Source organism: Sarcophilus harrisii, chromosome 2, assembly GCF_902635505.1.
Source record: "Sarcophilus harrisii chromosome 2, mSarHar1.11, whole genome shotgun sequence".
Taxonomy (NCBI): Eukaryota; Metazoa; Chordata; class Mammalia; order Dasyuromorphia; family Dasyuridae; genus Sarcophilus; species Sarcophilus harrisii.
This window is the reverse complement of record NC_045427.1, coordinates 324,989,652-326,143,084: the sequence shown is the minus strand read 5'-3', so window position 1 is coordinate 326,143,084 and position 1,153,433 is coordinate 324,989,652. Positions and strand designations below refer to the sequence as shown.

The 1,153,433-nt window shown below is 34.4% G+C and overlaps 7 protein-coding genes and 4 pseudogenes across 32 annotated transcripts; 5 read left to right on the top strand and 6 right to left on the bottom strand.

The window, feature by feature from the left end:
* The first annotated feature begins 65,693 nt into the window (after positions 1-65,693).
* Positions 65,694-86,501, top strand: PLEK2 (pleckstrin 2). 2 transcript variants are annotated; one of them, XM_031952768.1, is made up of 10 exons: positions 65,694-66,088; positions 66,179-66,227; positions 75,138-75,302; positions 79,780-79,961; positions 81,091-81,182; positions 81,595-81,782; positions 82,022-82,123; positions 82,990-83,013; positions 84,287-84,365; positions 85,266-86,501. In XM_031952768.1, the coding sequence occupies exons 2-10, from the start codon at positions 66,180-66,182 to the stop codon at positions 85,391-85,393; spliced, it is 1,008 nt and encodes a 335-aa protein (XP_031808628.1). In that variant the 5' UTR covers positions 65,694-66,088; position 66,179; the 3' UTR covers positions 85,394-86,501. The 2 variants fall into 2 exon arrangements, with proteins under 2 accessions (XP_031808628.1, XP_003756410.1); XM_003756362.4 differs by having other exon boundaries at positions 65,699-66,088; positions 82,990-83,073.
* Positions 86,502-89,518: 3,017 nt separating this feature from the next.
* Positions 89,519-104,453, bottom strand: EIF2S1 (eukaryotic translation initiation factor 2 subunit alpha). Of its 4 annotated transcripts, none has more exons than XM_031952772.1 (8): positions 104,217-104,453; positions 100,756-100,997; positions 95,865-95,944; positions 93,499-93,650; positions 92,153-92,259; positions 91,324-91,421; positions 90,844-90,987; positions 89,519-90,058 (listed from the first exon to the last, which is right to left on the bottom strand). In XM_031952772.1, exons 2-8 carry the CDS (start codon positions 100,994-100,996, stop codon positions 89,933-89,935), a joined length of 948 nt encoding a protein of 315 aa, XP_031808632.1. In that variant the 5' UTR covers position 100,997; positions 104,217-104,453; the 3' UTR covers positions 89,519-89,932. The 4 variants fall into 4 exon arrangements, with proteins under 4 accessions (XP_031808632.1, XP_031808629.1, XP_031808631.1 ...); XM_031952769.1 differs by lacking the exon at positions 104,217-104,453 and adding an exon at positions 103,670-103,844 and having other exon boundaries at positions 89,549-90,058; XM_031952771.1 differs by lacking the exon at positions 104,217-104,453 and adding an exon at positions 103,465-103,637 and having other exon boundaries at positions 89,549-90,058.
* Positions 104,454-104,609: 156 nt separating this feature from the next.
* Positions 104,610-118,045, top strand: ATP6V1D (ATPase H+ transporting V1 subunit D). The gene is made up of 10 exons (XM_031952773.1): positions 104,610-104,702; positions 104,874-105,125; positions 111,782-111,899; positions 112,725-112,804; positions 113,792-113,859; positions 114,219-114,263; positions 114,779-114,882; positions 115,477-115,543; positions 116,222-116,300; positions 117,312-118,045. The coding sequence occupies exons 2-10, from the start codon at positions 105,085-105,087 to the stop codon at positions 117,451-117,453; spliced, it is 744 nt and encodes a 247-aa protein (XP_031808633.1). The 5' UTR covers positions 104,610-104,702; positions 104,874-105,084; the 3' UTR covers positions 117,454-118,045.
* A 7,560-nt stretch (positions 118,046-125,605) lies between these two features.
* Positions 125,606-237,902, bottom strand: MPP5 (membrane palmitoylated protein 5). Its single transcript, XM_031952766.1, has 14 exons — positions 237,729-237,902; positions 188,300-188,818; positions 166,722-166,930; positions 165,702-165,779; positions 162,327-162,473; positions 161,094-161,255; positions 158,880-158,957; positions 153,368-153,551; positions 146,268-146,339; positions 145,581-145,652; positions 143,120-143,287; positions 142,296-142,498; positions 139,417-139,527; positions 125,606-128,952 (listed from the first exon to the last, which is right to left on the bottom strand). Exons 2-14 carry the CDS (start codon positions 188,664-188,666, stop codon positions 128,776-128,778), a joined length of 2,028 nt encoding a protein of 675 aa, XP_031808626.1. The 5' UTR covers positions 188,667-188,818; positions 237,729-237,902; the 3' UTR covers positions 125,606-128,775.
* Positions 237,903-267,347: 29,445 nt separating this feature from the next.
* FAM71D (family with sequence similarity 71 member D) lies at positions 267,348-321,213 on the bottom strand. 5 transcript variants are annotated; one of them, XR_004232039.1, is made up of 9 exons: positions 321,053-321,204; positions 320,456-320,548; positions 313,506-313,645; positions 309,679-309,878; positions 282,587-282,839; positions 274,838-275,091; positions 272,428-272,456; positions 270,856-270,991; positions 270,267-270,432 (listed from the first exon to the last, which is right to left on the bottom strand). XR_004232039.1 is itself a non-coding variant. In XM_031952762.1 (8 exons), exons 2-8 carry the CDS (start codon positions 320,508-320,510, stop codon positions 267,561-267,563), a joined length of 1,008 nt encoding a protein of 335 aa, XP_031808622.1. In that variant the 5' UTR covers positions 320,511-320,548; positions 321,053-321,204; the 3' UTR covers positions 267,348-267,560. The 5 variants fall into 5 exon arrangements, 4 of the variants coding, with proteins under 4 accessions (XP_031808622.1, XP_031808625.1, XP_031808623.1 ...); XM_031952762.1 differs by lacking the exons at positions 270,267-270,432; positions 270,856-270,991 and adding an exon at positions 267,348-267,637; XM_031952763.1 differs by having other exon boundaries at positions 270,244-270,991.
* Positions 321,214-335,734: 14,521 nt separating this feature from the next.
* Positions 335,735-1,087,538, bottom strand: GPHN (gephyrin). 13 transcript variants are annotated; one of them, XM_031952740.1, is made up of 26 exons: positions 1,087,368-1,087,538; positions 876,225-876,303; positions 801,882-801,939; positions 741,932-742,024; positions 725,523-725,561; positions 687,087-687,181; positions 660,808-660,874; positions 651,471-651,743; positions 649,593-649,700; positions 598,832-598,966; positions 565,472-565,528; positions 563,156-563,227; positions 523,489-523,531; positions 476,629-476,766; positions 446,386-446,478; positions 440,526-440,581; positions 430,963-431,082; positions 429,424-429,482; positions 428,072-428,225; positions 411,965-412,086; positions 380,220-380,307; positions 362,013-362,086; positions 356,189-356,253; positions 352,597-352,700; positions 342,122-342,218; positions 335,735-336,756 (listed from the first exon to the last, which is right to left on the bottom strand). In XM_031952740.1, exons 1-26 carry the CDS (start codon positions 1,087,429-1,087,431, stop codon positions 336,623-336,625), a joined length of 2,487 nt encoding a protein of 828 aa, XP_031808600.1. In that variant the 5' UTR covers positions 1,087,432-1,087,538; the 3' UTR covers positions 335,735-336,622. The 13 variants fall into 13 exon arrangements, with proteins under 13 accessions (XP_031808600.1, XP_031808603.1, XP_031808604.1 ...); XM_031952743.1 differs by lacking the exon at positions 563,156-563,227; XM_031952744.1 differs by lacking the exon at positions 649,593-649,700.
* LOC100928769 lies at positions 461,458-461,961 on the top strand (annotated as a pseudogene).
* On the top strand, positions 509,241-510,833 carry LOC111720620 (annotated as a pseudogene).
* On the top strand, positions 770,704-772,369 carry LOC111718898 (annotated as a pseudogene).
* On the bottom strand, positions 824,330-827,474 carry LOC100914613 (annotated as a pseudogene).
* On the bottom strand, positions 1,047,980-1,113,996 carry CCDC196 (coiled-coil domain containing 196). Of its 6 annotated transcripts, XM_031952759.1 has the most exons (10): positions 1,113,823-1,113,996; positions 1,113,584-1,113,736; positions 1,111,969-1,112,071; positions 1,110,996-1,111,046; positions 1,109,432-1,109,509; positions 1,108,500-1,108,559; positions 1,107,415-1,107,554; positions 1,096,615-1,096,661; positions 1,080,785-1,080,895; positions 1,047,980-1,048,258 (listed from the first exon to the last, which is right to left on the bottom strand). In XM_031952759.1, the coding sequence occupies exons 1-9, from the start codon at positions 1,113,870-1,113,872 to the stop codon at positions 1,080,792-1,080,794; spliced, it is 786 nt and encodes a 261-aa protein (XP_031808619.1). In that variant the 5' UTR covers positions 1,113,873-1,113,996; the 3' UTR covers positions 1,047,980-1,048,258; positions 1,080,785-1,080,791. The 6 variants fall into 6 exon arrangements, with proteins under 6 accessions (XP_031808619.1, XP_031808618.1, XP_031808615.1 ...); XM_031952758.1 differs by lacking the exon at positions 1,047,980-1,048,258 and having other exon boundaries at positions 1,080,445-1,080,895; XM_031952755.1 differs by lacking the exons at positions 1,047,980-1,048,258; positions 1,080,785-1,080,895 and adding an exon at positions 1,088,302-1,088,744.
* Positions 1,113,997-1,153,433: the final 39,437 nt, after the last annotated feature.

Sequence of the window (1,153,433 nt, the reverse complement as noted above, 5' to 3'; positions counted from 1 at the left end):
TTGGAACAAAGTTCTGGCTGTAATCTATAAACCACTGGAAAAACCTGTGGGCAGTTATAAACTTAGCTTCCCTTCTGAATTCTCTTGGGTTCATTGACACTTATTCTCTCCTGGATTTGCCCTGGGGCTTTTTGCACAGTTGGAACTTCCCAGATGGTCACTTTTGTAGGTGCCCTAGGGATTTCAGGTCAGCTTCTCCTTGGTCTTGATGGATAGCATTTCTGAGTTCTTGTTCTTTCTGTTTACATTGATGGAGTCATGCTATAGATAGTTTTCCTAATTTCACTCTACATCACTTTACATCTATCATTTCATCTTGTGTTTCTCTGAATTTTTCAAATTCAGTTTCTTATTGTACAGTAACACACCATTTCATTCATGTATCACATTTTTAGCTATTCCCTAATCAAAAAGCACCTACTTTGCTTCTGGTTATTTGCTAACATACACAAAAAAATATAGCTATAAATATTTTGGTGTGTGTGGAATCTTTGACCTCTGAGGTAGATGTCTAGCAGTGCTATGTCTAGGTCAAAAAGAAGGGGCATTTTCATCACTATTAAAATGTAGTTCCATGTTGCTTTCCAGAATGGAAGTGAATCCAAAGTGAAAAAGTAACTCCTTTTGAAGAGATTTTCTCTACCCATCAGAATCCTTTTAAGGTCAAGGGATCTCTGCTCCTTTGTTAAACAGAGGAAGGAAGTTTTCGTTTCATGGCACTATTTCAGAGTCTGCTCCTTTTCTGCTGGTAGGAACATAACTCTTGGAGAGATTCTGTCCTGTGCATAAGAGCAGAAGGCCACAAAGAAGGGGGCAAAAAACTCAATAGAATTTCCTAGTGACAACATCCTTCTCCTGTTATCTTTCAAAATAGAAACAAAAGACACCTCAATTATTGTTAATTTTCACTCAATATGTTTCTTTCATATGTGAAGGACTGGCCACCATTTTGTGAGTCTCTCATTTTTTAGAACTCAAACAACACTCCTGAGAAACCATGAGACCCTTGTTTAGCAAATCTGGTCACCTCCTTAAACAATGAGTGATTGTCCAAGTTTTCCTTCCTGTGACTTTGATGAATGTTTTAATATCCATGTCTCCCAACTCCATTTACTCATCCACCATGTCCCTTTTTAATTTCTTTACCACTTAGGCATAGAGACACAAAATCACAGATTGTCCATGTTGAAAGCCAAATCAACTCATACCTGAATAAGAATTCCCTCTACATGATATTTAACAGCAAAGTGGCCCTTACTTGAACATGTCTAGTGAAGAGGAATCCCCTACTTTCCATTTTTGACCAGTTCTAAGCAGGAGTGTGCTGGTAAATATTTAACAACCATCTCTTCCTTCTTTTCTTCCTCCTATGCCCACCTTCCAAAAGTACTAAAAACACACTTTTAAGTTTAATCTGCATTATTAACATCTTGTTTACCACTTTGGAGATTTTCAGAAGACTTATTCATTCATTTAAGGGTCTCTTCCTCCCTTCCCCCCTTCTCTAGCACTAAATCCTAAAGACTGGAGTACTGCTCTGCTTCCTGTTCTATATCCAGGTATATGATATGGAAAAGGGTCAATCCTAGAGGGAGTCTGCTTGTAATTAAGGGGATTAGGCTTTCCTATCATGTACTCTTTGCTCATTAATCCCCAACCCTGACACCTGTTCTTACAGGTTTCCTAATAATGCAATGTTTTAGATTTAGCTCATGTCTCCCTAAAGTGAGGGAGTCAAAAAGGTATTCATAATAGGAACATGAATCAAGTAAGTTATTCCTGTGCACAAAGGAATTCTAAGCATCACAGTGCACATTAACAGAATGCTTATAACAGATGGAATAATATTGTTCCATAAGAAACAATCAGCAGGATCAATTCAGAGAGGCCTGGAGAGATTTACATGAAGTGATGCTAAGTGAAATGAGCAGAACCAAGAGATCATTGTCAAGGCAACAATAGGACTATACAAAGATCAATTCTGATGGACATGGCTCTTTTCACCAGTGAGATGATTCAGATCAGTTCCAAAGATCTTGTGGTGGAGAGAGCCATCTATACCCAAAGAGAAGACAGTGGGAATTGAGTGTGGATCACAACATAGTATTTTCATTCTTTTTGTTGTTTGCTTGCATTTTATTTTCTTTCTCTTTTTTTCTGTTTGATTTTTCTTGAGCAGCAAGATAATTATATAAATATATATGCATATATTGGATTTAACATATATTTCTACCATGTTTAATATATATTGGATTACTTGCTATCTAGGGAGAGGGTGGGGAAAGGGGGAGGATTGGAACACAAGATTTTGTAAGAGTTAACTTTGAAAAATTATCCATGCATGTTTTGAAAATGAAAAAGCTTTAATTTAAAAAGAATGATTATAACAGAATTCAATAATTAAATTTACAATTGTGAAAAGCTGATAATAAGGCTCATCAAAACACAGAAGTTGCTAATTAGCCTTTTCACATTTCACATTAGGTCAATGTTGTCTTAATAGTTCTTGCTCCGCATCTAATGATCAAACAGCCAGGCTTAGGTAATTCTTTTATTCATGGCTGTCCTCTTTGATTTAGAAGCCACTCTTGTCCTTGTTAGTCTCCAAACTCATAATTCTTGGGACCACTAGACCTTTTGAAGTCACAGAGTTGTTTTCATTCACAGTCATTTCCATCTCAAATAGGTATTTCTTCACTGAAAATCAAGAAAAATTACAACCATAAAAAAATCCAAAAAACAAAGATAATCAGAGGCACAAATACACAAATTTGCCAATTGCTTCTATTTGGTCAAATGTATTTATCTCTCTATCTCTTGACTTCTGCACTTGTATTCTACTCATTTTTGACCTTTTAATCTAACTAGGGACAGGTAGGTGATACATGTGGATAGTATTTCAGGCTTGGAGTCAGGAAGTTGTTGTTGCTGTTCAGTCGTTTTTCAGTTACGTGGGACTCTTCTTGAGGCCATTTCTTGGCAGGGCTACTGAGTGGTTTGCCAATTCTTTCTCCAGGTCATTTTGATGTGTACAGCTTCTAGGGGAAATGTAGCATAATCCCTAGGTTACCTTGTCTTGGGAGTGATGCAATTGGAAATGATGCATTTCTTCTCCTGGGTTATCCTGCCTCAGTTTATTCTATATGACTAGGATGACATGGCTTCACATGCTGGTTGGCTGCCAGATTACAGCCTGCTGGTCAGTGATAACAGAGTTTCTGAGACTAATGAATGAGCAACAATAATGAGGTGCAGAATAAAGTTGGGTGTCTGACTCTTGACCTACTGACATTTCAAGCCTAAAAACACACCTCCAGAAAGTACTCCCCTTGGGCTTTGCTCAGAGAATTATGGGTGTTGCACCTCTGCACAAAATCAGAAATACACCACTCCTCAACTCTATGTCTAAGGCACTAAATTAGCATATTAGTGATATAAAGCACCTGGTTTCTCTTTTTCCTATAAATTTATATTCTTACTCCTGATTCTTTGCCAACTTCTTTTAGAACTTAGTCTGCTTTAGTTGGTGTTAAAATTATATTAAACTTTGCCCTTTGACTTGGAGATGCGTCTGAGCCTACAAATTCTTTTGAGACATCACACTGGTCTAGAACCCCAACTTTTTGGGATCCCCTTTGAACCCCAACAATTTTACAGATGAGGAAACTGAGACAAATAGGCTTAAGTGACTTATTTAGGGTTACATAGTCAGTACTAAGTGTCTAAAGCCAGATTTGAAGAGAGAAAGATGTCTTCCTGACTCCAAGCCCAGCATTCTAGCCACTATACTACCAAGTACCCAGAATCAAGAATTTAAATTCAAAAGTGACTTCAGATGCTAACTATGTGGCTTCACTGCCAAGGCACTTGAACTCTGTTTGCTTTGTAAGCTTCTTGAGTGCAGAAATCATCTTTTGCTTCTTTTATATCCTCAGTACTTAGCATAATGCCTAGCACATAGAACACGCTTAATAAATGTTAATTAAATTGAATTTGTAAGATGGGGATAATGGGGAAAATTGATCAGTTACCATCATGTGCTTATCAAGTGCCTGGCACATAGTAAATATGTGTAAGTTATTATTATTAACAATATTATTAGTAGTAATAATCAAAAATACTTTTTTTGATGAAAGTCAAGATCATGTCTTTCATTAAAGGAAAAATTTCCCCTAGAAGAATTGAATAAGATATTATTGGTTGCAAGCTTTTATATTTTGCTTTTTTAATATTGTATTCTATAATTTTTTCTCTATAGTAGCAGATATCAGGCCTTGTATTACTCTCATTCTGCCTTTTTGGTACTTGAGCTCTCTTTTTAATTGCTTGCTGCATTTTTTTTCTTTGACCTAGAAACTCTAGATTTTGACTCTGAATTCCTTAGAGTTTTCATTTTGGGGTTTATTTCAGAACTAGAAAATTATTTTTATTTTCACTTTGCCCTCTTAGGTCATACTCTGTTCCATTCCATGGGATGGATAGGTCCTGCTTGGTCCTCAGTATGTTGATTAAGACTGGAATTCCTAGCTTTGATCTCAGTCTCCTAATAGTTTGACTTAGGTTTTAGACTTTGATTATTTTATGTCTCTTGCAAAACCTCAGGTGGTTTGCTTCCCAAGTGTTGTTCATGCCCTTTGTCCCATGCTAGGATTTGGATTGTGAGTTTCCTGGGCATTGAGACACAACCCTTAGGGAGTTTACAATCTGATGGAGGTGAGGGAAGACTGGAGTATTCAGCCCACAAAAGGAGGGAAGAAAAGTGGGTGGAATTGTGAGGACATCTTCTTCCATGAAGTTGAAATCAAGGAGAACAGTACATGCTAGATGGAGTAATACCAGATATCTTACATTTTCTTCTATTTTTTCAAACTTTTGATTTTGTTCTAATGTTTCTTACTATCTTATAGTCATTGATTTCTGTATGTCTATCCTAACTTTCAGGAAATCCATTTTTGGGTAAAATTTGGGATTTTCTCTTCTAACTGCTCTCCTTATAATTCTTTCCTTAGTAGCTTTTATTCCATTTTAAAATCTTTACTTAATTTATTCTAGGTATTCATATAATTCCTGGGAAACGGCTTTTTTTCTCTTTGAGTCATTGGTAAAAGTTATTTCAAAGTTAATCCATCCTTTATGGAGCTCTTTATGTCTATAATAATTTTATAGGTTTACAATGTATATGTATATACTTGCACACACACATATATATATATACATATGTATGTTTTATTTACATTACCTATCAATATATCTTTAACTGCTGAATTATAGCTTCATACTAGGGCTAGGCTCTTTTGGGTGAGGAAATTAACCCTGTTTGGTCTTAATCACACACACTCCACCCTGGGGATCTGAGTTTATGAGTCAACCTCCTTTTCCTGGAATTATATTGAAAGACAGAATGTTAGGGACCTCAGAGCCCCTGAGGACTTTAGCTGTTTGGGTGAAAGATCATTTAAGAATCACTGGACTCTCTGAAAACTATGATTTTTTTCAAAGCCTGGATACTATATTTTAAAAAATCAAAAATAAAAACTACCTCCATATATTAGAATCAGAAGGCAAAGTAAATATAGAAAGAATCTATTGATCAGCTTCTGAAAAGAGCCCCCAAAAGGAAAATTTTTAGGAATATCAAGTCAAAATCCAGAGTTCACATGTCAAAGAAAGATACTTAATGATACCAAAACTAAGAGCCCCTAAAATATTTTAAAATGCACAAAAGCTGAAAGATATTCATAAGGAAACAAAGACAAATAGCACAAGCAGATAAACAGTATTGTTTTGAAAGTAAGACAGTAACATGTAGACTTTAATATATATATATAAGAAAGTAATATGAAATGAAAATTCACAGTTTCATAGAGAATTCTCTTTTGTTCTTAACTGTGTATATGGAAATGCTCCTTTCCTTTGTATTTAAGTTCAGAATTTTTAAAATATACATATATATTTTTAAGAGTTGAGGAAATACTCTCCTTTCAGAAAAGCTACCCTTTTCATATAGCCTATAAAAGTAAGCTGTGAAATGTTTTAACCCTTTCCTTTTCCCGTTTTTTACCCCCTTGGGCTTCCATAGTAAGTACAAGGAGGAAGGAAAAGGGGTTTCTCCCTTCTGGAAGTAGAAAATTGCAACTGGCAGACATGCATGCCAAAGGCCAGCTGCTTATGCTTGTCCAGGTGGCCTGTGAGAAAGAGCTCATGGCTCCTTCTTACCTTTGTGTCCATTTCTGAGCAGAGCATTTCAGGATGTTCTTTGTCTTGGGAGTTACCTCATGGATAATGTTGAAATCTTGAGTTAATCAGTCTGAGAGTTCTCAAAAAACTGAGTTCCCAAGAGAACTAGAATTCCAGTGTTCAAGAGGCAGTTGCCATTCTCCAAAAAGAGACAACAGCATCCTTCTTGGAGAAAGCAGATTATCCTCACCACTCTGTACCTCAAGGATGAAAATCATGGAGATTGGGGGATGAGAAGAGGCAAGAAATCTAATTATAATAATATCTGGCATGATAAATCATTTTTAGATTTTAAAGCATTGTGCGTGTATTTTCTTATTTGATCCTCACAGAAGTAGGCACTATTATTATCCCCATTTTAAAAAAAATTTTGCTGAGACAATTGAGGTTAAGTGACTTGCCCAGGGTCACACAGCTAGGAAGTATTAAATTTCTGAGACCAGATTTGAACTCAGATCCTCCTGATTTCAGGGCTGGTGCTCTATCCATTTTACAGATGAGGTAGTCAAGACTGAGAAAAGTTAAGTGACTTGACTAGGATCACCCAGCTAGTAAGTGCCTGAGATGAGATTTTAACTCAGATCCTCATTCCAACACAGGGCTCCTGAGACCTCATGTTCTATCTAGTAGGCTTGCTATTGGTATGAGTTGCTCAGATGGTCCACAGTGAATAGGAAGGCTTTTGTCTAGGAATTCTTTAAAATGTGTTTTATCTTTCAGGGGTGTTCTAATGAGAGTAGTGACCTATTTGGGTGCTTAATGGTTTTGCACATGTTCAAGGGAACCTATGAATCCGTTATGTCACAAATTTCCTGTGGTGGCTAAAATAAATTCTGTCTCCTAACCTCAGGGCTATCTTATAGTGCCTATGCAGAATTTGGGGATCCTACTGCCCATTTTGTGGGGAAACATTTGTTGTTCTTCAATCATGTCTGACTCTTCCTGACTCCATTTGGGCAAACTTACTGAAATTGTTTTGTCATTTTCTTATCTAGATCATTTTATAGATAAGAACTGAAGCAAACAGGTTAAGTAACTTGCCCAGGAGCACACAATTAGTAATTGTCTAAAAAGATTTTAACTCAGGTCTTCCTGAGTCCAACTTTGTAACCTAGCCCACTGCATCATCTTGCTATCCATGGGGAAACACAGACACAACCAATATCTAAGCTTTATTCAGATTTTCTTGCAGTTTTCTAATTGAGTACACGAGCCAGGTAATGATTCTATATTTCCCCTATCTCATCCCTGTGCACAAGATATTTTGAACCTAAGTATAAGACTTGATATTTATCCCTATTATATTTCATTTTATATTGAGCCTGTTGAAATCTTTTTGGATCCTGATTCTATCTCTCCAAGCTCTGTGTCATCTATAAATGACAAAAGACTGCTTGTTGAAAGGTACTATGAGATAGTTAAAAGAACACTGCATTTATTACCTAGGTCCATAATCCAGATGATCCATTTATTAGTTTTGTGGCCTCAGGCAAGCCACTTGACCTAGGTCTTAGTTTCCTCATCTGTGAAATGAGAATAATAGTTACTATACTTACTTCACAGGTTTTCTATAAAAAACTTTTATCATGAGTCAGTGATGTGAATCAATGGTTAATTATTATTCTCTGTAACTGATTCATCAAATAATTGAATCTCTGATAAGATATAGGTCGTGTGTCATCCTCTGCCTTATAAAAAGTGCTCTAGAATGAACCTATAAATTCTCAGAACTGATGTCGTAGGCACTTTTGGTTTCCAAATCACAGTGATGAAAAAATACTGACCTCAGTCATTCCTTATTTGTTTTGCCCACTTAGACACAGAACTACAAAGCTCCAAAATGTGTTTATGCTTAATAAAAGGTGGTACTGATATGGGGCAGAGTAGTTTAAGTAGCAAGGATTTGATTTGATGTAACTATTTTTGTTGAATGAAAAAGATCCTCACATCAAGCTCTTCCACTTTACCACTTGAGAAATCTCATAGAAGACACACCTTTCAGATTGGCTAAGATGACAGGAAAACATAATGATGAATATTGAAGGGATTTTGGGAAAACTGGGACACTGATACATTGTTGGTGGAATTGTGAACAAATCCAATCATTCTGGAGAGTAATTTGGAACTATGTTCAAAAAGTTATCAATCTGTGTGTACCCTTTGACCCAGAAGTGTTTCTATTGGACCTATATCCCAAAGAGATCTTAAAGGAAGGAAAAGGACCACATGTGCAAACATATTTCTAGCAGCCCTTTTTGTAGTGGCAAAGAACTGGAAACTGAGTGGATGCCCATCAATTGGAGAATGGCTGAATAAATTGTGGTATATGAATATTATGGAATATTATTGTTTTATAAGAAATGATCAGCAGGATGATTTCAGAAAGGCCTGGAGAGACTTATATGAATTGATGCTGAGTAAAATGAGCAGGGCCAGGAGAGCATTATACTCGGCAACAAAAAGAGTATACAATGACCAATTCTGATGGTCATGGCTCTCTTCAACAATGAATTGATTCAGACCAGTTCCAATTGCCCAATAATGAAGAGAGCCATCTACACCCAAAGAGAGGATTATGGGAACCGAGTGGGGACCACACATAGCATTTTCACTCTTTTGTTATTGTTTGCTTTCATTTTTCTTTTCCTTCTCAGGTTTTTTTTTTTTCTAGATCCGATTTTTCTTGTGCAGCAAGATAAATGTATAAATGTGTATACATATATTGGATTTAACTACTTTAACATAATTTAACATGTATTTAACTACCTGCCATCTGGGGGAGGAGTGGGAGGAAGGAGGGGAAAAGTTGGAACAGAAGGTTTTGCAAGGATCAGTGTTGAAAAATTACCCATGCATATATTTTGTAAATAAAGAGCTATAATAAAAAAAGAGAAATCTAGAGAAAAGGAGATCAAAAGCAGAATCAAAGTTCTAAAATATATATGACCCTATCCTCTAGAAAGTGCTCTTAAACGAAGTTGTGTCAAATTCAAATAGAAACAGGCACTACTAAAATATACATAAAAATCCCTGTGAGCCACATGTTAATTTAATTTTAAAATGTAATACTCTGTTTATTGTGTTTTTATTTTGTCATAGATTTCCTAATTATATTTAATTTTGTTCGAATTGCACTCAGGAATACTGTGGCCACCACCCCTCCCCCACAGTGTCTCAGCACGCTCTCAGAGTCTCAGAGCGCAGGCGCAGCACAGTCCTGCTAGTGCCTCGCTGCTGCCCCCGCAGTCTGTAGAGGAAGCTCGGTAACGCCACCCAGCCCCTCCCCCCAAAAAAGCAGATTCCATTTGTGGTTTTTTTTCCTTTTTTCTTTGCTAGTTTGTCCTGATTCTTCCTGACAAAATGAGCAAAAGTTAAAAAGGACTTAACGATTGACAGCTTTATACAGAAGAGAACAGACTCTAAAACCCTGAGGAGACTAAAACAGATTATCTCAGGTGAATCCCCACAGGAGGAGATCATCTGTTCCTCAACACAGATGAATCCATAGAAGAATTAAAAAGGCTCTCCAAGAGAGCTAGAAGAAAAATGGAAAAGGAGGGAGGCTTGCAAGAGAGGTCTGAGAAGCATCCCACTCACTTAAAGACAGAGTGGATAAAGAAATAAAACCTTGAAAAATAGGATTAGTGAACTGGAAACAGAAAATAGCTCACTAAAGAATAAATGGGCGAAATGGAAAAACATTCCATAGAACAAATTGGACAATTAGAAAAAGATATAAAAAAAAGTGAGTGATGAAAACACTTCACTGAAAATCAGAATAGAACAAATGGAATTGAATGACTCGAGGAGACAAGAAGAATCAGTCAAGCAAGACCAAAAAAACCAAACAATGGAGAAAAATGTGAAATACCTTCTGGGGAAAACAACAGACCTGGAAAACAGGTCTAGGAGAGACAATCTGAGAATCATTGGACTCCCAGAAAAATACGATGAAAAAAAGAGCCTGGACACTGGGAAATTATCAAAGAGAACTGCCCAGAAGTCATAGAAACAGAAGGTAAAATAGACATTGAAAGGATTCACCGATCACCCACTGAAAGGGATCCTAAAATCAAAACACCAAGAAATATAGTGGCCAAATGCCAGAACCCTCAAACAAAGGAAAAATACTCCAAGCTGTTAGAAAAACCCAATTCAAATATAGAGGAGCCACAATAAGGATCACCCAAGATCTAGCAGCATCCACATTAAAAGATTGAAGGACCTGGAATATGATATTCCGAAAGGCTAAGAAACTCGGTATGCAACCAAAAATAACTTACCCAGCCAGAATGAGCATCTTTTTCCAGGGAAGAAGATGGTCATTCAAAGAAATAAGTGAATTTCACCTATTTTTGGTGAAAAAAACCAGAACTTAACAAGAAGTTTGATCTGCAAATATAGAACTCAAGAAAAACCTAAAAGTTAAAAAGAAATCTTGGGAACTATATTTATGCTGTAAAGATATATAAAAAATACATGTATACCTTGTTCTAGAAATCAGAAGTGGAAAAGACATTGTATCAGAAAAAGGGTAAAGTGGAGGTACTATATCTCACAAAGAGGCAAAGGAAACCTATTATATCTGAGAGAAAGAATGGAGGGGGATGAATATAGTGGGTATTTTACTGCCATAAGAATTGACTTTAAGAGAAAAATGTTAGAACATATTCAATATATGGAAACTTCCCATCTCATTGAAAAGTGAGAAGGAAAAGTGAAAAGGGAAGGAATAAGCTAGCAGAAGGGAATACAGAAACTGAGAGGGAAAGGAGTAAGATAGGGGAAGAACTCTAAGGTGGGAGGAGGGATACTAAAAGGGAGGGCGTGAGAAGTGTGGGCTCCAAGTTTAATACTGGGAAGGGGGGGTAAGGGAGAAAGAAGGGAGAAAAGCATAAATAGGGTTAACAAGATGGCAAGTAATACAGAATTGGTAATTTAACCATAAATGTGAACGGGTAAACTCCCCATAAAGAGGAAGCAATTAGCAGAATGGATTAAAAGCCAGAATCCCACATGTTGTTACAGGAAACAACACCTGGAGAGGGAGATACATGCAGAATAAAGGTAAAGGATGGAGAAAATCTACATGCTTCAGGTGAAGTCAAAAGAGGGCAGCCATCCTGATCTCAGATCAAGCAAAACAAAAATTGATCTAATTAAAAGAGATAAGGAAGGGCATATATCTTCAAAGGGTAGCATAAATAATGAAGCAATATCAATATTAAACATATATGCACCAAGTGGTGTAGCATCTAAATTCAAAAGGAAATTAAGAGAGCTGCAGAAGAAATGATAGAAACCTATAATAGTGGGAGATCTCAACCTTGCACCTCAGAATTAGATAAATCAAATCAAAAAATAAATAAGAAAGAAGTCAAAGGGAATGAATACAGAAAAGTTAGATATGATAGACCTCTGGAGAAAACGAAATGGAGACAGAAAGGAGTACACTTTCTTTTAGCAGTTCATGGAACCTTACAAAATAGACCATATATTAGGACATAAAACTCAAACTCAATGAGTAAGGCAGAAATAGTGTCATCCTTTGACACGATGCAAAAAAATTACACTCAACAAAAGCCAGGGAAAGTAGACCAAAAAAATTGAAACTAAATAACTTTACATTAAAGAATGATTGGGTGAAACAGCAAATCATAGACAAATTAATAACTTCACCCAAGAAAATGACAATATGAGACATCATATCAAAATGTGGGATGCAGCCAAAGCGGTAATAAGGAAATTTCATATCTCTAGAGGTTTATTGCAAAGCAGAAAGAGAATCAACAAATTGGGCTTACAACAAAAAATGCTAGAAAAGGAACAAATTAAAACCCCAGTCAAACACTAAACTTGAAATTTAAAAATAAAAGGAGAGATCAATAAAATTGAAAGAAAAAACCATTGAATTAATTAATAAAATTAAGAGTTGGTTCTATGAAAAAACCAAACAAAATAGACAAAACCCTTAGTAAATCTGATTAAAAAAGGAAAGAGGAAAATCAAATTATTAGTCTTAAAATGAAAAGGGAGAACTCGCCACTAATGAAGAGGAAATTAGAGCAATAATTAGAATTACTTGCCCAACCTTTATGGCAATAAATTGACAACTTAAATGAAATGGAAGAATACCTTCAAAAATATAGCTTGCCCAGATTAACAGAGGAAGAAGTAAATATCCTAAACAGTCCCATCTTAGAAAAAAGAAATAGAAAGCTTATTAACCAACTCCCCTAAGAAAAATCCCAGGACCAGATGGATTTACATGTAATTCTACCAAACATTTAAAGAACAATTCCCAATGCTATATAAACTATTTGAAAAATAGGGACTGGAGTCCTACCAAACTCCTTTTACAACACAGACATGGTACTGATACCTAAACCAGGTAGGCTGAAAACAGAAAAAGAAAATTATAGACCAATCTCTCTAATGAACATCGATGCTAAAATCTTAAATAAAATATTAGCAAAAAGATTACGGAAAATCATCCACAGGATAATACACTATGATCAAGTAGGATTTATACTAGGAATGCAGGACTGGTTCAATATTAGGAAAACTATTAGCGTAATTGACTATATCAATAAGCAAACTAACAAAAACCATATGATCATCTCAATAGATGCAGAAAAAGCAGTTGGATAAATCCAACATCCATTTCTAATAAAAACACTTGAGAGATAGGAATAAATGGACTTTTCTTAAAATAGTCAGGAGCAATATTTAAAAACCATCAGTAACATCAATGCAATGGCTAAAAACTGGAATCTTTCCCAGTAAGATCTGGGAGTGAAGCAAGGTTGCCCACTGTCACCATTACTATTCAATATTGTATTAGAAACACTAGCCTCGGCAATAAGAGTCGAGAAAGAGATTAAAGGAATCAGAATAGGCAGTGAGGAAACCAAACTATCACTCTTTGCAGATGATATGATAGTATACTTAGAGAACCCTAGAGATTCTACGAAAAAGCTATTAGAAATAATCCATAACTTTAGCAAAGTTGCAGGTTATAAAATAAACCCCATAAAATCCTCAGCATTTTTATACATCACCAACAAAATCCAACAGCAAGAGATACAAAGAGAAATTCCATTCAGAAAACTGTCGACAGCATAAAAATTTGGGAATCTATCTACCAAAGGAAAGTCAGGAATTATATGAGCAAATTACAAAAACTTTCCACACAAAAAGTCAGACTTAAACAATTGAAAATATCAAGTGCCCTGGATAGGTCGAGCAAATATAATAAAGATGACAATACTCCTAAACTAATCTATTTATTTAGTGCTATACCAATCAGACTTCCAAGAAAATATTTTAATGATCTAGAAAAATAACAACAAAATTCATATGGAATAATAAAGGTCAAGAATCTCAAAAGAATTAATAAAAAAATCAAATGAAGGTGGCTAGCTGTACCTGACCTAAAACTATATTATAGCAGCAGTCACCAAAACCATTTGGTATTGGCTAAGAAATAGATTAGTTGATCAGTGAAGGTTAGGTTACAAGACAGAATAGTCAACTATAGCAATTTAGTGTTTGACAAAACCCAAAGATCCTCACTTTTGGGATAAGAATTATTATTTGACAAAACTTGGGATAACTGGAAATTAGTATGGAAATTAGGCATGGACCCACACCTAAATAATCGTATACCAAGATAAGATCAAATGGTCCATGATTTAGACATAAAGAACGAGATTATAAACAAATTGGAGGACCACAGGATAGTTTATTTTCAGACTGTGGAAGAGGAAGAAATTTGGACTAAAGATGAACTAGAGACCATTATTGATCACAAATAGAAAATTTTGATTACATCAAATTAAAAAGCTTCTGTACAAACAAAACTAATGTAAACAAGATTAGAAGGGAAGAAAACTGGAAAACATCTTCACAGTTAAAGGTTCTGATAAAGGCCTCATTTCCAAAATATATGACTCTAATTTATAAGAAACCAAGCCATTCTCCAATTGATAAATGGTCAGGATATGAAACAGACAATTTCAGATGATGAAATTAAAATCATTACCACTATGAAAGAGGTTCCAAATCATTATTAATCAAGAAATGCAAATTAAGACAACTCTGAGATACCACTACACACCTGTCAGATTGGCTAAGATGACAGGAAAAATAATGATGAGTGTGAGGGGTGGAAAACTGGGACACTGATACATTGTTGGTGGAGCTGTGAACGAATCAACCATTCTGAGAGCAATGGAATTATGCCCAAAAAGTTATCAAACGGCTACCCCTTGACCCTAGGTGTTTCTACTGGGCTTATACCCCAAAGAGATACTAAAGAAGGGAAAGGGACCTAGTGCATAAATGTTTTGGCAGCCCTGTTTGTAGTGGCTAGAAGCTGGAAACTGAGTGGCTGCCCATCAATTGGAGAATGGTTGGGTAAATTGGTATAATGAATGTTATGGAATATTATTGTTCTGTAAGAAATGACCAGCAAGATGAATACAGAGAAGCTTGAGAGAATTACATGAACTGATGCTAAGTGAAATGAGCAGAACCAAGAGATCATTATATACGTCAACAACGATACTGTATGAAGATGTAATTTGATGGAAGTGGATTTCTTTGACAAAGAGACCTAATTCAGTTTCAATTGATCAATGATGGACAGAAGCAGCTACACCCAAAGGAAAAAACATGGGAAATGAATGTAAACTGTTTGCATTTTTGTTTTTCTTCCCGGATTACTTCTACCTTCTGAATCAACCTCCCTGTGCAACAGAAAACTGTTTTGGATCTGCACACAACATTGTATCTAGGATATACTAGGACATATTCAACATATATAGGACTGCTTGCCATCTAAGGGAGGGTGGAGGGTGGAGGAAAATCGGAACGAAGTGAGTGCAAGGGATAAGTTGTAAAAAAAAAAAATTATCCAGGCATGGATTCTGTCAATAAAAAGTTACTATAAAAAAAAAAAAAAAAAAAAAAAAAAAGGAATACTGTGGCCACATGTGAACTGCACACTGAATATTTAACGTATCTGCCCTAAAGGGACAACTCTATGATGCTGTGTACTGATAGGGAGACTCCTGATTAGATGAGAAACTTCTGTATAGAAATAGGGAAAATAGGGCAAAAAGATGCAAAGCATAGATTTTGAATAGTAAATAGGAGCCTACCTGAGGACATAGACATGTTTGGGAAAGCCTTCGTTTCTTGTGCCTATAAACTCGACAAACTCCTAAGAGTCAAGTCATTAGATAAAATGCCAGTCCTGTTGGAACTGAGATTTCATTTCACTCGGGTTGCAAAACTCCCTAACTCTAAAGTATCCTTTCTTGATTGTTATTTTACTTGCTAACTTTGATGGATATGTTTGCCAGTTCTCCATGACAGTGTTTTGTGTAATAACCATATGGCTGTTGGTCAATCTTGTCCAATTTTCATGACCCCATTTGGGGTGGTTTTCTTGGCAGATACTAAGGTGATTTGCCATTTCCTTCTCCAGCTTATTTTACAGATCAGAAAATGAAGCAAATAAGGTTAAAAGATTTGCTCAGAGTCACATAGCTAGCAAGTGTCTGAGGCCAGATTTGAACTCAAGAAGATGAGTCTTTCACACTCTGGACTCGCACTCTAACCACTTTGCCACCTACCTGACTCATATAAAAGAAGGAATAGCCAAACTAAGCTTAAATTGTTAACTTCCAAGACTGGGACAGAACTATTTCCCCCCTGGAAACTGTTGGTGTATTGAGAAAGGAGTACCTTAGAATAGGGAAAGTGGCTTCTATCCTGAAATATAAAAGAATCAAACCCCTAGTCTTCTGATATCTATTTATAATAGATAGGATTCTCAGCACAATACCCTTCTTGAAACTGGGAAAATGAAGGAATGATTATTACTCAGTCATGGCATCCTCCATTTATCCACAAGAGTGGAAATCAAGTCTCTTCAGCGACATGGTGTGGGGCATCTCTTTGTCTATCAACAGATTCACCCAACACGTGGTACATATAAAGAAAATCCCTACAGGAACTGTGCATATTGATATTTAAGTCTTTACTAAAAATATAAAAATATTCATAGTTGCACTTTTAGTGTTCACGAAGAACTGGAAACAAACAGGTACCCGTTGATGGGAAATGGCCGAATAAATTCTGATCTATGAATATAATGTAAAAGTTCAACAAGGGGAAAAAACATAAGAAACATGGGAAGTTTTGTGTGAACTGATTCAGAAGAAATTAAACAAAACCAAAAGAATAGCATGCACAATAAATGCAATAATGTAAATGAGAGATTATGCAAAAGAAGTGAATATCGAGTAATTGAAAAAAACTAATAATGGTCCCCAATAACAGGCAATGAAATATGTCTCTCTTTTCTCAGGAGAGAGAGAGGGAATTATGAGGTCAGAATGTTAACATATAGGGTGGATATGATTACTATTTTAGTGATTTTTGAGCAATTTTTCATATGGACATTGCTAACTTGGAACAGTTTAGTAATTGCCTTGAGAACTGCATATTTAAATCCTATTGGGGAATGGCTAAACAAATTGTGCTGATAAAGTGATCACGTCTGACCACATATGGAACAGTTAGACCTCATAATTCTCTATTTTTCTACTGAGAAGTTCTGGGGGAATTTTTGTTTTTTTCAATTACTCAATGTTCATTTCCTTTAAGTAATCTTACATTTATATTATTGAATTCATTGTGCATGTTTTTATTTTGGTCCTGCTTATTTCATTCTGAATTAGTTCAACAAAACTTTCTTGTTTCTTGTGTTCCTCCTTTATTGTTGAACATTATATTATGACTTTTTAAAAATTAATTTAATTTTTATTACATTTTAGTTCTGAATTATATCCCTCCTTCCCTTGCCATCATTTTATATATATGTATTTATAAATATATGCAAAACCATATAATACATACTTTTACTTAACAGTTCTTACTCTGGAGATGGATGATATTTTTCTACATCCTTTGTAGTTGATTTGAGTATTTATATGATCAGAATAATTTGGTTGTTCACAATTATTCTTCAAACAATATTGCTGTTGTTTGTCTCTGTTCATTTCACTTTTCATTATTCTATCCAAATCTTTCTAAAATCAACCAGATCATCATTTCTTACATTTCTTACAATAGTATTCCATCATAATTATATACAACTTGTTTAGCCATTCCTCAATAGATAGACATCTCTTTAATTTTCAGTTCTTTACCACCACAAGGAGAACTGCTATAAATATTTTAGAACAGTATAGGTTCTTTTCCTCTTTTCCTCATCACCTTGGGAAATAGTTCTAATAATAGGATTGCTGGGTCAAAGGGAATAATAGTTTTATAACTCTTTATAACTTGGATTATTTTCTATAATAATTAGAGTAGGTCACAATTCCACAAGTTTTCACATTCACTCCAACATTTTTCATTTTCCTTTTCTATCATTTTAGCCAACCTGATAGGTATGAGATGATACTTCAAACTTATTTTAATTTTCATTTGTAATCAATAATGATATAGACCAAAATATAGAGCATTCTTTATATATTTGGGATATGAGACATTTATCTGAGAAACTGTCTATAAATTCCCCCCTCTGTCCCATTTTCTGCTTTCCTTCTAATTTTGGCTACATTAGCTACAAAATCTTTTTGATTTGAGGAATTTAAATTATCCAACGTCTCACGATGCTTTCTATTTCTTGTTTACTCATAAATTCTCCTTTCTATAAGTCTGATAGGGAATATGTTCCATGTTCTAATTTCTTATGATTATCTCTCTTTATAAATAGATCATTACTACACACCTCTCAGATTGGCTAAGATGACAGGAAAAGATAATGACAAATGTTGGAGGAGATATGGGAAAACTGGGATACTAATACATTGTTGGTGGAGGTGTGAACTGATCTAACCATTGTAGAGAACAATTTGGAGCTATGCCCAAAGGGCTAACAAACTGTGCTTACCCTTTGATCCAACAATGTCTCTACTGGGTCTCTATCCCAAAGAAATAATAACAGAGGGGAAAGGATTCACATGTGCAAAAATGTCTGCAGCAGCCCTTTTTTTGTACTGGCAAGGAACTGGAAACTGAGTGCATGCCCATCAGTTGGAGAATGGCTGAATAAGTTATGGGATATGAATGTCATGGAATATTATTGTTTTATAAGAAACGATCAACAGAATGATTTCAGAAAAGCCTGAAGAGATTTACATGAACTGATGTATGAATTTACATGAACATGATGATGAATAGAACCAAGAGAGAATTGTACACAGCAACAACGTGACGATCAGTTGTGATAGACTCAGCTCTTTTCAAACAATGAGTGATTCAGGCCAATTCCAACAGACTTGTGATGGAGAGAGCCATCCATATCTAGAGAGAGAACTCTGGGGGCTGAGTGTGGATCACAACATAATGTTGTTGTTTGATTTTTTTTTCTTTCTCATTTTTTCTCTTTTGATCTGATTTTTCTTGTGCAGCATGATAATTGTGGAAATTTTAATAGAAGAAATACACATTTAACATATATTGGATTACTTGCAGTCTAAGGGAGGGGATGGAGAGAAGGAAGGGAGTAAAATTTAGAACACAAGCAAGGGTAATGTTGAAAACTATCTTTGCATGTATTTCGAAAATAAAAAAACTGTTACAAAAATAAATAAATAAATGGAACTAGGTCATCTATCTATTTTTCACTTTATCTTAGTAAATGGTGTAAGATATTGCTTTATATCCAGTTTCTGCCACACTATTTTCCATTTTCCCAACAATTTTTCTGAAAAAATATATTCTTATCCCCAAAGCCTATAACTTTACAATTACTAAACACAAGATTACTATAATCATTTGCTAGTATAGATTGTACTGTGTATTGTATCTACTTTTCCATTGATCTGCCTTTCTGCTCTTTAGCCAGAAACAGTTTTATTTATTATTTCTCTGTAATATAATTTAAGATCTGGTACTGCTAAACTACTTTCCTTTACTTCCCCCCCCCCCCATTAATTCCTTTGATATTCTTGATCTTTTGTTTTTCCAAATGAATCTTATTATTTTTCTAGCTCAATAAAATAATTTTTTGGTAATTTGATTGAGATGGCATTGAACAAGTAGATTACTTTAGATAAAATTGTCCTTTTTATTATACTGGTTCTATCCACACATGAACAATTAATATTTTCTTCAATTACTTAAATCTGACTTTATTTGTATGAAAAGTGTTTTTTAATTATGTTCATGTAGTTGCTGGTTTTATCTTGGCAGACATACTCTCAAGTATTTTATACAGTCTATGGTTATTTTAAATGGGGTATCTTTTAGTTTCTTTTCTTTCAGGATTTTGTTGATGATATATAGAAATGCTTATGATTTATGTAGGTTTGTTTTATATACTATTTTTCTTCCAAAATTATTAATTGTTTCAACTAACTTTTTATTTGAATCTGTAGGATTTTCCAAAGTATATAATAATATCATCTGTAAAAAGAGATAGTTTTACTACCTCTTGCCTATTTTCATTTCTTCAATTTCTTTTTCTTCTTTTATTGCTGTTATTGCTAGCATTTCTAATACGATACTGAATAATATTGGTGGGAACGAGCATTCTTGTTTCATTCATGATTTGATTGGAAAAGCAAGCTAATAATGTTTGCTGATGGTTTTAAGTAGATGTTTCTTATTTTAAGGGAAAAAATCCATTCTTACTTTTGCTTTCAAGTGTTTTTAATAGGAATGAGTGTTGTATTTTGTCAAAAGTTTTTTTCTGCACCTATTGATGTAGTCATATGGCTTTTATTATTTTTGTTATTGATATAATTATGTTAACAATTTTCCTTACATTAAATTATTCTTCCATTCCTAGTATACATGACAAATTTGAATCAAGTATTTATAATCAGAGAAATTTATCACAGAAAATTTTCCCAGTTACTTGTTTCTTTTTAAATTATAACTATGGTAGATTTCTTTATGCAAAAATGTTTCAGTTTTATTAATATAACCCTTGGTTTAAAATCCATTGTCTTTGGTCATCGGTGTATATTGTTTATTCAATGTTCCATGCTTGTATGAAGGGCAGAGTTGGCAAAATCTTAGGAAGAACAGAGATCTTGGTCTTTCAGCTTCTGGCTTCTAGAAGGAAGACATATGGGTGAAGATTCTCTTCAGATCCCTGAATGGAAAGAAGCTAACATGATGATGTGTTGCCAATTACACACACACAAAAACACAGGTAATGAATCTTGAATAAATTCAAGCAAAAACAAATAAACAAACAAACAAACCAAAAAAACAGAAAGTATCTGCAGATAAGAATATCCCAGACAACATACAGAGTAAATGAACTTGTCCAGTGGAAATACGTTTATTTGAGCAAGAGAAAGTCTCAGATCTTACCAAAGGGGGAATACACCAAAGTCTCTAGTGTACTAAGTTGAGGATAAGGTTGTGAATCATATACCTGCTTCTGTACATGTTAACTTCTTCTGACATGTTTGTTGTTGTGTTCAAGAAATGCTTCATACCTAGTGCCTAGCATAATGCCTAATATTAATAGGCAACTAATACTAGTTGATTTCCCTTTACTACATCATTTATTGGGGGCAGTCAAGCCTAGAGTCAGGAAGACATCTTCCTGAGTTCAAATCTGGCCTCTGACATATACTGAAATGTAATTACTTAAGTTACTTAACCCTGTTTGCCTCAGTTTCTCATCTGAAAAATGAGCTAGGAAAGGAAATAGCAAGTAAGTTCAGTATCTTTGCCAAGAAAACCCCAACAAAGAGTCAGACACAAATGAAATGACTGAATAATAATAAACATCATTTATTAGGTAATCTAGCAGGTATTATTGTCCCCATTTTATAGATGAATGAACTGACCCAGAAAATTTAACTTCTAAGATCCCACACCAATTATTAGCAGAATTAAAACTAAAACTCTTCTTGCCTAATGCTCTTTCCACTATAAAGACTGCCATAAAAAGAAAATCAGAAGAAATTATTTCTCTCATACATAATTCCATAATTTTTGACAGATGAAAAAGGAAAGCACAGAGAAAATGCACCAGCTTGCTTAAGTAGGATGCCAGAGATGTGAGTAGAACAAAAGCCAAAAAAAAAAATTCTAAAAACAAACCTCAGGAAAAATTGTGAAATACATTTATTACCATTAGGCACGTGAGTTTCACTATATCTAGGACCTTAGGCACTTCAGAAGCATAGGCCAACATAAAACTTCTCTATCAACAGATACATACATACATACATTCTCTCTGTGTCTCTGTCTCTGTCTCTATGTCTCTGTCTCTCTATGTTGCTTTCTCTGTGTCTCTGTCTCTGTTTCTCTATGTCTCTCTCTTTCTAGGTCTCTATGTCTCTCTCTGTGTCTCTGTCTCCCTCTGTCTCTGTCTCTCTGTCTCTATATCTCTTTCTCTCTGTCTCTTCCTATGTCTCTTTCTTTCTGTGTCTCTGTCTCTGTCTCTTTCTGTGTCTCTGTCTCTCTGTCTTTTTCTGTGTCTCTGTCTCTCTCTGTGTCTCCCTCCCTCCCTCTGTCTCCCTCCTTTCCTTTCTCTTTTTCTCTCTGCCTCTCCTTTTTCTCTCTCCTCTGTTTCTGTGTGTGTCGCTCTCTCTCTCTGTCTCTCCTTTCTCTCTCCTCTTTGTCTCTTTATCTCTGTCTCTGTCTCCCTCTCTCCCTTTCTCTCTCACACACACACACACACACACACTACAAGGTCACATAAACATAGACACAAGAAACAGATTCCTGGAGCTTCACTGTTGCTTTTAGAAAACTTATTCCTTCCCTCCTCTCCTGTCCTTCCCTTTGCTTTGCTTCTCTCTTCCTTCTTTAGTGGACTTGCATCTCTCATCCGTGGTAATGTTCTTTTAGTTATTTTGCCTCCAAGACCTCCTCACCTGCCCTTTTAGTACCGAAAGCCCCAAACAAAGCCCATGAGAGAACTCTGCTCCTCTAAGGAAAGCTGACCCTACAGCCTTGCCCAGACCTCACAGCCCGCTCCAACAGGACCCATGGACATACATGGGCAAGAGGAGCCAAAGGCCAAACTGCTGGGAGAAAGTTCTGCACACCTCGCTAAGGATCACTTAATATAGTGCTGCTGCCTACGTCAGAGCAGACGTGGCTTTGATTTGCCCTGATAATCAGCAGTATTATAGCATGTAGCAGAGCAGGCACTGCTCTGCCAGAGTGGGAGTCTCTTAATGCATGGCTAAAGACTGTTTATCTTAGGACAGCTGTCTAGACCTGAGACATGTTCCATATCACTTTACATCTATCCTTGGAACACATAACCTTTACAAGAACAAACATTTTATTGGAGTTAAAAATCAGTGATTCCTAACCAGACATTCAAAAAATTATCAAATTTCTTAATATTTATAGACATACAACCTATACCAGATTCATAAAATACAAACATATTATTATTATTATTTATTAGAGGCAACTGTGTGGCACAGTAGATACAGTGCTGGCTTTGGAATCAATAGTCAAAAAAGATTTATTAAGTACCTACCACATGCCGGACATTGTGCTAAGCTCTAGGAATACAAATAAAAGCAAAGCCAGTCCCCTGAAAACTCATAATCTAATCTAATGAAGACAACACAGAAAAAAAAAAGGAGCTGAAAGTCAGGGGGAGAGGAAAGGAAGGTAAGATACAGGATGAAGTCTTGTAGCTAGTTAGGAAATGATGATATGGACCTGCACCTGCTCCTTAAATGAAAGGAGTTCTCTAATGTCCAACATCCACCCTCTCCTATCATAGGTTATAGAGAGGAAGGAGAGGAAATGGAATGGGTGATAAATCAAAGATTAACTATATAATTCTAGCCTGAGAAATCACGATATCACTGAAAGAAGCTAGAAAAGGGCTCCAATTTGGAATGGAAACAAAGGAAAGATTTCAAGTCTGAAATAGTTTTGAGAACCTTCCCATTTCATTCTACAAGTAGGGATATCCTAAAGATGAAAACATGTCTGAAGTGCTAATGAGAACACAGTGCCAGCGACAGAGATTTGGGAGTACTCTGAAGAGGTAGGAAGATTAATTTGTCTTTCCTCACCTATCCATCTGAGATTCCTGACCTAATTTTCAAAATTCATGTCAAAATTCTTCCCATCAAGAACAACTTTCTTGATGAATCCTAAGACCTGAATTCAAATTCTGCCCTCTCTTTCTGTCTTACTTTCCCCATCTGTAAAAATGGGAATAATAATAGCACCTATTTCACAGGGTTATTGTGAAAATTAAAAAAATAAATATATACACATGTGGGTCTATATGCACATGTATGTATATTTACATACACATTACTTACATGTATAACTACCTTATTACCTACATAACACATGGTATATGAAGCCTTATGTAGCCATATGTATACCTATGTGTGTACATCTATAAATGTATGTGCTTTTATTAAATAATAAAAGTATATCCATATACAGAGCACATATAAATATTTATGTTTACCTCAATGCCACAAACAAGCTTAGAGCTAAGAGCTACCAGATTCCTCTGGCTTTTAAAATCCCGTGACCTCCAACATGGGAGAGAATTGGGTACCTTGATCAGGGCTTTGTCAACAGCTATTCTAGGCCAGAGCTGAGAAGCCAGTCTGGTGACTCAGGTCTGAGCCTGCCATAAAGTGAGACTTTATAAATCATTTAATAGTTAGCAAAAGGAGGTTTACATACTCATGTCAGGAAAAGACATTCAGAGGTGGGACAGGCTATTTAAATAAAGCCTCAGCTTCCACGGATTTTAGCTTTCCTTTGCTGGTATTAGTCATGCTGGTAGAATGCATTTGAAGCCTGAAGGTAGAGCTCCAGGTCCTCATGCTCCAGCTGGTTTTTGGTACTCAGATGACCAAGAAGATATTCAGTGGCTGAAGTCTTAGTTCTCTGACTCCATTAAGTCTCAAGGAAAATTTCAATTTAAGGAAAAACTATCTATTGTTGAACTGGCCTATATCTTAAAACCATACTCCCACCACGCCACCCCATGACTCAATTGCTCAGCCTTTCTGATTGTTGAAATACTCTTGCCCCTCAGAGAACCAACTAGAACTTATGGAAAGGTTCAAGAGAGACTGTGATGTTTGTAATGAGATAGTAGTGTTAGGCGTGTAGATGGCAAGAACTATGGTAAAGTCAACTGACTCTGAAGAATATGAGGACCATAGAGACACATTAAGGAAAACTAGAATGAGAAAGACAAGAAAAAGTGAAGTTGAGCAGCTCAAGGTTAGAGACTTTTTAGATGAGGATGAAAAGAAGAGATAAAGGATGTCCCATATGCTATTCCAGTCAAGCCATACTATGGTCGAAGTTTCATCCCTTTAGAACAGGAGTTCTTCATCTTTATTTGTGAACCATGGCAGTCTGGTGATGCTGACAGATCCCTTTTAAAAATAATCTAGATGACACAAAAAGATAATGATAAATCTTGGAGGGATATGAGAAAACTGGGACACTAATGCATCATTGTGGAGTTGTAAAAGGACTCAACCATTCTGGAGAGCAATTTGAAACTGTGCATTCCCTTTGATCCATCAGTGTTACTGTATCCCAAAAAGTCATAAGAGAGAGGAAAGAACCTCTATGTACAAAATGTTTGAAACAGTTCTTTTTTTAGTGGCAAGATATTGGAAATTGAGTGGATGTCCACCAATTGGAGAATGGCTGAAGTATGTGAATGTAATGGAATATTATTGTCCTATAAGAAATGATGAATGGGCTGATTTAAAAAAAAAGTTTGGAAAGACTTATATGAACTGATGCTGACTGAAATGAGCAGAACTAGGAGATCATTATATATAGTAACATCAAGATTATCTGATGATCAACTATGATAGATTTAGCTCTTCTCAGCAATTCAACAATCCAAGACAATTCCAATTAACTTGGGAAGGAAAATGCCATCTGCATCCAAAGACGGAAACAGAATGTGAATCAAAGCATAGTATTTTCACTTTTTTGTTGTTTGTTTTTTCTTTCTCATGGTTTTTTCCCTCTTGGCATGATTTTTCTTATATAATATGAAAAATATGGAAATATGTTTAAAAGGATTTTACATGTTTAACCTATATCAGATTTCTTGCTGTCTTGGGGAAGGGTGAAGTAGGAAAGGAAGGGAGAGAAAAATTTGGAATGCAAAATTTTGCAAAAATATGAATGTTGAAAACTATCTTTACATGTATTTGGAAAGATAAAATACTGCTAAGAAAAAATAATCTTTTATGCTGAAGGAAGTGAGCAGAACCAGGGAAACAATGTACATAGCAAAAGCAAAATTGTATGATGATTAACTATAATGGACTTAGCTCTTCTCAGAAGTTCAGTGATCCAAAGCAATTCCAATAAACTTTGGATGAAAAATGCCATCTGCATCTAGAGAGAAAACTATGGAGGAGGGTGGATTGAAGCATATAATTTTCACTTTTGTTGTTTTTGCTTTTTTTCTTTCTCATGGTTTTTCACTTTTATTTTGATTTTTCTTTCTCAACATGACTTACATGGAAATATATTAAAAACGAATTACACTTATAATCTATATCAGATTGCTTTGCTAATGTGTGGAGGGGGACAGTAAGGGAGGGAGGAAGAAAAAAAATTTGAAACTCACTTTCAAAAAGAATGTTGAAAACCATCTTTACATGTAATTGGAAAAAATATATACTTTTAAAATTAAAATTAAAAAATAAAGTCAATTGCCTTGGTTTACAGAAATAATCTCAAGCAAAAAAAATAATCTTTTAGGGAGAAATGGAATGGTGTAGGAGACAGTGAATGAGTGAACCTTACTCTCATCAGAATTGGCTCAAAGAGGGATAACACACACACTCAGTTGAATATAGAAATATATCTTATCCTGAAAGAAAGTAGGATGGAAAGGGGATATGAGAAAGGAGGCAGGGGATGCAAGGGAGAGCATTTTGGGGGAAAGGGGTAATTAGAAGCAAAATACGTTTGAGGAGGGACAGGGTGAAAGGAGAGAAAGAATAGAATAAATGGAAGGAAATACAGTTAGCAATAGTAATTATGAAAAGAATTTTGAGGCAAGTTTCTCTGATAAAGACATCATTTCTTAAACATATAGGGAATTGAGTCAGCTTTATAAAAAAAAAAAAAAGAAAGAAAGAAAGACAAAAGAGCTGTTCCCCAATTGACAAATGATTAAAAAATGTGAAGTTTTCAGATGAATTAATCAAGCGATTTATAATCATATAAAAAATACTCTCACTATTGGCTGCAGAAATGCAAATAAAAACAATTCTGAGGTACTACCTCATACCTATTAGATTGGCTAATATTAGGACCAGAAAAGGAAAATGACAAATGTAGGAAAAATGGGACATTAATGCATTGTTGGTGGAATTGTGAACTGATTCAACCATTCTGTAGAGCAATTTGGAACTATACCTAAAAGACTGTAAAATCATACCATTTGACCTAGCAAAAACCACTATTATGTCTGTATCATGAAAGAGATTTAAAAAAACAAACAAAGGAAAAGGACCTATTTCTACAAAAAAATGTTTATACTCACTCTTTTCTCAGGGCAAAGAATTGGAAATTGAAGGGAAGCCCATTAACTGGGGGATGGCTGAAAAAATTGTGGTACATGATTATGATGGAATACTTTTGCGCTAAAGAAATGATGAACAGCATGCCCTAGAAAAACATGGAAAGACTTCTATGAGCTCATGCAAAATAAAATGTACTGTGTACAAAGTAACACCAATAATATATGATCACTTGTGAATGATTTTGTTCTTCTCAGTAATACAATGATCCAAGGCAATTCTGAAAGATTTATGAGGAAAAAATGGTATCCATACCCTGAAAAGGTACTGATTGTGTCTGAATATAGATTGAAGTATACTTTTTTAAACTTTATTTTTCCTGAGATTTTCTTTTTTGGGGGGTGAGAATATATATATTTTTCACACCATGACTTTTATTGAAATGTTTTATATAATTTCACATATGCCTTTTCCCTGAGGGGAGAGAAGAAGGCAAAGAATTTGGAATACAAGGGTTTTTTTTTAATTAAAACTTTTTATTTTCAAAACATATGTATAGATAATTTTCAATATTCACCCTTGTAAAACCCTGTACTCCAAATTTTTTTCCCTCCCTTCCCCCCACCCTTCCCTCAGACGCAAGCAATCCAATATCTGTTAAAAATATGCAATGGAATATAGGTTTTTAAAAACAAATGTTAAAAATTGTTTTACATATAACTGGGGAAAATTAAATTAAAAATTTAATTAAAATAATCTTTTATAAATGAATAGATAAAATGCAGATGATTACAAAGAAAATAAATTATGTAGCAATACAGTTATCAAAACATTTTTTAAAAGTAAATTCATAGACCTCCTGAAATCTATCTATAGACTGAACCTTTGAGAATGTATAGTCCTCAGGTTGAAAACCCCTACTTTAGGAGAAAAACACTGTACTATGTAATCTTTTCATTTTTACACATTCATATTGGTTTTGCCTTGCCTATGAATTCCTATAAAAACTCCCTCCTAGAAAATTGCCACCTTGTTTTGCCTAAACTAAGAGGTAAATGGATTTGTCTATAAATCCAAGCTAGATATAGAGAACAAAATATCCTTAGAGAACTAGTGAAATAGTGGTGGTATAACAGTGGATTCAGCTATATCAGTTATCCAGAAAAAATTGATGGAAGCCAAGAATTAGAGCGAATAATAAAATTTGAGACTAGGAAGAGAAGAAGAAGCCTTGTTTTTTTTTTGATTGTTGATCTAGGGTGTTACCCTCCCACCCTATGAAGGAAGGCACCAATAGTGCATATTTTCCAGAGATAGCCTGGGAATAGCCTAAGAAGTAGAAACGAGATAACCAGATGAGAGTGACATTGAGTAAGAGAGAATTAAATGGCTTGATATTTGATGGAGACATGCACTTGATTTGGTCTGAGAAAGTCCAGGAGCAGGCTTTGAAACATGTAGCAAAGAATTCAGCCTTGATAAGATGAGACTTTGATGATGAACAAAGTAATTGGAATGTTTATTTAATCTCTCAATTCCTTTTAAAACAAAATGTGGTCTGGATGGTTAGCCTGCCCATACTATTCTCTCTTAGCCATCTCTATATTCTTTTCCATGCAAGGAAACAATAATGCAAATAAAGATCATTCCTCAGAGAAAAATACTCTTAAAAATGAATCACAAAAGGAAATCATTCTTATCTTAGCTGAACTAAAAGAAAAAGGATTTTTAGTTTAATTCAGGCCCACTGACTATCTGATTTGGTTCACCATTTCTTTTAGGCACAGAGCACAAGGCCATTGCTTTGAAAGGGGAGGATATCTCCACCCCTCTATCTCAATTAATGAGCCACACAACTCATGGACATGATTAGTTTTTAATGCTTTAAGATGTTCCTATACTCTGGCCTAAGGAAATGCCTCTTTGAATCATAGAACCAATCAAGTAATCCACAGAAGTAGACATTAATTTCCCTACAAATTTGTGAATTGTTTATTGATTAATTTGGGAGGATTACAGGACTCTTACCATTGTATGAACCAGATGATACCAAATAGGAAATATCTTATGATCAACCAACAGAACCAGTCATCCCCTGGCCTATGTATAAAAATAGCAAGTCAGACCAGCAGAATGGGGGGAGTGATGGTGTGGAGATTAGAAGAGTATCCGTTTTCTCCATCTGACTGCCTATATCTTTCTGAGAAAGACAGAGGCAGAAAGAATAAACAACTAGGAAAATTGTCTCAGGACAAGACCATAAAGATATTCTGAGACAACAAATATGGACAGAAAGTTATCCAAAGAAAGCTTTGTGAGAACTCTAATGAAGGGAGACAAGAATTTTAGCATCAGCTGAGCAAAACAAGCAGAACCAGGAAAACACTGTATACAATAACAACAAGATTGTGCAATGATCAACTATGACAGACACAGCTCTTCTCAACAATTCAGTGACCTAAAGCAAAACCAATAAACTTTGGATGGAAAATGCTATCTACATCCAGAAAGAGAACTATGGAGACTGAATATAAATCAACACATGCTGTGTTCATTTTTTCTTGGTTTTTTTTCTCTTGTAGTTTTTCCCTTTGGATCTAATTTTTCCTCTCCCTACATGATTCATAAGAAAATATGTTTTTAAAAATGAGTGTACATTTATAACCACCAAAAAAATTATTTTTTGTATATAACTGGGGAAAATTAAAAAAAAAGAATTTTAATTATCCAAAGTTGTGAGGAAAACTTTAGCCAAGAGAAGTAATAACTATAAACCCTAAAAGAACACAGAACCTGAAAGCTCAGCAAAGAGCTATTTCCAAGAATACTTCATAAAGATTCCCTAAAAGAAGAAAGGATATACCAAGAGGACTCATCTCTTTGTCACAATATTTATTGTATGTGTATACTAATGTACTCTACGCTTAAGCCCATTTCCATTTATGTGGTGGGACAATGTGACCCAGATTTTTGGGGTTAATATTTTAGACTAATTATTCTTACTATTCTTTATTAGTAAATATCTTTTCTAAAAGCTAATTAAGTCTATTGGCTGATTGTTAATAGGAAGCATACTGTTGGGGGCTTATGAGTGATAGTGTCAAAAGCATAGGACTTGAGGGTTACCCTGAGAAACCTTAGGATGGTAGCAGCCACTTTCTGAAATAACACAAGTGTGAGTGACAAATTAGGGCACTGCCTCCAGGAATAGTGTATTTTACTGCTTATTTGCTTGGCCCCCAAAGTTCCAGAGTACTATATAGGTTTTCTGTTCTCACCATCCTGAGATTATGCACTACTTTTTCAAATGAGGAGAAAGGATTCAGAGAAGAGAAATAATTTGCCCTGCATTCCTAAAAATCCTGAAACAAATCTAATAATTCCCAGGCACCAAAACCACCAACTGGACCCAACCAAATACCTGGATCTGCCCCTTCAAGAGGAAAATGGAATCATGTGGATTGTTTCCAGGAGAAGAGATTTTGTACTAGTCTGTTCTCATTTAAGTAACCTTTGTAACCATTATTTTTTATTTATTTGTTATTAGTACCAATTTATTACCATTTATTTGTTATTAGTACCAATGAAGAAGGAAAAAAGCAGCAACAATGATGAACAAGAAGAAGGAAGAGAAAGAAGAGAAGAAGAAGAAGGAGGAGGAGGAGGAGGAGGAGGAGGAGGAGGAGGAGGAGGAGGAGAAAAAGAAGAAGAAGAAGAGCTAACATTTTTGTGGATAGAAAGGAAAAGTTCATGGAGAGTTAAGACTAGTCTAAACTAAGAGCAACTTGTAAAGGATGGCCCTGAAGTATCTTCAGGAGTGATATCTAGGAAGAGATTAGATGGCAGACACACAGTGTAAAAAGTACATAAAGGACTCTGTGTGAGGAATGGGAGGAGGCTGGGCTCTGTAATCACAAGCAGTCTTTTTTTTATTTTGGTGTGATTCTCCTGAAGGAATGCCTCTGATATTCAGCAGTTTTCCCTAGTAAATTGTGTCTGGTCTGTTTTATTAGAAATTTTAGTTAAGCCTCTTTCTTCCTATCCATCTTTTCTCAGTTAAATTTTCAGTGTAATTTTAGGCCAAAATAATGTCAGTTAACTATTATCTATCACTGCTATTAAATATCCTAATAAATAGCACTTCTGAGCTTTTGGTGGAGAAAGACTCGGTCATTGCCTTGAGAGTCTTCTCTGTGTGGGAGGACTTTTTTGCTCCAGTGTCCAAGCAAAGCCTGGGCCTTGGGCAAAGAGGCAAACAGGATTATCGACTTTGCTTTTGTGCCTTTACTGGAGCTAAAGCAAGTTGCTCTCTCCCTTTCAGCCTCAGTTTTCACATCCTGTAATATGGTTTTAATAATTATGAAGGTAAGTAATTTTTTAAAAATTGGCTAGATCTACATACCTGCCATGCCAGTATAATAGTTTCCAAGAATATTATAATAGTAATAGTTAACATTTATATAATGCTTTAAGCAAAGCACTTTACACATGTTATCTCATTTGATTCTCAAAGCAACTTTTGGTTTTTCAAATAGCATTTTATTTTTCCAATTACATGTAATGATAGTTTTCAACATTCATTTTCATAAGATTTTGAGTTCCAATTTTTTTTCTCCCTCCCTCCCTTATCTCTCCCTTCCCCCCTTCTGATATAGGTTATACATATACAATAATTTTGAACAAACAAAAAGGTTAAAATAGTATGCTTTTCATCCCAAGCTTGAGAAGAGCTGAATCTATTATCTCAAAACAAGAAGTGTTATCTTTACTTTATAGATGAGGAAACTAAGGTTGAAGGAGGTTAAATGTATCTAGATAGTAAATATCTGAGGCAGGATTTGAACTGAGATTTTTCTTTATTTGGGCTCAGCAGTCTTTCTACTGTGATACCTGGTTGCTTTCCTCTCTCTTGTATTCCATTCTATTCCCATGTTAATTAGTGGGTTACTCACTATTTCTAGGAATAGCATATCCTTGTACAAAGAATCCCAGAAAAGAGAAGGAACAATGGTCACAGTGAGGAAGAGCCTGAGTTGATGAGATGGAAGGAGGGAGAATGGAATAAAACAAGAATAATTTCTGAGGTATAAATATTCACTCTGAAAATTTAACAATGGACTTTCTATAAGCTGGTCTGAACTGGCTCTAGCACACTTCTAGAACAGTGGGACCCTTCCCATTTCACTATCAGTATTACTAAGTATTCTGTGTAACCTTTTCCCTCAGTTAGGACCTTTAAAACACAGAAATGGGGCATCGTCAGTTAGAGAAGAATGGGCTCTAGTCTAATTGACTGGAAAGAGGATGACCTCTATTAGGATTCCTACTGGAATCTGTACAAATGGAGAGGAAGTTCAGGTCATATGTTGGGAAAGCTGTAGACCCAGAGCTAGTGTCCTTTGAACATGGAGCTCTGGGAGTCCAAGGAGGCTTTTTAAAACTGCATTATCTGGCTTTATTAATCCTTTGGGTCAGACACGGATATTGGAAGAATCTCACTGGGATGGATATCTCAGATGACTAAATCCCACCGTCTCCAGATACCTAGTAATCTGACCTCACACATTTTTCCAGTTGTTTTCAGTATTGATTGGCCAACCCTGGTAAGTACAATTTTATGCTACCTCCAAATATGCAGATAAAGGACTAGCATTGATGTCAGAAAGACCCGAGTTTAAGTTCTCCCTCATATTGGCCATTTGACCCAAAGCAAGTTGTTTAATCTCTCTAAATTCTCTCAGAGAGTCCTCTAACATTATTAGCTACAGAACAGTCGCTGATCAGCTTTGGTAGACAAAGCTTCCTTACCCAGTTCCACACACCAATGAAATCACAGATCAGAACAAAACAAAAAACATCCCCAGAGAGTGGCAAAGAACCCCAAGGTTCCAATTCAGAAGCTAAGAAGCAAGCCCCTTGGGAATGGAAGGAAAGGTTTTGTGGGAAGCAAAGTCCTGGGGGAAGGAACATTTCTGTATGTTTTGAAGGGAAGAGCTGATTCCACATAATTTTCCTGGGTTCCAGACAAATTAACAGATTATACTGTCTATGTGCTTGATCAGTCTCATCTTCATTCCAGCAGTGGGGGAAATACTAAACAAATCCTGAAAAGGAAATATGAAGCCAGTGCTGAAGCTTTCCTGTTTCCTTATTTGGTACAAAAGCTGTGTTCATTTGAAGGGACAGATAATAGGAGCACGGTGCAATTCACAACAGATCCTCAGAATAATCCATTGATTTGGGCAAAGCTTGGAGTTGACAAGAAGAGGATTTGGTTCAATTTATTAAAAACCCATTATGTGCCAGCCAGTGTTCTAGATACTGAGATACAAGCATAAAATTATATATAGTCCCTGCCCTCAGAGAGTTTATATTCTACAGAGAGGAAATAGCATATAGATGAATGAGTAAATAAAAAAATAAATCCAAAATGGATGTTTTTGGAGAAAGGGGGCAGTCCTAACTGGGGAATCAAAAAAGGACATTTGAGATGAGATTTGAAGGGAGCTAGGGGTTCCCAGGGCAACTAGGTGACTCAGAGGATAGAGTTCCAGGGCTAGAATCAGGAAGACCTGAGGTAGCTAAGTGACACAATGGATGGAGCACTTACCCTGGAGTCAGGAGTTCAAATCTCACTCCAGACACTTAACACTTACTAGCTGTGTGTGGTCCTGGCCAAGTCACTTTATCCCAATTGCTTCTCAAAAAAAAAAAAAAAAAAAAAAAAAGGAAAAAAATACAAGCAGGAGAATACTGAATTCAAATTTGTCCTCAGACACATACTATCTATATGACTATGGGCAAGTCATTTAGTCAAAGTGTGTTTTAGTCATCTATAAAATGAGCTGGAGAAGGAAATGACAAACCACTCCAATATCTTTAGAGGGATCATAGAGATGAAATGATTTAAACAACTGAACAGTGACAAAAAGGTTCCCAAAGACAAAGGCAAGAAGGGAGACCATTCCAAGAATGGGAGTCAGCCTGGGCATGGATCACAGAAACATATGCTGTATGAAATCCAAAACAGAGAAAGGCTGATTAGCCCAGTGCTGGGGACTGGAGGTAGTTGGGTTGGAAAGGAAGAAGTACTGTGGAGACAGTTTTGGCTTCAGCTAAGATTCCAGGGATTTTTCCTGGCAGGACTCATCATCTACTTTTTGAGTGTTTATTCGGGCAGCCTGGCAAATAAATACAATTTTCAGCCACCTACCCACACTCCTTCCTTCTAAAAGAAGGATCTCTTCTTTCAGTGACCTCATCAGCTCCCATGTGTTCAGTTATCATCTTTATACACACTGATTCCCAGATCTAGAAATCTACTCTTAATCTCTTTCCTAAACTTCAGTCCCTCATCCAATTCAATTTCCCATTTCTTCATTTTTGCACAAACTAGGCTCTAAACTTGGAATGCATTTCCTCTTCATCTCTGCATTTTAAAACCCTTTATTTTCTTCAAAGCTCAGTTCAAATGCCACCTCCTATAAGAAACCTTTCCTGATCCCCAGTTGCTTCCCCAACCCCAAATTCTTTTCTATATATTTTGTATCTATTTACAATTTTACATGTTGTTTCTTCAAAAGATTATAATTAGACTTTTTTACTTTTGGTTTTGTATCACCAGTGCTTAGCACGGTACTTAGTATATAATAAACAACTAACAAATGCTAAAGATCCATTTAATCAATTAAAAAGCACTCAAAGTTAAGGCATTTGTTTCCCCTAGTCACCAGTATATATTGCTGCATGACTTAAGTGAGTTGCAATAAATGAGAATTATCTCCTGAGGACTAGATAATGAATGATCAGAAGATTCAGGATTTTCTAGAAATATTATTTATGATCTGGGTAGAAAGGAGAGAGGGGAAAGGGAGATGAGAGGATCCCCAGTCTATTTAGTACTCTTCCACTGATTCAAAAAATGTTTTTACACAATCCTAGGATGTAGAGAGTCACAGTCAGTGGGGAAACTCTGGGCAAGGTATAAGACCCTTCAGCCCAGAGGGAATCTGCTAACAATGTCCGATTTAGCTCCCCATCATCCCTAAGGGCTCTCGGCCTTCCTGAGAAGTCGGGGGGGGGGTGACAACCTGTGTTGAGATCGCAGCAGAGTGATACCAGGTGGCAAACTACATACTATAGCAAGTTGTTTATGTGGTCCCACTTGTGCAATGCTGTTTTTGTTACATTATAAAAAGGGGAAAGCCCTCGAAATAAACAGTCCATTTTCCACCATCCTCAGGAGTCCCACTTCATCACTTCTCCTCTAGGAAGGTATATTTTAATCACCCCGGTGTGGGGGCTCTAGAAAGCAACGGTACATTTTGTCACCCCAACTTGGGGGCTCTAGAAAGCAGGATATTGTAATCACCCCAGTGTGAAGGTTGTAGAAAGCAGAACACAACACTAGGACTTGGATCTGGAAGGGTCCTCAGAACCATTCAGTACAACTTCCTCCTTTAAAGATGAGAAAATAGTCAATAAACATTAAGTACCTACAATAGGCTAACACTGTGTTAAATGTTAAGGTTACAAAGAAAGGCAAAAAAAACAGTCTCTGCTCCCAAGAAGCTCACAGTCTATGAACAATTAGGTTATGTGTAGGAGAAATAGGAAGTCATCAACAGAGAAAAGACCGTAGAATTAAGAGGGATCAGGAAAGATTTCCTGTAGAAGGTGAAATCTTACAACCATTCTGGAGAGCAATTTGGAACTATCAAACCATGCATACCCTTTCTTTGATCCAGCAGTGTCACTACTGGGCTTATATCCCAAAGAGACCATAAAAAAAGGGGAAAGAACCCACAGGTGCAAAAATGTTTGTGGCAGCCCTTTTTATAGTGGCCAGAAACTGGAAACAGAGTATGCCCATCAGCTGGGGAATGGCTGAATAAATTATGGTATATGAATGTTATGAATATTATTGTTCTATAAAAAATGCTCAGCAAGATGATTTTAGAGAGGTCTGGAGAGACTTGCATGAACTGATGCTGGGTGAAGCGAGTAGAGCCAGAAGAACATTGTACATGGCAACAACAAGATTATATGATGATCAATTCTGATGGACATGGCTCTCTTCAACAATGAGATGATTCAGGCCAGTTCCAATAGACTTGTGATGGAGAGAGCCATCTGCATCCAGAGAGAGGACTATGGAGACTAAAAATGGATCAAAGCATAATATTGTCACCTTTTTTGTTGTTTGCTTGTTTGTTTTTCTTTTTCATTTTTTTCTCTTTTTGATCTGGTTTTTCTTGTGAACCATAATAAATGTGGAAATATGTTTAGAAGAATTGTACACATTTAACCTATATTGGGTTATTTGCTCTCTGGGGGAGGCAAGTGAGGGAAGGGAGCAGAGAAAAATTTGGAGCATGGGGTTTTGTAGGGATGAATGTTGAAAACTATTTTTGCATGTGTTTTGAAAATAAAAAAATTATTATTAAAAAAAAAAAAAGGAAGAAAGAAGAAGATGTAATCTAGCTGGAATTTGAAGGAAGCCAAGAGGTAGAAATGAGACCTAAAGAGGTGACGCTACTTATTTGTAGTCACACAGGGAAATTACTTAGCATAAAACCTAGCACATAGAAGATACTAAATATTACTATTATAAATACTACTATTATTATAATTAAGTTTCTTTTGGCTCCTCATCTTTTGATTTTACTTTTCCTGTATTGTGGGGTATATTCTACACATCAAGCTCAAAGTTGCTACTGTTGGTTCTGAGTGAATCCTGTTTTAAATTTATCTTTGTCAAATGTGTGCATGGGTCCCATGTTTACTATTCCTTTTGTCTTAGGAATAAATTACTGGGCTTATATTTAATTCATAGTGTGCATATCCACCTTTTTTTTTTTTTACTTCTTTCTGAGGAAACTGAGGCATAAGCCACTTTTTACTAATTGTCCCCACAGCACCAGAATAAAGGACTAAGGGGAGGCCCTCTCAGTCAGTCAATAAACATTAGCTAACTATTACACACTAAGCACTGTGGTAAGTGTTGAGGATACCAAAAAAGTATTCATTCAAAGCCGTTTCCTCCAAGACTCTAAATTCAGTCACGCTTTGGTACAGAACAAGAAGTGAAAGCAGTAGCCCCTCAGCCTCCATGATGATGTAGCAATAGCTTCAAGGTCACTGCTAATAATGTAAGTGATATGATGACAGAGTAAAAAAATACAACCGAAAAGGGGGGAAGGTTCCACATTTTTGTGATCCCAGAATCCCTTGGGAACGTTTCCTTTATTGCTCCTTGGATAAGCACAATATACTCATTTCTGGTGAAATGATAGTTTGTTGAATTTTTTTGTCTTTTGCCCAAACTTCCTACCTATCTGCAACTTACTTTCTATTTCTGTAATTATGTAGAAGAAAAACTGTCCCTGAACCCCAAGCATCCAGTCAGCACTCCTTCACTCAAACTTTTGTCCCTGCTCCAGCCAAACCCAGAGATGCCATTTTAAGAATGTGGGCTTTGGCTGACCCCTAGTGGTAATATTTATCTGTCCCAAAGCTGCTCCTAGGTAATGAATTGACTTCCCTTGAGTGTATTTTGAACATCCAATCTTAGGGTAATTTTTTTTAGACGTTAATAGTTGACGAATTTAAGATCTTGAGGTCTTGATTAAGTGCTTTGTCCAGAGTTGCACAGCTTTAAATACCATCTATTATCAAACTCAATGTTTGACACTAAAAATGAGGAAATCATTAAAATGAAATCAAACCCTGAAAACTGAAAAACCAACGAATGTCCCAGATAATTTTGCTCAGTAGTCTTTCTTTATCACGAAGGAAGGCTTAATGAGGAGGAGAAGGAGAATTAAAATTACTGTGATTTAAAAGCAAAAAGGCAACAAAAACTTTCTTTTAAAAAAATAAAATAGTTGGGGACAAACTTCTTAATAGGAGTGTCCTATAGGATATGGCACCTGTATCATACTTTGAGGGAACATTCGTGTAAAGACACAAATGCTAGAAATGAAAAGTAATGCATAGGGAACAGCTAGCACCCCAGCTTCACTAGAATAGGGAGTATGTGAAAAAGAATACAATTATATGGAATAACCAAAAAGGTATGGGGGAGTCAGAATATGGAGCCTTAAATACCGAGATTTGTAATTTATCCCAGAGACAATTGGGAACCAGAGAAGATTTTTGAGAAAGTGTGGCAGAGTGCAATACTTTCCAAATGTATTCATTTTATGACCAACTTTTCTAAGTTAAAACAAGATAAAGCCAAATGAAATATTTCCTAAAATTTCCCAAATCCCCAGAGCAGGAGTTCTTAATCTAAGGATCTATAGTTACATTTCAGAGGTCTGTGAACATGAATAGGGAAAAAAATTGGATCTTAATTTTCAATTATCTCTAATTGAAATTTAGCATTCCTTTCAATTATTTAAAATATATTATTCTGAGAAGGGGTCTATAGATTGGACCAGGATGTCAGAAAGATCTATGACACACAGATTCTAAAAAAACTTCTAAAAGATTCATAATAAGGGCAGCTAGGTGGTGCAGTGGATAGAGCATCAGCCCTGAAGTCAGGAGAACATGAGTTCAAATCAGATCTCAGACACTTAACAAATCCTAGCTGTGTGCCCGTAGGCAAGTCACTTAACGCCAATTGCCTCAGGAGAAAAAAAAAAAAGATTCATAATAGAAAATGCTGTCCCCATCCAAGGGGAGGAAAAAACAACTGTAGAGTGTGAATATAAATGAAAACATGTTATTTTCACTTTTTGTTTGTTTGTTTTTTGTTTTGTTTTCATGGTTTTTTTTCTTTTGTCCTGATTCTTCTTTTACAACATGACTAATGTAGAAATATGTTTAATATAATTGTACATGTTTAGTCTATATCAAATTTTTGCTGTCTTGGGGAGGGGGAAGGAAAGAGAGGGAGAAGAAAAATGTTATAAAAAGAATATTGAAAGCTATATTTATATGTAATTAGAAAAGATAAAATATTATTTCCCCCCAAAAAAAAGAAGAAGAAGAAGAATATTGGGCCAAATAGTGGTTGGGAAATCAAAATAGAAACTATGTACATCATCTTTCTAGCCCAAGGTCACAAATTCCATCTACAGGAGATGACCAGGTCAGAAACTGTGGAAGTCTAGTTCATAAACTTAGTGCTTCATAGTGTGAGGAAGCTCAGAGCTCATCAGCTCCAGGGCCTCAAACCAACAACAAGGGCTTACTCATAGGGGCACTCAGAGCTCTGAGCTAGACCAATCCAAAATAGATCACTCTGCCCTAGACACAGACAGATAGGGAGTCTCCCAAAGGAGCCAGGATTCTGAACTAAGTTCTCAGATTTTGAAATCAATCAGGCCTGAACCCCAAGAACAGATTTTGGATTTAGTCTTCTACCCAGCAAAGTCATACAGGGAGAATCTCCAGAGAGACTACAATCATATACCTCCCCCCCAAAAAATAAAAACAACTCCTAGTTATATCTGCAATCTCTAGGAGAATGATTAAACAAATGAACAAAAAGATAAAGAGCTATTATGAGTACAGAAATGCCCACCAGACACTCAGAAGAAGAAAATACCTTAAAAAACACCTACAAGCAAAGCTTCAAAGAAAAACAGATTTCTCATAAAATCAATCAAAATAGATTGTCCACAAGGGTCATTATTTTTGTTCAGCCAAATCCAACTTTTCATGATCCCATTTGGGGTTTCCTTGGCAAAGATACTAGAGTGGTTTGCCATTCCCTTCTCCAGCTCATTTCACAGATAAGGAACCTGAAGCAAACATGGCTAAGTACTTGTCTAGGTTCACACAGCTACTAAGGGTCTAAAGGCAGATTAGAACTCAGGAAAATTAATCTTCCTAACTCCAAGCCTGTCCACTGAGTCACCTAGCTGTCCTTCAAATTACTACATCAAAATTAAGTTGTTTTAATCAAATTAATTCAAGTGTAATCAAAATTAAGTTGTTTTAATCAAAATTAGATTGATCATAAATTTAAGGCCTGAAAGAAACTTATATGGCCTCTATATCCCTCCCTCATTTTTCAGAAGAAAAAAGGTTCAGAGAATTTCAGTACCTTGGCTATGATCACCCAGATAGTACCAGAGTCGAGATTTGAACCTAGGTCCTCCAACTCCAAAATGAGCTTGAGATTGTTTACAAAATAATTAACATATATTATCTCATTTAATCCTCACAAGCCTGTGCAATAGATGCTATGTTATCCCCATCTTACAAATGAAAACAAACAAAAAAAAATGAGGGCTCCAGGTTTGTATGTCACCCATAGCATTAATGATGATGGTTTTAGGAGAGGATTCTGGGAAGATGGTAGAGTAGTTCAGAAAATTCCAAACTCTCTTGATTTCCCCCACAAAAATGACAAAATAGCACAAGAGTTGGAGCAGAACAGTGGTTCTCCTGGGACAACCAGAGAAGCTCTAAAGAAAGATTCCAGGATGGAGGTTTGGTCCTTGTGAACAACTTCAGGATAGTTCCAATAAAACAGCAAACAATGATACCTGGGACTAGCTGGGTTGGGTGGTTATCTTGGCCCCAGCCCTGCAATTTTCACCTCCTGAACAGGGTAGGGAGTCAGGTGTCTGAGCAGAGGAAGATTGAAGCAACCTTAGCTGATAAGGGCGCAGCTGTGCTGCTTGGGGCAAGAAGGAGCCAAGACTGGCCTGCAGTGCAGAAGCACCGGGGCAGGGATGCTCTGGCTGTGGGCACTTACCGGATGGCAGGGCTTTCTGTTTCAGGCCAGAGGGGAGAACTGAAGGAGGTCCTGGAACCAGAGGCACCATCCCCACACTCCAGTACTGGAGGTGATTACAAGAATAAACTGCTATTTTTTTAAAAATAGGAAGGGGGGAGTGGGTAAAGGAGAAAGAACACAACCATTAGAGAGTTACTATAGAAATAGAGAGGACTGGGTTCATCTTTAGAAGGTGATACTGAAGCAAAAAACCTCTCCTACCTCCAAAGAGTAACATCAAATGGTCATCTGCCCAAAAAGAATTCATAGAACTCAAAAAAATACTTTAAAAATTGAATGGGAAAGATTGCACATTTTTAAAAATACAGCAATCCAAGAAAAATAAGAAGATTATGAAAAGAAAGTCAACCAAATGGAAAAGAAGATCCAGAATCTCCTTAGACGGACTCTAAGTGAACAAAGGGAAGCCAGCAAAATTATGAGAGCAAGAAATAATTAAATAAAACATGAAGGATGAAAAATAGAAGAGAATTGAAAGTCTCATAAGAAAAACTATTTTTTAATTAAAGCTTTTTATTTTCTTTTTTAAATAGCTTTTTATTTACAAATTATATGCATGGGTAATTTTATAGCATTGATAATTGCCAAACCTTTTGTTCCAATTTTTCCCCTCCTTCCCTCCACTCCCTCCCCTAGATGGCAGGTTGACCAATATATGTTAAATATGTTAAAATATAAATTAAATACAATATATGTATACATGTCCATACAGTTATTTTGCTGTACAAAAAGAATCGGGCTCTGAAATAGTTTACAATTATCCTGGGAAGGAAATCAAAAATGCAGGCAGACAAAAATAGAGGGATTGGGAATTCCATGTAGTGGTTCATAGTCATCTCCCAGAGTTCTTTCCCTGGGTGTAGCTGGTTCAGTTCATTACTGTTCCATTAGAACTGATTTGGTTCATCTCATTGTTGAAGAGGGCTACGTCCATCAGAATTAATCATCATATAGTATTGTTTTTGAAGTATATAATGATCTCCTGGTCCTGCTCATTTCACTCAGCATCAGTTCGTGTAAGTCTCTCCAGGCCTTTCTGAAATCATCCTGTTGGTCATTTCTTACAGAACAATAATATTCCATAATATTCATATACCACAATTTATTCAGCCATTCTCCAACTGATGGGCATGCAGTCAGTTTCCAGTTTCTGGCCACTACAAACAGGGCTGCCACAAACATTCTTGCACATAAAGGTCCCTTTCCCTTCTTTAAAATCTCTTTGGGACATAAGCCCAGTAGTAACACTGCTGGATAAAGGGTATGCACAGTTTGATAACTTTTTGAGCATAGTTCCAAATTGCTCTCCAGAATGGCTGGATGTATTCACAATTCTACCAACAATGTATCAGTGTCCCTGTTTTCCCACATCCCCTCCAACATTCCGCGTTACCTTTCCCTGCCATTCTAGCCAATCTGACAGGTGTGTAGTGGTATCTCAGAGTTGTCTTAATTTACATTTCTCTGATCAATAGTGATTTAGAGCACCTTTTCATATGACTAACAATGGTTTTAATTTCATCTGAAAATTGTCTGTTTATATCCTTTGACCATTTATCAATTGGAGAATGGCTTGAAAGGAAAAATAATCAGGAAGAGAAAACAAGAGTAATTAGACTATCTGAAAGCTACAATAAAAAAAATACAATAATATAAGAAATATTTTTTAATTGTTAGAACAAAAGGGGAAAGTAGAAACAGAAAAAATCCATTGATCACACTTGAGAGAGATCCTATGAAGAAAGCCTACAGACCCATCATAGTCAAATTTCAAAACCCCCAGGTCAAGGAGAAAAGATTACAAGCAATAAGAAAAAAAAACAATTTCAATATGGCAGAGCCACAATTAGAATCATGCAAGCTCTAAAAGTGTCTCTATTAAGAGACCACAGGTCTTAGAACACTATATATCAAAGAACAAGAGAGTTAGAGTTGTGGCCCAAAATATCATACCCAACAAAGTTAAGCATAATCCTAAAACCACCCCCCAAAAAGGATATTTAATGAATTGCCATAATTTCAAGATTTTGTTGCAAAAAGAACTGAACTTAATAGAAAATTTGATTTTATAAGATCCAAGAGAAATATAAGATAAATACCAAAGATGAATTGCAAGGGACTCATTATGGACAAACTGCTTATTTTTTATACATGGAAACATAAACCTTATGCCTGTACAAATGACTAATGAGAAGAACTGACAAAAGAAGAATTAAATGGAGGAGTAGAGCTAGTAGTTCTGGAACCCTACTCTCATCCAGGAGGGAAATAAACACACACACATACACAAATCTTCTAAATTCAGAAAGGGAATAGGGAGAAGGAAGAGGATAAAGGAGGGAGTTTCAGAGAGAACCCTACTCACATCACATTTGGGTTAGAGAGAGAACAATATATACATTTAGAAGGAAATAAAAATCTTATAAATTTATAAAGAAATTAGAAGATGAGGGAATAGGATAAGGAGGGTATGGATAATGGAAATGAGATAAAGAAGGGACAACATACATATATATATGGAAAGTTATAAAAGTCTTCTAAGTTCAAATAGAAACAAAAGGGCAATGGGAAAGGGTGGAGGGATCAAATGAAGGAGAACCTGGAGGGGAGGCAGGTTAAGTAATAGGAGGGAAAATTAGCAGGTAGAAGTAAGGCAAAGGAGTCAGGAGGGATAGGAAACAAGAGATACACACAAACAGAAGAGTAGAATTTATTTTGTAAAATAAAAACAACAAACAAACAAACCAGAAGTAGTAATCCTGATCTAAAGTTAAAGCTGAAATCAATTTGATCAAAAGAAAAGAGGGAAACTATCCTATATGTCAGCCATATTAATCAATATTGTTTTAGACTATTTTAAACAACTAGAGCATAATATTGGATAATAAGGAAATATTGCTTTGGTATAGGAAATGATGAGTTGGTGGAGTTAGAAAAGTATGGAAAGACTTGAATTTATAAGGAAAGATGTTATCCACCTTCAGGGGAGAGCAAAAAAGTATAATACAGTATTACACAGATGCATAGGAATGTGTATGTATATATGTTTGACTATAGATATATAGGTGTATATGTGTATATGTATATATGCAATTGTGTGCATAGGTATATATGTGGGCACTATATATATATATATATATATATTAATTATAGTCTTCTTGGGGGATGGAAAAAGGAAGGGAAGAAAGAAGAATAAAATACAAAGTGCAGAGCAGAAAACAAAAGAAAATGTACAAGAAAGCAAGAAAAGATGGACAACTCTAAATACAATGTGTAGTATTTATTATATAATCTTTCTTGAAATGGAAATGTATTGCTTTATATTTTGAGTTCTCTCATGTTCTGCTGTGCACATGGAAATTTTTTTTCCTTTATCTAGTTTGGATTTAAGTTTAAAATAAATAAATAAACCAAATACAGTCAAAAAGTTATGATAATAATAGTGAGGATGATAGCTAGCATTTATATAGTGCTTTAAGTTTTGCTAAGTTCGTCACAAATACTATCGCACAACCTTCTTGAGAGGTACTAGTATTGTCCCCATTTTATAAATAAGAAAACTGAGGTTAAGTGACTTGACTGGGCTATACAATTGTAATAAGTCTTTAAGGTCAAATTTGAATTCAGATCTTCCTGCATATAAATTCAGTGCTCTACCAATTATCTGTCATGACATCTTGCTGCCACTAAATAGCCATTAAAATATGGCTCTCTGTGCCCAAGGAAGTGGATTTTTTTGGCATTAAATGCATATATTTATAAAAGGATATGTGTCACTTTTTTTACCCACATATATAAACTGTGCCTATGTGGCCACTTATCTTACTCCTGGGAGCAGGTTTCTAATCTCTTTACAGTTAAATGGGGATAGAAAGGAATATCTTTTTCTCATTGGTAGATGATACCTGCACAAAAATTGACCATGTATCAGGGCATAAAAATCTCACAATCAAATGCAGAAAAGCAGAAATATTTAAAATATCCTTTTTGGATTGTGGTACACTAAAAATTATATTAAATAAAGAACCATAGAAAGATAGATTAAAAATTATTTTCTTCCCAGACCAAGGGACTGGTCTCCCTCCTGTGTTTTGGTGAAATATAGTTGTGTATATTTTCAGGGGCTGCTGTAAAAAAGTTTCTCTGGAGATTTTTTCTGATTATATGAATCTTCCATTCATCAAATTCTTTAATCACTTTGAAAGACCACTAGACCAAGTAGGCAATATAAACAGGGAGCAGCCCTAAGATCCTTGAGGAGAAAGATTTTTTTGTCATTTTATCCCTAGCACCTATTATTGTGGCTTTATTAAATTCTCTTGTGTATTCTTTTCTTTTATTGATGAAACACCTAGGATAGGTAGGTAAGCTTTGACTTCCCAATGAAAAGTAAACACCCCAGAGACAAACTTGGGCAAAAATCCAAAGTATAAGAACTTTATTTCTGGATTTTCTCACTTGCCCTTTTTCTTGCTACCTAAGGCCTCCTACTTCTGGGCTGTACCCAGGGCTTATTTCCTCTAGTCAATTCAATTCAATAAATCTTTATTAAATGCCTGCTATGCACAAACTGCATAGGATTACAAAGGATTACAGAAGGCAAAAAGGGAAGCAGTGAAAATTATGTGCTGGTGTAGGGGTTTACCACTGGTCATTTAATCCCAGGCCAAGTGATAGCCCATGCTAAGGAGAATACCACTAAAGTGGTCTAGTCTGGTCAACAAGCATTTATTAATGTGCCAGGAGCTATGGTGATTAATCCTGGTGGTGGGATACAAAGAAAAGTGAAAAATACTTGTCAAGGAAGTCAGAAGGAGTTTAAGGAGTTGTGTGTGTGTGTGTGTGTGTGTGTGTGTGTGTGTATATCCACATATACACATATTTCTAGATATATTTATAGAGAGAGACACATGCAAATATGTGTTTTGTGTGTGTGTATATGTATACAGGATAAATTAGAGAAAATCAACAGAAGAAGTCTTCTAGATATTTTCCAGTGGTTTGAACTAGCAATCCTAAGAGGGCATTCCGGCCCTTCTCCTTGGGATCTCCTCCATGGAATTAATTATGAAGGAAGAAAGTATTTATAGTTGAAAAAAACAATGGATTTGAAGTTAGAAGACCTTGATTTGTATCTTGACTTTGTTGCTTAATAAATGATATGACCCTGGCCAAGTCAGTTAACTTCACTCAGTTTTGACTTTCTCATCTATAAAATGAGGAAATGAATATTTATAGGAAAGAAAAATAAAATGTACTCTGCCTTTGGGGCACAATCCTGAAAAGACTAATTAATAAATTAAGTTAAATTAAAACTTAATAAAATAAATTCTAATTCTAGGCATCTTTAGAGAGAGGGGAAAAGGTAAAGAAATCCATCCTACTCTTGAAAATCTTACACATAACTCATTTCCATTTACAATTTACCAATGTCCCCAAAGACAAAATTCTACAATAAGATAAAGCATACTTACAGAGCTTAAGTGAAAGATCAATTAATAGTTGCAATTCATCAAAAAGAAGAGCAGTCACCTTTTGTCATACCCTGGAAAAATATTTTCCTGAAATTATTCAATTCCATTCTAACCACTTTCTCTAGGGATTCTTCTTTCAGCCTGGTCAAAGGTGAACCCAAGAGATACTTCTAGTAATTGAATTAATCAAAGATTTCTTCCTGGTGTGACAGGGGTTTCCTACAGTAATAAAACACCGAGAGGTAATGGGATTATGCTAGTAAATATTTAACAACTGACACTGTGGGGGAGTGGGAGGGGAATGTATACACAACACAGGTCTAATTCAATCTGCATCATTAACATTTTCCCCATTACTTTCTTAAGTCTAGACAATTAACAAAAAACTAAATTAAGTCTTGGTTTGTGGCAACTGCTGATTTTCAAGCCATAAATGGTTCTGCTGAGAATTTATCAGCTGTCCAGAGCCAGCACAAACTGGTAGTAACACAAATCACTAATAACATCATACATTGCCATTTATGGCAATGAATAAAGGAAAGAGACAAAAGATAAAATCAAAGATGCCTACCAAAAAAAAAAAAAAAAAAAAAAGCATGGTATGGTTATGAGCTATTACTATTATGTGGAGGGATTTTCCTGAGCTCAATGAACTCCTAGGTCACTGAAATCACTAGTTTGTCCAGCTCTTGACAGAGTATAACCAGAGATTAAATGGGGTATGAGCAAAGCTGCCCTTCCTGACTCCCAGTGCCTAAGTGCTTGGGCGATGATGAGACTACTTTTGATGACTCAGTGTGAAAGGTGTTTTAGGGGTGACAAGGCCTTCACTTTATTGGTGACTGAACAGGAAGAACTAGTGATTCATTGAATTTTTAAACAGGAAATGACTCTCCATAGATTTCTTCTTCCTTGGACTTCCTTATGCCAGACAGGTGTCTCATGAGGGGTAGGGATGGGGGCTGCCCTTCCTCCCACTCCAGCAAAAATGGCCAACTTGCAAAGCACATGGAAATGAAAGCACATCCTGCTGAGGCAAGCTAGAACTGGCTGTGGGCTGCTTCTGTGTCTGATCCCAGATGACTGGAACACCAAGCTCAAGATAGAAAGGCCAAGTTTGGAGTTGTCGTTGGAAGTCCTGGATCCATCAGTCAGAGCTGGCTGGCTACTGACAAGGAGAGGATCCTGCTTCTTGAAGAATCCAGCTTTGTAACCACTTAGTCAAAGAGAAAGACATAGAGTGGGTGAAGAAAGCAAGTTTTGGTTTTATTTGACCATGGACAAGAAATGGAAGAATAAATTTACAACATACTTATGGTTGATAAATTATGAATTTTTACAATACAATACCAAATGATACCTGACAATTGTACCATGTAATGTTTCCAAACGTATTTGTCATCCATAATATAAATTGCAAAAGGTGAGCATTACAGGCTCATGTAACCATAGAATTTAATTGTGGCTTAGAAGGGTTAAGTGACTTGAACAAAATGGTTTATCTGTGTATGAACAATGTAGGATTCAAATCCAGCTTCTCTAATTCTAAATCCCCTATTCTTTTCCCTATATCACAATAAAATGGATGAATGGTGGAAAGTTATATATGGACTACAAGGAAAATAGATATAATCAGGCACTTTTGATTTTTTGAGATCTTTTGGATCTTTTTTTAGTATTATTACAAGAGTTACAAAAGTGATCAAAGTCTTTGACTTTGTAATTCAATAAATGGGAATATATTCCAAGGAAAAGAGGCAAAAGTTGGGAGGAACCTTTATTTGCACAACTATGTTTATAACACTGCTATAGATAAAACCTGGAAATAATCCAAATGCCCAAAGTCTAGGAAATGTTAGGTAGAGTATGATATGTAGAGCATTGTGATATTGCTATTGAGAAAGAATGAAATCTCATGGAAAAGACCCTGGAATCTAGAATAAGAGAACCTGAGATCCTGATATGCTACTTACTACTCACTGACCTAGAACAAATCACTTAATTTCGTCACGCCCTTGGTTTCCTCAGCTATAAAATTAGGACTAGGTGACTTGAAAGTCTATCACTTCCAGTTGTAAATCTATGATTCAAATTCTCTTCTCTCTCCTCTCTCTCTCTCTCTCTCTCTCTCTCTCTCTCTCTCTCTCTCTTTCTCTCTCTCTCTCTCTCTTTCTTTCTCTGTCTGTCTCTCTGTCTCTCTCTCTCTATGTATGTGTCTCTCTTTCTTCTTCCTTCCTCCCTGCCTCTCTCTTTCTCACCTGCCTTTCTCCTTCTCTCTCTCCCTTTCCCTTTCCCTCCTGGAAGATGCTTCAGAAATTAAATGGTTTCAATATTTTTTACTTCTTGGTTCTTTATTTCTAGACCTCCTTGTGACCCCCTTAATGGACCTAATGTCTATCATCTCTTTGTGCTTTCCCAGGCCAGCAGTAGACACTTTGATAGGGGAAGAAGGAAATTCATCGTTCAGTGGTTAGCACTGTTTATTCTGATCTTACTTTCTATTCCAGCTACCAGTTCTTCCCAGAGCCAGAGACTCTTGACCAACACATCTCATTATAGCTCCTACAGGAATCAAAACAGAGAGAAGGCAGTGACTGACTCTAAGTAGCACTAGAGACATTCCTTCAGTTCTCCACTCAGACTTACAACATAAGTTGTAAAGAGCGACCCTGCTCTTCAGAACACCTTTCTGACTTTTAGTAATATTTGATGACAACAACACTGCTGCTAAATAATAACTCTGACATTTTTAGCCAAAATACAGTATTTTATTAATGGTAGTTTTTTGTTTGTTTGTTTTTTGGTGAGGCAATTGGTGTTAAGTGACTTGCTCAGGATCACACAGCTAAGAAGTATTGTGTCTGAAGCCTGATTTGAACTCAGGTCCTTCTGATTCCAGGACCAGTAATCTATTATCCACTGGGCCATCTAGCTGTCCCAAAATGTAATATTTTATTAGTAATACAGTAACACCTCAGGCTTTTTCAACATTTTGCAACCTGACTTCATCCCAAATTAACAAAATGTGCAACTAGACAATGCCATAGAGATCATCAATTTGATCTGACTCTTTCATTTTGGAAATGGAAATTTTCAATGGAAAATTAGTGCTAAAAGAGGAAAAATAACTTGTAAAAGATCACTGTCAGAAATCTTTTTTCTTATAATACCATTTCCTTTAATGCTCACCATATCAATGGTATCTTTCCAGTCCTCATCTTATTTAATCTTTCTTCAGATTTTCTCTACTTATGTTCTGTGAACTTGTTTTTATAAATATTTTGTTGTTTTTCAGTGTAAATAGCTTTCTTTCATAATATTTTATGCAAAGCATCTTTAAAAGGGGCTGTGGGCTTCACCAGGCTGCCAAAATGGAACATGGTAAAAAAAAAAAATTGAAAAATCCCCGCTCTGAGACAATCAACATCATTTACCACGACTACCATTTATGCCTACTAACTGAGGAAAAAGAGTAGCCGACTTGGGCAGGATAACTTTACCAATTCCTGCATTTCTTTCTGCAGACTAATCTTTGTATTCAGGGAATCAAAAATGTGACCTGTCTGGAGAAATAATAATAATAACAAGCATTTACATTGCATCTACTTAAACTGTGTTAAACACTCTGCAAATAGTAACTCATTCGACAGCTTGGAAGATACGTGATTTTGTTATCCTCACTTTATAGTTGAGGAAACTGAAGTAAGTAGCCTAAGTGACTTGCTTCAAGATCACACAGCTAGTTAAGTATCTAAAGCTGGATTTGAATTGAGTCTTCCTGACTCCAGACCCAGCATTCTATGCACTGTGCCAACTAGCTGTCTGAGTATGAAGAATAAGTCTCCCTGGTAAGGAAAGTGGTCAGGAAAGAGTTGTAGGTGAATCATTCTTAAACACCACCTCCCAATTTCACCATCCAGCAGAGCATTCCATGTAACTCTTGGGACTTGTCAGTATTCCCATGCTTGTGATTCTTATGGCTGATTTTATTCTTTGTTTTATCTCCTTAATTGCCCACAGCAAGGGAAAGGGCTCCAATCCTTCTATGGTAAAATAATAGAATCTCAAGAGTTAGAATTGACCCTGGAGATCATCTGGTCATTCAACCTGTACCAGAACATGTTTCCCCTAAATCCCCAATAAAGAATTATCCAGTTTCAGCTTCATGAACTTTAATGATGGGAACCCTTTAATTTCCACAAGATTTCATTCTAATGATCACTTTTTAAATTTTTTTCTTATATATTTTTATATGATCTGGTTCTCTGCAATATTACTCCTACTCTGGAACTCCTGGAGTGTTCCAGGTGTTCTCTACACACCTGGGGGAGAACAAATATAATTAATTTCTCTTCTCTGTGGTCTTGCAAATATTTGAAGATAATTATCATATTCCTCTCCAAGTCTTTTCTTCTCTAGGCTAAACGGCAGCATGTAGTTTCAAGTTTCCTCCTTACCAGTTAGTTACCTCTAGATGTAACACAACTTGTTAAATGTCCTGTCTAATAGTCTATGGCAACCATAACTGAACACAATAGTGTTTTTGGGGATATGGGTGAAATTTTAAAAATCAAATGAAATGAAGGAAAATAGACCAGTTTATTTAACCTAGAGATTGACCTCTCCGCAGGTCAGCATTGAGCCAATTGCACAGATACCCAGAGTCATCTGGAGAAACAGCCCCTATGGAGAAGAAGCCATCCATCCCCACTACCTGCCAAACAACATCTATCTACTCAACAAATCAGGCAACCCAGCTGAAGCAGCAAGAAGAGATGGGAGAAGGCTGTATCTGGAGAGTCAAGTGCTTCCCCTCATACTGCACTGAAGATAGCCCAAGACCCCAAAACCAAGAGCCCTGGGAATAATGGCAGTCACCCCAAGTAGGCACCGATCATGAAGGAGAGAAGTTACTGAGAAGAAAGAGATAACCTTCGTCACTATAATAATAACTACTAACCATTTGACTCCTGGGCCCCTAGATGACACAGTGGATAGAGCAGCAGGCCTGGGATCAGGAATTCCTGAATTCATATCTGACCATAGACACTTACTAATTAAGTAACCCTGGGTAGGTCACTTAACTCTGTTTGCCTGAATTTCCTCATCAGCAAAATGAACTGGAGAAGCAACTGGCAAACTACTCCAGTATCTTTGCCAAGAAAAACCCCAAATGGGATCAGGAAGAGTCAAGCTAGGACTAAAATAACTGAACAACAAACTTCCTCCTGCTGGCAAATCCCGGGGAGCATCCTCAACCACTCGTCCTGTTTCCAAGCCAGCATTCCCAGTTTTCTTTCTGGGAAGCAAAATCTATGAAGTTGTAACATGGCAACTGTTTCCATGGAGACACCAATACCAAAGATCTGAAAAAGAAAATTTTTTGTGGCCAAAATCCTTGAGTAAATGATTAAACATCAGAAATTATATCTGTTTTGCCTCTGTATGTTAAGGACCATTGGATATTTATATTTCTATATGTATATATGATATTTATATATATATGAGTATTCATATATATATTAGATATTTATATATAGGATATTTACATATATATATATATACATATAGATACACACACATACACATATATATATAGTGTACCTAATAAGCAAATTCCCTGTCTTCATTTATTCTTTGTATGCTGGTACTGAGCACAATGCTTTGCTTATAGTAAATGCTTAATAAACATTTTTTTCATTCATTCATGTCAGACATGACAGACTTTTGTGGCCTTAGAATGAAGAAAGTGAGTGAATTTGAGTGAATTTGGCACAAAATCAAGGAAAGGGTTTTCTAAGAAAAGAGAGAGAGTTCTCTGTGGAACATTAGTCATCTTTTTCCCTTTCCAAGTTGCATTGTCAATTATTATAATTCCAAGTATTTTCTTTTTATTCTTTTGAGTGGGGATGGGGATTAGGGGACAAACTTCCAACAACAATAAAAATCTCAGTAATAAATAGGTCAGGAGAATATAGGAAAGATATTTATCTGCAACAAACACCACCAATCCTTCCTGCCCAATAAACTGAGTCTCCACAGCCTGTTGTCCTCTCCTTTAGGAATGAAGGGTCTAGCCAGTGACCTTCTTCCTTCAAGCCACAGGTTTTTGGTTCTCAGGGGATTTGAACTGTAGAAAGCAGGAGACTTGGACTCCCATCTCTAACAAGAACTTACTGTGAATTCTAAAGAAAGGTACAGTTTCTGTGGGCACATCTGTTATTACGCATGTGACATAAAAAGGATGGTGCTGCCAGGAAGAAATTCACATTATGATTCCCAAGGAAAGGGAACAGTTCAATCAAAGGTAGGAGAACCATTCCACACAGCAGAGGAACATCATATTTTAGACCTGAAAGGAGTCAAGTCCAAGTTCAGCATTAAAAAATAAGGAAAAGATCTTGCTAGCTAGGTGGAACAGTGGGTGGAGAACTGGTCCTGGGATCAGGAAAACCAGAATTTGAATTTGTCCTTAGACCCTTACTAGCTATGTGACTCTGGACAAATCACTTGATCCCATTTGACTCAGTTTTCTTGTCTGCAAAATAAGCTGGAGAAAGAAATGGCAAACCACTCCAGGATCCAAGAAAACACTATTTGGCATCACAGAGTCAGACATAACTGAAATAATTGAACAATAATGATAAATGATGATAAGAAGTCAAAGATATGCTGTAATTGGTATTATTTGAAGGAGCTAATATCTATAGTGATAAGAACATAAATCAAATCAATCAAGCAACCAATGTACATTTATTCAATGCCTATTATGGATCAACCAATCAACATTGGATTTGGTCTACTATCAGGCACTGTACGAAGTACTGGCAATACAAGAGGCAAAAGATATCTGCCCTTACACTGACACATTGTTGGTGGAATTGTGAATATATCCAGCCATTCTGGAGAGCAATTTGGAACTATGCTCAAAAAGTTATCAAACTGTGCATACCCTTTGATCCAACAGTGCTACTACTGGGCTTATATCCCAAAGAGATCTTAAAGAAGGGAAAGGAACCTGTATGTGCATGAATGTTTGTGGCAGCCCTCTTTGTAGTAGCCAGAAACTGGAAACTGAGTGGATGCCCATCAGTTGGAGAATGGCTGAATAAATTGTGGTATATGAATATTATGGAATATTATTGTTTTGTAAAAAATGACCAGCAAGATGAATACAGAGAAGCTTGGAGAGAATTACATGAACTGATGCTGAGTGAAATGAGCAGGACCAGGAGATCATTATATACTTCAACAACAATACTATATGATGATCAATTCTGATGGACATGGCTCTCTTCAATAATGAGATGAACCAAATCAGTTCCATTTGTTCAATAATGAAGAGAACCTACACCCAGTGAAAGAACTCTGGGAAATGAGTGTGAACCACTAAACAGCATTCCCAATCCCTCTGTTTTTGTCTGCCTGCATTTTTGATTTCCTTACAGGTTAATTGTACATTATTTCAAAGTCCGATTCTTCTTATGCAACAAAATAACTGTATGAACATGTATACATATATTGTATTTAATATATACTTAATATATATAATATATTTATATTAATATATAAATATATATATATACTTAATATATATAATTTAATATAACATATTTAACATGAAAAAAAAATACTTGCCCTTAAGGTGCCCACAATCCAATGGAGGAGACAACATACAAATATATACAAATAAGTTTTGTAAAGGAAAAATAAGAAATAACAGAGTAAAGGCACTAGAATTAAGAGGGGTTCCAGCAAAAGATGGGATTTTAGTTGGGACTTAAAGGAAGCCAGGGAAGTCATTGGGCACAGTTGGTGTGGGAGAAGATTCCAGCATGGGGGACAGACGAAGAAAATGCCCAGAGCTAGAGACGCAGTGTCTCATTCATGGAACATCCAGAAGGTCAGTGTCAGGGGGTACTGAGGAGGTAGTATGTGGGGATTAAGATCCATCATTGGTATAAGCAAAAACACTCCTAAGTGATGAGACAGTCATATTGGCTCTAGTCACACCAATCAGTACCTGTTCCAACAAAATCTAAGAATCACATCAGGCCAAATAATAATTAAGAAATCCATGGAGAAATTCCAGCAAGAGTCTGATTCCATTCCAGAACAACACAAAAAGTCATCCAGCAGTCCACAGGCAATGGGAAAAGTGATCACCAGTAAATCCAACACCAGCACAGGTAAACAAGCTGATAGTTTCCCAGGGCAACCAGAGATATGTTTAGCCCCAAAGCCTCTGTTTCAGGAGGCAGTAAGAGCAGATGATTCTCCCAAGAAAGCTCCAGTATAGTTGGAAACTCAAAGATGAGACTTTAGAAACCACCAGGCAGGGCAGCAACTGGCACAGGTATGGCAACATTCAGATGGAGACATCCCAGGGCCCTTTGAGATCCCTTGCATTTTGTCTCAGATGCTAGAAAGAGCCTTGAAGATCCAAAATTTGGAACCTCAAAATAGACCAAATAGAAGTCAATGAGTTGTAGATAACAAGAAATATTAGATTAAATTTTTTTAAAATAGGGGGGGAAAAGAAAACATGATTCCTGACATACAAAACAGGAAAACAGGTAAAAGATAGGTAGTTTAAGAATCACTGAAAACCATGATTTTAAAAGAAAATCTAGATACTATATTTCAAGAGACCATAACTGAAAACTGCCTACATTTTTAAAAAATCATAACAAAATTTGAAAAATCCAGGATCCAGTTCTTGAAAGAAATCCTCCCCCCCCCCAAAAAAGTGCCATGAATGTCAAAGCAAAATTCTAGAGCAAAAAAGAAAAAATATTGCAAGCTCCCAAAAAGGAGTTCAAGTATCAAGTACATAATAATGGGGCTGAAACCACCATTTCAACCTTGGTACCTCAACTAAAGGAGAATAGAACTCAGTAAATCAATCACAGGTCATAAGACTAAGTTTCAAAAGTTTTTGAAAGCCATTTTGATAGCGAAATAATGCCAGATAATAAATACTATCCAATTGACTGGAGAATTTCATCATTCCCTCCCATTTTGCATAAAAACAGAGATAGCTGGAATAAGAATTCCAATTCAAGATAATGAAAGTAGAGTTCCAGCTGAACCCTCTGAAACCCTCTGAAAAAGAATTACCTAGTGGGATAGAAGGAAAAAGAAGGAAAAACTTCCCATCCACCTATTCTAAATAGCACCCCTAAATCAGCCAGATTAATTGGGGCCAAGACTGACTAGACTTTGGACATTACAAGGAACTTATTTATCAGGTGCCTAGTATTTAGGCATATTATCTGATTTGATCCTCACAATAACCCTGGGGAGCACATAATACAATTAATTCGAGTTTACAGCTGAGTAATCTGAAGTAGACAGAGATTAAGCGACTTGTCCAGGATCACACAATTGGCAAGTATTTGAGGTGGGAGTTGAACTCAGGTTTTCCTGACTCCAGGCCCAGAGCTATATCTACTACTCTGTAACAGTTTCTCCCACAAATACATATAGAGTTCAGGGAAGGGTGTAGAGTACTTGTGGCAAAGCATCAAACTCACAGGTCCCAATTTCTGGAAGTCCTTTTCTCTCATTCATGGGATGTTTAAAAAATTCCCTTTAGGTATGATGTAGTCCAATTGCTGGGCTCCTTGTAATGTCCCATAAGGCTCTTCATGGATTACAGAAGAAAATGCAGTCCTGGAAGCATCTGCTAAAAACAAAAGGAAATCTTGGAATATAATATTCCAGAAGGCAAGAAATAAGGGCTTTTAATCAAGTATAATTTATCTTATACTGTTGAATTTTAACTTTCTAGGGGAGGGAAAGAAATCTTTAATAGAACAAAGGACTTTCAAACATTTCTGATGAAAAGGTCAGAGCCTTTAAAATACTAATAAAAAAGTCAAGAGAAATCTTAAAAATTAAATTTATTTGGACAATTAAAAGGGACTATATGATGATACAATGCTAGCATTCTACTAGGAAAAAGAAAAAAATGTTGCTACAGAATGTCAATGTCTTCAAAGGTCATTGATGGAGTTAAATAAAAATCAGAGGGTCTAAGGATGGATTAGCTTATTCAGATACTTTAAGACAAAAAAGAGAAGGAAAGGTTTAAAAAAAAAAGAATATCCCAGTGTACAAAATAGGGAGAAGAGGGTGGAGCTTGATACTTCTTCATAAGAGGTACCAAAGTAGGGTATAGGAGGAGAAGAGTAAACAAAAGAGCATTAGATAAATAAAAAATTTTTAATAATTTTTTTAAAAATTAATTTTTTAAAGGAGCATTAGATGAACTTCACACTTTTACATATACATAAAAAGTTTGATGTTGGAGGAAAGAAAGGATTGGTTAGTAAAAATGCTAAGAAATAGAAGGAGGAGGAGGAGAAAAGGAGAAGACAGAGGAGAAGGAGGAGGAGGAGGAGGAGGACAAGGAGGCAGAGAAGGAGGAAAGGGAGGAGAAGAAGGAAAGGGAGAAAGAGGAGGAGGAGGAGGAAGAAGAGGAGGAATAGAAGGGAAATAGGAGGGGAGGAAGAGGAGGAGGAAAAAGAGAAGGAGAAGAAGGAGCAGTGGAAGCAGCAGCAGAAGAAGAATAAGGAAAAAGAAGGAAGAAGAAGAAAGAAGATGGAAGAAGAAAAAGAAGAAGAAGAGGTGAAAGAGGAGTAAGAGGAAGAGAAGAAGAAGGAAGAGAAGAAAGGAGGAGAAAAGAAGGTCAATTAATTTTTTTTTTAATTCACAGAAAAGAATTCACAGAAAAATTCAGAAAGGTAGCACAAAGTAGGGAAGTTTTAGAGGTAATGTGGAATTTATTATATTTAAAAAAAAATTTTAAGTCAGTGGTAGCTAATGAAGAGTAATATTTTCACATACAATCTACTTTTGTGTCCTATCATGTATATAGAAATAATCTCTCTCTTTTTGGTGTTTAACTTCAGAATTTAAAAAAAAAAACTCTAATTTTTTCTTTTTTAAATAAGAAAAAGCCTTAAATGGTAAAAGGAAAAGCGAGCCAAATGCTGCCTCTTTTTAAACTATCCTGTTGAATAAACTATGAATGCTTCATTTGTTGTTATATCAGAAATAAACTACCACATCAGTCTGAGTTGTTGTTTAGTTGTTCCAGTTGTGTCTGACTCTCCGTGACCCTATTTGGGGCTTTCTTGGCAAAGATACTGAAGTAGTTTGCCATTTTCTTCTCCAGCTCATTTTACAAATGAGGGAACTAAGGCAAACCTGCTTAAGTGCCTTGCCCAGGGTCACACAGCAGTAAGTGTCTGAGGCTGGATTTGAACTCAAGGAGGTGTCTTCCTGACTCCAAGCCCAGCACACATTCCCCTCACCTGGCCCATAACAAAACACTTTTCATTCCTGGATTTATTCAATGTTTACTGTCTAGTAGTCATTGTTGATTGGTGGTTGTTCTTCATTTTCAAAGAGGACCAAAATGATATCACTGTTAGAGTCAAGTTGGTATGTCTGCCTGGCAAATCAGAATGCTCTGTCACAGGTCGGGCACAAATTGTCCCTATTCACATTTGGGGTGGATTCTCTAACTTTGTGTGTCTCACTTTTCTTCTGAGCTAATTCAAGTCTGCTTTGCTCATAGAGCACGGCACCTTCTCTGACGAGAGCACACCATGCTAGGTGGTCCTGGGCCAGTGTCTTTCATGTCATATAATCACTTCTAAAGTTGAGAGACCTTGAGAACATCCTTGTATCACTTTTTCTGACTACCTTGTGAGCACTTGCCCTGGGTGAGTTCTCCATAAAATAATCTTTTTGGCAAGTGAGCATTTGGCATTGGAACAATATATGGCCAGTTCAACAGAGTTGTGCTCTCTGCAATAGACTTGGGATGCTTGGCAGTTTAGTTTGAGAAAGGACCCGTGTGTCTGTACCTTCTCCTGCCGAGTGATCTTCAGAATCTGCCAAAGACAATTCAAATGGAAGCAATTCAGTTTCCTGGCATGGCGCTGGTAGTCAATCCAGGTTCACAGTCTTTGTTCTCTCTTTCACCATCTCAGGAAGCAGTTTTTCCAGAATGTATTGTAAACTATTATTTCCCCCAAAAAAGACTGAGCTCCTTGAAGCAGGGAGTGTCTCAATTCTTATCTTTGTATGAACATGGTAAGCCCTTATAAATGCTTTTTTATTCATTCATTTATTCAATTCCCAATAGAATTTTCTTAATAATGTTTCTTCATAACATTACATTTGAGAATTCTTATAAAATCATTTTCTTAATTTTCTCGATTGACTTCAAAGATCCTCGCAGATCAAAATTAATTCACACATTCTCTCTGATTCCCTAGAAGCATCTCATAACAATACATTTTCAACTCAAAACCACCTTTTCTAAAACATCCCATTTGTCTCTTAAAGATATAATAGTAGTTTCTGTGAGGAGCTTAGCTAAAGAATTATATTGTGGTACTATGGGATTCAGAGAAGCAGCATTCACTTCTTCAAAAGGGGCCAGATTCATTAGGCATCCCTTTTTCTATCCCCTATTTTCTAGCAAAGTTACCTTTTCCTTATTCTAGTTAGCCAGGTGTGTTAGTGTTTGTTGGTTATTTGTTATTTTCACTCTCACTCCACTATTATAAATCCTCACAGGCCAGCAGAAATGCCAAACTATGTTATATGGTATCTAAAGCTTATCTATAGAAAGACTTTTAGTTATAAGCACATATTTATGCGAGAGCATAAGTTCTCAAAGCCTAAATCTAGCCATGGGTAGGAACAAGTGTGTGCTGATAAATATTTAACAACTAGTCCTCTAAAAAAATAAAAAAATAAGGTATGATATATTTTTGAGTTTAGTTTGCATTCTTATCACTTTTCTATCATTTTTTTAAGTCTAGATAACCAACAAAACAATACATTAAACCCTGATTTGTATAATTCTTGGATTTCCCAAGTGTAAATGTGCAGAAAATTTAACAATAAGTCAGTAGAACTGGTTGCCATACATTCCTACCAAGGGGCAGGAACCTACCCTAGTCAAGGTTCTATGTCAAGAGGTCTATGAAGTCAAAACTATTTTTATAATAAATGAGTTATTTTAGTTTCTAATACAATAAATATCAACAGATAAAACATACATAAACAAAAACAAAAGTTTGGGGTTGGGAAGGATGGTTCAATCATTTTTAAGCATTGAAAGGGGACCTTTTTGAGACCAAAAAGTAGGGGAAATGCTGCTCTAAGAAGATAAAAGATTTGGTCAGTTTTGGTCAGTGGGAATTGATCCATGGGTATGGAGATACTAGGAAAAAGAAGGAAAAAACTTTACTACAGAAAATTGACATACAAATTCAGGATTTAGCTAGAAATCACAAGCCAGTGACAGACTACAGGGATGTGGCAGTCAGTCATTGAACATTAAACATCTTCTGTGTACCCAACATTGTGTTAAGCACTGGGGATACAAGAAAAGGCCCCTGCCCTCAAAGTGCTTACAATCTAAAGAGGGAAATGATATAAAAATAACAATGTACAAATGGAGATGAGGAACTCTTTTTCTGCTAATGGCCATCATTCATGAACACTATAAAATTATCAATTTAAAAACGCAAGCAGTAAGAGGTTTTGCACTTAGCTTTCAGCTCATCATCATCTGTGGTTGCCTTGGCTGGGCCAGACCAAATGATTTCATGAGCCAGATAAGGTCTGCTGGCCAGACATTCCTCATTCTTGCACCAGAATAAGAGGAACAGGTGAGCAAACTCACTTTCATTTTCAAACCCATTGTCATTATTCAGAAAATAAGGTTTCTTTGCTCTAGAGAAAGAGAGAAGTTGAAAAAAAAAAAAAAAAGACTCATCTAAGTTAGGCATTGACCTTCTCCCCTTCCATACAACATACTGGAAGCTTAATCTTCCTTGCTAATTAATGCACCTGTGTCTATATAGCCATTTGTTTATGGAGGTGGTTTTTGTTGTTAAATATTTCCCAACTGTTTATAAAAAATTTTAAGTTATTTTTTAAAATTTTGAGTTCAAAATTCTCTCCCTCCCTCCCACTCCTCAATCCTCATTGAGAAGTAAGCAATTGATCCAGATTATATATGTGAAGTATTGTATATCTGATCTATTCTACTGATCTACTACTCTATTTCTTAACCAGTACTGGATCATTTTCATGATTACCATTTTGTAACACAATTTGAGATCCGACACTAGCCTGCTGCCTTCCTTAACATTTTTTTTCATTGATTCCCTTGATATTCTTGACTTTTGTTCTTCCAAATGAATTTTGTCACTAATTTTTCTAGCTCTATAAAATTCTTTAGTTGGTTGATAATGTCACTGAATAGACAAAATTTAGGTAGAATGTAATTTTTATTATACTGCCTCAACCTACCTATGAGCAATTACTATTTCTACAGTTGTTTAGATCTGACTTTACTTGTGAGAAACATATTTTGAAATTATGTACATACAATCTTTAAATTTGTCTTGGCAGATAAACTTCCAAATATTTTATATTGTCGGCAATTATTTTAAATTAATTTCTCTTTCTCTCTTGCTGCTGGGTTTTGTTTGGTAGTATATAGAAATACTGATGGTGTGAATGGGTTTATTTTATAATTGCAACTTTGCTGAAGCTGTTTATTATTTCAAGTAGTTTTTTAGTTGATTTTTTAGGGTTCTCTAAGCATATCATTATATCATCTGCAAAGAGTGGTAGTTTTTGTTTCTTTATTACCAACTCTATTTCATTCAATTTCTTTTTCTTGTCTTATTGCTATATCAAGTATTTTAGTACTTCACTTTAGTGCTTCACTCCTGATGGGAAGGCTTCAAGTCTGTCCCCATTATAGATTATGCTTAATATTGGTTTTAGATAGATACTATTTATCATTTTAAGAAAGACTTCGTACCTTTCTTAGCATTGGATTCCTATGCTTCTTACTGTTTTTAATAGGAATGAGTGTTGTATTTTGTTAAAGTTTTTTTTATCCATCTATTGAGATAGTAATGATTTTTATTGTTTGTAGTCACTTCTGCTAATAGTCTGATCACGTAGACCCCTCCACCAACTCACACACTCGAGTTTACTTAGTTCCCCATTGCCTCCAGAAACAAATACAAAATCCTTTGTTTGATGTTCAAAGCTTTCCATTCTTTCTCTCTCCTACTCTTCCAGTCTTCTTCATCGAACTCCCCCTTTTTTTTGTGGGGGGGCAATTGGAGTTAAATAATTTGTCTAGGTTTTTATAGCTGCTAAATGCTTGGGGCTGGATTTGAACCCTGATCCTTCTGACTGCTCCATCCACTGTGGTACCTCCTTTCCAATCTTCTTACACATCGTTCCCCCTTTTATCCAGTAACACTGCCCTCCTGGTCGTTCCACAAACACTATCTCCTGGCTCCACGAATGTCTCCTATGCCTGTAACACCCTCCCTCTTCTGCTCTGACTTCTAACCCCTTGACTTCTAAATTCCAACTAAAATTTTAACCTAATCCTTTTCTAACCCCTCTTAATTCCAATGGGAAGATAGCTGAGGCAGGCAGACCCTCCAGCAAATCATTGCAGTAATCAAGGCTGTCTGTGTGTGTGTCTGTGATCGATCGATTTATCGATTTATCTATCTATCTATCTATCTTTCCATCTATCATCTCCCAAATTCTTCCATGTTCTCAGGGAATAGGGATATAATCCCCCCATCTCCATCTAGTACCGAGAAGAGAAAGACAGTTGTGAGAAAACAGGGATGGATGCTGCCCCATGAAAGCAAGACAGATACTTCATTCATAACTGGACCACTCCTCCCCACCACCTCTCACTACAGACACAAACAGAAATCTTGGTTTTTTGTTGTCTGTCTGCTTCCTTTGTTTTTTTCTCTCCCTGTGGTTAGTTATTCTTAACTCATGTTGTGACAGATCCCTACTGGGAGGTATTTTCAGCCACAGAGCCATAAATGAAGAAGAAGAAGGAAAGGTGACTCATGTTTCATGTCTAGTGAATCACTCAAGTGGTCTTCAAGAAAGAAGGATGAGCAACAATAATCACACCATTTATTAAACATCTACCAAACACTGTGCTAGATGCTGAGGATATAAAGATGAAAGAAAAAGGTCTCCTCCTCAAGGAACTTACATTTATGGGAGAAATAACATGTACACATGAATGAAAACAAAATATATGAAAAATAAGTCAAAGGCAGTTTTGGAGGTGGACTAAAAAAGTTGGGGGTAAGGGAGAGGGCCAGGAATCAGGAAAGATCTCATGGTATTTGATCCAACAAGCATTGGGAAAGCAATTTTTGATCAGGGGAATGACATTTGTGAAGACTGACAGGAGAGAGAAATAAAGACAGATAGACATTCAGAGAAAGAGTTTATTAAATGCATCCTATGTACAAAATATTGTTCTAGGCATTGGGAATATAAGTACAGATAAAAGGACAATTCCTGCCCAAAATGAGTTTACAATTCTAATGGGGAAAATGACACTTTAAAAGGAGCTGAAAAATAGAGATGGGAGAGCAGTCATGTAGAATGAACATGATTTGCCTGCATACTTCCTCAAATGGAAGGAATCAACTAATTGGAAGAGGAAGCTATAAGGAAGGAGTGTGCATGCTAAGGTGAAGGTAGAGTATACTGTCCAGGAAATCATGGGGTTTAGCCAGGTTTGAAGTGAGGAAAATCACTTGGGCAGCAGTATAGAAGCTGGATTGAAAAGGAGAGAAGCCAATTTTAGTACAGGTGATTAGGGCCTGAACCAAGCCATAATCATCTGAGTGAACTCATCCACTTCCCTAGGCAAAGCACCTTCCCTGGCATGAAAGGAATGTTCCATGTGTGGCTGACCGAGATAAAGGAATTCTTTTTTCTCCCAGTTGCAAGAAGAAAGGATCTAAGAATAAGAAGTGTCATTAAGACCAGCAAAGTGTCCTTTTTGCTATCTTGAGAGCCATTTTGCTTTGAGTAGAGAACACAATACTGACATTATCTTGCCATTCCCATTCTTTGGAAGCCACTGAAACAGTCTCTGTTCCATCTTACTGAGATAAAAAGTAAGATTAATAGGTCCTGATTGAGTCTGAAGTGCAGGTATATATTGGAACCAGTTTGAACCAGTAAAAGAGAACCTCTTATTAAATTTCCAGGGTGAGCATTTACATCTTGGAAATTGGCAAACAGCAGTTTCTAGGACTTGACTTATTGCTTTGTTGATTTCTAAACTCAAGAAAGTGATGGAAAAATTGTTGAAAATGTAAATTAAAAATTTAAAAATGTCAGATATTGATATATGACAATGATGTAAAAAAAAAACCTAACAAAAACGTTTAAGTGTTTTATAAGGTATATATTCATTTCCAAATTGTAAAAAGCAAGAATTTTTTTTAAAAATAGCTTGAAAAAATAGGAAACAACTTAGGATAAAATCAGAATTCATGATTCTAGGACTTATAACTTTCTTGAGGAGAAGGAAGGCATTTGTGTCTCATGTGTCTCAGGAAAAAAGACCTTATTAATGATAATTTAATAAAATTAGACATGCATTGATACTCTGTCCTTAGAAGGAGAAAGAGGAGTGAGGAAGAGGAGAAAAAGGATGGAGGAGGAGGAGGAGAAAAAGTATGGAGGAGAAAGAGGAGGAGGAGGAGGAAGAGGAGAATGGAAGAGGAGGAGGAGAAAAAGGAGGAGGAGAAGAATGGAGGAGAAGGAGGAGAAAGAGAGGGAGGAGCAGGAGAAAGAGAGGGAGGAGGAGGAGAAAGAGAGGGAGGAGGAGGAAAAAGAGGAGGAGGACCTTCTGAACATTGATAGTCAGGAATACTGGGATCCTTCCAAACATTTACCTAGTCATCTCCTATGCATACTTTCAAGACTGAACTCCGGCTAGTCTCTCATTTGTAATTCTTTCGGAAGCAAAATGGCATAGTAGATAATGTGCTGGACTTGAGTCAGAGTTTGAATGCATAGAAAAGAAAGTCACCTCTCTGGTACTCAATTTCCTTATCTATAAAATGGGGATAACCTCACAGGATTGTTCTAAGGATCAAAAAAGATAATGTGAGCAAAACATTTGTAAACTTTAAAGAGCTCGATAAATTCAAGCCATTATTAATATAATACCATAAAGGTTTTGAATCCTTCCTCTGACACTTACTGCCTATATGACCTTGGCTAATCACCTTACCTACCTCTCAGTATCCCAAGGGGATTACATCACTTTGAGTTCCCTTCAGCAAAATAATCACGGGTCCTGTCCTGACTCATTTCATAAATTAAATATACATTCCTTGAGGGCAAGAACGCTTTATTTTGTGCATAATAAATATTAGTTGGGTAATTATTGCTATTTATTTATTATTACCTTTGGGACTTCTGGTATTTCACTCTGAGACTGTTTCTCGGCCTATAAAGTAAGGGGGCTAGACTCTCTGACTCCTAGCTCTAAATCCTTGGAAAGTAATTAATACTAAGCACAGCCACCAGGCAGTCTCAATATCTAACAATCTCTGCTTATCCCCAGCAGATAGTCAAATAAGTATAAATCAACATAAGCCAAATCTGAAACCAGGAGTTCTGACTACAAATCCAGTGTGCTTTTTATTAAATCACAAAACCGAGCTAGGTCCCTTCTACTCCCCTGCCCAGCAAGACATCTCTTGGAACAAAGGATGAAAAAGAAAGGGGGTTGGGATGGGACCCAGTTCAGAGAGCGGATCTCTGTCTAAGGAGTATATGCAATATTTTATCCCATAGTTTCCCATCTATTCTGCAGCACTTAAAGAAGAAATGGGATGTATCTCAAAATTCAATAGTAGAGGTTTGGAGAAACCACGGGGATGAGATCCTGAATGGTGGGTATGATGGGCAAAGAGAAACCAAAGCATTGATAAAATTTCTCCCTGGTGTAGGCAGGAAGAAGGTTTTGATGATCAAGATCAGTTTAGTTCTGTGGTCCCACCCTCTATGGAGATACTCTAGTCAGAAATCCAAGTCAAGTCAAGTCCCTGAGGCAAAATTTTCCCCATAAATCTACCTATGACCCATGCCATGTTTACTGCCTTTTGGGTCAATCTGCCACAACACTCTGCCTCCTTCCCCATGCCACGGGGTGTCTCTTCTCTCAGATCTCTCTTCTCTCTCCCTTTCAGGATTTAGCCTGCCTGCTAAGGGCACTCCTCAACCTCAAGAGGTTTCAGGGGTCCTCAAACTATGACCCATGGGCCAGATGCGGCAGCTGAGGACGATTATCCCCCTCACCCAGGGCTATGAAGTTTCTTTATTTAAAGGCCCACAAAACAAAGTTTTTGTTTTTACTATAGTCCGGCCCTCCAACAGTCTGAGGCACAGTGAACTGGCCCCCTATTTAAAAAGTTTGAGGACCCCTGCGAAATAATTGGGAGTTCCACTAAGGAGCGTGCCTTTCCATCATTAATTATTAAGACCCCTTTCTGTGTTCTCACAACTCTATTTCATATTTACCATTCCTGGTGTCTATTGTATCCTTTCATTTTGTCTATAATCACTTCCCTAAATAGTTCTATCTCTTGCCAAAGAGAAGGGTCATTGTGAATTCTTCACATGACCAAATCCCAACATTGGGTGCTTTTCCTAGTCACAACCTGGTGCCTTCCATCACCTGGTGTCTACATCAATCACATCAACTGCACTTGCAAGAAAACTGACTATTTCAGGTCTGGCAAGCAGCCTCCCCTCAGCCCCCAAAGCACATCTGGCATCTCGGTCTCCCTGGAATGGCTTAACTTAGGTAACTAAATTATGTGCAGCTGACATCAAAGTCCAAAGATCCCTGCCCCTGGTGAGTCAGGGCCTGGCCCTGGCCAGAGTTGGGAACTGGCACTAGCCAGGAAGGCAGTTTTTCAGAGGAAGTCTCAAATGGGAGTTCCTCAGAAGCAGCTAAATCCCCATTCGTGACCAAATCACCTACTTGCTGGTCCAGCGCCCAGTTCACAAAAGGGCAGGAAGAAGGAGATATGGAAGAGCAGAGGAAAAGGAGGAGACAAAGGTAGATGGAGATCAGGGAGGCTGCAGGAGAAGGCAGAAGGAGAGCCGGAGGGGGAGGAGAAGGAAGTCTGGCCCAAGAGGTGAGGTCTTTGAGTTGGAGAGGGTGGAGCCCTTTTAACTGCAACCTTCTCCTCCCGGCAAGTACAAACAGTAGCTCTTCTTTCTTCCAGGATGGAGCAAGAAGGTGGAGTGCTAAAGGAAGGCTTCCTCGTGAAAAGGGTGAGTGAATGTCCACCTGCAGGTTAACTATCCTGGATTTTTTTTTCTTCTAGGGAGGACTTTAGAAATTGGTGGAGAGCCAGAACTGTTAACTCCCCTGCCCAGCCCCTGAGAGCTCCTCAAATTCTTTTACAGATTGTTGGGCTGGACTCCAGCCCGAATTCCCCCCCCCCCATTCCCTACCCTGCTGCCTCCCCAATCTTTAGATCTCCCAGTGCCCTAATTTGGTCCTGACCTGCACCTTCCTATCTGGATTAGAAGGCTGGGACAGGCCACGTGATAAGCATTTTTCCAATTTACTGAATTCGAGAGAGTAATTCTCCCTGAAGTACTTTGGGACACTAAAAATGTGGTGTGTGGAAAATGGGGTAAAGCGCGAAATAACTTATCCATTTGTGGCCTGTTGCCTATGGGAAGGAGGAGGGGAGTAGGAGTGGGCTGAGAGCAACCCACATTGTCCAGAAGGAAAAACTACAGATCCCTGTAAGCCACGAGTCTAAAAGAGAGATACAAATAATGGCAGTATTAGAATGAAGGAAATCAGTTAGAGTGCATCTAATTCTAGGTGTCCACAACAGTAAAATCTGATGTTAATGTTGCTAATGACTGATATTTATAAAAGACTTTAAAGTTTGCAAAGAGTTTTGCATATATTATCTCATTGGAGCCCCACTACAAAACCTTTCTATAACTTGGAGAAACCAAACTTGCTATTGGATGGGTAGCCAGCATCAGAGGTGAGATCTGAAGTCAGGTTATCCTGATGTCACTAAGCTACCTTTCATTGCCATAATTTATAATGGTAATGATTAATAATAATAATAAAAAACAACAATAGCAACTAATATTTATGTAGCACTTTAAGGCTTGCAAAATACTTTACATTCATTTTCTCATATTTTACAACAGCCCTGGAAGGTTGGTTTTATCCACATTTGATGGTTCAGTAGATAGAATGCTGGACCTGGAGTCAAGAAGACCCGGCCTTAAACACTTCCTAGCTATGTGACCCTTAGGTTTACCTCAGTTTCCCCATATGTAAAATATGCTAAAGAAGGAAATAGCAAACCATTCCAGTATTTTTGCCAAGAAAATCACAAATGGGATCAGACAGGACTGAAAATGAGAAGCTAGTGAGCACAACATCTAATTCAGTTTCTGATCTGTAAAATGGTGATAATGCATTCACATCTAGGAATATTGTGAGGATAAAATGAGACATTTGTAAAATGCTATATAAATGCTACTCTAATTACTAGAAGAGGAAACTGAGGCATACGTGTTGTGACTTACCCAAAATCACCAACTAGAAAGTATTTGGGACATGATTTGAATTCAGGATTGATTATTAGATATTATTATATACTAACAAATGTGTCTGTGTTATGTAGTGTTTATTATATGGGAAGGTATCACTATTTGCTTATTGGAGAGCTAGTTAAATCTCATGCTAGGACCAAGTTTCAGACAGAAATGTGGCTGCTTTTGTTTGATTGAATTGGAATGATAAAGATGAATTGGTTTCTTTAGAATTTACCAAAGCTCAATTGAAATTCGGAGAAATAGCTAATGGTTAAGTTCTCTAGTTTTCCTGTTTCTTGTAGACAAAATTCGGAGAGATTTGTGAAGGACTAGGGACTGGCCAAGAGCATTATTGTTCGGATTAGGGGGCTCTGGAAGAAGTTCTAGTAGGGGAATGAAATTAACAGGGAAGACAAACTCGGCAGGCGGCCCGATGGCATTGGAGTCAAAAGCCTCCTCTTCCTGAGTTCAAATTTGACTTCAGACACTTACTAGCTATGTGACACCGAGCAAGTCATTTAACCCTGTTTGCCTCAGTTTCCTTATCTGTAAAATGAGCTGGAGAAGAAAATGGAAAACCACTCCAGTATCTCTGTCAAGAAAACCCCAAATAGGGTTATGGAAAATCAGGCACTGAAGAAACAACAAAAAGTTCTTTCACTTCAAGTTACCTTGAAAAGGTCTTGTGTAGAGAAAAGCTAATGATCATGCAAAATCATTGGAGCAAGAAGCTTCCTTTTCCTTTAAAATAAAATATATGTTCTTCTGCTTGAATTCTAAAACCCTTTTATGATGTGACTGTAATTCACCTGCTGTTCCTCCCAGGTGACATTCATTCCTTGGTCAGACAGCACCGTTGATCAGGCAGCTCCTTCCCTACTTGACCTTCTTAGGTTCCCTAGTTTCCATGAACACTCAACCTCAATGTCATCTTCTACAAGGAAGTTGTTAGGACTTTCCCTTCCACCTCAGAAATCCCCATTCATCTTTTGTATCTATTTTTCTTTGAATGTGTTTTCCCTTCTGCTAGCAAGTAAGTCAGGGATTTTTTTTTCTTTGCTCATCCCCAAATCTAGCATATTTACTGGCACATGGCAGGCAACCAAGATGAGCTTGTTGAATGAGTCTATTAAGAAATGTTATAGGAGCTAGTTTGAAGTCAAGGTGGGACTAACCTCTGAACCCCTGAAATGGACTTCTAACTAAAGTTCTTCTGATAGAAATTTGTTGAGGGGGAGGAGGAAGAAGGGAGAGTGATGGTCTTGGGTAATGTCATGTGGGGAACCTTTTTCCCATCAAGAGCCATTTGGATATTTATAGCATCATTCAATCACAGGCCATATAAAATTATCAACTTAAGTCAAAAAGTGGGAGATTGTTGTACTTAGCTTTCAGCTCAAAGCTGAACCTGTGGTTGCCTTAGCAAATAATTTTGTGAGCCTTATATAGCCCAAAGCCTAATGTTCCCCACCTCTGCAGTAGAGCGAAACTTCCAGGGAAGCATGCCCTAAGTAGGGTGCCACTGGGCAAAATAAAGGGGATATACTTTGCTTGCTTTTTACACATACACACACATACACTCTCTCAATCCTCTTCCTCTTCCCTCTCCTCTCCTCTTCCTCTCCTCTTCTTCTCTTCTCTCTCTCCTTTCTCTCCTTTCTTTCTTTCCTCCTTTCTCTTTCTCTCCCTCTCATTTCTCTTTTTCTTCCTTTCCTTTTTTCTCTCCCTCTCCTTCCTCTCTCTCCTTCTCTTTCTTTTCTTTTTCTCTTTTATCTCTTTCTTTCCTTCCTCCCCCACATCCCTTCTCCTCAAGCTGGGAAGAGCCGTCTGCTGAAGTCCTTTGACAAAGCTTATTGTGATTCTGACCTTGGCATCTTCCAGAAGGACATTTCCAAGAGTTTGCTCCCTAACCTGGGAGTTGCAGTAGCCAAAGTAGAGCCATCTGTGCCAGAGGTGAGGAGGAAAGAATGAAAACAGGCTGGGGCATGAGAAGTCAGCCCAACCCAGAACAGACTAGTAATCACTGCTGTAGGCTATAAAGCTGGGCCTCCTCACCAGTGATTTTTGCCAGGACTGAATAGGAAAGGACCTGTGGTAGATAAGATTTGAAAACGAAAGCTTCTGTGTTCTGGAAAGAGAATTCAGAAAACCTGAGTTCTAGACCTGGCTGACTCTTGTGATCCTGGGAAGTTGCTTTTGGATCCATAGCTATGGGACTTAGTTTGCTCATCCACAAAATGAAAGAATTATGCTGCTCCCTCTGGCATTAAAAATTTCATGACCCTTAAACCCAGCATTAAAAAATGGCTTCTTGCTATCAGCCCAGTGACTGTAGATAAAGTTCCTGCTGTGGCTGAAGGAGAACCCAGAAATCCCCTCTATCACTTTTCCTACCTTTGTCCCTGGACATCTAGTCCATAAAATGATCCTAATTGAGGAGGGGGATGGGGTGGAGTGGAGGAAGCAGGCAAAGGCCTGGAGGGGTAGTTTACTGAAAAGAAAGTAAGCTAGTCTTGTTTTATTGAATGAATGAATTCATTCAGTAGATATTTGGGAATGAATCATTCACTTTGTTTCAAGATTCAAAGGGGTTTGCACTGAAAGCTCCAAGCTTTCATTTTTTTTTTTTTTTAAACATGTCTCTAGTCTTAAATGTTGGGCTTTTTGATCTGAGTACCTGAGCCTGCTTGGATCCCTGGAGTAAAAGGACAATTGTATTCCTAATTTCCATTTCCTATTCTCTTTTGGATTTTCCTTTTGGACTTCCTAGTCTTCCTTTGGATTCTTCATTCTGCCATCTGCCCCTTTCCTTCTTCCAATGCCCATAAAAATGCACTTTCTTGCCTTTATGAGAAAATAAAGTACAAATTCAAAATACTTGGCCAAGATAAAGTATGTGTGGTATATGCAGGGTGTCCCAAACCTCTCAGTACAGTTTTAAGCTTTAATAACTTGAAACTGCACTAATATTTTTAGGTTACTAATATGTATGTACATATGTGCATAAAGGGCATATTTATGTGTGAATATATACATGTTGTTGTTTAGTTGTAGCTGACTCTTCATCACTCTATTTCCTTCTTCAGCTCATTTTATAGATGAGAAAATGAGGCAAATAGGGTTAAGTGATTTAACCAGGGTCACACAGCTAGTAAGTGTCTGAGGTTAGATTTGAACTCAGGAAAATGAGGCATCTTCCTGATCCAAGTCCAGTGATTTATCTATTGTACCATGTACATAACTATCTCATATACATGTATATATACACACATAAGTATACAGAATGTGTATGGTATACACCTATATATCCTGTATATATGTTTGGATATTTACAAATACATGTTTATATAGAGTATATATGTATACACCCAAAAACATGTTTCCACAGGGTGCTTATGAATATATTATATAATATATATATATATGTACAAATATGTTTATACAAGATATATATGTGTATATTATAGAGTATATATGTATAGACACAAATACATGTTTATACAGGGTGTATATATATGTGTAGATTATAGAATATATATGTATATGCACAAATATACACATATACTAAATGTAGAATGGTGTTTGCCATACACACATCTATGATGCCTTCTGAACACTGAGTCAAAAGGTATGAACAAAATAGTTTTTTCCTGCATGAATCCAGATACTTTAAAATGGACTGACCATTTCATACATTCACCCACAGCATTTTCATGTTCTTATCTTCCTTTAGCTACTTTAAACATATTATTTTCCTTTAAAAAAAAAAAACTTTGTCAGTTTGATAGACATGAGCTAATACTTCAGAGTTTTAAATTAGTACCTCAGAATTCTTTGAATAATAGAAATTTAATTTTTTAATTTAATGATTGAGAAAATTTGTATGTAATTGTTAATAATTTGCATTTCTTCTTTTCAAAACCATTTATGGGATTTGGCTACTTATCTATTCCAACCCAGGCATTTTTTAGAGGTTTAAAGAGGTTAAATAATATGCCCAAGATCAGTCACTTTCAGAGGCAGGATTCAAACACAGATCTTTTAATTCTATATATGATAGCTGCCTCCTTCTTTCTAGGGCATATACTCTCTGGACCAAGTCCTCTTATAACCTACAAAAAGAAGGTACCCTTCAGTCTTTGGGATTTGCCTCCCTCAGCTCATTCACTAATTCTAAAATTTCAGGCACACTTCTGAGTCAATCAGGGGCCTTCACCCATAATCACTAGATGATCTTCCACTCAAATTGGGGAGGGGAGAAAAAGAACAGTCAATACCCTGTTTTCCTCACTATCTCAAAATATAATGTAACAATCTGACATTCCCCAACATCTATTTGTGCTTGTCTCTTCCTTCCAAGATTACCAGCTCTGAAGGTTTCAAGAAGGGCCTCTTCTCTCTGCATTCTCTCCTTCCTTTTCTATTTTTTTAAACGATGTGACCTTTTATATTTAATTCATAATCCTCTTCCTTCCTTTACTCCAGTGGTTCTCAAACCTTTGTTCTCAGTATCTTCATGTTATTAAAAAACTATCGAGGATCTGTTCAAAGAGTTTTTGTTCATATGGGTTATATTTATACCTATTTACTATATTAGAAATGAAAAATAATTTTGAATTTGTAGACCCTCTGAAAGGGTTTCAGAGACCCCAACAATTATTTGGACTACACTTTGAGGACCACTGATATTTTTTCCCATAGAGAATGTGACACAGTAGAAAGAACACAGCTTAGGAGACCTGCACTTACTATTTGACCTTGGGCAAATCATTGAACCTGGGAGGAGATGATGTCTATGTTGCCCTGTATCTTTCCTCAGATTCCACCTCCCTCTCCTCACTGGCATCATTAATACCCCTTCCTGGGACCCTCCTTTCCCTATTGGTGAACAGGATCCCGTCCTGTTCCCACCATTCTGGAAAGCCATGTTATTTCACTCTCCCTCAATTCTCTTTGTAATCTACCTCCCCTTTTTAGCAGCCATGTTGCTCTTGAGTGGGTATCCTTTTTCCCCCTCTACTTCTTTTCAGTACCCTTTATAGGTTGCCTTCCCCCAGTAGAAGCCCTTTGGGGAGGATAGAGACTCCTTTCTGCCAGTGTAGGGGAGAGGATTTGGGTCCTGGTCCATCCTAGCTCCAAAGCTTGCCCTACACAACCTTATGGCTTAGAATTATAAGACACCTAAAGCTCTTCCTAAGGATCCCTGAAGTAAGGGAAGAAAAGGGGACAAGCAAGGGTACTCTGTGAGGGTTGGAGGTGCAGAAGAATCACAGAAGTCCTCAATCCTTGACATGGTTATAAAGCACCTCAGAAATATGGATGTTTGAGGGAATGTGGGAAAATTGGGACACTAATGCATTGTGGGTGAAGTTGTGAAATGATCCAAATATTCTGGAGAGCAATTTGGAACTATGCCCAAAGGGCTATCTATAAAACTGTGTATACTTTTTGATCCAACAGTGTCTCTACTGAATCTGTATCAAAGAGATCATAAAAGAAGAAAAGGACATACATGTACAAAAAATGTTTGTAGTACTTCTTTTGTAATGGCAAGAAATTGGAAATTGAATGGATGCTCCTCAGTTGGGGAATGATTGAATAAGCTATGGCATATGAATTTATGGAATATTATTGTTCTATAAGAAATAATCAGCAGGATGATTTCAGAAAGTCCTGGAGAGACTTACGTGAACTGAAGCTGAGTGAAGTGAGCAGAACCAAGAGAATATTGTCACAGTAACAATAAGATTATGTGATAACTATGATAGACTTGAGGCAATTCTAATAGACTTGAGAACTTATATTCTTTTTTTTTAATTTAATAGCCTTTTATTTACAGGTTATATGCATGGGTAACTTTACAGCATTGACAATTGCCAAACCTCTTGTTCCAATTTTTCCCCTCCTTCCCTCTACCCCCTACCCCAGATGGCAGGATGAGCAGTAGATGTTAAATATATTAAAATATAAATTAGATACACAATAAGTATACATGACCAAACCGTTATTTTGCTGTACAAAAAGAATCAGACTCTGAAATATTGTACAATTAGCTTGTGAAGGAAATCAAAAATGTAGGTGGGCATAAATATAGGGATTGGGAATTCAATGTAATGGTTTTTAGTCATCACCCAGAGTTCTTTCTGGTTCAGTTCATTACTGCTCCATTGGAAATGATTTGGTTGATCTCCTTGCTGAGGATGGCCAGGTCCATCAGAACTGGTCATCATATCGTATTGTTGTTGAAGTATATAATGATCTTCTGGCCTTTCTCGGAGAACTTATATTCTTATGAAAGGAAACATAAGCAGAAAAGCATAGACACATATACACACAATTCTTTATAGAGATTTAAATTTACTACTTACCATTTGGTCTGATCACCTTGCAGTGCTATATTTCTGATGCATTCCATTATGTTTTAGATGAACTTTGTTGGAAGTTTTATTTGATAACAACATTCACTTCTGTGATTATATTCTTGGTCTTCAAAACTTGTGATGCAGTATGATTTTCTACTCATAATTAAAATAGCATTGGCAGGGACCATATCTCCTATTTCTTTTGTATCCCTCAATAATTTAATAGAGTGCTTAAGCTTAAAGTTTTTGCTCTACGCATAAATGAATGCTTATTGAATGAATGAGTGAAAGAATGAGTTTGTGAGTGCCCATGGGGCCTTTGACTCCAGCAGGAACAGGCCTTCCCCAAGCTGGAGTCTAACCAAAAGTTTGTGGGAAACAAGCCCAGACCTTGCTTTCTGATATACCTTGTGGGTTGGCTGAAACCCAAATGTATTCTTTTTTTTTGGCCTTTGAGAAGACACTCCCTCTTTCCATTGGCTTATTTAAAGCCAAGAACTCGCTCTTTTCTTACCAGTTTTCTTGTTTAGTGCAAGTTTGAATACTTTGGAGACGAGATAGTCGTTACAGAGGCTTGCATGCCTTCTTCTACTGGCTCTACTCACAAAATAAAGGAAGACTGGTCAGAGCTTAGGACATAGACATTTTGCTAGGTTTGGCTTTCAAGAAACTCAGAATTTTAAAATGTTCAAGATTTTTGTTTGAGGAGATTCAGAGCACTGATTACTAATGGTATCAGGAACACCTTCCTATAGAATGAGAGGAGCCTTGTAGGAAAGTCGAGATTTGAAGAGGAAAGTCCAGGAATGGAGAATGAGCTTTTCAAAGACACAGAGAGGAGGGAGTCAAAAACCTCAAGACCCAGGACCTGATGTCAAGGCAGGAATCATAGGATAAGAGGACTTAAGCTGAAAGGGACCGTGGAAAGTATTTAGTTCCAAACCTTCATTTGACAGATGAGAAAAATGAGACCTAAGCCAACTGAGTTGCTGTCACACGCACAACAGAAAAAGTGATCCAGCACACTTGTATTCATGTCTCCCTGTTGGAATAAGAATTTAGGACTACCACACAGCCCTTTTTATCTGGGAGAGGAGCAGGGGAACATGCCCATGCCAGTTACTGCTGGGCCATGGACCACATTTGCCTGAACTCAGCATGGCTGATACTTGAGAGGGAAGGGTGGGTATCTTTCCAGGCTGGTGCACTGCATGGGTTTTGATGTGGAATTTCCATTTGCCTACAGGGCCACATTGTCCACAACTGGAAGGTGAGATGGTTTGTATTGAAACAGAACACACTGCTGTATTACAAGCTTGAGGGAGGCAGGAAAGGTACCTCTCCTAAAGGCCAGATCCTCCTGGATGGTTGTACCATCACCTGCCCTTGCCTGGAGTATGAGACTAGACCGGTATGTGAAAAAACTTCTTTTTTTATTATTTGAAAAAAGGAAAGAAAAGAAAAATAGAACTTTTAGCTCTTTCTCTTCTCTACTCATCTCCATTTGTTCACTTTGGTTTGTTTCTATTATGTTTAATCTATTGTTTTGATATGACCTCTCTAGAATGTTTTTACCACCTTATATTATAGTTTTGGGAATAATAATGATAGTGATAATTCACATTTATATAATGCTTTGTTTCTAGAATACTTTCCTCATAAAAATCATTTGAGGTAAGTAACACAATTGCTATTATTCCCATTTTAGATGAGAAGACTCAGGCACTGAGAAGTGGTACTCATGATCATGCCACAATTAAGATCTGAGATTCAGGATTGCAAGTTGAGCTCTCTAATCTCATTGTCTTCTACCACTTTGGTGATTGGCTCTTGATTTGTGCTAAGATTTGTTCCTCTTAAAATTAGAGGCAAGCCTACCTCATCCTTATAATGCAAGTGAATTGAGAGGATTTGGGGAAGAAGGCAGAGCAGCTCAGAAATTTCTGAGGTCTTCTGATTCCCCTACAAACAAGACAAAATAGCCCCTCAGGACAAACATAGAAGGGTAAAAAAAGACAAGAGTTGGAGCAGAACAGTAGGGCTCCTGGGGCACCTGAAGAAAATCCAAAGACAGACAACAGGATGGAGATTTGACCCTTGTGGAGTGGAAACAGTTCCAGTCTAGCTCCCCAGAAACAGCAAGCTAGCTGGGTTGAGAGGTAGCCTCAGCCCCAGCCCTGGAATTTTTGCCTCTCAGACAATGTGGGGAGTCAGGGGTCTTAGGCAGAGAAGACTGAGGGAATACCAGGTCCAGCTATGGCCAGAAGGAACCAGGACTTACCTGCAGTGCAGAAGCAGCGGTGCAGGGATTCTCTGGCTGTGGGCACCTACCGGAAGGCAGGGCTTTCTGTTTCAGGCCAGAGGGGAGAACTGAAGGAGGTCCTGGAGCCAGAGGCACCATCCCCACACTCCAGGACTGGAGGTGATTACAAGAACAAGCTGCTATCAATTAAAAACAAAAGAGCAGGCAAAGAAGAAAAAACCCAACCATTACTCCCATACTATGGGAATAGAAAAGATTGCGTTCATCTTCAGAGGAGAATACTGAAGCAAAAAAAAAAAAAAAAAATCCTCTTCTATGCCAAAGAACTCAAATGGTCACCTGCTGGAGAAAAAAAAATTCATAGAAGAACTCAAAAAAAGACTTTAAAAATCAAATAAGAGAGATTGAGGGGGGAAAAAAATTTAAATCCAAGAAAAGTAAGATTACTAAAAGAAAATCAACCAACTGGAAGAAGGAATCCAGAATCTTAAGGAAGAAAATGATTCCATAAAAATTGCAATTGGGCAAGGGAAAGTCAGCAAAGTTTTAATGATTATATAATAATAATAATAAAGAATAAAAATAGAAGAGAATATGAAATATCTCATTAAAAAAACAACTGATTCAGAGAACAGATTATGAGAAAATATAAGAATAATTGGACTACCTGGTAGTTATAAAAGTCTTAATAAAAGAATCTTGATACAATAATAAATGAAATAATTAAAGAAAATTGTCCTGATGTGTTTGAACAAGAGGGGAAAGTAGAAATAGAAAAAAAAATCACCTAAAAGAGATCTTATGGGGAAAATCTACAGGAATATCATAGCCAAATTCCAAAACCCTCAGATCAAGAAGAAAAGATTAAATGCAGCAAGAAAAATATTTTAAACAGGGAGGAACCACTATTAGAATCACAGAAGCCCTAGCAGCAGCTACATTAAAAGACTGCAGGTCTTGAAACATTATATATCAAAGAGCAAAAGAACTGGAATAATAGCCAAAAATATCACATCAGCAAAGTTAAGCACTGAATGAAAAAAAAAAAAAGGATATTCAATGAATTGCCAAACTTTCAGGATTTTGTTACAAAAATACTTGAACTTAATAGAAAATTTGACATACAAGATTGAAGAGAAATATAAGGCATATATCAAAGAGGGTCTCAATATGAACAAACTTTGTTTTTTATAAATAAAAATGAAAACCTCATATTTAAGATTATCATTAACTGAATGTGGATCATAACATAACATTCTCACTCTTTTTGTTGTTGTTCACTTGCATTTTGTTTTCTTATTCATTTACTTTCCTTTTTGATCTGATTTTTCTTGTGCAGCAAAAGAATTGTATAAATGTTTAAGGGGAGCGGGATAGAGAGGGAATAACATATTTGAAAGGCTACAAAAGTCTTCCAAATTCAGCTAAAAACAGGAGGGCATAAGGGTCAGGAGAGAAGATAAGTTAAGGCTCCTTCAAGTAAGTAATAGTAGAGTAAGGTAGAGTGTAGAAGTAAAGCAGAGGGATCAGGAGGGATAGGAAATACAACATATACAAATATAAAGACCAAAAGTAGGATCTATTATGTAAAAAATAGCAGAGGTAGTAATCATGATTTCAGAAAAAGTTGAAACTAAAATAGATTTAATAAAAAGAGAGAAATAGGGATACTATGTGTCAATATTGTTTTAGACTAACATAACTAGACAGTATAAGATTGGAATATTGCTGTGGTATAGGAAATGATGAATTGGTAGAATTAGAAAAGTATGCAAAGATTTGAACTTATGAAGATGTTACTCACCTTCAGAAAAACAGGACAAAGCATAGTACAGTTTTATATGGATATATGGGTGGATGTATATGATTATAGATATCTATGTGTGTATATATGTATCTGTAAATGCATGTAAATATATATGTGTATGTATATATGTGCATATATATTTAAATGAAATATATTTAAAAATATATTTTTAAAAACCCTCACTTAATTGTAGCCTTCTGGGAGATGGGGGAAGAAGGGGGAAAAAAAACAATAAAGTACAAAGTTCTCTGGCAGAGAACAAAAGAAAACCTACAAGGAAGCAAAGAGAAGATTAATAGTTCTGAACACAGTGTTCAGAACTGTTATATAGGCTTTCTTTCCTTTTTTTTCTTGAAATGGAAATGTATTACTTTATATTTTGAATCCTCTCTTATGTTCTGTGTGCCCATGGCAATGTTTTTTAAAATTCCTTTTCCCATTTTGTATTTAAGTTTAAAATATAATTTTAAAAGATTTTTAAAAGTATATGTGTCAAATAAAGCAATTGAATCAATAAATCAATCAATATTTAATCGTCTTATAATGGAATATGCTAAGTACTAGAGCTGTCAAGTATGACATACTCTTTCCCTTTATAGAAAGAAGGAAAAAAAGCATTTCTAAGTCCCTACTTAATAAATCATAACCATAAATTAAAAAATGCTTAATAAATAAAAAGCCAGTTACTATGCTTAAGCACTTTGCAAATATATTATCTTCACAACAACCCTGGGAGGTAAGCATTATTATTTTTTCCCCTTTTAAAGTTGAGGAAATCGAGACAGATAGAGATTAGGTTAAGTGATTTTATCCTAGAGTCACACATAGTCAGTGTCTAAGATTGGTTTTTAACTCGGTCCTTCCTGACTCCACATGTAGCATTTATTCACTGTACCTAACCATAAAGCTGTATTTTATAGTTGTAGGCTACAAAAAGTTAATATGAAACCAAAATTTTAAAACAGGCAAATGGAAGTACAGAATAGTACTGGGGGGTAGAAAGTGACGGTGGAATCTGCCCTGGAGAGTAAGATTTGGGCGATTGACAAGTGATAAAATTTGAATCAAGGGGAGAAAGATGAGACTTGACCTTGGCAATATGCTCTCATTAAGGGAATACAGCAGAAGCTTGATCAGAGGCTTATTCTTCTTCACCAACCTCAATACATCCTCTAAATGTAGTCAGATTGTCTTCCCTGGAAAAAAGCTTTTGTTATTAGCATCCAAGGTTGAGGAGCAAGAGTAGGGACAAGTTCATCAGCACAGATTTAGGGCCAGAAGGAACCAGAGAGACCATCCAATCCAATCTCCTCATTTTTCTGATAAAAACAGAAGTTCAATGTCTTATTCAAAGTTCCATAGTCAATGGGTGACAGAGGGTCCTCTTGCCATTTTACTCCATTTTCTCCACAGCTCCTCTAAACGTTTCATTTTAATGATCTTTAGTAAATGACATTCAAGAGTATTGTTGATAACCAATTTCAAAAGATAACAAGTGGAGGTCATTTCCAGCTTTATAATGAAGTCATGAGTCTCTCTACGTGTACTATTCAAAGACTAAGCAAACTTGGGAGACGGTAATAATTGATGGGTAATGAGCATTTTAGATTTTTAGAAAGTCATTCTCCCTTAGGACCTGAGATGCCAATTGTTTTTAAGTGTCTAGGACTCAGTCTCATTGGTCCATGAGGCTTTTTGGCTGCATGGGATCCTTTGGGCCATCCTGAGTGGGTCCCAGAGGGGGTCCAAACCCTTCCGCTGCTCTGCATGTTCCATGCAAGTTCCAATTGGTTTGATTGACTCTGTTTCCTGCCACAGCTCCTCATTAAGCTAAGGACCAGAACATCCACAGACTACTTCTTGGAGGCCTGTTCCAGAGAAGATCGGGATGCTTGGGCCTTTGAGATAACGGGTGCGATTCACGCTGGACAACCTGGAAAAGTCCAGCAGCTCCATCTCATGAAAAACTCCTTCCAGCTTCCCTCTCATATCAGCCTTCAGTGAGTGTGACTGTCTTTTAATTTATCACCATCTTCAGAGCTTTTAAAGGCCAGTGATTGAATGACACATTTTGGTCATTTTATGGAGCCAGATGAGGAAACTGAGGCAAATTGACTCACCCAGTGTCACACGGCTAGTATCTAACGCTGTATTTGAACTCAGATCTGACTCCAAGTCCAGTGCCCTATCCACTGTTCCCTGTCCAATAATGTCACACACTTAATCTGTCGTTCCTACTAACCTTTCCATCTCTGTTTGATGTTCTTTTTTTGTTTCAACCTACAAATGGTTCTTTGAAGTATCTCAGTCAATCAAGAAGCATTTATTAAGTACCTACTGTGTTCCAGTCCCTGCTCTCTTTTTTTTTTTTTTTTATTTAATAGCCTTTAATTTACAGGATATATACATGGGTAACTTTACAGCATTAACAATTGCCAAACCTCTTGTTCCAATTTTTCACCTCTTACCCCCCCCACCCCCTCCCCTAAATGGCAGGATGACCAGTAGATGTTAAATATATTAAAATATAACTTAGATACACAATAAGTATACATGACCAAAACATTATTTTGCTGTACAAAAAGAATCAGACTCTGAATTATTGTACAATTAGCTTGTGAAGGAAATCAAAGATGCAGGTGTGTATAAATATAGCCAGTCCCTGCTCTCAATCAGAGAGACAACATACAAATCCAATAGAGAGGGATTAGCTGGGATTTGAAAAAAAATCCATGGAGGTCAGAATAATGGAAATGGGGAAGGAGAGAATTCCAAGGGTGAAAGTGTCTGGAATTGGGAGATTGTATTTTGTGTGAGGAACAAAGATGCCAGTATCATTGCTATGGCAAAGTGCATTGGCTGGAAAATTAGGGCTAGGCCAGATTAGGAAGGGTGTTATATTTGATCTCAAATTCTGCCAGTCCTTTTCCATTGTTAGGCTACCTCCTAGTCCTCCAAGCCATCCTGATGCATTGGTGCTAAATCTATATATTAGTAGTCTACTTCCTACTACAGACCCCCTTCAGCCAAGTCTCTTCCCTCACACACCTTGGCTGAATTGTACGTTTGGGAAAAGGCTGTCTTCTCCACATTGAACAGGACGCTAATTCTTTCTCTTGCATTGTATAGTGACATAATTGACAAGATGCATGACAGTAGCTGTGGAATTCGCCCATCTCCGAATATGAAACAGGGAAGCACTTATAAAAAGACCTTCATAGGTACGTCCAAGAAGCCAGCCACTTGTAGGCTGGCAGGGGAGGGTGCTTTGGACTCCACGTTGGAAAATACACAGGTAGATGGGAGTGTGGAATTTTGCTTTAGGGATTACAGAGATAATGTGCCTGGACCTGCCCGAGTTGAGCTCAGAGCCTTATGTTGTCCCTGGGGCTTTCTAATATAGAATTTGCTGGCAAGCTGCTGGGCAGGGAGAAGTGCCCTTGGTGTTCTTTGCCATTATAGTGGGGCACTCTGACAGTCTTTCAGCCTGCTCTGACGTTGTGCAATCTGTTTTCCTTTGGGATGAGGCTGACTGTTTCCCAGGGCCAAATGCTGAAAGGTGGTCAATGTAGTTGTGAAGGAGGCAGTAGCTTCTGCCCTAGTGAGATGTGACCTGTCCTCTCCTTTCCCCAGGCTCTTCTCTGGTGGACTGGCTGATCTCCAATCACTTTGCCGCTAGTAGGATTGAAGCCGTCACTCTTGCTTCCATGCTGATGGAGGAGAACTTCCTTAAGCCCATTGGAAACCGGAGCACTGAGGCCATTCGCTCTGGGGATTTAGCAGAGCAGTTCCTAGATGATTCCACAGCCCTCTACATTTTTGTAAGTGGTAGCAGGACCTCCATTTATAGCTCTTTCCTTTCCATTGCCTGCTGCTGGAGAGAAACCTACATAGAGGAGGTTAGAAATAATTGTGCAGTATGTGCTACACAGCTATGGAAAGAGGTGGAATTTAGTCACACAAAAACTTCATTTTAAGTTCTGATCTGGATCAAGGAATTGATGAATCAAGGAATTTAATTTTCTTAGAAGTCCAATCGTTGTTCTTTTATCTTTTATAGAATGAAAGCTGTAAGAAGAAGACAAATTCAAAAGAAGAATTCAACTTTAGCGCTGCTGAACTGAGTGGCACAGTGATTAAACAAGGATATTTAGCCAAACAGGTAATAGCTAAGTGAGCATTGCAACTGGGCAGAAGGAAGTAAAGTAGCAGGAAGTAAGGAAAGAACAGAAAATAGAGGCAAAGCATTTATAAAAATCCTGTGGTATAATTTGGATTGCACAAAGATTAGCAACAGGAAGCAAGTTCAAAAATATATTTGTATTTATTTGTTAATGTTGAGGAGAGATCTGGATGTAGTGTTATTGATTTATGGAAATTCTCTCCTCCACCCATTTGGATCTGTGACATAGTCTTATAGCTGTCTGGGATATTGAAGCCACACCACCAGCATATGCCAGAGCCAGGGCTTTATGTATCTTATATACATATATCTGTATCATTAAGTGGGGCAATGAATAGAGTGCTGGGTCTGAAGTTAGGAAGACTCATCTTCCTGAGTTTAACTCTGTACCTTAACTGTATGATCTGGGGCAAGTCACTTAGCCCTGTTTACCTCAATTTCCAATGAGCTAGAGAAAGAAATGGCCAAAGTTTTTGCCAAGAAAACCCCAAATAGAGTCATGAAGAATCAGAAATGATGTGATGAACATAAAAAATATCAATGTGAAGTTTGCTTAAAAAGCAAACTCCCTTTGCCTAACTTGCTTCCCGGCTTCTCCTCCTCCCCCTAAATTTTGTGTGGATTAGGACAAAACACTCCAATCTCTGCTTAGCCTTCTTGGCCCTATCCGTTCTGCACAACGGAGCTTCTTTTCTCAGAAGACTCAAGTGATCAGAGGCTGACTTCAGGGAAGGCCCCAGAACAATGTCACAGCATTTTGGTTTGCAGATTCTGCTCAAACCTGTTTAAAGATGTGCTTCACATGTGCAAGGATTGTGAGGAATAACGAGTCGTCTCTGTTCCAGGGACACAAGAGGAAAAACTGGAAGGTGAGGCGCTTTGTTCTGAGGAGTGACCCTGCTTTCCTACACTATTACAACCCCTCCAAGGTGAGCAGTAGCCCCTTCAGCATCAGCCCTGGAGCGGGGTGAAGGCTAACACTTGCAATCCATACCTGCCCTAAAGGACTGATTTCAGGAAAAACCTCATGATGAAATGTGAGGTGTGATGTTTATTACCCTTCCCAGACATCTTCTTTCTCATTTCTTTTCCCAGATATCCTAAATAGATTTATTATTGTACTTTATTTCTGTTTCAGCGGATTGTAGTGACAACAGTTTTGACTTTTTTCCTCTGATTACCACAGCAGAACCTTCCTCACAGAATTTTCTGTTTCTTGCTTTCAGTTTCCTCCCCTTCCAAAGTATACCAGCTTTTTCTTAAAGATCATTTTCATTACACTTCTCCATAGATCTTTCTTCAAAATTATTCCTTGTGATTACTTGTTGGAAGGCCCCACCTGTGGCAATGACATTTCAGTCTCCTCCTTATATTCAAATCTTCCATAATCTAATCTCAATCCTACCTTTCTAGTCTTATTTTTCATTTCTCAACATCAACCTTCTGACTCAACCAAACAGATTTCTTGAAAATATTTTCTTGCCCTGTCCTGTTTTTGCTAATGATATTCACTCCTACTTCTGTAGCTTTTCAAATACTACTTAGCATTTAAGGCCCAGCTAAAGCAATATCTATGAATATCTTCCATAAAGCCCTTGGAGACATAAAGCCCATAGTCATCTTTTTCTTCCTAACTCATATTTACCACATGACATTAATTTAACAATGAATGATGTACTTCTTTGGATATCCTTGATTAATATGCCAATTTTTGTAAAATTATTAGAAACAGAGAAAAAAGTGGTTTTGAATGGACAGGATAGGTTAGATGTCATTCTGATAGAAATTCTGCTTTAAGGAAAGAAAATTTTAATTGTGTAGAACTGATTTTTTGTCAAGGAAAAAAGGGTCAGGCCAGAAGTAATTACCAGGCTTTATTCATGAAGATGTAGTTAATAGACATCCTATCCTAAAGCCAACATTACAGAATTGATACTGACTGGAAAAGTCCAAGTTTCCTTGGAATGATTCTGTAAGTATCCCAGATACTTGTGCACAGGGCTGTCAATGCTAGCTGAAGCTTCTGTTGCTAATATTTTGTCCAAGTTCGAGCAAATGTTATTCTATAGATGAAGGGAACTTATTTCTTTTTGCATTAGTGCAATCATGATTTTCATTTGGATTTCTTTTCTATGTCTACAGGAAGAAAACAGGCCAGTTGGTGGATTTTCTCTCCGTGGCTCCCTTGTTTCAGCGTTGGAGGATAATGGAGTTCCCACTGGTAAGAGGCAGCTTGTGCATACCAACCCCAGCAGGGATGATAAGCGTTCATTCAGTGTCTCAGGAGCACTGCACTGATGAAAAAAAAATGGGGGGAAGATTGCATAGGTTTGATATATGAAAATAGTCTCTTGGAAATACAATAGGAAAGATCTTGTTTGTTGTCACTTTCAGAACTGGTAGAAAAAAATGGCAAGTGAGGAATGTTGATGTGGCAATCCATACTTGACTTAAATATTTTTCTATATAATCATGTTTTATTCTGACCCCAGAAAATGAAATTTTTGTGCCTCTGGCATAGGGAAAAGGTACCACTGGGATAATGTTAGACTGCAAAATGTTTGTGCATTTCACTGGTCAAGTCTAAAGCACAGCTAGGAGATAAAGAAAAACAGTGAGATGAACTGCATTACATAAGTGCCTTCCCTTTCTCTGACTTACTGAGAGCCATTTTATTTTATTTAGTTCAGACCTGTGATTCCATTGGCAATGGAACTTGCAGTATTTCAGTTCTTCTTCCCAATCTAGATTTGCCACTTATGATTACTCTTTTGAGAACTGTCTAGAGGCACTTAATTTTAATAAATACTGTGAAGGACCCTTCAATTCATATGCATGATAAAACAAACAATATGCATTGTGAAGGCATTCCTCCATTTCCATTAACTTTGGCAAACATCTGCTGGCTTCCAACCACTTCCCTCTCCAAACCTCACCTAGCATTGTTTGGCACTGCTTTGTTAAATATCACAGGTACAAGTGTATTTTCTTAACAGGCCAAGCTTCAATAGGACAAAGCTTTCTTTCTTACCTGGTGGGCAAGAGCAAATTTATTATTAAATGGAAGCTCAACGCTTGTTTTAAAAGTAACTCAATTTCACTAGATGGCTTTTCCCTGTAGGTGTTAAAGGCAACGTGCAGGGCAACCTCTTCAAAGTGATCACTAAGGATGACGTCCACTACTACATCCAGGCCAGCAGCAAAGCAGAGAGAGCTGAGTGGATTGAAGCTATCAAGCGATTAACATAAGCAGTCACCTGGCTCACATTTAACTCTAAAGGCATCTGGAGGACCTCTATGTAAAAGGGAGAATCCGGACTTTTCTCAAGGTCTTGAACATTTTGGTGATTTTCAATATACATCTGGTACTACTTTGATAGGAGACTAGAGCTGAAGGCTTCCTAGAAACATCCTAGTGATAGACAAATCAGTCTCATGGATGGTCACTATTCCAGAGTCTTCATTTTGGTCCCAGACCAGGAACTGCTTTTTTATGGAGATTTAAAGATCATTCTCCCTCACACCAATCTTCACAGATACCGAGAAGGGATAAAACGGGCCTTCCGATGACAGATGGAAATGGCAGCCTATTTTTAGCATTGTGAATTCCTGATGTTTTTATAAGTACTTTAGACACAGACGCTTAATAAATATTTGTTGAATAAATGAGACAGCTCTCAAAATGCCTATCAACAAAACCAGTGGTTTAATGAAGAACCCTGAGCTGGGACTCAGTCTGCCATCAGCATTTAACTTGATGTTGATCACCTCTGATCTGAGTCTAGACTCATGAATGAAGAACTCCTGATCTCATAGGATCATGATTAAGATCAAATGAGACTGCCTCTATCTGAAAGAACTTTGACTCCCAGATTGGAAGCAACTTCAGTTATTACCTAAAGGTACCCCATTCTGGAAGCATGGTGACATACACTTTAAGTTGAATACTATTTTGACTTTTCCCCTAAATCTTGGGTGATGGAAGACTCTGTAGTTTTGTAGAAACAAGCAGTAAATCAAGTCAGACTGGTGAACTTGAAGTACTTAGATTCTAAGAATGGCTATCCATCGAGATGCAGTACACCAAGAAGTGGTCTGTCAATATGGCTAAATAAGCTGCTAAAATTAGATTAAAAGACAATGAGGAAAAATCTAAAGGACAAAAGGACTAAATCAGGTAATGTCTTGAATTTTTGTTGAGAATTAATTTAAATTAGTTACAATTCTTGGCATCTATTAACTCAACTGTTACTTCTACTTGAATAAGCTAATAAAAATATCTGGCCTTATGAAACTTAAGTACTTACAGTTACTTGAATGAATAAAATATGGCGTCATTTGTCAATAGATATATCCAAAGGGTTGAATATAATTTATTCTTTTAAATTCTATTATAGCTTGTCCTGAATAATCAGGAACCCCAAATGGTGAATCTTACTTTTTCTTCAGAGTACAATCTAAATTTCAATTGAGTTAAGAATATAGTTTTTAGCTTCTCAAAAACAAGAGGTATGATGGGCAAATCTTTTAAAATTACTCAACACAAATTCATTTGACACCATTTGGTCTGATGAAGGCAGTACAATTGTGACCCGTTTCCAACTTTTTACATCATCACCTCTGCATTCAAGTTGCTGTCAAATTGGCCCTAGTATAAATTCCTTACATGATACTCCCTCCCTGTAATCTCTGTGCCTTTACATTGGCCATGGAAGAAAGTACATTCTAAGCCTGCATTGCTTTCTAGCCTTACCTCTCTACACTTCTCAAAATGCTTTTCTTTAAGTACCTTCCTAGAAGAGGCATTTCATCTCTGTCCACTGCTGATACCCCATCATCCCAAAATTATCTTATTCTATTTTATGCTTATTTACATCTAATAGCTCTGAAGCAATGGTTTCATTTTTGCCTACGTCCCCAAAGTTTAATCTTCAAGAAAGTTTTATGGAACTAAATGTAAAGACTAGGAATCTAGAGGCATCAACAAATGAAAAAAAAAAAAGTCACATGCAATCCTAATTGTATAGGATGAAACCTAGAAAAATTTAGCATGAAACTAGAAAAATTGGGAATGTAGTGAAAAAGTTTTAAGTTTATAATGAGAAGTAATAGGTATTATATTAGACTTAATAGATAATTTGTTATATTGGCCTATTTCCTACCTCATCAGCTGGCCAAAACAAAAAATGAAAACAGAACTTATTTTCTTCCTGCATTTGTTTTCCAAAAGCAGCAACATGTTGCAATGGATAGAGGTGATCTTAGTCTGCATAATCAGAGCTCTGGTTCTGCCTCTGACATACTGGTCCCAGGATAGACCACCAATGCAAATTACTTTTTAGTGCCCTAACCAAATCCCCAAAACTGTTAAATTGCTTAATAGATGCTTTATGTGTCTTGGTATACAGCATTTCCCGAGTGGGGAACTCCCTTAACTGATGAAAACAGGTCTTTACATTCAGAAACTCCATGCTTAAAAACATACACAGATGGTAGCTAGCAATTTATGCAGCCCTTAAGATTTACCAAGTACTTTACATGTTATCTCATTTGATCTTGAAAGCATCTGGGAGATTGGTGTTATTATTTTTCAGGTGAGGAAACTGAGGCAGCTGTTAGGTGAGTTGCCCTAGGCTTGTCATGTTAAGCAGGATTTGAACTCTGACCTCCCTAAATGAACCCCAACCAAGTCCACTGTGTCACCTAGCTGCTAGTTAATCTTTAACTTGTTAGCATCATTTCCAAAAACATCTAAGTCCGTAGGTGAAACCCGTGGTAGCTTTCTGAAGTGCCAACTCATTTCCTTTGAGTTTCTTAAGAACTGGCTTAAAACACACATACAAATTTTGCATGTTATACATAAAGATGCCACTAAGCCATTTACCAGTACATGCCTAAAGTCTAGCATGTTTATTTTTTCCATCATGTTTTACATATCTGCACAGATCTATTCCTTTAAAAGTAATGTTGGAAATAAAACATTCCATATTCACTTAGGAGAGGACAATAGTCTCAATCATAAATTCCACTGGCGTTCACAGTTTATCATCTCTGTGCACTCCATGCATTACCCCACTCTAGACTTTCAAACTCTAAAAAAAAAAATCAACAGAAAATTTTTGATTACATTTCACTTTTCCATTCCAAGCTATGTTTGGGAGTGCCCTACCCTAATTAGTTTATTTCTTTGAGGAATACTTGTTTTCAGAAGCAAAGTAAAGGTAAAAAAAGATTATTAAGGAGCAATTTTTACAGACCTAAGGTAGAGAAACAGCTTATAGATATGAGAGGGAAGAAAGTACCATCTCCTGCTCCTTTTAGAATATCCCGGCAGTTATCTTTTCAAATATTCTTCCTCACTTTTATTCCATATTCCCATTAGCTGTAGTGACTCCAACCCCCCCAAAACTGAAATAAGTCTGACCTTGAAACAGCACCAGAAAAGTGCCTTTTATTAGGCACTCAGTACATATTTAATTGAATTACAAATAAGATTGACTTGAATTTTATGTATGTGCTTCAATAGTCACCTTCTAAAAGGTCTACATGCTCCAATAGTCTGATAACAGAGACTGAATCTATGATCAAAGAGATCATACAAAAATATCCAACAAGTGACAATGCCACTTATTTCTGTTTTTTCCTACCTACCTTTAAAAGTATGCAAAACACAATAAAATTAACAATCTAAATTCTATTAATTTCAATTAGCTTGACCTCAAAGGGGGGAAAAAAGCCAATGAAATATACTGCCATCAAAATTTGTAATATACAAATTATTCCTTTTTGGGGAGTTGCATCCCTTTATGATACATCTTTAATTATTTTTCCCCATTAAAAAATCACTCCAATGTTAAATATTATAAAGATTGAAGTCAACATTCGTTTGAAGTTCCAATCAAAAATATTTTAAAGGAACAGCTACCCTTTCACATTCTATTAATTAAAACTTACAGGCTAATATCAAGTGAAACAAATACAAAATGTAGATGATGTAAATCACACCCACTTTCCGATTATTATTTTTAGGCAGTCAAAAGGTACAGTACAATCACTTATTTCCATTTTAAGAACCATCATCCTAAAGGGTCTCAAATGCCTAAATCTTTTCATGCCCAGTATCCAAACTACAGCAGTCTTACTGTGAGATTACTACTCGTTTCTGCTTTTCTTGAAAGAATATTGCAATGTTCTCTTTTTCTAGCAGAAACTTTTTTAATCCAAAAAGTTAATCCTTTCTTCTTTCTTTGAAATATGATCCAAAGGCCAGCTGCTCACCTATCCAGATATTTTAAACTAGATTATTAACTTCCTATTCCCATTATACTTTCAGGAGGAATGTTTTTAATAGGAGTGAAGAATGAAGAAGCCTAATTAAATATCCCAGAAATTTATTGAATGTTCGTTTGAATACAATGAATGTAGAAAGATTGGAATTGTTTGCTTTTGGTGCTCCTGGCAAATTTCAAAGAGGCACTAAATGGGAGGGGCTGCCAATGGGAAGTAGACATGGAAAACCTCAGGCCCAATTATTTGGATGATCTCAGTTTGTGAGGTTTTAGTCTCTAGTGAAATTAGGCCACTCCCTTCAAAAGAGCTCAATGTGTGAAGGTAGCCAGCATTTGGGAGGGCATTTCACATGCTGGTCTGTTGAAACATTTAAATACTTTGAAATACAAAATATTCAGCTTTGAAGTTTTCAATACTGGAAAACTCTGAAGTCTAGGGTGTCTAAGGCGAGGAAGGGCTGGTCTGTGTTCCTCCAGTCATACACCTTTTCCCAAAAAGTTAATCTTCAGCTTTGGCTTCCATTTCTTCAGCATCATCATCTCCATCCACCTCGGCATTTTCCCTTTCAAGCCTTTCCAGTTGTCTTGCAAGCTCAGTTTCATCTGTGTCTGTGACCACTTTGGGCTGTGGAAGGAGGATTAATATATTATACAAAATTTAAGATTCAAGTTAATGTCTAGTATCAAATTCTTCAAAATGGAAATTGTCATAATAATTGCCTTACAAAGTACTTGACAATTTCAAAATCAATGCTAATGTTATCAACAGTTACAAATACAAGAAATTCTTGAATATTTTTCAAATTAAAGAAAAAAAAATTGATCATTTAGTATTTTACTATACTAAAACATAAACATAACTATAACTTGTAAAAATAACTTATGTTTGTAATTAGCTGCTCTAGGAAATCTAAAAATCCCACCAAAAAGTGGATAAAAGTTTGAATTTCAAAATGAGATTCACAGAGAAATTAATTGTACAATCTCAGCTTTTAGAGATATAAGAGAATTTAGAAATTACATAAATCTAATCCTTTTATTTTCAGATTAACATTTCTTTTTTAGTTAAAAATAAGGAGAAGATAACTTGTACATGAAACCCCAAAGGAGAAAATGAAGTTATACATAACAAACTCTGGAAATATTTATTCATTTTCCCTCCTAAAGGGCTATTTCTCCATCAAACAAAACACACTAATTAAGAGGTGCTCTAATTTTTCTTAATCCAAAGTCCAAATACTTGTAGTGTTTGATTTTAATTTTTCAACTTTTGCCAAGTCAGGTATAAGTTAATTTTATTAATAAGAATAGCCATAATGCTTAATTTACCACCAAAAAAATAAAAAACATAATGACATATAAATAAATTAAGGTACTAATTAAGAGTCTTATGCATAACACTTCTCTCACCTCCATTTGAACATTGAAAACACCCCTCTTCTCCTCAATCTTTTCTTTGATGACAGCCATAGCTTGATTGAGGACAGAGAGGCCCTCTGTTCTCTCTAAGGTTGTAGTGGTCATCACATATCGTGGAGGTGCTATCAGATTAATCTACAAGAGAATGGAAGACAATTTCAACTAATGCTGAATGAATACAATGAAAGCAAAACTCTTCATAGCATAATTATATTAAGTAGATTATTAGTTTTAGATTTTTATTTTAAAATACCGTTTAGTTTAGAAACATTAGGACCTAAGTGATGGACATCTCTTTTCACAATCTTACCCTTTAAACAACTGCCTTAAGAGAAAAAAAAATTTTGCAACAATCACAAACTCATCTACGGGATTTTCATAAGAAACATACATAAAATAAAAAAACTGCTTTCTTATAAAGAGAATAGAAAGGTAAGAGCAGACTTTATATATGGGTTAGGTGTTACTCACCTTGATAGGCATGTTTTCTGTGGAACAATTCAAACCTGCTCTCAGAGCTTCTTTTACAGCATCAATACCTTCATAACCATAACAAGCTACTTCAATATCTAAGAAATAGATAACAGAATGTTCACTGTAAGTTTTTAAAAATCTGACATAACAGGTTTTCTGTATGTGAACCCTCATCATATTTCATTTACTTCACCTACACAGCAAAATGGAAACTACATCATTTTGTAATCTCATTATTTATTATTATTCTCGCACAAATTATTCCAATAACTAAACTATTAAAAATGTAAATTTAAGACATCACTTTGAGTTTACTGGATTAATAATCATAATAGACTTAATTGGTATAATATAACTTTGGTATAAATTTATTTTGTGAAAATTCAATATCAGCAAAATAGTATATTCTAAGTATTCTTTCCTGGAAATGATCAAAAGACTGGTATGTTCGCAAGTACTTTTTCACTTTACATTATTATATGAGGCAGTTAAGTGGCACATAGATAGAGCATTGATTCTGGAGCCAGAAAGACAAGAATTCAAACCTAGCCTCAGACTCTTAATAGCTATGTGACCCTAGAGAAGTCACTTAAGTTCTTTGCCTCAATTTCCTCACATAGTACCTATCTTGCAAAGTGGTTAGGGGCAACTGAAATAATAATTCCATGGTTCTAACAGTGCCTGGCACAGAGTAAGTTCTACATAAATGTTCGCTATTATTCTGTTTGATTATACAGCAACTTTTTATTAGTAAAATTCATAATGATGAATAACAGCTTTCTTAACTGAATGCAAAATCTTAAAAAAAAAAAAAAATCTTATTTACCGGCTCGAATTTTGACAGCTTGTGGTGTCAAGCGCCTATTTATGTTATCAATCAGCACTCGTCTTTCATCTTCATTCAAATCCAGTCCATCCAGGATTGAAGGGTCTCTGAAGTAAATTTTAAAAATTGAATGTGCCAATATTGATTTGTGTTAGTACATACAAACTATTAGAAACAAAATTTCTAGGGGTCTGAGGAAGATGGGTAATTTCATTAGGAATTTAGGAAGAATTTTCTAATTCTTCTATACTACCTGGCATAGTGACTTGGGAGTTATATGATCATGTTAGCTCCCCAACTCAACAAACTTTAGTGGATCTCTACTGCCTCTAGGATCAGGTTTAAACTTCTCTATTTGATACTTAACAATCCTTTCCCCTTCCTACTTCTTTTCTATCTTTCCAATCTTCTTCTACATGTATCTCTTTTTGCAGTACTTTTCTTGCTCTCTCCAGCTGCTAAAAGTAGTCTCCTCTCCACCCCATTGTGTCTATTATTTATGTATATTGTTTGTGCCTTAAAGACAAAGGCAATCTCTAAGTAGTATGTGGTATGTAATAAGCACTATTTATATGGTCACATATAAAAACAAACATTATTTCCTTAAAAAATACATGGGAAATATGGACTGTCCCAAGGGACTGAAAACAAAAAATTTTGTATTTCGTCTTCAAATGAGAACCTCATATGCAATTACCCGATGTGATGTTTATCTATTGAGTGCAGGAAGGTACTAATGATAAAACAGAATAAAAATACCAAGATTCATATTAAAAGCATCTAAATTATCTTGCGACTATTTAAAAAAAAACCCACAAACTATTTTACTAATTTAATAATCCATTCTTATTGTGGATAAAAGAATATAGATGCTCTGGAATGGCGCCTCAAAGATCTATGTGGTCATAGAAGAAAAAAGTCCCTAAAGTTTTTGTGATTATACTTTAAGAAATTAATCTAAGGAAAATATTAAAAAGAATTTCATTAAACCAAATGGAAGTATAGTTTCAATCTGTACCTGGCAGTATCTGTGGTGTGGAAAATCTTTCCACTCATGGTGAGACATAGAATATAAAAGGGTTATTAACCTTGAAATAAGGAAGACCCAGGATTCAAGTTCTTACTTGAGAAAATAAAAATTATGTGATGAAGTCACTTAACTTCTTAATGCTGCATACAACTGCCTAAGATTATAAATTATAAAATACTTGTTGATTTGCATCAATGGAAAAAACAAGATTTTACTGTATTTTAAAACTATTAAATGTTGGTTAACAGGTGCATTAAGACACTGCACATCCCCCTTCTACTAAAGTAGAAATGCAATTTCTTAAAAAGGTTCTTACGAGACTGCATGTTTAAATGCATCATAGGCACCATATCCTGGTCTCTTGTACTTGTCATCAAAAACCCAGGCAGTTCTCTGGAATAGGCTCTCCAGTTGCTCATCCTTACTGTACTCTAACACCTCGGCAACATGGCGAAGGATGCTATAAACCTGGAATCAAAAAGATAGGTTTAACAATTTGAAAAATGCTTATCTGTATTACTATTACTTTGTTTTTTAGACTGTGTTAATTTCCTGGTGATCTTGCTCCACATTCTTCACTCCCTTACCCTGTTTAACTTATAAATGAAATTCAATTAAAACTATGAGAGAGAGAGAGAGAGAGAGAGAGAGAGAGAGAGAGAGAGAGAGAGAGAGAGAGAGAAAATGTATATAAATAGAATATGTATATACCAATGAGTATATCACTTATAAACTACAATTCCTGCTTCTCTTCCCCCTAATCTTCCCTCCCCTGGAAAAAAATAAAGAAAAACCAGGTAAAAAGTTTTGTTTTGTTTTTAGGGAAGGGTGAAAAAATTCTGAACCTGTGATTTCATTAGTGTAGACCAGGGGTCCTCAAAGTTTTTAAACAGGGGGCTAGTTCACTGTCCCTCAGACTGTTGGAAGGCTGGACTATAGTAAAAACACTTTGTTTAATGTGTTTAAACTTCATAGCCCTAAGTGAGGGGGATAATCATCCTCAGCTGCCACATCTGGCCCGTGTGCCCTAGTTTGAGGACCTCTGGTGTAGACCAATGGTGTCAACTCAAAAAACAAGACAAACAAACAAAAAAGGATTTTGGAGGCAGCTTTTTGCTTTTTTACTCTGGTGTAGCCTACTCAATAAAAATATACTATGAATATAATGTTTGAATTTTTTAATGTAGAACTCAACATTTTGTTGTTGTTCATTTGATTACATAGCAATTCAAGTCCATGTATTAAGTCTATGTCTGCATGTAATAAAAGGTTGATATCAAAAGGAACATTATTTGAAACACACATTTTCTCCATGAGAAAGAAAATAAATTTGAATGGTTATTGTTACAGTAGGAGAGATTAATTCTTCACATTGAGACTAATAGGATTTAGGGATGGAAAAGATTTTATAAACTAGTACATCTTCAGTTTATAAATAAAGAAGCTCAAAGAAGTTCAATCACTTCCCCAGCATCACAAAAGCAGTATTAGGTAATAAACTAGAAATTTTTTCATCATTAATTTATTAGGATTTTAACATTATTTTAGAGAGGGCATGGGACAAAGAGGAACTTACCTCTGAAATGAGAATAACCAAAAAAACCAAACCGAAACCAAAACCAAAACTCAATTAGCAAGTACAAAAGATAAATATCCTAGGAAAACAGCAAGAGGATACAATAGTACAAACATGAATAGAGAAATTTGGACTGCAGTTGGCAAATGTTATAACTAAAATATGGAAATGATGAAGCATGCATCAATGGAAGAGAATAAGACTTCAAGGATCCATGTGGGTATTCCTCAAAACAGATGGCATTACATCTCCACTTTTTAGTAGACTGTTTCATGAGTTGCTATAATGAACCCAGAGTAACCTACATATCATCCTGAGGCCTCCGAGTTAGAATTGTAGTGAAATGAATAGTAATAATTGGCATTTATACAGCACTACATAGTTGACAAAGCACTTACATACTACGTAGTAGAGCCAGGAACCAATCTCAGGTCTTTTGACTCCAAAGTCAGTGCTTTTAATCTACCTCAAGGCTTCTCTTGGCCCATGACTAACATGCAGGGACACTTCCAGAAAAGATTAAAGGGAAGGAAAAAACAAAACAAAACAGAAAAGCAAAAAGCAGCAATTACAACAAACCAGTCTACAGATCCATTGCTGTCCTTCCAAGCTCAGAGATCTTGTAAGCTGTTACCCAAGTCCTACTCCTCCTTAAAACAAAAAGCAAGGATGTATCTATGATCCTTATCTCCCCCTCCCCCAAAAGAGCTAAAAGGAACATAAGCACATCTAAAATTCTATAACTTACAGAGAAAAAGGCTACATAATTAATAAAATTAGAAATTACTTGTAATTAAATTGGCTAAAAGCTATTTTGGAATAACTTTCAATGCTAACTTTTGGAAGTTACTCCACTTCCTTATCCTAGATATAAAATTATTAAAGAGTACATCTTTAAGAGTCTCCTTAATATCATAAATGCTCTATTGGTCCAAGAGAATACTTTGACAATTTTTAAGTCAACAGCAAACCTAGGGATATCTTATTAATTCATATTATTTTAAAATAAAACATGCCATCAATCATGTATGTTCCCTTAAGTTATGGGAAGGCAATTTGGTTGCACAACACACTAACAAATATTTGTCTCCTAATATTAAACTTACAGTTTTAGATTTGGTGAATTTGTCTTCACATTTGATTGCTTCTTCTGGAGAAACTCTTCTTTTTGACAAATCGATATAGCCTGACATGAGGAAATTAAGAAAAATTAGGATTTCTAAACAATGAAATTATTAATTTTCACTCTCAAGATAAATATTTAGAATTTGGAGTCAGAGGATTTGAAGTTCAATCCTAGTTCTTCTACTTGCTTCTTAAATGGATTTTAAAAAATCTAAGTTTAAGGTTTTTTTGGATACTCTAAAACCTATAACTCTATGAATACATTGTTAATCCAAGTCTGCCTCAACTCAAATTGAAATTGAGACTTTACTTACTCCTCCCATGCATATTTCAGGTTGTTAGCTTCAGAACATCATTAATTACTAGTTGAAGCTTTGCTATATCTTGAATATCGCCTCATAAATTAGATCCACACTGATCACTCCTTGCTTTGGGCCCATCTGAAAGTTTTATATACATATATTCATGTAAATCACTGGAGAAAAAAATATTGAGAAGGATGAAGGAAAGATCAGAATCAGTGATATGTAGGCCACACATTAATTAACAATCTTTAGGAATAGTTGTTGACTAATCTACTTAACCCTCTTGTATTTTTTTCTCCACCTTCACTATCCAAGTTGTTTCTTTATTATGATTTATCCAAAAATTACTAGTAGTTACCAGTTTACAGAGTAATGGTCAAATTATAGATAATTCTGCTACAGCTCAATATATGTTGTGCAAAATTATGTAATAACAAAGCTTAAAGATAAAATGTTTATAGAGAATAACATTCCAAAACTTGTTAGTGACACATTAAAAAAAAGAAACATTTAAAAAAAAAATGTAGTAAAGTTTTATATTTTAAGTGGTTAAGAAATACCTAAATAAAATAAATGCCCCAAACTGCTGCTCAGTCTGCAGCATAAGAGAAGGGAATGGGATTGATGTGCACCAGCCTCAATTCTTTTTTACTCACAGTTTCTACTACACCACCAGAGACAAATAAATACAGTCCTTTACTTTGACAAACACCTGAAGTTTGCATATAGAGGTATAAAAGCAAACTCAAAATTTGTGTTATAACTAAAAATATTTAATATGTCACTCACATTGGAACAAATTCACCCTTTTGAAACAAATGTTATGGCAGAACTATAATTTGCCAGGAGTTCAAGGTCCTTAAGCACTCTCTCATTATTTCCTACCTGTGTATTATTTATAATCTGGCCAAGCCATTATGCTTCTAATATGCCCTAAACTTTGTTCTTGTACTTTTACCTTTACTCAAGTTAGAACATCTTCTCTTCCCTCGAATTCATTTTAAATTTCTATTTATCCTTTAAGGCCAATCCAAGTTCCACCTTCTACAGAAACCCTTTTTTTGACTCAATCCTTGTTAGTAATGACCTTTTTCTTGTACTATCTATGTATATCTATCTAATTCCCATTTTTTTTTAAGATCAGAAATGTCTTCTTATCTTCCTTTGTTGTGTAATGTTCTGCATAAAACAGGCACTTAGATTTTTGGTGGATTGAACTCAATGGAAGCAGTATTGGCATTGCATAATTTTTTCTTAGTGAACCAATATTAATTCAGTGATTACTGCTTCCCTTTCTAAGTGCTTAAAAAAAAAAATTATCCATTTAGTTACACTATGGATACACTTTATCCATTTAAAGTGTTATGTAATAACAATCCATTTAATTTTGTTCAGATGTATATATCAAGATGATTTGTCAGTTTTTGAATTTATCTGCTCTTCTGAAAATTGAGACATTTGAAGAAGCTGAGGCTGTGTTAGTGCCTAGATCAACAATGCAGAGTTCCTAAATGGAAATGCTAGAATGCAACTTAACCTGATTTGTCATCCAGTATACACACATGAAAGTAATAAAAATTAAAAAAGCTATCCAAGTAATCAAAGACAGTGACAGTCACCTAAGAGGAGTTACAAAGAAAAAGTTATACTCTGTTGTTAGTTTTTGCCTTAGGGAGAAAAAAAGACCAACTAAATAGTGACCAACCTATCCTTTTAAACGTTAGGAAGTGTATAATAGAAGGAATAAAAAGTGCAAGCCTGCATTCTGTCCTCAAAGGATGTAATATAAATTATCTTCTAGCTTTTTAAATTTAAAAAGGAAAGACAGAGGCTTATTTTATAGCATCAAGCAATCACTAATTATTGAGTACCTCTAGGTAGGTAGCCAGCATTATGGATAGTTCCATAAAGGAGAAAGAAAAATTTAAGATTGAGTTCCTGTTCTAAAGAAGCTTATAATCTCTTTCAGTTGAAGTTAAACATGTGAAACAGAATAATTATAAAATGATCCATAAAGAAGTGGCAAAAAAATATTGTACAGTATAAATTCAACAAGCTTTCAATCTGTATTCGTTCTCTCCTCTCTAATTCTCAATTTCTTATTTAGCTAATTCAACTCTAAACTACTTCTAAGGTCAAATCGCTTATTTCCAATCACCACTTATTCTGTGCCAACTTCTAACTGGAAAACTAACATCATCTGGCTCCTACTGCTGGATTTAATGTATGTTAATAAGAATAATAAGCCAGATGTAGTCAATCTATGGTTTTATATACAATCTCCATTTTTCTTTGCATATGGAAATGTTTGTTGATGATTTTTTTAGATTTGCTGGGGAAAAAAAGATTAAGTCACACTACTGAAATGAGAGACTGCTTCAAACTTACTTTTCTCTCCTTGTTTATCATATAACCCTTTAAAACATGACTTCTTTTCCTTTACTCTAGCAGCTTCTGGTATAAACAGCCTTTCTACTTATTCAAGACCAAGCTTTCTACATGTAAATCCTTGATCATATATTCCCCTTCTCAATCTATAACTTATACTTACAAACATGTCAAAGTCTCTCCCACCCTGCAAAAAACTCACCTAACATTCCCTCTCAGAAACTACTTTTACAAGTTATCTATCTCAACCCTCTACAATCAGACTTTCAATCTTATAACAGATTACAAAATCACCAATGATAGCCAAATCTAATGGTCCTGTCCAAATCTTTATTTTCCTTGCTCTCTCTGCAGTGTTTTATGGTGTTAACAATGCTCTCCTCCTGGATTCTTTATTATGACCACTTACTCAAGTCTCCTTTCCTGGCTAATTTCATAACTCCTAACTGTTGGTAAATTCCAAGATTTTGTCTTGGGCCCTGTTCTCTCATTTCTCTATGGTCTTGTACTAGGTGATCAGATCTCCCATGGTTTAATTATACTGCTATGCAGACAACTCCCAGAATGATGCATGTATCCCATTTCTTTATTGGGTTCCAGGACTGACTTCACTACTCCATATCTACTTGACATCTTGAACTAGAAAGCTTGTCAATTTAAATAACATTTAAAAGTGAATTTATTCTCAAACCCAGACTTCTTTTGGATTTTCCTACTTCTATGCAGAATACCAGTATTCTTCCATTTATCCAACCAAGTAGAAGATGGAAACCTTCTACTTCCTTTTCCCCTCACATACTTAATAAGTTGCTAAATTGTGCTGTTTCTCCATCTACATTTCTTGTACCAGTATCCTCTTTCTCTTCACATCACACAGTGAGGCAACTGGGTGGTGCAGTGGATAGAATGCTGGCCCTAGAGTAAAAAAGCCCTGAATTCAAATCCAACCTCAAACACTTACTAGCTGTGTGACACAGGGCAAGTCAGTTCACTCAGTTTGCTTCAGTTTCCTCATCTGTAAAATGATCTGGGATTTTTGCCAAGAAAACCTCAAATGGGGTCACAAAGAGTTGGACACAAACTGACCAACACACAGTTCAGGCCCTTATCTCACTTATTGCAATAGCCTCCAAATTGGTCTCCTAACCTTGTTTTTCCCTTTTCCAAACCATCTTCTACAGAGATGTCAAAATGATTTTCCTAAAGCAGTTTTCATCCTGTTACTTTTTTACTCAAAAAAACTTCAGTGGTTTTTTATCACTTACTGGACAAAACAGAAACTCTTGTTACCTTCACAAACTGGCTCCCATCCTAATCTTTTGGTCTGATTAGACATTATTTCCTTATACACAGAAACCTTCTTAGATTTCTCATTTATGGTACCCCATTTCCACAGTTCCTGGGCTTTATGCCTGTGACAGGCTGAAGGTTCTCATTCCTTACTTCTTTCATTAAAGCATTCTTTTCTACATGAAGTCTTCATCTCCCCATATGCTAATTAGCATTTTCCCCAAATCACTGTTTTATTATATTTTATAGTGATGTGTATAGCTTGTATCCTCTTGCTTAGAATATGCTTAATAAATGTCCTACCCAACTAATATTTATCAAGTATTTACCAGCTGCAAGACAGTAGAAATACACAGGTGAAAATCAGGATATAGTTCCACATAAGGGCTTGGGAACTGTATGAAATCTGCATTAGTATATAAAGATGGACCTGTGACGATTGCAGAGAAAAGATGCAGGCAGTTTTCTAGGAAAATATGAGTATAGAGAAATAATTTTTAGTTGAATTAATTAAGGAGAACATCATGGATTTAGTGCCAGCTAAGATGGGGGCCTTGAGGAAGATTAGATTTTTTTTTTTTTTTAAGAGCAAAAATGGCAGGCAGGGATGAAAAAGTAGGCATAAAGAAATAAGCTAGAAGGCAAATTGAGACAACAGAATCTACGATTCAGGACGACTATTCTTTAATTAGATCTCCTTAATGGAAGGGAAAGATTTATTAAAGGAGTCAAAAGAAACATCATAAAATAGGGTTATTTAAAAAAAAAAAAAAAAAAAAAGCACTTGACACTTTTTACCAGAAGTACACAATTTATAAGACTATTGACTATTAAAAAACCACAACTGTCAAAACAAAAACAATTTCCTAGAAGTTTATTTTTACCTTACCTTTTTCTTTGTCCACTCTAATAACCACCACACATTCATTTCTGCCAATTCGGATGAGTTTATTAATGGAGCGGATACGTCTTCTAGACAGCTCACTAAGAAGAATCATGCCCTCAATATTGTTGTATTCCAATAGACTGACATAAGCTCCCATTTCAGCAATGGACCGCACATTGACCATTACTACATCTTCCACTTCAGGAAATTTGTGCTGGTAGAATCTACAACTTAGTCCTGGCATTCTGCAATTTGAACAAAAGAACCAACTTAGTGCTCAGATTGAAGCCAACATAAAATTTAGAAGTTTAAGAAAAGATGGTGAAATGACTTTATCTTGCCACTGAAAAGAAAAATGTGTTTCCTCTTTTACTTTCAAATTTTAACCATTTTCTGAGTAGCACCGTCAAGAACAAATTTTACTTCTAGTTTTGCTAAAGATTTTTGTGGAGCGTAGGTGTGTCTTTACAGTAGTTTCAAGGAAATATTGTAAAAAATAATTAGTATCTGTAAAACACTGAGAACTAAGGATGAAAGGTACTAGACAGGAGTAAAGTACTATAATAATACTCCACTTTAAGCAATATCAAATGATGGGTAGGGCAGCATTGTTGTTATAAATATGCTCCCATTTTTCAAGACAGTAAAACTAGAAGTACTCTTCCTTCAGAGCAGATACAAATAAAACTCATATTTCTTTTTTTAAGGATATATTATTTTTAAAAATTAACCAAAGAAAACTCCCTCATTTGAGGCTTATTTTTTATCTGAAAACAAGTATAACTATGTCTATTAAGAAGAGGGGAGGAAAGAGCTGTGATAACATTATAACAATTAAAATTTTAGACACATAAAAGAGCTAGCTAAATTAAGTGCCACCCCCCCAAAAAAACCCAAAATCCCTTGAATGATTGTTACTTTTTTCTATGAAGTTTTTTCTATTTTGCCACCTGAATTTGTTTATGCATCCATATTGTGATCCCATAGCCTCCTGCAATTTTTCTATATTCAATACCACAGATTCAAGCCTATTCTCTCAACTTTTAAATTTTGAATACCACCTTGACTTCCACTTTTCTCATTACTCTTTAATTGTAAAAGATGTGGTCCATCCCTTCCTACCCTCCCAATGTAACTAACCCAGTTTTGTAAATAGCTTTATTATTGAATAAAATTAAGATACTGCAATTGTAGGATTTTCTTCAGGTTCTCTAATTTGAGGAAGATAGGGACTAAATCACATGCTAATCTTTATTCAGCTTGCAAGAGTTGGGATTAAAATCATCTAACCAAACAACACATTCCACTCAATCAGGTAAAAGTCTCTTCCATATTATTTACAAAATCTTCTTTGGCTACCTGTTTTTTAACTGTTCATCCTGAATTCCATAATAACATTTTTCCAATTCTTATGGCTTTTTATTTTTCAATCTTGCTTCTTGCTCCCGAGAATTAGCCAATTTCCCTTTCTGAATATCCTTTGGTTCTCACTGTAACACATTTGAAATAGTTAAGTAACTATCTCTGGAACCATTACTTTCCTAGTCATATTTTCCATGTTACCGCATCACTAGGGTTACTTGTGGACACTAGAGGGGATACTGAAGCATTTGTGCTATTTCAATGGTGATAGGTCTTCATAACCTAAGTCTGTCTAACCATCTTTCACAAATTATCTTGTTTTCTTAACACCTATATGTACTTTCTCATTCAAAAATTTTAAATGGATGTCTATTGTCTGTACAATATATTGGCTGTTAGCCCCTTCAAAATTTGACTTCACACTATTTTCAAGTCTTATTTCTTATTCATTTCTGAGTCCTGGACAAACTACATTACCAGGTATCCCTGAAGAATTCATGTAAACCACACCTAGAATCCACTTCCTTTTCACCTTGGTTAAAATCCTTTTCTTCCCAGCTTGAAATGTTTTCTCCCTCAAATTTTCTTTAAGAGTATTCTGCTGAATCTTTCCTCTGTCCCTATCACACTGTACCTTGCACACAAATTACTTGTGTATTTGCTGTATTGCTTGGAGTAGATTTTTTGAAATTATGTCCCCTATACAATGAGTTAACCCCCTGTAAAACAGATTAAGAAAAAACAATTCTCAAATGGATGAAATTAAGATAGTTCCACTTTTGAAACTTCAAAAAGTTTCAAGGGGAAAAGAAATTATATTAGACATTCCATCAAACTTAAAAATGAAACTATTTCTTACACTACAAAACCTCATTCATCATTGAGGTCTTACTATGAAAAAAATTGTAAAAAGGAAAAGTTCCATCCCAAAGGAGACTATATGTGTCCTACCAAAGGAAGAGAAAGGGAGAGAGATGTGTGTCTATGTGCAAAATATATCAGTTAGGGACTGGACATGTGATTTTTACTGATATGATGAAATCTTGAACTTTTGTCTGCAACCAAGTTTGAGAGGTGCTCAGAACCCAGAGAAATTAAGTGGCTTGCTCAGTCACACAGCCAATATGAGCAAAAAGGTGACACTTCAATCCAGATTCCTTGGATCAAAGGCCAATTTTCTATCCATTGTACTACACATAAGACAAAATAAATTTCAAATAATTTCCAGCCCATTTTGAAGGAAGATTTTCTCTGGAAAAATTTTTAAACGAAGACTGGAAACCCTGTGTTGTGTTTAAATACAAAACTGAAAATGTAGAATTCTAGAATTCAAAAATCAAAGCACTTCACCTCCCGGAGCCTGTTTTTCATTTGTAAAATTAGATGAACAAAATCCCTGAGGTATTTTTCCCATGAGATTTTCTGATTCTAATGAAAAAGGGTAACCCTCCTTCACCATTTCTGCTCAACTCTACAAACTAAGTGTGCCTTAAATAAAAAAAAAGATTTGCTGTATGGGAGCTCTCCTTCACGGTGCCTATCAGCCCCTCCGTACTTTCAGACGGGGGACTGCTCAGTCCCCGACGCTTGCAGCAGCATGGGATAGCGGCCTCGCTGCACCGCCCAGGGTCTGGCGTGGTCTTCAGGGCGGGCGGAAAAAGGAAGAGCCCGGGAAAGTAGGAGATGATGGCCCCGGCACACAAAGCCCGGAAGCCGGCCGGCCCAGCAGACCCGGGTGCTGGGTCATCATTCCGAGAGGCCTCCGTGTGGAGGGAGGGGGGGTGTCACAGAGCTCCCCAGACGCAGCGGCCACACCCCCCGCGGGGCCCTTCCCTGGAGCCCACGAGGCCAGGGCGGCCGCAGCCGAACCGTCTCCCTCCCAGACCCGCCTCAACGTGAGCGCCTCTCCCCCTCCCCACGCAGCCGCCTTCGCCACGCCATGAGGCCCACGCGGCTGCCGTTGCGGGGCGGGACGGGGCGACTGCTTCCCGCGCGAGCAAGGGCCCGACCAGAGAGCTGGGGGTGGCCGTCCCGGGGCTTCCACTCTCTTGCCTCTCCTCGCCCAAGGGAATGGGAATGAATGAAAGAGAGGAAGGAGTCACCTGAAATATGTGTGTGAGGGTCCCGAAACAGGTCCCCGCGCCGATCTCTACACTCCGGGAGATGCCCACAAGTCGGGCCGCACCAGAACCTGCCGCCGCCGCTTCCCCTCAGCGTGCGTTGACGCCGGGCCTTCTGCGCCTGCGCGGTCACCCCTCACCCTTTACGCAGGCGTCGACGTCGGCGAGACCCTTTTTTTTTTTCTTTATTTAACCATAGAGTCTTAGTCTTTCTGGGATAGAGGGGGCTATGGGGAAGTGGTTAGGGTACTGACCACTAGGAAAGGGAAAAATACACATTTCCTCACTTCCGCTTATTTTCTACCAAGGAAATCGTTCAGAACGGGTGTCAAAACCCGACTCCCTTTCTTGAATTAATGAACTGCTACCAAAATCTTCCCGACAGTAAGGTAGCGCTGTGGGGAAAGTCGAAGCGGAAGCAGATGTTCTCTTTTTTTTCTCTCTTCGCCCCGCCTTTTCATCGCACAGGTTGTCCTTAGTCCACTCGCCGCGGGAGGAGGGGGAGAATTAGAAGGGAAGGGTCAAAGCCTTTTGAAGTGTCTTGTTTTTGCGGTGTCCGGACTGATCACTAACATCCGGGAATATTCTCTCTTCCCCCTTTCCCCCCCCCCCCCCCCCCCCCCCCCCCATCCCCGGCAGTAGCGGACGGAAGCGGAAAGGAGTTACCCGAGGCCGTTTCCGCTTAGCCCGAGGGGGCAGGGAGGGGGAAGGGGATCAGGTGACCTTTTCCAGCTGACTGTATGAGGAGGAGAAGAAGGTGGAGGAGTGTACCCGCAGCGACTGGCGGCTTTGAATCTCGAAGTGATAGGCCTGAGGACCGAGCTCCCGCCACCGGACAGCGCTTGTCAAGATGTCTGGCAAAGACCGCATCGATATCTTCCCGTCGCGAATGTGAGTGACATTGATGAGCGAAGGGGCTTCTCGTTCTGAGCGTCCTCGCGCCCCCCCCCTCCCCCCCCAATTCCCTCAGCAGCTCTTCCCTGCTCATCTCAGTGCCGCTTTCAAGGTCCTCTCCTGGGAACCTAAGACCAAGATGCATTGCCTCTCTATACCATTCCCCTTATGTGATCCAGGGGGGGAGAAAGACGCCCCGTTCCGGGTCCCCTCTATGTAGGGACATAAAGCTTGTCCTCGGGACCACCGGCTTCCCCAAATCCGTGCCCGCCTCTCGAGGTCTTGTAAACTCAGGGAGAAGAACGATGGGTGATGGTAACCTCTTATACTTGTTTCTGTAAATCACTTAAGCTTTATTTTCATTTCTCCGATAACATTCCCATTCACTTAGCAGGCCATAAGGATGAGGTAACTTTTTCCGCCCTTTTCTGGGTCTTTTTACAGAGGGTCAAGAAAAAAAAAGGGCACGTATAGTGTATAAGGAAGGGTATAAAGTAAAAGTGTAGTGGAAGGAATTCGGGATTTGGAGTTCGAGCCCTAATTCAGCTGCTTACTGATTTTGTGGTCTTGCCTAGGTCGCTTACTCTCTGAGCCTCAATCTCCTTATATCAGGTGTCTGCTATGTGTGGGGAACGCATTGAGATTATGAAGTTGAAGACCTTCTGCTATTTTTCTGAGTTTCTTCGTTAGACATTTTTATTCCGATAAAATTATAGGCCAATCAAAAAAAAAACAAAAAACCCTGAAACTTGGAATGGGGCTTGTATTCTATTGGGGAATAGCTGCAGGTCCATAAATATGTACTAAACATAAAATGAGGTGAAACAGACAGAGAAAGTGTAAATTATTTTATTGATAGTGGGAACTTTGGAATGACTTAAACTGCAGTTTACAGTCACAGAGAGCTGTTTGGGGTGAGTGCCAGAAGGTACCTGAGTACCTACACACTTTCCCAGGTCCACACAACTAGTGTTTCATACAAGACTTCATTTCACTCATTGAATTACTACTAAACTCTTTTTTTTTTTTTTTTAATTTAATAGCCTTTTATGTACAGGATATATACATGGGTAACTTTACAGCATTAACAATTGCCAAACCTCTTGTTCCAATTTTTCACCTCTTACCCCCCCACCCCCTCCCCTAGATGGCAGGATGACCAGTAGATGTTAAATATATTAAAATATAAATTAGATACACAATAAGTATACATGACCAAAACGTTATTTTGCTGTACAAAAAGAATCAGACTCTGAAATATTGTACAATTAGCTTGTGAAGGAAATCAAAAATGCAGGTGTGCATAAATATAGGGATTGGGAATTCAATGTAATGGTTTTTAGTCATCTCCCAGAGTTCTTTTTCTGGGCATAGCTAGTTCAGTTCATTACTGCTCCATTAGAAATGATTTGGTTGATCTCGTTGCTGAGGATGGCCTGGTCCATCAGAACTGGTCATCATATAGTATTGTTGTTGAAGTATATAATGATCTCCTGGTCCTGCTCATTTCACTTAGCATCAGTTCGTGTAAGTCTCTCCAGGCCTTTCTGAAATCATCCTGTTGGTCATTTCTTACAGAACAGTAATATTCCATAATTTTCATATACCACAATTTATTCAGCCATTCTCCAACTGATGGACATCCATTCAGTTTCCAGTTTCTAGCCACTACAAAAAGGGCTGCCACAAACATTCGTGCACATACAGGTCCCTTTCCCTTCTTTATAATCTCTTTGGGATATAAGCCCAGTAGTAACACTGCTGGATCAAAGGGTATGCACAGTTTGATAACTTTTTGAGCATAGTTCCAAACTACTCTCCAAAATGGTTGGATTCGTTCACAACTCCACCAACAATGAATCAATGTCCCAGTTTTCCCACATCCCCTCCAACAATCATCATTATTTTTTCCTGTCATCTTAGCCAGTCTGACAGGTGTACTACTAAACTCTTAAGATTTATCGGGGCCAAGAGGATAGATGACTACTAGCTGGGATATCCCCTCCCCCCCAAAAAAAGCATTGAGTACAAATCTAGCCTTAGACACGCACTTAGCTCTATGACCCTATATTTAAGTTCAGTTTGCTTATCTCTTGTGGGAATAATAATAGCATCTACTTTCCAAGATTGTAGCGAGGATCCATATGAGATAATATTTGTTAAGGGTTTATCACTATTTTGGGCACATAAATAGATACTGTGTAAATGTTAGTTGTTATTATTATTTGAACCTAGGTTTTTTTCTCTGAGGTTAATTCTCTCTATATCCAAAATGCCTAGCTGCTCTTCTTTGTATATTAAAAAAATAAATACAGGCTACTTCAGGGAGAATTAGAAAAAACTTTTCCTGCTAACTTTAAAGAATCTAAGATTTTTAAGTGCCTGAGATAAGCAGGGAATGTGTTCTAGACATGGGAAATTAGCACGAACAGAAGAATGTTTTGTGTGAGGAACTGTGTAGGAAAGCCATTTTAGAATGCTTAACTGGGAACAGGTTGAAGTCAGTTTGTAAATGGCTTTAAGTTTGTTTTGGAACTATGAGAATTAACCTATTCATAAAAGCTACTAGATCTTCCACCTCTATGATATTGGCCTCTACTGCAGAGAATCCAAGCTAGAATTTGGGACAACTAGACAACTAGAACACTAAGCTTGGTGTCAGGAAGACTTGAGTTCAAATTTGGACCCACTTTATCCCGGTTTACCTCAGTTTCCTCAACTTTAAAATAATAGCAGGTGTCTCAAAGGGATATGTTGTGAGGCTCACATGAGATAATTGTAAAGCCTCTAGCTGGTGCTTGGCATATCATAAACATTATGTAGATGTTAGCTCTTATCATTATTATTTATTATCACTACTATTTTCTGGTGAGTACCCTGCTTATCCCTTTCCATACCATGGAGAAGTACTGGCTTGATTTCACAGAATATTAGTACTGAAAAGTATTGCAGAGGCTAAATAGTCGAGCTCATTTTATAGATTAGAAGACAAAAGATCAGAGTAGTGACTTGCTCAATATCATGTATTCTAAGTGAAACGGGATTCTTCATTCTGAGACAAGTGATCTTACAACTGTAATATAATTTTCTGCTTTTGGGGGGTGGGATGAGATGACATTTGATCAATACTTAAGTGCATATGAAAAAAGAAAAATAGTAATTTTGGAAAGCTTTCTTAAGCAAGTTTTAAAAGTCAGAAAATGAAGCCCCCTTAAAGGCCAGAATAATACACTGCACTTTAAAAATGTGCAGTTTTTTGTTAGAAAAAAATTACACTCTTGATCACCCTTCTCTTTGTAATTAGAACTAGATTGGATGTAGTTGTTTCTTTAGTTTCCAAGGTATCTACATTTTTAAAATTTGTAGCATGAAATGTGATTCAAAACAATTCCAATAAATTTGGGGTGGAAAATGCTATCCATGTCCAGAAAAAGAAATACGGAGACTGAATATGAGTCAAAACATAAGTATTTTCACTTTTTTGTTGTTCGTTTGCTTTTTTCTTGATCTGATGCTTCTTGTGCAATATGACAAATATGAAAATATGTTTTAAAGGATTGCACATGTTTAACCTACATCCTGGGAAGAGCAGAAGTAAGGGAAAGAAGGAGAAAAATTGGGTACACAAAGTCTTACAAAAAATGAATGTTGTATTTGGAAAAATAAAATACTATTAAGGAAAAGGAGGGGGAGGGTATTGTGGCATGAAAGTAGGCTTCTCCAGTTTTAGATTAGTTAGTGGTGTAGTTGTGGACATTTCTGCATGATGGATATGCATATGGAATTGCTGATGAGAAAAAAAACAGGGAGTAATCTGGCACATTAATTTTTCCATGGACTAGCAGCAGACATTTTGTCAGATAGTCAGATGTCTTTGATTCAACTGGAAATAAAGCCATCATCATATGAGCTGAAGGCCACAGTTAAAAGTGGGTGTAAATTGCTGTGAAATTGAGAGATTTCATTTTGAAAATCTGGGCTACTCAGAATAAAGAACCAATATACACATTTGTAATTCATTAACAAAATTGAAAGTAATGGGAAAGTTGCTGAAGTGTTACAGTCAATAGATATCTGAATTCAAATTCCATTTAAACTACTAGATAAAATGAGCAGGTCATTTTTCTGAGCCTCGATTTCTCCATCTGAAAGATAGGGAATACTTCTCTGATACCTTCCTCACAGATTTCTTATGAGATTATATATAAAAAACATACAAATAGATATAAGCCGTTCTTAATCATTGTATTGTGTTGTGAAAAAGAATCTGTTAAAATATTAAAGTCTTGTGATGCTCTTAGTATTATAAGTAAAGCATCTATGAATGATACTTAAGAGTTAGAGTGGACTTTAGGGCCACCTATTTTGCAGATAAAAATAATCATAATTAGCATTTATTGGTGCCAGTTATGTATTCAGGTACTATGTGGAGTGTTGTTTATTTTAATATCATTTTTAACAAATATCAACACATTTGATCTTCACAACAATCCTGAGAAGTTGATATTATTATTATTATCCCCTTAAAAAGTTTAATGACTTTCCAGCCATTTATTGGCAAAGTTTAGAGTTCAATCCAAAAACTCAGATCTTGTGTTATTTTCACTATACTATCCTAACCTGTACACACTTGTAAAGAAGGAATTCAGTTCAAAGTAAGGTCCTGTGCTTAAAGAGGCAGGCTGTGTTTGAAGAGAAATAATAAAAACTTAGGTGTCTTGAAATCTTTTTTAAGCTTTTGGCAAAACTATGTTTTGCTTTTAAGAAGTTCTAATAGAATTTCTTCCGAGTAACTTGACTCCTCTTGATAACTGGATAGCTATATATTGATTCAATGTACAACTACAACAATCTTATGTTTTGTACTTTTAAAATGTTGACTGGAGAAATTCCTAGAATTTGGAACTTTGGAAAGCAAAAAGTTTTCTAGTATATTTCACTTTGATCTCTCTCTTTTCTTCAGTATTTGGTGCCCATTAAGTTACAAACACTTCCGCCTTCCATTACCTCATAATTCCCCTGAAGTCAGATTTTTGTCTCTTGTAGTGCTAAAAATTGCTTTTCTTTATCTTTGCCCTTAATAACATCTGACACTAATTTCTCCTGGAATCTCTTGTCTATCTTGGTTAATAGCCTCCAGTAAACAAACTACTTTAGAATTTGGAGAAAAAAGAATTTTGCTAGACTATCTATATTAAGATATTCTTTCAACAAAGATTGTAAGGCAGCTTTGTAGTTTCTTGTATCAAAAGGTGAACTCATGTTTGGAATAGTTTTGATTGTGAATATAAACAGGGTGGTTAGTGAATTGTACACACACAGATGATTAACTCCTGCTCAGGCAAGAAATGGAACCAGTCCTGGTTGGCAGGACCTAGTGTTGAGCTAGTCCATTTTATAAAGTTGGAGATGATTATTAATTCTGTTAAAAGAAACAAACTTTAAAGACACCTTGAATTATTCTCTTTATGACATAAAGAAGTCAATCTCCTGGGTGCTTCTCACCTCTGTTTATAAGGTTCACATTTTTCTTATTTACTCAAGAACTTAGTCTGTGACATTTTCCTCTCAGTGTCATTGATTATACTGGTTACTGTTCTCATTAAAGCTAATAATGATTCCAATAGTATTTCTGTTTGTTTGTTTTTTGAAAAGCAGTAGAGGAAAAAAATTAATATATTTTGGATTTCAATATTTATGTCACATGCAGCAGCTTAGGATCATTGATTTATAAGTTAGAAGGTACCTTAGAGGTCATCTAGTTCAACTCCCTTACTTTATAAATGAGGCCATTTTATGTAGTCCCCTAACTTTACAGATGAGGAAACTGAGGCTGGAGAAGGGAAATGACTTGCTAAACAGGTATAACTTCTCACATGAAACAATTTGAGTCCTTAGGTTGTATAATTGATTACTAATCTTACATGTTAATAACTTTAATAATAAAAATTTCTCCTTTAAATGATAGCAGAATTAAAATAAATTTTGGTATTATTTTCTTTTAAATTAATATTAAGTTTTGAGGAGAAGAATGGGATGGAAAATGCCGTATAATTTTAGCTTCTTAATTAGACATCTTCATATTAAATATCTATTAGCTCTTATAATAGTATATCACATTTCTTTAGAATCTTAAAATTAAGTATATTATGTTTGATATTCAGAGTCCTAACCAAAAATCTTCAAGCATCCTGTAGAGTGATTTTAGAAATATCCTTATGCAGTTGAAAATTTTGCATAGAAAACATAATTTATTAAACAGAATGTTTTCATTTAAAGTAGGCTGGCATTAAAAAACAGACTCTTATTTACATTCTATTACAACTGCGCAGAACTAATTGCAGATGCAAGAACTCGAGTATTTTCAATTCAAATTTAGTCTTTTTCCCATTTTAAATATGGCATGCTTACAGGCTAGCTGCATAGCATTCTTAGCATCTTATTAGAAATATGGACCTATAGAATTAGAAAAGTCAATTAAACTTGCACACACAAGATGTAGAGTGTCTGCCTAGCAACCTTATTTAGATACCATGACATCAAAGTGGGCTAGGATGTAATTTTGCCAATTTATATGGGAAATGTTTGTGCCTGATCTTGTTCTCTTAAATAATATTTAAAATGTTGTTTAACTGACTTTCTACTGGAATTAGGGCACAGACCATTATGAAAGCTCGATTAAAAGGAGCACAAACAGGACGAAACCTCCTAAAGAAAAAATCTGATGCTTTGACTCTTCGATTTCGGCAGATCTTAAGGAAGATCATTGAGGTAGGATGGGTTTTGCTCTTAATCAGGAATTTGTTTTTAGAAGATTATGAGGATTCAGTATGCTTCAATTTATCTTTAATCTTCTTATTTCCTAACTTGAACATCTTACTTTTCATAAGAGTAAAGGGAAAGAACATTAAAGATGAATTTTCGCTTTTTAATTACTGGGGAATTGTTTGAGAAAAGAGTATTGAAATATCAAATTTCAAAAGCATCTGTGGAAATCATTTATCCTTATGTATTCCCATTTTCCATTCATATGGTTAAATTTGAAAATTGGTTGTTCATAAAATTCATGCTTCTACCTCATTTCAGTAAAACAGTAGGGACTGTGGATATAGAATTTAGTATACACTATCAAATATAATAGCTGTGTCAGCTATTGACAATAGCTTTTAACCTGGAGAGCTTTAATAGGAAATTACTATGATGTAAAAATGTAACAGTAAAACAATTTTTAAATTTTTTATTTTTCTCTGATAATTTTGGTGATATAAACCAAGCATCCGAAGCTAAAATGAGAATAAATATTTTGGCCCTGATGTTATTATATGACACAGAATGCATAGCATTATAGAGCACCAAGCTAGTAGCATGGCATCGTGTAGAAAAAACCAGTGACTCGATGTTAAATCAGACATTGGTTAAATTCTTTACTGTGTCACTGTGATCATTGCCAGTGTGCTACCTAAACAAATTACCAGCTCCTGGCCTCAATCTGAACTAAGTGACGACCCCTAAAGTCCCTTTTTGCTCTAATCTTATCATAAACTAAATCCTATAAGCAACTTACTTTTGTTCATGTTTGATTTGTATTTTTGACAGACCAAAATGTTGATGGGTGAAGTGATGCGAGAAGCTGCTTTCTCACTGGCTGAAGCCAAATTCACTGCTGGTGACTTTAGGTGAGATAATCTACAGAATATATTAAGTTAAAAATAAGTAGTGTGAGGCTTTCTAGAACCACAATCTGATAGTAATTTGGAGTAAACCTGGATTTTGTGAATAGGCTGGTATTCTGAAGGTAGACCTATGAGATTGTTAAGAGAGAGGCTTATGTTTGCATCCTGGCTCTGCCTTTAATTGGCTGGTGACAAGCCTGTTTTCTCATCTAGGCAATTTGGCCTAAAAAATAACTAAATTTCTTTTGGTGTTAGCATACTATCATGCTAAATAATACTCTGTAATTTAATTTTTGCAATTCAGTAAATAGCTCTAACAGGATAGCTACTCAATACTGACTTTTAGAACAGATGATATCCTGAGAATTGAATGAATAAAGTTGAATAGAAGTATAGAATGAAAAAGGGATAAGGGTTTATTATATAACAATTGTTATAAGGGATTTGGGAATTTTACTAATTCCTATTGCCTGTCTTAACAAAATTTACAGTGTTTTATTCGGATAAGATTCAGGATAGAACTATAAGGCATTTTAAAATTGGTTTCTTAATGACCAAATCTTGCGAGAAAATTTTTCTACCAAAATAATATATGTAGCATCAGAGTATATTTCATATAGATACATCTCCTACGTAAGTGAAAATATTTTAGATTCTGTGACATAATTATAGACACACAATATTAATTTTATTTCCCAAATTACTATTTGTTTTAGTTTTTGGGATGGGGGGAGAGGGGTTGTTGTTTTTTATTAAAAAATAATCTATTCTTGGAAACTCTCCCTTGGCAGAAGGAAAGATTTGGCTTCATTCTTCTGACTATTGTTAATCAGTAATTAATGTTAAGCCCCAATCTGTACTCTTCTTTCTCTCATTCACAATTTAATATAGTACAAGAATTAGAACTATAGTTCTTTAGTTTAATTTTTCTCATTAAAATATAGCAATTTTTTAAAAAAAATTTAATATCTTTTTGTTGTTGTTCTGTAGTACCACTGTTATTCAGAATGTGAACAAAGCCCAAGTGAAGATTAGAGCAAAGAAAGATAATGTCGCAGGTAAGACTTCTTATACTTTTAGAAATCTCTAAAGGCATGATAAAAATTACTCAGTTGAACTGCTTGCCAACCAGACTTTAGTTATACTCAGAACTAGATTAATTTCTACCAGCATTCAATAAAGTAAAGGAGAATGTCTCGTCTACTTTAACTGATATGGCCATTCCATTAGAAACTAGAAGAGTTTTTTACTTTTGGAAGGTGAAAGTGCTATGAATATTTATGAAAGGGGAAAATTTTAGTAGAAACTGGCTAGTTGAAACACCCACTCCCATGATTTTTGAGAAGATTCCAAGTGAAGATAATTACATTATTTTTCCTGAATTATTTTTTAAATGTTAACAAACTTATATTTATAGGTGTCACCTTGCCAGTATTTGAACATTATCAAGAAGGGGCTGACAGTAAGTAGTAAATTATTTGTCTTTTGTTGCCTGCATACTGTACAGTTGGATAATTCTGATTCTTCTAAAATAAACATAGTTATCGAGCAAATTATAGGATGGAACTCCTTGGAGATAACCATTCTATCTTTATTTTTATAATGGTTCCTGCCACAGAAAATTTTAAGTGTTATTGAGCTATCACCTTGTGTTGTAAATGTTAAGGGGAGAGAAAACTTAAATGTTTACTTCATCAAATTATAAGTACCTATTATGTAAAATATGAACAAGGTAATTTACAAAAAGCTAAGACATCAGTCCTCTTAATTTGCTGTTACATTCCTTGGAATTGAAAGAAAACCCCATTTCTCTCTTGAATACAAGCTTTTTGATTTGGTCACATTGTAGTTTGTTAAATGGCTGAATGCTGTTTCAGCCTTTTGATAGTTAAGATATTTACTCTTCTTAGGATAGTAATAAGAAGAAAAGTATTGATTTTACATTTTTTAGTAATGCTTTTTCACTCATTATTTCAGGTTATGAATTGACTGGTTTGGCCAGAGGTGGGGAACAACTGGCCAAACTGAAGAGAAATTATGCTAAAGCAGTGGAGCTGCTAGTGGAACTAGCATCCCTGCAGGTCAGTACAAATGTTAGGAAGACTAAACAAGTTCAGTTTCTAGATGTTGAATCTTGAACCAAAATACCATCAAAGATATGGTACTTTAACATTCTGAGAACCTAAGTAAATAGTAAATCTAAGATTTGCTAATTTAAGATGAAATGACTTGTCAGGTGTCCTCTCTAATATTTTTTGTTATAAAAGTATTTTACTGATATAATTTATAAGGCTTCATATGTTAAACATAGGATAGTGGCATCTAAAAGACCACAATAATTTTTTTTAATTCCAAAAAGACTTTTCTTACTAATATGTGTACATATCCCTTTACCATTATTCCTTTTAGTTATCTGTATCTTTTCTTAACATGCTTAATTGACATAGTTGAAATGATTTAATTTTAGAGGTAAATTATTCAGAGTAAAAGTGGAATAATGTTAACAATTGGATAGGACCCCAATTTCTATTAGAAATTCACACTTTAAGAACATCTCAAGAAATAGATTTGCTTCCAAAAAATTTGTTCCATCATTTGGAGATTGAGCCAGATGAGTTGATTATATTGATTTTGAGAAAAAATTTACCTATTTTTAATTTGTTTCCTTGTCTTAGACATCATTTGTTACACTGGATGAGGCCATTAAAATAACAAACAGACGGGTGAATGCCATTGAACATGGTGAGTATGAGCAGCTATAGAAGAAGTAGTTTACATAAGAAACAATATTGGAACCCATTCTATATACAGAAAGAGTTTATAAGGTGTTTTGTGTTTAGTTCTTTACAATGTGCATATCTTGATTCTCCTTACCGCACTTCCCATATTATTCTATGTTTGTGATATTTATTTTCATGATACTCACTTATATCACAGTAATATTTCATTTTTAAAAACTATTTTCAGTCAACAGGCATCAACTTTGTTTCTTAGAAAAGGTACTGCTGTAAATATTTTGGGGGAAAGCTTTTTTGTCATTGACCTTAAGATATGTGCCTAGCCATGGAATCAGTGGATATGGACACTTAAGTCACTTTGTTTTCTAGAATTAAATTTCAACTTTTCTTATTTGATTGCTTGGTCTTTACATGGCCTTTTATTTAAGGAACTCAAAGCTTTAATGTTTCTTGAATTTTCCTAGGTCTTTTCTAGGTAGGGAAAGAGCAAATATTCATATTTTCAAATGAGTGAACTGATACCCTCAAAAGAAAAGTGATTTCCATGAACCTTAGTGTTGGAATGGATTTATCTTTTTAACCTCTTTTATATGAATTATTATAACATAACACCAATATTTTATTGAGAAAACCTGTGAAGATTATGCCTTTTTATGTCTTATTATATCTTTTATTACTCTAGTGATCATTCCCCGTATTGAACGTACACTTACTTACATCATCACAGAACTGGATGAACGAGAACGTGAAGAATTTTATAGGTTTGTTGGGCTTGGCACTCAATGAATTGGGGACATTACTACTACTAACAAGATATATTTGCTACCTTTTAGCCCTTTCAGTAGAACTTTTACTTTGAAAGGTTGATGTACTTCCTTAGACATAGTCTCTTCTTGTAACCTGAATGGGTTCCTAGGAGAGGTAGGGATAGGTTTGGAACTGCAGCTCAGCCTTCATATCCTGGTTCTTGTATTTGTTGTATATATGGCCTTGAGCTAGTCATTGAACCTCTCTTAGCCCAATTGGAAAATTAGGTAGTTGAAAAAAAAAAAAAAAAGACCTCTGGGGGCCTTTACAGCCTTAAAACCTATGGTTTTGTCATTGGTAAAAGGTGAAAATGCTTTCTCACAAGTAACTATGTCACTTTAAATCACTGAAATGAAGGGGATGTTGTTATCATCTGTATTCTGGGAAAAGTACTATGTGTTACAGGGAATAGGAAGGGAAGATAAGATACTTAAAGCAATTCTTGAACAATACAGTACATATAATGAAATGTCAGTTCTGTAGGAAATTTGAGAAGAGGAAGACAGGGACTGCTGGAGCAGTCAAGGAAGCTTTGTTGACGGAGGAGAGGCTTTGAGAATGCCAAGAACTTTTCTTTGACAATGTAGATGTTTTTGTAGTGGATCGTTGCCATTATTGGATGCTTTTAGAACTATAATATTTAGGGCAAATATTCTTAACCATGAACTTAGATGGAAGAAAATATACATTTTTACTTCAGTGTATTTACTAAATTTACTTTGTTGTGTTTATTTTAAAATTTTATGAGGAGTCCATTGGTTTCTCCATGTTGCTAAAGGGGTTTTAACACACAAAAAAAGACTAGACTTATATGATCTAATTAAAATAGTATTCTAGAATTATTTCAGTATGTGTTTATCATTCTTGTTAGAAAATGAGGGGAAGGGAGTAGTAGAAAGCAGGTTGTTGGCAGCAATAATGTTTGGTGTTGAATAGCTTCTAGAAAAATTCTTCTTACTCTCCAGGTTAAAGAAAATACAGGAAAAGAAGAAGGTTCTCAAAGAGAAAACAGAAAAAGAATTGGAGTTACGGAAAGCAGCTGGAGAAGTGTTGGAGCCTGCTAATCTGTTGGCTGAAGAGAAAGATGAAGATCTTCTGTTTGAATAGCCCTTTGTGATTCTATTGTCTTCTTTGAGACCTTGGTCTTGTAGTTTTCTTATAATACATGGCATCCAGGTTCTTTTTGTAATGGGGCTATTTGTTATAGCCCAAGAATTCCACTAGTTGATATTAAGTTATTGGGATTATTTGGAGAGATCATGATTATATCAGTCATTTGTAGGACTTATCACTACTTTAGTGGTAATTGATTGGCCCAGGAACCTGTAGAACTAGGACCTATTGATATTTTTCCCCTTCTTGGTCTATATATGTAAGCAGAGTTGTGGTGTTTAATGCTCTAATCATATTTGAAAAACATTCCTTTGAAAATAGCAGTGATTCATAGTGATATGTAGCCTGACTCCTACATACACAGCCATTGTTTTGTTCTACTTTCAACCTCTGCTTTTGTCACCATGGTGCTTCAATTTAGTATCATGTGAATAGCATCACATATTTTTTCTTGCATGGCTAGTCTCAGTCCTATGGAAGAAGACTTTCCCCTCCATTATGGAAGAAATTCTGCCAATTCCTGTGTAACTATAGTATAAGCAGAGTAAAAAAAAAAAAATTAAAAATGACTTGTTTTATTTGCTGTTATTCTGATGCATTGTTCCACTTGGAATATGGCATAATTGTGTTAACCAAAGCCTACCTCTTAAAAAGTGTTTTATTGATGACCTATATTTTTATGCCAACTGTTTTGGATATATATGTAATCCTTGATTTCTCCTTAAATCTTCTCTTATAACAAAAATAATTAACTAACTAATACAGCAACTCTTTCTGATAGTATATGGCCCAGTATGAAGCAATAGTCTTCTACCTCTAAGAGGAAAGTATTTCATCATTTTAAGGATCTGTTATATGGGATAAAAATTGATCATTACAGTTGATTTTAGGTCATCTATCTTTTCATTGTTATGATTGTTTTGTTTTATTCTGCATCACGTAATTTAAGTTGTCGTATTCCTCAGAATTTGTCTTGTCTGTCATTTCTTAGAATCATAGAGTTGGAAGGGACCTAAGAGGCTATCTAGTTCAATTCTCTTCTTTTATACATGAGAAAATTGAGGTACAGAGAGACTGGTAAGTAGTGGAGCTAAGGTTTGAACACAGATCCTGTGACTCTAAGCTAAGCATTTTCCCCACTGTCCCATGTGATAATTCTGTTACATTTATATACCATTTCTTTTTTTTTTTTTTTTTTTTTTTTTTTTTTTTTTGGCATGGATCAAAGACCTGTGATTTTATGGGTGTAAGGAAACTGTGTATAGAAACTTCCTTTAATAGTACAGACCTGCAGTTTGAGTTTGAAAAGGACCTAAGAGTACTTAGGTTAAATGACCTTCCTAGGTTTACACAAAAAATTAACTTTTAACGATTTCCATCTTGAAAAGAAAGAAAAAGAAAGGGGATCTGAGTTGAAAACTCTCATGTACTCTATTCCATATTTCTTATTTATGAGACTATCTGTTTGAAGTAAAAGGTATAGGTGCCATTCAGTTCTTCACCTTAGCAAAGTGTAATTTGTTTCTCCTTGAATACTAAACAGCAAATTAAGAGGGTTTCAGAGCAATTTCTTCCTCCTTTCCTTATTTATTGAAAGTGACATTCCTTTCTTTGGAGAATTAAAGATAATGCCTCAGTATTTGTAAGAAATATTTGACTGAACTCTCCGCAAGATGGCAGAATGAATGGAAGCAGAATAGTCTAGCCATCTTAAAACTACTCCTAATAAGGATTTCTCAGCGTGGAAAAATGAGTAAGCATAAGAAATAGACAAAGATACTTAAAACAAACCCAGAAGAAAAGAATTTTCATCATCTATAAGTAAAGCCTTAAAGAAAATCACAGACTTCCACAGGCACTACTGGAATTCTGGAAGAATTTTTAAATGATAATATGCATTTAGCATCTTAGAGGAAAGTAATTGGAAAAAAGTTTAGGATAGAAGTTGCAACAGAATCCTTGAAAATTAGATTGGAACAAAGAGAAATGATTCTAAGAGATGACAAGAAATACAAGAACAATTAAAAGATAGGAGGGAAAAATCAGAAATGTAAGGTATCTTGCCAAAAATAGCTGACCTAAAAAACAAGTGGTAAAGAATCATCAGACTACAAATTTTAATGATTAAAAGTCTAGATACTATATTTCAAGAAATCGTGGATAAAAAAAAATAAAAAGTATCCACTGCAAGAAACCCTAAAATGAAAATTCCTAGTTCTCTGAAATCAAGACCTTCCAGGTAAAAAGTTGGGGAAGCACTTTTAAATTTTGCAAAACAACTTTACTTTTGAAATTCTTTGATTTTACAAACCTCCTATTTCTCCTTATAACCCCCTGCTACTCTTATAGATTAAGAAATGGAGGCAAATAGAAATTAAGGACTTGCCCAGAGCAACTAGTAAGAGACCAAATTTGAACTCTTGCTTGTTCCAGATTTAGTACTGAACTACAAGCAGCCAGAAAAAAAAATTAGTTCAGATATCCAAAAACCACAGGATCAAATTCAAGAGTTCCACTGTAAAGGACAGGAGAACTTGTAATTTGGTATTCTAAAAGATGAAAGATTAATGCTTAAAACCAAGAATAACTCATCTGATGAATCACAATTTTACAGGAAGAAAAACAAAAGATAATTTCAAAGTATTCTTGATGAAGAAACCAAAGCTAGATGAAAGTAGTCACAAATCAAGAATATAAAGGGAAATACATTCAAGCAATTGGAAGGGATTTTATGAAATATATACACCAAGAAAGGGAAAAGAAAGAAATGTTCCTTTAGAACCTTAACATTTTCATCATTAACAAGAAGTAAATAAGGCTATAGGCATGGGTGCAATATATTTAGATGGTCCAAAGGAACAAAATAAAAAAAGGAAAGTGGAAGGAGGAGTTAGAATTTACTAATATGGGTAAGGAATGGAAGAGGAAGTGGATTACATATGAATCTCACCTATCAGAACTGGTCAAAAAGAGAATTGAAAACAGTTGTATGTAAAAGCAGTGTCAGACTCTGAACATAGACTGGATAAAGCAAGAGTGGCAGGAACAGACTACATTATATCATGTAGTATTTAGAGCATACTCCCCTCAACATCCTAATATTGTAAAGAATGAGAAAATTATAAAACGATAAGGGACTATGGCATAAAAAAAATAAAAACATTTAACATAATTAAGGCAATAACAGTTTTCTTCAAAAAGGGTTTTTGAAGATTAAAAATTAATTAGTTCTAATCCCAGGAATTTGGGGGCCATGGAATATAATCATTGTCATGAAAAAAAAATATATCAAAATTTTTGGGATGCAGTCCGAGCAGAACTGAAGGGAAAAATCTTAATTGTCTAAACTTTTTCACCAACATTAAAAGGCAAGAACAGTAAACTAGTCATGTATCTAAAAAAAAAAAAAAAAACCCAACAAATTTTAAACTTTAAAAAAACAAAATAGAAATTCTGAAAAGCAAAGGAGAGAGTTTAAAAATTGAAAGCAGAATAACACATTACAAGATAAAATATTTGGTAATCAATCATGTAATTTCAATTTTTCTAAGATGTGTTTGCTCTGTCAGCCTGTGGTTTTTCTGACTTGTTATACTCTATGCTCATGACACACATGAAACCTCAGTTGAAACCAACTGACTTACATGAAACTTAAAACTTTAAGCCTCAATGGTGCTACAAGATATCCTTCTCTACCCAGTTAACACATTTACATAAAAAGAAAGAATATCCATTTAACTATTGCATGTTAGTAACTTTATCAGCAATTCATAGATACACCATGTTGAGTTTGACTTCAAAAGTTTTTTTTCCCGTCTTGCCCTATTTAGGATTGTACCATTTTGCTTGGTCTTGATACTTTTCCCTCCTAGCTGTATTTACCATAGCCCATTGGATTGTATCAAGCCCTTTCTTGTGGCTTTCTAGCTGGTATGACACTGTATCCTGAATCTGCAGCATATTCTGGAGTGTGGCAGGCTCTTAACTTTCTCAGATTGATTTTTTCAATCCTATTGGCAGAATGTGGAATTCGGCAACTACTTTTAAGCTCAATATTGCAATTGTAAATGATAGTTTACTTTTTCAATGAAACAGGATAGTAATTTTTATTTTTTGCATTTTTTTGGAGAGTGTGTTTTCAAAATAGTCATCCTACTGTAGAGCCAGAATGGGTATTTCCCCAGTAATGGGTAATTTCACTTTTTACAGAGAATAGATTAGTTTATCCTTACCTTGACTTTTTTGAATTGTCATTCCTAAATCCAGTGAGAAAACATTCACCTAATTGTTAGGTTAATTGGAATGTCATTTTTAGATTTGATGAGATGACAGTTTATCACTGAGAATACTAAACATATGTTTTCAAAATGGACTCACAGTTAAAATGTTTTTGAATAACAGATATTCTACAATTAGGATGTGAAATACCAAAACTTAAGCAGAAATTAAGTGCATTTTATTTGAATAAGAAAAACAAAAGTAATACAAAAAAGAACATTATCATGTGTCTATCAGAACATCATAGAGGATTCAAAATATGTAACAAATTTACCAGGTCAAGAAAGAGTATATATATGTATGTGTATGTATGTGTGTGTGTGTGTGTGTGTGTGTATAATATGTAATGTAGAAGAAATTATATTCATAAGTATCCATTTTTTTTACTTCTTTAAAAATTGTTCTTTGGTTGTCTGCTGGACCTTATTTACTTTAACCTTTTTTTTCCCCTTTCATCCCCTCCACCACTCCCAAGCAAGCTAGTTAAGATAGCAAATATACAAATGTAGATATATACATGCACACCTCCCCCCCCCCCCATACACACGTCTTTCTTCTTTAAATTCTGCTCCATAACTTGCCTTTTTATTAACCTCTCCCCACCCAAGAATGCCTCCCTTATCTATTTTCCCCACCCTTTGCTTCTCTCTCCATCCAAATCTCCCCTCCCTTATTTCTTTATAGATTTTTGAGGGTGCTGTATCCTTCATGGGATAAAAGTAATGTTGCCTATTGAACCCATTCCCGATGTGGGTAGGTTTTCAGAACTATAAGCCCTCCTCCTCACCCTTCAATGCCTCATATTGGCTGTTATATGTTAAATTTTCTATTAAATTCTGGTTTTGTTGATAGAAGTCCTGAAAATCTGCAAGTTTGTTGAATGTCCTTTTTTCTCATTTAAAAATAAGTTTGCTGGATTTTTGGCTGCAGGCCTCGAATTGTTGGTAAATATGATTCCAGGACCTACTGGCTTTTATTGTACTTGCTGATAGGACTTCTGCAATTCAAATTATAGCTCCAGCCATATTAGAATTATTTTTTTCTTGTTTCTTGCAAATTTTTCTCTTTGATCTGGGGGTAGTGGGTGGTGGTGGTGGTGGTGGCAATTTCAAAATTTTAATATTCCTGTTTTCCACAACGGATCTCTTTGAGGTAGTGATCAGTGGGTTTTTTTTCTATTTCTGTTTTTTCCTCATGTTTTATTACTCCAGGACAATTTTCTTGTATTATTTCCTTGTATTATTTTGTCAAGATTTTCTTTTTGGTCACAACTTTCAGGCAGTCCAATTGTTTTTTGTTTTTTTTTTTTAATTTATTTATTTTTTATTTTTTTTTTTCAGGCAGTCCAATTCTTATATTTTCTCTTTCTGATCAGTTCTCCAGATGTCATTTTTTTCTTATGTCTCACATTCTGTTCTATTTTCTCATTCTTTATCATGTTATTTCTTGGTCTCTCATAGTTTCACTGGCTCAATTCTCATTTTCAAAATTCTATCTCCCTTTTTAATTGGTTAAATTTTTTTCATAATCTTTCTTGGATGATTTTTCTTTTTAGTTTCTCCTTGGTGTCTCTTGTTTGATTTTTAAATCATTTTTTGAGTTCTATAAATTCTCTTTGGGCAGGGCCATTTCATCTTATTCTTTGAGGTAGTAGTGTGTCCTCCTCTGAAGATGAACCCGTCTTCCCTGTTCCCATAATATGTTTCAGTGGTAGAATTCTTTGCAGGTTCATTGCTTTTTTTTTTTTTTTTTTTTTTAAACTCTAAACACATCTCACAGCTCTTCCCTCTGAATAAGTCTGGGAAGTGAAAGTCTATGGTTCCCGCCAAGGGCTCCAGCCACGTGCTCGAGGGTCCCTACTTGATGTTTCTGCTGAGCTACCCCTAAGTAAGGTGTTTGCACTTCAGATAGGTGAATCCCTAGTCCAGGATCAGCTCTTGGGTTGTATCAGGAAGAGCCCTGTTCTGCTCCAAGATTTTTCATCAGTCTCTGTTCGACCTGAGGCACAAATTTATTCTATTTGTGGGGGAAATCAGGAGAGCTTGATTTTACCAACTTATTCTACTATCTTCCCAGAACTTCTCCACCCTATTATTTACTCATATCCTCCGAGGTTGTTTTTTCAGTTTTCATCCTTGACATTCCTAGCATCTGCCACTATTAACCATAAATTTCTAGGTATATGTACTCCATGATTAACGTGTGCAGGTTCTTTCAAATTTCCCTAGACTCTTTATTTTTATAATAATCCCTCGGGGTTCTCCAGTTACTGCTCATCATGATACTTTGTTAGATAATGAACAATGTTCTAACCCAAATCAGGAATAGCTTTTGGATCTGTGTTCTATCTTGGCAGTTTGAATTGTCCCCATGAGTTAATTTTTCTGTAAAAATATTGTGCGAAATATATACTGATATCCTGAATTCTAGTTCCACATCACCAACTGCTATTGGACATCTCCAAATAGGTGTCTCAGATTCAATGTGTCTAAAAGGAACATGTCATTGTCCCTGACCCTCCTCTAAATTTCTCCTTCCAGTCACCCAAGTTACCTCTTTCTATCTTTCCCCACCAAATCAGTTGCCATGTTTTTGTTTACACCTTTACAGTATTCTCTTTTTTGGGAGCTCAACAACTTCCTCACTGAACTCCCAATGTCAGTTTCTCTCTTCCTATAATCCATTACCTGTCAAAAAAAAAAAATCCTCTTAAAGCACAAATGTGAATGAATACTCATTTCCTTATTCAAGAACCTTCAGTGGCTCCTTATTGCCTTTATGATTTAGATATATCTCAGCATTTCAAGTCTTCATGCTCTAGCTCTTGTCTATCAATCCTAGCTTCTTATTTAAAATGCATCCTGCCTCTTTCTTTGAAACTTCAGTCATCTCTTCCTCAAAAAAATTTTTTTTCTCTGCTTAAAATTATACCCTTTAGTATGAAATTCCTTAAGGGCAAAGACTTTTTGTACACTGTTGTTCAGCTGTTCAGTTGTGTCTGACTTTTCAGGAAGTCTTCTTTGCAAAGATACTGGAGTGATTTGCCATTTACTGTTTTAAGTGTGTTAGGCAAACAGAGGATAAGAGTCTTGCCCAGAGTCACACAAACCACATTAACTTACCTCTGGTCTTCCTAACTCCAGGCTCTCTCCACTGAGTCATCTGGCTACTTATCTTTGTATCCTAAATACTTTATCAAAATTCCTTGAATAGAGTTGTTTCTTAATATATACTTAGGAGTAGCTATTGGACATAAAGTCCTCATCTCTAGAATACCACCTGCAACCCAACTTTGTCTAAAAATAGCTCTGTTATATAAAGGTTTTGATAGTGCCTCGACTTTCCCTATTCTCACACATGTAACTTGATTTTATTACTACTTCCTAGATTGCAAATTCAGATGTTGTACTATAATTGAAGTCATTGAAGTAGCTCTTGTAGTACACTGAGATCTGTAACAATCTGAATTTATGATGCCTATTATATTTTTATAAGTTGCCGAGATCCTTAATTATGGGAAATACAACATAGCTGAAAACCTTATTTGGGGAAATAAAGCAATATTTGCAAACCTTAAACTTCTTCCTGAGAAGAGGTATTTACACTGAAAAGCATTACAGAAGAAAGGATGAGCTTTTTGAAATAGGAGTAATACTAAAACAAAGGATGTTACCTTCCCTCAAAAAAAGAACAATTTTATTCCTAAGAACAAATAAGCCTTTAATTAATTGTCCAATCCCTGGCCTCTGGTGGAAATATGAGTAAATATATAAAGTTAGATAGCCTTCAGAAGTGTGTACCATTTAGAACTAATGAGTGAATTTAGCAAAGGACACAAAATTAAAAACTTGAGAACATGATTATACAGTGATTTTTTAATTTGAAATCTAGAAATATAATTTTACATTTTTTTTACATTATAGTGTTGTGCAATTTATGACATTTCATAAAATACACAGTGCAGATACAAGGTAGAAAATAGAAAGCAGGGGTTAACCACAGGTCTCTGGAAAATTACCTTTGTTAAGGCTAATTCCCTGGGGTTCATATTTTGAAAAGTTACATTCATATTAATACTTGTTAATGCTATCATTAGGGAGAGAAAGAAGAAATCCAGGTATTAAATTTTCATGGAAAGCAAACCTGGATTGATTAGAATATCAAAAGTTTCCCTCCTTTTTCAGTTTGAGATTAGTTATTACCTATTAAAAATTCTGTATAGGAAATGTTTATTACAATAATGTATATAACTGGGATCCATTTTTCTCTTTAAAAAATAGAGGGTTCTCAACTCCCAGATAAGGGAATTCAAATCAGAACTACAACATAAAGAAGAGTAGAAATGAAGTTTGGACAGGTAAATGTATAATGAAATGTGCATTCTATTCTGGTGTGTAGTGTGAATTCTCTCTCATAAATTGCCTAAGGAGAATGAGAAAATCAACACCAAATGTTTTATCAACAATTTTCACATCCTTTGTGTACTGGAAACAAATTAAGAAATGGATTGAGAAAGCATCTGGGGATGAATACACCTTCCATGTTCACCAACCACTACCAGTAGCATAAGATGAGAGGAAGAATCAAGGAGATGGAAAGATGAGGACTTTAGGGAGACAGAAATGTTTTGTCAGGTATTTCTAAAGTATAGCTGAGTTGGTGTAGTAGTTATTCAGTAAAAACCTGATTCAAAGATTTTCATTATTAAAATGGGACTGCTTTGCTTTTGCTTAACATTTGTAATCCAAAAATGGATTAGGAATCCCTAGGGAAGGTAGAAGACAGGGGTAGCCTTTATGCAAAGATTCTTTTCATTCAGCTGCAGTACAGCTGCAATAACAGAGGTTTCCTCTACACACGATGAATGAAGTTGCACAGCACCAGAATCTCACTTAAATGCATGGTAGGAATTCAGCTATCAAAATGTTATACTGTAGGCTTAACAAAGAGTTGTCATATTAAAGCAGACCACAGAAATCTCTACCTTTTATTCCTGAGAACAAGTTAAAAATTGTAGAGATTTGGAAAGCTAAGTGCAAAGCAAAAAATTTTTAATATGTACCCTCAAATTCAACGAGTGCTTCCTTTGTCATTCCCACTCCATAGGCAAGATGTCTCATCTGGAGTGTCTCAGACATGATGAGAAAAAGACTTTATCACTTCCCTTAACAAGAAAAATGTTAATTTCATACTAAGGAAAAATATTTTAGAAATTATTTTCATGCACTATACCTTTCCAGTCAACTTAGGGACTCTTCAAATTTGAACAACAACAAAAAATAAAGCAATGTAGACTACCTAGTGTTTTCTATTACAGATAATGTATGGCAATAGAAAAACTGAGTGTATACACAAGACAATGTGACAAAACATTAAAATCTTTAACAGCTTATGTTAAATTAAGCTATAAGTCAACTTCATTCCAGTGTTCAGTTTGGGGAACAAATGAGGAAATATTGCAATTAAAGTTACTAAAAAAGAAAATTAACATTCACATTTTATGTTTTGTCCCCTCTCTCCTTTACTACTTCACTTGAATGACATATTACCTTTTAAAGGATGAAGAGAATAAAAACCACCTTTCTGTGACAATAGTAGTATTGTAAAGATGGACAGCTACAGAGCAAGTTTAAATCATACCAACTCCAGATATAGCATTTTGGTCTTAAGAAGCAGACCCTGCTAGGACACAGTTCATATTTCTATACATGTAATAACTATTCCAATGCCATTTTCCTAAAGTGCTATCAAATGACTTTCAGGTCTTCCATTCCTTCTGATCTCAAAGTCAACTTTTACAGTATTTCACCAGAATTTATCTAATTTTACTCCAATAATTGAGTAAGTGAATGAAAATCATTGATCTATTAAATATTAACTTATAGTATAGCAGCTATATTGAGCAATCAGAATTCCAGTTTATTACCCATTACAGTCACAAGAAATGCTATGCTCATATTAAAATATAAAACATTATCTAGTACTCAGTATCCTCATTAAAAAAAAAAAAAAAAAAGTTACTTAAGCATTATGGAGACCACCCATTTTGTTAATTTTTTAAAATCACATTTCATTTGAACATCTTCCATAATAATGTAACTTATTTTTTCTGTTGTACTATATATAGATCAGAGAAAGAAGTTCTCAAATCAGTTGATTTATAATTTTAAGGGAAAAGAGAGGTGCATAAAATACTCATACTTAAAAAGACTAACCATAGGGTATCTTTCACTGGACCCAAGGTTGTTGAATGTGAAGTTTAATGTATAAGTTTGTTCTGAAAAGACGGAAATTTGAAATATTTACATTATAAATATTAGCCAGATTACAGTGCTGTCCAATTGGAATTTAGTTTATGATAAAATATAATACGCTTAAGAATGAATTCAAGCCTAACAGGGTTGAACCAGACCAAAGTAGCATATCTTTTTATTTAAAAAAATAAAATTAAGTCAGTGTGTGTATATATATATATATTTATATATATATATTTTTTAAAACATAACACTTTTGAAGATTAAAACGAATTTTGGGGGGAGAGGGGGCACAAATGATATCCTGCTCTGTAGTTGAGAGGCATATTCTGAAAAGACCAAAGACTCCATAAGGCAAATTCTTAAGTGTTAAATAACATCAGTATTTATAACTCTGTGACATGGATTGTATCTAATATACACACACACATGTATGCACATATACTACATTTTATGGAAATGTGACTGGATAGAAAATATTCAGTAAGTAAAAACAGGATTCAAAGATTTTCGTGATTAAAATGGGATTGCTTTGTTTGATGCTTAACGTTTATAATCCAAAACTGAGTAAGGAATCCTTAGAACAATATAGGTGAAAAACTGTTTACAAACAGCCAGAACACCTCCCAATCATATTAACACAAGTGATATAAAAACAGAGGTATAAAGATACTGTTGGCCACCTAATACTCAAGTCTCATTGAAGTATGGAGGCGATTTTCCTTGTTGGCAATTTGCCAAAGAAAAGTACAATCATGCTATGGAATGAAGGATTTTTTTTTTCTCATCGTAGCCAGGTGGATGGTACCCACTGAGGTTCTGTATCAAGTTTGTTAATTAATCTAAGTAATTCCTGATAAGCCTTATCAAGATCTGAATTCACAATTGCAGTGTCAAAGTAGTGGCCATTGTTCTGTTCCATCTCTCTAGTCTTCTCAATGATGTCTCTCAATTCTTCCGGCTGAAAGGGGAAAATAAAAACATTGAGATTTTATCCATTAAAATTCTAAAAAGTGGAATGCATATTACAGTAAAAGATGTTATTCTACATAAGCACAGGAGCAATGTTTAAAAATGCCTATGACATAACCTCAATACATTCAAATTATTATTTTCTCAAGCCCTTTTGAATTTTACCTCACTCTCTCTGTTCATATTCTTTTTTTTCCTCACCCCAACTATTACTAACAAATACTTCCCCAAAGTTCAGTTGTCAATTTTTGCGGAAAAGCATTTATTAAATGCATATTACCTGCCAAACACTGTGTTAAATTCTGGAAATAAAGAGAAAAATGAGACAGTTAAAAAGCTCATGAGCGTTCAACTGAAGAAAACAGGAGAGTTCAAGTGTAGGACTGGTGGAAAAACCTGATGACCCACACTAAGGTATGCAGGCGTGGTTAGATAAAAAATACCAGTGGTTCTTAAGTATTGGGCAGAAGGGTAGAAGCCAATGCCCATGAAACGGGGGGATAGCAGCAGGGCAAATGGTAAATGAGGCCTGATAAGGCCATTTTACTTAAAAGAATTGTACTTGGGGTACCACTTGTTTATCAAAGGGTAAACAATCATATCTGTCTTGCAAACAAAGGATTGGGCTGATAACTTTTGAATAAGACAGGGATTAACTTCAGTCATCAGAGTTCAGAGTCTGAATGCTTCTACTCCCTAGGGCCAAGTGAGCTCTTTGTGGTTTTGAATCTACATTATTTCCCCTTAGAAAAATAATTTACTTTCATAACTTCCACATATCATTTAAACACCAAATTTCCAAATCTACTTCTCTCACAGTTGAGTGATTGACTATAGGATGTCTTGGTTATAACCTCTAACTCAGCATAAGCAAAAATTAATGTGTGTGTCCCTGTCTCCTATGAAAGAATATTCCAAGTAACTTAAAACTTTCTGTCATTAGCATACATGGTTTTTTCTCAGCCAATCTCAGAATCATCCTTGATTCCTCCTCTTCAGTCTCACATATGCCTTTCCAGTATCTCAGAAATCTATGCCACTTTTCACTCTCACTGCTACCATCTTTTAATCAGGACTTCCTTACTTATTGCCTGGGTTATTGCAATAAGACTCCCCTTTACTCTGCTCACCTCAAATCACTCTCTTTGAATACCAGACATGCCGGTGATTATAGACTAAGATAAGGTCAAAACGGGTTCAAGATTTAGATGTAAAGAATGATACTATAAGCAAATTAGGAAATCAAGGGATAGTTTACCTATTAAATCTCAGGAAGAATTTATGACCAAATAAGAATATTAGAGATCATTATGAAATGGGTAACTCTGATTACATTAAATCAAAGCAGTTTTGCACAAACAAAACCAGTGCAGCCAAGATTATAAAAGCGGCAGAAAGCTGTTAAACAATTTTTAGAGCTAGTGTTTCTGATAAAAGCCTCATTTCTAAATGTATAGAAAAATAAATGAGTCAAATTTATAAGAATACAAATCATCACCCAACTGGTAAATGGTCTAAGGATATGAAGACAATTTTTAGACAAAGAAATTAAAGAAATTAGAGTAAGGAGATAAAACTATCACTTTGCAGATGATATGACAGAATACTTAGAGAATCCTAGAGAAGCATCCAAAAACCTACTTGAAACAACAGCTTTAGCAAAGTTGCAGGATATAGAAAACAGACCCACATAAATCATAGGCATTCCTTTTTATTAATAAAAGCCCAGCACCAAGAGATAGGAAAATTTCATTAGAACTATGTAAACACAATTACAAAACACTTCTTATACAAATAAAGTCAGATCTAAACAACTGGAAAAATATAAATTGCTCATGGCTAGGTTGAGTTAATATACAAAAAAATGACAATTCTACTTAAAATCGATCTACTTGTTCAGTGTCATCCCAATCAAACTGCCAAAAAATTATTTTGTAGAGCTACAAAAAAATAACAGAATTCATCTGGAAGAGCAATAATATCACAGAAATTAATAATAATAATAATACTAAAGATGGTGGGCTAGTACCAGAAACTAAACTAAAACTAAAACAGCAGTCATCAAAACCATCTGGTCCTGGCTAAGAAATAGAGCGATATAGCAGTGGAATAGGTTAGATAAACACATGACACAATAATCAATTACTATTTAATCTCAAAACTAGCTTCTGGGATAAGCACTACTTCACAAAAATTGCTGGGAAAACTGGAAAATGTCAGCTAAAGCTGTTGTTTCAAACTTCAGAATTTTTCACTGATATTTTCAGAATTAAATCTTAGGTTTTAAAGTTTTGGGTACTTCTAATGTGATCCCTGAAACCAAATTATCACTCTTTGCTGATGATATGATGGTATATTTAGAGAACTCCAGAGATTCTACTAAAAAGTTGTTAGAAACAATCCACAATTTTAGCAAAGTTGCTGGTTATAAAATAAACCCACATAAGTCATCAGCATTCTTATATATCACTAACAAAATCCAATAGTCAGAGTTACAAAGAGAAATTCCAGTTAAAGTAACTACTGATAATATAAAATATTTAGGAATCTATCTGCCAAGGGAAAATCAGAAACTTTATGAGCAAAACTACAAAACACTTTCCACACAAATTAAGTCTGATCTAACTGGAAAAATATTAAATGCTCTTGGATTGGGCGAGCAAATATAATAAAGATAACAATACTACCTAAACTAATCTATTTATTTAGCACTATACCAATCAGACTTCCCAAAAACTATTTTGATGACCTAGAAAAAATAACAAAATTCATATCGAAAAATAAAAGGTCAAGAATTTCAAGGGAATTAATGAAAAAAAAAAAAAAAAATCAAATGAAGGTGGCCTAGCTGTACCAGATCTAAAATTATATTACAAGGCAACGGTTACTAAAACTATCTGGTATTGGCTAAGAAATAGACTAGTTGATCAATGGAATAGGTTAGGTTCAAAGGACAAAAAGCCAATAACTTTAATTATCTAGTGTTTGACAAACCCAAAGACCCCAGTTTTGGGGATAAGAATGCATTATTTGACAAAAATTGCTGGGAAAATTGGAAATTAGTATGGCAGAAACTAGGCATTGACCCACACTTAACACCGTACACCAAGATAAGATCAAAATGGGTTCATGATCTAGGCATAAAGAATGAGATCATAAATAAATTGGAAGAGCATAGGATAGTTTACCTCTCAGACATGTGGAAAAGGAAGGAATTTATGACCAAAGAAGAACTAGAGATTACTATTGACTACAAAATTGAAAATTTTGATTATATCAAATTGAAAAGTTTTTGTACAAACAAAACTAATTCAGGCAAGATTAGAAGGGAAACAATAAACTGGGAAAATATTTTTTATAGTCAAAGGTTCTGATAAAGGACTCATTTCCAAAATATATAGAGAATTAACTCTAATGTAAAGAAATCAAGCCATTCTCCAATTGATAAATGGTCAAAGGATATGAACAGACAATTTTCAGATGATGAAATTAAAACTATTACTACTCATATGAAAGAGTCTTCCAAATCACTATAGATCAGAATAATGCAAATTAAGACAACTCTGAGATACCACTACACACCTGTCAGATTGGCTAGAATGACAGGGAACGATAACATGGAATGTTGGAGGGGATGCGGGAAAACAGGGACACTAATACATTGTTGGAGGAACTGTGAAAACATCCAACCATTCTGGAGAATAATTTGGAACTATGCCCAAAAAGTTATCAATCTGTGCATACCCTTTGATCCAGCAGTGTCTCTACTGGGCTTATACCCCAAAGAGATACTAAAAAAGGGAAAGGGACCTGTATGTGCCAAAATGTTTGTGGCATCCCTGTTTGTAGTGGCCAGAAGCTGGAAAATGAATGGATGCCCATCAATTGGAGAATGGTTGAGTAAATTGTGGTAATGTGATCGCTGTTCTCCTGATCTACACTGTAGTCTTTACTCAGAAAGGTCCCGAATTCTAGAAACAATACTGTTTCTCAGGGTTTCTTTAGTCCTTGATCCTTTATCTGTTCCTTGTTAGGTAAAAGTGCTCCTCCTCTCTGCCTCTGATTCATAAGTGGGTATTGGCAACTGATTTGACAAGTGATGTTTGGTCCTATGTCCACTGCTGGCACAGGGATCCCCTCTAATTTCTCTTTGACCAGTTACCATTTTCCCATACTGTTACTTCTGTTATTATCTAGTACCATCCCTGGTGTTTAATCCATGAAGACTTAGAGCCACTCTACCACAGAAATCTCTTTTCAACTTCCTTAGTTATTTTGGGCTAAAAGAATTTCTCAAAATGTTTGTTGACTCTGTCATTGCAAAATTTCATTTAAGGAATTCTTTTAAAGTTGTCTATAGGAGGATGTTGGGAGAAGTTATCTAAGTGTTTTTCCAACTCTATCATTTTGGCTCTGTCCCTAGAAGTCCCTCAAGTATGTTGTAAATAACAGAATGACAGAACTTTTATAGTGAGAAATCCAATGAATGAGATCCTATTACCTTCCAAGTTATCATACACTTGAATTCAAGTTTAGCTTATAGATACATTTTTAAAAGTCCTTTCAAGGGTCTTCCTGATCAGGATTATATGGTTATGAGAAATCAAGACACTTTGAGGCAATGTTGCCAGTTAGATGTTCCATGATGATCCTGGAACCTCTATGTGGGCTTTTCACTTCAATGAGTTAGAGAAGTCCTGCTGTCAGTCTGCTAAGATGAATAAAAGGGGATGGGGGTTTGATTCTGTGAGACACTGGGACAGTCTCAACTACACTTTTAGTGTCTTAGCCTCAGCACACTTATTAATAACAACTACTTACATCAAGATCAGAAACCTCAATTGTGGGTAAAAATGAGCTGGTGAAAGAAGGCCAAAGCAGTTGAGCAGTCTGAGAGATAAGACATAGCAGCCTGCATAAACATGCTTAAACAATATAGTTCAGACTTCTTCTACCATGCCCCAGTTATTCACTCTAAGCCTAGAATTTTACTTTACAAGTATCCTCTCATTCTCAGAACTTTCACTCTGATTAGATGACATTGCTCAGAATATCCATTTAAAGTGGGGTGCTCAGGCCAGCCATGTCTATTTTTTCTAAAGACTGTATTCCAGACTTTCTCTATCACACTTCTGTGCATGGTACTTCTATCTCTCTCTTCTTTTTCATTAATTTCTGTGTACTGTATTCTCTCTTTAGCATGTAAGGTCCTGAATGGAAAAGACAATCTTTCTTCTTATTTATAGTAGCATTCCCAGCACTGAGCACAGTACTTAGCACAGTATTTAATAAATGCTTACTGACTGCTTTCTTGACTGTGCAAGGAGCTGAATTACCCTATGAGGAATGGAATCTTCTTTCCATTTCTTTCAAAATAGGTCATACAAGTTCAAAGGTCTATCAGGGGTCCTCAAACTACAGCCCCTCGGGCCAGATGCAGCAGCTGAGGACGTTTATCTCCCTCACCCAAGGCTATGAAGTTTATTTAAAAGCCCACACAACAAAGTTTTTGTTTTTACTATAGTTCGGCCCTCCAACAGTCTGAGGGACAGTGAACTGAACCCGTATTTTGAAAAGTTGAGGACCCCTGGTAACTGATGGATCAATTCAAGCACTGAGCAAAAAACAGAAGGTACTAAGAAAAAAAATAACAATTTATCTAAGAATATGAGAAGATTGAGACCAAGCTCAGAGAAAACTGCAATATTTGCAAGCCATCTCTGTTGGAAAGGTTGACTCCTAATACTTCATAAACAGAAAGCAAAATTTTTTATTTGAAAATTAAAGGAAATTACCACTATTTTTTGGCTTAAGTTCCTGTTGTTGATAACAAGAAATGAAAGTGGATCACTCACAGCAAGCATGTCAAGAAGTATCTGAAATCAGTAAAGGGGATGCAAAAACCATATCCTATGAAGACTGAGTCTAGTCTTGAACTTTGTATTGTCTTATGAACCAGAATTCCCTAGAAAAAATTTTCCTTTGCAGAGTACTTTTACAAAGATTAAACTTTCAAGGACCAATGGTAATGTAGACAAACTATTTGTAATCCCACAAATAATTTTTGACTTGGGACAGGTTTATGTTACTACTGGTTGTTGTTTTTTTTTTGGCTGAGGTAATTGGGGTTAAGTGACTTGCCCAGGGTCACACAGGTAGGAGTGTTAAGTGTCTGAGACCAGATTTGAACTCCGATCCTCCTGACTTTAGGGCTGGTGCTCTAACTAACCACTGTGCTACCTAACTGTCCCAGGTTTATGTTGCTTCGATCTGAATTTCAACATGGCTTTTGTACTTTTTAATATTTAAAAGTAAGCAAATATAAAAAGTGATCTGTTACCAAAATGGAGATAATAAAACTTTCTATGGAAGCACAGTAATTTTGGTATTCTTGTGATTACACAAGACCTATGGGGGAGAGGAGTGACTGATTACATCAGAGATGTGGTTATTACAGGTACTTTGGGACTATTAACATAGTCCCCATAACTGGACTCATGCATAGGACAGCTGTTCTTATACTTATTACATATCATACCGTGTATAACTGTGGAATAAACAATCTCAATCTTTATAACTGTACTTGGTAAGTTGTCTTAATATAAACTTTTAATCTAGTAATTTACTCTGAAGGGTAGAAACTATTCATTCCATTATAAAATTCCCTGCTGTTTTGCTTTCATTATTCTTACTACACTCATTTTATTTAGATAATAATCTAAGACAAAATATACAAGTAAAAATGCCATAAGAATGAACCAGTTGATTTTAAGTCAGAATAATAGACAGCAGCAAAATAAGCAAAAAAAACCCTTATATTTAAATTTCTAAATTTTATGCTTTTCTGATTTTTTACTTGTTTAACATACATATATTATATTATAAAATAGTTAACAGAAAAATAATTTGACTTATTTAATGTCTTAATGAAATTCTCATGAATAATCCAAGAACAATTGTTAAGAAAATATATAGTAATGCTATATAAGTAAAATGAAAGTTTTATGATTAGAATGCTATGCTTCCACTTGCAAACTCCAAAAATCTGGATGAGCATTATTGTGGTAATCTCATGACTACAAAATGATATCATAAAGAACTGAGTACATGACATATCATTTCATGTCCTTTGAGTTTCAGAATTGCTGCCCATTTCAACTAAGAAAGCTATGTTCTATCTAATCTCTAATAGGAGATATACCACAAGATTAATTTTTAAAAAAGGCAATTAAGTGCTTAATAATAAGGTAGGTACTAGGGATTCAAAAAATACTATATATATATATATATATATATATATATATATATATTTTTTTTTTTACAAACAATGATAAGACTCAATAGATTTAGCCAAGTATAAAGAAACTTATGCAAAGGAAGATAATGATGTCTCATTTTCATTTTTTGGAAAAATCTTTTATGTATATGCAAGGATGTTAATGGCTGACAGTTTTAAAGAAGCAAATATTAACATAGTCCCCATAAGTAGATCAGTAAATCTCTGGTCCATCCAGATAGGAATATTTATATCTTTCGAAAGGAGGAATACATTTTAAGTCATCCTTGTATGAAACAGGCATTTTGTTCTTAAATGACTCATCATAACCTTACAAATGTATATGAATCTTCAAAGAATAACCTGCTTATTATACACATTAAATTGAATAGTGAAGCAAACTGCCTTGAGTTAGCTCAAGGCTTCTTTTTGCTCAGGATCAATACAAGAATAAGTACAGGGATTTGGATACCAGCAGCCAGCCATATTGTTGACTACTTTAAAATCATCTTATCTTGCAATATTTAATGTTTTTAGTGTCATGTTAACCATGTAATTTAGAAATTGTGACTCAGAACAGATTCAACTGGTAAAGCAAAATTTAAGAAAAGTAATATGAAAGAAAAGCAAGTCAAAATATGAAAAAAAAGGTTAAGGATTAATATACCTTGAAGCAGCATCAAAGCAGCTGGATGAAAAAGAAAAGTAAAAGGATCAAGGATTTTACTTTCATTCCTTCAACTTAGTGGGAATTGTATTTGTAATCTCTTATTTTTTTCACCTGCTATTCCTCTTAATCACTTGAATATGAATACTTCAACAGTAGGATTAAAATTTAATAAAACATACACAAAGAATTCCAAGAAGTTTATTCATAGACCAACTTAAGTTTCCAAATCATCCAAAATAAACAAAGGGGGGAAAAAATTCTCTTACAGTTAAAGTCCTATATCTAGGATCTTGAACAATTTTAGACCAGAATCTTCCAGGACCTGAGCTATCTGAAGAAGCAGCATAGAGTAGTGAATAGAATACTGGGCAATGTGGTCATAAACACTGTCACCTAAGTCCATGTAAGATATGTTTAATAAATTGACTAATTGTAAAAATAATCTACTTAATATTACATATATAAATGTAGAGATTAAATAAGAACTCAAAGTTAAAAGTTCAAAATTTTATATATAGAGAAAAATAAGCAGAGAGGTTAAGTGATATGTCAAAGGCAAAAAAGTAACCAGGAAGTAGAAGGGGAGAGGATTTGAACCCAGGTCTTTTCTCTTTCTAAAAATCCTGTTAACTCTCTACTATAATCACAAGGTCTCCTGTGATTTAGAAACACAGGTGTAGTATATTATCTAATGTCTTGAGATGGTTTAAAAATAATATTTCGGCACTATCAAAAATTAAGTAGAACAAAACTACAGGATCCTTTGAGACAAGGTTTTTTCCTGGGCCCTTTTTCTCTCCTCCTACTATACTATTTCACTTGATCTTATCAACTCCAAGGATTTAATTACAACTTTATCCAGATGATTTGCAAATTTGCCTATTTGCATATTCTCCCTCAACTGTTTGCTGACCTCCAATATTGTCTCCAACTGCCTTTCAGACATCTAAAACTGTATGTCCAACAGTTATTATGAACTCAGTATGTCCAAAAGGATCTCCCACTCCTATTATTTTTTATAGAGGGCTAAACCATCTTCCCACTCCCACAGGCTCAATAACCTAGGAATTATCTGGAGTCATTCCCCCAAATCTTGTCAAAGCCTGTTGATTTCACATCCATAACATCTCTCAAATATGCTGTTTTCTCTCCTCAAAAAAACCTAGTACAGGTACTCCACAATTCATACCTGGACTATTAATAAAATGGTTATTGAGGATGCCTACCTCAAGTCTTTCCTAATTCCCCACTCTAATTCAGCCTCCATTAAGCCAGCAAAATGATTTTTTAAAGCTCAGGTTCAAGTAATCATATTTGTACTCAATACATTTACCTTAGTGGCAATCTACTGCCTGAAGGATCAAATACAAAATGCTGTCTGGTATTCAGAGCTCTTCATAACCTAGCCACTTCCTACCTTTTTGGTCTTCTTATACAGTACCATCAATAGCTGATATATTTTTATTTTCCCACAGCTTCTCCTTTGTCATTTTCTTTCTTTCTTTTTTTTAATCACTTTTTTCCCCAAATAAAATGAGTACTCAGTAGAACCTCAGAGTTATTGAATTTTCCATTTGTCCCATCCCCTCCAAATTCTCCTGGACCATGTCCCAAAAAGATGAAAAAAATTGAGGTAAATGTAAAAAACATGTTTACAAAAGCTCATTGTGGTAAAGAGCTAGAAATTTGGGGTGTTGTACATCAAATAAAGAATACCTTTTTTAAGGGGCAGCTAGATGGGACAGCCCTGAACCCGAGTTCAAATCTGGTCTCAGACACTTAGTACTCCCTAGCTGTGTGACCCTGGGCAAGTCACTTAACCCCAATTGCCTCAGCTAAAAAAAAAAAAAGGAAAGGAAAGGGGGAAAAAATACCTTTTTTAAAATGTAAAAATTATGTACTAGGAATGTAATTTAAAGGAATAATTTTAAAGAAACCTAGATAAACTTGTACAATTTGTGCAGTGAAGCAAGTAGCAATTAGAGAATAATTTATATACTAATATTGTAAACAAAAATTACTCTGAATAAGAACACTGATCAATAAAAATAAAAATGTAAAAATAAATAAATAAAATAACATGATTCCAAAAGGGATATGTAAAGTAGAACATAATGTAAAGAAAGTGATAAAATCAAGATAAAGAATGAGATTTTAAAAATTTGACTAGTAAGGAATTTTATTTTGTTTAAATACTAATAATTAAAACAGTTTTAAGTATGCGATTTTTTCAGTGTTGAAGTATTCTTTATTTTCTCAACGAGGGAAAAGAGTACTTATAGGAGGTAAGAGTCAAAGATAACCAATACTTATTAATTTGGGGTAAAAAGGAAAAGAATAATTGCATTAAAAGGGAAAGTACTTAGTACATTACAGCCTAGAAATTCAGGATTGTTACTATGGCAAATCAATTGTCAGGTTTTTTTTTAGTTTGTTTAAATACAAACAGCTGGAAGTAACCCTAAACTTTATTTCCTACCTAGAAGAGTTACACAATAACAACATACCTTTGGATTTTTTCCCTCTTTGGCCAATAATGCACGAAGCCTTTCTTGTGAAGGAGGTGCAATGAAGATGATATATGGCTTCAAGTCTGAATTCCGAAGGCTCTTCAATGACTGTAAAAGGAAAAAATAGCATATATACATATATGTACACATACATTTATATATTTACTATTTATGCACACAAAACATTTTTTACCCATTTTTTACTGTTTTCCCAGTTGTCTACTTCAAATACATTTTTCAAAGTCCCCCCCCCCCCCACTCCCCCAAACACCTTTAAAGTGGAGGGTTTTCCCTACACTAAAAATTCTTAAGATTCAATGTTAGAAATCAGCAGGTAGGATGGGGAGAATGTTAAATGGGAGAAAAACATCTACTTGTTAGGTGAGGTTACTATTCTATTGAAATGAACTAAGTCAATGACAATAGTTGACAAAATCTGGGCAAGATGCTGATATTTCTGTAATTACAACATATACATCATTTAACTGTAATTAAAATCCATTTTTGTTAGATTTCGTATATCAAAAAATTGGCTTACTAATCTTCATATACTGGATATATTGAGTAACTAAAAGAAAACTAAAACTACATTCTAAAAGAAGGCAGAGGAAAGTAGAAACTAATCAACTCTAATAAAAATATAATGTATTGTTAATTAAAAGATTTAGATCTTAATTTTAGTGTTGTCAATAATTATACAAAGTTAATTTAAATGTGTTGTTTTTTCTATTGTAAAAATGAGAATAACATGAGGCTTTTCTTACTCCAAAAGATTATTATAAGGTACCCGAAACACAGTGACACAGTTTGAGTTCTCTCAATCTAAGGCAAAATGTTTAAGCAGAAATAAAAAATGTGAACACCTGTCTTTGATTCAATGATTCAATATTTGAATATATATAGTCAGAAGGCCAAAGAAAGATTCCATAAAGTTATACATATATACATATGTACAAACGGACACACACACACACACACACATATATATATATATATATATATATAGAGAGAGAGAGAGAGAGAGAGAGAGAGAGAGAGAGAGAGACAGATTCTTATAAACTCTTCAATGGGGAGGAAAGGAGTAAGGATGTGCATGAATTGGAGAAAAACTACTGTACAGAAATTAATTCAGAGAAACACAAGACTTGCATAACTCAATAAAGTGAATAAAGAACAAATAAATTCAACTATAAAAATGTAAATCAAAACACTGAAAGGCAGTCAAATTCAGCTTAATTGCAATGACTGATCAATCTTGGTGAAAGAATATATAAATGAAGCAGTGTACTTTTCCCTATTTGAGTGGATATGTTGCTATCAGAATGTTGGAATTGGGCAAGGCACAATTAAAGAAGTTATTGGCAATGATCTTTATTTTTAAAGGGGGATAGGAAGAGAATCACTGAAACTTTAAAAAGATTCCATCTTGAGAGGAGACAGGTTTATAATCTCTTAAGTGCATAATGATGACGCATTCGCGTCAGAAATCTGGAAGTTTAATATTTTGGAATTAGCATCAATAACACAAATGTAGGCTTAATAAGTCTTATTATATGAGTCAATGCTTTACAAATAGCAGTTAAGAAAAAAAGCCAATAGTTCTATTTTAGCTAAGTTTCCCTGGAGGTATACTACAATAGCAAAAAATCCATTTAACTTAAAGTCAGCATAGATTTGGGTTTAAATCCCATTTTTGAGGCTTACTTCCTGTTTGACCTTGGGCAAGTCATGCAAATTTAGTTTCCTCATGTATAAAATGAGTAATAAATGAATACCTATTTTATAGGTGTGTCATACAGAACAAATGAGGTGATTTATGTTCTGTAAATCTTAAAAGTGTTTACCTGGTATCAACTATTTTAATTTTTTTTTTAATTTCATCATCTGAAAAATGTCAAGCATTAAAAATGATATAGCATAGTAATAAGTGATGTGCTTTTTATGATGATATCAAATCCACTAGTGAGTGTATGTATATATATATATCTATAGATATAGATAGAGATATGTCTATCTATATATCTACAGATATATGTATACACACACATACACACACACACACACACACACACACACACACTCTCTCTCTCTCTCTCTCTTAAATGGAGGCTATCAAGTCTAACCCTTTCCTTTTACAGATGAGGAGACTAAAGTACAGAAAATGTGGACTTACCCAGGAGCACATAAAAAGAGTCTAAAGTGACAGCTGAACCTAGGTCTTGCTGACTCCAAGGATAGCATCTTTTCCACAATACAAAACTGCCTAGAAAAAGGACTTGAGTGGATTTTTGTGAAGAATCTTAAAGAAACAATACAGTGTTGAAAATGAAGATGACCTAGGTTTATATTTCACTGTGTATATGGACAAGGCATTTAATTGCTCTGATTCTCAGTTTTCTCATTAAAGCCTGATAGAACTGTAATTTGTTTTCACCTATAAACTGGTGCTTGTAACTTGGTTGGAGTTTCAAGGACAACCAGCATCTTTAAATACAATGCAGAAATTTATTATAAATTTTGGCTGGGAATATGACATGAGAAACATTATGGAGACCATGACCTTTCATTAAACTTGTTACCCTGTAAACCTTTTCTTATTAATCAGCAAGCATGAACTAAATCACCACTGTGACAAGCCTTGAGAAGCTTACACACATAGAGTCACAATATATAGAGAGAGTAAAAACAAATAAACATAGATAGGTAGGGAGAAAATGTACTGGCAGTTGTGGAAAGGTGTGTAAAGAAAGGCTTCCTATATAAAGTGACTATTGGAGTCCCAACTAGATTTTTTTGTTTAATAAAAGATACCCTATGAACTTGAGGGAGAAAAAAATTATGTCAGAACAGGGAAAGATTAAAAATTATAATTTTACCTGTGTACGAAGATTTAAAAGGCATATCTTTCCTGAATTGATTACTTGTCTCACAGAATCTATACTGGTACCATACAAATTTTTCTCAAATTCACCATGTTCAATAAACTTTCCAGTAGCTACATCTGCCTCAAAAGCTTGTCGTGAAACGAAGTGGTAATCTCTGCCAGCTACTTCATTGTCTCTTCTACTCCGAGTTGTATCTAAGCAATAAAATCAAAGTTAAAATTAAACAATTTTTTAATATAGAGACAAAAAGTTAATATGTAAACACTCAAATCTTAACATATAAACTGTTAAATATTTTGAGATGAAAGAATAAGGTAACAAAATTCTTATTTCATACTTAATATTAAATTCATTTCATATACAAAACTGAGTTATTTCATACTTTCCTAATAATATTTTCCTTCAAAATAGTCATTGTCTTTCCCTAAAGCCTTTTTCCTTGAGTTTATTTATTGCCCCGCCCTGAGCTTACATGGACAGAAATGTCATTTTAACCTGTATTTTGAACAGAATTTATTGGCCCAAATGAACCAAAAGCAATTTTTTAAATGGAATAATTATCAAAACTTTTAAAAGACTTTACATGGGACATTGCTTACGCTAAGGAGAAAATTTAAGGATGCAGAAAATGGAATTCAATAACTAGAATACAACAAAGCATATTTCATTCCCTCTTGGAGCAATATTTTTCAATATGACTTGGTTAGTTAATGCTACTCCTGAAACACCTTTAAACAGATCACTTCCATTCTTGATGAAAACAATAAATAGATCATGGGGCAAAATTACAAAATAAAGAAAAATGTGAAACTTACGAGGAACTGCAGCTGCAAATCTATCTGCTTCATTATTCATAAGCCTCTGACGAAGTTCATTCTGGCCACAGTTTTGTGGGCCAATCAAGATGATAGGCCTTTTCCTATTTGCTGGCTGGTGATAGAGTGACATTTCCTCATAAGTTAGTATCTCCTCATTGTCATAATCTTTGGGAAGATAAAGATAATACATATCTATAAATATGCAAGAACTCTAAAAGAATCACACTTTCTTTTCCTCTTCATCTTATTACTATCATTGAACTGTGTGAGGGGTAAAAACCTCATATTCATAAAGCTGATCTTCTCAAGTTCACAGGATTTAGAACTGAGAGGAACTTTTAAGATTATCTATTAAAACTCCTTCACGTTTTAAAGTTGAAGAAACTGAAGCCCAATAGTTTCCCCAAGGTAACACAGGTGGTCACTAATGGAATTGAGATTTCCAACTATCTGATTACAAATCTATGTTGCCATTATATTTTGTATGCCTCCATCAAAGAAGTCTGAAGAACTTTCACCTACATTATATTATAAGGATACAGAAAACAAACAAGAATACATTAGTCTTACTGGTATTGTGTAACAATATTTTGATTTTTTTCTATGAAAATTTCCTATTTCCTTAGCTTCCTTCATTCTCAGAAATCGACACGGGTATACATCTAAAAATGTACTTTCAAAACAAACAAACAAACAAACAAACTATCTTTTGTATAACCACATCAAGGTGCTCATAGATTATCTCTGGAGTTAGAAGACCTTTATATCAAACCCCATCTCCACTGCTTAGAGCAAATCACTTAACTTCTGTAGTCTTAAATTTCCTCATCTGTAAAATGAAGGGATTGGATTAAATTTTCTCTAAAGTTCCTTCTGGCTCTAAACCCAAAATCAAAGACTGAAGGAGTTAACACTTGGGAGATTAAGGGCAGCAGGGGACAAGGGGTCCAAAGTTTATGTTTCACATTTAAGGATTACTAAATTTTGCTAAGTGCTATTTAATCCAAAGGGAGCCTAATAAGAGCCTTATGAAGTAGAAAAGTACCAAATACCAAAAGTGAAATATGAACCAAAGTCTTCCTGATTACAATTTTATATCATTTCTATCTACTATAACAGGATACACAATCTTTTTCTTCATCCAGGAAAAACTAAGAATTAAATAGAAGAAATTAGTAGTGGATAGAGAACAAAGAGAATGACTAATGAAAGGTTTTTCTTCTAATAAAAACTTAGGGGGAAAAAAGTCCTTTTTTTTGTGCTGGCAAAGAAAGAATGATCTTAAATCAGACTAAGAAAAGAAGATACAGAAAAAATTAATCTTAGAATTAAGATTAGCACAGAAAACTTATGGGCTAGATATAAATGGACAGAAGGAAAAAATAACTCTCCTAAGTGGATTACAGTTTATAACTCTTTATAATTTTTTTTTTACAGATCATAGTTGCATTATTCCTACTAAAAGCTTTCTAATAGAATGTAAGTAGGTGACATCAAATAGAAATGGACCCCACATATTGATTTAAAAAACTGCAAATTAATATTGTCTCTATTATATTGTCTCTTCATTTCTTTTCCTAAACATTTCAATCTGGTTCTTGACTGCATTTGGTCATTCTACTAGACCCCTGAAGACTGCCTGCCTGGTATTTGATATTTCTGGTCTAGACAACTACATGTTACAGAAGCTGAATAGAAGAAATGAACATTTCAGGTATAGGTTGATCTAGACCAGGTATTCTTACCCTTTTTTGTATAACAGATCATTTTGATGGTTTGAAATGTATAAACTAAAAACAGGATTTTTTTTTAAGGATGCAAATTATTTTGAAATATAGTTAACAAAATATTTTTTAAAATAACAAATTCATGTATCTCAAGTTAAGCACTTGTGGTGTAAATGATTGATTGCTAAGGTTCCTTCCAGCTGTTAGTATCTAAGAATCTACTATGACTAATCAAAGCATGTTATTACTGCTGATGATATAATATAAAAGACAAATGGAGTATTAGAAAGACTATATTCCAAAATAATCACAAGCCTTCAGGAAACAGCAACAAAGGCAAAGAGCTAATGAGTAGCTGCTTGTTGTTCTTCATTTGAACAAATTATCAAAACACTTCCTTAAAGGAATAGGAAAAGGATCCTGCCCACATTTCCCAGATATGAAGTAGAAGCATCTTAGTCAACTAGAGTTGGATTTTTAGATTTATAGAGATCTTCATCTACACTATAAGATAGTCAAATTTTATCAAATTCAATTTTGCCTACCAATAATATACTGTTATCCTCCAAAATTATTAGACATTCTTCTTCTTAATGACTTAAATAAAGGATCCTGTGGCTCACAGGCTAGCTCTCTAATGTCACCTTATCTCATAATTTTAATGTAGGAAAAATTGCAGGCACCTTTCAGATAACAAAATTTGAGCTACAGTATATAGGATAAAGACTTACCATCATTTTTATTGGCATTATACAAAACTTTTTTTCTTTTCTTCTTATTCTTCTTAGCACACCATAGTTTTCCTATTGAAGAACAAAGAAAAATATCATAAACGGTAGCATCACCTTTTATTAAATAATAGCTACTGATTTCAAGTAAAGGTCAACTGAGATGACTTTTATTTCAAGTTTTTGTATTTGTTGAATTATTCTATGGAAAAACAATTTTCAGAGAAGTTTTAAATCTTCTGACACATTTGGCTTTACACATTCGAAGGAGAGATTTTAATATTGCAGATTCTTTCTCTCTTTTGGGGGGGAGGGGAGGAGGGGCATGGCACCCACGTGCAATTGAGGTTAAATGACTTGCATGGGGTCACAAAACTAGTAAATAATTGTCTGAGGTCAAATTTGAATTCAGGTTCTCCTAATTTCAGGGTCTGTGCTCTATCTACTGTATAATCTGGCTGTCCCACCTTATAGATTCTTAAAAGACAATTCAGAGCTTTATCTCTCATATTCTTGTTCTTAAGTTGATAATGCATTGCTAATTTTGAGTTTCCTTTTTATGAGATAACCTTTCTTGACAACACTGACAATACAAGTTCATATAGGGCCACATATCAAGAAATATCACTTCATGGAATGTTTTAACTATAGATTGCTCTCTTCTACTCGTATCAAATTTAGGTTTTCTACCTGATTTTTCTGGTTCCTTGTCTTCTTCTATGGTTTGCTTCATGGCTTCTCTTTGTTGCTGAAAGCTTTTCCCTTAATCCCCAAAATAAAAGGGGGGGAGGGGAAGGGAGGAGAGAGAAAAGTAAAACAAAAAGGATAAAATGAAAATGAAAAATTCAAATAACTTTTCCAAACTATATCCTATTGAAAGAAAAAGCCCTCTACTATCTTGAACATCAATTATTTGAGTATTTCTATTCTATCTCAGTTTCAGGCATATATTTCATGGTTGATTTTTAACAGAGTGTATAGGTAATAATACTGAAATACAAGTAACATTTTGCCAATTTCAGTGGCACATGGAGCTTTCCAATTTGAAGAGGTTAACTTTTTTGATTATGTCAGAAAAAAAACTATTTCCCAAATTTCACAAAAATGGCAATTATTCTAAAGTTTGTCTTTTTGTTTAAAACAAATTTCTGAATTTAAATTTTCAAAATGGAATGTGGGCATTTATCTGAATGAATATTATTCAACTGCCATTTAAAAAATACACAAATGCACATATATACATTGAAAAGACTGCAGCATTGTCTGGCAATTACATTTGCATGTCTTATGCAGTATTTGAATAAAGGCTGAACCAATATCAGTCATTCAAAGTAACTGATCCATTACTGTATTCCTCAGAAAATTAAGTTTACATTATTAAAATAGTCAAAAAAATTTATTACTAGAAATATTTACATAGTTCCCCTTTTCTCCTTCCAGCCATTCACACATCTAATCAACTTCAACGAATTCTGAATTTTTGTTTAAAATATTAAAATAACTAATATATACTGAGTTCTGAATCACTTATAATTGTCATATTTCATAAGAATGCCATTACAAAAAAATGTGCAGCAATATCAGTTTTATCTTTAACAAAGAGACATTAAAAGTACTGTAAAACCCAAGGTAGACTACTAGAATGTACTTAAAATTTAAAAGCAAATAGGCATATATGCTAGCATAAAATAGTATGTTATTAAAGGAATGTAAAGAATGACCTTTCAATATTTTGTCTATCTCCACCATGGTAACTACACTAAGCAAATAGCAAATAAAAAGATTCCGAGATTTAAGTAAACACTGAAACTAAGGTAATTTAATAGCTCAAAGGTTGCCTTGATAGAAATATGCTTTGTAATGATAAAATCAATCTAGTAATTAAATCAAATCGAATTAATTAGCTGCTTTCCCTACACTTTTGCTTTTACAAAAAAAAATTGGTAAAGATGCCAGGTTTCCAGAAAATCTGGAAAGCTAATAAGCTGTTGGGCAGATATTAGGGATTAGGTGTAGACAGTTACCTATAAACTAATGGCTTGTTGAAACATGAAATGAAATGTTTATAAACTATACTATATCACTTAAAACAGCTGTCTGTTAACTATTATTCTTATGATTGGAAAGTAGTGCAGTATAAATGATAGAAAGCTGGTCTCAAAGGCAGAAGGGCCCAAGTTCTAGCACCATCTTGGATATATACCAACTATGGGACTTGAGAGTTAACCTTTCAGTACTTATTAGTTTTCTTTTTGTATATGTAACTAAAATTTCGTCACCTAGAAATTCCCTTTAATCAATGACATCACAGGTAAATTTCTTTCATCATTATTGTTGACATTGTTTTTGTTAAAAGATTCTATAGAAAATTCTGAAGCAGGGGAAAAACCTAAGCACCTCTGGTCTTTTTCATCATGCCTAACTAAAAACCACTAGCATAAGGTAAAACTATTAGACACACAGGGATTCACAGAATGATAGAACAGGGTGATGGGGACCTAAAGATTATCTGAAACTCATTAAATGAATTCATAACCAAGCAAATGACAAAACTTTTATTAAGTGCCTACTATGCCAGGCACTGAGGATATAAGTATAAAAAGTATTAAGTCCCTGTCCTTTCAAAAATTACATTCTTACAGGGGGAGACAAACACACATAGTATACATGTATAAAACATAAAGCAACTACAAGACAACCGGGGGGGGGGGGGGGAGAGGAGAAATTGGTGCCTAGGAAAAGGAATTTATACCTTACAGAAAACAGAGACTCTGACTGAAATACAAGCAAACAAGCCCTTTGGGAAGGCAATACTGTAGACATCTATAAGGCAATCAATTCAAAGGCATGAAGATGGGAGTTGAAATGTTCTGCATTAGGAATAAGAAATATGGCAGGATAATTGCCAAGGCAGGGATTAGGGAGAGAAGAATTTGGAACAAACATAGAAAAGTAGGACAAGATTAATTTATAATGAGTAATAGGAAGCAACTACAGGGAAGGTGTCCAGAGATAACAGGTAAATATGAACACAATTACAAAACACTTCTCACAAAAATAAAGTCAGATCTAAACAAGTAGAAAATTACCAATTTTTCATGGCCAGGTTGAGCTAATATAATAAAAATGGCAATTCTACCTGAATTAGCCTACTTGTTCAGTGTACAAATCAAATTGGCAAAAAAAAAAAAAAAAAAAGTATTTTATAGAGAGCTGGGGGGAAAAAAAAACAAAATTCATTTGAAAAAAGAAAAAGTCAAAAATATCTAGGGAATTAAAGGGGAAAAAAATGCAAAGGACAGTGGACTACCAGTTCTAAAACTCTGTTATAAAGTAGCAATCATCAAAACCATCTGGTACTGGTATTAGCTAAGAAACAGTGGTGGATCAGTAGAATAAGTTAAATACACATGACACAATAATCAATGACTATAGTAATCTATTGTTTGACAAACTCAAATACTCTACCTTGTTAGATAAGAACTCACTATTTGACAAAAATTATCAGGAAAATTGTAAAATATGTCAGAAACTTGGTAGAGACCTACATCTCACAAATGGTGAAAATGGGTATGCAATTTGGGTGTAAAGAATGATACCATAAACAAATTAGAAGAGCAAGAGATAGCTTACCTATCAGATCTTTGGAGAAGTGAAGAAATTTATGACCAAAGAAGAACTAGAGAATATTATGAAATGCAAAATGGACAACTTTAATCATATTAAATTTAAAAGGTTTTGCATAAACAACATTTAAAAAACATCCTGTTTGTGTTTTTAATTTAAGGAAAAGGAAAGTACAAAGCTGGGAAAAAATTTTTACAACCAGGGCTTCTGATAAGGGTCTCATTTCTAAAATATAAAAAGAGCTTTGTCATTCCCCAACTGATAAATGGTCAAAAGATATGAGATATGAACATTTTCAGATGATCAAAATTAAAGTCATCTATAATCATATAAAAAATGCTGTAAGTTACAAGTGATTAGAGAAATGCTAATTAATACAACTGAGCTACTACCTTACACCTCTCAGATTGGCTAAGATGATAGGAAAAGATAATGATTAATGTTGGAGGGGATGTGGGAAAACTGGGACACTGATACATTGCTGGTGAAGCTGTGAAATGATCCAACCATTCTGGAGACCAATTTGGAACTATGCCCAAAGGGTTATAAAATTCTGTATACCCTTTAATTCAGCAGAGTTTCTATTGGGTCTGTATCCCAAAGAAATGATGAAAGAGGAAAAAAGACTCACATGTGCAAAATATTTGCAGCAGTTCTTGTGATGGCAGAGAATTAGAAAATGGCTGATTAAATTATGGTATATGAAAGTAAAAACTCTGGATGGAAAACACCATCTGCATCCAGAGAGAGAACTATAGAGACTGAATGCAAATCAACACATGCTATGTTCACTTTTCCCCTTTGTTCTTATTTTTCTCTTCCAATATGATTTATATGGAAACACATAAATGTACATGTATTAAACCCTCCCCCAAAATGTTGTTTTATATGTAGCTGGGGAAAAGAAAAAGAAAAAAAGTCAAAGGTTATCTGTGGTTCTGACCTGTTTCCATATAGATTCTTTCTCAATCAAAAGGAACAGAGAAGTTCTAAAAGGTGAGTTTTCAGTAAAAGAATTTTTTAAAAATCAAGACAAATGCTTGTCGTTTTGATTAACAGTAAAATGTGCAAATATTTCATGGTTTTTTTTTTTTTTTTAAAGCCCAATATATTAAAAAAAAAAAAAATCCAGAGAATAAGAAGAGCAAGAAAACGAATAGGGGAGGAAAGAAAGTGAGAAGCAAAAATAGGGGGAAATATACTAAAATGAATACAGAATTCTAGAGAATAACAAGGAAAGATAAGCTTTTCTAAAATAAGCAGCAAAAAAATTAGAAGAAAAACAATAGAATGGTAAAAATAAAAGGCCTCTTTCAGGAAAATTTGTAATACCAAGGAAACTTCAATTTTGAAGCAAAAATGAACATAATATAATACAGAAAGGATAGGATTTAAATAGAAGAGAGAGAGACAGGAATACAAAAAGAAGATCATAACATCACTGATAAGAATGATGGTATAGTTCATGGTTCCTGATCTAGACTTATACATCCTGAAGAATAAAGTCAAGTGGGCCTTAGGAAGCATTGTGAATAATAAGGCTAGTGGAAGTGAGGGAATTCCAGTTTAAGTGTTGCACTCAATATGTCACCAAATTTGGAAACCTCAACAGTGGCCAATGGATTAAAGAACAGATCAATTTATGTTCCAATCCTAAAGAGGAGGACAATGTCAAAGAATGCTCAAATTATCAAACTATGATCATTTGTACACCAACAAGATTATGCTTAAGATTCTGCAAGCTAGGTTTCAGCAATAGATGAACTGAGAATTACCAGAAGTGTGGGCTGATTTTTGAAGAAGCAGAACTAGAGACCAAACTGCCAAAGTTGCTGGATTATGGGGAAAGCAATGGAGTTCCAGAAAAAACATATATTTCTGCTTCACTAACTATACTAAAGCCTTTGAGTAAGGCAGTTGTAAGTAGTAAGCCTTAATTAAGGCAAGTCCTCAAAGAGACAGGAATATCAGATCTTTATTGTCTTCTAATATATCTGTATGCAAGTCAAGAAGCAACAGTTAGGGACAGCTAGATAATGCTGTGCATACAATACTGGCCCTAAAATTAGGAGGACCTCAGTTGAAATCCGACTGCAAACAAATGTCTGTGTAACCGTGTAACCCTAGGCAAATCACTTGACCTTGACTGCCTAACCCTCTTCCTCCCAAAACAACAGAATGAAACATTGAAATGACTGACTCAAGATAGAGATAGGAGTTACAACAAGGTTGTATATTGTCACCTTATTTATTTAACTTATATGCAGAATATATCATGTGAAATGCCGGACTGGACAAATAAAAAGCTGGAATTAAGATTGTCATGAGAAATATGAACAATCTGAAATATGCAGATAATTCCATTTTCATGGCATAAAGTGAAGAATTAATAAGTGTTTGATGCAGGTGAAAGAGAATGTAAAAGCTGGTTTGAAGCTTAACATGTAAAATAAGAACTAATGATGGCAACTGGTCCCAATGCTTCCTGGTAAATGAAGGGAGAAGAAATGGAAGCAGTGTCAGATTTTATATTCTTGCCTCAAAGATAACTGCAGATGGCAACTGAATCCATGAAATTAAAAACACTTACTCCTTGAAAGGAAAACTATGAGAAATCTGAACAACATACTAAAAAGCAAAGATATCCTCTTGCCAACAATAGTCTATAAATAGTCAAAGCTATGGTTTTTTTTCAATGGTAATGTATGGCTATGAGAATTGGATTGTAAGAAAAGTTGAGTGCATTTGAATTCAGGTGTGCTGAAGAAGACTTTTGAAAATTCCTTGAAACGACAAGTACATCAAATCAATTAATACTTTTAAAAAGTTAATTCTGACTATTCACTGGAAGAACAAATACTGAAGTTGATGTTTAAGTACTTTGCCTGCATAATAAAAAGACAAAAGTCATTAGAAAAAGCCCTAATGTTGGGAAAGACTGAAGGAAAAGGAGAAGTAGACAAAAGAGGATAAGATAGCTAGACAGTGGTACAGAAGTAATAAACATTAATCGGACAGACTTTAGAAGATAGTGAAGGATATAAAGTTCTGACTTGCTTTAGTTTATGAGGTCATGAAGAGTTGTACATGCCTTAACAACTGAACAAGGCAAAATAGATGTGGGAGACAGATCTGGAATAAGACTTCCAGGAGTGGCAGGAATTGAGGTGGATGCATATGACAGGAGAATATAAATATAAATATATATATATATATAGGAATCAATTACAAATTACAATACAAAGTAGGACGTGTTAACTATAAAGAAAAATACAAATCACTATTAAGAGTTTAGGGAATGGGAGGTTGTAAAACATTTTTTCTATGTACCTATTCTTGAATCTTGTCTTTGTCCACTTGAGATCACAGAAGAACTAGGAAAGATGCAACTAAAAGAAGCTGAGGAAGAATCTGCACAAAAGCTTCAGAGGGTGAAATTTACAGAAGCAATGTTGGTTAGAAAGTACTTAATATACCATCTCTAAACACTATCACATTTTAATAATTTGTCTTATTCTTGTCTCTACTCCCTGGCTCTATGATAATCCCTGTTTTTTTCCTCAAGAACAGGAATAATGAAATAATTTAATCAAAACATCTTATTCTCTAATTTTATAATGGACTTTTATACATTGCATCAAATGACAAGGTATTCTCAAATTCCAATTCTTAATTGTAATGTAATTATAATAATGAGTCTGAAAAATCAAAATCGCCTCCACTTAAAGAAAAGTACAGTTTAAGTCCTATATTCTCACCTAGTATATGTGTTAAGGATGAAAATTCTATCATATTTGGCCTATTAATTTTTTTTGCAAAAATGCCTTAGGTGAAGACTATTAAAAATATATTTTACTCTATTTTTAAAAATTGCCCAACACAGATCTGATCCAAGATCAGTGAGACATTTAAATAAATACTTTGTGGTAATTATGCAATGATTAATGGTTCTCTGACAGCACAAGCTAAACAGAACTGAATATCACTCATAATTATGCCTCTAGAATAAAATGACTAAAATCACCACATTTTTTCAGGATCCTCAAAGCTCAAGAATAACATGTCAAGTAAATGGACTTAACAGCACGGAAATATGACTATAGCAGTAGTTTAGGAGATTAAACTAGAAATTTTTTAACTGTCTCCTTCACTACATCTCTTACCTGGAACGAGTCCTGCCAGAGGTTGATTATCTTCATCTCCTTCTCGATAGGCCTGCCACCAGTTAGGATCTTCCTGACTGATGATATGAAGTATATCTCCTTTTTGAAAAGACAGACCTAATTCTCGACAAGGAACATAAGGGTCATCAGAAGGATCATAGTCAAAATGAGCTTTAACATGGATCTAGAAGAAGAAGAAGAAAAAAAAAAAAAAGAGGTAAAAAGAATGGAATGGAAACTCTGATATTACACCTGTCACCTTTTGCTCTCATCACATGGCCAGACAATCTTCTCTGTCAAACCTTCTTTTTTCCTTTCCTTTCCTTTTTTTTTTTTTGTTTTTTTGTTTTTTTTTGGGGGGGGGGGTGACATCCTTTACTCCCTCCTTTATCTTCAGTTTCTCACTGGTTCTAAGTTGCTTTCTACTCATAATTAACCCATAGTAAATGCTCACCTTTAGTTTTTTGATGGAAGTATCACATTTGAAGTCTTACTGCTATACAGAAACACTGGTGAAGTGTTTGGATTGAAAAGATGGACCACTCTTGTTGAAGGAAGCTTGGGGATCAGTTATGCAATTTCCTTAAAGGAATTCAGCCTTCTCTTCCCCTCCTTTGACTTCCTCACTCAGCTCCTATGTACATTTTCTGTCCTAGATATACATACTGTTGTGTTAGACAGACTTTACAATACTTGAAATATGAATAACAGACATTCTTTATTCATTTGCTTTTTCCTTTATCTATATCTCAAACTTCATGGCTGCTAATACTTTTGGGAAGCATATATCTTTTTGTTCCATCTTGTGTGTTATGCCTGATGCTTTTTTATAAGAAGCTGAATAAAATGGGTCATTTCTTTCAATATGTTTTCCAAAAAATCTTAAATGATTTTGATATATAGTTGATATGGACCCCTTGTTTTAAAAATATTGTGCTTTTTACAACATATGGTAAGTAACCTGGTATCTTTAATGATCTATATCTTTCAGTAATTTGATATATGGTAAAGATGCTTTTGGGGATTATCATTTGGGGAAGCCTGATAGTTCCCTGATCAAGGATATCTATAACTTAAGTATGGATGATATTCATGAAGATTTCATATAGATGGGAGAGAAGGCACATAAACTGATGTTTACCGACTTTTTTTTTTCAGTCAATTTTTTGGAAATTCATAAGATCTAAGTTTTTTTCCAATATTTTTTAATCCTATTTTTCAGATATTACAAATTTAGTCTCTCAAGGTCTTAAAAGTCCATGACCTACAGCACTAATCTCTATAAATACTTGATTTAACTTAGCTACCTTTTTTCATATTTGTTCCCTGTAATATCATTTTTATATCTTCTATGTAAGTACTTTGGTAGTTTGATGGGGGAGGGGGAGAGGAGAAGTGCGACATAATTTTGGCAACTCTCTATTGTTCATGTTTTTCTTTTTCCAAAAAATACTTGAATGGCCATGCCATATCATATATCTTGCCAAGTTTTCTTTACACCTTTTTAAATTTCCACTTTTTCTCTGCTTTATGAAATCACTTTCAATCAATGAAATATTACTTTTCATCATCATTCTTCATAAGATTTTTACAAAACATTGTTATCTTTTAACCTGATATTCACTGATTGATAGCCATCTGTCTTCATTGTTAAATAAGCCAAATGCTTGCTGAGTAGACACTTTCTGGGTTATTTTGGTCTCCATGATGTAATAAATTTATATTGATTTAACATCTGGAAGAAATCATTGCAGTTTCTGTTGTTCATTTCCGATTTTGTCCAATTATTTAATTCAAGATAAATCTTGTGTACCATATTTTTCTCATTAATATTTTCTAATTGTTTACAATAAATTAAATGTGACTACATAAGGTGCAGTTGTTTTCATGGTGATCTTACCAAGATGGCCAAAAATGTCTGAGGAATTATTTTTATTGTAATTTTTGAGGTTATGATGAAATCCAATTCCTTTCTTCACTTCTCTTTAAGAAGCTGCTTTAAGTGATCCTTCCTCCCAACCTTTCACAGACTTCCCAAAATAATTTCATTAAGATAGAAACCTAAATATCATTCTTGCACTTAAATTTCTTCATTTATTCTCTAATGGCTCTAGGATAAAATATAAACTCTTTAGGTTAAATAAGGTCTGTTATAATCTGGAACCAACCTTCCTTTCAGACTTTTTTTTTTTAAACTTTATTTATGTTGTAAAAGGAAATAAAATGACTTGCCTAAGATCACATAGCTAGGAACTGTTATGTATCTGAGGCCACATTTGAACTCAAGTCCTCCTGACTTTAGGGCTGGTATTCTATCCACTTCTTTTTTTCTTTAAGAAAACTAACTAATGTCTTCTGAAGCCTAGACCCCACTTTTTCAGAGGAAGAATTATTCTCATGGAAATACAAGAATTTTAAAAAGTTTTTTGTCCCAATATAATATAATAAAAATTCAAAATTATTAATCTTCAAACAAAAGCTCAATAAAATTGTTCTTCTATGTGACATAACTTCACATATGTGAAGACAACTCTAATGCTTATCATCCCAGGTCTTCCTTCAGTTTAAATATTCCTTATTTCCAATGTTTTTTGAGTTCCTTTACCAATGTGGCTATCCATCTCAGAGAAAATTAGCTATTTTGAATTTAAGGAACTAATAGATCAATTTGACTTGAATGTCATCTCACCTCAATTTCGAGAGAGAGAGAGAGAGAGAGAGAGAGAACTACAAAATAAGTTTTCTAACAACATTATCCCTACTTAAATCTCAAAATGTCATTAAAAATGTCATTAAAAAGAGGTTTAATTGGCAAATTCCTTTTACAAAACAGTGCAACTCAATACAAAGTAGTGCTTCTTACTTGGAGCCTGTTGCTTTCTTGTTGAATTAAATTGCAACATGACATTTTTTTCCTAGGGTTAGAATCCAAGTGAACTAATAATACATTTTACCCAGTTTGAGTGCTTGACTGACACATTAAAAAAAGAAATTGTAAGGTGATTTAGGCCAATTCCAATAGACTTGTGATGGGGGGAGCCATCTGCATCCAGAGAGAGGACAATGGAAAATGAATGTGGCTTATAACATAGTATTTTCACTTTTTTTGTTGTTGTTTATTTGCTTGGTTCCCCCCTCCTGATTTTTTTTTTCCTTTTTGATCTGATTTTTCTTATGCAGCATGATAAATGTGGAAATATATTTAGAAGATTTGCACATCTTTAACCTATCCTGAATCACTTGCTCTGTAGGGGAGGGAGAAAAATTTGGAACACAAGATTTTGCAATGCTGAAAACTATCTTTGCATATATTTTGAAAAGTAAAAATCTATTATTATTATTAAAAAAAAAAGAAAAGAAAAGAAAAGAAAAGGAATTGTACTAACAGGAATTTTCACATGTTTTAAAAAGAGAAAGAAAGCTAGTGTTTAGTTACTTTCTAGCTAAAATTACATCAAACTTTTAAATGCTAGAAAAAGAAAAATATAGTTTGGATTTTTCATTTTCTATACCATTTATTTCTATTTCAATGATTTGTAGAACTAACTGCTCAACAGGATTCTACACTGGTCCAGGTGATTCCAGACCTTTGGATTAATAAATCAGTCTCATCTCCCCAATTCACAAAGGCCATTAAGAGTTAAACATCCAATGAAGAATTAAAAAAAATAAGCTATTTGTGATACACTTTGATCTTCACTGAAGTTTTGTGAATGATATTTAAGATACAATTCCTACTTGGCTTCAAAAAGCCCTTCATAACTTGGCCTCTTCTTATATTTCCAGTTATCTAATACTTTACTTCATCTACATATTATGCTATTCAGTGACATAAAACTCTTTTCTGTTGCTCACATTAGATATTCCATCTTGCAACTCTAGGAATTTTCACTTGACGTTTCCCATGCCTGAGAGTTTTCTTGCTCTTTATCTCAAGCTCCTACATTCCTTCAAGTTTCAGTTAAGCTCCACCTTCTACAAGAAAACTTTAGTCTTTCCTCTAAGATTAGATCCAATTTACTCAGTATATAACATGTTTGTATATGGCTTGCAAATTATTCTCTCCTAGTAAGACAGAAGCTCTTTCCTTGAATTGAAATGCTACACCCCCCCCAAAAAAAAAATCAACTTAACTCAGCAAGACATTTACCCACTGCCAGTTTTAGTTTCCTCATTTGAAAATTGGGGATAACAACAGTGCATACTTCTTAGAGTAGTTGTGAAGATAAAGGGTTTTTGTAAACTGTGTTGCAAAATATGAAGTCATATATTAATGGTCATTATCATCATTTACAACCATGCTTATAATCATTTACCACAAAGAAATTAACAAGAAAAGAAAAACAATTGAAAAGCTATAACTCTATTTTTCCGCTTAATTTCTCTGCCAGTAGAATGAATCTTCAAGTCTAAAGTTTGTCCATCAAAAAAAGATAGCAATATCAATCATAATCCATTTTATACATTTCAAAATATTTTAAGATAAACTAAGCTTGCATTTATAAAGTCATGATGAAAAGGATTCTCAAAAAATACAACTGTAGAACTGCCTGTATGTAAAACAAAATTATGTAGAAACCCAGAGAACAGAAAGAAATCATGCCCTGACATCTGATTTCATTGATATTGAGAACTCTGAGCTGAGGAAAGCTGAGGAAACTCCCTCTCCCAAAGCACTATGAATCAAAAGTGGGATTTGAACCTTAGTTTTCTTGGCTTCCAAGACTATTCAATATATCATACTGTCACAGCCTACTTTAAATTATTATTTTTTTTTAAGGTAAAGAATATTTTCAAATCATCTGTGATTCTGTTTCCATGTGACAATACCATACTTTGAAGTTTTCAATGTCCAAAATGAAGACAGCTAAGTGCCTCAGTGGACAGAGAGCCGAGTTTAGAGTGAGAAAGATTTGAGTTCAAACCTGGCCTGAGATACTACCTGTATGCTGCTGGGCAAGTCACTTAGCTTGTTGTGCCTTAATGCATAAGAGAAGTCAAAAGCAAACCCTTCCCAGTATCTTGGACAAAAAAACCCCATGGACAATATGATGTTATTGGAGTCATGAAGAGTTGGACATGACTGAAAGATAGAATAATGGAATTAATGGTTTGAACATTAAGTACAATGATGAAGAGTTAGAGTCTTTTATAAAAACTCAATGTTTTCTTATGTATAAGGATGTTTAAATTTTGTCCTTAGTTTGCTCTTCAAAAATAATTACTAATTGATGGGGAAAAAAATACATTAATTCTTAACACAGGCAAACAATTTCCCTTCAAAATAGCTCTTACCACTGAATTAGAAGCAGCTTTAGAGCATATTGTTTTTGAGCACAGTTAAATTTAGAGAAATAATTTCCAGCAATTCCCTTTTTAAAAGTCAAAATTTTTAGTTTTTTAAAACATTTTATTTCAGAGCAAGAAATATTAAGATATATATAATATTTCTAGGTAAATAGTGGCAGGGAGAACAATAATTTAAGACTTAATAAATATATAAATCACTTACTACTGTTTCTTTGGCAGGAGGGGGCTTGTTCTGCTGGTTAGGAATCAGCACAAATGTGAGTGTGCCATGCATATCAGACTATAAAGAAACAAAAATGAAGTTTAGATATCAAGGCATACCAAGTTTTCTTATGAAACCTACTCAATAACCATATCATCACCTAAAAGTTTATTTTGAGTACATTACTCATATACTATACCAAATTCTGTAAAGAGTGAGAGAGTATTCCTGCCTTCAGTTTTCAATTAAAAGAAGTCAATTTAACTGCTCAATAAACATAACATAAATTACATAACATGACATAACAAACTACTATACCCCTCAGTTGGGGGCAGCTAGGTGGCTCAGTGAATACAGAGTATCAGGCCTGGAATCAGGAAATTCATTTATCTTCCTAAATTCAAATGGAGCCTCAGATGATTATTAGCTTTGATTCTGGGCAAGTCACTTAACACTAATTTACCTCAATTTTCTTATCCGGAGAGGAAAATGGCAAATCACTCTAGTATTTTTACCACGAAAACCCCATATGGGGATCCTCAAAGCATCATACATGACTAAAAATAACTGAACCACCACCAAAAAACCTTCAATAGATCATAGCTACACAGAAGTGAGTTTTTTATGCCTAGTTCAATGGGAAAATTATGAATTAATTCAATCCTCTTTGGCTCAATGTAACAGGTTTGATTTATCATACCAGATTGACACAGAAGAGCCACATAACTGTCATATTTCTCAAACAACTCCTATTCAGATCTTATGTGATTGAAGGACTCAAATTAATTTTAGTACATTAGATTTTAATATACAGCTTGGGATGAGAAGCTTAATGTAAAAATCTATTCCCAACTTGGCTCTTTTCAACAATGAGGTGAAGCAAGGCAATTTCAATAAATTTATGATGGAAAGTGCCATCCACATTCAGAGAGAGAACTGTGGAGACTGAATGTTGATTGAAGGATAGTATTTTCACCTTTTTGGTGTTTGATTTCTCCTTGCATTTCTTTCCCCTTTTGATCTGTTTTTTTTTGTTTGTTTTTTTTTTTTTTGCACAACATGATAAATATGAAAATATGTCCAAAAGAATTGCTCATATTTAACCTGTATAAAATTGCTTGCTGTCTTGTGGAAGGGGAAGAAGAGATAGAAAAATTTGGAACACAAGGTTTTGCAAAGGTGAATGTTGAAAAAACTATTGTTATGTATTTAGAAAAATAAAATTATTTTTTTAAAAAAGGGGGTAAGGGGAATCTATTTCCTCAGTCATAAACTTCCATCCTCCTGGGTTTACTAGTCATTTCACACACACTGGGTCACTATATGTTACTTTCAGTCCAAATAATTACTGCTGTTACCCGAGTCATTTAGAGTACGCAGGCTAGAAGTGGAGACCAATAAAAACACAACCAAGGAATGTAACAAAGGTCAAAGTAATAAGTAGGATTGTACTTTAGGAAGTTATGGTAGCAAAAGTGGCAGAACTGAAAAACCTTAATAACCCTTATCAAGACAAACTAGAGTTTAAAGGATAAAGAGATGGACTTCTACTATAGCAACTTAAGTCAAATGTATGTATGATGACAAATTTCAGAGGAATACCAATTCACTTCCATCCCTTCCTAAATCTATATAACAGTCTGAAGAATTTAATGATAGGCTATTCTGTATTATCCTCATCACTGTTCTCATATGATAATGTAGTAATACTCAGTACTGACTAATACTGTAACAATTAATTAATGAGGAACAGCACTATTGCTGTTTTCAGACACAAATGAAAATAGCTAAGAAAGAATGATACTGATAACTGACCCTTAAATTTCATTGGTAGAGAACTCCCAGATGAAGAAACTCCCTATACCAAATCAGCAAATCTCTAGCTTAAAGCATTGAGAACTTGAGTGATCTGCTTCATGTTACAAAGCCTGATATAATGTTGGAGGCCAGCCAGACTGTAACCTAGGTTTTCTTGGCTTGAAGAATAGCTTTTTATACACCATTCCTCACAAGCAAAAGATTTTTTAAAATATTCATCCCTAAAGTAAAGCAGTATTGGCTACCTGCCTCCAACAATAAAATCATATTTATAATATAAAGTTTAGGAGTGCTTACTTAGCATTCTTTACGATAACATCAAAATTATTCATTTTATTTTGGATTACCCTAACAAACACAAAGATAAGTAAACATGTTTTAGATGAGTAAACTTACCAGTAAGTCAAAAACCTCATTGACATCCTTCCCCCTAATTTCAATGCCATTAATCTCCAAAACTTCATCTCCTTCATGTAATAGTCCACTTTTTTCTGCAGCTCCTCCTTTTACTATCCGACTAATGATGACAGAATCCATTTCATTACGAACTGTCGCGCCCTAAATAATCCCAAAATATAATTTGTATGAATCCAGTAATCTGTCAAATATGCCTTCAGTTTTTAATTATTTTTTCTTCTCACAATTCTGTAATTCTATAAATCTGTTAACTCCAGTAGAATAAGATAAGTAGATAATGCCGTATATGATGTTGGTTTAAAAATGATCATAGGAAATAAAACAAATTCAGAAAAAAGAAATTAAAATACTGTATTAAATATTTAATTTCTAGGTATTTTTCTGCTCTAAACAGAAAAAAAAATAGATAATTACATCACATAAATCAAGCCAAAAAATTTTGAAATTATTTCTTCCACCACCAAAATTTTTCATTTTAAAACAATGAAAATCTTTTCCAGTTTCATTTATGTAGACAGAAAAACAAAAGATGATGGACTAAGATTAGCTTCATTTGGGGCATTTGAGTCTGTCTCAAACAAATGACAAAGAGAAGGTAAGGCACTCCTAGAAATATAATAGAGAAACACAAAATGTTCCATATTTCATTGAGAACATGGCTTTCAGAGAACATTTCAAATACAGAAATGACTACTTTATTAAATTTCTTAAATTTCTCTGAAAAATGACAAAAATTTACTATTTTAAAGATTTATTTTAGCTAGGAAAAATGCTTAAAACTACCTAAGTCTTTCCTTATTCATCAATCATATTATAAACTAATATCTGTCACTATATTTTTAGTTGTATTTTTTATTTTATGAAGGAGTGCATGTGTGCACACACAAAGACACTTAGAAAACACTATGATCAAAATATAATAGGAAAATAGAAAATAAACAACACAGTAATACAACTGAAATAAGCTAGAAGAAAAAACTGCAAGCCAAAGGCTTCTACCAGTCATCATAGGATCATAATCCATTCTATTTATTTAACAGGGGAAAAAACAGTGCCCTCAGATTTGTCAAGTACTAGGCAAGATGTGAACTTCAGATGATCAAAAAGTTGTCTAACAGGGTCAGAACTATAAAACTCAGGCCACTCCTTTTCCCAGTGAACTATTCTTAAATTAAAACTAAATATGCAGTGAAACAAGAAGGGAATACTTACTAATGGAATATCTCGAGCCTTTTCAATACGAACTATTTTTACAGTTTCCCCTCCATACTGGCCAATGCTCTCATAAACTCTCTCATCTGTGATGGACTCTGGCTGCATTTCCTGCTCAGCAACCTTATCATGAGCCAGTAAGAGTGCCTGTAGGGTTTTGAGAAAAAAAAATTACTTCTACACAATATTTTTCCAACTGATTACTACACATAATGTCAAAACTATACATAACTGTTACAGTGATGTAACACTGTCAATAGATGATCAATAGGTTCTGACTTTTTTGTCCAAATCTTTCTATGTAAATTCATATACAATCCTTAAATTTAAATGCCTGCAATCATATATTTGTGTTATATGTCATGATGTCAAATACGTCAGAACTACTGGTGTAATGGGCCAGAACTCTGCACTTGAAACAAAGGATTCTTACAAGATACTAAGTCAGTGGAATTGATAGAGACAATGGTTATCTAATTTAGCATGGTTCAGTATGACTGATTTAATCCTACAACAAATAATGATTTCCTAGTGATATAATGATTGGTTTATACTCAGTGTGGTGCATATAAGCAAGGACTGAGAGCCACAGAAGTGACGCTCACAGAAGGTAGCGAAGACAGGCAGGAGCCCAAACTCTTGGAACCAAGGAAAGAGATAGGTCTCTAAGAAAGCTAACCGGGTCCCAGAAAAGGAGACAAGACTTAGAAAGAGATAATAAAGGATTTGGACTTTAACACCTGATTGTACTTGAGGTGATTACTCTAACTGCAAGGAAGGCTGCTCCCAGAGACCCTAACAAAACCCAAAAGAGAACATTACATACTGGCATACTGAAATCTCATGTGTCCACTGTATTTTCTCAAAGTTCAATTAAAAAGGTTTAACTTTTAACTCTATGAATAATAAAGAACTCACAGAAAATGGAAAATATAACCAAAAGAAAAATAAAACTAAAAGAATTTGAAATGTCCTTTTTAAAAGGGAAAATGTTTAGGAAAATCAATAGCCTTCCCCTACCCTACTAGGAGTGAGGTTCAGAGAAAGAGATGTTCTAAACATTAAGTACCACCAGTGAACATGATACTATCACCAATAAGTAAGACATGGAAATCTAGAAACATTTTCTACAATGTGCTTCATATAGCTCCTAAAGAATACAAACCCTAAATGCAACTTACAGAAAGTCCTCTGGATCCCAAAGGCAAATGAGAAGTGATGTCCCAAATGATGTTTAAAATATTCAACATAATAGCCATGTATGTTACTATCTATACTGTGTTGTCTCTTTATGCTTGTGGTACTGTCATTATTGTTGTAATTATTTCTGATGATGATGAAGATCCTTCATGTCATCCTCTATTAAGATCTGCCTGGGCATGACCTAACAAACTACTTAATGAAAATCATGAACAGCAGAAGCTACTATCTCTCAGCTATCTACTATCACTATCTCAGCTTAGAAGGAAATTGTGTGTGACATCAATGAGAAGCTATGTTGTGTTGCCTCTAGAAAATAAACTGCATCTAGCTATATTTAGCTCTAGTCTGGACAGAAAGATATAAGCTCCCTAAGGTTATCATCACCATTGGCAATGAGAAATCCTCTTCCAAAATCATTCTTTAAGCATGGAATCCTGTATATAAATATATGATATTAGCTGCAACCCAATCATGAAGTATGATATCATCTCTAATAGGCCCACCTATGTTGGCACATGGAGATCTATGTCCACGTGGAAAATTACAATGCCAGAGAAAGCTGTGAAACTTGGTTATCAAGGATGAGAAAATGATTATGGTGGCTCTGCAGCTACCTCCAGGGCTACAGTTGGGCTCTGCCACACTCACTATGGAGTTCCTGACACAAGATGGATTGGCTTTTTAGCTCCATGGCCAAAGACTATATAGAATGAGAATTTTTCTAGCAGAGATGTCACTGAACAATCACTATAACACTACAACCTTTCCAGAAAACTGAGACACCTCCTTTCTTGAAGCTTCATCCTAGGCCCCACCACCACAATAAAGGGTATTGTTTAGGGAGAAAATAAAGCAATACCACATTGCATAAGCATGCTTTGAGGTACCACCATAACTAAGACACAGATGATACGATACATAAGGGTATTATAGCACCAGCACAAAGAAAATCAAAAGAACTGCCCCAATTATGCTCAAGTATTCTGTCTGGACTGAAGGCTTCCATCTTGTCAATCAGCAATATGGATTCTCCTATACTGCACAGCAATATGTGCATAGCAAATACTTCTAAAATAATTGTTGCTGTTATTGATGACTGTTGGAATCTTTACAAAGTGTTAAGACATTGGAGTTGATAGAGACAATAGTTATCTGGTTTGGCATGGTTCAGTGTGATTGATTTGGGCTCTAAGGGAGGTGTGAATTCGGTCATCTCATTCTAAACCCTGACTCTCCCAAACGTGTGAACTCCATTGAGTACTTAGATACTTATGAGCTCTCTAAAGGTGTGAACACAAGCATTGTTTCTATCAGTTCCACTTAGTACCTTGTTTCAAGTTCTGGCCCAAAATATCTCTTTCTAAGATCAAATCAATCACACTGAACCATGCCAAACCAGATAACTATTGTCTCTATCAACTCCAATGTCTTAACACTTTGTAAAGATTCCAACAGATGACTTTTTTTTTGTCAAAGGGTATGATGTGTTAACTCTCCTCAAATAAGATGAGTTTGGCAGACTGTTTTCTTTTTGGTGTTTGATTCAAGTTTTAAAAATTGGAGTGGTAAAGGTGAGGTATAGGTAACTAGGTTAGAACAAATATTTCCAAAGTTTTACAGTGTATCTTTAAGATTCTGTTTATATATTTGAAAATTTTAAAGAAGTTATTGTATATATTGTATTGTTATTTGTTTGTCTCTGCCTTACTCTCCAAAAAGAAACTGACTTTAAAATTAGTAGCAGAGGTGGGGAAGGTCATAATGTAATATATGTAAATCATGCAATCTTTAAAAAAAACCCAAAAAAACAAAAACTGTATCCTTCTCCCTTAATATATATATGGGGTTTTTGTTTATTTTTTAGGTTGAAGCCTTTTTTCTACCAGCTATTGTCTACTTCCCTTCCACCAACATATAAGTGAACCAAGATTTTTTTAGAATCCACCTGGGAATTCAATGAGATTAGTTCCCATGTGTGGATGAGATAAGGAACTCTGAATGTACATTGGCTTAAAACAAGTTCAAATAAAAGTGCATACATTAGAGAAAAAGACAAAGTAATTGGGTAGTTTTCACTTCAAAAATACATAAAGAAAGGCATACAATAAAAGCTACATATGTAATAAAATATATCTGATTCACCAGTACACTGTCAGTCTGTCTTGTTTCTACCTGAATATGAGGAGCATTTAGCAAAGCATTTAACTCCTGTCCTTCTTTCTGATGGCTTGGTTTCAAAACAGCTTGTACCTACAAAGAAAAATAAAAATTTTAATATATTATTAAGTAATACTTAAGCAGGCTAGTGATAGAAGATAGTAAATGTAAAAAAAGCCCAAATACTACTACTGCTATTGCTAGTACCATCACTATGTGTACTACTATGGAAGATCAAGGAAAGATAGGAAAGAAGCAAAAACAAGCCTCATAATTGAGGCTTCAACTTCAACATTGTGGCAAAACCTGTGCTAGTTTAATAGCAGTATTCTTTACAAAACAGACCACAATAGATCATTCTTGAATGAAATCTTTCAAATGTAAGCTCTGATTACTAAGATGACTGGATATGGATTACTTCTGCTTTTTTCCATCTGTAACATCATTGTTGATGTTGAAATGAGACTATTTCAAGAAGCTTTCTAGATCTAAAATTCTACAGTTCTAAAACATGCCACCTAACTAATGTGGTAGAGGGCCAAGAGGGCTAGAAATGAGTTCAAAGAATTCAAGTTTGAATCTAGCTCTCCTATATAAAAGAATCTTCTTTGTGCCTATTTCTTCCATCCATAAAACAAGAAGGTTGGAGCTTTCTCTTGATGTCTTTCAAAGGTTCCTTCTAACTCCAAAGCTATTTACAGTGACCTTAGGATAAACAGAAATAAATAAAAATACTATAGGAGTGAATATGAAAAAATTGACTTCTTTCCTTTGCATTTCATCTTTCTTATACCTAATATTATTATTAACAAGACTATTACAGCCTAATAAGGTAGGTCTTATTGATGATTAAACAAATGGCAATGAAATTTCTCATATAAGACAGCATAGAAAATAACTATATTCAACTTTATGTAAAGGGAAACTTTATTGTTATTAATATATGATCGGGTTTAATCTTACACACCTAAAAATCCTGATCCCAGAAGGAAAATAAGACTGTAAGAATGTCAAAAACACACACAGAATACATACCTCCTGTGCAAGGTCTTGTGCATTGGAAATAAGAGGAAATGGAGGGCTGGCTTTATTCATATGTACTGTGACAGCATTGTGTATCTTAAAAGCATTCTGGAAATCAGTATTTTGAACAAGTTGTAAAAGCAGAGCAATGTCATCCTGACTTTGGGAATCAACCAAAGTATGTTGAATATGCTTGAGTGAAGAGAACAGATCTTCCACTTCTGTCGGGGGAAAAGTTGTTCAATATTAATCATTTAGCTTGTATTTGCAAAATATGTTCTAAAATATTCTACTTCAGCAGGCAAAATATTGGGATTACTAATAGCATTCTAAATTTTTTCACTATTCGACTGAGCAATATTATCATCATTGGAAAAAGAAAGGTTCTAGAAAAATAAAATTTCCAGGTAATGGATGTTTATGTTTTTAATTGCTATAACTGTTTATTTTAATTATTACTGGTTATCTTTGATTATTAAATGAAGAGATTTAAACTAAAACTTCTATGCCTTCTTGAATATAGTACATTAAACATATTTTCAAATCTTGACTATTTAGGGTTATAATTATAAATCTTAAATACTGAACTGTGATAGCACAACTGATGCATTCAAATGTTACTGAGACATAATGAGGTATTTAAGAGTTCATCCACTAAACGAAGTCCCTCTATATGAGTTTGTTTTTATGGGATTGTGTTTGTTAGTGGGTTTTTGGGGTATGGAGATAAGGGAGGCAAGCAGGATTAAGTGACTTGCCCAGGATCACACAGCTAGAAAATGTGTGGCTGAATCTGAATTTAATTCCTCCTGAATCCAGGACCATTGCTCTATCCATTGTGCTACCTAGCTGCCCTAATTATGTTACTTTTTAGTTTTTCTTTATTCCTCATTCTAAAAACTGTCATCTACTGAGGAAAATATTGCATAAAGATAAATTTCAGTTGAATAAAGACTGTAGTTTTCATGTCTAACGTATCTTAGGTATTACCTTATGTACTTAGGCAATTTTAAGACTTTGAAAAAAGATTTCTGCCTTTTCCTGAGTTTAGATGAATAATGTCATTAAAGAAAATCTAGAGAAATAAGAAAGGAGCATATTGATTTCCAAGTAAATCAGTCATCTCTCTACCAAAGGAATTGAGCTACAGGCTTCTGTCAGATAAGAAAGAGAAACTGGTTGAGTAGTTCTTAACTGACTTGTGAAGTTCAGAATCATTACCATATTGGAAATAGGTGGCAAAGTGAATAGAGTGCTACAAGGCATCAGGAAGACTAATCTCAGTCACTATGGAACCAGGAGCAAATTATTTAACTTGAATCTATCAATTTTTATTAAATGCTATTTCGTTTTGAAAACACTAAGCTTAAGACTCCAATTTGAGACAGTAAAAGCAGGTGGAAATGGAAGACAGGAGGTCAGCAAAGAAGATTAGGTAGGGCAGGATGGTAACTAAATTCATGGGAGTTGATTGAATCACCAAGTAAAATAGTAAAGAAGAAGGTCAAGGACAGAATCTAGTAGGATATTTATAGAAGATGATTCAGCAAAGAAGACAGAGACAGATAAGCAGTAGAACCAGGAGAAATTCTTGTCTTGAACACTTAGAAAAGAGTATCAAGAGTGAAAGTGTGAAAGTAGTGTGAAAGGCTACAGAAAGGTCAAGGAGAATGAGGACTAGAGAGCATTTGGAGAGGGTAGTTTTATTTAAAGAAAAAAATGCGAGGAAAAGAAGGTGGAGGCATATATTGCAGATGGCCTTCTCAGGGAGTTTAGCTTTAACTAGGCAGAAAAGATATGGGGACAATAGAGGCTCTAGAGAGGATTTCTTCCTGGACTTTAGGGAATGAGTCAGCAAAGAGAGAGAGAGATTAAAAATAAGTGATAGGATGGGGATAAGAAAGGAGATAAAGTGGGGAGATGGAATGGAATAGAATGGAACAATTTAAAAAGTGGCTTTTTTTGGGAAGAAGTCACTTCATCTTACAAGGGGGAAAAGATAAGAGTCATAAGACAGCTATGTGATAGAAGAAAAAAGAAAAGGAGAGAAGCTCTCAGCAAATGGCCCAAATTCTTTTTCTTGTAAAATATAAGCCAAAGATCTTAGATGAGAGAGTGAGGGGAACCTGGATCTATGAGAGATTTGAAGAGGGACGAAAAAGTTTGAAAAATTGCTGTGAGGAATAGCATAGTGAGTTGATAAGGGAATAACAGTAGGGTTGCATAACAGCAATTAGGACCCAATTAAGATTGGATATTATCCATGTATAGTGGAACTAGTCAGAATTAATGCTGACTTTCCCCCTCCAGTTTGCTCAATACCATGTTAATAGAAGCAAAAATGGAAAATGGAAGGAAAGACCCAAGGTTGAGGTTTTGCAGCATTTAATCAGCAATTTGATTAAGGATGGTATAAATTCAAGAGAGGGGGGAAGTGAATAATAGAATAAGTTTAACAAGAGGTCAAGATTCAGAAAGGAGAAAATAGCTAATGAAGGGAAGATTGCCTGAGAGAGAATTGAAAGGTCATGGGATTGCAGATCATAGTGAGGAAGAAAGTGAATAGATTATCTTCAGACAAGTGAACTTTGGAACTTTTGAAGAATTATTATATTATATTTTTGGGTGGAGTCATGATCAGGAGCATGACTATTTTTGTCTGTGGCTGAGGTGAGGTAAAAGAATAGTTCTAATAGGGTGAGGAACTGAGTAGTATGAGTATTCCCAAACAATCTATATTGCTGAAATCTAAAATGAGGGAAGAAGAGGGGAAGAAAAGAAAAATTGGGAATCATGTGTTCAGGCCATATTTAAATGAAATAAGGAGAATAATCTGGGTATTGTAAATAAGAGCTACTAGCATTCTGATTGAAATTCATGAATCTAAAAGGAAAATGAGCTTCAGTTTCAAATCTCCTATAGCAGTTTCCCCTCTACAAAGTTGTTGGAGAATCAAATAATATGAATATTATTACTTGTGATATCATTACTACCATCATTATTGTTATTAATATCATGTTAAAATAAACACATACCTTAAAAACAAGGATTAATAAGTTTCACATGCAATTTGTTTATAATTTTAAAAAAGAATATTTTTAAAAATTCATTTTATCTAACTTATAAGGATCTGTCTATCTAATATCCAAGCACTATATCAGGGATTATATACAATTTGGAGGCTTCAGGAAAATAAATTGGAAAATATTCTTTACTCTGAGGCAGATGCTATGCTTCCCCCATCCTCCCTCACCAAATCTGAATAATACACTAATTCAAGAATCTTACCAATTGGATACTGAGCAGTTTGACAAACTTTAAAAGTATATGAAATCAATACTGATTTCTAACAAACTATACTACAAAGCAGTAATGCTCAAAATACATTATACTAGTTAAAAAATAGCAAAATAGACAATAAACAGATCAGTTATACATGAAGAGGGAAAGGGAGAGAAAGAGATGAAACAAGAGAGGGGAGGGAAGTAGATGAACAGGGAAGGGGAAAGAGGAGGAGAGAAGAACAGAAGGGATGGGAGGTAATCTCAGAAAGGCAGTACCAGTTGGGGGAAAAGCTGGAAAGGCCTCTTGCAAGTGGTAGGATTTGAGCTGAATCAAGAAGGAAGCCAGGTAAAAGGCCATGCATTATAAGCACAGGAGACAGCTAATGCAAAGGCACAGAATTAGGATACAGAATATAATATTCAAAAGAAAAGGAAGCAAAATGGAAAAATATATGTCTCATTCTTCACCTGTAGTCTAAAACTTCTTGCCAAGAAGTAGAAAACATGATTCATCAACAGTCTTCTGACATCAAAACTGACTTACTGCTCTGATCAGAGGAGCCTTAACAAGGAGAGAGGAGAAAGTTTGAAACTGCTATGAAGAATTCAGTGAGTTTAGGTTGAAAAAAGTTTACATAAACGTATAGATGGCTCAATCAGCTTGATTTTTATTTACTTCAACTCTATCCAGCAGGTATAGGTAAGAGAAAAGGAATAAATATTTATAATTTATTAAGCACCTACCATGTGCTAGGTATTGTGCTAAGTGCTTCATTTGATCCTCACAATAATCTTGGGAGGTGGGTGTTATTATTCCTCCCATTTCAGCATCAAAGAAACTCTGGTAGTCATACAATTACTAATTACTAAGTATTTGAGGCAAAATCTAAACAGTCTTTCTGACTTCAGATTCAGCATTTTATCCTCTACACCACCCAAATGCCTAATATGAATGAAGGAGGCAGATAGGACTAATTCAGGACTGAGATCTGGCAAGATATGACCTGTGAGAGGTAGGATTAGGAGACCAGTAATTCAAGGGCAGACAATTTTAAGTCTGTCTAGGCATTTTTAATTTTAAAAAAATTATTTAAAGTTTTCTGCTAGCAAAACTATCAAATGCTAAAAACAATTTCATCCTCTGAAAAATTTCATATCCAACAGAAATCCTCAATCCTACAGTTTAATTATATTTCTTCTTAACTCTATTCTAAATGTTGATAACAAAAAGTTAATTATCACTCTCTATAAAATTATTCCTACAAATTTTGAATTTATAGAAATACCGGGGACTAGACATATAAACTAAAAATACAATTTACATTTGACTTTGGGTTAAAAGCATATTTAATAATTGGCAGTCAGATTTGGTGTGGAAACAAAATGGTCCTAACTACAGAGAAGCTCTAACATATTTTATATATATATATATATATATATATTATATATATAATAATATATATTATATATATATAATATATATATATATATATATATAATATATATATGTTAGAGCTAAATATAATAAATATATATGTTAGTTGCTAGAGCTAAATATGTTACTCTCCTCCCTAAATCTTCTCTAAACCTTAGCCTACATCAAGAGAGTGCAATAAGTCAGCACAGAAATAAGCTATTAATTAAGTCTTTAGAATCTCTTATCTTTATAAGATCTTTAAACAAACTGTCTTGAATTAATTTTATTTACTTATTTATCATTATTATTACTTGACCTACTTAAGAGTAGATGGGCCTTATGTCTTTCTCAGTAGAAAGACTGATTATGTAGACCAAATAAATAATTCTTTTAGTTTTTCCTCAGAGATCCTATTTTCCTTTCTAATCTATGTGACTTTTCAGAAACCTCAGTACTCTAGTAAGGTTACTCAACAAGTTACATCATTATGTTAATTTTTTTACTTGTGAACCCAAATCAAGCCATAAAAGTCAGCTTGTCTAAAGAAAGAAAATAAAATATCCAGTATGAGGTTCAGTGACTCCAAGGTAACGTTCTAGGATTTTTAAAGTTAATTTTGCTAGAGCTAATTGGCTATATCTTTTCTCCCAAACCAAATGTTCTTACTACAGATTACTTTAAAACTACCTTATTTTAATACTTTTTAATGCTTATTTTGAATTCTAGCCTTAATTTTTATTTATTAACATCTATATCACGGATGAAAAATGATTTTAGTCTCAGAACCAAAATATTTTCTTTTCTTTAAATATCTCATCCAGACTAACATTAAGCCACAAATAAGTATTTTGGATATAATTTCTGTATACCTTTATCAAGTTGATATCATAGCTTTCTCAAAAGCCCTCCAAGTAAAAAAACTACTTCTCTGACTCATTTGTTACAAAATAAAATCTGAACAGACTCAGTACTAAATTTATAAATTTAGTCCTCAGGGCTAATTATATGTAGCTTATGATTTTAAAAAATGTGACTTGTTTTAAGGTCATTCATTGAGTCTTAGCTCATAGTAACATAGATCTAAGTTGGAAGAGACCCCAGAAAACACCGACTAAAGAATTTATTTTACAGATTAGGAAAATGAGATTCTAGGGAGTTTAAGGAATTTGTCAAGGACCCAAGTGATAATGTTAGGCAAAATTTGAATCCAGGTCCTATAAATTCATTCAGAGTTTTCTGTTATGCAGTTCTGTATTCTTCTACAATTTATGTGAAATAAAAACTTACTTATTATTACAGTTAATAAGTGATTTCTGTCAAACAACACAATCCATTCTCTATAACACAGGTAGTACTTTCATTTATTGATTATGCCCCGCCCCCATTTAATATATTATTCCCTAAAGAAGGAAATCAAGTGTTCTATTAAAACATTAAAGATACAGATTCAAAGAATAAACAATTCCTATTTGCCAAGGAGCTGATATTCTAGTGCAGGAGACAAGTACACATAAAATTCTGCTTAGAGAGACTGTCATCTTATTTATGTGAATACTCCTTCCAACCATATAGATAGACCATATTCATACACTTTTATCCTGTTTAATTAATGTCTATGTCCTCTTGGATATTAGCTTCCCCCTCCATGATTAAAAGGGGGGGGGGGGGAGGGAGAGGAGATGGAATGCAGAGAAAGTATCAATTTTGGAGATGGATTGTAAGTGGATAAAGGTTGTAAAAGTCCTCCAACTCCAAATTCAAAGCACTTTTTTCTGAACCACAGCCTCTAATATAAAGTATCAATGATAACCTTCTCTTAGTTGCCCTTTTCAAAAATTCTGAACTAAAATATAATAAATGAAAGTGTAAGTATAGCATAATGATTAGTCAGGCAGATCATCATTCAAAATTCACATCTGAACCAAACTGTTTGAATGATCCTAGACAAATCACTTAACCTACTCCAAATAACTCTTTAATGTTCTTTACTTACAGAGCAAATGCAAATTCTGCATCAACAGGCAGTGTTTCTACCCTCTATTGAGGAATTAAGTTTTTCCCTACACCAATGAAAAGAGATTAAAAAACAAACAAACAAAAAACAGGAACATCTAGTGTGAAAAACACATTCATGATTTCTTGAAAAGGAAAAAATAATTTGGGCTATGCTAAATTTAGATTAGTTTTTTTTTTTTAAGGACCTAATTGGGTATTTTTTTTTTTTTAATCTTGAAGGTTTGAAAGTTATTAGAGCTAGGACAGACATTAGTACTAAATAATATGCTTCAGAGGGAATTATCATAGTCACAATCTCTTAAAACATTTACTAAGCACTAGGCTAGGTGCCTTCTATGAGCATAGATAACATGAATGCATAAAAATATTTACAAATGAAATAATATGAGTTCCAGGCTGTTCCTATATTTCAGGTTGAAGATTGAACAAAATGAGAAATTTGATGTCCATATTAACTATTAACAAAACAGCAACAATCCAGAAAGAATGAAAATTCAGATAGGATATACCAATGATTCATTTGGAGACAGATGACCCTGCCATAGTGGTGTACCTGATAAGAAAAGTTTCCTAATCCTAAGAAGCCCCACTTCCTCTTGTGCTAAGATTTTGCATTTACTGGACCAACAAGCTAAATCAATAGTTCAAGCCTTAAGTCTTCAAAATTCCGAAATGAGCCATACTAATTTTGACAATATTGTCCCAATATTGATGTGCCTTCTAAAAAAAAAATTCAGGCTGAAATAATGGGTAGTAGCCAATGAAAGATTCATAAGTCATATTAACGAGTAATGTCTTTGGATGTGCTAGAATCATATTAATGAATAACATGAGTTATGTTAGAATAATTTAATCCCCTAACTTATGTTACAGGTTTCCAAAAAAAAAAAAAAAAAAGTAAAGTGAGCATAAATAGGAAACCACTGTACATAGTATCAGCAGCACTGTACAATGATCAACTATGAATGACTTTGCTCTTCTCAGCAATACAAAGATCCCAGCCAAGTACAAACAACTTATGATGAAAAATACTATCTACAACTAGATAAAGAACTGACTGAATGCAGATCAAAGTATAATTTTTCCATGTTTTTTTTCCTTTTTAATCTGTTTCTTCTTTCAAAACTGCAACTAATATAGAAATGTTTTGCATAATTGTATATTCATAACCTGTATCAAATTGCCTACCATTTTAGGAAGGGAGAAGAGGAAAAAAATTAGGAACTCAAAATTTCATAAGAATGAATGCTAAAAATTGTCTTTACACATAAGTGGGAGGAAAATAAAATAATTTTAAAAAGAAGTGGAAATGACAGATGACAGAAAAGGAAAATGATAAATGCTGGAGGCTATGTGGGAAAACTGTACACTAATGCACTGTGGGTGGAGCTGTAAAATAGTCCAACTCTTCTGAAGAACAAATTGGAACTATTCCCAAATGACAATAAAACCGTGCATACCCTTTGACCCAGATATACACTACTAGGTCTATATTCCAAAGAAATAAAAAAAGGGGGGAAAAATAAAATTATTTATAGCAGCTTTTTTTCTGGGGTGGGATGGGGGAGGAGAGTGGATAGTGGGGTTGGCAAAGAATTGGAAATCAAAGGGATGCCCATCAACTGGGGAATGGCTGAATAAATTGATGTATATGATTCTGATGGAATACTGTTGAGCAGGATGGTTTCAGAAAAACCTGAGACTTACATAATTTATTTTGTGCAAAGTAAAATGAGCAGAACCAGGAGAACACTGTCCACAGTAACAGCAATGATGACTGTGAAATTATGAAAGACTTAACTACTCTAATCAGGACACCGATCCAAGACAATTAATTCTAAACCATGATGAAAAATGCCATCCACCTCCAGAGAGAGAACTGATGAGCTATGAATACAAAGAGAAGTCTCTCTTTTTTTTAAAAACTGCTTAATTTTGTTTTGCAACATGATTAATATGTTAGTTAATATCTTCTGCATAACTTCACATATAACTTTTTTTTTTTTTTAAGCAAATTGCTTGTCTTTTCAAAGACGGGTGAGAATTTAGAACTCAAAAATATTTTTACATGTAACTGGAAAATAATCAACAAAGTAAATTTTTAAAAAAACAGGAAAAAATAATAATTGTCTTTTAAAACATTTAAGAACAAATCTATGGGTGCCAGATAAATTTATAGAAATGTTCGCTGAATAGCACTACATTACTATCCAATAATATAAAAAAAAATGCTAAGAAAAAAAATTTAGTTATATGGAGAAATATTTATTTCAATTTGACATATATACCATACTCAAGACTGAAGTTCATTTAAAATATACCCTGTATTTTTATTTTTAAAGTTCCTTTTTTGCCCTTCTTCTTGATGTACTTTTTTTGTCTATTGCTTTCCTGGTGATATTCTTTTATGCACTCTCTAGATTCTAAAGTCTAAACAAAGTAAGCGAAGCCTTTCTTAATCTTCCAAAATTAATTGAAGTGGCTCATGTCTTCTTATATATTATCCCATAAAGGGATGTTCACAAAGTGATCAACCCATGATAAAGGATTTATTTTAAATATTACTTTATAGGCTTTAATGTCAAATTAGTCATCTATCTTGCTTTTCTCATATTATAGTTGTTTGTTTCCATAGCTCATTCTATACCATTTCAACTCCCAAATAATTTCTGTAGTCATCTGAGGTAGTAAATAACAGCATAATTCTCACTTCTAACTTATATTTTAAATAACACTGATGACATATCAATGAAATAGCTCTCAAAATATTCAATTAATAAAATTTTGGAACTATATCTACAAAAATAAATGAAGCCCAATTTTCCTCATACTAATATTTCTTATTTATAAAATCCTGACATTCTAAATAGAAAATCCAGTTCATTATACCTTTGAAAATTTTCCTTATATTGAAAATTCATAAAAGATTTTCTTAACCACTACTCACTCAGTTAACATATCAAAAATAAAAAAATTACATGTCTACTTACAACAGGTTGGAAGTTTGTCTTATGGAAACTGAAAGCTCCTTCCCAATCAAATAGTTCCCTCCATCCTGCCCTCATTTATAAGACTGGCTGTTTCACTTCTAAGCACTACCAGGAATGCAATGGGTATTTTAATCAACCTACACTAGATTGCAGAGGAGTGTCCCTGTTATAATTTAATGTAGTAGCAAATTGTGAAGAGGGGGAAAGAAGAATAATTTCAGGAAAAAGCTGTAACATTTCATTTTTCTATAAGAACATAAAACAGTATACATCAAAATTAGAGGAAATACAATTGACAACAACAAATTTCAGAAACTTATCTTACACTGAAGAACTGTATTGAATGGGTTCAAAAAATTCCTTATCTGCCACATCTAAAAAAAAATCTCAAAATAAAGTTTTTTAAACTAAATTTAAACTGTTCAAACAACGTAAGAAAAGCATTCCTAATTCCTTCAAAAGTCACTCTGAAGACTTTTTTTATACAGCACAGGAATTAAAACTAGATTATAGATAGGTAAAGACAAAGTAAAATGAAGGGAAGTATGGGAGAATTTAATGTTTTGTTCCCATAGAAGAATGGTCTTTAGGATTTCATTCAAGTCAAATAGAAATACAGCAAGTTAGAAATAAGATAAAATATTTAATAAAATTCAATTCTATTTTTCTGTACTTAGGGGAAATCATATCATACTTCATTAGATATTATTTAAAGCTTTCACATGTTTGTACTAAGGAAGACCTTAAATAAATCTATTTAAGTAAGGAGGCCAGAGCAATGATTTCCCACCTGATTGCTTTCAGGGATTTTATCATTTATCTCCAGAATTCATATTCTTGCAAAATCATATCAACTCTATATAACTTGTAGATCCATCAGTACTGTCTCCCTCTGGACCCCTCCCTAACTCAAAGTTCCCCCCCAGACCTTCCATTTAAGATAAGGGATACTTTATCATCATGCCCCAGTGCTCAATGGAATGAAGTTTCACTCCACTTTTCAACTTTTTACGTGTTGTCTTCCACCAATAGACTGTGAACTCCTTGTGGTTAGACACGATATTATGCCTTTCTTTTTATTCCCAGCACAAAGTAGGCACTTAATTGTTTACTGACTGACAACATAGGAGAGAACATTTAAGTTTGATAAAGGTGAAGTGAGTCCGTTTACCATAACCACAAAGCAATTTAAATAAAAACATGCAAAATAATTAAAGCAGGGCTGGATTAATTATAATTTAAAACTTTTTCAAAGGTGTATTAAATAAAGCCAAAATTAAGCCTTATAAAAAAGGAGGAAAAAATAAAGAATGCAGGTGGTATTGTGTTTTGGATTTTTTTTTTAATCAACAAATGACAAGGATAGCATAAAAGTTCTAAATAAATAATTCATTTACAAACATACAAACAACGCATTTTATCCCATTTGTTCTTATAAAAAGTTAAAACTTTATCATTCACCCTTAAAACTGCAAATAGCTGTTATCCCATTGCAATTTGTTAAGAAAAACCTAGGGCCATTTATAATTTATAAGAGGAACCAGTTCATCTCTCTGAGTAATTAAATTGCCAACAGCAAAATGCTCCACTTGAATAACCTGGTTTTAGATTAAGAGCAGATAAATGTATAAGAAAATGATATATATCCTTAAGAGGGCAACTGAAAGCACTAATCTGCAAGTTAACTATTTTTGAGTTGGATAATATACAATCATAAACTTATAATAGACCTCAGAGATCATCTTTTCCAACTACTTTCTTTACACAAAGAATATTCAAATAAATTGCTAATAATTTCCTCCTTTAATCAAAGGCATTTAAACCATTAGGACTATTTCCTCTTAGAATATGCAAATACTTTTAAATGGGTGAAAATTTTAATACTACATAAACAGTGGCATACATGGCATTGCTTTTTTTCTTATTAGCAATTTTTATAGGAAATTTGACGTGAAACCAAATTAGAAAAGGTGAATGGGCAGGAGCAGAACAGCAGGGCAGTAATAATTACCCCTAAGTTTCTGATATAAAGAAGAAAAAAAGAAGCACACAAAAAGACATACAGAAGCTTCAAGGATTAAATCAGAAGCCTTTTCAGGGAACGGGGCTCCAAGAAATCTTTTGGCATGCACAATAGTGGCAATCCAAGATAATACCAAAACAATAGTTCTATACTATATTCCCCCCAACAAGGGAAGGAACCCCCACCCAGGAGGGGAGCTCAAAGGAAGCCTCACCCAGGAGGAGAGCTCAAAGGAAGCCTCTCCGTAGATAAAAGTTTAGCTGGGAAAATCTTGGAATATGACTTGGGCCAGGTTACAACAAAGCTTAGATTTGGAAAGCAGAGATCCAACCATACTCTCTATGGTTCTCTACTTCAAATTAAATAACCTCTATCATATCTCATAAATTGCACAAAAAGAAATGGTGAAAATGAAGTTTCTGATGCAGAATAAAACAAGAAAACAAATTTATACATTTTAAAGAAACATAATTTTAATTAGAAAAAATCTTAAGAACTCTGATCAAGCAACGATGAAGCATCACTGAATATCAGGATGCTTCATCCTGACAGCAGAATTGGACTCAAAAGCAGGAAACAATTCTTTAGACAACTATGGGTATATTTCAAGAGTTTTGTTTCATTTTTTAATAAGGTGAAAGATGGGAATTTAAGATTGAAGAGGACTAGTGAGAATGTTTTATTTTATTTTATTTTTTAAATACTCATTTATTTATTTATTTTACTCACCTCTGATCTAGTTTATTTGTCAAAGGTGTATTTCAAAGTGTTTGGATTCTGCTTACTTTCAACTGATATATTTTTAAGTGGTTATTAGCAATTTGTCCTTCTTAGAGTAAAAGTGTTATACTCTCAGACCCACTGAGAATTATTATTATTTTTTTAATTTAATAGCCTTTTATTTACAGGTTATATGCATGGGTAACTTTACAGCATTAACAATTGCCAAACCTCTTGTTCCAATTTTTCACCTCTTACCCCCCACCCCCTCCCCCAGATGGCAGGATGACCAGTAGATGTTAAAATATATTAAAATATAAATTAGATACACAATAAGTATACATGACCAAAACATTATTTTGCTGTATAAAAAGAATCAGACTCTGAAATATTGTACAATTAGCTTGTGAAGGAAATCAAAAATGCAGGTGGGCATAAATATAGGGATTGGGAATTCAATGTAATGGTTTTTAGTCATCTCCCAGAGTTCTTTCTCTGGGCGTAGCTGGTTCGGTTCATTACTGCTCCATTGTAAATGATTTGGTTTATCTCATTGCTGAGGATGGCCAGGTCCATCAGAACTGGTCATCATATAGTATTTGTTGTTGAAGTATATAATGATCTCCTGGTCCTACTCATTTAGTGAGAATGTTTTAAAAAATAAGTCAATAAGTCATTTAAAATAAAAGGACACTGCTTCCTTCTTTCAGATTTTCTAGATTTGGTGACTCAAAAGGTAGAAGGGACCAGGATAAGAAGAATTTACAATAGGACTCTTCTGGAAAATGCAAGAGAAGCCTCCAAAGAAGCTGATCAATGAATGGGTTATTGAAGATCAAAAAAGCAATTAGAGTAGTGACAGACAAAAAAGAGATATTTTGTTTAATGTTAAGTGTGGAATTTTTTTTTTTTTAATTAAAAAACCTTGGATTAATATCCAAGAATGTCAGGAGGCAGAGCCAAGATGGTAGAGTAAATGCAATACACCCAACCTCTTCCCCAAACTGCTACAAATTCCTTTAAATAATGACTTCCATAGTCTAAGCCCAATTCTTATTTTTCTTGGAGGCTTTGGATGCAGGAACCTTGACCTTGTTATATTCCTCTGAGTATGTATTTCTTGTCACTATAGTAATTTTCTGTAGTTGAAATTTTTTTTTGTTGTCTACTCATTTTCCTAATCTATTACTCACCTTTTAACTCTTTGTTAAAGTAGAACTCCATTTCCAGGGTAGAAGGTGCACTGTTCCCAAGCTTCAGGGATTTTGTACAGTTGTTTTACAGAGATCCTTCTAGGGATTTGAGTACAAGTGCTCTTTTCTGCCCTGGAACTGTTAGGAGTGTCTCTGCCCCACTGTAGTTGGTAAGATCTAGTATGCTAAAGCAACTGAGCCCTCCTTTGCTGACTCTAGGGTTGGGGCTGCACTGGTGAGGGACTTCCACCTCAATGCCATAGACCCTCTCGGTCCCTGGACAGAGAAGTCCAGAAGCCACCAGGATTTCCCCCCTGATGCTAGGGCCAGAGCTGGACCGAGCAAGGGCTGCACTGGTCAGACCTGCTCTAGAATTGTGGATTGAGTTTCCACCCTAGTCAAACAGACTTTTCTGCTGAATTTTTATGTTGCCTTCTGTTGGAAAATGTTTTACTATGTCTTTTTTGGAAATCACGTAAGAGAGATAGAAGAAAAATTAGGAAAAGAACTGAGAGTGGTACAAAAAGAAATACAAAAAGCTAATGAGAATGCCTTAAAAAGCAAAATTGGACAATTGAGAAAGGAGGTACAAAAGCTTATTGAGGAAAATAATTCTTTAAAATTAAAATTGAGGAAATGAAAGCTAATGATTTGATAAGAAATCAAGATACAATAAAGCAAAACAAAAAAAAGAAACAAATAAATAAATAAATAGGAAAAATGTGAGATCTCATTGGAAAAACAACTGACCTCGAAAATAGATCCAGGACAGATAATTTAAAAATTATTGGGGGGGGGGAGGGGGGAGAGAGGGAGAGAGGGAGAGAGAGAGAGAGAGAGGGAGAGAGAGAGAGAGAGAGAGAGAGAGAGAGAGAGAGAGAGAGAGAATGAGAATGAGAATGAATGCGCCTGGACATCATCTTTCAAGAAATTATCAAAGAAATGTCATGATATTCTAGAACTTGAGGGTAAAATAGAAATTGAAAAAACCACTGATCACCTCCTTGAAAGAGATCCCAAGATGAAAACTCCCAAGAATATTATAGTCAAATTCTGGAACTCCCAAATCAAAGAGAAAATATTGCGAGCATTCAAAAAGAAACAATTCATGGATAGTGGAACCATAATATGTGGGACAAAGACCACTGGCTCAAATAAATCAAGATTTCTTAAGGTAAAAGCAGAAAGGAATTTTATTACAATCTCACAAGAAAGGGCATCCGTTTTCCAATGAGCAGTTAGACAAGGAGAGACAAGGTACAGGAAGCAAAGAATGATTATATATGGGTCTGAGGTAACCCTCTCTATAAGCTGGACCTTTGCCCTGATTAATCAGGACAAATGATCTCACATTCTGTGTCATAAATAAGGAAAAACTTCTAACCCAGCAACATCTTTAAAATGACTAAATGGCATTATATGGGAATTTTAATGCCAAGGTGAGACTAAAGTCTCACAAAGAAAAGGGTTGTATGATACCATTCTTTGTAATCACATGATTTCCGGAGAAAGAAACTTGGGCCCAGGGATAGCTGACCTTCACTCAATTTTTAGAACATTATCTCCATCTTGTGAGATAGCTTTCACAGTTTACTTCATTCAATAGTTAGGATAACACAAGATTTAGCAGCTTCTACATTAAAGGACTGGAGGGCTTGGAATGATATTCCAGAGAATAATGAAGTTATGATTACAACCAAAATTCACCTCCCAGCAAAACTGTGAATAATCCTTCAGAGAAAAAGGTAAATATTCAAAAAACTAAAATTCAAAAAAAGGATTTTCATACATTCACGATGAAAAGACCAGAGCTAAATAGAAAATTTGATTTTTAAATATAGGACTCGGAGAAACATAAGGAGATAATCAAGAAAGTGATACCATAAGGGACCTAATAAGGTTTATCTGTTTACATTCTTATATAGAACTATACTTGTTAACTCATTAGAACTTTTTCTTTATTGTGGCATTTTGAAGGAATACACACACACACACACACACACACACACACACAACACAGGTGTAAGCTGAATAAGGAATAAAGATAACTATTAGGAACATTTTCTGTGCCAGACACTTTACTAAATTCTGGAGATATAAATACAAGCAAGCAAGCCTCTGTACTTCAAAAGAAGGTATGTCCTAATGGGGGGAAACAATACATAAAAGAGATCTGTAAAACTGGCGAAGAGTAAAGCTTCTACTAGCTTTGAATGATATAGCTATAACTTAGGAATGGTATATTAGCCTGGTTAGAGCAAGATAAGGTGAACCTTCTTACTTATCAGAGATAGGAAATCCAGGGATGGAATTCAAGGACTTTTTGGACAAGTGATCAGAAAAAAAGACAAATGAAAGAACATCCAAATAATACAGGACTATTCTGCACCCATTAGAAAACACAAGAGGGAATGGAATACTGTTGTTCTGAAGAGTAAAGTGTGGTGTTCTTTTTCCAAAACACAGCCAGGTGATAAAAGTTCAGATCTTTTATTGTGTCCTTCAATATAGCCTGGTTAGCTCAGAGGCCTATCTCTCCGCTTGGTTCTAAGAGTTCCGCCCGAATGTCTCCAAATCCAAGGGTTTGTCCTTCTGACTCCAGCCAGCACCAAGGTAGAAGATCCAATGAATCTCTCTTGCTTCGAAGATAGGGCTTGTGGGCTTCCTCCCAGAGTGCTCCTCTCCGACCCCTGGGAATGTTCCCCAAATAACTTGCTCAAGTGGCTCACTGGAGCTGTATTTATGCTACTTCTCCCAAGAGTGGGATTGTGGGATATCTCCCAACATGCTCTCTGGCCCTAAAAACTTCGAGGTGTGAATTCTGATATCTCTTTCTAAACCCTGAAATCTCCCAAACATGTGAACTCCAATGAGTACTTAAATATTTCTTGCTTCTATGAGCTCTCTAAAGGTGTGAACACAAGCATCGTTTCTATCAGTTGTACTTAGTACCTTGTTTCAAGTTCTGGCCCAAAATATCTCCTTCTAAGATCAAATCAATCATATTGAACCATGCTAAATTAGATAATTATTGTGTCTATCAACTTTAACGGCTTAACAGTTTGTAAGGATTCCAACAGTAAAGGAGTTCAGAATGCAGGCCAATGTGCCCTACCCTGAAAAACTGAGTTTAACTTCAAAAAAAGAGATATGTCTTCAATACTAGGGACTGAAACAATTTTAGAAAGAAACCAGAAATGAAGAGATGTATTCTTGAACATCCTGAACAGTATAAATGCATGAGTAAATAAACATACCCACCAAATAAGGGAAAACAATGGAACAATGACAGAGAGAACAATAAGAAATTTTTTTCTAAATGCACACAAAGTGGAAACAGTGAAGAGGTGAATATAGGACATTATGGATAGAACCTGTTTGAGGGTGAATTTTTTTAAGTGTTGGACAACATTATAACATGAGAGGACACATAAAATAAGTGGAGGAGGGAAAAGATAGGGAGGACAGAGATGGATATAATGTGGAAGAGCAAATGAAGGTCCTACTAAGGAAAGAAAAGTGAGTCCTATACTCTCAGAAAGAGAAGATCTTATAGTAAGGTGAAGATAGTAACTAAAACAATGTAAATGGAATGAACCACTAGACGACGACAACAACAACAACAACAACAACAACAACAACAACAAAAATGTAAAAAATTATCAAGATCAGTCTGGATTTACATGAAAAACCAGAACAGCTATCATCAACCCAACCTATTCCTTCATGGAATTAGGAGGTCTACAAGTGTTACATATTGCATATTTTCAAGACTTTTTCAATTTTGGTTGTGATGATTTCTAACCTCCCTCTCTAAAAATACTGTTATATGGGTTCACTCTCTGAGAGGGGAGGGAATGCTTGGGATAAATAAATACAATGATTTAACAACCAGAAAATAGCAATAAAAACTTATTTAAAAAAAAAAAAAATGGTGAAAAGTTGTTAAAGAAGCTGTACCAGTGAAACACCATAAAGCCACGTAAGGTGAGAAAAGGTGTATGGCCAGAAAATCCATTCAATTCACTAACTGGGTGGAAGTACCAAGTTAGCAAAAAAATTATAGTAAGACCTGAAGCAAGATTCCAGCTGTCAGAATAGAAGCTAGAAATCAAAAGATAATATCCTGGGAGAACCAGAGTTCTAGTAGGAGATAGGAACAATTCAGCGAGGAGGAGATCATCATGCAGGTGCCCTGGGACCAAGGACAATGTGATTTCCAATATACCATTAGGGTCTATCAGGAGAACTGAGCACAGAAAACACTCCAAATAAGAAGAAAGTAGTGCCATACCTACAAGCAGAGTCCCAGGGGGGAGGGGAGGGAAAGTTTATCCACAAAAACTACAAGAGTGTCTGGAAGAAAAGAGATTAAAATAATGAAATTAGAAATAAATTAAGATAAAAGTCAGGGAGAAAAAAATTGAAAGAATAGTTTAGAATATTGAAATGCTTTATCCAAATAGTAAACCTTCCTGGAAAAGATTAGAGCAAGCAGAACTCAATTCTATAAAACAAGAAACATTAAGAGGAAAAAGACAAGAATTACAATAAACATGTTATATGCAATAAAAAACAAATTACCTGGGAAAAAAATCAAATTTAATTTTAATCTTCCTAAAAATAACTAGGGAAAAAATCTGGATACTAAATTTCAAGAAACAATAATTAGCCAAAGTCCCTGAGAGTGAGGGTAGGAAAGGACTTAGGAAGAAATTGAAGAAGCAGGCATTAAACTCATTGAGGAAATAAGGGAAGTAAAACTGGAGGTCAAAATACAACTACAGAATTCTGAGTGGGCAGCAGATGTGTTGCATATCTGCAACTACAAAAGTAAAAGAAATTACTGAATGATGGAGGTAAGGAAGAAAAGTAAAGAAATGATTTAACAGTGAAAACTAGTACTGGAAAGGATGGTCAAAGAGCCAGAAGATAAAAGGACTGGGAAAGAAAACATGAGAAATCATATTGTCCAATTATATGTTAACAAAACATAGAACAGCCACTTATTAGTTCTACGATCCTTGAGAAGGTATTTATCCTCTATGTAGCTCAGTTTCTTCATTTCTAAAATGATAATAATCGTACCTAAATTCATGTGTTGTTGTGATTATAAAATTAGATTACATTTGTAAAGCTCTTTCTAAATTTTATACCACCATATAGATACCATCTATTATTATTATTACCATTTAAATGAAATGAAAATTTACAAAAATATAAAACACCAATAACCCAATTTCAGATAAAAGGAATTGTATTAACCAAAATACTTTCCCATTGGGGAAAAAAATCTCAATTCATATAGTTTTGATATAAACTTAGATCTTTTTGGAGAAAAATGATGTAAATTGTGTTCCACTGAACCTTTTTTGGGGGGAGGAGGAGAGCGGATGTAAACTATGTCCCCTTTGGGGAGAGTCTCAAACCCTGGGAAAAGCACACCTTTCCCAGACAATGCCCCTTCCCAAGTTAAGTGGTCTCATTTAATTGGAGATCTTGGCCTGGGACACAGTAAATAGTCCTCTAGAGAGTGGCTCAAACTGCTCCCCAAACCCCAGGCCAAGATTTAGCCTATATAATCAAGGGTCTGTTAACCAACTTTTGCCAAATTACTAATCAGGAGTTTTGCCCACTAAGAAAGCTTTCTTCTTAGTGAAAAAAAAATTCCTTTTTGCCACACAGACTTCTGGTATTCTTTCACTGTGACTTTGACCAGAGGGGAATCTCTTACCCCAATTCCTGTACCCCATCATTTTTACAAGTAAATTCTATATGAATCTAAGTAAAATTTAAAGAACAATTAATTCCAATATTACAGAAATTATTTGCAAAAATATAGAAAGAAGAGAGCTTAACTACTTTGGGAGACAAAAAAAAAAAATATCTATGCACAAAGTAGAGGAGGAGTCCATTTGAATAATCAACATTGATATTCCATCATTTCATCATCTCTCCCTATGAAATATTACTCTCAAAACTATTTCCCTTCTCTCCCACACTCACAATCTCTTATCCCTAAAATGTTTTATCAAGCTATTATCAGTTTTGATCAGAACTTCCTTCTGTCCTAATCTCTGAACTCTGGTGAACCACCTAAATCTTATCTTGATTCCCTAGCATCTTGGCTTTAGCACTGTTCACACCTTGCCAAACCCCAACCTTGAACTACCCCCACACCACCTGCTTCCTTCCCCCATGTTCATATGCAACTTAATAGAGATGAAGAATTTTCTGAAATAGTGACAGTCTTAACTGAGTCCCTACTACAAACAAATCAAGCCTTCTCCTCTCTATTTCCTCAGCTCCACTCCCTACAGATCAATTATTGCCAATCTCTTTTCTCCTCAAACCTTCCTTCAGATTTTTCTCTGCCACTCCTCCCCACCCAGGAGATCTAACTTCATATTTTTAAACTCCTAAAATTTAAATATTACTTGCTGGGAGTTACCTCTTATTTTCCAATTCCCTCTTTCCTCTTCTCATAGCATCTTTACTTATCTCCAACCTTGTCCTCTATTTCTCAAGTCTTCCTCACCAAAGTCACCATCCTTCTAATTTTTCAGCCTTGGTCCCATTTCCTGTCTTTGACTCCAACAGATTCCTTCTTTCTTGCACCTTCAATCCTTCCCTATTTACTTGTTTTCTAGCTACCTATTAACGTAAGAAAAGACTCCCTAGATCCCATTATCCCTGATAATTACCATACTATATTCTTCCTCACATTCTCAATCAAACTCTAGTTTTCTATTCTAGTTACACTTCTACTCCTCAAGCTCTCATAACCTCAATCCATCTGCTTTTCCCGTATGAAATCATAAAACAAGAAATAGAAATTCAGGGGGAAATCACAACCAAAGAACAAAAATAATCATTACTTTCTACAGATACCATGATTATTTTCTTGGAGAATCCTATAAGAAAATTAGCTGAAATAATAAATAAGTGGTAAAGTAAATGAGTAGAAAGTAAATCCAATAAATCAGCCTTTCTTAAAAAAAAAAAAATAGTAATAGGAGATAGGAAAAAAAAGATCATTCTAAATAATTACAAAATATATAAAGTATCTGGGATTCCACCTATTAAAATATATACAGGGGCAGCTAGATGGCATACTGGATAGAGCACCAACCCTGAAGTCAGGAGGACCTGAATTCAAATCTGTCTTCAGACATTTAACACTTCCAAGCTGTGTGACCCTGGGCAAGTCACTTAACCTGAATTGCTTCAGCAAAAAATAAATAAATAAATAAATAAAAATAGACATATACAGCAACAACTACAGCACTAAATAAAGGAGCAAAAAACTTCTCACTGTTTGAAAGATGACTACCACCAAAATTTGTAGATTTAATCTATAAATGGTCAACTACCTAAGAATTTCTTTATATAAATATACTGATCTGGAAGAACAAAAGTTCAGGAATCTCAAGGGAAATTATGAATGGGATGGAGAAGAGAAGGAGACATGCAGAACTGTGTTTCAAAACAGCAATCATGAACATTATTTTATTCTGGTTTAAAAAAAAAAAAAGATAACATTCCCACTCACTATAAGACTTTAAAGAAAAAACCCATTTACTTGGGCACTTTGGAAAGGATTCTTCTTTAGATATAGGGTTGACAAACCTAAATACCTATATGCCTTCAAGTTTTTTAAAAACTAGAATTTCTATAAATTTCTAACAAGATTAAGCACTTCACTCCCTTTTTTACATATCTCCTGACCTTTGAAATTTTATGATATAAAATTACATGTGTATATGTTTTTTTTTAATTTAAATTTTTTTTGTATTATAGCTTTTTATTTACAAAACATATGCATGGGTAATTTTTCAGCATTGACCCTTGCAAAACCTGTTCCAACTTTTCTCCTCCTTCCCCCCACTCCCTTCCCTATATAGCAGGTAGACCAATAACGTGTATATTGAAACATTTTCTACTTACCTAGTACCTTCACAGCATAATGAGGACTCTCTAAGACAACTCCTTCCTCAGTATCAAATATAGGATTATCTATTCCAATTTTAGGAGGAATTTGTGCTAGTTTCTTAAGTCTCATGGAAGAATTAAGGTCTAGTTCTTGTTTTTTTCCTTCTTCCTCTCTCCTACGCCTCATATCCTCCTGTTGTTGACGAATTCGCTCAAGCTGGGTACTTCGACGTACTGGCATCATTCTTGTTCCCAAATCTCCAGGACAATCAACCGCCATCTCTCGATGTTTCTGAGGTTCTTCTTGAGGTGTCAGATCAACATTCTTTATTTCAATGTCTGATTCATCTGTAACATGCCCATTCATATGGGAAGTTGTCATGGTTATTTACTAAAAATAAGCACCACCTTTTTTTTTATATATCAAACCAATTATCTTGATTCTGCCATCTAAAATACATTTTAATTCCAGAAGAAACTTCTTGAAACAGAAACTTCATGATCATACTATGATACTCTCTCCATGAAGGAAATCTAAGAAAAGAAAAAAACTATGAATTAGAATTGCAATACAAAAGTAAATTTTATATATTGTTGAATCTATCAGTCTTCACAGTAATTTACAATTGGCCAAAATCTTTTCCTTCAGAAATTAAATATCATGCTAAGGCAATGGGCACCGATACCTGCTAACTGCATTTATCTCATTTGGGAAATCAATATCAAATAGTAAATATTTTAAATAACTTTTTCTGTGGCTAAATATACAGCCCTTATTTGAAGATGATTTTTTTCCTTACTATTATTAAAGTCTACTTAACACCAATGAAGTTAAAAAAAAAAAAAAAACTGAATTTGGTTATTATAGTTGAACCATTTGTTACTCAAAGTATATTCAATCACTGCAGCCTTCCTCTCCAGGTCTTTGAGCGTGGTAACAACATCTTTAAGTTGACAGCTCTAGGAAGACAATTCAATCACAGTTTATCAACTTTGTCTACTTTTTCCATCTGGAATGGAACTACTGTGACAATGAAAAACAGTCCATTATAAAATTATATGTATTGAAAAGCAGTTATTTTAAATAAGAAGTTATCTTTCTCTAAATACCAATCAGCCCACATTTCTAAAATCAGGGAAGAATTTGACTACAGTATCTCCAGTCTTAGGCTAATCTCAAATTTGAAGAACTAGAAAAGAGGGGAGGATAAGCAATTGCTGTCCTGAGAAGTTACAATCTGTGTAGTCCAGGTCACTGGGAAACAGGATATGTGATCCTGTATACCCTCTCTATCCTTCAGCGTAGCCTTGAATCTATGATTCTTTGAAATCAATGCAAAAGGCTTGGGCCTCTATAAGGTATAGCTAGTTCGGTCATTTAAAATTCCATTTGCCAATATCACACCCACCCACCATATATTATGCAATATTGTGTTTTATACAATCCTGCAGTATGAATTTTTTTTACAAAATTATTCTCAAGGGGCAGCTAGGTGGCACTGTAGATAGAACACCAGGCCCAGTAATCAGGAGGATCTGAGTTCAAATTCGACTTCAGACACTTAACACTTCTAGCTGTGTGACCCTAGGCAAATCACTTAACCCCAACTGCCTCAGGAGGAAAAAAAAGGCAAAGAATCAAATTATTCTCAAATATGGACATGGAGATACAAATAAAATACAAAAAATTTTATAAAATAGCAAAAAAATTTTTTTACTTCAGATTCACAAATTATAATATATAAAACCTATTTTAATTAAGAGTCTTTTACAAGAGTTTAAAATAAGGTGCTCAAATGAAAAAGATATTATACTTAACAAAATGCAAATGGAGTAGGATTTATAGATTCAAGAAATGAACCATAAAAACTCTGACTCCATCACCAAGGGAAGAGTAAATAAGGAGGTGAGTGAGTGTGTGTGTGTGTGGGGGGGGGGGGGGCAGGGAGGGAGATGGATGTGAAAGAGAGAGTGACACTACCTTCAAAATATACGCTTTACTATGTCTGAATAATATTCATGGGATCTACAATGTAAGAGTCATCTTACAGAAACTAAGTATGTTAATTCACCTATATTATTAATCCCTTCTTCCTACTTTTATGAATTTTATAAAACCTTCTTTTAACATTCAGAAACAAATATACCCCTGTCCTCACTCCTCAACCATCAAAACTTCCCTACAAAGATTTCAAAAAACAAACAAAAAACCCAGTTCAGCAACACCAATTAACACATGGGCCTCCAACAATATGCCACTGTTTTACATACATAGAAAGACTCTCCCCTCTATCCTCTTTCAAGAAGAAGGCAGTATACTCTCATCCCTTCTTTAGGGTCTGGAATGTCATTAGCAATATACAACCACTGCATTCATTTCCCTTACCCCCTTGTTACAGTAGTCATTGTATTTATATTTTGATTAGTATGCTTACTTTATTTTGCTTCAATTCATTTTAAAAGGATCTTATATTTCTTTGAATTCCACAAATTCATCATTTCTTCCTGAGCTGGGCCACACCTATATATAAAGCAGGAATCAGATAGAAGGGAAAAGTCCCTATGATGAAAAGGAACTCTGGAAATGGAATGAAATCCCTGGGCTGTGGCACAACTGGAAATTCAACCCAATATGAACTTGGTATACTGATGCACAGTGGACCCTATAACAGAAGGCAGGTAGAAAATAGAGGTTTCTTTGTTTCATATATAATAAGAGACTAGCTTACTTTAGGTAAAGTAGGCAGGGAATCCCCATTGTCATATAAAAGGCACCTCTCTCCCTTCACCCCCACCAAACCTAAAGTTATCATTTGAGTTTTTCAGCATGGATAAGGGGAAGTTGTGGCACTCAATTGAACCAGAATCAGATCAACATGTAAACTTACCTGTCTTTAGGCCACTAAAACCTTAAAATTCAAATATATTTCTTTAACCCTTGTTTTTATCAAGACAATCATCATATTAGGGGTGAGGAAACTAAAGCTTAAAAAGCCAAATTAAGAAATCCCCCTCCATTGCTCTCCAAATCCAGATATAAAACTATCCTTAGTTCACTAGTAATATAGCAAATAGCAGGCTATAGTTTGTTGACTCTTTGTAATTTGCTGATACATAAATTATACCATTTGTTATCTGGGTCTATGAAAACTATTCCAATCACTTAGGATATGTGGCATTACTAAAAAGAAAAAAGAATCTTGATTCAAGGGACATAAGAGAGAAGGCAAGGACTTGACCACCTCTTGAAACACTTGGAAGCTTGGTTGGGAAAAAAATCTCACCTGAGTACTAGTAAAATTGAGTGACCTAATATGAATGCAGTATATTAGGACTAATTAGAGGGAACAGGGATGGATGTACAACTCCAAAGATGTCCATAGAGATATTACTAAGCAAGAAACAATTGGGAAGAAGGGAAAGAAGACAATAATAAAGTAACATTTAAAGATTTGCAAAGCACTTTATCGTTGCATTTGATCTCCAATAACTTAGTGAAGCAGGTGCTATTATTAACCCCATTTAGGATGACAGAGGTTAATCTGTCAGACGTAACCCTGTCAGAACCTTGCCTGTCCACATCCATAGAGCTAGTAAATGTCTTAGGAACAATTGAAGTCAGTTCATCCTGACTTCAGTCCAACACTATTCATTGCGATATTGAGGTACCTCAAAAAGTTTTAGAAGCCCAAAGAAAAAATAAAAAGCCCGTAAATGTCATCTTCTACAAAACTAGGGAAAAAACTATTGAGACAAATATGAATACTGACTCAAATGTTTTAATATAAATATCCCTAATATAGATTATATTTGAAGTCTTTTTTTTAATCAAGGAGAAATAGTCTTCTCTGAGAACTGATAGTCTTCTCTAAGAAATGAAGATACCTTAGGTATTATACATGATATTGTAAAAATATGCATTTTCTTCAATGGTAGGCTAAATAGACCATTCTTTCATAGCTGTCAGGGAAAATCTACTAAGCCACAAACTTTTTAAATTTTAGACATCATCTTAGCAGATGCGGACAGACATCTGAATAAAATTGCACCAATGAAGCAAAACTAAAAGTTAAAACAGAATTATTCCCAAGAAAGCAAAGTGTTACAGTATTCCTAATTCTAATCAGCATCCTTTAAAAATGCATGTATTTAGTCACAACAGAAACTGAGCAAAAGAACATAGGCTTAACATAATTCATCCCAACTATTGGGGAAAAAAACCAATTCAGAGGTACTGCTGATGCCAAGTAATATTCTAGTTCATTCAATTTCTATACAAATTGAGCTATACATTTCAGTAATAGAACTCCAATAAAACTATTTATATAAATCCTAAGATAGTGTTCTTTTTAATTTTCTTTAAAATAAACTGCTATCAGATTTATGGAAAGAAAGTCCTAGAGCTTTATATAATACTAAGCAAAAACCAGCACTAAATAACTACAACTCCCAAGTCAGCACAAATTTGTGTAGGAGTTCTAATAATTCAGGTTTGAGTTTTATGCTGAAGTCTGGAGAAGAAATCAAGGGAATGCATGACATACATACTCCTAGAAAATTACTGTCAACTCCTAAATTTGATTCTGCAACACACCAAGAATATTTTGTTGTTTTGACACATTCCTAGAATTCTCAAAAATCAAATTTAAATTTATTTTAATTTAGTAAATAAAGTAAAATCTAAAATGTTATAGGAAATATAAAGCAAATTCAGTCCCAATCTCATATTGGTTTGAGTTTCTACTACAATGAAAGCAAGTTAAATATTGCAAATTTAACTAAAGCTATTATTTATCTAGAATCTCATAGGTAAATGTTTATAATAAGATGCATACTTAAAGGATGCAGAAATAGTTCCTCAAACACCTAAGAAATGTTATATTCAATAGTTTTAGGATTACCCTAAAATTCTTTTAAAATTACCAGATCAAGTATGGTATATAAGAAATACCTGACATAAAAACAACCCATCTACTATTCAAATAAAATTTAAATCCAGATCACCCAGCTCTCCTTTGTCTCTCCTTCCCCCATTCACACTATCCAAGAAATGAGGACAAAGTAAACTGACACAATCTATTTAAAGTGTTACTCCATCCTCTTTTCAAGAGAAGTGCCCCTTGATTATTATAAGCTCCATGTATCTCAACCACTTCTCCTTCCTTCTTTAATCACTCCCACTGCTGCTGCTTATAAGAAGTAAGAATATATCCATGATGAAGTTAAACCTTTCCACAACAGTTAAAACAGGCTTTTGTAGGCAACTTTGCAAGCCCACCTGACATTTAAAACATTGTTTTCTAAGGAATAAATTTATGTGGTTACAAGAAACAAATTCACAATAAGGAAGAGATTCTTAACCATTAAATTGTCTAACAAGAGGGAATCTAGAGGTTCTGGTCAACTAGAGTATTTTGATTTGGGTGGATTAGTCCAGTCATCTGCAAGTGATTTTGAACCGGAGATTCACAGGAAGAAGCAGGACTAGATGATTTTTAAGATATAAAAACAAGCTTTTGCCTTTAAAATTAGACATTTTAAATGTTTGGAAATATTCTGCGTTTGGAGTTAAGGGAAAATTTGCCACTTTGCTATTTCTGGGAACTTGGGACAAGGTATTTACCATTTCTGGGTCCTAGATGCTTTATTTGTGTAAATGGATTGAACTAGCTGACCTAGCTCTAAATCATTAGGTCACCTCTAGCTTCAAATCTATGGTGCTACTGAACTATTAAAATGTCAATATAATAAACAATTATGACATGAAATATAAAATCAGCTATCAGTTCCATAGGGAAAACAACTAAATTTTGAAATATTTAGATATTAAAAAATCGGGAATCACAGAAAGATAGGGTCAAGACTTCTTCAATACTAGCTTAAAAGAGAAAAAAGGAAGCTAATACTATAGTGGAAGTCAGGATAGGAGAAGGCTCTGAAAAACCCTACAGACATGGTAATCTAAGGCCAGCAAGAGGCACCATGGATTTGCAATAGATGTAAATTCAGAAATCTATTGGATCCCAGATAACTCACAAACATAAAATGTGCATTGAGCTTGAAAAGTTTGCTAAAGAAATTAGAATCAGTATTTGTAAGGACAACAGGAAGAACAATAAAAATTTAGGAAGAAAAATGAAGAAATCAAAGAGGAAAGCAAGAAGAGATACCCATACACTAGGAAATGTTAAATTAGGAGAGCAAAGAGAAGCAGAAGAATATCAAGCTAGAGTGAAAGAAAAGAAAATTAATGAAAATTAAAGCAAGCAGTTCATAGTGGAGGTAAAAAAAAAAAAAAAAAAAAAAAAAAAAACCAAAGCTGTAATTCACCTTTGTAAATCCTCTGGGTTTAATTTAGTCATCAAAGTTCCTTAGAAACAGAACAGGAAATCCCTAGAGCATTCCTTCTCCCAGAAATGATACAAGGCAAGAAATAGGAAGAAGACCCAAAATGAGTTTTCAAAATTATTTTCCTATAAAAAAGAGAACAGATTTGGAATCACATGGAAGTGGACATTTTTAAACCAGGGTAGAACATAAAAAAAATCTGATTTGGAAACAGAATACCAGGGTTCCAAAACAAGGACCAGTCACTAATAATGCTTGTTGAGCAAGGGATTTAAACTTTATAGTTTAGATATGTTAAATAAAGAGTAGACCAGATTGTCTGAGATAGTTTCTATCTCATAAGCTACTACAGAAGCACAAAAATGCCAAGTTCCCTGAAAACACAGTATTGGAAACTAGAGTCATTGAAATACTGATGTAGGAAAAGCTATAAGAGTCTGTAGGAATGCTACAAGTATGAAATTTCGCTTACAGTACTTGCCTTGAGTATTAGGTACATTAAAAATCAAAGAAACACAAAACTAATACATAACTCGCATATATATATGTTTGATTGAGTTGGCTGCCCAAAATATTCAAATATTTAAAATCCTTTCCCCCCAGCATTAAGCAATGGCTAAGAATTTTCATTTATTAATAATAAGGTTCTTCTGGTATACTGTAAGGCAAGACAATTTGTGGTCAGCAACAGCTTTATCAACTAACACAGAAAAAGAATTTACTTTACACAAATCAGAAAAGTCCTTTCTATGTTGTTTATCAATCTCTAGCTTTCCTACAATATTTAGCTAAATCCTCTAAATTTTTTAAATAGCAAACTCAGATGACTGTTCAAGTGTAAAACAGTAAATGGAAAAAGGTATTTAAATTTGCACAGTTCAATTGGCAGACCATAACTTTCTACTAGAACAATATAATGAAACCAAGAAAATCTCTACAGTAGGGCACTGAATTTGGAGTCAGAAGATCTCTACTATCTAACCTGCAAGATTTGGGCAACCTCTGTGGATGGCACTTTCCTTAACTGTAAAAGAGAGGGTTAAAAAAAGACCTTTAAAATTCCCTCTAACTCAAGTTCTATGTTGATTAACACTATTCATGGTAGTCATTTGATGTCAATGAAAAAATTCATATTCATTTTAGTACTTAATAAAGGAGAGGTATAAAAGGATAAAAGCTGCAAACCTGAGAATCCAGAAACATACTGAAACTAGAAAACAAGGAAACATATAAAAGTCAGAAGATGGTTTGGATAAGGGTAGATGGGTAGGGAAGAGAATAAGGAGTTGTTTGGGCATAATTGAGTTTAATATATTAATGGAACATCCAGTTAGAAATACCCCACAGGAAAGTAGTGATGTGGACTAGCTATCAGGAAAGAAAAGTGAGGTTGGCATTTCTCTGTGCCAGAGGTAAAGCCAATATGGCAGTGTACAGGCAGCAACCCAGCTGAATTCTTCCAACATTCCTCTCCAAACTTTAAAATAACTCCCAAAATAAAATTTGGAGTAGCCGAGTCAACAAAAATTCAGAGAACGACAGGAGATACATAGGAGTAAACTATGATACCAAGGGTAAACAATGGAAAAAGCACAAGGGCAGCAGCAGAAGCAATGGGCTTAGGAGACAGATGTGGCATCAACAGCAACTTCAGAATGCTCAGACCAGAGATGGTAAGAGAATTGAACAAGAGGTCAAAAAGAGATTATAGCAAACTCTTTTCTGGCATTAGGTATGACTGGCACTAACTGTCCAAGTAATAAACAGAGGTTATGAACAGGCAGTTTTCAAAAAAAGAAATCAAAGCTATTTTCTAAGTCATAACTGATTAAAGAAATGCCCATTAAAAGAACTCTGAATTACCCCCTCCCACTTATCAGAAATAATAAATGCTGAAGGTGATGAGGGAAAATAGGTACACTAATAAACTGTTGGAATTTTGAACTAGTCCAACCATTTAGGAGGAATATTTGAAACTCTGTCCAACTCAGCAGTTGGTCTGTATAACAGCAGTAAGAAAAAGAAAAAGGATTTATATGCTTAGCAGCTTTTATTAATAATGGCAAAGAACTGGAAATTGAGGTGTTACTCAAAATACCTGAACAAACTGTAGCATGACTGTGATTTGAAGGGCCACTGTGCTGCCAGAAATTGAGGGTAAGTCTCCAGGAAAACATGGCAAGACTTTTATGAACTGATATAAAGTAAAGTGAGAAGATCTGGGATATCATTGTGTATAGAAAAAACAATGTTGTAATGATGATCAACTATGAAAAACTTGACTATACAATGATTCAAAACAATTCCAGAGAACTCATAATGAAAAAATGATATCTACCTACACAAAAGAGAATTGATAAACTCTGTAAACTGAAATATATTTTTTTCACTTTTTTTCCCAATACAGATAATATAAAAATATATTCTGTACGATTTCACAATATAACTGATATCATATTGCTTGTCTTCTATATGGGTAAAGGAAGGGTTGGGAGGATGAGAATTTGAAATCTAAAATCTTAAAAAAAAAAAAAAAAAGAATGCTTAAAGACAAGGAGAGAGTCAACAACGTTTTTAAAATGATAAAGGGGGTTATATAAATGCTGCAAAATGAAATGAAAAGTACCGAGAACAATTTATAACAAAAATATTGTAGAGGCCAATAACTTCAAAAAAGTTAGAAACTCTCATCAATACAATGACCATCCACAATTCCAGGACTCAATGAAATATGCTACTCACCTCTGATTAGAGAAGTGAGGAACTTAAAATGCAAATGGAAATTTTATTTATTCTCATTTATGCTCAACATGAAAATTTGCTTTGCATGACCATAGGTTCATAATATGTATTTTTTTTGCTTTCTCATGAATAGGGGACATGAAAATGAAATAAAATTGGATTTTAAAAACAGAGGAGTTGAAAAAAACACGTTCTAAAAGTTACTAAACTGTGTATGTCCAATGACTCAGTCATACCAATGTTAAAAATGTACATGCAAAGAAAATCAAAAAAATAGATCCGTGTGTGTGTGTGTGTGTGTGTGTGTTTTAAGTTATAGTGGCTTGTACCATGGTGGTGTCAAAAAACTAAGGAGATGCCTATAAAGTTGGAGAATAGTTGAACAAATTATGGTATGTAATTGTAATGGAATGCTGTGTTGTAAAAAATGACCAAAAAAAAGTTGGTTTCAGAGAAACATTGGGAAGATATGTATAAACTGAGACACTGCAAATAAACTGATCAATATAATGTCCAACCAACATTCCAGGGAATTGATAATAAAGAGTGCTACTTACTGCCTGAATATAGTATGAATGGGGGGGATCAGGATGCAGAATGATACATGTATTTCTGGACACAGTTGGTGTACCTATGTGTTTTGTTTGACTATCCATATTTGTTTAAAAGATATTCTTTTGCTATTGTTATTTCTCAATGAGAAAGGAGAGGTGAGCAAGAAAAAAAATACTTGTAAATTCTTATACGTACACACCCTTCTTGCTTTTTTTTCTTTTTTGTCCCTAGCACTTAGCATGTATAGTATATGGTAAGCACCTACTAAACAATTTTTCAATCATTCACACACTTTAATCATTTACCTCTCCTTCAGGAATTTACTCTTCTTTTATCTTGAATATCAGATTTTATTAGGGAAATTAATTGTAAAGATTTATTCCCTTCTATTTTTAACTGCAATGATTCTGTGAAACCTTGTTCAATTCTATGTAATCAAAATTGTCCCTTTTTTCTTTTATTATGACACTGTTTGATCAAAAAATGTTAAAGATAAAGATCTTTATTTATAGCTATCTAAAGATAAATTCCCTACTACTCTAATTTCCATGTCCTTGTAAACTTAGATAATATAGACACCTGGAACCAATTTATTTATACCAGTCTTCTTCTTTCCAATTTTTTCTAGCAATTTTGGCCAAATTGTGAGTTCTTAACCAATTAATTGTAATTATTGTATTTATCAAGCATTATGCTATGTCTGAATTATATACCTAATCTGTTCAAAAGAACTATTTGTCTACTTTTAATAGATACTAAATAATCATGATTATTAAGTTTTAGTATAGTGCTATCCCCTCCCAACTTTTTTCATTATTTTCTTTGAGACTTAATTTTTGCTCTTCCTGAAGAATTTTGTTATTTAAGTATGACCTTAAATTTAATTAGCTTAGGAACTATTGGCATGTTTACATAAGCACATCCCAGATAAGAACAATTAATATCACTCTAATTGTTTGTCTTCTGTTTTTCTATAGAGTTTTGTACTGATCATAATGATTTCTGTGCTTTTGTTGCTGTGCTGTTTTATACATTGCAATTATTTAAAAAGGAAAAATTCTTAATATCTTATATGTATTTTTTCTTATATATTTGCATATATTTATATTTCTTCCCTGACTTTTGTCAAGTAATATAAAAGCTGAAGATTTTACTAGTCCTGCTACTTTAATAAAACAATTTTTCTTTAGATTTTTTAGCTAAACTTCTAGAATAGAGGTATCTATTGCAAGATATTCCCAAATGACAGCCTAAGTCAGATTAAAATTTACTTCCTATCTGATTTTAGAATTGTGTTAATTTGCTACCTCAATTTGTTATTTATTGCTATAAATACAATTTACAGAATTGTAATTATATTATAATGGTAATAACTTTACTTCTGATGGAATGGCACCAACAATTTCTCCACAGCTAATGCTTTTGTTGTTCAGTCATTTCAGCCATATACAACTCTTCATGATGCTATTTGGAGCTTTCTTGGCAAAGACACTGGAGTCACTTGCCATTTCTTTCTCTAGCTTATTTTATAGATGAGAAATGAGGCAAACAGGATTAAGTGACTTGACCAGAATCACATAGCTAACAAGCTTATGAGACCAAATTTGTACTCCATAAGGTGAGTCTACATTCCACATTACACTACTAGATCTTGGTTTAAGATACTGTTATTTTAAAGCTCTCTAGAGTTTTAAATACAAATTGCCATTATCACCAATATCCTGTCACCATTAAACTACAGACCACACAGTACACCTATATTAAGATTAAGAGAGGGGGCAGATAGGTGGCACAGTGGATAACATACCAACCCTGAAGTCAGGAGGACCTGAGTTAAAATGTGATCTCAGACACTTAACACTTCCCAGCTGTATGACCCCGGGCAAGTCACTTAACCCCAATTGCCTCAGCAAAAAATAAATAAGTAAAAAGAATTAAGAGGATATTTTACTCTCATAAACTATCAAAGGTCAGGCTGTATATTTTTCAGTCTAAAAAGTATTATTAGTTGTTACTTTTGTTGAGCCACTGAAAAGAAGTCCAAGGAACCAGAAAAAAAAATTGGGAATAACAGGAATTCATGGTTTCATATACAATCTTTTTTATATCTCATATACTAAATGTTGATTTTTATTGATCATTTTAAAGTTAATAAATGGATGAGGAAAGCTAAAAATCCATCTTTTGGTGACTAGATGACTACGTGACAATAAAAAAATAATGACACTCTGATAACCAGCCTAAAAAAGAAACGTCCTTACTAAGATCTGAGACTTAGTATAACTCTTTCTCTAAATAAAGTTCTAAATATAGTTATTAATAATTCAAACAAGTCTTTGCTGCCACCTGTTTTAAGTCTGAGGGCATCTATTTAAAAAAATATGGACAAAAAGAAAAGAGAAAATCTTTTCTAGATTTGTGTTCGGTCTTAGAATACAAGAAAGTCTTGTGTAGAAAGGTCTTATTTATAACACCCTGGTTTCCAAATATAAGTATCTCTTCTCCTACACCTATGATTCTTGTGACAAATTAAAAAAACAAACACACATCTAGGACCAAAAAGCTATCTATGCAAATTTTCTCTTACCTTTAATCCATATTTTAATAATACTTATTAGTATACAGAAAGATATTCTAAAAATTGTTAAATTTGAGGAGGGTTATTTGGTAAAAGGGAAATAATTTTGCTTTACCACGAAACTGTATCATATGGAATTAACCGGCACCTTCCCTTTTGCCTGAAATAGAGAAATAAGGTTTTCCTGTTCCTATAAAATTTGAGTGGGTTAAGCTACTACTCCCTCAAGGGGTACACAAAAGGAACTACTCTTCCACCAGTCAAATAACAGAATTTTAAAGTTTGTGGGAACACACAGATCACAAACAATCCTGCATATTACAATCAAATTTTTTGATCTGGAAGGGACCTGAGAAATCAAAACTCTTTGTTTACAAAAGAGGAAAATGTAAGTTGAAAGTAGTTTAGAGGTTAGTATTTGAGCCACTAATGGAACTTAAGTCTCAGTCCAATGTCTCTTGGAGATACCAATAGTCTGCAGGGCTTCTTCCCTATTCCTTACCCCACCTCCAATTCTCCATGTAAACCTTTATATATTCATCCAACAAGTATGTGCCAAGCACTGTAGCTTACATACTTTTGGAAGGAGGTTTGTACACAGATAAGTACAAAACATACAAATTAGGTGTACTTTCTTTTTTTCTTTTCTGCCCCTCCTCCCCCTCCCCCCTCAGCTGAGGCAATTAGGGTTAAGTGATTTGCCCGGGAAGTATTAAGTGTCTGAAGCCAAATCTGAACTCAGGTTCTCCTGATTTCAGGGCTGATGCCTTATCTACTGTGCCACCTAGCTGCCCCTTACGAGTACTTTTAATGGGAATATAGTACTAGGAGTGAGTATATCAAGACAAGGAAGGTAGCATCTGATCTGAATATTGAAGAGAGTTCATTCTCAGCATGAAGAAAAGCAGCTTATACAAAGGTTCTTAGAGGAGTTAAAATTGGTATGAACACAAGAGTCCATGATAGGAAAAATGCACACTTAGTTGAGAAAGGCTGCCTGGGTCAGTTCTGCTAAGCAATAGTATGAAATAGAAATGGACCCCTAAGTTGTACATCAGAATCTCTGAGGATTACATAATGATTTAGTTTTAAAATATCTTATTACGTTTTTATTTTGTTAAATATTTCACAGTTAAATTTTAATCTGGTTTAGACTCACTAAGAGCACATTTGACACTTCTGCTATAAAAGATTTTCAGGGGAGATTACAGTTTATCCTAGAAATAGTGAGTAGCTAGTAGAGCTCTTCTCAAGCAGATAAGTGACATAGGCAGAGGTTGGAAATGTCTGTATACAGTAAGCAGTATTGTTCGATGTAGAACTGTGAATTGCTTAGCTATTCTCAGCAATACAATAATCCAAGATAATTCCAAAGGACTAATGGTGAAGCATTCTATCCACCTCCAGAGAAAGAACTAATATCCACTGAATACAAATTGAAGCATACCATTTCTCACTTTCTTTCTCTTATTTTTTCCTTTTATTTCAAGGAAATGTACAAAATGACAGATATGGAAATGTTTTAAATAATTGTTCATGTAACAGCTATATCTGCTTACCATCTTGGGGAAGTGATAAGGAAGGGAGAGAATTTGGAACTCAAAAACTTAAAGAAAAATATTAAAGAAAAAAAAAAGAAATATTTATCCATTTGTACTCTAGAAATATCACTTTGGCAACTCTGTGGGCCACAGATTGGAGAGATGAGAGAAGTAAGCCAAGAGAGAATTATTATAATCACTACCAGAAATGATAATATCAGATGAGAGGTGTGGTAGCCATACAATTTAAAAAGGCTTGTTGAGTGATTAAACATAAATGGGGTGGGGGAAGGGGAGAGGGGAGAAAAGGCAAGGATAAGTGAAGTTGCAAACCTTGGGTATACTGGAAGGATGCTGGTGTCCTCCACAAAAATAAGGACGTTATGAAGAGTTCAGGGGAAAATATAATTAAACTGAAGACATGTTTTTTTTTTTTTTAATATTTAGGGAATATATTCAGGGATAGTATGCTTATTAATTCAGATGACATAGACTAGCTATGTAGATACTATAATTGACATTTTAAGAGCAGATGATTGCAGGGGAAAAGTATCCTAGAATTGGACTCTAGGGGACACCCACTAAAGAAGAAATAAGGATGATAATTTAGCAAAGAAAACTGAGGTCACCAGTAACCTTAGAGAAATCTGTTTCAAATGAGTGATGAGGTTCTAAAGCCTGCAATATTTTTGTTTTGTTGTTTTGTTTTTTTAAAGATAACATTAAATTCTCAAAGGCCCTAAATGGCCAATCACTGTCTGAAGAGCCTTAAAGATTCAATAAAATTCTTTTCCCACAGAGACTTAGATTAGATCAAACTGAGCCTTTCCTATTAGGGCTACCTAGGTAGGCTCCAGATAAAATCACTGACTCAAGATCTCAAAGTTACATGGTAACTTTGGCTTTACAAAGATTATCTTAGCTTTTACATATAGTCCAACCCATTTTTGAACAGCAATCCTGTTCTAAAGTTTGTCCAACCTAAAGTCATCCATATCCACCTAAAAGCCTTTGATTATGAGAATTCTTCACATCCCAGAAGCATCCTTTTCAATTATGGACCACAAACAAGTAGTTTTTCCAGTCAAATGTTGGAACCCAATATCATCTTCACCTTCCAGAAAACTATGATGTGCCTCATTATATGTGTGCATGCCTCAACTCAGGGGATTGGAATATAATTTGTATCATCATTTGTATTGGAATATAATTTGTTTCCCTTTAGTCAAGGATTCAAGCCTTGAATATTCTGATGTAGACTTCAGTCAGCAAGCTGAATCTGAGAACTCATTCCATTTCTGTTAAGCCACATAACTGCTGCTTGTGTCTGATCTTTGCTCAGTCCACAGCTAAGTACACTCCTCACTTTGAAATAATCTTTAGGTATATCTCATCCTCAGTGATGGTATGAATTCTCATTATTAAAGACCTTTGGGTAGAACACTGATGATTTCTAGTTGGATGTACTTTAGAACCAGATTCCTACTCAAGAATAAGTTGGATTATACATTCTGAAAGGCTGAGATAACCTTTGTAAAAGATATATATCAAGAAACTATGTTGTGATTTTGTGGAACTGTGAACGAATCCAACCATTCTGGAGAGTAATTTGGAACTATGCTCAAAAAGTTATCAAACTGTGCATACCCTTTGACCCAGCAATGTTACTACTAGGCTTATATGCCAAAGTGATCTTAAAGAAGGAAAAGGGATCCATATGTGCAAAAATGTCTGCGGCAGCCCTTTTTGTAGTGGCTAGAAACTGGAAACTGAATGGATGCCCATAAACTGGAGAATGGCAGAATAAATTGTGGTATATTAATGTTATGGAATATTATTGTTCTATAAGAAATGATTAGCAGGGTGATTTCACAAAGACCTGGAGAGACTTACATGAACTGATGCTAAGGAAATGACCAGAACCAGGAAATCATTATACATGGCAACAAAATGACTATATGATGATCAATTCTGATGGTCATGGCTCTCTTCAACAATGAGAGGATTCAAACCAGTTCCAATTGTTCAGTAATTAAGAGAGCCACCTACACTCAGACAGAACATAGCATTTTCACTCTTTCTGTTGTTTGCTTGCATTGTTGTTTGCTTGCATTTTTGTTTTCCTTCTCAGTTTTTTTTTCTTTCTAGATCTGATTTTTCTTATGCAGCAAGATAACTGTATAAATATGTATACTTTGGATTTAACATATATTTTAACATATTTAACATGTATTAGACTACCTGCCATCTAGGGAAGGGGGTGAGGAGAAGAAAGGGGAAACTTGGAACAGAAGATTTTGCAAGGGTCAATGTTGAAAAAATTACCCATGCATGTTTTGTAAATAAAAAGCTGCCAGTTGTCAACTGCTCCTAAGTTCCTTCTATAATAATCTAGCACACCTTCTTGAGATGGTGTATAGATTTTCCCTAAGTTGAAATGTTCCCTCCTTAGACAACCTTGTCCCAAGTGTCTTCTTATCTTCTTTTGTTGACCTGGACAGGAAAAATTACTCTTTTGGTGTTTTTTCCCCCCTTGGATTTCCCTACCAGGATTTGATTCAGTGCATTTTCTAAATGTTTGGAATTGTGGCAAGGAATAGTTTGCTGTAATTTCTTCCTGCTATTCTGCCATCTTAACTGCATTTCTCCTTGCCTAACTAATATAATGGCCTCCTTCCTCTCTCATCTCTTCCTCAATGCAGTTCACCTGCAGAGCAACTAAAGAGATTTTCATTAAGCAAGATGTATCAAAACCCAGTAGCTACCTATTGCTTCTAGGATAAAATATTAATAATCCTGTTTAGTTTTTAAAGTCTTTCACTGGCCCCAACTCTAGTCTCATTATACATTACTCCCTTTATTCTTGCACTCTGAGATATAGCCAAATTGACTTTTTGTATCCCTAGAGCCATCTAACACAATCCATTGTATAAAGGAGACAGCCCATTTATGAAAACAATCAAATGAACAGTATGAAGATATGATAGCCTATTTTGAATATATAACTATATCCAAATGTGAAATGTGAAAGTGGATGAGCTCTCCAAGGGAAAACCCCTAGGACTTCTTAAACTTTTTCCATTTGTGACCCCTTTTTGCCCAAGAAATTTTTAAGGAACTCTAGGTATGTATATAGATATATGTATGCAAATCATTCATTTACTGAAAGAAATCATAATTATGTGACCCCCACGTTCAGTTATGCAACCCCATGTGGGTCATGACCCACTTAAGATAGCTATGTGATAGGCCAATTACTGAACCTTGAAGTACAATTAGGGGACAGGCTGAAGAAGAATGGCTGAAGAGATAGAAAAGGAGTTATTAGGGATGTAAAAAAGGACCAAATAATATAATGGTATCCATGTAAAATTTTTAAAAAGAAAAAATGAAGAGATAGTTGAGAAGAGAGTAATAACTGTTATCAAATAATTTAGGGGTCATTTTTGTGAAAAAGCAGCATATTTTTTACATCTGCTCTAAGTTTCCTTTAAATACTACTGTTACTAAAAAAGTACACATACAGTGATCTTTTTTAACTTATTACCTGTCCTAACAATATTTAAAGAGTCTTTTCTAAGCAGTAAAGAAAAATACTCTTCAACTTATCAGGCAAAAGGTAATTTACAAGTATCACTCAAGATAGCAAATGTCTCCATATTGGGTTGCTGTGTATTAGAACTAGATAGGACTTTAGAGATTATCTATTCCGATCTCATTTTACTCCCATCCTCCATCTCCATCTGTTGAAATCCTACCTTTAAACCTAGTTCAAATGCTACCTCCTCCATGAAGCAGTTCCTAATCCCTCTAGTCAAAAAGGTCCCAGTACTGCCCTTAAAAAGCTCATGTTCTGTACCTTTCCAAAGTTTTAGTTATAATGCATGTGTCAAACCCCAATAGGCTGTAAGTTTTCTAAGGACAAGGGATATGTTTTATTTTCCTTTTAGCTCAAATGACAAGGTCAGTATTCTGTATGTAACAGGCGCTGAATCTTATTTGACTCTGAAAGGAAATTAAGGCTCAAAAAAATGCCCATGGGCAAGACAGCTAGAATCATAACAGAAATTCATCAAACTGATAGAATAAGGAAAATAATTGGGTCTAGGTTATTTCAGTGTTTAGATTAATAGAACTGCTGGTCTTCTTACCACTTTGGCTCCTCCATAATTCAACATAAGCTTATATGCCTAAAGCTGAGGCTATACGATAATCAAGAATTTATCAAAAATACCTGTGGCAGTGAGTAAATAATAGGAACCCCTACAACAAAAGATTTCTTTAAAAACAAGCAAACAAACAACAACAACACCACAAAAAAAAAAAACCCTAAGAAAACTTTAGGAAAACAAAAGAGAAGAAAATTCCAATTTTCCCCTTTCTCACTTTTCTATGACTAGCTGCCTACATGGAATCAGATTTGAAAGCTATTACTGAATTACTGAGATCAACTGATTTTACCATTTGTCTCAAGGTAAAGGCTTCATCAGTATCAATGTCTATCTGTTTATCATTTCTGGCAAGATATGTGTGAAAGGTGAAGGAAACACACTTTCTAGGTGCTTCATTTTTTTATTCAATCCAGAAATTTATTAAGTACCCACTAAGTATAAAACACTGTATTAGGCTTTGAGTATTCAAAGACAAAATATTTACAATCTACACCACAAACAAACCCCGGGGGGGGGGGGGGGGGTGTAAATAGCATCTACAAATATAAGATTATCTTGAGGGGTAAAAGGTGGAGAGTTCCAGGGAAAACATCATAAAGAAGATGGTACCTAAGTTAAGCCTTGAAGTAAGATAAGAAATCTGAAAGGTAAAAATGAGAAGTGAGTGTACTGCTGATAAAGGATGGCACAGAGTTAGGGGAATTCAAAGAGCTTAAGAGGCCAATTTTGCAGGAATGCAGTGTATGTGAACTGGCATAATATTAAAATAAGACTGGTAAAAAATGCTGGAGACTTCAGGGAGCTTTCAAAACCAGGCTGAGTATATACATTACCATCCAGAGAAGGGAATAAAATTTAGAGTTTGTGGACATCTAAAACAAAATTCTTTAATTGTATAAGTGGCTTCTTTTGTAACTCTATATATTTTATTTTATTCATTTAAAAACATTCTGAAGTGAAGAATGAAAGCTTCACCAGATTGCCAAAGGGAGCATGCCACAAAAATGGTAAAGAATCTCTGCTCTGAAGTCAATCGAACTACCTGTAGCTGTAATTTCATTCTAGGAATTCTACTTAACATTCTAAGTGCCTTCCTTATTTCTTTTGAAATCACAAGGATATCAAAAGACTACTGAAGAAGTCCACCAGTTCTCTCAAATTCTTGCCTAACATCAAAATTTTTCCAATCAACTATTTCCATGATTACTTCTGTTCTTCATAGTTTCTGGTTTATTTATTACATGATACAGACTGTTCACACCCAGCATGATATACATTATCATGCCCTCTGCCCTCTATGATCACAGAATCAGATTTGGTAAGGACATCAAAGACTATCTAGTGCAGGAGTTTCTAATTTTTTTCTGTGTCATAGATCTCTTTAAACAGTTTAGTGAAAACTTCTCAGAATTTTTTAAATAGCCAAAATAAAACAAAAATTACAAAGAAAATCAATTATGAAATCTAGTTATCAAAAATTTTTTAAATACTTTAAAAAGTCAAGTTCACAGAACACAGTTTAAGAACTCTCAATCTTAATTCCATAGAGAAATCTCTACTATGATGCCCCAATTTATTATGCAGCATCCCCTCCAGTGAGGGAGAATGCCATAACCTCTAAAGGAAACTTAATTCCCTTTGAGAGCTAATCATTCTTTTCTTTTGCGTCTTAAAATTCTGAGCCTTTGGGTCAGTTAGGTGGGGCAATGGATAGAGGACCAGCCCTGAAGTAAGGAGAACGGCAGGTCTAATTTGGCCTCAGACACTTAACACTTCCTAGCTGTGTGACCCTGGGCAAGTCACTTAACCCCAATTGCCTTAGGAAAAAAACTAATAATAAATAATTCTGAGCCTCACTAAAGCTCAGCTGAAGCAAAAAGTCTTCAATTCCTTTTCCTGCCTCTCCAAATTAGCTTTTTTATCATTTGTACCTACATATGTATATGTGTGGGTGTGTGAAAATGGAACGTTTATTAAGCACACTCATGAGTGCCCACACATTCATGAGTGAGCAACATTCTTGGAAGGCAAGAATTATTGTGTTTTCGTTGCCTAAATGGCAAGACAAACAGTAAGAAATTAGTAAATGCTTTTTTATGGACTTGATATTGTCAATCAAAATTTGACTTTGCAACTTTTCTTTCTGAAGGCAGGTGAGACAAGTCTATATCCTTCCTCCCATAAGAGTTCTTCAAAACCATAAAAGATTGTTGTCTTGTCCACTCAAGTCAGTTATTTCCTCAACATCATGACACCGTTTAAGTCGTTCATCATTCTAATCTACAATACTCCAGATACAGTCTGACCAGGGCAAAATATCATTTTCAAGTATTCTAGACATCAAACCTCTCAACACAGACTGAGACTAAATTTCTTTTTTGCTACGTCATACATTTGACTCACTTTTCTACTTGCAGTTCAATAAAAATTACAGATTCTTTTTCCATTTTGTTCAGTCATACCTATCCTCTTTTGCCACCAGTTAAGTGGTGCAGTACCATGACTTGAGTCAGGAAGTTCTGAATTAAAATCCAGCCTCAGACACTTCCTAATTAATTGATGCAGCTAAGTCACTTAACCCTGTTTGCCTCAGTTTCCTCATCTATAAGATGAGCTGTAAAAGGAAATGGCAACTACTGTAATATTTTTGTCAAAAAACAAACAACTCCAAAAAGGATCATAAACAGTAGGGCAAGACAGAAAGGAATGAACAATGATAATCCCATTTTTCTTTGCATTCTCCCACTATATATGCGTTTGATTTGGTAAATTGTAAAGAACAGCTAGATAGCAAACTAGCATCCAAAGTAGTACTCACATAACTACTTATGCTTTATTTAGAGTTTAGGAAGGTGCATTCCTAAGATTTTCTTCTACCCTTACTCAGAGATTATGTTGAGCTCAGCTACAGTCAGGTTTGTTAGACTGACTAATACCATACTCACTGCTCTTAGAAGTCTGGAACCACATGGCAGACAATTTGGTTTTAGACTAAAGAAGGCCAGTAAATATAATTCTAGAAAACTAGGAACATACTTCCAAATGCTCTTACCCTAAAATTTTCAGTGAACCACATTTAGGTCCTCCCCCCAAGATTACTTGCCATTTATTTACACTATATATTTTGTTTGCACAATTTTCTGCATTTGTCTCCACACACTCTCCTCCCCTCTCCCATTAAATTCTGAGCTCCTAGGAGAGAACTATGTTTCTATCCTTTGTTATATTCTCAGTATTTAACTAGATTAATGTGCATTGGGGAAGAGCTGAGAAGGAATAAAATGTTAGAGAAATTACAAGGTCAAGTAATAAGAAATTTGAATCCTTTTTCAGAAGTCAAAGAATTGAGTATCCCACATAGTATGACTGAGCAGCTAAGTGATATAGTGCTCAGAGCACTAAGTCTAGAATCAAGAAGATGTGAGTTCAGATGTAGTCTCAGATGCTTACTAGTTATGTAAAATCCTGGACAAATCACTTAACCTCATTTGCCTCAGTTTCCTTATCTATGAAATGAGGTGGAGAAGGAAATAGCTCAGCTGAACAGCCTACTTAATACTATAGCAAAAAACATTTAAAAAAAAAAAATAGGGGGAAAAACCCCTCTGGTTGCCCAAGGTTAAAGAGGTAAAGGCCTTTAGATATGCAAAAGAACAGGACTCCAAGATAGTAACTGGTTAAGAGCCAGAGAGAAAAGTATCAAAGGGATCAAATGTTTGAAAGTTACTTGAACTGTCTCATAATCACCTTCAACTCCCTTAGTTATAAAAGATTAAAAGGCACATTGAGGTCTTTGCTAAGAGAAGTGAACATTAGAACTGGCTAGAATTAGATCTTTATTATGCAGGAAGAATAAAATTCACATAGCATTACAGTATAAGAATCTGTCTCATGAATAAGATCATGTGCTCCCCAAGTTGATTGTGGTACATTTTAAGGTACTTTGGAGAATTAAATCATTGCAATTTGCAACAAATACATATTAAGAAACTTGAATTTAGGTATAAGTATTAATTTCATTTGAATTAACACCAGGCTCTTTTCCCTAACACATAGCACATAACACATAGCAAAAGATGAGTATTTAGTTTGCTCTTCAAAAAGAAAATATATTAATTTTTTTAAAATCATGTAATGTTATTATTCTCTCTCAAGAAAGCCCCTACCAGAACATACCTATTGTTACAGCTGGCCTCTAGTAAAACTTAAATGTTCTTTTTTTTGCATGTAAGAAAGACATCATTCTGCTGTCTAACAAAACTGAGGTTATACTCTTCCCTTCCCTATATTTAACTTGGTACAAAATGCATATGCCAAAATTTTTGACGGACAGTTATGTTTATAACCAATTATAAATCTAACAACTCAAGAATAGTCATATTTGGCTCACTAAATCCTGAAAGTACATATTGGCCTCTAAAATTCTTTCCTCTTCAAAGTACCTATGAAGACCAAGTCATAGCATAGCAACACAACATTATCACCCAGGCAAGTCACTTAAAACTCTCTGGGCCTCAGTTTTCTCATGTGTAGAATAAAGGGATTTGAACTCGTGTTGACTCTTTATGATCCCATTTGGGTTTTTGTAGTAGTTTACCATTTCCTTTTCCTACTCATTTTACAGATAAAAAAACGAAGGCAAACAGAGTTAAATGATTTGCTCACACAAAGTTGAACACAAGGTCACATAACTAATTATCATGTGAGGCCAAATTTGAACTCAAGGTTTCCTGTCTCCTGATTCCATGTCCTATCTACTGGGCCACCAACTGCCCCAGGTTTATACTAGATAGCCTCTAAGATTTTTTTCAAGCTCAAATTTCATGATCCTTTACTTACTAAAATAACTGAATTCTAATCAGAACCTTAAGATTTAGAGAAACATGAGGTGAAAAGAATGTATATCACCTCCCAGAAACCCCAGATTTTATTTAGGCTAATCTAAACTACTGAAAGAGCAAGTCACTATTTACATAACCTAAGAATATGTTAACATGTTTTGATTTAAAAAAAAAAAAACTGTGCTGGAGAGCTCATATTAAACGGTTAGATATTAATGTTGGAGAAAATTAGATGTTAAGTGCTGGAGAGCTCACATTAAATATATATATATCCAGAACCAGTGCTGAAAAAGCTCACATTAGATGATCACAACAGGTCAGGAGTTTGTGAAATGGAAGAGAGGATAGAAAATTCTACATTTTCAGGCTGTGGAAGAAAGCAGTAAATCAGTTTGACTGTAAAAGGCCTACCCTCCTGCCTATTTCATATTACAATGACCAAAACTTAATGGAAATTGTATTGTTGATTTCCTGTTAACAAATCATTTTCCCTTGAGGAAGGAAGGGAGAAGAGAAAGGGCTGTTTCTAAAACAGAAAATGAATATAAATCTACTGAAAAAGATAAGTACTTCTCCTGTGTTTCTTTGTTTCATCCCTTTGGATGGAAGCAATCTCAGTTTGTGGTAGAATATAAGCTCTATCAGGTCCCTCTGAATGACAAAGCTTTCAAGTTCTGATCTATTGATGTATCTGAAGTTTGGACAGGTGCAGCATGACTGACTAAACACCACCTCCTCAAAACTCATACAGAACAACAGATAAGATACAGAGGGCTAGTGATCTATGATTTTCCTGGGAATAGTCTCAATAACACAAAAATTGAAGTCAAATGGTGTATAAGCCCTAATTTCAGAGAAAGGTGAAGAATATAATGGGTTTATAGTCTACAGCCCAAGCCCAATGGGTTAGTCGCCATTAATGAGTTAGTGATGAGGAATGTTCTTAACAGAAGGTAAGATCCTTAAAGACAAAGAGTTGTATTTTCTTTGGAGGTTGTTTGTTTTGTTATGTTGGGGGTGGGGTGGGGGGGTATCTATGTCCCTTGAACTTAGCAAAATGCCTTATAAAAAGAAAATGCTTAGAGTGGGTGGATGGCTCAGTGAGCAGAGCACCAACCCTGGAATCAAGAGGATCCAAGTTTAAATCTGCCATCAGACACTAAACACTAGTGTATGACCTGGGGCAAGTCACTTAAGCCCAATTGCCTGGAAAAAACCAAAAACAAAAAACACAACCAAAAGTGAACTCTTGACATTTGGTAGCACTTTCTCGATGGATAGTGTCTCTCTTCTGTCCTTTCCCTAAAAACAAATTTATTGCTCTATAACTGTATCCTTGATGTTCCCCTTATTTAACCTTTAATAATTGAAACTCTTTCACAAAGAACATAAATTGGCAAAGAATTTGTTTTTTTCAATTAGCAGAAATTCTACTGAATTTTTTGAATTCGAAAAATTTCTAATAGACCACTGTTCATTTTCCCAGTAATTTTGGTCAAATAGTGAGTAAGGCTCTTTGGGCTTATTGAACACTCTGGAATGGGGTCTGTTTGCTTCTCTATCTAGTGCCAATTTATTCCACTGTATCAACAGTTCAGCAGAAGCAGAGAGACTAAGAAGAGGTGGTAAGAATAGACAGAAGAACTATATAAATGAAAGAGTTTGACATCATTGATAATCATGGTATAGTTACTGATCTAAAGCCAGACATCCAGGAGAATGAAGTCAAGTGGGGCCTTGATGATGCTACTGTTAAAGTGCTTCAACATTTAGTATGCCAGCAAATTTGAAAAACTTAACAGTGGATTAGAAAAGACAAGTTGAAATAATCCCAATACTAAGGAAGGGCAATGCCAAAGAATGTTCAAACTATCAAATAACTGTGTTCACTTACCCCACCAACAAGGTTATGCTTAAGATTCTGTAAGTTTTACTGAATTGGGGAGGAAGAGATAAAGGAGGGAAGGAAAAAACACTTGAAAATCAAAATTTTACAAAAATGAATTCTGTAACATGTTCAATCTTTGTGGTTGCTGCTGTTTGCTTTTTTTTCTTTCTCATTTTTTGCCCTTTTGATCTGATTTTTCTTGCATAGCATGCAAATATACTCAGAAGAATTGTACATATTTTACCTATCAATATAGATTACTCACTGTGTAGAGGAGAAGGTAGTGAAGGAGGTAGGGAGAAAAATTTGGAATACAAGATTTTGCAAGAGTGGAGGGTGAAAACTATCTTTGCATTGCATACATTTTGAAAAATAAAAAGCTATTATTCTTTAAAAAAGGAATAACAAGTTATACATAAGAGATTTGCAGTTTTTGTGCAATCATCCTTTAAAAAAATTCTACTGTTATGGAAATGCTTGTTTTAGTCCATAAGCTAAAAATAAAATAAATTTTTTAGGAAAAAAAATGAATGTTGAAAATTGCTTGTAATTGGAAAAATAAATACTATTGAGGGGGAGAAAAGATTCTGCAAGCTAGGTTTCAGTAATATGTGAACTGAAAATTACCAGAAGTGTGGGCTGATTTTTGAAGAGGCAAATGAACTAGAAATCGAATTGCCAACAATTACTGGATTATGAGAAAGCAAGGGAATTCCAAGGGAAAAAAGAATTTACACTTTATTGACTATTCTGGTCTTTGTGTGGATCACAAGAAGTTATGCCAAGTCCTCAAAGAGATGCGACTATTAAATCATCTTAATCTTGTGAGGAACTTGTATGCAGGTCAAAAAGCACCAGATAGATAACCAAACAATTAACCAGGTTCAAGACTGAGAAAGGTGTACAACAAGTTTGTATATTCTCACCTTCTTTACTTAACTAATATGAAGAACACACTGTGCAAAATGTCAGGCTAGATAAATCAAAAGCTAGAAATAAGGTTGTTGGAGAAAATATAACAATCTCAAGATATGCTAAATGATGCCACTTAGATGGAAAAAAGTGGAGAAAATGTAAGTTTCTTGATGAAGGAGAAAGAGGAAGATATAAAAGCTGGCTTCAGGCTTAACATTAAAAAAAAAAAAAAAATCCCCCAAATCTGGTCCCATCACTTCCTGGCAAAAAGAAGAAGAAATGGAAGAAGTATCAGATTTTATATTTTGGGGCTCAAAGATTATAGTGGATGGCAACTGCAGCCATGAAATTTTAAGATGTTGACTCCTTGGAAGAAAAGCTATGGCAAATCTGTACAGCATACTAAAAATATCACCTTGCCAACAAATGTCCATATACTCAAAGTTATTAAAAAAAAAAAAAAAGTACAAATAATCAAAGAACAATTACAAGTAATCTCTGGCCAAGAATTTTCATTCTAATGGGGGAAAGAATATAAATGCTAAATCAGGATATAAAAAGATACATACAAAGGAGATGAAAGGTAGGTTAGAGAGGACAGCTTTGTAACTAAAAAGAAGGCATCACCTCCTCTTTGTAGGGGCCAGAAACTGGAAACTGAGTAGATGCCCATCAATTGGAGAATGGCATACCCAAAAAGTTATCAAACTGTGCATACCCTTTGACCCAGCAGTGCTGCTACTGGGCTTATACCCCAAGGAGATACTAAAGAAGGGAAAGGGACCTGTATGTGCCAAAATGTTTGTGGCAGCCCTCTTTGTAGTGGCTAGAAACTGGAAAATGAATGGATGCCCATCAATTGGAGAATGATTGGGTAAATTGTGGTATATGAGTATTATGGAATATTATTGTTCTGTAAGAAATGACCAGCAGGATGAATACAGAGAGGGTTGGAGAGACTAACATGAACTGATGCTAAGTGAAATGAGCAGAACCAAGAGATCATTATATACATCAACAACGATACTGTATGAAGATGTAATCTAATGGAAGTGGATTTCTTTGACAAAGAGACCTAATTCAGTTTCAACTGATGAATGATGGACAGAAACAGCTACACCCAAAGGGAAAAACACTGGGAAATGAATGTAAACTGTTTGCATTTTTTGTTTTTCTTCCCGGGTTATTTTTACCTTCTGAATCCAATTCTCCCTGTGCAACAAGAAAACTGTTTGGTTCTGCACACATATATTGTATCTAGGATATACTACGACATATTCAACATATATAGGACTGCTTGCCATCTAGGGGAGGGGGTGGAGGGTGGGAGGGAAAAATCGGAACAGAAGTGAGTTTAAGGGATAATATTGTAAAAAAATTACCCTGGCATGGGTTCTATTAAAAAAAAAAAAAAAAAAAAAAAAAAAGCTTTTTCAGAAAAAAAAAAAAATGGAGAATGGCTGAATAAATTGTGGTATATGAATGTTATAAAATATTATTGCTCTGTAAGAAATGACCAGCAGGATGATCTCAGAAAGGCCTGGAGAGACTTACATGATGCTGATGTGATGTTGATGTGATATTGAGTGAAATGAGCAGGACCAGGAGATCATTATATACTTCAACAACAATACTAAATTATGATCAATTCTGATGGACGTGGCCCTCTTCAACAATGAAATGAACCAAATCAATTCCAATAGAGCAGTAGTGAATTAAACCAGCTACCCAGCAAAAGAACTCTGGGAAATGAGTGTGAACCACTACATAAAATTCCCAATCCCTCTATTTTTGTCTGCCTGCATTTTTGATTTCCTTCACAGGTTAATTGTACACTATTTCAAAGTCCTATTCTTCTTGTGCAGCAAAATAACTGTATGGACATGTATATGTATATTGTATTTAACATATACTTTAACATATTTAACATCTATTTGTCTACCTCCCATCTAAGGGAGGGGTTGGGGGGAAGGAGGGGAAAAATTGGAACAAAAGGTTTTTGCAATTGTCAATGCTGAAAAATTACCCATGCATATAAAAAGCCATAATAAAAAAAAGGGGGGGGGGGGCCCCGCAGCGGGGAAATCAGATAGAATACTTGCAGGATCTGATTAAATCTTCTATGCTTTCACTCAACCAGTATGGCCCTCAAAAACCTAAGACCACCTCTATTCCAAAATGAAGATTTATTTTTATTTTTTGCAGAATACTTCATAAAAAGTACTGGAGTAAGTGGAAAACATATTGGTAATATCCAATTTAAGTCAACAACTTAAATTCAAGATGGATATGTGACCTGAATATTACTGATATTTTTTTAAAAGCCACAAAACTAGAAGCTAATCTTCATGAAGAGATAAGAAGCAGCATATAAATTACATGTGCATGTCCAACACCTTCCTTGGGATCTCAGTGAAAAATATCTTGTGACTTGAAATCTAAGAGTTCTTTCCTTCCCTTCAACTGCCACTAATCCTGCTTCAATCCTGGCTTCCAATTTCTATAACCATCATCCAAGAAGCAAACTATGTGGGAAAAGGACTATTATTTCCCCTCCACCCTGCCACACCCTGCACCAAGAGCAGACTAGAATGTCACCAATGAAACAGGCCAGAAAGCCTGGCTAAAGCAAGAAGGTAAGCTGAAGAAAAGACAGAAGACAGCATATGCCAACATGTGCCTATCTTCAACATTAATGCCCTTCAGATCCAGTTGTGGGGGTGGGGGGTGGGGGTAAAGGTACAAGTTCCCCAGGAATAACAAAAAGTACTTCTCTAGACCACCCACATAGCCATCAGTGAAATTCAACCTTTGAAGAGAGGCAAACTAGTCATTACCTCTACTGGTTCCTCAGGAGCCACAATTATTGAAGATAGGAAAAAACTAATAATGACTCCAAAATCCTTGGCACTGTCAAATAGTTCAACATAAGAAACAAATAAAATTTTATCAAAAGAAATGATATTTTTGTCACTATACCCTAAGGTTCACTGGGATCTTTCCATCTGATACGCAGCTGAGACATCCAGATATGTTATCTTCTCCCACTCCAATGGGAACTCCTTTAGAGCGGAGATGATCATGTTTTTATATCTGCATTCCCACTGCTAAACATGGCATTTTTATTCATTCAATCATCATATATAATTGGAGTAGGGGTGAATTTTTAAAAATTTAATATTTTATTTTTCCCTAGTTATATATAAAACAATTTTTAACATTTGTTTTTAAACTTTTAACTTTGAGTTCCAGATTCTCTCTCTTCCTCCCCCCGCTTGAGAAGGCACATGTGAAGTCATGCAAAACATTTACATTAAAGTCATGAGGTGAGAAAAAATAGAACATCACTCCTATCCCCCCCCCAAAAAAACTCAGGGTTAAGTGAAAATATCTGGTTAATTCTTTTTCTCTTCAGCGTCTCTCACTAGTGAAACTAGCGTTTCTCTAGTCACACAGGTTACTAAACTAGTTCAGGCTCTCATTATCACTTGCCTAATTATATTAGCCCTCTAAATGGATCCTTAGCCTCTCCCCACTCTAATTCATTCTCTCCACAGCAACCAAAATGATTTTCCTAAAGCATGGATCTGACAATCAACTTTTTTTGGCTCCCTCTTACCTCCAATATCGAATATAAAGTCCTTTGACATTTCAAATTCTTCATACCTATATATATACAGGTAAAATAACAAGATGAAATTTTTTTGCTGATAGCGATTGGTAGAAAGGGATGGAGAAAAGAGAAGGTGTGAAAAGAGAGTCAAAGGGGATGATTAAAAGAAATGCTGTACAGTAATGTAGCCCATAAAGAAATGTCATAGACAATTATAACAGACCAAGTTCTCTCTGGATGTGAATGACATTTTCCATCCCAAGTTTAGTGTGTGTGTGTGTGTGTGTGTGTATTTTTATTTTTTTTTATTTTTTAATTTTTATTTGTGTGTGTGTGTATTTTTTACACACACACAAAGTATATTTATAAAAAAATTAAAAATATAAAATTATTATAAAGTAATTCATTGGATCAATGTATGATCATAGACAACCATCACATAATCTTGCTGTTACTATATACAATGTTCTCTGAATTGTACTCACTTTACTCAACATTAATTTATGTCTTTCATGCTTCTCTGAAATCAGCTTGCTCATCATTTCTCATATGAATGTATATTATTGTTATATTCCATAAACTTATTTGGCCGTTCCTCAAATAATGGGCATCCACTCAATTCCCAATCCTTTAATTGCAAAATATTTAACCAAGTAATAAAAATTAAAAAGGACTATTTTTTGCAGCATTTCTAGCTAGTGAATCAGAAATTTTCATACCCCAATACCCAGTGCACTGTCTTATCCATAGTAGATAACTTCAAAGTGTGCATTTGACTCAATTTGAGTTCAAATTCACAGCAAAATAAGAAATTTATATGGTGGGGGGTTTTCTGGAACTTCAGTTACGGGAATTCACTCCACCAAAGCAAATTACAATAGATATAAGACTTAAGATAAATCTTAGGAAGTTTTTTGAGATATATAATTCTAGGATCATATAATGTCAGAAATAAATTTAAATCTAAGTCGTAATGATTAAATCTAGCACTGATTAAATAATTTTCCCTCTCAACTGTGTAATATATTATTTTAATATTCTATTATGGGCAAAAAATCAGGACTGTCACATTACTGAAGCAAAAAATAAAATGTGAAGTCCCATTTAAAAGAATTATAGACAATATAAAATACTGGAGAGTCTACCTGCCAAGACAAACTCAGGACTTACATGAATACAATTACAAAACACTTCACACAAAGTCATATCTCAACAATTGGAAGAACATCAATTGCTCATGAGTAGGCCAAACTAATATAATAAAAACGATAATAATATCTAAATTAATATACTTATTCAGTGTCATATCAATCACACTGTCAAAAAATTGTTTTATAGAACTAGAAGAAATAATAAAATTAGTCTGGAAGAACAAAAGGTCAAGAATATCAAGGAAATTTTTTTTTTTTTAAATGCAAAGGAAAGTGGCCTAGCCATACCAGACCTAAAGCTATATATTATAAATTGACAGCCATCAAAACCATTTGGTACAGACTAAGAAATAAAATGGTACATCAGTGGAATAGGTTATGTACAGACAATTTTCAGGTGAAGAAATTAAAACCATCTATAATCATACAAAAAAAAAAAAACACTAAAATATTATTGATTAGAGAAATGCAAATAAAAACAATTCTTCCATACCAACTATCAGATTGACTAAGATAACAGGAAAAGTAATAATAAACGTTGGAGGGGATGCAGGGAAACTGTGACACTAATTATACATTGTTGGAGCTGTGAAGTGATCCAGCTATTCTGGAGAACAATTTGGAACCATACCCAAAGGGCTATAAATTGTGCATACACTCTGATCCAGCAGAGATCTTAAAAGAGAGAAAAGGGCCCACATGTACAAAATGTTTGTAGCAGCTCCTTTTGTAGTGGCAAAGAAATGGAAATCGAGTGGAAGCCCATCAACTGAGGCACAGCTGATACACAGTCCGTCCTAACTGATCTATCATCTCCAAACATAAAATTCCATCTCTTAGCTTAGCTTTATGCCTGGAATGTTCTTCCTTACCTCTGCTTCTTAGAAATCTCCCCCTTTAAGACTTAGATCAAGTGTCTTCTTCTTCAAAAGGTCTTTCCATGGAGCAATTAGGTGGCACAGTGGATAGAGCACCACCCCAAAAGTCAGGAAGACCTAAATTCAAATCTGGCCTCAAACTAGCTAACTAGCTGTGGAAAAAAAAAAAAAAAAAAGCCTTTCCTGAATGCTCTCAATTTTTTGTTTCAATCCCCAACTGACATCCCTTACCACACCATACATATTTTCCTTCTCCTCTCACCACACATTTATTTTGTACTTGTTCTGCATGTACTACTCTGTGAACATGCCGAAACCCAGGTATGTTCCTTGAGATTTAAAAAAATTTTTTTTATTTTGTCATGTGTCATAATACATAGCAGAACACCTGAAACATATTGGTATTTAAGAAATATTAAATTTAAATAAATAAATTATAAATAAATAAATTAATTAAATTAAATTAAATTAATAAAGTAAAAATTAAATAAAGTAAGAGAAAAAAAGAAATCTACCCATCACCACCTAAGAGATTAAAAAAAAAAAAAAAAAACCCAAGAAGAATATCATAAACAAGTTTCAAAACTCCCAGGTGAAGGAGAAAATATTAGAAGCAATAAGAAAAGAAACAACTTAAATATTATGGAGCTACAATGATTAAACAAGACCTACTATGTTGAAGGGCTCTAAGTCTTGAAACACTGTATTTTGTAGAGTAAAAGAGCTAGGGTTATAACCCAGGGTAATTTACCCAGCAAAGTCAACTATAATCCTGAATGAAAAAGAAAAAAATGGACATTTAATGAATTGGAACACTTTCAGGTATTTATGACAAAAACAATAAGGACTTAAAGGAAAATTAACATAGAACATCAAAGAGAATTATAAAGTAAACAATAAAGACCAATTTATAAGGGATTCAATAAGATCAAGTTGTTTATTTCCTTTATGTGAAAATATTACCAATATTCATCATCAATATCATTATTTGGATAATATAAAACAAAAGCCTAGACTGAGCTGAATATGATGGCATGATCAAAAATAACAAAATTGTAGGGGAAGATAATAAGAAATATAATTATCTTACACAAAGGCAAAAAAAAAAAAGGAAAAAATGACACAAAAACATAGCAAGGAAGAAGATGGTAGTACTGGAAGCTTACTCTCATTGGAAATGAGTTAAAAGAGGGAATATAACACATATCCAAAAGGGTATAAAAATCTTCTAAATTCAAAAAGAAATGAGGGCAAGAGTATAAGAGTGGAAGAGAGGATAAAGAAAGGTTTCTTAATTGATTCAGACCAGTTCCAATTGTTCAGTAATGAAGAGAGCCATCTATACGCAGAGAGAGGACAGTGGGAACTGAGTATGGACCACAACATAGCATTTTCACTCTTTCTGTTGTTGTTTGCTTGCATTTTTGTTTTCCTTCTCAGATTTGTTTTTTTTAGATCCGATTTTTCTTGTACAGCAAGGTAACTATATGGATATGCATACATATATTGGATTTAATATATATTTTAACATGTTTTGGAATACCTGCCATCTAGGGGAGGGAGTGGGGGGAAGGAGGGGAAAATTTGAAACAAGATTTTGCAACAGTCAGTGTTGGAAAATTACCCATGCATGTGTTTTGTAAATAAGAAGCTATAATAAAATAAATAAAATTAAGATAAAATAAAATAGTATCTTCATTTAAAAAAAAAAAAAAGAAAGAAAGGACTCTTAAAGAAATGGTTAAAGAATAAGAGGGCAAGGAGTGAAGACAGGGTAAACAGGATGAGAAGGATAGTGAGGAAAAGTAGGAAGGAGGAAAAAACACTAGTAATTATAATAACTTCCAAAACATGAAGGCGATGAATTTATCCATAAAATAGAAACTGATAGCAGATTAAAAATTTGAACTCAACAATATGTTGCTTTCAGAAACACTTTAAAAATGAGATGTACACAAAGATAAAATAAAGAGCAGAAGTAGAATTTATTATTTAAAAATAGCAGGGATAGTAATCATGGTCTCAAAGTTTAGCTTTAACTTTTAATTAAAAAGGGAAAATCTGGGGGAAAATACTATGGTCGGCTATGTTATTCTATATTGTTTTAGACCATTTAAAATAACTAGACACAGTATAAAATACCTGAGAATATTCCTGCCAAAACAGACATAGGAAGTATATGAACAAAAAAAATTTTACACAAATAAAATCTAATCTAAATAATTTAGTAATAATTATTGTTTATGGATAAGTAAAACAATATAATAAAAAAATGACAAACTTATCTAATCAATATTTAATGCCATTCCAATTAAATTACTGAAAAATTATGAGTTAAATAGCAATTATACATAACATATGTAAATACATATATAATATATAATAATATAAATAAGAAAGATTATCAGAGATAAATAATAATAAAGTTCATCTGGAAGAACAAAGGTCAGAAACTTCAAAGAAATCAGGGAAAAAAGATGTAAACAGATTCAGCTGTATCAAACTTATTACTATATTATAAAGTGAGAGCAAAGTTGAAGTATAAAATGGATAATTTTGATTATTTTAAATTAAAATATTCTTGTATAGGTAAAACCTCTATAACTAAGAAAAGGAGGAATACAAAGAAATTGGAAGAAACTTTTATGGATAATCAAATAGGATTCTATGATTGGATGTGTGGCATAGGAAATAATGAGCTGGTTGGTGTAGAAAACATGGAAAGACTTAGACTTATGAAAAAAAGATGCTAGACACCATCAAAGAAACAGATGACAAGAGGAAATAAGCATAACATGGTTATACATATCTATATATACACATAATATATCTGCACTTAATAGTGGCCTTCTTTAGGGAGAGGGAAAGGAGGGGAAAAAAAAGTGCAGCAGATAACAAAAGAAAACCTACAAGAAAGCAAAAAAAAAGAAGCAGGGTGGCTTTGAAAACAATATGTAGTATTTATTATATATTGTGTTCTTGAAATGGAAATTTGTGTTTATACTGAATCCTCTCATATTCTGCTGTGTAAATGGCAATGTTTATTTTTTTTCTCATTTTGTATTTGTTTAAAATATGTTTGAAAAATTTCCAAAAAATTAAATTAAACATAAAACTATGAGATAAAAATAGTAAAGGGCAATAAAATTCAGTGCTGGTACAGTACTGTTCTGGGAAAACAGATATGCTATTATTACATTGCCAGCACAGCTGTGAATTGGTTCAGTCTTTTTGGAAAGCTATATGGAATTATAAGATAAGAGCTTCACACCCTTTGATCCAATGATCCCACTAGCAATCTTGCCTGAATGACAGAATCAAAAGAAACAAAAAATCTACAAAAATCTAATAATGTTTATAATAGCAACCTGTATGTCCAGTAACTGAAAAATAGCTAATGTGATACATAAATGAAACTAAACATGAATGTTCCACAAGAAAATGCACCATTAGAAAATCCTATAAATGGGCAAGCAGCAAACAAAATCCACTCCTCATTCCTATTATATTGACAATTTTAGGAGAGAAAATAAATGGATAGATTCCATCTATTTCAATTCAACAAACATAACACCTAGATTCTAACAATACAAAGTACATGAAAGAGAAGGACACTAGCAACTGGAAGGGAATGAGGATAGGCATCCTGTGGCAAAGCTCTAAGGGAAATTAAGAGATTAAAAGTCAGAAGTGATGACAATATATTACTGCCAAAAGTCTGTGCATGAGTGTGCCATGAGCCATTACAGCCTGTGCAAAAGTATCTAGACCTTATGGAGAAAATGGAATGTCATAATGTTTGGGGGAAGAACAAAGCAGGCTAGTTTGAGTGGCCCACAAAATGAACAATGAAAATGAGATGTAATTTATATTGAAAAAGTAGGCTATATCCAGATTATGACAAGTTTTAAGCACTACTCTGTCCTTTATATTGGAGGCAAGATGAAAACTGGGAATAAAAATGGGTTAAGTTGTGCTTCAGAAATATGAATTTGTCACTCTATGTGGACATTGTCACCTGGCTTTTTTGCTAGTTCGACACACATCTGTTTCTATACGGTTTCTCCCATGCCTGGAATGCAATCCCTCCTCAATTTACCCTCTAAAGAATCTCCTGCATTATGTGATGATCAACTATGACAGACTTAGTTATTTTCAGCAAGATAATAATCCAAGAAAATACCAATAAACCTGGGATAAAAAAAAAAAAAAAGTCATCCAAACACAGAGAGCCTAATATTTTCACTTTTCTCATGTTTTTTCATTTTATTCTGATCTTTATTTCACAACATGACTAATGTGAAAATACGTTTAAAATGACTGTACATATATAACCTGTATCAGATTGTTTGCTGTCTTAGGGAATGAGGAGGAAAAGAGAAAAACAATTTAGAATTCAAAATGTTACAAAAATAAATGCTGATGTTTAACTCATATTGGATTACTTGCTATCTAAAGGAAGGGGGAAGGAAAAAAAATTTGCAACACAGAGTTTTGCAGGGGTAAATGTTAAAAATTATCTTTGCATCTATTTTGAAAAATAAAAAGCTATTATTAAAAGAATGCTGAAAACTAGCTTTACATGTAATTGGAAAATAATATATTATTGAAAAAAAAAAAAAAGAATCCCTTGTATTCTTCAAAACTCCCTCGGCCCTTCCCCCCAAAACCCACCCCAAAATTCACCTTCCACAAAAAGCCTCACAGAGGTGATATGACTGAGTTATGGCTTAAAGAAGTGTATGCATGGCCCCTGACAATATAGTGGTCACTTACATCTGAAGGTTGTTCTGATATCAACCAAAACAAGAAAAAAATAGCTTATTAATTAGTAGTAATATTAATAACACGAATTTCCAGAAATCCCTTGATAATCTAGAATAGGAGTTGGCAAACTATGCCTTGCCCTCTGTCTATTTCTGTATGGCCCCACAGCCAAGAATGGTTTTTCTCTTCTTAAATAAAACTACTTAAAAAAAATAAATCTCCTAGATGCACAAAAACAGACTATGGGATAAAATGAAGGCCATGGTTTGTCAACTCCTAATCTAGAATACTGGGTTAAATCTTAAAAGACAAAATTCAGTAGTAAACTTCCAAGCCATTTCTATATAACATGCATTCTTCTCAACTCATTCCTCTCTTATCAAAACTATGGATTCAATTCCTGCAACTAAGTATAGGGTTTATCTTGCCTGGAATCACATCACTTCCAGACCATTTCCAAACCCACCCCAACCCCAAATTCCAACATCTTAATTTCCCTTTATGTGTTTTCTTCCTCTTAAAAGGAAAAACTTCTGAGCAGGAGATGATTTGCTTACTTGCGTTTAACTCTCTAGTGCTTAGCAAACTAACTGGTACATAGTAAGCATTATCACATTTTATTTTGTTGTTGTTCAGTTGTTTCAGTTGTGTCTGACCTTTCTGACCTCATTTAAGGTCTTCCTGGAAAAGATACCAGAGTGATTTACCATGAAAATTCCAAATGGGACCACAAAGTCAGATTTTATATTTGGATTCTTTTTTTTTTTTTAATAGCCTTTTATTTACAGGTTATATGTATGGGTAAGTTTACAGCATTAACAATTGCCAAACCTCTTGTTCCAATTTTTCACCTCTTAACCTCCCCCCCCTCCCCCAGATGGCAAGGTGACCAGTAGATGTTAAATATATTAAAATATAAATTAGATACGCAATAAGTTATATTTGGATTCAAAAGACTTCATAAATATAAAAAGGAGAGGGGATATCTAGAAAAAAAAATTGGTGGGGCGGCTAGGTGATGCAGTGGATAGAGCACCAGGCATGAAGTCAGGAGGACTTGAGTTCAAATCTGACCTCAAACACTTAACACTTCCTAGCTGTGATGCCCCTAGGCAAGTCACTTAACCACAATTGCCTCAGCCAAAAAAAAAAAAAAGGAAAGGGATAGGGGAAAGTGCCAAGGGAGAGGGTAAAGTGAATTATAAGTTCAATGAGCCAACAGCTCATTCAGAGTACCAATTTAGGGTACTGTGAAAAGCATATCACTCATTTTTTTTAGTTATGTCCAACTCTTTGTGACCCTTTTTGGGGGAAGGGGAGTTCTTGGCAAAGGAATTGGAGTGATCTGTCATTTTATTCTCCAGCTCATTTTACAGATGATAAAACTGAGGCAAATAGGGTAGAGTGACTTGCCCAGAATTTGAACTCAAAGACTTCCTGAAGTCAGGGTCAATGCTCTATATACTGTGTTGCCTAATTAAGATGCATAGGTTCAAATAACAGGAGAGTGATAAGCTTACAGTACTCAGCACTCATCAGACCACATCTAACGAACTGTATTTTTAAAAAGATAATTAATAAGCAAGCAGAGGAAGGCAACCAGATTAGTGAAAGACTTTAAGATCAAGACACAACAGGATCAGCAGAAGAGACATTTAAGTGAACATAACTTTTCCTCAAAAATCTGAAGAGATGTCATGCTCTGGCTGACCTTAGAGGACAGACAGAAACAATGTACAGAAGTTTCACAGGCAGAAAGTAGCTTTGATTTAAGAACAAATTTCTTAACTGTTTTTTCCCTTTGGCCCACATTTATAACTTAATCAGTGAAGGGAAATTCTAGTGGGGGGAGGGGCAAACCAATAACAAAAAAATTCCTAACAGCTCTGCCCCCACCAAAAAATAGACAAAGGGATTTATCAAGTCCTACATGCTAGGGATACAAGCACAAAAGTAAAACTGCTAGTCTTAAAGTATGTAATTTACATCACCTGAGGAACAGCTGAGCAAAATGTAATATAAAAATATATTTGAAGATGAAAAAAGTAGTTTCAGTGAAACCTGAGAAGATTTATAAGACATGGTAGAGAGTGAAATGAATAAAACCAATACAATACACAATTTATACAATAACAATATCATAAAGACAACTTTAAAACACTGATCAATGTAATGACCAACTAGGGTTCCAGAAAACAGCTAAGTAAGTATATTATCCATCTCCCGACAACAGGTGATGGAGACTCAAGATGCAAAATGAGAAATATTGTTTTGGATAAGATCAATGTAGGAATGTTTTGTTTTTTCTTCCCCTTGACAGAAGGAGGATAGAGGAAGGTAAAAAGAAAAAAATAAATTTTTGTTAATTAAAAATTAAATTTTAAAAATTAAATCATTTTAAAAAGGAGTTTTTTATAACAAGGAAGGGCAACACACATATAAAGAAGGTTATGGAAGTAAAAAGAAACCCAAGCAGCTGTAAAGGTCAGGAAAGAGCTCATACAAAAGGTAGTGAGTCCTAAAGGAGGAAAGTTATTCCAAGAGATCATCTCTTGGCAAGAAACAATGCATCACAGCATGTGGAACACAGCCTGGGCAACAGTACTGGGATAGGAGATGAGATGTCACTAGGACAAACAACAAAACCAGTTTGGCTAAAAAATCTGCAACTTGGTTTTAGAGAATTGCCTGGGAGTGGTTAAGTACCTTGTCCAAGGCAAAAGAGACAGATGGACCCAGATCTTCCAGGTTCTGATAGCTGCCTTTGTTATCCAAAAGTGGAATGAGCAGCCTCAGTTAGCAAGGTTGGATAGATATATGTATGCTGTGGAGCAGAATTTTTTGTTCAGAAGCCTTCTTATGTTACTTCCAACTCTGAGATTCTTCAAACAATTGGCATTAAAAGAACTGGGATTCAGCAGGCAAAGAAGGATTGAAGAGGAACAGGATTAATTATGCTATCATAATAAAAAAAAGTTAAAGTATAAAGTATTTTCAGGAAACAAAGAGCAGAGTTTTGCTAGAGAATGGAATACATAGAGTAGCAGGATAGTGCCATATCGACTAGATTCTTGAATACCAGAACTCGTAAATCTTATCTTTAAAATTGTACATTTACAGAAAATAATATATTTTTAAACAACAGTGTAAAAGCAATGCTTTTAATATGTGTCTGTCCATTTCTATATATTACTTGTTTGTGAAATCTCTCAAGTTTAACAGCAAAGAGCAACTTGTAATGTATGCAGTTATATTTTTCAACAGTACTTTTCAGCAGAAGATGAGACTAGTCATCATACAGTGATTAGACTTAGACACAAGACCTCATGTGGAAAATAGGAAGAAGTTATGAGAAGCACTTGGACAAACAATTAGATTTCTGAGAATCCAATTACAGACAACACAATAAATAACAAAGCAAACCTAGCATTTATTTTGTATTTTAAAGGCACTTTCCTCACAACCATCTTATATAAGGTGCAAACATTCTCTCCATTTTATAGATGAGGAAATAGGTTCAGAAAACAATACTAGCACCAAGATATAGGAACTCAAGTCCTCTGATTATAAATTCAGCATCCTTTCCCTTATACCTTTTTGCCCCTCAAAAGGTTTTACACTGACTGAAATGTGGATCTTGACATAGTATTTAACTTTTTTATTGTTGTTTGCTTTAATTTTCTCATTTTCTTTATTTTTTGATCTGATTTTTCTTATGCAGCATTGATAAATGTGGAAATATATTTAGAAGAATTGCACTTGTTTAACCTAAATTGGATTGCTTGCTGTCTAGAGAAGAGGGGATGCACGGAAGGAAGAAAAATTTGGAATACAAAGTTTTGCAAGGGTGAATGTTGAAAACTATCTTTGCATGTATTTGGAAAATAAAAAACTAACATTTAAGGAAAAAAATGAAAATAAGATAAAAATCAATCAATAAAATAAGCACTTAAGCACCTAAAAAAAAAGGTGTGACCCCATCGAAGAATCCTTTAATATTTATACTGCTCAAGTAAATGTGCCTCTTTTCTATATCAAGGGAAGAAAAGATAAAGTTGGTGATACAGTTCTGCAAGTAGAGGGGAGATGGTCTAAATGTTTTTAGAAAAATAGGAGACCAAATCACGATTGTGATCATGGAACTATAACTTAAATATAGATGTCTTGAAAAGTGTGGCTTATAAGGCATAGAGTCAATATTAATAGAGAAGGGGTATAGAGCGGTGGTGAGAAAACTACTGTATTTATCTATTTTAACTTTTTGACATGGAATTAACTTATTTTTACAACTTTTTTTCCATCCAAGAATTATGTAAAGTTAAGGATTATTAAATCAGAAATGAAGAAAGCCTAACAGCATGTGAGATTCTGGTGTAGTGGTTAGTGAAAATGACGAATCAGAGTCAAGACTAGATATGGAAACAAATGAAAACAAAGTAAGGGAGCTATACCGAGAGAATGGAAAGAGATTTAAGGAATACCAGGTTAAAAGAAAAAGATGAGTTTAATGGGACAAGTCTATGAATAGAATATTATAACCAGGTAGAATTTTGATGCTTAAAATCATGGCGCTAGTAGAATTGAGATGTTATTGGTGCTATGTTTTGGTGTGAGGTAAAAAAAATCAACGAAAAAGGAGGCGTTCACAAGTTTCTCTGTCCACTCCAATCAATTCTCCACACAAGTTCCAAATTTATATTCCTAAAGGGCAAACCTGATTGCTAATTGTCTCACTAAAGAAGTTTCAGTGGCTCCCTCACAGAATAAAGAACAAAATACAGACAGCCTTTCACAATGATTTCAGTCTACCTTTCCAACCTGATTTACATTACTCTTCCCTACCCATCCCCAACTAATCTGACTTCCCCCAAGTATGACTACAAAAGATTGGAATGAAAAGGACATAGAGTCAGATACTAAAATCACTAAAGAAATTTACAAGTGGAAATTAATTCAATCAACTTAAGTATTTACCCTTAAGAGAGAGAACTTTGCTAAACACTTGGGAAAATACAAGCATACATAACAGACCTCTACTTTCAGGAAGTATATTGTCTAGTAGCAACTAGAAGAACAAACCATGTGCATTAAAGCACAAAACAAGAAGCTATATTAGGTCTCAAGGGGAATTTCCTGGAGGGAGTTAAGTTGGGCTTTAAAAAAATGTGTGGGGTCTTCAACAACAATACTGTATGAGGATATATTCTGATGAAAGTGGATATCTTCTTCAAAAAGATCTAATTCAATTCCAATTGATCAATGATGGACAGAATCAGCTACTCTCAAAGAAAGAACACTGGGGAATGAGTGTGAACAGTTTGCATTTTTGTTTTTCTTCCCAGGTTACTTTTACCTTCCGAATCCAATTCTTGTGCAACAAGAGAACTGTACAGTTCTGCACACATATATTGTATCTAGGATATAACATATTTAACATGGATAAGACTGCCTGCCATCTAGGGGAGGGGGGGGGGGAGGGAGGAAAGGGAAAAGCCGGAACACGAGTGTAAGGGATAACGTAAAAAATTACCTATGCATATGTTGTCAATAAGTTATTAAAAAAGAGAGATAAAATATTAAAAAAAAATGTGTGGGGTAAAAATTGTTACGAACTACTCACTCAGGAGTCAATTAAGAATAGGAAGATTTGTTAAAAATGGACTTGAAAGGAAAGATTATGGATACAACTAGTTGCCTCTCCAGTATATCCCAATACTCTGCTTCCTGTTCCCTCTGAGAGAACCAGAACTTGAGCCTTACATTGGAACCCAATCTGTGCCACCACATCACAGCTACAACACATTAAAATTACCCATGACATAGAAAAAAATTTTCCATTATTACCAACTTCTAAAAGAAGCCTTCTCTGACTCACCACAACTATCAGTGCCTTCACATACTAACTACCTTGTATTTATTTTGCATACACTTATTTTTGTACATACCACTTCTCCTGATTAGAAAGCAGCTCTTTAAGAGTCGGGACTATTTTTGTTTCTTTTCTGTCTTTGGCAATCAAATAACAAGTATTTATTAGCTATACTATACTAGATAAGGGGGAAAAAAATGCACACATACATATGTACAAGGAGAGAAGGAGATCAATCTCCATAGCATACGACTTTTAATAAATAATTGTTAGTGGACTGATAAGCGTATTCATGAAAGGAAGTCTGTTTTCATCCTTTGCCTCATTTAAATCTAGTCACAATATTAGACTGAATTAAAGACTTGGATTTTAACCCCAGTTTCATCATTAACCAACTCTGTTACCTAAGACAAATCACAAGTTTTTTGTGCCTCCATTTTCGCTTTTGGTAAAACAATACTTTTTATTGATACTTTCAATTGACATCTCATTTCCCAATTATCCTACCTCAAATAGTGTCTTTTCATAAAAAAAAAAAAGTTATGCAAAGGGAGTTATTTCAAATAACAGTATATCACTTTTCCATTTTGTAATCTACAACATTCTTGTTTAAAAAAAAAAACTCTAATCTTAAAAAAAATTGTTTTTTATTAAGATAAAAGATATTATAGCACTTTCAAAACATTTAAAGAACAGAAATAAAGTGGAATATAGCCTAAACCATCACTGCCCTTTGAAAAAGAAACACATTCTATATGAATAATGCCTTGTCCAAAACAGAGAGGCCTTGTTCCAAATTCCCATTAAGTAGCCAAGGCTTGACCAACTTATGTCCAAAATATCTTTACCATTCAATGTTTTCCTTCCACTTGTAGGAGTCCCTAATCTGAACCAATCCTTAATTATTTTTAGACTAGATGATAATGTCTAATTGTCCTCTCTGTCTCTCCCCTTTCCAAATTATCCTTCATACACTTGCCAAACTGAGATCTATCTGACCACACTCCATTCTCCAAAATCTTTGTTCCATATACTGCATCTAGGATAAATATATAAACATACAGTTTGAGAGTTGGAAGAGACTTCAGGTAATCCATCTACATCCTCTTCATAACAAGGAATTCCCACTAGTCAATTAGTCACCCATCTTCTGTCTAAAAGATGCCCCATTCCACTTAAGCTCATTCTATCTCCTCAGAACTGATATATTATACCCCACAACCTGGCTTCCATTTAACTTGCTAATTTTATTTCATATTATTCCAGTCAAAATTAACTCCTACCTCTTTCCCACTTCTCTGACTCTGCACATATGGTTCACAACCCCATCCCTGCTACCACCACCCCTCTCTCTCATTTTCTGCTTGAAATTAGTTAGTATTTACTTACACAGTAAAATTATTTGGACAGTAAAATTTGAGTTTTTTGAGAGTAGGGATTAGTCTATTCCTTGAACTATGTGCAAAATAAATGTTTACTGAATTGAAACGGATTTTTAAAAAAAGTCAGTAAAGTTAAGTGGAAAGGGAAGATCATCAGGCTGCATTTTTATTTCTTCAACATAAAAATTAATATCTTCAAAATATTGGCATTGCTTAAATGAAATCTTAATAGGCATTTCTGAAAAAGAAAAGCATCTAAATGTAAAAGCTGAAAGTGTGGCCAACCTGTTCAGCAATAGGATAAGTACCTGTGTTTTGTGATGCAGCAAATATGCACATATTCTTAAACCATAGTTAAACATATGTAGACTTTCCAATAAGATGGGCCACCAGTGAAAAATATTATAAACAACTTTATCAGTAGTTCATGTAGTAAATACCAATCAAATTATATGGTAAACCTATAGCTAAAAATACAAAAAACACTACCTGAGACCCAAATCATCAACTCATTCTTAGGGAATTACTTAGGACTGATGCCTGTATTGTCCACATATACTTTCACTGAGAATAGTAAAGATGGACCGACTAACATCTTTTTATTTTTGAAAATGACCTGTATTATCTAAGATTAAGAAATCTGCTAAATTGCACTAAATATACTCTAAAATGTAAATATTCCATTTGTATACTTCACATTACTAAATTATCTAATGACCTGTGAAATTTTGAAACAAGCAACAAAAATATATTTTTTAAAAATACTCAAATTCTAATTTTTCTAGCTAGCTTTCCAAAGCCTGTCAGGTTTCAATATATCAAGTAAAAATAGGGAAAGGAAGGGAGTGATATAATCATTAGTCTCACAGTTAGGCATTTCTACCATAGAACAAAAATTCATAAACTACCTAGTCTTACTATAGTAAGCTCATTCAACCTATAAGAAAAATGAAGTTAAATTATAACAAAATGAACTATTTGATTAGGAATAAAGGGATTATTAGTCACTAGTACTAAATAGCTAAGTGTTTTTCATGACTTGATTTCTTACAATACATATTAGAAAAATTATCTCCTCACAATTCAGAAGCAAAACAATGAACTTAAGTGCTTTTTATGAATACCAGCATTTTTTCAAGAAATTCTGACTTAGATGACAGACTGTGATTATGTAACCTTTTTTTTAGGAAGGTGTGCTTCAGTACTTTAGCACTTGTTTTTAAATTGCATTCAATGAATGGAAACTAAGTGAATGCCCAACAGATAGGGAATGGTTGAATAAGTTATAGTATATGAATGTAATAGAATATTATTGCTCTATAAGAAAGGATCACCAGGATGATTTCAAAAAACCCCAGAGAGACTTACATGAACTCATGCTAAATGAAATGAGTAGAACTATAAGAATATTGTACACAGCCACAAGATTATGTGATGATCAACTGTGATGGACTTGGCTCTTTTCAACAATAAGTTGATTTGGACCAATTCCAATAGACTTGGATGGGGACTGAATGTGGACCACAACAAAGTATTTTCACTTTTGTTGTTTGCTTGCTTGTTTTTTCTCTTCATTTTTTTAATCAGATTTTCCTTGTGCTGAATGATAAATGTGGAAATATATTTAGAAGAATTGCATATATTTAACTTATATTGGAATACTTGCTGTCTAAAGGAGGGGGCAGTGGAGAAGGAGGGAGAAAAATATAAGCACAAGGTTTTACAAGGGTGAATGTTGAAAACTATCTTTGAATGTATATCATATATATATATGAAAATAAAAGAAAGCAATTGATATTGGATTATATCTGGTGGGACCTTTGAAATGACTAAATGAAAGATGAAAAAGTTGAATCAAAAAAACTCAGCAACATATTTACAAAAATAAATTTTTAAAGAATGACTGAAGAGAAATTGCATTCACTGAACACCATTACATACAAATACATCAAATTAACACTTTACTAACTAAATTGAGGATCTAGAAGTTTATTTAGGTAAGTAAAAGTTATTTCCATTTTTTTCCAGGTAAGATGCCCAAATCAAATAGTTTTCTTATCCTAACACAAATCTTTTTATCACCTCCAAGTCCTAGCTAAATATAGTAAACATTGCCATGGCTTTTATAAAATGTTTATATACAGTTATACAAACTTTTTCAGCCTCAACCAAATCATTGAAATTGTTTATCTTTTTAATGAATATGATTATCATTGTGACTTTTAACACTTTATTTACAAAAGTATATTCTGCTCTATGTTAATTAGAGCTATATTTTAACCCTGAACACAATACATAAAGGGATTAAATCCAGAACATTTTCTATTTGAAATTTAACATTTAACTGAGAGCAGAAATTGTGTTTTGCCTCTTTTTGTAACTCTAGTGCTTACCACAGTGCTTGGTATATTACTGTTCAGTAAGAGGCAACTAGGAGGATAGAGCTTCCCTGGTGTTCCATTTTAGACACTTATTAGCTATTTGATTGAGAGAGAGACAGAGACAGAGAAAGAGAGCATGAATGTGCCATAGTGACTGACAGAAGAAATCAAGCAACTTTACAGTAATGAACAAATGCACATTTATGTTTTTTAATGGTTGACTGTTTGATCTCTTTAAAAATGCAACATATAATCAACAGCATATGCTATTTTTCTTTCCAGGCCTTCAAAACCATAAGGGAAGTAGTGACAGACAAAACAACCAAAGTTAATGGAAAGACTGTGATATACTTCTGATGAGGAACACAGAAAGTCAGGTAATACATCATTACCAGAATGACTGCTAATATAATTTTATGATCTAATGTCTTTCATATACATTATCCCATTTGTTATCATTATTACAATTTCATTACTGTTACAAGCACAACCCAAAGTTAAATCATGTGACACAGGCCAAGAGTACCTGCATTCATATATTTCAGCCTCAGTTTCCTCATCTATAAAATAGGGATAAAATAGCCTCTATTTCAGAATTGCTGTGAGAATCAAATGAGATTTCTTATGTAACACTGTAAACCTCAGAGACCATCCAGCCCAATAATAGTAATATTACTGGCTAGTAATATAAATAGCTAATATGGATATATATGACCTACTGCATGTACAAGGTATTGTGCTAAGCACTTTACAGATATTAGTCCATTTGACCCTCAGAATAATCCTGTAAGTATAAATGACTCTGAAGAGGTAAAGTAATATGGGGGCAACTAGATGATTAGGTAGCTAGAGCACCAGCTCTGGAATGGAGAGAACCTGAGCTCAAATCCCGCCTTACATACTTATTAGCTGTGTGATCCTGGGCTTAACTCAACCCTAAGTGCCTTCCCCACTCCACCCCAAAAAAGAGCAATTTATTCAAGGTCAAACAGCTAGAGTCTGATTTGAACTTAGGTTTTCCTCACTCCAAGATCTACAATCTATCATGTGGAGATTGATGAAATATATTTTCAATGCTGGAAAAGGTATTTTATCTAGATCATTAATTTCTCATTTACATACATTTCTGAAGATTCATTATCCCTTTTAGATGTCCTCCAGCTTATGAAATGTCTATCTTGGGAATCTGGCTTCTCTCTACTTACAACCAACCATAAGGACCCTCATTTTAGACTTTCAATATCTCTCACAGTCCTAAATTATTACAAGAGCCTCCTGATGGATATCCTGCACCCATTCTGTCCACACAATCAATCCTCCACACAGGTTCCAAATTTATATTTCTAAAGGGCAAATCTGATTGCTAATTCTCCTACTCAAAGTGACCATCCCACAGAACATAGGACAAAATACAAATACCACAGTCTTTCACAATAACTTCAGTCTACCTTTCCAGCCTGATTTTACATTACTCTCCCCTGCTCCATCGCCCAGCCACACTTGCGGTTTTCCAGAAACAGCATCAGAACCTCAGGCCTCTGTCTTTGAACAAGCTGCCTAAAAGCTTCTTCCTACTCACACCCAATTCTTGGAACCCCTTGCTCCCTTCAATGTTCAATTCAATTATCATCTCCTTCAAGAGCTTTTCAGGATTGCACCTTGGACTACCATCCCATTGGATTTTGTTTGTATCCTATGTTTAACTCATCTGTAAACAAGTTACATCTTCTAATGGAACATATATTGGGGAAGAAGAGATGTCTTCTGTTTGTGTTGTATCTCAGTAAAACTCCCTGACACAAAGTAGGTACTTAAACATACTTAAGGATTTGTTTATTTTATTCCAGCACACTTGGATTTTTATAACTAAAGTCAAACCATCAATGTTCCACACTCACACACACCCTTGTTTTGAACTCAATTTCAAAGTTGAAATTCTATACAAACCACAATAAGACCTTAGAATATTGGACAAACTACTCAACAGGGAATAGAATATAAGATTAATTTTTTTTTAATTCTATACTTCGCCTATTTCCTTTAAAAAGAACTTTTTAATTAACTAATTTCTACCATTGGTAAATGAAACAGCCCTTTAACATATTAGAAATAGAAAAAGTTTAAAATCTTCTAAGTCTCTCCTACACTAGCATTTATATAGCACTTTAAGATTGGTAAAGTGCTTTACCAATATGCGTTCATTTTACTCTCACCACCAGAAGCAGACAATTATTATTAGTCCTACTTTACAGATAAGGAAACTGAGGCACAGAAAAGTGATTTGCCAGTCACGATGTCTAAGCCACATGTGAACTTGGGCCTTTCTGAGTCCATGTCCAGGTTCTATCCACTTGATTAACTAGTGGCCCAGTAAAGGTCAAAGTTCCAGCAAAGTTAATAGGTTGAAACCTATACAGGCACTTCAGTGAGATCACTGCTGGCTTTGCTTGAAACAAACTAAATTAGCAATAATACTTTAGATTTACATAAAAAAAAAAAAACAATAACAACTCCAGAAACTGTGAATATAATATTTCCATTTTATAGAGGAGGAAAGTGGGACTCAGGTCACAGGTCCATTTCCCTTTACAGCCTAAGACCTAGTAAACATTTCACATTGTTCATAACCTAAGGAAAGCTTGCTTAATAAAGTTTCATTGACATCAGTATAGTTCAAAGACACCAATACCCAAACGTGTCATTTGCTTCGGAGGCAAAATTTAATAGGTTAATAAATTTTGGAATAATTATATGCATAATTAACATTACTCAAAAGGAGAATATTACTTATTAAACCCTGAAATAGTTACACCTACAATTTACACCTTAATACGTAAAACTTGTTTTTCTACAGTAAGTTTTCAAAATCAAAACATCAAGGGGGCATACATCATCCCAGAACACATTGAAAAGATTCACACTTGCATATACACACAAATGGTACTACTGTTTAGTTATCAATCAACTTCACGGCTGCCTGAAAAGCAAATTTCATTCACTAAATATCAGACACCTACTACGTCCAAGATATTGTTGCTAGGTGTCAGAAATACAAAGCCTACAGTCGCGACTCAACCCACATTTTCACGTACTACAACACTCGTCAACAAAGCACCAACTTAGCTCCTTTCAATGTGAAGGTTGATAAGAGTATTAAGGATGACTCTTTCTTCCTTTCCCAAAAGTCATTACTCTTTTAAATCAAGATTAAGTACCAGAAAACTTGTAGAATTCAAAGTCCACCTCGCAATCCCTGATAGATCTAAGAGTTCTAACGCAACGAAGATAATTGAAACGCAAGTGTCCAGAAGCAAAGCAGAAGCTGCTGGTTTCTGAAGAGCCCACAGGGCGAGAATATTGCCATCAGGCGAAGGAGGGGCTTGCACCCCGACTTTTACAGGCAACGTATCCCTCAAATTGACTTTCTTAGAGGCAGGATATTGGGAGCGGGTTCTCGCCTTTCCTACGGGAGGACCGAGGAGTCCGCAGGGACAGGCTAGGGAGTCACGGAGACCCGGGCTGGGCGCAGCGGGGGCAGGAAGAGGGAGTCCCCTACCTAGAGAGATCCTGGTGCAGGGACAACTTCCAGGCTGGGAACAATCACCCTGAGGGACAAAGGCTGGCAGCCGCGAGTGCTGGGTCTCCCGGGTTGGAGCCAGCCCGGAAGGAGACAGGGGCCCGGAGAGGGGGAGGGAGCCCGGACCCCCCAACCCACCCACCCCGGCGGGCCGCCAGATCGCGCCTCGCGCACCCGCCCTTGGGTAACCTGTTGAGGGAGCTCTCCTAAAGACACACACCCCCCCCCCCCGGCCCCGCCTCTTACCTTCGCCACCTCCCCGCAAAGGCCGCCGACTCCCGCACGTCGCAAGTTCGGGCGACCCTTAAGGTACCGGATTCAGAACTAGAAGCTGCCGAACCTGCTCACCGCGTCCCCGCCTCCTCCGCCGGCGCTGACCGAAGAACGCCTGCCTCCTCCCGTCGCTCGCCGTCGCAGGAACTCCACCCTAAGACCGCGCGAGACCAGCCCCCCCCAGGCCCGCCTCCCGACGTCCTGCAGGGCGCGCGCACGCACGCGCGCCGCCGGAGCGCGAGCGCACATTCCTCAGTCCCCCAGCTAGCGCTCCGGGATGCGGCTGCGTAGCGGCGATGTCGCCAGGGGGCGGGGCGAGAGGGGGCGGGGGAAGTTGAGGAATCTTAGCCCGGGGTAGGACTCCCACGGATGACAAGAAGTCACGCCCGCTATTGGCTCGTTTTTTAATTAGGAAGGGCGGGGAGGGGTGCGGAACAGGTAGCGCTCGTCTCTTGGGAGCCTATCCGGAAAGCGCGGGAGTGAGTGGGGCCGTGAGGCGCTGTGTCAGAGACCGCCTTCCGCCCGATACGCTCCTCTGGGAACGGCGGAGAAGCAAGAGAAAGAAGCCCAGGGCCGCTGCAAGCCGGCCTCTCTCCCCTCCTCTCGTTCGCTGGGATCCTCTAACTCAGCGCTCCCGCCCCACTCCCCGAGCCTAGGTCCCAGCCTGAGAGCCCCCGGTGCTAACTAAGGCTGACGCCGAGCGGCTCAGCCCTGGGGGAGACGCGCCCGGGAAGTCGGAACGGCGGCTCCAGGGCCGCCCACGGGTCAGGGACCCCCTTTGGTTGCGAGCCAAAACCCCGGTATTAGCTTTCACGGCCTTATTTGTTTGTTATTCATTCTTTGCCGTTTTGCTTTTAATAAGTAAGATATTTATAGAGCGCTTTACAAACATTATTCCTCACAGCAATCTTGGTGCTGTTATTATCCCCATTTTACAGGTGAGGGAACCAAAAATAGAGGTTAAGTGCAGCTGTTAAGTTTCTGGAGCGAGATTTAATAGGCTGATGTTTGTGAAGGTTTTCTGGAGGCAGCCTTAGCCTCAGGTGAAATAAATAATTACTCCAAAATGCAGCCAGCTGGTAAAAATGCAAACGTTTATTTCTCCTTCCAAATTAGCCCGGTTAGTTGAGGCCTAGCTCTCTGCCTGGCTCCAAGAGATCTTGCAGCTTTGTCCTTGGCTTCTGCCTCTGCTTTCTTCAGCCGCCAGCCAGCACCAAGTTGGAAGATGCAATGAATCTCTTGCCTCAAAGATAGGGCTTGTGGGTTCCAAGAGCTCTCTCCGACTCCAAGTAAAACTCTCTCGGGCTCCCAGAGTTTCTAGTAACTCCTCAAGTAAGCACCTCCAGTCAGTCTCCAAGAGCTCCCTCTATATATGTGACCTCCCAAAGGTTAACTCCGCCTTCTGGAGGGAGAGGGATTCTGGGTTATCTCCCAGAGTGCAAAACCCTAACCCTGAAATCTCCCAAACTGTGAACTCCATTGAGTACTTAGATACTTATGAGCTCTCTAAAGGTGTGAACACAAGCATCGTTTCTATCAGTTGTACTTAGTACCTTGTTCAAGTTCTGGACCAAAATATCTCTAAGATCAAATCAATCACACTGAACCATGCCAAACCAGATAACTATTATCTCTATCAACTCCAATGTCTTAACGCTTTGTAAAGATTCCAACAGATGTTTAAAACACTTATTGGTTGGTTCTCAGAGGAGTTGGCTCTTGATGTCAAATCCTAAAATTTTTCCAAGAGGGACTCAATCTTGCCTTGATAATGACAATAATAGCAGCTAACATTTTAAGATTTTGCAAAGCTCTTTATCTCATTTGATTCACACATTGGAAAGTAGTCCTTATTATCCTCATTTACAGGAAACTGAGGCTAAAACAAGTTAACTGGCTTGCCCAGGGTCAGAGAACTAGTAAATATCTAAAGAAGCAGGATTCATTATTTATTTCTTCTCTGAAACCGAACCCATCTTTCAACAGAACCACTGTAACCCATAAGTTACAGTTATGTGGTACAAATCATCAAGCAAAATTATGTGCAAATCAATTAAGCAAGAGAGTCTGCATTAATACTGAGTGGTCATTGGTACCATAGATGGATATAACCATATAACCATATATTCTATACATACGTTTATATGTATATATAGTTACTAATTTGATTACTATGCATAACATGGATGCTGTAGATATATATCATTTATATTATGTATGTATTTTTTCATCTATTTTATACATACACCAGGGGTCCTAAAAGTCTTAGTACAGTATTAAGGAGTAAGATTGCACAAAGACATTTGAAACAACATGTATAAATACTACATATGCTAAATCTTTAACTTGCCACGATCCTTTCTTAAAACATATTTTGTTTTTTGATCCAGACTTGCTTTCATTGCTATGGGAAATTTTCTGTGAGAAAAATGTCTACCAAAACAAATTGGCTATTGTCCTGAAATTTACTGTCTTAGAGAATTGCCTGGGAAAACAATAAACTTTGGCTCACACTGTCCCTTTATACCAGAGGCAGCACTTGAACACAGACTTTCCAAGTTCGAAGAATGCCTTCTATGCATTAGGACCTTTCTAAAAACATATTTCACTGAGTATGAACCACTACATAGAATTCCCAATCCCTCTATTTTTGTCCGCCTGCATTTTTTATTTCCTTCATTGGTTAATTGCACACTATTGCAAAGTCAGATTCTTTTTGTAGCAAAATAATTGTATGGACATGTACACATATATTGTATTTAACATATACTTTAACATACATAACATGTATTGGTCAACCTGCCATCTCGGGGAGGAGGGAGGGAGGAGGCGAAAAATTGTAACAAAAGGTTTTGCAATTGTCAATGCTGAAAAATTACCCATGCATATAACTTGTAAACAAAAAGCTGCAATAATAAAAAAGCATGTTTCACTTACATTACATCATCTTTCAAAGAAGTAAATACCAAAGGACATTTATGTCAAAAGCATAAGGAATTTGTCCAATGTCAAGTAAGGTGGATCAAGGGCATAGGACTGCTAACAAATTACTGCTTAGATTTCACTTTATAATCCCAGTAAAAGACACAGTGAAAACATTATAAACTGTTCATAACCAAAAAAACCCTTATTCAGTAAGTTCTCATAGCCATCAGGATTGAAATATTTTTGTGGACTCAAATTTCATACAATTTACCAGGTAAAATGTTAACTGATTTGGCCAAGTACTATTGATCTCACTGTATACATATCTTCCAAAAAATAATTTAAAGCAGCTCATTTTTTTTTTTTTTGGTACCCTACTTATCTATACCACATATAACATCTTTTATATTCCTTATTAGTGTTTTGTGGTTGATTATTCCTGCCTTAACCTTTATAAATCTAAAAATATTGACATATTCCTTTGCTTTCAGTTTTTTCTGATGTGGTCAAGGGCCTGTTGAGTTAATTGTTATTGGGCAGTCTGGCTACTTCAAAACTAGTATAATCCAGACATGTTACAGAGAATGTAAATTAGGGTCATCATATTTATATTTAAAAGCAAAAGTTAAGCTATTTAGAAAAAAAATTTATGAAAAACCTATTTGTTCTGCTAGCAAATAATAAAAGTTATTAGCTATTTTATTATATATAGTATATATTGATTTTAATCAAATACACTTATGATAATTTCACATACTATATTAAAGTATAGTGAATAATAAAGCCTCTCCTTCCCTATCATTTTTCCTAATTCTGCTTCCTATCTAAATAGTCCTTAGTTCTCTTCACCTCTTTATTTAGCTCAAGAGCTACTTTCCCACCCTTACTAGCACAGATACATCTTTATCCTGAGAGCACTGCTACATCCCCTTCTCCCCCCAGAGAAGTTCTATCGGGTTAAAGTATGTTTTTTTCTAATAAATTAGCTCTCGGGAATCTTTCAGTGTTATTCCCATAATTATCAGTTAATATCTATTAACTAGCCAGACAATTAGCTGCTGGGAACCAATATCTAGTGGCATAGTTGATGGATTTGGTACAAAACATCCTCCATAACCCCAGCCCTTATCAGTCTGTAACATAGTTGCCCAACAGTGCATACAGAATCCAAAAGAAAGTGGACACAAGCTTAGAACACATTGTTAGAGTATCACAAATCCCTTTGTGGAGTACTCATAAAGTTCATCTTATGTATGATATAGCTTTTGTCGGGCTTCTCAAATCTGCCTTTCCCTTTTGTATCCATTCTGACCTTGGATTCATATACAGAGGATTTCACCAGTGGCTGATATATATTCCAATGGAAGGCTCAAACTTCATAGGGAAGATGAGAAATCTACAATCTTTTCCCACCCTTCAAAGCTCAAAAGATCCTATTGATGAGGTCCAGGGTAACTAGGTAGGACTGACAGAGAAAGCCAGAAGGACAGATAAGATTATAATATGCCCTCAGGCAAGTGCTGATGGGGATCAACTCAGTTTTACAGTCCCTCCCCTGTGAAGGTCTTGGGAAACCCAGAAAGCCAAATTATGATGTCAAATCCCCTAGATTAATGTTCCTCTAAAACTCTGTCCATGGGTTACACTATCTGTGCTGAATCCCTTTTAAGGTTAGCCTGCCATTGTGAATTCTTCACATGTACCCTGTGCTTTGTGCCTTATATTTCAGATTAGGAATTGCTACCCCCAAACTCATTATTTGGTGCCGAACCTCATCACTGAGACCAAAGAAGGGTTGAGAGAGAGGAAGAGACCTATGGAACGACCAAAGAAGGTGCTCGCCAACTCCTCACAAAGTTATTGCTTCTCTGGGATTTCTCTCTCCCCTCCACCACCAGACATTTAAATCCACATTGCTATAGAATCCTAGCTAGCTCACTGGTTTTATACAAGGCCCTCAGAAAACCTACACAAGCCTTCCTAGAAAGGTGTCCAGACTCTGTTCACCCACAGTGAACAGTTGAAAAGTAGTCTCACTTGATAAATATGTTAGGGCACTGCATCATTTAATTTAAAGTGAGGTGGGATAATTGTCTAGACCAACATCGATCTTTACATATATAAAATATTTTCAGTTAAAAGGTAATTTGGGGGGCAAAACACCAGAAGCTAAAGGTATGGACAGTGGAAGTTGAACTGAGCTTTATAGGAAAGTAGGAATTACTACTTAAACTCTGGGCTTCTGTTTCTTCCCATCGAATGATAACTTTGGACTAAATTAACTTATCTAAGTTCTTTACAAGCTCTAACTTTCTATGAATCTATTTCAATAAAATTCTTTTGGAGGAGTAAACAAATTCATGGACAGTGGGTAATCAGAGGCCATAGTTAATTAAAACTTGTAAAAAGCTTTTGAGAAAGTTCCACAAGTGTAAAGGATTTCTTTTTATCATAAATAGAAAACTGCCTGAAGTGAAGAAGCATGGTCTTTTATCTTTTTGTTTTTAATGAGTTGAGAAAGGCAGGAAGGTTAAAGGAGTTATAGGAATAAATGTAGAACCATGACAGAAGACAACACTTTTGGCTTTGGTAGATGTGTTTAGCTAGTCTGAGTAGTCTCTACATGTAGTCTCTATAAATCTAAAATTCTGTTAAAATGTCTCTAAGAAAATTGATTCTTAGCTTTCAAACATTAACAATCATATTTTACTTATTGTTATCTATAGTAGAGTCATAACTAGATTAGGAAAAACTTGAGTTTTGCCATAAAATGCCAAAAATTAAAGTCTTTGAAAATACTTGTAATCTTTTAGAAGGTAAAAACAATTGATTTTAACACAGTTGGGAAGAATAATAAGTTAAGTGAGAAGCAATTATATAGCCTGCTTTCTTTTCTTAAGCAGCTGTACTTCACATGAACTTTTTACCACCCCACCCCTACCCAGCTTTAACTTTGGGAGTTTTCAGTTACATCAGGCTGATGTTCTGGGTTTTCCATTCTCACAGGGAATATCTGAGGTTATTCCTTTTCTGAAAGGTCTCCTTCCTGTCTTAGTTGAATTGGTATTTCTAGTTGAGGGTATATGGTACAATTTTCCTTGGGCACGTTTTGATAACACTCGCCACAAGTGCCAAAATTGTTACTTGTGTCTCTCCTTGATGATAAAATACAAAATTCTGTATATATATAAGCATTTTTTAAGTACCCACTATGTAACCAATATTAGTCTAGATCTTGGGTGTGTATATATAAGGACAAAAAATGAAATAGTCTCTACCTTAAGTAGTTTATATTCTCTGGGAGGAAAATATGTACATATATAAGTACATATAAAGTAAGGAAGTTATTTTTTTATTAACCTTCTTATTTTACCAGGGTGGAGACCTCCATTTGCCAAACTTCTATAGACCAGACAAATTGACAAAAGCCTTACAGAATTGTTTGTGGCACTGGGACATTAAGTGATTGCTTAGGACATGTGATCAGTATGTGAGAAATCAGGTTTGAACTGTGATCATTAGACTCAGAAGTCTGGATCCAGAGATAAAAATGTACATGTATAAAATATAAAAATTAGGTAACTATAGGCCAAATATATGCAAATATTTGGCACTAGTAGCTGGAGAGGATAAGGAAAGGCTGGATGTTGTGTTTGAGCTTACCTTTGAAAGAAGCTAGAGATTCTCAACCTGGAAATGAGAAGTCTCCAGACTGGGAGTTGGGAGAAGTAATGTTGTATATTAAAATTAGCAAAAATTTGTTTTCATCCTAATATTTTTATAGAACCTTCTGGGTTTTCTGGTTATACTTCATATAAGTTAGCAAGTTGGAGAGAATTATAGAAATTAAGTCTGATAGGGAGGCAGTTAGGGGGTGTAGTGGATAGATCTCTGGGCTTAGAATCAGGAAGAAAACACTTCAAATCTGACCTCAGACAAACCTACAGTTTGTGTGACCCCTGAAAAGTCACTTAACCATAGTCTTTTTATCTATAAAAAGGAGATAACAATAGAATCTACTTCCCAAGGTTGTTGGGAAAATCAAATGAAATATTTGTGAAGTAACTGGCTCATAGTAGGCAAATATAAATATTAAGTATTATTATTATTATTAAGGACCATCAAGTCTATTTTCTTAAAAATATTTCAGTATTTTCATAATGATCTTAAAAGTAGCCCCATTTTTTCCTCCTCAGTTTTCAATCAGTTAATTCTTTTCATACTTTGTGGTTGTATTGGTCTCTGGCATTTGTTCTCAACTTTACAACAGCAGCAACCAAAAGCCATTCATGCATCTTTTGTCCTTTTGCCAAATGGTTCTCCAGTCTCCAGTCATCCAAAGTTTAGGAGAATCTTTTGATTTTTGTTGTTCTGCTTCCCTGCTTCTTTGAAATATTTCCCAGAGACAAAGGAGCCTGAAGGCTTTTAATCTGAGTGGCTGGTTAGTTTAGACTAGGGCCATGATCTGCCTCAGAATATCAAATTCCCTTGGTTAAATATAATCCTAAAGACCTAGTAATGATTTTTTAAAAAGGAAAAAGTGATAAGACAATATGTTTATCTTGATAACAAGTTCAAAATATTAATTCAAAGCTACCTCCACTACTGTAAAAATCTTTCTCTCTAAATTTCTATAATGTAGTTGTTGAGTCATTTCAGTTGTATCCAACTCCTGTGACTCCATTTTTAGTTTTCTTGGCAAAGATACTGGAATGGTTTGCCATTTCCTTTTCCAGGTCATTTTAAAGATGAGAAAGCTGAGGCAAACAGGGTCAAGTGATTTGCCCAAGGTAATACAGCTAGTATCACAGGCTGTATTTGAATATAAATCTTCCTTGACTCCAGACCTGGCACTCCATATTTGCTGAGCCACTTAGCTATTCCAAACTTATATAATACTTTATGACTTTCTTGTACATTTATCATATTCTTTTTTGTATTATATTTTTATATAGTATATGATATGTCTTCTCTGCTAAATTTTCTAAGTTCCTATTGGGGACAGATATTGTATAAAAAAACACTTCATAAAGACTTTAAAATTTCACAACTAGTAATAGTCTCTAACATTCATATTAGGAAATTGTGGTATATGAAAATTATGGAATATTACTGTTCTGTAAGAAATGACCAACAGGATGATTTCAGAAAGGCCTGGAGAGACTTACACGAACTGATGCTAAGTGAAATGAGCAGGACCAGGAGATCATTATATACTTCAACAACAATACTAGATGATGACCAGTCCTGATGGATCAGGCCATCCTCAGCAACGAGATCAACCAAATCATTTCTAATGGAGCAGTAATGAACTGAACTAGCTATACCCAGAAAAAGAACTCTGGGAGATGACTAAAAACCATTACATTGAATTCCCAGTCCCTATATTTATGCACACCTGCATCTTTGATTTCCTTCACAAGCTAATTGTACAATAATTCAGAGTCTGATTCTTTTTGTACAGCAAAATAATGTTTTGGTCATGTATACTTATTGTGTATCTAAGTTCTATTTTAATATATTTAACATCTACTGGTCATCCTGCCATTTAGGGGAGGGGGTGGGGGGGGGCGGTAAGAGGTGAAAAATTGGAACAAGAGGTTTGGCAATTGTTAATGCTGTAAAGTTACCCATGTATATATCCTGTAAATTAAAGGCTATTAAATAAATAAATAAAAAAAAAACATTCATATTAGGGCTTTAAAATTCTCAAAGTGCTCTGCAAATCATTTGATCCATATAACAGCCCTGTGACTTGGGTAACAAGCTCAGAAATATTATATGATTTGCTTGTCTTTAGCCAATATATGTCAGAGTAAGATTCAAATTTGGATCCCTTCTAATTCCAAGAGCAGAGCTTTTTTTTTTCTTCACTAAATTCTGCTGCTCTTGATTTCTCTCAATGCTAAAAAGAAAATGAAAGAATATAATAATTTAACCTTGAAATAATGAATCTTTGATTATTTAGTACTTTGATGAATCTGCAATTTCATCAATGTTTTACTTCTTTTCCCAGTACAGATTGTAATCCACTGGTATTTTCACATTCTGTGTACTAACATACTCCCACAAATTGTTCATAGAGGTTCTACCCAACATAGTAAGAGGTTTCTAACACTCCATGGATGCAATATTACCTAAGCCATGATCAAGATCTCACTTTTAATACTTTCCTTCCACACTCAAATAAAATGAAACTTTTAATAATAAGTGGATGTCTTTTAGAGCATTTGGACAATTTTATCTTTTAATGCTATGATGTTGAACCAAGTATTCATTGTATATGAACTTGTGGTCAAGAAGTGGAAACAGCAATGCAATCCTAATCAGAACTGAGGAAGGTAACACAATCTACCCCAGACAGACATTTTTAGTTCATAATGAGGGTGGAGGAATGGTATCTCTGAGGAACATAAAGGATAATAAATTTGATCAAGCAAGGGTGAATTACTCTAGATACCACCCTAATAGCAACAGCATAACAACCATTTATTCAACTTGTATAGCTTTTAATCAGTTTGCATTTCAAGTCATATTGTCTTAGAATTTTTACTAACTGTTAAGCCATTAGAGTTGATATAGACAATAATTATCTAATTTAGCATGGTTCAGTATGATTGATTTGATCTTAGAAGGAAATATTTTGGGCCAGAACTTGAAACGAGGTACTAAGTACAACTGATAGAAACAATGGTTGTGTTCACACCTTTAGAGAGCTCATGAGTATTTAAGTAGTCAATGGAGTTCACACGTTTGGGAGATTTCAGGTTTAGTATGAGATATCCGAATTTACACCTCCCTTGAAGCTCTTGGGGCCAGAGAGCATGCTGGGAGATATCCCACAATCCCACTCTTGGAGAAGCAGCATAAATACAGCTCCAGTGAGCCACTTGAGAGTTTTTACTTGGGAACATTCCCAGGGGTCAGAGAGGAGGACTCTGGGAGGAAGCTCATAAGTCCTCTCTTCAAGACAAGAGAGATTCATTGCATCTTCCACCTTGGTGCTGGCTGGAGGCTGAAGAAAGCAGAGGCAGGATCAAAGGACAAAGCTGCAAGAGCTCTTAGAACCAAGCAGAAAGATAGGCCTCTAAGAAAACTAACCGGGCTATATTGAAGGACACAATAAAAGATCTGAATTTTTATCAGCTGGCTGCAGATTTTGGGTGATTATTTACTTGTAACTGAAACTAAAGCTGCCTCCAGAAAACCTCACCAAGAAACCCGCTTTCTCCCAGAGAGAACTATTATTATTTTAAAGAAGAGAAAAACACTAATAATATTGACCAACTGATAGCTTGCATATTCTTTGAATACTTACAGGAAAAAATTATTATTGTGTCCAACTCAGTCCTTGACCAAGGTTCTAAAGCCCTGGCTCCTCTGATACTTTTCACCAAGGAAATTGTGCCCAGATATGACCCACTTGCTTACATGGACTCTACTGAAGGATCTTATCTTCTTCTCATCTGATTGTATTCTAGAAAAGGCCTAATGTTCTCTCTTTGGCTTTTTCTGTAGACCAAGCAGGAGAATAATTGTTGTTGAATAAATAAAATTGTGAATGATGGTTATAAATATATGGAATTTACGAAATTTTGAAGCTAATACATGAAAAAATAATTATTACTATCTAATTCTAAGCTATTATTAGTGAAATTTTGCTGTTTGAGGAAGAGTTTCTGGGAACTTTAGCTTGCTGCTATTCTGTCTTAAATACAGATATGTGTTTGACCTTTCATAAGGCTGCTTATTCACTGTTTAAGTGAAATGTCATATGACCCTGCAGTCTGATTGCTATAGGTAGATACCTGTCTCTGGGAAAGTTGAGAGAATAAACTTGAAAAGGTGAAAATAGGATTCCCTTGACCTCCCTATCTTAGCAAATAAGACATCTTCCCATCTAGTTAATTCTGAGATTAGCTATGAAATCCTGTCATATAATTGTCTGCCTATGATTCATACCTGAAATCAAACAAAAGTAATGCATATCGATGCATTTTTCCTCACAGAGTAAATTCCATTGATAAAGGCAAGTATAAAAGAAGATGAACTCTATTGGTAAATTTTGACGAAATTTTATATGCTAGTATAGTAAAGGATTTTTTTTTCCACAAACAGAATTTTTAAGTTTATTATAAAATGTTTTATGGATTTTCTTTACATGATAAGATAAATGATAAGATTACAAGATAAAATGATTATTACTAATTTGTAACATGGTGATTGTGATGAATTCAGAGATACACAGAAAAACTAATATGAATTGATACAAACTGGAACAGAACAAGAAAAGCAGTAAGATCTGTTTTGTCAGAGATTTTTAACAAGGAAGGGGGATCTCTGCAAGTGACCTGAACTGGACAAGCAGATCCACTAGAAGCTGCTCTGCTGCCCCATTTATTCCAGTATTCCTAAAAGGATGAACTCTAGAAGACTACCGGATTACACCAAACACTGGACAATTGTATGAGATGGGATGAGAAAACAAGCCATTTCCATCAAAATTATATCTATATACTTATTGGCCAAGTTCAATTTCTTGGGTAGTTCTCTCATTTAGAATGTAAGACCCTCAGCCAATGAGGATGATGGTTAGAGGTAGGAGGGGTGTTTGTGTTAGGGACTATTTAAAATGTAAAACCTGTCCTAGAAGGTGCTTCCTCCCTTCCATTGCCTGCCTAAGGGGTGGGACGTCTGATTCTCACAAAAACATATAATAAACTTTTTCTTTGCTCCTAAAAATCTCTCCAGTTTTTTGTTATATGGTGACCACTCACCAATTTGAGCCACACAATTTTGGGGGCTAGTCCAGATCACATAACTTGGTGAGTAGGAGAACTCTTGGGTGGTAGAGGGGTGGTGCCCTGCCCTGATTTACGCAGCCTGCCAGCGTCCAGGGGCTTTTGTTGGCTCCCCAAGGTAAAGTGGGTTTGATGTGTAGAAACTCAGGGCAAAGCAAAAGGAGAAACTCTGCAGTAAAAACTCTGACCGGCTCCATGTGAGGACAGATCAGTCAAGCAATTTGCTGCGCAGCAACCCAGAGGTAAGCCCCCTGTGAGCCCCTTGAGTCGAGTTACAGTCTCTGGAGGGGTGCTTTGGACAGGATAAGATAGGCCTTCTTGGGTGACTAAGGTCAATTAGCAACAATTGACATGTTTGGGCATTTTGGAATTTAGATTCCATCCAAATTCAATGAGTATGGCCCAATCCCAGCCATCCCTCATGGAGAGAAATGAAGAAAAAAAAAAAAAAAAAAAGATCAGAAAATACCAGTAGATAGTCCCTTGGGAAATAAATTGGCTGGAACAAACTGCCTAAATATAAAGGAAGAAGTAAGAAAAATATGATAAGATATTGTTTTGTCTGGGGTAACAAGATATTAGTGGAGGTACCATTTGGCCTAAGTATGGTTCCTTTGAAGACTGGGTGTGCCAAAAACTAAATTTGTATGTTAATAGTAAAGAATCTATAGAAGTGAAGCAATAAACTGGGAAAACATTTTTACAGTCAAAGGTTCTGATAAAGGCCTCATTTCCAAAATATATAGAGAATTGACTCTATAAGAAATCAAGCCATTCTCCAAATGAAAAATGGTCAAAGGATATGAACAGACAATTCTCAGAGGAAGAAATTGAAATTTCTAGCCAAATGAAAAGATGCTCCAAGTCATTATTAAACAGAGAAATGCAAATTAAGACAACTCTGAGATACCACTACACACCTGCAAGATTGGCTAGACTGACAGGGAAAGATAATGCGGAATGCTGGAGGGTGTTTGGGACAAAAAGACCTACCCAAATTGACTACTCAGAGATCACTCATAGAAAGCAGAATTATTTATTAGAATCTCAAGAAGCAGACCCTATCCTGGTCTGTGAGCCTAATTCACAGCAAGAGAGAGCCACTCCCTTGAAAATGTTCACAGCTTTTATACATTTCAGACAAAGAACCTCCAAAATCCCACCCTCTATATGTTGTGATTGGTCACATAAACCTTTATTCCCCTATTTGGTCAGTGGAATGCCATAGATAAGGTGATATACAGCTTCTGCCCGTAATCCCTTCTTTGGACAATGGAATGCAGTCCGGGCCTTATCTAAAATCACATGACTGGGGCCTATAGGCCTGATCTACTTTAACTAACAGTCTCTGATCAATATGTGCTTAATCTGTAAGTTCACTTTTCCACACAATCCCCCCTGTTATTCATAAATATATATGTATATATATTTCCTCATGAAGAACTAACATTGTGGTCAAATTCGATTAACATCTCTACACATTGCTTGTTAATCTCCTCATCTGGATCATCCCCTGCTACTGCCTCCCATCCCTCCTTCTGTAAAATCATCATTTTAATGGTATCCTCTGTCTGTAAGATTTTTGATAGTGATCTTTGAACTATTCTTGTTACCAATGTAATCATACAGGGTAAACATAGTGGCAACAGAATAATACCACTGATTGCAATGTCTGTACCAAAAGAGTTGTTTCCACCAGCCACCATCAAACCAAGACCACCAGCCATTTGTAAAGGGAGATTTCCAAACTTGTACAGGCACATGAATTATCCTGTGAATGCCCTTGGTAATTTCTTTTACTGCTTATCCTTTGTCATCAATTTGCATACAACAGGTGGACAGGCTTTGTTTCTCACAGATCCCTCCTTCCTTGCTAACAGATAATCTAAAACTAATCTGTGTTATAGAACCACTTCTCTTGTCTAAGTTGCCTGATCGACTAACAGATTAAGGGCCTGAGCAGTTTGGTTAGTTGTTACCTCAAGGACTGCCTGTAGCCTAATCAACTGATTTAACACATGTACTGGCCTTTGGTACCCTCAACTACCATACTGGGTCCCTTGTTGCCGGTCTGCACTCTTTTATAATTCTTTCCGGAGGCCAGGCAACTCCCCACCCATTGGCATCATTTGTCTGGGTCAAAGAAGTATCAATGTAGGTTAGTGGGCAGTCAGCATTTGGTGTTTCCCTTTCTAAATCTTCGTATAACCATATCCCCAATTGCCTGCCAACGCTTGATGAGAGAAAGAAAAATTTAGGTCTAATTATACCTATATATAACAAACTCCAGTCCAATTTTTGGTAAATGGGTAGAAGCCCTCTCACCACAGATCCAATAATGCCCCTTCAGGGCAGGATTATCTTCATACCAAAATATGATGGGTCCACTTGAAGGTGGAAAATACCTGACATCCCAGGGACCATCATCTCCAAAGATGACTTTCACTATTTTCCCCTGTTAGATCCTGATGGCTCCAGAAATTATTAAACATTTTCCTAACAGTGCCTTCTCTATTCTCCCACTTACATTCCTTCGAAGTGTAAGTTGAACCTGGTACTATGCTATAAAAGGTTATACATGTCCATATCTGGGGTCCCTCTGGATCAGGGATTAAACAGGCAGGTGGCATTTTCCTCGCACACCCCTCACTACTATTAGAACGTTGGATACAGCAAACCACTGATCCGTCATAACAAGTTATACTGGTTTGGTTCCATCTATTCACATACCCACTACAGTCTATGGCAGTTCCCTTCTCCAGCCTGCGAGTAAATGTCCATGTACATTCACTTTCTCCCATCCATGGCCCTGTACCAGTCTGATTCAGGCAATATCTCCCTTAAACTGTACTGGTCAGGGTCCAGTGATGCTTTTCTTCTGCTGACCAGAACTTGTTCCATTGTGTATCACTAACCTGTTGCTCAAGATCCAGGTTGGAGACAAGGGAACAGGAACCCAGTGCCACTGTGGAAGTTGAGCAGGTCCCCCACGTATCCAACAGTTTGGATCAGGGTTTGAAAGGTATTTTCATACCCCACTGCTCTCGAGGTACCAGTACAAAAGGTGTACCCACATAAAATCATACATGCATATATAAGGTGCAGTCTCCAACCCTTTGGGTTTGGTTCACACCCCATTCTTCCTAATAGTATATAATATCCCTAATTCCTAACAATACAGTTAAACAAAATGTAATATCTAGTACAAACAAGAAAAATCCCAAGAGAGTTTCCCAAATGAGACCAGTCAAAAAGATTTTAAATGCACAATTCATCAGTCTTTGCTAAGTTTCCTGTAATTTCAGCCGCACTTTCAATGTTCCTGGATCAGTCTCTACTGCCCACTTCTTTGGTGCATCCATGGGACCTTTGACATCAGTGTGATGTGTCCAACCTTTCTCTCTGGTGTATATCACCGTATCTGAAGTCAACAGGACCTGGAACGGTCCTTCCTAGCTCAGGGTCAGCTTGTCTTCCTTCCACGTCCAAACCAGGACCCAGTCTTCAAGCTAAAACTTATGCACTGTGAATCCTAAGGGAGGAGTCTGAGCAATGAGCCCTTTTAGTTGTGAAGTTTTCAGATGTTACAGTAAAGACAGAACATATTTCCTTAAGAACAAATCCTTGGTCTCAAAAATTGGCTCCAAGGAAGAATTTTGAATCCCTTTTAGATAGGGTGACCATACAATAATTCATAAGGTGATAATCCCACATCCCTTCGGGGTTTTGTTCTAATTCTTAATAAGGCAAGGGGAAGGCACTGGGTCCAGGGAAATTGTGTCTCAGCCAATTTAGTCAGTTGATGCTTAATTTCCTTATCCATCCTTTCCACTTTACCTGATGAGGGTAGATGCCATGGGGTATGTAAGTCCCATAATATTTCTAGAGCTTGGGCCACAGATCAGAGGATCTTAGCTGTGAAACAGGTGCCTCAGTCCAAATCTACCTGCTCCACCAACCCTGGAATGATATGCTCAAGGGGTACTCTTATGACTGCCAAGGCAGTTGCACAGGCAAGGAGGAGGCTTCCACCCATGAGGTCAGATGGTCCACTACGACCAACAGGTATTTGAGATGTCCCAGTGATGGCAGCTCGGGAAAGTCCACCTGTATGCTTTGGAAAGGCCTGATACCAGGGGGGCCTTACTCCTTTTTGGACTTGTCATTGGGCTGCCCTATTCATCCTCTGACAAACAGGACACCCACTGGCCAGTTGCCTGCTATTGTGTACAAGCCAGTGCCACAAACTTAGCACTGCATCACACAGGCCTTGGACACTCCAGTAACTGCCCTGATGTAAATGTTGGCAGACATGTCTCATACCTGCTGTGGTCTCAGTACCTCTCTGCTGTCAGGGAGGAGCCAGTGCCCCTCTTTATTTTCCTGAGCACCAAGGCTTTGGGTTTCCTGCTTCTCTTCTGGGGTAAGGGAACGTGGAGGCATCAGAGACAGAAATGCCAGAATTAGCACCATCATTTCCTCCATACTTAGCGATTCTTCTTCTCCAGCCCATTTCACCTCCTCATCCGCAAAGCAGGTTCCCCTTGTCTCAACCTGCACATGAATTACTGCAATGTTCTTAGGTAACATGAGATTAGTCAAAATTTCAGTGACCAATGCCCTGTGGGCCAATCCCTTACCTTTATTGTTTCCATTCTTTCCCTCAAGTAATTTACAGGATCTAATTTCTTTTCCCCTTCACTTATACAATGACCTAAATAGTTTACTTCACATTTCACAAATTACAATTGGTCTTGGGAAATTCTCAGTCCCTGTACTCCTAAATAATTTAACAAACTGATAGTGACTTGGACAAGGTAATTCTTTTTCCTCCCTGCCACAAGAGGATCATCTACATGTTGTAAGACTTTTAACAATAAGTAATTTGTGTTCACAGAATTCTTACATACCCAAATAGATGTTCCATAAATTGAATATTATACCAATCATTTTGCTTTTAAAATACCCAATACACAGAAAAATCCCGAACTACATATTGTCCATAACAAAAACATTTTCAAAAAGACAAAGGCAAAAACTATTATCCTTGGAGTCCCTTTAGATAATTGGCATCAATAGAGTTTATTAAAACTTCCTATTTTCACATAAAAGAATCTGAAAAGTTCTTAAAAACATCAATTAAACTTTTTGAAATAACCTTTTCAAACTAGAGATCACATTTCTGATCATATTCTTTAAACAAGAAAACCATTATGTTTCAAAGAAATAAATATTCAGTCAATTAACACCTTGTAAGAGCAGCCTGTTCCTTTACAAGATTAGTCTTTCTTCAGCAGTTTGGCTGCAGCACAAACAAAGACAACTTTCCACTGTTGCCCTTCCCCCCAATCAGTTTCCTACACAGGAACCTCAAGATTTAGGCAATCAGTTTATTTCCTTTCTTTTTCCAACTGATTCCTTCTTGATATCATTCAAGCTTCCAATTTACTACTACAAATTAATCCTTCATAAATCACATGCATTCTTCTTTCCAGTTCCCTTCAGAACTTTTAAGATTCACAATACAGTTAACAGCTAGATAACTCCATAAAACATAATTTACAATGTTAACAAATTACCCAATATGTTTCAGCAGGTAACATACTGAATCAAACTAAATACAGCTGTTTTAAAAGTTTTCTTTCTTTTTTTCTTTCTTCTGCCAGATTTCTTCTCACAGCAAGTAGCATCTCTCTCTTATCTGTCCAGGCAACTTTTATGGCCCAGCCCAGGCTAAATTTGAATTTTATTGTTCTTTCCCTTTAATCCTACTATCAAACTGCTGGGGTTTTTTTTTTCTCCCATTGCTAAAATAGACAATTTTTTTTTCTTTGTAATAAAGGCATCTGTTGGAATCCTTACAAAGTGTTAAGTCATTAGAATTGATAGAGAAAGTAATTATCTAATTTAGCATGGTTCAGTATGATTGATCTGATCTTACAAGGAGATGTTATGGGCCAGAACTTGAAACAAGGTACTAAGTGGAATTGATGGAAGCAGTGCTTGTGTGCTTGGGTATGCACCTTTAAGAGTTTACACATTAGAGGTCACACATTAGAGCTCACACAACTGGAGTTCACAAGTATGGGAGATACACAAAGTTAACTTTGTAACTTTGGGAATTCACCTCCCATAATCCCACTCTCAAAGGAGGAGTCAACCTTTTACATCGAACATAAAAAGAGCTTCAGTCAGTCAAATAGAGTCAGTTCAGAAGAAGCCACTAGTTGGAGATGAGCTTGAGCCAGAAGTCACTTTGGAAGATTGACAGAGTGAGAGTTCAGTTCCGGAGTTTGAGAAATAATCTGCAGTTGGGCAGAACCAAGATTCACAGAGAGGCTGAAGCTAGCAACAAGAGCTCTCAGAACCAAAGAAAGCTAACTGGGCTATTTTGGAAAAAAACAATAAAGAACTACTTTAACAGCTGGCTGCGTTTGGAGTGATTATTACTTTGAACTGAAACTAAGGCTGCCTCCAGAAAACCTCCCCAAGAAACCTGCTCCCACAGAGAAGGATCATATTATACAAAAGAAGAGAACACCACAAGTATCAATATTCAAACAAATTCAAAGATCTTTTACTCAGAGTAAACAAATCTAGCATGCAAAAGCAATGCAAAATTATTACCCACAATTTCAGAATCATCTTAAAATCATCTTAAAAGTCTCCTGTCTGAGTTTCGATCAGATAAGGTTTTTAATTGCCTTTTACTCTAACAGGCTCTGAGAACTCTTCAGCCCAGTTTTTCCTTACTTACAAATTAGTACATCAGGTTAAAAAGTTTAAAATCACAAGCAAATTTTATACTAAGTAACATTAAAATAACCAATTCCCAAATTTCTTAGTCATTGTTCTTAAAACCTTAACAGAGCTTTTAAATCAACAAAACAGACTAGGGGCTTTTCCCAGGACTCTCCTGGAGAAGTTTGTTCACCTTAAACATTCTTCCCTCCCAGAGAACAGAGCTTCTCTAAACTTCCAAGCCCCTTTAGTGCATCTCTCTCCCTTCACAGAGAATGCCCAGATATTCCATGATTTAAGACCAATTCATTCTGAAGTACTCTGAAAGAATTACTACTCTGAGTGAATTCCAACTCCCAACAATTCAGCCTGATATATTGATATATATACATATATATACATATATATATATATATATATTATTATTATAGTAACTTTTTATTGACAGAACCCATGCCAGGGTAATTTTTTTACAACATTATCCCTTGCATTCACTTCTGTTCCGATTTTTCCCCTCTCTCACTCCATCCCCTCCCCTAGATGGCAAGCAGTCATATATATGTTGAATATGCCCTAGTGTATCCTAGATACAATGTATGTGTGCAGAACCAAACAGTTCTCTTGTTGCTCAGGGAGAATTGGATTCAGATGGTAAAAATAACCCAGGAAGAAAAACAAAAATACAAAGAGTTTACATTCATTTCCCAGTATTCTTTCTTTGAGTGTAGCTGCTTCTGTCTATCATTGATCCATTGAAACTAATTAGGTCTCTTTGTCAAAGAAATCCACTTCCATCAGAATATATCTTCATACAGTATCGTTGTTGAAGTATATAATGATCTCCTGGTTCTGCCCATTCCACTTAGCATTAGTTCATGTAAGTCTCTCCAAGCCTCTCTGTATTCATCCTGCTGGTCATTTCTTACAGAACAATAATATTCCATAACATTCATATACCACAATTTACCCAACGATTCTCCAATTGATGGGCATCCATTCATTTTCCAGTTTCTAGCCACTACAAACAGGGCTGCCACAAACATTTTGGCACATACTGGTCCCTTTCCCTTCTTTAGTATCTCCTTGGGGTATAAGCCCAGTAGTACCATTGCTGGGTCAAAGGGTATGCACAATTTGATAACTTTTTGGGCATAATTCCAGATTGCTCTCCAGAATGGTTGGATTCATTCACAACTCCACCAACAATGCATCAGTGTCCCAGTTTTCCCACATCCCTTCCAACATTCATCATTATTTTTTCCTGTCATCTTAGCCAATCTGACAGGTGTGTAATGGTATCTCAGAGTTGTCTTAATTTGCATTTCTCTGATTAATAGTGATTTGGAATACTCTTTCATATGAGTGGTAATAGTTTCAATTTCATCATATGAAAATTGTCTGTTCATATCCTTTGACCATTTATCAATTGGAGAATGGCTTGGTTGGAGAGTCAATTCTCTATATATTTTGGAAATGAGGCCTTTAGCCTGATATTTTTCTAAGCCTGCAATACAGAGGCTGAATTCTTATCTCTTACAAGCTTGCTAACTTTTTAACACAGAACACAAAATGCAAAGCAAACAAACATACACACACAGACAGGCACAGAGCTCTACTTTTCTTGAATTCCCTAGATAACGTCCTGATACAAACTCTTGGATTGCTTCTATACCACCCTGGACCCAGTCTCCAGGTTTTCAGGGGAGGTCCTCTCTCGCCCCTCCGCAGCTACCCAAGAGCCTTCTCAGAAGTCCTTTCACTGGGGTCTAAAGCAGTCCCAACACAAAAACAAATTTAGATGGGCTAATCTCTTGGGGTCCCCCCCTTGACCCAGCCAATAGATCCCCAGACTTCTGATTGCTTACCTTGAGTTTACACGTGTAATTATCTTTCAGGCTTGTGATGCTAGCCATCAGGGCTCTACTTCCTTCAGTCTTCAATTCTGTTTTCCACTGAGTACCTCTGCTTCAGGCTGTTATCTAAGAGGGAAGGAGGCTGCACACCCAGAGCCAGAGACCAATGAGAAAACTGCTCCGTGGGTGCCTGTCCCTGTCCAGGGTACACAACCATCTCCCCAAAAGACCCCATCCCAGACGAGCCCCCAGCTGTTTGTGACAAAAAGACCTACCCAAATTGACTACTCAGAGATCACTCATAGAAAGCAGAATTATTTATTAGAATCTCAAGAAGCAGACCCCATCCTGGTCTGTGAGCCATATTCACAGCAGGAGAGAGCCACTCCCTTGAAAATGTTCACAGCTTTTATACATTTCAGACAAAGAACCTCCAAAATCCCACCCTCTATATGTTGTGATAGGTCACATAAACCTTTATTCCCCTAGTTGGTCAGTGGAATACAGTAGACAAGGTGATATACAGCTTCTGCCCGTAATCCCTTCTTTGGACAATGGAATGCAGTCCGGGCCTTATCTAAGATCACATGACTGGGGCCTATAGGCCTGATTTACTTTAGTTAACAGTCTCTGATCAATATGTGCTTAATCTGTAAGTTCTTCACATTTCCACACAAGGGGATGTGGGAAAACTGGAACATTGATACATTGTTGGTGGAATTGTGAATACATCCAGCCATTCTGGAAAGTGATTTGGAACAATGCTCAAAAAGTTATCAAACTGTGCATACCCTTTGATCCAACAGTGTTACTACTGGACTTATATCCCAAAGAGATATTAAAGAAGGGAAAGGGACCCACATGTGCAAAAATGTTTGTGGCAGCCTTTTTGTAGTGGCTAGAAACTGGAAACTGAGTGGATGCCCATCAATTGGAAAATGGTTGGGTAAATTGTGGTAGATGAATGTTATGGAATATTATTGTTCTGTAAGAAATGACCAGCAGGATGATTTAAGAGAGCCCTACAGAGACTTACATGAACTGATGCTGAGTGAAATGAGCAGGACCAGGAGATCATTATATACTTCAACAACAATACTATATGATGATCAATTTTGATGAACCTGGCTCCCTTCAATAATGAGATGAACCAAATCAGTTCCAATAGAGCAGTAATGAATTGAACCAGCTACACCCAGCAAAAGAACTCTGGGAGATGAATATGAATCACTACATAGAATTCCCAATCCCTCTATTTTTGTCTTACCCAATATTTCACATTGCTAGTCTCTCCTAATTCCCAGGGCATCAGGGTACACTGACCTTTACAATGTCAATTAATTCTACTTAGCTCACCTCCTCTGAGGCCTTCAGAAATTTCTGGCTACGATTTCTTGAATCGTAGTTTAATAACTGATAGCACTCTCAAAAACTGACATGTGCATACTTAAAGCCTTTATTATACTTGCTCACATAATGCCCTGACTTGTTAACTCCCTAGTGAACACGCTCCTTACCTCTCTTGGCTATCCATCCACTCGCCTCAGGTCCCCCAGGATAAAGAGAGCGACCTGGTGCTTGCAGTGGGCTTAAAAAGAATCTGTGAGGTTACACACACAGCCAATAAGTGAAGGAGCCTTCTCCTGTTAAGAAACTATCTCAATATGGGCAGGATCCTGCTCATGGGGCAGTCCCTAGCCACAGAAAATTACTTCTGGGCCACTCAAACCTCCTGTTGCACTGTGGTGGCCCATTTAAGGAACCCTTACAGTTGCTTAAAGTTAATTGATTTTCAAACAAAAGTAACAGAGGATTTAAGAGAATTGCCAATATTTGAGGGAGTAAATTGGTTTATAGATTGCTCTTCTAGGATGGTAGATGGGAAAATGAAAAATGGATGTTATTATGAATGGAGATAAAACTTCCAGTGTTACCAAGGGCAGTCTACCTGCCGATGGGTCAGCTCAAACTTGTGAATTGTATGCCTTAAATCAAGCGTTGAAGTTATTGAGGGACCAAGATGAGAATACAATTTGAAATATGTCTGGGGTGTGGTGAGTGTATTTGGAAAATTTGGGAAGAATTAGGGTTTGTGAATAGTAAGGGTAAAGAGCTGATCCACCATACACTAGTCAGAGAAATACTGGAAATATTCTCGCTCCTAGGAATACATGTAAAGGGACATCAGGTGGGAAATTCTTTTGAGGCAAGGGAAAATAGATTAGCAGATGAGGAGGCCAAGGGAGCTGGAGACCAGGAGATTACTTCTATAATGGCCTTGATATCTGTCCTTCCCCCTAGCCTTCCCTCTCCCAATTTTATCCAGAAGGAAAAAGAGAAGGCCTCGACTCTCAGAGCAGTTGAGAACTCAGAAGGGATGATGGCTCTTATCTGACTGCAGAGAGGTACTGACCAAAGCAAGTATGAGGCATCAGGGCAGTGAATGGAATGTCCAAACTGTGTGATGCTGTACTGACAAGGTGTGATTCCCCCGGCCTATATACTATGGCCCGACAACTGGTGGACGGCTGTCTCATTTGTCAAAAGACTAACAAGGCTGCTCAATGTTCCGAAAGGGGAATGAGCTCCGGGAATTAGACCATTCCAAAGTATCCAGGGGGACTTCACTGAGCTGCCACCTGTGGGTCGCCTCAAATACTTGCTGGTCATAGTGGACCATATGACCTCATGAGTGGAGGCATTCCCCTCAGCCCGAGCAACTGCCTCGACAGTAAAGTCTTATTAGAACAATTATTCCCAGATATGGAGTAGTGGAGAGGGTGGACTCGGATCAGGGAACACATTTTTCAGCTCAAGTATTGCAGAATCTGATTATGGTCTTAGAAATCACTTGGGATCTCCACACCCATTGGCATCCTCCCTTTTCTGGGAAAGTAGAAAGAATGAATCAAGAAATACAATGGCAACTGACTAAATTATCTTTAGAGACCCAACTACCTTGGACTAAATGCCTTCTTCTCGCTCTGGTTAGAAGCAAAACCAAGGCATGTAGAGATATTGGGCTTTCACCTTATGAATTATTGTACAGTCATCTTTTCCAGGCTTATATCGGAAACTGGGACCCTATTTTAGGGACAAGCTACAATGAAAAGGTTAATAGCTCAGACTCCTCCTCTAGGTTTCCCTGTTCATAGAATTCAGGTTGGAGATTGGGTGTTGATCCGATCCTGGAAGGATGAGAAGCTGACTCTGTGCTGGGTCGGACCCTACCAGGTAATACTGACCTCTCAGACACTCCTATTCGCACCCAGGAACAAGGCTGGACACACCACACCAGAACAAAAGGACCTGTGGCACCACCTTTATTGGAGTGGACAGTTGAAGGGAGATGTCAAATTACATTTGAGGAGGGGACCTTCACTGAATGGGAACACAGTCTCTGAACCTAGAGCATTGTAATTGTCTATGTATCACTCTTCTTATTACTTTGGGTCTCTTCACTTGTTTGGTTGCTGATATATTTTCCCCTAGGAATTTCACCTTGTCTTCACAGTGTACTCACCTACCCCTTAATTGGAAAGGGATCTGTTATATTGGATTAATAAAGCCAATTTTTTTTTCTTCTTTCTTCCTGAACAGGCAGACAAATCTTTAGGGATTTAGTTGTTTGATGATTTGGGAAGAGGGATACAGAGTTTACCTACCTCCATTACCCAGACTGGAGATGCAAATGGTTGGGGTGGCACCTGGCCCCCAGAAAGAATAGTTAAAGAGTATGGGCCAATCACCTGGGCTCAAGATGGAAGCTGGGGATATAGAATCCCAATATATATGTTGAATAGGATAAATTAGACTTCAAGCAATTGTAGAGATTATCACCAGTCCAACAGCTAAGGCACTAGATCTGATTGATAACTAGAATAGTCCCGAACTTATTATCTAGAATTATTAGATATTGGAAGGGAAAGCTGAAGGGTCTGTTAGATTGATGGTGTGAAAAGGGTAGGAGCCAGTGCCCCAAGAAGACCAATAGGAGCCAGAAGGGGATGAGGAATTCGATAGGGAATGTGAAATTATGTTACAAAAATTTGAAGAGATCTCAGTGTATAAATAAGAGGAGGGGACTGAACGAGATGAGATCTCTCAAGATAGTTGTGAAAATCAAGTAAGGCTTCATCTACTTCAGAGTTGGAGTAGGTCTGAAGGTCCTCGAGCATTGACTCAGGGGCACACCTAAGTCCCCTTCCTGCTATCCTCTCATGACATTTTCTCCCTACTCTAGTCAACTATGGGCAACTATGTACTTATTGGCCAACTTCAATTTCTTGGGTAGTTTTCTCATTTAGCATGTAAGACCCTCAGCCAATGAGGATGATGGTCAGAAGTAGGAGGGATGTTTGTGTTAGGGACTATTTAAAGTGTAAAACCTGTCCCAGAAGATGCTTCCTCCCTTCCATTGCCTGCTTGATGGATGGGATGTCCGATTCTCATGAGAACATAAACTTTTGCTTTGCTCCTAAAGATCTTTCCAGCTTTTTATTATATGGTGACCACTCACCAATTTGAGCCACACACTAGAAACTGGAAATTGAATGGATGTCCATCAGTTGGAGAATGGCTGAATAAAATGTGGTATATGAATGTTATGGAATATTATTGTTCTGTAAGAAATGACCAGCAGGAGTGAAATGAGCAGGACCAGGAGATCATTATATACTTCAACAACAATATTATATGATGACCAGCTCTGAAGGACCTGGCCATTCTCAGCAACAAGATCAACCAAATCATTTCCAATGGAGCAGTAATGAACTGAACCAACTACGCCCAGAGAAAGAACTCTGGGAGATGACTAAAAACCATTACATTGAATTCCCAATCCCTATATTTATGCCCACCAGCATTTTTGATTTCCTTCACAAGCTAATTGTACAATATTTCAAAGTCTGATTCTTTTTGTACAGCAAAATAACGTTTTGGTCATGTATACTTATTGTGTATCTAATTTATATTTTAATGTATTTAACATCTACTGGTCATCCTGCCATCTAGGGGAGGGGGTGGGGGGTAAGAGGTGAAAAACTGGAACAAGAGGTTTGGCAATTGTTAATGCTGTAAAGTTACCCATGCATATAACCTGTAAATAAAAGGCTATTAAATTAAAAAAAAAAAAAAAAAAGAAAAAAAAAGAAATGACCAGCAGGATGAATACAGAGAGGCTTGGAGAGACTTAGATGAACTGATGCTGAGTGAAATGAGCAGAACCAAGAAATCATTATACACTTCAACAATAATACTATATGAGGATCCATTCTGATGGAAGTGGCTATTTTCAACAATGAGAGGATCCAAATCAGTTCCAATTGATCGGTAATGAAGAAAACCAGTTAAACCCAGCGAAAGAACACTGGGAAATGAGTGTGGACCACAACACAACTTTACACTCTTTCTGTTATTGCTTGCATTTTTGTTTTTCTTCCCAGGTTATTTTTTTACCTTCTTTCTAAGTCTGATTTTTCTTGTGTAGCAAGACAACTGTATAAATATGTTTACATATTTTGTATTAAACATATACTTTAACATTTAACATGTATGGGACTACCTGCCATTTAGGGGAGGGGGTGGAGGGAAGGAGGGCAAAAGTTGGAACAGAAGTTTTTGCAAGGGTCAATGTTGAAAAATTACCTATGCATATTTTTTGTCAATAAAAAGCTATAATAAAAAATTTTTTTTGAACATCTAAAAAAAAAATCATACCCTTCACAAATGGTTTCTAAACTATTACTGAGCAAGCAGTGACTGGAACCTTGAATCTTCCTTTTGAGTTTCTTAACTCAAAACTATTTTGAACTATTGCTCCACAGCAATGACTTGTTAATTCCTTTCTTCAAAGAACTCAATCTATTCCTTATTTTCCTCCACTTCCTATGCCACAGCCATCTAGATCTGTTTTATCTGCAGGAATGTTGTCTCTTATCAACTCAGATGGCTTGAATTGTTTTCATAAACTTAAGTTTTCCAGAACCTATTATTCTATTGTAAACTCCTTTAGGGCTGGGACTGCCTTTGCCTCTTTTTGTGTCCTCAGCACTTCTCCTGCCTTACTCTGGTATGGCAGCACCTTTGGAAGATTTACACCCTACTTCATCTACATACAAAGATGATTATATTCTTGATCTTGCCCTCATTCAAAAGTACACTTGTTTCAGATGTAGGTAGGTGGTGCAATGGATAGAGCACCAGCCCTGAAGTCAGGAGGACCTGAATTCAAATCTAATCTCAGACAACACTTCCTAGCTGTGTGATCCTGGGCAAGTCACTTAATCCCAATTGTCTCAGCAAAAAATAAATGATCTCTTGGCAGCCAAATCCAAAGGTCTTTTCTCCTCCTTGATCTCTTCACAGTTTTTGGCATTATTGATCACTTCCTTCTCCTTGACACTCTCTTCTAAATTTTCAGAATGCTACTCTTGTTCTTTTTTTTCCTCTCTGTATCTTTTATTGGATCCTCTTCCAGATCACACTAACCATAGATACCATTCTTTTTCTATACTACTTTATTTGGTGATCCAATCAGCTCCCATGGATTTAATTCTAATTTCTATGCTGATGATTCCGAAACTTATCTATTCTGTTTCCAACTCTCAATCTCAAACCTTCAGTTCCCTGTCAGACATCTTAAACTGAAGGTTCAGTGGACATCTTAAACTCAATATATCCAAAATGAAACTCATTGCCTTTCCCTCAAACCCAATTTCTCCCCTCCTTTCTTATAGAAGGCAACACCATCCTTCCAGTTCCTCAGGCTTACAATTTAGGAATCAATCTCAATCTCTCACTGTCTCTCCTCAACCCCCAACCCATATCCAATCTGTTACCCAGGTCTGTCAATTTTACCTTTGTCAATTTTCACTTTTGATTACATCCCCTTCTCTTCTCTGACATTGCTATCACTATAGTACAGGCCCTCATCGCCTTACGTTGTAGATCAGCCTGCCTCCTCTCATTTCTCCCTACTTTAATCCATTCTCCCTTTAGCCATTAAAGTGGTTTTCATTATTGTTTGGTAAGAAATGACCAGCAGGATGATTTCAGAGAGGCCTGGAGAGACTGACATGAAATGATGCTAAGTGAAATGAGCAGGACCAAGAGTTGGAGCAAAAGGTTTTGCAACTGTCAATGCTGAAAAATTATTCATGCATATATCTTGTAAATAAAAAGCTATAATAAAAAAAATGAAAAAAAAAGGTTTTCCTAAAGCACACCTCTGTCTTTACTCAATAAACTTCATTGGTTCTCTTTTGTTTCCAGGATCAAAACCAAAATATTTTGATATTCAAAGCCCTTCATAACCTTTGTTTTTTAGTCATTTCTGATGATACTATTTGGGATTTTCTTGACAAAGATAGGAGTATGTTTTCATTTTGCTGTTTCTTTCTCCCAATCATTTTACAGATAAAGAAATTGAGGCAAACAGGGTGTTTAATTCACTTAGGGTCACAAAGCTAGTAAGTGTATAAGGACAGATTTAAACTCAGGCCTTCCTGACTCCAGGTTTGATCTCTATTCAGTCACCTACCTGCCTTCTTTATAATCTAGTCTCCATCCTACCTTTCCAGTCTTCTTACCTATCAGTTTCCCACATATAGCCTTCATTCCAATGATACTGACCTTCTAGGTGTTCCATGTACTAGACACACTTCATCTCTTGGCTCTGGACATTTTCTCTGGCTGTCCCCCATGCCTGGCGCTTTCTCCCTTCCTCACTCTGGATATCCCTTTAAGTCCCAACTAAAACCCCATGTTTTACTAGAAGCCTTCTCCAACCCCCTCCTAATTCTAATGCTTCCCTTTTCAGTTATTATCTTTATATATACCATGTTATATATATGCATGTTATATAGGTATTTGTGAAGACTGAGTTAGCATCCTGGATACCTTAGAATCAGCCGGAGTCAGATAAGCAAAAGGCCTTGGTCTTTATTCTTGGTCTTTTGGGGTAGCAGTCAGGGAAATGGACACAGAAATCTCTACACCTTCTTTCTCTCTCTCCATAGCCCAAAATTGTCTTACTCCAACCTCTAATCCCTCTTACAATTCTCTGTCTACACCAACAGATAGAGCCAGCACAGAATAGTGGGGAGGGCTATTTTCCAAGCATATGCTAATAGAGTATTGTCCAATAACTAATTAGCCTTAAGTGCTTGGCTGTCCAAGTGCATCTGCTCAGTTTCAGCCCTTTACATCTCCCGCTTTCTTTTATTTTAAAACACAGGTGGTCACGCCATTCCTGACTTCTCAGAGGTGAGAACCCCAAAAAGAAGGTGATCATGCCCTCCCTGACATCTCAGGAAGGGAGATGAAAAGCACCAAAGGGAAGTGGGGATTGCTAGCGGGTTTCTGGACTGAAGGGTCTTATTTGAAACAGGTATGCATAAACCCATCAGCATGGGAGGTATTACACAAGCACATAGCAATAAAGCATAGGCTAGTAGAGGTGACTCTCCCTACAGCCAGTGCAGGCTCAATTTGGTGTAACAAACATGAATTGTACATGCAAGTAATGATATAACAATATAAATCAACATGGTGTTGTAAAAGATTTCCAGAAGTCCTAGAAGGAGGGTATGTAAACAACAGTCATACATATGCCTTCTTCAGCAGCCAAGAGATAGTCCAAAACCAATCTATTGTCCATTGCTTCATGTGTCAGGGAATCCAATGATCCCCACAAGTTTTTGAAGTCCTGCAACAGTCTTTTTATATGTTAGGCAATCCAATGATTCCTGTAGATTTTGAAGTCCTGCAACAGTCTTATCATTTCTCAGAAAATCCAATGATTCCTGAGGGCTTTCAAGTCCTACAACAGTCTTGTTATGTTTCAAAGAATCCAATGATTCCTGAGGGTTTTCAAATCCTACAACAATCTTATGTCTCAGAGAATCCAATGATTCCTGAGGGTTTTGAAGTCCTATAACAATCTTTTCATGTCTCAGAGATTCCAATGATTCCTGAAGGTTTTGAAGTCCAACAATTTTTGATGTCCATGAGTTGCCATGCTCATTCAGTGATGGGCACAGTCAACAATGGAACCACCCGATGTTTCTTGGGTCTTTTCCTTCGTTTCAAGAGTCTGCTCCATCTCTCTCCTATGGACAAGGCGAATATGGCTCGTTGGCACCCATCTGATTCCTTTTCCACCTGTGGAGATACAAGCAAACCCTCTCCCCCAAGCAGTTAGCCTATCTGGTCTCTTCCATTCACCACTTTCTGGGTCTCTCCCACAGGTATTTATAAATGTGTGTGTTTGTGTGTTATCTACCCTAACTACATTGTAAACTCTTTTAGGGATGGGACTGTCTTTTGCCTCTTTTTGTGTCCTCAGCACTTAGCCTGGCACATAGTAGATACTTAATGTTGATTGTTTAATTGATTGGTAATACTGGGTTCTCTGAAGTTGGAGTATTCACATACATGGAAGAACTCTGCTTAGATCTTCCATGGTGCCCAAACCAGCCATTTCTTCATTTCCCTTGGACGACATCTTTGAACTTCAGCATGCCTGTTAGGAACCTCATCATCCGGCATTTTTCACTGTAGACTGGAGAGCATGGAGGTGAGACAATGGAGAACTCCTCTCAGATCATCCATTTTAAGATGGCATCCAGAATAGCCATCTTTTTATTTCCCACCTATGTTCCTATGGCTTTTATCATGTTCCATTCAGGGTTGTCCTCTTTTTCCCTGTTGTGTTCCCCCAATAAATTGGGAGCTTCTTGAGAGTATAGACTTTTCCCCTTTCCTTTGTATCCCCAATATTTAGCACAGTGTCTGGCACATAATAGGTGGTTAATAAATGTTTATTAACCATGTTTTTTCAACCAGACCACCATGGAACTCTACAGAAGCTTTTTCCTTTAAATGCTCCCCAATCTTTACTCCCAGAGAAAGGGCTTGCCTCTCCTATCTATTGACCCTTCCCTCAGTAAAGCCACTACATAGTTATCTTAAGATGATTAGTTTCAATTTAATTATTTTACAGCTTATTCCTTTGTTAATGAGGACAAATAATGGCTTAGGATGAAGTTATTAGTGTATTCCCTGGAGACTAGTTCTTTGTCTTGCTGGTATTACACTCTATGTATCATATCCAAAGTTCCCACCCTTTTTAAAGTAAAGAATGTCTATTTTGAATTTGGGTGCTTTCCCCTTTACATTCCCCTTGTCTTTTAGCCTGGGCTGATCTTCAGTTTTTCCTGGACTCTCATTGGGGTATCCCTCTTACATTTTCTTCAAAGCTCAACTCAAATACTACTTACTTTCCTGAACATCCCTCTCCACCCTCACGAATGCTGTATTCCCATCTAGTTTCCTGTGGCAGCAAGTCTATAGTAAGTACTCTTGGTAGGTATTCTGGTTTGAGGAATGAATGAGAGTAGAGGAAGGGGATCATATAATAGTAGCTTTGTGGCAGTAGCTGCAGTGGGAATTGGGATTCCTCTTAAGTATTAAAACATTTGTAATTTGGATATTAATATTTGGAAGAGACTCTGTATTCAGATGTTGGAGCAAGCCATATGATTGATTACATGAAGTCAGCTCCTAATTCTTTTTAAAATGTATACGTCTTTATAGGTCTATAGGTATATATACCTTTATAGGTACTATAGGTAGCACAATAAAGCTAGAGAATTTTAGAGCTCTACAAACAGGTCTAGGACCCTTTGATGTTGGAACTAATCTCACAAGGAAGGGAACTGCTATCCTAATAGATGATAAAATTACATGTAATCTTGAATAGTCGAGCTTCTGTCTGGTTTATTGATCCACTTTTGAGAAGCCATGTGCTTGTTCAGAACTTGCTTTAATGTACCTTCCTCTCCCACATATGGGATCTGGTGAATTTAATAATTTCCAATACTTTCCCCTCATCTATGAAGTTGACTATATCTCCTTCCTTCTCTTCCTATTTTATTGTCCTGCCTCCTGCTGGGTGAACCAGCATTCTTTTCCCTTTTCGAGTTTCATGTTTTGCTTGTTTTTTGTTGTTTTTTAAAAGCTTGTTTGCTTTTACAATGGGTTTTGTCTCCAGATAAAGACAAGCTCATTTTTATTGTATTCTAAATCAGTGTTTGCTATCTAGGAGTGGGTAAAAAAGTGAAAGAAAAGAGCTGGGGAACAAAAGTGAATCTGTGAGACCAATCACCCTATATTTCAAAGAGGAAAAAAAAAGACCCTGGGAGACTATATTAAGCTCTCTGGAGGCATTAAGTAGGGCTTTAACTTAAAAGGCAATGTTTGTGCTCCCTTGCATTTGAATTTCCTTCAGCTAATTGATATTTGCCATACTTCCATCTAATTTTGAAAGTTAAGAAAGTTAATTGCACCATTACTTAAGAGTTCAATTTCTATTTATATTATATCCATGTGTCCACCCGCATGTGGAATAATTTTATCTACAATTTTGAAATTCAGCAAAATGAATTGTAACAAAGAATTTCTGCACTTCTGGATGGCAGGTAAAGTACTATTTTCTTTTTTTTTTTTTCTTTTTTAAATTTTTACTCTGTATGTATTGCTCTGCTTTAAATGTGTTACTTGTAAATAACATATTGTAGGATTATTGTAAATAATCCAGTCTGCTATTCGCTTATGCTTTATGGAAGAGTTCACCCCATTCCCATTTACAGTTAAAACTACTAATTCTGTATTTTTTTGCCATTTTAGTAATCCCAAATTATATTTTTCTCTTTCCCTTTCCCTTTTCCCTCCTTCCCAGTAAAGTACTATTTTCTAAGGGACTGATATCATGTCTGTGAATCATGTTTAATACATAATGATATATAAATGATTATATATATAAACATATAATAATAATTCATATATAAAGATGAATTGGTTTAGTGATCCAAATTCCTTGCTTAATAAATGCTCATTTTTTTCTTCTGCATTACTTTTTTTTCTACTTTCATTCTCCCGAGAAAGGTAGGTAGGAAGGAAGGATCTTTAAGAGTTGTAAAAGGATTAAAAAAACAAAAGAAAAGTCAAGGAAAATGTGACAAAGTGAAGGCAAAAGTGAAGAGAGGGAAAGAGAAATGGAGGAAAAGAAGGGAAAATTTTAAAAGAACTCAAATATTTTTAATTCTGAAAAATGGCCCCTTCATTTCTTCTTTAAAACTCATGTCATTTTCAGAAAATAGACATTGCTTCTCAGAATTTCAAGTTTTTTAAATTTTTTAATATTTAAGAAAAGTATAGAGGGAAGAGAGTGGGTACACTGCCAGAATTTGTAAATCATTTCCTCCCTCTTCTAACTGTCTCTGGTTGCCAGCTCCATTTCAATCCGTCTTGTTGAGAAATATCAATTACACCTGATAATTTTGCCCTTCACATTCACTGTGAATAAATAAAGGAAAATAAAGAAGAGAAGACTAGGAAATCAAAAGAGTAAGAATGAGAGATTTAGGAAGATACTCATACTGGACTATGCCTTATTTCTTCCTCATAAAAACAAAGTATGTGAAGTGCCACTTGTATTATAAGTAGCTTTTCAGTCCTCTCGTGAGAGTGAAAAATGTAACTCATTAAATAACTGAAAGATGTGAGATGAGCCAGCTAAAGATTTTCCTGGTTGATGTAACTAATATGTATCAGATATGAACTAGTAGTGATAGTTGTTTTTTTTTTTTTTTTTGCTAATAGTGGAAAGCAGCTAATACTTTGGATTCTTCTTTGTGAGCATCAAAAGATTATTCATGTTTTAAGCTAAAATAAATCTGAGTTTGATAGAATGAGAGGTTAAAAATTCATTTTACTCACTGTTATCTTTTGTTGGGGTGCAGGAGCAATACAGTGTGAATATGAGAAAATGTAGAAGAACATGAAATGATTTAGAGAAATGTAGAAAAGGGAAAAGAAAGGCTAATCAGAGGGAAAATTGAAAAACTATACAAGCCTGAAGAAAAATAAACATATAGGAGAGAAATATAGGGAGAGTTAGAAAATGAGTAAAAGAAAACAAACAAGGGAAGCAATTATTACTTTATGGAAAACCAAAAGTCAAATTGTTAGGCTATATATAGTATATCAGTATTGTCTTAAAAGTGCTAGGAATGAGATTCTTAGTATTTATTTGGGAAGCCAAAGATTCTTATATTAGCTAGCTATAAAAAGTTCTCAGTTAATTGTTTTAATTTTAGTTTTCTTTGGTGGAAAAAGTTTGAATTCCTTAGAGAAGGGCATTATTTGAATACTAAATACATGATATTATTACTATTAATATTGATGTTAGATTTGCAACTATAAGTGAGGAAAAATGCAGTGAATTGGTGGCTTCTGGCACTTAATGAGATCAGGTTTAGGAATTTTAAATTGTTATATGAATTAGAGTGGTACCTCCTCCTACCTCCTTATGATGTTATTTTCAGATTTGATGTTGAAGCCCACACTACAGATAAATATATAATAATCAAATCTATAATTCTTACAATCACTTCCTCCTTGAAAAATATAGCAGACTACAGCCTTACCAAATGATACCCAAATTCTTTGTTCTGATGAATTCTTATATGGTAAGGCTGTAGTGAATGTATTTTAAATGCCTTAACATTTAAGCTTTAGGAAATTTTCTCATCTCTTGTTCTGCGAAATGTTATTTTTTATTTTCTCTGAGCTCCAGATTGCATTCTCCTCTTAAAAAAAAAAAAAGGAAGAAAGTGATATGTTATAAAGTTTTGCAGAAGCAATCTTGCATAAATCCCTTCCATAATTCTCCTTTACTTGTTTGTCTGTGAACTAAATGATATAAGATCCACCCATAATTAAAAAGGAAAAAAAAAAAAGAAATTGACTAGGGAATTCAGCCATGGGGCTTATAAAGACAAACATATCAATACATCCACCACTTCAAAACTTTAGTAGCAAAAGTCAGCTATAAATAAAGGAGGGTTGTCAGTGTTCAACTATAAGAAACAAATAACTGCTAACACCCAGTGTTGCCACTTAGCAATGGTACAGAAGCCAAAACAGAAGACAAGGGGGGAAAACTGACCATGAAAAATTTACTGAGAACTTGAATATAAGCACTGTCCCTTCCTTCTATCTTAACCAGGAAAGGCACGTCATTTGTTGAATCAATTGCTATGGATTCTGCCTACCAAGTACCAAGAAATGGTCTTGGTATTCTGTAGTTTATACTTAATTAGTCTGCCTAAGGAACACAGGAAATATGCCAATTCAGGTAGAGAAAAAAAGAAGTGATGCTTAAAGAGGATGGCATATAAAGGAAGCCATTTGTTAAATAAGTTAGTTATTTCTACTCTATTACAACTGAGTGGATGATCCTGGATACCAGGGATCACAATGAAGCATGTAAAAGAATTTATTTCATACCTGAAGTGAGTAAATCATTTCTGGAATCCCTGTAAAACAAATATCTCAGATCAAAACTTTGCCAATTCAACCACAAACATTTGCAAAAGTATTATTAAATAGTATATAATCAGTCATTCTCTAAATGCTTTGTGATAGTAACTGAAACATTTATCTGGCTTATGATCTTACTTCTGAAATGTGAATATAAATAAAATGAGTGAAAATACATAACTGTATATATACATATATGTATATGTATATATTCTTTTAAACTTGAAAATTAGAAATTATATAATAATATAATTATATTTATATATACAAATAAAATATATAAGTTGTTCCCTTTCCTTTTTGTGATGTCAGGGGCTCAGAGGACTTAGAGGCACCTGGAAGAATCCCAGAATAGCTGTACAACCCAGCTCAGCTAACCAGAAGATGACGAGAAAGGCAAATGGAAAGAACATGAATTATTACCTTTCCAATATATACATGTTAGCTTTCCTTGCTTTCTTTACCCCTTCATTTCTTCTCTCCTATATCAGGAATTTTTTTTTGTCCATTCTTGTGTTGGTAAGTAATGACTTATAGAACTCCCACATGAGAAAATTCCCTCCCATCACTGTAGATTAGCACCTATTTTGCAAGTAACAGTCTTAGACAGTTGTCTGGGGGGCACTGAAAGCTTATATGGTTAGCCCAAGATCACACATCTAGTAGGTCATACATAGGATTTGAGCCATGATCATCCTGATTTTATAACTCTTTACAACTCTCTTTCACTACATCATTCCATCTCTTCCTGGTGTACCTTTGACTAGTAATAATCATCGATTATTGACATAATGATTTAGAGTTTACATGGTACTTTACTAATGTATTTTCATTTGAGTATCACAATAACCTCATGAAAATAGTACTATATTAAATTATTACCTCTTTCTGTAGATGAGAAGGAAACTGAGGCAAGTTGCTCAGGATCAAATGCTTAATAATTTTAATCACATTGTCTACTACTTTATCCATTATTCAAATTACCTCTAATCTGTTGCAACCATGGGCATTATTTAGCATTACCCATTACTTAAGATGTTGCTGAATCTTTCTCTGAAGAGAACTAGATCAAAATTAATGGAGAAATTTTCCTATTCTTGTTACTTCTATACCTTTTTATCTCTATTGGGAGCAGGGAAATTTCTGGGAAGTAACTTCAATTTCCATTTGTAATTCTTATTCAAGGGAATTCAGTTCTATAGAAAAATTCCTTGAAAGCTGGGTTGGTTCCTAGGTTTGAGCACATAGCTTTTCTTAGAGCTGATCATAATCTTTATGGTTTGAATATGGTTTGAAACCTTTATGGTTTCTATGCAAAGTTCTAGAATTGTTTGCATTTATACAGCTTATGTCTCTTTAGCTGTGAAAGTAGCTAAAGAAGAAAGCCAGATTTGCATCAAATATTGGTTAACCAAGATTTTAAAATATTGAATAGCATCTTAGATTTTTCATTCTTCAGATTACTGAGACTCCACTGTATTGACTTGTCTTTCTGGTGTAATCAATATTCTATTATATACATTTATAAAAATGAGGAAAATAAGTCATAGTTGATCCAAAAACTGGATAATTTTTTTAATTGAAAAAGCATATTTGAGTTCGATATTATCTAATTCTTCAAACAATGTACCTTTCTCATTGTAAAATTATAGACAGAGAAAGATCCTGAGAATTTTCTTTAAGCAGAAGTATATCTGAATAATCCAAGACAGAAGATTATCTAATTTCTTTTTTTAAATAATTTTAGGGTCAGGAGCTCCATAACATTTATTAATCCATTCCAGTTTTCTATTACCCTAATTAATCAATTAGCCTTGTTTATTAAGCATCTATTATTACTGGGCACTGTACTCAAATGTTTAACTAAAATCTTTTTTGTTTAATCTATGTTTTAACAACAAGCATTAGCATCTTCCTCATAAAAGTACTGATATAAATTAAGGCAATTAATTGTCACTACTTAACCTCTTATCTAGCCCATACCTGAACCTTTAAAACTTGCCCTCATTGGACCCATTCTAATTCTTAATAAGTAACTGTTATTATTCTTAACTGGATCCTCTTTAGAGTCAAATTCCAAATTAAAACACAATGGAGATGAGATATAACATTCTAATATAAATGTGGCAAAGGCAGAGCATAATGAATTACCCCATAGTTGCTAAGTTAGAATCTATAGAATTGTAAGGCATTAATATAAAACAAATTTGGTTAATGCTTTCAATTAACTAACTAACCTTGATTTATAAAGTTATGTACCTCTGAGAAGCCTCCAATGACCAATGTTTGAACCAATGCTGGAACTTTAAAGTGTGCACATTTGCATGTATGTGAATAAATAGACATCAATCCCCATTACCAAGAATCTTGTACGCACCTGAACCCCTCTGCTTTAGTAGCTGGCTCTGAAACTACAATCTTCTTTTCATCATGGTCAGGATCATTTATCTCTTTTTGTATAATAGTTTCACTTTCTTTCAAGCTGATTTGATTATTCACTTCTGATTTACTCTCACATTCTTCAAAAGCTACTTCAGAGATTGTGATATTATTAGATGGCTTATTCTCAAGGATAGTATCACTTTCTGGATCTTGTATATACACAAGCTGCTCACTTATTTCATTGTTTATCTTTGGAAAAATAACAAATAGAAAATAAGACATAGTAGTAAGAACATCATTTAATGATATTTTTTTTTGGGGGGGGGGGAAGGAAGAAGTCCAAACCTGTGATTTTTTTTTGAAGAAGGAATTTCAAGCTTGGAAGCTACCTTCATTGAGGCAGATTGCCAAGTTTCTCTATATTTTATTATCTTACAGAATTGTTTGGTTAAATGATTTGAGTATGTATCTGATTTAGAGTTTGAAACTCAAGTCTTGACTGAATGCATAGTTTTATTATTTATTGAGTACCCATATGGTTTAGAGGTTCTCTTAGATAAAGGAAAAGGACTTAACTAGAAAATGAGTTCCCATGCAGAATGGACATAAAAGGTTGGGAAAGTACACTGGTAGAGCCTACATGGTGCCTTTTAATCACTGACTAAAAATCCATTTATATCACCTTTTTCTATTCCTTTCATCAGTCATCCAATGATCTCAAGTCACTCAATTTTTCTCTCCCTGTCATCTCCTGCTAACAGTAGTGGGAACTTCAGTATTTACATCCCCTCCAACTTTTTGACTATATAATTCCTTAACATGTTCAACTCCAATAATTGTCTTTTCATTTTATTCCAAGTCATCTACCAGGGTAACTAGACATTAGTCCTCACTATCTTTCCATATTTTCTACTTCCAAGGTGGTAAATATTGAAATTTCACTCTTCAGTCACAACTCCTCTTTATTTTTTTAATTTCTCTAACTCCTGCACTGATACTAAATAGATACTTTCATTTACACTTATCCTATTCTTCACCCTCATTTTAACTTCTAGTCTCTTTGACCTTTCCCTATTCTGTTTTCTTCCCCACACTGGTTTCACTTACCTCCATACCACAACTGGACCCTGGGAGTGTCACTTTGATATTTTACCATGACTATAGAATCTCTTTTCTCCTGACTTTCTAGTTTTCCTGACTTGCTAATTTTCATCTTTGGGCAAACTTGGCATTGGGTTTTTGCATTTCTATTTTTGGACTGCTCAATGACAAAAGAATGGCAGGAACTCAGACTTATTTCATCCACTAAGAATTTATAGTACATTACATTACTTGGATATTTGCTTGCTTTTCAAAATCAATCAACTAATCAAGAAGTATTTATGAAGTGTCTATTATGGGCTAAGCATTGTGATAAGTACTGGGGATACAAATGCAAAAAATTAAATAATCCTAACTCTCAAGAATCAAGGACCTTATATTCTAATAGAAGAAACAAAAACTTTTATGTACTTGTGTCCTTATTTCTCCTGTGTGTATACTTACACACACACACACATCAAAAACATGCATATATGCATCTTTATTTCTCCTGTCTTTGTCTGTCTCTATGTGTGTGTGTGTATCTATCTCCCACACATACCTTTATACAAATGTATATATATGCATATACATTGTGTTTTATATATATAAATAGAACGTCCTAAAAGTCTTAGTGCAGTTTTAAGTTTTGTTCATAGAAACCTGCTAGTCAAATATTGAAACAATTGAATCTCCTCCTTTTCTTTTTTCTTTTATACTCAGATACTGAGGAAGGCATATCAATGGCCTAAGCCTCAGTCCCCTAAGTCAATTAAATCTCTAGTACAATATCAATCTTTTAAAATAAAACTAGCCTAATATAGCACAGGGCCTTAGGATATTGCTCCTGTCACATATCTCTATTACCCATATTTACAAAAAATGCTTATAGTAACTTTTTTTGGTAGTGCAACAAATTGGATACTAAGTTTCTAGATGATGAAGCATGGGGTGCTCATGTACTCAAGATGTAGAATAAGATTGTAAATTCCTTTAGGACAAAGACTATGTCTTCTTAATCTTTGTGATCCTCATACCACTGCATTATATTTTCCACATAATAGTGTCTCAGTATTTGTGTTATGAATGAATCAAATATAAACTAGAAAAGTAAAGAAATTAAAATGATTAAATATTTATATGAAAAAAAGAAAAAGGGAAAGGTTTTACAGGTTTCACCTTCCCATATGCATCTCAGTTAATATAATGCAAAAAGAACAGAATGTCATCATCAAACATTAAGTACAAGGATAGTCATGAATGGTCTGTGATCTCTTTATAAGGTATGCACTCCTTTGATTCAAGAAACAAACTGTGATTGGTCAACCATGTCTCTGGGGACTTTAAATAGCTAGAAAAATTTTCACCAATTTGCTTGTTTGCAAATTCACCAGTTGAAAAATTGGAATCAGAAGTAGAAGAATAAGGCCTCTAAGAATTGTGCTTGTGTAAAGTGCACTCTATCTTATGGGGAATGATTTTTTTTTTAATCTATTATATTTGCTGTGTCTTTGAACAAATATCTTTGCTAAGAGTTATTTGAGTCTACTTATTGATTTGTTGTTCAGTCATTTCAAGCAAGTCAGACTTTTCCTGAGCCCATTTGGGGTTTTCTTGGCAAAGACACTGGAGTAGTTTGCCATTGCCTTCTCCAGCTCATTTTACAAATAAGAAAACTGAGGCAAACAGGGCTAAGTGACTTGCCCAGGGCAAGCTAGGAAGTGTCTGAGGCTAGATTTGAGCTCAGAAAGATAACTCTTCTTAATTTCAGGTCTGGTACTTTATCTCCCGTGCCACTTAGCTGCCCCATGGAATCTACTTTCTGATTGTTAGTGGTGAGGGCTCAGGAGCTACAGGATTAGAAATATAACCCCATCCAGTAATCCCTAGAATAGTGATAGCAATGGTAGTGGTAGTAGTGGTAATAGTAGTAATAGTAATGGTGACAGTAGTAGATAGTAGAACTTAATCAACTCAACAGATGGTGGTGTTGGTAGTAGTAGTAATAGAAGTAGTAATTGTTTTTGTTGTAGTTATCATCCTATAAGGATCCAACTCTTTGACTGTGAGTGCAAGTTGGGAAGAGTATTCCAGAGGGAGTATTATGCTCAGACACCCCTAGAGACATTCCTCATTTGAGATTTTCCTTCTTGGATACTCTATTTTATAGGATCTATTGAAAAAAAAATGACCATTTTTCTCTCTCTTTTTTTTTTTTTTTTTTTTTTTTTAGTTTTAGCCTGTAATTGGACATTCTATTTTTAACATTCTATTTTCTATTTCCTTCATAAATTACAATTTGATAACTTTGAGTGAACTTTTGTTTGTTTTAATGCTTAAGTACTATTTGTTTTATCATTGTATCTTTTATGAGTATTGTAGTTAATTATCGACAATGTGGATTCCTCTAAAGTATAGGTGGCTAGAAATTCACCTAGAAAATATTATGGGAGCTTATCCATTTTTTTCTTTTTTAAGGAAACTTAACACTAGAATGTGAATCACTAAACTTTATAAAAGGATTCCTCTGGGCCACATATTGACTTAGAAAACCACATAGTAACATTATATATGTTTTATTATGTTTCTATTTATTTTGTTAAGTATTTTCCAATTACATTTTAATCTGGTTCAGATCACATTCCAAGTATTGTGGGTTTCACATTTAAGACCTCTGACCTAGACTGTTCCCTTTATTGTGATGAGTCAAGACAGCATTTCTGAGATCATCATGTACTGCAGGTCCATAGAATAAAGTTTGTTTGCTGTTCTACAAACTCCCTCAAGAGCTCAATTCTTTTGAGGGATCTTCACTCCTCTTTGGGAGAATTTCTGAGTTTGTTTTCTTTTGAAATTGATCTATTTGTCTTGAAGGGTGAGTCTGGATTTTTGGAGCTGTATTTCTCTATATATTTTAGGAATCCCTGGAGAAAATTGGGGTATCATATAATGTGAGGACCTGGAAAACATTTATTTTGGACTAAAACTACAGGAGTTCTCTTCTTATATATAAAGGATTACTAGAGACATTTTAGGGTACACACTTTGAGCTTGATAGAAATATTTTGTTTAGACTCATCGTTGGATTTTTCTGTTTATTTCAAGAACCCGTATGTTGCTGGAATCCAGGAGAAATTTTCTAGGATTAAACTTGATTGTATGTGGAGTCTAGTAGAAGAGACCCTTAGAAAAAAAGGGTGAGTTCCTCAGCCTTCCTGGATCCAGCACTAGTTTATCATATTCCTTGGTACCTGACTGAACTCAAAGGCCCTCCGTTGGAGATGGGGAGGGAAAAGACGTCTGAGAGAGCCTTTTACCTAATGGATGTCGATGAATCAGCACCAAGCCAGTGTAGCTCACCTGAAGTATGAGGGGATTTGCATTTGACCCCAGGTCCTTAATTTTGAAGAAAACCTTATGCTTTTTAGGGACCAAGTTTTCCCTCTGAGATGGGAAACTTAATTGTCTTTTCCTTTTGCTTATTGTTTTTGAGTAGGGAAAGCTTTTTTAGGAGAGAATCTATGGGAATTTATCAAGCAGCAAATCCTGTTAAATTGAAGCACTATACATTTGGAAGTAATGTTAATTTCCTGATACTAAACTATTATATGGACTATTTTCAGAGTTTTCTTTTAGTATTATGGGATGTGGAAAGAACTAGGAAGTTGCAAGAACTACCTAAAGTTTGGTATTAAGGATATTGTTGAAGACACACTGGTTAAAACACATGCTGTTAATAACAAACATTTAATTGGGAGTAGAATATAAGAGAAGGGTTTTTTATTTCCCTTTTCAAGTAATGTAACAATGCAGGCTCAAAATGTAATTACAAAGTATTTAATATAAAGGTAGTTACATGCTCGAAAAGTGCCATGTCATACAACAAGTATGATCCCTTTATGAAGTATGAACCTCACTGACAATTGGATCAAGAAAGGAATAGTCGTGGCTGACTTACTAAACAAATCAATCACACTTCTGTGGACTTAAATTAGCTAGAGTAATTTTAAATAATTTTTTTGCTCAATAGTACATCATTTTGAGAATTAAACAGAAGTGGGAGAACCAGGTCCTCAAAAGAGTCACTTCAATTTCAAAGGATCCATGATTTTTAAAAAATGCCATCCATATGCAAAGATATAATTGATTGGAGCATACTTTTTTCACTTTATTTTTTTCTTGTGTGTATGTGTTTTCTTTTGTAACATGACTAATATAGAAATGTTTTGCATAACCTCATATGTATAATTAATATTATATTGCTTGCCCTCTCAAAGAGAATAGGAGTAGTAAGAAAGAGGGAGAGGATGTGGAACTCAAAAGTTTTTTTTAAATAAATGTCTAAAAATGTAATTGGAAAAGATTTAAAGAAATATTTTTTTTTTTTTTTAATTTAAGGGTTCTCTAGCTGGATATAAGGACATTGTTCTCTCCTTCCCACCATTGACTTGACCATGTAATCCTAGACACTAGACCAGGAGGAGCAGAGACATATACTGAGGGCAGATAGAGCTAATCAGTCAAAGGAGCCAACACTTCAAGGTATTTGACCCTTCAGGCTGTAGACTAAATAGAGTTTTTATACCAGGACTTGTTAGTTACTCTTTCACCACGTGTTCCCTTGTATGTATACTTTACCGCAAGTGTACTTTAGGTTTGTGCTCATTCTTCCCAGAGATGTATCATATGTATTTGTGGGAAAATATACTCTATATGAGGGGGAAATATGTTTCAGTTTTTCAAATTTCAAGAATTTCATTTTTGCTATGTATTCCTGCAAATGCCTTTGTTAAGAATTAATTTAGTCTACTAGGTGATCCATGGGAAGAACACCTTTGGGAGTTTAGGAGTTTAAGTGTTAGAAATATATAGCCCCATAGAATTATTCCTCTCACCCAAGGTAGCAGCTGTATTCTGGGAATCCAGCCTTTGAGTGTAAATGTCAAGCAAGGGAGTAGTCTTTGTTATGTGTGTGTTCATGGATCACACAGTTTCTTTCCTCTCTTGTTAACTTTTAAAAATTTTCAGTAGTATTTTATTTTTTCAATTACACGTAAAGATAGTTTTCAACATTCATTTGTGTAAGATTTTGAGTTCCAAATTTTCTTTCTCCCTCACTCCCTTAGTTCTCCCCTCCCCAAGACAACAAGCAATCTGTTATACATTATATATATGTACAATCTCTTAAACATATTTTCATATTAGTCATGTTGTGGAAGAAAAATCAGAACAAAAGGGAAAAACCATGAGGGAAAAAAAGCAAAGGTGAAAATAGAATGCTTCAATTCACATTCAGTCTCCATAGTTCTCTCTCTGGATGCAGATGACATTTTCTATTCCCAAGTCTACTGGAATTGTCTTGGATCATTGGATTGCTGAGAAGAGAGCTAAGTCCATCATGATTGGTCATCACATAATCTTGCTATTACTGTGTACAATGTTCTTGTGGTTCTACTTACTTCATTCACTATCAGTTTATATAAATCTTTTCAGGCTTTTCTGAAATCTTGCTGTAATCTCTTTAATGACTTTATGTAAATAATTCCCAAGTCTAGAATTCTATCCCCCAACCTTACATTAGGTATTTCTGATTTTCTATTAAATACCTTCACATCAGTATAGTACTGATACTTAAAACTCAATACATATAAAATTTAACTCTTGGTTTTTCCTTGAAAACTTGTCCCCCTCCTCTAACTTTTCTATTTCTGTTGATAATACCAGTTATCTAAAGACTTCCAGGATATTCTCCTTCCTTCCTCAATATGTTCAGTACCTATCTCTCCTCCACAACTCCTACCAAGAGGTTTCAACATAAGTATTGATAATTTAATCTCCAGGTTCCTCACTTACTGATTTTGTAATGCCAAAGTTCCCTTTTAATGGGGTGACCCCAGTTTCTCCAATTGTCCTATTTTGTAATTCTGCCTTAGGTTATAACCGTCCCCTCTTAATGGTTGAGATAAAGGTTTTATAGACATTCCTTAATGTCATTAGAATATCAGTAACCTTTCTCTATTAGGTGATCCCCACCTAGCCCTCCATTATGTCATTGTTCTTGTTATTCCCTAAAAGGCTCGCTTGCCCTGATACTTGGGGCTAGACTCTTTGAGATGATAGTCTGGTCTAGCCCTGGGATCAACATGGATGCATTGGTCCCAGTATTTCTCTCCATTTAATAACTTATTGAATTGGTCTCTAATCTCTGTCTTGTTCAGTTTCTTCAGCATTACAATTTCTCATGACTTCCTCTTTTACTCCACTACATCTGCACATAGATATAATTTCTAAGGTCTTGCCATCACCAACAAGTTTGTCCTTTGAAATGCTCCATTATTCACAAATATCCTTTCATCTTAAACCTCTTGCTTAGAAACTACTATAATACTATATACCTTATGGGTATCAGTACATGTTAGATGATAGTGAGGGTTACTTGATCTCAGTAAATGATCAGACATCTCATCTCTAGGATTGTTATGATTTTCTTGCCAACCATTTTGTTCCATAGTCATAAACAATATTAAAATTTAATTACCAAGAACATATTCTTAGCTTGTTGATAATTATTCCTATCAAACTACTTTAAATCAAAGTAGAATGCATAGTATTGTTGCATATTAATATTTGATTTTAAATATTTAATGTCCTCCATATGACTTACTTGAATATCATCCTCAGCATTGGTCATTTTGTCAATGTTCTCATGGACTTTTGAAACTTTTTGGCCTACTGTAAAAGCAGTGGTAGACTTCAAGAGAGAGATGAGCTCAATCCATTGTTGGAATAGAACATCTTGTTTATGTGAGGGGGCGCAGAGCTGAAGATAGTAGGCTCGTCCACTCACCAACTTTACTTTGAGGCACATTTTCGGAGCATCATGAACAGAAATAGTCACAAACTGCAAGGGGAGAACCCTGTAAACAAACTCAAAAGTGATATAATCTGGAAACCTAAAAATACGTTACATTTGTATAATATTTTATACTTTTTCTTTTCAAAAATTATTTTTTGTTGATTTTTTTTCTACATCACTTTAAATCCAGAATATGTCCTTCTCTGTTCCATAGCCAAAGGGCTATGCCTAATAATAAAGATTAGAAAAAAAAAAGTTCAGCCAAACCAACTAACATATCAATAATGGCTGATAGTGTATATACAACGCCATAATACCCCATATCTCTGCATAGACGGGAAAGAAGTACATTTTCTCAACTTTTCTCTGGAACTTAACTCTTTACAAAGTGCTTTCATGTTTTAGGATCTCATTTTATCTCTATTACAATCTTTTGAGGAAAGTAGAACCGATATTATTATCCCATTGTAATAAATGAGAAAACAAAAGCATATTGAAATTGACTGAGGTCACACAAATTATTGATCCAGTAAAACTAGCATTTTCCCACTTTTTCTGCTCTTTTTCCACTAGATTTTGTGCATAAGACTTTGCTTGCTTACTGGAAGAAATATTGCATATTAAAATGTGCATACATTTTCATTTTGGATCCTCAACATTTAACTAAATCTAAATGTCTACTGATTGCTAAATTCTCTTGTCTCTTTGCTTTTGCATTGGCTTCCCAGTCCCCTCCCTCTGTATCTCTGGCTCTTGGAATTCTTGGTTTTCTTCAAGAATTTGCTTACTTGCTACTTCTGCCAAAAACTTTCCCATCGCTTCTGCTTTCCCATCCAAAATTATCTTGGGATCTATTTTGTATGTCTTATGTAAACATACAAAAATATATATGGTGTGTGTGTTTCCATATACATACAATATCTCTATTGTTAGAATGAAAGTTCCATGAGGGCAGGGATTAATTTTATTGTATATTTGTATCTTTAATAGCACAATATCTACATAGTAGGAGCTAAATAAATGACTTAGTGATTGTTGTTGTTTGTCCTTTGTTCACAAAGAACCATGACATCAGGGAGGTGATTCCATGACACTCAAGTGAATTGGATTTAAGTGAGAGAGAGAAGGCTGTGCAAAATCACCAGGCTCACTTTTACCTCCTGAGCCATCTGGGTCCAATGGCAAGATATGGGGAGAAAAGAAGAAAAAAGGAATGAAAGAAGGAAAAAAGGATATGGATTTCATCTTGTCCTCAGAAATTTTACTAGTTTAAGTGAGATTTCAACATTCATAGAGGATTTTTATTGTTATTATTGTTGTTATTTGTCATTCTGGAAGGAGGGGGCCAATGATTTCAGAAGAGTGATATATTGACTTGCAGGTGAATTAGATTTAAATAATATAGCACTATATTATCATCCAAGTCCATAGCCTCAAACATAGTGGGAACCTTGGCCTGTGAGAAAGTAAGGTCTTTCTCACATCCCATTTTGTGTGATGAAATACCCATTAAGTAAGTAATGAAAGACCAAATAAGAACAGAGGCAAAAGATAGCTTTATTTGCCTTCACAAAAGAATCAGTCTGGGAGGGGAAGAAAAATCATAGAAATGTTTGAAGATAACAAAACAATAGCTAGCATTTATATAGCACCTATTATGTGCCAGATTCTGTGTCAAATTCACATCATTCACAACCACTTTTTGAAGTAGGTGTTATAATTACTCCCAATTTACAGTTGAGGGAACTGAGGTAAATACAGGTTAAGTGATTTGCTCAAGGTCATACAGCTCGAAGTGTTTGAGGCAAAAACGAAGATATATTTAAAAAATATATATATATTGAAACAAAACCCTGAAGTTCACATTGGACCAAATAATGATCAAGAAAATAAGTGAGCAACTTCAGTGGCGTCTTGTATACCTATAGATATGCCTTTTGTGTTTCTGTAGTCCCCTTATTTTTGCTGATCAACAGTTTGTTATCTAAGCTTTAAGATAGTAGAAAGTTTGTAGGTGTCATGAATTCACCTGTAAACAATTGTTGTCTTCTCCAGCAAAGTAAAAGTCAGAATAACCAGAGATAGAATATATATAGCCTACAATATGTAGCATTATATGTCCAGAGGTAACAAGATTGAAAGATTTGACAAAAGTTAAATCAGAAAGCCAGGTGGATTGGGCTTGAAAATCTCAGGAAGTAGCAGCAGATAATAACCAGCATTGTGTTTACCAGTGTAGTGTCATAGTGCTTAAAGCAAAAAAACCCAGGCTCAAGGATTATGAGGTCCCTTACACTATCCTGAGAGGCAAGAAAGGTGACTGGATATCTAATGCTTTGAATACCAAAAATCCAAAGGGCCTAACCCTAGGAGGTAGAGGATAACATAAGGCCCAAGAGAATCCAGAGCATGCAGAGCCAACCACTCCACCCAGAAATGTAGCAGAGGATAGAGCCTGGCTCTGGGACAAAGCCTCAATTCAGGAACTAAAGCTAGCTAAGTCAAAGAAAACACTATGTATAACAAATTATTGCAAATATAATTCTAAAACAAAGAGACTAAAAGGAAAAATGGATCTTCCACATGATCACATGAATATAAAGAAATGTAACACAAGATTAAAAAAAAAGATGAGGAAAGAACTAGAAAGTTATTTCTAGTAATAAATAGTAATATTTATTTAATTTTATCCAAATTTTTTATTACTACTTTAAATCAAAGTGGAATGCATAGTATTAGTTGCATATTAATATTTGATATTAAATACTTAATGTCCATATGGAGTAATTTTATAATAATTTTTAATAAATTTTATCCAAAAAATGAATTCTTTGAGGAGCAGAACAGACCAAACAAATTGTTTCAAGAGATATTAGAATGAAATAAAAATGGGGAAAATAGAAGTGTAAGATATTTGATATTAAAAAAATTTACCTGGAAAACAGTTTAAGAAGGGATAATTTAGGAAATATTTAATTGGAAGTTTCTGGGAAGATGGTGGAGTAGAGTCAGTAAATTTCAAGCTCTCCAGATTTACCCTGTAAACAGAACAAATTTGCACCTCAAGGTGAACATAGACTAGGGAAAAATCGAGAAGACTTGGGGCCAAACGGGTCCTCCCTGTACAACCTAAGAAAATCTGAAGAAAGACCCCAGGCTGGGAATGAGCCCCAGTAAAGTGTAAACACCTCTGGGCTAGCTCTCTAGAAACAACAAGGACCCTAGGGCTAGCTGGGTTTGGCTGGAGCCTCAGCAGGAACCACACAGAAACTTTCACTTCCCAGACTGCAGGTCACAGGGGAGATCTGAAGTAAAGTTAGAAGCAGCCCCCCCCCACCCCACCATTAGAGATGCTTACACTAATACTTCTCATTTAAAAAAAAAATGAATTGGCAAAGAAAGAAAGAATCCAACCACAGAAACTTACTATGGAAACAGGAAGACTGGGGTTCATCTTCAGAGGACCAGAGAGGATCTTCTATCCCAAAGAGTATCATTAAGTGGCTCCTTGCCCAAACAGAATTTATAGAACTCAAAAGAGAATTTAAAAATGCAATGAGAGATATTGAGGAAAAAATAAAAACTAAAAATAAAAACCATCCGAGAAAAACAACATTATGAAAAAAAAGTTAATCAACTAGAAAAGAAGACAAATTTCAAAGCTGAAAGTAACTCTTTGGAAATTAGAATTGGGCAAGGGAAAGCCAGTGAAGCTATAAAACTCCCCAAAATAACAAAACAGAATATAAAGAATGAAAAAAAATAAAACAGAATATGAAACATATGAAAAACAACAGTTCTGAAGAGCTAATCTATAAGAGAAAATAAAAGAATAATTGAACTCCCTGAAAATTGTAACTTAAAAAAAAAAATCTTTTGACACAATAATGCAAGAAATAATCCAAGAAAATTGTCCTGGAGTGATAGAACATGAGAAGAAAGTAGAAATAGAAAAAAGTCTGCAAATCACCACCTCAAAGAGATCTTAGGAATATTATTGCTAAATTTCAAAATTCCAGCTCAAAGAGAAAATTTTGTAAGAAACAAATAAATAAACAAAAAACAATTCAAATATACTAGAGCTCCAATTAGAATTATCAGCAGCCACAATAAAAGACCACAAATCCTATAATCAAATATATATACTGGCAATCAAAAGAACTAGGCCTGGAGACAAAAATATCCTATCTAGCAAAATTACCCATAATTTTGAATGATAAAAAAATGGACATTGAACAAACTTGTAGATTTTCAGGACTTTCTATCAACCATATCGAAACTCAATAGAAAATGTAACATATGCCAATATTAAAGATCAATTTCAGGGAACTTAACATGGACAAATTGTTTACGTTTTTTACATGGAAATATATACCATATACTTAAAATTAACATCAGCAATATAGTAGCTTAAAAGAAAGATTGGGGTAGGATGAAGGTAAAAATAGTAATTATGTTACACAAATAGAGAGGAAGAATAGACACATAGACATTAGAGATGGGAGGAGGACTCATAGTTCTGAAAACCTACTCATAATAGGAATGGCTTAAATATGCAGCACTTCATAGATACCATGAAGGGCATAGAATCCTCCAAAATCTTTAAAGAAATAAAGAGGAGAAAGGAGAATGGAGGGGGAAGAGCAAAGGGTGGGAGAAGATAAAGGAGGGATCTATGGGTGGGGGAAGATTAAGTAATACCAAGGCAAGTTGAACTGAATTAAAGCAAAGAATTAATAGGGACAGAAAAGATATGTGTGCATATATGTGTGTATTTATCTGTATGTGATGAGGTTTAGGTTTTGGGGTTCCCTTTAGTAGAGAACCAAATGATAAGGTCTAGATTTAGGGAACCAAAATGAATTTAGGGTTTCTGGTGGTCAGGGAGTTAAATGATAAGGTCTAATGGTGGGTTCGAGGTTCAGGGAACCAAATGGAGAGGTTTGGTTCCCCTGCAACCCCTTGGGATTCGGCGCAAAGATAGGGAGTTTTGGAGGACTCCCTTCTGGTGGCGCAGAGGTTCTCTCTGTAAAGGAATTTATAAACCTGAAAAGCTAGATTGATAAAAGAGATTTATTATAAGGACTGGGAAGTTAAGTTAGAAATCCTGACAGAGAGGCATAATGTCTGGTTAGGGAAATAGGTGAGGGTAAAGAGAGAATGGCAATGGAAAAGAATATTATCCAGTGGGCAGAAGCTCCTTGGCAAAGCCTGTCTCGTTTAGAACCTCTGCAAAAAGAGAATTTTAGTTTAGCTCTTTTCTAATGGGAGCTTTGGCTACAAGCTGAAGGGGGCTCGTGGGTGGAGTCCCAAGTTGGCTCATCTGCTCACTGGGTTTCAGTTTGAGCTGGAATTTGAATAGAATTCAATGAGTTTCTTCAATTCAATGGGATTGGAATTCCTTTTGCTAGATAACAGAATGAAACTGTCTTGTTTGCTTTCCCTGGGGGGGAGGGGAAGGGAAGGGAAGGGAAGGGAAAGGAAGGGAAGGGAAGGGAAGGGAGCAGGGTTCCCTCACTGAGGCAAAGTTGAAGATTTTCTCCTTCAAGGATTTTTAGTTTCAGGGTCCCTTCTTCATATGTATGTATATATCTATATATACCTTGTTTATATATCCTTGTTTAACTGCTTGAGAGGAAAGGGGAAGAACAAAGAGGGGGAAAAAATAAAGTAAAAGAACAACCTACAAGGAAGTAAAGAGCGATATTCATAAATATAATTTCTTCTACTATTATATATACTTTCTTGAACTGGTAATTTATTGTTATATATTTTGAATCTTGATGTTTTGCTGGGCCCATTAAAATGTTCTGTTTTGCTTTGTTTTTCTTTTTTTATTCTTTTTTTAATACAAAAGTTTTTTTAAAAGAAGTATTTAATTACCGGAAAACCTTGATTAAAAAAGAATCCACGCAATTCCAATAGACTTGAGATGGAAAATGCCATTCACATGTATGGAAACTGAATATGAATCAAAACATAGTATTTTCACACCTTTTTGTTGTTGTTGGATTTTTTTCTTTCTTGTGTTTTTTTTCCCCTTCTGATCTGATTTTTCTTGCTCAAAATGATGAATATGGAACTGTTTAGAAGAATTATACATGTTTAACTTATATCAGATTACTTACTATCTTGGGGAGAGGGGAAGGAGGAAGAGAGGGATAAAAATTTGTAACACAAGACTTTACAAAGTCTTTTGCATGTATTTGGAAAAATAAAATACTATTTTTAAAAAAGCCATGATACTTTATTTCAAGAAATTATAAATGAAAACTGCTCCAGTCTATTAGGACCAAAGGGAAAAAATAGAAAGAAGATACTGATCATTTCTTCAAAGAAGCCCAAAGGGAAAAAGTCCCAAAAATGTCATAGCCAATATCCAGAGTTCCAAATTAATGACAAAGATAGTGCAAGAAGCCAGAAAAAGCAGTTTAAGTGTCAAGGAAATACAGCCAATATCACACAAGACCTGATGGCTTCTACAAAAAAAAAAAAAAAAAAAAAAGAGAGAGATATTATGATACACTATTCCAGAAAGCAAAATATAACCAAAAATAACCTACTTTACAAAATTGCATATGACAGAAATAGGCCTTTTAATGGAAGACAGGACCCTTCAGACATTTATAACAAAAAGACTATGATGAATCTTTAAAAAATTAACACAAGAATCCAGAGAAACCCTAGAAAGGTAAATTTACTTGAGTGATTGGAAAGAGCTATATGATGATGTAATGCTAACATTCTAATAGAAGAAGAAAAGTGCCATTTCAGATTGAGGGAGTTAATAACAAAAACTGATGAGCAAAAGGAGGAAAACATTAGTGTAGAAAAAGGATGGTTAGCAATGTTACCCCTTCAAGAAAAAAAAAGCCATTGAAATTTTTTTAATGCATACAAAAGAACAGAAAGAAGTTCAGAAGGAAACAGATAAGAAGAGACAGTTTTGAAAGTAATGTCTAATTTTTTAAAGTTAGTACTATAAAATGGAGATTCATAGTTTTACATAGATTCCTCTTTTGTATTCAGAAATGTTCCTTTTCTAGGGTTTAAGTTCAGAATAAAAAAAAAAGATCGTAAATTTCATAGAGGAAATTTAATATTTGTTGCTCATCTTTCATCTGGAAAGTGATGTCTTGACTTGCAAGTAAATTGAATTTAAATAAGAACAACTGTGGAGTCATCAGCCTCAGTGTCATAAAAGTCTAGTTAACTCAGGGACTGATGAAGACTCCAGATACAGTGGGAGACCTGGATTCTTTTTAAACGAAGTATTTTGTAGGTCTCAGTTTGAAACAACACCCATTCCATAATTAAAAGGTAGGTAAGAATGGAAGCAAAAGATGGCCTATTTTACCTTCACAAAAGAATCAGTTTGGAAGGGAAAGAGTTTCTTCTCTTCAAAGTTTCTGACCAAAACAAAAACAATTGTTATTTATACTCATACCAAGCTATCAAAACCCAAACAGTGATCCAAGAAAGTTTGGGCAGGGACCTATTATTGACCAATTAGTGAATAGCGTGATTTGGATTTAAAGACACAGTCAAGTACCCTCCATTTGAATCCCAAAGGGCTTTTTCAAAGCCTGTTTTTTCAGAGATATATTTTTTTAAAATAATAAATGAAAACTACATGAGCTAAAAGTTAATTATCCCATTTTTTAATGATGAATAAGTAAGGAAAAAAATATTTAGCCCCCAAACCTCACAGTACATTATGAAGTGTAAGCAATGAAAATTTATATTCTTCTGGACAGAGCACCCTCAAGTAAGACTATGGACTAAGGAGGTAAAGGAGGAGTAAAAGGTGATTCTTTTGAGTAACAAGAGGCTTTTAAAATCATTACACTTAAAGGAAAGGAGGGAAGGAACCTGACTTAGGGGCCTGGATAGTGATAAGAATAAAGGAAGACATGAAGACACCTTAGGGGTGGGAAATTTAAAACTTTAGAATAAAGATCTTTTCAAATTCCTGATTTGTAGGAGAAAGAATTGATTTAATTGGCCAAGATCTCCAGTAAATGGCCTTGACAACCATCAAGAGTTGCAGAGAAATGAAGCTTTTACTTTTTTGCTTCTTGCTCTCTGTTGCTATCTTTGCTTTCAGAAGGAAAAACAGAAGGGGAGAATGAACTTTACAAATTCTTTTTGTCCTAGGGAGTTGGTTAGGTTTCTTTTTTAAGTATTTTTTGTCTTGCTTAAAGAGTAAACATGATTTATGATGCTGTGAGCTCTGTTCTGATTAGAGAAATCAGCATCTGGATAAGCTTAAACTGAACTTTAAACCTAAGAGAGAGCCAATCTGATGAGTTTTGCAGTTTTCTGGCTGCAAGGTCACCGTGATTCACATTAGGAGGAATCTTTTTTTTTTTTTTTTAAATGTCTTTTTAAGAGGATTATAAAGAGCCAGCTGCTGTGCCACAGTTCTCTTTTATTGTCCTGACTCAATTTCCCTAAATTGTCCTGCCTGGGCTTCTAATTGTTCTGCTCAATCCTGCAAAACCACCCCTCCCTCTTAATCATCAGAAGATTTGATAAGAATAAAAGATCTTATATTTTAGAATATCAGAATGCTTCTCCCCATCCCATGCTATCAGAATATCAGATACCATCTTATCAAGATGCCTCCCCCCATTATGTCATCCCCATTTCTGGTGCCTCACTCCACCCTGTCAGAGTCCCATTCCTGCTCTCAGCATTCTGACTCTGCCCCTGCCTCGGTCTACCTGCCATGTGTATATACATCATTGAGAACTCTAATTGTTTGCTGGATTCTTGGAGATAATAGTCTCATTCAGCCCTGGGACCAAACCATGAATCCATTTGGTCTCAGTAAATCTCTCCCTTTCAAATAAAAAGTTAAATACCCTCTAATCACTATCTTGAGAGTTTCTCATTACACTGCAAACGGTGAGGGGATCAAAGACCAATCACATCAGGGCCTTCAGATCTAAATTTTGAGTTTCGCCAAGTATATGCTTTTTCTCCCTCATGTGCATCCCACCAAGTTTCTGTATTTAACCTTTCCCCCCAAAGATATATCCATGCATTTGTGGGAGAGCATGGTCAAAGTTTATGTATAGATTATAATGTATTTTATTATGCTTGCAGCTGCTTCAATATAAAGGAATCTGTAGTAGGTGTTTTTAAAAAACCCTTATTCCTAAATAAATAGATATTTTTAAGAGCAAAAATTGTATGATAATTATAAGTGGCTAGAAATGTAAATAGACATTTAATGGTGGGTGCTTAAGAACTAGATTGTTGAGTAAGAAGAGTGAATAATCTCAGTAGAGTTAACCCTTGAGACCAAGAAAATTTGAATGTAACCATATGTAGCAATGATTTGTTTCTATCTAAATCAGCCATATCAAGTTAGAGTGAATTGAGAGAAAGAGGAGAGAGAGAGAGAGAGACACAAAGAGAGAGAGAGAGAGAGAGAAGGCTTTGTATCCCAAAGAGATCATAAAGAAGGGAAAGGGACTCACATGTGCAAAAATGTTTGTGGCAGGAGTTTTTTAGTGACAAGGAACTGGAAACTGAGTGGATGCCCATCAGTTGAAGAATGCCTGAATAAGTTATAGCATATAAATGTTATGGAATATTATTGTTCTATAAGAAACAACTAACAGGATGATTTCAGAGAAGCCTGGCGAGACTTACATGAACTGATGCTGAGTGAAGTGAACAAAACCAGATCATTATACATGGCAACAACAAGATTATACGATGATCAATTCTGATGGATGTGGCTCTTTTAACTGAGCCAGTTCCAATGATCTTGTGATGATGAGAACTATCTACACCCAGAGAGAGGACTGTGGGAACTGAGTGTGGATCACAATATAGCATTTTCACTTTTTTTTGTTGTTGTTTGCTTGCATTTTGTTTTCTTATTTTTTTCCTTTTTGGTTGGATTTTTCTTGTGCAGCTTGATAATTGTATAAAAATATATACATATATTGAATTCAACATATATTTTTACCATGTTTAATATATATTGGATTATTTGCTATCTAAGAGAGAGAGTTGGAGAAAACTTAGAACATAAGGTTTTACAAGAGTCAATATTAAAAAATTATCCATGCATATATTTTGAAAATAAAAGCTTTAATTAAAAAAAAAAAAAGAAAGAAAAAGAGAGAAAGAAAGAGATGTTCACATGCCTCATGAGATGGAAGATGGATATTATTGGGGTCTGTAAAAAGGCCATACCTGAACCACCCCATATACTGTCTCATATTGTGAAAGTAATAGCCATGACATTGCTATCACACACAAGTATAAATGAATATAATGCCAACCAACTTCACAAGACTTGGGAGAATGCAAAATAACCACCACCACATCAAAACTTAAGAGTAGGGTCAAAATAATTAGGAAATGTTTATCTGTGATAAGAAATCTTACAAAAAAACATGATCCTGCAGCCTGGTCGTCTGTAGCAACAGTCCTAAAAAAGAATGCATCAATGTATATAGAATACTACATTCTGAATGAAAGAACCAAAGTAGACCAGTATACCATACCAGGATTTCAGTGTTTCCTGGAATAAAGGTAAGCCCTCAAAGAGGCCTAAGTGTTATACTTATACAGTGGATGCTCTCCATTGATTCCAGTGTTGAGGAAGACAAGGAAAAGATGCTTTTGGCTGCTCAGCTGGATTTTCCCAGTTTCAGCAATTGTCCTATGACATCATGGAGGTATCTGCTTTTTCCAATGACTGATTAAAAATAAGTAATTGGAAATTACCTCTCTTACCATTATGTCTCTTGTTTTTTGCCGCCACCTCTGTTTTAAGAAGGAAAATCAGAGATTAGTTTTAAAGGAACTTTGTATCTTGGTGAGTTGATTAGTTTGTTGTTTTTTTTTTTTGTTTGTTTTGGTTGTTTCTTTGCTTAAAGAAATAAATTATTTTCTTTGGGAAGACCATGGGAGGACATGAGGAAGGACTGATGAAAGTGCTGAATCAACCAGAAAAAAAATGGTCTAAAGCTTTCCATTGCCAAGTCTCTGTTAAGTATGTAGGTCATATCACGATAAAGTATAAAGACTCCCTTCAAAGAAGGTGGAAACACTCCTATTATTGCAAATGAAATATTTTTGCTACCATTCCTAAATGATTGAATTACTTCAGTTGTGAATATGAAGATTAAAGAGTCTTTGAAGCAAAAAGTACAAGAAATGTGAAGTTATTTCAAAATTTACAGATTTCTCTGGAGATGGATAAATGTGAATAACTTTTTTTTTTTTTTAAATTCAGTTTTAGGTTTCAAAATTTTCCCTCTCCCTACTTCTTCTTTCCCCAATTAATTAGAAATACCAAAAAAAAAAAAAATTCATTATAAGTCTACCCAGGTTTTTCTTTTTCTCTTTTTCCCTTTTTTTATATTTTTTATAACAGCTTTTTATTTTCATAATACATGTAAAGATATTTTTTTTTTTATTTAATAGCCTTTTATTTACAGGATATATACATGGGTAACTTTGTAAAGATAATTTTCAACATTCACCTTTGTAAAACCTTGTGTTCCAAATTTGGTTTCCAGAAAGAACAAAGAAAGAGGAAAAGGAGGATCCACGTGTACAAAAATATTTATCGCAGCTCTTTTTGTGGTGGTAAAGAATTAGAAATTGAATAAATACCTATCAATTGAGGGGAATAGATGAATATCATACTATATGCATGAGTTATGGTATGTGATGGATTATTATTGTGGTATCAGAAATGAAGAAGAGAATAGTCTTAGAAAAAACTGGGTAGACAAAGACTTGAGCTTCCTCTAGACAGCAAGTAATCCAATATAGGTTAAATATATACAAGTCTTCTAAACATATTTCCATCTTTATTGAGCTTCACAAGAAAAATCAGTTTAAAAAGGGGGGAAAAATGAGAAAAAAACAAGCAAGCAAAAATCATCAACAACAAAAAAGGTGAAAATGCTATATTTTGATCCATATTCAGTCCCCATAGTCCTCCTCTCTCTGGATACAGATGTAGCCCTCTCTCCATCACAGATCTATTGAAATTGGTCTGAATCATCTCATTGTTGAAAAGAATCACATCCATCAGAACTGATCATCACATAATCTTCTTGTTGCTGTGTACAATGTTCTTTTAGTTCTACTCACTTCACTTAGTATCAATTCATGTAAGTCTCTCCAGGTCTCTCTAAAATCATCCTCTCGATCATTCTTACAGAATAATAATATTCCATAACATTCATATATAACTTATTCACCCATTCTCCAGCTGATGGGCATCCACTTAGTTTCCAGTTCCTTGGCACTACAAAAAGGGCTACTACAAACATTTTTGCACATATAGGCCTTTTTCCCTTTTTTATGGTCTCTTTGGGATGCTGGCTCAGTAGAGACCTGCTGGATTAAAGGGGTATGCACAGTTTGATAATTCTTTGGGCATAGTTCCAAATTGCTCTCCAGAATGGTTGGATTATTTCACAATTTCACCAACAATGTGTTAATGTACCAGTTTTCCCACATCTCCTCCAACATTGTCATTATCTTTTCCTGTTATTTTAGCCAATCTGAGAGGTGTGTGGTGGTGCCTCAGAGTTGTCTTAATTTGCATTTCTCTCTTTTTTTTTTAACTTTTTATTTTCAAAACATATGCACAGATAATTTGACAACATTAACCCTCCTTGCATAACCTTGTGTTTCAGATTTTCTCCTCTCCTAGATGGCAAGCAATCCAATATATGTTAAACATGTTAAAATGTTACATCCAATAGGTATAAACAATTTATATAATTCTCTTGCTGCATAAGAAAAAACATCAGCTCAAAAAAAAGCAAATGAGTAAGAAAATAAAATGCAAATGAACAAAAAGAGTGAGAATATTATATTGTGGTCCACATTCAGTTCCCGTAATCCTCTCTCTGGATGTAGATGGCTCTTTGTCACAAAAACATTAAAAATGGCATCAGTCATCTCATTGCTGAAACAATTATGTCCATCAGACTTGATCTTCCTATAATATTGTTATTGTCATGTACAATGATCTCCTGGTTCTGTTTATTTCACTTAGCATCAGTTCATTTAAGTCTCTCCAGGCCTCTCTGAAATCACCCTGTTGGTCGTTTCTTACAGAACAATAATATTCCATAACATTCATATACTATAACTTTTTCAACCATTCTCCAATTGATGGGCATCCATTCAGTTTCCAGTTTCTTGCCACTACAAAGAGGGCTGCCATAAATATTTTTGGCACATGTGGGTCCTTTTCCCTCCTTTAAGATCTCTTTGGGAACTAGCTTGCTTACATTAAATGAGACTGAGCCAATGGCACTTTATTAAAGGGTCCATGGTTTCTTCTAATAAAGTGGCTCCAAATCTTCTTCCCAATCTGAGATGCCTCCTCCTTCCAGGCCCATATTTTGTAGGACTAGATGTCCAAATATTCAAAAATAACTATGCCAAATAGAAAATAATTTAATTTCATAGATTGACATATAATGCATAAGCTAAAATAAGCAAAACATTATGTCAGCAGAGTCACAGGTTTGGTGAAGCAAGGAATACCTACACATAAGATGGACAGCTTCTCCTTAAGTTAGGCAGGAGGAAATGGGAAATGGTATTACAGTCAGTGACCTAAGTGATCATAAAATGGTCACCTGCTCCTACAGGACTAGAGATTGGTCCAGAGAGACTTTGGGGGGACTTTCTATATAGTTGTCACTTCTGCCATCCTGGGTTTGGTCAGTATGACATGGAAAAATAAGGGTGGAGGCCTTTAACTAACTTCCTATAATTAAGCAAGTGAATTTAGCGAATCTGCAGGTCTCAGCTCTGGGTCTTGTATACAGAACTTTGTCATAATTCTATCAAATTGATTAATACTGATTGGAATAGAGTAGGGGTGCAAAGGGGAGACACTGTGAGGAATTGAGTATGACTCCTAGATTGGAAGTTTGAGAGATGGAAAGGATGGTGTTGCCCTCTACAGAAATAGGGAAGATAGAAGAAGATAAAGTTTTAGGGGAAAAAATAATGAATTTTGTTTTGAACATGTTCAGTTTAAGGGGTTAAGGTATTATCAGTTATTTATTGTTATTATTGTTTTCAATTATCACCCTCTCTGTACTCCATTTTTCTCTGGAGATTTATTCAACCACACCCAGTTGCGGACAATTACCTCACTTTTTTGTAGCTTAGAGGCAAAATGATGGCCTTTAGATATATGGAACCCTCTTCTCTGATGTTTTATGTAGTTTATATCAGATAAAAAAACTACACAAGAAAACAATCACAAGAACCCTATTCTTTGCAATAAGAAAATTCCTGACATTCATGATGAGATTTGGCTTTCTGCCTTTGTTTAAATTTATGTTTATTCTTAGTTAGAAATGTTTAGGTAAAAAAGAAGTGAGCAGAACAAATTACAGTATCTGTTACTGTTCATACATTTGGAGAAAAAGCAGACTTTTCCTCAATCTTTGAAGAGTTGAATACAAGCAGTAGCTTTGGCCCCTGGTCTTTTGCTGAAATGCTATTTAGTATGGGAAAACAGTCTACAAGAAATGTTTAGGTAAAAAGAAGTGAGGAGAATAAATTACAGTATCTGTTACTGTTTATACACTTGGAGAAAAAGCAGACTTTTTTTCAATCTTTGAAGAGTTGAATACAAGCAGTAGCTTTGGCCCGTCTTTTGCTGAAATGCCATTTAGTAGGGGAAAGACCTCTTTAATTTCTCCCTTTTCAACCATAACTCAGTCCTCCTTTCACCTTCTCCCTTTGGTTTTTTCATTTGTCCATTATCCTTTTATCACAGATTCTGGCTCAGATAGTTAAATTCTGGGAAGGGCAAGAGATGTTCTTTTTCCTCTTTTCCTCTGCTTTTGAAATCCTTACCCCTTCCTTCCTCTTAGTCTATGTCTTGCAGACTGTATGTAGGTGTCTTTTTTAAGAACTTTCTCCCTCAAGGACTTTATGACCAAAGAAGAACTAGAGATCATTACTGATCACAAAATAGAAAATTTCGACTATACCAAACTGAAAAGTTTTTGTACAAACAAAACTAATGCAGACAAGATTAGAAGGGAAGCAATAAACTGGGAAAATATTTTTACAGTCAAAGGTTCTGATAAAGGCCTCATTTCCAAAATATATAGAGAATTAACTCTAATTTATAAAAAATCCAGCCATTCTTCAATTGAAAAATGGTCAAAGGATATGAACAGACAATTCTTAGATGAAGAAATTGAAACTATTTCTAGTCATATGAAAAGATGCTCCAAGTCATTATTAATCAGAGAAATGCAAATTAAGACAACTCTAAGATACCACTATACACATGTCAGATTGGCTAAGATGACAGGAAAAAATAATGCTGATTGTTGGAGGGGATGCGGGAAAACTGGGACATTGATGCATTGTTGGTGGAGTTGTGAACGAATCCAACCATTTTGGAGAGTAGTTTGGAACTATGCTCAAAAAGTTATCAAACTGTGCATACCTAGCAGTGTTACTACTCGGCTTATATCCCAAAGAGATACTAAAGAAGGGAAAGGGACCTGTATGTGCATGAATATTTGTTTCAGCCCTCTTTGTAGTGGCTAGAAACTTGAAACTGAGTGGATGCCCATCAGTTGGAGAATGGCTGAATAAATTGTGGTATATGAAAATTATGGAATATTACTGTTCTATAAGAAATGACCAACAGGATGATTTCAAAAAGGCCTAGAGAGACTTACACGAACTGATGCTGAGTGAAATGAGCAAGACCAGGAGATCATTATATACTTCAACAACAATACTATATGATGACCAGTTCTGATGGACTTGGCCATTCTCAGCAATGAGATCAACCAAATCATTTCCAATGGAGCAGTAATGAACTGAACCAGCTATGCCCACAGAAAGAACTCTGGAAGATGACTAAAAACCATTACATTGAATTTCCAATACCTATATTTATGTCCACCTGCATTTTTGATGTCCTTCACAAGCTAATTGTACAATATTTCAGAGTTTGATTCTTTTTGTAATGTAAAATAACGGTTTGGTCATGTATAATTATTGTGTATCTAATTTATATTTAAATATATTTAACATCTACTGGTCATCCTCCCTTCTGGGGGAGTGGTTGGGGGGGGGTAAGAGGTGAAAAATTGGAACAAGAGTTTTGGCAATCGTTAATGCTGTAAGTTACCCATACATATAACCTGTAAATAAAAGGCTATTAAATTAAAAAAAAGAACTTTCTCCCTCAGATAATACACCATGACCTTTATACCAGCAACGCAGGGCTGGTTCAATATTAGGAAAACTATTATCATAATTGACTATATCAATAACAAAATTAAAAAACCATATGATTATCTCAATAGATGCAGAAAAAGCATTTGATAAAATCCAACACCCATTCCTACTAAAAACACTAGAGCTTTATAGGAATAAATGGACTTTTACTTTAAAAAGTAGCATCTATTTAAAACCATCAGTAAGCATCATATGTAATAGGGATAAACTGGAACCATTCCCAATAAGATCAGGTTTAAAACAAGATTGCCCATTATTAGCATTACTATTCAATATTGTATTAGAAATACTAGTTTTGGCAATAAGAGAAGAAAAAAAGATTAAAGGAATTAAAGTAGGTAACAAGGAAACCAAACTATCACTCTTTGCAGAAGATATGATGGTATACTTAGAGAACCCTAGAGAATCAACTAAAAAACTATTAGAAATTATCTACAACTTTAGCAAAGTTGCAGGATACAAAATAAATCCACATAAATCATCAACATTTTTATATATCGCTAACAAAATCCAACAGAGCAAGAGATACAAAGATAAATTCCATTTAAAATAACTGTTGATAGTATAAATATTTGGGAATCTATCTGCCAAGTAAAAGTCAGGAACTACATGAACAAAACTACACAACACTTTCCATACAAATAAAGTTGGATCTAAACAATTGGAAAAATATCAAGTGCTTCTGGATAGGTTGAGCAAATATAATAAAAATAACAAACTAAATTCATATGGAAGAACAAAAGGTCAAGAATTTCAAGGGAATTAATGAAAAAAAAAAAGCAAATGAAGATGGCCTAGCTATACCAGATCTAAAACTATATTATAAAGCAATGGTCATCAAAACCATTTTGTACTGACTAAGAAACAGAGTAGTTGATTAGTGGAATATAGGACACAATAATCAATAACTACAGCAATCTACTGTTTGACAAACCTAAAGGTCCCAGCTTTTGGGATAAGAATTCAATATTTGACAAAAACTGCTGGGAAAATTGGAAACTAGTATGGCAGAAACTAGGCATTGACCTAACTTTGTATACCAAGATAAAGTCAAAATGGGTTCATGATGTAGACATAAAGAATGATATTATAAATAAATTAAAAGAACATTGAATAGTTTACCTCTGAGATCTGTGGAGGAGGAAGGAATTTGTGACCAAAGAAGAACTAGAGATCATTATTGATTACAAAATAGATAATTTTGATTATATCAAGTTAAAAAGTTTTTGTACAAACAAAACTAATGCAGACAAAATTAGAAGGGAAACAATAAACTTGGAAAACATTTTTCCATTCAAAGATTCTGATAAAGTCCTCATTTTCAAAATATATTAAGAATTGACTCAAATTTATAAGAAATCAAACCATTCTCCAATTGATAAATGGTCAAAGGATATGAACAATTTTCAGATGAAGAAATTGAAACTATTTCTAGTCATATGAAAAGGTGCTCCAAATCACTATTGATCAGAGAAATGCAAATTAAGACAATTCTGAGATACCACTACATACTTGTCAGATTGGTTAAAATGATTGGAAAAGATAATGAAGAATGTTGGAGGGGATGTGGGAAAACTGGGACACTGCATTATTGGTGGAATTGTGAATGGATCCAATCATTCAGGAAAGCATTTTAGATATATGCTCAAAAACTATCAAACTGTGCATACCCTTTGACCCAGCAGTGTTTCTACTGGGCTTATATCCCAAAGAGATCTTAAAGGAGAGAAAGGGATCCACATGTGCCAAAAATGTTGTGACAGCCCTTTTTGTAGTGACTAGAAACTGAAACTGAATGGATGCCCATCAATTGGAGAATGGTTGGGTAAATTATGGTGTGTGAATGTTATGGAATATTATTGTTTTATAAGAAATGACCACCAGAATGAATACAGAGAGACTTGGAGAGACATGAATTGATGCTAAGTGAAATGAGCAGAACCAGGAGATAATTATACACAGCAACAACAAGACTATACAATGATCAATTCTGATGCATGAGGGTCTCTTCAACAATGAGGTGATTCAAACCAGTTCCAATTGTTCAGTAATGAAGAGAGCCACCTACACCTAGAGAGGTGACTATAGGAAATGAGTATGGACTACAACATAGCATTCTCATGCGTTCTGTTATTTGCTTGCATTTTTGTTTTCCATCTCAGGTTTTTTATTTTTTCTTTCTAGATCTGATCTTTCTTGTGCAGCAAGATAACTGTAAAAATATGTATACATATATTGGATTTAACATATATTTTAACATATTTAACATGTATTGAACTATCTGCCATCTAGGAGGGAAGAAGGGAAAATTTGGAATAAAAGGTTTTACAAGGGTCAGTGTTGAAAAACTTACCCATGCATATGTTTTATAAATAAAAAGCTATAAAAAAAAAAAAAAAAAAAAAAAAAAAAACCTCTCATACAAGACTCAAATCTACCTTTTGTTCCCAAGATTGGGATAACTCTAAATGCTACTCAGGACCGAATGTTCCTCTGAACTACAAGTCATGAACTACATGGTAGGCAGTTTAAAAATTCTATTATTTATCACATATGATGAACAAAATTGTAAATGTTAACTGATAACAATTCACCAACATTTTGTTGATTGTTTAATTGGCTACTGCTTCATAGGGGTGAGTAGTGAATGAAGTGAATTGTGAAAGCTATCTCATAAGATGGAGAGAGTGCTGTAAAAATTGAGTGGTTTGGTTGTGCCCTGGGGCCAGATTTCTTTCTCCAGAAGTCAAGTGGTTTATAAGGAGTGGGACCTTTTTTTTTTAAACTAAGTTGGGACCACCTTGGCACTGAAACTGCCATATAAGGTAATTTAGTAATCCTAAAGATGTGGTTAGGTTCAAAATTTTCCTCATTTATGCTTTAGAATATAAGGTCATTTTTCCTGGCTAATCAGGATCCAGCCTCTAGGGAGTGTTACCCTAGACCCCTATATAATCCTGGTCTGTTAACTGGGCCTGGACTCTCCTTGCCTAACTACTTGTGGGGAGAGAGCACCCTTTCTCAAGAGATTGTAATAAAATTCCTTTCTGCTTTTGCCTTGAGAAATCTTGATTTATTTGAGTCACTGGTCTTGTCCCACACAGTAGCATCACCAGCCCACTAGGACTTCACATCATATCATCATCCAAGGAAAATTAATATGAATGCAGATGCCTTGTCCCAAAGGTCATGTGACATCAAAAGTATGATAATATTAGATCTATAATTTCGTGGCTAAATTTGATGTCTACTTCCTATCCTTTCATGCTCTTAATTCTTTTCATTCCACTGAAACTACACTCTCCAAAATTAATGATTTGTTGGTTGCCAAATCCAAGAGTCTTTTCTCAGCCCTTCTTGATCTTTCTGCAAGTCTTTCATACTGTCGAAGTGTCAAAACTTTCTTGTCAATACTCTTGTGAGAAATGGATGGGCGTTTTGGTTTCCACAATTATGAAAAACGAATTGGAAAAATATGAAACTTAAATAAGAAAACCCACAAGATCTTCAAAGAATAATCAAAGGTGGAGGTTGTCTTCTACCAAAAGAATGTAAGCTTCTTGGGGGCAAGGACTGGCTTTTGTGTTCAGGAGTGGGGGGCCTGAAATTTGAAAGCAATCTTTTGTTCTTTGCACCAAGCCTTCCTCTGTTACTTTCCCCCTTCTAGAATGGAAGCTCCTTTGGGTCAGGGACTGACTATGTAATGAGGGGTGGAGATTCATGTTGTATAACTTCTGTCCAATTAATGAGAAATCAGGGGAGGGACTTGTCTTCCGGATAGGAAATAAAATGCTGCCTTTGGAGTTTCCAAGGTGTATCTACTCACCTTGCACCCATTCTTCCAAGAATGTAAAATCTTTCCTACATTAATCAATGAGTCAGTGGAGTTCTTGGTGAAATGTTATGTTTCTTATACTCTCTTCTGAAGGTCTATTCCTCTACTTATGTATCTGATCACTCTTTCTCCGTCTCCTTTTCTGGATCCTCATCCAGATTACGTACCACAAGGCCCCCCTTTTGCTCTATACTATTTCATTTGGTGATCTCAACAGTTCCTATGGATTCATTGATTATCTCTGCTAATATCTCAAATCTACTTCTCCAGTCCTAAGCTCTGCTGACTCCATTTTTATATGTCCAACTGCTTATTAAACACATCTCAGATTGAATGTCCCTTAGTTTAAACCTGAGTCCAAAATTGGAATCATGATCTGCCCTCCAAAATCCTCCCACTTTTAAATTTTCCTATTGTTGTAGAAGGTACCACTGTCCTCCCAGTCATTGAGGTTGCCATTTTCAACTCCCCTACCTCCTATCCAGTCAGTTGCCGATGTTTGTCGATTTTATCTTTGTAACTTTACACCTCTTGACTATGTTTCTCTGATAACGCTATAACCTTGGACAGGCCCTCATTCCTTATGCCTCCTTTTATATCTGCCTCCTATATAAAGTCTCTTCCCCACTCGTGTTTTTCCTGAAATGCATGCAGTTCCAACCATATCACCCCTTACTTAAAAACTCCAGTGGATCCCTTTCAATTGTAGGATAACCCTCTAGCATTTAAAGCTCTTTATATAACCTAGTTTCCCATCTTTTTAGTCTTCTTACATCTTAAACTCTCCACTTATTATTAAATTCAGTGACACTGGTCTCTTTGATGTTTCTTGGACAGAACACTTTACTCCTAGTCTGGGCTTTCTCGCTAGTGAGGCTTGGAGTACTCTCCTTTCTCATTTCTGCCTCCTCGCTTTCCTTCCTTAAAGTTCCAGCAAAAATTCAGTCTTCTACTAGAAACTTTACCCTCTCTTAATTCTAGTACCTGCCCTATATTATTTCTCATTTCTCATATATGGATTGTTTTGCATGTTACCTTAAATTGTGAACTTAGTAAGATACATCTTTTGTCTTGCTTTACATTCCCAAGTGCTTAGTACCCACCCTGCCAGTTAGAACTAAATAAATGCTTATTTGACGGATTTAATCAAAGTCACGTCATCTTTTGGGCTTGTGTTTTTGCATAAATTAACTTCTATAGCTGGAACGAAATCTCTACTTACCTCTACCTCTTAGAATTACTGGTTTCCTACAAATAGCTCAAGCACCACCTTCTACTGAAAGCCTTTCCTGGTTATGGTTGGTTTTATGCTTTATGGAGGATGGGCTGGTCCTTTAAGGCAGTGGTTGGTTTTATGCTTTATGGAGGATGGGCTGGTCCTTTAAGGCAGCAGGAAGGCCATATTACTTTCTTGCCCCTCACCTTAACTCCAATCACCAAGTATAAAAAGTTCACTCCAGTTACTAACGTCAGAAACTTTATCTAATTCCCCTAGGGAAAATGCTTCCTGGTTCCTTGAAGGCTGGATTATTTTGAAGAAGCTAAGTACCTGGCATTCTTTTCATTGATATTTTAATTATTTCTTGGTTAAGTTTATTTAATTCTTGAGTTGCTTTTTGCTCTATTAGTGTTTGTTGCATTTTAAATCTTGAATTTTTTTGAGATGTAGTTTTACTTTTTCCACCCTCAGTGGATCTCATGGTTAAATTCAGTTTTTTTAAGTGGGCAAAGAATATTATAGAAGAAAAGGATAATGGATTGGTTAGCAACTGATTCCCATCTATCCCCACCCCCTCACCTCTCCTCTTCCCAGAGGCAAAGGCCTTATTTAAAAATAAATGGAAAAGCCTTTTGGAAGGAACCAGCGAGATTAGCAAATATAGGATTTGCAAATATAATCTAGGTCTATGGAAGTTGTGCTGATAAATAGGAGAGAGTAAGAATAGATTATCCTTCCATATTAAGTAATTAGAAGATCTAAATGGCTTTTGATTTTTAAAAGTCCTGCTTTGAAGCAAAGAATCATTTAATACATATGTTGATTATCCTGGTAAAGAATTCTGCATTAATAAAATTAGTGACTAATGGGCTAGTGGTGGAAAGCAAATTCTCTGACCCAGAAGTTTCTCCTTTGAATACCTTGAGTCCTTTAGAAAAGGGAGTGATTTTTGAATAGGAACTAGAACAACTTTTACATTCATACTTAAGAGAGTGACTTGCAGTAAGAGTAAGTCTGAGGGAACTTGACTTTTTAACATTTAATTACTTGGGTGATTTTAAAAAGAAATGTAAACAAGCCAATGAATCTTTAGAACAATTGCTAGCGTGGTTATGGTTCTAAAGGAGGCTATTTAAAAATTGCTTTTTGCAGGACTCCCTCATCTAGGACAATTTATGAACAATTTGTTCTTGCAAAATCAGTTGGATCAATCGGAGGTCTCAGGTGGTTGTCCCCTTTTCCTTTTCAGGTAGATAAAATGGCAAATTCCAGCAAGAGAGATAGTAAAATGTGTTAAAAATTAGAATTGGGGAATTGGATTTATGCCCCTTCCAGATGAATTTATGACCAACCTGCTTCAGTTAGTTATACTTCTTTTTGTATGACGCCCCACCTAGATGGCATTAGGACTTAACTGTGAGACCTCATTGTTTTACCACAACTCAGGCTTGTGCAAATCAATCATTACAATGTGAGTGAAGAATTGGGGCAGTCCAACTGCTGCTCAGGCACATAGAGTTAGCCATATAAATAAACACTCTGGGGCCGACAGGAGTTAGTTGGGCATAGAGTAATACTTTCTCTAATTAAGTCTTTAAAACATGGGGGTAGAAAACTAGATGATTGATGGTTAGTACATGGTCATAGTATAATTGTAGAGAGACATCAGGGATCAGTATAATAGGAGTCCCTGTGGCCCACCAAAACTTAGAACATCCCCAAAACATTCTCTATTGTATATAGTTACTTTTCTGTCCCACCTGGTTCAGTCACCCAAGTATTTCCCAGATTTGAGAAATCATTGGACTAAATCTCCTTGTAGTAAGGGCTAAGGATGCCCCAAGTCTCAGGATATTTTAATTATGGGACTACAGGGGACTGGAAGACATATGCCAAAGTTATTGCCCCTTGGAAAGGGGAGACTATCAAGCATATAAGATGCTGCTAGATTCTGGAGACCAGGTTATTATATGAACAAAACCTCAATGGTGTCATAAGAATACCAGCAATTTCTTTTGGGAATTTGGGGGCACAAACTATTAAGGGAAAATCTATCCTTTTCTTTTAGGTGGAGATGATTCTCAATTATTGTTGACCAGAAGGAAATAATGTAATCATGGAGTTCTTGGGAGTCAATAGTATCCGTGCTGATTTTTGTGTGTAGAGCTAAATAAAAATCTATAGAATTGAACTATTCTCTGTCATTGATTTTAAGTAATATTGGATCCCAAGGGAATGACAGATATTTCCTCCTTGATTGGAAATATTGGAGAATACTTAAGTTATACAAATTTCCCTTATAATGACCATATATTCCAGTGAAGATAGATATTACACAGTGATTACCAATAGATTAAAGGGAGCTGAATAAGACCATTATGTTAATTGCTTTGGTCATTCCTGATTTTGTGAGTATAGTAGAACAGATAGTCTAGTCCTCAAGTGGGAGTTTATTAATCTCACTCATGCTTTCTTTTTACTCCCTGTGGCTGAGATCAAGCCAAGAGAAGTTTGGTTTTACTTTGTAAGCAGTTCAATTTACTTGTACCACCCTTCAAGATTTTTCAAACTCTCCTTCATATTGCCATGGTTCAGTGAACACAGACATGGAAAAGACTCCACTTCCTGAGGATACTGATATCCACTATTATATGGATGATGTAACAATGTTGACTGGGCTGGATGAGAGGCCACAGTGTATTAGAGTGTCTCACATGAAAAACAAAGGTTTGGATATGAACTCAAAAGAAAATTTAGGCTCCAACCCATTTAGTAAAGTTTGAAGTTAATCTAAAATCTACTTTTGAATTAGATTTAAATGATTAATTGAAATAAATCTTGCTGGGAAGATCTAAAATAGGCTTTCCAGCAGTTTCTCCCCTCAATCCTTTATGATTCTGTTGTGATCTTCTGTTCTTAGAGGTTTTCGATTCTGAAGTAGACTGAAAATACAACTTTGGCAGGTAATAAGAGTTGTCTGGGGTAGCTTGTCTCAGTAAAATGAGTGTAGCATCTGGAGTCAGAAAGATTCCAGTTCAAATCTGACCTCAGACATTTACTAACAACTATGTGACTCTAGGGCAAGTCACTTAATCTGTTTGTCTTAATTCACTGAAGAAGAAAATAGCAAAGAATTCCAGAATTTTTGCCAAGAAAATCCCATGGACAGCACTGAGGGTCTGAGAGGTCACAAAGAATCATTCATGACTGACCAACTAAATAAGAACTTGGCTAGCTCAAATACTTATTGAACTTCTTAAACTATAGGTTATTTGAAAAGGCCATTTATATCATGGTTTAAGAAATAAATACTCTCATGTCATTGGACTTGGGTTGCTCCTGGATCAAATATACAGAGTCAAATCCTGTATTACCCTTTGTCCGGAGTTATCTTGAGTTGAAAATACAACATGTTACGTAGGGCAAGAAAACTGCTTAAATGTTAAATGAAAATGGTCCATCTAAAATCATGCAAGCCCAGATTCCTTTATGTGCTGGTGGCTTTTGAACATATTTGATCAAAGTATGATGTTGTTAGTAATTCAGGCCCAGTGCTTTCTCTTTTCTCTAGTTTAGGAAACGCTATGAGAACTTAGTTCTTGTGATGTTGCTTGATTTTCTAACATTGTATATTATAAGAAAGGCTTGCACAGTTGGACTTTGATAGGTATTAACCAGTAACTGGGAATGCCCTAGGGATAAAGGCCTTGTTAGAACTTCCAGTAGGCTGAGGTATGAGGTATCTGGCTGACCTGTGAGGGAACTTTGAGAGATGGAGGTGATAACATTTTTATTCATCCTAATTCTTGAGTGGTGACAATGGGTTTGTGTAAGTAATCTGGGACCTGGACAGAATAAAAATGCATAATTAAAGATTGTTTGTGGAGCATGCAAGTAAGTGCACATTGGAATATACCCTCCACTCAAATCAGGTTATGCTCCCACAAGAGTAATAGAGAGTGGGTTCATCTTCATTTAGGATATTCCTTAACCAAGAATGATTCAGCTACTTTGCCTGATAATGCTTTTCATGCCAATCAGAACATCTGCCTTTGAAGGTTCAGCATAGTTTGATCCTATGTGGGTTTTGACCTGCTCTCCCCTCCACAGGAGAGCAAGAAATTTGTCTTCATTGCAGTTGATAGCTATTCAAGATTTATTACTGCAAATCTACTACTTTGGCAGTCATTGTCAAAGTCTTGATGAAACAGATTTTTCTTTGCTATCGAACCATTGCCTTTGACCAGAGGTCCCCATTTTATATGGAAGAAGGCCTTGAATTGGGTCCATTGCCATCTTTACCAGATTTTCCATCTTCCATACCATCCCCAGATACCTGGTTTCACACAAGTGCTGGAACTTTTAAAACATCATCTTTTTCTTTTTCTTTTTTTAAAATAACTTTTTATTGACAGAACATATGCGTAGGTAATTTTTCAACTTTGTCCCTTGCACTCACTTCTACTTTTCCCTTCCCTCCTCTCCACCCCCTCTCCTAGGTGGCAGACAGTCTCAAACATGTTAAACATGTTAAAGTATATCTTAAATACATTATATGTGTACACATCTGTACATTTCTCTTGTTGCACAAGAAAAATTGGATTCAGAAGGTAAAAATAACCTGGGAAGAAAAACAAAAATGCAAGTAGTCCACATTCATTTCCCAGTGTTCTTTCTCTGGGTGTAGGTGGTTCTGTTTATCATTGAACATCATCATTTTCATCATCATCATCACCTTCATTCCTTTCATCCCAGAGACCATGTTTATAATCAATATTATCCCAAGAAGAGCCTGAGGATTTTAATTTCCAGCTGTTTCTTGGGTCCAGCTTTCAAGAGGTATATCTAGTCCCTCTCAAAAGTTGACCAGCTCTAACCCTTTCTTATTCCATCTTTTGTGCAGAGTCCCCTGGACCCTGTGATTTCTGCCCTCTCAGAAGTTTTTGTAAAACTTAAAAGAAATGATTTAGTTCCTTCTCCTCGAGTGATAAGAATCCTTTCATATAAGATGATCCAGACAGATCTCTTCCATAAAATATTTAGGAGACCAAAGGGTGAAATTATCAGGAAAGGCTTTGCTTTTCAAAGATGATGGATGGGGGAGTGGCAAAATTATATTTACAACCATAATCAAAGGGAGTTTTTCTTGAAGGAGGAGGATCTTTTGGCTTACCTGGATGAAAGTAAAAGGGAGTAGTAGCCTTTACAAAGGAAAGTGATAGCCTCTTAGAGGGCTGGAAATTACTTTGAGGGGACAAAAAAAAATCTATATAATAAATCAGAGATTATTTTCACCCATTTGTAAAAAAAAATATTTAATGAAAAATCACTGATTTGTTGAAGTGTTCTTATGGTCTGTTAATTTTCCATAAGAATTACTGATAGTTGGCTTCAACTAACATCTTAATAATTATTTTAGGCATATTAACCTTTTTTTTAGACTTCATTATATAGAAGATAATGTATGCACAGTGTATTAAACAAATTATTTCTCTAATTCCATGTAGAAGAGGTGTTTTGATTTTCTTTTTTTTTTTTTTTTTGTCCTTTGCAACTTACCTGCTGAGCACCAGTTGAACTTCAGAGGTGGGGCTCAAGAAATCATCAAATGTTGGCTCATCCTCCTTCTTGCTGTTAGATTCAAGATGTGCCAGTAACATCACATTGGGAAAACTGAGATTGGGGCTGGAAGCACAGATGCCTACAGTCACCCAGTTGGCTCGGTTATGAAGATACACAGATTCTCCTCTCCTATTGACCTGTATGCAGAAAATATGTGTGGGAATTTGACTTATAATAATTCCAAAATTAGCTATAGTAACATTGAAAATATGTGTGTGCAGAGAGGTGAAAATAGAGAAAGGGGAGATTAGCTATGAATATGGGAGGGGAAAGAAGAAAGTTTGTTATAGCAAGAGATTGGAAAGTATTCAGAGCCTTAATTGCTTTAATTGAATGGGTACAGGGAATTTAATTCTATAAACTTGAATATCCAATGTTTAAAAAAAAAATCATGATATAGTAGTATATCTACTATCTTTTTAGGCAGGCTAGATGGTACAATAGATGTATCCCTGAGATGTATCCCTGGTCTGAAGTCAATAAGATTCAGACAGTAACCACTTATGACTCTGGCAAATCACTCCTCTGTTTGCTTCATTTTCTTCTACTGCAAATTAGGGATAATAACAGCACTACTTTGTAGGGCTGTTGGGAGGATCAAAAGAGGTATTTGTAAACTGTCTCACATTTAGTAGGGACTATATAAATATTTATTTCCTTCCCTTTCTGTTCCATAAAGTATCTTATAATCTCCAGATTTCTAGTATTTTGTATTCCAGGTGAAGAAAAAGCACCATGATGGGAGAGGATTTAGAGACAGGAAGATTATTTGAAAATAGATTGCATATTTTTTTTGCATAATAATAAATTGCATAATTTACATGGTGACCAAGTAGAATTTAAACCAGAAATGCAAGGATGATTTCACAGAAGGAAAATTATTAACATAATTGATTATATCAATCTAGTATATACATAAGTATCAAAATCATATGATTATATCAATAGATATAGAGAAGGCTTTTGATAGGGGCAGCTAGATGACACAGTGGATAGAGTCCTGGCCCTGGAATCAGGCCTCAGACACTTAACATTTACTAGTTGTTGGATCCTGGGCAATCCTAATTGCTTTGTAAAACAAGAAACAAAAATTTCATTTAAAAAAAAAAGAAAAAAAAAAGCTTCTGACAACCATTCATTCCTATGAAAAACATTTAAAAGGACAAGTATAAATAGAAATTTTCCTTAAAATGATAAGAAGCATCTATCTAAAAAACCATTAGCAAGTATTATTGGTAATGGGGATAAACTAGACAGACCTTGTTTCAATAAGATGAGGAAGCAACGATGCCCTTTATTACCAATTATTCAATATTGTACTAGAAATATTAATTAGAACAATAAGCAAAGAAAATAAAATTGAAGAAATCTGAATGGACAATGAAATTATAAAACTATCCCTTTTTGAAGACAATATGGTGTTATACTTGGAAGATCCTAGAGATTCAACTAAAAAATTAGTTGAGACAATTAATAATTTGAACAAAGTAGTAGGCTATAAAATAAAGCTACCTAAATCATCAGCAGTTCTATCACCCTGCAAAAAGAAATAGTAAGAAATACCCCATTTAAAATAACTATACACTGTATAAAATACCTAGGATTATATCTGGGAAAATAATTTAAGATCTGGTGTTGTTTTTGTTAATATTTTTGTAATGCTCTGCCTTCTTTCTTTTTTTTTTATAATAGCTTTTTATTTTTCAAAATACATCCAAAGATAGTTTTCAGCGTTCACCCTTGCAAAACCTTGTTAAATCAAAAATATTTTGTACCAATAAATTCAATGTAGCCAAGATGAGGAGGAAAGAAGAAAACTGGGAGTGGAGGGAATTTAATAGACAGTTTCTCACATAAAGGTCTGATATCTTGAATATTTAAAGAACTTCATCAAAGTTTTAAGAATACGAGTTATTCTCAAATTCACAAATGGTCAAAGGATTATGAACACGCAATTTTTCAATGAAGACATCAAAACCATTTATAGTCAGGGCAGCTAGGTGGCACAGTGCATAGGGCAAAGGCCTGGGAGTCAGGAGGACCTGACTTCAAATCTGGTCTCAGACAATTAACACTAATTGTGTGATCCTGGGCAAGTCATTTAACCCCAATTTCTTTGCCAAAACAAAACAAAACAAAACACCAAAAAACAAAAACCAGAAAAGTAAAAAAAAAACAACAACAACAAAAAAAAACCAACAACAATAATTTACAGTCATATGAAAAAATTCTCTTAATCATTATTGATTAGAAAAATGCAAAACAACTTTGAGATATTTCTTACCTCTATTGGATTGGCTATAATGATAAAAGAGGAAAATGACAAAAAGAATTAATACAGAGCTAAGATGTCTGTAGAAGAAAAAGAACTTTCAAGTCATGACTCATTTTCCTGAGCATGAGCACTTCAAAATAGGAGAGCAGGTTAAGCAAACCTCTCTGTATATGTGTTAGCATTGTGGAAGATCTAATACCCAGACATCATTAGGGAGATCATGCTGATGGTAGGATTTTTTTTTTTCTTAAAATTTTTTGGGCCAGATTTTAAAAGTAATAATAGTAGTATCAGGAGATGGATTTTATGGGACTTCCTGTTCACCTTCACCTATACAAATAACAGAACTCACTTGCAAATGATAGTCTTTAACCCATTATTAGCATAGAGCCGAGCATTTTCCTTTTTATGGAATTTTGTAGAATTGAATAACTTTGATACTTTTTAGTATCTAGTAGATTTTAAAACAATTTTTCTATTAGTTATTCATCAGCATTTGACTGCTAAATGTTTGCTAGAACTTTTCTGTTTGCACCTAGTAAATAAATTTTATAAATGGAATGAAGGATATTTCCTAATCACCATTACCACATCCCAACTGATATTACAAATAATAATTATCAAAATTATCAGGAACTGGTTAAAAGGTAGAAAATTAGATCAATAAAATATCTCAAATAAGTAAGGAGAACAAGGTCAGAGACCACATGTGCCAAATATTTCATAACAATGCTATTTATTATATTGTTACAATATAATAACAATAACCATTGCCAAAAAAAAAAAAAAAAAAAAAAAAGGAAAAAAGTATATGCCCAAAGATTGGGAAATAGATGAGCAAATGATGGTATATGAATATAATGGGATACAATCATACTTTAAGGAATTATAAATATAAAGAATGTTATAAAGCATGGTAAGAACTTTTGTGAATTAATATAGATTCTTTTTTTTTTTTTTAATTTAATAGCCTTTTATTTACAGGATATATGCATGGGTAACTTTACAGCATTAACAATTGCCAAACCTCTTGTTCCAATTTTTCACCTCTTACCCCCCACCCCCTCCCCCAGATGGCAGGATGACCAGTAGATGTTAAGTACATTAAAATATAAATTAGATACACAATAAGTATACATGACCAAAACGTTATTTTGCTGTACAAAAAGAATCAGACTGAATTAATATAGATTCAAGAAAATAGAACCATGAGAATAACATAGATGACTACAATGTAAAGATCATAATAAAGGCAAAACTATGGTCAAACAATGAATAGTATTGAATTTAAATTATTAATATATAATCATAAAAAGAGAAAGAGATGATAACAGCCAGTTATGATCATTCTCTTTGGTGGTTTTGCTTTTTTTTTTTTTTTTTTTAATAAGCAATTACTATGAGTATGTTATGTTAGAAAATGACTAATAGACTAAAAATTTATTGTAAAAGTTGTTGAAGTTAAATTATAAGCTAAAGTGTGATTTACCTGAATAAAATTGCTTTCTAACATAGGAACAGATGTGAAAGGAGCATATTCCCCTTCATCCAACATAGTTTGTAGATTTCCTTTGTTGGAGCTTCTTTCTATGGAAACTGAACCACTCTCGCTGGTTTTCTTCATGATGCCTAATAAAATAAAATAAATTATCACAACAGCAGAAAAATAGTTTTTCCTTTAAAATTAAGCAGTTCAGTTCAAACTTGTTTTTTTCACTTCAGTTAGTGGGGTACTACAAAAATGACATTTTCCTTTTAAGGAATTCATAATTTAATAAGACAACAAAAGGAACATGAGATACATAACCAAACAAATATGATCCTAAGTGCAAAGGAAAGGACCAAATAAAGTGAGAAATTCAAGTCAACAAAGGTCATCTTTAATTGCAGTATGCCAAGGGTTTCCAAGAGTATTGCCATTTTTATCATGTTGGCTTAGCCTACCCATGAACAAATTACTATTTCTCTAGCTACTTCAATGTGTATGATGAAGGTTTTATAGTTCATATCATTCTTCTGTGAATTTCTTAGCAGATAGATTCCCAAGTATTTTGTACTGTTTGCAATTATTTTAATTGAGTTTCTCTTTTTATTTCTTCCTGCTGAATTTTGTTGGCAATATGCAGAAATGCAGATCATTTGTGTGGGTTTATTTTATGTTCTGATAGCTAAGTGGTGCACTGGACAGAATGACTGGCCTGAAGCGAGGAAGACACCGACACTTCCTAATTGTGTGACTCTGGGCAAGTCACTTAACCCTATTTGCTTTAATTCTTTATCTGTAAAAAGCAAGAAGGAAATGGCAAACCATTCCAGTGTCTGCCAAGAAAACTCCAAAGGGGGTCATGAAGAGTCAGACATGATTGAAAATTAACTGAACAAATTTTTTTATCCTGTAATTTTGCTAAAGTTTTTAATTACATCAATAATTTTTATTTAATTCTTTAGTTTTCTTTTAATTATCATATTTTGGTCAAAAAGATATTTGTATTTCCTCTTTGCGTATGCTTATTTCTTCAATGTTTTTTTCTTTTGTATTATTGCTATAGCTAACATTTCTAGCATTAAATAGTATCCTTGTTTAACCCCAATCATATTGGAAAAGCCGCTAGCCTCTCTTTTACAGATAATGCTGGCTTTTGGTTTTAGATAGGTACTACTTGTTATTTTAAAGAATGTTCCACCTATTTCTATGCCTTCTAGTGGGTTTTTTTTTAAAAAACAGGAATAGTGTTATATTTTGTCAAAAACTGGCATCTATTGAAATAATCATATAATTTTTATTGTTTGTTTTTTATTGTTACAGTCTATTACGATTCTAGTTTTTCTAACACTGAATCAGCCTTGGATTGTAGAGGCAAAGCCAGTCTGGTCATAGTGTATAATATTGTGGCATTTTACTGTAGATTCCTTGTTAATATTTAAAAATTTTAATATCAATTTTCATTTATTAGGGGAATTGATCTATAGTTTTCTTCCTCTGTTTTGAATATTCCTGGTTTAGGTATCAGAATCATACTTGTGTCAAAGAAGGAATTGAGTAGGATCCCTTCTTTTTTTTCCCTTAAAATTTTTTTTTTTAGTATTTTATTTTTCCCAGTTACATGTAAAAACAATTTTTAGCATTCATTTTTAAAACTTTGAAGTTCTAAATTCTCTCCCTTCCTCCTGCCTACCTCCCTGCTCCCCACTGAGATGGCAAGCAATTTCATATAGATTATATATGATATGTTGTGAAAGCAAACATAGACCAAAAAAATAAAGTTTAAAAAAATATGCTTCAGTCTGTTCAGATATCATCAGTTCTTTCTCTGGGTGCGAATAGCATTTTTCATCATAAGTCCTTCAGAGTTGTCTTGCATCATTTTATTGCTGAGAATAGCCTAATCATTCACAGCTAATCATTTTCCAAAATTGCTATTACTTTGTATACAGTACATATCACTTAAATCAGTTCATGTAATTTTTTCCAGGTTTTTCTGAGAGCATCCTGCTCATTATTTCTTGCAGCACAAATAGTATTCCATCAGAATCACATCCTATAATTTATTGAATGATTCCCCAATTGATAGATAGATATCCTTTCAATTTATAATTCTTTGCCCCCAGAAAAGAGCTGTTTTAAGTATTTTTGTATCTATAGGTCCTTTACTTTTTTGTTTTTTAATCTCTTGGATTAATTAGTCTTGGAATATAGATTTAGTAATCGAATTGTTAAGTCAAAAGGTATACATGGTTTTTTAACCCTTTATAGTCCTATATGACCCTTTGAGTATAGTTCCAAATTGCTATACAGAATAATTGAGTCAGTTCACAACTCCATAAATAATGCATTAATGTTTCATTTTTTCCTATATCCACTCCATTTGTTATTTTCCTTTCTTGTTCTATTATTCTTCTATTAATAGGTATGCAGTAATAGCTTAGAATTGCCTTAATCTACACTTCCATTCAATAGATTTAGCATTTATTTTTGATCATTTTATCAACTGATCATTTGTCAGCTGGGAGAATGGCTCTTATTTTTATAAATTTGACTCAGTTCTCTACATGTTTGAGAAATAAGGCCTCTATCAGAGAAAACTGGTTCAAAATTTTTTTCTTCAGAGTTATTATTGCTAACTATTTCCCTCCACAGGACATCTTTCTTTCCCTATTTTTTTCAAATAGTTTTTGTAGTATTAGAATGAATTGTTAAATTTTCTACAGGATTCCCTTGGCAAATCCACTTGTTCCTGGATTTTTTTCCTTTGGTAGTTCATGTATGATTGGAGATAATTTATATTTTTTGCATATATTTATCCTTTTCATTTAGATTGTCAGTTTTATTAGCATATAATTAACTTCAAATTTCTTTTGTTTCTTCTTCATTGATTGTACATTTACCCTTTTCATTTTTTTATATTGGCAATTTATTTTTCTTCTTTGTTTTTCTCAATTAAGTTAGCTAATGGTGTTTTCTATTTTATTGTTTTTTTTAAACATTTGTCAATTAAGTGGAGAGTTTTTAATTCCTAATTTTATCAATCCTTTGATTTTCAGTATTTTTATTTTGGTATTTAATTGGACATTTAAAATGCATTTTTTCAAGTTTTTTTTTTAAGTTATATGCCCAATTTTATGCCCTTTTCTGTCTTCTGTCAGGCCTGGCCCACAACAATAATTATATCAACAACAATAGTTTTGTTAATATCTATATATCAAAACCTATGTATGTTGATATCTATATATGCTATTGTAAGTGTTTGCCCCTCAAGCGTATCACAGGGTTGTATGTCACATAATTTTACTATGTTTTGGACTTCATTATTTCATGATAAAATCTTTAGCTATAAAAGGAATGAGATGAAGAAGATGGTGACAAGTATTGGACAACAACATTAAACAATACTTTATTGACATTTTGTTTAGTTGAAGAATTAACTCTTCTAGCTAAACATAGCTAGTAATTCCAGCTTTTAACAAAATGGTATAACAATTCAATTCAACAGATACTAATAATATCTGCTTTGTGAACCCTACATCTACTACAGGTAGTGGGGCTTATTGGATCATAAAAACAGAGGCAATAGAGATGAAAGGGCTTGTTCAGGATTACACAGACACTAGAATTGAATCCAGAATTCTCTTCTCTAAACTTCAGTTGATTTATGATCTCATCAATGTATTTCCATTGGTACAGCGGGCAACTTATCTATGCTTCTCTGTTTTGTGAAATTCTCTATTTTTTCCATAAATACTATTTCAGAGGAATTACCCAGAGTGCTTGAGGCACCAGAGATAGATACAGTGGAGAAAGAATTATGACACAGTTTCTATCCTCTGGGATTCTAAAGGAGGATATATTACAGTATGTCGAGGATAGGAAAGAATAGATCCAGACAAAGTGAGGAAAATTTGAAAATCAGAACACCTTTATTGGAAAGGATCTGGTAAAAATTTTACAAGAGAGATAACTCTTGAGCTGAACTTGCTCTAGAATGCATATGCCTTGACCCAGCGAATGACTGGTGGAGCCAATTTTCATTTTGAGTCTGATAATCATTTTAGTACACAGGAATCGTACATATAACCAGGCAGCTGCATTGAAGCTAAACTCTACAGAGCCTCTTGGTCACTGCTAATTTATAAGATCCAATACATTTGGATCATTCAGAAAGATCTGACTTCAGATATGGTGCTCTATTCACTATACTATTTAGCCTTCTCATGCTTATAATGGGTAATGTTTACTTTTGCTCTACCATAAAACTTTTTTTGTCCTTTTTTTCCTGGGAGCTGGGAGGCAAATTGGGCAATAGTAGAAAAGCATAAGTAAGAGGAAACAATATAGAGACTTACACTTTTGTTTTGAATGAAATTTGACTATATATTGCCAGAAATCCCAAAGATTTTTAACCCAAAGGAGCTGGAGATTAAAGAGTTAATAATAAGTAACTCTACATCAAGTGTCAAATAATAAAAAGAAATAAATGCTCAAGAATAAATAGGACAAAGATGAACATTATCATATACATAACCCCTTTCTCTGTGAGGAGCTTGTTTTGTTTCATGTTTGGGGAGTTTTTCTGGTAATTATAATGATCAGGATTAGGTTTGTGATTTCACTGGTTTAGAGAACTCTCAAGTGAAGAAATTTCTTCAGTGTAAGTCAGCATGTTCTCTGCAATCTATAGTCCTTGAAAGTCAGGAGGTTAAATTGCCCTGGTGCACACAATCAGCATGAAAGAAGTGAGACTCTTGAACTAGACTCAGAGTGGTTCTATTTTTTACATGATGCTACAACTCTCTATACTAATAGCTGTCATTTTAATAGTGTTCATTTATATACACTGTCCCTTTTCATTCTAAAGACAACCCTGTAAGGTTGAACCTTAAGAGAGGTTAGATGATTTGCCATGTTTGATCATGGAATTACTAAGTGTTGGAGGCATATATAAGAAATCAGATATCTTTTCACTCTTCAGTCCAACCCACTTTTAATACACCTCTGCCTTTCACTGGCCATCTCTGTTAAGTGGAGTATTTGGTATGTTTGAGGTGTTGGAGGAAAAAGACATTTTTGAGGTTAACTCTCTCTGGAGATGGGATTGGGATGAAGGACAGCTAAATTGTTGACTATCTTTCCAAGAAAATTAGCAAGAAAAAAGATATTTCATAAATAACTCACAATGAGATATTATATTATGGAGAGTGACTGTTAAAAAGAAGTAGAAGAGGGGCAGCTAGGTGATGCAGAGGGTAGGGCACCAACCCTGAAGTCAGGAGGACCTGAGTTCAAATGTGACCTCAGACATGTAATACTTCCTTAATACGTCCTAGCTATGTGACCCTGGGCAAGTCACTTAACACCAATTGCCTTAGCAAAAAAAAAAAAAAAAAAAGCAAGTGGAAGGGAACCTTTTGTTATAATGTTTATCTATGTTTTTTTATCATAGTTTATATTTTCCCATAAATATGCCAAAATAACATTATTTACAATGCATTTTTAGAACAAAGGAGTTTCATGGTATTTGGTTTAATATCAAATATAACTTCTTTTCACATTTTATATAGGTAGTGTTTTTTGCTTTTAGTTTAGGTGCTTATTTCCTTCTCTCCTCTGACTTTGTTCAGAAATTAATTTAGGAAAAGTAAAAATTAATAAAGTTCAAATTCTGCCTCATACTGGACATACTGAACAAATCATTTAACCTTTAAGCCTCAGTTTCCTAATCTGTTAAATGGGAATAACAATAGGATTTATTTCTTAAAGGGTTGTTGTGAGGTTCAAATGAGATAATTTAAAACCTGTATATAAATGATAGTTATATCTTGTAAATAAAAGGCTATTAAATAAAAAAAAAAAGAAAAAAAAATAAATGATAGTTATATCTATCTTGACAGAGGCAAGAGTTTTATTGTTTCCCTTTTTTGAAATTAAAACAAAATGAATTAGTCCATTTCTTTTAAAAGACAAATAAATACAAAGATTTCCCTTCCTTCCTTCAGTCTTCCTTTTCTTAGTCTTTTTTTTTTTTTGGTTTGTTTTTGTTACTTTAAAGATAAACATGGTAGAGAGTTTCATATTAAGTCACTGAATATAATATAATATATTATATACATAGAAATATAATATTTATGGTAGGTCTTCAAAAAGAGAAAGGAAATTATTCTTTCTGATCAAACCAAACATGATATAGTAATATATTTTACACAGAAAGATATAGAATAGGATTTTCAAGCTTTGCTTCCTCACATGTCATTAGAAAGTACTTTTGTAATATTTCTAATATTGCTTGGATTGAAGATATAACTCAAGGTTGAGACCACTGTGGGTATACTGAACTTCCACTCTGTGGAAAGGTGGCATTTTGAAATTGTGGGGAGCAAATGTTCTAGACTCCATTCATATGGTAGCTTTAAGGATTAGTCTATATTGTAATGAGAATCCTCTGTATATCTAAAAATATTAGTTCTAGTCATTGTTAGTACTATAATGTTTTACAGAATATTTTGAAAGAGGTTGTATGCAATCTTTTCTCTAAGAATATTAGGATACTTTATAAGTATTACATTTTAAAAAGAGAGAAGCAGAACTGTCCTAACTCTAAACTTTTGTTTGTGGCTCTGCTTCTGAGGTGGAGTCATTGCTATTTTACTTTTGAAGCCACCATTCCACACAGTTCAAGTTGAAGACCTTTAAATATTGGAAAGACCGACCTAAAACTTAGGCACATAGTATATGGCCTTCAGTTAAAGGAATGACTAAATAAAATGTGATATGCAATGAAGTGGAATATTATCATGCAGTAAGAAATGGTAGATATGACTAATTCAGAGAAACATAGGAAGATTTGTATTAACTGATACAGTGACTATTATAATCATGTAAATGAAAAAGTCACTAAAAAGATGAATTTAACAGTCATGGTTTAGGGAATAGATAATAAAACTTACCTTTTTTTTTTCTTTTGGCAGACGGGAAGGGGACTATGAAGAACGAATGCTTCATTCTTTGTCAAATTTGGCAAATATCAAATTATTCTAAGTCTGGGACATAAGGGGTGATATATCCAGAAATGACCAAAAGGCATCAATAAAATTTAAGAAAAGAAAGACAGTATATTTAATTTTTCAGGTGCCTTCTTGAATCTTTTAGAAAAAAATCTTTTTATAAATGAGTCCTTAATTATGTATATATATGTGCATATATATATATATCCTATAGCACACACTATAGAAAGAACTTAAATCATTTAAATCCATAAATGACTCCCAATACTTGGTTTTGCTTTTTTCCCCCCTTAGCCTAAAGCTTCCATGTATTAAATCTTTTACTAAATCTGCTAACAACTGACAAACAGAACTCATTCCTTCTTCTCTCCCTATATCTATTTGTTCTTGTGTATCTGAAATGAAAAGTTAAGAAAATAAATTATTAGCCTGTGAATTATCAGAATTAAGTTAAGCAAAAAAATAAATTCCATTCAGTCTTGACTATGATCCCCCCAAAAGACTCATACCAAGGTTAGTCTATCTAGAAGTATCACTTACATAGGGAATTAGACTGGATCCTTCTAGACTTCTCCTATTGGTAGGTCAATTAATTTTCAAATATGTTTTAACTCTTTTCTCATTTTCTTAGTGTGATCTGTTCACATTCATAAGACAGGTTTATAAGCTACATCAGGAGGGTAGATCAGTCTGTAAAGGTTATTATTCCATCACTTATATATCATAATGGACTGACCTAATTGCTTATGTCAGAGCAGTGACATCAACCAGATTTGAAATGAATAAATACAAACCCTGAACTTATTATGGAGTGTACTTGGTACAAACAGTTACTTATAAAAGCCACTTGTCTACTTTATCCCATCTTGTTCTCTGAGATCATGGAGAAGAGAGTTGGGAATTTAATGATCTCATAGTAGACTGGAAAGAAATTGAAATTTTGCATTTTAGCAAAGGGAGCAGTGCTTTTTAACCTTTCCCCTTTTACCATGAACCTTTTTGGCATTCTGGTAAAACCCTTGGGACCCTCTTGCAGAACAATATTTTAAAATGCATAAAATAGGGGCAGCTAGGTGGATCAGTAGATAGAGCACCAACCCTGAAGTCAGGAGGATCTGAGTTCAAATTTGGTCTCAGACACTTCCTACCTGTGTGACCCAGGGCTAGTCACTTAAACCCAATTGCTTCAACAACAACAACAAAAAAATGCATATAATAAAATAGAATTTGAAAGGGATACTACTGAGTTGTAGCATACTGAAATTATACTGAACTATATTAATAATAATTGAACTAATTATAGAAGTCAACTTCTAATAACTTGTAATTATACTGAAATACAGTTATACAAATATATTTTTTAAAAGCTCATCTAAGTTTATAACTGCTGCTTTTCAGAAATGATTCTCAGGGATTTTATATAAAGTAATAAATTTAAATGAGCACTTTGAGGTTCTGTGACAAAAGGTATTATTTGATTTAATTCAATCAGATCAACAAGCATTTAGAAAATGTAGACTATATGATCAGGATATATATACTAGGCTCTAAGGATTCAAAGACAAAATCATCTTAATCCTCAAGTTTAGATTCAAGTGAGTGGATATAACATGTGCACAGGTAAATAAACAACAACATACACACAAAATGAATTCCAGGTTATTTCAGGAGGAAAGGTAATATCAAGAATCAGCAGGAAAGGGCCTTTTTTAGGACATGACATTGAGACAAGCCTTGAAGAAAGCTAGGGATTTCAAAAGGAGAGGTGTGAGAGAGCCTTCTCAAGCTTGGAGGACAGCTTGTATGGTTTGTAAAGGCATGAAGCTGGGTGCTAGAATGTTGTATATGAAGAACAGCAAATAGGTCAGTTTGATTAGACCAGAATGCTGCTTTGGGAGCAATGTAAGATGAGTTGGGAATGATAGGTTGAAGCCAACTAGGAAGTTCTATTTTAGTTCTGAGCTTAGAGGTAATTTTTGTTGTTTAATCATGTCGATCATTTCTTATGTGATCCCATTTAAGTTTTTTGTTTAGACAGGATCTAGGGAATGAGAGGAATGTGGATTGAGATGCTGAGACAGTCTGGGATAACTGAGATAACCCATCAAGATTGTCTCAATTATGCTAAAAAGATAGTAGGGGAAAACCAACCTGATAATGATTAATAAGAGGAACAGGATGGGCTTTTTTTTTTTTTTTTTTTTTTTTTTAGCATTTCCTGAGAATATGCTGGTTTAGAGGTACAATGTAAATCAGGTATAGGACAAGTACTTTCTCTACATCTAGAAATGCTAAACACAAAAGGTTTTTTGTTTTATTTTGATTGACTCTGCATGGTCTAAACTATTCTTTCTGACAAGCTAGCTAAGGGATTGGGGGTCCTCTATCTGCTTATTGTCTATCTTCTTGCAGAAGCTCTGGAGTAGCTATCAGGGACTCCTAAGTACAACCAGCAGAGACTAAGGATTTTGAAAGTCTGAACCTCTCACACTCATAAGGTTACCTCCAAGCCTGGACGGCTCTATCTTAAGAATGGTGTTTTGTCACTTCTGATCAAGCCAAGAGTAGTTCATTCCCTTTTATTTTGATTTGGATTTTTCCTCTTTTTATTTATTTATTTAATTAAAGCTTTTTTATTTACAAAACATATGCATGGGTAATTTTTCAGCATTGATCCTTGTAGAACTTTCTATTCCAATTTTTCCCTTCTTCCTCCCATCCCCTCCCCAAGATGGCAGGTAGTCCAATATATGTTAAATATGTTAAAATATATGTTAAATCCAATATATGTATCCATATTTATTCAGTTATGTCGCTGCACAAGAAAAATCAGGTCAAGAAGGGAAAAAAAAATCTGAGAAGGAAAACAAAATGCAAAGCAAATAATAATAGAAAAAGTGAAAATGCTATCTTGTGGTCCACACTCAGTTCCCACAGTCCTCTCTCTGGGTGTAGATGGCTCTCTTCATTACTGAAAAACTGGTTTGAATCATCTCATTGTTGAAGAGAGACATGTCCCTTAGAATTGATAATCGTAATATCTTGTTGTTGCCATGTATAATGATCTCCTGGTTCTGCTCATTTCACTCAGCATCAGTTCATGTAAGTCCCTCCAGGCCTCTCTGAAATCATCCTGCTGGTCATTTCTTACAGAACAATAATATTTCATAACATTCATATACCATAGTTTATTCAGCCATTCTCCAACTGACGGGCATCTATTCAATTTCCAGTTTCTAGCTACTACAAAGAGGGCTGCCACAAACATTTTTGCATATGTGGGTCCCTTTCCCTCCTTTAAGATCTCTTTGGGATATAAGCCCAGTAGAAACACTGTTGTGTCAAAGAGTATGCACAGTTTGACAAGTTTTTGAACATAGTTCCAAATTGCTCTTCAGAATGGTTGGATCCATTCACAATTCCACCAATAGTGTATCAGTGTCCCAGTTTTCCCACATTCCCTCCAACATTCTTCATTATCTTTTTCCTGACATCTTAGCCAATCCGACAGGTGTGTAGTAGTATCTCAGAATTATCTTAATTTGTATTTCTCTTATTAATAGTGATTTGAAGCACCTTTTCACATGACTAGAAATAGTTTCAATTTCTTCATCTGAAAATTGTCTAGTCATATCCTTTGACCATTTATCAACTGAACAATGGAAGCCTTTATCAGAATCTTTGAATGTTAAAATATTTCCCCAGTTTATTGCTTCCCTTCTAATTTTGTCTGCATTAGTTTTGTTTGTACAAAAACTTTTTAACTTAATATAATCAAAATTATCTATTTTGTGATCAGTAATGATCTCTAGAGCTTCTTTGATCACAAATTCCTTTCTCCTCCATGGATCTCAGAGGTAAACTATCCCATGTTCTTCTAATTTATTTATAATATCATTCTTTATGTCTAGATCATGAACTCATTTTGACCTTATCTTGGTATACAATGTTAGGTCAATGCCTAGTTTCTGCCATACTAGTTTCCAATTTCCCCCACCAATTTTTATCAAGTAGTGAATTCTTATTTCAAAAGCTGGATTCTTTGGGTTTGTCAAACACTAGACTAGTATAGTCATTGACTATTTTGTCCTGTAAACCTAACCTATTCCACTGATCAACTATTCTCTTTCTTAGCCAGTATTAAATGGTTTTGATGACTGTTGCTTTATAATATAGTTTTAGATTTGGTACCAGGTAAGCCACCTTCATTTGCTTTTTTTTTTCATTAATCACCTTGAAATTCTTGACCTTTTATTCTTCCAGATAAATTTTGTTGTTATTTTTTCTAGGTCAGTAAAATAGTTTCTGGGAGTTTTATTTGGTATAGCACTAAATAAATAGATTAGTTTAGGTAATATTATCATCTTTATTGTATTTGCTCGACCTATTCAAGAGCACTTGATATTTTCCCAGTTGTTTAGATCTGACTTTATTTGTGTGAAAAATGTTTTGTAGTTTTGCTCATATAGTTCCTGACTTTCCCTTGGCAGATAGATTCCCAAATATTTTATGCTATCAACAGTTATTTTAAATGGAATTTCTCTTTGTATCTCTTGCTACTGGATTTTGTTAGTGATGTATAAAAATGCTGATGATTTATGTGGATTTATTTTATATCCTGTAACTTTGCTAAAATTGTGGATTATTTCTAATAGTTTTTTAGTTGATTCTCTAGAGTTCTCTAAGTATACCATCATATCATCTGCAAAGAGTGATAGCTTGGTTTCCTCATTACCTACTCTAATTCCTTTTTTCTTCTCTTATTGCCAAAGCTAGCATTTCTAATACAATATTGAATAGTAATGGTGATAGTGGTTAACCTTGTTTCAGGGCTGATCTTATTGGCAATGGTTCCATTTTATCACCCTTACATATGATGCTTGCTGATGGTTTTAAATAGGTGCTATTGACTATTTTAAAGAAAAGTCCATTTACTCCTACACTCTCTAGTGTTTTTAATAGGAATGGGTATTGGATTTTATCAAATGCTTTTTCTGCATCTATTGAGATGATCGTATGGTTTTTGTTAATTTGGTTATTGATATAATTAATTATGCCAATAGTTTTCCTAATATTGAACCAGCCCTGCATTCCTGGTATAAATCCTACTTGGTCATGGTGTATTATCCTGGGAACGATTTTCTGCAATCCTTTTGCTAATATTTTATTTAAGATGTTAACATCAATATTCATTAGGGAGATTGGTCTATAATTTTCTTTTTCTGTTTTTGTCCTACCTGGTTTAGGTATCACTACCATGTCTGTGTCAAAAGAAATTTGGTAGGAGTCCTTCATTCCCTATTTTTTCAAATAGTTTATATAGTATTGGAGTTAATTGTTCTTTAAATGTTTGGTAGATTTCACATGTAAATCCATCTGGTTCTGGGGATTTTTTCTAAGGGAATTGATTAATAGTTTGGTGCAACATGCTATCATTACATTTGCTATTGCCAGTCTCTCCTAATTCCCAGGGCTTCAGAGAAATCTCTGGTAAGTTTTTATCACAAGCTTATGTCTTTCTGAGGTCGTCAGAAACTCTGTGGCTTCTGTCTCATAGGGATGCAGTTAAACACAACAGAGCATTGGAGAATAGTTGCAGGTAAACTCAGGAACTTTATTCACATGGGTTACATCCTACTCTAAGACCTCCTGCACTCTCTTAGTTCTTTCTCTTAGCAGAGTTCCAGGTGAAAAAGATTGAGCTCCACCCTCACTGAACTTATATTGGGTCCATGAGGTCACAGGCAAGCCAATCAGAGATGGAGACACTTCCTGTTCCTGATGCGACTTAAAAGTGTTCAGAGTGGTCCCTCTTTATTCATAGCCAATCACGTCCGGGTATCTCAAAGCTTACATTCTGTTTGTGCTGCCCTGACCCTTCTTTGATCCTAACTGCTTGTTCTATTTCTTTTTCTAAAAATGCGACTATTTAAATAATTTATTTCCTCTTCTGGTTATCTGGGCAATTTATATTTTTGTAGGTATTCCTCCATTTCATTTAGATTTTCAAATTTATTGGCATAAAGTTGGGCAAAGTAACTCCTAATTATTGCTCTAATTTTCTCTGCATTGGTGGAAAGTTCTCCCTTTTCATTTTTGAGACTAACAATTTAATTTTCCTCTTTCCTTTTTCTAATTAAATTAAAGGTTTATCTATTTTTTTTCATAAAACCAATTTTCAGTTTTATTTATTAATTCAATAGTTTATTTTACTTTCAATTTTATTAATCTTTCCTTTTATTTTTAGAATTTCAAGTTTGGTATTTTATTAGGGGTTTTTAATTTGTTCTTTTTCTAGCTTCTTTAATTGCAAGCCCAATTCATTGATTTTCTCTTTTATTTTATGCAAATGATATAAAATTTTCCCTTATTACTGCTTTGGCTGCATCCCACAAATTTTGACATGTTGTTTTATTACTGTCATTCTCTTGGATGAAATTATTGTGTCTATGATTTGTTGTTTCGCCCATTCATTCTTTTTTTAAAAAATTTTTTAATAGCTTTTTATTTACAAGTTATATGCATAGGTAATTTTACAGCATTGACAATTGCCAAACCTTTTGTTCCAATCTTTCCCCTCCTTTATAGTCTCCTCCCCTAGATGGCAGGATGACCAATACATGTTAAATATAATAAAGTATAAATTAAATACAAAATAAGTATACATGTCCAAACCGTTATTTTGCTGTACAAAAAGAATCAGACTCTGAAATATTGTACAATTAGCCTGTGAAGAAAATAAAAAATGCAGGTGGGCAAAAATATAGGGACTGGTAATTCAATGTAATGGTTCTTAGTCATCTCCCAGAGTTCTTTCTCTGGGTGTAGCTGGTTCAGTTCATTACTGCTCCATTGGAACTGATTTGGTTCATCTCATCACTGAATATGGCCACGTCCATCAGAATTGATCATCATATTGTATTGTTGTTGAAGTATATAATGATCTCCTGGTCCTGCTCATTTCATTCAGCATCAATTCATATAATCTCTCCAGGCCTTTCTGAAATCATCCTGCTGGTCATTTCTTACCAAACAATAATATTCCATAATATTCATATACCACAATTTATTCAGCCATTCTCCAACTGATGGGTGTCCACTCAGTTTCCAGTTTCTGGCCATTACAAAGAGGGCTGCCACAAACTTTCTTGCACATACAGGTCCCTTTTCCTTTAAGATCTCTTTGGGATATAAGCCCAGTAGTAACACTGCTCAAAGGGTATGCACAGTTTGATAACTTTTTGAGCATAGTTCCAAATTGCTCTCCAGAATGTTGGATGTATTCACAATTCCACCAACAATGTATTAGTGTCCCTGTTTTCCCACATTCCCTCCAACATTCCGCACACCCATTCATTCTTTAGGATGAGATTATTTAGTTTCCAATTACTTTTTGGTCTATTTTCTTCTGGCCTTATATTTCTTGTGATTTTTATTGCATCATGATCTGAAAAAGATGCATTTACTATTTCTGCCTTCCTGCATTTGATTTTGAGGTTTTTATGCCCTAACACATGGTCAATTTTTGCATAAGTTCTAGGTTCATTCCCTTTTAAAGACAGGCTTAATTGGGGAGAGGAGGGAAACAGAGTCAAGATGGCAGAAAGTAGACAAGAATTGCCTGAGATCTTTCCACCTTTTCTTCCCTCAGAATCAACGCTGTACCAAGCCCTTTACAGATTTTGGAGTGACAGAACCCACAAATATTCAGAGTGTAATAATTTTCCAGCTTAAGATAACTTGGAAGGACTTCAGGAAAGGTCTGTCTCAATTGGCTGGGAGGTGGCTTGGCAGGGAATCTAGAGAGCTTTAAGCCAAAATACAGCAGTGTTAGCCACTCTATCCTGGTTAAGAAAGCAGGTGGATCAGCAGACCAGCTGTGAGACCTCCTGTGCAAAGACAGAAGATAAATTGTGAGCACAGGAACCCCAGCATAACAGGTAGGACTTGGCCAGACTCACCCAGCACAGTGAAAAAGCCTGCAGCACCACCAGCCTCAGCACAGTCAGTGAGCCCTGTCCCAATGCAAAAGAAGTGTGAGACAATGTTCCCTGTGTTCTAGGAGCAGAGCTCAACTTCTAAAAATGAGCAAAAAAGCAAAAAGGTCACTGACTATAAAAATCTACTAAGGAGACAGGGAAGATCATGTCCTGATGGAAGCAGCCAGGAGCTTCTCATTCTCAAAGCTGCCAAGTACTTAGCACTTATGGTGGGCTAGAAACAGGAAAGCTCTATTCATATCCCCTTATATTTTGAATCACTCTTTCTTCCCTCCCCTTTATTTGCATCACAATAGAGTTTTTTCCAAAACAAAACTGGGATCCATTTTTATTGAACAAAAGAAGAGTTTTAAAGAACAGATTACTTGAAGGTGATATGGAAAAGTTTAATGAACAAACATACCTTAGAGAGAAATACATCTTAGAGAATATCATTTTAGTGATGAAGAAACTGAAGCTTAAAATAATTAAGTGACTTGCTAGGACCACACAGTTTATAAGTATCTGAGGTAGGATTCCAGACTCCAAATCGAGCACTCTATTCATTACTCTATGTAGTCTCTCAGAGATAATGACTAAATGGATATTATAAGATGCTACCTACAGGGAATATAAGATATAAGATAGAGGTTTACTGAGGGTGGGATGAAGTGGCAGAGATGCAGGTCTGCAGGGCAGAGGCACAATATCTATTTTGCTAGGGGAAGCTAGTACAGAGAATTTCATTTTCTGCTTATATCATAACCACTTCTGCCTTTCCTTTGCTCTCTGAAGAGATCCTGTCAATCTTTCCCATTCAATTTTTGCTTTGGATTCCTGTGGAAATAGCTAGAGATGGTGATGATTATTTTCTCATTTAAAAATGAGAAATAATGTTTGACAAACAAATAACATATGATTGCTTTGTATAATTTCTGAGATTTAGAACTGGAATGGATTTTAGAGATTGTCTAGTTCCACTCCCCTCATTTTATAATTGATGAATCTGAGAACTTGAGAAAGGAAGTCATAAAATCATAGATTCAAAACTAAGGACCTCAGTTATCTATCACCTAGTCCCACATTTTCCTTTAATAGAAGAGAAAATTGAGGTTCTCTCTGAGATGTGTATGACTCACGAAAGGTTACACAGGTAGTAAATAACTTATAAAGTCAGTATTTGGCTGACTCTAAAGCTTGTTCTGATCTAGCCACACTGTATTGCTTTGAGATCTTTTCCACAGAGGCTCAGATGCCGGGCTTTGTGTCCGTGGGAGCTCGGGGACTTGCCAAGGGGAATGATGACTGACTGATTGGCTGCTGAACTGGAATAATTGTTGACTCAGTGGATCTTTTAAAAATAGAGACAGCTACTGGCTTAGCCCTCTTGAATGTATCTCTGAAGGTAACTTGCTTCCAATGAGGGGTGGATCAGGATGGGGCAGCTGGGTGGTCCAGTGAGTAGAGCACCAGGCCTGGAATCAGGAACTGAATTCAAATCCAACACTATACCTTGTTAGGTGTCCCTATTTTCCTCAGTTTTCTCATCTCTGAAATGGTGATGATAATTATATCAGCTAACCTCCCAGGATAATATAATAATTGTGAAGTACTTAGCATAGTCCTGGCACATGGTAAGCATATGTAAGCGTTGTTCTAGTATTATAACCATGCTGATACCGTTCCCTTCTTGGAGTGTGGACTCAAGTAAGTGGGCTTATGGTCGCTCCTCTTTTTTGAATTAAAAACTTTTTATTTTCTATTTATTTTCAAAACATATGCATGGATAATTTTTCAGCGTTGACCCTTGTATTACAAATTTCTACCCCCTTCCTCCCACTCCCTCCCTTAGATGGCAAATAATGCAATATATGTTAAACATGTTATGTTAAAAATATGTTAAATCATATATATATATATATAATGTTGGTGCCCCTCCCCATTTATCAGATGTCCCCCATGACTCTGCCCACCCTGTGAGAACTGGATTGTTAGTCCCGTGTTACTGCTCTCAGCACCCTGACTCCGCCCTTGCCTCTGTCCACCCCCTGTTTCTGAGTCATATATATATATATATATATATATGTCATTGAGAACTCACATTGGTTGCTGGATTCTTGGAGAAGATAGTCTCATTCAGCCCTGGGACCAAACCATGGAAGCATTTGGTCCCAGTAAATTTCTCCCTTTCAAATAAATTATTAAAAACTCTCTAATTTCTATCTTGCCTCAGTTTCTCTGGCATTATAAGACAAGAGTGAGGTTCAATTGTTAGCCATAAATGTCTGTTTTTTCATCCTGAATGTGAGATACTTTTCCATAGTTTTTCTTTCCCTTTCCTCTTCCTACCTCCCCAGTGTATTCATCTTTAGCCTAGACCTTTAGTTAGATTCCTTCTATGATCCCTAATAATGATAGAACTTATTAGGGATACATATATTTTCTTCCCATATTTGAAGGTAAGCAGTTTATTTTTTATTATCATTTTAGTTTACTGTTAATGTTTAATGTTTCTCTTAACTCCTGTATTTGAATTTCAAAGTTTCTGTATGATTTTCGTCTTTTTATTAGAAATTCTTGGCAGATTCTCTATTTAATTTAAGATTTATTTTTTTTCTCACATATGATTATGTTCAGTTTTTCTGGGTAAGTTATTTTGGGCTGTAAATTCTATATTTTTCCTGAAATATCATATTTCAAATTTTCCATTTCTTTATACTGATGACTGCTAAATCATGTGAATTACTGTGGCTCCTTGGTAATTGAACTGATTCTGGCTGCTTGCCATATATATATTTTGATGTGAAAGCTTTGGATTTTGACTATAATGTTCCTAGAAGTTTTCATTTTGGGTTTTTTTTTCCAGATGTGGTTGGTGCATCTGAAAAGATACTTTCACTTTGCTCTCTGGTTTTAAGAATTCTGGGAAATTTTCCTTTTAAGATTTTTTTGAAATATGTTGCCTGGGTTCTTTTTTCTTTTCTTTTTTTTCCTTTGGTCATTCTTATAATCCAGTGGTGTTTAAGCAGTTTTTTCTCCTTTGTCTGTTTTCCAGGTCAGTTGTTTTTACTGAGAGCTTCTTTATCATCTCTTTTGTCTTTTGACTTAGTTTTAATTTTTCTTGTCTCAGCTTTTATTTGATCTTTTCTAATTTTCAAGGATTGGGCAAAATTTTGCTTCTCTTGCTCCAAGTTGTTAATTCCCTTTCTAATTCTTTTTTTCCCATTTCTTTTTCATTTTTTCCTTCAAGCATCCTCATTTCATTTATAAAACTTTTTTTCTTTGATACTTGCAACATTTCTTCCGGGAAGTCTAGTTGAATTTGTACCCAAACTGTATTTTTCTCTGAGGCTTTGCTTGTAGATATTTTGGAGTCATCCTCTTCTTTTGTGTTTGTATCTTGAAAGTCCTTAATTTGGAGATCTGTGCTACTCCACTATTGCTTATTTCTGAATTGGTGGGTTATAGGTACTCTCTTTTGGGAAATAGTTGGGAAACTGGGTAGTTAGCACCAAAGCTATCAGTTGGTTCCACTTCCCCTGGGGTATCCTGGAATGGATCTTGGGGTGCCCTGAAAAGGGTGTTAAATGTCCTTTTGGCCAGGTGCAATACCTTTTTCTCTACTAGAATACTCTGGAGTACTTTCCTGTCAGGCCCCTTTTCAGTGCCCTCAAATCTCTCTATTTTGCTATTTTGGTCTGTGCTGGAAAAATGAATTACTGTAACTTTTTCTTGGATTTTTCCATCAGGATTTGATCTGGTACCTTTTCTTTTCTTTCTTTATTTTTTTGGGGGGGAAGGGGGTGGGGATGTGGGGAGGAATGTATTTTTTGATGGATTACTTAATATATTACTTCTTGCTACCCTACCATCTACAAATGACTATCCTGACAAATGAATTTTGCCATCCCATCATGATGTTTTTACTTCCTTGGGTTCCATGATACAACGGTATCAGTTTTCCTTCTACCTCTCCAACTGTACTCTCTCTATCTTCTCATCTTTCTCTGACCCTTTAAATATGAATATCCCCCAGTATCTGTCTTTGGCTTGACTTTTTTTTTCTCTCTCTCTTCTTATATTCAATGCTTCTTATATTCAAAACACAAGCCTGGATAATTTTTCAACATTGATCCTTGCAAAACTTTGTGTTCCAAAATTTCTACTCCCCTTCCCTCCACCACTAGATGGCAAGTAATCCAATATATGTTAAACATGTTAAAAAATATTTGTTAAATTCAATAGTACACAGTTATACAATTATCTTGCTGCACAAGAAAAATCAGATCAAAAAGGAAAAAAAAGAGAAAGAAAGCAAAATGCAATTGGCTTTCTTCTTGATTCACTCTTATCCTTAGTGATTTTATCCATTGCTGTTGCTCATCTAATGATGGCAAAATCTACTTTTTTCCTTCAGACTTTCAATTCCATATTTCTAGCTACCTACTGCATAGCTCTACTTGGATGTCCTGGTAGCTCAAAATTTCAACATCCAAAATTAAACTTTCTTAAAACTTGCCCTTCTATTTAACTTTCCTATTTCTGTTGATTGTTTCTAGAGATCCAAGTTTGAAACTATAGGGATCACCTTTGGCTCTTTTTTTTTTTTTCATTGCTCAATTGATTGCTATGTATTTTTGATTTTATCTTCATCTATTACCTGTATCTATTCTCTCTTTCACATCTGTGGCTATAATCCTTACTTAGATTCTTATCACTCTAGTTTTTGTACCTTCAGTCTCTCCTCTGGGCAATTCTTCCATTAGTAAGTTAATAAATATTTATTAAGCATGTACTATGTATGAAATACCATGCTAAACTCTGGAAGTACAAATAAAGGCAAAAGACAGTTTATTCCCTATGGCTCACGACCTAATCACCAAGATGCAAATAACTATGTACAAATAAGTTATATTAAAGATAAATGGAAAATAATTAACAGAAGGAAGGCACTAGCATTAAGAGGGATTTAATGAAAATGCTCACAATTAGGAGATGGAGTGTATTGTTTGGTGAATACTAGGGAGACCAGTGTCATTGAATCAGAAACTATATAGTGGGGTATAAAGTGTAAGAAAAATGGAATGGTAGTTTTGAATTAAGTTATGGACTCTGAATGCCAAAGATGATTTTTTTTTTTTAAATTTTTGAACATGAAAGTGATAGGTAGAATTAGTCTGCTCATTTTTACACTTATTTTTCCTTTGCTTACTAACTAAATCATAACCTTCAGTTCTCGGTACTGAAGGATATCAACAGTTTCATCTTTCTAGCCTTATTCTTCACTCTGTTTTTGTTTTTGCTCATTTTGTTCCCTATGCTAGGGATGACTGCCTAACTCTGCCCTGTCATTTCAATCAACTCTCACAATCCCTATTTCTGAAACCTGATATAGGTGCCATTTCCTCCTTGGCTTCAAGGATGGATGCTTATCCATGAACCCACTAGCTGAAGGTGAATTCTACTTTCTCAATTTTTTCATCACACTGTGCCTGGACTTCTCTGAATTTTATTTTTTGTACCATAGTGTATTTATCTTAGTTTTCCCTGTTAGGGATATTGTATACATAGTGTTTGTGTCTTCAACATTCCCCCTCCAGGATAGTAGCTTTTTACACAATTGGGACTTAATCAGTGTTTATTGAATTAAATCATGCGTTAACAGGACTTAAAAGATAATTTTGATTAAATATGTGCATGTAGACCGTATCTTCCTGCAATAAATCCCTCTCCTTTTTTTTTCTTTTGTTTTATAATGTTTTTGTTTTTTCTACCCAAGTGACTGCTCCTACTTACTCCTTTGTTTATCATCCGAATGCTACCCTATCATGTCGGTCAGGCATCCCAAGGCTTTTCCTGAGCCCTCTTTTCTATGTGCTTTCTTAATGATTTCAGTTTTCTCCATGACTCTCAGATTTAAATGCAAGTCTGCTCTTTTTGTTCAACCTAAGTCTTTCCTCAGTTCATCCTGTAACTGGCTGGTTAGACACTGTCCATCAGGCATCTCAAACTCATGTCCAAAACAGAACTCATTATCTTTTTATCTTTCTTTGCAAGCATATCTCTTTTTAAAAAATTGTCACATTTATCTCCTCTCTATTCAAATAGTTACCAATCCAGTTCATGTCATAATTCTACTCACCTAGAAAACTGTATTAGTTTTTTCATGTCTCCCTGCCTTCGGCTTTCCTTTTCTTCCATCTATCCTCCACCTAACTGCCAAATTGATATTGAAAACATGAGCATGACCAGGTTATTCCTCTGTTCAAGAAGCTTCTCAGGTTCCTCCCTCACATTGCTTCTAGAACATACAAATTCTATTTGGCATTTAAAATCCTTTACTTTCGTTTGTAAGTAGGCTCCAATTTATCTTTCCAGATGTATTTTCCCCTCTTTCATACTCTGTAGTCCAGCCAAGCTGTTTCTTTTTCATGACAATCTATCCCCACCTTCATACCTTTGTATGGACTGCCCCGGCCTGGCATGTTCTCCTAATCTATCTCATGTAATCTTTAGTTTTATTCAAAGACTTTTGTAAATGCTACTTCCTACATGAGGCCTTTGCACAGCAAGCTTCTTGAGGGCAGAGACTGGTTTTTGTTTTTGTGTCATCACTTAGCTTAAAAGTGCTTCTTGATTATAGCCAGTTGATTAATAATTCTATGTAAATAGTTCAGCAAAATCAACTAATACATACACTGTTTCCCTTCCTAAGGTATTCACAAGGTATTTACAATATCTATTGAATTCTTCATGATTTAAACAATATATTTGCGGCTTTTTCCCTAAGATTTATAATCTCCCAGGTACTCATATATGATTTTTCTAATTTTCTTTCTTCCAAAGAACTATGGATTTCTGAATTTCAGTATGTTTGTATTATCATTCTCTTCTAAGCTAATGAATCATAATATTCCTTTCCAGTTTTCTGCCTTTGCCAGATATTATAGTTTTCTTAAACGAGGATCCAATTACTAATTTTTGGCCAGGAAACATTACATTAGCAAAACTCACTTTTCTCTTCTTTCTGGCCAACTAAGTTTTCTTCTCCAAAGTGCTCAAACTACCGTGATAGTTTATCTTTTAGTTATCTGAAGATTTGAACATTTATGAAGTGAAAGTTCCCTGTAAGTCCAACTTACCTTGCCAGGATATCTTCTCCCTTTCTTTTAGTCTTGCTGTACTCCATCTCAGAGGTAAGATAGCCTTTTCTTTTTTAAATAATGAGACTGACACAATGAAATTTTAAATAATGATCAAGGATTTTTTTATTCATTAAGTTTTGATATCATTACAGAAAATGTTATGGTACAGAATTGTTCAACATTAGGTTTCTTATTTCTCTGCTCATTTAATTTCCACATGAATGCTGGTAACACTAATATCTGTACAAGATCAGTCTTTGATTTTTTATTTTTTATTTTTTTTTAGTTCTGTACATTTTTAAATGTATTGGTTAAAAAGGCTGTCAGCACTTAAGGAAGCAATTTTTTTTTCTGTTGTTCAAATAAAAGGTATCCAGTTATTGCCCAAGAGGACTGTGCCAGGTGGCTGCTGGGATAGAAAATCCCCCCAGACACTGCTGCAAAGGGGGTGGTGCACCCCAAGGCAGAGCGAGATTCCCACACAGTCTTCTTTTGGCACTGTGCACATAGACACGAGATACAAGAGAAAGAACAAGCCAAAGCTCTCTGTGAAGTGGTTATGAAGCATACTAAGAAGGGAAATCCAAGTGTTTCCTAAGCTAGAATAAATAAGCAGACAGCCTTGTTTAAAGAGCATAAGTAGTTGTATTTTAAAGATGAGAAAAACACAAGTTCTGCAGGCACCTACTGCTGTCTACTAAAAGCTACCGCTATCAGACCTAGCATTGAACACACAAAGCAATTGCAAGAAAGGAAAAAGTTGCTTTGATATAATCAGAAGAAATTTCTTTGTTAAGATTTTATTTTTAGGTGTTTTTTTTTTTAAAAGACATTTATTTAAATTCATTTGAAATATAGATCAAGATGTTGACTATACTGATCAACTTTTATCCAAATCAGAAAAAACTAGCTGTGCCGTTGCATATTACAGGATACAGTCAATGATATGTAGACATGCATCAAAGCTTTGCTCGCACTGGTGATCATCATAGCCTTCCAATGACCATGACGTCCACCACTTCGCCCTTGTGAAGTTCCACGTACTGCTCAGTTTTTGGAGGTAGCATCAACAGTCCATTGGCACTGCGCATACTCATCAGACGACTACTCATCTGATTCCCTGCAAGAGAGAGGTCTGTTAGCAGAATAGCCACCGAAAGTATTTATCTTATTTGTATATTATCTCATTTGATCCTCACAATCATGAGCCTGTAAGGCAAAATTTACATTGAGGTAATTGAAGCTGGGAGAATTTATGTGACTTGCCTATGGTTACATAGTTAACCAAAGGTGTGTGCTATTCAAACTCTGTCTCACATGATTTTGAGATTATTTTCATTGTGATTTGCTCAAGACACAAAGCTAATTAGTTTCAATTTCCTGTTTCAAAATCTTTTCTTTCCAACTTTCTTCTTCCCTGTACCTCATACCCTCTCTCCTTGTAGGTCATAATAAAACTCACCTCAGAGTAGGGGTTCCGATTCACTATTTCTTGTCTTGGTCCATCCTAATGCTTCCCTAAATTTCTGTAATGCAGAGGAACTACTGCTTGATGCAAAACCTTACTCTTGCTACTTCTCCCAGAACCACCATCCCTATCCAGATTGGCCTTGCCCCTGTCCTTGTTCTTCTGCTCTTCTGCCTTCTGGACCTCTAGATTTTTTTTTTTTTAATTAAACAACTCCCCTTCATCCCATAATCATTCATTTTCCTGGTGCTTGTAAAAAACTGGGTTTCTTCAAAAGATATTTCTTGCCACTCTCCAATAGCAGCAGCTTTAACAACAATAATACAAAAACTGGAAAGGCAGAAAGAAGGCTCCTCTGCTTCTTCTGGAGTGCTGCCATTACATCTCAAACTTTTCTGCCTTTAAGGTTCACTTCACCCATCTGTATCATTTGGTCCAGATTCTTCTGAATGTAATCTAATAGGATCTAAGTCATTCTTCTACTTTTCTTAAGGAGTCGATTCAGTAGTTGGCTTGTAGTTCTCTTCTCCATCCTAACCTCTGCTCTCATATTTAGGAACTGTGATATTCTCTTGATCATTTCCATGTAACTTTTTTCCTTCCTTAACTTCTATGTCATCCATGTCACTTTTCCACCTTCATATTCTTGAATTTTTAGTTGATCAATTCAATTATACATCATCTACACTATTGAGTCCTTTGACCCTTGTCTTACCACAAATCATTGCTGCCAATTCTAATCTGTGAGTCAATCCCACCATCCACTTCTCTTAATACCAAGCTGCTGAAAGCTACTGAAGGAAGCCATTCAACTGTGACCAAGGGGTATGTTATAAATTCATGTGATCTTATCTGCCCCTTTTATTCTTCTCTGATTGACTCTCTCTCTCTCTCTCTCTTTTTTTTTTTTTTTTAAATTTAATAGCCTTTTATTTACAGATTATATGTATGGGTAACTTTACAACATTGACAATTGCCAAACCTCTTGTTCCAATTTTTCCCCTCTTTCCCCCACCCCCTCCCCCAGATGGCAGGATGACCAGTAGATGTTAAATATATTAAAATATAAATTAGATACACAATAAATATACATGACCAAAACATTATTTTGCTGTACAAAAAGAATCAGACTCTGAAATATTGTACAATTAGCTTGTGAAGGAAATCAAAAATGCAGGTGGGCATAAATATGGGGATTGGGAATTCAATGTAATGGTTCTTAGTCATCTCCCAGAGTTCTTCTGCTAAGTGTATCTGGTTCAGTTCATTACTGCTCCATTGGAACTGATTTGGTTGCTGATTGACTCTCTATTTGACAATCTGGGGTTGCTCCACACTCTCTCCACAAACCCAACATACCTCTCTCTCAGAAGACTTTGCCTCCTAATTGCCTGAGAAAATGGAAGCCATTTAAACATAGTCAGCTTATTCATTTCCCTTATTCCATACCTTAAACATCTTCATCTGATGTTATGGGCCAGAACTTGAAACAAGGTGTTAACTCATTAGAGTTGATGGAAACAATGCTTGTGTGCTTAGGATTTACACCTTTGGGAGAATTCGCACATTAGAGTTCACACCTTTGAGAATTCACACATTAGCTCACGCATTGGAGTTCACAAGTTCAGGAGATTCACAAGTCAGAAACCCACAATCCCACTCTCTTGGAGGAGAAGGAGGAGTCAACCTTTGAGTTCACACCTCTAAAAGAGCATAAAAAGGAGCTGAGTCAGTGTAGTCAGCCAGTTCGGAAGATTGCCAGGAGTCGGAGTTGAGCTAGAGGCAGAGGCTCTTGGCAGAGGCAGAAGCAAAAGACTAGCAACAAGAGCTCTCGGAACCAAGGAGAGAGATAGGCCTCCAAGAAAACTAACTGGGCTATTTTGGAAGAGACAATAAAAGATTGTATTTAAATCCCTGGCTGCGTTTGAGGTAATTATTACACAAAACTGAAACTAAGGCTGCCTCCAGAAAACCTCCCCAAGAAACCTGCTCCCAGAGAACCATCATATATTATAAAAAAAGAAGAGAACACCACAAGCTGACCACTCCTTTTTTCCATTCTTTGTCTAGGCTCACCACTCTACTTATGTACCTTGATTCCTTTTCCTCCTTTCTCCTCTGGGAGCTTGCACTTTTGATCATCATTTCTCTCACCTTCAGCCTCAGTATCTCCCAACCTAAGGACTCTTTCACTTCACAAAGAGCAGGTCTCTTCCTTCTCCTTCGAAGATCTTCACTAACACCTGATCCTCCCTCAGGGAGCTGCTCTCCATGTTCTCTTTCATTGCTAACAAGACTTGGGGACTGAAAGTTATCTACAATCACTAATTTCACCTTTTATCCATTCGCTTCTGATCTTTTTGCAAATGTACTTCCATGATATGAACAACTACTAGATGTTTAATTATCTTTTCTACAAAGATGATTTCAAATCAGTATACCAGCCAAGTCCAAAAGAGAGCTGCATGTCTTCCTCCCTAAGCCCAATTTCCTCTGAACATCCTACTCTACTACAATAGCTTTCTTAAAGGTTTTCAAAGATGTTAACTGAGAAGCCTGGTAGTCTTTTCTTAGATTTTGTCCTTTGTGGTCTCACTGATGCTGATGACCACCCACATTCTCTCCTTCCTTAGCTTCCATAACTTTGGTAATGGATTTTCTTACCTGTGTGATATTTTTTTTTTAGTCTTCTTTGTTCATCATCATCTATCACCTATCTCCTAAGTGTGTGTCCCTTACATTTCTGTTTTAGGCTTTCTTAGCTTCTTATGGTACACTCTCTCTATGATGAGCTCACTAATCACAGATAACTCTCCGATCTACAAATCCTTCCCAATCTTTCTCTTAAATAGCCAACTCTCTGTTAGACATCTCCACTTTGCTATGTTGTCAACACCTCTAACTCAACATATCCCAAATGTAAATGATGACCTTACCCACTTCCATGTCTGTCTGCTTTAGAGGGGGCATATGACCTTGGTGCCATTTTGGACTCTTCTCTCTCCCTCACCTCACTCTCACCCTGACAACCAATAAGTTGTCAAGTCTGGTGGATGTTCTCGCTATCCCTCGCTTACTTTTCACTGTGCCTAAACCACTGCTGTCCTAATTCAGGCTATTATTCACCTCACTCTACCACCTTAACTGTTTTAGTTTTTTCTTCTTCAGGTGTATGTCTTTTGTTATTCCCTGAAAGAAAATTTTGGCTCCCTATTGCATCTATCATGAGTTCTTTAGAATTGTTTTGGATCATTATATTGTTGATATAATAGCTAAATCATTCACAGTTGATCACCGTATAATATTGCTGTTACTATGTACAATGTTCTGGTTCTTCTCACTTCACTCTGTTTATATAAGTTCTCCCTATTACTTCTAAATTAAAATGCAAACTCCTCAACTTGGAAAGATTTAAACATACTTCACAGTCATTTCAAACTATCCTGCTACCTTTATATTACTTCTTCCTTCACACAATCTATTTTCTAGGCAAATAAGTATAATTGCTGCTCTCTGAACCTAACATTCCATTTCCTACACATGAATAAGCTTTCCTACAAGCTGAGAATTTAAATCCTCCTCATCTTTGCATTTCAAAACCCTTCTTTTTTCTTTTCAAGCTCAACTCAGGTGATCCCTAAGAAGCCTTATCTCATCCTGCTAATGCTGTCTACCTTCCTCAAGTAACCTCATATCTGCTTATCCATACATGTTTTTTTTTTTTTTCTCTCCCAACACCTTGCATGGAGGACAGCCTGGACAAAGAGACAGTAACAAAAAATGATGTTGTATGAGACAAAACAAGGAAATCAGTTTGGTTGATGTGCAAAACAAGCCAAGGGATGTGACTTACATAGGAAAAGACTGTAAAGATAGTTTGGAATATATTAGGAAGGACTTTAAATGACAGAGGGATCTGCATTTGATCCTAGAATGATAGGGGACTCAATGAAGTTTCTTAAGCAGGGGAGTGACATGGTCAAATTTGTGTTTTCATAGCTAAATTTTATTTTAGGTGCTCATCTTTTGCTTTTGTTACTATTGGGAATTATTTTTCTTGAAAGTATACAAAATCAAATCCAATAAGGTAACTTTTATAGCTTCAATAGGCTATATTTTCTCCTTTCATAAAATACCACACTCAGGCTATCCATTTGATATGAGAGAAAATGGGGAATTTATAAAAATAATTTCAGACTCTGAGTTTGTATTATAATAAGATAATTTCTTCCCTGACATATATAGTCTTTGCACCTAGATTAGAGATAGAGTTAGAAGAATAGAGATAGCTAAGAATTTTGGAATCAAGAAACTGAAATGGAGGAAGCAAATGGAGGAAACAGAAAATTGCCACATGGATTTAGAAATCAGAAGTGGCTTTAGTTATATGACATGTATGTTTCCATTTCCAGTCTTTATAGTTGCTTTAAGATTTTTTTCAGATTTTGTAAATGCATTTGTATTTATAAAAACAATTGAGGATGTATTTAATTGATCAATTTTTTATTTAAGCAGAAAAAGTAGCTATAGTAGAGCTGTCCAGAGGAACAGGAAATAATCCTATCACGCATCTTCATAGGACCTTGAAATATTACTCCTTAGCATCAACATTTTAGAATGGAGTCCTTAGAACAGAATGACTGGAGGAGACACTCATTTTAACATGATGGGATAGACTGAAGTTGCTCTAGACCCATATCATCCACCTAGGTCTTCTCCACTATGGGCCCTACCTCTTTCTCCTTAGTTCATAAAAAGTGTTCTGCTATTCTACTTTCACAATTCAAGTCATTATCTGTAAATCCTAGGTAAATAAAATAAAAAAAAATCCATGTTTTAATTTTTTACTTTTGCCTGTTATAATGCAGAATGTCCAAATCTACAAAAATAAGTTAACTTACTTGAATTTTCAAAAGGAAAATTTCCAATAATCTGAAGTCAAGTCAGTATAAAGTGGTAAGTAATCATGCACATAGAACAGGTATATAAAGCCTTCTTGAACACAGATATGACTAACCTGTACTCTGAGCCCAAGGCAGCGGTTCTTGGTGATGCCAAGTCAGTATACACCTATGGTATTCTGGGCGAGGATCCAATTTCACATCACATGATAACTGTAGAAACAAAGGGTAAAGGAAAAAAACTGGTTATTTTCCTCTCATTGATTGTGACTGGTTCAAACCAGATTACCAGATGCTATTTTCTTATGATGTGGCAGACAGGACCAATACTAAAGGTCCAGTGCACCTTCCACTATCACTATTCCTACTAATGGCAGGTGAAGATCGGGCTTTAGGGTATGAAAGAAGGTCAAGAAGTCTTTATGCCTAATGGGAGAGAAAGACTTCCTGAATGACAGTGATTGTCTTAACATACAGCAGAAATAAGTTAGAATCAAAGCCGTTTGTAAAGTAGCATATAAATAAATTCTTTTCAAGAATTTAAATGTATATGAACAGGAGAACAAACAAACCCCAGCATATAGACATAGTACATTTTCTCTTTAGTTTCTCATTGGTACTTCGACACCAAAAAATATATCTATGTCTATCTATCCAAACATATATTTAAATATTGATATGGATATCAATATATACACATGCATATAAAGATTCATTATTATAGATGGTGAAGATAATTTTTCTTAAAAGTAATAACAATCTGGATTAACCAGAATAATATAAAAGAATTCTTCTGGATGACTTCTTTTCATGGAATGAAAAAGGACAAAGAAATCCTTTGGTTACCAACATAGCAAAAACAATATACCTATATCATATATCATTGACTGACTAATTAGGCTTTAAGCCAATCAGATTTAAGTTCTACTCCTTTTATGTTTGACTTTTAATTCCTCCTCAGTGATAAATCTGGTAAGCTAAAGAAAGAACAAGTAAAAGAAACAAGATAATTAGTGCCTAAAGAGTATTCTCTAAGTTGAATAATACACAATTATACATCACAGTCATTAAAGGTTTAGTTCAATGACAGAATAAATAAGGTTTGCTCAGGTATGTGGGAACTAATATTTCCCTCAAACTTTCACCTTTTAAGTAGTCTTAAGTATATTACAACCAGAAGAAATCATAATTATATAAAATCTTGAAAAAATGGAAATCTGATTACTTTAGCAACAGATCTAGACTTGTACTCATTTGTACTGTGCCTTTAAAAAGATCATTCCTCCCTATTTTCCCACCAAGTTCTTTATCTCTTTCAGGACATGGATTGAAATTTATTTCCCTCAAGAAGTTTTTTCTGACAAAATCTCATCCATTTGATTACTCCCTTACTCTTTGCTGATCATATTGAAGAAGGGACCCTGAAACTCTGAAAATCCTTAAAGAAGAAAATTTCCTTCAACTCTGTGCCAGTGAGGAAGGACTGACAGTTTCCTGTCACCCTGAAGGACAAACAGTTTTATCTTTGTTATCTGGCTAGGGTCAGCTCAGTCCTGAAACTCACTGAATTCAATTCAGATTCTAGCTCTAGCTGAAACCCAGCTAGGAGACAACTTGGGACTCTACCCACGGGCCCCCTTTAGTTAAATCTCTCATTATAAAAAGAGCCAAACTAAAATCCTCTCTTTGCAAAGGTTCTAAACATGCCATGCTATGCTATGCTTGGCACGCCAAAGGCCTCTGCCCATGGAATACTCTTTCCAGTGCCATCCTCTTTTTACCCTCACCTATTTCCCTAACCAGACTTTAACCTTACTTCTAATTCCTATAATAAACCTCTTTTATCAATCTAGATTTCCAGGTCTGCAAATTCCTTTACAGAGAACCTCTGTGCCATCAGAAGGGAGTCCCCAAAACTCCCTACCCTTGTGCTGAATCCCAAGAGGTTGCAGAGGACTCCATTTGAGTCCCTGAACCCTGAACCTGCCACTAGACCTCATTTTAACTCCCTGACCACCAGAAACCCTAATTTTATTTCAGTTCCCCAAATCAAAACCTCATCAATATGACTTAGGAGACTCAGTTTATACTATTTTTTCATACATATTGATTTAGGGCTTGTCTTGTCTGTCTAATATTATATGAGCCTAATATAATCAAGCTGTTTCATATCATAATCATATTGATATTTCCCTTGATGTAGAGAGCTTTGATTTCTTTTTGTATTCTTTACAATAGTCTGGGAATTAGGAAATGTTTCTGTTACTAGGTCTCCCACATGCTATTTGAACTGGAACAAATTCCTTAAGACTTTATATGCTTCAGTTTCCTAATGTACAAAATGACACTAGGGTAGAAAATCTCTAAGGTGTCCCCTTCAACCTTTGTTTTAAAGCCTGAGTTGACAGTCAAAGAAAACAGTCATCTTCTACTAAGTTAAAAATAAAGACTCAGTCACAATAACAATATCATGACTCTATGGTACTTTTCTCATTAGCCATATAGCATTCAGGAAATCTGAATGTAATTATGAAAGTAAAAATGTATTGTGCCTTTTTTAGGAAAAAATATTTATAAAAAAATGCAAGGGATCAAAAAACAACTTAGCCACTTTCAAAAAATAGGTATCAGTCATCTCCTGCCAGGAAATGTTTATGGGATCATTCTTTTACTTCCAGATAGCTTCACCCAAAGCCAAATGGTAATTGCTTTCTTCACTCTCCAGGTAAGAGTTCAGTTGAATCTGAAAACTAACCAGAAAGATCTCACCCTGATCTTGAATGGGACTAATTGGATGAAGTTTTCTCAATTTGAGACTAAGTCACATGATCCCTATTCCCAGGCCTTGATCCCTATTCTCAGGTCTTGAACCCTGGGTTGCAGGGAGTCTAAAGGTCAGACCCATAGGAAGCAGACAACATTGGTCAAGGATGGTTATGTCTATCCAATGAAAAGGCTCGGGTCTTTTGCTTTTTAAATCCCCGGCAAGCCGGAGGCTGGTCAGGTTCCATGAGCACATGGTGGGAGGCTCCCAGGTGTGTATCTGGGTCTCTCCCTGCAGAGATTAAACAAATGTTTTCTCTTTGTACCTGAAGATATCTCTATTAGTTAATTTGGGAAAGGGGGTCTAGCACCTGTCCCACATAGTCTCATGGACAGGGATTTGTTCTAAGTCTATACCCAGACTGGCTCCTGAGACTTTGGGGCTGAGAAGATAAGGATACTCTAAAATGCTGTCTGCCAGCTGCCATGCTGAAACTAACCTACATCACCCCATTAACAAACTATTATTAAGTGCCAAACACAGTTCCAGGAAAAACAACGACAAAAGGAAAGCATCTCTTTAAGGAGCTTAATTGCTCAAGGGGAAGAGAGCATATACACAAATAAGCAAATATAAAATCAGTCCCCTGCATCTGGGAAGATAGCGGAATAGGTTGGTAAATTTCAAGCTTTCCAGATTTCCCTCACAAACAGAACAAATTTGCTCCTCAGGCAAACATAGATTGGTGAAAAATCAAGAAGACTTGGGGGAGAACAGGGGGCCTCCAGATTCAACCCAGAGCTGAAGAAAGATCACAGACTGGAGATTAACCCATTTGAAATGCGAACATCTCCAAGCTAGCTCCTGAGAAACATCAAATGGGGATCCTTGGGGCTACTTGGCTGTGGCTGGAGCCTCAACAGGAACCACAGAGACTTTCACCTCATGGACTGTTTTTGGAGTTGTTTGAGTCCAGGAAGACTAGATGAACCCTGGCTGATTGGGGAACGCCAGGTCCTGGGAGAGAAGGAACTAGCACCCAATGAGTGCAGAGACAGTAGGATAGGGGCACTGCTGGCTGTGGACACTTGCAGGAGGGTGGAGTTCTTGGTTTGGATTCCAGGTCAGGGAGGAGAGCTGAAGGGAAGCTTGAGGTACCATCTCCCCAATCCACAATTATGGGTGCTTACACTAATACCTCAAAAGAATCAACAAAGAAGAAAGAACTCCTTCATTGAAATATATTATGAGAACAGGGAAGACTGGGGTTAACCTTCAGAGAACACTTTAGTAAAAAAAAGCTTCTACCCAAAGAGTATCATGAAAGAAAATTTATAGAAGAACTCAAGAATTTAAAAATCAAATGAGAGACATTAAGGAAAAACTAAAACTAATAATAATAATAATATTATCTATCCAAGCAAAACATGAAGATAATAGAAAAAAAAAGTTGATCAACTGGAAAAGAAGGTACAGAGTCTCAAAGATGAAAATAATTCTTTGAAAATTAGGATTGGGCAAGGGGAAGCCAGTGAAGCAAGGAGACCAAAAAATAACAAAACAGATTATAAAAAATGAAAAAACAGAACAGAATATGAAACATCTTGGAAGAAAAATGACAGGTTTGGGAAACAGATCAAGAAGAGAAAATATAAGAATAATTGGACTGCCAGAAAGTTGTGAGCAAAAAGAGAACCTTGACACAATAATGCAGGAAATAATCCAAGAAAACTGTCCTGGAGGATATTCCTGTCTACCATCTCTCCTATAACTTCTCTCCCTAAAAGAACAAAAACAAAACAAAATACACACATTAAACAGAGTTATAAGCTTTCCTTGCCTTATCTTTGGGGCAGGTCTGTTTATCTGGTAGTATACTTAAGCAGGAGATAATTCTAGTGGTATCTCTTTTTCCAATAATTTACAAAAATATAACCACAAGTTAAACAGATCAGCTGATGGGCTGTAATAGTATTTGTTATTGTTCATAAACCTCACAGCTTAAAGCCCTTGAAAAAAATCTTATTTTTTAATTTTTGCATTAGAATACAATTTATAAAATTGGCTTCTGATTTCTGTTTGTAGATAAATATAGCGATATAGTGACAGATATAATGATATAATGACAGTATTATCAACATGAAAACTAGCTAATTTAAAATTATAAATTCCCTGGTGGTTCCTAGTTTGATTTTCTTAAGAGACATGAGGTTTGAACTAACTTTCATTATCTTATTTGGTTATTGGCAGAGTTAATTTAAGTTTGTTAAGGCCAATTTTGTTGGAAATTTCTACAAGTAAACTGAACTGGAAAAGAACTGAGAACACACCAGAGCCACAGAACAAGTGCCATCTATCTTTCCCTTTTTCCTCTCACATTGTTTCTCTTCATAAGTTCCATAGTTACAGACCCTTGATGAAGTGTTGGATGGACATGTTTGTCCATGATTATCTTTGGTCTAAAAATCATTTAGTCCAACTCCCTCATTGTAGAGGGAACAGTAGCTTTCCCAAGGTTGCACAAGTAGTGTGTGGCAAAACCAAGTAACCTTAGGAGCTCAGGTTCCATATTTGAATTCTTTCAGCAGGCTACAATGAAAAACATACTGGCTCTGTAGTTAGAGGAGGAAGAGTAAGGGTGGGTGTTAAATCCTGAACATCATTATACCTGTGTGACTTTGGGCAAATCATGTGACCTTTTCAGGTCTCAGTTTCCCCCTGGGCCTCTAAATTCCCTTCCAGCTCTAAATCTGTGATTCTTTCCACTGTCTCATGCTGTTTAACTATTTGTTTTTAATCTGCTGTGAGTTGGGGAGTGTTTTCTCTGGAAGTTAGCAAATGATAGAAAGATAAAGGGTATTAATACAACTAATTTTGAAATAGGAAATTATTGGTAAATATTTGATTTGCATACTTGTTTTACATACCTATATATCAGGAGTCACATGAAAATCTCTTGGGCAAAAAGGAGTCATGAGTGGAAAAAATTTAAGGAACCCTGATCTGGATAACTTTACATAGTGTGAAATTAATCCAGATTTCCATTTTGAAACCACTGTACTACAGTAGTTCACTTGTCTTTGGAATAAGAAAAACTGTATCTGAATTCTGGATTTGGCTCTGTGTGACTGGCAAGGCCATTTCTATGTTCTGGATCTCTCAAAGTGTGAACTGAAAATGATGGGATGGCCTAGATGATTTCAAAGGTCCTTTCTAATTTCAAATAGAATGATCATTCTATTATCCACATTGGGAATAAAAGCCTGCTCAAGTCTGCAACAATGATCACACTGATATTACTGGTCTTTCACAGAAGCTCTTGTGAAGTATCTGCCTCAAACTTATGAGGAAACTTTGAAACAGTTTCACATACTGGCCATTCTATTTTATTCTTCAGGAACATTCCATTTTTCAAATATACCTCAGCATTCCTTTATGCTGCCTGATAGGATGGCAACGTCTGCCTTTCAAAATTTGTCCCTTAAAAAATAAATCTAAATTGCCTTTAATAGAACTATTTGGCAAAGTATTGCCTTGTAACTAATAGGATCTTAGTAAAGGCTGAGCTTATCATATAAGATTTTATAATTATGAGTTTGTATGTAAGTTCAAGTTCAGATTGTATATGTTTCATGTTTGTATCAGTCACAAAGTATTTGTTGTGTGTTTACAGTGTACAGAGCTCTGTGTATTCTGGAAGAATAATAAGGAAAGAGATTCTCGTAGGGAGTGGCAATCCTGATTCCTTTCTGCTTGAAAACTTACCTTTCCAGGATTGCTATACACAGCTTTACTTCATGGATTGCCAGCTACACACCTTGCACAGGCAGACCCTGAGGAGAACACACTCCCTCCTCACCTTTGCCTCACAAAAGCCCTAGTTTCCTTCAAAGCTCAGCTGAAGCATCAACTTCTCCCAGAGGCCTTTTCTGTTTTCTTCTTACTTGTTTTCATTCTGTACCCATAGAGCCTGGCCCCCAGCCACAGGGACTACAAAGGTGGTCCCAGAGCTCAGCATTCAGGGCTCACCTCTGATTCTCGGTTATGGGACCTTGCACAAGATGCTGAACCATCCTCTGCTCCTCTGCTCCAAGCAACTCTCCAGGATTAAAATCGCAAAGAGGTTGCTGACAAGCACTGATAGAAGACATACCCTTATCTGGAAATTCTATATTAATAAAATTATCACTGTCCAGTACCTATTCTTACATTGTATTTTGTATAATTAAAAAGGTGTAATTCTCTAAAGAATGAATGTAAGATCCTTGGAGAAGGAGGAAAATGCTTCTTCAGTTCTAACCATGATCAATCAGAGAAACAAACAGGCAAAAGGAAGGCTCCATGTGGGCATCCTGTAAAACACTGCAGCACCAAATGGCTGATCTTCCAATGAAACCTGGTCCAGCCTATGAAAACAACGTGCAGCTTCAAAGGCCTCTGGGGCTGAGGTGGAGAGCAGGGCCTTCGCACGGAGGCGTCAGGGAGGGCCAGAATCGGCAGAGTAAGACCAGACCTCAAATTAAGGCTGGCATTCCTTTGCCGTTTGTCAATGACTGGCCTCCCTGATCACTTAGAAAGGTGAGATTGTAAAATTTACACTTTTAAAAGCAAAATGAAATGACTGGATACTGAGGATGTGATTGTGTGCCAGTGAAAAGACTGGGGTGATTGCAGTGGTTAAAAATGCTTGTTAAACTAAGTTAGGGATGGTGTTTAAGATGTAAATGTCCAAGTTGATGAGGCTTGCTGGCAGACAGAGTGATATGGCTCTGTGGGAGACAGGAATTTGATGGATTCTTGGACCAAGTTTTGCATTCCCATTAACTGACAGGAAATTGGAAACAATGTATAGAACATCAGTATGATTTAAGGAGCCCATCTAGCCAGTTTTGCCTAATGGAATGTAGCTACAAATGTCAATCTCAAAAAAAGAGAAATTGTAGGTATTGATGTAAGTAAAGCACAAAAGGATTCCTGAAGCTTTGCTTGTGCCAGAAAATTCTGATTAGTATTCTCTTGTCAGTAACAGAATTTTTCTTGTTTCCTAAATTTAATATGATGTTTAAATAGTGAATAAGTTGCTTAGTTAATATGCTCTAGTTGGTCAGAGTATTTTTCTGCTTTTTGTTGAATTTTATTTGTTTATTTTTAGTTATTGATCTCAAACTAAGGGGGGAAAAGGCTATATAGTTAACAAAAAAAACAAAACAAAACAAAAAAAAAAGTCTAAATGACTACCCTGAACTCCTTGTTGGACTTTCACTCCATATGTGGAAATGTATTGACATGGTAAAAGTTAAGTATCTGACTTAAAGAAGAAAAAGCCCTTTTCCACAAACTATCATTCTCTTCATTTTTCAGTTTTATACTATTTCTTTTTTATGTATAATTTTCTTTTTTTTTTAATTAAAGCTTTTTAATTTTCAAAAGATATGCACAGATAATTTTTCAACATTAATCCTTGTAAAACCTTGTGTTCCAATTTTCCCCCTTCTCCCTCCCATCCCCTCTCCTAGAAAGCAAGTAATCCAATATATGTTAAACATGGTAAAAATATATGTTAAATCCAATATATGCATACATATTTATACCTTGCTGCATAAAAAGAATCAAGTCAAAAAGGGGAAAAAATGACAAAGAAAATAAAATGCAAGCAAACAACAAAAAGAGTGAGAATGCTATGTTGTGGTCCATCGTCAGTTCTCACAGTCCTCCCTCTGGGCGAAGATGGCTTTCTTCATCACAAGATCATTGGAACTAGTCTGAATCATCTCATTGTTGAAAAGAGCCACTTAGCAGCCCTTTTTGTAGTGGCTAAAAACTGGAAACTGAATGGATGTCCATCAGTTGGAGAATGGCTGAATAAATTGTGGTATATGAATATTATGGAATATTACTGTTCTGTAAGAAATGACCAACAGGATGATTTCAGAAAGGCCTGGAGAGACTTACACGAACTGATGCTGAGTGAAATGAGCAGGACCAGGAGATCATTATATACTTCAACAACAATACTATATGATGACCAGTTCTGATGGACCAGGCCATCCTCAGCAACGAGATCAACCAAATCATTTCTAATGGAGCATTAATGAACTGAACTAGCTATGCCCAGAAAAAGAACTCTGGGAGATGACTAAAAACCATTACATTGAATTCCCAATCCCTATATTTATGCACACCTGCATTTTTGATTTCCTTCACAAGCTAATTGTACAATATTTCAGAGTCTGATTCTTTTTGTACAGCAAAATAACGTTTTGGTCATGTATACTTATTGTGTATCTAATTTATATTTTAATATATTTAACATCTACTGGTCATCCTGCCATCTAGGGGAGGGGGTGGGAGGGTAAGAGGTGAAAAATTGGAACAAGAGGTTTGGCAATTGTTAATGTTGTAAAGTTACCCATGCATATATCCTGTAAATAAAAGGCTATTAAATAAAAAAAAAAAGAAAAAAAAAAAGAAAAGAGCCACTTAGACTATTTCTAAAGCCTAAAATTCTTAAATTTTGCAATGTTAGTCCTAGATAAAATGTTTTAAAGAACACCAAGCAGTTCTTTCTTTTCCTTCACATTATATAAAGTTCAGATGATAATAAAATATTTGGCTATACTGGAGGTAGACATGGGAAAATTTTTTGACTTTATCATCACCAAGAAAAAAGTAGCAGAAAGAATGTCAATAATTTCAGTATTATATGACTACTTCCCCCTCTATGTAACATATTTTTGAGCACAATCTATACATGTATCAAGGTCATCATTGTTATGAGAGGGGAAAAGGCAAACTTTTCTGTGAATACGATTCCATAGCAGAGATGTCAAACATACTCCCAAATGCAGCCAAATCAGATTAAATTGTAATTTGAAAATATTTAAGAAAAGTAAAAATGCAATAGAATATAGATACAATTAATATGTGCATTAAGGAAGGATTTCTTCAGCATAAGTTGGATAACCACTGTTCAGGAATATTTTAGAGAGCACTCCTTCTTAAGGCATGGGTTGGATTCGGTACCCTTTAAGTTTCTTTCCAAATTCAACATTCTGTTGCCATATCTGTCTTTGGTCTTATAGTTTGTCCATTTAAAAAAAGATTTTTGTTACAGAGTAAGAAAAATGTAGGAACATAATCAAATTTTGTTTGCATTCTTTTGGTGGATGAAGGAAAGGAAAAATTAAACTTATTCCAAATAACTTTAGTGTTATTTTCCTATATTAGTATCATTCTTTAAAATCCTTTACAGGCATCTTTCCTTATTTGTCATCAGTCTTTTTCTTATATATTTTTTCTTATCTGTTGAGTGATAGTTCATTGACAGCAGGGACTTACTTATCTCTGTATCCTCAGTATCTTGCAGAATGCCTTAACCATAACAGAATCACTGAGATAAGTCTAGGGTAAGTGGGAGGGCACATATCTATGTAAATATAGCTACAATACTAGGCTTTTATACCAAGGGAAAAAGTTTGATTCAAATGCTTTGTCAGTTTGTGTTCAGGATAGTGCCTACCATGCCCTGGACTTTTTCTTGGCAGTGTAATTGCTCCCTTAACATCCATTCTTAATTTTTAGTTTTTAGAGGTTCTTTGTTGGCTTTCAGTTATATGACAATTATTCTCTCCTGGAGACAAGGATGACTTCAGAAGAGAATGTGGAAGGAGAGCAGAAGAGACTGACTTTTTCCAAATTTACATTTTCCTCCCTTGTTTGTAAAAACTTAACACTCCAAGTAGTTTTAGACAGCTGAAAAAAAATGGATCTTTAGAGTTTAGGGGTTTTTTGTCTGTCTGTTTGTTTGCTATAACTAGAAAATATTACCCTGGCTTTGATAATTGTTGGTCGAGGATCCAGGATTCCCTGCATCTTCCTTAGTGCTGGGACAACAAAGAGATTGCAGGTGACCACAGCGGACACAGGATTTCCTGAAAAATAAAACCAATTAGTCATAGTATAAACAAAGAAATGTTTCCCAATTAATGTCCTTACTATTAGATTTTCAATTTTTTTTTTGGTTTACAAAACCTCCTCCTGGAGCTATTTTGAGGTAAGAGCTTTGAAAACTCTAAAGTGCTGAAGTTTAACTGGAGTGACCTAAAATTGACTGATCTCTAGCCATTCCTACATCAGAAGCACCTCAAATTGAAAAAAGGATCCTAATATAAAAGTGATTATATAAAATGGTAGACATTATATAGCAACTCCAGTTGTTCTGAATGCTCATACAATTTCTTCAATACTTTACTGTCATGACGTCACTCATGAAAAAATTCCTTCATGGGTACAGACTGTACCTTTTTCTATCTTTTCCATGGTGGGTCCACCCTAACATGGTGTTTCCTTTGAGTCTTTATATATTTTGTAGGTACCAGTCAATGATTCAATTTATCTTTCTGTTAGCTCTCAATCTTAACCACAAGATCAGTCTATGACATTTTTTAATCGTGCATTTCCTTTTTTTTTTTTTTTTTTGCTAAGACAATTGGGGTTAAGTGACTTGTCCAGGGTCACACAGCTAGGAAAGTGTTACATGTCTGAGGCCAAATTGGAACTCAGGACTGGTGCTCTATCCACTGTATCACCTATCACGTGATCACATGTATCACTCCCATGCATTTCCTTGATTACATATCCTTTATACTACAGACAAATAAGGGAGTCTATAATACTATCAAATTCTTTTAAAATTAGAAAGAGGAACTGAGGAAAGAAAATGTAATTATTTAAGAAGAATTTCCTCTCAGAAGGAAACCAGTATAGTACAGTGGACTGAAAGTCAAAAGAATATCTTTCGAGTCTTTTCTTTGTTTTTAACTAACTATGTGACCATGGTTAAATTACTTGACCTCTCTGTGACTCAGTTTCTAAATAGTTTGGACTAGATAGTTTCTAAGGTTCCTTCAAGCTCAAAAATAATTTGATTCTATGATTCTGATATTTTCCCATACCTTAACACAACTAGTTATAATGGTAGGAGTAAGATCTGGTTTTTTTTTTTTTTTTTTAAGTTTTTCTTCATAAGGCTCTTTAAAGAAAAGAAACTGGAAACCTTTAAGGCTCTACAACTGATTGCTGGACATTTTCCCACTATCTGCCCAGACCTAAAATTCAGTTCAACAAACATTAATTAAGTGCTTACAGTGAGTTACAGCACTGTATTGAACACCTGAGATATACAAATGGAAAACAAACTAAACCCTGCCCCAAGGAATTTACAGTCTATTGGTGAGATCCCAGAAGTGTTACATAATATAGAATGTGATGGAAACAAAGAAGAAATCTAACTAGGGTACTTTGCAAAAATTTGAGAAGAAAGAGAAAAGCTTTTTAGGGTGGGAAGAGATTGAGAAGACTAGAATGTTAGTAGAGCCTTAAAGAAAGAATTTTAAGTTAGAGATAAAGAGTACACACATGGTACATATAGTGCATAAATGGATGCAAGTATAAAATGGGAAGTCAAGATTGAGAAGTAGTTAATAGCTCAGTCTGGTTGAACTCAGAATGCATGTGAAAAATAGAAAGGCTGGATGGAGATAAATTTTGGATAGTTTAAAATGACAGGCTAAGGATTTTATACTTTATCTTAAAGGCATCTGGAAGGCGTGTGTGGTTTCTGACAAGGCTTGTGCATTAGGAAGATTATTCTGTCAAATGTGTGAAGGATGGATTAAAGAAGGGGAGGGACTAGAGACAGAGAAGTTAATATATCCCAAACTGAGCTGATTATTCTTTTGTCCTCCAGCCAACCTAGCTTTCTACTGCTTGGCCTGAATGTTGGAGGGAAATAGTGGTTCCAAGTGGTAAAGGTGAAGAGAAAAGATGATTCTGGATACTGAACAAATAGAATATCATGTACAGAGTTAGTTGGATAGGACAAGGAGTAATTAGTCTGGAAAGATAGGCTGAAGATAGATTGTGAAGTGCTTTCAAATGTCTACCAAAGGAGCTTGCAATTTATCTTGAAGGCAATGGGAAGCCAATGAAGCTTCGTGAGCAGGGGAGTAACATACTTAGACCTGTCCTTTAGGAATATCAATTTGGTATTTGTATGATGGATCATTTAGAGAGGGCAAAACAGAGGCCAGTTAGGCATTTATTATAACTGTCCCAGAAAGAGGTGATGAAGGGTTGAGAAATGAATATAGTGTGATTAGAGAGAAGAGGATAGATGTAAGAGCCGTTAAGGAGGTGGGTATCCAAACATTTTGGAGAGTCATCTGGCGTCATACCCAAAAGATCATAAAATTGCCAGTACTAGGTCTGTATATCCCAAAGAAATCAACCATGAAGGAAAAGGACCCACATGTACAAAAATGTTTGTAGCTATACTTTTCCTTTTATCCTGAAATAGAAGAGTGAAACTTCTTGAAAAACCCAGAAAACCTTTAATCAACAGAGAGTCTATCTCCATTTTAAAATGAATTGTTTAAAAAAAATCATAAAGACTGATAAAGATTCTGTTTGGCAATGAGGAAAACAGATATAAAGCTAGCTAGCTTTGGAGGATAGTGCCCTTGCTTTCTTCAAAATTTCAGATGCGAGGTACTGCTGCCCTCTTTTGGTTCATTAGGGATGAGCAGAGAACATTTCAAACTGTAGTAACAGTTTGAATTCCTTGTTGTGTATTTTGGGGGAGACAATTTCCAAGTTACTGCCAACAGCCCCTCAGTTAATGTATCTTTGGTTATATGGTTAACTATGAGACTGTAAATCAATTAAATATGATAAATGTATTATCTGTGAGACATTCTGGGATGGGCATGTGGGTCGCAGAAAGCATTGCTGTGAAAGGAGAAGATTTCGGGTCCTCAGACTAGACTTTCTGATCCCAGCTTTTCTCCACCGTGGTCTTCTAATATCCAGACAAACTGTCCTTCTTTCTTTTCTTCATCTGTGACACTCATCTCCTGCTCTAGTGTTTTACATGCCTAGAAAACATTCCCTCTTCAACTCTTCAGAATCTTAAATTTCTTCACTCCCTCAAGGCTCAGCTTAAGTGATAGCTTCTGGAAACTTTATTGATTCCCCTAGCTCCCTGTGCCTTCCTTCCCCATTCTCAATTTTATCTATAATTTTATATGTACATTTCTTCCTTAGCTAGACTGTAAACTCCTTGAGGGCAGGGACTGTTTCCTTTTTGTCTCTGTATTTGCACAGAATCCATGGATCCAGGGTCTTCAGAGTTGTAGAAGTGGAATAATATTATTCTAGAATCACAGCATTTTAGAACCATAAAGAAACTCAGAGGTCATCTGATTTACTCATAGTCATCATCCACCAGCTCTCTCTGACACTGAAGACTAAGTGGCCAAAAAGAGGTAGCATCTAGAATATGCTCAAAAGATTTAAGTGGGAGATTACAAAACATTTCTGTCCCTTTTTCAGAAAGCCACAGAAATTATATTTTTCTTACCTGGTAGTGCAAAGATTATTTTTCTTACTCCATCAATGTCCAAGGTTGCAAATGTTGTTGGCAGGCTAGAGAGAAATGAAGATGTTTTTATAAATTAGATATAAAATGTATAATTGAAGTAAATTTTGAGATACTTTGGTTATAGCAGTATAACACATATAAATGATCACATATTTGAAATACTTTATTGATCTTTCTTATAGCCCCTTGAAATACTAAAGTATTTAACAAGAATTTAAGGACACTTCTTTTTAATATCTTTCTTAAGCGTCTAAGCTCTTCTTTTTTAGTATGTCATTTCCCTTCCTTTAGTTTGCTTGCCATACAAATGGGTAACTACAAATTCCAAAGTTTATTCTACTCTTTTAATGATTCAATTCTTTACTCTTCTGAGCTCATATATCTTCCAGCTCACTACTCAGTGCTGTAGAGCTTTTTTTTTTCATCTTTTATTAAATTAACAAAAATCTTCAAAAAACTTTTTTCTATTTTTTTAATTTTAAAATTTATTTTATTTTTAATTTTTTTAAGTTAAAAAATTTTAAATTAATTTTTTTTATGCTGGACTCTTTCTTTGTTTGTCTTGAAGGTAAAATTCCATTATAATAATCCTAAACTAATCAGGACACTTAAGGTTTATCTCATAAATTCTTGCCATTTTTTTTCCTTTGTTTTAACTATAAGTGGAAATCTTTCTAAAATTGGTATCATATATATTAAGAGATGATACAACACAACAAGAAAAGAAATGGATTTGATTGGGGTCTGTCTCTGATGAATATCTGCTGGCTGTTTGACTCCTTTGAACTAGCTGTATGATTGTTCTTAAGGTGACTCACTTCAGTATCAATCTGAGCCCCCTTTACCGAAATATCTTGAAATTGAGGATTGTACTCCCCAGGTTAAAGGAAAGTTCCTTGAGAAACATTATGTATTGTATCTTATTTACTGACCTAGCACAATGCTTGGAACACAGCTTTGATGATCTGAAAATGAAATCCCTTTGTAAAATATAAAGCACTATATAACTGTGGGCTCTTACTAAGATATATTATATGTCTTCCTGATTTCTTACTCACATAATACTGAAGATCATTTTACTTTTTTTTTTTTTTTTAAAGAATGTGTCAAAATGGGTTATTGGTTTCCAATTTGATGGCTCAAGATTATTATTATGAACATCAGTTATTCTACTTTTCAATAATATTGGGAGGTCATCATAGGTCACTGCAGTGATCTCTACTCTAAATGACCTCAGATCCCTGTGCTTTCTGAGTTACAGTTTTGCTACCTCTTTTCTTGAAGTTTGGATATCTATTGACACTTTTCACTACAGTCTGGGGCCTGTCTTTGGCTGCTTCTAATCTGCTACAGGCTTGAGAAAGAGATATCCAAACTTGTTAGAACCAGTACGTTAAGAAGAGGAAATAGTGTAAAGAATCTTGTACAGAAATAATCTTGCATAAAGGGCCTGAGAATAGGCTTCTGTCTACATTACATTCATTCCAAAATGAAACAATATAATTGCCTGTGGTGGGTGGAAAGAACTTTCCCAAAAATTTTAATGCTGCTTTTAGTCTTGCTATCAAGTAGCAATTGTGCTTAAATTCTTCTTAATTCTCTCCACATTCCAAAGTCTTTAAGGAGGCCACCTAAATTCCCAAGCTGATCACCAAAACAAAACATCATCCACAAAGATCCAGGAACTGGATGGAGCTGATCTGGGACAAATACTTCCTTCTCCCTTTTCCTACAGACAAAGGGATCATTTCTTCTCCCTCGCTATTCACTTTGGAGAGTCTGGGTTTCAGCTTTGTGTCATTTATGAATCTGAAGGCTAAAAATGGGTTGCAACCAATTCACTTTAACAAAATCCATTTAACACAAAAAAATGTCATTACCAAATAAGTGTCTTATCTTAAAAATGCTGTGGCTAAATGGCAATTATTTTCTGGTTATCTTTAGGAAGCAAGTTCCTTGGTACTTTTCAGCTCATAAGTCTATTCTCTCTAGTAGTCATACTAGGATAAGCATGCATGTAAATGACTGAATTCACAAACTGGGTATTATGACTCCAGAGAAGAAGAATAACTATTTAGGACAGATAAGCCCCAGAAATCCACAAAAACCCTGAATAATGAATAATGGAGAAAGAAGAAGAAGAAGAATACCTAATTTAAGTAGCAGAGAGGTTATGAGAATTTTTAATCTCTAATTCTCCAGTAAAAGTAAGGAAGATGTTTGCATACTTTACATTGGGAAGAGAACATATCAATTCATTTTTGTGGTCAATAAGAAGTGCATTGAGATTCACTTGGAATGTCCTTTGCATAATTAATCAAACTGGCAAAAACTAAAGAAAAGCTTGAATAGCCATGGTAAAATAATTAATATTTATCTAAAACAAATATTCTTCTCAGTAGGAATGAGTGACAGGGTGGGGCCTGGGTAGATAAGACCCTGGACTTGTGTCACAAAGTTCCAAATTATTTAGCTTCAGTTTCTTCATTTGTAAGAAGAGTAAGTTGAACTCAGTAGTTGCTAAGGTCCCTTAAAACTATGATCATCCTATAATTGGTCTGAGTGACAATGTATCAAGATAAAAGGAACCTTGTTCTCAAACGTCCATTATTACTCAACTCAACTGCACTCCAACTTCACTGTAGTCATAATTTGACAAAAAACAAACCTTGATCCCTATAAAAGGAACTTTAGAGAGCTCCTACTGCCAATCTCACGTTCCCAGTAACAATAACAATAAGGTCTCAGTCATAGAGGAGAAACTTGACTTCCATGTCTGGGCTGCCCAAAAATGCAGCAGTAGTTGTTTATAACCAAACATGTGTTTCATTGAAAGAGCACTGAACTTAAGAAGACTTGGTTTTGAGTATGGGCTATGCCATATACTAGCTATGTGATACTCTGGGCAAGTCACTATAAATGATATCATCTGCAAAAGGAAAATAATATTTGTTCTTCAAAATTTATAAGGACTATTGTGAGGATCAAATGAAATAATGTATATAAAGATTTGGAAATTAAAGTGCTAGCTAATGCAAGTTGTAATTATTACAAAGAAAAGGTTGAATTTCTCACATTGTTCCTACAACAACAGAAGGAGAGTGTAGGAGCTGAAATTTAAACTTTTTTTTTTTGGCAAGGCAGTTGGGGTTAGGTGACTTGCCCAGAATCACACAACAGCTGCGGCCACAATTGAACTCAGGTCCTCCTGGCTTCAGGGTCAGTGCTCTATCCATTGCACCACCCAGCTATTCCTAAGAGTTTAAAAGAAATCTTTTATTTTACACAGAAAGAAACGGAAAAGCAAAGTTATTAAGTGACTTAACCAAGATTTTATGGTTCAATTGTGTCCAACCCTTTGTGATTCCATTTGGGGTTTTCTTGGCAAACATACAAACATCGTTTGTCATTTTTTTTTTCCAGTTTGTTTTACACAGATGAGGAAACTGAGACAAACTGGATTAAATGATTTGTCTAGAGTCATACAACTAGGAAGTATCTGAGATCAGACTTGAACTCTGGAAGATGAATCTTCCTAACTCCAGGTCTGGCAGAACCATTATCACCTAGCAGCCCTAGCAAAGCACACAAGTAGCGAGTAACAGATTCAGAATGTGAATTGTGATTGTCTGACTACATAGCCAGAACTCTTTTCACTACATCATGCTGCCCTGTATCAGAACCATAACTAGGCTGAGATAACCAGTATTTTGTACCAAAATGCTAAATTTGGAGTAGGGTAGAAAGAACAGACTCTAGGAACTAGCTAACCAGAAATAGAAAACTACCAGATGGTGGACTAGGATGAGGCTATTTTCATGCTGCTTGCTCCAGGGGCAGTTTTTAGTTTCTAGTATTTTCCTTAACCATATTAATCCTAGTTTTAGCTTTTTTTACATAACTTATTTTCTAGATAAAAACCCCCCCAATAACTTTGAGCAATTTAATAGTTTCAATTGTACATGCTATAAGGATGATTAACCATTTGTTTATTATATTCAAACTATTAAGCCTGCAGAATTCTTGAAACTGAGGGTTTTTAGTGAATAGATGCTTAGAAATATATAGAAACACAAAAAGTACTTGGTGGAGGGTGTGGGAGGATAGGGATAGTGGTGGTAATCCAAGGTTTGTGGTTGATAGATACAATGGTAAATGATGAGAAAATAGGCAAATGTATTAAGTATAAAAATAACAGTGTTGTTTAGTAAATGGTAAAGAGGAAGAAATCATCCCTCAACTTAGCCTAGGTTGCAATGAATAATATTTTAATATTTTTCCATATATTTATTCACTTATGAGAATATCAACACTTTTCAATTCCCTCCTTACTTTGCTCTCACACTTTCAGGGATTTCCCCAAGACAATAGTCATGTTATGCCCATTTAAATGAGATATAAGGTAGTATAAAAGTATATGGAATAGGGTTAAAATCACCCTAATACCTTTTCTCCATAAATTGGGCCCAAGGACTCTTGAATAGGACATTAAGCTTTTAGATAGTGGGGTTGAGGGATGATTTGGAGAATTTTTTTTTTTTTATCTGTTCCTTTCAATAACTTGGGTATGAGACAACTCTTAGGGATTTGTCACTGGTTGTAGACCTTCAGCTACAGTCGGCCCATTAGTCCTTCTGATTGGTTATTTTGGAGGCAGCTGGGTTGTATAGTGACTAGAGAGCAGAGCTTGAAGTCAGGAAGATCTGAACTACAAATCTGACCTCCTGGTCAAGATACTTCACCCTATTTGCTTCAGTTTCCTCATCTGTAAACTGAGCTAGAGAAAAAAAAAAAAAAAAAAAAAACAGCAAACCACTGAGGTATCTTTGCCCAGAAAACCCCAAATGGGGGGAGTGGGGGGGAGGGAGTCTCAAAGAGTCAGATACAATGGAACAACAAAGTGGTTACTGTTTATGGGGAAAAGTCCAAGGCTTAAATAATTACATTAAATATGACATGCAAACTTTATTCTTTCTTTCCTTGGAAGGCATGAAAGGCTGGGTGGGGAAAAAAGGACAAGAAGAAAGAGGAAAATAGGTATGAGAATTGTAAGGGGAGAAAAAGTTCTTCCATAGGATTGACTTTGTAGGAAACGAATCCAACAACTACTGTAGTAATGGAGATGTGAAGTGATGAGAACTTAAATTACCTTGGAGGCTGAGTGAGAAGTGGTCTAGAAAAGTTGCTTTGCTTTATTTTTTAGTGCTATTACTCATTCATAAGGAAGTTCAGAGGCAATATAAACATACTTATCATTTCTTTTTTGAGACAAATTACAAATGTTCCTCTGTAGAGAGAATTAAATATGCCCTTCAAATCTACTTTTTAAAACAAATTCAGTTAATTGAGGGAAGGAGATTTTTAGACTTTTGGCCCCTGATGGTGAAGAGAGATCCCAGAAGGCTAATGGAGAAGCTGCTTCTCTTGGGTGAAACAGTATACTACAAGTATAATGGTTTCTTAATTTAGCAAATTTTTCTTGCTAACTAAGATCTAAACTCAGTTGTTTCTCTGCAGCTGAAGAATGATTTTCCCTAAGTTTTAGTGACTTCAGGTAAAGCCCTAGTTACCCTAAAGCTCTGAGGAAGAAAACCTGCTTGGTTTTATTTGTACATTAATACCAATTTTAGGTAGTAATTATTTTTGTGCTAAATGTTCTGTGAATATCTTAGAAGGAAAGAGACATATTATTAAAGTGTCATATATCATAATTTTCAATTAAAAAGTCTCCAGCAAGTCAAAATTCATATTATATATATGTATATATATATATATATTTTGTGACACAAGAAAAATGTCATACCCTGGTTTCATAAAAACCCTGCCGAAATGGATCTGTGCATGAAGATCAATGTCCAGCACCTGCTTGAGATAGTCCTGCAAATATGAAAAAAATAGCTATAATTTCAAGTTTTATTAAAATAAAAAAGAAAAGAAAGAATGAATGTATTTCATTTATCTTGCTTATAAAAGTTATAATTTAGTGAGGCTATCTTCTTTTAAAAACTTAATTTCTTGGGAACATAAATACTCAAAGAAATTTATATCTGGATAGCTATCCCAAATGTATTCTCTGCAGTACTTCATCTTAATGCCTAAAAACAGCTATGAAATAAAGATATATAACATGATGGATGGCCAACATCCTAAATGAAATATGGACATGAAGTCTAGATTGCCAAACATAAGCTGTTAAACAAAATAGAAAAAAAAAAATTGGGGGGCATGAATTTCATATCTTTTAGGATTGATTTAGGGAAATATTTTACTATGTATACTGTTCAGAAAACCTTATTTATTTATATTGTTTGAACCTAGTCTTATGTAGCTGGAATTATCTAATCCAAAAGCTTACTGTTGGGGTCAGGTTGACCTCTGATGCTCCTGGGAAAGTCAGTTGGCTACAAGGAATGCTTGGATCCTACCTAGATCTTTGGTTCATCCAATGCTTGTGTTCTGTGTTCCCCAAGTCTGCATGTTTATGTTTACTGATATACACCTTGACTGACCTTGCTTGGGAACTTCTTTCTCCATCAAATAGTTTAAATGATATGTGTGGTTCATGTGTTGGTATTCAGAAAAATACATAAAGTAAACCTTCAAGAACCTGGAGGAGGGAGCCTCCTTCTAGCTTTCCTCTTCTATCAAATGAGTAAAGAAATTTCTTTCTAAAACTATTTCACATTTTTGGGTTTGTTCTCATGACTAATAGTGGTCAATAAGTTAAAACATTTTAAAAATAGATGCGAATATGCTCAGACAAAAGTCCAATATTTCAATTAAATGTTTTCAGGAAAAGCAATTCCAGAAACCTGTATTTTTAATCCTATGAGAGAAAGGAGTCTGATAACTTAAATTATTAGAACAAGAATAGGGAAACAGAAATAGGCCTCTGGACGTAGTCTTTCCAAACAGGGAAGATCCCACCTACTGAATTAAGTGGCTGTTGGAGTGGGAAGGGATAAGTTCTTTGAGGGTGACTGCCTTGCAGAATCAAGGCAGTCCACCAAAGCAGTGGGTAAATTCAGGTCATGATGTTCTTCATGCCATAGGCATCATCCATAAGATTTAGTGCTAGAAGAAACCATTTTATACTTGAGGAAATGAGGCTCAGAAAAAGTGATTTGTCTAAAATCACACAGGGAATGAAGGAGGGACAGGATTTGAACTTAGTCCCCCAGCTCCATATTAAGTGCTCTTCCCACTCCATTCTATTATTTCACAGACTTTCATAATGCTAGATTTTATGCTCAGTTCTTGCCATGTCAAATACCAACAGTGAATTATGCTCTTTATTATGCAAATAGCTGCATAAGGAAAATTGTCTATGTTATTACATTGCTATTCATTCATTAATTTTACCCGCACATGCATTTTACAAAATGAGTTGGCCACTTTGAGATAGAAAAAATAATTTTTAACTAATTGAAAAGTCAAGATCACGGTTTCATGGCATGGTGGCGAGTGCAGGCTTAGGAGTGAGTAAGACCTAGGTTCTCTTACAAACAGGTCATGTGATTCCCTCTAATGTTCCAGTCAGAGGTATCAAACACATGCCATGAGGACTGCTATCTACAACACTCCAGAGTGCTGCCAGATTAAATCGTAATAATGCCAGATTAAAATGTAATAAAACAGATAATATTAATTTAATTTGTACCCAGGAGGTACCTTATGTATGGTTTAGTGGATCATTTCCATTTGAGTTAGATAGCAAAATGTCAATCTGCTTTGTTGAAGGGAATCTTCTTTCCTGGGAGTTCCTTGTTGCAATGAAATGAAAGATCCATTCCCCATTTCTAACTTGTGGTTAATAATTATCTAGCACATTAAGGTTTTCAAAGCATTTTACATATATGCAATGGTGGCGGATGACTGAATCCTACTCTACTTAACTGAGAAGGAATCAGCTTGGAAGGCCTTGGCTGGAGTCTCCATTGGTGACTCATTCAATAGGTAAGAACACAAGTAGCAGAATTAATCAGAAATGTGAGCAAGGCTTGGACATCAATCAATCAAAAAGCATTTATTTCAATGAGGAGTAATCTGTTTGGATTGGTTGAGGGGTTTGTTCATGTTCTGTGGATCTTCTATAAATCAGCACATGGTTTCAGAACCAGAGATATTTGAAAATCTTTCAGCATAAAGGAGAGCCTCCAGCCAAGTTACCAAAGCAATTCTTTTTCAACTGACTGTCTACCTTTACATTTGCTATTTAATTTGAGCTTCACCACAGTGAGTTGAGTGTTCTCATTATGTGCTCCACTAGGTGCTCCACTTCACACATGAACAAACTGAAGCTCACTCTTGAGAGTAAATGGCACAGGGTCTCACAGCTAGGAAGTGTGTAAAGGTCTTCTTGACTCCAAGTTCAGTGCTCTATCTGTTGAGTACGATGTAAACTTCTCTACAATAGAAATGTGTAAGCATATGTTCACAAATTGCACACTATGTATTTTTATTTTTTAATATGAAACCTGGATTCAGTGTACCACATATTTGTAAGTAATTCATTTATATAGAGAGGTTTATTGCAAAAGGGAATGTTTTGCTTCTTATCACATTTGACTGTAATTATAAATTGTTACATTTTAATAAAAGTTAATCTGTTTTCAAAATGACAAGCTAGTGAGGTTTTCATAATTTTCTCTCTTTTATTTATTTGTTTGTTTATTCATTCATTCATTTATTTATTTATTTTTTAATTTATTTACATCTCTCCTTAATTGCTAAATCTAATAGCTGCTTTTCAGTTCCTCTGTTACTTGATTTTCATGTGAGAGGTTTGTAAACACTTAGTTTACAAACTTAATTTTGTAATTTACAATTTGTAATTTGTAATTTACAAAACTTAATTTTGTAAACACTTAGTGCTTAGTGGATTCTTATATCCTCCCCCTTCCTGAAACTTTTGACCTTATTTCCTGTGCTTGTCTTCTGGACACAATTCAATTCAATTCAAATTCAAATTCAAACTAATCCATTTCATCAAATTAAGTACCTATGGACAGTCTGAATGACATAAAAATGTCTATTTTATGCCAAGGATTCAAGAAGAAGAGGTCACTGTATGGTTCCACGGTGAAAGTTTATGGGAGGATATTGACTATAGGCATAGGGCAGAGGCAGCAATGCTGGAACCGTCTGCACGATTGCAAGCTCTGCTCACATGAATGAAAACACATTCATTGAAGTGCTATGGAATGGAATGACTGCAGTTTATTGTTTGTGGGGGTGACATGGTTGGACCTGTGCTTTAGGAAAATCCATTCAATGGCTGAATGTCATAGTCATCCAGAGGTGAGAGATGAGGGCCTGTACCAGAGTATTAGCAATGTTAGTTGTCAGAGTGGTGGCAAGATCAAAGGTATGATTCTCTCCAGTGAAACTTCAGTTTCACAAATCCATTTAGATGTACTCTCAGCAACTTGAACCCCACATGTTCCAAACTGAATTAAGCTAACCTCAAAGCCTAAACCCACTGCTTTTTCAATAAAAAAATGTTTTTGAGGAAATTACCATATGCAAGACTCTTTGGTAAGGATTGGAGATAGCAAGACAAAAATGAAACAATTCCTGTCCTCAAAGACCTTTCATTCTATTGGAAAACATTCTAATTTTCTTGCTTATTGTTGAGAATATCATCATCTACTAAAAACCATCACATTGAATTCCCAATCCCCATATTTATGCCCACCTGCATTTTTGATTTCCTTCACAAGCTAATTGTACAATATTTCAGAGTCTGATTCTTTTTGTAAGCAAAATAACGTTTTGGTCATGTATACTTATTGTTTATCTAATTTATATCTTAATATATTTAACATCTACTGGTCATCCTGCCATCTGGGGGAGGGGGTGGGGAGTAAGAGGTGAAAAATTGGAACAAGAGGTTTGGCAATTGTTAACGCTGTAAAGTTATCCATGCATATATCCTGTAAATAAAAGGCTATTAAATAAAAAAATAAAATAAATTAAAAAATAAATTAATTAATTAATTAAAAAATAAAAGAGAGAATATCATCATCTGCCCAGTCACAAGGGTTTGTAACTGCTAACCCCTCTTTGTTTCTGTCCTTACCTACATCACTTGTAATCAGTCAGTTCTAAGTTTTATTGTTTCTACTTCTACAACATCTCTTGCATCTAGAATCTCATCTGTTTACATTGCCATTAATGTAGTTCAGATTGTTCAAATCTATCTTAATTTCTACTGTAATATTCTTCTAATTAGTGTCCAACCCATTAGTCTCTCCACAAATTTCACAAAGCTCTTCTAAATTATTTTTCTAAGTCAAAATTATGAAAAGAAAACATCATCCCTCCACTCAAAAATCTTTAGTAGTTCCTTTTTAGAGGTAGGTAGGTGGTGCAGTGGATAGAGTGCTGATCCTGGAATCAGGAAAAGCTGAATTAAAGTCCAGTTTGTGATGCTGGGCAACTCACTTAACTTCTGTTTGTATCAGTGTTCTCAACTGTAAATGAAAATTTTAATAGCATCAACGTCTCAGAGTTGCTATGAGGATAAAATGAGATGATATTTTAAAAATATTTAGCACAATTCATGGCCCTAGGAGGCACTTAGTAAATGCTTATTTCCTTCCTTGCTTCCCTTTATTTTTGTGCTAAAACAAAATTATGTAGCCTCTACAATTTGGTTCCAACATATACTTCCAGTTATTTCACACTACCCTATCTATGCTTCAACCAGACTGGATTTCTAATTCTTGCTTTGAGTGATGCTTCATGGCTAGAAGGTACTTCTTCTTTATCTTTGCCTTTATCTTTATCTGATTCCAAAGCTCAGGTTCTGCCTTCTTGGTGAATGCTTCTCTAATGTACTGATTTTCTCTTCTTCCTTTGAGACTGATGGGATGAAGTTTTCTCAAGTTTGAGACTAGTTTGAGACATGATCCCTGTTCCCAGGCCGTGAATCCTGGGATGCAGGAAGTTAGTGAAGTTACAGGAAGCGACAGGAAGCAGATAACATTGGCGACTATTGCTCAAGGATGGTTATATCCAGTGAAAAGGCTTGGGTCTTCTCCTATTTAACCGGGTATTCTACTTCCAGCTGACTAGGTTCATGAATACATGGTGGGAATTGAGATGGCTCCCAGGTGTTTATTTGCTTTTTTTTTCGTACCTGAAGATGTCTCTGATTAATTAATTTGGGAAAGGGGTCTAGCACCCATCTCACACACATTCCTCAAAATTTGACAGCTCCTTGGTCTCTCCCTATTGTGTATTATATCTGAATTCATGTTGTATACCTTGCCCCTAACCCCCAAGCTTCTTGAGGACAGAAAGTGTTTATTATTTGTGTATGTATATGTGTGGATATATATCTGGGTAGCTTGTATATGTGTGAAATTAACTGAGTAAAGACACTCTCATGGGAATATAATCTTAAACTACACCTTAAATGTGACTTGATACTTGATAATAGCAAATAAAGCTATAGCTAAAAAAAAAAGTTGCAGGTGTTTCTCTCTTTCTGTTTCCCATCACCTCTTATTAATTAGCATTTCAATACCTCTTTTAAAGTCAATTTATTTTTTTGTTTCTGGTTTAGATGATTAGAATGTAAGCCTGGACTCCCCCAAACAATAGGAGAAAAGGCCAAGCTGGAGAAGTGGGGGCTTCTGATTTCAGGCTATTTAATCTAGTGTTTTACTCCTTTCACTGACAAACACCTTGTCAGATGGGGGAATGCCCTTTCTTGTGAGAAGTAATAAATCCCTTTTTGCTTTTTCTTACTCTGAGTCTCTGTTTTTGTGATCACTACTATCCCACACAACATAGTAGGTACTTAATAATAGCTGAATTCAACTGAATTAAATTGAATGTAGACTGTTGTTGCTGAAGTAAACATTATATAAAGACAGAGCACTGCTAAATGTCAGATGGAGACAAAGTGGAATGTTCAAGCTGTTCTGTGAATTATCAAGTCTTATTTGAGGTGGATATTTTGTGGTACAGGAAGGAAATTCACAGCACTTTGCTACTTAGAAGGTCTGAGAGCTGCACATAATAACCAGAACAGTAATTTTGCTTCTCCTGAGTTGATCAGTCCTAATATTTTACATTTCCCACCATTCCAAATACCAATCTTTTCCTCTACTAAACAACCCCCCCCCTTTCATAAAATCCCCAAGCAATCAATACTTACAGGAAACTAAATACAACTATACTGTACATAAATGCACTATTTAAAAAGCATATTATTTTTGAAGTAGTGTGGTATAAGAGAAAGATTACTGGATTGAATCCTAGCTCTGTTACTTAATATTTATATAGTGGCATTATGACTAGAGTTCTTTCTATAGTTTTCACTGAACTCCCCCTGAGAACTTTAGTGGATATGTGTGGTTCAGAGATGAAGGACTCAGTGTTTTGGGAAACAAATCCACAACGATCTCTTGGTTTTTCCCCCTTTTCTCCTAACCCTGCAGTGAGAAGAAAGGTAGAGAAATCATGTCAAAGTTGAGTCAGAGGAGGAGCCAAGATGGTAGTGCAGCCAGAAGAACTATAGTCATCCCCTTCCAGGATAGAGAAAAAGCACTGGAGAAAGTCTTGACTGGTAAATCCAAGAAAAAGATACTAATTTTCTCAGTTTAAGTTAGCAAGGAGACAGACACTAAGGACAGGATCTAGAGAGAAAGGGCTATGTAGAAGAGCACTGCAGTGCAAGGACTAAAAGAAAGCTGAGGTGATGAACAGCATAAGAAGGGGTCTCACATATACACAGAGGAGACTGTCCTTGTGAAGTATGCTGGAATAGATGCTAAGTGGCAGCTCTGACATTCCTTAGTTTGAGGTCACAGATCCTGGGCAGAGTGAGAAGAGGGCTTGCACTAGGGATGGTATTTCAGGATAAGGAGTGGTCATGGGCCCTGACTGTGTTCATTAAGAAGTAAACTTAGAAACAATGAGCAACACACTGGAAACAAAGACTGGAATTGAATAGAAACTTTAAAATAAAAACATAGAAGTCAAGAAAAACATTAAAAAGTAAGGATAAGAAAACAATCATAAGAGACTAAACAAGGATAAACTATTTAAATTCTAGTATGGGGAGATGTCGAGGTGTCTGCCCAAGAGCCCTCTCATTATCAGGAGTCATAGAGTCTAAAAAGACAGAGCACTGGACATAGTTCTGTTATGTTTTGATGATCTCAAAAGAAAGGAAAGGGAGGGGAAAAGGAAGAAGAAGGGCAGGGAAAATTAATTAACACACTCAATGTATATCTGTAGAAGACATATACATGAGAAGGAGAGGGCAGGGAAACAGGCATCATTTGAACCTCATTCTAATCTGATCTGGTCCAAGGAGGGAAGAACACACATCATACATTTTATTCAGTATGAGAGTGAGAATGTGAGAAGTGAGAGAAGAGAAGTACCATAGATTAAGAGAAGGATTAATCCTAAACAAAATAAACTCCTTAAGAGTTAAACTTCCTTAAGAAACAGAGGCGTTTAAAACAAAAAGCTTATTTCTATTATCCAGATCACACTCTGGATAAGGAGAGAGAAGAGGAGCAAAGGAGCACAAGTAGAAGGCATCAGACATATGAACGTTCGTCTTCTCTCTGTTGTGCCACAGTTCTCTTTTATTGTCCTGCCTCAGTTTCCCTGAATTGTTCTGCCTCAATTACTAATTGTTCTGCAACACCACCCCTCCCTTCTAATCATGATGATCCAAATAAAAGACATTCTTTCTTAGACATCATCAGAATGTTGGTGCCCCTCCCCATTCTGTAATCCAATTTATCAGATGTCCCCCATGCTTCTGCCCACTCTGTGAGAACTGGATTGTTAGTCCCATGTTCCTGCTCTCAGCACTCTGACTCCCTCTGTCTACCCCTGTGTCTGAGCCACGTGTATATATGTCATTGAGAACTCACATTGTTTGCTGAGTTCTTGGAGAAGATTGTCTCATTCAGCCCTGGGACCAAACCATGGATCCATTTGGTCCCAGTAAATCCCTTTCAAATAAAATATTAAAAACTCTCTAATCTCTATCTTGCTCTAGTTTCTCAGGCATTACATCTCTACCATCCTCTTTAGAAGGAGAAGGTGGGAAACAGAAGGAAAAGGATAAAGAGAAGAGATTGGAGAAATTTATCCAATTCATGATCAGTTATGGATCTGAATGACAAAGAATTACCCACAACACAAAGGAGTATAAAGATGGGTTAGAAAGCAGAGTCCAACAACATGTCATTTATAAGAAACAGACTTGAAACAGATTCACACAATTAAAATAAGAGGCTGGATCAAAATCTAAGAACTCTGCTCAATCTGACATGAGAACCCTGAAACTGAGGGGGACTCTGAAACTGTCTCTCTAAAACTCCTGGAAGAAGAGAGTCCCTGTAAAAGACCCGACCTGGGGAATCAGGATAAGTAGCTTCATTCTGTTATCCTGAAGGAGACCAGCACACCCCCATTGATAACACTCACTACTGAAAATTCTCTATTCAAATCAAAGATTCGGTATGATTTCAACTCAAACTGTCCCTAGCCCTAGGCCAATGTCCGCCCATAAAATTAAGTACGTAAAGCAAACCTCTTTACAAAATCTCCTGACTGAATTAGGGGTTTTTGTCCACTAAGAGAATTCTTTTCTTAGTGAAAAAAAGAAATAAACTTTACGTTTATTAATCCCAACAACTACAATTATCTCATCCCTCCTACTCCCTCTAACCCCCCTATTTATTACACTCTCATGACTAAGAACTATAAGATTTTACCATGCATCACTCGAAAGCAAATCGAGCACTTTAATTAAGCTAAACTCTCTAACAAGCCCAGACAACACTTAAGCTACTTTTTCGAATTTGCAATTCAACGTAATATATACTTCAGAGCCCATTTAAAGTTTTAGGTTCAAACTAGACCAAAGAACTTCAAAGCCTTTCCACAGATACTCGGGTTTGTGAATTCTTGTCACATGGACCTGTGTCTCTCTTTTCCTCTTTCTCTGAGCCCAACCTCACACCTCATCAAATCCAATGACCAAACATGATTCCTGAGGTCTAATGATAAAGAATGCTACCCACCTCCTGACAGAGAAATGATAGACTTTGGGTGTAGAAGGAGACATGTTTCTGGACACAGTGCAAGAATTATTTTTGCTTGACTAGGCATATGTGCTATAAGAATTTTGCTTTCATTTTTTTTCCCCTGGGGAAAGGAAAAGTGGGAGGAAGACAAAATTAATGCATGGTAATTGACAAAAAGTAAAATAATAGTTGCATTTTAAAAAGGCAGATTTCCCAGAGTATGTATTTAGTATGGGAAATAAGAACAAACACAGTAATTATAATACAGAGCAGTAAATGACAAGTATATTGGAAAACAATATGAGGTCTATGAGAATGGAAGTAAAGAGATCAATTAGCAGGCCTATTACAATGATCTAGGCAGGGTATAATAGCAACCTTGTTTAAAATTTAAAATTTAAAAAGTTATTTAAAGAAGGTGGAGGATGAATATAAAAGCATGCTATTGTTCTGTAAGAATAATGTCAAGAGCACTAAAGATCAGAGTAAGCTGAGTTTGAAAAGGAAAGGCAAGACAAAAAAATGGGGTTAGGGATTCAAATATTTGGAGGAAAATGGGAGGAACAAAGAAGTAAATAAGACTTCTGCTTTCAGTGATAAAAATTGGAGAAAAGAAAGAGCTGCTCAGCCTTTATTTTTCTTAGCCTAGAAGACTGGTCTTTAAAATGGAAAGGATGGTATTAAAAATTAGTAACCAGGAACTGCTTTTTGAAATATCTAAAGGGACTATACTTAGTTATCCTTTGTGTTCAAGTTTCTGTAACCTGATGAGCTACATTTTAGAATATTGAAAGAAATAGGACACATCAATGATAAGCAACTGTCAGTTATGTTTGAAAGATCATGGAGAAAGGGACAGGTACCATAGTACTTGAGAAGGGCAAATGTCAATGTAGCCAAGATTAAAAAGGAAAGAGTTAACCAGGAAAATATTGCAGCAAGTTTCTCTGATAAAGGTCATATTTCCAAGATATATTAAGGAACTGATTCAAGTTTATAAGCATAAGAGATATTCCCCAAATGATAAATGGCCAACGGATATAAAGAAACAGTTTTTAAGGGAAGAAACCCAAGATATTTACAGTTGATGTAATAGGACTCTGTGTCCCCCTGATCTTTCTGGAGATTGGGCCACTTGGCTTTGGGAAGATTCCTGAAATGATCCTCACCCTCCTACCGGGTTCCCACAAGAAATTCCTGTTATGCCACAGTTCTCAGTCCATAATTCTCCTGACCCAGTCCTGACTCAGTTTCCCTGCTTCTCAGTCCTACAAAACCTCCCTTCCCTTTTTATCAGAATATTTGATAAGGATAAAAGATCTTATATTTTAGAATATCAGAATGCCTCTCCCCATCCCAAGGTACTGGAATGTCAGATACTATCTTATCAAGATGTCTCTTCCCATCTCTGGGGTTCCTCCTCCCATGCCTCCCCTCATCCTGTCAGAACTGGACTGTCAGAGTCCCGTTCTGCTCTCAGCACCCTGACTCTTCCTCCCCTTCAGTCTACCCCCTGAGTCTGAGCCATAGGTCATTGAGAACTCTCATTGTTTGCTGGATTCTTGGAGACGATAGTCTCATTCAGCCCTGGGACCAAACCATGGATCCATTTGGTCCCAGGAAATCTCTCCCATTTAATAAATTATTAAATACTCTCTAATCTCTATCTTGCCTCAGTTTCTCCAGTATTACACTCCCACCTCCAATCGATTTGGGAATCAATTTGGCTTGGGAAACAATCACCACCTTTATTTATTTGGAAATTAGTCCCTCAAATTTCTCCCTAGCCCCAAGCCATAGAAAGCTAAATAAAATCAAAATTCTGTACCCCAATCTTTGCTATCTTCCTAATCAGGAAAGGGCCCATTGAGAGAAAGAGCTTTTCAATGAAAATAAACCTGATTTTGCCAAACCTTGTGTGGAAACTGGGACTGTGAATTCTTTCACAAAACCTGTGACACTGGCCTGGGGACCTCAATCGCTGTTAGGGTATTTCACCCCTTCAACATAGTCATGGAAAAATGCTCCAAATCATTGTTAGACAAATGCCAAATTGAACCTACCATTTTGGCAAAATTAATAAAATAGAATAATGAAATATATCAGAGAAGTTGTAGAAGAATAGACAGATTGATACTTTATAGGTATAGTTATGAAATGGCACAATTATTCTGGAAAAGAAAATTCAAATTATAGGCCATTATGCCTTTTGATCTTTGAATCCATACCACTACTAGGCTTCAGAGAAAGAGGAAAAAGTCATATATTAAAAATATATATTTATAACAACTCTTTATGTAGTGATAAATAACTAGGAACTAGGGAAGCCAATATGAATATAATGGATACTACTGTATGGTAAGAAATGAAGAAAGACAGATGCTGAAAAACTTGGGAAGACATACAAACTGATGTAGAGTTAAGAGTACAAGTAGTAGAGCAATTTTTACAATTGCATTAAATGTTGTAAAGCTAACCATTTCTAGATGACTAGAACTCTGATGAATGCAATGATCAATCAGGATTCCAGAAGATCAATAAAGTAGAATAGGGTTCATCTCATGAAAGTGAGATGAGAGATTAACATGAAAAATGTGAAATGCATTTTTAGACATGGTTAACCTGAGAATCTGTTTTGCTCAGATATACTTATATGATATGGATTTTCTGTATTTTTAAATGGCACCAGTGAATAGAGTGCTCAGGAAGCCAAATTCAAATTCAGACTCTTAGAAATATAGGATCCTGGGCAAATCGTTTAACCTCTGTCTCAGTTCGTTCATCTGTAAAACTAGAATGATATAATAGCATCTATCTCCCACGGTTTTTGTGAGGATCAAATCAGATAATAATTGTAAGGCTCTTATCATTATATAACTGTTAGCTATTATTATTATCATAATTCCAGTAGGTGGGGGATGGCAGAACAGGGAACAAGTTGTTTAATAATTGAAAAAAAAAAAAAAAAAAAAAAAAGCAGAATCAGAGAAGACTGGTCTACCTAAGAAGTAGGAAGGACTACCCATAGAGTAGACTTTAAGGAATGATCCTATCTTTCTTTTTTGCCTTGCCTTCTGAATCTGTCAGAGCTTCAGAACTGCTCATATCTTCTGGGCGAGGTGAGCTTGAGATTTGATCTTAAAACTCTTGGAGACTCTTCTGCTTTCTGTTTTTTTCCCTAAGAATATGGAATCAAATGACAATACTGGAATGAACATGTGCTCATGTTTCATTCCCATGCTGTAAAAGATTGAAATATTCCACCAAATAAAATGAGGAGCTGTGGGACAAGCCTATCATTGTTGGAGCTGTGACAACCATTATTGGAAAGCAATTGGGAATTATGCAAATAAGATTAACAAAAATATCCTTTCTATCAGAGATTCTATTAGTAAATTTTTACCCTAGGGAAACTATTAGGAAGAACACCTTATCTAGACCACAAAGTTTATAGTAGTGCTTTTTGTGAGGCAAAGATTTGGAAATGATGTAGATACCCATAAATTATATATATATAAATTTGAATATTACATGAACAGTATGCTAAAGTATGAAGTGATGCTGAGTGAAGTAAGCAGAGCCAAGAAGATAGTCTACACGGTAACTACAATGATGTAAACAAAAAGAACAACCACACAGGGGGCAGCTAGGTGGCACAGTGGATAGAGAACCAGTCTTGAAGTCAGGAGGACCTGAGTTCAAATTTGACCTCAGACACTTAATACTTCCTAGCTGTGTGACTCTGGGCAAGTCACTTAACCCCAGTTGCCTCAGGGGGAAAAAAAAGCACATAGACAAAATCAAAAGTGAATGCTGCAAAATTATGAAATACAATCATAATCTCAAAGAAAAAATATTTCCATCCTATCCCTTTGAAGAGGTGTGAGAACTATAAGTGTGAATATGGCAAATATTTTCATATTTTGGTATATATTGTTTTTTTCTTTTGTCTTTAAAAAATACTATTTGTGATATAGGATGGCTCTCTACTGTGCCATAAAAATGACATACTGGGTTAATTTTAGAAAAAACATGGAAAGACTTGAATGAAATAATGAAAAGTGAAATGAGCAGAACCAAGAAAATGTTGTACACAGTAACAACAATATGAAAGATGTTTTCCACCTCTAGAGAAAGATGGATCAACAAAAGTGTGCATGATGCAGTTTTACACACATTAATAAACTTGTGTCAAATGATGACCTTCTCTAGTGTGAGGTGGGAAGAGAGGGAAGATATTAAAATGTAACCAAAAAAGTTAAATTAAAAAATAAATCAATAAAAATTGATTTTGAATAAAAAAAAATGTCAAAGCCTACTGGGAAGTGATAGAGAAAATGACCACAGGTAGAAGGAAGAGTCTAACTCCCGGCTTAGTTTGTGAAAAGATATGGACCTTGAGGAAAATAGTACAAAGCTGGAGAGAAAGTGAAATGCCAATTCAGAAATCATGCAAAATACTTTATGTTTGGTATTTTAAAACATCAAGCTTCTAGAGGAATGGAACAATTTTTAGAAGGTACTGCTACTTGCTTACATTGTTTTTCCTCATGTGTGTCTTTTATGTGTTTCTTTTATGTTTTCTAAAAATTTTCTAAGAATTCTAAGAAGTTATGAGAAGGAGATAAATAATTGTACCCTTCTTGATTTCATGCTGGAAAGGGGATAGGTTTTCACTACATTCTTTAGAGCAGTTTTTTTTTTTTCACTTGTGAACCCTTTTTTTTACTCAAGACATTTTTATATAATCCTGGGTATTTAAGTATGTAAAATAGGTATACAAACCAGACATTTACTGATAACAAATTTCGTGACTTCCACATTCAGTTGAGACCCCCATGGGAGGAGTGGAGGGCTTGACACCCACAGTTGAAGAAGATGGGCTCCAAAGGAGCTTAGGGGCTAAGTTCAAGTGTGAGGGATTTCCCCCAGGCTGAGACACAGAGAAGAGAAGCCTGGCTCTCTGAGAGGCCAGGCTCCTGCAGGACCAGATCCAGAGCTGCATGGGCTAAGGCCCAGCTAGATTTCTCCAGTAGGATTCACCAGCCTGGCCTAGGATAAAGCATTCCCTCCAGCTTGGTCATAGTTTTCAAGTCTAAATCAGACTCTCTTTACTTTCTGTGTGATGCTGGGTAGGTCCCTCCCTTACCTTCCTGGACCTAAGTTTCTTCATCTACTGTGAAGTGAGGGAGTTTCGTTCCTTGATTCCTGAAGTCCCATTTCAAAGGTAGATTATGATCCTATGATTTTTAAGCCCTCTTCCACCTCTAAATTAGATGATCCTAAAATAATAGCCTGAATGCTTTGGGAAACATTGGTGATAGGGATTTTTTTCCTTCCACAGAATTGTTATATAAATATAGATAAAGTTCTTGCCCTAGACACTGAAATAGAGGTATTATGCAAAATGAAACATTCATAGGAACATAGTAGTTTTAGAATAGAATTTTGTCATACTTTTCTATGAATTAAAATTTCTCTTATGCCATTAAACAGTTCCTTTTTCTTTGCTTTATGAGAATAAATATTTTTTTTTTTCAGTATTCCATACTATTCTTATCACTGGATTTTTCTAACCAAATGTGGTTGTAATTCAGGCCTGAGATATTAAAACAATCCATTTCCTCCTTTGCCATGTAGGGAGAATGAAAGAGATGTTTATTCTCTTCTCATAAATCAATGAACTTGCCTAGTGTGGAAAAAAAAAAAAAAGAACTGATATGCCATAGGAGAGTATACAAGTGTGGAATGATGATTTCATCTACATGATCCCAGGAGAAAACAGATGAACTTACTCCAAAAGGGAGGGAAACTGTTAAGGAAATGATTTTTAAGATTAATGAAATTTTATGAATGCCTATATTGGATTTAACATATATTGGATTACATGCCATCTAGGGGAGGGAGTAGGGGGAAGGGAAGGAAAAATTGAACCATAAAGTTTTTCAAGAGTCAATGTTGAAAAATTATCCTTGCATATGTTTTGAAAATGAAAAAAATTCAATATAAAATAAATTATCTTGAGTTACAAAAAAAAGATAAATGAATTTAAAAAAAATGAGCAGCATATTATAATCTGGGTAGAATAATATATATTTGTCCATTTTCTTTTTCAAGTATCAGTGGCTAGAGGGCAGCAATATGGTTCAGTGGATAGAGCACAATTCCTGGAGTCAGGAGGGCCTGAGTTAAAATCTGATTTTGGGCATTTATTAGCTGTGTGACCTTGGGCAAACTATTTAACCCTGATTACTTTCTCCCATCAAAAAAGATTCAGTGGCTAACTAAGGTCAGTTTGAATGACCATATATTCAAAGGGGGAAATCAAAGGGGAATGACTATGTATTTCAAAAGGGAAAATGAATGATCATGTATTTCAAAGGGGAAAAATAAATCAAAGGGAAAAATGTATGCAATGATGTCATCTATTGATAGCCTCTGGAGAACCTTAACCCCTGAGGTGAGTCTGAAGTTGATAGCCATTAAATGGTTAAACAAAGCTATCTTTATGGTTACATCTATCATAGAATCTTGCAATATTTTAATTTATGTGTGAGAGACACTGTTTGAGGAGTCTTTAAAGCTCCCTTTTGTACTCCCCAGTCAAATACATTCTGAAATCCATAGAAGTATCATGGTATAGTGGGAAAAGTACTTCTATTTGGAGTTAGAGCAGGGTTTGAGTCTTGGCTCTAATATTTAACTTTGTAATATCATCGAAACCAATGAACTACTTAGTTTTCTCATATATGAACATGATAATAATTCCTCTCAATGTTATAAGAAAAGTGATAAATCTTAAAGCACTTTATAAATTCAAGCTATCATTATCCCTGAGAAGCACATTCAGTAATAGAGATCCAACTCTGGCCTTAGGAAATCTTGCCTCTGACAGTACTGGCTGTGTGACTGAGGGATTCAGTTAACATTTCACCATCTTAGACAAGGCTTGGAGAGTGTGAGATTGGAACAGGTTCTAATTTTCCAGGGAAGAGTTTCCTCCTTAGGAGGAAATTTCCTATGTCACATTCCCTATGTCAATAACATAGGTTCAGAACAAAAAAAATCATTATCATTCCAACCATAAGTACATTAAATATTCTTCACCTCTCAGCTGTATGACTTTGGGGTAACATGCATTAAAAAAAAAAAAAAAAAAAAAAGGCAATATTCTTCACTAATGACTCATTTCTTACTTGCACAACCTGGAGGATAAACCTTCTTCATTCAGACAATAGTCTAATAGCATATAGTACAACATAGAATATAATAGAATATAGTAAAACAGAAAGTGTGTGTTATAAACTTATCACTTAGATATAAAGCAATACATTTTGAAGATAAAAATCAGTTCTCATCACCCTACTGTTAAGTTTATTAGGAGCCATGTACATGAAATGCTCCCTGGAGATAGCAAATTTAATATGTGTAACATATCAGTATTTGCTCTAAATACCAAATATAATTTAAAAAGATATGTATAGCCCTCAGTATTTTGCCTTTGTGATCTTTGGGGAGAACTACTGGAGTTTGCTCTATCTGAGATTAAAGACTACTCTGAAGTTTTAAAGGACAATCAGATCAGGAATTTACCTGGGGCTTTTATAGGTGCATACTCTACTTGTATTTATCATCTCCACTTCTCTATACTATTCAAGGCAGTGATTTTAGTCAAAATAACTCTTCTATTTTTTGGTAAGTAAGAAACTATTCTCAAATATTTTGAAAGTTATTCTCTGAAGGGAAAGGCATGGAATTCTGAGGCTGTTTTCCAAAGAGAGATGATGAAACCAAGGAGTATATTGATTAGATCAGGCCCACTACAAAGGACTTGAAAGAAGTTAACTCTGGCTAAGAGAAATCATGCTCTCAGAAAATAAGAAATTGCTACTCTAACAAAAAAATCCCAACAACTTCATACTTGGGGAGCAGCATGGTATAGTCAAAAGAGTTGGTCTTGATTTGAAGTCAGAAGATTTGGATTCAAATGCTGATTGTACCACTTTGGGACTTTGGGAAGTCACTTATTCTTGTTTTGTCAGTTTCCTCATTTGTAACAGAAGGGGTGGATTACATTATCTTTAAGGACCCTTCTAACATTAAATCTTGAATCCTATGATTTCTTCAGACTACTGATACACAATGAAATCAGAACTAAGCATAGGATGGGCTTGTAGAAATCTGACAGTCTGGCAAAAGTCAGAATATTTTTAAAACATTGAACTGTAAGGCTGGATGCAATATTTGCAAATATGCTGCTTTGGTTTATAACCTTATATTTATCAGACATAATGTTGTATTTGTTAATAAATATATTCCAAATATGACAGTGAACCAGATAATTCTAAGTTTTCCCAACGTTTTTAGTACTACACAGAAAACACCTGCAATTTGCAATTATTCTTTTTTACACCAAAATCTGCTTTCATTTTTCAGAGATCACAAATACCTCCTTGTATGTATTGAAATACAATAAAGCAGACCTGGGCAGCTAAGTACTTTCATTACAAGTTTAGAGCCACTAATACCCCAGTTGGGTTCGGGCTAAAGTAAGCCTGGGATCCAATAGTTTTTGATTTACATAGGTTTAGAATAGCAGACTCCTGCTTAAATTGATTTGAAATTTTTTCTTGAGAGTACACACTATCTGTGCTTGGAGAAGCACAGTGAAGTTAAGGTAGAGGAAAAAAAAACCCAAAACAAAAATCTTATGGGAGTTATAAAACTATCTATTTTGGATTAAACCACTACTTATGTTTGGGCCCAAATTGGTCTTTTTACCCACCTAAACCATAACCCTCTCTGTTGTCGTGAAGGTGCCCTAGATTTTGGGGTAATGGGCAAAGGCTACTTGAGGGACTTGTAAGATGCCAGGGCAATAAAAAACAGACTGATCATATTCCAGGGAGTTACAATGGGATCATGAGATCCTTTTTTCATACCTTTTCTCCCATGGATACACCCCCTGATGTGATGATGACATCTGCACGACTGATACCTTCGTTCAAGGCATTGAGTAAGTCATCTGGACTGTAAGAAAATTAAAAGAAATTAACACCTAGAAAAAATATTCAACAGTATAGTATGAACTTAAAATCAACCACTTTATTTTCTTTGAGTAAGTACTGGTATCAGGATAGCATTACTAGGCACTGAAAGAAATATACAAAAGTATAAATATATACATATACACAAGTATATTACATTATACATAAACTTAAGACCTGGTCCCTACCCTTCGGAACTTTTCAATTTGGCTGAGGAAAAAACAAAGATCTACTCATATTATAATTTTGTGCAGGCTTAAGGATTAAGTTACAAAATGAGTTACATATAGATATAAATGGTAATGACATTAAGGAAGACATCATGGAACAGGCAGACCTTGAACTATACACTGAACGGAAGGCTGGGCATAAGAGAAGGGAAAGAAAAAAAAAAAGAGATGGGAAAGTATCATTACTGGTACTAGTACTGTCATGAATAAAATCTTAGAGTTATGACTAAGGCAGGAGTGTTTGTAGCCTATGACTGCATAAGCCCCCATGGATTTAATTATCATTTCTATGCATATCATTCCCAGATCTAGTTATCTAGACAGAGTCTGGATATATAGTCCTGCATTACCAACTGCCTATTAGACATTTTGATCTGGATATCCTACACGTATCTCATTTCCAAACTTGACATGTCAAAAAACAAAATTCCTTATGTTTCCTTTTATTCTTTCCATTTTATTGTTCATAGAAGTAGTGCAAACTTTTTCTTAAGCCTCTTACTCTTTCTTCTCCCACTGCCAATTCTCAGTTGAGGACCTTGTTTTTAATATTACTGAGAAAATGGAAGTTTTCAGCATCTTTTTTCTCTTTTCTCCATTTCAAAATCGATTGATATTTTTCTCCTAGTCTCTGATAATGAATGAAGTGGCTCTTCTTCTTGCTCTGGGCATATATTATATTATGCATTTTATCTTCTATCCTCTTCTGTCTTCCCCAGCAGATTAACCCCATAATCATCCTGTCTCTCTTCTCTCTTTCCTCTCTGTCTCTCTTTTTCTCTCTCTCTTGTTTAATTATCCTAGCTATAACATTTTGACATTTCTACCTTGAGGTCACATTTCTCTTCACTTTATGCATGCTTCTCTTCTCTAACACAGCTACTATTCCAGGCCACGCTCTTACTACTACTCATCTGGATTACTGCAATTGCTTTGAAGTTGCTTTCTCTCAAGTTTCTTCCCTACTCAAGTAGGGAAGCTTCATACAGTGGACAAAATGATTTACCTTAAAAAGAAGAGCTGATCATAAATCTAATGATCACTTACTTTTCTTTTTAGGATCACATATAGATTCTTCTTTTTAGCTCTTAAAGCTCTTCCCATTCTGGTCCCAATCTACCTTTTTATCCTCTAGTCAGCACTGCATTCTTGTCTCTATTATATCTTTGTCTATTACTATTGGCTGTCTCCCATATCTAGAATACATTCTTTTCCCATTTACACCTCACAAAGTCTCTGTCTTCTTTCATGATTCAGTTTGGAGAGCGCCTTCTATGTCCTTCTTGATTCCCCACTGATAATGCCTTTCCCCCTGTACCTAGCATTTACTTTCTTTATCCTTATTCTGTATATGCTTATATATACTCTTGTTTCCCCAGAAAAATTATAAGCTTCTTGGGATTAAGGAATTTCATTCGTTGTATTTGTGTCCCCAGAACTCAGCACAGAATCTGGCACATAGTAGGTACTACTATAATAATACATAATACATAATGTAATAATACATAAATGCTTATTGGCTGATTTCCTTCCAAACCACCCCCTCTATTCTAAATCACTCAGATTCATACCTTCATGAAATGCTCAACTCCTCATTTCATATATCTCACATAGGTAATCAGTTGTTGTCTCCCCCATTAGACGTAAACTTCTTGAGGGGAAGGATTATCTTTTGCTGCTTTTTTGTATTTCTGTCACTTAATAAATGGTTGCTATGTAGTAGGAACTTATAAATATTTATTGAACAATGATGTAAGACAATTTTGGTGGACTCATGATGAAAAATGATATCCATCTTCATAGAGAAAATAATAAATTCTGAGTGCAGATTGAAGCATATTGTTTTTAGTCAGTCTCTCTAATATATGTCTAATATGGAAATGATTTACATGAGTTCAAAAAAATTAAATAGCAAGCATTTAAAAAAAAATTAATATTTACCGAATACCAAATCTTGTCCTTTTTTATCTCTACACTGATTCCCTTCTTTATATCAAAACAACTATGACTCTAATTCAGGCTCTCATTGACCTTTGCCCTAATACTTCCATTCACTGAACTTCCTTCCTGCCTCACTCCAATCCACATTCAGAGCTGCCAGATTGCTTTTCCAGGCCACATCTAACTACATGACGAGATCACATTTAAGTCAGACCACATCACTCCTAATCTCAGGAAAACTCAGTACAAATTCTTCTGCAAACTCATCTTTCTCTTCCTCATCAATGATACTCCACTGTGGAAGCACACCTATCACCCTCACTCCTACTCCATTCCCTCTTTTAGACAAGGGAATGTCTCTAGGCCTTTTATCTAGGGTGCTTACCAACCTCACCTCCTGGAATCCTGTGTTCCCTTCAAGACTCGGCTCAGATTTCTCCTCTCACATGAGGCTTCATCATTCAATCAACTCTTAGTCCCATCCTTGTTCCCAATAGCCTTTATGTTGTACTATTTGTCTTTGAAGTGATATGTATGTGTATGTGTGTATATATATGGATATGTGTGGGTATACACTCATACCTATGCTGCAGCAGGGATTTCTTCACTTCTGTCTTGGTTAACCTCTCACATAGTGCTTCACAGATCTTTAATAATAAATATTCACTGATTGAGATAGTCCAGGGAAGAATAAAAGACTCAAGAAAGAGAGTGTGGGATTGTGAACAATTTGAATATCAAGCTCATGAATCAGTTCTGTGCACTATAGGAAATAAAAAGTTATGGGAGATTTTTTTTTTAAAGCAGAGGAGTTATAAAATTAAATCTGCAATTTAAAAAAGACTAATCTGGTAGTATTGGTAAACCATACTGAATTGGGGGAACAGTTAGGAGGTCTATTAAAAGAGGTCAGGAATGAGATGACTAGCGTTGGTTTAGGTAGAGTGGTGGTAGTGAGAACAGAAATAAAGGGTTATATGTAAGAGATATTCAGAGAAATTAGCACATTCAGAAGAGAACTAGGTTAGCATCCCTGTTGTAATATTTACTAGTCACATGACCATGGTTAAGGCCCTTCTTTCTGAGCCTACTCATCTGTAGAATGGGAATAATTATGATAATGGGAATAACCACTTACCTCATGGGGTTTTTCCCCCCCTAGAGAGATAAGGTAAAAAAGGGACAGAAAGGCAATGAATCCAGACCTGTGATATGATGGGTATAGAGAACTTCTGATCAGGAAATGCCTTCCACCAATGAAAGTAAGCATCTGCTTAGCAACTTGAAATCTCATATAACTAGCATGTGGAAGAGGTGGGATTTTCACTCATGTCTTCTTGATTTAGAGGCTCCATTTCTATCCATTATATTAGGCTGCGGAACCTTTTGAAACTTAGAAGTTATATGTGAGTTATTATGATTATTTTTCCATTATTGCTATTGTGGAAGTATGCTAAGCTCCACCACTTCCCACTCCTGATTCCTCTTTAGAAATATTAAGAAATCAGTGTGTTAAGAACTGGAGAAAGAATGAAAAAAATTAAGGTCGTTTAAATTGGCACAGTACTGACATGAAGCTTAATTAAAAGACAACAAGAAATGTTTATGAAGATTATCTCAGAAGAAGAAAATTCAAAATTGCAATTATGTTAACAACAAACATTAACCTCCAGAGGTCAGAAGAGTGACTCAAATTTTTGACTCATCAACAGAAGCAAGATGGATCTAGAAACCCTTCTCTGTTTTAAACAGGGACCAACACAAGATCTTCATTTTTTGTCAGCTATGGTAATCCCTATTAAGAGTCAACTAAAAAAGCAGCAGAAAAGAGAAAAGAGCCCAGATTGCTAAAATTACAACAAATTCAAAGAATTATTACACTTGAGGACCTAAGAGAATAGTGAAATAGATAGATACTGCCATTCCTTTAGAATTATATACACGTCCTGAAAAAAATGCTGAATTTTAAAAATGAAGTAACTTACAATAGGAAAATAATCTTTTATCACTCAAGAAATTCACAAAGAATTCCAAAGATAAAGATAAATGGGCAATGGAGCGCATGTGAGAGCACTGAAATATGGACTAGGAAAGTATACATTTGGTAATTCATGGACTCTTTCAGATACTTTGTTCTCTTGGAAAACCAATGTGGGGGATGGGGAGAAATCAAGCACCTAAGAGAATCTAATCTAGTTTAAATGCTCCTGGACAATTTCCAGTATTTGCTGGGAGAAAGGGAATTGGTTAACTTTCTGGCCTTTATAATCATCCAATAATACTTAGCAAAAAAATTACAAGGAAATACAGTTACAGTGCAAGAGTTGTTGGATTAGAGAATGTACACTCTCCACAGTTATATATAACTCCACTGAACAAATAGTATTTAGATTGAGAATGTCAATTTTGTTATAAATATGGCTAACGGGATTAGATGACTATCTACAGATTATCTGACCAGCAGAATAATGTTATTTACTTTAAAATTGGACCACCTTGATCTTAGATAGTTTCAGTAATCTTACTAGCCTTCTTGTCACTATTCAGCAAATTAAAAGCTGGAGACTTAAGTCAGTTTGAACACAGCCTCCACTCACTGTGTTGCTTTTTACTCCACATCTCAAATAATCTGCTATTCAAGGCAGTGCTCTCAAATACAATATCCTATTTGACATACTGTTAGAATATGGAATAGTTCTTTTCTTTAGTTTATTGTTCTGTTGTATCTAATAAATTTAAGTAAAATGAAGAAAGTTCATTTATAATGAACTGTGAGTAGCATATATCACCCATTGATTAACAAATGTAAAATGAGATTCTAGATTAATAAACATCATTTATACATTAAAGGGAATGTGGACATATACTTCCATTTCCCCTTCTCATTTCCTTTTGCAGAACTATGAAGAAATAATTTTTACTTAGTATTCTAGTCTTTGGATTCACTTGAATGAAATAAATCTTGCCAGTACATAATCAAGTATGAAGAAACTAGTGTCTTAGCCTGAAAAGTTTTTGTAACAGTTTTTTCAAAGGCTGAGGCAATTTCTAATGGTAAACTAAATTAAACTTCAGGCAAGAGCTCTGATCTCCCTAAAGAGAGAATTATGGTGATGACTACACAAAGAAAGAAATAATTTTGACTAATCTAATTAAGAGCAATCCTTTCCCATGTTTTTTGACTTTACTAGGAAAATGATTTTCCAAGGCATATAAACATTTAAAATTACTATTATTTTGTTTGATAAACCAGCAATTCTAATCCCTTGTTACCTGAATTCTAATCCCTTGTTAAATCTTGGTTGCAGAATTTTGTCTTTTTCTGAAGATCACATGCAGACCTTGCTCAGGCATCCAGTTTCAATTGACAGGGGTAGCTCTGCCATTTGAATTTCCCTCCAAGTGGCAAAACTTAATACATACACCCCCCCCACACACACACACACACCCTCCACCGCATGTTTGTGTGTCCCCAATGTTTCCAACAAATCTGAAACCTAAAATGAAAAGGACTGATTTCTGCCCTTCACACTATTATGTGATGAAGTAGAAATAAATAAGTAAATATTTTTAAGTTGGGGAGAAATAAAAAATATCAGATTGGGAAGAATCTGAATCTGACCAAACACATGCCAAAAAATTTGTGATGGTGAGACAAATTTAAAGGTGCTGAGGGTTCAATGCTCAAAATAGCTCATAGAAGGAAAAATTCCAAACTAACAGAAAAGATAATAGGCAATAAGAACCAGCTTAAAAGACAACTACCAAATATAAGCCTGCTTTCTTATTTTTAACATAGCTTTATGGGAATAAGTTTTTACATGAATTGAAATATGTGATGTCCGCAGGAAGATGGTCCTTGCAGCTTTTTTGTAGAAAATTTTCTATGGTAGGTAACATTACAGCAAAAAACTCACTGAAAGGTATAGAGAATATAAATATAAGATCCTGCCATCTGTTTTTAATTTTAAAAAAGTTTGATTAGTAAAACAAAATACTGTATAAATGGTTCTTTTTAAATAGATTAAGGGCAGCTAGGTGGCTCAGTAGATAGAGTGCTAGGTCTAGAGTCAAGAAGACTCATCCTCCTGAGTTCAAATCTGGCCCTAGCCATTTCTTAGCTGTGTAATCCTGGGTAAGTCATTTGACCCTGTTTGCTTCAGGTTCCTTATCTGTGAAATGAGTTAGAGAAAAATCCAGTATCCTTGCCCAAGAGAACTTCAAATGAAATCACAAAAAGCCAAACATGACTGAAAAAAACAAGGTGCTTCCTAAGTCATGTTAAAATCATAAAAGATTAAATGACTTTTTTCTCTCGCAGAAACAGCAAATAAGACATAAAACATAGGTAGTTTCTACTCTCTGGAATGTACTGCTACATATTTCTAGCCTCTTAGAAGCTCTCTCTTTTTTTTTCAAAGCATAGCTGACAGGTCTCTTATTTTACAAGGCCTTTCCTGATTCCTTCAGTTATTACAGTGTTCTTTCCTTCTTGAAATTTCTTGTATTTCCTTATCTGTATACATTTTGTATTCCTCCAATTGAATGTAAACTTATTAATGCTCAGGATAATTTCATTTTTATCTAACTCCAGAACCTAAAATAGAATGGGATTAAGTGACTTGCCTAGGGTCACACAGCTCGGAAGTGTTAAGTGTCTGAGACCTGACTACAGGGCTGGTGCTCTATTCACTGTGCCACCTAGCTGCTTCTAGGTTTTTCTTAGTAAACACAGTGGAGTGGTTTGCCTTTTCCTTCTCCAGTTCATTTTACAGATGAAGAAACTGAGGCAAACAAGGCTAAGTGTGTAATGGGCTGAAGCTCAAGTTGATGCACTGAGGTCCCAAGCATGTGAGGCTAAATAGCAATTGGACCGATACTCTATTAATATATGCTTGGAGAAAGAACGGTCCCACCCACTCTCTGTGCAAGTTTTGATGTGTTGTATAGGAAATGACGTAGAGACGATTTTGGTGGGTGGAGAGAGAGAGGCAGAGAGACTGCTGGTGGGGTTTGTGTCGACTGCTCTCACTTCCTATCGCCATCCCTCTTTACCTCAGCAAAGAATAAAGATTGAGGATTTTCCCTTAACCTGAATTCCTTACTCCAGCTGATTTTAAAATATGTGATCATCACATAAGAGGGTTGCCACAGCTAGTATCTGAAGTTAGATCTGGACTCTGGAAGAGGGGTTTCCCTGACTCCAGGCCAAACTACTCACAATGACACCTAGCTGCCCATTCACATGACATAGGAAATGTAATTGGATGGAGATTTTCAGTATACAAATTTTAGACAGGTATTACAGATGGACAATGAGCCTCGTGAGACTAGAATAAAATAGGGAAAGATCAGGCTTATTTATATTTGGAAAATTATAGTATTCTGATTAATTTCAAATTGCTTTCTTCTATATATGTTCATGTTTTAGACATTAAAATCCTCCTGGTAATACTATATAACTGAAAATCCTGGAATATGACATTACTAATATGCAAATTACGAATGAAATTGTGAAAAGAAGGAAGGAAATGAACAACTATTTTTTTTTTAATTAATTAATTTATTTAATAGCCTTTTATTTACAGGATATATACATGGGTAACTTTACAGCATTAACAATTGCCAAACCTCTTGTTCCAATTTTTCACCTCTTACTCCCCACCCCCTCCCCCAGATGGCAGGATGACCAGTAGATGTTAAATATATTAAAATAGAACTTAGATACACAATAAGTATACATGACCAAAACATTATTTTGCTGTACAAAAAGAATCAGGCTCTGAATTATTGTACAATTAGCTTGTGAAGGAAATCAAAAATGCAGGTGTGCATAAATATAGGGATTGGGAATTCAATGTAATGGTTTTTAGTCATCTCCCAGAGTTCTTTTTCTGGGCATAGCTAGTTCAGTTCATTACTGCTCCATTAGAAATGATTTGGTTGATCTCGTTGCTGAGGATGGCCTGGTCCATCAGAACTGGTCATCATATAGTATTGTTGTTGAAGTATATAATGATCTCCTGGTCCTGCTCATTTCACTCAGCATCAGTTCGTGTAAGTCTCTCCAGGCCTTTCTGAAATCATCCTGTTGGTCATTTCTTACAGAACAGTAATATTCCATAATATTCATATACCACAATTTATTCAGCCATTCTCCAACTGATGGACATCCATTCAGTTTCCAGTTTCTAGCCACTACAAAAAGGGCTGCCACAAACATTCGTGCACATACAGGTCCCTTTCCCTTCTTTATAATCTCTTTGGGATATAATCCCAGTAGTAACACTGCTGGATCAAAGGGTATGCACAGTTTGATAACTTTTTGAGCATAGTTCCAAACTACTCTCCAAAATGGTTGGATTCGTTCACAACTCCACCAACAATGCATCAATGTCCCAGTTTTCCCGCATCCCCTCCAACAATCATCATTATTTTTTCCTGTCATCTTAGCCAATCTGACAGGTGTGTAGTGGTATCTTAGAGTTGTCTTAATTTGCATTTCTCTGATTAATAATGACTTGGAGCATCTTTTCATATGACTAGAAATAGTTTCAATTTCTTCATCTGAGAATTGTCTGTTCATATCCTTTGACCATTTTTCAATTGGAGAATGGCTTGATTTTTTATAAATTAGAGTTAATTCTCTATATATTTTGGAAATGAGGCCTTTATCAGAACCTTTGACTGTAAAAATATTTTCCCAGTTTATTGCTTCCCTTCTAATCTTGTAATGAACAACTATTAATTGTCAGGCTTGGCAACTAAACATTTCCATTTGAATTGTCTTAGGAAGATACTAAAGATCTCCTGGCACCCAAAGTTCTCTCTCAAATTGAACTGCTAATGAGATCAACCAAATCAGTTCCAATGGAACAGTAATAAACTGAACCAACTATGCCCAGAGAAAGAACTTTGGGCGATAACTAAAAACCATTACATTGAATTCCCAATCCCTATATTTATGCCCACCTGCATTTTTGATTTCCTTCACAAGCTAATTGTACAATATTTCAGAGTCTGATTCTTTTTGTACAGCAGAATAACGTTTTGGTCATGTATACTTATTGTGTATCTAATTTATATTTTAATATATTTAACATCTACTAGTCATCCTGCCATCTGGGGGAGGGGGTGGGGGGAAGGAGGGGAAAAATTGGAACAAGAGGTTTGGCAATTTTTAATGCTGTAAAGTTACCCATACATATAACCTGTAAATAAAAGGCTATTAAATTAAAAAAAAAACAAAAACAACAACAAAAAAAACTGAACTGCTAAGCATTCAAACTATTGCAGAAAGCAAAACTCCAATGGCCTAGCCACATAGCCTGCATGTCAAATGTAGTTTTATCTAAACGACTATTATATGGACAACTCACAGATGGTTAAGTCCTCACACAAAGGTCAGAAAAAAATGATACAAGGACACTCTCAAGGTCTCTCTGAAGAACTTTAGTATCATTTGTGAGACATGGGAGACTCTGGCACAGGACATCAAAGAAGGTGCTGTGCTCTGTGAGCAAAGAAGAATCAAAGCAGCTCAAAGGAAATATAGGATGTTGCCATCTAGGGGAGGGGGTGGAGGGGTAAGAGGTGAAAAATTGGAACAAGAGGTTCGGCAATTGTTAATGCTGTAAAGTTACCCATGCATATATCATGTAAATAAAAGGCTATTAAATTAAAAAAAAAAAAAGGAAATATAGGATGTGCAAATCTAGAGAAAGCTCTACCTCAAATGTTCAAATATACTATTTTTGCCCAACTTGTGGTAGAGCCTTGCAATCTATTTCAACCTAGTACTGGTCTGATCACCCATAGTCAAACATACTGTACCTTGACCTCAACATCAAGTATGAAGGATGAAAACAATTGCCAAGCATTATGCTGCATGCTGGGGATACAAATACAAGCAAAAAGAAAGATGGTCTCTGCCTTCAAAGAATTTATATTCTAACAAAAGAAGACAATACCAAAAAGGCAAATGAAAAGACAGGTAGGGATGATGAAGATTCCTTTGCAGGGGCATGGTTTTGAAGTTTAGAATCTAGAAACAGGACTAGCCTAGTATGGGACTATTTCTCTCTTGTACCTTCTTTTCTCTGAAGAAGGCCTGATGGGCTCTTAAAAGGTAACACCATTATAGCAGGAAGAAAGAGTATCATTGGTTAGCCCAGGAAGCCACCAGGGAAGTGCTACTGGAGCAGTTCCAGTGGCAGCAGTTGAAGTAGACAAGCCAAAAGGGGAGTTACCAACAGCAGAAAAGAGATAACCAGAAGAACACCTTTGGCTGTTTGAGTAGCAAAGCCTGTGCAGAGGTGAAATGCAAAACAGCATTTAATTGGCAGTTTTGAAAACACCATTTGCCTTTTAACAAGGCCTCTGAACTGACAGAACTAGTAGAGATGAATGACTTTGTAATGTATGTGGTTATCAAGGCTATCATTTTTTCCGTGTGGAAATAAAAGGTCCCGATATATGACTGGTTCAAGGTTTGTTTGGGCTACTTTCTTTACTTCTCTGCTTTGGGGAAACTAATTTCCTAGCTGAGAAGTCTGAAAACCCCATAGCAGTGAACTCAGAGCAAACTGTCAGCTTTCATGGCCTCTGTCACTGAAGTATACATGTGTGTAAATATAAATACACATCACACAAAAAACTTCACAATTTACATCATAGACTTATACATTAAAATTGGGGAATATCTGAGAGAAATTTGCTCCAATAATGGTGATATTAGTAGGTATATAGTATTAGTTATTTTCAACAGATTTGTCATCAATTTCTTTATTTTGTCCTAAATTGGCAAAGATGAGTAACATGTTATTGTGAATGTTGTAGGTTACTTAATAAGGGCACAATAATTTTGTATGGTCATAGTTCTGAGTTTCTTCATTTGCTGGATCACGTTACTATTTATCGTAGCCAAATAGCTGACCTATAGAGTAAATGGGAAAAATCATTATAAAAAACATCACTTGGAACATAGCTTGGGGAGTGGTTAAAGATGAGTGGAAAATGAACATTAGCATCAAAGTACAGTAATGTTCTGCCAGAAGAAAGTGATATTAGCTACATTTTAGTATATGAAACTTATAACTTATGTTGACTCTCATCAAGATTGAAGGAGGAGGGAAACTTCTTTTTACTGAAGCTGTGTTCCCTTTAAGATTATCACTCTGAATCTGTGTTCCTTTTAGTGAAACTGTTCCCTTTAAAATTAAATTGTGTCCCCTTTTTGATCTGAGAGACCAGGCTCCAAGGAGTCTAGAGAGAGGGCCCATCCTCCCAGGATGAGAGAAGCAACACTATTCAAAGGCAAATCAACTCCCATTGATCTTTCTGAAATTCTAAATTCTCATTCATTTAAGAAATCCTGGTCTGATCAGCTCAGGCTGTCCTTGCCCTCACCAAGAGCTACCCACATAACAGGTTTCCTTAAACTCTCTCCTTGCAGAGGCCCAAGGCAAGAACATGCCATACCAAGGAACCTCTCTCTCCCCTTGGCATAGCAGCTTGCTAGGACCCTCTGCCCAATGAGAAGGCATTCTCTTTTTAGCGTTAACCCCTCTTTATCTTTCTGCCAGGACTCCTCTGCTAGACTTTTACTTTTCTGTCAGGACCTTGCCATTGAGTAAGTAGCCTCCTAGCAAAGGCTGACTTCTCAGTGCCAATAAACTTCTTTTTGCCAGTCTAACTTTTCAGGTTTGTAAATTCTTTTACGAAGGACCTGTGCTGACCAGAAGGGGTTCCCACAACTCTCTGCCCTGCACCGAACCTAATCAAAGGTAACTCAGTTTCACCTTGAGCCAATGAAAACAATGGCAATAATATGAGTATTATATTATTAATATTTGTAGGTGGATGCTGAAGGTTCCTGGAATGACTGCCCCATATTTGCACTTAAATATTTCTTGAAAAATGTGAGGGCCAATGCTTTTTCCTTTCAAAGATCATTTTAGTAGTTTCCAGAACCAATGAGTCAATCTACTTTCTGGGTCAATATTTCAGTTTTTATAGAATTAAGCTAAAGGGGATTTCTCCCCATCCCCATGTTTATGATAATTTAATATGTACTCTTGCTTTAGTGTCCTCAAACATATACTCAATAGTATTTACCACACTGTGGTCAATGAACTACTTGTAGTATGACTTGCTCTTCCCTATGACTCTTCTTTTTTTGCTGAAGCAATTGGAGGTAAGTGACTTGCCCAGGGTTACACACCTAGGAAGTATTAGTGTCTGAGGCTGGATTTGAACTCGGGTCCTCCTGATTTCAGGGCCAGTGCTCTATCTACAATGCTATCTAGCTGCCCCCCATGTCTCCTCTTTTGATATTAATCTAATTTTGTATGATGTTTATATGTGGGATCATTTCCGGGGGAAAAAGGAATAGTGAAAAGGATAAAAAATGTTTGATAACCTTTAAGCGATCAATGAAGAGAGTTCCTTTTCTTTCAAGTTAGGAAGATTGTCTCTTTGTTGTCTCCTATTTGTCTGACTGCTTTCTTCTCAGTCTCTTTTGCTTACTCATGAATGAATGAATGGTAATTTACTAAGCACTTACTGTATGTAAACCATTGTACTAAACTCTGGGGATAAAATAAGAAAAGCAAGATAATTTCTCCTCTCAAACAGTTCACATTCTAATAGGGGAAGACTGCACACATACAAGATTTTAGCTGTTTGTCAAATGCAAGGCCCCATGTTCTTTAGGATGGAAATGAATCTTCTTTAATGTTATTTCTTATGTTGAATTGTTAGATAGTAACAAGAACTTTGGCAGTGGGAATTATCTGCTCTGGGTTTTCAGTACGTGTGTGGCTACAGAGGAAGCAGGGGCTCAAAAGTACTTGTTAGGTTCTATGTCTAGGAAATCAGAGGATTTGGATGACAGTCTCTGTCAAATCTTCTAACTTTGGGTGTTACTCAGGACTTTCCTGGATCCTCTTTTTAATTTGCCCTCTTATTTGTTGACCCCATTTGTTGCTCCCATGGTTTTAATGATCATTTCTAGGCAGATGACTTCAGATCTATCAGTCCTACTCTTCTGAATTACACTCCTGAAATGATACATTTCAGAGTGGATGTTACACTGATAACTCAAACTCAACATGTCCTTAATAGAACTCATTATCCTTTTACCTATTTCTTTTGAGGGTACCACCATTCTTCTAGTCTCTAACTTCAGGATTATCCCCCATTCCTCACTTTCTTTCACCTTACATGTGCAAAAAGTTGCCAAATTTTGTCATTTCTCTTTCTACAATATTTTCCCCTTTCTCCTTTATCAACACATCTACTCCCCTAGTTCATCAGATTCCACCCAGATTATTGCATTTAGTCTTCTTGGTTTATGTGTTTAAATGTTCCAATCAATTCTCAACATTGCTGCTAAAATGTCATATCATTTCCCTACTTAGATCCTAGTGGCAACCTGGTCTTCCTAGGTTAAAACAGAGATGCCCGTGTTTTGTTTTAAAATACTTTTTCAACCTTGCTTTAACCTATTTTTCTAGCTTCATTCATTATACATTACTCCCCTTCCTGCATGTTACAGTCCTCCCAGACTGGCCTGACCCTTTTAGGTCTTAATACCTGGAATATACTTTTTTTTTTTTAAACATTTCTGTTCATTTAATTTTTTAAATAAAGCTTTTTAAAAAAAATTTCAAAACATATGCATAGTTTTCAACATTAAGCCTTGCAAAATCTTATGTTCCAATTTTTTCTTCCTTCTTCCCCCAATCCCCTCCCCCAGATGACAAGTAATCCAATATATGTTAACATGTACAATTCTATATAATTTTCCTCAATTATCATACTGCATAAGAAAAATCAGATCAAAAAGGAAAAAAAAAAATGAGAAAGAAAACAAAATGCAAGCAAACAACAACAAAATGTGAAAATACTATGTTGTGATCCACATTCAATCCCCACAATCCTCTCTCTGGGGGCAGATGTACCATCACAAGAACATAGGAACTGGCCTGAATCATCTCATTGTTGAAAAAGATCAGAATTGATCATAGCTTAATCTTGCTGTTGCTGTGTACAATGTTCTCTTGGTTCTACTCACTTCAGTTAGGAGCAGTTCATGTAAGTCTCTCCAGGCCTCTCTGAAATCAACCTATGGTCATTTTTTATAGAATAATAATGGAATTTACTCTTTCCTCATTTTCAGGCTCATAAAATCTTTCTTATTCTTCAAGACATAGCTCAGGCATTACTTTCTCTTTCCTGATTCTTCCCAATGGTTAAGTGACCTTCATCCTTACTCCCTTAGTTACATTTTCTTTATTTTGTTTTTCTCTGTATATTTTTTTCTTTACTTGATATCTTCCCCAATACTGTGAGCTCCTTGAAAGCAGGAACTGTTTAATTTTTTGACTTTGAATCTATAGTGTTTACCACTATTTGACATGTAGCAGGCATGTAATAAATGCATTTTTATTGAACAGAAAAATTCACCTCAGAATAAATTGTATAATCTTTTCAAGCACAGACTTTCCTAGCTATAGTCTTTCTATCTATTTCAAAGGGATTTGGTACATTTACATAATACAATATTTTACTGTAGTTTTACAGAATAAAATATTTCTTTTTAGGCTATTCTAATTAATCAATGGAGTTGATTAAATTTAATTTTAGGGTAGCTGTGAGTTTGCTATCTGGAGCTAAAGGAAAAATGACTCAGGATAAATAAAAGAAATAAAGTACTGGCAGGGATCTGGATATTAAAAAGACAGTTAATTTTTTTTTCAGATATACAGAAACAAAGAGTTATTATCAAGTCTTTTCCCAAGAGCAAAGAATAAAAACAGAAAGCAGTAGATAATGACTATATTTAACCATTTGCTTATTTATAATAGGATTACATTTTTATAGAAAACAATCAAGGCAATATGTGATATGCTGAAAAGTTCTTAGCTAAAAATCTATTCATTATATGTGTGGCTCATATTTTTTAATATGGCAAAGAAATGTATACTCAAAGTTTTGAATACATAAAGAAAAAATTTTCCTTTACCTCTGAGATATCTCTTCACTGCCACTAGAGGGACTTTTAAACAAAAATCTTTATAAATCACATTTTGTTCTGGATCTTTACTAGAAATTTAGTCTTTAGTCTCTCTTGCATTTAAAATGAGAATTTCAATTATTCTTGTAATTTAAATGACCAATTTCCCAAGGATATTCATTCTAACATCAATCTTGATAACTACAGTATTACCAATTCCTTGATAATTTATGGTTAGATGATTCCTTAGGAACACTGATATTACATGACATCTTCCCATATCTGAATCGAAATAATGCTAAATATCAAGAGGATTAAGTACTTGGTAGCTAAAGCTTTCAAGGTCCCCTGAGTGCACAGTGTGGTCTTGAATTAGGGTGGATCCAGAGTTCTGCTTCAATCTGGATCAATCTGGAAGTTGGGTCAGGTCAGTCCTAAAGGATCACAAGGACTTGGTTGGTTGGTTGTTGGCCTTTGTTCTCAGAGTATCAAAATGACATCACAACGTTAGAGTTAAGTTACAATGTGTCTAAATTGTTGTGAATGTGGTTATGAAGGTGAACTTTGAATGTTCTGCCACAGACACAATAATTCCTTTTATTTATTTATTTATTTATTTATTTATTTATTTATATTTAATAGCCTTTTATTTACAGGATATATGCATGGGTAACTTTACAGCATTAACAATTGGCAAACCTCTTGTTCCAATTTTTCACCTCTTACCCCCCCACCCCCTCCCCTAGATGGCAGGATGACCAGTAGATGTTAAATATATTAAAATATAAATTAGATACACAATAAGTATACATGACCAAAACGTTATTTTGCTGTACAAAAAGAATCAGACTCTGAAATATTGTACAATTAGCTGACACAATAATTCCTATGGACATTTGGGATATCTTTTCTAATTTCACGCATCTCATATTTCTTCTAAGCTTTGCTAATAGAGCATAGCACTTTTTCTGATAAAGTTTTCCCCTGATGGGCAATTCTGTGCCAATGTCTCCCATGTCATTCAATCAAATCTAAAATTCTTAAGAATTTTGGTTTCATATGGGTCTCCTGGCCTACTCCTACTTTGGATCCAGCTGCTACAAGGCAGCTAGGGAATTAGCGGGGTTGACAGAGCAGGAAGTAGAGGAGAGGGGCATAATCTCACAACTGGATGAGACGTAAGAATTGCACTGATAACATCTCCCCCAAATGTTACCTAACCCTTGATTTAAAATCTGTAGTATGATATCTAATCCATCCTGAGGCAGTCCAATCTATTTCTGGATATCTCTAATTATTGGGAAATTTTTTCTCACCCTAAATCTTTATATTCCTTTGCTTCTTTCATACACTGCTCCTAATTCTGCCCTTTCAGGCCAAGCAGAACAAGTTGAATTCTTTTCTATAATAGAGTCCTTCAAACAATTGGAGATAGTGATGATGATCGATGATAGTATTCCTCTCTCTGTCCCTCTCTGTCCTTTTTCAGCAAGTCTCTTCTCTAAAGTTCCCACCTCCCAATTCCTTCAATCACATTTTCAATTCCTTCCACCAGTTCTCCTATGGTAACCTAAAAAAATTTCCCTTACTCTAGCTGTCTTTCTCTAAAAATCGTCAGATCTTCGGTGTTCTTCCTAAAATGTGGCACCAAAGTCAAGGGATTCTAGAAAGAATGCTTCAAATCTGGGAAGATGACTTTGGGCAGATGGTCAAGTCTAACTGTGTGACCCTGAACAAATTACTTAACCTCTCAGCAAAATAAGAACAATAATACTTCTAGTACCACTTCATATGATTGTTTAAGGATTAAGTAGCTAGCAATCCTTAATTTAGATGTTAGCAATTATTATTTAATTAATGCCTGTTTCTTGATGATATAAAATCAACAAAAAGAAATGTTTGAATTACTTGTAATATACCACAGGTAATCTGACCAGAATAGAGTACAGCAGGACTATTATCTCTTTATTCTTTTATTTCTGATTTTCTTATTGCAGATGAAAATCACTTTAGCTTTACTAGGGTGACATATCACACACTTTGCATTTTAATGGACTCTGTAGTCCATTAACTTACCAGCTCTTTTTCAGGTAAAATCATCGTTTATTTGTAGATCTGCCCATCATTTATTTGTAGATATGATTTAAAAAAAAAATAAACCTCAAGTGAAAGTTCTCTCTATTAAACTTCATTTTACTATATTGGGCCTAATATTTCATCCTTCCTAAGTTTTGTACCATATACAAATTGCATAAATATGCTATCTATGCCTTTATTTACATTGCTGACATAAGTTATTAAATAGTACATAGTCAATCACAGATCTGGATCACTCTAATAGAAACTTCTTTTCAAGCTAATATTGAACCACTGATAAATCATTCTTGGGTTTGGCAGTTCAATCAATTCTGTATCATCTCTCTATCTTGTCTACAAGAATTGTATGAGAGACTTCCAAAAATTTTGACAAAACTCCAAGTAAACTACTTGTACAGAATTTTCCCTTATCTCCCAGTCTTGTTATAAAAAAAGGAATGGATTTAGTTTGGCATGACCTGTTCTTGATAAAGCCATGCTGACTATTTGTGTTCTTCTTTTGATCTTCTAGATGGTTGCTAAGTATCCTTTATTTTTTCTTTTAGAAATAGAAGTAAATTACACTGACTTATAATTTTCAGATTCTACTCTTCCCTTTTTGAAAAATTGGAATATTTGCCCTTTTCCAGTCAGTCAGTCAATCAATAAACATTAAGTACCTTCTATGTAGTAGGTATCATGTTGGATATAAAAATGAAGGTAAAAGTCTGTCCTCACTTTCAAGAAACTTACAGTCTGATGGGGGAGATAACAAGGACCGCAACCAAGTTATATATATAGGATAAATTGAAAATAACAGGAAATCATTAGCATTAAGGTGGGATTTAAATTGGGATTTGAAGGAAGCCCAGAAGCCTGGAGATAGAGAAATGAAAAGGTAGCTTTATTGGAAGAACAGCAAGTGGCCAGTGTCATTAGATCTCAAAGTATATGGAGGAGTGTAATGTATAAGAAGACTGGAAAAATAGGAAGAAATTGAATTATAAAGAACTTTGAATAACAGAGGATTTTATATTTGATCCTGGAAAGAATAAGGAGCCCCTGGAGCTTCATAAATATGTATGTGTGAGGGTGTGTTTGACATGGTCAGACCTGCTCTTGGCACCAAGGTGGTAGCAGTCAATATCAGAAAAAAGAAGTATTATAAAGATAAAATTCATAGGTCTTTGCAACAGAATGAATTTTGGGGCTAAAAGAGAGTGACAAGCTTGGTGGTATCCTTGATGGTCTTTGGTTGTCCTGTGGCTCTTTTCCCATTTTCCACAATTCTCCTTATTAGTGATGACATAGGGTGGCCTGGGTACCTAAGACATCTCACATTATCTAGTTAGAGGCAAATATGACAACCCCTTATAGTAAAACCAGGATCATTTTTGCGTGAGACAACTCACTTAAAAAGAGTTAACTTCTTCAAGGAACATTGTCTAGTTATCATAATTGCAAAAAGTCTATGTGAATATAGCCTGAACAGAAAAAAAGATGTAGAATAGCTACATGGTCTTTTGTGAAACACAGTCTAGATGGAGATGTAATGTCTTCTTGCCTAGAGATCTCACCATAAAGCAAGAATTGAAGATCTACCATAGTGGATTGTTTTTTTAAAGGAACTTTTTTGTTTTTCAAAATACATGCAAAGGCAGTTTCTGACATTCATCCCTGCAAAACCCTGTGTTCCAAATTTTTCTCCCCTCTCCTGCAAGTAATCCAATATAAATTAGATATGTGCAATTTTTCTAAACATATTTCCACATTTATTGAGAGCATGAGTGCTTTGAAAGAAGATTAAGACTACAATGTCAAGGTGACTGTAAAGACAGCTAAGTTACCTCTCCTGTTTAGTAAATCCCTAACTGAGAGGTGGTCTAGCTATTCTAATAAGACTGAATGAAACCTGTGAAGTGCTTCTCCTTCTCTTTTACTTTTATCATTGCCTGCAAATAATAGTTTTTTTTTAAATTTTGCTCATCACTTATGATTAATTAGTGGATTTGAAAGCATTTTCCCTTGACATAAAACCTGTGATTGACCATAACTTCTTTGTGATGAATACTTCTATATTTGTTGCCTAAAAACACTGTGAAAGGAGGATTCAAGTGATGAGCTAGAAATTCACAGAATTTAATCAAGTCAAATCATTCAAATCTCTATTCAAAATATTTGGGTTTCTCTCTACCCAGATTTTCTAAAGCTGTAGTAGATCTTTTAGATATATATACTCATAAAAATTAATAAAAATCATTACCAGAAGTGTTCTCTTTATATATATATGGCAAAAAAGTGGGATCAATTATCCCCTAGGCTAAAGAGCAAACACTATTATAATTAGAACCAGGTGTGTAAGACCTGCAGCGGTAGGGTGGAGGCAGGAACAAAAAGAAGGTCATGCTCCTGAGCCATCCTGGGAGAAGAGAAAGATGTGATCTGGAAAGAATCAGCTCTTTACTTTTCTATTGGGAGGAGGGACAAACCACAGTGACACTTACTACATTTTTAGCTTATTGAATGGAAGATAAAGTCATTTGCCTCTAATTTAGGAAATAGAGAATCAGTAATGTATCCTCTTCAAATTCCAGCTAATTCAGAAACCATGGACACTTAAAGAGCAGAAAAAGAACACAAATGGCAAATATGTAAAAAAAAAAAAAAATCTTTGCAACTAGATAGTCTCAATAGAAGGAGAGCTGAATTTGGAATCAGGAAGATCTGAGATCACAAATGCAGCCTCAGACTCTGACTAGCTCCATGACCCTGTGAAGTCATCTTAGTTGCTTCATTATGTTATGGAGATAATAGCACCTACCAACCAGAGGTGTTGTAAAGATCAGATGAAATAATATTTGTAAAGCACTTTGCAAATCCTAATGTTCCAATTGTTTTTCAGTCATGCCTAACATTTTGTGACCCCATTTGGGGTTTTCTTGGTAAAGATACTGGAGAGATTTGCCATGTCCTTCTCCAGTTCATTTTACAGATGAGGAAACTGGGGCAAACAGGATTAAGTGATTTACCCAGGGTCACACAGCTAAGTCAGCAGCCTCATTTGAACTTAGGTCCTTCTGACTCTAAGATTTGGCAATCTATCCACTCTGACAATTTAGCTGTCTCAATGCTATTTATTATTTTTAGCCATTATTAAGGATGGATGTGATTTCTCCAATTATTATGAACTAATCATTATAATTGTCCTTTTGTGTGAAGGACATGGTTTCTCCAGATCATTATATTTTTTGGGATTTCTAGTAAGACTAATTTATTGACATACTTCTCAGTTCAGAGGAATTGTTACTTTTTGATGTTGATTTGCCTCTTTAATAATAATTTACCCCTTTTTTCTGGGCAGGCAATTTTGTCATAATGATAAAATGCAAGGCAATACCTTCACATTTGTTTCACTCTTGTGAATTCAAACATAGTGTTTAGCCAGTAAATGCAGATTTATTTTTAAAATATTTAATATAAACACACAGACAGACAACAGCTGCTAATTAGTTTCCTGTTTTACCTGCAACAGAAAATATAAGCTAAAACATTCTTAGATGAATAAAAATTATAGAGAGGAAAAGAGAAAAGGTTCTAGAATTCTGAAATCTAGGACCAGCTGGATATTTATATTAATATGAACATGATCAAACAATGGCTCAGGGTATGTATTCAAGATGAAATTTTTATCCTGCAAAGACTAAATCTCTATCTTTGTGGGGAAGCAGAGTTAGGCCTCTCATGCTTTCCTTTGTAGTTGCTTCTCAGGGGATTCAGCTGAAATCTTACTCTTGATAGTTTATAGATGACCCCTGGGGTATGGCCAAATCTCCTCAGCCTCTATGAACAAGGAAGGTGAAACGAAGAAAACTGGAGGCAGGGATAGAGTGACTTACAAGTCCAATGTCCCCACTTCTAACCTAGCTCTGACTTCAAATTAAAATCCATAGGTTGGATTCTCTGTAAATTTTCCCTTGTACATAAGCAGTTCCTGACTTTTGAAGGATCGATTTTCAACAGTTCAATTCTAAACCAACTGTTTGAAATTCACAAGATGCTTTCCTATTAAAACAATACCATAAATGATGGTTGGAGTCTGAGGTCAACTCATGAAGGCTTATTTAGTATAAAATTTACTTAAAGTACATTTTAAGTATTGAAGAGCTTAAAGTATCATAGATCCAGTCTTGGAAAGGAGTTGGCAGTTACTGATTCCGTCTTTTTATAGGAAAATGAAGATGAAGGAAGTCATATAGGGAGTAAAGGGGCAGAGGTGGGATTTGAATTTGGGCTTTGTGACTCCAAGCTTGTCACTCTTTCCCACAACTATTTCCAGTTTCAGAGCCATGAGACATAAAAGGAAAAAAAGGAGGATTGGTCAAGGAAGTTCTGGTCACTGGTCTAGCATAATTTGGAAACTATAGTCTCTTCTCTTACTACCCTGTTCATATTCTCTTCTAGAGAACCCATGTACCTTTTCCAGGATCCCATGTTATGCTGCCTCAACTCCCTTCTGTAGCCCCCCCATCCAGCAGCTCTGGACTCTACTTCTGAAATAATACTTACTATAATCTCTTCAATGTATTCACATAGTTAAGTGTTAGGAAGAAAGCAACTAGATTGAATAATTTACATTCAAATATGAATAACTTACTTTCCATTAACTGTAGAGGGCCAGAACTCTGGAGAAGTATACTTGAAATAAGGATACTTACAACAAGGTGTTAACTCAGTGGAACTGATGATATAATGGTTCTCTAGTTCATACATACTCAATATACTGTAATGATGTAATTGTAAAAGGGCATTTAAGGGCTGAGAGAACTGGGGACATAGTCAGTTAGAGTGAACAGACTGTGAAGGAGACAGATTCGAGACTCAAGAATAAAGACTTTAGACTCTATTCTGACCATCCTGCTGAACTGTCTGAAAGGTACCATATTAGCAATAATTCAAATTGACTTCTCTTATCTTCATCAAGTTTGCTATGGGATCTGAATTACCTGTTAATGTGATTGTTCTGCTGGGGAATCTTTTAGGTAAAGCTCTAAGGAGTATGGCAGAGGAAGGAAGGACTCGGATCTGAAGACTGGGGACCAGGGCTCTACTTCAGCTCTGCCACTTACTACCTTTGAACTTGCGCAAGTTACTTCCCTTATGGGGCTTGTTTCTTTATGTAGGCAGCAAGGAAGGGAAGGTAATCAATTAAGTTCATTCCTCCTCTTTGGAAGGTCATATACAAGGCTTAGCCCTGAAGGACTTGGTGCTTTGGAATGATGTAGCAGTTCCTTGCCCTGGGAGGGCAACAATGAGAGAAGGATACATCAAGGAAGTATTGCCCCCACCTTGATAGCAAGAGCAATCAATTCAGTATTCCTTAAAAGAAGGTACCTCTTCAGTTTAGAGTATGCCCAAATGGCTATAAACAGTGCATAATTTTTGACCCAGAAATACCACTACTAGGTCTGTATCCCAAAAAGATTAAAGGAAAAGGAAAAGGGCCTATCTGCACAAAATAGTTATAGCAGCTTTCATTCATTCATTTATTTACTTATGTGCAAAGATTTGGAAATTGAGGAGCTGCCCATCAATTGAGGAATGGCTGAACAAGTTGTAGTATGAATGCTGTTGAGTTAAAAAAAAATGATAAAAACAGGATGCTTTCAGAAAAACCTTGGGAATTCTTATATGAACTGATGCAAAATGAAGTGAACACACTTAATAATCATATTTCAAGATGATCAATTGTAAATAACTTAGCTATTTTCAGTAAAGAATGACCCAAAACAATTCCAAAGGATTTAAGATGAAAAATGCTATCCACCTTCCAGACAAAGAACTAATGTAGTCTGAATGCAGATTGAAACATACTTTTAAAAACTTTCTTGTTGTTTTTGTTTTTTAGGGGAGGGGGGAAATTTATGTTTTGTTTTGCAACATAACTAATACAGAAATATGTTTTGTATCAGTGTACATATATAATTTATATCTAATTGCTTGCTATTGCAGAAAGGAAATCTGGAACTCAATTTTTTTTTGTGCTAAGGCAAGTGGGGTTAAGTGACTTGCCTAGGGTTACACAGCTAGGAAGTATTCAGTGTTTGAGGCCAGATTTGAACTCAGGTCCTCTTGACTTCAGGGCTGGTGCTCTATCCATTACACTACCTAGCTTCCCCTGGAACTCAGTTTTAAAAAAAATGAAAACTAATATTTGTTTTTACATGTTATTTAAAAAATATAAAAATTATTTAAAAAACAGTGACATCCTCTCTTTGAAATGCTTGGCATGTGGCTTTATTTCTGTCTCTGTCTCTCTAGGACTTCTAGAAAAGGACAAGGAGGGGGCTAACTGCAGTTCTGTATATATGTGTTGCACAAGTGAACTTGAGCCTGGGTCTCTGGCTACTTTTTCTTATTTATGTTTCTTTCCCAGTGATCTTGCAAAAATTATGAGAATAATTTGGGTGACTGATTTGGGAGTTCCTGAGTTGATGTCAGCTGTAAGGAGAACCTTATGGTACTTGCCACAAGATAGTTACCTTAAGATACTGTTTGGACAATGCATTGGCAAGGTGAAGGTGAAATGCTAAATTAATACTATCATAAACATGTCATTTTAAGAACCAACATTGGTGGAGTTGTGAACGAATCCAACCATTTTGGAGAGTAGTTTGGAACTATGCTCAAAAAGTTATCAAACTGTACATACCCTTTGATCCAGCAGTGTTACTACTGGGCTTATATCCCAAAGAGATTATAAAGAAGGGAAAGGGACCTGTATGTGCACGAATGTTTGTGGCAGCCCTTTTTGTAGTGGCTAGAAACTGGAAACTGAATGGATGCCCATCAATTGGAGAATGGCTGAATAAATTGTGGTATATGAATATTATGGAATATTACTGTTCTGTAAGAAATGACCAACAGGATGATTTCAGAAAGGCCTGGAGAGACTTACATGAAGTGATGCTGAGTGAAATGAGCAGGACCAGGAGATCATTATATACTTCAACAACAATACTATATGATGACCAGTTCTGATGGACCTCGCCATCCTCAGCAAGGAGATCAACCAAATCATTTCCAATGGAGCAGTAATGAACTGAACCAGCTACGCCCAGAGAAAGAACTCTGGGAGATAACCAAAAACCATTACATTGAATTCCCAATCCCTATATTTATGCCCACCTGCATTTTTGATTTCCTTCACAAGCTAATTGTACAATATTTCAGAGTCTGATTCTTTTTATACAGCAAAATAATGTTTTGGTCATGTATACTTATTATGTATCTAATTTATATTTTAATGTATTTAACATCTACTGGTCATCCTGCCATCTAGGGGAGGGGGTGGGGGGTAAGAGGTGAAAAATTGGAACAAGAGGTTTGGCAATTGTTAACGCTATAAAGTTATCCATGCATATAACCTGTAAATAAAAGGCTATTAAAAAAAAAAAAAAAAAAGAACCAATATTCTATTGAAGACAGGGGACCAGGGTTCTTCTCCAGCTCTGCCACTTACTACCTTTGAACTTGCAAAAGTTACTTCCCTTATTGGTCTTGTTTCTTTATGTAGTCAGCAGGGAAAGTAATCAACTGAGCTCATTCTCCCCTTTGGAAGATCACTTGCAAGGCTAGCTCTGAAGAACTTGGGGCTTTGGAATGATGCAGGAAAAACTTGTCCCAGGAAGGGGGGTGGGGGCAACAATGAGAGAAGGATACATCAAGAGGGTATGCACGAACGCCCCCTTTCACCCTCCCTCCCCTAGGTAGCAAGAGCAATCAAGGTTTCTGATATATGCAGTACTTTTCACTCTCATAGATTCTAGACATGAGCCAAATGTAAACTCTTAAGTGATTTTTCAAAGGACTCCATGATAGTGATATAAAGAGCCAGAGACTTTGAGACAAACAGCTTATTTTCTTTTTTTTTTAGAGGTTAGGCTCTCCTAGGACTGAACCCTGTTTGCATCTGTGGTGGAGAGCTAGGAATTCTTTAATGGAAGAAAACAGCTCAACCTCTTCTTGGGCCCAGAAAGGGCCCTCTGGTGTTATATCAGTGAGAAAGGGTCTTCATCCATATGACCTCCAAGTTTCCTTACAGCCCTAAATCTATGATCACATGTAATTAGCTGAGCTCATTTAGTGATTAAATAAAAATTCTAAACTCTCAAATTAAGCTTTACAAAGTTCCTATGTCCTTTATATCGCCATTCTCAGATCATTGTCCTCAGAAATTTTTCTCCATGAAGTGAGGTGAGGTAGGATGGATTTGGATCTTTTTGTGGGCTCCTAAGCACTATAGATGCTATTTGGATCCATGAGAAATCATTACAATAGATATATCACAAAACAAGGTCAATGTTTATTCTGGAAGTGCTCTTACCGAGTCTTTAGGCAATCCACTGATAATACCTAATAAAAGAGTCAGTCAGAAAGTCCAGCCCTAGTGCTTATAGATTCGTTTAACAGCATATATCCTTTGGAGGCAACAATTCCCTCTGCTATTTTTTTCCTAACTGAAGAGGAAATAATTCATTTAAAAAAAAAAAAAAAAAGGTCAGCAAGTATGACTTGTCAAAGCTAATTTAGCTTTCTTAGTGACAGAGGGGGAAAAGTACTTAAAACAGCACAGGATGTGCAGGCAGAATTGTCTTGTAGATAATGGCTTTCTGAAGTGCCTACTTATCTATAGCCTGGATTGAAAGATGCCTCCCCAATTTTATATAGTATAGAAAAATATCGATGATACCCAAATGCTAGAAAATAATAGTAACTAGCATCTTGTATTTTTAGTGAACTATTGTATAACATGGTCAAAAAATTGATTTTTATCCATTTTCAATCAAGTAAATCAATCAAGAAAACAACAATCAAGAAAAAAACTAATATTTGAAAACTTAGATGTTTTTGACTTATGGAGTATCTAAGTTATGAAAACAATTGAATATGAATGTATATTATAATCTAGGTGTGAGAAAGTCTGGGTAAAAGAGAATACAATAGAATTCTGTGTAACAAAATTCTGTGTTTGTAACAAAGCTAAGTGGGTGTTTAGTTCCAAAAAACCCCTGCCTTCTCACTTCTCATTTTGTCTTTCATATCATTCCATATTCTGTCAGCTAGAAATCCTCTCAGATTTCTATTTTATCTTGTTCTTGTCCTTCACTGCCTGCCCAGGGGAGTGATTTCCCTAAAGGAAAATTCACTAAATGGAGTCAAAAGTAAAATGATCAGTGCTCATAGTGCTCTCTTCTTTCCTGGATGCCACTGCCTTTTCAAGATACAATTTCAGTGTTAAGATTAATATATTCTGCTCATTTCCCAGCTTTCTTTTTCCTCCTGGAGAAGTCATAAGTGAGTTGGAAAGCTCACTTTCTAGAATAATTTTTTGGATTCTTATTTCTGTTTCTTATACTAGGCAAATAACACTATTACTAATGCAAAGTCTCTTGGAAAAAAGGATTTTTATTTTTACTTTTTACCTGAAAATAAATAGAAAAAGTGAATAAATTGCTTTTGTCTTTCCTTCTCTAGCATCAGCACAATACCAGGCACTTATTAGGGGCTTAATAAACAATTGATTGACCATAGCAATCTAGATTAGTTTAATATTTCAAAGTTGTGATTTTGTTGTTTGACATAACTGGTAAGAAATGATTCACTTAAGCTATGTAGAACTGCAAATGCTTTTGCAAATACAACAGTGATTTCCCATGGTGCAATTCTGGCCAAATGATGCAAGTTGTGGCTGTATTTCAAGAAGAAAGACCTGGTTATTCAGCTAACTTATGAAACTTAAGAATTATCCTTATAAGATGGCCACATCATCTTCTTAAATTTTTGCATAATACAACTAAAATAAAATTTTAAAAACCTTAGTGGTAAAATGATAATATCCCAAATAATGTAGAAGATTTTGCAAATGAGCTTAAACTTCTTGGTAGCTTAAATTCCTTGCCCAGTGATTAGGCGCTGTTTGATTTTTATCTTGGAGTCCCTATTACTCAGACCAGTGCTGGACAGATAGTAGGTACTTAATAAATGTTAACTGATTGACTGGTCATATAATTTGCAAATTTTAGGGGAAATCATAATAGTGGAGTTTTGCCAATACAGTATATCTCACATTATTGCACACCGATAGTGTAAGTGGGAGGATACCTACAGGGCTTCTAAAATCACCAATGACTTTCTAATTGCAAATGGTAGAAGTTTTTGCTGAGGTTTTAAATTCTTTCATCACATAGCATTTGACATTATTTGATTGTTGCTGAATTGTTTCGGTCAAGTCAAATTCTTTGTGACCCCATTTCGGGGTTTTCTTAGAAAGTCCATTTCTTTTTCCAGATCATTTTCCAGAATGAGGAAACTTAAGCAAATAGGGGCAAGTGATTTGCCCAGAGTGACACAGTCAATAAAAGTATCTGAAGTCAAATTTGAACTCAGGAAGACGAGTCTTCCTGATTCCCAGCACAGTGCTCTATCCACTGTGCCACCTAGCTGCCAAACTTTTGGTTACCCTTTCTTTATTGAAACTTGGCTTCTTAAGTAGTCCTGCATTCTTCTTAATTGTTCATTGTTCTAGTCTTCCTCTTAATAGTGAAAGGCTCTGTTGCCTCTACATTTTATGATTGCTTCCATTTTTGATCATATACTATCCTTCCCTCCTATAATTTCCAACATTTATAGTTTTGACTCATTTCTCTCTACTGAATGTTCTCTCAGGGTACCTGGGAGTCCCTAACTTGACCATGTTTAAAACCAAACTCATCAACTTTACTCTTTTCCTCTTGCCCCAAATGTATCCTTCTGACAATAACATCAGCTAAAGAAAAGGAAAGTATAGGAAATGTAGTCAAATTGATGTTGACGAAGAATGATAATGGGATGAATTACAGTAAATTAAATCTTATAATGAGGTTTTTTTTTTATCTGAAACCCCCCCTTTATTCATGTTCATCATCTATCTCCTTTGACACAAGACTATGATTAAATATTGTCCATCTCAACAAAGCAAATTGGGTTGACTGCAATAGACATCAGGACATCCACAGTTTCTTTGCTAATGAAATTTCCCCCTAATTTTGCTAGATTATATAAAAAACTAAATTTTGTACTGAGTATAAGAGTTTGTAGTAAATAAAACAATTCAACATTTATTAATATAAAGAGTTTGTAAAATACCATGAAAATTGTAGAATCAAAAGATCTGAGTTCAATTCTTGTCTCTAACATTTATTACTGAAGCAAGTCAGTTAGCTTCTGTGTCTCAGTTTCCAAATATAAAAAGGGAATAACATCATTTTCACTTTCCTCATAGTTATTGTGAGGAAAATATTTTTAAAGCTCATAAATATGAATTAAGTGCTTACTATGTGCCACATATTTTGCTATGTACACTAAAATGCTTGTTAAAATTTTGTGTGCACACATAAAGTTTTTGTATAAATTCAAGATGAATTACTTATAAGCAAGTTTTAAAAATTTTATTTTTTTTATTATTTTATTGTACATTATTTATTTTTTAAATATACATTTCTTTATGAATAATATTGGAAGTGGAAAATCAGAATAAAAGGGAAAATCATGAGAGAGAAAAAAAAACAAAAAAGAATTGAACATAGATGTGCTAATTTACATTCAATTTCTACAGTTCTTTTTCTGGATGGAGATGGTGTTTTCTATCCAAAGTTTATTGGGATATAAGTAGGTTTTGAAAATAAGTATTAAAGCTACTTGATAATATCAATTTGGTAGGAATAGTTGGTGCTTTACTACCTAGTAGTATTATTAGTACTTAGTAATATTAGTCACAGGTTAGAAAAGTTTGAAATCTAGTAAGGGCATTTGCTAAGTATTTTATAGATAAAGGAAAAACAAATAGTATTTATACAAGACAAAGCAGATGGAAGTACAGGAATTTAGAAGTGGAAGATAACTCATAGGTTATGTAATTTAACCTGCAACTTTGTGGATGAGGTAGGAATTGGAAATTACTTGCTGGAGGTAACACATTTAGTATGTGATGGAAGTGAAGATCCTATAATGAGGAGAAAAAGCAAGTAAGATCTAGGATTGGTATGTGGAGATTATAGAAAGGCAAACTGGTTTAAATATAAGGAAAAAATTTCTAGCAATTAAGAGTTGTAAAAAAAAGTAACAGACCACTCTCAGACAGTGAAATCCCAGACTGTCCATTAGGGATGTTGCATACAAGTTTTTTTGAATTGGATCAGTGGGGGTTGGATTATATCACCTTAAAAATTCCTTCCTACTCTAAGATGCTAATAACAGCTAACATTGATATAGAGCTTTAAAGCATGTATATACATTATCTTATCTGACCTTATAATTCTTGGGATATATATTGAAAACTAGAGACTTCTTTGGGTGAGAAATATAATCTCCCTGGGTTTGAAAAACAGTTTAAATTTATTTAATGTTGCTCCTTTTTCTGTCTCTCTTAGCCATAGCTGGGTAAAGCTGATGAACACTTGGACACTGTTTCTCTTCTCATTTTGCAGATACACTGTCCCAGCCCTCTTCAGGTTTTCCCTAGTGGGCTTTACATGGTAGCTTCTATGTAATGTTATTTGTTCTCATTAGCATACAGCTGCAAAGGTAGCTAAAAAGAGGGGGAAGGCAACCTTCATAGAATACCAAATGACTTTAACAACAGAAACAAGAATTTAATCTAAACTCATACAGATTCCCATTAGAGTACTTATAAATTATTTTCCTCTTGTTACTGGGTGGATTCATTTTTCACCTCTACATTTTAATCTAGTTATTTCTTTGTTTATCCTGGGACTTTTCAAGCCTGAGAATGAGAATGCACAGATAAGCTCCAACTTTTTTTAACAACTCTTATTTTCATATGAGGAACACCAAAAAGTAAGCTTACCATTGAAATCTGGGTGCTGTTTTTCATTTTATTTTTTTAACCTGTTTTCCCTGCTCTCCCTGCTGGCCCTTACCATGTGTAAGATGCTAGAGCACTATAAGATGTTCAGAGCACTGTATGAACTTTTTTTGCCTGTGAAAACTGAATACTTCCACAATGATAGCTTCATAAAATAAAGCACCAGTGTCAACATGAGTTTTTTTCACCGGCGAGCACTCATTTAAAATCAAACTTACAGGTGTTTCTTGTTTTTTGATGGCAGTATGGTAAGTGATTAAAAGTGTTTTGGAAGACAAAGCAATAAGACAAAAAGAGCAAGGATGCATGTGTCTCATTGCTAAGAAAAAAAAGTACTTATTCAGAACCCATTTTTGTGCTTGAGATTAGGACAGAGGGAATCCTGTGGGATTTGAGATAGTGTTGGTTAGGAAAGAGACACAAATTAATCTGACAGCCTTATTTTTGCTATTTCATGGCTATGTATTTCATGATTTTATTTTTTTGTACCTCAAACATTTTTCTTCTACTTAGCAATTGATTTTATCTTTCTTGGAACTGTTTGCATTTACACATAGTTTCCAAGGGCTGGAGACTGTTGTGAAAGCAGGATTGGTTGCTGGCCAACTCAAAATTCACACAGTCAGTTTTTCTGTAACTGGTTCTTTTCATTACAGCTAGTTAGGGTTAAAGTTATTTAGTTCATGGGCATGGAACATAGTGATACCAAGTCAGGCCCACATTGAGTACAAGACTCTGAGCTGGTACTCAGTTATAGAGCAGTTCTAAACTAAATATCAAAGTTGAAATAAATGCCAAGGTTTTCAAAGGTCAAACAATTGTCAAAGGAAATGACCTGCATAAGAAATAATCTTAGAAAAAGAAAAGATGGGAAAAAATGTTTTCTCAAAAAATTTTTTGAGAAAAGATGACTACAAAGAGTGAAATGACAGAAAAGAAATGAGCACTTTTTTAGGTGTCAATGTAGCTGCATATTTCAAGGACTCAAAAGTAAATATTGAAAGAACTGGAATGCTTAGGGATTATAAATTCACATTTTAAAAAAATCCTGAGTACTAGTACTGAAATCCTCTTTACTTTACTTACCTGCACTCTCTCTGGGCCTTATTGCATGAAGCACAGGAATGAGTTGTAAAAACATTACTGACTCTTAGAGGAGGAGGCGGAGAAAGCCAACACTATTAACATAAATATTTTTGTAATGCTAAAATTCACAGCAATACAGAATTTTCTTTTTCTTTTCTTTTTTTTTTCTCTAATAGCTACCTCCTGGGAAGAAAAAAATCCCTAAAAGATAATGATACCTCTATACATCTTTAGTTCCCAGACTGATGTAAGTTAAAACACTTAAATAACTTTCTTTTTCTTACCTCTTTGAGTTAAACTCCACTGATATTCTAAAGAGCCATATTTGCACAATGTCTAACTTGTCAAATTAACATTCAATACTCACTTGTCTCCTACAATTCCCAAGTTGATGGTTGGGTAGCCATGTTCCTGAATTGTTGCTAGGAGAGTTGAACGATTGCTGTCTCGAATCTTTCCTGGTAAGAGGTCATCTTCAGGATTCAGCAACTACAAACCACCCCCCCGAAAAAAAGACAAAACCCCACCAATTAATCTCTTATGATAATATTTCCTTGAAGGGTGCAGTTGTCATTGAGTACACCCATTCTCCTCTGATAGATACATGTAACTGAATAAGCTCTGAGCTTCCACTGCTCATATTCTGAAATGAAATCCTGTTTTGGAAATGAGTCAATTCAGAATATATACTAAGTAAATACAAAGTAATTTAGGAGTTTGGGAGAATAGCAACAACTACAAGGTTCAGGAAGGGCCTTATGTAGGAGGTACCTTTGGGATGAATTTTGAAGGGAGATTGGTTCCAGAAAATGAAGGTGATAAAGAAGAATAATACCTTTGGGGAAATCCTATACAAAGATACCAAAGGAGGTGAAATATTATGTGTGGTTATAGCAAATCAACCAATTTGGTTGGAATTTAGAGTGGAAGGAAAAAGGGAGCAGGTTAAGAGCTGAACCTGTGATTTCACTGGTATAGGGGACTCTTAGATTGGGAAAACTTGGCTTTACCAGCCAGCAGTTTCTCTGTAACCTGCAGTCTTAGAGACTTACCTAAACCACTGATAGCCTAAGGGACTTCTCTAGAGCTACAAAGCCAGTGTGTCAGACCTGGAACTCAAACCCAAGTTTTCTTGGTTTTTCTTGATCTGCTATACCATATAACTTCTCTGTGAAAGGGAGTAATATGAAATAAGACTGGAAAAATTGGTTAGATCTGGATTACAAAGGATTTTAAATGAGTTTGTGTTTGATAACAAAAGCAAAATGGAGACCCAGAAGTTTTTTGAGGAGGATCAAATTCTGCATGAGTGATATCTGCCTGACAGCTTCCTAGAGGATGAGTTGGACAAGCTGGATACAAAGGGACCAATATAGAAACAATTGCAATGATCAAGGCAAGAGATGAGGACTTAAATTAATGTGATGATGTGAGGGAAGGGAAGGGAAGACATGTAAAAAATATTGTGAAGATGGAATTGAAAAGATCTCACAACTTTATGTTGTGAATCTGGATTGGGGGGTAGAGAGTCAAGGATAACTTTGAGGTAGCAAATATAGATAGTAGGAAGGATGGAGAAACTGAAAAGAGTGCTGAGTTTTAGTTAATAAAAATACAAGGCATCTTTTTTACTAAATATCCTTATCTAGGATATGTGGAGTTTGATATAAATATGAGACACCCAGGTGGAGATCACAGAATCATAGATCTAGAGTTAATAAGTAATTCAGAATCAAATGAGGAAACAGGAGCAGGGCCTCAGTTGCTGCTGTGTTCATGTCTCAGAGGTAGGATCTGAACTGTCATAGACTGCAGAATTGGAAAAAGGGTTCTTAACTTCTTTTGTGTAGATCTAGTTAAGGCTATGGGCCCCTTCTTAATTTATTGCCTATAATTGAAGGAAATGCTAAATTTCATTTAGAGATTAGTGATGTAATTTTTCCTCCAATCCAAGGAATCTCTCCATGGACCTCAGGTTAAGTAGGCCTGTTTTCAGCTAGAGAGCTCCTCAGAGGCCATCTTGTCTAAACTCTACATTTCACAGTAAGAAAACTGAGGTCTAGGGAAGTTATGCTTTGCACAAGGTTTTGAACCTACATCTTTTTACTTCAGTGTCTATCCTCTTCCCAGATGTATAGCAGGCATCTAGCAATGTGGGATAAGAGTTCAAGAAAAGGATGAAATTTGGTTACATAGATTTGGAAGATAGTTGCATAGAGATGATCATCAAATCCATAGGAAATGATGGAACTGCCAAGACAGATGAGGAGAGAGAAGGATGGTTCAGAACAGAACCCTGGGGTCCACTCACACAAAGGATGGGAGACATCGATGATGACACAGTCAATGAGATTGAGGAGGAATGGTTGGACGGAGAGGAAAAGAAGCAGGAGGGAGCAATAACATGAAAACCTGGAGCAGGGTAGCTGGGGTTAGGATCAGTATCTTGGAGGATGGGGTGGTCAACAGTGTCAGATACTTCAGAATAGCCAAGAAGGATGAAACTCAGAAAAAAGAAATTGGGTAGCAAGTAAGGGATTGTTGGTAATTCTGGAGGGAACAGTTTCAGTTGAGACGTGGATATCATATTACAAGGGAATGAGAAGTGAGTGGGATATAAAGAAGCAGAGGTAAGGATTATAGGGTGCTTTTTCTAGAAGTTTGCCAGAAAATATGGGATGATAAATTTGAAGAGATGGCAGGGTCAAAGTGAAAGTTTTTTTTTTTTTAAGGATGAGGGAGACCTGAATGAAAAGATTTAGGAATAACAGAACTTGGTGGAACTGCAGAATTTCTCTAAATAAGTTTTTACAAATAATAGTATGTTGAATTTACACCATCTTTTTTTCCCCCCTCTGAGAAGAACAAATGTTTTAGAGACAGCATCTATTAAATCCCTTACATTTCTTGCCTCAGGACATCTCTGTAGCCAGTGGAATACAGACAGGTATCAAATTGGAACCTGACAACACAGGATTTATTTAATATCCCCAATCTCAAAGTCAAACCAAACATCCAAGCATCTCCTTCCACAATGTACATATTCAGTAATAATATGTGTGCCTTTTTCAGTATTGGGCTTTCATCCTCCTAATAACCCAGGTTCATAATCTTTGTCATCCTTGACTCTCTCCTCCATATACATTTTCCATATACAATTAGTTGCTGCCATGTATTCATTTTACTTTCATCACATATTTTGTATCCACCATTCTAATTAAGGCCCTGAGCATACTCTCTCAGGATGGGCTCCTGAGTGATTTCCCTGTTACAAACCTCTTCCCTTTCCAAACAACTAACAACTAGGCAGTGTAGTGGATAGAGCACCAGCCCTGAAGTCAGGAGGGCCTGAGTTCAAATCAGGTCTCAGACACGTAACACTTCCTAGCTATGTGACCTTAGGCAAGTCACTTACCCCAATTGTCTCAGCAAAAAAAAAAAAACAAAAAAACAAAAAACCCAAAAACATGATTTCTTTTCATAATTTAATGATCTAGCAAAGCTGGATTATTTGTTATTCCCTGAATTGAACATTCTAATTTCCCTCTTTATCACTTGGAGTTTGCCCCCTCTTCATCTTCATTTCTTCCTCTCAGAATCCTTTTTTTTTCCTTCAAGGCTCCTTCTGGGATTCATTTCTTCTGTGAAATCTTTTTTTATTGATTTCCCCTAATCAGGTAGCAATCTCTTCCTCTTTAAATTACTTTTTATTTATTTATCTGTGTACATGTACATACTCTTTTTCCTATGTGAGAGGCTACCAGGTCTTTACCTGGAGGTAGATAGCATTTTCCCAAACTATCCCCTTCATTGTTTCTTAAATTACAATAGTGTTCAATCAAAATCATATATCATATCTTGTTCAGTCATTCCCCAATTGATAGGCATGTCCTAAGTTTCCAATTCGTTACCACTATAAAAAGAACTGCTATAAATATTTTTGTACATTTGAACCTTTTCCTTATTCTATGATATCCTTGTGATATAGACTTAGTAGTGGTATATTGCTGACTCAAAGGATATTCAGAGTTAATAGCACTTTGGGCATAGTTCCAAATTTTCTTCCACAGTATCTGAAATACTTCTTTTTGGCTACTTGCTACATTTTCTTAACCCAAGTACTATGGAATTGGCTCTAATGTTTCTGGGAGTTTTCATTTTAGGATCTCTTTCACAAGGTGATCAGTAGTTCTTTAGATTTCTATTTTGTCCTCTAATTCTAAAATGTCTGGTCAGTATAATTTCTCTCTTTTTGATCATGACTTTAAAATATTCCACTTATTCTTAACTTGTCTCCCTTTGATCTATTTTCCATATCAGTTGTTTTTACTCTGAAAAAACATTTTCTTCGACTTTTTCAGTCTTTCATTGTTTCTTGATGTCTTATGAAGTCTTCAGCTTCTAGTAGACCAATTATATTTTTAAGGAGCTGTTTTTTTCATTGAGATTTCATATCTTTTAAAATGTTTTCAAGGAGTCTTCTGAATTTGTGTTTTGAGATTCCATTTTATCATAGTAGCATTTTATGGTCAGATTGTTGTTGTTCTTCTGTTGTTTGCTCATTTTCCTAACCAATTTCTTTTTGTTAGAGTTAGGCTCTTGGTTATATTTGGGAGGGATGAATTGCTTTAGCAATTTTGTCTTTTGTCTTTCTGATATTTTCATAGCTATTTCTGGGGCCTGTAAGATTTTGGTGCTTTCAAATTGGTAAGCTCTAGAGAGTGGTCTGAAGTAATTGTCTTCTTGGTCTGCATTCTGGTCCCTACTTAGGTAAGGTTCTTGTTCTTTCATGACCACAACTTTTCTCTGCTCTGGAAATGAGGCCCTAGAACTAGTTAATAGGTGAAATTATGCCTAGGTCTTTAATCAGTGCTAGTTCAAGAGTCTCCTGTAATTTCTTTTGGACCAAGTGTTCAGTCTCCTTACTGTCCTTGTATGTTGGGTGTTCCTGGTAGTGCTGCTGTTGTTTTTTTATCACATTGTGCATCAGGCTAACCCCAAACCCATTGTCCACAGACCTCTCTTCTTTCCCCCCATTTCTATGCCTCTGTCTGCCTTTCTCTCTTCTCCCCCCATCTCCTCCATGCTTTCCTGGATTTGAAGAATAACTCACTGTGACTTTTTATTATATATCCCACTCAGAATTTGATTTGATGCATTTTTCAAAGTTCTTTAGAGAGTTTTGGGAGGAGAGCATTACAAAAATGCTTACTTCATTCCACTACCTTTTTGTAGGTATTTTCTTTTTTTTTTCTTTTTTGCTGAGACAATTGGTGTTAAAGTGATTTGCCCAGGGTCACACAGCTAGGAAAGTGTTAAGTGTCTGAGACCAGATTTGAACTTGGGTTCTCCTGACTTCGGGCTGGTGCTCTATCTACTGCGTCACCTAGCCGCTCCTTTTGTAGGTATTTTCAATGAAAACTTTTATCACTATTTCAAATATCAGAAGATTTGTTATAACCATAGGTTCCCAAAAATTTGTCTGACTTTTTGTCTTCTATCTACTTCATATTTCTAATTTTCTGTTATACTTTTGGGGAAAATTACAGACTAATTGGCTCGTTTGAAGTTAGCTCATCTTTGTGAGGATCTTCTGATTTAAGGATAATAAGTCTGAGGGGTTTAAGAGGTCTTGTCATAAGGTGTCTCCAACATGTTGCTGGAAAACAATTCAGTCTTAACATTACCCTTTCCTCTCCCAAAATGATAATCTTTTTCAACTTTTTGATTATTTTCAATGTCATCACTATTTTTCCTATGAAAACCTGGATTTTCATGATTCTTCTTTTTCTTTCTTTTTCTATAATTAGTAAATGAGCAGTTACTTTTAATCCTTTCCCTATAATGATCTGACTCCTTTCTTTTCATATCTATCACTAAAAACTCAGTTCATACCATCCTTATGTCATGACCTCAAAAGCTGTTTATGATGCAACTCTTTTTCTCCAGTCTCACTAATTCCTCTATATCTACTGGCATTACAACTGCTAGAATATTCTTGCTCAAATATAGTTTTTATTATATCATTGTCTTATTTGTACTTTTTGATCGTATTGTTTGCCTTTACTTGAAAAGCCTCTTTATTGTCACTTTGCCAATGCAAATCTACTTTCTTTAAGATTGGGTTGCTCCTCCATACTCTCTCTTCATTTCTCAAACATCACTGCAGCTTGGCTTTTGTCCCACTAACACTAACACTCCTCAGACAGTGTGATCTCATTGACAAAAGTATTGCCATGGTGCATATCATTATTTCCTGTTTACATCATTTCATCTTATTATTCAAAGTGTAGCGGCTGGAGCTCTGAAAGGGTGTACTTGAATCTTAAAACAGCAGGGTGCTTGTAGTAAGTACCAGCTAAGTTAAGGTGTGACATCTTTAAGCACATGATGTAATGTAATGATGTGGTCAATCTAGTTGGCTTATGCTTAGGGTAATATGGTGATGTGATGTTCTACAGCTGCCCATGCCCAGTGTGGTATGGTGATATAGTCATGCTGGGGGTATTTAAGGGAGTCCCAGAGACAGAGGGCTTTCTTGGGCACAGTGATCTCAGCCACAGAGAAGACTTCAGGCTCCAAACTCCAGAGTCCAGACTCCATCTTTGACCAGCCACATGGTGACTGTTCTACTGCCTCCTTCACTTCACTCTGCCACTAAGCTCAAAGCCTCGGGCTGATCCTGAGGCCCACCAGAAAGCTAGCCTGGACATTACACAAAGCCTAAGAAAAAGCCATCTGAAATGCTTAGAATATTTTTCTATCTCATTTATGCCTCTTGGAATTCCTAGATTCATACCAGCTAAAACTGCTACTTTTTGATGTCACCAGTTGTTAACATTCCTTTCTTGAAATCACTCTGCAAATATTTGGTATTTATTTATCTGATATCTGTAGGATATAAGTTCCTTGTAGGCAAGGTACATTTTCATTTTCGTCTGTTTTTGGTGGCTAGAACATAAAAGGCACCTTAATCGTTGAACTGAATTAAATTATAGGCCATATACATCCCTGAGAATCACATTCTTTCATAAATCCTCCAGAGAGAGGTCACATTCTCAAATTACTTTTATATCATAGACTCTATCCCTTGTTCTTTCTATGTGACTGATCTTTTTAATTTTTCTTTTCTATTAAAAATTTGATAACATTCTTTATATTGATAATGAGTTGAGCCTGGAATTGAAAAGCAAAGCTGCCTGGATTGCCTTTGGGCAGTTTCAACGTTCTTTAATAACTCCAAATTTCTTCTCGATTCTAAGATTTATTTAAAAATACTAATATTCCAAATCACTATTGTTCAGAGAAATGCAAAATAAGACAACTCTGAGATACCACTACACACCTCTCAGATTGGCTAAGATGACAGGAAAAAATAATGAAGAATGTTGAAGGGGATGTGGGAAAGCTGGGACACTGATGCATTGTTGGTGGAACTGTGAATGGATCCAACCATTCTGAAGAGCAATTTGGAACTATGCTCAAAAAGTTAACTGTGCATACCCTTTGATCCAGCAGTGTTACTACTGGGTTTATGTCCCAAAGAGATCTTAAAGGAGGGAAGGGGACCCACATGTGTAAAAATATTTGTGGCAGCCCTCTTTGTAATGGCAAAACTGGAAACAGAGTGGATGCCTATCAGCTGAAGCATGGCTGAATAAATTATGGTATCTGAATGCTATGGAATATTATTGTTCTGTAAGAAACAACCAGCAGGATAATTTCAGAGAGGTTTGGAGAAACTTACATGAACTGATGCTAAACAAAATGAGCAGAATCAGGAGATAATTATACACAGTAACAACAAGACTATATGATGATCAATTCTGATGGACATGGCCCTCTTCAACAATGAGATGATTCAAACCAGTTCCAATTGTTCAATGATGAAGAGAGCCATCTACACCCAGAGAGAGAACATAGGAGCTGAGTATGGAACACAACAAAGCATTTTCACTCTTTCTGTTGTTTGCTTGCATTTTGTTTTTTCTCAGTTTTTCTTTTTTTTTCTTCTTGATCTGATTTTTATTGTGCAGCAAGATAACTATGTAAATATGTATACATATATTGGATTTAGCCTGTATTTCAACATATTTAACATGTATTGGACTATCTGCTAGCTAGGGGAGAGGGTGGGGGAAGGAGGAGAAAAATTTGGAACAAAAGGTTTTGCAAAGGTCAATATTGGAAAAATTACCCATATATATGCTTTGTAAATAAAAAGTCTTAATTAAAAAAATACTAATATTTTAGCACTCTTGTGGTTTTACTGTGATTCACAGAGCATAGCAGTAATCAAAATAAATAAACACCATCCAGATGATAATAGAGAGGCACATAGTGGGTTAAAAGGAAGGAATTATGAAGGAAAATTGAAATAAAAGATTTTATCGAGAAAATATATGAGCAAAAAAAAATGGGCTGGTCATATGATGAAAGTAAAGGATAACTGATAAATATCCCATGATGTCTCTTCCCTCTCCCTCACAATACTTGCAGTGTTGAGGAAAAAGCAGTGAATGCCTAGGACTCCCAGCATATTGGGCAGATACTTTGTGTTTAGAGACTAAAAGGTATAAATGAATATTTGCAGTAGTATAAAATACTACTAAAACAGTTACTAAAACATTAAAAAAAACTTCATGGATCCCAGGTAAAGAATCTTTGTTTTAAATAAACTGTTCTTCTGGCTAGCTAGCTGATTTCTCTAACAGCATTTTAAAGTTAGTTTGCAAAGTGTTTAATAACTATTTCAATATAATTGGTTTTCTTTGTAATCTTATGAATTTGATTTTGCATATTTTAGAAAACATTCTCTAAAAGGATTCATAGACTTCACTATGCCAAATAACATATAGAAAAAGGGTGAAAACATATAGAAAAGGGTGATTCAGAGCATTCATTGCTTATTTTCTTGGTTGTAGTATTTTATAGTACTGCAAATATTCACTCATATCTTTTACTTACGAAATTAATTATCCTAAAGCTGTATTTTGTAATTTGTAATAATTTTGTATTTCTTCAATAGTTCTTCATTTTACTTTTTAAATTTAGACATGCTAATTAAAATTTAGACATTCCAATTATTCCTTAAAATTTTTTATTTTACTATTTAAAAAAAAAGCACTGTTGGATTTATCGTTTTAAATATTTCTTATTTCCCAGTTGCAAGTATCTTTACTCTTATCTCAGTTATTTTTTCTCTTATTATAATCATTATTATTTGGTTTTCTCTTGGAGTGTTGTTTCTTTCTTTTATAAGTTTTTTTTTTTTTTTTTTTTTTTTGCTGAGGCAACTGGGGTTAAATGACTTACCCAGAGTCACACAGCTATAAAGTGTTAAGTGTCTGAGAGCAGATTTGAACTCAGGTCCTCCTGACTTCAGGGCTAGTGCTCTATCCACTGTACCACCTAGCTGGCTCTTTTCTAAGTTTTTTTTTTTTTAAGCAGGATCATTTTATTAGTTTTAGCTCTTTTTTATTGATATAAGCATTAAGTGCTACAAATGTGCTTCTGAATAATATTTGGGCTGCATCTAATAGATTCTGACACGTACTGTCTATATTAGCAATATTGATAATATAGACAGTACGTGTCAGAATCTATAAGATTCTGCTGTTAGCAGAATTAGAATAGCCTTCTGCTATTGCTTTTATAATTTCCTTATTCATTCATTATATATCAAATCTTAGTGTCCATATGGACATTTACCTTATTTTCTTATTACCTTATTATGTCATCACTTACAACTAGTTATATTCATTATTGGCTACAAATGTGTATAAAATACCTGATTTTCTAGATTTTTCTTTTATGATCCCTGGAGAAAAGGCATATTCTTTGTTTTTCTCATAGGGTTCTTTCCATATATCTATTAAATTTAATTTGTTTAATACTATTATTTAGCTCAGTGATTTCTTTCTTTCTTGTATTTTTGCTGGATTTATCAAATTTTAATAGTGAGATGCTAGGTATCCTACTGTTTTATTAATTTTTAAAAATTTGTGTTTCCTTGCAGGACTGATTTTTCTTTAAGATTTCAGAATTTAAGATTCTTTAAGATTTTCTCTGACAATGGCTGTCTTTTCCTTCTTTTTTTTTCTTTCTTTTTTTTTTTTTTTTTTTTTTGTATCTTTAGTGTTTAGCACATTGCTGGATACATAGCAATGTATCCAGGGATGAATAAGTTAGAAGAAAATGCTTATTAAAGAACTGAACCAATATAGAATACAGATAGCTATATGAGATAGAGTGTATATAACCAAAGATATACTAGATGAAGTTAAGAGCCCACTTGATATTAGATGCTTAATAAATGTTTACTAACTGACTGATTAATTAGGATTACAGCATCATAAATCTAGCTCTAGAAAGGACCTCAAAAGTAATGTAGTTCAGCACCATCATTTTATGAATGAGGAAACAGCCCTAAGGAGATCAAATGACTTGGCCAACATTACACAAGTGGTAAATATCAGAAGTGCATCTGATCCTATGTCTTCTAACTCCATAGTATTTTCTACTGTGTCTCTATGATTGTTTGGTAAATATATATACATACATGACATACATGATCTATGTATGTCATTAAGATTTATGTATTGTTATTTTGCATGGTCTCTTTTAAAATAACATACTCTTTTAATGGCTCTTCCTTTGAAGTCAGCTTGGTCCAACATGTCTTTCAACTGTCTACTTTAGCTATCCTCTTGCTGTCCAATCCTGTTGTTGGATGGCTTAGAGAATATAATTTGGGGGAGTTAATCCATTCAATTCAGGAACTCCTGAGTTAGCTGCTGGAGAAGATAGGTGGGGTTGGGGGCAAGGTAAATGGCAGGGGGCTGGTTTAATCAGAGATGGAGTGAAGGAGGAGGTAGTGAGGAATGTTGTCAGAGGGATATGAGGTGAGGAGAAGAGAAGGCACTCCTGTTGAATAGTCCCATTTTTTTCAATGAAGTGTGGGAGAAGGTTCTCAGCTGAAGAGCAGAGGAAGGGATGCAGTGGGAAGCAAGAGGAAAGAGAAGTTTTGGAATGGCTCCTGGGATGAATAAGTTAGAAGAAAATGCTTATTAAAGAACTGAATCAATATAGAATACAGATAGCTATATGAGATAGAGTGTATATAACCAAAGATACACTAGATGAAATTAAGAGCCCACTTGATATTAGATGACAAATTTGTAGTGGATTCAATCAACAATTTTGTGACTTTCTTCAAGCTCCTTTTAGCAGCATGTGATAGGAGAAGGGTTTAGCTAAGTATGATTAGAGATAGTTCCAGAGGTCAAATGTTTTGAGAATAGAGACTACTGTAGAAGTAAACTTATGTATCCTAGGTCAAAATGGCGAGAGAAGAGACTGCAGCCAGTATAATCCATTAGCTTACTTCCAAACATGCCCAAATTATCCTTCCTAGACACTATTTTTATAATTAGCCTAATTCTCTACATTTCCTGTCCCCTCCTCAAGGCCATTAAGTAGAACTGAATTCTCTGACTTTTTACTCTACCCCTTAGCTTTTCTTTCTCTTGGTTTTTCAGTACTTCTGATCCATGATCATATATGAAACTCTAGGTTGGGATAAGGTGGGGTGTGGAACTGTGTCAAAGAATACACTGGAGTTCTTATAAAATGTGGGAAATGTCTTCTTAAGTTTCAGACCTGGTGAATATGGAAGTAGAAGGGAATAATGTTTTATATTCTTTTGATTCTTTTAATCTCTTACTTAGTAAACTATTTTAAAATTTGCAATTAATGATTCACAAGTGCCTGGTTATATTTTAGGCCTTGACCCTGAATCATTAATCCTGGTATATTTGTTCTTAAATTGACAGGTTTTTGTTTTTGTTTTTGTTTTTTGCTATAGAAATATGGTTAAATTCATTTTTTAAATGGGGAAAGAGTATTTCTGAAGAAAGGCAGCTCTGGATGACTAGGTACAGGATTTTGATTTTCAGTGGTAATAGCATTTGTTTGTTTTATATATATTTGGAGTCCTTTTTTTTTCTTAGTATAAGGAACAAGTTCCTATTCACCCTGTTTGTTACAATGCATGTCTAAAGATATCGATAAAGATGGCAAAAAATATCCTCATGCTCTTATTGACATTACCGCATAAGCTAACTTAGTAAAGCAAAGAGCATGAGAATAAATTATTTGTATTTGTCATGCAATTAAGAGTCAGAGATAAATGATGACCTTTAAAATATTGTGCCTTGAAGGCAGAGGGGCATTTAATAGATCTGTCAATTACTAAGATTATAAGATCATTCATCCTGAGGTAGAAGGGACCATGGAAGCCATATAATCCAATGTCCTCATCAAGGAAATGAAGAAAGTTTCTATTTATCTTTTAATGGAAAGGAGAGAAGGCTTCTGCTTTAATGTTAAGGTGAAGAAATTTTTATAGAGGACTGTAATCAGGAGTTCACTATTCACTGAATATGAGAACTGACAAGCTCTCACTCTACTTCAATAAGTTAACCATTGAATCAGCAAGTTAATAAAAATGCTTTCTCTGAAGTGGGTGGCCTCAGGAAAATACTGGCATAAGCATGGAGTCCCAGAATCCATATGCTTCACTTATAGGAGGGTAGAGAAGAATAAGATATCTAAGATATTTTAGTACATGGTTCCAGCTTCACCATGCCTTTGACTGTCTTCCTTGGAACCAGTGGATTTCTGTGTTGAACCTGAGCTGTAGATACTATATAATTATCTGAGCATAGTCTGATATAGAGGGTTCTTACAACTTTTTGTGGTTATGAAGAAAAATTAGTGGATGACACAAACCCCTCTTGGAGGACTTGGTGCATTTGGATGGTCTTGATGTATTTGGAAAGATGTTAGAAGAGAATGAGGAAAGATGTTAGAATAGAATGAAGAAAGATGTTAGAAGAGAATGTTGAAGGTTTTAGATGAGTTGGGGGTTACTGGTCTGAAACTGCCAATTTATAAGTCTCCTTTCTGCAAAGTCTGACAAGTACATAGGTCATAATTTCATTTTTTCAAAGTGATTTCTCATTCATGGTTATGTGGATGAGATATAGAGGTGTGGTATAGCAGAAAGTACATTGACTCTAGTTAGACAACTTCAGTTTAAATCTTATTTCTGACACTTTCCTCACATGTAACTTAGAATAAGTCTTTTAAATCTCCCTGGACCTCAATTTCCTCATCCGAAAATGTGGCGGTTAGACTAGATGGTCTCTGAAATACATTTCTGGCTTGAGATCTGTAGTCTTATAAAAAAACCAAAAGTAGAAAAGCAAAGGAGAGACATCATTTCTGAACCCTCTGGTACAGTTTAAAGATCAATAGTATGATAAGTGTAAGAAGATATTTGAGGATATATTTTAACTACCTCAAAGATGCATTGGTATTGGCTTTTATAGACAACAATTCACTGAAGCAAGCCAATGAAGACAGGCTAGGGGGCTTAAAAACAATTTTATACCAGTACAATAATGAATACTAGAAGTCTACTGCATTTACCCAATAAGGTCTATATGACAGTGAGAAAAATTTATCCTATCTAATTAAGTTAAATTAAATTTCTTGGCTTTGAAGTGAGATGATGCTACTAAGTTCCAAGACTGATGTACCAAACTTGATTCTAGATACAGATGATCAATAATCCACTAATTTATATTTTAACTAATGCTAAATTGGCTAGGACCACGTTAGAATTGATTAGATGTGTTGGTCAATTATGAGGTCATAATTGATCAGGGAAAATCAGTGTGAATATGTGTTGTTGGTCTGTCATGTAGAATCTAAGCATCAAAAATCCTGTATAATTTCTCAAGAAAAGTGTGAAAGGAATAATACTTAGGTAGTGGGACTACTCACACAAGAAAAAGTAGCTGAAAGTCTAGGACTTCAGAGAATGTTTTTGGTGCTAGTAAACGTTGTAGCACTGAACTAGTCTTCTCTGCCTTGATTATCTTTGGTGGCAAGTACAACTACAACATGACTGTCTATGAACTGTTTCACAGGTAAGGAAACAGGAATATGATTCTCAGGGAACTTAAGTTTAGTTCCTTTGAACACAATTTGACAGTAAGAGAATGGAAGAAATCAGAGCTTTGTAATGAAGACTGCAGCAGGGTATAAACAATCCTACCCAGATGATAAGAAGGCAAGAGATATTACCCAAGATTTAGTGATCCATGGTCACGGAAATACTTCATGATGATTTTTTTTTTAACTGGACTAAAAGAAAACTGAAGATGATATAGGTGGGGGTCTCGGCCCAAAGTGGCAGTAAATATATTTGAGCAGTGTTCCTGGGGCAAAGAGTAAAAATGTAATATATGTAGCTAGTAATAGAAAATATATAAAATCTACTTTGTATGAAATCTAACATGTCATGCTCTGTGAGTGATGATTCAATCCATCAAAGTTTATTAAATGCACCAAGGATATAAAAACATGTAACAGTGTCTGTCTGCCTTTACAGAACTTAAATTCTTTTGTGGAGACAATATGTCGGTAAAGAGAGAAACGGGTATGGCACCTCAAGACACATAAGAACATTTCTTAGAAGATTATCTTTTTCCTTCTTCTGTGACCCCCATTGCTTGTTTGCTTGCTACCATAGGTTAGTGATTATTATTAACATTATTAATACACCTTTTGTTATTCCCATAGTCTTGAAGGTAGGGACTTTCACTTTTGTCTCTGTGTACCTTGAGCATTTAGCTCAAAACATAGCCTTATACACAGTAAGTATTTAATAAAGATCTGCTGAATTAAATTGTACAATAGACTCTTCCTTGATTCAGCACACTGTGCTAGCTATCAGGGGAATAACAAAGAGAAGACACACTCCCAGATATCAAGGAATTTATAATCGAGTATATGAGATGATAATAGATAATTTAGCATATGAGATAATGTACATTAACAAATATAATAGTAAGATAGAATTTAATAATGATAAATGTAAAGTCCTTTATGTGGGATTAAAAAAATCAATGACACATGCAAAAGATGAGTGTGTATGTACAATTGTAGCAAGTACAATAAATATTCTGACACACAAAATGGCATACTTAATGTTTGATAGAGCAAAATAGCATTAGTATCAATAATTTCTCATGGAATGCCTAGACACATCATGCAAAATACCATTGTTCCATGGAAAAGCTTTGGAAAATACTAAACTGGGTATAAAATATTTTTAAACAATCTACAGACACTTAGATATGAGGTTCTTGTAAGTTGCATTAAACCTAATTCCTGATTCTGAACACTGTATTTAAATTATTTGATCCATGAAATATGAAACTCATCTAGCTTCTCCTTTACTATGTAGGTAAGGCTGATATAATTGTTGTTCCTTGATCCTAGAAGGTTAGAAGTCAATAGATAATACTGGAAAAAAGATGAGCACAGCCATTAGGAACTAAACAAATGTGGAATGTGAATTTTACCTGTTTAGCCACATAAGAAGAGATATTTTTTTGCTCCAGAGGAAAAGCCATAGGGTAAATCATATTTAGGATTTTAGAAATTAAAAATAATAGTAATAAGAAAAAAATAAAGATTTTTCAAACCACATAGTTTTTTTCCCTAAAAGATATCCCTCTTATATGTCAAACGTGTAATATTTTTAATATTAAAATTTTTAAAAATTTTGTCTAGCTAGTAAGTCAACAAGCATGTAGGAAGCATTTACTATGTGCCAAGCAGTTTTTGTAACTTTACTATAAAATTTTAAGTTTCCAGAAGTGAAAACTAGACAGTTAGACCCAGAAATCCCTTACCGAAACAATGCACATTCTATACAAAAGAAGAACCAATGCACACTTTACTCAATTTCCTGAATTAGGCTTGAAGCAGCATTTTGACACATTAGAAGAGCATTCTGCCTTTAAGAGAGAAAGACTAAACAACAATCTACTCTTAATGATTAAATGACGTGGTCTTTTGAGCAGGGAGAAGGGCTCACTGTGGTAGTATCCTGACAGCATGACGCCCTGCCCAGGGATTATCCAATATCTCAATAGAAAGGTGAGTGAACACACTATTGTTGTGGCCTAAGTGTTGAAAATACAAAATCAAGTATACATAGCTTCCAAGTGACAATTTATGTTTCTTCTAAAAGATGTAATGGTTACACAGAAGCCAGTGGTTTTAATAATTTATTCTAATGAATGTTCTGTTTCCAAACATCTAATTTCTAATTGCATGGGGAATAGTTTTATTTTTTTTTTTTTAACTCAAACTACCTCAAAATCACTCTCCAACTTTCCTGTTAGAAGATCATCTTGTCAAAGGATCATCCATATTAACTGGAAGGGGTCTCAGGGATCACTTTCTCTAAACCCATCAGATTATAGAGAAAGAAACTGATACAAATCTTCAATATGGACACAAGGAATGTTAACTGACAACATTTTGGGTTAGATCTACAACTCTATCAGAATGGATGTCAGAAATTTACTTGAAAGTAAATTTTTTTTTTTACCTCATTCCCTGTTGACATGACTGCAACTACTGGAAACTTGTTAACTTCAACTTCGGTGACACCAACAGTTGCCAGGAGACCAATCTCTGATGGCCCCATATGGGTTCCCTTTGCCAATACACATTCCCCTCTTTTGATGTCATGGCCAATGGGTCTGAAAGCCAGAGTATAAACACAAATACTGTGATTCAGAAAAGCAACTTTTCAACTCCCCTGAAAAAAAGATGTACCCTTTATACCTCCACTGATGGAGTCATTAAATATAGGAAAACTGAATGGGAAATGAGGCTCATATAATTTATCATTTATATCTTGAGAGTTAAAAGCTGCCTATTTTGTAAACATATTGTTTCAGGGCAGGCATTCTTAAACTTTTTTTGTGATTTTTTTTGTGACCTGCTTTATTGACTTTCCATTATTGAACATTGACATTGCTCATACATGTAATTTTCAAATTTTTATCTACTATAGTCCTAATAAAGACATACTCCATATACCAAATTGATATGTGAATGTATGAAAATTAACTAATCCGTAATCTTAAGTATTTGGAATGTTTAATGTGGCTGAATAATTCAGATAATTAGAGAACTACGTTAACCAAGTTAGTCTTGAGTCTGAGCCTCACATGGGACAATTTGATCCTCTCTATTCAATGCACATAGACCATGCCTTAATCCTAGCTGGGAAGTCCTCTGGAGGATGTGCTTTTATTTTCAGGGGATAGTGGCAGTGGGATGGGCAGAAAGTAGTGAATGGTCATGTCAGAATATACAGATTCAGTGCAAATTTAACCTGCCTATAGGAAACCGTTAAAACACATGCCCTTCTTTCCAAAGTATTCTTCAGCATTAGTGAAGGATATCAGTGAAGGGAAGAAATGAGTAGTTTGGAAGATAAGTAGATAAAAGCACTCTGGTTTTGATCAGCAGTATTTTGAAAGAGCAGTCCATTATCATCACTAGTAAAAGCAAACTCCATCACCTGTAATAGGCTATTTGCAATCATTCAGTTAGAGTTTGATTGGTAACCCTTCCTTTTCTTCCTATTGCCTTTTGTCTTTTAGCATTTGCACTAAAGAAAGAATGGGTACAAAAAGAATGAAGAAATCAAATTAAGAGTGATACTTATTGAAGCTTTAAATATTGCAGTAAATTTTATAAAAACATTAATTTTTTTTGAAGTGAATAGCTTAAACTAGTAGTTATTTGTATTAGTTGTATAGCAATGTTATATATACTTTCTTGACAATAACTATTTGTACACATATGTGCATATATACATAGTAATTTATGTGTGCATTTATAAGTTGGTTATACATTTTCATACAATGAAGAATATTATCTACTTACCTAATATCCTGACCTGGACGAGCTTGCACTAGAATCCGTACCTCCAGTTCTTCAGTACCCTGGAACAAGAAAATGTCATGTGACTGCTTGCAGGTCAATCCAACAAAATAGATTAATTTCCAAATTCATTCAAAAGGTCTCACTTGCTTCCCTCAGATGCTTTTATCACCAGACAGATAGTATAGAAATATATGGAAATGGAAACCATTTGCTAAATGAAAAAACATTAGCATTTGAATTTTTGCTGAAGGTTCCTGAAACCTTGACAAGCTAAATGGCAAGGAGCAAACTGCATAGTTTTTCCTCTTTCACAGTCTCCTCCTTTTATCGATCAACTTAATTCAAAGAAATTCATTTTCAGAATGGGCACCAAAGTCATTCAATGAAAATATTATGATTGTCCTCATGAATATGTACGAAATAAAGAAGACATTCCCCTTTCATTGTTTTGAATCATTTATCCATAAACCAAGATTTCATGGCAATGCTTTAAGTGAAAGACTTTTATTTGCTATCTAGACAATTTGTATTAATAAAAAGTGACAATCAATTCCACATTTATAAATTGCAAATATGATGACATTGGACGTAGGTGTCGTCCAACAAAACTTGCATGTACGTGTGTTCTGGACCTCATTGTTCTACAGATTTTCTTGGTACCCATAAATCTGCTTGGAGAGTTTCAATATGCAGACAGTATGATTTATTTCCCAAGTGGTGAATTTTGTAAGGCTTGTAAGTGATTAAAAACTCAAACCCAAAATCTTAGCCAAGGGAAAGTGGCTGCCTTAGTACAACTGAATCTGTATGACAGATTAAGCATAGGAGCAAATATATTTCTTTTTTAGTATAAGTTCCTTTGTTCCTTTTATAGAAGATATTTCAAAGAACTTTACAACAAAAGTAAGATAAAGCCCTCGAAATCTTGAAGCCATTCAAGATGATTCAAAATCATCTCATACTCTTCATAATTGTCTCTCAAACATTCTATCTGGCTTTAGGGAGAAGAAAACTTGTTCAGGCCATAAGAGATCATAGAGTTAAGCATTAGGGGAGAGGCTAAAAATAAACTGAAAAGCATTTTCATTGAATCAAAAGAAAATAATTTCTAAAAGTCATTTTGACTGATTTAGTAGAAAAGGATCCAGTGTTTTACTTAAGTATTTTTTTTCCTTGAGGTTTTAAATTCATCATTTCTATATTCTTTGTTCCCAAGCCAGTTACATTATGAAATAATTCCCAGTAAAAAGCAACATACTTTAACTTCATAGTTACTGGTCCCTTAGGATAGATAATTATTCCTTATTTGCACTTGAAATTTCTGGTGCCAAATATAGGACAACTTCTGTTAGAACAAATGCCATTACAAAAGAAATCAATACAAGATTTCCTATTTTAAAGGTAATTTGGTTCAATACAGCAAAGTTCCAGTATAATGGAAGACCCTGGTCAGACTTGTAGAGTTTTATTTTTTAAACAGGATTAGACTTATAGAACCATTCAAAAGAACAATGAAAAAGAGGATCGGGAATTACACACATCATCGGATTCCCTGATGAGTTCAGTATCTTCTACTTGTACTACTGCATCAGCACCACAGGGGATCGGAGCACCTGTTGTCACCCGCATGACTTGTCCTGGCATAACTGTCTGAGTAGGCTAGAAAAAGAAAATGTACAAATGGAAAAAAGACATTTACTTCATGGTACAATTTTTAGACTTGGGAATTAGAAGGCTTGAATTTGAATTCAGACTTTGATATTTTAACTGAGTGATACTTGGGCAGCACACCTGATTTCTTTCATACTTAGTTTATTTAATATAAGAAGTGGGGATAGTATTACTTTTATCATCTGACAGTGTTGCCATAATGTTTTATAAACTTTGAAAGACTAGATATAATGAACTATTAGTTTTTTACACTATTTTTTAGACAGGCAGCAATTTACTTATTATTGGCAGCAAGACAAGTGCAATGGATAAAGCACTGAGCCTGAAGTCAAGGAGGCCCGAGTTCAAATTTAGCCACAGACATTTACACTAATAGTATGAATCTTGGCAAATCACTTAATCTTTATTTGCCTCAGTTTCTTCATATGCAAAAAGGGGATAATAAGAGCATCTTATTATCTTATCTTATTAAGAGCACAGGGCTTTTGTGAGGATCAAATGAGATAATATTTGTAGAGCGCTTAGTTTCCTGAGTGATACATAGTAGATGCTATATAAATGCTACCTATAATTATTATTATATATTATATATATTATTATATACCAAGAAGATTCAGCATATGTAAATTATTTTAAACTTACTGGGAAATAAAATATGTTGTGCAATATATTTTTAATTAATTAAAATTATAAAAGCATATCTTGGTATTATAATAAAAATGTGTTTAATTGCAATGCTTGGGGAATGTGTTGCTCTGATTAACTGAATTTTCTTTTATGGCTAACCACAAAAGCTTCTTCATTTCAAACCATGTGGAAAATCTATCTGGAATATCAGTCCACATTCCTGTCTTAGTCTAGTATATAATATATAATTGTAGCATTCTTCAGTAATTCAAGTTCTTGTAGTATCTTAGAATTATCCTCACAAAGAACTGTTGCAAATCATATACCAAAGAAAATCCTGAGGTAGGGCTAAGCAAAAAACAAAACTGAAACCAAAATCAAAAAACTCCACCAATGACACATAAAATATCTACTTCATAAATCCTGAAAATCTTCTATGATGGGTAGGAACAAGCATCTAACCACCAATAATATGAGGTTAAGTATAGTCTCTATGCTAATAACTTCCAGATCTTTATCTCCAATCATAGTCTCTCTCCTCAGTTTTACTCCTGCATCATCAGTTATCTATTGGATACTTCAATGTCCTGGAGAAATCTCAATGAAACAGAAATCACCATCTTTTCCCTTAAACCCCACTTCTTCCAGATTTCCCTCTTTCTGTCAAAGACTATTCTTCCAGTCTCCTAAGTAAATAACTTTGGCATCAACCTTAACTTCTTTCTCATCTAAATGACTGGTTCCTTAATTCCTCTCCCTTCACCAATCTTTTTCTGCTTTAGTTCACATCTGCACTATGGCCTTTTTTTTTTTTTTTTTTTTTTTTTTTTTTTTAAATTTAATAGCCTTTAATTTACAGGATATATACATGGGTAACTTTACAGCATTAACAATTGCCAAACCTCTTGTTCCAATTTTTCACCTCTTACCCCCCCCCCTCCCCTAAATGGCAGGATGACCAGTAGATGTTAAATATATTAAAATATAACTTAGATACACAATAAGTATACATGACCAAAACATTATTTTGCTGTACAAAAAGAATCAGACTCTGAATTATTGTACAATTAGCTTGTGAAGGAAATCAAAGATGCAGGTGTGCATAAATATAGGGACTGGGAATTCAATGTAATGGTTTTTAGTCATCTCCCAGAGTTCTTTTTCTGGGTATAGCTAGTTCAGTTCATTACTGCTCCATTAGAAATGATTTGGTTGATCTCGTTGCTGAGGATGGCCTGATCCATCAGGACTGGTCATCATCTAGTATTGTTGTTGAAGTATATAATGATCTCCTGGTCCTGCTCATTTCACTTAGCATCAGTTCGTGTAAGTCTCTCCAGGCCTTTCTGAAATCATCCTGTTGGTCATTTCTTACAGAACAGTAATATTCCATAATTTTCATATACCACAATTTATTCAGCCATTCTCCATCTGATGGACATCCATTCAGTTTCCAGTTTCTAGCCACTACAAAAAGGGCTGCCACAAACATTCGTGCACTATGGCCTTCTTAAGCACAAGTCTGATCATGTCATTCCTGATGGCTTTCTACTGCCACTAGAATAAAATATATAACTATTGTGTTTAGTTTTTAAATCTTTCACAACTATCTGCCCAGCACCACTATATGTAACTTCTCCTTCCTTTCTGCTGTCCGTTTCAAAATGGCCTTCCCTCAGCTTCTCATCCTCCTTTGCACTGGCACTCCTTCCTCTTTACCTTCAAGCCCCAGCTCAGACAACACCATTTATATAAAGTCTTTCTCAAACCCTTCAAATGGTTGCCATCTCAAACTACCTTTAACCTAACTACTCTGTATTTATTCATTTATTCAGCATATACTTATAGATGTCCTCATTATCTTCTCAAAATGTAAGCTTCTTTTGAACAGGGAATGTTTCACTTGCCTTTGTATCTGTAGCACTTAATACAGTGCTTGGTGCATACTTGGTATTTAATAAACACTTGTTGATTAATTATTAGCTAATAAAATCATCAGAGGTCATCTAGTCCACTTTGTAATAATTACCCAATGTTGCAGAGTATATTTATATGTCTAATTATTGTTTAATGAGCAACTAGAAATACTCCACTCTAGAAATATGTAAGCACATGGACAGTATGGGAAGACATGGATGAGTTGTGTTCTACATCACTGTAATGTTCAATTCAATAATATCATGAATCTGTTTAATCATGTGAATAATACTTTAATGTACACTCCTCTGGGAATGTTTGACATTTTCTGCCCTTATGTATTTATTGATATTATTTAAGTATGCACGTGTAATGCATGCATTTTAAATCTTGATATTTCTTTAATGGAGGTTTTGAACTGAATTTCCAACAATTATAGTTATTTAATGAAAATGTCCTATGATTATGGGGTCCTTGAGAAAAGCTGAATGATTTACGGATTATGCCAGGTGCTGCCCATTATGGGGATCCTCTCACTAACTTTACTCTCTGAAGTCACTTGAGTTCATACATTTAAAAAAAGTGAACCACATGAGAGAGTCACAGATAGTGGGGGAGCTCTGGGTGATGTATAAGACCCTTCAGCCCAGAGGGAACCTGCTAACAATGTCTGGTTCAGCTCCCCATTTCCCCTAAGGGCTCTCACCTTTCCTGAGAAGTCAAGGAGAGTGTGAGCACCTGTGTTCTACTTGAAACAAGGGATACTTAGAGTAAAGAGGCATTTATATAACAATAGCAGGGTGTTATAGTTAGCATTTGCATAGTGTGCTGTGGTGATATAATGCTACTATGGTTAGCACTTGCTCTGTGTGATGTGATGATGTAATGGTTCTCTAGTTGGCACATGCTTAGTAATGATATATTAATACTAAGATATTTAAGGGCTGAGAAGACTTGAAATAAGGACTCCATCTTTGACTATCCTCGTGGGTCTTCTGTCTTCTTCATTCCTCCACTAAATCCAAGGACTTGGGCTGGTCCCAAGATCCTCCAGAGAGATAGTCTGAATAGTACATTTTGGCACCCTAGCATAGGGGCTCTAGAAAGCATAGTATAAGGCTAACTGTACAATATTTCGGAGTCCAATTCTTTTTGTACGGCAAAATAATGGTTTGGAAATGTATACTTATTTTGTATTTAATTTATACTCTAATATATTTAACATGTATTGGTCATCTTGCCATCTAGGGGAGGGAGTGGGGGGAAGAAGGGGAAAAATTGGAACAAAAGGTTTGACAATTGTCAATGCTGTAAAATTACTCATGTATATAACTTGTAAATAAAAAGCTATTAAAATTAAAAAAAAAAAAAGAAAGCATAGTATATTTTGGCACCCCAATTTGGGGACTCTAGAAAGCACACTACACTCCACCAGAAAAAAATGTCTTGGATTGTTTAAAAAAGCCTATGTTGGCAGAGGAAATCCAAAAAAGTAGGAGGTGGGAAAGAAGGGCAGTTATCATTTTAGCTACATCGTTCTTAGAGAATTTGCTCAAAGAATCCCTTTTGTCTGATTTGTATTTTCTCCTTCTCTTTGTACTCTCATTTCTCTAGCAGAAGTCTTACCCAGGATTAAAATTAAATAAAATGAAGAAGATGATAAGGGGCCAAGATAACCATACCCTGAGTAACTAAAAGTTGGATGTTTCATTATGGAAATGAACCAAGAAGATACATGACTTACATAAACTTATATGGCAAATCACTAGCATGTAAACAGTAAAACAAAAACAAGCTTTTTCATAGCCTAGAGAAAAGGCCTGTAAAGGCCTGTACCAGCAAACCAGATTGACTATCCTTAATTCTAGGACTGTAATAAAGTCTTGTTCTTCACAATAATGACAACTAAAGATTTGATGATATGGTCTTCTAGGAGACAGTTTCAGAAGTCCGGGCAATGTCTTCCCTTGCTAATGCCGAGATAATGAGATGGGGGTGTACAGATTACCACAGTTCTTTTCTAGAATCTTGCTTATCAATCTTCATATCCTTATTTATTCACCTTATAGTCAAACATCTCAACTGTGCTCTTGATCCTAGACTTCCTCATTCCCTTAATTTTGTATTATGCTGAAATTTTCACTCTCCCCTCCTTGTTATTACATACACACTTGATATTGCTAGTAAATGCAAGGAAAAATTTAGATCATTCTTGATTCTCTCTCTCATCTGGATGAAAATATTTGCAAAATTATGCATAGTGACAGGGAAGTATCCAGGGATGAAGTCCTGAAGGAAAGGAAGAAAAATGTCCTTTGGGTTTGTTCTTGATTTAATCAATGCATATGCTAGGCAGTATTTTTTATTATTCCTAGTGGGGGAATGGAGAAAATCCTCAGTGGAGAAAATCAGTTCTTAGATTACTTTGGGAATGGCTAAGTTACCTGCACCCTAATAGGAAAATTCTATTCAAACAGTACATGTAAAGGTTAGAGATCTGTTCTTAAATAAACTTTTTCCCTCTTTACTAGGATAGAAAAGAGGCTTTTAAAAAAATTTCTTGGTCACAATACACTCTGGAGAAAAAAATCTAAGAGAATTAGATTTATGAATTCGTACCTGCAACCTAATTATTACATTTTTCTTCAGAACATCAGCAAATAAACAAGAATGACCTCTGGCTACTTACCAAAAAACTATCAACAAACAAAATACATAATTATAAAGGTAGAAGGGACCAAGATATAGCAACCAATGGAGTGCTTACCACACTCTTCCAGAGAGATAAGTATCCTGTGGTTGTTTACTGACTAAAAAATTTCAGTTTCTTTTATATATCCTCATATGGTATTTTTTGAACTTTTTAAATATCTAAGGTTTTCATACCATTGATATATGGAATTTAAAATAGTCCCTGAAATGTAACGAAAATCTGAAAGGAGTTGAGAATATTAACTATGGCTATGACCTAAGAATTACTTTCTGCCTTACTCAAAGCCCACAGTAACACATTTTGGCATTCTTTCTTTCTTTTTTTTTAATTAAAGCTTTTTATTTACAAAACATATGCATGGGTAATCAATAAAATTGATACTGGAGCCACCTGCCAATGGCTGCTAGAGGTCTACTCAGACCTGTAGAATGGATCTTTTCATGTAAGAGGATGATAATGATGATACAAGGAGACTGAGAGGCGGTTGCTGTTCTCTGACCTCTCCACTGAGAGGCCGTTGTGCATTGTCTGACCTTTCTCCTCTTCCCTCTTTCCTCCAATTTATTTTCCAATCCACAAGAAACAACTGCATCAGCAAAGGCTGTCCCGCAACTCCCTCCAGGGTTACGATCCACAGCTGCAGAGGCTCTCAGAGAATTGACCTGCCCCTTCACCTAGGCATGGTCCTTAATAGGTAATTTTTCAACATTGACCCTTGCAAAACCTTGTGTTCTAAATTTTCCCCTTCTTCTCCTCAACCTTTCCCTTAGATGGCAGATAATCCAATACATGTTAAAAATGTTAAAATATATGTTAAATCCAATATATGTATACATATTTATGTATATGTATAAATGTATATATAATATATGTATACATATTTATAGTTATCTTGCTGCAGCAAGAAAAATCGAATCAAGAAGAAAAAAAAAAACTAAGAAAGAAAACAAAATGCAAGCAAGCAACAACAGAAACAGTGAAAATGCTATATTGTGGTCCACACTTTCCACAGTCCTCTCTCTGGGTGCAGATGGCTCTCTTCATCATAAAATTATAGGAACTGCTCTGAATCATCTCATTGCTGGAAACACCCCTGAACATCAGAACTGATCATTGTATAATCTTGTTAGTATGTATAATGATTTCTTGATTCTGTTCACTTCACTTCATATCAGTTCATGTAAGTCTCTTCAGGCCTCTCTAAAATCATCTTCCTGATCATTTCTTATAGAACAATAATATTCTACAACATTCATATGCCATAACTTATTCAGCCATTCTCCAACTGATGGGCATTCAATTAGTTTCCAATTTCTTGCCACTACAAAAAGGGCTGCCACAAACATTTTTGCATATGTGGGTCTCTTTCCTCCCTTTAAGAACTCTCTGGGATATAGGCCAAGTAGAAACATTGTATTTTAACGTTTTTTCTAGGCTGCTTCTTAAAAGTTTTTTTTTTTTTTTTGGTTTGTTTATTTTGAATTTAATGAACATACTCCATAGTGAACATTCCCATATACAAAGCAGAATAGGACAGGATGTTACATCTAAAAATTCAAATATCTAGTAAGAGTTTTTTTTAAAGTATATAATAAATTCACCATGTTGCTTTTATAGCTGTCCTGTTTGTTACCTTCTAAATTTTGAAAAAAATGCTTCAATGACCTTCTTTCTTTTTTTTTTTTTTTTGGGGGGGGGGTAGCAATCCTGTTGCTAGTCCCCATCTTCTCCCACCACTCCCTGTTACTAAACCCCTGCAAAGACAAAAACCATCCTTATAAGAAATATGCAAAAGAAATTAACATACTTTCCATACCAAAAATGTGCAAACACTATTTAAGTTAATTTACAGATTTATACCAAATTACCAAAATATGAAAGAGCTCCAGAAAAAGAACATCATACAGGCTATTCCTGCCTTTCCATCTCTATTAAAATCATCACCATTCTTCCAGTCACCCAAGCTCAAAACTCTGAAATCCACCAGAAAACCAAATGATGATGGAAGCACAGGGAAAAATATTTGGAGTTTCCTAGGAAAGAGGCTGAATTTAATTAGATTATTTGATTTCTTCTTGTGAATCAGCTTTGATTTGCTTTTGGCTACATTTGGGTGTATGCCAACTATGCCAACTGCCAATTAAACTCATTTGAGCAGAGTATATGATTCTGTCAAAAGAAATAATGGGAAATATATGGCAAGTAAATTAAACCTCACTTAGAGGATGTTGGTTAATGCAATTAGGAGGAGTAGCAGGGAGACAATTATAAATGCTAGCCAAGAGAGTTACCAACAAGAAGAACAAAAAAGAATAAAGATTTTTCATAAAATTATGAAGAACCAAAAAAACCTTCAAAGGCTATGTTAATGAAATTACTGAAAATAAAATTAGGAGAGACGTGGGTTTGAATCTGGCCTCTGAGATTTACAGATGTGTGATCAGGAGCAAGTCACTTAACCTCTGTTATGTGGGATCTTAATGAGAATTATAGCACATCTCCCAAGGTATGTGAGGATCAATTGAGATAATATTTGAAAAGCACCTAGTACAGCATCTGGCAGGTAGTAAGCACCATAAAAATATTAGCGATTATTCTGATTATTTTATAAATGAAGGCATTAGAACTGAAATGTTCTTACTGGTGATTGAAGGTAAGGAGTACAGAAAAGAAATGTAGATTTGGGGAGTGAACAACTGACTATGATGTTAGAGACGGGGATTTGAGCAGAATGAGAGAAAAAGGAAGGAAAATGAAGAAGGGGAGAAAAAAGGAAGAGGGGAACAGAAGGGAAAAACTTTTTACACAGATCTCCCAAAACTACTAGTTTATAGTGTTACTGGTACAAAATAAGAAAGAAAGCTAGTGTTAGAAAGGACCAGTAGTATAAGGAAGACAACAACGAAGAAGAGAACAAGGAATAAAATGTATGGTCTCAGATATTTATATATAAATTCCAGAGCTGTAACAAATAATTCTAGAACTTACAATAAACAATAAAAAAAAAAAGCAGGGCAAGTAGTACAGAAGGTGCTCTTAATTTTTTTTTTTTTTAAATGACAAATTCCACTGAGTGGTTGAGGGTAAGATCTAGGACTTTGGAGGGACAAAGATCCCTATAGGTAAAAAGAACAGTGACTTAAAGATCCTAATTCAAAGAAAAAATTTGACCTCATAAATATCACTGTCATAGGTATTCACCATTTCAAGCAGAGATTGGATGATTATTTGTTAACAATGTTATAAAAAGATTTTTGGTCAGGTATAGTCTAGGATATATGGCCTGTGCAGTCCCTTCCAATTCTTAGATCTGTAATTTTTTTTAGGGGGGTGGGAATTTATCTATTATTTTACTCTTTTCCTTGGACTCTCTGCTTTCCAGGTTCATTTACTATACTTCATTCTTTTTCCCCAAAGTCTCTCATTCATCACCCCTTTAAACTCACCTTCTACTGTCACTGTACTAGTTCAAGCACTCCCAGACTTTTTCTAGGACTAACCTTAAGTCTCCTAATTGTACTTTCTTCCTTGAGTGTTTTCTTTCTTCAAACCATACTGCTGCCACAATAATTTCCCTAAAGCACAATTGTGATCTTGTCACTCCTCTGATCAAAAATTGCTCCCCACTGCCTACAGAATAAATTTTAGACTCCAATAGCCTGACTTTTTAGGTCTTTCATGCTCTGGTCCCAGTCAGATTTTCCTTTATTCTTTTTTTATGTCCATCTATGTACCAGCCAAATAATGTATTTGCCATTCCTCAAATAACAATATGTTTTCCTATTTATGTTATCCTTCCTCCCACTAAAAATGTCCTTCCTTTCTACTTCTGCCTATAAAACTTTCATCATTTGAAGTCTAGATCAAACACCACTTTCTCTATGAAATTTTCCTTCATTTATATAATCAGAAGTGTACTTTCCCTCCTTAATTGATTCACAATACTATAGTCTTCTCCAGTAACACACTTAAGACTTGTATAATTTTTTTAGACATCTTACTTGTCTTATCTCCATTAATAAATTATAAATTCCTTGAATGTAAAGATTTTGTGATATTTATTTTGTATTTTTCTTATAGTATCTAATATTATGTTTTGAATATAGCAGATACTAAATAAATGTTAAATTTAGTTTAAATTGAATCCACATTAAATCTTGCACACGAGTCTCACCTGTTCACCAGCTTGGGATTCCCCAATGATGAAACGGTCTCCTGGGCCATCAGCAGCTATGAAATGGAACAGAAACAGGAACAATGAGTGTTAGGCCTATAGCAATAATGAAATCCAAATAATGGGAGAACAGTCCAAGGTGCTATTAAGCATTGGTTCACTGAAGTCCTTCTAAAAAGACTTTGAGTTTAAAATTATTCAGAAATCTGCAAACTAAACAATAATTTGTACAATTTTTGGATTGGTTGTTCACAACATGCCACTTGAAATATTACTTAAATAGGCTTTATTTTGATGGTATTTTTGGTGATATGTTGGTGAATTAACTCTCCCTTTCTTTCTGTAATTTCCATTCTTTTGCTTTCAATTGGTATGTCTCTCAAAAAGTCATTGAATGAGGTCAATAATAGCATCTTAGGCTTTAGAGTAAGAAAGAATTTTAGAAATGATTTAATCTCATCTCTAACCCCCTTTTACAGATGAGGAAACTGAAACAAAGAAGTGACTTGCTCAAGTTCACACAAGCAGTGGAAAAAGAGGAAGGATTTGGATCGATGTCCTACAATTCCAAAACATCATTTTCCCAATATATTGTCACTATGTATCAAGGATCACACACATATACACTAATTATATATAGATATAAAGGATCTTTTTGAAACATGTTAGATGGCACTGTGGCTAGAACTCCCAGTTCTCAAGTCAGGAGGACTGGAGTTCAAATCCAGCCTCAGATTCTTAACGTTTCTTAGCTGTGTGACTTTGGGCAAGTCATTTAACCCCAAATGCCTCACCAAAATATTAACTTTTGTCCAACCTTGAGACACTAAACCTTTGTGTGCTCCAATTTTCTCTGCCTTCACTGAATTATTAAATGAAAGTTAAATGAGATACCAAAGTACTCTGGGAAGTTAAAAAATATATTATCTAAATTTTAATATGTTATGGTTCTTGAATTTTATTGGGTATAGGTACTCCTTTCACAAATGTATCACAACACCTTCACAACTGAATAAATGGTCTTTGAAAGGTGATGTGACTAAACAATTCATTCTCTAATCAGCAAGCTGATCCTTGGATATACAAATAATCCATGAGCCTGTGTCTGAAGCATTTCCAGCTAGTTAAGATCGGCTGAGACCTGAATTGGCAAAGCCTTCAAGAACCCAATATAATCTTCACACCACATTGAAGCACTGACTAAGATTATTTTGGAAGTTTATATCTAAAATCGTTGATTAGTGGCAGATTCTCTAAAACCAAGGCCTCCTCATTCCCACTCCATTACTCTTTATAGTGTATTATACTGCTGGTTTTTTTTTTTTTTTTAATTCAGAAAACTATTTCAAGTAGCCAGCACTGTATCCTTCACTATCATAAAACACAATGAATTTTTTAAAGACTATTTTTACCATTTTACATATTCTTGAAAGCAAGGAATGAAGCCTTTATGGAGTCAATTTTTGTAAAATTTAACAGTAGTGGCTTATTATTTCATTTTGCTTTTCTTCTAAAGCACATAGCTAATTTTCACATATCTACTAATGAGTTTCTCTTCTGCTTTGTAACCACTGAATTTAATTTGCAGGAAGCAATAAAAAGCAATCAAAATCAAATTTTACAACAAACACATTATGTAAGCAATTCACAAATGTTTAATGCTAGACTCAGAAGTTGCCTTGTTTTCTTAGTGTTTTCACTTATATCTTTACTTCAAGAACCCTGCTTCTTGACATGGTTCTTTAGTGATTTTTGATTTCTACAAAAACATTGAAGCCTTAAATCTACATTCAAAGTGATACGGTTTTCCTATATCTTACAGGAATTGGAAGAAAAGCGATGCTTTTCTCCATTATTTTCTGGTGACATAATAAGCTCTCTTAAGATTCTTAAAACATTTCAATGTTCATTCATTCAAACATATCTTCAATAAACATTAGTTAGCTTCTGTTTGCCAAGTACTGCATTACTCTCTGGGAATGTAAAAATATAAACAGAATGATCCCTTCTCTCAAGAAATGTATAATTCTATTGGGAGGAAACAATCTGTAGTCAGAAAATATAAAATACAAAATCTATAAAAATTAACTTCTGATGGCAGGGAATAACTTGGGGGAGGGAAGGTTCAGGAAAGGCTTTCAATTAGAGATAGCTCTTGAGCTGCAGTCTGTAGCAAGCTAGGGATTCTAGGAGATGAAGGAGAGGAGCAAGTGCATTCCAAACACAGGGTACAGTCTATCCAAAATCATGAAGATGGGAGATGTAATGCTGTACATTGGGAATAATAAATTGTCTATTACAATGGCATTAAGTTGAAATAGAAATGGGTTCCTGTAGGCTGTATCACATTCATTTAGTTAAACATTTCTCAATTACTTTTTAATAATTTGGTTTGGGCTACACTTGGAAGATTTGCAAGCAGCAAGCTTGAAATCTCTGATCTACAAGATTAAGATGGTGAAAGTAGACACTGGTAGGGTCAACAACTGCCTAGGATGCGTCTCATTGAGACACTTGATGGACATGATGTGATGCAGAAAGCGACAAATGAATGAATTTAATTACAAAGAAGAGAAAATTAGTATAATGCCCCAGTGTGTAAAATATAATAATATTATAAAATTTGTTATTTGTTAAGAGGTAATGAATTATGGGAGTTTAAAAAAAAAATCCACCATGCTGATGGATCAAAGTTTACTTTAAGACTATGTTAGATATATTAGATTACTTGCCATCTAGGGGAGAAGATAAAGGAAGGGGAGGGAAAACACAAGGATTTTTGCAAAGGTTAATATTGAACAATTATCCATGCATATGTTTTGAAAACAAAAAGCTTTAATTAAAAAAAAAACTCAAAAAGCACATTAAAAAAAGAATGTTATGCTTTTCATCAACAGCTTGAGGCTCTCATTTCTGACATTTTGTCTGTTTCAGTCATAATGTCATCATATATTGACTTAGATATACCTAAGAACCTCCTAATTCAAATGTCAATAATTACTATAATTGCTATCTTTATAGTTGAATTGTTAATCCAAATAAAGTTGTATCCTCTAAGGTCAAGACTTTGCCTCCTTTTTATGTAGCTCAGAGCACTGTCAACTTCCCACAAATAGTAAATAATAAATAACAGACAGTTACATAGCTTGATATCCTCTTGAACTTTATATGTTATATTGCTTTATTTGATACTTTTCTTTATAAAATAATTTTTTAAAAAGTTACCACTGCATGGTAATTCACATAAAACCTTTTTGGAAGGATCTCACAATAGCAAGAAAGACTCCCCCTACATTTTTATTTAGAACTTTGAGTTTCAAATTCTCCCTGCCCTCCCTGCTCCTTGAGTTGGTAAGCAATAAAATTAAAGATTATGCATGTGTAATTATTGAACACATTTACATATTAGACAGTTTATAATAAAATTCAAAAGAAATAAAATGAAAGAAAAAAGTGAAAATAGCACTTTTCAGTCTGAATTCAATCAATATCTGTTCTCTCTATGGAGGCAGATCATTAATTATTTGGGATTATCTTGCATCATTGTAATGCTCAAAATTGTTCACAATTTTTCAACAAATAATACCAATATTACCAGGTAAAGCATTCTCCTGGTTCTGTTCACTTCACTATGCATCAATTCATATAATTCAAGAAAGGCTTCATGTGGGCTACTCATTACTTTTGGTAACAGGAAAAGCTCTGAGCAGTATAGTTTCACTTTACCACACTGTTGGTACCTCATGTAAAAACACGGAACATTCTCTTTCAGAATAATTTTTCCTTAATTAATTCCCCCCTTCACTTTTCTCTCATTTATATTATCTGAGAGATAAAAATTGAATATTCAATCACTTTGGAGTTTCATCTGCTTTAGTTTTTGTCCTCTTAAAGTCAGAATCCTTTGTCATTTTACAAGAATTCTGTAAGATCACAAATGGCAAGGCCCCAAACAGAATTCTAGCTCTTTAGGCAGGAAATAAGGGCAGTAAGAGCTGGTGAGGCTGTTAAAAGAAGAAAATAATTTCTGTTCTGGACAATATTCATATCAGAACAGAGAGAAATTTGGAAGCTAAAAATGTACCGGCTGAATCAAGGCAGGTCTTGTATCTGGGGTTTCTGCTCTGCCTTTTTCTAACTCAATGTTCTACAGTTCAGCCATCTGAAGGAAATGAGCCAAATAAGAATCATTTTCCTGTGGTATGATTTCCTATGTATACTAAGTTGAATAGCAACAGAAGATTAACGCAAAATGAGCTCTGTGAAGTTCAAGTCTAACAATGCTGACCAAGAACATTGCTACATAGAGAGGAACTAAACAAATGTGTTTTCAATCATAAAGGCACCTGAAATGTAACACATGAATAAATATTTATTTATTTATTTTTTTTTATTTAATAGCCTTTAATTTACAGGATATATACATGGGTAACTTTACAGCATTAACAATTGCCAAACCTCTTGTTCCAATTTTTCACCTCTTACCCCCACCCCCCCCTAAATGGCAGGATGACCAGTAGATGTTAAATATATTAAAATATAACTTAGATACACAATAAGTATACATGACCAAAACATTATTTTGCTGTACAAAAAGAATCAGACTCTGAATTATTGTACAATTAGTTGTGAAGGAAATCAAAGATGCAGGTGTGCATAAATATAGGGACTGGGAATTCAATGTAATGGTTTTTAGTCATCTCCCAGAGTTCTTTTTCTGGGTATAGCTAGTTCAGTTCATTACTGCTCCATTAGAAATGATTTGGTTGATCTCGTTGCTGAGGATGGCCTGATCCATCAGGACTGGTCATCATCTAGTATTGTTGTTGAAGTATATAATGATCTCCTGGTTCTGCTCATTTCACTTAGCATCAGTTCGTGTAAGTCTCTCCAGGCCTTTCTGAAATCATCCTGTTGGTCATTTCTTACAGAACAGTAATATTCCATAATTTTCATATACCACAATTTATTCAGCCATTCTCCAACTGATGGACATCCATTCAGTTTCCAGTTTCTAGCCACTACAAAAAGGGCTGCCACATGAATAAATATTTAAATATAGCAAAGAACAAAAGAAAATCACATTCTGGAGATATATATATATATATATATATATATATATATATATATATATATATATATTCTGTGTTCTGGGAAATGTTTCCAAACATTTTTCTAATCCCATCAGTACTGGATTTATAATTAATGAAAAGATCCCAAGAGTCTTTAAGCAATTTATTCACAATCTCTATTTCTAGGGTATCAGACTGGACTTTCCAAGCATTTATTTACTGGATTTATATAGTCTGTGGTAATTTCAACTGCTTGTGTTGCCAGCACCATCTGTAACTAAAAGAGCTCTGAAGGTTGGCGTATTCTAAGGATGGATAGAAATTTAGCTTTCACTCTTCTCAGTAAATGTTTTATTTGTGATTAAAGTAGGATGAGAGATCATTTCAATTATTGGTTGCCCAGTTGAAATCTGACTTTAACCACTCCATTGTTGCTGCTGATTTCTCTCTTCTTGATTTTGAGACTTTAGGGGTTCCATTAAGAAGACATCCCTAGGCCTCTAGGGCTCTAAACCAAGACTAACACTTGAAGGCACAAAATTCAAAGACCCTTCCTTAAATATTTATTAAGTAGGAAGTTTTGTGCAATGGTGAGGCTTCTAGTAAAAAATTCACTTTAAGCCTATTGTCAGGAACTACACATGTAAATATATCTTTCTGTGAAAAAAGTTATTCTAAAGGACAGGAAAGAAGCAGATGTAATAACAGTTGGGTGTCTATAATTATGTCAAATCCTTCAAAATATGTAATATGTGACCAATACTAATCAAGAAAGAAAAAACCCTTACCTCGGACAGCATAGCCATCTTTTACTGATGCTGGGAAGGGGGGTAGGTTGTCTTTTGCATATACATCTTGAGCAAGGACTCTTCCCATACCATCTGCAAAGTCAAAAAATAAAATAAAAAATCAAAAAAACAAACAAATGGGGGTGAGTAAACCTTGAGAAAGAAAATCAAAGATGGCACATAGTCATAAATGAGATGTTCACATGAATTTATCTAATTCAATTCATAAAAGTTTTTTTTAGATCTCCTATATTAAAAGAAGACTGAAAATGTATGTATGTATAAGTTATTTCCCTAGATTATTTGGGGAAAGCTTCCTAATACTGACTTGGGCTGCACAAAGCCTTCAAAAAGATTCAAACAGAACCATCATAAACATTGTAATATTCCTAAATACCATTTTCTTTAAAAGGGAAGGTACTGAGATTTCCTTTTAGTAGCAAACAAGGCTGGGGAAAAGCAGCAGAGAAATTCTGAAGACTTATAGCCTAATTATTGTGTCCAGTCTAGTTGACATCATTATAGTCATCAACCCATTAGCTTTTAATGGATAAAGAGGAAGTTTCTCCAACAAAGCTTATATAAATTTTAGAAGCTGATTTGGACTTCAATAAATCAAATAAGTTTGCTTTAAGGAACAACCTAAAACTACCATAAGTAGAGGATATTGAAATCACACAGAATTTTACAGAATTTGGAATTATTACTTAATAATATGAACCATTTAGCAAATATTTTCCAATAGTTAAAAAATATTAGATCTCATTATCAATTTCATACACTATCTATTAACAACAATCCTTTTATAAGAAAAAGAAAATTAAGCCTCTCTAATTTCAATAATAAAAGACTTTATTTACACAATGTCCATAAAACAGTTATACTACCTGGCCTTACCAGGCAATTTTGTGGGTTTAAGGCATAGGCTAGCTCTTGAGTCAGTGAGCTGGCTGTCATGTTTTTTTTTTTTTAATTTAAATTTTTAATAGCTTTTTATTTACAAGTTATATGCATGGGTAATTTTACAGGATTGACAATTGCCAAACCTTTTGTTTCAATTTTTCCCCTCCTTCGCCCGCCCCCTCCCCTAGATGGCAGGATGACGAAAACATGTTAAATATGTTAAAGTATAAATTAAATACAAAATAAGTATACATGTCTAAACTGTTATTTTGCTTTACAAAAAGAATCAGACTCTGAAATATTGTACAATTAGCTTGTGAAGGAAATCAAAAATGCATGTGGGCAAAAATATAGGGATTGGAATTCAATGTAATGGTTCTTAGTCACCTCCCAGAGTTCTTTTACTGGGTGTAGCTGGTTCAGTTCATTACTGCTCCATTGGAAGGCTGCTATGTTTCAAAAGAAAAAAATAATAAGAGGAGATCTCTGAAGCAGTCACACAGTTACATCTGAGTTAGAAGAAACTCTTCTTTATAGATTCTAAGGCAAAGGAGATATGGTCTTTTGATACAATTTGCAGGATAGAGAATGAGGAAGAATAAAATAATGGAAACCCATACTTCCTCTCCCCCATCCCAATATTTCCCAGGTAGACTGCTCTGTAATCGACCATACAATTCTTGAACTAGTTCCAACACAGGACTACATTGAACTGATGCTAAGTGAAATGAGCAGAATCAGGAGATCATTATACATGGTAACAAGAAGACTTTACAGTGATCAATTCTGATGGATGTGGCCCTCTTCAACAATGAGATGATTCAAACCAAGTTCTAATTGTCCAGTAATGAAGAGAGCCATCTACACCCAGAGAGAGGACTATGGGAACTGAGTATGGACCCCAACATAGTATTTTCACTCTTTCTGTTATTGCTTGCTTGCATTTTTGTTTTCCTTCTCAGATTTTTTTTTCTCTTTCTAGATCCAATTTTTCTTGTGTAGCAAGATAACTATATAGATACATATACATGATGAGATAATGGTTCTCTAGTTCACATATATCTAGTACAATATGATATAATCACTCTAGTTTGATATAAAGATATAATCACTCTAGATTGGCTTATACTCAGTATACTGTAATGATGTAATTGTAATAGAGTATTTAAGAACTGGGGACAAAGTCATAGTCAAATGGAGATTGGTTGAGACTGGCAGACTGTCAGATTGCTAGAGGAGACTGGGTCAGACTGAGATTGGGTCTGACGATGACAGATACAGACTGTGAAGGAGACAATAAAGACTTTGGACTCTTAAAAAAAAAAAAAAACTGATACACAGGACTTCAAAATCTGCAGGAATCATTGAATTCCCTGATACATGATGAGACTATTTGCAGGACTTCAAAACTTGTAGGAATCATTGGATTATCTGATACATGAAGTAATGGACAATAGATTGGTTTCAGACTACCTCTTGGCTGCTGAAGGAGATGTATGTGTGATTGTTATTTATATATTCTCCTTCTAGGACTTATGGACATGTATAATTCTTCATGCTGATTCATATTGTTTGGTACATCTTTTCTAGCCTGTGTTATATTACTATGTGCTTGTGTAATACCTTCCATGCTGATGGATTTATGTACACCTTGTTTCAAGAACGCTTCTTCAGAGTTCCAGCCTGTTGGAGTCCTTACAAAGTGTTAAGTCATTAGAATTGATAAGAAACAATAATTATCTAAGTTAGCATGGTTCAGTATGATTGATCTGATCCTACAAGGAGATGTTATGGGCCACAACTTGAAACATGATACTACGTGGAATTGAGGAGACAATGTTTAAATCTAGTTTAGAATTGATTTAATCCTACAACAAATAATGGTTTCCCAGTTATATAATGATAGGTGTGTACTCAGTGCACAGCATATAAGCAAGAAGCTTTTACGGTCAGGGACAGAAGCCCACTCTCGGAGGTGGAGACAGATTCATTCCATATTCCACCTTTGTACTGGCTGGAGACATTCGGAGGGAGCTAGGGGCTGAAGCTCAAGACTTTGAAGGACATAATAAAGGACTGGATTTTAACTCCTGGCTGCGTTTGAGGTGATTATTACTTTGAACTGAAACTAAGGCTGCCTCCAGAAACCTCCCCAAGAAACCTGCTCCCAGAGAGAATGATCATATATTAAAAAAAGAGAAGAGAACATCACATTTTGGTGCCCGAACATGAGACTGACAGGACCCTGAACTCAGTGGAAAAGCCTCTAATCCTGATCCAGTGGAAAAGTCTCCTCAACCCAGAAATTAGGATGAGTACAACAAAGAAATTTTGTTAAAAGAGTTAAAGTAGAATTTCAGCTAAGATGAGAGAGATGTTTAGAAAACAGCCTTTGGTTTCTGTTCAAGGAAAATGTTTAGAGAGCATTGTCAAGGTTATGAAAAGCCAAGGTTTGATTATAATTTTGTAGCAGATCACTGAACTTTTAGAAACTGTAAAGCATATATGTCCTTGTTTAGTACAATTTTGAGTGTGATACTTCACAGCAGGAGAAATTAGATCATTCCATATCTCATGACCCTCCCCCCTCAATTAATCCTTCATGGGTGAAGGGAGAAGGAGGAGGGGGAGAGGCAGAAACACAATCAGCATCTCCTGTGAAGCAGAATATGACAAGATTAGAAAAGGCATTGATTAAGGCAAAAAATGAAAGGCAAGATGTATCTGATTTTGTAAATGCATATCCTGTGATTGAAGAGCTTGACTCTTCTGGTCAAAAAGGGAGAAGATACACTTCTTTTAATTTGGAAAAAATTAAGGATTTGAAAAAGGGTTGCACTCTTTATGGGGCAACATCATCTTAACATAAGATGTTACTAGATAATTTGTCTTATGAAAGCTTAACCCCGAGTGATTGGAAATCCATAGTTAGGATATGTTTAGAACCTGGACAAAATTTGTTGTGGCTTTCAGAGTATCATGAATTATGTAGGATTCAAGCCCAATGAAATAGGCAAACAGGAGTTAATGTACAAATCGCTTTTGACCAATTAGCTGGTGAAGGTCAGTATGGAGAGAATTCAGAACAGATTGATTATCCCATAACAGTGTATGAGCAAATTTCTAAGGCTGCAATAAAAGCTTGGGGTTCTTTCCCTGGACAGAAAGATGAAGGTAAAGCCTTCCCAAAAAGGCACAAAAAGAGCAAGGTCCCAATGAACCTTTTGTGGATTTTGTGGGATGTTTGCAAACAGCTGTAATAAGAACCATTGGAGATAATGCAGCCACAGAAATAATGACCAGACATCTGGCTAAGGAAAATGCCAATGAGGCTTGCAAAAGAATTATATGGCAACTAGACAAAGATACTCCTTTAGAGGAAATCATAAGGCGCTGTGCCACAGTGGGCACAAATGCTTATTATACCCAATCTATGATGAACATGGAAACACAGGGTCCCTCTTGGCAAGGGATTTCTAGAGAAACTCATAGATGCTTTCAGTGTAGAAAAGTTGGACATCTTAGATCTCAGTGTAGATATAGAGATAGAATGAGAAAACAGAGTGAGAGAAGACCCAAAACCCTATGTCCAAAATGCAACTGAGGCTTTCACTGGGCCTCTGAATGTAGATTGACCCAGGGAAATGAGAGGCAGGGCCCAGCTCCACAATATCAATCAAAAGACAGGTGGAGCATGATGGCAGATGAGGTTACACCCAGAGAGTCTCTAGAAGTTCAGGACTCTGATGTGATCAATCAGCCTAAAAGTAATCACATGGCAAAAAGAAATTACAGTTGGGGAGAATACAGGCCTTTTAACCCAACAGGGCAGTGTCCAGTGCAAACAGCTCCAATGTAATTGCCAGATGATAATAAGAAATCCCAAAAGTGGTAAATAGAAGGGAATTAGATAGGTTAACTGCCTGGGAGAGAGGGTTTGCTTGTGTTCCTACAGATTAGGAAGGAAACAGATGGGTGGCAATGAGCACCCGGAGAGAGACAGAAAAGGAGAAAAACCTCAAAACAAAGGAGAAGAATTAAGAAACATCTGACACTGAAAGAGCATGGCTGACAATGAGACTGTTAAAAGAACTTTAAAATCTTCAGGAATCATTGGATTCCCTAATACAAGATGAAATTGTTTCAAGGACTTGAAAACCAGCAGGAATCATTGCATTCCTTGAGATGAAAAATTGTTGATGAGATTATTGCAGTACTTCAAAGCTTGCAGGAATTATTGGATTCCTGGCACATGAACTAATGGACAATGGATTCCTTTTGGACTATTGCATAGGTTTACAAAGGAAACCAAAGATTATTAAAAATAAAGGTATGATTTCTTCCTGTCTAAAAAAAAAAAAGATGTCTGATATAGAGATGGCCAAGGTATAATATCCATGTAAGAAATGATAATTTAAATTCAACCATGGCAGCCTATAATTCTGAAAAACAGCTTTCAGCATTATGATGTAACAAACAGGAATTTAACTTACATAATAAACATTTACTGAGACTTTCCATGTCACAATCTCCAAAAAGAAAGATTATAAGCAGGTTGAAGAGCTAATCCATGTATTTATGACTTTTTAAAATATTTACATTCAGCTAGACCCTGCTACTTTTTGGAAGCTCTAATTTATAATGGTTGGTCAGTATTATTCTGATTTTATAGGTGACAAATACTGACTTCATATAGTATTTAAGATTTGAACAGTGCCTTACAAAAATTATCTGATTTGAGTCTCACATAACAATCCTATAAAGTTGCTACTATAGATATTGTTATCATCATTTAATAAAAGAGTAATCAAAGAAAGATTATGTGATTTGTTGATGATCATGCTATTAATAAGTATCAGAATTGCTATCTGAGCCTAGATATTCCTGATTCTAAGTTCAGTACTCTAGGAACCATGGCATGGTACTTTAATAAGAAAAGTTGTGACCCTGAAGAGAACATTTTAATGGTGGAACGACAAGCATAACTTTAGTTTATCAAAACCCAGTCAGATGATTAAGGTACCTTATTATATACTTTTGCTTCTTGGAACAGTGATCAGATGTACATTCAATTTGATATGCAACAGAAGGGCCATGTGCCAGCTCTGCATACTCCATGAGGCCTGATTTTTCCAAACCTTGCCTGTTTCTTTGCTTTTAAACTTTTACTAAGTCTTTTGTCCCTTACTTTACCTCATGCTAAGAAGATGATGAATTTGTTTCCAGCTAGACTTCCTGGAGATTGATCTAAAGCAGACAAATTGTCTGAGTAGAAAACAAAAGGAGGAAAGAAATGATAGTAAAGGAAAGTCACGAAATGCTGATGACTAAAGAAGGGTCAGGGAATTTAGTGAGACAAGTCAGTATTGTGTGGGATGGAGTATTAAGCCCCTCTTTACCCAATTTGACTACTCAGAAGCCTCTCTAGGTACAACATAAAGTTTTAATTCAGTTCTTGAAAGAAGAAGGCCAACATACTATCTGGGCAGTCCAAAATAGACTGGGCAAGTGTTGAGGACAGGAAATTGCCTATCTAACACCAAGATGGAAGTACACTCCCCTCTTCCTGCTGATTTTTAAATTCATTGGATGGATTAGAAAGGAAATAACTACTGAACAATAGTAACGCTGTCTGCTTCCTGTGGGTCACATGACCTCCTGAAATTCAGGCCTAAAGGTCTTTCTACCCTAGAGTCCTCCTGAACCTCAGGCTTAAGGTATGTCCCACTTTTGAAAACAGTGATTTATTTCATTCAATATGAAAGCTGGTACAATAATACATGAGAAGGTTACCTTGCTGATCCCATCACTCATTTATTCTCTAAGCTTTGGATTTTTTTGTGTTTTTTTTTTTTTTTTGCATGTAGTTTGTTAATTCCTACTTTGGCGATTATATCCACCAGTGCTTTATAAGAATGTCCCATTAGTTTATGAGCTTCTTGAAGAGTGGGGCTGCCTTTTCTTCTTTGTATATCTCCAGTGGTTAAGACAGTGCCTGGTAAATGGAAGATACTTAATAAATGTATGGCAAATGAATGAATGATCCATCCATTCCTGGAGATGCTCTCCCATGTATTCACCAAATCATGTCCAGGACCTCTTAGAACCAATGCAAGATACAGCTTCTTCAGGAAGTTATTTCTAATAAATACCACTCTATTGTCATTCATCACTTATTCAGCTAGTACCATACCACTTCATGAATAGCAATTGTTTTCATATTTTATGGAAATATGGTTTGTTTCCAAATATCCTTCTATTTACTCAAAGCACCATCAATAGACTGTTTCATTTTCATGCTAATGAACTCCAAAATTCCTTTATCTGTTTATAATCTTTTATTGTTTCACTTTCCTCTATTCCTTAACCCTGTTTTTTCTCTTCATATTAACTTTCATTTCCTCCATCCATTTATTTTCTTAGAATATCACCTCTGCATTGGCTATTATTCATCTATTTTTCCTACCTCAATCCTAGCATGAAGCACTTCAATTCTATATTAACCTATATAATCAAGTAGATTTTTTGCTACTATTAACATGCAGCTGAACAGAGATGGAGAAAAATGACAAAACCATATTGGTTCAGTCTACTACAAATTTATGTTATTAAATCTCAAATAAGTCTTCACTGAAGGCAAAGCAATTCTATACTTCACTAATCAATATGTTATCCTCCTCATAGCAGTTATTCTAAGCCTTTTCACTGGTCCTTAAGCCTCCTGTAGTATTCCCTCCTCTCAGTTAAGAAATTTGTCCCATATTTCACTAAAAAGATGAGGCTTTTTGCCAAGAGCTCTCATTTTTCATAGAAGTCACACATCTTCCCACACAATTCTTCCTTCACTCCTGTCTCTCATGAAGAAATGGTCCTTTTAACTGCCACGGCAAATTTTGCTGCATGAATCTTTGATTCTATCCCCATCCAGATTCTCTAGCAGATTGCTCCCACTATCATCTCACTTTTGTTCTAATCTTCAGGCTCTCTCTATATCTTTTCACAGCATCTCTGTATCTTCTTTCCACTCACAAAGATGCCACTATAGTTCAGGCTCTCACCACTTATTTCCTGGACTACTGCGACAGGTATTCTAACTGGTTGGTCTCTCTCCATTTCAATACCTCATATATTCAGCTGCCATGGTGATTTTTCCAAAACATAGATCTGACTGTGATACCTCTCCTCAGTTAATTTGAGGATCAAACCAAACACTCCCGACCCCAAGCACCCTCCCTCCCCCCAATTTTGTGCTTTTACAACTTGCTCTCTTCCCTATTTTCTTTTTTTGGAGGTTTTACTCCCTTTTACACATTCTAGATTGTGTATATTTATTTTCATCACTTAATTTTGGTCCTTATTAACAAGGAAAGGGTAGAGATCAAAGGAAAGAAAGTATTGTCCTCAATTTGAGATATCATATGTACATTCTTGGAGTTTCATATTTACAGCACATAAATGCCATCTGGCCTTTATGGCATAACTTCAAGGATCATAGAATTAACAATAATGCATCTCAGCTGGAAAGAAAGAAGAAAGGCTGCTTTACGCTTATTTAACAAAATTATTAATACAGAATTAGCAGCCCTTGAGACTGGACTGCAGAGTTCTGGAGTTTTTAAATTATTTTTCCTCCTGCCAAGAATGTAGGGAAGCTGCCATCTTTCAGGTAAATTCATCTTTGCTGGCAAATCAGCAAAATACCAATGCCAAAGCAGATGGATCCAGAGAGTTTCAACATGGCCCTCCCAAGTGGGAAACGTGTCATTGCAAGTTTTGGTTTGAAAGCATAAGGGACAGTAGAAGGGTAGGCAGATGATGTGTTGGAAAGCAATATGCAGAAGATCTAGTAATAGGAAGGGTTCCCAGATGGCAGCAGATAGAAGACAATCAGATTTGATTTTAATCTCTGCTATATAAGCAACTGCATCTGCATTATGACTAGGACAGGGGTTAAATGATATGTATTTTATCAAACAGTAAATATTATCTTTTGTTCTCTTCTGTTGTTTAACATGTAAAAATTTAGTTATCTTAAAGGTATGATCTATTTATTATAAGTAAGTTAGATGCTAATACAGATTGTGGCCTGAGAATGTAATCTGTTTTTTCCTGTGGCCACAAATGGGGTCATTAGGGTACATAGTTTTGAACATGAAACTTGGCCTTCCCAAACCAGAATGGATTTTTGGTCCTAGTCATCCCTTAAAGAGATGTTATATGCTATTTTAGGATTACCTGGAGGCTTGGTAAGTAATTTCCACATTGTTTTGTTTTCCTGTCTACAATGCAACAGCTCTGTAAAATAAAGAATTTCCATCTATCTTATGAAAATGAAAAATCTAACAGTACACATGAATTTTAATGAGATCCAGAAGTATTTGAAATCTTGGTGGCAAAAGTATGCTGGCACTTGCTAGGTAACATGAACTATATTTAGGCAAAAGATTAATGGGAGAGGAATGGCAAGAGTAGGCATTAGAGGCCGAATGATCTGCTCTGGTTCTAATCTGTGCCTCTCCCTTATATTGAATCAAAAGAAATGGTAGGTCTTTCTATAATGTTTATATACATATAAAACAGGGATTTGTCTACAAAGGCTGTTATGATTTATGTGCATCCAATTAGCTTATTCGCATTCTCCAAAGGACAAAATAAAAAAAATATATTATTTTATTGTCTTTGCCCAGACATCATTTTGAAATACAAATTTAAATGTATAAGATGAAAACTGAATTTATTTGGAATGGATGATAATGGAAAATAGGATCTCAGAGTTTCTTAAAGTCACCAAAGTAATTCCACAGTCATAAACTTAACTATATAATTCAAGAAGTTGCTTTTAAAAAAGTACTCTATCCACTGTGCCTTCCAGTTGTCTAAAAAGTTAATATTTATATAGTGCTTCAAGGTGTGCTTACATATTCCCATTTGTAGATACATGTCTGTTTTGCTTGCTATAGTGTCCAATACATATTCCAATAGACCTTATTGATGTAAGTATTCCCTCAAAAAATGTAGCTCAAATAAAGAATCAAAGCAGGAGGAAAAAATGACTGAATAGTCTCTTCTAACTAATTCAGTGTACTAACTAAAAAAGTTTAAAGTTGATAACGTTATGGGGCAGCCAAGGCCAACGTAAATCAAAATAATTCCTGATAAGAACAATGTCAATTATTGTCCACAGACTAAGAACGCAACCAGCAGTGGTGAAAATCTAAGTGACTATATATATTCTGGTAGAGACTCGCATCAAAATATGATATAGTATGGTTTCCACTCTCAATTTATCAGTGTATTTTACTGACTACACCCTTAGTATGATAGGTAGCATAGTATAGTGGATTAATATGTTCTTAGAGTCAGAAAGATCTGAATTGAAGTCCTACATCTGCCATATTTGAGTCTCAGGAAGTTACTTTACTTTTCAGTGTCTCTGGAAACTCTCTAAGTTGCAAAGAAAATGGTTATTTGCATTGATAGTAGTAGTTTTTTTAATGGGAGCATCTTGTGAAATCACAAATCTTATAAAAAATAATCTCAGAGTACATTTAAAAGACTAGCTAGAAAACAAATGAATTCTATGACACTTTGCTTGGGTATCACAGATTTGAAAAATACATGAATCAAGAAAACCTGCATAATTTGGGGTCTCTATCCTGCTATAAGGAGATGCATATTTCTTTTCCAGAATCTTCATAAGCTGTTCCATTACTTTGAATTCAACTTCCTTTAGTGAATTTTTTTGTTTACACGATTATAGTGACTATATATGTGTTTATCTACATATATGTACAGTTCTCTTAGTTGTTTATTTTTCTCTGAGTCAGTTCATACAAATTTTCCCATGTTCCACTGAATTTCTCATATTCTTAATTTATCACACATGTTATATACATACAGCACAGTTTGTGGGGTTTTTTTTTTTTAGTCAAAAAAGAATATTGTCATGAAGATTTTGCTATGTATTTGGATCTTTGTTTTTTTCTTTGATTTCCTTGGGGGTATACTGAGTAATGAGATTGCTGGGTCAAAGAATATGAACAGTTTAGTCATTTTTTTGTTTCATAATTCATAATTGAACTCCAGTACAGTCAAACCTTATAACAGCTCCATCAACAGTAACATCAGTGTATTTAGTTTTCCACAGACCTTCCAAATGGAAGCTGTTTCTCTTCATCTTTATCATATAGATTATATGAAACTTAAAAATTGTTTTAATTTGTATTTCTTATTCTATTAATAACTTAGAATATGGTTTCATTTAATCATTTATACTTTGCAGTTTATGACTGGAATTATATATTAATTAACTTAAGTCTCTCTATCTTTTGGATAGAATGAATTATTCTTTTAGTTTCAGTCTTTCATCAATGATGTTTGATACAAATATTTTTTCCATTCTATTTCTTTTCTGATTTTGTATTCATGGGTTGGTTTGATGGTTTTGTTTTTTTTTTTGGGTATGTGTATAAAAGCCTTTTAAGTAACGAAAATTTTATTTATATAATCTCCTTTCTCTCTTTGGTTAAGCATTTTCTCCTAGCCATAGTTGTAAAATACACTTGATCTTTTCATCTGTTTTTTTCTTCCTTTTATAGTATGCATTTTCATATTTAGGTCACATATCCATTTTGAGTTTATTGTGGTACATTATAGAAAATGTTGGTCTAATTTTAATTTCTGCCAAATTGCTTTTTCGGTTTTCTCAACAGTATTTTTGAAAAAAGGAGTCTCTACTCAATAATTTATATTCTTGGGTTTATGAAACAGAGAACAACTGTTTTTCATTTGCTTCTGTTCCTTGTTTACCTGGTCTGTTCTACTTATCTACTAGTTAAAAAAAAAGTTTTTAAAGCAGATTCCAAATGATTTGATTTATAATATATTACGGTAATATGGTAATATTATGCTCCTTTATTCATACTTTTCCCTGATATTTTGAATTTTTTGTTATGTGCAAATATTTCTGTATCTTATGTGTTTCAACAGGTTAATTCCCAAATATTTTGTAGTTATTTTCTTTAATATCATTTCTTCCTGTTTTTTTAAAGATTCTACGTAGAAATGCTGATTATTTCAGGGATTTACTTTGTATCCTGAAAACTTGTTGCAGCTATTAATTACCTAATTAATTTATTTTTTGAATTTCTGGGATTTTCTAAGTATATTACTTCCATCTATAAAAGGAAGTAGTTTATTTTTCTTCTTTAGCAATGCTTATATCTTTGAGTTTTGATTTCTTATTATTATAGTTCATATTTCTGGAACCATTTTAAAAAATACTGAGGAGAGTGGGCAATTTTGTTTTCTCCTCATTTGTACTGGGAAAGCATCGATTACTTTTCAATAGTCAACAATATTTGCTTTTGGTTTTCAATGAGTTTTTGACCATATTACAGAAGGGCTCTTGAATGTCTATGCTTTTTAGGATGATTGACCCAAGTGAGAGCTGTATTTTTTCAGTCTTTTTTGTATAGCTTTTGAAGTAACCATGTGTTTTTGTTATCTTTGGTTTTTATGTTTATGCTAATTATTTTCCTTATTAATGAACTATATGTATCCCTGCTGTAAATCTAATTTAGATATAGTGAATTATTTCTGATTACATTTCTTTAATCTTATTTGTGAGGATTTAATTTTTGTTTTTGAATCTGTCTTCATCTTGAGATTGCTCAATAATTCTTTTTCTTGTTTTGTCTCGTTTGGGAATCAAGAACATATTTGTCTCAAAAAGGAGTTTAGAAACTCCTTTTTTTTTTTTTTAAACTTTTGAGAACAATCTTTATGAAGCTCAAAGTGCATTTAACTTTCAGTTGTGGAACTCTGTTTCTACTCACTGATATCACTGTATACTTCTATGTGTAATGGGCAAGAACTGTATAAAAATTTTCATTCAATAAATGAACAAAGAAAAGTATAGCCTGGATTTAGAAATAAAACATGAATAGTCTAACCCTTATATGGAAAAAGAATATGATCACTAGAATAAATAAAGTCCTTTGTTGGTACTTGCTGCATTATTGCCATCTGAAAAGATCATTAAAAATGGCAATATTGAGAAATAGGAAAAGACCATTTAATTTATGAATTCAAGACAGTAGAACATGATCTTAATCTTCTGTATCATCCTTGTGGCTTCTGAGAGAACCACAACTAAACAAATTATCTCAAAAAAATTCAAGAGTATATAACTAGCCTTATTCTTTCCTGAATTTTAGTTGCATATGAAAAATTGTTTACTAGATATCTCCAATTGGACTAAAGACATATCAAATTCAACATATCCAAAAGAGAACTCAATAACATTTACTTTTAAATCTCCCTTACTTTTTCTTTTGATAATACCATCAATCTTTTGGTACCCCCCTTCTTTAGGTACTTATAGCTCTCCACTATAGTTGAATTCTTTATTACTTCTTGGCTCTCATTATCTCATTTTCAAGAGAATGACATAAATTAGATCTATGCAATGAAGTTCTACATTGTATTGTGCTTGTTCCCATCATGTTACCAAAAACAGGCGGTACTATGGAAAATGTATCATTCTATGATCATTAAAGTTTTACAAGAGAACTTTCAGACATCTTTGGATCTTAGAGGTAGTAAGAAGCAAATTTTACTGGTACCAAACATCAGCAATAAGTTTGAAACTTGTATGAAAATTATTACTAATTTGTATAGCATATTTGGAAAATGTTAGCCCTAGCAAATTTTTAACACATGTCTGCACTGATTTTTTGCTTCTGGAACAAGATAACAAACACATAATTACATACTAATAGTAGTTTATTATTTTACAAAGTATTCATTAGAAAGCTTTCACGGTTGCTATGAAAAAAAGTGTGAGTAAAATATTTCTCAGTATATGGACTTTCCAAGGCAGACTTTGAAAGTATGTAATTCATTGAAATGATAGTCTTGGCTGGCATTATTGGAACATCTTACCCATTGATCTGAATGTTTCAAGAGCATACTGATAAATATATTAGATACATTTGGACTAGAATAAAAATCTCAGTAGAGCAACACACAACTCCACCAGTAATGGTAACCACTGGTTTTACATAGTGTGAGCCATGCCTACCTGTTGATTTGTTTTGAAGTCTCTGAAGATGGAGAGACTATGAACAAAACACCTCTTGGCTGAGAAAGAAGCTGAAAGAAACTTGCTAACTAGTCATAATTTCAGAACACTGAAATAAATTATTGCCTGGATTTCCCATTAACCTCTTCTACAGTATAACAAGAGTTCTTTTCAGAAATCTTGGTGTTTCGGCAACAAGATTGATTATACAATGATCAATTCTGATGGATGTGGCTGTTTTCAACAATGAGATGATTCTTTTTAATTTTTTTTTATTTTAATAGCCTTTTATTTACAGGTTATATGTATGGGTAACTTTACAGCACTGACAATTGCCAAACCTCTTGTTCCAATTTTTCTCCTCCTTCCCCCTATCCCCTCCCCCAGATGGCAGGATGACCAGTAGTTGTTAAGTATATTAAAATATAAATTAGATACACAATAAGTATACATGACCAAACCGTTATTTTGCTGTACAAAAAGAATTGGATTCTGAAATATTGTACAATTAGCTTGTGAAGGAAATCAAAAATGCAGGTGGGCATAAATATAGGGATTGGGAATTCAATGTAATGGTTCTTAGTCATCTTCCAGAGTTCTTTCGCTGGGTGTAGCTGGTTTAGTTCATTACTGCTCCCTTGGCACTGATTTGGTTCATCTCAACAATGAGATGATTCAAACTAGTTCCAATTGTTCAGTGATGAAGAGAGCCATCTATACCCAGAGAGAGGACTGTGGGAACTGAGTAGGAACATTTCTTATTTTTGTTTGTTTGCATTTTATTTTGCTTCTCTCTCTTTTTTTTTTAACTGGTTTGATTTGATTTTTCTTGTGTGGCACAATAATTGTATAAATATATATGCATATATTGGAGTTAACATCTATTTCTACCATGTTTAGCAGGTATTGGATTACTTGCCATCTAGGGGAGGGTGTGGAAGAAGGTGGGGAATCGAAAAACAAGGTTTTGCAAGGGTTAATTTTTTTTGCTGAGGCAATTGGGGTTAAATGACTTGCCCAGGGTCACCAGCTAGAACAAGGGCTAATATTGAAGAATTGTCCATGCATATGTTTTGGACAATAAAAAGTTTTAATAAAGGGGCAAAAAAAAGAAATCTTGGTGTTTGGTCCTCGGTGGGGGTGCAGTAGCAATCAGGACTCCACTGGAGATTGGGAATGGTGCTGGAGAGTATGGTCCACATTGTAAAAGTGAAGCTCCCTGCCTACCTCAAATGGCTCCCAATCCCAGAGAGCAACACTGGGCTTGCCCTGATCAGAATGACTTTGATTATTACCATTTCTGGATGTAATTACACTGCTAGGCTACCTTGTAATATGTCCATTCCTCCCTAGGAAGAAATAACAGAAAGATGATAGTTTGATTAATCTCAAGATTCAGAAGAAAAATCAAAAGTAGCAAATGAAATAAACATTGAAGATTTGTATTTTATTAAAGTTGCTTACTGCAGAACTCTCTGGCTTCTTATAATTCCTACTAAGATGTTTCCTGCCTGTGATGGGACAACAAATAAAACGAATTAACAAGAGATAATGTGGGGCCACTAATACTGAAGAAGAAAGAAGTTTAGGTGTGTTAGACTAATTAATTTATGTGATATCAAATCATTTTACATTTTGTTCAATTATTTATGTCTACAAGTGCTTTTAAATGGCAGATGGTATTTTTAGTAGTCTTAATATTGTTGATATAATCATTATTTCTGCCATTTAATTTTCTTACCACATAACTGTTCTGTATTTGATACTTTGTATATTCAGAATTATTTATGTAGAACTTAAAAAATGAACCAACCTTTCTTTTATGAAATAGTTTCCTTTGTATTTCAGCAATAAAATCATACTTCTGATATTGATTTTTTTACTTTTCTTTTTTCCCTGAATTGTATTTTCTCTTTCCAAATACACGTCAAGACAGTTAGTCATTTTTGTAAGACTTTGTATTCCAAATTCTCTTTTCTTCCCTTTTCTCTCCCCCTTCTCAAGACAGTAAGCAATCTGATATTTGTTAAACATACGCAATCTGATATTGATTTTTAACTGTGAGGTTGTTAGTCTATGATTTTTATATTTTTTGAACTAGAGTTTTATCTGTAATGACTTATATTTGATAGTGTTTTCAATATCTACATGATTTTTTTTTCTGCAGTGTAAAAATACATCTTTTTTCAAACACTTTTCTGCCTTACTTAAAATTATTTTTCAGTCTTGTTATTATCTTTATATGAATAAGAAAATATTTTCTGAATATAAATTCAACTAATAAATAATTTTTCTGATAAAATTTAAAAACAATTTTTTCTGATAATATCATGAACTAAAGAAGCGTGGCTATGGGACAGGGTAGCATTATTAAAACCTACTTTCTAGATAAGGATCAGGGAATAACATTTGGGGATTTTTTTGTTTTGATTTGTGATTTTTGTGGGTGAACATAAAAAAATCTAAAATCATAATGTAAGACCTCAGAAAAATGACTGAATTCTAAAAGAAGTTGATAAACAGGAAAGTTTCTTAAAATTGAGGAATTTACCAAAAAAAAAATCTTGATGTTTATGGAACCCACAGATTAATAGAATGAAGGATAACCACTTCATACTAATAGACTAAATAATTTACCTGTTTAAAAAATAATCCCCAAGGCTAATAAAGGCTCTACAAAGATGATCCATTATAATTACTTATTGGCAATGGCTAAGTTGGTTGGACATGCTAACAATCAAGTTGAGGCTGATAGTTATTCATTTCAAAAGACTCCAGTCATCTTGCATCTTATTTAATACACACTTTTTCATCTAACGACCTCACTGTTTCACAAACAAGACACTCCATCTCTATCCCCTGATACCTGGGACGTCTTCCTCCTCTACTCTTGACTTTTAAACTCTCTGGCTTCCTGTAAATGGAACTAAAATCCCACTTTCTATAAGAAGCCTTTTCCAAACCCTTCTTAATTCCAGTGCTTTCCCTTTGTTAATTATTTTCTATTTATCCTATATATAATTTGTGGTTTTATTTTTAACTATTTGAATGTTATTTTCCCATTAGATTGTAAACTATTTGAGGGTAGGGGCTGTCTTTTGCCTCTTTTTATATCCCAGATCTTAGGATGGTGCCTGGCACATAGTAAGTATTTAATAAATAAATATGGAATTAAACTGTCAAAGAGATCGATTGCCACTCTTATGAAGTCTACCTGATCAGTAGATCAGAAACAAATATGTCAAATAAAGGTGACTTTGCACACTATTTCTGAAGAATTAATAAAAATGCTGGCTAGTCTGAATCCTCTATAAATTCAAGATTTGGAAGGTAGGACTATAGCTTGGATGAAGATTTTAATCAGCCAATATCAATTTGCACTAGTACAGGTCACAGAAAAGCAAGGGCTCTCTAATCAGTGATCACTAACTTATAGTGTCCTAAGTGAAAATAAAGGAAAAATTATATATGTAGTCTGACAGTAATACTAGTGCTTACCAATGCAATGTATGCCTTTTTATGTAATTATTTGTGTTCAATGATGCACATGTTAATTGCTGCAGGCTCCTTTTTAAAATAAAATTTTCTCTCACACATTTATTTGCTTTGTATTATCATCACACATTTATTATATAGTTTGTTAAGCATGTTTAATTTGTGGTTAAATTAGTTTGGCTATATTGTATAACTATCAGTGTTACAGAGTAAATGTAAGTGATTCTGTTAAGGCTTCTATTGGCTGCCTTGCAAAAGGACCTAAGTCATTAAAAATCCTGTGAATTATACATCTTCCCAACTCTGGAATAAAAAGTTATTTTGGGATTAGAGCTAGAAGGCAGATTTTTGTTTGTTTTTTCCTAATTAAGTTGAAATTTTAGTTTTTAGGAAAGAGAAGAAGTTGATTATTGGATTTGATTACAAAGTGCTCCACACACTTTTTTCCTGAGATTCTTTAGTATAAGGTGTTGGCATACCGGAACCATCTGACAGTGGCTGCTGGAGATCCAATCCAGACCTGCAGAATGGATCTCCTCTTATGAGAGGATGATACAAGGAGACTGAGAAGCAGTTGCTATTCTCTGACCTCTCTGACTGAGAGGCTGTTGCATTGTCTGACCTCTCTCCTCTTCCCTCTGCCTCCAATTTATCTCATTCCCAGTCTGTAACACCTGTGTCAGCAAAGGCTTCCCTGCAACTCCTTCAGATGCTATGATCCACAGCTGCAGAGGCTCTCGGAGAATTGGCCTGTACCTTAACCATAAGGCACTCAGGGAAAGTATATAAGATGGATGATGCTGAATTTTCTATAATGATTAGGATTTGGGATTATGGGATCTTCTGCTATAAGATGCATATTGAAAGAAGTCCTGAGTAAAGACTTTTTTTTCCCCTTATCTTTCCTGCCTGGTACCTGTCTATCCACACTCAATAAAATATGATTTGCTAATTTATTACCCAAATAGTTATCGTAAACTGCATTTTGCCTCAACTGCAAAAATGCCAGAGGGTAAACTAGAAACATACAGAAATATAAAATGAGACTGAGAACCCAACTGCTGCTTAAATGTTAAGAATTTTCCTAACTATGAGTTTGAAATACTCCCAGTAACTTTTCCTCTAAAATAAATTCCCTAAAGATGAAGTAGAAGGAACATCATAGACCTCAAAGGCTATTATATTATTCCCAAGGTTTAAATAGAGCTAATTATTGTAATGGTGTTATGCAAATACATGGAGAGCTGTTGATTATAGCAGCCTCCCCATGTTTTTTGCTTTTCTTTTGATAATGTCATCACAGCAATTAATGAAAGGATGGGTTACATTACTCAGGCACTTAGCTATGAACTGCTTGGGGTGATCTACTAGCCAACTAAGTAAGAGTTACAAAGAGTTTTACTGAGAAAAGAGATACAGTTTAAGAGATGACTGCTGTGATGCTCTATACTTTAATGGAAAAACTAATGGGAAAATAAGTCAATTTGGCTTGAAGGCCACTGTCAAGCCTTCATTCCTTTTAAATTTTCTGTAAGGATCTTTACTTGTACTTAATTTAATATAGTCTACCTGCTTTTTTTCCTTCATTTTCTCTGATACTCTCAGATAGAGTTAAGTCTTTGTATTATGCTAACATAACTTTTCCTTATTTATTCCAAAGTGATGACTTTTCTGAATATGAAAACCTTTTCTTCAAAAGTTCCCATCACTTTAAAATTAAGAAACTTTTAGCTGTAAAAGTAAGAAACTTTTTAAAACTAATTTTCACATTTTACTTCCAATTCATCTTAAAATGTCATTATTATTATTATTATTATTATTATTATTATTTTAACAAATATACAATCCCTGAACATTTTGAAACACAGCTAGCAGGAGTGTATAAAATACAAGATATTCCAAAAGTCTTAATGTGCATGCATAGCAACAGAAGGGCATAATGATATATTATCTATTTATGGGATGAGATTCTAAAACTTGTTCCTCCTATTGATTTTATTATTTTCATCAAATAACACTATAATTTACCTAATCTTCCCATGTTTAAAACATTTGATTCTTTCCCTCACATGTATCATCCAAGTGTTTACTGTGTCCTGGAAATTCTATTGCCACAATATCTCTTGCAGCTGTCCTTCCCACTATATTCCCACTACTGACAGTCTAATATAGGTTCTCACTGCCACTTGGCTGGTCTCTTGCAATAATATCCCATAGTTTTTCTTTCCTCCTTTCTCTCCTTCTAATCTGACTGCTTATACAGGTAGTTAGACTAATTATCCTTATCCATAGATAGATATGGACATGATCCTTCTCTGCTTAAAAATCTTCAATGGCTCCTTACTGTCTCTTTAGTAAAATACAAATGTTTCTGATTGATAAGCTAGGCTCTCTACAGCTTAGCACAATCCTACCTGTCTAATTTTATCTGATATTGTCCTTTATTACATCACACCAGGGTTTTCTGCCTACTGTTTAGCATCCAGTGGAGAGAGAAGAAATGCCATTCTATTGTGCTTGTTGTTCTTCTGGCTTTAGGGGAAGAAGAAAAACACCATTCTATCATTCCAGATCTCTTTCCTAGTATTCTATATTCCTTGGAAACAGGAGAAATATGGTTCAATTGCACATACATCTCCTGTTTTTGTGAGGAGAGAAACACCATTTCACAGTGTTCATCTCCTGTCTGATCTCCAACCTCCCTTATAAAGGAGAAAGCCACCAAATTAAGTTTCTATCCTAGTTTCATGACTTGGAAAGTGGAGTAATACCATTCCTTGAATTCCACTTACTACTTGTCTGAACAACCAAAGAAAGGATTTAGTCTGAAGAAAGGATTTATTGCTTTAATAATTATCTCCCTGAACTCATTCCTCAATGATCAACAAATTTCCCCTTGATTAAATCTTTTGCACCTTACTGATTCTGAACTTAAGGTCAATATTCAATTCCCATTCCCCATCCCCATTTCCACAACTTATTCCCTGTAGTGATTTACTCTGAAACCATCCATCCCTTCCACTGTCCTCAATAAAATGCTTGCTCCATAGTCAACACACTTTTCTTCTTATTTCAATTAAATATCAAACTTATTTTCATATTTCTTTTTCTTTCCCATTCCTATCTTCTGACTCTTACCCTGAAACCTGGATTCTTACTGATAATACAGCTTCCTTCTTTTTTCCAAGACTGGTTGTACTTTTGCTCATTTCATCCATTCACTGGTCATGTAATACTTCTAGATCCCCATAGCCACTTCTAGGTTCTCTTTTAGTACCATCATTCTGTAACTTCTCCTCCTTTAAGGTTCATTCAATACATATCTAATGCCCAATCAAAATTCTGGTAGCTACTGCCTACAGATTTCCAAGACACTCCTCTTCCTTTCTCAATGAATTCAGTGCCTGATTTAGTCTTTGTCTTCTTCAGTTTCTACCCTTATGCTAGGAAGTTCAACACACATATTAATACTCCCTCATACAATAGGTCTAATATACAGCTCCTCAATTTACTCATTTTCCATATCAATGCTTTCATTCCTTCTCAGCCACAAATGGTCAAATCCTTAAATCTTACCATCACTCACAAATCTACCACTTCCAATATTCATGAACTCTAAATTTCCATTGTATGACCATAATCTATTGTCATTCTATCTCCCTTTTTGCTTTGCAACTCTAAACTCTGCCTTAGTCCATATATAACCAAAAATCACTCATCCCATTCTTCCTAGGTCATTATCCTAACATCCTGTTTTCCCCATTTTGAACAATTTCTCAATCAGTTCAACTTTACACTTTCTTCTTTTGAATCCCCTGTCCTTATCACATCGCCAATTTTGCCCCACTAAATTTCAGCCTTGGATCATTTCCATTATCCACTGCCTTTGTTCTTACGTGCATGCTGCTGAACAATGCTTGAGAAATTCATGAAACAATGCTAATTAGATCCACTAAAAATTTATGTTACATAAATTCAATTGGCCCCTTATTTTACACTGCCCTAATTAACTCACTATCCTATTTACCACAGAAGCTTTCTAAATCTTTTCATTTTTCCTGAAACCTCCCCTGGCTCCCTTTTCCTCTAACCTCTCAGCTGAGAACCTTGTTTTATATTTTACTTGAAAAAAAATTGAAACCATTCATCAAGAGTATTCTCTTCCTCATTTTACATTGCCCAGCTCTTCTATTGCTATCTCCTCCTTGACCCCTATCTCATATAATGAGAAGGCCCTTCTCCTTGGCCAAGGGGAATTTCTCTACATGCACAAATCATTCCATTCTACCTTGTCTTCTCTAAAGATGTTCTATTATCTGTATTTTCTCTGATAATATCAATCAAGTCTTTGTATTATGCCAACATAACTTTTTCTTATTTATTTCAAGGTGATATTTCTGAATATGAAAATCTTTTCATATTCATATTTTGAATATTTCACATTCAACTAGCTACATACCCATGTTTCCTTCATCTGCAAAGGACCCCCATTTAATCTATCCATCTTCACTAGTTTTCATATTTCTCTTCCCTTTTGTGATTAAACTCCTTAAGAAGGAATCTGTCTACAAAATGTGCCTTTACTTTTTAAATTTTCACTCTCTTCTTAACTCTGTACAATTTGGTTTCAAATTTTATCATTCTCTCCAAAGTTACTAACAACCTCCAAAATGCCAAATTTAATGATCTTTTCCAAACTGTCAGGAACCTTTATTTCCCTGATATCTCTTCTCTCAAGGTTTTTATGACATTATCCTCTATGATTTTCTACCTACTACTTTTAGACTCCTTTGGAGCGTCATCCAATTCATACCTGTTAACAGTGGGTTAGATGTCTTTACCTCTCTTCTCTTTCCTCTCTATACCATTTTGCATGGTGATTTCATCAGTTCCTATGGATTAAGTGATTATTTCTCTGCTAATAATGGCTATTTAAAACTTGATGTCCCCTAGATATCCAACTAGTCCAGAACTGAATCTACTGTCTTTCCCTCCTAATCTTCCTCTCTTCCTAACTTACTATTGAGGGTAATACCATCCACTAAACCACCCAGGATTGTACCTTAGGTGTTCTTAGCTTCTTACTATCTCAGTCCTCCCTCTAACTTCCATTCAATCTGTTGCCAAGGCCTATTGATATACCTTGATTACATCTCTCATAAATGCCCTCTTATTTCCTCTTACATTGCCACAATCGTGGCGCAGGTCCTCATCATCTCATCACCTAAGATTAGGGTTGGATAGAAAAAAAACACAAATATAATACCACTACTGGAAAATGAATCCAAAGTATATACTGTACTGCTAGTGAGTCAATGTCATTTTTGTTCATGAAAGGATCACAGATTTAGGGCTGAAAAGGGCATCAAAGGTCATCTAACTTAACCCTTTCATTTTCACGAATGAAAAAACTGTGGCCTAGTGAGGTTACATTATTCATTCAGGGTCATATAGCCAATAAACATCAGAGGCAGGATTTAAACCTAAGTCTTACTCCAAACCTAGCAATACATCCACTGTACTATGTTGCTTCAATGCTATTAGAAGATTTTGAGAGAAATGATTATTAAAAAATTAATGATTTAGAAAGATTCAGAGTTCCCTCTTTTTCTATACTCATTTCAAGACTTCAGCCTCTAAAGATTATGCTAATATCTTCTATCTAATGCTACCCAATCTGACAAGAAATCTCTAATCGAAGAAGAATTCCATTCAATCAAGCTTGAGTGGAAACACAGCCTTTTGTCTACATTGCCCAAGTTTGGGGGTGGTCTGGGCATAGAGCCAGTCCTTATCCAAGAGTGACGAGGTCACTCTCAGCCCCTTATTGTAATATTCATTCTGTCACTGATTGTTAATCAATCAATGTTGATTCTCATCCTGGGGAAATCTGCTGTTCAAAGGTTATATGAACTGTGAGTCTGCCTCCATGATTGTCTGGTCAAAGAGAGAAATAGACAAATGCTAGCATTATTAATAAAAAGATTAAATTAGGCCAAAATTATGTCTCTCAAACCATTTAAAATGCCACAGATAAAAATGTTTATTTAGCAATATGCTTATGTTTGAAAAGTGCAATGAGATGTATAAAGAATAATGAAATGTATGGAGAAGATGTAATAAGATATGCATAATTTAGAAAGTTAGCAAGATTTATGAATGTAACAGTACAATAAGATGAAACTATTTTAAGTATGTACTGAAATTCACTCAGGGAACAATATCATGAAATGTATATGTACATATATACATATGTACATGGAGACAAAGACCTATAGTGAAAATTAACAAAAGATAATGTCTATATAGAGAAACATCTACAAGTTACCTATCCTAGGCTAGTCCTTAGCAATTAGTAAAGACCAGTGCAGTTATTTAAAACCTCTAACACAAATTAGAGTCAGAAAACTGAGATTCAGATCATACCTATGGACTACAAATGTGACCCCATGTAAGTGATCTAAGTTTTTTTGTCTCAGTTTATCTATTTGTAACATGGGAATAATTCCTGCAAAAACTGTTTGACAGGGCTATTGAGGTCTAAATGACAAATTGGTTGCAAAATGCTTTGGAAACCTTAAAGTGCTGTAAAAATGCTGGCTGTTATTGTTCTCCTCTACATTACTTGGATAAATTCCTCAGTTTTCCAATGTGGTTTTGAAGACCTGTCTAAAACAGTAAGACAAAAAATAGACAAAGATTGCTGTTTAATTAGCTCTAAGTAATGAATGAGGGGGAACCCATTTGGCTGGCTGAAAGAATAATTTAAATATATCCTAACCCCATTGCTACTCTGATTCCAATAAATATGCCATGTCAGTGTGTACAGTTTGTAATGTAGACTTCATAATGGTTGAGAGTAATTCATGAGGTACATTAACCAAAACTTGTTTGAAGGAAGGATTGCATATTACTTTGGTTTCATCCAGGAAACACCAGGATCTACAGAACAGCTGAGATTAAAAAATGACTCATAAACCCTCCATCCACATTGAGAATTCCCTGCTACTCTGAGAAGATGGGAAAGTTCCTGAATACTATCTCTTGACAGCTGCAACATACAATACAGAGAATTTTTGCATAGCACTCAGACTTTGACATAGCCTTCTGTGAGATCCATACTTTAAGATAACAGCCAAAGTTTTAGGTGGTTTTAAGATGGTTTTAGGATAGCTTGTACCATCCTAAGATAGGAAGTTAAGACTAAGATTTTTTCATAGCAAATAGAAGGAAGGCTAGAAAGGCCTCAGTCAATTGTACCATAATCAGAAGCCAAGACTGGAAGCACTGCTATATTTTGTCATGTAATTCCAAGTAAGAAAGCTTAAAGTTCACAGAATCCTTGATATATAGTCTTTCCAATCAATGTTAATTGAATAAAGTCCATGAATTCATTTCAGAATCTTCCTTCTAGTAACTGGCAACTCATATACACCATTTGTGAATTTATAATCTATTCACATCATGCATTTTACCAGGGAAGAAAATGAATCTTTAAAAGAAGTCTCAAGAATCTTACCAACCTTTGTTATAAAAGGTATCACATGAAATCAAAAGCAGTACTTGATAAACCCTGGCTACAGAGTTGACAAAAAATAGCAAAGAACTGATTCAAGACAACTATTACAGCTTTCCTACTCAAAAAAGATAAAAAGCCCACATGCACACACACAGACTACTTACAGTAGAATTTTTAAAAATAGTCCAATGTCATTGCATTTTTAGTAATTTTGATATTTGATTATAAACTTCATGAGGATGCAGAGGACATTTAAATTCTTTTTGTAGCTATTCCACTACCTATCATGAAGTGAGTGATATTAATAAATGTCTGATAAATGAATGAATGTCTGTTTAAGGAGTAACATGGCACAGTGACACATATCCCAAACTAATCTAGTCGCAGAAGACTTTGAGGCTGTAAATACTTTGATGGAACTCACAAATATTGCTTCAGGAATCTAGGGACATAAATGCCCCCAGGACAAAAAAGAATCAGGGAAATTATTACCATTTTCCATTTAAAGAATTGCTATAGGGAATAGGTATGTTTTTATATTTTAGAAGGAAAATAATGTTCTCTTTCTCATGTGTCCATATACACACTGTGTGGAATGTAGTTGATGAAAATACTGGTAGAGTGAGTAAAAACCTACTGGCTTGCCCCAGGAGGTAGCTAGCCTTTAACCACAGGCTGTATGATCACTTGTGAGATAAAAATATAGAAGGAATTCCTGTTCAACCACAGAGTAGAGTAGGAGGACTCTCATTTTCCTTTTAATTTGGATTCTGTGATTTCATTCTGAACTCTGTCAATTCTTCTCCCTGGGCCTCAATTCCCTCATCTGTAAGATAAGGGAAATGCAATAGATGATTTAAAGTTCCTTCTAAGCTCTAAAATCCCCTCTTATGTTAAGATCCTTTCCAAAGGATTCCATTTGTCACTTTAAGGGACCACTCACTTGCATTTTTATATACAGTCATATTCTTTGATACTCTGAAATATTCTAGGTCTGCTTTCAAGAGGCTCTGACAAATATGCTTTAAAGCAACACTGTTGAGCTTGTTTGACATCAATGGCCTCATACTCATTTGTGCATTCAATTTTCCTACACCATTCATTTAAAATATAAACTTTCCTTAGGCATTTGTGTAAGGACTACCTTATAAACAGGCAGAGCAGGTGTTTTTTGAGAGAGATGGAAACTCTGTTGGCCAGTCTCACTGCTCCCCTTTCTTCTCTACTTGATGGCAAATGACTTGACCATTTAAAATGCACTTGGCCCTCAGAAAAGTTAAAACCTCAAGTTGTATGACCTAGGAGGATACAAGCTCCTGGCAGGCAGAATGTTTCTTTTTTGTCTTTAATTCTCCCAGATTTCTTAGCACTTAATAGGAGCTTAATAATGATGTGAAAAACATTCAGTTCTTTCCTGTAGAACAGAATTGAATTAAGGCAAAGGTAGTTTGGCAAAGAGAACAAAAGCACTGGTGCTTTCAAGAAATGTTTTCTTCAATGACCAGCAAGATGAATACAGAGAAGCTTGGAGAGAATTACATGAACTGATGCTAAGTGAAATGAGCAGAACCAAGAGATCATTATATACGTCAACAACGATACTGTATGAAGATGTAATCTGATGGAAGTGGATTTCTTCGACAAAGAGACCTAAGTAGCTACACCCAAAGAAAAAAACACTGGGAAATGAATGTAAACTGTTTGCATTTTTGTTTTTCTTCCCGGGTTATTTCTACCTTCTGAATCCAATTCTCCCTGGGCAACAAGAAAACTGTTTGGATCTGCACACATACATTGTATCTAGGATATACTAGGACATATTCAACATATATAGGACTGCTTGCCATCTAGGGGAGGGGGTGGAGGTTGGGAGGGAAAAATCGGAACAGAAGTGAGTGCAAGGGATAATGTTGAAAAAAAAAAATTACCCTGGCATGGATTCTGTCAATAAAAAGTTACTATAATAAAAAAAAAAAAAAAAAAGAAAGAAATGTTTTCTTCAGATAAAAGTTAGGTCTTCCTTGATAAGCCCTCAATTCTCTCCCATCTCTCTCCTCAAATATCTATCTTGTATCAAACCTGGGTAAGGCCTTTAATTAGTGTTTTCAGTGCACACGAATCCTCTTCCTTCTCTGTCTCTTCCTCTCTCTATGCACATTTATGTAAATATGTTTCTTCACTGTTTTTCTTTTACAAAATATTTTAGGGGTGTGGCTTATATTCAGAAAAATACAAAACACTGACTTAGTATCTGCCACTTAATAATGATTATATTAATACATGTGGTAGTTAGGTTAGAATGAACATAACAGAAGATATATTGACTAGCCAGTTTTAAGGAAGAAGGACAAAGTATTTGATCTCTAATACTATCTCTGCAAAAGATACAGGGAAAAGAAGTAAAATGTCTAAGTACTCCAGAACCTCAGAGTTGTAAGAGATGTCAGATATCTTCAGATTAAACCCTTATTTAAAGAAGAAAACCCCCTACAAAATCATAGATGGTATCCATTAGGTTTCAATTTAAAGACCTCATGTGAACAGAATTCCACTATACTCAAGAAGGCCATTCCATTTTTAGACAGTTTTAATGGTTAAGGAAATTTTCTCTGTATACAGTCCAAATCTCCCTCTTGAAAATTTTCACATGAAAGGCCTTTCTCAAATATCTGAATGAAGATAGATGGGGGCAAAAAAGAGGGAAGGAATCTGTCTAGCCTCCAATTCTCTTTTGCAAATAATTTCTCTGGGTTACTGTCTTTTATTTCTTTCTCAGCTTGAAGAAGTTGAGGGCTGCGTTGCCATCTCTTCCAGGATGAACACTTGATGCTCAATTTTCCTGTCTTTCTTTCTCCACGCCACTTCCATCTGCCTCTAAACACATCCTGATCTTTTTGCTGCTAGGGTCACTTCTCTTAATCTACCTTTAAATGTTTCTATTTCCCCATTAATGTCCCTCTCTGATGCCTCTTCATAAATGAAAGCTACCATTGTACCAGAATAGGAAGGGACCTTAGAGGTCAACAAGCATATGAAAAAAATCCCTTTACATTTCCCTTTAAAATATACCCAGTAAGTGGTTAGCCAACATTTCCTTGAAGACTTTTGGTGAGGGGAACCCACCTGCTGCCTCCAAAATGCAATTCCATTTAGTGTCAACAGATTTCCCTAGATCAGTTTCTTGAAAAACTATTACAAGGCCTTAAAGTCCCACAAAAAAAATTCCTCAACTATACTTGTCAAAATAAAAACATTATGCAACATACTCTGACACTATAACATATAAAAATATTATTTGTTGATTATTGTATCAAATTTTCAATGATTTATATGCACTTTGTAAAGCTTCATCCTATGCAACAGACTGGCATATTATTTACAGTTGATTAAATAGGATATTTTTGGTTATTTTTTTAAAAGGTCCTTGGTCAGTAGCCTTACCTTCAATTACAAAAATGAAGAAAATAAGATTAAGATTGTACAATTTCCACTTATCCTATCTTTTTAAGTAAAAAGATTAATTATAATGCAGGTGACTCAATTTTTTGGGGGGATAGAACAGGATACTAAATTGGTATTTAAAGTTATCAAACAAATGAACAAAATATGGGAAGTCAGAATTAATGAAAGAAAAAGAAAGAAAAACTAACAGACAAAATTTTAAGGGCATATTCAAACATTCCTGATTTAAGATGACATATTGGATTTGATAAGGCAAGATTCAAATATCCAAACAAGATTCTGAAGCATTAAAGATGCTCTAATTTGAGCTGCTAGCCTTCAATGAGTGTAAAAAAAAAAAGTAGCAGCAGTGATAATTTTAAGTCCCATAGACATAGATACAAACTAAATCATGACATATAATTATGTCATACTTTGGAATATATAACTATTTCCCCCATTTGTTTTTCAGTTTGGAGAAACTTTTAAAAATACAAAATACTGTATCCACTGAATATAACTTTAGTGTTATATAAATCCCCACTATAAACTAATTCTGTTTTACATTATAAACTAAGCTTTAGTTGATTCAGCAGTTGAGTGCAGGGATCTTTATCATTTTTTCATCAGTATGGATAGAAGTAGTTTTTGACAAAAAGCTAATCATCCTTGAAAGGTTTGTTAATTAATGAGTGACAAATGATGTAGTTTGTTAGAAAATATGAAGAGGGAGTGAGTTTTACTTTGCTGAATTTCTTTTCACAAGGAAAAAAAAAAGACTTTTCTACTTTCTTGCCCCAATAAAGTACAAATGACTTTTTTGGACAATGAACAGACTATCAACTTCTAAGAGTGCTGCAAAAGTCACTAAGAGTGGCTATTTAGTAATACTCTTTCAAAATGACAAATGGTAAGAACAGGATAGAACGGTATATTTTAAGATTATTAATGTTTTATAATTCCTTTCGACCTTGAGGGAATATTCATACTTTCTGAAAGTGCTTTAGTATCCGAGAATATGTGGAAAATATACAATCTATTTCTGAATATTCACTCTATCTTTAAAAATAGATGGGAACTTTCATTTTATCCAAATTGATTTCAGTTGTGAAGACCTGACTAATTCATTTCTCTAGTGGGCTCTTTTAAGATTTTCTTCAGGGTGGACAAACACAAGAGTAAATGTGCATCTTGAATTTCTGCTTACATAATAGAAGAATGTCAGAAATGCAGGACAAATGTAAAATGTCCTAACACTGAATCTAGCTAAAGAGGACCTTCCAAGTTTGTCATGAATCTAATATTTAGTATGTTTCACTAGCCTTAGTCTTCCAACTAAAATAAATACTTTTTGTTATTTTGCCTTCAATAATTTTATTTCTTATATATTAGAAAGAAGTACATTCCTTTATGGTGGCTACAGATATCGCAGTTAATAAAAGAACCATAGTATGAAAATGTTTTTATAAAAGAGTGTCATTAGTTGTTTCCCATTTATCAAGTAGGAATATCAGCAGGTAGTTTCATGAATAGTTATCTTTACCACTCTGTCCTTAGTCTTCTTTAATTGATATTGGAATTAGTAGAAAATAATATGATAGTTCTTCCTTTAAAAAAAAAAAAGGAAATAAAGAACTATTTCTTAGAGTTAAGACAGGGTAGTGTGATAATAAATATACTATTTAATATTAAATATTTGATATTTTATGAAAGCTACAAATCTTAATATTAATGTTGATCATAGAGAAATATTGCACCCAGTGTATGTACAAAGAAAGGGCAGTACTATATCTAAATGTACCTCGGTAGTTGATGATTTCTGTTCCGAGCACCGGTGTCATCTCTAGGACTGTGATAAAAGCTTTATCCATAGATGTCAGTGGAAATGGAGACATGCGGTGTCTTCTTGCCACTTTGGTGATATCAACAGCACTGTGACCTACAGGAGAAGAGATTTCAGCTGAGACAGTGGTCACTAGAACAATAGGAGGGAGGAATAATTTGTGCATATAAATAAATTCCATTCTGAAATATTTCAAAATAAAGACAACAAAACAAAGAAATGACCCACCTCAAAATAATAATAATAATAATAATATATATGGATTAAAACACCAGAGCAAGTTATCATTGCTAAATTATATGCTAAAACTACATAGGATGCATGTTTGGTTTTCTAGTGAGCTAATTCAGGAGCTAAAAAGGAGTGATTCAAAGTGGAATTTGGTTGGTGCCCAGAATAAAGAGGCACTTATATTTTTGGGCCTAAATATTGTTAGTTCAGGTTCTTTCTTTTTTTATTTGCTGTGATTCTAGTCCTAAGGGGTACTGGAACAGAAGGAAAAAGTATTATGACTAAATAACGAATTATAGTACACTACTGTTGGGGAAATCTTAGGCCTGCAATCAAATTACTGACATAACAATAATCTTCTCTCTAAGGCCTGGTTCTCAATACTGCAGAGATAGGCAAGGTTTAATCAATCAACCAATTATTCAATAAGAATTTATTAAGTGCTTATTACATGCCAGGTATTCCTAAGCATTAGAAATAAAAAGAAACACAAAAATAGTCCACTGACAGGAAGAGGATTTTATAATGATTAGGGAAACAATATGTAAATAAATAGGAGAATACCAGATAAGTTTAGAGTAGAAAAAAGGAAATCTATAGAGAAAAGTTCTAGATGTTGGGTGGACAGTGACAGTAGGAAGGTCTTTTGCTGAAGGCTGAAATGAGCTGAGTCTGCTGGAAGGCAGATGGCAAGAGAGGGAGAGAATTTCAGGGATGGGATGCTCCAGTTAGCCAAAGATATAAAGGCAGGGAATTTAGCATTGTATACAAGGAACAGCAAGTAAGTCAGTTTTTTAGGACACTAGTATGTGTGTGATGGGAAGCAAAGTATGAGAAGTCAGAAAAAGTAGGAATGGACCAAGTACTGAAAGACTCTGAACACTGATTCTAGAAGTAATAGGAAGTCATTGGAATTTTTTAAACACGAAGATGGCACAATAAGACTTATAGTATGCTTTAACAGGTCTGTGGAGCATAGATTAGAATGAAGAGAGGCAGGGAAACCAATTAGAGGAAATAGCCTACCTAAGAGGTGATGAAAAACTAAACTGAAGTGGTAGGTATGTGAATGGAGATAAGGAGATATATATGTTATCAAGAAAGAAAAAGATTCAGAAATGGATGGGGATAACCTTGAGTAATAGACATATGTAGAAAAGAGGTGGGTTTGAAGGGAAAGGTAATTAGTTTTGTTGTAGACATTCTGAGTTAAAGATGCTTACCAGACATCTAGTTTGAAATGTCAAGTATACAGTTGAAAATATGGGATTGGAGTTCAAAATATATATATATATATATATATATATATATATATATGTGTGTGTGTGTGAATTATTTGCATAGAGATGATATATGAACTGATAACACCAATGGAGATGACACAAAGATAAAAAGAGAAGAAGGCCTAAGACAAAGCCTTGGGGAAAATCCACAGTTGAAGATTCATCAAAGGAGACCAAGCAGTTAAGAGTGGTAGGAGGAAAAGAAAGAAAGAATCAATGTCCTACCACTTACAGGCATTGTACCAATCCTACCTTTTTTCTTGTTCAGTTGGTAATAAGCACTACTTTTTTTTTTAAACCTAATGAGGATGGGTCTAATTTATATATTATATCCATATATAATTTAGGATAACTTTTCTTAACTGAATCAGAATGCTTCTTAGAAAGGATTTTGGGAAATTACTGTGTCTCTTACCCAACTAATAATATTTGCTAAAATTAATTAATATTTAATTAACTGGTTCACTGGATAGAGATACAGAGATTAGTAAAAAATAGCCATCACCAACTAATATCTAATGAGATTAGTTAGACAAAGACAAGCAGTTATTATCCTCTAAGGGCTTTCAGCTAAAATCAATAGCCATCAGCAAAAAAGAAAAAAAAAAAAACTAAGATGTTGATATTCATAATGAATAGGACTGATTGGATGAAATATTTCTCAGTATTGAATCACATGATCCCTGTTCCCAGACTGGGGTCCTGGGGGATGGGGATGGGGTATCATATGATCTCTGGAGGGAGAAACTTTGAATCCTGGGATACAGGAAGTTAGTGAACTTGCAGCAAGTGATGTGACCTGTGGGAAGCAGCCAACATTGGCGACCTTTGGTCACTAAAAGGATAGTTATGTCCTTTTAGTCTATCCAATGAGAAGGCTCAGGCCTTTTGCTTTTAAGTCCTGGATAAGGCAGAAGTTGGCCAGGTTCCAGGTTCATATGGCGGGAGTTGGGATGGCTCCCAGGTGTGTGGGCCTCTCCCTGCAGGAATCAAATAAATGCTTTCTCTTTGTACCTGAAGATGTCTCTGATGAGTTAATTAGGGAAAGGGGATCTTGCACCTGACCTGTCCCACACAGTTTATGGGGACTCTGCCCAGGCTCTGACTTCCCAGAGAGATGGCTGGGATCCTGAGTCAAGGTAGGCGCCAGGCTGGGTTCTCCAAGCGACCTTGAGATCAGATTCTGAGCCTCCCTCTCTGTGAAGAATGGGCCTAGGAGAGACAGGACACTCAGATACAAAGAGAAGGTACACAAGTCTTTGAAGATGAAACCCGGGTGAGAGAGAGCAGGTAACTTATGCATGTGTGATCCTAGAGGCACTATCTGTTAATGTGCCCTTGAACTATCCTTATGGATCCTGGGATCATCAAATCTTGGGTGATCCAGATTAAGGGGTGAGAGCCAGGAAAAGGGGTTCTGTTAACGGTACAGGAAAGGGGCTTTCTATGGTTGGCTATGAAGGTTAGGCAACTCCTTCTGACCCTGGTCTGCCAAGTGACCCTGAAGGGGTTCGGCTGTACATTTGCTGGAGACCAGGAGTGAGAGAGGGCAATCCAACTCAAATCTTCGTAGCAAAAAGGAAAAAAAAAGTGCACTTGGGTATTTCTGTTGTATGTAGGACAGTGGGGAAGGGATGGTCTCTTCCATGTAATTTTTGTCTGTTTGTGTCTGTGCAGAATGTCTTTGTCATGTTTATTCTATGAGCTAGAATTTGTTAGGGGAAAAAAAAAGAGAAAGAGAAAGGTCTGACTTTCCTGTAGGCTCCAACACTAGCCAAAGTTGGAGCTTTAGGAAAAGTCCATTGGGAATAATGGTTGGGGAATTTGGCAACTGGTCATTTCAAAATTCCAAAGCAACTCAATTAAATTGGGGAGGATCATACAGAGAGTGAAGAGAGAGTGAAGATAGTTTTTTTCTTTTCCTTCCTCATTTCCTGACTACAGCCGGCCACATAGGGCCAGAGGGAGAGAAAGAATATGTTTAATCACTTTAGTGAAATTCATTATTTGAGATAAGCAGTTTTATATTATTGGGAATTTAAAGCTGTATTTGATTGGATTTTAAGTTAAAATATGGATTATTAAAACAAAATGCTGGTAGTTTACCTTAGGGGAGGTCATGTTTGTTATCTACTTAGATGATATGTTGCTTTCTAGAACTATTGAGTGATTTGTAAACATTATGAGTTAGGCCTTAAAATTTTGTCAGCTCTGCTGAATATATGTATAAACTTTACGAAATGTAGTTCAAAGTTATTTAATTGTAAATCTTAAAGTTTTAAAAAAGTGATTTAAAGACAATGGACAAGAAAAATTGATTTGCAAAAGCAATTAATAGTTTAAATGGAGCACCTAGTTATAAGGTTTATTGGTTTGGGAGTGTGTTTAAAGTATATCGGAGAAAAATTGAGCACATAGGCATTGAGAGGAGATAGAGATGGGACAGGGGAAGAGATGGCATGAGAGAAGGAGGAAGAAAGAGTGGAAAAAGGCTTCCCTGAAATAGGGGACAAGAAGGTTGCAAGCCCCTAGTGAATTTGCCATTTGCCAAGGGAAAGGAGATACTCCATGAAGTTGGGGCCTGTCTTTAGCTGGCAGATTGGATCCTGGGGGAATTGGCACCTTAAATGGGTTAGCTGTGAGAAGTGGGGGTTGGGAAGCATGGTGGAGTTGGGAAAAATGCCATGTGGAGTCGGGAAAAGGATGGAAAGGGCCTGGTCAGGTGACAATCTAATTTTCTCCTCTCCCATTAAGTGGTACAGCAGTTTTTTGTTTTTGTTTTTTTTTCAACAAACTGCAGCTTCTTGGTGGTTAAAACCTTAATTGCTTATACTGTTTAAAGGAACAATCTACATTTACATGGTGTTAATAACAATGTTTTATTTTTACTTTTCAAGTCTATAGCTGCTCTAAGAGGTTTGTTGGAACCGTAAGTTTTCTGAAAGCGATTTATTTCTACTAAGGTATCCCATCTGTCTTCAGCAAATTATTTAATGTTTATCTAAGTGCATAATGGTCTCTTTGTTTATGGAATATGATAACAAAAAAACCTAGAGCAGAATTTTAATTTGATCTGATAATTTGACAGGGTTATTTCTAAAAGTTTAGCATTTTTTTTAAGAATGAAGAGATTATTAATGTTAAATCTGAAAGGTTCTTTTATGTAGAAATAGGATATTCTATGAGTTTTAATTAATTATATTCAGTCATCTTAAAGTTGTACCATTATTTCAAAGGACTAAGAATAGTTTTTGCCTTTGTTCCTTTGAAAATGTTTCTGTTATGGACAATATGCAATTTAGAATTTTTCTCTGTATTGAGTATTTTAAAAGCAAAATGATCTGTGTAATGTTGAACTTAAAACCATCTACTTAGATATGAAAGATAAGCCCTAGAAGCTGTGAACTTTCTAAAATGAATCTCTTACTGTGATCCTTGGGAACTAGATTCAGCTGAAACTTTGATTAATGGTAATTGCTGTAAGAGATAAAACTTTTGGGACTGCAGCTGATATTTATTCGGAGTTTTAAATTCAGGTATGACTACCTGATCAAGCCAGTGATCCACCATCTGAAAGGAATGTGCCATAAACTACTCAGAAGAAGTTTGTTACAGGTGGAAATTAGATCTGGGAATCAATCAGAAGGACGATCTTGGACTCTGCTGAAGATAGGATCCTTCTGACTCAATTTCCTTTCCCAGTGGTATTCTTTTGAATGAGAACCCACCTGATTATTCCTAAGTCTAGCTTAGGTTGGAATTGTTAAAAAAAAAAAAAAAAATTATACACGAAGTAAAACTTCTTTAAGGAAATCATGTCCCTGATTTTTCCTCTTATAGTAAATTTCTGTAATCTGAGCAAGTTATCAGTGGAAGATATAAAACAGAATACAAGTATATAGATATTTTAATTTGCAGTCCAGCCCTGGAGGACTTTCTGGTTGCTGCTATTATATCTTTTAACTCTTTTACTTCCTAGGCTAGAGTTTCTTTATCTAAAGGCCTACTTTGTCTAAGTATTTGGGGCCACTCCAACCTTTCCTTTTGTTCATTGAGAGAAAGCAGACAATCTTATCATGTCCTGATTAGGCTAAGGTTTTTTAAGACCCTAAAAGTTAAACTAATCTGCCTAGAGTCTTTTACACTGTATGTTGATGGAAGGTGGGGCTAGGTCCTTGGGGTCTCTGGAACCCTAATCCTAGACCCCTGATTTACTTATCAAAGATCTGTACTCACTTCAAACTGCTTACAGTTTTGTTAACACCTGAACTAATTGGGTAAAAACCTTCCCTTGTAAGACTTTAGGGTTTTTACTGGGAGAGATCATATAAAATGAAGGGCACATGTTCTACCCATTGGAACTACTCCTTTGAGGAAACAAAGGCAAGAATTTGGGAAAAACATTCTTTGGTATCTATCTTAGGAAAGCTGTTTGGATGTGAGACATTTATGATAACCTCATCTCCTCCCCACCCTTGTTCTGGGTGGGTTTCCTGGTTACTATCCTGGTTAACCTCTATATTAATTCTACCTTTGTTTATTCTTTCTCTTTTACTCATATTTAGTCCTTGCATTTTAATGTACTTGTGAGGGTTGCTTCTTCCAGATTCCAAGTCATGAAATTCTAACCACTTGGACAAGCTGAAATCATCTGAGACCTGATTCTGATATTCAGCACTGGATGCTGCTGCCCCTGCCTACAACTCATTCATCTCCCCTTTTCAGTCCAGACCCCACTGGGCAGGGCCAGCTCTATGCCCCTTGTCAGCCTGAAGCAGGTCCAGAAGATGAGACCTTTGTCCCTTTGTCCCAAATGAATCTGGGTCTGGACTGGTTGAGTTGGGAATGATGTGATATTGGATCTGAGGCTCCTCGGTCTCCACAGTGCTGTAGTTCTATGGCTGTCAGATGCCAATCTGTTCTGTGATAACAGGATTTCCAAGACAGATAATGGGAGGGTCTCTGATTCCTGCTTATTGTTTTAAGCAGCAATATCCTGTCACCTGCTTGCTTATGCACTTAATCATTAGAGTAGTTCAAGATTTAGCTTGAAGTCCAGGAATAGCTAAAGTGGTTCCTGAAAGCTTTAACTAATGTACAGGTGTTAGTTCTAAATGATAGAAGGTTAGTACTGAAGAGGGACCAGCCTGAAGGCCTAGGTCACAAAGATGACCTAGTGGAAGATATCTATCTAAATATATATCTAAAAGGTTTGTTTTTATATCTTGGACAAGAAGGAAGTAGGCCAGGTTCCAGGAGCACATGGTGAAGTTGGTATGGCTCCCAGGTGTATCTGGGCCTTTCCCTGCAGGGATGAAATATAAATGCTTTCTCCTTATACCACAACATAATGCTAACTTATCATTTTGTAGTAATAGAAATATACATATATATCTATATATATATATACAAATTTAAAAAACCCAATTTGAAGGGCAGCTAGGTGGAGCAGTGGATAGAGTACTAACCCGGAAGTCAGGATGACCTGAGTTCAAATATGGTCTCAGACACTTAACACTTCCTAGCTGTGTGACCCTGGCAAGTCACTTAACCTCAATTGCCTCAGCAAAAAACAAAACAAAACAAAATTTGACTTTCTAATCTTATAAAATTAAAACAAAAAAAGAAAACTGCTTTACACAACATTTTGGGATTTACTTTTTTTATCCTCATAATCTTAGGAATTAGTCAAGTCAATGAGTATTTTTTAGATTGTTGTTTAATTATTTTCATCCATATTTGACTCTTCATGACCCCTTTTGGAGTTTTCTTGTCAGAAATACTGGAGTAGTTTGCCATTTTCTTCTCTAGCTCATTTTACAGATGAGGACATCAAGACAAATTGGGTTAAATGACTTGTACAGAGTTACAGAGATTAGTGTCTAAGGTCACATTTAAATTTAGGTCTTCCTGACTCTAGGTCTCCAACTCTTTTAAATTATGCACTATCAACTAGCCCATTTATTAAGTATTTACAATTTACAAGCACTGGAGATAAAAAGAAATGCAAAAACAGTCTGCCCTCAAGGAGCTTAGTATCTTATGGAGATAATATGCAAACAACCAAGTACAAAGAAGATACATACAAAATAAACTGGAGATACTTTCAGAGGGAATTCACAAACATTAAAGAAGATCAGAAAATGATCCTTGAATAGGGTGAAATTTTAGTCCAGGAAGTAAAGCAAGGGAAGGCAGGAGTTAGAAGTGTGGAGATATATGTTATCATCCCTATTTATCAAACTGAAGAAGAGTTCACAAATGTGATGTGAATTTTTCAATGATACGATTAGTCCAGAGCAGAGCTGGGTCTAAAATTGATTTCAGACCCCAAGTATAAATTTCATCTGAAAATACTAGAAGGTAGAGAGGAAGAGATTCAAGACAATAAGAATAATAGTGTGAGAAATACTGAAAAGTTCCCACAGAATATTGTAAGCTTCAGGTAATGTAAGAAAATAAATACCATTTACCAATGGGTTTTCAGAATGTGAGAAATTAAGGAAGGTTCCATTTCCACACAATTAAGTGTCACTTTCTCAGAAGCCTTGAGCAAATAAGGAATTAGGGGAGTAGGAAAGCACAAGTGGACTCAGCCAATTAGAGTTTTGTGGATCTGAAAAAGCCATAAGCTTAAGATAATAGCTGATCCAGTTCAAACTGGTTGGAGTCAATGACCTAACTTGATCAAATGGCTATGTCTGCTCAATAGACTAAATGAATATTAAATAACACAGTCCAAAGGAGAAGTTTTCTGCCATTTTTGAACATGGGATGTATGATGAAAGAGGGAAGACATGCTTATACATATTTAGGGAGAAACATAAAGTGAGAGTATTTATTAGAAAGATTGTAAAGTTGGAAGGTACAGAACTCTGGTCTCTGAAGGGAGGGACTGTGCCAAGATAACATGCCTAAAGCTTCTCCTGTTTCTGTGCTCAAAGCTCCTTCTTCATAAAGAGGAATGGCACTACATCTGGCCAGAAATGTTAAGAGGATGCTGTAAGATTCTTTAATAAATTTTCCTTTATATCTGATTTTCAGAGCCAAGTATGTTTCTAAGAATAGTGGGAGGAATTTGTTGAAGAGTCCTGCTCTCAGCACCCTCACTCCACCTCACCCCAAGTTTACCCCCTGAGTCTGAGTCACATGTATATATGTCATTGAAAACTCACATTGTGGGTTGGATTCTTGGAGACAATAAGTCTCATTCAGCCCTGGGACCAAACCATGGATCCATTTGGTTCTAGTAAATCTCTCCCTTTCAAATAAATTATTAAATACTCTCTAATCTCTATCTTGCCTCAGATTCTCCAGGATTATACATGTATACCTCAGAAATCAGCAAACATTACAAATTAGGGCATAACTTACTGTTCTGTAGATTTTCAAGATTTAAGAAAATGATAGAGAAAATGTTAATAATGCAGATTAAATTTTTAAAAAAATTTCCTCTTAGAAAGCTGATTGTAAAATATTTGCTAGTATACCTCTAGATCAAGAGTACTAAAGAATTTGAGGGGATTGGAGTAGGAAGTGGTAGCTGGGTAGAGCAGCAGATAGAGTGCTGGAGCTGGAGATTCCTATACACGAGTTCAAATCTGGCCTCAGACACTTATTAGTTGTGTGATCTTGGGCAAGTCATTTAATTCTGCTTACCTCATATTCCTCACCTGTAAAATGAGCTAGAGAAGAAAATGGTAAATCATTCCAGTATCTTTGTTAAGAAAATCCCAAATGGGCACACAAAGAGTTGGGCATGACTGAAAAATGATCAAATAACAACAATGAGCAGCAAGTGGCTATGGCAATTAAGTGAACCACACTGATTTTACCTTGTGACTCAATTTTGGATTTAGCTTAGTTTTCTTTCTATTCAATTATAGGCCCTAATCCAGTTTCTGTCTTGGGAGAAAACTTATTGGGAGAATAATGTTATTACATTGTTTGAATGTAGGTGACTTGAGGTGACTGGGAAGCCGGACCATCCTTATGTGCTGTTTAGAGACCCTTAATAAAAGATCTACTCACTAGAAACCGAGTCAGTTCCACTGTACATTTTAAGCAAACTATGTCTTATTTAGGAACTGGTCATATACTGATCAATCAGCTATTGGTTTCATGTTCTTTTGATTGTTTATGTCTGACACTTGAGAGTGAGACAACTTTTTCTGAGGCTAGGAAATTACACCTGTATGCTCTCCCTCTCCCAAGTTTCAAAGTCCCTAATCTTTCATCCAAATGAGAAATCAGATTGCCTAATTTTTTTCTTTTAATTAATTGGTTTCATTTGATTGATTTAATGTATAAAAGTCTGTCTCTCCTTGTATTCAGAGTTCAAGTTGAGTGAGACCAGGTGAAGTTTTCTCAAAGAAAATATGAGATGGAGTAGGTCAGATGCCTAAGTCATGTGATCCCTAATCCCAGAGGTCTGCAGAGCTGGAAGATCAGGAGTTGGGCCCAGGCTGCAGGAAGTCACATAATCTCTAGGCCTAGAGATTGCTTAAGATCGGAACCTAAGTCAGCTTTAGGAAGTGACAGGAAGTGATGTGACCCACAGGAAGCAGACAACACTGGTGACCATTGGTCAGTGATGGTTACTTCCTTTTAGTCCATCCAGTGAAAAGTGTTGGTCCTTTGTTATTTAACCACCTCTACTACTTACTGCTGGTCAGGTCTAGCACATGTTGGGAGCTGAGATGCCTCCCAGATGCGTGAGGGCCTCTCCCAGGGCCTCTCCCTGCAGGGACTAAATAAAAGCTTTCTCTATGTACCTGAAGTTGTTTCTGATTAGTTAATTTGGGGAAGGGGGCGCACCCATCCCACATAAAGTCCAGGCTGAAGAGATCTGATCCCAGTTTGCTGGCTATTCATTGCTTTATAAATCAATAGGCTTGGAATACCAAATCTTTGTTTCCTCAGTCATTTCAACTTTTACCACCATAGTACAAATAGAAAGGCTGGTCTTGGCAACAAGGAGAGCCATTTTTTTTCACATGAAAAGAGGACTAAGGCAGGTAGGGAGGCAATGGCTAAATGATGTGAGATGAAGAAGGAGGAATTTAATTTCTTGGTGAATTTTCTAATTTTTTAGATGAAGTATGAAGAAAGGTCCTCAGCAGAGAGGGTGGCAAAAATGCCATTTGACTCAGCATGTTTATGATTTGTATTGTCTTGGTCAAAATCCATGGATTTGAGCTTTTTGGGGAGTGCCCACAGTCTCTTAGATACAAGCAGTTAGAGGCATTTAGACTAGTCATTATTGGTCCTGAGAAACCTATTGTTTATTTAGATTAGCTGCAGGATTCTCTGAGAATTTTCGGTCACTGCAGAAGGAGGTTGGTGGTAACATTTAATCTATCACTCCCCAGCATATAACTAGCCTCCAGGGTAGGGTAATTGCCTTGTTGATTTTTTTCTCTTTGTCAGATGACAGATTAGCAGCTTTTCCTGTGGAAAACTTTTTACTATATGTGCTACTGAAGCAAGCACATATATTTGTCAATTTTGGTTTTTAATTCTGAGTTGTACTGGTTACAAATAACAACTATCATAAAACTCTATTTTTGCTAAAACAGAATTATGAAAAATGGATTTATTTGGTTTCCACACTTATAAAAATTGGAGAAAAGAAACAAATTAGAAAATTGAAACCCACAGGGACATGGAAGTCGGAGGTAGGGGGTTATCTTGCCAAAAGAATGTTAAAAATGGAAACTTCTAGAGGGCAGGGACTGGGTTTTGTAATGGGCAGGTGGCCTGAGATTTGAAAAGTATCTTTTGTTGTTTGCTCCTAAACTTTCCACTGTTATCTTCCCTATTCAGAATGGAAGCACCTTGCAAGCAGGGACTAGATTGAATGGAAAATACCCAGTACTGTAAGGTATTTGAGAGCCTCAGGCTTTCTTACCTTATTTTCAGAAACTTCACCTTAAAAAATCCCAAATAATGGGGAAAGGAGCTGAGGGTTAGGAAGGGGAGTTCCTGTTAGGGAATTAAAAAATGCCTTTTGCCTAGATGTGTGTCTCTCTTTCAAACCATGCTTTGTGTGTCAGAGATTGTGTACCTTTTCTCGTGAGAAAGAAATAAACTTTTTCTTACACTCATACTCGGACTTGTTTAGTCCTTATTAGTTTTGTTGTAATAGTCTCCATTGCCCCACACAAAATTGTATTGATGTGAATGCTAAATATAATTGAACTATATAGCAACTATAGTTCTTTACTTTAAAGAGAAGATATATGTATCACAAAATAGATAATTTTGATCATATTAGTTAAAAAGTTTTTGTACAAACAAAACTAATGCAGACAAGATTAGAAGGGAAGCAATAAACTGGGAAAACATTTTACATTCAAAGTTTCTGATAATGGCCTAATTTCTAAAATATAGAGAATTAACTCAAATTTATAAGAATTCAAGCCATTCTCCAATTGATAACAGAAAATTTTCAAATGAAGAAATTGAAACTATTTCTAGTCAAATGAAAAGGTGCTCCAAATCATTATTGACCAGACAAATGCAAATTAAGATAACTGAGATACCACTATACACCTCTCAAATTGGCTAAGATGACAGAAAAGATAATGATGAATGTTGGAGGAGATGTGGGAAAACTGGGACACTGATTGATACATTGTTGGTGAAACTATGAACAGATTCAGCTATTCTGGAGAGTAGTTTGGAACTATGTTCAAAAAGTTATCAAACTGCATATCCTTTGATCTAGCAGTGTTACTTCTGGGCTTATATCCCAAAGAGATCTTAAAAGAGAAAAGGGGACCCATATGTGCAAAAATGTTTGTGGCAGCCCTTTTTATAGTGGCCAGAAACTGGAAACTGAATGGATGCCCATCAATTGGAGAATGGCTGAAAAAATTGTGGTATATGAATGTTATGGAATATTATTGTTCTGTAAGAAATGAACAGCAGGATGATTTCAGAAAGGCCTGGAGAGACTTACAGGAACTGAGGTTGAGTGAAATGAGCAGGACCAGGAGATCATTATGCATGGCAACAACATCTATTCTGATGGATGTGACTCCCTTCAACAATGAGATGATTCAAACTAGTTCCAATTGTTCTGTGATGAAGAGAGTCATCTACACCCAGAGAGAGGACAGTGGGAACAGTGTGGACTACAACATAGCATTTTCATGCTTTCTGTTGATGTTTGCTTGCATTTTGTTTTCCTGAAGGTTTTTTCTTTCTTTCTAGATCTGACTTTTCTTGTGCATCAATACAACTAACTGTATAAATATGTATACATATATTGGATTTAAAATATATTTTAACATATTTAACATATATTGGACTACCTCCCATCTAGGGAATGGAGTGGGGGGGAAGGAGAGAAAAATTTGGAAAGAAAGTTTTGCAAGGGTCAATGTTGAAAAATTACCCATGTGTATGTTTTGTAAATAAAAAGCTTTAATAAATATTAAAACAAACAAATTAAAAAAACTATAAAACTTTCAACATTATAATACAAGCATTAATAGCTAAAGGAGTAACAATCACATAGTAGTAAATAAATTGAAACTGGGAGCTGAAAACTAGACAAAAATTGACAAAAGGAACAGCTTTTTTGAATGGGACTGATTGAATGAAGTATTTTTCAGTATTGAGTCACATGATTCCTGTCTCCAGAGCTGGGACCTTGGGGAGGACATTTGATCTCTGGAGGGATGAACTATGAACCTTGAGATACAGGAAGTTGCAGGAAGTGATGTGACCTGTGAGAGGCAGCCAACATTGGTTATGTCCTTTTAGTATATCCAATGAGAAAGCTTGAGTCTTTTGCTTTTAAGTCCTGGATAAGGCAGAAGTTGGCCAGGTTCTAGGAGCACATGGCAGAGTTGGAATGGCTCCCAGGTGTGTCTGGGCCTCTGCCTGTAGGGATGAAATAAATGCTTTCTCTATATACCTGATGATGTCTCCGTTTAGTTAATTGGGAAGGGGGGCTTGTACCCAACCTGTCCCACAAATTTTCAAACTTCAAAAGTAATCTGTATATAATAAACCTATCTAGAGCAGACCAGCAGGTAAAATGAAAGCTAACATGATTGGTTCAGTATATTAGAGCACTACTAATAAGGCTGGTGTTTGATCTCAAGGGCCTCTTTATTCTCTATTTGTTTCCTAAGGAGCAAAAATTTTGCTTCTTAGCTAGAGATTACACTAAATTTCTCTGCAAAGACCTAGTACTGGTTTATGAGGAGAACCAGAAGAGTGAACTTGGTAGACTCTAATCAACTCAGTCAATCATTTGGTCTCCTTTTATTTCTTCCTATTCCAAAATAAAGAAAGGTCTAATATTTCTCTACAGTTAGGTAATATTTTAAGAGTAAGGTCTTATGATGCAAGCAGCCTACTTATCAGTAGTTCGATTAACAGTTTTCCCCCTCTACCTGTGAACTCTTAACCTTCATCATTAGATGGGTGCAACCAAATTGGGTATAGTTTCCAAGAGATGTTGGCTCAATCTTATCCCAAATCATTAAATCTGGGCACAATATATTGTGTATATTCTGTATATGACACAATATAATAAAAAACGGGCTGGTCATCTACAGCTATAGTTTGGATTCCTGTTGAAGTGCAATCTTGTCAAACACTGAATAATTTCAGCAAGCTGAGATTTTAAGGTTTATGGAGAAAAGAATGGGACCTTGTCTTACAGGGGCTGTCCTGAAGGAAATGAAAAGTGCTGCCACTTATCTACCTATATTGGGGAGCTCTCTTCCTAAAGAGAACAGGTGATCAACTACTAACTTGGGGGAGAAGTACAGGCAATTTTTGCTATCAGAAAAATTAAAAATCATGACCAAAAAGTGAATTTTGCAAAGGAAAATGTTTTACTTTTCTGGATGGGCCAATAGTATTGCATTTTTATTTTTAAAATAACAATATGACCCCAAAGAGATACTAAAAAAGGGAAAGGGACCTGTATGTGCCAAAATGTTTGTGGCAGCCCTGTTTGTAGTGGCCAGAAGCTGGAAAATGAATGGATGCCCATCAATTGGAGAATGGTTGAGTAAATTGTGGTATATGAATGTTATGGAATATTATTGTTCTGTAAGAAATGACCAGCAGGACGAATACAGAGAGGATTGGTGAGACTTACATGAACTGATGCTGAGCGAAATGAGCAGAACCAGGAAATCATTATATACCTCAACAAAGATACTGTATGAGGATGTATTCTGAAGGAAGTGGATTTCTTCAACAAAGACAAGATTCAACTGAGTTTCAATTGATCAAGGATGGACAGAAGCAGCTACACCCAAAGAAAGAACACTAGGAAATGAATGTAAACTGCTTGCATTTTTGTTCTTCTTCCCAGGTTATTTATACCTTCTAAATCCAATTCTCCTTGAGCAACAAGAAAACTGTTTGGTTCTGCACACATACATTGTATCTAAGATCTACTGTAATCTATTTAACATGTATAGGACTGCTTGCCATCTTTGGGGAGAGGGCGGAGGGAGGGAGGGGAAAAATCGGAACAGAAGTGAGTGCAAGGGATAATGTTGTAAAAAACTACCCTGGCATAGGTTCTGTCAATAAAAAGTTATTTAAAAAAAAATAAATAAAAATAAAAATTTCAAACAATGGTAAAAAAAAAAATAAAATAACAATATGTGTCATTTGCCATTGAGATAGATTTTTTTTAGTGCTATTTTAAAGATGGCTCCTGAAACATGGCAGAAATCATTGACACAAAAAAATTACAATACAGAAATCTTAGAATTTCCTGTCTGAAGTGTCCATAGAAAAGAGTTTCACAAAACTTTTATGATTTTGGTCCAGAATACTTTCCTCAGTAGTAGTGAAGCATAATATAATTATGTCTGAGTTTAGAACTCTGAGAATTCCAACTCTAGCTAGAATACATATGAATACATTATAGTAAATTAGAGGCAGTTAGTAATTTCCTGGATAGAGCCTTGGGCAACAGGGTCAGGATGTGAGTTCAAATTCAGCCTCAGACACTTCCTAGCTGTGTGGCTCTGGAAAAAGTCACTCAACCTCTGATTACCTGACAAAATGGATCCACTGGAGGAGAAAATGGCCAACTATGCCAGTATCTATGCCAAGAAAAACTCAAATACAGTCATAAAGGGTCAGACATGACTAAAAAATGATTGAACAACAAAACAGTTGATTACCTAGAAACTATATTTTTATAGTAATTTTTTTTCATATTATTAACAAGAGCATTTTAAAATGACAAAAACAATGCCTATTATACTGTAGGAACTTGAATGAGAATGAAAGCAAAATGGAAGCTGAGAAGAGATTTCAGTTACTATTATGCCTTATAATTCAATTATTCTGCATTTAGTTCACTAGTTTTAATTACCACCTCTATGCAAATGCCTCAGGTCTAGTCTAAGCCTCTAATCTCTCTTTCCCCTTTTCTCTACGTTGTCCAGGTATCACTTAGCCTTTTAGTCACCAAAGCTTGTAACTTAGGTGTTATCCTTGACTTCTCACTCTCTCTTACTTCAGATACACAATCAGTTGTCAAGTTCTGTTGTTTCTTTCCTTGTAATATCTCTTTTATAAATTCCCTTTTCTCCTCAGACACTGTCACCACACTGATATAGACCTCATCACTTTATACCTACTGCAATAGCCTGCTGGTGGGTCTGCTTGCCTCAAGTCTCTTACCACTCCTCTGCCAACAAAAAGATATGCCTAATGTATAGGTGTGATTAGATCACCTCTCTATTTCATCAAGCATTAAATATAAAAGCATCTTTTTGACTTTTAAAGCCCTTTATAACCCACTCTCTTCCTACATTTCCAGGCTAGTACCCTGCCATGTACCCTGAGATCCACCTCCTGTTGCTGGGTGTTTTTTGGCTATCCCCTGTGCTTGGCATGTTCTCCTTCCTCATCTACCTGGTTTCCCAATTTTCCTTCAAGTCTTAGCATAAAGCTCACCTTCTACAAATAGTATTTATCAATTTTTTTTAATCCTAGGGCTTTCCCTCTGAAAGTGCCATTAGTTTACCCTGTATAGATCATTTATATTTAGTTGTTTGCTACTCTGAACTCTTTAAGAACAGGAACTATTTTGTGCCTCACTGTGTATTCCCAACAATACCACAACCAGCATGTAATAGGAGCTTAATAAATGCTAAGTTACTAACAGACTCTGCAAGATATTTTCAGGCTATTTTCTAATGAAAAAAGGAATAATGATTTTTGTGTAACAGTGGCCTTTCTCATACACTGTGTCTATCAAAACATACCTAGTAACAACAATAAAAATACTTCAGATATCTTGTCAGCCCCATGAGTACACGGTTTCATCTCCATCTGAAAAATCCATTCAAATGTTTATTAAAAATAAATGAAGAAATGATGCTTTCTTTAGATCACAGAAGAGAAGAAAGCAGAAACAAATAAAAGGCTTATTATGTAAGTTCTACCTGATTAATCAAAGTTACCTCGGGAGGAAACTTTATTCTTCAAAGCAGTCAGCAACAGAGTTCCCTAAAGTAGTTCAAGCTTAAATCATTATTCATTTTTAGGGTACATTGAAAGCCACAAGGAAGATACTTGTTCTACCCTATTTAATATTACTATTTCATTTACTACAGTATTTGTTGTCCAAATACATTCCATTTCAACTACCTGGATCTTTTAAAAAAGCAAGACAGCCAAAAGAGAATGAATAGAGGTCTTAGGAAATTTAAATAGCACAAAGGATGGTAACTATTCAGATCAAGTAATTAGGGTCTTTGCTACTTCACAGAATGTTTGCCATTCAGATGTGCAAAGGATTCAGCCTTTCACATAATCTATCAAAAAAAGAATGAATGGGTCCAAAGCTCTAGAGGATTGCTAGTAGTAGTATAATTGCCTGGACTTGGATATGCAAGGCTATATGAATTTTGGGTAGTATTTCTTTGTGTTATCCCTGAAGTTTTTTGTTTTTTTTTTAAATTCAAGGCAAAAGGTAAGATAATTCCCAAAGAGTTTGGGAAGAAAAAACCATACTAAAAAGAGAGGGTGAAAAGCCTTGTATTTTTTTTTTTTTGGGGGGGGGGGAGAGATAGAGATGGGAGGAATTAAGACTGTGAAAATTAAAACAAAGGGTTCCTGGAGTGTATGCAGAAATATAGTAGGCAAGACCTTATTGCCACACACAAAATGCCACACTTTACATTGTAAGTTCATATGACATTAGTACAAGTATGACTGCAAATAAGTCTGGATCAGCCCTAATGAAGAATTGAAGTAGCATGAAACAATAAAATCCATGAGTTATATTTGATAAAATTACAGAAACAGATGAAATATTCTTTCTCCCTCTAATTCATTTTTTTAAAAACAATTTCTAATTCATATGAAATAGTACATTGATTTCAAGATAAGTCTGATCAGCCTTAACTGAAAATTGAACAGCAGAAACAATCAAAAGTCCAGTAGTTAAGAAGTTTGATGACACAATCACAGAATACTGGGATTGACTATCATATTCATTTCCTCTACCATTCCATGTCTTTAAACAGATTTCAACAATAAGAAAATGAAGTAAATTAAATCTCATCTATCCTTAACTATGAGAATTTCTAGCACAGAAATTATCAAGGTGTATAAGAGTTATTGGATGGAGTCCAAATCACGAATGACTGGGATTATTTATCCATGATCATTTATGTCAAAATCCTGATATAATACTATCTCAAATTACTAAGAAGAAATACACATCTCATCTATCCTGTACATGGAAATGTTTATAAATGACTGTTATTATGATGGAAAAGTAGTGTATAATGTGAGTCAGAGATTGTTTTATTTCCTCTCTATTCTGTAATGATCTATACTATCTCAAATTACTATGGAAATCATTCTTTTATCAATTAAAATGAGCTGTTATTATGATGGAAAAGTAGATGTATAAACTAGATGATTTTTCTCTCTCTGGTCCTGATGATTTGTATCTTTATATTAATCTTTTTATTAAGAATCTGAAAATATAAGTCTCCTGGTCCTTGGAATTTATCAAACTATATACTGAAAATCTGGGAAATAGTTGAGTATTACATGCCTACATTCTCAATATATGAAATCTGAGTGATTTTGATTACACTCTGATTAAAGTTTCTTATCTTTCTGATGGGGAGTAGAAACTCAATCATTTAGAAGCATCCAGCAGATGTACATCGAAGATTTATTAGTATTATTAAAGAAAAGAAAAGCCTTTTGTAGTCACAACTGTAGCTGTAGAGATAAAGGTAAGATAAAGCTAATGTTATAAAGCTGCTAAAAACAATTTAGCGGATTCTGGAGGTTTTGAAGTTAATTATTTTAAGACCAGGAAAGAGCACCCTTTCTGAAACATCTGAGTAAGTTTGGGGTATTATTCTATAGAATTCTTTTAAGGATAGCTCATGTCTCTCTCTTCCTTTTCTGGGGCTTGCAGCGTGTGTCCTAGCCAAGTCAAAACCCTTGCTTGATCTGTTCATGCCTGAACTGTTTCAGAGACTACATCTCAATCCACACTCTAGTACCCCAGCATCTCTGGTATACTTCAACATCTCTGGCCTCTACAGTTCAAGATAAACTCATTCCCTGTAGCCGGCTTCCTCAATAGCCATTTGGTAGACTGGGGGAAAGTTTTGGGCCTCTAAGCTCCCTTGTTAATGACCCCGACACCTCCTCTGATCTGGGATCCTAGTGCCTGCCATGATCTATTTTGAGTCCCAAGCTCCTTGTTAAGGGTCCTATACTGTAATCAACAAGTTCTCTCTAGATAGGAGACTGTGCACTTGAGAACCCTGTGCCTCCTTTCCATCCCATGTCTATGTAGCAACAACTAGTATGGCAGTATGCAGTGGGGGAACCAGCCAGCCTATTTTTGATAAATCCACCTCCTATGTTTCACTTGAAAAATGCGTTAAGTAAGGAGTCAAATCTTTTGTAATCTGTTAAGAATATTTTGGAAACAGAACCCTACTCTTGTGTTTCGGCCATTTCTTCCCATAAGAGGATACTTGAAAGCACATTCCACATTTGTTCTGGAAGATCACATGACTATAAAAAAGCTTGTTTTTAAGACAAGGAAAAAAATTCATATCTTAAAAGATATGAATGTTTACTGGTTTTGTTTCATACTTGACAACTTAATAGGTTTTTTAGATATGACCAACATTTTCTCTATTTTTTTTTTTTTTTGCTGAGGCACTTGGGGTTAAGTGACTTTCCCAGGGTCACACAGCTATAAGTATTAAGTGTTTGATATCACATTTGAACTCAGGTCCTCCTGACTTCAGGGCTGGTACTCTATCCACTGTACCACCTAGCTGCCCCTGATTTTCTCTAATTTGGAAGTGCATTAAACTAAATGTAGGTCATTACTTGGTAATTAATGGGATAATATAAAAGCAGTTTGCTGTCACTTTAAAAATTTTTGGGATCCAGGAGATTGGTTTAAGGGTCAGAAAAATTTCAAGGTGAAGATCTGCATTTTGAAATAAAACTGGAACTTAACCCTTTTCCTGGCTCACAAAAAGAGAAAAGGTTTATATGAATTGGGAAACAATAAAAAAAAAAAAATAAGAGTGATTGGAAGATCTAGTTAGAATTTAAGGAAAGTCACACACTAAAGTTAAGTAAAAATAACTTTTAAATGGTATGTGTGTTAAAGCTGAAAAAGACTATAAATTATATGAGCTCCTAACTATTTTTGCGATAGATTATGTTTTATCTGAATTTTAGGAATTGTCTTGCTTTCTCCTAAAAACAAAGAAACTTATTTTAAAGGAACAGAGGGAAAACCCCTTCTCTTCTGAGAATTGCTAGTCTGAGAAAGGAAAATCCTATCAGTTATGTCTATAAATGTAATGAGTTCTTTTCTGGGATTGTAAAATTGAGATTTGGCTTATCATTTAGTAACCTGAATTAAAGTATAAACTTAACAAGTAAAAGAAGGTAGAAAATTTGTTCAAAAACAGTTCTGCCACTTAGGGAATTGGACATTTTAAAGGGGAAGTTAAAGCTAAGGCAATTTGGCTATCAATTATGAAAATTATATGATTGTTAATTAAGTTATTATAACTGTTGGTTATTTGTAATTGAGTATCTTAGAGCAAAATCAATTTTTTATGTTGATCTTAAAATCAACTATTCAGATATCAAGAAATCTCTGTTACCAATGTAAGATTATAATCAATACTTACTATTTAGAGCTGAACTTGAAGCTCTGACGTGAGACTTACTATTTGAGGTAAAATTTCTTGAGATTGTAATTGCTATTGTTTTAAGTTTTGAAGTCAGATATAATTGTCTGATGGACTATTAAGTCAGTAACCTACCATTTAAGAGAAATGCCACAAGTTACTCAGAAGGATGTGATCCTAAACTGTTAAAGGGAGAGGTCTATATATGGGCAAGGGCTTAGAGGATTTCCGTAAGATTTTCCTAGGGTAGGATCCTTCTGGCTCAGTTTTCCAATTGTGTTCCTGTATTTCTCACCTAATTATTCCTGAGTCTGGCTATGGATGGAATTATTACTGCATGTTTGGTTGTCAACTGTGATTCTCAGCTGAAGTCAAATAGAAGTAAGGATGTTTTCTGTTATATTCATGTCCCTGCCTTTCCCTCTTATAGTAAATTTCTATATTGAGAGCAAGTAGCCAGTAGAAACTATGAGCACAGTGCAAGCATGTAAGATCAGCAGTTTTCAATCTGAAAATGTATAGATATACTCTATCCTCTAATGAGTATAGAAATACTCATTAGATAAATGAGTATTTGGTTTAGTAAAACTGCCAGTTGCCAGATATATAGTTATATGAAATAAGGTCCTTAAATATTTCAAAATGATACATGAACCATTCCTTATTGGTACATCTGTTTGTGGGATCTAGCTATTATTCTACTGATTTTTGAAACTAAGTGTGAAACATTTTCAGTGTGGTTTGGAGAAGAGAATTTAAGTACAATCAGTTTTCTTAGAAGATGTAACTTATAGAATATTTTGAGTTACAAGGGAAAAGTCAATTTTACTGAAGTTTGTCTCTAATGTGGGAATAACATCTACCTGTGTCGTGTATCCTGTGATACAAATATGTTTTTTTATAAACGACTTATTTGAAACAACAGACTAAGCCATATGAAATCAGTGTGCTAATGTAGCCACCAAAGAGGCTGGCCAATCTAATGTATTGGTCTCCTTATTCCGCAGCTCCCCAATTCTTACATTGCATCTTATAACAGGCTCTCACAAAAGAAAGAGGATATACTCTTTCCCACTTTGGAGTGGGTTTAAGCATCTTCAGGCCAGCTTCTAATCCCATAGATAAGTCGGTAGAAACTTCTCTTAGACCTACACCAACCTATAAAGAATGCCCTGTCCTTTGTGAAACTAGTCACAAGCAAGGAAGAACAATTAGGCAGGATTGTCAGTCCTGTCCAATTTATGTCAAAGGGAATCCTGAAGGTATTAACTGCCACTTTCTTTTCAAATTACTTCTGAATTTCTTTTTGTTGACACTTTTATCAACTGAGTAGAAGCCTTTCCTTGCAGGCAGCAAAATTTCTGTTAAAAAAGATTATACCTTATTTTGGCCTATCCAGATCTTTAGAGAGTGACAGTGGCCTAGCCTTCATGTCCAAATAACCCAAGCTGTGGCTGAGGCACATTTGTAATTAATTATTGTCTCCACTCTGCTTGGAATCCTCAGTCTTCAGGGAAGGAGGAGAAAACTGGTCATACTCTCTCTAGTTCAATTGCTTTCTCCCACACTTTTTTTTTCCATTATAGCTTTTTATTTCCTATACTTCTTAAACCTTTTCCTCTGCCCTTTAATCACATATTGCAAGGATGAAGACTCTGCTTTTAGTGCTCTCTCCCCAGCTTTTCTTGTCTCACCTAGTGGCCTCTTGTGTGACCTAGTAGTGAGACTTAAGGATAAATTTTTCTCTGTAAGACAAGCCTTCCCTTTATATTTCTGAAGGCCTTATTAAAAGAAATGCCTCCAATTGGAGACCTCCTTAACCAATCAACCAGTCAATCTCTCTACCCTATAGGCATAATCCCTTTTCAATGATACTGTCCTTAACCCTCAATTTGCTAGATGTTTGTTTCTTCTAGGCTTTGGTCAATTCATCTTAAAATGATGATCAGCATTGGATGCTGTATTGACCAGCTTCAGAGATTTTGATCCTGAGACTCAGAACCCACTGGATGCTGCTTTGACCAACTACTGAGATCTTAAGCTCCTCACCCCTCTGAATGGGACCCTATAAGGCAATCTCTGCTCTATGCAGAGCAGGAAATAGCTTTAGAAAATAAGATCATTGTTCCGTATCCCAAAAGATTTTGGAACCCATTTGTTTAAGAGGGGACTGAATGATGAGATGAATGGACCCCACAAACCACTATCCAGTGTCTGAGTGGGCCCCTGTGAGCACAAAGATAACCCTGTAGAATTATCTTGTACTAATTATCATGTATAGACAGAGCAAGCCTGCACTGATGCCCACTGATATGCCCTGGTAACCAAAACCACCTTGTATTTCTATAGTGTCACCAAACATTGGCCTAAGTTTCTCTCTGGTTCCTGTAATACTTCCTCCTCACCAGCCACTATATTCTATATCTAGATTCTGGACTCTTGTTATTTCTGAATTTGACTTCTAATGGTACCCACTCACTTTTTGAAAGATTTCTTTAACAATTAAAAGAGGAAGCAATGATACAGAGCAGGAACTTTAATCACCATCTTGTTCCCATTGTCACACACACACAATTTTAAATTAATAGTATATTGTTTTCCATTCTTATTCTTAAGACATTCATGTTCTTACAATGCACTGGATTATCCATTGCACAGATTTTAACCAAGATTTTCTAAAATTCTAAACAATGCTAGAAAAACTGGACAGCTGCAAATTGATATTATTTAATTTTAACTGGATCCTCAATGCTGCACAGCAATACTTTTATTCTTCCTTGACTCTCACACTCTCTAAAGCATGCATTCCAAATGTTACAATGCCTGGCTGTAGTAGGCATTTGATAAATGCTTTCCCCCTTATTTATTTCCCCCTCTACAAGTCCTCAATTGAGATATCACCTTCTTCCAATCTGAACAGAAAATCTCACCTGCTAATTACCAAAGAAAATTGAGGTTATTTATGAACTTCCTCATTTCCTCTCCTCATCTCAATTCTGTTTAATTCAATCTGGTCAGTATTTATTACTTACCCAAGATGCTAATATTCTATTAGGAAAAAAACAAGTATATAGATAATTAAATACAAATAAGTATAAGTAATTTCTGTGGAGAAAGCCTCAGTAACTGGAGGGGTAAGAAATAGGAAAGGCTTCTTGTAGGATATGGAATCTGAGGTGAGCAGTGAAGAGATGATGGTGAGAAAGAGATGCTTTCTGGGTCTATGTGATAAAGGACTGAGATGAAAAATGGAATGTATGAAAACAATAAAAAGGCCAGTTTGGCTGGAATGTGGAGAATGTGAAGAGTAATATACAATAAATCTTAAAAAGTAGGTCAATTACATGAATTGATGCTAAGTGAAATGAGCAGAACCAGGAGATCATTATACACGGCAACAAGAAGATTATATGATGATCAATTCTGATGGATGTGGCTCTCGATAACAATGAGATGATTCAAACCAGTTCCAATTGTTCAATGATGAAGAAAGCCATCTACACCCAGAGAAAGGACTGTGGGAACTGAGTGTGGTTCATAACATAGCATTTTCATTCTTTGTTGTTGTTTGCTTGCATTTTATTTTGCTTTTCTTTTTTTCTTGGGTGGCATAATAATTGTATATATATATATAGGATTTAACATATATTTTAACATGTTTAACATATATTGGATTACTTGCCATCTAGGGGAGGGCATGGGGGAAGGAAGGAACAATTGGAACACAAGGTTTTGCAAGGGTTAATGCTGAAGAATTGTCCATGCATTATGTTTTAAAAAATAAAAAGCTTTAATAAAAAAATATATTTCTGAAGGCAATTAAGTTAGTCTAAGACTATGAATCATTACAGGGTAAAGTTGTCAACGTCACTGTTACGGAGTTTAAAAAAATTTTTCCCCCCGGAAAGTCTAGTCTTTTTTCCTTTTCCCTTGTAGTCATTGTTTTTCCTCTTTACCTTGAGGTTCCTCCTTCTTTCGCAATGTTATATAGAATTCCCAGCAAGCCCTCACTGAGTTTCATTTTCATTTTTTTCTGACATAGAAGATTTCCTCTCCTCCAACTGGATCCTTCAGCTAAAACTTTTGATTTTCTTTACATATATTGTAAAATCTATGGCCTATAGAGAATTAGTTAATTCTTTTTCTCCCTTCCTTCCTTTCTTTCTTTGTATGGTATTTTTGGCTATATTGTGGTTTTAGTTTTAGTTGCTCCATAGTATAGTTTGATTTTTCTGAGGTTTTTGGTTTGGAACAGTTTTGAGAAAAACAAATACTCTGATTTCTGGTTGGTTACATGATCATACAATATTTTTTATGTTACATTCCTAATTCAGAAGAAGTCTTAACAATATTCTAATTTCCAACAAACACCAATTTGAAGATAACCTGAAACAGAATAATTAACTTTTTTTGGTTTTTACACTATTTAAAAGTTCCTGTTTATCATTTGTGAGATCTCATAGCCTATTTATTATCCAGTAAATATTATAATTATTAGAGTGACAGAAAGTTATTTACCATCTTAAAAAACTTTTACTTTTTTCTATAATTTTTTAAATAGTGTAATGATTTAGAATAACAGAAATTTTGATTTAAAAAGTATAATAGAAATCATCTAGTTTAAAAGTGTCAAATAGAAACTGGGGCCATTAAACTTTCATAGAAAACCACATATTAACATTACTTATGTTCTATTGTATTTTTATTGATTTTGTTAAATATTTTCAAAATATGTTTTAATCTGGTTCAAGGCACTATGGTGCTGCTGAAAGAGTGTTTGATGCCTCTGATGCAGCACAAGCACTCAATTTACTTTTGAAGAAAACAATGGTAGGAGATATTAAATTAATCTTCCAAAGTCGTATAGCAGAATTGTTGGAAGAATCCAAGACTCAGGCTTACCTAGGTTACCTTTGTGTAATCTTATGTAACACAAAGCTAGAAAGTCTCCAGGAGAATGAATGCCATAGTTAGAATCTTTCTTCTGCATTTCTTTTCTTCATTTGTGCCATCAGAATGCTGATATATTGTAAAAGAGACACTTCAAAAAGCAACATATCTCTGAAATTTAATTTCTTTCCTAATATATGTTATTCATGTTAAAATGTATGTTAAATCCAGTGTATGTAAACTTTGTAAAAATACAATTATCTTCCTGCATAAGAAAGATCAGACAGAAAAGAAAATGAGTAATAAAACAAAATATAAACAACAAAAAAAGTGAGAATGTTATGTTATGATCCACATTCAGTTCCCATAGTCTTCTCTCTGGGTGAAGATGGGTCTCTTCATCACGAAATCATTGAAACTGGTATGAATCATCTCATTGTTGAGAGCTGCATCTATCAGAATTGATCATCATATAATACTGTTGTTGCCATATACAATGATCTCTTGGTCCTGCTCACTTCACTTAGTATCAATTTATGTAAGTCTCTCCAGGCCTCTCTAAAATCATCCTGCTGATTATTTCTTATAGAACAATAATATTCCATAACATCCATATGCCATAATTTATTCAGCCATTGATGGGCAGCCACTCAGTTTCCAGTTTCTTGCCACTATAAGAAGGACTGCCACATGTGGGTCTCTTTCCCTCCTTTAAGATCTCTTTTAGATATAGGCCTAGTAGAAACACTGCTGTGTCAAAGGGTATGTACAGTAGGATTTATACCAGGAATGCAAATATGAAATATTAAATTTTTTAATATGAGAAAATTTGATCTAAGACTAGGAAACAACTACTTAGCTGTATAATGAAGTCGAAAAAGAAAGTCTTCATAGAATAATAGGAGCTGTAGTTGAAAGAATGGGATTAAAAAAAAAAACTCTTAACAACTTGATATTGCTGTGTTGAGAATTTCAATAAATTCATCTTGTCTACATTTTATGGACTCCTATGTTGGATTATAATGTGTTACTCCACTAAAACAGTAATGTCACCAAACAAATACAAATGGCTCTTAGATAAAATTATTTTTAAAGTAAAAACCTATGTGAAACTGGGATATGAAAGTCTGCTAGCTAAACATGGTACAACACTTCACAAGGGAGTTAGTACTAAAGGAGTATTGAGAAAGACTAGAAATAGAACCATGACAAATTTCTAACTTTAGTGGTGCTTGCTTAAATTAAGTTACAGGAATAAATAAACCTCTTCAGTTGATGTTCAGCCTTTAGGATGTAAATACCTTCATATAATATAAAGGAGGAAAACATATGTACTTTAAAAAATTAACTAGATGACAGAATAAGTTAAAAAATAGAAATAGATGATTTCTAAAGTACCTCCCTTCTAATTCTAAAGTTTTCATTTAAGGATTCTGTTTTTTTCTTTAATTTGTTCAATAGCACATTAGACTGACATTTTTTCTGTTAAAATGGGCATTTCATCAACATTGTTTCTTCATTTAGACAATGGTGTTATGGTGACAGTTTCTTTTCCTTTCTTTTCTACTTTGAATCTGAGCATACATATCTGTTGCATTACAAGAATCTAGAAGCTGTACTGATCTAGGTAGGGAGGAGAGATAGGTTTTAATGGGCTGAGGTTTGAGTTGATGCACTCAGGTCCCAAGTACATGAGGCTAAATAGTAATTGGACTATACTCTATTAATATACATGATTGGATAAAGAATGGTCCCTGCCCACTCTCTGTGCAAGTCCTGATGTGCTGTACAGGAAATGACGATTTTGGTGGGTGGAGGCAGAGAGAGGAACAGGAAGAGAAGCTGGGAGAGATTGGGCCTGGGTTCCATTCTCCTAGCTGCTGGTCGTGTGGCTGCGGGTCGAGCTAGCTTCTTGACTCAGCTGCACACATTGCTATCGCCCATTCTCTTCCACCTCTGATCCTTCTTCACTGAGAATAAAGACTGACGATTTTCCCCTAACCTGAATTCCTGACTCCTGCTGATTTAAAAATACATGGTCTTCACAATAGGTAACTAGTGGGTTTTGCTACTATATAAATAAATGTACTTTATTTAATTAAAACTTCAAAGCCCATCCTCTTCTCCTGTATTATAAAGGAACTAGATTGGTGATCTATCCTGATTAAATAAATCATTGTCTCAAAAGACTATGATGATTTCTTGCACACCACTGAATTAAGTGTCCTTTTGATAGGGGTGGAGAGGTGAACCCTGAAACTCTCCTCTGCAGAGACCCACCCTGTAGGGCAGTTAAATGGTTTCATTCTATTGAAATCTTGGCAGGGACTAGCTGCATCCTCTATTGAGTTGAAGATTAGCCCAGGACTTCTGCCAGTAGCTGGAACTTGAGTGGTCTCATTCAGTTGGAGATCTGGGCCTGATATTTCTACTGAGTGGCTGGAAATTCCAAGATAAGTAGTTTCTTTTCAACTGGAAATCTAGGCCTGGGGGCATTGAACAGAAGGCCCAGCCTCAGACCTCTTATAAAAAGACAATTTTGAACTCCAAATCTCAGCAGAATTCTGAAGTAGGATTGTGCTTTGCCAAGAACCTCTCTTCTTGCCACAACTGCCTGTCAGGACTCTTGCCTACTGTGAAGAACACTCTTCTCAGTGTTAGCCTTTGCCATTTTCCCTGACAGAACCTTTTGCCACTAAGAAGTATGTCTTCCTAGCAAAACTGGCTTCTCAGTGCCAATAAATCTTTTTTGGGGACTTTTTGGGTTTGTGAATTCTTTCACGTTGGACCTGTGTCTCCAATCAGAGGGATTCCCCACCCCAATTCTCTACCACTAGAAGCGCATCACTTTTAGTACTTTGCTTTCAGAATTTGTGAATAATCAATAAACATTTATTTATAAATTTACAACATGCCAGGCATACAGAGCTTAATTTTACTGGAGAAGGCAGAATATAAGTATAAAATACATATAAAGTTAATTGAAGTATCATGGAAAGCAACACATTCAGAACTGAAAGGTTCAGGAAAGTCCTTACATAGACAGTAGAAGCTTGAGCTGAATTTTGAGGGAGGCTGGAACTATAAGAAATGAGAAGTGAGTGCACAGCAGGTATAGTTTAGAACTTGTGCACGGGTAAGGAAATGGGAGAGGGAAGGTTGAGTATGAAGCTAGTTTGGCTTGACCAAGAAATGAATAAAGGAAAGTAATGGTCACTAACTCTGAAAAGGTAGCCTGGAGGCTAAGAAGGCTTGTATATGATCCTACAAGAAGCACTACATCTTCCTAAGCCAGGAAGTGACAAGGTCAGACCTTTGTTTTAAGAATAACATATTGTTAGCTGTGTGGAGGACAAACTGGAATTCCTCATCTGTAAAAGGGACTGATCTAAATGACTTATCTAAAGTCCCTTCTATCTGTTCTTCAATGATTCTATGAAAATATCCCAAACATTTGACAGATACTGGGGAAGTACAACTGACAACATTTGGCAACTGACTGGGAAAGTGGAATGAGGAAAAAGCATAGTTGAAAATGATTGATATTGTGAGCCTAAATGACGGAAAGATGGTAAATTGAGAAGTTAGGAAAAGGGGTGGGTTTGGGAAATAGTTCTGTTTGGAATATATGAAGTTTAAGATGCCTAAGGGGATATTCAGATGCAAATGTCATACAGACAACTGATTATATAGGATTGTATCTCAGGAAAGAATGTAGGATTGTGCTAGACACAATATATGTACACACACACACACATATAGTGTAGGATTGTACCAAGATCACTATACGTGTGTGTGTGTGTGTGTGTGTGTGTGTGTGTATGAATTGCTACTGGAATTGAAAAGAAGAACTGATGATTATTGAGAGAAGGAGTAGGAAAAGATCTTTTGAAGGAAGAAAAATTTAGATAGGTCTTTTAGGGTAAGAATGATAACAGCTAGCATTTATATAGTGTTTTAAAGTTTACAATATGCTTTAATAATATTATCTAATTTTATCTTCACCACTACCCTGGGAGATAACATGTTATCATCCTGATAATAAAGGTTAATAAATAGAAAAAGGTTAGGTGATTTTTCCGGGACCACACAGTTAAGAAGTATGTGGGGATGGATTTGAACTCATAGCTTCCCGGTTCCAGGATGAATATTCTATTCACTGTTGTACCTAACTGCTTCAGACTTAGATGCACAAGGTTAAGGGAAGAGCATTTTCTAAGAAGAGACAACTGGAGAAAGAAAGGCACGGTCAAGAAAATGTATGGTGTATAAATGATCATAACTTTTGTAGAATTTAGAGCTGGAAAAAAATTGAAGATCATCTAGTCTAACCTCCTTATTAAAGATTAAGAAAATGAATTCCTGATGGTTTAAGTGCATGATCACTCAGGTAGAATTAGAACTATGACTGAAACCCAGATTTTGACTTTATTACATCTTGCTTCTTCACTTTGGCTGCAGCAGAGATTTTGTATGGATGAGTAGATACTGAAGGAGTGCTGGATGTTTAAGACTTGATTTAAGAGGCAATCAGGAGCCAAGAAGAAACTATGAGTGGGAGTGTTATAATCAGATCTATATATAAGAAAGATTATTTTTATAATGGTGTAAAAGAAAAATTGGAAAGGGAAGAGATTGGAAGCAGACCAATTAGAAGGTTATTAGAACATCCTTCCAAGTTACAGAAGATAATGGGGGATGTTTATAAAAAAAATTTTTTTATAGTGTTTAAAGCTATAAGGAAGTTCAGAGATCATTAAATGACAAAGGAGTAGTTCTTATCACTTATGGCACTTGTCACCCAATATATTCTATCTCATATTGTTAGTTATCTTTTCCCTTTAAGTAGTCTAATTCTCACTAATTTAGATTATATACCTCACCAAAGACTGCCTTATTCTTCTCTGTATCCCAAGTACCTGCCATTGAGGAGGCATTCAAGACGTGCTTTGTAAATGACTGCAATCCTGGTTAGATTTTGAAAAGTCTCCCATAGTTCCCCCCTACTCTGCCCTTTTCAGCCAAGAACCTTGCCTCATTTTTTTTACAGAAAGAATGCATACTATTTGCTTTGAATTTTCTCTTCTCATTTCTTACTTTCCCATATCACTCAGAAGCCTTCTGTTACTCACTCCTCCTTTCATCAGTCTCAGCTGAAGAAACTGCCTCTCCACCTCTCTATCTATATAAAGTGATTCCGATCCATCCTGTCTCCTTGATAGATTTCTCCCTTCTGTCACTCCCATTTCCTCACTTACCTTTAGTCTCTTCTTGTGTACTGGCTCCTTTCATTACTGCCTACAAACATTGTCATGACTCTCCCATCCTCAAAAAACCTCTCAATTGATTCTTCCATCCCCATTAACTATCACTCTATAGATCTCTTCTGTCTCTTTAAGAAGACAGTTGAGAAGAAGGGCTTCCATTTTATTTTTTCTCAATGTTTTCATAATCCCTTACAGTCTGGTTTCCATTGAATCAACTTTCTCCAAAGTTATTCATGATCTCTTAGTTGCCAAATCCAATGGCCTTTTTTCAGTCCTTGTTCTCTGTGACTTCTCTGCAGCTTCTAACACTGCTGACCACCATCTTTTCCTTCATACTCTCTTCTTTCTAAGTTTTTAGGACACTACTGTCTTTTGGTTCTTGTCCTACCTATCTAAGTACTCTTTCAAAATTTCCTTTCTTGGGTCTTCATCTAGAACAGATTCTCTAAATGTAGGTATCCCACAGTGCTCTGTCCTTTGCCTTTTTCTCTTTATTCTATTTTACTGAGTGATGATCTTTAGTTACCATCTCTATGCCGATGATTCTCAAATTTATCTATTCTGCCTTAATTTCTTTATTCACCTCCAATCTTGCACATCCAAATTACCTTTCAGTTATCTTAAACTTGATATCCAGTAGACATCTTAAATGCAATATATCTAAATTAAACTCATTAGCATTCCTCCTAAATCCTCCTCCCCACTAACCTTCCCAATTATAGTAAAATTATAGTAGGGGACACCATCTTCTCAGCTCCCTAGGCTTGCATCCTAAGATATCATCCTTAACATTTCATGCTTTCCATCTTCAATATTGCCAAAATTTGTCAAATTTTACTTTTGCAACATTTCTTGAATATGTCTCTATTTCTCCTCTACTACTCTCTTTGATAACAGATATACTCTGATAACATAGTTTAGGTTCTCACACATGGATTAGTCAATAGTCTAATTGCTGGCAGATCTGTCTGCTTCAAGTCCATTCCCACTCTAAAAAATCAAAAAGTAATTTTCTTAAAGAATAGGTCAACTCATATCATATATTTCTCTTTCCCCCTCTAACTCAATGAAGTCTAGTAGTTCTCTATTACCTCCAAGATCAAATAAAAAAATCATCTATTCAACAAAGTCCTTTATAACATAGCCCCCCCCTCCCCCTTCCCATCCTTCTAGTGTTCTCTCTGCCATGGGCTCTTCAATCCAGTGACAGGAACCTCCCAGATATTCCCTGAACAAGATACTCACTCCATCTTGCAACATTAGGCATTTTCTCTCATTGTCCCCTATGTCTGGAATGTTCTCCTTCTTTATCTCTGCCTCCTGGCTTTCCAACTAAAATTCTATCTTCTACAGGAATAATTTAGCCTCCTTTTTAAAATTAATTTATAGAACAAAAACATTTTCTATAATATTACTATATGTAGTATAGATGCTCTCTATATATACTATATTACTAATAAAAAGATGGTATAGACGAAACTATAAATCTACTGTGCACAATTTGCTATTCCTTTTAAATACACAACAAAATTATTATGCAAATTCCTTTTTAAAACCCTTTTCCTGTCTGGCCTCCACCTTCCTCCAGCCTACTGCTGGAATTTATTCACATCAACTGACCAGAGTACGTGAATCCTCTGCTCCAGAGCCTGTCTGCACCTCCCCATCCCAGCTTTTTCCTTTTGAAAACATTAAGAATAATGTCCTTACATCAATTTTTACTAGAGCCAATCACCTTCCACGCTTGGAACAGAGATCATACTCAGATTGCCCTTAGCTCTGATAATCATGAAGTCCACATTTACAAGAATAGGAACCAATGGTTTGTAAAAGCCCATTGTGAAGGAACACAATGGATACATTACAGATATTGACTGGGCTCCCAAGAATGATCGAATTGTAACTTGTGGTACAGACTGTAATGCCTATGTCTGGAGTCAGAAAGATAGCATCTGAAAACCAACCCTAATCATCCTGAGGATTAATTGTGCAGCTACTTTTGTGAAATGGTCTCTCCTGGAGAATAAATTTGTGGTAGGTAGTGGAGCTCGGCTGATTTCTATATGCTACTTTGAATCTGAAAATGACTGGTAGGTGAGCAAACACATTAAAAAGCCAATTTATTCTACTATCCTTAGTTTGGACTGGCACCCAAACAATGTTTTACTGGCTGCTGGATCTTGTGATTTCGAATGCAGAGCTTTTTATGGTTACATTAAAGGAGTTAATGAAAAGCCAGCCTGTACTCCATGGGGTACCAAGATGCCTTTTGGTCAGCTGATGTCAGAGTACAGAAAGTGGTGGTTGGGTCCATGGGATTAGTTACTCTGCTAGTGGGAACCACCTCACTTGGGTCAGCCATGATAATACTATTTGGATTGCTGATGCCTCCAAAAACATGATGATTTCACAGCTGAAAACAGAGTTCCTCCCACTCCTCAGTATGTTGTTTGTCTCTGAGAATAGTGTGGTAGCTGCTGATCATGACTGCTGCCCAATGCTGTTTAACTATGATGACTGTGGTTCCTTGATCTTTGTCTCCATATTAGACATTCTAAAACAGAGCATCCAGCGCAACATCTCTGCTATGGAGCGCTCCCGCAAGATGGATAAGAGAGCCACAACTGAGGATTGCAACATTGCTCTAGAAATGCTACACCAAAATCGTATCACCCAAGTGTCTATTTATGAAATGAACAAGCAAGACTGCCACAAATTTTGTACCACTGGCATTGATGGAGCAATGACAATTTGGGATTTCAAGACTTTAGAGTCTTTGATACAGGGGCTATGCATGTGAAGCTGTACTTTCATTCTTTAACATGACAGACACTTGACAGAATGCAGCTCCAGCATTTGCATGAAGATGGGAAAGACCCTACCACAAGTCAAAATTGAGAAAATATCTCTTGTAGATGTTTTGTTTTTGTTTTTTTGAACATAATTGGTGAATGTATTGGTTTAAAAAATCAGCAGTGATGTCTTTTTGATTGGCTATTTCATTCCATTCTTGACCAAAGCTGCTCTTTAAGTAGTTTCTTATGGAAAGCTATCACTCTAAATTAAAGGGGGGTTTTATGTAAGTTATCAGCTATAAAAATAAAAAAAATTTATAAGAAGTAAAAAACAAAAAACAAAAAAACATTTTCCTTAAGTTTCCTCCATGCTAGAGATGGTACCATTAGACACAAATAGATAGGTATGTAAGTAAATTTATTCCATACATACTTCTATTTATTAGTTCTTTCTCTGAATGCATAGTCTTTCTTTGTATACCCTTTATAATCAATTTGTGTATTTTTAATAGATAAGTGGTTTATTCACTCAAAGTCATTTTTAAAACAGTGTAGGTGTTACCATATATAATGTTCTTTTAATTCTACACCCCCTCTTAATTCTAATCTTTTATTTTTTTTCCAATTTATCCTATGTATGTAAACAGATTGTTTACACATATTTGCTTGCTTATTGTCTCCTACTGGATTGTGAGCTCTCTGAGGACAGGAGTTGTCTTTTGCCTCTTTCGTTTCTTCAGCTCTTAGAATAGTGCCTGGCATACTAGAAACTTAATAAAATACTTATTGTTTATTGACTGATGGTCAAAAAAAGGAAATTATTTCCTCTTCTACATAAATACACAGGAGAGTAAGCTTCATTAGTTATCTCACAGAACTTTCTGTCTAAAATATTTTTTTGTATATTTTTTATGTCTTAAAATTAAAAAAAAATTCTGACAAGAAGAAAACAAAGTAAAGGAACAAAAGAGGATGTTTTTCTTAATACTTTCCTTCAAGTTTACGATTTTAAGGGTGGTGATGAAATTGTAAATTTTGCAGTTTTTCACTTACTCCTCTTACATTAGTAACAGCATTGCTTTTAGCTCCCCCTTTTTTTTTCTTCAGTTTCATAGAAATACCTCCTACTCTCAAGTTTTTCTATGTGTGAAATTTCACTTCTTACATTAAAAAAAAAAAAACAACCCAAAACCTTGAATAATTCATTTTTGGAGTAGGAATAGCACTGTAACATTTCATAAGTGCAAAAGATGAACAGATTAAAGTTGTAGCTTTTAAAAAATCCAGTGATGAAAAAACAAACAAAAGATAGCACTGACAAGAAACTTCTGATGCTAAGCCACAGAACAAAACAAATAATATTAGGGTAGAAACAACTGTCTGTGGATAATATATACCTTTCATCTAAGGATTTGTTATCACTTACCAACATGAATTAGTCAAGCCTCAGAAAGCCCATTTAGAGTACTATGGCTATTAGATTTATGCAGATGTAAAGGAAACTTGAGGCACTAAGTGAAGTTCAAATAAATTTTTGAGTGATGAAACTAAGGAAAGATTTTTCAAGTCCTAGCCATCTGACCTTTACAGTATTGAAAAGGTCATTGGACTAGGAATCAAAGTATATAGGTTTGCTTTTGGCTTTGCTCTATGACCATGGCCAGTCACTCTGGATTTCAGTTTCTTCAGCTCTAGAGATTTGAATCAGATGGTCTCTAAGATCTCTTCTAGTTCTAAATTCAATGATATAATTAAGAGAGACCATTATTTTTATAAAGACCTTGAGATTTGGGTATCATTAGACAATTATTACACAGTAGCTACACTGAAAATTGCTCTATTTACCCAAAAAAGTTCTCTGGAAACATGATAGATATACTATATTCAATGGTCTCTTCCCATCTAGTCAAAAGGTGACTAAACTAACAGTGAGTAGGCTGGGCAAACTCTCAAGATGAGATGGCATTGGGATGAATTTCTAGACTGGTATGACCCTGACAATATCCTTTCTTCATCTTTCAACCAAGAATGTGTCACCTCATACTCCCTGGACCTGGCTAGACTGCCTTGTTGGTAGCTGATCCAACCCCAGCTTTCAGCACAATAGTGGGAGAAGTACAGAGCTATTCCCAAGGGAAGGCATAAATGCAGAATTGGTTCAGTGGAGGAATAAGATTGCCACCATTTCTGTATTAGCAGAAATAGGAAACTTTATAGAGGGCCTCAATTCTGCTTCAGAGAAGTGATAAAGTTGTTTTTTTTAAATTCAAGTACCTTGAAAAAAAGAGAAATAAAAAGACAAATTACAGGCATATCCTGCCTAATGTCATTAGCTGCTTCTATAAAAACATGCCAGGTTCTAAGAAATAGAGTAGTCAATCAGTGGAATATGTTAGACTCACAGGACAAAACAGTCAATAATTATAGCAATTTAGTGTTTGACAAACCCAAAGACCCCAGCTTTTGGGATAAGAATTCACTATTTGACAAAAACTGCTAGGAAAATTGGAAACTAGCATGGAAAAAAATAGGCATTTACCCACACCTAATACCACATATCAAGATAAGATCAAAATGGATTCATAATTCACATAAAGAATGACATTATAAGCAAACTAGAAGAACATAGAATAGTTTGCCACTCAGATCTGGGAAGAAGGAAGGAATTTGTGTCCAAAGAAGAACTAAAACTCATAACTGAACACCAAATGGATAATTTTGATTATATTAGAAGGGAAGCAATAAATTGGGAAAACATTTTTATATTTAAGGGTTCTGATAAAGGCCTCATTTCTAAAATATATAGAAAATTGATTCAAATTTATAAGAATTCAAGTCATTCTCCAATTGACAAATAGTCAAAGGGTATGAGCAGACAATTTTCAGATGAAGAAATTAAAATCATTTCTAATCATATGAAAAGACGCTCTAAATCACTATTAATCAGAGAAATGCAAATTAAGACAACTCTGAGACACCACTATACACCTCTGAGATTGCTAAGATGACAGGAAAAGATAATGATGAATGTTGGAGGGGATGTGGGAAAACTGGGACACTAATACATTGTTGATGGAATTGTGAACAGATCCAGCTATTCTGGAGAGCAATTTGGTACTATGCTCAAAAAGTTATCAAACTGTGCATACCCTTTGATCCAGCTTACATCCCAAAAAAAGCTTAAAGGAGGGAAAGGGATCCACTTTTGCAAAAATGTTTGTGGCAAAATAGAAAATTTCGATTATACCAAACTGAAAAGTTTTTGTACAAACAAAACTAATGCAGACAAGATTAGAAGGGAAGCAATAAACTGGGAAAATATTTTTAGTCAAAGGTTCTGATAAAGGCCTCATTTCCAAAATATATAGAGAATTAACTCTAATTTATAAAAAATCAAGCCATTCTCCAATTGAAAAATGGTCAAAGGATATGAACAGACAATTCTCAGATGAAGAAATTGAAACTATTTCTAGTCATATGAAAAGATGCTCCAAGTCATTATTAATCAGAGAAATGCAAATTAAGACAACTCTAAGATACCACTACACACCTGTCAGATTGGCTAAGATGACAGGAAAAAATAATGATGATTGTTGGAGGGGATGCGGGAAAACTGGGACATTGATGCATTGTTGGTGGAGTTGTGAACGAATCCAACCATTTTGGAGAGTAGTTTGGAACTATGCTCAAAAAGTTATCAAACTGTGCATACCCTTTGATCCAGCAGTGTTACTACTGGGATTATATCCCAAAGAGATTATAAAGAAGGGAAAGGGACCTGTATGTGCACGAATGTTTGTGGCAGCCCTTTTTGTAGTGGCTAGAAACTGGAAACTGAATGGATGTCCATCAGTTGGAGAATGGCTGAATAAATTGTGGTATATGAAAATTATGGAATATTACTGTTCTGTAAGAAATGACCAACAGGATGATTTCAGAAAGGCCTGGAGAGACTTACACGAACTGATGCTGAGTGAAATGAGCAGGACCAGGAGATCATTATATACTTCAACAACAATACTAGATGATGACCAGTTCTGATGGATCAGGCCATCCTCAGCAACGAGATCAACCAAATCATTTCTAATGGAGCAGTAATGAACTGAACTAGCTATACCCAGAAAAAGAACTCTGGGAGATGACTAAAAACCATTACATTGAATTCCCAATCCCTATATTTATGCACACCTGCATTTTTGATTTCCTTCACAAGCTAATTGTACAATAATTCAGAGTCTGATTCTTTTTGTACAGCAAAATAATGTTTTGGTCATGTATACTTATTGTGTATCTAAGTTATATTTCAATATATTTAACATCTACTGGTCATCCTGCCATTTAGGGGAGGGGGTGGGGGGGTAAGAGGTGAAAAATTGGAACAAGAGGTTTGGCAATTGTTAATGCTGTAAAGTTACCCATGTATATATCCTGTAAATAAAAGGCTATTAAAAAAAAAAAAAAAGTTATCAAACTGTGCATACCCTTTGATCCAGCAGTGTTACTACTGGGATTATATCCCAAAGAGATTATAAAGAAGGGAAAGGGACCTGTATGTGCACGAATGTTTGTGGCAGCCCTTTTTGTAGTGGCTAGAAACTGGAAACTGAATGGATGTCCATCAGTTGGAGAATGGCTGAATAAATTGTGGTATATGAAAATTATGGAATATTACTGTTCTGTAAGAAATGACCAACAGGATGATTTCAGAAAGGCCTGGAGAGACTTACACGAACTGATGCTGAGTGAAATGAGCAGGACCAGGAGATCATTATATACTTCAACAACAATACTAGATGATGACCAGTTCTGATGGATCAGGCCATCCTCAGCAACGAGATCAACCAAATCATTTCTAATGGAGCAGTAATGAACTGAACTAGCTATACCCAGAAAAAGAACTCTGGGAGATGACTAAAAACCATTACATTGAATTCCCAATCCCTATATTTATGCACACCTGCATTTTTGATTTCCTTCACAAGCTAATTGTACAATAATTCAGAGTCTGATTCTTTTTGTACAGCAAAATAATGTTTTGGTCATGTATACTTATTGTGTATCTAAGTTATATTTCAATATATTTAACATCTACTGGTCATCCTGCCATTTAGGGGAGGGGGTGGGGGGGTAAGAGGTGAAAAATTGGAACAAGAGGTTTGGCAATTGTTAATGCTGTAAAGTTACCCATGTATATATCCTGTAAATAAAAGGCTATTAAAAAAAAAAAATGTTTGTGGCAGCCCTCTTTGTAGTGACAAGAAACTGGAAATTGAGTGGATGCCCATCAGCTGGAGAATGGCTGAATAAGTTATGGTATATGAATGTTATGGAAGATTACTGTTCTATAAAGAAAGGATCAGGAAAATGATTTCAGAGAGGCCTGGAAAGACTTACATGAATTGATGCTAAATGAAATGAGCAGAACCAGGAGATCATTATACACGGCAACAAGACTATATGATGATCAATTTTGATGGATATGACTCTTTCCAACAATGAGATGATTGAGACCAGTTCAATGATCTTGTGATGAAGAGAGCCATCTACACCCAGACAGAGGATTGTGGGAACTGAGTATGCACCACAACATAGCATTCTTACTCTTTCTGTTGTGGTTTGCTTGCATTTTGTTTTTTTACTCATTTTCTATTCTTTTTTATCTGATTTTTCTTGTGCAACAAGAGAACTATATAAATGTTTCCATATATAGGACTTAACATATATTTTAACATGTATAACATATATTGGATTGCTTGCCATCTAGGGGAGAGGATGGGGGAAGTAGGGGAAAATCTGAAACACAAGGCTATGCAAGGGTCAGTGTTGAAAAATGATCTGTGCATATGTTTTGAAAATAAAAAGCTTAAAAAAGCATGTTAGATTACAAATATTACACAGGCCAGGAACATTAAAAAAAATTTACTTTCTTGGATAGCCAAAATTCAGATTGTAAAATCCTGAAGGAAGAAGAAAAAAAATAAAGGAGGAAGAAGAAAGAGAGATGAAACATAAAAGATGCTCTCTTTGGGGGAGAGAAAATGCTCCAGCAAATTTCTAGTTAACTGAAGTTCCTTGTCACTATTATATTACACCTCTGCATCAAGCTTGTGATTTATTTCCCAAATTCTCCATGTATTTCTTTCTTTTCTTTTCTTTTCTTTCTTTCTTTCTTTTTTCTTTTCTTTTCTTTTTTTGCCTAGGTGGTCTGTAATATATATAGTCCACTTAAAAAAAATAGCTTTTTTTCTTCCTTCTTTGATTTTTACTCAAATACTGTCATGTTTTCCCCTTTCATTCCTTTATTAATTTTCGAAGCTAACCTCCTTTCCCCTTTACCTACACTATTTCTTTTGAGTAATATATACCTATTCAGAGACATGGTTTAGTCATAGGTTTCATTACACAAAGGCTCAGTGAAACTTATGAAATTAAATTTATCACCTTATATATTAGGATCCCTATTTCTTTTTGTTTATTGCCTAACTCTGGGTATTTACATATAGACATATATTTTACTCTTTTCTTAGATTTTGACACGAGTGAATTTCTGGGTAGCCCAATTGTTGTCCTCACGCACATGTGCATGTGTGTATGTATCTATCTTTGTGAAACTTAATATATAAACATGCACACACAAATATAATATATATATTATATATATGCTAAATATAGTATATATATGTACACATATAAAAACACATACTTACATACATATACACACAGAGTTTTCTACCTTCCCCTTCATTTTTAGTTTAAGTCCTTCAGATTAGATTTTAAAGATATCTGACAAACAAATTCTTAATAATCTTTTATGAGTATACGCCATCTCTGGCCAGGAGTCAGATCCAGAAATCCAAATCCCATTCTCAGAGAAATTAATTTTTCTCTACTGCATCCTTTCCCTTCAATGGGCAACATGAAGAAAACGTAACCTATGTCCCCATGGTCTTTAAGTTTTTTTCCAAAAAAATTTATAATTGTTTGCAATAGTTTTTAGATTATTTTTTGAAGTGTCATTTTTGCCCATGTGAAATCAGAAGTAAGGATTTTCATTTTAATAAATCCTGTCAAGTTTTCTTTTATGTCTTAGATTTATGTCCTAGGAAGACAAATAAACTCTTTGTAATTGTTTTGGGACTGACAAATGGCTAGCTATCTTGGTATTCATCAGCAGGGAGTCACCAACTATTACCATACCTCCCTTCTTCCTGTGTTTCTTATTGGATGCTCTCCCTCTCTCTCATCCGATATCTTTGGGGTTCTACTATATCATTCTTTTTGTAGGATGAGTAGCTTATTTTCCTTCAGTCATTCTTAATGTTTTTCAGAATGATTCTGAAAACTGTATTTAAGCTTTAATTTATAGCTAACCCTTTCTATTCCTTTTTCCTTTGTCTTAAATTATTCATTATCTTGGCAAGTGAAATCTTGCCTTTTCCATCTCATATTCTCTTTTCCCCCGAAACACTGCTTCTGTTTCCTTTATAAAGCTGCATTCTCCTTTACAATATGAAATGGGGAAAAATGTTTTTTAATGTCCTTTCGCTTTTTCCTTTAGTAGGGAGACTGCCCTTCACTTGAAGTATACATAAAACTCAAAATGTGGCAGAACTAGAAACATTTTAAACTCAATGCCATTCACTGAATAATTTTCTCTATTCTCCACAATGGTTGAAATTTCCACGGAAAATTACATATTAATTATTATATTACAAAATTATTACATTACAAAAAATTACATATTAATACGTGGATAATTACATATTAACTTAAGTACTAAGTTAAAACTTTTTATAGTTAATGATTGCTTCTAAATATTTTGACCACCCAATTAAAATTCCTTTTTGTGTGTCTCAACAATACCTAACCCTAACCCTAAATGCCCCTGCATGATGCACTTCTTGTTCAGTCTTATACTTTGACAATTGGTTTTACTCATCAATTTACTTGATCAATTTCCTTCATTCTGTAATTATTCCATTAATCTTTTATAACATGTAAGAGGAAGATGTATTTGCAGTTAATGGTCAATTTGAAGAATCTGAAGTATCACTTGGAGAGAACTCAGCAACCCTACACTGACCATAAGAATCTGATAACTTGTTAGTTTAACCAATGTTGGATCTCATGGTCACTATTTTTCTCAAAAACAGATCTAACTTAACAGTCTTCTAAATTTGGAGACACTGCAATCAATGGGCAAGAAATATTACTACAGAAGCCAGTATTTATATATTTAATGAATTAGTCCCCTTGGTAGGAAGCTTACAGACACTCAGTCTTCTAGAACAGATACAATAACATCAGGCATTTGATGATAGATTGTCCACATCCTTGGCATAATCTCTGCATCTAAAGGAGGGTTCAAGCATTGATAAGCTGCTTCTAATACTTCTGTTTGCTTTTGTAACTGTGTGGCTTTTGACATTATTGTTGGTCACATAGCTCTTTTCAATACTTTATCCCTATTTAGAAATTTGGTAGGTAAGCACATAATACATAGTGAAGTATGTCTTTCAGTAAAAGCTCCTGTTAGGAAAAGCAAGAGAAAAAAAAAAAGGAAAAACTAGGCCCAGTAGTGTGACTTATACCTCAGTTTTTCAGAGAGGAGATTTTTTTTCTTAAAGACTACAAAGAAAGGATAGAATTTTGTGGATAAAAAAATGTGAATCCTGCCCAGAGGAATGGGATTTTAATGACAAAGTCTAAAGAGACCAATGTAATAATACAAAAAGATATCATAGACCAATATAGAATTTTAAAAGACTCATAAAGAAGATGGATGGCATGATATTATATGAATAACTAACCCTAATATCAACAAATAGGTTGAATATGAGAAATCAAGTTAAAAAAATCTCATTGAATCAATAAGAGACAATTATTCAAGACATATAGGGAAATGATAATAAATATGGAAACTAATTAGAAACAGTTAACTTTTCTTTTGCCGTTCTTTTTTCTACTAGAGGGAACAATCTTTGGCCTTGGAAGGATAAAACAAAAAAGGCTAATCAATAACCTGAACCCTAACTCAAAGTGAGAAGATAATGAAAGAGTACCTAGCTATTTTCAATGAGTCCAGATGAATCATATTCCAGGGCATAGAAAGAGTTTGCTGGTGAGCCCCTGTTAGCAATCTCTAAAAAATCATGATAAATAGACGACATGCTGTAGGACTGGGAATAGGCAAATGCTACTTCAAACTTTAAGATAAAGAAAAGAAAGATAGGTGATTTTTTGAATGATGCTTGACTGAAATTCTGACAAAAGTTTAGAATGTATTATTAAAAGGGATGATTTGTGAAATCTAGAATTGAAATCAATAATTATTTAGAAAATCATTAAACTAATAATCACCAAGTGTCAATATAGGTTCATCAAAAACACCTGGGATGGGGTAGCTAGGTAGTGCAGTGGATAGAGCATCACCCCTGAAGTCAGAAGGACCTGAGTTAAAATCTGGCCTTAGACACTTAACACTTCCTGGCTGTGTGACCCTGGGCAAGTCACTTAACCTCTGCCTCAGCAAAAAAACCCAAAAAAACAAAAAACATCTGGGATGGGTGTGCCACTTGTGAATCTTTGTGTATATAACACACACACATACAAATATATATACATACACATCTATATGTATGCATGTATAGAAAAAGACACCCACACTAACCCAATAATCTACCCATCTAAATTTATTTTATTATTGAACCTTCTGAGTAAACATTTATGTGTATTCACATATGTAAATTTAATTATTTATAAATCACATATATTATCAAACTGAAACAAAACATTAATTAAAAATGGATGAGATAAAGATGAATGGGGAATCACTGAACTTTATTGAACAAGTATGATATAGATATACCTATGCTTTAGGAAAGGACTGCTACCTGGCTTAGATGGGAGAAGTTGTAAGCTTGTATAAAGGAAGGAAGGGTTGGGATAGGGGAAATGAGCTGGTGTTAGAGATAAGCCTTGTGAGTGCCTGCTGTGGAGAAAGGTGGGAAGAAAGTAATCTTCACACCCTATAATTAGTTGATCATATCTCTTTTGGGGTTAGGCCCCATAGGAGTTTGTCCATCTTCATCCACTTGGTTTTGCTTGGGTAGACTGTTTGGCTGATCTCTTTTTATATGGTTGCAAATCTCAATGAAAAGGCTCCATGGTATTATGCAGCTTGGTACACATGGTACAACATAATTTATAAATTAGAGAATCTGAAGAATATTACCATTTATCAGAATCCAAATTCCATTTGGATTCTATTTGGATTCTGGACAGAATATATTCCACATTAAATACCTTTGATGATCACAATAAGCCTGTTATATATGCCTAATGATGAGCTTAGAATAGTCAAACAAAGTTATCTCTGTGGTTGCTTCTATTATGGAGGGTTGTAGCATGGGAGATACCTTGTCAAAAGAGAGCCTTTCAGATAATAATTTTCTAACAAGTCAAACTTTAAAAAAATAATTAAGAAACAATAAATTTAATTGGATGCTACACTCTGTTTATTCCCTGGATCTTATCCCCTCTCATTTTTTCCATTTCTTGTTCTTTCAACCAACTGTTTCTCTCTTATTCAATCTTTATCTACTGATCTCACATCTGCTGTGTCCAAAACATACCCAGTTCTCTGTCATTTAAAAACAGCTTTCATCTGACACTACCATCCTCTAGTACTACTGGCTTTTATATTTCCTTCCTTTCACAACCAAACTATTAGCACTTCCTTTTCACTTGCTTTTCTCCATCTTTTGACTTCTTAATACTCTATAATTAAGCAAAAAGTATTCTCCTCAATTTTACCAATATCTTAATTACTAAAATTGATGGCTAATTCTCAATTTTTATGGACAATTCTGAAGCTTTTAATGACAATGAGCATTGGTTTCTCCCTTTATTTTATAATACCATTCTTCTTCATTTAAAATTAAGTTTAAAGAAATTTAAATGTAAAAAAACTTAAATAAAAATATTATTCTTGTTCATATAATGGGTTTAGCAAAGAGACTCAAAAGAAACCTTGCTTTACTGCTTAAAAACAAAAACTAACATGCATATGATGAGGCAAGAGGAAGAATCCTCAATTGGCTTTTTTTCTTTCTTGTCTGACCAGTTCTCAGCTTCCTTTGCTAAATTATCATTCATGTTATGCCCATTCTGGTCCTCCTCTTTCCTCTGAAATTCAGACTCTAGGTTCTGGGATCTGAGAGGTGAACTTTTACCTTTTGTTGCCAAGAGTCAAGCCACCACTCTACTTCCTAGCCAGTTCTAAACCCTACTGCCACACTTATTTTCAGTTATATCCTATCTACTCAATATAATTCTAACTCTCTTATTCATGCTGTTTTACTCTATTAGAATGTAAGCTTCTTGAAGTCAGGGATTGTCTTGCTTGATTTTCATTTTTAGAATAGTGCCTGGCACAATCAAGTGTTTAATAAATGCCTTTTAAAATTATTCATTCATTCTTTACACATACATACATACATATATATGTATATAAAATTGTGTGTTAGAAGAGCAGGTTAGATTGCATTTAAGGTTGCAGAACTTTATACAATACTAAGTTTCTTCCTTACATAAAAATTTATTTTATGCCAACAGTTTTCTAGTGATGTTATACAGTTATGATCATAGAACCCCCCAAATTTCTAAAGTATCAATGTACTGAGTGATTTATAAACCAATGGAAAGATACATAAGTACATTTGTAGCACGTTACCAATAAGGATTTGCACAATATATTTAAGTGCCTATACATATATACTCCCAAATAAATGAGTTCTTTGGTATAAGGAACTCCTAATGTAAAACCCACTTTCATCAATGTAGATTAGCCATCCAGCTGTCATTTTCAGTCTTAGAAAAGATCTGTGAACACTATGATTTGACCATGGTCACACAACTATTATGTACCAAAGGCAAGACTAGAACACAAGTCTTTCTTATTAGTCTTTCTGGGATCTGAGAGGTGAACTTTTACCTTTTGTTGCCAAGAGTCAAGCCACCACTCTACTTCCTAGCCAGTTCTAAACCCTACTGCCACACTTATTTTCAGTTATATCCTATCTACTCAATATAATTCTAACTCTCTTATTCATGCTGTTTTACTCTATTAGAATGTAAGCTTCTTGAAGTCAGGGATTCTGAGACTAGCCAAGAAAGTGCTTCAGCCATGAAACAAATGAAAGGGATGATAGATGTTCCTGAAGTTGTATCCAAAGTGTGCTAAAAGATATAAAGAAGGATATCCAGTATTGGCTAAATTGTCTATGTATACTTTATGGGAAGATAGACAAAAATTGCAGTTGATGAGAAGATGTCATTAAATATGATTTGTCCCATTGAAGGGAGGAACTACAATGATAACATCATAGATGTACTGTAATAACATATTACTGAGAGGATGATGGTATATTCTTTTTTGGGGGAGAATCAGATATATTGTCCTATTGCTTCCACTTTTTCAAGTAATTTAATATTATTAGCTTCATGTTCATATCAATTACATGCCTTCTAATTTTACTACAGATTAAAATATGACTTTAAATTACCATCACTACTTATCTATCTTTAGCTGCAACTCTGAATATCATAAAGAAGCATAGGAAGGCACAGTGAATAGAGAGGAGGTCTTGAAGTCAGGAAGATTTGGGTTCAACCTCTGCCTTTGACACATACTGTCTGTGTGATTCTGGGCAGGTACATAATGTCTCTAGGCCCCATAATTCAGACTCTAAGACTGCTGAATGCAAAACAATTGCATACTTGCATTGGGATTAGGAGTTTAATCATATTTAAAAAAAATCACAGTACAACTCTACTTTTCTTCCCTCTTTCCCACCCTTCCCCTTTAGCATGAGGAAAAGAGATTTACCAAAAAACAAAAATGAATATGTAGTTCATGAAAGAATATATCATTCTCATTTGAAAATGTAAATTCCTGGAGGATATTACTTGAGAATCAAAACCACCAAGCCTTGTCAATTCTGTGTCTGAGATGGCTTTTTCTTTTGCTAATCCATTACCAATATATTATTCTCAACTATCATTTATATGTAATTGAAGGTTTTTTAAAAAAATCTTTATATTTAATAGAAGGTTTGATTCATTAGTCCACCTGAAATGATACAATACTCACTGGCTCTGAGAATATTCTCCTTGCTGCTGCACCTGGACTGGACCTGCAGAGAGAGTATAGAGTCAGTGAGACACAGTAAGTAATATGGACAGTCAGATGTGCAGAGTTAATGGGCAAACTTCTGGGATCCAGAGGCAAAGGCTTTATGTATTTTTGAGATCTCAAAAGTAGGATTCAATATACCTGACATATATTGCACATATATATTTACTCTCCCCCCAATATGCTTTCAAGAAAGTACTGTCAGTATTGAAAATAAACTTTGAGAGCATATTATAAACTAAGACAAAGATGAAAATAATAGCAATTTTGTTCACAAGTTTTTGAAATCAAGACATGGATAAAATTGCAAGTTTGATTATTTAATTGAAGATGCAAATACTCTTCACTTTGAGACATTTTATAATAGAACAATAACCAATTCATGTAAGAAAGTTGTTCTCAAAAGACTTAATTGTAGTCATATTATATAGACCCATTAATGTGGGACAAGAAAAAAGAAATCCAAGAATAAGGAACATTATCTTGTGAGAGTGATAACCTTGCTAATACTTTAATGCAATGGTTTTACAGCTTCTTAGTAAAAATCTAAGAAAATTAAGCTTATTTGTCTACTATTTTTGTATTTACCATTTAGACATACTTGTTATTTATGTATGTATATTCCAGAGAACTCATTTGTAAAATTAAAAAACAACGACCACCCTTTTTAGGTTTTTAAGGTAAGAGCAGGACATCATAGTGCTCTAAAAGGATCTTTTGCCAGATGATATTTCTGTTAATTTCAGAGGAAATTTTACTTAGTTGAAACTCCAAACCTCTTCTCTCTGCTCCACAGTAGCTTGCCCCCAAAGTACATTCACATAACAAACTGGATTCTATAGTTTACACAATCTACTTATTATAATGAAACAACTTATAAAAGGAATGTTGCAACTTAGGGTGAGTTATGGTTGTCCTTCCCTGAAAAAAACAATTGTTAATGTTAAAACAAACAAACAAAAAATCACAAATACACACACAAGAAGTTAAAAAAACCACACAAAAATGCAATTGAAAATAAAAATTTCCAAAAGAAATGTCAAAATTGTCCTCCTCTGGCCCAGATCTTGCCTTTTTTCTTTATTACACTGAACTATTTTTTTGACACCATGAAAAATGGAGCCTATGTGGTTTTTTTTCTTTGAAATTTTATTAAAATACATCTCTGGACCAAAAGGAAAAGAATGATGACTGTTTAAGAAAAAAGAAATGGAAGTGAGGAAAAAAAAGGATTTGAATGAATTAAATCTATAGATGTAGAAGGGCAGATAGGCAGGGAGAGGGCATCATCTACATGATTAAAATATTTCTGTTTCTCATTGAAAACCACATGGAGAAGGGAAAGATGAGCTCCATACAAAATAAACAAAGCAAGTTGGCACACCATGGAATGAAAATTAGTCTAACTACAATAACCACCACAGTCCTAAAGGAGAAAAGAAATAGAAACACTGATAGACAAGCTTGCTAAAAGAAAAACCAAGTTTAAAAAAGTGATTCAGAAAATAGAAGTAGCTTTTTAAAAGAGGGGGAAAAGGTTGGGAGAGTAAAGGAAAGTGGGTATGGGGAGAAATGTTATAGAATAAAGCACTAAAAGGAATAAAATGGAAGTCAAGAGAATCTTCAACAAAGTGTAGAGCAAAAGGAGCTCAAACCCATAGTACAAAACAATGTTTGCAAATGGAAAACAACTCCTTTGACCAGTAGTGGTTACTCATGTCATCACCTCTATTTCTCCTGAGTTCATCTTTAAGCCTTTTCGATCTTATTCTGGAGCTAATTTATGGACAAAACCCAGAAATTTATAATGGACAGAGCAGTTCAGATGTGTAGTTCCATCTTGCTAAAATATTTCAAAAATATATCACTTTGCACAATGTCCAAATGACAATGATGGTAACGAACTAGCTATTATTAAAAAAATTAAAAAGGCTCTAAATAATAGTTTATTATAAACAATTATTATAAACTATTATTAAATAGTTTATTAAACATTTATTCTTTCTTATATAGTGGGTTTAATAAAGAAACCCAAATGAAATTCTGACTTAGTGATTAAAATCTCACATTCCTATTATGGGGCAATATGAGCCAATGGAAAAGAGCTTGCTTCCTATAAATTTCAAAGCAGGTATTGAAGAAGGATCTGGATGATAAGAAACAAACTTAACTAATTGTATATGAACATTTTTCAATATTGGCACACAGCCAGCAAACAATAGCATAATGTGTCTAATAACTTTACTTTGCATAACAGAAGGCCAAATTTTTGAGAAATTTTAAAATAAAAAACCAACCACCCCAACAACCCAGAACAGCCTGCCTGCTTCTGTGTGTGTGTATATGTAAATATACACATACACACATACATATATATATATATATATATATATATATATATATTCTAAACACCAAGGGCTCTGGATGTAAAGATGGAGAATGGGGGAAAAATCACTTTTAAAAATGTCCAGTTCTAATGTTTATATATGTCAAAACCCAATTAAAATGGACTCCTTCTCTCCATTTTACACTATAAGGCTTATGAATTTTAAAATTCTCAAGTCTTTTCATAATACTCCAAGCTGAAGATTCTACTGTACCATCACACACAATGTAATGGGATTTGCTGGAACGGAAGGATTTGGGAAACAAGCGTTACCCTTGATCTCACACATGCCACAAAGAAAGGAATGCATGCCCGTCTCCAGTTCTATAGGAAGGTTCATGTCTTGTGGATTTTTCTCTCTACCTTACCCTGGCTGTATCATTGGAAAGGGGGAAGTCTGAAAAACAAAACAGAACTAGGATTTCATCTACCACCAGCTTTCTGAAGGATTCATAATGAAAGGGACAGTATCAGAGTATCTGTTTTATCACTCTCTTAGTACAAGAAAATTTTACCATATTTAATTTCTGACTTTCCAGTGTTGACAACTGATTCATTTTTCCATTGGAATGAATGCTAAGCCATGTGTGAAACACAATCTGTAGTATTCAAGGCAGTGGAAGAAATGAATACCATATGGTTTATTGACAATATAGATACATATTTCAGTTACCATTCAAGACTGCTTTGGGACATCAAATTATTCATGACAACAAAATTTGATGTGTTCAAATCTATGATATATATTTTGCTGAAGATCACAGTGCTCATAAAGCAATCTTAAGGAGTCAAACGGAAAATGAAATGAGAAAAGCACATACTAGAGATGAGAAAAATAATGTAAAAGGGCAAAAACATAAGAGAAAAAAAATTTAATAAATGACCACAATCTTTAGATACAGTTAGAGAAGTCACTTACCTTATGCTTAGGTCATAACAAGAATAGCACAGTGTTTAAAGTCAGGTCTTCATTATGGAGGTACAATTGAAAGCCATAAGTTATAGTAACATGAATTGCTACACAGAAATGAAGACTTTTTCAGCCCAACGTGAAAAGCTAACTTTCATGGGACAGCATTTCAACTCATGTTTAATGCAACATAAACAGTTCAGGATGTGTACATCACAACTACATGAACCGCACACTAATAACAGAAGACCCAAACTCTTAGGAACACAGAAAATTGGAAAGGGCTAACCCATAACTTGTGACACAGGGGGAAGCATATCACTCTAACACTGAAAGAGGCATGCATAATGTGTAACCACCAACAGAACTATACATCTACATATACACACACACCCACTAAATTACAGAGGAAGAATGTAGTGGCCAAGCTGTAATGAAAGAAGCAGGACACATGAAGCACAGCAGTGGTCATGTGACTTGAGAGGTGTTCTTCCCTTAAACCATCCCATCACCATGCTTATTTAAAGAAGCCAGGACAAGACCCCTTTTTAATGCTGCAGTAGCTACGAGCCCCCAGCTTGAAGCTAGTGTGTGGAATTTTGATCACCGTTCCTTGCGATGTCAGGGGCTCTCCAGTGGAAGCCAGAAAGTATATATAACACTGGGTGGTTAAGAATAAATATGTGTTTAACATCTTTCCCTCTCTGCATTTTGCAGAATTAAGGAAAGAAAGGAGCAAATAAAATGAAACCCACTTTGAGAATAGGTTCATAATAATATCTGGATGATAAAGTATTTGAATGGTGAATACGATAAATCAAAGATTAACACCACTCAGGTTTAAAGAATTAATGGCTTTATGCTGCTCACCTTGATAACTTTCTTTAACTCTATGAAAATTATGCTGGTATCAATCTGTAAAATATGATTGCAAACTGAAAAGTTCTGAGCAGTTGAGTTACTTAGGGTCTGGTATATAAAAGGCCTTATAAGTCAAGATGCTGTCTGTTCTGTGTGGACATTAAAGAGCCCATGGGATAAAAATCTTGGTTATATTTCTAGTCTTAGATTATATATTCCTATACTTTTATTCTTAATTGATAGTTTATTTCAAAAATTGAGACTTTTTATGCCTGCCTAGTTATGTCATTTAGGAAGTTTTGAAGGCATGGTGCCAAAAGGACTCTTTAAAAATCTCAATCTTTTTACTTGAGGAAATAGTTTTTTTAAGTTACTTATTTAGAAAAATGTTAAAGCTTCCATTACATTCTCTCTTGGAAATAAATTCTTTGAGAAATGTATTCTTCTCACTCAGCTACTATCAGTTTGTTAAAATTCTTCCAACATTTTCTTTATTTGTTTCATTGTACTTTTCTTTATGATATATTTCTTATTCAGGTCAGATGTGATATTTTGGCTCAGCCTACAGATTCTCCTAGTGCTATGGTCATGTAATTCTTTGGTAACTGCTGTATTGATATTTCTTTTTTTCAATATTACTCACTAACAAGTCAGTATAACATAGCTATCTCCATCCATTTCCTGCCAATTAGAGAAAGCTAGGTTTTTGTATATCTCCTATAGTCATCAAAGGCATTGATATGGCTGACATAAAGTATTAACAAGCACTATGTATTCATCCCACTGTAGCTTTTTCAATGGATAAAGTAAAGGTGTGATTTTACTTGAACCTAAAATTAAAAAAACCTCACTCATACAAAATTCTTCAGTATGAAACTTCAATAATTTCATAGCTTTATAAGGTGTTATGAATAAAGGCTATAAAACATTATAAAGGTATATAGTCGAATGTGGTGACATTTTTGTGTTTTAGAAACAGAAATGATTGAGTTTTACAAAAAACAACAGCAACAAAAGTAATTACTATGTAATGAACCATCCCATCATTGAAACCAAATCACTTTTGATTATTTTAGCTGTGGTCATAGCTAATCTCTTAACAATGTGAAATATGAAATTCATCTACTGCCTACTGGTAGGTATGCAATATAAAAATATGTTTAATTTAATACTGAATAATAAAAAAAATACTGAATAATATGCTACAGAGTTGATAAAAAGTACATAATTCAACCCCAATACACTACTATTAAAATGTATGAAGTTAATTGAATAAAGACTTTTGGAATCTGAGAATGCTTTTCTATACCAAGGTTTTTAAAGTCAGAATCTTAGGTTTCTTAATTTTCCACAAGAGTAGGATATCCTTGAGAAAAAATTGGGTTAGAACTTTGTATGTGATCAGGTCACTGAGATACAGGATTCACTAAGGTCTTTTCTGACCCTAATTCTTCCATAAAAACAAACTGCCTTTGAAATTACAAATAGTTGAATAAACTCTTGAGAACTACCAGCTCTTCTTCACATTTTATTGTGTGGGAAGATGGGGAGAAATAGAATTAACAATAAATTGGTGATTAAGCATTTAGTCCAACTACTAATCTTAAAAGTTTATTTCAAGACAAAGGGAAATGAAAATATGGACTCAAGCACTAACTAAGCAATTTTAACTAGCAACTCTTACCATCTTTCTCAGACCCTTGGAATTTCAGATAATTTCCTTCTCTTCTCAGCTCTGAAGGTAAAAATGGAATAGCTGCCTCAAAAACGCTCTGCTCCATAGTTTTTTCTCATAAAACTTTATCTGAATGAACAATATAAGTTGAGATCTTTCAAGACACTTGTGAAAATTGAGTAAGGCTTCATCTACTTCAGAGTTTGAGTAGGCCTGAAGGACTTTAAGCATTGAGTCAAGAGCATACCTAAGTCTCCTTCCTGCTATCCTCCCATGACATCAGCATCTCCCTATTTCAGTCAAATATGGGCAACTATGTACTTATTGGTCAAGTTCAATTTCTTGGGTAGTTCCGGCGTTTAGAATGCAAGATCCTCAGCCAATAAGGATGAGGGTCAGTGGTGGGAGAGGGTATTTGCGTTAGGGATTAAAAGCGTTGACCCTGTCCCCTATGGTGCTTCCTCCCTTCCATGGTCTGCTCCATGGGTGGGACAACCTTCTCCAGAGAAATGTATAATAAACTTTGCTTTGCTTCTAGAGATCTCTCCCCCTTTTTTTATTAAAATGGTGATCCCTCACCATTTCTGAACCACACATGAATATACAAAAGTTATATGTGCCTGATCTTAATGACAACCCACATTAAGTTAGATAATGTTATATTATCCTATTCATATCTCTTTCAATCCCACAGATTTAAAAGTGCTCTGAAATAATTTAAGTTCTCTATAAGAAATTTTTGTTCAGTAAACATCAAGTCTAATTTACAGACTGGGGGAAGTACAGTGATAGCTTACCAGCAGATGATTCAGTGGCAGATTACAGTCTATAGAGAGGCTGGTAACTCATAAGACCACTGATTTAGGCAGGGGAAGATAAAGGTGATTAATTTAAAATCTGGGCTGTTTGTATAAGAAATCTTTCTTTTATCTGATTCCTTTGTATACTACAGTATCAGGGCTTCAGGCAATTTATATAAGAAATACTTTTAAATGTGTTATTTAATTGGCCAATTGACCATTTTACAGACCTCAGAGGAGGACTGCCTAAAACTGGCATATTATCTAAATATCATGAAAAATATGGAGTTCTAAGCAATGTTAAATATGTTCCACTATTTGTTACTCAAATCTTGTCACAATGGTAAGATTAATTGGTTAAATGAAGCAGTTATTTAGCTTTTGGTTTTGTTAAGTCTAAAATCAAAAAAGAGTTTTTCAATATTCATTGTGATACTTAACTGGATTCTTGGCCTTACCTGCATATGAATAGCAACACTGTCTGTGGTAGTTTATTACATCAAGGACATAGAATGAGTACAAATTTGTAGACATAGTTCAAATAATTTCAAGCAATGTTGATTTTCTCATTGATTTACAAATTATTAATTTTAATATTAGCTTCTCTTTTTCAGTTTTACATCTTCAATACTTCAAAACATCTATTGGCCTGGGCTTCCCTTTACTAACACAGCCCGTGTCTTAGAGGAGAGTTTTAAAGTCAGAAGGGAATTTAGAGGTCATGTGAGTTAATTTTTTTGTATATGAGGAACATGAATCCCAGTGGATACAAGTGACTTGCCCCATTGGATTTAAGTGGCAGAGGCAGATTCTAGATTCTGGTTCTCTGACTTCAAATTTAGCAATCTTTTTAAATTTTAATTAATTTATTTATTTTTATTATAAAGCCCATGCTTGGGTAATTTTTTTTTACAACATTATCCCTTGCACTCACTTCTGTTCCGACTTTTCCCTCCCTCCCTTCACCCCCTCCCCTAGATGGCAAGCAGTCGTATACAAGTTAAATATGTAACAGTATCCCAGATACAATATATGTGTGCAGAACCGAACAGTTTTCTTGTTGCACAGGAAGAATTGGATTCAGAAGGTAAAAATAACCTGGGAAGAAAAACAAAAATGCAAGCAGTTTACACTCATTTCCCAGTGTTCTTTCTTTGGGTGTAGCTGCTTCTGTCCATCCTTGATCACAAATTTAGCAATCTTTTAACTGTACTGAATTGCTTCCTCATGAGCTGCTGAAGGGGAAAAACAATCTAACACCTGGTTCAAAATCAGTTTTCAATTTTTCTAGCCACCATTTCAAACCAAAGACCATCTTCTGCTACTCTTGGCTGTAATAGACATGTTGTAGAGTTTAGTCTTTTTCAAAGAAAATGACAAATTTTAATACTTAGAATATCCATAAGTACATTACTGAGATATCATCATGACTCAGAGGAGGGAGTTGAATCATAACACAATTATTATTATTTTTTTTTTAAAACAAAACTCTTTCCCTTCTAACTATAGTCATTTCTCAATTATTTTTTGGAACATATATCCTCCTTACCCTTGCCATGAAAGGCATGACTGGATCATTTCCTTGTTTTCAAGGCAATATATATTAGTGGATGCATGTTAGTATTTAATTTAAAATAACTTTGATACCGCTATCAACCCTACAGATTGAAAGTTATTCACATATTCTTGTCTTCTATAATTCTTGTCCACACCTTCCTATAAATTCTCCACAAAATTTAGGAATTTAGAGCTGAAATGAACCTTAGAGGTTACTGAATCTAACTCCCTCATTTTTACAGATGAGAAAACATGAAGCTAAGAGATAATAAGCTATCTGCCAGGGCCACAAAGTCACTAAGTTTCTGAGGTGGACATTATTATATTTTAAGTGATATGTTAAGCTTCTAAACTTTTTTTAATATTGCATTTTTATTTAGATTTAAAATTCTCTTAGACTTTTCTTCTTAAACTACCACCATTATGTAACTGATTTATTTAAGCAATACTTACTGAATCCCTACTACATGTAAGGTACACTACTAGGAATTTCTGCCCTATTCTATTTCTTTTTACTTCAAAGGCAATTGCTTTTTGTAAAATTGCTACATATATTTCCCAAATTTGCAAGAGGTGGTAAAATTAATTAGCATTCATAAGCTATGAAAGCAATTTCTGGGGTGAAAGATGCTATGAAATTAAAAAGAAAACTTCTACTGCATAAATAAACCAAGGGGGATTAATGAGAAGGTATCTATGAAGTACTTTAATCATGTTAGGGACAGGGCTAAATAAATATCAAATACTAGATTATTAAAATGTGCAACATATAGCTGTCTAAAATGTAAAGTGAAATAAGTTGTTGGTGTCTAATACGTTGCTACTTAAGTCTCTAAAGATTTAATAGAAGTCTCTACTTCTGATACTGATAATAGGCTTAGATTATTCTCTTGCTTTTCACTTTTACATTTTTCTATTAGGATAGTTAGGTAGCATAATGAGTAGAGCACTGGACTTGAAGTCAGGAAGACTCAACTTTCCTGAATTCAAATCCAGCCTCAGACACTTATTATCTCTGTGACCCTGTATACCATAATAAGATGGTGATGGTGCTCAAAACCAAGTCATATAAGGGTTAGTTAGAGAATTTGGTTTGTTTAGCCCAAAGAACAGAAGCTTTGGTAGTAATGTGATGTTATTTTCAAGAATTTGAATTCTTACAGGAGGACTTTGGCACAAAGGATAGAACTATGAATAAGGAATAAAAGTTGAAGATTTAGTTTCAATATAAGGGAAAATATCTTAACAATTAGAATTGTTTTTAAAATATTACCCTGGATAATAGGGAGTTTCCCATCCTTGGTGGTCTTTGCATTGAGACTAGATGATCATGTGTGGGTAATATTAGTGTTCAGAGTTAAACTATATATGATCTTTTAAATCCCTTTCAACTCCCTGATTCTGTAACTTTTCAGTTGTGTTTATGCTAAAAAGCATCTAAGTTTCTTCTTCATTTATAATATAAATCACATAGATGTTTAGTTTAGAAAGCCTTTAGTTGAAGACAAAATATGAAATTTAGATTAAACCAGTGGTGACTACCTTTTCTAAGTTCCAGTCTTTAGTTGAAGACAAAATATGAAATTTAGATTAAACCAGTGGTGACTACTTTTTCTAAATTCCAGTCTTGAGGATATTGGATTTATTTATTATTAATAGAATCCATTTTCATAAGTGTATAAAAGGATATATTATTTTAAACACATGAAATGTCAATCCTATATTAAAGCTATTTGAGAAGCAGCAGAATCTAATGGAAGAAAGGTTTGAGGGACAGTTTTAGCCTGGGATCTTTTACCTGATCATGTACAAGGCAGAACCTATTCAACCTATTAGGTGAGTAACTGTCACATAATCTATAATGATGATGGAAAGGGTACCCCACAGTAATGAACTCACAAACTTATTAAGTACTGAAGTATAGTTTGATAAACAGAACTGGATATTTTGTGATTCAAGACCTTTGAGTGAGTCATTATTAGACATCAGTTTTCATTATTTAGTTCTATAGGTGTAACCTAAATATATATTGGTCCAAGGACATAGTCTAGAAGTCTGAGTTTACATCAATTTTCCTTTTCATGTGCTATTTTTTCATAATTATAGAACTAAAGCATATTAAGCTGAAAGAGACCACAAAAATCAGCTTTCTGGCATTCTAGACAGGTAGGTAGTTTTTTAATCTTTGACTATAAAAGAATATAGAATTTTTAAATTTTTAAATTTTGTGTTATTATTTATTTATTTTATGATTACAACTAGTTAGATTATGGTTAACTAAAGATACTTGCTATAATCCTACAATGATACTGATCCATTCTTCTGGGGATGAAATATTCTTTTGTTACTATTTTACAATCACTACACCCTCACATAATAATTGAATGGTTTATCTACTTTACTGAATAATCATGTGGGACAGAATCAAAAGACCAGTGTATCTTCATAATAAACACTAAATTACAAACAATTGTTTCTTGCTATTAGCTTTCAAAGTTAAAAATAAAGGAAACATTTTAAGCACTAAATGAATAAAAGACCAAAGAATTTCTGTAAATGTAAATCTGTTCCCACAAACATACACAGGTAATCATTGAAGTAATACCACTATCTATCTAAACCTTTGGAATTTTAACAAAAGTAAACATAAGCTTTTATAGGAAACATATCACAATCATTGGAATAAAAGAATCTTAAAATGTGGTACATTCCATTTTTAATTATGCTATCTCTAGCTGGGATAAACATTAATCCATTTCTATGACAAAATTTATCCAGAGTGAAAATATATGTTTGTACATAAAGATTATGTTCACTTTTTTCTGTTTTTATAATTTTCTGTCCTTCCTATGCAAAGACAGTACTATTGATCAAATCCTATCAATATAGCACATACTTTGAATGTTTCCATTAGTACATTAAAATCTCATAGGTTTAGATTGCCTCATTTTGGAATGCAAGATGATATGAACTCCTGTAGTAATGAATAATTGTTTTATATGCACTTCAGTCTTGTTGCCTTAGAACCCTAATGAAATTCCCACTGCTGCTCCAGTCAGTTTATCATTCTCAGATTCCCTCCTTCCATCTGATTTCCTATTACTGTGCTCTACTGTGTTCTAGTCAAACTTCACAGAAACTTCTTCTTCAGCCTTTAAAAATTTTTTTCCTGTGTTACGGAAACACAACCAATTTCTAAACAGAATTTATTTACCCTTTCTAAATAGAATTCTTTGAAAATAAAAGACGTTTCAAAAATAATTAATTGAATTGATATTACTTTTAATATGAACTACAAAATTATTTTTAAATAGACTAAAATTTCAAATTTTCACTGTTACAGATTGATCTTTTCTCATGGCCAGTTCAAATAGTGAAATTTTGCTGTTGTGATGATTTTCCATTGATCTCTCGCTTGGTTTCTCTTGTGCTTAGTGCAAATATTTGTAAATAATTAGCTGGTATAAACTGTGACCAGAGAATATTAGAAAGTTTGCTGGCTCATATGGTGAATCCTGTAACCTTAGCCACATTTTAAATAATCACATATATACGTTTTCTTTTAAAGCCTTTAGACAGTTATTTTATATGCTGCGATTTCAACTGTTAGAATAAATTGTGCTCAATTTGTTTTTGCTGGTTTCATCCATAATTTATCATCCATGTCCTTGTGAATCAGTGGTATCCTTTATGAACTATCTGGCACTGGATAAGGATATAGTATATAGATATATTTTTAGCACTATATGCGAAGTATACTTAGCTCTATTTTGCATATTACTGTAGAATGTCAAATTTTTAAAAAATAGTTGCTGGGTTTGTGCTGTTGCTTAGTGGATGAAACTAGGGCAAGGTCAGTGGAATTTAGGAAGCCAAAGACAGATCAATAGGAGGAGTACAAGAAAGTGCACCAGGAACTACAGGCAAAGAGGAAGGGTGATTGCAAAGAAAGGTTTTGCAGAAAAAGAACTATAGAAAGAAAAAATGCGGGGAAGAGATGTAGGAAATGGGTGAGGATAATGTAGATGATAAATAGAAAACCACAGGGTGCTTTTGAGAATTACTTCCTACTTTCAACCATTACTATACATACTCAACATCTAAGATGCCATTATTTATTCAGTTATGGAACCATCTTTTAATATTTCTAAAGGGAAAGGACCAAAGGTTTAGGATAAAGGCACAAAGAAATATTTGTATAAAGAAAAGGGTATGTAATTTGACTAACACTGGAGCTGATCAGATTAGCAGTAACAACATTTCCCTTGCGGGAGGGACACTTAAAAGGAAACTAAAGTAATTTTTAAATACTGCTTGAAGTGATAGTATAGTATGACTAAAATGTTCAAGCAGATGGAAAGCTGCACCAGGAAATGCACCAACCAAAGCAGTGGCTCAGACAAGCAATGCAAATGACTTGGGCTGGAGGTTCACAGACTGAGGTCCCAAGACACAGAATGTACTGGTAAAAATGAAGATGATGCAGGTAGTCTTAAGTTATGGGTCCCAAATGCAGAAGGCAACTTTTGGTGATGTTACTATTGGGGAATTATAATGTATTAGAACTCAGCAAATGCATAAAATACTAAAAAAATGAATAACCCATGCTTTTGACTTGCTTTTCAACTTGTGAATGCTTAACTATTACAACTTTCTATGCATGTTTTATAGTTCATCATTTACACTATGCTGCATGGCCATATATAAGGTCTACTGATTGAGGAAAGTTATTGACATACTTGGCATGAAAAAGGGGAAATGAAATAAAGTAAACTACTCAGATGAAGATGAAACACTGTATTATGGACTTTGGAAATAAATATGTTCTCTGTTATATTCAGTTACATATAAAGTGTGGAAGAAAAGTAGCCTAGTTCTGGATAGTATACTTTTATTATCGTTTTATTACCATTCCCTGAGAAAATTCTAGCTAGGTGTTAACTGTGAAATGACGACTTGGAAAATCTATATATAGTACTAAAAACCCAAGGACTCATGGAAAAATTATCATTTTAGAATTCAGAGCTTAAATTATAAGATTCAGGGCCCTTCTTTCCCTCCTCATTTCAACATGAAATCACAAACTGAAAAGAAAGCAAGAAGTCTACTTTTCATCAAGAAGACATACACTGGTATCCACTTGACTTTTCCAAATAAGCAAGAAGAATGTGTAATGAAACTGATGAAGGGACTCAATGTTTGAATCAGTCAATGATGGTTACCGATGAGCTTCTAAAATATAGTAGGCGACAGTAAGGTTTTTAAAAAACATTTTAAATTCTTTCACAGACAAACAAATTTAATCATATTTGAGGTGTTTTTGAGATGGATGATTAATTTATCTGCATTTAGAAATCTAATTGCAGGACAATTAAAGTCAGTCTTAATTTGATTTAATTATTTACATTTCAGACATCAGGCCAAGTATTTGAGGATATTACTTCCAGTTAGTATTGCTAATTTCCCATAGCATCTCTTTAAATTTGAATATAGTGAATCTTCTTTTTCCTACTTTCTCTATGACCTGGCCCATTAGAGTATATATATTTTAGATAATGATGGAAAATGATCCAGGCCTAAAACTTGAAAGAAGGAAGACAGCAGATAAGGTTGCATTCTGGAAAATGCATAGTGATTTCAATGACCCTAAATTTCAATCTGAATCAACCTTTTAAAAACTATTGTTAGTGTTGCTAAATGGCTGAGAATCATGGAATCTCTGAAAAATTAAAATTATAAGTCATTCGTACCACAAAGAAGAGTTACGCCATGAGTTGAATAGGCTATAACATTTTTCCAATAATGAGTTATAGGTGAAAACCAGCATAAAAGATAATATCAACGAGAGAAGGCTATTTCATAGTCACACTGTAAATGAGAGACAACAGGTGGACAGCACATGTGTTTCAGTGATATCCTCATAATATTAAGAGATTGAGAAGGTGGCTCATTGAGGAAAATTAATAGGAGAATTTGGACAAAAACATGTTGCTCAGATAAGACATATGGATGGGTCTGCATTTTTGGGAGAAGAAACCATATAAGTGATATTTGCAGGTCTATCAAAATATTCCTTTGTGACCAGAAAACATATCTGGGCCTAATAAAATGATACATTGCTCAAGCCCTAGCTCAAGCTCACTGAGAGATGCTTGCCTGAAATTCAGAAGCATCTGACTGCTATAGGCAGCAAGTTCATTTTAGTTTTCTCATTTTTAACAGAGTTCCCCTATCTAGGGGGAATTCTCTTCCTTTGTCAGGCCCTGTACAGGATCCAGAAGTTCATAGAAAATTATTACAGTTATGGTAAAAAAAAATTGGAGTGGCTAGATTGCCAATAAAAATTTTCCTTTCAGTTGCACACACCAGCCATACCAAAGAGCCATGCAGAAGCTTGTGCCATGCTTTCCCAATAAGAACAGTTAAAATCATGACAACTTAGACAAAAATTAGATAAAAGGAGGCTAAAACAGCTCTGGTGAGGGAAGGGGTACCATTGGTAGATGGGGATGAGCCTCATATGTTGGTTACAGAATTTAGAATTTAGTAATTTACAAAGACGCTTTGGTAGTTACCTACAATAACTTCTTTATTAAATATGGTGACATTGAGACCCAGAGAGGAGAAGGAACTTTCCTAAGGTCACATAGCAAGTCCAGGTCATACTTGGTGAAGATGAAAAGAACCTGGTTTGGAGGAAAGGTTGTTGCACTTGATCTTCAATTGATTGAATTCAAATACCTTCTCAGATACTTACTGCTTGTGTGGCTAGTAGAAGGTCACTTACTTCTAGGGTCCTCAGTTTCATCATCTACAAAATGGGGATAATGATACCCATAGCACTTACCACGCAGGATTGGAGTGAGAATCAAATGAAACATGGACTAAAGGTTTTTGTAAATTTGAAAATATATAAATGTCAATTATGGCTCTAAGCAATTCCTTTTGTAGGATGACACTGACAGCTTATTAAAAACAGAACTTTATTTTCTTTTGTGAGGGCAGGCTTTGAAACAGAAATAGGAGCAAGTGAATTAATCAATAAAAATAAAATATGGTTGTAGAAAGGCCAGGAGAGAGTCAAAATACCCATTACTAATCTCATAATGCACAAAACTAAAAATATCTATATGATATTGAATTCATCCTTTTCCATTTTGTTGTACATTCTTACAAATCTGGTATAGAAAACTCAGGGAAGAGAAAGCCATTCTTTAAATGAAAACAAGGAAAAAGGAAATGGGAAACTAGGTCGTTTGAAAGGGGGGACAAGAAATAGGAAAGATTTTAAATTATACATTTAATTGATATAACTTGCCTGTTCTAGTGATAGATGATAACAGTTTTTCTAAATAAAACCCATTCTCAAATCTTTATCATTACAAGGGAATCAGCTAGAGTATGTATTCCTGGTATCATAAGTCTGTTAGTCTTACCTTCTCATAAAACCAAAATGACGAAGAATAAGTAATAGGAAAGCATTTTCAAACTGGACAGGTAAATGAGATAAAATCTGTTACCAGGACCACATGATATATGCTTGTGGTCTTTCTTTATCACTGAGTTAAGTGGCAAATGGTGATAGGTATGAAACAAGCCTTTAAAGAAATAATGCAACTCTCAATGTACAACAAATTTCATTTAAGAGAAACTATTATGATAAGGTCAACAGTTCCAAAATGCGTAGATATTCTAGCTACTGAAAAAGTGTAATTTGGCACAGCAGTCAATGTCCAAAATATATATTTACATGTAGACAACCAGCAGTTTTGTTTCAACCTGCTGAGAGGATATAAAGGAAGTAATCACCACATATGCTCCAATTCTATTTCTGGCTTGGCATTTTACTGATAGAGAATAACCTAAGGCAATGTACTTAACTTTTCTATGCCTCTTTTTAAAAAAGTGAATGAAAATCACAAAGATGCTGCCAGTGGTGATAAATTAATATTTTAAAGTTTTTGGAGCTCTCTGGAGACAAAGCATGATACAGATGCAAAGGATTATTAAAATTATAAATTCTATAGAATAGTCTATTCAAAGTCATTAAATGTGATTAAAAAAATTTTTTTAAAGCAGCAATCTCTTATCAATCAGTACAAACAACTCTGTAATGATTTATGCAGATAATTTTGAATTAGTCTCCTTTGCTGGATCTTCATCAATAACAGTTTATCCAAATACTCTCTCTTAGAATATTTTCTCTACATTTTTTCAGTATACTCATTAATCCCCAGGAGTTCACAGCTATCTCGATGCTGATGATCCTTAGATCCAAATATCTAGTTCTAGTCTTATCAAAAGACCAGACATTTTGGACATTTTGAATTAGATGTTTTATAAGTATCTCAAACACAACATGTTCAAAATAGAACACATTTTTTTTTCCTCCCAAACCTATCTCTTCTGAATATCACTCAACACACATCTGACCCATTGCTAAATCTTGTTTTTCTACTTTGACAACATTTCTCAAAAGCATTCCCTTCTCTACAATCACAAAGTCACTATCCTAGCTCAGGTACCTTTTTCCTGGATTACTACAGGATCTTCTTTAGTTTTCTTTCCATTTCAAAGCATCATCCATACAGATGGCAAAATATTTTCTTAAAAGTATAAACTTAGTTCTTTCACCTCAACAAACCTCAGTGTCTCCCTTTGTATATATTTTCAAAACTTATTTCCTTCTTATCTTTCCAGTATTCTTATGCATGCCTAAATCTCCTCCATTTATTCTATAGTTGAGCCATTCTGGCCCCTTTGTTATGTGTTATACACAGTCATCTCCTTTCTTTGTACTGATTATTCATTATGCTTAGAATGCTCTCCTACCTCACTTTTGACTGTTTTTTTTTAAGCCTGAATTCAAACCCCATATTCTGCAGACCTTCAGCTGCCAGTGCCTTACCTCCTCTGTTTATCTTTCATCTATTTTGAATCTTGTCTGTACTGACACAAATTCATGTTATTGCTCCCTTTAGTTTATTGAGGTAAGGAATAATTTTTGCTTTTTCTTTATACTCCCAATGAGCAAAACAGTGCTTGACACATAGTAAACACTTAAGTAAGGTTGATGGTTGCTTGCTTTATACAAATGAGACATTGTTATATAAGTATGATTGGGTTGGACTAGATGATCTTTGAAGTTCCTTCTAGCTCTATAACTATGATCTTTTGATCAATTATTATTACTAGCTATATGAATATGGATGACTCATTGAATCTTTCTAAGCTTAGTTTCCATATCTGTAAGATGAGGGTAATGATATCTGCACTCATCACTAGAGAGTTGACCATCTGATGAATTTCTGAGACACAAAAAATTGGTCTACTAAGGTATAGACAGTAGGGAGCTGCATTATTGGAAGAAATGATCTTGTCAAGCACTGACTCTTAGAAGCACCAAAATAGGAGTTAAGACTTTATATCTTATACAATTCTATTGAAATTCAAATGTAGTAACCCATGAAAAGCATTTTAAAACCACTATCTGAATTACTAAGTGAGATGAAAAAAAAAATACCAACTTGATCACAACAGTTTTCTAAGACAATAATCGTATGTACACATAGACATATAATATAACCAAAGGTTCTGTGTATGTCCTAGGAAGAAATCCTTTCCATACCATTGCATGAATGTTTGGAGATTTTGTATCACAACAGTGGGAGTTACAACTACCCTGGTTGATAAAGGTTATTAAAGGAATGTTGACAAGGTTAAGGCTATTATTCTAGATTTCCAAAAAAAGACACTAACAGAGACTATAGGGCAAGTCCTTTATAACAACAACCTCCCTTCCCCAAAAGATTCTGAAGCATCTTTTCCAAGATCTTCAACGCATTGCCAGAACAAGATTATTTTCGTATCTTATCTCATTTAATAACCTATAAGATCCATAAGAGCTCAACTTATGTCTAGTTTCTTCTAGGCTTTCTGTCTAATATAATGTTATCTATCCTGTAGTCACTGAATATTTGTTGACTGAATATTTGCTGGTCAGTGTTTTTTTAATGCTATACTGCACTAAAGCTACCACCATTTATTGCTCTGTCTGGCAAACATAGCTGAAACTGACTTAATAATCATTACAGAAAAATGCAGAATGAAGACTTAGAGGACCTAAGTTTGAATCCTGGCTATGCTGATTACTATAGATAGGATTCTGGGCAAGTTATTTAATCTCTCTCATTTTCCAAAACTGTAAAGTGAGAGGACTGAAATAAATTGTTTCCAAGTCCTAAAAATATGACCATATAATCCTATATTTCACCGTCTTTTGAAGATTTCAAGATAACTTTTTAGCACCTTAATAGCTTAAGAGCTTGATTTTTACTTCCCCATATCAATCTTCCTTTAAATTCTACCTATAAAAAGGGAAGGGTGAATATAAAGTAGATTAATCATGGAAGTATTTAGTAATCATTAATAATTAACAGCATTTACAAACACAAGTCATTTATGTTCCAATGCAGTATAATGAATTGATTATAAAGAGGAAAACCTCAAAGGGGGAAATTGTTTAAATTTAAAATAAAAAAAAGAAAAATTTTAGTAATTTCTACTGTCTGCCTTATGAGTTTATAGATCATAGCCCTTTATTTGAAGGAATCTTAGGAATACTTCTTTTGGTGTCATGTCTACTGGTACTCTTCTTGGAGGATACAAACAATTCTTATGACTGAGGCTGTCTCCAACATATCTGACTGAATATGACTTGAAGAGGATTCAATCTTGCTCCCGGTCTCTAAACCAATTCTCTAAAAGACTCTCAGTCTCCAAAAGCAAGCTATAATATCAACTCTTCTTTTTTCTTTCTGTGTTTAAGAAGCCAGAAAACAGGGTTACAACAGAGCAGACTTGTGTTTAGGAGGAGGCATGGGAAACTTTTCCCTACCAAGAGCAGCTGATAGCAATTTGTGGCAGAAGCACATAGATAGCAGAAGTAGACTGAAAAATATCAGAGAGGGAATTTCCTAGCTCAACAAATAATAACCACCAGAACAATAATAGATTGCCTATAGATACACAGGCTGAGACAGGTATGTATGCTAACTCAGTCTGAGACAGTTGTTCATGGACAATTTTTATGAACTCCAAACTCTTGAGTAGTAAAGAGGTATAACTATATTCCGATAAGCATACCAGGATTTTTTGTTGATTTAAAAAAAAATCATTCATGATGTTGAAATCTACCTTCTAGTTAGTGTAAGTCATTGGCAGCTTATCATGGGCAGTTCCAGATTTAGAATTCTAAGGTTTGGACCTGGAGGGATGGGGGAAGGAAGGAGGGAGAGAAAGGGAGATTTCCTGAAGCAGAATATTCCTTGGAGAAAGAAGAGGATTACCTATAAATTTCCTGTATGATATCCTTCTAGGAGAGCAAAGCCAGTGACTTAATTTGGAAAGTACAGTTCCTAAGGGAAGGAGTTGCTTACTCACAAGCTCCTAAAATATGTTTACCTTCGAAAGGGACCTGTATGTGCACGAATGTTTGTGGCAGCCCTTTTTGTAGTGGCTAGAAACTGGAAACTGAATGGATGTCCATCAGTTGGAGAATGGCTGAATAAATTGTGGTATATGAAAATTATGGAATATTACTGTTCTGTAAGAAATGACCAACAGGATGATTTCAGAAAGGCCTGGAGAGACTTACACGAACTGATGCTGAGTGAAATGAGCAGGACCAGGAGATCATTATATACTTCTACAACAATACTAGATGATGACCAGTTCTGATGGATCAGGCCATCCTCAGCAACGAGATCAACCAAATCATTTCTAATGGAGCAGTAATGAACTGAACTAGCTATACCCAGAAAAAGAACTCTGGGAGATGACTAAAAACCATTACATTGAATTCCCAATCCCTATATTTATGCACACCTGCATTTTTGATTTCCTTCACAAGCTAATTGTACAATAATTCAGAGTCTGATTCTTTTTGTACAGCAAAATAATGTTTTGGTCATGTATACTTATTGTGTATCTAAGTTATATTTTAATATATTTTAACATCTACTGGTCATCCTGACATTTAGGGAGGGGGGGGGGGTAAGAGGTGAAAAATTGGAACAAGAGGTTTGGCAATTGTTAATGCTGTAAAGTTACCCATGTATATATCCTGTAAATAAAAGGCTATTAAATTTAAAAAAAAAAAAATATGTTTACCTTCTAGGTCTACATATGTCTCAGTTTGGCTTGAATTGTGGCAAAAATGGGACTATATAATATGACTCTCTGGGAAAGAGGAATTCATAAGAATTCCAAAGGGCTGTCTTGATGGTAGTTCCATATTCAGTTTATATCCAGGGAGAATTGATGGGAATAATTTAATAATTTATATGTTTTCTGTGTCTGAATCTTTTGTATCTATATATAAAATAAAGAGTATTCTGTACCCAATATGCATATTATACTTTGAGTACTTGTGAGAGACATAGGCACTCTAGGACTCCTTTTATTTTACATTTCAGAAAACTTAGAAAATGAGCAGATTAAATTTTCCTGGAGAAACTTCAAAGAGAGAAAACAAACTTAAGAGAGTTAATGACTTTCTTGGGCTAAGTCCACATGATCAGATTCTGTTGATGTGAGCTCTTGAATATTCACTGTGGATGTTTATCTAGAGTATTTTGATTTTTTTGGTTTTGTTTTGTTTTGTTTTGTTTTACTGAGGCAGTTGTAGTTAAGTGACTTGCCCAGGGTCACACAGCTAGGAAGTGTTAAGTGTCTGAGACCAGATTTAAACTCCGGTCCTCCTGACTTCAGGGCTGGTGCTCTATCCTTTGTACCATCTAGCTCCTCACCATGTTTTGATTGTTTTAAGTCCAACAACTGGATTGCTTGCCACAGAGTGGCATGTGTCTATATGGCTTTTTCAATGTGTGTGTGTATATATGTGTGTGCGGGTGTGTATGTAAGAATCTTTCTCTCATCACATATTAGGATGCTCATTCTGGAAAAAATGTTTTTGGATGTTTGCGACTTTTTAAAGTCAGAGAATATTATTCCCATATAGGCTAATTTTATTTTATTAATTTTTTTCCCCGAAAATTTTTCCCCTTTCTTCCTGATTCTGATTTTGAAACATCATTGTTTCTTTCCAGTTCAGATATTTATAAATTTTTCTTCTTTATTTTATATTTAAACATCTTCCCCTTTTGAGGTTTTCTTCTTTCAAAATCAATTCATTATACTGCATTGGAGCACAAATGACATATTTGTAAGTGCTGTTAATTATTAATGATTATCAATGTTATTATGCCTATTATATACAATAGTATTGCATTACTGGCCATTTACACTATTTAAAATTATATGCTATTGAAGATATTGTTGCTTATCTAAATGAGACACTAAAGTCATTGATATAGTTTGTCTTGAATATGCTAATTATTAGTATAATCTATTGAATTACTGTTATTTGCATTGCATGTTTCCATATATATTGTTTTACAGTGTATTATATATATATGTATATGTTGTTGATAGCATTTGAATATTTATTTACGACTATTACTATATTGTGCTTTATGTGTGCTATTTGCTTCAGTATTTTTATTTTGCTAAAAACAAATTAAACTGAAATTTGAATAAAATGGGAGTTAATACTCAAAAAATGTGATATGAAGTAATATGGAAATAAAAGGAACCTTTTTAAATACTTAGAATAGACTATGTGTAATAATATGGACACTGTAAAAATGTTGAGAAAACCATAAAAGATTTAGACATAGTGATCAATAAGAAATTTAAACTATGAAACACAGTTGTTTTTTAATTGCCAGAAATTAAACAATTCTTGATCTAGTAATTCTAAGAAATAGTACCTAGAAATTGATCACTAGATCTCTCTCAAGAAAAAAAGCTTATTTTTTAAAAGTGGAGACCCAATAAATTGTGAAGCTTGCTTAAATAGGGAAGGGGAGCTTCATCTTTAGATAGCACATTATAGGAAATGAACACGTTTAAGGCCAAGTTACAAATCTTCTCAGTAAGGGAGTCCTATGCCTCTGGGAAAGACTCAGCAGAAGTTTAGATTGCCCATACGAATTAAATGAAAAATTTGGTAGAAAATATCAAAAGCCATACTTTTTTATTTGTTCAGAAATTGAATGCAGAATAGTGGACAGGATGTGCAGAAGAGGAATGATGCAAACAAAGGGAATGGTCTAAAGATCTGTGAAGGTACAAATACCTCTAAGAACATCTAATGACCAGAGAGAGACAATAACTGAATTCTGAAAATTTGCTTAAATCAGTGATATCAAAGTCAAATAGAAACAAAAAGTCACTAATTCATACATAAGGATAAATGCAAGCTGCATATTACCTTTATTTTAATCTATAACATTATGTTTATTATTTTAATTAATTTTGTTATTTATTAAATACACATTGTATTGTCAAATATATTTGTAATTTGTTAAATATTTTCCAATTATATTTTAATCTGCTTTGGGCCACACAAAGTTTGTGGACTACATGAGGCCCACAAGTCACATATTTAATTCTGGCTTAAAAGATGAAAAATTTTGGGGTACTAGAGTAGGTATGCAAAATCAGAAAGATTTAACTTGAACTAACTCTAAGCCATTTCATTGTGCATGGGCTACAGAAGCTAAGCAAGAGAACTCCACTGGTTATCTAGACTTAAAGGCAAGAGCCTAAAGAAAAAATGCTGAGACATGGAACAATAAACAACATGGAACATTACGTTTGGATAGGAAAAGCATCAAGAAAACAAAGATCACAACAGGTAAGAACACCCCAGCAGATTGCAGTCTAAGAATCAAAACTATCTTTTGCAACAATTATGTCTGGGCACAGACATAATTGGCTAACTGATAGCATGCATTCAAGAGAAGAAATCAGAGTTTATTGGCTAAAAGTTGATTTCCAAAGAATAGGCTTTAGGAAATAGTAAAAGGACCATGGAAAAAGGTCCACTTAAGATTTCAAAGACATTATGCTCATCTTTGTTAGTTGTTTATGGGTCCATCCTAACGAGACTCCTAGGATCTCATGTAGAAGAGATATTGTTGATGGAATGTCTTGCCTTGCTAGATAGTGGATCTCAGGTAACTATTGATTGGTAGTCACTTTATGGGATACTTGAGAAAAATACCATTAAAAGCCCATGAAAGATCTAGAACTTGGCAGACTGAGAGACAAGAATTATCCATATGAGGTATATATCAGATTAAACTCAAGGTTTGGTTGATAGGAAGGTGAATAGAGTTGCTCCATGTATATTGTTCCAGCAAGCATCTCAGCAATATCACCATTGAATAGAACATATTCCAGCCTATTCAAAAATAAAAAAGTAGGATATTGTAAGCAGCAAACTGGAACTCAATACCTGAATACTTTGATGTATTTTATAATCTAAACAACCAAATGACAAATGAACTTTTGTTGTACACTTCATGGAAAGTGTAAAATTGCTATAGTATTATAATAGAACAATTCTAGATAACAAAGGTCATATCTAAAAAAGTGTAAGGAGGATTAAATCAATAGACTTGCTTAACAGATTAGACAACAGAGCCTTCTGGCTCAAAGACTTTAAAGTATTTTCTAAGCCAAAAGAATAACATGAAAAGCAGAAGCCAGAGAGCAAAAGGAAGAAAGACTAGACACATAGAATGAAAAAAAAAAAAAGGAGCAAAAATAACAACCTTATTTTTAAAATACTCAAAAATTTTTATTGTTCCACATTCCTTAAAGTGATGATGTGGCAGACTTAGGGTGTAAAAAAAAAAAAAAAGAATATAGTAGTGATTCCTTAGGTAAGAACAAGTTGATTGTGAAACTACAGATAAATACCCAAGATTTCAGACTCCTTCCCTAAGGCTAATCACTAGGCAAATAAAATATCTCACTACATTCTACAAAGAACAAACAAAATGTGTAAAGGACTTAGTCAAAGATTAATCTGATTCTATCCATAACAGTAGTGAAAAACAAAATAAAATAAAACCCTAAAGATGTCTAGAAAAGTCAAGGAATCAATGGAATAAATGCAATTTTTTAAAAGCTCTGTGGAAATTCAAACGTAATCATTTATGAAAGTTATTATAGTTATATAATATACTACAAAATAGTATATTCATAGTAATAATAAACTATACAATAGTTATAGAATATGTTAAGAACCTTGTCAAATTTACTCTTTTAGAAAAATGATAGAAAGGAAATTTTAAATACTTCAAATTTTTTAATATTTTAAAGCACAACTCCCCAAACTCACATGGCTGGTAAGAGATTCTATTCAGAGACTAAAGAGAAATTTATGACTGATTCTGCAAAGAAAAATGCAGTTTGGAAACATAAAATGGTCCACAAAAGGACTGAATTCTTATACAAAACAAATAAAGAGACATTATTTATGGAATAGAAATGCTTTTTAAAGGTATAGAAATGATAACCCCAGAAAACTGAGTTTTATTTGCTGTAGACCAGTCTATAAACTCCACTGTACACAAATAAATATGCCTATGAGCAGAAGAAAAATATATGTTGAGAAAATTTACATTGCTAGTAGTCAGGAAGATATATATCTATGTATTTAAGAGTTCCAAAAGAATTAGTGATAACTCAAAAATGCCTACAAATCTAAGGGGAAGAGACGTGTAGCATTAAATCTAAGGTTTCCGGTATAAGGTATGATCATGAGCTACTTAGTATTCATTAAACTTCTGTAATTTACTGGAAGCTGTGAAGGTTGTGTGTTGGCACTGTCTCACTAGACAGGAGAGGCAATTGGGTTAATTAAGAAAGAAGGAGAATAATGGAGAGAAAATGCTGGCCTGTGGAGCATAAGGGCATAGGAAAAAAGAATTCTGGGCCTCAGTCCAAAAAGAGTAAAAAAATCTCTTTGATAAAGAAGATTAATTTTCATTCTGTAAAACATATTGATTAAAAAAAAAGGTCAAAGGAAATTGATACATCAACCTTTCTTTTTTGCTTAAATTACTGACCAGTTGTTTCCCTTTTGTATCTGGGTAATAGATCCTACAGCTTTAATCAGAGACAAATGTTCTATTTGCTTATCATATCAGATTTTAGTTTCCATTTCAGACAGGGTTCATCAAGGAATTATTTTCTAGCGATTTATTAATAATCCTCAACTTACTCTACTTCATAATTACTGATGAGGTCTTAAGTAACTAGGTGGGGTTGACAGAGAAAGCTTGAAGTACTGACCACATTACTCCCTGAGGCAAGCAGAGAAGAGCACTGCTGGGGACCAGTTCAATCTTAAAGTCCCATCTTCTGGGAGGTTTTGGGAAGCCTCGCCTTGCCTTGCTATCTATGTTCACTGAGAAATCCAACTTGTGTCAAACCCGTGGGGTTAAATTTCCTCTATAAGTCTTTTTATAGCCACGCCATCTTTGCTGAATCCCTTTTGGGATTATAATCCAGCATGGCACTCTGCCTTGTGGTGTCTTTGCCCTCCCTCACCTTGATGCCATGTGGTGTCTCTCCTCTCATCCCCTCACTATGCGTTATGGTGTCTTTCCTCTCTTTCTCCTCTTTATAGGTAATTCTTTTAGGATGCTAATTTTTTTTTAGATTTTAGTCTGTCAAGTAAGAGCGTACTTCAATCTCATGGAATGTTTCCTTTTTCCTGGTTAATTGTAAATTCTATTAGGGAACTTGTCTTTTCCATTTTTAGTTGTTATATGCTCTCCCAACTTTATTTCATATTTACCATTCCTGGTGTCTATTGTGCTGCTTCATTTTGTCTATAACCTCTTCTCTTAAATAAACCTACCTTCTGCCAAAGAGAATGGCCATTGTGAATTCTTCATATGACTGAGAATGTAACATTTGGTGCCTATATCAATCTCAATATTTGTTACTGAACCACAAACACATCATCTGGAACTAGGAGTTGATTTCCTAACTCACATCAGTTATTATCTTTTCTCTGTGTTAATTCCTATGGATTTACTCTGAACAAAATTTCCAGATATATAAACTCAGTTTTTCTCAAATTGGCAATCAATCCCTTTGAAAGAGAACCAGAGGTTTTCATGGGGACATGAAAAACAGAACTGTGGAGTTTAAAAAAATGTTGTGAATTTGAGCCACAGAAGAGACGTGAGGGAGAATACTCAACAACTTGCATTCTCTTCCCACATCCATTAAGATCTACTGAGATATCAGTATCAACAAGTATTTGAAATTGGCTTTACCCCCAATTGAAATTAAACTAAAAAATGTTTTATGAAGGGGTCATATAGCATGGAAGTTAATTGTAAGGATAACATATGTATACAGTGTTTAGGATTAGGGTATCAATACTACTGATCTAGCCCTAAAACTAATCCTTCAGGAAATCTGACAAATCTCTGCACTTCTCAGGTATGAATTCTAACCAAAACAATCAATCACCAAATATTTATTGTTTTTTATGTATATCAAATTGTGGGACAGCTAGGTGGTATAGTAGAGAGTGTGCTGGGCTTGGGGTCAGGAGGACCTGGGTTCAAATGTGGCCTTACACATCTACTAGCTATGTGACCCTGGGTAAGTCACAATCCTATTTATCTTAATTCCCCAAATATAAAAATGAGCTGGAGAAAGAAATGGCAAACCACTCCAGTAGCTTTGCCAAGAAAACCCCAAATTATATCTGAAGAGTCAGACATAACTGATAAGAATTAACAACACCATAGAGAACTGTACAAGAAATTCAAAATAACAGGATCTTTTACCTAGTATTTTAAGATTTTCAAAGTATTTTATGTACATTATTTCATTTAATATAATAGCTCTGAGATGGAAGTGCTATAAGTCTCATTTTTATTTTACAGAGGAGGAAACTGAGGGCTGGAGGGTTAAGTGATTTGCCCAAAGTCATCAGGACAGTAAGTGGCAAAACTGGGATTCCTAACACAGGGCCTCTGACTCCAAATCCTATACATTCTTTGCTGTATTACACACTTCAACTAGTGAACTATCGTTCACTAGAGTTACTTCTCAGTGGATTATCTTATCTTCCCATCTTTGCCTTCCCTGATATTCCTGCCAAAAGAAATCTTTCTGTCCTCTGGACTCCAATAGTACTTTTCTTATGGCATGACACATTTAGTTTTGTAATTTTAAACAAAATTACCAATGCACAGGGGATTTGGGTAAATCTGGTTTGGCTTGAACAAAGGAAGTTCTAAAGCAATGCTAAATTATCTTTTAAGAATGAACACTATATGACTGAATATTGATATAAGATGGAGAGTCAGTTTTTGAGCCCCCAATATGAAGATGATTCTTAAGGGCTAAGCCAAAATCAAGGGGCCAATATGATGAAGTATAGCTACATGTACCCACTGATATAATCTTTATAAAATAATGACAATAAGAAACTGTGTTAGGAGATGCCTTTCTTCATTTTTAAAAATTACAAATTGCTTTTTAAATTGTTTCACGAGTTAGAACACATGCCTAAACAAGTGAATGATAGATAAAAAGTTACAGTATTAGTAGAGGGAGTTCCTCATCTAAGAAATTATCATAATGAAATGATAGGTTGAGTCCCTTCAGTCTCCTTCTATATCATGGGAAGGCTTTTTACTATAGGTTTAATAAACTTAATATCATATTTAAGACAAACCCCATAAAGAACTTATTATGATTGTAACAGCCAACTATTGAGTTGAACAGCACATTATATTCCTTCATGTATTCTGTTCCAAATTAACTGGTTTTCCTGTTACTCCCTGAACATAATGTGCAAGCCTAAAATATAATAGCAGAGGAAGTAGACAATCCCCAGAAAAAATTAATCTTACAAGTTAAAGAAAGAGAGTTAGGGTATACATGTAAATAGAGACCCTTAAGTGGAAAAAGAAAAAATAAGCATGACTAATCGTGCCTTGAAGAGAGGTCTCTACAACCTTAGAGTTTTATTGTCCAAACAGAACCCTCTGATAAGATTAATTATAGAGGAAAACATGGATTCACTTGGAACAAGTCTGGTTTTGAATAACTCATAAGACTTCAAAGTTAACACATTCTCCACCAAACTGTCTGCCATCCTGTTTTTATTACTCAACATCCCAATAGGTTAACTGAACTTTTCTTTTTGCCACATAATGTCAGATTTTATAAAAACCTATTTATGTATGTACCTCCCTTTGTTTGGGCCCATGACTATTTGGCAACTACTCATCAACTGATACTAATTAAACTTTTTATCTTCTAGCTTTGTCCCTTAATTTATTGGCCTTCAGATCAATGCTGAAAGCACTATTCTTTGGGAGTATCTCATGATATATGAGTAGAAGAATTCCCAACACAATCCCTATTATTCCAGGATCAAATACAGAAATCCTTTTGTTTAGTATTCTTTTTTATCTCCTTTTCTTGTTCCTCTCCATGTATTTGTATCTATCATTTGTATCCATCAACAGTGGCCTTCTTGTTTCCTGCATACAATAGTTGTATCTCAATTCTTGTGTCTTTTTACTGGTTGCCCGGATGACTGTGATGCTTTCTTTTCTCATCTCTGCCTTTAAGACTCCTTTAAAACTCAGCCAAATCCCAACTTCGGGAGTAGGCTTTCCCTGTCCCCTCCACTTCCCTTTGAGATTATGTTCCACCTACCCTGTATATATCTTGTAAGTACATAACTTTTTTTTTTTGCAGAGTTGTTTTCCTCTTTAGAATGAAGGACTCGAGGGCAAGGGCTTCTTTTTTGTATTCCCATAACTTAGCATAGTGCTGCTTAAAAAATGTTTGTTGATGGCCTGTTTTCTCATTTCTGTCTACTAGTAATACTAATTTCCTTCAAAATTCAAGTGACCTATAATATTTATACATATCTCCTCAGTTGTTACTGTTCTCCTTTTCCCTTATAAATTACTGTGTATGCATTATCTGGCTTTATGAAATATAGTAAGTGCTCAATAAATCTTATAGGGAAGGAGGGGTATGTCAGTTGCTTTACTACTTTTCAATTGCTGAGAGAAATTGGAGAAAATCATCAAGACTGGCTGAATCCACTACAAACCACTCTCATTAAATCCTTTTTAATTTGTGGCAATCTTTTTATTCATCTCTGACTCATTACTTCAGTCCCCAAATTGATTTTTTTTCCTCTCAAGTGTTCATTTCCATATGAATTTTTTCAATTACTCTTCTCCATTCTTTTAATTCTCTGTATGCACACTCATAGAACCCATTCCTTATTCCTCTAGTGTCAAAAAGGCCTCCATCTTTGTCCTTATTCCCTTTCTTCTCTAATGTTTTGAGGTCTTCTTCCAATAATCATTTCCATTGACTCTTGCAACTTCAATCCCACCCGCAGTTTCGGTTTCTGCTCTACATAATTTGGCTCTTTTCCATCTTTTTTTTTTCCCCCCCAAATTAATTCCCTTCTAACATTTTGCTTTCTAGGTAAAATGAACTATAACCTATCTTCTTTTTATTATCTATATTCTATACTCTCCAAACCAGAGAACATGTCCTGAAGGACTTTACACTTTTAGCTCCATTGGCTTCCATCCAGAGTCCTGCACTAATCAATTAAGTGTTTTTCATATCCTAACCTTTCTAGGTTGATTCTAGTCATACTTTCTATCTACTTGTTATTTGCCGTGGTACTAGACTCTTCTTAACTCTTACCAATTCCAAAACCGTATTTGAATCAACAGTGCTACTGAAACTGGAAAAGGCAGGGTCCAGTCATTCCCCTATGGCTTTATTCACTATCTCTGTGACTTTCCAAACCATAGCATCTAGGGTCAAAAGTGTGATCTTTTCTTTTTTAGCATGTTAACTACTTCAGGGAATCTTCTATATCTATATCTTCAGCATTTAGTGCAAAATTTGCCCATAGTAAACACTTAACAGACTTTTTCATAAGATACAAGTTCATCTGACATAAAAAAAAATGATTCTGTATTTTTGAAGAGGCTAAATTGGGACAGATTCTCTCTAAATTTATACTTTTGACTTTGAAGGATCCAGTTCAGATACTATTTCCTTCAAGAAACCTTTCCTGATAGCTACTTCCTTTCTTAATAGTTTCCTTCCTTTTTCCAATCTCTCATTCCTCTCCTATGCACCCTGACACATTGCAACATACATTATAATTATTTGGATACACACACACACACACACACACACACACACACATTATTCTTTTAATAGAATGTAAGTTCAGTGAGACCAAAAACTATGCTATTTTTCATCACTGAATATATGACTTGCAGAAAATGAAAGTTTGGGTTGAATTTAGATATTTTATGTTGGTTTTAGGCTTAGATTTAGGTTTAAGACATTTTGTGCAAACTGATGAAAGAAATTTGTAAGGTTTTTATTCCTATTCTTGCTTTTGTACAATGAATATTAGACTCTGGAAATATCTGAACTGAATATTCAGGTTCCTAGTTATGAAAATATAACAATTAAATATAAACGCCCTCTATTAAATCTACATTTTATAGTTTCATGGATTTTAATAGGAAAAAAGAACTAACCATAGATGACAGAAAAACTGTTTCATGACAAATCAGGAAAGTCCAAATCTTATCATAAAATAAAACTACATGAGATAAATTCAAATCAGAGACCATTATAATGTACTTATGTATGGAGTGTCTTGGAACAAATGGCTTGTCAAACAATAATGCCCCAGAGATCAGTTCCACATTACGTTGCTATGGATTATTGGAGATGGTTCCACTGCTGTACCTCTTACATTAAGAAATAGTTAATTGCTGGGATGAGGTGACAGGGTGAAAAAAGTTATTTATTTTTTACACTGAGAACTTACATAAAGGACAAATTATGAAATGAAGTATCCTATGAAAAATGTAGTGATAAGATAGTATCAAATTTCTCTATCAAGGTTCTTGACTGAAGTCATTATTTATTCTTTTTCCTCACATGATTTTCCTTTTTTCTACAAAGATTAGGTTCAATAATGATTAATTCTCCTCAAAACCAATTGTAAGAAAAAAATCTAAGAAAGCTATAGCTTGCAAATAAAAAAATGACGATAATTAGAAATGATTCAATAAATATCACAGCGAAAGACTCTAGTTTTAGACTCTTCTAATTATTTTCTGATCTGGCTCCTTTAATTTGCAAGTTAAAAGATGACTCAATAATAATAACATAGGTTCATTCTTTCTTAATTGCTTTCAGAGCTGGTTTCTTTAATTTATAAGTCAAAAGATGATATTCTACATGCTGGTTCTGAAAATTTTATCTGCAATCTGATAGAACTACACTGTGTGTGTGTGTGTGTGTGTGTTTTATAAGTAGTCTGTGATAATATTTGTATAGTAAGAGCTGAGTGGATCTCATATGTTGACCTGCTTGAGGTAGTACAAAGAGTTAATATAAGTAAAAATGTCTTATGTCTGTAGAATCAGAAGCTAATATTTGAAATTCCCAGACTCATATTAAAAGTAACTTTTTCAATCACATTTTGAACTAAATATGTTCTTATTTTTTTTACTACTTAACAATGTTTTTGCTTTGAAAAGTGGGATCAAAAGGTTATTGAAAGTCTGATGATGAGATTTCAATTAATCCTTTTAGAGGAAGAAGAAAACTTATTTATATTATTGAACACAACAGGAATGAGATATTTTTTCCTGAAAGGGCAAAGAGCTCAAATCTTAATCTCAAGTATTTTATTAAAAGAGCCAGAATCTCTTGAGTTGTAGACCTTTCTTAATTGTGAGAATCTTGGCAAAAGAAATGGCCTGAAAAAATGGCTTTGTTGAATAACTGAATTGGTTTTGCTGTGAAAAAAAATCAGCAAATCTTTATTATTCTCTCTTGAAAAAGACAATGAGTTTTAGAGTGTTATGTTTCAGCTGTGAGGGGAGAGACAAGTCTACAAACTGGAATTTCTGCCACAACATCACAGATTTAGAACCAGAAGAGGACTGAGAGGCTGTTTTGTCCACTCCTCTCATTTTACAAATAGGACAACTAAGGCTCAGGAAGTTAAAGTGACGTTGCAGATCACACTGAGAGTAAGAGGAGGCAGAACTAGGATTTGAACAGTCTTTTGACTCTAGATCTGGCTCTCTTTCCACTGCTCCCTCCACACTGCCTCTCCTAGTAATAAATGATTTAATTTAAAGCAACTTTGGCAGAGGTTTACCAGTAATAGTATAGGTATATATTTGAATTTTAGCAATCCTAAAGTGATAAAATAATGGCCCCCAAATGTCAAACTGGACCCTGAAGCAATATATTAGAGGAGACCATCCTATATGCCATCCTGCCCCCCATTTCCCTCACCCAAAGAGATAACTCTTTTTCAGTTCTCCCTCCCTTTCCAGGCAGGTTGTGCAAAGTGCAAGGCAAAATAAATTAAGGCAAAAGGAAAATAAAATTAAAAAAAACAAAAACAAAAACCAAAACGGTGAGGGCGAGCATGTTGTTGATTGTGTAATAAAACACGTGCAGTATATACCTCAGAAACACTATAGGTAGATGAGCACGAGGGAAGCCGAGCCTGGTTGTGCAGTGAGGAAAAGAAAACACTGTTAAAAAGGAAAGATGGCATAGTAAGGGTCTCAAAAGTGTAGATGGTTCCAACACCAACACATTAGCCAGGGATTTCAGTAGTTGTTACAAGAAGACATTTTAGTTCGAAAATATGCCAGGCCTCAAGCCATCAGAAGTGGAATCTTTTCTTGAAAATACCAGGCTAAAAAAGTAAGTAAAATGAGTAAGGGGATGTTTTTTCTCTGCTCAGAACATGGCAGAATTATGCTTATTTGGGCAATATAGCACATTGGGATTATTTTTTCCTGCTATGCCACATTGATTATTATTAGTTCAAAATCACATTTGAAATTATTTTTTGAATGACTCTTGAATATATATTATTGCCATCCTCTCCCTAGGATGCAAAGTCAGCATATTCTGATCTTTTTTTCTTCTTCCAACTTGTACATTGTTAGGATTAGTGAACTTCCAAATTTATAAGAAAAAATACCACCTAATGGCAATATCATTGAATACACATATTTTCAAATAGATTCATAATTTGAACACAAAAGCTTCCTTACCAGACCCATCTTGCTTTTCTTCATTTTCATTTAAGCCATGTTTAATGGATTCTATAATGCTGAATCCATTCCAAGTTCAGAACCCAGGGCTCATTTGTCCTTCATTTAAATTGCCACATGATCTCAATTTTAATGAAGGTAGAAACAACTAGAAATTCTTCTTTTTATATAAAAACAATTTGCAATATTCTAGCAACAAATTTGGGACAACAATTCAGGATGCATAGATATAAGGAGGAGGAATGACAGTAAAGAAGAAATAATGAAGCAAGTAGTTTCTACTAGAAGATTTGATTTTGTCTTTTCTCTGAAAACTTAGAAGGGTGAGATATTGAGGAGAAAGCTCAGGGGGTATTAGAACTTTTATATAATGGCTAGATGCTGTAACAAATAGAAACATAATCCCAAGCAAAGGAGTATCTGATAGTCAGTGGTTTGGGGAAGTACATTTAACCATTTAAAAAAATGTAGTGACAAATAGTGTCTTTTAAACAAAGTTATATTGGTATTTTTCTTTATTATATGGCAAATTCAGAGGAAGATTAATTTTGTCATTTTGCAGAAAAGCATGACTGTAATATCTCTAAACCAATGCTCTCTTTCCAATTGTTCTGTCCCTGTTTTCAGGGCTAATAGAAAACAGAAAATTTTGAGAAAACTTACTAAAAAGAGTTTGGCTGATAGCACTCCAGTGTAGGTATTTCTATACTCCATTTTCTGTTACCAAGGAGACCTATTTGTCTTTCATAACAGTAAAGTCAATTCTGAGAAGAAGATTTTGGCTGTGAACAATAAACACCTCTCCAGAAGTACTAGCATACAGAATAGTGGTTTAGGTAAATGTCATTATTGTAAATGGTTTTATAAGTTCTGGATGAGAATTTTCTGTTCCTAATTCCACAGTAAAAATGGCAATTTTGTAAAAAAGTATGATTGTTACATTTCAAAATCATTTTGATTAGCTTTAAATATTCAGGGGATTCTTTTACTTGTGGAACACAGTAGGGTTATTAGTATTTTAATGTGTCAAACCTAACATTCTTTGATGATTAACTTAGATACTTCTTGTCAAGGCAGTCATGACACTAAATAAAAACTGTTTATGTTGTTAATAATGCCAAGATTGATGTATTTGGTTTAGACCCGAGATTTCATTACAATAGGGATCTCTGGGCAAATGGTGCCCATCCCCACCCTAAAAACAAACTCGATCAACAATTGTCCTTTTCTGCAACTTTGCTGCCTAGACACTGAGAACTTAAGTGAGCTACCTTGGGACAATAGCCTATTAGTGTTTAACTTGAACCCAGACCTTACCTGACTGAAAACAATTCTCTACCCACTGCCCCGTACTATCTCTTTTCACATATAATATTAAGCCAAATAAAACATTTTAGTAATCCAATATCAAAGATCATAAGAGTCAAATGACACCATGCAAGTAGTAAGAAGCATTTAGAATTGCCTGAAAAATGTGGAAGGTAATGCAAAAAGCTAGTGGAGTGGAATAATTTTCATCAAGATTAACACTTTGTATTTATCATAAAATTAAGCTACAATGTTACAACTGCTCCTACTCCATCAATCAAACTGGGATATTTCTTGATACAGACACCTTTCCAGGTGCATATATTAAACTATGATATGTTGGTATGTTCTCATTATATTTTTGTTTGTAGCAAGAATTATGATTTTTGGTGAAGTCATAATGGAGAATTAAGAGGAATTCAAAAAAGAAAAAGATATTTCTTTAGGGGAAAGAGCTTTCTTTATTACAAAATAGTGATAATAATAACATAGTAAGAATAAATAGAATATTCAATGTAAAACACAAAAGTACTTATAAAAGAAAACATATTAACTTAATCACTGGCTTAATCATCGGCTCTTTAAATTAATGACTAGAAATAGAGCTTATTTTTACATTACTAATTAGGACCATTAATAACAGAGAATAAATAGATGAAGAGCATAAGGTTAATTTTGTTTGTGGGGCAAAATGGTGGAAAAAGAAAAGACAAAACATATACAGTCACATGGACAGAATAACAAGTTTATAAATCTCTATGCATGACTGATTAGAACATAACCTACATGAAATGAATAATTTTGTTTTCAAAGCTCTAGATTCTAGAAGGAAGTGATTTCACTATTTCTATTCACCATCATTTCAATGTAAGACATTTCAGTGGAGTAATCTGTATTTGTATTGTATGTAAACATAGGATAAATAAGAAAAACACATGAACAGCATTCATAAATGCAAAGACCTGCTTGGAAATCATAAATATGTAACGTGAAAATGCATGACTATGCTAAAGTAAAAACTTCTACATTAAATAACAAATAAATTTCTAGGGTGAATTAATACATTATCTACATTACTGCTGAATTATTTTTCAAGAGAATCCTATAACAGATCTTTCTGTAAGTTCATTTCTGAACATTTCGTATTATTCTTAAAAAATAAGTCCACTGGCAAACTGAGCCATTGTGATTTAATTCTACTATTTTCCTTAGTATCTTCTATGAACTTGTTCCTGTTTCAAGCCATAACACCTTTTATTAACCAAAAATAATTCCTCTTCCTTTGTTGGTATTAATAGAGTAATAAACATGGAAAATGTTTTATATCAACATAAAGTTGTCATAATTCTGACACATAATATCTATTTCTAATTTTTACTTATTAAATTCCAATTATCTGTCTTCACAACCATTCTCTCACCATTAAAAAAAATCTTTTATCTTTTCTTTATGCTTTTAATTAAAAAAGTAAAACAAACTTATTATTAAATATCTTGGGCAAGGAGTGAGTAATTTGTAACAGGATGGAATCCTATCAAGTTATATAGAATGAAGAAAATAAAAGAGAGTAGTTTAAATTGTTCATTTTTTTCACCTGACACCTGATCTAGGTATTATAAATATACACACACACACACACATAAACACATGCATATAGTAAAGCCTCTTCCTTTTTTAAGTTGTATATTTGGCTATATATTAGTGAATAATTATAATCTTTAAGGCTTGACTGTTTTCTAACCAATCAATTCTTATTTATAAAAGCTATATGATATTAATATTTCTCAATCAGATTATTACTCTTAATTATCTAAATTTAATTCTAATTATTTACTCAACAATTTAAAAAATATTTCTTTGGCATCTATAGTAGTTTTTAAGATTCTCCAAGGTATGTCTCTATTTTTGATAAAAAGGGGAATTATTTTTTCTTCTATTTGGGATCTTTTTCTTTTGGTACCTTCATTCCAAGAATTTAGAATTCTTTTTCTTATCTATTAACCTAAGCAGATGATATTCAAGCATTTTAATATTAAAAATGTTGTCCCTTTAAGATAATTAAAGACAGTAAGTAAAATTAAATCATGTTTAATATGCTTTTACTCTTTAGCGTATAAAAAATGGTAATGTACATGTTATATTCTTTGACTAGATTATAAGGTCCCAATATTCTTATTTATCCATAAGTTCTTCCTATAGGGGAGAAATTTAATAATTTCAATTATTTCATTAAAAAAAATTCAATTTCCTAGTCTTTCCCTTGTACTCCCCTAATACAAGATAAGTATATTTTAGAAACTGCCAGATAAGAAACTGTTAGGATTTTAGTAAAATTATTTTCACAAATTGATTTGAAGATTTTCCTCACCTAACACAATCAACATAAAAAAAAAAATATGATATGTCAAACCCACTTGTTCTGAATTCCCTATTTTATTGAGTACTCATGACATTTCTTGAAATACATAGCTATTCTTATATATGGCCACTGTAATGAATCTAATCCTTTATGAAAAAATAAAACAGCTGTTATATGCCAACTTAACTTTGGAAAAGTTCTTTGGAATAAAATCTTAATATCAAGGGACTCCACTAATGATAAGTAATCTGAATTAATCTGTGTATGCTTTGTTCTGCCTGAAAGACACTGTACTCATTAAAAATAGTTCCTCTAAAGGGATTTTAGGGCAAAATGAATTAAGCAGAAATGAATGAGCCTAGACTATTCATGCAGTTTTCATTGTTCCTTGCATTGAGTTTATTAGGAAAACTATCTGTCGGAGACAGTGGGTTCCATTTTAATATTTCCTTTTCTAGATGTTAGTCCATATACAACACTTAATCGATAGTAAAACCTAATATTCAGTGTCCCTTAATAAGGAAATCTGGGCAAAAGTACTGCCCAATGAAGTGTTAAAAAAGATGAAATGATATAAGCAAACATTAAATAATTATATATACATGTATATATATATATATATATATATATATATATATATATATATATATATTATATAGTTATACTTTTATGGCTGCAACACTAGGAATAGTGGATTTGTCTTTCCCTGAGAGAAAAAAAATGATGCTATTTTCACCCCTTTTATAAAGAAGGTATAACATTAAAAATAAGTCAATTCATATTCTTAAAATTTTCACCCAAGCATATTTCTGATTTCTTTATATGTGCTGATAAACTAATGTAAAAAGGAATAAATTTATGTTAAGGTTTTCTAATGGGGTATAGTTGTGGCTGAGATATGAAGGACCTGGTAGACTTGTGGAATTTTCTTGGAAATCTCTACATCATTCTACCATTTGGAAAGTTGAAACCCTCATAACTAACATTCTTAAATTAATTACTTATATAAGTAAAAGTCTTTGAAATTACATATTTCACAGCTTTGGATTTGGGGATCTAGACTGGAAAAGTACATGACTTTTACTTATTTGGAAGCTAGACCAATGAAACAAGGAGACAACCATAACATTTGACTCTACTTTGACTGTTTCAAAATTATTATGATACTATGATACTAGTAAAATCAAGACCTAAGATTCACAGGTGCTATTCTTTTTTGAAGCTCCAAGAATAGAATTCAGATTGAAAAGATTTATACATTTTTTTTATTGTAGTATATTATACTCTTGTTTGCTAAATCCACTTCATAGGCATAGGAACCAGAGCTGCAATTTCATTAGTATAGAGAAATCCTGGGTAAGGAAACAACTGCCAATTCAGACTAGTACTTGTCCTGCAATATGTGATCCTTTCAAGAGTTACCCAGAGCACAGAGAGGTTAAGTGATATGGCCAGAGTCACAAGTCAATATGTGGCAAAGGTAGGATTTGAATTCAAATTTTCCTGGATTTGACATTTATTTTTTATCAACTACATCATGCAACCTCTCTAAATCCACTTCCTACTCTACTTGGATAAGTATCCTATTTTTAATTACAAGATATCTCAAATTATTCTAAAAATATGTGAGTTGAGAAGTTTGATATATTTCTTTCTTTCTTTCTTTCTTTTTTTGGCTAAGGCATTTGGGGTTAAGTGACTTGCCCAGAGTCACACAGCCAAGAAGTGTTACCTGTCTGAGTCCACATTTGAACTCAGGTCCTCCTGATTTCAGGGATGGTGCTGTATCCACTGTACCACCTAGTGCTGCCCCGTTTGATATATTTATAATAAAAACCACAAGTTGAGGAGTGAGAGCCAAATACATTAAGCAGCTCATAAATAATTTGCATCTAAATCCTAACATCCAACTTTATTGTCATGAAAAATATGCCCTGTACAAAAGATGTATTAGATGCAATGTGAAAAATTAAATACCCAAAGTATGCTTTGTTTTGTGGCTAACTTTCTCCAAAAATCTGTTTTAAGCACAGAACCATGTAGTATCTCAAATATTTTTATGACACTTTGAGTCTATTTAAGATACAATTATTCATTTGGATTTAATTAAAGAATACCTTAGATTATTTTAAAATGTGTGAATTAAGAACTTTGTTAATTTATTCTATTGGATTACAGAATAATCCTTTTGCCAATTTACCTATAATCTCACTCTGGCACCAATTATTTTTCCTAATGATTGACATGGAGCACATTAATCTCCCACACAGACCAAGCTTGAGAAGCATCAAGGCTTCATCTGCCCAAACCAGCCCATAATTTAAAATTCTTCTTAATATTTTTTAATGAGAGGTGAAAAATAGTTTGATGGAAAAGCTTCAAAATGAAGTCTCTTAAAAAATGATTCCCAGCAAGTTATGTAATTGTTTAGAGGAACAAATCTGATTTTTGAGCAGGGAATTTTTTACTTAACAATTGGTCTAAAAGTTATCAAACGAACCCCAGTATTGGTCAGTGTGGTATATTCTTTTAAATCCTGACAATTTTGGTGTCTTTATCTCATATATGTTAGCATGAAACCCCAGCTATAAAAGAAAGAAAGAGAGAGGGAGAAAGAGAGAGAAAGGAAAAAGATGGAGATGAAAGGACAAACCAATTAGATTTGGTGTTACCAGCCAGCGGAAGTTTAGAAAAAAAATCACCGAGTGAAATCGTACATTTACTCTGAGAGAGTATCCTTTCACATTGCCTTCTAGGTGATCTCTGAGCTCCTCCAGCTTTCGATGGAGCTACATGTAAACATCAGAAAATGAATTGAAAAAGCAACTTGTTCTATTTGCATTTTTTCTTTTTCTTTTCTTTTCAAGATAAGATCATAGTATTATACATTTCTCACTGCCTTTGGCAAAACATTTCATGACATCAAAGTTCTTTTGAACAACACAAGCATACATGCTCAATAAACCAATAATTTGGAGATCAACATTGTATTTTGTTTAATTATGAGAAGCTTTCCCCCCCAGCAGTAATAAAAGGGAAATAAATATAATAACTAGCCAAATAATTTCCCAGGTACTTACTTACTCCTTTAAATTTTCTATTTTTTTTAAGAGGGAAGAGATAACTTTTCCTCCCAAAACACTGTTGTCGGTAGGCAATCCATATTAAAATAACAAATTGATTGGCTCCTACATCTATTGTTGTCAAATACATATTTATGTATATACATGTTCACAGTGTATATACATGAAAATATCAGTAAACATACACTTAGAAATTGGTGTAAAATACATTCAAAGCTGAAATCAAAAGTACACTCACACACATACACACCCATACACATGTACTGTCCCTCCACAACCACTCACATAATGTTCAGCATACAGTAGATGCTGTTGTAACTATAGGTTCTATCTTTCCTTTCTATGAAATCTCAATATGTCACCATCAGTAATTTCAATAAAGGTCTCTCATACATACACTGTATTTTTTCATTTAAATTTTAGGAGTGATTCGAGGTAAAAGTTTATACTGGCTAATTTCCCCCAAAATAAAAAGAGAGAACAAAAAGAAACCTCACAGATAGACAGTGAGGAATGTTCCAAGTGCATCACTGTGACACACAAACTTCCATTTTTCTAATGGAATCATTTCAAATGGCTTTGTTTCTGAATTATGTTATAATGAAACATTCCCATCCCCATTATTTATGCTCGGTGAAATAACATTTTCACAAAAGATTTGCCCGCTGTATAGCAGTGTTAGAGAACAAAGAGGATGGCTTGTCCTGGAACAAAGGAGACACACACACACACACACACACACACACACACACACACACACCAAAAAGGAAATTAACATAAAAATTAAGTGAGGCTCAAACTAAGAAGGCAGGGAAAGGGCAGGGGGCAGAAATTGATATTTCTTAAATTACTAAAAGGAAATAAGGTGAGGGGAGAAAAAGGTGAAATACTGAAATAGCTTAAAATTAGGCTACAAGATGGGTTTTGAATTTTGTTATTATAGTTTCATTATAGTGATTCTGGCATTTGGATGAAATTGATAAACATAATACATATTTTAAGAGCAAATTGGGGTGGGGTGCAGGGCAGAGTTTGATTCTTAGAAATGTATGCTTTTATATATATTTTAAATTCTGCAAATTCATTACTAAAATTTTTGGTGGCAGCAGTGGAAGTGACTCTTGGCTACCTTGAAAAGTGTTTCTTGATGAGAATTTTTTTTTGCTTTTGTACCAGGTCTAGATGGTAGAATGGTGAGTGCCTGATTTCAATCAACCAAATAGAAAGGGAAGGATTTGGCAAAACAGTGCCATTAGATAAGAAACTTTTAAGTTGCCTATTAAAAGATTACACCCAAATGGTAACAATTTTGAAGACTGTTTTTGTTGACCACTAAAAATACTCCATATACTATAAATATACTACAAATAAAAGTGGCAACATGCTTAAAAATTATAAGCTAATGGTAAAATCATTCTTATTACTGTTAAAATTACCCCTTTTTCTTAGTTACTAGATAATAAATGAAGCTCTTTACTCTTATAATAATTATGTTGATCGAAAAGAACTACAATTAGCACAAGTATGGAAATATTTACTTTTTTCTAAGAAAGAAAAAGAGGGAGAACATGTTCTGAAAATGAATCAATCGGTTTTCTGTGAAACAGGCACTTAAACATACAGTGACATCAATCAGAGGAACGGTTTAATCTGGAGCCCCAAATTATAGGCACCTTCAAGGAGGCTATTGCTCCCTTTTGTTTGTGGTGCCATTTCAAAGCTAGTTATTTGGTGGCTTGCCTTCAGCTGGTTGCTCTTATGTGTAGCTGAAACAAAAAATAATATGACCCAACAGCCAATAAAAATATTGAAATTAAAAAAACAAACAAACAAATGGGATGGTGGAAAATGGAAAAATCCTCCTCCCACCCATCCCACCCTCCCAAATAGGAAGAAGGAAGTGTAGGCTATAGACAAAATTTTGCCCCAAAATGTTAGAAACATATTTACTTTGAGGGATCCAACTCTACTAGCAACTCCTTTGCTTTCATCCGGCCGTCTAATTTGCTACAATGAGGGAAGATGGGTAAAAAAGACAGAAGAATAAAGAAAAAGTGAACTTAAAAAAATTTCTACACATTAGTTAGCAATACATGCAAAGACATTAGTTGAATCTCTGAGGTACCCCTTTGAAAAGCTAGAAGAGATTTTACTTTAGCTAATACAAAGGTTGCATGCTCTCTGAAACATCTGTGCCCTAGATTTGCTTTTAGCTGGTTTTAGAATAGTAATAATTTGGGAGCCTTGGCTTTAGAAGCTGAATTCACTCAATGCTCTTCTAAACTGGGAAAGAAACACTTACTTTTTGGCTAGTTGGGGACTTCTGTTGTGACAGGACTTGATGAGGCATTACATCTGGACTTGGCTTACAGAAAACAAGGAAATACTAAGGCATCTATGGAGAATAAAACTTTCCATTGATTGTGCTCAATGCGTTAGTCTCCTGGTCCAAGATTAACATCAGAAAGCATCAATTGTGTTATTAGAAACATAAGGAATTTATGTTAAATGGAAAGTCAGTCTTGACAAAAAGGTAACATAGTAAATCACTCCAGCTCGCTAACACAAGCACTAAGGTTTTTCAGCTGCCATTAAGTTTCCCAATTAAACAATTGTGCTGCCCGACTAGAAAATTTTAATGCCAGACCAACATTAGATATAATCACTCCCTTAAATCTTCCTTGCTAGTTCAGTTAATTTTCTTCCATGTGAAACAATCTTTTATTCCTATAAGATAAAATGTGTGTGGAAAGCAAATTAAACTGCTACTTTTCACACATCATTACTGAAACATATAAAAAATTTTCTGAGCACAAAATCTTAAATGTATTACATCAATTAGGAATTCTTTAATTTTTATTGGGATTCTAATCTGAAGCCTTGCTGAAAATAAACAACTTTGCTAGCTAATGAGGAAAAGGCAAGAAGTTTCAGAAATTGGTACTAAATTTCAGATTAAGGGTGATCCAGATTAATAATCATTTTTATGGTTGTGCTGTTACAATTGGTTCACATGATTTTTCAAAGAGTATGGTTATAAAATAAATGCGATTCTCATGGCTAAAATCTAAAGAAACACTTCAATTTAATTCAACAAGCATTTATTAAATTCCTACTGTTTCTAATGCTACTAGGGACTGTAAGATATTGGGGATATAAACACAAAAGTAAAACAGTTTCTGCTCTCAAGGAGCTAACATTTTTGGGGAAGGGGACAATACATGGAAAACTCAATCCAAAATAATATACAAAGTAATTTTTGGGAAGAGGTAATAAGTAACTGGAGGAATTGAGAAAGACTTTTTCTAAGAATTGACACGAGCAGAGCTCTGAATGAAGTTAAAATGTCTATGTAATAGATCTCAGGAGAGAGCATATTCCAGGCATAGGGGCAACCTGAATAAAGGCATGGATGGAATCAGGAGAAGGAATCCTGTGTCCAGAGGAAGCAAATAAGTCACTTTGGGTAGAATGGAGAATATCTGAAAGATAGGAATGTGCAGTAAGTCTGGAAAAGAAATTTGGAGCCAGAATATAAAGGACTTTAAGAACTAGCCAGAAGAATTCATATTTTATCTTAGAGAAAAGAAGTAGCCACTGTAAGTTGTTGAGAAGGAGAGTAACAACACAGTAAGACCTGAGGTTTAAGAATATCAATTGAGCAGCTAGTTATACAAAGAACAGATTGAAGAGAAGCTAGAGGGAAGGAATTAAATGCGTTTGTCCAAATGAGAAGAGATAAGGGCCTGACTATAAAAGGGGGCTGTTTGAGTGGTAAGAAGCGACAGATGTGAGATATAGAGGTGGAATCAATAGGAAGTAGCAAATGATTGGATATGAGATATATGAGGTTAAAGAGTTGAGGTTGACAGATTTTGAACCTGGATGAGAAGAAGGAGAATGTCTTCAACAGAAATAAAGTTAAGGGACAAGGTAGGGTTTTCTTCCACCCTCTGTGGAAAGAAAACGAGTTCTATTTTGATATGCTGAATTTGAGATGCGTAAAGGACAACTTTTTTCCCTAGTAGTATCTGTTAACATGTTACACTTTGAGATTTCTGACAGACAATACAGGGATACCACAACAGGAGTGTCTTAAAGTGAGAGTTATTGTTGAACAAAGCGAAATAATACTAGAAATTGTAATGTTAAAGAAATGACATAATAGAAAATGATGTTCCAAATGGCATAAATTTTGTTTAGTTAAAGATTTGTTGCTACTGTTCTTTGAATCTGTGATTTCATTGACCTAGGTATTTTTCCCACTGATAGAGATCAAAAATTATGTTTTCATGTTGGTTAAAGTCTTCCTTATCTTCTAAAGATCATATGCCCAATATTATAGAGACCATTCTCTAGGTCTTTTTACATTTCACAGGAACTAATTAAGTCCCTTGGGCTTTGGTATAGCAGAAAGTGTTGAACTTGGGACCGGTAAGAAATGGGTTTTACTTCTGCCTCACAAATTAGCTATCAAATTGAATGTTATAGTCTAAGCAAAAGATATTTTTCATACATTTAGTTTTTCTTATATGGATTGCTAGGTTGGTCACTTTGAGGATAATCATGGATTTCACTGAATTGTTCCTTTTTTGTTCTAGGGTCTGATAAACTTAGTATAATACCATTTGCAAATAGGAAGATCTAAAAGACCTCACCATTTTCTGGAAATTCCAACTGGATTTTGATATAGGACATGATTGTTTCCATGATAGTGGCAAACACCTTGGAAAACACATATCTCTTTATTTTATGTCTCACCTTATTTTAATAATCTCTGTAAATAATTATCAAATGTCTCCCTTTTTAGTTATGGCTTTAGATGTTAAGAAAGATAATAGGATATCAGATCTTCATCAGATAGGACACTGAAGATTTGCAAAAAGTTTATGATTATTACAGCAAGTTAACTTGGTCATTTATGAGCTGCTTTTCCCTTTACTAAAAAGGGCTTTTCAATTCAACAATTCAATTCAACAAATATTGATTGATTATTCTGCTAAACACTATATTAGGTGCTGGGAATAAAAAACAAACAAAGAAAGTAGTTTACACTTTTAATTATGAAGAAAATTAATTGTAAAATAACCATTGATGAGTATGAAAATAAAATGGTTATTATGATATACAAATATGAAGGATAAAATATTGTCTCCCGAGGCCTCTCACAACAAACTTATTTATTTCCAACACTATTCATTTCAATGCTCTATAATGAAAAGATATTCTCCAAGTATCTCACATTTTGTAAGTGAATTTTTCAGGTAGGGATGATATGAAGCAGAAGAACATGAACTGGCTTATTTAGGTTTACAAAGAAAATCAGTGTTGAACTAGAAATAAAAGTCATGAACTTTTCCATCACAGACGGAAGTAACATTCTCTGGAATGGCTAAAAGATTGACATCTGTGGAAGAGGTAATTTAATCAGGAAAAAAATTTTTTTAGTATCAGCCAATCACAGATTAAGAAATTTGGCACAAAAAAAGAAATAAAGTTGCCAATTTATAGAGAAACAAAAAGAACATATTTGTTGTTAATAATTATTAAAGTTCATTAATTTGTAAGATTTGAAGTTTCATTGAAGACTAAGACACACACTATAGTGTCAGTTTAAAGAGATTTAGGAAGCAGCTAATTTGCTTTTCAATGGTTTGCAAGCAATTAGGTATAAGCAAATGAGTCAGAAAATAGTTGAAATCATTAAAGAAAGGAAACTTTAGAAAACCAATATGATATTCAAAACAAGTGATGGCTATAATCCAGTACTCTATTGATTTCATGAACTGGTTAAACAGGAAGATAACAATAAGTTCTAATAGAGAAACTTCATAAAGATTTCTTTCTAAGAAGCTGGGATTGAAAAAGAATGGGAAAGGGCATTAATAGATTTTGAAAAATAAGGAGGAAAGAAATTAAGTTCAAACTGAGGAGGGGAGCCACAGATTTCTTTCTCTTTCTCTCTCTCTGACTTTGGGAATGAACCATGAGGTAAAGCACTTGAAACTCCTTGAAGGAGAGAGTCCCCTTGAACCCTGCTTCTATGAGAAATCGCCCCAAGGAATCAGATAAAGTGGTTTATCTAGGTGGGGCTATTTGAGTCCTGAGCTGGAGAATTCCAACCCTATTGAACTGAGCAAAGACTCATTTAATTCTATTCAATTCCAGCTCAAGCTGAAACACAGCTCCATCAAGAGTAAAAACCCCAGCTTGTAGCTAAGGCTTCTATTATAAAAAAAAGTCAATTTTAAACTCACTCCTTGCAGAGGATCTAATATGCCATGCCAAGAAAACTCTCTCTTCCTGGCATAGCAGCAAACTTCTGCCCATTGAAATGACATTCTCTTTCAGCGTTACCCTCTCTTAACTCTTTCACCTAAGACTTTATACCTCTCTGTCAGGATTTTTCTACTAGAAACTTTACTTCTCTGCCGGGACCTTGACACTAAGGAATTCAGTCTTTCTATTCATGCACAGCAAAAGCTGACTTCCCAATGCCAATAATACACTTCTTTTTATCAGTCTAGCTTTTCAGGTTTGTAAATTCCTTTATGAAGGACCTCTATATCGCCAGAAGGGGGTTCCCACAACTCCCTACCTTGCGCTGGATCCTAAGGAGGTTTAGGGGAGCCAAACTTCTTCATTTGGTTCCCTAAACCCTGAACCTGCCACTTAACTCATCATCTAACTCCCTGACCACCATAATCTCATCATTTTGGTTCCCTGAATCTAATCTCATCAGAACTACTTAAAGAACTCCAAAACACTGGAGTAACACTGATGTCCTCATTCATTCCATATTCAGCTCCCAATTATCTGCAGTAGTGAAGAATAAAAATAACTTGAATAAGTGAAATATAAAGTTAATACAAATGCTTTCTTTAAACTTAGCAGTTTGTCTTTTTTTTTTTTGCTTTCTTCTTAAAAAAAATTTAATTTTTCCCAATTACATTCAGTACAATATACTGAAACAGTATATAATGTTGCTTTAAAATGCTGAGTTCCAAATTCTCTCTTCTTCACTTTTTCTACTCCCTTTATACCCTGCCATTGAAAGGGCAAGTCATTTTATAGTTATACATGTGCAGTCATGTAAAACATATTTCCATATAAATCATGATTTTTTTAAAAAAGATCAAAAAATCCCTCAAGAAAAGTAAAGTTATAAAAGTATGTTTGGATCTTTATTTGGACTCTTATCAGTTCTTTCTCTGGAGTTAGATAGCATCTTTCATCATGTCATTTGGAATGTCTTAGATCATTTATTTGCTGAGAATAGCTAAATCATTCACATGTTATTATTACATACACTGTTCTGATTCTGCTGACTTCATTTTGTATCAGTTCATGTAAATCCTTCCAGATTTTTCTGAAATCATCTCCTGTTCATCATTTACGGGCCAACAGTATTCCATCATCATCATATACCACAACTTATTCAGTTATTCACTAGTTGACAGGCAGTTACTACTCTGTTTCCATTTCTTTGCCACTACAAAAACAACTTCTATAAATATTCCTGTACATAGAGTAAGGTCCTTTTCTTTTTTCTTTTATTTCTTTGAGATACAGATCTAACAGTGGTATTGCTGGGAAACAGAGTACACATGATTTTATAGCCCTTTGGGCAAAGTTGTAATCTCCAGATTGGCTGGATCAATTCACAATTCTACTAACAGTGCTTTTGTGTCCCAATTTTCTCACATCTCTATAACAACTATCATATTAACCAATATGATAAGTATGAGGTAATACCTCAGAATTGTTTTAATTTGTATTTTTTCCAATCAATATTGATTTAGAGTTATTTTTTCCCATCTGAAAACTGCCTGTTCATACCTTTGACCATTTATCAATTGGGGAATGACATGTATTCTTATAAAATTGATTCAGTTCTCTATTAGTTGAGAAATGAGGCCAGTATCAGAGAAACTTGTAAATATTTTTTCACAGTAATGATAATTATTGTGTCTTTCCCCCCCTTCTATTTTTCCATTTATCTTTTTTTTCCTTTTTACCCTGTCATTTCTGAAAGATGTTTTGTTTCTGACCAACACCTCCTTCAATCTGTCATTTCTTCTATCAATTCACCCTTTTCTCTTATCTCCTTCCTCTCCTGAGGTAAGATAGATTTCTATAGCTAACTGACAGTATGTGTATTCTCTCTTTGAGCCAATTCCAATGAGAGTAAGGTTCAAGTATTGTCCAGCACTCTTCCATTGTCCCCTTCACAGAAAAAGCTCTTTTGTGCCTCTTTTATGTGAGATAACTTATCTAATTCTACATCTTCCTTCTCTATTTTCCTGTGCATGTCTCTTTTTCATCTTTTTATTTTATTTTAATTTTTTGCTGAGGCAATGGGGGATAAATGACTTGCTCAGGATCACCCAGCTAGGAAGTATTAAATGTCTGAAATCATATTTGAACTCAGGTCCTCCTGACTTCAGGGGCTGGTGCTCTATCCACTTTGCCACTTACCTGCCCCAATTTTATTTTTTAGAAATCATCTCATCATAGTCAACTTATATCCATGTTCTCTGTATGTGTATGTATATATATACACATACTCCTTTTAACTATCTTAATAATGAGAAAGTTCTTTGGAGTTACAAGTATGCTTTTCTTATGTAGGAATGTAAACAGTTTAAACTTAATGAATTCCTTAGGATTTCTTTTTCCTGTTTTACCTCTTTTTATGTTTTTCTTGATTTTTGTATTTGAAAGTCAAATTTTCTACTCTGCTTTGAGCTTTTTAATCAGAGATGCTTAAAAGTCGTCTTTAGAATAAAATATCCATTTCTCCAACTGATTGGGTAGTGGGTGATTTGCTGAGTAGGTGATTCTTGGTTGAATTTCTAGTTCTTTGCTCTCTAGAATATCACATTCTAAACTTGGATCCTTTAATGTTAGAAGCTGCTAAATTTTGTGTTATGCTCATTGGTTCCAAGATATTTGATTTTTTTTTTCCTGGCTCCTTGTAATATTTTCTCCTTAGCATAGGAGCTCTGGGATTTGGCTAAAATATTCCTGGCAGTTTTTATTTTGAGATCTCTTTCAGGAGGTGATAGGTAAATTCCTTCAGTTTTTATTTAATCCTCTGGTTCTAGAATTTTGGGACATTTTCCTTGAGAATTTCTTGAAAGATGATGTGTAGGGTTTTTTTTTTTGACCATAGTTTTCAGGTAATCCAATAATTCTTAAATTATCTTTCCTGGAACTATTTTCTAGGTCAGTTGTTTTCCTAAATGAGAGAATTCACATTTTCTTTTATTTTTAAAAAATTCTTTTGATTTTGTTTTATTGTTTCTTGATTTCTCATGGAGTCAGTTTCTCACGCAATTCTAATTTTTTTTTTTTTTTGCTGAGGCAACTGGGGTTAAGTGACTTGCCCAGGGTCACACAGCTAGAAATGTTAAGTATCTGAGGCCAGATCTGAACTTAGGTCTTCCTGAATTCAGGGTTGGTGCTCTATCCACTATATCATCTAGCAACCGCACGATTCTAATTTTTAAGAAATTATTTTCTACAGTGAGCATTTGTACCTCCTTTTCCATTTAGTCAATTGTCCTTTTTAAGGCAATGGATTTAACAAATGGAGTAAGGCAAAGTTCACCTTAGTGAACTCTTGTGCCTCTTTTACCAAGTTGACTCTCTTTTAAAGATTTTCTTGTATCATTCTAATTTCTTTTGCCAGTTTTCCTCTAATTCTTTTACTTGATTTTAAAAAGTCTTTTTGAGCTTTTCTAAGGAATGCTTTTTGGGCCTGAGACCAATTCACATTTTTCTTTGAAGTTTTGGATGTAGCTATTTTGATTTTGTTATTTTTTTTGTTGGTGGTAGTTATTTTTATTTGCTCATTTTCTCAGCCAATTTCTTGACTTTTAGCTTTCCATTAACATTGAATTATGCTGCTGTGGTGGAGGGAGCACTGTTCCAAGCTTCTGGTTTTTTATGCTGTTTGAGGAGTTGGGAGTTTAGAATTTTTCTGTTCATCCAAGAAAGTATAATATAAGGAGAAATGTGCTCATGGCTAGCCTGACCTGTGCATGACTAGAAGCACTCTTTTCTGCCCTGGAACTGTGACCAGGGACTCTTCTTTCCTGCATCCATATGCTAGTAGTAACCTAGTTTCCCTAAGACTGAAACTGGGTATAGGGAGGGAAATAGCCGTGACAGGCAAGACCTTCCCTGGATTGTATTCACCTATATTCATGTTGTGTCTAACTCTTTGTAACTTCATTTGCTTTTTTTTTTTTTTTTGCAAAGATATTAGAGTGGTTTACCATTTCCTTCTCCAGAACATTTTACAGATGAGAAAACTAAAGCAAATAGGATTAAATGATTTGCCTAGGGTCCCTCAGCTAGTCAGTGTTTGAGGTTATTACCTGAAAGTAGAAAGATGAGTTTTCTTGACTCTAGCCAGGGCTGGCATTCTATATACTGTACCACCTAGCTGACCTGACCTTTCCTGATGATCTTCAAATTTGTCTTGAGTTGGAATATCATTTCACCTAATTCTACTCTATGCTTCTCCAAAATTTGTTTTGAGATATTCAATTTCAGTTTTTTGCAAAAGTTGACTATGTAGAACTGAATATTTCAAATTTTATTTCTTTGTTTCTTCTCTGGTCATATTGAAGAGGTTTGCCAAAGTGAAATAGACAATAGGTAGCCAATAGAAAGAAGAAAAGAAGCAGTTAGTAGGTCTGAATAATTCATAATCTATATAATAAATCTCATAATAATTAGGAGGAATTAACTCTATATATAATTTTGATTTAAAATTGATTATTTGGAACTTGAACTGCATATTACCATAAAAAATATATTGTAGCTATAACTATAATTAGGTTCCTAGGTTAGGTCAATTTAACTCAACTGAATTAAACAAATATTTATTAAGCATTTATTGTGATAATACATTAAAGTAGGTACTTGGGATGCAAAGATAAAATATGATATTTTGCCTGCCTTCTCAATAGGGAGGGGAGGGACAGGAGGAAAAGAATTAGAACTCAATTTTTTTTCCTGAGGCAATTGGGGTTAAATGACTTGCCCAGGGTCACCCAGCTAGGAAGTGTCAAACGTCTGAGACCACATCTGAACTCAAGTCCTCCTGACCTCAGGGCTGGTGCTCTATCCACTGTGCTCCCTAGCTGCTCCCATCAAAATTTCTTTTGAAAAATGAATGTTAAAAAAAGAAGGTAAAATATAATAGTTCCTGTCCTCAAAGATAATACATTTGGCAGGGGAGGACAAAGTGAGGCTGGGCCAAAAGTATGACCAATATACAGATAAGTATAAAATAAGTTGGATCATGATGAATATAAAGAAATAATCCAAACAAAATGTTTCAAGAAGATTTGAGGGGAAAAGAGTATACTTTTAACTTAGGAGATCTTGAATTCTGTTACAAAGGAATAATTAGAATATTTTACCTTCTTATCTCTTGGCTCCTTTCTCTGTTCTCTTTAATATTAGTGCCTTCTCTCTGAGGTTATCTCCAATTTATCCTATGCATATCTTGCTCATGTCTCCCCAATTAGATTGTGATTACCTTTGGAGCAGGGAATTTTTTTTTTTTGTTTTGTTTTTCTTTTTATCCCCAGAACAGAGTACAAAGCAGTTACTAGTTGAGTAGATCAAAGGTTTTATAAGTAAAAATGGTACCAGAAATGGTCCTTGAAGGCAGAAAGACTCTGAAAAGCAGAAGTGAATGTAGAAAGATCTTCATGAATGTACAGAAACAGGAGCCTCTGGGAATTTAGGGAACAGTTTAGTTTGGATGAAAAGAAGAGTCGATAAAGAGGAACAATGTGAAATAAACCTAGAAAATTAGACTGACATCATTCTGAATAGGTTTTAAACAGAAGGATAGGACATTTTATTTTATACTAGAGGTAACAGGAATCCACATGGGGGATCTATAAAAGCCTATTTAACCCAGAATTTAAAGGGGTGAAATACAGGGCTTCATGCCTTTGTTCTCATTCCTCAATATAGTAAGATCAGGAGCTCATCCTCCTTTACCTTCCAGGAAATGGGGAAAGGGGCCCCTCCAGGTGCAAACCATAAATTACTCCATAAAAGTGAGTGAGAGAAGGGGTGCAGTAGTTTTTTTTTTTTTTTAAAGGATGATATATGATGTGCATCTTCCTCGTGGACAAACATATTCTGAAAACTCCATGTCACTTCCCATTTTGCCCCTTTTCTTCATTCATGGCTAGCAACCAGTTTCTCTTCTTTTTTGGCTTGCTGAAAAAACAGAACATAGTCTTACAACTTCTCAACCCTATCTAAAATAAGCAAAGAGAGCTTTTCAAGTCAGTTTTTTTTTTTTTAAATGATGAATAGAATAGAAAAGAATAGAAGATGGAGACTAAAAAGGTAATATAAAGGAAGAATTTAAGACATTTTCCTAAAATATATATATAAAGATGATCCTTAACCATATGGAATTATAGGATGCTGGTTATTGGAGGAAGGCTGATGAGGAATAGGGGGAACTTCCAACGACTGGCTGAAAGCCTCAGCTACACTATTGTGACCTAGATGAAAAAGCAAGATGAATCCCTCTTCTAAGGTGAGATTTGAGGAAAAAATAATAGCTTTTTCGTTTTGTAGAAATGAGATGGGAGTGGTTTGGTAATTTCTCTTTCTTTCCTCTTGCTTCTCAACTATCAGCAAATAGTGTCTTGTACTAAGACATATGTGTCATCAAAAAGGGACAGCACTGATGCTCAGCTCCATGGGAAGTTCTACAATTCAAACAAATTCCAATATGCTTTTTTCTCAGTTGAATATTTGCTATTCCCAAAAAAATCAGCTGGTTTTTTGAGGGAACATTTCCCTCATATTTTCATTTCTGGAGAGTTCTGTTGAAACTTGAGGAAGAAGCATTGCCTTGTCTAATGCCTCTTCCAGTTCCTTGAACTAGAGTCCCAACAAAACCACATAGTGCAATTCTTAATGAACTATTTAATGCCCTGAAAAGATTTTCAGAAGTCCATTTACCACAATTTTAAGATGATCTTAAAATTAACAATCTTCCTGAGAGTCCAGATCCACCATAATAGGCATAAAGATTATATTCACACCCAATACAAAGATTATAAATATGTATGTGTGCATGTGTATGCGTACACACACACACACACACACACACACACACACACAAATATACATTCAACAAGAAAACAATATTTTTAAAGTAGTATCTGCATGACACTTGTTAGGTCCTAACTCCCCTCTAATAACAACTAGGAAAGAACAAAAATTTCAATGTAAATTAAAAAACAATATGAAAAATAGAAAAAAGGAAAAGAAGAAAAAAATCAGCTTACCCCCAAAGAATACAGTATAATCCCAGATGAGCTGCCAGAGAATGCTGGAATTTAACAATAGGGATTGGAGATTTGGGATTGATTAGGAGTTACCCTTTATCCTTCAGGCAAAAAAACTAACTGGTCTGGGAGAAAATTCCTCTAATGAGTTTTCTTGGGAAGATAATCTATAAATTTCTCCAATGAGTTTTTCTCTCCATTTCAAAAGAAGACCCAGAGGGGGAATAAAAAATCCAGTGGGTCCTACAACACACATGAGACCCCAAATTAACTCAACCTTTATCCTTTCACCTTAGGAAATCCAGATTTCGAGGTACTCTATGGGTTTGTACTCTTGAAACTATAGTTCAAGAGTCTTCATTACTGGGCTCTGCTTAATAGTAGTCTGCCAGAAGTCACAATGAACTCAAAGCAAAGCCATATACTGAAATGGCATAAAAAACAAAGTAGCAAAGAATTGTTCCGATGAACCTGGTGAACAACCTTTCCCACAAATAAATACAACATAATTAGAAAGGGTGGATGTGTATATTGGTCATAAATAAAGAGACACAAATGTATGGAATATATGAAATGTAGTTCATGCATATTTTAAGAATGGTATTTCATGCCTCCACTGCTGCAGAATTATGAAGATGCTGATATCCTTGCACTAATTCTAATGATCATGGGGTCACAGTCTCTGCTGAACCCTCCTCTACTGGTTAAAGCTGAGTGTTGCTTGGTTTTAATCTCAACCATCTTTAGCTTTTCTAACCACTGACATTTCATACCATCACACTTTGATTATTTTAATAGCTGCTGGTGCACAAATAAGATGCTTTTTCTTTCTTAACTTTGGACATTTTCTTTCACTGTCCTCCATGACTAGAATTCTCTTCCTCCACCTCTTGGTTTTCCTGGCCTTTTTCAAATCCCAACTAAAATCCTACTTTCTTTAGGTAGCCTTTCCAAAAATCTTACTTTTATTAACTTATATCTTTTTATTTTTCACTATAATATTTAGTATTTATACTACAAATAGTATACTATTTATTTATTTTACACAGCTTGTACATTTTTGTTTGCTTGTATTCCTCCCATTAGATTATGAGCTCTTGAAGGGTAGGTTGTTTTTTTTTTTTTTTTTTTGGCCCTAGTGCTTACCACAGTGCCTGGCACATAGTAGGTTCTTAACAAATGCACTGTGACTTCTAGATGCCCTGAAATCTTAGCTTTGGCTGACATATACTTTTAGAAAGAACTGGACACCATACCCTAGAACCAGTATCAATCTTGGCTCTGGGGCCTGCCATCTCCAAAGCAGGATCCCAGCTCCAAGCACCAGAATTATCTTCATTTAGAACTGTAGTTAAGCCATTTCCAAAGAATACTGACTTGTATTTCTGTTGCAAGATGCCATTGCTAAAAAGGAAGAATGAGAGGCAAAAGAGTAAAATTCAAAAGTAAATTCTCTTGTCAGAACTCACTTTAGAAGAGGGTCAGCTTGCTATTTATTCTAAATCAAAGCTTCTTAAATAATGGGTCACAAAAAAATTGGCAAGAGTAAAAAGTAATCAAATATTCAACCAAGATTTAAATCTTTATGTAAAAATAAACAAGCACATCCATCTCATTAGTATGCAAATCTGTTTTCATTTTTAATAAGCTGTAAAATTATATATATACACTAAAGAACTATTTTAAAATAAATTTCTTTCTTTATGATTTATTATCAGTAAATCTTTGATTTGTATACCTATTTTTTATGCCTACATACCTAGGGTCATATAAAATTTGACAAAAAGGGTTTGCAAGTAGAAAAAGTTTAAGAAGTCCAGTCTAGAGCATAATGATATAGCTGACTCTTTCTGCCAATCATTTAACTGTGTTCCACAGTTGCCTTTATCCAGTGGTCAATACCCCTGTATTTCTATCAAACTGAAGGAACTTTATATTTTGTTATTGTTTAGGTAGTTGCTTTAAATGAAGGAAAAGATTCCTTTATAATTCCCTTCATACTTCTGTTTGTACTTGCCCACCTCTTCTCCCCCCACACCTCCACTTAAAGATAGTGGGGTTTTGACTATTATTGCTGGTCCTTTGTTCTCAAAGCCAACTGTGACATTAGGCACGTGATAGAATGAATGAATTGTATCTGAGTGAGGCAGAGCTTTGTTAGGTCACTAACCTCACTTTTTTCCTCTGGAACCATAGGAAGTCAGATATAGATCAAGACAGCTGGAGATAACCCTGGATGCAAGGGGAACCCTTGGCCTTTTTAAAGTCTTTAATAGGTTTAAGTCTGACTGAGGCACCAATACATTCAGTGATTTAAGATAGATAAAAAAGCAGGCTTTTGACTAAACAAAAAGATTGAAGGAAGATTCAATTCTCATGCCTTTGAATGAAGGCTTCTCCATTCGTAATTTCCTTATTTCTTTGAAGAGTACTCTATCTTTCCAGTCCTCTAGGCTTAAATCCTGAAAGCCTCCCTTTGATCCATATCAAATGAATTGCTAAAACAGCAACTCCTGGACTTGGAGTCAAAAAGCTTTGGATTCAAGTCTGGTCCTGACACATAATAGCTTTACCACGGCTAAATCATATAATTTAGTACTCTAGTCAACTTTCTGACATTGTAAATTAAAAGCAGAATATTGCTATGGAAAGAGAAGGAAATTTATTGTCAGTGGTTATAATTCTGGTTCTTTCACTTTCAACTTGTGTGAACATGGACAATTCACTTGGTCCTCAGTTCCTCATCCATAATAATGATGGGGCTGGATTAGATATCTGCTGTCTCTTCTAGTTTTAAATTTGTGATTTTCCAATCTTGGTAGCAAATGGAATTGCACCATTTCCAACTGATACAAAGTTTCTATGAAAATTCCATACACTGATGAAATCACAAATGGAGATCAAAATCAACAAAAACCCAACCTTTACTTTTGTTTCCTGTTGGTATTCACATCATTTGTATTATGGCAATAGTCTACTAACCTCCCAACTTCCAATTTCTCCCTGTTAAAATTTAATAAAATATTAAAAATATTACTACTAGAACATTGTTTCTAATATTTCTTGCCACATTACTGCTTTGTTCAAATATTCTTAATGGTTCTTCCCTGCTGAAAAGCTGAAAAAAAAAAAAAAGGAGTCTTATTCCTGAGTTCAAGGCCTTCAATAATCTGACTGCATCCTAACTTTCCAAACTCATTTCATACTTTCCCTCAATGTGTACTCAAAATTGTTTAATTAAATTAAAGTGCTCATCTTTTACAAACTTGTCCTTTCCAGCCTCTATGTGCAGCTCATTTTATCCTTTATGGTTGAGAGACTTTTCTACAATTATATCTGTTTAAATGCTTTACAGTATAGTTCATCACAATTTTCTTGAGCTATAACTAAATTCTTCTTCCTCAGGGCACTTTGTACCTCTCTAGTATACCTATAACTTCTAATTTATTATATGAGATTTGTATGCAAGGCTTATATGACCAAATAGGATAACATGTAAAGAATTTCATAAATTAAAGCAATACACAAATAAGAGTAATTATTATTTGTCACAAGAGATCATAATTTTCTTGATACAGGGATCATGTTCTATTCATCTTGTGTAACCTAATATAATTATTAGGAATTTTTTCCAAGCCTAATATGATACTCTACTCATAGCAGGCAATGAATAAATGTCTAAATAGCATCTAGCATTGAAAGACTAAAAGAATAAGTGAGTCAATAATTTTAGCCTTATAGACTCAAAACAGATTTTAAAGATTTTTGGTTTAAAAGGAATTTTTTAAAAATCTTATTGGGAGATGAATGTTGGAGGGGATGTGAGAAAACTGGGACATTGATATATTGTTGGTGGAATTGTGAATGCATCCAACTATTCTGGAGAGCGATTTGGAACTATGCTCAAAAAGTTATCAAACTGTGCATACCCTTTGATCTAGCAGTGTTACTACTGGGCTTATATCCCAAAGAGATCATAAAGAAGGGAAAGGGACCTTTATGTGCACAAATGTTTGTGGCAGCCCTTTTTTAGTGGCTAGAAACTGGAAATTGAATGGATGCCCATCAATTGGAGAATGGCTGAATAAGTTGTGGTATATGGACTGTTATGAATATTATTGTTCTGTAAGAAATGACCAGCAGGATGATTTCAGAAAGGGCTAGAGAGACTTACATGAAGTAATGCTGAGTGAAATGAGCAGAACCAGGAGATCATTATACCCTTCAATAACAATATTATATGATGATCAATTCTGATGGATGTGGCTCTCTTCAACAATGAGTTGAACCAAATCAGTTCCAATTGTTCAATAATGAAGAGAACCAGCTATACCCAGCGAAAGAACTATGGGAAATGAGTGTGGACTACAACATAGCATTTCCACTCCTGTTTTTGTCAGTTTGCATTTTTGTTTTCCTTTTCAGGTTATTTTTATCTTCTTTCTAAATCTAATTTTTCTTGGGCAGCAAGATAACTGTATAAATATGTAAACTTATATTGTATTTAAACATATATTTTAATATATTTAGCATGTATTGGCCTACCTGACATCTAGGGGAGAGAGTGGGGGTAAGGAGGGGAAAAGTTGGAACAGAAGATTTTGCAAGGATCAATGCTGAAAAATTACCCATGCATATGTCTTGTAAATAAAAAGCTATAATAAAATAAATAAATAAATAATCTTATTTGGCACTGTTAAGCTTAAATAGACAAAAATGAACAAGAAACTTATAGAATCTTAGAGAAAAAGAAACTCCAACTGTATAATTACTGAATGAGTGTTAGAAAACCTTTCTCACGAATATCTTTGATTTCCTAATCTCCTAAAAACAAAATAAAAAAACGAAAACAATAAAATCAAAATCAAATATTTGTCTTAGTCCAGAGATATCACCATTTCAAGAAATAAACAATAGTACAAAGTCTTAATTTTCTCAAATGAACAAATATCCATATAAAGCAGTAATGGTTTTGTGGTTTTGTCATTGTATTATCTATATGAATGTTACAGTACATGTTTGAGAATGTCATCTCAATTCAGGAGAGTACCTATCATTTTAAAACAAAACATGATACACAATGATTTTATGGATGACCAATATGCAAATGATACTGAAAGTGAACTTAAATTTCGTCAAGACCAGTATATTCTGTCACTTTTTTCTGTCTTGGTGTCAGTATTTCAATATGGTTCTCCTACATCTCTAATCCCTTTATATTTTTTATTTCTTTCTTTGCCTTTTAAGTAGGAAAATTCCCTAAAGTTTGTTCTATGAGAACTTATTTACTTACATTTAACTAGCATTTTGACATAGGTGACTCCTAAATCTGTACCACTAACTCAGATATCTTTTTTAAAAGTCTATCCCATATCTACAAATGATTAATTGTATCTTATTATTACACCAAACTCAACATTTTAAATTAAAATCATCATATCTTCCTAAGGAAATTAGTTTCTGTTTCTGATTTCCCTAATTCTACCAACTAGTATCATCTTTCTCTCCTTACAACTCAAGATCTTTGCCCTCCATATTTGACTTAACATTGTGTATTACTGATCCTTTTTTATCTCTTAAGTCAAATGATTTCTCTTTATCTCGATTCAAGTCTTTTTCATTTGGAATCATGGAACTCTGTCTCTTTCACAAATGAAGAAACACAGATAGGTTAAGGGACTGGGGAAGGATGATAAGCAGAATAATTGAGATACAAACCTAGATGCTCTGACTCTCCATTGAGTTCTCTTTTCTTGCTAACAAATGGTTTAATATTATGATTTTTTAGGTGAAAAAAAAAAAAAACTGGAGCCAAAAGAAATGAGATGTCTTGTCCAAAGTCACACACTGTCAGAACCACTATTGGACTCTTTACTTTCTTAACATCTAGTTGAGAAGCTCTTTACACCAAACCATAGTTGACTTGTTCATGAAGTGATTATTATATCAGCTTCCTAAGTGTGCTCCTGCTTTAAGTATGCGTCTTGTAACCATTTGCCAAAATATAAATGAACTGCAGTAAGGGACATTCTCTGACATCTCAGTATGATAGTAACATGTAAGAACAACAGAGAGATTTACTACTGTAGAGGCAAAGAGAGAGGACTCCTATATCTTTTCTCTCCTAACATGAATGACTCCATATTTAAATAAGTTTCCATTTAAGTATAAAATGCAATCACATCCAACCCTCTTTATTTATACGTTTATTCTTCCCTAGTTTCCTTGAAATGTTAACCATGAAATAAAACAAAATTGCCTTGCTCTGTTCCCCCAAGGACAATGACAAGATTAGTAGAATGATTGCCCCTCCTTTTTTCTGCATCCTATATTCTACTCCCAACTTTGTTCCAGCCTTTCTAGACTTCCAGATCAAGTCTATATTGTCTCATCTTGGAATTTCCCACAGTCTCTAAATTCTCTTTGCTCTGAATCATCCTATGATCTGGAATATTCCTCTCCAAGGTGTGCTTCACTTCTCCCATTGTTCTAGACTAAGATCACAGCAATGGGAACAGCAAAGTAAGGAGGAATGTTCCTTTTTTTTTTTTTTTTTTTTTTTCAAAGAAAGAATCAACAAGTTTTGGTGAATTACTGTATAGAAGAAAGGAGTTAAAAATGACTTAAGAAATTAGTGGTCTCAATAATTGAGCTAGAGAAATAAAGCAATTAAGATTTTTTTTTTTTTAGTTGAGAGGGTGTTAACATACTTCAATAAAGCAAATGAAGACCAAGTGTTCCACTAATCATTCTGTGATGTTAAAAGAAAGCAAGGAAAGCCTCTAGTATTGTTGGGTTGGGCACACTCTGGCAAACATGGGACAGCAAAGACAGGAGTTATACAGGATGGGTAGGCATGAAAGGACTGTGACTTTGAATCACTGAAGAGACAACCCATATTGATGGGATCACAGATTCATTCTAAATACTGTGTGAAGAAAAATAAACAGATAAGGAGCTTGAAAAATTTAGGACCTATGAACCTTCATGTTCACTCCTGTTTTTAATATGGAACAGATTTATTTTTTTAACCACTATTAGCCTTTTCAGTCCTATCAAGAAATATTTCCTAATAGAAAATTTTTGTTGCTGTATAAATTCAGCAACCATGTTTTCAAATGCAAAGTGAGATCTGAAAGAACAAAAGTAATCCTTAAAACTTACTTATTCTCTGACCTTATGAATCAATACCCCTCACCTTCAAAATTAATTTCTTTCAGAAAGTCTTTTGATGATTGGAGTTGCTTATTTGTACTACTTTTAAAACTTGTTTTGCTGATCTCCAAATGTGTTCTTCACTTCTTTCTCATAGAGAATTTCAGTCTTTCTATCTAGCAGTGTGGTGGTATATGGAACAGTGGCTCTTGAGTGAGAGAATATGGACATGAATCTTAACTCTGATATTTGTTTTTTGTGGACCATTGGGTAAACCTCACCAGGCCTTATTTTTCGGATAGTATTAGAATTGTCAATTTCTAGGCTCCCTATAAGGTATGAAATTTAATAATTTTAGAATTTTAAGAAAATATAAATATTCTAATATGCCTTTGTAAGGAGGGAATATAGAGTTTCTCAATATGAAGGGAAAAGAAAATTATTAAAAAGCAGTAATAGCTAGCGTTTATATATCACTTTAAGGTTTCCAAAACATTTTACAAATATTATCTCATTTGATCTTCACAACAACCTGAAGAGGTAGCTGCTATTATTATCTTCATTTTTTAGATAAGGGATAGCAGATAGATAGAACTGAAAGCAGATAGATGAATTGACTTGCCTAGAGTCATGTAGCTAGGAAATTTCTGAGTCTGGATTTGAATTCTGCTCTTTTTGGCTTCAGGTCCAGCTTTCTATTCACTGTGCCACCTAGCTGATATGAAACTTGAAAAAAAAGTATAAAGTATAAAGTTGATAAGTATAAAGTATAAAGTTTAAAAGTATAGAGTATAAAATTGATGACAGTTTAGATTATATGTCGTCATGTCTTATCTGACTTTTTTATTTCTAGTGCCTGACAGAATGCTTTGCCACAGTAAAGCAACTAGGAAATATGGTGGATAAAATATAGGCCATGTGCATATATATATATAATAAAGTATTTAACATGTAATATACATAACATAATATGCAATATATGTAATAGTATAATATATATAATATGTAATATATTATATATAATAATTTTTTTACCAACAACTTTCATTCTAAATTATTATTTTAAATTATATTAAATTATATTCTTTGTAGTTCTATAGTAGGTTACTTCCCTATATTCCTAAAACTGAACACTTCAGTGTTAACAAAACTGAATAACAAAAAGATAACAAAAAGATAACAAAAACAATATTTTATTTAACAAGATATCAATATCTTATATTAACAATATAACAAAAAGATATCAATATTTTATTTAGCAGAAACTGACATGACCTAAATGAAAACGTCTTTAAATGAAGACTGAGCATTTCTGCAGGCAAGAAATATAAAATAATAAGGACAAATGATGGTATTTACTCTATGTGCAGTGGAAAACATAATTAAGAAGGGAAAGCTAATGAGATGATAAAGTTTGATTTACTTATAAGAGAAAATATTATGTAATAATTGAAGGTTCATATGATTTTGAATACATGACTATTTTTAGAAACTATCAGGCATGATCAATACAGGATAATGTCAAATGCAATTTCCTCCTAAATTGTATGCAGATAATCTCAAGATAGAGTTGAAATTGATCCATTTCTGTCACACATATAAGTGGCTGGGAATCAATGGACTAAGTTGTAGACACTATAAAAGTAGACTGAAGAAAGTCACTGGTTTTAAGCAGGAGCCTCTGCTCCTGTTTATACAGTCTTTCCCATTCTAATAGGTCCTATGCATGGGAAAGTAGGATATAAAAAGTAAAATGAAAGTAATGAGAAAGAAAGTAGGCCTTTTAAAAAATGATCCTCAAACTAAAGGAAAAAGAACATTTTTACATTTGATATTGTTTTAGAATTAGAAACCATTAACATGACCAATAATAATTTCTGACTCTGTATATCAAGAAGGTTGATTTTCCACATATCAAATTCCATTTGTAAAGACAGGTTTCAGAATAGAAACTAGGAATTTCAAAATTTAAGTTATGTTTAGTTTCTATAATGAACATAAAAGTTGTAAATATTCATTGACTTCCTAAGGGAAATGTAGACATTATTATGAATTAAGATTTGTGGTTTCTGTAATTATTATCTGCAAAGGCAGAGAAGAAATTTCTCAGATGACAAAAAAGCACAGATGAATGTAAAATCCCATATACCAAATAGTAAAGCAACTTGTTCAAACCCTTCCTAACCACAAATCTATAATTGATGAGTAGAATATACAGGATACAAAAGAATAACCATAAAACATAATTAAACTTTTGGATGGAAATATCTTAAATTTTATCTCTGCTATTCAATCAGAATAAACACAAATGGCAGACAATAAATGTATCTATGGGTGGATTTTCCAAAAGGAAATTAAAGGAATGAGAAGATTAGAAAATGTCTGATCATTGTTTTTTGATTCAGATATAGATCTGAATTTCATCAGTAGTAACAATCTTCCAGTATGGAAATCCCTTTTTAATAACTTAGCTCAGCAATTTGTCTATAATTTACAGTCTTAAATAGTTGACTGGGACACTGAAAGTCTCAGTGACTTTCCAAAAGTCATACAAAGAGTATATGTCAGAGAGAACTTGAACTCAATTCTTGTCTTTTAATAGAATAAGTTCCTTGAGGGCAGAAACTACTTTATTTTCATCTTTTTATACCTAGTATTTAGCAAGACTCTCATTGATCACTGAATAATTTCTGATCTCAAAGCTGTCTTTTGTTCAGTTAATAGAGTGAATTAATATATTTCCACATGGAAGTAAAGTGTGTGTTATATAAACTAGATCACAATCAATCCCTAGTTCTATAATCAAAGAGCACAAAAAGATTTTTTTAAACTATATAATAAGCAAGAAGGTAAAAATTGCTATGGCCTTGTTTTGGAATGTATATTAAAGACAGTATCACTTAAGCAATAAAACCTTGATTTTCTATGAGTTAATCTTCAAAAAAAAAAATCTGCTCACAAGTTTGTATACATTTTAAAGGTCCAGAAATGTTATAATGTCGACCTTTTAACTTATAATATCTTGAGCAAGCACATTCTGGTTATTATTACTTGTTTTTTTTTTTTTTTTTTTTTTTTTTTGCTGAGGCAATTGGGGTTAAGTGACTTGCCCAGAGTCACAACTAGGAAGTGTTAAGTGTCTGAGACCAAATTTGAACTCAGGTCCTCCTGACTTCAGGGCTGGTGCTCTATCCACTGTGCCACTTAGTTGCCCCACATTTTAGTTATTATTTATGGTTCTTGAAGCATATAGTTTGCACAAAGTACACTCTTCAGTCATTTAATGTATTGACATTCTACGGTATAGAAGACCATAATTCTCTTCTTAAAGAAGCTATTATAACAGCTTAGGTGAAAGACAATAAGGGCCAGTTCTATGATGGCACACATTTTGGATAGAAAGAAAAGGAAAACTAAAAGAAATACTTCAGGGTTAGAGTCAGTTAGATTTGCAAAAAAATATGGAGAATATAGACAAAATCACAGTTTCTGTTCCTAAAAAAACCCAATTTCTATAGAGAAAATTCATCCATGGCTATAGATGGTTCTCTAAATCCCACTAATAAATTTGTAAAATCATGTTATTATCTAGAAGTAGCCATCAGTATTAAAAGAAAAACTCAAAGATTAATGCCATCCTGATGAAAGATTTGTAGTGCTCCTATTGCCTAGGACATATAGAAAAAATATTTTTCCTCCCTCCTTCCCTCTCTTCCTTCCTTCCTTCTAGAATGGTTCTATTATTATTCAAAAGTCAATAGTAAAATAACTCCCTATTAGGGGTTGCAATGCTAAATTTATCTAGAATAATATATTAGCTACTGGGTAATTAACATGTATATTCTGCATGCAAAATATTTAAAAAGATGTAACTCTTTATGATGCAGACTGCTGCAATTATACACTACTGGAACTTAAATTTTCTACTTAAGGGGGAACAAAAATTGCTTGCTATTTGGTTCACACACAAAAATTCTACAACTAAATAGCTTTGTTTTAACAATTAAGTTACAAGAAACTATATGTTATAGGTGACACTTAAAAAAAAAAAAAGGTCAAGCTTAATAAACCTAAGGAGAAAGGCAGAATAGCCCTTCAATGAATTGGCCTGATTTTTTCCTGAGGTTTATTTTGATAAGGTCTAGAGGGAATAAAAACTTCATGCTGTGGCCATTATTTTCTACTTCATTGCTTATTTCTAATTTATATGCCGATATTCATTATAAAAACAACAACAACAAATCATGACTTATCTAAGTTGTGAACCCAAGCCAATTTCAACACAAATCCAAAAGATAAATCCATAAGAAAATTCTCTTCAGGATGACTGTCACTGTTTTAGAATTTGAAACTACTCTTCCTGAAGGAAAGATGTGGCAGTCCTGGCTATCAACTAAAGCAGTGAACAAGAACACTTTCAAGGTTTATGACTATAAGATTTCTTAGTGCACAAAGTCATTGAATATTATTCATCTTGTAGTTTCCTTAGGAAAAATGCCTGAATGAAAAAGAGAGAAAACTGCTCTATACAGCATTACATATTGTTTTTTTTAGGCTTAGCAAGTAGATGTTTATTGAGAACAAGCCCATGCTATGGAGAATTCTCAATGGAAAATGATAGTCTTAGTGAAAGAAAGCAGTCTGTCTTTATCATCCATGTGGCCAGAATAAACCATAGTCCCATTTACTCTTCTTTCTAGAGTTTCTTCATAGGATAACCATGAAGAAGATATAACTATTCATGAATCACCAACTTAATTTGTTAGAAAGTTCTAGTCTTTTTTCTGGCATACAAATATCCCCTTGGGGGTTGGGCAAAGGTAACAATTTTATGTTGCTGAGGTTCATTATAGAGTACCTCATAGCTGTCGCAATTCACAGTGTACATGAGAGTTGGAAATAGTTGGACGTAAGGTGACTAAATAGCTGAGGTAGTTTTTTCCTGATTATTAGAATATTTGGAAGGGTTTTTGTTCTTTAAAATTAATGTATGTTGGTCAGACATATGCATGGACCTGATCTTGAATATATGTTTAGTAATATATTGGGGTCAATTTGGACTGTAAAGGTTTTTAAAAATCTCTAGCAAGTTGCCAAGTTAGAAAAAGAAATCAGTTTTCTGAGTATGTATATGTTGGAGTGTGGGGTGATCAATGAAACAGAATTAATAGTTTCAATGAAAAGGGAAAAAAAAACTTTCATGAAATTCCATTATAAATTCCATTATAAATTAAAGGGACACTTTGGATTTGACACTAAAATTTTATAAAAATATAAGTTATAAAATTTCAGCTTACTCATCTTTCTTACCTAGGATAATGTTTCAGAATCAATCAGTTAATTGGGTAGAAGATTAAATTAGGTGAATAAATTTATGGATCAGAAAATGAATTGAATTCTATACAAGGAATTTCTCTCTGCAAAGGATATAGATGAGATCACCAAATCAAAAGTATGAAAAAAAAATATGTAATAAAAAATGGATCAAGTATAGAGCCCTCCAGAACATCTTACATTTAGGGGGTGGGAAGATTTGAAACCAATGAAGGAGGCCAAGAAGAAAGATAGGTTTCTAAGATAGATGGTGGGAGAACCAGAAAAGTACGGTGTTACACTATGGAGAAATGGAGGAAAAAGGAGAAAAATATATTGAATTATAACATTATTAGTTATGACATTATTAGTTTCAGAGAGAAGTTTCATAAAACAGTTGGAAAAGAATTAAGATTACATGGGGTTATATGAACAAAAATAAGAAAGTATAGACTACTTTTACTTTAGAATTTGGCAGGAAAATGGAAATAGAAGAGCAGATTTATAAAAATCAAAGGTAATTTCTTTTTGGAGGTTTTAGGACAACACTACATGTTTTTAAGAGGAAGTTAGCAGTGATACAAAATAGGCTGAAAATGCATGAGGGAGGAACAAGGTTGTGAAGGAAGAAATGATAGAATAGGACTCTAGAATTTTATATATTCATTCAAGCAGGCTAAGTGGAATCTCTATTTAGAAATAGCCAATTAGTTTGAATATATGCTTAAAAGTAATAAAAATAGAATTTCTTTTAAAATATTTTAAAATTCATTAGCTAAAATGAGCTTTTTTCATACCAAATCAGCCTGAAATAGTTAATTTTTATTATAACATCTCATTTATTGCAACATCCTTATGAAACTGATTTATGTGGCAAGTATTATCCCTTTTTAGAGAGAATAATAATAATGATAGCTGATATTTATCTAGTATTTTAAGGTTTACAAAATCTTTTATAGAACATCTCATTTGATCATCAAAAATGTACAATGAAGTAGGTATTACCATTATTACTGTCTCCATTTTACAGAGACGACTTATATAACTTATCCCATATAAGCTTCACAAAAGTCTTATGAGATAGTAGTTCAGGTATTATTGTTTTCATTTTTCAGGAGAAGAAAACAAAGCTTACATAAGTTAAAGGATATGTCTCTAAGTCAAACAGCTCTTATAAGTAGTAGTAGTAGTAGTAGTAATAGTAGCAATAATAATAATATATAGTAAATATATAACACTTTAAGGTTTGTGATATGTTTTACAAATATTATTCTCATTTTATCTTCATAACAATCTTGGGAAGTTGGTGCTATTATTATTACCTTTGAAAATGAGGAAGCTGAGATAAACAGAGGTTGGATGACTTGGCTGTTAACACACAGCTAGGAAATATCTGAGGCCAAATTTGAACTCAGGTCTTCCTGACTCTAAGTCCCGTTCTCCATCTACTATACCACCTAGCTTCCAGAATTTCAAAGGATTTGATCCCAAACTTTAGTGACACCATGTCTAGCATTTTTTCCTACGATATCACAGCCTCTCTAAATGGAGAAACTAAGGCTCAGAAATGTCATTTGATTTGAGTCTTTTGTAAAGGTTAGAATAAGAACACCTAAATCTGTTTTTAGATCCTCTATGTCTACTGCTGCTTAATTTTTATACAATCACCAAATCACTTTGGTGGTAGTGTGAAGGATGGAGAGAAAAGAGATTGGAATAGGGTAATGAATTAGGATATTTTTTTGTCTAGGATAGTGTCACTAAAAGAAGGAAGATACACAAAGGGATGGCCATACTCCGCATTTCACTATCACCCAGTAATTTCCATAATACAGAATTTTGGAATTCTTCTGACTATAGACATTATTATTCTATCTCTCTCTGAGCTGTACTCTTTTTTGTCCTTATCTCTTCCTCCATTCACTCCATCACTTAGTCATTTCATAATATATCCCTGCTGTTCTCATCTCACTTTCTTCCCTTTGAAACATTGGATCTCTAGTAAAATAGTTCAAATATACACTATCCTGTACTCTTGAATTCTTTCTCTCTTGTTTTATCACTGTCCATGCATTGCCAAACACAAATCCCGAGTTATCTTCTACATCTGCAAACTGAAGAAAATCACAGAACCATGCAGGTAAGATTCACTATAAATTTGCTATTTAATCTTCACTGAGTCTTCACTGCTCTGGTGTAATCCTTTTATTCTTTAGTAATTGACTTTATTATATTCCTCATAGTAGCTGTTCCTGAACTTCTTTCCTTATACCTCTGATACTATTCCTTTTTCTCCATGGAATTTGTATTCTTCCAGCAGAGAATCTCACTTAATACTTTACTAATAAAACAGAAGTCACTTGTTGTGAATTTCTATTTTTCCTTTATCCAATTCCCCAAAACTCAACACAATCCTCTACTCTTTCCTTTCCTGTAGGCTCTGATGAAATTGCCCATATAATCAAGGCCAATTTCTTCAATTGTGCCCTTGATCTGACTCCTTCCTGTCTCTTCTGAGTGCATGTTGTCTTATTTTTATTCTCTCTCACAGCTTTAATTTCCTATCTCTTATCTCTTTCCCTGCTGTGAACATACCCATATCTTCCTCTATTTTTAAAAGGTCTTCACTTAACATTATTATACTTTCAATATATCTTCTTATATCTCTTTTCTCTTTCAAAGTCAGACGTAGAGGAAAAAACACACATACACAAGTAATAGTCTTTTCCCCATTTTCTCTCCATCTATTCATTTCTTAATCCTTTTCATAATTTGACTTCTGACTTAACCACTACTCTTCTCAAGGTTACCAATGAACAGCAACAGCCTCTCCTCAATTTGCTTTTTTCTTGACCTCTTTGCAGTATTGGATACTTTCTCTTTTCTCAGTTTCTGTAATATTGCTCTCTCTTCCTCCTATTCTTTCTCAGTTTTCCTAGTTGGACTGTCATTGGTGTCTTCATAGCTAAGGTTGTTCCCCAAGGATTTCACCTGGGCCCACTTTTCTCTCATTATGCATTGTCTCTCATGAAAATCTCATGATTTCCTTCTTCTGCATTGAGAAAGCTTCTAGAGCTATACATACAACAGTACTCTCACTCCTAAATTTCATTTTGGACATCTCTATTTTGATGTCTTGCAGTCACTAAAATTCAATACATCCAAAAAAGAAAGCATTCCTTTACCTTTAAAACTACCTCTCCTCCATATTTCCTTATTTTTGTTGTGGTCCCTACCATCTTTCCAGAAACCTAGATGTTACAATCTTGGCTTCATCCTTGTTTTTTTCCTTTCCCAAATATCCAATTAGTAACTAGATCTTGTTGATTCTACTTCTGTAGCATCTTTCTCATAAATTTCCTTTGTTTCCTGATATATCCACCATCTTGGTTTAGAGCCTTATCACTTCATCCATAGGCTATTCCAAAACCTTTCTTATTAGACTTCCAGTTTCCATTTTCTTCCCTTTCCCACTAATTTTTGTTACAGCCACCAAAATAATTTTATAATAAATTTTATAAAATTATTTAATAAAGTTTATAAAATTTATAAACTTTTTATAATCCAATAATATAATTCCTCTAGTCAACAATTCTTAGTGGCTCCCTCTTGCTTGTAGGATACATGACAAACTCCTCAGGGTCATACTTAAAGCCCTTCATAATCCAGTTGTAGCCTATCTTGTTATATACTATTTTCTTAATTAAGCTGACAAATCAGCTTAGTAACTATTCCCAAAAACTGGCATCCCATCTTTTGCTTCAATGCCTTTGTAGATTCAAAGTTCAGCTCATATATCAATATATCACTTTATATTAAAAAATCCTTCCTGATTTCCCCAGTTGTCAGAGCTTTCTCCCTCCTCAGGTAAGTAAGTATTTACATGTTGTATTTTTGAGTAAAATGCATAGTTCTTAAAGGTAATGATTGAGTTTCATTTTGTCTCATGTTTCCAGTGTCTAATATTGAGTTCTTCACATAGTAGATTGGATATAAGAAAAGTTGGTCTTGGCAATTGTTTAGTATAAATAACTTTTTCCAAGTGAAATTGAATAGAGACCTAGGACCATAATTTTTAAGAAACATCTCTTTCAGCGATCCTAATGAATTTACAGATTGAGGGTCTATAATCCACTTCAGCTCCTTCCCAATGATTTCTCAAGCATCCTTTAATATGCTAAAATCTATATTTTTTCATTAGTGACTAGAGGAAGCAAATGAAGATCAACATACATAATAACACAGCTCAATGAGTTACTTTTTTTTTGTAAAGTAGAAAAGAGCTAATTGAAAATAACTGTCAATGATATGTGTTAAGAATGATATTCACTAACAATGACTGCTAAAAGATGAATATTATGAGCTTCCATGATATGATGTAAGAAACTTATAGGTATTTAAAAGTTTTGCATAGCAAATAGTTCTTTGTATACATATATTACTGAAAACTTATGCAATCCTACACATAGAGATTTTTGGACTTCATGCAGAATGTCAGCAGGAATGTAGCCTTGCCTTTAGTACTGAAAATTTTACTTCTTTGCATAATTTGTTCTTCAGTATTTGCTTACTTATGATTTCATGTTGATTCTAAAAGAAGATAAATTCTAACTCACCAATGTACCAGTAAGTATGAAAATTGAAACATTTATTCTATTTTACATTACCCCTGCTTGTAGCTCTACTTTGTGTTGAAGTGTGGCACAGTAAATCTCTGACTCCATAGTCAAAGGACTCCTAGGTTCAAAACCTATCTCTGATAATTTCTACCTGTGTGAACTTTTGCATTTTATCCTGACATCTATAATATGAAGTGACTGGGCTATATAGCATCCAAGATACTTCTTAGTTTAGTTTTCTATGTTTTCATTTGATGATAAATGACTACTTTACTACTATTTTCTGGATTAGAGATTATTCAAATGAATTGACAAAAAATCTAAAATAAAATGGAATGTTTCTGTAAGGAAAAATAACTTTATTCTTTTTCATGCTGAACTTGTACTTTATCTTAAAAGTATTTCCCATAGATCCCTGTTTAAATATAATTAAAAAAAACAAACTTGAAAACAGAATAGAAATAAAAGTAAATTCAAAATTATTATGGGTGATTGAATGTTGAGTTAAAAATTTACCATTCTAAGTAAATATAATTGTTGTGACTGTTATAAACTGACTACTATATCAAATTTAAATTCTACTCATTCACAATTTCTTTTGAATACATGAATAAAAGAAGTGATTAAATAACTGGGCTGTCTCAGGATGCTTTATTTTATTTAGGAGGGGCTGATAATATTTTCTTTAAGAGACATTTCTGATGTATAGTTTTTCCTTAATGACAGATAGTACTTGAATATACCAAGAATTTAATACTTCTAGTTAACTGATAGTGATGGTTTCTGGATAATATTCTGAGTCTTTATTTTTTACTCAACAGGTGAAATACAAAGAACTTTGAGGATCACTGTCAATGATGTGTTAAGAATGATATTCACTAACAATAACTGCTAAAAGATAACTCCTTTTAAGGTAGTTTTTAGGCACAGTTGTTAAGTGGTGAGAATACCCTACAGAGTCTGACTTAATGGGTTCAAAAAGTTTTATTTGAAAATAAAGAGTTTATGACTTTTCCTATGAAAAATACTCTTCAGGAAAGATTTAAATTTGAATGTGAATAATATGCTTATGGATTTCACAAATTAGGGCAAGCCTTGTGAGGTCTTCTTTTGGAATACCTTATTATTTTGGACTTTTTCTTCACCAAGATGGAAAGCACTGTGGTACCTAATTTTTATGATTTCTGAACTGGCTATTCTGACAGCAAATTATTGTTTTAAAAGATGACTTTTGGAGAATAAGAAGATTGATGGATAGAAATCCCATGAGCTAATGGACTTAATAGTATATTAAAGGAAAGAGAAATCTGCTACATTTAATATAACCATTGGGTAAGAAAATGTAACAATCTTATCACCTATGGTAGAAAAAGGATCTTAAATCTAGAGTCAATAAATCATGAGTAGGTAAAATCTTGTTTAAGAACCTTCTTAATTTTTTCCCAATGGTGCTTTTTGATGTGCACTCTCTGTGCACTTATTCTGTCTACTTAAACTGAACTTCCTATTTAGGAATCCAGTTTGGAACTGAAGAAAAATTAAACATAGAAAAATAAGCATATATTTATTTCTCCATCTTCTCAGTATATGTAGAACATATCCATTCAAAAATCAATTTTTAACTTGTCATTAGATAAAAAAGATTGAATATAATTATAATGTCTTTATACTAAGGAGCTTAGATGACAGCTCACATAACACAAGTATAAATACAATCCAAGCAGTAATGGAAGAAAGAACTTCTTCTATGAAAGAAAGAACTTGTAGCAAGAACTCTTGCTAAACATAAAATTCTCTTTTGAAAGAATTAAAGAATGTTTTCTGAAATTTTCTTTGGGGGCTCACGGAAAAATCTTTTATAGACATTCCTTTAAAAGAACATATTTGATTTCATTTTAAAAATGTGAATTAAAGGCACAAAAACATTGTGATATTCCTCCTTAAATAAATATTTAAATTAGTTGTTTTTTCCCCTCACAATACCTCTATAAAAGCAATCTATTTTCTAAATAAGGACCCTGAAGTACCAGATGGTAACTTGCTTAACAATCACCAGGCAAATTAATAACAGAGCCTAGTGTTGAAGCTCATTAATAAATGCTTGTTGACTGTTTGACTAAACTGTTACATGCAAGAGAATATTTAAATTGACAGTTGTATCTAATGAAGCCACAGACGACCCTGTTTCAGAAGTTCAGTAACAAGAACATCACGAGAAATAGAAAAACTAGTATTCAAATAATTTTTTGAACAAGATGATGCCCAAGAATCTCAGGTACCTAAAAAATCGTAAGACATGGCCTGGTATATATAATATAGTTTTGTTAGGTATAACTCAGTGGATTTCTATGTTTTCTTTTTCCCTACTGTATTTTCTGCTGTTTAAAAGCAAAGATATATCACCAATGTATTATGTTCATTCTTGAGCTTGAAGAAGAACTCATGTAAAAGTATGTTTTATATCCTATACACAAAACTTAATTCTCTGATGATGGTCAAAGATGGTGAAAATTGAGAACTGATCAAACATAGGCAGAAAATTCTACAATAATAATTTTCATTTATTTCTAACAATATCCTGGAACCACTATACATAGTATATACTTGTATATATATAATATTTTATGTTTCTAACTTAAAATTATGAATTAAGATGAGAAAAAATTTTAAATGCTAAATACTTGTCAGTCAAAATAACAAAAGCTACATCAGAAACATGAAAATATTACCATAATCAATGGATAAGAATGCTTTTGGAAAAAAATCTCAGAGGAGCTCATAGATATACATATAATATATGTATATATGCATTCTCTTGAATGCACCCATATCTGAACTACCAAAAAAAAAAAAAAAAAGGAAGAAAACTATAGAATAAGAAAAGAAACATAATAGTATTTTGCCTTCTGGGAAACTTATTGGTTATTTGAGCCATTAAGATTTTGTTTCTTCAATCTTTCCATATTTCTTCTAATTCCACCAGCATTTCAATTATCTTTCCAATAAAAGCAATAGTCCTAGATTCCTTATGGGGTAGCATTTTGTTACATGTTTATTCATGGAAAAACTTTTAAGTTTTAGTTTTTATACATAATACTTTTTGTTTCATAAAGATATTGGTATCACTTATACTTGTACAGAGGTTGTTTTAATTATACTATGTGTTGCTTAAAATTTTTTAAACTTCTCATGGAGCATTTTAGCATCTGTGAAACAATTGAAATATCAACATTCTAAAGTGAATCTGACCTTATGTTTTATTCCCCAAATTCAGTTTGCACAGTTGGAATGCAATCCCAGTTGGCTATAGAAACTTTTATTTTGAAACAGAGTTGTAAATAACATTTTGCCAGGGACAAGTGGATCCCCTGAGGTTTATCTGTAATGGGGAAAAAGCTGCCCCTAAAACACTACCATGAGATATGAGGCAAGGGTGGATGGGTTACTTACTGAGGGAATAAAGTATGCCCAAGGTAGCAAATTTGCTGCTCTGGGACAAAGAATAATTGCTCTATGCCAGTTATAGCTCTATTTTGAAACATTTAATTAATATGAAATAAGAATTTTCATTAAATTACATCTTTAAAGATACATGTTTTCAATCAGTTCAAGCTGCATTAACTTATCATTCAAATAAATATTTGTTGATTGGTTGCTGACTTATCTGACTAGCACAAACACATTTAACATCACACTCAAGATTCACCTACTATTTTTATTCACTATTCAGCCTTCTTATTGAAATTCTGAGACCTCAGTTTTCTAAAGGGTCAGTTAATTTTAGAATCAACTAAAAACAAAGGTGTGAAACATTCATGATAATTGAAGAAAACACTGCTAGGAAAATTGTACGGTGGGACATAAAAACAGCTTAAAATGTTCACATACATTTCTGATCTATTCTAGTCAAATCCAGAATTGGCATTCTTAATACTGACAGAAAAATTGGAGTTGGGAAAGACAGCTGAACAGATCCCTGAAGGTTAATTCAATTTGCTGACAGAAAAAAAGAGTCACAGTATGAAAAATGGACTTTCAGACTCTTGCAATCATTTTAGTGAACCAACTAATCTATAACCATCATAATCAATTAAATAAAAAAGAATGTTACTTTTAGTTATTTGCTACCAGTCTATTTAACATGTCCATATCAGGTACATTTAATAATAAAAGTTTTATGCTGATAGAGATCTTAAAAGCATACCTTGATGCTAGGGAAAAAATTTTCAGGAGAAAGCTGGCATGGATATTATTATGCTAGATAGTCTATTCACCACATTTGTTAAAATATAAAATAGGCCTATTAACAGAGTTCAACCTATTTTCTTATAATTTCAGGATTGATTATAATACAAATGTTAAATAATAATCATCCCACCCCAAAGGTTGGCATTAAAACTTTCTTTCTAGTCAATTTAGAGTTGGTTCCAAATATCAGGCAGCAACATTCCAACTTGAATATGTTTGAAAGAAAATGGAATGATACTAAAGCAGGGAGCTACCCCAACCTAAACTAGAAATGTGAATAGACTTGTTTCATGAATATATATATATATATAGTCATTATATGAAAACAATTTCACATCTGTATTAGTAACAGCATATTATGTCAAGCGATGTTCATAAATCATGACTAAACACTAGGAACCATAGAAGTGATGGTCCTAGTGGTGACACAGAAATACAGAATTTCCCATGATGTTTCTGTTTTCTTATTACTTTTTCAAAACTATAATTTGTGGAACAAGGTTTGGAATTCAGCTTTCCTTTCTCATAGTATAACTGTATATGTTAGCCAACTTTGGTCAGTTGAAAGGAAGCATGAGTCATTATACAATTTCATGTTGAAGATGTGCCAGATGCAAAGGCATTGTGCTTACTTTTGGTGTTGGACAGGAAGCTGTGGAGAGGCGAGATGTGGCCTGGGCACGAGGAGATTCTGATGGGGTAGTGCTGAGGGAGGCGGTATCTCGTGGGAGCACCTGAACACCACGGGAAATGATGGAATCTGGAATCTGAGCAAGACAGTCAGATATGGTTAATAACTTGAAAGTATGATTAAAGCAACTATTAACATAAAAAAGATTTATGCCAAAATTAATTTTTACATCTTTGATGTGCAATTCATTCCACTTTTACAACCTTAGTGTTATTTGTTGACAGTAATAATAAAAATCCAATAATGTGAAATATGATCTAAAGTCAACACTGAAAGATGAAAAAATCTTTAAGTTTGACAAAAAGTACTTGCCAAAACAATATTCACTAGATTTTCTCAACTTAATAATACAAACAGAGACTGATAATTTGCAAAATAATGTGAGACAGAATATTGCCTTAAAGGTCCTTGGTCAGAATGATTGTTACAGAAGTTGGCAATTTTTAGCTTCTATATAAGACAGGTTACCAGGTAAATTTACATTATGAAAACATTCATAATTAACTTCCAGCATGAAGAGAAACCAAAGTATCCTCTGAATGGAAGTTTAAGGAAATTAGTCATAGTTATGCAGCTGTGGGCAGCAACATGGATTAGTTGAAAGAGAACTGACTTTGGGGAGAGATAAACAAAGTTCAGATCTCAGCTCTGCCACTTATTATGTGACCTTGAGGAAATTGGTTAAGTTCCCTAGGCCTTGGTTTTCTCATCTGTAAGAGGAAAGAACTGGATGATTTTTATATTTATTTCTAGCTCAAAATATATGAACTATAATACTTAATAAATATGGGCACTGTTGAAGGTATACAACACCCTCATGTATGGAAGCAAAATATGCCTTGTTCCTATGGGGCACCTGCCTTAATCTTGATTGAAACATAAATCATACCACAACTAATTAAATCCTGTATTGTGCAATTTTATGCAATAAAGCCACAATCTGCCGAGGTAACAACAGGAATACAACAGCATACTATGTAATTACAACAAACCACATAATCTCCTTCAGATTTGTGCCAAAAACAGTCACATAGAAGGAAAAGAATTCTTAATAGAATGGAAATGAATCATTTAAAAGAATGCAAAAACACAACTAAATTAATGTTTAAAAAAAACTGGGGGGGGAGGGGAAGAGAGCTTTTCTAAAGAAAAAATGCAAAAATTCCAATATTTATCAAGCAAATATGTAGGAATTCACGAGCTGTTTAATGTTACCAAAAAAAAAAAAAAATTTCTGAAGAGTAGCATTATTTTCAGTATGTCACTGGTTACCATGCCTTCTTACATCTATTTGTATTCCTTTAAAATTTTCTGAGACCAAAGATGAATCACAACTTTAACATTCTTTCCCTGGATCAATGATGGGAATAAATATCACTCTTCAACTTTATGTGACTGTAACTTAAAAGATACATATGTTTTCCATAAGAATTAGGAAGCTAGATATATGGAAATTATATCTTTCTTGCAACAATAATCATCCTCTTTCATGAGAAAGGGAAATCAAGGTCCCAAACTACATTTGTTAAATTTATCTTGCAAGTTACATTGATTGAAAAAAAGTACTTGCCAAAACAATATTCACTAGATTTTCTCAAACTTAACAATATAATTTTTATATAATTTTAGAGATTTAGAGCAAGAACAAATTTTAGAGGCCATCTAACCCAATGCCTTCATTTTATAAATGACAAAACAGAAGCCCAGGAATGTTTAAGTGACTTGTCTTTCTGAATTCATGCAAGAGGCTACCACCTCATTTATTAAATGAAGATTTTAAACTCAGGTCTTTTGAACTTTTGAACTTTCTCCAGTGTAATATACCTTTTGAATATATTTTCATATAGTTTGGAGTGCTTTTCATATGGTTTGGAAACACAGTTCAGGCTATTTGTGGAGAACAAAATTATTGGTTTGAAATTTTTAAAGAAAAAGACATTTTAGACTTCCAGTTACAAATCAGTGGAAAGAAAACTGAGGTGAGAAATTAGAGACCTAGCTTTCCACTTCACCTGAAGCTGAACATTTCACTATATAATGAGATAATCAAATCTATTCTGAAAAGCAGATGGTTTAGTGGAGAAAAAATTGCTCTGGGGCCACGAAAACTTAGGTTCCTCTGCCATATGCAGGATTGATTACCCAGATCAAGATGATTAATTTCTCAGTATTTCACAAAATCCCCGCAAATTCTACATTTCAGAGAAGGCACCAAAGCTGCACTGGCAGAGAAAGTTTCTTAACCCGGAAGTTCTTATATTTATGGAATCATAGTGCTTGTCCCTATTCCTTAATATTGATTATATCTATCTCAGAAATATGATGACACTAAAACAAAAGTTGAAAATGTTTTAAAAAGTGAGAGAAAAATTCAAAAATTAGCTATCATTAACCCCCTAGAATACCCTTCTTATTTATAAGAATAATACATTTGGAATCTTATTAGAGCACAATTCATTACATAAATTCTCTCTGAGGGCCCTACCACAAGGACAAGCAACTCAAGGCTGTCAGGGATATCATCCAAAACTATTTCATTTCTGGAGCATCAAAGGGACTTGACTGTAAGAACATCTAATCGATAAAGTGGTTTCAGGAAATGGAGTACAAAGTCAGTGTCCCAGTGAGTCTTTAGTATATGGAAATACTTTTAGAAGAATTTGGTTATAGTGTCCATCAAAAAGATGATTTTGTGGGTCAGCTAGGTGCCACAGTGGCTAGAGCACCAAACCTGAAATTAGGAGGACCTGAGTTCAAATTAAGTTCAGACACTTAACACTTCCTAGCTGTGTGACCCTGGGCAAGTCACTTAACTCTGATTGCCTCAGCAAAAAACAAAACAAAAAAGCTAGGGGGTTGTAATAAAGTTACAATTTTACTATTGGTTTTAGGAAACTTAGTTGTTTCCTAACTTTATGTGCAAACTTTATGCAAATATATACCATAAGTATATATATTATAACGTGATGCTCTGTACATATAATGCCCATTTTAATATGAAAACATCAGTCCTTAGCTCTCTAGTCAATCTTCAAAACATTCATATGATAAAAGGAAGTTTTGATTTTTGTCTGGACTTGTGGCTTTACTGCCATAGGAAACTCCTTGTAAGGAAACTATCATGCATACTGCCAACTTATGATATTAAAGAGTTGCCTGAGACAGTAAAAAGTTAAGTACCTTGTGAGAAACGTTCAGCCAGCATATGTGAAAGGCAAGACCTAACACCACATCTTTTTGACCTAAAGGCTCCTCTGAGTCATACAAACTTTATTATAAAACCAATGGCCAAAACGTCAGTTCTCTCTAGGACAAGGTAGAGAAGTCAATATTTTATTGTTGTGCAATATCAATAATTTATTAATAACTTTATCTTTCAAAGAAAAGAGTAATATGTGAAATGTCTATTCTGGACCTGATATTCACCAGGAAGAATGAGACAGTGGGACTGTAATTAGAGTAAATTGTGAATGTAGGAGTAAAAACAACTATTCTGTTGTAGAGTTTGTGAAGTAGGAGAGTAAATATAGCCCTGGTCAGACATGTGCTGTAGATTTTTAAAGATTTAGCCAAAGGAAGTCTCTCTAAGAAGATCTGGGCTGTAGGCAATACAATTGTGAGAGGACTGAGAGACTGATTTATGCAGGAGAAGATATCAAAAACGTGGGAAAATATTGGGTCTTTGCTCTTCATTAATTACAAAGGATTTAATTTGATAGACCAAAATATTTCCTTAAAGGCTCTCACTATATCTTCTGTCCATATATCAGAATTATTTAATATTCCATGAAAGATAAAACAATAAAGACAAACTTGTTTGATGATTTTGTGATCATTATTATAAGTTAAAAAAAAAAAAAAAAAGATGTATGTTCACCAACAGAGTTCATAACAATCATGAAGGATATTGAGTACAAAATTCTAGTTGTAGAGAAATTTCTTGTAGATTGTGAGATTCCCCACATGTTCATTTGTGGATAACACTGTAGTTTGTTGCATCAAGTCCTGGAACACTGTAGAGCCTTCTGAATGAGATCCATAATCATTCCAATAACAACATCAACATCAACATCAACAATTTGGTGTAATTATTCATAATAGGAAAAACAAAACAGATAAATGCTGTTATTCAGAATATAACATGAAATGTTATGAAATGTGTAAACAAAATAGATGATAAGCTAGTCATCTGGTGAGTGTGAAATAAATAATTGATGGATGTGCTTCACTGGTATCCTTGCAACATTAGGACAAATGAGGAAGGCTTCCAGATATTGGATTGGCACCCTATGGGTAAATTATGAGAGCACATGGAAGAGACTTGCACAGGATAGTCAGGCCACATTTTTAGACATGGCTAATATAGTCATTTGTTTTGTGTGACTATACATATCTGTAACAAGGATTGTTTTTGTTTTCCTTTTTTCTTGTGAAGAGATCATAAATATTTATTTATTGAAAAAATTTAATTAAAAAAATCACAGACACATCATTCCTCTTGTTTCATTTTGCTTGAAGATATGCTTTTTTTTCCCTTATCAAAGTCAATCCTTTATATACACTTGATTCTATCCCTCTCTTCTATAATAGATTGCTCAAAAATAACCTCCCAAAAAACTTCAAAAAATTTGTTTCTATTCTTGGCTCATGATTTATAGCATGTTGCCTCAGCTGGGGCATACCTGAAGGTTCTGTCCTAGCCCTTCTTTTCTCACTATATTTGGTGACTTCATCAGTTTTCATGAATTAATCATCTATATGAAGATTAAGCCACTGTGTATGTCTCTATATAATATACATATGTGTGTACATAAAATATATACACATGTGCATAAATAGCATATTATATACAAACATATTTCCATTCATAGGCTCTCTCCCAAGCTCCGGCTGCATATAAATGAGAAAATGATTTTCTTAAAGTGCAGGTCTAATCATGTCATGGCTTTGCTCAATAAACTCCACTAGCTTCCTAGGATCAGAAATAAATCCCTATTTGGTTTTGGAACTTGGTCCCAAACTACCTTTCCAATACTGGATTATTTGCATCATTTATTTACATGTTGCTAAATGAAGCTGGAGAAAATCTCAAAACTGTTGACTGTTGCTATTACAAATTTATGTTATATAATCTCACCTGGGCATTCACTGCAATAAGGCAATTCTGTTAGAATTCTCTAATCAATTTGCTACCCCATTCACTACACATTCTCCTTTTGAGAATCTCCCATGTCATACTTTTTTCCTGTCTTCTTACCTGAAAACTTTTACCAAAAAATTGAAGGTATTTGATAAGGCCTCTTCCTTTTGCTATTCATCTCATATCACTTGAATATCTTCCTTCTATTCTTTCTTCCTTCACCTGTCTCACAAGAAAAGTTTGTTCTTCTTATAATGACAAACCCATCTACATTCTTGATCCCATTCCATCCTGTCCTCTTCAGTATATTGTGCCTTCTATTATTTGTACTCTCATTAAACTTCAGTATCTATCTACTCACTGCTCCCTTTCTGCTTAGAACAGAGCACATTTCCCTCATTCTTAGCAAAAATTCTCATTGACCTGATTATTCTTATTAATTATAATCCCATATCTTTCCTTTCTTTTTTGATTAAACTCCTTGTAAAAGTTTTCTTCTGGTGTTTCTACTTCCTTTTTTATTCCCTTGTAACTCTTTGCAATTTGCCTTCTAACCTCATCATTGAATCAAAACTACTCTCTCTACAGTGACTAATGCCATTAAGACTTTTCTCAATTCTCATCCTTCCTGACTTCTCTGTTTACTCTCAACACTGTTTACTCTTTTCTCTTTGACATTCTTTTTTTTCTAGGTTTTCATACCATTCCTCTCTTCTGGTTCTCCTCCTACCCATTTGATCCATTCTTTTCTGTCTTTTTTGCTGTATCTTCATTTGTTTCATGCCCACTGATAGCATATTTCTTCAAGATTCTATCCTTGAGCTCTCTTTATACTATTTTACTTGGTTATCTTTTCATTTCCCATGGTTTCAATTATCATCTCACTGCTGATGATTCTTAAATCTATTTATTCAGTCCTAATCAATCTCCTGTCCTCCAGCCTTATATTTTCAACTGTCCACTGGATATCCATAAAGTGAAAATCCTGATAAATCTTAAACTAAATATACCTAAAACCAATCTCATTATCTTTCTTCACTCAGTTACTAAACTGATCTAAAGTATAAATCTGATCATTTTACCTTCTTACTGAATCAATTCCAATGGCTCCCCTCTTCCAGCACCAAATATAAAATCTTATGTTCATACCATATAACCTATCCTTTCAATATTTCCAGTTATTTTTATACCTTACTTCTTCCTGCTCTCTCTCTTTATATTCCCACCCTCCCACATCTACCACATTTTCTATGATCCAGTGAAACTGGTCTTTTGCTATTCCTCACACAAGAAACTTCATTTCCTGATCCTGGGCACTTTTTACTGGCTGTCCCTTATACTTAATATTCTTTTTCTTTTCTCTGTTCTGGCTTCCTTCAAGTCACAGTCAAAATTCCACTTTCTATAAGAAGCCTTTTCCAATCTCCCTTAATTTAATGCTTCCCCTCTTTTGATTTTCATTCTCATATATGTATAAACACATATATGTATGTATATATATATATGAATATACTGTTTGTACATGGCTGACATATTGTCTCCCCCTATTAGACTATGAACTACTTGAGATCAAAGATTCTTGCCTTTTGTTGTATTTCTAGCAGCATAATGCTCGGTACAATATAGGACATTACGAAATACGTAATATTACTACCCTTATAATTCTCTATCGTCCAGTCAAACTGGTTTTCTTGTTATTCTTCACAAAGGACCCTTCTTCTCTTGTCTCCAAATCTCTGTACTGGCTGTCTCTATTGCTCGGAATCCTCTACACCTTCCTCCCCACTAACTCTTGTTTTCTTCCAAATTCAGCTGAAATGTCACCTTCTTCAGAAGCATGACTTACCCTTTCAGCTGCTAGTGCTCTCTTCTCATCATTATTCCTTCTCCATTCCCCCACAATGAAAAGAAGGGGCTGCATTTTCCACTCTTCTCTAGTCCTTATAGTCATTATAACTATACACTATTAAGTTTCATTTCTTTTTTTTTTTTTCTGTTTACAGGATTTTTCATGCTTTTGTGAATTTTTAATATATGTTTTTATTTTTTATGGCCTAGTAATATCATACAACATTCATGTTCTGCAGTTTGTCCATTCAACAGCTATCATTTACTTTGTTTCCATTTTTCTGCTACCACAGAAAGATTTGAGTAAAGACATGCAACAGAATAAAAGCATGGCAAAATCCTGAAAGAATAGTGCCAAAATTGTTAAAGGTCCGAATAGGCTGAGACTTATAAAGAGAGCCAAAGATATCAAAAAATGTCTTTTTTTAAAAGTTGTATTGGAAAAAGAGGAGGCATTAGAGGATGTTTTTAATGGGATAATAGATTAATTATTGGATGCAATGAAGACAATGTTTGATAGAAAAAAAAAAGCTGTTTATTTTGCTTCTCTTTTCTCTTCCAAAGAGAATATTCTTTAGTTTAGAAAGGACAACATATACAGTTATTAGAAAGCTGATATTCAAGGGAAGAAATGAGTCCAATTAGTTGCTCCATTAGTTAAGTACAAGTTACTAGACCTAGACAAACTACATACTAGCATGTGAAAGAATTGGTTAATATGGCTGAACTGCTGTCAATGATCTTTAAAATATTGTAGTGAATGGAAGAAGTGCTATGGGGATTCAAAAAACACCCTGAAACCAACAAAACCAAAAAATTGTTTTCCCTGAGTTTCCAAGAAAGAAGAGAAAATAAATTCTACAAACTTCACTTAACTCCTTGTAAAAGACTAAAGGTATAATTAATTATAGTTAATGAACATTGTCTATGGTCATACCACCCTGAAAATTTCCAAGATGAGACAAGGTCAGACACAAAAGTCAAGCCTGATTAGTATTTGAATGGGAGAACACTTGGTAATGATGGATGCTGTTTTAAGAGCAACAAGATGGCTCTGTGGATAGAATGTAGAGTCTGAAGTCAGGAAGATTCAGCTTCCCAAGTTCAAAATCTGGCTTCAGACATTTATTTCCTAGCTGTGTGAGCTTGGGCAAGTTACTTAACCCTGTTTAATTTGAGTTTTCTCATCGATAAAATGGCCTGAAGAGGGAAATGACAAATCATTCCAGTATTTTTGCCAAGAAAACCCCAAATAGGGTCACCAAGAGTCAAATATTATTGAAAATTATTGAATAACAACAACAATAAAGAACATATAGAAGAAGAAAAAAAAACCAAACAAACCAAAACTAAAGAGCTTGGCCTCATCATGAATAGGTCATGCCAGATCAACTTAATTCCTTTCCTCCTTTGATTATTAAACTGATATAAATACCAGAGATATATTTTATTTAGATATTAGTAAAGCATTTTACAATCTACAATCTCATGCTAAATTTGTGAGCAAGATGGAGAAATGTGAATTAGATATCAGATTCAGAAGAAATCAAACATCCAGACCCAAATAATGGTTATTAATACATTGATATCAAGTGGAAGGATGTCTCAAGTGAGTTGCTCTAACGATCTGTGTCTAGTTTTGTGTAAGTTAACACTTCTCTTAATTACTAGGATAAAGGAATAGATTTACAGGCTTCTCAGTTTTGTAGATGGCAGAAAGCTACAATGAACTGGTTGAATGTGAAAATCTCCAAAGATCTTGTCAGACTGAAACACTGGCCCAAATCTATTAAATTAAAATTTAATCGGACTAAATGAAAAATCTTAATCTTGGGTTCAAAAAGATTAACTTCTAAGAAGTTCTAAATGGGGAAAGAATGGCTAAAGAGAAGTTTGTATGAAAAAGTATTAGAGCATCACTAGACCATACTCAAAATGAATTAAAAATATACTATGGAAACTCCAAAACCAATCTGTTCTTAGTTTACATTAAGAGGCATAGTGAAGTTAAAGCAGGGCTAAGCTAAGATGGCTGAGAAAAGGCAGGGACCAGTTTGAACTCTTCCCCAAACTTCTCCAAATACTTTCAATAATGACTCAAAGCAAATTCTAGAGGAGCAGAACCAATAGAAGGATGGAGCAAAACAATTTTCCAACATAAAACAACTTAGAAGGTAAGCAGGAAAGGTCTATTTCACCAAAGGGTAAGAATTAGGTTAAGTCTAGAACATGCTACACCAGCATAGACCAGGCCCCAGCAAATAAGGAGCAGGCTTTGGCAGCAAATCAGTGGATATAGACCTGTTAGCCAAAAGATAGGAAGGGGGTCAAACAACAGATGTGAAGATTATAGGAGTCTCTTTGCTGGCACTGAGGGCAGGACTCCATTACTTTGTCCATATTCAAATCAGGGTCTCAACCCTTAATGGCAGTATCCAGGGCAAAGAGAAGCATTAGTACACCAGTACTAGTCAGTGGAGTAGAGAACTCTAGTTACAGTTCCAAAAAAAAAAAAAGAATAGTTGTGGACACTCTCAAACCAGAGGTCTCCAGGCCAGGAGAGCAGTAAACACAACTTTCCCATATCACACCATCTTGGAAGAACTGAAAACTTACAGACCCCCAGAATTACCAAATACCCTGAAGCTTGAAACAGTATCCTCTCCCCTCTGGATGTTAACCATGTTAGCAAAGAGTTAAAAGTCAAGAAATAGATCAGAAAATGAGCAAACAGCAGAATAAGATCCTAACTACAGAAAGTTACTATGATGACAGGAAAGATCAAAACAAACTCAGAAGATAACATCCTCCTATATCTAAAGTCTAATTTAAAAAAAAAAAAAAAAAGAATTTACCCAAAGCCATAGAAGGGCTTAAAAAGGATTTTAAAAATCAAGCCAGGAGGGGGGGAGGGGGAGAGGAAGGGGAAGGGGAAGAGAGATAGCTGAAAACTTGGGAAGAGAAAGGAGAGTATGCAAGAAAAATCATAAAAAAAAAAAAATAGTCAGCAGATTGGTAAAGGAGACACAAAAAATACTTTAAAAAAATCCTCAGCATCTTAAAAAACAGAATAATCTAAATGGTAAAAGAGGAACAAAAATCCAATGAAAAGAATGCCTTGATAAAGCAAATTGGGGCAGCTAGGTGGTGCAGTTGGATAAAGCACCAGCCCTAAAGTCAGGAGGACTTGAATTCAAATCTGATCTCAAACACTTAACACTTCCTAGCTGTATGACCCTGGGCAAGTCACTTAACCCCAATTGCCTCAGCAAAAAAGAAAAAAGAAAAAAGAAAAAAAGGAAAAAGAAAAAGAAAGAAAGAAAAAGCAAAATTGGCCAAATGGAAAAAGAGATACAAAAAACTTTTGGAGAAAATAACTCCTGATAAATTAGAATTGGTCAAGTGGAAGCTAATAGAGTCATTACTCTATGAGACATGAAGAATCAATAAAAGTCAGAAGAATGAAAAAATAGAAGAAAGTGTAAAATATTTCATTGGAAAAATAATTAACTTGGAAAATAGATCCAGGAGAGATAATTTGAGAATTACTAAAACTGAAAGTTACGATCAAAAAAAGAGCCCAGACATCATCTTCCAAGAAATTATCAAGGAAAATTGTATCGATTTTCCAGAATTTTAGGGTAATATAAAATTGAAAGAATCCATCAATCACCTCCTGAAAGAGATTCCTAAATGAAAAGTGCCAGGAGAATCATTAGCCATATCCCAAAGTATCCAGGTCAAGGACAAAATATTACAAGCAACCGGAAAAAAAAAATCATATATTGTGGAATCAATCATGATAACACAAAATGTAGCAAGTTCTACACTAAAGGATCAGAGAATATGGAATATGACATTCTAGAGAGCAAAGAACTAGTACTACAACTAAGGATCACATATCTGGCAAAACTGAGTATAATCCTTCAGGGGGAAAATAATATTCAATGAAATAGAGGATTTTCAAGTATTCCTGATGAAAAGACCAGAGCTGAATAGATCTGACTTTCAAACATAAGACTCAAAAGAAGCATAAAAAAACTAAGTAGGAAAGAGAAATCACAAGGGATTTAATAAGGTTAAACATTACTACATGAAAAAATGATACTTGTAACTCCTAAAATCTTTCTCATTATTAGGGCAGTTAAAAGGAGTATACATAGAGAGCACAGATATTATTTGAATATGATTAGATGATTATCTAATAAACAAATTAAGGGATGAGAAAGAAGAATGCACTGGAAGAATGGTAAAGAGAGAGGGAGAATGGAGTAAATTATCTAACTTATAACAGATTTGAAAGAAATTTTACAGTGGAGCCAAAGACGGGGAAAGGAGGCAGGACAGTATGTGAACCTTTTTTCATCAGAATTCACTAAAAGAGAAGAACACACATATTCAGTTCAGTGATGTGTTTTATCATATAGGAAAGAAGGGGAAAGGGATAGAAGGAGGAGGGCTGATAGAAGGGCAGTTAGGTTGGGGGAGGCAAAAATCAGAAGCAAAACAGTTTTGAGAATGGAGAGAGTGAAAAGAGACTGAGTAGGATAAACTGGTAAAACTGGAAATACATAGTGGTTAATCATTATTGTGAAAAAGATATTTTATACAAAGTTTCTCTGATAAAGACCTCATTTCTCAAATATATAGAAAACTAAGTCAAATTTATAGAACTAAGAGCCACTCCTCAATTGATAAATGGTCAAAGGATTTGAACATGTAGTTTTCAGACAAAGTAAGCAAAGCTATTTATAGTCATTTGAAAAAATAATCTAAATCACAACTGATTAGAAAAATGCAAATTAAACAACTCTGACCTATCATCACATACCTATCAGATTGGCGAATGTGACAAAAAAGGAAAATGACAAATGTTGGAGACGGTGTGGGAAAATTAGAACCCTGATGCACTATTGGTGAAGTTATATACTAATTCAACCATTCTGGAGAGCAATTTGGAACTATGCCCAAAGGACCCCAAAACCATATATAACCTTTGCCAAAAAATACCAATACTGGGTCTATATTCCAAAGAGATATAAAAATTTTTAAAAAGAGAAAAGAATCTATTTGTACAAAAATATTTATAAGAGCTCTTTCAGTAGCAACTAAGAATTGGAAATTAAGAATGGCTGAAAAACCTGTGGTATATAGTTGTAATGTAACACTATTGTGCTATTTAACAGGTATTGGACTATTTGCCATCTAGGCAAGGGGGTGGGGAAAGGAGGGGGAAATTTGGAACAGAAAGTTCTGCAAATGTCAATGTTGAAAAATCACCCATGCATATGTTTTGTAATAAAAATCTTTAATAAAATAAAATTTAAAAAAATAAACAATTTACTCATGTTAGGAAAAAAAAAGGAATACTATTGTGCTATAAGAAATGATGAGCTGGATGCTCTCAGCTAAACCTAGAAAAACTTATCTGAAATGATAAAAAGTGAAATGAAAACTAGGGGAATATTGTACACAGTAACAGAAATATTGTATGATGATCTACTGTGAATAACTTAGCTATTCTTAGCAATACAATGATCCCAAGACAATTCTGAAGAACTTATGATGAAAGGTGCTTTTCATCTCCAAAAGAAGGAACTGGTGAAACCTGAATGCAGATCAAAGATACTTTACTTTCTTCATTTTTATTTGCTTTTCTTTGTGTGCTTTTTTTCAGAGTATGACTTAAATGGCAATATGCTTTGCAGGACTACATATATATATATATATATATATATATATATATATATATATGTAAAATCGATATCTAACTGGTGGCTTTCTCAATGGAAGGAGCTGGGAAGGGAAAAAGAAAATTTGGAACTCAAGATCTGAAAAAAAGAATGTTAAAATTGTGTTCATATGTAATTGGAGAAAAAAATAAAATATTAAATTTTTAAAAAGAGGTTCAGCAAATTTAGGATGAGGGAGGTAACAGTTTTTTTTTTTTTTTGTTGTTGTTGTTTTGCTTTGTTTTGGTGAGATAAGTATTTAAAGGGTTGTCATGTGGACGAAGAATCAAACCTGTTCTCTTGTGTTATTAACTTGAAAGAACACAAGATTTGGAGTCAGGATTTGTGTCAGAATTCTAGTGATGAAGTCACTGAATACCTCAGATTTCCTCATGTGAAAAATATGGAGGCTGGAGAGGAGCTTTCAGGCTTCTTCTATTTCTGTATCTAATATCCTTTGAAATAGAGTAAAACTAGAAGCAAAGAATGGTGGTGAGAAAAAGAAAGCTTTAGACTACGTATAAAGAAAAAACCAACTTCCTAACAACTAGAGCTAGGTAAATTTGGAATGGGTTTTCTCATCAAGCAAAAGCAAAATGACATTTGTTGCATATTTTGTACAGGGCATTCTTGTTGGTATAAGTTGTTGAACTCAGATGACCTCTGAGGTCCCTCCCAACTCTGAGGTTTTTTTTTTTTTTTTTTTTTTTTTTTGGTCTTCACATTCAATCCTTTCTTTAATTCTAAAGGAATATTTTGCTTTCTCTGATAAAGTGACATGCATTCCTCCCTTTCCTTTCCTTTTAAAAGATAAACCAGCTTGTACTTTTGAGTATAGATAATTGTTACTTGGCTCATGGCACTAACACAAACATCACATACACAATTTGTCCTCATTATCCTTGCTAGAAATGAGATAGTCAGCTGTTACCCTTATAGGTATTGTTTATAAGGAGTTCTAACTTAACTGGCAATAGAAATCCCTTAAAGGTTTTTGAGCAAGGGAGCAACATAATCAAAATACAGCTTCAGGTAAATGCATCTGGCAGCTCTATGTGAGGACAATTTGAAGGGGAAGAGCTAAGTGAAAATATGGAGATATTAAGTGTAAAATCAGAACTAGATCTCAAGAGAAGTGGATACAGAATTAGGGGGATGGATCATCTGCAGGAATATTTTATGTCATTAGAGCAAATGATAATTTCAAAGGATAGAGTATGCAAAGGGAAGAACAAAGATACCAGGAGTGAACACTGGGAATGAAAGTTGAAAAGGTAGAAAAGAGACAGAGAAGTACTCATCAGGTGGATAAGAAAACATTGTGGTAGTATAACAGAAAATAAAGGAGGAAATTTTTAAGGAGTGATTAGTCAACACTTTGAATGACTTCAGTAGGATCATGGTTAATGAGTATAATGCCTGCAATCCTACTTTGTACTAAGAAAGCAATACTTTGTTGAACAAATGAATTAATAATAGAAGACCACAAATTTTGATTAGGACAAATTCACTGATGACCTAGAGGAATAGAAATTCAGCAGAGTAGTGGGACAGATTCCGTAATTATAAAGAATTAATAAGAATGGTTGACAGTGAGAAAGAAAATTAATTACCAAGAATTTATTAAGAAACTATCATGTTGAATGTAAACTGCTTGCATTTTTGTTCTTCTTCCCAGGTTATTTATACCTTCTAAATCCAATTCTCCCTGAGCAACAAGAAAACTGTTCGGTTCTGCACACATATATTATACCCAAGATCTACTGTAATCTATTTAACATGTATAGGACTGCTTGCCATCTGGGGGACAGGGTAGAGGGAGGGAGGGGAAAAATCGGAACAGAAGTGAGTACAAGGGATAATGTTGTAAAAAATCACCCTGGCATGGGTTCTGTCAATAAAAAGTTATTTAAAAATAAATAAATTAATTAATTAATTAAAAAAAAAAAGAAACTATCATGTGCCTGCCTTAGCTCACAAAAGTGAGATAATCTTTACCCTTGAGAAATTTATACTATTCTGAAGATAAATAAATATAGGATGTATATAAATTCTATTAATCCGTAGTGGTTTGGGAGTAGAGTAGAACAGACTGAACATACTGGAGAAAGAAGATATTTTTGGAAGGAAGAAATTATATGGAGAAGGTAGAAATAAAGGTTAGGCTCAAAAGATAACCACTGTCTCCAAGATTGAAGAGAAAGAAAAAGATTTAAACATAGCTACAGTTATTTTCAAGTATAAAGAAATGAACAAAATAATTTCATTCTTTACAGACTTGATCTTTTTAAGTAAGGGGCAAAGTCATATACCAAAAACTAGGGAATAGAGGAAGAATTAAAAAGAATAAAAACATAAAATAGATATTGTGGTCATGTGAACAGATATAGGATAAAAGGCTCGAGTAACAACAGTGAGGAACCAATTGAAGTTAAAGATGAATCTGTAATGTGCTTAGTCAACACAGATTAGAAGAAAAATTCCAGAGTTTCCAAGAGAAATACTGTTATTATTTTCAGAGCAGTGATCTATGCCCTATTGTCTTATGTAACTGATGTTAAGAAAATAGCTTGTCCCAGCTGATCCCAATCTCTCAGTAAACATGTATTATAATTTCAACTATGAGTTATTAAACCAATAGAATTTTGTTCATTAAGGGAAATTGCATTGGGAATATATCCTTCCCCATGCTGACTCTCCTCCCCCGTCCACTATTCACTTCTATGTAGCTAATCAACTGGTTAGGAAAAATCTCAAAGAGGAACTGTAGGATATATTACCTCCACCAGACTATATGCCCAGCAAGCTTCTTTCCTTTTTGTCTCTCTCTGTCTCTACTGAGCTACTGACTAGAATATAATCATGATTCATGCATATCTCATGGGTGTTACAATGCCAAGGAAGCTGGGAGGTGGTGTATTAAAGTGTAGGCGCAATGGTTCTGGAACTAGAAGATCTATCTTTCAGTTCTGACAATGCCACTTGCCAGTTTTGTGGCCATGAATAAGCCATCTGTCAAATGGGAATAATAATATTGCATACCTACTAAAGAAGAATGTTCAGTAGTAAAGAAAGCACTTCATAAATGGCAAAAGCATTATGTAAATGTGAATAGTTAAGGCATTTTTTAGAATCACAGTGACTTTCATGGACAAAATTAAAAGCAGTCCTTCAATCTCTAACTGCACGGTTATAGAGTAATAGAGAGGAGTCACTATCTACTAAGGCAACCCATTTCATTGTTAGATTGCTGATTATTAGAAAGGTCTTCATGTTGAGTCAAAATCTGTCTACCTGAAACTTCTACTTTTTAAGTCCAAATTTTGCTTTCTGGAATTACATAGAATCTTTGCTTTTGCATATATAGTAACTTTACAATTCTAACATAGCCTACACAAAATAAAACATACAACTAAAGGAATTTATTTGAAATACTTACTCCAAGAAAATTCCTTCATTTTTTTTTCTATTTAAAACTGAATTTCACCTGTTTTCTTACTAAGCCAAGTATCCTTCATCTCTCTAAGTTTTGATCATACTTTACTTTTGATGGAATTGAAGGCTAACTCCTTAAACACGGATGAACTATCCTGCTGGTACATCTTGTTTTTTATTTAGCAGCTTTTGAATTTCCTCATCATTTTTGTCAAACCAGTCTTGATTGTTTGTGAATGCTCTGATTCAGAAGAGCAAATGCAGTGCTGTACACCAAATCTCTGAAACCTGCCTATTCTTTTTTTCCTCCCTTGTTGTAAACTGTGTATTGGCTCAACTTACCTTCCAACTTAGCAACAAACTGTTTTCCTTTCAGAGAAGCACTCTAATCTTTGGACATTAAATCTTCTATTACTCTTTTTGCTTTTTTGTTGATTGTGAATATTCAGCTTGGAGAGGATAAGTCTATGATTAGCCCAGTACTCTATACCACACATTGTCTTTATCACTCAAATCCTGTCTGTCTCTTTTGCTCACAATCACATAGTCTATTAAATGCCAATGTTTGATGCAAGAATGCACTTATGAAGTTTTATTGTGTCTAGGTAAATGGGAATACAGTGCTGGTGATGAGATGCACAAGTTTTCAGCAGTAAATAACCATTGCCTTTGCTGTTTCCAACTCCATTCCTCCCAAAGACCCCTTGCCTTGTCTGATAGTCTGAGCCTACTCTAAGTATTAAAGTCTTCAAGAATTAGAAGCTTGTCACAATTCCAATAGAACTAGTATGGAACATGGTATCTGCATATAGGGAGAGAACTATGAAGATTGAATGTCGATTGAAGCACAGTATTTTCCCATTTGTTTTTTTTCCCCCTTTTAGTCTGTTTTTTTCTTGCACAACATGATAAGTATGGAAATAAGTTTAAAAATACATGTTTAAACTATATCAGATTGCTTGCTATCTTAGGAAGAGGAAAGATAAGAGAGGAATAGATAAAATTTTGGAAAACAAAATCTACAAAAATAAACGTTGAAAATGGACTTCTTTCCTCAATAATATTTTGGTTTTTTGAAATATATGTAAAGATAATTTTCAACATTCATCTTGTTCCCCAAGCTACAAGTCAGATGGAGAAGATCTCTAAATAAGCATGTGCCAGCCAAGACAAACTGTCATTATGACAAGTATCACCTCCTCACATAATCTTTCGGATACTTAGAGACAGTTGTTTTTTTCAAATCATCTCAGAGATGAAAATGGTCATCTTCTTAAATTTCCACCTATGTAGATCACAGACTCTTATTGTACTTATCCTGTGCAGTTCATACTTTCCCATTCTCTACAGAAATCTATCAAACACAGTGGAAGCCTTTTTCTTTTTTTCTTTCAATATCTTAGGGTACCAGTGTATCATTTAGCACTCTGTTGCCTTTCATTCTTATTACATTCCTGGATCACCTCTTCTACCTTCCTACCTCTCTTCTATAATTTCCTTATTAGGTAATTGCTATATTTAGAATCAGGAAGATCTGAGTTGAAATCTATCCTCAGATACCTACTAGTTATGTGGCCCGAGGGGGTGGGGGAGAATCACTAAATCTTTCTTACCCTTAGTTTTCTCATCTATAAAATGGAGAAATTAATGTCACTTACCTCCAAGGTTGTTATTGTTGTTAAGGTCAAATGACACAACATATCTATATATAGCACTTTGCAAAACTTAAAACTTCACATAAATACTAGCTGTTATTTTAATTTTAACCTGATTTTATAGCCACATATCATCTCCTAGGGTATACTGGTGAAAAAAGATGATGGGTTTTTCTTGTTGAAAGGCGTTCATTCTACTAGAAAGCAGATTCCTCAAATCTAAACTAGTTTAATCTCTTGCTACCCAATTCTGGGCTCAACCAACATCCCTGTAGGATGCCTCAATTTAGAAGATCACAAACGAACATTTTTTATGTTGTATTGTATTGTAATCTATTTCACTAAAATCTCCTAATTTCATTTTAATTACATTTGGGCTGTGCTTGGGAGCTTTGAGGGTCACTTTAGAGTCATTTGGTAGTAGCCTACCATAAGTTTGAAACCTCTTATCCACAGCATATATCAATGATTGAATACCCAGACATACTGACATAATTGAAGAATATGAACTTTTTATCAATTTATCTTCCCAATATATATGGATGGTTGGACTAAGCTTTTCTACACTGTCTCAGATTTCACTGAGAGCTTCTGCGACATGTGTGGCTCAATACAATTAGTATAATGCTATGTGAAAACTTATTCACTGACAGAAAATTTTTTGTTTGAACTTTGCACTGTATATCTTCCATATCACTGGTGAATACCTTAGGTCAATCTGATACTCTAACATCACTTAATGTTAAAATTCAGCAAATCATTGAACAAAGTTATTTTAAGTTGAATTTTTTATATGGTTTTAACTTGTAGAATTTTAACAGGCATGAAGAGAAATCTTGTCTTGGATCCTACATGATTATATTTTTCCACTGGGTCAAATGCTTCCAAGTAATCAATGAATGATAAAACAAAGACGGATATTTTATTCTATATGTTTCTATCAACTAAGTGACCATAAAAAGATGTTTTATTGTAGAAAAAGAGATTCAAAAAACTTATATATCCTATTCTTATGTTTTCATTGAGAATAATTTTAATATATGCATAGACAATTCTTATAAAGATTTTGCAGAGATAGGAAAGCAAGCATATGTGTTGGTAGTTGGTAATGTCTTCTTAGTTGCCTTGTTTTGGTAAAAGCACCATCTGTGATCTTTTCAAACTTTTTACAATTTTCCCTCTTGAAGTTTGGTATCTTGAGAATCAAATTCCTGAGTGTTTTTAAAATTATGTTGTCTCCAGCATAGATTTGTTCTGTATATGTTTGGTCCAGTCCAGTGGCTTTTGTCAACTTTTTCTTTAGTGATCTTACTCTCACATGGTACATAATATACAGAGGTAGTAAGAATTAAATAGGTCAGATTCATCATTACTGATGATGAAAATAGGTCATATAAAAATTCCGGCAGACCTATTTCATTTTTGATATCTTTGTTGTTTTATCTACAAATATTTTTAGGATAATTTGATTTTGGCAAGCTCCTTTTCTCAACTGTTTTTTCCCTATATTTTGGGAGTGAGGACTGTTTTTAGGCTTTGCTTATTCTCTTCCATAGTGGTTTGCAAATAAAGTTATAATTTATAATTTAAATTTCTGCTTCTCTTGTTTATCACATTTCCATGCAGCAAAGAGAGAAAATTTTTGCTGGATTAAGAGATCTTCCTCATTAAGCTTCACTGAAACACAGTGATGATCTTGAGTTTTTGAAGGCTCTGCTTTTGGAATTTAAATTCTATCAAATTTTTATCAATTTGTAAAGGTCTTAAGCAAATATTAATTTCTGTTGCCAAAAAAATAGACCAAACAAGTACACAGAGCTGCATCATCAGAAAAATGGCCACCAGATAATGCTTTGTGATGAGAGTATAGAATGGTAGATGGAGTTCTGAATTTGGAGGTTTTATACATACATGTTTAATTCCTGCCTTCTACTTAAAGGCAATTCATTTTACTTCTCTGTGTCTTAGCTTCCTCAATTAGAGGTAGGATTTAATGGCTTCAAAAATTCCTTCTAGCTCTAAATCCATAGTCATATAATTTTGAGGAAGCAGGAAGATTCATTAATCAATGGGGAAAAAAAATAAACTGTGACTATAAAAAAATGAAACTGATTTTCTCAGGTAGTTTGTAAACTGGCTTCATAGGAAATTCCAAAAGAAGAATCCTAAAAGTACCTTGAAAACTAGTAACATTACTAAAATAATTATACAGATTCCTGAAATAGTTTTTCCAAGAAGATAAAATTTTGAAGAGTACTTTCTGAAGCAAGTGTATCTGTGAATTTTAAGTCCCATCATGTTATTCAAACAGAATAGAATATTACTTAAATAAGAAAACTCGGAGGTAGAAATAGAGTATGATAGAAGGTAAAATGGATAATTTTGCTTATGTAAAATTGCAAGCCTTTGTATAGGCAAAACTAATGCAGCTTAAAAGGAGAAGGGAAGCAGGAAAATAGAAAAAAAAAGTTTTGCAGTAAATTTCTCTAATAAATGTCCCATTTCAAAAACATACAGGGAATTCCCAAGGGTCATTCCTCAATTGATGAAGTCATAGGATATGAACAAGTACTTTTCAGAAGTAGAAATATAAGCTATTCATAGCTATGTGGGAAAAAATGTTCTTTATGATAGATACAATTAAAAAGAATCCTGAGGTTTCACCTCAGACCTATCAGATCACCAAAACTAATAAAAATGGAATATGATAAATGCTTCAGGGGCTCTGGGGAAATGATAATTATTGTTCTATTGGTGGAAATGGAAGCTAGTTCATCCATTTTGTCAAATAATGTGGAACCAAGCTTAAAAAGCTATTAACTTAAATGATACCATTTGACCCAATAAAACCACTACTAAGTCTCTATCTCAAAGAGATAGCATTTCTGTATATGGTGGTAAAGAATGAGAAACTGAAGAGGTGCCCATTAATAGGGGAATTATGGCATATGAATATGGCAGAATATTACTATGCTTTAAGAAATGATAAAATGCTATGATTTAAAAGAAAACTAGTAATATTTGTATGAAGTGATGCAGTGAAATGAGGAGAGGCAGAATAATTTATATAATAACAACAATACTATAAAGATAAACAACTTTGGGTTTTTTTTTTAAATTAAAGCTTTTTATTTTCAAAACACATGCATGACAGCACAATAAAAGCATAGATATGTACACATATATTAGATTTAATATATATTTCTACCATGTTTAATATATATTGGACTACTTACCATCTAGGAGGAGTGGGGTAAGGGAGGGAAAATTGGAACACAAGGTTTCGCAAGGGTTAATGTTGAAGAATTGTCCACACATATGTTTTGAAAAATAAAAAGCTTTAATTAAAAAATATATATATGCATGGATAATTTTCTTTTTTTTTATTTATTGATTTATTTTAATAGCCTTTTATTTATAGATTATATGTATGGATAACTTTACAGCATTGACAATTGCCAAACCTCTTGTTCCAATTTTTCCCCTCCTTCCTCCCATCCTCTCCCCCAGATGGCAGGATGACCAGTAGATGTTACATATATTAAAATATAAATTAGATAAACAATAAGTATATATGACCAAACCGTTATTTTGCTGTACAAAAAGAATCGGACTCTGAAATATTGTACAATTAGTCTGTGAAGGAAATCAAAAATGCAGGTGGGCAAAAATATAGGGATTGGGAATTCAATGTAATGGTTTTCAGTCATCTTCTAGAGTTCTTTCTCTGGGCGTAGCTGGTTCAGTTCCTTACTGCTCCATTGGAAATAATTTGGTTGATCTCCTTGATGAGGATGGCCAGATCCATCAGAATTGGTCATCATATAGTATTGTTGTCAAAGTATATAATGATCTCTTGGTCCTGCTCATTTCACTCAGCATCAGTTCATGTAAGTCTCTCCAGGCCTTTCTGAAATCATCCTGTTGGTCATTTCTTACAGAACAATAATATTCCATAATATTCATATACCACAATTTATTCAGCAATTCTCCAATTGATGGACATCCACTCAGTTTCCAGTTTCTGGCTACTACAAACAGGACTGCCACAAACATTTTGACACATACAGGGCCCTTTCCCTTCTTCAGTATCTCTTTGGGATATAAGCCCAGTAGTAACACTGCTGGATCAAAGGGTATGCACAGTTTGATAACTTTTTGAGCATAGTTCCAAATTGCTCTCCAGAATGGTTGGATGTATTCACAGTTGCATGGATAATTTTCAACTATCACCCTTGTAAAACCTTGTGTTCCAAATTTTTCCCTCCCTTCCCCCATTCTCTCCCTTAGATAGCAAGTAATCCAATATATGTTAAACATGTGCATTTTTCTACAAATATTCCACAATTATTGTATTGTGCAAGAAATATAGATCAAAAAGAAAAACAAAATGAAAAAGAAAACAAAATGCAAGCAAACAACAACAATAAAAAAAAGTGAAAATACTATGTTATGGTTCACACTTAGTTCCCACAGTCTTCTCTCTGGGTGCAGATGACTCTTTTCAAGATAAACAACTTTTAAAGACAGTACCTGATCAACACAACAGTCAATCTCAATTACAGAGTTTTCATGATGTAATCTAGTTCCTGATAAAGAGGTGATAAACTCACTAGGCAGATTGAAACATATTTTTTTAAAAACATTAACACATATGTTGATAAACAAGGATTTAGGTTTTTTGCTTTTTCAGAATAAAGATAAGGCAGTTCTTCATGAAAATAAAATATAATTTAATTTTAAAAAGAAAGAAAAGGGAGAGAGAAATGTGTTTGGTGAAAGGGATGAGGAATGGATGGAGAATTTTGAAAAACAGCATTAAGAGTTTGGAAAAAAATCACTATATAGAACTAAATTTTTGCTTTAATTCCTTGTCAGATCTGTGTTTTCATACAAATAAGCCTGATTATTCTCTCTTCTCATGCAGAATGCAACACACCTTCAGCATTTCATTCTGGGCTATCCATATCTGTATATTCTCCATAAAGGATGCTATTGGAGACATTCTCTTTCTATTTGTCTCTCTATCTCTCCCTCCCTTCCTCTTTCTCTTCTTCCTTCCTTCTCTCCCTCTCTTCCTCTCACCTTGGGCTAATTTCAATCACTACATAAATGACCCATGTTTTCAGGCCAAACATATCCTTGATATTAAATAACCTTTCATATGCAAATTATTACATTCTACTTTTTAATTATATTCTTGCAGATTAATCTAAACATTTTTTTCCTTTCATCTGGTTGCTCTGTAACCAAAATTCACATATTTGACATGTTTGAGTATAGTTTTTAGTTACTAAACAACTGAGAAAATTTTAGTTTACACAAAGCTGAAACTATAACAAATTCAACAGAATTAATGAGCTTGAGGCATTTATGAATAATAGCTCTAAATTTTTAAGTTCCCTGTTGCTGAAAGGGATTAATAAACATTACTCCAAGTACAAAAATTATCTTTCCTCCCCTCATTGAGGTAAAGAGACAAAATAACAAAAATAAGAATGCACATGAGGAGGAAGCACTATGAGCCCTGAGTAGAGGGAGAAGTTGGCTGACACTACAAGGGATGGAAACTCTGGAAGGGAGAAGCTGTCAGAATAAGTGTATGAGTAGGGAGAGAGCTTTACTTGGCTTGGCTGTGTTTTTTATATGTTAAAGTAGCAACCTGCCTATACTCATGTTCCCGATTCCTGAAGTAAGGCTGTTTCTTTCTAACCTAGGAAAGGGAGCAAACTCCTTGGGTGTTGCACCAAACCACCCAAGAAGCATCCAAAGATGCTGGTAGGAGATTTGAGACCATTGCCACTACCATTCTCACTTTGTATAACAGAAACATTAGGTTTACTTTTCACGCATATCTGTTGGAATCTTTCTGTTCCCAAATCCTGTCTCAGTTTGTGGTCATGATAAACATTTGCAAAAAGATAAATAAAATTTATTATCAATATCTGTTGCAGATAATGAGGTGGAAATATTTCATGAAGAACTCAATAGGACACTCCAGATCAAATTAACAACTTAGATACTTGGTCTCTTCAATGCAAATCATTCAATCATGTCTTTCCATTGGCAGTGGACGCTACCTTGGTCCAGGCCCTTATTACCTCACACCTCTTCTTTTACAATAGTCTCCTAAAAGTCTTTCTCTACTCCAATTCAATAGTTAACCAGTTACATTTCTGAAGTACATTCTCCTGTATTTAATAAACTCAAATGATTCCTAATTACCTCCAGGATGAAATACAAATTCTTCTGTTTGGTCTTCCTCCTCCCCTACAACTCCTGTTTTCTCTGGCTTCTTTCAAGACTCAGTTCACAGCATCCCCAGTAATACTTTTCTCTTACCTCCCCAGTTCTCTGCCAGTACATTTCTTCTGAAATTACCTTCCATTTAAAGTGAACATGTTTTGTACGTACATAGTTATTTGCTTATTTGTTGCACAAGGGAAACTCCTTGAAGACAAGGACTTTATCTCATCTTAAAAGTTTTCAGAAATATATGGTCTGTAGTTTTTCATTAAAAAAGTAAAATAAGAGGGAAGTATGAGACTATGTTATCTTAAACTTTCTACTCAAAAAATCTAACATGTATATGACATGATATACACTTATTCTTATTCTAAGCATGTAGACTGAAATTCCTCTGAGATGATGAAAGAAGCCACAAAAGCAAATCAACCCAATATCTTTGAAAGAAGCTTGTTCTCCTTTTGTATATCTCTAACTGTTAAGATGTTTCCCTCCAGGAGAAGCCAGAAGGAAGGGAGAAGAACATGAGTGGATGCCAAATAGGAAGCTCTGAAAACTTCCCCTAACCTCTAATAGTGGTAAATTCTGAGAACTTCCCCTAATCTCTAATAGTGGTATGGAAGAATATATGAAATTTGATAATTGAGTTTAAAAGCTAATTTGAAATAAATCTTTAAAAGAAATGATATCTTATTATTGTTCTGTAAGAAAAGACCAGCAGGATGATTTCAGAGAGGCCTGGAGAGACTGATGCTAAGTGAAATGAGCAGAAGCAGGAGATCATTATACACAGCAACAAGATTATACGATGATCAATTCTGATGGACATGGCTCTCTTTAACAATGAGTTGATTCAGGCAAGTTCCAATTGTTCAGTGATGAAGAGAGATTCCTTGTAACAAACTGGGACACTGATATATTGTAAGTGGAACTATGAATGGATCCAACCATTCTAGATAGCAGTTTGGAAATATACTCAAAAAGTTACCAAACTGTGCATACCCTTTGATCCAGCAGTGTTTCTGTTGGGATTATATCCCAAAGAAATCTTAAAGGAGGAAAAAGGAGCCACATGTGCAAAAATGTTTGTGGTAGTCCTTTTTGTAATGGCTAGAAACTGGAAACTGAGTGGATGCCCATCAATTAGAGAATAGCTTAATAAATTATGGTATATGAATGCTATGGAATACTATTGTTCTGTAAGAAGAAACAACCAGCAGGGTGATTTTGGAGAGGCTTGGAGAGACTTACATGAACTGAAGCTAAGTGAAATGAGAAGAACCAGGAGATCGTTATACATGGCAACAACAAGACTATATATGATGATCAATTCTGAGGATTTGGCTCTCTTCAACAATGAGAGGATTCAAACCAGTTCCACGTATTCAGTGATGAAGAGAGTCATCTATACCCAGAGAGAGGACTGTTGGAACAGAGTGTGGAACACAACTTAGCATTCTCACTCTCTCTGTTGCTTGCATATTTTGTTTTCTTTCTCAGTTTTTCTTTTCCTTCCTTCTTGATCTGGTTTTTCTTTTGCAGCAAGAAAACTGTATAAATATGCATACATATATTGGATTTAACATGTATTTCAACATATTTAACGTGTATTGGATTATCTGCCAGCTAAGGGAGGGGGTAGGGGAAAAGTAGGAAAAATTTGGAAGAAAAGGTTTTGCAAGGGTCAGTGTTGGAAAAATTACCCATGCATATGCTCTGCAAATAAATAAATAAATAAATTTTAAAAATGTTCACAGAATATGTATAGACAATTTTCAGATGAAGAAATTAGAGCCATTTCTAGTCTACAAATAATGCTATATAAATCACTACTGATTAGAGAAATGCAAATTAAGACAACTCTGAGATACCACTTCACATCTCTCACATTGGCTAAGATGACAAGAAAAAATAATGATTGATGTTGGAGGGGATATGGGAAAACTAGGACATTAATGGGTTGCTGGTGGAGCTATGAAATGAGCCAACCTTTCTGGAGAGCAATTTGGAATTATGCTCTTTTGATCCAGCAGTACTGTGTTTTAAACAGATCACACAAGAGGGAAAAGAACCTGACCCAGATATGCAAAAATATTTCTAGCAGTCCTCTAAGTAGTGGCAAAGAATCAAAAATTAAATGGATGCCCATCAATTGAAGAATGGCTGAATAAGTTATGGTATATGAACATAATGGAGAATTATTGTTTTATAAGAATTGTTAAACAGGCAGATTTCAGAAAAGCAATGGAAAGACTCATGAACTGACACTGAGTGAAGTGAGTAGAACCAATAGAATATCAAGCATAGTAACAACAAAATCATGGATGATCAACTGTGATGGACTTGGGTCTTCTCAACAATGCAGTGATGTAAGGCAATTCCAATAGAATTGGGATGCGAAAATGTAATCTGCATCCATAAAAAATGAATATGGAGCTGTTGGAATCTTTACAAACTGTTAAGCCATTAGAGTTGATAGAGACAATAATTATCTAATTTGGCATGGTTCAATGATCTTGGTTCAATGATTTGATTTGGAAGGAGATGTTTTGGGCCGGAACTTGAAACAAGGTACTAAATACAACTGATAGACAATAATGCTTGTGTTTACACCTCCCTTGAAGTTCTTAGGGCCAGAGAGCACTCTGGGAGATAACCCAGAATCCCATTCTCTCCGGAAGGAAGAGTTAACCTTTGGGAGATCATATATATAGAGGAAGCTCTTAGAGCTTGGAAGAGTTACTTGGGAACATTCCCAGGGATCGGAGAGTTAGAGAGGAGCACTCTGGGAGGAAGCCCACAAGCCCTCTGTCCAAGGCAAGAGAGAGTCATTACAACTTCCACCTTGGTGCTGGCTGGAGGCTGATGATAGCAGAGGCAGGAGCATAGGACAAAGCTGCAAGAGCTCTTAGAACCAAGCAGAGAGATAGGCCTGAGCTAATCGGGCTATATTGAAGGACACAATAAAAGATCTGAACTTTTATCAGCTGGCTGAGATTTTGGAGTAATTATTGATTGTAACTGAAACTAAGGCCGCCTCCAGAAAACCTCCCCGCAAAACCCTTTCTCCCAGAGAGAACCATCTTATTATTTTAAAGAAGAAAAAACACCAACATGGAGCAAAGCATAGAACTGTTTGGTCTGATTTCTCTTTTCTTTTCCTTCCTTCCTCCCTTCCTGCCTCCCTCCCTCCCTCCCTCCTTTCTTCCTTCCTTCACCTCTTTGTTTATTTTATTAAAACTTTTTATTTACAAAACATATGCATGGGTAATTTTTCAACATTGATCCTTGCATGCAAAGCCTTCTGTTCCAAATTATCCTCTCCTTCCCCCCAATCTCTCCTCTAGATGTCAGGTAGTTCAATACATGTTAAATATGCTAAAATATTTGTTAAATCCAATATATGTATACATATTTATATAGTTATCTTGGTGTACAAGAAAAAAATGGATCAAGAAGGAAAAAAAAATAAGAAAGAAAACAAAATGCAAGCAAACAACAGAAAGATTGAAAATGCTATATTGTAGTTCACTCATTTCCCATGGTTGTCTCTCTGGGTGTAGATGGCTCTCTTCATCACTGAACAATTGGAATTGGTTTGAATCATCTCATTGTTGAAGAGAGCCATCTCCATCAGAACTGATCATCATATAGTCTTGTTGTTGCCATGTATAATGATCTCCTGGTTCTGCTTACTTCACTTTTGCATCAGTTCATGTAAGTCTCTTCAGGCCTCTCTGAAACCATCCTTCTCATCATTTCTTACAGAACAATAATATTCTATAACATTCATATACCATAATTTCTGTAGCCATTCTCCAACTGATAAACATCCATTCAGTTTCCAGTTTCTTGCCACTACAAAAAGGGCTGCCACAAACATTTTTGCACATATAGGTCCCTTTCCCTCCTTTAAGATCTCTTTGGGATATAAGCCCAGTAGAAACACTGTTGTGTCAAAGAGTATGCAGTTTGACAAGTTTTTGAACATAGTTCCAAATAGCTCTCCAGAATGGTTGGATCCATTCACAATTCCACCAACAATGCATTAGTGTTCCTGTTTTCCCACATTCCCTCCAGCATTCTGCATTATTTTTTCTTGTCATCTTAGACAATCTGAGAGATGTTTTCCCACATCCCCTCCAATATTTGTCATTATCTTTTCTTGTCATAAGGAAAATGTGTAGTGGTATCTCAGAGTTTTCTTATTTTGCATTTCTCTGATCAATATGTGATTTGAAGCACCTTTTCATATGCTTTGACCATTTTTAGTCTGATTTTTCTTGCATAACATGACAAATAAGGAAATATTTAAAAGAATTGTACATATTTAACCTATATTAGATTACTTGCTATTTTGGGGAGGAGGAAGGTAGAAAACCTTGAAACACAAAGACTTGCAAAAATGAATGTTAAAACTATCTTTACATGTATTTGAAAAATAAAATATTATTGAAAATTAAAAAAAAAACTAACCCATGTAAAGTTTAATTAATGGACTAATTAAACCCAAAATGTAATGATTATGATACCTGATGATAACAAATTGTTACGAGTGAATTTCTAATGTCTAGTGAAGTCCAATGAGCTAGTGAGAGTAAACAATTCATAGAACCTTAAGAGTTGGAATAGATCTCAAAGATTCTTTAATTCAATTTGTACATGATCAAATATGAGTCAGGGTAAAGCCAAGATAGTGGAGAGAAGTCAGGAAGTTGGCTGAGCTCTTCCTACTTTCCCTTAGAAATAATACTAAATAAAGCCTCCAAAGGGATTTGGGAGTGACAGAAACCACAAAAATTCAGAGAGAAAAAATATTCCAGCTTAGGATATCTTGGACTTCAGGAAAGGTCTGTCTCACTTGGGTAAAAGGGAAGCATGGCAGCCCAGCACAGGCATGTTACAGTGAATTTAGCAGGAAGCTGTTTGCCACAGCATGGAACAGCTGTGGATGTCCTTTATCCTGGCTCAGTGGGCTAGAAACTTAGTAAGGCAACTGTGATATCTCCAACCCAAGTGCAGAGATCAAACTGCGAGTCTCCAAACTCCAATACAATTAGCTTGATTAGGCCAGGTCACGCAGGACAGTGGGAAAACTGGCAATACCTCCAACCTCAGCACAGAAAATCAGTGAGAAGACCCTGAACTTCTACTAAAGAATCTTAAGATAGTCTGCCCTGTACCTTATGAGCAAAGCTCAAGTTTTAAAAATGAGGAAAAAAAACAAAAAAGCCCTAAGCATAAAAAGTTATTATAGTGAAAGGGAAGATCATAACAGAAACCCAAAAGAGGAGTCATGACAAAATGTCTACATGTGAAGCCTTAAAGGGGAATATGAATTGGTTTCAAGCTTAAAGGTTCCCTTGGAAGAGCACAAAAAGGATTCTGAAAATCAGAAGAATTATGAAAACAATCAATAGCTTGGAAAAGGAAGCACAAAAATGATCTGAAGGAGAAATGGAAAAAAAAAAATTCCTCTGAACAAAACACCACCTTTAAAAGTAGAATTGGCCAAATGGAAAAGGAGGTAGAAAAGTTTATATATATATATATATATATATATATATATATATATATATGTATATATATATACATATATACACACACACATATACATACACATACACACATATACATAGAGAGAGACAGACAGACAGGATATGGATAAAAGTTGACTTTGATATAATGATATATAAAAAGAAATTAAATGGCAGAAAAAGGATTGTATTGAGAGAAGAGGAAAGGAGAGTTAAATGGGGTAAATTACATGTCATGAAGAGGCACAAAAGACTTATTACCATAGAGGGAAAAAAAGGAGGGGCATAAGCATTGTTTGAACCTTAATCTCACTTGGTTAAGTATAGAAGTTTATCTTATCCTATAGGGAAGTTGGAGGGGAGGCCTCTATTAGTTGGAGGGGAGGGCTAATAGAAGGGAGGATAGATTGAAGGAGGTGGGGTTCAGAAACAAAACACTGATGATGAAGGAAAGGGCAAAAGGAGAGAGAAAAATAGAAATAGGAAAAACAGAATGGAGGGAAATTCAGTTAGTAATCAAACTGTGAATGTGAATGGGATGAACTCTTTTACAAAATGGAAGTGGATAGCAAAGTAAATGAAAAGCCAGAATCCTACGATGTGTTGTTGAAAAGAAATACATTTGAAGCAAAGAGATACACACAGAATAAAGGTAAAAAAGCTAAGCAGAACACATTATGTTTTAGTTGAAGTAAAAAAAAAAAAAGTTACCAATTCTGACCTCAGACAAGGCAATATTGACCTAATTGAAAGAGATAAGGAAGGAAATTACATCTTGCTTAAGAGTACCACAGATGATGAAGTAATATGAATACTAAACATAAATCACATGAAATGGCATGGCATCCAAATTTTTCTTGTTAAGTGAGTTTCAGGAAGAAATAAACAGCAAAACTATGCTAGTTGGAGATCTCAACCTCCTTCCTTTAGAATGAGATAAATCTAACCACAAAATAAACAAGAAAGAAGTTAAGGAAGGGCATAGAATTTTTTAAAAATTGGATATTATAGATCTTTGGAGAAAACTGAATGGGAATAGAAAGGAATATACCTTTTTGTCACCGGTTCATGGCACCCACATAAAAATTGACCGTGTATTAGGGCATAAAATCCTTACTATCAAATGCAGAAAGGCAGAAATAGTAAATGCATCCTTTTCAGATGATGCAATAAAAAAAATGTGTAATGGCCATGCAAAATAGACCAAAAATTAATTGGAAATTAAATAATCTAATCCTAAAGAATGGGGGGGTTAAACAATAAAATCATAGTGTTATGCTATGCCATAGTCTCTTTGAAATCCTCCTACTTCACTTACTCTGCCCCAAACCTCAGGCTATAATGATTCCCTTTTAATGTTTGATAGGTCTTATATTTTCAGATAATCATTCCTTCTTAATGTTTGATGGGATAAAGGTCTTTATCCATTTTAGACATCATTAGAATATCAGGAGCCTCTCCTTCCATTATGCATTCCTAGGTGCCTGCCTCCATTATGTCATCCTCATCCTAGGTGCCTCCCCCCATTAGATCATCCCCAATCCAGGTACCTCCCCTTTTATGTCACCATTCTTGTTAGCCTATAAAAGAAACTTATATCCAACATTCACTGCTGGATACTTTGATACAAGAGTCCAATCTAGTCAACTGATTTACCCTCCAATAAATTAATAAATTGTTCTTTAATCTCTATCCTGCCTCAGTTTCTCCTGCATTATAACAGAAACAATCAATGAGATTGAATTCTTGAATGGCAATAATGAGACAACATACCAAAACTTAGCTGATGCAATCAAAACAGATTTTAGGGGAAATTTTATATAACAAGATACTTATATGAATAAAATAGAGAAAGAGCAGATCAATGAACTGGGCATGCAACTAAAAAAGCTAGACAAACCAAAACAACAACAACATCAAAAAACATCTATTTCACAACATATATGTGTAAGGGGTGAAAGTGGGGAGGAGAAATGGAAAATCCTTATCCACTCATATAAACACAGAACGCCTTGATTTCTCAAGCATATCAATCAGTGAATCACAAGTTTAAAATTTGGTATGAACAAGTCCTTATCGGTTTGAACTTTGCTCTCTAGAAGAGGGCATATAACACAAAGGGTTTATTGTTTTTTCAAATAATCTCTGGGGCTTGGTATTTCAGAATTCCATACTCCAATAGCAGATCTTGCTAAGCCTCTTCAAGGGAATCATTTAGGTGGAGGATTTCTTAAACTCTCTTCCTTTCCCCTAGGCAACTGTGTAAGTTTGAGATCTCTATCAAAGCCATCTGAGAAGTCTCAGTAGCATGATACTTAAAACAGGAGTAAAAGGTAGCATTGGGAAATAAGGAACATACTGAGGACAAACTTGACATCCTGAAGAAAGGCAGCTTTAGGATGCTATGAGTCCTAAAATAGGACTCTATGAGTACTTACTACTCACTACTAGAATTCATTAGAGAACTACACCTTAAAAAAGGCTTTTCAGTAACCAGTAGATCGGAGTTTATTTTATGGCCCCATAAATTGAGTAAATCACTTGCCCCAGGTATCTGATCTGTGGAAAGGGGAATGTGTCCCTGGTTTGGTTGGGTAGAATCTTTCCTTGTTACAAACCTATATACTAAATGCTTATCTGAAAAGTTAATGACTTCTGGTTGATATAGAGAGTTCTGAGTTACAATACTAGAAAACTCCAGCAAGGCTCAAGATTATCCATAGGGTCATGAGAAGAGAAGTAGTTTCCTTTGGGAACTTTGACCCCTAATATTAGTGATAATCTAGGGAAATTAGTTCCAGAAGAGATACTGAACATGTAAAGGCTTTTATAAACTGTAAAGCACTATATAAATGTGAATTATTACATGACAATCTTGGAGCTCTTAACCATTCTGATATACTTCCTCCAGATAAGCTATAACTCATCAGTGTCCTTAAATTTATGGTAAATACAACAGAATACTATACTCCAGAACTGGTCTGACCATGAAAAATTATATAGCAGAATGGGGCCATTCTTTTTCCAGATTCTATGTCTTTCAAAGGTATGGTTAATTTTTTTTTTTTTGGTTGAGACATCATAATGTTGACTTATATGAGCTTGTAGTTTATTAAGAATTCCAAATATTTTTTGGATAAACTGTCATCATATTACCGCATCTTGGACTTATGAGATTGATTAAAATAAAAAAGTTGTAAAAATAGTCAATTACTATAGCAATCTAGTGTTTGACAAACCCAAAGACCCCAACTTTTGGGATAAGAATTCACTTTTTGGCAAAAACTGCTGGGAAATTTGGAAACTGGTATGACAGAAACTAGGCATCCACACTTAACACCGTATACCAAGATATGGTCAAAATGGGTTCATGATCTAGGCATAAAGAATGAGATTATAAATAAATTAGAGGAATATAGGATAGTTTACTTCTCAGACCTGTGGAGGAAGGAATTTGTGACCAAAGAAGATCATTATCGATCACAGAATAGAAAATTTTGATTATATCAAGTTAAAAAGTTTTTGTACAAACAAAACTAATGCAGACAAGATTAGAAGGGAAGCAAAAAACTGGGAAAATATTTTTACAGCCAAAGATTCTGATAAAGGCCTCATTTCCAAAATATATAGAGAATTGAATCTAATTTATAAGAAATCAAGCCATTCTCCAATTGATAAATGGCCAAAGGATAAGAACAGACAATTTTCAGATGAAGAAACTGAAACTATTTCTAGTCATATGAAAAAGTGCTCCAAATCATTATTGATCAGAAAAATGCAAATGAAGACAACTCTGCAATACCACTACACACCTCTCAGATTGGATAGGATGACAGGAAAAGATAATGAGGAATGTTGGAGGGAATATGGGAAAACTGGGACACTGATATATCTTTTGTGGAACTGTGAACAAATCCAACAATTCTGGAGAGCAATTTGGAACTATGCTCAAATTAGTTATCAAACTGTGCATACCCTTTGATCCAGGAGTATTACTACTGGGCTTATATCCCAAAGAGATCTTAAAGAAGAGAAAGGGACCCGTATATGCAAAAATGTTTGTAGCATCCCTTTTTGTAGTGGCCAGAAACTGGAAATTGAATGGATGCCCATCAATTGGAATAAATTGTGGTATATGAATGCTATGGGAAATTATTGTTCTGTAAGAAATGATGAGCAGGATGATTTCAGAGAGGCCTGGAGAGACTTACATGAACTGATGCTAAATGAAATGAGCAGGGGACCAGGAGATCATTATACACGACAACAACAATACTATATTATGATCAATTCTGATGGACGTGGTTCTTTTCAACAATGAGATGAACCAAATCAGTTCTAATAGTTCAGTAATAAAGAGAATCAGCTACACCCAGCAAAAGAAGTATGGGAAATGAGTGTGAACCACAATGTTGCATTTCCACTCTTTTTGTTATTGTCTGCTTGCATTTTTGTTTTCCTTCTTGGGTTATTTTTACCTTCTTTCTAAATCCAGTTTTTCTTGTGTAGCAAAATAACAGTATGGATATGTGTGTGTGTGTGTGTGTGTGTGTGTGTGTATTGTATTTAACATATTTAACATGTATTGTGAAGAAGGGACCCCCCCCCCCCCCAAACTTGGAAAATCCTGGAAGGAGAAAATCTTCAATTCTGTCTCAATAAGAGACTTTGCCCCATAGTTCCAACTGCTTGAGGGGGGAATGATGTGGGAAAGATTCCTTTCTAGATTCCCAACCCCCCTTAGTTAATGTAATTACCCTTTGACTCATAAATCCTGGTCCCTTTGAATTCCAATAGAAGATCCGAATTTGTCCCAAACCGGGATCTGAATCAACTATAGGGCTACACCCAAAAGCCCCTAGAGCTAAATCTCCCCATTATAAAAGGGAGATGCTGGGACCCCCTCTTTGCAGAGATTCCAAACATGCTAGCCATGTGAGGACTCTCTGTCCACTGGACTCTCTGTCCGGTGCCCTCCTTATCTCTACCTTCACCTATCTCCTTACTGCCAAACGCAATAAGCCTCTTTTATCAATCTAGCTCTCCAGCCTGGGGACTCACAACGCTACTAGACCTCATTTACCACAATATCCTTGTGCTGAATCCAAGGTGGGGGGGTTTGCAGGGGAGCTCTGTTTGACTTCCTGTACCCCAAACCTGCCCCTAGACCTCAACTAAACCCTAATTTCATTTAGGTACCCCATATCTAGACCTCAACATATTGGACTACCTGCCATCTAGGGGAGGAGGTGGGGGGGAAGGGGAAAAGTTGGAACAGAAAGTTTTACAAGGGTCAATGTTGAAAAATTATCCATGCATATGTTTTGTAAATAAAAAGCTATAAAAAACCCCCACCACACCCCCCAAAAATAGTTGTAAGCTTTTCTTGATTTTCTCTATTAAATCCCAACTTACTAGATTTGAACTAATGTTTAGTCTGTTGAGATATTTTTGGCTCCTGATGTTGCATTTTGACATGCCAGCTGTCTCTCTTGGTTTGTGTCATCTGTGACTTTGATAAACATGCCATCTATACCTTAATTCTTGTAACTGATAAAAGTGGACACGTATAATCATCTTTTTTTATTACACTATATCACAGAAAATGCTCATTTTATTCTGTAAATTTAAAAAAAGAGAATAGGACCAATTATAGGGGACAATGTAGACTTTCTTCCAAGTTGATAAAAAGAAGGAAGGAAAAGGAAGAGAGAGAGAGAGATGGAGAGGGTGAGTGGGAAGGAAAGAAAGAGAAAGAGACAGAAAGAAAGAGAGAGAGAAAGGAGGTTGGTTTGATATAAGCTTTTCTTGATGCTGACTTTTGTGAATACTACTTTCCTTTCTGGATGTTTACTACCTACTCCTTTTCTGTTGATTTTACTTCCAATATAACTCTTGCATATTTTTCTATATTCACATTTATACTCTCAACTAATTACTTCTTGCTTGGACTACTGAACTAATTTCTTAATTGGTTTCTCTCAATCACTAAGTCAATCAACATTTTTAACTACCTTGGTACTTTTCTAAGTGCTAAGGATACAAAGAAAGGAAAAACCAGTTCCTGCTCTCAAGGAGCTCACAATCTAGTAGGGGAGGCAAACAATTGTGTACAAACAAAATATATACAGAATATACTTGGGGGATGGGGAAAGGTTAATTTTAGAAGGAAAGCACTAAAATGAAGAACTGGGGAAGTTTTCTTGTAGAAAGTGAGCTCTTAGCTGAGACTTGAAGGCAGTAAGGGAAACTGGGAAGTAAAGATGAGGAGGGAAAGACCTTTAAATGCCAAATAGAGGATTTAACCTTTGAACCTGGAGGTAACAAAGAGCCACTGGAGTTTACCAACTGGACATGTGTGTGATATGCATTAGACTTGCATTTTAGGAAGATCAATTTAACAGCAGAAAAAGTTTTAGAGTAGGGACAGGTTTGAAGAAAGGAGACTAACTGTTTAAAGCAGACAACTGTTTAGGTATGAGGTAACCTTGCATCAGGATCTTGGCATATCAGAGAGAGACGGGGACTGATGTGAGAGATGTTACAAAGGTAAAATTGATGCATTTTGGCAACAGATTGAAAATGGGGAGTAGGAGAGAATAAGAAGTTAAGAATGATACCAAGTTATAAGTATAGGTGACTGGGATGGGAGAGGTTCTGGACAGCAGAGGGATTGATAGGGAAGATAATAAATTCAGTTAAAGATATCTGAAAGGCAGATGAAGATGCAAGACTTGAGGTAAAAAGAATAGATATAAGACTCTTGTGCAAAGAGATGATAATTCAAACAAAGGGACCAATGAGATCATCAAATAAAATGATATAAAGGGAGAAGAGAAAAAGTCTAGAACAGAGCCTTGATGGATACCTATTGGTATTAGCATCAATACCAATTGATGCTAATTCTTAGCAAGTGTGACATGGAAGAAGATCCAGCAAAAAAGGCAGAGAAGAGGATAACAGAACTGGAAGAAAACAATGTCACAAAAACCTGGAGAAGAGAGAGTATTAAGGAGAAAAGGGTGATTAAGAGTTTTAAAGGATGCAGAGATGTCAAGAAGGATGAAAAATACTTATTATATTTGGAAATTAGGAAATCATTAGTAACTTTGGAAAAAATAGTTTCAGTTTCTTTTTATAAGCTCTTCCTTTTCCAATCAATACTCCATTTCTCCTATTTCTATTCTCTCTGTTGTCACCATTGTTGTTATCTTCATCTTCTTCCTCTTCCTCTTCTTCTTCCTCAAGTTCAACTAAATGGTATCATCAGTATCCATGCTAAGAGAAAGATTATTGCCTAAAATAGTTACCAGGGTTTTGGCCCTGAAAAGCTGATGCAGTAGTATGGTTAGTCTATCTTTAAGACCTAAAACCTTACTTGTACTCCCTCTAAGTCAGCAGCAGTATTGCGTTATCAGCACAAGCTGGAAACACTACTAAAATGTTCAGGCCAAGAAAGATGCTTTGATATTTTTTCTATAAATCTGAGGAATCCTTATATACACTCAATCATGGGCCTGGAATTCCTGCCTTTCCATTGTGGTTTACCTAGGAAGATTTGTGACACAGTACTGGTAATATTTCTTTCTTTTTTTCCCCCCCAGGAAGAAGGCTTTAAAATGTGGATGAGGAAGTAAGTGATAGAGTTCTTAGTCCATAATTAAATGGAATCCAGGGATCCATATTTTTTAACTATGGTATGATTACAGTTTCATTACCATGCTTACTAATGTAAAAGCTGATACTTTTCATGTTTCTGTTGAAAATAGCACAGGAATTAATTTAAAAATATTTTAAAATTCCTCTCAAGTACTTTTAGGTAGTAGGAAGGCTAAGAAGAAATATTAAACATAATTCTTAATTTCAGAAAGATTATAATCTAGTGGGGAAAAAAGACTATCTCTTTGAATTTAAGAAATAAGAGATTACTGGTGACCTTTAATGGAACACTTTCACTAGTGCTGGGACATGGAAACAAGATTATTGAAATAGGAGGCTATAAGGAAGTACAGATATTGAACATAGACAACTTTTTCAAGAGGTCTGGGAGCCCAGAGCCTATCTACTATCCTCCACACACAAATGGCAATTTATATATAGTTTTGGTATTAAAAAATAAAAACCTAGCAGAAAAGGAGAGATCAATCAATCATTAAGTATATTATGCAATAATGATAAAAAAAAAATAGATTAAACAATCCTTACCAAGAAAGTCTGATTAGAGAAGACAAGTTTGTAAAAGCTTTTGTAGAGAGTGAGATTTAAAAAAAAAATCAATTACAGAAATATAAAAAGACTTAACTGGTGTATGAGGGCCCAGTTAAAGTTGATTAACATTAATTTATCTAGTCAGCGCAGTTATGGATGGAAAGATTTTAAATATGGTATAAAGGTCAAAGGAAGATTCTTCTTTTAAAAAAAAAAAACATGACAATGAATGCTGAGGACAACAAATAGGATTTTTAAAAATTTTATTAAATGTATCAATGAAGGGATGGGTTTGCTGCTTGGGGCAGATAGGGTGATGATAAATGAAGATGGGTGAAAAATACTCAATTCTTATTTTGCTTTTGTTTCTTTCCCAAGAATGACATTTAGACTTAGAAAGATAGAATGTTCAGCTGAGTCAAATAAAATGAAATTTAATAGCTGTATATGTTAAGTTATATACTTGTTTGTTTTTTTTTTTTTATCAACCTCATAAAGGATGGAAGATTTGATAAAATAACATTTCATGTGAATGAGAACTAGGAGTTTTGGTGAAGTACAAGTTAACAGTGTGATACAGGAGCCAAAAGCTAATGCCATCCTTAGTTGATGATGTTGAGAAGAATAGGCCAATATCCAGATAAGAGAGGAGTGTCTCATAGTGAGCAACCAGAAGGACTTTGAAAAAGCTGTGAATTTATAAATAACAGTTGAAGAATAACAGTTTCCCATCATTCTAGGGAAAATGGCATGAGTCTTTCTTGTTTAACTATCTTTTCACTTAAATCTCTATGATATTTTCACTGCTTTGTTAGAACTGCCTCATCAGAATTTATAACTGATTAACTGAAACTGCACTAGAAAAAAATTTATTCTTGTTTTGACTATCCCCAGAAAACAAATCTAGAAGCAATGAATAGAAACTGCAGACTGGCAAATCTAAGTTTGAAATAAGGGGAAAAAAAAAAAACTTTTTAAATAAATAAACAAATTCTAGGAAGAATGATGGATTTCTAATGCAGAATTGGGTCTCTTAGCAGTTGTCAAACTTTTATTTTCAATATCTTTATACTATTAAAAATTATTGAGGAACTGTCCAAAAAGTTTTTGTTTGTATGGGTTATATTTATAAATATTTATCATATTAGAAATAAAAACTTATTTTGAATTTTTGGATCCTCTGAAAATGTTTCAGAGGCCCCCAGGATTCTCTGGATATCACTGAACAAAACTGGTACTCTCTGCTGATCTGAGCATCAGCTCAAGTATAATCAGATTCATAGAACTGATGAACTGGGCAGCCAGACTACATCTGTTGGGAGGGATTTCAGAAATCTTTGGGTCAAATCATTTCTATGGTTAGGACAGCCCTAGGCCTACATCAAGCATTGATTAAATGTCTGTTCTTACACTAAAAATAGGCAGCTTCAAGTATCAGACCAATTTTTTTTTGACCTGGGTCTTTCTTGTTTAACTTTTCTTTCACCTAAATCTCTGTGATATTTTCACTGCTTTGTTAGAACTTCCTCATCAGAATTTATAACTGATTAACTGAAACTGCACTGGAAAAAATTTATTCTTGTTTTGATTATCCCCAGAAAACAAAACTAGAAGCAATGAACAGAAACTGCAGACTGGCAAATCTAAGTTTGACATAAGGGAAAAAAAAAATTAAAAAAAAATTAGTTACCCAAAAGTGAAAGAGATTGCTTTAAAGATTTTGAAACAGAAGTTAGGTGACCATTTGCTTGGTTATGTTAAAGGATGTTTAAGGAGGATGTTAAAGGAAGGATTCCTGGTCAGATACAACTTTTATTATTTATTCCAGCTCTTAGGTTTTAAGATTTCGGGGATATTTGAAAATATTTGTAGATAAGAAGGTACAAATGAAGAGGGGGGTGATTGAAGATGCTTGGTGGAGGCAGGAGGAGAGATGATAATGACTGAAACTAAGTGGAATGTATAGGAAAGGAGGGAAGCAAAGATTCAGCCAGAAGATTTAGCCTTGAAAAAGGGAGACATCCTTTGGGATAGAAGGAAAGGAATAAATGAGTAATGACTCTGGGAAGTTTTGGTTCATTGATTGATCTAAAACTTCTTCAAATGCCTGCTGTATCTTTACTTTTTCATAAACTCGTTACAGGCAAATATTTTCTCTGATATATCTTTCTATTATCTATAACATTTCTATGAACATTAATTAAATATTCATTAATTGAATGAAATGTAGGTTCACCAAAGGGATATAATAGTACAAGTTTGAATAGTCAAATAAAGTTTCACACAAGTAGAATAGCTAGACCTTGAAAGATTGATAGGATTAAGGATTAGAAGATAAGGTGAGCAAAAGAGGGTAATTAAGCAAAGATTCAGAGGAGAATAGATACAGATAATGAATGAGGAAATCATCCTTCAATTAAGTATCAATTCAAGTATCTGGGAAAGGCTTAGATATGTTTATTTTCTCTTATGTATTCTATGTATTGGGCTTTATAAAATAAAATGCAGTCAGACATTCCTTCAATCACTTACTCATATTTACTATAAGTATTATCAATAAATCAACACACCTTTCAGTAGTCTATCACATAGACATATCTTTAGTCAACCTCTGAAAGTTAACATCTGATAATAAATTACAATAGGAATATTAGAAACCATGCCAACTTTTCTGTCTCCCTTTGGTCAAATCTTGAGAAAGATAACAGAAAGTCTTGTTTAACTTTAATATAAGTAAGGAGAATTTATAAGTATAAGATAAGAGACTAAGTATTTGCTATTCTGATCAAGATTTACTTCCTTGTCACAAAAAAAAAAAAAAAAAATGATAGACTTAGGAAAGAAATAAATTGCATATCCCTCCCCTTCTAAAAGTAGCATTTTAGCTTATTACTGAAAAATCCTGAAAAGAATAGCTCAGTAATATCCAAGGAAAGCCCAAGTGATTAATTTCCTGCAGACATCTTCTGGAGTATTGCCAACAAACCAGAGGAGCTGCTAAGACATGAATAAGGTCAGTGCTAGTAGAAATATACATAGCATGTATATGGCTTCATTACAAGCATCATAAACTCTGAAGATTTCATTCTCTCTATTCTTTTTCTTCTCAATTCTTTATAATTACTTATTTTTAAATGTTACATTTGAAGTACAAAGGCTTTGCACTTGGATGGTGATCTGTCAAAGTAATTATGGCCTTAGTAAACCAAGTATTCAATAAGCAATTTATTAAGATCTTAATATATTCCAGGTACTGTGCTAAATACTGGGGATATTAAAAAAAGGGAAGGGGCATAAAATTGTCCCTGCCCTCTAGAAGCTCACATTCCAATGGGTTAGATAATATTAAATAAAAATAAATAAAATGTAAATTAAAAAATATATAAAAAACAGGTTTATTCAGGAACTATATAAAGTAGAATTGAATAGCCTTAGAATGGAAAATGACATCTGTATCCAGAGAGCAAACTATGGAAACTGAATATGAATCAAAGAATAGTATTTTTGTAATGCCGAAGAAACTGAGCAAGACAGAGATTAGAGACCAATTCAATAATTTATTAAATGGAGAGAAATACTGGGACCAATGGATCCATGTTGATCCCAGGGCTAGACAAGACTATCATCTCAAAGAGTCTAGCCCTGACTATCGAGGCAGCAAGCATTTTATGGAATAACAAGAACAATGACATAATGGAGGTACTAGGTGGGGATAACCTAATAGAGAAAGGTCACTGATATTCTAATGACATCTGAAATGGATAAACCTTTATCATGTCAAACATTAAGGAATGCCTATAAAACCTTTATCTCAAACATTAAGAGGGGACGGTTATAACCTAAGGCAGAATACGGAAATAGGACAATTGGAGGAACTGAGTCACCCCATTAAAAGGGAACTTTGGCATAACATTTTCACTTTTTTTTTTTTTTTTTTTTGCTTTTTCTTTTTTATGTTTTCCCCCTTTTTGGATCTGATTTTTTTTTTTTTTTTTGTACAACATGACAAATACAGAAATATATTTTAAAGAACTGTACATGTTTAACTATATCAGATTACTTGCTGTCTTGGGGAGAGGGGAGGTAAGGAGGAAAAAAAAGGAACACAAAATCTTACAAAAATAAATGTTGAAAATTGTCTTTCCAGTATTTGGAAAAATAAAATATTATTGAGGGAAAAAAAGGTAGAATTGAAGGGTAATCAAAGAGGAAAAGGCCTATAGTAAGGTGAAATTTAAACTGAGTCTTGAAGAAAATTCAGGAAACTAAGAGGCAGAATAAAGGAAGTAGAGCATTTTGTGCATGGGGCAAATTAGTACAAGGGCATAAGTACGGGAGATAGAATGTTATATGAGGGAAACAGCAGATAGACCACTGCTGCTGCATTGTTAAGTTTATGGAGTAAAGTATAAGAAAACTAGAAATGTAGAAAGGGTCCAGGTTGTTAAATTGCTTTAATTGAAAAACAGAGGACTTCATATCTAATTCTGGAGGCAACAGGGAGCCTCTGGAGTTTATTGAGTAGACTTGTCTACTGAGTATTGATTGTGTACTCAGTACCATCTCTAAGATAGAGATGCAACAAAGTATGGATTGATTCTCCACAGCTTGTGCTAATTTTGGTCTAAAAATGAATACCAAGAAAACGGAGGTTCTCCACTTACCAACATATGTCAGCTACACATGGAACTTTTGATTATAGGGAAAGGAGAAATACTGAATGCTATGGATAAGTTCACTTACTCAGCAATATTCTTTCCAAGGACATACAGATAGATAATGTGGCTGGCGCATGCACTGCCGGAGCTAGCTCAGTGTTTGGGAGGCTCAAAAGGAATGTGTGGGAGACAAGAGATATTACAGTGCCTACCAAAGTGAAGGTCTACAGAGTCGTTGTGCTTACTTCATTGTATGCCTGTGAAGTTTGAACAATAGAATACTAGTGCCATGCCAGGAAGTTGAATTGTTTTCATTTGAATTATCTTAGGAAGATTCTGGCAGGATAAAGTACCAGATACTGAGGTCCTTTCTCAAATTAAACTGCCAAGCATTCAAACTTCATTGCAGAGAGCATAATTCTGATGGGCTGGCCACATTGTTTGAATACCAAGTATATGTTTGCCTAAAAGACTATTTTACAGAGAAATCACAAGACAAGCACTCACATGATAATTAGAAAAAGAAATACAAGGACACTCTCAAGGTCTCTCTGAATTGGAATTAACTGCATGATTTGGGAGACACTGGCATAAGACTGCACACCATCCCAGCATCAAAGAAGACATTGCCATCCATGAGTGAAGCAGAATTGCAGTAGTTCAAAAAAAAGTTCTCATAAAAAAAAATATGAGATGTGCAAATTTAGAGACCTTTCCATTCCAAATATTCACATGGACAACAACATTACCAACCAAGAAGGGGGAATGACACAACCAGATAAATTCTACATGAAAATCATTTTGATAGTTTAGTGGAGGATGGATTGTAATGGAGAGAGATTTGAGTCAAGGAAAACAACAGGAGGCAAGAGGAGTTAAGTGCCTGAACTAGATAGCAACTATGTATATGGAGATAAGGAGAGGACATATATGAGCAGTGAAAAAATGACAAGATTCAACAACTAATTAGATTTGTGAAATAAGTGAAAGTAATGAGTTAAGAATGGCATTATAATTGCCAATTTATAAATAAGAAAGGAGCCTACAGGATATTCTAAGAGCTACAAAAACTAATAGTTCCTTCCCTAAATCCAAAAGCTTTTTTCAGATTAGTTGGTCAATACACATTTATTAAACACCTATTATATGCCAGGCACTATGCTAACTACTGGGAATACAAAAAGAAGCAGACATTCTCTGCTTATAATCAAATGGGGGATAAATAGGAAATAATAAGAGGAAAGGCACTAGAATTTAAGAAGGACTGGGGAAGGCCTTCTGTAAAAGATGGGATTTTAGTTAGGATTTCAATGAAGCCATGCAAGCTATTAGGTAGAAATAAGGAGGGAAGGTGTTCCAAGTATGGGGAACAGCCAGAGAAAATTCCCAGAACACAAAGATGGAGTGTTTTGATGGAATAGTTAGGAAACGTGACATTGGATCAAAGAACACATGGTGATATTTAAGATGTAAGAAGACAATTCGGATAGAAGGGGATAGGTTATGAAAGGATTTGAATGCCAAAAAGGATTTTGTATTTGATCCTTGAGGTAATGGGGAACCTACCAGAGTTTTTTACTGGGTAGGCAATGTGAGATATGATTGGACCTTGCTTTAAGGTTTTCCCTTAAACATTTCAATAGTTGAATGGAGGATGGATTAAAGTGGAGAGAAATTTAAGGCAGGCAGAAATAAAGGCTAACTATCACAGCCAAAAGTTGTTAATAGCCTAGGGCTATTGTGAGCACCAAAACTCTCTCTCTGACTTGGGGGTTGGGGAGGAGAGAATGAGATAGAAATTCCTTGAGGGAGAGTCTCCTTGAATCCTTGCCCCTGTAAAAGAACCCTCCAGGAAATCAGGATAAGCTTCCTTCTATTATCCTGAATGACTGGAACACCCCCATTGATAAACACTCACTACTGATTATTATAATTATAATTATTATATGTATATTATATAATATATATTATAATTATAAATAATTATGTATTATCTATTCAGTTGAAGATTAGTCTAGGACTTCTCATTCAACTGAAAAATTCTCTATTCAAATCGAAGATTCCAATCTGATTTCAACTGCCCCCAGCCCTACCCCAGGGTCTGCCCATAAAACTAAGTACCATCAGCAAACCTCTTTACAAAATCTCCTGATTGAATTAGGAGTTTTTGTCCACTAAGAGAATTAGTGAAAAAAGAAATAAACTTTCCTTTTATTGACACAGATACTCAGTTTCTTGTCCCATGGATCTGCCTCTCTTCTCTGCCTCTCTTTCTTTTCCTCTTTCTTTGAGCCCAACCTCACGCCTTATCAATTGCAGTGTCAGAGAAGAGAAGAGAACCTGTATGAGAGATGTTGCCAAAGTGAAATTGACGGGCTTTAGCTTGGAAACGGAGGGAGAGGGATGTTGAGAGATAGTGAGGAGTCAATGTAAAGCACAGGCTAGCTCCCTGGAGAGCCTTGGGGTCAGCCAGAGTCAGGATGAATTAAAGTCCTTGGTCTTTAGGGGTTGAAGTGAAGGAGGCAGGCAAGCTGCCACAAGGCATGCCAAAGATGTCTCCTGGATTCTGGAGTCCTGGAGTCTCCAGCATCTCTCCTCCTCTTCCTGTCACCAAGTGAGTCTGGCCTCTGTCCCTCCACCCACCAATCCTTGCCTACAATTATCTTAATATGAAACATTCAGCCAGCACCAATGGTGAGAAGAGCCATTTATCCAAATATATGCTAACAGAGTAATTGCCTCACATCGAATAGGTAATTAGCCGTAAGTGCCTGGTTGTCCGATTAAAGCATACCTTTTTGGAGTTTCACCCCTCTACAAGTCAAGGATGACCCTTATATTTCAAGTTTCATGGACTGGGAGGATAGTGTTGCCCTATATAGTAATAGGGGAGGTAGAAGAAGAGGAAAGTTTAGGAGAAAAGATAATGAGTTTAAGATGTCTGAAAGGTAACTGGAGATGTAAGATTGGAATCAGCAGAGAGGATAGGGCAGGACAGGAAAATTTGAGTATAGGTGGTAACTAAATCCATGAGACTGATGAAATCACCATACAAAATTCTATAGTGAGAGAAGTGAAGAGGCATCAAAGAAGTGAAACGTCTTTATTTAGCATGCAAGATCTGCAAAAGGATCCAGCAAAGGAAACTGAGAAAGAGCAGTCAGATACACAAACACACACATACATACACACACACACACACACGCACACACACACACAACAAAAATCTATTTCTTAGAGCATGATAAGGTGTTGCCTATGACTATATTACCTTATTATCTTTTCCCAATAAATGAATGAAATTGTCACTATTGTCTCACATTTGACAAACTGACTATGAGTATTTATGATTGTTATTAAGATTATAAAAACTCATTTTTCAGTTATCAATTCAATTTTGTTACTTATTTTACTAACAAAAATTTAAATTTATCCCTTCCTTTTTATATAGGTATGCTTGATTTGTAAAAATTAAAATTTGGGAGTTTGTCTCACTAAAAAACTATTTTATAGATACTAGACTTATCAGAATTTAAATATTACAAGGACAGCAAATAAATGTTAAATCCTTCCCCTTTGTTCTGTACTTGGCATAGTACAAAACTACCTAGGATGCTAAATTTATATTTATTATATTTTGTATTATGACTTGACATTCTTCCATAAAAATCCTATTTTGGCTTTGTCATTACATGAAAGTGACACCGAGTTCTACAATGCTGAAGATTTTCACTTTGGTCTTGGGAACAAACTGTCTTTTTTCCAAAGAGAAGAATAGTAATCACAGAGTGCCACATCACTGGTAGGCTGAGTATCCTGATGATGCAATTTTTTTGGCCACTGCAACCTATGAAACATATAAAATTTTTAAATGGGTCTCAGTCCTCAGTCTCCCTTTTCTTTTTATTCTGATGGTGGCAGTGGTGAGAAAGGGAGTCAAAGAGTACTAAGAATTACATGTTTTTTTGATCATCAACAAACTAATTTAACTGTGGATACTCTAAATATGAGAGACATGTCTAGTGATTAATGAGTGGACATACTGTTGGAGGAGGTGATTCATATCAGTCTTAATATTTTGTCTATAAATAACAAAGAAGGAAGCTGCATAAATAGAAAGATAGGATTACTCTTTACAGAGGCAAAGAAAAAAGTTGGAGAAATGAATTTTATTAAATACCCCAAATTTATAGAAACATTATCACACAAATCATATGATCATCTTATAATGTGAAATATTTGCATACGGACCACTATGAAAATAAATGATGAAGACAAACTGGTAAAGAAATTCATTGAACTTGAAAAATCCCTTCAAAACAAATCAACATATGTTCTGATACTTGGTAACAAATATAAAATTCAGAAAATGTGAGAATGGGAAGAAATATATGGGAAAATATGGCTCAGGAGACAGAAAAAGTCTTCAACAAATTGGTAGGAGGTAGACATTGCAAAAATCAAATGAAATCACAAAGAATTAAATTGGCTTCATTTCAACAGCCAAAAAAGAGATATTATGGACATAGGCGTAATTGTGGAGTTAGCGAGCTACAATTAGACCACTGACTCATCAGAGCTAAGACCAGAATTAAGTAGTCCTGAAAAGACATGAGACTATTAATGGATTGTGCTCTTTCTCTGTATATATTTATGCATATGTATATAGGTACATGTGTGTATGTATAATACACACACACATACATATGTATATATTTGTGTAAGCTATGGTGATGTATCAGTCAAAAAAACTAATGTGGTCTTATGCTGTTTCCAGGAATAAAGAGGTAAATGAATTTTACCTTTCCATTGTCTGCTTTCCAAAGACTTCATCAGGAGTAAAAGAAGGATCTTGATAAACTGGAGACTATCCAGAGGAGGGCAACCAGAATGATACAGGTCTTTATTTTTGTGTCATGAAAATCAGTTAAATGTAGTAGGTATGATTAGCTTGGAGAAATGAAGAAAAAGGGTATATGTGCTAGCTATCTTCAAATGTTTGACGGACTACTTTGTATAAGAGGGGAGCAAGTTCCATTTGATCCCAGAAGCCAAGACAGAAACAATGGGTGGAAGCTGCAAAAAGACCAATTTAGACTTGATGCTGGAAAAATTTCTTAAGAATTAGAGCTATCCAAAAGTTTAATGGAATACCTAGAGAGGCAATATGTTTCCCCTCTTTAGAGATCATCAAGTAAAGGCTAACTAACTATTTATTAGGTATGTAATGGTAGAGATGCTTTTTATGTATGGGTTGGACTAAATAGCCACTGAATTATTTTTAAATTCTCATACTTTCTGCTTCTATGGTAGTGGAACTACCATATTTGGACCATAATATCACAATCCCTTGGTCTTATAAAGGAAATATTAATGGCACTAAGGAGAACAAAAACAGGAAAACCAACTGAATTGGACCAAATAAAAACAGACTTAAGATATCCATTCTGAAGACAAAACATTCAGGGAGTTCTTTTCAAGGCTTCTAAAGGAGAGGAAGAAACCAAAGGCAGGACAAAAATTTTGGACCTTACTGATACCAAAAAGGTGAATGAGTACTCATTCACAATTACCAACTTATATGCTTACTCTCTCAGATATATTAAATCTTTATCATAGTCATCTATATACAAATCTTCCATGAGACTATTAGTAGGGAAAAAGTATGCTTTAGTAAACAATATTCAACAACTGGTTACATATTTAGCACCTTACAATTTACTGAAAGGAGAATATAATTTTCCATTGTGCTTATTGTTTCTAGATTATAAAAAAAATAATCTTGGTAAAACAAGATATCATCTTAACAGGTTCTTTTACCACAAGGTGTTTCCTACAGATTCATCAGATCAATCAAGTTTCTTTGGAAGATTTAACAACAGGAATAATATTGTTCAAGAACCCTCTGAAAATAAACATAGAGCAATGTATAAAACTGGTAGATGTATGTTTGCCAGAAATATTCACTATTGTGGTGGAGGAGATAGAACACAGTGTTCTGTGTTCTCAACACAGGTTGAGGAGGGCTTGAAATCCTCCAAGGGCTCTTATTTGAGGATAACACTGTATTAGTTATATCAAGCTCTAAGACATTGCAGAGTCTAATGGAAGACATCTGTAATCATTAAATGGAGTCTCTCCTATTCATCCATATAGAAAAGAACAAATGAATGAAGAGTTCTTGCCTAGACTTCATTATTTAGCTGAATGGAAACTATCAAACTTGTCCATCTGAGTACAACATCTGAGACAAACAATATAATGAGCATGAATCAAGTTGAAAAGGAAGAAGAGAGTAAGTTGGATTACTTTTGGGAAATCACAAAGTATTTTTAATGACGCCCAAATACCCCATAATAGCAAAGGCCCAAACAATACAAACAGTTTACAAATGGTGCTTGTAAGCACCAGGCAGCAATACCCGGAGCATTACTGCCCCTGAAGATGGAAGATAAATACCACAAAGAGAGGCATGGAAAGGTGCATGGTGAGCAAGTTGAAACATATCACCAGAATATTATGGAATTTTATTATTCTATAAGAAATGATCTGTGTGATCCTGGGCAAGTCACTTAATCCCAAAATTGCCTCAGCAAAAAAAAAAGAAAAGAAATAATCAGCAGGATGATTTCAGAAAGGCCTGGAGATACTTACATGAACTGATGCTAAGTGAAGTGAATAGAAGAGAACATTTTACATGGCAACAAGAAGATTATGTGATGATTAATTCTGATAGATAAGACTTTTTTCAATAGTGAGGTGATTCAGGCCAGTTCCAATATACTTGTAATGGAGACAGCCATCTATACCCAGAGAGAGGATTGTGGGGACTGAACATAGATATAGTATTTTTACCTTTTTGATTGTTGCTTGCTTACTTTCAGTTTTATTTCTCATTTTTTTCTTTTTTGATTTGATTTTTCTTGTGCAGCATGATAATTATGGAAATATGTATAGAAGAACTGCACATGTTTAACATATATTGAATTTCTTGCCATCTGGGGGAGGAGGTGGAGAGAAGGGAGGGAGAAAAACTTGTAACACAAAATTTTGCAAAAATGAATGTTGAAAACTATCTTTGCATATATTTTGAAAATAAAAAGCTATTATTAAAAAAAAAAAAAGAAAAATCACCAATTACAAACTAAGGAAATATTGGAATAAAGAATGTCATCAAACCATTTTATGACAGAAAGAGAAGACAGGCTAGTCAAGAAGACAAGAACAAGAAGTGACAGGACAAAGAATTCCACTGGTGCTCACATAATGTTGGGGAAAAGTGAGAAAAATCTCAAGGACATTGGGAAGATTGTCCAGTTACAAACTTTTGGGTGGACTTGGATGAGAGTCACACAGGAGGAAAGGCATTCTTGGGTTATCATCGCAACTCCTGAGGGAATTCTTGAATTCAGAAGGAGGTTCAGATCCACTTGAATATTGGAGGTAAATAAATTCTGATTCTCCTTATTCAGTGGCATAGACCAAATTAATATCTTTTCTTACCCTTCTGTCCTGAGAAATTAAATTTTCCCTGTTTTCTTAATTTCTATTTAACCATTTTACTATGCAGGGTATTTTGCTCCTCTCTAAAGCTTCTATTTTTATGTTTGGCTTTCCAAGTTGTTGGTTTCTTTTTTTTTTTCGTAACTTATAAAAATAGCTTTTTTTTTTCTATGTGAAAAATATCATGGGGATAGCTGATTCAGAACCAAAGGGATCATTGAAAGAATAAGAAACCAAATATAAAAATTATATGAATGAATGTATGGTTAAAACAAAGCAAATAAAAGTAAAAATAGTTGTCTACTGAAAATTACTTTAAAAAGAATACAACCTGATGAAAAAAGAAAATATATTTTAAAACCCTAAAGTGATTATTTTACGGGATTAGTTAAATTAGGCTGGACAATTTATTTAAAGATATGAAATGAAATTGCTGAACAATCAGGAACACAGACTTCTAAGTGATGAAATCCTTGATGCTTATGTGATGGAAGCTTATGAACTAAACACAGTAACTTAATTCTAATGTAAATATTTCAGTTACAGTAGAAACTCTACTAAGTGTAATTCCCTTATGCTCATTGGCATTTAAATTTTACATTAAAAAAAAAAAAAACACTGCTGAAAAGTCATCAGCATGAAAAACTGATAAATGCATTGTTCCTATATACTAGGATAGGAGGCAGGCAGTATATTCACAAAAACCATTAATGTAAAAGCCTCTTGTAGGTGTGTCTTACCCGTTCTCCTGCACTGCCTGTTGCGTGATGGGAATAACTGATGAGACCAGGAATGGGCTGTTCACCGTGTGCCATGATAACAGCAGTACTGGTGTAGAATGGATGCTTCTAATGCACAACACATAACAGCTATGAATACAGTGATAGGAAAACATGAAACTATACAAGCAAAATGACTGGAAAGGTGAAAACAGATGAGACAATGAAATGACAATTTCTTACAAACTTAGAGGGGAATGGTCAGTTTAAATCTTAAGTTCCACATTGCGTTAAAAAAATAAACTCATTGGCACCAGATGTTTCCAGATAATCAACACATTAAGTCTGACACTGCATTGCTGACTGTGTTAATAAAGCTTCAATAAATAATGGTGCATTTATAATTTTAAATGTACCCAAAATGGCAATGACAACAGTGTAAAATCAGAAGATGTTTAAATGTAAGGAAATGAATTCTGAATAGTGGACAATATGGAAGTAATCATTATTTCCATTCTTATAAATGACTAGCTTTTAAACAAGAAACAGCATAATATGACTTTGATAAAACAAAAGCAAAAGCTTAATGCATATGAAGTAGTGAATAGCAATAGTAAGCTTGGTACATTACCTCTAAACTTGGTGGAATTTAGAAGCCTAAAGAATCTTTCTCTATCTATAAATTGATTTCATTCCCCTTCTCTTCTGAAGTTTCAGAATATTTCAATGAGTTAACAAGAAAATTAAAGAAGTTTACTTTAAATGATTCTTAACATGCTTCTTGTATGCTTCACTTTCATGTGGTCTCCTAAAAGTACTATATAATATCTGTGCTGGGTGCTACAATGTGTAGGGCAGTAAAGATGACATACTATTTATGTACTGAAACAAAAATTGCAATGATACATGGTGAGACACCTAGGAAGGTTCTAGGGGTATTGTTTTGTCATGACTTCTGAAAAAGAATGGCTTATCCATTTACCAGAAACTCATAAATTCTTAAGAGAATAGCAAGAGAAATTTTGAAAATGAGACAGGGATGGGGAAGGGAAAGAAATATTATAAATAAAATACAAATCAGTAAAGCAAAATATACACTTCATTTAGATGATCACTATGGGATAATTTTTTTTTTTAGTACTGTTGTATTTTCTTAAATGAATCATATATTCCAAAACTATTTTAATCAAATTATGTCAGGGACTAAGGTAACAATGAATTTGAATTTTAAAGGAAAAATTATAGTAGCAAATACATGTAACCATATATCCAATATGGGACAAGATTTGGTCTTTCCTATTTGGATAATTCAGGGGAAAAAAAAATGGAATTTTGTAAAGAAGCTGGAATAAGAGACTCTGCTGCTGTAACTTGCATATAATAAAATCCATTCACTGTTCTTGAATATCAGCAAAAAGGAGTACTATGTTTCTGGGAATAATAATGTTCCACATATTGACTTAATAGCATGCAATTCTATTTCCAAAAACTGTAAACTTTATCTTGAAGTTATTCCTGTAGAACAATAGGTCATTCATTACAAAAGAAAAAATTAGTTTCAATATGCATAGAAATATAGAATAGAAAAGGCTATAGAAAAATGTATTTTAGATAATCATTCAGGAAATATGAGTGATATTTGAGACAGCAAAAAGATAAAATAAACTATCCTAGAAAATATTCCAGGATATATTAAAATGTTATTTAAGGGTAAGGGGTATAAATACCTGTGGTGAACTGTATATTGGTATGAAATTAATGACACAATTTACCTAAAAATATCGAAGTTTTTCTTTCTTCCCATTCAAAATACTAATATTCATAAAAATTCTCAAAGGGATCATGTATTATTTATTTAGAAAATAAAACTGTCTCCCTTTGCAAATTAAGTAGACTTACCTTGGCTGCAATTGCTGCTGCTGTTATATGTGATGAAGAACTGTCTTCCGTTGAAGCAACACCACTGTCTTTCTTCTCTTCTTCTTCTTCCTCACATTGAACCCCTTTGTCTTCTGTCTGTTTGTGGGGACTGGTCGTAGGAGGAGGGGAAAGAGGAGGTGGTGGAGAAGGCAAATCTTCAAGTTCATCATGTACCTCTTTTACTTTTACAATGGCATCACGTAAAAGATCAATGGCGTGAGGTAGAGCTGGCAGTATAAACTGAAAACATTCCTGTGTGCAAGAGGAAGAAAAGAGTATGATGAAGGGATGCATTTTGGGCATATAAAAAGATGGGGATGATTAGTTGAGAAGTTGTATTAACCTTTTTGAAAAATTATTTACAAAGAAATTACTTTTTAGACCACAAACATGACATTGTGGTGGGTTACAAAACAAGAATTCCAAATCCATTTTTCATATAATAAACTGAACACACATAAGCACAAAAACAACTAGTATCTAAAAAGAGATCTTAGAAGAAGCTGAAAAAAATTTTCACAGTTAAAGTTAGAAAATGGTATCATATCATTAAGATGAATAAACTAATTTATTCTTTCTATCGTTTCTCTGATTACTCCCAGTTGGTGATAAGAAGAGGGCAAGGGAAGTATTAATAGAGGAGAAAACATTAGGTATTTTTGGACTAGGTATTTTTAAATGCATATATGTCTCAAATAATCTTCCTCAAAGTCTTTATCCATTATTTCCTTTTGGCATGAAGATTATTATAAGGAGCTGTTATCTAACAGCCCACAAATAATTTAGAAATGGCTCTCAGTCCTATGTGGCTCTTTTCTACAATTGTAGCAATGTCAGTAGCAGAGTGGTGGAAAAGAAGATGAGTATGTTAAAATTCTCTTGTTAGACAGCCTATAAACATTAATTTAATTTTTTTTCTGAGAAAATTGAGGTTAAAATTGCACTAAGACTTTTGGAACATCCTATGTGTCTCTATGTATATACATATGTATATACACAAGTTAGAGCTAAATGGAATTTATCTCTCTTTCTCTGAATGAATCTTTGTTTCAGGTATGTTTCTTTTAAGCAACATATCATTAGATTTTCTTTTCTAATCCATTCTGCTATCCTGATCTATTTTATATGCCAGTTCATCACAAACATTTGTTTTCATAATTCTGGTTGTTAATTATGTATTTCCTACCATCTATTGTAATGGGAATCAGAACATGTACAAAACACTTTTGATGGTGTTACCTTATGTGAAAGAAACTGAGGAATATACTTCTAGAAGAGTACTGATAAGAACTGCTTTGAAGAGATTGAAATATACATTTTACAATTGATTTTGGTCTATTAATCATAATAGTCAGTAGGTGGCTTTCTTGCTGCAGAGTTAATCAATAGTTGAGCAGAGTTTGACTAAATGTTCTTCAGATGCTCTCTTTTGGTTTTAGTCCCTCATTGACGGTGAGAGATCTAATGAGAAACCATACTTTTAGAGGAAAGGCCTTGGGTCTCTCCTTTCCTCTGAGGTTGATATATGGACCCATGAAAATGGGTTTCTCTCCTTTTGCTTTACCATTTATTCTTTTCTATTTTAGGTAAAAGAGATTAATTTGGAAACCCCAATCTTGTGAGTTTCAAAAAGTCAGAAGCAGTAGTTGGTTGGTGCAGCTATGAAGTAGGCCAGTAATTTTGGAAAGCAATTAGGAACTATGTCCCCAACTAAACTGAGTCTATTCTTTTATCTAACACAATTAGGCATCTCTTTCTCCCCCTCTCCCCCCCACCGAGAGATCAAAGAAAGGGGTAAGGTCCTATATGTACAAAAATATTTATAGCAATTCTTTTTGTAGTAGCAAAGAAATGTACATAAAGGGGAGAATGGCTGAACAAATGATGGTATATGAATGCAATGGAATACTCTTGTGCTGTAAGAAATAATCATGGATATGGATTCTGAAATACTTGAGAAGACTGATACAGATTGAAGTGACTAGAATTCTTTATACTATAACAATGATATTGCAAAAATAAACAATTTTGGAGCACTTAAGAATGCTTATCAATGACCAATCATGATTCCAAAGGAAAAGTGATGAGGAATTTTACCCATTTCCTGACAAAGAGGCAGGTAATAGACTAAATAAGCAGAATGAAACATTTTTTAAACATTCAATATTAGAACAAATTTTATTTCACTATTTATATTTGTTATAAAGTTTTTATTTTTATTTTCCTCCCTCCCTTCACAAGATTCATGAGGGAATGGAGATGGGACACAGAATAAATAAATACTTGCTAATTAAAAAAAAAAAAAAAAACCTTTAAATGGGCACAGAGGACAACATCAAAAACAAAAATTGGAAAATGTGGTTCAGGAGCCAGAAGTGAGAGAGGTTGGTTAAATCATATATGAGTTCTTTGATAAACATTTTCTTCAATAAAAGAGCCAGTAGGTACTACAACATCAAATAACATTGTAAAAATTGTCTATATCTTGATAGGATATAAGACACCACATTCTAATGATAGATTATATTATATTCTAATAGAAAGGCTATGAGAATCATTTCCAAATCAGAAGTCAGACCATTGATTTGTGAGAGTAACATTAATGCCAAATTAGAAAAAGAATAAGAATGAGACAATATAATCTACAATCTAAACTCTAAATATTAGAAACAGTATAGACCAAAAAAAACAGAAGTGGTGATGAGAAAAACACATTTCTAGAAAACTTGGCAAGAAATCTGATTAAACCAGATTATTCCAAGACCATATAAGAATAAAACTGGAAGGATTAATAAACAGATGAAAGATGTAAAAGATGTCAGGATTACTCTAAGAAACTAATTTTTCCATCAAAGGCAATGAAATTATCATAGTTTGGTTTCAATATTTCAGATTCCAAGGGACTACATAAATAAGCAGAAATTTTAGAAAAGAAAAAAAAAAAAGACAGGAAAAACAGCTTAGACAAGGATAGATTCTCAAAATAACCTAAAAGAATATACCAAATTCTGAGGGGAAAAATCACACATATCATTACTACCAAAAAATAAATCAAGAAAATGTCAATAACTAATAAGCCAAGAACCTATTTTTCTAGCTATGATGCTAAAATGTGTTCTTTGGTTCATTTTTAAAACTTGTAATCCTAAGCACTGTAAAACTGAAATGATGGCTATTTATTGTTTCTGTTTGGGAATTTGTTTATTCTGAATTATTACTTGTTATGGGCCAGAACTCTGTACTTAAAACAAGGATTCTTTTTTTTTTATTATTTTTTTTTATTTAATAGCCTTTTATTTACAGGATATATACATGGGTAACTTTACAGCATTAACAATTGCCAAACCTCTTGTTCCAATTTTTCACCTCTTACCCCCCCACCCCCTCCCCTAAATGGCAGGATGACCAGTAGATGTTAAATATATTAAAATATAACTTAGATACACAATAAGTATACATGACCAAAACATTATTTTGCTGTACAAAAAGAATCAGACTCTGAATTATTGTACAATTAGCTTGTGAAGGAAATCAAAAATGCAGGTGTGCATAAATATAGGGATTGGGAATTCAATGTAATGGTTTTTAGTCATCTCCCAGAGTTCTTTTTCTGGGTATAGCTAGTTCAGTTCATTACTGCTCCATTAGAAATGATTTGGTTGATCTCGTTGCTGAGGATGGCCTGGTCCATCAGAACTGGTCATCATATAGTATTGTTGTTGAAGTATATAATGATCTCCTGGTCCTTCTCATTTCACTCAGCATCAGTTCGTGTAAGTCTCTCCAGGCCTTTCTGAAATCATACTGTTGGTCATTTCTTACAGAACAGTAATATTCCATAATTTTCATATACCACAATTTATTCAGCCATTCTCCAACTGATGGACATCCATTCAGTTTCCAGTTTCTAGCCACTACAAAAAGGGCTGCCACAAACATTCGTGCACATACAGGTCCCTTTCCCTTCTTTATAATCTCTTTGGGATATAATCCCAGTAGTAACACTGCTGGATCAAAGGGTATGCACAGTTTGATAACTTTTTGAGCATAGTTCCAAACTACTCTCCAAAATGGTTGGATTCGTTCACAACTCCACCAACAATGAATCAATGTCCCAGAAAACAAGGATTCTTACAACAAGGTGTTAATTCAGTGGAATTGATGAAACAATGGTTATCTAGTTTAGCGTGGTGATTAATAATTCTCTAAGTTCAGTATGATTGATTTAATCTTACAACAAATAATGGTTTTTTAGTGATGCAATGATTGGTTTACACTCAGGGTAGAGAATATAAGCTGGGACTCAGACTAAGAGTCAGATTCATTTACTTCATCTCACATCTCTGTGGCTGGCCTGGCCTCCTGCACTTCCCCCACTGAGACCAAGCAGACCCAGAGACAAACTCAGAAGAGCTCAGAGAGAGACTCAGAAGGGCCCAGAGAGAGACTCAGAAGGGCCAGATACAGACTCAGAAGAGACCCAGAGCCAGATTCATCCGCTCTTATCTCCCATCACCGTGATGACTGGTCTGTCCTACTTAGCTTCTCCACTGAAACCAAAACTCCAGAAGGCCTCTAAGATAACTAGCCAGGCCCCAGGCAAGGAAACTAGTTTGTGAAGAAGATAATAAAGGATTTGGACTTTAACACCTGGCTATTCTTGTGGTGATTATTCAACTGAAAAAGAAGGCTGCTCCAGAGACCTCCAGAAAACCAAAGGAGAACACTACAATTACTTAACTCTAGTCTTATTGTTCTTTGTTATACCTGCCACATCTGGTATCTGGCACAAGATTTACATGGACAGTTGTCTCTTTTCCTCCATTTTTGGTTTAAGGTTCTTTTGATCAGATCTGCAAGTCTATAGGCAAATGCATCCTTTTAAAGGATGTACTTTGTGACAGTTTGATAGCCCTTTGATTTTAGGTTTAGACAGAGAAATTCAAATTCTCTTCTCTAATATCTTTTTCTTAACCATCTATATACTTTCAAAATCACCTTTCTCTTTGGAAATCTCTATCTCCACTGTGTAGAAATGATGAAAATACCATATGTACCTTTGATATATTCAGTTCCTTCCCCAGGATTTTGTAGTGCTATAGTTATTTAATGATGACAAGTAAATTTAGTTTACAAGTGACTGTCGGGGGACACAGCACAAAACAAATTGTCATTGCAATGCTAAAGCTATGATGAATCTGTTTTTAAAATAATATAGAAAATAGAATTCGAAGACTGAGATAAAATATTAGTAATTACAGAAGCTAAGTGTATATAAAAACTTTCACAAATTCTATTTAGGGTTTTCTTTCCAAATTTCAGGAATTATAATCTCAGAGTGATGTTTGCTAAACATAGTTTGAGCTTTCTCTTTGCTTTAATGAACTAGGCTCTCTGTATATAAGAATAAAAGTGCACATATTCTAAGAGTGTTGGGAAGGCTACAATAGAATAAGTAGACAGTGTAGTTAAATTTAAATGACTTTTGTGGGAATTGACCTCCTTTGTTTAACATCTTTAGTAGCCTAAACAGACCTATGAAAGACACTGAGCTTCTCTGGTACAGAAACAAAAATGAATAAAACAAAGATTTAAAAAAAAATTACACATTGTTACAAAACATATGAGAGACAAGACATAAATGCATAAAAATACTTAAGTCCCTCAATGAAGGAACTGAGTTTTTTTTTTTCTCATCTTTACAACTATAAATGATGGGTTTTCTTTAGACTACTCTTACTAAGCATTCATTTTATATGTGCATATGCATATATAGATGTTTTTCCACATTGAAAAATTTAAAAACTCCATAAATGTAAAAGTGGAAACTATTACTCTTACTCTTCTTTCTTTATACCTTAATTCAATGTCTTAGGAATATTTAGTATAAATATCAGATGCTCAATAAGTATGTTTCAGATTCAATATGTTGAATCTGCATTATTTGAAGCAAAATGTTGACTGAGTTGGGGATTTTTTCAAAAAGGTGTATTAATTTGATGCACCCTGCTGGAGTTTGTGCTAAAGACTAGCAGATTAAGTTTCTTTGCTCTCCTTTCAGTACTTTTTCCTATATCAGGTGGCTTGGTAACTTGTGTTAATTCTCTACTGAAGGTCTAGAGGAAGAGAATTATTCAATGACTATCCTTAAACAAGAAAGAATCACAATCAAATATAATAAGCAGGCCATGATTAAGCTATTACTGCTATTTCATTTTTGGTCATCATGCTTTTCCAAAGCACACCCTGACTTACATCTATCATCTGCCCACCATTATTTGCTCCTGAACAGAGAAGGAGGAAATTGCAAAACTATGCTGACTGGGTTCACTACAAATTTATCTAACTTCAACTAGGTGTTCATCGAAGCAAAACAATCATTCTACTCCTTAATTCACTATTCTACTGATCTTCATATCTCTCCTCAAGCCTCCTCGAATATCATATTGCCTAAAAATTAATACCACTTACTACGAGTTCTTCATAATATATACCACCATTATTTCCTCTTTTGTTTTTCATTCTTAGAAGAAGTGGCTGTTCTCTTTGCCAAGGAAAACTTTTTTTCTTAGACTCTTGATCCCATTTCATCTCATATTTTCTGGCAAATTGTCCCTTTATCAAGCTTATCTTTCATATCATACATATCTTCCTATCTACTGGCTGTTTCCTTGCTACCTACAAATATATTCCCTCCAGGTCTCAAATTTCCCACTTGATCTGACCATTCAAATTATCTATTGTTCTAATTCTCTCCTCCACCTTTCAACTAAACTGCTTGAGAAATTTTCCTTTCTTTTGGTCCTATTTCCTTTCCTTTAATTCTTTTTCAGATTTTTGTGAAATTTTGCTTCTGAATAAAATTCCTCTTTCTGAAGTTTCTAATAATCTCTCGAAATCCCTGACAAATCTGATGGCCCTTTTAAAATTTCAGCTTTCTTAATCTCTCTGAAGTATTTGACATTGCTAATTACCCTCTCCTCTGGAATACTTTCTTCCCCAGGTTTTGAATACACTATTAAAGTACAATGGATCTCTTAGGTCTCCTATCTGATTGACCACTCCTTTGTCTTCTTTACTGGTTTGTAATCTATGTCATGGTCACTCTGAATGGGTGTTTCACTAAGGCTTTCTCCATGACCTACTTTTATTTTTCTTCTATCCAAGCTCTCTTATCTTATCAACTCACATATACTTAATTAAGATTTCTATACAAAGGATTCTGAGTTTTATATATCCAGTCCCAATCTCCTTTCCTCAGAAAGAATACAAGACCACATCACTGTCTGATGGATTAAATGGGCACCTGCAGCTCAAATTAAACATGTTGAAAATTGGATTCATTCCTTTTTTTCTTATTCTTTTTATTTACTTTTTTGCTGAGGCAATTGGGGTTAAGTGACTTGTCCAGGATCACACAACTAGGAAGTGTTATGTATTTGAGGCCAGATTTGAACTTAGGTACTCCTGACTTCAGGGCTGTTCTCTATCCACTGTGCTATCTAGCTACCCCTAGAATTTCATTCTTTTCCTTCAAATCTTCCCTCTTCCCAACTTCCCGACTGTTAGTGACGGAACCAACATCCTCTCATTTATCCAAATTCACAATCTTGATATAATCTTTGACTCCTCATTTATTCATAACACATATCTAGTTCATTGTCAAACCTTATCCTTTCTACCTTCATAGCAGTTTTCAAATACATCTCTTTATACACAAATGGTAACTCTACTCCAGGCGTTTATCATCCCTTACTTGGACTTATTGCAACGACCTTCTAATTAGCCTGCCTGACTTCTCTCCCTCTTCACTTTATTCACTACTCAGTTGCCAAAGTTACTCTTTTAAGGTGTAAGTCTGACCATGTCATTTATAAAACTCCATTGGCTATCTTTTACTTCTAAGATCAGATATGATCTGCTCAATTTATTCAATTTACTGCTCTTGAAAACCTGGTCACTTCCTGTCTTTCTATTTTTCTTGTATTTTTCTAGTCTAGGTACCTGATCTTTCCTGCTAATTTTCTCACATGATGCTTCACTTTCCATCTGTCTCCGCACCACTGCATGGCTTCTACTATGTTGGGAATGTGTGTTCTCTCTCTATCCCTTTAAGTTTGACTCTTGGTTTCCTTGACTTCCTTTCAGGTTTAATTTAAATTGTTCTTTCTGCAGGAGACATTTCCTGGTCCTTTGCTGCTGGTGTTTTCTCTGAGATTATCTTCCATCCACACTCTCCCTCTATCTTGTGTACATCTAGTTATCTACATGTTCTCTTCTCTATTATTGTATGAGCTTCCAGAAGGCAGTAACTGTTTTTTCTTTCTTTGATTCCCAGAGGCTTTTTAGTAATTCTAGATGACTATATGTTGGAAAAATGTTCTGATCTGTAATAACAGAGGAAGTTCCTCATCACTAGCTCTTTATACTGATGAAATAAATTGTTCAAAATACGGATAATTCCTGAGATGCTACTCTCTGGTAATTTCACCAATGAAATAGTGGCTGAGTTTAAAATCCTAAGTCTGAAAAAAGAGGCAATGACATTTTAAAAAGAATTAACAGAAATTTCAAATGAAAATAGATGAATGTAAATATTCCTGACCAGTCTTTTCTTTTTATTTCAGTGTTACTACTAGAATTGTCAGTGTCTCAGAACTAAATAAATTGAATAAAGCAGGAAACAAGCCTTACTGATTTTTGTCAATGAAGCATAAAAAGTAAACAGTCTCATTTTTAAAAAAATCTTTCCATTTTCACCACCATAATGAATCTCTAATCATACAGAGAGATGTGGGACATTAAGAAACTACTATCTTATATATGCCATTGTTGAACTTTCTACTGCTCCTTAGTATAAGTGTAACATTTTTCTATGTTCTGTTCAGACTACAGCACTCTTTCAAGGAAGAGAAAGTCTAGAATAATAGAGAGATAAGAAGGGGGACTTGGGGAAGGAAAGAAGGATTTGTTAAGTATCTATTACATGCTAGGTACTATGCTTAAACTTATTAGATATATAATTTCATTTATTCCTCACACTAACCTTAAAAGGTAGATCCTATTATGATCCCTATTTTGCATTTAAGGAACTCGAGTTGGACAGAAGTTGTGACTTACCTAGCATAACACAGCTATTAAATGTCTGAGGCAGAAAGAATGTTTAATCCTACTTTTAGCTACATGTGTGTCTTCATAAAGTTAGTAATCATATTCAAACCAAACTTTGATGGTTTTAAGGTAGAATGCACAGGTCAGTTCAGATCTGTGAATGAGCTGTGGTTGTTGAAACAATATTGACATGAATGGTGCTTACCTGGGACCCTTTCTTGCTACCTGGCAGGTTAATTATGAGCGTTTTCCCTCTGATTCCACATACAGGTCTGAAACAAAAGAGAAACTAGATGAAGTCTATTCATCAGGTCCATTTTTAAAATACCTTTTTATTTACAAGATATATGCATAGGTAATTTTTCAGCATTAACAGTTGCAAATCCTTTTGTTCCAACTTTTTCCCTCCTTCCCTCCACCCCTTCCCCCAGATGGCAGGTTGACCAATACATGTTAAATATGTTAAAGTATAAGTTAAATACAATATATGTATACATGTCCAAACAATTAATTTGCTGTATAAAAAGAGATGGACTTTGAAATAGTGTACAATTAGCCTGTGATGGAAATCAAAAATGCAGGCAGACAAAAATAGAGTGATTGGGAATTCCATGTAGTGATTCATAGTCATCTCCCTATCAGGTACATTTTTTAAAAATCCAATAATGAAAAGCAACTACTCTACTTTAGCCATGAATAACTTGTCTTAGGAATAAAATGTCTATATTAAGATGTTCCTATAAAAATTAGACATCAATTTGTCACATTGTTTGGGATTTTTATGACAATGAGAATCAGGTTCCCAAAAAACTACAGCTCATTGAGGAGGGTATTCCACAATATTTATGCTTAAGTGAAACACAAGCTCTTAAAAATAAACTAATTTATGTTTTTTTTTTTTTTTTTTTTAAGGGACAAAACATTAAAAATGGAGATAAAGGTGGGACCAAAAACAAAATCTTTATCAGACATGTTGCAAATCACAAGAAATTGAGGGCAGGAACCTTAAAAAATGTTTAATTCAGAGCCTCACTTTTGGCTATCTCCTACAGTCAGGAAGCCAAGATAGAAGTAGAATCCTAAAACATAAAGAATAAAGAGAAGAGGCCTGCAGTCTAATGCTGATTCTGCCATTAACTAGCTATATGCAAAACAGTAAAACTCAGGTAACTGTCTTGATGATCTCTAAGGTCTTTTTAAGGTCTAGTTTTGTGAGTTTCAAAAAAAAAAAAAAAAAAAAAAAGATTTCATAATCTCCTATGGATACTAATCTTTTCTTCAGCATTCCTTATTGTTACATATAATACGAATAACATATTCTACACTTTAATCATCTTATGATGGACCCAAGAGTGAGTATAACAACTAGTAATTATCCTTTTTCATGAAAACTCTTCATAAATTTGAAGATTGTTAAAATATGGCCTTCTTTTCTCTTCAATGGATTGAATAGATCCTTTAAATCTTTAAATTTAAATTGTTCAAATATACTTTCCAATTTTAAAATAATTTCCAAAACACTTTCCAAGTACTAAACACCTTCTTTTGGCTGTCGTGCTCAGATCTGGTCATTTTCTTTTACCTAGTTTACTACAAAAGCTATCGCTACCTTCTTTCCAATATATTTTATATACATGCCAGGTTGAATAAGCTATCTTCCCCAGAATTTAAATAAAACAGTGCCTTGCTCTATAAAATGGTAAACAGTTAATACATGTTTATTGAATGAATGAAAGCTATATTGTTTACTTAAAATCATGCTGTTAGTTTCTGCTTACATAAAAAACTATAGTACCCTTTTAGGGTTTTCTCATTCATAAGTTAACTTTTAAGGATAAAAGAGCCTTAAGAGTGACAGATGAAATAAACTGTGATATCTAACGATCATAACAGAAGATAAAAGACATGGATTCCATATAGCTTTGCCAAATCTAATTTTTAAAAAGTCGTATATTCCCTTCAACAGGCCAATTTACATTTTTTAAATATATTCAATGTGTTTTTATAACAATGAATTTTTCCTTACAAATGCTGATAATAGGAGTTGTATCATTATTTGAATTTTACAGATAAAGATATGAGGAATAATGTAAGGTTTGCATAGCTCTTAAATCTTTGTATTTAGATATTATAATTTCTTCCTTATGTGTATTTATGGATTTTTCTTACCAATTTTTCAATTTACTACTGTTACTTTTAAACCTGTCTTACCATATAAAAACACTTGTTCACTCACCTCCAGGTTATTTCTAAACTATAATGTAGTCATTATCTTTTCTGTTCTAGTTTCCCATCATTAATAAAAATGGTAAGCAATTATTAATTCCAGGATTCATCCAGGAAAATATACTATTTTGTCTTGGGAGCATAATGATTTATTGATAATAACTCAGTGAGTTTGATTCTTTGCCAGTTTTCAAATACGCACACTACTTAAACAAGCTCATTCCTTTTAAAAATGCAGGCTTTTTGTCAATTATTAACTAATAAAAAAATTACTGAGATTCCATTATATTAATTACGTGAATATAACACAGAACCTATCACATTTACAGTGTCATGGAAAAATATGGCATTTGAACTAGATGTTTTGAAGAACAGGAGTCTAATTAGGCTGAAAAGAGGATGGAACATTCAGGTTGTGATTTGAAGTGAAGTATGAGCAAAGCATTAGATGCAAGCATACAGAGAAATACCATGAGGTCTAGTTTGGTTGGACCTCAAAGAGTATGCAGGAAACAATTAAAGAAATGTCCAAATGGTAGGATTATTACAGAGTGCTTATTTATATGGAAGAAAATAATGAGTTTCTAACCGAATTCATTTACTTAAAAGATAAGATATTGTTATAACAAACAACTCAAGTGATTTAATAAATTAATTTCCAATAATTTTATCATAACAGAGAGGAACTACAAGGGAAACTCCTATTTTTTAGACCTGGATCTGACCAACATTTGATAAAAAATTTTTTTTAGGAAAATGTGACCATGTTATTTTGGATTGCATGATAAATGAGAAAGAAAATACTGGGTATATTCTGACCATAGGCAAAAGAATACCATATTTCAAAAATTCAAAGAATCTCAGATTTTGAAAGAGAAGTCAGTTTTGATATATGACATTGAGAAATAAATTTTGCCCAGTCAATTATGAATGATTCTGATGATGAAGGTAAAGAAGTCAAGAAGACCTGGATTCAAATTTATCCTCAGACACTTATTAGCTTTGTGATGCTGGGAAAGACATCTAACTAAAATAGACACTTCAGTTTTTTCAACCGTAAGATGGAGATTCCGAGGGTTGTTGTGAAAATCAAATGAGATAATATTTATAAAACATTTAGCAAATGCCTGGCATATAATAGGTATTTAATAGATACTTGTTTCCTTATGTAGGGACAAATGTGACTACATAGAAAGCACTCCAAATAAGCAATGGTTTTTTTTTTTTTTTGAAAGGATTATGTTCAAGATATGGAAACGAGGCTATAGGAAAGAAAAGTCAAGAATTCATATTTGAAAATAAATGTGAAGAGAAAACTGAAACCCATACTCAAGAGTTGATAAATTTAACTTCTCTAAAATGATTCAAGTCACTTGCTTCTGGACAAAGTATATCATAGGATCTGAAAAAGATTTTTGATATGTTCCTTTAATCATTGCTGCTATTCTCTAAGGAATCATGGAAAATGGGATAAGTGTTTAAGACTGGAATCTTCTAATGAAAACAAAACAAACCAAAAATAAACTACAGACAAGTAAGTTGAACTTTGATTCCTGGGAAAATAATTGAATGGGTTTTATGCTTGTCAGCAATTTTTTTTTTTGGTGGTGGTGGTGGGGTTGTTTAAAATGTCTTTATTGAGGCAGCTAGATGGTGCAGTAGATAGAATACCAGTTCTGGAATCAGAAAGAGCTGAGTCCAAATCCAGCCTCAGACACTTAACACTTCCTAGTTGTGTAACCCTAGGTAAGTTACTTAAACCTAATTGTCTCATAAAAGAAAAAAAATAAAAATAAAATAAATTTTTTTCTTTGATATATTATTCTGATGCAACAGTCACATTCCCCAAAACATCTCCTTAAGATTAAAGAAACTGAAGCAAAATTTTCAATAAAGAGATTATGACTGACAGTAGTACATGGCATGTTGTAAATTTCTTTAACAATAATACTTAGCTACCTATGTCATCTTTGACCTTAGTGTTTTGTTTCCATGCAATGTTATCTTTCTTTCTTTAGAAAATTGAAACTCCTCCTTCTCCCCTGCCAATTCTAGAGTATTTCTAGATCCAGTAATGATTCCTAGATTAAAATATATGGACAATTTTGTAATTTTTCTTGCATAATTCCAACTTGGAATTTGGACTGACTGGATCAACAAAGTTCTGCCACCAGTGATTTAGTATCTATTCTCCTATAAATCCTCCAGTTTTACATTTTCACATTTACCCTCATTTCTGTCAATTTTATGGATATAAGATTGTATTTCAAAATTGTAATAATTTGTACTTCTCTGATTATTAGTGGTTAGTGATTTCTGAATAAGTTTTAGGCAGCTATTGATAGTGCACTTAAAAAAAAAAAGGTTTGTACCTTTTATTCACATTTCTATTGGAGAATAGCTCTTAAATTTATGTCAACAAATTTTGAGGATCAAGCTTTTATCAGATATGGCAGAGAATATTTCCCCTGACTCTTTTAGTACTTTGAATATGATTAGAGAGTGAGAGTTGGGCATAATGGAGTACTTTTTTTTTTATTACATACATGCTTCTCAGAGCTTGATAGCTTGATAAGAGCAATATCCTAACCCTTCTCCTCATGAAAGTTAATCTAGTTTTTTTCCTTAATAATCATTGTTGAGACGTGGTTAGCTCAGAATGTTGAGATACATTCTTCATCATGTGGGCAAAAAAGTAATAACTAGAGGGGGTTCCCACATTATTGGCTGTTAGACCACAATGGGAACTTCATTGACTTGAATCAACTCAAGGAATTTTCAATGCCTTCCATTATTATCCTTTTCCAAAGGATAAGGACTAAGTAAATCTCCTTTTGAATGACCTATATATGTCTCATTCTTTTCCAGTATCAAATTGAAATTAGCTAGGGATTGACCTGACTCAGGCTGTTCCCAGAACAAGGTAGGGGTCTCCCTAGTAAACTGATCCTAAGTACTACAGACAAACAGACAGACACACATACAGACACACACACACACACACACACAATACTTTATTTAGGAATAATCATCATAAAAGCATTTAAAAATGAAACTGGAAGGATGAAAAAATAAAAAATTGGAAAGATTTCAACAACAAATCATTTGCTTCATCAATAGTACTAGTATTAGGACTAACATCCATATGTTAGAATCATATGAGATTTCTTGAAATATGCAACAACAAAGCTAATAGATAAGTATTTGATTATTATGAACAAGGATATATAGCTAGATTAAACATTTATTAAGTATTAAGAGTTGCACAGTTATCAGTCTAACTTTTTCTCTTCCAGAATCATCAGAGTCCAGTGGCACTCTGGATGAATGGTGATGGTCTGGGATGCAATGGATGATCTTGAAATATTTAATGACTGACCAAACTTTAAGTATTCAATAGTTATAGCTGCCAAGGCCATGGAACAAATTGTTCTCATCTACCCATTCTTCACATGCTTGAAGTAGACATCCCATTAACTTACTGATAGATTACCTTTAACTTGTTCCAATTTTTTTGTTAAGCTGGTTTTACCTGGATGTGATAGTTAGACATTGTATAGTTTCCTGGAATCCCATGCCCTTCAGGAGCTAATATTCTAATGGAAAGATAACTCAAAAATGGAGGTTCAAGAGAAAAAATGGTGCTTGCTTGGGGGTAAGATACTGTGGAAAAAGACGATGAGAGAGTGGAGTCAGAAGCAAAGTGGAGTTAACCTTGATAGGGGTAAGCATTGATTGGCTCTTTTTTTGAAATAGTATTCCAGGCAGGCAGTCACCACTTAAGAGTAATAGGGCTCAAGGCCGAGAGGGTAAAACAGCTGGTGAGGTGGAGGAAAAGAATCATGGCACAAAATAGGAAATGATTAGTGTCAACATAGCATAACTCAGTTTGCCACCATCATGGAGGATGCCCAGCACAGACTCTTAATAAAAGATGGAAGGCTGAACAAACTAAATATAAAAAGTCAAATCTTCCCTGTTGGAATCTTTACTAAAGTGTTAAGACATTTCTTTACAAAGTGTTAACGACATTGGAGTTAATTTAATCTTAGAGTTATTTTGGGCCAGAACTTGAAACAAGATACTAAGTGGAACTGATTGAACAATGCTTGTGTTCACAACCTTTAGAGAGCTCAAGTATCTAAGTACTCAATGGAGTTCACTCCTTTGGGAGAGTTCAGGGCTAGTAGTATGAGAGCTGAATTCACACCTCCCTTAGGACCAGAGAGCACTCTGGGAGATAACCCAGAATCCCTCTCCCTCCAGAAGGCGGAGTTAACCTTTGGGAGATCACATAAATATAGGGAGCTTTTAAAGCTTGAAGTTACTTCTTCTGGTGGGACAGACTGGAGGTTGAGAAGCCACGAGTCGGAGCTGGCTGGAGGCTGAAGAAAGCAGAGGCAGAAGGCAAGGACAAAGCTGCAAGATCTCTTGGAGCCAGGCAGAGAGACAGGCCTCAACTAACCGGGCTATTTTGGAAGGAGAAATAATTTTTGCATTTTACCATTTTTGCATTTTACCAGCTGGCTGCGATTTTGGATTAATTATTGATTGCAACTGAGACTAAGGCTGCCCTCCAGGAAAACCCCTCAACATTTTGGCGCGGAACAGGGACTGACAGGACCCTCAGCTGATTTTAGTGGAAAAGCTCCGATCCTGATTTCAGTAGAAAAGCCTCTGATCCTGATTTAAGTGGAAAAGCCTGTGACCCTGATCGAGTGGAAAAGTCTCTTCAAACTCAGAAATTAGAGTGAGTACAACAAAGAAATTTTGTTAAAATTAAAGTAGAATTTCAGCTAAGACGGGACAGATATTTAGAAAACAGCCTTCTGTTTCTGTTCAAGGAAAATGTTTAGAGAGCATTGTTAAAGTTATGGAAAGCCAAGGTTTGATCATAATTATGGAGCAGATCACTGAACTTTTACAAACTGTTAAGAAAGTATGTCCTTGTTTCTCTCTGGAGAAAGATTTGGATCTGGATGAATGGAACTTAGTAGGAGAGAAGCTTTGTCAATTCTTTAATAAAAATGGCCCTAACTTAATTTCTAAAGACATATTTAATACATATAATTTAATACAACTGGCTATCAGAAGTTATTTAAGTGTTAAAATGAAAAAGAAGAAAGTGCCAACTAAACTAGGTGATAAGCAGGAAAATTCAGATAATGGAGTTAAGTACAATCCTGAGTGTGATTCTTCATCTAATGAAGAAGAGGAAGAGAGAGAGGCAGAGATACAATCAGCTTCTCTTGTGAAGCAGAATATGACAAGATTAGAAGAAGCATTAATTAAAGCAAAAAATAAAGGAGAAGATATATCTGATTTTATATATGCATATCCTGTGATGGAAAAGATTTGACTCTTAAGGTCAAAAAGAAAGACAATACACTCCTTTTAATTTGGAAAAACTTAAAAGATTTGAAAAAGGGTTGCACTCTTTATGGGGCTACATCCTCTTATGTGAAGATGTTGCTAGATAATTTGTCTTATGAAATCTTAACCCCAAATGATTGGAAATCCATAGCGAAAACATGCTTAGAACCGGGACAAAATTTGTTGTGGCTTTCAGAGTATCATGAATTATGTAGGCTTCAAGCTCAATGCAATAGGCAAACAGGAGCTATTGTACAAGTTGCTTTTGACCAATTAGCTGGTGAAGGTCAGTATGCAGAGAATTCAGAACAGATTTATTATCCTATGCCAGTGTATGAGCAGATTTCTAAGGCTGCAATAAAAGCTTGGAATTCTCTCCCTGGACAAAAAGATGGAAACAAAGCTTTCACAAAAATAGAGCAAGGTCCCAATGAACCTTTTGCAGATTTTGTGGAACATTTGCAAACAGCTGTAATCAGAACCATTGGAGATAATGCTGCTACAGAAATAATGACGAGACATCTGGAAAATGCCAATGAGATTTGCAAAAGAATTATGTGGGGACTAGACAAAGATGCTTCTTTAGAGGAGATCATAAGACGCTATGCCACAGTGGGCACAAATGCTTATTATCCCGAAACTATGATGAACATGGAAAGACAGGGTCCCTATTGGCAACGGAATTCTAGAGAAACTCGTCGATGTTTTCAGTGTGGAAAAGTTGGACATTTGAGGGCCCAATGCAGATATGGAGATAGAATGAGAAGACAGGGTGAGAGAAAACCCAAAACCCCATGCCCAAAATGCAACCGAGGCTTTCACTGGGCCTCTGAATGTAGATCGACTCCAAGAAATGAGGGACAAGGCCCAGCTCCTAAGTATCAATCAGGGCCCCAGGTGGGGCAAGATGGCAGTCGAGGATACACCCAGAGAGCCTTTAGAAATTCGATTAAGACTCAGAAAACTATAGATGCTATTAAATAAGATAAAAAAATCTCTCAAAAGATTTTGTCATGATTAGTCATGACATATACTATATGTCATGACTAATCATGACAAAATCTTTTTGCTACAAAGGACAAATCAAATGGAAATAAAATCTTCTTGTTGAGTATATAAATAAGTAAATAGACAATTTATTGAACTGGTGGTGTGTGTGTTTGTGTGAGACAGAAAATGCAGATGGACAATGAATAAGTTCATAATCGAAAAGGAAATGCTTTAAGAAGCAAAGGCCAATTAAAATATTTTTTAAAAACTTTAAGGAGTGTTTTCTGGGAAGATAAAAGAGTACATCAGAAAATTTGAAGTTCTCCAGATTTCCTTTACAAACAAAACAAAATCATGTCTTAGGGTGAACATAGATCAGTGAAAAACAAATAAGACTTGGGGCAGAACAGGGGTTCTTCTGGGAAAATCCAAGATCTGAAGAAGAATCCCCAGGGCTCTGGTTTAACTAGCAGAAACATCTACAGGCTAAATCAGCAGAAATAGTAAGCCAAGAGTCTGGGACTATCTGTGTTCAAAGGGTGTTTCAGCCCAAAGCACAGGAACTTTCATCACACAGATAGTATGAAAACTCGGGGATTATACAAGGATTATAAGGCCCAGATGTACTGCTGAGATACAGCTCTGGATGACAAGGAACCAACACACCAGTTAGAATCGGACAAGAGGAAGCCAATGAAGCTACGAGACCAAGAAATAACAAAACAAAATATAAAGAATAAAAGAAAACAAAATGTGAAACATAAGAATAACAACAGATCTGGAAAACTGATCAAAAAGAAAATTTAAGAATAACTGGACTATCTGAAAGATGTGACCAAAAAAAGGACCTTGGTCACAATAATGCAAGAAATAATCAAAGAAGACTATCCTGAAGTGAAAAAATATAAGGTGAAAGTAGAAATAGAAAAAAAAAATCCACTAATCATCATCTCAAAGATATCCTACAAGAAAAACACATAAAACTATTATTGCTAAATTTCGAAACCCTCAGATCAATGAGAAAATTCTATAAGAAATCCCCCTCCCCACCCCCCAAAAAAAACAAAAAACAAAAGCCCAATTCAAATATGCTGGAGCTACAATTAGAATCTTACAGGGTAGCTACAATAAAAGACTACAGGTACTAGAATAATATATTTTGACAATCTTAAGAACTAGGACTGCAGCCAAAAAATCATATCCAGGGTAACCATAATATTGGGGGGAGGGGGAGAAGGACATTCAATGAACTTGCAGATTTTCAGGACTTTGTCTCAATCAAATCCTAACTCATAAGAAAATTTAACATGTAAAAGTCAACATCAAAGATTAATTTCAAGGGACTCAATAAGGACAAATTGTTTTGTTTTTTACATAGAAATGTAAACCATATGGACCTCAGGAATTGGTTAGTTTAAAAGAAAGACTGGGAAAGAGTTGTGTATGATCTGATTCTTAAAAAGCAAAATTGTCTAGGAAAAGCTAAATAGAGTAATTATGCTATATGAATGAGGTGCAGAAGAACTGACACAAAGGCATTAGAGGGGAGAGGAGGGCTTGCAGTTTTGAAAACCTACTTATATCAGAAATGGGTTCAATAGAGAACAACACACACAAACACACACAAGAAATAAGGGGGGAGGGGGAAGGAGATAGGATAAATAGGATATGAAAGGGCATGACCTACTTATATCAGAAATGGGTTCAATAGAGAACAACACACACAAACACACACAAGAAATAAGGGGGGAGGGGGAAGGAGATAGGATAAATAGGATATGAAAGGGCATGAAAATTTATGGTAGTAGGAGAAGGATTAGTGGGAAAGGGATAAAGAGGGAGGTAAAGTGTAGCATAGTGATAAGGTGGGGACCAAAAAAGTATTAGATTAATGGGAGTGGTATGAGGGAGTGGTATGAGGAAGGAGGCAAAAGGTGAGGGGAAGAAGACAAGGGAAGGATCCAAGGATAGGGGGAAGTTAAGTGATAGAAAAGGCTAGTTTAAAGACTAAAATTAAAGCACAAGAGTTAGCAGGAATAGGAAATAAAAAAATACACACAAACACCACAAGCATCAGGAGTAGAATTAGAAAAAAACAGAACTACTAACTATTGATCTCAGACGAAGTTAAATTCAAAGATTCAATCAAGAAAGCTACATTGTTATGGGGCAGAACTCTGTATTTAAAACAAGGATTCTTACAAGGTGCTAATTCAGTGGAATTGATGAGACAATGGTTATCTAGTTTAGATCAATGGAGATCTAGTTTGTCTCTAGTTTAGAGAATGCTAAACCATTAATTAGCATGGTGATTAATAGTTCTCTAAGTTCAGTATAACTGATTTAATCTTACAATAAATAATGGTTTCCTAGTGATATAATGATTGGTTTATACTTAATGTAGAGAATATAAGCTGGGACTCAAAGCCAGATAAGAAAGAGGACTGGAGGCAGGAGCTCAAGCTCTCAGAGCCAAGGAGAGCCAGATTCATTCTTCCCATTTCATATCACTTTGGTGGCAGGTTCTCCTCCTTAGCTTCTCCACTGAAACCAAGACTCCAGAAGGCCTCTAAGAAAGCTAGCCCGGACCCCAGGAAAGGAGACAAGATTGTGAAGGAGATAATAAAGGATTTGGACTTTAATACCTGGCTACTCTTGTGGTGATTACTTTGCTGAAAAGAAGGCTGTTCCCAAGACCTCCAAAAACTAAACAAGAACACTACACTACATCATGTCAGTCATTTTAATATAGTTTTAGATACATGTCTACCATGTATAAATCCATATGTACATATGTGTACATATGTATGTCTGCATGTAGGTATATAAGAGTGAATATATCTGCATATGTATATATACCATGTGTAGCTATATTTTGCTTAGGAGAGGTAAGGGGGATAAAAGGAAAAAATATGTTTTTAAAAAATACAAAATAAGAAAAAAGTTTCATTGTTTTGGTTTTGCATTATAAACCTAAAGAAATCACTCCCACTTTGTTAGAAGAGTACTCCTATTTTGCAAGGGGTCTTTTGTAACAAAGTAAAATAATTAAATATAACTAATAACACTATGATTTCACCTGAAAGTTCATGCAACACTCCATATCTATAACATACTCTACTTCTTAAAAAAAAAACACAAAAAACTTTTTCTGCCTTTTAATTCATTAAACAAATTTCTTGTAACAAATATTTAATCAAGCTAAACAAATTCTCTCAATAGCTTTATAATTTGTATGAGTATACACACACACACACACACATACATATTCAATATACATATATATGTGTATGACTATTTCATGTTAATCCTAATTCAGTTGTATCTCTGTATGTTTCATCATTAGTCATCTGGAATCACGAATGTTCACTGTTATTGTTACTGTATAATATATGTCTGTGAATCTCAGAATAATAAAGTTTTTGAAGAATTCAAGTTATAAGTAAATGGTAATGGAGAGATACATGGTGAGCATTAAGAGTAGACTGTATAATATTAAGAAAAATTGTTTAAGTGAAGCAGTATAACAAATGTCATTAGAGTATCTCAAAAAAAGGAAGTGAATCCATATTTTCAAGACAGTGCTAACAGATGGTCAAACATCATGCTCTTTTGTGCTTCTCAATTAACTAAAGAAAAACTCACAATATAGCAGGTGGACTTCTCTGGAAGATTTATGGGAAGACAAGAGTTATCCAGCAAAAAGAAGACATCCATCTAGAACCCATCTAGGTTGTAATCTGTACTGTCTAATCAATGAGAGAATAAATCCACTTGGAAGTACTAAATGGTATAAAATGTTGTTCTACATTTAATCTTTGCCAAATTATTTTTCAGATTTTTCAAGAATCCCATTATTACAAATACAATTATTATGTAATACAGAGATGCTTCCCAAGTAATTTGTGTTTGAGAAATGAGGTCTTTATCAAAGAAACTTGCTATAAATTTTTCCCCCAGTTTCCCAGTTGCACTAGTTTTGTTTGTGCAAATACTTTCAATTTCATGTAATCAAAATTATTCACTTTATTGTTCAAGATCTTCTCTATTTCTTGCTTTATCATAAACTTTTCCTTTGTCTGTAGATTTGAGAGGTAGCTTTTCTATGCTTCCTTATTTTGCTTATATTACCCTTTATGTCTAAATCATATCCATTTTGACCTTATCGTGCCTTTGCTAAACACTTTTGCTTTTAGTTTATGCTTTATCTAATGCACAGATTTGCTCTTTTTCTTACCCAAGACCAGAGATGGGACATACATAGTGTGGTGATTAGAAGGCTTACCTTATTATCAAGTGAGATATGTGTTCAAGTCTTGCCTCTGAAACATGTGAGGTGTGTGGCCATAAACAAATCATTCAATCTCTTAGTGTTCTAGACAATTTACTAACAGGATAAATTACAATTTATCATTCTGCATTGGTGGGAGAAATTTCTATAACAGGTTCTTCCACGCCAATGAAAATACAGGTCTGAACCAAAACTAATAACATCAAGCTACAAGATTCTTTTTGATAAGATTTGTTCTGTAACATTTCAAATCCAGTTATATCAAATACATTTCATGATTACTCTCCCCCAATTATTTTCCTTGCTATTCTTAATTTTCCTCCCCATTAATCTGTATTTTAAAATTATTTTAGTTAATTATATAAAATATCTCCTTAACAATTAATTTGGGTAGTATAATTTTTTACTATAATTTAATCTCTTGATTATTTGAATGTCTTAAATTATAGCTTTCTTTTTAAAAAATTAAGCAAATTTTTTCAATTAGCAAATATGTTTTCATGCCATACCTCCCCATCTCCACTCCCCCACTTCCCGCCAAAGCAAAACAAAGCTTCTGCTAAAAACACATATAAATAAACAAAAGAAATTTCTATATTGGTCATGCCCAAACATATAATACATTGATACAAACATATATATTATAATACATACATACATACATACACAACACACATATGTACATATGGAAGTAAAAATCATTCTGCCATCTGCATCTTTTAGTCTCTAATAGAAGTAGGTAGCATGTTTCATTATAAATCCTGTGGAGTCATAATTGATCATGCTGCTGATCAATTATTTATCTTTACAATATCACTGCTATTATATGAATTGTTCTGTTTCTACTAACTAGTTCATACAAGCCTTCCCAGCTTTCTTTGAAACCATCCCATTCATCAATTCTTACAGCAGAATAGTTTATGATTAAATTTGTATGTCATCACTGTTTCTGCTGATGCCCTGCTGATAGCTCTCCACGCCCAGATTTCCAGTTTTTGTCATCTCAGAAAGATGTCTTTTAAAAAATTATTATTAAAGCTTTTTATTTACAAAACATATGCATGGATAATTTTTCAACATTGATCCTTGCAAAGCCTTTTGCTCCAAATTATCCCCTCTTCCCCCTCACCCTCTCCCCTAGATGGCAGGTAGTCCAATACATGTTAAATATGTTAAAATATATGTTAAATCCAATATATGTATACATATTTATACAATTATTTTGCTGCACAAGAAAAATCAGATCAAGAAGGAAGAAAAAAAACTGAACAAGAAAACAAAATGCAAGCAAACAACAACACTCTCGGTTCCCACGGTCCTCTCTCTGGGTGTAGGTGGTTCTCTTCATCAATGAACAAGCACTAGTTTGAATCTTTTCAATGTTGAAAAGAGCCATATCCATCAAAATTGGTCATTGTATAGTCTTGCTGTTGCTATGTATGATCTCCTGGTTCTGCTTATTTCACTTAGCATCACTTCATGTAAGTCTCTCTAGGCCTCTCAGAAAGACTTCTTAATACTTTTATACATTCTTAAGAATTTTGTTTTGCTTAGGACTAATTTCTTCTTTTATTACTTCTCTTTCTAAATCCCCCTTTTCTCTTCTTTCTCTTCTACTTCCTTTTTAAATGAAATGTATTTTCTGTATCCAACTTTTCTTCTTTGACAAATTCAGATAAGATTATTTCAAGTGTTAACCTTTCCTACACCATTTCCTTATACATACAAATGTCTACTTTCACACTCTCAGTTATATGAGATAGTATACTCTAACTTTTCTTTTTCTTCCTCTCCTAGTAATAAGATGCCCTTCTCATCTTCTCATCTCTTTCCATTCTTCTTTTTAGGTCAAGACATAATTGAATCCTGTTTAAGTCTTCTATTTTATCAGATTCCATTTATGACAATTGGGAAAGATAGCATTTAGAGGGGCCATATCTATATAAGAATGTGAACAGTTTATCCTTGTTTTGTCCTTTATTGTTGTTCATCCCTATTTACCTTTTCATGTTTTTGTTAATTTTTGTTTGAACTTCAAAGTTGCTACATAACTGTTCTTCCATATGGAATTCTTGGAATTCCTTTATTTCATTACAAATCCATTCCCCCCCTTGTTGGAGTATACTCAGTTTTGCTGAGTAAATCTAAATAGTTTGCTTTCCAGAATAACATATTCCAAATTCTATGACTTTTTACAATGGTGACTATTAGGGTAAGTATGAACTGGACATTGTACTTAGAACCTGACTTTGGCTCCCCAGTACTTCTGACTGTTTGCAATATTTTTTTCCCTTTTGACCTGTAAACTCTGGATTTAGTTTACAATATTCCTCTGTAGTCCTTTAATTTTATTTATACAAAATGATTTTAAAAAATCTTTTAAAACTCTTTATATTCAAGCTGTTTTTTTTTTCATTCAGGACTTACTTATCGACATTTTGGTGAAATTCTCTTCTGGGTTTTTGTCTTGAGTCCCTCTGTCATCATAATAGCTTTTCATGGCTTTTCATTTTTGTTTACTTATTTTAGCAGTCTATTTCCTGACTTTGGATTTGATGGTGGAGTTGTGTCTTTCTGTGTATTTCTGGAGGGAAGGTCTAGCTTGTTCTTATTGCTACTTTCTTGGAGTATTAAATATTATTCTAGGGTTTTAGGGACTTTGGCTAGAAACTTGCAAGCTTTCAGTGGTCACAATGTAGTGTGTGAGAGAGAGCAACTTGATTGTTCCTGCTTTGGTCTGACCTCTGCAAATTTCTGATCTATATGTAAGAACTGAGTTTGAATATGGTTGAAAATAGAATTCTGATAAATTCAGCTACTGTCAAAATTCTGGTGATTTACAGATATGACACTGCAAGCCTCCCTTTAGTCTGAGATTCTACCCTAGCTATTCCTCCCCAGGTTTCGGAATGAGGTAGAAGTTGGAGATGAAATCCTGTTCTGCTCCTGGGATCAGAGCCACAACGCTGTGTTTTCTAAACTTATTTTTCTTCTGGTAAACTGCCTAGAGCATGTGATTGCTCCTTATTTCTAAATAATACCCTTAGACACAGTCCTTTTCTCAGGACTTTTCTCAGTCTATCTCAATCTATGACGCAGGATATGGTGGTAAGCAACAAAGCTGTCAGTTGCACCAATTCCCACATGAGATCATGGTGCCCCATTATATGTCTGTGACCTGCTTCTTTTTGCACTGTTTGGTGCCAGATTCCATCCTTCTAACTGCTTACTGAGATTAATCTGTGCTAGAAAAATGATTCATTGATCTTTCTTTGGATTTCTCCATTAGGATTTGATCTGATAGGTATTTGAAATCTGTTTTGAGTTTTATTGGATGGAAGAAATAATTCTTCCTGTTATTTAGCCATTTTGGCTTTGCCTGAATAGCTTTGTAATTAATTAGGTCTTACTTTGTTTCTATAAAAATTATTTTGTAGTTCAATTCCTACATGTTTAGTGTACTTAGTTGTTTTCAAGCTGGAGTGATCAAAGAAATTATCTAGTCCAACCCTACCTTTTAAAGAAGGTAAAACTGGAATTCAGAAGGACTGGAAGTTGCTCAGGTCACACAGGGCAAGTTGGAGCTAGACTGTTCAGGGCCTTAAATACCAGCCTAAGAAGTTTGGATTTTAGTCTATATTCAACAAAGACCCTCTAAAAGTTTTTGAGCAGGCAAGTAATGTGGTCAGCCTATGCCTTGGAAGGATTATCTGACAGCTGTACATAAGATGAACTGAAGAAAGACATATAAAGAAGCTATTAAAATGTCCCTAACAAGAAGTGCCAAGGAACTGAAGTCAATAGTGGCTAAGTCAGTGGAGAGAGGAGAATTTGAGAGATGCTATTGGGTTAGTATTGATAAAAATCATCAACTAATTGGATATATCCAGATGCAGGAGAGGAAAGTTGAGGATGATTCCCAGTTTGCAAACCTGAGCAACTAGGAAAATGGTAGATAATTGACCAGAAATAGGGATGTCTGGAGGAAGAATGGATTTAGAGAAGATAATTAGTTATGTTTTGGATATGTTATGAATGATGCTGATGAGACATCAAGAGAAATTTGTAGCAGGCACTTAATGTGAAAGTAGAGTTTAAAGGAGATAATAGGGATAGATTATAAATATTTGGAAGTCTTAAACCAAGAGATTATAAGGAATTCATGGTAGTAAATGAGATGAGACCAGTGGAGAAAGTATATAGAGAAAAGAAAGTCTAGAAAGAGACTTTGGGGACTTTTAAGCAAAAGTGCTAGAAGATGAATGAGGAGAAATCTGTACATTATATACATACACATATATGTGTGTGGATATATATATATATATAAAGCCAGAAGAGACATAGGCTGGGTCTCATAATTTAAATAAATTCAGCTTATAAACTATATTCTTATTGAGGTTTTTGACTATAGTTTGATGTCTGAACCTCTGGTTTGTTCCTAATCTAGGTGATAAGGCTCACTTTTTTTTTTTTGGTTACAAAAAAATGTTCTGAAAAATGTCAAATCTCCACTTGAAATCACTTATGATATGAAAAATTTCACCTCCCTCCCCCAATCAAATTGTTTTCTTTCTGAGAGGACATATTTTCTGTGGCATATTCAGCTTTTTTCATCACTTTATATTTTTTTCAGAGTTTTCTCCTTCCCTTCCTACTGGTAAAACCATAAAACAGTGTTTTCTAAAGAAAAAAGACAAATACTTGTAATATAGTTCCTTTAAGGAAAGTCTAGCTTTCCTAGAATCCTGTCATTTATATCTTTTAAAAATAATTCCTTAAACCTGCTTATACATTTATAAAATGTATGTTTTATATACATATTTCATACATACATATATGTATGAAAATTTACTTTCTTTTCTCTGGCAACCTGAGTAAAACAAAGAAATGTTCTGTAGGTTGCTGTATCATCCATTGATGATTGGTTACTGTAATGGGCTGAGGCTTGAGTTGATGCACTGAGGTCCCAAGCACGTGAGGCTAAATAGTAATTGGACTATACTCTATTAATATACATGATTGGATAAAGAATGACCCCCGCCCACTCTCTGTGCAAGTCTTGATGTGTTGTATAGGATATGATGATTTTGGTGGGTGGAGGCAGAGAGACAGGAAGAGAAGCTGGGAGAGATTGACCTGGGTTCCATATTCCTAGCTCCTGGTTGGGTGGCTGCTGGTCTAGCTAGCTTGTTGACTTAGCTACACATATTGCTATTGCCCATTCTCTTCCACCTCCGATCTTTCTTCACTGAGAATAAAGACTGACGATTTTCCCCTAACCTGAATTCCTGACTCCGGCTAATTTTAAAATACGCGGTCTTCACAGGTTACATTAATATAAATTACCCAGCATGTGATTTAGAATACTGCTCAAAACTGTGCATATAATCAGATTTTAAAATTGAGTCATTTTTGATAGAGAGCAATTGTTTGACTGTTAGCAGTAATTCTTATATTTTCAACATCTAGTATGAAGAATTCAGGTAGTTATTGTAGCAAATTTGGAATAGCAATGACTTTATGGGTCAACACAAATTACAAAACATTTGACAATCTTGTAATTAAAAAGGAAGTACCAATAAAATAAAGATTTTTGTTGTATCCCATTTGAAAGAGTTTAGTTAATTTATTGCTTAGTACAAAGAACTTTGGATTTAAGAATCAGAAGATGTCAGTTCAAGTCTTATCTTTACTACTTGGGAAAATCAAACTCTCTCTAAGCATTACTTTCTGATCGCAAAAAGGGACTGCTCTTCTTTGTTCTTGAAGATGACCAAAAATGACACCACTATGTTAGAAATGAGTTATAGTGTGTCTGGTTGTGGCTGTTCAGACCAATATGAGCTCAGAAAGCTCTGCCACAAGTCGGATACAAATAGTCTATATAAACATTTGAGGTAGCGTCTCTAATTTTGCTTATTTTTCATTTTCTTGGCTAATTTAATTTTGCTTTGCTCTTACCGCATAGCATCTTCTCTGAAGAGGGCATGCTATGCTGGGCGGTCCTGTGCCATATCTCTCATGACATACAATCAATTCTAAAGTTCTTAAGAGAGTGTCCTTGTAGAAAAAAAGGGAATAATATTGTACTAAATACTTGCACATCATACTACTAGTTTTAGTACTATAAATACACTGATTTATTTTCACAAGCTAAGCAAGTATATAAAGCTTTTAAACAGGGATCAGATGCAGCAGCAAATATGATTTCCCAAGTGAATATAATCATACCATTTAAGGTAGTTAGGTCTGCTGCATATTCTGCCACCATGGATACAACTATTTAATAAGGGGAAGGGGAAAATGAAGTAAAAGGATGGAATGAAGGATTCTAGAACATCCATTTCACCAAATCCCCCTTAGCAGAGCTTGGAAAAGTATGCAGTGCTCAAGAAAGAAGAGAGAATAAGCACTTATTGTTACACACTTACTATGTTCAGGCACTGTGCTAAGGGCTTTAAAATATTTCATTTTATTATTATAACAACACTAGAAGGTAAGTGCTATCATAATCTTCATTTTATGGTTGAGAAACAGAAAGACTTCCTGACTTCAAATGCAACCCTATACATATCTATGCCTTTTAAATGCATCACAAGAGATCTTTTTTGATTCCCTCCAATGGATGACTGCAGGCCCAGAGCTCTTTTCATTGTGTTACTTAGTGTCACATAGTGGCCAAACAACACTGAAAACAGGATCCAATACATCTAAAAATCTGACATGCAAAATTTATATATATGTATAAATATACATATAGATATAAATACACATAAGATACAGTTAGGGCTGTAGATTTATAAATTTAAAGCCATCTTCATCTTCATCATCATTACTGACTTAGTGCTTTAAGGTTTGCAAAGTTCAATGTATTTGTTGTCTCATTTGATCCTCATAATGCTGTGCTAATATAATAGTTATTTTACGAGTGAGGACATTGAGATTGACAGAGAATAAATGACTCGCCAAGGTAAGGACTAGATGAGGCAGGGATCAAAATCAGATCTTTCTGACATCAAAATCTAGAGCTTTAGCTAATAACTTTTAGCTATTTCAGAAAGAACTTGGAAGTCATCATCTAATACAAATTACTCATTTTAGTAGAAACTGAAGCCTAGAGAAATTTAATAATTCGTCCAAGCTTGAACAGATAGTAAGTTGCAGATCTTGGATCTGAACTATGGTCCTCTGATTCCAAGTTCAGTGCTTTTTTCCACTCTGCTTTGATGATTTCCTGCTGTCCTGATTCATCATGAAATCCTTATAATATGGAGCCCTCAGAAGAAGAAAAAGAAACTTTTGATAATTCTCTAAGGGAGAACAACCATAAAGTCAAGACCAAAACAATTTAAAAATTATTCTACAATTTTTTATATCTTAAAGAGCCTTTGAAAATATAGCCTATATTTAGAGGGAAGTGTTTTCTCTGTAGCAATGTAATCTATGATCCACTTGACTTCTGTAACTATGTGTATCCAAAAGGGGGAAAAAATTCTCTTTATTCTTATTAAGAATAGATTTCCAATTTTTCTCTAATCAAAGTTATATGGAATGGCATTTTCTATGATAGCCCAATTCAACCCACTCACCATTTTTCTTCCATCCACTAAACAGCACCAGCAAAAATACCATTCTGTTGGTTTCTCTGGGTTCACTAGAGACAGAAAACATTTCCCCAGATATATAGTATGTTTTCATTCTGGCTTCACAGTTATCCTTCCTCCCCTAGTTGTTCTTTTTGTATAGGATATAACTTCATTATTGCTCATTTATACTGTTTTTAATCCTGTGATCAAAAATATCTTTATAGTAATATTTTTCATCATGTCTTAGTAATATACTCCTAGGAAGGAGAAATTATGTCCGTATGGTTTTCTTTGCATTTTGAAATTATGCCTGTACTGTGCTTGGGCTAGTACTACCAGCATTTAGGTTCTTGATCTATTCTTTCTGATAGAGAACAGATACACCCAAAAAACTTAATTTTCTCTAAGAGTCAAGATAATGCCCTCCCTGTGGAGGAAAATTATTAATTATCACTGAGTGACAAGGAGCAGAGATTGGTCTTTAGGGAATATCCTTTTCATATTTTCACTTAAGTGATACCTGTTCCAATCTGTATCTAAATGCTGCAAAAGGATACAAGCTAGAGAGAGAGAAAATTAGGGTAGGAAATGCTCCAGATTCAGCGAGGAACAAAATTCTATTCTCTTCAGGAGGTATCAGTAAACTGGAGAGCAAGGTATGACAGGGAAGAATTGCTAAGGAGTCATATTTGTGATAAATCACTAAGAAGAAAAGGGCTCTGGTCTTGTGGTTTTCTAGAGCCAATCTCAACTATTTCTGGAATTGGTTTTGAGTGACCCCATTTGGCCCTTTATATTTTTTCCTCGGCAAAGGAGTTGCATTGGTCTCAAGATTTTTGCCCCCTTGGTTGTTTTCATATACCTTGGAAAAGTAGCTCAGATCTTCATTACCTAGTTTCAACTAACTTCCATTGCTCGGGGATGGTTTGGAAAACTCCTTTTGGGTTTGGGGGAACCAAGAGGAGGTATTATTAGAAACATTTTGCTTTCCAATAGCATGGGGGAAGGGAAACTATCTGTATATAATTATAGTAGATGCATATTAATTTAGAAGAAAGGGAATTCCCTAGCTAACCTGATGTTAATTCTGAGTCACTAGATAGGATATGTGAGGGAGAATCTCTAAGGAAGAAGGGAGTAGCAGGTCCACATATGCTTTGAAAAGGGCAAAGATTTTGTATCATTCCTTTAATGTGGCTTTCAGGGAAACAGAATATTTTGGTGGGTAAACCAGGGAATACTGAGCTGGTAGAAAAATTGAGAGATATCCTAGGACACTTTATTTTAGATGACCTAAAGTATGCTAAATTACTGACTATAACAGAAGTGGTATTACTTATGTTATAGGCACACTTCTGGTGCTGCTTCTGTTTCTCATCACTACATTAAATCAAGAGAAAACTCTGATTGTCCTGGAGGCATCATCATCTATGCTGTGTTCCTGATATTCCTGGTACTGTTCTGGCTCATCAGCACATCATTGCTACCTTACATTAAGAGTCCTATAACATCATCTAATCTATGGACTGGGCCATTAAGATCTGAGATTTAGAACTTTGGCAAGATTAGAAGGGAAGAAATAAACTGGGAAAACATTTTTACAGGTAAAGGTTCTGATAAAGGTCTCATTTCCAAAATATATAGAGAATTGACTCTAACTTATAAGAACCAAGCCATTCTCCAATTGATAAATGGTCAAAGGATATGAACAGACAATTCTCAGATGAAGAAATTGAAACTATTTCTAGCCATATGAAAAGATGCTCCAAGTCATTATTAATCAGAGAAATGCAGATTAAGACAACTCTGAGATACCACTACACACCTGTCAAATTGGCTAAAATGACAGGGAAAGATAATGCAGAATGTTGGAGGGGATGTGGGAAACCGGGACACTAATATATTGTTGGTGGAATTGTGAACACATCCAGCCATTCTGGAGAGCAATTTGGAACTATGCTCAAAAAGTATTCAAAGTATACATACCCTTTGATCCAGCAGCGTTTCTACTGGGCTCATATCCCAAAGAAATCTTAAAGATGGGAAAGGGACCTGTGTGTACATGAATGTTTGTGGCAGGTCTCTTTGTAGTGGCCAGAAATTGGAAACTGAGTGGATGCCCATCAATTGGAGAATGGCCGAATAAATTGTGGTATATGAATATTATGGAATATTATTATGGAACTCTGGGAGATGACTATGAACCATTACATAGAATTCCCAATCCCTATATTTTGTCTGCCTGCATTTTTGATTTCCTTCACAGGCTAATAGTACACTATTTCAAAGTCCAATTCTTTTTCTACAGCAAAATAACTGTTAGGATATGTATACTTATATTGTATTTAATTTATACTTTAACATATTTAACATGTATTGGTCAATCTGCCATTTGGGGGAGGGGATGGGGGGAAGGAGGGGAAAAATTGGAACAAAAGGTTTGGCAATTGTCAGTGCTGTAAAATTACCCATGCATATAACTTGTAAATAAAAAGCTATTAAAAAAAAAAAAAAAGGAAAGGAAAGGAAATGAGGCAGAATGAACTATTTTATTTAAAAAATTTTTATGAACTTAACATCAATATGAACATGTATATATGCTATCAAAATAAATAACATGTAAACGCTTTACAAATTTTAAAGTGCTATTATTACGGATGTTTTCATATAGAAAGAATAGAAAAAGGAAAATATTAATGAAATGTGAATATATAATATAATGAATATGAATACCCTTGGTTTTCTTTTAAGTAAGAACAGAGGTTTTTAATATTTGTGTGTGTGTCATGGTTGACTTTGGCAGATTAGTAAAGTCTATGCATCCTTTTTCAGCAAAATGTTTTAAATGAATAAAACATAATACATAGGATTACAAAGGATACCAATGATATTGAAATACAATTATTATTATTATTATTAAAAATGTTCATGGATCCCAGGACAAAAACCCTTATTGAATCTTATTAAATTTAACACAGTAGTACCAAAAAAAAAAAAAAAAAAAAAAAAAAAAAAAAGAACTTTGGGATTTGGAGTTTTTTGGTCTTCCTCCATGTTTTTTTCCCTTTCCATTTCTTTTTTGGTGACTTTTAGGGAAGTGTTTTTTATTCTTTTTCCTCCCTACTCTGGTAAGATTGTCCAGTAAAATCCCAGATAAAATTTAAAGATAGAAGGTCCTTAAGTCTTTGCCACCAGAGGGGACTATGTTCCCTTCAACAGGGATTATTAGTTTTCTTAAAAGGCAATAAAGCCATCCCTGGGACTTGAATGGATTCTGCCTCCCTTGAGACTCCCTTCCTAATCCTAATCCTAAAAGCACTCGAAAATCTCATCTACAAGAAGTCAGCCTCCAGAAGGATTTCTAAAAACCACAGAAGTCATCACATTCTTCATCATATCTTGCTCTGATGACCACTTGTATTTTCATATGGAGAAGAATGGAAGGATACATTCAGAGGACTTAAGTGATACTGTATTCTTATTGCATATCCCTGATGTGTCAGGACAAGATGAACCTCCTTTTGTTAACTATTTAATGACTCGGAGAGTCTCATTTTATCCTAACACTGAACCTAAATAGGAGACTGGTGTCAAGCTGGTCTCTATTATCCAGTCATATAAATATTATGTGGTAGAGTTAGAACTTGAACTTAGGTATTTCCGACCCTAACTAAAGTCAGTTCTCTATCCATTATACTGTGCTAAATACATATATTTATAATGTATTTGTATACACATATGTTTGTATATCCATATCTATATATGACTTATATAACCATACATATGGTTAGGTGGTGAAGTGGATAGAGTTTCAGATATGGATTTCAAATCTTGCCTCAGACGCTTATTAGTTGTATGATTCTGGGCAAGTTACTTAACCATGTTTACCTCAGTTTCTTCATCAGTAAGATAAGGTAGAAGGGGAAATGACTCCTGTATTTCTTCCAAGAAAACCCCAAATGGAGTCATGAAGAGTTAGTAATGACTGAAAATAATTGAATAACAATAACAACAAGAGAGAGAGAAAGGAAACAGAGCTTGACTCAGAATTAGGAAGATCTGGATTCAAGGCCGCCCTTTGACATATTAGTTACCTAATATTCTGGGCAAATCCCTTAACCTTCTGGTGCCTCGGGCAATTCCCTAAGATAATAACCAGCACATCTGCACTGCCAGAGAAAGTCAGATGCACTAACTAAAGAGATTAATATGAATATATATGGAACTAATTAAACAAATTAAGTTTTAAAAGACTTATAATTGTTTTATGTGACATTCCTTTTTGTTCTTTTTTTAATACAGAAATGCTCATTTGTATTTGTAAAGTTCAGAATAATAAATGAAAAAAAAAAGAAGACAAGTAGCAGAAGATGAAGCGAAGATTAAGTAACAAATAATAAACATAAAAACTTAGGCAGTGTCCTGCAATAGTGTTAAGAATGTTAAAGATTTCCTGGAAACAAATGTTAAGGATATCAAAAAGGAATTTTTAAAAAAGTTATATTAGAACTAAGAGGAAGATCAGAGAAGGAATAAGCCCATTGGACACAGAGAGCAATGATAACAAATAATGGAGAAATGATTATTAATAATCAATATCTTAAAGAGATTCAGAGGGAATTACCCATGGAATTATGGAATATTATTATGGAACTCTGGGAGATGACTATGAACCATTACATAGAATTCCCAATACCTATATTTTGTCTGCCTGCATTTTTGGCAATACTTGGAATTGTATTCCAAACTTGGAATTGTATTCCAAACTTGGAACAAAGTTCTGCTTCCAAAGTCCTGACTTTAAGTTCAGTTTTATTGTAGGACATTACAATAATGAGATTGCATTAACTTTTTAAAATTTGGTCAGACCCCACCCAAACTTTCAAGGAATTTAATCTAGACCAGGAGACCCTACTGTGTTCTATTCCAGTGAGGGTGGGGACAGAATCTTTTAGTCTATATAGTCCAAAGCTGGGGGTGGTCTGGGGATAGCTGAGCATAGTCTAAATAGAAATAATAGACCCCACTAATCACCTACTGTTTCCAAGGGTATTTAAACTGAGCTCTGCTGCCATGATGGTCTTTGGTTTGAAAGAGACAAAGAACTATCCTTTTATTAGTAATATGCTGGGCTAATTAACAAAATGATTAATTTACCCAGAAACTATGTCTCTTGAACCTTTTAAAATGTCACAATGGAGAGAACTACGCAAATATAATTTAGCTTTTTTTCCTCTATCTAGAATGACTTTTGCAATCAAAGGGTTTTAAAATATCCTTAATAGATAATCTGAAATCCAAGAAAAGTGAAATCCCATCCCCATTGTGAAAATGAATTAGTTAATGACTTCACTAACCACCTTGATCTGATCAAACTCCTCTATTAACCAGAAAAGGATAGACTGACCTGGGAATCAGAATCAGATAAGCAAGAAGCAAACTGAGCATTCCTTAAGCTGAACATATCAGCAATCCCTTGTTGAACTCAGAATTCCCTCTCTGCTGTGCTACAAAAAACAACTCAGATTAGTTCATATCCATCCCCATTCCTATGACAAAATCTAATAAGGCTCCAATACAACCTCTAAGGTCCAATCCTCACTCTTCCCTCATCTGTAATTAAAAAAAAAATAGCTGTAGCCAATTAGGTCTTGACTTTGTCCACATCTAGAGTATCAATGACCCAAATCTGAAAAATCTGTGAAGAGGAGAACTAACTGTAACCACATCAGAGGCAACAAGCAGTCTTTTCATTTCCACTGGCCCTGACTAGATGTGCAATTGTGGGAATCACAATAAAAACAAATAGAACCAAGGGCATATGTCTAGCATTATATTTGTGCCAAGATGATCACTGTTTGGCTATAGAGCAGATCTGAAGAGGAATCAATCATCTTACTCACCTGGACAGATCTGGGTGTAGTGCTTGCTTGTTGCCTAAATTCTATGAACTAATCTTTTGCCACCCAATAATAGATGGAAATTGTAATCTTTGCAACATGTTAATTACTTTCTTACCTAGATAGCATGCCCAGAGGTGTAACATTAAGTGATCCCATCAGCATTGCAAGGGCCATCCCTGGAGCTTCCCGTTCTATTACTTCTTTTGTAGCCTGTAATTAAAGATTAAACAGCACACTGAGTGAGATTAACTAAACTGGGGGAATGGGGGAGGTAAGAGAGGGGAGAATGAAACTCATTTGAAAATTAAAACCTAACTCCTTCCCAAAACATTTGTATTTTTTGAAAAAAGTATCATTTGTTCAATGTCTAACTGTCTATGGCAGGGATATGAAAAATACAGTGAGCAAGATTACTAGCACAGAGACTACTTCCCTGTCAGGCCTTTTCTCTATAATAAAAAAATTACTTTCTTCTAAATCTAATTTTTAAAAAAATAACCTAAAAATTCCAAAGAATAACTCAAAATAATGTAATGAATCTGAGCATATCAAAAGCTTTCTAAAAAAATTAATTTAATTTAAAGACCAGCATCAAACATATTCAGATTTTCAGAAGGCCAGAAATCTGGGATTCTTAGATTGTTTTCCTAAAGGGATAAGGCCTGAATTTGATTTCAAATGATATGGAGAAATCTCAGATAAGGAAACTCCCTTTACCAATGTAAATTAGTCCCTTTTTTTCAACTTATAATCTTAAAAAGCTGACTTAGAGCACTTGCTTGGAATAGTATCATACAATAAGTGTACACATTAAGAGATGGAACATGAATTCAGGTCTTCTTGGCTCTTTATCCATTATGTAATGGCAGCTTATCATGTGTAAAATAATTTTAAAAAGCAAGCATAGACTCAACTCAGAGGTTTTTTGAGGTCCTTTGATTATTTACTGATAGGGCTCAAAAAGATATGAAAAAGTAATCTAGAGTGAGTGTCATTCTGGGGTCCATAACTGCCCAGTACAACCTGGATGATATTAAAATGTAATAGAAATGTTAACAAAATAAATAAAAATAGAATAAAATATAGATAATGTCAATGTCCATTGTCCAAGTCAATTTGCAGTCTGTAGGAATACATTTCTAACTTGATATCACTGATCTAGACCATTTCCTTTGTTATAGTAGAAGAAAAATTCTAAAATTTACCTTTCTCCATATTCTTCAACATGGTATCGGATGCATACAGAAAAGCATTTTTAAATGCTTACCATGTACCAGATACTGTGCTAAATGATGGGGATACAAAGAAAGGCAAAAACTCAAAATTCCCAGCCTTCAGTGAGATCTTATGATCTCCTCTAAAGGAGCATCCTTGTGTAGTCCTAGTATAATTTTTCTACAATGAGACAATATGTAAATAAAAAAGTACACATACAATATAAGCCAAGTATAGAAAAGAAGTCTCAGCTAGAGAGAAGTAGGAGGACCTATAGGAGGCCACATCTGAGAAGTCTTGAAAGAAGTTAGGGATGTCAAGAGTGGAAATGAGGAGCTAGCACATTCCAGATACGGGACACAATCAATGAAAAGGAAAATGAAAATAAGAGATGAGAATTTCTATGTGAGCAACTGGAATGCAGAGTGCTTGTAGCAAAGTTAAGCATGAGAATGCTAGAAATGTAGAAAGAGGTCAGAATGTGAGGAGACTTATTAATTGACAAAGAGAAAACTTTAGGAAAACTATTGTCAGCTATGTGGAGGAGAGATTGCAGAGAGGAGAGACTTGGAGCAGGGTGACCAAATAGAGGGCCATAGGAAATGAATTGGTGAGAGTGGATGGCTAAATTAAAGTGAAATGTGATAGAGGTAGAAATGACAAATTTGGTAAGTTTAGGATGATTTAGACATGATTTAGTCTGACCTCGTAGTCCTACTAGAAATGAGAAGGAAAAAATATAGAAAACAAACCTACAAAATAGAGAATTTCACTAGATAATCAATTAACAAGCATTTATTAAGTGCCTACTATATGCTAGGCAGGGTACAGAAATACAATAAATGAAACAATTTCTTTTTGCAAGGAGTTTACCTTCTAATGGGGAAAAGAAAGAAAAGGAAAGGAACTGGACAAATTGTGGTAGAAGTCAAAAAGAATGTCATATTTCTGCAGTGGGGATGGAGAGATTGGTCCCAAATCTGGTCCCAAATCACACACTCAGATTCAGGTTAAGTTCTTTGGCAAAACAATTGAAATATATCATTTGTTTTATATAAAACAGAAAATGAAGTTAATTTATAACTTAATAGGCAATAAAATGAGTTAGGGACAGCAATGTTCTTTATAACTCTAAAACTAGAATACATGATCTATGAATTATGATTGCTGGTTCGTTAATTCATATGATTTTCATATCATATGTGGTAGAATACTGGAATCAGGATGAATAGTTGAAAGAGATCTCAGGTCCATTCAGTCCAACTCCTTGCATTATAGCTGAGGGCACAAGAGGTTCAGTGATTTGCCAAAATTAATAAAGACAACAGCAAGGATTTAAAGTCAGGTCCTTGGACTCCCAATCTAGCACCTCTCTAGTGTACCTTTCTGTCTCCTACCATCACTATGCAAATATGACTTGAGTTCATGCATCAATTCTGAAATTTTCTACCGTCATGGGTAATTCACACACCACTATGAACCTCAGTTTAGTTCTCTAGAAGGAGGGATAATGAAACCTATACTTTATACCTTTACTGATATAATGAAAGTACTGGATTACTGTTAATTAAATTAACAATCATTATAATTTAACTTTTCAAACTCTAATATAATATAGGCTAATGCAATACTAAGTAAAATCAAAAGTTTCAAAATAAAATAGACTAGAATAAAAACTAACTCAGCCCCAGAATGTAACATCTTTAGGGAAAGAGGATAATTTTAAGAAGAGGTTATATGTAGAAAGGTGTAGGAAGTAAGTATAGGGAGTCAGTAATCAAGGGAATTCCTTAATTCTTTTTGATTTTTTAGAGAAGATAGGTGGTATCTTTAATTGTGGGAATAAATTACTTTTATTTCAATGTACAAAGTTGTTGATATTAATTTATTACTTAGCTCATCCTCCCTATTTCGCAAATCTAACCAATCTGGTATGGTTCTAATGAAAATTACAGAAGCCATGAAGGCAGTATTAAAATTTTCAAGATACACTTACTGTAAGACATACATAATTAAAATGATTTTTCCAGGGCCACAGTCAGGATAGTCAGTGGCAGTCAGGATAGCAGGATATTCCTGGTCCCTAACTTTTTTTCCCCTTAAAGAACACCATCTCTCAGACTACTCTTAGTTGTATTTTAGAATCAATGGGATAGTTTTATTTTAATAAAAAGTAAAAAAACAAAACAAAAAACAACAACATACACCTGGGAAGTTAGAAGACTTTGACAACAGTGAAGATAGAAGGGAGAATTAAAAGTTTCATTATATACTACCTTGATAAATCCCCAAATATGGTATATAACATGTTCTTCCATCCCTATTCTACTTAATGACTTCTGGCTTCTTATAAATCACTTAAAATTTCATCTCTTCCTATAAGCCTCCCAAACTTTCTTAAAGTTAGTACCTGCCTTTTATTACTAATATTCTAATTATCCTGTATAAGGCTTGCTTTGTATATATTTGCATGCTATCTCCCTCATTAGATTGAAAGGTCCTTGAGAATGGAGACTATTTTTTGCCTCTTTTTATATCCCCAGTTGTTTATAGTATAGTATAGTATAGTATAGTATAGTATAGTATAGTATAGTATAGTATAGTATAGTATAGTATAGTATAGTAGATGTTTTATAAATGTTTACTGAATTGAACATGGTATGGCTTATGATAAAATTAAATAAACTAACCAGAGAACTTCAGGTAAGAGGATATACCTAACCCAAGCTTCTTAAGGAATCTAATCAGTCAGATAATAGAAACAGATCTAATATGAAATTTTAGGAAGTTAAATGAAAATTTGAGAGAAGGTAAGGAGAATTAGGGAAGGAAAGGAAGGGGAATTAGGATCAATTTTGGATCTTTTAAATAAATAATAGAAAAAGTGACTATGTAAAGAGTATGTAAACTTATGTATATTATTATTTTTTTTCTTTTTAAATAGTTTCTTATTTTCAAAATATATAAAAAGATAGTTTTCAGTGTTTACTGTTGTAAAACCTTGTGTTCCAAATTTTTTCTCTCCCTTGCTCCCCACCACTCCCCTAGACTTCAAGCAATCCAACATATGTTAAATGTGTGCAATTCTTCTATACATATTTTCACATTATCATGCTGTACAAGAAAAACCAGATCAAAAAGGGAAAAAAATGGGAAAGAAAAAAAAGCAAGCAAAGAACAACAAAAAAGATGAAAATACTATGTTGTGATCCACATTCAATCTTCACAATCCTTTTTTTTTGGATGCAGATGGCTCTCTCCATTTATGTATATTATTATTGAGACAAACCCTCAAATTTATTTTATGATTACACTGCAATAGGCAAGACATGACCATTCTAGCCTTAAAGAATTTAGGCCTATCAAAAGGGAGAAAAGTTTTAATGAGGAAATAAATAAATCTATCTGGACTTAATAAGTAATGCATTTAGCTGGGAGTCAGGAAGATTAGGATAAATCCTCCCTCTCACATATACTAGATTTATTTCTTACACAGAAATATTTGAATGGGAAAACTGATATCATGTTAAGGGGGCAAATCATTTAAACTCTCAGCTCCTCTCTCATCTTCATAAACCAACTCTCTAAGACAATCATTTACTGATAAGTTGCTGATTTAGAATGGGAGCTCTGTGGATGAAATCACTAGCCCAGATCTCTCCCCCATTCTCCTCCATTGGGGAGACAAGGAGGCATTCATTGCAGTACCAAATTTGTTAATGAGTTAGAAAACACTGAAAAGGTTATATAAAGGTTTCTACTCATGGCCACCTGTATTTTATTTGTATTTTATGTAACACCCTCAAATACCAACGCATACAAATGCTTCCTGGTACTTATACTACCTCAGCAGAAAAGTTAGAAAGCAGACGACATCATACCATTTATACCAAGCATACATGTCTTAAAAGATATGAAAGATAATATATGGTGCAGAGAAAGGGCAGAGATTCATTTTTTCAAATTTTAATTTAATTTATTATTATTATTATTTTTTTTGCTGAAGCAATTGGGGTTGTGACTTGCCCAGGGTCACACAGCCAGGTAGTGTTAAATGTCTGAGGATAGATTTGAACTTAGGTTCTCCTGACTTCAGGGCTCGTGCTCAGAGATTAATTTTTTAATTATTATTGCATTCTGCAAAAACCTTCCAAATTAAACTTCTTAAAGTCAATCAGCTATTGAGGTAATACAGAATTCTTCATTTTTATCCAGCCATACTTTAGGGAGATTACCTAATTCATTCTGGAACTCCATGAAGAATTTGTGAATTTAGGTATAACCGACATATTCTATAACATAAAAAGAAAACATATCACTTAGTATGGCAATGTGTCATCAATACCTTACTGAGAGAAGATAAGCAGAGAGCCATACAAAACTGTAGAGAGAAGAACTGATCTTTACCTGCTCCCAATTTTTAAAAAACATTACTTAAAATTTTTAGTTCCAAATTCTATCCTTCTCTCCCTTGCTCCCCACCTCTCTCCCTAAGCAATCAGATATAGGCAATACATGTGCAATTATGTAAAACATTTCCATATTAGTAATTTTAAACAAAAAGAATCAAATAAAAGGAAAAAAAGAAAAAATAGCATGCTTTAGTCTGGAATTCAATCAACATTAGTTCTTTTCCTGGAGGTGGATAGTATGCTTCATATTATTTTTTGAGATTGTCTTGGATCATTGGATTGCTGAGAATAGCTAAGTTATTCACAGTTCATCAAATAATATTACTATTATTGTGCATAACATTCTCCTGGTTTTTCATATATTTCATTATAATCATATACTATAACTTGTTTAGACATTGTTTTGATTTCCAATTCTTAGCTACCACAAAAAGAACTGTTATAAATGTTTTTGTACAAATAGATAATTTTTCCTTTTTTTTTTTTGGTAATGGATCTAGCAATGGTATTGCTGGATTGAAGACTACAGTTTTATAAACCTTTGGACATGATTCCAAATTGCTCTCCAGATTGACTGGATCAATGCACAACCAACAGGGCATTAGTGTCCCCATTTTTCCACATCCTCTTGAACACCCAACATTTTCATTTTTTCTCATGTTAGACACTTTAATAAGTGTGGGGTGATACCTCAGAGTTGTTTTAACCTATATTTCTCTGATCAACAGTGATTTAGAGCATTTTTTTTCATATGACTATAGGTAGTTTTGCTTTTTTCTGAAAACTGCCTGATCATGTCCTTTAACTATTTATCAATTGGCAAATGAGTTGCATTTTTTATAAATTTGACTCAGTTCTCTATATAATTGACAAATGAGGTCTTTGTCAGAGATTCTATTTCAAAATCCCTAATATATATATATATATATATAGTTATGGTCATGCAATTTGTATGTAGTTTCCTAATATATGAAAAAATATATATATCCCCCTGCTCTCAGTTTTATGTTTTCTTTATAACTGTAATTTCATCATTTTATTTTGTGCAAAACCACTTTATTTTTATATAAGCAAAATTTTTTCATATTTTGTAATACTCTTTATTTTCTTTAATCCTAAACTCTTCCCTTATCCATATATCTAACAGATAAATTATTCCATATTCTCTTAATTTTATGGTGTCACTATGTGTAAATTATGTACCAATTTTAATTTATCTTTGTAAATAATATGACATTGATCTATACTTAATTTCTGTCATATTGTTACTGTCACATTGTTTTCTAGTTTTCCTATCCAATTTTGTCAAATAATGAGTTTCTATTCCAAAAGCTTGATTCTTTGGGTTTTTCATATATTAGGTTATGGTCATACAATCTGTACCTCATCTATTCCCTTGATCTGCCACTCTATTTCTTAACCAGTATAAGATTGTTTTGATTATTATCACTTGATAATACAGTTTGAGACCTGGTATGGCTAAACCACTTTGATTTTATTGATTCCATTGATATCCTTGAGCTTTTTATTTTCCAAAAGACTTTTGTTATTATTTTTTCTAGTTCTATAAAATAATTGATAGTTTGATTGGCATGGCACTCAATAAATGGATTAATTTTGGTGGAATTATCTTTTTTATTATATTTATTGTTACATTGTTAGTGAAATTGTGAACTGATCTAACCATTCTGGAGAACAATTTGGAACTATGCCCAAAGGGCTATTAGAGGAACCACTGCTAAGTGAAGTAAGTAGAACCAAAAGAACATTATACATAGTAACAAGATTATGATAAACTCAGATGGACTTGGCTCTTTTCAACAATGAGGTGATTCAGGCCAATTCCAGTGGACTTATGTTGGAGAGAGCCATCTGCATCCAGAAGGATTGAGGGGACCAAATGTGGATCACAACATGGTATTTTCAAACCTTTTTTGTTGTTTGCTTTCTTTTTTTTTCCCTTTCTTATTTTTTTTTTCCTTTTTGAGCTGATTTTTCTTGTGCAGCAAGATAAATATGGAAATATATATAGAAGAATTGGATATGTTTAACATATATTGGATTGCTTGCTGTCTAGGAAAAAGGTTGGGGAAAGCGGAGAAAGGAATTTGGAAGACAGGTTTTTTTTTTGCAAGAGTGAATGCTGAAAACTATCTTTGCATGTTTTTTGAAAATAAAAAGCTAATTTTTAAAAAAGTGTAGTTTTTTCTTTTCCTTGTCTATCCTAATTTCTTCAGTTTCTTTTCTTCTTTCATTGCTGTATCTAACATTTTTACTAGAATATTAAATAATAGAGGTTATAATGGGTATCCTTGTTTCATCTTGATCTTATGAGGAAGGCTTTTAGCTTTTCCCCATTATAGAGAATCCTTCCTGATAATTTTAGATACTTCTTATCATTTTAAGAGCTATTCTTCTGCTCTTCAGTTTTTTTTTTTAATACGAATGCATCTTGTATTTTCTCAGACTTTTTCTGCATCTGAGATAATCATATGATTTCTGTTGGTTTTCTTATTGTTATATTCAGCTATGATGAAAGTTTTTCTAATATTGAACTCATGCTGTATTCCTGATATCAATCTTACTTATTCATAGTATATGATCCTTGCGATATACTGCTGTAATGTCTTTCTTTGCTAGTCTTTTATTTAAAATTTTTGTATCAATATTCATTAGAGAAATAGGTTTCTAATTTTTTTTTTCCTGTTTTAGCTCTTCCTACTTTGGATAACAGCACCAAATTTATGTCACAAAAGGAGTTTGATAAAATTCCTTTGCCTATTTTTTTCAAATAGTTTATACAGTACTAAAATTAATTGTTCTTTAAATGTTTGGCAGAATTTGTGAATCCATCTGGTCCTTTTTTTCTATTTTATTGATGTAAGCAATTAGAGAAATAAAATTTAAAATTTTGCTTGCATCCCATAAATTCTGGCATGTTGTTTCATTGTAGTCATTTTCTTCAATGAAATTATCAATTGTTTCTATGATTTGCTTATTGACCCATTTGATTTGGGAAGTATATTACTTAATTTCCAATCAATTTTAACCTCTCTTTCCATTGTCCATTACTTTATATATTTTTTATTGCTTTATGATCTGAAAAGGATGCATTATTTTAAAGGATGCATATTATTTTAAAAAACAAAGTACAGAGGAAAGTATGCAGGGCGTGATTTCAGGCAAAATCTAAATCTTACTCTCATCAACATTCATCAACAATCTCAGATTGGCTAAGTATATTACTGTATAGTGGTACTTTCCTCTGCACTTTAATAACTCTTTTATGTAGGATAATTTACCCCATTCAATCTCCCCTATCCTTCTTCCAGTGAAATTTTCCTTCTCACCACTTTGTAATGGGCTGAAGCTCTTGAGTCGTTGCACTGAGGTCTCAAGCACGTGAGGCTAAATAGCAATTGGACAATACTTTATTAATATATGCTTGGAGAAAGAATGGCCCCGCCCACTCTCTGTGCAAGTTTTGATGTGTTGTATAGGAGATGACATAGAGATGATATGGTGGGTGGAGGGTGAGAAAGGCAGAGGCACTGCTGGCCAGATTCGTGTTGCGACTGCTCTCACTTCCTAATGCTATTTCCCTTCACCCTCACAAAGAATAAAGATCAAGGATTTTCCCTTATTCTGACTGCGTCTGCTTTTAATATACTCTGGGTGCTAAACATGGTCATCACACCACTTTATTTTGTTTTTTTAGGTATCATACCACTTCTCCCATCATTTTCCTAAAAATAGCCTGTTTTCCAAGCAGGAGATGTTTTAGCACCCCAGGGAGTGGTGGTAGGGTGGCAAACGTAGTTGCAAAACTCCACTAATCTAGAAACTGCTTAATAGGAATTGCTCTCATGATAATAAAGTTTTTAAGCGTTATAGTTATAATCTTGCCATATATGTTTTCTATTTCTTGTTTTTTTAAATGTTTCCTGTGAGTTTTGTATTTGGAATTTGTTTTTTTTTGGAAATTTTTAATTCAGCTTTTATTTTTTAATTAGAAATGATTGAAAGTTCACTATTTTATTTAAATGTACATTTTTTCTGCCTAAAAGATTATTTTCAATTTTGTGGTATACTTGATTCTTGATCATAATCCTAACTCTTTCGCTGTCCAGTATGTCATATGTCTTGGCCCTCTGGTTCTTAAATGTGGAAACTGTCAAATCCTATGTAATCCTGACTATAGCTCCATGATATCTAAATTGCTTCTTTTTGGCTTCTTGTAATACTTTCTCTTTGATCTGCGGGATCTGGAATTTGGCTATTATGTTTGTGGAAGTTTTCCTTTTGTGATCTTTCAGGTGGTGATTGGTGGATTCTTTCAGTTTCTGTTTCTGATTTTAATATATCAGGGCAATTTTCCTAGATATTTTCTTGAAAGATGTTGTTCAAGTTGTTTGTTTGTTTTAATCATTATGGCTTTCAGGTGGTCCAATAATTCTTATACTATCCCTCCTGGATGCATTTTCAGTTGTTTTTTTCAATGAGAAATTTCATTTTCTTCTTTCTTTTTTTATTTTTCTGACTTTCTGATATCTTGATGTCTCACTAGAGTCATTGGTTTCAATTTGCTCAATTCAAATTATTAAGAGATTTTCTTCAGTGAGTATCCTGTTCTACTTGTCCAGTTCTATTTTAATATATATATATATATATATATATATATATATATATATATATATATATATTAATAGCCTTTTATTTACAGGATATATGCATGGGTAACTTTACAGCATTAACAATTGCCAAACCTCTTGTTCCAATTTTTCACCTCTTACCCCCACCCCTCCCTAGAGGGCAGGATGACCAGTAGATGTTAAATATATTAAAATATAAATTAGATACACAATAAGTATACATGACCAAAACATTATTTTGCTGTACAAAAAGAATCAGACTCTGAAATATTGTACAATTAGCTTATGAAGGAAATCAAAAATGCAGGTGTGCATAAATATAGGGATTGGGAATTCAATGTAATGGTTTTTAGTCATCTCCCAGAGTTCTTTTTCTGGGCATAGCTGGTTCAGTTCATTACTGCTCCTTTGGAAATGATTTGGTTGATCTCGTTGCTGAGGATGGCCAGGTCCATCAGAACTGGTCATCATATAATATTGTTGTTGAAGTATATAATGACCTCCTGGTCCTGCTCATTTCACTCAGCATCAGTTCGTGTAAGTCTCTCCAGGCCTTTCTGAAATCATCCTGTTGGTCATTTCTTACAGAACAGTAATATTTCATAATATTCATATACCATAATTTATTCAGCCATTCTCCAACTGATGGACATCCATTCAGTTTCCCCAGTTCTATTTTTTTAAAGAGTTATTTTCCTCAGTAAATTTTAAAATATATTTTCCCATGATAATGACTCTCTTTCATGATTGTCTTACATTATTTTGTTTCCCCATTTTTTTTTCTATTTTTCTAATTTGCTTTCCAAAATCCTTTTTAAGCTTTTCCCAGGAATTCTTTTTGGGCTTCATATCAAGTCATTTGGATATACTGTCTTCTTCTAGGTTTATGTCTTGATTCTCCCTATCTCCATAGTAACTTTCTAGATTCAAGTTCTTTTTTAAAAAAAACTCATTTTTCTGCCTTTTTTGGTGACTTGGTATTCTTTTATGTATTGGGTTTTAGTCTTGCAGTGTTTCAAGCTTTTTGTTCTGGGATCTTGGGTCTTATTGCTGGTTTTCATTGGGCTTCTAGAATTATCTGCTTGCCTTCTCTGGAGGGTAGTCTTCTCTTCTAGCTTGTATTGGAATGTAGGGTTTCCCTGTTGGTCTGATCTAAATGTAGATTTTAGCTGTTGGTCTGCTCCAAGTATGGGGCTTCAATGGTGGGTTGTTATGGTAACAATCTTTCTGGTGGTTGGTTCTAGAGGAGGGATCTTTTTGCTGATTTGTTTTGAAGGGGTGAGATCCTGCTGCTTGGTTGTTATGGAAACAGTGTCTCTGCTGGTAGGTCCCAGGAGTGGGTTTTCCTGATTGGCCAGTGCCTGGTTGGCACTTCCTTACTAGTAAAGCAATAGGGTCAAGGCCTGTCTAAAGGCTTGAGCTAGAGATAGGGTTGCTGGGGTGGAACCTTGCACACAGACTGCTTACTTGCCTAAGGGGTTGCTGGCTTGCAGGAGGATGGGGTTTCATTGCTGGATTGCCCCAGACATGGATCCTTTTTTTCAGGCCCCTTGCTATGAGGCTAGCTGCTGCTGGGGCTGTTCTGGGACTTAATTCCCTTCCCACTCCAGTGAGACAGATTTTTCTGGAAAGAGCTTCCCTGTTTTTAGATCTATTCTGCAGTTTTCTACTTATTTGGAAGGGAATTTAGGAGGGCTTCAGAGGGCTCCTTACTCACTACACTATCTTGACACTGAAGGTGGCAGTGATTTATCTAACATAAATATATGAAGTATTTTTTCTTTGCAATCTCTTTCTTGCCACCCCTTCTAAACCCAATTTTTGACTCTGACAATACAATAAAAAAACCCAGAAATAAACCTAAAAAGAGAAAGAAGATGAGGAAATAAGAAGGTAGAAACATCAGGATAGAGAGGGTAAGAAAAACAAAAGCTAAAATGGGGAAGAGAAGGGAGGTGGCTGATGGCAGAGAAATAGTGATGGGAAATGACCCAAATGAAGTCAGTATCATATGACAAAAAAATTCATTTAGGGTGACATTGAGTCACTCTGGTGGACATCGGTTTCTTCATTTTTAAAATGAGAGATATGTACTAGATGATCTAAGGTCCTTCAAAATCCAATATTCTATCATTCTAATTTTCATAGATAATGAAAAGGCAAACTTTCCCAATTCTTGCTCACATTATCCCTTACTTCAAATTAATGGATTCAAGATGATGAGACTATACAGTGTTTATATATTCTCTTTAAAAATGTTTCTTTTCGTTTTACCTCTAAGTGCTTGAGTAGCTATGAATCACCTCTAACAGAAGGAAAATGTTATGCATCATGATCCCTTTTTCTCTGCCCTTGAGCAGTAATACTTTGAAGACATCATTAAAGTTCTAACGAGGCTTTAAAGACAGATGAAGTTGCAAAAGAATACCATAAATAATGATTCTATAGTGTATGAAAGCTGTCAATGAAATTTAAGTCCACTTTTTACGGAAAAACTGACCTTGAAAAATCAATGGAATTTTTAAATATATGGAGAACATGCAACAATAAAATCCCCAAAGGCTTTAAATCTTGATTAATTCTATGAACCTCTGTTAATGTCACTAAATATAGTGGGGGTGTATGTGTGTTATTATTACTCTAGCCATATTTCTGTCAACAGTAATGTGGAAATTTGTCTGTTCCACACTTATTTCTGGCTGGAGAGATTTAATCTAAAAAGTTCCTCCCTGCTAACTAACATTTCTCACACTGCCATCTGCCATTTACACTAATCACCAGAGACTATATTTTAGAGGTAGCCTTAAATAAGAAGAAAGGTTGACCAAGCAAATTGATTGACAACTATTGATTCCATATTTTCAGAATAGTAGTCAGTCAACTAGCATTTATTAAATAGCTACTATGTTATGTGCAGGCACTGTGTTAAGCACTAGGAATATAAGAACAGTAAAAAAACAAACTCAACAACAGTAACAGCTGGGAGAGTAGCAAAAGCTCCTATCTCAAGGGAACTGAGAATCTAAATGAGGAGATAATGTGCAAACAAGTATGGACAAACAAAATGCATATAGGATACATTGAATATAGTCTGTGGGGGAAAGCATTATGATTAAGGAAAACTGAGAATGGCTTCTTGAAGAAGTCAGGATTTTAGAACATTTAAAAAAAGGAGGCAGAGATGAGAAGAGCCTTTCAGAACAGGTGGCAAAATGTGAAAACATTAGGAGTGGGAAGATGGAACATCATGTATAAGGGAAAGTAAGGAATGGAGGTCAGTGTCACTGGATCACAGAGTATGTTAAATGGTGTAAATTATAAGAAAACTGGAAAGGTCAGGTTATAAAGGGCTTTAAAAGCCAAATGGAGGATTTTATATTTGATCCTGAAGGTTATAAGAAGTTACTAGTAACATGGTGGAACACTTCCTGGCCTAGAGTCAGACTTGTGTTTAAATCTAGTCTTAGATATTTACTTGCTGGATGACTCTGGTCAAGTCATTTAACTTTTCTTAAATATAAAATGGGGATAATAAGAGTATCTCTTCTCTCAGGTTTTTTCAGAGTATAAAATAATATTTTAAAATGCTTTGTAAATTGTAAAGTGTTACACAAATAGTAGCTATTGTTATGGAGGGGAAGTGGTGATATAATTAGAGCTGCATATTCACTTTGAACTTTGGCACTTTGAACAGAGGATTGATTGGAAAGAAGAGACTCAGACAGGGAAACTCTTCATGACTCTATTTGGGATTTTCTTGGCAAAGAAACTAGAATGGTTTGCCATTTCCTTTTCCAGCTCATTTTACAAATGAAAATACAGAGGGAAGCAGGGTTAAGTGACTTGCCCAGGGTCACCTAGTAAATGTCTGAGACCAAATTTTAACTCAGTAAGATGAGACCAACCAGGAAGCTATCCAAGTAGTCCAGGTATGAAGTGATAAGGACCTGAAACCAGGTGATGGCCATGTCAGAGGAGAGAAGGGATCATATCTGAAAGAATACCAAACTAGAAACAATAGGGCTTTATAACTGATTGTGACTGTTAACTAATTAGAGAAATGTACATAATAGGAGAGATAAGTGGTAACCTATATTCTGTAACTCTTCCAGTGTCTATTTTAGGAGGGGGAATATATTTTTCTTGAGTCTCTTTTGCATTCTTCTTGATCTTTCTCCAAACAATATTGCAGGAAAAGGGGTAAATTGGGGGAAAATAAGAAATCAAACATTTTATTGATTTAGGTAATTACCCAGTGATGAAACTCTATCAATGCTGCTCCATATAACTGTTATGGGCCAGAGCTCTGAAACAAGGATTCTTATAAGGTATTAAGTCAGTGGAATTGACTTAATAGTTCTCTAGTTCAGTACATATACTTAGTACTTAATATAATTCCACAAGATTCACACCTAATGATATTGGAATATATAACAGCCAACAAAGGCTGAGACAGATTAATTCCATAGTCTACCTTTGTGGTAGCTGGAGGCTGCAGCACAAACCTTTGGACTCAGAGAGATTCATTCACTTTATCTCACACCATCTTGGCGGCAAGCTCTCCTCCTTCACTTCTCCACTGAACCAAGACTCCAGAAGGCCTCCAAAAAACTAGCCAAGTCCCAAGTGAAGGAGATAGAACTTTGAAAAAGACAATAAAAGATTTGGACTTTAATACCTGGCTGTTCTTGTGGTGATTACTCAGCTGAAGCGTAGGCTGCCCCCAGAGACCCCAAGAAAACCAAACCAGAGAACATTACATTTTGGCACCCTGAACATGGGACCAAGAACTTTCATTTGTGACCCAGAAATTAGGATGGTTACAAGAAGGAAACTTTGTAAAGGACTAAAGTAGTATTCCAGTTAAAATGGGACAAATATTTAGAAAGGAGATTTCTCCACTGCTGCTTTGTTGAAAGCTTGGTTAAACTTATAAAAAACCAAGGTTTGATTATAACTTGGGAGCAGATCCTTGAACTTTTAGAAAACAGTACAGTACACATCTCCTTGGTTCTCTAAGGAAAAAAAAATAGATCCAGACAAGTGGAAATTAATAGGAGAGCAACTATGTGAAGAAAGAGTAGGAAGGAAAGGAAACAGACAAACTAGGTGAAAAGGATGAAAAATTATATAAGAAAGGAGTTAAATACAATTCTGATGAAATTAAGGAGTGTGGTGCTTTATAGCAAGAGCCATTAGAGCATTTCCCATCTCATGACCTACCTCCCTCAATGAACACTTCATGGGTGAAGGGAAAAGGGGCAGTGATACAATCAGTACCATCTATGAAGCAGCCTATGACAAAATTACAAAAAGCACTAGTTAAAGCTAAAAAAGAAGAAGATATATCTGATTTGATAAATGCATACCCTGTTATTGAAGTGTTTGATTCTTCAGGTCAACAAAGGAGAAGATACACTACTTTTGATCTGGAAAAAATCAAGGATTTGAAAAAGGGTTGCAGTCTTTATGGGGCTACATCGTTTTATGTTAAGATGCTACTAGAGAATTTGGCTTATGAAATCTTAACCCTTATTGATTGGAAATCTATAGCAAGGACATGTTTAGAACCTGGACAAAACTTGTTGTGGCTTTTGGAATATAGTGAACTATGCAGGATATAAGCCAACACAATAAGCAAACTGGAATTAATATACAATTAGAAGGTAAAGGTGAAGACAATTTAGCACATATAAGCAAATTGCTGCTGCTGCAATCAAACCATGGGGTTCCCTCCCAGGAAAAGATGGAGGTGAAGCCTTCACAAAAATAGAGCAAGGTCCCAATGAACCTTTTGCTGATTTTGTGGGATGTCTGCAGACAACAGTCACAAGAACCATTGGAGAAAATGCAGCTACAAGAATTATGATAAGACAACTGGCTAAGGAAAATGCTAATGTGGTTTGTAGAAGAATTATATGGGGACTACACATGGATGCTCCTTTAGAGACGATCATAAGATGCTGTGCCACAGTGAGCACAAATACCTTTTATACCCAAGCTATGAAACAGACCATGGGAAGGCACGGTCCCTCTTGGCAAGAGACTTCCAGAGAAACTCATCAATGCTTTCAATGTGAAAAAATAGGGCATCTGAAAGCTCAATGTAGGCAAAAAAGACAGGAGAGTGAGAGGACAGAGTGAGAGAATAAGACCTAAAACCCTATGTCCAAAATGCAACTGAGACTTCCACGGGGCCTCAGAAGATTAACCCAAGGAAATGAGAGACGGGGACCAGCTCCAAAACTTCAAACAATAAACAGGTGGGGCATGACAGCAGCCAAAGGTTACACCCAGACAATTTTTAGGAGTTCAGGACTCTGATGTGATCAATCAGTCCAAAAGCAATCAGATGGGAGAAAGGGATTACAATTGGGGAGAATACAGGCTTTTTAACCCAACAGAAGGGCAGTGTCCAGTGCAAGCAGTTCTAATGTAATTACCAAGTTATGAGGAGAGATTTAGAAAGTGGTTAATAGAAGGCACTGGATAGGTTAACTGCTTGGGGGAGAGGGTTTGCTTGTATTTCTACAGATGGAGAAGGAATCAGATGGGTGCCAACAAACTGTATTCACCTTGTCCATCAGAGAGAGAGAGAAACAGTGAAAAACTTCGAAATAAAGGAGAAGACTAAGAAACATTTGACACTGAAAGAGCATGGCTGATAATGAAACTGTTACAGAACTTCAAAACCCACAGGAATCACTGGATTCCTTGAGATGAAAAATTGTTGATGAGACTTATAGAATTTCAGAACCAGCAGGAATCATTGGATTCTCTGAAACATGATAAGACTGATGTAGGACTTCAAAACTTGCGGGAATCATTGGATTCCCTATACAAACGAAATAATGGACAATAGATTCCCTTTGGACTATTTCTAGGACTTATGGACATGTATAATTCCTCATGTTGATTCATGTTACTTGTTACATCACTACTAGCCTGTGTTATATTGCTATGTACTTAAGTAATTTATATAATACCTCCCATGTTGATGGATTTATGTATACCTGTTTCAAATGAGACCCTTCAGAAACCCACTAATTTGGTTTGATTCCCCATTTTCCTTTGGTTTTCATCTCCCTTCCTGAGATGTCAGGGAAGACATGATCACCTCCTTTTTGGGGTTTTCACCTCCTTGAGAAGTCAGGGAGGGTGTGACCACCTATGTTCTAAATCAAAATCAAATTTAAAATTTAAAATCAAATTTAAAAAATGTTATTATCTCCCTCAGTTTTTAGAAAACATATCCATTCTTCCAATTATTCACATTTGTAAACTCAGAATAATCTTCCCTCTCCTCTATTATCCAATCAGTTGCTCTGTCATTAATCTTACTTCCTTTACCTCTCTTGAAGCCACATTCTTCTATTTTATATCAAAGCCATCTTTCAGACTACTGTAATGCCTTCTTAATTGGCCTACCTGAATGTAATCTATCTACCCCTCTAATCTATCTTCCACACAACAGATACATTGATATTCCTAAAGTATAGTTCTGATTATGCTACTTTCCTCCTGCTTGAGAAGCTGTAATGGTTTCCTATTATCACTATAATAAAATATAAATCTCTGCTCTATTTGGCATTTAAAACCCTTCACAATCTGGATCTAGTCTAACTTTCCAGGCTATTATTTTTCCTACCATTTCCCTCTTATTCTGTGTTTCAGCTTACTTGCTATTCCCTATATATTTCATGTATCTGCTCTCATGCTTGGAATGTATTCCTTCTTGGCCTCTTGGAAACCCTTGCTTCCTTTAGACTCAATTCTAATGTAATCTCCTTCAAGAAGATCTTCCTGGTTCTCCTGAACATATCCTGAATGCATTTATATGAGAATATTTCATACTCTCTTCTTTCTTGACTTTCCATTTTCAGTTTGTAGAGGGCATGGAAAGTCTTACTTGTATCTTTGTAGTCTTAATATCCAGCTCAGTATATACAATAAAGGAGATTAATAAGAATTTGTTCACTGATTCCAGGAAATACAATATTTCAAAAACTGTATTCTCACCTTCCTAACACATGCTTTTCACCGATTTTTAATGCATGGATTATTTATCTTCATTTTTCATACTTCATGGAAAGATGTAAAATATTTATTAAAACTACTTTTTTGACTGCTATCTTCAGCTACTTAAAAATGCCATTTTATTCTACCTCTTGAAATTTAATATATAGTTAATAGAAAACTATAAAAAATTTTTTAGTTTCTGAGACTTGAGAAACAATGAAGTTGAAAGATGATTTCATTTAAGATAACACTGAAAGGCTCTTAGGTAGTCAGAACATTTAACTAGTGGGTTTCTTGGTTGTCTTGACTCTAGTCCAATGATCTGCCCTCTTGGGTAAGCCAAATTTTTATTTACTGTTATTGAGTATACCTAATGGAATACAATAAGCAAATTTAAAAAGGCTACCCTCCAAACTCACATAATGGAGTTTCATTAATCTTAATATTAATTTATGAAAGACAATGTTTATAGCAGATAGAGAGTTGATCTCAGGTGCCCTGAATTCAAGTCTTGTCTTTACACATACAATTTATGTCAGTTTTATTGAATTCCATGCTAAGAATTAGGCACAGAAATAAAGGTAAGTCATAGTTTTTCTCAAGGTCCTTACATTCTAATGGGTTAGGCAACATGTAAATAAATAAGTAAATATTGGATACAGGCAACATAACTGAAAGATAATCTCTAAAGGAAGGGACTAGAAGCCTGGGAAATTGGAAAGAGCAACCTATATAATATAGTGTAGCTTCTGTATGTGCAGATTTGAGCTGAGTGTCTTGAAGGAGAGTCAAAACTTGAAAGTAAAGAAGAGAGTATTCCAAGTATGGGAGCCTTCAATACAAATGGAATTGGGATATTAAGATATATGTAAGGAAGAGCAAGTAGGTTAATATAGATTGTGTGGAAGGGAAGAAAGTGTGAGAAGATTGGAAACATTTTATATTTGATTATGAAGGTTAATATGGAAGTCATTATTAAATGTTGTATGTGTAACATGGTTAGAACTACAGTTTAGGAAAATTATTCTGGCCACACTGGAGGATAGAGTAAAGTGGAAAAATCTCAAGATTTTAGGGAGAAAAATTAGAAGGCTATTGTATAAAGCTAGGTGAGAGATCATGAGAGCCTGAATGAGAGTGGCAGATAGTTGTGTGCAGAGAAATGGGCACATGAGAAATATTGCAGAGGCAAAAATGAAAAAAAAAAAAGAGGAATATACAGTGAATATGTGGTGTTGATGAGATGGTGATCCAGTAATCAAGGATGATGTTGAAAGATGATGACTAAGGTGACCTCAAAAATAGTAGGAAAGTTGGGAAAAGAGGAGGAATTGTAGAGAAAGATAAGTTCACTGGGAGCTCCTATATGAATAATAACATGTTGAGAATTCCAATGAAAGCACAGGTCCAATCCAAACCCCCCCATCAAAACAATAATAGACCAAAGGTTTTGTGTTTTATTATTTTTTTTTAGCTAATTTTATGACTACAGATGTAGAAAACTTTGTAAAAATCCTCCTTGTTCCCTTCTTATATTTTCACTAGGGATATCGTCTAAGTATATGTGGATCATAGATTTCAGAGTTACTAGTTACTAAATTCCTTTTTGACAACTTTTTCCTGAATATTAATGCCATTTATGATTGTTTACAATTATTTGGTATCTGCCTTTCTTCTAGATCTTTTGAAAACCAATAGTTCACTAACTTCAAAATTATGTTGCCTCCAACATGGATTTTCTATTGGTACTTGGTTGGATTCAGCTGTGAATTCTGCCAATTTTCTTTTAAAAAATAATTTTTAAAGAAAAAGAGGAAAAAAAATTATTGATATTTGTTGTCTTTATATCATAGTCATTTCTGGGAGGAAAAAAAAACAATTCTTCTTCTCTATTTTTCTATAATCTATTTCAACTGAAACTTACATTTTGATAAACAAAAATCATAAAGCATAAATATCTGTTAGACTAAATCTGATGATGTAAATGACATTCTGCTCTATTAGTACTCTGTTTCTCTGCCATAAAAAGAGTTATGTTTCATTTTCTATTCCCTGTGATATTTAATTAATTGTAAAAAACAATGAAAAAGTCTTTTGGGGGATTTAAAAATTTGTTATTATTTTTTGTTGTCCTTCTGTTGCTTCAGATTTTTTGTGACCCAATTTGTAGTTTTCTTGGAAAAGATATTAGAGTGATGTGCTGTTTTCTTTTCCAGTTCATTTTACACATGAGTAGACTGAGGCAAAAAAGGTTAAATAACTTGCCCAGGGTTATGGAGCTAGTAAGTATCTGAAGTTAGATTTGAACTCAGGTCTTCTTGACTCCAGACTGAATACTCTATTCAGTGTGTCTCCTAGCTGCCCAATTATATTATTTTAGTCATTGATCTTGCAGTTCTACTTATTTCAATATATATTAGTTGATCCAAGTCTTCCTATGCTTCTCTGAATTCTAATATTTGTTTAATGTATAGTAATATTCCACTAATTTCATACACTATAAGTTTTTTTTTGTCATTTCTCAATTGATATGCAACCACTTTATTTCCAATCCCTTGCTACCATAATGAATAATAATACAATGATAAACATTTTGCTATATAATGGATCTCTCTTTTTCTCTTTAACTTCTGAGGGATATATGCCCAGTAACTCTGGAGCAGTTTCCCCTAGGGATATTGCCAAGAAAATAACTCCAAAAGTGGCTAAATAAAAATTCAACCAGTAGGAGGGGTACAGAGTTGCTTCTGGCTAACATGGCTGAAAACTGGAGAAAAAAAGGACTAATGGGCTTTTGTTGATTTTTTGAATTTGAGGTGAAGGAGAGGTGTGGGGAGAGTTACACATCAACATTTCAATTCCAGGTATTTCCTATGCCTGTCTCCCATGCCTGAAATACTCTCCCTCCTCATCTCTTTCTGTCTTTGGTTTCCTTTAGGTCCCAACTAAATCTTCTACAGGAAGTCTTTTCCATTCTCTCTTAGTTCTAGTGCCTTCCCTCTCTTAATAGATACATTAAGCTTGGCTGCTGTTCTCTTCTCTGCTTGTTGGAAGAATTAACAAGGCAAGTTGAACAGATCTCATATGTAGAGGAAAGCAGTCCTAGCTAACTGAGAGAAGCAAATATGAACTGAGAGAGCAATATGAAGACACTGCAGCCTTGGAAATAGTCATATCCATTTCTCATCTTGCTGTACTACTTTGGAACTTCTCTTGCTTTTTGAACATGTCTCTGGAAGTTCATTAATTGGAAAACCTCATTAGGCAGGATACCTTGGCACTTCACTATATTATGACACTCTGTCCCTCTTGGGGGGAAGAACTATGAACTCCATAACCTTCATTAAAGGAGAAATTCACTTCAGAATATCTTATTTCTTACATAGCTTATACTACTTTGGAATTTCTCTGATTTTTCCACTATGTTCCTATGTCTAATATCTTCCCTGTTCTCCATCTCCACCCCTTTTTCAGTTTTGTTTTGTGTGCTGTATTTCCCCATTAGATTGTAAGTTCCTTGAGTGCAAAGTGTCATTTTTTTTTTTTTTTTTTTTTTTTTGGTGTTTGTTTCACTAGTGCTAAGCAAAGAAAGTGCTTTATAAATGTTCGTTGACTTAATATGTGATATATAACACACATTATCTTTCTATCTTTTACATAAGAAGAATATGAGATGTTTTTATCAAATACTTGGCCAAAATCTAGATAATCAGTCAATCAAGAGCATTTATTAAGAACTACTAAAGAAGAATTGTATGAAGAACATACATTTATTAGGTATTATTAAAAAAAATTATTAGGATATTTAAAAAAAGGACCATTGCTTTCAAGGAACTTTTATATTCAATAAGGTAGACAACATGTGTAATTAATTTAAATGTATATGTATGTGTGTATATACATACACAATACACACATACATATACACACACATGCACAACACAGTTACGTAAAATATAAACATCATAAAAAGACTTCATGTAAGTGCTATTTGAATTGAGCTTTGAAAAGAACTAGGCATATGAGGTAGAGGTAAAGAGGGAGTTTATTCAAAGGATATGGGACAGTCTTTATAAAAGCATGGAGATAGGAGATGGAATGTTTTATGAAGTATAGCTAAGAAGGTCAATTCGACTGGACCAGAGTTCATGCAGGGGAGTAATGTATAATAAAGCTGTAAAGCTATGTTATAAAAGAAATGAACCAAGTTCTGAAGGGCCTTAAATGCTAAACAAATGAACTTGTACTCCAATTTTAATAGGAACCACTGGAGTTTAATGAGTATGAGAGTGACATGGTGAATCTTGTGCTTTGACAATTGAGTAGAGAATGGATTGGAGAGAAGAGAGACTTGAAGATGAGATTCCTCCTTAGAAGGCCATTGCAAATCATCTAGGCAAGAGGTAATGAAGATATACACATTTTTTTAAAGGAGAATGACTGTGGAAAAGATAAGATATAGGTCATAATTAAACAGGATAAATTGAAAGAGCTGTATTGCCTTTAGGAAATCATACATTTTTTTTTTTTTTTTAATGACCCCATTTTTCTTCTGGAAACAAAGGCTTATCTTTTAAATACCATTACTCTACTGGTATTAAAGTATGGCTGTGAGACATGGAACACCACTATCTCTGAAATGAAAATGCATACCACATAAGAAAGCAATGGAAAGATTCATGGTTAGTGTAAGCAAGTTGTAACATAAGCAATAAGGAACTTTGAAGAAGAACTGAACTTTTGAAAAAAAAGTCATAAAAGTATGAAAGAAAAAAATATGGGCTAGTCATATGGCAAGGGCCAGGGATGGGCTTAATGCTCTAGTGATATCTTCTTGATGTCAGGAGAAAGTGAGGAGGACCTCTAGAATATCGAATGGATCCCTGATAATGAACTTATAAGAAGACATGGATAAGAGTTGTATAGGATGGGAAGGCAAAGGTGAATTGTGAGCTGAATCACTCCATGACTATTCAAGTTGATGACATCACCAATCCATCTGAGTACTTGAATATTCCCAGTTGTCAAACTCACAGCAGATATTTAATAAATGCTAGTTGAGTTGACCACTGATAAATAAATATAAGACAAAATATACTTGGGCTTCTGAAAGGCTTTGTATTTAATTTTATAAGAAATATTTATAAGAAATTTATTAAGAAACATTTTTAAAATTAGAAAACCACAATGTGATACTATTAAAAATATGTTTTAGGTGAAAGATATGCTAGTTACACAAGTGATTCATGGGCCATATTAAAATTATTGTCGAGAGATAGCAAAATATGGTAGAAACAGTACTTGAGTTGAAGGCAAGAGACCTAGGCTAGAATTCTGGCTAGAATGTTAATTAACTGTATGACAATGGACAAATCATTACACTTCTCTGACCCTGGCTAGATTCACTAAAAAATGTTGTGAGGCAATTGCTTTTTGCACATGAAAGTATTATTTAAATAAATAATTACAATGATGATGTTTATCACAGAAATAATTTGTTTTTTCAACAGGATTAAGTTTGTGCATGGACATGAACTTAACCCTGTTCAAAATGACAAGATATATATCATTAATAGGTTAAAGTTTGACTGGACCTTCTTTGGTGTGGCTTTTTGAGCCTATCATCTAAAGTTTTTTCAATGGCTTTCTTCACTGTTACTCAGATGCCAACATTCAACTATCACTTGGACACTAATATCATTTAGTATTAGCTTAGAAATATTTGAAAGAGAAGACAAACTCAAAGATCCAGCTGGGTCATCATCAAGGAACAGCCTAGAACAAGTTCTGATCCCTAAATACGAATCACATATAGATACTCATAAACTAATCAAAGTGTTTCTCAGCAGTTGTTTTCCTTAGGTAATCTTCTCCAAAGCCCCTCATCCCCATCCCACTCCCCACACCATTAACGTTTTTATGAATTACTTCCATATGATATGGAAATGATTTTGTCAGTAGGTAATCTCTAGCCTTTGAAAACTAGAGTAAATAAATTCTAAGTAATTTAAAGAAACCACATATTTTTAAGTTCATATGTAATCTGGAAATAAGAACTCAGATTCTCAATTTAGTACTGGAAAAACAAATAGCCTAGATCAGAAGTCCCACAGTGTATACCCAAACCAACATTGGCAGAATTAGGTAACTCATACCCAGACCAATGTTGGCAGAATTAGGTAACTATTATTAAAAGTCACTGCTATCCAGTCTTCCAATTTCTGGTTGGAATTGAAAAAGGCAATAAATTGGAAAAGAGGGTATTTCATCTTAGAACAACAAAATTAGACTTCCATCTCTCTTCTAGTGATTAAAAACTACAAATACATATAGAGAAAGGAAGTATATGTAGTGAGATGGATAAAAACTCTAAACCTAATCATTTCTATAATCACATGTTACTTCTCATTCAACTTAAATATGACAACAATAATCATGGTTCACCTCCAAATTATAATTGGATGCAATCAGTGATCCTATATCCTTGTATAAATAATGGTGAAGATACTAGTTCCATTTATAATTAGCATGACAGATAGCACTATGTACTGGATAGAAAGCTGGCCTTGCAGCCATGAAGACTTAGGTTCAAGTCCTCACTTTAATACATATGGGTGGTGTAATGCTGAGCAAGTCAATAAAAAAAAAGTTATTAAGCACCTATTATGTGCTAGGCATTATACTAAATACTAGGGAAAGTGAGTAAAAACATTTCCTTCCAATAATGAACTCACATTCTAATGGGAAAGACAATATATACATAAAGAAAATACCTACCAAGATATAAACAAAATAGATGGGAGATGATCTCCAAGGAGAAATCACTAGTAGCTGGGAAGACCAGGGAAGGTTTCCTGCAGAAGATGAGATCTGAGCTGAGTCATGAAGGAGATCAGGAAAACTAAGAGATTAAAAGTAAAGTAGAAGGGAATTCCAGTTATGGAATTGAAATGGAAAAGAATTCCAAGTATGAATCAGGAGATAAAGGGTTGTGTGTGAAGAATAGCAAACAAGTCAGTGAATCTAGATTGTAGAGTAAATAAGATGTAATAAGACTAGAAAGATATGTAAAAAAAAAGAGTTTGTATTTGATCCTGGAAGTAATAGAGAATCACTAGAATTTACTGAGTAGGAAAGGTGACATGGGAGATATTTGTTTTTGAAAAATTACTTTTGAATGATTTTGATGTTAGAGTAGGGAAAGACTTGAGTTGGGATGATCAATTAGAAGGATATTATAACAATCCTGATAACAGATGATGAGGCTCTTAAGTAAGCTGGAGGCTAAGTGGATGTAGAAAATGTAACACATAGGAAAGATTTTGTGAGGGTAGAAATGACCAGGTTTGACAACTGATTGGATATATGGAATGAATGAGAATGAAGAATTAAGGATGACACTGAGGTTAATGGGAATTCCTCAGAAGTAATAGAGAAATTTGGAAGAAGAAAAGGTTTGGTGGGGAACATTCTTGAATTATGTTTTGGTTGAGTTTGAGATTTCTTTGGAGCAAAGTGTTTATGATTACTGAAGGGCAGCTGGTGATGGGAGACAATAACTCATGAGAGGGATCTGGGCGGGATACTAGCTCTAGGAATCATCTGCATGTAGATGATAACCCTATTCTGTATATCCTACCAACCTACAGATAGTCTGTTTTTAATATTAATCACTTAGTTCCTCAACCTATTCCTCCATTCCATCTCAGCCACACACAATGATGGCCATATCGTTGATCTTGCCATAACCCACAAATGTGCCACCTCCATGTTCAAGAATTCTGAAATCTCCTTATCTGCTTGCAATCTATTAGTGTTTCCCTCAATAATCTCCCAGATCTCCTCTCCTGCACTTAACCCTGCTTCCATCTTTTCCCCATCTTGACCCCTTGGTGGAGCAACTTTAACTCGACACTGTCTTCTTGAGTCCCTATCCCCCTTAATTATTTTGCCAACTATGCTGTGTCCCAGCCCTGGATCATTTTTACCATGTGCCCTACTTTGCTTCTATACTTATTCTGCTGAAGAGAAGGAGAGAAAAGCATGCAATTATTCTGACTGAGTCCACTATCAATTTATGGTACACAGCCTCAACTGGGCCCTTATTGCTGTAGTTATCCTAACACATCTCCCTCATCAACTCGCTATCCCATTCTCCACAGTGACTTTTCCAAAGCTTTTCATCCCTTCCCAAATTTTTTATACTAAACTCTCAGCTTATCTCCTATGTTATAGAAACATTTGGGGCCATTTGCTGTAAGTTCCTTTTCCTCTCCTCTTCCTCATCTGTCACTCAGATGCCTTCTACCACTATCTTTTCCTTCACTGCCACCTCACATGATGGCTAACCTTATTTCCTACCAAGACTAACCCCTCTCTCTATCAAGTGATCCCATTTCATCACATCTTCTCAACAGACTGACCCTCTGTCATTCTCACTATCACTTATTTTCAGTCTCTATCTACTGGCTCATTCCCTACTGTTAAGAAAGATTTCCAAGTCTTCTTAAAAAACTCTCACTCGATCCTTCCATTTCTCCTAACAACTGTCATATAACTCTTCTGCCTTTGTAGCTAAACTCCACTTTCCTTCTCCTAATTATTTTCTTAAAAGCTTAAATCCAGCTTCCAGTCTCATCAATCCACAGAAACTGTTCTCTCTAAAATTATTAATCTCTTAATTGCCTTTTTTTCAATCAACTCTCCTTAATCTTTTTGTAGCCTTTGACACTATTGGTCACACTCTTTTCCTTGATCTGTCCTCAGAAACCAGCTGGACAAGTCACTTTGTTTACCTTAGCTTTCTTATCTGTAAATGGACATAATAATAACATTTACCTCTCAGAGTTGTGAATATCAATGCCTGGCATACACTAAGTGTTAGACAATGTTTGTTGCAGTTGCTGTTATTTCCAGGTTTTCAGGATACCACTCTCTCCCGGTTTTCCTATCTGAGTGCTGCTTCTGAGTTTCTTATGCTGGATTCTTAGAACCTCTAACTATAGGTTTCCCCCAGGGTTTTCTCTCAGATTATCTTCTTTTCTCTCTATACTATTTCATATAATCTTCAGTTCAATAGTACTGGTCTCCTCGCTATTCTGTGAACAAAACACTCAGTCTTGGAATGGAGATTCCAGGTGTTTCCTCTGGCTGTCCTCTGGAATATTCTCCCTCCTTCTCCCATAGTTGTCTTAACTACCTTCCTTTAAATCTCAATGAAAATCCCATCTTATTTTTCCCCCCACCTCTCTTAATTCTTAGTGTGTTTTCTTTTCTTTCTTTCTTCCTTTTTTTTTTTCTGAAGCAATTGGGTTAAGTGACTTGACCATGGTCACACAGCCAGGAAGTGTTAAGTCTCTGAAGGAAGATTTGAACTCGGGTCCTCCTGACTTCAGGTGTGGTGCTCTATCTACCTATACCACCTAGGTATCCCAGTCTCTTTTCTTATTTCCTATTCTTCATGTATATAAAACTTGTTTCTACATATTTGTTTGCTTGTTTTTTCTCCTGTTAAATTGTGAGCTCATTGAGGCAAGGCCTGTCTTTTGACTATTTGCACCATTCCTGGAACATTTGTTGTGGTTCAATTGTGTCTAGTTCTTTGTAATTCCATTTGGGATTTTCTTGGCAAAGAAACTGGAATGGTTTACCATTTCCTTCTCCAGTTCATTTTATAGATGAGGAAGTGAGGCAAATAGAGCTAACTGACTTGCCAGGGTTTGCTAAATTTCTGAGGCCAGATTGGAACTTAAGGAGATGAGTCTTCCTGATTTTAAGCCCAGTCCTTACCCACCCTGCACATAATGGATACTTAATAAATTTTATTGACTTATTAACAATTCAACCAATAGGAATTTGTGAGATTATCAAATAAGAATATAGACGGAAAAGAAAAGAGGATCTCAGAGCATAGGGTGTAGGTTAAGATGAGTTGGCATGGAAGAAAAACTAACAAAAATAAGACTGAGAAAGAGTGGCCAGTCAGAATAGAAGAGAACCTGGAGATATCATGTCAGGAAAACTTATAGCCAAGTATATTTAGAAAGAGAGGGCAATTGCTCATAGCTAGCATTCGTATAGTACTTTGGAGCTTGCAAAAGCACTTTAAAAATATATCTCATTTTATTCTTGTAACAACTTTAACAACTTTTGTTGGTAGATGCTATTATTATACTCATTTTATAATTGTGGAAACTAGAGAAAGAGATTAAGGGACTTGCCCTAGGTCACACAACTAAATGTTTGAGGCTGAATTTGATTTCAGGTCAACTCTTTCCACTGTGCCATCTATCTGCTTGGGAATATTGTCTAGTGCTGCAGGGAGGTCAAGATGTATGGAGATTGAGAAAAAGTAGATTTAGAAATTAGGACATTAATGATCATTGAATCTTTCAGTGCTGGTCCAGTCTTTTCTTCTCTTATAAAAAAGGTACTAATTTGAATTGATAGAAGAAATTCTTTACTGGGAGCTCTCTATATAAATGAAGGCACAGGTTCTATAAAAATCAAGTAGAGTGAATATCAGAGAGTGACTATGCCTAGGCTGGTGCTCATTAGCATTCAATATAATATGATACAATAAATCTTTATTAAAGTGCCTACAAACTTCTAGGCACTATGCTAAGAAAGACTCTTTATCTTTAAGGTGTTTATAGTCTAATGGAAGACCACAAAAAAGAAAAATGGAAAGGAAAGGTGGGATAAGGCAACAGGGGGAAATGAAGAATTGTCTTGGATTCTGAGTTCTCTTTAAATTGAGGCTTTGGAAGGAGGTTTTTGTTTTGACCTTCAGACCTCCAATCAGAGAGGCAGAGGCAACTGAAGTTACTGATGTAAATGCCAAGAGAAGCATCATGTCTCACTGAAGAGTCTCTATGGGTGCCTAATGATGGCAGCTGGTGGGACATGTGTGACTAGAATTGGTAAGTTACACTGACTGCCCTAGGTCTGGTGTTAAAACAAATAAACAACAACCACAAAAAACCAACCAAAGAAAAACAAAACTGTAGAGGACCACAGATATTGGGGAACTCTGGAGAAGTATACTTGAAACAATGTGTTAACTCAGTGGAATTGATGAGATGATGCTTCTCTAGTATACATATACTAAGTACTTAGCTTGGTGCTGTAATGGTTCTCTAGTTCACAACACACTCAATATACTGTAATGATGTGATTGTAATAGAGTAAAAACTAAGGACAAAGTCAGACTGCGAGGGAGACTGGTTGAGACTGGCAAACTGCTGGAGGGGACTGGCTCAGACTGGGTCAGACTATGACAGACACAGATTGTGTAAAAGACAATAAAGACTTTGAACTCTATTCTTGTCCATTCTCATGGTGAGACCTGCTGACACCAAGGCTCTTCTGGAGGACTTCCAGAAAGCTAGCCCGAACATTACACAAAACAACCACTGCTACTTTTAATACTTCTTATATATATTTATTCAGGCTGTCTATGATTGATGTTATATGATAAATTAAAAATAATGGACAAAGTTAAGAAACTAGAATTAAGAGAAATTGGGAAATGCTTCCTGTAGAAAATAGGATTTTTAGCTAAGATTTGAATTACATTTGGGAAGTCAGAAGACAGATTTGAGGAGGGAAAGCATTCCAAATATGAGGGAAAGCCAGTAAAAATGCCTGGAGTTGGGAGATGGAATGTCTAGTTCTAGGAAGAGCAAGGAGGTCAGTCAGTGTAATTAGACTGAAGAGTATGTGATAGGGTATAAGGTGTGAAAAGAATGGAAAAGTGGAGTTTCAGTGGACAGGTTATAAAGGACCTTGAACACCAAAAGGAAGATTTTATATTTGATCTTGGAGATGACAGGGAGCATGAGAAAATCTTTTTTTCTTTCAAAAAAATCTTTTTGACCGCTAAGAGGCAGTTAGACTGGTGTAGGGAGAGAGTTGTGGCAAGCAAACCAACCAGCAGGTTTTTGCAGTAGTTCAGGTATGAGGTACTGAGCACCTACAGATGGTCTTGATATCTGATTGGAAATGAAGAGGTGGTGAGAGTTATTTTTAATTAATGTGGTTTTGTTGCATTCATACCTTCCTATTATGTTGCAAAGTATTAGACAGTAATACCACAGGAAGATTCAACAGTGGGTCATAGGTTAGAGAAAATTGTAGCTGTCATAACAAAACTCATAGGGATTTTGTTCTTTAAATAGAAAAATTAATGTACTTCAAAGATTTATGTTTATATTTTATTAATTTGCTAGCTTTAAATCTGCATTCTGCATTTGTTTTTGCTTTCGCTTTTGCCATAGGGAAATATGAGTGGGGAAAAAAAAGTTTATTCTGGTATTAATAAACTTCAAGGTAATAAAGTAAGTATTCTTCTGTATTTCTTTTTTTTTTCTGAGGTAATTGGGGTTAAGTGGCTTACCCAACGTCCAAGTGTTAAGTGTCTGAGGCCAGATTTGAACTCAGGTCCTCCTGAATTCAGGGGCTGGTGCTCTATCCGCTGCACCCCCTAGCTACCCTCTTCTGTATTTCTTTATAGATAAAGCCTACATTTTTCTCTTTCTGTCCATCTATGCACCTAACCAAACTATATAACAAAAATCTAAATGTAACAAGGAATAAATAATTCCTAAAATACCAGAATTCCATGGATTTAGATTCAAACTTCAATTATACCTTTTGTGAAGTGAGGAATGCATGTATTACTCTCCTTCATTTTAGCATAAGTACTTATAAGACTAATAAAATAACCAGGAAAAGGAAAAAAAAAAAGTTAGCTTAAGCCTTATGGAAAATAAGAAGTCATTGAACCATGGCAATATTTCTTACATTTGTCCCAAACTCTTTTTTTTGGTTATTGTTCCCATTATTATTATTCCAGGGTCTAATTGCCTTTTATCTAGAATACTACAAATCTATCTGGTATGCCTGGCTCCAGTCTTATTGTTCTTCAAATTCAATGACTTTCTACTGAATTAAGTTTAAATCCTTTAAGGTGGCCTCTCCACAATTTGGTATAATTTTTTAAAAAAATTTCTTTATCTTGTACTATTTCCTCTATAAAATCTATGTGCCAAACAAATTGGACTTCTCCATTTTGTATAAATCTTATGCTTTATGCTTATGCTAAGATTCTTTGTACCATTTTCTTAATTAAGAATACTGTTTTTTCTCTTGTTCCCTAAGCCTGCCTGCTGAAATTTTATCATCCTTCAAACTTATGTGATTTTTTCCCATCTAAGACCTAGTCTCCCTCCCATTTCTTTCCAAGTATCTTAATAACACTCTATTTGTCTTATTCTTCTCATATAACCTTAAGTTATAGTTATTTGCATGTGTCCTTTATACACTACTCAATTGGAAGCAATCTGAAGGAAGTAAAAAAGTCTTGATTTATGTGTTTCTGCTAAAACCTACAATAGTAACCTGCACATAGTAGGTACTAAATTAATGTTTATTTACTTTGCTGAAGAACTGCTAGTCATGTTTCTAAAATGGTTTATACATATGCAAAGAACTTGATTTCTTTTTTATATGTAATGATAACAATAGAATCATAGATCTAGATAGAGCTGGAAAGGAACTCAAAGATCATCTGGTCTATCCTCTTATTTAATCCATAAGGAAATGGAGGAGTAGAGAAGTTAGGTAGATGATTTGGCAGTGAGGGGCAAAAACAGGATTTGAACCTTAATGTTCAAGTCTTAATTCTCTTTCATAGTACATTTCATGATGTTCAGAATCAGATTGAAGTTATCTATTTTTAGACTAATTTTCCACAAAGGAACTGCAATAGTATCTAATTACTTCCTGTTATTTTTCTTAGGTATAAATATGCATTCCTAATCTTCAAGAGAAGTTATTTCAATACGTACACTGAAAGAAAAAGTATATATAACAAAACACTAATTTTTCATTGGCTTTCTTTGTCTTTTTTCATTGTGAATTTTCATTATCTTCTGCCTTGATTTTTTTCATTATCTTCTGCCTTGATTTTTTTCATTATGTACACAAATAAAATGCCTTTTAGTTTACATTAAGACAGGTCTCCAATCTGATATAGAAGCTAATAAAAAGGCAAGTTAGAGTTGAGTATGTTTTCAGGTTAGTCTCTTTTTCTCTGCTTGAAGAACCTGGTTCTTCCCTTATTGTTAATTGAAATAACTTCTGTACAACAAAAGGAGAATAGAAGATAAATAGGTCAGTGAAACTTATTAAGTTTAAAGGAATGACTGTGAAGTTCTGAGCAGCAGGAATGAAAGGTAACTACTGTCAAGATTGTAGGGCCTACCGTAATTTTGACAGGAGAAACAGGACAGGGTGTAAGATAATGAAATCCTGGCTCAGATGATTAATTGATCTAGTCAGTGATGGATTTACTTTGTAGTGACACTAATTAATATGGCAGAGTCTATGGACAGTGAGTGTCAGTTGATAGTGAAGCAGAATTAAATTCCAGAATGATGTCAGTATCACCTTGGAACAGAGACACATTCCTGGAGGCCTTAAAGCTTTTACCTCTTGAACTCCACCTCAGGATATTGACTGTCCTCATAAGTGAATGTCTCCTCTGACTCATTATTTCATATGGAATCCAAACCTGCTTCATTTTACTCCTTATTTCCCTGATACTTTCTTCCCAGCTGCATACCTTCAGTGTTTCCTTTGTCCTATTCCGTCTTGATTTCCAATTCTAGGAGCCATAATCAAATGAATATTGCCAATGATCCTAGAAAGGGTATATTAATCTACTCCAGTAAATCTTTACTTATGATATCTCAAGCTATTCAAATCAAAATACCCGGCCACTACTCCATTAAATGTAGTGTCTCATATAATAAGAATGTAAACACTTTGAGGACACAAATTGTCTTTGCTATTGTGTTTGTAACCTTGGGATTTAATGCAGTGTTTGGCACAAGTAAATGCTTAATAAATGCTTTTTTATTCATTCATATGTGTAAATCATAATTCTATTTAACCTGAAACTGCACTCAAGAAGAAATTTTCCCTATTTGTTCAAAAACAATCTCCTTACTGCTTGTTTTCTATTTATATCTCTACACTCTAAAGTTCTTTGGTATAAAAATAACAAGCCCAATTTTACATAATGCTGGTGATCACTTTAATAACTACCAATAGAATGACTAACCTGTCATTGAATGTGGCAAACTTTCAAAGTGAAAGCACTCCAAGTGGCATTTAAGTTATAATCAGCATCAAACAATCTTCCTTCTGTAAGATATAGCATTAGTATAGAAAAAATTACCACTTCTGAATCATAAGCTCTTAGGACAGATGAAAAGATATACTTCTAGGCAGAATATCTGATTAAGTGTGATTTTGCAAAGGATTAGATAGAAGGAAACAATAAAATCTTTTGAGTAGTAGACATAGTCAAATGTAAATCAATAAATAAAAAAGCATTTATTGTGTAAGTGAAAGACAGCATCGTGAAAAGTGTTATGGATTCAAAATCAAAGCAAAGAATTCCTAACCTTAAGGAACTTATATTCCAACAAGGAAGACCCCATGCATGCATGTGCATGCACACACATGCACGTGCGCACGCACACACACACACGCATTCGCGCACACACACACACACACACACACACACACAGAACATACAGAGCAAATGGAAGGTGATTTTAGAGAGTGTTGTACCAGCAGCTGGGGGTATCTTGAAAAGCTTTCTTGAGGGGCTGGTGCTTGAACTCAATCTTAAAGGAAACCACAGAGTCTGGGAGTTGGAAGTTGAGAAGGAGAGCATGCCATGGCTGGGGAAATACAAAAGCAAATAGATGGGGCATGGGATGTTGTGTGGAATGAACAGTAAGTACTTATTCTGGGATGTAGAGCATAGTGGGGAGTAAAGGAATCTGGAAAGGTATGAAGATACCAGTTGGGAAGAGCTTTAAATACCAAACAAGGCACTTTATATTTGATTCTGGAAATAGGGAACCCCTAGAAATAATTGAGCAAGTGGCACTTTTTCTATCTTTTGGAAATTAGTAATACTAAATACAGCCATACCCTAACTGTATTCATTTAGACTTCTCCATCATGTCACAGTAGCTTCATCATCCTATAAGGTTATGTCAGCCCTGGTACTTATATCTCACCAATCCTATGCTTCTGGGATTTCTCTAAATGGAGAGTGAAAAGCTTCTTCCTGAACTATCATTAAAGAAAGGCTTATAGACTAGCTGTCTCTTCTTACTTTGTTATACTCTTTTGGACTTCTTATTAGGCTTTCACATCAGCAACCCCTTTCCCTCCACCCTTTTCAACTTCCTTTGATGTATTGTTTTTCTCCATTGCATTGTAAGCTTTTGAGGGTAGGTATTGGGTTTCTTTTCTTTTTTTAAAATTTTTTAAAATTAAAAAATTTAAAATTTTAAAATTAAAATGTGTGATTAGCACAGTGTCTGAGACAGAACTTAATAAATGTTTACTGACTATTTGATTGAATTTCTGAAGCCTGATCTCCTACTTGATGAGACCCTGGATAAGACTCTCAGGCCTAACCTGCTATTTAGACTTTTCCACCACAGTACAATGATTCTTTGCCCTATCTTTATGTTTACCATTCCCCTGCCCCTCTAACTTTAGATACTAACTCACCCCCACCCTACAAGGAGGAGAATTCCTACTTTTCTCAAGCAGTAGATACAGCACTAGGCCTGAAATCAAGAAGACAGGCCCAGGTTCAGATGTGGCCTTAGACACTTACTAGTTGTGTAAGTCACTTAATTTCTCTATCTAAATTTCCTCACCTGCACAATCGAGCTTATGATACCTACCTCACAGAGTTGTTGTATAAAATATATTTGTAATATTTGTAAAGTGTTCAGCCAGAGCTTATTACACAAGAGGCACTATCACCATCATCTTTCTTGCTGTCAGTGTTTTTGTATGGATAGCATTTAACATAGTTCCTAGTCCATAGTAAATACTTAGTAAATGATGGCTCTATCTATCTATCATAATTTTATTTATTTATGACTATATCTTGGAATGTTATTCTATGTCTATGTACAGGGAAAAGTAACTAAAACTTAATCTCTTTTATGTACTCTAGAAATCACCTTTTTGTCAGGTGCTCAAAACTGTCCTTAGTTAAGGTTTATGTAGACAAGTATTCTTTTCATTCAAAATCCCATTATAAACTGATGGTCTTCAAAATCAAGGATGGAAGTATTATCTCATTGAGGATATGGCTTAACTTCAAAGTGTATGTGATTGACCAATTAGAGGATAGGATACATATCCCATGCTACTCTTTTTATGACACCCAATTGAAGAGTTTATCTGAAACACAATTACACTACCCTTTATCCATTTCAGGCCAGTATTCTCCTACATGAATTCCTCCCCCTTCCCCTGCCTTGTTTAATTTCCCAAATTTTCCCAAATTAGCCCCTCAAGGCACTTGGTACACCTCCTGCTGCTTCTAAGGTGCCACTGGAAAACTCTACCCAAGGATATTCACTGAGGGAAAAAAATTATTGACAAGGGTATATGATCAAAAAAAATTTAAAGATCATTGTTCTAAACCACCCATGAACTAATATTTTGATTTGCTTTGCTGTATTATTTCAGTTTACCTTATACTCTGAAGTATAAGCTTGAAATTATAATTATGCTATTTATGATGATGATTACTCATAATATTGTACCATTACTTATTGGTCTTTAAACCATAATTAGTACATATATTTATGAGGATGTATATTTGACTCTTTTTTTCTGACCACATCATCACGCATCAACACAATCTTTCCTGTGATCATTACTATTAAAAGCACTTTATTAATGCCTTTTTTTTACCTCCACTAATTTTTCTTAAATATTTATATTAAAATATTATATTATATTAAATATTTCTTTTTATGGCCTTTATAATAAAGTTCAAGTTCCACTGGAATACTTATTCACTCTCAAGCTCTATGTCATGTCTTTTATGGGAATTCTTCTCTTTAAAGACTTCTTTGAAATGCTCATCTTCTTTCATTTCAAAGCAATGTCACCTTTTCAAGGCTACTATTCTCTTTTGGCTTCTTCAGCATCATTGTTCTTGTACCTCAAAATTTTTCAACATTCATGTCATTTTAATTTCATTCTCTTTACTCTTTATTTTAGAATTTGAGTCCTTAAAAATTTTACTCTTTTGTTTTCTGTAGTGTCTCTAAAAGTGTTTTTTCCTCTTGGCTTTTTATTGAAATTACAACTACTGAATGTTAATTCCTCTACTATTCATTTTATTTCCATTAAGTCAAATGAAAGAATTAAAAGATACTAAAAATAATATACTTCATTAACACTGACTAGTTTTCTATCTTTTACTAAGAAAAAGGGCCTTATCTATAGTATCGATTCTTGGAACTTTCTACATATCCTTAGATAGCACAGTTTTTTTTTCTTTTATATTTGTTCTCCCGTAAATCTCTAGTAGAGAAAGCTAAATTTAGATTTTATACCTGTCATTTTTTAAATTCCAAACATAAGCTTCCAAACAACCAAAAATAGGGTGTTATTTCCAGGGCTTGTGCTTGCTGATCTCACTAACAATATCTTCACAGATTCTCATATTTGGCTTTCAACTTGCATCTAAATTTGAGGGGAAAAAAGATTGCAAACTCTTAGTATAAAGAAATACGTGTTTTATATTCTTTGTAGGTGCTAGAAAATTTTGCAAGTAATAGCAAAATATGCCAACTCTTTTTCCTATTCCCACCAAAAAAAAAAAAAAAAAGATTTTAAAAGGAGAGTAAAAGAGAAAGGATAATTGAAGTATCTTTGGTATTGATAATAGCAATAAAGAAAATATGCAGAAGCTGAGGAAAGAAATGATCTTCTGAAAGGGAAAGGGTAATAAAAAAATTACTATAATTTGTACTACAAAGAATTACTAAGAATTGAACTTATTCTAATTTGAGAAGATACTCTGACGGGTTCCTTCCTTCCCCACCTTCCAGAATCACTAAAAAGGATAAAAGTGAACAGAAATAATTCTCTTTTTAAGGGATTTTCTTTTAAAAAGGATATTTTAAAAAATATTTAGCAAATGGAGAAAATATAAAAATATTCCATAAAAGCTGAAATAAATGTTCAGAGTACATGATATGAAAAGGTAACTGACATAAAAGCAATGAAGAACTGGAGGAGCAGCTTTTTATTTCCAGATAAGGAGGTGACCAAAAAAAAGGAAGATAAATTTGAATTAAAAAGATAAACTATTAGGCTGCTGTACAGCAAGATTTTTAAATTTTTCTATTATTTCTTTCTACCATGCTTAGAAAAAACTCTTTTGAAAATAAAATATTAAGAGGTCAATAAAGGCCAGAGTGAGCAATGCCAATGAGATATCAGATGCAATGGACCATAAGGAGGCAATATAATCCAATCAGCAAGTAGCAAAAGGATAATGTTAGAGACACAGGAGATGAATATAATGTCTTCAATGAACTGAAATTAGTCATATACATTAAACCAGTAGATGAAATAACAGACAAGTTAATCCACTCAGAAGGCTATCTCAAAGGCACAGGATGTTCACCAAATGGAAATAGACAGGAGAGAAGCTGGGTAATCAGCATTTGGTTTTGGTATTATCCATTTTCCAACAGAAGGACATGGCAGGCAGGTAGAAAGCACAGCATTTGGCAGGTAATAATGCCAAAGAGTGGATAGGATTGCAGATAGGCAAAGCTGGGCAGTTTCTAGGAAGATGAAGCAGTTAATGGATATGGCAACATTGGGCCATTAGCAGATGGACAAAGCACCACTGAGAGAAGGCAAAACATTTTGCAGGTGAGTGGGCAGCAGAATGATACAGCAACCAAAGGCAGTAAACACAAAGAAAGAAGAGCAAAAAGGTGATCTCAGACCATGGGCAGATAAGTGAGGTAGTATCTGGCTGTCAGCAGAAAAACACTACCTTTCAGGGAAAGGATGAGATTGAAGGTAAAACAACCTGATTGGGTTTTCTTCCATTCAGGAAATACCAATATATAAAAATTAATTGCATATGAGAACCCACAAGAGAACAGTACACAAATGGAAATAGCAGATGGATCTGAGCTCTAGTGTTTAGGGATATAGAAACAATCCTATAACATAGGTACATAACAATCCACAAGGAAATTAAATAGATGAGGGAAATGGATCTGAGCATTGTTTTGGATGATGACAAAAAAAAACAACAACAAAACCAAAACACTAAAAAAATTATTAATTTAGAAATGATTGGCTGGGATTGAAGGCTTTGCTTACCCCTTTCTGGAGCCCACAAAATGGGAATGTTGGGAATTTCTGCAGCAGAAAAACAGAAAAGAAAAGGGATTTCTGACTCCCAGTTTGAGGAAAAGCAGGTCAAATTTTGGGCTGGGTTAACTGGTTCAGAGAAAATAAGAACCAGCCCGAACCTTTTCTCTGCCCCAGAATCTTTTCTGAGAACTGGGAAAGGTTTGGGAAACCCTCATCCCACTATACCCCACAACTTTCCCCTTTTCACACTTACCTCCAGTGCAAACAGCCTCCCAGCAAGGAGATACTTGGGGAACTCCCCTGTTTGCACCATGGAAAGATTGGAGGATGAGCTGCTAGTGGTAGTTCCAGTTGTAGATCACTGGGATCCCCTTCACCTTTTATGAGGGAAAAGAGGTCAGACCTTACTACTATCTAATACTGATTGCTTCTTGGAAGATGGTAGAGGAGAATGACAGCAATAGTTGCAGCAATAAATAGAAGGAAGGGTCTAATATGTTAGAAATACCTTTATTCTCTTCTGAGGCTTCTAATACTTCTGTCTCAAATTCTCAGCACATTCTTCTGAAAACTCAAATTTTGTAGTTTCAGATGAGTAATGTGTAACTGTTATGTTCATACCCAAGATCTCATTGATAGTTACACACAGAGGAAGTCAAAGACAAAAATATAGATCCCATATACATCAAAATATTTATTTCAGTACTTTTTGTTGTAGCAAAGAACTGGAAACGAAGGAGATACCCATCAACTGGGAAATAATTAAACAAACTGTGACACATGATTGTAATGTAATTCTACTAATCTTTAAGAAATGATAAATATGAAGAGAAGCATGAGTGAACTTATGTGAACTGTTACAGAATGAAGTCAGCAGAACCAGGAAAACAATATTCACAATAATTACAACAATGTAAACAGAAAGAACAATAAGAAACAGAACATAGTAATTATAATGACCAAATTTGGCCCCAAATCAGAGTTGAGAAAATGTGCCATTCTCTCTTAATTGCAGAGCTGAAAGACTATGTCTAAATAAAATGTCAGATATGGTAGATGTGCTGACTGGTTTTACTGAACTGCTCTTTTTTCTTTCTCTCTTAATCTTTATTAGAAGGGATGGCTTGCTGGGTGTACTGAGTTGTAATGGAGGGGAGGGAGAAGAAAAAGATATGATGTGAAACTAATGACAACAATTTTTAAAAATACATAATGCAGAGAGAAAAATCCCAACGTTTTCAGATGGGGGAAAAAGATTAGTTTAAGCCCCAGGATAGATAAGGATTAGTTTGGGTATTATATAACTTATTACCATTATGGTTGTCAATGATGCCCCAGAGAATGTAGAATGATTTATACTAAGATTTATCTCAAGATATTATGTAAAAGCCGTGCTCACATACCCTCTGAATCTCATTTGGCACTAAGGGGTTCATATACCCACTCCAAAAAGATCTATCTTAAAGGAGACTAAGTAATGAGGATCAGGATCTGGAAAAAAATAAAAGAAGGCAGGGAGAAAATAAACAAATGGGTATTACTGGATATGTTTTATCACAGACTTTGATTATTCAAATTTCCTAATACAGCAGAATCTTATCATAACATATTTCTATAGAGGGGAGGAATCTCTCTTGGATTTCCTCTAGTACTGATCAGAAAGCCTCATTACAATATGCATAAAACAGTCCACATTTATATGCCAACCTAAAAACAACACAGAGTAGCTATAATGAAGGAAGAATCTTAGTTTGACTATTGTTGGAACACCTTGATTTATTCATCTTCAAGCACTGCTATATGCCTCCTTCCCAAAAACTGAAAGATTTAAATTGCCTTACTGAATTAAAGAGGGTGTATTGGTATTTTTAAGATTATTATGGAAAATAAGGCCTTAGTCAAAAGAAATAGGACAGATAAAGGACGGAAAATTAATTAGGTGGCATTTTATAATAACAAGGTATATTCATTTGAGGAAATTTAGGAACCCAAGGGGGAGAAAAATGGTGGAGAGCTTTTGAGTGAAGATCAGTGGAGGCAGGAAGAAAAATGACTTTGCTATTAAGATTATTGACTACCTTGACAGAAAGAAGAAATAGAAGAGGTACTCAAAAAAGAGATCACAAGATTTGCATAAATACCTGAGAGTAGTGATGGGACATTTTAGTTATCTCTAGATAACTCTAGATAACAGGTGAAACTTTGTAGGTCAAAGGTAGAGTGCCTAAGAATAACTCTTAACTTTCCCTAATCATAATTTCTTCCTTGAAAATGTCAAGAAACCAAACAAAGCTGCATCTGATTTTTATTAGCAGGGAGAAACTGTTGCTAGAGTGAAAATGATGGGAATAAGGTGTTTGGGTAAAGAATGTCATTTCCTTCCTAGAGTTTGTAATAGAGGAGAGGAAAGTCTTTCATAAAACCTCTATTTGGGAATAACAGATTTCAAAGGATTAAGAAAAAGGTTAAGGAGAAAACTATGGACATGTAGTAGAAACCTGGAGGGAGGAATGAAAAATTCTAGAGAATGAAATTTCAAAGAAACAAAGAATAGCAATGCTGAGGAAAATAAGTATTTGAAAAAAACTAATGTAGATGCACAGGGAACTCACTAATTTAAATTAAAAAAAAAAACAACCAAGTTATATATGTAATTTAAAAGCAAGGGAAGGTAATAGGCAATGAATATCAGCACTATGCAAAAGCAGAGATCTGTAAAAGTGTCAAGATTATAAAGGCTAAGGAGGAATATCAGGCAGCAAAAAGGGATATATTTTTTAGAACTATAGTAGGGGAAAAAAAAAAGCTTGATTAAATTATAAGACCACTGCTACCAGTGGATTAGACAATAATAACTGACCAGAGAGGGAAGGCAGAGCCTCTCATTCTTGTGTTGGTTCTTTTTCCTGGGAGAATGAACTTGCTTTTGGACACAAAAGAATAAAAAATATTTAACAGGGAGTTATTATTTAAAATAAAAAAAGGAAAGAGTAAGCGAATACTACTTGATCTTAATTCAAGTCAATTGGACTTTAATCAAACACAAAGTAAGAGCTTTTCATGTACAAAAGACTGTGCTTAACAGGCCTGGTAGAGGAAGGGATAGGTTTGGATAATAATGCCCACTGGATAATAATGAAAAGGAATTTCAAGGTGTTCCGGCTGTTATTACAAAGAAAAATAGCTCTGCTTCATAGGACATTTTGAGTATTTAAAGAAAGAGTGGATGTGATTGATAAGCCATTATATCAGAGATATCTGAAAGATGATAGATAATGGGGAAAGACATTAGAGAACTGGGGAAAAGTAAAGTCTTGATTTTTTAGAAAAATAAAGTAGGCCAGTGAACTTGACTAAAAATTCCTGAATGTATGATTAAGGATGATTAAATAGAAAAGGAAGAGGTTATTACAAAGCCAGTAGGGGTCCTTATAAAGTAACAAAAACCAAATAACCAAAAAAAAAAAAAAAAAAAAAAAAAAAAAAAAAAAACCAGGTCATACTAAATTAAAAATTTTTTTTTGACAGAGTTCTACTCATCTCATAAATCAGTGGAATTATGATAGATGTAATTTGCCTGTATTAGTGAAGTATTTGATAAAATATTTCATGTTATTCTTAAAGAAAACATGGAGGGGGTACAGAACAGAGTTATCAGATTTTTGGCCCAAAGTAAATTAAAATATAACTGGGAAATGTTTAACAAAATAAATAAAAATACCTTACACATGTATATAGATGTTGATTTTTTATTTACTAAGTCTATGTGCTAGTAAAGATCTGTTTTTATTTGAGTTTCATACCATTGGTGTAGAATATATAATATAATATATATGTTTAGTTAGATTTGAAATGGGCTGAGTCAAAATATAATCAAAATATAGACTCAAATATAATCATCAATGATTCCAATGTCAGCTCATTAGGAAACTTCTAGGAGAGTATGTAGGGATATGTGCTTGGTTCTGTACTATTTAACATATTAACATCTTTATCAATTATTTGGAGAAAGGTTTTGATGACATACTTAATGAATTTGCAGATGCTACAAAGCTGGGGAAATAGAGTCATCACACTGGTTAAACAGTAAGGATACAAAAAGATTGATAGGATGATCTGAATTTAAGAAGATGAAATTAAAGGGGGATAAATGTAAAGTCTTATATTTAGGTTCAAAAAAGTCAACTTTACAATTATAGGATGGGAGAGGCATGGGTTGACATGCAATTTACTGAAAAAGATCTCTCTTGAGGTTTTAATGAACTATAGTTCATTAAGCACATATAGTTCAGTAAGCACATGATGTGGAAGCTAAACAAACCAATCTTCATCCCTCTTGGAGCTGAATTTAAGGTGTTACATTTCCAGGAATAAAGAGATAATACATTTTCTGTCCTTTCCCTGATCAGATTAAATCTAGAATATTATTCTCAGTTCTGGGCACCAAGACTTAAATCAGGACATGAATAAATCAGAAAGTTCCTATAAAGAGGCAACCAGGTTAGTGAAGAACTTTGAGTCCATGTCATATTGATGTAAATTATGTTCTCCTTAACTTTTGGAGGGGCCCCTGAAACTGTGTCTCCTTTAAATTTGTGGGGGGAAGGATGTTCCTGAGCCTCAAACACCTTTCCCAGACAACACCCTTTCCAAGTTAAGCAGTTGCTACCAGCTGGGGGCCTGGGAAAATCCTAAAAAGGGCTCAAAAAACTAAATAAAACGTGACTCTGAACCCCAAATCTTTGTAGAAAACCTAACAGGATCTTGCCTACTGCTGAAGATATTTTCTTCTCAGTGTAACCCATCTTTGCAGAAGTCCTAACAGGATCTTGCCCACTAAGAAGGCTGTCTTTCTAGCAAGCTTTCTTCTTAGTGCAAATAATTCCATTCTTTGCCACAAACCTCGTACCTGTATGGGGTTGCAAATCCTTTCACAAAGCGTGCCATTGGCCAAGGGGATCCTACTGCTGTTAGGGGATCTCTTACTCTCCATTCTTGCACCTCATCATTTGGTGATCCAGTACGGGAATCCCCGAGAATCTGGCTGAGGTAAAACCTTTTCTTGTTGTCTGTTCTATAGCTAGGACACCCAAAATTTTCAGGAATGATTTGGGTCATTGGAATTCTCTCAGGGACACCTGAAATGGGAATTCCTGTGGTCTGACAAAAATCCCCTTAATCAGGGATCTTTTTGTCATCTCTCCATCTCTAGGGATGCCTAGAAAAGGATGAGGTGCTTATAGAATCAAGAAAATCTAGGGCTTGTGGCAAAGTGGGACGATCAGCTTCCATTTCTAAGGACTCTTCCTTAGAAAGCCTCTTTAAAAAGAGACAAATTCGGCTTAAAAGATCTCAAAACTAAAACTTAAATTAAAACAGCACTGCAGGATGCTGTTTAAATTTGCTAGAGGGAAATCAAACTACTTCCTTCCTGCTCTTCTAGGGACACAGGATCCCTCCTTTGCACCTCTATGCAGTCCCTATCAGGAGGCTTCTAAATCCCTTCCAGAACAGGACCTTATGTCCCTCAATATCTCTTTAACTCTTATCTCTTTCACCTGAACCAGATTCTGAGACTCCCAGTCTTTTTTCTCCTCCTCTGCCCCCCCTGGGAGAATCAGCAGACTCTCAGGGAGATATACATGGAGCAGAGGTACCTCTTTCAATATCAGATCTCTCCCGGACTAAGGAAAAACCTGGCCATTACTTTGAGGACTCCACACAGCTTTTTGAGGAGTACAAGGTCAATGCCCTCCTTGATCTTTTTCTGGGAAGATGTTAATATTAAACAATTTGCCCCATATATATGGAGGAAGCTGCAGAAGCCAGTTTTGGGCCCTCAAATTTCTCCCTTTCCGCTGCTAGACACAACTATTGGGAATGGGATGATGGGAATCAAACTGCAGCCGAGGAGAGAGGCCGCAGAATTAAAGCAAGATTTGGAGAACAGTCCCTACTCTTGGCTGCTGACATTTCCAGCAACCATAGAAGTTTGCGCCTTAGGTGTCATGGAAACTGTCTGAGGAAACTACCCAGTCCTTGTTCTGAGGGGCACTGGAGGAGAGACTGCCTACAGGGGACAAGCTGCCCCCCTCCAATGCCCTGCTCTCTGGCAGGAGTTTAGGGTCTGGTCAAGCTCCCCCTTGCCACACCATGACAGCCCAATGCCCGGCCAACTCTGAGTCATGAAATTCCAACCACTTGGTCAACCTGAAATCACCTGAGACCTGATTCTGACATTTTGCTGAGGCCATCTACAACTCACTAATTTCCCCTCTTCAGTCTGGACTCCATTGGATAGGGCCAGCTATATGCCCCTTGCCAGCTTGAAGCAGCTACTGAAGATGAGACCTTTGTCCTGTTACCCCAAATGAATTTGGGGGGGGACTGCTTGAGGGAGAAAATGATGTAAATTGTGTCCCCTTTAATGTTTGGGGGAGGTCCTGAAACTGTGTCCCCTTTAATCTATGGGGGGGAAAGGTGTTCTTTCCCAGACAACACCCTCTCCAAGTTAAGTGGTCTCATTCAATCGGAGATCTTGGCCGGGGTATAATCACCACCCTCTATTGAAATGAAGATAAGTCTCTGGGAGCAGTTACTCCCAGCTGGGGACCTGGGAAAGCCCCCCAAAAGCCTCAGAAGGCTAAATAAAAGGTGACTGAACCCAAATCTTTGTATAAGTCCTAATAGGACCTTGCCCACTAAGAAGGATATCTTCCTAGCAAGCTTTCTTCTTAGTGCAAATAAATCCCATTCTTTGCCACAAATCTTGTGCCTGTATTCATTGGGGTTTGTGAATTCTTTCACAAAGCCTGCCACTGGCCAAGGAGATTTCCTTGCTGTTAAGTGCAATTCATATGCCTCATCAATATGAGCATCAGTTGAAGGGAGCGGAAATTTTAATCTGGAGATGAATAATCTCAAGGAAGACATAATAGTTGTGTTCAAATAGCTAAAGAACTGACACATGGGAGAAAGATTGGTATTGTTGTTTTCAGGTCTGTAGGTTAAAACCAGAAGCAATGGAAATTGCCAAGAGGCAAATTTAGTCAATATCTGGAAAAATTTTCTAATATTTGGTTATTTTTTTAAAAAAGTATGAATGGGCTCCCTCTGGAGAGAGAAAATTCTTCTTTAGAACTCTTCAGGCATAATCTAGATGACCACTTATTGAGTATGTTATGGTTGGGTTAAAAGACTGCTGAAGTCCTTTACGACAGAATAATCTGTCATTCGGTAATGATATGAAATTGCATTATAGTACAATTAAACTAATGTTGATCAGAGAAGACTCTGATCAAGTGTTGCCAAGTAGCTAAGAAATTGACTATTATGTGACTCACTTTATTCCCTTTTCCTGCTTCCCCCCAATCTTTTATTATATCTGGACCTACAAACTCCTGACCTGAAAAGGCACTCACGATTTCTTACTACCATAAATATGGTTTGCTAAAGTAGGGACTATATACTACTATATGATAATACTATACTTCTCTACTCTTCCTGAGTCCTAAGACAGCAACTATATCTATAATTACTATTATACTATTTCCTAAATCGAATCTTCTTTTCTAGTGACACTAGTTTCTTTGTTAGAAGAGTTCTCATGTTTAGCATATTATACTGTCAATTTCCTACTTACCATTATTCTTCAAGATACAGTTAAAATTTCTTTTTCTCTTTCTTTAAACTTCCACTGTAGCCTTTCATATTCATCATACTTATTTTTCAAAAAAAAAAAAAAAAAAAAAAAAAAACTTTTGCGGCACTTATTGTACCATTAAGAATCACTTAACTCCAGAATTTGAAGATACCTCAGAGATCAATCTAATCCATTTTCTTAAGTTGTTATATAAAAGTTTTGTAGCTATATGCCTCATTTGTAACTATGGTTCCTCAGTGCCGCATCTTATGTTAAAGAAACAAAAACCAAACAAAAGACTCCCCTTAATTTGAATCTACAACTATCTGTTAAAAATCTATATATAAGCAAAATAACTGTGTGGACATATATACATATATTGTATTTAACTTATACTTTAACATATTTAACATGTATTGGTCAACCTGCCATCTGGGGAGAGAAAGTGGGGGGAAGGAGGGGAAAAATTGGAACAAAGGGTTTTGCAATTATCAATACAGAAAAATTACCCATGCATATATCTTGTAAATAAAAAGCTAAGAAATTGTCAGAAAAAAACAAAATAAACCTATGTATAAGGCACTGTCCTGGATGCTAAGACTTTCTGAAAATAATCCCTGCTCTCAAGGTATTATTTTTTTGTAAATATTTAACCTCTATCAGATTACTTGTTATCTTGGGGTGGGGGAAAATTAGGGAGATAGGGAGAAAAAATTGGAACACCAAATCTTACAAAAATGAATATTGAAAGCTATCTTTACATGTATTTGGAAAAATCAAATACTAGTGAGAATCTTTTAAAAAGGATATTATATTCTCTTGCTTGGGTGGGGTAAGGGTGGGGAGAAGAATGGATGTAACAGACATACAGTTAAGTATAATAAAAGGCAATCTGAGGAAGAAAGAACATGAAGCTGGATAGATACCTATTCAAGGCATTGGTAGAGGAATTTTTTTGTAGACTAAAGTTGTAACTGTAGACAGTTAAGATCTACTTTAACTCTAAGATTTTAATTTATTTAATTCTTTTAAAAGGTTAGACAAAACCATAAAGAACAAAGTTAAGAGAAAGAGAAATAGGCTTATGCTTCCTCATACCACAATGCTGAGCATTCTGTCTCTGTCTTAGAGAATTGATGGTTCTCATAATGTATCTAATTTGATTAGCTATTAGGAAGAATACACGTCCTTTCAAAGGAGAAAGAAAAAGATTATTTTAATACCCCAGGTACAAAGCAGGTTACCACTAAAATGTTAATCTAAATATCATATACACCTCTAATTAATACAGAAGGGAGGGAAGAGAAGGAGGGAGTAAGTATTTTTATGGTAACTACCACTTGCTAGGCACTGGGCTAAAAGCTTTAATATGTATTTAATATGTGTGTATGTGTGTGTATTGTATGCGTATGTATAATATGTATTTAATATATGTGTTTGTGTATGTATTGTCTCATCCTCAAAAGAATCATGGTAAATGCTAGATTATCTCCATTTTATAAATGAGGAAGCAAATGGAAACAAACAGAGATAAATGATTTGCCCAGAGTTAAATAGCTACTTTGTATCAATCAGGCTGGATTCCAACAAGTGTTCTTGACTCCAGGAACTCCAGGAATCTATCCATTCAGTCCTAGGGAAAGAAATTTAGAGGCTACAAAAAATTAAGACTTGTATTCTTTTAGCAGAGTAGAAGGAAATGAGAGGAATGTGAGTTTGGATACTTGCTGAAGAATAAGGAAGAGATTTTGGAAGAGAACAGCAGGCTGCGGCCTATTCTTTTCTTTCCTTCATCTGTTTCAAAAAGAGAGCACTAACTTCCACAAGCTCTTCTTTACCACTTGTCTTCTTTCCTGGTTGTCCAAATTTTTTCTTGCCCTCCTTTACACAAACAGCATGAATCCCCCTAAGTTAAAGTGGATAATAAATCTTCATGTCACTTTTCCTTCATTGCTATGTTCTTTGTGACCCAATTTTGGGGTTTTCTTGGCAAAGGTACTAGAGAAGTTTGCCATTTCCTTCTCTAGTTCATTTTCCAGATGAGCAACTAAGGCAAATAGGGTTAAGTGCATACCCATGGTTGCTGTTTGTCCTTTGTTCTCAAAGAGGACCATAACATCAGGGAGGTGATGCCATGACATACAAGTGAATTGCGGCAAGAGAACTGGAGATGGCTTTGAATGAAATGGGAGACCTCAGCCTTTTTAAGCTAAGGTCTTTAACAGCTCTCAGTTTGACTGAGGCCACACACATTCAGTGATTAAGGACAGGCAGCAATTAAAGCAAAGAATCTCCCCTTTTACTTAGTCCAAAAAAATCTAAATAAATAAATGATGAATCTAAGAGGGGAAGATCCTCAAAGTTTCTGGCAAAGCAGAAATGACTGCTTTTTACATTCAATCTGAGTCAATGAGGAAAAACAATGGCCAAATGGAGCTTGGTCTAGGACCTATTGATAGCCAGTTTGAATCAGATTGGTTTTGGTTTGAGACCTGGTCCTTAAGAAAGAAATCTAGCCTGTAAACCTCAAGGTATCTTGGAAGGTACAAAAGAGAAAAAAAAAGTGTTTTTAAGAGCATCTGTAGGTAAGGATACAATACCCTATTTAGAGGAAGGAAAGGAGGAAGGGAGAAAGTTTGTCCTCTTGGAGAATGAAGGAAAAACAACAATTTGCCCATAGTCACAGCTAATAAGTGAAGTCATTTGAAGTTGGGAAGTCAAATCTTTTTGATTCCATGCTCAGTGCTCTATTTACTGCAAGACCACCTACAACTCTCCCTACAACATACTATAATGATCCTGAGCTTGACTGATGCTTTTTTGGTAGATTGGTAAGAGTACAGAAGGGCCTTTCCAATCTGGGATTGAGCCTCTAATATCCTAAGTAAACCAATCTTTCCTTTTATTCAACTGAATTTGTTTTAATTACTTCTCACATTATTTTTAGATCATGAATTACAAAGACACACATTTGCTGCTGTTTGCCCTAGGCAGCAATTGTAAACGGTGTTGAAATTGCAAGCTTTGCATCTTCACATGAAAACCAATTCAGATGAGTTTTTAAATTTTGCCATCCCAAATTGGTACAAATTTGAGTAAGATATAAAATATATGGAAACTGTACAATATAAAGTTATAATAAAAAGATCTGGTTATAATGACCACGTTAAAAATAACTTTTATCTTTCAGTGGCAGGAATGAAAAGGTATACAATTCAAACTGTTTTATACTCATAATCCACATCAGGAACAGACTCTAGCCTTTTAAAAAGCCCTTTTGGAAAATCATATTCCATACATCAGAGACTGTGGAAACCTATCCTCTTATTACTGCATTTTGATACCTGCATTCAGATATCAAAAAGGAAATATCTTCTATTCACTTCAGGATTTGGTTGTTATAAAATTCTTACAGATAAATCTCCTGCATCTACAAAAAAACTGAATTACAACATTGGTTAGAATATGTAGCACTAATAGAAAGCACTGACACCTGAAAAGATCAATGCTAACAAAAGAACCAGTATTAATAGATCCATTATCTATGGATAGATACCCCAAATAGAACCAAAAAAGGAAGTTTCTTTGAGTGGCAACAGGAACATTTTGTCAGATGATATAAAAGTGGCATACTTAATATATGATACTTAATTTAGCTTAATTTTAATTTCTCAAATAGCAAGGATATTCTAATATTACAATATGTGTATATATACATATATGTATAGATATTGTGTGTGTGTGTGTGTGTGTGTGTGTGTGTGTGTATTTTCTCATTGGACTTGAAGTTAGAAGGGACCTAACTACTAGCTGTGTGATCACAGGTGAGCCACTTACCTTCTGAGCCTATTTTTCTCATCTAATGGCCCAAGTAGCATCTACCTCAAAGGGCTATTATAAGGATCAAATGAGAAAACTTCTGGAAAGTCTTCAAACTTTAAAACAAGATCTTTCAGATATAACAGTAGTGATTGATTTCATAGAAATCTTTTTGGTGCTCAGGCTACTGTTAACATCTCTTAATTTTACTAATTTCACCTATGTCAATAAGATACTTTTCTTATAAAACAAAACTTATAAAGTTTGTAGCACTGAAAAGGATTAGTATCTCTGATCCAAATGACTACTATATAAGACAGTTTTTCTGCTTTCCAAAATGAATAATTTTGCCAAAGGAGTACAATAGTTTTTATTGATTTTTCACAAATTATAAAAGCACACTTAAGAATCTTTCATCTGTATTTGGTTATTTTTGGTCCAGTACTTTGTTTCTTTTAATTGTTCCCTGTTCTTGCTTTATATGTTGTTTTGTTGTTGTTTTTAAAGAACATCTTCAGTTTAAGAAGGAAAAAAGGGTAATTTAGGGTAATAAGATAACATATGGTTTGTTGTTTATATATGTTTATATATGTTTAACATTCTGGAATAGATATATTCCAGTAAATTTTATTGTACTATAATACAAATGTGTGTAGTGCAAATTCTGTTTTTCACTAACAACATAATTATGAAATTTGGTGATCTATCCTCACCTAAAAGAATGTCTTTCAATAGGTTAAGTGGTAAACATGTGCTGTACAAGATAAGATACTGAAATATCTCATGACATGCTGTATATTTTAAGACACTAGCAGAACAATTCCAGCTGGTATGAATAGTCTTCATGTAACAGTTAAAGTATGTTTATTTTGGCAACACTTCTCAGGTTCTAAAATCTCTCTTTGCTCCTCTGGATCAAAATAATTTCTTTATATTTGTAGTTTCCTGAACTGAAAAGTCTGCAAACTCTTTGACCTTTCCATTTTGTAACTTTGTTACGTTACTTTTATATATAAGGATAAAGGCCACTTTGTAACATTACTTTTTCAGCAGGTTCTACCAACTAATATAGGTATTCTAGTTTGAAATGTCATAAATATAAAAGTTATGTAGAATAAAACCATTTCCTATTTTGGTCAACTAAACAAATTTGGAATTTTATATTTTAAGTTTATTTAAAATGACACTTTCAGTTTTACCTTTTCTATTGTATTTTATGCTACATGGTAACTCAAATTTCTGTCATTACATTAAAATAAGCTCGGGAGGTGTTTTTCCTTGGGTCTTAATTAAAAAAAAAAAACTTGAAATTGCGGAAAATAGATGTAATCCAACTACAATTGAAAGAAACTAATATAAATGTTTTTAATTAAGCAAAAACTTAAGCATGATTGATTCAGTTAAATATGGTAGATATCTCTATTCTATGTTCTTTATCAACTGAGCTGAGTGCTATAACACCTCTTGATGTTGGTATTCAATGTTTAACACATTGAAGAAGTATCCTTAGAAACAAAAAGAATGTACCTTTAAAAATTCAAATAATAATAAAATATTAAATAAAAATTTTTAATAGTTGAAAAATAGCTATATCAAGAAGGTGAGTTACATTTACAAACATTTTTGTTTAGGAGATGGAAGAAAGAACAATAATATTTATGTTTCTAGCCACAGAATCACGTATTTCGAAAATGCAGGGGCAAGAGCAGACATAATTCCTTAATTTCAGAAAATAGCTACAAGCTATCTGCTAGGACTGATTTCATCCTAGTGGCTTACTAAACTCCTTTCTTTAAAATATGTAATACATAAATTAAATAAAGTTCAGGACTGACTGAATTATTTTTTTCCCTGAGTTTTACACTGGTTTTTGCATGATTTTATTCCATTTATTATACATATTCACTGTCATTCTTTACCTTTCCTTCTCTCTCTTGCTTTCTTTGAAATACATTTAGAAGTATATAGTTAGCTGCCATTTGTAGTTGCAAATAATCCTGGAAGCTGACAATATTTTTCTTTGGTTGTATGTGAGCTCAGGATAAAGTTCATACTGCAATTAAAAAAATCACCAACGTAATCACAGCTCTAAACATAGAACAGAACTTGGAAGTCAACTGGCTTAATTCTTTCAGCTTACATAAAAGGAAACTGAAGCCCAAGTGGCAAGTTGGTGGTTAAGTGGGAATTCTATTTGATAACTATAAATTCAGTGCTCTTTCCTGTGTGGTACACTACCTCCTCAGAAGTTTTGTGTAACTTAACTTTTAATGAACTATCAATTAGTCTTGAACTAAATAATACATATTTGTGCTTTATATCAATTAGAATATTTTTTCAATATATTATTTAGAAATACAAATATTTTGTACTTCATCATCTTCATATAAAATAGATATGTCTTAGAGATATAGATGCAATTTATTTATGTTACAAATGAAATAACTAAGAGAAGTTAAATAAATTACCCAAGAAACACAGTCAGATAATAGAAGACATCTTTAACTATGCAATTATGAATCTTTTAGTTAAATTTTAAAAAGTTTGAGATTCTGTAATGGAAGTTGAAGAGGTCTTCTTATGTAGTCATTCTATTACATTTTTCTTTTAAAGTTTATAATCTGTTGACACTGAGTTATATTAACATATGCCATCAAGGAAGTAAATTTCATGTATCTTCAAAGCCATGATAAAGATTTAAAGTAAAAAACAATTTAAATACATTTGCTTTTGGCATATACCTATCCTGCTTTCAGTCATCTGAAAACCTAATTTTAATGTAAACAACTCTCCAATTTCAGAAATACTCATTCCTAATCCTTTATATTAGAACATGTGAAATATCATGGAAGGGTATAAGCTTCACTAAATTGTTACTACAAAGAAAACTGGGGCAAAATAAGAGGATGCTAAAAATGGAAATTCAGAGTTAAATTGATCAGGTTAATAATAATACCATTAGGATTATGGGTGGGTTTTTTTTTTCAGTAAAGCATAATATAATTAACTTGAGGCTCTATGTCACATGGACTATTTAACTTGATATACAATGGATTTTCCCACATTTATAAATAGAGTTTAAGAATGAAATTTCTAATAGTATTATTGTTATAAGTTATATAAGTTATAAATTATGAAAATATCATAGAAAATAGAGATGTAATGAACCTCAATATTACTCAGTTCTAATTCTGACCACTGTTTAGGAACATGTAACCTTCTGAAAATCTGCACCTTCAAATGATTTTTTAATAGAGCCATAACTTGTAATGACGGGCAAGCACTATAAAGCATGCCTGGGAGAAGCAGCAAGAAAGGTACTCTCAACAAAATTTTTAAGAGAGATTCAATTGGTAATAAAGAGACTTCTAATCTTAAAATACAAAGTCCTGTAAGGAGAGAGAGAAATTTTGGAACATTATCCCACATAGGAGGAGATCCGAAGGTACCAGAAAGAAGATGTTAGAGAGAATGTCAATGGGGAAAGAAAAAGGGCCTGGTGGGGAGAGGTTCATCAGAGGAACAATTACTATTTGGTGGTTTCCTGTTTAAACTATTCTCACTAATGACAATAAGCTCAATTTTTTTTCTACTTGTTTTATCTGGAATACAACATTGTTAGTACTTCTAAATTTTGTTGTTGATAAAAGCCCCAATCACCCCATATTTCTTAATCTTTTGAGGAAAATTCTAAAGAGAATTTTTTGTTGCCATACTGTATTCCCACAAATAATCATTTTTAGTTTTAGAAACAATGATCAAATGATTATTTCTCCCAGAAATCAAGAAGTTAACAAAATGATTTTAAAAAATGGTGAAGTTGATAATCTACTAATATAACATATAATCTAATCATTTTTAGAGGGGGAAGAATCACTTTAATGATGAAAACATTACAAATACCTTACATGTGATTTTCAATAAGAACTACAAAATATCTTGAAAATTCTCTATATAAAAGGTACCCTTTCAAACACTCAATATCCTTCCTTGGGTAAATAGGAGCAGTACCTGTTTAAGAACTACATCAGAATTTAATTCAAAGCCGATTAGAAGTAATGAAGTGGCTAATTAGAGATGTCAACTGATAGCATTTAAATTGTTTTTCAATCAAGGTTTTTTTTTTCCCCTTAGATAGAGTAAAAGGAAAAACAATAATGGGATCAGTTATATCAATTTTTAAATTTAATACCAAAACGATAGTTCAGTACCATTTTTTTCTTTAGATCAAATTGGAACATGAATAATAAAACATAAAGGGGAAGATTGAAATTTTCTCTTTTTCTGTAGTGTTTTTTCCTATATAAGAGTTTAAATAGATTCTTGATGCAGAATGCCTAGATATTTATCTAGCTCTTCTAGCTTGCTAAATTATGACTGACAATGAACTTAACATTTAAAGCCATGTTAAAGCCACGAGAAAGAGGACTTTTTCCTTGCAAAAATTTGTTCCTGATTGAAAACACTGGAATATTCATACATATATTACATTGGGGCTTTGTTATATTGGGAAACATAATCCTGTATGACAAAACAGAATGTTAACATAAGGAATAAGGCCACATTTTTTAGAAGTTAGGGAAATACTCATGATGCCAACAGACAGAGTTTTCAGCATCAACTGTTCATTATTATTCTTCTCTCAATCAGAAAAATATCTAAATTATGGGTCATAAAACAGGCCATTGAGCAAATGCCTTATTATAATCTTGGACAAAAAGTCCAACATGCTTATATGGAATCTTTTCTAGTTTAAATCCAAAGAATGTAAAGAAAATGTTGATTGTAGTGTCTGAATAATACTGTGTAAGCAAATATACTCTCTTGTTGCTACATACATATCACTTGATTTGCCTAAAGAAATTACAAAAAGAAAGTAATAAAAAGAGCACAAGATTTTAAAAGAGCATGTGGTTAGACTAGTTACTGAATATGAAGGCATATGCTATCTCACCTCCGGAGTGACATCTCTTGGTGCAAATCCAGTTCCTCCTGTAGTTAAAATCAAATTAAGTTCTTTTTCATCACACCAATCTATCAGTGTTTCCTGAAAGAGAACAGAATTACAGTCACTTGTGGGATGTATTAGAGTTTACTTGTCCCAAATGCATGTTAAACCCAAAGCACATCATATATAGGGATGAAACACTGCTTCTTAATGAACAACAAATAATTTTGGAGCAATTTCCTCATGAAAGAGCAAACACTTACCAAGACAACTATCATTTACAAATGTGGCCATTATGTATATAATATATATAATAACAATATGTAACTCCTGAAATCAAAATGTAGGAATTTCAGTCACAAGCAAAAAGTAAATAGGAAATGAGCAATCTTAAGAATTAATGATATTACTTCCAATATTTTTTTCAGTTTAAGATAGTTTTTCTACTTAAAATAGTGAGTTCACTGCCATGTCCCATCATATCTAATAGGCAGAAAACTTTCCAAGTTGTCAATGATTTGTTTTGGTTGGCAGTCTAATTATGCAGGAGACTGAAATAGATAGCTTCTTAATATTTCCTTCAATACTTTAACATCAGAGAATTTTAAAGCTCAAATGGCCCACAGCCCAAGGCCACATAGCTAATGTTAATGACAGTGCTGGGATTAAAATTCATGTCTTCTGATTCTAGTAAAATGCTATTTTTAACTAGGCTGAGCTCCTATCTCTAAAAAGCAGTCTTGTTTCTTATGCCACAAAACTAAAATTTGAGAGTTGAAAACCTTAGAGGCTAAATAGTTCAGATGATACACAAAAGGAATCCTTACTATAACAAACTTGACAAGTTACCGTATATATGGTAACTTGACTTACTTGAAGATCTCTAGAACGGGCAAAACAGATCATTCCAATTTTAGAGAGAACTAATTGTAAGGAATTTATTTGTTACCTGTCCATATAGAAGCAACTGTCTGAATAAAATTATAAAATACTCCAGACATAAAGACAGAACTGAATAAGTGGAGAGAAATTGCTTATGATTGGGCTATCTCACCACGATATAAATTATAATAACCTCGATATTAATTAATTTAGAGTCGTATCAAACTTCTGCTTTATAAGGGTTAGAAAAAATAAAAATAATATTCAACTGGTGGAATAAAAGATAAAGTATCTCAAAGGAATACAAGGAAAAGAAAAAGTGGAAAGGAAGGGGCCCTTCAAATCTAGATTTAAATCTATAAATCAAAAATATCGGTTACCAGTTAAAAAATAAGAAAATTTATCAGTGGAGCAAATTAAATACCTAACATACAGAAGGAAACAAACATAGTAGCATATTTGATAAGGTCAAAGATGCTATTGAGATAAATGTTTACTAGTAAACCAAAACTACTGGAAAAGCTAGGAAAAAAATCTGGTAGAAATCAATTTGAGAATAAGATCAAGATAAACTCTAATCAGACATAGGATCTAGATTATAAAAGATCACCTCATAAATGAAGGAGAGGAAGAGGAATAATGTCTTTGATATACTACGCATAAAAGAAAAGTTCATGACCAAACAACGAATAGAAAGGATGATAGAAGATAAAACAGTCACTTTTGATTACATAATATCAAAAGTTTTTTTTACATAAAATCAGTACAATTAAAATCACAAAAGGAAACAGCAAGAAAAAATTTGCATTATTTCTCTTGTAAGAATATGATATCCAGGGGCAGCTAGATGACACAGTGGATAAAGTCCTGGCCCTGAAATCAGGAGAACCTGAGTTCAAATCCATACGTAAGACACTTAATACTTCCTAGTTGTGTGACCCTGGGTAAATCACTTAAACCCAATTGCCTCAGCCAAAAAAAAAAAAAAAAAGATATCCAAGATATGTAAAGAAATGATTCAAATATACAAGAGCAAGATCCATTCTTCAATGGAAAAATGGTCAAAGAATATATGAAAAAAACAAATTCAAAATATTAATAATCATTTGGGAAAAAAAAAAAGTGCTCCAAACTGGTTCTCTTTCATTCTTGAAGAGGACCAATAACATTATAAGGTGGCCCAGTATACAGTGAGTGACCTTGAACTTTCTAATTTTTCCTAGGTCTCAGTTTGTCAGATGCCATGGTTCAATTGTTATCACAAAGATAACAATCTGGGAATGAAATTTCTGGCCAAACCGAAAATAACTGTTATTTACAGTCATTCTAAAGCTATTAAAACTAAATGAATCAAAGAGGTTTAGATTAGGGCTGTTATTGATCACTCAATGAAAATCAGAGTTATCTGGGTTTTAAAACACAATGGGCTTTTAAAAATCTGTCTTTTCAGAGCTATATTTCAAGAAATCAAAAATGAAAATCACATAGGACAAAATAATTACTAAAAATAAATAAAAGAAGGAAAAGAGAAGAGAGAAAAAAGAGGAGGAAGAGGAAAAAGCCAATAATATCATTTGCAACTTTCTGCTCAAATTTTCAAGCTGGGTTCCCAAAGACCACTTAGATAAAATGATAAACAGTTAATACAAAATGTTCTTGTAAGAATCTATTTCAATCCTTCTCACAAATACAGCCTCCATGAGAAGAGTAAGTTTAAACTTGGACCATAATTGCAGTGATGCACATATTTCAGAAATGTGTTACCAAACCTATTCTGGAAATCCTTCTCTTTGTATAAAAACTTAATACAGAATTTTTGTTATTATAACAATAAGAGAAATGAAAATGAAAGGTTTTACCTCATATTTATCACACTGCCAAAGATGACCAAAAAAATGAACATTTGTGGAAGGGCTCCAGAATGCTGCATTGCAGATATAGTAACAGGCCTAGGCATTTTGGAAAACAAATCACAACTATGCCCCAAAAGGTATTAAGCTGTGTATACTCTTAGATCCACTAATATTATTACTAGTTCTATACCCCAAAGAGATCCAAGAAAAAGGTATAATATGTGAACTAATGCTAACCATTGCTAAAAAGAAAAGGCTGATTCACTGAATAATTTTTCAGAAGCCAGAGAATAGAAATTCATTTTCTCCCTCTAATTTTACTCTATTTTTATTTCCAAATTCTCTCATTCCCCTCCCCCATTGATAATAAAGAAAAGCCTTGAACAAACACATGCAAAACAAATTTCTCCATTAGTCATGTCTGAAAAAAGGGAAATATGCTTTGATCTGTACTCTAAGTCTAATGATTTCATAAGGTCAAAGGTTATGTACAATTTTATAGTTTTTTGCACATAGTTCTTTCTGGAATGGTTGGATCACTTCACAGCTCCATCAACGGGGCAATAAAGAATCCGTTTTCCCATAGCCACTCTAGAATTTGAATAAATGGTTGCCTAAAAATTCTCAAAATATATTAATCATAAGCTCAATAAACCAACTAAATTCTACCCAAAATCTGGGATACTGGTTTTCTGAAAGAATGTGGAGAACAAAGAATTATAGATTTGGAACCAAAAGAACTTAAGAGGTATAGAAAAATTCCCTCATTTTATAGTTGATGAAATTGAGGCCCAGAGAGGTTTATTGCCTTGCCAAAGGCCATATAAGAAATAAGTGGCATAAGAACTTAGGCATTATAACTCTGTTTCTGAACTCTTTTGATGATTTATATGGAATGTTTATATAGTATAGTTTTGGGTTTACCAGAAAAAAATAACAAAATATGTTATAATAGTTCTTTAAAGACAATGTAATAGAAAGCTTAAATAGGACAGTCTGTTAAACATCTAGCAGATCCTCACTAAGATTCAGTTCTTACCCTAATGATAAAACTCTAGGTAGCCTTGCTTTCTATCAAGATGCCTTTGTTTTCTAAGGCAATAATGTTCCTGGTCATAGGTCATCCTTCTGCCAAATGTTCTACTAATGAAGGTGGGCTGTAATTCTTGCTCTTGGTTTGTTCATTAAAATGCTTGATGTTATTTTAAAATGTTGCTTTGTATAGTTTTGTAAGTTTGATAGTTTTGTTGTCATCAATGGTAAGAATAAATTGCCATAGAAATGTTGACAAATCTATTCCAATCCATATGCAATTGTTGTCTTCCTTCCTATAGACGCTCTTAAAATAATCTGGCTTAGTTTGTGTCTCAAGCCAATAAATTTGAAAATTTGTTTTGCCTATAGTTCCCTTTAATTTTCTTTGTGGGACAACATTTTTATTAATCTATTGTTTTTCTTAGTAATATTTTGTTAGTGAGTTCATATTTTAAATTGGTATTGTTCTTGTTGATCCAATTTCTCAACTTAGCAAATATTTGCTGCTATAAGGAGTTTATGGGTCCCTTTGCATTCATTTTCACTATTGCTTTATATCCATAAAACCTCAGTAAGAAATAATTAAAATTAGATTCAATATCTTTATTTTTATCCATTTCTCAAGTTTTGAATTTAACAGATATTTTCATTTGGTAATATTTAAGCTTATGCATTTATATATCTTTTTATCTTTATATATTTTTAATACAGTGTTTTGAATTTTACTTAAAACAGTAATCAGAGTAAAAATAATCCCATATCAGTAAGTAGGCATTTCCAATTTATTAAAATAGTCAATTTCTTTCTTTTCTTGGGGATGATGTTATTTGTTGCTCACTGATACCACTCTATGGCAGAAATGAGGAGAAATTAATAAGCCTCTTGAGGATAAAAGATGAGCATGTAAAAGCTGGCTTAAAGCTCAACATTAAAAAAAAAAAAAAAAAAACAAACCTCACTAAAACCTTAGCTACTAATCAGATCACTTCCTGGTAAATAAAGGGAGAAGAAATATAAGTAGTGTCTTGATTTTACATTCTTGTTCTCAAAGATCACTCAGACCGCAAGTGAAGTCATTAAATTAAGACATTTGCTCCTTGGAAGGAAACTATGGCAAATCTGAACAGCATACTAAACAGAAGAGACATCAACTTGTCAACAAAGATCTATAAACTCAAAGCTATGGTTTTTCCAGTAGCACTATATGGCTGTGAGAGTTGGACTATAGGAAAGCTGAAGACCACAGAATTAATGCTTTTAAATTGTGATGATAGAAGATTTTTGAGAATCTCTTGGATAAACAAGAAGATAAAATCAGTGAAAACTTAAAGCAATTAATTCAGGTTATTCACTGAAAGGTTAAATACTGAAGCTGAAGCTTAAATACTTTGGCAACATTGGAAAATACTGATGGGAAAAACTGAAGGCAAAAGGAAAAGGGAAAAGCAGAGGAAGAGATGGATAGATAGTATTATGGAAACAATGAACTTGAACTTAGACATATTTTGAGAGATGGATGACAGCAGAGGATGATGTGCTATGATACAAGGAGTGTCATGAAGAGTTTGACATGACTGAACAACAACATATATTCAAAACTCTTTTCTAGAAATCATTCATAATAAATGATGATGATGCTTCTGACTAGTCAAAAAGCTTTTGGCCTTCCTTCCTTCCAAATAAATTTCACAAGAACCATTCCATATAACAATATTTTTAAAACAAACAAAAAAGGATAAAGAAATGAAAAAATTAGACAATTTTTTTTTTTTTTACAGAAAAAGCCCCCAGAGAAGTACAATATACAATACTTGTGAACATCCTGTCTTTATGAAGAAGGTGAGAGCATTTATTTCTTTTTTAGAAAATATATTTCATTTTTCTCCAATTATATTTTTAAAAAATTTTAAATATATATTTTTCAAAGTTCTGGGAGGTAGAGCCAAGGTGGCAGAGTAAAGGTAGGGACTCACCCAACCTCTCCCCCAAATTGCTCCATATTCCTTTAAATAATGGCTCAAAATTTTTTTAGAGCATTAGAACAACCCAAAAGATAGACTAGAATATTTTCTAACCAAAGAGAATTTAGAAAGTTAGCAGGAAAGATCTCTGACCTCAGGGTGGAAGTCCAACTTGCAGTCCTAGGCCTGGGCTGGCTCAGCCTGACTTCTGAATTAGTGGCAGTACTGCTGGCTTCCAGACCTCTCAGTCCAGAAAACACCAAAGAGGTCCAGGAAGGTCAGCAGAAAAGGTCTGTGAAAACAGGTGGGAGGCCAATGCAGAATCCTAGCACAGGCTTTATTGCAGCCTCTGGGTTCAGGAACACAGGGGGCAAAGTGGGGGGTGGAGAGGGGGAAGAGAGGAGACCGAGGGGGTGGGGGACTCAGAAGGTCAGTAGAGAGGATCTCTGGTAACAGGTTGGGAGTCTGGTGTGCAGTCCCAGAGTAGCCCAAAGTAGTGGCAGTGCAGCCCTAGACTCAGGGCTGAAGCATCAGCAAAGCAGAACTCTGCTGCTTTAGCACACTAGATCTTACAGCTACAGTAGGGCCTGGACACTCTTCACAGTTCCAGGGCAGAAAAGAGTGCTTATGGAAGAGTGCTTCCAGGTTTCTGGAAGGATCTCTGAAAACAGCTGCATAAAATCCCTGAAACTTGAGACATTGCACCATCCACTCTGAAAACAAAGCCATACTTTAACAAAGAGTTAAAAAAGCCGAGTAGCAGGCTATGAATAAGCAGACAAGAACAACAAAAAAAGTTTCTGAACAATGCAAGTTACTATGGTGTCAAGGAAGCCCAAAACACACATTCAGAAGATAATAAAGTCAAAGTTCATACATCCAAAGCCTCCAAGAAAAGTAAAAATTGGGCTCATGTCATGGAAGAGCTCAAAAAAGATTTTGGTAACCAAGTAAGAGAGATAGAGGAGAAATTAGGAAAAGAATTGAAAGTGGTGTAAAAGGAAATACAAAAAGTTAATGAGGAGAAGACTGTCTTAAAAAGCAAAATTGGCCAATTGAGAAAGGAGATACAAATACTCATTGAGGAAAATAGTTCCTTAAAAATTAGAATTGAGCAAATGGAAGCTAATGACTTTTTTTGAGAAAGCCAAAGCAAAAAAATGAAAAAAATATTAAAAAGATATGAAATATCTCATTGGAAAAACAATTGACCTGGAAAACAGATCCAGGAGAGATAATTTTTAAATTACTGGTCTACCTGAAAGTCATCATCAAAAAAGAGCCTGGACATTTCAAGAAATTAAAAATATTCTAGATATTCTGATATTCTAGAACTAGAAGGTAAAATAGAAATTTTAAAAAATCCCACCAATCATCTCCTGAAAGAGATCACAAAATGAAAACTCCCAGGAATACTACAGTCAAATTCTGGAAATCCCAGGTCAAGGAGAAAATATTATAAGCATCCAGAAAGAAACAATTCAAGTAAGGGGCAGCTAGGTAGTACAGTGAATAGAGTATCAGCCCTGAAGTCAGGAGGACTTGAGTTCAAATATAGTCTCAGACACTTAGCACTTTCTAGTTGTGTGACCCTGGGAGATCTATATTGTTTTTTCCCCCCACAACTTGACTTTTATTTTTCATATTTTTCATAACTTCACAAGTAGTTTCTTAATTGTGAGTAGAGACAAAGGAGAGAAGTTATAAGTTAAAAATTTTAGAAACAAACATAAAATTTTTGTTTTGGATGGGGGAAAATATTAAATAAATACCTCCCCCAAGTTGAGTTCCAAATTCTATCCCTTCCCTTAACCTGACCTCTTTTTGAGATAGTAAGCACCATGATGTAAATTGTACATAATGCAATATAAAACTTTTTTTTGAGCCACACTTGTTCTTCATAATTCTGCAACATTCACATGTATGTGTGTGTGTATGTATCCTTTTCACCTGTATTTTAGTTATAGTGTATATCCTTTTCTTGGATCTGCTTACTTCACTATGTATTCATATGTTCATGCAGATTTTTCTGTGCTTCTATTTATTCAACAGATTCATCATTTCTTATGCCCAGTAATAGTATATTATATTCATGTATTACAATTTGTTTAGCCATTCCCTGAATGATGGGCATCACTTTGTTTCTAATTCTTTACTACCACAAAAAGTAGTTTTCATGGAATATAAATCCAATAACCAAAACTCTGGGTCAAAAGTAATTAAAATGTCACTTTATTTTCATAACTCAAAATTACATCCCACACCTTTCTGACATTAACAAATGTTATCTTTGACATTTCGTAGAGTATGAGCTGAAATTTCTGGGTTATTTTAATATATAATTATCTTTTCATTGGAGAATTGGAGCATTTTCATGTGGTTATAATTATTTTTATAATTCTTTTCAGTATTGTTTATTAATATTCTTTGACTACTTTTCTTTTGTGTACCTCAATTATTTACATATCTTTGATAACCAATCCTTATCTGAGAAATTTAATACATATTTTCCCCCCCATCAGACCACTTTCACCCCTTTTGTCTTGTGCAGAAACTTTTCAGTTCCATGTAATCAAAGTTAGTTTATCTTTTTAATCTGCTTCCTTTCATTGGTTAAGAATACATCTCCTACCCATGGCTATGAGAAGTACATGCTCTGTTTATTTTCCTATATACTTTTATATTATGATCTTGAATATAAAACTGACACATCCATCTGTGAAATGCATTGTTGAATATGTCATGAGGTGGTCATCTAAGCCTAATTTCTCTCAGATTGCTTTCCAATTTACTTCACAGTTTTTGTCAAATAAGGATTTCTTTATGGTTTCTGTTTTATCAAACATTGGGTTACTGAGTTCCATTGTTTCTGATTCCCCTTAATTAGTCTTTTTGATTTATATGTCTCCATTTTTCAACAACTTCTGATGTTTTTGATGATTATTGCCTTTTAATGAGGTCTAGAAATACTCTATTTTGATCTCCTTTTATCATTTCCTTTGATAATCTAAATCAGTTGTATCAAACAGAGTAATGGGGCAAGTAATTTTTATAATTTGTCTCTTAATGATCTGTCGCTGTTATTGTTGTTATCCTTGGTTGCTGTGTTTGTTTACCTTTCTTATATTTCTTTTGTCTGGGGTGTCTGAGAAGAAAACACTCTCTTCAGTTGTTTTTTTCTCTTCCCAATAATGTTTTGAAAATGCATCTTTTTTCATTTATGGTCAGGCTCAGATTGCAAGGAATATCACTTTGGACTGCAACTTGAACTATAGTGCTTGTTGCAACAAATTATTCCATTTCTTCTAATGTTTTCTAATGGTTGTAGAACAATCTTGTTTTATTCAAAAAGGCCTTTTTACTGATTGCTTGAAAAATTAGTTTTTCTCAAAGTAACTGTTAAATTTAAACCATGGAGTAGAGTTTCTACTTTCATTCCCTTTCCTCTCCCCTCTCCCCCCCCCCCAAAAAAAAAAAAAAAAAGAAACAAACATAGTATGTTTTATTGTGGCAGAAGTTTTCTGTGTTCAGAAGTTTTTGGTAGTTTTCTTATATTATTTCTTGCATTGTGGTTTTCAGTTTTTTTTTTTTAAAACATGTTCTGAGAGACTGGGAATCCTCAAATGGTCTTTCTATATAACCTATCTTGAATATGTTTTGATTGCATTCCATGCAATGGAATGTTATTTCTTTTTGCTTCTCTTTTTTTTCAGATTATCTTTTACTTCAATATATTTGCATCCCCAATCAGTTGTCCCTTTTTTTTTGTTTGTTTGTTTCTTTGGTGAAAACTACCACTGTACATTTAAAATTTTCTACTCTGTGAACTATTTCTGCTGTGCAAGCCATAAATGCCGCTCTAAAACAATTATCATTTTTCTTTTAAATTCTTTAGAAATAGCATGCTGTATATATGAACTTTCTTCAAAATCCATAAGGTCTTCAGTCTCCTCAGTACTGAATTATGTTCCTTTGTGTTATAGTATTTATTCAAAGATGCTTTAACTTATTTACAAGATTTGGAGGTCATATTCCCTTGTGTGATCGTCTTTCTTGTTTGTCTGGTTATGTTCAAGGTCTTTGAGTTTTGCCTCCCTTAAGTCTTTGGAAATTTTAGCCTCTTTTTCTCTTTATTTCTTATCCTATTATTCATTTTCTAACTCTTTTCTGATAGTGATTTCCCTTTTGGTCAGATCTCAAAGGGCCCCAGCTTCCTCTCACACTAGTCAATTTATAGTTAGTTAACTTTCCTAGACCTCTTCCTCAAATGTCCTGGGGAGGGAGGTGGAGGATGAGACTCAGATATATGGTAGGCTTGTTCTCTCAAGCTTAGTAGAATGCCACATAATCCATTCCCCACCTCTATTCCCACACAGTAGTTCAGTTTCCTCTTTTTCTTAGTTCTCTGCCCCAGCAGTACAAAGCACTCTTTGAGGTGTATGGGATGCTCAGGAAGGACTAACAACTCTGATATAATGGATTGTTGAAGCCTTTTTGGCTCTGCTCATTCAATTTTGGTGTCACCTTCACCCAACTATCATTTGTGGTTCCAGGAAACATTTGTGGTAAATGCAGTGGCCAGAACACAGAAAAAGCACCCTGGCAGATGGGCTAAACCAGGGTAAGACCTCAAGGGCCTCAGTTAACAGGCCTCAAATCCATCGGTAAGTTAAGGGGATATCTGTTACAAGCATGTTAAACCTTTACCCAGTCAAATGGTTTAATAAGAATAATTGTTCCAAAGGTGTTGAAGGTGGCTAGAACAGGCACTGTGGAAACTTAAGACCAAACTTAAGAGTTTGGTCAAACATTGAAGATGGCAAGACCATCCATTGCATCTCAGGTCATCACTAATCATCTTGACTTTTATCTTACCACTAAACTTTAATGACTCAAAAAGAGAAAATGAGGCTGATGGTTTTGTGTAACTCTCAAATCCTCACTTCTATCCTCACTAATTCAATAGAGCACTACCCATCAGAGACTAAATAAATTTCTGCCATTGGAACTCTATAGCATTAGAAAAGGAAGGAGGGGGTTATGTTAGAATGTAGCCTGGAGTTTGGATCTTCATGATACTGGTGGGGTGAGATAAGGTAGAAAGAAGGTGGTGGATATGGTTGTGGTAATGAATGGAGGAGAGATGAAGTCCTTTTTAGGAGTTAGAGTATATTGGTTCTCTGTGCTGTTATTGTATCAAGTTTTTATTCTATTTAGGTTCTTGGTGTCCAAGACTGTGGAAATGGCTTAAATTGCTTAATCTTTGGTGCATGACTTTTGAGGTGTTATAGGGATCAGAGAAAATGTCATGCCTTCTAACTTGTAGATCATATAATGTGGATATCCCTCATTCACTTCTTAATATCAATTCACGTTTCAGATCATTTGATACTTTGAAGGATCTTGTCAAGTTCCTTTCTTGGCTTCCCTTTTGAAAAGATATTAACACATGATAACAACAACTAGATTTATCTATGTAAACAAAGTTCTTTAAGGTTAGATATTTATTTTATCCTCACAACAATCCAGAGACATATATACTACTATCATCTTTATTTTAAAGATGTGGAAATTTAGATAAACTGAGATTAAAATGCTTGGGTCACACAGCTAGCACATGTGTTTGAAGCTGGATTTAAACTGAGATCTTCCTGACTCCAGGTATCCATGCTCTATATAATGTGCTAGCTGGTTTCCTTAATACTTATACATCTCATGAGTATTGCAATACATGATAAGAAAGTACTCTGTGGAATAATGCATGATGAAACCAGACTTTTTTATTTAAGTCTCCAAGAGTCTGTGAGATGTCCTTCTATTTAATTGTAAATTTCTTAAGCTCTTTGGTTTCACTGATAGCAAAAAATGTCACTATTAATGTGATTCAGTTTCTCTAGTACTTAAGACATATCATAAGCATATAATAAATGCTTGTTGACTGACATGTTGGTCATTGAACAAAGACCTTACATATAAAACAAATAAGAGTTAATATTTCTAGACAAAAAAATTATGTAATATGTAGCAACTTTTATATTATTTCTTCTCATGATCACTGCAGAAGTAGATAGGGCTCTCTGATATTGAGGAAAATTTGTAATTTTTTTTCCCACAAGAATCCTACTGTTTTTCTTCAACATGATGTGAAGACGACCATGGATTCTAAAATGCTATGTCAGTAAAAAGCATGGTTTGGCTAAGTAGTAGAGAAATCAGTAGCTAACTCAGTAATTAATTTTCTTTTAGTACCTACTTCTTGAAATTTGAAATGTAGGTTAAAAAAGGGAAGGATAACACTTTTACTACCTATCTGATAGAGTTGTTGTAAGGACCAAATGATTATATAAGTAAAGCCCTTCTTAAATCTTAAGAATCTACATAAATATTTCAGGCAAATTTAATAAATACTATATAAGGGATTGTTACTGAAGTTTTGGTTTTTTTTTTTTTTTAAACATTGATGATTTGAGTTTTTTTCTTTTGAAATTGGGACTCTTTGTCTTACCGTTTGGAAGTATAGTGGACATTTAGCAGCCTGATACCACCACAGATAGTCATAGAAGCACTGATCTTCTCTCTTTCTGATATGGGCCAGTTTGCCCATATCAGCTTAAGCTAGCTGGGAAATCTATCATTGCCTAAGGATAACCATACTGGCTTTAGAAAATGCTGAGTCTGAGCTTTAGTCCACATAGCTCAGAATTCCCAAGCTTAAGGGATCTAACAGTCTCAGCTTTGACAGCAGTAGAAATTATTCACCATACCTACAGATAATACTTATTGAAAATTTAGATAAAGAAAGTATCAACAAAAAGTAGTGTGTTGTAATGGAGATGAGAGTTCAATTTTGCCTCTGAGAAATAAAAGATGTTTGTTACTCAGCAAGTTGCTTAATTTATTACTAATACAGAAAACTCTCTAGAACTATAAATTTGCAGGTTAGATACTAATATGCATTGCTTGGATTTAGGAACGTTCCTCACTGAGAGTTCTCTATACCAGTGCTGTCAAACTCAAATACAATTGGAAGCCAGTAAACTATATGAAAGGATCCCTGTGAGGTACATATTAACTTAGAAACTACAAGTTTCTCTCCTTTCTCACATCTGTCTTTGGCTTTCTCCCTTAAAAAAAATACATTAACACATTAGTGGATAGGAACTGTATCTAATGTAGTTCACAGCACACTTGGAAGAGCTGTGAGTCTCAGAGCTTTGCTCTATACCAATAAGATTACATGTCTTATTTGGTGGGTACCTCTCTATCCACCAAAAAAGAAAGAAGGGAAGAAAGAAAGAAAAAAAAAAAGGGAAAGGACTGGATTTATTACCAGATTTAAAAACTTGAATGAAGCATTTGAATCATCAACTTTTGTCTATTTTTGTCCTATAAAGAAATAGAGCATCTGCCCAATTGTCCATTACAGCTTCCCAGCATGTTTAGCTTTAGTTTTGTCAATTTTTTTGGAGCTTTGCCTTCTTCACTTTCATCTGCCAGTTTATTTCATACACCTTTTCTTAGATTTCATGTTACATTTAATTTTATCCCTTATTCCTTTTGTTCCACTTATTTAATACATTATTTCCTTTTTTTTTTTTAACAAGAATTTCAAGACTTGAAAATTTATAACTCTTGTGCTAATATCATCTCAATTTATGTACACACAGGACAGAAACAAAGAGATTATTCCTTATATTTATTATCCAACTCACTTTCAGTTCAAAAAGTCACTTTTCTAAGCCTCATTTCTAAAATATATAGAGAATTGACTCAAATTTATAAGAATACAAGCCATTCTCCTTTTTCTTTCTTTTTTTTTTTGAGGAGGCAATTGGGGTTAAGTGACTTGCCCAGGGTCACACAGCTAGGAAGTGTTAAGTGTTTGAGACTAAATTTGAACTCAGATCCTCCTGACTTCAGAGCTTTTATCCACTGCGCCACCTAGCTGCCTCAAATACAAACCATTCTCCAATTGATAACTGGTCAAAGAATATGAACAGACAATTTCCAGATGAAATTAAAGCCATTTCTAATCAATTAAGACCTCTCAGATTGGCTAAGATGCCAGGAAAAGATAATGATGAATGTTGCAGGGGATGTGGGAAAATTGGGCCACTAATACATTGGTGGTGCAGTTGTGACTTGATCAAATCATTCTGGAGAACAATATGGAACTATGCCCAAAGGGCTATCAACTGTGCATGATACCCTTTGATCCAGCGGTGTCTCCACTGGGCCTATATCCCAAAGAGATATTAAAGAAGGGAAAGGAACCCACATGTATAAAAATGTTTGTGGCAGCCCTTTTTGTAGTGGCAAGGAACTGGAAACTGAATGGATGCCCATCAACTAGAGAATGGCTGAATAACTGGGAGATGACTGAAAACCATTACATTGAATTTCCAATCCCTATATTTTTGCCCACCTGCATTTTTGATTTCCTTCACAAGCTAATTGTACAATATTTCAGAGTCTGATTCTTTTTGTACAGCAAAATAACGGTTTGGTCATGTATACTTATTGTGTATCTAATTTATATTTTAATATTATTTAACATCTACTGGTCATCCTGCCATCTAGGGGAGGGGTGGGGGGGTAAGAGGTGAAAAATTGGAACAAGAGGTTTGGCAATTGTTAATGCTGTAAAGTTACCCATGCATATATCCTGTAAATAAAAGGTTATTAAATAAAAAAAAAAAAAAAGAGAATGGCTGAATAAATTGTGGTATATGAATGTTATGGAATATTATTGTAATGTAAGAAACGACCAGCAGGATGATTTCAGAGAGGCCTGGAAAGACTTATATGAACTGATGCTAAGTGAAATGAGCAGAATCACAACAAGAAGAAGATTGCATGATGATCAATTCTGATGAACATGGCTCTCTTCAACAATGAGATGACTCAAACCAGTTCCAATGGTCTTGTGACAGAGAGAGCCAACTGCACCCAGAGAGACGACTGTGGGGACTGACTGTGGATCACAACATAGTATTTTCGCTTTTTTATTGTTGTTTGCTTGCATTTTGTTTTCTCTCATATTTTGTTTTCTTTTTGATCTGATTTTTCTTGTGCAGCATGACAATTATGGTAATATATATAAAAGAATTGCACATATTTAACATATATTGGGTCACATGCTGTCTAGGATAAGGGTGGGAGAAAGAAATTTGGAACACAAAGTTTTGCAAAGGTAAATGTTGAAAACTATGCATGTATTTTGAAAATTAAAAGCTTTAAAAAAGTCTTTTCTATTTTCTCTTGCCTTAAAATTTTGTGGATGATTTTTAAAATACTAGAAAAATTATACTGCTATTTCAGAATACACTGAAGATCTTAAGTGGGTGAAAATTATACTGAACTTAAAGAATAGTTCTTGGGTTTCCTTTCTGGCTTTATGAGATTTCTTTTATGTGGTAAAACTTCCTGAAACATATTCTAAGGGAACACTATCTATATCTAGCTTCTGCTGGGTTTATTGCAATTACCTTTTCCTTTAAATTTCTACCTTGGCAGCACAGTTCTGCCTCTTTTCTAGTTCCAAACCTTCTTCTATGGTCAGTTATCTAAATCAATGTTATCAAAATCAAATAGAAATGGGGGCCACCAAACCACATGTAATGATCCCATTGGGCCACTTATTGACTTAGAAAAAACACATTTTTATATAGTTCTTATTTTACTAATATACTAACACATTAAAATCAGATAGGAATTATATTTTAATCTAACTCAGCCACACAAATTGTATGTTTGATACTTTTGATTTAAATTATAACATTCTTAGTCAACCATATGGAGCACAGAATCTATTTGACTATGATATGATCAGAATATATATTGTATATCTTAGTCACAGAATCTAGATTGATATTACTGAACATAAGTCAAGTTTCTTCTTCTGATATATTTTATTCCTAGGTAGTCAGCTCAATCTGGAGATCTTGGATAGGAGATACTTTTCTAATTAGGTTCCAGATATAATAACTAATTCCAGGCTCATCTTCCTATGTAGCTATTCATGTTAAGTTATTCATTGTATTTCTTGACAATAAGAAACAGTCAAACTACTTTATGCCTATTAATTCCCTGATGGAAGTCCAATTCTAGAAATGGCTGCTCTTTTAGTCTCTTTCCAATGAATTTATTTATCCTGTTTCATAAATGAAAGTTTGAAAAGCCTTTATAGATCATGTAGGCATTTTACAGATTGCCCACTTAAGTGGGTTAAGTGAATTGCTCACTTATCACACAACTAAAAATTATAAGTGGGTTTTTTCCAGTGGTGTGCTAGTGAATATTTAACAACTGAACCTCTGGGGGAAAAGGTATATATGTAAGATACTTCATAAATGGTCACAATGAAAATTTAACAACCAGCTCTCACTAGTTGGTCAGAGCTGACTCCAGTATACTCCTAGTTATTTTCTCCACCATCTGTTACCTACTAGTGGTCTTAATTTTATTTATGTTTTATAGTTTTAAGGCCAAATTTGTTTATTGTTATAAAATAATACTCAAAAATTAATTTCTACATGGAACCAGCCATATAAATTGGCTTTGGTCACCAGTAAAAAATGAAATAGACAAAGCAAGGCAACAAACACTCATTAAGTATTTATAAAATATTAGACAATGTATTAAGTACTGAGGATACAAAAAAAAAAAAGGAAAAGGAAAGACATCCCTGTATTCAAGGCGTCTACATTATAGTAAGGGAAGACCATATACAAAAGGAGGCTGAAAATTGGCATTTAAGGAGAAGGCATGACCACATGAGGGCATGAGTATTAAATCTATAATGTCAGAAATAGAACTTGGAAAGGAGAGCTCTTAAACAAAATGGAGGTGCCTTATTAATAAGATAAGAGGCTAGATTCATGGATGTGTATTTCAGGATGAGGAGATGGGAGAAGTTGATTGTTTCAGGATGAAGAGGTCCCAGTTGCTAAGGGAAGTTTCGGTGAGAACTGAAAAAGGAATGAATATTGGTCAGTCCGGGTCCCTTCACAAAATGGAGGTCCTATGTGGAACATACCATTGCTACAGGACAAGGAGGTTAAACTGATGGTTTCATTGGAGAATTCTTGAGGTGAGGAAACTCCTGCTACTAATGCAGATTATCATTTACTCTGTGACTTAAATAAAGTCTTTGATGCCTGGAACATTGTTACGGTTAAGTGATTTTGCTCAGGGCCACACAGGTAGTATGTGTCAAGTTATGCCTCAGACACATATTAAGCATAATTCTAAGCTACTTAACTTCTCAGTGACTCAAGGGAACTCTAAAGCTCTAAGTTGAATAGCTACATTGGCAGAAAGAATTTCTACACTAGGAGCCTCTTATATAGATAAAATCCTGGGGCAGGACAAATACACAAATATTTTATTAATTTTTACAACATCCTCAGCCATGGAAAGATTCCCAAAAGTACAGAAATTTGTTTGCTAAGTGTTAAATCATCATTTATCATTCTTACTAAACAATAAAACTGTCAAACCATCTGCTCACAGTGTAAAATATCAGGCTAAGTATAATCTTTTGCTACTAATAAAGTGGAAACTTTTCCTTCAAACTAATGATCTCATATTTAATCCTTCTTTTAACTATTAATTGTTATGATTTTCAAGAACTGTGTATATTATGTCTAAAAGACACTTTTAACAAAATGTGAACTATATGATTTTAGGTCATTGCTGATGTTAATTTATATGACATAAAACTGTGCTTTGGTACTATTTCAAATAGAGCTTTTCAACAGATTATCATTTATGGTAATGATAATCTTTTGTACTTGTTTTTTGATATTTTTTAGAAAATTTCTAAGCATTTAGCAGGTATTGATTGCCTTATTAATCCTTTATGCTGCTGAAAGGAGTAGAAATGAACAAATGTCACTGTGCTGCTGTGTGATGTGTGGAGTGTGTGTGTGTGTCTATGTCCAAATTTGCTAATATTTTACTACTAGCTATGTCACCCATATTTCATTTATGTGTTTGTGGCTGTTTACATTCAGACCTGCACCTATATCCTCAAACTCTTCTAATGATGGAACCCTAAATTGTAATTGGAAATTTAGAGAAGGCCCCCTTATAGAAGGGATCATTAACAAGCTCAGTGAGGCAGAATAAATAAAATACTGCAACCACTGCTAAGACACTTTAAGTAAATTACCATCTTTACTTTTCAGGTTTTATGGAGATCAAAGTCTACATTCCAACACACATAAACACAGACACACACTATTCCAGGATTCCAGTAAAATTAGTATTAAGTCAGACTTGTGAACAGTACAAAAAAGAGGAAAGAAGGAAGGAAGGAAGGAAGAAAAAGAAAATACTCATAATAAAATATATAGTCCAACAAAAGAATTTTCTACACAGGCCATATCCAAAAATGAATGTCTTATTCTGCATTTTTAAGTCCACTGCCTCTCTGTTCAAAGTTTGTTTTATTTTTCTTTTTGTGGAAAAACATGTAAAATTCCCATAGAATGAGAAGGGGAGGAGATACAATTGAAAAAAAAAAAAAGCGCTTAATATTAATGAAATAACTAATCATGCCGTGTAATAGAAAGGGCATTAAATTTGGAATCAGAGAACCTAGGTTTAAATTCCAGCTCTGTTACTTGCTCTAAAACCTTCAGCAAGTTATTAAACATCTCAGAGCTTCAGTCAGGGTATTATGCCAATGATATTTGAAGTCCTTTCTGGCTGATCCTTTGAGATGACAGATCTACATTGAAATATTTGGGAAACTCCTCTGCATTCTTGTTTCCCAATAAAAGGGATATTGAATTAATATCAGTTAATGCTTTAGAAGAAGGAAAAGAGAGTAAATGAGGTTCTTATAATATTATTTCTGACTTCAATTAGTTTCTAGTTTTTCCTCAAAAGAATTTGCATTACCAGACATTGGAACTTCTGTGCCAGAGGGTCTCCTGAACAGAGGCAAATTACCCAGTTATTATATACCTAGTCTAGCAAAAAACTAAAATTCAGTTTACAAACTAATGATCAACAAATGAATGAGACTACAGAAAGTGACTTCTTTCATTTTCTTGGAAAATCTACTTTATAGAATGGCCTGATAATAAGACTAGAGCACTTGTGGGACCTTACTTTTGCTTTGTTTTTCTTTCTTAAAGAAACTAAAACATTAATACCTTAAGTGTTAGAGATTTAAAATTCACAAAGATGAATAAGTTATTTAGAAGGAGAGAGTAATGGTTTAACTCGCAGGGGTCCACAAATTACGGCTTGCAGGCTAGAGGTGGCAGCTGAGGACGATTATCCCCCTCACCCAGGGCTATGAAGTTTCTTTATTTAAAGGCCCACAAAACAAAGTTTTTGTTTTTACTACAGTCCTGCCCTCCAACAGTCTGAGGGACAGTGAACTGGCCCCCATTTAAAAAGTTTCGAGGACCCCTGGAACTTTAAAGCAATACTTTATTTAATCTTACATCAAAATGTCAACATTGTACTGATAATTACCACTGAAATGATTTTTTCCCAGTGAGTAACTTATTCTTCACATATAGTAGTAGTCACAATATGACTATCAAACCTAGACACTTACATTTTGCTTTGGTCTATACTAAAATGCTCAAATGACTCTGTTATCTATAAAGCATTTCTTGATCACCTGAAAAACTAATGGCCTGTCTCTCAAACTATTCTAGTATTTTACTGCTGTTCAGGTGTTTTAATGATATCCAACTCTTTGTGACCCCATTTGGGGTTTTCTTGGAAAAGATCCTGGAGTAATTTGCCATTCCCTTCTCCAACTCATTTTACAGATAAGGAGTTAAAACAAAAAGGGCTAAGGATCATACATACAACTAATATGTCTAAGGTTAGATCAGAATTAAGTCTTCCTGCCTCTAGGCTCCAGGATCTATGCACTGTACCATGAACTGCCCACTGCATTTAGTTTACTTTGCATGGATTATCTTTACATCTGTTCTGTATATATTTATATATGTACTTGTGGTCTTTTTATATGAAATTAAAATGTTTGTTTGACAGACACCTCAGCTACTGGATTTTGTACAGAAAGTGCCATCTAAATTTTGATATTTGGGTATTACATAACACATAAAAGAAAATGAGAGAATTTCAGTAACTGCCACCAAACCTTTATCTGAAGTCAAGGAAGATCTTTTGTTCAACCTGTTTTTTTTAATAAGTCCCAGAAAAACTCTCTAGAGGCTACAATGCAGCTAAGTGAACATGTTTAAGACTTCCTGCATAGTGGGAGAATCCCCCATGGGGATTTTAAGGTGATTTTAGAGGGATCAACAAGGATGAAGTAGAAATCATAGATGATTTGTGATATTCATTAATGGAATGAATTATTCAGCAAATATTTTTAAAGCACTATATGCCAAGTCCTGTGCTAGGCACTGGTTATACAAATATAAACGATGAATTAAACAATCTCTTTTTATGAAGAAATCATATTTTAACTGGAGCAACCACAAGTACAAATATAAGTACATACAGAATAAAGAGAATTACTACAAAGTAACCAAAGACATTGGGCTGTTCTTGGTGCAGTGGATAGAGCCCTGGGCCTTGCTGATTGCAAACACATCAATGATGGAAGCGCAAAAGAAATGCTATTGAGTCTCCCCCAGCTGTTAGAAATATGAAATCTCATTTACCCATTTTATTGCTTTAATAAAAATTATTTTTCTATTTTATCATGCCTTCCATTGATAAGTTGTTTCTCATGATCCACCATGTTTTAAAAACACTAAACTATCAAGAGGAGCAATCAGAGTGAACACCCTATAATATATCACACTAACCATGTTGATAACCCATATTCTTTTCCTAGCACATATTCCCATTTCTTTAATAAAATATTTACTTCTGTTCTTTCAAGTTTCACACTGATTATTTACTAAAGCTTGTTCATATATCCAACATCCACACTCTATTACTCTCTTAGTAAGTATTAGTAAGAGAGTATTATTCTCTTCATTTTCAGTTCTTCAGAGATTGTTATCTGTATTTTTATAACAATACCAACCAATAGAATAATGGTTGCAAAAGACAGATCTTTGTTTCTAGAAAAAGGCTCATTTTTAATAAAGTTTAAAGAGTTTAATAATTTCCTGAAAGCAATATAGGATATACTTTTCCTTCTGGCTGATTCTGGTCCCAACTTGTTGTCCATTTGTATTGTCTGGCCCAGATAAATGTATGTTTTTAGTGATGAATGTTTTATAGTGTATCCATTTAATTGCGTCATGATTTGGCAACAGATTGCTTGGTCTTTTATATATGGATGGTCAAGCAAAACTCTTTTGAGTGTCTACAGATCTCTACCCAAAGACTCTGTGGGGTTCCAGGTCCTAATATAACCAAAACAACATTATTATCACACAGGAGAATATTTTCAACTATAAAGAGTCCCTCTTCAATACATATTGTGATTTGGTTGGTAAACATAGATATCTCCTTATTTTATATTGTGCTTGATATTAATTACTTTTTTTTTCTGATGGAAGTTATAATTTCCTTAATGTAGGAAAAACCCAGAAAGGAACTTCCTCTACTAATGAAGACTAGAAGCAGAAGATTATTTGAGACACTAGGAAACTAAATGACTTGTCCAGAGTCACAAAGGCAGTATGTAGCAGAGGTAAAATTTGAATTCATGCCATTACTAATTGAAGCTACCTTTATACTTTAAACCATACTATTTCTTTGTAATTATTACTATTATTCTGTTTAGTAATAAAAAGGAAATAACAGAACTATTTTGATAATTCAAAAGTATGAACTATTCTGGAAAATATATCTAGCTTATTTATTTGCAGGACCAGACTTTAGCCACAGAAAGTTATCCATCCCATTCTTGCATTAAGCTATCTTTCAGTCATTCTCATATTTGATCATGTGATTTCACCCAATAGTTTGACACATATTATTTCCAGATAGGTTCACACCTAGTTTATTTTTTTCATTCAATAGAAGTGGTTAGAAGAGATTTACATGTATTTTATACTTTTAACTGATTCTAAAACTCAGACATTCCATCTTTAAAAGATACTGGGTTTGAGATGTGTGTGTGTGTGTGTGTGTGTGTGTGTGTGTATGCATGCGTGTACATGCACACACAAAAGATCCTTTTTCTATCTGGGAAGAGATTTAGACTATACAAGGGGTGGTTTGTGATATGGCCTAATATTTTAGCCCTTCTTTCTGTGCTTTGTATAATTTGGAAATTTCACAAGTATGATACCAATGCCTTTATTCAAGATAAAAAAAAATAGCACAGGATCATAACATAACATTAAAGAGTACCCTCAAAGACAAAACTAAACAATTAGAGGCTAATTTCTGAGGCCAGACATTAACCTAACTGAATCTACCTAAATGTATTCTCATCCTAACCTTTCTTTTTTCACCAAAAAATGAGAATGAAATACAGATGCTTTAAGCACAATCTCATTCAACTATAATTACGGCATTTGCACATCAATTCAATAACTCTACCAACAAAAGGAAATAAGTATGGCATGTTAGCTTTTTGTGACCACTTCTTTTTCTAAATGCACAACCAACATTCTTTAAATAATATAGTCTGGAATTTAGCCAAGGTTGTAGGATTATCAAATGAAAGCTGGAAGAGACATTAGAGATCATCTAGTTTATCTATTTGTATTTTGTGTGTGTGTGTGTGTGTGTATGTGTGAAATCTTATATCTGTTTATATACATACTGTACTCTAAGTACAGAAGGTAAGTGCCTTGAAGATAGAAACTTTAAATTGTCTTTTTATCCCTAGCATTTCATCTACCAAATGTTCAATAAGTTCTTATAGAGTGACTGAGAGATCAATACCACTCATCTAGTCTAGTGACTTTAAATAATTAAGAGCAATTAGATACTTTCTATTTTTATTCTTATCCTGTTGTCCAATCCTTAGAATATAAGACATTCTCCTTAGCAGAGAAAATAGAAAAAGATCTAGAGCTGAGTTTTTCTGTCTTCTATTATCATTTTTCATGAAATCAAGATACATTAATTCAAAATGCCTATTTCTAAGGCATTTCTCATATTTGCCAACATAATAAATTTGCCAAAAAAGCAAATGAACATAGGTTAGCATGTCATATATAATGTAATCCATGTTGCCTTACATTGATAACTTTAAAAAATGACAACAAATATCTCATTAGAAATTTTTCCTAGAAATTTGCTAAAGTTAAGTATAAAGTTTTCAAGTATACAATTTTTAGAATCCACACTTTTAAAAACTTGGATTATTCAACTTTTTTTGGTTTTTGGAACTTCTGTTGTATGTGATTTCAAAGATGAAAAACAGTGGCTCTGAAAATCAACTGAGTAATCTACAATATGATTTATTTGGATCTAAAGAATATTTTTTTTTAAATGAGACTATCTTAGAATGTAATTTACAATTTAAAACATATCCTCCTTGGGTGAAATACAAAAGCAAAATGGGATGAGTAGTTGGTCTTTTCTCCATCATCATCTTCCCTAAGCAATAAGCTATTTCTTTCCTTAGTCTTTCTTCTTGAATTGTCCATTGTTTAAAAAGTTCTTAATCTTCTTTTAGTTTTTTTTTAATTAAATAAAAAAACCCTCAATTACTCATTATTTTGGGTCATTTAAAAAATTTATCTTTGGTTATATTCCTCTCCTTCCATCTTCATTCTGTATCTCCTCGATTCTCCAAATGGCCAATAATCTAATTCCCAAACTAGCTTGTATTTAATTACTTTGTATTTATTCTTTTTACTATAAACTATAAACTTCTTACAAATGGAGTTATCACATTTCTATTTCCAGTATCTCTTTGTCTCTCTCTCTCTCCAGAAATCTGAGTTGCTCAGGATCAAACAAAGTAGTTGTTTCTCATAACTCCAGGGCCAGTGCTCTATCCACTGCACCATCTAGCTGCTCTCCCCACCTCATTTCTATCATTTATTTGTAACTCCAGTCCCTAGCACAATATTTGACCTTTTTTATTGGGATCATACATTATATATATGATTTCATTTATAAAGAAATCTCTCATATCCTATTGTTTAAGAACAATGGTGTCTAATACATTGTTGGTGGAATTGTGAATACATCCAGCCATCCTGGAGAGCAATTTGGAACTATGATCAAAAAGTTATCAAACTGTGCATACCCTTTGAATCAGCAGTGTTTCTATTGGGCTTATATCCCAAAGAAATCTTAAAGATTATGTGTGCAAAAATGTTTGTGGCAGGTCTCTTTGTAGTGGCCAGAAACTGGAAACTGAGTGGACGCCCATCAGTTGGAGAATGGCTGAATAAATTGTGATATATGAATATTATGGAATATTATTACTCGGTAAGAAATGACCAGCAGGATGATTTCAGAAAGGCCTGGAGAGACTTACATGAATTGATGCTGAGTGAAATAAGCAGGACCAGGAGATCATTATATACTTCAACAACAATACTATATGATGATCAATTCTGATGGACGTGGCCATCTCCAGCAATGAGATGAACCAAATCAGTTCCAATAGAGCAGTAATGAATTGAACCAGCTACAACCAGCGAAAGAATTCTGGGAGATGACTATAAACCATTACATAGAATTCCCAATCCCTCTATTTTTTTCCACCTGCATTTTTGATTTCCTTCATAGGCATACACTATTTCAAAGTCCAATTTGTTTTGTACAGCAAAATAACTGTTAGGACATGTATACTTATATTGTATTTAATTTATACTTTTAACATATTTAACATGTATTGGTCAACCTGCCATTTGGGGGAGGGGATGGGGGGAAAGAGGGGAAAAATTGGAAAAAAGGTTTGGTAATTGTCAATGCTGTAAAATTACCTATATATATAACTTGTAAATAAAAAGCTATAATAATAATAAAAAAAGAAATAAAAAAATAGACAAGAAAACATAAAGCATACACACACACACACACACACACACACACACACACACACACACACAAAAGCAATGGTGTGAAACTCAAACAGAGATTCCTGATGATGAATATTTACTTAAAAAACCACAAATTAATATTATTTCAGAGGCAATCCAATCTAATCCCTTCATTTACTAAGGATCAGAGAGATGAAACAAGCTGTCCAAGAATATCCATATAGTAAGCAGAAGATGTAGGATATGAATCTCAATCCTTTGACTCCAAAATCATTGCTTTCTTTTCTTTTCTTGACTGAAATACAGTGAAATAAAAGTAAAAGCAACTAAGCTTGTCATAAAAGGAGAGATGAATAAGGGGTCAATGATGATTGTTTACTTATTGAAATGAATTGGACTGAAGCCTCTGCTGGGATATCCTGTTGATGACTTTGACATACCTGAGTCAATTGTAGTGACTTATGACTGTCATAGCTGGCCCCAAAGTAACATAAGATCTATGCACCATGATTAAACAGACTTCATTTGTACAAGGTATAGAGGACAATTGTCTCCACATTGAATTAGATCCTTTTCTGAAAAATTAATTTTTGATCCAAAGTGAAATGGAAAGCCACAGAGCAAGTCTCAGGGGGTGTAGCATGTTAGCACTGATGACTTTCATATGAGAAGTGCCCAAAGAATCACTGTCAATGACGCATATGACTAAGAAAAGGTGGACTGGTGTGTAGCAAGAGGGGAATTTGCCTCAGTGACCACAAAGTATTTAAAGTCTGCCAGTTAGGGCTTTTCTATCTTATATGCTTCTTCCATAGAAGGGTCGATTTGCCAGAGGACACAAATACATAAAAGTTACACAGAGTGAGGAGGGATAGAGAAGTTGGATCTAAGCCACCTTAGCTCTTGAACTCTTGGGTCATATCCTAACAATCATGGAAGAGTACTGTTAGTTTGTTTTACACTTTAGTCAATTTTCTGTCTCACAAGCACTACTAATAGGTGTCTTGAGGGAGAGCTACAAGTAACCTTGTTCTGGAATGATAAGATTAGAACAATCATTATATAGATACAGATAGATTCATATATTGCTAGAGGGTTAATGTTTATTCTTCATTGTACTGGTGAAGAAGCTAAGAAGACACTTCCCCAGAATCATACAGGTGGTCATGAGCAGAGCTAAAAACTGAACCCAGGATTTCTGAATCTTAAAGCAACTATTAAGGGACCACTTCAGATTTATTGATTGGCTAACAATTACTGAAAAGGAAAATGAGAGATGCTAGAAAGGATGCAGAAAAATAGATACGCTAATGCAAAGTTTCTTAAATTGTGAGTCAGATATGGAGTTGTGTAACTGAATGCAGGGATCGTGAAAAATTTGGTCACAGAAGAGGTATCAAATTCCAACCAAGACTTAATTAAACCAATATTTAATTCTTTATATAAAAATAAACATTTCTTTCAGTATTCAAATCTACTTTCATCTTCACTGACACCTGAGGTGTCTCCTCCTTTGGAAAACTAGCAGTATATTATCAGAAACATTCTTCTAATTGCTCAAATAAATTTCTCTTTCTTTTTTATTGTTTTATTTTTTCTGATTATACATGTATATTTTTAAAATATGTATTTCTTTATGAATCATATTGGCAAAGAAAAATCAGAACAAAGGGAAAAAGCATGAGAGGGAAAAAAAAAAAACGAAAAAAAAAAGTGCACAATAAAATGTGTTGCTTTACATTCAGTCTTTCTGGATGCAAATGGTGTTTTTTTATCCAAAGTTTACTGAAATTGCCTTGGATCACTGAACCATTCAGAAGAACTAAATCTTCCATAGTTGATCTTGCTGTTACTATGTATAATGTATTCCTGGTTCGGCTTGTTTCACTCAACATCAGTTCATGTAAATCTTTCCAGGCCTTTCTAAAATTAGCTTGTTCATTATTTTTTATAGAACAATAATATTCCATTATTTTATTATAACTTATTCAGCCAATCCTCAATTAATGGGCATCTACTCACTTTCCAATTATTTGCCACCACAAAAAGAGCTGCTACAAACATTTTTGCCCATGTGGGTCCTTTTCCCTCCTTTATGATTTCCTTGGGATACAGGCCCAGTAGTGGCAATGCTGTATCAAAGGATATGCACAATTTGATAGCCCTTTGGACACAGTTCCAAATTGTTCTCTAGAATGGTTGATTCAGTTCACAACTCTACCAACAATGCATTAAAGTGGCAGTTTTCCCACATCCCTTCCAACATTTATTGTCTTTTCCTATCATCTTAGCCAATCTGAGAAGTGTGAGGTGGTAGCTCAGAGTTGTTTTTAATTAGCATTTCTCTAATCAATTGTGATTTAGAGCATTTTTTCATATGACTATCTATGGCTTTAGTTTCATCATCTGAAAATTTTCTATTCATATGCTTTGAATATATTTCTCTTTCTAAGTTTCTTTAACTCTTGTGTCCATAGTTCAGTGTTTTTAATCAGTTCTGATCTTTTCTTCAAAAACATCAGGTAGTGTCATATTTTTTTTTACCTGTAAGACCACTACTTAGCTTTGCAGAATAAGTTATTCTTGTTGTAAGACTTTATCTTTTGCCCTTTGGAATAGGATACAAAGAGATCTCTCATTTTAAATAATATAGAGCGATCCTAACTATAGTTTCTTGGTACTTAAACTGATTCTTTCTAGATTCCTGCAGTATTATTTTTCTTTTATGTGGTAGCTATGGATTTTGACTATGAAGGTTCCTCTAAGGGAAGACTGGTGGATTCTTGTTTCCCTGCAAAGTTATGGATCCTGCTGAGAGGGAGTACCAAGGCCACTTTGAGTTTTGGTGCACAATAAATTTTCTGCCACATTGCAGAATCGCCCTTGTTGAGCAAGGAGCAATGATTTGTGATCATGGGAACAGTAAGCTAGAGGGTCACAGCCAGTGGCTATGTAAGCAGGGATGCCTGAACAGGGCCTCTTGCCTTGGAGCGAGTTGCTAAATTACTGGATTGGTTCTCCTCCCATTGGCAGATACCATATATACACAAAGTCCACAAGCTGCTTCTCTGAATGATGACTGGGGCTTGCCTACTGTTCACATGCTGATCATGTTTGCAAAAATGTATATCAACAAGGTTGTACAGAGCTCTTTTCACACTCTATGAGTCTCCTGCTTCATTCATCTTGCCTCTGAGATCAAAGGGCTTATATGCTTTGAACTCTTGAAGAGGGCTGCAAACATTTCCCTCTTTGCCTTCTGGTTCTAACAGATACAGGCAATTCTCACTTATGATTTTGTTCAAATACAGTGTCCAGACTATTTTTTTGCACTATGCTTTTCATGGAATTCAATACTTCTTAAGCTCTCTTTCCTTGATCTATTTTCCAAGTTGGTTGTTGGAAATATACCAGATACATTTCCTTTTTTTCTCCTTTTTCTTCTTCAATCTTTCGATTTTATTTCAAGGTATCTTGCTGACTCATCGAGTCACTGATTTCTGTTTGGTATATTCTAGATTTCGGGAAGACCATTTCTTATATGAGGTTTGTCAATTATTTATTTTCTGTAATTAGGTATATACTTAATAAAGAGTTATCACTGATATTCTGAAGGATGATTTTGAGGCATTTGTTGTTGTTACCACACAGACAAGTAGCTTTGGATAAATTCTCAAAAGCAGTGAGGAATTATTCCTTTGGCTGAACTGTCTGGGGAAAAAAAATTACCCTTTCAATATTATATAGTAGTGAGATTATCTTTCTGAATGAAGATGTAAAGCTAAAGTACAAAAGAAAATATTTGGTTTGAGTGAGGCTTCTTAGACTGAATGGCTATCAAGAATTCTCTCATTTACTCTCAGGTATTCTGTATACACAGTGTTACAGGACAATAAAAAAAGGCATAGTTTAAATGACATAGCAATAAAAAAGTTAGTAGTAGCAATGTAAAAATGCAATCCTAATCTAGAAGGTTAGATGGTGGGTATAAGAAAAATAACTACTGCAAGATTTCAAGAAGATCAATGCAGTTTGAGATAAAGGCAAATGTAGTGAGATGATAATTTATTCCATGGAAATTGATAAGATCAGTGCATGAAATACTATAGAAGGTGAAGAGAAGAGGGAGCATGACAGACCCTTGGGGGACACCTGCTAAACTGCAGGAAACTGGATTAAAGTCAATGGGAAGATTAAAAAGTAACAAGACAGGTAGATAGAAGAATATAGTAAGGCAGTAGTTTCTTGGTCCAGCTTTTCTTATCTTTTCACAGCTTCCTTCGCATACATACAACCACATCTTTTCACAACTTCCTTCAGTCTTTGTTTTCCTAGGGGCTTTCCTGGTGAAGCTTACTTTTCCCAAGTTATCTGATTCTCCAGCTTCTTCAATGTGACTTCCAAGTCAAGAGTCAATAAAATAGACCAAGCTATGTGAACTTTGTGCCTCTTAAACCTTGTGGGAGCCTATGATCCACAAATCATATCTTTTAGACCTACTGATCAGATCAATTTCAGTAAGGAAGTTAGGGAAACTGCATCTACCAAAGCTAATGTGTGGCACTCAAAGATGAGTGTCACTGAATCCTTGCTGTATATTTTTGCTGTGTTAGAGCAAAGTAAACCTCCTCTTTTAATCATTCAATGGCTCATAGGTACCTAATTTTGTCCTAACACTAAACCTTAGCTAAGAGGATGCTGGCTTTAGAACTGTGCCAACAATCGAGGAGAACCAGAAGAGAATAATGTCTAAAAGAAAAAAAAAACCTAGGGAAAAAGAGTATCCATGAGAAAAGGTATTTGACATTGTCCAAGTATAAATAAGGATGGAGTGAGAATAAGTTATTAAATGTGGCAATTAAGAGGTCACTGAGCCTTTCCACATCCATGTGTTCTGTCTGGCAAGAGGATGTTTTCACTTCTTTTTCTCTCCTGTGCCTTAGTACTGGCCAGACATAGTGCTTATTAGTGTTATCATGAAGATTTGAATATCAAGAGCATATTTTCAACCACCCATGGGAAACAGTTAACAACAGCTGCTATGCAAAAACATCCAAATCCTATGAATCCAAGTCTACTTGGATCTCATTTGTTAGAAAGACACTGGGAAACTACATAGCCATAGACTTCTTAGCTCAGAGTGAAAAATGCCTTCTATTATAAAATTAATTTTCAGTACAGCAAGAACCAAAACTTATGTGTAGGAACATTATGTAGTTGGTCCCATAGAGAAAAGAACACATCTTAAGTCCATCATAACCACTGTGAAGGAGAATGCCATAGCAATTATCTAGAAGAACTGATGGAAAGTACAATATTATCTAACGCTACTAAAGACCATGAAGCAATGGAGTGGGTAATTAACAAATTAAATGCTGAGATTGAAGAATTGACTGTTTCAGCAAGAGAAAGCACAAGAAGACCTATGACTGTAGCAGCATTTTTAGAGAAATAATAATGACTATATAAAACATTAAAAGATCCATCAGGGCCTCTACAAACTGGTAACACACTTATTCTTATTTGGTACTTAAGAGGCCTATCTGTATATTAGGTATTCAGTCATCTTGGAGAAAAACTACAAGTTTTGATGGAAAAAAAGGAGAAGGTATAGGGCTTCCAAACATATGGGATCAATTAGAATGAATGTTACCTGAAAATATCATGTAATATTAAATTTCCAATATTTGAAGACTTAAGGATATTTCAAATAAATACCTTGATCAGAAAATAGTATGCTGAATCTCCTTTAAGATTGAATTTTACTGTACTTAATTAAAATGAGACTCTACTTGGTTTTGGACAAACTCCAGAATGAACCAGAACTATCTTTTTCAGCATGATTGCTTAAACAATTTTAGGAACTTTGTTTGGAAAGAATGAAAATATATTACTTGAAATCCAAATGCAAGTCTTTATTTGTACAAAAATAACTGCCATTGAATAACTATGGCAATGTAAATTGACACAAATAATATCTTTGTAGTGAACATTATTGTTAAAGTGAAATGACTCCCAGTATAGCAAAACAAAACAAACAACAAAAAAAAGAAGACATTGATAACTTTAGGGAAAAGTTATTTCAATCAAATGATGATGTTAGAAGCCAAACTGCAAAGGAATAAAAAAGAAAAGTTATAGATGCCTTTCCCAAGTAGTTTAATCAGAAAAGGGAGGAGAGTTATAAGATGACTGAAAGCAGGGAAGGAAAATGAATACTTTCTATAGAAGGTGGCATTTGAACTCAATCTTTGAAAAACCTTTTATTCAATTAACTCATTTCTTAACAATTATTTCTAAAAAAATTTGAGTTCCAAATTTTCTCCCTCATTCCAGATCCTTTCCCACCTATTAAGAAGGCAAACAATATGCTATAAACAACAAATATGAAATTATGCAAAACTTTCCCGTATCAGCCATGTTGGAAAAAAAAAAAAAAAACTAAGTGAAAAAAATTATGCTTCAATTTTCATTCAGAGTTCATAAGTTCTCTCTCTGGAGATAGATACCATTTTTTCATTCTGAGTAATATGATTCACAGTTGATCATTGTTATAATATTGCTGTTACAATATACAAATATTCTCTTTCTGTTCATTTTAATTTGTATAACTTTATATAAGTCTTCCCATGCTTTTCTGTAACTATCCTGCTTGTCATTTCTTATAGTACAATAGTATTTCATCATAACCATATACCAAAATTTATACAGTTATTCCACATTTAAAAGGCATCCCCTCAATTTTCAATTCTCTGCACAAAATAACCCTTCGGGCTCTTTTTAAAATTGTTCTCCAGAATATTTAGACCATTTTGTAACTCCATCCAATATAATAGTTAACCCACTTTCCTTATCTCCTCTGATATTAATTATTATTTTGTCATATTAGACAATCTAATAGGTATGAGATGGTAATGCACAGTTGTTTAGATTTGCATTTTCCTAATCAATAGTGAGAGATGATGTAGATTTATACTAGACAATGGAAAGAAAGGATTAGATGTGAGACTTGTTTTGGAGGCAGGCCTGGAAATTGAATGAGAATAAGGAAGAATGAGATTGAAGAATCAAAGAAAATTCTAAGGTTAAGAAACTTAGCCTGAAAAAATAATGGTACTATCAAAGAAATACAAAAGCACGGCAAATTTGGAAATTGGATTGAGAATGATAGCATAGTGTTTTTATTTATGTTTTCTGGCTAGAGACCCTGTCCTGCCTAGTATTTTTATCTACTTCACATAGAAAGACATATTAGAAAAGTATGGCTCTCCCTCTAGGAGCAGTGTCAAAACAACTTAGAGGCAAGGAGAACCTATTTGACTTACAGTTCTTACAGTTCTGAAAATGAACAGAAAGGTGAACACTGATAGGGAGAACTCATAAGGTACAAAGAAAAGAATAATTTGACTGATAATTATATAAACTCTCATGGGTTGGGACTAACTCAGGCTAGTCGCTTGGTAGTTTAGGCCTGAAATTAGAATGGAATGAGATGTTCATCCAGAATAGTGATGATAATGATGATGAAGCTAACTAGCTGGCATTTATAGAGCACTTTAAGATTTAAAAAGAGCTTCTCAAATATCATCTTATTTATTTTTATACAACCGTGGGAGGTACATGCTTTTATTGTTCCTGTTTTATAGACAAGGAATCTGAGGCCCATATATGTGAGTCAAGGTTATCTGCCTAAGGCCATAATAAGTCTGGGAATCAGAGCCAAGATTTGGACTTAAATCCTCTGACCCCAAATTCAGCAGTTTTTCCACTACACCACTCTGACTATTTCTCCTCTATAAAAATGGGAAATTACTAGACTACCTAAAATTCTCCTGATAAAATAGACAGATAATAAGTATAAAATGTTTATGTGGTTGAATTCATTTCAAATTCCTTCCTTCCTATCTCCTCCCTTTACATGTTTTTTTTTTTTTTTTTTTTTTCCTTTTTTAAAAGACAATAGAAGGGGCAGGTAGGTGGCACAGTAGATTGAGCACCAACCCTGAAGGTCAGAGAACCTGAGTTCAAATTTGATCTCAGACATTCAACATTTCCTAGCTGTGTGTGATCCTGGGCAAGTCACTTAACCCCAATTGCCTCAGGAAAAAAAAAGGTAATAGAACTATCCCCAACAATTGACTGGCTTAATTAAGAATTAAAACTTAACCCACTGATATTGCTTCTTGGTGGCTTCAATATGTGAGAAATAATGAAAAGTTAGGTTTCCACAGAATGTTGCAAACTTCAAGATAACATAAGATAATAAGTATCAGTGACCAATGAGCTCTCACAAGGAAAAACTAACGTGGCTACAGATTTCTCATCAAGAAGTTTAGACTAGAAACTGATTTGAACTGACCAGGATCACTGACCCAGAGAAGGTTTTTCTTTATTGCATTTACTTAATAAGCCTCATACATATAAGCTGACATACCCCTCATTAACAGAATATGGGGTGTATGATGAAGGAGGGGAACACGCTTGGAAGTAACATATAAAGGATGATGTAATCCGAATGAAAACTGATCACTCCATTTTCTGATGGGAAGGAACTGTGATAAACTAAAAGCATAAAACTTGTCTTGCTTCTGTATTTAACTCTGCAATAAACTTTTCTTGATACCTGAATTTCAGTGTGTCAAGCATGTTTCTAACACATGCAAAATAGGACTTGAGGGGATGAAACTCCTCTGTTGTATTACAATAAATAATATTTATTTCTATACTAATCAAATTACCAAGGAGTTACTTCTTAGACTTAGGCAAAATAACAGCAAAATTCATATGGAAAACAAAAGGTGTAGAATCTCAGAGAATAAGAAATAGTAGGAATAATAAATAAGAAAATAAGAAAAAGTAGGAATAAAAGGTTTAACTAGAGAGCGCTAGGTTTAGAGTTGAGAAGACTTGAATTTAAATCCAGCATCAGACATTTATTAATTGTCGTGACCCTCAGCAAACCACATAACCAACCTCTTTTTGTCTTAATCCTTTGAAGAAGGAAAAGAGGCAAACCGCTCCAGTATCTTTGTTAAGAAAATCCCATTGACAATATAGCCATTACAACGAGGGTGTTGTCCTGGCACAGATGGCATGCCTATACCTCTTATGCCAGACATAAGAGACAGATTGAGGCAGGAACGAAGCTATATGCAGTGCTCCAGTACACAGAGAAAGCCTGCACACTAGCATAAAAGAGATCCCAGACCTATACTGAAATATTTTTAGACCCATTCTGAAATATTTTGATGGGGAAAATGACCAGTTGGCAGTTTCGTTGCTTATTATTCAATCCTGGGTGGCAGATCTATCCTGGAGTCAATGAGAAGAGAGTCTATGCACAGGTAATTTCAGTTCAGTATACTGAGAAAGGAATAAATTTTAGGTTGCGGCTAACAGCTGCAACTGTGATATAAGTTAGACCTCAGGCACAAAGTAGGATGTTCTAAAAGAAATTTAGCCCAGATAGCACAGGAAAAACAAAAGTAGTAACATCTAGACAAAAAGGAAGCCTATAGTTAAGCCAGTCTTAATCAAAAGAACTTTCTAGCTGATGGAGAAAGTCTACATTTGTACAAATCCAGAACTAGGTCAGGAACTTTCATAGCTCAGACTATGGGATAGTAACCACACTTTACTCTGGAGCAGATCCCTTTGAAAGCAGAGAGCACATACTACTGGGCTTATACCCCAAGAAGATATTAAAGAAGTGAAAGGGACCTGTATGTGCCAAAATGTTTGTGGCAGCCCTGTTTGTAGTGGCTAGAAACTGGAAACTGAGTGGATGCCCTTCACTTGGAGAATGGTTGGGTAAATTGTGGTATATGAATGTTATGGAATATTATTGTTCTGTAAGAAATGACCAGCAGGATGAATACAGAGAGGCTTGGAGAGACTTACATGAACTGATGCTGAGTGAAATGAGCAGAACCAGGAGATCATTATATACCTCAACAATGATACTGAATGAGGATGTATTCTGATGGAAGAGGATTTCTTTGACAAAGAGACCTAATTCAGTTTCAATTGATCAATGATGGACAGAAGCAGCTACACACAAAGAAAGAACACTGGGAAGTGAATGTAAACTGTTTGCATTTTTGTTTTTCTTCCCGGGTTATTTTTACCTTCTGAATCCAATTCTTCCTGTGCAACAAGAGAACTGTTTGGTTCTGCACACATATATTGTATCTAGGATATACTGCGACATATTCAACATATATAGGACTGCTTGCCATCTAGGGGAGGGAGTGGAGGGAGAGAGGGGAAAAATCGGAACAGAAGTGGGTGCAAGGGATAATGTTGTAAAAAATTATCCTGGCATGGGTTCTGTCAATAAAAAGTTACTATAATAAAAAAATAAAATTAAAAACAAACAAACAAAAGAAAACCCAATGAGATGATTCAAATCAGTTCCACTTGTTCAATGATGAAAAGAGCCATCTATACCCAGAAAGAAGACTGTGGGAACTGAGTGTGGAATACAACATAGCATTCTCACTCTGTCTGTTGTTATTTGTTTGCATTTTGTTTTCTTTCTCAGTTTTTCTTTTCTTTCCTTCTTGATCTGATTTTTCTTGTGCAGCAAAATAACTGTATAAATATGTATACATATATTGGATTTAACATGTATTTCAACATATTTGACATGTATTGGACTACCTGCAAGCTAGGGGAAAGAGTGAAGGGAAGGAAGGGAAAATTTGGAACAAAAGGTTTTGCAAGGATCAGTGTTGGGAAAATTACCCATGCATATGCTTTGTAAATAAAAAATAAATAAATTAAAAAAAAAAAAAAGCAAAGAAAGCAGAGAGCACAGCACAAAACTCAAAGAAAGCAGTAAAAGAACCTAAAAGAACCAGCTCAGACCTTTACTTCAAACATGTATAAAGGCTAGCCCTAACGTTAAGAGGAAAGTCAGGAATTAGGTTGGAAGAAATAGGAGATTTTTTTTTTAAAGGACCACACCTTGGTGAGCAATTACGGTGGCAAAGATGCTCAAGACACAAATGCAGAAGAGAATAACTCCACAACATCTACAACGTGTCTTAAAACACACACACACACACACACACACACACACACACACACACACACCCTTGAAAAAATTTAGCCAGAATTTCTGGAAGACAAAAAACAAGATTAAAAAAAAAAAAGAATTAAAAGTATTTTTTTTAAATAAAAAGAAAGTGCTGAGGAAAAATCTGAAAAAGAAATGAGAGCTGAGGATAAATAATTGGAAAGGGAATGAACAGCTTGGCACAAGATGTACTAAACTTGCCCCAAAACAAACTCTATGAAAATTAGAATGGACAAAACAGAAGCTAATGACTCCACAAGGTAACAAAAAATATGAAAACAAAATCAAGAGACTGAAAAACATGGAGCAAATATAAGATATAGCAAAAACAACTGACATAGAAAACAGATAAAGAAAAAATAAAGAATCACTGAACTATTTGAATGCAATGACCAAAAAGAAGAGACTAGACATCCTACTTCAAAAAATCTTAAAAGAAAACTTCCCAGATCTCTTGCAAACAGTAGGTACAATGTTAACAGAATTGACCATTTCGTAAAACCCCCAAATGAAAACCCCAAACCATTATAGCTAAAATCCAGAGCTACTAGCTCAAAGAAAAATTATTGTAAGCAGTCAAGAAGAAAGAATTCACAGTGAGAACCACAGAAGTTTTTAGCATTCACCACTTTAAAGGAGTAAAGAACTTGAAAAATGACATTTGAAAAAACAAAAGAAATGGGCTTACAGTCAAAAATAACTTACCCAACAAAATGGAGTATAATGGTACAAGGGAAAGAAAGATCTTTAAAGAAACAGAAGATTCTAAGTATTCTTAATGACAAGATCAAAGTTGTAGTGAAACTCTTAAGTTGAAACATGAATGAAAAGCATAAAAAGTTAAAGATGAATAAATAATGAAAAACAATAAACACAGATAAACTGCTTAATTTAAATGTGGAGAGATGATATGTATATCCCCTACTGAATCTTATCTTCATCAGAATTCACAGAAAGAATATAATTAGACAAGGCCCAGGATAGGTTCTGTTATGTCTTGATCTTAAGAATGTAAAGAGAGGGAAAGAGGAATATATTGAGTAGGAAGGGAGAGAAAGGAAGATTAGAGAAAATAATCTTATATAACTAGAGAGCACAAATAGATATTTATACCAACAAGGAGGGGAAAATGGTGGTGGAATGGCTGCCATTTGAACTTTAGTTCTCATTTAAACTAGGAAAAAGAAGATAAACATACAAAGAGTTGCATACAAAAATCTATTTCACTCAACATGAAAAGAGGAGAAGAAGAGAAGAAGGATATAGGCAATTAGAAGATAAAGAGGAAGCATTAGAACTAAAGAAAACAAATATTAAGGAAGTATAAAAATGTTTATAGCTTTTTTTTGAGGTGGCAAAAAATGGGACTCAAGAAGGGGTCTATAAGTTGGGGATGAAAAATCTATGTTTTTATCAAAAAGAAAATTTTGTCTTTACCCTGAAAAACAGGCAAAATCCAAGATGAGAAAAAAAAAATTAAGTTTATTTAAAAACACCCAGACAGAAATCTGTTAGTAGAATGGCCCAAGGGATTAACCCCAAAGTCAAGATGGAGATTGCTCTTAAAGACAATTTTTTTGGGGGGGAATATGAGCAAGACAATCCTGATAAATATTTGTTAGCTCCTCTCCTACTGAAGCATATTAGGGAAATAAAATTGGAATTATGGGGGATGGACTGCCACCTGTTGCCTAGCAGGTAAGAAGATAAAGGGAATAAGATCAAAGGATATGGGTAGATCAGCTCCTCCTTTCTTCATAAACTGATTAATGAATCTTGGCTGATTAAAACAAAATATTTTATGAAAAGAAAAAACAATGAAGATTATGGAGAACAAAAAAGCAAACATTCTATTCACAGCAGATAAGACTTTGGACTACTAGGACATACATATATAATATGATTGAAGAAATCAGAGTATCAAATAGTTTTTGTTTTACTTTGTCACAATTGAAGGCTATGTTAGAAAGGTTTAGGATTTGAAATAATAATAATTAACATTTTACAAGCTATCTCTTTGAAATTTACAACTACCTTGGGAGGTAGATATATAATTATGTCACTTTTCAGATAAGGAAACTGAAACAAGCACAGGTAAAGTGATTTCCCCAAAGTCATGCAGCTGTGGAATGTGTAAAGCCAGATATGAATGGGCTTTAACCTTATAAAAATCATGGTCTCTTAATTGAAGGACTTATTTGTTACTAGGTTAGGTAAAGTAAGTTGCTTAATTGTTTTGACTTCTGATTAGCTTTAGCAACTGCTGTGCTGGACTAGGTAGAACTTTGCTTTTGCTAGATAGAGTCAGGCAGATCATACTTTCATCAGGCAATGACTACTGGAATGAGCTGGGCAGGCTACTCTGCCCATGAGTACCTACTAGCAAACTGTGATAGACAGATTAGTGTGCTGCTACAACAGAATGGGTAGGCCACTTAAAGGCGAGGCCCCTTTCAGGAGACAGTGAGGTACTCTTGCTGGAGAGGAAGATGTATTGTACCCTGTGTACTTGATCTTAAATAAGAACTCTCAGTCTTTTCTGACCTTCAACTGTCTTGGCTAGATGGGACTATGCTGTCTTCAGCTGAAGTGTTGGGAGTGCTTTTTCAGGTGGATTGCTGCAGTGTTTTTTCCATTAGGTCAATGACCCTTAGTTTAGGATTGACAAAAATCTCTTCTATTGACTTCCTCAGAGTCCTAGTTCCAAGGTTGTTTGTCATCTCTAAGCAGGAAGTAGAAGAGATATATGTAGCTTGTCTAAATTTTGGCAATCTTTTTAGTTTCAAGGGTCCTTTCTCTCATTAAGACACTCCACCTTTCTTTTTAGGGCAATGAGTTCAAATTAAGCAATTTAGGTTTCCTATCTCCTTCTGGAGATAAGAGGCTGAGAATGAATGAAGTCTGAAATTTTGAGGCAAATTCATTGTTTGAATGACTTTTTCATATACAATCGAACTATTCAAGCCCATTTGGAAGGTCTATTTTGTATTTGAGAGCCTTTCCCTTACTTTACATTTCCATCATTTATTTATTCTTAAGATAAAAATAAAATACAAAATAAGAAACAAAAAGAGAGAATGAGAATCACTAAATCTTTATTCTATACCACTGACTTTAAAAAAAAGAAAAAAAAACTAATTGATGAGATTGGGGTAGCAATTCCTAGTTCAAATACAAGGTGCAAGGTGTAAGACAAATGTGAATAATTCACAGTGCTCTTTGCCAAAAGGGGAATTTATGAATAGAGGTTACAGACACAATGAAGGAGTAAAACAGACATGGTAAATATGAAATAAATTTGGGAAAGCATATAGTTAGCAAAGAAAAGGGTTTTAATAATTAACAAGGGAAAAGACAAGTTTCCTAGTAGAACTCACAATTGACCAGGAGAAGGGGAATATGCCATGAAGTGAGAGTATGTAATTGACTGGTAGGCCAAATCCATAAAGGTATTGCCTTAAAAAGAGTGAGTTAGCTATAACAAGGAGAAAGACACCATGAAACATGGGGGAGTGAGTGAGAAGAAAGACACCATGAGGCAGAACACCATGGCAGGCTTAATCTCAAAAAAAAATTCAGCAAAACTGGTGTGAGCCATTAGCAGATTTAGGGGGAATTTAACATCAGGGTTTTGATATTACGCCTCAGCTTTCTGATTGAATATGGTAAGGTGGGATTTCCTAAGACTTCTACAGGAGCTAATACTGTAGGGCTGAGCTATTCCCATCAGTGCCCTTCCTTGCTAACTTGAAGGAATATATTATAATATCTGATATAATACTGATATTATAATATCAATAATTAAGGTTACCTCTCATAGCTCATCTAGTTACCCAGGACTTCATCACTAATAACTTAAAACTGAACTAAAATTTGTAGAATATACTATACAATATATTAAACCTATAATTTCCAAGTGTTCTATTTGTCTGCTCTTCCTTCTGAAAAGTACTTTTTTGCATACTTTCAAAAAATGTTTCTATGAACATCCTTTTTTATTTTCTACCATTAAAAAAAAATCACCATTATTAATTTCCCCCCAATCCTCACATTTATTAAAAACAAATTAGGAGGAAAAAAATTAACAATGATAAAACAAAACAAAAACAATCCTCCTAAAAATAAGCATAACTAAGCAAAACCAATCTATATGGGTCATATTGAAAATTTTACGTCTGCTTTTTATCTTTAAGTCCATAATCTGTCAGTCAAGAAATGAGTAACATGTTTCATTATTAGTACTATTTTAATCTTTTTTTTCCTTTTCTTTGGACATTTATTGCTTTATATTTTGAACACTTTCGTGTTCTGTCATGTATATGACAATGTTTTTATTTTCTTTTCCTATGTTGCGTTTAAGTTTAAAGCAAATAATTTTTTTTGAGTTTTTCCATCTTTTGATGGATGACTAATTTTTTTTATTAAATCTTTTTTTTTAATTATAGCTTTTTATATACAAAACATATGCATGGGTAATTTCTCAACATTTACCCTTCCAAAAACTTCTGTTTCAACTTTTCCCCTTCTTCTCTCTACCCCCTCCCCTAGATGGCATGTAGTCCCATACATGTTAAATATGTTAAATACAATATATGTATACATATTTATATATAACTTGTTGCACAAGAAAGATCAGATTTAGAAAGAAGGTAAAAATAACCTGAGGAGAAAAAAACAAAAGTGTAATCAAACAATAACAGAAGGAGTGGAAATATTCTGTTGTGGTCCATACTCATTTCCCAATGTTCTTTTTCTGGGTGTAGCTGGTTCTATTCATTACAGATCATTTGGAACTGATCTGGATCATTTCATTGCTGAAGAGAGCCATGTCCATCAGAATTGATCATCATGTAGTGTAATATTATTGTTGGTTTTCTGGAGGTTTTGGAGCAGCCTTCCTTTCAATAGAGAAATCACCACAAGAATAGCCAGGTGTTAAAGTCCAAAGTCCAAATTTTTTATTGCCTCCTTGCCTGGACCCTGGTTAGCTTTCTTGAAGGCCTTGGTCTCAGTGTGGAAAGTGCAGGAGGTCAGCCAACATGGTGCTGTGAGATGAAGTGAATGAATCTGGCTCCTGGCTCCAAGTCTGAGTCCCAGCTTATATGGTCTACACTGAGTATAAACCAATCATTATATCACTAGGAAACCATTATTGGTTGTACGATTTAAATCAATCAAAATGAACTTAGAGAACCATTAAGCACCATGCTAAACTAGATAACTGTTGTCTTTATCAATTCCACTGACTTAACACCTTGTAAGAGAATCTTTGTTTTAAGTACAAGAGTTCTGGCCCCAAACAATATAATATTATTGTTTGAAGTGTATAATGATCTCCTGGTTCTGCTCATTTCACTTAGCATCAGTTCATGTGTAAGTCTCTCCAAGCCTCTCTGTATTCATCCTGCTGGTCATTTCTTATAGAACAATAATATTCCACAATATTCATATGCCACAATTTTTTCAGCCATTCTCCAATTAGTAGGCATCCCTTCAATTTCCACTACAAAAAGAGCTGCCACAAACATTTTTGCACATATAGGTCCCTTTCCCTTGTTTAATATCTCTTTGGGATATAACCCTAGTAGTAACACTGCTGGATCAAAGGGTATGCACAGTTTTATAACTTTTTGAGTATAGTTCCAAATTGTTCTCCAGAACGGTTGGATGTAAAGTCCAGGCTAGCTCCCTGGAGGCCTCAAGAACAGCTGGAGTCAGGATAAGTAAAAGTCTTTGGGCTTTTGGGAGAGAAGGGAAGGAGACAGACAAACTGGCACAGGCTTGCTACCAACCTTTATCCTCTTCATCCTGCTGAAAAGTGAGTCTGGCTCATCTCACACCACCCTCTAATTCTTCCTATGATTATCAGTATACACCAAACATCGAGCTAGCACAGAACAGTGAGAGGGGCCATTTTTCCAAATATATGCTAACAGAATCATTGTCCAACGGATTAGCCTTAAGTACTCGATTGTCTGATTCAAGCACACCTTTTAAGAGTTTCAGCCCTTTACAGTTGGATCTGTTCACAACTCCAACAATGCATCATTTTTTTCCCCACATCCCCTCCAATATTGGTCATTATTTTTTCCTGTCATCTTAGCCAATCAGGTGTGTAGTGGTATCTCAGAGTTGCCTTAATTTGCATTTCTCTGATCAAAAATGATTTGGATTATTTCTAATAACTTTTTAGTAGAATCTCTATACTTAGAATTCTCTAAATATACCATCATATCATCAGCAAGAGTGGTAATTTGGTTTCCTCATTACCTACTCTAATTCCTTTAATCTCTTTCTCAACTCTTATTGCCAAAGCTAGCATTTCTAATACAATACTGAGTAGTAATGGTGATAGTAGGCAATCTCGTTTCACACCTGATCTTATTGAGAATGGTTGCAGTTTGTCCCCATTGCATATGTTGCTTACAGTTTTAAATAGATGGTGCTGATTATTTTAAAGAAAAGTCCATTTATTCCTATACTCTCAAGTGTTTTTAATAGGAATAGATGTTGGATTTTACCAAATGCTTTTTCTGCATCTATTGAGATGATCATATAGTTTTTGTTAAATTGGTTATTAATATGGTCAATTATACTGATAGTTTTCCTAATATTGAACCAGCTCTGCATTCCTGGTATAAATCCTACTTGATCATGATGTATTATCCTGGGGATAACTTTCTGTAGTCTTTTTGCTAATATCTTACTTAAGATTTCAGCATCAATATTCATTAGGGAGATTGGTCTGTAATTTTCTTTCTCTGTTTTCAACCTACTTAGTTTAGATATCAGTATCATGTCCATGTCATAAAAGGAATTTGGTAGGATTCTTTCATTCCCTATTTTTCCAAATAGTTTATATGGCATTGGGGCTAATTGTTCTTTAAATGTTTGGCAGAATTCACATGTAAATCCATCTGGTCCTGGGGATTTTTTCTTAGGGAATTGATTAATAGCTTGTTCTATTTCCTTTTCTGAAATGGGATTATTTAAGCAATTTACTCCCTCCTCTGTTAATCTGGGAAGCGTATATTTTTGGAAGTAGTCATCCATTTAAATTTATCAAATTTATTGGCATAGTTGGGCAAAGTAACTCCTTATTATTTCTCTAATTTCCTCTTCATTGGTGAAAAGTTCTCCCTTTTCATTTTTAAGACTACTAATTTGATTTTCCTATCTCCTTTTTCTAATCAGATTTACCAAAGGCTTATCTATTTTATTGCTTTTTCATAAAACCAACTCTTAGTTTTATTATTAATTTTTTAGTTTTTTTTATTTTCAACATTATTAATTTCTTTTAATTTTAGAAGTTTAAGTTTAGTATTTGATTGGGGTTTTTTAATTCGGTCTTTTTCTAGCTTTTTAAGTTGCAAGCCCAATTCATTGATCTTCTCTTTCTCTATTTTATTCAAGTAAGCCTCAAAGGATATAAAATTTCCCCTTATTACCCCTTTGGCTGCATCCCACAAATTTTAGTATGATGTCTCATCATTGTCATTATCTTGAGTGAAATTATTAACTGTGTCTATAATTTGCTGTTTCACCCAATCATTCTTTAAGATGAGATTATTTAATTTCCAATTACTTTTTGTCTATTTACCCCTAACTTTTTGTTGAATGTAGTTTTTATTGCATTGTGATCTGAAAAGAAAGCATTTACTATTTCTGCCTTCCTGCATTTAATTTTGAAGTCTTTATGTCCTAATATATGGTCAATTTTTGTATAGGTTCCATGAATTGCTGAGAAAAAAGTATATTCTTTTCTGTCTCCATTCAGTTTTCTTCAAAGATCTGTCATACCTAATTTTTCTAATATTCTATTTACCTCTTTAATTTGTTTCTCATTTGTTTTGTGGTTTGATTTATGTAATTCTGAGAGTACAAGGTTGAGATCTCCCACTATTACAGTTTTGCTGTCTATTTCTTCTGACAACTCTCTTAACTTCTCCTTTAGGAAGTTAGATGCTATACCACTTGGTGCATATATGTTTAGTATTGATATTGCTTCACTGTCTATGCTACTCGGTAGCAAGACATAGTTTCATTCCTTATCTCTTTTAATTAGATCAATTTTTGCTTTTGCTTGATCTGAGATAAGGATGGCTACCCCTGCTTTTTTGACTTCACCTGAAGCATAATAAATTCTGCTCCAGCCTTTTACCTTTACTCTGTATGTATCTCCCTGCTTTAAATGTGTTTCCTGTAAACAACATATTGTAGGGTTCTGACTTTTGATCTAGTCTGCTATCCGCCTCTGCTTAATGGGAGAGTTCATGCTATTCACATTTACGGTTAAAATTACTAATTCTGTGTTTCCTGCCATCTCATATCCCTAGATTATGCTTTTCTTTTTCTTGCCCCCCCAACCCTCTTTCCCAGTTTTAAACTTATGTATTCCACTTGTATCATGCTGCTCACCCTCTTTAGGATTCCTCCCTCCCCCCTTTGAATCTCTTCCTCTTTCTTGTACCCTTCTCTTATTACTCTTTTCCTTTTCCCTTTTCCTCTCCCCTTTTTAAGAGGTGAGAGAAGATTTTCTGTAAAAGAAGTATGTCAATTACTTTCTCTTTGAGTCATCTCTAATGAGAGTAAGATTCACACAATGTCCCTCCTCTCTCTAAATTCCCTCGGATATGATAGGTTTCCTTTGCCTCTTTGTGAGATGAAGTTTCCCTCTTTTTATCCACTTTCTCCCTTTTCTGACACTATACCTTTCCATTTCTACTTCCCTTTTTTGTTATATCAGTAAAATCAAATTATACATGTAGTCTTTTTGTACATCCACAATAAAAATACAGTTCTCAAGAGTTCCTTTTACCTTTTTCTGCTTCTCTTGAGTCCTATGTTTGGAAATCAAATTTTTTGTTTAGTTCTGGTTTTCTTTTGCCTTTTAGAATATCAGATTCCAGACCGTTCAATCCTTTAATGTGGAAGCAGCCAGATTTTGGGTGATCCTTATTGTGGCACCTCGGGTATTTGAATTGCTTTTTTCTGGCTGCTTGTAATATTTTTTCCTTAATCTGATAGTTCTGAAATTTAACCACAAAATTCCTTGGAGTTTTTATTTTAGGGTCTTTTTCAGAAGGTGTTGGATGAATTCTTTCAATGCCTATTTTACCTTCTGATTCTATCACATCTAGACAGTACTCTTTGATGATGTCCTGTAATATAGTATCTAGGCTCTTTTTTTCATCATAATTTTTGGAAAGTCCAATAATCCTCACATTATCTCTCCTAGATCTATTTTCCAGGTCTGTCATTTTTCTAAGTAGATATTTATTGCTTTTCTCTAATTTTTCATTTTTTACATCTTGCTTGACTGATTCTTGATGTCTCAATGAATTATTGATTTCTATTTGTTCAGTTCTGATTTTTAATGAGTTATTTTCTTCATTAGCTTTTTTTCACTTCTTTTTGGATATGGCCAATTGAGTTTTTAAATGAGTTGTTTTGCTTTATGTAATTTTTTCCATTTCACTATATATATATATTTTTTAGTGAATTATTTTCTTTTTGCAATTCACAAATCCTACTTTCTTGCAAATTCTTTATCTTTCCCAATTCATAAATCCTACTTTCTTGGAAATTCTTTATCTTTTCCAATTCACAAATCCTACTTTCCTGGGATTTTTTTTACCTTTTCCAATTCACAAATTCTGTTTCCCTGCACTTCCTGGGAACTTTTTGCCTTTTCCAATTCATATTTCAGGAAGTTGTTACTTTCTTGCATAGCTTCTCTTTCCTTTCTCCATTTTTCTTCTAACTCTCTTTTGAGACTTTTAATGGTCTCTTCTAGGAGAGGGTTATGTGAAGGGGGCCAGATAATATTCCCCTTTGGGGTATTGTCTGGAGACTATTTGCTATTAGTCTCTTAGGGGTTGTAAACCTGCTCTTTTTCTGTATAGAAGCAATTGATCATCCTTTTGATTTTTTTACTCATTTTTTAAAAAGCCTTTAGGGTCTGCCTTCAGGGCAAGAGGGTTACCAGCTTCCTCTGCAAAGCAGGGAAAGGTATAAACAGGCTGCAAAGAGCAGGGAGGTACTGGAGTGCTCTGGGAAAAAGTTACCTCCCCCCAACCAGAAGTGATTCAGCCCAGGCTGAGCTATGGAAGTGCCCAGTGGAGAACCCCTCTGTGTGGCTTACCAACTGTTTGGCTAGAGGCTAAGCAGTGAAAGTGTCACTATCCCAGGCCAAAACCCAGGCTGTGGATATTAGCAGCTGACCAGCGAATAGCCCTGCATAGACCGGAAGTATCTCTGCCCCAGAAGCAAGTTGTGCATTAGGAGTTCTATTGCCTCAGGCCGAGCCCCCCATTCTGCAGATTGGAGGCTGCCTTGGGCTGTGCCCCCCTGCTGTGGAGGCTCATAACTGCCCCAAGGAAAAACCCTGTACTGCGGATTGGGGCTGCATAACTGCGCTGTGCAAAGTCACTTGCGGTTTTGGGTGGGTATAGCCAGATCCTGTTCGGTTCTGGCTTTTTTAGAGTGGCTTTTATTTCTCTGCCGATCTACTGTTTTGTAAGCAGGGCAGAGCAATCAGTTTATGGCAGTGTGGTCTCTGTAATTTTTCTAACCACAGAGACCACTCCTGCCTGGACTGCACAATATGCTAGCCTCTAGTTCTCTCCCTGCTTGTGCTGATCTTCTCTGGCCTCTCAGGACAAACTTTTTCTGATGAAATTCCAGATTATCTTCGGCTGGTACGTTGTTGCACTTCTAATCTTCATGTGTTTTACCAGTCAAGCGCTATTTTTGAGGCTGAATTTAATAATTGGTTGTGAAGGTATGAGAGAGTTTAGAAGCATGTGCTTTCTCCACCATCTTGGCTCTGCCCCCCAACAATGATTTGGAATACCTTTTCATATGACTATATTAAATAGTTTCAATTTCGTCATCCAAAAATTGTCTGTTCATATCCTTTGACCATTTATCTATTGGAGAATGGCTTGATTTCTTAAAGATTAGAGTCAATTCTCTATATATAATGGAGGCTTTTATCAGAACCTTTAGTTGTAAAAATGTTTTTCTAGTTTGTTGCTTCCCTTCTAATTGTGTCCACGTTAGTTTTATTTGTACAAAAGCTTTTTAATTTAATATAATCAAAATTTTCTATTTTGCGATCCATAAAGACTTCTAATTCTTCTTTGGTCACAAATTCCTTCCTCCTCCCCAGGTCTGAGAGGTAAAAGATCCTATGTTCTTCTTACTTATTTATAATCTCATTCTTTATACCTAGATCATGAACACATTTTGGATCTTATCTTGGTGTATGGTGTTAAGTATGGGGCAATGCCTAGTTTCTGCCATACTAATTTCCAATTTTCCCAGCAATTTTTGTCAAATAATGAATTCTTATCCCAAAAGCTGAGGTCTTTGGGTTTTTCAAACACTAGATTGCTATACTTATTGAATATTTTGTCCTGTGAACCTAACCCATTCCACTGATTTCTTAGCCAATACCAAATGGTTTTGATGACCGCTACTTTATAATATAATTTTAGTTCAGTTACAGCTAGGCCAACTTGATTTGATTTTTTTTTTTTTCATTAGTTCCCTTGAAATTCTTGACCTTTTGTTCTTCAAGATGAATTTTGTTGTTATTTTTTCTAGGTCATTAAAATAGCTTCTTGGGAGTCTGATTGGTATAGCACTGAATAAATAGATTACTTTAAGGAGTGTTGTCATCTTTATTATATTCGCTCGACCTATCCAAGAATGCTTAATATTTTTCCAATTGTTTAGACTGATTTTATTTTTGTGGAAAGTGTTTTGTAGTTTTGCTCATATAATTCCTGACTTTCCCTTGGCAGATAGATTCCCAAATATTTTATACTATCGAGAGTTATTTTAAATGGAATTTTTCTTTGTATTTCTTGCTGTCGAATTTTGTTAGTGTTATATAAAAATGCTGATGATTTATGTGGATTTATTTTGTATCTTGCAACTTTGCTAAAGTTGTGGATTGTTTCTAACAGCTTTTTAGCAGAATCTCTGGGATTTTCCAAATATACCATCACAGCATCTGCAAAGAGTGATAATTTGGTTTCCTCATTACCTACTCTAATTCCTTTAATTTCCTTTTCATCTCTTATTGCCAAAGCTAGTGTTTCTAAAACAATATTGAATAGTAATGGTGAAAGTGGGTAACCTTGTTTCACTCCTGATTTTATTGGGAATGGTTCCAGTTTATCACCATTACATATGATGCTTACTGATGTTTTTAAATAGATGCTACTAACTATTTTAAGGAAAAGTCCATTTTTTCCTGTACTCTCTAGTGTTTTTAATAGGAATGGGTGTTGGATTTTATCAAATGCTTTTTCTGCATCTATTGAGATGATCATATGGTTTCTGTTAATTTGGTTATTGATAGAGTCAATTATGCTAATAGTTTTCTTAATATTGGACCAGCCCTGCATTCCTGGTATAAATCCTACTTGGTCAGGGTGTATTATGCTGAAGATGATTTTCTGTAATCTTTTTGCTAAGATTCCATTTAAGATTTTTGCATCAATGTTCATTAGGGAGATTGGTCTATAATTTTCTTTCTCTATTTTTGTCCTACCTGGTTTAGGTATCAGTACCATGTCTGTGTCATAAAAGGAATTTAGTAGGAGTCCTTCAATCCCTATTTTTTCAAATAGTTTATATAGCATTGGAGTTAATTGTTCTTTAAATGTTTGGTAGAATTCGCATGTAAATTCATCTGGGTCTGGGTTTTTTTTTTTTTTTTTTTAGGGAGTTGATTAATAGCTTGTTCTATTTCTTTTTCTAAAATGGGACTATTTAACCAATTTACTTCTTCCTCTGTTAATCTGGGCAACCTATAGTTTTGAAAGTATTCATCCATTGCATTTAAGTTATCAAATTTATTGGCATAAAGATGGGTAAAGTAACTCCTAAAAGTAACTCTTCATTAGTGGAAATTTCTCTTTTCATTCTTAGGACTAATAATTTTATTTCCCTCTTTCCTTTTTCTAATCAAATTTACCAAAGGTTTATCTATTTTGTTGGGTTTTTTTTCATAAAACCAACTCTTAGTTTTTTTATTAATTCAATAGTTTTTTTTACTTTCAATGTTATTGATCTCTCCTTTCATTTTTAGAATTTCAAGTTTAGTGTTTGATTGGGGGGGTTTTAATTTGCTTTTTCTAGCTTTTTTAGTTGTAAGCCTAATTAACTGATTTTCTCTTTCTCTATTTTATACAAGTAAGATTCTAGAGATATAAAATTTCCCCTTATCACCACCTTGGCTGCATCCCACACATTTTGGTATGATGTCTCATTCTTGTTATTCTCTTGGATGAAATTATTAATTATGTCTGTGGTTTGCTGTTTCACTCAATCATTCTTTAAGATGAGATTATTTAATTTCTAATTAGTTTTTGGTCTATTTTCCTCTGGCTTTTTATTGAATGTAATTTTTATTGCATAGTGATCTGAAAAGGATGCATTTAATATTTCTGCCTTTCTGAATTTGAATTTGAGGTCTTTATGTCCTAATATATGGTCAATTTTTGTATAGGTTCCATGAACTGCTGAGAAGAAAGTACACTCCTTTCTGTCTCCATTCAGTTTTCTCCAAAGATCTATCCTGCATAACTTTTCTAATGTTGTATTTACCTCTTTAACTTCTTTCTTATTTGTTTTGTGGTTTGATTTATCTAGTTCTTAGAGTGCAAAGTTAAGCTCTCCCACTATTATAGTCTTGCCGTCTATTTCTTCTTGCATCTCTCTTAACTTCTCCTTTAGGAACTTAGATGCTATACCATTTGGTGCATATATGTTTACTATTGATATTGCTTCATTATCTATGCAAACCTTTAGCAAGATATAGTGTCCTTCCTTAAGTCTTTTAATTAGATCAATTTTTGCTTTTGACATTATGGATAATTTGACATTAGGATAGCTACCCCTGCTTTTTTGACTTCACCTGAAGCATAGTAGATTCTGCTTCAGCCTTTTACCTTTCTTGTGTATGTATCACTTTGCTTCAAGTGTGTTTCCTGTTAACAACCTATTGTAGGATTCTGACTTTTGATCCAGTCTGCTATCTGCCTCCGTTTTATGGGGGAGTTTACCCCATTCACATTTATGGTTAAAACTACTAACTAATTCTATATTTCCTGCCATCTTAATATCCCCAAATTATGCTATTCTCTTTCCTTTTCCCTTAACCCCCTCCCCAGTATTAGAATTATGAGCACCACTTGCCTCACACAGCCCTTCCTCTTTAGAGACCCTCCCTCCCCCTTGAAGTCCCTCCCCTTTTCTTAAACCTTTTCCTTACAATTTCTATATTCCCTTCTATTTAACTTAGTCCTTCCCTTTTTGCTTTTCCCCTCCCACTTTTCAATGAGGTGGTAGAAGTTTCTATGTAAACCACATATGTTTACTATTTTCTCTTTGAGCCAACTCTGATGAGAGTAAGATACAACTATGTTCATCCCCCTCTCTTCATTCCCTCAGATATAATAGGTTTCCTTTGCTTCTTCATGAGATGTAGTTTCCCTTTTTCTGGTACAATTTTCTTTCCATCTCTTGTTCCTTTTTTATATTATAACAGTAAAACCAATTTATACATGTACTCTTTATATATACCCATAACAGAAATACAGTTCTCAAGAGTTCTTTTTACCTTTTTATGCTTCTCCTGAGTCCTATATTTGGAGGCCAAACTTTTTGTTTAGCTCTGGTTTTTTCATTAGGAATAAATGGAACTCACCTATTTCACTGAATGTCCATCTTCTTCCCTGGAATAATATGCTCATTTTGGCTGAGTAAGTTATTCTAGGCTGCATACCAAGTTCTTTTGCCTTTTAGAATATAACATTCCAGGTCCTTCAATCCTTTAATGTGGATGCTACTAGATCCTAAGTGATTCTTATTGTGGTTCCTTGGTATTTGAATTGTTTTTTTCTGGCTGCTTGTAGTATTTTTCCCTTGGTCTGATAGTTCTGGAATTTAGCCACAATATGATTTTGGGATCTCTTTCAGTAGGTGATCAGTGAATTCTTTCAATGTCTATTTTGCCTTCTGTTTCTATAACACCTAGGCAATTCTCTTTGGTGATTTCCTGAAAAATAGTGTCTAGGCGCTTTCTTTCATCATGATTTTCAGAGAGTCCAATAATCCTTACATTATCTCTCCTATATTTATTTTCCAGGTCTATTGTTTTCCAAAGTAGGTACTTAACTTTTTTAAAAAGTTTTTTCATTTTTTTGATTTTGCTTGACTAATTCTTGATGTCTCCTTGAGTCATTCATTTCCATTTGTTCAAGTCTTATTTTTAATGAATTATTTTCTTCATTTACTTTTTTATTTCTTTTTGTATTTGTCTAATTGAGTATTTAAATGAGTTGTTTTGTTCCTTGGAATTTTTTTCCATTTTGCCAAATTTTTTTTTTTAAAGAATTATTTTCTCTTTCCAATTCACAAATTCTCCTTTCCCTGGAATTGTTTACCTTTTCCAATTCACAAATTCTGTTTTCCTGGGAATTATCTTTTCCAATGTGCAAATTCTGTTTTTCAGGGAGGTGATCTATCTTTTATTGAGTAGCTTGACTTATCCTGACCCTCTTGTAAAGCTTTCCTTTTTTTCCCCTATTCTTTTTCTAGCTCTCTTTTAATTTCTTCTATGAAAGCCTTGTGTGATGGGGACCATATCATACCTACCTTTAGATCTAGAGACAAACTATTTTTAGTCTCCTCACAGGGTTTGAAGTCTGCTCTCCCTCTGTATAGAAGCTATCACTAGAGCATGCTTTGCTTTTTTGTTCATTTTGGGAAAAAACAAACAAACAAACAAACTACAGTCTACTTATTGGGGGCAGTAGGGTATTTCCAAGCTGCCTTCATAGACAACAGGAAGTGGCAGTGAAGAGACAGTGGGAAAGCACCCACAGGATGCTTTGGGATTAGCAGTTGTGTTGAAATCAGTGGCAGCAGAAAGGCAGCTACTAGGACTGAGTTGTGGTTATTCTGGAACCAACTACTGTGGCTGGCCTGGATCAAGTTGAGTCATTCTGGGTGCTGGGTGGGTGTGGCCAAGTCCCAGGTAGTTGTGGTCAGGTCCCAAGAGAGTCTAGAGTTTTGGGGTATAGTTTTTACCCTCTGTGTTTATAGCTTCTCTTCTGATCTAGTGGCTTGCTGCCAGGGCAGAGTAGCCAACACTGTGGTAATTCTTCCTGCAGATTTTCCACAGGCTAAGACCACCCCCCATTCCTCCCTGATCTGCTCAGCGTGAGACGTTTCCCATGCTCTCACTGCCTGCCTGAGGTCTGTGCCTGGCCTAGCCCCATTCTGTGTCTGCACACAAGCAAAACAGACCTTTTCTGGTGAATTTTTAGATTATCTCTGCTTGGTAATGTGTTGTACTCTCAATATTCATGGGTTCTGGCAGTCAATTCCTGTCTGTTGACTGGAACTAATTTCTACGCTGAATATTGTACAAATAGATTGAGGGAAAAGGAGAGTTTAGGAAGATACGTGTGTCCTCTCCATCTTGGCTCCGCCCCCTAACAAATAATTTTTAGAAAGAAAAATTTGAATTGGGTAGGTGGAATCTAGTCTCTATAGAAGTCAAAAAGAATCAGTATAAAATAAAAAGAATGAAAAAATAAAAGAAAATATAAAACATGTCATTGAAAAAACAACTGATGAAAATAGATTCAGGAGAGCTATTTTTAAAATTATTGGATGAGATTTTCTTAATTGATAAATGGTAAAGGGCTATAAATAGACAATTTTCAGATGAAATTAAAGCCATGTATAATCATATGAAAAGAAATCCTCCAAATCACTATTGATTAGAGAAATGAAAATTAAAACAACTTTGAGGTATCACCTCACACCTTCAGATTAGCTAAGATGACAGGAAAAGTTAATGATAAATGATGGAGGAAAGTGGGAAAACTGGGATACTAATGCACTGTTGGTAGAGCTGTGAATCATTCTAGCTATTTTGAAGAATAATTTGGAATGATGCCCAAAGGCTATCAAATCACAAAAACTTTAATCCAGCAATGTCACTACTGGGTCTGTATCCCAAAGAGATCACAAATAAGAGAGGTGGGAAAAAGGACCTACATGTGCAAAAATGTTTATAACAGCTCTTTTTGTGATGGCAAGAAATCGGAAATTCAGTGCATGCCCCTCAGTTGGGTAATGGCTGAACAAGTTGTGTGGTTTCTGAAAGTAATGAAACATTAATTGTTTTATAAGAAATGATGAGCAAACTGATTTCAGTATAGCTTGGAAAGACTTACATGAGCTGATATTGAATGAAGTGAACAGAACCAGGAGAACATCATACACAGTAACAACAAGATTATGTGATAATCAAGCATGATAGACTTAAAGTCTTCTCAGTAATACAGTGATCCAAGACACTTCTAATAGAGTTGAAATGACTAATATGGAAATATGTTTTAAGTAATTTTACATGTATAACCTGTATCAGATTGTTTGCTGCCTTGGGAAGGGGAAAATAGAAGAAGGAATGAAAAATATTTGGGAAGTCAAAAATCTTAAAAAAAATGAATGTTAAAAACTATCTTTACATGTAATTGGAAAAAATAATATATAAATGAAATTTTTAAAATTTAAATTAAAAAAAAAAAAAAAAAAAAAAGGATTACTGATCTAGGGCCTGAAAGTTATCATCCAAAAAAGAGCCTGGACAGCATTTTTCAAGAAATTATCAAGGAAAACTATTCTGATATCGTAAATTCAGAGGGTAAAATAGACATTGAAAGAACACACTGATCACCTCCTGAAAGAGATCTCAACATGAAATTTCTAAGGAATATTCCAGAATTATTAAGTAAATGAGACATGTAAGCAGACAGAAAAAAAAAGAATTCAAGTATTAAAGAGCCACAGTCAGGATTACACAGGATTTAGCAGCTTCTATATCAAAGAACTGGAGGGCTTGGAATATAAGATTCTGAAAGGTAAAGAAGCTTGTACTACAATCAAGAATTACTTACCCAGCAAAATTGAGCATAATCTTTCAGGAGAAAAAACATGAACATTAATGAAATAGGGGACTTTTTTTTGTCCTGTTGAAAAGATCAGAGCTATATAGAAATTTCTATCTTCAAACACAAGACTTGAGAGAAGCATAAAAATGTAAACAGGAAAGACAATAAAAACTTTTTATTCAAAAAAGATTAATCTGTTTCTATCCCTACAGGAGAAGATACTTGTAACTCTTAATAATATGAGGAGGTGAAAAAGACCTATTATAGTGGAGGAAAAGAAGGGCAGTGGTGAGCATTATTTCTTTATTCTCATTGGATTTGGCTTAAAGAGGGAAGAACATAAGACAATCAGTTGGGTATAAAATTTTATTTTACCCTAAACAGGACAGGAAGGACAAAAGGGAGGAGCTTATAGAAGGGAAGAAGGAGACAGTGGTCTGAAACAAAACACTGATGAGGAGGACAGGATGAAAGGAGAAAGAGAAAAAAGTATTAATGGGAGAAAATAGGATGGAGGGAAATAAAGAGTTTGTAATTATAACTGTGAATTTGAATGAGATGAACTTTCTATAAAATGGAAGTAGATAGCAGGGTGGATTAGCAGGGTGAACCCAAATTTTTGAAGGAGAAGTTAATATTATAGGAGGAAATAGGCAGTAAAATTATATTTGTTGGGGATTTGAACTTTCCCATCTCAAAATTGTATAAATCTAATCATAAAATTAACAAGAAAGTTAAGGAGATGAATAGAATTGTAGGAAAGTTAGATATGACAAACCTTAAGAGAAACCAAATGAATTTAGAAAGGAATATATCTTTGACTCAGCAACACATGGCACTCATATTGGTTGTATATGAAGGCAGAAAGGCAGAAATAATAAATGTATCCTTTTCAGATTGTGATGCAAAAAAAATCATATGTAATAAAGGGTCATGAAAAGATAGACTGAACAAATAATATTCCATAACATTCATATACCACAATTTACCCAACCATTCTCCAGTTGATGGGTATTCATTCATTTTCCAGTTTCTAGCCACTACAAAAATAGCTGCTACAAACATTGATTGTTCTGTAAGAAATGACTAGCAGGATGAATACAGAGAAGGTTGGAGAGACTTACATGAACTGATGCTAAGTGAAATGAGCAGAACAAAGATCATTATATACTTCCAATAAGGATACTGTATGAGGATGTATTCTGATGGAAGTGGATATCTTCAACAAAGACAAGATATAACTCAGTTCCAAATGATCAATGTTGGACAGAAACAGCTACACCCAGAGAAGGAACACTGGGAAATGAGTGTTAAAACTGCATTTTTGTTTTTCTTCCCAGGTTATTTTTACCTTCTGAATCCATTTCTCTCTGTGCAACAAGAGAACTGTTTGGTTTTACACACATATATTGTATCTAGGATATACTATAACATATTTAACATGTATAAGACTGCTTGCCATCTAGGGGAGGGGGTGGAGGGAGGAAAGGGAAAAGTCGGAACAGAAGTGAGTGCAAGGGATAATGTTGTGATTAAAAAAAACTACCCAGGCACATGTTTTGTCAATAAAAAGTTATAATAATAATAAAAAAGAAAAGATAGACTGAAAATTAATTCAAAACTAAATAATCTAATCCTAAAAAATAAGTGTGTGAAACAAGAATTCTCAGAAACAATCTATAATTTCATCAGTGAATGACAATAATGAGACAATATACCAAATTTCTAGGATGCAACCAACATAGAACTTAGGGGAAATTTTTTTTTATCTCTAAATGTTAGTATCAAAAAAAAAAAAAAAAAAAAAAAAAAAAGTAAAATTTTTTTTTTTTCTAAAAAAAAATAAAAAAAAAAAAAAAAAAAAAAAAAGCCAAATTGATGAATTGAACTTGTAACCAAAAAAATTGAGAACCAAGAACAAATTATAAAATCTTCTAACTAAAGATAGTTGATGTAGTTCAAATTAGTTTGGGGATCAATGATCTGAACTGATCAAATCACAATTGCATCTGCTTAACAGGCGAATTGAATAACAAACACACCTCGTAAAAGTTTTCCACCACTTTTGAACATGGGATGTATGATGAGGGAGGGAGAATATGCTTATACATATTTAGAAAAAAACGTATAATGGATGTATCAGGAAGATTGTAACCTGGAAGGGAATGGACCCATCTGGTTTCTGAAGGGAGGGAGGGACTGCACCAAACTAACAAGTATAAAACCTCCTGCTTCTGTACTTAGGGACCACTTTTCCTGAAGAGGAGCAGAACCCACTTCTGGCCAGAAATGTTAAGATACTTCCTTATGATTCTTATTTAATAAATTTTCTTCAATATCTGATTTTTCAGTGTCAAGAGTATAGTTCTAACAAAAGAGTCAAATTTATAAGAATATAAGTCATTCTGCAATGAATAAATGGTCAAAGGACATAAATAAGCAGTTCTCAAATGAAAAAATTAAAGCTATCTATAGTCATATGAAAAAATGCTCTAAAATCACTATTGTTAGAGAAATGCATATTAAAACAACTCTGAGGTATCAACTCTCATCTACCAGATTGGCTTATATGACAGAAAATGAAAATGAGAAATATTAGAGAAGATGTGAGGGAAAAGGCTATTGCACTGTTTGTGGAGCTGTGAACTGATCCAGCTATTCTGGAAAGCAATTTAGAACTATGTCTAAAAAGCAATCAAATGCTACACAAACTTTTGATCCAACAATACAATTTCAACAAATACAAATACAACAATATGAATACTAAGTCTATATACCAAAGAAACCATAAAGGAGAAAAGACATATATGTACAAAAATATTTATAGCAGTTCTTTTTATACTGGCAAAGAGCTGGAAATTAAGAAGCTTCACATCAATTGGAGATAGCTGAACAAGCTGTGATATATGATGAATAGATATGTTTCAGAAAAACCTGGAAAGGCTTACATGAATTGATGCTGAGTGAAGTAAGCAGAACCAAGAGAAAACTGTACACAGTAAAAACAATATTGTGTGATGACCAATTATTACAGATTTAGGTCTTTTCAGTAATACATCTAATATATACACTCCAAGTACAATATCCAAACATAAATCCAAGACAGTTCCCAAAGACTCCTAAGGGAATCCACATCCAGAGAAAGATTTGATGGAGCCTGAATGCAAAGAAGTATACTATTTTAACTTTTTTTGTTCATTTTTTCTTTTGTTCTCTTTCTTATTTCACAAAATGACTTCTGTGGAAATATGTTTAACATGATTGTACATATATAACGTATAATCAGATTGCTTGCTGTCTTGGGGAAGGAGATAAATTTGGAACTCAAATTCATAAAACATGAATGTTAATCCAAATGGAGTCATGAAGAGTTGGACACAACTGAAATGACTGACCAAGAAGTTTGGCCTCAGGGTAGAGTCATCTTAAGGTATTAGGTAGCTTAGGATCCAGCTTCTTAAAACGTGGTTCAAGATCTCATATATGGTCTCCTAACTATGGAGGTCGCAAAATTATGATTTATTGTCAGTAAATGTTTGTATACCTACTTCATATACTTATATACCTGGGTTCCAATAAAAATTTCCTAGGTGAAAAGGGGTTGCAAGTGGCAAAAGTTTAAGAAGCCTTGGTTTGGGTGAGGGGACCAGTGGTGGATAGCTGATTGAATGGAATTTCTCTCCTATTCCTGGTGGAAAACAGTCTTCTACTATAATATTACTGTTCCCCTGGGATAAGAAATCAGTGATAATATTATTACAAATATGATTTAGGCAGTTAAAATCTTAAGTTTGGCTGTGATAGGAAGCAAACAAAGAATTTCCAATCTGGATTAACTTCATGTTGGATTAAAAAATTTCAGGATTAGTATAAATATTAGGGATTGATAAAATGTCTAGATTGTAACCTCATAGATGGCAGATATAATTCTGTAAGACTGCCTTTTAAATAATGCTGTAACTAACTTGTGGTATGACTTTGAACAAGGCATAACATCTCTAGATCTTGATATTATTATTATTCTAATTTTATAGATAAGAAAATTGAATGTCTTTATAGGTGGGGGGGAGGGGAAAAGGGGGAGGAGAAGAGGAAAGTAAAGTGAGGAGGTTGTGTTAAACAAATGCTTAGAAAAACACAACTAGGAATTAAAGGCAGGTTTTCAGAACTCCACCTCTGGCATTTTCTTGCCAACCCACTTATCTCCCCAGATAAGATGAAGTTATGAAGTGCAGTTTGGTGTGGTTCATCATCACTCTGAATAATTTATGACTACAATTCATATATATCAGAAAAGGAGAGATAAAAAAAGTAATTTTATTGTTGTTTTAAGTTACCATTTTTCTTATTTTGTTCAAAAGGGATCCCATTAAAGAATGAAAAGATTAAGAAAATCAAATCATCTACTAATTCTAAAGGGCTAAACATTTTTTTTCCCCTCTTTCTGGACAATACATAGACAAATATCAGCTCACTTATTCTAATTTCAGTTTACAAATGAAGCCCAGGAGGGGAAATAACTTGAACAAGGTCACATAAGTATTTCTCAAAGGTTCTTAGGGCTTTCTTCAGAAATATTTTAACCTTGTAGCTTAAGGAAGGAATAAGGAAGCAGTCATAACATGTTCATGTTAAAAACTCAACTGTCCCTAACACATTTTCAAAATCCCCAAAATTTCCAGGGGTGAATGTTGAGTTCCCACACCCTCTCTCTTTTTCTACATCATTAGCATGTGTTTGCAAATGTTATGTGAGAATTAGGATTAATTACTACTTACAATAACAATGTTCCTGAACACAGTTATCCTGGAAGTGAACTTACTTTTAATAGTAATAAATCAATTCAAGCCAAAGAATTTGAAACAGAATTAAGGGGAAAGGGATATAGTAGAACATCAAGTTCTTTCTCAGGTTAACTAATAAATATAAAGTAAAAATAGCATAATTGGTTGGATAGATTTTTAAAGGCAGTAAGAATTATAAACTAGGAAATCTGAATTATGCTTAGTGTGACAAAGAAAAAGAAACTGAAACATGATAAAATTAGTTTTAATATTTTTTTCATATAGTTTCTTTATCAGTAAGCCCATATTATGGCTTTTATTTTCTTTGAAACTTTCCAGACTAGGCAAAGAAGGTGTGATTTTTTTCCATTCATTCTCATATGCATAAATTTTAATATTTACTCTTATTTATAACTATTTGAGTTTATTAATTATACTAAGTAGCAAATACCCTTAGTGCAGAAGCTTTAATTGATCTGTTATACATCTCTAGCTAAAGTGCCTATTCTCAAATTATTATGCCCCCAACTTAAAAATTTTCATAGAAATTGAATAATTCCTTTTTATATTTATTCTAATTTCTCTTTAAAGATCATTTCAGATGGTTAGCTGGTGATAAATAATAACTGTTCTCTCTTCAAGAATTATCACTAAGTAGGAATTCAATAAGGGTTCAACATATTCAATAATTCTTTTTTTTTTAAGTATGGAGAAATTTTCTTCATTTTAAATCTACAGTAGAAAGAATATAAAACATTCAGAAAACATTTACCATATTTTAAGGATATTTAAAATATTTTGCATGATTTCAGCAACAGTTCTTCAACAGATCCACTGATTCAATGATGCTTTACATGTACAATTACAAAAATAAAACTTACAAAAATGAGACATCTGGACTAATTTTACATGCAAATTGTAGGGATCCCCCACTGGGCACCAACTACTGTGTGGAAATGCCATAAGCGATCATGCAATAATAGTGGGGGTGCATTTCATAGTCTTTATTTTATTCACACAGAACAGCTGATTTTAAATGTGGAAAAATAGCAATTAAATTTTCAATAGACAGAAATAATAATAGCTATTCATTTTTATAATGAAAATTTACTTTTGGCAGTTAGAAATTCAGGTTATCCAAGAAAGCTGTACTACCTTATCATCTTATTCTCAAAACTCATGTACAACAAAGAAAAGGTTGATCAGAAATGCATTATTTCAGTGGAAGTACATTTTTAACTTAATGATCAATGTTATATAAGTGGGTTATTCAATAGGCATTAAACAGACTTTCTCTTCCCTCCACAAAGACCTTTTGGGTTGGAAGAGTAACATTAAGTATTTCTCTAGCTTACGGCATACTCAGTAATTCTATTTTTTTTTTTTTTAAAGGAAGAATCTTTTCTTTCCTTCCTCATGGCTGTTTTTTTTTTCCAGAACTGAAGGATATTATACTGTACCTTGATTTCTTCTATTTCATCTGGTACTATCTTGTAAGCCGATATAGTCCCACCCAACCTGAAATTGGGAGAAAAAAATACTCTCAAAATCAAGTAATAAGAAAATATGAAAAATACAAAATGCGACATCTTCCAACTAGTTTATAAGAAAAACTAAGTGTCATTAGGGAAGATGGAAACCTACAAGCTGAATTTATTGTTAGTATTGAAAAAGGAATATCATGATTTTCCAAGTATAGACAACAATGCACCTCCTTTATTTTATGTCTAGTGAGGCTTTCTTTTTCAGCTATTAGAAACACTAAATTTAACTATAGAAAGAAGATGAACTTGGAATAAGATCTTCTAATCATTAGCACAAAAGGAAATAAAAAAAATTAATGGAACAAAATCAATTTTGTTACTCATCAAAATTAATTATGATATTTTAAAATTTATAAACAGCTATTTTAATCAACACAGATTTCATGTCATTCATAAAATAAAATTAATTTCACAATAATTTAATCTTTAATGTTCTTTTTTATGTTTTATAATACATATTAGTATACTTTAAACACATGCATACATATACTAGGTGGGTGTGAAAATATTTTTACAGATAGGAATGCATGATCAAGAAAGTTTGGATACTATTCATTCTGTACATGCAAAGTAAATGTTGGCTTGATTTTAAAATTTATTTCCTAGTGCATATAGATCATGTTACTAGAACTGATACACATTTACTTTGATTGGAATCCAGTACTAAGTCAAAAAAACGAGTCTCAGACTTACAGATAAATATCAAATCAAGGAGAAATCACTTCTACCCTGAAAGGCTTTCTAAATGTCCATTAAAATCGAGGAGACAGGACTATATACATAACCAATAGATAGACAAAACCTGTTTGGGTTTTTTTTTTTTCTTAATTTTTAAGTGCTACTTAAAAATTATATATTTCACCAACTTGGTGTCATGTCTACTTCTGTGGATTGGAAAATTTTCCTTCCCTCTTTCTTTTCCTTCCCCCTCCTCCCTCCACCCCTTTTTTGTTGAGGCAATTGGGGTTAATGAAGCAGGGTCACACAGTAGAAGTGTTTTAATGTCTGAGGCGATTTGAATTCAAGTCCTCCTAACTTCAGGGCTGGTGCTCTATCTACTGTGCTACCTAGCTGCCCCTGAAATTCTTCAAGAGCGAAGAGGAATCTTCATCAACTCAAGTTTTCAATAGGCTTTGATCTTTACAATGATATGCAAAATGGACATCACTGCATAACTTGTACTCCAAATAAACAGTGACAGATTTCATTTTCCCTTCAAATTAACTTTGAATTTTAGGGTACTTGGATAAATCTGACATCACATGAAAGGGTAACTTAAATCCTTCAAATGTATATAATAATCATCACTAAAACAATATTTGATTCAAAATTCTGGATAAGATAGTTAACTAAATTCCCTAAGGAATTTAATATTAAGATGCATATGAAGGGAATATGATCTCAAATCAGATATTTAATACTGTGGTAAGAATATTTTGAGTTTTTTTATCATTCAAATTTTAAAGTAATAATCTATACTATCTAACCTTTGATTTTAAATTGCTTTATATTATTTTAAATTATTTCATATAATTAGTTTGAGCCTACCATTAAGATCTTAAGTTTTTTGAAGCAAACAATACATTTTATACTTCTATTGTGCTTGTGGTGCTTAGCACAATTTTGAACACATAGTGAGCATTTAATTAATATATATTTAATGGGCTTTTTAATATTTCATAAAAATGATACATTAAAAAATAAAATGAAACCTAAAAAAGGAATTAAAGCTTAATCATGGGATGTGTAAAATATTAATATAATAAGTAGTAAAATTCTAAAAGATAAAATAGGTAATTCATATTACTTTCATAATAACTTAACACAGTGCCTTGCACACAATATTTAATATTAATGATTTTTCATTTATAATTATATGTAATGGGCTGAAGTTTGAGTTGATGCACTGAGGTCCCAAATACATGAGGCTAAATAGTAATTGGACTATACTCTATTAATATACATGATTGGATAAAGAATGGTCCCCGCCCACTCTCTGTGCAAGTCCTGATGTGTTGTACAGGAAATGCGATTTTGGTGGGTGGAGGCAGAAAGAAAGGAAGAGGCTGGGAGATTTGATTCCATTTTTCTCCCTGGCTGCTGGTCGGTGGTTTGGTCTAGCTAGCTTCTTGACTCCATGCACACATTTTTATCGCCGATTCTCTTCCACCTCCGATCCTTCTTCACGAGAATAAAGACGCGATTTTCCCTAACCTGAACTCTGGACCCTGCTGATTTTAAAACGGATTTCATGTCTCCCCAACTGGGGAACAAGGATAAGAAGTCTCCTGACCAGGAATTGGGTAGTATTGTTCTTAAAAATAAAACCAGTAATCTTTTTTTTTTTAAAAATGGGACAAAATGTAGCAAAACTCCATCCCCCCCAACCCTTCAACCCCTTCATCCTTCAACCCCACCCACAGTGGTGCTAAGAAAGCATGCTGAAGTGATAGAAGGACAAGGGCACTTATAACTTGGGAACAGGTAGTAGACTTGAATTAAACCGATCTCCCTTGGTTCAGAGGAGGAGCAGATCTCCGAGATAACTGGTCCCTGGTTGGACAAAGATTTTGTATTACAAATGAAAACGTCCTCATTCAATTTCCAAGGTATTTTGTTTATACAATATAATTAGTTAGCATTAAGAAACCCTATCCCAGAAGAAAAAAACCCATTGCTCCCCATCGGAGTAGCCAAAAGGCAGGCCTGATATTAAGGAGGAAGGCAAAGAAGAGATTAATGACCAATTCCACAGGGCATGGAGACTTAAGGAGCAAGGGTATGGTGATTTCCACCAGGAGGCACTAACCTCAGGAGGAAGGGATTAACTCCTTTCCATCAACCCACCCCACAGGATGGAGGGAGGAGGGGGGGGGGGGGCAACACCAGCACCTCCCCCCAGCATCCCCAGTATCCAATTATGAGTAGAAAAGAGGGCTTAATGAAGGCCAAAGAAAAGGGCGTGGACGTCAGGGAGCTCCAGCCACATATATTTCCTGTAATTTCCCAGTTTAATTCCTCTGGTCAACAAAGTCGAAGATACGCGATGCTATCACAAGAACTAATGGGGAAAATTCATCAACAGATGTTTTAATAAGGCAACTTGCTAATGAAAATCAATAGGTATGCAGAGGATTATAGGACTGCAAGGATGTCCTTTAGAGGAGTTCCATAAGCCTGTCCACAGGGTACAAATCCTTTTATAAAGGGACTAGATGACTTCCCAAGATCCCAACATGGGGGACAGGGTCCTTCTGGCGGGACTTCTAAAGAGACACATCAATGCTTTTGTGGGTAAAGTAGGGCATCTAAAGCTCAATGTTTAATAAGGCAGAGTAGAAAGCAGGGTGGGGAGAACAAGACCCAGTACCCCATGTCCAAAAATCAACAGAGGCTTCCATTGGCCTCAGAATGTGACAGTTCGGAAACGGGATGAGGGGCCCACCCCAGACCCCAGGAAAACACTTGAAATGGCCAATGGTCACCCAGAGAGTGCCTAGACAGCCAAAACCCAATAAGACCAAAGCCAGGAAGCCATATGAGGGAGAAAGGATTACACAACAATCAACCAGGGCCCTGATAGGAAAAGGATTACAATTAGGGGAATAATTTATGCACTGAGACAACAGATACCCCCTGAGAGGTGAAATCTGTTCCTCTCCAGCCTATGGATCCGTTTCCAGGCACAGTACTTACCTTTTCCCTCCTGAAGTATTACAAAAACAGTGTCCATCCCACACTGATTGGGAAATGGGAATGTGTAGAAATATCCCAGTACCCAAAATGGGACAATTGTGATTATCACCCAGGAGAAATAGTAGCACAGGTTTACTAAAGAATCCTAATAAACTTTTGGGATAGTACCCAATTCTGATTCCAGATCACAAAATCCTAATTTACTGCAGCAGGTAAACTGACCGACCTATCCTGATCTATAAATGGCCTTCCATTGGAAGGATTGTGACACTTGAATCGGACATCATTAGAGGTAATTGGCCCAACCCAAAATTAAACAACACCTACAGACTCTAGGAATAATAGCACTGAAATTATGTCCCCTATGAATGGACTTTAAAAGCAAAACAGGATTTTTACTCCTTTTTATATTGAAAAAAACCCCACAATTGTGGGGAAAAGAATTTTACCAATTAAGGTTAAAAATATCCGGTTTTTTTAAACAGGGTTGCTTTAAACCCAACACTTTCACCTGCATACAATAAAACTGATACACCATTTGTGGATAGAACAGTCCCTTAAAATATAAAAATTCAATTGATTATAGACAGGACATTGACAAGGACATTAAACCTTCTAACCTTAAATTTCATGTTTGTTTGGGAAAAAATTAAATGGAGGGATTTAACATTTGAAAAGGAATGAACAGATGGAAACTATGGGAACTCTTCAGCCGGACTTCCATCTCCACCCATTGCCTAGAGAATGGCCCCTTTTGGGTCATAGATACAAGGATTGTTTCTATTCTTCCCTCTGGATAAGGAGGATATGAAAAATTTTCCTTTTCAGTGCCCACGTAACTTAGCACCTTATAAAAGATAGAAAGGACATTTTGCCACAGGGAATGAAAACACCCTACTATGTTTCAAAATGTATGTTGCAGCTGCACCTTTCCATAAGAAAAGCATTCCCAAAAGTTATGCTATTAATTACATGGATGAATTTTGATTACCTGAGGAACAAATTTAGAGGCATGTCACAAAACCATAAAACACTAAGGAATTCAAATTATACACAAAAAATTAAAAAGACATGTTCCTTTTCAATATTTGGATAAGAAGATACCTAAATTTATATTCAAAAACTGTTTAAAAAGAAAAGCAAAAAATGAAATTTTCAAAATTGAATATCCAATGGATCCAAATGTTAGGGTTTGACTACCTATCATTACAACCTTATAACATTTTAAGGGAAATCTTTAAATTCACCCAACACAAAAAAGCTCAAAACTTTGAGAAATTGAACTGGTTTTTCCAATGTGGTTGAAAGAGTCACCAAAAACCCTTGAGATATGTTTTCCACAAAGAGGCACTACAGCAGTCCCATCAAGGAGAAGTGGATAATGGGTGAACCTCCCGCAAACAAGAACAAAGCCTTACACCCTACCCAGTGCTTGTTTTAGAATTTTATTAAAGGCCACTAAGCGAGGTACAATTATCTGGGGACAAGACCTAACAAGATATAATTTTTATACCAATACACAAATTAACGGGTGTTGTGAGACCATCCCGAGGGAAATTTTATTAGCCATGGTCAAATTTTTACATGGGTCTCCATTAAAGATAACAGACTATTACATAATTGGCGGGATTCTTGAAGAAAAAGTTTTAAAGTTCCTCTTAAAGGACCAACTATCTTCACGGATGCATCTAAACATAATATTTTGCTGTGTACCTTCATGATCTAACTATAAAGAGTAGTCAGAACCCCTTTTCAGTCCACTCAACAGAATGAATTTAGGATCATTCTAGCTCTTACTTATTATCCAGGAGACATAAATATCATATCTGATTCGCCTATTCAGTAGGTGTGGTACAAAAAAACCAGCCCAAATAAAATTTGCAGCTCTAATATATATCACTCTTTTTAAAAACTTCAAACAAGTGAGAAAACATCCAGGTAAGATCTTATATTACATGTCCCCTCATAGTGGCTTGGTCCCATATTTGATGGCACCAAACAGTCCTTCTAACTATGTTGGTCAATACCCCTTTGTTCCACGGGAAGCCCAGGAATCTCATTCTAAATATCATCAGGCTGCTGGCTTTTCCTTTACAATTTGGAATAAAAAGTGGGTAGAGCATAGTAAAAGCCTAATGGCCCTTCCTTTTCCAGTCCTACCTGCCCCAGGGAAGAACCCTTGTGGTTTGAGACCCAATGAAATTGGCAAATGGATTGACCCATTATAAATTTTTGGGTCGTCTTTCATCCTTTGGGTAGACACCTTTTGGGATTCACTTTGAACCAGCAGCAAAAAAGACAGCCCAGTGGTCACAATTCCCTACAAACATTTGCCATTATGGTGTGCCACAAGCAAAAAAACGAAATGGTCCTGTTATACTTAAACATTTTGCACACTTTTGTGCACAGTATAAATTTTAACACCACGGGCCCTTTCAATACTCAAGGACAGGCAATATGGGAGGAGAAACAGATATTAAGAGCCCTCCAAAAAAAAAGAAAGGGGAGCCACAGGTAACCCCTAGAGAACTACTAAATCTAGCCTTTTATACTATTAACTTTTGATTTTTGGAAAAGATGCACTGGCTCTGGCAATGGTTTATAACCCACCGGAAGGTCAGTGTCCAGTGTGAGCAGCTCCCTATCTTTAGATAATCCCAGGTGATTGGAGAGACCCAGAAAGTTGAATGGAAAATAGATAGGTAACTGTTTTGGGGAGAGGGTTTGCTTGTTTCTGTACAGGGGAGAAAGAATCAGATGGGTGCCAACAACCTATTTATTGTCCATTGGAAGAGACAGAGCGGACCCTTGAAACAAAGGGAAGACCTAAGAAATATCGGGTGGTTCTGTTTTGGATTGTTACCATTGAAAAGCGGGCAGTTATGGCGTTGACCAGGACATCAAAGATTGTTGGATTAAAACCCCAGGAATCATTGGATTCTCTGAGCCATAGGTTTGAAAACCCTCAGGAATATTGGATTCTCTGGACATAGGACTTGAAACCTCAGGAATCATTGGATTCTCTGAGAAATGATAAGTCTGTTACAGGACTTCAAAATCTGCTGGAATCATTAGATTCCAACACAAAAAAGACTTTGCAGGACTTCAAAAACTCAGGGGGATTTGATTCCTGACATGTGAAGCAATGGAAGTAGATTGGTTTTGACATCTTTGGTTGGAAGGGTATTTGTGTGACTGTTGTGTACATACCCCCTTCTAGGGACTTCTGGTGATCTTTTCCAACACCATGTTGATTTATATTGTTTGCCATGCCATCTTGATGTACAATTATGTTTTACAATTAACAAGCCTCATGACTGGGGGAGAGTCATCCCAATAGCCTCTTGTTATTGCATGTGCTTATGTAAACCTCCCATGCTGATGGGTTTGGCATAAAACCTTCAGCCCAGAAACCCAGCAACCCCCACTTCCCTTTGGTGTTTTCATCTCCTTCCTGAGAAGTTAGAGGTGGATACCTCCCTTGGGGTTTCTGACCTCCTGAGGAGTCAGGGATGGCAACCACCGTGTTCTAAAAAAAAGAAAGAGAGATGTAATGAGTTGATGACTGAGGTCCCAAGTACGTGAGGCTAAATAGTAATTGGGTACATTATTAATATACATGATTGGATAAAGAATGGTCCCTGCCCACCTTTGTGCAAGTCCTGATTGTTGTACAGGAAATGACGATTTTGGTGGTGGAGGCAAGAGAAGAACAGGAAGAGAAGTTGGAGATTGGGCCTGGATTCATTTTCTCCTGGCGTTTGGGTGGTTTTGGGGTCTATTGCTTTTGACTATTTAACATTGTATCGCCGACTCTCTTCCACCTCCGATCCTTCTTCACTGAGAATAAAGACTGACGATTTTCCCCTAACCTGAACTCCGGACTCCTGCTGATTTTAAAATACGTGATCTTCACAATTATATATATTTTTTATTGTATATAAATATATATGATTATATTGCTAATAATTATATACAATTTTTCAATATTCCTGACTAGACTATAGGTTCTATGATAGCAGGCATCCCATATTTGTAGTCTCCATAGTGTACAGAAAGTATACAGTGCCTTGGATGTTCAATGAATTACCAGTGATGCAATTTTGATAACCTAGCTGTCTAAGTTAAGCTCAGTTTCTCTCTGTCTCACTCTTCCAATCTTTTTTTCTTCACCTTTGATTTTGATTCATTCAAACCATAAATAAAACCACACCTACAAATTTTCTACTAGATAATATGGAAAAAAGTTATTATGAAAAATAGCATTACAGTGCCAAGAAAATAGCATACTATTTTCTTAGAAAAGTCAATTTATGAATGTAGAGAAGAACAGTTAAGGAAAAATATACTATATATCTTCATATTTTAAAATTTCAAGAATATTTGGTGTAGTGTCAATAATGTATTGACACTATTTGTGTCTTCTGACACTATGACAAAATTAGGTGCGCAAAACAGTACGAAAGTTAGAGTAAATATTATTTTCAAACTTCTTTCAAAGTTTTTTTTTTTAATATCAATCTACTTAAGCTTTGCATGATATTTTCCAATCTAGTTGTACACATAGGAAGTCTTGTTACTAGTCTTATTACCACCTTATTTTTAGCTTCTTTGTATCATTTAAATCTGCCAACAGTCTTAAGATCTCTTTGTTAGAACTTTATGTCCAGTAACAAACTAATGGACTTCCTCCTTCTTTATTTATAAGAGCATAAGAAATAATGTTCATATTAGCAAGAAAATTAGATTTCCCACATAGAGCCAGGGGTTCTCAACATATTACTAATAACTATGCTAAAAGCTTGCTAGAATATACTTACTTTACTAGATTTAAATAATAAAAATGATAACAGCAGCTGACATTTTATAGTATTTTAAGGTTTATAAAAATGCTCTAAATGTATTTTCTTGTTCATCCTCAAAGCAATCGTTTGCCAGAACAAATTCATGTTACATTATAAAAAAATTAGCTTTATTGAGCTAAACACAATAATAAAAAAATTCATCTTAAAAAAAAGAATCTCAAGGGGAAATAACTTTCTTAAACTATAGGAATACAAAAGACCAATAATTGGAGCTGAAACTATAGTATACAGGCATACTCTGGAATATTGAGGATTCAGTTCCAGACCACTGCAATAAAGCAAGTATTTCAATAAAGCAAATCAAATGAATTTTTTTTTTGTTTTCTCAGTACATATAAAAGTTCTGTTTATACTATACTATAGTTTATTAATTGTGCAATAGTATTATGTCTAAAAAATACATATACCTTAGTTAAAAAATACTTCTTTGTTTAAAAATGCTAACTACTATCTGAGTCTTCAGCAAGTAGTAATCTTTTTTGTTAGTAGGGGGTCTTGCTTGATGTTGATTCAGGCTGCTAACTGGTCAGACTAGTGAATGCTAAAAGTTAGGATGGCTGTGGCAATTTCTTAAAATAAGATAACAATGAAGTTTACCCCATCAATTGACTCTTCCTTTCACTTGAACATTTAGAACATTGTAAGATTATTGTGATCTTAATATTATTGTATATCAGAAAACAGGGAGGCCCAAGGAGAAGGAAAGCAACAGTGGGGCACTAAGGATATAAACATCATTTATCGATAAATTCACCACCTTATATGAGTGTAATTCATGGCATCCCCAAAACAATTACAATAACAACAAAAATGACAAAAATAGCATCAAAAAGATCCCTTATCACTGATCACTAAAACATTTAAGAATGAAAAGGTCTGAAATTGCCAGAATGTGACAGAGACATAATATGAGCATATGCTGTTGTAAAAAAAAAAAAAAAAAAAAAAAAAAAAAAAGAAAGAAAAAAAAGACATCAAAAGATTTGCTCTATGCAGGGTTGCTACAAACATCCAATTTGTAAAAAAACCAAAATATCTACAATGTGCAATAATATGAGGTATGCCTATATGCCTATATGATATAAAGCAGCAGACATAAAACTTAATTTGACAGTAGTTAAAGAGTACAAAAGACTATCAATGGAACAGACAAAAATAAGCAAGACTGGTTAGGGACCATGCCCAGGTAAAGGTGTAGGTCAATTCTCCGAGAGCCTCCACAGCTGTGAATCATAAACTTGAAGGAATTGCAAAGCAGCCTTCACAGATGTTCCTTGTGCATTGGGAATGAAATAAATTGGAGGCAAGAGGGAAGAGGAGAGAGATTAGAGACTGCAACTGCCTCTCAGTCTCCTTGTATCATCATCATCATCCTCTCACATGAAGAGATCTATTCTACAGGTCTTAGACCTCCAGCAGCCACAACATATGGTGCCCAAACAGGGACACAAGAATTACAAGAAACAAAGAAGCAGCATCATTTGAGATCTGTTCATGAGTAGGATCCTCCCAGAGTTCCTTTGGTAACCCGTTGGGGATGGAATGGGAAAAGAGACCCTGGTAAGACTTTTTTTAGTTGGGGTAATTAAATGGGCCAGCATATCAAAGGGCGGAGCCAGGAGACTGATGAGAGACTTAAATGGTTATTCGACTATAGTCCTCTTCTCCATTTGAAAGTTTGCCTGCATGACATCTCACAAGATTCAACACTTGCTATAGTGCTGTTTGTACTCCCTAGCAAGCAGACTCAGATACCTTTGCATATGGACTTAGATAACAGCTAATGCATAAATTTACTCATGCTGTAGGGGGAAATTAATCGCATTTCCATAAAGCAAAAAATGGGGAATTGTTAAGGACCATGCCTAGGTGAAGGGACAAGTCAATTTCCCAAGAGCCTCCACAGCTATGAATCATAAACTTGAAGGCATTGCAAAACAGCCTTCGCAGATGTTCCCTGTGGATTGGGAATAAAATAAATTGGAGGGAAGAGGGAAGAGGAGAGGTCAGAGAATGCAATTGCTTCTCAGTCTCCTGGTATCATCATCATCCTCTCACATGAAGACATCTATTATACAGGTCTGAGTTAGATCTCCAGCAGCCACTGGCAGGTGGCTCCCATATCATAACAAAGATCCAGAAGTAATTGAATACTGCATCCTAGTATTCCACAAATTCAAGACTGATTACTAGGCTAAGAATTCCCTATTATATAAAAATTGATGGGAAAAGGAGAAAGAAGTTTGGTAAAGATTAGGTTTAAACCAGTATTTCATTCCATATAATCTCTACAAATTCCAGGTGTATACCTCAATATGTAAAATAACATCATAAAATAAACAGAAGAGAATGAAAGGAATAATTTTGTACTCTGTATGACTTTCAGGTGAATTCTAAATTAATGTGAATATATAATAATAATATGAACCATTCTTCAAAAGATATGTGGTTAAATGATATAAAAAGGCAATTAAACACAAGTATTCTGAATTATAAACAATAAAAAATTTCAAATTAAAATCACTTTGACATTTTCATTTCATACCTATTCGTTTGGCAAACATGACAAAAGATGAAAATGGCAAGTGCTAAAGACTATGGAAAGACAAATACAGTAAAAGATAGTAGGATAATAGTGTGAATTGATCTACCTTTTCCTTAATTTTTTCAAAGTATCCAACATAAAATATCTGTAATTAATTTATAATAATTTTAAATAAATATAGGTAGAATACAATTTTATATATTTATTATATGATATTTTAAATTAGGCATTTGGGGATACAAAAGTAATGCTATTATTAGCACCTAAGGAATGAATCTAAAATAACATTATGAGTAATCTCTTAAATTATTCTGGGAGGGGGGTTTACAATAGATTTTTTTTTTTTTTTTTTTTTTTGGATAGGGCTAAAAGACGTTTTTTCAGAACAACAATAACAACAAAAAGGAAGCCATATGTTTAATATAAAGTATGCTCGTGGGTCTGATTCTATAATTCTGGTTCAAATCTCAGATAGTTCCTTTGAGACCAAAACTTGACCCCTAGACCGAAATGCCCTATAAATTTCCCATACAGAAATAATCCTTTCATATCTAGGATGAAACATTTGTTAATTATATAATGAAGTTATTTCTATTAGGACACAGCACATAAAGGACAAAGAAAAATAACTGGAAGAAGCAATGGATTTGAGACAGAAAGAACTTATTAAGAATTCTACCTATAATTTACAACATGTGTGACCCTAGGCAAGAAACTTAAATTTTCTTCATCTCCAATTCTGAAAATATAAAGTAAAGAAGAAGTTAGATTAGATTTTCAAACTGTTTTCACCTCAAAATCCTGTAATCCTATGATATAAATTGACAGAATGACAGGGTGTGATATTTTTTTGTGCTAGTACATCAAAGTTTTGCACTATAAACAAATGTGCTGGATCATCAGAACATTAGGAACCTGTCACAGAATATGACTAATGAAATTTCAATGAAGAACAAAATTATCTCAGAATTTCTGTAATTAAGTGGATTTTGAGAATTTCAGGCATTCAGAATATTAGGATATCATATTCCTATCTTTGACTGCTTTACATTTTGTTTCTACTGTTCTTACTCCATCTAATATGTTGTCAGGCAATATGCTAATCTGAAAGATACTTTTTGAAGAGAAACTTGCAGAAAAGATTCTCTTGTCCCCTATATTAACTGTCTTCCTTTTAATCTTATAAGCACTGGATTTATTTGTGAAAACCTTTTACTTTTAATCTGAAGCAGCTAAAAGGCCTGAATTGAAATTCAGCTTCACAAACTTACTAACACAGGGATCTGTGGACAAGTCATTTAACTTCTTTTCACCTCAACTGTGAAATGTAAATAGTAATTGGAGCAATTAACTTCCTAAGGTTGTTGTAAGGATCAAATGAAATAATATTTGTAAAACATTTATCACAGTTCTGAGAACATAGTGCAAATGTGTGTGTCTGTGTGTCTTCTCCTTCCTCTTTCCTTCTGCTTTTATGTAATCAAAATTGTCCATTATGTCTTCTGTGAGTCTTTGTCTCTTGATTGGTAATGAACTTTTCTACTATCCATAGATTTGATAGACAATTTCTTCCTTGATCTTACAATTTGTTTAGGTTGCCACTTTTTATATCTAGATCATGTGAAAATTTGGAGCTTACCTTGATATATATTGTGAAGTGTTGTTCTAAAACGAATATCTTCTAGATTACTGCTGAATTTTCCCAGCAGGTTTTACCAAATAGTGAGTTCTTACTCAAGCTGCTCTAGTCTTTGGGCTTACCTAAGAATGGCTACTAGGCTTATCTACAATAGTATACTGTATACTTTATCTATTATACTGATTAATCTCTGTTTTTTAACCAGTAATAATTTTCAAAAACGATAATTGCTTTGTAGCATAGTTTGAGACCTATACTTCTAGGTCCCCTTCCTTCTGCCTCCCCTCAACATTTCCCTTTACATTCTTGGACCATTTGTTCTTCCAGATGAATTTTATAATTTTTCTAGTTCTATAAAGTAGTCCTTAACTAATGTGATTAATATTATAATAACAAAACAAATCAATATTAATAGTATTGTTATTTTTTATTATATTTGCTCAGCCTACTCATGAGCAACTTATATTCCTCCAATTATTTAAATCTGACTATATTTTTTTAAACTGTGTTTTGTAGTATATTCATCAAGTTTCTTTATGGTTTTGGTAGACAGAATGCCAAGTATTTAATATATTCTATAGTTATTTTGAATGGAAATTCTCTCCCTTCCAACTTAATTTGTTGATAATATAAAACATATTATATAGATTGTGTACATGCCACAACTTTGCTGAAATTATTTCAGTTAATTCGTCATTGATTCACTATGATTCTCTAAAAAAGCCATCATATCAGCTGCAAATACACATGTACATAGATGTGTATATGTGCATGTAGGTGTGTGTTACTCCTCTTGTGCTTACATTTATTCCTCCAATTTATCTTTACTTATCACTACAGCTATTCCTTTCTAGCATTATATCCAATAGTAGTGATGATAACAAACACCCTTGTTTTATTTCTGTTTTCAGTGGAAAGGCTTTAGTTTATGCCTGTTACATATAATACTTGCTCTGGATTTTGGATAGATACCATTTACCATATTAAGGAATGATCTGTTTAAATCTAAGTTTAAATCTAAGTATTTCATACTTTATTTTTTCTTCAAACAGAAATGGGTATTATATTTTACATAAAGCTTTTTTGTCTGACTCTATTGATAAAAATCATATGACTTTCATTCTTCTTGTTATTGATATATTGTGTTTATTGGTTTTTCTAATATGGAATCGATATAGCATTTTTGGTATACGCTTGTATATACTATCATGTAAAATTCTGTGATATTTTGATGGACTTTGTTAAATTCTTTTTAGATTTTTTTTTTTTTTTGCATCATTATTTATTTGGGAAGTTATTCTCTAGTTTTCTTTTCAATTTTGGCTTTCTCTACCTTAGAAACCAAGATATTTCTATTATAAAAGAAATTTAATACGATTCTTTCTTTTTCTATTTTTGTAAGTAGATTATATCATAGTGCAATTATGCACTTTGAATGTTTGTTAGAATTTGCTTATGAATCCATCTGGTGCAATTATGTATTCAGTTTCTTCTTTTGGCCTTGAGTTGTTTAAATCATATATTGTTAAACTGAGCATTTTATATTTTTATAAATACTCATCCATTTAATTTTTCAGTTTTATTGGCTTAAAGTTGGATAAAAGAGTTTCTAATAATTTCCTTTATTTCTTCATTTGTTGTAAATTATCCCTTTTCCTTTTTTCTATTTATAATTTGGTTTTTCTCTTTCTTTTTTTTATTAATCAAATTATGTTGGTTTACTTATTAGTATTTTTACAAAACCAGGTTTTCATTTTTATCAATATGGTAGTTTTTTAAACAATTGATTTTAATATATTGTTATACTGTGATAATCATTTTAAGGAATTATAATACAGTTTCCATAACTTAATTCTCTGATCCAAAAATTCTTTAGGATAGTTATATAATGTCTAATTAATTTTAATATTTTTGCAATGAAACTTTTGATTTCTTTTTTGATTCATAATTCTTTTTTTTTTTTTTTTTTAAACAATGAGATGAATCTTCAAGATGAACCAAATGCTGCAACAATGATATTTTTTGACTTAGGTTTTATTCTTTTATGGAATTCATTCCTGAATTAATAGTAGACAATTTTTAGTTGCCTCTTACATCCAATATCAATGATGTTCCATCTCTTTGTCTAAGTACTTCAATTATACCTTCTCTTATGATTAGCACAAAATGTTTGCCATTCCATTGCTTACCAAATAAATCTCCTTAGGCATTTTCCTGAGGCTAACACTATCAAAGAAAACTTCAATTATTTTTTATTGTTTTAATTTTATTGAATAGTTATCTTTTTTAAAAGATATGCTTCATATTTTTCCTTTTCTGTATGATTGGATCTTCCCATCATATGATAGTTTGATGTAGGGACCCACCAATTAGTGAGGCATCTTCAGGGTAAAGCCATCCCTTAGAGGTGCAACAGAGTCAGTATGGAAGTACAGCAAGCTGAAGGATAAACTAGGGAGAGAGTGGATTCTGTGGAGTGGATTAGAAATCCATTCTTTCATTATCATCTTTATGGGTGAATTCATTCCATTCAACATTCATGGTTGTGATTATCATTATTTATGTATTTCCTTCTCTTCTGTCCTTGTATATGATTTTCCTTCCTTCTTCCCTGTTTACTCTTTATAAAGAAGAAAATGGTGAGGGAGGAACTATTTTTATAGAGTTTAGAGCTAATGATGCTTTATGCTTGCTGCAATCAACTTCATCTCCCAGAACCTCTTTCTTTTCCCACTTCCAGAAGCCAATTACAGGTTCTTAACCTTCCTTGCCTTTTAAATCCCTCTTCATAAAGCACCCTCAAGCTAGAAAATTTACTTTTTCTAAAGTAAAATTTTCAATGTTCTACCAGTTTCTTTATGTTTTCCTGCTTAGTAGAAAATATTCCTTAATCATCTCTATTTGTGTTCTAACATCATCTGACTCTATTGCTTTCTCATTTTTAGTCTTCTACTTTAATATCCCAACTATGTGAGACATTACATGCTTCTATTATTTCTTCCCTACTTTATTAAGAAAATTAAAACATAACAGAGACCCTTCCTCTATGGCCTTTAATGATACTGGATATCTGAGAGAGCCCCCTTCCCCCATCAAAACACAAACACTTTATCCTTACATACTACATACTCATTACTCAGCTATATTTACCTTTCATATTTTCTCTATATTCTTGAATATATTTCAAAGTTCAACGGTTGGTTTGTTTGATTTTTTTTTTTTTTACCCCATTATGAATGATTCAAAGTTCTTAATTTTATTAATGGTTCCTTAGTGTTCATATTCTAGCAGGGTGAATTATTTTTGATTAAATGCCTTTATCTTTTAACTTGTGTGATAACATACTCTAAGCCTTCCCTCTATTAACTTAATGATTGCTAAATCTTATGTGATCCTGATTACAGCTCCTCATTACTTGAACTTTTTCTTTTTCTTTGCCTTAGAAGCTCTGGATTTTAGTTATGACATTCCTAGCAAGTTTCATTTTGCATTTCTTTGTTTGTTTTGGGGTTTTTTGGGTCATAGCTTTCAGCACATCTAATTATTCTTAAATTTTCTCTCCTTTACTATTTTCCAGCCTTGTTAGTTTTCTTTATACAAGATCTTATAATTCCTCCGCTTTTTAAGGGTCTACTTTGTTTAATTTTTTTTTTTTTTTTTTTTTTTTTTTTTTTTTTGTCTCACAGAATCATTAACTTGCTTGATCCATTTAAATTTTTGAATAGTCTAGTATTTGGATAAAGTTTGTACCTCTTGCATGAAATTGTTCATTCTTCTTCCTAATCTTTCTGCCAGGGTTATATATTTTCTAATCTTTTCCTTTATAACTCTCATTTTTAAAGTAACTCAAAAGTCAGTGCTCCATGGAAGCAGATTGGAACATATTCAATAGTACCAGACAACAGCCACTTGGCTTGGAATCAGTTAATCATAGACATTTAGACAACAAAGTAGTTTCATGGGTAGAGTTGTGGTATAATGGGACCCTGAGTCAGGACAACTTAAGTTCAAACTGAACTGGACTTAATAGCTGAATCATTTCTGGGTAAATACCTTTACCTCTGTCTGCTTCAGTTTCTTATATCATAGGGCTGTTGTGAGGATAAAATCAGATTAATATTTGTAAAGTGATACACACATCACTTTACAAATATCAACTGCATCATACACCCACATCTGTAAAGCACTTTATTATTTATTTAAACACTTTTATTTATGATATGACTTTTATACTCTAGGGACTGTGCTAGATGTAGGGATAACAAACATAAAATGAAATAGAACCTGTCCACAAGGTTGGGAAGGTAGCTTAACATTCTATAGAGAACTAATAAAACTGCCATTATCAGAGTAGTAAAAGCAATTTCCCAAACTTCATTCATGTACTAGTTTTGGAACTCTCTTTGCCATGGAACATTGATTGAGCCATATATGGAGATTGTCTTATGTCACTACAACAGTTTCTATTATCATCAAGCTCAAGTAGTATGAAACTTTTGATGATAACAAAACTACTCTTGCCTTATCTTCTCGTTCCTTTTCTATCACTGGATCTGGGATAGTAAGGCTCCAGTTGAAAGAAGTTGGCTACTTTTTTTTTTTTTTTTTTTTTAAAGCAAGATACCTATCTGATCTTTCTGGTGCTTGAGAGTAAACAGATTGGTTCTATCCTGTAGAGGGCCAATATTGAATATGGACTCACCATCCTCCCAATAAACAATTGTATAGCCAGAACTGCTAAATTCTAATAAAGAATGTCTGCGACTGAAACAAAAGCATTCTTTACTATACAATGAATCAGACATATTTTGTAAACTTAGGACAGGAAAAAAAACATTTACTATACATTGAATCAAAGATATTCTTGGTAAATTTAAGACAGGAATGAATCAAAGACATACTTGAGGTAAATACTTGAGATATGACAATTTCTGCTTTGTATGATAAATATCACAACTGTTTATAATTCTGTTGATGTTGCTGAGCATCACAAATGTGCTATTTGCACATTTGTATTGATAGGCATCTTGGATTGATAGTCAAGGCAAATACAGAAATGCCAAAGTATGGATTGTGTATTGACTCTGAAAAGCAAATGATGCTAGTGATACCAGACTGAAAAGTATAAAACAGGGGCACTCAGATGAATAAAATGAAGATTGTAAAGCTTATCTTCTGCCTGGTCTTCCGTTATTCATTCACAATCCCAGTCTTTCAATGGTGCTGGACTCCAACACTATCCTACACCATAATAGGATGGGAGGCTCAGAAGTGTTTATCAAACTCCTATCTCTCTTTTACATAATCATGATTTAGAATCAAGGTGAAATCATCATATTCCTACTACTAAATTCTCCTCACATCTCTATTCACCTCAGTCCTATCTCTCTTTAATCTGTACACATATGCATAAATTTAAAGCTGCAATGATTTTCAAGGTTATTTTACAAATGAAGAAAATGAGGCTTAAAGAACTTAATTAACTTGTCCAAAGTCAAGCATTTAATCTAGTAAGAGGTTCTGGCAGGATTTGAATTCAGGATTTGTGACTTCAAATCTCAACCTTTTTCTATCCTCACTTTTCATTATGCACTCTAGAACCTCTACCCTAAAAATCTACAAATATTTCTTCTTCCTAAATCTCTTCTGATAATATTTACATGGAAACCTAATTCTTTCTGGAAGTCACTGCATCCCTGGACATTCTCTATCATCCTGCAATACCATTTTTTTGACTCCAAGAACACTGCCACTTAAACTTGCTGGATGGAGTAAATATATTCATTGTTCCCTACTATAACTTCTAGACTTCTTTAGTTGCTATTAATAAGTAACCATTCTTGCTTTTATGGATTAACTCTTCATCAGAAATGAAATGTATTTTCCTTGCCAAGGCCACTCAGCTCTTCTATCCTGAATCCCTCTCCTTTCCTGCCTTCTTCAGGAGTTTTGGGGGAGGGAGTAGTATGTATGAGATCTGTACATTAGAAGTTTACAAAATATGTCTGATTCATTGTATAGTAAAGAATGCTTTTGTTTCAGTCTCAGACATTCTTTATAAGAATTTAGCAGATCTGGCTATACAATTGTTTAAATTCGCGCTGGACATTATACCTCTTCCTCTGTATTTTCTATTCTATGGACCTGAATCTTAACTTATCTACTGATAGCGGAACTATTAGAACTCAGTTCTCTACATGTCTCTTCTTTAAGGAATTAAAAATGTTACTTTAAAAAAGTTTATGATAGAAAGAACAGCTGAACCAAACTGAGTCACACAAAGGAAATCTGTGCTGAAGGAAGTTACATGATTCTGGAAGCATGAGATTTTTTCTCATGAGATCTTGAAATAGTAAAGAAAAATGTAGAATTAGAAAAATTATTACACTCCAAATCAATCATTGACTACTTATCCATATGAGTCTTTCTTTGTCTCTAAAACTTTTGTAAACCTACATGCATATTGGGGGCATTATTTATACAATTATGAGCTGAAAACAAGTAGGCCTTATAACAGACCAGTCACCTCTACATAACTAGCTGAAAGATGCATATAATATAAAGATTCAACTATTTTTACTGATTTTAAAAAAAGTCAATAAAGAAAATGAACTTTAAAAACTGTCTCCTATCCTAATTTTAAGATAATACAAAATTCCTTGATAGGTACAATCAGTGAGATGACATTTTTTATATTTTATTATTATTTTAAGGATCATTCTTTTTTTTAAAAAATTTTTTTTATTATAGCTTTTTATTTACAAGATATATGTATGGGTAATTTTTCAGCATTTGACAATTGCAAAATACTTTGTTCCAATTTTTCCCCTCCTTCCCCCCACTCACTCCCCCAGATGGCAGGTTGACCAATACATGTTAAACATGTTAAACCATAAGTTAAATATACTATATGTATACATGTCCATACAGTTATTTTGCTGTACAAAAAGAATCGGATTTTGAAATAGTGTACAATTAGCCTGTGAAGGAAATCAAGAATGCAGGCGGACAAAAATAGAAGGAATGGGAATTCTATGTAGTGGTTCATAGTAATCTCCCAGAGTTCCCATTGTATGGGTGCTGGGTGTAACTGGTTCAGTTCATTACTGCTCTATTGAAACTGATAACAGATCTCATTGCCTAAGAGGGCCGTGCCTGTCAGAACTGATCATCATATAGTATTGTTGTTGAAGTATATAATGATCTCCTGGTCCTCCTCATTTCACTCGGCATCAGTTCATGTAAGTGTCTCCAGGCCTTTCTGAAATCATCCTGCTGGGCATTTCTTACAGAACAATAATATTCCATAACATTCATATACCACAATTTATTCAGCCATTCTCCAATTGATGGGCATCCATTCAGTTTCCAGTTTCTGGCCACTACAAAGAGGGCTGCCACAAACATTCTTGTACATACAAGTCCCTTTCCCTTCTTTAAGATCTTTTTGGGATATAAGCCCAGTAGTAACACTGCTCGATCAAAGGGAACAGTTTGAGATGACATTTTTTAACAAATCTGAGGTGTACCAATATGAAGGAAGGCATGTAAAAATATTGTACAATTATACAATGAATTCATTTCAAGGGTGAGGCAGACCCTTTGTTTATCAAATCTCTGAGATACTTTTTTTTTTTCTTTTAGGATAGTATGAATGAAATCTTTTTTTTTTTTTTTTTAATTCTTAGATGTCCTTGGCTTGGGCAGTAATTTGCTTTCAAAGCATTCCCTACTTCTGAAGATGTAACCAATCTGTTTAGTAACTCTCCTTAAGAATCCAGACTATTGATTCATCTTTCTAAGTCATGTTTGGAACAGAATACTCTAAAAATAACTGTGTACTTGGCTTGGCTGCAACCATATGCAGAAGTTTCTCAGATGCCACTTTAACATTAATCTCTTTGCAGAAAAATCTTGCTGTCTAACTGATGCCAACGTTTTCTTTGCCATCCAAAATTTACATGTCATCAAAATATACAAGTGAGACTTTGATATTTTTATTTCATACACAAATATGCATACATACCAATGCTACTTAGAAATTTTGATGTTAAGTACCAAATGGATGCACAGAATATCATGAAATGTGTTTAACTATGATTAGATAGTTTGGGATTCCCTTTGTTCAGTTCTAATTTCTGCTATTGCCATTACATTCAATAAATTAATATTTATTAAAAGCTTATTGCTTTCTATCTCAATGCTTTTTTATTTCATTGGAACACTTATTGAATGTAATGTAAATTGAATATAAAATGAACTGACAACCCTGAAACAATTTTTTTTGGACAATATTATCAATTTTTTGTTAATCTCAAACATTAATTTAAAAATAAAATTAATAATGTTAATATCATTTCAAGTCATTTGCAGAGTTAGAAGTCTTAAACTGTCCTGTGATAGGATTAATATATTCTAGCTTCCTCCTTTTCTTATCCCAATGTTAGTTAGATTAATTCTTTTCTAAGAATTAAAAATTTAACCTTAGAGCTAAGATTCAAGTTCTACCAATGTTGACAGAGCTTCTGGGACCTCAGCTACCCACCCAGTCAAGATCTTTTAGCCCCAGAGGCATCATACTTTATTCTGTAAATTTGTATTAAGATAAAGAAGTCAGTCCTACCCAAGTGAAGTCCTTTTCAGTATAATATCCTTTTCAGTATAATTTCCATGCTATAGCTAAGTAAATGTATTTTTCTTAACTGTTGATGAACTACTAGTGTCTTTTTTCCTCCCAGACTAAGACCAAAAGTTTCACGCAAGTGATTTGCCTGAATCAGCCTAAGACCACAACAAATGCTGACAAAACAAAAAGGTAATCTATGCATGTTCAAAGCACAAAGTCTGCTCCATTTGATTAGTAATTTAATGAAGGAAATCATATATGAAAATGGCAGTTAGGTTTTAAGGAAAATTTTTCAGAGACATTAAAAAATTCTTTTTTAGAGTATATCATATTTTAAATGCTCAAAAACATGAAAATTTCCAGGAGCTATGGAAGTAAAAACAAAACAAATTTTACCATATTTTCTACAAAAAAAAAAAAAAAAACCCACTAAATTTTCATATCTGTGACACATTAAAACAAAAAGACCTTTTACTCTGAATTTTAGTGGATAAGCTGAAATACTGATAATGTTAGATTTGTATGCTTTTATATTAGTTTTTTGTGAGACTTTTTAAAAATATTTGAAAAACTCAAGAGAAATAATAATTAAAACAAATAAGATCTTAATTAATCCTTTGAAAAAAGAAAAGCTATGTCTAGCTTTTTTTCCCCTGTCAGCAAGATTTTTCTATTTGGCTAATTCTGCTTTTTAAAGAGTTCTTTTCAATGTAGCTAGATGCTACAGTAAATAGAATACTAACCCTTAAGTCAGGAGTACCTGAGTTCAAATTTGCTTTTAGACATTTAAAACTCACTAGTTATGTGACCCAGACAAGTCATGTAATCCTAATTACCTCTCAAAAAAAAAGATTCTCCTCTTCAATAAAATTTTGCATTTCTTTTATCATTAGGCCAATTTTGTTTTTCATGGTATTCTCTTCTATATTTTTTGTCTCGTTTAATAAGATGTTAATTTTTTTCCTTTTTTTTTTTTTTTTTTTTTTTTTTTTGGTATTATTCTCATTTCTTTTCCTAATTTTTCCTCTACCCCTCATCACTTTCTTCAACTCTTCCAAAAATTTGTTAGGTTTAGGTCCAATTAGCATTTTTCTTATTTTTGTACACACACACACACACACACACACACGTATATAAACAAACAAGTAAAGTGGGTTAACACTACTCTGCCCTTTCCACTCCTACACAAAAAAATTCTCAATAAGTTACACATATATGGAAAGGGAAGTGTTCATTATACCTTCTTACTACACTCCATGACAGAGGAAGGAAAAGAGGTTCCCAGAGTCAATCCTAACCCCCCACAAATCAATAAGGATTCATTAAAAGGAAAAAAACAAAAAACAAAACAAACAGAAACCAGGGGAAACATTTAAATATGAAAAACAAACAGGTATACGAGGGAGTCACAGGATCCAGGGAGAAAAAGGAATAGGTTTTTTCAGGTCAGACAGGGGAAAGATGATCTCCAGCCTTCAGAACGGGTTAAGCGATCTGGGATCCAAGGTTCACACAGTGACTCTGTAGTGACATAGCTCTTTGTAGATCTGCTGACGAAGTTTGAGCATGTCCTGCTATGTGAAGGTGAAGGGCTGAAATAGGGTCAGATAATTGCACCAAAGTTACTGTCATTTCATCTGCCACATTCATCTTGAAATAACTCTTCCATTCTTGGTGGAAATCTAGCTAATCCTTCTTCACTGCCTCAGCCTGTAAGTTCCTAGCAATATGCTTGGGACATCTTTGGTTGAGGGTACTCTGTGAGTCAAAATAAGTAATAGTTTGCTGCCTCACGTGCATAGAAATGAGTGACCAATGTACCTTCAAGTGAATAGGGATCAGTAGAACTTCCTTAATGAAGATATTCATATTTTTAGTCCACCTTTTTACTCCATCATAATTTTTAGTATGGAGTTTGTCATAGAAGAAACTGTTGAAGAAATGAACCTTTTCGGGGACAGTGTCCATTAATAAATTTCCATACATATTCATCACCTAGTCATTAAGCTAGTTCTGCTCTTACAAGGTCCCAAGGCCATCCATGGTATGCACGTGCCACTTATAGGCCACAGGAAAGACTCTCACCAAAGCATTGCCAAGCATATACTGGTATGATTGGATCAGCTGCTGAACTAACCCTTTTCTAGAAAGGGTGAAGAACTCTTGCTTGAAAAAGGCCTCCAGTTTTCCTATCACTTTGTCTTGTCCTAAAAATGAGCTGAAGGAATTCATTTAGGATGCTCTGTATACATGTCACATGCTCCTCCCGAAGGGGCCTATGCTGCTTAGTCTTTTCTCCTGGATGCTCCTGCTCCTCAGCAGGTCCTAATTCATTTCCTTGCAACAGCTCATGGGGCAGTCTGGTCCCCAATACTGTGTACATTACTGATAAAGATGACAGTATTGGTAGGTGCCAAACCATTTCCCCATCTGTGGGGAGCCGGCACTAATCTACAGGTAATAAGGCCATAAGGCCATACAGGTGATAAGGTCACATTCCAAAAGACTGCCCTAACCTTGAATAGGAATCTCTTAATCACATCATGGAGCTTCCTACATGACCAAAGACACCTGATCAGCTCATCCTTGGGCAGGAAACCAATCCTTTGTCTAGGACCCCCATCCTGTACTAAGTTCCTGCAGCCCTGCTGCTATATATACCTGTACTATTGCACTAATTAAACGAGGCTTGATCAGATGGTTTTGTCTTGCCTTCATTCTTCGCTGTGCCCTGTCCCAAGCTCTTTGTCTCTCTTCTTCCAGGGTCCACATACTCTGCCTCACGGCCGAGGCACCCCATCCAGTCCAGATGTTTCCCCAGAGCCATTAGGAAGAGAGCATGTAAGGAGAACTGCATCAATTTCTGAAGGCTGAGGGGGGGGGGGGATTTCAGGTTCTACTTCTGTCCATCTTCCTCCTGAGATGACTCACTGGGCAATGTGGGAGATCTCCTAAACCTTTCTTCAGCCGTCAGTGTCCCTAAAAACCCCAGCTCCAGCTTGAGGAGGTCCCCCTGGTGAGTCAAGCCTGCAGATGGGTTATATGGCAGGATCGCCTGCTCCTCCTTCCTGGAGAAGGAGGAGATTCTTAAAGTGTGGAGGGCCCTGCTGCCAACCCCTCAGTCGACAGCTTCCAGCAGAATGTCAAAGAGAAGCTACTCTATTACTCTAGTACAACGGCATTCCAAAAGCTCTCACAGTTTGGTGGTGCTATTGAGAACAAGCTCTACGGGGTGGGGGACAAGAAGGATGGGGATGCTGAGGTATTCCTAGCTGGCCGCGGCCTAAGGAAAGCCCCAGGCCACCACCTGTCCCTCCTCCTCTTCTTCATCATCCTTTTCCTTGGCTGAAGCATCAAAAGAGGGCGGAGAGGTAGGGAGTTGATGGGCAGGATCTGTGGTCCCAGTCCTCATGTTTGACTCAAACACCCCATCTGACTTTAAGAGTAGTTTGGGAGGGGGAGGCCAATGGAGGCACTCTGGACAGGGAGATGGAAAGATGGGGGATGTTCCAGGGGTAACTGGCCTCTAGGGCCAATTCCCTTGGAAGTTCATATTTATCTTCAAGTAACCTTCTCTCCTCTCTAGCATTTTTCTTTAAGGAGTTTTTTGTACCTATTTTCACCCTATTGTCATCTTCTGACTGTATATATTTATATCACTTGAGAATATAATACCTTTTTATGTTTAAATATTTTATGTTGTTGTTGCTTGTTCATTTTCCCAGTCTATTTCTTGACTTTAAATTTTGTATCAAAGTTGGGCTTTGCCTACTTGGAGGTGGAGAGACATTCTCCCATGCTTAGACTTTTTCATGTTGCTGTTTTCAGAACGAGTTCTTGGTGGCCTGCAAATTATTGATGTTTCCTAGTTGGGGTGACCCTGGGAGAAGCATGGTTACTTGCACTTGTCTGTACTCTGGTCTTTACCCAGGAATGGGCTCTGGTACCCTGAAGCTGCAAGCATTAGTGTCTCTCTTTGCTTTGGAACTATGACCAGAGACCTTGATCCCTTATACAGACCACGAGTGCATTTTTCTGATTATGAGAAACAGAGTTGCCTATTAGCACCAGCTAAAGTACCTTAGGCCAGCAAAGGATCTTCTATAATTTCTTTCTGACCAGGTGTTGGAATCTTTACAAAGTGTTAAGACATTAGAGTTGATAGAGAAATAATTATCTAATTTGGCATGGTTCAATATGATTGATTTGATTTTAGAAGGAGATATTTTGGGCAGAACTTGAAACAAGGTACTAAGTACCACTGATGGAAAACAATGCTTGTGTTCACACCTTTAGAGAGCTCATAAGTATCTAAGTACTCAATGGAGTTCACACGTTTGGGAGAATTCAGGGTTTAGAAAGAGATATTTGAATTCACACCTCCCTTAGGGCCAGAGAGCATGCTGGGAGATATCCCACAATCCCACTCTTGGAAAAGTAGCATAAATACTGCTCCAGTGAGCCACTTCAGAGAGTTTTCTGGAGAACATCGACTGGGGTCAGAGACAGAGCACTCTGAGAGATACAGAAGCCTACTGGTCTCAGTTGGAGATTGAGAAGCCACGAGTCGGAGTTGAGCTGGAAGCGATAAAGGACAAAGCTGCAAGATCTCTTGGAACCAAGCAGAGAGATAGGCCTCTGAGCTAACCGGGCTATACTGAAGGACACAATAAAAGATCTGAACTCTTTTATCACCTGGCTGTGTTTTGGAAAAAGAACACCACATATGATTTCCTGTTTTGCCATGGTTCTGTCTCATTTTGAAGCAGAAAGAAATATATTCATGTGAATAAATTCAATTTTTAGCAATTAAGTAGATGTACTTACTCATCTATGAGAAAATAAAAGAGTAGATACAGGAGTTTGTAAAGCCAATTGGCTGTACTGGTGTTTTAAAAACACTATAGAGGTAAGTGAATTCAGTTTTATTCTATAACTGTTATAGATGTATATCTATATGTACATGTCTTTTGTTGTCTTTGTTGAATTAGGATGGGTGATATCAGTTGAGGAATAGGTAAATGTTATGTTTATGAATATAATGGAATATTATTGTTCTATAAGAAATGATGAACAGGCTGATTTCAGAAAAGCCTGGAAAGACTTACATGAACTGATGTTGACTGAAGTGAGAGGAATCAAGAGAGTTGTTTGCAAGTTTTTTTCTTTTGCCTAGCTTCTCCTAGCAGGAGTAAGTGAAATAGTGAGATAGGGCTGAAGAATAAATCAAGGCAAGAGTTCCCTCTGCTAACATGATGTGATCTAGGGATAAGCAAATAAAAAAATATTCTTTTGGAATATAAGAATATTGATGTGGAAGTCAGCATCTCTTGCCTTCATACATTTCTTCTTCACTGCTTTACTCATTTGTAGAATAGATATAACACATGTAACTCCTGTTTTGAATATCTGTTGTTTTGTTTGCCCTTCATTTTCAAAGAGAACCAGTGGCATCACAAGATAATGTTGAAGTGGGACTGAGTTGCATAAAGTCATCAGGCCTCATTCTTTTTTCCAGTCATCAAAATCCAGTGGCAAGATAAAAGTCAAGATAACTGGCTATTGCTCAAGTGGCAGTGGATAATCTTGGCATCTTTGATGTCTGACTAAGCTCTAAGGGTTCCACAATGCCTGCATCAGCCACCTTCATGTTACAAATTGCTCTCGTCCTCTCATTCTACCCATGGAAGTCTTCACATGCTTGGAATAAACTCAATAATTCACCAACAGGTTTGAGGGTTAGTTGATTACTATTAAGTAAAGGCACTAAATCTTTGGCAAGTTTTTATACATACATACATACATACATACATAAACACACAAAATCAAGGCAATAATGATTTTCTAATAAATAGTTAAGAGAAACTGAACTTGATCTTTCTTAAAGTCTTTTTTTCTTTAACTGTGGATTTTTAACCAGTCAGTTATGGTCTTTTCCAAAACCAGTGATACATCTTGGTTTCTTCTGGTTGTTCTGTTAACCAGCTGATCAATTAACAAGCATTAATTAAATGACTACGATGTGACAGGAATTGTGCAGGAGATGACAAGACAAAATTACAAAGTCTCTGCCTTGCCATCATGGAGTTTATATTTTATTTTGGAACATAATGTGTGTGTGTGTGTGTGTGTGTGTGTGTGTGTGTATAAAACCAAGTGCATGATAAATAAGCATAAAGTAAATTTGGGAGGCAGAGAATAATAAGCTGGGGAAAATAGCAAAATCTTGATGTAGAAGTCTTTTGGTCTCTTGATCAAAGAACTGGGGAAAAAAAAAAAAGGATTCTTAGAAATGAAGGTAAGGTCAGCTTCTGGCAGAAGTACATTCTAAGTATGCCAATGCAAAGAAACAGACATAGATGAAGAAATATTCTGTGAGGGACATCAGAATGGCCAGCTTGTCTGAATGCAGAATTTGAAAAAAAGAGTAAGGTTAGAAACATAGAATAAGGCTAGGTCACGAAGAAATTTAATAGCCAGAGGGAGCTTATACTTGATCCTAGAAGGAGCAGGAAGCTTCCTGAAAATTTATTGAGAAAGGTCATGATATGATCAAGTGAGCTAGGTGATGCAGTAGAGAGTGGGCTTAGCCTGGCATCAGGCTCATTTTCCTGAGTTCCAATTTGGATTTAGATACTTACTACTCATGTGACCTTGGGCAAGTCACTTAATTCTGTTTGTTACAGTTTCCTCATTTGTCAAATGAACTGGAAAAGGAAATGGCAAATCATTCTGGTATTGGGGGCAGCTAGATGGCATAGTGGATAGAATAATAGCCCTGAAGTCAGGAGGACCTGAGTTCAAATTTGATCTCAGACACTTAACACTTCCTTGTTGTGTGAGCCTGGGCAAGTCACTTAACCGCAATTGCCTCAGCATAAAAAAAAAAAAAAATCATTCTAGTATTTTTGCTAAGAAAACACCAAACAGGATCATGACAAGTCAGACATCACTGAAAAATAAATGAACAGCAGCAACAAAATGGTATGATCAAACCTAAGATGTAGAAAAACCACACTAGAAGATATAATAGAGGACAGATAAGACTTGAAGCAAGGTAACTGATTAGGAGCCTATTGCAATAGTCCATGCAAGTGATGATGAATATCTGAATTATTGCTGATTACATGGAGAGAAGAGGATAGATGTAAGATAGTACAAATGCATAAAAGATCAGGCAACTAATGATGTTTGAGGTGAAGATGAGTGAAGGAGAGAGTTAAGAAGCTATGAAAATGGATAAATGGAAGAATGGTGGTATCCTTGATAGAAATAAGGAATTTCTGAAGGGATAGAAGTAGATTCTGGGGAAAAGATAATCAGTTCTATTTTAGAAACATCCAGCTATGTGAACCAAGTCACTTAACCTGGTATGTCTCAGTTCCTCATCTGATCTGGAAAAGGAAATGGCAAACCACTCTAGTATATCTGCCAAAAAAATATCAAAATGGGGTCACAGAGTCAGACATGACTGAAAAATAACAAAAGTGTGTACCAAAGATGAAGGAGTTTTGGTATGTTCATAAATAGCAAGAAAGGAAATAGTCTATGGGGGAAAGACTGAAAATTAGAGAGAGTGAGGATGATTGTTAGGACAATATACAGAAGAGAAAAGATGGGGAACATGGGATAATGGGAAGAGGCAGTGGTTTTGGCAGGAATCATTACCTCTCTATTAGACTAGATTAAAAAAAGAATGAGGGGTTTTGCATTCTACAAAAAGGATGAAAGAAAAGCTCAAGGTGAATTAAATGCTATGTTCAGAGTAGTTGAGAACTAATTCTATCATTGTATGCCTTTTTATGTTAGAGTAGATGTACATTATACATTGTATCACTTTTGTTATTATTCAGTAAGGCTTTTTACTTAAATTCAGTTTAGATGCAGATGTTAACTTTCTACTTCCATTGTTGTTATTACCATTACCATACATCTGTATAATAATATTTTCCTAGCAAATATTCTCAGCTTCATTCTCCTACTCTTATTAGTCCTTTACTCTACTACCAGATTAGGTCTCTATATTTTAAAAAATGAATCTATTAAGACTTCTGAGAAGTATTCTTTAAAATAAAAAATTTAAAGGCAAATGCCTATTGTCTCCTGTAAAATATAAATTCCTGAAGCCTAATTATGTAGACTTTAAACAATCTGGTACCAGCTTACCTGTATGACCCTATCTCATACTATTTATGAAAATATTGTCTAGCAGAATCTGTCTACCTGTCATTCCTTATATATACATTCTATGATTTTCTAATTTTGTGCCTTTGTTCTTGCAATTTTCTATACCAGAAAATATGCCATCATGATCTGCCACTACAAAATAAATAATTAGAAACTTCATTCCCAACAATATTTCTATTAACTTATCATAAAGCTGATGGGTAATTAAGGACCTTTTCTTGTTGAATTTTGCTAATCTCTCAGTGCTTAGTATGAGGCTCTATACTCTATATAGAGTATAATATATTTGCAAAACAGAAATGAATGAAACAGTCATTAATTACTTGGATGTGAACAGATAAATGTGAGATAAAGCAGTAGAGTCCTGCTAATCTGAAATATGCTATGTATTTGAAATGAAGAAATTTGCTTTATTAAAAAGCAGTTTTATATTATCTTCATTTTGAAGCTTGCATTTTTTTTTTAAAGCATGAGTGATCCCTTAAAAATAAAAAGCATGGATTTATACAGTCCACATACTGGTCTTTACACAAAAGTTTGTGTTTCTCCGAAGATTGCTACCTAGCCTTCATAATCAGATTCTTGGCAACTAAGAATAAGAAACTTGATTTTTCTTCACAAAAGCATTTGAAAAATCATAAACAATTTGGTAAGATAATCACCGAAGTCTATTCCAACTAAAAATCTATGAGCCAATGTACACTCCCACAAGATAATCGCTTTACTTTTTGACAAAAATATAAATAATTTCAAATCAGACATTAAGTACACAAAGAACATGCTCTTTTTTTGGCTAAGATGATAAAATGAAAGAAAACGATGAAATGAAAAAAGATAAGGAATCTCTCTGCTCTCCATATCCTTTGTCTATCTTCCCTTTCACAAATTCCTAGAAAATGCCATCCAAAATTGTTAACTTCCCCTCACCATTTCCTCTACACTTATAAAACCCTTAAATCTGTTTTCTGACTATGAGTTAAATAAACCTGACTTCTCTGAGTTTACCAAAGATGCTTTAATTGTTCAACCCAAAAATCTTTTCTTATTCATCCTTTTTATCTTCTTTAAATCTTTTAAGACTGTTGTCAACTTTGTCTCCTGAATATTTTTCTTCCCTGATTGTATTAATTACTGTTTCTTAGACTTCTTTGTGTGGAATATCATCTCTGTTCCATACTTTTGTTGGTGGGAGTATCACAGGGCTCCATCCTAAGTCCACTCTACATACTCTTTATTATTCCATTAACTTCCATAGGTTTAATTACCACTTCCATGCAGATTACATATATATATATATATATGTATAATATACATATATGCTCACACATGTGAATACATATATAATTAAAAATATGTATATAGCATGTGTGTAAATATATATTTATACATACAGAGAGAGACACGCACAGAGATCTTATCTATATCCTGAGTTTCACTCTACATAACTAACCTCTAGAGACCTCATAGTACCTCAAACACAAAATGTTCAAAAGAGAATTCATTGATGCCTTTCCCCTCAAGTTCTAACTTTCTCTAAAGTTGTTCTGTCACCAAATTTTCCAGGTTCACAATAATCCTCAGATCCTAAATGTAAGTGTGGCTCACAATGGCTATTTGCAAAATAAACCCATATAGTATATATTTGAAAATGTATATCTCACTGGATACTTCTAAGTCTATTATCTCTCTTGCCAAGGAGGTGGGAAGCACGATCCATCATATTCTAGAGTCTTTATTACTCATTGCATTAGTCCAAGTTCTTAAAATCTTTGACGGTTGTTTTCTTTTACAATGGTGTAGTTAATAGAGGAGTGGGAGGTGGGGGAGAAATTCTGTTTTCTACTCATTTCTCTATATCAATCCATGAGTTTTTCTGCATTGCTTCTATCATCTCTTAAAATTTAATACCATTTTATTATATTCATATACCCTAACTTGTTCTCTTATTCCTTAATTGATGGACACTCCCTATGTGCTATTTTTTTGCAACAACAAAATATATTGCTATAAATTTTTTTGTCTATATGGGTTCTTTCCTTTTATCATTGTTCTCTTTGAGATATATACCTTAGAGAAGTTATCTCTAGATCACATAATGTTTACATTTTAATTATTTTTGAGGTATAGTTCCAAAGTAATCGGACCATTTCACAACTCCTAATGGTGTATTAACATGCATATTCTCCCATTGTCCCTCCAATAATTGTTATATTTGTCAACTGTGAAATCTCAGAGTAGCTATAATGTATATTTCTTTTATGAATAGTAATTTGGAGCACTTTTTCCACATAGATATTATATTACAGCAAGTACTCTTTTGAAAATTGCCTGTTCATATCCTTTGAAAATTTATCTTTTAAGAGAATGGTTCTTGTTCTTATAAACTTGTATCAAAATTCCCTGATTCTGAGATATTAGACCTTTATCAGATAAATTCTCTATCAATATTTTTCCTCTTATCTGTTTCACTTCTCGTTCTAACTTGATTTTAAAATATGCAAAATGTTTCAATTTTATTCAACAAATTGGCATTTTATCATTTATGATAATTTCTATACTGAATATATTCATATGTATATGCATGTATAAATGTGATATATATGATATAAGATACTTCTGTTCAAATACAAGCCTTTGAGGGCAAAAAGCTCTTCATTTTTTTTTATATCCTCAGTGCCTAACAGTGTCTAGCACATAGCAGGAAGATAATAAATAACAAGTGATTTTGAATCATATTCTTCTGGCTTTTGGCCCAAAGCCAGAGTCTTGCTTCATGGTGTAGATATAATATGTATGAGTAACCTGAGATACAAATCTGAAACAGAAATACAAGCTGTGGACCAACATTTCAGAGAATCAGTACTTCTGGGTCAATTCAAAATTTAAAAAAACTAGGGAATCAAAAAATGAAACAATCCCTATTAATGAATGGAGATAAGTACATATATTAAATACATAAATATTTATATAATAAATTATATATATACATATATACACATATTATTATAGGTATGTGAATAGATAGACAAACATTTTTATAGTAGCCCTTTTTGTAGTGGCAAAAAATTGGAAATTGAGTGGATGTCCATCTGTTGGGGAATGGCTGAATAAGTTATGACATATGAATATAATGGAATATTATTATTCTAGAAAAAATGAAAAACAGGCTGATTTCAGAAAATCTTGGAAAGACTTACACGAACTGATTGCTGAGTGAAAGGAACAGAATCAAGAGAACACTGTAAACAGCAACAACATCATTATGTGATAATCAACTGTGATGGACTTGGTTCTTTTCAACAATAAGATGATTCAAGGCAATTCCAATAAATGTGATAGTCATCTGCAACCAGAGAGAGGACTGTAGAGACTGAATATGGATCAAAGCATAGTATTTTCGCTTTTTTGCTGTTTTTTTTTCTCATGTTTTTTCTCTCACTGTTTTTTATCTGATTTTTCCTGCACAGCATGACGAATATAGAAATATATTTAGAAGAATTGCACATGTTTAACCTATATTGAATTGCTTTCTGTTTGTGGGAGGGATGTAGGGGAAAAAGGAAGAAAAATATGCAACACAATGTTTTGCAAAGGTGAATGTTGAAAATCATCTTTGCATGTATTTGGAAAAATAAAAAGCTGTGATTAAAAAAAAAATTAAAGAATTTCCATGAGGTAAAATCTTAATCTTCCTTGAATTTTCACTATTTATTAAATTACATAGTTATTGAAAATTAGGTGACTATATCTCACACATATAGAGAAGTCAAAATTGGGATGGGTCCACAGAGTATTCCTAGCTTAAAAACTACAATCAATATTTTATATCAAACTTTTCGCTTTGATTTCAGAGCCAGGCTGTGAATATTTCTTTCCTGCCTAGTCATTAGAAGCTACATGGGGCTAATTGAAAAAGATTTATACGTAAGCACCAATCATTCAGGTGGACAATAGAGGGTAGCTCGATAGTGCAATGGATTAAGGTATTAGATTTGGAGTCAAAAGAACTTGAGTTCAAATCTTGCCTTACACCCAGTTTCTGTAACTTTGGACAAGTCACGTAACCTCTGTTTATTTCAATTTCCTTATCTGTAAAATGAGGATAATAATGGTTCCTAGCTCCCACGATTATTGTGAAGATCAAATGAGGTAACATAGGAACAGTGCTTGACAAATCTTTATTGTTATGTGAATCCTAATTCATTACAAGTGTTAGCAGTTGCTATTGCTGCTGCTGTAAGAGTGAATATTCTGCATAGGTACATCTGGATCCTGGATGAGAATAATAGGCAGTATTATCTTTTGGATAAATTATATATATGTGTATATATATATAAATATAATATATAAAATATATATGCTCTCTTAATGATTAAGACATGCCATGCCTTTCTTTTAAGTCTATAGAAAGCCTCACACAAACAAGGCAACGCTCTGTTACAACACTATTCCTATACTTGCATAGCTTATTCACCAAGTAAATAGTCTACATCCAGCTGATATTTTGTATTTGGTTTGTGTAAGTATGGTACCTGTCCCAAATAGAAATGTAATCTCTTTGAGCAGGATTGCTTCCTTTTCTTTGTATTCTCTGAGCCTAGGCAGAAACTTGCTCAAAGTAGGACAATTAATAAATGATTTAATTTAATTTAATATTATACCCACAATGATTAACTTCAAGTTTGCTGACTATCCATTCAAAATAGTTCTATGGTAATCCTTCAAAATTTTTTTTTTTAAGGAACTATATCTTGCTACAGAAAATCATCATCTAAAGATTTCTACTAAAATAATTTTGCTTCAGTATTTGGCTATATTTCTAGATGGTACAATTCCATATGCAAAATTCAGTCTAGATTGCTAAAGTTGTCTATGAAAATTATATATGGAAACAATATTCCCCCCAGAATATGCTGCTAGACTATATTGCTGTCCTTAATCCTGTATTCTGCCAATCAAATGCTTAAAACATACTCTGTACTTTAGCAATTCATTTATAATAAATGTCATAAATAATAACTAATATTTATATAGTATTTTAATCATTACAAAGTATCTTATAAACATTCTTATTTGCATCTCATAACAAATTAGTGAGGCAGGATTCACTATTATCATCATTTTGTAAATGAGGAAATTGAATATCAGAGATTTGAAAAGTAGAGAAGAATAAGCACAATGGTCTACTGTGCTAGGAATAAGTAGGGAGAAACAGTATCTAGAGTTAAAAAAAAAAAAAAGTAAAGAGAGACAAAGCAAATGGATAAACGTAGGATATTTCACAATTTTATTTCAAGCTAATTATAGTTATACCTTAAATTATTTGAAATGATGCTCAGGACTATTATATGGAATCAGAATCTAAGATTTGATATTATACAATCAACCTATAAAGATCATTTATTGGGAGTGGCTTAAAGGTTAGGTTATAAAATGAGATTAAGATGAAGTTAACCCATGGATGCAGAAAAAGACTTAGTGAGAATTATCTTTACATATTTAAAGGCTGTCATGTCAAAGAGTTGATTTTATCCGTATTGTTCCAGGAGCGAAAGTAAGAATCAATATTAGCGATTATAGGCAGGCAGACTAGAAATAGATAAATTGCCTCATAAAAGTAGTAAACTTTGCATTAGTGGAAGTATTTCAACAGGAGCCTGGTGATCCTTTCTATAAACATTTTAAGATGAAAGATTGAACTCAAGCAGTAAGGTGTATTCCATTGTAAAACTCTGATTCTACACTGGAGTAAGAGGTGAAAATATAAGGATATTAAATTAAAATGTTCAACTAATATATATTTGTGAAAGCTGAAGAGTAATTTTGTAAGAAGTAATCTAGGAAAAGAATTGTTCTAGGAAACATTTTAAATAATATATATAGTATTTTATAATCATCACAAAAGTACAAGTGTGAATTGATGTCTTTAACTGTAATGGGCTGAGGTTTGAGTTGATGCACTGAGGTCCCAAGTATGTGAGGCTAAATAGTAATTGGGCTATACTCTATTAATATACATGATTGGATAAAGAATGGTCCCTGCCCACTCTCCGTGCAAGTCCTGATGTGTTGTATAGGAAATGACGATTTTGGTGGGTGGAGGCAGAGAGAGAGACAGGAAGAGAAGGTGGTAGAGATTGGGCCTGGGTTCCATTCTCCTAGCTGCTGGTCGTGCGGCTGCTGATCTAGCTAGCTTCTTGACTCAGCTGCACACATTGCTATCGCTGATTATCTTCCACCTCTGATCCTTCTTCATTGAGAATAAAGACTAACACTTTTCCCCTAACCTGAATTCCTGACTCCTGCTGATTTAAAAATACACGGTCTTCACATTTGGTGCCCAACGGTGGGAACCAAGGACTGAAGAAGTCTCCGGTGACCAGGAAGTTGGGTGAGTATTGTTAATAGACAAACAGGGAACTTATTTTCTTAAAAACTAAACCAGTAATCTTTTTTTTTTTGGCTAAAATGGGACAAATGCTAACTAAAGACTCTCCATCCCCGCCCCCAACCCCTTCAACCCCACCCACGAGTGGTGCTATAGAAAGCATGCTGAAGCTGATAGAAGGACAAGGGCTACTTATAACTTGGGAACAGGTAGCTAGATTTCTGGGTACATTAAACTGCATCTCCCCTTGGTTCATAGAGCAGGAGCAGATCTCTCGAGAGATCTGGTCCCTGGTTGGACAACAGTTGTCTGCATATTACAATGAAAACGGTCCTCATTCAATTTCCATTGAGGTATTTTGTTTATACAATATAATTCAGTTAGCATTAAGAAACCCTATCCCTAGAAGAAGGAAAAAACCCATTGCTCCCCATCGGAGTAGCCAAAGAGGCAGGCCTGATATTAAGGAGGAAGGCAATGAAGAGATTAATGACCATATCCCCACAGGGCATGGAGACTTAAGTGAGCAAGGGTATGGGGATTTCCCCTCGGAGGCAGCTTCAGCCCCCCTCAGGAGGAAGGGATTGAATCTCCTCCACCCCACCCAAGGTGGAGGGAGGAGGGGGGGGGCAGGAAGCACCAGCACCTCCCCCAGCACCCGTATCCAATTATGAGTAGATTACAAGAGGGCTTAATGAAGGCCAAAGAAAGGGGTGGACGTAGGGAGCTCCAGAATATCTTTCCTGTAATTTCCCAGTTTAATGCCTCTGGTCAAAAAGTCAAAGATATGCCCCTTTTTAACATAGAAATCAAAGACCTAAAAAGGCTTGCACTCTTTATGGGGCACATCAGCCTATGTTAAGATGCTATTACAGAATTTCTTTTTGAAATCTTGACTCCTAATGACTGGAAATTATAGCAAGGATGCCAGAACCTGGACAAAAATTACATGTGGCTTTGAATATACTGAGCTCTGTAGGATACAAGCCCAACAAAATAGTCAAAATGTGTTCATTATGTCACCTGGACCACTAACAGGTATGGTCCAATGAAGCGTACAGCCAAATTAATTATTCAGTAGCAGCATTAAGCAAATTGTTGTAATGCTATCAAAGCGGGGCTTTGATTCACAATAAAATGACAAAGGTGAGGCCTTCAAAAAAAACAAGGGCCAGATAACCCTTTGTGGGATGTTTGCAGACTGCTATCAAAGGACTAATGGGGAAACTTCATCAACAGATGTTTTAATAAGGCAACTTGTAAGGAAAATGCAATGAGGTGTGCAGAAGGATTATACAGGACGAAGGATGCTCCTTTAGAAGAGTTCATAAGCGCTGTGCCAAGGGGCACAAATGCCTTTTAGCCAGACTATGATGCAGACTTCCCGATCCCAACATTAGACAGGGTCCCTTTTGGCAAGGGACTTCTAGAGAACCGCAATGCTTTCAGTATGGTAAAGTAAGCATCTGAAAGCTCAATGTTTTATAGAGGCAGGTAGAAAGAGGGTGGGAGAACAAGACCCCAGTAATGTCCAAAATGCAACAGAAAGGCTTCCATTGGGCCTCAGTGGCAGGTTCGGGAACGGGATGAGGGGCCCAGCCCCAGGCCCCAGGCAAAAAACACCTGGGGCATGATGCGAAGAAGAAGTGCCTGACGCCAATACCCCAAATGACCAATCAGCCAGGAATCCATATATGGGAGAAAGGGATTACACAATCAATCACCAGGAAGCAACCTGATAGGAGAAAGGGATTACAATTAAGAATAGAGTTGTATGCATGAGATAACGAATACCCCCGGAGGGTAAAATCTATTCCTCTCCAGCCTATGGATCCTTGCCTCCAAGCACAGTAAAGACCATTTTCCCTCCCTGAGAGTATGTACAAAAATTGTCTATCCACACACTTATGTGGGAAAACTGGGAATGTTAGATAATATCCAGTCACCAAACGGCAGACAATGTGGACTTATCACCCAGGAAAATAGTAGCACGGGACTCACAAGAATCCTAATAAGCCTGGTGATAGTCACCCAGATTCTAATTCAGATCACAAAACCAAATATATTGGACAGAGCTGTAACAACTGGCCACCTATGCTCCGATCTATAAAATGGCCTTCCATTGGAAGGTTGGAGGACTGGTGCAGATCGGACCCAGTCATTAAGTAATTGGATCACTGGCCAAAGATTAAAACAACACCTACATGTCTGGTGGGGCACAACAGCAGCTGGTTGTGCTGCCCCTATGAGTGGACTTTTAAGGCAAAACAGAATTTTACTCCTTTTATAGTTGAAAAATCCCCCATCAATCTGTGGGGAAGAGCGTTTAACACAATTAGGGTTAAAATGGTACTTCAGTTTTTTTAAGCAGGGGGTGCCACAAGCAAAAAACAGATAATGGTCCTCTTTACTTTGAAACATTTTGCACACTTTTTCACGTTGAATTTTCACAGGTTAAATCAAGGACAGGAATATGGAAGGAGAAACAGATATTAAGGCCTCCTTAAAAACAAAAGAAAGGGGACAGGTAACCCTAGAAACTACAAAATCGTTTTATACTTTAACCTTGATTTTTGACAAAATCCTGGGTCTGGAAAGGTTTATAACCCACCCGGGGGCAGTGTCCAGTGTGAGCAGCTCCACTATCTTTGATAATGAGGTGATGGGGGCCAAAAGTGGTGAATGGAAAGGACCAGATAGGCTAACTGCTTTGGAGAGAGGGTTATTTGTATCTCTGCAGGTGGAGAAGGAACGATGGGTCCAACGAGCCATATTTGCATTGTCCATCGAGAGAGACAAGCGGACCCTTGAAACAAAGGGGAAGACCTAAAAGGGTGGTTCTTTGCTGATTGTGCCTCACCATTAAAGGCTTTAATGTTTGACTCATGGACATCAAAAGATTGTTGGATTCAAAACCCTCAGGAATCATTGGATTCTCTGAGACATAGGACTTAAACCCTCGGAATCTTGGATTCTCTGAGACATAGGACTTGAAAACCCTCAGGAATCATTGGATTCTCTGAGACATGGGACTTGAAAACCCTCAGGAATCATTGGATTCTCTGAGACATAGGACTTGAAAAATCCTCAGGACTCATTGGATTCTCTGAGACATAGGACTTGAAGACTCTCAGGAATCATTGGATTCTCTGAGAAATGATAGGACTGTTACAGGACTTCAAAATCTGCTGGAATCATTGGATTCCCTAACACATAAAAAGACTTTTGCAGGACTTCAAAAACTCAGGGGGATCATTGGATTCCCTGACATGTGAAGCAATGGACAGTAGATTGGTTTTGGACTATCTCTTGGCTGCTGAAGAAGGTGTATGTGTGACTGTTGTGTACATACCCTCCTTCTAGGACTTCTGGTGATCTTTTCCAACACCATGTTGATTTATATTGTTTGCCATGCCACTACTTGCATGTACAATTCATGTTTGCTACACCATATCAAGCCTGCACTGACTGTGGGGAGAGTCATCCCTAATAGCCTCTGCGTTATTGCTATGTGCTTATGTAATACCTCCCATGCTGATGGGTTTGTGCATAATAAGACCCTTCAGCCCAGAAACCTGCTAGCAACCCCCACTTCCCTTTGGTGTTTTCATCTCCCTTCCTGAGAAGTTAGGGAGGCTGTGATCACCTCCCTTGGGGGCTCTGACCTCCCTGAGGAGTCAGGGATGGCATGACCACCTGTGTTCTAAAATAAAAGAAAGCAGGAGATGTAATGAGTTGATGCACTGAGGTCCCAAGTACGTGAGGCTAAATAGTAATTGGGCTACACTCTATTAATATACATGATTGGATAAAGAATGGTCCCTGCCCACTCTTTGTGCAAGTCCTGATGTGTTGTATAGGAAATGACAATTTTGGTGGGTGGAGGCAGAGAGAGAGACAGGAAGAGAAGGTGGTAGAGATTGGGCCTGGGTTCCATTCTCCTAGCTGCTGGTCGTGTGGCTGCTGATCTAGCTAGCTTCTTGACTCAGCTGCACACATTGCTATCGCCGATTATCTTCTACCTCTGATCCTTCTTCACTGAGAATAAAGACTAACGATTTTCCCCTAACCTGAATTCCTGACTCCTGCTGATTTAAAAATACACGCCCTTCACATTTAACCAAATTGCTTTGTGTTCTAAAGTGATGGTCAGATCCTATTGCAACACATACTCTTTGGTTAGAGATCCAGCACTACTAGATGTCAAAATGAACTATAAAGCAATAATTAAAAATCAAAATTTGAAATCAAAAGATCAAAGTTCAAGTATCATATCTCTGTTACTGAACCATGTAATCTCTGGCAAGTTATTACAACTCTCTGGGCTTTAATTTCCCAACAGTAAAATGATGGAGTGTGTGTGTGTGTGTGTGTGTGTGTGTGTGTGTGTACACACTTCTTTACAGAGCTGAAAGGATTAAAGGAGATAATGAAAGTTTGAAAATATCTATGTCTCCATTTCCACATACACATACACACATATATATTATACAAAAACATTTATCCATACACATAAATACATATATGCTCTAGATGGAGCAAAATCTACTCAGCTAGGAGATCAAGTTCTCAGAGCAAAAGTGCTGCCCCTACATAGTTAAAGGATTGTTTTACTAAAACAATAATTCAAAATAACGATAATGCCTTCCCCCATGATTATAATTTGATATTAATTAGCTAGGCAAGTTTAATTAGCATTTAGAAACTATTTTTATTATAGTGGTAAAACTCATTCAAAACAAACTCCCAAATATGAGGGAAGAGTGAAAATTCCATACAATTTGACCAAGGGAAAGCTGCCTCAAGCTTAGAGCACAAGGAGGGATGTGACAAAGAGGTAACTTAAAGTTTCTACAAATCTTTTTTGTTGGAGTCCTCATGATATTCTCCTCCTCCAGGGATGAGATGGATTTTATGTTGAGTTAAAAGAGCTCTGAATCTGACCTCTTTCTTCATTCCAATGTGTCCATACTATGGATATAGACACTGCTGACAGCTCTTTCTATCCTAGGGATACAGTTTAAAGAGTCATTAAAGAAAAATCCAAATTCTTTGACCATATAAAGTTCATGGGGGTCCATCTCTGATTGAGGAGGAAGAACAGCCTGAAATTGAAGCTGGAGCTCTTTTCCTATCATCAAATTGATTCTTTCTCAGAAAGGCTTTTACTCTAAGGTACCCAAATGCTTGAAACTTCAGATTGCCAACTGGTTTATTTTATTTAAAAACAAAAACAAAACAAAACAAAACACCACAGAGCAAGATCAGTCCTCTCAACCAATCCAACTATACTCCTGTGCAAGATCACTCTAGTTCTTTCGATTTATTTCAAGGATATCTAAATTGATCAGGGACTTTTTTCACACTAAAGTATATGACTGATCAATTCACTCAATAACATGTTTGGCTTTGTTTACATATTTGGAGGATTAAAGTAGAAAGGGTGAAACATGGTGGGTAAATCTCATATTTGTAATTCTAGTCTCATGTTTCAGAAATAGGCAGTAGTTAACCAAAAGGTTTACCTTAAAGAATACAAATGAAAATTGAGCTTTCCTCAAGTCTTAAGAAAGAATGGAGGGAAAGAAGAAGTTTACTATGGCCTGTAGGGTATATACTAGATGTTTCTGCCATTAACACTTACTAAGTACAAAGTGGTCTCTGTCTTAGAAGAGAATACGAAAGCAGAAGAAATAGAAGGTTGTTCTCTGGTTGTCAGGAGGAATGAAGTATTCCTTTAAAAAATGGAATAAGTAATTTAAGGAGGAAAGAGAGTTGCTATAAAGAAAATACTTTATAAATTGAAAAGTGCCACATGTTTATGTGCATGTATATGTTTACATATATAGACAGAGAAAGAGAGAAAGGATTTTTTTCCTCTGCCTATGTTAAAAGTAGAAGAAATATTGTCAAAAAAAAGAAATATTGTCATACTAAAAAGAATTTATAGGATAGAAATAGTACATTATTCAAATAAATATGGCTCAATTAAAATGAAATTATGTGGCTGCAGAATTATTATCTACCATTCAATTTACAATTTATAAATTAAATTGTGATTTTTCACAATGTCATTTCCAGACAATAGTGAATTATTAACTTAAAGTTATAAATTTAAAAACTCTTTTCACTAAGGCTATCATCTTTCATGTCTTGGCTTTGAAGTCCTATTATCACAATTTTGATCCTAGAAATTAACCAGTTCAACATCACACTGTCCTTTACTCTTGCAGTCTTCATCAAATTTGAACTTTGGATTCTTCCTCTATCAGCCTTTTCTATTGCTGTTAATATTCTGTGGTATAATTCTGAAGGAAGGCATATAATTTTTCTGACAAGGTCAACTACAAATTTGTTATCTAATATCAGCTGGCCATAACCTGCTGTAAGGCAATGATAATTAAAAGACAACATTCTAAAATTTCTGTGATACAACTAAAGCAGCTTTTGAAGAAAGATTAAACCCATGAGAATACATATTAATAAAATAGAAAAGTACAGGATAAATAATGTAGATATTTGATTACAACAATCAGAAAACCAACAAGTAAATACCACCAAAAGGAGGACAAAAGAAATATCAGTAACAGTAACATTTGTAGCTTTGCATTTTCTCATAGACTACAGTATGCATATAGAGAAAAGGAAAAAAATTTGCATTTGAGGGTAATCTATTTCTTAATTTTATATCCTATCTTTATTAACACGGATAATACATAGCATATAATCTTATACATTTCCTGTTAACTCTCCCCCTTAGATATTCCAAATCTACTGGTAAATCTACCAAAGAAAAAGAACCAAAGAAAGTTTTCTTGAATGTTGAGTTATATAGGGTTTATGGGGAAAAAAAGAAGATGAAATAAATAAGGAGATGAATTCTAAAAAGATGAAGGAAACACTTAGATTAAATAAATATAGCAAAATATCAAATAATAAGAAATGTATTACAAATTAGAGCAGCAGGAGTGTACAACTCTTATTCAGAGGAGGCAGGTCTATAATGCGTTTCACTTAGAATGAGGCCAGAAGAATAAGGAGGAGATGAAATAAATCTAGATCTCTCCTAGTCACCATGAGAGTTAGCTCCTTTAGTAGAACTGAGGCCTGGGTGATGACATATAACAAGATCTCCTGCTCATTGTCACTTACCATCACAGTTGGTGATAAAGTAAGGATGGAGGGATTGAGGCATCACTTTCCTTTCAGCCAGTTTAGATACAACTCTGACTGGACAAGAAACAACACTGGCACTGGGACAGTGTTCTGGTCAGATAGCCCAGATGGTGCAGTTTATAAAGGCTGGGCCTGGAATTAAGAAGACCTAAATTCAAATTCAGCCTTGGACACTTACTAGTTGTGTCCTTGTGGGCAAGTCATTATTTGCCTTTGTTTCTTCATCTACAAAACAAGGATAATAATAGCAACTACTTCCCAGGAGTTAAGTATGGAGTACTTAATAGTGCCTAGCATATAGTATATAAATGTTAACTAATATTATTACTTGGGTTCCTAAAAACATCCCTTCCTAATTTATTACCTATTATACTGTGCAACAGGCACTGCTGAGTGATAATATTACAATGATAAAAATGACACATAATTTACCTGACCCCAATAATAACAAAAGGGGTAAACCCAGAAAGAAGGAAAACTACAGTGAAAGTAGCAAACATTTTCCTTAAAAGAATTTGCCTTAAAGAACTTACATTTCTATTAGGAGAAAACAACATTAGTGGAGTTGTGAACGAATCCAACCATTCTGGAGAGTAGTTTGGAACTATGCTCAAAAAGTTATCAAACTGTGCATACCCTTTGATCCAGCAGTGTTATTACTACTGGGCTTATATCCCAAAGAGATCATAAAGAAGGGAAAGGGACCTGTATGTGCACGAATGTTTGTGGCACCCTCTTTGTAGTGGCTAGAAACTGGAAACTGAGTGGATGCCCATCAGTTGGAGAATGGCTGAATAAATTGTGGTATATGAATATTATGGAATATTACTGTTCTGTAAGAAATGACCAACAGGATGATTTCAGAAAGGCCTGGAGAGACTTACACGAACTGATGCTGAGTGAAATGAGCAGGACCAGGAGATCATTATATACTTCAACAACAATACTATATGATGACCAGTTCTGATGGACCTGGCCATCCTCAGCAATGAGATCAACCAAATCATTTCCAATGGAGCAGTAATGAACTGAACCAGCTATGCCCAGCGAAAGAACTCTGGGAGATGAACCATTTACATTGAATTCCCAATCCCTATATTTTTGCCCACCTGCATTTTTGATTTCCTTCACAAGCTAGTTGTACAATATTTCAGAGTCTGACTCTTTTTGTACAGCAAAATAACGGTTTGGTCATGTATACTTATTGCGTATCTAATTTATATTTTAATATATTTAACATCTACTGGTCATGCTGCCATCTGGGGGAGGGGGTGGGAGGTAAGAGGTGAAAAATTGGAACAAGAGGTTTGGCAATTGTTAATGCTGTAAAGTTACCCATACATATAACCTGTAAATAAAAGGCTATTAAATAAATAAAAAATAAATAAAATTAAAATAAATTTTTTTTTAAAAAGGAGAAAACAACATGTATACACTTTAAAATTTTTACTTTCTTAATTTTTTGAAAAATTTTAAAGTTGGTATCTTTAATTGTAAATAGCCTTTATTTTCAAATATATCTGATGCCTCCCAACATCCAGAAAGCACTTTTAATAGCAAAGACCAAAAAAAAAAAAAAAGAAAAAAAGAAAAAAATTCAAGAGAACTAAATAATAAAGCCTAAAAGAATATATATGCTTTACATCTACACCCACACCCACACCCCCCCCCACACACACACAGAGTAACATAATACAATAGATGTTGCTATATATAAAGGTTGCTATATATATATTTCCTAGTTTGTTAGTGTCAAATTTGATAATTATAATTAGCATTCAATTTTGATTTTTTTGTTCTTTTCCCTCTATATTATTTCCATTTATATTATTCTTAATCATTGCATATATTATTTTCCTCATTTTCCTAATTTTACTCTGAACCAGTTAATATCAGCCTCCCCATTTTTTTACATCATTTATATTCATTATTTCTTATGGTCAATAATATTCCATAGCAGTTTGTATCACAAATTTAGTTATTTCCCAATCAAAGGGCATATACTTTGTTCCTAAGTATTTTCTAACCACAAAAAAGATTTCTATTTCTGTATACATAGAAGGTTCTGTTTTTGACCTTTTACAACATTTGTTTACCATGGAAGGCCCTGAGACAATTAGTATGGATAACATAATACTTTTTTGTAAAACATAATTTCAAGTTGCTTTCCAAAATGTTTAGACAAATCCAGGTTCTTTTATGTACTCCAAAATTGACTTATTTTCGTGTTTTGTCATAAATAATATTTTGCAAAGTAGGAAGCATAATCTCAAAGATATTTTGACTTACATTTTCTTTATTACTTGAATATATCTTTCACATGGCTATTAATAGTGTAGAATCATTCTTTTGAGAACTATACATTTTTTGACTACTTAAATCAATAAGCAATCCCTTAACTGCTAATTTAAAAGCTCTTTTTAGGCTTTATCCTTTCTGAACTTCCTGAACTTTTTGATATTATGGATCACTTTAGGCTGTCTTGGAGACCACTATTTTAGTCTTTTTACCAAGCAGTGAAATGTTTCATCATTAGTCTTCTAAAGGCATAATTGGTTGTATTTGCTAATTTCACTGGACTTTTTCATTCTTTCTGGGTTTCCCCCTTTTGTTATTATTGGGATGTTCAGGTAAATTATGCCCATCTCAAACTGTTTATTTTTATTCTGCATCAGCTCATTCATATAAGGCTTTCTTATTTTTCTGTCATATGATTTCTTTATGTCCTAATGAAATAAAATTTTCCACATTTATCTGGAGTAATATTAACATTCCAAAATTTGCTAATGCATTTTCTAATTGAAAATTCAAATGTATTTGTATATGAGTCTTTGCCATTTATCTCATATCTCCTTGAGATATATGTATGTAGCTAGATGACACAGTAGAATGCTGGGCCTGGAGCCAGGAAGAGATGAATTCCAATTTAGCTTCAGACACTTATTAAACAGCTGGCTTAGAGAGACTTATATGAACTAATGCTAAGTGAAATGAGCAGAGCCAAGAGATCATTATATATTGCAACAGCAAGATTATATGATGATCAATTCTGATCGACATGGCTCTCATCAACAATGAAGTGATTCAGACCAGTTCCTATGGTCTTGTGATGAAGAAAGCCAACTATACTCAGAAAAAGGGCAGTGGGAACTGAATGTGGAACACAACATAGTATTTTCATTCTTTTTGTTGTTTACATTTTGTTCTCTTTCTCACTTTTTTTTTCCTTTTTGATAATTTTCCTGGAGCAGCATGATATTTGTGTCATTATGTACAGAGAAATTGCACATGTTCAACATATATTAGATCACTTGCCAACTGGGAGAGGAATGAGGGCAAAAAAATTAGAACACAGAGTTTTGTAGGGGTGAATGTCGAAAAATTATCCATGTATATATTTTGAAAATAAAAAGTCTTAATTAGAACAACAAGAACAAAAAAGAAATAAAAAAAAACTATATTGCATTACTTGCTATCTTGGTGGGGGGAAAAGGAGGGATAAAAATTTGGAACACAAGGTGTTGAAAACTATCTTTGCATGTATTTTGAAAACAAAAAGCTATTATTATGAAAAAAAATCACTTTAGTGGGTTAGAGAATAGTTTGGAATGGAAAAGGCACTTAAGGCAGACAAACCTGACAGCAAGCTATTATGATAATCAAGACTTGAAGTGATAAGGGTCAGAGTGATGGTAGGGTCAGGAAAAGGAACATGTAGAAAAGATGTTTTAAAAGTAAAACTGACAAACCTTCAAAAGAGATTAGATATGAGGAAATGAAATATTATGATGTATTAAGGATAGCTTGTAGGTTGATAACCTACAAGAAGGATGATTTTATTGCCCAAAGTAATAAGGAAGGTAATGAGTTTTGTTTAGACATTGTCCAATTCAAAATGTCTGAAAAAAAGTTGGAGATGTCAGAGTAAAAGTTAGAAGAAAGTTTATGGCAGGATATATAGAGTTGAAAATCATCAACATATAGCGATTAATTACCATGGAGAAGAAAAGAGAACCTAGGACAGAAATCTCAGGGATATCATAAGTGAGAGGGCCAAATGTGGAAGAGCATCTGGCAAAAGAGTATCATTCAGATAGGCAGAAGGAGAACCAAGAGAGAGAACGGTATAACAAAATTTAAAGAGGAGAAAATATCAAGAATGAGTGAGTAATTAACAGTATCAAAGGCTGCAGAGAGGTCAATGAAAATAAGCATTGAGAAATGAGTGTTAGATTTGGCAACTGAAAGATCATTGAATTGAGTACCTTTGGGGTTTTTTTGCATTGTACTTTTAGAGTTTGCTTAAATCATTAGGTTTTTTCCTTCTTTTATCATTTTAAAAATTCATTTCCTATTTTATTTCCTGTGATATTAAATAAAATCTTTCTTCCCCTCCCCCCCAACATACTAATTCATTTTAGACATTATAGTCACTCAATTTAGAATAATTTGGAGAAGTGGGTAGACATGTGAAACATGTGAGTTAGGTGAACTTACATGAATCACCACTGATCTGTTTGAAAAATTCAATTATCCTTTCTTTAATATTATTATTCTTCAATATATGAATATATTTATATATGAAAAAAAACCTGTTGACTTCTCTTTCCATACCCTCTTTAATGTTTTCTCCTAGTTATACTCTTTACCTTTTTGATCACTATGGTTTCCTTTGCTAGCTTATCCCACTTCTGGGTCAATGAAAACCTATTTGAAAATGCTTGATGTGGTTTTCAGAATGTCTACAGAAATTCTAGCAAACTAGAAATTTCTACATATTATGCGACCCACAGGAGAACATCTACAACTGCTTGACAGAATGGTGAGATTCATAAAGATATTACTAGTAACAACTAATAACAAATACCTTGTGTACTAAAAGATATGGATAAATGAAAAGTTCAGTTAAGATACAGTCCTTGACTTTGAAGGCCTAATGACTTCAAAGTATTTTGTGAGATCTAAAGGTGGTGTAACAATAAAGTATTATTAATAAGGACACTGTGCTAAGAGTTAGATAAATACTAAAGTATTTATTATAGTTTAGTACTAAGTACTAACATACTAAATAAGTTCTAATATACCTATCTAATGTCTTTACCCCTTCTACATCACCTAAGCTTACATTCTTGCAAAGATTTAAATTTATTTATTTACTTATTAAATTTACAAAGATAGGTATTTAAACCTTAAACCAAATCCTCTTCTGAACTTCCTTAGTTTAACGGGAATACTACCCTCCTAATTCCCCAGACTTTCAAATTAATATCTGATTCCTCACTCTCTAATCCTCTCTATTCAACTTGTTGGGAATTCCTTCCATTTCTACCATTATAACATACTTCCTTTTCGGCTCTGACATTGACACCACCTTGGTCCCCATCCTTATCACCTCACGGGACTACGGTAATAATCTACTGCTTAGCCTTCATTCCACAAGTTTCTCCAAACTTCAACTGATCCACTTAACATTTTCCAAAAGCACATGCCTGATCATGTTCACCTCCCATTTAGTAAATTCCAACAGTTCCCTATTACTCCAGGATCAAATATAAAATCTTCTATTTGGCATTCAAACTCCTTCAAAACCCGACACCTTCCTATCTTTTCAGTCTTCTCACATTTTACTCAACCTAAATATTCTTTAATCCACTGACAATGCTATTCTTTAAGACTCTATCAATAGATTATGGACACTTTTACTGGCTCTCCCTCACACCTGGAATTCTCTCTTCATCTCCACCTCCTGGCTTCCCTTTGCAATAACTCCTACCTAACCTCCTTGCCTCTGGATCTCTCCCAGAATCTCATTCTACATATTTTCATAATATACCTTACCCTTCTCAAAAACCATCTCTAACATAGCAATCTCTAGAGTAGAGAATATTAAATTAGGATCTCTTTGTTATAAAAAGAAAATTAGACCCCCCCCCACTAGCCTTTAATTAAAATTTAGCATTTCCTTCTTGTATGTGGGAATATAGACAAAAAACCATCAGATTATTTTGCAGAGTCCATAGGGTTCTTTAGACTGCCAAAGAAGCCAATGACACAAAAAGGTGAAGAGCCTCTAGCCTGATCTAGCATTCAAGAATCTTTACAATCTATTTCCATCCTACTTATTAAATGTTTTTTCCACTGTTTTCCCAACATGAATTTTCTGTGAAAACGAGGTTAGTTGCCTAACAACCTTCCTAAACATGCCATAATCAATACTGATTCTGATCCTTTGCTTATGCTGCAGAGCAATATGCTTCCTGAAGAGAAATAAATCAACTGATTCCATTCTGTAGGAAATGGAACACATTCCACCAGAGGACAGCATTGAACCAGCAACTTTCTTTCTGTCAATTGATTAAGGCATTGAATTATTCAGGGTCAGCACTACAGATACAAGGATCACCATTAGAATGTTATAATCAAACCATAGTACAATATTTCTTACACTGTAAAATGATGATTTCTTGTTAACCATGAAACTTGGTTTTTCACTACTAACTTGCTCAAAACTTCTACTAAACTTCAGATCAAAAAATCTTTTCCATTCATTTGCCACAATGAAAATGCTGCTTTTGCCTAAAAGTCATGACTTTATAAAGAAAAGAAAAAGGGGAGTTACAAAAATATCTCAAAGTATCTAATTGTACTTATTTGTGCTAAATGAAACCAATTAGCTAATTAGGTAGCTTCTAGTCCAACTGGATGGAAACAAGTTATACTTAATGCCAGATGGCTATGTGAAAATGTGACTATAGATTTCTTCCCCTGATTGGCAAGGTTTGTATATTTTTCCAGTTCTGACTATGCTATTAATCACACGTATAAAAGAAGGAGAGACAAGATGGGGACAGAGAAAGAAGAGAAAAACACCATCTGCCTAACTTATTTTCAATAATGCCACCTTTCAAGAAATAGGAGAATTCAGATATCTTTCTACAGCTTGAACTATTTAAGACATTTTGTACATCTCAAAAAATTCTGCTATGTAGGTTTTTCTTAAATTGAATTGAGGAAGAAGCAGAAACACTTGGAAACATTCTTTTAGGCTTCCCTTTGGTTTCATTAGGAAAAGATTTCATTCTTTTTTGGATATTTCTATTCTAAGTATGCTGAGCGGCAATAAATCAGAACCTTGGGAATAAGTGAGGTCATCACTCCCCATTATTCTCTCTCAGTATATCTCATATAAAGTTGTGAAGATGCTGAGCCGGCAGAAAGAAAACAGTATTGATTACACTTTAAAAACAGCTATAAGATCACTAGTGAATGAAGTTTTACGACAAAGAACCAAATACTAGACTTGACTCAAGAAACAGCAAAAATGTATTTTCTAAAGTATATTTACCTAGTGGTTCAACTGTCTCTTTACATTAATTTAAAGTTTTTAAAATAATTTTTTGCAGTTAGTTTCAAGAATTGCTATGGACTAAAAGAATAAAAATAAAAACAAACCACACTGGCCTTCTTGTTATATCATTTTAGCTAGGGCAGGTCCTTGTCCAATAGTCTGATTCTTGCACTTTTACTCTCAGGCAGCACAGTTTCTATTACTTCTATGTTAGTGAAAGATGAGGAGGAAAGACCCCACCTTTGGGATAAGAACTTACTGTTTGATAAAAATTGCTGGGAAAATTGGAAACTAATATGGCAGAAACTAGGCATTGATCCATACTTAACACCGTACACCAAGATAAGGTCAAAATGGGTTCATGACCTAGGCATAAAGAATGAAATTATTAATAAATTAGAGGAACACAGGATAGTTTACCTCTCAGACCTGTAGAAGGGGAAGGTCTTTATGACCAAAGAAGAACTAGAGATCATTACTGATCACAAAATAGAAAATTTCGATTATACCAAACTGAAAAGTTTTTGTACAAACAAAACTAATGCAGACAAGATTAGAAGGGAAGCAATAAACTGGGAAAATATTTTTACAGTCAAAGGTTCTGATAAAGGCCTCATTTCCAAAATATACAGAGAATTAACTCTAATTTATAAAAAATCAAGCCATTCTCCAATTGAAAAATGGTCAAAGGATATGAACAGACAATTCTCAGATGAAGAAATTAAAACTATTTCTAGTCATATGAAAAGATACTCCAAGTCATTATTAATCAGAGAAATGCAAATTAAGACAACTCTAAGATACCACTACACACCTGTCAGATTGGCTAAGATGACAGGAAAAAATAATGATGATTGTTGGAGGGGATGCGGGAAAACTGGGACATTGATGCATTGTTGGTGGAGTTGTGAACGAATCCAACCATTTTGGAGAGTAGTTTGGAACTATGCTCAAAAAGTTATCAAACTGTGCATACCCTTTGATCCAGCAGTGTTACTACTGGGATTATATCCCAAAGAGATTATAAAGAAGGGAAAGGGACCTGTATGTGCAAGAATGTTTGGGGCAGCCCTTTTTGTAGTGGCTAAAAACTGGAAACTGAATGGATGTCCATCAGTTGGAGAATGGCTGAATAAATTGTGGTATATGAATATTATGGAATATTACTGTTCTGTAAGAAATGACCAACAGGATGATTTCAGAAAGGCCTAGAGAGACTTACACGAACTGATGCTGAGTGAAATGAGCAGGACCAGGAGATCATTATATACTTCAACAACAATACTATATGATGACCAGTTCTGATGGACCTGGCCATCCTCAGCAAGGAGATCAACCAAATCATTTCCAATGGAGCAGTAATGAACTGAACCAGCTACTCCCAGAGAAAGAACTCTGGGAGATGACTAAAACCATTACATTGAATTCCCAATCCCTATATTTATGCACACATGCATTTTTTATTTCCTTCACAAGCTAATTGTACAATATTTCAGAGTCTGATTCTTTTTGTACAGCAAAATAACGTTTTGGTCATGTATACTTATTGTGTATCTAATTTATATTTTAATGTATTTAACATCTACTGGTCATGCTGCCATCTAGAGGAGGGGTGGGGGGGGTAAGAGGTGAAAAATTGGAACAAGAGGTTTGGCAATTGTTAATGCTGTAAAGTTACCCATGCATATATCCTGTAAATAAAAGGCTATTAAATTAAAAAAAAAAAAAAGAAAGAAAGATGAGGAGGACCTTAAGTTTGTAATTTGTTTTCTTAAAAAAATCAATACTCCAGAAATTAGATGACTTCAGTAATAGCATGTATTTTTTATATATCGATAAAAGGAGAGATTGATTGGGGGGTCCTGTGTTCCTAGAAACCTCTTTAGAGCTTAGTATCATAGGAAATGATTATTAGTCAGCCAACAACAACAAAATAATAATTTTTTAAAAGTCAAAAAAAGTTGCCTAGTATAAGTGCCTATTATGTACGAGGCACTGTGCTAAGTACTGGGGATACAAAATGAGTCCCTCTCCTCAAAGAGCTCTCAACTTTATGGAGCAGACAACATACATACAAACAAATAAGTATAAATAAGAAATAAAGGAGAAAAGGCACTGGAATTAAGACGAATTTGGAAAGGCTTTCATTTTAGATGGAACTGAAAGGAAGTTAAGGGAAAGTAACAGATAAAGATGAGAAAGGAGGGCATTCGATTCCAAGGACAGCCTGGAAAAACATCCAGAGCTGCTAAGAGATGGAGTATCTTGTTCAAGGACACCAGTGTCTCTGAATCAAAAAGTATGTGATGGAAAGGAAGGTGTAAGATGGCTGGAAAGGTGGGAAGATGCTTTATTACGTAAGACTTTTAAAGCCAAATCGATGATTTTATATTTGATCTTGGTGACAATATAGAGCCAATTAAGTTTATTAAGTAGAGGATGACATGCGTTAGGAAAATAACTTTTAGTGCCTCAGTAATGGAGGACTGATTGCAATGAAAGGAGCCTTGAGTCAGGTATTAAGAAAACTATTGCAATAGTTAAAGCATGAGGTGATGAGAATCTGCACTAGAGTGATGAGAATTTCAGAGAAGAAATAGGAGACTTATTCAAGAGATATTGCAAAATGAAACCATCAGACCCTGGCAATAGAATGAATATAGAGAGAGATAATGATGACTAGAGGAGTAACAAATAGCTTATTTGATGAAGGAAGTTTCAGCTTCCTCCTTCATTGAAGAATTCCTTTTTCCCCAGATTCAAGTAATTGCTGCAAGTAATTTCTAGAGGATAAGATGAACCCCAGTTTTATGCCAGTTTTATTTTTCCTTCAGGCCTAGTGTAACCCATATATGTACAATGCCCCCTTTTACCTATTCCCAATGTTCTTTAGTTCTCTGGCTGAATGTTCTCTATACCAAGTAAAGAGTTCTCTCAATTTCCAAAGCTCTTCCTTCTCCACAAGTATGTAGGCAAAGTTGAGGCCTGCTGTTTGTCATTACAATTTCCCATAATTCAGTCTTTGTTTTATTGTAATCATTCTCTCCATTTAGATTATGGTAGTTATTTTGTATACTTACTTAACTATATAAGTTCATATAAATCTCATTTTTAAAATCATATTCATATTTTTGTTCTTTTCAGTTTTATTGATTTGTTTTGTTTTTATTCACCTTTTTTTTTTTAACAGATTACTGTTATCTCATAAGTGGTCTCATGACAAAACAGTTAAACAAAACTAAGGAAACCATACTATTTAAAAATAGCATCATCTCCGGAATGTTGGAAGGGATGTGGGAAAACAGGGACACTAATACATTGTTGGTGGAACTGTGAATACATCCAACCATTCTGGAGAGCAATTCAGAACTATGCTCAAAATGTTATCAAACTGTGCATACCCTTTGATCCAGCAATGTTACTACTGGGCTTATATCCCAAAGAGATCATAAAGAAGGGAAAGGGACCTGTATGTGCACGAATGTTTGTGGCAGCCCTTTTTGTAGTGGCTAGAAACTGGAAACTGAATGGATGTCCATCAGTTGGAGAATGGCTGAATAAATTGTGGTATATGAATATTATGGAATATTACTGTTCTGTAAGAAATGACCAACAGGATGATTTCAGAAAGGCCTGGAGAGACTTACACGAACTGATGCTGAGTGAAATGAGCAGGACCAGGAGATCATTATATACTTCAACAACAATACTATATGATGACCAGTTCTGATGGACCAGGCCATCCTCAGCAACGAGATCAACCAAATCATTTCCAATGGAGCAGTAATGAACTGAACCAGCTATGCCCAGAGAAAGAACTCTGGGAGATGACTAAAAACCATTACATTGAATTCCCAATCCCTATATTTATGCACACCTGCATTTTTGATTTCCTTCACAAGCTAATTGTACAATATTTCAGAGTCTGATTCTTTTTGTACAGCAAAATAATGGTTTGGTCATGTATACTTATTGTGTATCTAATTTATATTTTAATATATTTAACATCTACTGGTCATCCTGCCATCTGGAGGAGGGGGTGGGGGATAAGAGGTGAAAAATTGGAACAAGAGGTTTGGCAATTGTTAATGCTGTAAAGTTACCCATACATATAACCTGTAAATAAAAGGCTATTACATTAAAAAAAATAGCATCATCTCATCTATCTATGTTTTTAAAAATTACAAAAATTCTAATTTTCTTCTTCCCAATGACTATCATACTGGAAAAAAAAAAGAAAAAGAAAATTATAGTAATATTCATATTCAAGTAAAACAAATGCTCTTAATGCTTGTAATCCAAAAATATCTGTATCATTCTACACTCTGAACCAATCAAATTACAATAATGGACAGCATGTTTCATTATGCCAGAATCAGGAATGATCACTGTAATTAGTTATAGTTCTTATGACTTCCTGTTTCTTTCAAGAAAGCTTCTTTTTAAAATTAATTAATTTTCTCAGTGGTACTCAATTTTCCCAAATAAATGCAAGGTTAGTTTTCAACATTGTTTCTGTAAGATCTTGTGTCCCAAATTTTTTTTTCTTCCTCCCTCTTTCAGTTCCCCTCTTCCCAGACAGCAAGTAATCTAATATAAGTTATATATGCACAGTTCTTTAAACATATTTTCATATTAGTTATGTTGTAAAAGAAAAATCAAAAGAAAGTGGGAAAAGTCTTGAGACAGAAAACGCAAACAATTACAAAAAAGGTGAAAATATTATGTTTAGACCAACATTCAGTCTCCATAGTTCTTTCTCTGGATGTAGATGACATTTTCCATCATATGTCTATTGGAATTGTCTTGGATAACTACACTGCTGAGAAGAGTTGAGTCTATCACAGTTTATCATCACATTAAATTGCTGTTACTTATACTTTAACATGTTTAACATGTATGGGATTCCCTGTCATCTAAGGGAGGAGGTGAAGGGAAGGAGGGGGAAAGTTGAAACAGAAGTTTTTGCAAGGGTCAGTGTTGAAAAATTACCCATGCATATGTTTTGTATATAAAAAGCTATTTTTTAAAAAGAGAGAAAATACACAAATCAAGAAAAAAAAATTGTTGTTACTGTGTACAGTGCTCTGGTTCTGCTCTTTTCATTCAATATCAGTTTGTGTAAGTCTTTTCAGGCTTTTATGAAATCAGCCTGCTCATCATTTCTTATGGAACAATATCCCTTTCCCTTCTTTAAGATCTCTTTGGGATATAAGCCCCTCACTCAAAGTTTTAAAGCGGATGTGCTTTTAACAAGTTGCTTACTGGTCTACTGTTTGATGCCTTTTGGCCACTATTCATTAAGTTGAGAGGAATTAATAATGGTAAGCTATTAATGATCATAAAAATTTTCACCATTAAAATCACAAAATAAAATCCCTTATGTCAGACCTACTAAAAAATCAACAATCTTTTATTAAATATTTTCTTGTGCCAGAGACTGTACTAAGATTCTCTGAAAATTTATCAAATATGGTTCTTGTGTAAAAGTAAACTTTAAACAACAATAATAAACATGACTTATAAGGCCAATTTCAAGTCTATACATCACATAAATATTTATATTTTACACAAATACTTTTTTATTGAAGGATCAGGAAAAATTAATCAAAGGTGGAAATAAGAAAGAAACTAATATTTATTAAGATGAAGAAGATTACATTCTGAACTTCTGGGGATAAAAATCTGATAATTCAGTTACCACATATAGAAATATTGTTAGTTCATTTGGTAACTTTAGTGCTCTATGGTCAAAAATGCTTTAAATTATTTTCAAATATTTCTAATTTCAATTGCTTTAGCTTCCTATCAGGAATGGTATCAAGCAGGTTCTCCCTTTAATATCTGGAAAAAATTATTACACTGAGCTGGAGGGTTAGGTATGAACCAACAAGTACAGAATATGAGAAACGGGCACTCTTACAACCATAGGACAAAGGACATTATATCTTGTAGACCTTATTAACTATAGCACATTAAAATAAAGATTTTTTAAAAACCAAAATTTCAGACACACTACAATTTAATAAACAGACCAAATGCAAAAACCAACCAGAATTAATATGGCACATTTCTCAGAGACATCTTAAGATGAAGCCACTAAGAATGAAATCACTATCATTCACCCAGTTTCATATCTCAGAGACTAATTATTTTTTTCTCTCTCATACCCTCAGATCTTCTATCTACTTCTATGACATCTATCACCACAATCCTCTTTATTTGTAACTACCCTAATTCAGGTCATTATTATTACATATCACATTTGGTGGTCTCCTAATTTATCTCCCAATTTCTGGTTACTTTCCTTTCTAATCCATCCTCCAAATCACTACTTTACTAAAGAACAAGTCTGACCATTTCAATGTCCTACTCAAAAATCTTCAATTTTCCCTAATGCTTTTAGGATCAAATACACAGGCTGCTACACAGTTTGGTTCTAAGCTACCATCCCAGACATTTCTTTTAAAAAACTTATGTATTAATATTGTTTTTAAAATCCTCCTTCTTTCTTCCTTTAAATTCTCTCCTTCCTTCCTACCCTTCCCTCACATACCAAGAATGCAAGCAAAATAATATCAATCATATATGTGAAATCATGGCAACTGGGTTAGTTATTCTTGGTTGTAATTCTGTCCTCCAGAAAAATGTATTTGGAGCCCTCTAATCCTTTAATGTAGAAGCTGCTAAATTGTATGTGATCCTGATTGTAGTTTCATGATACTTGAATTATTTGTTTCTGGATGCTTGCAGTATTTTCTCCTTAACCTGGGAGCTCTGAAATCTCACTGTAACATTTCTGGGAGTATTAATAGAATCTCTCTCAGTAGGTGATTGATAGATCCTGTTAAGTTCTATTTTATTCTCTAGATCTAAGATAGGGGTACAGCTTTCCTTGATGATTTTCTTAAACTATGATATCAAAGCTCTTGTTTTGATTAAGGCTTTCATGTATTCCAGTAATTCTTAAAATATGACTCTTGCTATTTTTCAGGTTAGCTGTTTCTCCAGTGAGATATTTCTTATTTCCTTCTATTTTTTTCATGTTTTTTGTTTTATTGTTTCTTAAGATCTCATGGAGTCCTTAACTTCCATTTGCCCAATTCTAATTTCTAAGGAATTAGTTTCTTCAATAAGATTTTGTATCTTTCCCCTCCACTCCCCATTTGGTCAGTTCTGCTCTTGAAAGAGTTCTTTTCTTTAGTGTGCTTGTGTACCTCCCCCGCCCCCCCCCCAAAAAAAAAAAATTGGTCGTTTTGGTTTTCAAAGTATTGTTTGCTTCAGCATTTTTAACAACTCTTTTTACCCAGCTGTTATTTCTCTTTTCATAATTTTCTTGCATCATTCTCACTTTTCCCCAACAATTTTTCCTCTAATACTTCCATCACTTTAACTTTTCCAGAAATTCTTGGGTCGAAATGGCACTTGAGGTTTTATTTATAGATGTCTTCACACTGTAGTCTTCTTCTGAGTTTGTGTATTGGTGTTCCCTTTCACTGAAATAACCTTTTATACTCATATTCTTTTTTCTGTTTTTCTTTGCTCATTTTTTCCACACTATTTTCTTATTTTGAACTTTATGTTAAAGTTTACCACTAGACAGGCACCCAAAAAAACTTTGGGTTTTTTTCTTACTACTGTTTTCATAGCTAGGTATGGAGGTCTGCCCATTTTTGGTGCTTCCAAGGTAGAGGGATCCAGAAAGAGATGTAGTCACTGATCTACTGTTCTCCTTTCTGTTATCTACTCAAGAAGGGCCCCTGTTGCCCTATAGCCACATGCACGGCATTGAGTGTAATTCGCATTCCTGGAATTATAATCAGGTTCCCAGCTCTCTTGCAGCAAGCATTAGTGCTTTTTTCTCCCTCTTTGAACTATGACTAGGGTCCCTGCTCCCTTTTGACTAACCACAAGAATTACCCAAACTATGACCCAGAACTGCATATAGAACAGAGTTGCCAATTAGTGCCAGTTATACTTAATGCCAGTAAAGAATCTCCTATAATCTCTTTCTTCTCAGTAGTCAAGCCCCTTTCCATACTGAGTAAAAAGCTCCGGAAGTTGTTGCCATCACTGCCATTGCCATCCCAGGGACACAGGGCTCTCCTGATGACCTTCTAAAGCTGGGTTGCTGGCTGTTCTTTGCCATCTTCTATTCTAAACTTATTTCACACAAACCCCCAATATTCACTTGATGTTTTAGATTTTTTTACTCATTGTCTTTCTTTCTTTTTTTTTTTAATTTGCTTTTCTACTTTGTTTTCATTTTTTATTTTTTAATTTTTATTTTATTAGCCTTTTATTTACAGCCTTTTTATTTTATTTAGCCTTTTATTTACAGGTTATAGGTATGGGTAACTTTACAGCATTGACAATTGCCAAACCTCTTGTTCCAATTTTCCCCCTCATTCCCCACAGCCCCTCCTCCAGATGGCAGGATGACCAGTAGATGTTAAATATATTAAAGTATAAATTAGATACACAATAAGTATACATGACCAAACCGTTATTGTGCTGTACAAAAAGAATCAGACTCTGAAATAGTGTACAATTAGCCTGTGAAGGAAATAAAAAATGCAGGTGGTCAAAAATATAGGGATTGGGAAGTCAATGTAATGGTTTTTAGTCATCTCCGAAAGTTCTTTCGCTGGGCGTAGCTGGTGAAGTTCATTACTGCTCCATTGGAACTGATTTGGTTCATCTCATTGCTGAGGATTGCCAGGTCCATCAGAATTGATCATCATATAGTATTGTTGTTGAAGTATATAATGATCTTCTGGTGCTGCTAGTTTCACTCAGCATCAGTTCGTGTAAGTCTCTCTAGGCCTTTCTGAAATCATCCTGTTGGTCATTCCTTACAGAACAATAATATTCCATAATATTCATATACCACAATTTATTCAGCCATTCTCCAATTGATGGGCATCCACTCATTTTCCAGTTTCTGGCCACTACAAAGAGGGCTGCCACAAACATTCTTGCACATACAGGTCCCTTTCCCTTCTTTATGATCTCTTTGGGATATAAGCCCAGTAGTAACACTGCTGGATCAAAGGGTATACACAGTTTAATAACTTTTTGAGCATAGTTCCAAATTGCTGTCCAGAACGGTTGGATATATTCACAATTCCACCAACAATGTATTAGTGTCCCTATTTTCCCACATCCCCTCCAACATTCCGCATTATCTTTCCCTGTCATTCTAGCCACTCTGACAGGTTCTTAGTGGTATCTCAGAGTTATCTTAATTCGTATTTCTCTGATAAATAATGACTTGCTTGGAGCATCTTTTCATATGGCTAGAAATAGTTTCAATTTCTTCATCTGAGAATTGTCTGTTCATATCCTTTGACCATTTATCAATTGGAGAATGGCTTGATTTCTTATAAATTAGAGTCAATTCTCTATATATTTTGGAAATGAGACCTTTATCAGAACCTTTGACTGTAAAAATATTTTCCCAGTTTATTCCTTCCCTTCTAATCTTGTCTGCATTAGTTTTGTTTGTAGAAAACCTTTTCAATTTGATATAATCAAAATTTTCTATTTTCTAATCAATAGTGATCTCTAGTTCTTCTTTGGTCATAAATTCCTTCCTCTTCCACAGGTCTGAGAGGTAAACTAAACTGTGTTCCTCTAATTTATTTATAATGTCATTCTTTATGCCTAGGTCATGAACCCATTTTGACCTTATCTTGTTGTACAGTGCTAAGTGTGGGTCGATGCCTAGTTTCTGCCATACTAGTTTCCAATTTTCCCAGCAATTTTTGTCAGACAATAAGTTCTTATCCCCAAAGCTGGGGTCTTTGGGTTTGTCAAACACTAGGTTGCTATAGTTATTGACTGTTTTGTTCTTTGAACCTAACCTATTCCCACTCATCAACAAATCTATTCCTTAGCCAATAGCAAATGGTTTTGGTAATTGCTGCTCTATAACATAATTTTAGATCTGGTACAGCTAAGCCACCTTCATTTGAATTTTTTTCATTAATTCCCTTGAAATTATTGAGCTTTTGTTTTTCCATATGAATTTTGTTGTTATTTTTTCTAGGTCATTAAAATAAGTTTTTGGGAGTCTGATTGGTATAGTGCTAAACAAATAGATTAGTTTAGGTAGTATTGTCATCTTTATTATATTTGCTTGCCTATCCAAGAGCATTGAATATTTTTCCAATTGATTAGATCAGACTTAATTTGTGTGAAAAATGTTTTGTAGTTTTGCTCATAAAGTTTCTGATTTTCCCTTGGCAGATAGATTCCTAAGTATTTTATACTACCAGTAGTTACTTTAAATGGAATTTCTCTTTGTAACTCTGACTGTTGGATTTTATTAGTGATATACAAGAATGCTGATGATTTATGTGGGTTTATTTTGTATTCTGCAACTTTGCTAAAGTTGTGGATTATTTCTAAAACTTTTTAGTAGAATTTCTGGGGTTCTCTAAGTATACCATCATATCATCAGCAAAGAGTAATAGTTTGGTTTCCTCATTGCCCACTCTAATTCCTTTAATCTCTTTTCCAACTCTTATTGCCAAAGCTAGCATTTCTACCACAATATTGAATAGTAACGGTGATAATAGGCAATCTTGTTTCACTCCTGATCTTATTGGGAATGGTTGAAGTTTTTCCCCATTACATATGATGCTTACTGATGATTTTAAATAGATGGTGCTGATTATTTTAAGGAAAAATCCATTTATTTCTATACTCTGAAGTATTTTTAATAGGAATGGATGTTGCATTTTATCAAATACTTTTTCTGCATCTGTTGAGATGATCATATGGTTTTTGTTAATTTAGTTATTAATATGGCCAATAATATTGGTCATTATTGATTATATTATATTGATAGTTTTCCTAATATTGAACCAGTCCTGCATTCCTGGTATAAATCCTACTTGATCATAGTGTATTATCCTGGGGATAATTTTCTGTAGTCTTTTTGCTAATATCTTACTTAAGATGTTAGCATCAATATTCATTAGGGAGATTGGTCTATAATTTTCTTTCTCTGTTTTCAACCTACCTGGTTTAGGTATCAATACCATGTCCCTGTCATAAAAGGAATTTGGTAGGACTCCTTCATTCCCTATTTTATGAAATAATTTATATAACATTGGGGCCATTGTTCTTTAAATGTTTGGGAGAATTCACATGTAAATCCATCTGGTCCTGGGGATTTTTTCTTAGGGAGTTGATTAATAGCTTGTTCTATTTCTTTTTCTGAAATGGGACTATTCAAGCAATTTACTTCCTCCTCTGTTAATCAGGGAAGTCTATATTTTTGGAGGTAGTCATCCATTTCACTTAGGTTATCAAATTTATTGGCATAAAGTTGGGCAAAGTAACTCCTTATTATTTCTCTAATTTCTTCCTCATGGGTGGAAAGTTCTCCCTTTTCATTTTTAAGACTACTAATTTGATTTTCCTCCCTCCTTTTTCTAATCAGATTTACCAACGGCGTATCTATTTTATTGGCTTTTTCATAGAACCAACTCTTAGTTTTACTAATTAGTTCAATAGTTTTTTTATTTTCAATATTATTAATTTCTCTTTTTAATTTTAGAATTTCAAATTTAGTATTTGATTGGGGGGTTTTAATTTGGTCTTTTTCTAGTTTTTTTAGTTGCAAGTCCAATTCATTGATCTTCTCTTTCTCTGTTTTATTAAAGTAAGCCTCTAAGGATATAAAATTTCTTCTTATTGACGCTTTGGCTGCATTCCACAAATTTTGGTATGATGTCTCATCGTTGTCATCATCTTGAGTGAAATTATTAATTGTATCTATAATTTGCTGTTTCACCCAATCATTCTTTAAGATGAGATTATTTAATTTCCAGTTACGTTTTGTCTATTTACCCCTAACTTTTTGTTGAATGTAGTTTTTATTGCATTGTGATCTGAAAAGAAAGCATTTACTATTTCTGCCTTCTTGCATTTAATTTTGAGGTCTTTCTGTCCCAATATATGGTCAGTTTTTGAATAGGTTCTATGAAGTGCTGAGAAGAAAGTATATTCCTTTCTGTGTCCATTCAGTTTTCTTCAGAAATCTGTCATACCTAAGTTTTCTAATATTCTATTTATTTACCTCTTTAATTTCTTTCTCATTTGTTTTGTGGTTTGATTTATCTAATTCTGAGAGTACAAGGTTGAGATCTCCCACTATTACAGTTTTGCTGTCTATTTCTTCTTGCAACTCTCTTAACTTCTCCTTTAGGAAGTTAGATGCTATACCACTTGGTACATATATATTTAGTATTGATATTGCTTCATTGTCTGTGCTACCCCTTAGCAAGATATAGTTTCATTCCTTATCTCTTTTAATTAGATCAATTTTTGCTTTTGCTTGATCTGAGATAAGGATGGCTACCCTTGCTTTTTTGACTTCACCTGAAGCATAATAGATTTTGCTCCAGCCTTTTACCTTTACTCTGTATGTATCTCCCTGCTTTAAATGTGTTTCCTGTAAGTAACATATTGTAGTATTCTGACTTTTGATCCAGTCTGCGATCTGCCTCCTCTTTATGGGAGAGTTCATGCCATTCACATTTACGGTTAAAATTACTAATTCTGTGTTTCCTGCCATCTCATATCCCTAAATTATGCTTTTCTTTTTCTTGTTCCCCTCACCCCCGATCCTCTTTCCCTGTTTTAAACTTATGAGTCCCACTTATATCACAATGCTCACCCTCTTTAGAATCCCTCTTTCCCCGCTTTGAATCTCTTCCCCTTTCTTGTACCCTTCCCTTATTACTCTTTTTCCCCCCCTTTTCCTCTCCCCCTTTTTAATGAGGCGAGAGGATTTTCTCTAAAACAAGTATGTCAATTATTTTCTCTTTGAGCCAACTCTGATGAGAGTAAGATTCATACAACATTCCTCCCCCTCTCTAAATTCCCTCAGATATGATTAGTTTCCTTTGCCTCTTTGTGGGATGTGGTTTCCCTCTTTTTATCCCCTCTTTCCCCCTTTTCTGATATTATCCCTTTTTCATATCTACTTCCCTTTTTATGTTATATCAGTAAAATCAAATTATATATGTAGTCTTTTTGTATATCCACAACAGAAATACAATTCTCAAGATTTCCTTTTACCTTTTCTGCATCTCTTGAGTCCTATGGTTAGAAATCAAATTTTTTGTTTAGTTCTGGTTTTTTCCTTAGAAACAAATGGAATTCATTTGTTTCATTATTCCTCCCTGGAAGAAAATGCTCAGCTTATCTGGGTAGTTTACTCTTGGCTGCATCCCAAGTTCTTTTGCCTTCCAAAATATCAGATTCCAGGCCCTTCGATCCTTTAATGTGGAGACAGCCAGATCTTGGGTGATACTAATTGTGGCACCTCGGTATTTAAATTGTTTTTTTTTTTTTTTTCTGGCTGCTCGTAAAATTTTTTCCTTAATCTGATAGTTCTGAAATTCGGCCACAATCTTACTTGGAGTTTTTGTTTTAGGATCTTTTTCAGAAGGTGTTTGATAAATTCTTTCAATGCCTATTTTACCTTCTGATACGATTACCTCTGGACAGTTCTCTTTGATGATTTCTTGTAAAATAGTAGTTAGGCTTTTTTTTTTCATCATAATTTTCGGAAAGTCCAACAATACTCAGATTATCTCTCCTAGATCTATTTTCCAGGTCTATCGTTTTTTTCCAAGTACATATTTCATGGTTTTTTCCAGTTTATCATTTTTTTGGTTTTGCTTGACTGATTCTTGCTGTCTCAATGAATCATTAGTTTCTATTTGTTCAGTTCTGATTTTTAATGAATTATTTTCTTCATTAGCTTTTTTAACTTCTTTCTGTATATGTCCAATTGCGTTTTTAAATGAATTGTTTTGCTCTATGGAATTTTTTTCCATTTCACTAATTTTTTTTTAATGAATTATTTTTTTTCCATTTCACAGATCCTACTTTCTTGTGAGTTCTTTGTCTTTTCCAATTTACAAATCTTACTTCCCAGAGATTTTTTTTTACTTTTTCCAATTCACAAATTTTGTTTCCTTGCACTTCCTGGGAATTTTTTACCTTTTCCAATTCATATTTCAGAAAGTTGTTGCTCTCTTGCAAAGCTTCTCTTTCCTTTCCCCATTTTTCTTCTAACTCTCCTTTGAGACTTTTAATGGTCTCTTCTATGAGAGCATTATGTAAAAGGGGACAGGTAACATTTCCCTTTGGGGTATTGTCTGGTGCCTGTTTGCTATTAGTCTCTTAGGGGTTATAAACCTGCTCTTTTTCTGTATAGAAGCTGTCCATCATCCTTTTCATTTTTTTATTCATTTTTTAAAGCCTTTAGGTTATGCTTTCTAGGCAAGGAGGTTACCAGCTTCCTCTGCAGAGCAGGGAAAGATGTAAACCAGCTTTGGGCTCCGAGGTATGGGAGTGCTCTGAGTAAAAGTTTCCCCTTCCCCCAACCGGAGGTGATTTAGCACTGGCCAAGCTATCAAAGTGCCCAGTTGAGCTGTGTGGTTTAGCGACTGCCCTAAGGCTAGAGACTAAGTGGTGAAAGTGTCACTGCCCCAGGCCAGAGCCCCTTGTGGGGCTGTGGGTATTAGCAGCTGACCAGTAGATAGCCCAGCTCTGACTGGAAGTCTCTGCCTGGACGCAAATCACCCTGGGAAAGCTTTATTGCCCCAAGCCAAGCCTCCCACTGTGCAGATTAGAGGCTGCCTCGGGCCCGCAGGTTCGCAATTGCCCCAAGGAAAAGCCCCATACTGCGGGTTGGGGCTTCGAGCTTGTCCTGTGATCTGTGCTCTCACTTCCGGTTTGGGGCTCTAGTTCTCTCCCTGCTTGTGCTGATCTTCTCCCTGGCCCCAGGACAAACCTTTTCTGGTGAGATTCCAAATTATCTTCAGCTGGTGAGTTGTTATACTTCTAATCTTTATGAGTTGTAGCAGTCAAGCCTATTTTTGAGGCTGGATATAATATTGATAGTGAGGATAAGAGAGGAGCTTAGAAAGTCGTGTGTGCCTTCTCTGCCATCTTGGCTCCGTCCCACTCATTGTCTTTCTTCATCGTTTTGTTTGATTTGATATCATTGGCCACTCCTTCCTATTCATACTCTCTCCTTTCTTGGCTTTTGTGAAAGCTTTATACTATTCCTAAAAGACCAGTCCTACTCAAATTCTATCAAGGATAACTATCCATATATATTACCCTCTAAATGTGGCTGTGCTTCTTCCTTCCATCTTTACAATCACATCTCTTTTTTAGAGCTCTAGTCATTACTAGTTTAAGTATCAAGAGAAAAGGTAAATTTAGAAAGGCAAAAGCTTTGAAGGCTCATCTTGGAGATGTATTCCTCTTCTTGATTTTCTTTGAGTACCAGTATCCATTCTGATGCAATCTCTAACTATATCTGATATCTTCTTAAGTTTCCTTTGATGAACCATCATCCATGTCATCCTCCCTAATTTTGGGTGACCTCAAGACTCTGTCTTGGACCCTTTTCTTGCTATCCTTTTTTTTTTTTTTTTTTTTTTTTTAAGCTAAGTGACCTCAGCAGCTCTCATAAACTTAATAATCTCTACACAGAAAAGTTCTAGATCTATATATAACCTGTCCTAGATTCTCTCCTTTTATAAATATCAGCCAAGCTTTCCAGACTACAACATATCACTTATGTTCAAGCACTTTCCAGTCTACTTGCTTTTTCCCCTGTTAGCATTTCATCTCTGGTTTCTGTGTTTTTGCATGATTGTCCCCCATGCTTGTAATTGTCTCCCAATCACTTCTCTCTCTTAGAAATCCTTCTAGTTTCAGCTCAGTTTTATATTTCCTACATAAGGCCTTTCTTAACCAACTCAACTCAATTATTGTTGCATTGTTTATTCCCATATCCCTGACAACAGAAAAACTACCTTTAAACTTTCTTGTACATGTACTTTGTGTTTACTTATCTCAATACATACTGATATGCCCCCTCCTCCCATCCTATACTTTAGTAGAATCCCCAATGTAGGCCAATTGTTTCAGTTTTGTCCTGATGTAACATGTATACATAGCAAGCACTTAGATTCTAGAGTTGAGTGAGAAATCAAGGGAAAGTAGTGTGGTAATATAGAAAGTATGGAAACTTTGTAATTAGAAGATATGAGTTAAAATTCTGCTTCTGACACATTCTCTGTGAGACCTTGAGCAAGTCATTTAATGTCCTTGTGCCTCAGTTTCCTCATCTATATGAGAGGATTGGACTACGTGGCTCTGAAGTCCTTTCCAGGTCTAGATCTTTGATTATATAAAACAAAACTTTTTTATTTGTGCAGGAAGCATCAAAAGGGAAACAATGTTTTATATGGAGTCAGGAGACGTCCAAACTCTTATACTATATCTGAAACTTATTAGCCTATATAAGAATTTCTCTAGTCTTGGTTTTCTAATGTATGAAATGGGGTAGAATACCTACCTACAAGGGTATCTTTAATATTATATGGAATAAGGCATGTAAACTCCTTTGTAAATCTTTTAGATGCATCTTAGTTACAATAATTCAATGTTAATTTTTAATGTTTCTTAGCCTCTCTAAGAACAAATGCCAAACTGTTATGAGTTTTCCTACTATGAATTCCTTAGATCAGCAAAATCATCATCCAAAACAAAAATGTCCATAACTCCCTTCCACCTTAAATTTTATAACGTCTGCTGCATTATTTCCATAAGTGCTTTATATGTCCAGCACTTAGTACAGTGTCTGGTACATGGTAGGCATTTAGTAAATGTTTATTGATAGATTGATAGGTGATCATAAAGTTAAACATTTTAGGTAGGAACTGTGTGTATTAAAATCGAACAGTATAAAATCTTTCATTGCATCATCACTATAATAATCTCTTTTGATTTTGTTTTGGTTTTTTGATTGAATATATCTTTAAATTTACTTCACCTCCTGAAAAGATAAGATCTCAAATCACCAGTTTCTGGAAAAAAAAGATATCTTAGCAGGGGTCCTCAAACTACAGCCTGCTGCCAGATGAGGCAGCTGAGGACGATTATCCCCCTCACCCAGGCCTATGAAGTTTCTTTATTTAAAGGCCCACAAAACAAAATTTTTGTTTTTACTATAGTCTGACCCTCCAACAATCTGAGGGACAATGAACTGGCCCCCTATTTAAAAAGTTTGAGGACCCCTGTTTTAGAGTAACATTTATTATTAATTACAAGTATAATTTTTTTCTCATAGTCCAGACTTTTAGATTACCAGTCTTTTAGCCACTTGTTGATAAATAGTAAAGAAACTATTGTTTGATAATTATGTAATTTTCTCACATTAACTAATATTATGCCACATATTAGCACTCTGGCTTTACTCAGATCCCAGATTTGCTTAAGTTTTAGTATTAGCAAACCAAAATGAAACCCTACAGTTGTTTTTTTTTGTTGTTGTTGTTTTTTTTAAGTTTCAGTAGAAAAAATGCCAGGAGAAAAATGTGGAAAATGTGGAAGAAAAATGATGAAAACATGAAATTCAATTTGAAAGATAATTATAAAATTTGAGTCTGGCAAACAGCTGATTTAGAAACAAGTATGATTTAATAAGATATGTAGCTTCTTAAAGATGTTTCATCAGAATACTATGAAGTACTAAACATTCTAGAAAGTATTGCTTATTTTCTGCTGCCTGGCACTTTCAAGAAATTCTAATCATCACTGCAATTTGTCTTAATATAACAGATATAAGTGCAGATTATATTTAACTATGATTGCTTTTCAGTTAGCAATCTTTTCTTTCCCTTTTATATAATGCTATGGATCCAATATATCAAAATACTGTTTAGTCAAAGAAAAAAGTAGAATTGGTAAGAAGGATTTGTTTCTATACCACCAAAATAATCAGAAAATCATCATAACAAGCTGCAAAGTTCCTTAAGGAAGTAGAAGGAGAGTACAATTACAATATAATGTCTCAAAGATTTATATTTTAGATAGTACTATTCTCTCTGGAACTTACTTTCGTTTTTATATGCTGAGTGCATATATTCAATTATTAGTATCAATCTATTATGCAGAAAATAGTAGCCTATCAGCAAATTTTTAAATAAAAATTTTCTCTCTGGTACATTTTTAAGTATTATGATTCCAAATTGGTCATTTGTACTTAAAAAAAGAATATATTCTTTTGCTAAAAGGAATCCTTTACAAGCAATTCCTATAGTAACTATAGTAGTAATGTAGGGTTATCATTCACAGGAAAATTTTATATATATATATTTTTGGCAGAGGCAATTGGGATTAAGTGACTTGCTCAGGGTCACATAGCTAGGAAGGGTTACATGTCTGAAACCAGATTTGAATTCACGTAGTCCTGACTGCAGAGCTGGTGCTTTACTGTGCCATCTAGCTGTGAGGGAGAGAAATGTAAAAAAATAAAAATATGGTTTCAAAATTATTATGAAACATACTGTGTTTGAGTTTTTAAGGTGACAGAAGTTTTTTTTCCCTTACTGACAAAGAATTTCATGCTTTTCATAAATGCAAAAAAAAATCTCTAAAAATTTCTTCACAAAATACTGAAACATGCAATGATCTTTTTACAATCTTTTGTACTTTAATGAAATGTTAATTTCCATAAGAATATCAGTTACGTTCACAATTTAGACTAAGATAAAAAGTATTGACAATTTTAAAATGCAAGCATATTTCAGAATCTCTCTGCTGTATTAGAAAAATTTGTTTTTTGGGTTTTTGGTTTTTTTTCCCCAGAAAATTCAAAAAGTCAAACTCCAGTTAAATAAAATAACAACATAAATAATATAATAGCTTATATTTATATAGCTATTTATAATGTACAAAGATATTATAAGCTCAACAATTCTGTGCTAAAGTACTTGAACATAGAAACAAAATCAGATCTCCTTATTATACATGGTCTTATATATTTTTCATTACACTATTTAAACCATATATTTTTATCATAACATTTTGTGTGGGACGGTAGTGACTACAAAAATAGAGTCAAAGTAAGAAAAAGTAAAAAGGGATTTATTATGATTTCATTAGAAAAGGCATCTTCCATTTGACAAGGAATTTGTCAGTAAAGGAGTGCAAACCACAAACTGCAAAACACAAGATTAAATAGAACAGAAGCCCCCTTCTCCTCTGACCTTTTCTCCAATTGTTTGGAGGAGATGAGGCTTAGACCCTAAACCTGGAAACCTATCCCAGAAAAAAAAAATACAAAATCAATAATAAACAATTTAAATTTCCCTAGAGAACTGCTAGAACCCTAGAGAATAAGCAGATATCCTCAGATGAGAGAATTTAAAGCCATCAATACCTTTAAAAGAAGTGCTTAAATGCTAATTAAGAGGTGGTGGGAAGCAGAAAGGGAAAGTTCATTCAAGACAATGGAACACCTGCAGCTTAAAGTCTTAAATCATTAATAAGTCATAGTCTCATGAAAGGGTCTTCACTTAGTTTATCCCACCCAATCCTTCCTCTTTATTATCCTTTGAAGACCTCTCACACCATTCTTGATACATTTTTTCAACCATCTTGTTCTCAGAACTCAATCCCTCTGGATCTAGTTTGTCTGTTTTCTCTACTGGGGTCCATCTTTGTCTAACTGGACTTCCCTCTCCAGGTTGCTGTTCAATCTTTCTTCGGTAGAAATCTCAGTCATGTTCGTTAAACATTCCTATTAATTATTTTGGTCATGGTCTAGAATCTAATGAGCCTATTCAGCATATAAATTGGGCCCCAAATCCTATCTGAGGCCATCTATCAGTCCAACCATTTGTGTCCCCAGTAATTAAGAGTAGGTAACCTTTCATAAATAAAAATGTCTATCAGTAACAACAAAAATATTAAAAGAAACAGACAGATGTATGCATCTAGCAAGAGATAGATGACTAGACCGAATACTCACTTTCTTAATGACCACATATTTTCAGATAGGAAACTGCAAGATCTTAATCTATTGAACACTTGCCTTGATTATAAAAATTTGCTAAAAGAGGAAAAAGCAGGGACATGATTATAATCAAAAACTAGTCCTTCAGGCCTCAGCTTGAGAGCTTATACATGACAGGATAAAACATCTTTAGCTCAGTTTTACAATTCTACCTTATAACTAGACTCAGAAATAATCAGGCAAGTTCTTATTCAAAGGACTACCACTGGAAAACTGAGTCAGAAGTATCCCACCCTTAAGAAGAGGCCAACGTTGTCCTTCCAACTCTTGCTCAAATACTAACCTCCACCTGTAACAATTATGGATCACATTCTTCTAAAGAGCTTGTGTCATATTCCTTTTAGATGGTGGATTACTGCTTTGATGATCTCTCAGACAATCATATTTGAATAAAAAACTCCAAATAACATTTGCTACAGTCCCAAGAGATTTTATCTCAAATAGCAAGTCTCATTAATCAAAGCTTCAGGTGAATTTAGCTCTCAAGGATCACATATCCTCAATAAGTATTACATTGATAATAGTAAGAGATTCATAGTAGAAAGTTCATAGCTTATCTTCATACTTAACTAGATGGGTTTTAAATTCAACACTACACAAATCATTTTACTTTAAGATGCTCAAAAATCATTTTATATCAAAATATGTTCAAGTATTAACCATGTTCAAAGGAACAAAGAACTTGGAAGATTCATAATGGTCATTAATGGAGTGAATGAACCCCTGCAAAATAAAACCCAGTATCTGAATGGGCTCCAGTACAAGCTGATCTTGTACAACTATCTTGTACTGACATGATATAGATAGAATTAGCTTACACTAACACCTACTGTTGCATACTGGTGACTACTACCACCTTGTACGTCTACAGTGTCACCAAACATTGGCCTGAGTTTTTCTCTGATTCTTGAAATACTTCCTTTTCACAGACCACTTTATTCTATTCCAATTTCTGGAGTACCATCCCGATACTTACTTGTTATTTCTGGATTTGGCCTCAAGACAGTTTTGATATCTGTCTCCTTTTGTTTAAGGATACCCCCCTACCCACTTTCCAAAAGATTTCTGTGACAATTAAAAGAGGAGAGAATGAGGTGATGCAGCCATCGTCAGGAATAATTTGAACTAACTCTAACAGAGCATCTTATTCTCACTGACAACTTTATCATACACAAAGGGCCACCACATTTCTGGGACTGCTATCTAGTAAGTATGATTAAGACTTACTCAATACAAAGGATCCTTCAGATAAAGGATCCTTCCTTCCTCTGAAAAGGCACACTAGAAATATTCTTGCCCTACTATAAATAACCTTTGTGACCAATATGCTCTCGTTATTCTGAATTAATATTCTATTTCCTGGTTTCCCATCATGCACTTGCTGACAATAGACAAAATACACATGCAGATAGATTTCTCTTACATTAGAACCCTCTCTGACTCTTCCCTAATTTTTTAGATCTCACCCTTACTTCCTCTTTTCCTCTCACTTTTAAATGCCATACCTTCACTTATAGCCAGCTTCTCGATTATCTTGATCAACCCATTTTTGTACTTTTTATGACAATAAAGGGATTCCTTAAAACTATAAGAAGTCTTTGTGAGTTTTTCACAATGGAACAATTCTCCCAGACCCTTGTGCTTCATTAGTGTATTTTCTCAATTCAAGTGAGCAAATAAAAACAAAATGCTTCTATCCAGTGATCTATTTTGAACAGCAGACTATTACCAAAATTAAAAAAAAAAAAGTTACTCTAAGAACAGTAGTTGGAAAAAGTGTCTGTACATTTTTCATACCTATAATATGATATATAAATATCATAAATGTAGTAATATGTAGTGTTCTTTTTTTTTTTCCCCCTATATTATGATGGTTCTCTGTGGAAGCAGGTTTCTTGGAGAGGTTTTCTGGAGGCAGCCTTAGGTTCGGTTCAGAGTAATAATCACTCCAAATGCAGCCAGGTGTTAAAAGTTAAAATCTTTTATTGTCTCCTTCAATATAGCCGGGTTAGTTTTCTTAGAGGCCTATCTCATTCCTTGGTTCCAAGAGCTCTTGTAGCTTGTCTTTTTCCTCTTCCAGCTTCTGCCTCTAGCTCAACTCCGACTCCTGCCAATCTTTTGAATTGACTGACTGACTGAAGCTCTTTTTAGGCTCTTTTAGAGGTGTAAACTCAAAGATTGACTCCTCCTCTAAGAGTGGGATTATGGGAGGTGTGAATTTAGATATCTCATACTGAACCCTGAAATCTCCCAAACATGTGAACTAATGTGTGAGCTAATGTGTGAACTCTCAAAGGTGTTAACTTAAGCACTGTTTCTATCAATTCCATTGAGTAATCACCTTGTTTCCAGTTCTGGCTCATAACAGTAATACATATAATATGACAAAAATATGGCAACATAATCCTCCCTTAGATTTTTCTTTCATTGGAGAGATTACTACATTTTACCAACTCTGTTGGTACATTAAGGATCTGCTAGTAGGGTGTCCAAAGAATATGGTATTAAGTTAAAAAGAAAAATATAAAATTCATTCAAAATAATACAATTCATTATTACCCACTGAAATTTCTCACAGCTTCTCAATCACTTAAGTTCACTGTGAATAAAATATTTAAACACAGGGATTATACATATATATATATATATATATATATATATATATATATATATAATTCTCTCGTACAGAAGAATATACCATACACGTAATAAACAATTTATTTTTTTCAAATAAGTTTTCAAGAAATAACTTCCTTTTCACATTCCAAAAAATGTCTTAAAAGGATATCATTTACTAATATACCCCGAACAGTAAATAACTGTAATATACTCCTGGTCTAAGTAATTATTAAGGACAAGGAAAAATTAAGGACTATCAGACTCAATAAGACAGAGCAGGGGTTCATAATCTTTTTTGGGGTCATAGAACCTTTTGGCAGTTTCATGAAGCCTTCTCAGAGGTTTTTAAATGAATAAAATAAAATACATAGGACATGAAGCTTCAAAAATAGGAAAATTTGTATTCATATACAAAATAATGAAGTATGAATCTGACCAATTCATAACCTCTCAGTGCTTTAAGAAACAAAAAATCTATAAGATAGTTGTAAAGCCTTACCCCAATCTCCCAGTTCCCATTCCCACCCTAGAATTCCTTATAACAATGAAAACTCAGATTCTGTTCCCAACCTTATAATGTGCATTGCTAAAGAAAGCTAAGGTTCTATATCTACCATATCTCATTTGCTTTTCTAGGGTTTCCTTGGCTTTGACAATTTTAAGGAGTTTTTCCATGGAGAACATGTAGAAACTATCTTGTAAGTCCCTCCCACTCCACCCCAGTTAAATATGACTTGTCAAAAAAAAAAAATCATTCAGCTGGAAATAATAAGAAAATATTAAAGTGACATGTGTGATAAATGAGTAAGATTGGAATTAATTCATTTAAAATAAAATTATAAACAGTAAAATGTATACAATAAAATGGAAAATAGCCTTTTAATGATGTTTACTTCATAAAGCACATTAAACATGTTCAAAAGGAATGTAAACAAGTTCAGTTTCATTTTCCAAATTGCTAATTTTTATTTATTTTAAATTAATAAAATTATTGATTTTATTATTGCTAATAATTCTACTTTCTGGCAATGTAGAGCTTTTGGTTTTGTTCTTTCAAAATTATGTTTTTAACCATGTCAAGCATCTCTTCATCTCTGGGTTTCTTCAAATCTCTAATCTTGTTTTCTTTACTTACTATCTTTCTATATAAGCAAAGGCTACCAATGAAAAGCTTCTCTTAGCCTAAATCAGCATAAATTATAGAATCTCTATATATGACATCCCTTGTAGTTTTAATAAATAAGCAGTGAAATCCATTACTCACAGAGAAGGATCTTGGACCAGGTCTTTGAGATTTATCCCACTTCGGTCTTCTGCAAGGTTCCGAAAGCAACTATCACTCACTAAAAAAGAGAGAAGGGATTGGGGGACAGGGAATTAATAAATTTAAATAAAATTCATATTGATTAATAATTTGAACACATAAAGAAAATAGTCAATGATCTTTTATTTTCATATTAGATACTACAGTGAGATTCTGACTTCTTACAATTGGTGGGCTGACTAAGGAAAATATTGTCAAACCAAGTAATCTGGTTGGATAACAAAGTCAGAATTAGCTCAGCATTTTCTAGTCCCAGTCCTTTCTTCTAAATCTCTCCACTGCATGGTATCATCAACTTTTCTAAAAGTAGTACTGTCACTACAATAACTTTTGTAATGAACATTCAAATTAAAGAATTGGAAACAACGACGAATGCTCTAATTTAAAGATTTTACTTATACTAGAGAGTAGATAATTTAAATGGCAGATACAAATAATTCATGATAAGTAGAATACGATTACAAAATCAGATTCTAATGAACATAAACTTACAGAATTTTAGCACAAAAATTACCCTTGAGAAGATGTGAATCAGCTTTGAATCAAAAACCCTGATTTTGCTAAAAATTTGGGCATATTGCTCATCATGCCTTTTGTTTTTCAACAAAGGATAGGAGGAAGGGAACAAGCATTTATTATATGTCTACTGTGTGCCAGTCACAGTTCTAAGACTGTTACAATTGTTATCTCATTTGATTCGTACAAGAATACCAAAAGGTGGTTAATGTTATTAATCCCACTTTATAGTTGAGAAAGGTAACTTACCACCCAGAGTCATACAACCCTGCCAAATTTGAATTAAGTTCTTCCTGACATTGGATCCTGTAACCTATCCAACTACTTGTGCCACCTAACTACCTGAATTAAGCTTTATAGGTGTTAATACTTTTTCCACCTCTAGGATGTATTATATATATTTTTAATTAAAAAAAAATCAAATTAAGTATTCAAATTTAAGTACTTCCAAAACTACTGTTTTATAATTTCCAATTCAAATTATGGACCAACTGAATCTTGGAGATTTAATCTTGATTATTTCCTAAAATAATGTACCATGTACAATTTTCTAAATCCTAACCAAGAGGTATGACAATTGATAAAGTGAATAAGTACCAATTCAATTAACCATTCTTTGAAAATATAATTAAAACAATTAAATTTATAAAGTCTACTGATGTAGCTGATATAGCACTAAATGATATTATTTAGGTACCAGATGATGGCAGGCACCAAATGTTGGAGTTCAGGCATGCGAAAAATTTTAAATGGACATTCTTTTTGGCAAAAGACGGGTTTATTTAGGAGAAGAAGTTACAGACAAAATGAATAGATACAATAGACACCAGGAATGATAAATATGAAATAGAGTGGGAAAACACATAGCAAGGAAAGAAGTTATAACAATTAATGACTGAAAAGCCAAATTCCTTAGTGGAATTTGCAATCAGCCAGAAGAAAGCAAACATGCTAATGAGGTTGGAGTGTGCCCTTAGCTGGTAGGCTAAGTTATAGGGTGATTAAAAGAGATACCATGTGGCACAGTGGAGAAGTAAGAGAAAAGACATCTAGAGACAGAGGCTGCCCATGATCTCAACAAAGGTGGGCTTAAGTGGTTTGACTAACTTGGATTTTTGATTGGAAATATTCCACAAAGGGGAGAATCATGGAGGATGGAACTATGGAGCTAAACTGATTTCTATCAATCTTTTTTTCCCCTTCCTGTTCCAAAGAACAATCTCATCAATGCTACAGTTTTTCTCTTTCAACCACACTCAGCCATTCAGGACCTCATGACTACCACATAATAACAATAATGCTTCAGGGTAGTAGCATCAAATGATGAGATTGATGTAGGCAATTTTTACTTCATAAAAGTAAAAAAAAAAAAAAAAAAAAAAAAAGGAAATACCAAAAGAAAAGGAAAGAAAATGGACAAGAAACAGATAAGAACCTTGACCATAGAAAGCTCCTGTGGTGACAGGGAAGACCAAAAGACTAAATCAGAGAAGAACAAAATATCCAGAGGAAATCACAAAGAATAAGGGTCTCAAGATGAATGAGCCATCTTGGAAGGGCTCATAAAAGATTTTAATAAGTAAATAAGACACATAGGAAAAAAAATGAGAAAAAATGAGAGGTATGCAAGAGAGAGTCAACAACTTGGACAAGGAAGGCAATTCCTTAAAAAATATAATTAGGCAAATGCAAAAAAAATTCACTGAAGAAAACACTACCTCCAAAAGTAGAATTAACCAAATCTAAAAACAAAAGATAACAAAAGATAACTGAAGAAAATCACATATTAAAACCTAGACTAGGGCAAATAAAAGTAATGATTCTGAGACATGAAGAATCAGTCAAACTAAAAAGAATGAAAAAATGGAAGAAAATGTGAAATACCTCATTAGAAAAACAGCCAACTTAGAAAATAGATTCAGAAGAGACAATGGAAAACTGCCCTAATATTCAAAAAATAAAGGGAAATACTCATTGAAAGATTCGATCAATCACCTTCAGAAAGGGATCCCATAAGGAAAACTCCAAGGAATACTGTTGCAAAACTAAAAAACTACAATCTCAAGGATACACTCTCCAAGCTGTCAGAGAAAAACAATTCAAATATCAAGGAGCAATAGTCAGTATTACCCAGGATCTGGCAGCTTCTATAATAAAAAATTGAGGGCTTAGAATACCATATTCTGGAAGGCAAAGGACCCAGGGTTCCAACCAAAAATTGACTACCCAGCAAGACTGAGCATCATATTTTAAGGAAGGTGATGAATCTTCAATGAAGTAAGAGACTTTCAATCATTTCTATTGGAAAAAGCAGAACTAAACAGAAAATTTAATTTACAAACACAGGACTCAAGAGAAATAGAATGGTAAACAGGGGGGAAATATACATCATTTAAAGAAAAAACTGTTTAAATCCCTAGATGGGAAAATGACATCTATAACTCGTAAGAACTGTATCTGTCACTGGGGCAGACAGAGAGGGTTAATTTTATTAGAAAAAGGAAAGAAAAACCAAATCACCATCACCAAAAATGAAAAGGATGAACTTTCCACCCGTGAAAAAGAAACTAAAGCAATAATTAGGAACTATTTTGTCCAACTGTAAGGCAGCAAATCTGACAATCTAATCAAAATGAATGAATTTTCAAAAATATATATTGCCCAGATTAAAAAAGGAGGAAATAAATTAAATAGCCCCATTTTAGATTTAAAAAAATTTTTTTGAACAAGTCATTAATAAACTCCCTAAGAAAAAAATCACCAGGGACAGATGGATTCACAAGTGAATTTTACCAAACATTTAAAGAACAATTAATTCCAATGCTATGTAAACTATTTGGAAAAGTAGACAAAGAATGAGTCCTGCCAAATTCCTATTATGACACATATGTGGTACTGATACCTAAACCAAGAAGACTCAAAACGGAGAAAGAAAATTACAAACCAATCTCCCTAACGAATATTGATGCAAAAATTTAGAATAAAATATTAGTAAAGAAATCATAGCAATTTATCATCAGGATAATACACTAAGACCAAGTAAGATTTATACCAGGAATGCAGAATTGATTCAATATCAGGAAAACTATTACCATAATTGACTATATCAATAACAAAACCAACAGAAATCACATGATAATCTCAATAGATGCAAAAAAAGCTCTTAACAAAATACAGGATCCATTCCTATTAAAAACACTAGAGAGCACAGAGATAAAGGCAGCTTGCCTTAAAATAACAAACAAATCAAAAGCAACCATTATTTGTAAAGAAGAGAAGTGGGCTGCATTCCCAATAAGATCAGGAGTGAAACAAGGATGCCCATTATCATCACTATTATTCAACATTGTACTAGAAATGTTGGCTTTAGCAATAAGAAAAGAAAATGAAATTAAAGGAATCAGGATAGACAAAGAGGACATGAAACTATCACTTTTTGCAGATGATATGATGCTAGACTTAGAGAATCCTAGAAAATCATTTCCAAACTTACTGGAAACAATTAACAGCTTTAGCAAAGTTACAAGATATAAAATGAACCCCCACAAATCATTAGAATTTCTATATATTACTGCCAAAGCCCAACTTCAAGAGATAGTAAGAGAAATTTAAAATAACTATAAACAAAATACTTGGGTGTGTACCTGCGAAGACAAACCCAAAAACTATATGAACACAATTATAAAACACTTCTCACAAAAATAAAGTAATATCTAAACAATTGGAAAAATATCAGTTGTTCATGGTTAGGCCCAGCTAATAAAATAAAAATGACAATTCTGCCTAAATTGGTCTACTTGTTCAGTGTCATACTCATCAAACTTCCAAAAAATTATTATATAGAACTAGAAAAAATAATAACAAAATTCATTAGGAGGAGGATAGTGGTTTAGTAGATCCAAACCTAAGAGCATGTTATAAAGCAGCAGCATCAAAACAATTTGATACTGGCTAAGAAACAGAGTAGTGGATCTGTGAAATAGAATGATACACGATACAAAAATGAAAGCCTGTACTAATCTAGTATTTGATAAATCCCTAAACTACTGCTTCTTGAATAAGAACTCACTATTTGACCAAAATTGTGGGGAAAAGTAGAAAATAATTTCTCAGAAACTCAGCACAGACCTACACCTCACACCCTAATACCAAAGTAAGAGCAAAAGGATACATGATTTGAGCATAAAGGATGATATCATTAACAAATTAGGAGAACAAGGGATAATTTGCCTATCAGATCTTTGGAAAAGGGAGGACTTTATAACCAAAGAAAAACTAGAAAACATAATGAAAGGCAAAATTAATAACTGAGTATATCAAATTAAAACATTTTTGCACAAACAAAACCAATAGAAGCAAGATTAAAAGGGAAGTAACTGAGCTAGGAAAAAAATCTTTAGAGTCAACGTTTCTGATAAAAGTCTCATTTCTAAAATATATAAAGAATTGTGTCAAACTGATAAAAATACAAATCATTAATTGTATTGATAAATACAATTTATTGTACTGATAATTGATATGAACAAGACAATTTTCAGATGACAAAATTAAAGCCATCTATGGTCATATGAAAAAATGCTCTAAATCACTATTAATTAGAAAAATGAAAATTAAAATAACTCTGAGATACTACCTTACATCTTTCAGATTGATTAATATGACAAGAAAAGATAATGACAAATGTTGGAGGAAATGTGGGAAAACTGTGACATTAATGCATTGTTGCTGGAGTTCTGAAATGATCCAACCATTCTTGAGAGCAATCTGGAACTGTACTCAGAGATCTATAAAATGGTGCATACCTTTTGACCCAGCAGTGCCATTACTGGATCTGTATCCCAAGGAAATCATAAAAGGAGGGAAAAGGACCCACATGTGCAAAAATATTTATAATGGCTCTTTTTGTGGTAATAAAAAATTGGAAAATGAATAGATGCTCATCAATTAGGAAATGGCTAAATAAATTGAGGTATATGAAGATAATCGAATATTTTTTTATTAAAACTTTTTATTTTTCAAAACATATGCATGGACAATTCTTCAATATTAGACCTTGCAAAACCTTGAATTCCAAACCTTCCCCTCCCCCATGCCCTCTGGTAGATGGTAAGTAGTACAATACATGTTAAACATGGTAGAAATATATGTTAAATCTAATATATGCCTACATATTTATACAATTATCATGCCACACATTAAAAAAACAATCAAACTACTTTTTAAAAAAAGAAGCAAAATAAAATGCAAGCAAATAACAACAAAAAGAGTGAAAATTCCATGTTGTAAACCACACTCACTTTCCACAGTTCCCTCTCTGGGTGTAGCTGTTTCTCTTCATCATTGAATAATTGGAACTGGTTTGACTCATCTCATTGTTTAAGAGAGCCACATCCATCAGAATTGATCATCGTATAGTCTTGCTTTTTCCCTGTAAAATGATCTCCTGATTCTGCTCATTTCACTTAGCAGTAGTTCATGTAAATCTCTCCAGGCCTCTTTGAAATCATCCTGCTAATTGTTTCTTATAGAACAATAATATTCTACAACAGTCCCATACCATAATTTATTGAGCTATTCTCCAATTGATGGGCATCCATTCAGTTTCCAGTTACTTGCCACTATAAAAAGAGCTGCCATAAACATTTTTGCACATGGTAAGTCCATTTCCCTCCTTTAAGATTTCTTTGGAATATAAGCCCAGTAGAAACACTGCTGGATCAAAGGGTATGCACAGTTTAACAACTTTTTGAGCATAGTTTGAATATTATTTTCTATAAAAAATGGTGAACACGCTGATTTTAAAAAGGCCTAGAAAGATTTTACATGAACTGTTGCTAAGCAAAACAAGCAGATGCAGAAATATACATAATAATAGCAAGAAGGTGAGATGATCAACTATGAAAGACTTAGTTCTTCTCATAGTTCAGTGATCCAAAGCAATCCAAACTTTGGACAAAAAATTGCCAATTGCATCCAGAAAAAGAAGTCTGGATATTGAATGTAAATCAACACATGCTACATTCACTTTTTCCTGTTGTTTTTTTTTTTCTCCCATGGCTTTTCTCCTTTTGTTCTGATTTTTCACTCCCAACATGAATCATAAAGCAATGTATATTAAAAATAAATAAACTTAAGATACTTCTATGAAGAAAGATAAATTCATATAAAAAATCCAAGAACATAAGGTATGAAGAATGATGTAATACATTTGGATGAAGATTAATGGAGGGAGACTCAGAAACAACATAATCATAGGAATATTCTGACAGACTTCTTAATGTCTTAATCTTGTCAAATGGAAATTTGAGATAAATGTTTTACCTCTACTTAAGATTGTTATAACAATAAAAGAAGATCATAGATGTTTAAAAAAAAAAAAGGAGTTAGTTAGCTATAAGAAGGAGAAAGATACCATGAGGCAATGGTAGGGTGAAGAGAGGAAAGACACCATGAGGTATGGAGGAGGGGTGAGGAGAAAAACTTGAGGCAGAATGCTGCCATGATGGGCTTAACCCAAAGAGTTTCAGCAATGATGGCAGGGCCATGGACAAATATAGAGGAAATTTAACCTCTGGGGTTTGACATAACTTGTAGTTTTGGATGGACACAGCAAGGTGGGGGCTACCTATGACCTCCACAGAAGGTGAGACTATAAGACTGAATTGATCCCCATCAGTTTCCTTCCCTGCTTTTCTCAGGGAGTAATGTTGTTAGTACTTCAGATTCTCTCTACCAACCCCATCTAGTAACCTATCATTTTTCAGTCATGAACAACTCTTTTCAATCCCATTTGGGGATTTCTTGGCAAAAAAGCCACTACAGGGGTTTGCCACTTTTCATTTGGAAGATGAGGAACTGAGAGGCAAACAGGATTAAATGACTTGTCTGAATCATAATAATAATAATCTGATTTAAACTAAGATGATGAATCTTCCTGATTTGAATCCCAGTGCTCTATCCACTGCACCATCTAAGTGCCCATGAAGTAAGTAGTACAGATATTATTAAACTTATAGTACAAATGAACAAAAATATTTTAAAAAGTTAACTGATTCATGCATAGTAATAAAACATACCAAACTGAAACACAGATTCTGACTTCAATTCAGTGTTCATTCTACTATACTACATATAGGCACATGTTTGTGTTTCGCTGAAAGATAATTTTTTCTATACCATATACTTGTTCCAACTTAAATCTCTGTATTTTAGAAGTACATTTATAAATTCTAATTCCTAGTAAAATAATAGAGTTAATGACATTTGTACTTAAGTAATGAACATTTTGTTTGTTTGTTGGATTTTTTAAAAAATTAGACAAATTTTAGAAGGATAAGAGGCACATTAAGTTTCATATATTAAACCAAAATCACCATAAGAAATCTATCATTGTTTCTGCTTCATACTGCAGGAATAAAAACCAGAGAAGTTAACTGAATAAGTGTTCTCATTATTTTAACTAGTGAGAATTCAAATATTCTTAAGTGATCATCTTGTTGGACTTGTTCCAAATGTTTGTAAATTGTAATGAATCTTCCTTTTGCCTCTTTTTTTTTTAAAACATATGTTTTTTGTGGTACTACACTCCTAAAGAGGAAGAGAAGGAGGAAAACAAAATATCCTATGAAAATGGGATTTTTAACTAAGTAAAATAATGAAAAATATAGACAATTACAACATAAAATTTATCTTCCTAACTTTTTTTGCTAAATTAGACACACATGAGGTTAGTTATGAATTTTAAAAGCTTCTACTTTTATATTTTTCTTTTACATTTAAAATCCCTGCAAGAAATCTTTAGAATCATTGTAAATTCTAATCCTGAGAACAAAATATTAACAAATATCAATAATTAGTTGTTGCATTGTAGGAAATATAATAATTAACTAATAAAGTTATTATAGTTAATAATAAAGTATTATAGTTAATTACATTTGTACTTATGTTATGAACATTTATTATTCAATGGAATTTTTAAAAAGAGATATGTACTAGAAAAAATATATATATATATAAATAAGTTTCATATATTAGACTAAACAGTATAATTAGAAATAATTCTTATCAACTGCTCCTACTTAGTGAAAATATAAAAACTAGCAAAGATTATTGGTATTCTTACTCCATCAATGAGCATCCAAATATTCTTAAATAATTATTAAACCAATAATGGATAATTTTTTTTTATTATAGTAGTCTAGGTAAGATGTGTAAGTAAGTCTGTGGGAGAATGGTGCCTAAAATCTTTTCCTGATAAGTGATGCAGGGCAGCTCTTTCGTCATAACCACCACACCTATTTTGTAAAAAGTGCTGTATTAGTTCCTAGGAGGTTGTCTGCTCATTTTGTTAAAACACAATGTAAATTGGAAGATAAATATTTATACAAAGATAATCTCAAAAAAGTTGTATTTAAATTTAAGGTAAAGAGCCAAATATTAATCAGAGGCATTGTGATCAGGGTCTTTGATATAATTCAATTCTACAAACATTTAGTATTTACTATGTAAGATGTAAAAAAACTTTAAAAGTATACTTTGTTTTATAGAGCAGAACAGATGTTACATTTTACAACTGTGTGGAGCAAATCTATTGGGGTTATTTTTCGAACAACACATGCCCACAATCAATTCTCTGCATTACATTTTTGGTTGCAATTTTTAAAATTTTAACATCATTATTACATCTGTTATTGTGATCTGTGATCTTTGACATTATTATAATTGTTTTGGCATACCACAAACCTCATCCATATAAGACTTCAAATTTAACTGATAAATGTTGCATGTGTTCTGACTGTTCCATAAACCTGTCACTTCTGTATCTCTCTCCTGTTCTGGCCTCCCAATTCCAGGAGACATAATATTGAAACTAGGCCAATTAATATTTCCTACAATGGACTCTATGTATAAAAGGGTGAACCAGTGATATGGCAAACTTCATTGTTGTCTCACTTCAAAAAAAAAAAAAAAAAGAAAGAAACTGCCACAGGTACCGTAACCATTACCCTGATCAGACAGCAGCAATCACCATTGAGAAAGACCCTTCACCAGCAAAAGAATAGTACTCACTGAAGATTCACATAATAGCTAGCATTTTTTTAAAACAATATTTTTTAATCGAGGCATGTACATTTTATTTTTTCTTCTATTTTTTCATTTTTTTGGTTTTGTTTCACTGATTCTTGAAGTCTCATTGAGTCATTTACTTCCATTTGTTCAATTCTAATTTTTAGTGAATTATTTTCTTCAGTTAGCTTTTTTATCTCCCTTTGCATTTGGCCAATTGAACTTTTAAATGGGGTGTTTTGTTCATTCCATTCCATAAATTCTGTTTTTCAATGAATTGATGGCTTTTTCAGATCTATTTTGTAAGGAGTTATATGCTTTTCCCATTTCATCATATCTAATTTTTTCAGGAGATTTCTTCAGATAATTTCTGTTTTTCCTTTTCCTACCCTCTTGCAAAGATCTCATTTTGTCTCCCCATTTTTCTTTTCTCTTTAAAGATGCTTTTTCAATTCTTTCAAGAGAGCCTTCTCAAGGAGATGAGAACCCCAAAAAGGTGATCATGCCTTCCCTGACTGCTCAAAAAAAGGAGTAAAAACACCATAAAAACAAGGTGATCATCACAGGAAGGGAGATGAAAACACCAAAGGAAATAGAAAATCAAATCAGATCAGCAGATTTCTAAAGGGGCTCACTTGAAACAAGTATGAAACAAGGTGTACATAAATCTATCAATATGGGAGGCATTACATAAGCACATAGCAATATAACACAGGCTAGTAGTAACAAATAACATGAATCAACATACAGAATTGTACATGTCCATAAGTTCTAAAAATAGTCCCAAAGGAATCCATTGTCCATTAGATCATGTGCCAGGAATCCAATAATTCCCATAAGCTCTGAAGTACTGCAATAGTCTCATCAACAATTTTTCATCTCAAGGAATCCAATGATTCTTGCTGGTTTTCAAGAACTGAAAGAGTTTCATCTTGCGTTAGGAAATTCAATGATTCCTGAAGATTTTAAAGTTCTTTTAACAGTCTCATTGTCAGCCATGCTCCTTCAGTCTCAGATGTTTCTTAAATCTTCTCCTTTCTTTTGAGGTTTTTCTGCTTTTTCATTTTCTCTCTGATGGACAAGGTGAATACGGCTCGTTGGCACCCATCTGATTCCTTCTTCTCCTGTGGAGATACAAGCAAACCATCTTCCCCAATCAGTTAACCTATCTAATTCCCTTCTGTTTACCACTTTTGGGATTTCTCCTCATCATCTGGCAATTACATGGAAGGTGTTTGCTGTTTTGTCTGTTTCTTATATAGGATCTCTTCTGAGAGAGAGAGAGAGAGAGAGAGAGAGAGAGAGAGAGAGAGAGAGATAGATTAAGGAGCTGTTTGCTCCATAAAAGCTGTCTTTAGTCACAGTTCTTTTGGCTTCTTTGCTCTTTTTTTTTGGTTTGTTTTAAAGTTGAGGTCTACTCTTAAGGCAAAGAGATGACAGCCATTTTAGTTTGCCCTGGGCTGGTGTTTCTGATTGATTTCTGGTGCTTTGTAAGTGTGGCCAGGTCCTGCCCATTATTCTGGGGTTCAAAGACTCACAATTTGCCTTTTATATTTGCTTTGGTTGTCTCAGAGCAGTACTACTATTCATAATACGTAAAATGATCCTAGGATGTTTGAGGAAGGCCTCTTTAGAAGATCTCTAGAAAAACATAGATTAGAATTGCACAGAGTAAAAATTCAAGGATGAGTTACATTTTGAACCAGTAGAGAACAAAAAGAACTGTTCCTCAGAAATTTCAATTTTCTGTTACAACTTTGGGGACTTTATGATGAGAGAATTGACATTTCTTTGTCAATGTTTACACTTTTTAAAAATTACAGATAGAAAATCCTTTTTAGTATTAGGAGAAGTTATATATTTTAAAATTTATCTTTAAAATACAATATTAGGAGAAAGAAGACAGGGAAAGAGAAATGAAAATTAAAATATTAAAATGTTTGAAATGTTTCATGCTATATTTGAGAAAGGTAAAAAGAAAATATGCTATTAAATAGAAAATATTGCTATTGCATCAGTCCAGTGAGAAAAATCATAAAGAAGCGACCTACAGAAGACAATGTCAAGGTTACCTAGAGTTCAAGAAGGATGGGCACTGAGAAAAAGCCAACAAAGTGACAATTAACTTTGGACACAACAGTTTCGAGTTGAATGATAAGGACTAAAGCCAAAGAGCAGATTTAGAAATGAAAGGAAAGCAAGAATTACAGATGGTAGATAGCTTTCCTAAGTTTAGTTGAGAAGAGAAAGAAAGATGATAAGATAGCTAGAAAGGAAGTTTTATAGGATCAGGTGAGAGGTTTTTAAGGATAAGGGAGAAATGTGCATGTTTGTAGGAAACAGAAAAGGATATTGGAAAAGAAAAATTTAGTTTTACTGGTTTCATCGCATTTAGAAAATACATTAACTTTGCTATACTTCATTTTCCTAAAATTAAAATAACAACAGGACTATAACTGCTTGGTCACTGGGAACTCCATGTGGAATAAAAAGATATTATGTTTAAGACATCTGAGGATTTTAAATTCATCCCCCAACATTTAAAAAAACATTTCTGAAATGTATTCAACTACAATACATTATAACTGACATTGTCACCAGTTTATATGGTTGGCATCTAATTAAGAATTAACATTAACATATCCCCAATTTCTTAAAATATTTGGCTAATCTACTAAAAATCACCCCAAGTACAAAAAGGAAGATTGCCTCAAACTTATTTTTTCTTTTTCTACCTCCTTGAGGGCAGAAGTAGTGTTGTTTCTTTTTTTATCTTCACAGCTATGGCTTCCAATATTGTGCCTTGTATTAATAAGGTCCCTCTGTTTACTGAATCAGAATTATGTTTAGTCATTGTATTTGTTAACTTTCAAGCTGAATGATTAAATGTTCAAAATATAATTGTATATTTGGAAAGAGAAAAGGCACATGAATTCATGAAAATATGCATATCTGCATATACACATATACAGGAATATTTAAAGTATAAAGGATATAATAACTAAACTGGCTTCTTTATTTTCTCATTCAGGTCGATAGCCCTGGACAACATTTCTTAAAATTTGCTTTGAAAACTGATGATTTTGGAAGCAGTCCAACAAATTCCAAAAAAGACAAAAATTTTAATAGCAAATAAAGCAAATCTATTTGCTTGATTATCTACTTCAATTATATAAAATGTTGGTATTCAGCTAGCACAGAAAGGTATTAGAGATCGGTCAAAATCAAAACCATAACTGAATAGTTATTATTATTCTAAAATCAATCACTAAGTACATAAATCTGTCATACTGTATATATATATGAGTTTATGTTTACACACACATTATTCATCTGTGTGTGTGTGTGTGTATGTATGTGTATATCTTTTTTTTTTTTTTTTTTTTTTTTTTTTTTTTTTTTTTTTTTTTTTTTTTTTTTTTAGCTGAAACCAATTTAAATTGGTATAGGGAGCTCCTAGTAAGGAATTTCCCTTTTTTTAAAAAAAAATTTTTTTTCTGATAATACACATATATTAACTTTTTAAATATACATTTCTTGATGAATAATGGTGAGAGAGAAAAATCAGAACAAAAGGAAAAAACCATGAGAGGAAAAAAAGACCAGAAAAAAGAAGTGAACAAAGTATGTGTTGATTTACGATCAATTTCCATAGTTCTCTTTATGGATACAGATGGCATTTTCTATCCAAAGTTCATTGGTTTTTGTAAAGGGCTGAAACTCTGAGTTGATGCATTGAGGTTGGACAACCAAGCACTTAAGGGTAATTATGATTGGGCAATACTCTATCAGCAAATGTTTGGAAAATGACCCTTCCCACTATTCTGTGCTGGTTCAATCTTTTAGCGTATACAGAGAATTGTGGGAAGAATTAGGGGGTGGGGTAAGACAAGCCAGAGTCACTTGAGCAGTAGATGAAGAAAAGGAAGATTGTGCAGAACCTGTTCACTTCTACCCCTAAAGACCAAGGACTTTTGCTGACTCTGGCTGATTCTAAGGCATCCAGGGTGGTAACTCAGTCTTTACATTTGGTGCCCAACGTGTAGACCAAGGACCCTAATTTCACTGAAGAAGTCCCCGGTGACCAGGAAATGGAGTGAGTATTACAATAGACAAACAGGGAACTTACTTTGTTAAGGGCTAAATTAGTAACCTTTACTAGCTGATATGGGACAGGTGTTAGGAAAAGATTCTCCCCCATCAGCAGCCCTATCCCCACCCCCACCCTGAGGGGGCGCTATGGAAAGCATATTTAAGTTGATTAAGGGAAAAAGCTTAATGGTAACTTGGGAGCAGATCACTAGACTCTTGGGTACATTAGAATGCACGTCCTCATTGTTCTTAAAGGAAGAAGATATAGGGCCAGATAATTGGAAAGTAGTAGGAGATAAACTGTATGAATACTACAATGATAAAGGTCCTGGTTCAATTTCCAAGGAAACATTCTATATATACAACATAATACATTTGGCCTTAAAGAATCCTGCAAGCTATAGAAAAAAGAAAAGTTTTAAGAACAGCCAGATGAGGAAGTGTGAGGAAAAAAAGGAAGACAAAGGACAGATTAATGGCAATATCACCAGAGTGTATGAGGATTTACGTGAAATTGAAGGGCATGGTGAAGAGCATGATGATTTTTGCTCTCACAAGGCAGCTTTAACCCAGCCTAAACCAGAACTGATTCTTGACACTCCCCCATCAACTTCACCTTTAGGGATGGAGGGAAGAGGAGTAGTGGGAGGGACAGTGACATCCCGCAATCACCCCCTCCTATGACTAGATTGCAAAGGCACTGCGACACTACTTAAAGCCACAGAAGAAGGGCAGGATATAGCTGGTTTGAAAATAAGAATATATCCTGTAATTCAACTGTTTTAACTTTTCAGGTCAAGAAAGTAGAAGATATATATACTCCTTTTGATATAGAAATCATCAAAGACCTGAAAAAGGCTTGCACTCTTTATGGGGCCACATCAGCTTATGTTAAGATGTTATTAAAGAATTTGGTTTATAAAGTCTTAACCCCTAGGGTCTGAAAATATATAGCAAGGACTTGCTTAGAACCTGGACAAAACTTGTGGCTTTCTGAATATAGCTCACTATATTCTGTAAGATACAAGCCCAACAAAATAGTCATAGTGGAGTTAATGCTCCAATCACCTATGACCAACTAACAGGTGTAGGTTCTTATGCAGACATTTCAGTCCAGATTAATTACCCCATAGTAGCACATGAGCAAACTGCTGCTGCTGCTATCAAAGCATGGGCTTTTCTCCTTGGTAAAAATGGCAAGGGGGAAGGCTTCACAAAAATTGTACAGGGGCCAAATGAACCCTTTGCTGATTTTGTGGGACGTTTGCAGACGGCTGTCATACAAATGGTGAAAATGCAGTAATAGAAATTATGATAAGGCAACTTGCTAAAGAAAATGCTAATGAAGTTTGTAAGAATTATACTAGGACTACGCAATGATGCTCCTTTAGAAGAGATCATAAGACTTTGAGCCTCGGTGGGCACAAATACCTTTTATAGCCAGGCTATAATGCAGACTTCCCAAGATCTGAACATAAGAAGAAAAGGTCCCTTTTGGCAAGGGACTTCCAGAGAGACTCATCAATGCTTTCAATGTGGTAAAGTAGGGCATCTGAAAGCTCAATGTTGGCATAGAGACAGAGTGAGAAAACAGGGCGGGAGAACAAGACCCAATACTCTTGTATTGGGCACCAGAATGTAGACTGATTCAGGGAAACGGGATGAGGGGCCCAGCACCAGGGTCCAAGGCAAAAAATGCTTGGGGCATGATGGCAGCCGATGCTATACCCAGAGAGTGCCTAGAAGTCCAATACCCAGACAGGACCAATCAGCTAGGAAGCAATCTGATGGGAGAAAGTGATTACACAATCAATCACCCAGGAAGCAACCTGATGGGAGAAATGGATTACAATTGTGGATAATAAAGTTGTATGCAGCTGGGACAACTGAGATACCCCCTGGGGAGGTGAAATCTGTTCCTCTCCAGCCTATGGATCCCTTGCCTTCAGGCACAGTAGGCTTGACCATTTCACCTCCTGAGAGTACTTACAAAACAATGTAGATATGGGGAATGTGTAGGTAATATCCCAGTCACTAATACAGGTAGACAATGTGTGACTTATCAACCAGGAGAAACAGTAGCATCAGGTTTATTGATATAGACTCCTAATAAGCAATCTGGTGATAATTGCCCAGATTCTGACTCTAAGCAACAAAATCCAGGAACATAATGGACAGCAGCTGTGACAGCTGACCACCTCATGCTCACTATCTATATAAATGGCCTACCATTAGAAGGATTGGTAGACACAGGTTCAGATCGTACAGTCATTAGAGGTGCCAACTAGCCCAGTCACTGGCCAAAGATTAAGGCAGACACCTACATGTCTGGTATAGGAGGATCAATAGCAGCTGAAGTTAGTGCTGCCCCTATGAGATGGACTTTTGAAGGTGAAACAGGAGTTTTTACTCCTTTTATAGTTGAAAAAATCCCCATCAATCTGTGGGGAAAAGACATTTTACAACAATTAGGATTACAAATGAGTACGTCAGTTTTTTAGGTAGGGCTGTTGTTGAAGGCCTGCCAACACTTTCACCTGTTCCTATCCAGTGTGGATAGAACAGTGGCCCTTAGGTAGTGATAAAATTCAAGCATTATTAGATATAGTACAGGAGCAACTTAACCAAGGACACTTACAACCTTCTCTAAGGTCTTGGAATTCCTTAGTATTTGTTGTAAGAAAGAAATCTGGAAAATGGAGGATGTTGATTGATTTAAGAAAGATAAAGGAACAGATGGAAACTATGGGAACTGGAACTCTTCAGCCTGGATTTCCATCTCCTACTCAATTGCCTAGAGAATGGCCTCTTTGGGTTATAGACATTAAGGATTGTTTCTTTTCTATCTCTCTAGATAAGGAGGATATGAAAAGTTTTGCCTTTTCAGTGCCCAGCGTTAACTTAGCTGAGCCTTATAAAAGATATGAATGGACAGTTTTGCCATAGGGAATGAAAAACAGCCCTACCATGTGTTAAATTTATGTTGCTGTTGCTCTTATTCCAGTAAGAAAAGCATTTCCAAAAGTAATGTAATTACATTACATGGATGATATATTGGGATGTGCATCTGAGAAACAAATGTTAGAAGCATGTCTACAAAAGACCATAGAAACTATATATATATATATATAGTTTCTGTGTGTGTATATATACATATGTGTGTGTATATATATATATATATGCTATCTAAGAATAAAGTTCTCTTTCGCTTCACCCCTACCTCCTAGTGGTCTGTCTCTATGGGATCCAGGTTGGTGCCTGAAGACGGGTAAGTGTGGCCTAGCCATGCCGTTGACGAACGGGCATTAAGAGTAGCTCAAAGAGGAGCTACCGGGTTAGAGTAGTCCACAGGGGCGTAAAAATTGTCAATATCTTTTCCAGTAAAGTTAGCTAATCTGACAGGTGTGAGGTGGTATCTCAGTTATTTTCATTTGCATTTCTCTAATCAATAAGTGATTTATAGCATTTTTCATATGACTATAGATGAATGACGCTGGTAAGGAATTTCCAAGGCAGTGCTCCCTCCTCTGCAACTTTTATTCTGAGAGAAGGAACACTGAAGAGGCTAAGTAAGTGGCCAGCAAGACTTGATATATCAGGTCTTCCTAACATATCTATGAGCAAGTGGTTGTTTGTATATGTATTTAAATACATATATATACACAATTTGGCAAAATCATATTTAAAAAGGCAACAACATAAAAGTGCATTTAACCAAAACAATTGAAAAGGAGAAATAAATCCATGAACCTTGTTCAAATACCAAATCTCTCATAGGGAAGACATAGAAATATGAAAATAGCTATTTGAAGTCTGAATTTACTTCATCCTTCTGTTGTTCAGGATATCCCAAGGTTTAAAGATCATAAAATGCTTCCAGTAGTTAAAAAAACATTTTAAAATAAATTATAGTACATATTCAAACACATTTTAAAAGAAAAACCACAAGGATCTGAAACAAGCCATGTTTTTATTTGTTTGTTTTCAATGATATAAAGAGAAATTAATATTATTGTGAAATATCGTGTAAAATGAGCCATCATACCTAATATTTTCCTAATCATAATTTTTTTTTTATAAATTAAAACAAAGATAACATTTATTAAATGGTTGCTATGTTTCAAGGACTAACCTAGGATCTGAAGCATATAAATGGGGAAAAAAAAAAGTTCCTGAATAATTGTACTTGGTTGTTGGGTGAGAACACAAAATGAAAAAGAACAACTTGAAGAAGGAAAGGGAAAGAGAGGAGAAAACTGAATAAGATATATGTAGGGGTTTTTTTGGAAATTAACCAAAGTCTTGAAAGGTAAAAAAGGAGTACAATCTAAGAAGGGGGAATGCCTGTAGAAATAGGGATTGGCATAAAATGTACATTTTGGGGAAGAGCTAGTTGAGACAGTCAACTAAATTTTTATTATGTGAGGCTCATATCCTGGTAAGGTAGACAATATGCAAATAACTAAAAAACCAAGATTTATATGGGAGAAATTGAAGCTCATCTCAAAGTAAAGGCACTAAGCTTAAAGTTTCTTGTAAAAGATCGTACAAAAGACTGTACGATCTCCTGGTGCTTTATGTTTTTTTAAACATTTAATTTGTTTTTCTCAATTACAAATAAACAAGATTTTCTAACATTATTCTAAAAAAAAAAAAATTAACTTTCAAATTTTCTGCTTCCCTTTCTGAAAAGGCAAACAATTTGATATAGATTATACATGTGCAATTATATAAAACATTTCACCATAATACATGTTGCAAGAGAAAATGCAGAACAACAACAACAACAACAAAAAACCCCAAGAATATAGAAGATTAAAGACTATACTTTAATCTGTATTTAGACTTCCCCAGCTCTTTCTTTGGAAGTATATGGAACTTTTCATCATTTGTCCTTTGTAATGTCTAAGATATACTACCAAGTCATTCACAATTGAACATTTACAGCATTACTGTTACTGTGTACAATATCTCCTTACTCTGCTCACTTCACTTTGTATCAATTCATATAAATCTTTCCAAGTTTTTCTGAAACCATCTCCCTTGTCATGTCTTATAACATATAATATTCTATAACAGTAATATATTGCAACTTGTCTGCCCATTCTCCATTTGATAAGCATCCCCTCTAAAGTCAAATTCTTTCCCATTACAAAAAGATCTACAATAAGTATTTTTGTACAAATAGGTCATTTTCCTTTTGTCGAGGAGAGAAGGGTACTCTTTGGTATACAGGTTTAATAAGGGTATCTCTGGGTTAAAGCATATGCAAAATTTTATAGCCCTTTGGCCATAGTTCCAAATTGCTCTCCAGAATAGCTGAATAGTTTACAACTCTATCAACAATGCATTAGAATACCTATTTTTCCCCGTAATCCCCAACATTTGTCATTTACCTTTTTTTGTCATACTAGCCAATCTGATAGGTGTGAGGTGGTACCTCAGAGTTATTTTAATTTGCATTTCTCTAATCAATAGTGATATAGTGATTTAGAACAATTTTTTTCACATGAAGATAAACTTTGATTTCTTTTTCTGAAAACTACCTGTTCATAGCCTTTGACCATTTATCAATTGGGGAATGACTCATACTTATAAAATTGGTTCATTTCTTTTCTATATTTGAGAAACAAAGTATCAAATAAACGATGTAAAAAAAAATTGCTCCCCCCAGTTTCCTCCTTCTCTTATTTTGTTTTTGCAAAATCTTTTTAATTGGATGTAATAAAAATAACTCATTTTATATCTTGTAATGTTCTCTACCTCTCTTTTGGTCATAAATTCTTCCCTTATCCATAATTTGACAGCTTAGTGGAGGATGTATTGGAGAGAATGGAAAGGGATAAGGATTAAATCTGTGATTTTTTTTTTTGGGGGGGGGGGGAATATAGAAAACTCTGGTGATAAAACTTCTTCTAGCAAAGATTAGCACCTGCAATTTATTTATTTTAGAAAGTTGCCTAAACTAGTGGTATAGGAGACAAAGGATGGTAAATGTAGGTTAAATAAATCTCCCTGTGATTTAGTCCTGAAAGCGAATATTCTAAAATGTCTGATAATGGAGACCAAAACTGGAATGCTGAAGCTTTTTCAAAAACAATTAAAGGAATTTACATTTTATCCTTCATGCAAAGGGAATCCACTGAAAATTGTTGGGTGAGAAAGTAATCTAGTGATACCTGTTCCCAAGTGAGATTATTTTGGTTCCTTTAACAGAAGAAGGAAAAGGGAGAGGACAAAAGATGGGAATCCATAATTAGGAAAATACAGTAATTGTCTGCAAGGGTTAAACTAGGAGTATAGTAAATGAGTAAATGAAAATGATGACAAATTAAGAAATGACATCAAGATAATTGAATAAGCAAGGCTTAGCAATTGAATGTATATGGGGGATGAATCAAAGATGGCAAAGGAAAAAGAGATGAGAAGGGGGCCCAGAAAAGAACCTTGTGGAGAATGCAACCATATGCTGTTTGCACAAGACGTACAGAGAAGAAAATTTATCTGAAAGGTTTTCTATTATTTAAAAACTTTTACCCATTAACTTTTCTCACACTTAGAAATCAAATGTTGTAATGACCTGAATGGAGTCTTCATAAAGACCCACATATTTTAGAGCTGCACATGGCTATAAGAAAAGGCTTTACAGATAACATCTACTTCTTCATTAGGTTCTTATCCTTATATTTCCATACTAGTCATGCTGTAAAAGAAAACAGAGACAAATAATAACAAAAACCCCTAAGAAAATAAAATAAAAACAAGTATGCCTCAATCTGCATTCAGACTATATCTCTAGATAGCATTTTTCATCAACAGTATGAGATTTTTAGCAATGTATTTTTGATAAAAATTTAATTACAAGAAGATAATCTGAAGGCTTCAGAAATTTACTATAAAAGTGGTTTTTTTTAAACTTGTGGTATTAATATTATTTTCAGAATTTTGATGAGGCATCACAATTTATTTTTCAAAATTTTGAATATAATTCTAGTACATTGCTATAGTGTGCAGATGGCATAGTATATTTATTTATTGTTTATATAAATCAAATGTTTGGTATAAATAATGACAACAAACTGAGAGTGATATTTCTAGTTTTAAAATAAAGGCACTTGTGAGACTAACTACAAGATGCTTATATTCAGACAATCAAAAACATACTGTGATCTGATTTTATCAAAAGTCATTTCTGGATTCCTCCCACAAGTTCTAAAAGGCCAGATCAACAATTTGGAATTATGGATAAAGGGCTATAAAAATGTATATATTCTTTGACCCAGCAATAATAATACTACTAGGTTTGTTTTCCAAAGAGATCAGAGAAAAAGAAAAAGATCTAGATGTACAAAGGTATGCATAACAGCTCTTTTGTTTTAGTGGCAAAGAACTGAAAATTGAGGAAATGTCTATTGAGGAATGGCTTAACAAGTTGTGACATACAATTGTGATGGGATACTACTATGAAAAGAAATGACAAGGGAACTGGTTCCAGAAAAACCCAGGAAGATTGCACTGATGCAAAGTGAAGTGAGCAGAACCTGGAGATTACTGTATACAGTGACAGCAATAAAAAAAAGTAATCAACAGAGCAAAAAATACGAAAATAGTGTTCAAGAAATTAAAAGTAAAACAAGAGAAGCATCTCCATCCAACCCAAATTGTACAAAGGGGAACTAGAAGTCTTTAGTCAATGTCAAGGGTATTCTATCAGAGAAACTAATGTTAGGTAAGATAATAAAATCTCAAGCCTCCCAGGGAGCTAAAAAACAACAGGAAACAAGAAAACAAACTCAAAAGATTTTTTAAAATAGAAGAAAATGTGAGGAGTTATTATGATAAACAAATGACCTGGAAAATAAAATGAGGTATATTTAAGAACCATTGGACTAAATGAAAAAAAAAAAATCTGGGTAACATGTTTCAAGAAATTATTAAAAAAAAAATTCTACAAGTCTATTAGAACCAGAAAACAAATTGAACATTAAAAAAAAATCCATCCCTTGAAAGAAAATCCAGATTGAAAATGTCATACCCAAAATCTAGGGCTTCCAAGTTAAAAAAAAAAAAAAAAAAGACTGTAAACAACCTAAATAAAAGAACTCAATATCCAAGAAATCAGTTGAGATCAAACAAGACTATGCTGCATATATTTAAAGAACCAAAGACCAAGGAACAAAATAAAAAAAGACAAAAAGCTTATACAACATCAAGATCAATCTACAAGTCTATGTTATTTATAGTGAAAAGTGAACCTTTAATGAAAAAAGGACTGTCAAGCATTCCAGCTGAAACAGAGTTGAGTAAAACTATGAAATATAAACCTAGGACTCAAGAGATACCAAAAAAAGTAAAAACATTTGAGTAGTTGGAAGAGAATAAATAATGATTAATTACTCATAGCCTAGAAGGAAGAAAATAGATAAAAGTCCCTTTACAATTTCACTTTAAAGCTCACACAAAATGTAAAGATAAAACAAAAAAAAAAAAAAATGGGGGGGGTAGAGATATAAAGTAAAACAAAACAAAACAAAAAAAAAAAAACTGGTAATTTTGTGAAAGAAAGGAAGGGGAGAAAAATTACACCATGGAAGAAATGAAGAAGGGAGTGGAATGTAATTATTTTTTATAATTGGGGTATGAAAAGTATAAAGAATAGTATAAGAACATGGAGAATGCAATGAGGGAATAGAAATATCAAGAATCTCACCCAAAAAAAAAATTTCACCCAAAAATAGACAAAGGAAAAGTGAAAACATACACATACATAGATGCACATAAAACTCAACAAGTAAGGAAAATAATAGAAGATACAATTGTGAGGCAATAGACCCAATGAAAAAACTTCAGTCTCACAGGGTAGATTTTAAAGGTGAGAAAGAAGGACTCAACCAAAATTTCAGAAATTTAGTAACTAATGATTGGGATTTGAACAAGAGTAAGAGAGGAGGAAGAATGGAATAAGAGAACGTCATTTTAATTTTATGTTACTGTACTGATAACATTCCTTTCTCTTTAGTCATGATCTTTGTAAAGAAGAAGGAAGGAAATGAAAGGAAAAATACTAGAAAACTAATAATTACAATCTTCAACATGAATAATATGAAAATAGCAAAATGGATTAGAAAAGCAGAATCGTGTAATTTATTATTTACTGAAAAGACAATTAAAACATAAAAATTCATAGAGTTAAAAAAAAAAAAACAAGGAACTAGAGTAGAATTAAAGTATGCCTTAGATTATTAGTAGTATCAGTAATATTCTCAAACAAGGCAATAACAAAAACAGGCAGATAGATTATGTACTTATATGAAAATTTAATATAATTGCAAGAAGAAACAAGATAGCAAAATAAAAGTCATTTCAATGTGACTTTTACAATACTAGAAAAATCTAAGTAAGAAAGAATTATAAGGATCTGAAAATGATTTTTAGAAAACACAGAATTCAATATTAAATGAGAAAAGAAAAGAATACACATTCCTCAGCTATATATAGTGCCTTTATAGCAAGTAACAACGTTTTGGGGCACCTAAGCAAATGAAAAAATTAGAAAAAATGTTTTTCTTTTAAAAAATCCATAATGACCACAATGCAAAAAAAAATTATAATCAAATAATGGTTTTTCAAAAAAAATTTTAAATGCAAATAGATTATATACACCCTAAAGAATGGGAGGGGTTGCCAAAGTTTAAAGAAACAACTGAAAATTCAGACAAATAAGATATCAGCAATAACACAATATGCCAAAACATTTAGGATTCAGAAAGTAGATCTTAGTGGAAAATTTTTTCCTACATATTTTCATAGCAAAAGAGATAAATAACATCAATATAATAAATAATATCAATAAATAAAATCAATATAATAAATAATGATAATATCAATAAACTGCACAAACAACTAGAAAAAAGTTAGTATAGCAATAAATCTTCAAATTCCAATTAAACATAAAAATAGATATCCTGAAGAGGGGAATGAAGAGAATATGCATAAAAAGAAGGCAACAAAAGTAAAACTTTGCATATATGATAGTTTTGAGAACTATACATATTAAAAAAAAATAAACTGACACAATAATTATAGTAAGGTGTGTCTTCCTGGGCAATTATACCTGCTTAGACTGTGCTTAGTTTGCAGGACTTCAGGTCATCTTGACCTGGACCTGAACCTTCCTAAGAGTTGGCCATTGAATATATTAGGTATATGAGATTTAGAAACAAATGATCAAAGCAGTGTAGTGTTCAATAAATTCCAGGACCACACCTATCCCAGTGATAGGTTCTCACTGGGCAAAAACTGGTAGGAAAATTAAAAAATCATTCTTTCATAAATTAAGTTCAGAACAATATCTCATACTATATATCACTGTAAATTTCAAACAGATCCATGTCTGAGATACAAATAGTTATATTATAAACAAATTGGTATAACTATGGACAGTAGAAAAAAGTCATGAAAATAAAATGAAAAAGTTGAGTATTCAAAATTGAACAAAATGGCATGTAAAATCAATATCACCAAAAGTAGAAGGAAAATATCTAGGGAAAAATTAAAATTATTATGTAACGAGTATTTCTGGTGAAGGTTTGATAGCCAAGATACAAAGAGAGTTGTTTCAAATAAATGCAAATAAGTGCCATTTCACAAGTATAAATGACTAAAGGATATGAATAAATAATTCTCAAATTAAGAAATACTATTAATAACCATATGAAAATAATTTTTCAAATCTAACAAAAAGAAATGAAAATTAAAACAATTCTAAGGTTGCCCATTACAACAGCAAAAATGAGTAATAAAGGAAAATGATAATCATAAGAAGATATGAAGGACAGCAACATTAATGTATTCTTGGTAGAACTGTGAATTAGCCTAGCTATTGTGAAAAGCAACCTAGAATTATACATTAAATATCATGAAACTATACATATTTTTTGACCATATAATACCATTATTAGAGGGTTGTATGTGTGTATGTGTACGCATACATTTATATATAGTCTTTATAAGTAGTATTAGTTCAGTAGAGTACTAGTAGTTTATAGTATTACTAGAATAATAGTAAAAATATTTATAATAGAATTTTTTATTCTAGAAATAAAATTATTGCCCAGTACAGCCTTGGTCTTTCTATTGAACTTTAGTTCCTTATCACAACTATTTATGGAATATTTAGACCAGGATGTTCATATGCATCCCAAATTTAATGTGTAAAACCAGAACTCATTATATTTCCCCTTAAAACTTGTCAACTTTCAAGAACACCATCATCATCGCTACTACTATCATACCCAGTCTCTTCCAAAATATCAGCATCAATTTTACCATGCTACTATCTCTCAAATTCATTACTTTCTCTCTAATCATGTACATAGATTGGAAATCATATTTATAGGTATAATTGAATCCAATTGATTTAATGAAGTAGTCAAGATAAAAAGGTGTAGTGAGAAAAGAGAAGATTGCTCAAGACAGTATTAAGACTAGTGCTGGAGTTGACTCACACTGCCTGCCAAGAATCAATGATTAAATTTTTAGTGAGAACATTTATACCTTGGAAATTGGCAAATGCTACAAATCAGAGTTTGATTTACTGTTTGGTTGGTTGTGCAGACTTAAGAAATTAATTAAATTTAAAATGTCTTCTACACATTTTTTTTTTTTTTTGAGCCAATTAATGTTATGCTAGCTGTGTGTGGCTACAATTAGGGACTGAGACATAAATGAGGATTTAGTAAAGAAAACTAAGAAGGGGCCATCAAATAAGCAGGTGAACTAAGAAATGAAAGAAAAAAAAGTGTTCAGAAAGAAAGCATGATTAAGATGCTACAGAGAGGTCAAGAAGGCTGAGGACTTAGTGGAAAGGCCTTAGGATTTAACAATTAAGGATCAGTATTTTTGAGGAAAGCAGTTTCAGCCAAGCAGATTCTACCTAATTGGAGAGGTTTTTGTTTGTTTGTTTATTTAAGTATAGTCTATTGTTAAGTAGAGGAACTGAACACTTCCATAGTGTTCTCAAGAGACTGTCATCAATCAATGGCTGAAGCTACTGACTGTATTTGAGGTAATAGGTAGTTGAGGTTACATTTAAGCCAGATCTTCATCATTTTTGATCCAGTGCTGTGTACATTATATAGTACCACCAACCTAGCTAAGTCCTAAGAAATTTAAGTAATGGTAAATCATTCTGATGTTCTGGATCTCACTTCTCCCACCTGCCAGTTCAAGATAATTTCTGCCCTGCTTATCAGACAGCTATACAATATAAACACTGATTTAGGAACTGGAGAATCTGGATTCAGATCCCAGCCCTGTCCCTCTTGTAACTTGGGGCAAGTCACTCTACTGCTTTAAGCCTCAGTTTCCTTCTCTATAAAAGAAGAAGTCTGATCTTGATGATTTCTGACATCCCTACTAACTTTACATCTATGGTTTGTGATCTAGTGGGCTGTTGTGAGAATCAAAGGAAATCATATTTTATGAAAGTAACAGTTACTACTTCTAGAGGCCATACTTTCAGTAACTGAATTTTAGCATTATACAAATTGTCAAAAACAAAAAAACCCACAAGGTCATTTAAAAAAAAAAAAGTTTAGTAATCATCTATATTATGAAGCTAGTAATCTATTTTTCCTGTCTCTCCTTAAAATAGTCGTATGACTTCTTTAGCTTCTGCAATTTGATTAAACAGTGCTAAGATTTACTTTCATTCTTTTATCTTCATAATTATATTACTGATTGGACCCAATTCAAGAAGAATAAATTATATAAATGAATATGAATAAGAAAAATAAGATTTGACCCTATTACAAAGGGACTGCCATAAATGTAGTTACAATAATAAATTTGTTTATGTATTTTATTTTGCACTATGTATACCTCAGCAGATACTGGGTAAAAGGATTCTCTATTCAGCTAAAGAAGTTTATTTATTCAAGTGCCATCCTCTACTTAAAGCCTTTCTTTATCCTTCCACTCTCTCCCCTTCTTATTATGACCTGATATTCATGTTATATGTGCTTAACATACAGTAAGTAGTACATTGTTTCCCATGAAAAAAATCAAAGGTCTCTGATGGCATTCTAAATCCTTGGCATTTAGAATAGTGAGTGGCATGTTGCAGGTAATTAATTAAATGGTTGTTGATTTATTGTCGGTTTTTCTTAGACTTAAATGCATACTTAGTGAATTCACTATCTTTACTAGAAAAGTAAATAAAATATGCATGGGTATTTCACTTATATTCTATATACTGTACAGCAGGACTTTTCAAATTTTTTCTACTAGCGATTACTTTTCACCCAAGAAATTTTCATCTGATCCCAGTATATAGGAATACAAAATAAGTATACATATGAAACATTTACTGATGATAAATTGTAATTTCACTATCCCCAGTTATAAGACCACATATGGAGTTCCTAAGCCACAGTTTAAGAACCTGGGCTCTACAGATACTTGGAATTTCACACTAAAGATAAAAAACTCATAAATGCTTTCTATTGAGTATTAATGTTAAGTCTAATTTTTAAGTTTAAAGGAAAATTACAAACAAAAAGTCAACTTGAATGTGTTCTCACTACTTGAAAGTGCTATATAAATTTTAGCTAGCAGCAGTAACAGAGGAATAGCACCACCCTCATCACCAGTCAGTTTTCCCATCAAATAGCTGCAAGATTTAAGCAAGTTATGGAAAATTCTTTCAATCTTTTCCTGCATTATTGCAGCTCAACCTCTATCGTTAATAAACATTTTAAAACATTGAGTATAAACTTCATTGCTAAGGACTAATAGTACCTTTCTTCTCTGTAATAATGAGGGTAATAGACTATATTACTACTTTTTTTTTAAGCAGCTACCATTTTATTTTATCTTATAGAGAACATTTTTTTCTTTATTAAAGCTTTTTTCAAAACATATGCATGGATAATTCTTCAACAATAACCCTTGTAAAACCTTGTTTTCCAATTTTTCCCCTCCTTCTCCAAACCCTCCCCTAGATGACAAGAAGTCCTATGTTAAACATGGAAGAAATATATATTAAATCCAATATATGTATACTTTTATATATATATATAATAGTCTTGCTGCACAAGAAAATTCAAATCAAACCAGGAAAAAAAAGTGAGAAAGAAAATAAAATACTGTTATGCCTGTTTCCCTGCATTAGTTTCCCTGAATTGTTCTGCCTCAGTCTCCCTGGTGGCAACCCTCCTTACTGGCCATTAGGACTGAGATAATTAAGACTGGGAGCACTGGCCACTAGCATTCCAACGAGTCATAAAACACCAAATAGCTTATCTCAGATACCTAGATGTGACTCTCTGAACTAGACTTAGTGGCTCCTAGCCTCTTCCCAACTTATCAGATTTATGATCCTTCCTTACTCCAACCTGTCAGAACTGAATTTATGGCCCTTTCCTGAAATTCCTGCTCCCCAGTGCTCTACCCTCCTCTGCCTTTGTTTCACTGATTGCTGGAGTCCTATAAGAGTCTCTGGAATCCCTCGTTCCTTGATGGATCATAGTAGACAAAAGTCTGATCCAGCCAGCTGGGTTTTAACATGGATCCTGTTTTGCCTCCAGTCCAAACTCTCCCTCCAATAAAATATTTAAAACTCTCTAATCTCTATCTTGTATCAGTTTCTTTAGCATTACAATGCAAGTAAACAACAACAACAAGAGTGAAAATGCTATGCTGTGAAGCACATTTAGTTCCCACAGTCCTCTCTCTGGGTGCAGATGGCTCTCTTCATCACAAGATCTTTGGAAGTGGTCTGAATCATCTCATTTTTGAAGAGAGCCACTGGACTACGTTACTTCTCAGGTCACTTCTGGCTACTATTATACAATAATTCTGGTTTCAGAAAAAATGTGACAACACTTTTTTAATTTCAAAATTGAATTAAATATTAACTACCTTAAATCTGTGTTTAGATAGATTTCATGGTTTACAAACTGTTTTCTTCAAAACAGCCATGCAAAATACCAATATTTTTATCTCAATTTTACAGATGAGGCAACAAAGGCCCAGAGAGATTTTAAACTTCCTAAAGAAACACTTTTGAATGAGGCAAACTGGGAAATGCCTCCAAATCTTCTTCTTTTCCATTCTACTATGATACAACTTCACTAATTTATGCCATTGCTATTCTCTCAACCCATTTTAAAGCTTTATTTTAATTTTCCATATCCTTCATCCAATCAATCACTAAATTCCACACAGATTCTACCTCTATCCATCACATGATTCCACCTCTTACACCTGTCCTTTGCTCTACATTCACACAGTCCTTATCTTTCACTTGGATGATTTGAATTAATATTTTATTTGTTATGACTTTCCTTCATGTACTATGTAATCCAGTCAAATACTATGTAATCCAGTCAAAATCTGATCTTCCAAATTGTCTTACATTATATGACCTTCATTTATTAATTCAGGATACTCTCCAATCCAGAAAGATACTTCCTTTCTTCCATTTATTGAAATTCCTTCAAGGACGAAATCATGTTTCTGTCCTCAAAAATCCTAGCAGAAAGTCATTTCTTAGGCTCTAAAATTTCTTAGAGTTCATCAATCAAATAATAATTATTTAGTAATTACCTATTCTATGCCAGTTACTTTGTCGAGTAAAGAGAATGGTGACTGCAGAGTAGACCTATGATTTCACTGATGTAGGATCATTCCAGATAAGAAAGCCCACATATTGATTCACAACCATACATTGCTATAAATTCTAGAAGATGTTGTAAGTCTTCATAGAACTGATCACTTTGGCCTCTTTGGCCAAGTGTGACTGGAGCACAGACTTGTACAATAGTACAATCAGGTTCAACAGCATACCTCAGATTTGAACAGATTCAGTCATTTTTTTAGATTATACTCCAGTACTGCTTTTCTCACCCTTTTATTGGGTGAGATATTGACTATCAGGGCTACTCCATTTTTTTCTAAAGGATTTTTGCCTGCAGTAATAGATTTAGTTATCATCTAAATTAAACTCACCTGCTTGCTGTTCCCATTTATTTTATTTAAGTTCACTGACACACATGATGTCAATGTTTAATCTTTCCATCTCCTGGTTTATTATTTTACTCATCCAGCCTGGTTCATAAATCTTACATTCTGGATTTCTATAGTATTAGACTTATTTTTTTAATCACTGCATATATCTATCTATATCTGAACTTCCTTTTGGCTTTGACCTAGATCTTGTAGTTGTCCTCCCGCCTCCCGACTCTTCCTAGTTGCCTATGCAACACCTTACAAACTGAGGGGCAGATCTGATGTTATCTCTTTTATCATTTAATACTGTCCAAGGGGTTTTCCTTGATAAATATTCTGAAATGGCTTGCTTTCTTCACTAATGGATCATCTTTTGATCCACTATGACCTAACTATCTAAGGTTAGTCTGCATGGCATAACTCATAGTATCATTGACTTAAGTAGACTTGTTCTCCACACCAAGAATATGGGTCCTTTTCCTTTGTTTTTGAGGGTGAATGGGACCAGATGAAAATTTCTCAGAGGCTGTAGGATTTTAGGTCTAAGTTACAGGTTGTCACGTGATCTGTGTTCTCAGAGGGTTGTGGGGAAGAAAAAGTCAGACCATAGGTCTAAATTTTAGGAAGTTACTTGTCCCACAGGAAGTAGACAACATTGCTGACCACTGATCAATGGTTACTTCCTTTTCAATCCATCTAATGAATTTAAATATCAAGAGGAAGGGGGGTTGAACCCAAGTCTTTTTTTGCTATAAAATTCACTCCCTATTTTGTGCCATATGCCACATAGCATGCTGGACTTCATCTAGTTGGTATGCTTGAGCCTCTCCTTCTAAGGACCAAATAAATGCTTTCTGTTTGTATCTGGAGGTGCCTCCAAGTAATCAATTTGGGTTAAAGATGGGGGGGTCCCACACAGAGGGAAACAAATCTAGCAGTGGCACTGCTGGATAAATATGTAGGCAAACTTTTACAATGCTTTGGGCATAGTTCTAAATTGTTCTCCAGAATGATTGTACCAGTTCACTACTACACTTTTAAAGAATAATTTTCCACTTTATTTTTCCATATTCTCTTCATTATTTTTCCTTTTCCTTTTATTCATGTTAGACTACAGTATAAGTATGAGGTAGTACCTCAGAATTGTTTTATTTTATAGTTCTCTAACCATTAGTGATTTGAAGCATTTTTTCACGTGATTATACATAGCTTTGATTTTTTTTCTCTGAAAACTGTCTTTGACCATTTACCAATTAAGGAATGGCTTTTAATTTCTATAAATTTGGCTCACTCCCCTATATAATTGAGAAATGAAGCTTTTATCAAAGAAATTTTTCAAGTGGTCAAATGTATCTTTAAACATGTTTTTATTACACCTAGTTATTAACTTATTCCCCAATACTGCTCTGATTCAATCAATAAAGGCAATATAAGTCATTTAATAGGGATTCATTTTGCAAAAAAAAAAAAAAAGTAACATCTGTCACAAATAGATAAAAATATTCTATTATTTAAAAATATTTCCTGGAAAGAGGGCTATTTTAATTCCATTAAACAATGATGTGACTTGATCTCTCCTAAAATTTTAAGACACAAAAATCTGGATTCAATTTCAAAGCCTATGATGTTTTTATTCAAAGAGTGAGAGATGGAAGAACACACCCTGATTCTTTTGAGAAGTGGCCACACAATTCCTGAGAGCAAGTGCATAGTTGTAGAGGCCAGAGGAAGCTTTTCAAGGTCTTCTCCTTGTCTCCTCCCACTTAACCTTTTTTTTTTCTCTCTCTTTTTTTTTAATAGCCTTTTATTTACAGGTTATATGCATGGGTAACTTTACAGAGTTAACAATTGCCAAACCTCTTGTTCCAATTTTTCACCTCTTACCCCACACCCCCTCCCCTAGATGGCAGGATGACCAGTAGATGTTAAATATATTAAAATATAAATTAGATACACAATAAGTATACATGACCAAAACATTATTTTGCTGTATAAAAAGAATCAGACTCTGAAATATTGTACAATTAGCTTGTGAAGGAAATCAAAAATGCAGGTAGGCATAAATATAGGGATTGGGAATTCAATGTAATGGCTTTTAGTCATCTCCCAGAGTTCTTTCTCTGGGCGTAGCTGGTTCAGTTCATTACTGCTCCATTGGAAATGATTTGGTTGATCTCATTGCTGAGGATGGCCAGGTCCATCAGAACTGGTCATCATACAGTATTGTTGTTGAAGTATATAATGATCTCCTGGTCCTACTCATTTCACTCAGCATCAGTTCGTGTAAGTCTTTCCAGGCCTTTCTGAAATCATTCTGTTGGTCATTTCTTACAGAACAGTAATATTCTATAATATTCATATACCACAATTTATTCAGCCATTCTCCAATTGATGGACATCCATTCAGTTTCCAGTTTCTAGCCACTACAAAAAGGGCTGCCACAAACATTCGTGCACATACAGGTCCCTTCCCCTTCTTTATAATCTCTTTGTCCTCCACTTAACCTTAAATGAGCTAGAAGAATAGTTTCTGGGACCCTTAGAAATGCCTTCTTCCCCAGGGCATTGTTTCTAGATTTGTGTTATTGCTCCCCTCTGGGCCAAGAAAATACTATGTATGAGCTTCATTAAGCAAGCTCAATAAAGAAAAGCCTTCTCCCAGTCATTGACCCCAGCTGGTATAAACCAGTCTAGCCTAGACCCCTTTATCAAAAATTTGGAACCAAGTGAGTCTCTTCTTCTGAAAACTCAATGGTCAGAAATACTTATTGCGTTACATTACGTTGGGGCTTAGCGCATTCTATGAAAACTTAACCTAAGTTTATCTCTCACATAAAAATATACTTCAGTATTTATTGGACTTTTTTTTTTTTAATCTGAGGCAACTTCCTGTACTCATCTTTTTCCCTTCCTCAAACTCTGACAAATTTCTCCAAATAATCAAATCCAAAAATACACTTTATGTGTATTTTTTGAATAAAAGCAACCCTTGTCATACTGTTGAGTATACAAAGTTGCATCTAACCCAATGAATTATTAAACAAAATTTAAAGCCATTTTTGTTGACTCTTATAATCCCTTAATATGTAAAGTTAAACAGTAATAAAATGATCATGGAATCACAAAAGCTAGAAAATTCAAAATTATATATAGTTTAAAACAGTTTGGTTACTTTAAAAACTGTTTTAAAGATTAAGATCTCTTCTTAAAGAAGGGAAAGGAATCTGTATATGTACAAGAATGTTTATGGCAGTCCTCTTTGTAGTGGCCAGAAACTGGAAACTGAGTGGATGCCCCTCAATTGGAGAATGGGTAAATAAATTGTGGTATATGAATGTTATGGAATATTATTGTTCTGTAAGAAATGACGAGCTGGATGATTTCAGAAAGGCCTGGAGAGACTTACATGAACTGATGCTGAGTGAAATGAGCAGGACCAGGAGATCATTATATACTTCAACAACAATAGTATATGATGATCAATTCTGATGGACATGAATCTCTTCAACAATGAGATGAACCAAATCAGTTCCATTTGTTCAATAATGAATAGAACCAGCCACACCCAGCGAAAGAACTCTGGGAAATGAATGTGAACCACTAGATAGCATTTCCAATCCCTCTATTTTTGTCTACCTGCATTTTTTATTTCCTTCACAGGTTAGTATACATTATTTCAAAGTCTGATTCTTCTTATGCAGCAATATAACTGTGTGGATATGTATACATATATTGTATTTAACATATACTTTAACATACTTAACATGTACTGGTCTACCTGCCATCTGGGGAGAGGGTGAGGGGAAGGAGGGGAAAAATTGGAACAAAAGATTTTTCAATTGTCAATGCTGAAAAATTACCCATGCATGTATCTTGTAAATAGAAAGCTATAAAAAAAGATTAAGTGTGGTGTTTTTCTTCTTTATAATATAAGATGGTTCTCTCTGGGAGAAAGCAAGTTTCTTGGGGAGGTTTTCTGGAGGCAGCCTTAATTTCAGTTAAAATCAATAATTACTCCAAATGCAGCCAGGTGCTAAAAGTTCAGATATTTTATTGTCTCCAATGTAGCCTGGTTAGTTTTTCTTTGAGGCCTTTCTCTCTCCTTGGTTCTAAGAGCTCTTGCAGCTTTATCCTTTGCTTTTGCCTCTGCTTCCTTCAGCCTCCAGCCAGCACCAAAGTGAATCTGTCTTGCCTCCGAGAGAGGGCTTCTGGCTCTCAATCTCCCAGAGTGCTCTGTGTCTGTCCCAGATTGCTCCTCTCCAACCTCTGGGAATGTTCTGAAGTAACTTCCTTGAAGCTCTAAGAGCTTCCTCTATATATATGATCTCCCAATCTGGTTGGGCCTCTGAGAGTGGGCTTCTGCTGAACTGACCGCCGCTCCCTTCTTTAATCTAATTCAGTTGAACTCTTCTCTCAGTGTTTTCAGCTCAACTCCCGGAGAGAGCCTCTGTCTGTTTCTTATATAGGATCTCTTCTGAGAGAGAGGGATTATGGGTTTCTCCCAGAGTGCTCTCTGGCCCTGAGAGCTTCAAGGGAGGTGTGAATTTGGATATCTCATACTAAACCCTGAAATCTCCCAAATGTGTGAATTCTAGTGAGTACAGGTGTGAACACAAGCATCGTTTCTCAGTTCCACTTAATACCTTATTTCAAGTTAACACTAGGATTCCAACAATTAAGATCTCTTAAAAATTTTTTTTCATGAATCTATGACTATAGCAGTCCTAGATAACATTCAAAGTGCAAAATATGAAGTATTAATATGATATATTAGGATTTTAAAACACTTTTCCACAGGTTTCTCCCTCCTAATTCCTAAGATGTTTTTATCATAATTTGTTGTTTTTATAACTGGAAATAAATTTCATTTAAATCTCTCTTTTCATCAAGAATTGGCATTTTCTATGTTTAAATGAAACACTAACAGCAATGTTCACATCACTATTTTAAAAATGATTCTTCTGGTACATTTCAATGATTTTTTTTTTTTTTTTTGCTTTTTGCTGAGGCAATTGGGGTTAAATGACTTGCTCAAGGTCACACAGCTAAGATGTGTTAAGTATCTGAGACCAGATTTGAATTCAGGTCCTCCTGACTTCAGAGCTGGTACTCTAACAACTGCACCACCTACCTGCCTCCCTTCTGGTACATTTCAAAAAGAAAATCAGAACACATTCTCAGAAAATCAGATCTTCTAGGAACTTGTTCAAGAATATTTCTGGATTGATTAATGTTATTGTTGGTCATATAAAAACAAAAACCTGAAGAGATAGGCATGTTATTGGTCTGCTTCATTAAAAGATTATAATAATACTATCAGAATAATAAAATAAACAAGGATAAAAACCAAGATTTCATGTCCTTGCTGTGTTCTGAAGGAAACTAGGGATTCTCCTCTTAGGAGTAACGAAACACTGCTCTCTATTTGAGATGTGCCATGGACCCTATAAGCCATGTCAGCTGTTAGGGCGGGCCCAGGAGGTAAAAAGGGGCTTAGTCTCTGAGGCAGGAGGTTGTGTCTGGCAGGAGTTAAGGAACTATAATAGGTTTCTTGAGATGGCAAAGGGCATGTCCTCTTGCTAGATCTCCTCCTGGGATGCAGCACTAACTCCAGAAGTCTCCCTTCTGAGGGCTCTGCATATGTAGTTCTGAGTGGGCTAGGCATAGCCAATCCCAAAGGAGAAGCAGCATAAATAGACAACCTTTAGCAGAACTCTCTCTCTTGCTGTTGCACTCTTGCACTCCTGGTACACCCTGCACTGAGATGATGACTGAATAAAGACAGAATGGTTGCACCTTCTGGTCGGTCTGACTCTATGTTAGCCGGGTTGGAGCCCTTAGACTGGTAATCTGGCCTAGCTGTGCTGCTGACAGGTGGGGAGATAGAGTAGCCTTAAGGGATGCTACAAGTGGCAACCAAACAGGTACTATGTGGCCAGAACCTCACCGTGTAGCAAGTCTACAGGGTAGGAAGGGAGGCAGAACTTTGTTTTAGTGAGTAGAATGTTTGGTATGGGACAAACTATAGTGAGGATCCCAAATTAGGAAGTGGTAGGGAAAGAAGTTTATAGAATGGTAAAGCAAGCAGGATTGGAAATTGATTTTTTAAAAGTGGGAGGTAGTAGGTAGTCAGATGGCTTCCTATGATTAGGAAATGCCAAAAGCCATCCCCGAATGGCATCACCTCACTTATCAGGTGATTAGAAGCACTTTAAGAGGGGCAAGCCACAATCCATTAAAAGTAGATAATGAAGTGCAAATGGAGAATCATAAAACTCTCATAAGTGTGCCATGTCTGTAAACCGGCACTCACTGGGACCAGCCATGACCATAAAATAAAGAAAATTCTGCCATAACGGCAGAAGTTAGCTGTGGGAAAGAATCAGGAAGAAAATAAGAAGACGAAGGAGGTGGATGTAACAAAAAAGGAAAAGGTAGTGAGGAAGAAGTAGGAAGTGGATATGACAGAACAGAAGAAGGTAGGGATAAAATGAGGAATGAGGAAGTAAAGAAACATATACCTTGAAAAAAAGGACAGTGATAAAATGGAGGAGGAGAAAGTAAACAGAGGGAAGGTTGCCTCTGTCTCCAAGGCATGATCTCTCTCATTCCCCACCCTCCCTGAGGAGATATGTCTTGTGTCCACTCCCTCTGTGCCCCCTTGTGAAGGCTTTGGAGATTCCAGACAAATTTAGGACAAATGATACAGAAAGCTGGAAGGTATGAAAGAAATGAGGATCAAATGCAATATGATGCAGCAGTATATGCAGCTATGTCCCAATATGCCCAACAAGCATTTAGCAAAATTCAGGCTTCTGGAAAGCAGAGTTCCTCCATGACTAAAATTAATCAGGGCCCAGATGAACCTTTTCCTGATTTTGTAGCCTGCCTATAGGTGGCTGTTGAAAGGTCCGTAGGTAAAGGGGATGCCTCCAGCCTCCTTATACAGAAATTGGCAAGGGAAAATGCTAATACTAACTGCCAGAAGGCCATGCTTACTTTAGATGGGGAGGCTGGCCTGGAAGAGATGATAAAGAGATGTGAGAATGTCAGCTCCAATGCCTTTCAAATGGATGCCCTCACAGCTGCTATATCTAAAGGGGTTGCAGCAGAAGACCTGCCCTGGCAGTTTGCAGACAAACAGGGTATATTTCGACCCCTGGTGGTCACAGGTCTCAGGTACAATCTATGGGGCAAGGACATATTGAAGGCTTGTGGGGCCCCATTTTATATACCACCTCCAAAGGATTTTTAATTGGGGTCATTGGGTGTTTGGGCACCACCTTTCATATCATTCCCACACAATTAACATGGAAATCTACATCCTGGTTTGGATACCCCAATGGCCTTTCTCAGTGGACAAAGCCATGCCTTACGTGGAATTGTACAAAAACTGTTGAAGGCCAAACATATAGAACCGACATTCAGCCTATGGAATAGCCTGTTATTTATCATAAAGAAAAAATCTGGAAAATTCAGAATGCTAGTGGACAGCTAATAGTGCTGTTAATGTTACTATTGAACCTATGGGGGCCTACAGCCTGGCATGCCATCTCCTAATCTAGTACCCACTGGCTGGCCAGTTACAATAATAGATATACAAGATTGTTTCTTCTCCATCCCTCTGGCTCCAGAGGATGAGAAAAGATTTGCTTTTACCATTCCCAACATTACAATACAGGACCAATCTGCACTACCAATGGAAAGTTATCCCCCAAAGGATGTGTTGTAGCCCCACCTTGTGTCAGGTATATGTAGCGCAAATGCTAGAACCAATTAGGAAGGCATGGCTTCATGCTATGATACTGCATTATATGGATGATATACTGTTATCAATGAGCAGTGGGAAAGATCTTTCTGCTTTGCTGAAGGAGACCATAAGCATTCTCGCTCAACATGGACTGGTGGTAGCCCCAGAAAAGATACAACATAACTATCCTATCATTTATCTGGGATTCCGCATGGGGACTTCTACAGTTACTAATCAGATACCTAACTTACAATTAGACAAGGTAAAAACTCTGAACCTATTTCAGAAACTAGTTGGATAAATTCAATGGTTAAGGGCTTGTGTCCCTATTCCTATTTCTTTGATGCAGCCTTTATATGACAGCTTGAAAGAAGAATCTGATCTAAACTCTCCTCGTAAATGGACCTCTTCTGTGAAAGATGCAATGTATAAAATCATTACTCTCACATCTAAATCTGAAACAGCGAGATGGGACCCCACATGTTCTGTAGAGGTCTCTTTATTAGACAAAAAAAAAAAAAAAAAAAAAAAAAAAAGTCTTTTTGCAGTATTACATCAGGGTAATAAAATTTTGGAATATATGTACATTAAAAGACTATAAAAGGTATTACCAAACCATATTGAAACGCTGGGAAAACTTGCCCTTGAGGCAGCAAAAAGAGCTTCTCCTCTAACAGGGAAAAGATCCTTACTGTATTTACTCTTTGAACCGGGAGCTAGAGAAGTCATGATGCAAACTTATTGGTCATGGGCATATTGTGCTCAACGGGCTACATTAAGTCAGAATTCTACATGCCTGCTCCTTTCTTTGCTGTCCCATATTCTGGTACAGCACCCTCATAAGACAATTGTTGATGAGCCTGTGCAAGGCAGAAATGTCTTTACTGACATCACTAAGAACCTCAAAGGCTTAATTTATCATGAGTGCTCAAAAGAGATTCTGGTGTTAGAGACTCATTATGAAACCCAGAAACATGAGCTTTCCGCTATCCTCCAGGCCTGTCCAGTTCTGAGTGGGCACAGGCAATCCCGGAAGAGAGGCAGCATAACCAGTGTTGAGCAGAGCTCTCTTTCTTGTTAATATGCTCTTGCATTCCTGTTAGTCCCCACTGAGAGGATGATTGAATAAAGACAGAATGGGTGCACCTCCTGCTCAGTCTGTCTCTGTGTGATTCAGGTTGGAGCCCAAAGACTGTTAGGTTGGCCTAGCCTGCCACCAACAGGTGGCAGATAGAGTAGCCTTAAGGGACACTACATTCTCCTAGTCAAACAAAAGTTGGGTTTGATAAAAGATTTAGAGCATGAGGGGATCCAGAAGAAGATATCTAATGCAACCCTTTCAATTTACCAATGAAGAAAATGAGATTGTGGACTTACCACAAGCATCAGAAGAATATAATGATAGAAAAGTTTACAAATCAGTTATATCTGCTCACAGAACAAAAGTATAGCCAAGAAAGAAGTCTCCATGTAGTTCTTAATATAGGAAAAGATAAAAATGTAGGGAAGACATGTTTATATTAAAGCACTAAGAAAGCATTCCCTAAATGGGCATCAGACAATCCTATTCATAATTTTCTTCTTGATCATACAATTCCCAATTGGTGATGGTTTGGAAAAACATTGTACTGCATTATTTATTAATAAATGATTTCCCCACTAAAACGTTACCTCTTTGAAATTCTATGACCTTTGCCTGATTTTTTACAGTAGCTTATTTAAGTCTGACTTTCATGCCAAAGACTCCATGAATCATAATAATATCCCATTACAGAACAATTAAATTTGTTTTTCTTTTTACAAAACAAAGCTGGACTTATATTATCTGAAGAAATATCATACATTTAATATTAAACATTAAAATATAACATTTATTAAAGTCTGTTTCTATATCATAGGTTTTTTTAGGGAAACATGGCAGGCACTTCATAAATATTTGTCTACTGATTAATAAAATCCAGAACCTGGCAGTAAAGACATTTTTTTTGCTAACAGTATTCTTTCATTAACAGAAGAGTGATAACCAAAAAAATCATAAATGTGATCAGATTAGTCATTATAACCTACCCCTAAATAACTGTGCCAGATGTAAAGCAATTATAGGTAAATTCATAAGAGAAAAGACAGGTAAAATCTTTATGAATTGATACCAGAGAATTTTCTCAGTTAGAATACTCACTCAGTTTACCTCCCACCACAAGCATTCACACACAGTATGTAGAAATAAAAGCTAATTCAGAAATTTGCGCAGGATCTAAGGATTCGTGTTGTTATGTTGAATTTGCTGAAACATCTTCATTTTACAAAAAGGAGGAGATGCTGATTCTGCCCAACTATATGAAGCTGAAGGAAAGGAGAAATCCACTGGACTGAAAATGTATTTGACATAGGATGAACATCTAGCTCAGTTTTGAGTTAAACTACAATGACTCTTCTTCCCATCTCTCCCCTATCCCCGCTCCTTTCCACTTTCCCCTCATTCCCCATTCCAAGCAGGAAAAAGAAAAGAGATCAGTCAGTAAGCACCTAATTAATTAATTAATTTGATTAATGGCACACCTGGAGATACAAAGAAAAGGCAAAACTTGTGCCTGCCTTCAACCTAGGACAAACTAGTGGAGAAACAACAAGCAAACAAAATAAATAAGAGATCATCCGTACAGAAAAAACACTGGAATTAAGAGGGATTACGAAAGGCTTTCCGTAGAAGGTAGAATTTTATGTGGGTCTTGTAGGAAAGAAGCCAAGAGGCAGAGATGAGGGGGGAGAACATTCAAGAACAGGCACCAACCAGTGAAAATGCCAGAAGCCACATGATAATGAAAAATTTCTGGTTCCAGGAAAAGCAGAGGTGCAGTTATGGGGTAAAAGTGTAGGTAAGTGGATGGTGGGGTATAAAGTGTTAGAAGATAGGAAAGAATGGGGTCTGGGGAGGTAGGTCATGAAGGGTTTTGACTATTAAACAAGATTTAATAGGTAATTGCAATCTGGGTGCCACCAGTCCTATCCCCCCAAAGTTACTTGGGGCAATGACCTAGGACTAATGAAATCTAATGCTAGCAAGGTGAAGTGAGGAAACTGAAGTAGCCTTATAACCTAGTCTTGGGAATTTATCCAGAAATAGAAAGCAAAGTGATGTGATAGATAGACATTCAACAAAAATGACATTTGTAGACTTCCTTTCCCCTCTCCCAAAACCCACAGAATTGAGCAGAATAACTTACTCCACACATAAAAGAGGAAAAAAATAAATATTAATAAAGTAATAAAATTAATTATCTACTGTTCTCAAGGTAGTATATTTTAGAAATGAGATAGAAAAACTGGTCTATCTAGTTAAAAGACAAAAAGAACAAAAGTGAATCAATAAGAGATTGATTTTTGTGTTTTTCAATCTTCAATCTGAATTTAAGATTGAAAAAGTCACAAATAAAAGTCACAAAATTATTCTCTATCAAGAACAATGAGAAGAGAAAGAAAGGTTAAAAATACAAAGTAGAGACAAAATTATTTCTGTTTATTGATAAAGCCCCAGTAAGTGGCTCAGGAGCCAGGAAGTCCTGAATTCATACCTGCCCTTAGATACTTACTAGCTGTGTGACCCTGGGCAAGTCACTTAACCATCTTTGGTTCAGTTTCCTCATCTGTAAAATGAGTTGGAGAAGGAAATGGCAAACCATTCCAGCATCTTTGCCAAGAAAATCCCAAATAGGGTGACTGCCTGTTGACAATGTCTAGAATTATGTAAATATGAGAAATTGCCTCTATTAGATTAAATTTGATATTAGAGTATCAAATTACCAAAGGGAAGCTCCGCAGAGAAGGACAAAACAGTAACAAAATTAGAGGAAGAAAAGATCTAGAAAAAAGGGAGGAGGGGGTAGAAAAAAAGAAGGAAAAGGTAGAATAATATTTTTTAACCTCAAATTATGCTATAACATGTAGTAGTAAAAAATTATTTTATATTCATTTAAAAATGAGGCAATGTTGAAGAGTGGATAGTTAGTAGAACCTGAAGCCAGTATGACCTACGTTCTGACACATATACTGAATATTTTTGATTAACTGATATTGCTTCTGTGACACAGTCTAAGGTAGTCCCAAAAAACTAAGTTGCAGAGAAATTTCTTATTTTTATTTGCAGAAAAAATTTTCTCATTTGAAAGTTCCCTATACTGATGAAACATGAGGTCCATTTCCTATTCCTAGTCCACTAATTAAAATACAAAAAGACAGATCAGAGAATAAGACTCTGGAAGTCATTAACTACGGTGAGTTAATGACTGCCTGGACCACAATTCCTGAATGTGGCCCAAACCAGATTCAAGTATAATTAAGAAATACTTAATAAAATAAAAAATACAATAGAATGTAGATAGTTAACATACAATTTTCTAAAACCTATGGGATAAGTAGAGATCCTTATATCTAGGGGTCACTGTTGATATTTGAGTTTGACACCACTGTTAAAGATGACATAAAAGAAGTGACTGCACAAAACTTGGCAGCAACTACTTTAAATAGAAGAGCTTCAGACATATTCTAAAGGCAAATCATAGAAGTTACACATAAAAAAGACTTATTCAGCTAGACTGAATGTAATTCTAAAGGTAGAAAAATGAACTTTCAATAAAATCTAAGATAGGCAAGCATTCTCGATAAAAAGACCACAGTTCAAAGAACTTCTGAGATAAAACACAAGAGTCAAGGGAAACATGGAAGGTTAAATGTTGAAACAATTGGAGAAGCTAAATGATAGTATACATGCTTACTTTATAATAGGAGAAAAAATAAGTATTCCTTCTGAATAGGAGTTCTTAAACTAAAATCTATGAACCTTTTTGAAAAAAAATGTTGATAACTTCCTTTGCAATCTATGTATTTTATTTTGTGCATTTAAAAATATACTGAGAAGGAGTTAATAGGCTTCATTAGTCTGATCTCTAATATCTATGAGTCATAGAGCAATTTATACAAGAAGAATGTTATGGTTAAAATGTGGTTTTGTTTTGTTTTGTTTATTGATTTTAAGAGTGGAAAGAAATAGCAGGGGAAAAGAAGTACACTAGAAAAAAAAATGAGGAAGACAGGAAAAGGAATTTACAATTTCATACAAACACTAAATTCAACAATTTTGCAGGCAGAGGCAGAGGAAGAAGAAATGGGATCTCAGAAGGGGAATGGTATTGGGAGGGAAATAGTCACAGATTTCTTTGTGAGGGCTGAATGTGATAGAAGATAAGCTAGAAATCTTCATCTAGACTTGACATCAAGGGAGGTACACAGAACTGGAAAAGTAGATCATTTGAATTATAGATTACTAATAATTATTAGATTCCCTTTTCTTTCTTTACCTCCATCTTCTTTATCAAGGTAAAACTCGGAAGGAAATATGCAATTAATAGACATAACAGTGATCCTAGATGAAATAAAAAGGATTGAGTAACAGAATTCACTTGAAATAAAGAATACAGTAGTATGCTGTTTGCAAGAAATATTTGAAACAAAGATTTACAAAGAGTTATTAACATGAGGTATTGAAGGAGAATTTATTATGTTAAAGGCAGATTAAAAATACTGGTAATTACAATGATTTTTGGGCAGCAGTCAAAAAGACACGGTTAAAAAAATGAACAGGAAAACTGCAATATGGTTAAAGGCTCCATACAGATTGAAATAATATTAATGCTTAATATATAGGACTGAATGTCATTATATCTAAATATTTAAAGAATGTTAAATGAATTACAGGGGGAAGTGCTGGAGATCACAAGATGCCCATCACATGGCAACAAATAATTTTTAAAAAGGTAAATGAGTTAAACAGACCTCTGAGGAAAGGACTCCAACTTAAATACAACCAATATTTCATGAATAAAAACTACAAGCACAGAAACAACAGATAATTTCATTAGAGGAAATTACAACAATGAGACATCATGCAAAACTTTGGAAAGTCAGATAAAACATTCTTTCAGGAAAAAATTCTATAGTGGGATTTCATTGACAAAAAAAGATCAATGAATTGGGCATACAATTTAAGAAAAGCTACTAACTAAAAATGACCAACTTAAAAAAAAATCACCAACTAACTACAAAAACACTGTAGAAATTCTGAAGATCAAATAAGATATAAACAGATTTAAAATAAAACTGTTTAAATGAGAAATAAAAGTAGAAGCTATTTTTAAATGATAAAACAATTAAACTAAATTTGTTAGGAAGGAACATAAAAACAGTAAAAATAAAATACAAAAAAGACAAAAGAAAGGAAATGATGAAACTATTTTGCCCAATTACCTGCTGGCAAGAATTATAACTTAAATATATTAATTTTGTAAAAATGCAAACTTCCCAGATTTTCAGAACAAGATGTAGAGAATTTGAATGACCCAGTTTACAAAAAAAAAAAAAAAAAAAAAGAAATCAAACACACTACAAAAAATATTGGGAAGAGAAATATAAAAAACCATGATGATATATTTACTTGGGAATTTTGAATTTTATCAATGATTTACATTTAAAAATTCACTCAAATTTTACACAAATTGTTTAGAAAAACTGAGAATGACACTTACCAAACTTCTTTTCTGGAAAAAAAAAAAAAATATATATATATATATAGTACTGCCACTCAAATCATTGTGAGTGACATAGTAACAAAGAGGCTATAGCAATGTATTAAAAAGTTTATACAGTATTCTCAAGCCAGATTTTTAACAAAAATGTAGGACCAATTCAATATTTTTTTTTTAAAAAATGGATAAATAACAAAATAAATGAAAATGACATACATATCACTAGGGGCTAAAATAAAATACAATACATTTTTATATTAAAAACTAGTAAATGTGAGTATAAATGGACCTTTCCTTAATATAGTAAATAGAAAAACCATGAACAAACCTTATTCAAAATGGGTAACTGGTAGAGATTTTTCCAAGAAACTGAAAGGTGTAAGGGTGTCTACTCTGATCACTATTATTTGATATAGCACAAAAAATACTAGTTATGTCATCATAAAGAAATTATGGGAAACGAACATTTAAAAATGAAATAAACTATACAGATTCAACTAAAAACAGAAAACAACAGAGGAAACAACTATTTCAGTAAAGAAACAGAAGCAACAAAAGCTAGCAGAAGTTCCATTGAAAATTACTATAGAATAATTTATAAATCTGGAAGTACCCTGCAAGACCCACAAAGGAATTATATAATTATAATTGCAAAACACTTTTCCCATAGGAAAAAAAAGAAAGAAAATAATTAAATAATTGAAGAATTGATTTTTGATTTTAGGCCATGTCAGTATGACAAAAACAAAATTTTACCTACATTAATTGATAGATTTAGAGCCATAACAATTTATCAGAGGATCACATTACAGCATCAGAAAAAAAAAATTATAACAAAATTCATCTAGAGGAAATAAAGATCAAGAGGTTCTAGTTTAGAATTAAAAAGTGAAGCCTAGAAGAACTAGATCTCATACTATACTGTAAAGCAACTTGGCATTACTAAAGGAAAAAGAAAAGATGATCTATGGAACAAACAGATTAGCTACAAAAGAATCACAAGCAATGTAGCAGGTTAACATGTTTAATAAACTGGGTTAGATATTCATTATTGGACAAAAACTGCCTCTGAATAATGGAAATCAGTCTGGTTAACAAAAAAAAAGTTGGGTATAGATCAGTATCTCATATTATTTTCAATAATAAGCTCCATCTGGATACATGAACTGGACAAAAAAGGTTATATTAATAAATTAAAAGCATTGAAAATACTTTTTAAAAACTGACTAGGGAATAAGAGATAATTGTTAACTTTGGAGGGAGTTGGTGTCAGTTGACCAATGAGGAAGAATGTCAAGTTGCAAGATAATGAAAATGAGAGTAAAGGAAATATAGGTTGCCAAAAAAACAACTGTTTCAAGGAGTTTGGCAAAGAAACCTCCCCCCTAACAGGGGGAGGTTGAAGATTTGAAAGAAATAGAAAACACTGATAAAATGGACAAAACAGAGAGTAAGGATGATTGAAAATATAATCTGGAACAAGATGGGATTGAAGGCATATCTGAATAAATTGGCCTTTGGAAAGAAAAGAGCCACCTTTGTCAGAGAAAATGAAGAGAGTAGTTGAATAATATTAAGGGATTCTGAGAGAAAAAAAGGAAGCTCACATCAAATAAAATTTTTTTTTTCTAGTAAAAGGCAAAGTCCTCAGCAGAAGAAGGAAACAAAGAGATGTAGGGAGTTTGGTGAAGAAAGAGAGGCTTAAAATAGGTTCTGAGGGGATAGAAGGAATCAAATAGTGAAGAAAATTATTATAATGAGGGTCCAGTTGCAATTGAATAACATGACTCTGCAAAGTACCCTGTAAAGTACCAAGTAAAACATGAAAGCTACAAAGTACAGTTGAAGGATTTTCTCTAGTTCACAGAGTAACTTATAAATAGGAGAGGAGAAGGTAGATGATGGGAGTAATAAACTAGGACTAAGGTTTGGCAAGCTAAGGATGGTGATAAGACAAGGAACATCAAAGAAACTTTTTTAAAATATGCGAAAGACCACATAGTAACAAACAGGACCATGATGGCACTGCCAATTAAATTTAACATCTACTAAAATGAATAAATTGTACACAGATGATATGCAATTTCATGTACAATTCCCATTTTCTGATCTTTAAGAAAATGTTTATGTTGATGATTTTTTTATTCTTTCTCAACATCTCAAATGCTCATCAGTTTCTATCTATCTTTTCTCTCCTCTACCACAAATTCTAGGAGGAAGTGTTATTTCTCCTCCATGTTTCAATCTTTTATATTACCAGCAACCAATTTTTCCCTCTTGGTAAGAATCAAACCCACTTCCTCATAATCTTTCTCCTATGGAGGGATGAAATTATTAAGTGAAAGCAATAAGTTATGAGTTAATGCTTTTGGCAAAAGGAAAACTGAGGCAGCACACCTTTTTCCCAAGCTGTATCCCCACAGAGCACTCTATTATGACTCTGCTTTATATTCTTTAAATAAACACCTGGTTGCTGTGTGGATATTGATTTGAGGTTCTCATGTGTGAACACATAATGCAAGTATGTGATCTAAAAAGCAATGAAATATATTTAAAACCATTACAATTATGGTATTTATTAACTGTGATTATTAAGGACAAATAACTATATGTTAATTATTCTTATAATCCTTTGAGGGATTATTTGATTTTTAAATTAAACTTTTCTTTACATTTTCTTCACCTTAACCAATTGGGTATGGTATGATACAGTAGAAAGAACACTGAATCCAGCAAAGGATCTAGGTTGATTCAAATCCTGATTTTACCACAGTGATTGGGCAAGAAACTTCTCTCAGGTAAAATGGGGGAGGGGAGAAATCACAACAAGGTATTGAATTGGATGGCCTCTAAGATCTCTTCCAACTCCAGTCTAATGATTCAATGATTCTATAATTTAAACCATTTTGACGAGGGGAGCCCGAAACTCTTCTCTTTCTCTCTTACTTTTTTTTTTTTTTTTGGGGGGGGGGGGGGAGAATACTCTAAGCTCTTCCCTGAGAGACTCTCCCCTGAGAAACCTGCCCTGGGGAATCAAGATAAAGTGGTTTCATTCTGTTATCTAGGTGGGCTAGTTGAGTACAGGACCACTCCTACTTAGCCTGAGCTGAAGATTCCAATGCTATTGAGTTGGAAATTATCCCAGAGATACTCATTTAATTCCAAGATTTAATTCTGATTCCAGTTCAAACTGCTCCCAGCCCCAATCAAGAGCTGCCTCCAGCTTCTAGCCAAGGTTTCAATTATAAAAACAGGCAACTTAGGGCTCACTCCTTGCAGAAGGCCTAAAGTAGCTTGCTCAGCTGCAACCCTCTGCCCACTGAAATGACATTTTCTTTCAGCATTACCCCTTCTTTATCTTTCTCACCTATTTCCCTTATAAGAACTTATTCACTTCTCTGTCAGGATTTCTCTGCTAAAAATATTATCTCTCTCTCTCTCTTTCTGCCAGGACTCCTCCACTAGCAGCTTTACTTCTCTGTCAGGATCTGCCACTAAGGAATTCAGTCTTTTTAGCAAAGGCTGACTTCTCAATGCCAATAATAAACTTCTTTTTTTACCAGCTTAGCTTTTCAGGTTCATAGATTTCTTTACAAAGGACCTCTGCACCAATCAAAGAGGTTTCCACAACTTTCTGCCCTATGCCAAATCCTAGGGGAATCGATGGGATCCTGTGCTGAACCTCAATCATTTGAGGACACAACCCTGACCCTCTTCATTTGGTTCCCTGACAGGGAATCGAAGGGACCCAAACATCTTTAATTTCATCCCAGGTTTCTTTATTTGCACATAAGATTTTGCCATTTTCCTTTTTAAAAATGAATTCTTAAGAGTATTTTATAAATAAAATAAAACAGACCTCATTGTATGTACATATGGGGTTTAATATTCTTCTATCTCCTTGTATTAGAAAATACTGATTATGCAAGTATGGTCTTGCTGCACAATAAGAATAAATGTAGTCTGAGTTCTTTTTGTCTGCTGTTACTGGGATTATTATTATTTGGAGGCTGCATGCTATGCTATAGATATATTTAGGTCAATAACAGCAATTTCATCAGTGTAGAAGAATGCCAGGTATTGTGGTTCACAACACTGAGGTGGATCTGCAACTCAACTGTTACAGTGTTAGAGCATTGATGGGACACTGAGAAGTTAAGTGATTTCCCCATGGTCACAATCAATATGTATCAGAACTTGAATTGAGGTCTTCCTAACTCTAAAGCCATCAATCCGTTCCTGTCTCTTATAATTATTTTCAAAAATCATCCACAACATAAGTAAATACTATTTGCATGGAAATTCAAATAAACTGAGTTTAAAAAAAAAGCTACTTTAATAAAAATGGTAAGGTTTTTTAGAGAAAGATTTAATTGTCTCTGATTCATTAAAATATGACAGGATAACAATAACAAATGTAAATATAACCTTTGGATTCTAGAGGCAGAGGCAGTACCATCATCAAAACCTATTTGTGTTGAGTTGTACTTAATAATTAGGCTGAATATATATACTCATTTCATGTGAATGTATTAGATATTCAAGGTCTCTATTTCTGAACTATATAGTCATATCATTTTCTAGCACTGTAATTCAGATATACATGGAGTAACCAAATAATGTATACAATAGGACTCATTGATCAGTATATTGGTAATGGTAGAATTACTTTCCCTATTTTACCTCTTGTAATGAAAATAATATTGATGAACTACTAAAACAATGCTGGATGTCACAAAAATGTTGATGTGATTTTAAGTTTAATCCTTAAAATTGTAATTAGGTTTCTGGGACATTTTATACTGAGGCAAAGTCTATACTAATGTATAAATTACCATATTTTAAAATCTCAGCAGATAGTGATTCTATTACGTACAGTGGCATTAACATTCTTCAATTGTCTGACAAGCCACACAGCAATACATGTTAGCAGTTATATCACATCTCAATCAGAGTTATAGAATTTTAGAGATAAAAGAAACCCCAGAGATTGCCAACCTCTTTATTTTGTAAATGAGTACACCAAACCTTGTAGAAACAGAATGGTTTATTCACGATCACATGACAAATTAGTGGCAAAGCTGGGATTAAAATGCAGGTATTCTGACTCCCAATCCAATGCTTGTTTGTGATTTAGTATTCTTCCCCCTCAGACCAAGTTGATCTGTCTTAAACATAGTACAAAAAATAATGATATAAGTGGCAAAAATGTCTTCATTTTTAATAGCTAACCTGAAAGAAGTCACCCACTGGTTCAGAAAATGACAATCTGAATAGTAAAACCTATTTACCAGTTCTGTCAATTTTTCATGTCATCTTTTCCCTCATTTATAGACTTGGAGTCATGTGGGGAAAGTTAAGAAAGGATGAAAAAAAGAGAAGATATATTTAGAGATCTTTTTTTCAGTTTCACTTCACTAAATTGTTCATTACTATTCCTCCCCCCCCCCCCCCCCAATGAATCAATAGGATGACTTTTGAGAGAAGGCAGCTTTGAGAGAGATGCATAATTGAAGCCTGAGGATGGGCTAAAGTAGATTCATCTCAATCAACCCCTGGCAATCAATAGATTAATATTTCTTAAACACATTATGCTTACATCCAACATCTTAACCTGGTCCAGGAAAGTTAACAGATTATATAAATGAAATAAAATTTGGGCTTAACTACATAATGGATATATATGAATACTTACAAATAAAATAACAACTTAAATATGTAAAATGTACTAAACTCTAATATTGGAAAAACACCAGCTAAAACTATTTAGAGACAGCATTACTGAATTGGTAATAGAAAAGTTTTGCTTTTTGAAGATGCATATTTTATTGCTCATATCTTCTTTATCTTCTTAATATAACAAATGAGACATTATAACATAAAGTTCTACTTCTGCAAAAATAGTGCATTCATTTTAGAGGACTACTACAATATATTTTCAATGTATTTATTGATTATAGGTCACAGGATTATAGACTTAGGGCTAGAAGAGTCCTTAGAGGTCATATAGGACAGCTTTCTTATTCTGGAGGTGAGAACTAAGGTTCACAGAGTTTAAGTAATTACTTAGAATTTGATAAGTATTTCAAGTAATATTTGATAATATTCCAAGTCCATTTATATACTTTTGTTTGTGATAAAACAAACAATACAATGTCAATAGCAGTACATAATAATTAAAGAAAATGAAAAAAAAAACACAGGAAAAAACACACAAAGATATGATATTTGTATTAAAATTTATTACCAAATGTTTATCTTATTTAGGTAAATGACATGAAACTGGCCAGAAAACTTCAGTCTATAATACAATCATGTTAGTGTAGCTTAAAAGAAATGTCTATAATTACAGTTCTAATGTAAGATCTTTTTATAGCTTTGATAGACTATGTACATCGCTGTCCTTCAGAGCTATATAACCTTTAACATTCTTACTTTTAGCATCATCACTTCTAGTGAGAAGACTGGAGAGAGCTCAGACAGACCTGTAGGAGACAGGCCTATTAAGAAACAAACCAAGAGAGAACAATATCATAAAGATTCAGAAAAACAAGGTGAAAAGATAGTAGTGCCAAATGCTATAGAGTAGTCAAGAAAAAATGAGAACAAAGAAATTTCATTAGATTTAGTAAAAGATCAATGATTTTGAGTAGAAATCAATTTCAATTGAGTGATGGTACTGATAACCAGATTGCAAGGGGATGGTAGTGAAAAGTTAAGTCAAAAGAAAGGGGGAAAAGTGAGGAAAAGTGTCAACCTTATTCTTGGAGCTTGCCTATTATATAAGACAATACTCAAGAAGATGACACAGTCAAGTTTTTTGTTTTGTTAGAATTTTTTTTTTTTTTTTTAAGATGGGAGAGACCTAGGCAGGTTTTTACGCATCTCAGACCAAATCAGTATAATATGAAGAGACTGAAAATTAGAAAAATAGAGAGAATGATGGTGAGTGTGAGGCAATGCAATGAGGAGATAGGAGGAAATCCAGAAAGGATATTAAGAGATGATATGTCAATGAGAAGGACCATCTATCTCGTAATCACAGTCTAAAATAGAGGAAACAATGGGATACAATGACAAGGAGTTTTGAAATTAAGGGGAAAGAGGAAACTAATATTTTCTCAGTAAAATATGAAGTAAAATCCTTTGCTGAAAAAAGAGGATGGGATTAGCATGGGAAGACTGAGGAGAGAATAGTATGTTTAGAATAGAGAATCAATTAGAGATGTCAATCAATTTGCTTATACACCAGATGGTTATTCAAATTAAGAGTTACTAGCATATCATAACAGTGTTTCTGTGATATTAGCAAAGCATGGTTAACAAAATTATAATGAATATTATGAAGCCATGAGATTAGCATTCTGAAAAAATTTAGTTAAGAACCTAAGGCATTACTGCCCGTTTGCTGTTAGGGAAAGCAATAATAGGGAATAGAATGAAGGTGGGCCAGGGAGAAACTCACTTAGTACGTGGACAACTGGGAATAATGAAGGGGATCGCATGTATTTCCCTTTAATTATTTATTCTTGCTATCTATATGTTAGAATAATGTGTTTTTATTGCTGAATATATAGAAATAGGTCTTGCCTTTTTAGATGAAGTTTTGTGAACTGATCCAGCCATTCTGGACAGCAATTTGGAATTGTGCTCAAAGGGACCTAAAACTGTGCATTCCCTTGACTCAGCAGTATTATTATTGAGTCTATATACCAAAGAGATAATAAAAAGGGAAACGGACACACATGTGCAAAAATGTTTGTAGTAGCTCTTTTTGTGGTGTCAAGGTATTGGAAATTGAGTGGATGCTTATCAATTGGGGAATGGTTCAATAAACTGTGGTATGAATGTAATAGATTACTACTGTTCCATAAGAAATGATGAGCAGGCTGATTTCAGAAAAGCCTGGAAAGACTTACATGAACTGATGCTGACTGAAGTGAGCAGATCCAGGAGAACATTATACACAGTAATAAGAAAAATATGTGATGATCAACTGTGATGTACCTGGCTCCTTTTAACAATGTGGTGATTCAAGACAATTCTAATAGATGTGGGATGGAAAGTGCCATCTATATCCAGAGACTGAATACATATCAAAGCATACTATTTTCACTTTTGGGTTTTTTTTTTCCTTTCTCATGGTTTTTCCATTTTGTTTTGATTTTTCTTTCACAACATGACCTAATATAGAATTAAATGATTATACATATATAACATATCAGATTGCTTACTGTCTTGGAGAGAGGAGAGGGAAAGAGGGAAAAGACAGAAAAAGTTTTAAACTCAAAATCTTACAAAAGTGAATATTGAAAACTATCTTCTTTTTTTTTTTTTTTTTTTTTGAGAGTTTTAATACTTTATTTATTGGAGAGCTTAATTGATTGACTGGACAGGACTCTCGTCTCAAAGCATTCAATGGTGAATGTGAGACTCCCAGTTATTTTTTTTTTTTAAGAACTTTTTATTGACAGAACCCATGCCAGGGTAATTTTTTACAACATTATCCCTTGCACTCACTTCTGTTCTGATTTTTCCCCTCTCTCCTTCCACCCTCTCCCCCAGATGGCAAGCAGTCCTATACATGTTAAATAGGTTACAGTATATCCTAGATACAATATATATGTGTGCAGAACCGAACAGTTCTCTTGTTGCACAGGGAGAATTGGATTCAGAAAGTATAAACAACCCGGGAAGAAAAACAAAAATGCAAACAGTTTACATTCATTTCCCAGTGTTCTTTCTTTGGGTGTAGCTGCTTATGTCCATCCTTGATCAACTGAAACTGAGTTAGATCTCTTTGTCGAAAAAATACACTTCCATCAGAATACATCCTCATACAGTATCGTTGTTGAAGTATATAATGATCTTCTGGTTCTGCTCATGAAAACTATCTTCAATGTAATTGAAAAAATACTATTAAGTGAAAAAAATATATAAAAAGAATAAATAGCCATATATAAAGGCAATGGCCAAAAAATTTGAAGGAGAAAAATAGGCTTTGCCCAATTTATAGTTCTTCATGAAAAATATATTTTTATGTAATATTATATTAACCATAACCCTAGCTCAGCTCTATGTAATAGTCAGTGGAAGACACTATATAGCAGGTGATATCAACAAAGATGTAATGGAGTAGTATGTTGTAGCCATAGATCTTCCTAATCCCTTACTTGTTGAGAATGCTGTATATAAGATAATTCTTGAATTCAAAAATGAGAATTATATTTAATGCATATTGGTTAAGCAAGGGATTTGTGCATGAAATGTCATGCTAACTAAAGTTTTCTATAACATGAAATGCCAACCTTCCTATAACAAAAAAAAAAAATTAATCTACCTTCATTAGAAAGACACAAAGCCACATATTTTTATAGTCATAGTGAAAAACAGAATAACAACTTTATTTGCTTTCCCTGTTTCCCTTCATTAAAGTTGGCATAGAAAGGTAAAATCACGAATCAGGTGAATCTATACAATAACACTGCATCTGTGCCATTAAACATAGCCAAACAATAAAAAAAGCTACAACTGTCCAAAAATAACAAAAGACAAGAGTCTTATTTCTATTGGCATCTTCCTAAAAAAAAAGATTATGATGGTTAGAACAGGAAATTATATGAAGTATTGAGCAATGTAAAAACATACAAATTATAGATCTTTTCTCCTGAAAAGAATTTTTGCTTTATTTTCCATGAAAATACGATATTCTGTTGCTAAATCCTAATTATCATAGGAAAAGAACAGAGCTAATTCTTGGAAAAATTATGAAATGGAAAAACAGGTCTTCAGTGTGTATCTGTTATACCTTTTTGGTGATGCCAGGGCAAGCACTGAGTGCCTTCATGTTGCCTTTAGGTCTCTCATGACTCCCTACAACAAAATCCAACTTTAATCATCTATCAGACTAATATCACAATTTTTCTTTTGGATCTCTGCATCAAAATGTACCCTGAAAACCCTACATTTGTCTGGGTAACAATAAATAAAATAAATTAAGTAGTTCTCATGTCCTTAATAAGATAGACTGACACTGAATGCTGCCTTCATATCCGTCTTCTCATTAAAACTGAAGGAATCTACCAAAAACCTAGACAGATGCACTGCTTCAAAGTTACAACTCAAAATATTTCCATCTATTTTACCATCTACCTTCTGAACTCAGATCAGGACCTAAAGTCTTAGACATAAAGGCCCTTATTTTTAAAGGAGAACTGTTATTCACCAATCTCTTGAAGTACATGTAAACCTCAGTCAAAAAGTACTAAATCCACCAAAAGCTAACACATTTCCATTTCTTACTCTTTTAATCTCAATGATACACAATCCCAAACTGAAATGAAAATCACTCTTTCTATCATAATATTCCTCCTTCCCAAGAATGGAGAGGCTCACTTCTTGGGTAACATGGTTGAATGTTAGCAAATGAGAGGAAAAAATAGAAATAATCAACTTCTGTTTTGTTTTGTTTATTATCTATAAGGAGAATGGTCTTCAGACTAGAAAAAAGTAGAAAAAGATTTAAGCAATGGAGAGAAGGGGGAGGGAGAAAGAAAGCATATACCTGCTTTAAATGAATCCAAGTCCTCATGGTCATGTATATCGCAGGGCACTGAATTAATTTACAGATTAATTAGTTTGGTGTCAATACCTCTCCAAATTCTAAAAAAATTATTAGTCAGATGACTTATGAGAAATAAGAAAAACAATATGCTAATTACTAAATACAACAATGAGTTCAGAAAGATCAAGTCAAACCAAAATAATTTAATTTCTACTTATGATAGAATTACTAGAATGGAGGGAAAATTTATAGACATTGAATATTACAATTTCAATCACACAGTTCATAAAATTTTCCATTGTGAGTAAAATGATGAAAAATGGGCTGAATAAAAATATTAGAGAAAAATAAAAAAAATTCTGGACAGTGTCAACCTGAGTGAATTATTTTAATATGAGGAGAGGTCATTTATTTTTGTCCTAAAATAGAGGGAATGCTTATAAAGAGGATATCTAGCACCACTGACCAATAGAATCAGATATAAAATGATTTTGATATATTAGAACAAAAAATAAAAGCATGGAATTCAAGAAACAAATGCAAAGTTTAAGTTAGTTTTTAAATCACATAAGTACAAGAGATCTGGGTAGTCATTAGTTTATGGAGAGTGGAGGGAGAAGAGAAACAAGTCTTTAATTAACCAGAAATTAGTTAATTTGTTGTGACAAAACTACAAAAAAGCTAATGTTATGTTAGACTGAAAGATGGATAATAGTAACAGTGTAATTTCTATTGTCAAGATAGCTAGCTAGTACAGTGGATGAAATGCAGGTCCTGGAGCCAAGAAGACTTGTCTTTCCGAGTTCACATCTGACCTTAGACATTTACTAGTTGTGTAACCCTGGTCAAATCACTTAACTCTGTTTCGTCATCTGTAAAATGAGCTGGAGAAGGAAATTGCAAACCACTCCAGTATCTTTGCCAAGAAAACCCCAAATAAGAAGAGTCAGATATGGGAGAAATGATTTAACAACAATAATCTCCAAAGATGAAATCATAACGAGTAATGTGTTTGATTTTAGAAAGGAGAATAAAGGCTGTCAAGAGGAAGATAAGTGGAGTAGGGCAAACATCTGGAAATCAGGTGATATAAAGATTAGATGAAAAAGATTATTATTTAGGCAGGAGAAGAGATGACTAAGGAAAGAAAAGAACTGTTGTCTTTAAACAACAATTATGCAGAACAGGAAATAGACGTGTTCTTTCTTGCTCCAAAGGAGAACCTAGGACCTAGGAAGTGAGATTTTGGTTCAACATAAGAATGAATTTTCAAATAAAACTGGATATCCTGAGAAGAAATGAATCTCCTTTTCTTAAAGGTACTCAAGCCAGGTTTTTATGGCTACCTTTCAGAGATACTGTAGAAAGGATTACATAGAAAGTTATATTACATAATCTCTTGGTCTTGCCCAATTCTAAAATATAATAATTTTAATGGATAAATATCAAGAAAAAATTTTCCAAAACTTTTAGAAACTAAATAATTTGTACTAAAAAAAAAAATCAGGACATTATAAGGGCCTTATTGCTTTGTGAAATTATGAAATCAGACACTTCATAAAGAATTCATGTTCAGAAAATTGATTTTTAATATTAGTATGTGAAAATATAAGATGAATAAGAATAAGTATAATTATACCACAGAAACTCTTCCATTTTGGGTGGAACAGTAAATTAATGAAGCATTTTGGACAGCAACTTAGAATTATATAGTGGTTGACTCAAAGATACCTCTGCTAGGTATAAGACCAAGAGGTCTTTGAGAAAAAAATAAAGTCTCCATATATACCAAAACATTTAAAACTTCACTTTTTATGGTAGCAAAGAACTAGAAATAAACTGGACTGCCATTTATTAAGGAATGCCTAAATAAATTGTGGTAAAATCTGTGTACATTCATCACTGTAATGAAATATTAAGGTGAACATATGAAGACAGAAGATGGATGAATTTAGATGAACTGATAGATACAAAGTGAAGCAAGCAGAACCAAAAAAACAAAAAAAGCAAAACAACATAGAAAATGACTACAACAACATGAATGGAAAGAACAACAATCACAAAAAAAAGTGAAATTGAATGTTTATAAAATGATAAAGAATAAGCTTGAACCCAAGAGAAAAAATATAACAAGATATATCTCCCAAAAAACTTTTGCAGAATGGAGGGGTGAAGAATCCATGACAGTGGAAACACTGACATAACAATAGAATTTTTCAATACAATTCAATAGAATATTTTTCAAAGTATTGTTCAATTTTGCTAAATTTTTCTCTTATTCTTTTCTCCCTCCCTCCTTTCTTCCTTGTCTCTGTCTCTCTTTTTGTCTCTCCTTTATCTCTTTCCTCTGTCTGTCTTTCTAATTCTCTCTGTGTCTATTTCTGTCTCTCTTAAATCATTTCTCTTCAAGGAAGGCAATCTATGAAATTAAAAAAGGGAAGACCATAAGAAGGGTGTCACGAAAATCTATTTTAAAAAACAACCACCTGTAAATCCTAAAGCATAATTTGACATTCAAGTCCATTTCACCTCTAATTTAACAGCATTCTACATAAGATTTGATATTCAGGAAAAAAAGTTCAGAGACCAAAAACTTTGAACCAAAGAAAAAGTATGCCTCAAATTATCAGAAAATTGAATTAGTTTAAACATTCTAAGGTTTTCATATCTTATAAAAATATGAGAAAATAAGTATGATAAAGAATACACTGAATATGACCTGACCTGCAAATACTTCCATTTCAATTTTTATTTCTAAAAAAAAATACTTTGTATTATTTTCATCTTTACCTACCTCTTCAGTATAGTACACATTCAAAATTGAACAAGATACATAATTTTCTTTTCAGCAACAACTCAATATGGACAAATTCAAAGTGAGAGGCAAAAACATACAAAAGGTATTCTTAAGTAGTTTTAAATAATGGCTAAGAGAATGCAGTTATCTATTAATTTTCATTCAATAACTTTCAATGAGTCAAGAAATCTTTAAGTATATGCACACATATATACACATTAATACATATATTATGTGAAAGAGCAAAACTATAAAAAGCTTTATTAAAAATATCCATTAAGAAAAAAACACTAAGTTGAATGAATCAATACTCCTTTAAAAGAGTATAAATATCATACATAATTTAGTTTGTGATTGAAAACAGAAATTATATAAAGCTAAAAATGAAATTAATCACAGAGAATTTTTAAACCTGGAAGAAGTTAAAAGAACAAATATTTCAATATTTTTATTATGTAATTGAAGAAATTAGGATGAGAATAATTTAAATTAATTTTATATGATTGAACAGAAAGGTAGTCACAGAAAAAAAAAATCAAAACTAAACTGAAATGTGGGTCTCAAGTCTCTCCCCTATTCAATACAACCTTCATCCTGTCAAATTGTTATGTCAAAAACCCAGTTTTGACCATTTTACTTTACTGATTAAAAAGTTTCACAAGCTCTTATAAAGTTCTAATAGATCTCTCCAAAGACTTACAGATCTTAAATAAGTCCAGTCTCAAAAAAGAAAATATAACTTAAGGGAGAAAAAATCTTGTTTCTGATGGATTTACATGGGAATTTTATCAAATTTAAAAGAATCATTATTAATAAGAATGTATAAATTATTCTCTTTATTCTTTTATCATCTCTAAATAATATTTTATTTCCCCCAGTTACATATAAAAACAATTTTTAACATTCATTTTTAAAACTTTGAGTTCCAGATTCTCTCCCTTCCATATTACCCTTATTGAGAATGCAAGCAATTCAATATAGGTTATACATATATAATCATAGAAAACATTTCCATAATAGTCATGGAAAACATTAAAGAAAACACAGACCAAAAAACAACAACAACAACAAAAACCTCTCAAGAAAAACAAAGTAAGTATAAAAAGAAGTATGTCTTTAATCTTCATTCAGACATCTTCAGTTCTTTTCTGGGTATGGATAGCATTTTTCATCATAACTTCTGCAGAGATGTCTTGAATCATTTTATGATATTTATTACTGAGAACAGTTGTATCATTCACAACCCATAATTTTAGAATATTGCTGTTACTAATGTACACATTTCATTGCTTTTTACATTAGCTCATAGAGGTTTTTCCAGGTTTTTTCAAGAGCATACTGCTCATCATTTCTTATAGCACAATAATATTCAGTGACAATCAGATACTACAATTTATTCAGCCTTTCCCCAACTGATTGGCATCCCCTCAATTTCTAATTCTCTATCAGTAAAGAGTTGCTACTGGATTTTTTGTTTTGTTTTGTTGTTGTTTTAAACACATAGGCTCTTTTCATTTTTGTTTTTTTATCTCTTTGGAAATACCAACCAGGTAGTAGTATTGTTAATTCAAAGGATAAGCATGGTTTTATATCCCCTTTGAATACAACTCCAAATTGCTCTATAAAATAGTTCAATGAGTTCACAACTCCACTAAATGCATTAATGTCTCCTTTCCCCACATCTCCACCAACATTTATAATTTTATTTTTCTATCCTATTAGCTAAACTGAGAGGTATGTGGTAATACCTCAGAATCGTTTTAATTTCTCCAATCAGTAGTGAGTTAGAACATTTTTATATGCTGATAAATGGCTATGATTACTTCATCTGAAAGCTATTCATATCTTTTGATCATTTATATCAATTGGGGAATGGCTCTTATTTTTATAAAATTTATTCAGTTCTCTGTATGTTTGAGAAAGGTCTTCATCACAGAAACTTGCTTGAAATTTTTTTCTACACAATTACTATCACTAATTTTATTCCCCTCCTGTTTATTCTATTCTGTCTCTCCTTTCACCTATTGCTCCTCAAAAGTGTTTGGTTCTGACTACCCCCCCCCCCCTTTCTCCCCTTCCCCTCCTATTTTCCCTGTAGGAGAAAACAGATTTCTATTCCCAATTGACTGTGAATGTTATTCCCTCTTTGAGCCAATTCTGATGAGACCAAAATTCACTCACTTCCCTTTACCTCCTTTCTCTTTCCATCCACTGTAAAAGTTTTTTCTTGCCTCTCTTAGGGAAGATAATTTACCCAATTCTACTTTTCCCTTTCCCCTTCTCCCAAAACATTCCTCTCTCATCATATAACTTTTTAAAAATTACTATCCTTTCATATTCAACAAACATCTGTGCCCTCTATATATATTCTTCCTAATTGCCTTAATAATGAGAAAGTTCTTTTGAGTTACAAGTATCATCTTCCTGTGTAGGAATGTAAACATTTTATCCTCATTAAGTTCCTTATGATTTTTCTTTTCTATTAACCTTTTTATGCCTCTTTAGAGTTTTGCATGTGAAAGATCTGTATGCAGATCTGGTCTGTTCATTATGCCTGAAAGTTTTAAATTTTATTGAATATGTATTTTTTTCCTCTGGAGAATTATTATCAGCTTTGCTGGATAGGTGATTCTTGTTGTAATCTTTGTTCCTTTACCCACCAGAATATCATATTCCAAGATCTCCAAACATTTAGTCTGAAAGCTGATAAATCTTGTGTTATCCTAGCAGCTGCTCCTTGATATCTGAATATGGTTTCTTTCTGGTTGCTCCCAATATTTTTCTTCTTGACCTGGAAGCTCTTGAATTTGGCTATGATATTCCTCAGGGTTTTAATTTTGGGATCTCTTTAAGGAGGTGACTGGTGGAGTCTTTGAATTTCTATTTTACTTGCTGGTTCTAGAATATCAGGTCAATTTTCCATAATTTCTTGAAAGATGACATGTAGGCTCTTTATTTTATTTTTTTGATCATGGCTTTCAAGTAATCCAATAATTTTTTCAGTTATTTCTCCTGGATCTATTTTCCAGGTTACTTGATTTTCAAATGAGAGATTTCACATTGTTTCCTATTGTCAAGGAAAATTGTTTTGGTATTCTAGAACCAGTAGGTAAAATAGAATGGAAGAATCTACCAATCACTTCCTGGAAAAGATCCCAAAATGAAAACTCCCAGGAATGTTATAGCCAAATTCAAGAATTTTCAGGTAAGGAGAAAATATTGCAAGCATCCAGAAAGAAACAATTTAAGTTTAGTGCAGCTACAGTTAGAAAAACACAAGATCTATCAGTTTCTATATTAAAAAACAGGAATATTGTAAGGGATTATGTGGTTTCTCATAAAATAATTAAGTAAGGTAGACTGAACCTACCATTTAGATTTTAATGTATGAAGTAAATTGTTGGGTTTGGGAAATGAAATTCTTTGTATAAATATCATGATAAAAAACTTAAAATAGTTTAAGTACTATTAAGTTTATGACCAACTAAGTTTGAGCAAACATTTGTAACATATGTATAACATATCGGTTTGAGTAAGCATTGTAACAGACTGGAATGTAACAAACATTGTAATACTTTATAACCCTTTAACCATGGGTGAACTGAAAATCTGAGGACTTCTCAGAATAATAGGACTAGCACCAAGGATTTAATCATTAGGCTCTGGGAAGAAGAACAAAGATTTTCCAAGAGAAAATATTTAAGAGATAACTGCTTAGAGAAGAAAGGACTAATTATTTAATGACCTAGAGATATTGAGAAATCTACAAAGTGGCTAATCTCTGTTTGTTGACTGAGAAAAGCCTGAAGTAAAACCAAGTCTCCTTAGTTATTTTAGAAACCTTTATCCCCTCTGACTTAATTGATTATTAATCTTTTGGAGCCAGTGGGAACTCTGGAGAAGTATACTTAAAGCAAGGTGTTAACTCAGTGGAATTGATGAGATAATTGTTCTCTAGTTCACAAATATACTTAGAACTTGGTATGGCATCGTAATGGTTCTCTAGTTTCACACATATTCAGTATACTGTAATGATATAACTATAATAAGAGTATTTAAACTGGGGACAAAGTCAGACTCGGAAAGGGAGACAGGTTGAGACTGTCAGACTGACAGACTGCTGGAAGAGACTGGCTCAAACTGAGACTGAGTCAGTCTATGACAGAAAGCTAGGCCAAACATTGCAAACTTTGAAGCAGAATAGACCACTTTTTTTTTTTTTTTAATAGGTATTGCTTAACCAAGACCCTAGTGCCACAAACGTCCACCTGTATTCCAAAGACAAACAAAGGGTTTATAAAGGCTTTGTTTGCCAACGATTTTAGGAGGATTAACAGGAGATAGGTGGGCGAATAGTTTCTGTAATCTTTTTTTTCTTCTTCTTGACCATTTAAATCATCTCAGTCTCTGTAAAATCAGCTTTTCTTCTCTCTCAGAACTCAGTGAGTGGATGGCCCATTTCTCACAAGATTCTAATAAAACTTCTGATCTTCACTTTGAGAAATCTCTGAGTAATCATTTTGAGTTGGTTTGCCATCCCACACAATATGATATTCCAAAGAGAAATGGAGTTAAGATTACAACCAAAAATCTCCTGTTCAGCAAAATTGAATATAATCCCTCAATAGGAAAATTAGCATTCACTGGGCTTATATCCCAAAGAGATCATAAAGAAGGGAAAGGGACCTGTATGTGCACGAATGTTTGTGGCAGCCCTCTTTGTAGTGGCGAGAAACTGGAAACTGAGTGGATGCCCATCAGTTGGAGAATGGCTGAATAAATTGTGGTATATGAATATTATGGAATATTATTGTTTGGTAAGAAATGACCAACAGGATGATTTCAGAAAGGCCTGGAGAATGAGATCAACCAAATCATTTCCAATGGAGCAGTAATGAACTGAACCAGCTACGCCCAGAGAAAGAACTCTGGGAGATGACTAAAAACCTTACATTGAATTCCCAATCCCTATATTTATGCCCACTGGCATTTTTTATTTCCTTCACAAGCTAATTGTACAATACTTCAGAGTCTGATTCTTTTTGTACAGCAAAATAACGGTTTAGTCATGTATACTTATTGTGTATCTAATTTATATTTTAATATATTTAACATCTACTGGTCATCCTGCCATCTGGGGGAGGGAGTGGGGGGGTAAGAGATGAAAAATTGGAACAAGAGGTTTGGCAATTGTTAATGCTGTAAAGTTACCCATACATATAACCTGTAAATAAAAGGCTATTTAAAAAAAAAAAAAAAAAAAAAAGGAAAATTAGCATTCAATGAAATAGAGGACTTTTAAGCATTCATGATAAAAAGTCCTGAGCTTAGGAAAAAATTTGATTTTAATGTAGGACTGAGGAAAAACATAAGGAGGTAATCAGGAAAGGGAAATCTTAAGGGACTTGATAAAATTTATATGTTTACATTTCTACATGGTAGGATAGCACTTGTAACTCATAAGAACTTTCTCATCATTATAGCAGTTAGAAGTTTATATAGACAGAGGGCAAAAATGTGAGTTGAATATGAAAGGATAATATCTAAAAAATAAAATAAAATAGAGGGATGAGAGAGGAAAGTATTGAGAGAAAGGAAGAGGTGGAAGGGCCTACATTGTTTGCCATAAAAGAATCAAGAAAAAGGTTTTATAGTGCAAAAGAAGAAGAAAGTAGGTAGAGTGAATGAACCTTACTCTCATTGTAATTGGCTCAAAGAGGAAATAACAAACACACTCAACATGGGTATAGAAATCTATCTTAGGATAGGATGTAGAAAAATAGGATGGAAAGGGGATTCAGGAAGAGGGAAGAGTGATAGAAGAGGGAATTTGGGGGAAGACATGGTCAGAAGCAAAACTTTTGAAGAGGTCCAGGGTAAAAGGAGAGAGAGAATAGAATAAACAGGGAGGAAATATAATTAGCAATAATAATCATGAAAAAAATTTCAAAGCAAATTTCTCTGATTACAATTTCTCAAATGTATAAAGAACCGAACAAATTTATTTTAAAAGTATGAGAGCCATTCCCCAATTAATAAATGCTCAAAAGATATGAACTAGGCCCAAAGGGCTATAAAATCATGTATATTCTTTGACCTAACAATACTAACCATGAATCTCAAAAGAGGTTTTTAAAAAAGGAAAAGAACCTATATGTACAAAGATATTTCTAGTAATTCTTTTCTCAGGACAAAGAATTGGAAATTGAGAGGATTATGGTATGTGATTATGATGGAATATTATTGTTCTATAAGAAACAATGAACAGGATGCTCTCAGAAAAACCTGGAAAGTCCCCCATAAGCTCAAGCAAAGTAAAATGTACTGCTACTGGTAAATAGCAATGGGATGATCAGCTGTGAATGACTTTGTTATTCTCAGAAATACACATATCTGATACCTCAACACTAGATTCTTTGACAGAGTTCTACAATCATTTATGATAAAAGCCCAACAAACTAATAGTGTATGTGACAGAATCAGCATTTTTCTAAAGACATGTCCCTGACTGTTCACATAACCAGATTGATCCCAACTTTTCTAATGCAAACTCCTATTCTCCTAAAGCCAGATAATTCCTAATTTCCCTAATCCAATTTCTATAAAAAGTCCCAGCCCCAAGTAATTAGGAACTGTCAAACTTTGTTGGCACCTAAGATCATATGAGATGGGAGATCAATTCTACTCAAGCTGAAGTACCACTGACTCCTTGTGTATCCTTGCTGTATTTTTACATATTAAACCATGTTTGTTCAATGACTCTCAACTCACTATTCCAAAAATTAAGCTTGAAATAAGTGTTCTAGCACTAAAGCCATGCCTATAATCACAGAAAGACTTTTAAAAATATATCATAAAACACAACAGTGAAGCAAGGATGCCCACTCTTTCCACTATTTTATTTTTTTTTTTGATACACTTCAGGAAATATTAGCAACCACAAAAAAAGATGGAAACAAGCATTTATTAAGCCAATACTACATGCCGGGCACTGAGTTAAATGTGTTAAGTAAATATTATCATATTTGATCTTCACAAAAAATCTAGTGTTGAGGTATCAGATATGTGTTATGTTGTCACCTCTAAAAGAACTATGGTTCAGAAAGTTTTCAACATAAGCAAAAGCATTTTAATGAGATTTATACACTCAGTAGGTGGGCCAAACTCCCTGAAGGAGTCAGCAGCACAGCAAACAAAGACAAGAAATGTTAAAGAGTAAATGGTGCTGATTACTATCACAAAATATATCAATTTTGAGGTCACAGGAGTAATTTGCTATGATGGGGAGATCCTAAAGGTCTGGTGGAACTGAGAATGCAGTTACACAGAATACATACAGAAAAAGGATTTATTGATCAATGGTAATGATATTAAAACTAGGATTTCACCAAAGGGCAGCAAAGGAAGGGGAACTGAGCAGGTGACAAGTCACAGGAAAGATTTATTAAGGTTTACAATCCAGTGTCCTCTTCCACATCCTAGTGGTGCTACATTTATTTTTTTAAATACATGCAAAGATAGTTTTCAACATTAACCCTTGCAAAACCTCCCTGGACCCTCTCTCCCTTAGACAGCAAGTATTCCAATATAGGTTAAACACATACAATTCTTCTAAACATTTCCACTTTTCTCACGTTGCACAAGAAAAATCAGAACCAAAAGGGAAAAAAATGAAAAAGAAAACAAAAAGCATGCAAAAAACAAAAAAGAGGATGAAAATACTATGTTTTGATTCACATTTAGTCCCCATAGTCTCTTTCTAGGTGCAGATGGCTCTCTCCATAACAAATCTATTGGAAGTGTCCTTAATCACCTCATGGTTGAAAAGAGCCAAGTCCATCAGAGTAGATTATCACATAATCTTGTTGTTATGTACAATGTTCTCTTGGTTCTACCCACTTCACTTGGTGCTACTTTCTTCTTTGCTGATCTTTGTGTTATATTTTGTGATAACCATCATGTGGGAACAGAATATGTTGGAGTGGTCATTATTCTAGTGAGACTTATGATTAATGATTTCTTTGGGGGGTCAGGACTTGGGACAGGTTTGGGCTGAGGTAGACTGGGGCAACAATCAGAATACTATGACTAGGAAATAGGTGCTATTATTATTGCATATGGAAATAAGGCAAGATGCTAAATGACTTATCCAAAGTCACATAACTACTAAGTATCTGAGGCCAAATGTGAACTAAAGTCTTAATATCTCAGGGCCAAATACTCTATCTACGACACCAATAGTCTATAAGAATCAAAGATATGAAGACAAATAAAGAAGTAATAAAAATATTGCTATTTGCTGAGAATGATAGTTTATTTAGATTTGGTGAATTGGAAATCCTATCAATTTACTTGTATTGTATTGTATTTACTTGTATTGTACAGTAATCTATCCTGTATATATATATAGTTCTTTGGCAAGTAGTCTCTTCTATTAGACAATGAATTCCTTAAAAGCAGGGACTTTCTTTTGCCTTTAAAAAAATATATATCTCCAATATTAGCATAGTTCTTGACACAAAGTGGCACTTGGTAAATGGTAAATCCATAGACTTTTATTTCCTATAGATGCAAGAAGTAATTGTAGGGAATACCCTACGGACAAAGAGAATGCCTACTTTTGCATACTAGTTAACTTGTAGGGGATTTTCTCTAAAAGATGATTTGGATACTCTTCAGAGTAAGGATTCATTAGAAATTTAACTGAGAATTTTTGCAACTACCACCTCTAGAAGACAAGTTTCTCTGTACTAAAAATAGAAAATGGCTTATTAAACAATCTTAAATGTCAGGAATTCTCTCAGAGATATCACTACTTCCCTATCACATTTTTATAACATAGAAGCTTGAAATAATTTATGTTAAGACTAACAGTGTAATATAGAACAATCAATCTATAGTACCTAATTCTTTGAATACATTGATAGCATTACAATTTACTGGCATGTCTTTATTGACTTCAAGAGAAAATGGCATATAAATTAGGATGACAGAATATCCTTGTCAAGTTTTATAGTTTACTATGTCATTAAAAAAAAGTATTTATCCTAATATAGGAATAACTGATGACCATCAAGCAAGGAACATTTTAAAGTGCTTAGTTCAGACATGGTGTAGCTCCTATTCCCCAAAAGAACATTGTTTCATGATCTTTTTGTGGTTATGCAGAATTTGAGCCACTGCAGTAATTCTTTGAGTGCTAAGTTAAAAATCCCATTCTTACCATTACTTGTCAAAACATTTCTGGGATTTATGGCTTAAAAACCAATTGATTTAAGCACTGGAAAACTACAATTCCAAATCTTCCAATATTACACTAAAAATGACTTCCTACTTAGGATGGGAAAAGCATCAATGACAATTGTACTAAATTCAAAGTTAAGATAATTATAGAACTGAATAAATTCATTCATTTATATATACCAATATCAGTGACTAGAATAGCCATACAAATAAGTATAATACAATATTAAAAATAGTGGAGAAAAGGTGAAATTCAAATAGGATCAAAGTATTTTAGAACTGGAAGAAATTGGTGCCTATATAGTCTTGCCCATAACTAAAACATTTATATTACATTATATTCCAATAAGTAAACATCAAACTCAGTCCAAAAGACTCCTATGACAAAAAACCTGCTACTTAGCAATGAAGTCATAATACAATATTAAAAAGTAGTGGAGAAAAAATAAAATTCAAATAGGATCAAAGAATTTTAAAACTGGAAGAAATCGGTGCCTATATAGTCTTGCCCATAACTGAAACATTTATATTACATTATATTCCAATAAGTAAACATCAAACTCAGTACAAAGGTCTCCAATGACAAAAAACCTGCTACTTAGCAATGAAGTCATTTCTACTTCTGGGCAGCCCTGATTGTTAGGAAGTTTTTCTTTATAGGCCTCTGCAAATTCCATCCATTGATCCTGGCTTTACACTCTTACAAATGACAGCCCATCAAATATTCAAATACTTGAATACAGCTTTCCCCAACTCCACTGTTTTTTCCAAGTTAAATATTCTACTTCCTTCAAATGATGCTGGCCTAAGGCCCAAAGTCATCTTGGTTATTATCCTTTGGATGCTATCCAAATTATCAGTATGATATTGATATCAGTATGATAATGTGGTGCATTAATTATTATAATGCATCAATTATTTTAATCTAAATTTAAGACTTTATATTTATTCCTACTGAAATTTATTTTATTAGATTCAGATTAGTTTTCAAAACAGTCAAAAATAGAAGAAGCTGGTGTAGTTGTGTACAGAGCAATGAGAAAGAATATCTAAGTTCAATTTCAGCCTAAGAAACTTATTACCTGTGTAACTAACCCTAGGCAAATTACTTATCTTTTGTCTATCTCCATTTTCTAAAATGTAAAAAGGGGATGAGAATAGCATCTACAGCATAGGGCTGCTATGAGGACCAAGTGAAATAAATGTAGTTTATTTCTACATTTTAGAACAGTTTTTCATATGACTACAGATGGCTTTAATTTCTTTATATGAAAAGTGTTCCTATTCTTTGACCATTTACAAATTTGGGAATGACTTATATTCTTGAGGTTATATAACAGAAAGCTAAACTATATTAGTGGGGGACTTCAATCTCTCCCTTTCAGAATTAGATAAAACTAACCACAAAATAAACAAAAAAGTTAAAGTGAGTAGGATGTTAGAAAACTTAGACATGATAGACTTCTCAAGAAAACTAAAGGGAGATAGAAAAGAACATACATTTTTCTTGGTGGCACATGGCATTGAAACAAAAACTGACTATGTATTATGTAATAATAACCTCACAATCAAAGGCAAAAAGGCAGAAACTGAACATGAAAAATGTATCTTTTTCAGGTCATGATGCAATAAAAATTCAAAAGCATCAGAAAAAGTAAGATGAAAAACTATCTGGAATTTAAACAATCTAATCCTAATGAAAGAGTGGATCACAAAAATAATTAATAATTTCATTCAAGAGAATGACAATGAGACAATATACCAAAATCTATGGAATGCAAGCAAAGAAGTTTTTAGAGTTAATTTTACATCTCTAAATAATTGCATGAATAAAATAAAGAGAAGATCAATGAATAGGGCATGCAAATAAAAAGGCTAAAAAAAGAACAAATTAAAAACTTCCAATTAATGCCAAATTAGAAAACCCCCACAAAATTAGACATTCTGAAAATCAAAGAAGAGGTTAATAAATAAAACTATTTATTAATAAAATATTTAGAAAACTATCGAACTAATAAATAAAATTAAGAGTTGGTGTTACAGAAAAAAACAACAAAAGAGATAAACCTTTGGTTAATTAGATTAGAAAAAGAAAAGAAAACTCAAATCCCAATATCAAAAATGAAGAGTGGACACAACATTATGGCCAAAAAAATTAAAGCAATTAGGAGCTATTTTACCCACATGTATGCTAACAAATCTGACAATCTAATTGAAATGGATAAATATTTACAAAAGCATAAATTGCCCAAATGGAGAGAAATAAAATAATTAAATAACCCCATGGGGGGGGGGAGGGGTAATTGAATAAGCTAACAATGAGTTCTACCTGAGAAAAAAGTCTCCAGAGCCAGATGGATTTACAAATGAATTCTATCAAGCATTTAAAGAACAATTAATTCCAATACCATATAAACTACTTGGAAAAATAGCAGTCCTGCCAAATACCTTTTATGATGAAAGTATGGTGCTAATACCAAAACCAAGAAAGGCAAAAAGAGAGAAGGAAAATGATAAACAAATTTCCCTAATTAATATTGATGAAAAAATTAAATAAAACATTAGGAAAGAGATTACAACAATTTATTACTAGGATAATAGACTATGATCAAGTATACCAGAAATTTATACTTGGATCAACAGCAGGAAAATTATGAACATAATCGATCATATCAATAATAAGACTAACAAAAATAATATATTATCTTAATAGATGCAGAAAAAGCTTTTGAAAAAATCCAGCACCCATTTTTATTAAAAACACCAGAGAGCATAGGAATCATCTATCTAAAACCATAAGCAAACAATATATGTAACAGGGATTAGCTAGAAGCATTCTCAATAAGATTGGGGATGAAACAAGGATGCTTATTAACACACTATTATTCAATATTGTACTAGAATTGTTAGCTTTGGCAATAAGAGAAGAAAAAGAAATTGAAGGAATTAGAGTAGGCAATGAGAAAACAAAACTAAAAGGTCTACAGATGATGTGATGGTATACTAAGGGAAACATAAAGAATCCACTAAAAACTATTCGAAACAATTAATTTTAGCAAAACAAAACAAAGCAAAACTAGCAAAATTGCAGGATATAAAATAAACCCACACAGATCATCAGTGAAACATCTGGGCTAGCTTTCTGCAGGATCTCTGGATAGGCCTTGGTTTTAGGTGGACAAATGATGAAGGCAGGAGAACCACCACGAGGATGGTCGAGGATGGTCAAGTCTGGAGTCTGGAGTCTGAGACTGAGCTCGAGCACACACGCACTTGAGTCTGCTTATTTCAAAAGTCCCCTCAGCCCTTAAATACCTTAGTACAATTACATCACTACAGCACACTGAGCATGTAGCAACTATAGAACCATTACATCACTATACTAAGTATATGTGAACTAGAAATCCATTATCTCATCAATCACCCCGTTGTAAGTATCTTTGCTTCAAGTATACTTTTCTAAGAGTTCTCCAAGATCTGCAGTCCTCTACACATCAGCATTTCTATATGTTATCAACAGTAACACAGAATAGGAAGAGAAATTCCATATAAAATAACTATAGACTTATCAAGACAAACCGACAAATTATATGAACACAATCATAAAATACTTTTCACACAATAAAGTCAGATCTGAACAAGTGGAAAAATACCAATTGCTCATGGATAGGCCAAGGTAATATAATAAAAATGACAATTCTATTTAAATTACTCATTCAGTGCCATATCAATCAAATTTGCAAGGAAAGTATTTTACAGATTTAGAAAAAATAATTACAAAATTCATCTGAAAAAACAAAAGGTCAAGAATATTAAGAGAATTTATGAAAAAATGCAAAGGAAGACAGTTTAGCCATACCAGACCTAAAATTGTATTATAAAGCAGTGGTCATCAAAACTATTTGATATTAGCTAAGAAATGGAGTGGTAAATCAGTGGAATAGGTTAGGTACACAAAACACAACAGTTATTGACTATACTAATTTAGTGTTTGATAAACCTAAAGACTCTAGCTTCTCAGATAAAAACTCACTATTTTACAAAAATTGCTGGAAACAATGGAAAACTGTATGGCAGAAACTAGGCATAGAACCTAGAAACCCCACACCAAGATATGGCTTAAAAAGGTTCATGATTTGGACATAAAAGATGATACTATAAACAATTAGGAGAGCAAGGGATAATTTATTTATCAGATCTTAGGAGATGGCAGAAATTTATGACCAAATAAAAATACAAAACATTATAAAATGCAAAATGGATAATTTTGATTACATTAAATTAAAAAGGGTTTGCACAAGCAAAGCCAATGTAGCCAAGATTAGAAGGAAAGCAGAAAAATGGAAATAATTTTTTTCTGATAAAGTGCTCGCTTCTAAAATATATAGAAAACTGAGTCAAATGTATAAGAATATAAGTCATTCCCAAATTTGTAAATGGTCAAAGAATAGGAACAATTTTCATACAAAGAAATTAAAGCCATCTGTAGTCATATGAAAAACTGTTCTAAATCACTATTGATAAGAGAAATACAAATTAAAAGAATGTTGAGGTTTGGCTAAGATGACAGGAAAAGATCATAAATGTTAGAGGGGATGTATGAGAAAACTGGAAAAAAATTCACTATACATCTTTGCAATTGTCCTTTTATTCCTTAAATTCATCGCAACTTTCTTTTCTATTGTTCTTCCCATCTTTTTACTTCCTTATATTTCTTACCCTTTCCTAAATTTAATCCTTTTCAATTAACATTTATTAAACTTCTACTATGTATACAGCACTATTCTATGTATTAAATATAGACACAAGATGACAAAACATAAATGTTTGTTGAAATGAAGCTTCCATTCTTAACTCCCTTAAGTCAACAGAAATTTTGTAAAGTCACTTGAAACCATACTCTAACAGCATGCCATGTTATAACAACTTTCCTCATATTTTTTTTTTCTGTAAAACTACACTGTAAAATTGCCTTTCTACGTTTAAAGAGAAAAAGGAGAATGGCCAAAAAAAAAAAAAAAAAGTGTCATATCCTTTAAAGAAAATATATTTTCAATAAGTCAAAAAAATTTTAAAATATATTACAACTATCATAATATTACTACCATCTAAGTCACTTAAGAATTATGAAAATCTTCTGTAAAAATTGCATATTTCATTCAATTTTCCTTTTTTCCTATCTTCTTCCATTTTTACAACTACTATAAAAATCCATTTAAAAAGATAAATTCATCATGAGAATTGAGAATACAGAAGAAAATAGAAATGAAAGGACTGTTTCTTTCTTAGCAGAAGACTGACCTGATTTTATCTAAGAATTTAAGAAAAGAAAATATCAAACAGCAAAATCTATTTTAGCAAGAATCATCAGCAGTAGTCATTACTTTTCACTTCCACTCATCTGTAATTGATGCTTATTTTATTTTAAAAATCAAATAAAACTGCATCAATTTTTGCCTTGAAAGAGTACATAACACAATGGACAAAACAATAAATGTGAATTTAAATCTACATGTGTATTCATAGAACAGTTAACTTCTCAATGTCTCGTGCCCTCACCTATAAAAATGGGCATCAATTACCCATACAAAAATACTTGCCACACTTATTGACAAACATTTTCTGAGGAAAGCATTTTGCAAATATAAATATGCTGTGTACATGTTACTTAATATTATTATTTTGGTTTGCTATGTATGATTTCACTAAAGAAAAGAGTACAAAAACATGGAAGGATTTTTAAATAAAAGGCTAGTTCTAACATTTCTGATGAAAAAAATCAGAAGTATAGGAAATTCAGCAGAGACAAAAGTTAAGAGAAAAATAAAAAGATAAAAATGAATGAGCAACCAGAAGAAATTAAATAAGGTTAAATTACATATATTCTTATGTGGAAAGTTGATACATGTAGCTCTATATAAATCTATTAATATTAGGGGCTAACAAGGAAAAAAGATAAGTCAAGGGGCCTAGGGATGACTCTTATTTTTCAGGATCTCAAAAGAAAAATGAAAAGTGTAGATAAAGGTATACCATGGAAAAGAAGGAAGAATGGAGAAAATTATCTTTCATAAATGAAATATGCAAGGAAAAGTTTATATGTGGTGTTTATATCTTTTGAGGGAGCCAGTAAAACTTGAGCTACTAATCTGAATTACTTAAAAGAGAATTATATATATATATATATATATATATATATATATATATATATATTTAGTTAGGTACAAAAATATATCTTACCCAACAGAGAAATATTAGGGGAAAGATTTTGTTAAGACATAGGAAAGGAATAAGAGAAAGAACTGATTAAGAAATGAATAAAATGAAGCAAAAGAAAAAAATAAAGAGGAGGCAGGGGAAAAAAGGAGAAAGACTGTAAAAGAGAACAGAATGAAAGGAAACAGTGTTAATAATAACTCTAAAAGTAATGGGATGAACGCATACAAAATGAAAGAGGAGAGTAAAATGAACTAGAAACCAGTAACCAAAAATATATTGTTTAGAAAAAACACAATGAAATACAAAGAGAGTTAAAATAAGGAATTCAAACAGACTATTATGCTTCAGCTAAGTTTAAAAAAAAAAAAAAGACAGGAGTAGTAATATTAACCTCAAAGTTTTTTAAAAAGACCTAAATCAAAAGAGAACAAAAACATACATTTTGTTAAAAGAAACTATATACAATAAATTACTATAAACACTGAATATATATGCACCAGAAGATACAATATCTAAAGAAAAAAATTGATCTGGAAAATAGATGCAGAAGAGATAATTTAAGAATTATTGGACTACCTGAAAGTCATGATTAAAAAAAAAAAAAAAAGAACTAGATAGACTCTTCAAGAAATTATTAAAGAAAACTTCCCTGATGTTCTAAAACCAGAGGATATTTTTATTTAATTTCAATAGCTTTTTTATTTCCAAAATACATGCAAAGACAGTCCTCAACATCCACTTCTGTAAAACCCTGTGTTCTATACTCTTCTCCCTCTTTTTCCCCTTCCCCAGACAGCAAACAATTCGATATAGGATAAACACATGCAATTCTTTTACATATTTTTTCACATTTATGCTGCACAAGAAAAATCAGATCAAAAGGGAAAAAAATGAGAAAGGAAAAAAAATAACAAAGAAGGTAAAAATACTATGTTGTGATACACATTCAGTCCCCAAAGTTCTCTCTCTGGATGCAGATGGCTCTCTTCATCACAAGTCTATTGGAATTGGCCTGAATCACCTCATTGTTGAAAAGAGCCAAGTCCATCACAGTTGATCACAAAATCTTGTTGTAGAAACAGAGAATAAAACAGAAATTGGAAAAATCTACCAATTACTTCCTGAAATACATCCCAAAATGAAAACTCCCAGGAACATCATATAGCCAAATTTCAGAGTTCTCAGGTAAAGGAGAAAATAATACAGAAAGATGCAATGCAAAATATTACAGAGCCACAGTCAAAATAAGACAAAATTTAGTAATTTATACACGAAAGGCTCAAAGGGCTTTGAATATGATCTAGAAGACAAAGGAGCCAGAATCACATTCCAACAAAAACTGAATATAATCCTTCAAAAAGAAAACTGGAATTCAATGAAATAGAGGACTTTCAAACATTCTTGATGAAAAGACCAGAGCTGAATAGAAAATCTAACTTTCAAATACAAAACTCAAGAGTAATACAGAAAAAGGTAAACAAAAAAGAGTTGTCACAAGGGATTTAATAAGGTTAAAATGTTTACATTCCTACATGGGAATCATTATTAAGGCATTTAGAAATAATATAGGGGTAGTTAGATGGTGCAGTAGATAAAACACCAGCTCTAAAGTCAGGAGGACCTGAATTCAAATCTGATCTCAGATACTTAACACTTCCTAGCTGTGTGATCTTGGGCAAGTCACTTAACCCCAACTGCTGAAGCAAAAAAGGAAAGAGGAAAGGGGAGGAGAAAGGAAAGGAAAGGAAAAAGGAAAGGAAAGAGGAAAGAGGAAAGAAGAAAGGGGAAAAAAAGGGGAAAAAAGGGGGAAAAAGGGGAAAAAAAGGGAAAGGGAGGGAGGGGAGGGAGGGAGGGAGGGAAGGGAAGGGAGGGAAGGGAGGAGAGGGAAGGGAAGGGGAGGGAAGGGAAGGGAAGGGAAGGGAAGGGAAGGATTTTTTCAGTAGAGGGGAACATGGGAGGCGGGGAGGGGAATTGAACCTTACTCTCAGCTCATAAAGGGAAAATATACACATTTATCTGGGTACAGGAATCTATCTTATTCTCAGGAAAGGAGAAAGGGAAGGGGGATAAGAAAAGGGAGTGAGGCTGATTGAAGGGGTGATGGAAGGACTGATTGAAAGACACAGAAATCAGAGAATGGACAGGGTGAATGGAGAGAGAATAGGATAAACAGAGGAAAATAGGATGAAGTGAAATATATAATCAAAAATGTGAAAAAAATTTTTATAGCAAGTTTCTCTGATAAGGTCTCATTTCTCAATATATAGAGAACAAATTTATAAAAATACAAGTCATTTTACAATTAATAAAAAATCATAGGATATGAAAAACCAGCTTTCACTACCTGAAACTATAGTTATATGAAAAAAAATGTTCTAAATCACTATTAGAAAAATGTGAAATAAAATAACTGCTACCACCCACTATCAGCTGGGCTAATATGACAGAAAAGGAAAATGACAAATGGTGGAGCCTATATGAGAAAACTGAGGCACTAATGCATTTGTTGGTAAAGCTATGAAATGCTTTGACCATTCTGAAGAGCTATTTGGAACAATGCACAAAGGAACATAAAACTTTTGACATCCCAAGGAGATTAAAAAAAAGGAAAAATACCTCTATGTACAAAAATGGTCATAGCAGCTGTTTTTCTGGTGCCAAAGAATTGAAAATTAAGAGAATGTCCATTGGTTAGTGAATGGCTGAACAAGTTCTGGTATATGAGTATGATAGAATATTACTGTTTATAATATATTGATTTGTTTCCTTTCACAACATAATATGGAAATATATTTTGCATGACTGCATATGTATAACTTATATCCAATTGTTTGCCTTCTAAAGGAGAGGTTAAGGAAAGAAAGGGAGAGAAAGAGAGAGATTTGGAACTCAAAAACTTTAAAACTATAACTGGGGAAAAAGCAACTTTTTTTTTGGCGAGGCATTTGGGGTGAAGTGACTTGCCCAAAATCATACAACTAGTAACTATTAAGTGTATGAGGCCAAATTTGAACTCAGGTCTTTTCGACTCTGGAGCCAGTACTCTATCCACTGTGCTATCTAGCTGCTCTCAAAAAGTAAAATATTAAGTAGAAGAACATAACAACATAACAAATATCAAAAATCAATGTGACACAGCCTAAAGAGTATATAAAAGGAAATTTGTATCCCTAAATGTTTATCAAGAAAAGAAAAAAAAAGAACAGATCAATAAATTGGGCATACAACCAAAAATCTAGAAAACCAACAAATTAATTCCTCCCATCAAAATAGGAATCTTAAAATTCAACAAAATTGAAAGTTTTAAAAAAATTCAATTTGGGGACAGCTAGATGGGGTTGTGGATAGAGGACCAGCCCTCAAGTCAGGGGGACCTAAGTTCAAATCTGATGTCAGACACTAACACTTAGCTGTGTGACCCTGGGCAAGTCACTTTATCCCAACTGCCTCATCAAAAAAAAATTATCAATTAACAAATAAAACTAGGAGGTAGTATTTTTAAAAACAACAACTACAACATAACAATATCAACAAACTATTTTAAAATAGATAAGCCATTAGCTAATTTGATCCTTTAAAAAAAATTACCAGTATAAAATGGAAAAAGGTAAATTAAACCAGTAAAAAAGACTATTTATTTATTTATAACAGAAATGCAGAGTTGGTTTAATAGTAGGAAAACTATAAATATAATTTACCATATTAATAACAAAAAAATCACATAATAATGTTGATAAAGAAAAATCAACAAAATACAATTCCCATTCCTGCAAAAAACACTAGAAAGCATAGGAATAAAAGTAATTTGCCTTAAAATGATAAGTAGTATTTATCTAAAAACAAGAGTCAGCATATAATGGGGACAAACTAGAAGTATTCACAATAAAATCAAGAATAAAGCCAAGAAGTCTATTATCAGGATTATATTCAATATTATACTAGAAATGGTAGCTTATCAATAAGATAAGGGAAAAAAAGTAAGTTCAGACAAAGAGGAAACAAAATATCAGCTGTTACAGATGATGTGATAGTCACTCAGAGAAAATTAGAAAGTCAACTAAAAAATAAACAAAATTACAATTGGAACAAAGTTACAAAGTTTTGGATAGGAAACAAATTCACCAAAATCTTTCATATTTCTAAATATTAACAATAAAATCCATCAGGAAGAAAAAGAGAAATTTCATTTTAAATAACTATAGACAACAGAAGATACTTGGGAGTCCACTTGTTAAGACAAATATAGAAGGAGCAGTTAGGTGGTACAGTGGATAGAGTGCCAGCCCTGGAGTCAGAAGGATCTGAGTTCAAATCCAACCTCAGATATTTGATATGTACTAATTGTGTGACTATGGGCAAATCTCTCTCTCTCTCTCTCTCACTTTTTTTTATTTATACCTTTTTATTTTTTTCAGCATTGACAGCTGCAAATCCTTTTGTTCCAACTTTTTCTCTCCTTCCCCCCACCCCTTCCCCCAGATGGCAGGTTGACAAATACATGTCAAATATGTTAAAGTATAAGTTAAATACAATATATGTATACATGTCCAAACAATTATTTTGCTGTATAAAAAGAATCGGACTTTGAAGTAGTGTACAATTAGCCTGTGAAGGAAATCAAAAATGTAGGCAGACAAAAATAGAGGGATTGGGAATTCTACGTAGTGGTTCATGGTCATCTCTCAGAGTTCTTTCGCTAGGTGTAGCTGGTTCAGTTCATTACTGCTCTATTGGAATTGGTTTGGTTCATCTCATTATTGAAGAGGGCCACGTCCATCAGAATTGATCATCATATAGTATTGTTGTTGAAGTAAATAATGATCTTCTAGTCCTGCTCATTTCACTCAGTATCAGTTCATGTAAGTCTCTCCAGGCCTTTCTGAAATTATCCTGTGGGTCATTTCTTACAGAACAATAATATTCCATAATATTCATAAAACACAATTTATTCAATCATTCTCCAATTGATGGGCATCCACTCAGTTTCCAGTTTCTGGCCACTACAAAGAGAGCCGCCACAAACATTCTTGCACATACAGGTCCCTTTCCCTTTTTTAAAATCTCTTTGGGATATAAGTCCAGTAGTAACACTGCTGGGTCAAAGAGTATGCAGAGTTTGATAGCTTTTTGAGCATAATTCCAAATTGCTCTCCAGAATGGCTGGATGTATTTACAATTCCACCAACAATGTATCAGTGTTCATGTTTTCCCACATCCCCTCCAACATTCCGCATTATCTTTCCATGGGCAAATCTCTTAACCCAGACTGCCTCACCCCATCCTCTCCCTTTCCCCCCAAAAAAAAGACATGTGGGAAATAAGTATTATTATTATCAATTCTATTCTACAGTTGAGGAAACTGAGGCAAACAGATGAACTGTCTAGATGACACAGCTTAATAAGCATTTGCGCACCAGAGTTGTTGACGCTAGTCCCAAAACTTAATGCATGGAATCATTTAGTCACCTAAAAGATACTAGGAAAAGTGATATAAAAACAAAATCTATCAATAAAGCTATTTTTAAAATAAAGAGTGGGGGGGGGCGGTTTAGTCACCACTTTGCAGATAAATAAAAAAGCTATGAATTGGTTAAGATAACAAAAGATGGGATCATCATACATTCATTATTGGTGAAGCCATTATTAATTAGTACAACAATTTTGGAAAGTTACTTGAAATTATACATATAAAATAACTAACATGTCCATAAGCTTTGGCCCAGATATTTTAGGTAGATAGCTACTAAACAAATAAACCAAGGAGGTCATTGATTAAAAATAAAGTTCCTATATATACCAAAATATCTGCGGTAGCAAAGAACTGGAAAAAAAGTTGAAGGCCAATGATTGAGAAACAAATTTTAAAATTGTGGTAATATATAAGAAACTATAAGTAATTATACTTATATAAGAAGTATATATATACTTATAAGAAGGCAGAAAAGTTGAGACTTATGAGCTGATACACCTTATACATAACGACAACATACCTAAGGAATGTTACAAAATTATAAAAAGCTTGACATATATTATGATGACTTTATGAGAAGTGAGCAGTCTATAGGCATGGAGCATTGCATATATTTTCAGATTTTTTAAATAACAGAAAGTGAATAGTTTTACTAACTGCATCATTCTTCCTCTATCTCTTTTTTTTTTTAGATAATTTTGTACTATGGGATTGCTTTCTGGAGGGGTAAGAGGTCAAGGAGAAATGAAGTCAATGTAAAACCAAAAAACATAAATGAATTTTTTTTAAAGAAAAAGGTATGTAATGTTCCTGAAAAAAATTTTTTTAAAGAAATTACTATGTAATAACTTTTCAGGAATTAGAAGCAAATAAAAAACAAACCAAGAATTTAGAAAGCCCAAACTCTCTGGTTAATGAATTTTCATTCAAAAAAAAAAAAAAAAAGGACTGGGTACCAACATTTTGGGGATATGTTTGTAGTCAACAAAAATGAAATTTTTGCTTAAGATTGATAAAAAGAACTCAAGTCAGTAAGTTTTCATAACTATACATAAAAGAAAGATCCTCTACAATAAATTGTTCACTTTGTCAAACGCATTGTCAAACTATTCTTGAACACTTCTAATATAGAGATTGTTCAATATAAAATTATTAAAAATCAATTTCTGGGGTTTTTCTTAAGTAGAAAACTATGCAAGAAACACTTTAAAAACACATCATTAAATAATTAAAATAACAATAAAGTAGCAAGTTGGGGTTTAAGTGAATTTTTATCCACTAAGCATGGAAGAGGTAATAAGGATTAATTATCATAAAGATAAAACAATTCAGAATAACATAATGCAAAAAACTCAGGAATTATGGGATCCAGATTCACTATCCTAGCTATGCCATTTAAATTAAACTGTGACCTAATGAAAGTGTCCTAAATCCTCAATCTCAGTTTATTCTTCTTTAAAAAAAAAAAAAAAAAAAAAAAAAAAAAAAAAGGTGGGGGAAGAATATAAGAGCAGAGGTTTGTACTAGTTTCTTTAAAAAATTTCTTTCAGCTTTAAAAAAACCCAAACACCAAAAACCTGTCTGGAAAATCCCACTCATTCAACAAAATTTATTAAAGGACCTATAGCTTCAGGCAAGTTACAAAGAAGGCAAAGAAAAGATCTTAACCACTTTTGATAGATGTACAAAATATACAAATGAGCATTTCTTGAATCACAGACACTTCCCCTATTTATCAAATGGATACTGTAACTCAGTCCAGAGCCATTATATACTTTGCCTGACCCTGAAAATGGAAAAGTCTTTCCTTGACATTGTTGTTAAGCACCTGCTTTGGTTTCCTCCCTTCTTTCAAGCTGCCAAAGACTTCAAAGAATATTGCTCTTGGAGTGGACACCCAAACCACTGAAATTCTCTAAATCCTCTCTATTAACTTGTTTCAGGTCTCAGGACCCAGAAGATATTTAGACTTCCAAGAGACAGTTTAAGATTTATGTTTATTATTATTATTATTACTAATACTGTTTTAGCTATGATATAGATTAAAGAGAATTTTTATGGAAAGAACAGCTATTTACAATATATTTTGATTTTCAAGCAGCCAATCTACAAAATAACTTTTGAAGTAAAGTATGCCAATACTTTAGGCATCTAGGCAGCTAGATGGTGCAGTGGATAGAACACTGGCCCTGTAGTCAGGAAGATCCGAGTTCAAATGAGGGCTCAGACACAACACACACTGAATACTTTCTAGCTGTGTGACCCTGGGCAAGTCAGTTAAGCCCAACTGCCTTATTAACCCCTCCATCCCCCAGAGAAACTAAGAAAAAAAAATAAAGTATGCCTATAAATTTATATAACTTATGTACATCAAACAAAACAATATGATGGAACACATAATCAAATTTACACCTGGGTGATTTGCTCTTTAGTCCAGTCAGTCATATACAACTCCTCTCTGTGATCTTGTATGGTGTTTTCTTGGCAAACATACTGAGATGGTTTGCTATTTCCTTCTCTAGTGGATTAAGGCCAACAGAGTTTATGATTTCCACTTTCCTGAATTCAGGCTCAAGGAAACTCCAAAACAAACAAAAAACAAAGCAAAAAATTCCAAAGCTTGCCCAAGGTCACACAGCTAGGAAAACTTTGAGGAAGGATCAGAACTCAGGTCTTTCTGACTCTAGGCCCAGCACTATCCACTGAGTCACCTAAGCTACTTCATGATCAGGTGATAAAACTACATTAATGCAATATAAAAACTGGGAGAATCACTTGAATAATGAACAAATATTACACCTACTACAAGCAAAGGACCATGCAATGGCCTACAAAGGATACAAACATTTTTTTAAAAATCATTCCCAACTTTAAGGAACCTATAATCTACACAGAAATTATAAACATACATACTTGAAAACTTAAATGACTACACAAGGCAAGAGCATAAGCCATGTCAAAGGTAGTATATGGTAAATAAAAGAAATCATAAAGTTGAAAGAAAACTTGAAGTTAATCTAGTTCAATCTTGATCCAAAGCAAAAATCCTATCAAACCCTATCTACAACATCCCCAACAAATAATGAATTCAAGACTTCTAGTCATATTCCCATTACTCATAGTGTAACAGAAAGAGCCATGGATTTAGAATCAGAAGAAACAGATTTGAAACTCTACTACTCATTAATAGTGCATATTTAGGCATGCCATTAACTATTCAGAGATGATTTTCTCATTTTGTAACAGAGATAATAATACTTCTATAAGTTATAAAGATAAAATGATATAACATATATAAACCTCAATGTACTCATATAACACTTTGACCAAATCACTTCACTATTTTAAAACTCAGTTTCCTAATATATAAAATGAAGAAATTGGTACTTTCTAGTTTCAAAATCTATGATTATATTAGTGATCATTATTACTGTCCCTGGTAACTATATGTTCACCTTTTGGAAAAGGAGAAGATACAGGGAGAATACAGAGTTCTCATCTCCCAAGCTGGTGGAAAGTCTGGGTGAAATGAGAAAAAAAATTATTTAGAAACAATATGCTCAACAAAAAAAAATTAAATGCAGCTATCTCTTTTGCAAGAAGGGTGGGTTCCATCAATTAGACAATGGCTGAATAAATTGCGGTATATGAATGTTATGGAATATTATTGTTCTGTAAGAAATGACCAGCAGGATGATTTTTCAGAGAGGCATGGAAAGACTTACATGAACTAATGCTAAGTGAAATGAGCAGAACTAGGAGTTCATTATACACTTCAACAACAATACTATATGATGATCAAATCTGATGGAAGTGGCTCTCTTCAACAATGAGATGATCCAAATCAGGTCCCATTCTTAAGTATTGAAGAGAACCAACAACAGTGAAACAGTGAAAGAACTATGGGAAATGAGTGTGGACCATAACATAGCATTTCCATTCTATTGTTGTCTGCTTGCATTTTTATTTTCCTTCTCAGGTTATTTTTACATTTTTTCTAAATCCAATTTTTCTTGTGCAGCAAGATAACTGTATAAAAATGTATGCTTACATTGTATTTAACATATACTTTAATATATTTAACATGTATTGGACTACCTGCCATCTAGGGAAGGGGGTAGGGGAAGGAGGGGAAAAATTGGAACAGAAGGTTTTGCAAGGGTCAATGACGAAAAATTACCCATGCATATGTTTTATAACTAAAAAGCTATAAAATTAAATTTAAAAAAAGAAGGGTGGTTCTTGATTATTGCTTATGTATATTGTACTTCCATTCAGGATTCAAAAACTTGCCTAAGCCAGAAATAGCTTAACAGAGTGAAGTGTTGGACTAAATTTAATAACAAATTCAATAAGGATAAATATAAAGTCCATTTCACAAGTACAATATAGGTAAGTTATAGTTATAAAATAAAAGTATCCTACAAGAGTTGAGGGGACTTATAAGCTCATTAGTATTCAGTAGTCTGATGTAGCAGCAAAAAAGCTAATGTCTTCAATATCAATGTTGTGTTTTCAGTATCTTTCTCACTACTCACTAATTGCCCACCTTTAGAAAGGACACCGTTGAAGAGAATCCAGAGAATAGCAACCAGAAAGGTCAAGAGCTTTGAACCTATTCTGTACAAGGGCTAAAAGCTTTAGAAAGATGTAGATCGAAGAAAAGAATACAAAAAGCAAACATGGAAAAGGAATTACATTTGTTCAGTTTGGCCCCAGAATGTGGATCCAGGAGCAAATGGTGGAAAGTGCAAAGAAGCAAATTTAGATATAATGTAAGAAAAACTTACTAAGCACTGGAGCTATCCAAAAGTAGAATAAGCTGTCTTTAGAGATAGTAGAATCTACCTTAAAGGTCTTCAAGTAGAATCTGTATTACTAATTATCAAGTATATAATATATGGTAGGGATACATTTTTTTGGTATGAATCAAGTTAGATGGCTACTGAGTTCCCTTCCTCAGCCTAAAATTGTGATTTCCCAAAAGTAAATTTCCTAATTCATATTTCAACTACTAAAAAGTATAAAAAAACAATATTTAGAACCATCAGTAATGATTCAGCTGAAATTAGATTATTTCACTATAATCAGGGTTGTTATAAGGATTAAAAAAATGAATAACATAAAACACTTTGTAAATCTTTTAAGACTACAATAAAAATTTCTGTAATTTTAGGGTACAAAGAGCAAGTAAATTTGTAAGTAAGTAAATAAATAAGTCAAGTCTTTGCCTACTGAGGTTGTAGAGAAATTAGGGTGTCTGTCACTTTAATTCTGTGGGCAGCCCAGACTATGTCTTACCCTTTTTTTTTCTTTCCCACAAACCCCTGAAATTTGGCTCATTTTCTGGTTTCTATCTACAAATACCTCCTCATCCAATTTCAAAGATATATATTTACCACTTCTTCTTTTCTCTGAAATAAGTATACAACCTTTCTTTAGATTTCCTAAGGCTTTTTATTACTAGAGGATACAGGGAAACAAAGAGGATGAGTGGAAAAAATATTAAGAATTCTTTAAATGACATTTATAGACATTTCACTGATCCATCTCTTCAACTAATTTAAGGAGCTAAATCTTCTTCAATGATCGGTTTCCTCAACCGTAAAATGGTGGTAATAAAAACACCTACCTTCTCAGGTTGTTGTCAGGATCATAGGATATATTTGTAAAGTGTTTTGCACAGAGTAGGAACTATAAAAATGCAAGCTATTATTAATATTATCATCTAGATGGGATGCAGACTATAACTAAAGTTTCTATTACATTGAAAATTACTAAGTATAATCAGCTATTATTATTCTCTTTTATTACTTCAAATTGTTCTAACTCCCTTGGATAAGTAATCATAAAGAAGACTTATCCTGCTTATCTATGCTTTCAGTAAGCTCTATGACCTCAGAATGCAACAAGAGGGACAAAAGTAGCTCCTATACGCACACAAAGAAAGGGAAAAAAATCCTTCCTTCTTCAAAGATAATTCTAAATTGATGTCTCAATATAAATAGTGTTCTAGATTGAAAAGGAAAGTCAAATATCAATTGTTTGTAAAGGTAGAGTATCTTTTTTTCTTCCCCTTTATCTTTAATATGAATTATGAATTATATTGGCCTGTGTTTCAAATATAATCCAAATTGGGAGAGGGACTAAATGATGAGGCAACTTCCTCATTCTCAGCATTATTAGGGAATTTGCTAGTATGCACTGAGTTTACAATACAAAGAAGATAAGAATTAATTATATGTTGACTAATTTATTCATAGTATTTTTATCTGCTGGTATCAACCTGAAATGGTCCTTTCTATTGAGATGAAACTTTCAATTGTTATTCTAAAAATGGTCATTTATTTTAAGACATAGTAGTTTCACACTTCCGTATCATACTAAAAAAGTTATAATATGTATGACATAATGAAAAAATAATGAATTCTGGGTCAAGTAAAAATCTTTCTTCATCTCAGTTTTCTCACAGCAAAATGAAGAAGTTCAATTGCATTTCCATTATAAAATTAAGCATAATTGAATATTTAAAGTAGAAAAAAATGAACCTAAATGAATGGCCTTGCATCTATTCTAATAATTAAAGGACTGGTAATATCATTTATCCTTCTAAAGAAAAATGGCTTGGCGCAAAAATTCACCAATTTGAAGTCCATGACACTATGATCTTGACAATTCAGATGATTATTACTTCTGAATTCTGAAAGACAGCTTTAGTTATATACTTTTCCAAAATTTATATAACATATTTAATTGTTTAAGGATTTATGCAGAAAAATTTATATAAAACAAGCCAATATATAATGAATTACTTTCAAGGAAAGATAAAGGAAGAGTTTGGTTATTTTATTCTTTGGTCCAGTAGTCTCTTCTGGAGACTAAATTATGATTTTTAAAAATTTGTATTCTGACTTTAAAATCCTTAAACTGATCTACTGAACAATTGTTCAAGATTTTGCTAAAATAATAGTATTTAACTGTTATAAATATTTCAGTCATGGCGGGGGTGGTAAACAAAAGGGGAAATGCTTGTTTAACTTGATCCTGGAAGATAGAGTTAGGACCAATAAAGGGAAATTACAGTAATGTAGACCAGTTTGGTATAAAGAGAACTTCCTAATGTTTAAAACAGGCCTAAAATAAAATAGGCATCTTCAAAAGGCAATGAATTAATTATCACTAGATGTCTATGACGTTCAGATGACATTTTAAGAGATATTTTAAGTAGAAATGAAACTTTGGATAGGCGTTTTGCATCCTTTTAAATCTGCAATTTCATAATTAAAAAGTATCCTATTTTGGGAGGGTACAAAAATACCTTCAATTATTCTTACTTATAATGGCCATATTTCTCAAACGAAAAATTAAGAAGCATGAAACAAATTTTAAACAACTTCTAACTACCAAGTCATTAATACTTTGAAACTATTCATCCTAATATTATAATATGAATATTTACATCTAATATTGTGATCCATTAATTTTGTCTAGCTACTAGTTGTAACTGGTGTGGACAAAGAAATCTTTGTGGATTTTAGTATTAGAAATATCATGCTCCAAAGCTGTCACATCCTCTACTACTTGGATACATAACTATAGAGACATGTACAATGCATTAAAAGGCACATATTTTCATGGCTCTCATTCTTTTCCCCACTCCCACCCTGTATCCAGTCATATTCAAACGATGTCAGTTATACTTTGACTATCCTCCTCATCCTGTTGCCATTAGAATTTAGACTACAGGATTCAGGGCTCTGATGTAGGAACTTTTACTTTGTTCTGGAAACAGGCCTCCATGTCACTTCTCAGTCAATTTCAAGCCATGCATTCTTGCCATCCTCTCCATACTCCCTCCCACTTTCTAGTTTCTCTTCATGTATCATGTTCCCCTATTCAAATGGAAATTGCTTCTGATTTGTGCTCCTAGTGCTTAATACAGTGCCTAGTACACAGCAGCACTGAATAAATGCTTTATAATTAATTTTTTAAAAATTCTTTATTTAATTACTATTTGCTAAAAGATAAGAATGTAGGAGATTTTTTTTTTTTTATAGTTTAGGGAGATAAAGAAACTATTTGAAACTGAAAATGTCCCTGAAAAATTGGGACACATGGTCACCATACATACAACTGCAGCCATATGGGCAATTTGAGAAAACTTACCTGCCTTGCATTTTCAGTAGCTGTTTGTTGGCTGCTGTTGAGAGCCACCAGAGCAGGATGGTATGGTGGGGGATCCAGAGACACCAAAAACCATGGCAGGCTTCTTCCTGGCAGCTAAAACATAGGGAGCAGATAAATGGTCACCTGCCCCATATGATCCACATGACCCTATAAGTGACCCTGATTTGGTGCTCAACACTGTTTACATTATACCCTCGTTAGTCCTGAACGAGTTTTTAATATCACAATACACAGTTTTAAACCCAGGGAACAATTTATTCACTGGGAAGAAATGTCTACAAACTTACAAAGTACCTAAATAAAGTATCCTGGAAGAAAGAACATACTCCACATGCCAAACAATCACCTCATATTTTGTTGGAAATTCCAATAAAATGGGGCAGCTAGATGGCGCAGTGGATAGAGCACCAGCCCTGAAGTCAGAGGACCGGAGTTCAAATCTGGTGTTGGACACTTAACAGCTTTCTTAGCTGTGAGACCTTGAGCAAGTCATTTAACCCCAATTGCCTCCGTGGGAAAAAAAAAGAAATTCCAATCAAAAAATTATATAAGCTCCATTGGGGGGTGGGGGGGGGGGGCAGGTTTTAGGGCTTGATTAAAAAAAAAAAAAGAAGATAATGTCTTTAACTCCAAAATGTTTCATTGATTAATTGGTTTTTAGTATTAGCAGCTTATATATAATAATAACATAAGAGTAGTACCAAGTTGATAGAAAAGAATATAACCTTTCAAAATTTTGGACAATTACCTACTAATAAAAGATGTGAAAAACTAAGACTATGCATGAATATTCAATCCTAACTATAGTAATTAGAGACTATATGAGATAAAAAATAAAGTCATCAAAAATGTATTTTTATCATAGAAGATACTAAGAATCTATCACTTAAACTAGAGCTAAGAACTAATATATTGATAAAGAATTAAAGTATTAAATATAAAGTATTATTTGGATCTTTATGAAAAGAAAGTTGCCATTGGCCCAGCTGAGAAAATAAACTTGAAGCAGCAACTGTATTTGGCCATACTGTTTAAAGTTTAAAGAGCAATACATTATGCTGTTTTTTAAACAATAACATGTTATTGCTGAAATTTTTCCTAGACTTGTCAAACTTTATACAATTATTTTTCTCCTGGTCTATATAAGTCAAAAAAAAAAAAAAAATTCAATGCAGCCATTCAATAGAATAGCAAAGTGTTTGTGTACAATAAGCAGGATACCAGGAAAATTTCCAACCTATTATAGTATTTATTTACAAGTTTCAAATTATTTCAAATGGTTTTATTTACTACTCAAAAAATCAAATTGTTTAGCAGAAAGATACAAAGTTTTAAAAAATCCATGTGTAACAAGAATTATAAAGCAACCTTAGTCACTAACAACAGAGAGATAGCAACTACTAATGCTTCTTTAAGCAATAAAGCCTATTCTTTTATTCCTTCCTTTTATCTTTGTGCTAGCAAGCAAAATGTTTTTGAGATAGGATTGTTATTTGATCAGGAATACATTTTCTTATTAAACTGAAATCAAGAATACTTAAATCCAAAATAATAAAGAGATAGTAATGTAATTTAAAGCAGACTTCATCAAATCAGTAGGGAGGAATTCAACATTATCCAAAGAAATTGAAAATGCAGCAAGAGAGTAGCACCTGTGTTTAGATCTGTTATCCTGAAAGAGAAGTTTTATGACTATACATGATCAAATACAATAATTTACAATGAAAATTCTAAATTTTATCATAAAATGTTATTCAAATATATTTTATTGGTTTGCTTTCTTGTAATCCCTTCCTTGGACCCCTTCTCCATTTCTCCTCAAGTAAGAAGCAGATCTATAATACAAATTCCCACATATCCAAGTCATCAGTGAGCAGAATCATGAGGATCACTAAATCATGGCTTATACTTTCCAAAGTCAGCTTTTCTAGAGCTGCCTTTGGGGTTAATTTGAACAAGGTACCAGGCACATAATTGTCTTCCATAGTGGTCTGACTCTTAAGATGAGGCATTTACTTTGATGTTACAAGTGCATAATATACGGAAACATGAGGAAATATACATTATACCATAATATGCAGTCTTTCAACTTCTCAGATATATTAAAATCAACATTCATTTAACTTGGGGTTTGACAAATATTAAAGACAAGGTAATCATAGCATCTAATAATATAATCAATCAGTTCACACATGTTTTACTATTACCATCAACTTAAAGAGAATGTGTCTGCAGGATCAAAGGATCAAAGATCATTACTCAGTCTGAGGGGTTCTAGAAAACTGTTACTTGGCAACATTTTCACTTTACTTTATGATTAAGCTCTTTAGTCTTTGCATATTTCTTTTTGTTTGTTTGTTGGCAAGGCAATTTGGTTCAGTGACTTCTTCCCTAGAGTCACACAGCTAGGAAGTATTAAGGATCTGAGGCCAAATTTGAGCTCAAATCCGGACTCCAGTGCTGGTGCTCTATCCACTGCACCATTTAGCTGTCCCTGAATGGCATAATTATCAGCTATTTTAATAGCTAGCATAATAGCATAATTATCAGCAAATTATCAGCTAGAAAGTTTTTACTTTGTATATGACTTAAGGAGTACATTGGTTAGATGTACTCTTTAAATCTTTACAAAGTTTTTAAATCCTCTGAGACTATTTCTCTTCTAAAGATTTTTGGGAAATATAATTTGAGTCCTCAAATGATGTTGGAAACAATGCTCTGTGCAATGCTCTATGGCAACATAAAGTCTTCTTCCTTTACCTTTTCATTTGTTTTTTTCTTGAAAGTTGTAAAAAGTTATTTGACTCTTAAATTTGGGGCAAAATCCAAAGAAAATTACTGAATTCTAGCCTCATTTAGAGCAAAATTCACAGATAAATCTAATGGGAGCAGTTCTCAATATTTTCTTAGTTTATAAACCTCTTTGGCAGGATGAGAAAATTGGTCTCTTAATTATGCCACTTATTCCTACTTCCTGCTGGGGGAAAAAATCAACTCACTAATCAAAGTTAATGTAAACAATGGCTATTATTTTGAAAGATATACTAAAGAGCTGAAAGAAGATTTTCTAATTAATCATTCAATAAATATTTAAGGTGCTACCAAGCAATGCCATGCCTTATTATATGAAACAAAGACATAAGATTTAACAACTTTAACAAGGTCAAAAAAGAACTCATTGCATTTCCCACCAAACCTACACCTTTTTTCTGAATTTCCCTGTCAAGGGTATTACCAACCTTCAGCATAATTCTCAATTCTTATGCTAGAACTATCCCTCACTTCTTGTTTTTTATTCTTCATTTTTGAAGAGGATCAATAACATATATCCATCCAATGAATGGCCAAATCTTTCTACTTACATGATATCTCTCATATTTGACCCCTTCTCACCTTAAATCACATCCTCAATTATCTCTCACTTGGCTTACTGGAAAAAGCAATTAATTGTTCCCCATTTCCCCATTCAACAAGTCTCCATTCACCGCACTTCATTCTCTACACAGCTGCCAAAATGATTTTCTTTAAACTAGAGTTTAACCATATCATTCTTGCACTTAACAAACTAGAATGGCTTTCTATAGCCCCTCAGATAAAAATATAAATTCCATTTTTTTGGGAGGGGGCATTAAAGTGCTTCACAACTTGGCCTTTTTATATCTTTCCAGCCTAATTATATATTACTTCCCTTCCAACATTCTACTGTCCAGGAAAACTGGCCTTGTTCCAAAAACATGAATTTCCCATCTTCATGATTTTGTATTGGCTACTCGCCCCCATACCTGAAATGTACTTCTTACTCTAAGAATTTCTTCTTCAAGACATCAATCTTTTTTTTACAAGAAGTCTTTCCTGATCTACCCAGCTACTAACACTTTCCCTCCCCAAATTACCTTACTTTTTATGTCATATAAGTGTGTATGTATACAGAAACATATACATGCAGAGATTTACGTATATACTTATTGTACACACATATAAGTGTAGAAGGCCAGTAGGTTGGTATAGAGATTTAGGCCCATATCAGCTCACCATCAGATGTAGAGGACCAGTAAGCCCATGCCCAATGCTGGCTTATTACCTCCTCAATAATTGTAAAGACATATTTGGTAAAAATCAGAATAATCTTGATAAAGAGTGCCAGCAACAGGAGCAAGATATTTTAAGTATACTATTTACCTCTCAACAATGAATTAAAGACATATGTGAGGTAAATGCACTAGTGTGATAATTTCTGCTATTTACTATTTTGTTTCGACAAATACTTTGGTATTGAAAAAACATCACAATTTTGTTGATGTTGATGAACATTACAACTAAGCTATTTACAATTCTGAGTTGATAAGTAGTTTAATATTGATGATTGGGGTGGATACTGAAATGTCAAAGTATGGAATGTGCATTAACTCTGGAGGAATATGATGTCAACTGAAGCTAACTAATGCTATAACACTAGCCTAAAAGGCATATTAAGCCTGGCACTCAAATTAATAAATGAAGCCTGTGAAGCATATCTTCCACCTGGCTTTGGGTATTCACTGGAGCTTGACTCCAACATATAAGCAATTAGATGGTAAAAGGACAATGACTAGCCTAGAGTGAGGAAGACCTGATTTCATATTCATCCTCTTGACATTTACTACCTCTGGGGAAATGATTTAACCTCCATTATTCTCAGTTTCCTCAGATATAAAATATCATCTACCTCCCAGGGTTTTTTAAGAGGATTAAATGAGATACTGTAAGATGTTTAGCACCATATACATTTGAACTATTACTATTATGTTTTTGTTTTAGTTGGTTTTATCTTCCCGAATAGAAGTAAGCTCCTTGAGGATAGGGAATCTGTTTAATTACTGTTGTTTCTTTGTATTCCTAGCATCCAGAATATGCCTCGAACAACATAGTAGAAATGCCTGCTAAATAATAAATTCTCTATATTGATTAAACTTACAAGCTCTCTGAAAGAATAAGAACTACACATATAAAAAGTTAAATAGCAATACAGGAGATTCTACAAGTTAGCAAATGATTTAGTGCTTACATAATGAATATATTATCAAAATAAATGAATATATTATCAAAGAAGTGAAGTGATTACTGTGACAAATAATTGGGGGTATAGAATTAGATTTCGAAAAATAACTATTTTTGTATTAGTTTTTTAAAAGGAGGAAAAATCTGGGAGAAGGCACAGAGGCAGAAATGCATGACATTATGTTTAAGAAAAAGTAATAACCCCTGTATGTTTAGAGTAGAAGATACATGTATAAAAGGAAGAATATTTAGGAGAGTAAGGTTTCCATACATGAGTAAGATACAAATAAATAATGAAAAGTAATTCAAAGGCTTTTCAAAAAAGGAGAAGGAATATAATGGCTTGATATTTTAAGAGAGTAAACTAATACTCTTGAGGTTGGGAAGGGGAAATCCCAAAAATTTGGAGTCCCAGATAGGTGTGGGGAAATACCTCAAAAGAATTTGCAGGCTTGAACCCATCTCCTAGTCAAGAGGCAAAGCTTTATTGCAATAATAATTGTAACACCATTACAAAGTTGACTGAATTCTAAGGGAATCCAGCAGGGAAAAAGAAACAAGGAGATACTTTTATTCAGCTTTCAGTCATAGATATGCCAATTATATGGTCATAGGAAGGAATTGTCTGTGGAAGGAGTGATTCTCCCTTGAACAGACTATTACCAACAAGATTACCAGTCAGCAATGAATTGGAGAATGGTCTTATTCACTATTATTTTAGGAATTAGATGTGTGGGAAGTTTCCTGAGGCCAGAAACTAGCTGACTAAGGAGTGATCATAATCAGACAAATTGGGAGTGGGAGTTTCCAAAGCCAGAAGATTTAGGACTACTGATTGTTAGAACAGAAGCCCCCCCCCCCCTAAAATCAGGGGACCACAAAATCACATTACATCAATGCAGGTATGCACAACTGATTGGAAGGAAGCAAAATGAATACAGATTGCTAAAGTAAGAGATTATAATCCTGCAATGATTTCACCTAGAACAGGATGACAGCAATTGAATGGGAAAGGGAAAGATGCAAAAGACATTACTAATGAAGAATTGATAAATTTATATGAGTTTTCCTTCTTGCCTTATAGTTATGATTTCAAGGAATAATACTGACAAAAAGATGAAAGTTAAGACAGAGAGTTGGTATTGGAGGAAGATTACTAAGTGTGTTTTAGATATAATGAGTTTGAGATGATGGTAGAATATTTAAGAGCAAATTAACATCTGATAGGCAGTTGTTGCTGATAGTGAAAATGATAACTAGGAATGGTCCAAGAAACAGTTTAGTATTTAGTAGCAAATCTAATTAAGAAAACACAATCAGAATAACAATTTTGTTTACAGATGTCCTTCAATAGGCCTGCTCTTCTTTTTTATTTCATGATACCGAGCAACTATAAGAGAACTTACGAGGCTAGTTAGTAAATATGTGTAAATATACTATGTGGATATATATATGTGTTTGTGCATATATATGTTTTAATGTGTATGTATATATACACACACACACAAAAATTAGCAAAATGCAAACTTCTTGATGGCAACATTCACTTTTATATTTATATTTTCAGTGTTTAGCAGAGTGTAGGCAAAAAACTAGGCACTTTTAAGTCCTTGTTGGTTTAGTGAAATTTATGGGAGTGCCTACAACATCCTTGATGCCCTACTCTTTTTTTTTCCTTCCCTCAACAAGAAATATGTTTCCATAATCCTTATACTTCTTATATTTCCATTAGAGAGATGTTGTACCAATTTTCACTTATTTTTATGATTCATCCTCTCTGATCAAATGAATCTCTTTTCTGGCTATACCTCTACAACAATCAAATCTGAAAAAAAAAACTTACTAGATAAAGTTTGTCTTTGATATTCTATTATCTCTTCCTTAATTTTCCTCATCACTGTTTATTCATGGACTCTTGCTAAGTAGAGTTTCTAAAAATGACTTTCTATCTGAATAATGTCTCTTCAAAAAGTATGCAATGTCTCATACCCTTTTCCTCCTTTTTTCATCAATCAAAATTTTATATGATTTGTATCTATACACTCTTAGAGCTCTTATATTAAAGTACTATGTAAAAGCTAGCTATTATTACTATTAAACTAGGTAATCTAGCTTGATTAATTAAACTCCTGATGGGAGTTAATATCTCAATGCAATATACAACCTAAGAAATAGCTGCATTTTACCAATGATCTTAACTTAAAAGAAAAGTATGTTGAAATTTCAGTTCTATTAGCAGAATAATGTACATTATTCTGAAATATGTGGGTCTCTGACATACTTCAAACAATATCAGATTGGCAGCTATCTACATAAATTACACGTAAAGCTTGATACTGCATACCTAAATTCTAGCACTTTAGCTGTGGTGTTTCCTATTTTTCTTTATACATCATCTCCAACAGCTAACAGCATTGTGAGTTACACTTAACTTTAATCTAAATGCAACAGGATCACTGAAAGGGTCTCAATTATAGGGATCAATTAAAATAATCTGAGAGAAAAGAATAAAGTAGGAGAATATTTCTTTTTTGAAATTTTATTGATATCTTTTGTTTCCATGTCATCTTTATTTCCCAATATACCCTTCTCCTGGGAAGCCAAATAAAGGAAAGGAAAGGAGAATTAAGTAAAATAAGCCAACATGTCAGCCAATTCCTAAAGAATATGCTATGTTCCATAGTCTGTAATGAAGGGAGTTTGGTCATTATACAGCATCCAATTTTATTTTTTGTTATTCCCTTCATATTATTGTAGTCATTATTTTCCTGGTCTTATTTACTTTCAATTTTGTATTGGTATTTTATGTGTATATGTGTATATATTATCCCTAATCTCTCTACATTCTTCAAATTCATACTTTCTTATGAGGTAAAATTTTATCACATTCACATTATGCCACCTACAGGGCAATCAAACTAGTTAATAGGCTTTTAAGCAGCAGAGTACCTTAAGGAAGAGACAGAAGGATGCATCTGCAATGCAAATCAAACCACCACCACCACTTCTTTTATTTTCCATTAGATTTAGACCAGGACAATGAACCCAAAAGCCTTGGAAATAACAATAATAGATCAGCTTCTAGTGCTATTCTACATAGAAATAAGCCCTGTGGAGTTGTCCTAGAATATTTCTGCAGTTTTTACAGCTACAGCTAACAGAAGACCCACAAAAGAAAGTTCTTGAAATCAAAGTCCTTGGAAAAGAAAATTTTTGAAACCAAAGTCCTTCGTATTATTGAATGGTTCAACATCAGAAACTGACAAAGTTGAAAATAACTTATCTGCTTTGACCTTTCCATTTGTCTTGTAGCTGATACCTTCTATATGTATTTTCTCCCTCAGTGGAATGTGAGCTTGAAAGCAGTGACTAGCTTGATTTTCTATTTGTATTCTCAGTGATTAGAGTACTGGCATCAATGTTCTTGAAAAGAATGCTCTGGTTGGCTATCTCTAAAGTTATGATACTACTGAAATCTTCCATTCCTCATGAACTTCTTCAATCTGGGCGTTGCAGCTTTCTATCATCCTAGTCAATTTTTCCTTGGTCCAAATGCTACTGCAAGTTTTCAATATATCCACCTGAACCTATGCTGGATGCCTCTTCCTTCATACAAATTTTGGGAGTATTTTTCTGCAGTTCTAGACTACATGAAGAAACTTACTTATGCTTTGGGGGGAATATTTAAACATTATTTATAATGGCAATTTTAGTATTTCTTTGTTTTATATTCTTCTTGAAGTGTATGTGGCAGAATAAAAGTTCCTCTGTGACCTTTCATACTACCACCTTAATCAGAAATCTTATAAAGTATTCACAGAAGAATGAAAAACTGACTTCAAAAGATCTTGTTTCTAACAGTGTTTCTAATGCAGCTATCAAAATCACAAAACATTGCTTGAAAAGTGGAATAAATGTTAATATTTTTGTATAAAAACTCTAATTATCAAGTAAAGTATGAAACAGATCTGGCACAGGGAACAGAGATTGCCCGAAGATGGTTAGGTCTGTCAGATATTTCAATTTATGGATGATATACTGATTGCCACAAGCCCAAGAACACTGAAAAGCCTCCTAAACAGTTAAAAGTCAGTTCTACTCATCCACATAGGAAAACCTAAGAGGATGAAGAATTTCCATCGTTTAGGTTATCATATGAAGCTGAATGAGAGTGTTCTAACAGTACATATATCTTTAAGAAAAACCAGGAATGAACAATGAGCTAGGCACTCAGTAAATCTGTTGCTTTGATTTTAATGATGATAATATAAGAAAAATCAGATGGGATTCTTTTACTATTTTTTCTTCAAAAGTATTTAGAAAAGAATATGGATATACACTTTCTTTCAAAGATTATGCTTTTCCAACTTAGCAATTAAAGAAACAATTTGTAAAATTAATTATATATTGTCCAAATATATTGCTATTTCAACTTGTGGCTATTGAGATAACATTATTACAAGCATTTCTAATACAAAAACTTCTTTAAGTTAATAAGTTAATTAGAAAAAACACTTACTAAACATATAATTTAAGTGAGGAATTGGGTGAAGTATTGGAGATACAAAACAAAAGCAAAATAATCTCTGTCTTCTAAAAGTTTATGAAATAAGATTTTTTTAAATGCCACAAATTAAGAGTAAAATGAATAGATTAGCAAAAATAGTATATTTCAATAAATTATAGACTAGCAAAAACAATATATTTCAATAAATTAATCCTGTCCTAAGCTGGATATGTTAAAATCAAGGGATAACAAGTGGACTGCATGTACTACTGATATATTAGTCAAGCTAGGTTAAGAGATATTGGTCAAGCTAGGTTAGGAGATAATTTTTATGTCATTTGTAAATTTTTTCATATGAATTTGGTCATAACATTATTAATTTGTACAGAGTTGAAGTCATAAAGGATTGATTAAAAAAAACACTGTATTTGCTCAATTTAATTAGGAAGACAAGAGACATAAGATAAGTTCTTCCTGTTAAAAGTATTTCTGATTCTTTGAATATTCTTAACTTTTGATGAAAATTAAGTATACAGAAATACAGGTAACTTTTTATAGATTTATATAATACACCATTTCTTCACTGAAGTTGTTTAATTGTTCTATTAATTTTAGTATTCTGACTTGGGTGTGCTAGATATAGAATGATGTTATCTATAAAATAAGGATATTTTAGTTTCTTCGTTGTTAATGTTTATTATTTTAATTTCCTTTTCACATCTTATTGCAATTACTACTAAGATTTTTAAAGTTAGGTTGAAGAGACAAGGCATAAATGAACATACCTTTATGCCTCTTTTTTCTCCCCTGAGGCAATTGGAGTTAAGTGACTTGCCCAGGGTCACACAACTAGGATGTGCTTGAGGCCACATTTGAACTCAGGTTCTCCTGACTTCATAGCTGGTGCTCTATTCACTGCGCCACCTAGCTGCCCCTTTTTGTCTCTTTTAAATGTGAATATTTATGGTATTATCTTCATTATCCAATGGAGCATTTAAACAATATATTTTATAGTCTGGAATGTATTATTTTAAAAAATCAAATGAAGAAAAGAATCTTCTACATTTTATTTTACTCTTTAAAACAATAAGTGAATGCTCCATTGTATTGAAGGCTTTTTCTGCATCTTATGATGTAACATTTTATTTTTTGTCTTGTTAATATTATTTACTATATTGTTGTACTTGAATTGAACCATTCTTGAATTGGAGTTAGAAATTGTATTTGGTCTCAGTAGATAACTTATTTTAGTGAACTACAGCATTCTACTTATGAATTATTGATCCAATTTTTTACTCTGATATTAATGATGCTGGCTTACAGATTTGTTTCTTAGTTTTGTTTTTTTCATCCTAAGAATTGAAACCATATTTGCCTCATACAAATTATTGATAACATTTTCTGTATTCTGACCTTTCTATAGCACAAGTTACTTGTTTCTTAAGTTTGGGGAAAAAATTTCTTTGTGAACCCCAATGGCACAATTGTTTTGAATAATTATTTCTCACAGGTAAAAACTTCAAGAAGAAACATGTACTTCTTAGATGAGTGTTTCCAAACATTTCACTACTAAAAACATTTATTATATATTCCTATTCAAATTCCTTTATTTTAAGTTGTCATACTACTTAGAAGTTATATATCTAATACAAATAGAAGTAAATCTGTTTTCAAAGAAAAAGAAAGATGGAATATTCTTTAAATAATCAAAATAATATCAAAGTTCATTGTTTTATTTTAAATATATATGATTTTGATATAATTATTCATTCAACAAATATTTATTGGAGTTCTGATTTTTGTTTCAATTAAATTTATGTCATGTTCGTGATACAATATCAAATTAGAATATAACATTTCTTTCTGTCTAAAGGACAGCAGGGTAGCACAGTGTATAGAGCTGGACCTGGAACAAGGAAAACGAGTTCAAACAGCCTCAGTCACTTACTCGTCCTGTGATCTTGGGCAATCACTTAACCTCTGTTTCAACTGTAAAATAAGGATCACAACGGTATCTACTTCACAGGGTTGTTTTTGTAAAAACACAGCACAGTGACTGGCACATAAGCAGGTATTACATAAAATGTTCATTCCCTCTGTCTCTTATTTCAAACCAATGCAAATTGCATCAGCATAATGTGAGAAAAGCATTAATTTGTGAGTTCAAAGATGAGTTTAATTAATCAATAAACATTTCCTAAACCTTTATTATATGCTAATGTCTGTTCTTTGGGTCTCAGATACCTCATCTTTTAAAAAGAATTTAAATTAGATAATTTCTAAGGAAAATCAAACTCTGGCATACTACATCAAATGATGTGTACACCATAGTTAATAAAAATCCAGTCTATATAAGTAGCTAATCTAGGAGAATGTACAGCCCTCATAAAACAAATGAATTACAATGAATTTTTTTGATCAAAGCAAATCTTTTTTTTGAGAAAATAAAATTTATTTACTTCAATATAATGAGCAAAATTATAATATGCATAGAACTAGATTACTTTCATTATGTACATAAAGTAATTATACATAGTAACTCTTATACTAGTATGCATACATGTGTTTGAAAAGAAAGAATAATTGACTGAGAGCAGAATTTTCCAAAGTTTGGAGATAGGACCCTTTCATGGTACAGTACAATATTTTTTTTTAAATAAAAACTAAGTTCAAGTCAAGTCAATTAAAGTGAGACTAACAAAAAAATTCATGTCATTGGGAGGTGGCAGAAGGAATGATTCATCATTTACTGACATATCTCCAGTGGCTCAATACAATCAGGTACCCATGTCCTCCCATTCCTCTTGGAGAAGTCTGGCAAGGGTGAAGAGGGAGGAAACAGAGAAGAGGAATATGCCAGAAGGAGGGCTAGACACTTATGGACACAGAGAAGCCAATGTGATACTCTTAATTCTCACCAGATTTATTTTGTGCTGAAGATGAGTAACAGAGGTTTGATGCCAAGCAGGTTTCTGAACAACAGTGCTACATAATAAGTGCTACATAAAATTGAAGTCACCATTAAGCACAGAAAAAATCCAAAACCCAAAGTTACAAACCACTTAAACTCTTTGGTTTTTTATTCGATTATGAAATGAAAAATTTAATCTAGATGAATTTAAAGGTCCCTTCAATTTGTGACCAAATGACAGCAATGTAATGAAACAATTTTTCACATTATTTTTATTGTATGTTTAAAATTTCTGTAGTGTCATGAAATATTGTTAAATCTAAATTTGAAAGAAAAGATCTAAGAGATGTCCTATTCTAATGTGTAACTAAACAGAAACCTCTAAAACTAATTTATAGAAAAAAAGAAGGGATCCCTAAGTAATGCATGTGTAAAGAGATTTCCTGAAAGTATAAATATAAGGTGCTTTTGGAGAGCTTCATCACAAATATAAAGTTTAATCTTTCCCTTTTATCCTAGTCATCTCTTGAGGATTACTTCCACAAACTGCTGAAATCTGAAGAACAAGCTGCTATCCTATACTTCGCCATTTCTTATCCAAATTTTTTGAAAAAGTTTCTACAATGGTTGCCTCCACTTCTTTTCTAAGTCCTCAGTTTCTTGCAATTTGGCTTCCAATTTCATTGCTTAGCTGAAATTGATCTCTAAAAAGTCACCAATAATCTTTTAATTATCAAACTTGATGGTGTTTTTAGTCTTTATTCTTTTAGACCTATATGCTATAATTGACACTGTTGATCATGCTCTCTTCCCGAAAACTTTCAACTTTGGATTTTTCTGACACTACTTCTCACCTAGTTTTCTTCAGTCTCTTTTGCAGGTTTATCATTCATATCATACTCCCTAATTGTGGTTGTTCCTCAAGTTACTGTCCTACAATCTTTTTTTTTTTTCCTTCCTTCTACACACTTTTTTTGGTAACCATTAGTTGCCATGGATATTCTTTTTATCACTTCTATCTTTATATCCATCCTTAGCCTTCAATTACAAATTATCAATTGCCTACTGAACACACTGCAAAGTAGATATCCCAGAACAAACTCAAATTCAACATCTCCACAAATGACTTCATTACCTTTCTCCTGAAATCATCTCTTCTCTCAAACTTCCCCATTTCTCTTGAAGTAACTTTCAGTTTTCCTTTAATAATCCTTTCAGTTTTCTAGGGCATAACTTTAATATTATTCTTAACTACTCATGTTTGCTCACGTCACACAACTGGTTTCTACCTCTGAAATGCACCATCTAACAAGTCTAAGCCTTTGCACTGACAATCCCCATTGACTATAAAGGACTTATTCCTCACCTTTACTTTATAGAAAGTCTTTTCAAAATGCAACTTAAGAACCATCTATTACATAAAACCACTCCTGATTCCCTTACTCCTCTGCTAATAGCCTCTCTCCCAAATTACTTTGCATTTAACTACCTGTTATTTAATTTTATTTATTCTCTTTTCAAATATTCTATATATACTTCAATACATACCTTTTGTTTCTCTCATTACAATGTAGGATACTTAAAAATAAAGACTCTTGTTATTTGTACTTAAATAGCTAGAGCCTAGCACAGTTACCAGGCCCAGAGTGGGCATATGACAAATGCTTGTTGATTCATTCACTGATGTCTTTTAAGAAATCCCTGGAATTTTAAAGCTAATAAACCCTGAAAGAATTTTTTGCAGAGAGCTGCTGAAAATAGTAGCTCACTAATTATGTATTTCAATTTCTGCACCATAGCTCAGTACTGTTTTAATATTTAATTAATAAATTAATAATCTTAATAAAATTAATTAATATTTAATATTTTAATATTGTTAAGGTTATTAAATATGTCATTTTATTTCTAGGTAAAGGCAAGAGTGTTAAAGGATCTAATTGATATATGTTTGGGCTCCAAAGTTCTTTCTACTATCCTAATGCAATGCCTGAGCATGAGATACATGTTTTATCTTATCAAAATTTAATAATTTATTTTAATTACTTTTAAAATGTCTTCAATTATAAAGCCAATTTAATTTGTAAAGCAGACAAGCCAGAAGATTTCCAAATAAGATTTGGAGTGAAGCAAGGCTCCTTATCACTATCATTATTCATTATTTTACTGTTAATTCTATACCCCAAAGAGATTAAAGAAAAAGGAAAAGGTCCTATATATACAAAAATATTTATTGCATCTCTTTTGGTGGTTGCAAAAAATTGAAAACTGAAAACTGGGAAATGTTTGAATAAATAATGGTGTTTGTTGATATTATATTACTGTGCTTTCAAAATAATAAAAGGGATGGTTTCAGAAAAACCAAAGATAAATAATATGAACTGATGTAGAGTGAAATTAGCAGAACCAAGGGAATCATTTATTCAATAACAACAATACTGTAAAAACAACCAACTCAGAAACACTTAGGAACTCTGGTCAATTACAGTTCGGATATTGAACCACAATTCTAAAGGACTTGAGAAGAAACATCTTATTCAATGCCAGGTAGACAATTAATGGAAATTAATGATAAAAGCATGTTTTCCCCTCCTTCTTTCTTTCTACAAGCCTAAAAAGGGAATTTGTTTTTCATGACTGTAATAGCCTTTGCTCTTCTTGACATCTAAGTAGATAAGAATAAGAAGGGAAGGGAAAGAATTTGGAATTGAAAAATGGAAAAAAATATTTAAGAGAAAGTTTATGTAGATATAAAAGTTAATTTTATTAAACATTTAACAAAAAGTTAATCCTCTAATAAGTAAATGGTTCACAAAAGTAAGCCAGTGAGAACATCTTAGCAAATACCATATATATATGACTAATATAGTCCTAATACCCCAAATAGGGTGACATAAAGCAGAAAGATAGAACTGTATTCTGCTATCACCAATTAACCCTGATGGAAAAATACTGAATAAAATATTGTCAAAGAAGGAACAAAAATATATTTAATATGATCAGGTTGTATTTATACCACAGAATATAAAAGTAATTTTAATACTATGAAAACTGTAAACATAATTGCATATTAACAATGAATTGCAGGATAGTATTAATAGATAGGAAAGACTTTAAACAACCACATATAAGAATTAAAAGACTTTTTCTTAACATAAAGAACAGTATGTATATAAATAGAAGAGCTAGTGTCATGTGCAATAGAGAAATATTAAAAACTTTCCTTGATGATTAGTAGTTAAATAAAGAAATTCAATTATTTCTCCTATTACCTGATACTCATTCTAGGCATGTTATAAGCAATTACATGAGAAAGAATTGAAGGGATAAGTAAAGACAAAAAGGAGACAAAACTTTTCTATTTGTAAACAATATTTAAACTTACTTAAAGATACAATGAAAAAAAACATTCAATTAATAATTTCAGCAAACTAGGAAGCTATGAAATCCACAAAAATAATAAGCCTTCTTTATGTGACAAACAAAATCATAAGGGTTGAATTACTGCTAACCTGTAATTATTCCCACTATCTTTATTCCTATTCATGTGATGCTATACAAAGGTGGAGGAAATCATGAAATCATGTCCAGACTACTACAAATGATGCTTTAAAATTTTTTTTTAGCATTTTTTTTTTTTTTTTTTTTGCATTTTGAGTTAGAAATTCTTTCACTCCCTTCATTCGGTGCTCCATTCATTGTACATGTGAAGTCATACAAAACATATTTTCATATAAGTCAACTTAGAAAAAAAAAGCAAAAAAAAAAAATGAAAAATATTTGCTTCAATCTGCACTCAAGAGTTAGTTCTGCAGTCGTCTTACATCATCATATTGATCAGAATAGCCAAGTTTTTCACAATTGATTATCCTTACAATACCATTGCTACTGTTTACAATGTTCTGGCCTCCCTTCAGATTACATTACATATTTCAGCTGGGCCCTCATTGAAAAAGGGAATTATTTTATACCTTTAGGGGATTCACTATCTTTATTCACTATTCCACTCATCACAGAAGCTTTTCCAAACATTTTTATCCTTCCTAAAACCTTCCACAGTTTTCTCTCACTCGAGAACCTTGCTTCATATTTCATGTAAAAAATAAAGGTCAACTACATACCTCTCAAACTAGCTAAGATGATAGGAAAAGATAATGATGAATGTTGGAGGGGATGTGGGAAAACTGGGATACTAAGACATTATTGGCAGAATTGTAAACGGATCCAAACATTCTAGAGAGCAATTTGGAACTATGCCCTAAAAGGACTGTCAAACTGTGCATACCCTTTGATCCAACAGTGTTCCTATTGGGCTTGTATCTCAAAGAGATCATAAAGGAGGGAAAGGGACCTACATGTGTAAGAATGTTTGTGGCAACTCTTTGTAGTGACAAGAAACTGGAAACCGAGTGGATGCCCATCAGTTGGAGAATGGCTATTCAAGTTATGGTATATGAATGTTATGGAATATTATTGTTCTGTAAGAAATAACCAGCAGGATGATTTCAGAGAGGCCTGGAGAGACTGACATGAACTGATGCTAAATAAAATGAGCAGAACAAGGGTCTATATACATGGGAGATCATTATACATGGGAACAATAAGATTATATATATATATATATATATATATATGATGATCAATTCTGATGGACATGGCACTTCTCAACAATGAAATGATTCAGACCAATTCCAATGATCTTGTGACAGAGAGAGTCATCTGCAACCAGAGAGAGGAGTATGGGAACTGAGGGTGGATCACAATATAGTATTTTCACTTTTTCTGTTGTTGTTTGCTTGTATTTATTTTTCTCATTTTTTTCCTTTTTGATCTGATTTTTCTTATGCAGTATGAAAATTGTGGAAATATATATAGAAGAATTGTATATATTTAACATATATTGGATTACCTGCCATCTAGAGGAGGTGGGGGGAAGGGAGAGAAAAAATTTACACCACAAGGTTTTTCAACCAGAGTCAATGTTGAAAATTAACCATGGATATGTTTTGAAAATAAAAAGCTTTAATTAAAATAATAGAAAAGAAAGGTCCTTTGCCAAAAGCTCCCTCTTGTCCCTTCCTCCACTTCTGATATCCACTCAGATGCCTTCCGACACTTTCTTATCCTGCTGTCTCACATGAAGAGATGGTCCCTTTCCTTGCCAAAGCAAACCCTTCTAGATATGCACACATAATCCAATGCATTCTATCTACTCTAACATATTACCTATTCTACTGTTATCCCTGTCTCACTTATCTTTAATCTCTCTTGATCCATTTCTATAAACAAAACCACATTCTGCCCATTTTCAAACAACTCTCATTTGGTTCTCACTAACTTTGCTCCATCTTTTTGTGGCTATATTCCTTGAGAAAGTCACCTACAATTGGTGCTTCTATTTTCTTTATTCTCACTCTCTTAATTCTCTGCAGTCTGGCTTCTGATTTCACCTTTCAACTATAAATTGCTCTCTTCAAACTTAACAAAGATCTCTTAATTGTTAAATATAAAGCTTTTCTCATACATCTTGAACTATGCAGCATTTTGACACTACAGACCATCCTTTTCTCCTTCATACTTTTCTTTCTAGGTTTTTACGACATGGCTCTCTCCTGGTTCCCCTTCTTCCTTTGACCTTTCATTCTCAATTTCTTTTGGTGGTTTTTTTACCCAAGTCATGCCAATTACTAGTGAAATTCCCAAAGAATTGTTCTGCACTTTGTTCTTCTAAACTTTTCAGCTGGTAATCTCATCAGCTTTCATTTAATTCAATTATTATCTATATGCAGATTATCTTACAACTCCAACTGAACATATAGAATGGTATGTCCTGAGACTTAAACTCAGAATATACAAAATTAATGCATTATTCCTCCTCCTAAACCCTCTTCCTCTTCCTAATCTCCCTATTATTGTTCAGGATACTACTAACCTCTCATTCAGTAGCTTTCATATCTTTGATTTGAGGAAAATTTTATAGACTAAAAAAGAATAAAAAAAATCACAAAAGACAAAACACTAACAATATAAAATTAAAAGTTTTTTGCACAAGCAAAATTAATCTGTGTATTAATTATCTTTGATAAAGTTATATAGAAAAATAGAATTATAGAAAAAGTTGGAAGGGATCTTAGAGGCAATTTATTCTATACCCCTGATTTTACAAAAGGAATTAAAGAGAAAAATGAAAGTCTAGAAAAATAAATTGCCTTCTTCACTCAATATGAAGTAGTAAGTAGCAAAGCTCTGATTTGGAGTCATCCCATGACTCCATATATAGATCCTTTTCAATTATACCATATTGTCTCCCCAACAATAAGTGGAAAAGGACATAAACTATTTTCAAAATGTATTCGGGGTTGAGAACTTACTGACATGCTAGAATTTGTATTTTAGAAGGTTGCCTCTTAGTACTATCTAGAACCAATATTCTTAGCTTTGAATAGGCTGAATAAGCCATTGGATTATTTCAATCTTTAAGCCAGAAAACTTGCAAAAAAAAAAAAAAGTCAAAAAAATGGTAAACTTGAATCTCATCTAGGAGTTTTCAAAAATAACACAAAGGCTGAGGGTAGCTTGAAGGAAAAGATCAAGGAGATGATGGTCTTTTCAGCCATACCAAGCCTTCAGAAATGAATTGAGCTGAAGACCAACAACTGAAAGAGAAACTGAAAAAGTCAACAAGAGCAAATCAAAGTACAGTGAAACTATAACAGAGAAAGGAGAAAATGTGGTGAACTACTAGGTATTATACTATAGTTATTTTGGAATAGAGAACTTGGGCCAAGTTAGTTATGCAACCTCTTCAAGTTATGCTCTTTTATCAAATGCTTCTCTATATTCCGTGTTTCCAGAAACTATAATATACTCAGATCACTTCTTTAAATTAAACATTTCTGGCATGCTTCAAATATAAAGAACCCAGAAGTTAGCTAGAAATATATAAAATCAAATCAAGGTCGGAGCACCAAATCTTTGAATGAATGTTAAGAATTTTCCTCACTGGAGGCTTTTGGTTATTTTAACTGCATCAATAACTTTCATCTGACAAACTCCATAAAAGTCGAATAGGTAACCATATGGGCCAAAGAGAGCTATCAGATTACTTTTAGGCCAAAAAAATGAGCTACCAGTTATGAGTACAGTACGTTAAATCACTCAATAGGAGAGAGGATTAGGTAGAAACAGAGTAGGTTTGGAAATAAAAAGGTGTCAAAAAATGGACTAGACTTTTATGAGTGTAGCCACAGTAAAATAAAAACTAGCTTAGAGACCATTTATATAACACTTTAAGAATTGGTAAACATTTATACAAATATTATCTCATTTTAACTGTACAACAAACCTAGGAGGTAGATGCTATTATTACTACCATTTTACAGATGAGAAAATTAAACCAGGTAGAAGCTGAGTGATTTGCTCATAATTATTATGAAGAGTCTAACATTGGATCTGAATGCAGGTCTTCCTGACTTTAGATTTAGAAGGCAGAGGACTACAGATGAAGATAACACTAAAAAAGTGTCAGAATTCTAAGAAGTATACTAATGACTCTAGACAATTAATTGTAAGTGAATGAAAAAGTATTAAGTGTTTATTATATCTAAAGCACTAAGCTAAATGTTAAGGATGTAACCAAAAGACAAGAAGACAGCCTTGTTCTCAAGAAGCTCACATGCTAACAGGAAGAGACAACAAAAAGGAGGTTTCAACTTCAAGGAATATTGAAATGCCCAGCAGTTCCCAGGGTACGGTGACAGAACATTAATTATCATTTCCATTAAAACACTATATTTAGACCTCATGTTGAAGCCAAAACCTTTAGTTTTAAGAATTTTCTTTTCTGGGTCTTCAATTGCTGAGGCTGCCAAGAAGGCAAGAACTGTAGAACCTGCTAAGACACTTGTCAGTCCTGTTAGATGATGGCTATTGGGGTCATGTTGGTAATTATGAAATACAACTTTCTCATAAGGAAATGGTGATCTAGAGATAAAGAACAAAGTATATGTTTAGCCATTGTCAAGAGGTTGTTTTGAACTCCTTTTGTAATATGGTTAGCAGTTAACACAGCACTTTAAGATTTGCAGAGCACTTTACAAATATTCACATTTATGCTCATTTAGCAGGTGAATAAACTGAGGGTAAATGATTTGCTCCGAGTCACAGTAAGTATCTGAGACTAGATTTGAACTTGGGTCCAAGGCTCTATCCATTGTGCTATTTTACAGCTATAAGATTTACTTGGGGGCAGAAGGGAGGTTCTGAATAATGATGACTGGGGAGGAAAAGGAAGCAGGGAGAAAAAAAAGGAATTAAGGCAGAGAGCATGAGACTTGCTCAGATATGCTCAGGTGACAAAGCTAATAGCTGAGGGAAGATTTGAAGTCAGGTCTTCCTTACTTTAAGTCCAGCATTTTATTTACTATACCACTCAAGCTGCATGGATGGGTGGGTTATTAGAAAATAAGAACAAAAATATTAAGCAACAACAAATAGTTTTGAAAATTAAAATGTAAATTGTAATAATAGTACCTACCACAGGGTTTGGATGAATATCAAATGAGATAACTTGCGTAAAACTACATGCAAGCCTTAACAAACTATGATATATGTCAGCTATTATTATTATGGAGAGAATCTTTTTTAAAAATTGTCAGTTATTTCATTCCTTTTGGCAAAAAATGACCAATTTTCTTCATCTTAAATTAGAACAGAAATCCTATAAGAGGCTTCTCTCTTTTCAAGTATTCTGTGTTACCTAATTACACTATTCATTACCAAATAATAATGAAGTTTAAAAACTGTCCACATCCTTAAATGACTATCATAATTTTTGTTACAAAAAAATTAAAATTGTAATTTTTCCTGTCCAAACCTGCCCTCCCTCAAAATCAACAAGAGATTTTTTGTGTGCCAGATTAAATAGGAAATACAAAAAATGATCTTTACATACATTGGAAGTTTGCCTAGACATAAATCACTGTAATCAGCCTTACTAATTTTGCAACTTGTTAATGTGCAAATACTCCATAAATGTTCTACTTTTGTAATAGAACAGAAGACTGTCTAGAAATAGATCATTTTTCATTTTATTACAGTTGTTCAAATTAACTCTTCATTCGAAATATAATAAAGTTTAAAAAAACTCAATGTGCATATTATCAAAACAAATGACCTTCCCTAAATATTGTTTTAAAAAAACTTGTTTTTTAAATATGGAGAATATAGTATAAACAAGAATTACAATTAATGAAAAAGAGAAGATATATATTAGCAACAGACCCATTATGATTTCAAAAAACTCAAAATAATAATTTTATCATAACTTTTGTCTATTTGATATGTAAAACATTTTAAATTAAGACATGTTTTATGAGGATGCCCAGATTAAAAAACAACTAAATCAAACTATTACTATAAACCAGTGAATATGATAGCAAAATTAATTCAATTAGTTTTATATATTCAACATAAATACTCAGGCTTTGTTAGAGCAAGAGATGGTATAGAAATCATCTATACAGTCAAAGGTTCTGATAAAAGCCTCATTTCCAAAATATATAGAGAATTGACTCTAATTTATAAAAAATCAAGCCATTCTCCAATTGATAAATGGTCAAAGAATATGAACAGACAGTTCTCAGATGAAGAAATTGAAACTATTTCTAGTCATATGAAAAGATGCTCCAAGTCATTATTAATCAGAGAAATGCAAATTAAGACAACTCTGAGATACCACTACACACCTGTCAGATTGGCTAGAATAACAGGGAAAGATAATGCGGAATGTTGGAAGAGATGTGGGAAAACAGGGACACTAATACATTGTTGGTGGAACTGTGAATATATCCAACCATTCTGAAGAGCAATTTGGAACTATGCTCAAAAAGTTATCAAACTGTGCATACCCTTTGATCCAGCAGTGTTACTACTGGGCTTGTATCCCAAAGCGATTATAAAGAAGGGAAAGGGACCTGTATGTGCAGGGATGTTTGTGGCAGCCCTTTTTGTAGTGGCCAGAAACTGGAAACTGAGTGGATGCCCATCAGTTGGAGAATGGCTGAATAAATTGTGGTATATGAATATTATGGAATATTATTGTTCTGTAAGAAATGACCAACAGGATGATTTCAGAAAGGCCTGGAGAGACTTACACGAACTGATGCTGAGTGAAATGAGCAGGACCAGGAGATCATTATATACTTCAACAACAATACTAGATGATGACCAGTTCTGATGGATCAGGCCATCCTCAGCAACGAGATCAACCAAATCATTTCTAATGGAGCAGTAATGAACTGAACCAGCTATGCCCAGAAAAAGAACTCTGGGAGATGACTAAGAACCATTACATTGAATTCCCAATCCCCATATTTTTGCCCACCTGCATTTTTGATTTCCTTCACAAGCTAATTGCACAATATTTCTGTGTCTGATTCTTTTTGTACAGCAAAATAACGGTTTGGTCATGTATACTTATTGTGTATCTAATTTTTATTTTAATATATTTAACATCTACTGGTCATCCTGCCATCTGGGGGAGGGGGTGGGGGGAAGGAGGGGAAAAATTGGAACAAGAGGTTTGGCAATTGTCAATGCTGTAAAGTTACCCATACATATAACCTGTAAATAAAAGGCTATTAAATAAAATAAAATTTAAAAAAAAAAAGAAATCACCTATTAAAATTGTCCACAGAAAACAGTCACATAGCCTCTTTGCTTCAAGCGTAAGAGCTTTTATACGAGCCTGCTAGTTGATCTTGATATTTAAAAGAGAAACAAAGATTTGTTCAATCTATGTTACCCTTAAAGTCCTAAATTAAAACTAGTACTCTGAGTTATATGTGCAAAACAAGTAAGAGTGTCTATAAAAATAGGGAAGAGATATATTATTAATTTTTTTTCAGCTATTCTGTGGATTAACATAGCAATTTGCCAGGTATTACACCAAAATAAAAAAAAGTGCTTAACAGTAGATATTTTCCTTTCGATCAATATAATCTTGATAGCTTTTTTCCTTCAAATTATTAAGTACAGCACCAGCCCTGAAGTCAAGAGGACCTGAGTTCAAATCTGATCTCAGACACTTAACACTTTCTAGCTATGTGACCCTGGACTTGACCCCAATTACCGAACTTAACCCCAATTACCTCAGCCCCCCAAAAATTTTTTACTAAGTACATAGTAGTGCAATTCCCTCATGGAAATAGCTATTTTTGAACTTTAAGAATATATAAATGGCAGGATCATAGATCCTAAAAAAAAATTTTTTTTAAGTTTTAGAGCTCTCCAAAGACTGAAAAACTAGTACTGTTTTAGAAACCACAAGATTTTAAAGAAATCTTAAGTCTAACACATCATGAAAGAACATAATAAATGTTGCAAAGGGTTCAATTGTAATAAAGACCATGTCAAACAGAAAAGATATAATAATCTAATACATAGACACATTATACTAAATTCCATTTTGATAGAATGGAAAACAGTGAAAACTTCACCTCAAAGAAGATAAAAAGAAATGGCAAAACACCAAAAGGGACTAAGTGGTTTCTTTAATAGAATTTCAATTTAATTCAAGTTTCAAGACAATGCTTTTAGTCTTTATTACCATGCCTTATTCTTTTATTTTTCACATGTTAACAGTCTTCTTAGTATAGCCACCAATAGTATCTAGCTCTTAAAATTCATTCTAGTTTTTATATGTAAGTCTTGTTCATTAAACAACTACTACATATAGCTTACATACTTTGCTATTATTAGCACTTGAGATATTTTGGTCCCATCACTACTCTACCTGTGTTTTTAAAAAAATATTACTATAATTAATTTTGATGCTTCTGTTTTCTTAATTAGAACCCAACAGATGGCAAGAAGTTTCACAGTTTGTATCTGCCACCCTTCCCCCCCAGATGAGACTGTTTTTAGATACTCACTCAACATAAAAGAAAGAATGACAACAAAAACACTAACAAAAGAATAATAATAGAAATATTATTTTCTTCTGATGATAGTGACATGTTACAGGAAGATTATTTACTAGAAGTAAAAATTTCCTATATAATTGAGGTAGTGGAAGTTTTTTTTTCTATCCAGCCAAGTTCAAAATACAACATTAAAGCTCAACGTGCTTCTTTGAGATGACCTGTCCACAAATCAAATCCTCTCTAAGCACAATGACTCCTCTGAGGCCTCTGGCAGCCTCCTTGAAACAAATAAGGGTTTATGGGGCACTTGATAATAAAGAGGTTACTGATTTATTTGACCCACGAATGGCAACTGTTATAAATTTTCTTTTTACTCTTTGCTATTTGGCTTTAAAAATCCTTATCTATCTTCTAGACAGTTCACTACAAATTCATCTCTTTATTTTCTTAGTCAGTCTAAACTGATTAGCCCTTATGAGGTATTTTTCACCCCCTTCCTTCTTCTCAGTTAGTGGAATAGTAATAGAAGAATAGATAAATTCCTTTTAATCTTAGCCTAGACAAAAGATACAAAATACTTTTACTTCCGCTGGCCTCTATGAATGTTACAAATATTTTTTATGCACTTAATATTTCTACACATATATGTAGAAATATTTTAACAATAAATGGATTAATATGCAAAAAATAATACTTAAACCAGCACTTTTATGTTGTAGTAATTAACTGAAAATGATTGTTTTTCAACTATAGAATGGCTGAACAAATTAGGAAATTTGAATATCATAGAATTTTGCTATGCTATAAGAAATACTGAACAAGATGGATTAAGAGAAACTCAGGAACATTTGTATGAATTTATACTGAGTGAAATTAGAAGAAACAGCAGAGCCAGGTGGAGAATACACGTGTGTAAATCGCTGCTACTGGGGAAGCAGAGACTATAGGGCAAGAATCTAAAGAGAAATAATAAAAAAAAGTAGGGAGGAAAAAGACCTAGCAGGAGAAATCTTTTTCAAATTATACAAAAAAAAAAAAAAAAAAAATTGGTAATGTTTAAAAGAAAGAGATTAATCAGTAGAACAAATTCCTTAACAAAATACTTAGAAGAAAATTAACCCAGCATCCCAGTGTTTGATAAAGATCCACCACTTGATAAAAACTGATGGAAAAAAATCAGGCAGGTAGTAGAGTAGAAACTGGATCTAGACCAATAACTGACATCTTCTATCACATCAAGCCCCAAATTGGATATACAACCTAGTTATAAAAAGTCATATCACTTTTAAAGATAGAGAAACAAGAAAATAACTTTCAGGTCTATAGATAGGATTACATAATCCTATATATCCTATCATTTCATATCACATTATAATAAGGATTACATAAAACTTAAAGAGGTTTTTGCACAAACAAATCCATAGCTAACATGAGAAGAAAACCAGCTTAAGTGGAGGAAAAAATCTTTGCAGCAAGTTTCTCTGATTAAGATCTTATTTCTCATTTATGACATAGCAGAAATTGATTAAAATTTACAAAAATAAGAATCATTCCCTAAATTGTAAATGGTCTGAGGATATGACAGGAAAGAAACCCAAGCTATCTATTGCCATATTTAAAATGCTCCAAATCTTTAAGAATCTGATAAATGTAAGTTAAAGATTTTAAGATATCATCACACAAAGATTTAAGGGGGAAAAAATGGAAAATGGTAAGTGTTGGGCTATGGGAAAACAGATACACCTAGAATAGTTTAGACATTCAGGAAAGCAACTGGCACCATGCACCAAAAAATATTTTTTTTCCTCTTCCCCCCCCCCCCCCCTTTTTTTTTTGCTGAGGCAATTGGGGTTAAGTGACTTGCCCAGGGTCACACAGCCAGGAAGTGTTAAGTGTCTGAGCCCAGATTTGAACTCAGGCTTTTAACTCAAATAAATGAAAGAAAGAGGTGGAAAGGTCCTATACAAAAATCTTTAGAGAAATTTTTCCTGTGGTAGAAAAAAAAAATCAATAACCCACCCTAGACACTAAAATAGTGAGTCTTCAAATAAATATAATAAAATATTTTGCTATAAGAAATGTGGAAAATAATGACTTTAAATAGAAAGATGAAGATGAACTGAGGCAGAATGAAATAAATAGAAAGATGAAGATGAACTGAGGCAGAATGAAATAATTGAACAAGATGAGTAAATTGCACAGTGACATCAATATTATATAAAAATTGTGTTTCACAGAATGATTCAATACAATATTTGACCTTGATTCCAAAGTACCAATAAAAAAGAATGCTAATCATTTCATCACAGGGAGATGTTGGACTAATATGCAAAATAAGAAATGCATTTCTGTATGTGCCCAGTATGGGAATGTTTTGTTCAACTTTTCTTATGTAATACAAAAATGGATATCCATTCTGTCTCAGGAGGTGGATAATATTCTTCATCAACAATCCCCTGAAACCAGGACTGATTATTGTGCTGATTATCAGTGTTCTTAAATATTTTAGAATTATTCAATTTTCTATATTATAGTAAAAATTGTTCTGTTAGGTTCTGTTCACTTTGTTTTACATAAGTTTATACAAAATCTTTTCAGGGTTTTCCATGACTAACATTTTATTTCTTATAGCACAAAAGTATTCCATTACATTTATATACCATAATTTGCTTAGCCATTCTCCAATTGATGGAAATTTTAGTTTCCAACTTTTTGTCACTAATTCAGAGAGAGACAGAGACAAATACAGACATACAAGGAGTGAGAGAGAGAAAACAGATATCCATATTTTGGTATTACAAAAGAACAGTCAAGCAAAACAGGGGTAGGTGAATTCCCCAGTCACAAATCTAGCAAGTGTCTGAGGCTGAATTGAACTCATCTCTTCCTAACTCCAAGCCTTGTACTCTTAGCCTCTTCACCACCTAACTGCCTGATATTAGAGATGAAAATTACAATTGAAAGATTATTGATTTCAATTAATCTTGTTTAATCTTTATATGTAAGGGTGTACCAAAGTCCACCAAATGTATACTTTAAATAAGCATCTTTGATATTTTGTATCTTTGATCTTCCCCTCTCCCCCGCTCCATGCAACAAATCTCAGGACTGAGGGAAAGTCATTTTTTTCTTTGAATTTTTTTTTTTATCTATTTCCTATCCCTTTCCAATTGCTCCATTCCCCCAAAAAAGCCTGAATCAAATTCTAATTATAATTACATAGTTTGGGAATCTCTCATTACTTTAATATTCTCATTAATTTTAAAAGTCATTCTAACTTTACTAGAAACTGAACAGATTCATCACATTTAATTAAAAATCAAGACAAATGAATGCTTTTACTAGTATTCACTCATCCATAGCACCAAAAAGCAGACAATATAATCATTAGCTAATTTTTCTGGGCTCATAGCCAGGTATCATATGTTTCTTGACTACTTTGAATAAGGAAGAGAAAATCTGACTATCTTTTGAATTTTTTTTTTTTTTTTGAACATTCCAATTTGGCCATAGAAGGCTCTCAGAACTAAAATGAGGATTGTCAAGTTATTTCCTAACTTGGACAAAGTTAACATTCTGTTTTAAAAAGGCAATAGAGTGGGATTATTTTTTAAGATCGTTTACAAGCTGCTTGAACTTGCTGTTTGATTGGGGGGGGGGGGAAGTATGTATATATGGGAAAAAAGAAATGTGGATTGCTAAAATCCCATATGGGTTAGCTGGCTGCTCAATTAGAATTTAAAACAATCACAGCATGGTATACAGGAGTTTCCCTTTTAGTTCACTTCACCAAGTTAGCAGGCTTCCTATGGATGGCCTCTTTACTTCACTATTTGGAATTTCTCAGAAGCTTACAGAACTCTGACTGAATCACTGAATAAGAAGAAAATTGTTTTCAGTCAAAAGAATTCCAAAATTCTCCTCCTACTACTTAGTTCTCTGAAACCCAGGGATGGCTATTTCATTATCTGACTTCTGCTACCAATTGTGCTGAGTTCTTTAAGATATGCTGAAATAATGGGCTGTAGTGGTACTTTGGGCTATCTAATGATAAGCTTTATTTAAGGAAGAATTAAAAAATTAAAGTGAAGATACTTGGAGTAAGGAGGAGTGCATGACCTCACAATGGTTGGTTGAAAAACCAACATAACTTTCTAGGTCTCCCACAGTCTCCACAGAGACACATGATATCCTGAATCCACTAGGGCTGCTTACAGGAGTCTTATTAAGTTTCTAAAACCAGTGGAGATTTGCTGCAAACACTTTTACAATTTTATGTTGCTTGTCTCAAAGTAAAGCCTACTATCTAGGTGCCACTACTTCCATTACTGGAGATGGCTGAATATTTTGCTGTTTAGGGTCTCCAAAGTCTGGGTGAAGACCCTTTTGGGGCTCATAGTCTGACTTCAAAAGAGTAGTAATCAGCCAAAGAGAATGAGAAGATGGGTTGTGTTGGAATCCTAGTGTTAACTCAACTTGAAACAAAGTGATAACTCAAGGGAGATGTTAGAATCCTAGTGTTAACTCAATGGAATTGATACAATGCTTATTGGTTCACACCTTAGAGGGAATATTAGAGGGAATATAATCACAAGGTGATAAGTTGCTAATACTGATGGAAACAATGCTTGTGTTCACACCTTTAGAGAGCTCATAAAATCAAGAAGTATTTAAGTACTCATTGGAGTTCACAAGTATGGGAGATTCACAAATTAACTTTATAATTTTGTGAATTCACATCTCCCTTTAATGCCTGCCTTCAGAAGGAGGAGTCAACTTTTGGGAGACCATATATGAAGAGGCTCTTAGCCTCGGGTTAGTGAGTTACTTTGGAACATTGCCAGGAGTCGGAGAGAAGCACTCTAGCAGGAAACCCATAAGCCCACTCTTGGAACTAGAGTGAGATTCATTTCAACTTTCACCTTGGTGCTAGCTGAAGACATTCTGAGTTGAGCTAGAGGAGTCAGATCCATTCCATCTTCCACCTTTATGCTGGCTGGAGGCAGAAGAAAGCAAAGGCAAAGGACAAGCTGTATTAAAGCTACCCAGACTATTTTGGAAGGAGAAAATAAATGTTTGAACTTTTATCACCTGGCTGCGTTTGGGTGATTATTACTTTCAACTGAAACTAAGGCTGCCTCCAGAAAACCTCCCCAAGAAACCTGCTCCCAGAGAGAACCTTCACCATTATATTTTAAAGAAAAAGAACACCACAGGGTTGTATCCCACTCTCCCAGCAAAAGACAACCTTAGGACTGATTTCTGATACAACAATATCAGTGTTTATCAGGCAATCTTATGTATCTTCAGAGAAGAACTTCTCTCCACTAAGGAAGCTCCCAGTTGCCCAGATTTTAAGCCCACTGTTTGCCAATGAGCAAAGTTATGATGTAAGCAGTAACCTAAGCAACAATTGTGTAGATAGATGTCAGAAGGAAAATTCTATCCCACATATATAGAAACCACCCTGCCCTGCAATGAATGGCAAATCAGTGCTTCTTTTGTTTGGGGGGAATGAAATGAATTATAGAGGAGGAGCATGCATGAAAAAGGCCATGGGTAAAGTGAAGTGGGTAAAAGTAATGGACATGGAGTCAGAAAAATTCAAAGTCAAATCCTGCCTCACTTACCTCAAGTTTTGAGACCCTGTGGAAGTCACTTAAGCTCTCTCAGCTTTAGTTTCCTCAACTGTAAAATGGGGATGATAATAATAGCACTTACCTCATGGGGTTGTTGTAAGAATCAAATGAAATGATAAATGTATTTTGCATACCTGAAAGTGCAGTATAAATAATAGCTATTGTTATTATTGGTGGGTTATGATCTTTCTTATATATCTCATATATATTGTTCTTCCCCTTTCTCCCAGACCCATCTGCCCAATTTCTTAATTACTCAAGTGTATAAATCTCAGGGTTCTGAGGTTCTTCTAGAATCTGTTAGTTGGCTCCCATTGAAGCCTGATTGCTCAAATGATCTTTAAAAAATTTCAATGCCTCACAGTAGTTATCAAGATTCCTATGACTACAGATCATAATTTTTTTTTTTTTGGGGGGGGGGCTCATCTAATTGTATATATATATTACTAAGCTACACTAATGTGAAAATAAATGGAAAATAGTTTGTCAAAACATATCTGAGATTCAAAGGCAGAAACTTAAAAGAGAACCATAGAATTTTAAATCGGAAGGGATTAAAAATAAGTATATGTAATCTGAAAAATAGAACTCAATATTTTATATATTTTCTCTCCAGGTCATACCCTGTTAATTTTGCCAACTAATTTTATACCTATAGGAGCACAGAGCCAATATATTCTAAAAAAGGAAAGAATTTATTTTTGTCTTTTTGTATTTCAGGTGTTTTGAATTTACTGCAACACTATCACATTATGTTTTATTCTTCTGAATATTAAGTTGTTCCTCCAACAAGCTTTTAAAAATTTTTTATTTCTCAATTCTTTGAAAGGCAAGTACCAAAAAGGAAAAGGTAAAAATACTATGTTTTCTCATATAAGGCAAAGAATTAAGTTCAACCATTCAGTTATATTCATATTCTATGAAAATCTACACCATATTTACATCACAAAGGGGGGGAGGTTCCTCCACTATAGAAATAAGTTCTTAATTTCCCCGAAAATAAGATAGTTTCTTTCAAGTTAATTTGTAAGCCAGTGAAGCTGTTTAATATAAAAAATGAAAGACTTCCAGGAGACTAGACTGTGCAAGAAAAAATAGAATCTGTGACAGTAATAAATTTGAATGAAAGAATGGGATGAATAGAGAATTAGATACAAACAGCAGAATTCATCAAGGAAATAATTTTAACATTAATAAACTGTACCAAAAGTTGATCAAAAAGTTACAACTCAGTTTTTAAATAGAAGCTTGAATTTGGTGAATTTCATACAAGAAATATCAGAGGTAAAGATTTCATTAAAAATAAATATTACTATAAAAAAAACTTGACCTAACATATTAATTTGTTAATTTAAACATTTCAAAGATTTTTTTAAACATCATGTAATCCTTAAATAAATCTAAATTTCATTCAAAGAAAGAAACAAAAAACACAACAATTTTCGACTACCTGGGATCCTTCCCTTTTATCTCTCCATCCTAAAATCTTTGTTTGACCTGGCCATGCTCTATTACATTGCTTTAATTTTCATTCAGTACCAAAATTAATTCAATCAAACATGCATTAAATATGAATGATGTAGAACAATTAAATAACCCCTTCCTTTTTATGCTATATTAGTATTGTATTGATGATTAGAGTAAAATTAGTTTAAAAAAAAAAACGAGAGACAGAGAGAGAATGAAATATTAGGTTCTATTTTCAATATAAAATATATTTATTTAGTTCTTTTAGTATTTAGTTCTTTTTGATTAATCTGTACAGGTAAAGCACTGTGGACACAAAGGATTCAAATATCTTTTATCCTACTGGAGAGATACATTTATAAATATAAAAGCATGATAATTTGAGAAGGAAGAAATTATTAAAAATTGGAAAGTTATGGAAAGGTCTCCTGTCCCATAGCTGAAAAGAGAGTATTTTAAGGGACAGTATAAAGATAAATGAGTGAAAAAAGACAACAGCTGATGTAGGAAAATGGAACAAAACAGGAGAGAAAATTAAAGAAGAACAGAGAGATTCACCTTAGCAAGAAGATTTTTACTCCTCTGAAACAGGAAGAATGGAATAAATAAATGATTATATAAAGAAATTTATAAACAATCAGGGGATAAAAAGAATAGGGTCCAGGTAAGAATCTATATATAAAGAATGGGATGCACACGAGAGCTCATCAATCAGCTTCAATCTCATTGAAGGAGGAGGGCAAGTTCTCTGCTGGGGTTAAGAAGAGATAGATTTGGCTGATGATTTAAGAAGAGAGAGAATTTGGAAATGGATTGGATAGGGAGTTGATAGTGTGACAAATTGGATAGGGAATTGATAAAAGTAGACTAAAACAACTGTTAAAACAGCCATAAGCCCCAAAGATATGTATGAGGCTCTTAGCTCTTCTCTCAAGCTTGATGTCAGAATTTGCTGCTGAAGTCACATCTCTGAGACAAGATGATAAAGGTTGGAGTCAATGGATTTGGCCAGATTGAATGCTTGGTAAGCAGGGCTGCATTCACCTGAGGTGTAGTGGACTTTGGGACCATCACTGATACCTTCATTGATCTCAGTAGAAAATAAAGGTATACAATAGCCTAAGAAATTGTGAATAATAGTGTATTCAAGACAGACTGTAATCTTTATACTGACTTAATGTGATCTCAGACGAGTTATTTCACCTTCAGGCCTAAGTTTCCTAAGAGGAGGTTAGACTAGTAAATGAATATAGCTCCTTCCAGTTTATATCTATGATCCTGGTATGACAAAAAATACTGTTATAGCAACCATCTTGTTACATGGTCTCCATGGAAAACCATGAATCTCTCCATACAAAAGAAAGGTTCTACCACTAGAGAGGCCAGCCATACCCCTATTTCCTTATGCTAGATTTCCTATGTCCCATTCACATTCCTTGTCCCAAAGTACAAGAGCAGGAGAGGGGAGAAGCATAGAACCCTATGTTGTATATCATTGATAAAGTCATATATTCAGTGAAAAAAAAACATGATAAATATATAGCAGCAAAATCATATTTTATGATCTAATTCATTTCCTCAGTATTGTAACAAGATTTAATGAGTAATATGACAAAAACTCAAGAATAATTAAAAGTTTAAAGAAGAGAAAATGAAACTACAAACAGGAAAAAGGATTAAAAGACTAGAAAAGGGGAGCAATTAAGAAACTGTAGGTAACAATGATAGTAAATTATAGGTCACCTATCAGATACAATAGAACCATTAGATCATAGGAAGGAACTGGATTCATTTACTAGTCCAACCCCTCACTTCATAAATAAGGAAACTTGGGCCTGAAGGTGAAATAACTTGCCAAAGATCACATTAAGTTATTAGAAAGATTATAATCTGTCTTTAATACACTATTATTCACAATTTCTTAGAGTATTATATACTATTATTTTCTATTTTCATTATAAATATTTTGAGCAACTCAGATTAAATAGGGGACTAGCCTCAATATAATTCTTTCCAGCCCCACTCAATATAATTTTAAATAAATACCATACTAGAATCTTTCTCTAACATTATTTACTATATTCCAGATTCCACTAAAACAGGAACCCATTTTGGACTCTTATGCAAAAGAAAGGCTATTGAAATAATGGTTTTACCTAAAGGTAACTCAGTGGGAAGCATTAGACAGATTCATTAAATAAAAGGCATTACCCCTTCCAGTTTATTTTTATCATTTCTGTGCTGTCAGAAGAGGTTCATGAATGCTTTTAAAATGCAGAATCATGGGATTAAGAGATTTAGAGCTAGAAGGGATCCCAAGGGGCATCCTAGTCCAAATACCTCATTTTATAGTTGAGGAAACTGTGAACCAGAAATATACCACAAATAATAAATGCCAGTACTACTCAATTTTCTGACTACAAATTTAATGCTTTTTCAACTGTATCACACTCAAAATCTGTTTGATTTTGTTAGTTTCCTCCAAATACTTAAGGTATAGCTTTAAAACTAAGGTACATCACTGTGACAATCTCTATATAAGGTGCTCTCAACATATCCAAGTGAAAACTAAAAAGAAAAATACTTATCTTAAAAAAAAGTGACCTCACAAATGTTGGTTATGATGCTTTTTGATTACTGTGTGTAGAGAGTAGGAACTTTGGAGAAGTATCCTTGAAACAAGGTGTTAACTCAATAGAATTGATGAGATAATGGTTCTCTAGTTCACACATATTCAGTTACTGTAATGATGTAATTATAATAGGGTATTTAAACTGGGGACAAAATCAGACTCAGAGGGAGACTGGTTGAGAACTGGTTGAAATGGCAGACTGTCAGACTGCTGAAGGAGACTGGCTCAGATTGAGACTGGGTCAAACTATGACAGACACAGACTGTGAAGGAAACGATAAAGACTTTGGACTTTATTCTTGCCCATTCTCTTGGTGTCTATCCTTCCGAGACCAAGACCCTTCCAGAAGACCTTGAGAAAGCTAGCCTAAATATTACAACTATGATTATTTCTCACTTGCAGAATATAAGAAAGAAGATTTCATAAAAGATTCCGTGAAATATATATTTTCCTTGTCCTCAAGGAGTTCAAATTCCAATAGAAGGTAATTAGAGAGTGGAGATATAGTTGGAAAGGGAGACAGCATGATTTAGAAACAATGGTTAAAAAGAGATATGGAAGCTTTAATCTGGGCAACATAAGGCAAAAAACTGACCTCTCAGAACCTGGAATCCCAGGTTCAGAATTCAAGGTTCCAGCTGAAGGGGATTATAAACACATGTTGAAGACTGGGTCAGAGTGTATGCATAACAGTATGAAAGTGGCCAGGAAGTGGCATATTCAAGAATGAAATCAAAATTGGCAATGTTTTATTTATAATTTGAAATGTGTGAAAGGTGGTGATTCAGGAAAGGTGATAAAGGAAGCTAAGGGATGATAAAGGAGCTGGATATGTAGATCTGTGAATCATCTCCATAAAGGTGATAATTAAGCAAGCCCTATGTAATTGATGGGGTCATTAAGAGAGATTATAGAGACAGAAAAGGTCTTAGGAGCAAATCCTTGGGGAACACTTGTGGAATATAGATACTTAAAATTATCTTACAGTTGTAAAAAGGGACAGAAATCTGATCAATATCTAGAAGAAGAAAAAAGTCTTGGGTGAGTTTTATTAAAGAAATTACTTTGAACAATTACAAAATTCCATATGCCTAAGAATTAAGTTTATGTTGTATGATTTCCTAGTTATAAAATGATGAGACAGACAATATAGTGTAGTAGACAGAAAGACCTAGTTCAAATTCGTGACACTGACATACACTAACTGTGTGACTTTAGGTAAAGTCACTTATCTATCTTCTCAGTGCTCTAGTCAACTAAGACTAAGGAGTAGAGGTGATGACCGGAATGATTAAAAGGACTTCCCTAATTGGAAGTTCCCTACACTAATGAAATCACAGACCAAGATTCTCTTTAAATTATTTTATTTTATTCCTATTAGCTATAATTTTTTTCAAAAGCTACAGATATTTGTCCAATTTTAACTTATCTTGTGTTACTTCTACCACAAGTAGGCTTTTCAGGAATCTTCATTTGGTAAAAAGTATTATAAGAAACAAAGTTTTAGGTTAGTCCAATACAAGTCAAATTAGATAGCATATAGTAGGGTATTATAGAAGATTACTTGGACAGCTAGATGGCATAATGGATAGAGCACTGGTCTTGGAATCAGGAAGACTAATTTTCCTGAGTTCAAATCCAGCCTGAGTCAGTTACTAGCTGTATGACCCCCTATTCAAGTCATTTAACCCAGTTTGCTTCAATTTCTCATTTATAACATAAGCTAAAAATGGAAATGATAAACCACTCCAGGATCTTTGCCAAAAACAAACAAAAAACAAAAATAGGTTCATCAAAATTGAAACAAATGAACAACAATAAAACAAATCCATCTGCATACCACAATTCAGACATCATTTATAAGAGAAAGTGTTTAGGTTTGCATCTGAACCCAAATGAAATCTCAATTCTCAGAATGCAGAAATCAACTCAAGCATAACAGACAAAATGCAGTCCCAAAAGGGAAACTAAAGTCAGCTGACTTGGTACAAATTTGCTTCTGACGAAGATAACAACTTCGTCCTTTGTCCCGTAAGCTTGCTATTTGACATCCCTAATAAGAGACCGGCTTTTACATGACCAATTCAGCACTTCCTTAAATCTTCTGGTTATAAGGTTTCTCTGCTTCTTCCAGAGATGAGGTGATTGCACCACTGAGCATTTTTAGCATCACCAGGTCTTATACATAGTAGAACCTCAGAATTCAAAGGATCAGAGAGAGAGAGGTGGAAAATGGTATCTGGCAGAGATATCCTAACATCACACAGCAGGTACTCAATAAATGTTTGTTAATTGATTATTTAAATGGTTCTAGGAAAATATATTAGGAGAAATAAAATTACAGGAGACTATATTAGTTACACAGGGATAATGTTAGAAATGCTCACTTTAAACAAATGATGATACACATGAGATTTCACAGTTATATTAGGTTTGGGTTATAATGTACTAATATTATTATTGAAAAGTTACACTGGTCAAGAAGAAAATTTCCAAAAACAAGAATTTTTTTCAGTATAACTATAAAATTTGTAAATAGATATTTAAAATGGAAAGCTAGAAAAAGGCCTAGAAAGACGCATTTAAAAAGTTTTAAAGGTCAATAATTTAATGGTTCTATGTAGTACATTAAAAAATCTAGTCATTTCCAGAAAAAAAATTTACTTGAATCAAGGAAAGAATTATATTTAAAAGTCTTTAAGTCAATTCCAAAGACTATGCTATAATATGCTATGAAGAAAGGGAGGATTAGCATTAATCACAATCACAACTTTTAACTTGTTCATTTCTAAATGCCTATTACATTTCTGCTGATATAATTTTTATAGCTCTTTTTGAAGATATTATCCTTCTGTTTATTTTCCTTGCCTTTATCATTTAATTAAATGCTTATTATAAACACTAAATGCATCTTGAATGAATAATATTTATTATATCACATATTTTGGCATATTTTCCTTTGGCCTCTCCTTCCTCCAAGATTCTCTAATTCTATAATGTCAAGAATACCACCATTCTTTCAATCACTGAGGTATGCAACCTAAGAGTCATTCTTGTCTATTCCCTCTCCTTCACCTCTCAATCCACTGAATTACCAAATTTTATTAATTCTGCCTCCCCAATTTCTCTTGAATCTGTCTCCTCTCCAATCACAACATAATTCATTCTAGTATATGTTCTCATCAATTGTTGCCTGGGCAATACCCTTCTAATTAATCTTTCTAAATAAAATACTCTTTTATTGAAAAACAGCAGAGTGTGATGCAGTGGGTCCAAATATGCTATCAATGGGACAACACTCCCAAGAGCAGTCTGGACCAGATTAAAATGTAGTTAGTGAATATTTAACAAAACAAATAAAAACACAATAAAAGATATTATATTTTATAGCTAAGTCAATATGTGGTCCACATGGATTCTTATGGATTAGTCACCACAATCTGAATTTGATACCACTGAATATAAGTAGATAGACTTGGAGTCAAGAGTACTTGGCAGACATTTCATTGCTGATAGTTTTTAGTTGTATGATCAGGAGTGTAGAGGGCTGAAACTCTTGAGTTGATGAACTGAGGACGGACAACTGAGCACTTAAAGCTAATTACCGATAAGACAATACTCTATTAGCATATGCTTGGAAAATGGCCCTTCCCACTATTCTGTGCTGGCTTGTTAATTGGTGTATACAGAGAATTGTAGGAGGGACTAGGAGGAGAAGTAAAACTACCCAGTCACTTTTGGGAGCAGTCTTGGAGATCTTGAGTCCATTCAATTCACTTCTACCCCTAAAGACCAAGAATAAAGACCACGGACATTTGCTTATTCTGACTCTGGCTGATTCTAAGGTAGCCAGAGTACTAACTTGGTCTTCACACAGGAGCCAGTTACTTAAATCAATTATCCTATGATAGTCTATCAAACTAATTTTGAAACATATAGAATCTCCAGAATTATGTACCAGTGAATTTCAGCGGATTTATTAAAAGTAACATGGATTAATGAAAGAGAGCTGGCCTTTGTGGTCAAGAACTGCTTATTGATTGTGTAGCCCTAATTAAGTGCACAAGGAAACTATTATTATAAGTTACAAGCAATAGCAGAATTACAATGATAGACGTCCAGCATGTTTGGTGGACTTTGTATAGTAAACTTTTGGAAGGACAATAGAGTTGTAAAGGATGGGCAGCAATCAATGGATTATATTTTGTATTTTTGGAGTAAACTGAAAAATTGATGCTATCCAGAGGAATATTTGAGTACTCTTCATCTAAATATCCAACAAAAGGAGAATATCATGAAATATTATCACATAATTAAAACCAAGAAGTAGGAGTAATATTAAGAAAACTGGTAAGACTTATGAATAATGAAAAGCAAAAGAAAAACCAGAGGATAGAGTACAAACCAACTATAATCAATAAGAGAAAAAGCAAATGAGAATGTCAAGGAAAAGAATATTTTAAGACTTGAGAACTCTGGGCAATTCATTGACCAATACTATCTTCAGAAGATTTGACAGCAAATTACACTTTCCACCCAGTGTTGCTGTACAGGTAAATATTTAAAATAAGGTGGAAGATAAGTGGCATAGGAGAAAAGGGGGCATGTATGCATAAACTTAAAAAAAATGATCTGCATTTTTAGTACTTTTTGAAATGTGATAAATAACAACACAATAATAAAACCATAAATCAAATCCTAATTTTTAGTGATATGATTACTGAAGCATAAATACTCACACTAAAATTTTAATAATGGGTTTTAGAAGCAAGCTGCAAATAGTTGGTTCCAGAAAGCTTCTGCCTCCCCCTTTTTCAGAAATGAGGTGGACACCAGATGTTCTAAAAAGCATACATTTTCAGATATGGTCAATATACTGATTTGTTTTTCTTGAGTTGTTACTAGGAAGGATATTATTATGGGAATGAAGTGAGTATTTGGGAAATAATAATGTTACAAAAAAGAAAAAAGCATCAACAAAAGATTTTATAAGGAAAAAATGAATTGGAATGAACTGACAAAGCATTCTGATAGACTTAGAAAGAGTAACTGAAAAGATGCTATGAAATTTAATACACTTAAATTAGTTTATTTAAATGTAAATGTTGTAAATTGGTTACATCAATAATTAATAGAGTTTATAATACTTAAATAAAATCTAATTATCATCAAAATCTGTTCCAAGAAACATAAGTTGTTTTAATATAATTTGATTTTTAATTTTAATACAATTAAATTTTATAATTAATAATACAATTAAAAAGTTGAATTCTATCATCAACATATCTTGACTCTCAAGTATAAAAACCTACTTCATTGTGATTAAGATTTTTGCCAGGCAGCTCTTTTGTGGTGGCAAGAACTTGAGAGAATAATCATCATTGGGGGAATGACTGAAATGATTTTTGTTACATGAATATGATGAAATACTACTGTGCTATAAGAAATGAAGAATGATTTCAGAAAAACTTGGGAAGATCTGTGTGAACTGATACAAAATGAAGTGAGCAGAACCAAGAGAAAAATTTAGACAATAACAATATTGTAAAGATGAACAAGTTTAAAAGATTAAATAATTTTGATCAACATAATGATTACATGTAATTCCAAAAGACTCAGAATGAAACATGCTATCCATCTCCTAATTAGAAATCTGTTAGACTACAAGTAAAGACTGAGATATTTTGACATAATTAATCCAAGAATTTATTTTGATTAGATAAGTAACATGGACTTTGTTTTTCTTGCTTTATCACTGAAGGTGGAGGATGAGGAGAAAAGAAAGATATTCATAATTTTTTTTTGTTTGTTTTAAGGTATTGTCAGAGCAAAACACAGCACTTTGAAGGATTTAAAATACCAAAACAAAGCCCTGGAATTATAGTATCACCAACTTTAAGTTGGAAGGAACATTAAAGGCTATCTAATACATTATTTTAGAAATGAGGAAACTGAAGCTCAGCAAAATAAAACTTGCCAAAGTCACACAGATAGTAAGAGGAAGGATTAGGTGGGATTTGAACCCCAGGTCCTCTGTTAGCAAATCCAATGCATAACTGTACCATGACAAAAACCATTAGAAGAGTAAAAAAAGTTAGCAAATAAACTATTTTAGGTTTTTCCTTATTGTCATTAATTTTCAAAGTAAAAATAATAATTGGAACATAAAAGAGAAAATATTTAAACAAAAAAATAATTCTCAGCTATCACTAGTTGACAGACTGCATTATGTAAATAAGAATTGCCAAATAATTAGTCCAAAGACACAGAATTTGCAAAAAGACACATAAGTATAAATAAATGAAAACTATATACTAAATTAGATGGAGTATATTATTATGTAAACTAAGTTGGACTGAAGTTCCTCAGAAGAATCAGACAAGTGCAAAAAATGAATTTCATCTTTTTCCAATCTATTCCATTCATGCACCAAACATTAAGTACCAACTACATTCAAATATGAATACAAAGTTTAGCTAAGACATAGGTCCTTCACTTTGATCACCATTTATAATACCTCTGAAATAAGTCATATTTTATCTAGCCAAGGTCAACCACTATACTTAGCTCTGTAACGATGAGCTGAGGTGTATCTACTTTTGTGACCTCTAGAGTCAAAATAATCATGTATTATAATCCTTCTTCTACATGAGTATTTCAAAAGTTATACAAACCACACATGCCACTTTTACATATTAGAATTACTATCAATCTGCACTTCCTAGCTGTGCCAAATAGATGAGCTATCCAATTAGGTCAGAGTATGGTATTACTTATTTCTTACTTATTTTTTCATCATTGATAACTGAACCAGTCTCTTTCATGTTATTTTGATTTCACTGAGGTTTCACAGAGTTGTAGTACATAATGTAATTAATATATCATTTGCAAAGAGAATCTTATCATCACCAGAGAATCTTTTTGTCTGTACTGTGGATAGAACTCATAGACTATAAGAATTATAAAGCTCTGAGAAATCATCCATCCCAAGTTTCTCATTTTACTGCTAATGAAAATGAATCTGAGAAGAATGACTTACCTATGACCACAATAACTAGTAAGTGGCACTTCTGAAACTTGAATTCAGGTATTCTAACTCGAATATAAATAAATTAAAATATTTAACAGACAATAAGCATTTCTTAAGCATTTTCTAAGTGATAGGCACTAAGCTCTGAAAACACAAAAACAAAGAAAGTTTAAAAGACATTCTAGTCTTCATACCTCTGTATGAGCACTGAGAAAAGACTATATTCAATTAGGCAATTAAAAGATCACTAGTAATTTTGAAGAGTTATTTCAGTCAAATAAGGCTGGAAGCCTTCAAAAGGTGAGAAAACTAAGAAGAGAGGAAGGACAGGCACCGACAATAGATGGTTTTCTCAAGGAGTTTGGCTATATAACATTAGTATAGGATGATAATAAGTAGGATTGAGCAGTTAATGAGGGTTTTGTAAAGATGGAAGAGATTAGGGCACATTTCTAGGCAATAGGAAAGTAGTCAGAGAAAGAGAGACAAAGTGAAGATTGGTGATGATAAAGGATACAATCTGCTAAAGAAAATGAGATGAAATCATCACTTGGGCAAATAAAAGAGTTTACCTTGGTAAGAAGAAAGGCAAGCACTTCAATTGAGATCATGTAAGAAACCTGTAGTGGACCCAATCAGCACAGTTTTCTGTTTTCTCCAACTCTATTCAACAGCATGGAAATAGGAGCTAAGGTAGAAGACGGTGAGAGTCATTGAAGGTACCTACTAAGGAATAATTTTAAAATAGCTTAAATTTATACAGAATTAGATTATATAGACAAGGAAGATAAATCTATGTGGATGTGAAAGAGGTACAAATAGGAAAGAGAAACAAAAAAGTATACATGAGGACGGAGGGGACTACGATGAGTGTGCAGAGGGAAAAGAGTTCTCTTATCTTTTATAGTCCTTGTAGATCTGCTTTTATATTAAATTGATTACTTTAAAGAGTTAAAGAGTTTAACACAGTTCAGATGACTTAACTTGTATCACTCAATTTTTGTTTGCATATTACACAAATTATGACATTGAACTTTTTAAGAAATAAGTGATTAATGAAATCTTTAGTAAAGTGAGTCTGCATTATAGATGTTAATTGAAAAAAATAGGACATAAGTAAGAACAAAATAGAAGATATTTTTATTAGAGCATGACTTAATAACATGGAAATTTATCTCCATTGTCTCTCCTATTCTTCCACACAGTGGACATGAAAAGACATGACTCTGCAGAGAATAGTTACTTTTAGGAATGAAAAAAAATGCCATTTAAAAAGCAAAGCAACAGCCCAAATGATCAAAATGTTCTTAAGATCATTAATTTGATATTGATGGCACAGGACATTTTTACTACATAAATATAAATATGCCTGATAATTTTATAATTGCCTAAGAAAAATCAGTTTGACCAATAAACCAATGCTTTAAACAGCTGTTATTTCATTAGTGTGAACAGTATTGTCCATACAGATCACAACCTTCTTATGCCATCTGGAGGCAGCATGATATAATGGAGAAATTGATAGAATGAATCTTAGGAAGATCTGGACCCAAATCTTACTTTGATCATTAGTATAACAGGCCAATCTTTTCATACCTATTAACCTCAGTTATCTCATCCTTAAATACAGTAAAATCTGTACCCTTTTCCTCAAAGAGCTGTTGTGTGGATAAAATGAATTGATGTATTTTATTAAAGCACTCTGAAAACCTTAAAGTCGCATATAAATGTAAGCTGTTTTTAAATTATACCTTAGCAGGTGTTTATTGAGAGATGAGTTTGTGTTTTTATTTCTGTATTGAAGCTGTGATTTACTCAGTGTAGGGAAGTTTTGAGGCAGAAACTCCTCATTTAGTGGTGTCAGACATAGTTAGACACAAGATTTAAAACCCAAAGATAGAATTAGCATCAATACCTTAAAAAAAAATGCAAAGATATAACTGGATATCTGAAAGTACCTGAAATAACCATTTCCAAAGCAATCTTAAAATTACATTACATAATCTTTCTTAAAAATTATTCAGAAATGAGCAGGACCAGGAGATCATTATATACTTCAACAACAATACTATATGATGACCAGTTCTGATGGACCTGGCCATCCTCAGCAAGGAGATCAACCAAATCATTTCCAATGGAGCAGTAATGAACTGAACCAGCTACTCCCAAAGAAAGAACTCTGGGAGATGACTAAAAACCATTACATTGAATTCCCAATCCCTATATTTATGTCCACCTGCATTTTTGATTTCCTTCACAAGCTAATTGTACAATATTTCAGAGTCTGATTCTTTTTGTACAGCAAAATAATGGTTTGGTCATGTATACTTATTGTGTATCTAATTTATATTTTAATATATTTAACATCTACTGGTCATCCTGCCATCTGGGGGAGAGGGTGGGGGGTAAGAGGTGAAAAATTGGAACAAGAGGTTTGGCAATTGTTAATGCTGTAAAGTTACCCATACATATAACCTGTAAATAAAAGGCTATTAAATAAAAAAAAAATAAAAATAAAAAAATAAAAGTTGAAAAAACATGAAAAAAAATTAAAAAATAAAAATTATTCAGAATCTCTTACCTATGATCTTTTATTCTCATCTACCACACCTAAGCTTTGAACAATATTTAACTTATTTAATCATGATAATTAATTACCTATCTTATGTAAAGACATTTTAAATACATAGTTTCATTCATTCAATCTTCCCAGAAACCTAATTTTATGTTCCCAGCTATCTATAAGATACCACCACCTGGATTCCCCACCAATACCTTAACCTAATACACCTAAAACTCATCTTCCCCTAAACCCATCTTTTCTAATAATGTTTCTAATTCTCTTGATGGAAACACAATTTTTAGGCTCAAAGTTTCAGAGATCTGTACAAAAATCTGTTTAAAAGGATTTTAAAAAAAAGATACTTTGTCTAGTGAAGATAAAATTTTTAAATTTCAAAATTTGGGGAAACACATGATAAAACTGCATGTATTTGACAGTTCCTATCCCTAGCTACATTATTAATAGAATGAGAAGTTCTGGCATCCATACTTGAAAATTAGTCTTTTGCAAGAGCAACTTTCAAATACTAATGTCATTCAAATTGGAAACTAGCTGTATTTTGATAGTCTTAAAATTATAAAATATCAAGGAAACCATGATATACTTAATATTTAATTTCATAACTCATAGTAATAAAAAGAATATATTCTACCAGGCAACAAGGTGGTATCATAGATAAAGCATGGGGCCTGGAGTCAAAAAGATCCAAGTTTAAATTTGGTCTCAGACACTTGACTAGCTATGTGATTCGGGACAAATGATTTAACCTCTGTCTCAGTTTCCTCAAATATAAAAAGAGGATAATAATGGCATCAATATTATGAGGTTATTGCAAATCACAAGTAACATACATAACATTTCTAAAGCACTTAATATAATACTTGGTATGCAGTAGGCTTATTCCCTCTCTTCTCCAACAACTCATTTCACTGTCACTAAATGTGTTTTTTATAGCTTTGATGAATAAAATGTTTTAAAAACATATCTTTATCTCAGCCATTTTAATTTCTATTTTTGTAAATGCACATAAAAATGTAAATAGTAATGAAAATAACTAATAAGTTAATTAAATTAACTTATTAACTATTAAGATTAGGGAGTAGACCTATTATTTCACTAGTACAGCAAGTTTCTAGATGAGGAATCTCTATCAATGGAAGGTCAGCAGCTTTTCTACAACTTATAGTGTTAGAAGAGTTATCTAGAAATTTAAAAAGTTAAGAGGCTTGCCAAGATCATATATATATTAGAACCAAGACTTGAATATATAAATCTCCCTGGCTTCAAGGCCACCTCATTATCCACTACACTTCACACATGTACAAAAATCATCAAATAATAATATATTAACAACTAATATAATGGCATATATATATTTTATATATAAATATGTTCTGTCATATTAAGAGTAAATACCCATTTTCCCCCCCCCAAATAATAGGGGACCCTTAGTCAAAACTGCTTGGATGCCACTGATATAGGAAAGCTTGACATGTATTTGGGTTTGATTCAAGGGTAGGACAATTCCTGGAAGCCTGGGCTCTTATCAGTAATGTCATGAAATAGGATACTGGAAACTGCATCTTTCTCCCTAGTTAATCCTAATCAAACCATTCTCCTGATAGCACATCAGTTGCCTATGGAACAAGTACCTTCTTACTCAATAGCTACCTCTTCACCTCTAACCCTGGCATTTTATGCACTTCTTCCTCTTCTGTTATTGCTAACCAGCCAACCAATTTACGTTATACTGACATCAAAACCAAAATAAAAAAAGTCTCCACAGCTGAGTCGAGAGGTTCTGGGCCCACAATTCAATTGACATATATTCTAAATTTACTTATGTAACGGTATCACAGATTTCAAACCCAAAGAGATCTTAGAGGTCATATAGAGACCAATCACTCTATTTTACAGAGAAAAAAACTGATTTCCAGCAAAACTAAATGAACTATCTAAGGGCGTTACCTTCATAACTCTCATCCTGCCACCACTCTAATGCAAGCTCTTACTACATCACACTTGGACTGTTATTAGCCTATTGGTAGATCTGTTTGCTTTAAGTTTCTCCCTCCTCCAATCCATCCTCCACTCAGCTGTCAAAGAAACATTCCTTAAATGCAAATATGACTTTGTTATTCCATACTCAACAAACCCCAGTGGCTTCCTATCACCTCCAGGATCAAAAATAAAATCTTCTGCTTAATATTCAAAGATTTTCACAACCTCACCTCTCTTCCTCCCCACCTTCTCCAGCACTTTTCCAATCTTTTTTCAACCCATACATACTCTTGAATCCAGTGAGAGTAGTCTTGCCATTTCCTAAGTAAAATGCTTTATCTCCCAACTCTGGACATTTTAATTGACTGTACCCCGACGACTGGAATAGTTTCCTCCTCAACCTATCTCCCTTACTTGAATTCAAGTCCTACCTAAAATCCCATCTTCTACTTGAAGTCTTTTCAAATTCCTCCTCACTGTAGTGACTTCTTCCTATTGACTGTTTTCTCTTTATTTAGTACATAGCTTATTTCTGCTTATTTATTCGCATGTTGTCTCCCTTCCATTGGATTGTGATCTCTTCAAGGGCAGGGACTACTTTTTGCCTTTCTTTGTACCCCAAGAGCAGCAAAGGCCTACACATAGTAGAAAATTAATAAATATTTACTGATTGACGGATTCTAAGTGACAGAACTAAGATTCTAACTTAGAATCTCTGACTCTAAATCAAATCAATTAATAAGTTTTTATCAAGCTGTATCAAGCTTTGTGCAAAATACTTTGAACAGAAAGGCAAACAATGAAAACTCCATTTTAAAAAAGAATTAAAAATACATCCTTTATGGGAGACAATGTGTACATATAATACATGCAAAATGTACACAAAATAAATATAGGGTAATTTTGCTTCCCTCATACTTACTTAAGCTTTTATCTTTTTTTGTTCTTAATAGTACTTTATTTTCCAATTACATGTAAAGATAGTTTTCATGTAAAGATTGAATAGCTATTTCATCACTAACAAGCAAAGCATCTGGTTGAACTAAGAGCCTCCTGCTACATGTTACCACACAGAAGAACAAAGCATCTCCTGGTGCTGTACTACAACTACACTTTGGCCAAAGGGTCCTCCTGGTCTCCAAACAATTTACTTTTATTCCAAGTCTATCTCCTTGTAATAAAGATGAGATCCTTAGCAGAAAATCTCATAAAAAACATTTCTGGAGTCAAATGCAGAATTGCAATAAGGACAGTCTCCCATACCTAACAAATCTATCTCTGGAAGACAAACCATTTAATCTCACTACCAGATGAATGTTCTCATTTATTATTATTATTATTATTATTATTATTATTTTGGTCTTGACCTGTGATCACTGATGAAGGGGAGAAATGCAAACTGGCTCTTGCTCTTATAGAGCAGTGATATACAATTTGTTTGATTACAAATCACTATTGGCAAAAATATTTTGAGAGTACATCCAGTGAGTAAAAAATATTTGAGCATGTACCCCAAATGTACCTATTTACTTAATTATACATAGGGACCACTCTACCAGTAGTTATGTTCATTATTAAATGTACACAAAAATAGACACTTTAAAAGAATGAGATAAAAATAAAATAATATTTGATCCCATTGAGAGAAATATATAGTATAGTAGATATCTAGAAAGACCTGGGGTTCAAGTCCCATCTCTCATACATAATGGTTATGTGACCTTGGACAAGTCACTTTCAGTTTGCTTAATGCTCTAAAACCAAATTACAGAGAACAAATTATCTTGAATTGGTAGAAAAAGTCTTCCTTACTAGAGTTCCCTTTACTAATGAGTCAGAGATCAAGGATTTATTTTTATTATATCTGATCCCAGAATCAATAGTGAGCTACTAGAATTTAATGAGTAGAAGTGTTATGGTCAAGCCTTCATTTTAGGAAAATCACTTTGCCAGATAAATATGAAAGGTTTGTAAGGGAAAAGATTTGAGATAGGAAGAACAATCAGGAGGCCATTGAAATAATTCTGGTAAGAGGGGAAATGAATACCTGAATCCTATAAATAGAAGACTATATGAGGAAAGAAGAGGAGATAAATGTAGAAAATGTAAGAAGACAAAAATGACAAGATATGTGAATGCATGGAGTAAGGTACTATGAGAAGATGAGACAGAGGCAGTGAAAACCCAGATCACTAGAAGAAACATAGAGCCTTCAACAGAACTAAGGGAGGATGAAGAATGAATTTGCAGAAAAAAAAACATTATTTGAAATCCAAATCACAATCTTTTCATAACCCATTTATCCTGCTGTGACTGACACAGTTCCACCCAGATTTATAAAATGGGAGAACAGAAAGTTTTGATTCACTGCTCACTTTCCACAACGCATAGAGACTGCCCCTTTAGGGTACTTATTCCAACCCCAAAGTGATTTCAAAGATAGGGGGACAGGAGTGTAATTTTCCCAGTGGAACCTATGAGGCTGCTGGGCAGTTGTTAATTTAAATTATAAATGCCTGAGGGAATGCCAGTCTCAAAACTGGAGATGTTGGGACCTAGCACACCAGAGGGAAGGAGTAGACCACTGGATGGTAAGAATTATATTGGAGACAAACTCTATGATGATCGGAGAGGACAGTATACAATCTGTCTTACGATCACAGCATCATATATTTACAGCCAGAAAAGAACTTAAAGATCATCTAGTGCAACCTCCTATATACCTCTGGGTTATCCTTCAACCCTCTTCAGGGAGTTCCAACTCCACTCTGGAGACCACTGTGTTAGAGAGATGCCTAGGACTAGGAGGTCCTTATCCAAGGTTACACCAATATGTGCCAAAGATAGGACTTAATTGTTTACATTACTGTCTTTCTCTGTATATTAAACAGGGATAATATTTTCCTCAATCAAGCGTGTATGAAGCTTATTATATGCTATCTGCTGGGGATTAGGGTGAAGGATAAATCTGAGAAATACAAGTAAACTTTCCTCCTGTTACAATCTAAGAATAATCTAAGAAAACTTTTATCTCCTAATTTTAAAATATTCTTAAGATATTGTTTTGGAAATAAAGAACATTATAGAAGGAGACAACCCAACCTTTATCCCTTTTATAGAAACATTAAGAAATCATTTAAATCTTTAATTATGAAAGAATATCTTGGATTAAGTACAAAAGTAACCTATTCAGAAACTACATTCTGCTTCCCTCTCTCTAGATTACCTTCTCCAAAGCAGCCCATGAAAATAATTCACTCTGAATTAATTACAGTGGGGAATGAACAAGGGCAAAAAGCCCTAGAATGACCATCAGGACAATGATATATGTAAGAGAAGAAGTGGTTCATTTCAACGCATAGTTCCCACAATGCAAAGTAGTATATTACATAGTTTATTTTTTTCTTTGACAATGTGTATAAATTTAGATGGGAGACAGCTAGGTGTCTGTAAACAGAGAACTGGGTCTGAAGTCAAAAAGATCTGAGTTCAAATATGACCTCAGATCCTGGCTAAGTGACCTTGGGTAAGTTACTTAATCTGTATTTGCTTTAAATGCTTAGAGAAAAAAAATGGCAAAATTCTCCAGTATCTTTGCCAAGAAAATCCCTTAAACAATATGAGGAGCCAGACATGACTGAATGATTGAACAATAAATTTAGATGGACATAAAAATCATGGTCCTATAGGTAAATAAAAAATTAAATTAAAATAGAAATTATGACTGATACCATACTTTTTAAGGTTACTCAAACTGTCTTAAAATATAGCAGAGTTATTATCTTTAAGGACTGATTGAAAGCAGTGGCTTAGTAAATTGTTTGGCTCACAGACTTTTTAAAAAATCAAAGGCAAAATAAAGTTATATTCTTATCACAGAGATATTGTGAAAGGATGAATCCCCATGCTTATATTAGCTACCACATGCCTAAATTTTGAAATTAACTACAACTTGGTTTTGCTGAAATTCTAATATATATTTATATAAATATAAAGTTATTTATAACACCTTTCATTCATGTTGTCTCATATGCAAGGAAAAAATGAATGTATGTAATTTTTAAAACTGCAGCTACTACTACTGTGTCAGTATGTCATTTCTCCTGGCAGTAAATTAAAGTTACCGTAAGCTCTTGTTAATTTTCTATTCCAATGAAATAAAAATATTTCAACTTCTTAATCTGTTGTGCTACCTAATTCATGACCTTTTCCTTAAGTTTTCACTATATAGCATGTGTGGTGTTATATTTTAACATCATTGTGACATCTAGATCATTTACCCTCCTCTACTATCCCAATCATGAATTTTATTGAAGATTTTCATTTATAATTACTGTCTTCTTTTAAATTTTTGCTGGTTAATATAAATGACCTTTTAACTATATTGGAATATGCAATTTCATTTTTTTAAATGTATTTTAGGTAAGTGAATATGTAATGATAGTTCACTTACTACTTAGACACAGTGCTAATCATTGAATATAATACACAAACAAACAAACAAACAAACAAAAGAAGAGACATCCTTGGCTTCATGGAGCTTCCATTTCAATAGAAGAAAACAACACATAGGAGAATAGCAGCAATAAAAGGGAAAAAAAGGATTTCTGGGAGGTTAAGAGCAATTAATTGATATTTCCTTTACAGAAATAATGTTATTATTAATTAGACTACTTTACTCCAGAGATGGAGTTGGGGGGTTGTTATATATATATGTGGGGGCAAGCAAAAAACAAGATGGCCTGGGTATTATTGGACAGCTAGAAGAATGTAGAAAATGAAGAATGGTTTTGGGTCTGGAGCCAAGTAGTAGACATACTAATGTGTAGAGAGCTAATATATAATCGCTGAGTCAATCAAGATAGTTGAATGCTCAAAAGTGGCAATCTGGTTTGGGTTTTTTTTAAAGTAATATTTTGTTTTTTCCCCAATTAACATGTCAAGGATAATTAGCATTCGTTTTTTCAACATTCTGAATTCCAGATTTTTCCCTCTCCTTTTCCAAAGATGGCAGGCATTTTGATACAGTTTATACATGTTATCATATAAAATATATTTCTATATTAATCATAGTTGTAAAAGAAGAAACAGATCAAAAAAGGAAAAATACAAGGATAAAATGTGTAGAAAAAAATTATATTTCTATCTGTTTTCAAAGTCCATCAGTTCTTTATCTCTTTAAGGATAGCATTTTCTTTTGGTTCATCTATTTTTTTAATCATCCAAAATTAAATATGACAATTTATTTGTATAGACTTTCTCCAAGTAAAATTACTAGTGTTCTAATGAAAACACTATTAGGTGAAACAACATTCCAGCAGTCATCTATTTCCATTGCAAAACTGTTACAAGAAGATAATTAATTCTTGAACAACTAAAGTTCAGACTAGAAAATCTTAATACTGGACCATTAAGAGGACTAGATTATAATAGGGTTAGAATACAATTCCTCTTAAAAATTATTCAAAAGCTGATTTTTTTTTTTGAAACAAAAAAAGGTTTTCCTCTTTGCTGTACAAATAAGGATTTAACAGAGATACTGCAAAAGTAAAATATAACAAATTCATAGAATTTGAGAGCAGGAAGATACCTCAGCAACTTTCTGATGAAATGCACATATGAAAGAGTACCAAAGATAACATATCTGGCAAATGGTCCTCCAACCAGCAATGAGAAAGAACAAACTACATCCTGAGGTAGCCTCAGATCTTTTTTTTCTCTTCTCTTCTCTTCTCTTCTCTTCTCTTCTCTTCTCTTCTCTTCTCTTCTCTTCTCTTCTCTTCTCTTCTCTTCTCTTCTCTTCTCTTCTCTTCTCTTCTCTTCTCTTCTCTCTCCCTCCCTCCCTCCCTCCCTCCCTCCCTTCCTTCCTTCCTCCCTCCCTCCCTCCCTTCCTTCCTTCGCTGAGGCATTTGGGGCTAAGTGACTTACCCAGGGTCACATAGCTAGGAAATATTAAGTGTCTGAAGTCATATTTGAACTCAGGTCTTCCTGACTTCAGAGCTGGTGCTCTATCCACTGTACCACCTAGCTACCCAATTATTCTAATTATTCTCCTTCAACTCCGATGATTCAAATTTGGTGGATATACTCAGTCAGTTTTCTCCATTCTCTTTCTTTTTCAGTGTTAACTCTTTACATTAGAGAAATATAATCCTACAGACTCTGAAATTTGTAGATATAGATCTTATAGATCCCATTTCTACATTTAAAACCACAGTTTAAAAATACAAAATTCATTCTCAGATACCAGCTGTCCACCTACCAAATGTGCTTTTTTCTTTTACATCCATTGTTTTCCAGAAATGAAAATACTATCTATGCCCTATATTTTTCAAGTTCTTGTCTGAGATTTCATAATCTTTGGCAATACTTTATAGAATCTTTCTGAGTGTAATATTCATGCCTATGTGAATCACCAGAAAAGGATATCAGCTACCCATTCTGAAGGTTCTGGCACATCTTAAAGATATGTTCCAAAAAGATAACAGATCTTTTTGTTGATATTAATTAGTAAAGTAAACTAAAAACCATCTCAGAAATGCTAATTAATTAGAAAGTCACCAAATACAACAATTCTTTTCCTTCATATGATCTTTGCAGAATTATTTCTTACCTAAAAATACCTTTGCATATATTTTTCTTAAGAGGATAAGCAACATTCTGAGCCCTCTCCTCTTTATAAAGGACACATACATACAGACACACATTATACACACATATAAAAACACATATACACAAGATTTTTTATCTATATCTATCTTTTCAGTGGCCCTTCTTCCTTTCCTCATTTATATAAACATCCTTTCCCTTTCCAACCTCCTGGCTCAGGTTAGGATTCCTATCTAATTCTTCAGATTCTTCTTTCTTTTGAAATTGAATATCTCTCTTTTCTTTTTTTCTTTTAAGCTAAAAAATGCCACAAAATCAAAATTGTATATACACTATTTTCTTTATATTTGAAAGCAAATACTGTTTGCATATAACTTAAATTAGGTAACAACTGTAAAAAAAAAAAAATGTCTTAGAAAATGAAAAAACACCAGATATTGATGTATTCCAGCTTTCACCTCACACACAAAAAGGGATAAACATATATACATATTTAAATGTTTCAAAATAAGGTACCCTTAAAAGCAAAGGATGACCTTTATTCCAATAATTATATACTAATAAATTATAGTTAAGCAACTTGATAGTAACACATATAGGACAGAGATAATTTAAACTATGTTTAGAGCATAAGCTTCTATGAGTTGCAAAATGACTCAACTACTTAACTCATGAAGCATTCCTCTGTCTTGTGGACAAGATCTTCTCCCAGTTATTATCTGTTCAAAGTTTAATTCTTTATAGTTCTAATTTCTCTAAAAGTTATTTTATGTGAAATTAAACCTAAAAAAACAGAATTAGGTTATTTTGTTCACATTTCAAAAATATTCCTAAAAATTTATTTTTCAGTTGCTGAATATTATGCCTGAGGCTGAATCTCAAGGTAAAGCTACTCAATTCACCAATATGCTTTTCAGTCTAGTTTTAAATGGTTTAAGCAAAAAGGGTTTTGCTTTATTCATTGTCACAATATACCTTCTTACTTTCAATGGCTCATAAGCAAGCTTCAAGAGTAACTTTTGATTTGACTCAAACTTTAAGAAATATATTCTAGAAGAGATATTTTTCCTATTCTCTAGTATCTGATTAGGTCTGGACAATAAACATTCTTCATCCATTTGGTATTTTCTAGGTTGACAGCTTTAGAGTGTTATAAAGGACTTGATGAAATCAGCCCAATGTCATTCATAATAAAAATTTCTAGAGGACCTCACCATTCTTAGGAAAACCTTCCTCAACTGAGATCTTCATCTGGATCTCTGATTATACATTTCTCTATTTAATATAATCATATTATCATCAGAAATACTTTAAAACAAAAAAAGCTAATAATGAAAAAAAGACAGGCTATATAATTGAAATCACTTAATCCTAAACAATGTAAATAAATAAATGATAATCACAAGAGATAAATAGAAAAATGCCAACTATATCAATGGCAATAATTTAATCTAAAATTCTAATTAATCTAAACTAATTGCCTCAACAAAGAGACCAAACAGCCCGGAATGCACCTAAGCCAGTCAACATTTGACTCATTTGCCAAAAGGATTCTTACAAACTGTTTTCTTGATCAGAAACAATGCAAAAACCAACCCAGACCCTAAAATCGTGGTCCTAGGTATATAGCAAAAAAGGAGTAGAAAATTTGGGGGGGAACGGGTTATGGCATTAAGAATAAAAACAAGAAAAATGGCTGAATTGGACCTCCAGGCTAGAAGCAACAGAATTTTAGAAGCAATATTAGAAATAAGATATCAGAAGGAAGGAAAGATACCAAAAGTTTAGGATAAGGGGTAGGAGGAATCTCAGATCTATTATCAATACTGAAAGACAACCAAGAGAAAATAAACAAACATCAAACTACATGCCTACTCTCCCATCTGAAGAGAATATTTAGGAGAGAAATCTATACACAAATCCAGACCATCCTCAATGAAGCTTTTAAAAAAGAAAAATCAGGCTTACGTAAGCAATATTCAACATTAAACCATATCTTTACCATTTTATAATTAATTGAAAATATATAAACTAAAACACCCCACTGTGCTTAATGTTTGTTGATTATGAAAAGGCATTCGTTTCAATAAAGCAAAACAATGCTTTAAAGTCTTTTTTTTTTTTAAAACAACAAAGTGACTGTTATACATACATCACAATCACTTGAAAAATGTATATCAGAAATAATTATTTAACAATCCTTGGATCATAAGCAAGTTATAAAATAGACACGTATGACTGCCAAAATGTTTGCTAACTGATGAAGTCCATGTTCAAGTCCAGGTTAAAGGGTAATTTCTGTTCTAAGATTAGGTGCTTTAGATATTTCTGTTTTTAATTGATATTATACCAAACCCTAGAACATGAAGAGCCTCCTGAAAGAAATCTATAATTACTAAAAAGAACTTTAGTCCAATTATTCACACAAGAGAAAATGAGAGAAAATGAAAGAACTACTTAGATTACAACATAAAATATAGAATTTATTGATCTGTATGTATATCTGGGAAAAGCAGGACACAAAGACAATAAGTTGATTCCAAGGTTGAACAAGAGAAGTACAAGTGAATTCTCTTGAGGAAAGGATAAAACTCATTTAATGACTCCAATTTTCCCACAAAAACAAAGGCTTTTCTTTTTCATATCAATATTCTACTGAAAATGCTATACAACATCCCCCCTCCAAAGAATATAAATGTCCAAAAAATTAAAAATGAGTTATCAGAAGACAATGTACATGGTCAGTATAAGCAAACTACAACATATAACCAATGAGACAATATGCATGATCAGTGTATGTGTGTGTGTGTATACACACACATGTATATGACCAACATATATAATCAATGAGCAATGTGCATAATCAGAAAAAATTATACATAATGTATGTATGTATATATAATATTGTAATATGTATATATGTATATGTAATATATAACACACATATATACATATATACATAATACACACACACACACACAAACAAACCAATAACCAATAAGGAACTCCTATTATTAAGGGTTGCATGATAGTAAAAAGGAGGAAAGCTGAGAGACAACAAGTAGACAGAGAGCTCCACAGCTATGTCTGTGATATTAACTGAAAGCAAAAAAGGCCTCTATCATATTGGGTGGATCCCCAAAACAAATTTAGGGGATAACATGGACAGGAGTCACAAAGTATAGGGCAAGTATGAAAAGGCTATGATTTGCATAATTATTTTTCTTATTAGGTACATTTTCCTATCTAATACCTTCATCAATAATTCCCTGGGTAAGTATAAAGACTATTGCATAAAAACTATATAGAAAGGAAAAGTAGAAATATGTCTTGGTTGCCTTTTTATAACAATGAGTCTGAGATTTTTTTTCTTTCATTCAGAAACATTGTAAATTAATCTCTTCGTTCCCTCAAGACTGTCACTTTGGGCAGCTAGGTAGAACAGTTGATAGAGCATGTGTCCTGAAGTCAGGAGGATATAAGTTCAAATCTGGCCTCAGACACTTAACTCTAGTTTTGTGACCCTAGGCAAGTCACTTAACCCCAACTGTTTTACCCCCCCCCAAAAAAAAAGAAAGAACGAAAGAAAAAAGAAAAGAAAGGAAAAGAAAAGAAAAGAAAAGATTGTGCCAACTCTACTATAGACCCTTTGAATATATTTGGTCTAGTTCAGCCTTTTCTCCTATCTTTGTTTTCTTTAGTACCAATTCCATATGCATGATTGTGGTAATAGATTCAAAAGTTAGAGATCTACAATCCTTATTGCAGAAAAGATAGTTGCTTTTGTTATGGTTTTGTTAAATAAAAACCTTTGCAGATCTTTTCTATCTTTTCTCAACTGACTTTACCAAACATCAAAACCTCACTTAACTTATTCCTATTAAGCTTTGGAAAAAAAAAAGTTAAAAAACATTTTATACCTCAGTTTTTTCATTTGTAAAATGAAAGTGTTGGGGAAGGACTTTGGGCTACTTTCCATCTATAAAACATTCTAATGCTCCATATCAGGAAAAGGAAGTACTGGCCCAAGCATAAACATCAGTCTCCAAACAAAACACTGAGACATATACCATCATGTTTATTTTTATATCCTCAATAATGTCTCTTACAGTGCCTTGCACAGAATACTCACCTTAATAAATAATTTGAAATGGAAAAACAACAATAAAACATGAAGAATTAAAAAAAATTGGCATAATTTTTGTTGTTATTATTGCTGGTACCAGCATATTTTGGAAGGAAAATAAAAAAGATAATTTTTGTTTTACAAATAGGTAGGAACTAATACATTAGAGATTTTTCAAACAAATAGTTATCTGATCAGTGTCCATCTAAAATTTTAAATTTATTTCTTTCATTAATAACATGTATTTACATATATTCCTCCAACCTTTTTTTAAGTCAATAATTATTTTCAATTAGAGGCAGAATAGACACAATAGACAGAAAATTGGACTTGGAATTCTATAGATTTGGGTTCAATTCCCGCCTCTACCACATAATGGCCATACTCTACAACCCTGGGCAAATCATTTAACCTATTATTGCTCCAGATAACTCTCTAAAAATACCAGCTGCAAAGCAGATGTCAATCCCTATACTGAAGGAGGGAGTTTCAATTCCTAGAAGTTACTGATAGCAATGAAGTCATAGATTCAGTTAAAAAAAAAATTATATTAACAAGGAAAGTGTCAGGGAAGAAATATAAAAAGGGTGAAGAGATTTTCTGGGTAATTTACTATGTCCTCCCCCCCCCCAGAAGAAAACAATGATTCTAAAGAATACAGCTATAACCAGAAACATAAAATTTCATTCTCTTATTCTTTCTTCTATAAGTCCCTTTTTCATCCCTCTTCCCTGAATCACATGAGCAGTTTTACCTGTCTCATAACACTGCTTATTCATATTGAGATTACATGCCTCTAAAATCCTTTGGGTCTTTTTCACAGGAACTGCTGCCTAGTCAGGTCTCTCCCTATCCTGTAATTGTAGAGTTATTTTTTGCACTTAATCACAAGACTTTATATTTATCCCTATTAAAATTCATCCTATTAGATATAGCCAGTCTCAGCTGTCATGAGCTTTTTGGATTCTATGTACATTATCTATCCCACCTTCATATTTTTGGAAATTTTATTCATTTTCAAGTATATTCTCCCCCTTTCTCTAACCCAGGAGCATTTCCCTGTAACATAGATTAAAAAAAGAAAAAAAACAAAAACAACTAATTTTATTTAAAAATAAAATGAAACAAACAACTCATGAATCAGTCAGATATTGACTGTATATACATCTGACAGTATATACATTATTCCACACCCATAATCTGCTACTTCCAAAATAAAGGGAGATAGGAGTGTTTATCATTCTTTGGGGTCAAACTTGGTCATAATAAAATAGTTTTAGTTTGAGTCGATTCTTTCAATTTACACTGCTGTAATCACAATACTCTTTTCCTGATTCTGCTTTATTTCCCTCTATATTTGTTCATATACATCACATTTTTTGAATCCTTCATATTTAGTTTTTTAAGGTATGATGACTCTCTTTGATTTTATATATGACAATTTTTTAAGCCATTCTTCAAGCGATGGGCTTGATCGCCACACACACACACACACACACACACACACACACACACACACTCTCTCTCTCTCTCTCTCTCTCCCGCTCGAGCTTTCTCTCTTTCTTAATATTTTGGAATCTAGGACCTTCCTTTCTCTAACTTTTGTGAAGTTGTGAAGTGTATACTAGCAATGGGATCTCTGCATCAAAAGGTATGGCCAATTTAATTATATTCGTAGCCTAATTCTAAATTTTCCTTCCAAAATGGCTAGACAAATTTATAGGTAAACAGGTAAGAATTCAACAAGAATTTATTCAATGATTATATGTGTCAGCACTAAGCCTGTGCTAAGCCCTACAGATACAAATACAAGCAAAAAGAAAGTTCCTGCCATCAGGTAACTTACATTCTAATGAGGAAAGACAAAACAGGAAAAGCGTCAAAAAGGTTAAGAGAGGATGAGGGAGAAGCATAGGTATAAAAGGAATGATGGGATGATTCTCCAAAATAGAAGTCCCAGGAAGAAAATTTATCAAAAGGCAAATGAGTATGATCAAAGGAGGCTAAGAAGATGGATGGATGGATATTTCAAGGTAAGGAAACGCCAGGAATTGAAGTTTCAGAGTATAAAGGCCAATGAAGTAGGAAAGTAGGTAGATGGTTGAATGTTCCAGCATGAAGAGGTCCCGGCCATGTAGGTTCGAAAGGCCCTAGGACTGAAGCTGAAGCATGATATTAAAGCCCAGAAAATTAGACAGACACCTGGCAGAAGAATGTTATTAATATCTTTCCCGGCCCCTCCAATATTGACTATTTTCATCTTTTGTCATCTTTGCCGTCTGAAAATTTTATGTCATTTGTGTCTCTAATAAATCACTGAGGGGGCAACTAGGTGGCGCAGTGGATAAATATGTGACCCTGGGCAAATCACTTAACCCCAATTGCCTCAGCAAGAAAAAAAAAAGTCACTGAAAAAATACTGAATAGAAAAGGATATATAGATATCATTAAAGATCTCCTGCTAGGTTGACATCTATCCATTAATCAATACTTTGAATCTGAGTATCAACTAGTTTTGAATTTACTTAAGTGAGTTAATCTTTTTCCTTATCCACAAGACTATCATAAGGGACTTTGTTCCATGTTTTGTTGAAATCTATGGCAATTCTCTCATCTGTCAACCTAGTAAGTTTTCAAAGCACTTCCACACATTTTATTTACCATCACACAATGCCCCATAAAATAAACAGAGCAGGAATCTTCATCTCCACTTTGCAGATTATAAAAGAGTTACTGATTGGTTAAATGATTTATTCATGGATCAAACAACTTATAGTGGCAAAGGTAGAACAAATTTTCCAATTATTAGAGCAATGAATTTTCTTATAACATACTACACTGCTTTGCTAAAACATAACTGTATCAAGTTCCTCAACTAGGGACCAAATTGCAAGGTTTGTAATACAGCAAAAAAACAAACAAACAAAAAAAAAACCCTAGCACCTATGTGTAAATGAGGATTATCTGGAAAGCCAACATTTTCAGCATGCTGAGCTGATACAGAGCATATTAGGACTTCACTTTTCCAAAAATGATACCCTCATAGAAGGGGATACTTGATTAAAGAAAAAGAGAAGGATATTACACAAAAAAGAAAAAAGCTCAAGGGAAGAGTTGAATGGAGAAAGAGAATAAAACATGGCATCTGGGGAATCCAGAGCTGCCAATAGTGAAGAACTGCAATGAAACAGAAACATGTATTGACTACTAAGGAAGCTACTGGCTCCAATAAGGTGATAGCTGCATCTGGAACAGAATGACAGTCCAAAATTCTAAGTGACAGAGTTCATGACTGCCAAGATGCAATGTTTTTTTTCACTTAGTTTGCAGACAGAAAAATGGATGAAGATTTCCCTCTCAAAGACTACGATAAGAAGAAAATGGGAATGTATTCATCTGGGGAGTAGTTGTTGAGAATGTTTGCTTCATTTCCTTTTCTGTTCCAACTCAATGTGTTTTACTACTTCTATTCTGTGGTTTGCCTAGTTTTTTGTTTTTTTGTTTTTTTTTTGTCAACATGTTCCTGAGTACTAAAACTAAATTTCGAAGTACACAGTTTTATACTTAAGTGAGGGCCACAAGTCACAATTAAACTATACGTATTTCCAAAGTATCCTGTGCCCCTCCATGGAAAATCTAGAGTGGAATAAAAACTACACATAAACTGCATGCCTGTATCATTGGCTGCCAGCAAGCCTTGGCACAAGTGAACCATAACCAGGAATATTTGAAATTTTGAGTTCCAAGGAATTTCCATATTACAGTTCCATAATTCTTTCTTCAGGTTTCATTTGATTGAATTTGAGGTTCTCTATTCAAATAGACTCCAACAAACAAAAAAAATTAAATCACAGTGAATTATTACTATCTTTACGTCCTATCAGGATAGACATAATTAGAAAAATGTTTTGCATTTCCTTTTAGTCTCTTTTCCAAGTATAGCTTTTTTCCTTTTTTTCCCGGAGGCAATTGGAGTTAAATGACTTGCCCAAGTGTTAAGTGTCTGAGACTAGATGTGAACTTAGGGCCTCCTGACTTGAGGGCTACTGCTCAATCTATTGTACTATCTAGCTATCCCTTATAGCTTTTTTTCTGATGAAAATGCAAGTTATGAAAAATGTTAGGACTATAAAGTAAAACAAGAAATTCAAATTCAAAATAGACAATAAACCATTAAACTTTTATAGAGTATCAACAAATATCCCAGAATTATTTTTTTTTAAACCAGCACGCTTTTAAGGGAAATGGATCTGTATGTGCATGAATGTTTGTGGCAGCCCTCTTTCTAGTGACCAGAAACTGGAAATTGAGTGGATGCCCATTAATTGGAGAATAGCTGAATAAATTGTGGTATGTGAATGTTATGGAATATTATTGTTCTGTAACAAATGACCAGCAGGATGATTTCACAAAGGCCTGGAGAGACTTACATGAACTGATGCTGACTGAAATGAGCAGGACCAAGAGATCATTTTATATACTTCAACAACAATACTATATGATGATCAATTCTGATGGAACTGGCCCTCTTCAACAATGAGATGAACCAAATCAGTTCCAATAGAGCAATAAGGAATTGAACCAGCTACACCCAGGAAAGAACTCTGGGAAATGAGTATGAATCACTACATAGAATTCCCAATCCTTCTATTTTTGTCCACCTGCATTTTTGATTTCCTTTATAGGTTAATTGTACACTATTTCAAAGTCCGACTAATTTTGTGCAGCAAAATAACTGTATGGACATGTATACATATATTGTATTTAACGTATACTTTAACATATTTAACATGTATTGGTCAACCTGTCATCTGGGGGAAGGAGGGGAAAAATTGGAACAACAGGTTTTGCAACTGTCAATGCTGAAAAATTACCCCTACATATATCTTATAAATAAAAAGCTATAATAATTTTTTTAAAAAGGGGAAAAAAACCAAGCACACTTTTTCTCTGCCTTAACACACCACTTTTAACTCTTGAGGACAGTAAACAGCTAATTGTACAATAATTCAGAGTCTGATTCTTTTTGTACAGCAAAATAACAGTTTGGTCATGTATACTTATTGTGTATCTAATTTATATTTTAATATATTTAACATCTACTGGTCATCCTGCCATGTGGGGGAGGGGGCGAGGGGTAAGAGGTGAAAAATTGGAACAAGAGGTTTTGCAATTGTTAATGCTGTAAAGTTACCCATACATATAACCTGTAAATAAAAAGCTATTAAATAAAAAAAACAAAGAAAGAAAGAAAGAAAGAAAGAAAGAAAGAAAGAAAGAAAGAAAGAAAGAAAGAAAGAAAGAAAGAAAGAAAGAAAGAAAGAAAGAAGAAAGAAAGAAAGAGAAAGAATGAATACAGGATATGGAGATTAAGGATCTAGCATCTAATCCTAGTTCTACCATTTATAATCTATATGGCCTATGTAAAGCTATTTAATCTTTATTGATCTGTTTTTGTTTTTGATTTATTTATTATAAACTCAAGAGGATAGATTAGCTGATCTCTGAATTCCCTTCCAGTTCCAAATCCATGAAAAGAGTTACCAGCAAGGTGTTTCAGGACATTCATTGCTGCCAAGAATCAAAATCCCTGCCCATTCTCTAAATAGCATATGATTCAATTCTTGACGCTGCCTTTGACGCAGAAATTTAGTGAGCCAGAGGTTTCTGAAAAGTTACAGCTCTCTTATGAACAGTATAATATAATTTTTTTTATGCACTGGCTTATAAATGCAAGCAAAATGAAAAGACCATATTGATTCAAAAATAGCTCATAAATCTTCTACTAATTTGTATTTAATATATGGGTCTCTCAAGTAAATAAATAAAATAAATCTCTCTCTCATCTCTGGAACTTCAGAGAGAAACTTAAGATTTTCTCCTTCCCTATTCAAATTATTGAATGCAACTATATTGTATACCATATGCAACTAATATTGTATGCCAAATACACACATTTTCTATTTACTATAGATATACTTTGAAAATTTCTGTTTAAAGTGTGTGGTTTAAAACAACATTTTCCCACTGGAATAATACCATTGGATTTGGAATCAGAGACCTTATATTTAACCCAGTGCTCCTCCCATTACTAATTTTCTAAGTTTCAGACAGGTCATTTTAAACTTCCTTTTTTCTCTTTGTAAAATGAAGAGGTTAGGCTAGGTGGCCTCTCAAATTCTTACAGCTTTAGATCAATAATTCTTCAATTCTATATATATATATTTAAATACTTTGAGTAAATGAACGACCAAATAAATAAATGGAAAGGCATGTATTAAGTACTCTTAATACTATGTACAAAGTGCTACAGATACTAACAGAAAAATCCAAAAAGTTCCTATTCTCAAAGAGCTTATACACTAGTTAGGAGCAAATAACACACAAGAGAGTTCAGCTGCAATGCAGATGAAAAAGAATGAACTCCTAAGAGTGTAGTGACAAGACAAATGTCAATGTCCAGGGACCCCTAGGATCTATCGGCAGGCTAATCTAGAAGGTGTAGAAGTAAGGTAGATAGGTAAAACTTGGGAGAACCTAGGACTGGAACCTGGAAACTAGAACACCTAGTCCTTCATCTCAAGGAAAAGAATAGCCTTTCCATTTCAAGAAATTGGTGACTTCTAATTATTCCTGTTTTTCTTAGAGTTCTTCTGTCCCATGGGGACATAGTGGCCCATAGTGGCCTAACAGGAATGGGGAAAGGGAACTAAGGTAGAAAGGAAAGATGTCCTGCCATTGAGTTTCCACAGTTCTTCAACTTTAAAATGATGACTGAATTAAATTAGATTTCTAAAATCCCTTTACTAGTTCAAGTTCCTTATCCAGTCAAGTCTATAATAAACTATTTAGCCCCATTATGAATAAGAAATAAAATCCTTTACTATTATAAAACAATTCTTTGTCCTCCCAATTACTCCCTTTTTTGTCTTCAAATTTAACAATCATATAGCTCTCTCTTTCCATTACCATGGATGGCTTTCTTTCCATTCATGATTTCTTATAGTTCTAGTATACCAGGCTTTGATTAAAACAAACAAACAAATAAATTCTTACTAAGGACATACAAATATAGCTTCCTTTGATGTGACAAAGAATGTCAATCTGAAGGGGTGCACGCATACTTTGGGCAATGAATGAATGGTATCTAAATTTGATAGAATAGTATTGATGGGGGAATCTTGAAACTGTCCTTGACTTTTGGGGTGAGCCCTGAAATTATCCTGACAGGGACCCACCCTTTGGGGCAGTTAAGTGGATTCATTAAGATTGGCTCAGAACCATTCCCTACTTAGCTCGAACTTAAGTGGTCTTATTTCGCTGGAGAGCTGGACCTGATATTTCTATTGAGTAGCTGGCTGCACCCTCTATTGAGCTGAAAATTAGGTCCAGGACCACTCTTACTTAGCTCAAACTTAAGTGATCTTATTCAACTGGCCTGGGAGCAGTGACAACATTGAAGTAATTTCTTTCAATTGAAACTTCAGTCTCAAGATTTCCTATTAAAGGGCAATTTTAGACTTATTTCTTTGCAGAATGTCCAAAGCAGGATTATGCCTTGTCAAGGAATTTCTCTTTCCTTGGCATAGCTGCCTATTAGGACCCCTGCCTGCTGTGAAAACTTTCTCTTCTCAGTGTTAACACCTCTGTTTATGTCTGCCAGGATTTCTCTGCTAGGACCTTTATCTCTGTCAGGAGTTTGTCACTTGGAACTTCCTTTTGCACGTCTAACTTTTTGGGTATGTGAATTCTTTCATGTTAAACCTGTGCTGGCCAAAGAGGGGTTCCCACAACTCTGTACTGCCACTAACTGCATCATTTGGTTCCCTAACTGCATCAGTATTGTTCTGCAAGAAATGATGTTTTCAGAGAAACCTAGGAAGACTGGTATGAATAGAACCAGGAGACCAGTTTAGATAAGTCTGGGCCTGATCTGCCAGGTATTTCATCAGGCTTCTTGACCCTGAGCTACCAAATTCTTCCCTGATTCTAAGAAATCCCCAGTACTGCATTTCCCTATAAAATATCTGTTCATGACAAAGATCTTTGCTAAATTATTTTTATGGACTAAGCTTACTATGAGGTATTCTCTCCCTCACAGTGCCTTCCCTATAATGGTCTTTCTCCTTACTCTAACTAACTCTGGTTAGTCTGCTAGACTCCTCTATGGATTTAAACTGCCAGGCAATGGCATACTCAGACCTCATGGCATATTCCTCTAATAGATTCTTCCAATCTCCTTTTCCTGATAATTGCTCTTCCAACTCTATTTCATATCTGTCACTCCGGGTTTCTATTTTGTCTCTTACTTTGTAACCTTTTCTCCTAAATAAACCTACCTTTTGGCAAAGATAATGGCCATTGTGAATCTGTCCCATGCTTATTTCAAATTAGGATTGCATCGCTGGCCTCAATATGTACATGTACATACACATACACCTGAAATTATTATTTTAAAATTGATACATATTATAAGAAATTTATCAAGTCCAACTGCCCTAGAGTTTTAAGACAAGAAGACAAAGTAGAAAGAAAAAAAAATCCACCAATCACCACCTGAAAGAGATATTAAAAGAAAAACTTACAAGAATATCATAGCCAAGTAGGGAGAATATATTAGAAGCAACAATCTAAATATAATGGAGGTACAACAAAGAATGTGCAAAACCTAGTAGCTACTATGTTGAAGGATCATAGGTCTTAAAATACTATATTTTTTGAGCAAAGAATACAGGTTAAAGGAAAACTTACCCAGCAAAGTTAAATACAATCCTAAATTGGGGGGGGGGGGGGGGGGGGGGGGGAGGGAGGTGAGGGAGGGAAGTGGTAGACATTCAATGAACTTAAAGACTTTCAAGTATTTCTGATAAAAACTCCAGATCAAGGGAAAATTCAACATATATAACACCCAGGAAAAATATAAGATCAAATTAAAGGACAATAAAGGACTCGATAAAGTTAAATTGTTTACTTTGTATATGTAAAAATAATAGCAATACATTTATTACTATCATTATTATTTGGGTAGTTTGAAAGAAAGGTTTGAGCTGAGCTGTGTATAATAGGATAATGCTAAAAAAAATAAAACTGTATGGAGAGTTAAAAAAAAAAGGCAGTTATCTCATGAGATAAAAGAAAAAAGAAAAAAAACCAAATGAGATAAAAGAAAAAATTGATACAGAAGAAGCTAGTAGGGGACAGGGCAGTTGAGGGAACAACATATATATCTAAACATGTATAAAGGTCTTCTAAATTTAGAAAAAATAAAAAGGGAATAGGGTGGGGGGAAAGAATAAGGGATTACAAAGAAGGGTAGGTACAGGGCTGGGTAGGTTAAGGAATAGGAAGCCAAACTGTTGGATGGAAATGAAGCAAAGGAGTAAGGAGGAACAGAGTAAATAGGGACGAAAAGATGAAGGAGGAAAATACACAGCAAAGAATTAAAACTTAGAATGTGAAAATAAAGAAAGCAGACAAAACATTTGAATTCAACAATATGAAACATTATAAAATGAAAGAAACACACAAAGGTGTGTGGTATATGTCTCCACATCTACTTGTATATTTCTTTACAAGTGATGGGGAGAGGGAATGAAGAGGAAAAAAAAGTTAAAAGTACTTTATAAAAAAAACAAAAGAAAACCAACAAGAAAGCAAAGAAAAGATGGGCAGCTGTAAAACAATGTGTAGTCAGTTTCAATTGATCAAGGATGGACAGAAGCAGCTTCACCCAAAGAAAGAAAAATCGGAACAGAAGTGAGTGCAAGGGATAATGTTGTAAAAAAATTACCCTGGCATGGATTCTGTCAATAAAAAGTTATTTAAAAAAATCAATGTGTAGTAAATTTTCTTGAAATGGAAATTTTTGTTTTATATTGGTGTGCTTTATAATGTTTTTCCCCCTTATTTTGTATTTAAGTTTAAAATTTAAAAATTTATCAAAAAAGTGTTCTATTTCAATAAAGATCCATCTTCCCCTATTAGTTTAATATTCAGCTTTGCTTTGTAAGTTATTTTAAGCTATAAAGTCATAAATTTTGGTTCTTAAAATATTGCATTCCAAGTTCTCCACTTCTTTATAGGGATATTTCCTAAACTAGGTATAATGCTAAGGGTCCTCAGTATAAAACTTGAATTCTTTCTTTCTGATTACTGTAATATTTTATTCTTTGATCTGAACATATAATCTGGATTCTTGTCTGTGAGGTTCTCATGAATCTTCTTTTCAAGGTTTCTTTCAGGAAGTGACGGATGGATTCTATTTCTACTTTGCCCTTGGGTTCTAAGAGATATAAAGCAATTTTCTTTTAAGAGTTCCTAAAATGGAATGTCTAGACTCTTTTTTTCGTTATGGTATTCAGAAAGTCCAATGATTCTTAAGAATTTTTCTCCTCAATATCTGTTTTTTAGGTATATTGTTTTTGCTATGAGATATCTTATATTTTATTCTATTTTTTCCAGTTTTTTTACTTTGTTTTAATATTTCTTGTGTCATGGAGTCACTGTATTCTATTTGTTCTATTATAATCTTAAGAGAGTTTGTTGTCTGGGCAAGGGTTTGCACCTAGAGCCAAACTATTAATTCCCTTCCCAATTCTTCCTTCCAAAGCTTTCAATTTTTTTTCCCCAACTTTGGCTCTCAAGTTTTCTCATTTCATCTATAAAGTCATTTTCTAACCTTAAAAAAATCTTATATTTCATCTAATTCTAAAAATCTAGGTCATTTGGTACCTAAGCTGTATTTTTCTATTGTTTTATTTGCAGATGTTAGAAGTTTGTGTCTTGAGCTTTCTTGTCACATAGCAACTCTCTATGGTGGGATCCATTTTAAAAAAATATTCATTTTTCTAGCTTATTGACTTTTAATCTGATGTTAGTTCTGGACACTTCTGAATGGAAATATGGGAAGGGCTAACTGCTGTTTTTGGAGGGATACTGAATATTGTATTCCAGGATCTCAGGGACAAGCCAAGGCCCTGCAAGCTTTCAATCTTCTTAAGAGTGGTCTCATCTAGGACAAGGTATGATTGTTGCTCCTTGGTATAAGCTCTGCAGATTCCTGACCAGACTTGGGTTTTAGCAACAGCAGTGTATTCAGTCCCTATCAGCTAGCTGGGAAATTCCCCTGGTTCAGAATGATAGAATTGTAGGCTCTATTTTGGTGGGATTTCTACCCTGATTACTCCTGAGCTAGGATGCTGTAAATGAGATCCTACTTGGCTCCTGGGGTCTGAGAAATACTGCTGTTACTTGCTTCTTCCTTTCTTGATATACTACTGAGGGCTACCCTGGCTTCTCTCCCCAGAGACATCATTTTGGTTGCAAATTCACTTCTCATATCCACGATCTTCGTTCTAAAACTGAGTAGTAGGTGACAAAGATGCCAGTAGGCATCTATCCTGGTCATTTTAAGCTCCTTCACTCCAAGCATCTCCTCCTGCATTTAGCTTTTTCCTGGCAACTGAAGTATTCTGTTCTGCATAGCATGCTCTTGATCCTATCACATCTCTAGTGCTGAAAGACCTCTTTTTCTCCTTATGACAACCTGTACTTTATAAATGCCTCACTGTGATCTTTTCTTCCCCATAAGGATCTGATCTAGTACATTTCCTAGGTTTGTTGAAAGAGATTTGTGGAAGGGAGCCCAGCTTTACTATTTCCTCCTTCTCTAACAATTTGTCTCCAGCTATTTTATTTCAAGGGGTGAATTCTTAAGCATCCATTCTTTGACTCTTTCTAAAAGTCCTTTTTCCAGTGAAGTACTATACAGGACAGAGAAATAAAATTTTCTCCTTTTTTTGTACGTAAGAGGCATAACAAATAATAATAGTTCTTTTCATATCAGTCCTAAAATTAATTTTTTCATAAAGATATCAAATTCTCTAGAACTGTAAGAAAAGAAAAATCAACCAAGTCTAAGAAGAAAGCATCAACTCAAAGTACCATTTGGAAACTTACAATGGATATTACAAAGTCTCATAAAAAGAAAACAGTATAGTGTAGAAAAAAGAGCATTAGATTTGAATTTAGAAGGTCAGTTTTTAAATTTCAACTCTCATTTACAAGCTATGTGACCTTGGATAAGTTATTTTATCCTAGTTTGCTTATCAGTAAATGGAGATGATAATTTCACTATTTTGTAAAGTCTTATATAAATGTGATTTACTACTAATATTTTATAGAACTTTTAAGATTCACACAAAACAAGCAAGTTCTGAACCCTAAGGTAAAAGGAAAAGCCCAAAATAGAACCTGATGGTATCAGGCAATTTCCCCCATTTCTCAGGAATTTTAAAGCAATAATGAGTGGCCAGACAAGGCATTATTTGTCTCATAATTTGGGATCTTTATTATAATTGATTGAGAAGATGAATAACAAAGTAAATGGTGTATATTAAGGGATACAGGAATGGAGGCAAGTATAAATTTACCCCCATGGATCTGGACTAAGCTGTGAAATACTCTTATTTATCCACACCAATCAACCATGAGGCCTCTAGACAAATGTCCATGGAATAAAAATAACAATAAAGAATAAAGATGCCATTAAATTAGTTCACAGCCTGAATTTATAATTTAATTCTCCTCAGCAGTCTCTAAATTTGAAAAGCATGAAGTAGACAGGTTAGCATTCATTCTGTGCTTTTGTTAGTACTTCACGTATTGGCACAATTCATATATGAGAATGATAAGCAGGCCAGTATAGGAAGATTAAAAAAAAAAAAAAAGACTATCAGTACAAAGTTATAATGAGAATACTATAACAAATGCATTTTTGTAAAAGTGTATAGCTACTGGTATGTAACTCATCCTCGTTATACTTTTTAAAATTCCTTCCTAATTAAACCAATTCTGACAAGCATTTTTCCACTTCTACTTCCACCCCCTGTTATGTATGACTCATCCTACAAGAAAACTAAAACAGAGAGTAAATTTTATTCTTAACAAATAACCTTGCCATAAAATTTAGAAAAAGAAAAGTAAGCACAGAATTTTATGTCTGGGAAGAATGTTAACTTTTTTGGAAACTAATAACATACCACTTTGAAACAAAATTATAAGAGAATAGCTAATAGTTAAAATAATAATGTAATATAAATAAAAAAATTAAAGATATAAACAATGGATGTAGAAAAAGTCTGATAAAATCTAATATTCATTTAGTATTTTTAAAAGACTATAAAAGGAATAAGAATTCTTCCTCAGCACAATAGAAATTATGTACCTTAAGCCAAGAATCAACATAACACAACAATGGAAAAATATTCAAAGTTAAAATAGGTAAAAAGCATTGGCAGGAAAGACCATCAAGTTGCTCCAACTCTCTTTTCCCTTCTGACTGGTTCCTTCCCTGCTGCTTATAATTAGTCAAATTTCCCTATCTTTAAAACAAACAAGAAACCTTCACTAACATTATAACACCTCTACTATCTATCATTCCATATCTTGATTCTCTTTTCCTTTAAATCTTTGAAAAAGCCACCCACACTTGGCATCTCCACTTTCTCTCCTTTCATCTCACTTCTCAACCCTCTGCAATATTATATTATTATAACCTTATTATAACCAATATTATAACCTTATCACCAAAATAAAATTGCTCTCTCAACCATGACTCTCAACCAAACCAATATCTCTGGCTGCTCTGACCCCAGAGCAGGGTTAGGGATTTAGTGTGGACTGAAGAGAAGTTCTGTAGCAAAGTATAGATATTATCTATATTTATATTACTATAATACAATCTGTATCACTATAGAAAGGAAGGTCGAAAATTTAGCTCAACCCTTGCCTAAAGGAAGGTGTTGGAAGAAAATAAGCAACATCTGTGTAACACTGACCACAACACATTGTAGAGTTCTAGTTCCAGCACACATCTTAAGGCTGAAGTTTGGAACTGAGTGAACAAGATAAGGAGCTCAGATCAAAGGAAATCCTGAAGTTCTATCACTAAGACTTTGCAGATTTCAAAAAGATGACTAAGACTATGGCCAGCCTAGAACTTCAAACAAGTCAAATCTGCAGTGGCATTAATCAGAGCCAAAATGGTATTATAAGCTTGAAAAGCTAAGCCAGTGCCTTAGATCAGGCTATTTATGCTGTAATGAAAACTTGTCCCCAGAATAAGCCACGACACCCATGAGATCTTTGAGGAACACAGCACCCATAGAAAGCAGAAAAAAATTCCAGAGAACACAAATCAGAACTAAACAAGTTTTCAAATTGCAGATTCAGGACTTAACATAAAACAAGAATTAGAACGTATGTCTGGAAGAATGAATAAACAACAACAAAAAGACTCCCACAATAAAAAGTTATTATAGTACCAAGAATGCCCAAGACACAAACCTAGTAAAAGGAGAATGAATCCAAAATATTTTCAACAAAACATCAGGGAAAACACAAATGGCCACAAGATTAACTAGAATTCCAGAAAGAAAGAGTTTAAAATGGCAAATGAAATGAAAACAACAGAATGGAAAAAGACTGAATTCTAAAAAATAGACTTAAAAGGAGAATTAACACAACTTAGAATACTAATAATAAATACATTTAAAACAGACCAAACAGAAGTTGATGATTCCATGAGATAACAGCAAATTTTTTTTTTTAAGTGAAAAGGCAAAAAGATGATGACGATGATGTAAGGTCTCTCTTATCACAAACAAGTGACTTAAAGAACAGATTAAGAAAAGAAATTAAGAATAAAGAATCACTGGAATAGAAAGAATTCAACAATCACCTCCTAAAAGACATTTCCCAGGACAGAAAGGATAGAAGAAATATAACAATTACATTCATAGTTGTGAGCACAACTTGTGAATGTAAATCAGATGGACACACCTATAAAACAAAAGAGGATAGCAGAATGGATTAGAAAACCAAGTCCAACCAATTTTTCTTTTTTTACAAACTCTAACAATGAGATAATGAAATGCATCTTATCAGCCTTAGAAAAGCCTAACCAAAAATGAGAAAATATATTAAAATATAATTTTGGAATAGTTAGATATGATAGATTTTTTTTCAATTATTGAATGGAAATATTGTGCATGTATCCTTTAGAATAATTGACTATTTAGGCATAAAAAGCTTGCAAGTAAATGAATAAAAGCAGAGATATTAACTATATCCTTACCACACAATGCAAAAAGTAAAGAGTCAGTTGGAAAAAAAGATTGAAAACTGACTGGAGAAGGCATACCCTTTTCCCCAAAAACCAAAGAATAAATCATCGAAACAATAATTTCATTAAAGATATAAACATGAGAAGAGATATCAAAAATTGGGGTGATTCAGTCAAAGCAGACTTTAAGGGGAATTTTATAGCTTGACACACTTCCATGAGATCAATTAATTATAATGGCAACTAAAAAGTAGAAACCGAATGTTTTAAAAATACAATTGAAAACCAAAACAAATTCTTAAAAGAAATGAACAAAACTCAAAAATAAATTCATAAAGGAAATTTTATATTAATTTTTTTACAGAAACAAAACCAATGCTGCTAAAATTAGAAGAAAACTGCTAAGCATACAGATTTATAGAAATAAGTAATTTTTGCCTGTGAAACCTGGACAGTCTGGCACTACGCCAGGAAATTGAATCAGTTCTGTTTGAATTATCTTAGGAAGAGTCTGAAAATCACCTGGTAGATAAGATACCAGACACATCATCTTTCTCAAACTAAACTGCCAAGCATTCCAAATCTATTGCAGAGAGCACAACTCTGTTGGGCTGGCCACACTGTTCGAATGCCAAATGTATGCTTGCCAAAAAAATTATTTTATGGAGAACTCACACAGGACAAGCACTCACAAGGTCAGAAAAAGCAATACAAGGACACTCTCAAGGTATCTCTTAAAAACTTTAGAATCAAAATTAATTGTATGACCTGAGAGACACTGGCACAGAACTTCCCAGCATGGCATGTCCGCATCACAGAAGGTGCTGTGCTCTATGAGCTAAGCAGAATTGAGTTAGCCCAAAAGAAATACAAGAAGCACAAAATTAGAGAAGCTACCCCAAAAGTTCACATAGACTATTTGTGGCTGACCTATGGCAGAGCACTCCAAGCTCCTACTGGTCTTGGACACACTGTTGAACACACTGTAATCCGACTCATAATGATGCCCTCTTTGAAAACAAAGGGCAATAAAAGTTTAAAAGGAAGTTTTGTAAAGAAAGAATCCAAGTCGTCAATTGCCATATAAAAAATGTTCCATAATTAAAATTTCTGTAAATGAAAGCAACTCTAAGGTTTTATCTGATACCCATCAAACTGACCAAACTGACAAAAAAAAGAAAATGACTAATACTGGAGGAACTCTGGGAAAGCAGGGATATTAATGCATTATTGGTGGAACTGTTAATTGGTCCAATCATTAGGGAAAACAATTTAGAACCATGTTTAAGTTGCTAAAGCTATGTATACCCTTTGTTTCCAAGACCCTTAGTAGATCTATGCCCCAAAGAAATACATTTAAGTAGAAAAGGACTCATAGATAGAAATATGAGCTCTTTTTGAATAGCAAAGAGCTGGAATCTAAAAGAATGCTCATAAATTGGGGAATGGCTGAAAAAACCAGAGTAATGTAATAACATTATAAGAAATGACTAAAGAGTTTCAAAAACAAAACAAAAACAAAAATAACAAAACCTAGAAAGGATTATACAAAATACCCTGAGTGAGACTGAACTAGGTGAGCAATTTATGTCACATTTACATATCCCTATACCCAGAGTGGGAAGATAAGGTCTTGGGCCTGAGGTTTCAGGAAGTCACATGATCTCTATTCCCAGTCTTGAACCTTGGGTTGCAGGGAGTTGCAGGAGAGTATGATCTCTACTAAATGAGACAGATTTTTGGATGTAGCCAATTAGCTTGTTTCTCTTAATGCATATTTATTTTTTCTTTATTCCCAGTGGGAGGAAGAAGTGGAAGCGATTAAAAATAAATGTTTGTTAATTGGGAGGAATAGAGGGGACAACCAACTGTTGTCTTTTCACAATCCCTTCAACACTGACTGCCCCCTCCCACCCCCCCCATCCTTTGCCATTTTTGCCTGTCTGCTGAGTGTGAGATGAAAACTCAGTATTGTGATATTCATTATTAGTGACTTGGAATATTTGTTCCTATAGTTGTCAATAAACCAATTATTTCTTAATTATGAAATATAAAGTGGTAAATCCTCATCCTTCTTTAATCTCTCTGAAGCATTTAACCACATAATTGACCACTGCCTTCTCCTGGTACTAACTCTTCACTACTTTTTCATAATGCTCCTTTCTCCCAGTTTTCTACCTATGTGTCTGCTTGTTCTGTCACAAACTTCTTTGCTAGATCACTACCCACATAAATATAAATAACATGACTGCATCCTGAACTCTCTTATAATTTCTCAATATCCTTTCTTACTGAGTAACCCCAAGTGTACCTGGTCTAACTATGTGGCTACATGAATGATCATATTCATTAAACTTCACTTTCTTCAATTGTAAAACAGGGACAATAATGCTGTAATAATCTCACAAAGTTGTTCTGACGTAGCCAATGAGATAACATAACATGTGTTTTGCAAACTTTAAGCACTTTATAATTGACAGTTATTATTATGCTGAGAAATGTATCTGGATAAGCTGGTTTGTTTTTGTTTTTAATACAGAGGAAATATTCACAAATGCAAAAGAATAGCTGAATTCAACCTTTTCTTGATGTTTTCAAAGATTTTTTTGGTGTAAGAAAATTGTTACACACAAAAACTATACATAATAGGTCTTAGAAGTTGCATTGTCTCAGGCATGGGGCATTAAGATATGATTTTTTTTCTAATATCTTATAGTCTTCTCACTATATGGTTAAGAAATCCTTATAGAAAAATTAATACTGTTTTTGATTCCCAAAGACTGTTGGCTTCTTTGTATATTTTTCTTAATGCATCCCAGTACTTTTTGTACAAAAATTTAATTATAACAAGGTGTTTCTGTCATTTCTGAAAATAAATTCTGAGTGGGTGTGCATGCCATCATGATGCTGTAGCTCCTCAGGAAGCTGTGAACCAGCAGTGTCTTATTATAGTGGTGCCTGCTAGTGTAGTTTTGGTTAAGATCACCTAAAACTTCCATTAGATACACAGACCACATTGTGTTGGGAGCTTTCACTTGGTAATATATGGTACTTTAAGTCTTAAACAGAAAACAACATTAAAAAAAATACTTTTGGTGATCTTTAAATCAATTACTATAGTATTATCAAAAATTATAAGTTATATGTGTTAAATGAATCAAGCAGATTCTTTTTATATTCTTAATATATTAAAAATAAATATATTTATATTTATATTCTGGTTACTAATGGCTATATTAAGGTACATAAAAGTCAGGGAAACATTATCAAGACACAATGAAAATTAGAGACAAAAAGATATGATAGAATTCTTATCTATCCGTTTTGGTTTGAAACAATTATCCAGAGAATAGAAAAGGATATAATATTTTAAGGCATTGAATCTGAAATAGGGAGTACTTAAAAGCAATTTAAATAATTTATACATACTCAATTCATTTAGCCTAATAGTTTTGAGTGGAATAAGCTGGTTTCTGTCATTATACACATTAATACTTTACATCAACTACCTCTCTTTAGTATATTTTCTTTATTTGTAAGGCAAAAGTAAAGACTCCTCAAAGCTAATTATAATATTTATTAATATTGTGTGATATTTCTGTCATGATCAAATCATATTCTAGAGAATCTGTTTAGTAACTCACAGCAATCCATGCTTAGTTTTGGAAGTTGCCAATACATTTAGATAATAAAGACTCAGATGTTATGACTCTGGAGGGACATCAAACAGCTAATAAGTGAAGCATATAACAACTTAAAACTCACTACTGTATTTCATAAATGTAACAAATTACTTAAATTTATTTTTAAATGTACACTATGTATAGCAAATAAGAAATGAAGGAAATAAACATGTAGAGAAAAAATATGTACAGATATAACTTCATTAGCATTACAAAATAAAGAATTGAGGCAATTGCTTCTACCAATATGGGATAGTACCCAGAAGGTCTCTCTATAGCTTACAACCTTATAGAATTAGGTAAAGCAGTGAAAAGCTAAGTTCCTGGTCCAGAGTCAAGAAATCAGTGTGTTTCAGAAGCAGACCCTGGCCCCACGTTATCTACCTTTGGGGCCTGCTCTCTAAATATTCCTCTACTCAGTCTTTACAGTTATCATACACAATCTACTTATAATAAATTCAATTTCTATTTGCTTTATTTTAATTCTATTTATAAGATGACCTACTAAACACTGGGTCTTCCCATCAGTTCTCTGGACCTCTTTTTTTTTTTTTTTAATTTGAATTCACATATCCCTGATCCACGCTTTTTTTTTTTTTAATAGCTTTTTATTTACAAGTTATATGCATGGGTAATTTTACAGCATTGACAATTGCCAACCTTTTGTTCCAATTTTTCCCCTCCTTCCCCCCACCCCCTCCCTTAGATGGCAGGATGACCAGTAGATGTTAAATATATTAATGTATAAATTAAATACAAAATAAGTATACATGACCAAACCGTTATTTTGCTATACAAAAAGTATCAGACTCTGAAATATTGTACAATTAGCCTATGAAGGAAATCCAAGATGCCGGCAGGCAAAAATATAGGGATTGGGAATTCAATGTAACGGTTCTTAGTCATCTCCCAGAGTTCTTTCACTGGGTGTAGTTGGTTCAGTTCATTACTGCTCCATTGGAACTGATTTGGTTCATCTCATTGCTAAAGATGGCCAGGTCCATCAGAATTGATCATCATATAGTATTGTTGTTGAAGTATATAATGATCTCCTGGCCCTGCTCATTTCAGCATCAGTTTGTGTAAGTCTCTCCAGGCCTTTCTGAAATCATCCTGTTGGTCATTTCTTACCGAACAATAATATTCCATAATATTCATATATCACAATTTATTCAGCCATTCTCCAATTGATGGGCATCTATTCATTTTCCAGTTTCTGGCCACTACAAAGAGGGCTGCCACAAACATTCGTATATGCTAGTATTTTTAAATATTAGCTAGTATAATTATTAATGCCATGATTGCACTTCCTTGCTATTTAATAAGAAGCAATTTCCATTTAACTTTCTCCAATTATCTCCAACTCATCTTTTAGAGCAAATAGCAAAGGCATACTATGTAAATTCAAACTGTTTACTAATTTTCCTATTTTATTTTCTTCTACTTTTATATTGAAGCAGCAATGTTACTATTTGTACCCCACCCTCATCCTCAGCTATTTCTAATTCTCTTAATGATTCTCTGGGTGAATGACATCTATGAGACTAAAGATTTTATGATCTGACTTCTTAAAAAGAACCTTACCATGTAAAGTATTACCATAAAATTAAAATACCAAGTACTAAAAATCAATTGGTGAGGGGAATATAGTAAATTCCTCCATAATATGTAGGAAAATAATTAATTTGTATTATTATACCTTTAAATTTCTGGTGATGTTTTAAAATAACAATGAAAAATGGCATGGCATAGTGAAAAGAGTCCTGAAGTGACAATCAGGAAATCTTAGTTTGGAGATCTGGTTCTCTTGGGCAAGTAAATCAGATTGTTCAACTCTTAAAAGAATTGGATAGTATGATTTCTATAACATGTGTTTCTAGCTCTAAAAGTAGAAACTGGGCAAAACTAATGTTTCTAGTATTAAAGGTTACTGGTTTCAATTAAATTTTATTCAACAAGCATTTACTGGGTTTCTACTCTGTTACAGATTCTATTATAGGTACTGGGGGATACAAAGGCAAAAATAAACAGTATCTGCCCTCAAAGAGGAGGCATTCACCTGTGGGAAAACAAGGTATTTAAACAAAATGAACACAACAATTTTTGGGGGGAGAGCAAGCTAACTGAGGAGATTAGGAAAAGTCTCCTTATGGCTCCTGAGCTATATTATAAATAATATTAAAGATTTTTACAAAAGATCCCAAGCTGACTAGAGGATATATAATAGATATGTGTAACTAGCATGGCAAGAAAGGCTGAAGTCAGGTTGTGAAGGACTATTTAAAGTAAAAAAAAAAAAAAAGTATCTGGACTTTGTCATAATGGTAATGAATGAAGAACTATTTAAACCTTCTCAAGCTGAAAAATGACAGATCGGTACTTTGGGCTTGTCAATTTATCAGCAATAACAAGATGGATTATAGAGAGATAATATAATCATAGTTTATGTTGTGATATGGAAACCACCTGCCAATGGCTGCTAGAGGTCTAACTCAGACCTGTAGAATGGATCTCTTCATGTGAGCGGATGAGGATGATACAAGGAGAATGAGAGGCAGTTGCTGTTCTCTGACCTCCCTCCTCTTCCCTCCTGCCTCCAATTTAATTCATTCCCAATCCACAAGGAACATCTGTGTTAGTAAAGACTGCTTTGCAACTCCTTCACATATTATGATTCACAGTTGTGGAGGATCTCAGAGAAATGACTTGCCCCTTTACCTAGGCATGGTCCTTAACAATTCCCTGTTTTTTTGTTTTATGGGAGTGTGATTATCCCCCCCTCCCCCATGCTGTGTGTCAGTAAGTTTATGCCTTAGTTCTTATCTAAATCCACATACTAAGGTTTCTGAGTCACATACTAGGGAGCACTATAACAGGTGTTGAAGCTCATGAGATGTCACCAAATGAAGAAGAGGACTATGGTCAGAACAGGCATTTAAGTCTCATCAGTCTCCTGGCTTGGCCCTTTGATGTGTCGGACCATTTAATTAGCCTGCCTAAAAAAGTCTTAACAGGTCTCTTCTCCTTTTCCTTCCCTGTGGGTTACCCAAGGAACTTTGGGAGGATCCTACTCATGAACAGCTCTCAGGTGCTGCTGCTGCTTTGCTTCTTGTGTTTCTTATGCCCCATAATTTTTCTTTGGGAACCATATATTGTGATACTGGAGCCACCTGCCAGTGGCTGCTGGAGGCCTAAACTCAGACCTGTAGAATGCTTGTCTTCTTATGAGAGGGTGATGACAATGATACAAGGAGACTGAGAGGCAGTTGAGTTGTCTGACCCTCCTCTTCCCTCTTGCCTCCAATTTATTTCATTCCCGATCCACAAGGAACACCCTTGAAGGCCACTTTGCAACTCCTTCAAGTGATATGATTCACAGCTGTGGAGGGTCTCAGAGAAATGACCTGCCCCTTCACCTAGACATGGTCCTTAACAGGTTTAGAACTGGATTGAACATAAAAGATTAGGCCAGGCCCTTCATTTTGCTGTTGTTCATTGATTTAGTCTATTTGAGTTTGAAATCCCTGCCCTATAACTGTACCTTCTCTTCCTCCAGGCAAGGAGCTGAAAGACAGAACTACCAATTATGAAAACTATTGCTGTAACCAAGACAATAAATGATAAGGGTTTAGGGTAGAATGGTTATCATTGTGAGAAGAGAAAAAGACTTAGAATCTGATTATACAATGAAAAGAAAGATTGAAGAAACAAAGATGCTTCTCAGTTATAAGCTTCAATAACTAGAAGAATAGCAATTTTCTTGAAAAAATTGGGGAAAGGAATTAAAGGCAAAAAATAATAAATTGTGTTTTGGACATCTTGAATTTGCCAAAAAGGACATTCAGTAGAGAGAAGATATGAGGCTTACCTTAAATGCTTTTAGGAATATCAATTTAGCAATTTTGTGATGGATTTGAGGATATTATTTATGCAAATGAAGGAAAAATAGCTATTTTACATATACTAACACATTACATTATATGTTCCAAAAGCATAGCATCTAAAATTATTTCTCCTCATTTTTAATAATATTAAATTATATTGCTATGAGGTTTGTGCATTGCTGTAGCCAAAGAAATGTTCACCTAGAGGTCAACTAACTTACTGATGAGAAGTGTCTTAGTTAATTTAGACCTATAAGATTTCCAGAGCAGATCTTATATGGAAAATTTATAGAACAATATAGAAAAGAATCATACAAAATAAAAAATGAGTTAAAATCTTCTGTTGAAAAAGATAGAATCATGGAACTATGGAAGAATATTTAATAGCTGATTAAGTTTTCCTTTTTAACTGTTTATGAATTGATAACTGTAGAGGGTCACAGACAGTGGGGAAACTCTGAGTGAGATATAAGACCCTTCAGCCCAGAGGGAACCTGCTAACAATGTCTGGTTTGGTTCCCCATTTTCCCTAACGGCTCTTGGCCTTCCTGAGAAGTTGGGGGCGGTGACAACCTGTGTTGTGATTGAAACAGTGATACCAGGTAGAAGAGTGATACTAGGTGGCAAACTATATACAATAGCACATATGTGCTTTGTTACATATATATGTTTTGCATACATATATGTGTTTTGTTACATAAGGGAATGAGGGTATAAAAAGGGGAAAGTCCTTGAAATAAACTGACTCCATTTTTCTACCATGCTCAGGAGTCTTGCCTCATCACTTCATTAGGATGGTGTATTTTAATCACCCCAGCATGAGGGCTCTAGAAAGCATGGTACATTTTGTCACCCCAACTTAGAGGCTCTAAAAAGCAGGACACAACAGATAACTATCACTATTTTAATAAGTCCAAATGGTAATTACAATTCATTCCATTTCCTGATTTGTATAACCATTGGTTCTACATATACTTATTTGTCAAATATTAATATTGACAAATCGGTTATGACAGGTCTTTAATTTAAAAGCAACAGTAATGGAATTGTTCTCTTTGTCTATTTGACCAATTCTGTTTTTTTAAGTAGTTTTCTTTTTCCATTTTGTCAAATTTATTTTTTAAGGAGTCGTTTTCTTCACACAGTATGTTTCCTTTTCCAAAGCTCTTATTTCCTTTTCCCATTTTTCTTCTAATTCTCTTTAAAGATCCTTTTTGAATTCTTCCAAGAGAGTGTTTTGAGTCAAAAGCCAACTCACATGACCCTTTGAGGTTTTATTGGGAGGCATTTTGCCTTTAGTATCTTCAGGCTTGAGGTCTGTTCTTCTGTCTCCATAATATCTATCTATGGTCAGAGCTCTTTTTGCATTTTTGCTCGTTTTTAAGGGTTGAGGTCTGCTCTTAGGGCAAAAGGAAAATTGTCCCACGCTTCCTCTATAGGCTACAGGGCCTTCACACCACCCTGGAGCCAGTGCTGCCCAGTGGGTGGGCAGTGACCAAGTTCAGGAGCTCCTTATTTGCCCTCTATAGCTGAATTGGAGTTCTCACAGCTAATGTGTTGATCCACTGGCTTCTAATCCAGGATAGATTAGCCAATGCTGTTGTATTTTGGCTAATAACCTCCCATTAGGTTCCCTTGGATTCCTAGATGGAGACCTCTCTGCCCTGAGTCTCCCTGTGTTGGACCTTGTCACCCCCCCACCCCAATTAAAACAGGACTTTACTGAAGTTCTTCCAAAATATCTTCTGTAACAAATATAGAAGTTTGTTACACTCCAAATTACTTGTAGGTTCTTTCACTCTAAAACCTATTCAAAGGCTTGATCTGGTGTGATTCTGAGGGAAGCAAGGAAGAGCTCAGACAAAGACCTTTCTACTCTTCTCCATCTTGGCCCCACACCAAAAAAAACAAAAAAAAAGTAATAATGAAGCTCCTTTTTGTGACAAACGATATTTCAGCCTTAAGTTTTCAATAATTTGATAAAATAATTTTTTTTTCTAATTTTTAATTTGGAACATTTTCACTATCTCATTATTCTTGTACAACTTTGCCAGTGCTTAAAAATGAGTATAATTCCAATTCTCAAGACTACAATTATAATTCAGATGAATGAATACTAACTTTAAAGTAGTAGAGAAGGAAACTAAATCACACAAGTCAGGATACTAACAATTCAGTTTAATATGGTATTCTCAAGGAAGGGTGTGTTCAAATTAAGAAATCATTAGCATATTTTTTCAATACAATGAACATTTCTCAACAAAAACCCAAATAATCCCCACAACCCAAAATGAACAAATGAGACCAACAATAAAGACCAACTATTACACCATAGTCATTTCATTACATTCAAATAGTACATTTTATTCAGGCAGTCTTTGAGTTTCCATCTTTTTTTGTTATTAAAAAACTGAGTTTTTTTCAGTTTTTTAAACTACCCTCTGAGTATCATTGAATATTTCATTTTAAGTCTAATATCTTGGTTTCAAATACTAACCCTGTCATTTAATACCTATATAACTTTTGTCTACTCCATCAGCAAAATATGGAGACCTCTCTTGATGAACTCTAAAGTCCCTTTACTAGCTTTACATCTATAATCCTACAGTGATGTTATTGGAGTCAAAGAATTTGAAAACTTAGTAACTTTTCTAGAATAATTCCAAATGGATTTACAAAATAGATCATTTCACTGTTCCTTTAGTAGTGGAATTATGTGCCTACCTTCCCACAGCCCCTTAAACATTTTATTTTTTCATTTTTCCAATCTGACAAGTATGAAGTATTGCCTTTATTGTTTTATTGTATACTTTTTCATTTTGATAGCCATTTTGGACAAGGGTAGCTTAGTTGGCACTGAGAATAATGAAGTCAGGAAAACTTATCTCCCTAAGTTCAAATTTGGTCTCACACACTTTCTAGCTGTATGACCCTGGACAATTCACTTAACCCTGTTGTTTCAGTTTTCTCATCTGTAAAATGAGTTAGAGTAGGAAATGGCAAACTATCCTAAGTATTTTTGCCAAGAAAACCCCAAATGTAGTCATTAAGAGACATTCAGAAACAATTTAAATAACTGAACAACAAAACAACAATTTTTGGACAATGGTTTCTGATGAAATTAAAGGACTAGCCTAGCTAAGTTCAAAGAGACAACCCACAAACATTAATTAAGTGCTTATTCTGTGCTAAATATTGTTCTAAGGGCTAGGATATAAAGAAAGGCAGTTACAGTCCTTGTCCTCAAAAAACTTACATTCTAATTGGGAAGCAACATGTATGTAAATAGGTACATATAAGATGCAGGTAAAGTAGAAAGATGGGGACAATTTTAGTAACTGTTGAGTGCTAGGAACAACAGAAGCTAGTCCCTTGGTGGTGAATTCTTTAATCATTAAAACACATGAAATTAAGAATTTATAAATTAAGAGTTTAAAATATAACCGATCCTCAATTCTGTGTGCTTCTACAAAGACAAAAGCAAAGTAGCAGAAGATAGAATGCTTAAAGGAAAAACCAAGATCAAAGAAAAAGTTAATTCCATTATTCATAGTAGTTTAACTCTTCTTTTTTGCATAGGAGAATATCATTTAGAATAGAAAGGTTAATACAGGGTGAATATCCTACTGGATATTATTACAAAAGTAGATAAAAAGAGAATATCTACCAGTTTTAGATAAGTTCAAGCAGCATGACCCAGAACTAAAAGATGTGACTGACAATCCATTGTCAGTAGTTTTAGAGGGCCACAAATAGTGGGGGAATTTTGAGTCCTCACCCAGAGGGTATAAGACCCTTCAGCCCAGAGGGAACCTGCTGACAATGTCTGGTTCCGGTTCCCATCTCCACTAAGGACTGTCAGCCTTCTGAGAAGTCAGGGAGTGGTGACAACCTGTGTTGTGATTGAAGCAGAGTGATATCAGGTGGCAATCTACATACAATAGCAAGTTGTTTATGTGGTTCACATGCACAATATATATTTAGCGCATGTGCAGTGTTGCTTTGGTTACATAAGGGTATTAAGGTATATAAAGGGGGAAGACCTTGGAATAAATGGACATATTTCCACCCTCTTCAGGAGTCTCACCTCATCACTCCTCCACTAAGAAGCATGGTACATTTTGTCACCCCAACTTGGGGGCTCTAGAAAGCAGGACATAACAAGAAGTCTCCAAAAGACCACAGAAAACTGCAAGTGCACCATAGGATTGGAAAATGATCAATATTGCCTTGATTTCACAAATAAAAAAGAATTCTTGACTGAGCTCTTCCCCCAACCCATTCAAATACCTTTAAATAATGACTCTAAACAAATTCTAGAGCAGGAAAACCTACAAAAATATAGACCTAAATTTCCCAGCCCAGGAATATTTTGAAGATCAGAAGAAAAGGTGAAAGTGAAGTAGTCTAGCACAGGCCCCTCCCTGGCCCCAAACAAGCAAAACAGGCCCCAGAGCAATTGAATCAGTGGCAGCAGGGGTGGTTTCCAAACTTCTCAGTTCACAGATGCCAAATAATACTTAGAAAGGTTTACTGCACCAAGGTGAATTCAGGTATAGGCCTTGGAAATTACTGAATCAGCTGCAAAAGTTGTAGCTTCTGAAACTTTCAGTTCACAGACTGTTAACAGGGAACAACTGGTCAGGAGGAAATTACAGGGGATATCTTTGCTAGTAATGAGGCAGGACTCTGTTGCTTTTCAACTGTATTCAAAACCAGTTAGCTGTGCCAGGGTGAGAAGGAGAACTACCACACCTGGATTTCGGGCCACAGTGGAACAGGGGCTCTCCTCAAGGTTACAGGACAAAATGTCCTTATGGTCAGAGATAAGAAATAAAAAGTTTTAAATGTATGAAAATATTATAGCAACTCTTGGGGCAAAGAATTGGAAATTGAGAGGATGCCCATCAATTGGGGAATGATTAAATAAACTATAGTATGTGATATTATGGTGCTTTATATGATTATTATGCTTTAAGTAATGATGAGCAGGATACTCTTAGAAAAACCTGGAAAGACTTCCATGAGCTGATGCAAAGTGAAATTTACTATGTACATTTAGTAATAGCATTATTATATAAAATAATATACTGTGAATGACATAACTATTCTCAGCAATACAATGATCCAATACAACTCTGAAGGACTTATAATGAAAAATGGTATCCATTATGAAGGCTAACGTGCCAAATGCTAATGGTATCAGAATACAAATTGAAGCATACTTTTTTTTTAAACTTTCTTTGTTTTTCTTTAAGGGTTTTTTTGGGAGGTGGAGGGTGGGAGGGGTGTCTATAGGTTTTCTTTCATAACATTACCATTATGGAAATGTTTTGCTTGATTCCACACATATATGATATATATCGAATTACTGCATTCTCAATGGGAGGATGGGTGGGAAGAGGACAAGGGAGAGAATCTGGAACTCCAAGTTTTAAAAAGCAAATGTTAAAAATTGTTTTTACATGTAACAGGGGGGAAATTAATTTTTAAAAATTTTAAAAAGATTTAGTGGTTAAAATAAGAAACAATAGATAATTTCATCAAGTAAAAAGACAAAAATGAGATTACCAAAATACCAAATGTAACCTAAAAGGAAATTTTATCGCTCTACTTATCCATAAAAGAAAATGGAGAGGCAAATTGGTCATGCAACTAAAAAGAAAACTAGAAAAGCAATAAATCCAAAACTCCAACCCAACACAAAAATAGAAATTTTCTTTTAATCAAAAAGGTGAACAAAACTGAAAACAAAAAAACAACGAATATTTAAATAAATTTAGTGGCAAGTTCAGAATAAGAAATAAATTTTTTAGTCATGGCCAAAGTGTGAATTTGTTTCACTTGACTCTGCTTATTCATTACAAGGCTAACTTTTGGGGGCACAGAAGGACAGTTATAAGGGGAAAGAGAATAGTGATGATAAAGCTTAAAAGAAAGAAATATGCAAAATTCAAGAGAGCAGAAAGGAATCCGCATAGACATAAAAAAATCAATACTATGTAATAACAGGTAAAATGTATAAATATGTATATGTGGATGTATACATACATATATATGTATATATGTGTGTGTTTAAAAATAAACTACATAATTACAGTTTCACATATGAACGTTTTTTCTGTTCTCAGTTTACAGAAATGCTGTTTGCTTATGTTTATCAATTTCATGATAACAAAAAAGAAAAAATAATTAAGTCCAATGGAATGAAATATAAGATATAATTAACAACTGAAAGGAAAGCATATAATTCAAGGGAGTTCAATCTAAGGGGGCTTAAAGGATATAGAAAGTTATAAATACACTTAAGTGTTATTAGTCTTCACTCCAAAAACTTTTTCTGAGATCTGTAGCAAAAAAATAAAAATAAATTAAGTGAGTTACAGATGAAATTCTGTTACAATGAATACCATTTACTATAAAAAACATTCATAAAAATTTCAAGATGACAAAATAATATGGATACCTTCCATCAATTTATTTTTAACAGAATGTATTGTTCTGTCCAGAAATAAAGAAATTTTAAAGACAAAATAGTTTTGGGTAGCTTTCTAGCTCTTATAAGCTACTATCATTCTCTTATGGACTTCCCATTATCCTTGGGTTTTCCCACAAAGAAGTAGCTTCCCGTTTCATTGTTCCAAGAAACAATATCCTTTTTCCAAAAAAAATTTCTCTTTCCCTGAAATCAGATTCAATTTTAGTTAAATTTCCTTCATCTAGCTAGTAAGAAAACTGATTAACCCACTGGTTTTTTTATTTATTTCCTGTACCTACTCAGAAGCTCAGATTTAGAGAATGCTAAAATATTTCAGAATTGAGCTCATAATTTAACCTATGGTACTAATTTGTTTTAATGCTTATTGCATAATCCTTAGCATACTTTCAAATTTTTTTAAAAAAAGAATGCCAACATGGCAAATATGAAAATATGTTTAAAACGATTAAACTTTTTAAATCTATATCACATCCCTTGCTATCTTGGGGAGGGGAGAAGTAAGGGTGAGAAGAGAAAAATTTATAACACAAAATTTTACAAAAATGAATGTTGAAAACCACCTTTACATGTAGTTGGAAAAAATAAAATACTACAAAAAAAAAAAGAAGAAAAAGAATGCCAATTTTTTGGTGTGGTGATTTTTTTTCAAAAAGGTCAAGGAAATTTTAATTATTTCATTTTGCTAGTGGCAAGTCAAACATTTATAGATAAACAGTGTCAATTTTAATCTTCTAGATAATTTCAAAAATTACTTTACCAAATCTGTAATCTCATCTCTATTTACTCTACACATTTAGATTGAATAGAGAGAACTAGCCTGGGCACATACATTACACAGAAGTTCCAGATTTAAACTTAAGTTACACACATTTGTTTTGGACTTTATTAGAAAGAAAAATTAGAAGAAAAAAGAAAAGTATATTGAAATTTTTCAACAATAACCACACTGAGAAATAAAGTTATAACCACATGTATTTATTTCATCAATAGAACAAGTAAGCTAATTTTCAAATGAGTAATATGTAAGAAGAGTTCTGACAACTGAAAACAATTTCATCTGTGGCAGCACAGAAGTTCAGTTGCCAACCAGTAAAGGGGAAGTCACTGAACCAGAATTATTCATTTTCTTTCCCAATTTCCTCAAGTCTTTCTCCATTCTTATGCCTTCTTTCAAATTCCTACTAATTCTAATTTATCCCCTTTTACTGTGATTAAGCTTCCTTTATATTTTTAGATCATACCCAATGATCCCATTATTATCTATGTCTCTAATTAATGTGTAGATATACCTTAACTATTATTACTAATTGGTTCTGCAAATGCGATATTTACCAAAACAAGTTTGCAAGTAGCATTTAACTCCACATGAGCAATGCTATATAAATGGGATTGTAAATTGTCTCATGCTTAGGAAAGTTCACCCCACTGAGGACTCAAGAGTTAGCCAACATTATGTAATATGTATCTAGAGTAATCAAAGAAACTTTGAAACAGTGAGGCTTTACAGTATTAAAATGGGATTTAGTTAATAGGTATACATTTTTTGTGGCAGCCCTTTTTGTAGTGGCTAGAAACTGGAAACTGAATGGATGTCCATCAGTTGGAGAATGGCTGAATAAATTGTGGTATATGAATATTATGGAATATTATTGTTCTGTAAGAAATGACCAACAGGATAATTTCAGAAAGGCCTGGAGAGACTTACACGAACTGATGCTGAGTGAAATGAGCAGGACCAGGAGATCATTATATACTTCAACAACAACACTATATGATGACCAGTTCTGATGGACCTGGCCATCCTCAGCAACGAGATCAGCCAAATCATTTTCAATGGAGCAGTAATGAACTGAACCAGCTACGCCCAGAGAAAGAATTCTGGATGATGACTAAAAACCACTACATTGAATTCCCAATCCCTATATTTATGCCCACTTGCATTTTTGATTTCCTTCACAAGCTAATTGTACAATATTTCAGAGTCTGATTCTTTTTGTACAGCAAAATAATGGTTTGGTCATGTATACTTATTGTGTATGTAATTTATATTTTAATATATTTAACATCTACTGGTCATCCTGCCATCTGGGGGAGGGGGTGAGGGGTAAGAGGTGAAAAATTGGAACAAGAGGTTTTGCAATTGTTAATGCTGTAAAGTTACCCATACATATAACCTGTAAATAAAAGGCTATTAAATTAATAAAAAAAAAAAAAGGTATACATTTATCGTAAAATGACACTGAGGCAAAGTCTTATAAGATATGCATATATATATATACTATATGGAAACTACTCTCATGAAGCAAAGGGCTTGGGCCTAATTTAGGGGATATGTAGCTCAAGATGAACTCTGATTTTTCTTCCAATGCTGAGACCTTATTTTCTGACTTGTCCAGGCTCACACAGCTAGAGATATTTTATAAAGAGTGTCAGAATCCAGTTCTCTCCTAAACACCATGCTTCCACAGAGTGTAAATAAACCAAATAATTTCTGGGTTTACCTCTAAATTTTAATATGCAATGTAAGATTTAGCATTGCTATGAAATAAAAATTAAATCCTAATTCCTATACATTCATTTAGCAAAAGAGTTATTAGTTTTAAACAGAATCCAGTTATCTCGAGTTATACTTTGTGATTCCATTTATAAGCAATAATTGCTGATCCTCTCATAAAAAAAAGCTCCAGACAGTGGGAGAGACAAGAATCATGTTCCTTCTTAATTATATATTGTATACTCTGATCTGGATGTGTAGTGTGTGTATATATGTGCATATGCAGATATATACATATCTGCAAGAAAAATTCCTGAACATTAATGTTGCTCACAACAGTTCACAAGACTATGCCTGTGCTTTACTACTATATATTCTATGCATGCAAAGTGCCACATAATTTTGTTCCTGAACCTCATAGTACTCAGAGAAAATAAGCCAAAATTTATAACCGTCTGCTCCCTTTCTGTGTTTTAACTAATGTTCTTCTATTTCCTTTTTGCTTTAAAATATTTATTTTTTCTATTTAAATATGGAGGAAGAAGAAAGAGGAAAAGGAGAAGAACAAAAAGGAGAATGAGAAGAAAGGAAGAGGAAAGAGGGAGGAGAGAAGGAGGAGGAAGGGGAAGGAGGGAGAAGAGGAGGAAGACGAGGGAAGGAGGGAAGAGGAAGAGGATGAGGAAAAGAAGAAGGAAGGGAAGACAGGGGAGGAGGAAGAGAAGACTTGTCTTTTATGTGCTTTCCAAACTTTTTTTAAACATTTACCATTTACCATTTTTGGTGTTTATTGTACCTTTTATCTGTAACCTCTTCCTTAAAATAAACCTACCTTGTGCCAAAGAGAATGGCCATTGTGAATTCTTCACGTGACTAAACCCCAACATTTGGTGCCTACCATCATCTGATATCTATTATCAGCCACATCATTTTGGTTCTTGAAACCTTGGCCTTCTTTTTGACCAAAGATATGTGAACTCCAATATTTTCCTTACTTATCTAATAGTTAGGATTCTTACAAAGTGCCAAGTCAGTGGAATTGATGAGATAATGATTCTCTAATTTACATGTACTTAGTACTTCCTATAATTCCACAAAATTCACACCTTTAAGAGAGCATATATAAGGAGGAGCTCTCGGGGCGCCAAAGAGGACAAGCCCACTAAAGGACAACCCCACTAGAGAAGAAGCCCCCTAGAAGCTTATTTGGAGGAAGCTGGAGGCTGAAGCTGGCAGAGGCAAAGGACTAGTGGCAGGAGCTCTCAGAACCAAGGAGAGAGATAGGCCTCTAAGAAAGCTAACTGGGCCCAAGGAAAGAGACAAGACTTGGAAAGAGACGATAAAGGATTTAGACTTTAATTCCTAGCTGCGTTCAGGGTGATTACTCTGAACTGAAACGAAGGCTTCTCCCAGAAGCCCCCCAAGAAACCTGCTCCCAGAGAACATTATATTTTAGAGAAGAATATTATAATCTAAAGTAAGGGTGTCACCAACTGGGAACCCAGCAAAGTTTCAGGGTATACCCAATACATATAGTATCACTTTGCTCACTGGGTATTGAGTGATAGACCTGAAAATCAGAGAGTAAAATGCTCTATGCTTCTGGATAGGATTTTGAGTTTTAAGGTTATTTGTATCCCCAATATTTCAAAAGGAACTAGGATAATATCTAACCATGTAAGATTAAAAAGCATGCTTTTCTAAATCTTGCTTAGAACACACCCAACAGCCTTTTTACCAAGGAGTTTGAGTTATTCAAGTAGTATCACATCTCCCTTGGAGCCCTATTTGTCTCATCCCTCTATGATAAAGCACATTGAGGGCAGGAATCTCATTGTAGCTAAATTTTGAATTTTCCCTAGGTACTAGTAGCACAGCTTTATACACAATGGATGACTGAATGGATGGATGAATTGCTGTACCTATATCAGTTATTATAAAATAGTGGAATTTGCTATCTGTATTCATCTCATGTTAAAGACCAAATTTTTGCATTAGGTAAAAATGTAGAAAAGGTATTGACAAATTCATTAATCAGAATAATGTTTACATTTCAATTATTTGTTTAAACTGGATGTCTCAGTTTATAAAACCACCTGTGCCTGTTAGTAAAAATTCATGCTTGAATTAAAAAAAAAAAAAAAGCATGCTTTTCTTTGTGTTGTTCCTATCTTTGTGTCGGTTTCTGTCTATATGACAATCTTTTTTTGTAATTCAAATTAACCTGAATTTTTTTTAACCGTTAGGCTTTTCCCCTTTGATGAGATTCACTGTCCAAGAGTGCTTGACTTGATCTTGCCACCCTGCTTGATTACTATTTTGCTACTTGTTGTATGTCCAGTTTCTTTGGACAGGCTCCTCAGCACCCTGACCCCATGCCCTGGAATCAGCCTTAGTTTCTTTCCAAATGGGATCCCTTGTGTTCCAGAGTCCTAAAAGTCCTCCTCTTGGGACTCCAATGTAGAAGGATGTGGCCCTTTCAGCTTCTCCTTAGATAGGAGATTCATTCTCATTCTCTCTCTCCTCTCTCTCTCATGCCTCCAAGTAACTTGGGAAAATCTGAGAAAAATATTAATATTTTGTACATTTTTATAACAATGTATATTAAAATATTTTGCTACTGACAGACATACATCTGTGCCATAGAAATATCAGCTCTGCCCCTTTTCAGCTTTAGACAGTTATGGTTTGAGTGGGAAGACAAACCTTTGATCTTTGTCCAGAGAATTTCTTCTCCCCAAAAGACAGAAAGGGGGAGAAATAATGGTCACAATCCAGAGTCTAATCAAAACTGCATGTCTAGCTAAGGAATGTGGAGCAATAAAAACCTTTTATCTTTGCTCCTTTTTTCTCCAGTAAGACCCCCATCCTAACTTATTTGTTTTAAATTATGATCTTCATTTTCTTTTACAACCTTGTAGGCTATTAGCCTGCTAGTTAAGCCCCAAATTTTTAGTGTATAAACCTAATTTGTTAGATGGCGTAAACAAACTCTTTTGTGACTTTAAAAAAATGTCTCTGATCCAGGAGGTCCCATTTGCAGACTTGGATTCTCTTGTTACACAAGGTAAGTGCTTTTCTTTGAATACCTCTTTCATCCACTGCTGGCCCTGCAGGAGACCCAAGACTTGAAGTAGTGATGTGTCCCCCAGCTTTTAGGCAGTTGGTTGAGGTAGAATCTGACCAGATCAGATGGGCTTTTTGAAAGGGCTGCCTTTCAACTAGTCACTCTCTCCCTCTTTTCTTATCCTTTAGGACACTGAAGTATAGGAGAAGGGTTATAGAATATGAGGCAAGGCCTTCCTAAGAATTCACTTAAAGATGTCTCCTTATACATTAGGTTCCTTCAAAAGGAACTATTCAGAAGGGAACTCAAATGAAAACATCTCATCTTCTTTCACAAAACTGCTTGGTCCCAGCACAACTTGGGGGCCAGGAAAATTGCCAGAAAAATACTCTCTAAATTATAATAATTGGACTTGTTATTCTTGCAAATTGCTTTTAGCTAGCTCTTTTTCAGTCCAAAGAAAGAAAGTACTTGGGATGGCTTTTTCTTGCAGATGGCCCCCAAGTCTTGAGCTCTTACTCTCTTACCAAGATCTCCTAATCATTCAGGTAGGTACTTTTACCCTTGAGGACCTCCTAGGTCATAAGGATAAGTCTGGAAAGAGGAAGCTCAAGCAAGTGTCTCACTTCAGTACACCCTGAATTATTTTAATGGCATTTGTCTTATCACTTTATCTGTCTGCCCTTTCATTTGCAAAATATGATAAATGCAGACAGAAAGAAAAACTTTGAAGGGAAATAAGGAGAATACAGGGAAAAATTTATAAATTTATAATTTATTAATTTAATTCATTATTAAACATTTGTAAAAACTGTATGAGCTGTTTTCAAATTATTAGCTCAGAATTTTTAGTTATCACCTATGTTTTGAATTTCAAAAGTGCCTCAGAAAATGAGGTGAGGGCTTAATCCATTCTTTTCTCACTGACTGTGGCTAATCCTTAGCCTGGCCTGAGCCCTTCCCCCTGATCCAATGACATGGAAAGAATTCCACTTGTGCTCAGATCTTCTCTGAGTCTCCCTGCTGGTTAAATGAAATTCTTTAATTTTACATTGCTAATATTGTTTAAAGGAATAGCCTATGTTTACACCTTGTTGACAACTGAATATTTGTTTTTATTTTTCAAGTCTGTAGTTGTTTCACCTTTTTTTTCTCCTTTTCTTTTTACCCCCTGAGGCAATTGAGATTAAGTGACTTGCCCAGGGTAACACAACTAGTAAAGTGTTAAGTGTCTGAGACCACATTTGAACTCAGGTCCTTCTAACTTCAGGGCTAGTGCTCTATCCATTGCGCCACCTAGCTGCCCCTGTGGTGGTTTTAAGAGCAAAATCATTTATGCTGAACATCTTAGATAAGACTTTGTATCAAAAGGTTCTACTGCTTAGTAATGCAGGGGACTTCTAAAAGAAGTTTGTTAGCTTTCTAGTTAACTGCAAATTCTCTAAAAATGGTTATTTCAAAACTCCTTCAGCAAATTAATATTTATTAAGTGCATTATGGTCTCATTGTTTAATAAATATGATACAAAGCTTTCTTAAATAAAATATCCAGGACACAGATGGCAGAGAGGACATACACATCTATTTAAACTCCATCTTTGCTCTGAAAATTCTTTATTTCATGACAAGGACTCGGAATTTGTGCTTGACTGAAAAAAACCACAAATAACTGCCAACAAGATATCCTCGAAATTCACCAGAAAAGGTCTGTTTTTGCTCATGGGTGGGGATAGTTAGATCAGGCACAGACTGCAGGCAGGCAATGAAAGTACGGGAGGCAGCTCACACTGAGCAGACCTGAGGGGAGAGGGGTGTGATTTCAGCCGTTTCTGTGGGAAGAACTTTACCACAGTGTGGCTATTTTGCCCTGGCAGCAAGCCAGTAGATCAGCAGAGAAGCTATAAACACAGGAGTTAAAGAATATAACCCTGAAAAGCTAGGGTCTCCGAGACCTGGCCACACCCACCCAGAGTATCTCAGCAGCTCTCAGACTCTCAGAGTGCAGATGCAGTGCAGCCATTGCTGTCCTGCTAGTGCCTGACTATTGCCCTCTGCAGTCTGTAGAGGAAGCTCAGTAATACCATCCAGCCTCCCCCAAAAAGCAGACTGCATTTTTTTTTGTTAGTTTGTTTTCTTTGATTCTTCTTTGACAAAATGAGCAAAAAATTTTAATTTAAATGGGCTCTAATAGCTTCTACATGGGTAGAGAGCAGACTTTAAACCCTGAGGAGACTAAAAACAGGCTGTCTCCAGATGAATCCCAAAAAGGGGATGTGATCTGATCCTCAACACCCAAGACTCTCATAGAAGAAATTAAAAGGCTCACATAAGAGAGCTAGAAGAAAAATGGGAAAAGGAATTGACAAGAAGAACTGACAAGGAAAGCTTGACAAGAGAGTCTAGATAAGTCATCCCACTAATTTGAAGATAGAGTGGATAAAGAAATCAAATCCTTGAAAAACAGAATTGGTGAATTGGAAAAGGTAAACAACTCCAAGGAAAACAGAATTAGTGAATTGGGGGAAAAAAAAAACAGCTCTCCAAAAAATAAAATTGGCGAAATGGAAAAAAATTCTATATAAGTAAAACAATTCACTTGGACAATCAGAAAAAGATATTTAAAAAGTGAGTGAAGAAAATAATTCATTAAAAATCAGAATTGAACAAATGGAATTGAATGACTCGAGAAGACACCAAGAATAAGTCAAGCAAACCAAAAAAAAAAAAAAAAAAAAAAAAAAAAAAAAAAAAAAAAAAAAAAAAGAAAGAAATAATGGAAAAAATGTCAAATACCTTTTTGGGAAAACAACAGACCTGGAAAATAGATCTAGGAGAGAGAATCTGAAAATTATTGGACTTCTGAAAAATATGATGAAAAAAAGAGCCTGGACATTATTTTCTAGTAAATTATCAAAGAGAACTGCCCAGATATCATAGAAACAGAGGATAAAATAGACATTGAAAGAATTCATCGATCACCTCCTGAAAGGGACCATAAAATCAAAACTCTAAGAAATATTGTGGCTAAATTCCAGAACTATCAGACCAAGGAAAAAATACAAGCTGCTAGAAAAAATCAATTCAAATATAGAGGAGCCACAAGAAGGATTACTCAGGATCTAGCAGCGTCCACATTAAAGGATTGAAGGGCCTGGGATCTGATATTTGGAAAGGCTAAGGAATTTGATATACAACCAAAAATAACTTACCGAGTCAAAATGAGAATTTTTTCCAGGGAAGAAGATGAACATTCAATGAAATAGGTGAATTTCATCTATTTCTGATGAAAAAAGAAAACTAAACAAAAATTTTGATCTCCAAATATAGGACTCAAAAGAAACCTAAAAAGAAATCTTGAGAACTATTTTTCTGTTATAAATATATATAAAGAACACATGTATATTTTGTTCTAGAAACTAGAGGTAGAAAGGAAATTGTACCCAGAAAAGGGTAAAATGGGAGTACTACATCTCACGAAGAGATAAAGGAAATCTAATATATTTGAGAGAAAAAATAGAGGGGGATGAACATACTGCCATCAGAATCGGCTTAAAGAGAAAAATATTAGACATATTTGATTTATGGCGAAACTTCTCCTACCTCATTGAAAAGTGTGAGGGGAAAAGTGAAAAGGGAAGGTGTAAACTAAGCAGAAAAGAATACAGAAATTGTGAGGTAAAGAGGTAAGATAGGGGGAGGGATACTAAAAAGGGAGGGCTGTGAGAAGCAAGTGGTGCTCACAAGTTTAATACTGGGGAGGGGGGTAAGGGTGAAAGAAAGGAGAAAAGCATAAGCAGGGGTTAACAAGATGGCAAGTAACACAGAATTAGTAATTTTAACCATAAATGTGAATGGCGTAAACTCTCCCATAAAGAGGAAGCAGTTAGCAGACTGGATTAAAAGCCAGAATCCTACAATGTTTATAGGAAACACACTTGACGTAGGGAGATACATACAGACTAAAGGTAAAAGGTTGGAGCAGAATCTACTATGCTTTAGGTGAAGACTAAAAAAGTCTTAAAAAAAGCCATCCTTATCTCAGATCAAGCAAAAGCAAAAATTGATTTAATTAAAAGAGATAAGGAAAGGCACCATACCTTGCGAAGGGTAGGATAGATAATGAAGCAATATCAATATTAAACATATATGCATGAAGTGGTGTAGCATCTAAATTTTTAAAAGAAAAATTAAGAGAGCTGCAAGAAAAAATAGACAGTAAAACTATAATAGTGGGAGATCTCAACCTTGCACTGTCAGAATTAGATAAATCAAACCACAAAATAAATAAGAAAGAAGTCAAAGAAGTAAATAGAATACTAGAAAAGTTAGATATGATAGATCTTTGGAGAAAACTAAATGGAGAAAGAAAGGAGTAGACTTTCTTCTCAGCAGTTCATGGAACCTATACAAAAAATTACCATATATTAGGACATAAAAACCTCAAATTCAAATGTAGTAAGGCAGAAATAGTAAATGCATTCTTTTCAGATTATGATGCAATGAAAATTACATTCAATAAAAAGCCAGGGGAAAATAGACCAAAAAATAATTGGAAATGAAATAATCTCATACTAAAGAATGATGGGGTGAAACAGCAAATCAGAGACATAATTAATAATTTCATCCAAGAAATGATAATAATGAGATGTCATACCAAAATGTGTGGGATGCAGCCAAAGCGGTAATAAAAGGTAATTTTATATCTCTAGAGGCCTACTTGCATAAAATAGAGAAAGAGAAGCTCAATGAATTGGGCTTGCAACTAAAAATGCTAGAAAAGGAAAAAATCAAAAACCCCCAGTCAAACACTAACCTTGAAATTCTAAAAATAAAAGGAGAGATTAATAAAATTGAAAGTAAAAAAAAAAAACTATTGAATTAATTAATAAAACTAAGAATTGGTTCTATGAAAAAAATAACAAAATAGATAAACTCTAGTAAATCTGATTAAAAAAGGAAAGAGGAAAATCAAATTGTTAAGTCTTAAAAATGAAAAAGGAGAACTTGCCACTAATGAAGAGGAAATTAGACCAATAATTAGGAGTTACTTTGCCCAACTTCATGACAATAAATTCGAAAACCTAAATGAAATGAATACCTTCAAAAATAGAGTTTGCCCAGATTAACAGAGGAAGAAGTAAATTGGTTAAACAGTCCCATTTTAGAAAAAAAAAAACAAAAACAGAACAAGCTATTAACCAACTCCCTAAAAAAAAATCCCCAGGACCAGATGGATTTACATGTGAATTCTACCAAACATTTAAGGAATAATTAACTCCAATGCTACATAAATTATTTGAAAAAATAGGGATTGAAGGAGTCCCACCAAATTCTTTTTATGACACAGACATGGTACTGATATCTAAACCAGGTAGGTTGAAAACAGAGAAAGAAAATTATAGACCAATCTCCCTAATGAATATTAATGTTAACATCTTAAATAAAATATTAGCAAAAGGATTACAGAAAATCATTCCCAGGATAATACACCATGACCAAGTAGGATTTATACCAGGAATGCAGGACTGGTTCAATATTAGGAAAACTATTAGCATAATTGACTATATCAATAACCAAATTAACAAAATCCAACATCCTAATAAAAACACTAGAGAGTATAGGAATAAATGGACTTTTCCTTAAAGTAGTCAGGAGCATATATTTAAAACCATCAGTAAGCATCACATGTAATGGGGATAAACTGGAACCTTTCCCAGTAAGATCAGGAGTGAAACAAGGTTGTCCACTATCACCATTATTATTCAATATTGTATTAGAAACGTTAGCAACGGCAATAAGAGTTGAGAAAGAGATTAAAGGAATTAGAGTAGGTAATGAGGAAACCAAATTATCACTTTTTTGAAGATGATATGATGGTATAGTTAGAGAACCCCAGAGATTCTATTAAAAAGCTATTAGAAATAATTCACAACTTTAGTAAAGTTGCAGGATACAAAATAAATACACATAAATCCTCAGCATTTTTATACATCACCAACAAAATTCAACAGGAAGAGATACAAAGAGAAATTCCATTCAAAATAACTGTCGATAGCATAAAATATTTGGGACTCTATCTACCAAAGGAAAGTCAGGAATTATATGAGCAAAATTACAAAATACTTTCCACACAAATAAAGTCAGATTTAAATAATTGGAAAAATATTAAGTGCTCTTGGATAGACCAAGCAAATACAATAAAGATAACAAAATTCCCTAAACTAATCTATTTATTTAGTGCTATACCAATCAGACTCCCAAGAAACTATTTTAAGGACCTAGAAAAAATAACAACAAAATTCATATGGAAGAACAAAAGGACAAGAATTTCAAGGGAATTAATGAAAAAAAAAAAATCAAATGTAGGTAGCCTAGCTGTACTTGATCTAAAATTATAATATAAAGCAGTGGTCATCAAAACCATTTGATATTGGCTAAGAAATATATTAGTTGATCAGTGGAATAGGTTAGGTTCACAGGACAAAATAGTCAATAACTAGCAATCTAGTGTTTGACAAACCCAAAGATCCCAACTTTTGGGATAAGAATTCATTATTTGACAAAAACTACTGGGAAAACTGGAAATTAGTATGGCAGAAATTAGGCATGGACCCACACTTAACATCGTATACCAAGATAAGATCAAAATGGGTCCATGATTTAGGCATAAAGAATGATATTATAAATTAAGAGGAACATAGGATACTTTACTTCTCAGACTTGTGGAGAAGGAAGGAATTTGTGACCAAAGAAGAATTAGAGATCATTTTTGATCACAAAATAGAAAATTTTGATTATTTCAAATTAAAAAGCCGTTGTACAAACAAAACTAATGCAAACAAGATTAGAAGGGAAGCAACAGACTGGGAAAACAGTTTCACAGTTAAAGGTTCTGATAAAGGCCTCATTTCCAAAAAATATAAAGAATTGACTACTTTATAAAAAATCAAGCCACTCTGCAACTGATAAATGTTCAAAGGACATGAATAGACAATTTTCAGATGATGAAATTAAAACTATTTCTACTCATATGAAAGGGTGTTCCAAATCACTATTGATCAGAGAAATGCAAATTAAGACAACTCTGAGATACCAATACACACCTGTCAGATTAGCTAAGATGACAGGAAAAAGTAACGGTGAATGTTGGAGGGGATGTGGGAAAAACTGGGACACTAATGAATTGTTGGTGGAGTTGTGAATGAATCCAACCATTCTGGAGAACAATCTGGAATTATGCCCAAAAAGTTATCAAACTGTGCGTATCCTTTGATCCAGCAGTGTTACTACTGGGCTTATATCCCGAAGAGATACTAAAGAAGGGAAAGGGACCTGTATGTGCCAAAATGTTTGTGGCAGCCCTGTTTGCAGTGGTTAGAAACTGGAAAGTGAATGGATGCCCATCAATTGGAGAATGGTTGGGTAAATCGCAGTATATGAATATTATGGAATATTATTTTTCTGTAAGAAATGACCAGCAGGATGAAGACAGAGAGGCTTGGAGAGACCTACATGAACTGATGCTAAGTGAAATGAGCAGAACCAGGAGATCATTATACACTTCAACAATACTGTATGAGAATGTATTCTGATGGAAGTGGATATCTTTGACAAAGAAAAGATCTAATTCAGTCCCAATTGATCAGTGATGGACATAATCAGCTACACTCAGAGAAGGAACACTGGGAAATGAGTGTGAACTGTTTGTATTTTTGTTTTTCTTCCCAGATTATTTTTACCTTCTGAATCCAATTCTTGTGCAACAAGAGAATTGTACAGTTCTACACACATATATTGTATCTAGGATATACTATAACATATTTAACATATATAAGACTGCCTGCCATCTAGGGGAGGGGGTGGAGGGAGGGAAGGGAAAAGTCGGAACAGAAGTGAGTGCAAGGGCTAATGTTGTAAAAAATTACTCATGCATATGTTCTGTCAATAAAAAGTCATAATAAAAAATAAATACAAGGGGAAAAAAAAAAAGAAATTCCAAATCTAGCAGTTATTTCCACATATTAATACAATATAAAAATGATTCCAAGTCTCACAAAAAAAAAAAATATATATCCAGGACAAGATTTTAACCTGAGTGTTGATTTTGACTGTGCCCTGCAGGCACATATAAGAAAGCTTGGCATGAGAATGCCTCCTACCTTGTCAACCCTGACAGTGCTTTAAGTTAGACACAATGATTTGTAAGCCTTTTTTTTTTTTTGATCTGAAGTCTTTAACTTGGGAGTTACTGAGGGGGAAGGATCCAAATTAATATTATTTCTCAAGTTTGAATCCAAGGTATGCATGAGCACCAATATTTTGGAAAAACCACCATCCCAGAGAAATGCCACAGAACTTCCGAAAGTGGAGATTGATCCATCTGGTTTGTAAAAAGGAGTCTGAAGGATGTTTTTTCAGCTCTACTTGAGGTCAGATCCTTCTAACTTGATTTCCCAATTGTGTTCCTTTCTATAGGAATAGAAATGATTCCTACCTATTCCTGAATCTGGCAAGAGGGTGAAATTCATTTATGGTTTTCAGATCTTTAGTCAAACAGCTAAGGATGCTTTGTCCTCCTCTTCCTGCTTTTTCTCTTACAGCAAATTTCTATATTCAGAGCAAGTGGTCAGTATAAAAGTCATGAGCAAAAAGTCAATTTTATTTAAACTAATGGGGAATAACATGTTTGTTCTGTGTATCCTGTGGCACAAACATGTTTTCTTATAATTTATTTTATTATGAAAAGTTGCTGGCTAATCTATATTGGCCTCTCCTAGCTGATCCTACAACAGACTCTGGCAAAGAAGGGATATATTCTTTCCCCTCTGGGTGGTTTTATACATCTTTAGGTCAGCTTGTAATTCTACAAACAAGCCAGTGGAAACTTCTTAGGTCTCTGCCAGGCTACAAAGAATATCTTGTGAACAAGCTAGGAGAAATTATTAGGCAAAGAGATTTTATACACGCCTCAAGGGTTTGGACTAATCTATCTCAAAAGTCCTGCTTTTGGCAGGGCATCTTTCTCAGATCCCTGTTTAGGATGAGTAGGATGCCTTAGTTGGTCTAGGGGGAATCTTCATTTCTGAAAATTGTTTTCAAGTCAAATATAACTTCAGTTCCCTAGAGCAATCTCCTTCATGGGACATCTTGGCTATTCACTTTGCTTGGCACCCCACTGCTATTAACATCCCAGCCTTAAATTGGGTCTTTTGCTTTTAAATAGGCTTTTATCAAAAGGACTTTTAGTGGAGGTTTCTGGAAACTGAGATCCCTGGCAAGTCCACCTTACCCCCAATCCTTTTCATTATTACTTCTGGATTTTATTAACAGAATACAAAATAGTTGCAGAAATATAGTCTCTATTAAAAGAGATCATGCCTCATTTTGGCCTGCCCAGCTCTTTATAGAGTGACTCACCTTCATGTCACAAATAACCCAAATTGTGACTAAGCACTTTAAATTGTTATCTCCATTCTGTCTGGCATACTCAATCTTCAGGGAAGGAGAAGAAAACTGATCATGCTCTCTAAATAAATTGTTTTTCCCCATACTTCTTAAGCTATTTTTTCTGCTCCTTTACTCATATATCCCAAAGATGAGAGTTCTACAGCTTAATTCTTTCTCTCAAGCTCTCCTAGCCCCACCTTGTGGGATGCTGTCAGTGAGTGTGTGGGGGAGTAACTTTTGGTCAGGCTAGGGCAAAGTCTGAGCTCAATTTTTATCCTCTCAACCCAAGGCCTAAGTCCTTTTGAACATTTTGGCATATGGCTACCTAAGTGACTACTTTATTGTTTGCAATGATACTGTCCCTAACTTCTCATTTCTAGATTTATTTTCTTCTAGGCTTTGGTCAATTTGCCTTCAAATGACCAGCACTAGACAGCTGTATTGACCAGCTTCAGGGATCTAGCTTAAATTTCACTGTATAATTCACTTTAATCAACAACTGGTCTACCCCTACAAACTGGGATTCTATAGGATGACTATGTCCATTCCCAGTAGAAAGCAGCTTCAGAAGATGAGATCACCACCTCATACCCCAAAGGACTTTGGGTCCCATTTGTCTGAAGGACAACTGATTGTTGGGATGGATGGACCCCAACAAAATATTACCCAGTGTCTGAGTATGCCCCTAGTAAATGCAAAGTAACTTCATGCTAATCTCTACTATTGTGCCTTGGTATCTGATAACTTTGTGATGTGATGTCACCAAATTTTGGCTTCAATTCATCTTTGTAACACTTCAGCCCCAAAGACCACTGAATTTTGCTCCCAGTTTCTAGGCACTATTTACAAGTGTCCCAGGATTTGGCCCTTAAAATTTCAGCAATAGTTTACTAGACCTAATTTTTATTTAGGGATCCTCAATCCTCTTTTCATAAGGTTCCTTTAACAAATTAAAAGGGTGGGGAAATGAGGAGGCCCTGAATGGCGGATGTGGTGGGCAGAGAAACTGAAAAGTATTGATAAAAATTAAAGTGTTCCCTGGGGCAGGCAGGAAAAAGGCTCTGATAACAGTTAAGTTTTGATAAAGTAGTTGCATGATCCTATTTTCTGTGGAGGTAATACAGTCAAGTCCCTGAGGACTTTTGGCCCATGGTTTTGCTACTGTCCTCCTTTGGGTCAGTCCACCACTGGCACTTTGCTCATATATCTTTCCGCTTACCCCTTTCCCCATGCCACATGGTATCTCTCCTAACTTCACTATGCTTCCAATTCCCCTTCTGTTCCTTATAGCTAACTAACTCTCTAAGATACTAAATCCCTTTCCGGATTTAGCCCGCCAGCTAAGGGCATACCCCAACCTCATGGGGTGTTCCCTTTCTACTAGGTAATTGTGAATTCTACTCAGGAACTTGTCTTTTATATGCTCTCCCAACTCTTTCACATTTACCATTCCTGGTGTCTACAGTCACTTATTTTGACTGTAACTTCCTCTCTTAAATAAACCTACCTTGTGCCAAAGAGAATGGCCATTATGAATTCTTCACATAACCAAACCCTAACAATTGATGCTTACCATTATCTACATCAGCCACCTCAGAGATCAAATAAGATAAGAGAAGAAAAGTGTTCTACAAACTAAGTACTAACCCAAATGACAATATTAGTGTTATTATCATAATTGCTATTGGTTAAGTTCAAGTAACATGATTATCTGAAAATCTATTTTAATAGTGTCAATACTTTATTCTTTCAGTTAAGAGTATAGAATGAAAGTATATCCATTATAAAAATGAAAATTTAACAAGAGTTAAAAAGTTAAAAACACCCTGACAATCCAAAAGCCTATTTCTAGATTAGTGCCAGTTTAGATATACCATTTAGGCCTAGGTCTCACTTTTTATATTGGTCATGATCCAAAACCTAATTTAAGCCCTTCTTCTGACTATATTTGTATCTTGGAACAAACCACAATTCCACATAGCCTTAAAATTTTAAAGTTTTAAAGACTTCAAATGGTTTAAAATGTAAACTCTTATGAATCAAAGGCTAAGTCATCTTAAACACTATAACATTCATGGTATATAATACTTCACCAGTTTAAAAAGCACTTTCCTCAAAAAAATTTTTTTTAACATTGATAAATGAATAGTGTATTATTATTGTTGCTGCTATTGTTGTTGCACAACAATAATGTTGTTATTACCATTATTTTACCAATTCAAAAGAACTTAAATGATCTGCCCATGATTGAATGTCAGAGTTGAATCTGAAATCCAAATCAATAACTACATTCTTCTGGTTGGAAACTATGAAATAATATTTTATAATAAAACCTCTTTAAGTTCAGACTAAGTGAAAGGCAACACAAATTCAAAATTCTCATAAGTCTGTTTTCCAATCCATCTACAGGAAAATAACATTTACAAACAAATGAAAGACATAACAAATGGTGCTTGAAAACAAGTCAACCAAGAAGATATCAGCAAATATTATACATATGCCTCAGATTGGACCCAAATAATTTAAATCTGATACTAAAACAAACTTAGACAATCATAGTTAACAAAATATTTATATAGTCATAGTGCAGAACTATTCAACAAGTTCATAGCACTCAACCTAACATGCATATTCCTCCCCTTACCTCTATATGGAAAAGCATATGATTTCCAGAATATACTGGAGAATCTCAAGTCTTGGGCTTGACCTCCCAAAAGTCCGAAGTGCCCAAGCAATTTTATACCTTCAGCTAAAGAACAGACCACCAGAAAGCTGTGGAAGACTCAACTGCACACTAAATAGGTTGAGTCTTAGAGCCTACCAAACCGATTAAGTTTTGACTAAGTTTCCTTGGCTTTTGGAAAAAGAACTAGCCTGATCTACAAGATGAGATGTGGAGAAGTAAGGGTGAGGACTATGACAGCTAAATTATAATTCTTGGAAAATCTTTCTAAGAGTTGACTATTTAGACAATGAAGATAACCTTAATGAAAAGCTCCGAGATAAACTGGAAAAATCCTGTAAATTATTTTCAACCATAGAAATACCTTGTCATTACAAAACTGAGCTGTGTAGCGTTTAAGTATGAATTTTCCTATTGATTTTTTTCTTTTTATTTATTTATTTTTTGCTGAGGCAATTGAGGTTAAGTGGCTTGCCCAGGGTTACATGGCTAGGAAATGGTGTCTGAGACCAGATTTGAACTCAAGTTCTCCTGAATTCAGGACTGGTGCTCTATCCACTGTGCCCCCAGCTGCCCCCTACTGATTTCTTTAGAAGCATTTTACTCAACATTAAACTACAACCTTGTTTACACAATGTTACTCAAATTAAAATTATACATGATGGGACCAATGTAGAGAACTTTTGTCTAAAATGTTCACTAAATTATCATGGAAGATGTCTTGAAAAGAGTCTTAACAAAAAAGCATTTCCTAATTAATCATGATGTTCCCCAAATGCTCCTTTTTGGAGATGACAATGTACTAACAATACTGAACTCTGGAATATTACAAAGTCAAGAAAAGAGGAGAGGGACTGAATTGCATTTGGCAAGTTGGACACAAATTCCAAACTTTTCAGTGTCTCAAAAGTCAGCTTAAGAAAAATATCTCAAGACATACATTCCTGGAAAAGAAATGGCCAGTCAGACAGTAAGAAAGAAACAAGATAGATGAACAATCCATATGTTAACATGAATATTCTCAGGATATAGAAAACACAAGAAAAAGACCTTTAGAGCACTGAGATCTTTCTATAAGGAATTTGTAGAAACATAAAAATTTGACATCATCTGTTCAACTACCTTCCTCCCCCATTCCATAATTCAAATCCCTTCTACATCATGTTCTCTTCTCTACTCCTTTTTTCCAGTCTGGGAAGAGGAAGTAGTTCTTCTCTTTGACAATGGCAATCCTTCTGTTTATATCTTTGATCCCATCATCTTCTCTCCCTAATTTTTAATTTCTTATCCAATAATCTCCACTCTTAAAAAACTTTTGCCTTCGCTTCAAACTAACATCTTATAGTTCTCTTTTCATTCATAATCAAACTCCTAGAAAAAGTAATCTATACTCATTGCTTCTATTTTCTCATTTCTCAGTCCCTTGCAATCTGGCTTCTCTCCCTACGACTTTACTTAAATTACTCTTTCAAAGTTACCAATGATCTCTTTATTAGAAAATTCAATAGATTTTTCTCAAATATCATTCTTCTTGACCTCTGTGTAGTATGTGATACTGTTGCCTACTGTTGTCATTTTGCATATTTTCTCCTATTTCTGTTACACTGTTCTATCATGGTTTTCTTTTTTCTACATGTATGACCAATCTCAGTTTCTTTTTCAGTATTGTCATCCTTGTACTTTGATTTCATCAAGTCCTATTGATACTATTATCTCCTCTGTGTAGATGATTTTCCAAATCTAAATATTTATCCCTTAGCTCCCTCTCCTAAGTCCAGTCCTACAAGTATACTGCCTACAAGCCAAATGTTATTTCCAACATATCACAATAAGGTAATTTCTTAGCTATTAAAATGTCCCTATCTCTGATATGAGATTCCATAGATGGAACAATATCTTGGACATTCAATATCCAAGACAGACAAAAAAGGTTCCACAAACATACAAAATCCTGATAATAACACTTTCAATAACAGCACAAAATTGGAAACAATCAATCAACCAACAATTTATTTAGTACCTACTACATGTTAGGCATGATGCTAAACACTGGGGAAGCAAAGAATGAAACATGGATTGCAGATCCATATATGCAGGTGAAATGAAGTTTATAAGAGAAAGAGAAAAAAAAGTAGATACCTATCAAATGGAAAATGACTAAAGAATTTATGGCAAGTATATATAAAGGAATCTTACTACATCATAAAAAATAATGAACACAATGAATGCTATGGAATACTACTGTTCTGTAAGAAAGGACCAGCAGGATGATTTCAGAGAAGCTTGGAAAGGCCTACATGATGATGCTAAGTGAAATGAGCAGAACCAGGAGATCATTATACATCGCAACAAGCCTGTATGATGATCAATTCTGAGGGATGTGCCTCTTAAACAATGAGAGGATTCAAACCAGTTTCACTTGTTCAGTGATCAAGAGAACTATTTACACCCAGAGAGAGAACTATGGGAACAGAGTGTGAAACACAACATAGCATTCTCACTCTCTCTGTGGTTATCTGCTTTCATTTTATTTTCTTTCTCAGTTTTTTTTTTTCTTCCTTCTTGATCTGATTTTTCTTGTACAGCAAGATAACTGTATAAATATGTATGCATATATTGAATTTAACATTATTAGACTACCTGTCAGTAGGAAAGGGGGTAGGGAAAAGGAGGGGAAAATCTAGAACAAGAGGTTTTGCAAGGGTCAATGTTGGAAAAATTATCCATACATATGCTTTGTGAAAACTTAAATAAACTGGTACAAAGTAGAATGAAGAAAATAATTTATGCAATGACTTCACAAAACCAATGAAAAGAACAATAAAAAGGAAACTGAATGCTATGTAAATTTTTTTTGAGGCAATGGGGATTAAGTGACTTGTACAGGTTATATGTTTCAGAGGCCACAAATGAATTAGGTCTATCTGACTCCAAGGCTGGTATTCTATCTACTGTGCCACCCAGCTGACCAAAGCTATGTGATTATAATGACCTATGCATGGCCCGGGAGAAAAGATGAAACATTTTTTTCCTTTGTTTTCTTTTGAAAAAGTGAGTACTGCAAGTGGAAAGTATTTAATAAACAGATCTGTTTGATATGTTGGTCAGTTTCACTGAACTTTTTAAAACTTCTTTTTAACATTTTTGACAAAGATTGACTTGCCAGCTAAGAAAGAGAAAAGATACAGATTTAAAATTGGATGTGGAAGCTGGAAAAAAAAAAAGAAACCTAAATCCTTTTTTTTTTCTAAATCCTTTTTTAAATAAAATATTTTTCCCAAGGTTCCTGATTGATAAATTTATCATTAAGGATACTAGAAATTATGTACATGCCCATCAGTATATGAATAGTATATGAATGTTATGGAATATTATTGTTCTATAAGGAATGATCAACAGGGTGATTTCAGAGAGGCCTGGAGAGACTTACATGAACTGATGCTAAGTGAAGTGAGTGAAAGCTTGTACACAGCAACAAAATTATGTGATGATCAACTTTGATGGATTTGGCTCTTTTCTACAATGAGGTAATTCAGGTCAATTCTAACAGATTTGTGATGAAGAAAGTCATCTGCACCCAGAAAGAGGAGTATGGGGACTCAATGTGGATCACAACATATTTTCACCTTTTCTGTTGTTTGCTTTGTTTTTTTCTCATTTTTTTCCCTTTTGATCTGATAGGGAAATATGTTTATAAGAATTGCACATGTTTAACATATAAAGGATTGCCTGCTATTTAGGGGAAGAGAATAGAAGGAAAGGAGGAAGAAATATGTAATACGAGGTTTTGAAAGGGTGAATATTGAAAACTATCTTTGCATGTATTTTGAAAATAAAAAGCTATTATTAAAAAACATTGCTAATTTTAGACTATATGTTTAAGATTTCTAAAATTATTAGACAAAATTCCAATTTTGCCAAATTAAAGGTTTTTATCCAATAGGAATTTTCCAAAATGGTATCATTTATAGAATATCTAAACAATAATTTTGAGATCATTTTTAAAGGATCATGATGCTGTATCAATCAGTATTGCTCAATTTTTAAAATCTTTCTCACAAAAAAGTTGAACAATTAGCAAATATTAAGAGCATGTGTGTGTGTGTGTGTGTGTGTGTGTGTGTGTGTGTGTATTAGTTTTCCTAATCCTCTTTTTACTTTTTAAAAGAAATAGTGTCATTCTATAAAGGACATAAACAAGTGTTACATAAAATATTTTAAACCTCAGTTGCATATGTTCTAGATACCAATCTCTAATACTTGGAAAATTTTACTTTAGAAATCATTGACAAAAGTCTAAGTATATTCATTTCTTCTGACTCTTAATTCTTTCCATTTTTTCAGCTTCCAGAGAGAAGAAATCTAGAGTCCTATGCCTTCAAGTGCAAATCTATGACCATTATATCTAGTGAGATGTGTTGACAGATTATCTAAAAAATATCCTTTTAAGAAAAAGACATAAAAAAGGGAAGAAAAGTTACACAATATATATATTGGCACCTGGGCTAAATTTCTATTGGCTTAGCTCTTGAATAAAAAGTATTAAAATCATTATACCTTGCTCCTACTTTAACATTTAAGCTGGTAGAAAGTAATAGTTACTTGATTTTCTGTAGTATATAGCACAAAACAATATATATATGTACTTAATTTGATTTAATATTTTCTGATCACAGGGATTTTTCTAAATTTTTCTCTCATGCTTAAAATGTTTACATAAAAATACAAACTTTTTTGCTTAGCAATTACCTTTTCCCATATTTTCAAATGCTCCAAAGTTAATATAGCTGAAAAGCTTTAGATTTTTTAAAAATTCACTTCAGCAACTAGAAGTAGATTTACAGATCAGCATACTTTACAACAGCATCAACAAAGCCTTGTAAATACAATATTTTCTCAGATAATAGTTACAACAATAATAGAATACAAAATATTGATACATTTAAGTATTTTTGCAAAGAATACACTTTTATATTTTCAATAACCACATGATAATCATTATGACAAACATCAACAACTTGAAGACAATCATAATTACAGCTAACTACTTGAAGATTTACAAAGCACTAGGTGGGTATTACTGACATTTTATTGATGAGGAAATAAGTTCAGGGAAGTATATAAGATCTGGGTCATTAAGATGAAATGATAATTGCTTCTTAGACTGGACAAGTGATTAATAAATAGGTCTTTGTTTCTATTTCATTTGAAAAGTGTGTAAGCTCCCGGAGTTGACAGTGTGTCATCTTTAAGTAACAACAAGGAGGCTAAAGTCACTAAATATATGTAGTATGCAGAAGAAAGAATAAGATGTAAGAAAACTGGAAATTAAATTGGGAATCTTCAAAAATAAATCCTACAAAATTATTATCCATAGTTCTAATTTCCATAATCAAAGTAGTCAACAAGCATTATTATGCTTCTTATATATGTCAAGTACTATACTAACTTCTGGGGATATAAAGACAAAAATAAAACAGTTCTACTTTACACATATCATTGAGTCAATAAGCACCTTCTTTATACTGTGCAAAATAATAGGAATACAAAGAAAAACAAAAGATAATAACTACTACTTTCAAGAATCTAAGTCTAATGTGAAGATAACATGCAAATAACTAGGTACAAACAAGCTAGACATGACAAATTGGAAATAATTAACAGAAGAAAGGAAATAGAATCAAGGGAAATCTACTTTCTTATAAAAGATGGCATCTTAGCTAGAATTTGAAGGAAGGCACAAAAGCCAAGAAGAGTTGAGAAGGAAGAGCATTGTACATCTGATGGAAAGTTGGTGGAAATGCCTGAAACTTGGAGATGGAGTGTTATGTCTGAGGAACAACATGAAGGCTAATGTCATGAGATTGCAAAATATTTAGAAGGGAATAAAGTGTAAGAAAACTAGAAAGGCCCGAGGAAGAGGTTCAGATTATGAGAGGTTTTAAACTCCAAATAGAGGATTTCATAATTGATCCTAGCGATGACAGGGGAAAATAAACAAAATGGGGTGAGAAGAGGGTGAGGTGACATGGTCAAATCTGAACTCCAATAAGATCACTTTGACAGCTGAATGGAGGATTGACTGGAGTGAAAAAAGTTATGTGGCAGGCAGATACACCCCAGGTATGAGGTAATGAGATCCTATATACCAATGTAGCAAGCAGTCTTTGAGAAAAAAAAGGGCTACATAAAAAGAGATTTTAAAAAGGTAAAATCTATAGACCTTGGCAACAGATTACATATATGGGGGAGAAGAGAAAGTGAGGTTTCCAGGATTATACCTATGTTTTAAGATGAGTAATGAAATGACTCTTTAATAATAATAGTGAAAGGGCAGCTAGGTGACGCAGTGAACAGAGCACGAGCCCTGAAGTCAGGAGGACTGGGGTTCATTCAAGACACTTAAGACTTCCTAGCTGTGTGACTCTGGGCAAGTCACTTAACCCCAATTGCCTCTGCAAAAAGCAAAATAATAATAATAGTGAAATTAGGAAGAAGGAGGATTTGTGGGAAAATTCAGTTTTGATCATGCTGAGTTTAAAATATCTACAAAGCATTCAATTTGAAAAGTGAGATGTCCAATAAGCAGCAGGAAATTTTTAAAACTGGAAGTCAACAGAAAGATTTGAGAATATCAGCAAAGAGATGATAACTGAATTCTTAAGAGCCTGATGATAGGAGAAGAACCAGGGGGAAAAAATGTCATAAAAACCTAAGACACTATCAAGGAGAAAAGGGAACAATGTCAAAAGAAGCAAAGGGGTCACAAGCACAAATATCTGTATATAGAATACAAATAGACATATATGTATATTATGGGATATATACACACACAAAGAAGACCTGTGATTTCATTGGTATCAAGGAACTCCGAGTGAAGAAACTTCCTTCTACTAATGCAAATCAGCAATCATCTCTGCCAACTTGGTCTTACAGAGTTGGGTGGTACAGCCACACTTCTAACTTACTCAATGTCATATATATTCTGGGGGGGAAGGGGGAATACATACACATACACAGAGATATGTATTATTTATATATACATATATATATATATATGTATGTATATATATATATATATATATATGATCCTATGGGTTCACACAAGTGTATAAACATAAATGCACACACACACACGTATGTATATATAAAATAAACATAAGAATTCCAAGGAATAGGCACTAGCAGCTGGGAAGGGAAAGAAGGACAAGAAAGGCCTCATGAAGAAATTAATATTTGAGCTGAACTTTGAAGGAAGCAAGGAATTTTAAAATATGGTTAAGAGGAGAATAAAGGTCAGCTTGTGCAAAGTCACAGAAATAGAAAAAGGAATGATTTGTAAAAACATTAAAAAAAAAAAAAAACAATTAGGCTAGGCCACTGCAAGTATAAAGAAAAGTACTATAACAAGCTAGAAAAGTAGTTTGGAGCCAATTCATTCATAAAGCAAAAGTTCTTAACTTGTGTCCACAGCAGTTCTGGAAGTTCTATGAACTTGGATGGGAAAAAATTAAATGTTAATTTAAATATAATTGGTTTCCTTATAATTTTATCTATATTTTATGCATTTTAAAACTTTCTAAGAAAGTATCTGTTGTCTTCAACAGACTGTCAAAGGGATCCATGACACAAAAAATGCTAAAAAAAATCTCTTTTGAAAAAGGGTTTTTAACCAAACAGAAGTTTAAATTTGATCCCAAAGGTTATGTAGAATGAGTGGAGTTTGCTGAGCAAGGAAATGACATTGCCAGACCTGTATTTAGGAATATCACTAGCAACAGCATAAAGGATTGATTGAAGTAAGAAAAAGACTTGAGGCATGAAGACCACTAATCCAGAAGAGAAGTGACAAGGGCTTGAACTAGCATTGTAGACACAAGGAGCTAGATGTCAGAAATATCCTGGAAGTAGCAACAACAATATTTGGCAAGGAAAGAATATATGAGGTGTGGGAGACTCAAAGTGAGGAGTCAAAGTTACTTTGAGTTTAAGGATGTGAGTGCCTAAAAAGATGATATTGACATCTTTTATATATATGCAATCACTTTATATTTTTCTGGAACAGTATGAATTTGAGGACTTGGCATTGATTTATTTATCATACTCAGTTTTCCAATAATATCCACCAACTATGTAAACGTGGGGGATTTTTGTTATAAAATGAACTTGCTTTATTAGTACTAGAAAAATTTTCTTCTTTTAGTTCTTTTAAATACTTTGGCATCAAGGCAATTTAAGTTCTACAGGGCTGGCAGACTTCTGACAGAAGACAAGATGAACTGTTTGATAGAAAGCCTTAAAGGGAAGAGGAAAAGAAGCATTTATATAACACCTACAATGTGCCGGGCCCTGTACTAAGGCACATCTTACAAATATTACCTCAGTTGATCTTCACAATAATCCTGCAAAGTAGGTGCTATTATCCCAATTTTACAGCTGAGGAACCTGAGTTAAATACTTACCATGGGTCATATATCTAGTAAACATCTCAGGTTTTTTGATTCTACACCCATTGTTCTCTTCACTGCTTCACCAGCTGTCTCCAAAACAGTGCATCTAAATACCTCTGAAGTCTTAAGGAGAAGAAATCCAAGACTTACATATCTGGAATACACAAAAAGACATGAGTTGTTCTACATTCCTAATGAACAACAGCAATGGCAAGAAGGGGGATGGCAAGAAGGGCGATATCCTCTGAAGATGAAGACATGACCAGAATCATCCAATTAGACAAGCAGCTATGTGAGTGACATAGGGAATGTAAAAAGCATTGAAACAAGTCCCTGAACTTGTGACAACTTAATAAACCACATGAAATCTTTCAAGCACTATGAAAAGAGACTATGAGATAGGCAATATTGCAAAGACTCAACTCCAAACACTACTAAGATGTCCAAATAAGCATCTTCCAAGAAAACACAGAAGGTATGGCGGGGAGGGCGGAGGGGAATGGACCCATGATTAAAATCCCATAACAGGAAAAGGAATGACAAGAGAATGAAAGCCAAAAAGATAGAAATTACAAGTAATATTATCAGGAGCCTAACAGGAAGGCATAACTACCTTCTATTATAACTTCAGAGTAGGTTATACACTGATTGAACATACTAATAAAGGGAATGTAATTTTGGGGCTGCAGAAGCTGAAATCCATAGAAAAAGCAGCCAGACCCAAAGTAAAGAGGAGGATCACAGGTAAAGATTGTCCCACATACCAAAAACAAGTAATATAACTTCTTCACCAGTTGCTTACGGCTCCATCTAAACCGGATTCAAAAAATTTATGGAAGTAATGATAAAAACTGGAAAAAGGCCAAACACAACTGTATTATCTAGGGGATCCCAAAAACTAAAATATTTCAAGTATCTAATAAAAGACATATAGGTGTAAACCTATAAAAGGATTAATATTCTGTGAACTGGATGACAAAGATAATGATCAAGTCTATTCCACAGGAAAATCATCCTATGATTTGAAATACATTAAAATAACTTTATAATTCTCTAAAAATGTTTTTGGCATCAAAAGAACGAGGGACACTGACTTTGATATGCCCCAAACACCACACAACAGTGAAATTTCAGTCAATCAGAGAAAAAAAATACATTTACTAAGTACTTTCTATATATCAGGCACTGTGCTGAGTATTTGGAATACACCTCCCCCCCCCCCCCAAAAAAAAAAAAAAACTATCACAGTAGAAACAAGTATTTATTAAGAACTCTGCTAGGCAGTGTGCCAAACCCAGAAAATACAAATACAGGCAATAAGAAAGATAGCTTTTGTCCTTAAGGAGCTTACATAGAAAAAGGGACCTGAAAAACATAAGAAAGGGGAGGTAGAATGAAATTAGAGGCCTGGGAGTATGATTTTATAATCCAGAGCAAATTAGGAAGAGAGCCCAGAAGGGAATAACGACAGGTCAGCCCAGACTCCTTTACCAAATGGAGGCCCCAGGAGAAATTCAACCATAAAAGAAGGGGATAGGTCCAGCCAAAGGATATCCAGAGCGAGCAGGCTGCAGGCATCATAGGATGTCTAGGGTAAGAGGTCCCAGAAGCTAAGGGAAATTCCAGGATGAAAAGCCACATACGGATGATTTTGAAATGCAAAAATCACTAGCAACTCTGAGGTCAGGAAAGACATCCTACAAAATCCAAGAAATGAACAGAGCACTAAGAAATATAAAGGAAACTTAAGAGGTATATGTGAGAAGAAAGCATTCCAAGCATTAGGGAAAGAGTGCAAAACCATGGAGCTGAAATAGTAGTATTGTAAGGATTAGCAAGTAAACCAGGAATGCTAGATTATTCATGGAGAAGAATAAAGAAACTTAAGAAAGGTAAGAAGGGACAAAGTTATGAAAAACTAAATGTCAAACAGAAGACGGATTTGATCATAAAAAGAGAGCCACTAGAGTTTATTTATTTAATGAGAGGGGGCAGTGAGAAATGTGGCATGCTTAAACCTGTGATTCAGATAAAACATTTGGTAGCTGAACAGAAAAATAGATTGGAAAGGGAAGGAACTTAGACAATTATTGCAATAAGTCTAGGCAAGAGGTGATGAAAGCCTAAATTAGGACGATGGAGAAGGGGACCTATAAAAGAGTGTGTGTTAGAAATAACAAGACTTGGCACGGTTGGGATATGTAGAATGAGTGAGAGTGAAGAAATGAAGATGAGAGGCTGTGAACCTACATGATTGGGAATTTAGGAAAGAGAATAAACTTATACAAAGAGATAGGAATCATCTGCATGGAAGTCATTGAACCTAGTCAAAATTTAATAAGACTAATTTCAGTTCAAGGTATCAACTATAAACAACGTTATTTACTTTTAACTATCTACATACACAATCTGCACAAATTTCCAAAAAGAAAATGTTACTGTTAAAATAATGAACTATTTTAAAAATAAATGAAATTAAAATTAACTATTTAAAGGAGTTGGTAATATTTAATCTTTTTTTTTTTATTTAATAGCCTTTTATTTACAGGTTATATGCATGGGTAACTTTACAGCATTAACAATTGCCAAACCTCAACTGTTAATGCTGTAAAGTTACCCATGCATATATCCTGTAAATAAAAGGCTATTAAATTAAAAAAAAAACAAAAACAAAAACAAAAAACAAACAAACAAAAAAACAATTGCCAAACCTCTTGTTCTAATTTTTCACCTCTTACCCCCCACCCCCTCCCCCAGATGGTAGGATGACCAGTAGATGTTAAATAGGGTAATATTTAATCTTGAGTATCAGAGACTGACCGCATCATTCAATTGGAAATGTTCTCTCCAAAATTACAATTGATCTCTTTTGTCAAATCTAATAGTCTATTCTCAGTCCTTATCCTTCTTGTCCTCTATTTGGCCTTTGACACTGCTGATCTTCTCCTTGAGACTTTCCTCTCCACATTTTTATGACTCTATTCTCTTTTGTCAGGAGTCCTCCTCCTGACAATTCCTTCTCCTTTGCTGGATCTTTATCCAGGTTTTACTTGCTAATCATAGTGTCCCATTGGGCTCTGTCCCTTCTCTCTCTACATTATTTCATTTGATAATTTCATTAGCTTTCAAGGACTCAATTATCTCTATGCTATGATTTTCTAAACTACTTTTCTAGCTCTAAACTCTTTTCCTGACCTCTAGTCTCATGTCTTTTGCTTACTGGACATTTCAAACTGAATGCCCCATAGAAATCTTAAACTCAATATGGTAAAAAATGAATTCATTATCTTTCCCATAAATCTCCTCCTCTTCCTAATTTTCCTGTTACTGTCAAAGATACCACACCATCCTGACAGTTATAGAGGCTTAAAATCTAAGGGTCATCTTTAACTTCTCACTCTCATCCCCACCCCCACCCCCATATCCAATCTCTTGCCAGGGCCTGTGAGTTTTATCTTTGTAATATCTCCCCATTAAGCTCTATCCTCTTCTTTCCTCAAGACTCTCACCTCTCTAATCCATTCTTCACACTTAGCTGTCAAACTGATCTTCCTAAAGTATAGTTCTGACCATGCCTTCTTCTCCTCTAATCAATTAACTACAGTAGCTCCTTGCAACTTCCAAGATCAATTATAAAATCCTGTTTTTAAAGTCTATCATAATCTGGTCCCTTCTAGTCTTACACTTTACTACTTTCCACATACTATGAAATCTAGTGACACTAGCTTTCTTGCTGTTACTTAGACATGATATTCCACCTCCCAACTCTAGGAAATTTTACTGGCTGTCCCAGTGCCTGGAATTCCCTCTTTCCCCACTTCTTCCTACTTGCTACTTTTCATTTTCAAATAAAATCCCATATCTTCTTCATGAAGTCTTTCCTATTCATCTTTAATTTTGGTGCACACTCACTGAAATTATCTCCAGTGTTCTGTATACATCACGTTATATATAGTTATCTGCATATTTTGTCTTCCACCATGGAGGACTGTTTTTCCCCCTTTCTTTGTATACTGAGTACTCAGCACAACACTATGTGCTTGATAAATGTTTATCGATTTGACTTGACTCTTGAACACTTGGTCTTGATCTCCTCAGCAATAAGATAATACATCTATTACGGTCTCCCTCCTCTTCTTTCCTACTCTAAAATCCCCTCTAAAACACACATCCCCATTCTCTCCTCTTTTGCTTTTATTTGTTAGGAAGAAGTGGTCATTCAGAAGCCTTATCAAAGGGAAACTTTGCTCTCTATTCAATGCCCTCTCATCTCCTCTGGAACTCATTCCTTTCTCATCCTCAGCTTCTATCTGCCTGCTTCTCCATAGTCTTAAAAAAACATATTCAGATCTATCCCATATCCTACCCTTTAAAAAACTTCATTTGGATGTCATCCCCTTAAGCTACATTTCACTGCCAAACTCCTGAAAATAATTGAGGACTCTTCTTCTTTTCTAATTTCTACTGAAACTATTCTTTCCAGTTATCAGCTTTTTAAATTACAAAATCCAACGACCTTTTTTCAGGCCTTTTTTTCCTTTAGTCTCTAGTAGACTTCAGCAGTATTGATCATATATTCCTAGATGCCTCTCTTTCTTTTCGCTTATGTTTTTTTTTCGCTCTACTCTTTCCTGATTTTTACACTTATGTGGTCTTTTTTTTTTTTTTTTTTGGCAGGATAATCATCTATTTCCTGGTGCGTTAGCTTAGATTCCCATCAGGATTCTGTCTTGGATCAGAACTTCATAAGTGAGTGTGTGTTCCATGGATTCAATTATCCAATAAGATGAGATGATTTTTAAAAACTAAATCACCTGATTTAATCTCTATTCTGACATCTTCTGGATGCCCCATAAGCATATCTCAAATTCAATATGTTCAAGAAAGAACTAATTATCTCCTTTCCTAAACCATACTTTTATCTAAAGAGATAGATAGATAGATTAAAAAAAGGTGACTATAACATTTCATACTATAACCATATTGGACTTATGCCAGGAAGGCAGGTTTGATTTAATATTAGGAAAACAATAAATATAACACATCATATGAACAAAAATAATAAAAGTAAAATGATAACAAAGGTGAAAAGCTTTTGATTAAATCTAAACAATAATCATTTTTTTTATTACAGCTTTTTATTTTGGGCATTCACTCGGTTTCCAGTTTCTTGCCACTACAAAAAAGGCTGCCACAAACATTTTTGCACATTTGGGTCCCTTTCCCTTCTTTATGATCTCTTGGGATATAAGCCCAGTAGAAACACTGCTGGATCAAAGGGTATGACCAGTTTGCTTTTTGGGCAAAAAATAATCATTTCTTTAAAAAAAAAAATCTAAAGCATAGGTAAATAGACTTCACCTTAATGTGATACAGTACCCATTTAAATCACAGAGTCAGAATTATATGGAATAGAACAATGTTAGAGACCTTTCCACTAAGATAAAGGGTAAAGCAAAGATTTCCAGTATCATCATTGGCATTTTGCTATACCTCTAAGAAAAAAAAATTAAAAGAAATAAGCATGGGCAAAGAAGAAACAAAATTACTTGTTTTTGCTGACAACTAAGTTGTCAATTTAGAAATCTTCTGCTAGAGAATCAACTAAAAAAAAAAACACCTAATTGAAACAATAACTTCAATAAAGTAGAGAGATAACAGCATTTATATAGCACTTTTAAGTTTACAAAGCACTTCCCATGCGTTAACTTTTTTGACTCTCATCAGTAGCCTTGTACAATAGGTAAATTATCCCCATTTTACAGATGAGGAAACTGAGACAAAGAAAGGTTAAATAACTTGCCCAAGATCACACACTTAAGTGATTGCTGATAGCAAGACCTGAGCTCTAGCTACTATGCAATAAAAGCCATAAAAATCATCAGAATTTATATATATATATTACCAATAAAATCCAACAGCAAAAGACAGAAAAAAATTTCCATTCAAAATAACAACAGAATGTATATATATCAAATTCCACACTGGAACTATATAAATAGAACTACAAAATACTCTTTATAGAAATAAGACAGATCTAAATAATTGAAGAAATATTAATAGCTCTTGTTTGAGCCAATTCAATATCAAACCATATCAGCATAGGCAGTTTGTATCACATTAAGGAAATCACTTTATCTGGATTAAAAGCAAATATTCAAAAACTTAGAAAAGATTTACACTTTTACACTTCAACTAACATGCTTTCATATAAATATTATCACAGGTAATTCTTACCTCTCTTTTAAAGACACTGACTTAATACAGAATGAGTTTTAATTGTGTGTTCTTCACATAATTTGAAAAATGACTGAACCAAGTGATCCACTTGAAAGTTGATGACAATGACTGAAAATCAAATAGCAAATATTTATTTAAGCCAGACACTGTGTTAAGTACTAAGTTCACAAAGACTATGACACTCTATGCTAGTATTGCCAGTGATTTTCAGGAAAATTTTTTTTTTATTAAAACTTCAACTTTTTATTTTCATTTAATCCTCTATGTACTTTCAAGATATTTATCTTGCTTAAACAATAGTCACTTTAGACTACAATCAATTAATACTAATATATAAATATATACATATATATATATATATATATAGTTATAGAGCAATGTGACATAATAGAAAGTACACTAAATATGGATTTATATAAGTGTTTGAATCCTAACTTTGTGACCTTGGGAACATATGTTTTTTCCTGACCTCAGTTTCCTCACTTGAAAAAGAAGGGGATTGCATAAGCTGTATTTTTGTACTTTATGTATCAACAATCTTTATGTTGCTTTTAAGAATTACCTTGACTGAGCATACTTTCTGGTTTCTGTCAATGGCAGTAAGTGATCTGCTTATCTATTTAATCCTCTATTACTACCATTCTCAAAATGAAAATTCTAAATTTCAACAAATATTAACAATCTACTATGCAGAGAATACAATACAAAGTTCTAGAGATTTCAGCAATGTCTTCACCTCAAAGAATTCATCATCTCAAAAGTTTATGATTAAGAATATAAAAAGTTTATGAATGATTACGACACATCAGTAAATGGAATTTTCAGAAACTATATGTGGCATTTGTTGATAACTAAGATTTAATAAAGACTATTCTACTCTAATTAACACTTTCATTTAAAAAAAAAACCTCAGCAGCTTACTTTAGAATCTGAGCTTTCATTAAAAATTTTTTATTTATATGCTACTAAAATACACATAAATGTTTTTATAGTCACAGTGTTCTGATTTCCAATAAGTTTTAAAATCTATAATAGTTATTGTTTATGTTTGTACTTATTTCTCTTGATGGTATTATTATATTAAACATCCCTCTCCTCCCTAAAAAGTCTCATTTTTCAATAGCTGCTTTCTTATATTTAGTCCTAGGATATAATTGGTTCTAATGTGCCTGATAAATTATAATATTAGCGATAACTGAGTTAATTTCTACTATTTCATATTTCAATAATGAAATGTCAATTTCATACAGCACCTGGAACACAACAAGCATTTAATAAGTGATTTTGAATAACTAACTCAATCTACTTTTTAAAGGAGAAATGGCTTCCTGCCCTGATTTTTTTTTTAAAGACTCCTCCAAAAATTGAGAATGGTGAGAAAATTTATTTTAAAAAAATATAATTTACTGTGAATATCAATGAAATGTTGAGATTACCTGCAAATATAATAACCACTGAGACAGTCTACAAAATTATCACCCTAATCATGGACCCACACTTATCACCGTATACCAAGATAAGATCAAAATGGGTCCATGATTTAGGCATAAAGAACAAGATTATAAATAAATTAGAGGAACACAGGATAGTTTATCTCTCAGACTTGTGGAGGAGGAAGAAATTTGTGACCAAAGATGAACTAGAGATCATTATTGATCACAAAATAGAAAATTTTGATTATATCAAATTAAAAAGCCTTTGTACAAACAAAACTAATGCAAACAAGATTAGAAGGGAAGCAACAAACTGGGAAAATAGTTTCACAGTTAAAGGTTCTGATAAAGACCTCATTTCCAAAATATATAGAGAATTAACTCTAATTTATAAGAAATCAAGACATTCTCCAACTGATAAATGGTCAAAGGATATGAACAGGCAATTTTCAGATGATGAAACTGAAACTATTTCCTTTCCACTCATATGAAAGTGTTCTAAATCACTATTGATCAGAGAAATGCAAATTAAGACAACTCTGAGATACCACTGCACACCTGTCAGATTGGCTAAGATGACAGGAAAAAATGATGAATGTTGGAGGGGATGCGGGAAAACTGGGACACTGATGCATTGTTGGTGGAGTTGTGAACAAATCCAACCATTCTGGAGAGCAATCTGGAATTATGCCCAAAAAGTTATCAAACTGTGCATACCCTTTGACCCAGCAATGCTACTACTGGGCTTATATCCCAAAGAGATACTAAAGAAGGGAAAGGGACCTGTATGTGCCAAAATGTTTGTGGCAGCCCTGTTTGTAGTAGCCAGAAACTAGAAAATGAATGCATGCCTATCAATTGGAGAATGGTTGGGTAAATTGTGGTATATGAATGTTATGGAATATTATTGTTCTATAAGAAATGACCATCAAGATGAATATAGAGAAGTTTGGAGAGATCTACATGAACTGATGCTAAGTGAAATGAGCAGAATCAGGAGATCATTAAATACTTCAATAACGATACTATATGAGGATGTATTCTGATGGAAGTGGATTTCTTCAACAAAGAGAAGATCTAATTCAGTTCCAATTGATCAATGATGGACAGAAGCAGCTACACCCAAAGAAAGAACACTGGGAAATGAATGCAAACTATTTGCATTTTTGTTTTTCTTCCCAGATTATTTTTACCTTCTGAATCCAATTCTTCCTGTGCAACAAGAGAACTGTTCAGTGCTGCACACATATATTGTATCTAGGATATACTGTGACATATTTAACATGTATAGGACTGCTTGCCATCTAGGGGAGGGGATGGAGGGAGAGAGGGGAAAAGTCAGAACAGAAGTGAGTGCAAGAGAGAATGTTGTAAAAAATTACCCAGGCATGGGTTCTGTCAATAAAAAGTTATAATTATAAAAAAAAATTATCATCTTAATTATAATTATCTGTCATCCAAATTTAGGTTTAAAACAGAAAATACTACCTTCAGATCAACCATTAGTTATGGGACTATCTTAAATATATATTATAATCATAATAAGGAACAAGGAAATGTTTAGAAATTACATTTATTAACACTATTAACTTCCTTTCTGGGAAATCAACATAAAAGTTATTATAAAATATTTCAAATCTATATGACTTTTTTTCAAAAGGTGACACTCTTTCAACATAAATTTTCCTAATCAACTGATTTTTATATATGCTATCTTATGTTCCTGTTTAAAATGTGCCCATAATCTTAAGCAGAAAAATTAAAGAAACATTTATACTTCTGACTTCCAAATTCCTAAATGATTCAAAAGATCAAGTCAAAATGAGCACTTATGTCAAATATTGGACTTTCCTACTATCATGATTTTAGGAAATCACCTCACACAGCTATTGTAAGGAACTTTCAATATATCATAATAAATTGCTGAATTCAAAGCTGGAGAGATTACAACCAATGTATCAGGTGAAAAATCTCAAAATACAAATATTATCTTTCAAACATTTTTAAGACATCATGTAGAACAAGAGTTGATTTTTTTTTTAATTTCATGGACTCCTTTGGCATTCTAGGGAAACCTATGGAATCTCTCTTTAAAAAATTGGTTTTCAGCATATAAAAAATACATAGAATTGAAAAGAAAGTCAATTATATTGAAATAGTTACCAAGATAATAAATCAAATTCATGGACCCCAAGTTAAAGAATGCCTGATATGAAAGAATCAAGTTAGTGTCTTGAAAAATAACTCAATACAATTTTTAATCCTATGATTGAATACAATTGCCATAAAATTCTTATACATACAAAAATGTACAATATTTGATTCTTTCATATTTTTTCTAAAAATACATACCATCCTAAGCAGAGTAACTTGGTTTATTTCAACACACACCGGATACAAAAAATTGTTCCTCCTTCCCATACCTCACCATCTCACAAAGAAATATCAGCAACTTTTGTTTCTACATATAGCTTTTTTTAGGAAGGAGGACAAATCTTATTAGTTTTTGTTAACAACTCTCCCAAAGCTGACCCTTTCTCTTCACCCCTATTGCTACCATCTTATTTATATATTATATATATATATATATATATATATATATATATATGATGATTCTTTCACATATTTTTCCCAAAAATACATACCATACTAAGCAGAGTAATGACTTATTTCAAAACACACCCGATACAGAAAAATGTTCCTCCTCCCCATGTCTCACCTTCCCATAAAGAAATAACAACTTTTGTCTCCATGCATAGCTTTTTATAAGGGGAAAGTAAGGCAAGTCTTTTTTAGCTTTTGTTACCAATTCTTCCAAAGCTTTCCTTTTCTCTTCACCCCTATTGCTACTGTCTTATTTCAGACTCTGAACATCTTTTACCTAGACTACTGCATTTTCATCTTTTGGGGAACTCTTCATCTATTGCATATTTCATTTCCACTGTAAAAGCTATATCTCTGATTAACATTCTATGTCAAATACCTTTTCCTCTAAAGATTTATGAATCCTTATCCTCTGCTTCAGAAGATTTTAGAGATACTCCTAGAATTCCTCAATTCCCCCTATAATTTTCTACCTCTCTACTTAAGTCAAAAATACTCAATACTTTTTTCAAACATAAATCCACTTTATTCAAACTTATACTACCCTCCTCATAATGCAAGTAAAAGAAATTAGAAAAGTTATTATATACTTAATATATTTGTTCAGTGTTTGCAGCTATCAGTATTTTTCCAGTTGCAAGTTCCTAAAAGGGCTTTAGACTATATCTTTGCAGATATTTAGTATAATGCTTCTATGAGTTTACTGAATATTCCACCCTTTATTGTTAACTTTATTGAGGCTGGTTCTTGTGCAAGCTAAGATTCAGACTGTTAGCTTGTAGAATTAACAGAAGAACTAATTTACATTCAATCTGATAATTTTGTTGTCAGATTCTTTGTTTAATTTAGCTAATTCCAGAAAACCTGGAGGAATCCCAGTACCATTTAACAATTTCAGCACCAAGAGGAAAAAACAGCGAACCTTCTGACTTGGGGGTTTCCTTCTTTAAAAAATCATTTGGACTTAGCTCCCCTGCCAGGGAGCTTTCAATAAGAAAAATTCAACAGCCCGAAGTGTCAGCATTGGGAGGGATATTCGGCTCCACATAATGAAAATAATCAATAAGCGCAAGCCTGAATTAAAAAAAAAAAAATTTAAAAGCCGGTACTTTGGGATCTTTTTCCACCCAGCAAGCCTAAGGAAAATTTTTTAACCATAAGACATGGCCATGATTTTAGTCCTTCCTAGAGCACTATCTCAGCTTTGTCATACATATGTGGACATACGGAGAGGGAGAAGAGGAGCTTAGATTCCTATCAACATTGTAATTTATTTTCCATAGCTCAAAACCAGAGGTTCATCGCTGAGTCTGCTTGTATTTGCTTCAAGCCAAATACCAGAGAGAGGTCCTTTAACCCATTTCACCATGTCTCTATTACACAGAAACGCAACAACTGTAGAAACCAAAGCACAACCAAAACCCTTCAGAAATTATTCGCTTGCTATTTATTTATCCTGGGAGTCAGGTCCTGCAGCAACTGCCTGCATATCGCCGAACAGAGGGTTATTACCCAAATATAACGCAACCAAATCAAACATGCAGAGCACACACATCGATGGAGAGGGAGGTAAACGCGGGCCGGAGGAAAAGTGCGCCTTTTACCAGCCTCCGGACCTTCCACCAGCTGGGGGATGGGAGATGTGTGCTAAAGAGTACTGGGGGATTCCCGAGTCAGATCGGGGCTGGAGTAGTAAGCGAGCAGGATACGACCACCTTGTCTGTGTAGAGTACCAAAGCTGTTGTAGGAAAATAGAGAGGGGGGAGGGGAAAATAAAAATTTACCTCCTTTCTCAAGGAGGCAAAATGCAGATTCCATCACCTGTCCTCATGCAAGGTGCTTCCTCTCCTCCCTAGGGAGCGAGTGGCCGAGAGGTGACAGGTGGGGTGGTAACGGAGTTTGGCCAGGCGAACACTCCCGGTAGTGTCCAGCCAAAGCCTCATTCAACCATAGCCAGAGCAGCTCCAGAGCTGCCGGGTGTAGAGAGAGGAGAGGGAGAAAATCAGGGAAGGGGCGGACGCTGAATCTCCCCCCCCCCCCCCCCCCCGCACACACACACACACACACACACACACACACACACACACACACATACACACACACATACACGGAGGATGCGCTCCGGCCGACGCGGAGCGCACGCATTGCTCTTCCCAATGCGGGGTCCCAGCACGCCGAGCTCCTTCTCCAGCCGCGCGATCACTGCCCCGCAGCGCCGGCCCCGGAGCTCTCTCCCAGGAGGCCGGGGACTCCGGCTTCGGCTCCAGCGGCAATAGCGGCAGCGCCGGGCCCTGACACGCTGCGGGGGCGGCAGCAGCTCTCAAGGGAGGAGGAAGTGGGGGAGACCCCCGGGGATACCCCAACTCCCAGCAGCGCCGCCGACTGTCAGTCAGTCCCCCCCCCCTCCTCCAACTCTGCGATTCCCCCCCCCCCCCCCCCAGCTCTCCCGGGGGCCGCAGAGAGGAGCGGCCACCGGCGAGAAGCCCGAGGCAGAGCCAGGGAAGCAGCCGAGGGGGTCCCAGCATCCCCCACCTGTCGGTTACCTGTGAGGACCCCGACGCGGATTTGGTGGTCGTGGTTGGTGAGGATCATTCCCTCGGTCGCCATATTTCCCAGCGCAGTCACCTCACAGGCAGGAGCTGAGAGAAACCCGGGGCCCGGAGCGCGCGGGGCCGGGAGCGCGCTAGTGAGCAGGAGCGAGGGAACGCGCGAGCGCGGAGGGAAGGAGGAGGAGGGAGGAGGAGGAGGGAGGAGGAGGGATAGGGAGGAAGAGGAGGAGGAAAGGGAGGAGGAAAGAAAGGGGGGTGGGGACTAAAGGCGAGCCGGCACAGGCGGCCGTGAGGGAAAGGACGAAGAGGAGGAGGAGTCAGAGCGCGTGACTAGGAAATTGGGGGGTCGGAGGCAATGAAAAGGCAAAAGAGCCGCGAGAGGCAACCGGACAGCCGGGTCGGGTTGGGGAAAGGGGAGGAGTGCACTGACGCGCGCGCGCCTTGAGCACCCTCGTGAGCCGAGTCCGGGCTGGAGCTGAGGATTCCTGAGAGAAGAGCCCCTGCCGGGCGGGAGGAGGTTGAGGCAGCAGGGGCAGCGGCAACAACAGCTGGGATCTCGCTCTCGGAAGGCAGAGGACTTGGGGAGGCCTCTCGCAGCTGAAGTGGGAGCCTCTGGGAGCTAGAGTGCCGGTGGGGAGTTTCCGGGGGTGGCGGAGGTGGCTGGGCCAGGGTTGGAGGAGAGGCGGAGCCACGGGCCGGGAAGAGGAGCCAGTGGGAGCATGGAGGGGAGTGACTGAGGAACTGCATGGATTAGGGAACCTGCACGAGCCAGAGACCGAACGTGGCCCCGCGCGCAGTGGCGCGCGGCCCGTGGCACTCTTTGCCTAACCGGGCATGAGAGTGGGGGTGGGAAAAGGTAAGTAGGAAATTGACGCGGGAGCGCGCGGAACGGGCAGCCTAAAGGGGGCCCCAGACAAAAGCAATCCTCCACCGAGCAGAGATTTTTTTTTTTGGAAGATGCTGCTGAAATCTCTCCCTAGTACTCTTCCTGCACCTTTTGCCAGAGGGGGTGGCGCCGTCGTAGTCTTTGCTTTAGAGCTCCCTGGAAGGTGTTGTGAGCACACGGAAGGCCCCTGGCGTGCAGGATAACCGAGGCATAGGGCTCCTGTGGGCTGTACCCAGTGCCCTTGGAGAGCTGCCGCCCACTCCCCGGGAGGCGGGGGAGAGCCCCGTGGGGAGCTTGGAAGAAGCTTTGAACGATGCGTGGGTGGGATGAGAACGACGAATACTGGCGGCGCGGAGACGCCTCGGAGAAGAAGGTACCTCTCTGACAACCTGGTTTCTTCGGCGATGCGCTTTGCGGTGATTCCTCGGTATCCCAGCTGCTTCGTGATGTAGCGTCATTTCTCTCCCTTAGCACTCCTGGCACTCCTTGGGTTTCCCATGCAGAAAAAAAATGAGGAATAAACCTATTTACCGAAAGGAATGTTTGATTAGAGAGAAAAGAAAATGCTTGGTTCTAGACAGTGAATTCTTAACCTGGGCTCCTAGAACTTGAATTTATTTGTAGAAAGATATATGTATTCATATGTAGATAGATAGGCATATACTTATGCATGCATGCATACTTATATATACATGATATTGGCAATTTTCCTTACAACTGGTTCCTTTATGGAATCCTATGCGTTTTATTTTATGCATTTTAAAACTTTTTTCCCTAAGAAGTGAGTCCATAAACAGCCAGAGAGCTCCATGAGACGGGGAAGAAAATCCCATCAAAAAAAAATACCAACCAAAACTGGAAATGGAATCCATATCTTCTGAATCTGTTACTATTTGTGTGTTATAATCCAATGAGTATCACAAAGATAGAATTTGGTAATACTAGCATTTACATAACAGTTTAAGATTTGCACAGCACTGTATATATACCCCCTTTTATACTGACGATTCTATGAGATAAAAGGAGGAAACTGAGGCTGAGAGATTAAGTATAGGGTCACAGAGCTAGTGTCTGAGGCAGCATATGTTTGAACTCAGATCTTATTAAATCCAAATCCATCATCTTACTCACTGATACACCTAGCTGTACCTTATTTTCCTGTACTTTCTATAAAGTATGTAAACCTATATTTATATATGTACGTGTGTGTATGTATGTATGCATATCATTATCACTCTTTCTTACTCTGTTAGCACTAGGGATACAAAAAGAGGCAAAAGAAAGTTTCTCCCCTCAAGAGGTTCACAGTCTGATGGGTTTAAATAACAAACACATAGAAATAAGTTATTTACAGGATAAATAGAAAGTAATTGAGAGATAGAGGAAAATAAGGAGAAAACAGTAGAATTAGAGAGGTTGGGAAAGATGGGATTTTAGTTGGGACTTAAAGCCAGAGAAAGCAATTGACAAAGAGTATTCCAGCCCTGGAGATAGCAGAGAAAATATCATAGCATTGGCGACTAGTGTTGGGCAGTAAGGTTTAATATGTTAAGATGATTTGGAAAGGAAGGGCTTTGAATGCCAGAGCATTTTGTATTTTATTTGATAGGCAATAATGAGCCAGTGGAGTTTGGGAATGGGTAGGTAAACTTTGCAAAACTTGTACTTTACAATAAGAAATTATTTTTTAAACAATTATATATTTAATTATTATTAAATTTAGTTTATTAAACTTTTTATTTTGATAATTGAATGGAGAACATATTGGAGTGAGGAAACATTTTAGATAGGCAGGCCTACTAGTAGGCTATTGCAGTAATTTAGATGTGAAGTAGGAGTGTCAGAGGGACTTATTAGAGATCTTACAAAGGTGAGATCTACACGACTTGGCAACAGATTTGGATGGGGGAGATAAGAGAGATTGTGAGAGAGAGTATGTTGGGGATGATACGTGTGTTTCAATCCCAAAGGACTGGGAGCATAATGTCCTCTTTGGTAATAGTGAAGGGGGAGTTTTGGGAAGGAAAGATAATGAGTTCAGTTTTGTCCTTTCTCCATTTTTTCACCAGTAGTTTTTTTTTTTTTTTTTAATCTATTCTATTTATATCCTGGATTACTTGCCATCTAGGAGAGGTGGTGGGGAGGAAGGGAAGGGGAAAAAATTTGAAATACAAAGTTTTGCAAAGGTGAATTTTGAAAATTGTCTTATGCATATGTTTTGAAAATAAAAAGCTTTAATTAAAAAATCTGTTATATTACAAAATCTTGAGGTTGAGAAAATCCAACATATTTTAAGGAAAAACATTTTTTAGTAAAATATAGGTTTTATTTTTTTTTAAGAAGTCCTTTGACGATAATTCTTACTGTAACCCATGCTTTATAATTATTTGTACATGTGTAAGAGTTTCACAGTTAATATGGTGGGAATTTTAAATTATTCCAGGGGAGAGAACCAATATTTTAAAACTGTTCAACTCTGAAGACTCAAATGGGTAGGTCCTTAGTAAAGGTAATGGAGAGAAAACAAGTGGATTCAACAAAGACAAATTCATTTATACATATAGAGCACACCTTGTTGTAGAAGTATGAGTATGTGAAAACATTTTTTGTTTTTAATTCACAGATTACAATGTGGAGTGGTCATAATGAACTCAAAATTAATCTGTCATCCAAAAGTCATCTATTTACAAATGTAAAATAACCCTTGAGAATAATCTATATTTCAAACTAAGTAAAAAGAGTAAAGATACATAGTTTAATACACACCAGCAAAATATCCAAGTTGTTTTTTCCCTCTTTCTGTGAATGTGAAATTAACCAAAAAATTTTATTTCTTACATAGAAGAACATAAATCATGTTTAAAAGACCCGGGTTGTAGTCCCAGCTCTTCCAAGACTTTGAATAAGTCACATTCTGGATCTCAGTCTCCTCTCATCTGTAAAATTAGGAGCTAGATTAGATTATTTTAAATCATACTCTAGCTATATAATTCAGTGTTGTTATGCTGCAACAAATCGCTACCTTTATTACATTTAATTAGGACTTCTTCCTACAAACGAACACTTTTACGATCATGGGCTTTCTTTGTTCTTTGTAAAGTCCTTGACCAAATATGATAAAATTTAGTAAAGTTAGTTTGAAAAGAAATTACGATTTACCTTAAACTTTAATACTCTGGCAAAAGTTTTATATTCCTGACATTTCAAGCAGTATGTTTTTGTAGCAAATATTTGTGTTAAAATTTATTATTAATAGAATTTGGTTCTGTATACATGTCTCTTATGTATAATGCCAATGATCTCTGCAAAAATTCAATAAGCTTTAACAAATAAAATATTACAGAAAAAATAAATTCATTGGCCTGATTATTAGTGTGATTTCCTTTTACTGATGGTTTATGGAGTGGTTGTTATTGTATGAACTTGCAAAACATCATCCAATGGTAGATATATCTTTCACCAAACTCATTTCTTCCAACTGGGTACATTCTGACATCAGTCCTGAATTCCTTCAGGGAATTGAAATGCATTAATTCAAAATAAAATTATTTTAGAAATGGGAGAGAAAGTGAATTTTATCCACAAATATTTTAAAAGCAAAATCAAAGGATAAATCTTTATGTAAAGTGTTAGAATTGAATGAACACATTTTCCTTTCCTTTTAAAAAAGGCTCCTGCAGTAAAAAAAAAAAAGATAGGTGCCTAGGTGTATATTGGTTGCCAAAAACTTAAAATGTGTAAGTGTGATATCTTTTACTGGCAAGATAATGTTCTTTCCATAGAATGTGATTTGAATTTTTCTGGAGTCACTTAATAGGTTTGCACTGTTGTAAGGAAAGCTTTGAAAACTGTAAAGCATTATATTTTTATATATTTATTTAATTGTGGAATTTATTATTATATATGCTCTTAGTTCCTGACCTCTAATCATTAGTCACTTTCTTTCAAGATTATTACAGTATACCAGAGCAACACAGAATTTCAGAATTGGTAGAAACTAAGCCATCTATCCATAAAAACATCCTTACTGCCATACGTTCCCCTCCCCCCCCCAAAAAAAGGAGTCATCCAACTTTTGCTTTAAGATTTCCAATTAGGAGGAACTCACTATGTCTCAAGTTATCACTTCAAGGGAAGTGTTTTTCTTTTCTTTTTTTTTTTCCTTTACAAGAATATTTATATTTGGTTGGACAATCATCCAGTTTTGCTTTTACTGCTCTCCCCAATGTATCAGGGGAGGGTCTTCAGCCATTTTTTTCAAAATCCTGAAGTATCATTGTACCCTTTAATTTATTATATTTCTAATGGAATGTAAGCTTGAGAACAGGAGCTTTTTATGTTTCTATCCCCAGGACTTAGCACAATGTACACCTTGAATAACTGCCATGTACACTGGCACATACTGCATATTTAATCAATGCCTGTTGAATGGCTGAAACTATGCTAGTTGACAGTCTGTATTCTGGTTGTAGCACCAAGATTTGAGTCCTTACTATAAATCATGAACAGGGTTGCATTCACATTTAAGTGTGCAAGTCACTTACACATCAACTATTCCTCCAAGTGCAACTTCTTGCCTTTACAAAGTGGCACCCACATCTGAAATATATACACTCATCACCTCTATTTTGTAGAAGCTATAGCTGCTTTCAGAGAAATGACTAGATGCTACCTCCTGCCCAAGGTCTCTCCTGATTCTCCCCAATTGTACCCCCCCCCCCTCTTCTTTGATGTTACGTTGTGTGTACTTTACATTTACTTAGGAAAGTTCATGTTTTTCCCAGTAAAATGTAAACGAGAGCTGGGACTGTTTCACTGCCATAGAATATCATGTGTACTTCAAAAGGCAACCACAGTGCCTTACCTACAATAATGATGCTTAATAAATGTTTTGAATTATATTTTAACCAATAATTGGCCTTGATAGGATAAGACTGTCTGTTCTTTATCTTTGATCGCCTAGATCTTTATCCTTACCTACTTCTTTTTCTATCTTACACATACACACCACCAGTCACCCGCCACAAGCTTCCAAAGGCAATTTGGATCAAGGGTAATTGTCCATCCCATTGCACGAAATCAAGAAAAAAAAAAATAAACAGATGTATACTAAGTTGTATTCTTCATTCTTCCATTATAATGTTAGACATAATGAATATGTCCTGCAGTACTTATTCTTGGTAAATTATGAGTTACAAAGATGTGAGATGACCTGAAAGCTACCATATATAATATTGTTTCTGGGGTGAGAGTTTAATTTATTCAACATACAAAGAAATTCTTGGAACATAGTTCATTTGTAATTGAAGATTGTTAATATTGTAATTCCCACTGAATGAAATGGTAGTGTTTGCCATTATAATTATTTTATAATCTGGGTCAGCCCAATTGATCTGTAAATCCCAATAATTATATACAAATTCTGTTTATTTGGGAGCTATAATATGGAATAGTTCTTTCCAATTTTGTCTGTAGAGTTCTTGCTCTGGTATTGGGTCTCTGTGAGAGACTACTACTGACAATATTACCAACTAGAGTATTTGTGGTTAGGCAGAGAAACTTGAATGCCTAGCTAAGCTTTTTCCTGACTTCCAAGTTAATTATAAACCTATTAAGTAACAAACAATATAGCATGGCATGAAAGATAGAAGTATTTGAGGGAAGTCAGAGACACTTGAACAATAAGCTTTTCTTAGTTTTTAAAATAAATAGTTATAAACACTTAGCCCATAAACAAGCCACGATGACATAGTGGATAGAGTACTAGAGTCAGACTTTTAAATGGGAAAGTGATATGATTGGGCCATACTTTGGCCTCTAAAGTATATTTTTAACTTTAAAGCTATGAATTCATACCCTGGTTAACAGAGCTAAGAAAAAAAAAAAAGTTGATAAGAGTTCTGGATGAATCTGAACTTTCTGAAATTCATAATTGAAATATTCAAATGACACTTTTTCTAGAAGGGAATCCAGATGTTTCCATTTTAAAATATTATACTTGAGGCAATGAAATTAAATGACTTGTTTAAAATCATACATAATTGCAGCCAACTCAGAATCGGTCTGTTTTCTTATGTCATTCTCACTCTGTCCAGTTAAACAGTTCTGCCAATCACTAGATCTCTAATCTTGAATTATTTAACCTTTCTAGATCTCTTAGTTCTCTTATCTAAATGAAGGGGTTGCTCTTTCCAATTCTAAAATTCCATGACACTTAACGTTTTTTTTTCTACTTGGAGGAAATGTACAAAGCTTAAAAATACCCTAGTATATGCTTTAATGATCATTTTTAAGATGCAAGCTAACGTGGTAAACAATGAAAAAGCCTTTGTACTGGTTATCAGGAGAACTGGGTTCTGATCCAACTAATAAACTATATGGTCTTAGCCAAATCATTTTATATCTCTGAGTTTCAATTTTGTCATATGTAAAATGGATAGAATTCCTCTTCCAGTTCTTAATATTCTATGATTTAATTGTTTGAGAAAGAATGAAGGTTCTTATTAATTTTTTTCTCTGATATGATTGAACCTATTGCTTTACTACCAAAACATGCAAGAAACTCCTACTGAATTGAAAGCGGTATGTATAACAAAATAATAAAATGTGTTAAGGAATAAAAAAAGTGCTAGGTATATATTAACCTTTTCTGGGAGGAGGAGAAATGGCATTCAGTTACAATGAGGGAAAAGAATTATGTACTTTCTAGAGATAAAGCTCTAGTCATCATGTGTTTCTTAATCATTTTCATCCTGTAGCATAAAGAGATCATAACATACCTGTAAGGGAGTCTTCCCTTACCAATTAATGAATCAAGAAAGATTTGGAGTGAGAGAAGCTGAGTTAAACATCCACGCACTACTGCACTACCCTATTCTTTTGTAATAGACTTTTGTAATAGTCTCCACTACCATCACTGTCACACTTACCTACCATGAGGGAAGAGTTAAGTTTCATTGTCTCTACTACTTCAGGATCTTCATTGTTTTTATCAAATTTCCTCTAAATCTTTTTATTTTTATTATTTATATATATATATGTATATATTATAAATTATAATATTTTTTATTGTTGTAGTCATTGTGTTTATTGTTCTCTTGGTCCTGCATATTTCACATTGCATGAATTTATACAGATCTTTACATATATTTCTAAATTCCCTATACTAACCATTTCTTATTGAATAGTGATTTCATATTCATTTGTCATTTTGTCCTGTCTTCCCCAATCAGTGGATATCCACTTTTGGTTCCATTTCATTGCTACCACCAAAAAACAAAAGGCTACCCTGAATATTTTAATATATATTGTAAATTTTTAAGGTTTTTGTCTTTCCTGGGGTATGTGCCTAATAGTGAGATTATTGGGTCACATGGTATAAGCAGTTTAGCAACTTTTGTTGTCTAATTCCAACTGAAATCTAGAATGCTAGGATGTCTTTTTTTTTTTTTTCTATACCTGTTTTTTATTTCAGGGACATTAATAACTTTACCTACATATGGAGTTTTCCCAGGAATTAAATATCTCAATTTGTCATGCTCTTCTCACATACTTTCCCTTCTGATTCTTGTGGTTTCTTACATTACTTAATAAAATTAAGCTAACTCTCTTTTTTTTTAAACTAAAATTACTGAAGTATAAGGTTATATTTCTATCAGTGGCAATTCTTTTATGTTTTTTTAAACCTGTTTTCAGGGACTGTGCTTGGTGTAGGACTTTAGTTATGAATTAGCTGTGAGCTTTAGTTGATGATTTTGTATATTGTGCCAAAACAAGAATTTATCAGTTACAAAAAAGTGGCTATTTGACAAAATGTGGCCTATTGCAGATGACGAAGGGGTTGGGGGGAGGAAGAGAAGGATTTATAGATATTTCTAATTACTACAAACTGCTAGGTACTGTTTTGAAGTCCAAAGCAAAGTACAAATCTAATCCTCAGAACATCAGCTTAATTTGGCAAAGCTTTAGCTTGGTACAGACTCAGAAAAGAGAGCCTTACCTGCTACACCTTATAAATCAGACTTCTCTTAGTACTTAAATTTTCCTTTTGAGTTTCTGCTCCTTAAAAGCCCTGGGTCACATAAAAATGTTGCCATAATAACATCCAATACTCTGGCACTTCCTTTGTAGTGTTAAAAATGTTTACAGTGTCAAAGAGGAAAGACTTAAGAATGTTAAATAGTTAAAGTCAAGAATCAAGCAGGGCAGGAAGATATGTATAGGTTATTCTAGACAGTCATATTGATGGGATAAGGATCTGTTCAAGTATTTGAATCTATTTCAAAACCCCAAACTATTATCAAAATATTTCCTAAAAGTATTTTTCTTAAAAATTGCAAATGAAAGCATTCTTACCACAATCACAAGCTGAATTCTTCCCAGTGCAGGTGAGCCTGGAATACCTATTAGGAAACATGAAAAAAAGTGAGTTGTCTTTGAGAAAATTAGCTTTCTGGGAGTTATAATCTTTATAATTCTCTTTATATTTTTAAAAATTGAACTTATGATTTCATAGGTATCAGAAATCTGAAAGTAGAGAACTTTTCCCATCTATCAGTACAAATCAGGTATTAAGAGGTGTAGCTGTGTGATATAGTAGTAGTAGTAGTAGTAGTAGTGGTGGTGGTGGTGGTGGTGGTAGCAGCAGCAGCAGCAGCAGCAGCAGCACAATTTTGAACAAGCCCCAAATTTGTTCCCTTGTCAAGTTCTACTCATTGCTCTTAGGTCTGCCCTCTAAGACTAAACAGAAGAAATATAATCTCTCAACTGTGTGACAACCCTTCAAAACTTATATAGTGCTCCCCTGACTCTTCTCTTTTCCCTCTATTCCTTTAACTGATATGGATGCAAGGATTTTTGCCACCACTCTGATTGCCCTGTAGTAGTAGTAGTAGTAGTAGCAGCTAACATTTGCATAACACTTTAAGGTTTGCAAAGCATTCTAAAAATATCATCTCAGTTTATCCTTATAATAATCATCCTTATAACAACCCTAAAAAGTAGGTGCTATTATTATCTGTTTTACAGATGAGGAAATTGAGAAATTGAATGACTTGCCCAGAGTCACACAGCTAGTAAAGTATCTGAAGCTGGATTTGAATTCAGGACTTTCTGATTCTATGTCTAACATTCTATGTCCAATGTTCCATATAGCTGACTCAAACAGATTTTCTTGACTGCAAGGATTATATTCCACTGCCATTACTTATCATATGAAGATATATTGCTACAGAATCATTTTTTTTTTACTGTAGTAAAAGGATCATCTTATATTATTGATGTGAATATCTTAATTTTCATTCAATAAATTATATAATTATTTCCCAGAAATTTTAGAGTAACAAAATCACAGAATTTTAGCAAAAAAGGAAATAAGCATTTAACAAACACCTACTATGTGCGGGTACTATTGTAGACACTGGGTGTTCAAACACAAAAATGAACTCATTCCTGGCCTCAAGGAGTTTATATTCTATTGGGGGAGAGAATATATAGGCATATAAGGGTACATATATAAACATCTACACACATGCATATATATGTATATTTATACATGTCTATATATTTATATATGTATGCATGAATATTCATATATACACACACAATACAAGACAATTTGTGCAGAGTAGTTTCTAAAAAAGCTGAGAGTACCAAAGGAAAAACCACATGAAGGAGACGAGCTCATGTCCTGAGCTTTGAAGGAGACAAGAGATTCTATAACACAGAGGTGGAGGTGAGTGCATGGAGGACAGTCTGAGTAAGGACATGACCAGGGACAATGGGATATTATGTGTGAAGAATACACGGGCTAGTTTGGATGATAGTATTAGAAGAATAGTAATGGAGAATGAGCATGGAATGGCATTTGGGGTTGAGATAGGAAAAGGCTTTAAATTCCTGAAGGTTTGTACTTTTTCACAGAGGCAAGCAGAAAATCACTGGAAATTCCTCTGGAAGATACTTGAGAGATCACCTACTAAAATCTATACCCAAAAAGGAATTCCCAACTATAATGTAGATAACAATAATTATTTTGCTTATTCAGGCAACTAAGTAGCACAGTGCACAGAATATTGGGCCTGGAGCTACTTACTAGCTGTGTGACCCCCAGCAAGTTACTTTAGTTTCAACAACTGTTAAAATGGAAATAAAAATAGCACCCACTTTGCAAGAATGCTATAAATATCAAATGAAAATATGTTGCAAAGTATTTAGCACATACCTGGCAAGTAGTAAGCACCATATAAGTGTTTATCCCATTCTCTTTCCCTTTTTTTACCCCTTTAGTTGACGACGTTCAGTGAGGAAGAACCCTTTACTTCCAGAAGCAGCCCAATTCACTTTTGCACAATTTTGAACAAGCCCCAAATTTGTTCCCTTGTCAAGTTCCACTCATTGCTCTTAGGTCTGCCCTCTAAGACTAAACAGAAGAAATATAATCTCTCAACTGTGTGACAACCCTTCAAAAACTTATATAGTGCTCCCCTGACTCTTCTCTTTTTCCTCTATTCCTTTAACTGATATGGATGCAAGGATTTTTGCCACCACTCTGATTGCCCTGTTCTAGATACCCTACTGTTTATCAATGTCCTACTTAAATTTTGGCTGCCCAGAGCTGGACACTATGTGCCAGAAATGATTTAAGCATGGCATTGTACAGGGGGCCTCACACCTCCTAATTCTGGAAAGCCATACTTCTCAATTCAACCTTAGACAATGTTCACTTTTTTGGCTACCACATCATGCTGCTGATTCATATTGAGCTTATTGTCCACCAAAATTCTCATATTGTTTCCAAACAAATTGTTGACTAATTATGCTTGCCCTTTCCGAGTGAAATTGAATTTTCAAACCTAAATGTAAGGCATAGTTTTATATTTCTCCCATCAAGTTCCCTCTTATTAAATTAAGTTTTATGTTCTAAGATCTTTTTGAAACCTATCATTAGGTGTGTTAACTATGCCTCTCAACTTTCTAAGTCACAGATAAATATGCTAAATAGTACAGGGCCATACTTCAGATATCTGGAGCTGCTGAGCTAACCTTAAATCATTAAGGACTGATACTCTTTGAGTCCAATATACATGACTGAACAGCAATTCTGGAAGATCAACATTTTCAGCCTTGACTGTTTTATGAATTTGAAAATCCTCAATTTGGGTACTGGTTGCCCAGGAGGATATAATTCCCTAATAGCTTCTCAGAGGACAAGAGTACCACCATCAGAAGGATTCTGCAGCTGAAAGGACTATAGGACCTTTCTATCTAGACTTTTTCGTTTACTCACACTAGAGATTTGAAGTAAATGTGAAATAACTGTTTAGTCATCCTATAAAATTGTCTTTGTCTCCCTGGAAATTATAATGATTGTATTCTATTTATTTAGTTAACTTCCATTTGTCATATATACTTTAAAAAAAAAAAAGAAAAAATTAAATTGATCAGTGAGGTCCCTGTTTATAAAATGTTAAGTTTTGGGGTGGTAGAGATCATGTCTTTGTATATTTCCCCAAAACATAATATTAATGGTTACCAACTTCTAGGCTTTCAGAATTATTACAAGGGCTCTAGAAATCCATAAAATAAGCCAACATCCCTTTCATAGATTACAGTATAGTATACAATATGTTTTACTATTTTTCAAATACATATGATTTAGCAATGTAATCAATTAGGGCTCTATGCAAAGATCTCAGGCCACTCAGGCTCATCCTCCATGGGATAAGAAGTTACTATTTTTGTTTTTATTTATTATCTTTTTAAAAATAAAAATTTGGAGTGGGGAGACTTGAGGGAGAGAGAAACCAGACCCAAGGCTATTGGATGAGTAAGAAAATGGTAGTGCTCTAAATAATAATAAAGTTTGGAAGAAAGAAGTGTTTCAGGGGGAAAAGATGATTTCTGGGAGAAAGACTTCATATGTGCAGATATAAAAATATATGTGGGTATGTGTATATATATATATATATATAGAGAGAGAGAGAGAGAGAGAGAGAGAGACTTCATGTGTGCATATATATATATATGATAAGAAGCATGGCAATAACCATATACTATGTGCCAGGCATTATGCTAAATCCAGGAACAAAAAATGAGATGAAAAATGTTTTATAATATGGGGAAAGAGAATTGAGGCAACTAAAATAAAAAACTAATATTTAGCGATCTAATTTGAGTTTTACAGTTTGCCTAATAAAAAGGTAAGGATCGATACTATACTAGATTTGAGAAAATTCTTTCTCCTTCTACCGGAATGTTTCCTTCTGTCAACATGGAGGTGATAATTCTTGCTTTCTACCAAAAGCAAGAATACTGTGAAGATTAATAGTGTTAGTAACACAATTTGATCTCCTTTTAAAGACACCATTAAACATGCCCAAAAAGTTATCAAACTGTGCATACCCTTTGATCCAGCAGTGTCTCTACTGGGCTTATACCCCAAAGAGATACTTAAAAAGGAAAAGGGACCTGTATGTGCCAAAATGTTTGTGGCAGCCCTGTTTGTAGTGGCCAGAAGCTGGAAAATGAATGAATGCCCATCAATTGGAGAATGGTTGGGTAAATTGTGGTATATGAATGTTATGGAATATTATTGTTCTGTAAGAAATGACCAGCAGGACGAATACAGAGAGGATTGGTGAGACCTACATGAACTGATGCTGAGCGAAATGAGCAGAACCAGGAAATCATTATATACCTCAACAACGATACTGTATGAGGATGTATTCTGATGGAAGTGGATTTCTTCAACAAAGACAAGATCTAACTTAGTTTCAATTGATCAAGGATGGACAGAAGCAGCTACACCCAAAGAAAGAACACTAGGAAATGAATGTAAACTGCTTGCATTTTTGTTCTTCTTCCCAGGTTATTTATACATTCTAAATCCAATTCTCCCTGAGCAACAAGAAAATTGTTCAGTTCTGCACACATATATTGTATCCAAGATCTACTGTAATCTATTTAACATGTATAGGACTGCTTGCCATCTTGGGGTGAGGGTGGAGGGAGGGAGGGGAAAAATCAGAACAGAAGTGAGAGCAAGGGATAATGTTGTAAAAAATTACCCTGGCATGGGTTCTGTCAATAAAAAGTTATTTAATAAAAAAAATAAAAAGACACCATTAATTCAGCTTTGTTTTGCCAACCAAGTCACAGATATGTAGTACTATTGCACTGAAACCAACCAATACTTAAGATTGTGGCAATACAGCAGAAAGAAAGATGTGGGATGAGGAAGTTTTGATCAGGAACTCTGTGGGGCCAAATTCCCCTTTCTTCTGCAGAATTCTTTCTCAACAGTAGGGTTGTGGGTTCTAGAAGTCAAAGAACATGTCAGGGACCAGCTTCACAGAGCATCCATGGCTCAAAGAAGATTCTCATTTGCCATTAAAAGAGATTGTGTTTGTCTTTCTCAAACTTCTCCACTTTTCTCTCAAATGTATCTCAAAAATACATAGGTATGAAGTGTAATTTTCTTTAGTAGTCTGTCAGGCTAATAAGTCATATCTATCTCTCCACTTTTGCAATATCTAACATTCACAGATATGGCATCCAGGGAACTTTTCCAGACTTGAGTACAAATGAGATTATTGTTGGAATTACTTTTTTTTTCATATGGAATGGGTCTCCTCACTCTCATTCCCCTAAGCATATAGAGTTCCCCATTGCAGAATTGTGGGTGTCATCTTTTGGTCAGGTGTGGCTCAAAGATAGAGTCCTCTTGATTGATGGATGAGTTGGAAGAACCAAGAACTCAGGATTGTTTTGTTTGTTATATGCTGTTTCTAGATAGCATTTTCTTTGGTTCCTCTTCCAGAGAAAGGTAGAAAAGAATGATTTTTCTCTAACTTGCTCTAATGGCAGCCCTGTCACAGCTCCCTAGTGTGCATTGTGGACTATGGTATATGGGCTTGTAGCAGAGGCCACTGGCTGTCTTCAACACTGATCTTGTGTTTTCTTGTGTTGAAAGGTCCTAAAAGACTTGTGAATGCTGACAATAAAGAGTAGTTTTCAGCAGTTTTCAGCAGCAACAGAAGTAGCAAGATTGGGTTGGCAGTAAGAAAATCATCAGAAAAGAGAAGCTACCAGAAAAAAAAAAAATCCAATTTTGCTGCTTAATGTCTAGAGCAGAGATGAAATATGCAAAATTACTAATTAGTCATTTTAGCAACCTGTTATGTTTTGATGAGGCCTAATCAGACTTCTATCTAACTATACCTGTAGTTATAAATTACTCAATCCTGGTAGAATTATTCTGTTAATGCATACTGAAATTCAGTATTGCTTTGTGTATTAGAACAAACAAATTATTTCCTACTTTGTTCATATTGTGTAATAGGTATTTCTTTTTTTGAGAAGCCTGAAGACCATGGGATTTTAAGTTTTTTTAAGTATTAGGATAGTTTGAAGTCTGTGGATTCCTCAAAAGAATGTTTTTAAATGCATAAGGTAAACATACAAAGAAAATCAATTGTATTTTGAAATAATTTTTTTTTTAAGTTGAAACCTCAAGTTAAAAACAGCTATTTTATATTTTTGAGGCATGATTAGTGTAACGAGCAATATTCTGTGGGCTGACAGAAGAGAAGTAATGAGCTAATGATTATGAGAATGAGTTCAAATCCCTGAGGGTTTAAGCTTTCCTAAAATTGAGCCTGGACAAACTACATGGCTGAGTAAAGAACCAGGGAATGGTGTAAGTTGCCAGTCTTATGAGCTTAACCTAACCAATGCCTCTTTGTGTGCTATATTAGATATATAGAAACATAGGACTTTATATAATACAGCTGAGGAAAGAAGAGTTTCTCACTTTCTGAATTGATAAAATTTAGGAAGATTCTAGTACAGAGATGGGATTGGTGCCACCTCCTGGGCAAAAAAACCGAATTATATACTCTGTCTTGACTTACTCAAATTCTAATGACTTCCTTACTAAACCATTCAAATAAGTATTAGAAAATATTAATCTTCCTTGGAAGAATTGTGTTATTGGATTAAAATTATCTGTGTTCTTGTTTGTTAGCTCCTCTTTTTTAAATGTAAGCTTTATTTATTCTAGGGCAAACTCAAAAAGGTGTTTTTGTCTTTTTTTTTTTTTTTTTTAGCAAATTCTCTGCCATCAATCAATCAAAAACATTCGTATATTTGCCATGATATGCTTAAAAGTTAAATATATTAAGATACACAGATATGGATGTAACATGACAAAAAAAGCAGAAAATGTGTATGTATGTGTGTGTGTGGGGGGGGAACCATGCATGTGAACACGCTGGAAACAAAACCATTTTGGTGGCTGACATTTTTCATAGATTTTCTTTTTTATTTCCAAACATTGTTAGTAAAGTCCGGCTGTAATTCTACAAAATTCTTTTTGTTGTCCTTTAATATGTAACATTATGCTTGATAAATAAAGGGTACAGGGGAAAGGAAAAGAAGTTTTATATGACAAAGATGCAAGCTGTATTACTTATACAAGTTATTGAGAAGCTAATAATAAGCAATAGAAAAGACAGTCTTGTATTGTTGTCATTTATCATCTAGCCAAGCACACATGGTATACTTTATATTTATGTCTCAGCACTTCTGCACTATATGAGAACTATTGTACTTAAAACCTGGAGATGTGGGGGTGGGGAATATAGATCAAGTGGTTTGCTCATACTCTAGCTTAGTGATGTCAACAGTACAGTGAGGTCCAGAACGTGAGGGGCTCTTTCAGAGCACTGAAAATTCAGAGTTACTAAGCTAGGGAGGCAAAGTTTCTGTTGAATTACTTTCCTTTCTTGTTCTTTCTTTTTCTTTTTTTATATTAGCAAGAGGCCCAAGGGACAGGATAGGCAAGGAAAGGCAGCTACAATTACTGAGATTTGACGACGGCAGACAGGCTCTGCTCTTACCTTCAGGATGAAGGGATGGGCAGTCTGCAGATTTTCTTAGCTATTCTTTTTTTAAAAAAACCAATACCTTGCTAATGAAAACTCATAGATGTTTATCACTATAGCAGATAAACAAATTGTAAATGTATTAACATAGAATCTAAGGATAATCTGTAAGAGTTATTTTAAATGCTTCAAACTCAACATGTATCAAATGGAGCTCATTATGTTTTTCTCTAAATCCACCCTTATTCTCCTAAATCCCTTTTTCTGTGGAAGGCAACACCATCCTTTCCAGTCATCGAGGTTCCCAAACTCAGTCAACCTTTCAACTCTTCCAGCCTTTCTCAACTTCTATTATCTAATCAAGCTGCCAACTCTTATTAATTCTACCACCACATCTTTTTCACCCATTCATTCTCTCCATTTATAAAGCAGCCACCCCAGTTCAGATTTTTATAACCTTGTTCTGAACTATTATAGTCTGCTTCCAGTTCTCCCCTCTCCCATCCATTCTCCACACAGCATCCAAATTGATATTGCTAAAGTACAGATTTGTTATTTTCTTTTTCACAAAGCTTCAATGACTCCCTATTGCCTATAGAATAAAATACAACCCCATTAACTTGGTATTTAAAGCACTTTAATCTAGCTCAAGCCTAGATTTCCAGGCTGATTATATATTAGTTCTCTTCACTCATCTTATATTCTAAATAAACTGACTTTACTTATTATGTCTTTTTCTTTTCTCATTATCTTCTACATAAGGCCCTTCATGATTTCCTCAATCCTTATTGCTCTTTCATCACTATTATTTTGCAAATACTTTGTATTTAAGCTGTATATACTTGTTGGATCCATTATAATATATGTTCCTTGAGGACAGATAGTGCTTTGTTTTTGTCTTTTTATTCTCCAACTATCATAGTGCTTTTTATGTAGTAGGGACTTAATAAATACTTAGTGAGTTGACTTGAGTATTTATGATGACTTGTCAGGTCTTAGCTGTCAGGTCTTAGCTTATCCTTCAGGTGTATTCAAGCAAACAACAAGGATTGTGTATATATGTAAAAAGCATTTCTGATTTAGAATCATAACATGATAGAACATAAAAGGACTAAAGAGCATCTTTCAACCCCTCATTTTACACATGAAGAAATGACCATGATCCCATTTGTGATTTTCTTGGCAAACAAAATTAAATGACTTGCCCCCTAGTTGCCTTAATTATAAAAAGGTCAAAATACCCAGAGGCAGAGCCATGATTGAAACCAGGTTTCCAGCTTTACAGGGCAAGAGCCAGTATTCTGTTCTACTATCTAGATAGAAAAACCAAATTCTAGGAAAAGAAAGATTGTTACTCTGCATACCTATGATCATTTTAACTTGTGATAACTAAAGAACTTCATGATCCATATAGGACAAACTTTACATTTGCTTATTCATTTATCAAACTTTCATTAATAGAAAAGCAATAGATATTCCAAGAGCATAAAAAAGAAAAGTTGGAGTATTATCATGCTCTGGTAAGGGCACACAACTTGGTGGAGTGGAATTCAGGGCTTAAAATCAGGAAATACTTGGGTTCAAATCCCATCTCTAACACTTATCTATGTAACTTTTGATACTTAAATTTCCTGAGATAACAATTTCCTTATTTGTGAAATAAGGATAATAATACCTTTATTACCTATCTCACAGAATTGTTGTGTTAAGTGAGATTATATTTGTATAGATATATCAAGCCCTTTGCAAATCTATTACAACACCAATTATTGATTTGGCATTGGTATAGAAAGAATGCTGACTAAAAACTGGAAGGACTGAGTTCTGACCCCTAGTTCTGCCAATCATTAACTTGTGTGACCTGGGACATTTCATTTAATCTTTCTAGGCCTTGTTTTTCTCATGTATGGAATGGTGAGAGTGGGCTGGGAGGAAGAAAATGGATCATCTTTAAGGTTTCATCTTATTCCAGTATTCTCTGTTTCTAAGAGTATATCTGTCTTGTGGGAAACCATTGCCAAATACTGGTTCTTCTAGTCCACCTCTTGGCTAGCAAAAAAAAAGGAAATTCACATCTATTATAGTATGATGTTAGAAATATTCATTCATGTTGTCTAACAGGTTACTCAATCACATTTCCTGAAACTAAAGCAATACTATTCTCTTAACATCAATATATATCCTTCAGGACTCAACATGAGACATTAATTGCAGCAGCATTATATAAGAACAGTTTGTAGACTTTGGCAACTGCCTGACTTTAGGGAGAATAATAATCAAGTAACCTGGAAATGCCCTTGCTTATCTTATCACTTTTTGCATTTTTTCTGATAACTCTAACCCAAGTTCTTTTATAAACATAAGAAGTTGTAACGATTATTTGATTCTGGTGACACTGCTTTGCTTTTCCTTCCAAATCTTTGGTACCTTTCTCTTAGTTCTTTTATGATGGGTTTATAAACTAGTTGTAAAATTTAATAAGTCATACTAATATTAACTCCATGATTTCCATTTCCACAAACATTTCTTGTATACCTACAATGTATGGAGAATACTGGGTACTGAGGGAGAATCCAAAATGAAAGGATAAGCAAAAGAAGGAATACACATTGTTTATACTTATATAACATCTCCAATGCCTGATTCCTTTCTATAGTATTCCCTCATAGGTATTTGTAGATTCAAGAACCTTTTTTCCTTTCCTATCCCTTTTTAGATAGATACCTTTACTCTTATAAGGTAAATTCTTACACATGAGGGATGCCTGGGCTAGTGAAACACACATACCCTTATCACTTTTATATCTGTGGATTTCCTTTGGACTTCTGCTAATGAATAGCATAGGTTAATAAAAATCCAGAAATTCATTAACTTTGGAGGCTTTCTAACTCCTCTCTAGACCTCCTAACTGAAGACCATAATGGTATATTATATATAGCTGTATTTGGAGTCAGGAAAACCTGAGTTTGAGATTTTACTTGCTGTGTGACTCTAGCTTACCTTCTCTGATCCCCAGTTTCCTCATATATAAAATAGTGACAATCCAAGTACCACACTTAATAGGATTGTGGTGAGGATTAAATGAGATAATGCACATATAGTACTTTAAAATACTATATAAAATACAAACACCAGCTACTGTTACTTTAGTTTTGGACCCTTAGAGGCAAAAGCTCTGTTTCCTAAATTAAGATTCCTCAGCTTGTGTTACAAACCTCTCAACTACCAAGTCCTTCTTCAGAAATACACTTACCATATTCCCCCAACCTACCTTGGACTGATAAGAAGTTTGGAGTTAAATTGAGGTATGTCCAAATCTTGCTTTAAAGAATGTAATAATTGCAGATCAGATGTCTTTTGGTGTTTTGTCAGAGCTTCAATCTTCTCCTCAATCACTCTACTATGAAGTTCCTTTTGGGAAAACAACAATTAGCTAAATACTTAGTTAATTCTCTAAACCTAGTTCTTAACTACTCATTATCTTCTACTCAAGGATTGCCAACAAACTCCTATAAATTCCTGCACAGTTTTAGAGACTAATTCAAACAGAAGAAATGAACCAGAAAAAAGATGTGATTTGTTTAAAATTATTCAATGACTGCATGTAAAACCAGAAACAGAACCCTTCTGATTCTCAATCTAACATTCTATTTTTGAATTGCTTAATCTCCCATAAAGAAATACTTATCTTTTTTGTCTATCTGGGGATTAGCAGCACAATTAGGAGATATTATTTTATTGATGAATCTATTACTACTCACCAGGTTACCTAAGTAGTGCTAAGGTCTGAGAGAAGAGATCAGAGTATCATAGAGTTGGCGTTTAAAGGCATCTCAGAGATAATATCCTCAAACATCTCCCAGCTGTTGACACAGTGGATAGGAGCAGCTAGGTGACACAGTGGATAGAACACCAGCCCTGAAGTCAGGAGGACTTAAGTTCAAACCTAGTCACAGACAATTAACACTTCCTAGCTGTGTGACCCCGGGCAAGTCACTTAACCCCAATTGCCTCAGAAAAAAAAATCTCCCCATTTACAGTTGAAAAAATTTAAGGGTCCAGGAAGTTAAGTGTCTTGCCCTGTGTTACATAAGTAAATTAGGGCAGAGCAAAGATTTAAACATATATCTTACTGATAACTCTAATCCTTGCCTAAAGGCAAGATTTGCCTTTTAGAGTTTTATATAGGGCCAATCTTAGACTCTTGAATCCTCTTTTTAAATAAAATTCAAGATCTATTGCTCCTGGTCAAAGCTGCTTTTATTTTTGTTGACTGTGAGTTTCATCAGCAAATAATGTGAAGACACTCTGATAACTTAAAATTTGTACCCACTGTCCAAAACTAAGAGTTGTTACCTGAACATCATCGATCTCATCTCGAAAAGTGAAATGCTCCTTGTTCCTCTGAAGTCTTTCCTAGTGAAAGAAAGAGTCTCTTTGTGAAAAATCAAATTGAAATTAAAGATCAGTCTTCTCCACAAGCTATGAAATTCCCACAGTATCAAGTGCTGGTATGGATACACCATACCCTTTTAGCTGATTTACAAATTATTATTTATTTTAAATTGACAATAATGCAGTAAAATAATTTCAAATGACAAATTAAATGAAAGAAATTTATTTTCTTTGAATTAGGAGATTATAGGCAGATTCTAATCATGTGATACATCAAAGGCTTCTTTAAGAATCTTCCAATAAACTCAACTACACACCACAGTCCACTTGACACACATTGTGGAGTTATAATGATTGAGACAGACCCTAATACTTCACCGTAGATCAAACATCCCAGAAGTTTAGCGAGTCACTGAAATATAATATACAAAAGGAACAAGCTCTGTAAGGAAACTCACATTCATTTGGGAACTCACCTGAGCCTCTACTTTGTGTTTCATTTTGACTTATTGAAGCAGTCAGGTTCCCTCTGAAGTTATTTTCTGACAGCTAAGCTGCTAACACTAAGAAAGGTCTCACTACTTTTCTTACCTCCTTTTACTTTCTCTGCATATGATGTTTCCCTTCAGTTCCTCCTAGGTGGTGAGGGGATTAAGGAGCCTGGGATGAAAGAACAGAGCTAAAGGGAGAGGAGAACCCAGGAAAGGGGTGCAGTCAGTGGCATACGCACTGTCTGTACATAGGCAAAGGCAAGATAATAAATCTGATAACCAACAAGATAGCCAAATATTACCTAGCTGCCTACCTAAGGTGATCCTGTCTCCCAGCTTCATGCTTCTAGCTGTGTTGTATTAAAAGGCTTGAGAATTCTGATCAGCATATAGTACACTTGCCTTTAACTCCTGCATTTCTGCCTTGCTTTTGAGTAGCATTGCTTTCTGGCGCATACGATATTCATCTTCAATTGCTTGCTGATGGGGTTAAACAAAACAAAGCAAAAACAAACAACTTTACGTTTACATTGATTTGAAGATGTGGAAAGATGCATTTAGGGTTTCAGTTTTTCTGCTGGAAAACATTTTCTGTACAGCATCACTCTCAAGGAGTGAATAAATGAAAAGTTTCTTTCATCTTTGCCACTCTTTCCTAGAAGAAATGAGGAGGTAGAACAATCAAAAGCTAGGGAACATGAGCCAGTTGCCTTTTGAAAATCATTGAAAAATTCTAGATGAACTAGGACCCATTGGGGAAATGTCCTTACAGCTCTGAGTGCTTTCTGTCCAAGGACCTCAAGAATCAAATTCTATTAACAATTAATAGAGTTTAGTGCTGTCATATCTGTAACCTGGTCTTAATGGCATCCAATTTTTTTGTGGAATGATTGAGTGAAAAGTATTCAAAAGTCAAAACCTCAGAAAGATACAGATTTTCTGGCCAGAGGATTATTATATAAAGTCCACAAAAACTTCCTATCCCCAAAGACATTAATCTTTCTTTTTGCATTCCTGATCCCTAAAGTTGGGACTAAATAAGGAGATAAATAAGCATTTACTAAATAACTACTATGTGCAAGGCACTGTGAAACACTTTTGTGTATTGTGGTGTTCTCGTCTTCTTTTATAATATAATGGTTCTCTCTGAGCAGGTTTTCTTGGGGAGGTTTTCTGGAGGCAGCCTTAGTTTCGGTTCAGAGTAATAATCACTTCAAACGCAGCCAGCTGATAAAATCCAAACGTTTATTTTCTCCTTCCGGGTCTTGTCTCCTTGCCTGGGGCTGGGCATCTTTCTGGAGAGCCTTTCAGACCAGCCTTGGTCTCAGTGGGGGAGGGGCAGGAGGCCAGCCACCATGGTGGTGTGAGATGAAGTGAATGAATCTGGTTCCACCACCGAGAGTGGGCTTCTTCTGAACTGACTCACTTAACTAATTCAGCTCCTTTTTATGCTCTTTTAGAGGTGCGAACTCAAAAGTTGACTCCTCCTCAGAGAGTGGGATTGTGGGTTTCTGACTTGTGAATCTCATACTGAATACTGACTTGTGAATCTCCCAGAAGTGTGACCTCCTATGAGTACTTAAATACATTAGTGTGCTAGAGGATTTGCTAAGTACCATGCTAAATTAGGCAACTGACATCACTTTGTAAGGATTCTAACAGTGTATTATCTCATTTGAGACAAAAACTCTAGTGCATTATTATCCTTATTTTATGTTTGAGGAAACAGAGGTTATTAAGTGACTTGTCTAGGATCACATAGTTAGCAAGTGTCATTTGAACTCAGATCTTTCTAACTGCAAGATCTAATGCTCTATCCTCTGTGCCACCTACCTGCCAGTGCTTAGTGATTGATTACCAAACACCAGATATTAACTAAAACCTAAATTTATTATATCAAATTTCCAGGGGCAGAGTTTACCACCATTTCAGGAAGTTCTAGAATTTTTTAATCCAGCTTTCTTACCTTGTTCCACAGCAACTCCATTTCTCTTCGAAGCAACTTGTTTTTTTTTTCCTGTAGAGAAAGATGAGTTTTTTTCCTGCTACATATACCAAAAGTGAGATGGGAAGGGACACAAAAGGGTAAAGAGGAGTAGAAAAGGAAGAGTGTAGCCTGGAGGCCATCCAAAAAGGAAGGAAATGTTCTATCAAATAGTTCAGAAAAGCAAGAGATGAGTTTTATAATTTTAAAGGAAACAATTAAAGTTACTAGACTAGAACTCTGATTAAAATAAAAAAAACAAAAGCCTTTCAGTTTCCTTTGCCTTTGATCTATTGAGGGTGGAGTAGAGTATTTGTTTCTATATCACTTTATATTATATATCTCCTTTATAATTTTTTTTTAAAAACAACAACAAAGACCCTTTATGTTGTGGATCTTTTTTTATTACCTTAATTTCTAATAATGAATTTTTTTTGGGGGGGGAAGGGGGATTTCCTACTTGAGCTGTGATATAAAGGGCAAATAAGCTTGTGTACTAGGAAATCACATAAGAAAATCTAAGACATTGTATTCTTGACACCTTTCACTAGTTCTTCCCAGCATTTTCACCCCTGTCCTATGTGGGTCACCTTGAGTTTTTTTCTGGGCTCATAACAGTGTTACAAGGAAGTGTGTGTGTGTGTGTGTGTGTGTGTGTGTGTGTGAGAGAGAGAGAGAGAGAGAGAGAGAGAGAGAGAGAGAGAGAGAGAGAGAGAGAGAGAGAGAGAGAGAGAGAGAGACAGAGAGACAGAGAGAGAGAGAGAGAGAGAGAGAGAAAGAGAGAGAGAGAGAGAGAGAAAGAGAGAGAGAGAGAGAAATGTGATCTATTGAATTCATATGGAGCAGTGTAAATGTCATATAGTCCAGGTATGCCGTAAGTTGGTCTCAATAACTGGTACCATAAACTCTGTAAACACTGCCCATGATACTATTTTCTAACCCCAGTACCACTTACCAGGTTCTGTTTTAACTCTTCGGCTTCCTCGATCATCTCCAGGACTATGGTATCATCAGAATCACCCCCCTTCTCAGCCATGATCTGCCTCATGATCTGCAGACTATATATAAAGTAGGAAGAAGGCATCAAGTATAAACGTTCTCTGCAGGAGAGAAAACTTAACTACTGGGTCCTGAGAGCTCCCCTGAAAAAGGAGGGCTATTAAAGCTGGACTATTAGGGGAATTTTGGAATATCTCTGGAAATAATCAGTTCTCCATAATTAGATTTTTGTTCTAGTTCATGTATTCACTCCCAGGAAGTTCCCACCTATTCATCCCCTTAAGGCTGCTTGTTCTTTCTTGATTAGATCTGTGATTTTCATCAGTGTGAGGAACACCTGTTTGAAAATTCCCACCACAAATGCAGATCCAGAGTTTTTAACTTGAAGTTTTAGAGCAAGAATTCCTAATCATTTTATGTGTATAACACATAGACCCTTTAGCAAGCAGTGTGACAAAGACTGTGGACTCTTTTTTAAAAGATGTTTCTAAATGCATTAAAAACAATGCATAGGATTAAAAATGAAACTAATTATGTTGAAAATATGTTATTTTTTTCCCCATCTAAGTTCTAGAGTCCCTTGAAATCTAATCTGTTTTAGAATGTTGCCTGAGGGCACTGGGACAAGTGACTTGCCCAGACTTACACGGCAAGTATCTGAGATCATATTTAAACTCAGGTCCTCCTGACTCCAGCATCAATGCTCCATCCTCTTTACCACCTAGCAACCCTCCAGAAACCAAATTTGAAATGATCTTTCTGACTTCCCATTGCTGGTTCTCTATCTACAATGCCATGATCTATTCTCAAATTTTTCTTCAATATGGAAGATAAATGAATACCAGCTTGTCCTATTATTCAGAAGAGATAACCTTCTAATAGATATATCACCTGCATTCTTGCGTCCATAATTATGTTTGTCTTAAAGTGAAAATATCTATGCCCTTAGAAAAGGGCAACTAGTGGCTCACTGGACCTGGAGTTAGGAAGGTGTGAGTTCAAATGTGACCTCAGACATTTACTAGTTGTATGACCCTAGGAAATTCACTTAACCTGCTTGCCTTATTCCACTAGAAAAGGAAGTGACAAACTATTCCAATGTCTTTACCAAGAAAACCCCTTACAGGATAAAAAAGAATTAGATATGGTAAATAATAAGAAAGATTACGGAAAAACAGGCTTTTAAAAAGAATCTTTCTTCTTCCCACTTAAGAGCATTCTTTCTTTTGAAAGGATTCAGTATATGGGAATACCTGCTTAGATCACTTAGGATATCTCTGGTTATTATAAGGATAGGAATGTGTCCCTTATTCCAACTTCTTTTTCATAAAGTTGTGCAGGAGTACCAAGGAATCTTTCTCTACCTTTATATCAGCTCTCAAAGAAATGGGTCTATTGAAAACTTTCTGACCAGATTGAAAAAAGCTCCAAAGCCTCTTTCTCCATGCTTAGGCCATTTTGTGTGTGACAATTTTGTTATACATACTTCCTCTTTAAAAAGAAAATACTCCCTTTTCCCTCCCCCATTTCAGAGATTCTCCAGTTTTCCTGTAGCCTCAAATAGTTTTTACCTTTTTTGTTTTTCCTCTAAATTAGTCATTAAGTTCTGGAGTAAGGTGCCATTCTTCTCTTCCAGGGGTTTCAGTATCTCCATCAACTCTCGTTTTCTTATTTTCAAGTCCTCATTTAATTCACTTAGATAACTGTCCTGTGGTCTAGAATTTCTGCAGAAGATACCATTAATATTGGTCATATAGACAACCCCTTCTCCCCTCCTTTTGCCTAACTTTAGTTCCCATCAAAGATTCACCTTGTTCTAGATTTTAGGAAAGATGTAGAAGAGTTTGTGTTAGTGGTCATCTTAAAAGTGTAGTTGTAATCAACCCTGGAAATAAAAAGGGCTTCTTCAAAATCTGTTCCTTTTTTTCTCTACTAGTTAATACATCTTCTCTTTAATGTTGCTGCTCTTTGTCTCTTGATGTACAGCACTTGTTATTTATATAGCTTGAGGTCACAATGCACCAAAGGCAACAATGCCAACAATTCTGTTTAGGAGCTTTAGAGTTACTTGCAGTTTGTTCCCTGGAGATGCCCCACATACATTTGATCAGTCCTTTCCCAAAATAGATATCGTAGGATAAAATAAATATCCATTTTATATATTTTTTCCCCTACAAATCCTTAGAGTATCTTCAGATACCTCCTGGTTAGGGACTATTTTAAAATGAAACATTTTGACTACAATTAAAATGTAAGCTATGGAATTCCTATTCTTATTGCTGCTGAAAGTAACACCCTTCTTTCCTCCTTCCCTCCCTCCTTCTTTCCTTCCCTTTCTCCTTCATTCTCTCACTCTCTTTCTTCCTCTCTCCTTTTCTGTTCTTTTCCCCTTTCTTTCTCTTTCCCTCTCTTCCTTCCCTTCTTTGCTTCTTTCTTTCCCCTTCATTTTCTTTTCTCATCTCTTCCCTTTCATTACTTCTCTCCCTCTCACCTTCCTTCCTTCCAAAAGTTCTTTTCTTCCTTGACAGCTTGTTCAACTTTTTCCCACATTTTCCACCAACTCTAAGACAAGGAATAAATATATTATATTGCTTTAGCTAATGTCACCAAATTCTGCTCAGTGAGTTGATTGATGGATGCTATTGTTGAGTGATGACTAAACACCATATACACTTGATATCATATAGAAGTGATAGAATCCCCATCCTTCAAGAAACTGATATTCTAAAGTAATAAGATAGAAATCTACATTTTCTTATTTTTCTACATTTGATGTTTGTCTGGGTACTGCAATAGAAAAATTGATTGCCTAAATAGTTGTAGCCCAACTGATATGTGCAGATTACCTGAAATGAGATTTAAGAAAACCTAGGGATACCATCTAAAATTACCCTATGCCCATTAGCCACACATAACTAATGTTTAAAATTAATGTGGTCTAATTCACCCTTGAGGCTTTCAATAAAAAGAGTGCTTTCCACTCAGTGGAAGGCATCAAGAAACAAATGCATTATTCAACTGAGTCATACCTCCTAACTGCTACAGAATAGAAGTAGAAGTGGGAATACTAACCCACTTCAGCCACTAGGGAAAAAAAAATTTTTACCTTGTATCTATTCTATGGAAATGTACTTGTTACTATATAAGAAAATGGAAACAATGTCGGCTGAAAGACAAAATACGGTGGGGAGCTGCCCTGACCCTGTAATGGAATGGAGCCAGACAATGACAGATTATGAATCCTGTTCTTTTTTATCTTATTATTATTATTATTATAGCTTTTTATTTACAAAACTTATGCTTGGGTAGTTTTTCAATACTGACCCCTGCTAAACCTTCTGTTCCAAATTTTTCCCTCCGTCCTCCCTCCCCGCCCCCCCATGGCAGGTAGTTCAATACATGTTAAAATATATATTAAATCCAATATATACATATATGTATATATATATACATATACATAGTTATCTTGCTGCACAAAAAAAAAAAAATGGATCTAGAAAAAAAAAACCTAAGAAGGAAAACAAAAATGCAAGCAAACAACAACAGAAAGTGAAAATGCTAGTCCACACTCAGTTCCCACATTCCTCTCCCTGGGTGTAGATGGCTCTATTCATTACTAAACAATTGGAACTAACCTGAATATGACTCCCTTTCTTAAGGAAAGGGAAAGGAATGGAAAGAATTTTAGGAGATGAGAAGTTATAGAGAAAACCATACCCATAGGGAAGAACAAGGGAATAGTATATGAATTAGTGACTCAATCCAAATGAAGATGGGAGAGAGAGAGAGAGAGAGAGAGAGAATGAGGGAGGGAGGGAGGGAAAACAGAGAAACAGAGAGAAAAGGAAAAGAAGAGGAAGAGAGGGGAAAGGAAAACAAAGGGGCAGACTAAGAAGGAATAGTCATGTGGTTCATAATGTCCAAGAAGAAAAAATCATCAATTCTATGAAATGCAGCAGATAAGTTGAAAAGGATCATGCCAGAGAAAAGTCTATCAGAGTTGGTTATTCTCTGCTAATTTAGGAGAGAGCAGTTTCACCTAGGTGATGAATGAACACTTGATTTCAAAGAGTTGAAAAGAGAGAAGAGAAGAAAGCAAATGTCTAGAAGTATAGCATAAAAGGGTTTTTGTCAGAGTAGTGTATCTTGTAGTGCTAAAGCACTTGTTATAATTTTGATGGTAGAGTGGATAGAGCACCAGGCCTAGAGTTAAGAAAATTCATCTTCATGAGTTCAAATCTGATCTCAGACTATGTGACCCTAGACAAGTCACTGAATTTGTCTCAGTTTTCTCATCTGTAGAATGAGCTGGAGAAGGAAATGGCAAACCATTCCAATATCTTTGCCAAGAAAACCCCAAATAGAGTTGTGAACAATGAAACATGACTGAAAACTACTCAACTTACAACAACAACAACAAAAAATGAATCCTGGGATCCATTGTCTAACATAATTAGTCAGAACTTAAGAAATCCTGAATCACTTTTTGGCCTGAGGTTGAGGAGGATTTAGATTGGTGGTAGTTTTCTTGGGATCATTTGGCATCCATCTCTGTTTAAATTATATCCTATATATATCCTCAGACTTACACAATTGAAGCTTTTCATTAGACACTTTATTATCTTTAAAAGGAAGTTGATTAAAAAAGATGCCCAGAAATGTGTCAAGAGATCTCAAAAGAATGTGAATAGAATAATAGATCATCTATATATTGAATCAGAGTAAAATCACCAGGGAACTTAACTTTTGCCAATCTCTAATTATAGTTTGAGAGGGAAAAACTGGGAACTCATAATAACCATGGAAGAACTGTTCAGGTATACTATTTTCCATTCCAGGTAGAAGCAAAAAGATATTGGCTGTCATAACTCACTGGCATATGAAAAAAACTGAGCAAACATCTATTTAATTCAAAGATCTATAAAATTCAGAACCAAGTGGAATTGCCATTGAAACTGTACTGGAATTTGGAACTACAGGGTACCCAGAAATGACAATAAGACATTAATTAAATCCATAGGAAACTGATGAGATCACTCTATGAGAGACTGTAGGGAATCCAGGATATCCACAGTTAAAGGATATGGTATGGATGATGGCCAAATAAAGGAGATGAAGAAAAAGTAGTCAGACAGTTCAGGAGAAGAGAGAGTAAGTAATATCATGAATCACAAATAGGAGGCAGTGTCATAAATGAGTATTAAGTGCAGCAAAGATCAAGTACAGTTTAGGACTGAGAAATGACCATAAGGTTTGTCAATTAAGAAATCATCGATTATTTCAGAGAGAACAATTTCACTCTGTTCAGAGAGAACAAGTTGAGTAATTAGTCAGAATCCAGATTGCAAAAGCTTATACTTGGAATGAGTTAGAAGAGGGAATAAAGATTCAGCAAATGTAGAAAATACTCTATAAGCATTTGATTTAGAAAGAGAAAGAAGTTATAGAGTGAATAATATGAGAAGATTCTTGGATCTAATGAATGTTAGAAGGGAATGTGAATACATTTGAAAATAGTGGGGAAGGAACTAGTAGATAATGAAAGGTGGAAGATGAGATGGAGAATAATTGAGCAAACAATATGCTGGAAAAATGGGATGAAAAGGCATCAAGGTCATATATATTAAATAGTAGTGGTGATAATGGATATCCTTGCTTTATCACTGTTATTAGAAAGGTCTATAGCTTTTTTTCATTTCAGATAATATTAGGTCTTAGTTTTACAGAGATACTACTTAGGAACAGACCATTTAAGTAAGATTTTTCATGTTTCTAGCATTATTGTTTTTTGTTGAAAGCTTTTTTTTCTCCCATGGATAAAGGCAGCTGGGATAGATAGAACACTGGGCCAGGAAGACTTGAATTCAGATCTTGCTTCAGACACTTACTAGATGAGCCCAGCCAAGTCACTTAACCTCTGCCTACCTCTATGTTCTCAATGTCAAATAAGATAATACTTGTGAAAGACATTTAACATGCTGCTTGGTACATAGTAAGTGATATCTATCTATCTATCAATCATCTGTCTGCCTATCTCTATATTCCTTTCTCTTCCTATTGAAACAATCCTGTCATTTTAATTATTATAATTAATTTAACTTATTATATCTGTAGTTTACCTAAGATTCAGCCAATTCTGAACTCCTAGTATAAATACAAGTTGGTTATAATCTTTTAAATATATTGCAGTAGCTTCTTTACTAATATTTGATTTGAATGCAGCTATAAATTCTTGTGAATCAAGATTGTTTTTTGTTGTTCTTACTTTTCAGTGACTTCTCCCCCTTAAAACGAACCCATTCATAACAAATATCAACTAGACAAACATTACCCAAAAATGTTTTACTTATTTAATACTTGAAGTTCATCAACTTTCTGTCTACCTTCCAACAGAATGCATCTTCCTTTAGGGCAAAAAAAGTTTCATTTTGGTCTTTGTATCCTTAGAGCCTAAGACAGTACTTTGAATATATTCATTATTTATTACATTTTTTTTTTGTTTAAACTAAATGAAGATGCAGGAGAAAATATAGTTCAGTACATAAATTCACACTTAGAGTACTACGTAAATGTGATTACTGCTCTGGGATCTATCTTTGTTTTCATATAAGTTGAAACTTTCTACTCTAGGCCCAATCACCCTTAAACATATCAAAATTGAACTTTGTTAACTTCCACCTTCAAGTTGTGAATCTAAGATAGCCATAAGTGGTATGGTTGGCATTCCAGAGACCCATGAATTTTATTAAGACAGTCTGGGATATGGGAATTTAGTTTGCTGTTTTGAAGTAATGGAAGCAGGTAAGGAAAAAAAAATGTTATAAGGAACCAAGTGTGAGGGATGTCCATGAAAAGATTATAATGTTGTTTGAGATTTTGGTCTAGTATTAGATAGATTAAAGAGTGTGGAATATAAAATTGTAATTAAGTAGTTCTAGAAAAAAAAAACACAAATACTGAGCCAATGAAAAATAGAGGGGAGTTTGGGTGAAGTAGGACTGACCTCTGATGTTTAAAATATGGCTTGATGGTTCTGACTGAATGAAAATAATATATTTAGTATAACAAATAATCAAGTATTTATTAAGTGCCTGGCCATGGTCTAGGTAATGTTAAGCATTTCAGATATAGAGAAAAAGATGAAAAAGAGTCCTGTTCTCAATTAACTAGATTTTATCAGAGGAGACAACACTGAAATAAGTAAGTATATAAAAGTATTTTTTTAAAAAAGGTTTTGGATGGGGTACTAGCAACTGAGGGGAGGAATGGATTTTTGTAGAACATCTGAGTCTTTTGTGTATGTGTGTGTGATATAAATGCCCTTCTTCAGTAGTCTGGTGAATGTAATTTTAAAATGCCTAAAATAAAGTACACATATTACAAAATTTAAAAAGGTCAGTGAAAATAAAGATGTAATTTCCCTTCCAAGTTCATAGACCTCCTAAAATTTGTTCATGGAGTTTTGGTCTATAGATTCTACGTAAAGAGCTCTTAGTAGAACTTGAGCTGAATTTTGAAGGAAGCAGGAATTTTCTAGATAGAGGCAAGGAATGTATGTGAGAGGAACAGGAAGAATTCTAATTTGGCTAGAGAGGAGAGTAATATACAGTAAGATGGAAAGAGTGTGGAGCTTTAAATGCCAAATAGTAGAGGCTATATTTGATCTTAGAAGCAATAGGAATCCAAATATGAGCTCCAAGAAATTATGAGGTAATAAATTCATTAATTAATTTTTCTCCTTCCCCATTGGGAAGGTAGGATATTAAAGGCTACTAATTTGAAAAGCTTCTTTTCCCGTGTCCTCAAATACTGTATTCTCTTGCTTAATATTTATCACTATTCTGTTGAAAAGTCTTTATAGTCCTCTCTCAACTGTCTTGGGTTTTCTTGTTAGAAGCTGTTCAATAGCCCACCTATTTCAAAAACTAATTTCATTTTCCCTTGTCATTTATTAATGGGACTATTTTCTTTTTAGTGTTTCTTATCCCCAGATATATATATATGAGAAAATGTATCAGAATTCCTGTGGGTATTATTACTAGGTTTTTATTATACAGCCCTTTTTACCTTTTTTTTTTTTTTTTTTTTTTACATTGCATTGAAATTCTCTGCTTTTCTATTTCTAGCCCAGTCACTTTTTTTTTTTTCCCCACTTATAATTCTCTGAAAAATCCCTTGTCAAGCTATTCTAGTTGCTCCTCCCCCCTACCTCCCATTTCCGGCAGATGAATTATAGTCTGTTAGTACTTAACTCTAAGGTGTTTGAGGATAATCTAATCTTGCTCTATTTATCAGCCCACACTGATCACTGAAAGACTCAGTAATATTTGTGAGTCTGATATTTTCTCTCTGTTTATAATTTTTAGGTTTATTAATCACAGAGAATCTATTTGCTTAGCTATGCATGGTATTTTGTCTTTGATTTCTAGTGTTCACCTAGTGTCACAGAATGACTAACAAAAAATAGGAAAAGACCTTCTGGGCCAAAGTTTGTGTACACAAGGCATATATATAAGGATTTATATGTCTACACATATAATTTCATTAAGTAGTTTCCAAATACATGTAAACATTTTGAAATTCATTTTTTAACATTTTGATTTCCAAATTCTCTCCCTGTCTCCCATCCTTTCCTCTTCCTTGAGAAGGCAGGTACTTTGATATCAATTATACTTGTGAAGTCATGCAAAACATTTCCATATTAGCCATTTTGCAAAAGAAAACACAGAACAACAGGAAAAAACAAGAAAAGTAAAGAAAGTTTAAAAAGCATACTTCAATATGGGTTTGGACTTTATCAGTTTTCTCTCTTGAGGTGGATAACATTTTTCATCACCGGTGCTTTTAAATTGTCTTGGATCATTGTCTTGATCAGATTAGCTAAGTTTTTCACAGTTGATCATTCTTACAATACTGTTATTACTGCATACAAAATTGTCCTGATTTTGTCCCTTTGCATGAATTCATAAAAATCGACCAGGTTTTTCCTGAAACCATCTTGCTTCATCATTTTTAATGACAAAATAATATTTCATTACAAACATATATACAACTTGTTTAGCCATTTTCCAATTGATGAGCATCCCCTAAGTTTTCTTTTTCTTTTAAAAAATATTTATTTAGACATTTTATTTTCCCTAGTTACAAGTAAAACAACTGTTTACATTTGTTGTTCAAAATTTTGAATTCCAGATTTTCTTCCTTTCTTTCCATCCCTACCCGTTTTAAGAAGGCACATCTGAAGTTATGCAAAATATTTCCATAAAAGACATGTGAAAGAAAACAGATTTTCTATGTTTTCTATGCCTTTAAGAAAAATAAAGCTAAAAAAAAGAACATACTTTAATTTGTATTCAAATACAATAGTCTTTTCTCAGGCTATGGATGGCATTTTTCATCATAAATCCTTCAGAGTAGTCATGGATAATTATATTGTTGAGAATAGCAAAGTCATTCACAGCTGATCTTCCCCGAACATGTGCTATTACACAGTACATTTCACTTTGCTTGAATTCATAGAGGACTTTTCCGATTTTTCTGAGAGCATCTTGTTCTTCATTTCCCATAGAATAATATATAATCACATATCACTTTTCATTCAACCATTCTCCAATGCCGAGCATCTCTTCAATTTCTAATTCTCTGCCCTGAGAATAGAATTGTTCCAAATATTTTTGTACATATAGGTCATTTTCCTTTTTTAAAAATCTTTTTTGGAATGTATGCCTAGATAATCCCCTATCCTGTTTATTCTCTTCTCTCTCTCTCTCTCTCTCTCTCTCTCTCTCTCTCTCTCTCTCTCTCTCTCTGTCTCTCTCTCCTCTCATCCTGTCCCTCCTTAAAAATGTTTTGTTATTTGTTATGGGCCAGAACTCTGAACTTGAAATAAAGGATTCTTACAAGGTACTAAGTCAGTGGAATTGATAGAGACAATAGTTATCTAATTTAGCATGGTTCAGTATGATTGATTTAATCCTACAAGGAGATGTTATGGGCCAGAACTTGAAACAAGATACTAAGTGGAATTGAGGAGACAATGGTTAAATCTAGTTTAGCAATGATTTAATCCTACAACAAATAATGGTTTCCTACTGATATGATTGGTTTGTACTCAGTGTGCAGCATATAAGAAAGAAGCTCTCAGGGCCAGAAAGGACAAGCACACTAGAAGCTCTTGGAGTCTGGGACAGATTCATTCCATCATCTATCCACCTTTGTGGTGGCTGCCGGCTGAACCACAAACCTTTGGAGTTGGAGAGATTCAGAGGGCAGAGAAGATGATAGGAGCTCAAGCTCTCAGAACCAAGGAGAGAGATAGGACTCCAAGAAAACTAACTGGGCCTCAGGAAAGGAGACAAGACTTTGAAAGAGACAATAAAGGATTTGGACTTTAACCCCTGGCTACTCATGTGGTGATTACTGAACTGAAACGAAAGCTGCCTCCAGAGACCCCAAGAAAACCTCAACAGAGAACAGTACATTTTAGAGAGAATATTACAGCTACTGACCACTCCCTCCCCTAATATGCCCTCTTTTCTATCATCTATCTATCTGTCCCTCCCCTCTTATTGTATCTTCTTTCCTTCCTACTTTCCTGAAGATTAAGATAGATTTGTCAACCCATGTTGAACTGATATGTTATTTCCTCTTTGAGCCAATTCTGACAAGACTAATTTGATATCGATTATACATGTGAAGTCATGTAAAATGTATTTCTATATTAGCCATTTTGCAAAAGAAAACACAGAACAAGGGGGAAAACCAAGAAAAGTAAAGAAAGTTTTAAAAGTATGTTTCAATATGTGTTTGGACTTTATCAGTTCTCTCTCTTGAGATAATTATTACACTTCCTTCCCCATCTTCCCCTCCATTGTAAAAGCTTTTTAAAAAATTTTCAAGGAATTATTTTCCTCAGTAAGCTTTTGTACCTCCTTTTCCATTTCATCAATTTTGCTTCTTAAGACATTTTTTCTCCTCATTAATTTTTTGTATTTTGTTTTGTACCAATCTTGTCTTCCAATTTTTTCCTCTATCTTTCTTACTTGATTTTCAAAATCCTTTTTGAGTTCTTCCAAGACCTGGACTACTTCTTATTTTCCTTGTAGGCTTTAGATGTAGGAGCTTTAACTTTTTAATTTTCTTCTGAGGGTATTTTTTGATCTTCCTCATCACCTTTTTTCTCTTGTCTGCTCATTTCCTCAGTCCATTACTTGATTTTTTAACTCTTTTGTTAAAGTAGGGCTCCATTTTCAGGGTGGAGATTGCACTATCCCAAGCATTTATCATTTTCCTTTTGTATCCCATTGGTCAGTCTGATAAGGGTGAAGTGGTATCTCAGAACTGTTTTAATTTGCTTAATTTAAAACTAATAAGAAATGATTTAGAGCATTTTTTTTATGTGCTCATTGATAATTTGATTTCTTTTTCTGAAAACTGGTCACATGACCTTACTCATCTGGGGAATGGCTAATAATTTTATAAATTTAATTCAATTTTCTGTATAGTTGAGAACTGAGGCCTTTATTAAAGAAACTTGCTGCAAAATTTTCCCCTAATTTCCTATTTTTCTTCTAATTTTGGTTGCATTAGTTTTGTTTGTATGAAAGACATTTTCGTTTCATATAATGAAAATTATTCATTTTACTTCCCTCGAAGTAGATTTCTCTATCTTTTGTTTTGCCATAAACTCTACCCTTATTCATCTATCTGACAGATACATTTTTCCATGCTCCCCCAATTTGCTTATGATACTTTTGTTAATCAGACTAGAACTAGTTGGAGCTAAACAAAGAAGACTAGAGACAGGAGAGTCAAGAATCAAACAGAAGTTTAATTTCAAAGTAAGGGAAATGCTTGCAAGCAGAATTTTTCTTGAGAAGATGGGCATATGGCTTATGGCAAGTGTAGGATTTTTTTTTTTTCTGCTGAGGCAATTGGGAAAAGGGTCACACAGCCAGGAAGTGTTAAGTGTCTGAGACCAAATTTGAACTCAGGTCCTCTTGACTTTAGGACTGGTGCTCTATCCACTGCATCACATAGCTGCCCCTATGTGTAGGATTTTTAAGCATGAAAGTGACAAAAGTCATTCTTAGGTCTTGAATAAATAGTTCTCAGGGAAGCTCATGTGTGCAGATATTTTTTTTTTGATACATTTTTGAGTCCTGTGGAAACAGTTTCAAAGTTATCTGCACCCACATAAAGGACAATGTGGACCACAACATAGTATTTTCACTCTTTTTGTTGTTTGCTTGTATTTTGTTTTCTATATAATTTTTTCCTTTTTTGATCTGATTTTTTCTGGTGTAGCATGATATTTGTGGAAATATGTTTAGAGGAATTGCATATATTTAACATATATTGGATCACTTGCTGACTGGGGGAGAGAGTGGGGGAAGGGAGGGGGAAAATTAGAACACAGGGTTTTGTAGGGGTGAATGTTGAAAATTATCCATGTATATCTTTTGAAAATAAAAAGCTTTAATTTAAAAAAAAAAAAAAGAATCATTGAGCCTTATGATTGTTCAATGGGATACAGAACCAGAATTAGCATGGTGAGACAAGAGTGCAAAACCTGTTTTGGTTCACTCAGCAGCTGCAAGCATAGCCATCATTAGAATGTCAGAAGATGTGATTGATCACTTTCAGCTGTATTATGCCACTGAGAACTGTATGCCAGTTCTCAGAACAGGATACCCTGGGAAATTGGGCTAAATAGTTAAAATCATAAATTCCAATTCTGGGGCTTTGCTGTGGCTGAGATCATCCAGAAGGTGAGTGCAAAGGATTGTTCTTATGCTAACTAAACTCAGGGTCTAGCTTGCTTGCTGTACTTTCACCCTAGGATACTGAGTGCCTCATATTTTGACACCCTTTATTTTCTAAATCATTTATTCATTTTGATCCTATCTTACTGTATCGTATGAGATGTTGTTCTATGCCTGGTTTTTACCAAAATGTTTTCCAATTTTGCCAGTAATTTCTGTCAAATGGTAAGTTCTTATCCCCAAAGCTTAGATATTTGGGTTTATCAAGCATTAGATTACTATCACTATGGACAGTAGTGGATAGAGCACTAACTCTAAAATCAGAAGGACCTTCTGAGTTCAAATTTGGCCTTAGACACTTAACATTTCCTAGCTCTGTGACCTTAGGCAAGTCATTTAACCTCAGTTGCCTTAGCAAAAAATAAAAAATAAACAAATAAATAAATGCTAAAGTTTTTCTGCTCTGCCATGATGTTTCTTTATGTAAATGGAATTATTTGAACACACACATATGAACTTGTGTACACTCACACAAGTGTTTATGTGTGTAGTCATAGGAATCATTATGGATTAAAACAAATATTTAAATATACAAGGAGGCTTAATAGGCAGCTACTTAACCCTGTGATTTGAAGGACACAGAAAGGTCTTCCTGTTCTCTTAATCTTTGCTTCTGAATAAACAAGGACTAAAAATTCTACTAGTAGAGACATTTGATCCATATTACAAAAACCAGATCTTAGCTTCAAAAGATTATAGTTTAAATACATGTTACTCAAAATCCAATAGTCAGAGTTACAAAGAGAAATTCCATTTAAAGTAACTACTGATAATATAAAATAGTTAGGAATCTATCTGCCAAGGGAAAATCAGAAACTTTATGAGCAAAATTACAGACCACTTTTCACACAAATTATCTGATCTAACCAATTGGAAAAATATTAAATGCTCTTGGATAGGGCGAGCAAATATAATCAAGATGACAATATTACCTAAACTAATCTATTTATTTAGCGCTATACCAATCAGACTCCCAAAAAACTATTTTAATGACCTAGAAAAAATAACAACAAAATTCATATGGAGGGGCAAAAGGTCAAGAATTTCAAGGGAATTAATGAAAAGAAAATCAAATGAAGGTGGCTTAGCTGTACCAGATCTAAAATTATATTATAGAGCAGCAGTTACCAAAACCATTTGGTATTGGCTAAGGAATAGATTAGTTGATCAGTGGAATAGGTTAGGTTCAAGGGATAAAATAGTCAACAAATATAGCAACCTAGGCTTTGACAAACCCAAAGATCCCAGCTTTTGGGATAAGAACTTACTGTTTGATAAAAATTGTTGGGAAAATTGGAAACTAATATGGCAGAAACTAGGCATTGATCCACACTTAACACCGTACACCAAGATAAGGTCAAAATGGGTTCATGACCTAGGCTTAAAGAATGAAATTATTAATAAATTAGAGGAACACAGGATGGTTTACCTCTCAGACCTGTGGAAGGGGAAGGACTTTATGACCAAAGCAGAACTAGAGGTCATTACTGATCACAAAATAGAAAATTTCGATTATACCAAACTGAAAAGTTTTTGTACAAACAAAACTAATGCAGACAAGATTAGAAGGGAAGCAATAAACTGGGAAAATATTTTTACAGTCAAAGGTTCTGATAAAGGCCTCATTTCCAAAATATATAGAGAATTAACTCTAATTTATAAAAAATCAAGCCATTCTCCAATTGAAAAATGGTCAAAGGATATGAACAGACAATTCTCAGATGAAGAAATTGAAACTATTTCTAGTCATATGAAAAGATGCTCCAAGTCATTATTAATCAGAGAAATGCAAATTAAGACAACTCTAAGAGACCACTACACACCTGTCAGATTGGCTAAGATGACAGGAAAAAATAATGATGATTGTTGGAGGGGATGCGGGAAAACTGGGACATTGATGCATTGTTGGTGGAGTTGTGAACGAATCCAACCATTTTGGAGAGTAGTTTGGAATTATGCTCAAAAAGTTATCAAACTGTGCATACCCTTTGATCCAGCAGTGTTACTACTGGGCTTGTATCCCAAAGAGATTATAAAGAAGGGAAAGGGACCTGTATGTGCAGGGATGTTTGTGGCAGCTCTTTTTGTAGTGGCTAGAAACTGGAAACTGAATGGATGTCCATCAGTTGGAGAATGGCTGAATAAATTGTGGTATATGAATATTATGGAATATTACTGTTCTGTAAGAAATGACCAACAGGATGATTTCAGAAAGGCCTGGAGAGACTTACACGAACTGATGCTGAGTGAAATGAGTAGGACCAGGAGATCATTATATACTTCAACAACAATACTATATGATGACCAGTTCTGATGGATCTAGCCATCCTCAGCAACAAGATCAACCAAATCATTTCCAATGGAGCAGTAATGAACTGAACCAGCTACTCCCAGAGAAAGAACTCTGGGAGATGACTAAAAACCATTACATTGAATTCCCAATCCCTATATTTATGCCCACCTGCATTTTTGATTTCCTTCACAAGCTAATTGTACAATATTTCAGAGTCTGATTCTTTTTATACAGCAAAATAATGTTTTGGTCATGTATACTTATTGTGTATTTAATTTATATTTTAATGTATTTAACATCTACTGGTCATCCTGCCATCTAGGGGAGGGGGTGGGGGGTAAGAGGTGAAAAATTGGATCAAGAGGTTTGGCAATTGTTAACGCTGTAAAGTTACCCATGCATATAACCTGAAAATAAAAGGCTATTAAATAAAAAAAAAAATAAAGTGCATGTAGTCTCTTAAAAAAAATAAATACATGTTACTGAGAGCTTTTTAGTTCTTTTTTATTAGAATTGTCTACCAATTTTTCTGAGGGATGGTTACAAATTATTGACTCTTCTGTTCAAATTGTGAGAAGAGGGACATGGCAGAGGTGTAATGGTATCATAGAGCAAAAAGTAGACAAGTATTAGGATCCTATGATATCTGACTGATGGTGTTCATGGCCTCTAACATGGAATCATTATGATTCAACTTTGATATTCCATTTGGCCAAGACTTTGGGCATTAGCCTGTGGATATTCCCTTACCTTTATAAGCAGATAATTTTTGAACATTGTAAAGGGAATATGCTAGCCCTTGATTGATAGTTACTACTCTTTCTTTGGCTATAAAGGTTTAGTAAGCAGTTACAATGAAATTGGCACCTGGGGATGTGGAGTGCTGGGTATGTTGAACTGAGTTTAGATGAAGAATCTGGTATTATATTTTGATTAGTGGAATGAATCAGACAGAACAAAGGAAGGAAAGTATATCAAGACATATTTTGGAGTGGAGCTATATTTGGTTGTGGATCACTGGCAGTTTGTGGGTAATACTGGGTGTGATTTAGGGAGATGGAGAGAGTAAGAAATTAGCAGTGATACTCAACCCCTGATGGACATAATTCTGAGTTACTGGTAGTCTCTACACAGGAAAAGAGGGTGCTATTGAAAGAAACGTGAATGCAAAAGGATTCTGTGGTAAGTGTGAATTTGAGGGCAGTTTTTGGGTGGACCTTGGCAGGTTGCTGCAGATCTGACATACAAACATAGATTTAACAAAAGCCACAAGATTCCTACAATGGACTTCTCTGCCCCACAGAGGTTTGCTTGGCTCTTTTTCTTTCGTATTTAAGAATATTCATCTCTATTAAATCAATAAATTGGCTCAACCTTTAAGGGTGGCATGTAAGTCCTACTTCTCCCAGTATTTATGTAGTGGCTGAAGTCAGTCCTAGTAAAGAGAGACTAATGCTTTTGTCATGGGTTTTGGCAAAAATGACTCTCTGTCCTTATAGCTCATCATCTCTGTTTTTCTGTTTATGGGAATAATAGAGAGACCTCACCAAGGTGACCTGCCTATTAAAAATTATCTCCCAGTAACTCTCCACTAATTAGAAACCTATTTGATTAATTCTCTCATCCAAAGTTCCACTAAGCTATTCAGGTTTGGGAAGTTTGAAGAATAAAGACAAAAATGACATCTACTTTAACTGACTACTGTGTTCACTGAATGATAACTTTCTCTCTTTTAGCAGAACACTCATAAAAAGGGGATTAAAGACTTAAGAGCCTTTTGCCTCACTGCTGTTCAAAGTTCCTATTTTGGTCTATTTTCAGAAAAGTGAAGCCATACAGTATGTGTAGCTAAATCTCAGGCAGTCAGATAGATCCACACAACTTATTGGTACTGGATAGGACCAAAACTGTGATTACATTGTAAAGTAAAGCTAGATCATGCTCAAAGGCACCGGTTTGAGGGAGAGAGATTCCTGAGCTTGCAAAGGAATGCTCATTATATTAAAATCAAGTAAGAAGAATACTCAGGTTCATATGAAGTCTTTCTATACTTTGCATCCACCAATCATAGCTATTTGCTATACTGACTTTCCTTTCTGCTCCATAGAAAGAGAAAAAGAACTAAGCCCAAAGCAGCCTGAGGCACCCACTCATAACATATACTGACTCACACTCCAACTTTCACAAAGCCTCACGACCTTTTACTCACGCTTTCTGAGTCACACTGCTAATCACTCTAAGTACAACACTAACTTTCCATCCATATTGTGTTCTGAATACCTAGGACTCCAACCCCCCAGAGTCAATTTTACTAGAACTGTCTATTTCATTTTTGTATGGTAACTACCAATTTAGGCAGATACTGCTGATGGACCATGAATTGACTCCAGAATGCCATAGAAGGCAAAGATTTAATTTAGAACTTTCACTCCTGGGCCAAGAAGTGTAATAAGCACTCTCAGATTGTTTGGAGGTAAGAAAGACCCTGGAAAATTCACACTGTGAGAGGAGAGGGAAGAAACTCACACTTTGGTGATTATCTGGAAGCTTCCAATTTAATATAATCCAAAGAGTATTTGCTTGCTTGTTTGTTTGTTTTTGTTTTATTTTTATTTTTTAATGCATACATATTTATACAGTTGTCTTGCTGTACAATAAAAATCAAATCAAACTGAAAAAAATGATAAAGAAAATAAAATGCAAGCAAATAGCAACAAAAAGAATGAAAATGCTATGTTGTGATTCACACTCAATTCCCACAGTCTTCTCTCTGGGTGTAAATGGCTCTCTTCATCACAAGATCATTGGAACTGGTCTGAATTTTCTCTCAGTGAGCACTTATTGAATAATATATGCAAAATAAGATGCCTAAGTGCTAGGAATGTAAAGATAATAATAATAAAAAATAGTTCTTGCTCTTAGGAGTTTACATTCTACTGAGGTATACAATACATACATAGATAAGTATATAAATAATAATAGAGGAAGGAGAGAGCACTGGCAACTAGGGGGCTCAGGAGAGATGGGACTGAACTGAAACTTGAAGGAAATATGATCCTGAGAAATGGAAGTGAAGAGGAGGGCACTTTAGATATGAAGGACAACTTATACAAAGGCTCTTCTGAGGTAAGAGACAGAATGGCAGATTTGGTGAGGATCAAGTAGGCTGGTTTGGCTAGGACATAGAGTGTATTAAATATAATAATATGAAGTAAATCTGGAAAAATAGAGGGAATCATCTAGTGAAGGACTTTAAATACAAAAAATGAGGAGTTTGTATTTTGTTATGAAGACAGTAGAAAAAATTAAGTAAGGAAAGGACAAAGAGTATCAGGGATTCAAGGAATTAAATGTTTTATTTATTTATTTTTATTAAAGCCTTTTATTTTCAAAACATATGCACAGGTAATTTTCAGCAATCACCCCTGCAAAACCTGTTCCAAATGTTCCAAATTTTTTTCTCTATTTTTTCCCCTCCCTCCCCTCAGGGACAAGTAATCCAATATATGTTAAACATATGAAATTCTTTTATGTTTTCCACAATTATCATGTTACACAAGAAAAATCAGATCAAAAAGGAAAAAAAAATGAGAAAGAAACAAAACACAAGCAAACAACAACAAAAAAAGAGTGAAAATACTATGTTGTGATTCACACTCAATTTCCACAATCCTCTCTCTGGATGGAGATGGCTCTCTCCGTAACAAGACATTGGAACTGGTCTGAATCATCTGAGGTTGAGAAGAGCCATGCCCATCAGAACTGATCATCGTATAATCTTGCTGTACAATGATCTCCTGGTTCTACTTACTTTACTTAACATCAGTTCATGTAAGTCTCTTCAGGCCTCTCTGAAATCATCCTGCTGATTGTATCTTATAGAGCAATAATAAGGGAATTAAATGTTTAAGAGGAATTTTAAGAATCAGGATTTTAAGAGGAGGAAGATGCTATATAGACTAAATCCTCTATTATGGAAGTTAAATGGAAATGGGAGTGGGGAGAATTTTTGTTTTTGTTTTTGTTTTTTTATTATAGTTTTTTATTTATAAGATATATGCATGGGTAATTTTTCAGCATTGACGACTGCAAAACCTTTTGTTTCAATTTTTCCCCTCCTTCCGCCCACCCCCTCCCCAGATGGCAGGTTGACCAATACATATTAAATATGTTAAAGTACAAGTTAAATACAATATATGTATACATGCCCATACAGTTATTTTGTTGCAAAAAGAATCAGACTTTGAAATAGTGTACAATTAACCTGTGAAGGAAATAAAAAATGTAGGCGGACAAAAATAGAAGGATTGGGAATTCTATGTAGGTGGGGAGAATTTTTGGAATAGACTAAAAGAAAAACAGTTTAAGCAACTAATCACAAGGATAAAATATTGAACTTAAAAAAGAAAATTATAAAAATCAATGCAAAAGAAATAAATGAAAGAAAATACAAGCTTAATCATAATAACTTTAAGTGTGGATAGATTAAACAATGAAAAAAAAAACCCAAAAGAGAATGGTAGAAAATTTAACCCTATAATTTGCTATATACTTTAATATGTTCAAAAATTGAAGAATGAAAATGAGAATGTGGAACAAAATTTACTATGCATCTAGTGATTCCAAAAAAGCAAGAGCTATAATCATAGAAAACAAAAATAAAAATTCCACAAATTCAAGAGAAATAAATAGGGAAACTATGTTATGTTTAAAGGCAATGTAACAAGACTATGTAGCAAGGCAATAAAATAATATCAGTACTAAATTAATATTAACTATATGTACCAACTTTATAGTATCTAAATTTATGAAAGAAAAATTAAATAAATTGAGAAAAACATATAGCACAACATAGTAATCAGAAGATTTTAATGTTCCTTTCTTAGAGATTATTAATCCCTACAAAAAGATAAACCAAAGGTAAACATAAAATAAAATAACCTGTTGGAGAGAATGTATCTGAAAGACATTTTATTTTCTGAATGGAAATATTAAAGATCATATATATATTCTCAGCAATATTTGGTTTCTTTACAATAATGGAACATGTGATATTATCAGTCATAGAGAACTAAACATAAAAAAGCAAAAGCAAAAACTAAACATTTCTTTTGCTGGCCATATTTACATAATAAAAGTAATAATTAATATATGACCATAAGCAACGTAGAAACATAAATGGAAAAATAATAGTGACATCCTGAATAACAAGTAGATCAAAGAATGTACTATTAATACAATCAAAGTCAAAGAGAACGTTATGATATGATGCAGTTAAAGGAGTCATTGGAAAAAATCTCTCCGAAAATCTACATTAACAAAATAGGAAACAGAAGAATTAATGAATTGACATATTTTTAAAGTTAGGAAATCAACAAAATAAAACAAAAATAAAAAAGAGGGAATCTTGAAAATTAGAGGAGAAATAGACAAAATAAAGACTATAAAATGATGAAATTAAATCAAGTTTTTGAAAATATTAGCTACTTTAATAAACATTTAGCTAATATGATTTTTTTAAAAGAGAGGAAACGAAAGCTACCAAATAAAAATTAAATGTGATTAAAAAATAATGAGGAAAAAGAAAGATCAAAACTTATTATAGGAGCAAAGAAAAAAAGGTCTGTATCTTCACTCTTTTGACATGAGTAACTTCATCTTAGAAACTGTCATCAATTCCATTTAAAGAAGGATGCATATTTTGCTTTGCCTTAGTTCTCTAGTATCCTCCTCAGTTTTTATATGTAAGCTGATGAAAACAGCTAGTCCTACTTCTTATAATAATAAAATTCTACATCAAGGCAAAATGAGGATTAACACATTTTCAAGAGTAGTGCTAACAGAAGTAAGCAATTGCTTCTGCAGGATATATGACAGTCTCTCTAGGGGTGGCTTTTTAAAAAGAGCTTCCCTTTGGTTATCTGTGTGTCTATGTGTCTCATTTGTCTTCCTTTAATAAAATCTCTACCATTCTGTTTATGAGCAAGATACAATTCACACACAACAGTTTGTGCTTCCTTCCTTCCTTCTTTTTTTCTTTCCTCCTTCCTTCCCTCCTTCCTTCTTTCCTTCCTTCGTTCCTTCCTTCCTTCCTTCGTTCCTTCCTTCGTTCCTTCGTTCCTTCCTTCCTTCTTTTTTTCCTTCCTTTCTCTTCCCCTTCTCCCTCCCTCCTCCCCTACTCTCTTCTTCCCTTTTTCCCTTCTTCCTTCTCCTCCCTCCTCTCTCCCTCTTCCTCTCCCTCCTTCTCTCTCTCTCTTTCTCTGTCTCTCCTCTCCTCTCCTCTCCTCTCCTCTTCTTTCTTTTTCCTTTCTCCTGGATATTCTGTTCAGTTTGGCACTGAAGAGAATACTTCTTTTTAGTTTTGTTCTGTGACAGCAAGATTCCTAAGAATAGATTCCTTTCCTAAAGGAATTGTGTTAGATTTATTAATGAATCTGTCAGATCTAACATTTTAGTAGACACAAGTCTTCTTTAATGAAGAGATTCTGTGGGCTAAGGGCTTTGATAATGATAAAATAGTGGACTGAGATTCATTGAGTTTCTCTTTGGTAAAGTGGATTAAAGACTAAAAAGTCCCTTTTTTGGTAGAGAAGCCTTTCTTATGGTTAAAAGGATTGCTTCAGCAGACTACACTCAAGCTTCATCTGTGTGAAATAACTTTATGAACTAACTGAAAGAGAAACTCCCATTTTGGTAGGGTTTTTTGTTTGTTAATTTTGTGAAGGGTGAAATGGGAGAATCCTTCTTGTGTAGCCCTATGGTCATTTTTATTAGTAAATTTATGGAAAAAGAAAAACTAAAACTGTAATTGAAAAATAAAAGGGAGACATTGTCTACTCCCTTAAATTAACAAGCAAACTTTTCTTAACCTTTTAGAAGTAGCAAAACCTGAGTTAAGTTATAATCTTTAGCTGCTTTTCTGGAGCAAGGAATGAGTGTTCAGCCAGTTTAAAAATCTTGAATTTTTGTGAAAGAAAGCTTAAACAATTGTAATTTGCCCTGAAGGAAAAAAAAGCCCCAAACCCTACCAGTATTGTTATTGTAATGCTGCAAATAATCTAAAATCTGGCATGTATTTTAGGAGAGGAACATTTTCTGTGTGAATGATTTTGTGACACCAAAAGTATCTGTCTTGTCTTTTATCCATATTTGTGTGTTATATAACAAATCAGTCTGGGATAGGTAAGGTGACTCAGTGATAATATATCAGGCCTGACTTACCTTCCTGAGTTCAAAAATCAAGCTTTAGACACTTGTTAGCTGTATGATCCTGGACAAGTCACTTAACCCTGTTTGCCTCAGTTTAATCATCTGTAAAATGAGTTGGAGAAGGAAATGTAAATTACTTCAGTCTCTTTGCCAAGAAAACCTCAAATGGGGTCATGAAGAATTGGATATGATTGAAATGATTGAACTACAACACAACAATAACGACAGACAGCTGTGGACAATTTTGGAAGGAAGAAAGTAAACAAACATTTACTATGTGCGAAGTACTTTACAGTATTTCCTTTGATCTTCATAACATTTCTCCCCTTTCCCTCTGATTATAATAGATGTCATCAATTTTTTTTATTATGGCTTTTTATTGACAGAACATATGCATGGGCAATTTTTCAACATTGTCCCTTGCAATCACTTCTGTTCCAACCTTTCCCTTCCTCTCCTCCACCTCCTCCCCTAGATGGCAGGCAGTCTCATACATGATAAACATGTTAAAGTATATCTTAAATACAATATATGTGTACATATTTATACAGTTCTCTTGCTGCACAAGAAAAATCGGATTCAGAAAGGTAAAAATAACCTGAGAAGAAAAATAAAAATGAAAGCAGTCCACATTCATTTCCCAGTGTTCTTTCTCTAAGTGTAGCTGGTTCTGTTCATCACTGGTCAATTGGAACTGAATTGGATCCACTTCCATTATCATTGATCCTCATATAGTATTATTGTTGAAGTGTATAATGATCTCCTGGTTCTGCTCATTTCACTTAGCATCAGTTCATGTAATTCTCTCCAAGCCTCTCTGTATTCATCCTGCTGGTCATTTCTTACAGAACAATAATATTCCATAACATTCATAAACCACAATTTACCCAGCCATTCTCAAATTGATGCGCATCCATTCAATTTCCAGTTTCTAGCCACTACAAAGAGGGCTGCCACAAACATTCTTGCACATACAGGTCCCTTTCGCTTCTTTATGATCTCTTTGGGATATAAGCCCAGTAGCAACACTGCTGGATCAAAGGGTATGCACAGTTTGATAACTTTTTGAGCATAGTTCCAAATTCCTCTCCAGAATGGTTGGTTCCATTCACAACTCCACAACAATGCATCAGTGTCCCAGTTTTCTGGCATTCCCTCCAACATTTGTCATTATCTTTTCCTGTCATCTTAGCTGATCTGACAGGTGTGTAGTGGTATCTCAGAGTTGTCTTAATTTGCATTTCTCTGATCAATAGTGATTTGGAACACCCTTTCATATGAGTAGAAATAATTTCAATTTGATCATTTGAAAATTGTCTGTTCATATCCTTTGACCATTTATCAATTGGAGAATGGCTTGATTTCTTATAAAGTAGTCAGTTCTCTATATATTTTGGAAATGAGGTCTTAATCAGAACCTTTAACTGTAAAAATGTTTTCCCAATTTATTGCTTCCATTCTAATCTTGTCTGCATTAGTTTTGTTTGTACAAAAGCTTTTTAACTTGATATAATCAAAATTTTCTGTTTTCTGATCTATAATGATCTCTAGTTCTTCTTTGGTCACAAATTTCTTCCTCCTCCATAGGTCTGAGATGTAAACTATCCTATATTCTTCTAATTTATTTATAATCTCATTCTTTATGCCTAAATCATGAACCCATTTTGATCTTATTTTGGTATACAGTATTAAGTGTAGGTCCATGCCTAGTTTCTGCCATACTAATTTCCAATTTTCCCAGCAGTTTTTGTCAAATAGTGAATTCTTATCCCAAAAGTTGGGATCTTTGGATTTGTCAAACATTAGATTGCTACAATTATTGACTGTTTTGTCCTGTGAACCCTATCTATTCCACTGATCAACTAATCTATTTCTTAGCCAATACCAAATAGTTTTGGTGACCGCTGCTTTATAATATAGTTTTAGATCAGGTACAGCTAGGCCACTTCCATTTGATCTTTTTCATTAGTTCCCTTGAAATTCTTGACTTTTTGTTCTTCCATAGGAATTTTGTTGTTATTTTTTCTAGGTCATTAAAATAGTTTCTTGGGAATCTAATTGGTATAGCACTAAATAAATAGATTAGTTTAGGTAGTATTGTCATCTTTATTGTATTTGCTTGGCCTATCCAAGAGCACTTAATATTTTTCCAATTGTTTAGATCTGACTTTATTTGTGTGGAAAATATTTTATAGTTTTGCTCATATAGTTCCTGACTTTCCTTTGGTAGATAAATTCCCAAATATTTTATACTATCAACAGTTATTTTAAATGGATTTTTTCTTTGTATCTCTTGCTGTTGGATTTTGTTGGTGATGTGTAGAAATGCTAAGGATTTATGTGTATTTATTTTGTATCGTATAACTTTGCTAAAGTTGTGGATTATTTCTAATAGCTTTTTAGTAGAATCTCTGGGGTTCTTTAAGTATACCATCATATCCATCTGCAAAAAGTGATAATTTGGTTTCCTCATTACCTACTCCATTTCCTTTAATCTCTTTCTCAACTCTTATTGCCAAAGCAAGCATTTCTAATACAATATTGAATAGTAATGGTGATAGTGGGCAATCTAGTTTCACTCCTGATCTTATTGGGAATGGTTCCAGTTTATCCCCATTACATATGAAGCTTACTGATGGTTTTAAATAGATGCTACTATTTTAGGGAAAAGTCCATTTATTCCTATACTCTCTAGTGTTTTTAATAGGAATGGATGCTGGATTTTACCAAATGTTTTTTCTGCATCTATTCAGATAACTATATGGTTTTTGTTAATTTGGTTATTGATATAGTCAATTATGCTAACAGTTTTCCTAATATTGAACCAGCCCTGCATTCCTGGTATAAATCCTACTTGGCCATGGTGTATTATCCTGGGGATGATTTTCTGTAATCTTTTTGCTAATATTTTATTTGCATCAATATTCATTAGGGAGATTGGTCTATAATTTTCTTTCTCTGTTTTCAACCTACCTGGTTTGGGTATCAGTACCATGTCTGTGTCATGAAAGGAATTTTGTAGGACTCCTTCAATCCCTATTTTTTCACATAGTTTATATAGCATTGGAATTAATTGTTCTTTAAATGTTTGGTAGGATTCATATGTAAATCCATCTGGTCCTGGGGATTTTTTCTTAACTTAGGGAGTTGATTAACAGCTTGTTCTATTTCTTTTTCTAAGATGGAACTGTTTAACCAATTTACTTCTTTCTCTGTTAATCTGGGCAAGCTATATTTTTGAAGATATTCATTCATTTCATTTAAGTTATCAAATTTATTGGCATAAAGTTGGGCAAAGTAACTTATTGCTCTAATTTCTTCTTCATTAATGGCAAGTTCTCCCTTTTCGTTTTTAAGACTAACAATTTGACTTTCCTCTTTCCTTTTTTAATCAGATTTACTAAGGGCTTATGTATTTTGTTGGTTTTTTCATAGAACTCTTAGTTTTATTAATTTATTCAATAGTTTTTTTTTCAATTTTATTAATCTCTCCTTTTATTTTTAGAATTTCAAAGTTAGCGTTTGAGGGTTTTTGATTTGTTCCTTTTCTAGCATTTTTAGTTGCAAGCCCAATTCATTGAGCTTCTTTTTCCTCTATTTTATGTAAGTAGGCCTCTAGATATAAAATTTCCCCTTATTACCTCTTTCGCTGTGTCCCACACATTTTGGTATGACATCTCATTATTGTCATTCTCTTGGGTGAAATTATTAATGTTTAATATTATTAATTATTAATTATTGTGTCTATGATTTGCTGTTTCACCCAATAATTCTTTAGGATGAGATTATTTCATTTCCAATTATTTTTTGGTCTATTTTCCCCTGGCTTTTTATTGAATGTAATTTTTATTGCATTGTGATCTGAAAAGGATGCATTTACTCTTTCTGCCTTACTGCATTTGAGTTTGAGATTTTTATGTCCTAATATATAGTCTATTTTTGTATAGGTTCCATGAACTGCTGAAAAGAAAGTCTACTCCTTTCTGTCTCCATTTAGTTTTTTCCAGAGATCTATCATATCTAACTTTTCTAGTATTCTATTTACCTTTTTGACTTCTTTCTTATTTATTTTGTGGTTTGATTTATCTAATTCTGAGAGTGCAAGGTTGCGATCTCCCACTATTATTGTTTTGATGCCTATTTCTTCTTGCAGCTCTCTTAACTTCTCCTTTAAGAATTTGAATGCTATACCACTTGGTGCATATATGTTTAATATTGATATTGCTTCATTATTTATGTTACCCTTTAGCAAGATAGAGTGTCCTTCCTTATCTCTTTTAATTAGATCAGTTTTTGCTTTTGCTTGATCTGAGATCAGGATGGCTGCCTCTGCTTTTTTGACTTCATCTGAAGCATAGTAGATTCTGCTCTAGCCTTTTACCTTTACTCTGTATGTATCACCCTTCTTCAAATCTGTTTCCTGTAAACAACATATTGTAGGATTCTGACTTTTAATCTGGTCTGCTATTCACCTCTGCTTTATGGGGGAGTTTATCCCCATTCACATTTATGGTTAATATTACTAATTCCATATTTCCTGCCATCTTATTAACCCCAGATTATGCTTTTCTCTTTTCTTTCCTCCTTTTCCTCCTATCCAGTATTAAATTTGTGAGCACCACTTGCTTCTCACAGCCTTCCCTCTTTAGGATTCCTTCTCCTACCTTACAGTTTCTCCCCATATTTTACCCCCTTTCCTCACAATTTCTGTATTCCCTTTCACTTAGCTTACTCCTTCCCTTTTCACTTTTCCCCTCCCACTTTTCAATGAGGTAGGAGAAGTTTCTCTGTAAATAGAATATGTCTAATATTTTTCTCTTTAAGCCAATTCTGATAAGAGTAAAATACACACTATGTTCATCTCCTTCCCTTCTTTCCCTCAGATATAATAGCTTTCCTTTGCCTTTTCATGAGATGTAGTACCTCCACTTTTCCCTTTTTCTGATACTATTTCCTTTCCACCTCTAGCTTCTTTTTTATATTATAACAGTAAAACCAAATTATACATGTATTCTTTATGTATTTTCATAACAGAAATATAGTTCCCGCGATTTCTTTTTACCTTTTTAGGTTTCTCTTGAGTCCTATAGTTGGAGATCAAACTTTTTGTTTGGTTCTGGTTTTTTCATCAGAAATAGATGAAATTCACCTATTTCAATGAATGTCCATCTTCTTGCCTGGGAAAAAATGCTCATTTTGACTGGGTAAGTTATTCTTGGCTGCATACCAAGTTCCTTAGCATTTCCGAATATCAGATTCCAGCCCCTTCGATCCTTTAATGTGGACACTGCTAGATCCTGAATAATCCTTATTGTGGCTCCTCTGTATTTGAATTATTTTCCCTAGCTGCTTGTAGTATTTTTATCTTGGTCTGATAGTTCTAGAATTTAGCCACAATATTTCTTGGAGTTTTGATTTTGGCATCTCTTTCAGTAGGTAATCAATGAATTCTTTCAATGTCTATTTTACTCTATTTCTATATAACATCTGGGCAGTTCTCTTTGATGATTTCCTGAAAAATAGTGTGTAGGCTCTTTTTTTATCATAATTTTCAGGAAGTCCAATAATCCTCAGGTTCTCTCTCCTACATCTATTTTCCAAGTCTGTTTTTTTCCCATGTTGGTATTTAAAATTTTTTCTATTTTTTCGTTTTTTTGGTTTTGCTTGACTAATTGCTGTCTCCTCGAGGCATTCAATTCCATTTGTTCAATTCTGATTTTTAATGAATTATTTTCTTCATTTATTTTTTTTAAATTTCTTTTTGTAATTGTCCAATTGAGTTTTTAAATGAGTTGTTTTTTCTATGGATTTTTTTCCCATTTCACCAATTTTGTTTTTTAGAGAGCTATTTCCTTTTTCCAGTTAACTAATTCTGTTTTTCAGGGAGTTGATTTCTTTGTCCACTTTATCTTTTAATGAGTAAGATGATTTATCCAGACCCTTTTGCCAAGCTTCCCTCTCCTTTCTCCATTTTTCTTCTAGCTCTCTTGTAAGAGCCTTTTTAATTTCTTCTAGGGGAGCCTTGTGTGGTGGGGATCAGATCATATTCCCCTTTGGGGTTTCATCTAGAGACAAATTATTTTTAGTCTTCTCAGGGTTTGAAGTCTGCTCTCTATCTGTATAGAAGCTATCTATAATTAGAATCATCTTTGCCTTTTTACTCATTTTAATAAAACAAAACAAAAAACTGCAGTCTTTATTTAGGACAGTGTGATGTTACCAAGCTTCCTGTATAGACAACAGGAAGTAGCAATGAAACAGCAGTGGGACAGCAATGGCTACACTGGAAGTAGTGGTTGCGCTCTGAGATTGTGCTGAGTCACTCTGGATGCTGGGTGGGTATGGCCAGGTCCTGAGAGACTCTAGTGTTTTGGGGTTGTAGTCTTTACCCACTGTGTTTATAGCTTCTGTGCTGATCTACTGGCTTGCTGCCAGAGCAAGGCAGCTCACTCTGTGGTAAAGTTCTCCCCTCAAATTTTTCACTGGTTGAGAGCACACCTTGCCCCTCCTCTGGTCTGCTCAGTGTGAGCTGCCTTCCATGCTCTCACTGCCTGCTTGTCTGGCTGTACATGGCCTAACCATCCCTGCCCATGAGCTAAAACAGACCTTTTCTGATGAATTTTGAGAATATCTTCTGTTGGTAATGTGGGTTTTGACAGTCAAGCACCAAGTCCGAGGCCTTTCATAAAAGAAGTAGTCTGAAGGGAAGGAAGAGCTTAGAAGACATGTGTGTCTTCTCCGCCATATTGGTTCTGCCCTGATGTCATCAATTTTTAAATGATTTCTTAAAATATGATATCTAACTTTTTCTTTGTTTGATTGGTTATGATTTTCAGGAAGTCCAATAATTCTTAAGCCATTTCTCCATGACCTGTTTTCCAGGTCAGTTATTTATCATGATAAATACATTACATGCTTTTCTTTTGGGGAATGTTGGGAGAGGCATGGCATAATCATTTATTTTTATGTTTATTATGTGTCAAGTACTGTGCAAAGCACTTTCTTATTTTTTATTTTTATTAAATATTATATTATTTGATCTTCACAACAACCCTGTGAGGTAAATTCTATTATTATCCCTATTTTACAATTGAAATAATTAAGATAGACAATGATTTGATGACTTGCCCAGAACCATAGAGCTAGTTAGGTTGAGGCCAGATTTGTATTCAGATCTAGTACTCTATCTTCTGATCTACTTACCAGGAAGGAACAATAATTTAACTGTACTAAGACTCAATTAGCCTTTTGGGGTCATTCTATAGACCATGCTCAAGTTGCCCTTTCTGGTTCTAATTAGTCTTTTGGAAATTTTGGAATCTATTTCCAGCCTTATGGTGACTCAGAGATAAAAAGATTTTGATTTTTTTGATAGTCATCTGTGAGTGATCTCTTTAGATTTAAATAAATTTAGATTTCCTATGAAGGGGGAAAGATTAACTGTCTTCTTTCCTCCTAACAATGCTGACCTTAGATGAAAAATAAAATATCTAATTAGAAATTCTAAAAATTGCTTTATGTTCTGATGACTTTCAAAGATCAGCCTGACAAGAAATTGTAACAATAATTATTAAATAACTGAATTTTGTTTTTAAGCTTGTGTTTTCACGAATGCACACTTGTGGATCTTATAATTTAGAACTTCGTTTTTATGTAGAAACACATTCTTTGATTCTTGTTTGATTCAGATTAGACACTGAGCACCTATTTAATTTTTCTCCCACACACACTTTTTTTTTTTTTTAGTAAAACTATTTGAAAGCCATCGATATATAAATAAGGTCTAGCTAGGATTGCCAGGATAGCTTACTTAAATAATTCAGAATGATAAAAAGAGCCCTTCCCTTCTGTTAGAAGCCAGACTCTGATGGAATCAAAATGGAAACTAGTCCAAAGACATGCTGGGTAAAGAAGTTGGACTAGGATAATATTTCAGCCCCCATAGCAACACTTTCTTTCTTTCTTTCTTTTTTTAATTTATTTAATAGCCTTTTATTTAAAGGTTATATGTATGGGTAACTTTACAGCATTGACAATTGCCAAACCTCTTGTTCCAATTTTTCCCCTCTTTCCCCCCACCCCCTCCCCCAGATGGCAGGATGACCAGTAGATGTTAAATATATTAAAATATAAATTAGATACACAATAAGTATACATGACCAAACCATTATTTTGCTGTACAAAAAGAATCAGACTCTGAAACATTGTACAATTAGCCTGTGAAGGAAATCCAAAATGCAGGTGGGCAAAAATATAGGGACTGGGAATTCAATGTAATGGTTTTTAGTCATTTCCCAGAGTTCTTTTGCTGGGTGTAGCTGGTTCAGTTCATTACTGCTCCATTGGAAATTATTTGGTTGATCTCATTGCTGAAGATGGCTAGGTCCATCAGAACTGGTCATCATATAGTATTGTTGTTGAAGTATATAATGATCTCTTGGCCCTGCATAGCAACACTTTCAACTATAACTATTTAAGCTCAATCTTGAGCATCAATGTAGAAATAAAGAAAATATCTTTTCCTTTGGATTTATTACATAAAATAATCAGTGGAATGGATTTTTTTTTTTAAATAGGGACTCTCAAATTCATTTGATCGGGAATAAAGCTCTATCTGGGCAGAAATTATTTTCCTTTTATTCTGATAAGCCATGATAAAAAGCAAAGACAAAAGCACATAACTGCCCAATGCAATTCATGGAAGGTTCTCTCTGGTTATCTGTTTATCTCTCTCCTTTTCTCTTCCCTTGTTCTTATGGGATTTATTGTTTCAAAAACAGATATTGCTACTCTTGCAACCATAACAAATTAAAACATAACCTTAAATGTTATGGCTTGAAATGACTATGTTATAATTTTAAATTGAAAGATAGTCTTGAGAAAAAAAATGCTTGAGTTTATGAACTCTCATTATGGGATTTAAAAAAAACCCCACATACCCAAGTTTGGAATATAATGTCTTCTCTAAAAAGAATTCTGAAAATATTTGTAGCCATAATATGCCATGAGTTTATTTAGCTCTTTTAAGCAGTGAGAAAAAAAAAAAGTACTTAAAGGTCAAACATCTTATCAAACTCTATCTGGGTTTGAAGAAATTCCTATGAAAATTTTCTCTGAGAACTTCCCGGCACTCCCAAATACTTTATTAATCTCTATCAGAGTATATATGGAGACATGAAAGCTTTTATGAATTTTAACCTAAGCATAAACCATGATAGTTACAAATTTTTTTAAAGTTTCAGATTTATATATTATATTATCAAAGCTTTGATTTCTCTGAGTTTTTGCATTTAAATATGAGTCTGAGTAATTTTCTACTGTATATGAGGTTCCTATGTCAGAGGCATCAGATCAGGGTGTGGGACTACTGATTACCAAGAACCTTACTTCAAAAAATATAGATTACAAGAATTGTGATTGTCTGGAATATAATAAAATTGTAAAAATGTCATACAATATTTAGGTCATTTATTAGATGAATGATCTGTCACTAATTACACTGATAATGGTATACTTTTGAAATTATCCATGATTATGCACAATTGTGGGGACAAAAAGGCTATCTCATAATCATGAGAAGCCCAAATTTGGAATAACTTTTATGTACTCCCAATATTAATTTCTTTATTCTGAAGCTGTCTTACCCTAAATTATATACATTGTTAAGAATTTTATTTAGTCATGATAGAACCCAATCTTGAGAAATATTTAAGACAAAAAACTCAATTATATGGCCATCAGATTATATTTTTGTTTTGATTATTTAGAATTTAAAATTTAGGGATTGAATTATAATATGAAAAATATATTGAACTTTAATTAGCATTAATTATATCAAACTGTGAATTCAGTTTGCTTTCTTAGTATAAGAATAGAACAACGAGAAACAAATTGTCCTTTACAGCTAAGTACATCCATTCAATACACACAAAGAAATGGTGAAAAAGACTTCATCTAGATAAAACCTTTCCTAATGTTCTCCACTTTACTGTATTCCTTCAAAAATCTACCTGGTATTTATTTAGTATATGCTTGTTTAGTATATATTGTTTCCCTTGAATAGAATATAAGCTCCTTGAAGGCAGAATGCCATCTACTAGTCATGTAATGCTGAGAAATTAGGTGAAATAATGAAACAACAAACTATCTTTCTATTTTTGGCATGTTGTATATAATATGAAATGCTGAGTGGAGCTAAAGCACTGAAGAAAAAGATGTCAGAAGATTTAAAGTACATTGTATGAGCTCAATGGGAATAAAAGATCTTTTCAGTGTTATATTACGTATTGTGTTTCAATAGTAAAACAATTCCAATTCCTTGCATTATTAATATTAAAAAGTAACTCTACCCTGCTTTAAGTTGTTACCAGTAAACTTTATTGTGTGAAGTATCTTGGGACTGTAAAATTTGGTTTATTATCTGTGCTCTTACTTTGATCCTTGTAAAGATCTTTTTACTGACTTGTCAGCAATCTGCCAAGTAAGGGAAAATGTTTGCAGCCCTATGGTGTGTTACCCAGCACTTTCCAGTGTTAAATCAGTGCCAGATGGATGGAGATTGTTAGGAAATTTGGGGAAGCAATCCTGTGAAGTCAGTGACAGGATTTTCCCACTCCATTTCACCTTTTCTTCTTCTTCTTGAATGGTAAAATTGTTAGATCATGGGCCTCCCTTCTAACCTCCTGTGTAATGTGAAGTTACAAAATGATTTTCTGACCTTTTCTTAATATCAAATAGAATTGAGAAAATTTTGCTTCAACATATTTTGTGAGTAGTCAATCAGCAGCTTTCAAACCCAGACTTGACAGGAATCAAACATTGTTCTAGTAAATCCTCTAAACGATGTTATGATTTTTATATATAATATGTGTCATATATATAAATATAATATATAATTTATTATAGCTTATGTATGTATATATTAGCTATAATTTATTATTGCTGTAATACTATTATATATTATATATTACTTATATATGTATATATACATATATATGTATATATTTATATCTCACTTTAACATTTTCTAAGTACTTTCTATAGTACTCACAACAATCCTGGAAGACAGAAATGAAATAGTCAATAAATATTTATTAATTGCCTACTGTATCCTATGTATGTCTTGCTTATACATAATTGTTTGCATTTTAACTGCTCTATTGTATTGTGAGCTCTTTGAGAGCAAGGATTATCTTTTCCTTTGTTTTTTATCCCCAGTGCTTAGTTCAGTACTTGGCACATAGTAGATGCTTAATAAATGCTTAGTAACTGTCTGAGGACCCAGATAATCCCTATAGAGCAAAAAAATAGTCCTGGTTTCTTTTTTTTTTTCTTTTTTATTTTATTATAGCTTTTTATTTACAAGATATATGCATGTGTAATTTTTCAGCATTGACAATTGCAAAACCTTTTGTTCCAATTTTTCCTCTCCTTCCCCCCACCCCTTCCCCCAGATGGCAAGTTAACCAAATACATGTTAAATATGTTAAAGTATATGTTAAATACAATATATGTATACATGTCCATACAGTTATTTTGCTGCACAAGAAGAATTGGATTTTGAAATAGTGTACAATTAACCTGTGAAAGAAATAAAAAATGCAGGTGGACAAAAATAGAGGGATTGGGAATTCTATGTAGTGCTTCATACTCATTTCCCAGAATTCTTTTGCTGGGTGTAGCTGGTTCAATTCATTACTGCTCTATTGGAACTGATTTGGTTCATCTCATTGTTGAAGAGGGCCACGTCCATCAGAATTGATCATCATATAGTATTGTTGTTGAAGTATATAATGATCTCCTGGTCTTACTCAGTCAGCATTAGTTCATGTAAGTCTCTCCAGGCCTTTGTGAAATCATCTGCTGGTCATTTCTTACAGAACAATAATATTCCATAATATTCATATACCACAATTTATTCAGCCAGTCTCCAATTGATGGGAATCCACTGTTTCCAGTTTCTGGACACTACAAAGAGGGCTGCCACAAACATTCTTGCACATATAGGTCCCGTTCCCTTCTTTAAGATCTCTTGGGATATAAGCCCAGTAGAAACATTGCTGGATCAAAGGGTATACACAGTTTGATAACTTTTTGAGCATAGTTCCAAATCGCTCTCCAGAATGGCTGGATGTATTCACAATTCCACCCACAACGTATCAGTGTCTCAGTTTTCCCACATCCCCTCCAACATTCCGCATTATCTTTCCCTGTCATTCTAGCCAATCTGACAGATGTGTAGTGGTATGTCAGAGTTGTCTTAATTTGCATTTTTGATTAATAATGATAGTCCTGCTTTCAAGGAAATCACAGACTAGTATGGAAAACAACATTCAAAAAAGAAGACACAAACAAGATATATGGAGTACAAACTGAAGAAAATCTCAGAGGGAAGCCACTAGCATTAAGAAGAAATCAAGAAAGGCTTCTTGGTCAAGGTGAGGTTCTAACTAGGACTAGAAAGCAGAGAGATGATTTAGATTGAGATTTTCTTGACTCAAGTTGAGTATTCCATTTTCAACATTACATACCTACTTCAGTCACTTACTACCTTTATGAATGGTTTCAGAGTCATTCTTCATTTCCAAATCCATGGTATGAAAATATAGAGATGAAATAACTTTCTCATAAGAGTTGGTCTTCTTTATTTATTCTGGGTGTCAAGGTTTAAATGATCCCTTCTGCTCAAAGATACTAATGCATGGTAAGTGGCCTAAAGGAATACATCAGATGAATATTATCCCATGAAAAAATGTAAATGACCTTAAAGTTCTGTACTGATTTCAGGATGTATTTACTTCATCCTTCCTTCAGAACCATACTTTACAACTCATGTGCACTATGAACAAAGAGAGGAAGGGTGTAAATGATTATGACTGGAACATAGAACAATAGTTATGATAAGTGTCTTTTTTTAAAGCTCACATACTGTTCAGCTTCCTTACCAAAGACTGCCAAAGTGACATCAGGAGGATCTTTTGTAAACAGACAATTTTTTCTAATGTCAGATATTCCTTTAAATTTGTTTGAAATTATTTCTTAGTACTTAGGATGAATGCAAACTCTCTTATAAGAAAGCAGTTACAATCATGATTACTATAAGACTTTTCAAGGATTTTACTTATTGATTTGGTATACCTCTGTTTACTAGTACCCACAGAATTAGCCATTTAATTGAATGAATTGTCAAGGAAATTGTAATACTTTGCAGATTGTCTACGAAACCCTGAGTCTGCTGAAACAGTAGAATGACAATATGGAATTCTTAAGAATAAGATAGCTAAAATTTGTTTTTTTTTTTTAATAGCCTTTTATTTACAGGATATATGCATGGGTAACTTTACAGCATTAACAATTGCCAAACCTCTTGTTCCAATTTTTCACCTCTTACCTCCCCACCCCCTCCCCTAGATGGCAGGATGACCAGTAGATGTTAAATATATTAAAATATAAATTAGATACACAATAAGTATACATGACCAAAACGTTATTTTGCTGTACAAAAAGAATCAGACTCTGAAATATTGTACAATTAGCTTGTGAAGGAAATCAAAAATGCAGGTGTGTGCATAAATATAGGGATTGGGAATTCAATGTAATGGTTTTTAGTCATCTCCCAGAGTTCTTTTTCTGGGCATAGCTGGTTCAGTTCATTACTGCTCCTTTGGAAATGATTTGGTTGATCTCGTTGCTGAGGATGGCCTGGTCCATCAGAACTGGTCATCATATAGTATTGTTGTTGAAGTATATAATGATCTCCTGGTCCTGGATAGATAAAATTTGTGCTCAGACTGGACTTATGTAGCCTAATACTTTTATTGCTCTCATGTGTATTGGGAATGCTGTGAAAAGGAAGCATGACCTGACACCATATGAATCTCTCGGCATCTTGTACCAAACAGAGCTACAATTTACAGATGATTTTGCACTACTTATGCTCAGACACTGATAAATGTATTCATTTTGTTTAACAGGTATCAGATATTTTACCATGACTGTCTGATGTCCTCTTGCCATAACATCCAATTGGAAGATTAGATCTATCAAAAGGAAAGAATGTCAATCAACTTCCCAAAGGAATCTTCCCAGATACAACTTATTACCAACTTTGCTATTCCATCCACAATTATAAGACACTGAGACTGAAAAAGAAGGCCTATTTCCAAAGATTATTAGGAAAAAAGAAAAAGAACCTCCATGTACCAAAATGTTTATAGCAACTCTCTTAGTGGTGGTAAAGAAACTAGAAATTGCAGAATTACTACTGTGCTATAAAAAATGATGAGTTCAATGATCTTAGAAAAACATGGAAAAAAATTGAACAAAATAATTAATAGTGAACTGAGTAGAATCAAGATCATATTTTATATGGTAATAGCGATATTGTTTTAAGAATGTCTGAGTGAATAAGGTTATTTTGTCTATTATGAATATCCAAATTAACTATAAAGGACATATGAAGAAAGATGCTATCTGTATCTAGAGAAATAACTGATAAACAGAAGTGTTTAGAACAATTTTACATATACTTGCAAATGCACACACACACAGCATTCACACACACACATATATACATAAATTTTATTTCTCATTCAAGAATGAATCTATAATTATTTTATGCTTTTGTCTCTTCCCATTGTTCTTCTCCAAGTGCTTCTCCAACTGGTGGATCAGAACTTGCTGTCATCTCATGTCTATTGTTACCATATAGCTGTTCTTTTCTCCTTTTATTCTGAGAACTCTTAGTGTTGTGCCAGGTTTTTTTTTTTAAGAGATATTAAAGATAAATAACAATGAATGAAACTTCCAGATCTTCAAAGTGAGGAGCAGGAAGTAAGGAAAAAGGTACAGAACATACAAAGTATCTTCCCTCTTTGGTGTTACTGTCTTAACTGATAAAAGTTATAGGCTTATTTTTGGCTAAAGGCAGATGAGTCCATTTGTAAAACTAATGCTAATAGAATGTAGCTATTGTTTCTGAGGGGGTATGTAAGAATAGGTTAAGCCCTGTAAAGTAAGAGGAGACTGTTTTTGTAAAGATTCTCTGTGAACACAGATGCATCATATTTTTTTTTTAATTTTGCACTGAACTGCTTATATGAGGTGATGTAGTCACAAAACTATTAAGCTAAATTACATGTCAGCAAAACAGATTTTTAAAAGAAGTGGAAGATTATAAACAAAATATAAAACCCCCCTAACACTAATTGAACATGAAATAAAGATTTTAACCCAATCTCAGAAAATGAAATTGAACAAGCTATAATGGAACTACCAAAGGAAAATTTAAAGAGGAATTAATACCTATTCTACACAAATTATTTTCAAAAACTGAGGAAAAGAACATTATGCTAAAGACCTTTTATAAAAGAGGAAAGAGAACTATAGACTAATATTACTAATGAATATTGAGGTAAAAATTTGAATAAAAAATTCTAGGAAAAAAATTATAACACTATGTCTAAAAAGTATTCGTTATACCAGTTGCATTTATACAAGGGATAAAAGCATATTCTAACATTAGAAAAAAATAATTATTATAATTAATCATACCAAAATGCAAAAGTAAACTACATCACTGCATCAATACATGTGCAACAAAGTAAAATATCAACAAAATATAATATTAATATGTACTAAAAATACCAAAGGCAAAACCAAAAAGGTAATTTTTAATATGGCAAAATAGATATCTAACACTAGTGGGAGACATTATTTGCAAAAGGAGAACACTAGAAATTTTTCCAATAAGTATAGGAATAAAACAAGAATGCTTCCACTTCATATTCTAGAAATGTGAATGCAAACAATGAGGAAGGAGAAAAAAATTAAGGGCAAATCCATTGGCAAATAAGAGACACAATTATCCCTATTTATAAGTAAAATCCATTTCTTGCTATAGCAATTGAGATTAAGTGACTTGCCTAGGATCACACGTCTAGGAAGTATTCCGTGTCTAAGGTTAGATTTGAAATCTGGTCCTCCCGACTTCAGGGCTGGTGCTGTGCCATCAAGCTCAGCCTAAAATCCATTTCTTAGAAAACACCAGAGGATCAGTAAAGAATCTATTTTTAGAAATTGACAGTTTTATTAAAGGAACAAGGTAAAGAATATGTTCACCGAATCCAACCATTTTGGAGAGTAGTTTGGAACTATGCTCAAAAAGTTATCAAACTGTGCATACCCTTTGATCCAGCAGTGTTACTCCTGGGATTATATCCCAAAGAGATTATAAAGAAGGGAAAGGGACCTGTATGTGCACGAATGTTTGTGGCAGCCCTTTTTGTAGTGGCTAGAAACTGGAAACTGAATGGATGTCCATCAGTTCGAGAATGGCTGAATAAATTGTGGTATATGAAAATTATGGAATATTACTGTTCTGTAAGAAATGACCAACAGGATGATTTCAGAAAGGCCTGGAGAGACTTACACGAACTGATGCTAAGTGAAATGAGCAGGACCAGGAGATCATTATATACTTCAACAACAATACTAGATGATGACCAGTCCTGATGGATCAGGCCATCCTCAGCAACGAGATCAACCAAATCATTTCTAATGGAGCAGTAATGAACTGAACTAGCTATACCCAGAAAAAGAACTCTGGGAGATGACTAAAAACCAATACATTGAATTCCCAGTCCCTATATTTATGCACACCTGCATCTTTGATTTCCTTCACAAGCTAATTGTACAATAATTCAGAGTCTGATTCTTTTGTACAGCAAAATAATGTTGTGGTCATGTATACTTATTGTGTATCTAAGTTATATTTTAATATATTTAACATCTACTGGTCATCCTGCCATTTAGGGGAGGGGGTGGGGGGGGTGGGGTAAGAGGTGAAAAATTGGAACAAGAGGTTTGGCAATTGTTAATGCTGTAAAGTTACCCATGTATATATATCCTGTAAATTAAAGGCTATTAAATAAAAAAAAAAAAAAAAATAAAAAAAAAAAAAAAAAAAAAAGAATATGTTCACAACAATCATCAATATGTCTATGTCTGTGTAACAGTAACAAAATTCTGAAGAAAATAATAGAATGAGAAATCTCTTTCAAAATAATAACAAAATGAACAACTGGATCATCAATCTAACAAGCACTGTCATGATTACATAAATATAATGATATATGTAATTTCAAAGGAAAATCAACAAGGAAGCAAAGAAAAGATGGATAATAATAAATGTGGAAATATGTTTAGAAGAATTCCACATGTTTAACCTATATTGGATTACTTGCTCTCTAGGGAAGAGTACAGGGGAGGAGCAGAGAATATTTTAATGTTTGGCAAGGGTGAATGTTGAAAACTATTTTTACATGTATTTTGAAATATGAAAAACTACTTTTTTGAAAAAAAAACATGAAAACAATATGTAATGTTTATAATAGGTTTTCTTGAAATGTATATTTATTATTTTATATTGAATCCTACGTTCTACTGTGTACATGGCAATGATTTTTTTCTTTTCATATTTTGTATTTAAATTAAAAATAGATGAAAAAAATTACAAAAAGAAATAAAATAAAGTATGCCAAAAGGTTCTGGATATAGGAAAAAAAAGAATTACAAACTATTAGCAATTATATGAAAAATTGCTCCAAATTACTAATAAGATAAATACAACCAAAAAAGCTGTGAACATTTAACCTCATGTTCAGTGAACTGGCACTGAAGACAAAAAGTAGAAAGAGTTTTTTTTGGGGGGGGGTCTGTGGGAAGCAATGAACATGAATACATTCTTCAAAGAACTGTGAATCAGTTCAACTATTATGGAAAGTAATTAGAAATTATGCTAAAATAGTGACTAAAATGTTCAAGTTCTCTCAGATTCTCTCATGCTGTAGAGGCTTCAAGAATGGTTCCAAAAACTGACTGAGTCTTCTCCCCTTTCCCAGGACTGTCCTATCTAAATATGAAAAGGATCTTTACCAGTAGGCTATTTTCCTGATGATGAATTTTAAAAAGTAACAGTAGCTTTTTATTTTTCAAAATATATGCAAAGATAGTTTTCAACATTCACCCTTGCAAAATCTTGTGTTCCAAAGATTTTGTGTTCCAAAATTTTCTCTGTCTCTCCCTCTCACCCCTCCCCTGGATAGCAAATAATCTAATATAGGTTAAACATGTGCAATTCTTCTAAACATATTTCTACAGAAAAAAAATGGATTAAAAGGGGGGGGGATGAGAAATAAAAAAAAAAAAACAAGCAAGCAAACAACAATAACAAAAAAGATGAAAATACTATATTGTGATCTACATCCAGTCCCTATAATCCTCTGTATGCAGATGGCTCTCTCTAGATGATGATTTTTTTTTAACAATAGCAACCTGTTTTACACATACACACTTGTATACACACACACACACACACACACACACACACACACAAAATGCAAACTGGCCCTAAATTGTGTGTGGCTTCTTTTGGCTTCTGACATGATGGTGGCAGAATTGACGGGAAAAAGAGACAATTTTTGAACCATATTTTAACTCTTAATTTGATTATTGATACTGCAAATGTAATATCTTTGTCTAATGACCAGTTATTGGTCCAATGACCAATTATTGCTGCTTGAATTGATTCATATCAATCAATGTTGATATTCTTGATGTAATTAAAGTCAGAATAAAAAATAAAGTTTCAGCTGAGTAGAAAAGTGGCTTACAAGTATTACTTGAAGAGGAAAAGAAATTGGCAAAGTGTGTTGTAATCTATGCTGAGGCATAAAGAAATATTATTTCATAAAATATTTGGTTCTCAAGCTAATTATTTGCAAAAAGGCCACCATGAAAATGACTATAGCTTATTCCTAACACTTGTTTCTGAGGATAAAAAAAGAAATATTTTATGAAGAGCTTGTCAAGACACTCCAGACTTCAATGCAAAGGTGAGAAAAAGTGAGGATGGGAGAAATAGATGGGAAGAAGGCATGTGAGGCCAAAGGCTTGTAGATTTTTAGAGAAATCTCACACATTTTTATAATGAATACTATTTATGAGATAAAAATTGTTAGGTGTTGGGCATGACAAACAACATAACAAAATAAAATAAAAAAAGAAATGAATATTTTAAGAGCAAAGACTTGTTAC

Bases quoted from the DNA above. Each gene is read 5' to 3' on its own strand.
- CCDC196 (XM_031952755.1), bottom strand. From the start codon at position 1,113,872: ATGACCACTAACACAAACTCTTCTACATCTTTCCTAAAATCTAGAACA. The intron at 1,107,555-1,108,499 runs GTAACAACTCTT...TTTTCCCAAAAG, and splicing joins ATGAGATCGATGATGTTCAG to GAACTTCATAGTAGAGTGAT. The intron at 1,096,662-1,107,414 runs GTAGGTTGGGGG...GTTTCCTAATAG, and splicing joins AAACTTCTTATCAGTCCAAG to GTATTCCAGGCTCACCTGCA.
- MPP5 (XM_031952766.1), bottom strand. From the start codon at position 188,666: ATGACAACTTCCCATATGAATGGGCATGTTACAGATGAATCAGACATT. The intron at 166,931-188,299 runs GTAAGTAGAAAA...TTCCCCCGACAG, and splicing joins TTATGCTGTGAAGGTACTAG to AAGTGGAAGATCTGTTCTCT. The intron at 161,256-162,326 runs GTAAGTATTCCC...GGGATTATTTAG, and splicing joins AGGCTCGAGATATTCCATTA to GGCGCGACAGTTCGTAATGA.
- FAM71D (XM_031952762.1), bottom strand. From the start codon at position 320,510: ATGAAGCATTCGTTCTTCATAGTCCCCTTCCCGTCTGCCAAAAGAAAA. The intron at 272,457-274,837 runs GTGCGTACAAGA...TTTGTTTTACAG, and splicing joins ACTAAAGCAGAGGGGTTCAG to GGATTCCAGAAATGATTTAC. The intron at 267,638-272,427 runs GTATGAAATAAA...CATGCTCTCCAG, and splicing joins AAATGATTTACTCACTTCAG to TCTACAGTGAAAAATGCCGG.
- ATP6V1D (XM_031952773.1), top strand. From the start codon at position 105,085: ATGTCTGGCAAAGACCGCATCGATATCTTCCCGTCGCGAAT. The intron at 111,900-112,724 runs GTAGGATGGGTT...TATTTTTGACAG, and splicing joins TCTTAAGGAAGATCATTGAG to ACCAAAATGTTGATGGGTGA. The intron at 114,883-115,476 runs GTCAGTACAAAT...TCCTTGTCTTAG, and splicing joins TGGAACTAGCATCCCTGCAG to ACATCATTTGTTACACTGGA.
- GPHN (XM_031952740.1), bottom strand. From the start codon at position 1,087,431: ATGGCGACCGAGGGAATGATCCTCACCAACCACGACCACCAAATCCGC. The intron at 412,087-428,071 runs GTAAAAAAAAAA...GGTGGTTTGTAG, and splicing joins TCATGTCAACAGGGAATGAG to TTGCTGAATCCTGAAGATGA. The intron at 342,219-352,596 runs GTAATATTTTCT...TTGTTTCTACAG, and splicing joins CAACAATTATCAAAGCCAGG to TTATCATGTGATGTGAAATT.
- EIF2S1 (XM_031952772.1), bottom strand. From the start codon at position 100,996: ATGCCAGGACTAAGTTGTAGATTCTACCAGCACAAATTTCCTGAAGTG. The intron at 93,651-95,864 runs GTAAGTTTAATA...TTTTGATTCCAG, and splicing joins AATTCACCAAATCTAAAACT to GTTTATAGCATCCTTCGCCA. The intron at 90,988-91,323 runs GTGAGTAACACC...ATTCTCTTGTAG, and splicing joins CAGAAAACATGCCTATCAAG to ATTAATCTGATAGCACCTCC.
- PLEK2 (XM_003756362.4), top strand. From the start codon at position 66,180: ATGGAGCAAGAAGGTGGAGTGCTAAAGGAAGGCTTCCTCGTGAAAAGG. The intron at 75,303-79,779 runs GTATGTGAAAAA...TTCCTGCCACAG, and splicing joins TGGAGTATGAGACTAGACCG to CTCCTCATTAAGCTAAGGAC. The intron at 81,783-82,021 runs GTAAGTGGTAGC...TATCTTTTATAG, and splicing joins CCACAGCCCTCTACATTTTT to AATGAAAGCTGTAAGAAGAA.